Raw genomic sequence first — 956724 nt, forward strand, 5'->3', positions numbered from 1 at the left:
TGTGCATTACATCATTACATGATGTTTATAGTATGTGTCAAAGGCCCTCCATGGCTGCAAGCTGCACACAGTTAAGTGTCTAATAAAGCATATAATCTTTGCCAGTGGTTCAATCACTAAAATAAAAAGTATTAAGAACAAGGGCACCCCTGTCTCTTTGATCTACTCAAGGGGAACATCTCTGACATCTGATTATTGGTTAAACCTTAAACCTTTAGGTTGTGGTTTATGATATAAAGTTTTTATCCAGTTTATAAATGTTTGAATTTTGCCATGTGTATTATATTAAATATTTTTCCAAGACTATTTGAGGAATGTTTTCCTTTAACAAAGCCTACCTGGTCCGTATGCATCAATTTTGGTAGATACTGTCCTAAAATGTTAGCCAATGTTTTTGCTAGTATCTTACAATCGGCTGATAACGCCTCAAACCGTGCATCTTGGCGCCTCACAGTTTGGCGGGCAGCAGCCTCCTTTGAAGAAGACCGCAGAGCCCACCTCACTGACAAAAGGCAAAGGAGGAAAAACCCAACACCCAACCCCAACCAACCAATTTTCCCTTGCAACCGCTGCAATCGTGTCTGCCTGTCCCGCATCGGACTGGTCAGCCACAAACGAGCCTGCAGCTGACGTGGACTTTTTACCCCCTCCATAAATCTTCGTCCGCGAAGCCAAGCCAAAGAAGACAATCGGCATTAATTGAGATTGGTCTATATATGATGATGTTTCTAAACGGGTCCCTTTTTTTGGTAAGACTGTAATAATTGTGGTTGAGAATGATTCTGGGATGGTCTGTATTTCTACTGCTTTGTCTAGAACATCCATTAACAGGGGCATTAATAATTATTTGAATTGTCTGTAAAACTCAGATGGGAATCCATCCTTCCCCAGTGATTTATTAGCCTGAAGGGTAATCTGAGCTTTTTCAATTTCTTCTCTTCTAAAGGGAGGTCTAGTTCAGTGGTTCTCAACCTTTTTCTTTCCACTAGCATACTATAAGTAATCGCTATGCTATTGGTCCTTTGTGATTAGAAAGGGATTGCTTAAGGTGGTATGTGAGTGGATAGGGAAGGTTGAGAATCACTGCTCTAGACCTAATTGTTACTGAAATATTTTGCTTCAGAAAAATTGTCATTGGCCCATTTCCTTTGGAGTTATGAATCTGTGCACATAACAAGTCAATTAGGTATGATTAAAATAGTGGTTTTCAAACTTTTTATTTCCAGCCACATACCACCTTAAGCAATCCCTTACTAATCATAGACCACTTATAGCATAGGGAATAGTTAAAGCGGTATGTGAGTGGAAAGAAAAATGTTGAGAACTATTAGTCTAGTTCTATCTTTTCTCTCTCTTCTAGTTTTGGAAGTTCAACATTCGACAAAAATTCTTCCATTTCAATCTTGTCTCCTAGTAATTCTGATTTGTATAATTTTGTGCAATATTGTCTAAAGAGATGATTGGTTTCCTTTTGTTTATATGCTAGAGTGTCTGTCTCTGTTTTTATAGCATTTATCATTCTTGATGATGCCTCTGCTTTAATTTGCCAAGACTTTTTGTGCCTGTTCACCCAACTCATAATATTGTTGTTTAGTTTTTAATATAGCTTTTTCTGTTCTATATGTTTGTATTGTATTATAGCTTAGCTTTTTATTCTCCAGTAATCTGTATTCTTCTTGTGATCCTGTTCTTTGATTTTTTTTCTAATTCTTTAATATCCTTCTCCAAACTGTTTACTTCTGCCATATATTCTCTTAATATTTTTTATATAGGATATAATTTGTCCCCTCAAATGTGCTTTGAGTGTGTTCCATATCAAAAAACTTTTAGTAGATGGTGGGTTTGTTTCTCAAAATATTTCTAACCGTCTCTTTATAAACTTGCAGAAATCAGTTCTTTTAAGTAGCATGATATTGAGATGACATCTATATACATTCTTTTTGTTTTTCCATTATTCCACTAACAATAGATAATGTTAGTGGTGAGTGACCTGATTGTTTTTAATCACTCTACTTTTTAACTAGGCAGACATTAAAAATGAATCAATCCTTGTATGTTAATTGTGAACCCTTGAGTAAAAGGAGTAGTCTGGCTCCATGGGATTTAATTGCCTCCATATAATCAATAAGATTTAGATTCTTCATATACAAAATTGTGGTTTTTGTTGCTTTCGCCTTTGTTACTATTCTTGCGTATTTATCTAGTATTGGGTCCAAGCAAAAATTAAAATCTCCTCCAACCAATGTATTTTGTCTTCCCTCTTCTGTTTTTAGGAAGATATCCTTCATAAAGGCTTCATTGTCATGTACTATATATACTTTGACAATAAATCTGAAATCTAAATCTTGATCACTATCACCATTTCTCAATCAAGAATTAGAAAAAGAATTATAACTTCAACTTGTTTTAAATGGTGAAATATTATTTCTTCAAACTTTTTATATAAATTAAAAGAACCATCTGACTTTAACAATATATATTTTCACTGTTAACTTGCATTTAGATTTTCATCAAATTATCTGTGTGTCACTCAAAAAATTCATCTTTCTTTTCTATCCACATGACTGACATTTGTATTCAAATTCCTCTCTTTGGCATATTAAATGTTGATGATCAGTCAAGTCTGTTGGCTTTGTTCAATATACAACCCTGACATTCTTTTTCTGTGGGCAAAGCAGAATTACCACTTATTGGTAGTGCAAAAACTGTACACAGTGTATTCATGTAAAAAAAGAACTGTAAAGATAATTAATGTAAACTGTGCAATGCAGAGAGAATTTAAAAAAAAAATCAATAAAGTGCACGAATAAGAGTCCTTAAAAAATAAATGAAGGCTTCATTGTCATAATTTTGGGAATAAATATTCACAAATGTCCATGCTTCTCCATAAATTTGACAATGTGCCATTACATACCTTCTGGCTTGATGCATCTTTAAAATACTGGTGTATTTTTATTAGTTAGAATCACTATCCCTCTTGCCTTTTTAAAAATTAAAAAAAAAAAAAATTTTCACACTATGAACCATACTGACCAAATACACTCAAACATTTCCCTCTTGAATATACACTGTGTCATTTTCTCTCCTTTTCCCTCCCTCCTTCACCCCCCACTCCCCATCCACTCAATGTTCAACATATATGATACATTAAACCCATTAAACAATGTCATCACATAATGAAAATAAACAAGAAATTTGTGTCTTCTACTTTTACACACTGGGTCAGTTCATTTCGTCTTCTTCTCATTCTGTCATTTTAGGTGGTGGAGGTCCGTGGTAGGACTTCTCTGTTGTGTTCCATGTATGGTTCCTAAATTTGTTTGAATACTATGATGTTATTTCTTAAATTATATGTTATTTTTTCCAATGGAATACATTTATTCATTTCTATGTACCATTGCTTTATTCTCAGGCTATCTTCTAATTTCCAGGTTGACATAATACATTATTTTGCTACAGCTAAGGCTATCATAATAAATCTTCTTTGTGCTCCATCCAAATCGCTTCCAATCTTTACTTCTTATATTACTTAGAAGAAAGATCTCTGGATTTTTTGGTATGTTGCTTTTTGTGATTTTATTTAATACCTGGTTCAGATCTTCCCAAAACTTTTCCACTTTCTCACATGCCCAAATTGCATGTACTATTGTTCCCGTTTCCTTCTTACAGCGTAAACATCTATCTGATACTGTTGGGTCCCATTTATTTAACTTTTGGGGCATGGTGTATAGCCTGTGTAACCAATTATATTGTATCACGCGTAACCTCATGTTTATTGTATTTCTCATAGTTCCGGAGCATAGCTTTTCCCATGTTTCATTCTCCATGCTACTTAAAAGACAGGATTTTAGAGAATTCATTGAGCGACAAATTAAAATGTACTTTGAAATAAATACGGAATCAGTGAAAGATAAGTTTATGCTATGGGATGCAATGAAAGCGTTCATCAGAGGGCAGATAATGAGTTATGTAAATAAGATAAGAAGGACTACAATTGGGAAATAGAACAGCTGGAAAGGGAAATAGCAAGTACAGAAAAAGAATTAGCAATAAGGGAAGATACAACAAAAAGAAGAGAATTGGCGAACAAAAAATAAAATATGAAACACTACAAACATATAAGGTGGAGAAGAACATAATGAAGAGAAAACAGAAGTATTATGAGCTAGGAGAAAAAACGCACAAAATACTAGCTTGGCAGCTTAAGACAGAACGAACTAAAAGAACGGTATTGGCATCAAGGAAAAAGGACAAACAAATTACATATAATCCAACGGAGATCAACAAAAACTTCAAGGAATTCTATGAGCAACTATATTGAACAGAGAACGAAGGGAAAGAAGACAAAATAGATGAATTTCTAGCTAAAATTGAACTACCGAAATTGCAAGAAGAGGAGCAAAATAAATTAATAAAACCATTTGAAATAGAGGAAATACAGGATATATTAAAAAAACTACCAAACAATAAAATGCCGGGAGAGGATGGACTCCCAATAGAATTCTATAAAACATTTAAAGACTTATTAATTCCTCCTCTCCTGGAAGTAATGAACCAGAATGAAGAAACACAAAACATGCCAGATACATGCAAAACAGCAATAATTACAGTAATACCAAAGATGGGGAAAGATCCACTAACACCAGCATCGTATAGACCAATATCTCGACTTAACACAGATTAGAAGATAAAAGCTAAACTATTAGCAAACAGATTGGCCGACTGTGTACCAAAAATAGTAAAACTAGATTAAACTGGATTTATTAAGAAAAGACGAACAACGGACAATATCTGTAAGTTCATTAACTTAATCCATTCAGTACAAGGAAATAAGACGCCAACAGTGGCGGTTGCCTTAGACACAGAGAAAGCCTTTGACAGAGTAGAATGGAATTATTTATTCAAAGTACTACAGAGGTTCAACCTACCAGAGAAATATATTAATTGGATTAAAGCATTATATAAGGGACCATTGGCGAAGGTGACAGTGAATGGATATATATCAAACCAATTTAAATTAAGCAGATCAACTAGGCAGGGATGTCCACTATCCTCCTCAACTGTTCGCGTTAACTATAGAACCACTGGCAGAACTGATAAGAACAGAAAATAAAATAAGAGGAATAAAAATAAAAGAGGAATATAAAATTGGTCTATTTGTAGATGATGTCATAGTATACTTAACAGAACCAGAAATATCAATAAAAGAATTACATAGAAAGAATCACCATTTAGGTGGCAAACACAAGCAATTCAATACCTAGGTATACAACTAGATAATAATCTAGCCCATCTATACAAACTAAATTATCAGCCATTCATGAAGAAATTACAAGACGACTTAGAGCATTGGAAAGACTTGCCACTAACACTGATAGGAAGGGTAAATTGTAATAAAATTAATTATCTTCCCAAGGATACAATACCTATTTCAATCATTACCAATTCACCTAACAGAGAAATTCTTCAAGGAGATAAAGAAAATAATAAGGAAATTCTTATGGAAAGGGGGAAACCGAGGATAGCGCTAGATAAATTAACAGAATGGTACAAACAAGGGGGCTTACAGCTTCCAAACTTTAAGAATTATTATAGAGCAGCACAATTAAGATACCTATCAGATTTTTATCAAACAAGGGAAAAACCAGATTGGACCAGATTAGAGCTAGATAAAATAGGGGAGAAGGTACCTGAACATATACTATATAAGTGGGATGAAAAGCTGGTGCAACATAGGAATTCACCAGTACTGCACCATCTGCTCAACATTTGGAAGAAGATTCACATAGAAAAGAATAAAACAAATTATCAAATACCAAAATTAATATTGACGCAAAATCAACTAATCCCTTTCACAATAGATAACCTTTCCTTTACAAAATGGGAGATAAAAAAGGGATCAAAAGAATAGAAAATTGTTGTTCGGGAAATAAATTATCTCTTGAACAAATGAAGGACAAATATGGTATAACTTACGGTACAATGTTTGTATACCACCAACTGAAAACCTACTTGAAGGACAAATTGGGAAGCAGGCTGGGGTTACCAGAAGGAAGCAATTTTGAATATGTGATTACAGACACAATGATAATTAAAAGATTTATAACAAACGTGTACATCAAACTGCAAGAGAAAGAGAAACAAACTGTAAACCTAAACAAAAATGGGAACAAGATATAAACATAAAGATAAAGAATTCCCTCTTGCCTTTGAAGCAAAGGAAGACAATATTATTTGTCTTCCTCATCCTTTTTTTAATTTATCATGTTCAAGTTTGGTAAAATGCACTTTCTATGGAAAGATTATATCCGCTTTTAATTCCTTTTCACCTTCCAATTTAACCCGTAATATATTAAGACCAAAAACTTTAGTGTTTTATCCATACAATTTTGAAACAAATATTGTATAACAATAACTCTTACACAATTTAAAAATAATACTGTAACTTTTCCCTTTAAAGAAACATTTCCTTTTTAAGTAACACACACACATCCCTAGCTCTGATGGTGATGTAAACAATAGAACCCAGAAGACTGCAAAAAAAAAGACCGTGGAATCTTCCAAAGAAGAACCCCTCCCTTTAAGATAATCTTTTAAAACCACTCCTCTCCAGTGCCATTTTCTCCCTCAAATCGGGGTCCCCACTCTGCCACTTTCCTCACCACCTTCCTTTCTTTCCAGAGTTCTCCGTGTATATTACAATGATTTTTCTTTTAGCACCAAAAACAAGATGGCTCAGTACTACAAAGTAGAAAAAAGATACATCCTTCAGTTAGTCCTGTTCCAAAATGGTATTTTCAATCTTCTTATCTGGCAGCTCAAATCTCTTCATAACTTCCGTAAAAACTCTTCCACCACTTCTTTATTCTTGAAAATTCATTGATTACCTCTGGGACAATCAGTGAATAGTTTTAAGTTTTTGGATTGGAGTTGACTCTTTACCTCAAATTCATTTCTTTGTTTGACCAAGGCAGGGCTTAAGTCCTGCAAAAACATTACTTTTTCATTGTCCACCACTAATGAGCCATTGCTACTTTTTGAATATTTGTATGCTGCTCCTAAGATTGCATCCCACTCCTGGTAACTTAAAAGTCTCACCAGAACTGGTTGTGGTTGCTGTTCGCTGGTTCTTCTTGGTCTGAGGGTCTGGTGAGCCCTTTCAATTTGCAGCTTTGCGTTTAACTCGTTTTGTCCCAGCATTTGTGGGATCCACGTTTCAAAGAAACTCACCATGTCTTTCTTCTCAATTTCTTCTCTCAGTCCAATGATTCTTATATTGTCATATCTGCTTAACTTTTCCATATGGTCGATCTTGTCCATCATTCCTTTTATGTCTGTGTCCCATGTTTTTTCTTTTTCTTCTAGAGCCTTTAGCCTGTCTTTAGGTTTTGTCCAGCTCAGCCTCAACTTGAGTCATTTGTTCCATTAAATCTTCCACAATTTCTTTAATTTCTGATATGTCTCTTATTGCTGATTCAACGCTCGTAAAACGAGTGCGTAAAGTTTCCATCTTATTTAGGATGTTGGCTATATCCCCCAGCTCTGCTGGATTCAGCTGGTCCCAAGGCCCCTCCTGTGCTGTTCCTCACGGTGCTTTCACTCGATGTTCCTGGCTGAGCTGTTGCTTCTTCAGTTTTTGTTTTTGGTTGCCTTGGTCATTTAGTACTAGTTTTATCCATTTTTGATGATGAAATTCTGATGTTTGAGCTTTCAAACTGTCTTTTTGATAATTTTTATCTTTCAAAATACATCTGCTCAAGTCCTCTGCATGGCCATGCCCCCTGCTGAAAAATGTATTTTTATTTTTAAGTTAGTCAGCATCCTTTTGTTTGTGCGAAACTGTGGATATTGCAATAGAAGATATTGATTGAAGTTTGTCATTGGGGTGAACAATCAAATCGACTGCAGTGTTGCAAGTGAATATGATATAACTGGATAATTCAGAAGCCATGTAGCTCTTTCAGTTTTCTTTCTCTTCAAAAATATGGAGGTAACTTAGATTTTTAGCTTGAGATAATAATTGATTACTTGCTAGGATTTCACACGCGTGAAGAGCAAGTCCAAACATCTTCAAATTTCACTTGCTTGTGTACCTTGTTCTACTGATTTGTGTTTGCCATCACCTTTAAATCTGCTTTGATAGCAAAACAGCATTCAGAAGACTGAAAGCATTTTTAGTCTAATACAATCCTTCAAAGAATAGTAAATATTTACATTATAATATAATATTTACAATACTCTTTATTCCTTGGTTTAGAAATGTATAAATTACATTATTTCCTAGTCACGAACATGGATTAGACATGTTTGCGAAATTACTACTGTATTACTCATTCTAAATCATCAGTAATTTCACCTGTCAGATATTAACAAATCTTTTCCAATTTGGACATGATTATTACTGTATTTTTCATTTCTACATTATGGCAGTTTGACACCACAATGATTTTGTTGTTTCTTTAAGTGAGGAGAGGGGTGAAATTAGTGATACCACCTATTGTTAAATAAAAAACTGAATGAGAGCATAAATACAGGATTTGTGACATTGATATCTTTTAATAGCTGTTTCGTCAATCGCAAAATGAAGCATTATGGTCAAACTGCCAATCAAAAGTAATCACTGAATTCCTGATAATGCAAATTAAATTATTTATTTTGTTCTTTTGGCATGAGTCAAATAAATGTTGAAGCAAAAACTCTCTAATAGCTAGAGAATTCACTTGTTGATAGTTTTTCAGGTAAACTTCTGTGCTCTATTAATATTTAAGATTCCTTTATTGTCATGTAATAAAAAGTATAATATTACATAGAATTTGCTTTCATCTGTAGTAAGGCATATTTGACATCAGCAGACATTCCCTGAAACACCTCTTACAGTCAGATAATAAGTACATTTCATGTTTCCAAAACCTTCTAAATTATTTGGTTTTTTAAAAAATTCCAAGTTGCTGTTGGACTTTTTGCTCAGCAATGCAATATTGATGATATGTGAAATTTCTCTGCAAATAAGAGAATGCATTAAAAATTAAGTGACTATACCTTTCCAATTTGTGCTAAATTAAGAACTACCATTCATTCAGTAGATGAATATTTATGCATATGTGGTTAATTTTATGTTATTCTTAAAATAAAATGCTTTTCCAAAGTAGTTTTAAAATGTAATTTAGTAAGAAAACTTGTGTCATAGCTCACTGAGATTTAGATAGTTTCACATGAACCTAGATTTTAGACATGTTTCTGACGGCCCAATTTTTTCTGATGACAGTAACTAGTATATATAATTCAAACAAATCCTTGGGTATGAAAATTTAAAATAAAACTCTGCTGGTCTAGTATTTTCTTTCCAAACATTTGCATTAATGTTGAATGGAAAGCCAGGTGCATATATTCCTACTCAGCCAAATAAATGAACTTATGGGTAAACAAGAAAATCTGTAGGTACTGGGCTTGAGTGCAATGCCCAAATGTGCTTGAGAAACTCAGCAGGTCAGGCAGCTTCCATAGGAAGTACATTTAGGTCTGGGCCTATTGCCTATGGATGGTGCTTAAACTGCTGAGTTTCTCAGCATGTTTGTGTATTGCAAACAAATTAACTTTGCTGATTGAAATAGTATGTGTTTACAGAATTCAACTTCTAATGCAGTAGTTCTCAACCTTTCTCTTTCCACTCATTTACCACTTTAAATGATCCCTATGCCATTGGTGCTCTGTGAATAGTAAGGGATTGCTTAAGGTGGTATGTGAGTGGGAAGGTTGAGACCCAATTGTTACTGAAATATTTTGCTTGCGAAAAATTGTCCTTGGCCCATTTCCTTTGGAGTTTATGAAATCGTGCTCATAATGAGTCAATTATGTCTGATTAAAACAGTGGCTTTCAAGCTTTTTCTTTCCATTCACACACCACCTTCCCTTACTAATCACTGAGTACCTATGGCATACGGAATACTTAAAGTGGTATGTGAGTGAAAAGAAAAAGGTTGAGAACCACTGTTCTAATGGAAAATTTTTAATATACATTCTTGGAGAGTGACTTTCAACAGCTACAACATTTGGCCAGCTTAACTGGGAATAGTCAGCTCCTGGAGAAAAAAATTGCGGAGATTAATCATTCTGATTCTCCACCTTCATACAATTCTTCCGGGATTTTTTCAATTGCCAAAGGAGGTGCTGGTGGATGGTGATCTGGCTAGGGAATAAATGCAGAGCTGAAAAACTCAATTTGCTTTGTGGAGTATTGAAGAAATGCTCCCCAGTACAACGATGCGATTTCAGTATGATGACAGTACTGGCACCTATCCAATATTGTGGAAAATTATCCAAGCATGTTCTGTACACAAAAAACCCCAAATTAAATCAAAATCAACACCATGTATTAGCCTAAACTCAATCATCAACAAAATGATCACAGGTGACAAATTCACCATTAAACTGCTAACTGGTGCCCAGACTAGGTTTCACCAGTGTTATGGGAATATGCATATGGCATGGGGAGGTTCAATTTGGCGCCACATTAACATGAATAAATATGCTTACAGATTCTCTCAAGTGAGGTTATTTTCCAAGGGAAAATACGTGACAAAGTGGTGACAAGGATACAAAAAATAATGAGACGATGGGATCAACAAGATTTTAAGTAAAAAGAATGACGGAGGTGAAAATTTTGTGAAAAAAGAATTATGATAGGAATAACATCAAGCTGCAGTGAGACAAAAGCATGTGCTCGGCTGCAGGAAGAAAGGAAAGAGCATAAGGAAAATGTTAAAAAAGAGAGAATGAGGAGGAGAGAGAGAGGGGGAAAAAAGGGGGGAGAGAGAAGGGGAGGAGAGAGAAGGGGGAGAGAGAAAGAGGAGGGGAGGAGAGAAGGAGGGGAAGAGAGAAGGAGGGGAGGAGAGAAGGAGGGGAGGAGAGAAGGAGGGGAGGAGAGAAGGAGGGGAAGAGAGAAGGAGGGGAAGAGAGAAGGAGGGGAAGAGAGGAGGAGGGGAAGAGAGGAGGAGGGGAAGAGAGGAGGAGGGGAAGAGAGGAGGAGGGGAAGAGAGGAGGAGGGGAAGAGAGGAGGAGGGGAAGAGAGGAGGAGGGGAAGAGAGGAGGAGGGGAAGAGAGGAGGAGGGGAAGAGAGGAGGAGGGGAAGAGAGGAGGAGGGGAAGAGAGGAGGAGGGGAAGAGAGAAGGAGGGGAAGAGAGAAGGAGGGGAAGAGAGAAGGAGGGGAAGAGAGAAGGAGGGGAAGAGAGAAGGAGGGGAAGAGAGAAGGAGGGGAAGAGAGGAGGAGGGGAAGAGAGGAGGAGGGGAAGAGAGGAGGAGGGGAAGAGAGGAGGAGGGGAAGAGAGGAGGAGGGGAAGAGAGGAGGAGGGGAAGAGAGGAGGAGGGGAAGAGAGGAGGAGGGGAAGAGAGGAGGAGGGGAAGAGAGGAGGAGGGGAAGAGAGAAGGAGGGGAAGAGAGAAGGGGGAAAAGAGAAGGGGGGAAGAGAGAGGGGGGGAAGAGAGAGGGGGGAAGAGAGAGGGGGGAAGAGAGAAGGGGGAAGAGAGAAGGGGGGAAGAGAGAAGGGGGGAAGAGAGAAGGGGGGAAGAGAGAAGGGGGAAGAGAGAAGGGGGGAAGAGAAGGGGGGAAGAGAGAAGGGGGGAAGAGAGAAGGGGGGAAGAGAGAAGGGGGGAAGAGAGAAGGGGGGAAGAGAGAAGGGGGGAAGAGAGAAGGGGGGAAGAGAGAAGGGGGGAAGAGAGAAGGGGGGAAGAGAGAAGGGGGAAGAGAGAAGGGGGAAGAGAGAAGGGGGAAGAGAGAAGGGGGAAGAGAGAAGGGGGAAGAGAGAAGGGGGAAGAGAGAAGGGGGAAGAGAGAAGGGGGAAGAGAGAAGGGGGAAGAGAGAAGGGGGAAGAGAGAAGGGGGGAAGAGAGAAGGGGGAAGAGAGAAGGGGGGAAGAGAGAAGGAGGGGAAGAGAGAAGGAGGGGAAGAGAGAAGGAGGGGAAGAGAGAAGGGGGGGAAGAGAGAAGGGGGGGAAGAGAGAAGGGGGGGAAGAGAGAAGGGGGGGGAAGAGAGAAGGGGGGGAAAGAAGGGGGGAAGAGAGAAGGGGGAAGAGAGAGGGGGGAAGAGAGAGGGGGGAAGAGGGAGGGGGGAAGAGGGAGGGGGGAAGAGGGAGGGGGGAAGAGGGAGGGGGGGAAGAGAGAGGGGGGAAGAGAGAGGGGGGGAAGAGAGAAGGGAAGAGAGAAGTATCTTCCCTTTTCAAGAAATGTGGTTGATAAGGTCCTCACCTGCATTCCCCATTTCCATCACTTCAGCTCTCACCCTACCTCCTGCCAGACAGAGCAGAGATAGAATTCCTTTGGTCCTTACATTACACTCTACCAGCATCTGCATCCAGCATTAAATTTTTTGTCACCTCCCAGCTGCAACATGATTCAACCGTCAGCCACACTTTTCTCTCTGCACCTCTTTCTGCTTTCACAGGAACCACTCTGTGACTCTCATGTTCAAGTTTAAGTTTATTGTCATCTGATTGTACAAATAAATATACAATCTGAAGAAACAGCTCATCTCCAGAAAATAGTGCACACATACAGTTTACCCCACACAACAAATATACATCATAATTCAAAATAAATATGTACAAAGATAATTTATGGGTTTCTAGAATTGTTCAACAGTCTCATCACCTATGGGAAGAAGCTGTTTCCCAGCCGGGCAGTCCTGGTTTTTATGCTCCTGTACATCTTCATTGAAGATAATGTCTCAAAAATATTGTGGGCTGAGTGGTAAATGTCCTCTTTTAGTACCTGTAGATTCTGTCAATAGAGGGAATAGAAACCCCAGTGATCTCACTAGTTTTAATTATGCATTGTACTAACCTCTGATCTGATGCTTTGTAGCTACCATACCAAACTATGATTCAGCCAGCCAAGCTTGCTCTATTGTGGTCCTGTAGAACATTGTTTGGATGGTGGCTGGTAGTCTTGCCCTCCTCATTTTGAGTAAGTGCAGGTGCTGCTGAGCCTTCCTGAATAATGTGGAGGTGTTGTGGATCCAAGATATGTCACGCCAGAAATGGTCGCCAAATAACTTTGTACTCTCCACGATGGAGCCATTTGTATGTACTGGGGAATGGTTTTTTGATCTCCTGAAGTCAATAATCATTTCCTTTGTCTTGTGCACATTGAAACTCAGTTTTCAGTCTTCTCCCAATGAACCAACAAATCATTGTTGCTGATGAGGCATCACATTCCAGAACTTTCCATTGAACTACAAGAGATGTAATGCCTGTTTTCTACACCTCTTCCCTGACCATCAGCTAGGGACTTAAACAGTTCTGCCAGTTGAAGCAGAGTTTCACATGCACCTCCTGCAACATTGTCTTCTGCAGTCAGTGCTTTCTATGTGGTCTCCTCTACATTGGACAAAGTGCAGACTATCTCACCACTTTGCATCTTCCCTATCCTCACATGCCAGTTGTAGCACCTAGTTGATAGCCATTTTTATTTCCCATTCTCATGACAAACTGTCTTCAGCCTCCTCCACTTCTAGGATGAGCCAAATGTCAATTTGAAGAACGGCACCTCTTGTTCAGCCTTGATAGTTAAAAACCCAATGGTATTGTAGTGAACTGGGATTCACTACAAGTGTCCTGCCTCCCAGCTCCTCCCCCAGGGTCCTGTATAAAAACCTGGTTTCCCACCTAAACCCTTAACTCTTCTGAAGCCTGTTCATGAACCCTACCTGTGTTGTAAGCTAATAAAAGTATTAGTTCTCCCTCTAGTCAAGTGTGAGCTTTTATCTACGCTACAGGCATGAACATTAAATTCTCCATTTTCAAGTTACCCATTTCCCCCTCCTTCTCATTCACCTAGGTCCTCTCACATGCATCCTTCTTTCCTATCCCCACCCAAACACATGTTACTCAATTTATTTCCCCTTCCCCACCTTCACCACTACCAACACACTATATCCCTGCCCTCCATTATGCAGTATATGGTTCTACCAATCTCCTTCCTTCAAAAGTAATTTCCACCTGCACTCTCTCTTCACCCCACACTCTATCTGCTTTTTTTTCACTTCCTGGTTTTGCCTACTTCCACCTCACACACTCTCCTGCCTCTTTCTCTCAACTTTAGCTCCATAACCTTCCTCCATCTGTCTGCCATCCTTCATCTATCTCTTATTGACCCTTGCCCTTCTTTTCTTCTCTCTCATTTCTCATTCCTGAAGCAGTTTCCATGTGAAAAACTGATGGTTTATTTCCTTCCGTAGGTGCTGAGTTCATAAATCTGATTGTTATATTTTTTGCTCTAGATTACAGCACATCTTCATCTATGTGAATTATTGATTCCCTCCACCACTACTCACATTAGCTGCAGGGTGTCACAAGTACAAAATGCACTGCATTAGCTCACTTCTGACATTCATTCACAAGCTTACCATCTAAAGCACATTGCCCATTGGAAATATATTGAAAGGTCTTCATTGTTGTTGGTCCAGCTTCACCAGAAGGACTTCAGTGACACAAGAAAGTAGCTCACAATCAACTCTTCAGAATTGCTCTTAATAAACGTTGGTTTTACAAGTGGTGTTAATCACAAAAGTCTGCGGACGCTGTGATTGCAGTAAAGACCTAGAAATGCTGGAGGAACTCAGCAGGTCTTAGGCATTACAAATGGTGCCCCAGATCTTAAAACAATCAATTTTAAAATGGCATTTTTAAAAAATCCTGAAATGCTTCATCCCAAGTCCCAAGCAATTTTTCAGTTCATCCATCTGATAATAAGAAGCAGTCTTTACCATAAACATAAGGGTTATCTGAACTGACAACTCTTCTGTGACCTAAAGGGTAAATTTTCCCCTGAGTAAATTGATCGGGAGTAGTCATGAAATATGGGAATTGCATTGATATATTCACGAAAACCCCGCGATCATTCGGAAACTGATGTGGTTTGTTGGAGGAAGAGCTTTCGTGAGAGGCTGTACAGTTTGAAAAACCACGTCTCAAACTTTAAAAAAATACTCCGACACACAGCAGATGGCACTATTCCCCGACCGAATGAAGGACGCAATGGGATTTACCTTTTTTAGGTGGTATCTTTGAAGTTTATTATATGATTTCAAATGAACTGCTGCAATGGTAATTAGTAATTTGTTCTGGTTGTAAAAACGCAGAGTTTTTTTAAAGAATGCTGTCAGGAGCCAAGCACGATTTCAATGAATGGACACAAGATTATGGTGCTGTTTCGCCTCCATATTCAGGGTAAAAAGTGATTAATGGGACGAATATACATCATCTTTGAGCGCATCCCCAATATAGGCGTCAGATGTTTAGAATTTTATGTTACATTATGCGTTTTTGAAAATACAATAAAATATTTATCCAAATTTGCTTGTTTATCGAACAAGGGACTGACAATTAGGACATTCCGAAGGATCGTGGGAAAATGGGCAAAAGAATTTGGCAATAATCATATTCCATTTCACAGTTTTGCGGGATGGAAAATTCTTGCAGATTTCACAGCAACAATTTATACGTTATGTTTAATTTTCATTAAATTAGCCAGAGACGAGGACAAAGGTCACACAGCTGATAGAAATGGGGTTGACAACAAAACTTGTCTGAACAAAAATCCAAGCGTTTAACTTGAGATTTCTTAAAACCAGGCGATCTTCCCTTTCTCGGCTCCCTTCTTAATTGCCGAAGCAGTTCTATAATGACAGGAGGCCGCAGTATTTCTGTACTAAAACGAAATAACTAGAAAGAAATGTTCTAAAGTATGCCAGTTGTCAATTAGACGTAATTTATTTAACAATAATCCAGATATTTTGCGAGAAGTAGTTTCAAACTAAAACACAAGGAATAAAAAATAGAACATGCCGTAACTATAGTCAGGCAGCACGTGCAAGGCGAAAACTTCAACTTTGTTTTTCCCACAGATGCGACTTGACCTGCTGCATTTTTAGTTTTCATTTCAGATTTCCAGGTGTATTTTGAATTTTTATATGGGTATTCGATCAATCAATTACCATGGATACATTTGCATGAAATGATCCATCTTTAAACACCACTCAGACAACGCACTTTAGTTGCTTTTCAATATTCAGGTACTTTACGAAGATCAACTAATTCCGCATGTGTTCTGTGAATACATTTCCTTATTAATAATTCTCTGCTATCATTCGCGCAATGCTTTCCATCCGCCTGTTAATTAGTGTTTAACGATTCAACCAATAGTGTTTATGGCCTCAACAATAACAAATGACAGTAAATATTGTAAATTTAAAATAAAAGCAAGAGGATGTTGGTTATTTTCGGGTGTAACGTTTGCAGAATGTTTCAGGTCAATGATTTTCTTTAGCAGAACGTGATACCAAATTTATGAACAAACCACAACTTTTAAATATTTGTACTGTATTCATAGAAATATGACTTGAAAATGTATCCTTTCAAATGAAACTAAATGGGGACACGGACTATAAAGTTGGTATCTCATCAAATAATGTTTGGTGATGCTGTTATATAAAATTGGAATTAATTATTTAAACAAAAAAGTAGGAACTGAGTTAAATTCCTGATGAAAGAGCGCCAACCATTGTGAGTTAGAGACTTCTGTTTGTGAATCGAAGGGCGAATGAAAATCCACCTGGAATCATATCGGAAACTTCAAATGTACTTTTAAATCTTCAAATACCCAATTTATACAAACCATCCTCTTTATGGAAGCCCACTGATGTCCAAAGACTATATGTTACTCTGGAGGGATACCTGTTCCTAATACCTGTACCGAAACACTTATTTGGAGCGACTTCGTTTTGGATTCACGAACTCGGAACTTCGTCCAATTCTGGAAGGGCGACCAGTTGAACACGTCGACGCAATTTCTCTCCTCAACCCGCACAGTGAATTAAAGCTCCTCTCAAGCGAGCTCAGATCGAGTTGGATTCCGCCGTGACTTTCAGAACTTGAAGAGCTGGAACGATCACTTACCTGGCGCTGGGAAAATGAGGAACAAGGAAGGTTCCGAGTTCTAGTTACGTCACTCACCTGATCGTCGCCCTCCGAGAAACTCCTTCGCCCCACCTCTTCCACACCCTCGCTCCTCTTCAATTGGTTCGGTCGTCGGATCGGGCGTCGCGGACGCACGTCCATCACACGAGCGCGCTGTTCCATTGGTGGCAATTTCCAGTCCGTCCCGCCCCCTCCCCGCAGACACGGTACTTCCGCCTCTGGAATAAACGGACTAATCAACATGGCGATGGGTTGTCAGTGGTCGCGTCGAGCGAGTCAGAGTTGCTACCAGATTTCAGTCGTGACGCTTTGCATTGCGCGAGCGTACTCGGAGGGTCACTGAGAGCACAGCTGAGATTTTCAGCATCACTGTTCGGCGGCGAAGCGGACTTTGATGCACTATGTCTCTACTTTGTGTGAGAGGTGAGTTGCTCGGGGGTGTGTGGCGGGGCTGGGGGGGGGGTTGGTGAGGAAGGAGGCCTGGGGCAAAGGTTCATGCCCACTGTGCCACCACTTCATTCAAAGTCACCGATCCGAGCCACATTACGGTCGGAGAAGCAAGCGGACTTGTTGCTGGGTGGAAAGAAGCTCTTTCGCAATTATGTCTGTCCAACTGCGGCGACGAAGACGTTTAGCCAACTTGTAGCTTTCGCTTCAATCTGCCCATTCTCACGCTCTCTCCCCCCTCTTTATCACCGGCTTACTCGCGTTTCCAGAATTATAGCACAAAATACGGTCACCGATGAAACTTTCCGCATCTTTAAAATGATTATCGGAACTCCATTTACCCTGGTGGCGATTCAGTTCATCCAGTTGCAATGAGAAGGGAACTGATTAATTCCATTCGCAATGACGTGGGAGTCGATTTCAAGCCTCCTCTCGGAAGGTGACTGTTGCTGCAGGTAAATGGATGCGATGGACGAGTAACGTGACACAAAAGCAAATGTTCTTTTTTTTGGCTGGTTCCCTGATGTGGATAGAAACGTTTGAACAGAGAATTGACGGAAGAACCGAGCCTCCACTCCAGCCTTTTCGTAATCAAGTCTGACTGAAATGGACGGGTTTCCCAGGCGTATGAAATTTGTGGGAAAAGTTGTGGTTTTTTTAAAATAAACTGTAATTATGATTTTTACGTGTCCGTCAATCTGAATCCAGCTTTGGTAGCTTTGCGAAGTTGTAATGTTCACGCCTTTGCTCATTCTTGTGTTGAAGTGAGATGCTGAGTCTAATGGGCATTTTAATGACCGTCTACAGATCCAATTTGATCATAGATTTGTTTAACACGTCAAATAAAAAAAAATCTTCCCGTTGGATGGATGAACTCGATGAAGAGGAGCAGGAGAAATTCGACTGGTTCTATAGCGTGACACATTCAACTCTACAATATTCCATTGCACTTCCCATTCCATGGTTCTAATTGATATTGTACAGTATTACATTTGTTAAATGTACACTGCAAAAATCTCTATCTCCCTTTGAAATCCAATTTTACAACAATGTTAAAAGATGATGGTTTTGTAAATATTAATAGTCGTACTGTAAGGTCATAATAATGCATCGGGAAATTTGCTTAACCAGGCGGCGGGCGACATTTCGTTCTCCAACTGGCAGGCGATCCTCTCCCTCGTCTGCCGATTTTTTTCTTGTCGAGAAAACGTAACGTTATTTCAGCATTTTGAAAGCAAATAATTCAGGAAGTATGGGGATTAAGATATTCTGAACAACATCACAATTCGTGGTGCACATCGTCTTTCCATTTGGTGTTCGTTATCTTAAAAAATAATGACTCGCGTCTTCTAATAATGAATAGGACATCCCAATTACTTCTCGTTGTGTTTTCCCCCGCATCTTCTACTTCTTACACTCGTTAGTGAGCAATTCAATACTGTCACAAAACTCGCGGTGTCTTTTACAAGCGATGTCAGCGTCGTATCGATAAAGTAAAACTGAACAACTCATAGTTTGTCTCAATTAATAAAAAATGTGATGCCAGCTTTAGCTGTTGCATCAATCAAACCAAAGTCATTTAAAAAAAAAATTAGCAAGGCTTATCTCATTATAATATTAAGAACGATTTATTTGGTTACTGGAGTGAGAGACTGAGAAGTAGATCTCCAGAGAAGCAAAAAAATGCAGAATTGGTACTGGAATAGTCCAGAACATTCTCTTAGAATTGTGACCCAGGCTCTTTGTTCCCATTAACTGAATTATCAGGTGCAGTAAGGTCTGACAAAGCACCTTTTGTATTTGCAGCATGTGATCTGAAGCTATTGATGAAAAAGTGACAGCTTGTAGCTTAAATGGCAAGATTTTTCCTTGAGAAGTGGTGTATAGAGTTAATTGGGGAGCAAATTCTAGAAAGTGGCTCCCGCATCATTGAAACAGAGCAGATAATGAATGAAAAATGAAGGGAACGAAGTAGAAGATGTGAAAAACAGTTGGAGTTATTGGTATCTTCACAAGATAAAGGAACAAAAGTGGGCCACGTGGTCCTGAGTCTGTTCTGCAACTCTACCCTAAGTTGAACTATACTCACACCTAGTTCTAATTGCCAGCCTTTTCCCCCGTTATCCCCTGATGCCCCGACCAAGTAGATATTGATCAATCTGCTTAAACTCTCCCAGCGATCGGGCCACCACCACCGTATGTGGCAATGAGTTCCACAAATCCACAACATTCTGACTAAAGAAGTTTTTTCTCACTAGTTTTAAATGGATAACTTCTAATTTTAGACTGTGCCCTCTTGTCCTTGAATCACCCACCAAGGGAAACCTCTATATCCACTCTGTCAAAACTTTTCAAAATTTGAAATGCCTCTCATTCTTCTATATTCTAATGAATACAATCCGAGAGCTGCCAAACATTCCTCATACGTTAGGCCTGGTTTTCAGGAATCATCCTAGTAAATCTCCTCTGCAGTCTCTCCAACAACATCACATCCTTTCTAAGATAGGGGGCCCAAAACAGCACACAGTACTCCAAATGAGGTCTCCCCAGAGCCCCGTACAGCCTCATCAACACCTCTTTACTCTTGTACACTATTCCTCTTGAAACAAATGCCAACATAGCATTTGCTTTCTTCACTACTGCTTCAACCTGGTCATTGACGTTTTGGTTTCCCTGCAAGAGGACGTCCAGGTCCCTTTGCACTTGAGGTTTGAGTTTTCTCCCCATCCAAATAGTACTCTGCCTGTTTATTTCCACTACCAAAACCTAGAACTGTACATTTCTCAACATTGTATCTCGTCTACCTTTTTATATTTGCCCAATCCCCTAAGCTGTCTATATCCTTTTGCAACTTTTTGGTTTTTTCAACACTTCATGGTCCACCACCTAGCTTGGTGTAATCTGCAAATTTGGCCATAAAACCATTCAACCCACAATCCACATCATTAATATAAATTATAAACAGTAGTGGCCCCAAGACCAACCCCTGCGGTACACAGCTTGTTACAGGCAGCCAACCTGAACAGGATCCCTTTAAACCTTTGTTTCCTGCCTATGCTTTAAGCAATTCCAGTTGTTAAATTGGGTGATCAGAAATGTCAGTGAGTGTGGAATTGATAACCAACCAGCATTACACACCAAGGTTGTGGAGAGGAATTTTTAGACATTTTCAGATTTCTGAAAATACAAGAATATTCAAGTTCATTTATCATCCGATTGTACCAGTACAAATTGACGAAACAGCATTCTCTGGTCCACGATGCAGAACAGTGAAGGCACACATAAAGACATAATACACATACATACAAACAATACCTATAGTCCGAACCTATATGCATATTATAATAAATGTTATTAAATGGTATTAATAAATGGTGGAGTCACAGAGGGTTGTTTTCTGAGTTCAACAGCCATTCAGCAATCTTACTGCCTGTGGGGAGAAGCTTTTCCGCCACCTGCAGATACAGTATCTCCTTCCCAACGGAAGTAGCTGAAAGATGCTATGGTGGGGGAGTAGAGATCCTCCCTGACTTTTTTTTTTGCGAGCCCTTTTTAAACAAATGCCTCTGATCTGATGCTCTTCAGCAACCATACTACACTGTGATGCAACCAGTCAGAATGCCCTTGATAAAGCTCCTGTGGAAAGTTGACAGAATGGTGGCCAGTAGCCTTGCCTGCCTCAGCTTTCTATGGAATTGCAGTTGCTGTTGTGCCTTCTTGACAAGTGAGGAGATGTTGTGCATCCACGAAAGGTCACTTAAGTGAATGAGGAATTTGGTGCTCACCACTCTCTCCACTATTAATATGGTGTAATCCCTGCTACTCCTGAAGTCCACATCATCTCCTTTGTCTTGTCTACATTGAGGCTTTAGTTGTTATCCTTGCATCATTTAATGGGATTTTCCTCTTCTCTGAAGGAGAGCTGGATGTGGCATTGCAGTCATGGTTCAGTTGCATGAACAGGAGCAGGCTGAGCACACAATCCTGAGATGCACCAGTGCTTGGCATGATGGTACTCGACGTTCTGCCAATGTGGACAGAGGTCTTTCTGTTAGGAAGTCCAGAATCCAGTTATAGAGAGGGGTGTTGCATTACAGCAAGGATAGCTTTGCCACCAGCCTCTGGGATCTGATTGTAATAAGTGCCAAGCTGAAGTCAATGAACCTGAATATGAGGTGTGGGTCAGGATGGAGTGGAGGGAAAAGGCTATAGCATCGTCAGTTGAATGGTTCCATCTGTAGGCTAATTGAATGAGTTGCCGTGTCTTTGGGTGGTGTGTTTCGATAAATTCCTTCATCAAACACTTAAAGCATTTCATAATGGGTGGTAGTTTTCAAGACTGCAGAGAACAAAGCAAAAAGGAAATTGAGTGTTTTTTGTGCTAATACAAGAGCAGAAACTGATTTGGGCATTGTTATGGATCTGGATTTCACAATTGAGAATAATGGATAAAAGAACTTGAGTAATGGGAGCATGAGAAGGCCACTTGACGTGTTGAATATGCAATGCCATTCAATAAGATCGTGGCTCTTCTGAGCGTGAGCATATCTCCACTTACCTGTCTATTCTCTGTAATCCTCAATTCTCCTGTTTCTCAAAAATCTATCTGAAATGCTGTGCCCTCCATAATGTTAAGGTCAAAGACATTTTTTTCCTTTATTTGCCTCTGTGCTCCACAGTTTTAAATTTATATTCAAACAATTCATATGATTAAAGTGCACGTTCCAGATTTTATTCATGTAGAAATTACCGCACTTTTTATACAGCGTTCCTTCATTTCAGGACTCCATCATGTTTGGTACATTTGGATTCACAGCTGTTTCTGATTACTTGGGTATGCTTAATTGCTTCATTGGTGCAGGTATAAGAGAGTTCGGCTTACTTTTAAGCTTTTGATTACCCTTGGAGTCTGTAGTTGCTATTTTTCAACATGAGGACCAGAGTTGTGCCAATGAAAGTCAAAGAAGCCATTATGAGACTGAAAGAAGAGAATAAAACAGTAAAAGACATCACCCAAACATTAAGATTACTAAAATCAACAATTTGGAACTTCATTAAAAAGAAAGGGCAAGATCAGTTATTGTAAAGAGACCCCCCAATGCTGCTGATCACAGAAGTATTCTCATTATAATGAAGAAAAATCTCCAAACACATGTCCGACTGATCATAAACGCTCTTTGGGGGCAGATCTGGATGTGTTAATGACTGCTATCTTCAGAGACTTCTGAACAGAAATACAGAGGCTACACTGTAAGATGCAAACAACAAGTTAGCCCCAGAAACCGGATGGCCAGACTACAGTTAGCCAAGAAGTATTTAAAAGAGCCAGCAGAATTTTGGAACAGGTAGATGAGACCAAGATTAAACTGTCTAAGAGTAATGGCAAGAGCAAAGTGTGGAGGAGTAAAGGAACTGCCCAAGATTCAAAGCATACCACCTCATCTGAAACATGGTGGTGGGGGTGTTATGGCTGCCATAGGATCTGGTGCACTTATCTGCTGATAGCAGAAGCAAAATTCTGAGGTACAGGGGTGCAGTGCTAATTTTTTTAGTTGCTAGAGCTCACCAAAAACAATGACAAGGTGTTCTCGTGAGACCTGGCGTTGGTGGCCACCATGTTGTATTTTGTGTTATATAATTGAGAACATGGTTGCACTCACTAATTATAAAAAATAATTAACAAGTAAAGAAAAAGATGGCAATCATGTATTTTGCTAATTTAAAACTAATTACCTACTTACCAAATACCACTAATGAGAAGTTTCACAATAATTTCCACAAAGGGTCAGGCATAATGTTTTCAGGGGTCTGAAGCAACTCTTGTCCTGGTGTCACTTGCTGATCTATGGTACCGCAACCATGATTGTGGTATATGGCTCAGGATTCCACTGAACCTAGAGAAAGTCCATATAGCTTAAATATAAGTGCTGAAACATGATTTATGAGAATTCTTGAGCATGTTGTTGTTATTATCAAGTTCATGTGACTGAATCCTCTCTCACACTTGGACGTCCAAACCGGAATAATGTGAACAGCTCAGTAATGGGCGTAAATCTTGGAGGATATGGCATCCACAATCCTCCACATAATTTCTGAAGGTATTTATGACACAGAAAGAAGAAAGCTAAAACCTCTTACAGAGAGATGATATTGCAGCTTCTCCATAATTAGTTGGTATTTCAGCAGGCCTTTATCAAGGATACACATTTCATTTAACAGGGATTTATATATATTTTGAGGGTCAGAAGTATGAGAACCTTTCAAGGTTGAGGTCGTAAACATGCAGTCCTGAAAATTGTTTACAAGATGGGTAAGAAACTATAGATAATAAATGGAGACAATTTTGTTGTTGCTTATTAAGGTAATTTCTCCAAACTTCCCCTTTACAACTGCCTCTTGAGCTTCAAGAATTTTTGTATCAGTTTGGTCTTTCTCGATACAGCTTCTTTTTTGCCCATCTACTCGACCAACAGTGCCTTCCTTTGCAGCTATAATAGTCATCTCTACCTTCCCATTTCTATATCAATGTATTCAGAATGGTTTCTATATCTTCCTTGACAGGTCGACCTTGCTGATTCCCACTTCACAGATGTATTTCCGCACTTCATCAAGTGCACCATAGGATTTTGTTTACTCTCCCGTGCCACCTCACCCTTATTTTGCAAGAACTTGAAGCACTCTTGCTTCAACACTTACATAAATCCTGGCCTCAGTTTCCCCAGCTGTCCCAGCCCCGGCTCTTGAGTTTGGCATCTCACTTTCTCTCGTTCACTTAACTCTCTCTCGTTCTCTTAACTCTCTCTCGTTCTCTTAACTCTCTCTCGTTCTCTTAACTCTCTCTCGTTCTCTTAACTCTCTCTCGTTCTCTTAACTCTCTCTCGTTCTCTTAACTCTCTCTCGTTCTCTTAACTCTCTCTCGTTCTCTTAACTCTCTCTCGTTCTCTTAACTCTCTCTCGTTCTCTTAACTCTCTCTCGTTCTCTTAACTCTCTCTCGTTCTCTTAACTCTCTCTCGTTCTCTTAACTCTCTCTCGTTCTCTTAACTCTCTCTCGTTCTCTTAACTCTCTCTCGTTCTCTTAACTCTCTCTCGTTCTCTTAACTCTCTCTCGTTCTCTTAACTCTCTCTCGTTCTCTTAACTCTCTCTCGTTCTCTTAACTCTCTCTCGTTCTCTTAACTCTCTCTCGTTCTCTTAACTCTCTCTCGTTCTCTTAACTCTCTCTCGTTCTCTTAACTCTCTCTCGTTCTCTTAACTCTCTCTCGTTCTCTTAACTCTCTCTCGTTCTCTTAACTCTCTCTCGTTCTCTTAACTCTCTCTCGTTCTCTTAACTCTCTCTCATTTGTTTTCCTCTTAAGTTTCTTCCTTTTCTTTTTCCTGCTGCCAAGCATGTGCTTTTGTCGCCTGATGTCATTCCTTTTATCATTTTTTTTTTCACTAAATGTCTGATGTCCTTTTTTAGAAATCCTCTCATCTGGAGTGTGGATTTTTCATCTTTGCTCAAATTCAGAGGAGCTGTAATTCATTTGAAGATGGTGTCAAACTTCCCCTAAAACATAACTCCATGTATCTGATGTCAAGTGCACATGACTTGCATGTGGTTTCCCATAACACTTCTCATCCTCTATCCCAAAACCCGCTTCCGTTAAATCCCTGCTGTATTTTATATGCGGCTGCTGTTAATCCCCACAAGTTTAAATTGCCCATTTTTTTTTTGCCTTTTATTTTTACAAAGGTGCTGGAACGGCGCACCAGCAGACTGGACCCTTGCTGTAGTGTATAAAAACATCTCATCAGCTCAGGTTTGAGCAAATGCCTCCAAACTCATTGTATGGCACTTCATCCTACGGCAAGCCAATGATTCCACACATACTGCTATATAACCATATAACAATGACAGCACAGAAACAGGCTAGTTCAGCCCTTCTCATCCATGCTGAACACCTCCTACCTAGTCCCATTGACCCGCACCCAGCCCATAACCTTCCATACCTCTCTTGTCCTTATACATATCCAACTTTTCATTAAATATTAAAATCGAGCCTGCATCTACCACTTTGGCTGGAAACTCATTCCACACTCCCACCATCCTCTGAGTGAAGAAATAGCCCCTCATGCTTCCCCTAAACTTTTCCCCTTCAATCTCAATCCATGCCCTCTTGTTTGAATCTCCCCTACTCTTAAAGGAAAAGGTCTGTCTGTCCCCCTCATAATTTTAAATACCTCTATCAAATCACCCCTCAATCTTCTATGTTCCAGGGAATAAAGTCCTAGCCTGTTTAACTTTCCCTGTAACCCAAACACTGAAACCCAGGCCACATTCTTGTAAATCTCCTCTGCACTCTCTCTACTTTGTTGATATCCTTCCCATAATTCGGCAACCAAAACTGCACACAATATTCCAAATTTGGCCTCACCAGTGCTTTATACAACTTCAACATGACATCCCAACTCCTGTACTCAATACTCCGATTTATGAAGGCCAACATACTAAAGGCTTTCTTCACCTCCCTATCTACATGTGAATCCACTTTAGGGAATTATGTACCAGAATTCCTAAATCCCCTTGTTCTACTGCACTTCTCAGTTGTCGACCATTTAACAAGTATGACCTTTGCTGATTAGTCCCACCAAAATGTAGCACCTCACATTTATCAGTATTAAACTCCATCTGCCATCTTTCAGCCCACTCTTCTAACTGGCCTATATCCCACTGCAAGCTTTGAAAACTTTCTTCACTGTCCACAGCATCACCAATCTTCGTATCATCTGCATAGTTACATTAATATGGATGACAAACAATAATGGACCCAGTACCGATCCTTGAGGCACTCCACTAGTCACCGGCCTCCAATTTGACAAACAATTTTCCACCACTACTCTCTGGCATCTCCCATCTAACCATTGCTTAATCTGTTTCACTACTTCAACATTAATACCTAATAAATGAACTTTCCTAACTAACCTCTTATGCAGAATCTTATCAAAAGCCTTACTAAAGTCCATATAGATAACATTCACAGCCTTCCCTTGTCAACCTTCTTCGTAACCTCCTCTAAAAACTCTACAAGATTTGTTAAACATGATCTATCATGCACAAAACCATGTTGACTACCCCTAATTCATCCCTGTGTATCCAAATAATTGTATAAACCATCTCTAAGAACATTCTCCATTAATTTGTTGACTACCAACATCAGACTCACAGGCCTATAATTACCAGGTTTACTTTTAGAACCTTATTTAAACAGTGGAACAACATGAGCTACCCTCCAGTCCTCTGGCACCTACAACGTGGCTAATGACTTTTAAATATTTTTGTCAGAGCCCCCACTATTTGTACACAAACCTCCCTCAAGGTCCTAGGGAATATCTTGTCAGGACCAGGAGATTTATCCACCTTTTTTCTCTTTAAAATAGCCAGTACTACCTCCTCATTAATCTGTATATTTTCCATGACCTCTACCAATTTTTCTTATTTCATCTGACTTAATAGTCTTTTTCTTCGTGATGAAGAAAAAAATAATTTAAAATATCCCCCATCTCTTCTGACTCCTCACATAGCCTACCCTTCTGATCCTCAAGGGCCCAATTTTATCTCTCACTATTCATTACTTTTAATAAACCTGGAGAATTCCTTTGGATTTATTTTTACCTTGCTTGCCAAAGCAGCCTCGTATCTCCTTTTTAGCCTTTCTAATTTCTTTCTTCAGCAACAAAGGAGTTTTTCAAAGCTGAAAACTGGAAAATTCTTGAATGGCCTATCAGTCACCTACTCTAAATCCAATTGAGCATGCCTTCCATGTGCTGAAGTGAAAACGTAAGGGGATAACCCCTAAAACAAGCAGGAGCTGAAGATAGCTGCAGTAGAGACCTGGCAGAACAACACCAAAGCAGATACTCAGCAGTCATTGCATGGAAGGGATATGAAACAAAGGACAGTACTAAACATAATTACTCTTGTTTACATTTGCTATGCCCCAAATATGGTGCGCTGAAATGAGGGGACTACAAGAGCCAAAGACTCATTGTTTACTGTTCTCGGTTTGGCTGTGGGTGTCTGCGGCGTCCCTGGGTCTGGAGGCTGTGTGAGTTCTGTTTGTTCTGATCTGTAGGGTTGTTGACGCATGCGTGGGAGATTTGGGCGGTTGTTTTTTTTTTAGTTAACCTGCGTTGACTAGTATGGCAGGATAGACGATGGGTGAGTAAGGCTCTGATATTTTCTGTTGACCGTTACATGTGACGTTACCTAAGAGAATGATCGTTATCGTTAGTCACGTTAGCAAGGACATTATTATCACATTACAATGATTGTTACCATGTTATGAGTCCTTTTTGTTTACTAATAAACAATTTAAAACTCATCTGGATTTCGTTAAGAATTTATTCGAACGTGTCACAGTAAGGACTCCACTTAACTTCCAAGCAGATTTTTTAAATGGATAGTAGTCACTAAATTTTAGTCAACAGAAAGTATTCAACAAGATTGAATTGGACATTGTTGGAACATCCCTCTTTCGTTTATAGAGATACTGAAAGCAATATTTCCATGTTGGAAATGCTGAGCATCGGCTACAGAGGGGTCCAGGGCTTCTAATCCTAGAGCATAACGTCCTATGAACACGCTGGCAGTAATTTGCTGAGAATCACAGCGATATTATTGACTGCTGCTTTGGTGGAAACTTGCTCGTTGTAAGCAGCACATCATAGCTTTTGCGGATTCCTCCTGTGAATTTATTTAGTTTGGAGGCACTTCTGCTTGTTCATTGGGGACTTGATTTTGTGCTCATGCTTGGTGTTAAAGCTCGGCGGATGGTTGTATGGAGATGTGTTAAATGGATGCCACCGCCATTGCTGCCGATGTCACTGCTGAAGCACTATTATAACCACTGCAGAAGACATCGACTGAATTTAAGGTTAGCAACTTGGAAGTGGCTGAAGGTGTGTCACAGAGTGGTGATGAAGAGGATGAAATGCAAAGGATGTGCAATTCCAACTGGAGAAAGTCAAGTATTAAGGTAACCTCTGACATGCAGGATGGAATACAACCAGGTAACAGTGTGACGAATGTTGGAAGCAGGAGAAGCAAACAATGTTCTTCTGGATCAAGTTTCAGTGTTTCCTGTACTCCATCTAACCATATAAAGGCTAAGGCTGAAATGGCTGTTCTTGTTATATCACAAAAATTGCTTAAGGATGAACACATTTTGGAAGACCAGGAGGAGTCAGCTAAGGAGCACCTGGAGCTGGAAGCAAACATTGCTGCTACCAGGGTAAAAGTGAAGATTCTAGGAGCTTCAAAGTGATCTAGTGTTCGAAGTAACTTATCTGAAGTGTCTGATGGTATGGAGTCGTATCTTGAGAAAGAACAATAGGAAAATAAAACATTTAATGTTAAGACAGATCCTTTTGTACCAGAGTTACAAGTCATGCATACACATGGACAAATCCTCCCAAAGCACGGTGTTGCCAATCCAAAAACACCAATAATAACAACTCCCTTGACATTCCAGTCAAGCATCAGTCATCCAGTTGAACATGCACATGTGAAATCTCCAGCTACGTTACCTGCTACAAGTAACAGTGAAAAGAGCAACGTATTCTCAGCCATGGAAAGGCAAAACAAAATTACTGCATCATTAATCCAGTGTCTATCTTCCATACCCAAGAAGGAGATTCAAGTTTTTGATGGTGACCCACTTCAGTTCTAAGTGTTAATTGAATCCTTTGAACACAATATTGAAAACAAGAATAAAAACCACAAAGATTGTCTCTATTATCTGGAATAGTGCACAAAAGAACAACCAAGGGAACTTGTAAAGCGTTGCCTACATATGGCTTTGGATAGAGGATTCAGGAAGGCTAAGTTTTTACCATAGGAGGATTTTGGCAACGAGCATAAAATTGCTGCAGCTTGCATGAAGAAGACTCTTTCATGGTCGACAATAAAACTGGAGGACACAAAAGCTCTACAGGCATATACCCTCATTCTAAGAGGATGTTGTAATGCCATGGAAGATGTCAACTACATGCATGAGGGTAACATGCTTACTAATCTGCAAACCATCATAAGGAAGTTGCCCTACTGGCTCGGGGATATATGGAGAACTGAGATTTACAGGAAAAATGCAGCTTTCGTTTTGAATATTTTATTTTTGTTTTTTCAAACATATACATAACATTTTATATATAATAAACTTTTTCTTACAAACATTACAACAAATCAAAAATGAAAGTCCCCCCTCCCCCCCATATACAGATCCATGATGTGAGAGCTTAGATATATTTTATGAATATAGAGTACAAATGGGGAAACTACATTTTTGAATGTACAATAGTTACTTTTATAACTTTTTTTCTTTTTATTACTGTATCTGGGCTCCTATATGATCTAGGTATGGCTGCCAGTGTCATATTTGTTCTTTTAAATTGTATGTGATTTTTTTACCCCCCATAGCCATACAACTGTTCATTTCCTCAGTCTGCTCGAAGTAAAGGGGAGTCGGACTTGCAAGTGATTGCGGTTATTTTTTTCACTACCGCCAGTGCTATTTTTATAAATGAGATTTGATATTTGATCAATTTGTTGCTTATTTCCATAAAATTACCTAATAGATATAGCTCAAGGTCACCCTTGAAGGCCACTCCTTTTATCCTGGTTAATTTTTCTGTGATTTCTTGTCAAAATGGCCTCACCTTCACACACGACCATGTGGCATGTAGAAAAGTTGCTGTCTCAGACCCACATCTGAAACACATCTCTGAAATTTCAGCTTTTGATCTGTGTAACTTTTGTGGGGTAAGATATAACTGATGTATTTAAAAAAAAAATTGTACTGAACCGATCCATATTTTGCATTTATAATTGATGTCTTGCTGTCCTTACACCAATCTGACCAGCTTCTTTCTGATCCAACTCCCATCTTTCTCTTGACCTCTGCAACCCTGGTTTTGCACTTTTGCTCTGAAGAGCGTAGTTCTGTGACTGAGTATATAGATATGTTTTTGGGAGATAAATTGGGAAGGGTTTGTTAGAGTAGGTTACATACAAACACTTTAAAACTGATCTTATTTTAAATACTGGAACTCTGCTAATGCTAGACATATCGGCCCCACAACCTTTGCAAGGGCTTTGGAGAGTCCCCAAGAGACTTCACTAATGGATTATTATTTACAAAAAGGCAATAGATGAAAGATCTTGTCAGAGCCACAGATTGGAGCTGTTCTAAGAGGGCCATGTGGTTTGGCAAGCAGAGAGAGTCAAACAGGTTTTCTCTCTGTGTGTGCACCATCATGAACAACAGCTATGTGGATGACTGTCTCACTTCAGCAGCCTCGGAAGAAGATGCAGTAGCTCTTAATCATGAGCTGAGTGCTATTTGTTTCAAGGGAGGCTTTCTATTTAACAAGTGAATAAGTAACAGTCGTCATGTTGGTGCCATACCTGAAACAGAGAGAGCAAAAGTAATAAAGAATTTGGACTTGGACCATGATAACCTTCCTGTGGAGAGGGTGTTAGCTGAACAATGGTGTGTTCAGTCTGATTTTTAAAAAAAAAATTAAAATCATCTTGAAAGATTGACCCCTCACAAGAAGGGAGATTCTTTCAACAGTCAGCTTGATATATAATCCCCTAGAAATATTGGCACCAGTAGTCCTGACTGCCAAGAAGATCCTGCAAGATTTGTGTATGAAAAGGATTGGTTGGGGTGATATACCAGATTCCTCTGTACAAAAATGGATGTATTGAATTCAGGATCTTCATAAGCTGAAAAATTTAAGGTTGACAGATGTTTCAAACCCACAAACTTTGAAAAGGTGACATCTTTTTCAGCTGCAACATTTTGCTGATGTGTGTGAGGATGATTACGGAACTGTTAGTTACCTGTTACTGCATAATAGGATCAGGCACATTGTGGGTTTTTGATAGGAAAAGCCAGAGTGGCTCCATTAAAGCCAGCCACTATGCTGAAATGGAATTGACTGTTGCCACCAGAATGGACACCAGGTGGAGAAAAGAGATGCAGATGAAACTAGCACCTCTGTGCTCAAATAAATCAACCATAAGACCACAAGTTGTTGAACTTTTGTGACCAAAAGAGTGAATTAAATTGACACAGTCTCACATGTGAAGATGGGTTAACACAGTTAACAGTACATATGGCTTCCCAAGGTTTGAAAGTCCAATCTTTTCTGAAGGAAGAAATATGGATGTACAGGCTTCAGTTTCTCCTTCGGCCTCGAAGAATGGGCTCAAAACCTTGATGGATTGGAAGAAATCTTGCCGAAGGACTCTGAAATCAGGAGCATAATTGTAAATGTTGCTCAGATAACATCTGAAGAAGTGAATCCAGTAACCTGCTTAGTCCATTACTTCTCATCCAGGACTTGTTTGAAAAGGGAAGTTGCTCAGACTTAAGACTACTCTTGTATTGTAGCAGAAAGAGGAAATAAGCAAATAGTGTTCTTCCTCTGCTTCATCCAGATGACTTCCTTCAGCCATAAAAGGAGAAAGGAAATCTTGAGACTCAGGAAAACAGTGGTCTTACAGTGGAAGAACTAGCTAATACTGAAATGGAGATAATCTGCTTTTGCAGAAGAGATTTGCAGATGAAATCTCAAGTATGAGAAAAGGAATGAATGTTAAGGGGACTAGGCACATTTGTAAACTCACCTCCATTCTGGAAAATTATATATTAAGAGTTGGTGGGTGACTTAGAAGAGCAGCAGTGCCAGAAGAGATGAAACTCCCTGTCATACTGGCCAAAGATTTTCACATTTCTGATCTAATTCTTTGACATGCACATGAAGAGGTGGGTCATGGTGGTTGCAACCATATGTTATCCAGACTACACCAAAAATATTGGATTCTTGGTGCTACTATGTTGATCAGAAAAATTGTGTTGAAATCTGTTGTTTGTCGGCATATGCTACTCCTGGACAACAGTAGATAGCAGATTTGCCCCTGGACAGAGTCTCTCCTGATGAACCTCCCTTCACATGTGTTGAAGTCGATTATTTTGGACCCTTTGGAGTGAAGCGTGGAAGGAATGTTGTGAAGCTCTATGGTGTTATTTTCACATGTTTAGCTATAGGAGCAATTTACATTGAAGTGGCATCATAACTTGACAGACTCTTTCAGCAATGCCCTTCAATGTTTTACAACCAGATGTGGCCAAGTGAAAGATCTATGATCTGACAATGGCACCAATTTTATGGGAGCTCAGCGTAAGTTGAGGGAGGCAATTGAAAGCTGGAATGAGGGTCAAATCCATAATACACTGCTCCAGAAAGGAATCCATTGGATCTTTCTTTCCCCTGCTGGCTCACACCATTGGGGCATATGGGAAAGATTAATTAGATCAGTGTGAAAGGTTCTCAATTCCACCCTAAATGTGCAAAGTCTTGATGTTACGGGGGATATTAGAATGGTTATGGATAATTATGTCTTTAAAAGAGATAGATTATGGGGGGTTTAGTGTAGGTCCCTTCACAAAAGACGAGCTTTGCTGAAGCAAAGAATGCTGATCTATTGTGTATGGGCAATAAAGTGCAGGCTCAGAAGTACAGATAAGATCTTTCAAAGATTGGGTTTGGAGCCTTGGGAGACAATTTTAGTTTTTACTAGCAGAGAGAGGAAAAAAACAAACAGGATTCTTGAGAGAGAGAGAGAGAGAGAGATCAGTTTTACAGTAGTAGTTGAGACTGCAAAATGGCAAGCTGGCAGGCTTATTGAAAAACTCCATTTTGAAGACTGGTTGTGAGTTCTGAGTTTGGCCTGTTCAAATGGTTGGCTAGAGAGTTTCTTCTGAAATAATGGAAACAAGAGGAACTCTGTGGTGACCTGGAAGAAGAGGTTATAATTTAGAAAACCCATGATGGGACAAGTTTCTTCGGCAAGACACTGAAGTGATTGATTGGAAACACACAAACATGATTTCCTCCAACGAGCAACTAATTTCTCTCTAAAACCAACAAGAATCTTCCTGAGTGATAAGCATTTACCTTTCAAGAAACAAAGCCTGGTGAAATTCATAAATGTTAAATTCTGTGCACAGTATAAGAATTGCCTGATATTGGTGAACTTGGAGAAAAGAAAAGTGAATGACTGGACTGTGAAACAAAGAACTTTCCTGAACATATACATATTACATACGTGCACTTAGAATTAGGAGGGAGTAAACAATAATAAGTTAAAGTTTGATCTTGTTATTATGTTTAAAGAAAATTAAGAGCAACTTTTGTTTAAGTAACCATTGTCTTGGTGAATTTCTATTACTGCTGGGTTTTGGAGTCCTCTAGACTCATAACAAAGGTCTTCACACAGTTTTATGTAAAGCTGAGGCTATCCTCAACAGTTGTCCAATCACCGAGGCTTCTACAGATCCAAATGAAGGACTTGCTCTGAACCACCTTCTACTCCTTAAGACTATGCCATCAGGGCAGTTTCAGAAGGAAGACGTATATGCTCGTCACAGGTGGAAGCAAGTTCAATATATGTCTGACTTGATCTTCCCCAACTGCAGGAATGACAGAAATGGTCTAACATAAGATACAACTTCACACCAGGAGACATCGTGATCATCATGGATGATTCAGTGGCTCAATTGGAAAAATTGTTGAGACCAGTTTGTGAGAGGAGCTAAGGTCATTTGTGTTGACTTTCCCAAATTTTTGGCCAAATAACAATTAGATAACCTTGTGGCAGCCCCCTTGGGGTGCCTCACAAAATGAAGGATGAATATGACGATCCAACAGGCTGCATGAGGCCCACAGTGCTGTCCTCCAATTGGTCACAACTAAAGGAGCCTAACTGGCCTTTCAAGGAAAGTGGATTGCAAATGCACCAATCAGTGCTGAGGGGGCTTTGACCACTCCCCTCAACATGAGAATAAAAGCAGGGCTGTGAGCCCAATAACGCTTGGTGTTAACTACACTGAACTGGGGTTTGTGTCGTTCTTTCTGGGAACAGCGTGCTCTTTCTGAGTTAACCTGCATACAGCTATAACCTCTCCTGTACTATCGGCTCTGCAGAGCCATAGTGTCTGGCTACAACCTGATTTTTTTTTTAAAGGCACTCTTGATGCCTAAAATGGTAACTAATAAAACTGAGTTCCTGTTGTCGCATGTTGTAGAGGGAGGACACGTTTCATAAAATTGCCAGTACATTTCAAGCAAAACTTTCCCCACCATTGAAAATGTTGCAGTCAGAGAACAGCAGCAATCATTGAGGATCTACACCACCCAGGATATGCTCTGCCATCAGGGAAGAGGTATAGGTACCACAAGACTCATACTTCTAGGTTTTGGAATAGTTGTTACCCATCCACCATCAGACTCCTACAAAAACACATTCAATCAGTGTCTCATTTAAGGACTCTTTGTACTTATAACTTAGCATTTATTTTTCTGTACTGTACTGCACAGTTTGTTTACATTTCTTGCTTTGCATTTCTCTCTTTTTCCTTGTGTACAGTTTGCACCTCTGAGTTGAAATTCTGCCTGGCCTGCAGGGCTTGTATGTAATGTCATTTATGTACTCAGACAATAAATTTGAACTTTAAGTATACTTTCCTTCGTATACAAATTTGCAATTTCTGTCATAGGCATTTCTGAAGAGGATTAATGAGCTTATCTTTCCTCTTCAACCATTAAATTGAATGGGACAAAGCAAAATGTTTTAATTTGCCAGCCCAAAAAGTTGGTCATGTATCTTTATCATTGCGTTTTTTAATTTTAATTTTTCCAGCCATATTTGTTCTTGTTTGAATGACTCCAGGCTCACCATTGCGGTTAACTCTTACTGGGTTTTCAGGACAACGGGGATGATTAAAGACTGGTAATAAATGTGCAATGATAGCATTTATCCATATCCATGAATAAGTTGTTGAATCATGTTTTTCATGTTATTTTAATGAGGCAGTTAAACCATAGCATTAAAAAATAATTATGTTCAACCTCGTAACATGATAATTTGGTGATTGTGCTAAATTTACGTGCGCTAGATCTCTGCATCTGGAATAGATTAATTCTTGTCATGGAGGTGCATTTCAACAGTTTGCCCAAATATCGCGTATTTTCCATATATTGTGTGTAAAAAGTTGAACCCTCCCCTTTACTTTTGGCCCCAGCCATCCACCCATTCATGCTTCCATTGCCCTGGCTGCCCGCCCATCTGATGACCTGATGCCAAGACCTTGGACCCTCACCTCAGCTACCCCCTCCTCTGAGCTCCCAGCACCCCGACCATGGATCCTCTTCTTGGCCGCCTGCTCAACAGAGCTCCTGACCCCTCCCCGACCAAGGATCCTCGCTTCTACGACCTACCCATCCGAGCTCCCAAATGCAGACTTACCATCTGGTCCCACCATCTGAGCTCCTGATGCCTTGAGCGACGCAGGTACTTGCTGTAGTCAAAAGTAGTATCCAGGGACCTTTGGCCCAACTCGTCTATGTTGATTGATGCAGAGCTCAATAATTAAATTTGGCTATGTCCTTTTAGTACTTCAATATCCACTACCTGTCCAATTGATTTTTAAAAAATATAATTGTAGATGTTGCCCTTGGCAGCTTGTTCCATATAACCACCTCACCCTTGGATCTTTGTTAAATTTTGTACATCACCTTCAATTATTGCTTCTAATCTGAGACTCCACAGCCTCAGAAAAAGATTATCCACTGATCTATGTACCTCAAAGGATATCAGCCTCCCAAGTTCCAGTAAGAACACAGGTCGATCCAATCTATCCTTTACGTAATCTTACAAATGCTACCAAATTGTTAATGCATTGGGGTGACCAGAACTATACACAATAGTGGCTGTAAATAGAAAAAAAAAGTTGTGAAAGGAAGCTGAGGAAACTGTGTCAGTTGGAAAGTTGAGTTGAACAGTGGCAGAAGGAATTTAACCAGGGAAGTGTGGGGTTCAAGTCTTTGTGTTAAAGAAGGCAGTTGAGCTGCAGGCACAAGTAGCCACATGAAATTATGATATGGTAGAAATCATATGGAGAGCAGAGCAGGCAAGTAATATTCTTGGCTATAATATATATGGCAAAGGATGGATATGGCAGTTTTGATCAAATGTGCTATGAGATAATTAAATTGTGGACAGATTGTGTGTGGGGGGTATTGGGGAACAATAAAAGAACTGTTATACTGCTGAGTGTAATTTGAGAATGAGTGGAGGCGTAATTTGCCAAAATGTACAAGCATGTAAGGAAACTTGAATTCTTCCACTATAAATGGGGAAATAGGGAGTAGAATTGCTGAATGAGCACAAGATAACATTTTTGATCAGTATGCTTCCTGCCCAATTAGGAAAGAAGCAGTGGTGGATTCAGTTAAGAGAATGAAGTGGAATAAGTGTTATGCACAGCAAGTAAGAATGTGGAACCAGATTCAATAATAACTTTATGGAAAGTTTTAAAAACTAAAAATTTGTAAATATTTGCAGGAGTACATGGAATAAACAAAAGAGCTGATTGATTTCATAGTTTGTGAGAGGAAGTATTATAAAACTCCAATATGAAATATTTTGTCTGTTGTGTAGATTGTCCTGATTATATGACTTACATCTTTAAATAAGTTGGAATGAGGCATTGGCGTCATTAAAAGATGCTGAACAAGTGGATGTTTGTGTTCTCAAGATGTATCTCCATGGTACCTGTATTAATTTTCTTTTAGAATCGACAATTATTATGTTAGCTTTGTAATTCTAATTTATCCACATTCATTGCTTGATTATTCTATTCTCTAGAGTCAGTTGTATAATACTATGCCTTAGATTAACCCCCTTGTGACACAGATAGGGTTTAACTTCCTGATGATCATTTAGCATTAAAACCGATATTATTTTAATAGACTGACTTCATTGAGTAGATCAAGAAACTGTAGTGGCTGCTACCCAGGAGGTGACCCAACACACGAAATGGTAGACGAACACGGCTATCTCACAAAGCCCACGTGGGCTAATGGCCTTTCTTCCCGACAGACAGCCTGCATGACGGGAAACAGCAACCATTGGCAAGAACGCTGACCAATCGGCGACTGGCACACTGGTGATGTCACTTCCGCATCAATGGCAGGAAAACTGGGCCCAGTGGTGGGAAGCTGGGGCAATATAAGCAAGGGCAGGGAGAACAATAAAAGCAGACTTGACTACAGTCACATCAAGTGTATGTCATCTTTCTGCTCTCTTCTGTAGTGCTCACTACATTGGTGACCTCGACAGATCCAAACGGCATTTGGACACAAAGTTGATCTATCAGTCAACACTCCATGTGGTTTCCTTGAAGCTGCCAATGTTCTGGACTTCACAGCCACTGGTTTGAACAGGCCGAAGCCCAGTTCCAGCTCTGACAAACCTCTGCCAATGCCACAAAGTACTACTATATGGTGAGTTTGCTCACCCAGGACACAGCAGCGAGGGCCATTGATTTCCTGCGGCGGCCTCCAGAACAGGGCAAATACAATGTCCTGAAAGAGCTTTTAATCCACACTTTCAGGCTCTCACAGTGTGTGCACTGCCCGACGGCGGCACATGGACGACCTGGGGGACAGGGCCCCATCTGTCCTCATGAGCGTTGTGCTGGCTTAGGGAGAGGGGTACAAGCCTTGTCTGTTCTTTTGAGCAGGTTTTTCTGGGACTGCTGCCCGAGGATATCAGACTGCAGATAGCCACCGCGGATTTCAGCGACCCCAGGAGAGTCGGAGCCCAGGCATACGCGCTCTGGAGAGCGTAAAGGGACAGCAGTGCTGTTGTGGAACAGGTTGCTAGGCCCCTACATGCAGCAAACGACAAGGCCGCAACAATCGACAGAAAGGCAAGAGAACTCCCCCATCGACCAATACTGTTTTTATCATCAGTGATGGGGTATGGAGGGCCGCTGATGCCGCCCCCCCCCCCCCCCCCCCCCCACCACTGTGCATTTCAGGGAAATGCTGTGATCAGTGTCGCTAATAGCTATGGCAATTGGCCAATGAGACCACCTTCTCCGTGTCTGAAACTCCATCTCAGGACGGAATTTCTTGATTGACACGGTTGCTGAGATCAGTATCCTTTTACACCCCCCTCCCCCAGCCTATGATACCTGGAATGGGAAGCTGGGCCTGGCCCTGAGGGCAGCGAACAGCAGTAATACAGGAACCTATCATCCCACTGAGGTTTGGCAACAGCCGCTTCAAGTGGGTCTTCACACTGATGGCGGTAGCACAGCCACTCCTGGGGGCAGACTTCCTCCGGACCCACTGTCTGCAAGTGGACCTCAGGGCAGTGGTTGGTGCATGCCAGGACCTTCCAGACTTTTTTCCTGGTTGAAGCTAAGTTACTGGCTCCCCACCTTGACTCTATCATGGTGTCTTATAACAAATTCACACACATCCTGGTGGAGTTCCCTTCCATCGTGGCGCCACAGTTTACCTCAGCCGAGCCCAAGCATGGCAGTGAACATTGGCAGGAACGCCATCCAATCAGCGGCTAGCACGCTGACAACGGCAGGAAAACAGGCTACAAAACTATATTTTACAGTGATTACTAGAATGACAGGGCATTTAGTTTCTAAGAAACTCTCAATGCCTCTGTATTGCATTTTAGAAATGTTGACGCAAGCTCCTTAAACCTGTAGTGATGGAAATTTAGCAGTTAGTTCTTCCTTTTTTAACACTGCATAATTCAGTCTCGACCAAATTGGAATCACAGCTGTGGCTGATATTCACAGCTGGGTTTCCCTTAGCTACAAGTTTTTCCTTGTCGAGTCTGTTGGATGCTGTCCTAGGTGGCAGTTGAAATGCTTAAAATTTGGTGCAGCACTGTTGAAGGCTATGCGATGTTTGTTGTCATCTAGCCATTTTGCTGGAGGCTCTAACAGTGTATTAATATAATTCAACTTGTTCAATAACTGACATTTAAATCCCCTTGCCTTTTGAACAGTGAAAATGTAAAAAGCTAAAGTTAAGATGATCCTTTGAAAAATCTTCCATGTATAATGGGTCATATTAAGTAGATTAAATTAGTTAAGATTAACATCTTTTTTTAAAATTAAGAACTGTACAGGAAAATGACAATGCTTTGAGAGAGACACAATTGATGTTTCAGATTAATGTGTCACCCACCAAATTTCTACCTGAAATACAAACTCTTTCTCAGTAGATGCTGACTGATCTGTTGAGTATATAAGCAAAGGGCTTCCTTGTCTTGGCTTTTATTTCAGTTTTCCAGCATCTGTATTTCTTTTACTTTCTGAATTTAAAGATTTTTACCCAATTTAAACTTTTGCAATGACAAGGATATAAAAGTGTTTTTACATCTGTTGAAATATATGTATATTTTACTTGTGGTGATATCAATGTTAGAACTTTTGGGGAAAGTGTTTGAGGTTAGGATTTACATTTGTCTGTACCCCTTTCTGCAGTCTCCATGCTTTATGCATTTACTTGGGCTTGAAAAGTGGAACCAACATCTCTTTTGCAGAACTATGACCCAAAGTGAGCCCAAACCAATTATGAGGAAAATGAATTAAAAAGTGTTGAAATCCTGAAATAAAATGATAAATGCCCTGTATTGAAAATGTTCAGCAGTTAAGACACAGTTGACTCTCTCTAAAAACATTGTTGGCATAATGGGTTCTATTTTTCCACGCTGTCTGGAAGGAGTTTGTACATTCTTCCTGTGTCTGCGTGGGTTTTCTCCGGGGTGTCCAGTTTCCTTCTAACTGTCAAAAACGTACAGAGGGTGAAGGTCAAAGGGGTATAAATTGGGTGGCACGGATTCTGACTTATAAAGCCGAATTGGTCTCTAACAGTGCTGTATATCTAAAGTTTAAAAAAAAAAAATGGTAGTTAAATTTTCAGGTTGAAGACCATACAACAGAACTGGAAAGAGAGAAGAGGTTGGTTTTAATTTGTGGAAAAGGTAGGGGAGGGATGGATGAGACAAAAGGAGTGCCTTAAATAGTTATTTTTCATTCTCTTTTTTGTGCCTTGTTGGAGAATGGTAAATGGTATTATTTGTAAGCTCTTTGCAGTCCCAAATCAGTTTGGAGTATATTATTAAAAATATTGTGTAATAATTTTAATTATGGAAAAAATGTTGAAGGATGATGTAAAAGTCACCTGATGCACAAAATTTTAAATGTGCATGCAATTGTTTTACAAATGTGTTTTTTGTTGCTCCTATTACATGGTTTCCTGTCACTTGAGGCAAATGATGCAAATATTTTGGAAAAACGACAACTTTTTTTCTGTAAAATAGAACTCGGTGTTTTACTTTAACAGCTGAAAATATTGGGCATTATAAAGCTCTTTATTCTAATTCTGTTGCATGTTAGATTTTCTGTAATTAAGTTTCTATCCTGATAATCCAGAAGCAGAGATTAAAGATCTGGAGATGGGAGTTTGAATTTTACCATGGCAACTGGGGAAATTAAATTCATTTCATTATATCAGGAGGTTTTCTTTTGTGGGGGGGGGGGTGGGAGTGTGGAGGGTGATGTTGGGTCAAAGGGCTTCCTTGTCTTGATGATGACCATGAATTGACAGGTTTTTCTTGTGAAATTTGATGGATTGGGGTGAGGTGGGGGGGGGAACCTTTTATGAAGGAAATCTGATGCTTGGTCTGGTGTTGTATGGAATTTCTTCCCAATAATAATGTGGTTGTCTCTATTTAGCAAATTATGCCTTTGTTCGAAACCAGTATATTTGGCATTGGTCTGTGCACTGGATAACACCACAAAATTGTTCACCTTTTGTTGTGGGTGCATCTGAATCCTGCAGATTCAGGATTCCACTAATAATATTCCACTAATTATTGCAGGAATTTTATGGCATGGGTCGCCCAGTAAATTCATTCTTATTATGCTATCTAATTGGAGCGTGAATAAAAGCTCTCACGATTGGAGGGAGAACAAACGCTTTTATTAGCTTATAACTGAGGGTAGGGTCTTACAGTAGTCTTCAGAAGGGTTCTGGGTTTTGGCAGGAAACCAGGGTTATATGTAGACAGATGGGGCATATCTGGGAGGATGAGCCAGTCATTAGCACATCACGCCTGTACAATTTGGGGTCTGTGGATGAAGACAGAAAAAAATTGAAAAATATGCAGCTATTTACAAATTTAAGTGGTCCAGGGGTCTGGAGATCTTGGTGGAGCACCTTAGCACTGGTCTCCTGGTCTTCTTATGAGGGAGAAGTGGCGGGATGGGTCTCTGGCTCTATGGTGGAGGGGGATGTACTTTCCTCCTGAACCGGATCCCCTGAGGCCCTGACTGGGGGTGGTGAGAATGAGCTCCGTGGCTCATTGGGCACTTGAGGCAATGAACCCTCTGTTCTGGCGGGTGCCAGGTCCCTGATGGAGACTGTATCCTCCCTATCATCCGTATATTCCACATAGGCGTACGTGGGATTGGCATGGAGCAGGTTCACCCTTTCCACCGGGGGTCGGTCTTGTGCTTCCAGAGAAGGACTGGACCAGTTGGGACTGTGGTTCCTGATGCCGACCTTCTTTCAAAATTGAATAGGAGTTTGTGAGGAGTAGCATTGGTCGTTGTACATAGATGCAATGGAGCGCCATAGGAAGGACTTCCTGCCAGCGTGAGTTTGGAATGTCTCTTGACTTGAGAACCAGTTTGACAGCCTTCCAGACGGTGGCATTTTCCTTTTCAACTTCCCCGTTTCCCCCAGGGGTTGTAGCTTGTAGTCCTGCTGGATGCAATACCTCTCACCAGCAGGTACTGATGTAGTTCGTCACTCATAAAGGATGAGCCCGGTCACTATGAATATAGCTGGGATACCCAAACAGGATAAAATTGAAATCTAGGGCCTTTATGACTGAAGTGGGTGCGTCTGGACACTGAATGGCAAACGGAAAGCAGAAGTACTCTTCAATGATGGGAAGACAGTGTTCCTTTTTGTGGAGAGGAGAGGACCCTTAAAATTGACACTGAGCTGTTCGAAGGGCCTGGATTAAGTGTGCCTTTGTGGGGCGGTTGAAGTGCGGCTTCCACTCCTGGCAAGACCTGGTAATTTCCCTGGCATCTTCCATGGGGTAGATTGCGCACCTTGACAAATGAGCCATGCGGGAAATGCTGGATAGTAGAGCTCATTATGCAGAGACTGCAGTTAGCTGGTGTGTGCAGAGTCACAGCTTCCTTTGGATATGACATCTGGAGGGTGATTAACGGCTCCTGGCCGATAGGTAATGTTATAATTGTAGGCGGAGAGCTCGATCCTCCACCTAGCAATTTTGTCATTTTTTGATTTTTGCCCCTCTTGAAAATATTAAACATGAATGTGACCGAGCACTGGTCAGTGAGGAGCATAAATCTTCTACCAGGCAGGTAGTGTCTTCAGTGCCTCACGGCTTCTACAGTGGCTTGAGCCTTCTTTTCCACAGAAGGGTTCCAGAACTTGTGGCCTTATAATACCCAAGGGGAAAAAAATGCAACCGGCCTGCCCACCTGGTTGAGGGTAGTGGCCAGGGCTACATCTGAGCATCGCTTTCCACTTGGAAAGGTACATTCTCACCTACCACCTGCATGGCGGCTTTCACACTGTGGTTCCAGAGGTAGTTAAAAGCTGTTTGGGCTTCAGCCAAGATGGGGTAAGTAGTGGCTTTTAAGAGAGGGCAAACCTTTTCAGTGTATTGAAGAATCCACTGGGCATAATGAGAAAAACCCCAGGCATCTCCTCAAATCCTTTGTGGTCCTGGGAACAGGGAGCTCTAACAGAGGGTGCATCCTATAGGGATTGAGGCCAATGATGTCATTCTCCACGTAGCCAAGGATAGCCAGACGTTTTGTCCTGAACGTACACTTGTCAGAGTTATAAGTGAGGTTCAGGGCTTTTGCCACGTGGAGAAAACTCTGGAGGATGTTGTCATGGTCTTCCAAGGTATGGCCACATATGATGACATTGAGGTAGGGGAAGGTAGCTTTCAACTCATACTTATCCACCATTCTGTCCATCTGCCTCTGGAAGATAGAAACCCTGTTAGTGATACTAAAAAGGACCCTTCAGAATTGATAGAGACGACTTTAGCCTCAAATGCTGTAGAAAGATGGTCCTTGAAATGGATTGACAGCTGGTAATAAACAGCTTTCAGGTCAATGATCGAATGGACCCGATACCACACGATATCATTCACCATGTCTGAAACTCAAGGGAAGGGTATGGGTCCAGGAGTATATACTGATCAATAGTTTGGCTATAATTAATTACAAGCCTGGACTTGTTTTCCCCTTTTATCAATACCACTTGCGCTCTCCACCAGCTGGTGCAAGATTCAAAAAGAACTTCATTGAATAGATGTTGTGTCTCAGACTTTATGAAATCTTGGTCTCCTGTTTTTGGTGGCAATAGGTTTGTAGTCAGAGGACAGATTTGGGAAGAGAGGTGGTGGAGGGGGGGTCGATATTCAGTGTAGAGAGTTTTAAGGTGGCACAAGAAGTTCAGACCAAACAACACCGGAGCACACAGTTCATCAAGTACACACAGGAAAATCTTACAGAATTTCTCCCCCCCCCCCACCTTCAAACAACAAATGTACTATACAATGTTATTGGATACGCATAGAGTGCAAATGAGACGCAAAGAAAATGTGATAATTGGAAGGATACATCTTTAAATTGTACTCTTGAACAGCCCGTGAATCTATGAAGCTTTCTGTAGAGCCAGTGTCAATTAGGCATTTGGTGGAATGTTTGTTTACCTTCACAATCACTATGGAGTACTGAGCTGGTGAGGTCTGTTCTGGTCCAGGACCATGGAGATTCCATACTCCTCACTCGAGCAGTCCCCACCATCCTGGGTTGCCTGTGGATAAGATGGCATTGTCCTCATGGTGCGGCAAGATGGCACCCTTCTTCCTCTCTGATGATGATGGTACTGAGTTTGAATTTGAGTCATGGCAAGATGGCCACTGAGCCTTTTTGTGCTGTTTCTTTGCTGTCACCCTCTGTCTGCGTGTAATACTGGAAGTGGGTTCGGGTGAATTTGGGGCAGACGGCTTGGGGCTGGAATTGGATCCGGGAGCGGGGCTGGCCATGAACTTCCTCGGGCTTCCCCTTGCATGGCAACCCCTCGCCCAATGCTCTTTCTTGCTACAGCTGGTACATATTGAGTCTTTAGCTAGGCAATGAGATTGAGGATGCTGGCTCCTGCCGCTCAAAAAGCACTTCCTAGCATGGGAAGCGGCAGCTGTTGGGGCAGGGGTAGTGGGAGCAGCCGGTCCTTTGATGGGATCACCTGGGTGAGTGAGCTCACTAGCTTTGAAGTCATCGTTCTTGAGCTTGGCTTATTCTAGCGATTTGGCCAGTTCGACATGGCTAGCCAGGTCCTTCTTACCCGACTCAAGCAGTTGCTGTCTCATTTACCTTGAGCGGACCCCCGCGACTAGGGTGTCCTGGATCTTCTCTTCCCGAACATGGCCGTAGCTGCTTCATTCCTGCATTTCTTGGCGAGCATCCACAGATCCATCAGGTAATTGTTGATGGTCTCTCCTGGCCACTTACGACATAGAGAGAGAGTCGATGCCTCGCTAGGAGTTTGTTCTTTGACTTCAGGTACTGATTGATGGCAGCGTTGTGTTAGGTGCAGTCCTTGATGACTGCATACCCTATCGTTCCTACCCTTGAAACAAGTGCGGACCTCCTGAGTTCATCGGTGTGGAAAATGTCTCTGGTCGCATTCAGGTAGGCGCATCAGGGGACAGAGGGTTTATCAGTAGCACGCCACGGTTATGTATGGGCAGATGGGGGCAGAGCTGGGAGGCAGAGCCAGCCATCAGCACAACACACCACCAGTGAATCCCAGTTCACTACACTGATGTAATGAGAAAGATCTCTCTGCCTATAGCTTGTGGGCTGTCTATGACCATGAACTTGTGGTAATGCGACCCTTCAACTCAGAACTGAATATATTTATGCTTTATTTCTCAGAGGATAACTGAATATTAATGATCTCTTTTGTTTTATTGTCTCTATTTGATTCAATTTGTGTGTACTGTTGAAATTTTTAAATGAAATACCTGTTTGTTTACAACAAGTAGGAACTGTGGTTCATTTGTAAAATGCAAATGACAATAAACTCGTTATTGTTGGTTGTTATCGTTACTCCTTCAGTCCATCAGTACATTGAATTCTGTCTTGCTGGAGAGTGCATAGCCTTGTGAGGATTGTTTTGTTCATGATTCAATTTATTATCATAGTTGCATTGCATAAAATTTCTTTTTGCCTGCTGCAAGGCAGACAGATTCGCCACTGGCAGGAATTACCTAAATGCCTCTTTCAGGCAGACTCTGTCAGAGAGAAGCAAAAGAGAGTCCCTCCAGAGTCACCGAGTGTCCGTAGATTCGCCTCCAGTGCTTCTGCAGCCACACAGTCCAGTTCAAGCCATCGGCAACCAAATCTGAAACTCCGACACAGTCAGGAACCCTTCAGTGCCCTCAGCATCTCCTCACATCCTGGTTCCGATTCCTGCGTCCCTTCTAGCCAGTTTGAGCCAGTCTGCAGCCTCCAGCAGCCCACAGGTTCCACACTTCGAGTTGCCAGCAGCCCACTGTGTGCACTGGTTCCTCAGCCGTGGAGCCACCTCACTGGTCCGCTGCTGTGGTCACCATCCTCACAGGTTGTCTCCTTCGCTTTTCCTTTTCAGACGGTGTGTGATCTTCCTGTCCTCAGAGTCTGCAGTTCCTCGTGGCTGCTGCCAATTAATAGGCACTGCCATCTTAGATGCAAACCCACAGTCATGAGATTTCAACTAAAATCACCGTCAGTTCCCCCAGTAGGCTGTTCAAAGCCCATGCAGAGCTGACGGCAGGTGAATGGGTGGCTGGACCCCACGGGAATGCTGCATCTCCACTCCCTTGCTCCCCCTGGGTCCACTGCCATTACAGTGGCTCCGGCAATGCTACTGGTGTATGTTGCATGATGTGAATGGCTGCATGGATGTTTCTTTTGTAAGTACCATTTAAAAAAAAAAGTTGCAATACAGCATGTTTGAAGGTCCTTCTGGCCCACGAAACCCATGCAGGCCAGTTACACCTGATTAACCAACCAATGCCGTACGTTTTGGAAGGTGGGAATGGGAGTTCCCTGAGAAAACCCACATGGTCCTAGGGTAAACATACAAACTCCATGCAGACAGTTCCAGATTTGAATATGGGTCACCGGTGCTGTTATAGTATCGTGCTAACAGTTATACTGGGCACAGAACATGATCAGATTCTAATCCAGCAATATCCTGCTGGTGTAGAATAATATTCAGCACCCATCATGCACATCATTGCTTAGAATTCTGGTAGCAGTCATCGTGCCTTAAATTCTGCAATATTCAGCAATTTAGTCACCACGAGAACCAAAGGGTGATATAGAATCAGAATCAGAATTTGTCAAGAAGAAATCATGAAATTCAGTGCCTTGCGGCAGCATTGTAGTGCAATCATTCATATTATATCAACTTGTAACATTATTATGAAATAAGTAAAAATTATACGAAAAGTAAGGCACTGTCTTTGGTTCATTAATTATTCAGGAATCTGATGGCAGCAGGGAAGAAGCTGTCCTTGTGCCGTTGAGTGCTCATCTTTAGGTACCTGTACCTTTTTCCCCATTGGTAGCAGAGTGCAGAGGGCATGGCTTGGGTGGTGGGGGTCTTTGAGGAGAGAGGCTGCTTTTTTTAAGATACTGCCTCGTGTACATGTCCATGATGGAGTGAAGTCTGGTGCCTACGATGTTGCAGGCCAAGTTAACAACCCTGTTAACAATTGGTTAACAGTTAACCAATGTTCTGAGAGTTGGCAGTGATGCAACCAGCCAGAATTCACTCCACAGTACACCTGTAGAAGTTTACGAGAGTCTTGGGTGTATACTGAATCTCCTTGTATACCTCACAAAGTATAGCTGCTGTCGAGTCGCCTTTGTGATTGCAGATCCTTGAAGATGGTCACAGCCAAGAATTTGAACTCTTTCCATTTTTTAGTGTCATATTTGTTTTATTGCTGTACATTTATTTTACTGCATAATACTCTTGTCATTCTAGTGCCCCCTGTCACTAATGTTACTCCCTCCACCATTCTTAGCCCCTCAATGCCCAATAGTGGAAAAAGATTCTCGTCTGTGGTCCTTTCCTACAGCGGAAGGGCTTTGGCTGTACCAATTGTCGCTGCGTCCCTCAGTATGCATTCCTAAATCTCTGACTGAGATTTTGCTGTGGTGGAAATCCAAAACATTTCAGGCAGACCAAAGTGTATTTTTGATGGTTTTCCATCAGCACTTTTTCTTTTTCTTTTGAAAAATTTATTTAAAGTTTTACAAATTACAAATATAAAACACAAAATAAAACTAAACCCCCCCCCCCCACTCCCCTCCCAACTATCCCACTCCCTACTACCCTCTCCCCCTTGGAGCTTATAGATAGATAATATATAATTAAAAAAACATTTATATAAAATCAGAATAGGTTAAGTTGTGGCATGTCAACAAATAAAGTATTTACTTGACATTTAAATGCATACATTCCAAATACAAAGTCCACATTTTAACAAGAAAAGAATAATTATTTCATAAATTATATATTATTTTCTCTAACTACAAACATGATTGAATTTCCTTGTGCCATCTTTGTATGCTTAACTCAATATAATTTTTCCATGTTACTACTATACATTTTATGGCCACTACCAAACCCAATCAAATAAATACAATTTGGGGTTTTCCCAAATGTGCTGTAATTGGATTCATATAGCCCAAGAAACATATCCATGGATCCACATATAATTCTGTTTGGAATAAATCTCTCAAAAATTTAGTAACTTTATCCCAAAAAGGTTTAACCTTTGTACATTCCCAGACCGAATGCACAAATGTACTTATCTGATTCACACATTGAAAACACAAATCAGACTCACTAAAACCATATGTCTTTAATTTTTCAGGAGTTAAATATAACTGATGCTAAAAAATTATAATGAACTAAGCAATAATGTACATGAATTAATTTTGTAATACTATCCAAACATAAATCAGACCATTCTTCTTCAGAAATAGGAATAGATAACTCTTGATCCCATTTATCCCTTATTCTAAATACATCTACCTTCTTCATGTTTGCTTGTAACAACAAATACATTTCTGAAACAAACCCTTTCTTTCCCTTATCCGTAACTAATTTCTCAAACTTCGATTGACTTGGTAATTAATTCTCGACCAAAACACTTCATTAACAAATCACATACTTGATAATAAGCAAATAATGTATTCTGTGATATACCAAACTTCTCTCTAAGTCTATCAAATGAAAGAAATGAGCCTGCTTCAAAACAATCTTCCACTAATACCAATCTCTTTGAATCTCAGTCCTTCAAGCAAGGGTTATGCATAGAGAATGGAATTAATTAATTCTGATATAATGGAGTTTTAACTGAAAACACATCCTTCGATCCTATACATTGATTCCATTTATTCCATACCCTCAGCAAATGGTTCAATAGAGGTTATTTGTATCGTTGTAAAAGCAAAGGATTCCATTTATATGTAAAGTGACAAATTGATCTTTCCTGCATCTGATCCATTTCCACATTAGCCCACATTGGCGGTTGATCAGTATCAAACATTCTATTAATAAACTTCAATTGTGCATCTTGATAATAATTTTGGAAATGTGGCAGTTGAAGGCCACCCAAATCATACTTCCATGTCAATTTTTGCATAGATACTCAAGGTAATTTACCTTTCCACAAAAAGACAGGTATTATTTTATTTAATTCCTTAAAAAACTTCCCAAGTCTGGGACTAGGAACAGACTGAAACAAATATTAAATATGAGGGTATATATTCATTTGGTTGTAAAACTTTAAATAAATTTTTCAAAAGAAAAAGTGCTGATGGAAAACCATCAACTCAATGAATATGAATATCCATATTCATTAGTATTTGGTATACTAATCCTTCTGCTTGGGTGGTGATGAATGGACAGATTTTACAGGAATTTAATTTGTTTAGATCAACTAGACAGGGCTGCCCATTGTCACCAGCCTTATTTGCATTGATATAGAACCTTTGGCTCAAGCAATTAGATAGAATGTGAATATTGAGGGAATTACAATTGGTCGACAGGAATATAAAATTAATTTATTTGCGGATAGTGTGTTGATATATTTGTCTCAACCTAAGAATTCTTTAGAACCTTTAAAGGATTTATTAAAATATTATGGATCAATGTCAGGGTATAAGGTAAACTGGGATAAAAGTGAGATACTGATGGAGATTATTCGAATTGTATGCAAATTACTAAATTTAAATGGTTGGATAAGATTAAGTATTTGGGAGTAATTGTAGATGAAGAGTAGCAAAACTTATATGGCTTGAATTATTTACCATTGTTAAATGGGATTAAGTCAGATTTGAATAGATGGCAAGATTTTCCATTAACATTGATTGGCTGGGGTAAATTGTGTTAAAATGAATATATACCTTCCATCAGCACTTGATGTCTGGCTTTGTGTGTGTCCCAGGGAACAATCTGTGAATGTTGCATCCTTGCTTTTGAATTATTTTACTGATGGCTTTGTTTGTGTTTTCAGTTCATTAATACAGCCCTTCAGTGTGACTAAAACCAACTGCTGTTTCCTTAAGGCCTTGAGAAAATATTACAAGGTTCATCGCATGAAGTTGTGTCTGATGTTCTGTTTTATCAGAGAGTACCTTTTGTTTTTATATTCAAATCACTTGTATGTAGCATGAGGGTGGGGAGGGTTTTAGAAGAAAGCAATATAAGATCTGTGCTAAGTTTTCAAGGAACAATAAATGAGTGACTGAAAATTTGCAGCTTTGATAAATATTCTTCAGTGGTCCGTTGAATGGCATTGTTGATTGTCAAGTGTGCAGAGATGCAGTGAAAAACTTAATTTTGTGTTTCATTCAGGCAGCTCACCAAAAATCATCATCCTCTAATATCATTTTGGAATGAAGTTTGTGTACAGAAAATTCAAAATATAGCTTCATGTCTTTGCAGACAAATATTATTCTTCAGTGACAATTTATTTTTGTCTTTATCCATTTTATTGCTTCCTGTAAGATTTAACAAGTCGTAAATGGTTTGTAGGTCAACATGTGCACAGCAATGTCAAGATCATATTAGTTGCAATTTCTCCTTTAGGTGTGAACTAATAAACAGCTTTGGCATTGATTGGGACACCACAGCTGCTGGAACTTTCCTGACCTTTTTTTGAAGGAGTAATTGGGCTTGAGTAAATTCACAGGAAGGATTTTCTTTTCCAGGCTGAGAATTTCCAAAATTATAAAATTGAATACCTTTCAAGTTTCATTGAAATTTGAAGGCCCTCCCAATTATTGTGACAGAGTGTAAAACTGCAGATTTGAGGACTGAATTTGCTAAAGATGAATCTGATTTGAATCATTGAATATTCAGAACATATTTCAGAAAGTCATGACCATGTGTGTTTGTGAACTGATTCTGAAAGCTCCATGGTGAAGTTCTTCAATGACTTGAAATCTACCTGCCGATTCAAGGGTTACGCCATTTGTTAATCACAGTGATTTAGAGCACACATGTCAAACTCTGGTCCGCGGACCAAATTTGGCCCGCAATATAATTATATTTGGCCCGCAAGATCATTTCAAAAATCTATTAGAGGTGGCCCGCCCTGCAGCGAGAGCCGATGCTGTTTTTTTGGTAATGTCACCCCCACCATCCTCCCCCTTCATTGCACATCCTTCCCCATTGTAACACGAGAAATTGTAACACGAGAAGTCTGTTGATGTCATCAGCCGGCAAGCCGGTTGGAAGGCTCCCCGCACAACCAGTCACTTCTCCCACCTGTCGAGCGGTGCGGCGGATTGGCGAGCGCCTGTGATTTCCTGTCGGCGCGACGGGCATGGCAGGCTGCGCACGGCCCCCGGGCAGCGCGAGCCCCGCGCGACTGGCACTGGACGACCCTTCCACAGCGCGAGCGCACTTCTCCCGGTCGCCACGGCCTTCAGCGCTTGCACCCGCGCGGACCCAAGGGATGGCTGGTTCGGCCCTGCACGTGAAGGCTGATCGGCAGCGCGCTGGGCCTGAGTGGGTGGGTAAGCAAGGGTGGGCAGAGGGTGCAGGTGAGGAGTAATGGGCAGGGGAAGTTATGGTGGTGCGAGGGGCAGTTAGAGGGAGGGATGAGTAGAAGGAGGGGTGGATAGGGAAGAGGTAAAAGGGGAGGGGCAGGGTGAGTAGGGGAGGGGTGATTAGAGGGTGAGAGACGGGTAGAGGGAGGAACAGGTTGAGGGGAGAGGCAATAGAGGGGTGTGTATAGGATGGGGTGGGTAGAGGCAGAGCGAGTAGAGTGAGGGGTGAGTAGAGGTTGGGTAAAGGACTGGTCAGGTAGAGGGATGGTGGGTCGAGGGTGAATAGAGGCCTAGAGCCTGAGGAGTGAGCAGGAAATGCTGAGTCCTGATGCAGGCCAAAATGGACACAGCCTGTGAATGCTGACTACATCTCCACAGGGACCAAATATGTTTCCCTCAGGTCAAGCAAAGGGTGAACTTGAGCTACCTACTCCTGACCTGTAACATTATCCTCCTAAAGTTATATCCTAAAGTTTAACATTACATATGTTGAAAGAAGAGAAAACATGCAGATGTTGTTGAAAATTTTCAATAAATATTTAGTTCGGCCCTCGACTTAGTCCAAGTTTTTAATTTTGGCCCTCCGTGAATTTGAGTTTGACACCCCTGATTTAGAGTGACCATAACACAGGGGTGGCCGAACTTGCTGAATGGAAGAGACACATCTGATGAACTTCAGATGTTTGAGAGCTGCATGACATGTAAATCTCTGCCCAAGGAAGCAGTAGTGGCTGCTTTATTAAATATATTTAAGATACAGTAAAAGATCTTTGCATTGTAGGGTTATTCGGTGGGGGGGGGGGGGTGGGGGGGGGGAAGGAAAGGCAAAGCTGGGTCCATAGTAAGATCACCTGTGATTTCACTGAATATGAGATGATGCAGATGGACCATTCCTGTCTCTTGTGTGTTCTTTTTGGAACATTTCTGCCACTGCTCTCTGCAGATATCTGCAACATTGCAATGGCCACAGCTGAGCGCATGATGCTGGAAGCGACCTGATGAGAAGCTGCATCCTGTGGCAGGACGAGACCAGGGGGCCCACTGCTCTGCTCCTCCCCATCCCACCTATCTCTTCCCTCTTCCCAGTCATTGGTGAGATAGGGAGTGGAGGCTGGGGTATGGAGTGGTCAAACCTCTGCACTGCTTGGTGCTGACTCTCCATCTGGTGGGGCCTGGGTTTACCTGTGGCCACTGACGGGACCTTTACTGCTGCTACCAGCTTGAGCTTTGTCCTGGCATAGACCCTGGATTAGGTTTTCAATGGGGGTCCCCACCAGCCTCACTCCTTGTCTCTGACAGTTTTCTACCCACCCTGCCAGGGTGCCTGGATAGACGCCCACCTTTGAGGCAGGCCATGCCTTTTGGAGATATCCTGGCCTAGCCGCAGCTTCCTGATATCTGCAGCCGCTCCCTGCAGAGGATGCTCAAGTTTCCTGACCCGCCTACTGCAACAGTGATGCTCTGCTGTGGTGTGACCCAAGTGAGGAGAACCAAACTCCGGTATGCACTGTTCACTCTGGACCTGTGCAGGGGCTGTACTTTCAGCGCCCATTCCCTCTTCTTGTCATGCAGCCTGGGTCATGACTGTCCTTGGACTCTGTTCTGGCTACAGGGATTCATTGTGTCTCGGAGTGGCTTCTGCAGCACTAATGCTTCCTCCAGCCAACATATTTCCATGAGCCACAGATCATATGTCAAAGAGCTGCACGTGGCTTGCGAGCTGCAGTTTGGCCACCCCTACCATAACAATTTATTTTTGAGGCAGTGGAGTTTGTCATTACTCCTGGTGCTTAATTCAAGTCATTGTGATTGCACATATATTTCTTTAAGTAACTATATTTTAATAAGATAAAGAATCCAGGTCTTAAAATGAATTTGAATGTAAGTGTTTTGATCTGGGGATCACAGTTTTTTAAAAAAACTAAATAAAATTAACATTTTTTTTGTTTTATTGACTGAAGCTTTTAAATGAGCAAAATTAGTAAAAAGGACATTCCCTCAAACTGAACTAAAAGTAAAAAAAAAACAAACCAAAGGTATAGAAAGGCAAATCTATTGAGTAAAATCAAGAAAGGTTTCCTTAAAAGATGTGTCAAAGTAAACTTTAGTTTTAATTTTCAATAAATGCTTACTTTGAGAATTTTCTTATAAAGTTGTTTGAAAGGGTAGGTTTATGAAAGTTGAGTTTTTTTTGTTTTGGTACGTTGCTACAAGTCTCCAAAAAAATTGCTTTTTATATAGTTTAATTAGTTGACTTCGATCTTTAGAGATTCAGGCTTTGAGTGTTGACAAAAGTGTTTGCATCAATAATCAAGTAACGGGGGCATGGCAAGATGGCGTAAGGAACAGACGTGCCTTCCAGTCCTCACCTGACTCTTTGTTATTGTTTGTCTATAAGTGCCCGTTAAAACTTTTTAAAAGTTTAGAAATAGTTAGAGGTGTTGAATTAGTTTCTAATGGTACAACTGCTGAAAAGAAGTAAAAAAAAAATGGCAACAGATCGTTAAGAAACTGCATTTCCCGAGGTTATCTGAGCCTACCTGTTTACAAGAAGCCAGGACTCAGCGTGGAATGGATCCAGGAAGAGAGGTACAAGATTTGGCAACGGAGCTCCGCTCTTTATCGGCAGGGCTCTTTAAAGATGGCGCCCAGCAGCCCTTGGAACAAAGGGCTGGTCGGGTGCGAGCGTGTGAATCAACGCCCGCTGTGAGCGCTGTCAGTGAATCTTTGGCAGCTAGAACAGCTTGGACGCTGCCAGCTGAAGACCCGACTCTGAAAAGACGCTTACCGAATGATGTAGTGGTGGCGCTGTGAAATGCACCTCTAGTAATGAAGACTTCAACAGACATCGATGTAATTAAGGCATTTGATATAATATGGGTTAAGGATAACCCTGGCCATCAGCCTCCAGATACTGCTGAGGAGGTTGTGGCAGGGGTTTCCACACGCAGTCATACTATAAGAAAAGCAGTTAAACCAAAGGAAACAGAGGATCCTACTGTGCCTGAATCTATTCCAGTAGATATGCTTATTAAGAATCTTGAATCTAAGTTATCCTCTACAATAAAAGAAATAGGTAAGGCTTTAGTTCAAGTTAATACTAAGCTTAATACTTTGGTGGACATTAATACCCAACAGATGTTTGATTATGGAGCTTTTAAGCTTGAAACGAGCGAAAGACTTGATGTTTGTGACCAAGGCATAGACGAGGTACGAGATCAAATACAAGATGTAAATAAAACAATTGAAACTTTGCAAATTCAGAATAAAAATTTAGCGAAAAAGGTTGATTATTTGGAGAATCAATCTAGACAGAATAATATAAAAATTGTTGGTTTGCCAGAAGATATGGAAGGATCAGATCCAAGAAAATTTTTCACTGAATGGATTCCACAAGTGTTAGGACAAGATAAGTTTCCGGAAGGCTTAATATTGGAACGTGCCCATAGAGCTTTGAGAAGAAAGCCTTTTCCAGGACAAAATCCAAGACCCGTTTTGGTTCGTTGTTTAAATTATTATGATAGAGAGACAATTTTGCGTGTAGCTATAAGAAATGCACAACAAAGAAGATCTTCCTTGATGGTTCAGAACAATCGTGTTTTTTTAAATCTGGATTTGAGTCAAGAAGTTATGTCTCAACGACGTGAATTTAATCCTGTGAAAGAAGTGTTGTGGGAAAAAAGGATATAAAGCAACATTTAGATACCCTGCAGTATTGAAGATTTTTCAAGATGGCTATCAACCAAAATTTTTTGATAATCCTAAGGAAGCTATGGACTTTGCTCAATTATTGCCAATTACGCAATTTCAGGAAAGACGGAGTCCACCACGGTCTCCAAGGAGAGTGGAGACGCAAGATGGGAACAGAATTCCAAGAAGAAATGGAAGCAATGGTGGTCAGAGTGACAAAGTTGATTTAAAAAAAAATAAATTTTTTTTTTGAGAAGATTTCAGATAATGATGATAGTTTAATGTGAAATGGGAGTTGGGAGAGGGAGCTGGGTGGGCATCATTTTCCAGAAGTCATCAGCTACGTGTGAGTTATCAAACACCCAATATTTTGTGGGAGTTACCGCATTGAGCGGTTGAGACAGGAGGAGGTGGTTGCAACCTCCTACCTGTTCTATTTTTATTAATTTTTGGATTAAGGAGTGAAGTTTTTTTTTATTATTATCTTTAAAAATTTTTTTTTTTGTAGTTTTAGGAGGGGATAAGGGAAGGGGGTGTTTTCCTTTTTTCTTTTTTTTCTCCTTCTCTTTTTCTTTGTGTTATTGTAAGTAATGTCTAAACTTAAGTTTGCCTCTCTTAATGTTCAGGGTTTAAATAATCCTATTAAGCGTAAGAAAGTACTTGCTTACTTAAAAAAAATTAAAAGTTGATGTGGCTTTTTTGCAGGAAACTCATTTAACAGATAAGGAACATTTGAAACTTAAAAGTGAATGGGTTGGACAAGTTTTCTATTCTTCATTTAATTCAAAGGCGAAAGGAGTGGCAATTCTGGTGCATAAGAATTTACCATTTCAGTTACAGAATGAAGAGAAAAATGGAGGAAGATTATTAAAACTGAATTGTACAATTTGTTAATGAGGCTTGGACTCTGCTTGATGTTTATGCTCCAAATGTTGAAGATACAGCTTTTATTGTAGATGTGTCTTTATTACTTGGACAAGCAAACTCTAATGTGATGATTGGGGGAGATTTAAATGTGGTATTGGAGCCTTTATTGGACAAGTAGCCAAGAGTAATTAAGAAATCTAAGATGGCAGTACAAGTGACTAATATGATGAAAGATTTGAATTTAGTTGATATTTGGCGAAGACTTAATCCTACAGAGAAAGATTTTTCTTTTTATTCTTCACGTCATAATTCCTTTTCAAGAATTGATTATTTCTTAATTTCAACACATTTGCAGGATAAGGTTAATCTGTGGATTATAAGGCAAGGTTGGTCTCAGATCATTCATTATTATTATTAGAATATCAGAGTTCACAAGATGTTCAGAGAACCCCAAGATGGAGATTTACCTTTATGTTATTACAAAAACCAGAATTTATTAGTTATTTAAAAAAACAAATTGAGGATTTTATTAGTAATAATGTTAACTCTGTTTCTAGTCATTTTGTTTTATGGGACGCAATGAAAGCTTTTTTACGAGGTCAAATTATTAACTATGCATCTAAAGTAAAGAAAGAGAGAATTAGACAGATTGAAGATTTAGAGAAAAAGATAACTGTTAGTGAAAAAGAATTTCAAAAAAATGCTACTGAAATGCAAAAGAACCAGTTAACTAATTTAAAATTAAAGTATAATGAATTACAAACATATCGATTTGAATGTTTAATGAATCGAACTATACATAAGTTTTATGAATGGGGTGAGAAAGCTCATAAAGTTTTATCATGGCAGTTAAAAAAAGAACAATTATCTAGGATTATACCAGCAATTAAAAAAAAATCGGGTGTTACTTTTAGACAAAAAGAAATTAATGAGGAATTTTGTAATTTTTATTAAAAATTATATACATCTGAGTGTAAAGATGTAAGTGAAGATGCAATAGATTCTTTTTTGAAAAATATTAATTTTCCACAGTTGAATCAAGAAGATAGACAAAAGTTGGATAAATCTTTTACAGAGAATGAAATTGAAATGGCTATAAGAGATATGCCAAATGGAAAGGCACCCGGTGAAGACGGGTTCTCTATAGAATTTTTAAAAACTTTTTATGTTGATATATCTTCTATTTATAAGAATGTAATACAGCAAATTTATAAAACTTTTCAATTACCTGAATCTTATTCTAATGCAATAATTACGGTTATACCAAAAAAAGATAAAGATCCTTTACAGGTTTCTTCTTATCGACCAATATCGTTGTTAAATGTAGATTATAAAATTGTAGCTAAAGTTATGGCTAATAGTTTGGCTCAATATTTACCTAAAATAATACATAAAGATCAAACAGGATTTATAAAAAACAGATATGCGTCTGATAATATTTTGCGACTAATTACTTTGATAAATAAATTTAAATCTCAAATGAATTATCCAATAGTGGTCTCATTAGATGCAGAAAAGGTTTTTGATAGAGTGGAATAGAAGTTTTTATTTAAAGTACTTGAGAAATTTTGTTTTGGTTCTTCGTTTAATGGATTGATAAAGGCTTTATATAATAGTCCGAAGGCTAGAGTTGTTACTAATGGACAGACTTCAGAATCTTTTGATTTAACAAGGTCTACTAGACAAGGATGTCCATTGTCACCTGCTTTATTTGCTATAGTTATTGAACCTTTGCACAGTTAATACGTCAAAATGAAAATGTTAAGGGTATGAGAGTTTTGAATGAGGAATATAAGATTAATTTATTTGCAGATGATGTTTTATTCTACCTGGTAGACCCTGATATTTCTTTACCAGCAATTCAAGAATCTTTATAAAATTATGGTCAATTATCTGGTTATAAGGTAAATTGGGCTAAAAGTGAAATTTTGTCAATTTGTAAAGATGATTATTCGATTTATAACAATATTACGAAATTGAAGTGGACAAAACAAATTAAATATTTGGGAATTAATGTCAATACAGAATATCAAGATCTATATTCAATTAATTACCTTCCTTTAATAAAAAAGATTAAACTAGATTTGATTAGGTGGAAGGACCTACCTTTAGGTTTATTGGGGAGGATTAATACTATAAAAATGAATATTTTTCCTCGGATGCAATATTTATTTCAATCAATTCCTTATTTAAAAAAAAAAATTTTAAGGATTTATATAAAGCAGTTAGAGAATTTTTATGGAAGGGAAAATTTCCGAGGGTAGCAATGAAAAAGTTGATGTGGGACTTTCAATTTGGAGGTTTGAGATTACCTAATTTTCAATATTATTATGAGGCAGCTCAATTTAAATTTCTTAGTGCATTAATGAATATGGAGGATCCGCCCATTTGGGCAAAGATAGAACTGGCAGTTATTTTAGAAAAATCTCCACATGAATTTTTGTTTCGATGGAATAAAAGTTTGTTATGAACTTATGATGTACCAATATTGAAACATTTATTGAATCTATGGACGAGTAAACTTGATAAAATGGGGCTTAAAAATAAATGGTCTGGGCGATTGCCATTATATAATAATCAACTTGTTCCTTTTATGGTCTCCAATATCACTTTGAAACAATGGGAAAGGAAAGGAATAAAAAACTTATCTGATTTTTTTTTTGAAGGACATTTTTGTTCTTTTGAGGAATTACAAAAGAAATTTGGTATTAGTGGAAATTCTGTATTTGTGTACTATCAGTTAAGATCATTTGTAAAACAGATATGTGGTCGGCAAATGACTTTATTGCCTGAAACTAGTTTTGAGAAATATGTACTTTCAATACCAGAAAAGGGGTATATATCTGATTTGTATTGTATTTTACAAGAAAATGAAAGTAAGAAAGATTGGGATAAAGATAAGTTGAAATGGGAAAAAGATTTAGGTTCTACAATAGCTGAAGAAGCTTGGATGGAAATTTGTCAAAACAGTATTCAGAAATTGATTAATGCTAGATTAGCGATGATTAATTATAATTTTATACATCAATTATATTTAATACCAGAAAAATTTTAAAAATTTGGTCTTAGTAAGTCAGACTTGTTTTCGTTGTGACCAGACAGCTAATACTTTTTTACACACTGTCTGGTCCTGTGACCGATTGCAACAGTTTTGGAAAGGTATTCAATCTATATTTAATAGCTTGTATGATTTGTGTTGTATTAGATCCTGATATATTTTTATTAGGGAATATGCAATCATTAATTGATTTAGGATTAAATGATTATCAGATTTCTTTTATCTACTTAGCTTTAGCAGTGGCCAAGAAATGTATAGCGTCTACTTGGAAAGATAGAAATATACTAACTTTGGATAGGTGGTATTTAGAGGTGAAGTCTTGTTTAATTATGGAAAGGATATCTTTTTCAATTCAAGAAAATATGTCTTTTTATAAGTTGAAGTGGACTCCATTTGTTAAGTATATGCAATTAAGTTTGATTTAAGTATGTTCCTAGATGTGATATTTTAGATCTGATAAATCTTTTTTAAAATTATTTTTATTTGTCATATTTTTCTTTTTCTTTGTGTGTGTTTTTTTAATACATAATATTATTAATTTTACTAATTCTTCACTCTTTGTTTTGGGGGAGGGGAAGGATGGGTTTTTTTATATATAGATTTTTTAGTTCTTGTATATGTAGTGGGGGGTTAGGTTGAATTAAGTTAGTTTATTAATGTTGTAATTATATTTTATTTTATATCTTTTCTTTAAATGTAATTTTTCTTTTTATTCCTGTGATAAAATCTTTAAATAAAGTTTAAAAAAAACCAAATAACATGTTCAATTGCCCTGAACACTATAATCCTCTCTTTATGTGGTAATTTTTGTTTCTACGTTGGAGAGACTAGATGCAGGCTGGGTGATTACTTAGTTGAGCATCTCTGTGGCCACCCATTTCAATTTCCCATCCCATTCCCTTGCTGACATGTCTGTCCATTGTCCTGTGCACTGCCATACCGAGACCATGCTCAAATAGGAGGAAAAACACATCTTATTCTATCTGGGCACCCTCCAATCGGATGGCATCAACATTGACTCCATTAGTTTCTGTTAACCCTACCCCCCCTCGCCCAATCTATCCCTATGTCTCCTTTCCTCTAGTTCTGTCACTCTCTTCCCTTTTCCCCCCATCCTTTGCCGTAGTTCTCCAACTACCCCCTCTCCCATCAATTTTCACTTTTCCTTTTTCCTGCCCTTCAACCCATATCCAATTAACATATTTCATTTGTTGGTTTGTGCACCTCCCCTTGCCTTTTCTTTCTTTTTCCCCATCCTTTAACTCGTACCTTGAAAAAGGGCTCAGGCCTGAAACTTAGGTGATATATATTTACCTCCTATGGATGCTGTGAGACCAGCTGAATTCGTCCAGTATTTTTCTCTGTTTTTAATAGAAATTTGCACTCCATAAGTCATTCAGCCCATTGAGTCCGATTTAACCTCAATCCACTTGTGGTATTTAGTCTTGTAGCATTTAGCTCTTTGTGAGTATTCACAAAGAAGGCGCCTGCAAGCTCACACCAAGACACAAGAGAAACTTGTCCGTGAACTACTCTTTGCAGATGATGCCGCTTTAGTTGCCCATTCAGAGCCAGCTCTTCAGCGCTTGACGTCCTGCTTTGCGGAAACTACCAAAATGTTTGGCCTGGAAGTCAGCCTGAAGAAAACTGAGGTCCTCCATCAGCCAGCTCCCCACCATGACTACCAGCCCCCCCACATCTCCATCGGGCACACAAAACTCAAAACGGTCAACCAGTTTACCTATCTCGGCTGCACCATTTCATCAGATGCAAGGATCGACAATGAGATAGACAACAGACTCGCCAAGGCAAATAGCGCCTTTGGAAGACTACACAAAAGAGTCTGGAAAAACAACCAACTGAAAAACCTCACAAAGATAAGCGTATACAGAGCCGTTGTCATACCCACACTCCTGTTCGGCTCCGAATCATGGGTCCTCTACCGGCACCACCTATGGCTCCTAGAACGCTTCCACCAGCGTTGTCTCCGCTCCATCCTCAACATTCATTGGAGCGCTTACACCCCTAACGTCGAAGTACTCGAGATGGCAGAGGTCGACAGCATCGAGTCCACGCTGCTGAAGATCCAGCTGCGCTGGATGGGTCACGTCTCCAGAATGGAGGACCATCGCCTTCCCAAGATCGTGTTATATGGCGAGCTCTCCACTGGCCACCGTGACAGAGGTGCACCAAAGAAAAGGTACAAGGACTGCCTAAAGAAATCTCTTGGTGCCTGCCACATTGACCACCGCCAGTGGGCTGATAACGCCTCAAACCGTGCATCTTGGCGCCTCACAGTTTGGCGGGCAGCAACCTCCTTTGAAGAAGACCGCAGAGCCCACCTCACTGACAAAAGGCAAAGGAGGAAAAACCCAACACCCAACCCCAACCAACCAATTTTCCCTTGCAACCGCTGCAATCGTGACTGCCTGTCCCGCATCGGACTTGTCAGCCACAAACGAGCCTGCAGCTGACGTGGACTTTTTACCCCCTCCATAAATCTTCGTCCGCGAAGCCAAGCCAAAGAAGATTTAGCTCTTTGTGAGTATTCATCCAGATACCACTTTAATTGCGAATTATAACAGAATCTGGATTTAAGAATCAAAAAAATTAAGGATGAACCTTCCTGAGCAATGACTTTCAAATCCCTGCAATTTTTTAGATAGAACAAAAATACTTCCTTCAATCATTTCTATTTCTTCTACTGCTAGCTTATGCGTATGTCCCTTAATATTAATTTCTTGGTGAATGAGTTTATTTTGTTCACACAGTCCAGGCAGCTAATTACACTGTGTAGCTTCATTAAATCCCTTCTGACTTTTGTGCTCCATAGAAAACAGTCCAGCCTGTTAATCTTTCTTCGAAGTATCTTTTACACTGGGTGTATATGCTCCTGGGAGCTGCATTCCCTTGCTTAGTCTAAATGCGATTGCTCACACTTTTCTGAATGTCATTTGTCAGTCCAGTGCCCAACTAAAGAGTCCATTAATTGAAACCTAGAATTTTATTCCTTCAACAAACAGGTGTCAATCATACCAGAAAAGTGTTGTAACCTTCCTTAATAACTAACGACCAGAAGCACTTGCAAGTTATGAAAGGCTCATCAGCTCCTGTTTGAATGGTGACATGGATATGTTCCAGTTTGCCTATAGTAGCAACAGGTCTACAGTGGATATAATAGCAACAGGTCTACAGTGGATGCCATCTCACTGACCCTGCACAAAGTCCTGGAACACCTGAACAGTAAAGATGCATTCATCAGGATGCTCTTGATTGAATATAGTTTGGCATGTAACACCATCATCCACTCAAAGTTGATCAGCAAACTCCAAGACTGGGACTCAACAACCCACTGTGTAATTAGGTTTTGGATTTCCTCACCTCTAGACCACAATCAGTGAGGATTGGTAAGAACATTTCTCAGTAATGGAGCACCACAGGAATGTGTTCTTAGCCCCCTGCTCAACTAACTTTAGACCTATGACGTAGTACGACAATAACGCCATCTACAAATTTACTGATGATACCACGGTAGTGGGTTGTATAAAGGATGGGGATGAGTCAGCCTACAGGATGGAAATTGAAAACTTGATTAAATAGTGTACCAACAAGAACGCTGCACTCAGTCATCAAAACTAAGGGACTGATTGTTGACTTCGGGAAGGTTAAACCAGAGGTATATAATCCAGTGATCATTGGGGGATTAGAGGTGGAGAGGTGGAGCAAGTGTAAGTTCATGGAATTCACCATCTTGGAGGATCTTTCCTAGGCCCAACACAAATGGCATCATGAAGAAAGCACGTCAGTGCCTCTACTTCCTCAGAAGTTTGCAGAGGTTTGACATTACATCAGAAACCCTGGCAAATTTCTATAGATGGGTGATGGAAAGTGTGCTGACCTCTGCATCTGGTATGAGGACACCAATACACCTGAATGTAAGGCCCTCCAAAACATAGTGGACACAGCCCAGGGCATTACAGGCAAAACCCTCCCCACTATCAAGAACATCTACAGGGAATGCTTCGGTCGGAGAGCAGCAGAAATCATCATGGATTCACATCACCCAGCATACACTCTCTTCTTGCTACTGCCATCAGAAAAGAGGTATAGGTGCTACAAAACTTGCACCACCAAGTTCAGGATTGGCTGCTATCCCTCTCCCAGCGTACTCATCAACAACAAACTCAATCAGGGACTTATTTAAGGACTTTATTTTTTTTTTCTATTCTCTCTGCATTGCAGTCAGTTTGATTACATTATTTTATTCACAGATTTTTTTTGTCTACATGTCCCTTATACAGATTTTTGTACTACCAATAAGTCGATGTCAATAAGCTTGGGTAATTCTGCCTTGCCCGCAGAAAAATGAATCTCAGGGGTTGTATGAAATGTGCTATATGTACTCTAGCAATGAATCTTAAATCAATGTACCTTTTTCTTTTGAAGACTTGTCATCCTTCTCCCTCTTTTTGAAGACTTGTGATTAAATTATTTTTATAAAATTTCAACAAACCTTCTTTTCTGTCCCACTAGCCCATGCTGCCAATGAACCTACACCCTACATATGTTTTGAAGGGTCAGAGTAAACTGGAGCAAACCCAAGCAGACATGGGAGAACATACAAACTACTTGAAGGCAGCACCAGATTCAAATCTAGGTAGCTGATGTAGTAATAGAGCTGTGCTAACCGTGACACTACCAATGCCTCCTGAAGAGTTCTTGGCTTTGTGCCTCTTTGAGTAGACTTCTCAATCATGATCACTCTGTTCAAGTTGGTCTGAATTGACTGGAGGAATGGGATGTCATATGATGAGGTAGAGTTAGTGAGTGGAAATAAGACTCTCCTAGGAATTAGTTTTTTTACAAAGTGTAAAATTGGCAAAGGTACTGAAACTAGTGCTTTGGAAACTGTTTAAGGCAAGCAAAGTATTCTTTTAATGTCACTAAAGAAAGGGGGGGGGGTGGAAATCTGCTGGCTTGTTGGGAACATACCAAGAAAAATGACAAGGATAAGTAAGGCTTACCACACAGATGGATCAGGGCGCTGTGCCACGAGCTCCCAGCCAAACAATGATGGTCCTAATGCTGCTACCAAGTGATCTGCAGCGCCATCCCAGCTGCAGTTACAGAGAGATGTTGACAAGGATGAAGAAGCGGTACTGCGCATGCATGAGCAGATCAAAAGAGTATGAACAACTCGGAGAAGGTAGTCTCTTTGAAACGCTACCAACAGAAGTAGAATATGAAGCTGAACTTCGGACCAGCGATGAAGGTGATGAAGAAAAGAATCAAGAGGAAATAAGAAGAAATGATACAAGTGGTTGCTACTAAAGGAGCTTGAAAATTTAAAACTTAAGACCTTAAGGATTAAGTACTGAAGCTTTAATGTTAATGAATGAGTTGAAGCAATTAAGACTGGATATTAAAAAAGCAGATAAAAAAATTATAAAATAGTGAATAGAATGCAAAAAAGAGTTGGAGAAAAGAGTCAAAAATGTAGAATTTGGTATGGAAAGGACTCAGGATAGAATGGATAAAATGGAGAACACAACTGATGCACTTTCTGCTTTAAATAAACAATTGTGTGAAAAAGTAGACCTGTTAGAGAATTTTAGAAGAAACTATATCAAAATGATTGATTTGAAAGAAGGTGAAGAAGGGGGACAATATTATAACTTTTTTTCATCGTTGGATTCCTGAAGTGCATGGACAAAATGAATTTGAAGATATAATTGAGATAGAAAGAGTGCATGGAGCTCTAAGACCAGGACCATTGCCAGATCAAAAACCACAAATCATATTGATAAAGCTTCTTCGGTATCAGGTCAGAGAGAAAATATTAGAATTAGCAGCAAAACAAGCTAAAGGGAGAAAGAGTGCAATGGAATAACATGGAAATAAGATTTTCTTTTATCCTGAAAAGTTTTGAACAGTTAAAGAAAATAATTTTTATCAGGTAAAGAGCACCTTGTGGGGGAGAAAAAAGTTATAAATTTATCCTATGCCATCCTGCAACTCAAGATTTTTGTGCAAGGAGGAGCAAATAAGTTCTTTGGACTCTGTTCATGCACAAGAATATGCTGATATTTTACTAGCTATTTGATAAGAGGCTGAAAAGGGGACAGTACAACAAGCAGGAATAGGAAGATTTTTTTGATTAATAAAGAATTATTTCTATTCTTTAAGTGAAAAATGGATTCAGAATAATGGTGAACATTGGAGGGAGGGTGGTTGGCGTTGATATGGACAGGCTTCTATCGAACCATGTGTGTATTTGTGGCTTGGGCCACAACCCATAAAATAGAGGGGGGTGGGTAATGTATATTATTTAAACAGCCTTAACAGGCCTTTTTGTTATTTTATTATTTCTCAATATAATTGTACTCTATTCTTTCTGGATTGATAAAATGGACATGTTTTAGCCTGATAGATAACAAGGTTTGAAATACCAAGCAGTTCTGAGGAGAGAGGTAAAGGGGAAGTATTGTTTTAAAATGATTTTTAAAAAATGAGTAAAATAGCAAATTAAGTTTTAATATTAATGGACTTAACAGCACAGTAAAAAGAAAGAAGATATTGACACATATTAAGAAAATGAAAGCAGATATATCTTTTTTTGCAAAAAAAACTAATTTAACTAAAAAAGAACATCAGAAGTTTAAAAAATAGATTGGGTAGGATATGTTGAAGGTTCCTCATTTAATTCAAAACCAAGGGGAGTAGCAATTTTAATAAATAAGACTCTTCTAGTTAAAATACAAAATGTAGTAATTGACCCTGCAGGTAGATATGGTACATTGTCAAATTTTTCTGAATATTGGGCACTTATGAATATATATGGACCTAACGTAAATGATGAAAAATTTATATGAGAAACATATCTTAACTTAGCCAATGTATGTGATAATATATTAATAAGTGGGGATTTTAATTTTTATTTCGATCCAGTTCTAGGTAGATCAACAAGAGCAATGATGAGCACAAAGGCATCCAAGGCCACATTGCTGTTAATGAACGATTGTAATTTAATAGATTTAATAGATACATCCAAGAGAAAGAGACTTTTAATTCAAATACACATGATTCTTATTCCACGATAGATTTGTTTTTAATATCTGCAAAACCTCAGGGCAGAATTCAACAAGCAGATTTTGAGGCATGAATATTATCTGATCATTCTCCTTCATGTGTTGACAATAACAATGTTGTACAAAGATGAATCAGTTTACAGGTGGAGATTTAACTATTATTAAAAAGGAAAGATTTTAGTGATTTTATTTGACAACAAATAAGATCCATTTTTGAGACCAACTCTATTTGGTTAATGATTTATTTTATGGGATGCGATGAAAGCATATTTGAGGTCAAATAATAAGTTGTACACTACTTCTAAAATTAAGAAAGATTATATGAAAGAAGTAGAACAATTAGAGACAGATAACAAATTTAGAAAAAGATTTGCAAAGACAAATTAATGAGGAAAACATGACTAATTAATTAGAAACTTGAATACAATACTTTACAAACATATAGAGCAAAGAAACTGATAATGAGAATGAAACAGATGTTATGAATTAGGTGAGCGAGCACAAGGTTCTTTCATGGCAGTTAAAATCAGAACAAATATCGAGAAAGATTATTGCAACTAAAACTGATCTTAATTTAATTACTTATAAACCTCAGGAATTTTATACAAGTTATACAAGTTAGAATATCAAAATTATGATAATAAAATAGATTTTTTTGTCACAAATAAATTTACCAAAATTAAATTTGGAAGATCAAAGAGAACTAGGTTCCCCCTTCATCTAAATAGAGAGGAGGGAAGCACTGAACTCATTACAAAGTAATATATCTCTGGGAGAAGATGGTTTCCCATCTGAATTTTATAAAGAATTTAAAGATTTATTAATCTCCCCATTTTTATGGAGGTATTTGGACAGTTGGTAGAAACACATACTTAACCAGAATATAGATAATATAGCAATAATTGTAATAAAAACATTGAAAGGCATAATCATATAGACCTATTTCATTATTAAATGCAGATTATAAAATAATACCAAAGATTTAGCAAACAGGTTAGCAACATTTTTACCAAAATTAATAAATATGGATCAGACTGGATTTTTTTTAAAGAAAAAGAATATCAGCAGATAATGTCACTAGATTATTGAGTATAATACATCTAGCACAAAAGAGAGGGGCTTAAATGTAGCAGTGGTTTTAGATACATAAAAAGTGTTTGATAGATCAGAATGGAACTTTTTGTTTAAAGTATTTGAAAATCTTGGTTGGGAAAAATATTTTGCATATTGGATTAAAGCTTTATATAGTGGACCAAAAGCTAAAGTCATAACAAATGGGCAGATATCTGCACATTTTAATTTAATTAGATTTAATAGGCAAGCGTGTCCATTATCTCCAGCTTTATTTATTTTAGCAATTGAACCACTTGCAGAACTGATTTGATCTGACCCTGATGTTAAAGGTTTTAAAATTAACCAAGAAGAATATAAGATTTATTTATTTTAGTTATTTAATATATTTGCAGATGCCATATTAATTTACTTGACAGAACCTAAAGGCTCATTATGTAAACAATATTTAAAATTAAAAGAATATGGGATAATGTCGAGTTATGAAATAAATTGGGATACAAGTGAAATTATGTTTCTTACGAGAGATGACTATACTCAGTGTCAAAGGGATACCCAGTTTAAATTGCCGTTAAATGGAATAAAATATTTAGGAATAAGGGTAGATACTAGTTTAAATAATTTATTTAAATTAAATGATTCACCTTAAGAAAATTGATGAAGATTTGAAAAAATGGATGGAATTGCCAATAACATTATTGGGAAGAGATGATTGTATTAAAATTAATATATTTCCTAGAGTGCAATATCTTTTTCGAACATTGCCTATATCCTTCTCACAGAATTTCTTTTTCAGGAATTAAATAAATATGTAAGGAAATTTCTTTGGAAGGGAAAGATGTTGAGGGTTTCCATTGAAAAATTAAGATGAAATATGAACGAGGAGATCTACAACTTCCAAATTTAAAAAAAATTATTGTAAGACAACACAAATGAGATTTCTCTTTTTTTGAAGAGGGAGAGAAACCATCATAGATTTAAAAAAATACAAATTTTGAACCACAATAATTACATTACATTCAATTCAAAAAGTTATACATGTGGTAAATAAACCCCTCACCCTTCCCTCCCTCAAAACCCCTAGAAAGAAAACAGAAAATAGAAAAAGGACCAGAGAATGCCAAGGGAATAGAGCATAGTCTAATATTGGAGGTTATCAAGAAATTAGGTTTTTAGAGAGTCTCTTAAATATACAAACCAATGTCAAACTTTAATTTTCTTCAAATAAGCTAAAATCCCCTCTCTTAATTTGATTATTAAATCCATTTATATTAAACATTATGAAATTTAGCACCCTACTAGTAGCCATTGATCTACTTCCTAACAATTCTGAACCCCCCTTTGCCTCTCCTCTTGGGCCTCCCACACCTTGAAACTATTAACCACACTTGACATCTCCATCCAAAGCAAGAAAGTATGGAAAAGAAAACAAAACTTTAAAAAATCCCCCCCCCCCCCAATAAAACCCAGCATGGATTAAGATAGAGATGGAAAAGATAGTAGAGAAGACACCATAATTAGGAAAACCCTGATGGGGCAAGTTTCTTCGGCAAGTCACTGAAGTGGCTGATTGGAGGGAATCACTTTGTATGTGTCCAACGAGCAACAAATCTCCCTCGGAAACCAACAAGAACCTTCCTGAGCAGTAACCAATTACCTTTAAGCACCAGAGCCTGGTGAAAGTTCAAAAATGTTAAATTCTGTGCACTGTATAAGAATTACCTAATACCAGTGAACTTGGAGGAGTGTGAAGTGAGATTGGACTGAATTAAAGAACTTTACTGAACTTATACACATTACATACACATGCGCTTAGAATTAGAAGGGGGTTTAGTTAGGTCAAGTTAATAGTATTAAGTTAAAGTTTGATCCTGTTTTTATGTTTAAAGAAAATTAAAAGCAATTTTTGTTTAAGTAATCATTTAGCTTGATGAATTTCTATTGCTGCTTGGTTTTTGGGTCCTCTTGGCCCATAACATTCATATAAATATTATTGCAAAAGGGAACTCAAAAGCAGTAAATTCATAGATCTAGACAGAGATGGGAAATAGATTTAAATATTACTGGGGAGAAAAATTGGTCGGAACTATGTCTAGATAGTATGACCAATACTATAAATGTTAGATATAGATTGGTTCAGTATAATTTTTTTAATATATCAACTATATCTTACCCCATAAAAAATAAATAGATTAAAGTCAGATCTTTCAGATCAATGTTTTAGATGTAGCCAAGAGATTGGAACTTTTTTTTTTACATTCTTCATGTCCATGTCCAAAACTGAGACCATTTTGGATAGAATTAGGAACTTTTTTGGAGCAAGTCACAGCAGTTAAATTTCCACAAAATCCAATGTTGAATATGTTGGGAAATATTTCAGGGATAATTCCAAAATTGAAACTGAATTTATATATATCAAAAATAATTTGTAAAAATTGTATTAGCAGTTGCAAGAAAATGTATAGCAGCGGCATGGAAATCAGATTCTCATTTAAGTTTAGAAAGATGGCATGTGGAAATTCATAGCTGTGTACCTCTTGAGAAGATGACATAATTTGAGAAATAAATATGATACTTTTTTGAAAATTTGATGCCCATATTTACATATTGAGGGTATAAATTTATAAATGGACTTTCCCTAAACCTCTTGAAACCTTGTTAACTCCTTGGAATAAATAAACAAATAGAATTCAAAGGTTAGAATTGAGTGAAAGACAACCATGCCTACTTTTTTCTTTATTTACAATTGTATTTTTTTCTTCTCTCTTCCTTTCTTTTCTATCCCTTTTCGTTATTATTTGTGGGGAGGGGATGAGGGGGGTGGTTTATATCTTTAGGGTTCTATAATATTATCATGTATAATGGATTTGATATGATTACATTATTATATTTTGATATGAATACATATATGGAAAATTTAAGTAAAATAATAAAAAAGAATTGACTGGAGGATAATTTTAAAACCATATCAAAGACCTGTGTATGCAGATAAAAGATTTTTGGCTTATTTGCACTTGATTACAATCCACCTGATTACTAAATTGATATTGTAGTGAAATAATAGTATTTTTGTCAACATATCGCAGCCTTATAGCTCATTGTATTTCTTTCACTGTCAGGAAATGCATTTTAGTTGCATTCTTAATTAATTTAAGAAGTAGCTTGGTTGTGCCTGTAAGATTTAGTCATCCAGTTTGATTATTAGAATATATTAGAGTGACTTGATTTATTTCTGTATGTTTTATACATTGTAACCAAAATACTTAGAATTTGTGATTATCCTTGTTCAGTGCAAGGTGGTTTGCTTTTACAGCTTTCCTGGACTATAGATAAGGTGGCAAGTTCTTGATTTCAAGGATATTTAACTTTTTTTTAAGGAGTGGAAATCAGTGAAGGAGAGAAAGGCCAATAATTCTCAGAAGGGCATTGGAATATTAACTGTTGTATCATGTTATGCGAGGAGAGGGGAATTTTCTCTTTTGGATATGTCATTGGCTGGCCTAAATGTTACCTGCCACCAATTGGCCAGGGTGAGAATCAGAATTTATTGACATGAACATGTCCCAAAATCTCATTGTTTTGCGGCTGCACTACACACACATTGCATACATGTGTGCTTAGAATTAGAAGGGGGTTAGGCTAGTTAAGTCAACAGTGATAAGTTAAAGTGTGATTCTGTTTTCATGTTTAAAGATAATTAAAAGTAACTTTTGTTTAAGTAACCTTTTGTCTTGGTTAATATCTATTGCTGCTGAGTTTTGGGGTCCTCTGGGCTCGTACCAAGTGTTTTTCCTCCAATTTGATGGAGGTCTCAGTTTGGCAGTGCATGAGACCTTGGAAAGACATGTTGTCAAGGGAATGGGGCAGGGAATTGAATTGGGTGGTCACTGGGTGATTTCTGCTATTGTGGTGGACAGTGCCAAAGTGCTCAACGAAGTCATCTCCCAATTTGTGTCCAGCCTCTCCTATGCAAAGGAGACCACAATGAGAGAACCAAATGCAGTCAATGACTCCTGTAGATTCACAAATGAAGCGTTTCTACACTTGGAAGGACTGTTTGGGGCACTAAATGGAGATGTGGGAGAAGGTGTGGGTTTAACTGGAGTACCTTCTACGGTCACAAGTGTAGGTGTCAAGGGTGTGATTAGTGAGAAGGAAGGAGTGGATGAGGGAATCATTGAGGGAGTAGTCCCTACAGAAGTTGGAGAGGAAAGGAGCACGGAAGGTGTGTCTGGTGGTGGTATCACGTAGTCTGTGGTACCTATGTCTGAGGATTATGTATTGGGTGTGGAGGCTGGCATGATTCCCTTTGAATCCTGACCTTGTGTGTGGAGGTGGAGGGTAATGCCAACTATTTATTTCCTTTCTTCTGTTGTCTTCTCTCTATCCAATTATCACCTTTCATCTGTGGCCTGTACTTTTCTTCCTGTCATTTAAAAATTTTTTTTTAGATGTCTGCTGAATTTTCTCATACCTTGAAGGGCTCAGGCTTGAAATGTCAGAAATACATATTTGATTCTGATGTGTGCTGTGAGACCTTCTGTGTTCCTCCTGCAATCAGCATCTGCAGAATCTCATCTTTCAGTACTTTCCTTTTCAACTGCTTGGTATTTTATGTATGGTCTCACCAACGCTGCAAGTTTATCCATCTGTAATGTTAAGATTTTCTTTTTCCACAGACTCTGCCTTATTTACTGAGCATTTCCACATTTTTCTGTTTTAATTTCCAAACTTTTCAAAAAAATGTGGCTTGCATTGCATGTTTTTATGTCCCCTTTTGGCTTGTCTTTTCTCACTATAACTGCACTCATTCATCTTGCACCAGGCACTTTGTAAAGAGTGCACAAGCATGAAAACTGTGCACTTTGTTCTGTAAATCTCTTCTCCTCTTTATGCAGCTTCAAGGCAGTTGCTTTTCATTTTCCCTGTTAGGATAAAGGGTCTTTTGATCTCAGATTTCTAATTTACGTGACATCACATACAACCTTGAGATTCTCTTTTCCTCTGAGCGCTGCAGAATTACCACTAATTGGTAATGCAAAAAAAAAGCACACAATGTAAAGATGTAAACAAACAAAGAACTGTCAACTGAGAATGAATGTAAACAAACTGCAATAAAGAGGGAACAAAAAGAAAATTAATAAAGTGCCCAAGTAAGAATTCTTAAATAAGTCTGAGTTTGTTGTTGAGGAATCTGATGGTGGAGGGGTAACAACTGTTTCTGAACCTGGTGGCACCTACAACTCTTTCCTGATGGCAGCAATGAGAACATAGTGTGTGCTGGGTGGTTTGGATCTTTGATGATTGCTGCTGCTCTCTTATGGCAGCGTTCTCTGTAGATGGTGGGGAGGGTTTTGCCTGTGATGTCCTGGGCTGTGTCCACTACCTTCAGGAGGGCTTTACGCTCAAAAGTATTGGTGTCCCTATACTAGACTGTGATGCAGCTGGTCAGTACACTTTCCATTACACCTCTGTAGAAATTTTCCAGGGTTTCTGATGCCATACCAAACCTCCGCAAATTCCTTAGGAAGTAGTGGCGCTGACGTGCTTTCTTCATTATGCCATTGGTGTGTTGGGTCCAGGAAAGATCCTCTGAGGTGCTGATTCCCAAGAAATTAAATTTACTCACCCTCTCCACCTCTGATTTTCCCCCAATGATCACTGAATTGTATACCTCTGGTTTTCCTTTCCTGAAGTCAACAATCAACTTCTTAGTTTTGGTGAAATTAAGTGCTAGATTGCTGTTGGTGCACTATTCAGCCAAGTTTTCAAACTCCATCCTGTATTCCGACCTGTCCCTTTCCTTTATACAACCCACTACTGTGGTATCGTCAGCAAATGTATTATTGTCATTCTGAGCCACACAGTAGTAAGTGTAAAGTGAGTAGAGCAAGGGGCTAAGAGTACAGTCCCTTGGTGCTCTGGTACTGCTGGAGATTGTGGAGAAGTTCAAGATTCAATTAATTGTTACAGTAATAAAAGTGTTGTATTACATGAAATTTCTTTTTTCCTGCTGCAAGCAGACAAATTTGTCACTGGCAGGAATTGCCTAAGCGCCTCTTACATTTCTTACAGTCAGACTTTGTCACTCAAAGAGAAGCAAAAGTCTCCCTAGACTCACCGAGTATCTGTAGATTGCTGCTTCCCCCCCCCCCCCCCCCCCCCCCCCCCCACCAAAGCGCTGCTTCAGCTCCTGTAGCCACACAGAGACCAGTCCAAACTATTAGCAACCTGGGGTCTACATCCGAACCTCTGACATGGTCAGGAACCCTTCAGTGCCCTCAGCATCTCCTTGCAGCCCGGTTCCAATACCTGGTACATCTTAAACCAGTCTCCAGCAGTCCGAGCCCCGGCACCAGTCTCCTGACAGCAATCTCCATTTCTTCCTGCCCTCGAGGAAGTATCTGAAGCTCCCTGTCAAAAGTGCTGTATTTCAGTTCTAGAGGCCGCAGATGATTGCTGAAGGAAGCCATTGGCTGCCAACCCCCTTTGATCTGCTGCTCCAGAACTCCACCGATTGCCGTTCCTGTGGAGTCCACCGTCAGGGCCATTGGAGCGTCTGCCCTGGGGTGTGCCAAAAGAGCAGTGCCTGCCAGGGCTTCTTTGGCCTTCACGAAGGCCTCCACTGACTTCTCATCCCATGTGATGTCCTTCACCTTGCCTGCCATCCAGGTGAACAAAGGATGCATGATCCAGGCAGCTGAGGGGATGAACCTGTGGTAGAAGTGATCATTCCCATGAACTCCTGTAGCCTCCTGGTCGTGCTGGGCCAAGGAAACCACCAGATGGCCTCCTCTTGCTGGGTAGCGGTGTGGCCTCTTCCTTGGTTTTCCTATAGCCCAGGAAGTCAGTGGTATCCACCCGAACTGGCACTCACTCACTCAGCCTGGTGTAGAGGTTGCAAAGGTGCATCAAGTATTCTTCCATTTCCTGCTTGCCACGAGGATGTCATCTAAGTAGATGAAGGAACCGTCCAGGTCTCAGCCCAGAGCGTCCATTAGCTGCTGGAAAGTTTGTATGGCATTCTTCAACCTGAATGGCATTTGAAGGAATTTGAACAGGCCGAATGAGGTGAAGATGGCAATCTTAGGGAAAGATCTTTTCCCCGCGCAGGTTAGCTGCAAAGTCCTAGATGTGCGGCACGGGGTATCGATCTGGTGTTGTGGCCTCGTTGAGCTGATGGTAGTCGCCGCATGTTCTCCAACCCCAAGTGGCCTTGGGCACCATATGCAGGGGCTGTCTGACTGCCTTATGATGCCATACTCCTCCAGTTTCTTGAATTCCTTCTTTGCCAACTGGAGCTTCTCCGGAGGGAGGTGTCTTGCTCATGCATGGAGCAATGGGCCCTGAGTAAGTATATGGTGCTGTACCTCATGCTGGGGCATCGCCATGGTGAAATGGGGCATAAGCACTGTCAGGAACTCAGCCAGGTCCTTGTGTATTGTTAGGTCTGCTTTGTTCATGAATGAGTGAGACAAACACCAGGCTGAGTCGAAATCAGGGTTCTTTGTTCTTTATTACCGGATTGTAACACTTGCGACTAACAAAGTTAGTCGGAGAATGCATTCTGCCGTTATCAGCAAAATGGTGATTTTTTATACCCTTGGATACATGCTTAGAACATCATCATATCATTACTTGTCCAATGACTAAAACTGTTGCTATCCTTTCCCTGCTAGCTTCCTGCCTCTCAATCCATCAATGTCTCTCTTATCTTGTAAGTACAAGGATGCATTTACATCTTGTTACAGCCCTGTACATTCCCATCTCATGATGTTTTACCTAACAGGAGTACAAGGACACCTCCCCTTCTTGTTACTGCCCTGTACAGGGTAACTCCCTACACATTCCCATCTCATGATGTTTTACCTTACAATATTCATCAGTGGATTGGTGCACGGAGTCCAGGTGGAGTGCTAGAAACTTGGCGTCTTTGAGGGGGAAGGTTTGGAAAGTCTTGGATCAGCCTCCGGCCCTTGAGGTCCATGAGCAGGCAATGGGCATGCAGGAAGTTTCCTCAATGGAGCAGCTGCTCCACTGTGGCCAGTGTGAACTTCCACAAGAAAAGGCTGCCTCCCAACTGCAGTTGGACTTTGCATGTTCCATAGGTCTGGATGGTGCTGTTGTTGGCAGCCCTCAGCGTAGGGTTCAACAGCCTGTTCCTGGTGTCCTGTCCCAACGGGGGCAGGATGCTGACCTCTGCTCCTGTGCCAATGAGGAATCATTGTCTGGACTGATGGTCCCATATGTACAGGAGGCTATTCTTTTGGCCGGCTGTCATGCCATTAGCAATGACTGGCCCCAGTATTTCCCTGGAATATGGATGGTGGCCTGCACCGGAGCCCCATCGCTGGTGAGAGAAGCACCACTGGTCATTGGGATCACCTCCTTTGGGGGGTGCTGCTCCTTCAGCGGGTCTGCACTGGTCTGGCTGTGGGGTTTAGCGATGGAGCCCACGGATGCAGAACACTCTTTTCTGTTTCCACAGGACGTCCGCTCATGCTACGACTTTCCGTGGGCCACTGAAATCAGTGTCTGCCAGGAGCAATTGGACATCCTCAGGCAGTTGCTTCAGGAATGCCTGCTCAAACATGATGCAGGGCTCATGTTTGGCCAGAATGGTCAGCATCTCGTTCATGAGGATCGGCATGAGCCTGTCCCCTAAACCATCCAAATGGAGCAGATGTGTCCCTCTCTCACGCCTTGAAGGCAGTGTATGCGCCTTCCGATGGGGGCTCCTGGATGAAGTTGGCCACCTGGCTCACCGTGTCCTGGTCCAGGGCGCTCACCATGTGGTTGAACTGGGTGGATTCTGCAGTAATCTGCCAGATCTGAAACTGTGCCTCAGCCTGTTCAAACCACTCGTGTAGCTGATTGGTCCAGAAGGTCGGCAGCTTGAGAGTGATTGCGTGGACTGCTGCCGGCTTGTTCATCGTTGGGTTTAGATGCTATCTAAGCCATTGGGGTCACCAATTGTTGCCATGCGCAACTCGAAAGAAAGATACGTTCACGAGTAGAGTCAGGTAAAGCTCTGTGTTTTATTGGGGCTCAAGCCCGACTTTTATACCTCTCATATTCCTGCTGTTTCCCCCAATTGCTGATGTAACCACTCGCATAACAAAAGTAGGTTTCCCGTGCATGGGTACCCTCTTGCATGGCAATACCTTCTTCACCATGCGCTGTCCCTGTCTGTTGGCTGTGCAGTGGGGATCAGTACCATTTTGGGGTCACTGGCCCTTAAACTGTCCTTGCTGTTCACTTGCTAGGGCCAGTGCTGCTGTGCAGTCTGCTGGCTTTTAGGTGTGCATGCTCCCCGGAGCACTGGTTTGATTTCTGCAGTGGTGGACCGCCACAACACCATCTATAAACACTCTATTCTTTCTCTGATATCATTATCATTAGGATCAGATAGCAATCTGGTCAGGTCCTCTGTTTTGACCACTCTGTTTTCTAATTGTGCAGACATTTAAAAAAAAAAATTCTTGATAAGAGTCATCAACCATTGTGTGTGTGTGTGTGTGTGTGTGTGTGTGTGTGTGTGTGTGTGTGTGTGTGTGTGTGTGTGTGTGTGTGTGTGTGTGTGTGTGTGTGTGAGATGTATATTAGATTGAAATTTTGTCACCATCTTTGCTGATTTATCTAGGATGGGGTCCAAGGAAAAATTAAAATCTTACCCAACCAATATATTTTGCCTTCCTTCCACTGCTTTTAAGAAGATATTCTGCATAAAGGATTCATCATCCAAATTTGGAGCATAAATATTCAGATGCGACCAGGCTTCTGCATATATCCAACAAATATGTCATTACAAATCATCCCGCTGAATCAATGGATATGTCCTCAACCAACACTGGTTATATTTTTGTTAATTCAAATTGCCACCCCTCTTGCTTTGGAGTTGAAAGAAGATGAAATGACTTGTTTCATCCAGTCCCTTTTTAATTTATGATGTTCCAATTTTTCATTTCCTGTAAGAAAATTATATCTGCCTTTAATTTTTCAAGTGTGTCAAGACTCTTCCTCTTTTGGGTCCATTTAAATTTAAAATTATAACTAATAAATTTGCATTTTACTCATTCATATTTACACATATCCAACTCTACCATATAACCCTTCTGCTTATTCATAGAATACAGTGATTTTTCCCTTTTTTTAAAAAAAACACGTGTGATATCCCTGCACTGACAGTCATGTAAACAAGAAACCTCAGAAGCCTGCAAAAAAAAGCCTGTGATATTATTTAAAAGAGAACGCTTCTGTGCCTTTTTATAAAAACCCTCTTTCTCTGACACCAAACGCCTTATTACTTACTATTTTACTAAGTATTCACCCTTTCCCGAGCTTTCCTTATACATTTCATTACTACTTTATTAACCAATAAAAGATGATTTAAAATATAACTCTCTTTTTACTTTTTCCCACTTTTTTAATTTCACAGTTCACTTTGTCTTTTTCTTATTTTTTCTTTCTGGAATCCGTTCTGAGGTCCTCTTTATAGTCCTTGTATTTTCCCTGGCATATTTAACAGCTTCTCTTCTCGATAACTTAACAATCTTACTAGAACTGATCGTGGACTTTGATCATCTGGGGCCAAGGGTCCAGTGGGCTCTCTCAATAAGCAAGTTTTCTTTGAATCTTCCTGTTCCCAACACTCATGGAATCCATTCTTCAAAGAACCCACTGGATCATTCCTTTCAAACCCTTCTTTTAGCCCAATTATACAGACATTATTCTTTCTTCTGAAATTCTCCATATGATCAATTTTATCCAGCAACAGTTGTTTGTCCTGTTTCCTTGCCATTGTATTTTCTTCCAAGGCCTTCAGTTTTTCCTGAACCATTATTGGGTCATTTTGGACCTGGTCCATCTGAGTTGTCAGGTTTTCAAGTGCTGTCTCCAGCACCGATATTTTGTCTGCCATCTGCTCTCAGCACATTTTCTACCTTAGAAAATTGTCCACTCAGTGTCTCCATTGTTTTCAGGAACTTTTGCAGATTGGGTGTCAATCTCCTCCCACTCTTCTATTTGAGTTTGCTTCGACATCATGTTGACAGCTTTTTCACCATTCCTTTGAGGACTTTCTGTCGACTATCTTGCAACTTTTGAACTTCTTCAGCCCTAGTTTTTTGGTTCTTATTTTTCTTACCTGCCATTTTATATTTTTAGCATATAAAATCTTTGATAACTTGGAATCATCTTTTTAATCATTTTCATGGACAGCTCTTCTAACCCACGTCTGACTAGATGCTTCACATGCCCACACCCCTATTTATTCGGGTGGAGGGAAATTAAACCATTCCGTGACAGCAACATTTGGTGCTGTGGTATTCCTGCATTAGAATAATTGTTACAGCATATTTTCACCTGCTGGGCCACAGCATCAAACATCATAAATTTTGTACTGGAACATGGTGCCTGCAGAAATGGACTCTCATTTTCTGCAACACTTCTGCTTGATGCCTGGAGTTCTTTAATCTTGTGGCAGCAATTCTGTCAGTGTATGTGACAAGAAGCATTTTGCAGTAATGACAAATAGTGTCTGTGACTGAGAGGATCACTGAACGAATTGAACAAGTTCAGTTACAAGAGAAACGTCCGCTATGTCCTGTTCTCCAATTGGGATTTCTGAAGGGTCGTATGCGTGGTCAGACATTCCCTAAACAGACGTTATGCGGCGCATGACTATATTTAGTTTTATGTATGAATTGACTTGCCTGGACAGTAAGCAAAACAAAATTTTTCACCATCTGTGTACATGGCAATAAATAATTCAATGAATTCAAGATTCAATTAATTGTCATGTAATAAAAATAGTGTCATATTACATGAAATTGCATTTGTCTGCTGTAAGGCAGACAGGTTCACCAATGGCAGAAATGACTTGAAATGTCTCTCACAGTCAGAGAATGAGAAGCAAAAGAGTTTTCCCTCAGAATCACTGAATGTTCATGGATTCGGTTCCAGTGTTCCTGCGGCTTCCACAACTACACAGAGTCCAGTCCAAACTCCAGCTTTGAACCTCTGATACTATTAATAATCCTTCAACATCCTCGGCACTCTCTCACGCCCTGCTTCTGATACTGGTACTCTTCAGCTAGTTTTGAGCCTGTCTCCAGCAGTCTCTGTGGTGTGAGTCCCTTGACTGCAATATCCAGCACCCTGCAGCCTCTGTGGGTTCCTCGCCTCAAGTTACCAGTAGCCCACTGCTTGTGTGGGTCCTTCAGCCGCAGAACCCCTCACTGGTCCACTGCCATGGTCACCATCCTGTGGGTCGTCTTCTCTGCTTCTCCTTCTCAGATGGGGAGGGGGGAGGGGGTATTCTCCCTGTTTTCTGGTGCCCTGCACCAGTCCTCTGCTTCCCTGGAGTCTGCAACCCCTCATGGCTGCTGCAGATCATAGGCACCACCGTATTGGGTCCAGACACTGTGGTCACGGAACTTCAAATAAAACTACCGTTGGCTCCTTTAATAGGCCATTCAAAGCCTGTACAGAGCTGACGACAGTCAAACTGGGACTTTTGGCCCCAGGGGAATGCTGTGTTTCTGCCTCCGGCTCTCTGTGGAGAGTAATGCTGCCATTACAGCAGTGCGGCCAATTTTTTTTACAACCATTTAAACAAATAGGGAATGGAATTTTTAAGAATGTGAGTAGATCTAATGGAAACTGATAGGCTCTATCAATGACTTCAAAGCCGTAGAGTGAGGAACGATATGCTTTATTACACGTTAGACTTGTAGCTGGCCCGATTCCAAGAGCTCGACTGAGGACAGGGAGAGGGAAGTCGACCTTTATTTGAGGGTCACAAGGGGAGGAGTTACCAGGGAGTGAGTCGCCAGTGTGGGACGGGCCAGCTACCCATTGACAATCACATATACACATATTTGTATCACCACAGAAACAATAAAAAAAATTATGACAGGACTAGATTTGTTGCTGTTTCTGCTCTATCTGCTCCCAAGATAAAGCTTTCCATTCCAGGATATTTGAGATGAAGCCATCCTAGTGGAGTTAAGGAGTTTGTCCAGCACTTTTGTGAACTGCACTGGACACCAGAGTCTACAGTTTTTCTTGTTCACCTTTAATTTATTGAATGTAGTTTGACAACTTTATTATCTCCAATGATTATCAAGTTATCATGTCCATTGAATCAGCTTAAACCAGCTTTGAGCCACAGCATTCCAGAATTAGAAATAATGAGCAAAAGAATATTTCAACCAAATATCTTAAATTTAATGACTCTAAACATGACCTATGGAGGAGCGCAACAGATCATGCAGAATCTGTGAGAGAATAAGGTGGTTGGTGGTGGGGTGGGGGGGAGCAGAGGGGGAAGGAGTACAGGAGGACAGGTAGAGATAATGGATGGATACAGATGCTGGGGTAAAGGAGAAAGATGCAAAGAAATGATAGAGATGGTGAAGAAAGATGACTGACAGGAGAAAAAAGGGAAGTGGTTGAAAAGCTGGAGGAAGGGAGAGGGAGATGAGGGAAATGGAGATTGGAAAAGTTGGTAATGATGCTATCTGGTTGGTGTCTGCCAAGATGAAATATAAGGTGTTGTTCCTCTAATTTATGGGTGGCTTCAACTTGGCAGTACACAAGGCCATGGACAGACCTGTCAGTGTGGCTATGGTGTGTGGAATTTAAATGGTTGGCCACTGGGAGGTCCTTGCTGTTGCAGCAGAGTGAAGGTGCTTCAATGAAACGATCTCCAGTCCGCATCCAGTTTGTTGGGAGTGTTTGCTCCACTAAATATTCCACACTGGCGTAAATGATGTGATGGGTTTTGCAGTTTGTTTTATACTTGGTTCAGAATGTGTGATAATATAAATCAGTACACAGATTTTTAATTTTTTTCTCTGGTTCTGTGATGTTTTCCTTGAATTGTAATCACGTGTCGTCATGACAAGTTTCTGTCAGGATCAGTTGTCATGGAATTGCACTGGAGCAAAGGTCACTTATTGGCGATGAATACTGTTTTATGGGGATTGCTCTTGTTCTCGGAGGCACCCCTTTTTATTGTAGAATTGATCATTCTTGAGGAACTGAAGGGGGTGACTGAGTGGATTCAGAAATTAGCATTGGAGGAGCATCTACTCTTTTACTTCTCCAACAAGCAGACAGTTAGACAAATGAGAGGCGATCTCATTCAGGCATAAAGAGTATTAATGAACTAAACAGCATCAATGTGAAGTTGGTGTTTTTCTCTATAGATTTTTTGATATCTTATTATTTTCCTAACATTGATTTTGTGTTGGTAAAATGAATCTGATGTAAAAAAGAACATCAATAAACATGGAATATCAGAGCAGATATGAGAGGGTGAATGGCCTACTCCTGCTTTTCCTTGTTAGTATATCTGAGAGCAGAAAATTTGAAATTCTTTCTCAGCCTGGCCTGTATTTGACTCCAAACCCACAGTGATTGTCTTTTTTCCCCCCAATTACTTGTCTTCACAGGAGGTAATAAACTCTTCTGGTGTACAAACTGCTTTAACAAAGCATGGTAAGTATAAAGCCAGATAGACCATGCTTTGCATTAAGAAGGGCATTGGTTTTGGACACCTTGCTCAGTCAACACAATAAAGTGTTCCTCATTAACAATCGAGTTAAACTCCTGGGACTCTGTTCAACAAGGATTGCATTAGTTTATCACTTGTCTTCCAGGCAATTAAGAATGGGTATTAAATGTTGGTCTTGTGACTGTGTGAATGAGCAAACACAAATAAATTAAAAGTACAAGCACAATTTTGAATTTATGTGCAGTATTTCTAATTGAGGAGATGATCACATTTGTTTGGTGGTTTGCATATAAATTATTTTATTTTGGATTTGGATTTCCTTGTGATCAAAAACACTGCTTTTTTTCTGGAATTATGTTTTTATAAAGTTAGTTATTATTATTAACTGATTAATTTTTGAACAGCTATTATTGAGGCACATATTTGCTTGAATAACCCTTCTCTTTATTTATCTCCATTTTTCTTTCTTCTTGGAAAAACTGATTTGATTTATCAGAGAAGTTGTTTGTTCAGCTTAGAAACTGTTGTGAAGTTCTCAAGGTCTGAAATGCTGCCAGATCCCTGATCGGCAAAAATGGTTTCTTGTAAAGTCTGTGATTTGCTTGCAGATAAACAATTTAGCACATTTGGTAATGAAAATAGCCTTATAATATTGACTACAATGAGATCAACCATAAATACTGTCTAAAAACATGAAATTTTATTTATAGCAGCTGTCAGGAGCATAATTACTGAAGAAGCTGCCAGGTCAGAACTCTGTGTACAATTGTTTATTGTGCTGGACTGTACCTGGCAGTTCATTGAATTTGAACATTTCATATTGGAATGGGAAATCTGACTAAATCGGAGCATTTTGATTCACGTGGGAGGAGGAAAAGAGAGATTCCAAGGAAGCAACAGGAAGTAGTTTTATATTAAAAAAAAACTCTTGGCTTGTGCTCTCCAATACTGAGGAAGTGCTGCATATCAATGGTTCTGTGTTTTCGATGGCACTCAATAATGCCAACATTACTGAAATGAAGTAAAACATGAAAGTCTGCAAACACTGAAGTAAAAACACAATGCCTGGGAAACTCAGGAGGTCAAACTGTGTCCTTTATATAGCAAAAATAAAAATACATAACCATCGTTTCAAGCTTGAGCCCCTCATCGAAAAATGGTAGCAGGTGTGCAAATAAAAGAGTAAGGGGTGAGGCATGGTCGCAAAGGCAGGAGTTAACAAATGGAGAAGGGAGGGAGGACACAGCAGCAAGTGAGGGGAGGAGGGATGGTTAAGTGAATTTCACTGAAATTAAATTTATCTGGTTATTACCACATTACCGCACGGATGGCAGTCTCTTCAATCTGAGGCGCCTGCAAGCTCACACCAAGACACAAGAGCAACTTGTCCGTGAACTACTCTTTGCAGACGATGCTGCTTTAGTTGCCCATTCAGAGCCAGCTCTTCAGCGCTTGACGTCCTGTTTTGCGGAAACTGCCAAAATGTTTGGCCTGGAAGTCAGTCTGAAGAAAACTGAGGTCCTCCATCAGCCAGCTCCCCACCATGACTACCAGACTCCCAAATTACCATCGGGCACACAAAACTCAAAACGGTCAACCAGTTTACCTATCTCGGCTGCACCATTTCATCGGATGCAAGGATCGACAACGAGATAGACAACAGACTCGCCAAGGCAAATAGAACCTTTGGAAGACTACACAAAAGAGTCTGGAAAAAACAAGCAACTGAAAAACCTCACAAAGATTAGCGAATACAGAGCCGTTGTCATACCCACACTCCTGTTCGGCTCCGAATCATGGGTCCTCTACCGGCATTACCTACGGCTCCTAGAACGCTTCCACTAGCGTTGACTCCGCTCCATCCTCAACATTCATTGGAGCGACTTCACCACCAACATCGAAGTACTCGAGATGGCAGAGGCCGATAGCATCGAATCCATGCTGCTGTAGATCCAACTGCGCTGGGTAGGTCACGTCTCCAGAATGGAGGATCATCGCCTTCCCAAGATCGTGTTATATGGTGAGCTCTCCTCCGGCCACCGAGACAGAGGTGCACCAAAGAAGAGGTACAAGGACTGCCTAAAGAAATCTCTTGGTGCCTGCCCCATTGACCACCGCCAGTGGGCTGATATCGCCTTAAACCGTGCATCTTGGCGCCTCACAGTTCGGCGGGCAGCAACCTCCTTTGAAGAAGACCGCAGAGCCCACCTCACTGACAAAAGACAAAGGAGGAAAAACCCAACCCCAACCAACCAATTTTCCCTTGCAACCGCTGCAACCGTGTCTGCCTGTCCTGCTTCGGACTTGTCAGCCACAAACGAGCTTGCAGCTGACGTGGACATTACCCCTCCAGAAATCTTCATCCGCGAAGCCAAACCAAAGAAGAAGAAGACATCCACAGGACCATGGACAAATCAGCAGTCTGTCTAGAATCAGAATTTATTGTCATTAACATGTCATGAAATTAATTGTTTTGTGGCAACATCACATTGCAAACAATTATATATTAAAAAATGTTTTTATTTATATATACATTTAATGACCACCTCTTACAAGTGCTTCCTAGTTTCAAATGAAATTTTGAAATGGATAGTGTAAGTTTAAATCTTTTAATACAACAGAACCTGTGAGGAGCTGTTTCCTTCACTAAATAATTAGCAGTTTGGAATATGATAACAATCTGGTAATCAATGCCAGATTGCATTTACAGTTATTTTTAACTTGAATTCAAGCTCTTGTACTACTCAATGAACTCAAATTTATTAATCTAGGATCATGATTACCAGCCTGATTTACTAACTACTAAACAATTGTATTTAACTAGACTGTCACTTAACTCCTCTCACCACCTTCTTACCCCATTTTAAAAAAAGCCAATCTGTTTCCACCTCCCTACAAGTTGTACAAACAGTTAGGTCTGTTACTTCAATCTATTCTTTCTGTACATTTCAACCTGCCCATTATTTTGACTCTGATGTTTGTGTACCTTCCAATACCACCATGCCCTTTTTAAAAGAGAATTCCTATTTCTTGAACCTAACCATCTAATTTTCACCAGCGACCTTTTCACCTCCTGAATCTTTAACTCCATGAAGATGACTTCATGGAACAGAGGTTACATCAGTCTGTTTCTGACCAGGTTCTTAGTTTGCTTGGATAAACTTACTCTTGCATTGAGGGACTTCTATTTTGACTTCAGTCATTCTTCCAAATCAAAGTTGCTGTGGATACTTATATGGGTTCAATTTTTTGTGAAATTGTTAAAAATAATATTTTCTACTTCTTGTGACCACACCTCCCAGCATTAATTCTATTTTTACTGAACACTATCTCTGCCACATCTACTGATAAATCCATCATAAGAACAAATACTTTACTCAAGAAGGATTTCCTGCCATCACCTACAATAGTATGCCCGTCTTTTTTCATCCAATTTCTTGAAGAACCATGTTGGGATTCTGCTGCTGCCCTATTCAGCACTGAGTTAATTAAAAGATGACCTAAATGTTTTCTACTGGCATATGTTAGTAAAAAGAAAAAGGATGGATATAATTTGGCCCTAAATGTAGATCTATTTCAGGATGTAGGTAGAGGAAAAGGCTGAGGTATTGTATTTGTCATTACCAAGGAAGAAGTTGCTGTGATCTTCATAATAAAAGAGGCTGTGAGATATTGGATGGGGTAAAATTTGATAGAGGTATACCAGAAAGCTGAGCTTATGAAAAGTCAGCCTGTTCAATTGGGTTGCTGAGAAAAGTCAGGAAAATTAGAGGTTCAACCTGTAATCTTCCAATCATCCTTTGAAATAAGGTGGTACTAGAGGACAAGATAATTGTATGTTTTATAGAATTGTTTAAAAATTGTAAGTAAAGGTAAACCCTGTTACAACAAACCAATTAGATAACCTTCAGGGAACCTTAGAAAATTAATGAGCAAAATTAACAGTTACGCTGAAGTGCGAATTATTTAATGGATGTCAGCACGAATTTGTGAGAATCAGATTGTGTTTGACTTGATTGAGATATTTTGATGACATCGTGGACAGTTGATCAGGGCATTGGAGTTGATGCATTAATTCCTAATTAATATTTGATGAGCTAACATAAAATGTGTCAATAAGAATGCAGTTCATGAAATAAAAAGTGCAGTGTTGGCATGAAAAATAAATTGGATAGTGATCAAAACTAATAAGTGGTTGATTTTTGGACTAGAGCATGGGAGATGAAAGGGTTGGGTGGAGTGGATGTGAAGGTTCAAATAGTGGATGAGTCCAGGATCTAAGGGCACAGCTGATGAGAAATTACTTCATCCAGATGGTGGTTAATCTGTGGAATTCATTGCCACAGACAGCTGTGGAGACAAAATATTTGGGCATATACAAAGCAGAAATTGATAGGTTATTGATTAATGGGGAGAAGGCAGAAAGATGGGATTGAGAGTGAAAAATGCATCAGCCATTATTCGAATGGTGGAGCAGACTCAATGGGTCAAATGGTAACCTGCCCCAGTCCTTCAAGGATCTTTTCAGTTTCGATGAGATGCATTTCTTCTAAATTGAAGGAACTGAGTTCTCAATTTCTACGTCTTGCTGAATTTTCTCTACCGTCTGGAATTGGAATGCACTATTTAAGAGGTGCTTGGTTTTTTTCTAAGTATCGTTATAATCAAGTGTTCATAGCAGCAGTGACATCTGTTTTCCTGACTGTATTGTTTCCGACTGTTGTAATGGGCATGCAAAGTACAAGATCCATCCTTGCAATGCTTCATTTTTAAAAGCATTTCCATTCAAGATTCAAGATTTTTGTAAGCTCCTAGAAAGTCATCACTCAGATTAAAATATTAACTTTTGGAGATGAAAAGAAACCATATTGACACACATGATTGATTCCTTTAGAATTATGAGGAAGCATGTATAATTTTCACTGGTTGTAATCCCAATCTGTGGCTCAACAAAAATTTGATTGTCTCACTTGTATCCCCTGGTGAAAAGGTTGCTACTTTTGTACTTGTCTTTTTAGTACCCACAAACTAATTTGGAGGCAAGTGTCACATTTTTCTATTTCTTCATTTCCAGCCAGCTATATTAATAAAAATATTTTCAGTTCTAAATCTAAGAATTGAGACAAGGCTGACTTAGTACTAATTAACATTTTGACAAACTTAAAAAAAAATTGGGAAAAATATGTGCCACTTCTGTGGTTCACTCCTGTTGGATAAGGAGAATGTGACTGAATGTTTTGGTAGCTGGAAAGGCAAATTGTTGGATTGCCATGAAGCTTCTCCCTGTTAAAAGAAGAATAATTTTGCACATATATTACTGCAACATTATTTAACATGAATTGGAATGAAGGAAGCTGTTGGTATTTGCCTACCAGTGGACTACAGTTTGAGATTTCAATGAAATACATTAAGGAGGAAATGTTTCTTTAAAAAAAAACTTCAGTTAAAAAAAATTACATTTGTTAGATATCTGTATGCATTAAAGTTTTCAGAAACTATACAGCCACATCTCACATTACCCCAGCTTCTAAAACCATCAAGGCTTCAATCTTTTTGAATTCTACTGCTGAAATTCTCTGCCCTTTCCCCTTCAATTCTCAGCTTCTTTCTCTTCTGTCCTCCCACCTGTTAAATCCTATGCTCCTTCCTCTTCCCCTCCTTCACCCCACCTTTTTGTTTAGGCATCTCCCTGATTTTCGGCCCTCCTGATGAAGGGTTCTTGCCTGAAATGTTGACTGCCTTTTACTTCATGTGGATACTGCGTGACCTGCTAAGTTTTTCCAGCACTTCTGTGCACTGCTGGAGTTGTGTGTTAATGTAAGAATGGAGTGATTTTCAGATACATTAATATCTAAAGCTGAGAAATAGCAACAGAGATAATTTACAGATCCCTCTGTTTTTGCTATTTAATTTCGAAGCTCAAATTGTACAAACATATTTTAATGTTAATTTTATACTATCGTTTTCATTATAAAAAAGATATAATGCCTTTGTTACAAAACCATGTGGAGATAAATTGGTTTGAATGGCATTTCTGGTGGAATGAAGAAACAGATTATCTCAGATGTATCTTTGGGGAAAAAAAAAGCTAAGCTCATTGTTTAATGTCGCAATTTGTTTTGAATAAATTTCGGGTAAAAAACTGTTAAAAATGTGTTGATCAGTATTTTGATTATGGTGTTTTTATATTTATACAGAAAGGACTCGGACAGTTAAAATGCTGTTCATTTCATTGGGTATATAAATGATAGTGGCACAGTTAAATCACCAAAGCACAAAGTCAAAGCCAGGGAACATTTTTATCTGGGATCTAAAGTGGGGGTGGGGGGGGGGGAACACAACATAAATTTTAACTCCAGGGGGAGCAGAAGAGGTGAAGATCGAAAGATGTAAATCAGCAATGCAAGTCCTAGAACATCAAACTTGCAGTTAATAGTCCATGAGAGTTAAGTGGGAAGAATCTGTTGATAAATTAAGCACTGAAAACAAATTGCACCGGAGGTCGTTTGATGTTTAATAGATTTAAGAGAAAGCCTTTGTTATAGATTGCTACTGTCCTGAATGGTGTTTGTTTTGTATGGAATTCTGAATAGATTGAAGAAAATATTAATGCTCAATCCTTTGACAGAATCGTTAATTGCTGATTGTACCTGAAAATTACAACAATGTCTTGCATGTAAATTAATGGGGAGAGCACATTATTCTGGGTTTTGAATAGATTCATATTTTTGTGCAGCAAAATTCATCAACTAAAAGGATGATTTTATTTTGTGAATGGATGGTACTTTGCCCAATAATTTAAGTCCTAGTTGAAGATAACTTCCTGGTGGATATAAGTAGACAGAAGAAATTATTCTTTGAAAATCTAGTATGATTTTGATTTAATACTTCACAATGAGCTGGTTGGATTTTGATGCCTGGATGTTGATCAGCATTACTGCCAAACTATAAATCGTGAAAAAGAAATTCTGTTGCTTTGGAGATTATGACTATCAATTCAATTCCATCTGCTTTTAGATTATCCAAACATTTGTACAGAATTGTAAATGACGATAGAATTAAAAATAAGAAACACTAGATAATTTGCATTGAGAGGAATGGATTGTAGATGCATATTTTAGACAATGAGGTCTTACTTACCAACAGAAAAATTATATGTTGACTGTAACTGTTTCACATTTCCTTTTTAAAAAAAACTTCATGAAGCAATCTGCAGAGATGGTAATTGATTACACAGTTGCTTTGTTTTATTTGTATTACTAATGAATTTAAATAATTATTCTTTGGAGTTAATACTTTATTTTTTCTCTTTCTTCCTTCCATTTTACATTTTGCAGTTAAGAAAGCCAGCCTCAGAGGATCTCCAGGTAAGATTCCAGTATTGAATATAGAACATGTGATGTGTTGTTGTATTTTAGTGTTATTTTCTTAAACAGAATAAAATGACATTGAATTGACATTTAGACATACATACAGCATGGTAACAGGCCCTTTTAGTTCATAAGCCCATACTGCCCAATTACACCCAATTGACCTACAACTCCGGTACATTTTTGAACAGTGGGGAAAAAACCAGAGCACCCAGAAATAATCCACACCAATTTGAGATACATTTTAGAAGGGATTGTGTAAATCTGACCATCATACTAAAATTTGTGTAATTCTGAAAAGGTAAAATGAAGAGTAGAATTAATTTGTGATTCATTTCCTCTTGAGAATCTGATTTAAATTGTGCATTGTGGAACTAAGAGGCCTTTTACTCCAACAAAATCTCAAGAATGCTATTTTGCAAAAAAAAAACACTTGCCCTCTTTCTTGGTAGTTCACCAGCAATTAAAAAAAAAAGGTTAAATACTAAAGTCCAGATTTTGTTTTTGCTGTGAACAAGACCTTTGATCGCCAACATTGTCAAATATTCTTTAGAACAGCCATTCTCAATGGGGACAGGATGGCTGGCCCTGAGGGGACCCACAGCACATTTAAGGGGGGCATGGACCAAAATCATATATTTTGTTTTTTAATATAGTCGGAAGGAGAGAAGTATGGAAGAATAGAATAAACATAGAATACTTCAGCACAGTCCAGGCCTTTCAGACCTTGATGTTTTCCCAACCCATATATTCCTTAAAACAAAAAGTACTAAACCCTCCCTACCCCTTAACCTTCTTTTTTTTTCCTATCAACGTGCCTGTCTAAGAGTCTCTTAAATGGTCCTGATGTTTTAACCTTCACCACCATCCCTGGCAAGGCATTCCAGGCACCCACAACTCTATGCATAAAAAAAAAACAAACTTACTCCTGATGTCTCCCCTAAACTTTCCTCCCTTCACTTTGTACATATGTCCTCAGGTGTTTGCTATTCCTGCCCTGGGAAACAGGTGCTGGCTGCCCACCTATCTATGCCTCTCATAATCTCTGTCAAGTCTCATCTCACCCTTCTACTCTCCAAAGAGAAAAGTCCCATCTCTCCTGACCTTGCCTCATAAGAAATGTTTTCGAATCCAGGCAACATAATGGTAAATCGCCTCTGCATAGCTTCCACATCCTTCCTATCATGAAGTGTGGTCTCATCAGAGGTTTATAGAGTTGCAATGTGGCCTCTCAACTCTTGGTCTCAATCGCCCTAATAATGAAGCCCAGCATCCCATAGACCTTCTTAACTATTCTATAAACCTACATGGTGACCTTGAGGGATGTATGGATTTGGACCCCAAGATCCCTCTGATCAACCACACTCTTAAGTAACCAAACATTAACTAAACTCAGCCTTCTAGTTTGTCCGCCAAAATGCAAAACCTCACACTTTTGCGGATTGAACTTCAACTGCTACTTTTCTGCCCAACTCTGCATCCTGTCTATATCCTCTTGTAACCTTCAACAACCTTCAGCTCGAACCTTCGTGTTATCTGCAAACTACTGACCCACCCTTCCACCTCTTCATCCAGGTCATTTATTAAAATCACAAAGAGCAGGGGTCCCAGAACAGATCCTTGCGGTACTCCACAAGTCACCAACCTCCAGGCAGAATACTTTCCTTCCACTACTACTCTCTACTTTTTACCTTCAAGTCAATTTTTTTATCCATACAGCCAAGGTTCCATGGATCCTATGCCTCATGACTTTTTGAACGAGTCTTTCATGGGGGACCTTATTAAATGTCTTCAAGACCACATCTACTGCCTTAGCCTCATCAATTTCTTTTGTTACCTCCGCAAAAAATTCATTTGGGCTCATTTGGCATGACCTTCCCTTCACAAAGTCATGCTGACTATCCTTGAGTAGACTACTTCTCCAAATGCTCAGAGATTCTATCCTTATGAATACTTTCCAACAATTTGCATACCACTGATGTAAGACTTACTAATCTATAATTCCCAGTATTCTCCCTATTACCTTTTTTAAACAAGAGGACTACATTTGCCATTTTCCAATCCTCTTCCCTCACTTCCCACAGCAACATAGGGTATATCGCATTCTGCACCGGGGACATATCAATCTTGATGTTTTTAAGAAGATTGAACACTTTCTCTTCCTTAATCTCCACATTGTCCAATACACACGCCAGTTCGATTTTGACCTCACTGCGAACAAGGTCCTTTTCTGTTGTGAATACTGAAGCCAAGTATTCATTTAGGATCCTTTATCCTTCACATATGCATAGAATGCCTTTGGGTTCTCCATTATCCTAAAGCAAAGAATTCATTTAGGACAGGAGCCCTTTTTAGATTAGCAACTCCCTTCATGGAATCCTTTATTCCTTATTGAACCCCCCAGGCATGGAATCTCCTGGTGACATTCTTTGTATGTGAGGGGGGAGGTGGGGATGTTGTGGTACTAGCCGGGGGGAGGGTGTTGATTGGCAGCATTGGTTGTGGTGGGGGGAAGTTGGAAATGGCCAGGGTATGGGGGGGTTGGCAGCACTACCAAAAGTACATAGAACACACACCTTTTTTCTTCTCTACTCCATCTACCTTCCCTCATCCTCCCATTCGCTCTAAACTTATTAAAAGGCTGAAGCCAAAATCGACATGGCAGCCACCAAGGCCAGCTTCTGCAAGAGTTTGGCCACCATCGCCATAAGTGCTATTTTACGTAGATATGCCCCTGCTTTCCTCTGCAAAAGTTCACCCCCCCCCACCCCCCCGGCGTTTATTGAGCTCCTTTCGACTCCCAGCCCTTCATCGACCCTTTGGATAGGCTCATCAACCCTCGGGGTCGATATCAACCACTTGGCAGGCCCCACAGGGAATGAGGCCCATAAACTTTGAGCTGAATCCTAAGGCAGCCGTAGCAAAAATATAAGGTTGAGAATGGCTGCTTTAGAGGAAAGATCGGATGGAAGACGACATTTGGATAATTCTAAAGTTCTGTTGTGCAGAGTTTCAAATTTTAATTTATGGAAAAAAGAGGGAAAATAGTTGATTTAATTTTTTATGCTTCCTTAAACTGATCTTGAAATTACCATGGAAAAATCTTTTTGGCAAAGTGCACTTTAAGTAAAATGAAAATTTTGCATTAATCATTAATTTAAGTTACTTATTACACTGACTGAAAGGCAAAATTGAGACTTTTTGCTTGAATTATCTAAATATTTTTATCAGTTTTATCAGATGTATTTATAAATATGGCACAGTTAGCTTAGTGGTTAGCACGTTGCTATTATAACATCAGTGACATGGGTTCAAATCTAGTGTTGTCTCTGCTGTATGTTTCCCCTGAATCTGCATGGGTTTCTTCCACAGGTTTTGGTTTCCTTCCATCCCCCTCAAAACATATGGGGTTGTTGGTTAATTTGGGTGTATCTGGATGGCTCGGGTATATGCGGCCAGAATCTGCTGCTACCATGCTGTAAATAAATTTTTAAAATTTCAAACAAAAAAATATATTTATAGATATCACAGTCAGAATTTATTGTCATGAACATGCACAAAGTTTGTTGTTTAGCAGCAGCATTACAGGTGAAAATACTGCTATAAATTAGATTTAAAATAAAATTAGTGCAAGAGAAGAGAAAGTGAGGGAGTGTCTGCAGTTCATTGTCTATTTAGAAATCTGTTGGTAGAGGGGAAAAAGCTGTTTTTGTACTTTTGAGTGTTCATCTTTAGGCTCCTGTATCCAATGATCTCTCTAATTTTTAGGAGTCAGTGTGCGCAGAAATCTTGGGCAATTTTTTTGCTGTGACAAAAGTATGTGTGCACTGAATTCTTATCTTGTTTCAAGAAAATTTTGGCACATCCCGTCTCTCTGGCATGTTTTAATATAATACAAGTATGATTAACTATTTGTTTAACCAACTAACGAGTTAACAGAAACAGTTCGCTAAGATTATTTTCAATCTGTATAATTGTTAATTACTACATTATTTTAGGTAACTAACCTTTTGTGTGCACATTAATTTCCTTTGTGTTGGTTGCAAAACGTGCACATGCTCATAGCTTAGAGGAAACAGTACCTGTATCTTATTAATGGTAACTGAGTTCACAAATCTCTGTAATCTTTTCCTGTCCTGTGCATTGGTACTTCCACACCAGATAGTGATGCAACCAGCCAGCATACTCTCCACATTACACCTGTAGAAATTGTAAGAGTCTTTGGTGACATACCAAATCTTCTCAAACTCCTTACAAAGTATAGCCGGTGGAAGACTTCTTCATAAGGCTCCAGGATAGATCTTCAGAGATGTTGACACCCAGGAGTTTGAAGTTCTTAACCCTTTCTACTGCTGACTCTTCAATGAGACTTGTTTGGTGCTGTCCTGGTTTCCTCAGTCTGAAGTCCATAATCAGTACCTTAGTTCTGCTAACGTTGGGTGCAAGGTTGTTGTGACTCACTCCTGTACACTTCTGTGCTGATATAGAATTGATCAGATTTAGCATTTATCTATATAAATCTATTGAATATACAGTATATTGAACCATTAATGAATTAAAATATTCCTGATGCCATAATTTTGGGAATGGATTAATAGAATTTCCAAGACAGCTTGTCATAGAAATGACTATGCTGTTATATTTCAAATCAATTTCAGTTGACAAAATCAAATGACTTCTGCTCTCTTTGCAAGGCAGTGAAAGGCTGCTGTGAATAATGGGCTAAAACAGCTTTCTGTGTATTAAAATTTAATTGTATGGTAACAAGAAGGCATATTGAAGGAGTGACCCTCCAGATGAGTAATTTTACAATAATTTATAATGTTCCCATTTTTAAAATGAGATCAATTTGTATTGTACTATATTCTGTGTAACTACAGTATCACATTCAAAGTGACTTATTGAATAAAATTAAATCAATTCACTAATTTGAATAAAAATACCTTGAAGGGCAATTGAATAACAAGCATTTTGTGAATAGAGTTTTCTAGTGTGACAGAGTATATAGATATATTTTTGGGAGATAAATTGGGAAAGGTTTGTTAGAGTAGGTTACATACAAACACTTCAAAACAGATCTTATTTAAAATACTGGAGCTCTTCCTCATGCTAGACATATCGGGGTCTCAGAACCTTTTCAAGAGCTTTGAAGAGGGCTCAAGAGACCTCACTAATGGATTGTTGTTGACAAAAGGCAACAGATGAAAGATCTTGCTGGAGCTGCAGATTAATTGGAAGAGAACTTGTTGCTCGAGGAGGGTCATGTAGTTTTGCAAGCAGAGAGTGTCAAACATACTTTCTCTCTGAGAGAGAGAGAAAGAGAGAGAGAGAGAGAGATTGAGAGAGATCGAGAGAGAGATCGAGAGAGAGATCGAGAGAGATCGAGAGAGAGAACGAGAGAGAGATCGAGGGAGAGAGATCGAGGGAGAGAGATCGAGGGAGAGAGATCGAGGGAGAGAGACCGAGGGAGAGAGACCGAGGGAGAGAGACCGAGGGAGAGAGACCGAGGGAGAGAGACCGAGGGAGAGAGAGACCGAGGGGAGAGAGACCGAGGGGGAGAGAGACCGAGGGAGAGACGAGAGAGACCGAGGGAGAGAGAGACCGAGGGAGAGAGAGACCGAGGGAGAGAGAGACCGAGGGAGAGAGAGACCGAGGGAGAGAGAGACCGAGGGAGAGAGAGACCGAGGGAGAGAGAGACCGAGGGAGAGAGAGACCGAGGGAGAGAGAGACCGAGGGAGAGAGAGACCGAGGGAGAGAGAGACCGAGGGAGAGAGAGACCGAGGGAGAGAGAGACCGAGGGAGAGAGAGACCGAGGGAGAGAGAGACCGAGGGAGAGAGAGACCGAGGGAGAGAGAGACCGAGGGAGAGAGAGACCGAGGGAGAGAGAGACCGAGGGAGAGAGAGACCGAGGGAGAGAGAGACCGAGGGAGAGAGAGACCGAGGGAGAGAGAGACCGAGGGAGAGAGAGACCGAGGGAGAGAGAGACCGAGGGAGAGAGAGACCGAGGAGAGAGAGACCGAGGGAGAGAGAGACCGAGGGAGAGAGAGACCGAGGGAGAGAGACCGAGGAGAGAGAGACCGAGGGAGAGAGAGACCGAGGGAGAGAGAGACCGAGGGAGAGAGAGACCGAGGGAGAGAGAGACCGAGGGAGAGAGAGACCGAGGGAGAGAGAGACCGAGGGAGAGAGAGACCGAGGGAGAGAGAGACCGAGGGAGAGAGAGACCGAGGGAGAGAGAGACCGAGGGAGAGAGAGACCGAGGAGAGAGAGACCGAGAGAGAGACCGAGGGAGAGAGAGACCGAGGGAGAGAGAGACCGAGGGAGAGAGAGACCGAGGGAGAGAGAGACGAGGGAGAGAGAGACCGAGGGAGAGAGAGACCGAGGGAGAGAGAGACCGAGGGAGAGAGAGACCGAGGGAGAGAGAGACGAGGGAGAGAGGAGATCGAGGAGAGAGAGGGAGATCGAGAGAGAGAGGGAGATCGAGAGATCGAGGGAGATCGAGAGAGATCGAGGGAGATCGAGAGAGATCGAGGGAGATCGAGAGAGATCGAGGGAGATCGAGAGAGATCGAGGGAGATCGAGAGAGATCGAGGGAGATCGAGAGAGATCGAGGGAGATCGAGAGAGATCGAGGGAGATCGAGAGAGATCGAGGGAGATCGAGAGAGATCGAGGGAGATCGAGAGAGATCGAGGGAGATCGAGAGAGATCGAGGGAGATCGAGAGAGATCGAGGGAGATCGAGAGAGATCGAGGGAGATCGAGAGAGATCGAGGAGATCGAGAGAGATCGAGAGAGATCGAGAGAGATCGAGAGAGATCGAGAGAGATCGAGAGAGATCGAGAGAGATCGAGAGAGATCGAGAGAGATCGAGAGAGATCGAGAGAGATCGAGAGAGATCGAGAGAGATCGAGAGAGATCGAGAGAGATCGAGAGAGATCGAGAGAGATCGAGAGAGATCGAGAGAGATCGAGAGAGATCGAGAGAGATCGAGAGAGATCGAGAGAGATCGAGAGAGATCGAGAGAGAGAGATCGAGATCGAGACATACATACAGACTCAGAGATCATTTGTACAGTGTTACAGCCAGCAGAAGCAGCTGGGACTGAAACATGACAAGCTGGCAAGCTTATGGAAAGCCCATTTGTAAGACGGCCTGGTCAAAGCCCTTGTGGTTCATGCAAGGGGAGAGGACTGGCTGTCTCATGTTTCACTTGAAATAAGAGAAACATAAAGGAACTCTGTGGTGACCTGAAAGTAAGTGGTTATTATCTGGACAACTCTGAAGGGGCAAGTTTCATCAGCAAGACGCTGGAGTGGCTGATGGAAGTAAATCAGTTCAGGGTGACCTGGAACAACAAATCTCTCTCTCTGAAAACCGACAAGAACCTTCCTGAATGGTAACCATTTCCCTTTCAAGCACCAAAGCCTGGTGAACTTTATAAATGTTAAATTCTGTACACAGTATAAGAATTGCCTGCAACCAGTGAGCTTGGAGGAATGAGAAGTGAGAATGGACTATTAACCTAATAACTTTTCTGAATGTACACACACGTTACATGTATGTGCGCTTAGAATTAGAAGGGGGTTAATTTTGGTTAAGTAAGTCAATAGTGATAAGTTAAAGTTTGATTCTATTTTCATGTTTAAAGATAATTAAAAGCAACTTTTTAAATAACCATTTGTCTTGGTGAATATCTATTGCTGCTGGGATTTGGGGTCCTCTGGGCTCATAACAGTTGTCTTACCTGAGATTGCTGTGGGTTTTATTGTTTTTTCTTTTCAATTTTTCTTAATTATTTCTTATAATGTTGTATGTATTATCATTTATTAGATTTAGAATTAAGTAGTATTGCTACTATACCATATGTTATTTGTAAATCTGCAAAATCAATTTCATTGCAGTTGATTTGCTACTTTTGTTTGTTTTTTTGATAAAACTTGATAAATGAATATACTGTATTTAAAAGTAAAAGTTTTCAAAAATTACACCAAAACCCTCCCCAAACCACCAAAATAGAAGAAAGAAAAATTGGAGAATGTCAAGAGGATAAACTATATATCGTAAAGTTTTTAATAATATAATGATGCTGGAGGTTACTAAAAGGTGGGGTCTCCAGAGAGTTTTTTAAACATTTATACCCACATTTTTCAAATTTGGGCACTGTGGCGGTGTGAGCAGTGGGAGAAACACAACCACCACGTTGAGGGTCGTTAACGACTTTTTATTCAAATTCAGCACGCCCCTTTAAGGGCAGCATGAACTCAGTCACCTGGTGCATTGTGACATCATAATCGCTGCCCAGGGTGCGCACTGGAAGGGATGCTGGAATCAGAGAGAAATCTCTGACGATGCCATTTCCCCATGGCTGCCCCGCCACGTGGCAATACAAACGGGGCCGGTTCGCCATGAGGATGTGCACCGCCACAGCACCATATTTTCCAAAATATCTGATATTAATTTCATAAATTATAAGTAATCTTCTCAAGAGGAATACAGCTGTGAAGTTGGGTATGCCTTCTCTCCATCCCTCAATCTGTATCTGATTTTCAATTAATAGCTGTACATTTCCTAGAAACTGTGAAAGCAATTTGTACAAATTCACTTGATACATCGTTAATTTCAATTTAAGTCTAATAGTCTTACTATTACTTAACAAAAATAACATTGGATCCTGTGGGAACTGAACCCCTGTTATTTGTTCCAAAATTTTCCAGCTTCCAGCCAGAAATGTTTAACTTTAGGACATTTCCAAGTAGAATGTAGAAATGATCCAACCTCTTGACCACATTTAAAACCTAAATCTGATAATGTATGTTTCATTTTTTATAATTTTTGAGGAGTTAAATATAACTGATATAAAAAATTGTATTGAATCAACCTGCATCTAACATTAATAATTTTTATCATATTATCTCTACATAATTGCATCCAATCTTTCTCATCTATTTGCCTATTTAAATCTGTTTCTCATCTTAATCTCAATTTATGCACCCCTATTTTAGGGGCTTACTTTTTAAGTAAATTATACATTACAGAGATACATTTATTTACATTACTATAACGAATCAATAATTCCAATTCACTCTGGTTAGTTAATGTCAAACTTGGACCTATCTTATCAGTAAAAAAAGTCTTAAGAAAAAAAGTATTATTTGGTACATTAAGTTAATTCTTCATTCATTCAAAAGTAATAAATCTTCCAGCTTCAAATCGATCCTCTATTTTCTCAACACCCAGGTGCTCAACATCCAGGTACACAAAGAAAATCGAATGTCTATTTTGACATAAAGTCATTTTTCATGAAATTAAGCCTATTTCATAATCTATTTTATTTTATTCCATAATTCAATCATTCAATCAAATATTTCAAAACTGGTTTGTGTCTGCTTCCCATCAACAATTTTGAATTCCATTTTGTAAATAAATTACAAGTAAATTAACCCAAGCAGGAATTTTATTTACACCAAACAATACACTAATAAATCTCAATTAAGCTGCTTTATAATAATTCTTAAAGTGAGGAAGTTGTAAACCTCCCAATTGAAATTTCCAAGTCAATTTTTCCAAAGAAACCCTCGCCATTTTCCCTTTCCATAAGAACTTAGGAACATTCGTATTTAAATCCTTAAAAATTTTCTGAACAATTGAGATGGAGATTGACTGGAAAAAAATATTGAACTCTAGTGAAGATATTCATCTTAATACAATTAACTCTACCTACAAAAGTTATATGTAAATTATTCCACCTATTCAAATCCACCTTAATTTTATTGAGAAATGGTAAATTGTTCAATTTATATAAATTATTTAAATCAATGTCATCCCTAATACCTAAATATTTAATTCTAGCATCTGGCCACCTAAATTGAGTGGCCTTTCTACATTGAGTAAAATTACCCTTAAATAAGGGCAAAATTTCATTTTTTGTCCCAATTAATCTTATACCCAGTTATTCCACCATTTTCTTCCAATTTGTACGTAATTGATGCAACAAATTCATAGCGTCTGTCAAATAAACTAAAACATCATCAGCAGACAAATTTATTTTGTATTCTCCTTATTACCCTTAATTTTAAAATTTTGTCTTATTAACTCCGCTAAAGACTCTATTGCCAAAATAAACAAAGCTGGTGATAAAGGACATCCCTGTCTACTTGATCTAGTTAATTGAAAAGAGGTATAAATTTGTCATTAGTCACCAATTTTGCAGATGGATTTTTATATAAAGTTTTGATCCAATTTAAAAATGTCCGTCCAAAACCAAACTTTTCCAATACCTTGAACAAAAAATTCCATTCTAACCTATCAAAACCTTCTCTGCACCTAAAACTACTGCCACAGTTAAGACACCCCTTTTTTTTGAGCTAAATTTATTAAACTAATCAACATTGTCATCAGATTGTTGCTTTTTAGCAAACCCTGTTCAATAATGATATCTATAATATGCAGGCTTTAATAGATATTTATCCTTCTTTGTTATTATTCTAATAATTGGATTTGAAAAAGATTGCCGTAGAGAATGGGATTCCGCTGCTTGCTTTAACACCTCCATGAAAGGAGGTGTTAACCACTTTAGTGTATTTTTTCATTTCCTCCTTAAATTTCTTTAAAAAATTCAGACAGAAAACCATCCTTCTCTGGTGACTTACCTCTCTTCAATGAGCTCAACACTTCACTAACTTCTCTTTCCATAAAGGGAGCATCTACATTTCTTTGATCCTGATATTCAAACTAGATAAACTTATTTGTGATTTTTTTTAAAAATCGCAATTTTAGTCTCCTCACAAGTAGTCTGAGATCTATATACATTGAAATAAAAAATCTTTGAATGAATCATTAATTTCTTGAGGTTTATAGGTAATCTTCGTAGAATTCTTTTTAATAGTATTAATTTTTTTTAGAAGTTCCTTTTTCAACTGCCAAGCAAGAAATTTATGAGCCCTTTCTCCTAATTAATGATACCTTGGTTTAGTTCTCTCAATTAATTTTTCTGTTCTAAAAGTCTGAATTGTATTATTGTTTTTTTTTGTTTTTAAATTCTTCCTTTTCTCATCAGAAGTCTTCCTTTGTAAATACTTTTCCAAATCTTCTATTTCCTTTTCCAATTGGTCAACCTCTTTCATATAATCTTTCTTCATTTTTGCTGTATAACTTATGGTTTGACTTTGTAAATATGCATTCAAATCATCCCAAAGAACAAATTTATTGTCTACTGAGCTAGAATTTATTTCCAGAAAACCTTGAATCTGTTCTCTTATAAAATCTCAAAAATCCACCCTCTTCAACAATGTAGAATTAAATCTCCACCTATAAAATGATTTTTCGTTCTCAGGGACCAAACATGTCATCAGAAGTGGTGAGAGATCAGATAAAATCCTAGTCTTATACTCTGTATACATAATTCTTCCTTGCAATTGTGCTGATATTAAAAATAAATCTTTTCTCGAATAAGAATCATGCCAATATGAATAAAAAGAATAGTCCCTTTCCTTCAGATTTAACCTCCGCCAAATATCTATCAAATTCAGTTCTTTCATGAAACTCAATCCTCTTTACTGCCTTTGAACTTACAACTGATCTTACCAACACCAGCTCAAGACAGCAATTAAAATCCCCTCCTATCAAAACCTTCTCATGAATTTCAGCTAAATGCATAGAAATACCATGAATAAAGCCTCCGTCATGTACATTTGGAGCATAAATACTCATAAGTGTCCACATTTCAGAATAAATTTGACAATGAATCAAAACAAATTTCCCCACAGGATCCATAGCCACTTTTTGAATTTTAACAGATAAAGTCTTCTTGATCAATATCATAATACCTCTTGCTTTCGAATTAAACGTTGAGGCTACCACTTGACCTACCCAATCTCTTTTTAATTTCTGATGTTTTTTTCTCTGTTAAATGGGTCTCTTGCAAAAAACAATATCAGCTTTCATTCATTTTATTTAAGCTAACACCCCTTTTTTCTTAATTGGGTTATTAAGCCCATTTTTATTAAAACTCACTAAGTTTAATATGATACTAACAGACATTTTTCTAAAAATTCAGAACTCTCCTTCCCCCTCCTTTTGGACCCAAACACCCTAAATCTATCAATCACACTTGACATCTTCATTGAATAAAAGAAAATGGGAAAAAAGAAAGAGATAAAAAGAAGAAAAATCTGAAAAAAAACCATAAGAAAAAGTACTGCTACAAAAGGGCCAGTACTAGCCTCCACTATTGTATACAGTGGCCCTCGCCAAAAGATGGCACATGGTTATGGAAGGAGAAGGAAAAAACTTCCATCCACACACCCCCCCACACCCCGAAAGAACATTCCCTACATAAAATAAGTAAGAAACAAATCATTTGTAGGTATAGGCAGCCTCTTCAATCTCTCTATTCACTTGATCATCGTTGAACTCTTCATTTTCTTGCTGCGTCAAAACTTTTCCTGCAACTTATGTCACCTCAGGTTGATCTGATGAAACCAAGTTCTGATTGTTGATTTTGTTTAATATTTGGAAGAGAATTTGCAAACTCCAAAGCTTACATCTCATTTGCATAGAATTGTACCTGATTTTTTCACAAAAATCACTTTAAGTATAACTGTATTTTGAAAAGAAAACTTGAATCCTTTTTTGGCAGGGTTAAACTCCTTTCTTCTTTTCACTGCCATCATACTTAAATCCGCATTTAAAAAAAACCCTCTTTTTAGCCATAATTAATTGGTCTTGATATTTTCAGGCATTTTGGACAGTCACTCGCAGTATTGTCTCTTTAACCCGATGATGTAAACCTCTAATCAGGAAAGACTTTGGGGCTTGACTCGGTAATGGCTTCTTTTATTGGCCCTACATGCTCTATCCAATTTAATTTCAAACAGAAAATTCTTAGGACCCAGAACTTCCGGGATCCATTTTGAAAAAAATTGTACAAGATTAGAACCTTTATAGTCTTCAACCAACCCAACAATCTTCAAGTTATTTCTCCAGCTATGATTTTCCAGTATATTAATTTTTTGCAAAAGCTATTTCCGCTGCATATCCCGTGCCATAACAGTCTTCCATTTTATTAACTGCATCTTTGTATTGTTCCACTTGAAATTTAACTTTATCAACCACTTTAGTGTATTTTTTCATTTCCTCCTTAATTCTTATCATTTCCCCTTGAACATATTCAAATTGTGTATTAACATCACGTCTTACAGATACAAATTGCATATCAATTTTCTTTCTCATTAATTGCAATTGATTCAATATAAAAGTTTGCTCTTGTTTGCCCATGCCTTGATTTCTAGCTTCAGGAATCTTAACTTGCTTAGTTTCAATACCTTGTACCAGTTGTGCTTTTTGTTCTTCTCAATCACTCCCATGAACTTCAGAATCTGTCTCCAATTCTACAAGAGGTTGAGCCTGCAAGACAATGCTGCTGACAGGGAAAAAGCTTGTTTGGTTCTGTACATGTGTGAACGTTCGCACATACGCATTTGTTCTTGAAGAAGCTGCAGAATGATTGTTCTCTTCTGGACTCTGGAGCCATCTTCTCCAGTTCCCCGGAGTGCTGGTGCTGGTATCACTTGTACGCGGGCCATTGCAGCTCAAGTCGTGTGCCTTCCCCTTCTTTGAAGCCATACTGAAAACTTAGCAGGTAAGTTCCTAAAGCTTATTAATCTTTTAAAATTTCAAAAAAATTAGAATTAATTAGTTCTTCCGGGAGAGACATACTTTCACGTCTCCCACTCACGCCCTGGGCAAGCCAATTTTGTATCCTCAAAGCAAGGCTTCCTTGGATTCCATGTCTCCTTACTTTCTGAATGAGCTTCGCTTGGGGAAACTTATAAATGCCTTACTGAATCCCATATACACTACATTCACCACTCTGCTTTCATCTATGTGCTTTGTTCCATCCTCAAATAATTCAATCAGCCTTGTGAGACACGACCGTCTCTTGACAAAGGCATGCTGACTATTCCTAATCTGATTCTGCCTCTCTAAATGTTGTTAATCCGGTTTCTCAGGATCTTCTTCAAGGCTTGCCCAACATTGAATTAAAACTTGCTGGTTTATAACTTCCACATTTATAATGGCCCCAACATCATAGTTGCATGCATTGACCCACTCTCTGAATTGAGAGCATCTTTGCTTTTCTTCCTCACAACACACAGCATCTACTTGAATATCAACTGCCTTATTCTGTACATCATCACTGTACAACCTGATAACCCTATCACCTGCTATTTAAATGCTGGAAAGAGGCTAAGATACCACGAGGCAAGCCTAGTGCAAACATTGCAACTGAATAGACAAAGAGAGGAATTGAGAATGATGGTAACAACAGTAGAAATAAATGTCTTGCAATTACTGCTGGAAAAGTTCTCAAATGACAATTTCTGATGAATTGCTTGTCCAGAATTGGTGTGGATCCAGGTCTGGAAGGTTAACAATTGCTATGATATCTGTTTTGCATTACTTTCAAGAAAAGTACATTGTGTTTTGTGAGTTTTGTATCCCTCAGTTGTACAGTGATCATCAGTGTTTCATTAGTAGTCACCATAGAACTGATGGTGAGCTCATTTGCTTTGGGAAAGATATCATCACCTTCAGCAGATTGTTCAAAATACAGCAGCTTAAAGCACACAAAAATGCTTGTGCACTTAGCACTCTCATACATGGTGGCGAACATAATCAATAGGTATCTTTCTTTGGCTTGGCTTCGCGGACGAAGATTTATGGAGGGGGTAAAAAGTCCACGTCAGCTGCAGGCTCGTTTGTGGCTGACCAGTCCGATGCGGGACAGGCAGACACGATTGCAGCGGTTGCAAGGGAAAATTGGTTGGTTGGGGTTGGGTGTTGGGTTTTTCCTCCTTTGCCTTTTGTCAGTGAGGTGGGCTCTGCGGTCTTCTTCAAAGGAGGCTGCTGCCCGCCAAACTGTGAGGCGCCAAGATGCACGGTTTGAGGCGTTATCAGCCCACTGGCGGTGGTCAATGTGGCAGGCACCAAGAGATTTCTTTAGGCAGTCCTTGTACCTTTTCTTTGGTGCACCTCTGTCACGGTGGCCAGTGGAGAGCTCGCCATATAATACGATCTTGGGAAGGCGATGGTCCTCCATTCTGGAGACGTGACCCATCCAGCGCAGCTGGATCTTCAGCAGCGTGGACTCGATGCTGTCGACCTCTGCCATCTCGAGTACTTCGACGTTAGGGATGTCAGCGCTCCAATGGATGTTGAGGATGGAGCGAAGACAACGCTGGTGGAAGCGTTCTAGGAGCCGTAGGTGGTGCACAGAAGAAAGACCAAAGAATGTTCATCTTTGCTTTTTTTGCAGACTCAAAATCAAATGGCAAAATAGTCTGGAAGCAATACCCAGATTCTTGTTGGCCATGTAAAGTACTGTTGAAAGTGCAGCAGTAAATTTGCTCATAAGGTTTTTCATGCTGTGATAACTTAAAAAGCAAGATCCAATGGACAGATCCATTTGTTTTTAAATCAGCCAACATTTGGAATCAGAATTTCGTATATTGTCATGCAGGTGTCATGAAAATTGTTGTTTTGAGGCAACAGTATTGTTCAGAACAAGTTGTAAAATTATGATAAATTGCAATTACAAAGAAAAAGATTTAAAAAAATAAATAATTAGTGCAACAAAAGAGAAAAAATGAGATAGTGGCTATAGGTTCATTGTCTGTTCAGAAATCTGATGGTGGAGCTGTTTCTATAATGTTGAGTATGTGCCTTAAGGCATCTGTATCTCCTACTTGATGGTAACAATGAGAAAAGGCTATGACCTGGGTGATGAGGGTCCTTAATGATGGAGGATGCTTTCTTGAGACACTTCTTGTTAAATATGTCCTTAATGGAGTGAAGACTAACTTCCATGATGGCGCTGGCTAAGTTTTCAACTCTCTGTCACCTTTACCTGTCCTGTGCATTGGCACCTCCATATCAGAGTGATTCATCCAGTCAGAATACTTTCCACAGTACACCAGTAGAAATTTGCAAGGGTCTTTGGTGACCTACCAAATCTCCTCAAACTCCTGATGAAATATAGCTGTTGGTGTGCCTTCTTCATGATTGCATCCACATGATAGTCAAGGAGTGGTCTTCAGAGATGTTGGCACCCAGAAATCCAAAGTTTCTTACCCTCCCCACTGCTGCACTCTCTGAGAACTGGTTTGTGTTCTCCTGGCTCCCCATTCCTGAAGTCTACAATCAACTCCTTAATTTTGCTAACGTTAAGTGAATGGTTGTTGTTGTGACACCACTCAAATCGTGATTTATCTCACTCTTGCATGCTTCTTCATTGCCATCTGTGATTATGCCAACATCCGTGATGTCATCGGCAAGTTTGCAGATGGAATTTGAATTGTGCTAAGCCACACAGTGATGGGTGTGGAGAAAATTTATTAGCTGAACTGAGCAGAAATTTGGAACTTTCGCAGCTTGAAGTTCAGGCTTCTATTTCAGATTAAATGTGAGGCTTGGTCTGTCTGTTCTGGTGCATCTTTCCATGTACTCCAATAGGCAACACAAACTTTCTTTGACTTCTCAAGCTACTGTGGAAATCTGCCCAATGAATTTGCAGTGATGCCATTGAAATGAAGGGGAATAAATGGCTGCTGGTCGTTAAAGTAAACTTTATTCATTGAATTTTTTGTGAGAATTTCGTTCAGTTGTTTAAAGGTTATAAATAGTTGTCCAGTATATTATGAAAATCTTGTAAACTCCAATGACAGCTTGACATCTATTAAACTGAGTCTGACATTTTCTGCCATCCATTTTGGCTTGGAGGCCTGCTGCAACATTGGATCTGTCTTGTCAAGTGAGAGTCATCCACCCTAAAGAAGATTGGGCCAGAAATCATGATGAAGAAATGGTTGGTGCAATGAAAAACAGCTAACAAGCTTTGGGCAAATTGCTGGTCAGCTGAAGATCAGTCCAGTAAGTTTTGAGCTGGAGAATGGTGACCGTTCTATGGGCCACCTGGGTAGAGGCCAAAAATAAGTTTGTCATTGTATCTCTGTACATGTGATGATAAACAAAATGGATCTGAAACTGATTTGACTGATTTCATGATTGGTTAAAGAATGAGTATTGACTAGAAGAATTCTCCAATTCTCTCTTCATAATGCTTCTTGATTGTCATCCTTCACATGAAATGGCATATGGGGCCTTTATAAAATCGCATCAGGGGGCACAGTTAGCACAACGCTATTATAGCGCCTTAGACCTGGGTTAGAATACGGTGCTGACAGTAGGAGTTTCTACATTCTCCTCATGTCTAAGTGGATATCCTCTGATACTCTTGTTTTCTCCCACAAAGTTCCTTCAAAATGTACGGGGGGGTGTTGTAGATTAATTGGGGTATTTGGGCAGCATGGGCTTGTGAGTGGAAGGGCCTGTGCTGTATGTGTAAATTAAAAAAATTAAAATAAAAAAAGCTGGTATTTTGTTGCTGGATTAAAACATTTGCTCGGTTCTCTCAAATATTTGTGTTTTAAAAACAAACCAAAAAACTTTGTTCATCTGTGACTTTGGTCCCAGTAAAACACTCTTTGTCTTGTAGTATGCTCCCATGTAACTGTAAGGGATTGAATACCTGTCCTTTCAACTCGTCATTCCTATCATCCAGGGGCAGTCTTATTGGGTGAAGCAGTAATTCACCTGTTCCACGTACTGCATTAATTGTTGAAAATATGGTATTTACATTGGAGAATCCAAACACAGATTGGGGATTGCTTCACAGAGTGTTGTCTGAGGGAATGAGTCTGAGTTTCAAGTTGCTGAACTCTTCAATTCCACTCTCGTAACTCTCCTCACATCTTGCTCTGTCAAAATGAGGTCGAAAGGAAGCTTGAGGAACAAGACCTCCATCTTCTATCTGTGTCTTCCAGCCTTCCAGACTTGCTATCAATTTCAGGTTTAGGTAACTTTTGTTTTTCTTCTGTATAATAAATGCCCATGTCTGCCAGTGATTCACCTGTAATTTTTGTCTGTTTTTCTGTTAGTTTAGTCTGAATTACTGAACATGTCCTGTTGCTCTGCTATGATTAATATATAGCAAAAACAAAGAAGTTTCATCTAATTCTAACTCTTACATTAAGCCATGGTCTGACCTGGTCAGATATGTTCCACTTTTATTTTACCCATCTTTCTCTCACTTGCTCTATAATTGCAAACTTTTTTTTCCCTCAGTTTCCCAGTTCTGTTGAAAAGTCCTCAGAATGAAATATTATCTATGCTTTTCTTTCCATATATTCTGCCTGATGTTGAGTTTCTCACATTTTACTTATTTAAATTTCAGATTTCCAGCATCTGCAGTTTCTTTGATTTTTGACTTGTGAATGCATGACTTTTAAAAGACACTATGTGCAAAAATAATATCAGATATATGATAGTTCAATTAAGAATATTCAAAATGATAATTCATTATTCACAAGAATAATTCAATTGGAGGAGAATTAAAAGAGAGACAGGAAGAAGACTGCGAAGGTTTAAATTTTATTTTTCCACTGAAGGTCTATTTCTAAATATTGCCAGAATTCTACAAAGGTGTCAAATGAAGAACTGTGGAAGTGTAAGAAATAATTGCTCTTTACTATTTTGGTATTCACATTTCTGAATATAACTCCAAGTGATTGACATTCATTTTCCATATAGCCGGTGTTAAAACATTTAATGTTGGTGAATCTTGTACTTTTCATTCTCACCAACCCTTCAGGATACAAAATTTTAATGATACAGACTGTTTATTGCTTCTATTGACTAATTGGCATCAGTTCTGATTTTTCATCATTAATTCCTTTTTCTTATATGTATCCATTTGAAAGTTCATTGACAGTACAATTGTGAATTATTTAACAAATTAGTTAAGTAACAATTTGTATATTAACATGTACCTTTGATACAAATGTCACTGATGATAAAATAATAACTTTTAGTAGACCCTTGTGTGAGAAACGGATGTTTTGAGGAAAGTGGGGGTGGGGGGATGGGGATTCAGAATATGGGGTTCGCTAATTATAAAATTATAGATATTATTTGTGTTAGAAAAATGTTAGTTCCAAAATTGTGGTTTGTGACTGAAGATTGTAGACATTAAGGAAAATTATTCTGGGAGCAATTAATATTATATAAGCAATGTTGAACAATAGTTGCAAAGACTAATCATCTTGTGATGTACATGTCCAATAAAAAAAATCTTTTGACATCACAAGACATTAATAAATTGTCTCAACTTACTCACACCCAAGCTGTTTAATCTTAAGCCAGAAAATGTTGTAAATGAATCTATAATGTATAATTACATTGCTCTGGTATTCTTGAGGATCCTGATAATACACATATGTCAAACTCAGGCCCGCGGGCTAAATTTGGCCCGTGATATAATTATATTTGGCCCGCAAGATCATATCAAATATGTATTAAAGCTGGCCCGCTGGCCGCCGTGCCAGTATAGCGCATGCACAGCTAATACTACGAATCCCAGAATGCTTTGCAAATGCGTTGACCCGTCAGCCCGCTAATCGCCCCCACCTCCTCTCTACTTTCATTAGCATCTGCGACCTGTCGCCGAACTCACATGTAATAAACCCCTTTCGAAAAATGGCCAAACGAAAGACAGAAATCAGGACCTTTCAAGACAGGTGGGAGGCAAACTATATGTTCATCATTTTAAAAGACAAACCTGTTTGTCTTGTGTGTGGAGCCAGCATGTCTGTAGTTAAAGAATATAACATACCACGACACTATGAAACAAAACACCAGGACATGTATAAGGATCTGAACGAGAAGCAAAAGCTCCAGAAGGTGGAGGAGATGAAAAGAAGTCTGGTTTTACAGCAAACTATGTTCACCAAACCAGAATTCCAAAGTGAGGCTGCTGTAAAGGCTAGTTTTATTGTGGCCGCAGAGATCGCCAAATCAGCCAGGCCCTTTACGGAGGGAGAGTTTGTTAAAAAGTGCCTCCTCAAAGTTTGCGATGTCATTTGCCCAGATAAAAAGTAAGCGTTTTTAAATGTGAGCCTGAGCAGAAACACCGTGGCTGCACGTGCTTGTGAGCTTGTGTGCTTGTTCTACAAGAACAACTGAAGGAGAAGGGGAAAGATTTTATGGCATACTCAATTGCTGTAGACGAGAGCAGCGACACATCAGATACTGCCCAGCTATCAATATTCATCCATGGAGTGGACACAAAACTTTCTGTTATAGAGGAACTTTTAGGATTAAAATCCATGCATGGCACAACCACAGGAAAATAAATCTTCGAGGAGGTTTCCAAATGTCTCAATTAAATGATGCTGCCTTGGGATAAACTTGTGGGACTAATGAAAATAAATCTTCGAGGAGGTGTCCAAATGTCTCAATTAAATGATGCTGCCTTGGGATAAACTTGTGGGACTAACGACGCACCTGCGATGCGTGGTCAGAAAAATGGACTGATGGGCAGGATTTGGGAAAAGATGCAGGAGAATCATGCAGGTGAGCTTACAGATTACCACTGCATAATCCACGAGGGAGCCTTGTGTGGCAAAGCCTTGAAAATGGAACATATTATGAACACTGTAACTCGAGTAGTTAACTTCATAAGAGCCAAAGATTTAAATCATTGCCAGTTCAAGTCCTTTCTGGAGGAGTTAGGGTCAGAATATGGAGACGTGCCCTATCACACAGAAGTGCGATGGCTTAGCCGAGGAAAAGTACTGAAGAAATGCTTTGAGCTGCGTGAAGAAATATGTCTGTTTATGGAGAGCGAAGGCAAAGACACAACAGAGCTCAGGGATAAAAAGTTTCAATGTGAGCTGGCATTCCTGTGTGACATCGTGAGCCATCTCGATGCGCTAAACCTGCAGCTTCAGGGACGAGGGCATGTCATTACAGACGTACAGTGCAGTGAGGGCTTTTAGAACCAAGTTGTGCTTGTGGGAGACTCAGATGCTGCAGGGAAACATGGCTCATTTTCTGTGCTGCCAAATTATGAAAGAACAGATCTCACCTGCCGTGTTGCCCAGTGCAGAATTTGCTGAAAAACTAAGCGTACTTCGTGTGGATTTCCCGACAATTTGCTGACTTTGAAGCCCAGAAGTGCAGATTTGAACTACTCAGCAATCCGTTTGCGGTTGACGTGACAAGTGCTCCAACCAACCTCCAAATGGAGCTGATTGAGCTCCAGTGTAATGACACGCTCAAGTCAAAGTATGACTCGGTCAGTGCTGCGCAGTTCCCACAGTGCCCCAACTCCGTGCACAAGCTGCTCAAATACTGTCAATGTTGGGCAGCACATATCTCTGCGAACAACTATTAATGAAGATAAACAAAACACCACACAGGAGTCGTCTTACTGACGAGCACCTTCATTCAGTCCTGAGGATTTCCTCAGCTCAGAGTTTGACCCCAGAGTTTGATGAACTTGCATCTAAAAAGAGATGCCAAGTATCTGGTTTAGGCCCAGGTGCATCAGGGTAAATCACAGTGTAGCAAGCTAAGCTTGGATTAATATTTTTTTTGGTTAACTTTGGACTGTTCATAGTTGAAAGATTGGATTTTCATTGAAGCAAGTTGTTATTTTTTTGACTTGTTGGCTTGTGAAAAAAAAATACATTTAAAAGGAGCTTAAAGGCTATAGAGAAATATTATTTATTGAATATTTTATTTCTCATTTGTTAATGCTTCTTCTGGAAAGAGTTTAACCAAAATTATTATTAAACATTTATTTTAATAAGAAAAAGTTTAACATCACATATGTTGAAAGAAGAGAAAACATGCAGATGTTGTTGAAAATTTTCAATAAATATTTAGTTTGGCCCATGACTTAGTCCAAGTTTTTAATTTTGGCCCTCTGTGAATTTATCATTTAATGTTAATGCAGGTCGGGACTTGCATAGTAAATGGCAGGTCTCTGGAGAGCATTGTTCAAAAAAAAGTGGTCAGGTAAGTATGGAGCCAAAAGAGACTTGGGAGATCTGGTTTTTTTTTTGCATCAGTATAGTATTTACTCAGGTGACTGAGACAGAGTCCTTAGAAGTATGGCAAACAAGCAGCAAGGTCATGGAACCTACAGAAATAAAGAGGAGAGGATACTTGCTGAAATGAGGCAAATAAGGGTGTTTAATGGGTGGATTTTTTGCCAGGGCCTGACAAGAATTTCTTGGACCTTGAGGGAGGCTACTGTAGAATTGCAGGGGCATGATAGATATACAGTATTTAAAATGACCTTAGCCATGGGTGAAGTGTCAGAAGATTGTGGGTAGCTAATGTTGTTCTTTTGTTTAAAAATGGCTTGACATGTCATCCAGGAAATGATTCAAGATTTAATTTATTATCATAGTAATAAAACAGTGTCGTATTACATGAAATTTCTTTTTGCCTGCTTCAAGGCAGACAGATTTGCCACCGGCAGGAATTACCTAAGCACCTCTTACAGTCAGAGAGAGAGAAGCAAAAGAGAGACCTCCCCCCCCCCCATAGTCACTGAGTGTCTGTACATTTGCTTCCAGCGCTTCTGCATACCCCGCAGCCACACAAACCAATTGAAGTGCCAGATGATGAAGTAGACAAAGACGATGTGGTCAAACAATAATTATGGCTTTTATTAGCAGAAACTCATGGTACAATAATGAAAGCCAATAGGTGCATACACAGTTATACCCAAGGGGAGTGTCCTTAACAGTAGAAATAATGCACAGCCTATGTTAGTACAGCAAGGCTCACCAGAGGGGAGACAGGCAGCTTGGCAGACATTCACCATAGTCTCCCCCCGGCAGAAGAAGGGTTAAAATCAAAAGGACAGCTGCTAGGAAAGACTGAAGCAAGCAATAAAATATGGATACCATGTTTGCCCTTGAGATACTCTAACAGCCAAAATATGCCAGTATCTAGCAAACAATCGAAATATAATGAGATGTTTTATGAATATGTCAGCCTATCAGGTTGTTTATGAATTCTGGTGCTTCGTCTCAAAACAGGTGGCTCCTTAGCAATTTTGGGAACTGGTACAGGTCCTGGTTCAGTAGTGTGGGAAGGACTGACTTCTGGACCCGCTCCAGAATTGCCAGTGTGAGGCAGTGGAGCCTCACCATGGCCATCTGAAAGCTGACTAGGGGTCACAGGTTGGGTGGGGGGGGGTTGAGTCCAACCTCTCAGGCTCACTCTGAGTAGGGGTGCGAGGAAGGGGAAAACCAGGCAAGGCCAGATCTATCAGGGGTACAGTGTCAGTACTCCTGGGGGCTCATCCAGGATTTGAACCCAGGACCTCTCGCACCAGTGGTCAAACAATAATCATGGCTTTTATTAGCAGAAACCCATGGTACAATATTGAAAGACAATAGATGCATGTACAGTTATATCCAAGGGGAGTGTCTTTAACAGTAGAGATAATGCACAGCCAATGTTAGTACAGCAAGCATTGCCAGAGGGGAGACAGGCAGCTTGGCAGACATTCACAACACCATTGGCAACCCAAGGTCCAGATCCGAACCTCTAACATGGTCAAAAACCCTTCAGCACCCTCGGCACTTCCTTGCATCCCAGTTCCGATAACTGGTACTCCTCCAGCCAGTACGAACCAGTCTCCAGCCCGCAAGAGTCTCCCAACAGCAGTTTCCAGCTTCTGCAGGTTCCTTGCCTCGAGTCTCCAGCAGCCCACTGCATTAACTGGTCCTTCAGCCATAGAGCCCCCTCACTAGTCTGTCGCGTGGTCACCGACCCTGCAGGTGTCTTCTCCGCTTCTCCCTATCAGACGGGGATGATCTTCTCGTCCTCTGGGCTACTTTAGTCCTCTGCTTCCCCGGAGTCTGTAACCCCTCATGGGTGTTGCTGATTAGTAGGTGCCGCCATCTTGGGCACAAACCTGCGATTACAGGATTTCAAATAAAAACCCTGTCTGCTCCCTCAATAGGCCGATGGCAGTTGACTGGATGGCTGGACCCCATGGGAATGCGGTACCTCTGATCCCTTGCTCCCCGTGGGTCCGCATTAGTGGCAGCGCTGCTGCTACAGCGGCTCTGTTAGTGCAGCCATCTTGAACACTGATGGCAGTGAGCCTGACATCAGTAGTGACTAAGTTATTGGAAAGTATTCTAAGAGATCAGATTTACAAGTATTGAGATAGACAGGGGCTGATTTTGGATAGTAAACATGGTTCTGTGTATGGTAGATAGTTATTTAGAGTTTTTTGAGGCAGGTACCAGGAAAGTTTATGAAGGGAAGACCAAGGATATTGTCTACATGGACTTTAGTATTATTCTGACAGAGTCCTGCATGGGATGTTGGTCAAGAAGGCTCAATCACTTGGTATTCAGGATATGGTAGTAAATGAAATTACTCATTAGCTTTGCAGGAGAAGCCTGAGAGTATTAGTAGATGATGGCCTCTCTGTGCCTCAGGGATTGGTGTCGTGTTCATTGTTGTTTGTCATCTACAGTGTATCATTGATCTGGATGATAATATGGTAAATTGGATCTACAAGTTTGCAGATGACAGAAAGATTGGTGTGTAGTGGTCAGTGAGGAAGCTTTCAAAGCTTGCAGCAGGATCTGGACTAGCTGAAAAAATGGGATGCAAAATGGCAGTTGTGATTTAATGCAGACAAGTGTGAGGTGTTTGGGAGGACTATCCATGGTAGGACATACACGATTAAGGGTAATGCAGTAGAACAGAGGATAAATAATCCACTGAAAGTGGTGTCACAGGTAGATAGCATTGAAAAGAGAGTTTTGACACATTGGCAATAATAAAGGTCTTCAGACAGCACAGTTAGTGTAGTGGTTGATGCAACGCTGTTACAGCACCAGCAACTGGGGTTTGAATCCACTGCTGTCTGTAAGGAGACTGTACTTCTCCCCATGACTGCATGAGTTTCCTCCAAGTGCTCCAGTTTCCTCCCACTGTTTAAAAACGTACTGGGATTGTAGGTCAATTGGGCGACATGGACTTCTGGGCCAAAAGGGTCGGTTACTATGTTAAATTTAAATCAAAGTATTGAGAATAGGAGTTGGGATGTCATGCTGAAGTTGTATAAGACACTGCTAAGGCCAAATTTGGAGTATTGTGTGCAGTTCTCGTTACCTAGCTACAAGAAAGATTGAAAGAGCGTAGAGAAGATTTACAAAGATATTGCTGGTACTTGAGGAACTGATGTATAAGGGAAGGTTCAATGGGTTCGGACTTCATTCCCTGAAGCGTAAAAGAATGAGGAGAGATTTGATAGAGGAATCAGAATCAGGATTTATTGTCATGAACAAGTCATGAAATTTGGAGTTTTGTGGCAGCATCACAGTGCAAGCGTACATATTATAACTATCTTACGACATTACTATAAACAGATAAAATTAAATAATAATAACCATTGTGGACGAAAGTAAGACAGTGTCTGTGGTTCATTAATGAATCAGGAATCTGATGGCAGTGGGGAAGAAGCTGTCCTTGTGCTGCTGAGTGCTCATCTTTAGGCTCCTGCTCCTTTTCCCTGATAGTAGCAGAGTGAATAGGGCATGGCCTGGGTGGTGGGGGTCTTTGAGGATAGAGGCTGCCTTTTTAAGACACTGTCTCATGTCGATGTCCATGTGAAGTCTTGTGCCTGTCATGTCTCAGGCTGAGTTAACAACCCTCTGGATTTTATTCTTGTCCTGATAGTTGGCGCCTCCATTACCGGGCACTGATGCTACCAGCCAGAATGCTCTTCACAGTACACCTGTAGAAATTTACGAGAGCCCTTGATGATATACTGAACCGTTTCAGACACCTCACAAAACATAGCCACTGGTAAGCCTTCATAGAGTCTCTAGGACAGATGCTCAGAGATGTTCACACCCTGGAATTTGAAGTTCTTGACCCTCTCCACTACTGAATCCTCAATGAGGACTGGGTCATGTTCCCATAACTTCCTCCTGAAGTCCACAATCATCTCATTGGTTTTGCTGATGTTGGATGCATTCAACGAGCTGATCCATCTCTCTCCTGTACGCTTTCTCAGTGCTGTTTGTGATTCTACTGTGGTGCCATTGGCAAACTTGTAGATAGGATTGGAATTATGCCTGGCCCCACAGTGATGAGTGTATAACAAGTAGAGTAGCAGGCTATGCACGCATCCTTGGGGTGCGCCTGTGTTGGTGATTGTTGAGGAGGTGACGTTGTTTTCAATTCGCACTGACTGTTGCCTTCCATTGAGAAAGTCAAGGATCCAGTTGCAGAGTGGGGTGCAGAAGACTAGAATTTGTGACTTCTTGACCAGCACTGAGGGAATAATGGTGTTGAAGGCCAAGCTGTAGTTTATGAAGAGCAGCCTTATGTGTGAATTACTTTTTTAGAATTTATCCAGAGCTGAGTGGAGAACCAGCCATATTGCAATGGAACGATCATGACGATAGGTGAATTCTAGTGGGTCCAGATCTTTATTTAGGTACGTGTTAATTCTGGCCATGACCAGCCTCTCGAAGCATTTCATCACATTAGAAGTTAGTGTAACTGGGCGGTAGTCATTGAGGCAGCCCATGCAACTCTTCTCAGGTACTGGGGTGATTGATGCCCTTTTGAAGCTGGTGGGAATCTCTGACTGCCACAATAAAATGTTGAAATTGTCTGTGAACACTTCGGCTAGTTTGTTGACACAAAATGTCAGTACCATGCCAGGTATGCTATCAGGGCTTGAAGCCTTGTGAGGGTTCACCCTCTTTAATGATGTTCTGACATTGCCCTTAGAGACAGATATCACAGGGTCCTCAGCCTTTTCATGGATTCTAGTAGGCATTGTTTGGTTCTTCTCAAAGCAAGCTTAGGAGTTGAGAATGAAATTGAAGAGGTCAGCGACTTGAAGCTCAGACTCATTCCTACAGTCAACAGTTTGTTCAACTCATTGAGTAGTGAAGCATCACAACCATCTATAGTGTTCACCCTCGCTTTGTAGGCTGTAATGGCCTATGCTTCCTGCCATAGCTGGCATGTATCGGTCTCTGTCTCTTGTTTCCTCTGGAATTGCCACTTTGCTTTGGAGATGGCCTTCAGCAGGTCATACCTGGACTTCTTGTAAAGATCTTGATCCCTGGGCTTAAATGTCCTCGTCCTCACCTTCAGGAGATGCGGATTCTCTGATTCATCCAGGGCTTCTGTTCAGGGAGCACCCTGTATGTGCGCGTGGGCACGCAAGTCATGATGAAGTCGTTGACACCTGTTGCATATTCAATTCCATGGATGAGTTCTTGAATATGTTCCAGTCCACCAATTCAAAGCAGTCCTGCAAACACTCGTCCACCTCCCTCGACCACACTTTTGCCATCCTCACCTCTGATGCTATGGTCTTCAGTCTCTGCTTGTATGCCTGGAGTAGAAGTACAGGCAGGTGATCATACTTGCCGAAGTGCAGTCATGGTATGGCTTGGTATGCACTTTTCATGAGTGGTGTTGCCGTGGTTGAGTGTGTTGGTTCCCCTGGTCTCACATGTGACGTGTTGGTGGTACTGTGTCAGAGACTTCTTTCAGGTTGGCCTGATTGAAGTCTTCCACAATAATTGCTGTCTCATGGCTGTTTATCAATGCACACTGCGACCAGGATAATGGCGGTCAACTCCCATGGGTGACATTTGATCGCCAGCTGTTACAGGTCGGGGGAGCAGGACTGGGATATTACTGTCACATCTGTGTACTTGATGAATTAATGATGACAAACATAGTCTCCCCTGGTTTTACCAGATGCCAATGTTAGATCAGTGCGCTGGAGGATGTAGCACTTGGGCTGCAGTGCCATGTCCGGAATGTCTGCATTGAGCCATGTTTCCATAAAGCACATCATTCAGTACTCCCTGATGTCTCTCTGATGTTGAAGTCTGGCTTGGCGTTCATCATGTTTGTTCTCCAAGGACTGTACGTTGGCCAGAAGAATGGTAGGGAGCAGAAACCTTAGGTCCCAGTGTCTCAGCTTGACCTGTAGCGTGCCACCCCCCCCACCCCCCCCCCCGCATTCACGTGGTCAGGCCTTCTTTATGTGGCTCATGGGCCCACTGCTGAGGTTGTTGTTTTACCTGTATGAGCCGTTTAAAACTGCTGCAGGGTAGTGTTGTACTTACAGGAGCTGTTTAAAAGTCTACAAAATTATGAGGAGTATAGATAGAGTAAAACCAAGCAGGCTTTTTCCACTGATGCTAGGTGAGACAAGAACCAGAGGGCATGTGTTAAGCGTGAAAGAGGAAAGTTTAAAAGGAATATTAAGGGGAACGTCTTCCCGCAGAGATTGTGATAGTGTGGAATAAGCTGCCAGTGGAAATGGTGAATGTGGCCTCCATTTTGACATTGAAGAAAAATTTGGATTGATACATAGATGGGATGGGTATTGAGGACTACTGTCTGTTTGCAGGTCATTGGGATGGGGCAGAATAATATTTCAGCAAAGAGTAGATAGGCTCAAGAGCCCGTTTCTGGGCTGCAGCATTCGGTGGTTCTAAAGAGGCCTACCAGTAGAGTACTTCATTCCTGAAAGCAATGAAGGTGTTTGCCGTGCATGTCGTTGTCAGTCAAGGTACTGAATACAGGAGTTGGGCCATTGCATTACAACTATACAAGGCATTGGTAAGGCAACGTGGAGTATTGGAGACATCTCTGGTTGTCCAGCTTTTGGAAGGATGTCATTAAGTGGGAGAAAGTGCAGAAAAGATTTATGAGGGTATTACTGGGACTGGAGGGCTTGAGTTAAAAGGTGAAGCTGGATAGACTGGGGCTATTTTCATTGGTGCACAAAAGCTCAGGGACGACCTTTCTCTGTTGTGAAGACTTGCTCAGGAGAGATTTCCTGGTGAAATGTACACTCTTGTACCTGTCCAGGGAATCCTCAAGCATGCTGATTGACACAGTCTACATTCCATCTTCAGATACTGAGGGTGAGGCCATGAAGGAGCTTTGTGGTGCCATCTGCAAAGACCCACCTTGATGATTGTTGCTGGTGACTTCAATCATGCCAACCTGAAACGGTCTTACCATGGTTTCAACAGCATGTGAACTTCGCCACCAGAGGATACTTCACCAGATGGTGAAGTAGTGAACTGCATTTGAAAATGGCAGGATGGGAAAATCCAGAGAGTAGTGGTGGATGATTGCTTCTCAGACTGGAGTCCTGTGACTAGAGGTGTGTCTCAGTATTCAGTGTTATGACCATTGATGCTTGTCATCTATATTAATGATTTGGATGATAATGTGGTAAATTGGATCAGAAAGTTTACAGGTGACACAGATTGGAAGCGTGGTGGACAGTGAAGCACATTATCAAAGCATGCAGAGGGATCTGGCCCAACTGGAAAAATGGGCTGAAAAATGACAGATGGAATTTAATGCAGACAAGTGTGAGGTGTTGAATTTTGGAAGGACAAAGCAAGAAAGGTCATACATAGTGAATGGTGGGTCACTGAGGAATGTGGTAGAACAGAGGAACCTGGAAATACAGATATATAATTCCCTGAAAGTGGCATCACAGGTGGATAGGGTTGTAAAGAGAGCTTTTAGCATATTGGCATTCATAATTCAAAGTATTGAGTACAGGTAAAGTTGTATAAGATATTGATGAGACCAAATTTGGAGAAATGTGTTGTGCTGTTTTGGTCAGCTAATTACACGAAAGATTTACTAGGATGTTGCCTGGACTTCAGGAACTGAGTCACAGAGATATTTTAAACAGGTTAGGTGTTTATTCCCTGGAGCGTAGAAGAATAAAGGGAGATTTGATAGAGGTATTTATAATTAAGAGGAGGATAGGCAGAGCAAATGTACATAGGCTTTTTTCACTGAGGGTAGGTGAGATACAAACCAGAGGGCATGAGTGAAAGGGGAAAAGTTTAGAGAGAACATGAAGGAGTACTTTTTCACTCAGACAGTGGTGAGAGTGTGGAATGAGCTGCCAGCAGAGATGGTGACAATTTTAATATTTATGAAGAATTTGGACAGGTACATGGATGGGAGAGGTATGGAGGGCTATGGACTGGGTGCAGGTCAGTGGAGGAGGCCAAAGAAATGGGTCGGCATCAATGAGAAGGGCTGAAGCGGTCTGTTGCTGTGCTGTCGTGTTCTTTGGTTCTATGACTTGCTTCCTCTTTTGGCCCTATGGGTTCTGATGTAATTGAAAAATGGGAACTACAAATAGGGGTTGTAATACAAGTGCATGCATGTGTGGATGGGTTATTAGAGGTTTTGTGAATCTTTTGGGCTAGGCAGTACATTAAACATTGTTGTTTTTCTTGAGTTATTTTAGGTAGTGTGAATAATTTTGATAAGTATAATTATCCCTGTGTGGTGAGTAAATTGGGACTCATCAGTATGTGCAGGTGCCATTAAATGAAAATGTTTGCAAGTTGCTGCTTGAGGTACCCAAACTGACCGATTTATTTAAAAAAAACCCCAGTAGATATAGTATTGATATTAATGTCAAGGAGTGAAGTTGTGATATTTGCAAACTAATTATAAAACTCAGGAGGAAAATAGTTTGGGCTGATGCAACCAGGTTTGTGAGTTTTTAATGACCAGACACTATCATACTTGAATAAACTACCCATGGAAATATAATTCTATTTTAATATTTTCTTGTGATTTAGAAGGAGGCCATTCAGTTGTTTGAGTCTATTACAGCTCTTACAGCAATCACAATAAACCCATTCTGCCAATTATCACCTTGCCACCTTTACTTTTCACATTTCTATTCATTTCACACTCTTCTACTACACTTGGGGCAATTTACAATAATCAATGAACCTATGCACCCTGATTCCTTTGGAATGTGGTGAAAAGCAAAGAGTCTGAGAGAAACCCACAGGGTCCCTGAGAGAATGTGGAAGCTCCACGTTGGATTCAACCCAGGTCAATCTTTTTGATCTGCTGTTCTTTTTAGGATTTTCTGGGCTAGACTATATGCATCTCAGTTAATTTTGCTGTTATTTGATCTGCTTGGAGATTCCCTGTAGGGGTTTGTCGCATTGGATCAGATAATGAAAGCAAATCTGCTCTAAAGGTCTTCAGGCAACTGTCAGTGGTAGCTGTTGCTTTTCAAATTCCAGGCCATTTAAAAACTCCTCACAAAAATACTTAATTACTTCAAGAACTTGCCTTTCCGAACACCTGAACAAAAGATATTGCTCTACATGGTATATTTTAATGTGGATTTGTGCATTCATAAAATTAATGTTGTATTCAATAAAATGAGGATCAATTTAATCTCTTTGTAAAGAGTAAGCCATTTAAGACAATGAGGCCAATTTTAAAGGCATTGGGCGGGAACTAGCAGAGGTAGATTGGGAGCTGATGTTTGCAGGTAAGGGAACATTTTGAAAATGGGGAACTTAAAAGTGAAAGGCAAGTTTTGCAAGTTTAGGGAATATGTGTTGACAGGGACATTGAGGCTCTTGTCAGGAAAAGAGGAAGGTATGCAGTGCCCTCCATAATGTTTGGGACAAATACATTTTTTTTCCTTTATTTGCCCCTGTGCTCCATAGTTTGCAATTTGTCATCAAGCAATTTGCATGTAATTAAAGTGCACATTCCATATTTTATTCAAGGTTATTCATATACATTTTGGTTTGACCATGTCGTAATTACAGCACTTTTTCTATGTAGTCCCCTCATTTCAGGGCACCATAATATTTGAGACATTTGGTTTCACAAGTGTCTGTGAGTACTTAGGTATGTTTAATTGCTTCATTGGTGCAGGTATAAGAGAGCTAAGCTTGCTTCCAAGCTTTTGATCAGCTTTGGAGTCTATAGTTGCCATTTTTCAACATGAGGACTAGAGTGGTGCCAAAGAAAGTCAAATAAGCCATTATCAGGCTGAAAAACAAGAATAAAATAGTATGAAATATTGGCCAAATCTTCTTTCTTCTTTGGCTTGGCTTCACGGACGAAGATTTACGGAGGGGTATGTCCACATCTGCTGCAGGCTCGTTGGTGACTGACAAGTCCGATGCGGGACAGGCAGGCACGGTTGCAGCAGTTGCAAGGCACTTCTGTCTGGGGTGCCAGCTCTTATTACAGAAGTAGCATTTTTCAGGAGTTCGCCCTTTTCTTTCCTTCGGGGTTCCAGCACTCCTGGATGTTTCCTTTTCTGTTTCTAGTATTTCACTGGACCGCATGGCACCTCAGTGTTTTGGCTAGAGTGACTGCCCATTCGTAGGTTAAGGGCTCCATCTCCAGCAGCCTCTGTTGGATGTAACTGGAGTCAATCCTGTTGACAAAACCATCCAGCTTCAAGGCCTTGTGATGTTGTTGCACATTGACTGCCCTGACATCACATTAGTTTGCCAGCGAGTCGAGGGCCAGTGCATACGCAGCATCACTTTTCCCCGGGTTTCTGGTGTCTAGTCAGCAACTGGTGTCGAGCAAGCACCACATTCCGTGGCGCTGCATAGTTAGCAGTCAGACGTTCCCGGGCTATAGCCAGAGTGGTAGCTCCTTGCGTACGGCGAAAGGGACCTCACCCAGCAGAGAGTTCAGGTGGCCCCACTGTATCGCCTCATCGACCACATTGTTTCGAGACATGTAGTAATCGAAACAAACAATCCAGTGGTTGAAAATTTCTCTGGCCTTCGGGGCAGACTGATCGATTATCAGCCGCTCTGGCATGAGTGCTGTATCCATTTCTGCTAATAAAATTGAAGTGCCAGTTGATGAAGTCGGCAAAGACGATGTGGTCAAACAATAATCATGGCTTTTATTAGCAGAAACTCATAGTACAATAATGAAAGCCAATAGGTGCATACATAGTTATATCCAAGGGGAGTGTCCTTAATAGTAGAGATAAAGGATAGCCAATGTTAGTACAGCAAGGCTCGCCAGAGGGGAAACAGGCAGCTTGGTAGACATTCACCACACAAGCTCCCAAAGGAAGCAATGGAAATGGGTATAATTATGATGTTCAAAAGAAATTTGAACTGATTTATGGATAGAAAGGGGAGTAGGATATGGACCAAATACAGACATAAAGGATGAGCCCAAATGCCAAGTTGGTTGGCATGGATGAGTGAGTTTGAAGAGCCCCTCCTCAAAGGTTCCATACCAGAGAGTATCTGCAGCATGTAAAACTATTGCCATCTTTAAAAAAAAATGCTTTATGAAATGAAGGTGCTTCATTTATGCAGCCATATGGTAATGACAGGATATCCTTGTTAGCCTTGTTGAATATTGTTGTAAAATTATGAATGGTTGATATTACTACATCATCCAAACTCCTGTATAAATTTGATTGAGGAAAATAAACAATACTTACTACTGTATTTGGAGAACCCTTTTACTCATAGGGAAATTATAGAAGCATTTAAATCAATGCTTAATGGAAAGTCTCCAGGAGAAGATGAGTTACGGCTGAATTTTATAAGAAATTTCATTAATACCTTTATTGGTTGAGGTTCTTAAACAAGCTATGTAGACTCATTCTTTACCAGATTCTTTTTCTTAAGCAATTATCATAGTTATTCTTAAGAAAGATAGAGACTCTTTGAAAGCAAGTTTTTCTAGACCTATATCTTTGTTAAATGTTGATGATAAAATTGTTACGAAAGTTCTAGCTAATAGATTGGCAAGGTATTTACCATCTTTGATTCATATAGATCAAGCTTGATCTAATAAGGATCATTATTCTGCAGATAATATTACAAAGTTAATTAGTCTGATAAATATTTCACAGGAGGAATCCAACTTACCAACGGTCTTATCATTAGATGCTGAAAAAGCATTTGATAGAGTAGAATGGGGAATTTTATTTAAAGTATTCAAAAAATTTAAATTTGGATCAATATTTATTAGTTGGATTAAGGCAATATATAAAAATCCTATGGCTAGAGGAGTGACGAATGGACAGGTATAATTGCTGTTTATATTAGAGAGATCTAGTAGACAGGGTTGTCCTTTCTCACCGGCATGGTTTGCATTGGCTATTAAACCTTTGACTCAGTTAATAAGACGAGATAGTAGTATCCAATGTATTAAAGTGAAATTTGATGAATTTAAAATTAATTTACTTGCGGGTGATGTTTTGATTTATTTTACGGAACTGAAAGAATCCTTGAGATTCTTGTATGATAAATTTGAACAATATGGAGAAATATCTGGTTATAAAATTGGGGAAAAAAGTGAAATTATACTATTGATTGAGGCTGACTATACTTCTTGTAAGAATATTGTTCAATTTAAATGGTCATATCAAATTAAATATTTAGGTATTACAGTTGATAAAAAAATTAACCATTGATATGAAAATTTACCATTATTTTATAGCATTAAAAATGATTTAAATCAAAGGAAAGACTTACTGATAACATTAATTGTATCAAAATGAATATTTTCTCTATATATCTTTGACTATTCCTTGTAAAGTTCCTAAATTTTAAAAAAATATTTTATAGTCAGGAAGTTTTTATGGAAAGATAAAATAGTAAGAGTGTCTTTACAAAAATTTATGTGGAAATATGAACTGGGAGGTTTACAACTTCCAACTTTTCAAAATTATTGCAATGCAGCACGATCAAATTTACTAATAGAATGTTTGATTTGGAAAGTTGATTGATTTGGGCAGACATTGAATTAAGTCGAATTAATGAGAATAAGAGAGATAAATTTATATATAAATGGAATTTGAAATTGTTGCATAAGTATAATTCACCGATTTTGATACATTAGATGGAAATATGGAATAGGATAAGTGAAGAAATAGGTTCATATGGTAAAGTTTCTAGGAAGACACCTTTGTATCAGAATAAACTTTTTCTTTTTACAGTTAATAATCAACATTTGCAAATATGGAATTAAAATTGTACAGGATTGTTATGAGGTAGGCTATTTATGGCTTTGAACATCTCTCTTCAAGATTCAGAGATGAGACTCCCTCTGCTGAGCCAAAGCTAACACAATTTTTCCTTCTGTCTGTAATTGGTTGCAATTGAGAATAATGGAAAAAGGCTGTCTGTATATTACTTTGAAAGCTCAGTCCATTTGTGCAGTGAGTATCCATACAGGGCAGGGAGGTCTTGATTCTTTACTTGAGGTGGTCTCAGTCTTAGTGCCACAATTTGCCTACAAACACTCGGGGAATAAAGTAGAAATGGATTAACTTTACTTTTTCTTATGTTCTATTGTTCATATTCTGCCCTCAGAATCAAAATAATTATTGTAATGAGTAGTTTAATTTCAGCCAGCAAGTCAGAGCTTCAATACAAGAAATTTAGCAAAATAGTAGTCTCTGGGTTTCACATTGATAAACCTTGCATCTGCCCAATGCGTTTGTTCCATAAAATTGATAACTTTCTGATGAATCTACTTTTGATAAAATTAATTCGTATGCATACTTTTTAGATTATTGAATCAAATGAGTGCCAAAACTTTGTCCCTTAAATCTTAGTTTAATGTTGGCACGTTTTGGAAGAGTCCGTGAATATTCCTCAAAAATGTCACAATTGGCGTGCGAAAAATACATTTTTCACCTTGTATATTTTGGACTGCATAGTTTTGAATAGATGCCTCCATTCTCTTGGACAAAAATAATCCATAATGGGAAATTTTTGTCCTAAGAATTTAATCTCTAAAAATCTTGTAAATAATAATCTCTCAAATCATTTGTGTCTGGGTACAAAATCTTCTGAGATGGAGATAGTGAGGGTAGGCTGAGTGAGAAGTCAGAGGAAATGGGGAAAATTTTGAATGATTTCTTTGCCTCGGTATTCACTAGGGAAAAAAATATTGAACCAGTTGAGGTAAAGAAAAATAGTGGGGAGGTAATGAAGCATATAAGGATAACCGAGGAGGTAGTGATGGCTGTGTTGAAAAAGATAAAGGTGGATAAATCTCCGGGACCGGACAAAATATTCCCAAGGACCATCAGGGAGGCTAGTGGACAGATAGTGGGGCCATTAACAGAGATATTTAGGATGTCACTGGCCACAGGGGTAATGCCAAAGGATTGGAGGGTGGTGCATGTGGTTCCGCTGTTTAAGAAAAGATCTAAATGTAAACCTGGGAATTATAGGCCCGTGAGTCTGACGTCTGTGGTGGGTAAGTTGATGGAAAGTGTTCTGAGGGATGGTATTTACAAATATTTGGAGGTACAGGGATTGCTAGGGAGTAATCAGCATGGTTTTGTCAGGGATAGATCATGCTTGACAAACCTGATTGAGTTTTTCGAGGGGGTTACAAAAAAAGGTTGATGAAGGGAAAGCTGTGGATGTTGTCTATTTAGACTTTAGTAAAGCTTTTGACAAAGTGCCCCGCAGGAGGTTAGGAAAAAAGGTGGAGGCATTAGGTATAAATGAGGAGGTAGTGAAATGGATTCAGCAATGGTTGGATGGGAGGTGTCAGAGAGTAGTGGTAGAAAATTGTTTGTCCAATTGGAGGCCGGTGACTAGTGGAGTTCCTCAGGGATCGGTCCTGGGTCTACTATTGCTTGTTATATATATTAACGATCTGGAAGTAGGGGTGGAGAATTGGATAAGCAAGTTTACGGATGATACAAAGATTGCTGGTGTTGTGGACCGTGAGGAAGATTACCGTAGATTAAAAGGTGATTTAGGAAGGCTGGAGGTGTGGGCTGAGAAATGGCTGATGGAATTTAATACAGATAAGTGTGAGGTGTTACATTTTGGAAAGGCAAATCTAAATAGGTCATATGCATTAAATGGTAGGCTATTGAGATGTGCAGAGCAACAAAGGGATTTAGGAGTTGTGGTAAATAGTACCCTCAAGGCTGATACTCAGGTAGATGGTGTGGTGAAGAAGGCATTTGGAATGTTTTCCAAGAGTAGGGAGGTTATGATGAAATTGTACAAGGCATTGGTGAGGCCAAATTTGGAGTACTGTGTACAGTTTTGGTCACCAAATTATAGGAAAGATATAAACAAAATAGAGAGAGTGCAGAGAAGGTTCACGAGAATGTTGACAGGATTTCAAGGTTTGAGTTACAGGGAAAGGTTGTGCAGACTAGGGCTTTTTTCTCTGGAGCGTAGAAGATTGAGGGGACTTGATAGAGGTGTTTAAGATTTTAAAAGGGACAGACAGAGTAAACGTGGATAGGCTTTTTCAATTAAGAGTGGGGGAGATTCAAACTAGAGGGCATGGTTTAAGATTGAAGGGGGAAAATTATAAGGGGAACATGAGGGGAAATTTCTTTACGCAAAGGGTGGTGGGGATGTGGAATGAGCTTCCGACAGACGTGGTCGAGGCGGGATCATTGGTTACATTTAAGGAAAGATTGGATAGTTACATGGATAGGAGAGGACTGGAGGGGTATGGACCGGGTGCTGGTCAGTGGGACTAGGAGGGTGGGGATTTGTTACGGCATGGATTAGTAGGGCCGAACTGGCCTGTTCTGCGCTGTAAGTGGTTGTATGGTTATATGGTTATATGGAATGATTATACTGTGTCAGGATCTGTTCAACTGATTCAGACAATTGACACTCCACTTTGTGTTGTTGGTAGTTGAAAAAATTTAAAAGCAAGTAGGGTATTGAATAATTTGTTTTTTTGGGGGGTGATGGAGGAACAAAATTGAGATTAAGTCGTATTTAACTTGTCTGCTGGCAGTTGTCTCTGCACCTGGAAGGGCAAACAGAAAGTTCCAGGGCCCCACCATTTGAACTTGATTGGAGGAAGAAGCTAAGTATCATTTAAAAGTAAGGTTCTGTGTTGTGGAGCAGTCGTTGAGGGAGTGATTGTCATTAGAGTGGGTTGAGTCAAAGTGGTAAGGCTTCGGTGCAAACAGGTAAGAGGTGAGAGATAGTAGGAATTGAAGTCAGAAAGGACCACTCTATTCAAGTAACAATAAGGGTTCAGCAGGTAGGCACAGGTAAGGGCGGGTTTTAGATATTAAATTTTTTGTTCCTCTAGTCTTAAACAGTAGGAATGACAGCCAAAGCTCCTCTTGCAGAATGTGGGTCATCAAGGAAGCCAGCACTATCCATGACTACTTCATCTGTTAGAAGTACATCCAGCTGCAGCTCCTGACAAGCTGAGTTAAGGAATTGAAGTTGGAGGCAGAGGAGTTGATGGATAGGAGTTACAGGGAAACTATCACACCAAGGAGGATAGGAGGAGGGTAGATGGGTGACAGTCAGGAGAAGGAAAGGGAACAGGCAGGCAGTGCAGGGCACCCCTGTGGCTATTCCCTCAGTAAAAAGAATACCATTTTGAATGCTGTTGAGGGGCAAAGTCTACCAGGGATAAGTCATTGTGATCAGGTCTCTTGCACAGAGTTTGGTCCTGTGGTATAGAAGGGAAAGGAGGAGAACTGTAGTGAAAGGGGATTCCATAGTCAGGGCGACAGATATGAGGTTCTGTGGAAGAGATTGAGTATCCCAGATGGTATGTTGCCTCCTTGGTACCAGGGTCAAGGATATCTCAGATCAAGTTTATGGCATTCTCAGGAAGGAGGAGATGTTGTGGTCCGTATTGGGACCAATGATGTGGGTAGGAAGGGTGAGGTGGTTGTGCAAGGAGAGTTCAAGGAGTTAGGCACTAGGATGAAGGACAAGGGCTCCAGGGTTGTGATCTAAGGATTGCTACAGTGACACATCTTAGTAAGATAAGAAATGGGAGGATTATGCAGCTTAATACATGGCTAAAGAGGGAGGTCTTCAGGCTTTTGGATCATTGGGGTCTCTTCCAGGGAAGGTATGACCTGTTCCAATGTGAAAGTTTGCATCTGAACTGCAAGGGTTGGGTCAATGTTGGTGATGAAAGGGGGAGGAGTGGCATTGCTCATCAGGGAAAATATCACAGCTGTGCTCAGCCAAGACTGGCCAGAGGGCTTGTCTTTTGAGGTTATATGGGTGGACCTGAGGAATGGGAAACGAATAACCACATTTATAGAGTTGTATTATAGACTGCCCAGTTGTCAATGAGAATTGGAGGAGCAAATCTGTAGAGGGGTAGCAGACTGCTGCAGGAAACACAAGCTTATAAAAGGAGACTTTAATTTTCAACATATTGACTGGGACTTGCATCAAATTTCAGATTTATTTTCAGAGAACATTCATGACATCACATACAACCCACAGAGTACATATATACATCACATACAAGAGACGACCCACGGGACTGTGACCCCAGCGAAGAATCCACAGAACCTGCGGGCTGGTGGAGACTGCTGTCAGGAGAATTGCTGGAAGCTGGCTTAAACTGGCCGGAGGAGTACAAGGTATCAGAACCAGGTTGTGAGGATGTGCCGAGGGTGCCGAAGGGACCTTGACTGTGTTGGAGGTTCAGATCTGGAGCTCGGATCACCAATGAGTTGGATTGGACTATTTGGCTGCGGAAGCAGTGGAGATGAATCTACGGACACTCAGTGACGCACTTTTGCTTCTTTCTCTGAATGAGAAGTGAAATTATGCCTCTTGCAGAAGGACACTATTGTCATTGTCAAAGAAATACCCAATTTAAATGGTCAAAAGATGAGATTATATATTTAGGGATATAAAAAAATCTATATAAATTGAATTATTTGCCATTACTTAAAAAAAAGTTGAAGATTTTAAAAAATGGATGACTTTAGGAACATAGGAACATAAGATTAATAGGATGGGTTAATTGTATAAAGATGAATATATTTCCAAGAAGTCAATATCTTTTTCAAACTTTACCTGTATTACTGCCACAAAGGTTTTTTCAAAAATTCAATCAGTATGTAAAGAAATTTCTTTGGAAAGGTAAACTGTCAAGAGTTTATAGAAAAATTAATGTGGAAATATGAATTGGGAGGCTTAGAACTTCCTAACTTTAAGAATTATTACCAATGAGATTTCTTACCTCTCTCTTTGAAGAAGTAGGAAAAGCAGCATAGATCAAAATAGAGTTAGATAAAATAGGAGCGAGATTAGCAGAGGAATTTATATATAAATGGGATTCAAAATTATTAATTGGAGTTAAAGAGATAGCATTACTGAAAGAGTTGATAACTGTTTGGGAGAAGATAAAAGATGAAAATGGAATAAAAGGAAATGTATTGCCTAAGATGTCCTGATTCAAAATCAGTTTGTACTTTTTTCAAAGGATAATTGATTTTTAATTATCTGTCTAGTAAGGGTATTAAAAATAGCAAAGTTATGAGAAGGTCAATTGATGTCATTTGAACCATTGAGGAATAAATATGGAATAACTAACAAAACTTTTCTGTTATTTTCAATTGAGGATATTTGAGGGAAAAGTTAGGTTGAGAAATGTGGTTACCTATTTGTAGTGAGTTGGAAACTTATTAGGAGAGGAAATACAAAAAAAAAGTCTGCATAGTATCTTTTATTGGAAAAAGAAACTATTAAACAGGGAGTACATCAATCTATCCAGAAATGGGAGTTGGACCTGAATATTATAATTGAGCAAAGATGGTTAGATCTTTGTTGAGATAGTATCTTAAACACTATTAATGTAAGATATAGATTAGTTCAGTATAATTTCTTACACCTCAAAAATTGAAAATAGAATGAAATCATATATATTAGATCAATGATTTATGTGTGGTGAAGAGATAGGTATTTTCCTGCATTCAACTTGGTCATGTTCTAAGGTAAAGCCTTTTTTGTGTGGATCTACGAAGACATCTACAGGAACGCTGCCATCAGAGAGCAGCAGCAATCATCAAGGATCCACACCACCTAGCACATGCTCTGTTCTCATTGCTACCATCAGAAAAGAGGTGAATGTGGCACAAGACCACTCCAACAACAACTGCTCTCTCGATAACCACTCTGTTATGCAGTTCCTCACTTTTATGGTGTTTATAATAGACACCTACTCACTTCTCCACCAATCACTGTTTGGTTTGATTGAATCCTGGTAACTTCAAGAGAAGATCCCTGGTCTTACAAGCTACACATTTGTACAAGTATATTTTAAAAACTTCCCTTTGGACCAGGCTATGTACCATGTCTTGGGTCACATAGGAACATAGGAAGTAGGAACAGAAGTAGGCCAAAAATGGCCCATCGAGCCTGCTCCGTCATTCAATACGATCATGGCTGATCTAATTTATGACCTAACTCCACCTACCTGCCTTCTCCCCATATCCCCTAATTCCTCTATCATGTAAAAATTTATCTAACCAAATTTTAAATATGTTTAATGAAGCAGCCTCAACCACTTTCCTGGTTAGAGAATTCCAAACATTCACTACTCTCTGGGAAAAACTATTTTTCCTCATCTCTGTCCTAAATCTACTCCCCCGAATCTTGAGACTGTGTCCTCTCATTTTAGTTTCCCCGGCCAGCTCAAAAAACCTTCCTACATCTATTCTATCCATACCATAAGATCCATAAGATCTCCTCTCATTCTTCTGAACTCGAGCGAATACAATCCTAGACGATTTAATCTTTCATCATAAGTCAACCCCTTCATCCAAGGGATCAACCTAGTAAACCTCCTCTGGACCGTCTCCAAATCCAGTATATCCTTCCTCAAATATGGAGACCGGAACTAGACACAGTACTCCAGGTGCGGTCTCACCAGTACTTTTTACAGTTGCAACATTACCTCCCTACTCCTGAATTCAATTCCTCTAGTGATGAAGGCCAACATTCCATTTGGCTTCTTAATAACCTGCTGCACCTGCAACCTAACTTTTTGCGATTCATGCACAAGCACTCCCAAGTCTCTCTGCACAACAGCATGCTGTAGTTTTTCATCCTTTAAATAATATTCAGCTCTTTTATTTTTCTTGCCAAAGTGGATAACCTCACACTTACTAAAGGTCTGAGTGGCCAGACCTTTGCCCACTCATCCAGCTTAACTATATCCCTCTGCAGACTCTCCACATCCTCATTACAATTTGCTCTTCCATTCAATTTGGTGTCATCCGCAAACTTGGCTACACCACATTTTGTCCCCTCCTCCAAGTCATCAATGTAAATGATGAACAGTTATGGGCCTAACACTGACCCCTGAGGCACCCCACTTACCACTCTCTGCCAACCTGAAAAACTCCCACTTATCCCGACTCTCTGCTTCCTGTCAGACAACCAATTCTCAATCCAGGCCAATATACTTCCCCGGACTCCACTTTCCTGTAACTTACTGAGAAGTCTCTTGTGCGGCACCTTATCAAACGCTTTCTGGAAATCCAAATATAGAACATCAACCTGTTCCCCTCTATCCACCGCACCCATTATATCCTCAAAGAATCCTAACAAGTTTGTGAAACAAGATCTTCCCTTTCTAAAACCATGCTGCGTCTGCCTGATTGAACCCTTACGTTCCAAAAGTTTCACTATTTCATCTTTAAGGACGGCTTCAAGCATTTTTCCAACTATAGACGTCAAGCTAATTGGCCGATCATTTCCAGTCTTCTGCCTACATCCCTTCTTAAAAAATGGCGTGACATTTGCTGTCTTCCAGTCTGCCGGGACCTGCCCAGAATCCAAGGAATTTTGGTATATGATCACCAATGCATCAACTATAACTTCTGCCATTTCCTTCAGAACCCTTGGATACATATCATCAGGACCAGGTGATTTGTCTGGCTTTAGTCCCATTAGTTTCTCCATCACTACTTCTTTTGTCACAACTATTTTATCAAGGCCCTCCCAACATTCGCATCCTTAACTCCGCACTTGGGCATGCTGGACGTGTCTTCCACCGTGAAGACTGACACAAAATATTTGTCCAATGCCTCGGCCATTTCCTCATTTTTTGCTACCAGTTTTCCTTTCTGAGCCTCCAAGGGTCCTATGTTAACTCTGGCCACCCTCTTCTGTTTTATATATTTATAAAATTTTTTACTTTCTGTTTTTATATTTTGTGCCAATTTACTTTCATAATCATTTTTCCCATTTCTTATTACCTGCTTTGTAACCCCTTGTTGGCTCTTAAAGTTATCCCAATCTTCCATTTTCCCACTGCTCTTTGCAGCTTTGTACACCTGCACCTTCAATTTTATACTCTCCTTTATTTCCTTTATTAACCACGGTTGATTTTTCCCTCTCTTGCTGCCCTTTTTCCTGACCAGAATATATTTTTGTTGAGCATTACAAAATATTTCTTTGTAAATCTTCCACTGTTCCTCAACTGTTTCATCAATTAGCCTGTGCTCCCAGTCCACTCTGCCCAATTCCTCCCTCATCCTATGGTAGTCACCCCTGTTTAAGCATAATATATTAGTTTTAGGTCTAACTATTTCCCCTTCCATCTGAATGAGAAATTCAATCATACTATGATCGCTATTTCCCAGATTGTCTCTAACTATTAGGCTTAAGTTTCTCCAAAGTGGATGATGCCTGATGTAATGTTATTGATCTGAAATGTTACCTCTGCCTCAACAGATATTGCCTGACTTGCAGAGTCTTCAGCACTTTTTATTTTAATTTTTATGTTGCTGAAATTTTGATTTAAAAAGAACTTCAGTACAATTTGAGAAAAATTTGTTCTGTGAGAAAGAATGAGAGTGTATAATAGAGGATGCTAAAGACCATTAACATCTCATGCCTCATCTCTCCTGTTCTTAATTTAAAAAAAATTAAAGATGTAGCACAGTAACAGGCCCTATCGGCTTGCGAGTCTGTGCTGCCCATTAACTCTTAATTCACCTACAGTATATTTTGAAGGGTGGGAAGAAACCCACACAGACGCGGGGATAACGAACAAACTCCTTATAGACAGTGAGGGATTCAAACCCCGGTCACAATCAGTGGTGCTGTAACAGCATTGCACTAACTGCTATGCCAACCGTGCTAACCTTAATGGTTAACCATGTCCAAAATTAATGCTTTGCATGCAGTTTACATCTAATAAATTACAGTGAGGTATTCAGAATGAGATAGCGGTTGCTATAAAACTTTCTACATTGAAGATTAAAGTGGTCTTGAAGATTCATCCTTCTTGTTCTTAAAATAAGGATGATTAAGGAATGGAAAGCATAATTTTAAGATAATGTGGACCTAAGAACTTGAACTTCTGAGCCTTGGAATATGTAAGTACCATTGGAAATTGCAATTAAGATTATTAGATTAATTAACAATATTGGCCATGGTTAGTTTCTTTTTTTTTCAATCTTTACATTAATCGTATTATAGGTTAATAATACATGAGGAGGAAAGGGATAAGAAATCACTATGACATCATATGACATTATTGTATTACACATTTAATGAATATGTTCTCATCTCCTGAAATTGAAATCTTCAAAAAAATTAAAAAATTATTATATAAAACCCCACTTAATCTAAGAAAAGAAACAAAAACAAAAAAAAAAGACTGGGCAGCCTATCCTGAGAATTTATTAATAAAAATTAATCTTCTGGTCTTCACCAACAAAGAGAAAAGAAATAAAATGTAGTCCAGAAGGGAAAGTAATTATACTAAGACACGTGGAAATAATTTATAAAAGGTCGCCAAGTCTCATCAAATTTAGCAGAAGTATCAAATGTGGCATGGTTTCATATGGTCCTAACAATTTAATATTTTCTGATTCATAATGGGAATCCACCTTCAGCCTCTGCTGAACCTGAAGTTAATTAGACTATAATGTGAACTAATATAAGTTGGTAGTACTTAAGGTGGATTCTATTAAGAGAGAACATCTCCGGATGAACAGTGCAATTCAGAACCTGCTGAGAGCCAGATCATAGATATTTAAGTCCATAGATCCAGAACACTACACAGGGAACAGGTAGGAGCTACGAAAAGCCATCTCCTCGCAAAGTGGTGATGCTGGAGGAGAATGGAAATAACAAAGGATACCCGACAGCTGTGGCAGGGCCCAAGTTAAACCAAATCAGCTACAGTAGGCGACAACAAAGCTTCACTCCCAGATTAAGTTGATGACTTCCATGACCATTTTTTTAACCATCAGAAAAAGGAAGAGCCACTGCATACTCACATGTACCTATCAGTGTCCAAGGATAACGTGCGAGTTGCCTTCAGGCGAGCGAATCCAAGGAAAGCATTTGGTCCAGACAGATTACCTGGCTGAGTACTGAAAACCTATGCTGACCAACTAGCCAATGTATTCATGGATATCTTTAACATCTCACTCCAGCAGGGTGTGGTGTCCACTTGTTTCAAACATGCCTAAATCATACTGGAGCCCAAGAAATGCGATAAAGTGTTTTGAGAGGTTGAAGATAAATCATAGCAGCTCCTGTCTGAGTGGAGACATTAATCCGTTCCAATTTGCTTACGTAGCAACAGGTCTATGGCATATGCTATCTCACTGGCTCTATAAAAAGCTCTGGAACACCTGGACAGCAAAGATTTTTTTTTATCGACTACAGTTTGGCATTCAACATAATCATCCACTCAAAATTGATTGGCAAGACTCAATAATAACCCACTATGTAATTGGATTTCCTCATTTCCAGACTCCAATCAATGCAGATTGCTAAGAACATTTCCACAATCTCCATCAGTCCTGGAGCATCATGGGGCTGTGTACATAGTCCTTTGCTCTACTTGCTTTACACCTATGACTGTGTAGCTCAGTTTGACAACAACACCATCTACAATTTGCTGACAATACCACGATAGTGGCAATGAGTCAGCACATAGGAGGGAGATTGAAACTTGGCTGAAATGTGTACTAACAAAAAAAAAGGCACTTTCCTGCGGCGACTTTTTGTGTGCAGCTACGTTGGGAATAATCAAATATTCCTGTTTGAAATTAGTACAGCTCAAACCCACAGCCATATAAATTTACATACTTGTAAGTAACATTGTTTTAAGCATGTTGAAAAACCTCGTGACTGACAGAAATGGCCAACTCTAGCGTACCATGGGTGACTCAAGCAGCCAGCACTTGGGCCCTTTAAGGAAGATCCACCAATGTGGACGCAGAGTGGGGCTACGGGCTGAACTAAAACGCTGTGCCCTGAGGCCTCCATTACCTACCTATTTCCTGGGTGATGTTCAGACTTAATAAAACAAACTTGATTAATTCAGAGGAAGATTACAGCAACAGAAAAATATCAGGGATTGCTGTGACATATGTTTCACTGACGTGGCTGAATGAAAGCATTTTGGACACAGCGCTGCACCTTCTACTGCATGGACTGGACACTGATGTCAAGTAAAGTGTTTGCTTCATTATCAATTCATCGTGATGCACAAACGTAATGTTTATATCTCATTCCTGCTTCCTTACCTGGGACATCTGGCGATCAAGTGTCATCCATTCTATCAACCAAGGAAGTTTTCTGCCTTCATCTTGGTTGCTGTGCACATTCCACCTGAGGTTAATATCAGGGTGGCATTGAAGAGGCTGAGACAACATACCGATGCCTTCCAGATGATTGTAGAGGATTTCAACCAGGCCAGCCTGAAAAAGTCTCTGATAAACTATCACTAACATATTGTAACTGTGTTGATTTACCATAGCTTACAAACAAATAAAGAATACAAGCTCTCTTTTCTTTCAACCCACCATGAAGTCGACTTTCTTTTATTATTCACTATACACAACATTGCATTCTTCAACACCCTCAACACCACCCAGCCAAATTCCTCTGAATTTCTCATTGGCTCACTGCTGCACAGGTGATCCTGACACTACCTCTCTCCTCCTTCTGCATCTGAGATTTATCACCTGTATACTGACACTTAACACACCCATGAATGCGTGCTATTAACCACACACCGCTTACGGCATCAGCGGTGGCTGACACCGCTCCCAAGTACTCAACCGTGACAGTTCATTCCCTCCCCCCACCCCCATCCATGGAGCCATTCCAGGAGGTGACTGATTGGAACTGTCCACTATGTAATAGTCTGGAGGCCTTTCAGTGCTGCCTGATCTTGGACGATATTGCAAGACAGACAAAGCACGATTCAACAGGCGAGGGTGCGACAGGTCCTCTGACTTTGGCTCTGATGCAGAACTGTTGATATATGCCAGATTCAACCTTACGATGGAAACAGTGTCAGCTTTTCCCTTCCTTTTGATCACCAGTGTTATTGGGTGGTGTCATAAGACCTGAAAAGGCTCATTGTAAACGAGCTGAAGTGGTTTGCAAACAGCATCATTCAGCATATACACCACAGGTGATGCCTGCTCTATAGGAATAGGTTGGAGAAATCTCATGTTTTCCTAAAGATGCTCAACATAACTAGCTGGATCATAGAGCGTTGTGCTTGGACTCTGATTCACAAACCTACCTGGCAAGGTTAATATAGTGCCATATACTAGCTCTGCACTGAGCATCTAAGATCTGCTTTAACAGCAGTACACACTGCAAGGAAAACCATGGGCAAACGTTTGCTTCATGTAGATGCATCACCATCAATGCTGCCTTCAATTGTCGATGGAAGCACTCAACAATGCTGTTGGCTTGTGAATGGTAAGCTGTTGTGCGAATATGGATAGTGCCCATAAGAACAGTGAGAGCTCGAAACAATGCTGACTCAACTGAGACCCTCGATCCATTGTAATAATGACCGGAACATTGAAAAATGGAATTAAATGATCCACAAAAGTCTTAGCGACTGTTTCCCCAGAGACATAAGTAATAGGAATGGCCTCCTTCCACCTGGTAGTCCAGTCTTCACTCGTGAGCAGATAAGTATATCCCTGAGATGGAAGAAAGGGCCTACCAAGTTAGAAACATAGAAACATAGAAGATAGGAGCAGGAGTAGGTCATTCGACCCTTCGAGCCTGCTCCGCCATTCAACGAGATCATGGCTGATCTTAAAGTTCAGTACCCCGTCCCCGCCTTCTCTCCGTAACCTTTAAATCCCTTATACTGAAGAAATAGATCTAATTCCCTCTTAAATATATTTAATGAACCTGCCTCTATTGCCCTCTGTGGCAATGAATTCCACAGATTCGCTACCCTCTGGGTAAAGAAATTCCTCCTCATCTCGGTCCTAAATGGTTTGCCTATTATCCTCAAACCATGGCCCCGGGTTCTGGATTTTCCCATCATTGGAAACATCCCATCTGCATCCATTCTGTCCAGTCCTGCCGGAATTTTATATGTCTCTATGAGATCCCCTCTCAATCTTCTAAACTCCAGGGAGTACAATCCCAATTTGCGCAATCTTTCCTCATAAGTCATTCCTGCCATTCCAGGTATCAGCCTGGTGAATCGCCTCTGCACTCCCTCCATTGCAAGAACATCCTTCCTTAGATAAGGTGACCAAAACTGCACACAATACTCCAGGTGTGGTCTCACCAAGGCCCTGTACAGCTGCAGTAAGGTATCCTTGTTCCTATACTCAAACCCTCTTGATATGAAGGCCAACATACCATTTGCCTTTTTAACCGCCTGCTGTACCTGCATGCTCGCCTTCAGAGACTGGTGTACAAGTACCCCTAGGTCTCTCTGCACTTCCACATCTCTTAATCTATTGCCATTCAAATAGTAATCTGCCCTCTGGTTTGTATTACCAAAGTGGATAACCTCACATTTATCCACATTGTAGTGCATTTGCCATGTATTTGCCCAGTCCCTCAATTTATCCAAATCACACTGGAGCTTTCTGACCCCCTCTTCTGTGCACACAACCCCTCCTAGCTTAGTGTCATTTGCAAATTTGGAGATATTACATCCAATCCCCTCATCCAGATCATTAATGTAAATTGTGAACAGCTGGGGTCCCAGTACAGATCCCTATGGCACCCCACTGGTCACCGCCTGCCACTCAGAAAACGAGCCATTTATCCCAAATCTCTGTCTTCTACCTGCCAGCCAGTTCTCAATCCACATCAATACTTTGCCCCCAATCACATGAGCCTTGATTTTGGAAGCCAGTCGTTTATGCGGGACCTTATCGAAGGCCTTTTGGAAGTCCAGGTACACCACATCCACTGGCTGTCCCCCATCTATTTTACCTATCACCATCTCAAAGAATTCCAATAGATTTGTCAAGCACGATTTACCTTTTGTAAATCCATGTTGACTCCGTCCGATCCCTTCTCTGCTAGTCATATGCTCCACTATTACATCCTTAAGTTGAGGATCCTTAAGTTAAGTTGAGATGCACGTGCTGAAATCGAGAAACTGGAACAATAAAATCCCCTGGATTGGATTTCGTGTGTCTGGAGACTTTAGAGTGCTGACACAGAAAGCAAGTCCTTGCCCATAATCCAGCATTCCATTTAACATGAGGCCAGGTAAAACATTCCATAACTAGTCTGATTGATTGTTCTTCTACCAGCATTCGATAGATAACGAAGAGACTCAAATATCTCCTGCTTCAAAAGGCCTAGGCCTTCTTGTCGAAAAATCCAGGGTCACATCGTAGAGAGTTGATCTGGCGATGCCAGATGAGATCGGAGTTGGTGTGCTGTGCATGAGCCATGGTGGTGAAATTGATGGCAGTAGTTGTATGTAAGGCATCAATCTCTAGACAGGGCATCAGCCATGGCATTTACTTTTTCTCAGCTGTGCCTTATGTCCGGTGAAAATTGTAGGATGAAATCCAATTGCCGAATCTCTCTGGGCGAATACAGATGTGTGCTTGCACTTGCAGTTTGCGTAAGAGACTGGTAGTCTATATAAATGGTGAAAGGAAGACCTTCCACTAAAAAGTGGAAATGTTTCACTGCAAGATAAATAGCCAAGAGTTCTTGACCAAACATACTATACTTTGCCTAAGCTGGTGACAGCTTGGCTGATAAAAAAACTCCAGAGATTCCAATTGCCTATGGACTTGTTCTAACACTGCTCTTCGAGCATTGACAGATGCATCTGTGTTAAGAGAGAGCAAAGCATTTTGATGTACAAGCATCGTGGCATTCACAAGCACAGTCTTCGCATCATTTAAAGCATGCACAGCATCATCTCTTATTGGATATGGCCTTACAAAATCCTTTTAGTAGTTCAGTAAGGGGTAATAGAAATGCTGAAGCATTTCGCAGGAATTGGCAATAGAAATATGTCATGCCTAAAAAAAGTCACAACTGGTGTTGGAAATTCTTGAATCTCTTGATTCATTGGGAAAAATACCATGTTTGTAACTCTATGTCCCAAAAATACAAGATCAGCACTGCCAAAAACACCCTTACTGACATCAAGCATCTGAAACACAATGAGATTAAGTCGCGCTTGGCTCCACTTCATCCACATTCGCGACCAGACTATCGCCGATGTAAACAAACACAAAATTGAGGCTGGCAAGTAAATGGTCCATAAACTATTGGAATGTCTGAGCTGCATTCTATAGATCGAATGATATTCACAGAAACTCAAATTTGCTAAAAGGGATAATTACTGCCATCTTCACAACATTAGAAGGCTCAACTGGAATCTGATAATAACTGCATACTAAATCTATTTTCACAAAAACATGTTTGCCATCGAGGTTTGCTGAAAAATCTTGTAAATTCGGCATGTTGTATCAGTTAGGCACAGTAGAATTGTTCAGGGCACGTTAATCACCACAAGACCACAATCCCGAGGAGATTTTTGGGGAACCATATGCAATGATGAAGCCCAGCAGCTGCCAGATCTATGGACTATGTGGTCGAATTCCAAATTTGTGATTTTAGGACAGTCGTGGGGTAATTTATGAGCCCGTGCTACCGGAGGACTTCGAGAATCTATATGTGGGTTACTGTATGTTTAACATCTGTGTGACGATATGATGGGGGTCACTAGGTGAAGGAAACACTTGAGCAAGCCTCAGAAAGGGCAGGAGCCAGGTTGAAGGCTCGTCAGGAAGCTGACAACGTTGATGACAAATGCAGGTTACTTGCACACAAGAACTGCGGTTCATGATGCATTGATTTTTCAAATCCACCAACAAAGAAAAATGTGACAAGAAATCCACTCCCAAAATGGAATTTGCCATGTTTGCAACCATGAAAATGCGTAAAAGGTTTCTTGAGACCGAAATCCAATGTAAGTGACCTCTGGCCATATGTTTGAATATAAGAATCGTTTGTGGCGGAAAGAACACATGACACATTGGGGTGTTTGCATTCCTCTGTGGTTGGAGGGACCACTGAGATCTCTCTCCGGAATCAACAAGAAATTGAACACCTGAGAGGCAGTCTTTGAGAAAAAGACAGCGGCTGATGTGCCCATGAGCAGCAGTTGCCCCTATTGCTGGACCTGGTCATTTTCCGGCTGCCATTTGTAAAAGTCGCAAGGTGGTGGACGGGACTAGGCAGCAGCACCAAATCCCAGGTGCTTCAAACAAATACACCGTCGTGTCTACCACGTTTTCGGCCACCACAATACCAACCAGGTCAACAGAAATAATTCCTTTGTATATGCTCAAAACGTAGTCAGTGCTGATCTAACTCTGTATTCTTCGATTGTTAAGATGTTGGTGCTGCTTTTGATTGATAAGGTGCTGACGCTTCACAAGGTGCAGTAAGCAGTTGTTTCAGTTCCATTTGCTCCTTTTAACTAGGGGAAGAAGTCAATTTTTCTATCTTCTCTGCAGAGGTTGTGGACATAACGAGGTTGGCAAGATCTGCCAACTGATTGAGGGTGAACAGTCACTAAATGCTCTTGAACTTGATGAGGTAAACAGCGAAGAAACCTCTATTTCCAAAAATCACCTTTGACAGGATCTGTTCCAGCTAGCCTGTGCCACCTCCTCAATATCTGTGACAGTTGGCTATCTCCTTGGTTATTGTCAGCTAATAATTGGGCAATGCGAATCTCCCTAGATGACTGCGTATGCTGCAAAATAGGAGCCTTAAGCATGTCGTATGGGAGATTACCATTTGGATCCAATACAACATCCTCCACTTCACAAGCAAGTTGCTCTGGAAGGCACTTCACAAGTAAACTGTACTTTGTCTTCTTACTCGTCATACTGGGGCAGAGAAGCACACCAATGATCGTGAACTATGTTGGTACATTATTAATAAAAAGGGGGTTCTTTAGTTTGACCACTCCAATTGCTCCTGTAAGGGGTTTATGCTTGCCCCTATCCATTTTAAATTAGAAGGTACTGTGTACTCCTGGGGGTCACCACTTGTAATGGCACTGGTTGATCACACCTTACAGACAAATATAGAATACTCTCACTTGTTTCTTTCAGGACACCATGAAGTCGACCTTATTTTATTATTCACTACACACAACATTGCTTTCTTCAAATCCCCAAACACTAGCCAGTCAAACTCCTCTGACCTTCTCATTGGCTCACTGCCACACAGGTGATCCTGACACTCTCACTCTCCTCCTCCTCCTGCATCTGAGTTTCATCACCCATATACTAATACTTAATACCCCCACGCATGTGTGCTGTTACTTCTGCGCATTGCATCACTTATGTCATCAGAAGTGGCCGGCACCACTCCCTACAAAGATAAGTATGTGATCGCGACAATATTAGCTGCACAACTATGGGAACCAACATTCTTGACCACTGTTGCATCACCATCAAGAATGCCCATGGCCGCTCTTTGGTGTGATTGATCACCTGGCTATACTTCTACTCCCAGTGTACAAGCAGAGACTGAAGACTGCAGCATCAGTGAAGACAGAGAAAATATGGTTAAGAGATGCACAGGAGCACCTGCAATTCTGCTTGGAATCGGTGGGCTGGATCAAGTTCAAGGATTCGCCTTCAAACTTGAATTAATATGCCACAATTGTCACTGACTTCATCGAGACCTGTGTAGGTGACTGTGTGCCCACAGGTACATACCGTGAGTTCCCTAACCAAAAGTGTGGATGAACCAAAGGGTTTGCAGCCTGCTGAGAAATAGATTGATAGTGTTTAAGATCAGTGGTCCAGATCTCTATAAAAAACCAGGTACAACTTACAGAAGTCTATCTTAACAGTGAAGTTGAAAAATTGAGTGAAGTTACAATCAAATCAGACATGCCAACTATAGAAGGGTTTGCAGGCCCATACATACTGTGAGGTGAAACCTAACATCATAAATGGCTGTGAGGCTTCACTCTGATTAACTAAACGCCTTTTATGCTCGCTTTGAAAAGGAGAATGCAATTGTACCAGTGGGAATCCCTGCAGAAGATGGTGACTCTGTGATATCTGTTTTGGAAGCCAACATCAGAACATCTTTCAAGAGGGTGAACCCTTGCAAGGTGTAAGGCCCTGATGGTGTACCTGGTAGGGTACTGAAAATCTGTGCGAACCAATTTATTGGAATATTCACAGACATTTTCATCTCTCATTGTTGCAGTCAGAGGTTCCCACCTGTTTCAAAAGGTCATCAATCATTCCAGTGTCCAAAAACGGGTGAGCCGTCTCAATGACTATCTCTCAGTTGCACTCGCATTTACTGTGATGAAATTCTTTGAGAGGTTAGTTGTGGCAGAATTAACTTGACCTTAGCCAAATCCTGGACCCACTACAATTTGCCTATCGTCACAATCGTTCCATCACAGATACATTCTCACTGGATCTCCACTCAGTCTTGGGTCACCTGGACAACAGCAATCAGGCTGCTTTGCATCAATTACAGCTCAGTTTTCAACTGATCAGCAAACTTCAAAACCAGGGTCTCTGCACCTCCCTCTAATTGGATCCTTGACTTCCACATTAGAAGACCATAGTTTGTGTGGATCGGTAACAACATCGCCTCACCAACAATCAACACAGGCGCACCTCAAGGATGCATGCTTAACCCCCTACTGCTCTGCGTACACCCATGACTGTGGATAGACATAATTCAAATGCCATCTACAGATTTGCCATTGACATCATGATTGTTGGCAGAATCATGTTAGCCAAACTAAAGAATTGATTGTGGACTTCAGGAAGGGGAATCAGGAGAACCCAAACCAGTACTTATTGAGGGCTTAGCAGTGGAGAGGGTAAGGAACTTAAGATTCCTGGGTGTCAACATCTCTGAAGACCAATCCTGGGACCATCATGTTGATGAAATCTTGAAGAAGGCATGCCAATGGCTAAATTTTGTTATGAAATCTGATTATTAGTTATAATGTTGGCTTGTGGCTTAGGGTAAAATGTTTACCTATATCAAATTTTTCCAGTGTTTTAAATATAAAAGGCCATTCTAAACAATTGAATGCTTTTTCTGTGACTAGGGAGACTGTAATGGAGTATATATATTTGGGAGAATTTGGTAAAATTAGAGTAGGTTACATACATGCACACATTTTAAAACAGATCTTATTTGAAAAACAGATCTTATTTGAAATATTCAGGAACATTGCAAAAACTATGGAGAATGCTATGCACATTTCACAAGTCGGTGCTAATTGAAATGACATCATGAAATGAATATCCATTGTTTTGGAGGAGACAAACTGGCTATTTGCAAGTACCTACAGAATGCTCACAGAAAGGTCACCCCTGGGTTTTGATTATCTAACACAACAGCTTGACCAAGAGAAAACTCCTGTTTTTTGCTGAAGAAGGTGAGGGTTTTTGCAAGGGAGAGAGTCACATAGGCTTTATGGCAGTCTCAGTTGGAGAGAGAGAGAAAAAAGTTCAGCAAGCTCTCTCAGCAATCATGTGTGACACTAAAAGAGAATGAACAGTCACGACTGAAACAAGCCAGGAAAAGTTGGTTGGAAACAGAAAGTTCCAGAGCAGTGGATGGCTGGAAGTGCTATCTATCTGATGTTTCTCTTGGAATAAGTCGAACAGAAAGGAACTCTGTGATAGCCTGAAAGAAAGAGGTTACCATCTGGAGAACCCTGATGGGGCAAGTTTCATCAGGGAGACATTGAGGTGACTAATGGTGGTACCTCATTTGTGGAAATACTGGAACAACAAATCTCTCTCTGCAAACCTTACAAGAACCTTCCTGAGAGGTAAACATTTACCTTTTGAGTACCAAAGCCTGATGAACTTTATACATGTTAAAGTCTGTGCACAGTATAAGAGTTGCCTGCAACCAGAGAACTTGGAAGAAGGAGAAGTGAGATTGAACTGTGAACCAAAGAACTTTTCTTAAATTTACACACATTACATACACATGCACTTAGAATTAGAAGGGGGGTTAATTTGGGTTAGTTAAGTAGAGAGATAAGTTAAAGTTTGATTCTGTTTTCATGTTTAAAGATAATTAAAAACAACTTTTGTGTAAGTAACTACTTGTCTTGGTGAATGTCTATTGCTGCTGGGTTTTGGGATCCTTTGGGCTCGTAATAAGACTGTTAAACTTGAATTCAACTTTGATTTTTGCCATATGTATTATGTTAAATAGTCTGCCCAGCTATTTGAAGAGTGTCTTCCTTTAAAAAATCTCACGTCATCTGTATATTAATTTTGGCAGATATTGTTCCATCTATTGGCTAGCACCTTCGCCAATATCTTATAATCAGTGTTCAAAAGTGATAGTTGATGAAGTTTTTAATGGGTCACTATTTTTCTTCAGTAGCACAGTAATTATAGCCTCTGTTTTCATTGTATTTATCATCCTTGATGACTCCTCTACCTTAAATTGTCAAGCTAGGACTTTGTGTGCCCTTTCTTCTAATTTATTATATTTTTGTTTAGTTTTTAACATAATTTTTTCCATTCTGCATGTTTGTAACATGTTATATCTCAGTTTTTTTTTATTCTTTAATAGTCTATATTTTTCTGGTAACCTTTTTCTTTAATATTATTTTTTCCAGTTTTGTTACATCTTTCTCCAAACCATCCAATTCTGTAGTATATTCTCTCTTGATATTTTTTTATATAAGAAATAATTTGTTCTCGTAACCAAGTTTAAGTGTATCCCATTATTAAAAAAGCTTTTATCAGTGGAAGGGATATTAGGTTCACAAAACAGTTCTTTGTCTCATAATAAACTCACAAAAGCGTGGCAATGAGATGCCATCAATACGCACTTTCTTGTTTTTCCATGATAACAGTAATTAAAGTTAATGGCAAATGATCTGATAAAATCTTACCAAATATTCTCTTTTTACCACTCTACTTTTTAATTGGGAAGACATTAAAAACAAATCAATCCTTTGATGTGAATCATGTACCCTTGAATAGTCTCTTTCTATGGGGTTAAGTTGCCTGCATGTATCAATCAAATTTAAATCCTTTATGAATGATCGTGTTGCCCTTGTTACCATTCTCACTGATTTATCCAATACTGAAGCCAAACAGAAATTAAAATCTCCCCTCAACAATATATTTTGTCTTCCCTCTGCAGTTTTTAAAAAGGTAGCCTTCATAAAGGCGTCATCATCATAATTTGGTTCATAAATATTCATAAACATCTATAATTCTGCATAAATTTTACAGTGTCCCATCACAAATCTTTTAGTTTGGTCAGTCGATGTCTCTTCTATTATTATTGGTACATTTTTATTAATTAAAATTGCTACTCCTCTTGCTTTTGAGCTAAATGAAGATGATATTACTCGTCCCACCCACCCTCTTTTTAATTTAGCGTGTTCTGATTTGGTAAGATGTGTTTCTTCTAGGAAGAGTACATCTGCCTTTAATTTTTTTTCAGTGTGCGAAGACCCGCTTTCTTTTCACCAGCCTACTTATCCCATTAATATTAAGACTAATAAATTTTAACCTTCTATCCATATTGATTTTTAAACAAATATTGTCTAACAGGAAAACTTTTCAATTGTTTAATAATACAATGATCATTCCCCATTGAAATAAAAACACAATGTCCCTGCCCTGATGATGATGTAAACAGGAAACCCCGAAAGCCTGTGAAAAAATCCTGCAGAATCTTCCGAGGAAGAAGAACCCCTCCCTTCAGCACCATCTTTTAAAGATAATTTTTTTCCCGGCACCATATCCCCCTTAGACTGGAGCCTCCAGCCCTGCTTCCACTTTTACCAAGTTTTCACTCTTCTCTGAGCTCTCCGTGAACATTTCGCTAAAATTTCTTTTTCAACAATAAATACAAGACAGTTAAAAAATGTAACTTTTACTTAGTCCCATTGTAAACAGTCTTCTTTGGTAACCTTAGACCTTTCATAATCCTCACAAAAAATCTTCAATCTCATTCTTGGTCTTGAAAATTGCTGATTACCTATTGATACTTGGACCCTCAGGTCGCAGGGTATATCATCGAGTATTTCAAATTTTTAGAAATCAATTGTCAAACTCCTTCCTCTTCTTAATAAAAAAAGGATTAAAATCTTGAAAGAATAGCACTTTTTCATGGTCAATCTCGGGTGGGCCATTATTTTGCTTAGAGTATTCATATACTGCTCCCAGAATTGTCTCCTGTTCCCAGTAACTCAAAAGTTTTATCAGGACCAGACATAGACACTTATTGCTGCTCTGCTGAGTCCAAGGGTCCAGTGAACCCTCTATATCTGTAATTTTTCTTTGAATTTGTCTTTTCCCAGCACTTGTGGAATCCATGTTTCAAAGATGTTCACTGGGTCTCTCCCCTTGATCCATTCTTTAAATCCAATAATTTGAACATTGTTTCGTCTGCTAAAACTTTCCATGTGGTCGATCTTGTCCAGCAAATAAATATTTGAAGCTGATAGAGCACACTTATAAAGTAGTTTTAAAAGCTGCATAAAAAATTTTTTTTCTGATTAAGTTGATCTTGTCATTTGCTCCATCAAGTCTGTGCCAGACCAATGCAGCTGTCCCATTTATCCACCCTCTCTCCACAACCCAGCAATTTTTTTTCAAAGATTTCTCGAGTTCTCTTTAATCATGATTAAATCTATCTCTACAGCTCCTTATTGAAGTGTATTCTGGATTCAAATCATTCTTCATGTGTAAAGCTTCTGGTTAAGGCATTTTTTTTGTTTATTTCTTAATCATCTTAATCATTTGTCCTCTGGCTTTTTTGTCCGTGTGGGTGATAATTAAGCATCTTGACCACTCTCTCTGTAAATAATCTTATTTTTGTGCCGTGATCAGCCTCGAATTTCATCTCATCTTATTAGCCATTCATCATTTGTTTCCTTAGTGAATATTGTTAGATACTCCTTTATGTTGGTCTTTTTCTGTGCCTTTATTTCTGAATTTCTCTCTCATTAGCTTGTTTCACATCTATGGTATTAACCAAGCCTGCCATACACTCTCTTTTTGGCTTTATTTTACTCCATATCTTTTTAGACATCCAGGGATATCTGCCTTTAACTTTTTCACCTTTCTTCCTTGCAGGAATTTATCTATGTTGTACCTAAGAATTGCAACTTGGTGTGGGAACTGCTTTGCCCAAGACCCCAGGGGTTTGTAGAGAGTTGTGAATGTAGCTCATTCCATCAAATGAAATATCATCCCCTTTGTCAAATCTAAGTTTACTTCCGGCTGTCTCAGGAAAGCTGCCAATATATTGAAGTATCTATCCCATTGCAATCATACTGTTTTCTCTCCTCTGTCACAGAAAATGCTTGAGCTCAAAACATGGACCTCCAGAATCTTGAATAGTTTCTTTGCTGCTGATATCAGACTGAGGCGTTACCCCCTCCATAAATCTTCGTCCGCGAAGCCAAGCCAAAGAAAGAAAAAGAAAGATATCAGACTGTTGAACAGATGTATCAAACGATGATGCCATGCGCTCTAATTGTACTTTTCTCAAAATCCTGCTTTTTGTCCTAGTAACACTATTCCCTGCACTTTTATTTTGTACTCACTGTTGTCTCAAGGATGAATGGACTTATTGCCTGGATAACTTGCAATAAAAGCTGGTACACATTACAACAAATATTTTAAATATCCTGCCAATCTTAGGCTTGATCTTTTCTCATCCCATTGAAGTTGGTTCTTATGCAAAGATTCATTTTTCTTGTGATGTCCCACCTCTTTTCCCCACTGCTCCACTTTGCTCGCCTTATTCCCCAGAACCATCCAGCGACACCTTCTTCCTTTGAAATGCACTGGTCAAGCAATAAACAGACACAAATTGAGAAGCAGGTTTCACTGGCAGGTGAAGCTAGAACTTGGGCACAAAACTTCAACCATCAGGAGAGTAAATTTAAGACTGAGATGAGGATTAATTTCTTCTCCCCTAAAAATAGTAAATCTGTGAAAATCTTTGCCCAGAGAAGCAGTTGAAAATGCCTTATTATTTTTGAAGAAGAGAGTTACAGGGAACAAGTGAAGTGGAGCTGAGCTCATGGCCAGATCAGCTGTGATCTTATTGATTGGCAATAAGATGGGCTGGATGGATTTTTCCTGCCCCTATTTCTTATATTCTTTTGTTCTCCCATTCTTAAGAACTCCTCAACTCAGCTAATGCAGCTTTTTCTAGTGAGCCACCAGAGAGAAGTAAGTATTGGTCATATGTGGTTAATTCAAGACTTTGGACTGAATCTTTGTAGATGTGTGGCTGTTCTGGTAAAAAATAGACTGGACTGTTGCAGCATTGAAGCCTTGGTTGGAAACAAGATTTACTTCACTTTCTGAAAAGACAAAAAAAAATTTTTCTGTGTCATGCCAGCTTTAAAGATTGACTTACATGAACCACTTCTCAATGTAGGTATTTTCTCATTTGTTAAATATTTGGTTGTGAAAATGCTGAATTTCTTGGGCTTCTGTACAAATGATTTTTCAGTTTCATGGCAAAAACCAAAATGGTGTCGGCCGCAAATTCCGATTAATGTTCTGGAATTTCCAGACCAATAAAATAACTTCCATTATTTTATTTCCATTCTTTATCTGATACCATTGCCCTTTAACTGAATTGAACTAGCTTTCTTATTGATTCCTATTTCTCTGGATGATAATTGATATCAACTTTGATAATGCAATGGAAAAGTGTGCACACTCCAAAGAATTAGATTTAATAGACTGTTCATCTTTCCTCTTTTTTGCATTGGTGCATTGCAGGCACCACAATATATTCAAACCAGATTGAAAAATTGAGACCAGGCTTTGTTTCCAGGATGCATCTTGTTCAGTTCACATGACTTTTCTATGTCAGTGTTGTCTGTCTTTGAATTCCTTCCTATTATTCTATTTCTATTCTGTCTTTGTACGATCGCCTCATTTATTTTGACATTTGAAGCATTCTAATCCTTAATAAGGACAAATGTAAAGTGCTCATTTAGTATATCAGATATGCTCTTTTTTGACAAGGTGATTTCCCCTTGGTCCCTAATTGCACACACTTTCTATTTTTTGCTTGATTTCTTCAGTGCATTGTGAGCAATACATTTATCATGTCTTTTTCTGCTTTATTTTAATTTTAATAGAATCATCAGGGGAATTCTAGATTTGGTAGTTTTTTCTCTCTTGATCATGAGATACAGTATTGTATCTGAGCTATTTCCCTCCCTGTTACTTTCCTTGATTTCAGCCAGTGGTTATACATTCCTATGAGATGCAACCTTTGCAATCAAGATGCAGATGTTCATTCTCCTATCCCTTTTGTGAATTATGCCAACAAATGGAGGGAGATTTTTGAAAGTGAAGGCACTAAATTGGAAAGGAACATTCAATTCCAGCAACAGAAGCCTTATTAGGTGAGGAGCAGATCTCTGGAGAATTTGAATACTTGAGCCATGACAATGGAGATGTGTTACCTCCAAGAACCTGATGTCACCAGAAGTTAAAATCATCGTAAGTGTGGTTAAGTTGGAGGAGAACACTTTTCCAAATCCATGTCCCACCAAAGTTTGTAATCGCCTTTGTTATGCCATGTCGTTATTTCTTCATCAACCAGAATAAAGAGCTAATATTCTTACATGGCACTGCATTTGTCACAACTTCAGGCTTCACAGTCATAATCCACAACTTGCACACACTGTGATGGTCACATTTATATACCCACATTTCCTTACGCTAAGATACTTTCTCCTGTTTCAGACAAAATGGCACAAAACCACCACAGAAATGACCAACTCCTCTGCTTTACCTCGCCCTTGCCCTTGAGTGAGGTGGTTGGTCTCAGTTGGAACAGCTGTAGACTGTCCTTTGACATTGATCATATTTTCAAACAGAAGGGTTGTTCTCATCAACTAGTTTCTGAAAGTTTGTCAACTGCAGGTACTCAAAGGATGATTAGTAGTTTAAATTTTTATAGCTATCCTTTATAGATTCATAATAATGTGGGCTTTGAGCTTCAAATAAGTTCTCAATAATAAGAGACCAATCGTATGCTTTTCATTTGCCATTCCATTAGGCTCTCAACTTTTCTAATTTTCATACTTGGTCCCAGACACTTGTGCTTATTCCTCAGTGTGGGAATGTAGGAATTTAAATTGATTTTCCATCTACAAAATATGATAGGTTATCATTCTTATTTTGTAACTGCCTGAGATTATAATGGCCAGAATTTGACATGTACCTAGGTAAAGATCTTGACCCACTGCAATTCACCTATTGTCACAATCCCTCCAATATGATGCAATATCGCTGGCTCTGCACTCAGCTCTGGATCACCTCAAATTCATACATTCGACTGCTCTTCATAGACTTCAGCTCGGCCTTCAACACCATTATCCTTCAATGCTGGTCAAGAAACTACAAACTCTTGGCCTCTGTACTGGATTCTTGATTTTCTCATTGGAAGACCACAGTCAGTACAAATTGGAAACAACATCTCCTCACTGATCACCAATACAGGTGCACCCCAAGGATGTGTGCTCTACTCATTATACACCCATGAGTATGTAGCCAGGCATAATGCCAATGCTATCTACAAGTTTGCTGATGGCACCACAGTTGTCAACAGAATCACAAATGGCAATGAGGAAGCTTACACGAGGGAGATAGATCAGCTCGTTGAATGGTGTAACAACAACAACAACCTTGCACTCATCATCAGCAAACCAAGGAGATGATTGTGGACCTCAGGAGGAAGTCAGAGGAACATGACCCAGTCCTCATTGAGGGCTCAGTAGTGGAGAGGGTCATGAACTTCAAATTCTTGGGTGTCAATATCTCTGAGGATCTGTCCTGGAACCTCCATGTTTGATGCAATCACAGAGAAGGCTTGCAGGCCACTATACTTTCTTAGGTGTCTGAGGAGATTCAGTATGTCACTGAAGATTCTCATAAACTTTTGCAGGTGTACAGTGGAGAGCATTCTGGCTGATTACATCACTGCCTGGTATGGGGGCACCAACTCTCAGGACAAGAATAAACTCTGGGGGTTGTTAACTCGGCCTGCAACATCACAGGCACCAGACTTCACTCCATCAAACATATCTACATAAGGTGGTGTCTTAAAAAAATAGCCTCTATCGTCAAAGACCCCCACCACCCAGGCCATGCCCTCTTCATCGGGGAAAAAGTACAGGAGTCTAAAGATGAGTACTCAGTGGCACAAGGACAGCTTTTTCCACAATGTCATCAGATTTCTGAATAAACAATGAACCAAAGCCAGTGCCTTACTTTTCATGTACTATTATTGTTTTTTATTATTTTTTATAGTAATGTTGTAACTATGACGTGCTGCACAACACTGAATTCCATGACTTGTTCATGAAAATAAATCCTGATTCTGATTGATACCATTTAGTGCAATTGGAAAAGAATATCAAGCTGTGTCTTAAATTGGCAGCAAATTTCTCTCAACATATCCATGATTAGAACATGCATATTAGCACCGCACAGTACAGACCCTTTGGCCCCCAATGTTATGCTTCCTCTACATCAGTTTAACTCTTCCCTCTCTCACAGCCCATAATCCTCCATTATTACATCCATATACCTATCTAAAAGTCTTTGCAATGTGATGATTTTTGTGTGTGTGTGTGTGTGTGTGTGTGTGTGTATGTGTATGTGTGTGTGTGTGTGTGTGTGTGTACATGTGCGTGTGTGTGTGTGTGTGTGTACATGTGCGTGTGTGTGTGTGTGTGTGTATGTGCGAGTGTGTGTGTGTGTACATGTGCGTGTGTGTGTACATGTGCGTGTGTGTGTGTGTGTACATGTGCGCGTGTGTGTGTGTGTGTGTGTGTGTCCATTGCAAAATTCACCTTTAATGAATTCTTTGTTAAAATCTTTTCAATTGGAGTTCTGTCTCTGCCACTGATTGTCTAAAGTAGTATAGGCTCCAATAAAATCTATCAACTCTTCACAACACCACCATCGTTGTCCAGTGTCCAAATAGCAAGTAATTATGAGCCAGAATATTGGATGGAGGTGAAGGTAGTGAATAAGGTTTTGTGGAGACAGAGCAATATCAGCAAGACTAAGGAATTAATTGTGAACTTTCAAGAAGGGGAGTTGAGGGACCATGTACCTATCTTCATTGATGGGATAATGGTGGAGAAGGTTAACGGCTTCAAGTTTGAGCATCTATATATGAGAAAACCTTTCCTGCACACCAAGGCAACTGGGAAGAAGTCACACCAATGCTTCTATCTCTAAGAACTCTCAGGAGTTTTGGTATGTCATCAAATACTTTATTGAATTTCTATAGGTGCACTGTGAGAAATGTACTGACTGGTTGCATCACAGCCAGGTTTTGAAATTTAAAAGCACTGGGATGCAGAGGGCAGCAGTGGGTAGAAAACATTAGCTAGGTCTATCACAGGCTCTGACCTCCCATCCATTGCAAGCATCCATGTGAGGTGCTGCTTCAAGAAGGCAGCCAACATCACAAAAGACCCCCAACACCTTGGCCAATAGACAATAGACAATAGGAGCTGGAGTAGGCCATTTGGCCCGTCGGGCCAGCACCGCCATTTTAGATCATGGCTGATCATTACCATCAGTACCCCTTTCCAGCCTTATCCCCATAACCCTTAACTCCGTTACCCACAAGAGTCTTATCTAACTCTCTTTTGAACATAGTCAGCGAATCTGCCTCTACCACCCTCTGTGGCAGAGCATTCCACAGATTCACACTTCTCTGGGTAAAAAAATGCTTTCTCATCTCCGTCCTAAAGGGCCTACCCTGTATTCTTAAACTATGCCCTCTAGTCCTCGTCTCCCCCATCATTGGGAACAAGTAATCAGACTTCACCTTGTCTATCCCCCTGATGATTTTATATACCTCAATCATGTCCCCCCTCATCCTTCTAAACTCCAATGGATACAAGTCCAGTTTTTCTAGCCTTGCTGCATATGACAACCCTGCCATCCCTGGAACTAACCTTGTAAATCTGCGCTGCACACCCTCTATAGCTAGTATGTCCTTCCTCAAGTTTGGAGACCAGAACTGGACGCAATACTCCAGGTGGGGTCTCACCAGGGCCCTGTATAACTGCAGAAGGGCGTCTCTGTTCCTATACTCCAATCCCCTCTTTATGAAAGCCAACATTCCATTTGCCTTCTTCACAGCTTTCTGAATCTGCATGCTAGCCTTCAGTGACCGGTGAACAAGTACACCCAGATCCATTTGCACTTCCCCACTCCCTAGCTTGTCTCCATTTAAATAATACTCAGCTTTCCTATTACTTCCCCCAAAATGAATAACCTCACATTTGTTCACATTAAAATTCATCTTCCATTTAGCCGCCCACTCCTCCAGCCTGTCCAAGTCCCTCTGCATTTTCCTTACATCCTCCTCACACCCCACACCGCCACCCAGTTTAGTGTCATCTGCAAATTTGCTCATGTTATTCACAATCCCCTCATCCAAATCATCAACATAAACTACAAACAACTGAGGACCCAACACCGATCCCTGAGGCACTCCACTCGTCACATCCTGCCATTCTGAAAAAGACCCATTCACTCCAACACTTTGTTTCCTATCTCTTAACCAATTTCCTATCCATGTCAGCACCTTACCTCCAATACCATGCTCCCTGATCTTGCCCACTAGACTCCTGTGCGGTACCTTATCAAAGGCCTTCTGGAAGTCCAAATACACCACATTCACTGGCTCTCCCGAGTCCACCCTCTTTGTCACATCCTCAAAAAATTCCAGAAGGTTAGTCAAGCATGACTTACCCTTAAGGAATCCATGCTGACTAGCCCTTATACTATTATTACTGACTAAGTGTTCTGCTATTTCTCCTTTTATGATGGACTCCAATATCTTCCCCACCACTGATGTCAGGCTAACTGGTCTATAATTTCCTGTTTTCTCCCTCCCTCTCTTCTGGCTGATATCTTCAGCAGAAGATACAGAAGCCTGAAGTCCGGCACTTCTCGATTTAAAAACTTTTATTCCCCCAACAGCTATCATGCTCTTTTACCTCCCAGTTTGACCCTAAGCATAAACTATTTCAAGACCACCAAAGCTCTGTCTGCACAACTGACTCACACAAGTTTTTGAACTATGGGCAACTGTATTTTTTTCTACCTTTTTAAGTTTACACTGTCTTCTCTCTCTTTGTGTTTTGTGTGTGGGAAGCTGCAGCAAGCAATACTTTGATTGCATTTGTATATTGTACTTCTGGATATGACAATAAACTTCATTCATTCATATTTTGTAATTCTGATGAATGTAATAGATATCTTTCTTGACCTGCCTGCAAACTTTGAAATAGTTAATCACATGATTCCTCTTCATTATCGTTGGACCTTGGTCAACTGATTTTAATCCATCCACAGATGAGGAATTATCAGTAACTTCCTTCCCATGCTTCATTAAATTCATTTATAAAATGGAAATTATTTCTTGCTGTCAGCAGTAATTTCTTCCTCATAGGTTCATCGACCCTTTTATTGTCATGTAATATTTCATTAAAAGTGTAACACACTTAACAATTGCCCGCTGTAAAGCAGACAAAAAAGTTGCCATTAGATTGCTTGGCACCTCTTACAGGATGAGAGAAACAAGCAAAAGAGAGTCCTTTTAGAATTATTGAGTGTCTGTGGATTCTCCCAGCATTCCCACAGCCTCTGCAGCTACACACACTCTGTTTGATTAATCGGCAACTTGTATGACAGGAAGTCTTCAGTGGCTGAGGCCCTTTGGGAACCCTTCTTCCCCTCAACACCCTCTCGGAATTCTGGCTCTGATTCCCGGTTCCCAAGAGCCACTGTCCAGCAGTCTGAAGCCCGACTGCAAGTTGCCTGCAGCCTATGTGGGTGCCTCAGCTGCTGAGACCCTTACCGGCCTGTCGGGTTGTCTCCTCTGCTTCCCCTTCTGAAGAGACATGTTCTTCCAATTTCTGGTGTCCTGTGCTAGTCCACTGCTCCCCGGAGTCTGCAACCCCTTGTGGCTGCTGTCAAGCACAGGTGCTGTCATCTTGCGCAGAGACCTCGTGGTTGCAGGATTTTACTTACAAACGCCATTAGCTCCTTAAACAGGCAATTTAAAGCCTGTACAGAGCACTGACATTAAGACTCTGTGGTTAAAACATTCAGACCAGCACTCTGTCTCTGCTCTTCATTTTCCTGGTGTGCACCAGCGACAGTGCTGCTGTTGCACAGCTCCAGCAACGTTGTGATTAAAACCCAAGGTGAAGATCTGCATTAGAAATTGCCCTTCCGATGAGAGATTGCTCCTCTTATTTAATTTTATGTTGTTGAAGTAGAGCTGCTACTTGTAATGTAGTGGTTCCCAACCTTTTACTTTCCACTCACATACCACTTTAAGTATTGCTATGCCATAAGTATTCTGTGATTAATAAGGGATTGCTTAAGGTGGTATGTGGGTGGAAAGAAAAAGTTTGGAAACCACTGTTTTAATCATTCCAAATTGATTCGTTATGTGCACAGTTTCATAACTCCAAAGGAAATAGGCCAATGACAATTTTTCTCAAGCAAAATATTTCAGTAATAATTGGGTCTAGAGCAGTGATTCTCAACCTTCCCTTCCTACTCACATACCACCTTAAGCAATCCCTTACTAATCTCAGAACACTTATGGCATAGGGATTACTTAAAGTGGTATGTGAGTGGAAAGTAAAAGGTTGGGAACCACTGTTGTAATGGATAGTGCTGCATAGCAGACAGCAGCAATAGGAATTAGCCAAGACTGTGTTATATTTAAAATAATATTTTTACTTATTAATCAACAATGATATAACACCTAATCTATCTGAACTTAACTAAACTTATCTACACTTATCTAACTCAACCCCCAACTGTGCGTGAATATACTGATGTGTGTGGAATACCCCAAGCCACTACAGCTCAAGGCCCAATTTTCAAAAAGCAGTTCCAAGTTCAGTTTCAAAAAAATCCCACTGTTGACACTTTGGCTTGAAATTGATGTGATAAACAGGTATTAGATGGATGAGACATGCAGGCCTTAGGTGGATGCGACATGCAGACTTGAGATGAAATTTGCATTTTGTGAAGTAGGTGTGGGGGGGGGGGGGGGGGGTTGGTGGGTGACAGAATATTGATTAAATCACAAAACTCTTGTTGAGGTGCTTCCAATGAAATGTCCTTTTTGGAAGAGTGCCAACCCAAACTCCCCACTTCTTTGGTATTGGGAACGTGAAGGAAATGATGCTCACAAAGCTTTTAGAACCATTTTTGTGGTTGAGCTGAACTCAAGTAACTCTCACTCTGGCCACTACCCAAGCGCAATATTTCTTCCAAGAGTAGAACCCTTTTCGTGGATCAGTTGAACAAAAGTGATCTTCACTCTTTTGGTCATGGAATGGTCTTCTCATTCCATTATAACTAACAGGAGGAAATCAGGCAGGTTGTCTATAACCATGTATAAGGCCAATCCAGCACAGTATATCTTCTTCAGAGAGCTGCTTGCTCATGTGCTGTTTCCTTAAAATGGCCCCTGAGCAAAACTGTGTATTCATTCTTAATCTGTTGATCACATGGTCTCTGCACCTGGAATTTAGAGACACTGTCTTGCTTCTCTTCAAATGTATCCAATTTAGGAACGCGAGGTTTTCAGCCTGCCAGCTCAGTTTTACAGAAGCTCGAAAGCCTGCTAGGTTTGTTAAATCTGTTCTCTTAAAGTAACAATCCCATACAAATAAAATGAACTGAAAAATGGGGAGCACGTAATAATAGATAATATTATGCCCAAGTGCAGCATCAACTTGCCAGGCAACTAAAGGCTGGTGAGCCTTGAATCAGTGATTGGATAGTTATTTAAAGGGACACTGAAGGACAGGATTTATTTTGCGACTTTGTCATAGAATTGTATAGGGCAAAAACAGGTCCTTTGGTTGCCTTGTCCATGCTGACCAAGTTTGTCCCATTTTTCTGTCTTTGACCCATAACTATTCCTATCACTATAACTGTCTAAATGTCTTTCCATATTCCATATTCCCACCATTCTCTTTGAAGGGAGTGCCTCTTGGTCCCTTTTAAATATTTCTCCTGTCATTCCAAATAAAGCCCCTCGTTTTAGATTCTCTTACTTTGGGGAAAATGGCCATGACTATTTAGCTTGTGATTTTATAGATATCAACCAAGATTACCCCTTAGCCTTACACTCCAATTTCTCCAGCTTTTCCTTATAATTAAATCCCAGCAGTCATGGTTACATTCATGTAATTATCTACTGCATCCTTTCCAGCTTCATGTTATCTTTCCTACAGTTTTGTGACTAGAATTGTGCACAATATTCCTAATGTTGACTCATTAACATCTTGCATAGTTGTAAGTTAATGACTGTACTTAATTGTCCTGACTAATGAAAGTATGCTAAATGCCTTCTTCAGCACCCTGTCAATGTGCTTATCCACCTTCATGGAACTATCTATCTATGCCCTCCAAGTGTGTCTGTTCCATAACATTCTCCAGGGTCAATGATATATCCTCTAAGTCAGTGGAAAAATGTTATATAATCAAAAGAAGTTTTAATTAAATAATTTACTGCGTGTATTTCAATGCAATTAAGGTTGGGAATACACTGGAACACATATTTCATATTCAACTACTACTTCAATATGTCAATCATCTCAAACACACATTCAACAATTGTTGTCACTTCAGTGGGACCCTTGTCCCTGATGCTTGCTGCAGATTTCTTTTTGATTCAAGGGACTAATTTTGTTAGTTTCAACCTTAAATCTCCACGTTTTGTAATTTTTAGTTGGCTTCTCTTAGCTTGTAGGAAATCACTAACAGCACTGAAGTCATATTCTACTTAATAAGATGTTGGAAAATGTATCAATAGTTCCCTTGCTAAACTAGTTGAGTTTGGGTATTTCTTTTTGATCTCGTTAGACTGCTACATCATGGTTCCTTTCACTTTTAACAGAATTTTCACAGATTTATCATGTTGCAACTCAGATATTGGTATTGCACTGGAACTTCAGATAAGTCCACCAACAAAGGCTAAGTTACTCAAGAGGGAAAATCCATTGCCTTTAAATCACAATCTATCATTGAAGTCAGTGACCAACATTTTCAAATGGTCAACAATGACATTTGAGGCAGCATTAGTTGCCTCACACTTATTCAACCAATAGAATTGACTGAAATTTTTTGGAGGAATATTCCTTTGGCATAATTCTAGAAGTGCCATGATTCCAAATATCTTTGTTTTTGCATCAAGTGTCATATATGCTACTTGGAGTTCCTTGTTCAATGTACTTAGTTTTTCAAAAATTTCCATCAAGTAACTAACTCACATAAGCTTTGCCATCTGTTGTTACCAAGAGCTTCATTTCAGGTTTGTTCTTCAAAAACTTGCTGAGGAGATAAAACAGTTCTATAAACCTCTTGAAGCAGTTTCCCTTTGACAACCATCTTACTTCAGTGTGAAGCAATAATCTCACGTTCTGCATTTTTATCAACACAAAATGCTTTAACAGACGTTTACATTTGGCATTAGCTTTGATGGCATTGATACGCTTGATCACAGAATGCAGTATCTCGAGTAGAACAGGGGAAACTTTCTTGGCAATTATGTTTTCTCGCTGGATAACACAATGCACAACCAACATATTTGGATTTTCATCCTTCATTAATTGTTAGCATTCTATTTTTTTTATAACCCATCATAGCAAGTGCACCATCTATTGCATAAGATACAATGTTTCCTTTTGGTATTTCATTTTTATCCAAATAATTTTTGAGCTTGCTGTAGATAGCAATTGCAGTAGTGGTTATTTCTAATGATTCAGAAAACAACATCTCTTCTTGAAACTCTTCCTGATCAATATATCTCATGTATGCCAATAACAGAGCTTTTCTGTCCCATACGGTAGATTCCTTCAGTTGTATTGAGAACTTTCTTGATTTCAACTTCTCAATAAACTGTTTTTCAACAACCATGTGATCTATTGTGTTGCAGACAGTACTATTACTCAATGGCGTGGCTCGGACATCTTTTTCATCCTTTTGCAGAACTGTTTTGAGAAACAATTATATTGCGGGTTTAATCATTTCCTCCCCAATCATATGATTCTTCCCATGTTTTGCTATCATCAGAAATATCTTAGCTTCAAGGGTATGATTCAAGGCTATAGTTTGCACAGCTAATAATAAAGTGATTTTTGATCTATTTTCAAACTTTTCTTTCAGTGATTAAAAATATTCCAATTTTGAATTGACATGGTTAAGATGTTTTACCTTCAAATGAGCTTCAGGACAGCCTGCTTTAATTGAGTTATTTGTCAAAGTTTGTTGGCATAATAGGCAAAAAGGTGCACATTCATCATGTACAGCAGGTATAAGCCCAAACGACAAGAACTCCACTGAATATTGAAGAACCTTTTGCTTGCTTGGTCTGCTCATTTTGAATATACAACAGCTTGGGCTCTCTGAAACAGATTAATCAATATTTTATTATGTCTTAGGATTGAAAAATGTAATAAAAGTAATGATCAAATCAAAGGAAGAATACTGGACCCTAAAAAAAAAAGATAAAAACCACTTATGTGTTTTCTGACATTTTTTCTCGCAGAGGGTGCATCAAAACTGCACTAGCTTCGTGCTTTACTTTCTGGGGTCCCTATTTTTTTTTCCTATTTTGGCTTCCCCCTCAGGCTGATATATTGACACCTGGGGTGGACCCCCATCCCCTCCATCAATATGCTAGTGCACAAAGATACATACAGGTAGAGGTCATACTCACTACTGATCTGAAAAGTAAAGGGGTATGGATGGAGACATTGTTGAGATAATTTGGAATGGATGACCATAAGACCAATCAGAAAAAATATAATGTTAACAAAGGATAACATCAGTTAAAATCAGAGAAACAATGGAGAAACAACAGAGAAACATTGGAAGAGCAAAAACACATTATGAAAATAAAAAGAACAAAATAATTTACTTGGAAGTTACCACAATTGTGTTGCACTGACAGGGTTGCCAAGTCACATTTTTCATACCAACATAACAAGTTTATTATTTCAAATAAACTTTTTAATTATTTCCCAAAATATTCCTATGCCCCACTAAAATATTTTTAAGCCCCATGCCCCACCAAAATATTCCCATGCCCCATTAGTGTGGCATATGGCCCATTTTGAGAATCTATGTTCTGGTTTAACCTACCAAATTGCAGCACCTCGTAGTGGTCAGTGTTAAATTCCATATGCCATTCCTTGGCGCATTTTCCAAATTAATCTAGATTCTGTTGTCATCTTACAAAATCTTCTTCATTCTTTACAGAGCCATAAATGTTAGTTTCATCTGCACATTTACTTACCATGCTCATCACATTGTTATCCAACTCACAAACATAGAGGATAAACGAGTGGATTCAGCACTGATCAGTGGTCACAAGCCTCCAATTCCTCCACTACCACCATGTGGGACCTTGTCAAAGGCCCTGTGGGATGATTCTTTTGATGTTTGTTTTTTCAAGGCATCAGGTTTTTCGATGGAATCATGTAAAACAGGGAGGATGTGAATGATTTATTAAGCCATGTTTACAACACTCTGCAGTTTATTGCAGTCTTGGGTAGGCCAGTTCCTGTATCAGTGATGTATCCTGATTGGATGCTTTCAATGGTGCACCTGTAGAAGTTGTACAGGTGAGTATATAACCTGTAGGAGTTCGTTTAAATTAAAAAAAAAGCACAAAATGGGTTCATGGAATAAAGATGGAAAAATGTGGTTAAATTCAGTTTAGAAATTTAATTTAAAAGGAAGGAGGTTCTGTTGCAACTGACCAGGATACTGGTGAGGCCACCCTGGAGCACTGTATGCAGTTCTGGCCTCATTTCTTGAGAAATCATATATTGGCTTTGGAGGAGGTGCAGCAGAGGTTCATCAGGTTGACTTTGGATGGTTATCTTGTGAGGAGAGATTGAGTAGCCTCTATATATGCTCATTGGAGTTTGGAAGGATGTGAAGGGATCTTATGGGGACATACAAAATTAAGGAAGTAATAGATGAGATAGAAGCATGGATATTGTTTCCAATGGCAGATAAGAACTGTTAGAACTAGGAGTCGTCGTTCTCATCACAAACAAAAATGGTAGTGCACAAAGTTGCAATGGAGACCTTGGTTCCTCGCAACGATGAAATCTGCAACATATTACCCCCCGTCAATAATCAGGAAGCACTCATGAAAATAAGAAATACGAACTGGACTTTCAAACTAGACTCTTATTTATTAAGCAATATTTGTGTATTTTTATTTATCTATTTTTGTCCTGCATATTTATTGTTTGTGTGTGTGTGTGTGTTATGTCCAGTTGCATCAAGAACTGGAGAATGCTGTTTCATTGGATTATACTTGTGCAATCGGATGATAAATAAACTTTATAGCATTGAGATTTCGGACAGAGATGGGGAAGAACTGCTTTTCCCAGAGAGTAATGAATATATGGAATTCTATACCCAGGGAAGTAGTAGAGGCTGCCTCATTAAATGTGTTAAAGACTGAGATACATTTTTGAGTAGTAGGGGAATTAAAAGTTATGGGGAACATAAAGTTAAGTGGAGCTGAGTTTGCCTAACTATTGAATTCCCAATCACTATAGATCTCCTCTTCTCCCCAGTTCCTTCTTAGCCAAAGGGTCAGACTCTGTGGTAGAGACTTGTTCACTATGACTTGTCCCTGATAGATTGAATCCCCAACAGTATATAAAATAGCATACTTATTGTTAAGGGGAATGGCCACATCTCCTATCAGCCACCCAGGTACTTGTCTCTAGCTTCTTGGATTGACTATCTCCTTATAGCTTCTGTCCATCAGTGAGGAGCTGCAGCTGGATACACCTCTTGCAGGTGTAGTCATCAATGACAATTGCACTCTTCCAGATTTCCCACATCTGCAGCTGGCATCTCCACTACCAACCCTTTGTTATTCTGCAAAAATCTTACCTGATCTTGCCTTTTGCATGCCCTCAGCCTCTGCTTGCAGAATCCTGGCTCCGCTTCCCTCTCCTTAACTTTTAAATATTTCTGAAACAAAGACCAGTTTCTAACACTCACCAGTTGCCGACAGAATATTCTTGGGGAATTATCCTGTAAGGCTCTATGGGCAGATCCTTCTGCATTTGGAAAGGCAAGGACTGACTATGGATACACAACAAGGTTTGGGCATGCAAAATTGTCTCACACTATTGGCTTGATTGTAGGTGGGAGAGGATAGCAGTGGAGGGCTGTTTATTTAGATTGGAGCCCTCTGTGGTGTGCCTCAGAGATCGATACTGGATTGCCTATTGTTTGTCTTGTATATCAATGATTTGGATGAGAATGTTGTTCACATGATTAGTAAATTTTCAGATCATGTTGTGGACAGTGAACAAGGTTGTTTTAAGGTTACAACAGGATATTGATCAACTGGGAAAATGAGCAAACAATAGATGGAATTTAGTTCAGACAAGTATGAGGTGAGGCATTTTAGGAATTCAAAGCAGGTAGGATATGTAGGGGGAATGATAAAACCTTGAGGAAGGTTGTTGAACAGAGACCTTAGATTAGAGGTTGATAGTGAAGGTACATACCATGCTTGCCTTCATTGGCTGAAATATCGAATACAAGGATCAGAACATCATGTTACTGTTGAACAAAACATTGGTCAGACTGCATTTCAAGTATTATGTGCCGTTCTTGTTGCCACATTATGGGAAAGAAGGTCCAGAATAGATTTGCAGGGATGCTGCCTGGATTGAAGCTGTTCAGTTGGATCAGCTGGATTATTGGATCAGATGGATTTGCTCACCCTGGAGGAAAGGAGTCTGAGAGGTGACTTGGAACATACTTGGGGTAGATAGCTAGAGTATGTTACTGAGGGTAGGGATGTTTAAAATAAGAAGAAATAGATTTAAAGGGGATCTAAGGGGTAATTTTTTTCATATGTGGTAGTTGGTGTCTAGAATGAGTTGCCAGAGGAGGTGGTGATGGTAGGAATGGCAACAATGATCAGTATGCATCTGAACAGGTTGCTGAATGAGAAAGGCAAGTAGGATATGGAATTAATGCAGGCAAGTGGAATAAGTGCAGATAGGCATGATGGTCGGTCAAGATGCATTGGGCTGAATGGCTTGTTTCCATACTGTGCATCTCAAAGATTCAATGACCATTGTGCTGATATAAAAAAAATATTAGATCCTGGATGAAAAAGTTCACATATGATCTTTGATCAGCTTTGCCATTAAATAAATGGTTGACATGATATAAAAATGCTGTAAAAAGGAGTAAAACATGAAAGTCTGCAGACATCATGATTGATGTAAAAACACAATGACATAGAAAAGCAGCAGGTCAAACTGTATTTTATATATCAAAGATAAAGATACAAAATCAATGTTTAGGCCTTGAGCCCTTCATCAAGAAATGAACAAAATGTAGGAACAGAATAGTGGTGAGGGGGGGGGGGAGGGGAGGGGTGGCAGGGAGAGAACAGTTCCAGAGGTAATAAGTGGATAAGAAAAGGAGTGCATACCACCAAACTGGAGGAGGGGAGATTGTTCTGTGAATGGAGAGGGAAGAGGTGGAGAGCTGCAGGAAAGAAGACAGAGAAATAGATAAGAAAGGGAAAATGGGGAGTGGGCAAGAGTAAATCAGAGAAATCAATGTTAATACCATCTACTTGGAGAGTGCCTAGACAGAATATTAGGTGTTGCTCCTCCAATTTACGGGTGGCCTTAATATGCAGTTCATGAGACCAAAGACAGGCATGTCAATACAGGAGTGGGGTGCAGAATTGAAATGGTTAGCCTCTGGAAAATCCCTGTTATTGATGTAGACAGTGTGAAGATGCTCAGTGAAGCAATCTCCGAGCGAGTCTGCGTTCAGTTTCTCTAATGTGGAGAAGGCCGCAGGAGGACCGGATGCAGTAGATGAATCCCACAGATTCACAAGTGAAGTGTTGCTTCACTTGGAAAGTCTATTTGGGGCCCCAAATTGTGGTGAGAGAAGAGGTGTGTATGCAAGTTTGGCACTTACTGTGGCCACAGGGGAAGGTACCAGGAGGGCGATTATTGGGAAGGGATTAGTGGATGTGGGAGACATGGAGGGAGTGGTCCCTATGGAAGGAGGAGAGGGGATGATGGGAACATGTTGTTGGTGATGTAAATGTTGGATGATAATATGTTGAATGCAGAGGTTGGTGGGGTGGTAGGTGAGGACAAGGGGAGTCCTGATATTATTGCATCTACGGGCAGAGGGGGCCAGGGCAGATGAGTGGGAAATGGAGGAGATGTGATTAAGGGCTGGTTTGATGGTGGTAGAGGAGAAGCCACAATTTTTAACGATGGAGGACATCTCCAATGATCTGGATTGGAAGATTTCATCTGGGGAGCAGATACAACGGGGCAGAGGAATTGAGAGAAAGGAATAGAATTTTTGCAGGGGTTTGGGTGTGAAAAAGTGTCATCGACAGAGTTGGTAGTTTTGCAAAAATGTCTGTAAACAGCTTGACTCCTGAGATGGACACAGAGCAAGAAAGAGAAGATTGTTGCTGAAGAAGGATTAAGTGAGTTTGAGATCAGAGTGAAAGTTAACAGAAAATGAAAAAAAGTTGATGAGCTTATCATGAGTGATTGAGGAAGTACCAATGTAGTTGTCAGTATAGTAGCGGAAAAGTTAAGGAAAATTGCCTGTGTAGGCTTGCAGCAAGGATTGCTCTACAAAGCCACAACAAGATAGACATAGCTGGGACTCATGCAGGTTCTCATGGCTACTCCTTTGACTTGGAGAAAGTGGGATGAGTCAAAGGAGAAGTTATTGAGGGTAAGAACAATTTCTGCCAGGCAGAGGAGGGTTGTGGTTGAAGGGGACTGGTTAGATCTCTTTTTAAGAAAGAAAAAAAAGGTTTTGTGACCATTTGGTTCGGGGATGGAGGAGTAGAGAGATTGCATGTCCATTGTGAAAATGAGGTGGTCAAGTTTAGGGAATTGGAAGTCATTGAAGAGATGGAGGGCATGTGAGGCATTGGGGATGTAGGTCGGAAGGGTCTGGACCAGGGGAGAAAAAATGGAGTTGAGGTAAGATGGTTTGAGCTCAGTGGGACAGGAGCATGTGGAAACAAAGGGACTACCTTGATAATTGGGTTTATGTATCTTGGGTAGGAAAAGAATTGGGCAGTGTGGGGTTGGGAAATAATGAGGTTGGAGGCTGTGGGAGGGAGATAACCAGAAGTGATGACGTTAGAGATGGTACATGAGATGGTGGCTTGATGTTATTTGGTGGGGTCCTGTTGAGGAGGTGTCTGAGAGCTGTCTTCTGGCCTCAGCCAGAAGTGAGTTTGGTAGTGAGATTGGGATTTGTGAGGAAAGAGTGGAGGCCAGAGCTTTCAGGGGGTGAGATTTGAATAAGAGAGGGGAATGGTGAAGTTGAGATGATTGATGTCTCAGCGGCAATTGAAAATAAAATAGATTCAGAGCAGGCAGCTGGCCAGGATAAAGTGTCCAAGGGGGACAAGAAGGCTTAAAGCGGGAGAAGGGGTCTTCTTTGGGGGTGGAGACTCATGCTGGAAGAAGTGGGAACTGAAATGGAGATGACAGAAGAAGAGTTTGGTATCATGGTATGCACCGAACTCATTGAGATGTGAGCAAAGTGCAACGAATGTGAGGTCTCTACTGAGGACAGATGTTCCATCTCTGAGAGGGGGTGTAAAGCAGTGGTCAGAGTGGGAGTTAGTGTGGTGGAGGGTGATAGGGATCCAGAAGGAGTGGAAATGGGGAAGTCAGGGGGCGAGGTGGTGTTGGAGTGGTCAGAGCAGAGGGTGAAATTAGTTAGTAGAGGAGGTCAGAAAGGAGAGGTGGGAGATTGGGAGGTCGGGTGGGGGAGAATCCCCAGCAGTGAGGTATCTAAGATGTCAATCTTGCAAAGGCTGAGGTTGGTAACTCTGCTGGCCATATAGTTTCTGTGGACCATTTCAGGTTGAAGCTTTTTGCTCTTCAGTTCCTGGCTTCTCATCATCATAAAATCACAAGACATAGGAGCAGAAGTAGGCCCATTGGCACATTGAGTCTGTTTCACCATTCTAATCTTGAGCTGATCCATCTACCCACTCAGCCCCCTACTTTTTCCCTGTAACCCTTGATGCCCTGACTAATTAAATACCTGTAAATCTCTGCAATAAATACTCAATGACCTTGCTTCCATCACTGTCTGTGGCAACAAGTTCCACAAAACTAATGACCCTCTTTCTAAAGAAATGTTTCTGCATCTCTGTTTTAAATTGAAGTTTCCTGAAGTTTTGCCCTCTTGTCCTCGACTTCCCCACCATGGGGAACATCATCTAGAAAATACTTTGACCTTTCTTGAGTCTAAAACAGACTATTTCCATTATTGTGTACAATTCATTCCAGCTGCCAGCAATATTTTTCCCACACTTTTTTGAGGAAACCACAAGCAGGCTTGACAAAGGATATTCAGTGGATATTGTATATTTGGATTTTTAGAAGGCCTTTGACAAAATGCCAAATATAAGGCTGCTTAACAACATGAGAGGCTATGGAAATCCAGAAAATATGCTCACACGAGTAGAGCATTGGATGATTGGCTGGAGTGGGAATAAAGGGGTCCTATTCGGGTTGGCGACAGGTTACCAGTGATGTCTGGAGGGGTCAGTGTTGGGGCCACTTCCTTTTACGTTGTGCGTTAATAATTTGGATTGCGGAATAAATGGCTTTGTGGCTAAGTTTGCAGATGATACAAAGATAGGTGGAGGGGCAGGTAGTGATGAGGAAATGGAGAGGCTGGATAGAATCTGAGAATAGGATAAGAAGTGGCAAATGAAATACAATAGTCAAAAGTATATGTCCATTGTTTTGAGCCGAGAGGATCCCAAAACCCAGCAGCAATAGATATTCACCAAGACTTAAACAAAAGTTGCTTTTAATTATCTTTTAAAAGAATCACACTATATCTTATCGCTATTAACTAACCTAATTTAACCCCTTTCTAATTCTAAGCGCACGTGTATGTAGTGTGTGTAAGTTCAGAAAAGTTCTTTGATTCACTGTCGAATCTCACTTCTCATTCCTCCAAGTTTACTGGTTGCAGGCAATTCTTATACTGTGCGCAGAATTTAACATTTATAAAGTTCACCAGGCTTTGATGCGTGAAAGGTAAATGGTTACCGCTCAGGAAGGTTCTTGTCGGATTTCAGAGAGAGATTTCTTGTTCGCTGGATGCTGACAACTGATTCCTTGTATCCAGCCACTTCAGTGTCTTGCCGAAGAAACTTGCCCCATCAGAGTTTTCCAGATGATAACCTCTTTCTTTCAAGTCACCACGGAGTTCCTTTTTTGTTTCTCTTATTTTAAGTGAAACATTAGGCAGCCAGTTCTCTCCTCTTATTTGAACCACAAGGGCTTTGACCAGGCTGAAGTAAGCACTCACAACCCGTCTTCCAAATGGGGGTTTTCCACAATCATTCCAGCTTGTCCTGTTCCAGTCCCAGTTGTTGCTGCTGACTGTAAAACTGCAGAACTGATCTCTCTCTCTCTCTCTCTCTCTCTCTCTCTCTCTCTCTCTCTCTCTCTCTCTCTCTCTCTCTCTCTCTCTCTCTCACCCCCCCCTCTCAGAGAAGAATCCTGTTTGTTCTTTCCTCTCCCTGCTTGTAAAAACCGAAACCTCTCCCAAGGCTCCAAACCCAATCTTTGAAATATCTTATCAGCACTTGTGCCCAGAGTTTTCCATTTGCACCTCCCTTTGAATTTTTTTCCAAAGCAGTTCCATTGTCTTTTGCAAAGCCATCCAGAGCCTGAATGCCTGGCTTCAGCAAAGCTCTTGCATTCTAAATGAGATGTCCTTTATGAAGTTTTACTCTGTTTGAGAAGTGATCTACACTAAACCCCCATAATCAATCTTTTTTAAAGACATATTTATTCATAACCACATTAATATAACCTGTAACACACAATAATCATCGACTTCTGCTTGCTATAAAGGTAAACAAAAAGTCACCATTAGCATTGCCCAAAGCACCCTTTTGAATCCTGTTTCCAATTCCAATTTCCATGAGCCAGTCTTGCAGCCTTTGTGAGTCTTTTGACTGCCATTCGCCAGCAGGCCACAGCTTGTGTGGGTCCTTCAGCTACTGTACGCCTTTCTAGTCTGCTGCCCAGCACAGGCGCAGCCATCTTGGACACAGACTTCTGTGGGTACAGGATGTTTATAAGAAACGGCCCCGCTAACGGGCCGTTTAAAGCCTGTATGGAGCCATCAGAACATGACCCGGCAGTAGGACCCTGCAGAGCAGCACTGTGTCCCCACTCCCAGCTCTCCCAGATCTGCACCAGTGGCAGTGCTGCTATTACAGCAATGTTAGCAGTGCTGCCATTTTATTTACAAGAACTCATTGTAGGTGCAGGAACCTGCTTCACAGAAATAGCCTGCAGGTTTTAATTTGGAATTGCAGTTTTATGATTTTAACTGAGTTCTTAATTGGCTGTAAAGCACTTTGCAATGTCCTGAGTTTGAGAAAATGTGTTAACATGTATTTTTCTTGTTCAGCTATTTATGTAATCTTTTGGGACTTAACATGGATTTTTAAAAATCACAATATGCACGGCTTAACTCATCTTTTTAAGTTGCCTACTGAGATATCAATTGATTCATTTTGTTTATTTTCTTTACATTGGAAATTTTGAGGCTATCAGAATTCTGTTGAGAAGATTCAGTAGATATTTTGTGGTCAATAGTCTGAAATGAGCTTTTCATTAATCAATACATGCATGCAACATAACACTCTTCCTGGTCTTTGGAATTCTAAAATTATATTTACTGTTATTCTTTTTATATTCCTTGCTTTTACAAAATCTAATCTAAAACAAAGATATTGTCTCCAAGGCAACTCAAATGTCAGTGTAACCAGGAACGGAGACGCACTACACGCTACACAGAATGAATAAGGCATTCGATATTCACTGTGATGTCACTGAATTTCTTTTGTATACTTTATTGAACATGTTAATCAGAGATTTGATAATGCTTCAGAGGGAAAAAAATGACTTTTTTAGTGGACAGAGTGTAATATGAATTTTTAAAATTACACCTGAGCAGATATGATCATGATTTATTGAGGATTCTTTTGCTTTCAAAACTAATTGCATTTTAGGTTTGTTTCTTGTGAAGAAGGAACTTAGCATCTAATTATCAAAAGCGCTGTTAAACTTCTGTGTAACTAGTTTTATCAGTTGATGAACTCCAATCTATATCAACAAAATGGTAATCATAAGTTTTGGTTATAAATTTCAGTCACACTTCCTAAACTGAATGCACACTGTTATGGAGGGTGAATGGCCTTCAAAGATTATAAATATACAATAGTGCTGAAGTAATTTGTTTCGGAAGTTCACATGCAAAGCCTGGTTCTGACCGGAGTCATATCTGAGACAGCTCCAACTTTAGTAATCTGTCATTTCTTTTGTACCAAGTGTAAATAAATGGAACTTTCAATAAGAACTGCAATGTAATGCACCATCTGCCTTTACAGAGTAAAACCAGGCATCCTTGACACTCTGATATTGCCAGAGTTTCTTTGAGATCCTATTTCCATTAATACACAGGCATTCTTTCAAACTTTGCATGTTACACACTGGTATAATAAAATTTCCAGAGAACACAATGATTTTAAAAGGGTGAAGAGGAAATGTAGAAGCTCTTTGAAAGATGGCTTTGGCTGCAAACCTAGAAGTGTTCCTGGCCCCATGGTTCTGGAGCATTTATCCAGAACCAGAAGTCCAGATCTGCATCAGACTCTGGACCTTTGTCTATGGTCATGTGTTGAACTTGCACTCTGGTTCTCAAGCCTGAATACCAAACTATTGAGTGAGTTCAGTGCTGAACTATCAGTATTTATGAACAATTGAATGCTGCAATAACAATGTTCCTGCATTATACAATTCACATTTCTGCAAGTTGATGATAATATTTCTCCACTTGCTGTTCAGAATAGTGTTGTTGTAGATGAGATGTCCATTGCCTTTGTGTGGTCAAATTGTAAAATTGCTTCTAACAAAATAATGTGCATTACATAATAATTCTCTCTGGTCGATGGAGAGTGCAGATGCTCCAAAGTGCACGCTGCCAGAACTTCACTAATTTAATCCGCTCAACAATTAGTCAAGAAGGAAAAGGAAGCATATGTGAGATTTTGGAAGCTGCAATCTCAGGGAGGACACTGGAGAAAAGTAAAGGTTGCAGGAAAGAGCTCAAGCAAGTCATTATGAAGGCTGAAAGGAGCTACAAGATGCCTTGTTAGCAGGATTAAAGAAAATCCCAAGGCATTTTATATTTGCATTAAAAACGAGAAGATGACCTTGGGAGATGCCGTTCTCCCCCCTCGCCCGTCCGACTCGCGCTGCTGTTCTCCCCCCTCGCACGTCCGACTCGCGCTGCCATTCTCTCCCCTCACCCGCCCGACTTGCGCTGCCGTTCTCTGTCCCTCGTCCGCCCGACTCACGCTGCCGCTCTCCCCACTTGCCTGCCCGACTTGCGCTGCCGATCACTTGCCCGCCCGATTCGCACTGCCGGTTTCTCGCCCTTGCCTGTCTGACTCGCGCTGCCGTTCTCTCCCCCTCGCCTCCCCGACTTGTGCTGCCGGTCTCTCGCCCACCCGACTCGCGCTGCTGGTCTCCCCCCCCTTGTCCGCCCGACTCGCGCTGCCGGTCTCCAACCCTCGCCCGCCCGACTCATGCTCCCACCTCTTTCCCAACTTGCCGGATTTTGGAGCTTTCCAGATTTTAGATGTCTGGATAAAGAATTGTGTACCTGTAATAGTGTTTAAGAAGCTTCAGGATAGACACATGAATATGAACAGGGTAGAGCAATATATATCAGGTACAAACAGCAGATTTTTATTTTGATTTGGACATTGCGTCCTGCACAGACACAGCCTGTTCCTATGCTGTAGTGGTTCTAGCTTTTTTGCAACAAATGATTAATGCATTCCAATTCTTACAGAGGTATTTAACTGATCCACAGTAGGCAAGAATAACATTGACAAATAATATGTAATATCAGGACATTAATTGGCATACATTAAACATGTTTATTGCACATTATTATTTGTAATAGGTTATTCTGAAGGCAACAACATAGTCTCAGCATTTTCCAAATATTTTGAACCATCAAAATTCATTGTAAAAGATTAACAGTGGAAATATAATGCTGTAATTTTTGAACTGAATTACTAAAATTGGCCTTCAGTTTTATCTTCACCTTTTACAAGTTAATTCCAATTTTTTGGTTTCCAACATGCAATGAGGCAAAGTTGTTGGAATTAAATGCTCTGAAAATTGTTGATTGTTTACTTGAAATGGAAGTTGAAGTCTCAGTTGACACAAACCATTACAGCATAAAACCCGATAATTTTATTCAATGCTTTGTTGTCAGTGTTAATGTTCCATATGCATCTTTTCTCCTTCAATCTATCCTCAACAAATTTCATCAGTTTTAATTTAGAAACATCTTAAGTGAGCTTATGTTATTCATCTCAACTATCTCTTGTCATCCTGAGTTTACCTGTTCAAGCTACTTGCAGAATAACAAAGCATTTCTTAAATTCCCTATTGGGTTTATGCGTGACTGGTTTTGGTTATTTCCTCATGGGATGAGTGTCATTGGTAAAGTTGATTTCAATTGCCCTTGAGAAATGGTGAGCTGCTTTCTGATGAAGGAAAGGAATTCTGAGGCTTTGCCCTCACGATGAAGAAACAACCGTATACCATTGTGATTTGGGTCAGTATTTGCAGGTGGAGGTGTTCTCATTTGCCTGTTTTCTGTGTCATAGAACAATACAGCACAGGCACTGATTTTTCGCCCATCTGTCTGCACTGAACATGATTTCCAAATCAAATTAACTGCTATTTACACAGAATGGATATCATTCAATTCCCTTTACGTCCATGTGTCTTTCTGGAAAGTTGAGGTTTGCATTTGAATAATGTTGAACATATTGTACTTTGAAGGGAATGAACGTTTACGGTAGTGAATGGGCATACACAAGAGATTACTTGGTCCAAATAACATCGTTGGGGCTGTGATCAACCGTTCGACTTTTGACTTGAAAATTGTTGTAGCTCTTTGTTGAACAACATTTTGTTGATCATTCACCACATAATAATCTCTTTTTGTTCCTTTTGCAGCTACAATATTTATAGGGCTGATTTATTTTTTTACTTCAGGTTCACAATCCATTTCCAAGGAAAAGTAATGATAGTGCTGTTCAACATAAAATGGTTAGACCATGCCATGTTGAAAACAGCTATGCCTATCACTTGTATAGCAACATGTTACATGCCATGTACTTGCCTAGTACCAGTTTTTGTCCATCTTTGCAATGTGCAAGCAAAGACCCTTTAATTATGTGAGGAGTTGCACATTAGGTTGAAAACTGTGTATTCATTAACAAATATCTCCATTGCAAGGTTAAAAGTACAGGAAAAATCAATGAAGAAGCAACTGAAGGTTGTTGACCTCCTGAAGAACTGTTGGAGTAATGATCTTGGGTTAAGATGATAAACCATAGGCATTATTTTTTTGTGCTACATGTTACTAAAGTCAGTTTTCTTAGCTTTATGTTTTATTGTTTTGGCATTTGGAATAGTAATTTTCAACTTGCTTCTAGAAATCCACTTTTTGTTCATGTTTCAATCTCGTTGTGGTGAAGTCTGGAGCAATATGATTTTGGCTGAACCTAAACTGAGCATCTTTTTAAAAAAATTTATTTATTTTTCACACTATAAACCATATTGACCAAGATACATACAGACATTTTTCTTCTTAAATATATACAGTGTCGTTTTCTCCCCCTTTTCCCCCCTCCCTTCCCTCCCTCCCTCACTCCCTTTCCCATTTATTTAAAGTTCAAACATCTTGAGTTGATTTTTGTGAAGTACTGTTTAATGACACTTCCCACAGCATTTCCATTACTTTTCTAGCAATTTATCATCCCCAATTCTGGTAGTTTTTTTATAGGTGTTATCCATTTTGAGATCATCAAACCTGAATGTTATTTTTTACCTTTTTTTTGTTGCATTAACTCCAATATCTTTTGATACGAAAGATGTTACGAGCCCAGAGGACCCCAAAGCCCAGCAACAATAGATATTCACCAAGACAAATGGTTACTTAAACAAAAGGTGCTTTTAATTATCTTTAAACATGAAAACTGGATCAAACTTTATCTTCTCACTATTAACTAACCTACTTAACCCCCTTCTAATTCTAAGTGCATGTGTATGTAATGTTTGTGTAAGTTTAGAAAAGTTCTTTGATTCACAGTCCAATCCCACTTTTTATTCCTCTAAGTTTACTGGTTGCAGGCAATTTTTATACTGTGCACAGAATTTAACATTTATAAAGTTCACCAGGCTTTGGTGCTAGAATGGTAAATGGTTACTGTTATATACAGTGGAAACTTGGGACTATTTTATGCTGGAGCATGAACACTTGAGTGCATCACACTTGAGTGGTGAGCATGCTCAGTGCAGTGAACTACTCTTTGCAGATGATGCCGCTTTAGTTGCCCATTCAGAGCCAGCTCTTCAGCGCTTGACGTCCTGCTTTGCGGAAACTGCCAAAATGTTTGGCCTGGAAGTCAGCCTGAAGAAAACTGAGGTCCTCCATCAGCCAGCTCCCCACCATGACTACCAGTCCCCCCACATCTCCATCGGGCACACAAAACTCAAAACGGTCAACCAGTTTACCTATCTCGGCTGCACCATTTCATCAGATGCAAGGATCGACAATGAGATAGACAACAGACTCGCCAAGGCAAATAGCGCCTTTGGAAGACTACACAAAAGAGTCTGGAAAAACAACCAACTGAAAAACCTCACAAAGATAAGCGTATACAGAGCCGTTGTCATACCCACACTCCTGTTCGGCTCCGAATCATGGGTCCTCTACCGGCACCACCTACGGCTCCTAGAACGCTTCCACCAGCGTTGTCTCCGCTCCATCCTCAACATCCATTGGAGCGCTTACACCCCTAACGTCGAAGTACTCGAGATGGCAGAGGTCGACAGCATCGAGTCCACGCTGCTGAAGATCCAGCTGCGCTGGATGGGTCACGTCTCCAGAATGGAGGACCATCGCCTTCCCAAGATCGTGTTATATGGCGAGCTCTCCACTGGCCACCGTGACAGAGGCGCACCAAAGAAAAGGTACAAGGACTGCCTAAAGAAATCTCTTGGTGCCTGCCACATTGACCACCGCCAGTGGGCTGATAACGCCTCAAACCGTGCATCTTGGCGCCTCACAGTTTGGCGAGCAGCAACCTTCTTTGAAGAAGACCGCAGAGCCCACCTCACTGACAAAAGGCAAAGGAGGAAAAACCCAACACCCAACCCCAACCAACCAATTTTCCCTTGCAACCGCTGCAATCGTGTCTGCCTGTCCCGCATCGGACTTGTCAGCCACAAACGAGCCTGCAGCTGACGTGGACTTTTTACCCCCTCCATAAATCTTCGTCCGCGAAGCCAAGCCAAAGAAGATAGGAAAAAGAATCCCTATAAACCAAAATAAATATGAAGAGAAGGAACAAAGAAAAAACACCATTACTTGACTACCAGAGCTGGAGGAGAAGATGGCCACAGCAGCAGCAGCGTTACACGCAGTCATGGACGGGGAAGCCGACGACATCATAGAGACTTTTAAAAAGTTCAAGCAGAAGGGCAACCTGGCATTCAAAAGTCTCCTCAAGGGAATCACACCAGAGGAAAAGGTTAGTTACATCCTTCTTTGGACGGGGGAGCGAGGAGTAGACCTGTTTAATAGCTGGGAGCTGGCTGAAGGGGAAGTAAATACCCCAGAACGGATATTAGAAAAAATATCCTCTCATCTGGAACCAAAATCCAACCATAGAATAAAGCGATATGAGTTCTAGGGATTAAAACAAGAGCCTGATGAGTCAGTGAATAATTTCCTCACAAGGCGAAAGAACATGGCAGCAAAATGCAAGTTCAAAAAAATTGAGTAGAGAATAATCGACCAACTAATCTGGGGAAGTGCTCGTCCCGAGGTGCAGAAAGCTCTCATGGGAAAAGACAGCTTGAAACTAGCAGATGCCATAGACGCAGCTAGGGCTTTCGAGGCCACTAGGAGGCAAATGCAATCCCTCTCCGTTCAAGCCAACATGCAGCACAGAGATAGAAGGGTCGATGCCATAAAGTGCATGCAGAGAAAGTCGCAGACATCTGAGAAGTGCAGGAGGTGCGGCAGAATACACCCCTTCAATGACCGCAAAAAATGCCCCACATATGGTTCGAAGTGCAGGACCTGTGGGAAGGTCAGTCATTGGGAAAAGATGTGTAGCTCTGACATGAAAAGAGAAAGAAACCAAGAATACAGAAGGAAAGTACACCACGTCAAGGGAAGTGACAGCAGTGACTCTGACTCACTGACGCTCAGCATCGAAACAATACTCCTTCATGAGATGTCTCAGAAAGGGAAGGGAGAAAAAGATGAATTACACAACACGATCCAAGTTAAAAGAAAGTTCAGAAACAAACCAACAACATTCAACTTGAAAATAAAGTTGAATACTGGATCACAAAGCAACATCCTCCCGCTTAGACTGTACCACCAAATGTTCCCTGAGTACATAAAGAATGGGTACCCGGAGGAAGGCACATTAGAAGCCGCAAATGTCACGCTAACAGCCTATGGTGGCCCCGTGATTAAATAACTAGGAAAAGTCAAAATAAAAGGCAAACACAAAGGAAAGAGCATCATATGTACATTCTTTGTGGTTGACATCGACAAACCAGCAATCCTAGGCCTGAATAGTTGTCAAAAATTACAGTTGATCTCAGTAAACAATAAGATCAGGGAGAAAAAAATGTCCAAAAGGATCAATAGTGACACCCTACTTGAGCAATGCCTTCCAATCACAAATAAGGCCGAGCTCATGGACATGTACCCTGAATGCTTTGATAATATAGTTTTGTGCTTTGGGAACTTTGAATACCACATTACTGTAGACCCAAAATACAAACCAATAATCCATGCTCCATGGAAGGTGCCAATAGGGCTGAAACAAAAGCTAAAGCGGGAGTTGGAAGTAATAGAAGAAAAACGAGTAATAGCAAAAGTAGAAGAGCCAACTGTCTGGGCAAATTATATTATAGTAAAAGAAAAACTGAATGGCTGCCTAAGAATAAGTCTGGATCCCAAAGACCCTAAATCAAACAATCAAAAGAGGGCACTATCCAATACCAATGCTGGAAGACACCATTTTTGAACTAGCGGGATCCAAAATCTTCAGTAAGCTAGATGCCAAGAATGGGCATTGGAATGTGAAGCTGGCTGAAGAATCGATACTGCTAACAACTTTCAACCCTCCATTTGGCTGGTACAAGTTCCTTCACCTACATTCTGGCCTAAAGGTGAGCTAAGACATCTTCCAACAAAAGATAGATGAGACCTACATGGGATGCAAGGGCGCTGTCTGCTTCGCAGATGACGTCCAGATTTTTGTCAGAGATGGGAAAGCCCACCATCTCCACCTACATGAAGCCATGGAGAGAACAAGAGGGGCCGGCATCAAACTCAATGCAGACAAATGCATCATGAAGGTGGAGGAGTGCCAGTTCTTCAGAATGGTGGACACACCTGAATGGGTCAGGCCAAGCCCAGAGAAGGTAACAGCCATTGCTGAAATGGGCCACCCAAAGGACATAAAGGAATTAAGAAGCTTCCTCGGCCTGGTCCAATATATGAGTTCCTTCACCCCACACATGTCAGACCACACAGCCAACCTCAGAGTTGCTGAAAGAGGTTGTGGAGTTTCAGTGGTCATCATCGCATCAGCGAGATTTCGACAAGCTAAAGGAAGTGGTCTGCAGAGAAGACCACTATTATGACAGAAAAAAACTGTCACATTACAAGTAGATGCTTCCACCAGAGGCCTTGGGGCAGCATTGGTTCAGGAAGGAAAACCAATAGCCTTTGCCTCAAAAGCCCTGACAACAGCAGAGACCCAATATGCTAATATCGAAAGAGAGCTGTGGCAATCGTATATGGATGAGAAAAATTCCACAAATTCCTCCATGGGAGGAATTTTGTGGTAGAGAGTGATCATTGCCTGCTGGACACATCCAGAAAAAGAACCCAAGCAAGGCACCAGCCAGACTACAGAGGCTATTCCTCCGGCTCCAATGTTATGACTTTACCTTGAAGTATAGGCCAGGGAAGGAAATGATGCTTGTTGATGCTTTGTCACTTCTTTCCCCAAATGAAAAATACGAAATGAAAGACATGGAAATCAAGATACATCCCCTCGTCAGGGTAACTAATAACAAACTAAACCAGATTAAAGAAGAAACTGTAAAGGATGAAGAGTGCAGCTGCTTCTCTGAACAGGTGATACAGGGATGGCCAGAAAGGATAAAACAGGTACAGCTACAATACACCAGTATTGGTCTGTCAGGGATGACATATCCTTGGAGAATGGTGTACTGCTGGCAGGGTCTCGGCTGATAATACCAGAGACAATGAAGAAAGAAATTCTCCAGAAAATACACCAAGGCCACATGGGAATGGAGAAATGTAAACTCAGAGCAAAATCAGCAGTTTACTGGTCAGGCATGTATAAGGACATCAAAAACATGGTGGCTACATGTCCAGCATGCCAGAAATTCACAACAAAAAGAAGAGATGATACCTGTGGAAATACCCACCATGCCATGGCACACAGTGGGAGCAGACCTGTTCACAGAAAACCAAGAATGGTATCTGATTGTGCCTGCTACTACTCCAAGTTCTCCTTCATCAGGAAAGTGAAGGACCTGAAAGCATCGACCATTACTGCTGCAGCACATGCGCTCTTTACAGAATGGGGATACCCAAACAAGTGATATGTGACAATGGGACCCAATTCACATCGCATGAATTCAGAGAAATAGCTGCGGAATATGGGTTCACCATCTCTACTTCATCACCACATTACGCCAAAGGCTATGGATTCATTGAAAGGTATGAACAGACAATTAAACGCAATCTCACAAAGTGTCGAGAGACAAAGGAAGATCCCTACCTCGCCCTTCTGTCACTGCGAGCCATATGTTTGAGGGCCGACATGAAATCCCCGAGAGAGCTTCTGAATGGCAGAAAGTATAAGACAACTCTGCCAAGCAAAATCCATCCACCAGACGACCAAGAGGAAACAAGAAGAAGACTAACATACAAGAGGAAAATCCAAAAATGTTGTAATAAACAGGCACAAACACTACCAGAACTCTTCTGAGGGCAGCATGTGCATGTTCAAGAGCCAGAGATCAAGACCTGGAGTCCAACAAAGATTGTTAGAGAAGCTGAGATGCCAAGGTCATACATCATTGAGACAGAATTTGGCAGGCAGCTGAGATGAATCAGGACCCACATTCGCCCAACCCCAGATCTGACACGGAAAGTGCCAGAAGCACCAGCAGCTTCTAAAAATCCAACAACTTGTGAAGGAATGCGAGTAGAAACCCCAACCAACAACACTGTAACAACTGAACAGTAGGCAACAGGAGAACCAAGGCAAACAACACCACCACCTACAACCGTGCTAACACCACTGAAGCAAGCAGCAAGGCCTATGAGGTGGAGAAGCAACATCCTACCACCAGTGCAATTCCACTGAGAAGAATATAGAACTGCAATTGTATATTTAGAATATTTAATTCTTAATGGCAAGTGCAGGTAAAGAAACAGTAACGATTTATTTTTAAGAAATTAAATCTTAATAAATCTTTTAATTTTTAGACATTTTTTTAAAGAAGGAGGGATGTTATATACAGTGGAAACTTGGGACTATTTTGTGCTGGAGCATGAACACTGCAAGACAGTAAGCGCCACATCGCACTTGAGTGGTGAGTATGCTCAGTGCGATAGGGTATTCATACAGGACCAGCAGCCTGAGATGTAGTAAAAGTTTGTGGTGTAAACTTACAAGCTTCTCTGAGTGTTTATTAAGACCTCTGATGGTACAACTGAGGAAATAACTCAAGTTCTTTCTTTTCCAATCTTTTTATTATTATTATAATTTATAAACACATACAGTTCAAAGAGATATGAAAAATACATAGTAAATAACGAATTAATACAGAGATATTAAACAATAATATTGCAGAATAAAAATATATCATAAAAAATTTTTTAGATCAGTTTAAAGTATGAACTATCTCTAAAAAAAATGATATAATTAATAAAAATATATTTAAAAAAAGAGAAAAAAAAACCCCAAAAAGGAAGAAAAAACAAATCTGAATTAAAAACTTAAAAAAAAACCTACCGATATAGCTAAATCACGCCGATCACTCCGATCTCATCTAACAGTCCAATTATCATACATAATCATAAAAAGAAAACAGAGCCAGATCAACTCACCACAAATGAAAATATTGAATAAATGGTCGCCAGGTTAACTCAAACTTAGAAGGGGATTCATAGACAGAGTTTCTAATTTTCTCTAAATTTAAACATAGTATAGTTTGGGTAAACCATTGGAAAACAGTTGGAGGATTAACCTCTTTCCAATTCAATAGTATAGATCTTCTAGCCATTAGTGTAAGAAAAGCAATCATACGATCCGCAGGAAGAGATAAATAAGTCAAATCTATCATAGATAATCCAAAAATTGCAGTAATGGGATGTGGTTGTAAATCAATATTCAAAACGGTAGATATAATGGAAAAAATTTCCTTCCAATAATTCTGTAAAGAGGGACAGGACCAAAACATATGTGTAAGGGAAGCTATTTCCAATTGACATTTATCACATATAGGATCGATATGAAAATAAAAACGATGGAGTTTATCTTTAGACATATGAGCTCTATGAACAACTTTAAACTGTATCAGTGAATGTTTTGCACATAGAGAAGAGGAGTTTACCAGTCGCAGAATTTTATTCCAGTTTTCATTGGAAATATGAAGGTTGAGTTCTCTTTCCCAATCATTTTTAAACTTTCCAAAAGTCCCAGAATTTATTTTTGTAATTATATTATATAATTTAGATATCACACCTTTTGGAGGGAATTTTGAATATAGTCGTAGTCTCCCGATTGGGAAAAGAGGGTAAAGTCGAAACTAAGAAACTCCTAATCTGCAAATATCGAAAGAAATGAGATCTAGGTAAATCATGTTTCATGGATAATTGTTCAAATGACATGAAAGAGTTATCCAAGAATAAATCCGAAAAGCATGTTATACCTTTAACTTTCCAGAGTAAATAAGCTTGATCAATTAGAGAGGGATGAAAAAAGAAATTTAGTACAATAGGGGTTTCCAAGATAAAATGACTTAGGCCAAAAACTCTCCGGAATTGAAACCATATACGTAGTGTATGTTTAGCCATTGAATTATCAATTAGTTTATATAGTTTAGTAAGAGTAAAAGGGAGAGCAGCTCCCAAAATAGAACTAATTGAGAAATCTTGTACCAGTTTAATTTCTAAATTTAACCAATGGGGATTTAGAGATAATTCTGAATAATTCAACCAATACCTTAAGTAACTAATATTAATTGCCCAATAATAAATTCTAAAGTTAGGTAATGCCAATCCTCCCTCCAGTTTAGATTTCTGTAAATATTTTTTTCCCAATCTAGGATTCTTGTTTTGCCAGATTTATGAAGACAATTTAGAATCGACTTTATCAAAAAAAGATTTAGGAACAAAAATAGGTATAGCTTGGAATATATATAAAAATTTAGGTAAGATCATCATCTTAATAGCATTAATTCGGCCTATCATAGATAGGGATAATGGTGACCAATTAATTGGTAAGTAAACTACCGATCAGGTCCAATAGAGGGAAAAAATTAGTCCTAAACAAATCTTTATGTTTTTTAGTAATCTTAATCCCTAAATATATAAAATAGTCTCTAGCTATTTTAAAAGGCAAACTATCATAAATAGGAACCCATCCATTAAAAGGGAATAATTCACTTTTATTTAAGTTCAGTTTATATCCCGAAAAATTACTAAATTGGGCTAATAAAGATAAAACTGCAGGAATAGAATTTTCAGGATTGGAAATATATAGCAATAAATCATCTGCATATAGTGATACTTTATGAATATCCCTGCAATGAATAATACCAGTAATATTGGGTGCTTCTCTGATAGCAATTGCCAAAGGTTCTAAAGCTAAGTTAAATAATAAAGGGCTAAGGGGGCACCCTTGCCTGGTGCCCCGAAATAATCGAAAATATGGCGATCTTTGGGTATTAGTAAAAACTGAGGCAACTGGGGAATTATAAAGAAGTTTAATCCAAGATATAAATATTGGACTAAAATTAAATTTTTCAAGAACTGTAAATAAATAAGGCCATTCTACTCTATCGAAGGCCTTCTCAGCATCTAATGAAATAACACATTCTGAGGACTTATGTGAAGGGGTGTAAATAATATTCATCAATCTTCTAATATTAAAGGAGGAATAACGATTTTTAATGAATCCAGTCTGGTCTTCAGAGATAATATATGGTAATATCTTCTCTAGCCTTGTCGCTAGAATTTTAGAGAAGATCTTAGAATCAACATTCAACAAAGAAATTGGTCTATAAGAAGAACATTCGGTCGGGTCTTTATTTTTTTTCAAGATTAGAGAAATCGTAGCTCTGTAAAATGATTGTGGTAGTTTACCCAATGTGATAGATTCATCAAACATCTTAATAAGCCAGGGAGAGAGAGTAGAAGAAAAAGCTTTATAAAATTCCACAGAATATCCATCAGGACCTGGTGCTTTCCCCGAGTTCAGTGAGGAAATAGTATTATTGATCTCAGAATCTGTAATGGGTTTACTTAATTCTAAGTTATCTTGAGGTAATACTTTCGGGAGTTTCAAATGTTTTAAAAAATTAAACATATTACTAAGGTCTTGAGGGGATTCTGAACTATATAAGGATGTATAAAAATTTTGGAAAGATTGATTTATCTCTTCCTGGTTAACAGTCAGTTCTCCATTTTGTTTGCGAATCTCCACAATTTGGCGTCTAACTGAAATATTCTTCAGTTGATTAGCCAACAGTTTACCCGATTTCTCACTATGCACATAAAAATCAGATTTAGATCTAATTAACTGGTTTTCAATCGAAGATGTAAGTAACAAATTATATTCCATCTGCAGTTCAATTCTTTGTTTGTAAAGTTCTTCAGTAGGATCAGTCACATATTTCTTGTCAATGTCTTTAATCTTCTCAACCAATAGATGAGTCTTGTTTTTGATGCATTTCTTCAAAGCTACTGAGTAAGAAATAATTTGACCACAAATATAAGCCTTGAATGTATCCCACAATATTCCATAAGAAATTTCCGTAGTGTAATTTGTTGAAAAAAAAGTTAATTTGTTCTTTCATAAATTTAACAAAGTCTAAATCTTGCAATAATGTAACATCAAAACGCCAGTGCTTAATAGTAGAAACAGAGTCTTTGAATTTAAGAGAGAGTTGTAATGGAGAGTGATCCGAAATGGCTATAATGTCATACTTACAAGCAGTTACAAGTGAAATAAAACGTGAATCAATAAAAAAGTGATAAATTCTCGAGTATGAGTGGTATACATGAGAAAAAAAGGAAAACTCTTTATCTGTCGGGTGAAGAAATCTCCAAATATCAACAGCTCTGGAGTTAGTAAGGAAAGAGTTAATATATGTAGCCGATTTATTCGGATGGAACTGTGAAGGTTTCGACCTATCTAGCAGGGGATGAAATAACTCAAGTTTCCACTGTATATAACAGTTACCACCCAGGAAGGTTCTTGTCGGTTTTCAGAGAGAGAGATTTGTTGTTCACAGGACACCCACAATTGATTCCTTTTTAATCAGCCACTTCAGTGTCTTCCCAAAGAAACTTGCCCCTTCAGGGTTCTCCAGATGATAACCTCTTTCTTTCAGGTCACCAGAGTTCCTTTTTGTTTCTTTTATTCAAGTGAAACATTAGGCAGCCAGTCCTCTCCCCTTGTATGAACAACAAGGGCTTTGACCAGGCTGAACTAAGCACTAATAACCTGTCTTCCAAATGGGGTTTTTTCACAAGCGTGCCAGCTTGTCTTATTCCAGTTCCAGCTTCTGCTGACCGTAAAACTGCAGAACTGATCTCACACTCTCTCTCACAGAGAAAAAGCCTGTTTTACTCTCTCTTCTTGCAAAACCACATGATCCCCTTAGAACAGCAAGTTCCACTCCAGTCAATCTGCGGCTCTGACAAGTTCTTTCATTTGTTGCCTTTTTGTAAACAACAATCCATTAGTGAAGTCATTTGGGCACTCTTCAAAACTTTTGCAAAGGCTCTTGGAGCCGGAATGTCTAGCGTGAGCAGAGCTCCAGTATTTTAAATAAGATTTGTTGTAAAGTGTTTGTATGTGACCGACACTAAAAACCCTGCCCCAATTTATCTCCCAAAAACATGTCTATAATATGTCACAAAGAGACCTGAATTATTCCATATAGCATTGCCAAATATTGAAACATGGTTAATAAACTTTGCCAAAGCAAATATTCTCCATTTGCTAAAAATACAAATTAAAAATAAATCATATATAATTTTTGCCTTTACCAACATACATTGAATTCCCAATGACTATTTTTGACCAGTCTAAGTGTGATAGTGCAAACAGGTTCTTGGTTTCCTTTCTTTTAAAATTGATACTATAGTGACATTGAATTTCTCAACTTGGCAGCTTTAGATCTGTCTGTAGTTTCTCCGATATGTTCAGAGTCCTATTGAGATTGCTATTTATGATAGTGTGTATTTTTTGGACCATTTAGCAGATGAAACTGAACCTTCATCATAGAACACTTCCTCATATACCATACATATTCGTGTAAATTGAAAATTGAAAATTGAAAATTGTAGACCATTTTTTAATGTTAAATTATGTGGTTGACTACAATATTCCATGCCTACTACGTTAGAGGGGCTAAAATTCATGATAGAATCCAAAATATATCCAAATTATCTTGAAATGAATAAAGAACAAAAACTCCATGAATTAAAGTCATAATACACACTCTGCGCATCAAAACACACATCCTATCACAGGGGAGATCTGGACCACGATAAATATCTGTGTTGTTGGAAGCGTCAGGAGCTCCCACGGGCAGGTGGCCAGGGCCAAGGCAAGATTCAGCATTTGAGGCATCGGGAGCTCTGATGGGTGGTCAGTCGGGGTCAAGGCAAGAGGCTGTGTTCATGCTATCAGGTGCTCCAATGGGTGGGCGACTGGGATAAAGGTGAGAGTCCGTACTGAAGCATTGGAAGCTCCAGCCTGCAGGCAGCTGGGGCTGTGGTGAGAGACTAGGGTTGAATTTTACATAGATATATGAAAAATTCCAAATAGGGGGTTGACTTTACATGGTATTGACTTTTACTTAACTATATACAGTATTTTTGCACTGCCTGCATTGCCAGAACATAGAACATTACAGCATTCTTTTTTTCTTTATTTGCCCCTGTGCTCCAAAATTTTAAATTTGTTATCAAACAATTCACATGTAATTAAAGTGCACATTTCAGAGTTTATTCAAAGTTATTTGTACACATTTTGGTTTGACCATGTGGAATTTGCAGCTCATTTTATACATAGTCCCCTCATTTCAGGGCACCATAATGTTTGGGACATTTGATTTCACAGGTGTTTGTGAGTACTGAAGTATGTTTCATTGATTCATCAGTCCAGGTGAAAGAAAGCTAGGCTTGCTACTAAGCTTTTGATCTCTTTTTGCATCTGTAGTTGCCATTTTTCAATATGAGGACCACAGTTGTGCTAATTAAAGGCAAAGAAGCCAAGGAAGACCTTCACTGCTGATGACAGAAGAATTTTCATCATAATGAAGAAAAAAATCCCCAAATGTATGTCCAACACATCAGAAACACTCTTCAGGAGGCATGTGTGTATACGTCAATGGCTATTGTCTGCAGAAGACTTCATGAACAGAAATATAAAAGCTACACTGTAAGATGCAAACCATGACAAAGATGGTATGCTTTGGATCTTGGGTGGTTCCATTGCATCTCTAAACTTTGCTCTTGCCACCATTCTGATACAGGTTAATCTTGGCCTCATCTGTCCTCAAGACCTTTCTCCAGAATACTGTAGGCTCTTTTAAATACATCTTGGCAAACTGTAATCTGGCCATCCCTTCTGTGGCTAACTAGTGATTTGCATCTTCTAGTGTAGCCTCTGTAGTTCATGAAGTCTTCTGCAAACAATAGTCATTGACACATCCACACTTGCCACTTGCCTCCTGAAGATCTGATCTGTCAGACATACATTTATTATGATGAGAATTCTGTCTTCAGCAGTGGAGGTCTTCCTTGGAATATCAGTCCTTTTCTCTTCCTTCTTAATGATGTTCCAAACTGTTGATATTGATAATCCTAAGGTTTGGGCAATGTCTCTTACTGTTCTTGTTTTCCTTTCATTGGCACAACTCTGGCCCTCATATTTGAAGAGTAACAGAATACATTGATTAAGGCAAGGTGGTTGATGTTGTCTACATGTAGGTAGAGGTATTTGTAAAGGTCCCCATGAGAGACTTGTTTAGAAAGTCATGAAGCATGGGATCCACGTAACTTTGGCTGTGTGGCCTGTCAAAAGCAGAGAGTAGTAGTGGATGGAAAGTATTCTGCCTGGAGATCAGTGACTTGTGGAGTCCTGCAAGGATCTGTTCTAGGATCCCTGCTCTTTGTGATTTTTATTGATCACCTAGATGAGGAAGCGAAAGGACTCTTGTGGATGATATGAAGGTTGGAGGAATCGTGGATAGTGTTGAAGGTCATCATAAATTACAAAAGGGTATAGACCGGATGCAGATTTAGGTAGAAAAGTAGCAGATGGAGTTCAATCTGGATAAGTTTGAGATGATGCATTTTTGAAGGCCAACCCAGAAGGCTGAGTACAGGTCAAATACTTAGCAATGTGGAGAAATATAGGGACTTTGGGGTACATATAAATACATCTCGCAAGGTTGTCATGCAGGTTAATAGGATAGTTAAGAAGGCCTATGGGATAATGGTCCTCAATATTCGGGGTACTGAGTTCAAGAGTTGAGAGGTCATGTTGCACTTCTACAAATATCTGATGAGACAGCACTTAGAATATTGTGTTCAGTTCTGGTCACCTCATTATAGGAAGGATGTGGAAGTTTTGGAGAGGGTGCAGAAGAGATTTACTAGGATTTTGCCTGGATTGGAAAATAAGTCTTATGAGGCAAGGTTTACAAAGGTAGGGCTTTTCTCTTTGGGGTGTAGAAGGATGAGAGGTGACTTACTTGAGGTTTACAAGACTCTAAGAGGCAAAGATAAGGTGGACAGCCAGCACCTTTTTCACAAGGTGGGGGACATCTGTACAAAGAGAATAGAGGAAAGTTTAGGGGAGACATCAGGAGTAAGTTTTTACACAGCGAACTGTGGGTTCTTCAAATGGTGGTGGTAGAGGTTGAAACATTATGAGCATTTAAGAGACTCTTTGACAGGAACATGGATCAAAAAAATTAGAGGTTTACAAGGTGGGAAGAGTTTCTGTTTTTTTTGGTAGGAATATAAAGGTGGGCACACCATCAAGAGCCGAGAGCCTTGTACTGTGATGTAATGATCTCTGTTGTAACATCTTTCGATCTTGAAGTTATGCCCTCTTGTCCTAGATTCGCACACCATAGAATCAAACATTTTATATTAACTTTGTGCATGCCTTTTAACATTTGAAATATTTCCGTGAAAATCCCTTCATTCTCCTAAATTTCAGCGAACACAGGCCAAGAGCTATCGAAGCACCTCATATGATAACCTTTTCATTTCCAGACTTATCCTTGTGGATCTCCTCTAAACCCTCTCCAACATCAGCACTTCCTTTCTTAAATGAGGAGCCCAGAACTTCTCACGTTACTTTGTGAGGTCTCAGCAGTGCCTTCTAAAGCCTCATATCCCTGCTCTTGTACTCAATTTCTCTTGAAATGAATGCCAGCATTGCATTTGTCCTCTTCACCATCTCTACATGCAAGTCTATCCTACGCGATCCTTCTTTCTTTCTTTGGCTTGGCTTCGCGGACGAAGATTTATGGAGGGGTATGTCCACGTCTGCTGCAGGCTCGTTGGTGACTGACAAGTCCGATGCGGGACAGGCAGACACGGTTGCAGCGGTTGCAAGGGAAAATTGGTTGGTTGGGGTTGGGTGTTGGGTTTTTCCTCCTTTGCCTTTTGTCTGTGAGGTGGGCTCTGCGGTCTTCTTCAAAGGAGGTTGCTGCCCGCCGAACTGTGAGGCGCCAAGATGCACGGTTTGAGGCGATATCAGCCCACTGGCGGTGGACAATGTGGCAGGCACCAAGAGATTTCTTTGGGCAGTCCTTGTACCTTTTCTTTGGTGCACCTCTGTCACAGTGGCCAGTGGAGAGCTCGCCATATAACACAATCTTGGGAAGGCGATGGTCCTCCATTCTGGAGACGTGACCCACCCAGCGCAGCTGGATCTTCAGCAGCGTGGATTCAATGCTGTCAGCCTCTGCCATCTCGAGTACTTTGACGTTAGGGATGAAAGCGCTCCAATGGATGTTGAGGATGGAGCGGAGACAACGCTGGTGGAAGCGTTCTAGGAGCCGTAGGTGATGCCGGTAGAGGACCCATGATTCGGAGCCGAACAGGAGTGTGGGTATGACAACGGCTCTGTATGCGCTAATCTTTGTGAGGTTTTTCAGTTGGATGTTTTTCCAGACTCTTTTGTGTAGTCTTCCAAAGGCGCTATTTGCCTACAAGTTAGCTAATTCCCATTGCATCTGGGTATTTTAATTTTATCCCATTTTAAATAAATATTTTGCCCGTTTCATGACTGTACACTTTCCAACATTATATTTCATTTGCCATTTCTCAGCCCATATGTGCAAAACAAGTGGCCTTTATCAGTCTGCCTTTACCAAGCAGTTGTAACGGCACTGATTTACCATAGCTTACAAAAAAAAGAATGTGCTCACTTATTTCTTTCAGGACACCATAAAGTTGACTTTCTTTTATTATTCACTAGAGACAACATTGCATTCTTTAACTCCCCAAACACCACCCCGCTAAACTCCTCTGACATTCTCATTGGCTCACTGCCACACGGGTGGTCCTGACACTCTCACTCTCCTCCTCCTGATGAAGGTAAGTACACGATCGCGACACAGTGTTGCTTTCTGACAATAATGGTCCATGGGGAGACCCTGAAATATGTTAACCACTTCCCATATCCTGACCTACTTCACAGACAAGTCAAACAATTTGATGATGATACCACAATAGTGGATTGTATAAAAGGAGAGTTTAGTCAACAGATAGGAGGGAGATTGAAAACATCACAAGAGGTATGGAATACTAACAAAAACCTTGCACTCAATGTTTCTGTAATCAAGGAGATGATTGTTGACTTCTGTGATACACACAATATTCAGATCAACATGATGGAGTGATTAAACAGCCTTAATTACCCCAAACCTGAGCATTACTCATACACTTCTTGGCCAGGTTCCTGGTACAGGAGCAAGAGGTGGCAACTCTGGGCAAGCCAACCTTTATTGGGAAATCTGGGGTGGACATCCAGCGGGGTGATGTGGTGATACAGAGCACATACTGTATTTTGTTACATATATACATATATACACACTGACCACCGGCTGGTTCGCTGCAAGCTCAACCTTCACTTCAAGCCAAAGCCCAGGAACAATAAAGCCCCCAGAAAGAGGTTCAATGTTGGAAAACTGCAGTCAGACGAAGCGAGAGGAAACTTCCAGGCAAACCTCAAAGCAAAGCTCGACGTTGCAACCCGCCTCACGGACCCGTCCCCTGAAACCCTCTGGGATCAGTTGAAGGCTACCATACTGCAATCCACTGAAGAGGTACTGGGCTTCTCCTCCAGGAAAAACAAGGACTGGTTTGACGAAAACAGCCAGGAAATCCAGGAGCTGCTGGCAAAGAAGCGAGCTGCCCACCAGGCTCACCTTACAAAGCCGTCCTGTCCAGAGAAGAAACAAGCCTTCCGTCGCGCATGCAGCCATCTTCAGCGCAAACTCCGGGAGATCCAAAATGAGTGGTGGACTAGCCTCGCCAAACGAACACAGCTCAGCGCGGACATTGGCGACTTCAGGGGTTTCTACGAGGCTCTAAAGGCTGTGTACGGCCCCTCACCCCAAGTCCAAAGCCCGCTGCGCAGCTCAGACGGCAAAGTCCTCCTCAGCGACAAGATCTCCATCCTCAACCGATGGTCAGAACACTTCCAATCTCTTTTCAGTACCAACCGCTCAGTCCAAGATTCCGCCCTGCTCCAGCTCCCTCAACAGCCCCTAAGGCTAGAGCTGGATGAGGTTCCCACCCTGGATGAGACATATAAGGCAATCGAACAACTGAAAAGTGGCAAAGCAGCAGGTATGGATGGAATCCCCCCAGAAGTCTGGAAGGCTGGCGGCAAAACTCTGCATGCCAAACTGCATGAGTTTTTCAAGCTTTGTTGGGACCAAGGTAAACTGCCTCAGGATCTTCGTGATGCCACCATCATCACCCTGTACAAAAACAAAGGCGAGAAATCAGACTGCTCAAACTACAGGGGAATCACGTTGCTCTCCATTGCAGGCAAAATCTTCGCTAGGATTCTACTAAATAGAATAATACCTAGTGTCGCTGAGAATATTCTCCCAGAATCACAGTGCGGCTTTCGCGCAAACAGCGGAACCACTGACATGGTCTTTGCCCTCAGACAGCTCCAAGAAAAGTGCAGAGAACAAAACAAAGGACTCTACATCACCTTTGTTGACCTCACCAAAGCCTTCGACACCGTGAGCAGGAAAGGGCTTTGGCAAATACTAGAGCGCATCGGATGTCCCCCAAAGTTCCTCAACATGATTATCCAACTGCACGAAAACCAACAAGGTCGGGTCAGATACAGCAATGAGCTCTCTGAACCCTTCTCCATTAACAATGGCGTGAAGCAAGGCTGTGTTCTCGCACCAACCCTCTTTTCAATCTTCTTCAGCATGATGCTGAACCAAGCCATGAAAGACCCCAACAATGAAGATGCTGTTTACATCCGGTACCGCACGGATGGCAGTCTCTTCAATCTGAGGCGCCTGCAAGCTCACACCAAGACACAAGAGAAACTTGTCCGTGAACTACTCTTTGCAGATGATGCCGCTTTAGTTGCCCATTCAGAGCCAGCTCTTCAGCGCTTGACGTCCTGCTTTGCGGAAACTGCCAAAATGTTTGGCCTGGAAGTCAGCCTGAAGAAAACTGAGGTCCTCCATCAGCCAGCTCCCCACCATGACTACCAGCCCCCCCACATCTCCATCGGGCACACAAAACTCAAAACGGTCAACCAGTTTACCTATCTCGGCTGCACCATTTCATCAGATGCAAGGATCGACAATGAGATAGACAACAGACTCGCCAAGGCAAATAGCGCCTTTGGAAGACTACACAAAAGAGTCTGGAAAAACAACCAACTGAAAAACCTCACAAAGATAAGCGTATACAGAGCCGTTGTCATACCCACACTCCTGTTCGGCTCCGAATCATGGGTCCTCTACCGGCACCACCTACGGCTCCTAGAACGCTTCCACCAGCGTTGTCTCCGCTCCATCCTCAACATCCATTGGAGCGCTCACACCCCTAACGTCGAGGTACTCGAGATGGCAGAGGTCGACAGCATCGAGTCCACGCTGCTGAAGATCCAGCTGCGCTGGATGGGTCACGTCTCCAGAATGGAGGACCATCGCCTTCCCAAGATCGTATTATATGGCGAGCTCTCCACTGGCCACCGTGACAGAGGTGCACCAAAGAAAAGGTACAAGGACTGCCTAAAGAAATCTCTTGGTGCCTGCCACATTGACCACCGCCAGTGGGCTGATAACGCCTCAAACCGTGCATCTTGGCGCCTCACAGTTTGGCGGGCAGCAGCCTCCTTTGAAGAAGACCGCAGAGCCCACCTCACTGACAAAAGGCAAAGGAGGAAAAACCCAACACCCAACCCCAACCAACCAATTTTCCCTTGCAACCGCTGCAATCGTGTCTGCCTGTCCCGCATCGGACTGGTCAGCCACAAACGAGCCTGCAGCTGACGTGGACTTTTTTACCCCCTCCATAAATCTTCGTCCGCGAAGCCAAGCCAAAGAAAAGAAGACATAGTTAATAGTGTCCATCACAGGTTCAGCCTGTCCGGTGGTCTCGTGATCCTCTGTGACTTCTGAGGCACTGGGTGAGGCCCCTGTAGTTCATGCGCTGAGCTCGCCGGACTGTGTACCTGTTGAGGTGAGCTCCTTGCTGGTGAGATCTCTCGTGAGTGGTGGCATTAGTGGCCATGCACAGCAGGGACCTGGTAATGTGCGGCATGTCCGATAGTACCTTTTGCCTCTGGGAGACAGCAATCCCTTTTGACATGAAAAAGGATTGCTCTCCAGATTGTACCATTTTCCCTTTCCACTTGCCCATTTCCGTGGTGGTTGTAGCAAGCAGTTGTGCTCGTGGCTATCCCCACCGCCTGTAGGTACTGTCGCAGCTCCTGACTCATGAAAGAGGAACCCCTATCATTGTGTATGTAGCTGGGGTATCCAAACATAGTGAATATGGTCTGGAGTGCTTTGATGACCTTGGCTGCGGTCATATCTGGACAAGGGATAATAAACGGGAACCAGGAGTACTCATCTACTACATTCAGGAAGTACAGATTTCTGTTATTGGATGGTAGGGGAGCCTTGAAGTCCATACTAAGACGTTCGAAGGGATGGATTGTCTTAACCAACTGGGCTCTATCCGATCTGTAAAAATGCGGCTTGCATTTGGCACAGTCTAAGCAGTTATGGGACAGTTTCTGAATCTCATCAACTGAGTAGGGTAAATTACTAGTCCTCATGAAGTGATACAGCCTTGTGACCCTGGGGTGGCAGAGTTTGTCATGCAGGAACTTCAGACAATTCGCTTATTTGTTGCGCACGTTCCCTGGGACAGAGCATCAAGTGGCTCATTAAGCTTCCTTGGCAAGTATAAGATCTCATAATTATATGTGGAGAGTTTGATTCTTATCATTTTTTATTTTACCCCGCTGCTTATAAACACATCAGCAGGGCAAATGATCTACCAGGCAAATAATGCCTCCAGTTGCGCACAGCTTCCACTATGGCTTGGGCCTCTTTCTCAATTGCCAAGTGCACGAGTTCCAGGCCCTTGAGTGTTCTAGAGAAAAATGCGACTGGCCTGCCTGCCTGATTCAGCGTGGTTGCTCGGGCAACATCAGAGGTATCACTTTCCACTTGGATTGGCATGGATCGCTGTCTTGGCAGTCTCATCCTTGATGTCCTCAAAGGCTTTTTTTAAATAATTTTTTATTTTTCACACCATAAATCACATTAGCCATGATATACACTATTTCTTTCTCACACATATACAGTGACTTTTTCTCCCCCCCCCCTCCTCCCAAGCCACCCCCCACCCCCCCCCTCTCATCCATTTTAGGTATACAATCTAGGTTGCATTAAGCCAGTCAGACAATGTTGTCATTCAACAAAAATACACCAGAAATTCTACTGAGTCCATTCTTTTCTTTCCTTCTCCTTCCATCAACTGAGGTAATGTTTGTCCCCGGTAGGTTTTCGCTATTGTATTTAATGTAAGGCTCCTATACTTGTTCGAATATTTCAATATTATTTCTTAACCTATATGTTATTTTTTCTAATGGAATACATTTATTCATTTAAATTTAGTAGTTTCATCCTTTTAATTTGGTTATGTATTCCATTAATATTTAAAGTCATATAGTTCAGCGTAGCCCTTTTATATTTTGTTTATCTTCTCTTTCCATTTTTCCATCATTACCTTTCCTCCTTTTCCATTTCTGTTTTCTTATTTTCAACTCTTTATAAGACAACATTCCTACAACATCCAACATTTTCCTTATTCTCCTATTTCTATCTTATTTATCCCCAATCTCCCCTTCCCCTCCTGAGTTGTCCTTTATCCCTTGTCGGACAACCACATCTCCCCTCTCCATTTGGATTTGCGAATCCACTCGCAAGCGTCAACTGATTTTGCAGTGACCGCTATTTCCCCTCACCCCGCCCCCCCAGAAAAGATTTCACTTTTCATATGTCACAAAGGTCACTCTTTTAGTTCCCTCCTTATTCTCTCTATTCCATTACCTTCCCTTATTAATTCTTGTCTATACTATCTATATTTTCCTCTAAGTACAGATACATTCACGTATGCACATTGTCTCTATTCACTCTTATACCTCTTTACCCGCATACATATCAATCGTGATCATTTTTACTCTCATTACCCGTCTTCATCCCTCAGTCTATTTTTGTCTTTACCCACATACATATCAATCGTGATCATTTTAACTCTCATTACCCGTCTTCCTCCCTCAGTCTATTTTTGTAATTGTTCTGCAAATTTTCGTGCTTCTTCTGGATCCGAGAATAGTCTGTTTTGTTGTCCTGGAATAAATATTTTCAATACCGCTGGATGCTTTAGTATAAATTTATACCCTTTCTTCCATAAAATCGCCTTTGCTGTATTGAACTCTTTTCTCTTCTTTAGGAGTTCAAAACTTATATCTGGATAAATGAAGATTTTTTGCCCTTTATACTCCAGTGGTTTGTTGCCCTCTCTTACTTTTTCCATTGTCTTCTCCAGTACCTTTTCTCTTGTAGTATATCTTAGGAATTTTACTACAATAGATCTTGGTTTTTGTTGTGGTTGTGGTTTACTCTATGTGCCCTTTCTATTTCCATTTCTTGCTGTAGTTCTGGACATCCTAGGGTCTTAGGGATCCACTCTTTTATAAACTCCCTCATATTCTTGCCTTCTTCATCTTCCTTAAGGCCCACTATGTTTATGTTATTTCTTCTGTTATAATTTTCCATTGTATCTATTTTTTGAGCTAGTAGTTCTTGTGTCTCTTTAGTTTTTTTATTAGATTCCTCCAATTTCTTTTTTAAGTCTTCTACCTCCATTTCTGCTGCTACTGCCCGCTCTTCCATCTTGTCCATTTTCTTTCCCATTTCTGTTAAGGTCATCTCTATTTTATTCACTTTCTCTTCTGTGTTGTTTATTCTTCTTCTTAAATCATTGAATTCCTGTGTTTGCCATTCTTTAAATGACTCCATGTATCCTTTAATAAGAGAAAGTATATCCTTTATCTTGCCTTTCTTTTCTTCTTCTATTTCACTGTACTCTTCCTCTTCCTCTTCTTCTTCCTCTGGGTTGGCCATCTGTTGTTTCTTTGGTGCCCTTTCCTTCTCTTCTTTCTTGTTTCTATTGTCTTCTGTGGTCTTCTTGCTGCAGGTGTTCTGCAGCTGTCGTTGCCGGCTGTGGAGATCGACTCCCCAGGTGGTCCCCCCTCCCGTCGGTGTGTTTTTTTTCATTCGCATCGCGCATGCGCGATTCCTCGCGCATGCGCGGTTGCGCACTTTTACTCGGCTCAGCGAGCCATTTTTGTAGTCCATTATTTACCGACCTGAGGGAGCGGGTTTCTCTCTCCGCAGCGGGCCTCTTCGGACAGGTAAGGCCTTCACCTTTTTCTCCTTTGTCTTCTCTTCCTCTCTTCTTACCGTTGCTTTCGATTTTTCTTTTTTTGTCGCCATCTTCTTTCCACCTTTATACTCACTTTTCTGTAACTTTTATTTCTGTGCCTTTGTGTTTTCCTTTGTTTTTTCCCGACTTTTCTGGAGAGGGCTGGAGTTCACCGTCCGGCCACTACTCCATCACGTGACTCCGATGTCCTCAAAGGCTTTACGAGCCTCCGCTGATAGGGGAAAATCTGTTGTCTTCATTAATGGTTGGGCCTTGTCTGTGTAATTGGACAAAGGGTGGGATCCATTGGTCATAATAGGAAAAGAACCCGAGGCACCTTTTTAGGGCTTTCAGGTTTTGGGGCAACAGGAGTTCCCGAAGGGGGCACATTCTCTCAGGTTCCGGGGACACGATCCCTCCCTCCACCATGTACCCTAGTATCGCCAGTTGTGAAGTGCAGAATATGCACTTATTATTATAAATCAGGTTTAGTGATTTTGTTGTGACGAGTAATTCCTTTGGATTTGTATCATGTTCCTCCATGTTTTGGCCGCATATTGTGATATTATCCAAATATTGTGATGTTATCCATTAGTTTGTGATCGTCCACCATGTGGTCTATCTCCCTTTGGAACACTGATACTCCATTCGTTAGACTGCATGGCACCCTGCTGAACTGATACAGTCAGCCGTCAGCTTCAAAAGCCGTGTAGGGCCTGTCCACTGGGTGGGATGGGACCTGATGGAATGCCGACTTAAGGTCTTTGGTGGAGAAGACCATATATTGGGCTATCTTGCTCACCATGTCGGCGATTCGGGGTAGGGGATAGGCATCCAGTAATGTAAATCTATTCACAGACTGGCTGCAGTCTATTACCATCCTGTTCTTCTACCCCCCCCCCCCCCTTTTACCATCAGCACCGACGCTCACCGTGGGTTGTTGCTGGGCTCAATGATGTCTTCGGCCAACAGCCTCTAGACTTTAATTTTAATGAAACGTCTGTCCTCCAGGCTATATCTCCTGCTTTTGGTGGCTATCAGTCTGCAATTCTCTGGTAAGTGCACAAATAGCGGAGGCAGAGGGACCCAAAGTGTTGACAACCCACACATACTATCAAGCTTACTCTTATTGGCTGGGCCGAATTCCTCGTTTTGCACCATGATCGGGGTGGAGGGTATGGACTGTCAAACTGCATCATTACTCTCTCCAGCTGACACTGGAAGTCTAACCCCCAGTATAACCGGCGCACAGAGTTTGGGCATTAGCATGATTTTAAAATCCCTGTACTCCCTGCCCTGCACCCTTAAGTTTACCCGACAGTACCCATATGTCTCTGTTGACTGGGCTTTAGATGCCAGGGATATTCAGTACTTTTCCAGTGACACCTTCAGTGCACAGTGCTTTATGAAGTCCAGGTTGATAAAACTTTTGGTGCTCCCTGTGTCAAACAAACAACCTGTGACGCGACCTTTTACCTCAGTGTTCATCATCAATCATGCCAGCTAGTGAGGCCTATTCTGATCCAGCGTCACGGAGGCCAGGGTTAGGTCCGATTCAGAGTCACCATTGTACAGGACAGGCTGAAGCTGTGATGAACACTATGAACTATGTATATATGTAATAAAGTACAGTTTGTGCTCCATGTCGCTACATCACCCCAATGGTTTTATCTCAAAGAATAGGTGAATGTGGTAAAAGGCATTTGCATTGATGTATGGTCTAGCCTGTCCATACATCTATGCAGTTGCCTTTCACCACAACTTCAGGAAGGGAAAACCAGAGGTGTACGATCCAGTGATCATTGGGGGATCAGAGGTTGAAAGGATGAGCAAATTTAAAATCCTGGGAGTCACTATCTCAGAGGACCTTTGCTGGACCAAACACACTAATGTCATCGTGAAGAAAACTCATCAGTCCTTCTACTTCCTCAGGAATTTGCGGAGGTTTGGTATGACATCACAAACCTTGGTAAATCTCCACAGATGTGCTGTGGAAAATGTGCTCGCCGGCTACATCTTGGTATGGGAGCACCAGTACGTCTGAGCGGAAAGCCCTGCAAAAGGTAGTGGGCACAGCCCACTAGAGCACAAGCAAATCTCTTTCTACCATCAAGAAAATCTATATGAAATGTAGCAGCAAACTTCGAGGATCTGCACCAGCTAGGACATGCTCTATTCTCGCTGCTGTCATCAGAAAAGATATATAGATGTCACGAGACTTGTGCTTTCTGGTTTCACCATTAGACTCCAGAGCAATAAACTCAATCAGAGTCTCATTTTAAGGGCTCTTACTTTGTACATTATTTATTGTTCCATATTTTTTTTCTGTATTGCACATTCAGTTTCTTTGCACTTCCTTCTTGTTTACATTTCTATATTTTGTACATATATCTTTTCTTGTACTACTGATCATTAGGAATTCTGCCTGGCATACAGGAAAAGAATCTCAGGGTTGCATGTGATGTCATCTGTGTACCCTACTAATAAGTCTGAGCTTTGAACTTTGTAAGAATAGTGAAATTTTTACCATCTAACCATTGCTGAATCATTGTTAACAAGATAATTTTAAATAACTAATTTATTTCTGGTTTAGTTTTTTGCCCTGACCTTCAATTTAATTTTTAATAATTGACCATCATTGAAGGGATCAATTTGGTCTTGAACGATCTTGCTACTTTTCTACTACTTTAAACTGAAAACTATTCTGCTGTCATAACTGAATGTTTTTTTAAAAAAACTATCAAATATAAAAAAAAGGGAATGGGGTCTTGTGATGCACTGTTAGCCAGAATCAGACATACACAAAGGTAAAGACTGAACAACAGGCTTTAATCCACAAAGACCTCCACAGAGCCAGGCTGGCTGTGGCTGCAGCAACTCAGTGTGAGGCCTCGGGAGGCCGGTGCAGGCTTATATCCCTGAGGGTGATTGACACCTGACTGGGTGGGGCTTGATCCCTTCAGGCTGACTGATTGGCAGCCGGCCAGGTGTTGTCCTGTCCCCTTGCGCTCCTGCAGGTATAGAGGTTGCCCCCTGCAGTAGGCCGATGGTATACCACCACAGGTCTTCATGAAACTAATTCTTTTGTCATACAATATATCTCTGTTGGAGCTTGTTCTTGTGGGGGTAGGGAGAGGGGTATGGGTGGGTGATGGGGGAATGGCTGTTGCATTTCTCTCCCTCATAACAGCATTTGCATTTAATTGGCTGTCTGAAGCTAAGGAAACTACTGAGGTTGTGGAAGATGAAATAAAAATACAAATTTTTGTATTAAAACAGATCAACCAATAGGCTGTGCCTATTTTATATAAGAAAATAGGTTTATTGTTTCAATATTAACGATGGAGAATGATGAAATTGTATCACACAGAGTACACAATTCAGTTCATTGGTATGTGACTGCTTTAGCCAATGAATGACTCTCATCCTCACGGATCTAATTTAATTTCTGTTCCTTGACAGTTCCTATTCAGATTCCCTTTACACACTTAATACCAATGAATTCCAGATCTTTTCATTTCCCGTTAGTTTCCTTCTGTCTGAAGTTTCCGTATACTTTCAACATGATCAAAACTCTTAGTTCTCTGCACCATTTGTAAAAATCTTGACTCCATCCTTTCCAAATTCTGGATCCACAGTTCTTCAGTTGTATATAATCAGTAATTTCTAATAGATTAGCATCACATTGGTTTTTCATTCAGTGTCTTGCATAAAACTGTTTTCTCTGTGTATTTTAATAAATCCATCATCTTGTTCTTGCACCTTCAAAGACTGGTGTTGGATCATCTGCAATACTCTTCCTGCATTCTTGTCTTTGCACATTTTCCCAACTAAAATCAGTCACCACCCATGCCCTTTCCCATCTACCTTTCTCAATTTTACTTTGTTAATAAGATGTAAGCGATGGAATTAGACAATTCTGAAGTCCAACCATTCAATTTTTATGAAATGGTGCTATTTAATCTGCTCCCACTACTCTTTCAGGCAGTACATTTTAGATCACACGTGGCTGTTTAAACTCTTTTCTCATATCGCCTCTGAGTCTTCAAATAATCACCTTAAACCTTTGTACTCTTGTTAGTGCACTTGTTGCCAGTAAAAACCATTTGTTCTTTTTGCTGTATTAAAACCACTGAAGCTTTTGAGCAAAACTATCAAATTTTCTCTTACCTTTTCTTGGGAGAGTGATTCCATTATATTCTATCCTCCAGATTACTGAAGTCCATTGTGTCTTGTGCAGCTTTGTAATTCTGTCCCTTTATTTATTCCTCAATCTTTTTTTAAACAAAAATCTTGTAGCAGGATTTGGGTATATGAAACAGAATTTCAAACCTTGAAGACGATATTAAACTTGGAAGCAATAAATTTGATCATATTAATCACTAAACCTGTGTAGACAAACTATATAAAAATCCTTTGTTTAAAAAAAAGTTACTTTGTTCCTTTAAAATCAGTCTATCATTGAAAGTTTCTTTCAATTTTTTTGTTTCCAACCCATAATACTGCTTGATATTATGTTGAACTTTATTTAATATGATCAAATTGCAAATGGGTAACAACTAGCCTTCTGCAAATCTGAGGTTGTAGTGTCTGCACTAGCGGAGTGAAAGATGAGATCGGTAGTTGCAGGTTCAACCAATACTTGTGAGTTTATTTTGTCCTGCGTGCATTGTTCTTAAGGCACTTGAAACTCCTGCCCCCTCGTGCCGGAAGTCATGTCAAGGCAACGTAAGCGCGCAGCCTGTGCGCATGCGGGCTCCTTGCTCTTAAAGGAAGAGAGGGACGCGTGGTGCCATCTTTGGTGCAGGTGCTCTGATGTCGCACGCGTTACACTCAGAGCCAGTTCGCCTGACATCCAAGCGCTTGGGTCGCCACAAGGTATAATTTTGAAATTTTAAAATCAAATTGGGGATATATTGAGTCCAATTGAAAAATAAGACCCAAGAATGAGGTTATTATTAAATGTGGTGACTCGTTTGCATTATTACTAAATCATGTTCATTACACAGATGGGTGGTTACATTTTGTCAATAAGATGAGGAGGCATCAGAATTAGGATTTATTGTCATGAACAAGCCATGAAATTCGGTGTTTTGTGGCAGCATCAGAGTGCAAACATAAATATTATGACCATCTTATGACACTGTATAAAAAATAAAAATAATAGTGCACGAAAAGTAAGGCCGTGTCTTTGGTTCATTGATTATTCAGGAATCTGATGGCAATGGGAAAGAAGCTGCCCTTGTGCCGCTGAGTGCTCATCTTTAGGCTCCTGTACCTTTTCCCTAATGGTATCAGAGTGAAGAGGGCATGGCCTGGGTAGTGGAGGTCTTTTTTAAGACACTGTCTCATGTAGATGTTCTCAAAGGAGTGACACCTGGTGCCTGTGATGTTGCAGGCCAAGTTACAACCCTCTGGAGTTTCTTCTTGTCTTGAGAGTTGGCGCCTCCATATCAGGTAATAATGCAATCAGCTGGAATGCTCTCCACAGTACACAAGTGTCTTTGGTGACATACCGAATCTCCTCAGACTCCTCGCAAAGTATAGTCTCTGGCAAGCCTTCTTTGTGAGTGCATCAACGTGGAGGCTCCAGGATAGATCCTCAGAAATGTTGACAGACAGGAATTTGAAGTTCCTGACCCTCTCCACTATGTGTTCCCCTGACTTCCTCCTGATCCACAATTATCTCCTTGATTTTGCTGATGTTGAGTATAAGGTTATCATCGTTACACCATTCAACGAGCTGATCTATCTCTCTCCTGTACACTTCCCCATTGCCATTTGTGATTCTGTCAACAACTGTGGTATTATCGGCCAACTTGTAGATGACATTGGAGTTGTGCCTGACCACACAGTCATGGGTGTTTAATGAGTAGAGCTGTGGGCTAAGCACACACCCTTGTGTTGCGCTTGTGTTGATAATCAATGAGGTGGATATGTTGTTTCCAATTCATACTGACTATGGTCTTCCAATGAAAAAGTCAAAGATCCAGTTACAGAATGAGGTACAGAGGCCAAAATTTGTAGCCTCTTGACCAGCACGAAGGAAATAATGGTATTCCAGGCCACGTTATAGACAATGAAGAACAGCCGTATGTAGGAATTGCTGTTTTCAAGCAAGAGCTGAGTGGAGAGCCAGGGATATTGCATCTGATGTGGATCAATCATGACATTAGGTGAATTTCAGTGGGTCCAGATCTTTACTTAAGTACATGTTAATTCTGGCCATGACCTGCCTCTTGAAGCAGTAGAAATTAGTGTACTAGGCAGTAGTCGATGATGCTACTCTTCTTGGGTACTGGGATGATTGATACTCTTTTGAAGCTGGTGGGAAGCTCTGACGGCCACAGTGAGAGGTTGAAAATGTCCATGAACACTCCAGCGAGTTGGTTGGTAAAGATTTTCAGAACCTTGTCAGGTACACCATTAGGGCCTGTCGCCTTTTTGAATGATGTTCTGACGTCCTCCTCAGAGACAGATATCACAGGGTCCTCAGACTTTTCAAGGATTCTAGTAGGCCTTGTTTGGTTCTTCTCAAAGTGGGCATAGAAGGTGTTGAGCTCATTGGGTAGTGAAGCATTGCAGCCATCTATAGTGTTCGCCCTTGCTTTGTAGGCTGTAATGGCTTGCATTCCCTGCCATAGCTGGCATTTATTTGTCTCTGTCTCTAGCTTCCTCTGGAATTGCCACTTTGCTTCAGAGCTGATCTTCCGCAGGTTGTACCTGGTCCTCTTGTAAAGATCTCGATCCCTGGCCTTAAACACCCTTGTTCTCGCCCTCAACAGGTTGCAGATTCTCTGATTAATACAGGGCTTCAGGTTGGGGAACACCAGGTATATGCTCTTGGGCACACACACCCTCATCCACATAGGTCTTGATGAAGTCAGTGACACCTGCTGCATATTCATTCAAATCCATGGATTTCACTGCATTTCTAAAGTGAATCAAAATAGTCAAGGAAACATAACAGCTGGAGCAGAAGCTGGTTGTGGCCTCTTGAACCTGAGGTGCCATTTGCAAAGATCATGATTGATCTATTCTAATCTTCCATAACACTTGCCTGCTCTCTCCCCATATCCTTTGAATTTCTTAGTTATGTTTGTCAATTCATGTTGTACATTCAATGGTTCTGCTTCTACAATGTCTAGAGTTAAAAATTTCAAAGACCTTTTGAAAGATGGAATTCTGCTTGAAACTTAATCTACTTCATTTCAGATGTTGCCAACCTGTTAATTCCCTCAGAATATTAAATTTCAGCTTTCATCTGTTCTTATCAATCTCTAATTCTACTATATCACAATGAGTCCAAGCGAAAATTTTCTTCATGCATTTCTCCTTCAATTCTGAATCAATTTTATTAATTTTCCTGCGCTGAATATTGTCTCCAGTGCAAGCTCATTCTTCTGTAAATCTCGACACATATATTTTATTGTTTACGCCTGGTGTAGTCTCAACAGCAACCTGTAAAGTTGTATTAAAATTTGCTTAATTTTATACTTCATATTTCTTGCTATTAAGGTAAAAACTTCATCAGCCTTTCTAATTAAATCCTGTCAGTGGATGATAGATTCATGTTCAAAGATCTTTGCACTTTAACATTTAAGAAGTTTCAATTTATTTCCATCATTTGCTTTTTCATTCTTCATTCAAACTGCATAAGAACATATTTTCCTATAATGCACATTATGATCTAAATTCTTGACCACTTGTTTAAGCTATCTATCAATTTGTTTGCTTTTGTTTGTTTTTAACAAACAACAAACTGTCTGCTGCAGGAGTTCAGCAGGTTGAGGAGCAGCAGTAGAAGAAAAGGAATTGTTGACATTTTGGGCTGCAACTCTTCATCAGGATTGACAAAACAATGACAGTTTTTTTTTGCTGGAGTACCCTAACATTAAACTTTTCTGGGAATTATCAAAAAATCTGATTGAAATTTAATTTATTTTTTCTAGCACCAATTGCAACATATCTACCCTTTTATTTAAAATTAAAAAATCTCTTTTCCTGTTTTGACACAGTGTGGTAATTTAATATTTGCTTTTGTAGTTGATGTACCTTGCATACCTGTTTGGATGCAGCAAGTAATGAATTTCAGTGCATCTGTACATTGTCCTTGTATCCATATATGACAATAAACTCACGTTAATTTTATCACTCATTAGATTGTTTATTGCTCCAGATTTCAGGATCGGCACCTTCTTGTGGGTCTCATAGCAATGGAGTTTATTTCTTGACAGAATGAAAGAAAGGAAGGGGATTTGTATTTTTTTTTCAAGATCCTTCCTTGTTAAAATATTTGACTTGAAGTACTGGATTTTGTTATTATTTATATTTTCAGAAGTATTTCCTGATATTAGCACTAAGTGAAAAAAATACATATATATTGTTACGAGCCCAGAGGAACCCAAAACCCAGCAGCAATAGATACTCACCAAGACAAATGGTTACTTAAACAATAGTTGCTTTTAATTATCTTTAAACATGAAAACAGGATCACACTTTAACTATTGACTTAACTAACCTAACTTAACCCCCTTCTAATTCTTAGTGCATGTGTATGTAATGTGTGTGTGTGTGTGTGTGTGTGTGTGTGTGTGTGTAAGTTTAGAAAAGTTCTTTGATTCACAGTCCAATCTCACTTCTCATTCCTCCATGTTCACTGGTTGCAGGCAATTCTTAAACTGTGCACAGAATTTAACATTTATAATGTTCACCAGGCTTTGGTGCTATAAAGGTAAATGGTTACCGCTCAGGAAGGTTCTTGTCGGTTTTCAGAGAGAGATTTGTTGTTCACTGGACATCCACAACTGATTCCTTGTAACCAGCCATTTCAGTGCCTTGCTGTAGAAGCTTGTCCCATTAGGGTTTTACAGATGATAACTTCTTTCTTTCAGGTCATCACAGAGTTCCTTTTTATTTCTCTTATTTCAAGTGAAACATTAGGCAGCCAGTCCTCTTCTCTTATATGAACCACAAAGGCTTTGACCAGGCTGAACTAAGAACTCACAACAGTCTTCAAAATGGGGTATTTCCACAAGCTTAACAGCTTGTCCTGTTCCAGTCCCAGTTGCTGCTGCTGAACTGTAAAACTGCAGAACTGATCTCGCTCTCTCTCAGAGAAAAAGCCTGTTTTACTCTCTCTGTGGCAAAACCACACCAGACAGCCTGTGGCTCCAATGAGTTCATTCATCTGTTGCCTTTTTGTAAACAAACAATCCATTAGTGAAGTCTCGGACACTCTCTAAAGCTTTTGGAATGGCTCTTGCGCTGGACTGTCTAGCATGAGCAGAGCTCCAGTATTTTAAATAAGATCTGTTTTAAAGTGTTTGTATGTGACCTACACTAGAAACCTGCCCCAATTTATCTCCCAAAAACCCATCTATAATCTGTCACAATATCCATTCAATTCTGACATACTATTTATTTAACAGGAAAAACTGAGAGGTGGGTGATTTGATACAGAATTTTAAACTTATCAGAGTCAGAATAAATTGGCATGAATATGTCACAAAATTTGTTGTTTTGCAGTAGCAACACATGGGCAAATATTGCTACAAGTAACATTAGTGGAAGAGAAGAGAAAGTGAGGTAGTGTCCGTGGTTCATTGTCCATTCAGAAATCTGATGGCAGAGGGGAAGCAGCTGTTTTTGTATCACTGGGCATTTGTCTTCAGTCTCCTGTCCCTCCTTCCTAATGGGAGAGCATGAAGAGAGCATGTCCTGGGTGATGAGGTCCTTTAGGATAGAGGCTGCTACCTGAAGACACCACCTCTTGTAGATGTCCTCAAAGGAGTGAAGACTGATCCCATGATGTTGGTGACTTCTACAACTTGTGTAAGAATTACCAACAAATCCAAAAGAGAACTTGTTTGTACATTTTTGCCCAATGAATGAGTAAAATGGATAAAATGTGGAACTCAACAACACCAGATTTTTTGGGGGGAATCTAGATTGGTTTATGATAAACAATAGCGTAGAAAGAAAAGGTAAAGGAAGGTAAGTGTTCAGTGGCCTGGGTGGTGCATAAATGTATGCCTGGATAGTAATGGCAGATAAACCTTCTGTATTGTGTATGATTCTCATTTTTTTTTTCTTGTTTGATTGAAAATAGAGTCGGGTGCCATGACCTTTAATTATTTTTCAATGAAATTATTTATGTGGTGTGAATTCAAAATCTGTGCAAGTTAAAGTTTTTGGTGGAATTAAATTTTTTGGAAACTGATAATCTGTTCCTACTGATGAAGAATTTATTTTAATCTATGTCTGGAAATCCATTTGGATTTTAAAGGTCTCTTCATTTATATTTCTTGCAAGATAAATGTTTGCTGCTGACCATACTTGTTTGTAATTACTAATGAATATGTAAATGACTGTATTTTTTGTGTGCTGTAAATCTTAAGCTCACAAATGTACTTCCTTGTAGCCATTCATCAACAGGTATTGATGGTGGACCACGTGCAATTATTAGCAAGGAAATATTTTAAATTTGCATTATCAAGGCTATGACAATCCAGCCTGAACAATTTAGATGTTGATGTGTCAATTTATGATTTTGTCTTTATTTGTAAACTCCCCTGCCATACAATTTTCCAAAATACCTCTGAAGCAACCCCAGTGTTAGATTGAACTTTGTATTCTCTTCTGTTTCTGTTAATTTTATTTTTCGTTTCTCCATTTTGTTTTCTCTTTTTCTTTGACTGAATAATATTCACAAATTATTTGAGACTTCCTGTATCATTTAGCATTATAGATTTAGAATATGAAACATGAAGTATTACGGGAGGTGCAGACTGAATTAAACCTGGTCTTTTCATGTCTAACATTCGTATGTAAATTTTAATAGCTATTTTTAGCAATTCTATGTTGTAGCACTTGTTGAAACATTTAATTATGTCAAACACTGTTTCAAATGTACATTAGTGAAGAATACTGGAAAGGTTGAAAATCTGAATAACAAAGAAAAATTGCTGGAAAAAACAGGATGTCTCTTCGTCGCTGAGAATGGTTTTGGATGAAAAGCCATCTTCAGAACAGAATGAGAAACCAATGAATTCTATAGAATTCAATGTCCTATTTGCTTTGGGGTAACATTTTCTATGAGTACATCAGTTAGACTTTATGCTTTTAGTTTCTGTTATGGTTATTTTTGTGTTTATGTTACTGAGCTTGGGTTATTTCAATGAGTTGTTCAGACTTGTGAGTCATGAATAAAATATGGTCGTTAAGAACATTTTTATTAATGTCTTTCATTTATAGTTAATAATTCAGTTGCATTTTAATTTTAATTGACTATTTTTAATATGGAGCTTTAATTTTTTGTTTAACAACTCGTGACATTTTGAAGTATGCAAAAGTGCTGAAGGAACAGCAATGTTTTTTGAAATTTTGAATCTAGGTAACTTTAAATATGAAATTCTTTGCGTGCAGTAATTTTTTTTCCATTCATACGTTTCAATTGAAGCAGAAGGTTCAGACTTAGCACCTGAAAACTATTAGGGGTAGAAAACCATTGGTTACATGATCATTTAAAGTAGGTCAGCTGACCTACTTTAGTACTGCTGTGATTATCTCCTGTATTACCCACTTTAATCCATTAAGATGTGAGGTTAAGTTGTTCATCTGAAGTTGGTATAGTCATACCATAAATATACAGATTATACCATTGGCTTCAGCAGGGAATCTGTTAGTGCTTTGCAGGCAGGCAAAGGAATTCATTCCAGAGCTATAAAAAGAATGGGTGCACTGTTGGAGCTGCTATAATGGCAGAGCTGCAACTGATACAAATATGGGGAGAGTGGGGAGCGGAGACACTGTGTTACCCGTGGGGTCCTACTCCCAATGACATTTTACAGACTTTAGTTGGCCTGAAAAGGAGCTGATGGTGTTTTATTTAAAATACAGTGACTGCTGGTGGTGCCTGTGTTAGGCAGTGGCCTTGAGGGGTTGGAGATTCCAAGGGAGCAGCAGACTGGCATAGGGCACCAGTAATGGGGAGAACATCTCTTGTTGAGAAGGAAAAGCAGAGGGGTCAACCTTGAGGACCAGCGAGGTTCTCTGCGGCTTGAGGCAACCAGCTGCTGGTGACTTGCACATGTGAAGCCCACATATGCTGCTGGCTGCTAGCAATTTGTGGTCAAAGGACTCATACTACGCTGCAGGCTGCTGGAGACTGGCTAATGAGAACTAGATATTGGAATTGGGATACAAGAGGATGCTGAGGGAAGAAGGGTTTCTGAAGGGCCCTGGGAGCTGAGGGCTTCCTCACTATGTTGGAGGTATGGATCAGGGCTCAGGTTGCTGATGGTTTGAACTGAACTGGAATCTGAACTGAATGGCTGCAGAGTTTACAGGAGCACTGGAGGTGAATCCACGGACACTTGGTGACTGTGCGGGACTCTTGCTTCTATTCCTCTGACTGTAAGGGGGGGCCAGGCAATGCACAAGAATAAAGGGAATTTTGTGTGATATTATATTTCTGTTTTTATTACAAAACAATAAATAGTATCTGATCTAAGCTTTGATAAACTATCATAAAAATGATTTCTCTTTGCTCTTCTGGTATTCAGTTGAGTTGCTCCAGTCCATTCTCGAAATCATTCCATCTCCTAACTTCAACATTGCTAGTGAACCTCCCTTACTCAGTCACTTAAACAGCTTTCAGTTTCAGACCAGATAATTCATGTTTATCTGTTACTTTTTCCTGTTTCAGAGAGCAGCTGATAAGTGGCATGCAAGTGAGGCCCAGGGAATTATGCTGCGGAATTCTTTCAAACATTAGTCCTTGTCTGGTTTCCCTGGACTCAAGAGAGAAACACGTGTTTCTTGTCATGCTGTGATTTAGATTGGAAATTTATTTTTGTGTATTGAAATTTTATTAACAAAGGGGTGATAGAAATTTCAAGAAGCTTCTGTTTCTGTTGTCAATCCAATTTACGTTTTGATCTTTGCCTTCTAAGTTTACCAGGTGTTCTGGGTAAAACCTATTTCACTCATGCAGCCAAGTGTAGCAATCTTTTGGAAATTGGTCATATTTTTCTAATAATGCTGATATTTGCATGTTTAATTGCATGAATAGTTTTGCCTAAGCAAATATCGGTTTTCAAAATATCTGCAAAGAAATATCTTGAAGTGCACTTGATTAGTGAAAATCATAACAAATTGTCTGAAGTTGAAGCATGTGACAAACTTAGAATCAGAATTTATTGTCATGAACATGTCACGAAATTAATTGTTTTGTGACAGCATTATATGTGCAAATATTGCTATAAATTACATTTAAAAATAACTGCCAGTAAATTAGTGCAAAGGGAGAGCAAGCGAGGTAGTGTCTATGGTTCATTGTCCATGCAGAAATCTGATGGCAGAGGGGAAGAAACTGTTTCTGTTCCACTAGGTGTTTGTCTTCAGACTCCTGTACCTCCTTTGTGATGGTATCAATGTGAAGAGGGCACAATCTGGGTGGGGAGGGTCCTTGAGGATAGAGGCTGCTTTCTTAAGACACTGCCTCTTGCAGTCAGAAGGCTCTCCACGGTACACCTCTAGAAATTTGCCAGTCTTTAGTGACAGACCAAATCTCATCAAACTCCTCAATAGTTAAAGCCGCAGGCGAGCCTTCTTCATGATTTCATTGACATGGAGGCCCCGGGACAGATCTTCAGAGATTTTAACACCCAAGAATTTGAAGTTCTTGATCCTTTCCACTGCTGACCACTCGATGTAGACTTGGTTATGCTCTTCTGATTTCCTCTTCCTGAAGTTCACAATAATTTCCTTAGTTTTGCTTCCTCATTGCTGTCTTGATTCTGTTGATGTCCATTGTGTCATCGGCAAATTTTTAGGTGCCATTTGAATTGTGCCTAGCCACACAGTCTTGGGTGGAGAGTGAATAGAGCAATAGACTTTGCATACATCCTTGAGCTGCCCCTGTATTGATTATCAGTGAGAAGGAGATGTTGTTTCCAATTTGTACCGACTGTGATCTTCCGATGAAGAAGACAAGAATCCAGTTGCAGAGTGGGGTGCAGAGTTCCAGGTTTTGGAGCTATAGTTATTAGCCCCTTTCATACTGCACATTATATCTGAGTTAACCTGCCAATATTACAGATCACTCACGCGGTGTGAAGTGACATAACCAGGAAGGGTGAGTAGATTTTAACCAGGCAGATAAATTTAAGTGTCAAAGCCCAGCTGAGTTAACTCACCAATCACCTTCTGGTGGCATGAAAGGACAACCTGCTCTCTCATTGTCACTGCTGGAGACAGGACCCTTCTTAAAATCCCAAGTTGCAGAATAATCTGCAAATAATGGTGTGAAAGGCTTCTGTGATTTCATTGAGTTTGCATACAGCTTATTTTTAATATTCTGGTGATTCTTTTCTACAAATAATTTAACAACTTGGTTTAGAGGGCTACTATTGAATCAATGCCAAAAAACCCTTTTGTAGAAGTGAAATTCAAAATTTTGGAAATTGGAACTAGGTGATATCACACAAATTCATCAAATATTTGCGTGTAGTTGCAGAAAGTAATGATAAAGGTGAATGGAATGTTGGCCTTTATTACAAAGAACATAGAATGTAAAAGTATAGGGCATTGGTGAGACCAAACCTGGAGTACTGTGCATTTTTGGGTTTTGATATTTAAGGAAAGGTGTGCTTGAATTGGCGAGAAGGTTTGAATTGGCGAGTCAGACTTGTCATTTAATAATTTGCTGATCCATTTTCCCCACTCAGCCTGGTTTTCTCCCCATAACCTTTGATGCCCTGGCTTATCAAGAACCTATCAATCTTTCCCTTGAACCCAATGGGGCAACAAATTCTACAGATTTACCACCCTCTAACTAAATAATTCCTATGTGTCTCTGTTATAAGTGGACACCCTTGACTAAAGTGCATGATCGTACCTTTTCCGACATTTTATTTCATTTCCCACTTCCCTGCCCATTCTCCTAATTTGTCTAAGTCCTTCTACAGCATCAATGTTTCCTCAACATTACCTGTTCCTCCACCTTCTTTGGCAAACTTAGCCACAAACCCATTTATTTCATAATCTAAATCATTAATGTACAACATAAAAAGAAGTGGCACCAACAACCGACCCTGTGGAACTCCACTAGCTACTGACAGTCAACCAGACTATGATCCACTTATTCTAACTTTTTGCTCTACCCTGTTATACCATGTGCTGTTATCTTATTAAGTAGCTTCATGTGCAGTACCTTGTCAAAGGCCTTCAGAAAATCCAAATACTCAACATTCGCTGCATCCTTTATCTAGCGTACTTGTCACTTCTGCAAAGAATTCCAATTGGTTTGTCAAGCAAGAGTTTCCCTTCAGGTGGATTTGACCTATCTTGTCATGTGCCTCCAAGTACTCCTAAACCTCATCCTTGACAATTGACTCCAACTTTTTCCCAATTACTGACATTTTTTTGCGAACCTTTCCTTTCTGCTGCCCACTTTCCTTCTTGAATAGTGAGGTGACATTGTGATTTTCCAGTCCTTTGAGACCATGCCAGAATCTATTGATTCCTGAAAGATCATTACCTTTGCCTCCATAATCTCTACTGCCAATTCTTTCAGAACCAAAGGGTGCAATCCATCTAGTCCAGGAGACTTAGCTTGCCTTCGACCTTCTCCCTTGAAATAGTAACTGTGTCATGGTCGCACACTTACCTTCGTCGGGAGGAGGAGTGTGAGTGTCAGGATCACTCATGTGGCAGTGAGCCAAGAGAAGGTCAGAGGAGTTTATCTGGGTGCTGTTTGGGAGTTGATGAATGCAATGTTGTATCTAGTGAATAATAAAAGAAAGTCAACTTCATGGAGTGCTGAAAGAAACAAGTGAGTGTTTCTTTATTTGTTTGTAAGCTGTGGTAAATCAGTGCCATTACAACTGCACTCACTTTCCTTCCCTGATACCCTTTGAATTCTGGCACATTGCTAATGTCTTCCTCAGTGTTTTCTGGTAATGTCTTCAACAGTGAATACTTTTGTAAAAATATTCATTTAGTTCCTCTGCCATCTCCTTGTCTCCCATTATTATTTCTCCTGTGTCATTTTCTGGTGGTCCTATATCTACTCTCTCCTCTCTTTAACTCTTGATATATTTGAAGAAGATTTTTGTATCCTCTTCGATAGTATTTGCTAACCTATTTTCATATTTCATATTTTTCCTCCTTAAGAGTTTTTTATTTCCCGTCTGCAAGTTTATAAAAACTTTCCAATGCTCTATCGTCCTTAATTAATTTCTGAAAAGAAGATATTAACATATCAAGAAAGTTTCAGCAGACTGGGCCTTTACTCATTGGAGGTTGAAAGTATGTTTTCTACTGTTAAGGTGTTTAGATTTAAGGGAATTGTTTATGAATAAGGTTATACCCATTCTGATAGAGAGCCATGAATTGTAATCTCATGTATTCAAGGTGGAGAATGAAAGGCATTTAAATTACAAGAGTGTTGTGGAAAATAGAATGTGAGGTGTGGAATATGGAGAGAGGAGGCCAAGATCAGATTAGCTATGACCTTTGTGAATGGGACCGATTAGCATACTCTTGCTCCCTACTCTTGCTCCAGTGTGAAACTCCACTTGGCATCTTGGGAAGTTTATTTGCAAATTTGACATAAAATTTGGCAATCTTTTATATGTTCCCTGAGCTTGTTAGTTCAGGACAATGTGGCAATAATATCTCTTGACCTTTAACATCATCAAGCTCTCCAATTATTTTTGTCTGTGGTCTGTTTCTGGCTGCTTTGATATTTTTTTTACTTGCTTCACTAATGTTCACTAATGTAACCTGCAGTTACTGAGGAATTTCTTCCCTCAACCTCTTGATATTTCAAACTCATTTTATACCTCTCAGACTTACATGCAAACTGACCTCGTTTTCTGAAGTGGCTTGATCTCAACATTTTAAAATGGATCTCCTATGAAATAGCCAAGAACCTTTTTTATGATCTTAACGTTGTTATATATGAATGTAAGTTGTTATTAGTTATGAGAAATGCTGCTGGACATGAGATTAAAATAAAACTGTTATAACTTTCATCCGATTTGCATATATAAAGAGACATTTTTCCTTTTTGGCAGATAAATTTAACACTTATGTGACATTGAAAGTACAGAATGTAAAAAGCACTACAATAGCAGTACGAGGGGATCAGCCTTGCTGGGAGCAAGACTTCATGTTGTAAGTACTGATTTATGTTTCTGTTTTTGTCTAGTTTCAGTGTCTAGCCTCATTTCTAGATGGTTCTGAATTGGGTTGGCAGTGGAATTGCTGAGTTCTAATAAATCTTTTGCAATTTAAGAAAAAGCACAAGTGCATTAAAATATACTGTGGAAGAAATAGAACAAAATGCTCCTGTGATTTTTCAGAATATCTTATTTATGTAAAAATTCTTTGAAATATATGTCACCGATAAATTTAGATCCTCACAATTCCCTGACAGATGGTAGACTTCAAAGATTAATTTGCTCAGTAATCTGAGGCTTGATTCTAAAAACTGAAGATCACATTCTGAATACTAACTTGAACAATTAACATTTTAAAAAATTAATTTAAGAATTACAAGGTTTGTGATGTCAGAAATAGTCAGATGTCTTGTAGTTTTACATTTCCAGGTTCAATAATTATTGCAGATCATGTCTTAATACATGGAGTGACAAATATAATTTTGAGGCTGTTATATCTATCAAAGTGCCATGTGTTGCTTGGAAACAGAGTTGGAAATATATAAAACTATAAATTGAGAAGCACCTGCAAAACAATGTGGTAGCTTGATTGGTGTTCATTTGTTATGGAATGTTTGTTAATGTTTTGGTTATTTTTGATTTAAAAATGTTTTTTTGCAAGAAAATTATTTAAATCTTATTTCAAAATACATCGCTCTTTACAGTATAACTCACTAATGAGATTTTTTATCTTGTTTCCTATAAATTAGCAAGTGATTATTCACTTCACTGTTTATTTTTTTGTTCATTTTAGTGTACCTTTTGACAGTATAGCTGAGATTGGGAACTTGGTATGTGAAGAGAAGCAGCGATAATATTAAAATGCAGATTCTAAGGCAATATTTTGGGGCAGCATTGATGAATTATTTGGATATTTTTAAAAGCTCTGCGGCCCATAATGTTCTGCCATCCTATGTTAACCTACTCCACAACAACTCCACGGAATGGAGACACAGAGCTCCCCTGCAGGGCCCCACCACCCAGTCCAACTGCCGACGGCTCCCTGCAGACTTTAAATGGCATGTTACAGAGGCCAATGGTGTTTTGTTTAAAATCCTACAACTGCGGCGTCTGCACCCAAGATGGTGGCGCCTCTGTTGGGCAGCAGCAATAAGGCATTGCAGACTTCAGGGGAGCAGCGGACTGGTGCAGGGCACCAGTAACAGGGAGAACGCTGAGAACACTCTCCTGAACCCCCACCCCTTGTTGTAAAGGAAAAGCAGAGGAGACAACCCAAGGACAGTGTTGGGCACTATCGTTAGCCCATTAATGATACAGACAGAAGACTGAGGGGAACGATAGGTTTTATTAAGCAAGAGACTGCTGGCCTGGGTCTAGGCTATGAAAATGAGCAGGAAGGAGAGGGGACTCGACACTTATGGCCAGGAGTCACATGGGAAGAATCAAGGGAGGAGCTAAGGTAGGGTGACCCCCCGGAGGACAGACCAACCAGTACATACAGCCATATCACCACAGACAATGACCACGGTGGTGGTACAGCAAGGGTCTACGCGGCTCAAAGACTCACACAGACCACAGTCTGCTGGCGACTTGAGGTCCAAGGAATCACACCAGCCTGCAGGCGGATGGGGACTGGCTCATGAGGACCAGGTATCAGAACTAAGATTCAAAAGGATTGTGAAGAAAAAGGAAGGCTCCCGAAAGGCCTGGAAGCTGAAGGCTACCTCATTGTGTTGGATATTTGGATCTTGGCTTGGGTTGGCGATGGTTTGAAATGAGCTGGAGTCTTGTGCAGCTGGAGTGGCTGCGAGAGCACTAGAGGGAAATCCACAGACACTGTGAGTCTGCGGGTGTATCTCTTGCTTCTCTTTTTGTGACTGTAAGTGGTGCTGGGGCAATCATATGCTAATGGAGAATCTTATGACAGGCCAAAGGAAATTTTGTGTAATATTACATTTCTGTTTTATTACATGACAATAAATAGTATCTGATCTGATCTTATCTAATAGTTTCCAACATGACACACATCACTATTTTTATTTCATTCATGTGCCTATCTGAGAGTCTTTTGAATATTCCTATTATCTTCTTTGGCTTGGCTTCGTGGACGAAGATTTATGGAGGGGGTAAATGTCCACGTCAGCTGCAGGCTCGTTTGTGGCTGACAAGTCCAATGCGGGACAGGCAGACAGGGTTACAGCGGTTGCAGGGGGAAATTGGTTGGTTGGGGTTGGGTGTTGGGTTTTTCCTCCTTTGCCTTTTGTCAGTGAGGTGGGCTCTACGGTCTTCTTCAAAGGAGGTTGCTGCCCGCCGAACTGTGAGGCGCCAAGATGCACGGTTTGAGGCGATATCAGCCCACTGGCGGTGGTCAATGTGGCAGGCACCAAGAGATTTCTTTGGGCAGTCCTTGTACCTTTTCTTTGGTGCACCTCTGTCACAGTGGCCAGTGGAGAGCTCGCCATATAACACAATCTTGGGAAGGCGATGGTCCTCCATTCTGGAGACGTGACCCACCCAGCGCAGCTGGATCTTCAGCAGCGTGGACTCGATGCTGTCGACCTCTGCCATCTCGAGTACTTCGACGTTAGGGATGAAAGCGCTCCAATGAATGTTGAGGATGGAGCGGAGACAACGCTGGTGGAAGCGTTCTAGGAGCCGTAGGTGATGCCGGTAGAGGACCCATGATTCGGAGCCGAACAGGAGTGTGGGTATGACAACGGCTCTGTATACGCTTATCTTTGTGAGGTTTTTCAGTTGGTTGTTTTTCCTGACTCTTTTGTGTAGTCTTCCAAAGGCGCTATTTGCCTTGGCGAGTCTGTTGTCTATCTCGTTGTCGATCCTTGCATCTGATGAAATGGTGCAGCCGAGATAGGTAAACTGGTTGACCGTTTTGAGTTTTGTGTGCCCGATGGAGATGTGGGGGGGCTGGTAGTCATGCTGGGGAGCTGGCTGATGGAGGACCTCAGTTTTCTTCAGGCTGACTTCCAGGCCAAACATTTTGGCAGTTTCCGCAAAACAGGACGTCAAGCGCTGAAGAGCTGGCTCTGAATGAGCAACTAAAGCGGCATCGTCTGCAAAGAGTAGTTCACGGACAAGTTTCTCTTGTGTCTTGGTGTGAGCTTGCAGGCGCCTCAGATTGAAGAGACTGCCATCCGTGCGGTACCGGATGTAAACAGCGTCTTCATTGTTGAGGTCTTTCATGGCTTGGTTCAGCATCATGCTGAAGAAGATTGAAAAGAGGGTTGGTGCGAGAACACAGCCTTGCTTCACGCCATTGTTAATGGAGAAGGGTTCAGAGAGCTCATTGCTGTATCTGACCCGACCTTGTTGGTTTTTGTGCAGTTGGATAACCATGTTGAGGAACTTTGGGGGGCATCCGATGCGCTCTAGTATTTGCCAAAGCCCTTTCCTGCTCACGGTGTTGAAGGCTTTGGTGAGCTCAACAAAGGTGATGTAGAGTCCTTTGTTTTGCTCTCTGCACTTTTCTTGGAGCTGTCTGAGGGCAAAGACCATGTCAGTAGTTCCTCTGTTTGCGCGAAAGCCGCACTGTGATTCTGGGAGAATATTCTCGGCGAAACTAGGTATTATTCTATTTAGGAGAATCCTAGTGAAGATTTTGCCTGGAATGGAGAGCAACGTGATTCCCCTGTAGTTTGAGCAGTCTGATTTCTCGCCTTTGTTTTTGTACAGGGTGATGATGGTGGCATTACGAAGGTCCTGAGGCAGTTTTCCTTGGTCCCAACAAAGCTTGAAAAACTCATGCAGTTTGACATGCAGAGTTTTGCCGCCAGCCTTCTAGACCTCTGGGGGGATTCCATCCATACCTGCTGCTTTGCCACTTTTCAGTTGTTCGATTGCCTTATATGTCTCATCCTGGGTGAGGACCTCATCCAGCTCTAGCCTTAGGGGCTGTTGAGGGAGCTGGAGCAGGGCGGAATCTTGGACTGAGCGGTTGGCACTGAAAAGAGATTGGAAGTGTTCTGACCATTGGTTGAGGATGGAGATCTTGTCGCTGAGGAGGACTTTGCCGTCTGAGCTGCGCAGCGGGCTTTGGACTTGGGGTGAGGGGCCGTACACAGCCTTTAGAGCCTCGTAGAAACCCCTGAAGTTGCCAATGTCCGCGCTGAGCTAGGTTCGCTTGGCGAGGCTAGTCCACCACTCATTTTGGATCTCCCGGAGTTTGCGCTGAAGATGGCTGCATGCGCGACGGAAGGCTTGTTTCTTCTCTGGACAGGACGGCTTTGTAAGGTGAGCCTGGTGGGCAGCTCGCTTCTTTGCCAGCAGCTCCTGGATTTCCTGGCTGTTTTCGTCGAACCAGTCCTTGTTTTTCCTGGAGGAGAAGCCCAGTACCTCTTCAGTGGATTAGACAATAGACAATAGACAATAGGAGCTGGAGTAGGCCATTTGGCCCGTCGGGCCAGCACCGCCATTTTAGATCATGGCTGATCATTACCATCAGTACCCCTTTCCAGCCTTATCCCCATAACCCTTAACTCCATTACCCACAAGAGTCTTATCTAACTCTCTTTTGAACATAGTCAGCGAATCCGCCTCTACCACCCTCTGTGGCAGAGCATTCCACAGATTCACACTTCTCTGGGTAAAAAAATGCTTTCTCATCTCCGTCCTAAAGGGCCTACCCTGTATTCTTAAACTATGCCCTCTAGTCCTCGTCTCCCTCATCATTGGGAACAAGTAATCAGACTTCACCTTGTCTATCCCCCTGATGATTTTATATACCTCAATCATGTCCCCCCTCATCCTTCTAAACTCCAATGGATACAAGTCCAGTTTTTCTAGCCTTGCTGCATATGACAACCCTGCCATCCCTGGAACTAACCTTGTAAATCTGCGCTGCACACCCTCCATAGCTAGTATGTCCTTCCTCAAGTTTGGAGACCAGAACTGGACGCAATACTCCAGGTGGGGTCTCACCAGGGCCCTGTATAACTGCAGAAGGGCGTCTCTGTTCCTATACTCCAATCCCCTCTTTATGAAAGCCAACATTCCATTTGCCTTCTTCACAGCTTTCTGAATCTGCATGCTAGCCTTCAGTGACCGGTGAACAAGTATACCCAGATCCATTTGCACTTCCCCACTCCCTAGCTTGTCTCCATTTAAATAATACTCAGCTTTCCTATTACTTCGCCCAAAATGAATAACCTCATATTTGTTCACATTGAAATTCATCTTCCATTTAGCCGCCCACTCCTCCAGCCTGTCCAAGTCTCTCTGCATTTTCCTTACATCCTCCTCACACCCCACACCGCCGCCCAGTTTAGTGTCATCTGCAAATTTGCTCATGTTATTCACAATCCCCTCATCCAAATCATCAACATAAACTACAAACAACTGAGGATCCAACACCGATCCCTGAGGCACTCCACTTGTCACATCCTGCCATTCTGAAAAAGACCCATTCACTCCAACCCTTTGTTTCCTATCTCTTAACCAATTTCCTATCCATGTCAGCACCTTACCTCCAATACCATGCTCCCTGATCTTGCCCACTAGACTCCCGTGCGGTACCTTATCAAAGGCCTTCTGGAAGTCCAAATACACCACATCCACTGGCTCTCCCGAGTCCACCCTCTTTGTCACATCCTCAAAAAATTCCAGAAGGTTAGTCAAGCATGACTTACCCTTAAGGAATCCATGCTGACTAGCCCTTATACTATTATTACTGACTAAGTGTTCTGCTATTTCTCCTTTTATGATGGACTCCAATATCTTCCCCACCACTGATGTCAGGCTAACTGGTCTATAATTTCCCGTTTTCTCCCTCCCTCCTTTCTTAAAAAGCGGTACCACATCAGCCACTCTCCAATCCTCAGGGACCTCCCCGGAATCTATGGAACTTTGGAAAAGTTGTCGACAAGTGCCTCCACAATTTCCATAGCCACCTCTTTAAGCACCCTAGGATGTAGCCCATCAGGCCCTGGGGATTTATCAGCCCTCAGTCCCAACAATTTACTCATAACCTCCTGCTTCTAGATCCGGATATCCATTAGATCCCCTACCTCCCCAGTAAAGTTCCCCAAGTCTCTTGGTACCACATGACCACTACCCCCTAACTGACTATAACCTATATCCTCCTTGGTGAAGGCAGTTGCAAAGTATTTGTTAAATTCCTCTGCCATCTCCTTGTTTCCGGTAATAATTTCACCCTTGCCCATTTTCAAAGGGCCAATTTTAGACCGAACCAATTTCTTCCTCTTCACATACTTAAAAAAGCTTTTGCTATCCTCCGCAATATTATCTGCTAATTTCCTCTCGTACTTCATTTTCCCGTCTCTTATGGCTTTCTTAGTTACCCTCTGATGTTCTTTGAAGGTTTCCCAATCCTCTAATTTCCCACTCCGCTTCGCTATCTTATAATTACTCCCTTTGGACTTGATAATGCACTTGATTTCCTTAGTTAGCCAGGGCTGCCATTTACATCTCCTAGAGCCTTTCCTCCACTTTTGAATAAATTTGTCCTGAATCCTGTGAAAAATGTCCATAAAAACCTGCCATTTTTCCCCAGTTGTCCTCCCAGCTAGTGTATCTTCCCATTTTATTTTGGATAGCTCCTCCCTCATAGCTGCAAAATTCCCTTTATTTAACTGAAGTACAGATGCTTCCGACTTCCTTTCCATTTTCCTTTCTAATTGCAGCTTAAAAGTAACCATACCATGGTCACTATTCCCTAATGGCTCCCCTACATCAAGGTCACTTATTAAGTCTGCGTCGCTGCACAGCACCCAGTCCAGAATCGACTTCCCCCTGGTAGGTTCCTCCACTAGCTGTTCCAAGAAAGTATCTCGTAGACATTCTATAAACTCGCTCTCTTGTGTTCCTGCCCCCGTCTGATTATCCCAGTCCACCTTCATGTTGAAGTCCCCCATATCTACCGTATTGCTACCACTTTGACATGCCACTCTTAATTCCTGATTTATACTACTACCGATATCTGAGCTACTTTTCGGGGGCCTGTAAATGACCCCCATTATATTCCTCTTGCCCTTGCAATTTCTTAATTCAATCCAAACAGACTCTACCTCACCTGTTTCAATGTCCTTCCTTTCAAACGCCTGAATCTCATTTCTTACCAACAGAGCTACCCCACCTCCTCTTCTTAACTTTCTGTCCTTTCTAAAGGACGTGTACCCTGGAACATTTATTTCCCAATCCTGCCCTTCCCGCAGCCATGTCTCCGTTATTCCGACAATGTCATAACCTCCCATTGCCATTTGCGCCTCAAGCTCATCCATTTTATTCCTTACACTCCTTGCATTCATACACAATACCTTGATGCCATACCTCCTTTCTCCCTCCACCTTGGTTCTTGGTGCATTCGTTCTTATTCTCCTATCACTTTTAGCTCCCTTATTCCTTATTGTTTCACCGTCTATCGGAACCACCCCTATATTCTCTCTCCTATCTACTTCCCTATCAGTCCTGTTCCCTTCCCCCTGCCAAATTAGTTTAAATCAGCTCCGACAGCTTTATTAAACCTAACTGCCAATATATTGGCCCCCTTCGCATTCAGGTGTAAACCATCCCTCCTGTATAGGTCCCGTCTTCCCCAGAAGAGATCCCAATGGTCAATGAACCTGAATCCCTGCGCTCTGTACCATTCCCTCAGCCACACGTTTAACCTCTTGATTTTATTATTCTTGCCCCCACCCTCGCACAGTACAGGAAGCAGCCCCGAGATTACAATCCTGGAGGTCCTGCTTCTCAACCTCCTTCCGAGCTCACGGTAGTCTCTCTTCAGGATCTCCTCCTTCAATCTATCTACGTCATTTGTGCCCACGTGTATCAGGACCTCTGGCCGGTCTCCTTTCCCCCCCAGGATACTCTGAAAACTATCCGAGACGTCACGTACCCTGGCTCCTGGGAGGCAACACACCATACGGGAACACTTGTCAGGTTCGCAGAATCTTCTGTCCGTTCCCCTAACGATGGAGTCCCCAATGACCACCTTGTTCCCCTTCTTCTCCTTCTGTACCACTGTCTCCTTTGGTGCTACCTCTGGCAGGTTATCTCCCCCTACTTCATCCAATACTGTATATTCGTTGCTAAGATCTGTAGCCACTGGGGTGCTCTCCACAGAGCTAGCAACTTTTGCCCCACTCCTGACAGTAGTCCACTTTCCTGACTCCCCCAATCCAGGGGTAAGCACTTCCCTGAGTGTTGAATCAATAAATTCCTCGCTCTCTCTGATTAGCCTCAGATCATCTAGCTGCATCTCCATTTCTTTAATTTTTTTCCTAAATGTTTGTGTCTCATTACATCCCCTGCAGGTATGTCCTGTGGAAATGTTTATGGTCTTGTCACCAACCTCCTCACACTCACTGGTGAGCCTAAGGTCATCTAGTTGGAGCTCCAGTACCTCAACTCGACCCCTAAGGAACCCCATCTCCTTGCACCTGGCACAGATATGGCCTTTTGGGAGGGTGGAGGTCACCCATGGCTCCCACATCTGGCAACTTGAGCATAGCACCAACCCCATGGACATGGCTCAGCCTTTTAATGGTAGGGTACTCACAATGCACTTTACCTTGGAAGGTCTTTCTCTACGCCTGCTTACGCCGAAGCCTGATGAGCCAAAGCCTGGAAGTCCCACTCCTTCACTGGGCCGCTCACGCGCTGGGCCTCTTATTTATCTGCCTTTTACCCAATTAACCCCGACACGCTCACCTGCACGGCCTCCCGACCAATGGCCGCCTCCAATGCCGACTCCTCCCCTCAGGCCCTGGTAAGAGACTTTAAAAAAAAAGTTTTCCTACCTGCCCCCAACTCTTTTCTTTTCTGTCTTCTGTCCTCTCCTCTCCCGACTGCTAGGCCCTGTCCCCGGTAAAAGCCTTTTTAAAATGCCTTACCTTCCCGACACGCTCACCTGCACGGCCTCCCGACCAATGGCTGCCTCCAACGCCGACTCCTCCCCTCAGGCCCTGGTAAGAGACTTTTAAAAAAAAAAGTTTTCCTACCTGCCCCCGACTCTTTTCTTTTCTGTCTTCTGTCCTCTCCTCACTTTCTCGCACCAGGATGTAGTCCAGGAGGTGCCAGTGTTTGGATCGGGGATGCATCCAGGTAGTCTTCAGGCTATCCCTCTGCTGAAAAAGGGTGTTTGTAATGACAAGCCGCTGTTCTGCGCAGAGCTCCAACAGGAGGCGCCCATTGTCGTTGCACTTGCCGACGCCATGCTTGCCCAGGATTCCTGGCCAGGTTTCTGAGTCTTTGCCGACGCGAGCGTTGAAGTCGCCAAGGATGACAACCTTGTCGGCTGTAGGGGTGCGTTGGATGAGGTTGCGCAGGTCAATGTAGAACTTGTCTTTTTCTGCTGGTTCCGCCTGGAGGGTTGGAGCAGATACTGATGAGGGTGATGGGACGCTTGTTTTGAAGGGGGAGTCGTATGGACATGATTCGGTCCGAGTGGCCTGTCGGAAGGTTTTCGAGTTTGGAGGCAATGGAGTTCTTGACCATGAAGCCTACACCAGATAGGCGTCGTTCCTCCAAAGGCTTGCCAGACCAGTAGAGTGTGTAGCCCGCGCCGTGTTCTTGGAGGCTGCCTACATCTGCCAGGCGGACTTCACTGAGAGCGGCTATGTCGATCTCAAGTCTGAGGAGTTCATGTGCAATGAGGGCAGACCGACGTTCAGGTCGGTGGCTGTCAGCCTTGTCTAGCATGGTTCTGATGTTCCAGCATGCTAGCTTGAGTTTGTGAACATCTTTTGAGGGGGAGGTCGTGGAGGGGGAGAACGTGGAGGGGGAGGATGTGGAGGGGGAGGACGTGGACCTGTCCTCGGGCCTGCGCAAAGGAGCTTTTAGGTGGAGTGCAGTGTGCGCAGTACTGGCCCCACCCTTTACACCCATGGTTCGTGTGCCGTGGTCAAGCAAGCTGGGACGTGGCAGCGAGGTCATTGGGTCGTAGGTTTTATATCGGAGTGGCCTTCTCCTATGCAGGCTTCTTACCTGGGCTGGAGGGGTCTGCCTCCCCTCCTACGTCGGTCCATACTGCCCTGACCGGGGCCGAGGCCGCCGCTGCTCTCCCTGTGCCCTGACTGGGGCTGCCGCCTCCAACTCTCTGCCCGGACCGGGGCCCCTGCCTGCCTCACTTGTCCGAGGCCGGGGCTGCCGCCTTCCCCTTGCTCCTGCCCGGATCGGGGCCGCCGCCGCCTACCCTCAGCCTGGACCGGGGCCGGGGCCACCGCCGCTCTCCCTGGGCCCGGCCTGGGGCCGCCGCCTCCACCTCTCTGCCCGGACCGGGGCCTCCGCCTGCCTCACTCGACTGAGGCCGGGGCCGCCGCCTCCCCCTTGCTCCTGCCCGGATCGGGGCCGCTGCCGCCTACCTTCTGCCCGGACCGGGGCTGCCGCTGCACTCCCTGTGCCCGGACTGGGGCCGCCGCCTCCACCTCTCTGCCCGGACCGGGGCCTCCGCCTGCCTCACAATACCAGCATTGTAAATGTGCCAATTGTTAATGCTGTGCATGCGTTATGTGGAATACAAGCTTCCACCTTGTTAGACCCAGATAGACCTATTTATAGTATTTGCCATGCCCTTGGTCCCGAGAGAAATGAGCCATCTCACATACATGTGACTGGTTTAGTTGATTGATGGCTCAAGTCCCAAGAACCAGAAACACCCTCTCCTCGTGACGGTGGGGCTGCTCTGTTTAGGGCAACTTGGCACCTCCCCCTTTCAGCTGGTTACTCATGAGTGGAGTCTGGGATCCATTTGGGAGGGCTTCACTGGTCTCCAAACTCTTTAAGATTCCTTCCTGGTTCCGGTGATGTAGAAGGTATAGGCTCGTTTCCGTGTGATGAGTGTGATTGGTGGTTCAATGGTTTCTGAAGTTCAAATGTGTCCAATAAGGAATCCAGACTGAGTTAAGCAGGTGTAGTTTCCACGAGGTTGCATTCTGTTGGTTGCAACTGGTTGGCGTGTCTGGACCATCTGTCTGGTCCAACTTGTACATGGTATAGAACATTTCCAATTTTTCTTAGGATTCTTCCCAGCTGCCATACATCTGACTTATCTCTATATTTCTGCACCACATCTGACTTATTTTTGTATTTCCACACCAACACACGTTGACCATCATGAAACGTGCTTTCTTTGGATCCATTGCTTTGATTGTACTGTTGTTCCATCTCATAATCTCTCGGACCAAATTCTGGTCTTTGTGGAATATAACATCATATGGTGCTTGTATTTTCCTACCAAAGAGGTTTTCGGGGGCATGACGAGATGGCGTAGGAAGAAGATGTGCAATTCTACCTCTTCCCAGTTGAACTATTTAATGCCCGAATTGATAAGTCAGAAAAGTTAAAAAAAAAGTTTTTAAAGGTGTCTGAAGATTGAAGATAGACAATGGCTACAAATGTGAAGAAACCAAAAGCTCAATTACAAAAGAAACTACCTTATAAAAGTGCTGAGGAATTGAGGCATCCTTACCAGAGTGAAGCCATGGAGTCAATTGATCCATCTCCTAAACCTCAACGAACTCCAGGACAGATAAATATGATGCCAGTGCCCGTTCTGCAACCGCAAGATGGCGGCCAGCCGACTCTGAAACATGGGTCCGTGATGCCGGGCGCGTGGGCGAGGCGAGCGAGCGGCATCTCCTGATGTTGATGTTCGGACTTGCTATTTTGCCCAGCAGCCCCATGACATGCAGTGGTGCGTCAGAAGATGCGCCTGCGTGGTTGACGGCGCTGCCAGGCTTGCGCGGAGCGACATGTGTATGCGAGTTGCTAGAGAGGGTCTGGGTGGTGGGGGAACCCGACCAACGCCGGACTGAAGAAATCGGCCCGGCGTTGGTAGGAGTCCAGACCCACAGTCGAACGACCCGACCAGCAGCAAGAGCAGGTGAAGAGGAGGAATTAAGCCCTGCTTTGTTAGAGACACAGAAGCATGAAGAATTCATTACAACTATAGCTAAAGAAGGTAGGCCTCAAGGAGGTGGAATGGGGGAACCAGGATTTGAAGCTGTCTTTACTGTTTTGGAAGGCATTGTCCAACAAATGGAAAATATGTCATTACGGATGTCTTCTCAGATGAATCAGGGATTTATGGACATGAAAGTTAAAATGAATAATATCTGCGAAGAAGTGTCATCTGTAAAGAAAGAAATAACTGATGTTAAGACTGATGCTAATAAATGTTTGAAAGCAGTGGATATAGTCAAGATCATTAAAAAAAATTGAAGAGGCATTTCATGAATGTAGAGATCAAGTGGAATGAAATAGAGAAAAACATAGAAAAAGGGGGAGATTCATTTGTTGGATGGGAGATTCAGAAGAGAAAGTTGTTGAAAAAGATTGACTCTTTGGAAAATCAAGGTCGATGGAATAATGTGAAAATAGTAGGACTTCCGAAAGACATGAGAGTTCAGACCCAGTGAAGTTTTTCAAAAAGTGGATTCCAGATGTGTTGAGTATTGAATTTTTTCCAGATGGTTGGAATTGGACAGAGTGCATAAGGTTTTGACGAAGAAACCTTATCCAGGTCAGCCACCTCGAGCAGTTTTAATTTGGTGTTTAAGGTAGCAGGACAGAGAGATGATTCTGCGGATTGCTGTCTAGAAAGCTTGATAAAATCAAGCTCTAAGTTTTCTATGGGAATTATCAATCTCAGTTTGTTGAGAGTGATCATGATGCATTAATTTTTGCTAATTCTTTGCCAGATGTGCGGGGATCAGATCGATCAATGTCACCCAAGAGGAGAGCATCTGATAAGGGGAATGGGAATGAAAAGAGGGGGGAACTGACAAGAAGTCTGCTTGATATTGAGGATCCGGAATAATCATTGGGACTGAAATTAGTGGGATGAATTTGATTGAGATGAATAATTGTCGAGAAATTTGGCTGAGGGATGACTCTGAAACTTTCTAAGGTCATCTGCCACTAGTGGGTTTATCCACACCCAGTTAATTGGGGAGTTACTACATTGGGGTAGTTTTGGGGGAATTTTCTTTTGTATTTTATCTAAGGGAAGTTTTTTTTTATTGTTTATGCAAGGGGAGCTTTTTTATATAATTGTTAATTGTGTGGATAGTAGAATAATTTTTTTAGTAAAGTATGACTAATTTGAATTTTGCAACTTTTAACGTACAGGGTTTGAATAATCCGATCAAGCGTAAGCGTGCATTGGCTTATATTAAAAAGATGAAGGTTAATACTGCTTTTTTACAAGAACACATTTAACTGAAAAAGAACATTTAAAATTGAAACGAGATTGGGTAGGTCATGTAGTTGCTTCTTCTTTTAATTCTAAGGTGCAAGGAATGGCGATTCTAGTTCATAAGAAGATACCATTTGAATTGGAATCATTTTTTGAAACAATTGGTAGAATTTTAACGGTGAATTGTAAGATCTTTGCAGAATTGTGGACGTTGTTGAATGTTTATGCACCTAATGTAGATGACAAATGATTTATATCTGAGGCTTTTTTAACATTAAACCAGGCTAATGAAAATATTTTAATTGGAGGGGATTTTAATTGTGGTTTGGACCCGCTATTGGACAAATCTCCGAAAAATATAAAGAAATCTAAGATGGCTGTATAGATGGCATCTTTGATGAAATCCAGCAGAAAAAGATTTTTCTTTTAATTCATCCAGACATGACTCATTTTCTAGAATAGATTTGTTTTTAGTATTGGCACATCGCCAAGCTTGAATTGTTCAGGGTGAATATAAAAGTAGGATTGTGTCCGATCATTCTATGTTATTTATATCTTGTGTTGCTTCTGAGGTTATGCAATCAACTTATTGGTGGAGATTTAATGCAATGTTATTGAAAAAAACTGAGTTTATTAGTTATATTAAGGAAGAAATTGCTTCTTTTTTAAGTACAAATATTAATTCAGTACAGAGTAATTTCATTTTGTGGGATGCTTTGAAAGCATATTTAAGAGGTCATAGGAACATATATAGGAACATAGGAAGTAGCAACAGGAGAAGGCCAAAAATGGCCAATCGAGCCTGCTCTGCCATTCAGTAAGATCATGGCTGATCTAATTTATGACCTAACCCCACCTACCTGTCTTCTCCCCATATCCCCTAATTCCTCTATCATGTAAAAATTTATCTAACCAAATTTTAAATATGTTTAATGAAGCAGCCTCAACCACTTCCCTGGTTAGAGAATTCCAAACATTCACCACTCGCTGGGAAAAACTATTTTTCCTCATCTCTGTCCTAAATCTACTCCCCCGAATCTTGAGACTGTGTCCTCTCATTTTAGTTTCCCCGGCCTGCTCAAAAAATCTTCCTACATCTATCCTATCCATACCCTTCATTATCCTATATGTTTCTATAAGATCTCCTCTCATTCTTCTGAACTTGAGCGAATACAATCCTAGACGATTTAATCTTTCATCACAAGTCAACCCGTTCATCCCAGGGATCAACCTAGTAAACATCCTCTGGACCGTCTCCAAAGCCTTCCTCAAATATGGAGACCAGAACTGGACACAGTACTCCAGGTGCGGTCTCACCAGTACCTTTCACAGTTGCAACATTACCTCCCTACTCCTGAATTCAATTCCTCTAGCGATGAAGGCCAACATTCCATTTGCCTTCTTAATAACCTGTTGCACCTGCAACCTAACTTTTTGCGATTCATGCACAAGCACTCCCAAGTCCCTCTGCACAACAGCATGCTGTAGTTTTTCACCCTTTAAGTAATATTCAGCTCTTTTATTTTTCTTGCCAAAGTGGATAACCTCACACTTACTAACATTGTACTCCATCTGCCAGACCTTTGCCCACTCATCCAGCTTAACTATATCCCTCTGCAGACTCTCCACATCCTCATTACAATTTGCTCTTCCACTCAATTTGGTGTCATCCGCAAACTTGGCGACACCACATTTTGTTCCCTCCTCCAAGTCATCAATGTAAATGATGAACAGTTGTGGGCCTAGCACCGACCCCTGAGGCACCCCACTTACCACTCTCTGCCAACCTGAAAAGCTCCCCCTTATCCCGACTCTCTGCCTCCTGTCAGACAACCAATTTTCAATCCATGCCAATATACTTCCCCGGCCTCCACTTTCCTGTAACTTACTGATAAGTCTCTTGTGCGGCACCTTATCAAACGCTTTCTGGAAATCCAAATATAGAACATCAACCTGTTCCCCTCTATCCACCGCAGCCATTATATCCTCAAAGAATCCTAACAAGTTTGTGAAACAAGATCTTCCCTTTCTAAAACCATGCTGCATCTGCCTGATTGAACCCTTACGTTCCAAAAGTTTCACTATTTCATCTTTAATGACGGCTTCAAGCATTTTTCCAACTACAGATGTCAAGCTAATTGGCCGATAATTTCCAGTCTTCTGCCTACATCCCTTCTTAAAAAGTGGCGTGACATTTGCTGTCTTCCAGTCTGCCGGGGCCTGCCCAGAATCCAAGGAATTTTGGTATATGACCACCAATGCATCAACTATAACTTCTGCCATTTCCTTCAGAACCCTTGGATGCATATCATCATCAAATTATTAGCTATTCAGCAAAAGTTAAAAAACAATATTTGGCTGAAAATTTGACGTTGGAGTAACAGATAACTGAGTTGGAAAAAGAATTTCAGAAGAATACTACTGAAGATTAAAAAAAAAGCAGCATTGACTAAGTTGAAACTTTGTTAAAATACATTGCAAACATATCAATATGAGGGGTTAATTCAAAGATCTAAACAGCGTTGTTATGAATTAGGAGATAGAGCTCATAAGCTTGACAATTGAAAACTGAACAAGCTTTGAGAACTATTAATGCTGTTAAAAAGAATTCAATATTATTTATAAACCTCAGGAAATGAATGATCAATTTTGTTCATTTTATCAGAAATTATATACTTCTGAGGGAGTTCAGGATAATGGTTCTATTGAATCTTTTTTATCTGCTTTGGATTTGCCAGTCTTTGGAGAAGATGAAGTGGAAGAATTGGAATCTCCATCTACAGATTTTGAAATTAAGAAAGTTATACAGGAGATGCCAAATGGGATGTCCCAAGGAGATGATGGATTTACTATAGAGTTTTATAAGGTGTTTTATGAAGATTTGTCTCCTATATTCCACATCCATTTCAGCTTCATGACATCTTTCCTAGAGCTGCTTGGCTAGAATTGTGCCCAATACTCCATGTGTTGTGGTTCTTGTATAGTTGTAATATAATATTCCTGCTGAACACCCTTACCAGTGGTAGCAAGCACGTCAAACATTACCTTCACCACCCTGTCTAGCTGTGCACCTTTCATGAAACTATGTACCTGTACTCTTAAGTCCCTTTCCTTCAACACTCTTTTACATCAAGCAGAGACTTTTGAATGAAGGCTAATTTTGTATATTTACACATGTTGATGCAGGAAGTAAGTAGTGAAGGAGAGAAATACAGTCTGTATTCATGAAGCATATTGTTGTGAATGAGGTGAGAGTAAATCCTTGCATATATACTCTGTGTCTATGCTCCCTAAATATTAGAAGCAAGATCACTTCATGTTTTGCTTATTGAAGACAATGCTGGGTTTCTAACACAAAGAATATATGAGGGTCTCATTTACAGTTTCTTGCATTGTGGTCTTGTTCAACCTAAACATGCTAGAATACTGTTATCCAAACAGCAACTTTGATTCCCACAGGGATCTGTTCTTGATCCGCTCAAACTTCTCATCCACTTCCTGCCCCACTGCAACGTTATCTAAATACGTGGTCTTTATTTCCATATGCACTTTCCTGAAAGCAGATCCTTTGATGGGGGATGAAAACCGAGGGCTAAGAAGCGGAGCTCTCTGAAATGGGAAGTAAGTGCATGGGGATCTGGAGGGAAGGAAGCAGAGGATTAGGGAAAGAGAAACCGGAGGGAGGTAGAGTTTAACAGAAATTTGAGGTTGATATTAATGCCATTAGATGGAGACTACCAAGATGGAATAGAAGGTGTTGTTCCTCCAATATGGAGGTACCCTCGATTTGGCAGTAGATCTTGGCAGTACATGTATGGGCAGTCATGTCAGTGTGGCAATGGTATGTGGAATCAACATGGTTGGACACTAGGAGGTTCTTGCTGTTGCATTTGACAGAGTGAAGTTTGGAACCCATGCACATCCTCTTATTTAATTGCACCAATATTACTGGCAATGCTTTCAGCTGACAAGCACCAAAATAAGCTATTCCCAAGTGAATATGAGAAGCTTGATGAACGCAGTGGTTCAAGTAGCATCCATGGATAGAAACGGTCAATAATTCTTTTGTGCTGGGGCCCTTTATTAATCTTTATTCTGTTATCATTTCTACCCACCGATGCTGCCTGAGCTGCTGAGTGCTTCCAGCTTCTCATTGTTTACTTAAGAATCCAGTTTTTGTGCTCTTATATTTTCTTCTGTGCATCAACATTAATTTTTATTGCCTGCTAACACTCTACTGACAAAATAGCAGACAGGTTATAAAGCAGGAGTTGACTTTTGGGTCCCTTCTGCCTTCTATGCCATTCTAAAAGAATATGCTGCTCTCCTCCTGATGTTGGTGCTTTGCTGCCCACTCCTAGAACACTCAATTCTCTTACAGACCAAAACTGTTTATCTCACCAGTCATCAATATATCTCCTTCCTTTGTCATACCATGAATTCAATATTTTGTTACCCAGATTCATAGCCAGCAACACACTTTTACATAATGATGTTCTTAATGATATACCTGCTTTTTTTCCAATATACTCTTTATTTCTTGCAAAATTCTAATCATATATATATTAATATAGGGTTATCGGCCTTTTTTGTTACTAATTTAACATTCCACTTGTAAATAAAGTCCTTCACTGTCTCCTCTTTTATTGAATTCAATCCTATTTGGATCCAAAATGGGGGACTGTCTTCTTCAAAGAAAAATAAAATCTTGCTTGTGCGGATAAATAATACCTCTTAAAATCCCAAAGCCTAAGTCCTCCCAGTTTATAATTCCATGTTAGCTTTTCCAATGAAATTCTTGGCAATTTGTTATTCCAGACGAATTGCCTTATGTAATTATTTAATAATTAAGAATGTTCTTTTCGGTATTGCAATAGGCAATGATCGAAAAAGACATTATAATCTTGGCATTACATTCAATTCAATACAGTTTACTCTTCCCACCAAAGTAATGAGCAAGTCTTATCAAGGATTCAGCCAGGTCAGACATATATAATAGCACATCATCAGTAAATAAGCTAATTTTATGTTCTTCCTGTCCAACTTTGAACCCCTTAATATCTGGATCTCTCCTTTTAATCTCTTCCATTTGCTTGATAGCTAGGATAAAAAGCGCTGGCGACAGAGGACACCCTGTGTACTTGATCTACTCAAGGGAAAAAACTGCCACCCAACATCTGATTATTAGTTATAATTTTGGCTTGTGGTTTATGATAAAGAGTTCTAATCCAATTTATAAATTTTCTGCCTATACCAAATTTTTCCAAAGATTTTTCTGCATCTAGAGAGATGGTTATCCTTGGATTCAACTTTGATTTTTGCCATGTTTTATATTAAATAGACTACTTGGACTATTTGAAGATCAATGTTCCTGGTTGAGTATAAACTTCCTCAATTTTTGTCCTCGGCTGCCTTGGTTTCTTAATACTTGATTTGTCCATTTTTTGGTGAAAAAATTCTTAATTTTAAGATTTTATTCGTCTTTTTGATACTCTTCATGGAGAGCTCAATCAAAACATGTCTCTCTAAGTCATTTATATGGTCATGCCCCCTTAATTAATATTTTTTGAAAATAAATTAGGTCAGGTTTTTAAAAAAATCAAAATCAGTGATCAGATTTGGTCCAAGAAATATAACATGAAGGAATGACCACTGACTGGTCTTCTGATGAGGAAGTTAAAAATCCAGTTGCAGAGACCAAAATTTTGGAACTTGTTGACCAGCACTGAGGAAATGATTGTGTTGAAGATGAAGAGTAGCTAGATGTACTGTATGTGATTCCAAACTCATGCCTATGTTGTTGATCTTTTAATTGGCTTGGAAATAGCTGGAGAAGTGTTCAGTTATACCCAACTGTTGTATTAAAACAAAAAAAGGCGGTCCATGCAAATAAAAGTAGAGATACGACACTGAACTTAAACATGGTGAATTACGCCCAATCAAATCAGTCTTAAAAAGATGTTGTCAAGGGTTTCTGAGACTGATGTCACAATGTGGGAGCTATCTCTTAAACAACACAAGCAAGAAGCTTCATACAGTCACACTAGGACTATGATTTCCAAAAATCTGCCTTTATCCCTAAGAAAGGACTCTTCCATCATTATAGCAGACCAATTAAAGATGGGTCAGTTTATGTACAGACTTCGTGGAAATTTTTATGCTGTGTCATTTTCCACAAGACCACAAGATATAGGCGCAGAAGTAGGCTATTTAGCCCATTGAGTCCACTCCATCATTCCATCTTGAGCTGATCCATTCTCTCACCCAGCCCCACTCCCTTTCTTCTCCCTATACTTTTGATACCCTGACTTTTCAGATACTAATCAATCTCTGCCTTAAATACACCCAATGATCAAGCTTCCTCATCTGCGTGTGGTAGTAAATTCCAGAAATTCACCGCTCTCTGGCTGAAGATATTCCTCTGCAAATCTGTTTTAAATGGGCGCCCTTCAATCGTAAGGTTGTGCCCTCTTGTCCTCGACTCCCCTACCATGAGAAACAACATTGCCACATCTACTCTGTCCAGGCCTTTTAACATTCAGAATGCTTCCATGAGGTCCCCCCTCATTCTTCTGAACTCCAAGGAGTAAGTCCAAGAGGCATATATTAATCTATTTATTCCAGGAATCATTCTTGTGATTCTTCTCTGAACCCTCACCAATGCCAGCACATCCTTTCTTAAATAAGGAGCCCAAAACTCTACCGTGGATTTTAAGTGAGGTCTCACCAGTGCCTCAAATCACATCCCTGCTCTTTTATAGCAAAGGTAAAGATGGCAACACTGCCGCTGGTGTGGACCCGCAGGGAGCAAAGAACAGAGATACAGTGCTCCTACGGGGTCTAACCACCCAGTCAACTGCTGTCAGCTCTGCACAGGCTTTGAACAGCCTATTAAAGGAACCGACGGTAGATTTATTTAAAATCCCATCACCGCGGGGTCTGTGCCCAAGATGGCGACATCTCTGATTGGCAGCAGCTACGTGGGGTTGCAAGCTCCAGGGGAACGGAGGACTGGTGTAGGGCACCAGTCTAAGAAGGAGAAGCAGAGAGAGAGACGACCCATGGGGACAGTGACTACAGCGGGAGACTAGTGAGGGGGCTCTGCGACTGAAAGACTAATGCATGCGGCAGACTGTTGGTGAATCGGGGGGAGGAGCCCACGGAGGCTGTGGGCTGCTGGAGACTGATTTCAGGAGACTCATACCAAGCTGCATACTGCTGGTGACTGGCTCAAAACTGATTGAAGGGGTTCCAAGTATCAGAACCAGGATATGAGGGAATACCGAAGGGGCTTTTTCTGAAGATCGGATCTGGAGCTCAGGTTGGATTGGACTCTGTGTGTCTATGGAAGCTGCGGAAGCACTAGAGACGAATCTATGGACACTTGGTGATTCTAGAAGGATTCTCTTTTGCTTCTCTTTCTCTAACTGTAAGAGGCACTTCAAGCAATTTCTGTCAATGGCGATCCATCTGCCTTACAGCAGGCAAAAGCTATTTCATATAATATGACACTTTTATTACAATGACAATAAATTGAATCGCGAATATCCGACTTAACCAGGAGATTAACCTTTAAGGCATCCTGTACAAGGACTCTCAAGTCCCTTTGCACCTCCAAATTTTCAGTTTTTTCCCTTCCATATAATAGTTTGCTTTTTTATTCTTTCTACCAAAGTGCATCACCATACCCTTTCCAACATTGTATTTTGTTTGCCACTTTTTTGCCCTTTCTCCTAATCTATCTGTCTTTCTGCAACCTTTGCTATTTCCTCATCACTACCTTCCCCTCCACCTGTCTTTGTATCATCTGCAGACTTAGCCACAAAGCCATTTGTTCTGCAATCAAAATAATTGTCATGCAGCGTAAAAAGAAGTGGCCCCAACATTGACCACTACAGCTCTCCTCTTGGTTACCCCCCCTTCCCTTCTGAGCTGAAGCGCTAGACTCTGTGCTGGATACCTGACCACTACGACTTGTCCCTGGCAGATCACCACTCCCAACACTTTCCAAAACAAAATACCTTTCATTGAGCGGAACAGTCACAGGGGTGATCTGCGCTGACTGCCCATTCCCCTTCCCTTTCACAGTCATCCAGTTACCTGCTCCTTGTTTGTGACTATCTCCTTGTAACTTCTGCCTATCACCCTCTCTGTCTCCTGAATGATCTGGATTTCACCCAGCTCCAGCTCCCATCTCTACCACCTACTCTCATATTATGAAACGATCTTATCTGACCTTACCTGTATCTGTAGGATGTCCTCAGCCTCTGCTCGCCGAAGCCCCTTGAGCCAAAGCCTCTAACTCACCACTCCTACACTGGCTGCTCCAACAATTGTTGCTCCACCTGTACCTGCTTTACTTTTATTTGTTCCTGCTAATGAACTATGATTTGACTGGTTCGTTAAAGTGAATGCTCCTTTTTAAACTCTTCTCCCTGACCTGTGCTTAACTCTCTCTCCTTGCGATTCAATTGGTTTGCTAAGGCCAATTTAGACTCCGGTACAGACTCATTGCATTAGATCAAATTCTCTGACCATTTTCATTGAAGTTCTTTAGAAACATACTGGGAGTGTAGGTCAATTGGGTGTAAATTGGGTGCCATGGACTCATGGACCAAAATAGCCCGTTACCATGATGTAAGTCTAATTTTTTAAAAATTCAAATTACCAAAAAAAAAATGTTAATAATTATTATTATTGGCTTGCTATTCCTGTGACTTCACTCTTTTGCCAAAAGTGTACTTGAAGAGCTTGCACAAATGTAAACAGCAATTCTCATTCCTTGCCAAAAATTGCTGGGTTGAAAATTTAACCATTTTTAAAAAATTTGGCAAGGATTGCAGAATCAAGGCCGTAGGTTGGTTGTAGCTCATTTATATTTGAACTTCCCACAACTACCTGGACTACTCATCCTCACACCCTGTCCCCTGCAAGGACTCAATCTCAGTGATTTGGTCTCGTCCACGCCCATAACCACTGGTAGATATTAATAAACCATGATAAATATCATGACAAACTCTCCCTGCCAGACATCCATCTCATCCATGACTTGGGGTTATTCTTGTATAGGTGTGCAACACATTTTCTTTAACTGAGTAAAAAGTCGTGCTATACAGTATAATAATATTCCGAACATGTGTCTTGACCCATAATGGAACACATGGCCATGTTTACCATATGCAGTTTATAGTTGTGCCTCTTTTGACATGGATTGTGCAAGTATCATTATTACAGTACAACTCCGATTATTGGAAATGGTTGGGAATAGACTAATTTCGGATAAATTTGTTTTGGAGAACTGGTCATTTTTAAAAAACAGCCCAGTAGCAACAGCAAGTCACTTGTAACAGTATTTAAACATCAAGATAAGGCTTTTTAAGCATTAAAATAATGTTTAATGCTCACTGATCACCGACATCTCCCCACCGAGGCCTCACTCATGCCGGGAGCCCAAGGGTCCCACTTCTGCACAGGAGTTTGAGGTCCCTGCTGCCGCCACCGGGAGCCCGATGTCCACTGTTGTTGTGACAGAAGCTGCTTTCAGGTGCATTCTCTGCCAAGAATGTGCCTGCAGAAGCGGATACAGACCTGTAGAATGGTCTTTCAGGTGGCAGCCCTGAAAGCGTTGCGCTGTCCACCTGAAAGGGACAGGTGCAAGAGGGGCACCTTGGAGCACACCCCGGTTCCTGTCAGCGTGGGACATCAGGGCAGGAGCGGCCAGCACAGGTCGTTGGGACAGGGGCAGCTGGCGGAGGTTGTCGAGGCAGGGGCAGCGGGGAGGGGGGATGTCAGGTGCAGGGAGGGGGGGGCTGTCAGGCACGGGAGGGGGGCAGTCAGGCGCGGGGATTTGGGTTGCTGGCTGATTGTCATCAGCCCGACCTCTAGCTGCTGCTTTCAGGCGGCTGCATTCAGGTGCCTCGGGGGACTGCTCAGACGTGGAGATTATATCTCCCGGAGGAGGGTTGGTGAGTACTCCTCCGAGCCGTATCGCATATTGTGGTGTTTGGGAGATAAATTGGGAAAGATTTGTTAGAGCAGGTCACACACAAACACTTTAAAACAGAATTTTTGCAGGAGCTTTTGCAAGAGAGCTCAGACTCATGATGGACTGTTGTTTGAAAAAAAGGCAACAAATGTAACAACAGGCAGTAGCAGCTTTGTCTGGAAAACAGAACTTGCTGTCTGGAAGGTCATGTGATCTTTGCAGGCAGAGAGCAGGAAAAAAAAAGCAGGCTTTACTCTCAGAGAGGAGGGAGAGAGAGAGAGAGGGAGAGAGACACAAGCATCGGTTCCAGAGGGGCAAGCTGGCAAGCTTTGGAAGATGGCCTGGTCAAAGGAGAGGACTGGCTGTCCAGTGTTTCCTTTGGAATAGGAAAAACAGAAATGAACTCTGTGGTGACCTGAAACAAGAAAAACACTCTTTCTGAAAACTAACAAGAACCCTTCTGAGTGGTAAAACCTGGTGAACTTTATTAATGTTAACTTCTGTGCACAGTACAAGAATTGCCTGCAGCCTGTGAAATTGGACTGTGAACCAAAGAACTTTGCTGAACTTACACACACATGCACTTCGCATTAGGGGGGGAGTTAAGTAGGTTAAATGAGTCAATAGAGATAAGTTAAAGTTTGATTCTATTATGTTCAAAGATAATTAAAAGTAACTTTTGTTTAAGTAACCCTTTGTCGTGGGGCATATCTATTGCTGCTGGCGTTTGGGGTCCTCTGGACTCGTAACACTGTCAACACCGAGAGTTCGAGGTCCGCTGCTGCCACCATTGCTGGGAGTCTGACATCCCCGGTCAATTCAGCTCCAAAAAAACTTCATATAAATGAAGATTTTGGAGAATTCGATTTCGGATAATCAGAAATGCAGAAATGGAGTGCATACATTTGACTATTCCCATTTCTATCCTCATACTCCATGATACATATTACTTTTCAGCTGGTCAGTTCCAAAGACTTGTTGCTTAGCTGTTATGTTCCTTATCAGCTGCTAGCTTCTTCAGGACTTGCATATTCAAGCAGTGTGCCATGCCCAACATTAACCTGGCAATCTCTGGTGGACATTTTGAGACTGGTGTTTTCCCATGGCATCCATGGTAAAATCTTCTGTTTTATCCACCAAGGTAACTGGTACAATACCTGTCTGCCATTGGTATTTGCATGGCCTGCTAATTATTAAGAGAGATTTCGATAGATGTATCTTGTGGTAAGAATGAAAATTTTGCTGTTTTAATGGAGAGCATCAGAGAAAAAAATAGTTAGTTGCAGCACTGATGAAGATTCATTCAAATTTTAAAGGGGAAATTAGCAGCAGGTAGCAAGTTTTTTTTGAATATTTTATTATAATTTTCCAGACTTAAACTCAAACAGTTATCAATTGTCAATGTTAACATTAACAATATCAATGCCAGTTGCAATTTACATCGTCAATTATATACAAATGTTTTACATTATATACACGTTTTTTAGTCAATTAAATAAAAGTATTAGAGAGTTTTTATGGAGAGAAAAGTCAACAAGGATAAATATGGAAAAGTTAACATGAAAAAATAATCAAGGGGGTTTGAGACTACCAAATTTTAAAAATTACTATAAGGCAGCTCAATTGGGATTTTTGTCCTCCTCGTATCAAACAGGGGAAAAAGTACCTTGGGTATACATTGAGATGAATAACATAGGTGAAGGAATTCCAGATCAAATATTGTATAAATTGAATTATGAAATTTATAAAGGTAGGAAAGAGATACCAATTTTAAAACATTTGTTTTGAATATGGAATGGGATACATGGAGAAAGAGGTATAAGAAATTATCAGTTGGTTCAATTAACTTTAAGACAAAATTTTTTCATTTACAATTCTTTGACATTTGGTGTGAAAAAAGTCTACAGAAAATTCCAGATGGTTTTAGAGGTACAATTTTCTTGACATTTGATCAATTAAAGGATATGTGATATGGAATATCACAAAATAAAATACAAAATATAATATTTGCATATTATCAATTAAGATCATATTTGAAGAGGAAAATATGAACAGATATGAGACTCCAGGAGCAGAGTTAATTTGAATATGTCCTAACAAATACCTTTATGATTAGTTTTATAACTACCATCTATAATAAACTACAAGAAACAAAGGCAAAAAAAAAGATCTGTATCAAAGTAGATGACACAATTTTTTTTGTTTATTTTCATTGTGTGATGACATTGTTTAATGGGTTTATTGTATTGTATATGTTGAATGTTCAATGGGTTTGGAGGGGGGTGGGAAGGAGGGAGGGAAGGGGGGGGAAAAGGGGAGAAAATGACACTGTATATTCAAGAGGGAAATGTTTGTGAGTATTTTGGATAATATGGTTCATAGTGTGAAAAATAATAAAAATTTAAAAAAAACAAATTGAAATGGGAACAGTACTTAAATAGACAAATTCAAGAGGAAATATGGACAAAACCTTGTAGATACAGTGTAACTAATAGAATTAATATCATATCAAATGGTTCAATATAAATTTTTACATCAAATGTACTATACACCGTATAAGTTGAATAAAATTAACTCAAATTTCACTACTCAATGTTTTAGATGTAAAAAAAGAGATTGGTAATTTCTTGCACTCAGTATGATTGTGTGAAAAGCTAAAAGATTTTTGGAAAGAATTATGTGCTGTATTAGAGAAGGTATTAAAAGTAAAAATTAAAATAGATCCAAGAATCTTTTTGTTGGGTAATATATATGATAAAGATATTAAGTTGGAGTTAGACAAATATGAAAAAAAAGATTTTTGAGTTTAGCAAAAGCAGTAGTGAGAAAGTGTGTAGCTATAATGTGGTAAATGGAAAATAATGTAAAAATAGAAGAATGGTTTAATTAAATAAAACATTGTCTCCCATTAGAAAAAAATCACATAATATGAGAGATGAATGTGACAATATTTGTCAAATTTGGGAGCCTTATATGAGATTAATGGATATAGATTAATCCAGACTTTCTAATTGAACTCCCCCCTTGAAAATATGATATTTACATCAAGAAATATATATATATATATTTTTATATATTTCTGATATTATTAACTTTTTTTCTCTTTCTTTTTCTATCTGTAAGAGTTGAGGAAGGTGGGAGGTGGGAATGCAAGCTAATTTGAAATGTATGCATGTATGATACTAATAAAAAAACATTTTCAAAAATAAAAAAAATTCCTGTAGAGTTCATGCTGTTTTCTTCCCCTTCCCTCCACATTTAACACCTAATACTCAACCAATCACAATTACACATAACAATTAGGACATTCACAACAAAGGTATAAAATATACATCAGGGTCTTTTGGTTTTGTCACTTCAGGCAGTGTTCTGGCTGTTTTCTTCTCATAACTTTTTCTGGTTGCAATCAGTTGGACCCCCCCCCCCCCACCGCCACCCCCTGCTCCCCGCTCCAATTAAGGAGCTGACAGGGAGGGAAAGGCAGCAAGGCACGACAGCCTGCCCAATAATTGTGTTCAAATGTAAGTTTCGTATGGTTGCCAAATTTTTACGAAAGTGTTGTAATTTTTTCTTAGGTTGTAAGTGATTTTATATATTCCAGCGTACAATACTCAAGCAGAAGTCAGACTTCCAGGTAACAGCTGATCACTTCCTGGCCACTGCCAATGTGATTATTACAAATTAAATTTGAAATTTGGACAGGTCAATCTTGAATCTTATGTCCATTATGTTTCCCAACAGAAATAAATCTGGTTCCTGTGGGAATTCTTTACCTATATTTTTTTTCCAGGGTTTGACTCAGTTCCACCCAGAAAGTTCTCACCTTTGTACATGTCCAGGTTGCGTGCACAAAAGTTCCTGTCTCAATGCTTCATCTGAAGCATCGGTTTGATAATTCTGGCTTAGATTTGTTCAATTTTTGTGGCATCAGGTACAGCTGGCGCAAGAATTTGTATTGCACCAGCCTGTACCGCACATTAATAATTCCAGTCATACTGATCCAACACGGGTCAGAGCAGCAGTGCTCATCAATCATAATTTCTAGGTCTGACTCCCACCTTTGTCTTGATTTATGAAGGCCTGGTTTTGGTCCTTTTGCTTGGAGCATGAAATACATTGCCAAGATGAACTTCCATGTGCTTCCCCTTTAAATCAGGGCCTCCATGGCACTGCTCTCTGGTAGGGCCATAGTTAGCAGGTATCAGTTTTTAATGTCATATATTTTGTATGTCTCTGTGATAGGCAATAAACCTTCATCACTAATTGTAAGAATTATCAAGTGGTAAATAAGCAATAACCAATAGTTACATTGGAAGAACTAATTATCAGTCCAATAGGGTGAGTAGGATCAATTCAGAAGTAATATGACCATGAGTTTCTCTTGTCTGTCTTGTAATTCTTGCACTACTCCTGTTCTCATTTGCCCGTGGCATTTAGTTTTCCAAACAAGGCCCAATAACCCCTTTCTTTCTGAGCACGTGGCTGTCTTCGGGGCTCGATAGTAAATTCAATATTTCATGTTTATTTGTTTGTGTCTAAAATGACTTTTTGTGCTGCAACATTATTCTTCTGTAATGGGAGATAGAATTGAATCTAGACAGGTGTGAGATGTTCCACTTTGGGAGGTCAAATGTAAGGGGAATATATACACTTCATGGTCGGGGTCTTAAAAGTATTAGTGTGCAAAGGGATCTGTGGGACCAGGCCCACAGCTAATTGAAAGTGGCCATGCAAGTAGATAGGGTGGTGAAAAGGCATATGGTATGCTTGGTTTTTTTGGGTGGGGCATTAAGTGAAAAAGTAAGGAGATCCTATCATACCTGTGAAAAACTTTGTCCGGCCACCTTTGGAAAACTGTGTGCAATTCTGGTTGCCCCATTGCAGGAAATATGTGGAGGCTTTGGAAAAGATACAAAAGGTTTACCAGGATGCTGCCTGGCTTGGAGGGTATGAGTGATGAGGGAATAATACACAAACAAGTTGCTTTCTCTGGAGCATAGGAGGCTGTTGGGATGTCTGATCAAGGGATCATGAAAAGCATTTTTTAAAATTTATAGCATGGTAACAGCACCTTCCAGCTCACAGTGTTGTCTTGTAAACCAGGGCTTGCAAGTTCATTCCTCGCTGGGGCTTCATTTCATTTCTATGAGGATCGCTGGATAAGTGGAGACTCTCTGTCTTCCTTAAGGGAGACAAAGTTAAAGAATTTCATATATGATACATTCTAAATGTAGTTTTATGTGACAATAATGGAATCTTTTACCTTTTTGTAATGCCCATGTGACCAATGAACCAACTAACCCCACACGATTTTGGTATGTGGAAGGAAACTGAGGCACCAGGAGGAGAACGTGCAACTCCTTGCAGACAGCGCTGGATTTGAAGCTCATTTTTTGTTTCAAGACATCGATAAGGTGGACAGTCAGGATCTTTTTCTCAAGGCAAAAATGTCGCACACAAGAGGAAATAAGTTTAAGGTGAGGGGAGGAAGTTTGTAGGAGATATCTGGATCAAATATTTGAGAAAGAATGTGGTGTATGCCTGGAACATGATACCTGTTGTAGTAGAGGAAGTAAATTCAACAACAGCGTTTGCAAGTAGCAGAGTTTTAGTTTGTCTTGGACATCATGTTTGGACAGACATGTGAGTCAAAAGGCCTGTTCCTGTGCTGCACTAAAATACTATGTTCTAAAATATCAATGTAGATTTGCTGCTCCCAGAGACACTCCCTGACTGGGCATTTCTAACATTCTTGTTTTAGTTTTTGGTTCCAGCAATAATTCTAAACTGCATTTCACGGTTCCTTGGTCATTTTTTTTTTATCCCTCTTTAAAGCCCTCATCAATTGCTCTGTATAATGAGTCGCCCATGCCTGACTGCTCAGATTTATTCTCTGTCATGTCCACCTTCCCTCTCTCTTGGCAATTTAACTTTTTGTTTTTTGTTTTTGAAGTGTTTTCAATCTGAAGGATTAACTAAGTTTTTCTTTCAACAGATGTTTCCTGATTGCTGAGTGTTTCTGAAATTTTCTGCTTTTATTTCAGATTTTCAACATCTGCAGAGGTTTTTTCAGTCAAATTTTTATTTGAATTCTGTTTAATTACAGATGTATTTTGTAACATGTTGGACACAATTGAATGAGCTGAAAAATGAAATTTGTTTTTATTATAGGTATCACCTTGAGTTTCATTCTTTGGAATGTAAAAGTTTAAATGAATATTGTACATTCTAAAATTAGTAGTTAAACATGAAAATTGATGAGTTTCTCTAGCTTTGTGTTTTTAATTCTAAAATTAGTATTCATTCATTTTTTCCAACCCAAGTTATTCATGACCTTTTCAGTTCTCTTCAGTGCTCTCAATATCTCACATTACACATTAAGTTAATGTAGATTTTTTTGCTCGAAATGGGGAAGGTAGGATATTTGACTAAATTACCGGCCTTACACACCAGATCCCTTGAATAACAAATACCTTTGCAACAGCTGGTGGAATATGAATTCATTGAATGAATTAATCTAGAATTTATATTTAATAAGTATGTTTCATTGTGCTGAGACACTTTTGAGGTTTCCTGACAAATCTGTTGGATGTAATTACCATTAAACTAGCAGATTGTCATTGGACAAACCCATCTGTTTTATTAATGACCTTCAGGAAGGAATCTGGCCATCTGTACTCAAGGCTGAGATAATAGATCTTTGTATGCATAGGGAATCAGAGGATATAGGAATAAACCATGATTTGATTGAATGATGGAGCAGGCTCAATGGACCACGTGACCTATTTCTTGGCTTGATTCTGCTTTTATTTCTTATGTTCTTAGATCCTCTATCATTCTTATCTAACTTAAGTATGCTAAATGAAGTTCATTACTAAAACATTTATAGTGACATAATCAAATAATGAAAACACTTGGTAATCAGTAAATATGGAGAGAGGAGGAATCTGGAAATTGACCCTTAAGTGTCTTTGTAAGGTATAAATTCCACATGCAAAGCATTTTGCATGTTTTACTGCAATATTGCACAAGTGCAATTCATCCTTTTGCAGTTGTTATTTTTTGACATTTGTCAGCATATTGACATTATCAATGTTATGGAACTATTCTCATTCTTGCAAGCAAAAATTGGAGAATAAATGCAACTCTAACCTTTGTTTTTACATTTCAGTGAATCAAGGAGCTCATCCTGTAGCAAGCCTTCAACAATATCCCCACCAGGGCATTGTTATTTTAGCCACCCCCGACTCAGTCATTACTGTTTATTACTTTCTTGTCTATAGACATCACCACAAGGTATATTTGCATTATGCACCAGCGTGCAGCATTCTACAATTATTAGCTTCTTGGTGATCACAGAGTTATTAAAAAATGATATTCAAGGATTGTCATTGTACCAGTACTGGTCAAAAAAGAGCTACTCAACCTCATCCCACCTTTTAGCATGTTATCTGCAGTCCTGAAAATCATTGTTCTTCAAGTACACGTCTAAGTAATTTATAAATTTGATGAGTGACTCTGGCAAATTCTCTCTCTGGGCTGCTTGTGATGGACATATACTAAAATCCCTGGTATCCTGAACCTATGGGGATTGGTAGATGCTGGATAAGTGTTCTTTCTGGTTGCTTGAGACTTATTCTTACAATGCCTAACTAATATACCTGCATTACGAATGAGCAGCTTTAAAGACAAAAGACAAAATTACTATTCTATACTTAACTGAACAAACTGAATATGTACACCTTAAAGTATTTTATTTTATTTTCTGTCACATTCTTTGAAAACAATTAACCGTCGCTACATCTGCCACCCGAAAGATGAACAATAACATTATAGATAATTAACCCTCCCTGTATTCCAAGTTTACAGATAAAGCCCTGACAGTTCAGATTGTTACTAAGCAGGAATAAGGAGGCACTTTAAGAGGATCACCTCAAGGGCACGTGGCATCAACCAGCTCTTCATCCTGAGTAATGCCATTACTGTTTCACATAACTTTATTCAAACAGTTACTAAGAGCAAAGCCTGACCGAGGCACTTGGCTGATTGAATATTTGCTCCCATCTTCACCATAGAACATTTACTTTTACAATTTTAAATTTGCATATATTTTACCTTTTTTTTTGCTTATCTATTTTAATGTTTTAATTTATTTTCCTTGATTTTTTTTTTTGCCGGTTGGTTAAGGCTACTGATTGCTTGAATTCCAGATGCCATCCCCTTATTATTCATGTGAACACTCGCTATGGCAGCCTGTTCCAGGCACCTACCACTTTCTTGCCCCACACACTTCCTTTAGATAACTACCCCTTTCCCATCTTAAACACTGTACATGGAAAGCAACCCCCCCCCCCCCCCCAAATCCCATCTAAATACTAGTATTTGACACTGAGATAAATATTCTGACAGTCTACCCTATCAAGGCCTCTTATCATTTTTCCCCTCAGCCTTCAATGCTCCAGAGAAAAAAATCCAAGCTTATCCAACTTCTTACAGTTCATGCTCTTGAATTCAGGCAGCATTCTAGTAAATTTTTTCAATACCCTTCTCAAATTCTCTGCATCCCTCCTGTAATGAATAACCAGAATTGCAAACAGTACATCAAGTGTGGCCAAACTAGGCTTTACATTACTTGCTCACTCTTGTACTTAGTGCCCTGCTAAATGAAGGCAAACATGCTCCCTATTAGGGAGCTATGGCTTGGATCCTCTGACCTCTCTGAAAATCAGACCTGTCATTAACTAAAAAAGTAAAACATGAAAGTCTGCAATGACTGTAGTTGAAGTAAAAACACAATGCTGGAAAAACTTAGCAGGTCAAACAGTGTACTTTATAGAGCAAAGATAAAGATGCATAATCATTGTTTTGGGGTTGAGACCTTCATCAAAGTATGACAAAATGTAGGAAGATGCCCTAACAAAATTGTGGGTGGGGGTAGGGGCAGGGGAGGAACAAAATCCCAAAGGCAGGTATTAATAGGTGGATAAGGGAGGGAGGGCACACCAGCAATCGGGGAGGGAAGGTGGCTCTCTATGAATAGAGAGCTGGAGGAAAGAAGACCTAGGGAATGGAAGGGAGGGAAACGGAGAGTAGGCTAGCAGAAACCAGACAAGACAATATCAATTCCATCTTATTGGAAGGTACTCAGATGGAAATTGGTTGGACAGTACATGAGAGCAACCTGTCATTAATTATGTACCTTTCCTTACCATTTGGTCTCCCAATGTGCAACATCTCACATTTTCTTAGATTAAACTCCATTTGCCATTTCTCTTGCCCATATCGGTAAGTACTCTATATCCTGCTGGATCCTTTGATACCTCTCTACACTGTTCACAGTCTTCCTCAGATTGAAGAGATGGCAGTCTCTTCAATCTGAGGCGCCTGCAAACTCACACCAAGACACAAGAGAAACTTGTCCGTGAACTACTCTTTGCAGATGATGCCGCTTTAGTTGCCCATTCAGAGCCAGCTCTTCAGCGCTTGACGTCCTGCTTTGCGGAAACTGCCAAAATGTTTGGCCTGGAAGTCAGCCTGAAGAAAACTGAGGTCCTCCATCAGCCAGCTCCCCACCATGACTACCAGCCCCCCCACATCTCCATCGGGCACACAAAACTCAAAACGGTCAACCAGTTTACCTATCTCGGCTGCACCATTTCATCAGATGCAAGGATCGACAATGAGATAGACAACAGACTCGCCAAGGCAAATAGCGCCTTTGGAAGACTACACAAAAGAGTCTGGAAAAACAACCAACTGAAAAACCTCACAAAGATAAGCGTATACAGAGCCGTTGTCATACCCACACTCCTGTTCGGCTCCGAATCATGGGTCCTCTACCGGCACCACCTACGGCTCCTAGAACGCTTCCACCAGCGTTGTCTCCGCTCCATCCTCAACATCCATTGGAGCGCTTACACCCCTAACGTCGAAGTACTCGAGATGGCAGAGGTCGACAGCATCGAGTCCACGCTGCTGAAGATCCAGCTGCGCTGGATGGGTCACGTCTCCAGAATGGAGGACCATCGCCTTCCCAAGATCGTATTATATGGCAAGCTCTCCACTGGCCACCGTGACAGAGGTGCACCAAAGAAAAGGTACAAGGACTGCCTAAAGAAATCTCTTGGTGCCTGCCACATTGACCACCGCCAGTGGGCTGATAACGCCTCAAACCGTGCATCTTGGCGCCTCACAGTTTGGCGGGCAGCAACCTCCTTTGAAGAAGACCGCAGAGCCCACCTCACTGACAAAAGGCAAAGGAGGAAAAACCCAACACCCAACCCCAACCAACCAATTTTCCCTTGCAACCGCTGCAATCGTGTCTGCCTGTCCCGCATCGGACTTGTCAGCCACAAACGAGCCTGCAGCTGACGTGGACTTTTTACCCCCTCCATAAATCTTCGTCCGCGAAGCCAAGCCAAAGAAGAAGACACTGTTCACAGCTGCACCAATCTTTGTGTCATCTACAAACTGTACAGACCCATCCATCTACACTTTTGTTAATTTTTCATTATGACTCAAGCAATAGGTGTCTCCTCACTGGTCCTGCAGAATACCATTTGTTTAATTTGCCCTACTTTTGATGCAATTGGATTGGTTGAGTTCTTCTATGACATTTTTTATCACCACTGACTTCAGTTTATGTTTTTAATTTCCTTTATTTTGAATTTACAGATATTTTGATGACTAATCTAAGATAAGAAATAGTTTTCTTTGTTATTGTATTTTATGATTTTGTTTTCTCTCTATTTATAATTCATAAACTATACTGTTACATCCGTACATTAGTGTCACTCAAGATAAATTTCTGACCTGCTGTTGGTGGGATTATGCTGTGTTGGTGACACAATCAGGCTATTATTTACACACATGAACATAATGCATTAAATTTACTTCATTTATGTTTATTTAATTAATGCCAAGAATCATTTAGCCACCAAGGATATGATATTCAAAACACTTAAAGAAAACTGCCAGACCTCTGTCATTTCTTATTACCAACAAATAAATAAAATATATTAATTGTTGATGGATTTGCATCATACAAATATGAAAATTTGGATTATAATCCCTGACTGCTGGGTTTATTGGAGAAGCACACAAAATATTTGAGGAACTCAGCAATTCAGGCAGCATCCATGGAAGGCAAAACCCTTCATCAGGAATGGGTAATTGCCCAAATAAAATGGTTGGGATGGGAAGGAGCAGAGGTGGGAGGGGGAAGAAATGGGAAAAAGTAACAAGGTAGGAAGTGATAGGATGAAGAGAGGATGAAAATACACTCTGACAGGAAGAAGGAAGGGAAGGGGATAGGGAGCTGGAGGAAGGAAGGTGTGCATGACAAGCAGGTAGAGAGGGCAGAGGAGGGGTGGGGCAGACAGATTGAAGAAAATTATGGGGCATGAGTTGAGAAAACAAGGGGGTATGTTGCTGGAAATTGCAGATGGAGATGCTGTCAGTTGGAGATGACCAAGATGGAATACAAAGTGCTGTTCCTCCAATTTGTGAGTTGCCTCTAACAAGCAGTACAGTTGGCCATGGACAGACATGTTGGTAGAAGAATGGGAAGTGGAATTGAAGAGGTTGGCCACTGAGTTGTCCTGGATGATGAGGTGCTCAACGAAACAATTTCTCCTAATCTGCATCTGGTCTTCTCGATGGAAAAAAGGCTGTACTGCAAGGACCAGGTTATTGCTTTTCTATTTATTCTACTGCATGGAGTCTAAAATGGATTATTGTGTCTACCATCTTAATTATATGGGTAACATGTTGTGCAAAACTAGATGGATATACTCTGTGTCCTGTGTTTTGTCAGAAGCATGAAAGCCCACCACATTGTGGATGATCAGAATTATTTTCAATGTAGATATAATTGAAGTCATCTGTTTTTGAACAAGAATGAAAAAGTTAAGTTTAATTACAATCAGTATTTGTACAATGTGATTTGGGCTTTGCATAACTAATATTGTTAACCTTATGGAGATAAGATTACAGGTGATCAGGATTGGATGTTCAAGATTCCAAGTTATACTGTGTTCCAAATTAATAGGCCAAAAGGAAAAGGAGAGGGGAATGCATTGTTAGTGAAGGAAGGTCTACTGAATTATGACATGGATGGACGGGGTCGTGATTTTCATTTTGCTTGCAAAAATATTGAATAGCTTGGAGAAAGAGGACATGGATGGGAATAATGGGTGGGTCCCCAAGTGTGGCCTTCTGATTGGCCAAAGCATAAATGGAGAAATATCAAAATTACAAATGAAGGGAATTTAATTGTCATGGGAGATTTTATTTGCATATGGATTGGACAAACCATCACAAAAGAATTTTAGGAATGTATAATTGTTCTCAGAGCACTATATTACCAAACTTATTCAAGAACAGCCTATTTTAGAATTGTTTGTGTGGAATGAGGAAGGATTAATCAGAGACTTTGTGCTTCTGGATCCCTTAGGAAGTAATGACTGCAGCATTGTAGAATTAAATATAAGATTCGAGGGTGAATATTCCAAGTTCAAAACCACTGCATTCAACTTTAATGAGGACAATATGAAGTTAGAGTTGTTTAGAGAGGACAGGATAAATTCGCAGAGACATGTCAGTAGATGAGAAATAACAGATGTTCATTAATCTGAGTGGAAATTTATCCAGAGGGGTTCCATGAGAAAGAGAAACCACCTCTGTTTATAATATTAAATGAAAAGGTAGGGCTCACCGGGTATCAAAGGCAAGTGATGGACCAGAGGACTGGATATTTTACAATAACCATAAACAAAAGACTAAAAATGTCACAAGGCAAAATTGTTTTTTGCATGCAATAACAAAAAATGAATAGTAAGAGTTGCTATGGACAAATAAAAAGGAGGAGGGTGCTTGGGTAAATGTGGACCCTCTGGAAAATAAGGTTGAGAAATTAATATCAGGAAATGTGGTAATATTGAAAAACATATAAACATCTCAATCACTCGAGACAAGGAAAAAACATCTCGGACTCACAACAGACAAATCATCAGACCTTTGTGGCCTGCGCAGAGGTGGTGGACCCATTGGTTGAAGTTTTGTAAAGCTCATTAATTCTGGGAAAATATTGGTGTGTTGTAAAATAACAACTGTGACTCTCTTGTTCCCTATGGATCAGTTCATGGTTATTTGCAGTTTATATTTATGACCTGGGGGAGGGGGCAGAATGTAAGGTATCTATGTTTATCAATGACACAAAAGTAGGTGGAAGGACATGTTGGGATGGATATATTATGATTGTGCAATGAATATATCTATATTATATAGATTGATTGGGCAAAATCTTGGCAAAAGGAATCTCATGTATGATGTCATGCACTTCTCTGAGAGGAATCAAAGGCTGATTATCACAAGTATAAATATGTGTAGGTATTCTTGCACATGAATCACAAGAGGTTAACAGACGGATGCAGTATTCAGGTAAAAAGACAAATAGCACATTGGAATTTAGAAATTAGCGAGTTTTGTTGCAATTATACAAGGTGCTCGTGAGGCCACAACTGGACTACTGCTCAGCTTTGGTCCCCTTATCAAAGAAGGAACATTGTAGCTTTGGAAGATTAGCCAGACTAATTCCTGGAATGAGAAGATTGTCCTTTCAAGAGACGCAATGTTTAGTATTCTTTGGTGTTATAAGGATATGGGGTTATTTTATTGAAACACACAGGATCCTTGGGGATGGCGGGGTGGGGGGGTTTGATAGAATAGAAGCAAAGGTGTTTTCACTAAGGGGATATAGGTTTTGAGATCAAGGATCTCTGGAGAGATGCCCTGGAGAGTTCTGGAGGCGATAGTTTTGAAAGTATTTAAAGTGAAGGTAGATAACGTTTTGTAAGACTGGAGATCTAGTACACAGGTGAGTTGAGACCTATGATAGATTACCTATGATCGCCTTGAAAGGTAGAGAAGGCATGAGGGACCAGATCGTCAATTGCTAATATTTCCTTGTCCTCTTGTATTTCAAAAAATACGTTGGAGCTGGTAAATTTCAGATAGTTCTACATTTTTACTATTGATTGACATTTGACTTTCGTTGAAATTTATTTAGTATGGTATATCTTTTATATTTTCTGTTTTTATGTTGGTTAGGCTGTAATACTGGAATGGAAAAATGGAATGATCTTAAAACAAACCCCTGGTAATTTTTGAATACAATCATTTGGAGGAACTCAGTGGGTCAAGCAGCATTAATAGGAGAAAAAGAATGGTCAAAGATTCAAGCCAAAACACTGATGCTGCTTGACCCACTGAGTTCCTTTTGCAGACTATGCTTAGCTTCAGATTCCAGCATTTTCAGTTTTCTGTGTATTCCCTGCTTATTCCTGTTCTCTTTCATTCTTTACGATAGTTAAAAGCACCTGTAAAGGTCAGTGTACTTAAAGACTTACTGTTGAAGCTAAATTTTTATTGTTACATCTCGTCTCTTTTATCTCCTCAGTATCAGTAAGGAAAGATGTAATAGGATTAGAGAAAATGTTCAAAGAACTAATAAATGAGTATTATGGAAACTCTTAAAAGTGATACTGTAAATAAATAAAAAATAGAAATGGTGGACTTTGTGTTGGTCTACACTGGAGGGGAGTAAGGTATTTAGCTCCGTGACATTTTAATTAATACAAGCAATAAAATAACATAAGAGCAAATACATCTCGGAAATTGCCTTGCTAGATTGGAAAAATGTAAATTTAACGCCTTTAAACTCTATCATAAATTACCTTCCATGAAGAGAGATTGCTGCATTATTACTGCTTCTCTTTTAAAGGCCTATTAATTGTTAGTCTTTGAATTATACATCATGGAATCAAGCCTTTTACCCACTCTGTCCATGTTGGTTTTGTTTTGCTCAGTGCCATGATTTGATTCTAATTAAATGCATTTAGTTCATTTTTTAATTAGACATTCCTTTGATTCTCACATATCCAACCAAAGCAAAACCCAGATAAATGTTGACTTAAGCTTTTTACTCTCGTGTGCTTCCATCTACGTCACTAACTTTTATCTTTAAAATTTTATTCATACTTTTCACATCTTAGTCACTTCAATATTTGTTTTGTTAATACTCTTCCTTCAAATACTCATAAATTTCAGTGCTCCAAAAGTCTGTTTCAATCCCATTCAGCATGAAATCATGTTCATCCATCAAGTTCATCCTATCTGAAATTGATTGTCTCCCAAGTCTTGAGGTTCAAATTTGCAGTTTCATGTTCAAAATTCTCCTTTGGCAATGCCTTTCCATAACTAATTTAACCTTACTGCCTCATCTCTGACTCAGGGTTGCTGAAACAAAACATCAGTAACCCTGCAAATTCAAAGGATGATTTCATTCAAATGGCCCCTTCATTTGCCCTGCTTTTATATTCTCAAGTCCTGAAAATTCACCCCCCTACCCCCTGCAATTCTAGAAAAAGGTCCTCTGTGTCCTTTCAAAGATTTTGGTACATTGTAATCCCAAAATTAGTGAAATATTTCAACTAGGTCATTGCAAATCATTTTCCTGTTTGATTATTCTGTTCACCTCGATATAATAGGTTTCTGCCATCCACAAATCCTGCCATCAGAAAGATCTGTGGATCTGCAGTCTAATATCTTTCTGATCTACCTGATTAAAATTATAATATTTATTGATAGTAATATCAGAAATGTCTCTCATTCTCGAGAAACTTTGCACATCTGCAAAAATGCTTTACATATATTAGTCATAAAAAGTTTTGTATAAGTAATGATCACCATAAAACAGCCAAGAGTGAAACACAAAAGTCTAAGGACACTAGCCCCTTTCATACTGGCACCTATCCTAGTAATTAATAGCCAGTAAACAGTTAAGGGGCTAGTATGAATGCTCACGATTCGGCACGAAGGTGTCAAATCATTCTGAGGATAGACCGCCTAGGTAGGGTGTATCATCCCCGGGGTCTTCTGACGCCTGCGTGCTGATTAGCTCAGTGTGAAAGGGACATTATCTATCCAGGGACAAAGTAATGACACGTTGATGGGGTTTTTGAGTGAGTGCAGGAACGTGAAGGAAACAAAGGATTAAAAAGAAGATATAAACTTTGTATTCATATACTAAATCTTGATCAATGTATTATGATTTTGTTTTTAAACAAAAATAATCATGCCTAATTATAATATGATTAAGAATTATGAACAGCACAGTACGAGGCCTTCAGCCCCTACTATTATGCCGACCTATATAAACCTTTATAAATTTATAAAGGACCATGGAAAAGTGATATAAAACACATAGCCACACAATTTATAAAGATCTTGGGAAAGGCGCAAAGAGACAGAGTGTGTGTTGGTTGACCTGCCCTCCCAGATTTCCATGAGGTAGAGAAAGGGCTGTATGCATGAAGCACTCATGGAGGGGTTTCTCTGGAGGAAAGGTGACAGAGAGAGAGAGAGAGCGCGAGAGAGTGCGAGGGGAGGAAGGAGAAATAGGGATGGGCAGTGTTCCCTCTCGGCTCTATGGCCACATGCATACACAAACGTTCAGTGTGTGCACACACACTTGCACGAAACAGACTGAGCATCCACACGTGTACAAATGAGCACCCAATGATTCCCTTTGAGTGCACATGCACACGCACAGCTTAGAGGGAACACTGGAGGGGGGAGGGGTGTGATAATGCAAACCAGACAAGGCAATATTAATGTCATCTGTTTGGAGGCTGCCCAGACAGAATATGAGGTGATGTTCCTCCATTTATCAGTAGCTTGTATCAGGCAATGCATGAGACCATGGACAGTCATGTAGACATGAAAATTAGACAGGGAATTGTAATGGGTTGTCACTCAGGGATCTCCACTATTGCAGTGATCAGAGCGAAGATGCTGAAGGAAGCTATCTCCCAGTCTGCATCCAGTCTCTCCGATGTAGAGGAGACGATGAAGTGAGCACAGGATGCAGTAGATGATCCATGCAGATTCACAAGTGAAGTGTCCCTTCACATAAAAGGAAAGTTTGGAGCACCAAATGATAGTAAGGGAGGAGGTGTGGGTGCAAATGTAGCACTTCCTGTGGTCATAAGGGTAGGTGCCAAGGAAGCTATTGGTGGGAAGGGAGGAGTAGACAAGGGAGTTACAGAGGGAGCGGAGCGTATGGAAAGAGGAGAGGACAAGATGTGTCTGGTGGAGGAAATAGTGGAGCATGATATGTTGGATGCAAAGGCCAGTTGGGTGGTAGATGAGGACAAGGGGAAATCCAGTCCTTATGCATAATAGCAATGTGCAGGTAATGAAGGATATGTGGTGATGTTTGAGTTAATGGTATTGGGGGAAGCCCTTTCTTCCCCTTCCCACATCCTTTTTATTCAGGTGCCTCCTTGCTATTTGTTCATACCTTGAATAAGGGCTCAGACCTGAAACATTGGTATTATATCTTTACCTCCCAGTGTCTCTGTGAATCCTGCTGAGTTCCTCCAGCATTTTTGCAATTTTACCATAAAACAGCTGATTGCCATAAAAACCTATCTGCTGGAGAAATCCAGCAGGTCGAGCAGCATCATTGGGAGAAAAAGAATGGTTGACATTTCAGGACCCTTCACCTTTCTTTGTTTAAGCATTCAGATCTAAAATGTCAACCATTCCTTTTCTCCCACAGAAGTTGCGCTCAACCTACTGAGTTCCTCCAGCAGGTTGTTTTTCTGTCCAGATTCCAGCATATGAAGTCTCTTATGGATTCCTGTCATCAAAAAATACCTGTTTGATTCAATTTTCAGTTTAGTTTTTGTGCAATTTCATAGCCATCAAAGTGGTTGACATTGAAGTGCTGCCTGAAACAGCCAGGCAAGACATTGAGTTAAAATATTGATAAAAAATAAATGCCACAATCTGGCTGAGAGGTTTTTTTTCCCTTTTCTAAGTTGAATCAGCATTGGGGTCCTCTACAACAAAGCAAGAGTACTTGTTCTGACCTCATAGAAAATGAATTAATTGCTTATTGTCACCATTCCTAATATCACAAATGTTGCTTGTGGTCCTTACCCCTCTCCCAGTGAAACTTCAGATCCATGGTATTTAAAATGATGTTCATATTATTTTCCTATTATCTGTCTAGTTAGATAAATATTACTCAAAAAGCATATCTTACATTTTGATACACTCATGTACTGTAAAAGTTCTAACCTGCAAAGCACAGATGCAGTCTGGAATGGTAGGATTAAAGTTGGCATTTGACTGGCACCAATGGCCTCCTGAGTCATACATTTTCTGTGGTTTAATGATTTAGTGTTGCAGTGACATATTCTGAGGAGCTATTCTGAGGTGACACACATCGTTTAAAATATTCATGCATCACAGTGCTAAGCAGGCAAACTTCCTCACATGTGCAGCAACCTGCCGTGTTACGATGACAACTGGTTTTGGGGTATTTAAAGCAGTGAATTCATGAAGTTAATCAATGGTCATTGTAAAGCTTGATCTGAAATATTCATGTACACTACTTTTTTAAGCTATCATTTGAATAATGACTATAGCATTATGAAATAATATGTGAAGGTTGATAAATTCTCCAGCAAGCAGCGCAATGTTAATCAATTAAATTTTCTAATAGCTCACTCTAACATGTACTTTTTTATTTTCTCCAACTGATTAAATCATTCACTTCATTTTCATGCTTGATTCTTTTCATCTTTTCCAATATATTTAAGTCATTAAATTCAAAATTTTTGTATAACTTGTCTGGTATCAATTTTCTCTCTCATTCTTGCTTTCTTTCTCTCATCCTTTTTTATCTTCACCCCTTCTGGTATTTAAGATTTCACACACCTCCTCCCAATTACACATATTTGAGGCATTGCTTTTGTATTTCACAAGTCCATACCATCCGGTTTCAGCTATTATCATTGCCACACCTGTCATTCAATCTCTTGCTCTCTACTCAATCATATTTTTTATTTCTGCACCTTCTTCCTTTCTCTGCTTTGTAGAATTTACTTTATTCTTCAGTTTTACCAATTTTATGAAAGTTCCTTAATCTGAAATGTAAATTTTGTTTATTTGTCCATCGATGCTGTCATACATGTTGAATATTTAGGTTTTCTTTAATTCTTATTTCAGATTTCTGGAATTTGCATTATTCTGCTTTTGTATCTCTTGATTAATTTGATTGTACAATAATCTTTTCACACTTGTATGATGGATCAGTCAGTCTCTTCCAGAGCTGTATCATTTGATGATTCTTGTGTTTTGTCACCTAAATCTGCATCATGCGATTGCAGTCAGACATAATTTTGGTTGGTTAACTTCATGAATTCATTTCCAGTTGAGGTAAATCAGTGGCTTGTTGTGAATCTTGCCAGTGCATCAGTTCCTTTTTATGTGTTGGTTCATAACCTAAAAGTATTTGAAATGTAACCTTAATAAAAATCAGAATGAAATTAGAATAAGTTGTTTAATTTCTAATCATGTTGATGCATTGATCTACTTTCATCTAATTAGGCCTTTTCACACTGCATTGTAAATGAACCTGTGGTGTGAAAAGGTTGACCTGGGAATTTTAAATGGGTCCGCAGCGCTAGGCTGTGGCTCCAGGAACCTGTGGTGTGAAGAGCCAAATGGCCAAGCAGGGAAGCCTGGTGACAACAGCGCTTGCGCGCTGCATCATGTAAGCAATTAAAATTAAAAGATACTTACTGCCTGATAACAGTGGGGCGCTTTGGACTGTCATGATGGCAGCACAATGCGAGATGAATGGCTGACCTCGTTAACCATAATCCCTCATGCAGCTGTATTTCCCAGAGTGGTTCCAGCTGCTTGAGGGATTATGGGAAACGAAGTCGGTCAATCATCCTGCATTATGCCACCGTGGTGACGTGCCAAAGCGGCCCCGAAGCGCAGGGGGGTTGGGGGTGACCAGCCGGGGGGGAAGGAGGGAGTGGGCGGGCGAGAGACCAATGGATGGGTGGGGAGGGAGTGGGGGGGCAATTGACAGATGGGGGGAGCTTACTCTTACTCCTGTGAGTGCATACATATTATTGGTTGGGGGCAGGACTCCCTCTAAATTGCTGGAGAGGGCAAATTCTCAGGAATTTGGACTATGGTGTGAAAGGCCCGGTAGGTCCTGAATTCCTGGGAATTTCTCTGGGTCACTGCTCGCCTGCCATGTGAAAATGCCTTTTATGTTTGTCTTAACATCTTTCCTCATGGAGATTGGAAATAGAGAGTTCTTCATCAAAGGATAATTTCCTGTTTTATTGCATATCCTTTCTATCTATACCTGTATATGTTAAGGACCCTACATCAATTTTTACAGAAAACCAATTTATTTTTCAATATTTTTCTTTGGTTAATCAAACTTCCTGATTTTATCACTTTGTGTCTGAATGTAACTGCAGAATTTGCATTGCAGAACTTCAAGCTGTATATGTTTTGCAGAGCATTTTAGTGTTGAACCTATTTTCTTTTAAAAAATGCATCAGTCCTGGTCCCATTGTGATTCTCTTTCTTTTCTTTTTCAATCTTTTTATTATTATTATAATTTATAAACACATACAGTTCAAAGAGATATAAAAAATACATATTAAGTAATGAATTAATACAGAGATATTAAACAATAATATTACAGAATAAAAATATATCATAAAAAAAATTTTTAGATCAGTTTAGGGTGTGAACTATCTCTAAAAAAAAAGATATAATTAATAACAATATATGAAAAAAGAAAAAAAAAACCCAAAAAAGAAGAAAAAACAAATCTGAATTAAAAAAACTTAAAAAAAAACCTACAGATATAGCTAAACCACGCCGATCACTCCAATCTCATCTTACAGCCCAATTATCATACATAATCATAGAAAGAAAACAGAGCCAGATCAACTCACCACAAATGAAAATATTGAATAAATGGTCGCCAGGTTAACTCAAACTTAGAAGGGGATTCATAGACAGAGTTTCTAATTTTCTCTAAATTTAAACATAGTATAGTTTGGGTAAACCATTGGAAAACAGTGGGAGGATTAACCTCTTTCCAATTCAATAGTATAGATCTTCTAGCCATTAGTGTAAGAAAAGCAATCATACGATCTGCAGGAAGAGATAAATAAGTCAAATCTATCATAGGTAATCCAAAAATTGCAGTAATGGGATGTGGTTGTAAATCAATATTCAAAACAGTAGATATAATGGAAAAAAATTCCTTCCAATAATTCTGTAAAGAGGGACAGGACCAAAACATATGTGTAAGGGAAGCTATTTCCAATTGACATTTATCACATATAGGATCGATAAGAGAATAAAAGCGATGGAGTTTATCTTTAGACATATGAGCTCTATGAACAACTTTAAACTGTATTAGTGAATGTTTTGCACATAGAGAAGAAGAGTTTACCAGTCGCAGAATTTTATTCCAATTTTCATTGGAAATATGAAGATTGAGTTCTCTTTCCCAATCATTTTTAAACTTTTCAAAAGTCCCAGAATTTATTTTTGTAATTATATTATATAATTTAGATATCACACCTTTTGGAGGGAATTTTGAATATAGTATATCCTCTAAAACAGTCGTAGTCTCCCGATTGGGAAAAGAGGGTAAAGTCGAAACTAAGAAACTCCTAATCTGCAAATATCGAAAAAAATGAGATCGAGGTAAATCATATTTCATGGATAATTGTTCAAATGACATGAAAGAGTTATCCAAGAATAAATCCGAAAAGCATGTTATACCTTTAACCTTCCAGAGTAAATAAGCTTGATCAATTAGAGAGGGATGAAAAAGGAAATTTAGTACAATAGGAGTTTCCAAGATAAAATGAGTTAGGCCAAAAAATCTCCGGAATTGAAACCATATACATAGTGTATGTTTAACTATTGGATTATCAATTTGTTTATATAATTTAGTAAGAGTAAAAGGGAGAGCAGCTCCCAAAATAGAGCTAATTGAAAAATTTTGTATCGATTTAATTTCTAAATTTACCCAATGGAGATTTAGAGATAATTCTGAATAATTCAACCAATACCTTAAGTAACTAATATTAATTGCCCAGTAATAAATTCTAAAGTTGGGTAATGCCAACCCTCCCTCTAGTTTAGATTTCTGTAAATATTTTTTCCCCAATCTAGGATTCTTGTTTTGCCAGATATATAAGGACAATTTAGAATCGACCTTATCAAAAAAAGATTTAGGAACAAAAATAGGTATAGCTTGGAATATATATAAAAATTTAGGTAAGATCATCATCTTAATAGCATTAATTCGGCCTATCATGGATAGGGATAATGTTGACCAATTGGTAAGTAAACTGCCGATCAGGTCCAATAGAGGGAAAAAATTAGTCCTAAACAAATCTTTATGTTTTTTAGTAATCTTAATCCCTAAATATATAAAATGGTCTCTAGCTATTTTAAAAGGAAAACTATCATAAATAGGAACCCATCCATTAAAAGGGAATAATTCACTTTTATTTAAGTTCAGTTTATATCCTGAAAAATTACTAAATTGGGCTAATAAAGATAAAACTGCAGGAATAGAATTTTCAGGATTGGAAATATATAACAATAAATCATCTGCATATAGTGATACTTTATGAATATCCCTACAACGAATAATACCAGTAATATTGGGTGCTTCTCTGATAGCAATTGCCAAAGGTTCTAAAGCTAAGTTAAATAATAAAGGGCTAAGGGGGCACCCTTGCCTGGTGCCCCGAAATAATCGAAAATATGGCGATCTTTGGGTATTAGTAAAAACCGAGGCAACTGGGGAATTATATCATTGTGATTCTCAAACACACAAAAATAAAGATCCTCTTAAACAGAAGGCACTTTCAGGTGGCCAAAGTCCCCCATGTAAAGCCGTATATGCCCATATGCGGCTGTCAGCAGACCACTTGAAAGCGCAGGAGGCGCATGCGAGGCGAACATTGTAATCCTCCTCCAGGAGGGATAATCGCCGGAGCACTGAGGTCCTCCTGGCACATGAATGCAGCTGCCTGAAAATGGCTGCTAAGGGGATGACAATCAGCTGGTTAGGGCATGACAGCCCCCCCTCCCAGCTGCCCCTGCTCTCCAGCATGGGATGTCAGGGCAGGGGCAGCTGGCGTGGGCTGTCCCCATACTGATCCCACTTACCCGCTCTCTCCCCACAGCCCTGGATAAGTCCCCACACTGTGGGCGGTCGGTGCGGGCACATCCCCACACAGATCTCACTGCCCCGCGCTCTCCCCACAGCCTGCGCTGGCCGCCCCACAGTGTGGGGACTGATATAGAGCTGTGGGGAGAGCGCGGGGCAGTGGGATCAGCATGGGGACATCCTGCATGGGACATCCCCGCGCTGGCTGTCCCAGCTCCGACAGCCAACCATCCCAACCCTGACAGCCTGAAGAGACAGGAGCCGGAGTGTGCTCTGAAGCACCTACCTTGAAGCTGTCCCTTTCAGCGCTGTCACCTGAACGACCATTCCGCAGGTCTGAATCCGCTTCTACAGGCGCATTCTTGGCGGAGAATGCACCTGAAGAAGCCTAGAGACAGAAAAAGAAGAGAGAGGTTCTATTATAAAAGTCTCTTTCAGCACCAATGCATCCAAGAAGGAACCCAAGCTTTTCAAGGCTTATAATCCATCACCTCTGAAGCCCCAGGCATGCACTCTGAACTGGACACCTCTGCCCGGAAAAATTAAAATCAATATTGCTCTGAACGACTCAGTTTCCAGGTTATTCCAGATAATGATGGCTTATGATACAGGCAGTTAGGTAGGGAGTTAAAAAGAAGGGCCGCAAAGGGGGTAATCTCTGGATTACTCCCTGTGCCACGTGACAGTGTGAATAGAAATAGAATGAGGTGGAGGATTAACACGTGGCTGAAGGGGTGGAGTAAGGGGCAGGGTTTTAAGTTTCTGGATAACTGGGACCTTTTTTGGGGGAGATGTGACCTGTACAGTAAGGACGGGTTACACTTAAATCGCAGGGGGACCAGAATCCTGGCAGAGGTATTTGCTAGGGCTACTCAGGATCCTTTAAACTAGAATGGTTGGGGGGAGGGAACAAAATAGTACAGAGCAGTAAGGAGAAGGTTAGAATGCAAACAATGAAAGTTTGTAGTAAGTATTTGAATATGGATGGGCAGGTGATAGAGAAGGGAAATGCTCTGGAAGAAGATGAAGGGCAATTGGCAGGAAAAGTAAATAATGTTGTTCTTAAAGATGAGGGAAAACAGGGATTAAAAAATGGGAAATCCCTGAAATTCATATATTTTAATGCCAGGAGTATTGTAAAAAAGGTGGATGAGCTGAAGGTGTGGATTGATACTTGGAAGTATGATGTGGTAGCGATTAGTGAGACATGGTTGCAGGAGGGATGTGATTGGCAACTGAATATCCCTGGGTTTCGTTGTTTTAGGTGTGATAGAGTCGGAGGGGCAAGAGGAGGTGGGGTTGCATTGCTTGTCAGGGAAAATATTACAGCGGTGCCTAGGAAGGATAGATTAGAGGGCACATCCACGGAGGCTATTTGGGTGGAACTGAGGAGTAGGAAAGGAGAGGTTACACTTGTAGGGGTGTATTATAGACCACCCGGAGGGGACCGAGACCTAGAGGAGCAAATCTGTAGGGAGATAGTAGATATTTGTGATAAGCACAGGGTTGTAATTATGGGAGATTTTAATTTTCCACATATAGATTGGGAAACACATTCTGTGAAAGGAATGGATGGGTTAGAGTTTGTGAAATGTGTGCAAGATAGTTTTTTACAACAATATGTAGAGGTGCCGACCAGAGAAGGAGCAGTGTTAGATCTACTGTTGGCAAATGGGATGGGTCAAGTGACGGAGGCTAGTGTTGGCGAGCACTTCGGGTCCAGTGATCATAATGCCATCAGCTTCAATGTCATTATGGAAAGAGAGAAATCAGGGCCAAGGATTGAGGTTTTTGATTGGGGAAAAGCTAGATTTGAGGAGATGCGAAAGGACTTGCAGGGTGTGCATTGGGACAATTTGTTTTATGGGCAGGATGTAGTAGAGAGATGGAAGTCTTTTAAAGATCAGATTTTGAGAGTGCAAAAGCTTTATGTTCCTGTTAGGTTAAAAGGAGGGGCAAAAGGTTTGAGAGAGCCGTGGTTTTCAAGGAATATTGGAAACTTGGTTCGAAGAAAAAGGGAGGCGTACATTAGATATAAGAAGCATGGAGTTAAGGAGATGTTTGAAAGATACATTGAATGTAAGAGGAATCTTAAGAGAGGAATTAGGAAAGCTAAAAGAAGGTACGAGAAAACTATGGCAAGCAGGGTGAAAACTAATCCAAAAGAGTTCTACAAATATGTTAATGGTAAGAGGAAAGCTAGAGACAAAATTGGTCCCTTAGAAAATCAGAGTGGAAAACTGTGTGTGGAACCTAGAGAAATGGGGGAGATATTGAACAGTTTCTTTTCTTCGGTATTCACTAAGGAGAAGGATATTGGGAGATGTGGGATAAAAAAAGCAAATTGGGTAAATATGGGGAATATAGAGATTACAAAAGGTGTAGTTTTAAGGCTTTTGAAGAATATAAAGGTGGATAAGTCTCCGGGACCAGACGGGATCTTCCCCAGGACATTGAGAGAAGTGAAGGAGGAAATAGCAGAGGCTCTGGCGGTAATTTTTCAAATGTCATTAGATATGGGGATAGTGCCAGAGGATTGGCGCATTGCGCATGTGGTTCCGTTATTTAAAAAGGGTTCAAGGAGGAAGCCTGGCAACTATCGGCCTGTAAGTTTGACGTCTGTGGTAGGTAAATTAATGGAGAAAATTCTTAGAGATAGTACTTATAAACATCTGGATAGACAGGGTCTGATCAGGAGCACTCAACATGGATTTGTGGGAGGAAGGTCATGTTTGACCAATCTGATTGAATTTTTTGAAGAGGTGACTAGGAATGTGGATGAGGGTAGCGCAGTGGATGTTGTCTATATGGACTTCAGTAAGGCCTTCGATAAGGTACCACATGGAAGGTTAGTTAGGAAGGTGCAGTCTTTAGGTATAAATTTTAAGATAGTCAAATGGATTGAACATTGGCTGAAAGGGAGAGGCCAGAGAGTGGTAGTGGATAATTGTCTGTCAGGTTGGAGGCCGGTGACCAGTGGTGTGCCTCAAGGATCTGTATTGGGCCCATTGTTGTTCGTTATATACATTAATGATCTAGATGATGGGGTGGTGAATTGGATTAGTAAATATGCAGACGATACTAAGATAGGTGGAATAGTGGATAATGAAGAAGGTTTTCAAGGATTGCAGAGGGATTTGGGCTGCTTAGAAAAGTGGGCTGAAAAATGGCAGATGGAATTTAATGCTGATAAGTGTGAGGTGCTTCATTTTGGTAAGAAGAATCAGAATAGGATATATGTGGTAAATGGGAGAGCATTGAGGAATACAGAAGAGCAGAAAGATTTAGGAGTAACGGTACATCGTTCCCTGAAGGTAGAAACTCACGTGAATAGGGTGGTGAAGAAGGCTTTTAGTATGCTGGCCTTTATCAATCATTGCATGGAATATAGGAATTGGGAGGTGATATTGAGATTGTATAAGACGTTGGTGCGGCCTAATTTGGAGTTCTGTGTGCAGTTCTGGTCGCCTAATTATAGGAAGGATATAAACAGAGTGGAGAGAGTGCAGAGAAGGTTTACCAGAATGTTGCCTGGGTTTAAGCATCTGGAGTATGGGGAGAGATTGGACAGATTGGGTCTTTATTCTTTGGAGCGTAGAAGGTTGAGAGGGGATTTGATAGAAGTATTTAAGATTATGAAAGGGATAGACAGAATGGATGTGGATAGACTATTTCCGTTAAGAGGAGGAAAGTTTAAAACAAGAGGACATGAGTTAAGAATTAATGGGCAGAGGTTTAGAGGTAACATGAGGGGGAACTTCTTTACTCAGAGAGTGGTAGCTGTGTGGAATGATCTTCCGGGAGAAATAGTGGCGGCGGAGTCAATTGTATTATTTAAGAAAAGGTTGGACAGGTATATGGATGAGAAGAAGATGGAGGGTTATGGGCATTGTGCAGGGAGGTGGGACTAGAGAGGGTTGTTTGGTTCAGTGCGGACTAGAAGGGCCTAATGGCCTGTTTCCGTGCTGTAATTGTTATGTTATGTTATGTTATGTTATTTTATGTTATGATCAATACTTTCTGTTCCATACACAATGCCTGCTGTGTCATGTGCAATCTTGATGTATTTAGGATACGGCTTTGATCCTGCCTGTTCAGCAACAGCAGAATGATGAGGAGAATTTATTTTAAATTTAGCAACAGTGACTATAATTTATTGCCCATCTCTAACTGATCTTGAGAAGGTGGTAACTGTTGCAGGCCTTCTGGTGAAAGTGCTTTCACAGTGTGATTGGGTAGGGATTTCTAAGGTTTGGAACCAATGGCAACGAAGAACATGCCTTTCCAAATTAGGATGGTGTGCAACAATATGTATTTGGTGATGTTGTCATGCTCCTGCTGCCCCTGTGTTTCTTGATGATACAGGTCAAGCATTTGAGATATACTGTTGGGGGGTGGTGCGGGCTGGGGTGTGGGCTGGGATGTGGGGTGTGGTGATAATTGCAGTGCATTTTGTTGATGAGATGCGCTTCATTGTAGCAATGCAAAAGATTGCAGAAACAGAGGTCAGGATGGGAGTGGGACATTAAACTGAAGTGGCAGGCGCAGGAAACTGAGGATCATTTCTGCAAACTGAGTGTAAGTGTGTTGCATCTGCTAATTTTTCTTTTCCATTCCTGTAATGAGGTCTTGATACAAGAATGATTGAATGGCAACAACCACAACAATTTCCATTTGTGTGAGTTATAACTGTACCTATTGTGGGGATTTTTTTTTTGATGTCCAAAATACCTTGATGCCACAATATATTAATTTGTTGATCTCATTCAGGACTGAATTTGGCAGGACTGAAGTTTTGATATGATCCTTTGCTTGGTTCGATCTATTGCAAACTTTTTTGCAGGCATCTCGTGTGTTACCAGCTTTGCCAGGTATCATATGTTATTAAGGTGGTTTAATTTGCTGCTCTTTGAACCAGGATTTATTTCTTGGCTTGATTGGAATGGACAGGGAGAGACAGCACAGAAACAAGGCCTTAAAGCTCACTATGTTCACAACAACCATCAACCACATATGTACATTAATCCTGCATTAGTTATCGAGTTATAAAAATAGGCACTTTGGCCCAACTTGTCCATGCTTACCTATCTGAGTTAGTCCCAAACCTTCACAATCCATGCGTTTTGAATGTTGCAATTGTACCTTTTGGCAAGCACTCTTTGTGTGAAAAATACTATATTAATCCTACATTCCTGTGAACTTCCCACTCCACACATTATGACTCTTTATAGTGGCCATTTACCAAACCAACCTGCACATCCCTTACTAATCACAGAACACTTATGGCATAGGGAATACTTAAAGTGGGATATGAGTGGAAAGTAAAAGGTTGGGGACCACTGTTTTAGAGGGTGTGAGGAAACTGGAGTATGCGGTGAAAACCCAAATAGGACATGGGGAGAACAAGCATACTCCTTGCAGACAGCACCATTGTTGTTGGTCACCTTTATTAACAACTTGGTTGATGTAGTTTGAATGGTTAGTAAGTTTATGAATGATACCAAAATTGACCATGCAGGAGAAAGTTCCTTGGATTGGGGATGGGTTGGGACTCTTCTCCCTGGAGTATAGGAGGCTAAGAGGGAACAGGTCCATCTATAAATCTTGAGTGTCATAGATAAGTTAAATACATATGGCCTTTTTCCCAGGGTAGTGAAATCTAAAACCAGAGGGCATAGTTTTAAGATGAGAGGGGAAAGATTATAGTCACTTGATGTGTGTATGTATGTAACCTATTCTAATTTTACCAAATTCTCTCAAATATATATACCCCATTACAATCTCCCTAGTCACAGAAAAAGCATTCAATCATTTAGAATGGCCTTTTATATTTAAAGCACTGGAAAAATTTGGTATAGGTAAACACTTTACCTTAAGCCACAAGCCACACAGGGTGTTACCAGAGGAAATGGTTGAGGCATTGTAACATTTAAAGACATTTTGAAAGGTACATGAACAGTAAAGATTTAGAGGGATGTGGGTGCATTGCAGGCAAATGGAACAAGAAGTCAATATCTTTTATTCTGTCCATTGGATTTCCTTGCCTTCTCTGCAGACCCAATGTGGCAACTATGTATGGTGGTGGTGGTGGTATGCAGGCAATTTGATGTCATGAAAATCCCTCAACCAAAGTACATTTTATGCCTTCAGTAAAATGTTGTTTAACTTGAAAGAAAATAAATTCAAAACCTGAAAAAATAGTCAGAGGTTAATAGGAGGAGATTTCCTTGCACATGAGATGACGTGATGCCATGAGGTTTTAAAGGCTTTGGAGTAATGGTTAGAGCTCTCCGACCTGCCTGAAATTCATTATTTTGATATTTCTGGTGGTTTGGCACAGGATACTGTTAGGAGCCCAAAGGACCCCAGCAGCAATAGATATTCACCAAGACAGATAGTTACTTAAACAAAAGTTGTTTTTAATTATCTTTAAACATGAAAACAGAATTAAACTTTAACTTATCTCTATACTTAACTAACCCATATTAACCCCCTTCTAATTCTAAGCGCACGTGTATGATTTGTGTGTAAATTTAAGAAAAGCTCTTTGGTTCACAGTTCAATCTCACTTCTTCTTCCAAGTTCTCTGGATGCAAGAAATTCTTATACCGTGCACAGAATTTAACAAGTATAAAGTTCACCAGGCTTTGGTGCTCGAAAGGTAAATGTTTGCTGCTCAGGAAGGTTCTTGTAGAGTTTGCAGAGAGAGATTTGTTGTTCCAGGATTTCTGCAACTGAGGTACCACCATTAGTCACCTCAATGTTTTGCTGATGAAACTTGCCCCATCAGGGTTCTCCAGATGGTAACCTCTTTCTTTCAGGCTTCTATAGAGTTCCTTTCTGTTCTACTTATTCCAAGAGAAACATCAGACAAATAGCACTTCCAGCCATCCACTGCTCTGGAACTTTCTGCTTCCAACCAGTTTTTCCTGGCTTGTTTCAGCCGTGACTTTTGAGTCTCTTTCAGTGTTGCACACACTAGCTGAGAGAGCTTGTTGAGCTTGGTCTTCTCTCTACCTCTTTTTCTCTCTCCAACTGCCAACTGCTAGGTAGCCCATATGACTCTCACTTGGAAAAAACCCCACCTTCTTCAGCAAACCACAGGAGTTCTCCTCTCTTGGTCAAGCTGTTGTGTTAGGTAGCTGTTGTGAGCACTCTGTAGGTACTTTTAAACAGTCAGTTTGTCTCCTCCAAACCATGGTCTATTTATTTCATGATGTCATTTCAATTAGCACCTACTTGTGAAATGTGCATATCATTCTCCTTAGTTTTTGCAATGTTCCTGAATATGAATTCTTCAGTCTTTCTAATAAGATCTGTTTTAAAATGTGTGTATGTATGTAACCTACTCTAATTTTACCAAATTCTCCCAAATATATATACCCCATTGCAGTCTCCCTTGTCACAGAAGAAGCATTCAATCATTTAGAATGGCCTTTTATATTTAAAAGACTAGAAAAATTTGGTATAGGTAAACACTTTACCATAAGTCACAAGCCACAAGACAAAATTAAAACTAATAATAAGATTTCATAACAACCTACTCTAATTTTTACCAAATTCCTCCCAATATTTGTCCATTAAAATACATCCAGGGATTGTGATGGAAGAGTCTGTCATGGTGAACGACAGTATAGCATGGAAGGAAGCCTTTTAACCTCATCTCCATGTTAATTCCGTGTGTTTAGCCAATAGGATACAAAATTGATGGGGCTGGAGGCAAAGGGTGATTATGGAGGGTTGTTTTTCAGATTGCAGAATTCCTGTTGTTTGTCAAACAAATTAATGATTTGGATTAGGATTACATGGCATGAGTACTAAATTTATAGATGATACCACCATTAGTGGAATGTTGGAGTGAACAAGGTTGGTGAAGGTCACAACAGGAAAAGTAGACAAAGGAATAGAAGACAAAATTTAATCGTTTCACTTTTGTGCCCCACTCCCACGTCGATGTGTCTGTCTATGGCCTCATGCACTGCCAAACCAAGGCTACCTGTAAATTGGAGGAGCAACACCTGATATTTAATCTGGATTCTTCCAACAGGATGGTATTAACATCGACTTCTCTGGTTTCTGCTGGACTACTCCCCATTCTCCTTCTCTTCCCTATCTCTCTGTCACCTTTCTTCCAGTTCTCTACCCCATTCCCTCTTCATTCACAGAGCCATCCCCTCTGCCCTTATTTACCCTCCTTCCCATCGGCCTGTGCTTCTCCCCCTGCCCCTGCCCCTCAGCTCCCCTTACCATTTTATTCAGATGCCTGTCTACATTTTGCTTATACCTTGTTAAAGGGCTTAGGCCCAAAACATTGGTTATGTATCTATATCTTTGCCATATAAAGAACTCTGTATGACCTGCTGTTTTTATACAGCATTGTGTTTTTCACTTTGGTTAGTTAAAGCAGGGCAGACGCCCAGTGATTGGCATGGGGCCTTCAGGGATGTTGTGGAATAGAGAAACTTAAGGGATACAGTATATAGTTCCCTAAATTGGGGACACAATTGAACAAAGGAGGGAAAATGTGATTAGCGAAGATAGGCATCTTGGTTCATGTGTACGAAGGGTTAGTTTCTGCACTGCATATCTCAATGAATCAATAAGAGCAATCCAATTAGTCCCACTTAACCAATATCTCCACATTCTGCCAAATCATTCCTTTCAGATATTTATCTAACTCTCTTTTCTGTCTCCACTCGTGATCTAGCAGTACATACCAGATCTACGACTTGCTGTGTAAAATAAATACGTTTCCTCTCGTGATTTTTGGTTCTTACAAATCATGTTCCTTTTATTCTTTAGTTCTTTAATCCTCCACTACTGAGAACAGTTTCTCTGTTATATTCTGTGAACTCTTCAAGATTTTTATTCAATGCTGGGTAATCCAGCTAACTATCTTTTTTAAACTTTCAGTGTAGCAGCGTGATATCACATTGCTCTGTGTCTGCAATTGAATGCAGGCCAACCCAGTTGAGGATTAGAGATTTTCTAGTCCGAACAGTATCTGTAAACTCTCTAATGTAGAGGAGGCCACAACTGGAGCACTGGATTTATTGAGTGCATTTGCGCTGTCTGCCTCAATAACAGGGATCTCCCATTGGCCAACCATTTTAATTCCACTCAACATTCCCACACCGACATATTTATCCATGGCCTTTTACACTACCAAACCAAGCAACCCACAAATTGGAAGAACATATTCCATCTGGGAATTCTTCAACATTGACGTCCAGTTTCTGTTCAACTCCATCCCCTGGTCTTTTTCTTTCCCTATCCCTCTGTCTCCTTTCCTCCAACTCCCCATCCCCTTCCCTCTCCATTCAGAGAGCTACCCCCTTCCCCTATCATTGCTATTTTTTCCTCTACCCTACCACCCATATGACCTAGAACCAGAGAACATTAAAATACAGAAACAGGCCCCTTCGGCCTTTCTAGTCTGTGCCAAATTATTTTTATGCCTAGTCCCAATGACCTGTACCTAGTTCATAGCCCTCCATTCCTCTCCCATCCATGTACCTGTTCAAATTCTTAAATGTTAAAATTGAGCCCGCATTCATCACTTCAGCTGGCAGATCGTTCCACATTCCCACCACTATGTGAGGAAGTTCCCCCTAAATATTTCTCCTTTCACCCTTAACCCATGTGCTCTGGTTTATATCTTACCTACTCAGTGAAAAAAAAGCCCACCTACATTTATTCTGTCTATCCCCTTTATAATTGTAAATACCTCTATCAGATAAAGTGGCAACTCTCTGTCTGTCTTATGGTTGACAGATGTCAAATAATTTCATGTATGTTATATTTTAAATGTAGTATTACATGACAATAATGGAACCTTTACCTTTACCTTCTATGTTTAAGAATAAACTCCTAACCTGTTTAACCTTTCACTGTAAATCAGTTCCTGAAGTTTTGGTAACATCCTAGTAAATCTTCTCTGCACTCTTTCAATCTTATTGATATCATTCCCATAGTTAGGTGACTATAACTGCACACTATACTCCAAATTTGGCCTCACCAATGTCTTATACAACTTTATCATAACATCCCTGCTCCTATACTCAATACTTATATTTATGAAGGCCAATATGCCATCAGCTTTACAACCCTATCCACCTGTGATGCCATTTTCAGGCAATTATGCACACGACAATTCCAATTATCTAAAATGGGATTGTCCGAAATCCTCAGTTATCCAAAATTTTTTGGACCCAGAAGTGACGTCTGTTTGGCTCTGAAATTTTTTTTAGAATTGATGATTTCAGAAAAATCAGAAATCATCATTTATCCAAATATGTTCAAAGCTGAAATGACGTCATTTCACCTCTGAAAATTTTTGGATAATGAGGATATCTGAAACAATCAGAAATACTCAGTTATCTGGAATTTTTTTGGAGCCCAACTGACATCACAGGTTGAAAAAAATTTGGAATTTTGGAAAAACCTCGAGTAGAATTTCAAATTTTTGGTGTTGGATTTATCTCATTTTGTTCAGGTTGTTTTTTGGTGAGAATTAAACATTATTTCATGATTAAAATGCCTTTCCTTGTTTGTAATTATTTAAACACTGTTACAAGTGATTTGCTGTTGCTACCAGGCTGTTTTTAAAAAATGAACAGTTATCTGAAAATATCATTTATCTGAAATAGGCCCAGTCCCAACAATTTCGGATAATCAGAGCTGTACTGTATGTGTATTCCCAGATTCCTCTGTTCTTCTGCAATCCTCAGTGCCTTACCATGTATGTCCTTTCTTGGTTTGTCCTTCCAAAATACAACTCCTCATACTTAGCTGCATTAAATTCCATCTGCCATTTTTTTAACCCATTTGTCCAGCTGGTCCAGATTCATTTGAAAGCCTTCCTCACTGTCCACTATGCCTCCAATCTTCATGTCATCTGCAAACTTGCTGATCCAATTTGCTGCATTATCATCGAGATCATTGATATAGATGACAAACAACAATGGTCCTTGCATCGATCCCTGAGGAACACCATTAGTTGCAAGCATCCAGTCTGAGAAGCAATCATCCACCACCACACTCTGGCTTCTCATGTCCAATCAATATCAAATTCAGTTCACTACCTCACCATGAATACTGAGCATCTGAACGAACCTCCCATAAGGGACCTTGTCAGAAGCCTGACTTGTCCATGCAGATAATAACCATTGCCTTTCCTTCGTCATCTTTCCTGGTAGTAACCTCCTCGAAAAGCTCCATAAGATTGGTTAAATGTGACCTATCATGCAAAAAGCCATTTTGACTATCCCTAATCAGTTTCTGGCTAACCAAATAATTGTATATCCTATCTCTTAGAACACCTTCCAATAATTCACCTACTGTTGATATCAAGGACACCAGCCTATAATTTCCAGGGTTACATTTCGAGCCTTTTTAAAATAATGGGACAACATGAGCTACCCTCCAATTCTTTGGCACCACACCCATGGCTAAGGACACTTTTTAAAAATATTTTATTTTGGTTTTCATAGACTCGAACAACCAATATAATATTTTTCAACATTCATATAACACAGAGTCTGTATTTACCCCACCCCCCCCACCCTTCATTGCCCCCCAAATGTATAATCAAACAAATACTAGTGTGGTTCAGTACCCCACCGAGACCCAAGATAAAACAGCCCAGCTAACTAAATAACAAAGTTAAGGAATAAAAAGAAAGAACTAAAAAAACCCTAAAAAATCAATCTAAAAAAATGCACGTTGCCTGTGTCAATGTCCCACTTCCTTAACTCCACCTCTTTCCCTGCTGGGGATAGATTTTTATTTCGAAGGGAGGAAGAAATACGCCAATCTTCATGCCCATGTATTTCAAATAATGTTGTCACACTTTAACAAATGTGTCCTTAGATTTATTTGATTTTCTCCAAGGGAAAACAATTCTGCATTTCCATATTTCATCATGTGGTATTTAATTGGGAGTTGGACCTCCACATAACCACTATATACTTCCTGGCTACTGACAAGTGGCTAAGGACGCTTTAATTATTTCTGCCAGAGCCCCTGCAATTTCTACTCTAGCCTCCTGCAAGGCCCAGGGGAATATGTTGACAAGTTCCAGGGATTTATCCACCCTTATTTGCTTTAAGATGGTAAACTCCTCCTCCTTTTTAATCTGTATAGGTTTCATGACTTTACTGCTTATTTTCCTTGACTCTGTGGCAGTTTCCTTAGTGAATACTGATACAAAAAATATATTTAAGATCTCCCCCATGCCTTTTGGCTCCATACATAGCTGACCACTCTGATCTTCAAGGGGACCAATTTTGTCCCTGACTATCCTTTTGCTCTTAATATTCCTTCAGAAACAATGTGATTTTCCTTCACATTGTCAGTCAAAGCAACCTCATGTCTTCTTCTAGCCTTCGTGATTTTTTTTCTGGAGGTTTTACGTGCATTTTTTATACTGCTGAAGCACCTCATTTGCCTGTGTTGTCTATACCTGCTATACACCTTCTGAACCAGATTCCCACGTTCCTCAAAAACCAAGGATCCCTGTGTCTGTTGAAAACACACCGAAATGCTGGAGGAACTCAGCCAGTCTTTTCCTCACCCATAGGAGACAAAGACTTATTGCCACATTTCGGGCCCGAGCCCTTCTTCAAGGAACGAGCAGAATGAGCCAGAAGCAAGAAATCTCAGAAAGTCTCTGACTAATCCCTCTTAATCTTACCTTTAATCCTGACAAGAACATACAAACTTGGGCTCTCAAAATTTCACCTTTGAAGATCTTCCACTTACCTCACACATCCTTTACCAAAACGAACTTATGCCAATCCACACATTCTAGATCCTTTCTCATTTCCTCAAGATTGGCCTTTCTCCAATTTATAATCTAAATCCGATGCCCAGACCTTGTATTACATAGTTTGGCTTCACAGGTGTTTGTGATTTACTCAGATATGTTTAATTGCTTCATTTGTTGAAATATAGATGGACCCTGACTTACGATGTTCTGATTTACAATATTTTGAAGTTACAATGATCAGAATCCATTTTGAATAAAGATAAACCGGAGTCTACCTTTATCAAGGTGGTTGCTTTTCCTTCTCTGAAAGAAATGCTTTCATTAAATCAGCACACACAGATCGCTTCCCACCACCTCCACCCCCCCAAAGTCATAATTTCGGTGCCCCCCTTGTAGTGACAACAAGGAAATGTATTTTGATGGATCTAACACCATTTAAAAAAAAAAGGTGATTTGGAACGCATGCACTGATTGCCGCTGCTGTGGAGGGAGAGAGATTGAAGAGGTAGAGAGAGCGATGGCAATCTGCGCATGCATTTCAAATCACATCGTAGGTTGCAATGTGATGCTACTGCCCCTAGTTACCAAGCATCACCTCAGGCTCTTGGCAGCAGCAGGGATGTCGGCCTCCTGGCAGGCATAGGACCGTTGGAGTCCCAGCAGGTGCGGGGACGTCAGCCTCTCAGCAGGGACAAGGCAGTGTGCTGCCTATAATATATAATTTCTACTTACGATGCGAGTCTCGGAACCAAACCCCATTCTAATTCAGGGTCTACTTGTATAAGAGAGCTAGGCTTGTGTCTAACCTTTTAATTACCTTTGGAGTCTGTCGTTTCCATTTTTCAAAAGGAGGACTAGAGTTATGTCAATGAAAGTCAAAGAAGCCATTATACGGCTGAAAACAAGAAGAAAACTGTAAGAGTCATCACCCAAACCTTGGAACATGATTAAGAAGAAAGAACATTATGGTGAGCTCAGTTATCACAAAGGGAAGGGTAAGCCAAGGAAGACCTCAATTGCTGATGACAGAAGAATTTTCATCGTATTGAAGAAAAATCCCCAAATGTCTGACTAACAGATCAATAATACTCTTCAGGATGCAGGAGCAGAGATGACTGCTGTCTGCAGAAGACTTCATGAACAGAAATACAGAGGCTACATTGCAAGATGCAAACCAATAGTTAGCCACAGAAACAGGATGGCCAGATTACAGTTTGCCAAAAAGTATTTAAAAGAGCCTGCAGAATTTTGGAAAAAGGTCTTGTGGACTGATGAGACCCAGATTAATCTGTATCAGAGTGATGGCAAGAACAAAGTTTGGAGGTGTAAAGGAACTACCCAAGATTCAAAGCATACCACCTCATCTGTGAAACGTGATGGCAGAGGTGTTATGGCCTGGGCATGTATGGCTGCCACAGGTGCTGGTGCACATATCTACACTGATGATGTAACTGCTGGTAGCAGTTCCAAAATTAATTCTGAGGTGTATAGAAACATCTTATCTGTTCAAGTTGGAGCAATTGTCTCCAAACTCATTGCTTCATTCTAAGCAAGACAATGATTCCAAATATACTGCTAAAGCAACAGAATTCTGATATGGCCAAGTTAGTCATGATCTAAATTCGATTGAGCATGACTTCTATATGCTGAAAATAAAACTTAAGGGAACAAGCCCCCAAGACAAGCAGGAGCTGAAGATAGTTGCGGTAGAGGCCTGGCAGAGCATCACCAGTGAAGATACTCAGCACCTGGTGATGTCTATAAATCACAGACTTAATGCGATCATTGCATGCAAGGGATATGCAAAAAAAAATACTCAAAATAGGACCATTGTAATGTCCCAAATATTATTCTGCCCTGACATGAGGGGACTATATATAAAATGTACTGTAATTTCTATGTGGTCAACCAAAATGTATACAAATAACCTTTAATAAAATCTGGAATATGCACTTTAATCATGTGTGACTTGTTTGATTACCAATTTTAAAACTGTGGAGCCCAGGGCAAATTAAGGAAAAAAGTGTCTTTGTCCCAAACATTATAGAGGACACTGTACAGTAAGAGTTCTTCAGGCAGATCCAGGTAACATACCTTATATTTTTCCTGTAAACCTTTGGAACACACTGGAATTCATATTAACATATGGAAGAAATCAAATTGTGTGAATAGATAATTAGTAAAGTACTTTTTTAATAATTTGAATATTGTGGAGGGCAAAAACTCGGAACTATTTTGGTGATTTAAGTTATGCAACAATCTCTCATCTAAAATACCAGCTTTCTGCCATCAATTATTCTGGTTAGCTTGATGAGATCACTTAAATAGTTTTGACAGTGACTAATTGTTTTAGCTGACAGACTTGACATCCTTGCCAGCTACTTTAGCATGCTATTTCATGACTAAACTTTGGTTTCCTGCTTTTCATCTTTGCTTGTATTATTTGCAACCTGACTTTTGTATTTCATGCAGGATTGTAATTTATCAAGGCTTGGCTTACCTCCTTCTTGATCACAGGGACCCACTCCATACTTGAGATGCTTGTCTCTATGTTCAGTTAGAGTTTCCCAAGGAAAATGCATTAAGATGTGGGATGAAATACTTCCATTTCTATATTTAATACAAATCTAGATGATGTCTTCAGAGCATCTGTAAAGAAAACAAAAGAATTATGTACTTGTGCATAAAATTGAGTTTGGTTGTCCTTGTTTCCTCCATCCCATCTAGATTATTGATTGGATCTTGAGTGAGTACATTGCCCAAGGCAATCTTGAATTTTTTTCTTTTGGGATGTAGATTACACTGTGCTTTGATCAGTAAAATATTTCACATGATGAATCTTATCAAGTTTTAACTCAGCTGTGACTCTTTGTAAGTTGCCTTAAGTATTGTGTCCCTGTGGTTAAAAGACAACATAAATACATGTGAATATAACATCAGAAAAATGGAAACTCCAGTTACATAGATTCAATAAATTGACATGGAGTGTCTTAAATATGGTGAAAGATTAGGGTAAGTTTGACAAAATTATGATTTGAACAATCTGATTTAAAGTATTGTGTCTTTTCTCTTTCGTGGCTTCAATTCAATTAAGATCATAGTTCCAGTATAGTTAAGCTTAGATTAGATAAATATGTCAGCTTGTCATGCACAGATTTGCGATAGAAGTAAACAGGTTTATCCTGCACTTGAAGGCTTTTGATTTGTCCATCTTGGCATTCCAATGCAATACTGAGGTAGAAATGACTTTTTATAATTTCCAAAAATGTAACTTGTCTGTTTAAGATGTTCAAATGGATAATTAAAAGATCAATAATAATGAAGAACAGGAAGTGCTTGCTGGTGATTTGTCCTATATTCAATGCCCAAGCAACAACATCATTTCTCTATTGTAGTTTTGTGAGCTTGGTTGTCATAAAAATCTCTATTACCCCTCCAGCAACAGTTATTGCAAAAAAAAATCAATTCCAGTTGGTTACAATTTCTATTTTTAGGTCTGGGGAATATCACCTGGTTGCTGTTTATGAACTTTATTTTAAATTACTCTTAATGTTCCAGAATAATTGCAATGATTTGTCAGTGGAGAGTTGGGTAGAAATTATGATGAACTTTATCTAACGTATCAAAGTTGAACTGCAGTTTCCATGGATCAGATTTTACTTCAGTACAGTGGTATAATGTTTAGTGTGAATTATTGACTTCTTTATGCATACTTTACAGAACTCCATCATATTTTGAAAATTAGCTTCTTCAAGTGCAAGAATCGAGTGTATGGCATAACTTGGAGGAGACTCCATAAAACTGGATTGGACTAATTAATACAGATGGGGAAATATGAAGATTGACAATCAAGGCATGTTCATAGGAGTGGCAGTTTACCAAATAGCAAAATATAAATTCTACTAATGTCAGTGGAACAACTTAATTCCATTCTTAAATTATCTCTGAATTGCATTTTTAGGTGTGTCCTGTAGCGGCTGCTACACACATAGAAACACACCACAGGACACGATGGAGGTCTCAGTTGAACTGTTTATTCAAGCTTCACATGCGCCCTTTAAGGGCGGCTTGAGCTCCGCCCGTGCACTGGCAGTGACATCATCATGTTTGCCTGAGGCGTGTGCTTTGGCCTAAGCTACAAGGCACTGCGGTCCCCCAACAGCGCCATCTTCCCTTAGCTGCCCCATGACACCCCCCCGAACCGGCTTACGCGCCTCGCCACTTGGGCGGCCGACCCTGTTGTTTTGGCCAGGCCGTCAGTACTGGCTGGCTAAGGTCCAAGTGTGCCACCTTGAGTCAGTCAACTGTGAATATCTCCTCCCTGCCCCCAATGTCCAAAGTGAATGTCTTGCCTGAGCGTTTCAGAACTTTGTAGGGGCCCTCGTAGGACTGCAGGGGTGGGCCTCCCCGGACGAAAATGAAGTCAGTCATGGCCAGTTCCTTGGGGATGCAAGCCGGGCAGCTGCCGTGGTGCGTTGGTAGTGGGGGCGCTAGTGAGGGGAGCTTGCCACGCAAGTCTACCAGAAAAGTCCAATTTTCGGTCGAGGAACCAATGCTTGGGCTGAAGAAGTCACAGGGTAGCAACAACGGTGTGCCATAGACCATTTCCGTGTCTGATACCTGTAGGTCTTCCTTCAGAGCCATTCTGATGCTGAGCTGGACCCAGGGTAATTCGTCCATCCAGTAGGGGCCGGTGAGGCGAACCATGACAGCTGAGTTGAGGTGCCAGTAGAAACGCTCCACAAGACCATTAGCCTGGGGATGTAATGTGATGGTATGGTGGAGCTTGATCCCCAAGAGGTTCGCCAGCCACAACCAGAGGGCGAATGTGAACTGGGCACCCCTGTCGCTCATCATGTGTGCTGGAACGCTGAATCTGATGATCCAGTGGGCGAGTAGATTTCTGGCGCAGGACTCGGTGAAGGTGTCTTTCAGCGGGATGGCTTCCGGCCACCTCATCGTGCGGTCGAACACAGTCAACAAGTAGAAGGCGTCACTGGATACCGACAGGGGGCCCACGATGTTGATGTGTATATGCTCAAACCTCTTGGCTGGGGAGTCAAACTGCTATATCACAGGGCCTTAACGTGGCGGTGGACTTTGGAGACCTGGCACTGCATGCAGTTTCTCTCCATTAGGGCTTACTGTTTTTTGAGGCCGTGCCACATGAATCGTTCTGCCACTATACGCACTGAAAACTTGACCAAGGGGTGAGCCAAGTCGTTGTCCATGCTGAAAACCTGCGGCCTCTATCACAGAGGGACTACCGGGTGCGGAGCGCCGGTGGAGACGTCGCAGAGCAGCGTGTTGAGGCTGTCCGGCAATTTGAGTTCCTCAGGTCAGAGGCCCGTGATGGCGTTGTGAAAGGCTTGTGTTTTTGCACTGCATCCTCCTCCAGTGCCTGCACTAGCTGGGCATAGTCCAGGCCGAAGGATAGGTTGTGGATGGTGGGCCTTGAGAACGCGTCTGCAACGACATTGTCCTCACTCGCTCAGTGTCGGATGTCAGTGGTGAACTCCGATACGTAGGACAGATGTCGCTGCTGGTGCACCGACCAGGGATTCTTGGACATGGTAAGGGCCTGTGTGGTCAGTGAAAACCATGAATGGCCTGCCCTCCAGGAAGTACCAGAAGTGTCTGATGGACAGATAAAGGACCAGAAGCTCCCTTTCGAAGGTGCTGTATTTTAGTTCTAAAGGGTGGAGGTGCTTGCTGAGTAACGCAAGTGGGCGCCACTGGCCCCCGATGGCTGTGGCCGAAGTGCCCACTGAGAGTGCGGTGTAGGCATCAGGCTGCGGGTGGGCCAGTAGGGTGGCGCTTGCCAGGGCATCGTTCGTTGTGATGAAATCGTTCTCGACCTCTTCCGTCTACCGCAGGATATTATTTTTGGCGGCGATCAGTGCGAACAACAGCCGCATGATGCAAGCCACCCTTGGGATGAAACGTGGTCAGATTGTTGAGGCGATGGTAGTCCCTGCATGGGCGCCAACCCCCAGAAGCCTTTGGGACCCTGTGGAGGTGGGAGGCCCAAGGGCTATCTGACCTGCGGACGATCCCCAGCTCTTGTAGTCGGAAGAACTCCTCCTTTGCCAGCTGTAGCTTCTCAGGGGGAAAAGACCTGGTTTGGCATGGGGGGAGGGCCCTCGTCAAATTGTGGTGGCAGACCCCAGGTTGGGGCATGGCGGGAGTGAACTGTGGCCACAGGATGTCAGGAAATTCATTGAGTATGCAAGAATACTCATCCTTGGTGGCGCCGATGGAAGCTATTCCAGAGTCACACGTGTTTGTGGAATCGAGGTGGATGGATTGAAAAGTGCGGGCATGTACCAACCACTTGCCTTTGATGTCCACCAACAGGCTGTGCAGAGGAAATCGGCTCCCAGCAGCACTGTGCCCTCCATGGCCAGCACGAACTTCAAGCAAAATCTGTCCTTGCCAATCTGGATCTGGGCGCTGCGTATGCCAAAAATCTTGATGGAGGATCCGTTGGCTGCCCATAGAGTGGGGCCTCGTGCACGGGTGCAGGCCTTGACTGCGGTCAGGGGAAGCACACTCAGCTCTGCTCCAGTGTCTACTAGGAAACGTCAGCCACTGGACGTATTGATCACGTGCAGGAGGCTGTTAGTGCGGCCAGCGTCACAGCCATTAATGGCAGCTTGCCGGGTCGTTTCCCTGAAACGAACAGGCTGCCTGCACTTGCGGGCTTGGGCCCCCCAGCGTTAATGGTAGAAACACCATGTGGGGTGTTGCTCTTCCAGTTTATGCTTGGGGGATGTCTGCAGCCGGCTGGGTCCCGGGTGGGTGACCTTGCTGAGGGCGGCCTCGTTTTCTCACTTGGTCCGCCAGAGCAAGTCTGCACGGGCCGCGACTCTCCGCGGATCTGATCTGCCAGGAGGAGTTGGATATCCTCCGGCATCTGCTCGAGGAAAGCCTGTTCGAACATCAAGCAGGGCCTGCGGCCCTCTGCCAGCGTGAGCATCTCGTCCATGAGGGCAGATGGGGTTCTGTTGCCCAGGCCGTCCAGGTATAGGAGTCTGGCAGCTCGCTGCCAATGGGAGAGGCCGAAGGTCCTGAGGAGGAGTCTTTTGAGAGCGAGGTATTTACCTTCCTCCGGTGGGTTGTGGATCAGGTCATCCACCCTGGCCACGGTTTTTTCTTCGAGTGCACTCACGACGTGGTAGAACATCTTGGCATCTGAGGTGATGTGTCTGAGGTTGAACTGTGCCTCTGTCTGCCCGAACCAAGTGCATGGGCGATGCGTCCAGAAAAAGGGGGGGGGGGGGGGAGAGTTTCACTGTGACCACGTTGACTGCTGTTGCATCCATATCGGGAGGCCAGAAAACCAATGTACACACACACACACACACACACACACACACACACACACACACACACACACACACACACACACACACACACACACACACACACACACACACACAATCACACCACAGGACATGGTGGAGGTTTCACTTGAACTGTTTATTCAAACTTCATGCGCGCCTTTTAAGGGCGTCGTGATCTCCGCCCCCATACTGGCGCTGATGTCATCATATTCACCTTAGACGCGTGCTTTGGCCTATGCCACGAGGCACTGAGATCCCCCAACGGCGCCATCTTCCCTTGGCTGCCCCGCAGGTGCGGCAATACAAGCGGGGCCGGTTTGCCACAGCTATGTGCGCCACCATAGTCCAACATTTCGGTGCAAAACTAGATCAGATTTGAAATCTATTAATTTTCAGAAAATCCATGAATAAAATGCTAAATATAAAATGTATTCTGTGGAAAGGACAAAGTTCAACTTCACTTTGACAATAAATGCCACCTTAAATACATTCTTTTTCAGCAATTCCTTTGAACTGATAGAACTTGAGGATTTTTTTTTGACTTCATGAAATATAGTAAAGTTTTAACTGTACCAGTTGCTTAATTACTCTCCACACTTCAGGACACCTTTAAGTGTTTCCAGCTGTCAGATTTGCTGTGAATCAGTCTACTGTTGGTCTGATATGTTTAGAGATGCCTCTGAGACATTTTAAAATTCAATATAACTGCCTTTTAAAAATAATTTAATGCAAATCACTCGTGATTGAAATTATGTAAAGTTATGCCATATTAATGCACTGAGCTCGGTCGCAGTCATGTACTTACCTTTGTCATTGATGATGTAAGCAATGTGACACGCGAGCGTAACATCACGTATTTGTGGGTGTCTTAAGCGTCAGTATGTGGGATGATGGATCTCAGACATAGGAGGAGGGGAGTGAGAGCTTTAGGATCACCCATCTGGCAGTGAGCCAGTGAGAAGGTCAAAGGAGTTTGTCTGGGTGGTGTTTGGGGAGTTGAAAATGCATGTTGTGCCCAGTGAATAATAAAGTCAACTTCATGGTGTACTGAAAGAAACAAGTAAGTGGGTTCTTTATTGCTAGTAAGCTGTGGTAAATCAGTGCCGTAACAGATCGCATATTATGATAAATTTGATAGAGGATACATATAGCTTTTGTCTGATATCAAATGTGTATGGAGTGAGCAAATGTGGGTAAACATTCTTCTCCTTTTTATTGATTGTTGTAAAAATGTTTTGAAGTTCACGTTTCACTCAGCAGTAGTTGAGAAACCAGAAAATGTATGAAATTTTTAAAGTAAGCCAATATGGACAAGTTCATGGAATTTAATGATGAGAATTTGATGATGGGCATTTATTGTCATATACATCAGTACAATGTACTATTGCAACAAAATGCTTGATGCTGCTGTCGAGAAAGGTAAAACACACTAATAAACTGTTAATATAAATTAAATGAACACAAAATAAAAAAGATAATAAATATAAAAGAATAAATGGAACAGGTGTGTTATTTTGATAGTGCAGACAGAACTTTGGAGTAGTGTTGTTTAGGATAGGACAGGGAAGTTCAAGAGCCTGATACCTGTTGGATGTGCAACAGAATGTGAGTGAAACTCCCATCTGATAAGATAAAGTGGTGTGCTTCTGGTAATTATGATATTTATCCATTCAGCGATTATTTACTTCCAAATTTTGACTATTGCTTGGTGTTTTGAACTCTCTTGATATTAAGTAGCACTCAACAGAGTGCTTTGTGTAATAGATTTTGAACCTAATCTCTTGAAAAATAATTTTCAAGGAACAATTATATATCTGGAACTTAATCTAAGCATAATTTTAACTTTCTCTTTCTGCACTGGTCTTCTTAAGATCAAAAAATAAAAAGAACTGAGGGCATGAAGCTCATCCATTTAGGGAAAAGGTGTAATCTTCTGTAATTTATATTTACATCTTGTTATTTCAAATGTTCAGCCCTCTGCCCTAAATAAAAATAATTTTATCCTGTTCATGCACATTGCAGAATAATGAGTGATCGAGCCATACAGCATGAGAACTGACCTTTTGCTCCACTAAATCTGTGCTAACCATCAAACATCCATTTACACTAATGGCAGTAATTTTCTACAAACTAGAGGAAATTTACAGTGGCCAATTAACCTACTAACCAGTACATATTTCAAATGTTGAAAGAATCTGAACCAGTTGGAGAAAAACAATGCAATGACAAACAAAAGCATGACTACTGGAGTTGAATCAAACTCGAATTGCTGGGCCCAGACCTGTTAGAAGTATACAATGCTCTGCTTCTGGCTGGCAGCATGTCAGAATCCAAAAGGAAGAGCATTATCACCTTCATGTAAAAGAAGTTGAGGGAAAAAGAAGACATCAGGAATTGGAAACCCATTTCATCTTAGCAAAATTGACGTCTTTACTAATTGGGACAAATCTGCTCTGAGTCATGATCGACCCAGACCAAACCTAGGCTGTATTTAGCAGGAAAATCTTGGATTGCCTTGCATTGACAGGGAAGTGGACATATGCATGTTCAACATTGAATAGGGAAGGCCTTCAACAGGATAGTGTACAAGTATGGATGTACTCTCCAAAAGAAGCCTTGAGGAGGGAATCAGGAATTGGATCCAACTGTTCTACACGGACATCCTTCGTGCATTCAAATCATTGGGTAGGAAACAGATAGCTTCCCCATTAAGTCTGGAGTCAGGCAGGGTTGCCTGCTCTGCTGTCTTGTTTGTGTGTTGCACAAAATGTGGGCAAAAGAGGGATGATATTGCCAGGCAGTGAAGGAAAAACTCCCTGTGCATTGACAACTTCACCATCTTTGGTTCAGATTCACAGTCAGTCTGGAGACTCAACATCTGGGACCATTTTGAGTTGACATCAGATGCCGGACCTAACCAGAGGAAGCAAGTCCATGGCTTTCAGTTGCTTGCCCCTTTGATCCACCATCCCCTTAACAATCCCCTGAAGGCACTTCCAGGGTCTTTCCACTATTGGGAATTGTGGGGCAGAAACTAATGGGGACACCCTTATACAACTGTAGTGGGTATCACCCCAGCATACCACATTCAGGGCATTGGTGCTATGTAGTTAATGATTGGCTGACACTACAATGTACAGAAACAAAATATATTGATTAATTGGCAATATGAAGCTAAGAATGTAAAAACAGGCTTTGCATTGTTTTCCTTGGTATATTTGTTGAAAAAAACCCTGAGTTTTTGGAGTTGCAAGGTAGGAACTCAACAAGCTGAGCCATTGTGCTGTCCAAATGAATTCTGTAATGAGATCTGATCTTTATCCTTTATTTCCTTTCTTACTCATGCCACTGACAAAAGGCAAAGGAGGAAAAACCCAACACCCAACCCCAACCAACCAATTTTCCCCTGCAGCCGCTGCAACCGTGTCTGCCTGTCCCGCATCGGACTTGTCAGCCACAAACGAGTCTGCAGCTGACGTGGACTTTTACCCCCTCCATAAATCTTCGTCCGCGAAGCCAAGCCAAAGAAGACTCATGCCTTGTGCCAAACCTTCCATCCTTATTGATAGTGCTGGAAATGATTTGCAGAAATTAGATTTTTCTTTGTTCTCTGATATCATGGTAGTCAAAGTATGTTTCTGCAGTCCTATCCTTTGTGTCCAGCAAAACTGCCTCACGGATATTTTAAAAATATTTTTCATGCACTGTAAGATTCTTTACACAATGATGTTGTTTTATTTCTCCTTGCGCAGGTTTTGAAATATTATTTCGTAGTACAATATTGTTCAGCTCTGATTTAAAGATGTATTCCTTTTCCTTTCCATAGTGAGATCAACCGGTTGGAACTTGGTTTAATTGTTGAAGTCTGGAACAAAGGACTAATATGGGATACAATGGTGGGCAATGTGTGGATACCACTAAAGAGCATTCGACAATCTGATGAGGTAGGCACTTGAATGTTATTGCAAATTAAGTACCATGGGAAATTATTCTCTGTACAAGTGTCTTGAATAAATTCCAAAATTTTTGAAAAATGGCTAATTCAAAAGTTTCCCTTTGTAACGTATTAACTGTAATTTGATTTTTACAGAATAGTGCTCTGTGTGAATTATTTCATTGTTTTCTTGCATTGAATCCATGAACAGGTTGATTTTCTTTATCTTGTTCCTTTTTATAGCTATTGACATACTAATTGGTTGGTAGTGTGATATTCTCTTGCACTGAAAGGTTGAACTTCTTTTGAATGAGATTTTTCCTCATTAACTGTCCTTTTTTCAACCTTTTTTGTTTATATTTTAAATTGTATATTTCTACAATTCATTAATTCACGTAATTAAGATTTGTGTGCAGTTTACTGGATATAATGCATTATGCTCAATATATTCATTGCAGAAAAATAAACCCTGCTGATTGGAAATGTTAAAATATACATTCAACCTTCACTGTTTTAATACCTTGCAAAAATACAACCCCTCTTGGAGAAATGGAAAGTTTACACAGTTGCTTCAATGAATTTATTATGCTGCAATCTGGTTTAACTTTGACCAATGACATCATTTTATAAAGATGATAAGAAAATTGCAGGTGTTGCTTAGCTTAACATACAGCAAAAAAGGAAAATTTTACCTGGTTGAATTCAAATTAAAATGATTAACTTACTGATCATCAATCCACTAGAGAACATAGCTTCGCTTCTCCACAGACTTCAGCTCGACCTGTTTATGTAGTTACCAGCAGGAAGTTCTAGCATACTTTCATAATTTTGGATGTGGGAGGTTATCATCTTCTTTGTTGCCAAGAAATACAAAGCTGCTAAATATTTTTCAGCAAAAAGCTACAGATTCTGGAAATTATAATAAAAACAGAAATGCTGTAAATACTCAAAAGGCCAGATGGCATGTGCAGAGAGAGTAACACAGTTCAAGTAGTTGTCTTTTGATCAGATCTGGAAATTTGAGAAGTAAGTGTGTTTTAAGTTGCAGAGAGTGGGAGGAGAGGAAAGGGAGTGTTTGTGATAGAGACTGAGGTTGTTCATGTGATGGTGATTGATCTTGCCTGAGTGCATGGAGAATGCTTGTAAATCATTGGTGAACTGTCCGGAAGTGTCTAAATAGAAGAGAAAGAATGAAAACAGTAGAGAATTTTTTTTTCCGGAATTAAGATACAAATCACAATAGCTGATGGATATTGAAATAAAAGATACAGTACGTTTCCGATTATCTGAAATGCCTGGGACTGGACGTGCATCAGTTAACTGCATTTTTTGGATAATTGAGAAATGGCTTTAAGCCACCCAGAAGCATTAGCAGAATACTTGTATCGGTCGTCACCGATCCCCGACGTCTTCTCACTGCCGTTGCCAAACCTGCCTGGGAGCACAAGGTCCCCGCTCCAATCCCTGACACCTCCCCACCGCTGTTGCCGAACCTGTCCAGGAGTCTGAGGTCCCCACAACGATCCCAGACACCTCCCACCACCATCACGGATCCTGCCTTGGAGAGTTAGGTCCCCACTCCTACCACTGTCACCTCCCCCACCCCCCTGCCCCATGCTGCTACCACTCTCCCTCGTCTGACATGGCTGCTGCCACCCTCCCGTCCCTGGTTGGACGTTGCCACTGCCACCTCCACCCAGTCCAACATTGCTGAAAATTCTGTGTCCCCCCTCTCCAATGCCCCCTGATTAGATTTGTTCTGACGCCGACTCTGGGGACAGCAGAGAACCAAGTACAGTGGAGAGTAAAGAAGAAATGGAAAGACAGAAGGGAGGGAGTTACCTGAAACCAGAACAATCTCCCGAGGGCGTAGGCAGGTTATAAATTTAGGAGGAGCAAGCACATAAAAAAGGCACCATGACACATACCAGTGGCTGTACTGATTTTTTGGCGTCGTTGGAAAGTGACAGCAGTGGAGGCATCAGAGCGGGGGGTGGGTGGGGGGGGAGGTGGTGGTGTGGGTTTGGAAAGGCATCACTTTTGAAAAATGTGCTCGGGAGAAAGGCTGCTCTCCCTGAACCCCCCCCACCCCCACTCCCAGGTATGCCACTGAATCTACTCATGCATTGCCTGGCCTACTGACTTCCTCCAGTCGCTCACTGATGTTACAAAACTGGTGCTAACAGTGCATTAGAACCCCACATAAGCATGTTGAGAGAATTTTTTTTTCCAATTTGTAATGTCATGTTGCCGCTGAAAAAAAATGTGAATAATTGAGAATTTTGTTCAAGTGGTTTTTGGATAATCGGAAACGTGGTGCAATGGAAATGGTCAGCATACAAGGTATCAAAGAGAAAATACAGAAATATTTGTGGTATCCTTACTTGAAGTTAAGTTTGGCATTGTTATCTTGTAAACAATAGAGAAATAAGGGTGGTAATGGGAGAAAAAAATGAAAGTGACAGGAAACTAGAAACTCGAGGCCGTTTTCCCAACTGAATCTATGTATTCTACAAAACAGACAAGAAGTCTGAGTTTGGGGACTTCTCCAATATAGTGGAGACCACATAATGAACTACATTGCATTCTGAACCCTTTGCCACAGTGGAAGATGTACAGAAGAAGTACTGCTTCATCTGGAAGGGGTGTTATATCATTAAAGTGTTATTTTGCACTTTGGAATGTGGTAATGTGATAGATCTTGGAGACTCTGTTCTGATCTCCATACAGCATGAAAACAGGCAGTTTGGCCCAACTCATCGCTGCTGTTCAAGTTGTCTTCCTGAGCTAGTCCTATTTACCTGCATTTGGGCCATATCTCTAAACCAGTATTTATCACAAAAAGGCAACAAAGAGAAATATTACTGATATCATAAAACGGTTGTGAATTTGATGACAAAACATGAAATTCTGAAAAAGAATTCTCACCAAGTCAAAAGTCTTGACTGTGGTCAACTGCTCCACAGTTCCTATCCATGAACATGTACAAATGTCCTTTATTTCTTGTAATTATACCCACCTCTATCACTTTCTCTGGTAGCTCATTCCAAATAAACAGAACTATCTGGGTGAAAAAGGACCCCATTGACTCTCCTAATAAGTTAAACCTATGCCCTCTGTTTTAGTCCACATCGCTGGGAAAAAGATTGATTATCCACCTTATTTATAACCCTCACGATTTTATAAATATTAGGTCATTCCCTCAGCCTTTTTCACTTCATGGAAAGCATTCCCAGCGTATCCTGTCTCTACATGTAACTCAAACTCTTCATTATTAGCAACAACCTCAATGAGGCATGCAATTGGGAGCTCAAATTCTGAGGATACACAATCTATAGGAAAGATAGGCAGGAGGGTAGAGGTGGAGGGCTGGCTCCGATGATAAGTAATGACATTAAATCAATAGAAAGAAGGTACATAGGGTCTAAAGCAGTTGAATCAGTCTGGGTTGAATTAAGAAATACCAAGAGTAAAAAGATTGTATTAGCAGTTATATACAGGCCCCCAAACAGCAGCTGAGAAGAGGACTATGAGATACAGATAGAAATACAAAGGGCATGTCACAAGGATAATATCAAATTAATTATGGGAGATTTTAATATGGCAGGGGATTGGAAAGGACAGGAATTTGTAGAAAACCTAAGATATGGATTTTTTGAACAGTCCACCAGGGGATCCGCAGTTCTAGATTGGGTCATGTGCAATGAACCTGAGGTCGTTAGGGAGTTAAAGGTCTTGGAACCTCTAGGAAGCAGTGACCACAACATGGCCGAATTCAATTTCAAATTTTAAAAGGAAGAAAGTTATCGGATGTATCAATTTTACAGTGGAATAAAGGAAATTATAGTGGTATGAGGAAAGAACTGGACAAAGTCGACTAGAATAGCAAACTAGTAGGAGGAACAGAGCAGGATTGGAAGATATTTTTGCAAATATTAAAAAGCATACAGGATAGATATATTCCTAGAAAAAGGAAAGTAGTCAAAGAAAAAATGGTACCTATGTGGCTAACGAAAGAAGTTAAGGCCAAGATAAAAACAAAGGGGAGAGCATATAAGATAGCTAAAACTAATGGGAAATCAGTGGACTGGGATCTTTTAAAAACTTACAGAAAGAAATAAAGAAAGTCATAAGGAAAGAAAAGATTAGTTATGAAAGGAGATTGGCAAACAATATTTTAAAAATCCTAAGATTTTAAAAATATATAAAAAATAAAAGAGAGACACGTGTTTACATAGAAAACGATGCTGGGGAAATTATAATGGGTTACAAAGATATGGAAGAAGAATTAAATCAATATTTTACACCTGTATTCATGGTGGAAGACATTAGTAATGTCCCTGACAGACAAAAGCTTCAGGGAGTAGAATTGGATACAATTAAGATTACTACAGAAATTGTGCTAGGTAAGTTGAATGGATTAAAGACAAATAAATCTCCCGGACCGGACGAAGTACACCCGCAGGTTTTGAAAGAGATGGCTTTGGAGATTGTAGATCCATTGGTGACAATCTTTTATTTAAAAACTTTTAAAACAACATAAAATCAATAACAACAACAACAAAAAAAGATTTTTATATAATAAATTAAACCCCCCTCCCTCCCTCCCCCTCAGCCAGCCCCCTTAAGGGGATCCAAGAAAAACATAAAACATATACAATATTTTAAAATATTTCCAAACTCATATATTCCAAGTAAGGCGACCACATTTTAACAAAAAAAGGATAATTATCATGTAAATTATATGTTATTTTTTCCAAGATCTCAATTCATTATGCCAATGTACTATATTAATCTCTACATTATCTTTCCAAGTAATTGCTATATATTTTCATGCCACAGATAACACCAAACGAACAAATGCAATTTGAAACTTATCCAACCCCAATCTAATCAAAGAAACCGTATAACCCAACAAAAAAATCAGTGGGTCTAATGGTAATTTAATTTTAAATAATTTCTCCAAAACCAACCTAACCTTTTCCCAAAATGGTTGTACCATATTACAAGACAGGTAAGAAGGCTCCAGTACTTAACCCACATCTAAAACAAGAATCCAAACTACTAAATCCATATTTCTTCAATTTCTCCGAAGTAAAATATAACTGTTGCAAAAAATTATAATTAACCAAACCATATCTTACATTAGTCAATTTAGTTACCCCTTCATAACACATAAACTCCCAATCCTCTTGAGGTATAATATAGGTTAAATCACTTTCCCATTTATTTCTAGATTTCTCCAAATTCAGTTTTTCCATACTTTCTTGTAATAATCGATACATACCTGAAATAAAACCTCACTTTGGTACAAAGGACATCAAAGGTTCAAATTTTGTTAACTCAGGTAAACTCATCTCTTTACCATAATTTTTCCTTATCAAAGCTCTGAGTTGGTAATACACAAATAAAGAATTTACCGATATATCAAATTTCTCCCTCAATTGATCAAAAGAAAGAAACTGTCCTTCTTCAAAACAGTCCTGAATCACTTTTATACCCTGAGAATACCATATCTTTAAATGCTTATTAAACATTGAAAAAGGAATAAGCTGATTTTGGTATAACAGAGTTTGAATTGATAATTTACCATTCGTTCCTAAAACCTCATTTCTTTTAACCCATATCTTTAACAAATGTTTTAATACTGGCATATCATATTCCTGCAGTAAATTCAAATTCCACTAGTGTATGAACTGATGAACATCAAATTCAGAAATACAAGCCAACTCCACCTTAGCCCAACTAGGGGACTGATCAATATCCATCATTCTACTAACAAACTTCAACTGTGCAGCTTCATAATAATTTTGAAAGTGAGGTAACTGAAGCCCACTTAATGCATATTTCCATGTCAATTTCTGCAAAGCTACTCGAGATAATTTTCCCCGCCATAAAAATTTCCTCACTGCCTTATTCAAATCCTGAAAAAAACCCTTTGAAAGTGAACATGGTATTGACTGAAATAAATATTGAATAAGAGGAAAAATATTCATTTTAATACAATTTACTTGACCTATTAATGTTAACGGAAGATCTTTCCATTTAATCAAATCCATTTTGATCTTTTTCAATAAAGGAACGTAATTAAACTTATATAAAGATTGATAGTTCTCATTTACAATTACTCCTAAATATTTAATTTTATCACACCATTTTAATTTTATAATATTTTTACACTCTTTATGATCTCCTTCCAAGATTGGCAATAGCTCACTCTTATCCCAATTTACTTTATACCCAGATAACTCCCCAAATTGTACCGCATGTGCGGTGCGTTGCGTGTTCGTGAACTTTTGGATAAAGTGTGGGCTGTGGGGGAACCCCGACGGCAGCGAGCTGACGAGGTCGGCCTGCTGTTGACGGGGATTCAGACCCGCAGCCACACTGGACGAGTGACAACTGTGATGGAAGAAGAGGAAAGTCCTGCTGTGTCAGAATTAAGGCAGGAAGCGTCTATGGAGGCTGGGATTAAGGAAGGTAGGCCTCAAGAGGGAATAATGGAACCTGAACTGGATTCTGTATTTACGATTTTGGAAGGAATTGCACATCAGATGGAAAATATGTCAGTTACAGATGTCTACACAGTTAAATCAGGGATTTATGGAAATTAAAATTAAAATGAATAATATTTGTGGAGAAATTACTTCTGTGAAGAAAGATATGAATGTGGTTAAAAGTGATGTTAATAGATGTATAAAAGCAGTGGATACTGTACAGGATAACTTTAAAAAAATTGAAGAAGCCTTTTATGAATGTACAGATCAAGTGGAAAGAAACAGAGAAAAAATGGAAAAAGTGGAGGATTCTTTTGTGGATTGGGGATTCAGAAGAAGGAATTGTTAAAAAAGATTGTAGGTCATCCAGAAGATATTGAAGGTTCATATCCGGTAAAATTTTTTAAGAAGTGGATTCCCGATGTGTTGGGTAGTGAATTTTTTCCGGATGGTTTGGAAATGGATCGGGCGCATAAGGCGTTGAGGAGAAAACCCTTTCTGGGCCAACCACCACGTGCAGTATTGGTGACAATCTTCTAGAAATCATTGGTCTCTGGGTTGATTCCAGGTGATTGGAAGGTTACGAATGTGGTTCTGCTGTCTAAGAAAGGTGGCAAGCAGAAAAAAAGGGAACTATAGACCTATAAGTCTGATGTTGGTGGTGGGGAAGATATTAGAGTCAATCCTCAAGGATAAAGTTATGAAATACCTGGAAATGCATGACAGGATAGGTCCTAGACAGCATGGTTTTTTAAAAAGTGTAGATCATGTTTGAATAAATTTTTTGAGGTAATCTCAGGTAGGCTAAATGTTATTTACTTGGATTTTCAAAAGGCTTTCGATAAGGTTCCGCATGCTGGTCTGATAAATAAAATGAAGGCCCATGGAATTACAGGGACACTATTAGATTGGATAGAAAATTGGCTAATAGGCAGGAAGCAAAGGGTTGAAATTAAGGGATCCTGTTCAGAATGGCTGTCTGTAACGAGTGGTGTAAACTGCTGTTTACAATTTATATTAACTATTTGGATTGTGGACTAAATAGTTTTGTGACTAAATTTGCAGATGATACCAAGATAGGTGGTGGAGCAGGAACTGTTGAAGAAATGGTAAAATTGCAGAAGGATATAGGCAGATTGGGAGACTGGGCAAATATATGGCAGATGAAGTACAATGTTGAGACGTGTTCGGTTCTACATTTTGGTAGTGGAAATAAACAGACAAGAGTACTCTCTAGATGGGGAAAATATTCAATCCTCGGAGGTTCAAAGAGACCTGGATGTCCTTGTGTAGAGTAATCGAAAATTTAATACCCAGGTTGGATTGGTAGTGAAAAAGGCATATGCTATGCTAGCATTCATTTCAAGAGGTATTGTGTTTAAGACTAGAGAGGTGTTGATGAGGCTCTATGGGTTTGGGCCCCCTATCTTAGAAAAGATGTGATGTTGTTGAAGAGACGATTCCTGGAATGCATGGGCTGGAGTATGGGGAACATTTGGCAGCTCTAAGATTGTACTCATTGGAGTATAGGAGTGTGAGGTGGGGGTGGGGGGGATCTCATAGATACATTTCAAATATTGAAAGGTTTTGACAGAGTAATTGTGGATAAAATGTTTCCCTTGATGGGTGAGTCAAGGACAAGGGGTCACAGTCTTAAAATTAAAACATAGAGGAGGAAGAACTTCTATAGTCAGAGGGTTGTCGCTTAAAGCAGTGGAAGCCAGATCACTAGGAGTATTTAAAGAGGAAATGGATAGGTATCTCATTAGTAAGGGTATCAAGGGATATGGGGAAAAGGCTGGTAATTGGAACTAGGGGTGGGTTTAGTTTAGCTTAGTACGTAGCCATGAAACAGACCTGATGGGCCTAGTGGTCTGCTTCTGTTCCTTTATCTTGTGTTCTTATGAATATTTTTTGGGACCTCTCTACCTTAATAACATTCTTCCTTTCACATGATGACCAGAATTGTGCACAATATTCCAGATGGGATCCTGCCAACATCTTAAGCAGCTCAGTTTAAGATAATTATCATCTGATTATGCATATACAGGGCCCTCCATGTTTTTCATTTATTTGCCCCTGTGCTCCATAAAAACAGGATCAAACTTATTATTATTAACTTAACCTATCTTAACCCTCTTCTAATTCTAAGTGCACGTGTATGTAATGTGTATATGTTCAGGGAAGTTCTTTGATTCACAGTCCAATCTCACTCCTCACTCCTCCAAGTTCACTAGTATCAGGCAATTCTTATAATGTGAACAGAATTTAACATTTATGAATTTTCACCAGGCTCTTGTGCTTATAGGTAAATGGTTACCGCTCAGGAAGGTTCTAATTGGTTTCAGAGAGAGATTTGTTGCTCATTGGACACATACAAATTGATTTCCCACGATCAGTACTTCAGTGTCTTGCTAAAGAAACTTGCCCTATCATGGGGTTTCCAACTGATAACCTCTTCTTCCAGGACACTACAGAGTTCCTCTTGTTTCCCTTATTTCAGGAGAAACACTCTAGCCAGCCACTTCCTCTTGTAAGGACTACGTGTTTTCAACAGACTGAACTCAGAATTCACAACCCATCTTCAAAATGGCGTTTCAACAAGGTTCCAGAAGCCACTGCAGAAGTCAGTTCTCTCTCTCCCCCTCTCTCTCTAAGAGAAATCCTATTTTGTCTTTTCCTCTCTCTCTGTTTGTAAAACCCAGAACCTCTTGCAGGGCTAACCTAATCTTTGAAAGATCTTTATCAGCGCACTCAGAATTCACAACCCATCTTCAAAATGGCGTTTCAACAAGGTTCCAGAAGCCACTGCAGAAGTCAGTTCTCTCTCTCCCCCTCTCTCTCTAAGAGAAATCCTATTTTGTCTTTTCCTCTCTCTCTGTTTGTAAAACCCAGAATCTCTTGCAGGGCTAACCTAATCTTTGAAAGATCTTTATCAGCGCTTTGAGCCTCGACTGTTTATTTGCATCTGTTTTTTTAAAATTCCTTCCAAAACAGTCCCATTGCATTTTGCAAAGCTACTAGTGCCTACATGACTGGCTTCAGCCAAGCTCTTGCATTTTAAATGAGAAGTAAAGTGTTACTCTGCGGTGACCCCACAATCTATCTCTTTTAGAAACATATTTATGTATAATATAAAATATAATATAAACTGTAATAATATGTACATTAATATAGTCATGTTCACTACTTTGTTGCATATCCCTTGCATGTAATGACTGCTTGAAGCCTGTCATTCATAGACATCACTGAGTGCTCAGTATCTTCTCTGGGTTGCTCTGCATGGCCTCTACTGCAGCCACCTTCAGGTCCTGCTTGTTTTGGGGGTTTGTTCCCTTATATTTTCTCTTCAGTATATGAAAGGCATGCTCAATTGGATTTGGATCTGGTGACTGACTTGGCCATACAAGAATTTTCCAGGTTTTAGTTTTGAAAAACTCCTTTGTTCCTTTAGCAGTGTATTTGGGAGCATTGTCTTACTGAAGGATGAAGTGCTGTCCATTAAATTTGGAGGCATTTGCTCAAACCTAAGCAGATAAGCTGTTTCTATACACCTCAGCATTAATTGCCATCAGCAATTATATCATCAATGAAGATAAGAGTGCCAATACTTGTGACAGCCATACATGTCCAGGCCATAACACCCCCACCACCATGTTGCACAGGTAAGGTGGCATGCTTTAGATTTTGGACAGTTCCTTTACACCTCCACACTTTGCTCTTGCTATCACTCTGATACAGGTTAATCTTGGTGTCATCTATTCACAAAACCTTTTTCCATATTTCTGCAATCTCTTTTTAAATCCTTCTTGGCTAACTGTAATCTGGCCATCCTGTTTCTGGGGCTAACTAGTGGTTTGCATCTTGCTGTGTAGCCTCTGTATTACTGTTCATTACTGCAGACAGTAGTCATTGATACATTAACACCTGCCTCCTGAAAGGTGTTTCTGATCTGTTGGACAGACATTTTGGGATTTTTCTTCATTATGATGAGAATTTTTCTGTCATCAGCAGTGGAGGCCTTCCTTGGCCTACCCTTCCCTTTACTATTACTGAGCTACTCAATACGCTCTTTCTTCTTAATGATGTTCCAAACAGTTGATTTTTGTTATCCTAAGGTTTGCGCAATGTTTCATACTGTTTTATTCTTGTTTTTCAGCCTCATAATGTCTTCTTTGACTTTAATTGGCACAACTCCGGTCCTCATATTGAAAAATGGAACTACAGTCACCAAATGTGATCAAAAGTTTAGAAGCAAGCCTAGCTCTCTTATATCTGCACCAACAAAGCAATTAAACATACATGAGTAACAACAAACATCTGTGAAGCCAAATGTCCCAAACATTATGGTGCCCTGAAATGGGGGAACTGTGAATAAAGAGTGCTGAAATTTCTACATGGTCAAACCAAAGTTTATACAAATGTCTTTGAATAAAATCTGAAATGTGCATTGTTTGAATGCAAATTTAAAACTGGAGCACAGGGCAAATAAAGGAATAAAAAAATGTCTTTTTACCAAACATTATGGAATGGTGCCTTTTACTTCGTATGGAAGCTGTGAGTTTGCTGAGTTTCTCCAACACTTTTGTATATTTCAACAGAACCCAGCATCTTCAGATTTTCTTGTTTAACTTCATTTGCCAGATGTCCCTTTACCTGCTATTAGCCTCTCAATCAATGTTTGTAAGTTCTTGTTTAATACCATGAAAATGAGCCTTGCCCCAATATGTCAAACATACAAGTTTGGAATAGCAATAGATCAGTTCACCTCTTGAATCTATTCTGCTGCTCATTGATGTTTATTGAGCATACCTTGATTGATCTTATTGAAATGTTGACTCTGCATTCCACTCTTAGTATTCTTTGGACTGCTTTATCCCTGCCAGAAAAAAAGCCCAAAGACTTTTACTCTTTTGAGAACAGGCTTCCAAAGTCTCATGAACTTTTGAGCAAAAAAATGTTTTTTCTCTATTAAGTGACCAACCTCTTGCTTTTTAAAATGTTTCATCTAATTCTAGATGCTCCCACAAGAACATCTCCATGCCCATTCTGGTATAACACTTCAGCGATTATGTTATGATCAAGTCTTTCGCATTTTTCTTAACGCCAGTGAAAATGACCAGCTTGTCTTATCTTACCTAAACGAAAACCAATAATTTTCAAGCATTAGTTTAATAAACATTTTCTGAACTATTTTCAATACATTTACATCCTTTTCAAATAAGTGAACAGCATTGTAGGCTGTACACCAAATGCAATTTCAACAATACCCCAGGAACAAAAGTAGGGAAATTTTGCTTCAAATACTCGATTTCTCCTTCCAATAAAGGATAACATTCTGTTGGGTCTCTTTATTACTTGCTGTAACGGCACATGACCATTTGCGAACCTTTCACAGCTGTAGCGAAGATAGATTTGAGTTGGTGGCAGATTCCAGGGCTTTGACTAAACGGTGATTACTTTTGAAGTCACAATATGTTTGAGAAGTTAAAAGTGCTGTTATTATTATTCATTCACTGGCTTTGTCCTTCTCGATAGCACGGGTTACATGTATGCAAGATGATTATTAAAGTCAAGTCTCTAATTAATAACATGGCATCCATTGCATATCAGTGCTGAAATTAATCAACTAATAAATTCATGCCTGGGCTTATGATAAAAATGATAATAATGTTTGGGTAAATGTCCAAGTTTCTGAACACTGTTGCAGTTGCACTCATCAGCAAAGAGTCGAATATACTTCCTGTTTAATTATCCAGCATCATTTATGACTGGATGAATCCTCAGTAACAGTATCCTGATGGGGTCACTATTGATCAGAAATTTAATTGGAAATGAATACTGTGACTGTGAAAGTAGGTCAAAGGACGGTTATTCTGATTTCTAGTCAATCTGACAAAAACAAACTACTTGAGGCATGCAGTGGGATATTTTCACTGTTGTAATATGGAAATATGGCTAATTTCCCTCTCCTCCATCTACACAGGTCTGCCTGGAGTAGTAGTCAGTGTGGCTGTCGCTCAGGGCAGCATGGTTAGTGTAGCAATTAATGCAATGCATTAACGACCCAGTTTTGAATCTGATAGTAGCTGCAAGGAGTTTGAACATTCTCCCTGTGTCCATGTGGGTTTCCTCTGGGTGCTCCGGTTTTCTTTCACAATTTAAAGACATCTGGGATTAGAAGGTTAATGGTTGTATTTAGTGGGTCGGGATAGCCTGCAACAATACTCTTATCTTTTAAAAATATATCTTCTGCACCCAACGTATTGAAAGACCTATCACATCCCACACATACTCTCTTCTCCCTCCCTCCATCTGTTGGGAAGAAAGTTTAAGAGCATGAAAGCACACAGCAACAGTCTTAAAGACACTTTCGTCCCTGCAGTCATCAGTCTCCTGAATGAATCCTACAGCAGTGCAATCGTGTTGATCTTCCTTTTCATTGTAATCCTATACACTCTAAATTGTGCTTCTTAAAGGCTGTAAATTGTGCTTCTTAAAGGCTATTAGTTCTTAAGAACTAACCTGTTAGCCTGTTCGCAGAGGAACCCTTCTCACTGTACGAGCTATTTTGTGGCAAATAAACTTGTTGAGTCTATTTGTTCAGCCTTTTCTCCCCTTCTTTCCCCCACCCTCCCACTTCTCCATTTTGTTTTCTTTTCAGTAGTGTCATTGCTCATCAGGGAAGCTATCACAGCTGTGCTCAGGCAGGACAGACCAGAGGATTCATCTACTGAGGCTATATGGGTGGAAATGATAAACGGGAAAGGTATGACCACACTTATAGGGTTGTATTGTAGATCACCCAATAGTCAGCAAGAATTAGAGGTGTAAATCTGTAGAGAGATAGCAGACAGCTGCAGGAAACATAAAGTTGTGATGGTAGGAGATTTTAACTTTCCACATATTGACTAGGATAGCTTGGAGTTTGTCAAATGTGTTCAGGAAAGTTTTCTAAATTAATATATAGATTGGGGTGCCAATGTTTTAATTTTTAATTTAGACATACAGCACGGTAACAGGCCATTTTGGCCCACGAATCTGTGCCGTCTAATTAACCTACACCACTGGTGCATACTTGTCGGCCAAAATGGCCTGTTACTGTGCTGTATGTCTAAGTTAAAAATTAAAAGTTTGGCCACACCTGATCTAGGGGAACCAACTCGAGAGAATGCAATACTGGATCTGCTATCAGAGAACAAGACAGACAGATGTCAGAAGAATGTGTAAGAGAACATTTTGTATCCATTGATCATAATGTCTTTATTTTCAAGTTAATTATTAAGAAGGATAGGTCTGGGCCTCAGGTTGAGATTCTAAATTGGAGAAAGGCTAATTTTGGGGAAAGGAGAAATAATCTAGAATCCATGGATCGGAATAAGTTGTTTTCAGGCAAGGATATGTGAGGTAAGTGGAAGACTTTCAAAGATGAAATTTTGAGAGAACAGAATTTGTATGTTACTGTCAGGATTAAAGGCAAAGTTAAGAGGCGTAGAGAACCGTGGTTTCAAGGGATTTGGGGATCTGGTTCAGAAGAATAGAGAGCTGTATAACAGCTATAGGCAACACAGAGAAAATAAGGTATTTGCGGAATATAAAAAATGCAAGAAAAAACTAAATAAAGAAATCAGAAAGGTTAAAGCAAGACATGAAGGAAAATCCTAAGAGTTTCCACAAGTATATTAAGAGCAAAAAGATTGTCGGGGACAAAATTGGCCCCCTTGAAGATCAAAGTGGTCAGCTATGTATGGATCCAGAAGAGATGGCGGAGATCTTAAATGGGTTTTATGTATCAGAATTTACTGAGAAAACTGGACAGAGTCGTTGGAAGTGAGGAAAACAAGCAGTAAGACCATGGAACCTATACAGATTAAAGAGGAGGAGGTGCATGCTGTCTTAAAGTTTGGATAAATCCCCAGCACTTGACAAGATATTTCCTTGGACTTTGAGAGGGCTAGTGTAGAAGTTGCAGGGGCTCTGGCATAAATATTTAACATGTCCTTAGTCACAGGTGTGGTGGCAGAGGTTTGAAGGGTAGTTCGTATGTTCCATTGTTTAAAAAAGACTCCAAAAGTAACCCTGAGAATTATAGGCAGGTGAGCCTGACATCAGTAGTAGGAAAGTTATTGGAAGGTGTTTTTAGAGATTGGGTATACAGGTATTTGGATAGCCAGGAACTGATTAAGGATAGTCAACATGGCTTTGTGTGTAGTAGGTTGTGTTTAACCAGTCATAGAGAGTTTTTTTTGAGTAGGTTACTAGGAAAGTTGATGAAGGAAAGGCTGTGGATTTTAGTAAGGCTTTTGTCAAGGTGCCACATGGGAGCTCAGTCAGAAATATCAGATGTTCTATTAGCTACACAGGAAAAGCCAGAGAGAGGTGGTGGATGATTCCTTCTCAGACTGGAGGACTGTGACTAGTAGTGTGCCTCAGGGACTATTGCTGTTTATTATCTATATCAAGAATCTGGATGATAATGTGGTAAATTGGATCAGCTAATTTGCAGATGACAAAAAGATTGGAGGTGTTGTGGACAGTGAGGAACTCTTTCAAAGCTTGCAGAGGGATCTGGGCCAACCTGAAAAATTGGCTAAAAAATGGCAGATGAAATTTAATGGAGATTTAATGTTGTATTTTGGAAGGATAAACCAAGACAGGGCATACATGGTATATGGTAGGGGACTGAGGACTGCAGTAGAAATGAGGGATGAGGAAATACAGATACTGGCATCACCCATAGATAAGGTTGTAAAGAGAGCTTTTGTCATATTGGCCTTCATAAATCAAAGTACTTGGTGTAGGAGTTGGGATGCTGTGGTCAAGTTGTACAAGACATTGGTGAGGCCAAATTTGGAGTAGTGTGAATAGTTTGGTCATCTAACTACAGGAAAGATATCAATAAAATTGAGAGAGTGCAGTTAAGATTTACTAAGATGTTACTGGGACTTACGGAACTGCGTTACAAGGAAAGGTTAAACAGATTTGGACTTTATTTCTTGGAATGTAGAAGAGTAAGGGGAGATTTGATAGAGGTATTTAAAATTATGAGGTGTCTTGACAGAGTAAATAAAGGTAGGCTTTTTCCACTGAGGGTAGGTAAGGTATAAACCAGAGGACATGGGTTAAACATGAAAGGGAAAAGGTTTAGGGGGAACTTATTTGTACAGAGAGTGGTGTGAGTCTGGAGCAAGCTTCCAGCTGAAGTGGTGAATGTGGGTTCAATTTTAATTTTTAAGAAGAATTTGGACAGGTAGATAGATTGGAGGGGTATGGAGGGCTATGGTAAGGGTGCAGGTTAATGGGACTAGGCAGAATGATAGTTCTACCTAGTTCCACTGACATGCACCCTGACCATAGCTCGAGGTTTATTTTTTGTTTATGTGTTTTCCTTTTTTCACATTTCTATTTATTCCATCTCTTCTTGTCCTCCATTTTTTATAACTTTCTTTATGGTTTTTGCTTTAACTTTTCCATATGTTTCCTTTTTGAAATGTACCAGGGACATAGATTAATTGGGTGTAAATAGGGCAGGACAGACTCATGGGCCAAAATGGCTGTAACCTTTCTATATGTCTAAATTTTCTAAAACTTAAATTTTCAACTTTTCAAAGTACGAGTCCATACCAGCTGATTTACACCCAATTAACTTACACCCCTGGAACGTTTTGAATGGAGGGAGGAAACCAAAGCCCTTGGGGAAAACCCACGCAGACACGGGGAGAACATACAAATTCCTTATAGACAGCGTGGGATTTGAGCCCCAGTTTTGATCGCCGTCACTGTAAAGGCATTGCGCTAGGGAGTCACGTGATGGAGTAGTGGCCGGACGGAGAACTCCAGCCCTCTCCAGAAAAGTCGGGAAAAACAAGAGAAAATACAAAGGCACAGAAATAAAAGTTAAAGAAAAGTGAGTATAAAGGTGGTAAGAAGATGGAGACAAAAAAAGAAAAACCAAAATCAACGGAAAGAAGAGAGGAAGAGAAGACAACGGAGGAAAAAGGTGAAGGCCTTACCTGTCCGAAGAAGCCCGCTGTGGAGAGAGGAGCCCGCATCCTCAGGTCGGTAGAAAAAGAACTACAACAATGGCTCGCAGAGCCGAGTAAAAGTGCGCAACCGCGCATGCGCGATGCACATGAAAAAAAACACACCGACGGGAGGGGGGACCAGCTGGGGAGTCAATCTCCACAGCCGGCAACGACAGCTGCAGAACACCTGCAGCAAGAAGAGACCACAGAAAACAATGAAAACAAGAAAGAAGAGAAGGAAAGGGCAACAAAGAAACAAGAGATGGCCAACCCAGAGGAAGAAGAAGAGGAAGAATACAGTGAAATAGATGAAGGGAAAGGCAAGGTAAAGGATATACTTTCTCTTGTTAGAGGATACATGGAGTCATTTAAAGAATGGCAAACACAGGAATTCAATGATTTAAGAAGAAGAATAAACAACACAGAAGAGAAAGTGAATAAAATAGATATGACCTTAACAGAAATGGGAAAAAAAATAGACAAGATGGAAGAACGGGCAGTAGCAGCAGAAATGGAGGTAGAAGACTTAAAAAAGAAATTGGAGGAATCTAATAAAAAAACTAAAGAGACACAAGAACTACTAGCTCAAAAAATAGATATAATGGAAAATTATAACAGAAGAAATAACATAAAGATAGTGGGCCTTAGGGAAGATGAAGAAGGCAAGAATATGAGGGAGTTTATAAAAGAGTGGATCCCTAAGACCCTAGGATGTCCAGAACTACAGCAAGAAATGGAAATAGAAAGGGCACATAGAGCATTGGCCTCTAAACCACAACCACAACAAGAACCAATATCTATTGTAGGAAAATTCCTAAGATATACTACAAGAGAAAAGGTACTGGAGAAGGCAATGGAAAAAGTAAGAGAGGACAACAAACCACTGGAATATAAAGGGCAAAAAATCTTCATTTATCCAGATATAAGTTTTGAACTCCTAAAGAAGAGAAAGGAGTTCAATACAGCAAAGGCGATTTTATGGAAGAAAGGGTATAAATTTATACTGAAGCATCCTGCGGTATTGAAAATATTTATTCCAGGACAACAAAACAGACTATTCTCGGATCCAGAAGAAGCACGAAAATTTGCAGAACAATTACAAAAATAGACTGAGGGAGGAAGACGGGTAATGAGAGTAAAAATGATCACGATTGATATGTATGTGGGTAAAGACAAAAATAGACTGAGGGATGAAGACGGGTAATGAGGGTAAAAATGACCACGATTGATATGTATGCGGGTAAAGAGGTATAAGAGTGAATAGAGACAATGTGCATACGTGAATGTATCTGTAATTAGAGGAAAATATAGATAGTATAGACAAGAATTAATAAGGGAAGGTAATGGAATAGAGAGAATAAGGAGGGAATTAAAAGAGTGACTTTTGTGACATATGAAAAGTGAAATCTTTTCTGGGGGGGGCTGGGTGGGGGAAAATAGCGGTCACTGCAAAATCAGTTGACGCTTGCGAGTGGATTCGCAAATCCAAATGGAGAGGGGAGATGTGGTTGTCCGACAAGGGATAAAGGACAACTCAGGAGGGGAAGGGGAGATTGGGGATAAAGAAGATAGAAATAGGAGAATAAGGAAAATGTTGGATGTTGTAGGAATGTTGTCTTGTAAAGAGTTGAAAATAAAAAAACAGAAATGGAAAAGGAGGAAAGGTAATGATGGAAAAACGGAAAGAGAAGATAAACAAAATATAAAATGGCTACGCTGAACTATATGACTTTAAATATTAATGGAATACATAACCAAATTAAAAGGAAGAAACTACTAAATTTACTGAAAAAGGAAAAAATAGATATAGCATTTGTCCAAGAAACACACTTAACTGAATTGGAGCACAAGAAATTAAAGAGAGTTTGGGTAGGACATGTAACAGCAGCATCGTATAATTCAAAAGCAAGAGGAGTATTAATTAGCAATACTAATATTAATTAGCAAAAATGTGCCATTTAAAATAGAAGAGGAAATAATAGATCCAGCAGGGATATATGTTATGATAAAATGTCAGATATATTCGGAGCATTGGAATCTACTTAATATATATTCACCTAACGAAGAAGATCAAAAGTTTATGCAAGATATCTTTTTGAAGGTAGCTAATACGCAAGGGAACATACTAATAGGAGGGGATTTCAATCTGAATTTGGATCCAAATATGGATAAAACGGGGAAAAAAATTAACAGGAAGAACAAAGTAACCAAATTTATAATTAAATCAATGCAAGAAATGAAACTTGTGGACATATGGAGGAAACAAAACCCAAAAGAAAAGGAATACTCATACTACTCGACTAGACATAAAACATACTCAAGAATAGACCTATTTTTGTTATCAGCTAGTATGCAGGATAGAGTAAGAAAAACAGAATATAAAGCGAGAATGCTATCGGACCATTCACCCTTAATACTGACAGTAAAGCTAGAGGACATCCCTCCAAGAATGTATAGATGGAGATTAAACCCCATGCTACTTAAAAGACAGGATTTTAGAGAATTTATTGAAAAACAATTAAAAATGTATTTTGAAGTAAATACGGAATCAGTGGAAGATAAGTTTATGCTATGGGATGCAATGAAAGCATTCATTAGAGGGCAAATAATAAGCTATGTAACCAAGATGAAGAAGGACTACAATCAGGAAACAGAGCAGTTGGAAAGGGAAATAGTAAACATAGAAAAAAAATTAGCAATGAAGGAAGATACAACTAAAAGAAGAGAATTGGCGGATAAAAAAATAAAATATGAAACATTACAAACATATAAGGTGGAGAAGAATATAATGAAGACAAAACAGAAATATTATGAACTAGGTGAAAAAACACACAAAATCTTAGCATGGCAGCTTAAGACAGAGCAAACTAAGAAAATGGTATTGGCAACAAGGAAAAAAGACAAACAAGTTACATATAATCCGAAAGAAATTAAGGAAAACTTCAGAGAATTCTATGAACAATTATACCGAACTGAAAACGAAGGGAAAGAAGGGAAAATAGATGAATTTTTGACTAAAATTGAACTACCAAAACTACAAATAGAGGAACAAAATAAATTAACAGAACCATTTGGAACAGTAGAAATACAAGAGATAATAAAAAAATTACCAAATAATAAGACACCAGGAGAGGATGGACTCCCAATAGAATTCTACAAAACATTTAAAGACCTATTAATACCGCCCCTCCTGGATGTAATCAACCAGATTGATGAGACACAATACTTACCAGATTCATGTAAAACAGCAATAATTACAGTGATACTAAAACAAGGGAAAGATCCACTTGCACCAGCGTCATATAGACCAATATCTTTACTTAACACAGATTATAAGATAATAGCTAAACTATTAGCAAACAGATTAGCGGAACAGGTACCGAAAATGGTAAATTTAGACCAAACTGGATTTATCAAAAAAAGACGCACAACAGACAATATTTGTAAATTTATTAACTTAATTCATGCAGTAGAAGGAAATAAAGCACCTGCAGTAGCAGTTGCTTTAGACGCAGAGAAGGCCTTCGACAGAGTAGAATGGAATTATTTGTTCAAAGTATTGCAAAAATTCGGTTTACCGGAGAAGTATATTAATTGGATTAAAGCATTATATAAGGGACCGTTAGCGAAAGTGACAGTAAATGGACATGTATCAAAGCAATTTAACTTAAGCAGGTCAACGCGGCAGGGATGCCCACTATCACCGTTATTGTTTGCGCTAGCTATAGAACCACTAGCAGAATCGATAAGAATAGATAATAATATAAAAGGAATAAAAATAAAAGACAGGGAATATAAAACCAGTCTATTTGCGGATGATGTGATAGTGTACATAACAGAACCAGAACTATCAATAAAAGAATTATATAAGAAATTGAAGGAATATGGAGAAGTGTCGGGATACAAGATAAACGTAAATAAAAGTGAAGCAATGCCTATGAATAACGCGGATTTCTCAAAATTTAAGAAGGAATCCCCATTCAGATGGCAAATGCAGGCAATAAGATACCTAGGTGTACAAATAAACAAAAATCTAGGCCAATTATATAAACTCAATACAATCCACTAATGAAAAAATTACAGGACGATTTAGAGCATTGGAAAGATCTACCACTAACACTGATAGGAAGGATAAACTGTATTAAAATGAACATTTTTCCAAGGATACTATACTTATTTCAGGCATTGCCAATACAACTGACAGAAAAATTCTTCAAAGAGTTAAAGAAAATAATAAGGAAATTTTTATGGAGAGGGGGGAAACCGAGGATAGCACTAGATAAATTAACAGAATGGTATAAACAAGGAGGCTTACAACTGCCAAACTTCAAAAATTATTATAGAGCCGCACAATTAAGATACCTATCAGATTTTTATCAAACAAGGGAAAAACCAGACTGGACGAGATTAGAATTAGATAAAATAGGGGAAAAGATACCTGAACACATATTATATAAATGGGACGAAAAATTGGTACAATATAGAACTTCTCCAGTACTACACCATCTCCTCAATATTTGGAAAAAGATTCATGTAGAAAGAAATAAAACAAATTATCAATTACCTAAACTAATATTGACGCAAAATAAGCTACTCCCTTTTACAATAGACAACCTTTCCTTTAGAAAATGGGAAAAAAAAGGGATTAAAAGAATAGAAAATTGTTTTTCAGGAAGTAGATTCTTATCCTTTAAACAAATGAGAGATAAATACAATATAACTGGAGATACAGCGCTGGCATATTACCAACTGAGATCCTACTTGAAAGATAAATTAGGAAGCAATTTGAGTTTACCAGAGGGAAGTAACCTTGAATATGTGATTACAGATACAATGTTAATCAAAAGATTTATAACAAATATGTATATTAAACTGCAAGAAAAGGAGAATAAGGAAACAAATGGTAAAACTAAACAAAAATGGGAACAAGATTTAAATATAAAGATAAAAAAGGAAACATGGGAGAAATTATGTTCGGGAACGATGAGAAATACAATAAATACGAGGCTACGTATGATACAATATAATTGGTTACACAGACTATACATTACACCACAAAAGTTAAATAAATGGGACCCAACAGTATCTGATAGATGTTTTCGATGTAAAAAAGAAAGGGGAACAACAATTCATGCAATCTGGACATGTGAGAAAGTAGAAAAATTTTGGGATGATCTCAATCAGATATTAAATAAAATAACAGAAAACAATATACCAAAGAATCCAGAGATCTTTCTCCTAAGTAACATAAAAAATAAAGAATTTGGAATTGACTTGGAGGATGCACAAAAAAGATTTGTTAAGATAGCCCTAGCCATAGCAAAAAAATGTATTATGTCAACCTGGAAATTGGAAGATAATTTGAAAATACAACAATGGTATATAGAAATGAATAAATGTATTCCATTAGAAAAAATAACATATAGTTTAAGAAATAATATTGAAATATTCGAACAAGTATGGGAGCCTTACATTAAATACAATAGCGAAAACCTACCGGGAACAAACATTACCTAAGTTGATGGAAGGAGAAGAGAAGGAAAGAATGGACTCAGTAGAATTTCTGGTGTATTTTTGTTGAATGACAACATTGTCTGACTGGCTTAATGCAACCTAGATTGTATACCTAAAATGGATGAGAGGGGGGGGTGGTGGGGGTGGCTTGGGAGGAGGGAGGGGGGGGTGGAGAAAAAGTCACTGTATATGTGTGAAAAAGAAAAAGTGTATATCATGGCTAACGTGATTTATGGTGTGAAAAATAAAAAAATAAAAAAAAAGTAAAGGCATTGCGCTGCTACGCCAACCGTGCCGCCCATTTGTAGCAGGAATTATTGTACATTAACACATATATACATTTAAGCACTGTTAACTAAATAATTTAGATAGTGTGGCGGCGCACATCTCTGTGAGCGAACCAGCCCTGTTTGTATCACCGCGCTGGCAGGGCAGATGCAGAAGATGGCACCATCAGGACTTGGTCATTGCCTTATGGCTTAGGCCACAGCTCATGCCCCGGGTCATGTGATGATGTCATCGCTGCGCGAGGCAGAACTCCCGTTGGCCTTAAAGGGGTGCATGCGAAATTCAAATAAACAGTTCTACTGGAAACCCCACTGAGTTCAGTGGTGTTTTCTGTGTGTAGCAGCCGCTACATTGGTGACTCTGCAGAGCCCAGACGATATCTGGTCTCAAAACATGGATTCGTCGGCGATCAGCCCTGTCTCAATGAAGCTCCCCCCCTTCTGGACCCACCGGCCCCGCATGTGGTTCGGGCAGGCGGAGGCGCAGTTTTGACTCCAGCAGATCACCTCAGACTCCACCATTTTCTACCATGTGGTGAGTGTCCTCAATGAAGAAACGGTGGCCAGAGTGGATGACCTGATCCACGATCCTCCTGAGTAGAGCAAGTACATCACCCTCAAAACCCTCCTCCTCCTCAGCACCTTTGGTCTCTCCCGGCGGCAGCATGGGGCCAGGCTGATGCACCTCGATGGCCTGGGGGATAGAGCTCCATCCGCCTTGATGGATGAGATGCTCGCATTGGCAGAAGGTCACAAACCCTGCCTGATGTTAAAGCAAGCCTTCCTCGAACAAATACCGGAGGTCATCTAGCTCTTGCTAGTGGATGAGGACTTCTTAGACCCCAGGAAGGTCGCAGCCCGTGCCAACGTGGTGTGGTGGACGAAGAGACTGAACGAGGCTGCCACGAACCATGTTGCCCACCCAGTGCCCAGCCGACCACAGCCTGTCCTCAGACAGAAGACGGAAGAACACCAGTCGACCTGGTGCTTCTATCACCAACGCTGTGGAGCATAAGCCCGCAAATGTCGCCAACCCTGCTTGTACCAGGGAAATGACCGAGCCAGCTGTCGCTGATGGCTGCGACGGCTGGCCACACGAACAGCCTCTTACACGTGGTGGACAAGACCAATGATCGGCATTTTCTGGTGGACTCTAGAGCAGAGTTGAGCATGCTACCCCCGACCGCCCTTGAGTCCCACACAAGGCCCGACCCTGCAGGCAGCGAACGGCACCAATATGAAGACCTTCGGCACACGGACTGTTCAGGTACACCTCAGGCAGGATAAGTACCGTTGGAAGTTCCTACTGGCCACTGTGAGAACTGCACTGTTAGGAGCCAACTTCCTTCGTGCACACAGCCTGCTGGTCGACTTGAAGGGCAAGATGCTTGTGCATGCCTGTACTTTCCAGACCCTTTGTTTTGAGCCATCCAATGCGCACAGGCTGGGGATAGCAACCGTCTGCACACCCAGGGACGAGTACTCCAAAATCCTCGATGAGTTCTCTGCCACCTTATGGTAACAGTTCACCGCCACCATGCCCCATCACGGCGTCCGCCACCACATCACCACACAGGGACCTCCTCTCCACGCCAAGGCCAGGTGACTGCTGCCAGAGAAGCTGCAGTTAGCAAAAGAGGAGTTGTCCCACCTTCAGGAGCTCAGCATAGTCCGCAGGTCGGTCAGCCCCTGGGCATCTCCCCTGCACATGGTCCCCAAGACCTCTGGGGTTTGGCACCCGTGTGGGGACTACTGCTGGCTTAATGATGTGACTACGCCCAATCGCTACCCCATCCCCCACATCCAGGACTTCACGGCCAACTTGCATGGCACCACGATTTTCTCCAAGGTTGACTTAGTTAGGGGCTACCACCAGATCCCTGTACACCCCAATGACATTGGCAAGACTGCCATCATCACACCATTTGGCCTTTTCAAATTCCTCCACCTGCCTTTTGGCCTGAAGAACGCAGCCCAAACCTTCCAGCGGCTCATGGGCGCAGAGGGTAGAGACTTGGACTTCGTATTCATCTATTTCAATGACATCCTCATCACCAGTCGAGATCACGATAAGCGCAAAACCCACCTCCGCACACTGTTTGCCCGCATGGCTGAATTCGGCCTCACCGTCAAATGTCAGTTTGGGAAGGAGTCACTACAGTTTTTTGGGCCATACCATCACCATGGATGGGGCAGCACTGTCGCAGGACAAAATCAGGGCCATACAACATTTCCCTAGGCCGGACAACCACAAAGGCCTGCAGGAGTTCACTTGGATGGTCAACTTCTACCACCGTTTCATCCAGGGGGACACACGCATAAAGAACCCACTGTTTACCCAGATCTCCTCTAAACAAAAGACACTCAAGTGGTCGAAAGAGGCCAAGACAGCCTTTGCCCGTACCAAGGCCACCCTCGCGTGTGCCACCCTACTGGCCCATCCCTGACCCGATGCCCACACAGCACTCTCTGTAGACACGTCCACCACTGCCATGGGGGGCATCCTGAAGCAAGAGGTATATGGGCAGTAGAACCCCATGGCGTTCTTCAGCCGGCACCACTGACCACCCAAGTTAAAATACACCACGCTCAACTGAGAACTCCTGGCCTTGTACCTCGCGATCAGGCACTTTCGCTACTTCCTGGAAGGCAGACAGTTCACCGCCTTCTCGGACCACAAGCCACTCACTCAGGCCCTCGCCATGGATAAAGACCCCTGGTCGGTGTGCCAGCAATGACACCTTCCCTATATCTCGGAGTTCACCCTGACATCCGAGACTGGTCGGATAAGGACAACATAATTGCTGACGCACTTTCCAGACAGACCATCCACAACTTGTCCTGTGGCCTGAACTTCGCCCAATGAACTCAGGCCCATAGGGAGGACGAAGAGACGCAAGTCTTCCAAACCGCCTTCATCGGCCTGCGCCTCGAGGACCTGAAGCATCCAGGCATTCACGACATGGACCTGCGTGATGTCTCAACAGGCTCACTGCGAGCAATAGTCCCCCACAGTGGAGGCAGGAGGCATTCCAGACGATCCACGACCTGGTTCACCCCTCAGTTAAGATGACGATGTGCATGGTGACAGAACACTTTGTCTGGCACAGGTTAAAGAAACAAGTGGCCCAGATAGCGAGGAGCTGCAAGCATCCAAAGTTCAGTGCCATGTCAGAGCCCTGATACATCACTTTGACCTGCCAGCCAGGAGGTTTGACCATATCTATGTCAACATATTAGGACCCCTACCAGTGTCCAGGGATGCCCGCTATCTCCTGACTGTGGTTGATTGGACGACGAGGTGGCAGGAAGCCGTTCCCCTCAAGGACACTTCCACCGAGTCCTGCGCCAGAGCCCTGCTCGTGATCTGGGTTGCACATTTCGGCGTCCCAGCCCACATGACCAGTGACAGGGACGCCCAGTTCACCTCTGCCCTTTGGGCACATCAGGCAAACCGCTTGGGTATCAAGCTCCATCACACAATGGCCTATCATCCCCAAGCGAATGGACTCGTAGAATGTTTCCACTGACACCTCAAGGCAGCTGTCATGGCGCAGCTGAGAGGACCCAACTGGACAGTCAAGCTGTCGTGGGCCCTGCTTGGCATTCAAATGGCTCCAAAGGAAGACCTCCAAGTTTCGTCCGCAGAAATTGTCTATGGTGCACCGCTGTCGCTACCAGGGGAGTTTCTCGGAGGAGATGCTGAGCCTGGAGGTGAGTCCCCGACACTACTCATGGACCTCCACAGCAAGCTTGCCTTATTAACACACCCCCCCCCCCCCTCCCCACCTACCTACCACGGCAAGCACCTGGCGAACGTCCCCAAACAACTGGACTTAGCGGAGTTCATGTTCCGGCATGGCCTGTACCCAACCCCCCTGCAATGTATGAGGGCCCATACAAAGTCCTCCAGCGATTGGAAAAAGCCTTTACTCTGGATATTGGGGGCAGGGAGGAATTTTTCACAGTCGACTGGCTAAAGCCGGCACATGTGGACTTAAACCAGCCCGTGCAGATGGCACAACCTAAACGGATGGGCCATATGCCTCAGCGGCGGGATGTGTAAGCCAGTTCTGGTGGCGGCACATATCTCTGTGAGCGAACCAGCCCTGTTTCTACTGCTGTGCTGGTGGGGCAGCTGCAGAAGATGGCGCCATCAGGGCTTGCTCATTGCCTCGTGGCTTAGGCCACAGCTCGCACCCTGGGACACATGATGACATCACTGCTGCGCGGGGCGGAACTCCCATTGGCCTTAAAGGGGTGTGCGCAAATTAAAATAAACTGTTTTACTGGAAACCCCACTGAGTCCAGTGGTGTTTTCTGTGTGTAGCAGCCGCTACAATGGTGCAATTTCTGTGTTATCAGAAGTTACTCTTTGGATGTGAATTGGGTCAACCTTTGGATGCCCCAATTCACTTAATAGCTAATGAAATAAAATTGTATGGTCTCCCTGTTTTTACCTGAGCATGGATGGAACTGACTTGAACTTTAATCGTCAAGTCTGAGGGAGCAAATTTTCAAATTAACTTCATTGTTCATTGCGATGTTCTTCATGGAAGGACTGTTTGGGCCCCAAATAATGGTGAGGGGGGAGGTGTAAGTGCAAGTGCCATCATTGTGGTAGATACCAGGTGTCGATTGGTGGGAATGGATGAATGGACGAGGGAATTGAGGAGAGGGAGGGGAGGGGAAGATATGGCTGATGGTGGTGTCCTGTTATTGGTGGCAGAAATTGCAAAGAATGATATGTTGGTTGTGGATGCCTGTGGGGTTGTAGGTGAGCATGAGGGGAACCCTGTCCTTGTTATGTCTCCAAGCGGAAGTGCGGGGAAATAGAGGCAATGCAGGTGAGGTCTGAGTTCATTTTAAGAGAGGGGAAGCCACGTTGTCTGAAGAAAGAGCATCTCAGATGACCTGGACTGGAAAACCTTAACCAGGGGGCAGAAGTGGTAGAGATGGAGGAAATGAGAGAAAGTAATTGAATCCTTCTATTGGGAAGAGATGTAGTCAAGGTAAATGTGGGATTCAGTGAGTTTGTCAGTCAATACTTTTAAACAACAATGTTGGCCTTTTGAGGGTTGTGGAGTTGGGGAAGCCACCTGATTCTAAACATGTATTCAGTTGTGAAGGAGGAGTATTTACCAGCATGTGGATTTCCAACATTGCAGCTCAGCATCAGATCAACATAACATCCTGGCATCATGACATTTCAGCTCCTTTACTTATGCTCTCATGCCTTAAGCAGTGGTGCCCAGTGCCACAAGACAAGCATGTTTGTGGTCATTAGTGCCACATTGGCACTAATATATAGATGAATTTTGGGATATATGATTTTTTTCCATATCTGAGAATATTGAGATTTATTTCAGAAAACATCTAATTTCATTAGATGAAGAGAGAACTGAGATTATATCCTGATTATTTTGTACATTATAAACTGGTGCAAAGATGTGCATTTATTAATGCTGTTGTGTCAAGGACAAATGACTACAATTTGAATTTATCTTTTCTGATAAAATCATTTAATATGTGGCAAAGCCCGAGAGAACACATCTCAATCAATATCATATTTTTTTCTTTTTCAGTTTTCCAATGCATGTTGATGTATTACAGAGTTTAGTAATTATGTTGCTTATTTCTGAAGCACATCAAAAATTTCAACATAAAATTATTATTAATTGTGGTTTAAAATCAATGATGTTCACCTGTTCTATCTTTACAATGGAGAGAATAAAGCATTTCTATTTTCAGTTTTGCAACATTGTCCTCTGGAAAGTAATATTGTATATAAAAATTGTTTGGTTGCTTTTATTGATTTCAAAATGTGAAAAGATCATTGATAAAGTTAAGTATAATTTTTTTCATATAGTAAGTCATGCTGATTAAGTTTGAACCCAGAACATTCAGCTGAAGGTGTTCTACTATGACCCATCTGTGTATTGGCCCTCTGTGCTATCCCAATTGCTTCATAGGTCCCTATTACTTCATGGATTTGGTTGTACAGCTGTTCCATATCATAATATGGGAATGGTGATCTGGCCTCCAGACATTACATTGTGAGGCTCAACCCTAGCACCACTCTGATGGTTGACAGGTTATGAGGTAACATTGGACAACAAAGATTTTGCCTTCCTGAACACTATGGGTGTATTAATGATTTTGGGCTGCTGATCATGAAAATCAATGTACTCTTTTCTCGCATTCCCTTATCGAGATATAACCTAGTTTTGGAATTTCCTGTCTTATTTTAAATCTTCATGTATATTGCCCACAAAGCTAGCTGTTTTCATTTAGTCTAAGCATGGCTGGAGATGCACTCAGTGCAGGTACTTTGCAAATGTTGTCTTAGGCTTGGGTATACTTAGTGAGGATGGTTGCAGACAGACTATAAAAGCAGCTCACATTCACAGATGCTGTGCATTACATTCATCTAGATTGAACACTTGTTGATGCATCTGTTCTTCAAGCAATAACATAATGAGTGTCCTTAACAATAACATTTATTGTCTTCAGGAAGATTCAATACAGCAGAAATGCCTGGTCAATGTCGCAACATTTGTGATGGGTATACTTTTAAGGCTTATTAAGAAAGCCTATGAGCTCTACTTTGGTTGTAAATTTGGTGACCAAGACAAACCCTTGGCTCCTCACTTCTGTTGTGTAACATGTGGAGTCAACCTGAGAGTTTGTGTCAGCATTAATAATGTGATTAAACATGCTAAATTCAATGAAAGTTAATTTAATGATTTTCCAACTTCCAATGTAAAACAGCAAATCTTAAATTATGTTTGTGTTCAGCTTGAAGTTGTCTATCGTAATCCCCATTTTTTTTTCAGGAAGTGAACCAGTGAATTCTGTACTATTTTGCCACATTGTGTACTCGTAAATGGTTGATTTGTTTTCTGTTGCCAGCTGGCATTCCATGGGATTGCTTGCAAGCAGTTAATGAAATCCAACTCAAACTGACAAAATATTTCCATTGTCAGTCTGCTGCATGAAATTTAGGATGCTCATAGCTTCACAGTGTTATAAGTTACAACTATGTAACTGTAGGAATTATTTCAATTTTCTCCTCATTCTCACATTGATGCAATGGAGAATGGCATTCTGAGGGTGACAGTGAGGCCTATTGGTTTGGGAAACGAGTGACTGACTGATGACCTGGATGTTATCAATGATAACACTGGGCATCATGTGTGTCAAATTGTAGCAATGCTCCTCACCAAACAGCCAAGCTGGACATTTAAATGAGTTTACATTGGTTAGAAGTCATGGATTTTGCATTATCAAATTATGAAATGTCATTAGACATTATGTTGTTAGCTGCTTTCATTAGGATATAATTTTAAAGTTTGGCTCTGGTAGATTGTCTTTCTACTGCTTTGGACTTTCCTTCCTTTCCATCAAATTAATCTGTTACAAAATCAGACCAGATGTGTGATGGTTGGAGATCATATACTGCTAATTGTTCATCTCTGAAACTTAGAGACATCTTTGGAATGTAGTTCAACATGACTAGCCATGTGCATTACTCTTCAGGTTTATTAATAATTCTCTGGTTTAATAGGAAGGGCCAGGTGATTGGTCGACCTTGGATGCAGAAGTTTTAATGAATGAAGATGAGATATGTGGAACCAAAAGTCCCACACCACATAAAATCCTGTTAGATACTCGTTTTGAATTGCCATTTGGTAAGTAACTTTGAGCCATATTTAGCTCTTGATAAGCTGATTGTTTTGTGTACATTTTAAAAACTAAACTGCCTAAAAACACCCTCATATACTCAAAACCGAAAATAAAAACACATGTTTTCAAAAACAGTGCTCTGCACTTTATCCAAAAACAATAAAATTGGTTTATGTGATTAGTCTATAATTTCCAGGTATTCTATTAATTTCTGTCATCAATTAGTCATTTAGAATCTAACCATTTCTGATAAGAATTTGATGATTCATGTGTTTTTACAGTGGTCTCCATAATGTTCAGGATAAAAACACATTTTTCCTTAATTTGTCCCTGTGCTCCCTAGTTTTACATTCGTAATCAAACAATTCATGTGTGATTAAAATCTGATTCCAGATTTTATTCAAGGGTATTTATCTACATTTTGGTTTGACCATTTAGAAATTATTTCACTTTTTAGAAGAGTCTCCTCATTTCAGGGCACCATTATATACATACCATTGTTATGTCCCAATATTAAGTATTCATGTTCAGTACTTTATTGCATATCCCTTACATGCAATGACTGTTTGAAGTCTGTGATTCAAAGACAGCACTAGGCACTAAGTATCTTCTTTAGTGATGCTGTGCCAGGCCTCTACTACAGCCATCTTTAGAACCTGCTTGTTTCAGGATCTTGACACCTTAAGTTTTCTCTTCAACATATGGAAGGCATGCTCAATTGGATTTAGATCGGGTGACTGACTTGGCCATACAAGAATTTTCCAGGAGTTTTAACTTTGAAAAACTCCTTTGTTGCTTTAGTGGTATGTTTGGGATCATTGTCTTGCTGTAGGTAGACATGCTGCTCAATGAGTTTGGACACATTTGTTTGAAACCTGAGCACATAACTTGTTTCTATGCACAATACAGCATAGTACAGGCCCTTTGGCTCTCGATGTTGTGCTGACCCATATATCCCTTCCTAAAAAGGGTGTTAAACACTCCCTACCCCATAACTCTCTACTTTTCCTTAATTCATGTATATGTCTAAGAGTCTCTTAAATGCCCCCTAATGTTTCAGCTTCCACCACCATCACTGGCAAGGCATTCCAGGCACCCAAAACTCTGTAAAACCAAAAGCTTACCCTGATGTATCCCCTAAACTTCACTCCCTTAACTTTGTACACATCCTCTTGTGTTTGCTGATCATGCCCTAGGAAACAGGAGCTGGCTGTCTATCCTGTCTATGCCTCTCATAATCTTATTGGTCTTTATCTTGTCCCCTCTCATCCTTCTACGTACCAAAGTGAAAAGTCCTGCTCTGATAACCTTGCCTCATGAGACTTGTTTACCAATCTAGGCAACATTCTGATAAATCTCTTCTGCACCCTCTCCATGGCTTACATGTCCTTCCTATATTGAGCTGACCAGAACTGAACATAATACTCTTAAGTGTGGTCTTACAAAAGATTTATTCAGTTGTAACTTGATCTTTCTATTTCTGAATTCAATCCTCCATTAATGAATCCCAGCATCTGTCATGGTTTTTTAATGTCCAAAAATGAGACAAGAAATGCAGAGAATTCTTCAGAAAACAAAAGCCTAGACTTTGAGATACTGCCCTTTTTAAAAAAAAGATTTTCAGTTACTTATCAATGTTCAACTTTGATTGATGTTTTGAATCAATTAGCTCATCCTGGGTTCATTTCTAGTCATGGTACTCTTATCAATTCTCCTTAAGCTATACTTATCTTCTTGTGACCGGCCTGTTTCAGAATAAATCACTCACCACTATGGTTCCCCTATTTTGTCCTGTCTAACTTCTCCTATCTGATCTCCTGTTACTCCCCAGATCTCATCCTGTTTGAATGCTTATTCTTCTGGTGCCTGTAGCCACTATTATTTTCTTAGATTTGAATGTATAACCTTGATGTTTTCTCTCTGGACTTATGTTTTAAAGTTAGCAGGCTTTGGAGTCGGCAAATTGTACACATACTATAATCAGCCAACTTTCTACATACTGTGGCTGTTATTTAATTACATGAATATTTTCCATAAACAGTGTAATTGAAGTATATAGTAAATTGTTACATAGAAAAAAGAAAAGAAGAAAAAAAAGAAGAGAACATAGTAATGGATTAATAAATACATAATGAATAGTACAGAGGTACATTTTCCATACATCTCATAGGCCTTCTTAACTATCCTATCAACCTGTATGGCAACCTTGAAGAATGTATGAATTTACACTCCAAGATCCTTCTGTTCATCTACAATCTTAAGAAACTGACCATTAATCCTGTACTCAGCCTTCTGGTTAGTCCTTCCAAAATGCATCACCTCACACTTATCTGGATTGAAATCCATCAGCCATTTTTCTGCCCAACTCTGCATCCTGTCTCTATCATCTTGTAACCTTTGGTAACATTGAACTCCATCTACAGCTCCTCCAAGTTAGACAGGACAAAATACTCCTTTGTATCATCTGCAAACTTACTGACCCATCCATCCACCTCTTTATCCAGGTAATTTTTAAAAATTACAAAGAGCAGGGGTCCCAGAACAGATCTTTGCAGCATTCTACTAGTCACCGACCTCCAGCCAGAATACTTTTCTTCCACTACTACTCTCTGCTTTCTTCCTACAAGCCAATTTTTAATCCATACTGCTAATTTTTCTCTGATCCTGTGACTCATTACTTTCTGGATGAGTTTATCATGGTGGACCTTGTCAAATGCCTGCTAAAATCCATGTCGACCACATCTTCCACCCTACCCTCATCAATTTATTTTGTTACCACCTCAAAAAACTTCAATTAGACCCATGAGACACGACCTTCCCTTCACAAAGTCATGTTGTCTATCCTTGAGTAGACTGTACTTCTCCAAATCCTCATAGATCCTATCCTTAAGAATCCTCTGCTGCAAGACTCACTGGCCTATAATTCCCAGGATTCTCCTTGTTACCTTTTTTAAACAAGGAGACTACATTTGTCATTCTCCTATCCTCCGGCACCTCTCCTGTGGTCAAAGATCATAGCTGCTGCTTCAGCTATCTCTTCTCTAATTTCCAACAGCAGCCTGGGGTATATTGCGTCTGGCCCCCGGTATTTCTAAATCTTGATGTTTTTAAGATCCAAAACTTCCACTTCCTAATCTTCACATTGTCCAGCACACAAACCTGTTCAATTTCCACCATCGTGATCAAGATCCTTTTTCTCTTGTGAATACTGATGCAAAGTATTCATTTAGGACCACCCCAACTTCCTCCGCCTCCAACATATGTTGCCTCCCTTATCCTTTAGCTGCCCCACCATTATTCTTGCCATCCTTCTGTTCTTCAGATACACATAAAACGCCTTGGGGTTCTCCTTAATTCTAGATGCTAAAGTCTGCTCGTGGCCCCCTTCAAACTCTCCTAAATCCTTTCTTAAGCTCCTTCCTAGTTACCATAATTTTCTCATGAGCCCTTCCTGTTTTCTGCTTCCTATATTTCATGTATTCTTCCTTCTTCCTCTTGACTTTTTGCCTGATCTATTTTGTCAGCCACAGTTCCCTTTTCCTACCATCCTTTCCTTGTCCCAGTGGGACAAACCTATCTTCAACCCTGCTCAAGTGGTCCCTAAATTTCCTCCACATTGCTTCTGTGCTTTCACCCTTAAACATCTGTTTCAAATTTATTCTCACTAGTTCCTGCCTTATCCCTTCATAATTACCCCTTCTCCAGTTAAGCACTTTCCCGGTTTGACTGTTTATATTCTTTTCCATAGCTATGTTGAAGCTAAAGGAATTGTGGTCACTCTCACCAAAATGCTTTCCCTGACCAGGTTCATTCCCCAGAACCAGATCCAGTGTGGCCTCTCCTCCAGTCTGTCAGCCCACATACGGTGTCTGGAATCCCTCTTGTACACACCTGACAAATTCAGCCCCATCTCTCCTTCTTAGGAGGTGCCAGTCAATATAGGGAAGTTGAAATCACCCTTAGCTACAACCCTATATTTCCCACACCATTCCAAAATCTGTCTGCTTATATGCTCCTCAGAGTCTCAAGGGCTAGTTGGAGGCCAATAGACTATTCCCAGCACAGTGATATCTCTTTTCCTGTTTCTGACATCCACCCACACTGACTCAGTGGACATTCCCTATGCAGCATCCTCCCTTTCTACAGCCATGATACTATCCCTGACCAGTAATGCTGTTCCCCCCTCCACTTTTTCTACCTCCCATCCTATTCTTTTAAAACCCAGTTGCTTGCATCAGCAATCCTGCCCTTTCTCCAGCCAAGTTTCAACATTGTAGTTCCACATACTGATCCACACTCTAAGTTCATCCCCTTTAATCCTAATACTCCTAGTGTTGAAATAGACACATTTTAAACCTCTAACTGGCTACCTTTATGTTTTGTCCCCTGCCTGTCCTTCCTCACCAACTCAGAGCACATAGCATCATACTTTTGTCCTTCTACCCTATTCTCTGCCATTACATTCTGATTCCCACCCCCCGCCAAACTAGTTTAAACCCTCCCTAGCAAACCTGCCAACCAGGCTATTGGTCCCCTTCCAGTTCAGGTGCAGCCCATCTTTTTTGTACAGGTAGGACATTTCCCAGATGAGATCCTAGTGACCCACAAATCTGAAAGTCTGAACCCCTGCCCTGGCACTAAATCTTCAGCCACACATACATCTGCCACAACTTCCTGTTGCTCTCCTCTCTGGCACATGGCACAGGCAACAACCCTGAGATTACCACCCCTGAGGTCCTGCTTTTTAACTTCTTTCCTAACTTCCTACATTACCTCTTCAGGACATCATCCCTACTCCTATCTAAGTCATTGGTTCTCAAGTGGACCACGACATCCAGCTGCTCCCCTCCCCTTCCAGAATGCTATGAACTCAATCAGAGACATCCCTGATCCTGGCACCTGGGAGCCTCAGTCTTGTCCTCAGAACCTCCTATCCACTTGTCCAACTAATGACCATCCCCAATCACCATCACTCTCCTCTTTTCCCCCCTTGCCTTCTGAGCCAGGGGTCCAGCCTCTGTGCCAGAGACATGACCACCTCAACTTGTCCCTGGTAGGTCATCACCCCCCAATGGTATACTTGCTGAGGGGCAACAGCCACAGGGTGCTCTGCACTGTTTGCCTCTTCCCCTTCCCTCTCCTGACAGTCACCCAGTTACCTGTCTCTGAGCTTTAGGGGTGACTGCCTCCCTGAAGCTCCTGTCTGTTACTTCCTATGCCTCCCTTTATATCCACAGCTCATTCAACTCCAGCTTCAGGTCCCTAACTCAGTTTGTCATGAGCTGCAGCTGCATGTACCATTTGAAGGTGTAGTCATCAGCCACAAACATGCTGTCCCTGAGTGCCAGATTGCCCTAACTTCTGCCTCCATCACCCACTCCTACATTAACTAAATTTATTAAAGAAACTTACCATCTTTACCTCTTGGGACCAAGCTCTCCGAAGCCTCTCAAGCCAAAGCCTCAAAGCTCTAATCCTACACTTGGCCACTCCTCATTAGCTGCTCCCTTAGCTTCCTTTCCCTTTATTTTTCCCTGACAATTATCTCAATTACTCACTCTTTGCCCTCCACGTTCTTTTTAAATGATTCTGAACTCGAGCACTGACCTCTCCAACAAAACATTCGCCACTCCTCCAACTCTCCCACAATGAAAAAGGCTCAAGTCATGACTCCCCGCCATTTTTAAACAATTCTAAACTCTGGCACTCAACTCTCCCACAAGATGTTTGCCCCTCCTGACTCTCCCACAATGCAAAACACTTCAGCCATCAGCAGTTACATCATCAGTGAAGATAAGTGCAATTGTATCTGTGACAGCTATACATGCCCAGACCATAACATCCCCATCGCTATGTTTCTCTGATGAGGTGGCATGCTTTTGATCTTGGGCAGTTCCTTTATGCCTCCACACTTTGCTCTGATGCAGGTTAATCTTGGTCTCATCTGTCCACAAGACCTTTTTCTGGAATTCTGCAGGCTTTTTTAAATACTTCTTGGCAAACTGTAATCTGGCCATCCTGTTTTTGTAGCTAACGAGTAGTTTGCATCTAGCATGTAGCCTCTGTATTTCTGTTCATGAAGTCTGCAGAAAGTAGTCGTTGACATATCTACACCTGTTTCCTGAGGAGTGTTTCTGATCTGTTGGACAGGTGTTTGGGGATTTTTCTTCATTATGATGTGAATTCTTCTGTCACCAACAGTGGATGTCTTTCTCGATTACCAGTCCCTTTGTGATAACTGAGCACACCAATATGCTCTTTCTTCTTAATCACGATCCCAACAGTTGATTTTGTTAATTGTAAGGTTTGGGCGATAGCTCTTATTGTTTTCTTCTTGTTTTTCAACCTCATAATTACTTCTCTGACTTTCATTGGCACAATTCTGGTCTTCATGTCGAAAAAATGGCAACTACAAGCTCCGAAGGTGATCAAAAGCTCAAAAGCAAACCAAGCTCTCTTATACCTGCAGTAATGAAGCAATGAAACATACATGAGTTACCATAAACACCTATGAAGCCAAATGCCTCAAACTTTATGGTGCCCTGAAATGATGGGACTGTGTATAAAAAGTGCTGCAATTTATCTTTTTATATATTTATTTATATTTTCACACAAGCTTGCACAGCCATATACATTTGAAGTGCCATCATTGGTAACTCATATTTAAATTTACATATACTCCATTCTCATTATTGATTGTATACACAGGCTCACGTCTTTTCCCGCATCCCCCCCACATCTAATATAGGCAACTCATCCAGACTTCGATCAACATCAAAAAACTTTCTACACCAGAAAAATAAATAATAATTAGGGAACAGGGATTGTGGCAGCTCAGTGAGGAGTTCCTGATTTCCCTTGATCAGGATTAGTGTGAGGGAGAGGACACCACAGCAGGGAATGGGGGAATTAATCACCACCATACGCCTATGTGACGCATATACAGCTGCCAGATTCTTCAAAAGATGTCATATTTGTTTCTCAAATTATGTTATTTTCTCCAGGGGAATTCAGCTCCGCATGACCATGTTCCATTGTTTGATACTGAGATTAGCGTCGGACTTCCAAGTAGCTGCAAAGCACTTCCTGGCCACTACCAATACGATTAACATAAATTGGATTTCAAATTTGGACAGCTTCATTATAAGCCTTATGTCCATTATGTTTCCCAACAGGAACAGCTCTGGGACTTGTGGGAATCGTTTACCTATGATTTTCTCTATGAATTGGCCTAGATCTATCCAAAAGGTCTTCAACTTGATACATGACCAGCTTGCATGCACAAACGTCCCAGTCTCAATGCCGCATCTAAAGCATTGGTCTGAGAGTTATGGTTTTGGCCTGTTCATTTTCTGTGGCGTTAGATACAGCTGGGTGCAGGAAATTATATTGCACCAGCCTGTACCTTGCATTGATGACCGTGGTCATGCTTTCCCGGCATAAGATGGACCAGCATCTCTCATTAATTACAGTACACAACTTTAACTCTCATCTTTCTCTTGATCTATGGAAGCCCAGTTTGGGTCCATCTGTCTGGAGCAGAAAATACATTGCAGAAATTAATTTCTTTCCACTCCCCCTTCGAATCATGATCTCTATGGCACTACACCAAGGTAGGGTCATTCTTGGACCCAATATATCCCATAAAAAAGATCTTAGTTGAAGATAGCAGTGGAATGTCTGATTTGGCATGTCATATTTGTTTTTGAGTTGCTCAAACAACATTAATTGCCTCTGCTTGTAACAGACCCCTATACACCATTACGGTGCCAGGTGTCCAGGATCTTGTTACCTACTGTTAACAGTAGGTAACAATAGGCTGAGTGAGGGGGTGGGGGTAGCAGAGACGACTGTGGAACCAAGGAGTCCAATGAGGAGTCCGGTAACTGAGACATGCAGCCAGGAGGTCAGTGAAGGCGGGCAGTCGCCGCTGACTCAACTGCTGACCCAACTATCTACAGGTCCCGAGCAAAGACCGGCACAGCAAAGCACACAGCGAGGCAGTTCGAAAGAGAAAGAAGACCAGCTGAATGCTTGAAGGACTATGTGCTCTGATTATTATTAAATACTTTCCCTTTTATAATTATAATTACTCTTGAGATATATTCTAATTCTCACTTGTGGTCCAGAGCCCAATGTAATCTTATTAGTTTGAAGGGGCCCAGTCAGCATTTATCGCACAGGGGGAAGAGTGTTGGGTATAAGCCCGCCGTATGCTGGACATCATGACGCTCACATCATGATGCCACCCTTCCATATATATAACCTTGTGTGTCAGTAGCCAGGTTAGTCCAATAGAAGTAAAGGATGAGAAAGCATCACGCCTCCGAGTCTTAATTGTGTGAGTACATGTACAACACAACTGACTTTAGTTTCTCCTAAGTAAATCTCAAAATGAACTGAATCATATTGTAATCACTGCTTCCTAATGGTTCTTTACTCTTAAGCTCTCTAATCAGCTCTGGTACTTTACACATAATCAAATCGAGTACAGCTAATTCCCTTGTGGGCTCATCAACAAGCTGCTCTAAAAAGCCTCCTCATAGGCATTCTACAAATTCTCTCTCTTGAGATCCAGTCCCAACCTGGTTTTCCCAATCTACTTACATGTTAAAATCCTCCATGACTATTATAACATTGCCCTTCTGACACACCTTTACTATTTGCTGTTGTAATTTATGATCTACATCCCTTCTATTGTTTGGTAGTCTGTAAATAACCAACAACAATGTATTTTTACACTTGTTGTTTCTTAACTCAAGCCACAATAATTCTATATCTTTGGATCCTATGTCACCTCTTTCCAATGATTTAATGTTGTTCCTTTCCAACAGAGCTATGCCACCCCTTCTTCCTGCCTATCCTTTCGATACACTGTGTATCCTTGGATATTCAGCTCTTAATGATATCCATCCTTTAACTACATCATACCTGTCAATCTGTAGCTGTACTACAGTTTATTTCTTGCACTGTATGCATTTAAATACAAAACTTTTAGCCCTGTATTGTTTCTGCTTTTGATTCTCTGTCCCTGTTGCATTGCAACTCATATCAATAACTGCAACTATTCCCTGTCTGCCCGTCCTTCCACATAAACTCCCTACCAGCTGCCTTTTCTTGTGTGCCAACTGCACTTCACTTTGGCTCCCACCCCTCCCAATCTTGTTTAAATCCCCCCCAATAGCACTAGTAAACCTCATTGCCAGAACAATGATTCCCATCGAGTTCAGATACGACCTTTCCCACCTCTACAGATCACCCCTTTCCAAGAACAGGTTCCAATGATCCAAGAGCTTGAAACCCTGTCCTTCCATCATCTCTTCAGCCACTCATTTGTCTGAACTAACTTCCATTTCAGACCTTTCCCAGCTCGTGGCACCAGGACTAATTCAGCGATTACTACCCTGAAGGTCCAGCTCTTCAGCTTCTTTCCTAAATCCTAGAATTTAATTTCCAGGACCTCTACCCCCCCCTCATTGGTGCACCTGCTCAGAGACATCCTGGAGTTGAGCACCTGGGAGGCAACACATTATCTTGGAGTTTCTTGCTGCGTCCACATAGATCATCCTGCTCAGCAGAGTCCAAAGGGTAATACTTGTTGCTGACATGAATGGTCACAGGGGTACCCTGCACTGCCTGTCTGTTGTCTTTCCTTGTCCTGACTGTAACTCAGGATTACTGTTGTCTTCCCTGACTATCCACATTCTGCAAGAAGAACATGTTCCTGCCCTGGCTGTCATTCCACTGTCTATTAAAGAGGAAAGAGTCAGAAAATTTATTCTTATTTTGCCTCAGTTCCTACACTTGCACCTCAGCCTCTGGATGCTGAAGCCTCTCACGTTAAATCCTCAGATTACCATTCCTATGCTGGGCCTCTCAAGCCAAAGCCTCATATTTCCACTCTTACACTGGGCCACTCACACAATGGCTGCTCCACAATGGCCACTCCACTTGAGCATCTCTTCCTTTTATTGGCCATAGCTAATGAGCCAATGAAGAGATTTAAACATGGACCTATCTCTCCTTTTGCTTTTTAAAAGCTTCTTCTCCCATTTGCAGTCCCCAGTGATATTTAAACTTTGTGCCATTGGCTTCAAACATTATGGAAATCTATTTTTTTTACCTCCATTGTTTATAAGAAGTATAAACACTGTTCAAAACATCATTTTTAATCCTGATATGGTACCATTGTACTGTTCCTCTTTGTTTTTGAAACCCACTTAGCAATCATGCACTTTCAAATGGACTCATGGAAATCATAGTTGAAAAAAAATCCATGGAGATGTTGAAAATCTGAAATAAAATCATAAATGCGAGAAATAATCAAGAGTTCAGGCAATATCTGTGGAGAAAGAAACAGAAAACATTTGAGTTGATTATCCTTTGTCAGAAAAAGTTAGAAATCCAGCAGGCTAAAAGCAGAGAAGTAGCAAGGATGAAGACAGAAAAGTGAGTGCTGTGTTATCAAGAAATATTATTGTGTAATGTGGCAGTGTTGGATAAGAAACCATGGCAAAGGCTTGTAAATGACAGCATATCTATCAAGAGAAGACATGTGTTACGGGTTATATTTTATATTATATATAAATATGTTTTTAAAAGGGATAGATTGTGGGTCACTTCACAAACATACTTACACTTCACATCTTATTTAAAATGCAAGAGTTTTGCTGAAGCCAGACATGCAGGCATCAGTGGCTTTGCAAAAGACAATGGAACTGCTTTGGATGGAACAAAGCCTAGGCTCAAGTGCTGTTAAAAGTCTTTCAAAGATTGGATTTGGAGCCTTGGGAGGGGTTCTGGTTTTAACAAGCAGAGTGAGAGGGAAGAAAACAGGATTCTTCTCTTAGAGAGAGAGAGAAGTGAGTTCTACAGTGGCTTTTTAGGCTGCAACATTAAAAGCAGGCAGGCTTGTTGAAAACCCCATTTTGAAGACGGGTTGTGAGTTCTGAGTTCAGCTTGTTGAAAACCTTTGTAGTCCTTACAAGAGGAAATGGCCGGCTAGAGTGTTTCTCCTGAAATAAAGGAAACAAGAGGCAATCTGTGGTGAACTCGAAGATGAGGTAATCATTATGAAAACCCATGATGAGGCAAGTTTCTTTGGCAAGGGACTGAAGTGTCTGATGGGAGAAAATCAGTTTGTGTGTGTCCAACGAGCAACAAATATCTCTCTGAAACCAGCAAGAACCTTCCTGAGTGGTAACCATTTACCTTTAAGCACCAGAGCTTAGTGAAAATTCATAAATGTTAAATTCTGTGCACAGTATAAGAATTGCCTGATACTGGTGAACTTGGAGAAGTGAGAAGAGAATAATTGGACTATTAAAGCAAAGAACTTTCCAGAACATGTACACATTACATACACCTGCGCTTAGAATTAGAAGGGGGTTAAGTTAAGTTAATAGTAATAAGTTAAAATTTGATCCTGTTTTTATGTTTAAAGAAAATTAAAAGCAACTTTTGTTTAAAGTAATCATTTGTCTTGGTGGATGTCTATTGCTGCTGGGTTTTGCAGTCCTCTGGGCCCGAAACATAAGAAGGAAAGGAAGTGTTGGAACTGTGGAATCTAACACACTGCAGTTGCTGAAAATCTGAAATAAAAGTCAGCTTGGCCAATGACAACCACATTAGAGAAGTCATTTTTAAGTAGTGAATGACTGATGAGGAAATAGTATCATTGAATGTGAGTTTCGAGGAAGGGATCATGAAGTATTGCACCCTCTACCCCACCACCATCCCCAGCAATAAAAAAACATTTTAATCATTCATGGTAAAACCACCATTTCATGCCCAGTATTTGATGTCCTTGATAGGATTCCAGTGATATATCATTTTGAGCCAATGAAGTTGTTCTCGTGAAGGTTTCGGAGTAGTGATTTCGTAGTTTTAAATTCAGCATATTAAAATAGCATTAACTTTGAAGTGGCATTACTCTTATCAAAGGACAACTTTGGGATCATTTGAGGTTATTAAAATGATTGTGTCAGCTCATTTAGGGACCCTTTAGCTGATGCAGAGCTTTACACATGTGTGAAGGCCTTCTGCTTCATCTGAAACTCATTCTACATTCACAGAACAACTTAATGTTTGAAATATTGTTGCAGATTGATGCATTTAACAGCATAATAGTTGACCCCCATGTAGGCAAACAAAGAATGGCAGTATGATTTCCAGAATTGTACACAGCACTCTCCAAGTTGCCATTCACTTGAGCTACATGATCAAATCTGGAGCCATTTATTTCAAATGATTGCAAAAGCATGTTAAACATTATTTTGGTCATCCAATGTCGATATCTACATCAAGTACTGTTGAAAGATTTGGACAATACTTTCCTGAAATCAGAAAAGCTCGACAATGGAGCAGATGTGCAGATTGAATAGAAAAATAGGTGGAGTTCAGATGGAAATAAACGTAAACTGCAAATCTAAAACAAAAGCAGAAACTGCCAGTCAGGCAGCATCTATGGGAAGAGAACCAGAGTTAACAGTGACCCTTGGTCAGAATAATCCTGAAAATGAGTCTTTAATCTAGAATGTTAACTCTGTTTTTCTTTCACTGATGGTCAGATTTATAAAGTGTTTTCAGCATTTTCTGTTTTATTTTATAATCATTAGATCCCATTCAGTTTATCCATTACTTCATTCCATTAAGAATTCCATTGGATGTACCAAAAATAAGTAATAAATGCCATATTCTAAAAATAATTTTGTTTGAATTTTAGCTATTGCCTCTCTTATTGAGAATACTGCTAGGAAACTACTCAGCTGATCAATGAGTACTGTAAGATGAAGTCCCACATTGTGTGATATTAAGTGGAGCGTGATTTTGTTTTTGGAGTGTTTCTTGATCTGAAGTGGAATGTGTTCTTGTGAAGTGAATTTGATGGTGATAAGTTAAAATGTGTTATTTCTTAGATAATATTTTGCTCTAAATATAACTTGTGCTGTGTCTTGGAGAATATAAATTTATTATTTGATATGATTATTTCTGTGAAATTGAGTAATTCCATTGTACCTTCAACACACCATTCTCTAAAAACAACTTGAAGTGCAAACCCATGGTGATGCCCGCTCCTGTATGGATTATTTTTATCAACTTGAAATGACAAAAACATCTAATTTTGAAGAGAATATGTCATTCAGTTGGAAGTCTTCTACTGACAACTACTGTCATGTATTGAATTATTGTAGTCCTTTATATTTTATGTAATAATTGACATACATAACCACTTCTCCACAATATAGACAATCTCAAAAACTGTATGAAAGGCAATCATATGGCTGAATATTTTTATATTAGGCACACAAATTTCTGGATAGTTCTTTCTGCCCTGACTTTTTAAATTTTATGTGTATATTTCTTTGACAATTTATTTTGAATGGTTGGACATGAATGTCTCCACTTTTGTTACTTTAAGATTGGTTAGCATCATGTAAATGGAGTGTTGTCTTTGAAGAATAGTAATCCTGCAAGTTTTACAGCCCCTCTTCCATCTTACCATGATGTAATTTGGTCCATTATTTTGTCAAATAGTTCAACTGAAGGCATTTTGGCCATGACAATTGTAGAATAGTGCAAATTGATCCACCTCTCACTCAGTCTAAAATATTGGTGCAATTGGGAGGAATCTTGTGTTCAGGCTAACATTTTCACTTAGAAATATGGGAGAGCTGTGCTGAGAATTTTTTTTTTAAACTTTATTTATTTGAAGAACCATTAATAGTAATACAAAATACATTCCATGAAGGCAATTTTATATGTATATATATATATATATATATATATATATATATATTAAAAAAAAGGAAACAAATAAATAAATAAATAGATGAAGCCCCCCCCACCCCATCAGCCAACTCTCTTAAGGAGAGCTAAAAATATATAAACAGAAACTAAAAGTATATAATAAATCAAAATATATCTAACTGCATATATTCCAAATATGGTAACCACTTATTAACAAAAAAAGAATAATTGTCATGTAGATTATGTGTAATTTTTCCATAACAATATAAGCTTTTAATTCATTATGCCATTGCATTATATTAATCACTATATTATCTTTCCATGTACTTGCTACACATTTTCGAGCTACAGACAATGCTAAATATATAGATGCAGTTTGAAATTTATCCAACCCTAATTCCCTTAAAGGAATCATATAACCCATTAAAAAAATAGATTGATCTAATGGTAAGTTAAAATTATATAATTTTTCCTAAATTAACTTAATTTCATCCCAGAATTGTTGTACATGCACACAAGACCAAACAACATGTAAAAAAGTTCCAATACATACACCACATCTAAAGCAAGAATCCGAATTACTAAAACCATATTTTTTCAATTTCTCTGGGGTTAAATACAACGGATGTAGAAAATTATAATTAACCATTCCATACCGCATATTCATCATTTTAGTAACACTGTCATGACACATATCTGCCCAGTAGTCTTCAGGAAAAACAAAAGCTAAATCATTTTCCCATTTAAGCTTAGACTTCTCCCATTCCAACTTATCAATATTGTCTTGTAATACTTGATACATAACAGAAATATAACCCCTTTTTGGTATAGAAGAAATCAAAGACTAAAATTCCATCAATACAGGTTAAATCATCTCTTTACCATACATATTTTTCACCAAAGATCCAAGTTGAAAGAGAACATCTATTGATTGAACTAAATATTGAATATGAGGAAAAATATTCATCTTAATACAATTAACTCGACCAGTTAAAGTTAATGGAAGATCATTCCACTTAATTAAATCTGCTTTAATCTTTTTTAATAATGGAACATAATTTAACTTGTATAAAGATTGATACTCAGTATTTACAATTATTCCTAAATATTTAATTTTATCAGACCATTTCAGTTTTATGATATTTTTATACTCTGAATAATCTCCTTCTCCGACTGGCAAAATTTCACTCTTATCCCAGTTAACTTTATATCCAGATAATGTTCTATATTGTAATAAACATTCCCGTAAATGTGGCAATAATTGTTCTGGGTTTGTTAAATATATTAAAACATCACCTGAAAACAAATTATTCTTATACTCTTCATCCATAACTCTCATCCCTCTTATCTGTTCATTCTGCCTTATTGTTTGAGCTAGTGGTTCAATAGTCAATGAAAACAGAGCTGGTGACAATGGACAACCTTGTCGAGTTGAACGCGTCAATTTAAACGATGATGAAACTTGACCATTTGTCACCACCCTACCAATGGGGTTCGTGTATAAAGCTTTAACCCAACCAATAAAAAAGGGCCAAATTTAAACTTCTCCAATACTTTAAATAAAAAATCCCATTCGACCCTATCAAAGGTTTTTTCTGCATCAAGGGCAACTGCTGTCAATATCCATTGACCAAACTAATCAATCAAAGAATATTATCTGAAGCATTTCTATTTTTAATAAAGCCTATTTGATCAATATTATCAATTTAGGTAAATACTTAGCAAGTCAATTTGCTAACACTTTTGCTATTATTTTATAATCAACATTCAATAAAGAAATAGGTCTATACGAAGACACTTTCAACGGGTCTCTCTTTTTTCGGGATTACAGTAACTAAAGCACTAGAGCAAGATTCTGATAACTTATACTGTTCAGTCACTTGTTGTAATACCTCCCCAAACACCGAAGATAAATCTTCATAAAAAGTTTTATAAAATTCAACCGAAAACCCATCATCGCCTGGTGACTTCCCATTGGGCATTTCCAACATAGCCGCCTTAATCTCTAATTCTGTAAACGGAGCTTCCAGATCCATAACATCCTCCTCTTCTAATGCTAATAATGTTAACTTTGATAAATAAGAATCAATAGAACCACCATCCTGTTTCCCCTCAAAAGTATATAATTTTTTATAAAATAAATAAAACTGGTCATTAATTTCCTGAGATTTATAGGTAACTGTTGAATTCTTTTTTACAACATTAATAATCCGTGAAACCTGTTCCTTCTTTAACTGCCATGCAAGTACCTTATGTGCCCTCTCACCCAACTCATAATAACACTGCTTAGATTGATTAATTAAACATTCAAATTTATAAGTCTGGAACTTATTATAATGCAATTTCAAATTAGTCAAAGCCATTTTTTATAAATCTTCTGTCACTTCCTTCTGAAATTCCTTCTCCAATTCATCAATTTGCTTTTCTAATTCAAAGCATTCTGCCATATACTGCTTCTTAACTTTAGTGGTATAACTAATAATCTGTCCTCTTAAATAAGCTTTAGACGCATAACACAAAACGACTTTTTACTGAATTAACATTTTCAGACAAAAAAAAAGTAATCTGTTCTTTAACAAAAATAATGAACTCTGGTTTTTTCAACAACATTGTGTTAAATCTCCATCTATAAGATGAACGTACCACTTCTGAACTTATATAAGAAAAAATAATAAAGAATGATCTGATATAACCCTGTTTTTAAATTCTATCTGTAATACCTTTCCTTTTAAATGCACCGATACTAAAAAAAAATCTATTCTAGAAAATGAATCATGTCGAAACGAATAAAAAGAAAAATCCTTTTCTGTAGGATTAACACTTCTCCAAATATACACCAAATTTAAATCCTTCATCAAGGCCCCAATTTATATCGCCATCTTTGATTTCTTTATACTTTTTGGGATCCAAAAAAAAGGATCCAAGACACAATTAAAATCTCCCCCAACTAAAATATTTTCATTAGCTTGATTTAATAACAAAAAAGCATCTGGAATAAAACACTCATCGTCCAGATTAGGTGCATAAACATTAAGCAAAGTCCAAGATTCAGTAAAAATTTTACAATTCACCTTTAAAATCTTTCCAGAATTCCGTTCCATAGTTTGCAACTCAAAAGACAAATTCTTATGAATTAAAATTGCTACACCCCTTGCCTTAGAATTAAATGAAGAAAAAATACTTGCCCAACCCAATCTCTCTTCAATTTCAAATGTTCTTTTTCAGTCAAATGTGTTTCTTGTAAAAAGGCAATATCAATTTTCATTTTCTTGATATAAGCTTTCGCTTAATCGAATCATTTAACCCCTGAACATTAAAAGTTGCAAATTTCAAATTAGACATCCTTACAAACTAACAATATAATCACTTACTACAAAATATTGCTCCCCTTCTAGTAAATTAAAACTACTCTCCCTCCCCTAAATATTTTTTTTAAAAGCACGTATATATAGAAAAAAATTTAATTATTCCCCCCCCCCCCAAAAAAAACACTACCCAAAGGTAGTAACACCCTAAAAAACTTGGTGTGGTAAACCCCACTAGTGGCAGATGACTATCAAAGATTTCAGTGCTATCCCCCTCCCTAGCCAGAAATACATCATTTAAACTTTTCAATACTGTAAATATATTCAACCCAATGACTCCATTACCAATGATTGTTCCGGATCTTCAATGTCAATAAGACTTTGTGTTAAAACCTCTTTCTTTCCATTTTTCACATTCTTCCAATTCTGCCCATTTCCATTCTTTTTAGGTGACGGTGGTGAAACTCTTCCATGTTCTTGTAAATCCGGTAATGAATTAGCAAAAAGTAATGCATCATGATCATTCTCAAAAAATTGAGGTTGAAAGTTACCATAAAAGACTTTTAACACAGCAGGATATCAAAAAGCAAATTTATAACCCTTCTGCCGCAGTACTTCTTTAACTGAATTAAATTCCCGTCATCGCCTAATAATTTCTTGACTCAAATCTTCGTAAAAAAATACTCTGTTATTTTGAATCATCATTTGAGATTGACTTTGCCGTGCCTTCTGTCCCGCCAACCGTAATATCATTTCTCTGTCTTGATAGTTCAGGCACCGAACTAAGCCTGCTCGTTTTGGTTGTCCCGGTAACAGTTTCTTTCGCAACGCTCTATGTGCCCTCTCCAATACTAAACCTTCCAAAAAAACTCTTTTCCCAACATCTTGGGAATCCAATTCTTGAAAATTTTTATTGGATCAGACCCTTCAATGTCTTCTGGAAGACCCACCATTTTCACATTGTTTCTCCGACTTTGACTTTCCCAATGAATCAATTTTTTTCAGTAAGTCTTTCTTCTGGATTCCCCAATCCTCAAATGAATCTTCCACTTTCTCCAATTTTTCCTTGTTATGTTCAACTTGAATTTTACATTCAGAAAAAGCTGTTTCAAAATTTTATATTTTCTTGCACTGTATCCACTGATTTAATACATTGACTGACATCCCTCTTAACTGTAGATATATCTTCAGACATATTAGATATTTTAGTTGTCACTTCCAAAAATCCTTGAGTCAGTTGTTTAGACATATTGTCCATATGATAGGCAATCCCTTCCAAGACTGTATTAACTATTCCAGGTTCCAGTTCCATATCTTGAGGCCTACCTTCTCTAGACTCCACCTCCAATTGTTCCTGTGAAATGCTCGTTAAAGTTAAGTCTTCCAACGCTGTCAGGCCCTTCTCAGTGCACCTGCGGGTCTGCTCAACTGTCGGCACGCCGCCGCTCAGGCCCCCCCACAACCCACAGCAATTAATGGACCCTTGAGGCACTGCGCATGCCTGACAAAGCTAGGGACTGTGCAGAGGCAGCTTCCTATTCCATTCTGCGCGTCCCTAGCTCACCCGACTCATGGGCTCTTCTCTCATCCGGGTCTAAATCAACTCTGGCCGAGCTCGTAACATGCCGGCGCCATCTTGTGGAGACAAGGTCAGCGCCGGTGTAATACGCAGCCTGGCAGGAGTTCTCTGTGCCTTGGAGTTTCCACACGACAATTCCGTGGATTCAGCTGGACAGGTAGGCCTCAATTCTTCAGCACTTTTAAAAGGTAATTTCTTCTGTAATGTTTTTTTTAACATTAATCGCCATTGTGACCCACCAATGTTCCCAAAAATAAAGATACAACTTTTATTCACTTAGATAAACTTTAAAGACGGGTGCTTAAAAAACTGGCTGAGGAGGGGTGGGATCGCACGTCTGCCCTCTACGCCATCTTATCACGCCCCACCGTGGTGAGAATTTATGAAAGCACAATCATACTCATAACTTTTCTCCTCGTGGGTTTGTGTGATGAAGAGCAAAATGAAGGCTAGATATTTTGGAAAATGTGGGAGCTTTCTCTAGTCACTAGATTTAACTCCTGCAAATTGGTAAGTTTTTGATTTGCTCTGCCTTGGGGATGGGGAGCGGCTGGCAGTTGGTAAAGGATGAAACATACAATGTTTCTATTGTTTACTGTGTTTTCTTTTGATTGTATAGATTAAATTGCCAGTAAGCTCTCGTTTATTCTTCTGAAGAATTAATAATTGCAAGCTGTGTCTTGTTTACAGATATCCCAGAAGAAGAAGCAAAATATTGGACGCAAAAACTAGAGCAGTTGAATGCCATAAGGGACCATGAGAAGGTGGGTAAACACTGTTTTTAAAGGAAAAAAAAGTTAATTATTTGATTGTAAAATGATGAATATTCAATAATTGTTAAAATATCAGGATACATTTTGTAAGAACTCTTCAAAAAGCAAGTTTAAAAATTGAAAATATGATTTATTTTCAAAAAGTGAAAATTTAAAATGCTGTCTTTTTAATCCAAACTACAAGAAAAAAATTGATATCATCTGGTTAAAAAATATTGAACAATGGTTTCCCCAACTTCAATCTATGTTTACAACATGCTATGCTGAATTTCTGCCATTCTTTTTTTTTCTTTTTCATACTATGAACTATACTGACCAAAATACACACAAACATTTCCCTCTTGAATGTACACAGTGTCATTTTCTCCGCTTTTCCTCCTTCACCCCCCCTCCCCACCCACTCAACGTTCAACATTAAACCCATTAAACAATGTCATCACATAATGAAAATAAACAAGAAATTTGTGTCTTCTATTTTTACATACAGGTATTAAATAAAATCACAAAAAGCAACATACCAAAAAATCCAGAGATCTTTTCTCTAAGTAATATAAGAAGTAAAGAATTTGGACTCGATTTGGATAGAGCACAAAAAAGATTTATTATGATAGCCTTAGCTGTGGCAAAAAAATGTATTATGTCAACCTGGAAATTAGAAGATAGCCTGAGAATACAGCAGTGGTACATAGAAATGAATAAATGTATTCCATTGGAAAAAATAACATATAATTTAAGAAATAACATCACAGTATTCGAACAAATTTGGGAACCATACAGAGAAGTCCTACCGCGGACCTCCACCACCTAAAATGACAGAACAAGAAGAAGACGAAATGAATTTCTGCCATTCTTGTGTACAGAAGTGCATTCTAACTTCTGAAAGGCTTGGCTCTTTAGGTTAGTCATTAATTCCTCAATGGGAGAAAACCTAACCTTCATTTACTCTTATCTGCTTGAGGTTGGTCCCTTTTAAGGTGCACAGAAGAGGCGTCATGCTGAATGCCATTGCTGATCTTCAGAGTGCATTATAAATGTGGAAGATCCAGCACAAAAATAGATGGTTGTGTTCCTTGAAGAAAAACTCAGGCCTGAAATGCCGGCAATATATCTTTCCTGTTTATGAAAGATGCTGGCTGAGTTCCTCCAGCGTTTTGGTGTGTTTTCACTACAATCACAGTGTCTGCAGACTTTTGTGTTTCATTTGCATGAATTCCTCAATTCTTGGTGTAACACACAAAAAGATCATGTGATATGATTAGTTTTATGGGCTTTATCAGTGGTGTATTTTACTTGAAGAAAACTGAGGTCCTCCATCAGCCAGCTCCCCACCATGACTACCAGCCCCCCCACATCTCCATCGGGCACACAAAACTCAAAACGGTCAACCAGTTTACCTATCTCGGCTGCACCATTTCATCAGATGCAAGGATCGACAATGAGATAGACAACAGACTCGCCAAGGCAAATAGCGCCTTTGGAAGACTACACAAAAGAGTCTGGAAAAACAACCAACTGAAAAACCTCACAAAGATAAGCGTATACAGAGCCATTGTCATACCCACACTCCTGTTCGGCTCCGAATCATGGGTCCTCTACCGGCACCACCTACGGCTCCTAGAACGCTTCCACCAGCGTTGTCTCCGCTCCATCCTCAACATCCATTGGAGCGCTTACACCCCTAACGTCGAAGTACTCGAGTTGGCAGAGGTCGACAGCATCGAGTCCACGCTGCTGAAGATCCAGCTGCGCTGGATGGGTCACGTCTCCAGAATGGAGGACCATCGCCTTCCCAAGATCGTGTTATATGGCGAGCTCTCCACTGGCCACCATGACAGAGGTGCACCAAAGAAAAGGTACAAGGACTGCCTAAAGAAATCTCTTGGTGCCTGCCACATTGACCACCGCCAGTGGGCTGATAACGCCTCAAACCGTGCATCTTGGCGCCTCACAGTTTGGCGGGCAGCAACCTCCTTTGAAGAAGACCGCAGAGCCCACCTCACTGACAAAAGGCAAAGGAGGAAAAACTCAACACCCAACCCCAACCAACCAATTTTCCCTTGCAACCGCTGCAATCGTGTCTGCCTGTCCCGCATCGGACTTGTCAGCCACAAACGAGCCTGCAGCTGACGTGGACTTTTTACCCCCTCCATAAATCTTCGTCCGCGAAGCCAAGCCAAAGATTTTACTTGGATCAAATATATCTGCACGAAACCTATTAATGCATGTTTATGAACTCTAGCCATGTTCTGTATCATTATATTTGTTTGCAATGCCAGTATTATTATTTTTAATCTAGGAGTGATTTTAAAAACTGTATGAATTACATAACTCTATTTTCCTTGTCTTATATAGTATGCAATTCAGGAAGAAGTCCAGAAGAAGTCTTTGCCCATTGCTCCCTCCCAGTGTTGTAAGTTCTCAAAAAAAAAGATTGGTTTCTGCTGCTTGAATCATTTTTCAGTACTTTACTGAAAATAATTTGTTTTTTTAATTTTCACATCTAAAAACATTTTTTGTTTCTTTATGATATCCATATAGATTTTGAGAATCATAGTTTGAAAATTCACATAAAAAATTAGGCATTTTTGCAAATTTCACATTTTTATATTCTGAAGTTCCATGAAACACATTTGTACTTCAATAGAACTATTTGAGGCAAGTTGATACAAAGTTTTACATGGTAACTGTTCATCTCATGCTTGCATGATATGGTTAGTTCTTATTGCAAAAAAATTTCCTCTATATACAATAATATGCAGTTTTAAGTAATTGGCATCAGTTTTTGTCAAAAAGTTTCCACTATTGAAGTAGAGTAGTGCTAAATAATGGAATTATGAATTGAAGAATTTGTCAGTATATTAGTTTTGGATTTGTTAAAAAAATTGCAAATAGAAATAATTGCAGTAATTTATTTCCCTTAATACATCATGAAAGAAAAGCAACAAGTATAATGTATTAAAATCCTTAATGTAGAAAACAATTTCAAACAGGAAAATATTGTCTGGAATACTAAAAGCTTGATTTTGAAACAGTCCAAGAGGCAGGACTGTTGGATAAATGAAATAGTGGTAAAAGTGCAGCACAGGAGATGGGAGTATGGGTAAAGGTGAATTTGTAGGGGTGGTAAGGTTGTAAGAGTTTATTAGAGGTTTATTCTCCTCACTTTCCCTGGCATTCATGAAAGTTAATAATAAACCTTTAAGTTGTAGCAATGTAACTGGTGCTATTTTAAAACTACAGCCATTCAAATCACTTCTTGTTTCAGAAAGATATGGAAATCAGAATTGGATAGAAACGATTTCATATCTCTGCAATGCCAAAGACAGGTCTTGAATTATTATTGCAGGTTACAAAAAGAATCATGACTGCTGACATCCCAGAACTCCATCCTCAGTGATCATGACCCCCATTTGCAACTTCCTGGCAGTCATACTGGTCTCTTACCTTTTTCAGTGTACAGGAAGCAGCTTGCAGGAAGTGTTGTAAATGAGGCTAAAAATGTAAGTTGCATAGAAAGGCTGACAAACCCTGACCTTGGGTGCTATATGATGGCAGTTTGCCTGTTATCTCCCTGATGTCAGTTTTCATCAGCTACTCTAATTTCCTCTTATATCTCATGAGCATGCTGATGGTAAATTGTCCCTCAGTGTAGGTTTCTGGGGGAAAAAAGTAAATGTTGCCAAAGATAAATCTAGTCAAAAGTCAACTCTGGATATTACAAAAAATAAACAAAGATTTCACTAGCAACTGAGCTAAAGTGGTAATGGAGGGAAATTAGTTGGGTATGGGTCCACATTAATGAGGGAGAAAGGAAAGCCACACAGAAAGATGAACATTCATCTTTCAGTGATATTTCATTTGGTTCAGTAGAGTAAAAGATTGTTGAAAGGTGCTGAGAACTGCACCATTACTATGGCCATAACATTTTCAAAGTTCTGAGTTATAAGGCGAGGCAAAAACATTTTGGTAGATGAATAAAATATTAAGTGAAATAGCAAAGTTAAAATTTGGACAATGTTTCAAATTAATTTGTGATTTTAAAATAAGATGATTTGGGTACATTGAGAGATGAAGTAAAGAATTAATCTCAGAAGGTTGTTCTTTATTCTTGAAAGATATATTTTTCAGGCACTGGATCCCATAAGAAAGGCAACAGAAACTGGAAAAGTTTGTTTCAAATCATCTGTTGAGGAGAAAGATTTTCACCACTAACACCAGGGTAACGCTTCAGAAGAGTTTATTAGAGTGAGATATCTCAGAGAGCAGTCCCTGCAACAGCCAGGGCTCAGCTCTGAACTGCACAGTTGCACAGCTCGAATTTATACAGTGAAGTAACACCTAGTTTGTAAAGTCATCAGAATGGGTAACAATGATAATAAGGAGTTGATCACATCCTGGGAAGTGAAGGTTGTTCACTGGTTAAAGTATTTATTAGAAAACAAAGAAAGTTATCCAGAGATAATTCTTTAGCAGACTTAAATGTTATCTGGAGTTATTCTTTTGCAAGCGGCACCCTGGACCAGAGGACCTTGTGGTTTCCCCCTTGCTGACTCATTCCATTCTCACAAACAACTTTTAGATCATGCCACTAACCCCTTAAGAGTTACTCCGCCATCTACAGTATCCTTCCATTTTGCAAATTTCTTCCACAGTTCCCTCCTTGTTGATCCAGAGATCAACACCTCATACCTAACTTCACTAAATTCATGTGTCCTTTTCTCCTTTTCTTCTTCTAGCACTTTCTGTCACCTTTAACAACTGGTACTGTACCTTTCTTGCAGTTTTCCCTACTTGCCATATCAGCTGCTTAAGTCTTATCCACAGTCATGTGATCAGGAATAATAGTAGCAAAAAGGCGGCAAACATAAGAACAACATGGTACCAACATGGTACAAATTGAGCATACTACTGGCTTTGGGTGACCAACCCTTAAAGATATCCCACCAGTGATGGGGCGCAAGTTGGGTGATCTGATCTGCGATTCGGATTAATTGTTCCTCCTCATAGGTTAAGTCCACTCGGGCTTGACTTATGGTTCGTCCTTATTTTCCCATCAGGTGGGTGATTTGCTCATTTTCTTTAATCAGTTTATCCAACCAGGTATAGTTAATAAGGGGAGTGAGGAGTTGCCGGTGGTGGGCAATGCAATAATCTTCTACCTGCCTCCAGGTTCCCAATATGAAAGAACGTTTCTCATCATATATTTCAATCTTAGCCACCCCTCGGAGGTCACACCACTTGCCAATCATGAGACAATCATTAACTATGAACGTTACAAATCAAAACATGTAAAAAAAACAATGCTGATCAAGTGGGTCAATATATTCACTAGTGCCCTCCGAATGCTGGACAAGGCACATATTCAATGACAACACTTCACCATCCCCCCGCACCCCTGACCAAACAGGGTTATTGTGTTACCAATGGGGCAGGGTGCTGTGTGAGCTGCTCCCCAGTGTCAGAGGGGAGGATAGAAAAAGGAATTTGCTTGGTCACCAACTCCTAAGCCTGGGTTCTCCGGCTTAGCTGGCAAATCTGAGCACCCTTACCACCAACATCTGCGAGCAGGCAGTGCAAGGTCATCCATCAGGTGCCAGAGCCCTCTCTTGGCTTGCGTATCCTGTGCCTTAGCCTCATGCTTGCGCACTCCTCAGGCACAGAGCCCAGTTGCCAGTCACCGTGCTACCCCATGGTGAGGCGGGGGGCAGGCCAGCAGGTATACATTCAGGGTATACCTGGGGCGCCTGCTGTTCTGGGCTGACGTTTGACACCAGGATGCCATTCCTGCTCACGTTCTCTTTCAACAGGTGCCCCAAGTGACTATGTTGGATCCCTGTAACGATAGCCAGGAGGGGTTAGGACAGAAAGTTAATCAATTTATTGGGGTTTTTTTAATAAAGGCTCCCACATCCCCCACCCCATGAGGTGTTTTTCTGTTAATGGGAGTTTCTGGGGTGATGCCATCATTGCAAAACAAAATATATACATTTCCTACCATGGTCTGATCATTGACTGGTCATCTCACAAACTGTAACTTTACATCCACACTGCGATTATATATCTATAAATTTCAGTTTCTCTGAATGTGCTTAGAGACATTATGCATTGTAAAAAAACACAGCTAAACATGCAATTTTAAGAATTAAAGGCTTGATAAGATCGAATGTCCAGTGATAGTTTCCAGAGCAACAGCTGTACTCTTGCTGATTTTGATTTGCATAATACATGACGAACTGTCTTGTGGGTCAGTAGTCAGTTCGATGTCACTGTACAGGTGCTCACAAATTCATAAGTAACCCTGAGGAAAATGTTGGCTGATGTCAATGGGTCAAAAGATCAAATGGGTTTAGGGAGGAGCAGCACCAAGCAGAGATTTTGTCCAGAAAACCAGCAGGACTCTGCATCTTGGATCTTCTGCTGGAGATTCCATTCAGCACCTGCCTTACTGGCTGAGATCTGTAATTTAAAAGGAACACCTGCCTGGCAGTGCTTGTTCATTGGGTGAATAATATTAGAGGTCACAGAATGCCTCTGGAAAACACTTTCAATGTTCATGTCTCAAGGTGATGATCTTGCAAAGGTTGGTGCAATTAGGGCAGCCATTTTTTTCAAACATGAATTGCATCTACAAGGACATGATTCTAAACACAACAACACATTAGGCCATGTAAAAGAGTGAATTCACTTATGAGAGATTGTCAAACCAAAATATTAACTACTCCTCCACTCAGAGATTCTGTCCATCTTGCTGAATATTTCTTACATTTTGTTTTTAAAAAAAATCAGGTTTCCACTTTCTATAGTTTATTTTACCTCGAGTGAGAGGCAATAATTGTGAGTCAGTCTTCAAACTCTATCATCCAATATCCATATACAGGGATTTGCACCAGTAAGAGCAGGTAATTTTCCACACAGGCCAATTTTAGCAACCAGCTAGACTCCAATTAAAAAAGCAGGATTTTTCTGTTCCCTTTAATCTAATTACAGGCCACCATTTGAAAAAAAATAGTAAGTTATCTGGTTATGAAGACATTAATAAATATTTAATTTTTAAATAGATCTTAGGAATGACTAGCCATCAATGGACTGAATGCCTGGGAAATTAGGCGCAAAAATAAAAATTAACAGTATTATTCAATTGTTAACTGTACAGTAACTCAGTTGAAAAGTTGAGTGACAATGAAATTGCCATTGGAAATTACAAATAATTTTGCGAAAGTCAAAGCTGTTTATGAAATGTAAAATTACATGCACATTTCTGAGATTTTTAACAAATTATATGCCATATTCTATTAATCAGGCTTCAACATTTTCTCTTACTATTTTACACAGCAATTTTCTGTGGTAATGTCATATTTAGCAAATATAGCTATAATAATATATTCATAATAAAAAAAATGACCACAAATTATGAGTGTCATCTAAATTCTAGTCTTCTCTAATTTCATTGTTAACATTTAATTCTAACAACTTTTGGTGTTATTAGTTTGAAGCAATTCTTAAGTTGTAGTGCCCTACACTGGAACCAAAATAAGGAATGAAGCTTTCCAGAGGGATGGTTTCCATCTAAAATTTGTTAGAAATCTTTAATTTTTTTTAAGCCACAAATTTCTACATCAAAATTTAATAAATACTTTGTTAATGAAGTGTTCTGACATGAGAAAGAGGCTATATGAATTACATTTATTTTGTACAAACTAAATTGAACATTTTACCAGGTAGTTTGGTATTGTGGCGGCTCACCTATGTGGCAAGTGAACCGGCTCCAGCGGTTATGGGTGGGTCCACAGTGACTCTCAGTGCGGGGCAAAGCCTTGGCCTGGAAGTCAACGACACTTACATCTTGCAGGGTGATAGGATCTCTGGGAAGCGCTGGCTACTTAATTACACAATTTTAAATTAGTTGAACTGAAACTATGCTCAACTCAGTGTGTTTCTTTTGCTCGCAGTAGCACATCAGCCACAATGTGCTCTCATGCTATTATTTGGAGTGAACTAGTTACCAAAAAAGGAGATGCCTATAGTATTTCTATAAAGAATTAAATTTAACAAAGTAAAATGTGATTAATTTGTAAATGAGGAAATGAAAATGGAACTTTTAATGTGCTTAATCCTATTAAATATTCTCTCTAATTACAGGACAGCTCTGATTATCCAAAATCACATTCTCTAAAATCCTCATTTATCAAATTTAATTTTTTTTTGGGTTTCAAACTGACCTCACAGCTTTAAAAAATTCACTTGACATGAAATTAGAACAACGATTGTCCTAGTTTCAGGTAACTCTCTCCCCTCTCTCTTTCCATTTCTTCTTTACCTTCCCCTATTGACTTTTCTCTCCAACTCTCCACCACTGTCTCCCAGCTGTGAGCGAATGGAAGAATCCCTCACCAAGGCTTCAAGGAGAGTGGCCTCCTGGGCAGTAGCAGGGACATCAGGTTCCCGGACAGGAGCATTCCCTCCATTGTCGGTGTTTTCCCATCAGTCATTTATTAATTGCACGTTAAAACTTCCTCTGTACGGCCAGTCTCCCTAAGACCACCCATACAAATCAGTGGAAAATGGGACAGCCCATTTCCAGGTCCCGGTCTCCTTGATCACAATATCAGCGGGCGATCCTGGCAGTACTATCAGATCACCGACCAATCACTAACACTTATTTACCTATTATCCTCGCCTTACTGTCCTTTTATTCATTGGTGGTCCCTTGGGGAGTCCCGGCAGTCCTCGCTCCTTTGGTGGGTTGGGAACAGCTTTTCCTGCTCAACCGACACATACTTGATTTCCCATCTTGGCCTCCTGTTAAATCTTAACAATAGTTATACAATATATACACAATTGTCAGTTCCCCTTACTTTACAGTGACTGCACCGGTGCCTCTTCTGTCCGTGTTGTCACCTTGGGTTTCACTTCTCCGTCTAGCCCCCGTTTTGGATCTGGGTTCTTGGCGTGCCTCACCCCCTTTCAGCTACGTTCTTGGCCAGGGCCGTCGCCTGCTCACTCCTACGGGACCCTCAGTCCCGGGTTTGTGATCCTGTCAAAAAGGATCCTGTTTGCAGTGGCAGATTTGTTGAGGAGAAAGAATTTCACTACTAACTACTGCTTCAGAAGAGTTTATTAGAGCGAGATATCTCAGAGAGCAGTCCCTGTAACAGCCAGGGCTCAGCTCTGAACTACACAGTTGCACAGCTCGAATTTATATAGTGAAGTAAACAATGTAAAGTCATCAGAATGGGTAACAATGATAATAAGGAGTTGATCACATCCCGGGAAGTGAAGGTTGTTCAAAGAACATAGGTGTGGTTAAAGTATTTATTAGAAAACAAAGAAAGTTATCTAGAGATATTCTTTAGCAGACTTAAATGTTATCTGGAGTTATTCTTTTGCAAGTGGCACTCTGGACCAGAGGACCTTGTGGTTTCCCCCTTGCTGACTCATTCCACTCTCACAAAAAACTTTTAGATCATGCCACTAACCCCTTAAGAGTTACTCCACCTTCTACAGTATCCTTCCATTTTGCAAATTTCTTCCACCGTATCAATTTTGTATTATACATTTATCTGGCTATATGAACTCATGAGAAGTCATCCAAACAAAATTTAAAGTTATTTAAATATCTTAAACATTGATGCAATGTCCCAGGATACTACATATGGAGGGATATTGGGGAAGAAGCAAGAGATAACTGAACTTAATTTTCAAACTGCTATTATAGCAATGTGGAGATGTGGAGGGTTGTTTTAATATGAACAAAATTTCTGAAACCAAGTTGAGTGCAAGTAAACTACTTCAAAAGTGCTATAAAATGGTTTGAGGAAGGACTGATTGTTTTTTTTATATACAGTGAGATTTAATTTATTGATGTGAAGAAGGTAAGTGATTTGTTAAATCTTGCAATGGTGATGGTGTAAACAATCCTATGAAATGAGACAGAATAAATGTTAGTATCAAAAATGATACTCCAGAATATCTCCCTGAGGCTCACATTGTCTCAGGGAAAAGCAAAGGTGAAAAACAATGTGAGGAAAATGATCTGAATTGGGGTCATCCACTTTTGAAAGAAAAATAGTAGATTGGACAATTATTTAACTTGGGAAAACTGGAGCTTGTTGTTGTGCAGGGAGACCTAGTAGTGCCTGTGCATAGAATGTGAAAAATTAGTTTGCAGGTGCAGTGGATAATCAAGAAGGCAAATGGCATGTTGGCATTTATTGCTTGAGGAATTGAATGCAAGAGTAGTGAGGGTTGCTACAACTGCACAGGGTTATGTTGAAGCTGAACCTGGATTTGGAGGTGGTGCAGAGGAGGCTGACCTGGTTGATTCCAGAAATGAAGGGAGAGATTGAATAGCCTGTGATGATACTCATTTGCCTTTAGAAGGATGAGGAGGGATTTTATGGAGACAGTAAAAATTATGAAAATAATAGATAAGATTGAAGGAAGGAGGTTGTTTTCACTGAAAGGTAAGACTATTATTGGGATACATCGCCTCAAGATCCAGAGGAGTAGAAATAGGAAGGAACTCCTGTTCCCAGAGAATAGTGAATCTGTGGATTTTTCAGCTCAAGGAAATAGCTGCCTCATTAACTATATTTAACACTGGGTTTGACAGTGTTTTGCACATTTTGAGAATTTAAGATTTTGGAGAAGAAGCAGAAAGATGGAGCTGTCCACAGCCAGATCACCCATGATTTTATTGCATAGTAGAGTAGGCTTGACAGGCCAGATGGACGACTCCTGCTCCTGGTTCTTGTGCTTTTATTTTCTGAAGGTGCCGATAAGTCAGTAATAATTAGTTTGAACATTTACTTCCACACAGGGAGAGTGATGTCATTTTCAAAGATGATGATCCAGTATGGGCTGCAGTATTAGATTTGTAACATGAGAGAAATTTTCATGCTTTTCTTTAAGATGATGTGTTTGATGAAAAGGAAGAGAGTTGTTCAGTTTTCTATTGCCACTCAAGGAACATGAATGGCAGAACCCTTCCCATTAATGTTGCAGGCATTAAGTTCAGATTCATGTCCACCATCATCATATTAACACTAGTGACACCACTGCCTCTCAACTCTCCTGATGTACTGATGACTTAAAAACTCAACTTTACCAGTTACATCTTCATATGTAACATAAAGGATCTTATAATTGAGTTAATTAATTGGAAATTTCAGAATGTGCCCTTATACAGCAACGCTTGAGGGCTGAACAAGCTTTATTGTGCAAATCACAATCCTGTTTGGTCTTAAGGGGTACTGATTGGATTGTAATCAAGACGTGATTGGGGAAGTCGCTCTGTTTTTTGGCAGTGCAGTGCAATTGTGAAGCTGTCCTGTAAACTTTTTAAAGGTACAAGTAAACTTTCCTTCATTGGGCTTGGAGGTTCATGAATGCTTCTCCAACTCACATAATTAAAATTATGATTTTATTACTGCCTTTCTTGCAAGGTATTCCAAAAAAATTATTCAATTAATCAGTAATTTTCACAGTCCCATCTAGCTTTCTCTGTTGTCCTCATTACACAGTCCCATCTAGCTTTCTCTGTTGTCCTGATTATTTAAGCAACTCTTCTGCTATCTTTCACTTGCTACATCTTTCAGCCACATTTTGCAATCACTGGAGTTTAAAATTGACTTGTTTCCACCTTTCCCACCCCCAATTGATTAATCCACAGTTGAAACCACATGTTGTAAAACTGGAATTCAGATCATTGCAACCTGTTTATAAGACATGCTTATAGATGGACTAAAAGTTTGCTCTTAAATTGAATATGGCCCTGCTGACAACATTCAATTTTGTTAGCTTTGGAAGAATAAATTGTAAAAATTTGAACTTAATTAATTTACAGATCTTCTATAATCAATGTAAGCCAACAAACCACATACCTGTACCTGTTGCAAAACACTAATGGTATTTTAGTTAATTAAAACAAGATAAGTGCATTTGGAATTATGTGGATCAAGTCAATGAAAAGTCTAAATTGATTTATCACTTGTCTGTAAATTCTTTAGTTTTACTAGTACCAGATATTTGTGCTGATTACAATGCAAATAATTTTCACATATATACTGAAATATAAACTACATTTAGTCAAATCCTAGTTGGTTTGTCTGGAATAAGTAAATTGCCAGAATGAAAGATGTTGAAGTAGATTGGCTATTTCTGTAAGTAATCCCTGTTTTTTTTTAAAAAAAAATTCTCTGACTAATTACAAGTGAAGATGTAAAAACAGAATTTGGACTCGTTCCCAATTTAACAAAATAAATTTTGTGTTGGTGAGAATTAGTTGGAGCATTAATAAATAGTAAATAGTAATACAAAATGGAAAAAGGCCCACAGGCCCAGCTTGTTCATGCCAAACAACATGGCCTCCTGCTTTGTACCTCTTGCCTACATTAGGCTCATACACCTTCCATCCATATAGATATCCAAGTGTATCTTGAAGGAGCCTGTCTCTGCCACTTTGTCTGGCAGCTCATTCCATATGCCCACCACCCTCTGAGTGATCAGTCACTTCAAAATCCCACCCCCTTATGGTTGTGCCCTCTCACTTTGGATTCTCCTGCTCGAGAAAACAGATGGTCACTTTTCATCATATCTATGTAGCTCATGATTTTGTAGACCTCAAAAGATCCCCTTTCAACATTCTGACATCAAAGGGAAACAGGTCTACTTTTTGGAGACTCTCACAATAATTCAGCTTCCCTAATTCTGACATTAACTTTGTAAACCTGTACCCTTTCCAAATTTATCCCATTCTTCCTTTAGCTAGATGACCAAAACTGCAAGAATGTTCCATTTGTGTCCTCACTAACATCTTCATCATGATGTCCCAGCACTTTGTATTTAATCTCCTGACCTATGAAAGCAAATGCCCCAAACACTCTCTTCACTTCTCTGTGTGCTGCCATCTTTAAAGAGCTGTGTACCAGCACCTCTTTGTCCCTCTGTTCCATAACTGGTTTGAAATCCTTCTTCACTATCCATCATCACACATTTTTTATGTCATCAGTAAACTGACTAACCTTGCTTCATCCATTCTTGCTCAAATCTTTTATGCATATTACAAAAAAGCAAGGATCTTAGCAATGAATCCTGAGACACTCCACTGATCACAGTCCTCCAGTCTGAAAAACTGCCCTCTACAACCACTCTGACTCCTATCATTGAACATAGGAACATAGGAAGTAGGAACAGGAGTAGGCCAAAAATGGCCCATTGAGCCTGCTCCGCCATTCAATAAGATCATGGCTGATCTAATTTATGACCTAACTCCACCTACCTGCCTTCTCCCCATATCCCCTAATTCCTCTATCATGTAAAAATTTATCTAACCGAATTTTAAATATGCTTAATGAGGCAGCCTCAACCACTTCCCTGGTTAGAGAATTCCAAACATTCACTACTCTTTGGGAAAAACTATTTTTCCTCATCTCTGTCCTAAATCTACTGCCCCGAATCTTCAGACTGTGTCCTCTTGTTTTAGTTTCCCCGGCCAGCTCAAAAAACCTTCCAACATCTATCCTATCCATACCCTTCATAATCCTATATGTTTCTATAAGATCTCCTCTCATTCTTCTAAACTCGAGCGAATACAATCCTAGACGATTTAATCTTTCATCAGAAGTCAACCCCTTCATCCCAGGGATCAACCTAGTAAACCTCCTCTGGACCGTCTCCAAAGCCAGTATATCCTTCCTCAAATATGGAGACCAGAACTGGACACAGTACTCCAGGTGCGGTCTCACCAGTACCTTTAACAGTTGCAACATTACCTCCCTACTCCTGAATTCAATTCCTCTAGCGATGAAGGCCAACATTCCATTTGCCTTCTTAATAACCTGCTGCACCTGCAACCTAACTTTTTGCGATTCATGCACAAGCACTCCCAAGTCCCTCTGCACAACAGCATGCTGTAGTTTTTCACCCTTTAAATAATATTCAGCTCTTTTATTTTTCTTGCCAAAGTGGATAACCTCAAACTTACTAACATTGTACTCCATCTGCCAGACCTTTGCCCACTCATCCAGCTTAACTATATCCCTCTGCAGACTCTCCACATCCTCATTACAATTTGCTCTTCCTCTCAATTTGGTGTCATCCGCAAACTTGGCGACACCACATTTTGTTCCCTCCTCCAAGTCATCAATGTAAATGATGAACAGTTGTGGGCCTAACACTGACCCCTGCGGCACCCCACTTACCACTCTCTGCCAACCTGAAAAACTCCCATTTATCCTGACTCTCTGCCTCCTGTCAGACAACCAATTTTCAATCCAGGCCAATATACTTCCCCGGACTCCACTTTCCTGTAACTTACTGATAAGTCTCTTGTGCGGCACCTTATCATACGCTTTCTGGAAATCCAAATATACAACATCAACCTGTTCCCCTCTATCCACCGCACCCATTATATCCTCAAAGAATCCTAACAAGTTTGTCAAACAAGATCTTCCCTTTCTAAAACCATGCTGCGTCTGCCTGATTGAACCCTTACGTTCCAAAAGTTTCACTATTTCATCTTTAATGACGGCTTCAAGCATTTTTCCAACCACAGATGTAAAGCTAATTGGCCGATAGTTTCCAGTCTTCTGCCTACATCCCTTCTTAAAAAGTGGCGTGACATTTGCTGTCTTCCAGTCTGCCGGGACCTGCCCAGAATCCAAGGAATTTTGGTATATGACCACCAATGCATCAACTATAACTTCTGACATTCAGAACCCTTGGATGCATATCATCAGGACCAGGTGATTTGTCTGGCTTTAGTCCCATTAGTTTCTCCATCACTACTTCCTTTGTAACAACTATTTTATCAAGGCCCTCCCCAACATTCGCATCCTTAACTCCACACTTGGGCATGCTGGACATGTCTTCCACCGTGAAGACTGACACAAAATATTTGTTTAATGCCTCGGCCATTTCCTCATTTGTTGCTACCAGTTTTCCTTTCTCATCCTCCAAGGGTCCTATGTTAACTCTGGCCATCCTCTTCCGTTTTATATATTTATAAAATTTTTTGCTTTCTGTTTTTATATTTTGTGCCAATTTACTTTCATAATCCTTTTTCCCATTTCTTATTACCCGCTTTGTAACCCCTTGTTGTCTCTTAAAGTTTTCCCAATCTTCCAGTTTCCCACTGCTCTTTGCAGCTTTGTATACCTGCGCCTTCAATTTTATACTCTCCTTTATTTCCTTTGTTAACCACGGTTGATTTTTCCCTCTCTTGCTGCCCTTTTTCCTGACCGGAATATATTTTTGTTGAGCATTACAAAATATTTCTTTGAAAATCTTCCACTGTTCCTCAACTGTTTCATCAATTAGCCTGTGCTCCCAGTCCACTCTGCCCAATTCCTCCCTCATCCTATGGTAGTCACCCCTGTTTAAGCATAATATATTAGTTTTAGATCTAACTATTTCCCCTTCCATCTGAATGAGAAATTCAATCATACTATGATCGCTATTTCCCAGATGGTCTCTGACTATTACATCATTTACTCTACCTATCTCATTGCACAACACTAGATTCAGGAGAGCATTTTCTCTTGTGGGTTCCTTAACATGCTGCTCAAGAAAGCTATTGCGGATGCATTCTATGAAGTCCTCTTCCAGACTCCCATGACCAACTTGATTTTCCCAATCTATGTGGAAGTTCAAGTCCCCCATGACGACTGCCGTATCATTATTACATGCCTCACTTATCTCTCTATTTATTTCCTGTGCCACTAAACTGTTGTTATATGGTGGGCGATAGATAACACCCACCAATAATTTTTTCCCTTTGTTATTCTTTATCTCTACCCAAATGGACTCAACATTATGCTCTTTAGATCTTATATCATTCCTCACTACTGTCTGGAGCTCATATCATTCCTCACTACTGTCTGGAGCTCATCTTTGATAAAGAGTGCAACTCCACCTCCCTTACTATCCTGTCTATCTCTTTGCACCACCTGATACCCTTGAAAGTTTAATTCCCATTTAGGGTCACCTTGTAGCCATGTTTCCGTGATGGCTATCAAATCATAGGCATGGGTACCGATTTGCGCCACAAGTTCACTAACCTTATTTCTAATACTGCGGGCATTCAGATAAAGTGCCCTTATGCTCTTTGTCCTTTTAATATCTAGTGACTTCTGTAACCTTTTCTTTTGATTTTCTGCCCATCATTTTTCTTTGTAATTTTCTTAACACTATAATTGACCCGAAAACTCACTGCACCATCTGATTTTTTACTTTCTCCTCCCAACATTACTTTTCCTATTTTACTTTTCCTGGCCATTACTTTATCTTCCCTACCCTTTTTCCTCTCACTCTGGTTCCCATACCCCTGCCAAATTAGTTTAAACCTTGCCCCACTGCTGTACCAAACATACTTGCCAAAATGTTGACACCTTTTGGATTTAGGTGCAACCCGTCCCTCTTGTAAAGATCATGCCTTCCCCAAAAGAGATCCCAATGATCCAAGAAGCCAAATCCTTGCCTTGTACACCAGCACCTCAGCCACACGTTCATTTTCCTTATCCTTACATTCTTTTCATCACTTGCATTTGGAACAGGTAGTAATCCCGAGATCACCACCCTAGCGTTCTTGTCTTTCAGCTTTTGTCCCAGCTCACTGTAATCCCTTTTCATGACCTCCTCCCTTTTCTTGTCAATGTCGTTTGTACCCACATGTACCAAGACAACAGGCTGCTCTCCCTCTCCTCTCAGAATATTTTGGACCCGATTTGTGATATCTCGTACCCTTGCACCAGGGAGGCAGCACACCATGCGGGTATACTTATCAGGCTCACAGAACCTCCTGTCCGTACACCTGACAATGGAGTTCCCAATAACTACTGCATTTCTCCTTTTCCTTTTCTTTTGCACCACTCTGCCAGGCTCATTGCCCTTGGCCTGGTGCCCGTGGCCATCTTCTGTCCAGTCATCTCCCTCAACAGAATCCAACACAACATAACTGTTGCTGAGTGGGATAGTCACTGGTGTACGCTCCATTTTTCTCGCTTTTTTCTTACCCCCCCCCTGACGGTTTCCCACTTACCTGACATGGGTTCTGGAGTATTTATCGCCCTGAAAGTTGAGTCGGTTAACTCCTCACTCTCCCTTACAAGCCGCAGGTCATCAATCTGCAACTCCATATCCATATCCCTAATTCGCTCGCTTAGTAACTGCATCTCGGTACACCTGGTGCAGATGTGGCCATTTGGGAGGGTGGAGGTCACCCATTGTTCCCACATCTGACACCCAGTACAGAGCACTAACCCTATTGGCATGACTCTGAATATGAAGGCAAATAACTAAGCTTACCTTTTCTCCTTGCCTGCTTTCGCCGAAGCCTGATAAGCCAAAGCCAGGAAGTCTCACTCCTTCACTGCTCCATCACTCACGGAGCCACTCCTCGCTGTCCGCTCCCTCCCCTTTCACTCCTTTTATTGGCCCCTTGACCAATTAACCCTGTCACTTTCAGCAAGCTCCTCCTCCTCTGATTCACAGCCCGACTCTCTCCAAGCTCCTCCTCCGACTCCGACTCCCAGCCGATCCAATGTTTTATCCAGTTGGGTGGCTCCTATCCCCTGATCCCCAACTTTCCATACCTGCCTATGATGTGGGACCTTATCAAACACTTTACTAGAATCCATGCAAGTAATATCTACTGTCTTCTCCTCAACTACCTTCTTTGTCATCTCTTCAAGAAATATTATTAAGTTTGTGTGACGTGTTTATCCACACACAAATCCACCTTAATTTATTCCTAGTCATCCAAATGTTGATCAATTCTATCTCTCAGAATCCTCTCCAGCAGCTTCCCTACCACTGACATCAAATGAACAAGTCTACCGTTACCCTGATTATCTTTACAGGCCTTTAGCATTAGCTATCTTCCATTCCTCTTGAATGTCTGTCTTCAGTTATGATATTTGTAAATGCCCCAACAATTTCCCTCCTTCTCTCCCAGGTCCAGACCTAGACATGTATTTGTGCTGATACGATGAAAGACTGCTAATGCCTCTTTTCCACTGATGCAGACATACCTTATGGTATCTTTAGTTACCTTGCTCGCATCCCTTTCCAGCTTATTTTGATCCACAGTAAACACATTTACAAAATATTGATTTAAGATCTCCCTGATCTACTCTGGCTCTACACATTGATTGCACTCATGACTCTTTTGTTCTTCATATACTTGTTAAAATAATTTTTAGTTCTCCCTTGACTGTCTACTAAAACCATCTCAAAATATCTCTTATCTGTACATATTCTCCTCTTCATTATACTCATTCATTTCAGAGGAATATAAGGGAATCTGTATGCTAGTGTCTAATATATGCCTCCTTTCTCTTTATGACCTGTGCCCTATATCTCTTTTAACTTGCCATTACTGTCCTTTACCTGATATCATATTTGTGGTGGACCTTCCTTTATCACACTCTCAAACAGCCCCCATTTAGCAGTCATGCTCTTCCTCTCTAACATTTGTTTCCATTTTGTGAACATAGAATTATTTAGAACTTCAGCACTTCTCACTAATGGAAGCAATAATGTAATTATATGCATTATCTGGGATTCATGTTACAGCATTTGGGGAAGTACAGTTTTAAGATTAGCATGAAAGTTTGGATTGCAAGTGTCATTAAACAATGCTGGAATGGAGAAATAGACTCTATTGATCAAAGTAAAATCAGAATGAATTATTCAAGATGTGGGAATATATTTAAATTAAATTTAGACATACAGCTCAGTAACATGCTCTTCTGGCCCACGAGCCAGAACAACAAGTCAAAGGGTGACTCAGATTACATTTCATCTCTTCAAATTCTCTATTTGACACCTCACTGGAAAGGTTGCTGGTAAATATACTGCTGGAGGAGGGGTCATCTAAACTTTTGGAATAGCTTTCCTTTTGAATGTTACTCTCCTCCAAACTATTGTATCTGCCTTTTTTTTTTCTATCTTTTGTATTGTATTCTTCCAGATAACTAGGGTACAGCAAAATGTTTGATTTTTCATTCATAAACTGGTTACACCTTAATAATTTTTTATCTTTTCTATATGCAAGCTCTCTGCATTTGTTAATATTTCCTTTTGAAGAAGTCTTCCTTGGGTTTTCTTCTTGTCTATTTTTCCATATTTCTTTCACAGTAAAGTTGTTGAACTGTTTCCCTAATTGATCATATTTATTGATGTAGTCTTATAAGTTTTGAGGGGTGGGAGGAGACCAGAAACCTGGAGGAAACCTACGCAGCACAGGAAGAAAGTACAAACTCCTGACATACAGCGTCCGATTCAAAACTGGGTTGCTGGCACTGTAACAACATTGCATTAATCGCTACGCTAACCATGGCACCCTTTACAAGCAGAGTATAAAGAGAACTAGAAGTCCATGCATTGGGATGGGAGTTGGGGGTGCAGGGGGAGAGGAAAACCAAGTTTGGGATATAGAGGAAGGTAATGGGAATCAGGAAATCTAGAGTGGAGAAATTGGACATTGGAGCTGGACAAGGAGAATATCAGCTGTTAGGAGAAGAGATCAGGGAATTTTACTTGGCGCTTGATTGAGAAGATCAAAACATCTATAAGAGAATGGCAGAGAGAGTAACTGACTTCTCCCAGCTTCACAAGTAGATAAGTTACCAAGTTGCTCACCTTCTCTGTTGAATGTGATTTCAGGATTAGTTCCCAAAGCAAAGAATTTAGTGGCTTTAGCTGACGCTGGGATAATAGTTTTGGTCAGGAAACCTTGCACGCTTTGAACATTTAATTTGAATATGCAGATTTAGGGGCAGAATAGAGTAGTGCTTTAGCGCCACGATTGCGGTCAGGACCAAGGTTCGAATCCTGCACTGTCTGAAAGGAGTTTGTATATTCTCCCCATGTCTGTGTGAGTTTCCCTCCAGGGACTCTGATTTCCTCTCACTGTTCAAAAAGCACTGGGGATTATAGCTTAATTGGGTGGCATGGGCTAATGGGTCGAAATGGTCTGTTACCATGCTTTGTGTCTAAATTAAAATTTAAACAAAATCAAACACTAAAAAAATTGTATTTGAAGGATACCGCATCTGTATTTTGGGCTAATGTTGAGTGTGCCTGCTTTGGTATATTTGTGGCTGCCCAGAACTTAGTGTATTGTGATCCATTTCTTGGGTCAAAGAATCCTGGGATTATCAGATAGATTAATTCACCTAAAATTAGAATTCCTAACATAATGAATAGGTTTATTTAAGGCTTTGATATGGTCTCTATAAATAAAAGAAGCTCTTTCTGAACCAAGTTTATTGCGCTTCATATCAGAACAGAAACATCTGATCTTACGGCCAATTGTATTCTCACTCTTAGCTTCCACCCTTTTGTTTTCCATGATAAGGTTTTAATCTTTTTTTTAAATATTGTTGCCTACAATTTTGTTAGTTTTATTCTCCTCACCATCAAATGGTTGAAAGAAGTGTTTTGAAATCATGGATGATTTCCACACACAAGTAAAACTAACGTTGAGGATCAATTGCCAGGGTGCAAAATTTCAGGTGGTTAACAGAACCATCAGAAGTGATGTGAGGGAATACTTGAGAATAGAATGTAGGAGAATGCATTATTTGAGGACAATGCATCACACATTTATTCAGTAAGTAAAGTGATAGAATAAAAATCTAGAATTCTCCTTTATAATTAATTCATGTATTACAAAGTCTTAAATAAAATTTGTCGATAATTGTTATAAATGAGTTTTTCTTGTGGTCATTTTAAGAGTTACTAACTGATTTAAAATGTGCCGCTGCCTCTCTGGAAAAACAATATGGTGAAACTTATTTGCTATATATGCTGTAAAAATTTGGATGATACCAGGGGTCGCAATTTCTAGCTTACAATGAACCAACAAAGCTATTCTTTTGATGTTATACTACTTGGCGTCATTGTTCTGAACAAGATATAAAGATGCTGAGATTTATTTCTTAAAAAAATCCCCCTGGTTTGCTGAAGTCTTCTTTTTCCCCTTCTTTGTCAACATTTGCAACCACCAGGCAATTGGAGTTATTTCGGATGGGGAGAGCAGCAAAGTATGTAATGATTTATTATTCACAAGTTCCTTAGCTCCTATATTAGCATGCTCCAACCAGAGAGACCTGGGGTATTCATACATAGAGGGATACATATATCTCTCATTGTATGATTACATTAGTTTTATTTTTCTCCAAGTAGTCCGTCTTATTAGCTTTCTATTTTTGTCTGTGTCATTTTAGTGATGTATAATCATTTTATGTTTTTCTTTGATTTGTATTGCTTTATATGAAAAAAACATTAACTACCATTGAATGCATGGATATTTGTCAAACAGAGTGTGCATGGATCCTCTTCAAGGTTAAAAAAAAATCATCTGTTTTAATATCTGCTCATCAAAATGCTGTAAAGAATAAATGTTTGAAATTTAGATTATGTTGCCAGCTTTCTTAACACACAGAATAAAACAAAATATTTCACCCCTTTCCATTGATATGCAGAATAAAGAATATTTACGGAAACAAACATAATATTCAACTTAACCACATTTTTAAAATCATTATGTTGAAGATGATACATAAGGATAGTTTGATGTTGTCTGTAAGATGCTACTTATATTATGAAATATGAAATACAACTGGGAAATAAATATAAAAAAGTGAAAATTCTGCAATATCAAAACAGAATATTGTTAACAATACATGTGAATTTTTTTTTCTTTTCAGCCCTTGAAGATCCTGACAGTGCTGTTGATGATAGAGACAGTGATTATCGGAGTGAAACCAGTAACAGCATTCCACCTCCCTTTCATACCACCTCTCAGCCCAATGCTTCTGTCCATCAATTCCCAGTTCAGTCAACATTTCAGCTCCAAGGAGATTTACAGGACTCCTATGTTGATACAAACCCAAGCAATAATCTAGATTATCGTGAAAAAAAAGGAATGAGGTATGTTCATTTTTGAAAAGGTAGAATTTCATTTTGTGAGATTTTTATTTAGCTTTGAGATGAACACAGTTGCACTTGAAAATAAATCTTTAACAATTTTTCATTTTACTTAAGCTATGATGATATCTTCGTCCTTTTGCTTGAAATTTGTTGAATGTCTTTGAACTTGATTTTGTAGCACTGGAAATGTTGAATTACTTGATCATTCCCTCCTCACTACCTCAGACTTTCTTGTTGTTAGCAATGTTTCATTTGTTCTCATCTGATCACTACTTCATATTGATCTTCACTTTCTTGTCAAAACTAATCACCCTTTCAAAATCATTCGAAGAGGCTAAGCAAGGTATAGGGTCAAACAGGTTCTTTGAACCACCATGTTCACGCTGATCGTCAAGCACCCATTTACTCTAATTCTATCTAACCCATTTTATTTTTCTCACTTTCTCATCAACTCACCTTCCACCAGTTCTACAATTAATTAACACGAGACAATTTGCAGTGGGAAGTGGAGTAAACTAGAGTACTTTGAAGAAACATGTGAGATCACAGGGAGAATGTGAAAACTCCATCCAGGTAACTTAGGAGGTTCGAATTGAACTTGGGTCACTGGAATAATACGGTGCTGCTCAATTTTTTACTGGTTTGTCATTGCTTCCACAATCCCTTTCCTCTCGGTTAAGCATAAACAATTTTTTGGAACTTTATCACCATCTTCTAACTCTATTTCCTCCTTCCCACTTCCTCTCTAAGCAAGACCTCTTAGGCCTGTCCTACATAGCTTTCAAGCCCATGTTTTAAATTCCTTTCACATTCCTCTTTCATTGATGACAACCCTTCCTACCTTCTTGACCTATGCCCAGTAAATCTCACCACACACTTTCCATTATTGGCTCACTTCTCATCATTGTTGCCTCTTCTGGCATTTCTCCAACTTGCTACTTACTATTCACTATCCACATCATGTTCTGTAATTCTGTCCTGCTCCAATTACAATGGACTTTTTCTTTCTGATCTGTATACATCTCATTTGCAGCCCCCTAATTGACTCTTTGTGATCAATCATGGTATGCCAGTGATTAAAATACTGGACCTGGAGATCAAATCCTATTGTAGCAACAGTTTAATTTAAATTTAAATAAATCTAATCTCAGTAAAGATAATCATTCCATTCATGATGTTCATTAAATTCACTCAGGTAAAATTTGCTCCTGTTAAAAGTAGCCCTTTAAATTTGCAAAGTTCACTTTGCATATTTCTGGAGAACTAACTATCCCACAGGCTAATTATATAACATCCTGATATCGTCATAAACCATACCTACAAAATTGTACTCCACCATGCGGTAGACTCCTCTATCTCAGTCCCTGGTGTGTGCTCCTCCCCAAAATCAGACCAGACACAATACAGTCATGGTCTCAAGTTAAATATGTTCAAGGTTCCTTTTATTGTCACATAATAATACATAAAAATGACATGATATACTTCAACCTTTGAAAGGAAACTCTCTCTCCTGATTACCGCCATACATCCTTTCCATGCGAATTGCTGGCATTACAATTGCTGCAATTTTTGTTAGCACATTCAAGATATCATACAAGTGCAATGTTCCTTTCATGTTTGAAGATTTTGAAATATTTTTGTTCAAAAGCATTTTCTTCCTGTTTCTTTTCATGATGTATATATCAATCATTGTGCATGATTCTCCCATATAACTACATTCTTGTCATTCTATCACCACACACATGGTTATCAAATCAATAATAAAGAGCAGAATTCTTGGATTTTTTTTCCTCATCTGTATCTAGGTAAACTTGGGACATTTAGGACTGCTGCATGGAGTCAGACAAATTAGGGTCATTTTTTGTATACTCTGTCATGATGCATTACACAAATAAATCTGAGGGGCAAAAAGGAGTGTAAATCATCTGATCGTATATGTGTCTGCTGTTTTCAGTAAAGTTTCATTGTATTAAACAAATAAATTAAATTGGATGCTGTAAAAAGAAGTTGTATCCGACTGAACGTATATAATTGATCATTTTTGAGATAATACATTGAAATCAAAGTTTCTAAAGGCATAAAAATTATTAACGAAAATGTTTATGTATCTAATCCGGAATGTAAAAGTATATCAATTAACATCCTTTTCTTGACTGATGTTTTGTTTTGAGTGATGATTGTTAATAATTATAATCATTGTTAACAGGGTACAGAAAGTATTTATGTTTGTATTTTGTAAGTATTGAAATGTCAGGACTGACAGAAAAAAAAATCAAGATGTAATATGTTATCAGATGTATGTGATCTTGCGTCAGTATTCAAATAGTGCATTTCAGAAGCAATATCAGTGTTTTTTTGTGTTTAACTTGAATGTAGTTAACTTGAATAGAGTAACCTATTTGAGCTCTGAAATGCAATGCTGCACAGTAAGTAATTATTTATCCTTTGTCCACTTGTCATTCATTTTCCTTACCAGACGATATGATAGCATAGATTCTACTGCAAATGGCCGTAGTGATCTAGAGTCTGCATCTGAGTCTAGTCAGCTAACCAGCCGCCAATACTCCCTCGAAAGTAGGCAGTCTCTAGATCTCTCTGATAGGTGGGTTCTGTTTTCTTTACAGCCTTGATGTTGCTGTGTAATGGTGTGCTATGATGGTATGAAGATAACATTGGCTCAACTGTTTGCATGCTTTTAATGTTTCTTTAGATGTTGTGTTTCCAGATAAAATGAAGGTAGTTACAAAGTGTATTTTAAGAAAATGAATACCACTGTATTATGAACGAGAGTAATCAAAATATCTCTTTTGAATTCCCTTGTTTTTAATCATTATTTATTTTCTGTTTGTCATTTTACTTAATGTTCCTTGAACTTGAAATATTTTTGATACGATTTTCTTTTGTTTTTAAACTCATTCCTTAATATTGTTTTCAAAATCTTCTGTTGTCTACTTATACATGTCTTCCCCTAAGAAGCCGGAGCACCTTACAAGAAAAGGCCAGAATCGTACCAGTAGGTTCCGGTCTTGGAGAAGACTACATCAATAAATATGATCAATTAGGGAAACAGTTCAACAACTTTACTGTGAAAGAAATATGGAAAAATAGACAAGAAGAAAACCCAAGGAAGACTTCTTCAAAAGGAAATATTAACAAATGCAGAGAGCTTGCATATAGAAAAGATAAAAAATTATTAAGGTGTAACCAGTTTATGAATGAAAAATCAAACATTTTGCTGTACCCTAGTTATCTGGAAGAATACAATACAAAAGATAGAAAAAAAAAAGGCAGATACAATAGTTTGGAGGAGAGTAACATTCAAAAGGAAAGCTATTCCAAAAGTTTAGATGACCCCTCCTCCAGCAGTATATTTACCAGCAACCTTTCCAGTGAGGTGTCAAATAGAGAATTTGAAGAGATGAAATGTAATCTGAGTCACCCTTTGATTTGTTGTTCTGGTATGACAACAGCAGACAAATGGGAACCTCTGAAAAGAAGTGACATGTGGAGATTAAATGAGTCACTCATCACCCACCCTAAAGATGTGGAGATGATAGATGTAGAAGAAACCCTGGAGGAAATGTGCAGAGAAAAAATGTCAGAAGAAGGAACGTTAGATGACTTTTATGATTCATACGATAGTAGTGACTCTGACGAACTTTGTTGTTTACTTGGATCTTGTTATGAACAAGAGGCTTTATTAGTTGCCCCAACATGGCATGAAAATGGTAAAACGTGTATTAACTATAAAAAACAAGATATAACTGCTCCAAATGTCCCCCAAATCAAGGATCAACAAGGATGCTTTAATGAGGAAATGGATGACAAATTTAACCAAAATGAAAAAAATTTGCATTTCTCTCAAAGTGAGGAAACAAATGAAGACCTTATTGATGCAATGGATGAACTACAAGGTCTGGTAGCATCTGTATCTGAGTACTTAGCAGAAAAAGAAGAGGAAATTAATAAATTTGGCTCACTTCCAAAAGTGCAGAGTAAAATTCTGAGGAAGTCTCAAGAAGAATCAATGAGCCCACATAAGTTTATTGGTGAATACAAAACACTTTGTTGTCATGTACAAGATTTGGAAACTCAAAAAGAGCTGAAAACAGCTGCTACGAAATGTGATAGTGGGGATGGTGAACAAAGAGTGGATTGCGTTCCTGATCTGACTAATGTGAAGAATACCATGCAGTCTCTATTCAGCTCATTAAATGAGAAAGTAGGAATGGGTAATAAACAGCATTCAGTAATGGGAAAAACAATTTATGTTACTTCAGGAATTCCACACAAAAAGAATAAGAAACACACTGATTTCTCAAACTCATTTGATCCCGTAACCAATGATTCAAAAATTCATACTCCTTTGAATGATTCAAGGAGAGGAACTGATACGTCACCATCTAAACTTACTTGGTATTCTGTTGAAAGCAGAAAGTCTGCTTTTCCTAATACATTTAAATCAATAGAGGAAAAGTCATTATTTCCAATTTTGGAGCAGAAGCTACAGGATGAAAATACCTTTATAATAGCTGAATCTTCACAGAACACAATCATTAACTCATTTGTGGAAAAAAACCTGTCAAGTGATAATCGGAATGATATTAGGCTGAATAAAACACATCAAGCTACTGAACCTGAGAACAATAGTATTACTTCAGAGAAAAATATAATTTCAAACAGTGAAGGAAAATGTGCCTTGCATGTACTTGAAAATTGTTCCCTCTTTCGTGACAATGAGAATTGCTCTCAAAGTAATGTTGATGTTAATTTGTGTGAACAGGATAACTCTTTAACAAATAAATCACTGCAGAAGCATGTTGCTCTAGATAAATGTACAGATCATGCATTTGAGTTGCATACCAAGTTAGAAACCATAGAACAGTCAATATCCGTGGTTCAGAAACATGTGGATGAGCAGACTTCTGAAATTCCAGAACAACGTGATGTTCGTAATAAAATAGAGAATGATATGAATCTCTCTCAGAAAACAGAATGTTCTTTACAAACCAAGTCCAACACACCAAACAGCTCTGGAATTCATTTGAGATGTTTTAATCATTTTAAAAAACCACAAAGTCATGTTTTTTCCCTTTCATTGGACAATGAAATGCGATCTACATCCAAGACAGTGTCAAAGCTTCCTTTTCACAGACTTGATGAGGATGTCCGAGATGAGGAGAGGAATGGAGGTAATCAGTCTTTCTCTCTCATTGGAAAACTGAAATATCCATTCTTTTCTTCTGAAAACATCTCTTCTGAAAATCAAAAAGAAGCAAGCTCAGGTGGAAGATTATTTTCTGTAAAATTTCCTGTGATTGAGAAACCATCAGCATTTAAACAGAAAATAAACCGTGAACCAGATAAAATGAGAACATCTGGTGAATACAAGGATAATATGTTGTTTGACATTTCAACATTTTCCTCAAATCCAAAACAAAGAATTGATGTTGATAAAAAGGGAAAACAGAGTGGAAGTGAACAAGGATTTTTTTCAGGCTTGTTTAAATTTTCTGTCAGTAAAAATCCATTCACCTCAAAGCTCCAAATGAATGATAATGGGGAAATTTTAAGAACTGTGTCTAAACAAGTAGATGTAAATGAAGATGCAACATTTTCAAATGAAATAATGCCTCCTTCTGATCACTGTATCACAGAAGCTAAATCCACTTTGGATGATGAGCATGTTGGATCAGTGGAGGAGGAGGAACCTAAAACAGATAAGCTGGTCTTTGGTGAACATGGTTTTCTTTCAGGTCTTTTAAAATATGCTTCAAATGAAAATTTATCAAGCTTAAAGGAGAAAGTTAGAAGCAAAAACAATTCAGATAAAAAGGTAAAAATAGAAAAAAATGGCTGTGAGGAAGATGCTTCTTTGACTATGTCATTAAATACATCAGATCAAGTTCTCATTTTGGGTAAAGATGAGAATGATGCCGTAAAGCCAAGCAATGCAGATGAAAAAGAAGACAAGAAGTCAGGTTTTATTTCAGCCATCTTTAATTTATCAGCAAAGAAACAAATAAGTGTATCCTCAAAACACGAGAGTCCTTTATATTTTTTAAAATTTATGAGAAAAGATAAATCCATTATAGAAAAAACTGAAAATGAGGATGACTGTGGCCAGACAAGTTCACTCTTAGAAAATGATGTTTGTATCACAGACAAAAACTGTGATGAAAAGTCATCTTTGACTTTGTTTGAACAATTTACCTCTAAACGAAAGGAGAACAGGAAAGAACCCACAAAATCAAAGGAAGATTTTGATCTGCAGAAAGAATCATTTTGGACCTTTCGGAAACCTTTCCTTACGTCAGGGAATGAATATGACTTTTGTGAATGTGAAGAAACAAGCACTTGGTACAATAACCCGTTAATAAAAGATCATAACAGTGTCACTCAAAATTTGCAAGAATTTAAGCAGAGTGGAACCGACTCACTGGAATATGAGATCACCAGGAACAATCTTGATGAAGGTTGCCAAGGAAATGATCAAAATTCTCGAGAATTGCCAAATCCCAATAATTTAAACCATTTTAATCTTGAACTCGAATTGAAAAATTATAACTGTTCTCAAGTTTTCTCACATGAAAATGCTAATATGTGTTGGTCAGATGGTATTACAACCAATCTAGATACATTCCAGACCCAGTATGGAGAATGGGGGAACAATGAAACAAATTTCTCAATAAATGAGAATGACACCAATATTGAAGAGACTACATGTATATTTATCAATAAGAATGAAAATAACATGGAATTTGATTACTTGGATCTTAGTATAAAATCAAGGGATTTCGGCATACAGTATCCACATCATGAGGAGGGTGCCCAAAAAAATGTGAGATGCATGGACACAAACCTCAGGAAAGATTGGAATTCATTGGAACTTGAAATTGGTGAAAGGAGTTTGATAGAATTACCTCTGGATTTAAGTTTCTCTGCCAATGCAGTTGCTTGGCTATTCACACAACAGCAAGAATCAAATTATAAAGAAAACTCATTTATTATTAGTGATTTCCAAGACTGGCTAACTTTATTTGAGCAGGGTGTATGGTTTCCTTCAGATGATGCTGAATATGGTTACTACATCTTTCATGATTGTCAGTACATGTATTCTTTGATTACCGATAGCAGTGGCCAATGTGTATACCTTTGGAGTCCAGAATCAGATGATGGGCAAGAAGAATGGCAATATTATCAATGGTTGAATGGTGATTTTGACACAGAGCTCAGTAATTACATGATTTCTGTTTGTGGTTTTAAGGTACCTATTTTGAATAATTTGGACTTATTCTGGTGCTGCGAAGAGCAACCAATAGAGTCGGAAATTGATGTACCTCTTGATCTTTCTCTGATTCTTGAGAAAAATAATCAGTTAATAAATGCACATCTAGGTTCATTTGCAGATGTATTTAAGGATGCAATAGAATGGGACAGAGAAGAGCCACTAGACTTTTCATCCAGAGTAAACGCAGGCAGATTGGAAAAGTTTAAAACGGATTTTGTATCTGAGCAGGAACTCATTTATCTCCATGAAGACCTTTATGCTAAAGCTCTTGATCTTAGAATAGTGCAAAATGGTGATTTGACTCACAAGTCTTTAGTCGATGAAGTAACAGCAAGTGAAATTTATTATCCTGCAGTTTCAAAATCAGAGTCTAAATCCCTGTCTCAGCCTGTTTCCACAGCCCTGTTACATCTATTTAATTCTTCTGCTAAGCTTTCAAAGGCTTCCTATTCTGAAGAAAAAATGTATGAATTTAAGGAACCATCTGAAGAATACAAACCATCTTTTAAAAAGATGACACATTTTTTCTCAGCATTGGGTGATTTAGTTGTGAAAGGAAGCATAGTAAATTCTGATCATTCTCATTTGTCTTCAGAAGAAGCAACATGTGTTACTCCTGCAAAGGATACATTTGAAATGGATAGGGCTAGAACTCCTCAAATGAATGATGATAAGAATGAAGTGAACCAAAATGCCAAGGACGTGCAACCATTACCAGCTAATCAATGTCATACACCAAATAATATATTTTCATCTGGTCTAAAAAACTTGAAATCTTTTTCCACCAACTGGAAGTCACATAAAAGTGTCGCTGGAGACCAACCAACCCTGCACAATGAACACCAGAACATAACAAATCAAAATTTTTCTACATTAATACTTAAATCTGATCAGTTTGTAGATAATGCATTCAGCAATTCAGACCAAGAAACAACTAAGACAAGCTTGAGGCCAATATCTGAGAGCATTTCCAGCATAAACCAAAATTCAATTGCTTCAAACCCACAACCCAGGGATTTATCATTTGAGATACCATCTCAGAAACATCAAGCTCCTCCTGAAACTTCCACCCAGACCACACAGGACTCCTTCTTTAAAAGTTCTTCAAAAGGTCAGTCTCAAGTTAAAACTGACAGGAGATTTCCCAATATCTATGAATTTTTTACATCAGCAAGATCAAAGGAAAAGCATGGACCTTTGGGCACGAATTTGTCAGAAAAAGGAACAGAGGCTAAAACCAAAACATTCAAAAAGGAGGAGAAAGATCGAGTGAAAACCATTCCATGTAATGCCGAAATTCACTCTTCAGGCAACTCGTTTTTAGGTTCAAGTGGAAGCTTCTTTAAAATGGATGCAAGTGCAGTTCAACAATCAGATGTTTTGAGCTCAGCCAAAAATAAAAATGAATCTTTTTCAGATCAGAACAGAGTTCAAAATGGGAGCCTAAAAACTCATCAGGAATGTGCTCCATTGGAATTTTCAAAAGTAGAAGTGCCACGTTCAAGATTAAAAGATTTGCGAAAGCAGCAAACGTTGAGGGAATGGAGCACTGATTATGAAGTTGTAACAATGAAAGAAAGTGCATTGCACGGTATTACAAATAGCATAATAAATATAGAAAACAGTGCGGGTGAGACAAAAAAGGAAAATATTTCATCTTCTCTGAAAGCTGGTAATGATATCACCGCAGATCACAATAAAGCATTGAGAAATGACTCCAGTGCACAATGCAATGAATATGCCTCCCTTGGTGACATGAAATCTGCTCAATGTTTTACAAAAACAGAGTTATCTGATATAAAGGTTTCCCCAAATAAACCTACTATTACAGGTTCGAGAAAGCAATTTTGTTCAGAGGCTCCTAATTCTTCAAGCATTGCAAGGCTGAAAAAATCTGTTAAAAATCAAGATAATTTTTTTGGATCTGCTTCATCACAAGATGAGGAAAAGGTAGAACAAAAACCCAAATGTGATCTTTTTAGTTTATCCTTTAGAGATGACCGGAAACCTAATATTTCCACTTCCAGACCGGAAGGAACAAATAAGGGCATATTTTCTTTCTTCAGTGCAGCATCTGATTCGGCAGACCATAACCAATTTCATAATAGTGGCTCATTTTTACCCAAGACCAAACAAATGAGTAATTTGGATAGATTCTTCAAATTACCAGCTTTTCTCACACCAGCTTCCTCAGTTGATAAAAGCACAAAAGAAAATGTGACATTCAGTGATGAGAAAAAGATAAAACTAGAAATTTCTCAGCCACGTTTTGAGGAACAGATTGAAAAATATGTAAAGCAGAATAGGAAAACAAGTGCAGGTGAAATGGAAGATGTCACAGAGATGGAGAAGTTGGACAAAATAACATCAGTGGGGCAGCCAAACAGTACTGTTGTGAATGAAAATAATAATAATTTATTTACCACGGAAAGTTCTGTAATAGACAACAAAAGCGTGAAGTATCATGATATCTGCATTGGAAGCTCTGTTGCTGTGGACTACTTGTATTCAAGTCAGAATGAAATCCGAGATGCATTTGATGCAACATGCCTTTTTGACAATTCTGATGCTCATAAAGTTCTGACTAATGATCATGATACCAGATTCAGTTGTAATTTTCAGGAGAGCATGAAATCTAATACTGCTGATATGGATAATATTATTGAAGATGAAAATAATAGGCTTGTTAACGCTGCAGATGAACGTCCAACACAAACTGAGTTTATGACCAATTCAGTTCATTTGGAGGAAAATCCACATGAAAGTAATTTTAGAAATTTCCATTCAGGGGTGAAAAATGATCCAGGCAAGAGCGATACTGGAAGGGAGAGAAATTGGGAACTACAAAGTGATGAAATTAATGATTTGAAAAACTTGAAAAATGTACAACAAGAGGCTGTAACAAATTGTACCATTACAGGGCCGCCAGGTTCTTATGAAAGAGTGAAATCTTCGCAAAGTGGCAAGTCTTTGATAGACTCATCAGTTGAAACATTTTCTGGGTTTATGACCAAGTTAAAGTTGTTTTCCACGAGTGAATCGGTGAGAAGTTCAAATAATTCAGTATTTGCAAACTCAAACTCAATATCGAACAATCACAAAGAAAGTTCAGTTTTAAATTTTCCACAAGGTAACCAAACCCCATCTGACAAAAGTGATCTGCTCAATATATTTAAATTACCTTCTGGAGAATCCAAATGTCCTGAAAATTTGAAACCTAGTTTGTTGAAAGAAGATACTGGGAAAATTAAAGAAGGAGATTGTTTCCAAACTCAGAAGGACCCAAGTAGAGTAGAAGAACTGATTGTTGGCATTTCTGGTGAAAGTAATGATACTGATGCCTTTTCAGAGCAGGAAGCTGTCAACTGCACTGAAAAAAATACAGTTTTTCTTCATAAAGATACAAATGGTGGAGAGGTGAATATCAATGTAGAGGATACCAAGATTGTCTATCAAGTAGTATCTGATACTAATTCTGTGCCAAAACCTATAGAAATTCTTAAATCAGATGAAACTATACAACCTCCAGAGGTACTGAAAAATGAAGAATTGGCCGTAACAATTTTTGAAAGAGAGAGTGCTTTCAGTCTTGTCGCAACACAGGTAGATCTTCCACTTTTAGATAATAGTGTCGCAAAATCTGAAAATGCCATCATCAGCATCGAGTTTCAAGATAACAATACAACTGTTTTACAGAATGAAGTTAGTGCAGGTGGTGCCCCATTTTCTGGTGGTTCATTAGCCAACTCAGCTTCAGAAAAGTCTGATTGTGAGCCACCCATGTCAATTTTTGCAATTCCAAACATAAGAGCACTTAAATTCAACTTCCTCTCTTCTGGCAAAAATGGCAAGTCATTGAGTTCTTTATTTTCACAGCAACCATCTTTTGAAAGCAGCTCACTCAGACATACTGGGTTGCTATCAAGCTTCAAAAAATTTTCAAAGACACTTTTTGAAAGGGATTCTGAAGAATTGGAGAGAAAGGGGGAAAATATGCAAGGTTCTGAATCTGGAATTCTGGGTGATACCTTCTGTCAAAAGGAGGCCACCGCCAAAGAAGGAAACTTTGTTATCACAGAACAACCTTCTGAAAGAGATAAAATCGATATCTTTGTCATTTCAAGGTCTGAGTTAGTGGATCGCAGTAGTCACACTAACGTATTAAAGGACAGAGAAAATTTGGGGGTGTCAGAAGTTATGGATGGCAGTAGTGAAAATACTGGGACAGAACAGTCATTTCTTGCAGCAAGAAAATCAGATACTTTGCAGGATATTCCAGATGCCATTCCTTCAGAAGAATTACCTGAACAACTCTGTATTAATCAGAAGAGGATGCATGAGGATGAAACAGATATTTTGGTTGCAACTTGCTCAACTTTGGAGATGGTGCATGGACCACAGGATCAAATTTTGCACACTTTGGACCTTTTGAATGTGAAAAGGCCAGTTTAGCTACAGCATGATAAATGGCACCAAAAGGTTAACCATTTATAATGCATTAGTAAAATAGTAGTAAAGTAGATGTAATGCAGTAGTCTAGTGATTTTATTTCTAAATATGTCCTACTTCAATTTGATGCTTCATGTGCATTATAGTTAGGCCTTTTTATTTAGGCCAGGCACTTATAATAATGCCCCATAATATTAGGTTACCATTTGTAATTAACTAAAATAATCAAGAAACTATACAAGCTTTTGCACTTTATATCAATTATAGAAACAATTTTTCAACCATTGACTATAGACATTTGCCAACTGTTTGTTAATGTGGTTTGATTTTTAAAAAAACAGGCTATTTGATACCTTAAAATCAGCATTCTTCTATCTTCTTTATTATAATTTGAAATGCATAATCGGGTTTGGAGCTGACATAGTATCAAATCAAATATAATCTGGGTTTGTTTCACTCCCTTGTGTCTGGCAGTTTGTGAACCTTTCAATATTGACTTTGGGTGAATACAACTATGAAGCCTGTACCTTGTTATGCATTTTTGATATCTGAGTTGACAGACATCTTTTTGGTTTTGATCTCCTTTTCATTTTTGATGTCTTTATCAAGCACTTCTTTTCAATTATCATTACTCTGGGATTTAAACAATCACAGATAATGAAAAATTGTGCTTTCGGTGACATGTGAGAGAAAAAATATTCTGCCAGAAGTCATCATCAGGCAATGAAATCCATCATTTTCCAATGTTATGAGAGTGTAAAAAAATAACTAAGTCCTGTTAAAATCTGACACATCATGTTGCAGTGCTATATTTTGTATGTGTAATGTTCTTCTCTGAGACCTGCTTTGAATTTTTCAACACCTTGTTGTAATTTTTGTTCAAGGCAGCTTCTCATCCAGGATGACACTATCACAATCAATTAAGCTGTAAGGATTGGGAAGAAAACATTATGATTAGGTCTCAATGACACCAACAACTCTTTCATTCTGCTTCCTAAACACTCAGGTGGTCTAGATATCAGGATATTTGTATAATTACCTCAACCTTTTGAAAGTACTGTACAGTGTGAGCAAAAATGCCAATGTTCACTTTCATGTATTTTTCAAACAAAGGCATAAACACTGCTTCTGTAACAGCAGTGCTCCTGCTGCTGTGGACACACTGATGGAAATCTCAGCGCTCCCCCGCACGGTCCAACCTCCCAATCCGACTGCCGTCAGCTCTGTACAGGCTTTAAATGGCCTGTAGTTTATTTTAAAATCCCACGACCACGAGGTCTCGACCCAAATGCTGGTACCTATGATCAGCAGCGGCCACAAGGGAGTTGTAGACTCCAGGGAAGCAGAGGACTGGTGCAAGGCACTAGTAATGGTTGAGAAGGAGAAGGAGAAGCAGAGGAGATGACCCTATGGGAGGGTGACCCTGGTAGCAGACTAGTGAGCAGCTCTGAGGCTGAAGAACACACAGGCAGTGGGCTGTTGGTGACTTGAGGCGAGGAACCATGCAGGCTGCTAGAGACTGTGGTCAAGGGACTCGTAGCAGGCTTGAGACTGGCTGAAGGAGTACCAGGTATTGGAACCTGGATGCAAGCGGGTGCCAAAGGCACTGAAGGTATGCATCTGGAGCTCAGGTTGCTGATGGTTCAGACTGAAGGCAGTGTGGCTGTGGACGTTGCACGAGTGCTAGATGTGAATCCATGGACAGTGATGGGGGGGAATGGCTTTCTTTTGCTTCTCATAATTTTAAATACCTCTATCAAATCTCACTCATTCTTCTACCCTCCAGGGAATAAAGTCCTAACCTGTTAAACCTTTCCTTGGAACTGATTTCCTGAAGTCCGATCAACATCCTAGTGAATTTTCTCTTTCAATCTTACTGATATCTTCGCTATCGTTAGGTGATCACAACTGCGCACAAGACTCCAATTTTGGCTTCACCGTAAACTCCACACTTTGAAACTCAGTACTTTGATATATGAAGGCCAATATGACAAAAACTCTCTTTACAACTCTATCCACCTGTGACAGCACTTTCCCAGTTCCCTCTGTTCTACCGCACTCCTCAATGCCCGACCGTTCACCGTCTTTTCATGGTTTGTCCTTCAAAACACAACACCTCACAGTTGTTCATGTTAAATTCCATCTGCTGTTTATTCCAGCTGGTCCAGATCCCTCTGCAAGCTTTGAAAACCTCACCACATTGTTGTCCAGATTGTGGATCTAGATGACAAGCTACACTGGTCCCAGCACCGATCCCTGCAGTACACCACTAGTCACAGGCCTCCAGTCTGAGAAGCTATTGTCCACGGCCACTCACTGGCTTCTCCCACACAGCCAATGTTTTTGAATATTTTAATATGAGATTTCACATCCAAAGTACAGAGTACCTATGGATAGATGTTAAAATTCTCAAATACACTACACTTAAAATCACCAATGTCTGAAGAGGGCACACAAAATTAGTGAACCGGTGCGGACTCGAAAGGCCAACATGGCCTTTTTCCGCTCCGTAAATGGTTATATGGTTATATGATTGAAGGGCCACTGTGCAATTTTTGCTATTGGCGAATCTTTGCTTTACAGTAGATTCAAGGAAGTTTCATGTAATATCACATTTTCTGTTTAATAATGTGACAATAAAGTAATCTTGAATCTTTTCACCAGAAATCGTCTGAGCTATAGACCAAGTGCCTTTATGATACCTTGTGGTATGTATTGGATATACAGGCTTTTTCCTTTGGTTTGTTCAGCAAAGAAAGGTGATGTTATAGGTTTTGTTAAGCTATGTTCCCGTTATTTTAAGATGGCTGGTTATAGGATCATGGATGCCAGGCTCTCAAGTTTCTTATTAAATGCTGGCAACATAATCTGTAAGGAACGGATATCATGAAAGTCTGTAGGGTAAAAGAAATCATGCAATTACCACCATTTTCTGCAAATTAAATTTAGGAACCATTCTCAACACTTTGACTTGAAATGAATGGAACCTTGACGTTATAAAATAAAGCATAAACTTTACCAATCCAGTGCCCCAGAGGTGCAAGATTTGGAAGCAGATTTTATGCAGATTTAGATGCAGATTTCTACCAGAGAGTGTTCTTCTTGGGCAGTCAGTTGGATTGAAGATGATTTGCTTCATCTCTTGATTTTTGGGTTATAGCATGACTAATGAAACCAATGGAGGAACTGCAGACTCTTCCACAGTTGGACAGTGAGGGCAAGTGTGTTGGGTATTTGTATTCCACATATAGGATTTCTGTGTATGCACATTGCATGGCCTTGGTTCTCAGTATCAGCCTCATTGGTTTTTCTCACCCTTAAAGCAGTCGTGGACCGGACGTACCAAGAATTAGAGCAGTTGCACTTTTTCAAGGAATCTTTAAAAACACATCTGAATCTTTTTCTCTGTTTGTCTTGTCATCTTCTCCTACACAAGCTATGGGAGCTCAGAAGAGAGTATGTTTCAGGAGTCTCATTGGGCTGATAAGGAAATTATGTAACCTGCCCAATATAGTCACCTGAAGTTACTAGGGCCCCAGTGTTGGAGACCTTTGCCTGAAAGAGGACACTGACAATTGGCTCACAATCCTTCAGTGAATTTGATGGATTTTTTAAAGAAAAAACTGCTGATATTTTCCAATGCCTTGAGATGCCTCTTGTAGATAATCCAGAATGGCATGGATAAGCTGAGAGGTAGTTCCTGAAATAAGAGAAAGTAGTCCTTATTTCCCATATTCTCACCGTAAACCTTTATTTTTGAAGGGTAAAATGGCGCAGCATGGGCAGGTTGGTGGATGTTAAGTTTTGTCTTGCTGGTGTTGGGTGTAAGGCTTCTGTGCACAAATTGATGTCTTGGTACTTGACTCGTGAATGTGCACAAACAAAATCATAGTCTGCAGACTGTAGCTTGACCACTGAGCTTTGGGTGACCTTTGTTCTGGAGTACAGTTGAATAATATCCCATTAGTTCTGATGAGTAGTAATACTCCAGAATTTGGTGTATCTTGAGGGTAAAGTGCAACATTCTGGTGAGAGTGAATGGAAAAATATTAGGGCAATGATGTAGCCTGTATGAACTGGTCTTCGTGGCACTTAATTCTGTTGCAGATCTGTTAGTTAGTATTATGGCTTGTATACTGTTGTGGAGAGATTGGGAATAAATTTCTGGAGGCAGCTGAATATGAGAATAGTTTTCCATAGTTCCTCAAATGGTGGCATTAAAGGTTTCAGTGCTGCTCCCTGCATTTTCTAGGAATTGACATGTGGAGAAGATCATGCTCACTTTCCATTTGGATGGATGGAATCCACACTGTGATTCAGGCAGCATCACTTCATTTGAGGAGGATCGTAGTGATGACTTTCCCTGTGGCAAAGATTGAAGATGGTTGCAAGTATGGACTTGCTCGAGAGAACAGTACACTTAGCATAATGTATTGCCACAGTACATCATATTAACAAGAAGAGCCCATGGTAGAACAGGAAAAATATTAGCATGGGTAGAACATTGGCTGATAGGCATGAAGCAGGGAATCAGAATATAGGGATCATATTCTAGTGGTGTTCCACAGGGGTTGGTGTTGGGGCCACTTTTTTATGTTGTATATTAATGATTTAGGTGATGGAATGAATGGCTTTGTGGCCAAGTTTGCAGATGATACTAAGGTAGGTGGAGGAGCAGGTAGCTTTGTGGAAATGGGGTGGTTGCAGAAGGACTTAGATTAGGAAAATGGGCAGAGAAGTGGCAAATAAAATGCAGCATCAGGAAGTGTACAGACATCTACTTCGGTAGAAAAAAATCAATGACCAGACTTGTCTAAATGTGGAAAAAATTGAAATTTCCCATATGCAAATTACCCACAAGGAGTCCTTGTGCAGGCTGGTGAAGAAGACAAATGCAATGCTGGCATTTATTTCAAGAGGAATAGAATATAATAGCTTGGATGTGATGTTGAGACTTTGTAAGGCACTGGTGAGACCTTACTTGGAGTATTGTGATAAGTTTTGGGCTCCTCATTTAAGAAAAGATGTGCTGATGTTGGAGAAGGTTCAGAGGAGGTTCATAATGGTGATTCAGGCAATGAAAGGGTTATCATATTAGGACCGTTTCGCAGCTCTTGGCCTGTGCTCGTTGGAATTTAAGAAAAAGAGAGGGCATTTTATTGAAATGTTTTGAATATTGAAAGGCATGGACAGAGTAGATGTAGAAAAATTGTTTTCCATGGTGGGAGAGTCTAGGACAATGGGCACAACTTCAGGATTGAAGAATGTCTGTTTAGAACAGAGATGGGGAGGAATTTCTTAAGCTGGAGAGTGGTAAATCTGTGGAATTTGTTATCATATGCGGTTGTGCTGGCCAAGTTATTGGGTGTATTTAAGGCAGAGATTGATAGGTTCTTGATTAGCTAGGTTATGAGAATGAGGCTGGGCAGTGGGGATGAGTGGGAGAATGAATCCACTCATGATTAAATGTCAGGACAGACTTGATGGGCTGAATAGCCTATTTCTGCTCCTATGTTTTATGATCTTTTGATTTTATTTGATGTGCATCAATCAGGGCTGATTGGTTGTCATGTACATGATGTTGAAGTTTAGTGGTCAGATTTTTTATTTTCTTTCTCTCCCTGCCTTATATTACTTAAAATCTGATGTTTTTGTGCATTTTCTTCACCATTATTCTAACATTGATGGTCTTCCGTGAACATTTTTATTACCGTCTATACTCATGTAATAGTTGATCCCCGTGTAATTATTGACCCCCCCCCCCCCCCCCCCCACCACCTTTTATGGCCCCAAAATTGTGTTTTTTCATCTGTCCCATGTAAAAGTTGATTGCCAATGTTTGGCCCTAACTGCCCACCCAACCAAGGTTTGATCCCCTGGCCACAGAGTCTATTCTCATCCCTGGCCACCTGCCCATCCAAGCTCCCAATGTCCTGAATGCAGACTTACCGCCTGATCTTGGCCATCTGAGCTCCTGACGCCTTGAATAACATAGGTACATTCTGTGGACAAAAGTAGTGTCTGTGTAAAAGTCAATCCCCAAGATTTGACCTGAAAAATTGGTCCCCAAAAACTTGACTATTGCACGAGTATATATGGAATTTGTGGGCACATTATAAATACTTCTAAAGTTGCTTTTAGAAATTCACTCTACATAGAAAATGGCTGAGCCAGTTTCCACCTTATATTGGAAATCTTTTCTTCAAATGCTCTTCAATAATGTTTTTTTAATTCATAAGATAAAATTTGCCTTTATTTGCCTTTATTTGACTCATAAATTTTTACTGTTTTAATTTTTAACTTAATTTTAACAAAATAGCACAGTAGAAGGCCCTTCTAGACCACAAAATCCATGCCATCCAATCACACCCAATTAATTTAACAACCCCAAATGTTTTTGAAGGGTGGTAGGAAACTGGAGCACCTGAGGAAATCCCACACTGGTCATATGGAGAACATTCAAACTCCTACAGACAGCACCAGATTGGAACCTGGATTGCTGGCGCTATAATAGCATTGTGCTAACCACTATATGAACCCTGTTATACAGCCACATTTACAGAACTTTACCATTCATTACACACTTGCCTTGTGCATTCTTTTTTGTATTCCCCCGCCAGCACCCATTTAGTTACATTCTTTAAAACTCAATGGTAGAAATTAATCATCAGTTGTTTAAGCTACACGTAAAACTATTTATGAAAATATTCAAGTCAGTAGAACTGAATTTTGAAAGCTCTCTAAGAACACTTGGTAGCTATTGTTTTTTTTCTGTGTTTTGAGCAAGGACTCAGAATATCTGTCCACTTTTATTATTTTGCAACTTATTCTTTTAATCTTCTTTGGTTTTTTGCATATTGCACTGTACCTACTTAAATAAAAGTTCTTTAGCTTCTCCAGCACATAAAACATTCATGATTACAACTCGATCCTGCAACACAGGTTTCTGTGCGGGGGAAATAACTGAGCCAGTTTATTGTCAGTTGCATTTAAAATAAAATAATGACACTGTTTTAAGAAAGAGCAGTGGAGTTAATTTTTGTGATCTAGCCAATACTGATTCATCAATGTGTGTTGCAAAAACAAATCAACTGGTAGTTATCATACTGACTATGAATAAAATCTACATTATTTTCTGTGAAATATTTTCTGACATCCAAAAATGTTTATGAATAACTCTACATAAGTATGTATTTTTTTAAGCAGTTATCTCGGTAACTATGCTTGATATAATTGATTTAAAATCCCATTTAACAACTTTTTTGCAAAATATTGTGGGTAGCATGGTTAGCCTAACGATTAGTGCAACACTATCACATCACTGGTGACCCGGGTTCGAATCCAACGTTGTCTGCAACGAGTTTGTACGTTTTCCCCATGTCTGTGTGGACTTCCTCCAGGTGCCCCAGTTTCCTCCCAATCTCCAAAATGTACATGGTTGTCGGTTCATTTGGATGTAATTGAGTAGCACAAATTTAAATGGCTGGAATTGACTTCTACCATGTTGTAAATAAAATTTTAAAAATATTAAAATTTAAACATTTACATTGCATATTCAGTGATAGCCAAAATCTCACCCTTTGCATTGAAATAAATTTCCCTTTGAATCAGAATTTATAATTCGGCATCTGGTACTCATCAAAACCAGATATCTTGTCATAAAATAAAAACTAGAAGTCTTTCTTTTGAGCACACTGCCAAATATTTTTAAGTTTTTTAGGAAAAGTTTAATTTTCTTTGACATTAATTGCTGTTCCTTTTTTAAAACCTGAAAATACATGAAATGTATTAGGAAATTATGATGATAATTTTATGACAGAAACTTCATTTTGTCTGTGGGTTATCAAGTTGTCCCAATTTTCCAGTGATATCTGGAACACAATCAGATACAGTAGAAATTAAGAATTGCAATTGCACCTGTTTTATAGGTATAACAGGCGTGAATAAATTGCTCAGATAACTTACTTTCAATAGTCAAGTGAACAAAGTCAATGTTTGATTGCATCATGATATGAGAAGTTTTTGAGAACATTTTGAATACCTGAGCTCTTAATATTACCTTCCTAATGCCATTTATTTTCAGTTAGAGATCATGATTTTATTTATGATTTCACACAACTAAACTTTTTTTAGGAAACCTGTGATTTTCTAGATTATAGTATCTTACAAAATGTATATTATAGTTGCTTGTGGAAGGTCTTAGTTTTTGTTTGCTTCATGTAAAGTTGACTACGCAGGAGTATTGTCTCGTCTGCTATGCATAGTGATCCTGCTGCTTCCGGTAATGTGTGTAGTTCTTTGGTATGTGTTGTTGTATTTAGCAAAATGTACTGACAAAAGAAACTATAACACAAAGATATGTGTGCATGTAATGCAAAACAGATAGCACAATTTAATATTCAAATTTTAAATAAACAAATAATGGGATAAAGATTAGAATAACTGCAGATGATGAAAATAAGAGACAAAATGGAAAATTCTAGAAATACTCCCCAGGTCAGGCAGCATCTGTGAACAAAGAAACATACGCCATTTCACACTGGCACCTTGTCCTAGTAAGTAACAGCCAATATACAGGTTAAGGGTCCAATGTGAACACTCCTTAATTGCCATGCAGGTGTCAAATCACACTGGGGATGGACTGCCTAGGTAGGTAGTTTCACCCTAGAATCATCAGACACTTGTGTGCCGATTAACCCAGTGTGAAAGGGACATGGACTATCCAGGGACAAAGTAGTGACACGTGGATGAGATTTTTGCATGAACGCAAGAACATGAAGGAAGCAAAGGATTAAAAAGAATGTATAAACTTTGTATTCAGTTTACTAAATCCTGATCAATGTATTATGATCTTGTATTTAAACAAAATTAATCATTATAACATAATTAAGTCTATGTACAGCAAAGTATAAAACAATTTATAAAGGACCATGGAAGCGTGGTAGCAGCCATAAAGCACATAGCCGCACAATTTATAAATACAGTGGGAAAGTCGGGATTGAAATACACACATCAAGCGATGCCAGACCTGCCCTCCCAGAATTCCATGCGGCAGAGAAAGGATTATATGCATGGAGGGGTTTCTCCGGCACATGGAATTCTGGGAGGGCAGGTCCCCCATCACTTGATATGTGTATTTCATTCCAAGCTTTCCCACAGTATTTATAAATTGTGTGGCTATGTGTTTTATACCACTTTCCCATGGTCCTTTATAAATTTATAAATGCTTATAGGTCGGCACAGCAACAGGGCTCATTCTGTGCTGTAAATAATGTTGGTGGTGAGTGTGAAAGGACACAGAGCACCGGTTAACAGTGGTCCAGTGTACGGCAAAAACACTTTCTTTAACTGGTTCATTGAATGGCTAATTTACAGGTTAGCCAGTGTGAAAAGGGCTATAGTTTTGCTTAGCTGGGAAAATATAGAAAGTAGCATGTTTCAACTTGGAGAGACGATGGGGGTGGGGGGGGATGGAGAGAACAACTGGAGATAGGGCAGACCAAAAGAAGATATGACACGGATTAGCATTGACAAGAACAGTGTGAATGATTGAGAAGGGCGGTTAACCTGACTGGAGATGGTTATCCTGACTGGAGAAGGAAGCCTATCTGTCCAGAAATCCATGTATCAAAATAATCATTAAAAGATATGAGCCATGATTTTCCTGTCAGTGGTGAAGGGATATCACCTGCCACCACTAATTTTGGCGCAAAGATTAAAGTTCTATAGATTCCCCCTTTTCAATTTAGTTTGCAATTGGTTGGAAACTTTAGAGATGCAGATCTCCAGATATAAGCTGCACGTCCCCAGTAGAGTATATAGGGACATAAATATGTTGATAAGTAGTATCTGAAACCTAAATGTAAGTGAAATAAAATTGATTTGTATTATTTTTTAAAAAATTTTTGAATTTAGTAATGTATTCTCAGAGAATATTGATTTGCATGTGACAAATTTTAATTTTCTAATCAGTAGTTATTTTGCAGTAATCATGAAATATTGAGCCGTTTAAATATAATTCAAGATTTTAAATTTTGTTAAATAATTTTTACAGTGAAGATTATGTAAAGAGTTCACATTCAGATCAAATCACTGACAATGTTTTGATCATTATAAGTATTCCAACAAGTGAAGAACTAGTGAAATAACCCCACCTTCAGAAAAGTTAGCAGGGATTTCTACTAGAACTGCCTACATCCTTAGAATAAATTTTAAAACATTAATTGCATTAATGAATACTGTTCCAACTGTCCCAGCGTAGCCTAAAGAGGAGTGAGTTTATCTCTTATATAAGAAAATATACTGCTATCTGTTGTGCCTTATGCATGCATGTGTGGCTGCGATTAATCTGAATTAGTTGTTGAATTAATTGTCCGTGCTCTATAGCCCCACAGGGAGTAGCAGATATGGTTCATCAGGAAACCTCAGCCAAGGCAGTTCTCAACTTAGTGAACTTGATCATGATGCTGAAAATATCCATGAGTCTGGAATGAACGACAGACGAGATCAAGAGTCATATCATTCTCATCACAGCTCAGTGGCACAAGAATGGTACAACGAAGCTGATAAGCGAACAGGATATTTGAATGAAAACAGGATAGATGAACATTATGAAAATTCCAGAAAAGTGAATGAAGCTGCACTTGATATTCCCCTCCCTGGTAACTCCCTTCATCTGGAGATGATTACAAAACCACATGATAAGTGAGTACTCCATTCTTTAGTAGGTATAGTTTCTTAATTTCAGTTGGATTATACAAAGTGGAAACTTTTCTTGAAATCAGTAGAAATGTCCTATTTGTGATATGGCTACTGATATGCTTCATAATTTACAATGCTCTTTCAATTTAGTGAATTCTCAAGGTAATTATTATCCAGAAAGCTACTGCTTTAATCTTGTGGAGAAGCTTTTGGGTTGGAACGTTATTAAAAAAATATATCATTATTTTTACTTGCTTTATAAACAAATAATTTCTCAGTCATAGCAAATCAACTGTTGAATGATTCTTTTTGTTTAAGTTCAAGTTTATTATTATCTGACTGTACATAAACAACCGAAAGAAACGGCGTCTCTCCAGACCATGGCGCACACACAAAAACACACGGTACCCAGCACGCAATAATCACTTAAACAATCGAAACAAACTTATTGCCAGTTGGATAGCTGAATCCAGAGCGGAGCCACATTTCTGTAATTACCGTTTATTACTAGAGTACAGCAGCCCTTTGTTTCCCTCGTGTTCAGAAGCAGCGGCAGGTAAATATTTAAGTGCTTGCTTGGTTAGAACACCATTGAACTTTACCATGGTCTGTGGCATTGGAAGCTCATTTACTTGAAGCCTGAATTGGATTTATTTCTTTACTGACCTGCTACCTGTTTTTACGTCTAACTTTAATCCTCTTGATTTTGCTGATATTGTACAGTTTTAATTGTTTTATTCTTTTTTCCTCAGCAGTAACTTGGCTAAAATTGTTAAATTTTAAGCTATCACCTTTCCAAGTTTGATGAAATACTTCAATATTATACATTAAAATGCTTAGTTAAAAGGAGTTCCAGTCTGAAACCAATAGCAACAAAAAGTGCCAGATCTGTGAAGAATTTCAGAAAAACAAATATAAAGAACAAGTGCAGAAGTAGCATGGCAAAATCATGGCTGACTTCTGCTCCAACTTGACTTTTCCAATCAATTTTCATACCCCACGTTTTTCCTGGATTACTTTGTGATTACTTTATGTACTGTCTGCTGAGAAGGTGAAGTTCAGGGTTTCAAAACATTTTGAGTTGGGGGAGCGGAGGGAATCCTCCTCGATATCTGACCATTATTTGTAAACAATCATCTCTATTCTCTGGCCAAGGAGAACAAAATTGAGAACAATTTGCTACTCAATACCTAGAAGACAAAAGAGATAATTGTGGATTTTAGACAGGCAGGAAGCAGTAACAGAGCTTCAAATTCCTAGGGGTTCCATATCACTGATGATCTCACTTAGTGTTGATCAAAAAGGCACAACAACATCTTCATTTTTTGAGATGTATGAGGAAGTTACACCTCCACCCTAGAATACTACTGGATTTCTAAAGATGTACTATTGAGAGTGTGCTGCCATACAGTATTTCAGTGTGGTACAGGAATTGTTCTGCACAGATAGTAAGGCTCTCCAGTGGGTAGTGAAAACTGCCCAACGGATTATTGGAATGCAATTGCCTACCATCAAATCTATCTATAGGGGACGATGTTTGGACAGAATGAGGAATATCATTAAAGACGCAACACACTCTCACCATGAACTATTTACTCTCCTATCATCGGGCAGATGTTATAGGAGCTTTCGCTTAAGAACTACCAGACTTAAAAAGAGCACTATTAATATTATTATTATTTTTATTATTATTAATCTATTTTCCTTACAGCTTGTCTGTCATCAGGAAATTGAGCAAGTAGCAGAACTTGAGTATAATTCCCAATCTGTCCTGATAGACAATATCAAATGCTTTAGTGCAGTCAAAAGAGTTCTGCACAGTAGTTAGTGCTACACCCTGCAGTTTTCCTGGAATTCATATGTGGTAACTATCATTTGTATTATTACCACTGAATGGATATAATCCACAATGCAATGGTATAAACTGTGACGCTGCCGCAAAACACCAAATTTCATGACTTGTTCATGACAATAAATTCTAATTCTGTTTCTGATTCTGAGCTTTTTTCATGAAGCCATGATAATGTTAAATACCAATTCATGGCACTTATATTTCAGAATTAGCAATCTTTTTAAAATAATTTATTTTAGAATATTGCAGTCCTATTGTGTGTTTTTTTATTGTATGCATTTATTGTATTGTATTCTATTTTATATTCCGGTCGAAGTTAATCACATTTTATTGGCTGGTATACCAGCATAATGACAATAAAATGTATCACATCACATCAATTTCAGCATTGACTCTGTCAAATCCATTCAGAATTTATTTAATTTAAACTGCAGGGAATATGGGTGAATGTGGTTGATCATTCTGCAGAAGGTAGCTCTGTCCTCCCAGAAATTAACCCAATAAATCTTTGTTGTTTACTTTCAAGGCAATTGCATAATTTCTGAGTTAAGTACGGGTAGATCAAATCTTTCTCAAATTTTCCACACATATTGAAAAATTTCTTTTCTGTGATAATCCACTGCACTGAATGTAAACATATCATATGACTTCCTAATTGCTTGCTTTATTTGAAATCTAATATTTTTGCCAAGAAATTGAATTGCAGAGCAGTGTTTGTTTTCAATATATCACATCCCGATTCAATGTAACCCAGAGTAGATCATGCTCGTTCTCATTGCTGAATGACATCATACCCGTTTGAAAGTTGAGTTTAGTGCTTCCAGTTGAGATCAACACAACCCCACCCTGCGATCCAACACTACACTATGCACACTGTAACAATGCCTTGCCATCCTGGTGTAACAATTTTCTGCCACTTAAGTCACATTCTCAAAAACTTTGTTACATTTCCCAAAACATTTACCTTTTACAAAACCTTATTGATTCTGCCTAATCACTTTCTGAAATGGGTAATCCACATTTACGTACTAGCATTTTGCCAACAACTGTTCTCTCCAATGCAGTCTCCAATCAGAATCATTGGTGATTCCAGTTATTCTCTTCCCCCAGCAAAAGGCTGAGTACCGAACAAAATACCATTGCATCTGATTGCATAACTGCAGTCCAATAATAATATGCTGATCTGACATTGAGTGAACCTGTAAAACAATAACGTTTCTGGAGCAGATGATTTACCTGCTGAAGCTCTAAACTTGTCGAAGAGAAACTTAATAAACTAATTAGTAAACTCATCTCCAGAAGGAGGAGGTCATGCCAGGGGATCTGATTGATCACCTCATCACGATAATTTCTAAGAGGAGATATGAGGGGTTTCCCTGCTTTCTGTGATAAGCCAAATTAACACCTTCTTGATCACTTCTTCCGAATGGCTGTTCCCTGCATTGCATTGTGGATTATATCCATTCAGTGGTAATAATACAAATGATAGTTACCACATATGAATTCCAGGAAAACTGCAGGGTGTAGCACTAACTACTGTGCAGAACTCTTTTGACTGCACTAAAGCATTTGATAGTGTCTATCAGGACAGATTGGGAATTATACTCAAGTTCTGCTACTTGCTCAATTTCCTGATGACAGTCAAGCTGTGATTAATGCATCTTTAATGGTTTCTCTCAGCTTGTGCCACACAACTTCTTTCATTGTCTCCTGCTCTCCACCCTCTCACAGACATTCCCTCTGTCCTCTCTGTGTCTTCCCCTTAACTGCAACTTAAAACATGTTTGGTGTTGACCAGAACATCAGTGCTAACTTTTTAGTTGTTGGAGCTCATCAAAAAATGGCAACAAGGAGGTGCCGGAACTACCCTATAACCATGAGATGCCAGAGCTGCCCCCTGAAGTGCCGAAACAGTGCTCTGGTGAGCTCAGGCAGCACTGCACCCCTGGTATTCACTGGTTTCTTTGTCCTGATGAAAAGTAATTGACTTGAATTTCTCACTATACAGATGCTGCCTGACCTGCTAAGCATTTTCTCATCCTTATGCCACACAACATTATCTGTGCAATATTGTTTGAGGTATTTTGAAGAAGTGCTATTTTTATGAAGTAATACATGTAGTGTGCAACACAAACAAATAACTGGAGTATGGAGTGATGTCAGAATCAAATTCACAATTTAAGGGTTATCACTTTATGACAAAAAAAAAATCAATAAGTTGAATGGAGTTTCACTAATTTCATTTGTCCTAATTCATTCCCAGATAACCTCTGGTTCTCTATTATGGTGTACCATCAGACTTGCTGTTCTGATATAAAGATGTATAATGATGATGGATTTACTCTCGTTCCTTCAATTCTGATATACAAAATTGCCTCCTGCTGTAAAGCTGAACAGAGTTTAAAAAAGACATAATTGTGGCTCATTGTGCCACTGCCGTTCAATAAATATTTTGTTTGATTTTTCCTCTGTTTTGCACCACCACGTTCAGGAACAGCTGCTGTCTTTCCATCATCAGACTCCTCAATGGCAAACTCATTTAATGACCCTTTCTTGATTTTCTTTGTTCTCTCTCTATTGCACAGTCCATTTGTTTACAGATCTTTTTTATGCTTTACGCTGTGTGCAGTTTATTTTTTGCTCTACCAATTAATGTTAATTCTGCCGCGCCCATTGGGAAAAGGATCTCACGGTTGTATGTGGTGTCATGTTGTACTCTGACAATAAATCTGAAATCTGTGGATAGAAGTCTTATCTGTCCGAAAACTGTAGAAGATTCAGTTGCCCATTCCTAACCATTTCCTGAGTAATTTACTTTCTATATTGTGAAAAGTGCCATTTTCACAATATAGTATACACTATTCTTGAATTTATACATCTCACATACTGCTTACCTGAAGACTTGGATTCCTTAGCAGCATTTTGAATTGAGCTTACATTTATAATGTGCATGGTTTCTGGGCATAATATAATCCATACAGTGATGTGAAGGAGTCAGAAATAAAGAACATTGGAAATTAAACAGGCATGCTGAAAACTCTCAATTTCTTCATAAGCCAATTTCAAAATTCATATTTATTGTCGGAGTGCATGCATGACATCACATACAACCCTGAGCTTCTTTTCCTGCATGCCAGACAGAATTTCTACTTATCACTTCAGAAATTGTACTGAAGAAAAGATATATATGCAAGAGAGAGAAATGTAAGCAATGGAAGAAATGTAAACAAACAGACTGTGCAATACAGAAAAAATATATATTCAGTAATAAATAATGTGAAAAGTAAGAGTCCTTAAATGAGTTTGTTGTTTAGGAGTCTGATGGTGGAAGGGTCCTGAATGAATCTTGTGGCACCTATACCTCTTTCCTGATGGCAGCAGTGAGACCAGAGCGTGTCCTGGGTGGTGTTGATCCTTGATGATTGCTGCTGCTAACTGACGGAGGAGAGTTTTGCCTGTGATGTACTGGGCTGTGTCCACTACCCTTTCCACTTAGAGGTATTGGTGCTCCCATACCAGGCCGTGATGCAGCCAGTCATCACACTTCCCACTGCACAACAGTAGAAGTTTGCCAAAGTTTCCAATGTCATACAGAACCTCCAAGAACTCCTAATGAAATAGAGGTGCTGATGTGCTTTCATCTCGATGACATTAGTGGCACGGTCGGCGTAGGGGTCAGCACAATGTAGTTACAGCGCCAGTGATCAGGATTGGGGTTCAAATTGCATGCTGTCTCTAAGGAGTTTGTACGTTCTCTGCATGACTGTTTGGGTTTTCCCCAGTTGCTGTGGTTTCTCCCACCATTCAAAACGTATCAGAGGTTGTAATTGAGCCGCATGGGCTTGAGGGCTGAAATGACCTGTTACCACGCTGTATGTTTAAATTCATTAAAAATCATAATTTAATTTTAAAATTTTAAATTTAGACTGTGGTCCTTCTGTTAGGAAGTCCAGGATCCAATTACAGAGAAGGACAGCTTCTCCATCAGCCTCCAGGGAATAATCGTATTAAATGCTGAGCTGAAGTCAATAAATAGGAGCCTGGCATATGAGGCATCATTCTCCAGGAGGGCCAGGACGGAATGAAGCGACAAGGCTAGAGCATCATCTATGGATCAATTTCTTATATAGGCAAATTGAAATAGGTCTAACATCTCTAGAACGTGTGCTTTGATGCATTCCATCACCAGACACTTGAAGCATTTCCGATTGGTGGAGGTCATTGCCACAGGGCGGTAATCATTGAGGCCGGTTATTGTCACCTACTTGGATGCCGGAATTATGGTGGCTGTCTTGATCTCAGTGAGAATGATGGACTGCTGCAGTGAGGTTTTGAAGATGTCTGTGAAGATGTCAATTGGTCTGCTCAGTCCTTCAGTACCCGACCAGGTATGTTGTTTGGTCCTGTCACCTTATGTGAGTTTACCTTGGATAGGGTTCTCCTCATCTCCTCTGCGGCTATGCAGGGGGCCCATTCATCAGGAGTACAGCAAGCTTTCTTTGGCATCATCCTGTTCTTCTCATCAAACCGTGCACAGAAAAGGTTCAGTCTGTCCGGAAGGGAGGCGTCATTGTCCTTAACTTGCAAGGCTGACTTGTGATCTGTTAAGGTCTTGTTCTCTTGCCACAGGTACTTCATGTCGCCAGTGTTTCACAGCTGTCTGAGGAGCACAGTGCATAGAGATGAGGTGTAAAATCTTGCGATTTTGTGTGAGAATAACAACCTGAGTCTCAACATGGATAAGACAAAACAGATGATTGTGGACTTCAGGAGGACAAGGAATGACAGCAGTAATGGAGAGAGTCAAGAGAACCAAGTTCCTCAAAGACTACTTAACAAATGACCTACCCTGGACTCACAACATCTCCTCACTTGTCAGGAATGCATAACAGCAATTGCACTTTCTGAGAAAACTGAGGCGGGCAAAGCTACTGACCACCATCCTGCCATATAGGAGTTCTGTTCAGAGCATCACAGGGTGTATGGGTGGTGTAGAGCATTGGATCGGAAGTCAATCCACAAAACCATAAGTGTACCAAAGAGGATCACTGGGGCCTCTTTTCTCCACATCAAAGTGATCTACTAGAATCGTTATCTGAAGAAGGCTCACAAAATCATTAAGGACCCCTTCCACCCTGCGCACAGCAAATTCTAGCTACTACTGTCAGCAAAGAGATACAGGAGCATCTGAGGCAAAACCACCAGGCTAAGAAACAATTTCTTCCCTCAGGCAGTGAGACTGCTTAACGACTGAATGAACTGCTCAAACTAACCCTCCGAGACTCCACTATTTAGGAAACAATATTTATTTAATTATTTTCTATGCATATATTTACTGGATATGTATCATTTATCTGAATGCCTGTAATGTCTGGTTGTGTGTTTGCATATTTTTGTACCAAGGATCAGAAAACACCGTTTTGTTAGATTTTATTTGTACATTCAGATTATAATAAACTTGAGCTGTACTTGTCTATGTGACAATGAGCTCCCATTACTCATTGTGTCTTACTTTAACCATTGATTGAAACAACTTGATCATCAAAGCAGATTAATTGGCCAATTATCTTATTGCTGTTGGTTCGTATGTTAACTTATACATTTCCTTACACTTAACAATGACCATGTCTCAAAAATAATAGATGCAAAGCTATAGCAGTCCGTACTGAAAATAGGCTTGATAACTAAGTGGCATTTTTTCTTTCTGCATTTTATGATTTTTGCTTAACATTTGTTAAGACTACCTTAAAAATGTTATGTAATATAAATTCATCTATTTAATTTGTTTTTCAGTTACAATGATGAAAATAGCATTCCTGCGTTTCATCCTGCTCGAGCTCTTTGGATTAGAGCCATTAACAAAGTCCGAATGCAGATCCAAAAGGTAGGACAACCTGTTGAGTTATTCTCACTGTTCCTGTTTCCAAATGCATAATTTATATATTTAATGTTCTACATCGATGACAATCATTTTCTTTCTCATTGCATAACGATCCGTGTTGTGAGTCCACTTGTAATGAAATGCATGGAACTAGATTCTAAGATTATATAACAGGAGCTGGAGTGGACATTATTTGTAAATGATTGATAAGAGCACATTAAATTTGAAACTGTATTTCATATTGAGAATTGATTTCATTCTTTAATTGCTTGTTTCTGGCCTCATCTTTTACATTGTAATATAATCTCAATTTTATCAGGTGATAACTAGTAACATTGTCTCATCAATCATTTCATGCCAAATTCTGTTTGTTGAAGGAATGCATGGACTTCGGTGGTTTTAAAAGATGGTATTTTAAAATTTGGTTTGTTTGCAAATACAGTAAAAACTAATATCCAGCACCTGTAGGGATTGGTAGATGCCGGATATGAGAGTTTTCCGGTTGATTGAGACTTACTCCTACAATGCCTAACTAATACACCTGCATTAAGAATAAACAGTTTAAAAGACAAAAGTACTATACTCAGATTCAGATTTATTGTCAGAATATATATATGACATAGAACCTGGAGATTCCTTTTTCATGTGGGTGTGGCAGAATTACCACTACTTGGCAGTGCAAAAAAATGTAAACAAACAAAAAACTGTCAACAGATAATGAAGGAAAACAAACTGTTCAATGTAGGGAGAACAAGAAAATCAATAAAGTGCACAAGTAAGAGTACTTAAATGAGTCTCTGATTGAGTTTGTCGTTGAGGAGTCTGATGGAGGAGGGGTAGCACCTTTTCCTGAATCTGGTGGTTCACTGTACTGTACTTACACTGAACAAGCTTCACTTGCATGAATATGCAAGCATTTAACTTAAGTTTTACTTAAAGCATTTTGCTATATTTTCACTCATATACTTTGATAGCATATAAATGTTACTGCATCTGCAGGTTCCTACCCGTCCAAGGAGCTGCCCAAAAGACCATAAATAAAATCATAATTAACCACCTTCCCCCAAGTTTACAGATAAATCCTTACTAATATACTTAATAATATACTAATAAAAATAAAGACTTATTAAGCAGAGATAAAGAGACACTAGGACAGTCACACCAACAACTCTTCATCCTGGGTGATGCCATTTTATTCAATCACAACTTTATTCAAACAGTTGCTATGAGCAAAGCACAACCAAGGCTCTCTGCTGGCTGAATGTTTGTTCCCATCTTCAACAAAGGTTTATGTGTTACTTCAGAGAACATTTACAATTTTAAAGTTTTATTTATTTTTTTATTTATTTGAATATTTTAAAATTTATCTATTTTCCTTGATTTTATTTTTTGCCAGTAACTTAAGGTTTGCATGTTGCTTGAATTCCAGATAATAGGGGTTTTACGTTGTCACCATCTTGGCTGATAAGAATTTGCAACTCTGTAGTTGTAACAAAATAAGCATGTCATTTAAGTATTTCTTTGTATGATTTAACATTTTTTGGTAGTTGAACCAGATTGGCCAAGATGGAAGAGAGAAATTGTGGTTTATTATACAGAATTCTATTGTACATCTTTCCTTCCATTTGCTTCTTTTCCTGAAACTCGACAACCACGACAGCTTATTTGTATTGGGCGTTTGAATTTCATTGTTATCCAGCACAGTAGGTGCTTTCAGATTTGAGAAGGAGGGAAATTTAAGACAAGGGTTGACATGATGAATAGGCATTTCAGATCGAGATCAAAAGGAGCCAGCTTTTGGAAAAGTTCCGAGTATGAAGGGGCATGGTGGTTGGGAGAAAGAAAATAGCTTGGATCTGTCCTGCTGACTGATGTTAACAGGCCTGCCTCTTGGACTCATCCACGCTGTCAAAACTGTTAATGTGATTGAGATAATTGGATATTTGTGATCGCAAACTTGCAATAACACACAGAACATGGAAAAAGTAAAAATATTAAATATGTCTTTCCTTTATGTTCATAAATCTAAAAGAAAATTAAAATAATAAAATGTCGTGTATAATGACTTTTTTTTCTCTCAGGAGCTGATGTCTCCCAATCATTTAATGGAGAATAACTGTTATACCTGTGCCAAAGTTGACCTAGTATAGACCCAAAGGATTGATTTATCAACCTGAGAGCTGGGAAATCTGCAATAGGTAGTGCAACCCCATTGGTCACCATGAAGGATCATTTTGGGAGTAGCTGGCAACACACAGAGACTACAATGACGGTGGTGATTTAGGCCAACACCAAGGTTCCAAAGCAAAATGCACACATCTCATAATTAACATTGTCATCAGAGTTGAAGATCCGCAATATTACTCATAGAAATCAACAGGGGCACCCAACAATTAAACGGAAAAATCTCAGACTGGGCAACAAAGGGAGCAATAAAATCTCTTAAACACAGCAAGACACATAATCAGCAAAAGGTCACATAATCCAGAAGCAGTTTCTAGGTATGGATAACATTTCTAATTTCAGTTTAGCAAGACAAAACTCCCTTGGAAAAGCAATGAATTTAGTCACCTGATTAAGTTCAATTTTTTTCTACTATGTAAGAGCCTATTCAATGCTAGCTCACAGAGGAATCTGCCCCCCCCCCCCCCACTAATTTTGCCTGTAACCTATTTACTCCACATTCCTATCCACTCTCCCAGATTATACCACTCACCTGCACACTAGGAGAATTTATGGTCACCAGTTAACCAAAAAAAATCACACATCTTTGGTATGTGAGAGAATGGAGCATCCAGAGGAAACCCATGTGGTTACAGGGAGAATGAGAGCATCAGAGGTCAGCGTGGAATCTGGTGGCTGGAACTGTGAGGCAAGAGCTCTGCTAGGTGCACCTTTGTGCTGCTGAGTTTGTCTTTCTTTTCAGATCACACCTGACCATTTGTTTTCTGTTTATTGTTTTCTTCAATTGATTCTTTAAAGGGGATCAACAATCTGCGAATTCTTTAAAGGGGATCAACAATCTGCAAATAATAGTGTAGATGATGTTCCAAAGATTGTTCAGCAGCCTGGGATCATGATATGTCATCATTTGGAGCGTGCAATACACAAAAGTGCTGGAGAAAATCAGCATCTATAGGAAGTAAAGGTTAACCATCTTTTTGAGCCTGAGCCCTTGGTCAAGGTATGAGTTTAACTCCATTCTGCTGCTACACTGCCAAGTCTCTTTGGAGGCTGCCTACCCTGAAGAAGTTCTCCTTTTCTCTTTGATGGGAGTTCTGTGATAGTCTATCTCACTGCTCCCCCTCTGCTCTCAAGTTCTCATACCCTAATTCTATCCCTCAAAACTTTGAGGTAGGACTCAGGCCCAAAATATTGGCTACCCTTTACTCCACAAGCCCAAAGAGTGGATGATAGGATAATGGGTTCTCCCTATCCGCCCCCACCCCATCCCCCCCATTGACATGATCTACTGGGATCGTAGTCTGAAGAAGGCTCACAAAATCATTAATGACTACTACCACTCTGAACACAGAATCTTCACTTGTAAATATATGTGCTACGTTTATGTATGTGTTTGCCATTTTGTCCAGTTGCACTTCTACAATTGGATGATAATAATAAAAAAAGCTTGACAGCTCAACGTTTATTACAATCATACCCCAGAGGATGGTGTAGAGGTGGTCTGAAACTAGATTCTAGACTTCCTAATGAAAAGATTGCAGTCTGTCCAGGCTGGCAGCAGGAGGTCAAACACTCCAGGACTGTAGGCTCAGCCTGCTCCTGTTCATGTTTCTGGCTCACTACTGCAATGTCAGATATTTCTCCAACAGAGTCATCAAGTTTGCCAATGATATGATTATATTTGGCCTCAACAGCAACAACGATGAATCACAATACAGAGAAGAGGTGGAAAATCTCGTGAAATGGTGGAAAAATAACAACCTGAATCTCAATGTGGACAAGACAAAGGAGATGATAGTGGACTTTAGGAAGATCAGGGACAACCACCTTCCACTACACATTTGTAGCTCAGTCGTGGAGATCACCAAGTTCATCAGAATATACTTAAAAGTGTCTTATCATAGTCACATAACATCTCCTCACCTGTCAGGAAGGTGCAACAGCGTCTGCGCTTCCTTAGAAAACTAAGACAGGCAAGACTACTGGCCACGATTCTGTCAACTTTCTAGAGGATTCGGTAAAGATTCTCCTGACTGGCTGTATCAGTGCGGTATGGTTGCAACAGACCATTAAATCGGCAGTCAATCTACAGGACCATAAAAGTAGCAGAGAGGGTCACTGGGGTCTCTCTTCCTCCACGCCCCCGCAACCCCCCCCCCCCCCCAATTGATGTGATTTACCAGGATCGTTGTTTAAAGAGGGCTCACAAAATTGGGGAGGACCTTTACCTTCCTGTGCACAACATCTTTCAGCTGCCCCCATCGGGAAAAAGATACACAAGTACTCAAGCAAGAACCATCAGGCTGAGGACAGTTTCTTCCCATGGGCACTGAGACTTCTGAATGACTTCTAAAACAACCCTTCATCACTCCTCTCTTTATTGATAATATTTATTTAATATATGGGCATATGTAGAGTGCATATATATGTGTGTCATGTCTGTATTTGTGTTTGCATTGTTTGGCATCATAGACCAGAGAACGCTGTTTTGTATGGTTATACTAGTTCATTAGGATGACAAATAAACTTGAAATCGATCTTGTAATTTCCCACACTGGAGTCATGAACTTGAGAAGATTGAAAGCAGGAACTATCAAGAATGAGGGCAATCTATCACAGAGACAGAAAATGAATGGAAAATCATCAAAGATAACTTTAGGCAAATTGTGGAAGTTGTTTCTAGTGTTTCATCACTTGATTCTTATTTTAAAGCCCCTCTGTATTGTATCTCACCTAATTTCATGTTTATATTTTCTTCCAACACAGCATGAGGCCATCAGCTCCATGGGTTTCTGGTGGTTACTATAGAAAGACCATTGCCCCCACTATTCATTAACACTCCCCAGTTCTCCCATCGACTTGGGACAGCTTTGGAAGTGTGAGTGTAGAAGGCTTGAAAAAGTGGCAAAACTAGCTAAGTTTATTATGGGAACCAATCTCCTGTCTATTGAAGTGTATGTGAAGTGCTGCCTCAACAAGGCAGCCAGCATCATAGAGTAGAAGTCCGAAAATTCAGATTGCCTGGGATTGAGTCAGTCCGAATTTTTGAATTTTCCACATTCTTGGGCAGTATTTTTAAAATTCATATTTAAGGAGAAATAAAGAAACGATGAACCATGCTTCATTTATCAAAATGAGCAGTTTAAAGAAAAATAAAGTCAACACTCGACAAAAAGCATGGCCGCTTGTTGCTGCTATGCATCTGTGGTGCTTATGCAAGCATGCACACAAAAGCCTACTAAATTTAAAAGTTTGAGAGTTTTTGAAAAATCCAGATGGCTGGATTTTTGGCCTCTGGATTTTGGACTTTGTGATTTCTTCTTGCTGCTACATTCAGGCAGAGGGTACAGAAACCTGAACTCTAGCCCTTTTAGGTTCAGAAAATCTGTTAGTGGACTTCAGTGCCATGCATTAATAACAAGGCCTGCTAATATTGCCAACTGAATATAACCAGGCCTCAATACAAGATGTTGGCCTGGGAGGGATACTGGCATTTGTTTGAATTAATTTGGAGAACTTTGTAGCATATTGTGATATTTTTACTGTGTTGTGCAGCAGGCCACCTTTAATGACAGATTTGAGGTTTTGATCTTCAAATACCCTTTTCCTTAATTGACTAAATGCCATTGTGAGAGATGAGTAAACTTGACATAAAAATATGAAAGAGGGGAAACTAGTGCAGACATGTGGAGTGATGGATTAAACCAGTATGAACAGGCTAAGCATGGAAATTAGAATGCAGGAAGCAGAGTCGGCCTCTGTAAGATAAGAATCTTCTAGTCTTTTCGACAGGATCAGTGAGCCCACCTGTATGAATAAGATAAGGAGAGGTAAGGAATAATAGAATGTAGGAAGTTGAGATAGTCTGGATGAGATAAGGGTCTCCTAGCCCTAGACAGAAGTACCAAGTTCTACATATATAATTAGTAAGCCATACACAGATTTATCAAGTTAGGCATATTTAATTAGTAAACCCTAGACAGGATTAGCGAACTCTGCATATGAAGGGACTGTAGCTCTGAGAGTTGGAAAGGTGTGAATGGGGACAAGGGCAAGGTTGTGAATAAGGACAATGGGGATAATGACATGAGAGGACACCGACAGGATACCCCCTGGTCCTCCAAGTCCACTGAAACTGCACATAGGCAGGAAGGATTGCCTATGCCAAACCCATCCAGGGGGCAGAAGAATGTAAGGGGGAGGGTATTCTGATACTGAAATTCACTGTATAAAAGTTGGGTGAGCCCCAGTGTATGTGTGTATTCCCAGGGTAAGGGGAAGCACCCAACTTTGCATTGTTGTTGTAATAAATGTTCTTTGTTCTCAATTTTTGTCTCGAGCAATTTCTGTTAAGGTACTTCTATTTCTAACACCATCTTAGTACTGTTATGAGCCCAAAGTATCCCAAAACCCACCAGCAATAGATATTCACCAAGACAAATGATTACTTAAACAAAAGTTGCTTTTAATTATCTTTAAACATGAAAATAGAAGCAAACTTTAACTTATATATTATTATTAACTTAACTTAACCTAACCTAACCCCTTCTAATTCTAAGCCCACGTGTATGTAATGTGTGTGAAGTTTAGAGAAGTTATTTGGTTCACAGTCCAATTTCACTTCTCACTCTTTCAAGTTCACTGGTTGCAGGCAATTCTTATACTGTGCACAGAATTTAACATGTATAAAGTTAGCCAGGCTTTGGTGCTCGAAAGGTAAATGGTTACCACTCAAAAAGATTCTTGTAGGTTTGCAAAGAGAGATGCGTTGTTTCAGGACATCCACCACTGAGGTACTTCCCTCAGCCACTCAATGTCTTGCTGATGAAACTTGCCCCATCAAATGATAACCTCATTCTTTCAGGTCACCACAGAGTTCCTTTCTGTTTTGCTTATTCCAAGTGAAACATTTTCCACTCTGGAGCTTCTATTTCAGTTCAAGCTGCTTGTCACAGCTTTACCTCTCTCTCAGACACTCTGACACTCAGTCCGAGACTGCTTTCTCCCTCTACTTGCGTAAGCCACCTGATCTTCTCCATCAAACAATAGGAGTCAGTCTTCTGGCTCATCTGTTGTTTTTAGGTAAACAAGAATCCATCAGTGACCTCTCTGAGCACTCTAGTGAAAAGCTCTCTGCTGTTGCTTTAAAGACAATAGTCCATTCATTCCGCAATGTCAGTCCAATTAACACCTACTTGTGAAGTCTCCATAGGCATTCTTCCAAAGTTTCTGTAAGGTCACTCTGGATATGAATTCTCTAGTATTTCAAATAAGATCTGTTTTAAAGTGTTTGTTTGTAATCTACTCTTCCAATTTATCTCCCAAAAATATTTCTATACATTCTGTCACACCTTCCCCCTTTAAAGGAATTTTAACTCTTGAGTTAAAATTCAGTTATAACTAAATTGTCTTTAAAATCACTAAAGAGAAGTTGAAAGCATTGAGGGGTGGCTACTGAGATATAGAAATTGGACCAGCTAATGCAGGGAGTTGTCAAGAACCGTAATCATCAGAAACCAATGTGGGGCACCAGGAGCAGATTGTAACTGAGTCATAATGTCATATGGCACAGAAGCAGGGTGTTCAGTCTATTATGCTCATCTCATTTATTAGTGCTCATTCTGTACCCTTTTCCAATTCTAGTGCTCATCCACATGCTTTTTAATTAGAATGACTGTATCTGTCTCCCCCACCTTCTCATGCAATGTCTTCCCAAACACAAATACCCTCTGGATGTAAAACCTTCTGGGTAATTTAGGCTACATATTTGGACAAAGATGAATGGATATAACTTTGAAGTTTTTTTACATCTTGATTTATTTCAGACTTCGTTTCTAACTGGATAAATTCAACATTTGTTATAGTATCCCCGGAAACAGTTTGCTGTGACTTAGAGAAAAAAAATCATTAAACACGGGAGAAATGTTACTTCCATTTAATTTGATTAATCTTTGTCTTTTCTCTGTGTTACTAATATCTTTTCATGCTTGTATTTTGTAAAGAAAAAAATGTAGAGCAGTGACAAGTGAAAACATCTCACATTTCTGAACTTCTCCACATCTGCATCCAGACAGAGATAATAATGACCTTGATCTAACACCAATTGCATGTATTTTCTCAGTACAATACAAGTTAACATCATTTCATTAAAATGCCCAAAACTGTAGTTTATTTAATAGCTTAGTTCAAAATTATTAAAGAGCTTAATGAACTCACAAATTGCAGGTTTCATTCATTATTGAAAAATTAATCTGAGTGAAACCTTAAAATGTTATGAAACATGGCAGTCATTTGAGGTACACTGTTCTTTTACTTTGTTTGGTTGGTTCAATGTTCAATCAAATTTGAAAAATTGTTCTCTCTTGTCCCACTGTTGTTGAAGGTGCATTTTAGTAAAGGGCAAGGAGAACAGTTTGGGAAAAAAAACATACAAATGTGATCTAAATGTGTTAATACCCTGAAAAGAAGGACAAGATGAAGAAATTACTAATTTAGGTTGGTGTTACAAATTAAACTGCAAAATGAACATAGTCCAGGAATTCATAGATGATGCTTGGTGCTGTGGAATTGTTTTTATAGATACATGTCCAAGTTTTTATCCTTTACTATCTTTATATTAAACATACTTATTTCTTTCATAGAAGACCTATAGGTTTGGAATATTGTTGCAATTCAGAGTTTTATTAAAACTCTTTTGTACTTTACCGCTGTACTGAAAAGAATCCAGCTTCCCGTGCAAGAAGGAAATTTTGCAACTCTGCTCATCAGCCCTCCCAAAATACAACCTGAATATTTTATTTCATGCTTTATGATTTTTATGGTTACTTTTTATTCCTCATAAGCCTTTGTGTTTAATGCATTTGGAAATAGCAATGTACTGTGAATGCCATAAACTGAATTATTTAATAAATTAATTTGTCTCAGTAAAGTTGTGCATAAAATGGAGTTTTAAATGTTTATCCCTTTTTTTAAAAAAAAACAGGCTCATCTTGGAGCTGATGGCGATCCATCAAAATCATCTTGGTTTAAAGGAGGGTAAGTAATTATTTTATTCTCAACCCAAACGTCATCAATCTGTACATTAATTTAAAATCTGTTCTGGTGATGCTTTGTAGTTGCTTGTACTTTCCTAATAAGATTCAAGATGTATGTGAAGTTAATTTAATTATGCATATATTTTACCTAACACATATTGCAAAGCGCAGCCCCTAAATTAGTAATGACCTTTTACAAAGCAACGATAGCACATGAATAGCTGGATCTTGTGATTATATGTACAAGCAAAACCTTTAAACATTCATATGAACTGTTGTCTTATTTTACTATACATCTTCGTTCTGTTTCCCCTGTGTAATATGTAGTGAGAACTTGTTTCTCCAAGTAATTTATTCGTTTTTGTGCCACTTCAACTGAAGGGGGATTGAATTAATTATAAAGGGTTCGAGACAATAGTACACATATGGCTTCCACTAACAAATGACATACCCACCTTTTGGTATACAGTAGATGTGTTTAAAAAGGTGGAATTGGGTAACGAGTGCTAACTTGGGTATCATGTAAGATATTAAGCAACAAAATGAACACTGCAGCAATTTATAAAATATTCACTGTCACAGAGCAGCAGGGAAATGCAACAGAGACCATCTGTTTGATAATTAAATGTAAATAATATTCAGCCAAAGCTTGTTTTTAAGTCAAGACATGACGTAGGATTCCACAGCAAGGAATTTTCATGCTACCCACTGGAAAAATGTGATCATCTGATGGTCAAACATCGATAGAGCAATAGCTCCATTTGTATGACCAACATCTTCTTGACATTTCCTGTGGAAACTGAGTGGCAGACAAATTTCATCAGAATGGTGCTATGAGCAAAAGGACTCTTCAGAAGTAACTCCAAAGCAGTCTTTAATTTATGAAATAAAATCGGAAAATGGTGAAAGCTCTTTTTCCACAGATGCCTGACTTACTGAGTGTTTCCAGCATTTTTTATGTTTATTTCAAACTTCCAGCATCAACAGTTATTTTAATTTTCATGTAGTTCTTAATTTTTCTGAAGGGAACATTTGACTCTTATTTAGTGACTATAGTCAGAAGATATTGATATGGAACCGCACAACACCACAGCACATTTTTCTGCTGAGTCCTACTGACCTACACAAAGACCATATCCCTGCATAACCCTCCTGTCCATGTACTTGTCCAATTTTTTCTTAAATGTCAAAATTGAGCCTTCATTTATCAATTCAGCTTTTCACACTCCCACCAATCTCTGCGTGAAGAAGTTCCCCCCAAATGTTATTTTGGAAGCATAGAGGAGAGAGATAGATTAGCTCCTTGAATGGTGAAACACCACAACCTTGCACTCAACATCAGTAAAACCAAGGAAATGATTGTGGACTTAAGGAGGAAGTCAGGGGAACATGACCCAGCCTTTGTTAAGGGTCAGTTATGGAGAAAGTCAAGATCTTCAAATTCCTGGGTGTCAACATCTCTGAGGATCTGTCCTGAGCCTCCATGTTTGATGCAATCACAAAGAAGGCTCGCCATTGGCTATACTTTGTGAGGTATCTGAGGAGATTCAGTATGTCACCGAAGACTCTTTGGTGACATACTGCCAGCATTCTGGCTGGTTGCATCAGTTCGTGGTATGGAGGCACCAACTATCAGAACAAGAATTAAACCCCAGAGGGTTATTAACTTGGCCTGCAATATCACAGGCACCAGACTTTACCCCACTAAGGACATCTACAAGAGGCAATGTCTTAAAAATGCAGCCTTTATCCTCAAAGACACCCTCCACCCAGGCTTGACAAAAACTGCATGCAATACTCCAAATTTAGCCTCACCAATCTCTTATACAACTTCAGCATAATATCCAATTCCTCTACTTAATGCTTTGATTTGCAAGGCAAAGTTCCAAAAGCTCTATTTATGAGCATATCTATCTGGATGCCACTTTCAGGGATTTGCGTATTTATATTCCCAGATCCCTCTATTCTACCACACTCCTGTGTGCTCTACTGTTTACCGTGTACTTCCTTCCTTGGTTTGTTCTTCCAAAGTGCAAAACTTCATGTTTTTCTGCATTAAATACATAGAACGTTGAAGGACATGGCAGGCTCTTCATCTCATGACATTGTGCTGACCTAAATAAACTTACTGAACAACCTAAGCCTTCATGACCTTGGTCATGACCTTGGTACACATAACCCTCTATTTTTCTGCGATCCACTTGCCTGTCCCAAGGGACTTTTAAATGTTCCTATTGTACCAGCTTTCACCACCACCCCAGCAATACATACCAGGCACTCAATACTCTCTGTGTTAAAGCTTACTCCTGACGTCTCCCTTAAATTTTCCTCCCCTTACCTTGTAAAGATGTCCTCTGGTATTCACCCTGGGAAAAAGGTACTGTCTGACCATCATATCTCTCCCTCTCATAATCTTACAGAACTCTATTAAGTCACCTATCATTCTTCTTCACTCCAAAGAGAAAAGCCCTAGCTCTATTGACCTTGTCTCACCAGATTCGTTCTTCGATCCAGGCTCATCCTGGTTATTCTCCTCTGTACTCTCTCTAAAGCTTCCAATCCTTTCTGTAATGAGGTGACTAGAGCTAAACAGAATATTCCAAGTATGGTCTAACCAGAGTTTTATAGGCCTGTAACATTTCCTTACAACTCTTGAACTCAATCCCCCTACTAATGAAGGCCAGCATATTGCAAGCCTTCTTAACTGCCCTATCAAATTGCATGGTAACCTTGAGAGATCTATGGATTTAGACCCCAAGGTTCCTCTGTTCTTCCATACTATTAAAAATTCTTCCATTAACTATATACTCTTCCTTCATGTTCAACCTTCCACAACACATCACTCCACACTTATCTGGATTGAACGGCATCTGCCACTCTGCAACCTGTCCATATCCTCTTGTAACCTTCTACACTATCTACAATACCTCCATGTCATCTGAAAACATACTGACCCATCCTTCTAATTCTTCATCCAGATCATTTATAAAAATCACAAAGAGTAGAAGTCCCAGAACAGATCCCTGCAGAACTCCACTAGTCACTGACCTCCAGGCAGAATATATTTCATCTACTATTACCTTCAGCTTTCTACAGGCAAGCCATTTCACACAGCCAAGGTTCAATGAATCCCTAGCCTCATGACTTTCTGATCATGACCTTGTCAAATTCCTCACTAAAATCCATATACTACCTTACCTTCATATATTTCTTTTGTTACCCTCTCAAAAACATCAGGTTCGTGTGGTGCAACATGCTCTTCACAAAGCCATGCTGACTATTCCTGATCAGACGATGCTTCTCTAAATGCTCGTAAATCCTGTCCCTAAGAATCCTCTTCAATAGTTTGCACACCACTGATGTAAGACTCACTGGTCTATAATTCCCAGGATTCTCCCTATTACCCTTTTTAAACAAGGAGACTACATATGCCATTCTCCAATCCTCCAGTACCTCCCTTGTCACCAGGGAGGATCCAAAGATCATTGCCAATGCCCCAGCGATCTCTTCCCTCGCTTTCTGTAGTAACCTGGGGTATATCTCAACTGGTCCTGGGAACTTATAAATCCTAATGTTTTTAAGAAGATTCTGCATGGCCTCTTAACCTCAACTTGCTCCAACCTATAAGCTTTTTTTAATACTGTCCTCACATTGTCCAAGGACCCTCTCTCTGGTGAACACTGAAGCAAAGTATTCATTTAGGATCTCCCCTACCTCCTCTGCCTCCAGGCACAGGTTGCTTTAAGTGGCCCTACCTTTACTCTCATCCTTCTGTTCTTTATGTACACATAGCACACCTTTGGGTCTTTCTTAATCCTACTTTCCAAGGCCTTCTCATGACCACTTCTTGCTTTCCTAAGCCTTTTCTTTGTTCCTTCCTGGCTACCAGATAACACTCATGAGCCCTTCCTGTCTTTTGCTTCCTAAACCTTCTGGCTGGCTTCCTTCTTCCTTTTAACTAGCTGTCTCACCTCTTTTGTTAACCTTATCCTAGCATCAAAATTAGAATTAGGATTTATTGTCCTGAACATCAGGGTTTTGCGGCAGTATCATAGTGCAAGTGTACATACTATAACCATCTTACACCATTACTATAAAAAATAAAATAAAAGAATAATAACAATAATAGAGCAGGAAAAGTAAGGTAATGTCTTTGGTTCATTCATTATTCAGGAATCTGATGGGAGTGGGAAAGAAGCTCCCCTTCTGCTGAGTGCTCATCTTTAGTTCCTGTACCTTTTACCTGATGGTAGCAGAGTGAAGAGGGCGTGGCCTGGGTGATGGGGGTCTTTGAGGATAAAGACTATTTTTTAAAGATACTGCCTCATGTAGATAGCCTTGATGGAGTGAAGTCTGGTGCCTGTGATGTTGCAGGCTGAGTTAACAACCCTCTGGAGTTTATTATTGTCCTGAGAGTTGGTGCCTTTTCCTACCATCTTTTCCTCAGTGGAACAGTGGTGCCTTTTCCTCAGTGCAACAGACCTATCAAGAACCCCCATGAAAGTGGTCCCTAAATATTCTCCACATTAATTCTGTGCTTTTCCCTGAGGACATCTATTCCCAGTTTACTCTCCCTTGTTTCTGCCTAATCCCAGTGTAATTAGCCCTTTCCCAATTAAACACTTGACTATTTTGTCTACTTCTGTCCTTGTTCACTATCACCGAACACCCACTGAGTGGTCTGTTAGCTGACCAGTTCCATTACCTCATACTCGATCCAGTATGGCCTCTCCTCTAGTTGGCTTGTCCACATATTGTGTCAGGAATTCCTCCTGGACACCCCTTCCCCCATCTATCCCTCTTGCTGTAAGGAGATCCTAGTCAATATTAGAGAAGTTGAAGGCTCCCATAGCAACAACCCTGCTATTTTTTCAACATTCCACAATCTGCATACTTATCTGCTGCTCAATGTTTCTTGGAGTCCACTTAACTAGTGATCTATCATGGACGCGCATGTCCTTATTTGTCAGGAAGGCTGAGGCAGATGAAGCTTATGTCCACCATCCTGTCAACCTTCTACAGGGTCTGTAATTAGACCATTCTTGCCGGCTGCATCACAGTGTGATACAACTGCTATAGAATGTCAGATTGGAGGTCAATCCACAGTACCGTAAGTGTGGCAGAGAAGATCACTGAGGTCTCCCTCCTTCCCTATCTGGAATTTAGTGGGATCGGGACTAAAGATGGATCACAAAATCTGTGAGGACCCCTATCACCCCACACACATATCTTCCAGCTACTCCTGTCAGAAAAGAGATACAGGAGTATCAAAGCCAGAGCCACCAGACTTTGGGAAATGAGACAGCTGAATGACTGATGAACTGCTTATACAAACCCTCCATGACTCACTATTTATGGAACAATAATATTTATTTATTTCAATTTTTTATATGGGTACTGTATTGTCTGTCTGTTTTTGTGTAATGTCTGTATCTGTTTTTGCAGTGTGTTGTACCGAAGACCAGAAAATGCTGTTTCATTGGGCTGTACTTGTACAGTCTGATGACACACAAACTTGAATTTGAATTTTTTTTCCTTGAGTACAATTTACAGTTACCAATAAGTATAAATTCTGACTGTCCTGCACGAAAAATAATCTGAAGGTTGTATGTTATGTCATGTACGTACTCTGACAATAAATTTGAACTTTGAATCAAAAGGTTGTTGCCTCTCTGGTCAGAAGATTCAACATTGTTTCTTTCCCTTGGGTGGAGGTTCATTTGAACTTTGTGGAGAATTCAGAGCAGAACTGAGTTGGAGAATGAAAGGAACAGGCAACTGAAAGCTGGGGTTATGCTTTTGTAAAGCAGTCACCCAACTTGTCTTTCCTCACTTTTAGGGTGAACAGAGTAAATTAGCCAGACTTTTCAGCCTCTTATATCTTGATGATAATAATATATATTTGTTTCAGGGACTTTTATCATTGCCTGATATTTTCAGCTGGTGTTATTGCTTAGGAAATCATCTTTACAAATGTTTTTCAATAAAATGCCTGTAATTGTCCAAAATGGATTTTTATTTGAATTGTAATATTTAATGTTCTCAGAATGCTAGTGCTTTTGTCTTCATTGTATCATTCCTGCTTGCCTTGGATCCAACTGAATGATTCACCAAGACAAAAAGAGAAATTAGATTGATATTAAATGGGAGCCTCTTGAGAGCTGTTACGGACAACTGATTTCCTGACCTGAAGTCGGGGGTAAAACACAGGATTCTGTTGACGCCATGGTTAAGTGAAAAAACACACAAATGCTGGAGAAACTCAGCAGGTCAAACCGTGCCTTTATGGAGCAAAGGTAAAGATACCTCACGTTCCCCCATACTTTGATGAAGGGCTCAAGCCCATAATGTTGGTTATACATAAAGGCATGGTTTGACCTTCTGAGTTTCTCCAGCATTTGTGTGCTTTTTTTCTCCTGACCTGAAGTCTGTTCAGGTTATAACAAGTTGACTTGTTATAACTGCTCTCAATTTTGATGGGTAGCAAACTTTTTGATTTAGTTCATTTGAATGCAGCAGTGCAAATTCAGTGTGAGAATAACGAAGTTGTTTCCACGTGGATTGGCTGATTTGGTTCCATTAATTCAACACTTGGTAACAATAGATGTATTTAGATGAGAAAGGAGAAGAAGCATGGATTGATAATGTGACAAAGTAAGTTGTCTGGAGGCTTGGTAAATACCCATATAGGGTATTTAAATCCAAACAGGTTTGAATTTCCTGTTTCAGTGCTCTCCCTCTCAGTTTTGTTCATCTAGTGACACATAATTTGTCTTGTAAACAAAAGTGATTAACTAAATTAGGCATGAACATGCTTGATTTTAAAGAGCCAAATTAAAAGTCTGGATGCTATTGATCTTCTAGGACTGGTGGTGGTCTATTTGGTATCGACAGTATGCCAGACCTACGAAAGAAAAAACCCATTCCACTTGTTAGTGATCTGGTAAGTTTTTTTTTCTTTCTCGTACAATCATCTGTGTGTTGCACGATTAATGAGGTTTTTGTTTTTGTTCCTGTCGTTGAGAATAATTGCTGGTTTTTATGAAGATTTGAACTCTGCTGTTAATTGTGAGTTAATCAGGATTCTGGAATAACAAGAATAATTTGCGTGACATTCACAACACATTTTAGTCCTTGTTTGGCTGAAGATGAACCACTATCATGAAATTACTTAAATGGAAATTGCTACAAGTTTAAATCATTCTTCAGAGCATCTGGCAGTAACATATGGTTTTCTGTTCATGATGTCACAATCTTAACACTTCTGTACTTTTTTGCATTAACAGCTTCCCCTTTTACAAATCAGAATTCCCTTTTCTCCTTTCAGCTATTTGAAGGTGGTTTATTTCTATGCACCATCACTGACTCATTGAGAATTGATAACTCTTTAAGTGCCTATGGTTATATGGTCCTTTTTAACAGATGCCTTTGCATAAATTTCCACTTTACAAAATTATATTACCAATTTTTTTAAATCTCTACCTACTTAGGTAGCATGCAATATACAGTTATCCATGGTGGTTTGTGTATAAGTGCCTGACATATCTAATTTACACCTTTTGTCTGTTGGTCTGTATTCTCTCCCTCCTGATTCTTCCCATCTCCCCTGCCGTTTAATTCAGGCACTTGCTTGCTTTTTACTCATTCTCTGAGGAAGGGTTCAGCCCTGAAAAGTTGGTTATATATCTTTACCTTCTCTGGTTGCTGCAAGACTTGCTGAGTTCCTGCAGCATTTATGCTTTTTGAGGGGAAGAGAGAGACTGGGGAGTGGTTTAACAGAAGCTGTGTGGTTGCAGAGTGCCCAGTCAGAATATGAGGTGTTGTTCCTCCAAGTTGCAGGTAGCCTCAGTTTGGTAGTTCACGAAGCCATGGATAGACCTGTCGGTGTAGGAATGGTGTGTAGAATTAACATAGTTGGCCACTGGGAGGTCCCTGATATTGCAGTGGACAGATGTGGGTCAGTGGTTCTCAACATTTTTCTTTCCACTCACATACCACTTAAAGTAATCCCTATGCCATTTGAGGCTCTGTGATTAGTAAGGAATTGTGATGTGAGTGGGAAGGGAAGGTTGAGAATCACTTGCTCTAGATCCAATTGTTACTGAAATATTTTGCTTGAGAAAAATTGTCATTGGCCCATTTCCTTTAGAATTATGAAACCGTCCACATAAGGAGTCATTTAGGTATGATTAAAACAGTGGTATGTGAGTGGAAAGAAAAAGGTTGAGAACCACTGCAGTAGGTGCTGACCCTGCTTCCAGTCTCTCCTATAAAGAGGAGGCCACAATGGGAGCACGAGATGACTCTTGCAGATTCACAAGTGAAGTGTTGCTTCACTTGGAAAGACTGTTTGAGGCTCTGATTTGTGGTGAGGGATGGGTGCAAATGTACATTTCCTGCAGTCACAGGTGTAGGTATTGAGGGGACGATTATTAGCAAGGTACAAGTGGAAATTGAGATAAACAAATATGATTTGATTAGGATTACAGAAGCATGGCTGCAGGGTGGGCAAGCATGGGAACTTAACATCCCAGGGTATACGATATTTAGGAGGGATCGGCAAGAAAGAAAAGGAGGTGGGGTAGTATTGATGGTGAGAGAAGGGACCGACATGATTGACAGAAAGGATATCAACTCTGAAGATGCGGAATCTATATGGGTAGAACTGAGGAATAGCAAGGGGCGGAAAACGTTAGTGGGGGTGGTATATAGGCCTCCAAATAGTAGTGTAGAGGTGAGGGAAGGCATTAAAAGAGAAATTAGAAAAGCGTGCAATAAGGGAACAGCTGTCATCATGGGAGACTTTAATTTGCATATAGATTGGACTAGCCAAATTAGTAAAAGTACTGAGGAGGAGGAATTCCTTGAATGTTTACAGGACGGTTATCTAGACCAATATTTCAAGGAACCAACTCGGGAGCAGGCCATTTTAGATTGGTATTTTATGCAATGATAAGGGGCTAATCAACAGCCTTGTTGTACGAGGCCCTTTGGGTAGGAGCGATCACAATATGATCGAATTCTCACTCAACATGGAGAGTGATGAAATTAAAACCGAGACTAAGGTCCTGAATTTAAATAAAGGGAATTATGATGGTATGAGACGGGAGTTGAGTAAGATTGATTGGGTGGTGTTTTTGGGGGAGTTGACTGTGGATAGACAATGGAAAGCATTCACAGATCTAATGGAGAAATTGCAAAATCATTTTGGCATAAAAATAAACCAAAAAAGGTGACTCAACCGTGGATAACAAGGGAAATTAGAGACAGCATTAGGTCCAAAGAGAGAGCATATCAATTGGCCAAAAAAAGTACCACAACCGAAGACTGGGAGCAGTTCAAGATGCACCAAAGGAGGACAAAGGGATTAATCAAGAGAGCAAAAATAAATTACAAAAGTAAGCTTGCGGCAAATATAAAAACCGACTGCAAAAGCTTTTATAAATATGTCAAGAGGAAAAGATTGGTGAAATCCAGAGTAGGTCCTTTGCAGTCAGAATCAGGGGAATATATAATGGGGAATAAGGAAATGGCAGACCAATTAAATTCTTACTTTAGTTCTGTTTTTACAAGAGAGGATACAAATAACCTCCCAAGGATGTTGGGAAACATAGAGACTAATGCAAGGGAGGAACTGAAAGAAATCAGTATCTCTAAGGACATGGTCTTGGGGAAATTGATGGGATTGAAGGCAGATAAATCCCAAGGGCCTGATAATCTACATCCTAGAGTACTTAAGGAAGTGTCCATTCAGATAGCAGATGCTTTAAGAATTATTTTCCAGAACTCGATAGACTCAGGATCAGTACCCATGGATTGGAGGGTAGCTAATATTACCCCACTATTTAAAAAGGGGGGTAGAGAAAAAGCGGGAATTATAGGCCGGTGAGCCTTACATCAGTAGTGGGCAAAATGATGGAATCCATTATTAAGGATGTAATAGCGGAGCATATGACTAGCAGAGAAGGTATCGGATGGAGTCAACATGGATTTACAAATGGTAAATCGTGCTTGACAAATCTATTGGAATTCTTTGAGATGGTGACAGGTAAAATAGATGGGGGAGAGCCAGTGGATGTGGTGTACCTGGACTTCCAAAAGGCCTTCGATAAGGTCCCGCATAAACGTCTGGGTTCCAAAATCAAGGCTCATGGGATTGGGGGCAAAGTATTGATGTGGATTGAGAACTGGCTGGCAGGTAGAAGAGAGTTGGGATAAATGGTTCATTTTCTGAGTGGCAGGTGGTGACCAGTGGGGTGCCACAGGGATCTGTACTGGGACCCCAGCTGTTCAGAATTTACATTAATGATCTGGATGAGGGGATTGGATGTAATATCTCCAAATTTGCAGATGACACTAAGCTAGGAGGGGTTGTGTGCACGGAAGAGGGGTCAGGAAGCTCCAGTGTGATTTGGATAAATTGAGGGACTGGGCAGATACATGGCAAATGCACTACAATGTGGTTAAATGTGAGGTTATCCACTTTGGTAATACAAACCGGAGGGCAGATTACTATTTGAATGGCAATAGATTAAGAGATGGGGAAGTGCAGAGAGTCCTAGGGGTACTTGTACATCAGTCTCTGAAGGCGAGCATGCAGGTACAGCAGGCGGTTAAAAAGGCAAATGGTATGTTGGCCTTCATATCAAGAGGGTTTGAGTATAGGATCAAGGATACCTTACTGCAGCTGTACAGGGCCTTGGTGAGACCCCACCTGGAGTATTGTGTGCAGTTTTGGTCACCTTATCTAAGGAAGGATGTTCTTGCAATGGAGGGAGTGCAGAGGTGATTCACCAGGCTGATACCTGGAATGGCAGGAATGACTTATGAGGAAAGATTGCGCAAATTGGGATTGTACTCGCTGGAGTTTAGAAGATTGAGAGGGGATCTCATAGAGACATATAAAATTCTGGCAGGACTGGACAGAATGGATGCAGATGGGATGTTTCCAATGATGGGAAAATCCAGAACCCGGGGCCATGGTTTGAGGATACTAGGCAAACCATTTAGGACCGAGATGAGGAGGAATTTCTTTACCCAGAGGGTGGTGAATCTGTGGAATTCATTGCCACAGAGGGCAGTAGAGGCAGGTTCATTAAATATATTTAAGAGGGAATTAGATCTATTTCTTCAGTATAAGGGTATTAAAGGTTATGGAAGGCGGGGACAGGGTACTGAACTTTAAGATCAGCCATGATCTCGTTGAATGGCAGAGCAGGCTCGAAGGGTCGAATGACCTACTTCTGCTCCTATCTTCTATGTTTCTATGAGGAACGGTCCCTGTGGAGAATGGAGATGGGAAGGATGTGGAAGATGTGTTTAGTGGTGGGATCACGTTGTAGGAGGCGGAATTTGAGGAGGGTAATATATTCAGTCTGGATGCTGATGGGGTAATCGGTGAGGATGGGGAGTCCTGTCATTGTTGTGCTTTGGGGTAGAGGGGGCCAGGGCAGATATGCAGGAAATGTAGGAGATGAGGATAAGGGCTAAGTTTATTTTAATGAGGGGGAAGCCAAGTTTTTATTTGAAGAAGGAGGACATCTCAGATCTTCTGGTATAGAAGACCTCATTCTGTGAGCCCATGTTTTAGAGAAGAGCAAGAAGGGACCTAAAGTTGAGGTTCTGGATTGGAGAAGAGCAAATTTCGAAGGAATGAGAAGGGATTTGGCGAGTATTGAATGGGACAGGATATTTTCAGGTAAGGATGTAAATGAAAAATGGAGGATATTCAAAAAAGAAATTTTGCGGGTACGGAGTAGATATGTCCCAGTGAGGAACAAAGGAAAGGCTGGAAGTCATAGGGAGGCTTGGTTTTCGAGGAATATTGGAAATTTGGTTAGGAGAAAAAGGGAGGTGTACAAGAGGTATAAAGAGCAGGGAGCTGAGAGTTTGAAGGAGGACTACAAGGAGTGTCGAAGGAATCTTAAGAAAGAAATTAGAAAGGCCAAAAAAAGGCACGAAGAAGTTTTGGCAGACAGAGTAAAAATAAATCCAAAGGGTTTCTATAGGTACATTAAAAGTAAAAGATTAGTGAGGGATAAAATTGGATCCCTTGTAGATAACGAGGGTAGGCTGAGTGAGAAGTCAGAGGAAATGGGGGAAATTTTGAATGATTTCTTTGCCTCGGTATTCACTAGGGAAAAAAATATTGAACCAGTTGAAATAAAGAAAAATAGTGGGGAGGTCATGAAACATATAAGGATAACCGAGGAGGTAGTGATGGCTGTGTAGAAAAAGATAAAGGTGGATAAATCTCCAGGACCGGACAAAATATTCCCAAGGACACTCAGGGAGGCTTGTGGACAGATAGTGGGGCCATAAACAGAGATATTTTGGATGTCACTGGTCACGGGGGTAGTTCCAAAGGATTGGAGGGTGGCTCATGTGGTTCCGCTGTTTACGAAAGGGTCCAAATTTAAACCTGGGAATTATAGTCCCTTGAGTCTGACGTCTGTGGTGGGTAAGTTGATGGAAAGTGTTCTGAGGGATGGTATTTACAAATATTTGGAGGTACAGGGATTGATAGGGAGTAATCAGCATGGTTTTGTCAGGGGTAGATCATGCTTGACAAACCTGATTGAGTTTTTCGAGGGGGTTACAAAAAAGGTTGATGAAGGGAAAGCTGTGGATGTTGTCTATTTAGACTTTAGTAAAGCTTTTGACAAAGTTCCCCACAGGAGGTTAGGAAAAAAGGTGGAGGCATTAGGTATAAATAAGGAGGTAGTGCAATGGATTCAGCAATGGTTGGATGGGAGGTGTCAGAGAGTAGTGGTGGAAAATTGTTTGTCCAATTGGAGGCCGGTGACTAGTGGAGTTCCTTAGGGATCGGTCCTGGGTCCACTATTGTTTGTTATATATATTAACGATCTGGAAGTAGGGGTGGAGAATTGGATAACCAAGTTTGCGGATGATACAAAGATTGGTGGTGTTGTGGACAGTGAGGAAGATTACCGTAGATTAAAAGGTGATTTAGGAAGGCTGGAGGTGTGGGCTGAGAAATGGCTGATGGAATTGAATACAGATAAGTGTGAGGTGTTACATTTTGGAAAGGCAAATCTAAATAGGTCATATGCATTAAATGGTAGGCTATTGAGATGTGCAGAGCAACAAAGGGATTTAGGAGTGATGGTAAATAGTACCCTCAAGGCTGATACTCAGGTAGATGGTGTGGTGAAGAAGGCATTTGGAATGTTGGCCTTCATAAATCGGAGTATTGAATTCAAGAGTAGGGAGGTTATGATGAAATTGTACAAGGCATTGGTGAGGCCAAATTTGGAATACTGTATACAGTTTTGGTCACCAAATTATAGGAAAGATATAAACAAAATAGAGAGAGTACAGAGAAGGTTCACAAGAATTTTGACAGGATTTCAAGGTTTGAGTTACAGGGAAAGGTTGTGCAGACTAGGGCTTTTTTCTCTGGAACGTAGAAGATCGAGGGGGGACTTGATAGAGGTGTTTAAGATTTTAAAAGGGACAGACAGAGTAAATGTGGATAGGCTTTTTCAATTAAGAGTGGGGGAGATTCAAACTAGAGGGCATGGTTTAAGATTGAAGGGGGAAAATTATAAAAGGAACATGAGGGGAAATTTCTTTACGCAAAGGGTGGTGGGGATGTGGATTGAGCTTCCGACAGACGTGGTCGAGGCGGGATCATTGGTTACATTTAAGGAAAGACTGGATAGTTACATGGATAGGAGAGGACTGGAGGGGTATGGACCGGGTGCTGGTCACTGGGACTAAGAGGGTGGGAATTTGTTATGGCATGGACTAGTAGAACCGAACTGGCCTGTTCTGTGCTGTAAGTGGTTATATGGTTATATGTGATGGAACCAGAGGTATTGAGAGAAAGGAATAGAATCCTTACATGGGACAGGGTATGAAGAAGTGTAGTCTAGGATACTATGGGAGTTCATAGGTTTGGATAGAATACCTATAGAGTTTGTCTCCCAAGATTGACAGCCCAAGTGAATTTGAGGTCGGGGTGAAAGTTGGCATCAAAGTAAATAAAGTTGACACTATAGCGACAGCTACTCTGCTTACTGAATAACTCCACAACCAAACTGGTTGAGTTCTGTGAGCAAAACTGATTTATTGAGGTCTGCTTGGCTGTTCTTATTCCCCCCAGCCCGGACCTGGCTGAGAACCGCGCTGTGGGTCCGGACGTCATCAGGTTGACACGTGGGCCGCAGAGCGCGGGCTTCTAAGCCTGATGCCGAGGTCGGGAAGAAACCCCCGACAGCGCCATTTTGGCTGGCTGCCCCACCGCATGTGTGACATGCGTGGCCGGTTCGCTTGTCTAATGGTGTGCCGCCACAACACCAACTTTATTGCTTTATTGCTCTTGTCAATGTCCTCTACAACTCCCTCTGCTTTCATGTCCTTCTTATAGTGTGGTGACTAGAACTAGTCGCTACATTGATGGACTATTCAGCACCGCCTGCCAAACTCATGGCCTCCACCATTAACATCACCATTTGCAGCTTTGTGTCCAGGCCACTTACCATCCTAACTTGGAAATAAATTGTAATTTCTTCATCATTGCAACACTGAAAGTGCCTTCAATAGATATAATGTTTCGTTTGAGATGCTAATTATCTTAAAGTTCTCAAGGGCTGTTAGTGATAGTAATAAGTTTTTGTTAGCATGTACTATAAGAACATAAGAAATATGAGCAGGAGTCGGCCATCCGGCTTGTCGAGCCTGCCCCGCCATTCAATAAGATCATGGCTGATCTGATCATTGACTCAATTCCACCTACCTGCGTTCTCCCCAATATCCCTTAATTCATTTTTTTATGTAAAAATCTATGTTTAATGAAATATGTTTAATGAAGTAGTCTCAACTGCTTCCCTGGGCAGAGAATTCCACAGATTCACAACTCTCTGGGAAAAACAGTTTTTCCTCATCTCCATCTTAAATCTAATCCCCTGAATCTTGAGACTGTGTCCCCTAGTTCTGGTCTCACCTACCAGTGAAAACAAATTTCCTGTCTCTATCTTATCTATCCCTTTCATAATTTTATATGTTTCTATAAGATCTCCTCTCATTCTTCTGAATTCGAGTGAGTATAATCCCAGGCGATTTAGTCTCGCCTCGTAGGTCAACCCCCTCATCTCCAAGATCATCCTGGTGAACCTACTCTGGACTGTCTCCAAGGCTAGGATATCCTTCCTCAAATATGGAGATCAGAACAGCACACAGTACTCCAGGTGTGGCCTCACCTGTACCTTGCATAGTTGCAGCATGACCTCCCTGCTTTTGAATTCAATTCCTCTCGTGATGAAGGCCAACATTCCATTTGCCTTCTTAATAACCTGTTGTACCTGCAAGCCAACATTTTGTGATTCATGCACAAGCACTTCCAAGTCCTTCTGCACTACAGCATGCTGCAGTCTTTCACCATTTAAATAATAATCTGCTCTTCTATTTTTCCCCACCAAAGTGGATGACCTCGCATTTACTAACGTGGTACTCCATCTGTCAGATCTTTGCCCACTCACCTAACTTAACTATATCCTTCTGCTGCCTCTCCACATCCTCTGTACAATTTGCTTTTCCACTCAATTTAGTATCAGCCGCAAACTTGGCTACACTACCCTCTGTCCCCTCTTCCAAATCATCAATGTAAATGGTGAGCAGCTGTGGGCCCAGCACTGACCACTGCAGCACCCAACTTACCACTATCTGCCAATCAGAAATAAACCCATTTATCCTAACTCTCTGCCTCCTGTCAGTTAACCAATCCTCAATCCATGCCAATATACTTCCCTGACTCCATTCATCTGTATCTTATTGATAAGTCTCTTGTGTGGCACCTTATCAAACCCCTTCTGGAAATTCAAATATACAATATCAACCTGTTCCCCTCTATCTACTGCACCTATTATATCCTCAAATAACTCCAGGAAGTTTGTCAAAAACTTCCTTTTTGAATCAATGCTGTGTCTGCCTGATGGAACCCTTTTGTTCTAAATGTCTTGCTATTTCATCCGTAATGACAGCTTCAAGCATTTTCACAACTACAGATATTAAGTTTAACTGCCCAATAGTTACCCATCTTCTGCCTACATCCCTTTTTAAAAAGTGGCATGACATTGGCTGTCTTTCAATCTGCCAGCACCTACCAAGAATCCAGAGGTAAATAACTAATAACGCATCAACTATAACTCCCGCATCCCATCAGAAACGGGATTTATCGTCTTTCAGCTCCATTAGTTAGTTCATCACTATCTCTTTTGTAACAATAATTTTATCGAGACTCTCACCTCCCTTCACATCCCTATCAACGCTCTTTGGCATGCTGGACATGTATTCCACCGTTAAGACTGACACAAAATGTCTGTTCAATGAATAAAACAAATCTGGAGAAGTATTTTAACTTTAACTTTTAGGACATAAAATGTTTATGGTAAATGTATTTATCTCAAATTTTATTTCTTCCTCATGATAGTTCAGTGATTTAAAAGAACAGGTTAAAATAACTCGGGGTTGAAAAAAATTCAATAAAGCAAACAACTAAAATAACAATGTTAAATTTAAGCTTTTGGGAGTTAACAATATCTGAAATAAGGGTAAATATTATGGAAATACAGAGTGGACCAAGAAGTGCTTGATGGGAAAAAAGCTAGGTTGACATTTTCTAAAGAATTTGAAACATGATGATGGTAATTTTCCGTTTTTTTTTATTTGGGCAGCAAATAAGTACATTGATCCTTTGTTTAACATACATGAATTTAATCGAACAAAAATCAGTCAATTTAAGTCAAAACTAGGATGGCGGAAAGGGACTCCAAGCTAGTCAGCATAGGTCAGTAGCTTAGTTTAAAATTGCCAACAATTATTTGCTTTGAAATACTGCTTGACCTCATTTTCTGATTCTAATGTTAATTGCTGCACCATTTGTATCTTGGTTCAAATTAAAGTTTTCTTTACTATTTAGTATGATTTTCATAACTTACGCTTTTTGAAATTGTTTAACTAGATGCTGTACATTTCCTTTCAGCTTGTTTTACTACAGAAAATGATACCATATTACATGTATTGCTTAGTTGAATATGCTCATATGCATCCTTGAAGTTGAATTCCATTGGTCTGAAGTTGCTGAAAACAGATTTTACAATACTCTCTCTGTTCTGTTGATTCTGCATTCGATAAAAGATTTGCTATTTATACAGACTGCAATGTTGATGGTCACTAAGTGTAAAGGACTTTCTATATACAGATTTCAGAATGATGTAGGTTTATTTTATGGCTTTTACAGAGTGTAGTGAATATTTTAAAACATTAAGAAATGTTTCACTTCACCCTCAACACATTCTCTCAGATTGGGTTAACTTCAAATCAAAGAATACTGTTTGATATAGGGAAGTGATGGTGAAAATGTGGTTTTAGCACCACATAATTGCTTTAACCTAAGAAGAATTAAACTCTGCAATAATATTTATAATTTTTTTGTTTGCAATCATTCCTTTTGTCCAGGCCATGGTAAGTGGACTATAATATCCCCATTAAGACAAACAAGGAGCTTTATGCTTGTCACCTTTCCTTGTTATATCATAGTTTCCATTTCCATAACAGCATCCACTCCTGCACGGTAAATATTTTAGCCTATTTAAGACATGTGAACCTTATATACAAGCTGTAAAGGATGTATGGAGTACAATTTTATTGCAGTAATAAATAGTAGAGCAATTGTTTTATCAAAATGCTTCCTGGTACAGAAAAAAGATCAGTGCATGCATTCCATCCTCACTCATGGAGCTGCAGGTTTTCCACAAGGACTTCATATTTTTTTCTGTCCAAACACATATGTCACTTGGAAACATTTTAATTGTGTGATTTTAAAAATGTAAAAATTTGAAGATACAAGTTGCAGAAGCAATAACAAGTGAGTTAAATTACCTTACATTTATGACTGTCATTTCATTTGCCATTCAGAATCATAGAGTTATACAGCACAGGAATGTGTTTATGCTACCGTTTTAGTCCATGTATAATAATCCTATTTGCCCATACTGGGTCAACATGCTCCAATGTCTTGTCCATTTAAGCATTTGTTTAAATGTCTCTAAAATGTTATGATTATGTCTGATTCCACCAGCTTTTCTGCAATTGAATTTTAGATATTGCACTCTGAATAAAATAGTTACTTTCAACTCAAATTCCCTTTTAAAACTCCTTCTCTTTTCCTTCAACCTATGCACTCTTGTTTTTGACACTCTTACTTTTGGGAAAAAGAAGCTGACTCTCAACTCTGTGTATGCCCCTTTAATTTTACATACCTCTATCATGTCACCTCGCAGTCTCATTTACTCCAGGGGGAAAAAAGCAGCCTTTTTCAATCTCCACCACAACTGACATCCTCCAATTCATGTAACATCCTGGTAAATCTCCTCTGCACTATCTCCTGCACAACTACTTCCTTCCAATAGTGCAAATTTAACTTTTTAAAATTTTAAATTTAGACATAGAGCACGGTAACAGACCCTTTTGGGCCACAAGCTCATGCCGCCGAAATACACTAATTAACCCATGATCCCCATATGTTTTTGAAGGGTGGAAGGAAATCTGAGCACCTAGAGAAAACTCACACAGCCATGGGGAGAAGGTACACACTCCTTACAGACAGTGCTGGATTTGAACCTGAGTCGCGAGCTCTGTAACAGTGTTACACTAACTGTGCCGCCCTGTAGTGTGGTGACAAGAGTACACAGTACTCCAAGTGCACTTTAACCAGTGTTTTGTAAAGTTGTGACATGACCTCATCACTTTTATATTCCATGTGAAAAAAAATGCAGGAAGAACTCAGCAGGTCAAGCACCATCAAAGCAGGTAGGGGGGGAGGGGGTGGAGAAATGATGGTGTTTCAGGCCAAGTTTCTACATTGGTACTGAGAATGGTGAGGGGAGATAGCTAGTAGAAAGAGAGGTGGCAGGATAGTAGGACAAGTAGGTGACAGGTGGAAAGAGAAGAGGGAAGAAGGATGGGTACAGGGAGCAAGGGAAATTAAAAAAGAGAAGAAAGGCAGATTGAACCAGTTTGTGGGGAGGAGATGGTGAAGGTCAAGACAACTGCAAGAGAGTAATAAGTGTGGACACAAGGTTAACTGCCAGTGCAAGAGTTGAACTGGAGACTGCAGCTGCTGGAATCTGAAGCCAAACACAGTTTGTTGGTGGAACTTAGTGGATCAAGCACCAACCACTGGAGAAGAAGAATGGTCAACCTTTCAAGCAGAAACTCTTTACTGGGACTGAGGAAGATGTACAGGACCAGTAATAATAGGACAGGATGGGAGGGGTGAGGTAGGGTCCATCCCCTTTTTTTGTTCCCCTTCCAAACCACCCCCTACCCAGGTCCCCATTTTTCTCATCCCCCCCCCCCCCATCTCCACCAACCTTCAGCTCCATCCTCTTCTCTCTCCCCCTCCCTTCAGTTCCATCTGGTCTCTCTTTATACTGCCATTCTCACCTCTGCTTGTCAGATCCAAGTGCTGGCAGTCTTTGTCTCTAATCACCCACTCTACCCTGTTTGATTCATGTTCCCCTACCTGACCTTTTTGTTTTTCTTACCTCGCTCCCTTTGTCTAGCATCTGCCACTCTGATTGCCTCTGTTCACCATATTCTACCTATGCATGGATGGCCAATCCCATGTTGAACCCCTGCCTAACCTCTCCCACCGTGTCCTCTTTACAATGCTCCTATACACTTTCCTTAATCCTAATTAAAAATTTCAGTAATAAACGACATCTGTTTTCTTCCACTGATGCTGCTTGATCCGCTGAGTTCCCCGGCAGATTGTGTTTGGCTATGAATGATGAAATCTGATAAGTAATGAAGGTGATAATGGGAAGTATTAAGTAAGGGATGAAGAACAGCTGGACTCTGTTGGGAGAGGATCCAGTGGTGAACTGTGTGGTTAGTCAATGGATGGAATGGGTAGAGAGATAAAATGGAGATGGGGGGGGTGTGGTATTGGAAAGAGTGCATAAATGGGAAGACTGAAGATGGATCAGAAAGAAAGAGGGGAATACAAGAGGTAAGGGTTACCGAAAATTAAATATTCATACTTTTCAGCTGTACTGCCCAGGAAGAATATGAGGTGTCCCTCAACCTTGCAGGGGTGTGGCAATGGGAAGAGGAGTTGAAATCATATGCACTGAGAGGTCAGGATCTGCTTACAGTGCACAGGAGCTCTGCAAACTAGACACCTAATCTGTACTTGCTTGTACTGATTCAGAGAGGCCACATGGGAAGCACCAAATGCAGTTGATGAATTTAGATTAGAAGGTGATTGCCTCACCTGCAAAAGCTGTTTAGCCCCTGGATAAAGTGGTAGGAGGTATCGCAACAAGTGTTGCAGATCCTACAGCTGCAGGAAAAAGTGTGAAGAGTCCAGGAGGGGTGTATAGGGAAGAATGAGTGGCCCTTTTGTATTTTGTGCTCTGACGTATGAAACTAGTCATATTATCTGCTTCTTTATCACTCAATGGCCTGCTTTGCTCTTTTCTGAGATCTATTGACTTGAAGCATAACGGCCCTCTGATTATCATCATTTTTGCACTTTTTGGATTTCCAATATGCATCATGTGCACTTGTCGGGATTAAATGCTCTGCCCGACTTTGCACCTGACCTTAATGCTGCTGTAGCCTTTGATAACTTTCCTTGCTATCCGTAACACTGCCAACTTTTATGTCACCTGCAAACAGAAAATTCTTGCAGTTGCACTTTGTGACATAATAATTATCAGATTTTCAGGCACAACAGGGAAGTTTCTATTGTTTTGCCATCACTATGTTGCCATGATAACATGATAATCTTCCCCCTGTGCAAATTCTGAAACATGTTTGGTTAATATTCACAGTTATCAGTTGTTTAGTATTTAGTTGGTGAAAGATGGCCCTTGGGGCGCTGCAGATCTATGGCCATTTTTACTTTTGTGTGTGCATATTTATTAGATTGGCAGTGAAATATGGCCCATTTAATGTAAGAAGGATCATGGGATGCATGTGTTTTCAGGTTCAACTTCCAGGATGAGGCGCACAAGAAATTCAAGACTTTAAAATGTTATACTTTTGACATATTGTTAACAAATAGCATTTTAATGTTTGGAAGTGACTCCCTGTAATATTAATCTGAAAATATTGATCCACAAAAACATGCAATTCCAAGGGTATTCTGCAAGACATTGAACAAGGAATCAGGATAGCCGGTTTTATCAGGGATGGTATCATGGATAGCTCAGATGATGCACATTATGTACTATTGTGGCCCTTTCATGAGTAATATCTAACACTGGCTATTGTGAAATAACACCATAATATTTTTCCCTCCATTTAACATCTAAGGCTGGTGTTTCCCCTCATTTATGTGCTAGCTCAGATCAGTAAGCAGCATAGACTGTCTCTCATAGAGCAAATATAGAAATATCGATGTTTATCAACAAATTCATTGGAAAATCATTGCTATTAACACCAAAAAAAGCTAAATGCTTTCACAATATTGTATTCAAAGACTATCCTTTACATCAACCTTGTATGAATAAGGTTCAGTTTTTTTTTGCAGCACAGGTCAAACTCTTGTGCACAGATTATTTTACTCTGAACAAAATCTCCATATTCAGTTGAAATGTATGTATTTATTAATTTATATTATCCAAATCCATGTATACTTTTGAGTTCCAACTGTATGTTTCCTATGTTGTTTTAAAAACCTTGCATTGTTCTTTAATATATAATATTAAATCTGACTTCACATTACAGTCACTTGTACAATCAAGGAAAGCAGGTATTACATCTGCAATGGCTACTCGTACATCCCTAAAAGATGAAGAACTGGTAAGAGCTGAAATGTGAAATTGACCAATTTGTTTGACATTTTATTATCCATTAATGAACATAGTAATTTCACCCCTGTGTTGAATTCAGCAGGTAGTGTAAAGATTTTGAGTTAAAATATCATCAAGATATTTCAGAAATAATTGTATTTTTGCATTCAGCATTTTAACTGGCATAATTCCAGTGAAAGTGTAATTAAAACATGACGAACATAAAGCATAGATGATTATACCAAAGTGACCAAGAAGGTCAATTGATGCTTTTAATCAGATTTTTAAAAATAATATTTGGATTTGCCTCTGCAGAAAAATCATGTTTATAAGAAGACCCTTCAAGCCTTAATCTATCCCATCTCTTGTACTACCCCACACAATTTTGAGGTTTGGACTGCCACGACACCTACATACTGCTATGAATGTGAGGGATTGCTGTGGGGTATTGCTCGTCAGGGAATGCGATGCACTGAATGTGGGGTAAAATGTCATGAAAAGTGCCAAGATTTACTGAATGCTGACTGTTTACAACGTAAGTTTGTTTCCCTTGAGCTTATTTATGATACAATTCGATTCAGTAATTCATTTCTGATTTTCACTTATTTTCACTTGTTAAATAACAAATCTAGATTCTAAGCTTAGCCTTTTGACGTTCCTTTGTTAGCTCTTTGATATCCTCTCTGATAGGGACCATAATGCATTTTTCCACATGTCCTTCAGCAGTCATTGGTACATTTGGCCACATCACATTACAGTGTAGCTTGATGCTTCAATGCACAATGATACTTTAGACTTGTGTCTTTGAACTGATTACAATGTATTTATTCTTTTTAAAATATTTTTATTGACTTTAATAAAGCACATAAACAAACAAAAAAGGTACAATTCAGTAAGTTGATATAGACAGTTACACAAACTAAATCAGACATTCCATATAAAACTTACATACATAAATTGTAAAGCATATCCATAATTCATATTCTAAATAGTAAATATCTTTTTTAGGAAAAAAAAAACTCTAATAATGAAAAAAATGAGAGAAGAAAATAATAAAGGAGAAAAACTTAAACCCCTAATCTAACCTCATTGCCAGATACTATATATGATTGGTATTAAAAGAAAAACGAAGATTTAAAAAAAAAGAACTTAGAAAAGATACAAGTCAGACAATTTAATTGCATTGGAGTAAAATAATAAAGTAAGATTAGTGCATCATAAATGACCCCCATAACTTCTGGAATCTTATATCCGAATTATTGTATCTTTATTGTATCTTTATTGTACATTATTGAATAATGTATCTTTTCCATATTCAAACAGGGCATGATGTCATGCACCATTAATCATGAGTAGGTGGGGCAGCATCCTTCAATCTAAGTTAAATCGCATGCATCACCAAAAGAGAGGCAAGAAAAATAGCGCGACACTAAACCAGAGATAAAGAAAAAATAATTCCTCCCATTGTACTGAAGGGGGCCACCAAAGGGTTTGGTGTTAAATCTCTATTGAAAAATTTTGATAGAGTATGGAAAACCTCTCCCCAGTATTTTTCTAGACTAGGACAAGCTCAGAACATATGAATTAATGACTCTTCTCCATGCTTACACTTGTCACACCAGGGAGTCATATCGGAATAAAAGCGAGACAATTTAGCTGTAGACAAATGTGCTCTATGGACCACTTTGAAATGTAATAGACAATATCAAGCACATAATGAAGAGCTAAGATGAAATTATATATGCAAACTAACAAGTTTTTCTAGCTGTATGATCTTCATATTAATCATTTTATAAAGTTTTATGGAAACCTTTTTGTATGAGCCAACAATATTCCGTTTCCTCTAAACAGGTGCAGCTGAAAAAAGCTCTAAACATGGTGCAGAAGACAGAACACAAAATATTATTATGGCAATGAAAGACAGGATGAAGATCCGAGAACGGAATAAGCCCGAAATCTTCGAGCTCATCCGAGATGTCTTTGGAGTAATAAAAGTTGCACATGCACAGCAGATGAAGACAATCAAACAAAGTGTACTTGAGGGAACATCTAAGTGGTCAGCGAAGATCACAATAACGGGTACAGTCTCAAAGTATCAACACGATGAATTTGAGATATTGAGATGTGTGAGCTTCAAGTATGTTGTCCATGTGACATCAAACAAGGACAAGAAACTCCAGAAGATTTAAGTTTAAATCTCTAGTGTAATTTTTTTTTCCATAGAGCACTACAGCACAGAAACAGGTCCCTTCGGCTCTTTTAGTTTGTGCCGAACCATTTTATTTTTGCCTAATCGCACTCACCTTCACCCAGTCCATAGCCTTCCATACTTCTCCCATCCATGTACCTGTCCAAATTCTTCTTTAATGTTAAAACTGAGCCCTCATTCACTACCTCAGCTGACAGCTCATTCCATGTTTCCCCTAAACTTTCCCCCTTTCTCTTTTAAACCATGTCCTCTGATTTGTATCACCTACCCTCAGTGGAAAAAGCCTATCTACATTTACTCTGTCCATCCCCCTCATGATGTTTACTCTGCTATACTCCAGGGAATAAAGTCCTAACTTGTTTGACCTTTCCCTGTAACTCAGTTCCTGAAGTCAGGGCAACATCCTAGTAAATCTGCTCTGCACTCTTTCTATCTTATTGCTAATTCATCTGTAGTTAGGTAGGTGACCAAAGCTGTGCACAATACTCCAAAGTTGGTCTCAGGCACTTTACCCGAACATCCCAGCTACTAGACTCAATACTTTGATTTATGAAAGCCAGTTTGCCTAAAGCTCTCTTTACAACCCTATCCACCTGTGATGCCACTTTCAGGGAATGATTTATCTGTATTCCCAGGTCCTTCTGTTTTACTGCATTCCTCAGTGCCCTACCATTTTCCGTGTATGTCCTTTCTTGGTTTGTCCTTCCAAAATGCATCATCTAACACTTGTCTGCATTAAACTCCATCTATCAATTTTCATCCAATTTTTCCAGCTGGTCCAGATCTTTCTGCAAGCTTTCAAAACTTTCTTTGCTGTCCAGAACGCCTCCAACTTAATATTATCTGCAAATTTGCTGTTCAATTTACCACATTATCATCTAGATAATTGACATAAATGACAACAATGGTCCCCACATCAAAATGATAAATAAATATTTTGCCATGATTGTTACTTTAGAAGCTCATAGCTTATGAGTTTCATACTTTCCTGTAAGGTCTAATGGAGGTTTGAAATGCAGCTCATTTGCCCTCTCTTTACTGAGACTATATGGTTATTTCTATCTAGCTAGCAAGTCTTGAATGCTTTTGGACATAAGCCACATAAGCTTGTGCACACAAGAAAATTTAATGTGGATGATCACATACTCCTAATATACTGCAACTAACTTTCTGGATGAATATCATTAGTATCTCACTTATTTTCATCAATGCACTTCCTCTCTGCACTTATGGGATCCTCTGCTACAACAAAATATTGGTTTTTCCTCTATTGACTTTACAGACTCACCTCTGTGTTGTATTATTCTCCAAATGCTGAGATTTTCCTGTTCTCTCATTTCCTTGTATGGACCCTTGCTGTGCACTCCGCATCTTCCTTGTCTGCTTTTTTTGTGGCCCTTATTTCAGCTAGGACATTCCTTGTTCTGTCTTTGACTTGCTCTAGCCATATTTTCCTCTGTACCTTTGATGAAAGATCTAGCTGGCTCAGAATTTTGGAGATGTTTCCATAATACTGCACTTTCTTCTTGAAGGCCATCCAACTCTAAATGTATGTCATTTATATTATCAAAAGTACAGCAAATCTTGTGGACAACAGGCATTTGTTTGAAGTACCTGATGGCTTGGAATCAGCTGCTCATTGTAGTGTCAGTCCTCTGCAACATATTACTGTGGATTTTATCTGTTCCAAAGAATTTTGCAGTTGTTTCTGCTGCATCTGAACAAAAATTGATCAACAGAAAGTGCCACCTTTTTAAAAAAAATATATTTTATTTTTGCTTTTTTCCCATTAATATATGCAGAAAAAGTCTCCAATATTAAATATATATAACTTTTTCTTTACAAAAAACAAACAGAACAAAATAACCCCTCACCCTCCCTTTCACAACATAAATCCAATACTGTCACGGCTCACATTTATGTTGATCATCAAAAATTCTATATGGGGAAGTCATTTGCATTTATATTTTAGCAGCATTATCCTTTTTGTTAGTGTATTTATAATTACAATTGGACCTCTATATGATCTAAATATGGCTGCCATATCTAAATAATTATGTCATATTTGTTCTTTAAGTTGTATGTAACTTTTTACTTAGGTATGCAACTATTCATCTCAGCAGTTCATCATGCAATACATTTTTTACCCACTGCCAAAGCTACTTTAAAAAATAAAATTTGGAATTTAATTAATTGCTGTTTTCAATGTAGTTACCCAGAAGATAAAGATCTGGGTCGACCGTGAAGTCCCTGTTATCCTTGTTAATATTTCAGTAATATCTTGCCAGAAAGGTCTCACCTTCACACACGACCATGTAGCATGTAAAAACATTCTTATTTCTGTCCCACACCTAAAACACATTTCCAATACTTCAGATTTTGATTTATGCAACTACTGTGGTGTGAGATATAATTGGTGTAGAAAATTATATTGCACTAATCAATATCTTGCATCTATAATTGATGTCATGCTCTCCAAAAACCAATCAGACCAACATCTTTCCCTTATTGCAACACCTAGATCCAACTCCCTTCTCTCTTTGGAGTTCTATAAACCTGTTTTTGTACTTTCATTCTGTAGAGCATAGTACATCTTAGCTATAAATTTAGGTGTATTCCCCAGCCATATTGTTTGTTCCATTTCACTTAATTTCAAGTGGGGCTAAACCTGCCCCCCACCTTTCTCTTAGGAATGAACTTAGCTGGAAAAAAACAAAAGAAAGTCCCATTAAGTACCCTGTTTTTATTTTTTAATTGTCCATATAACAATAGTCAATATATTTTATTCCTTTACCATACCATGAACTCAATATTTTTAAACTCAGATTCATAGGCAACAATACATTTTTACATAATGGTGTTCCTAATGATATACCTGTTTTTTTTTCCAATACACTAATTTATTTCTTGCCAAATTCTAATCAGGAAATAATGATTTAAGTTTTCATTCAGCAGGCACCTCATTCTCAAATTCACCGAACTCAGTTCTCCAAGATTCAAGATTCTTTTATTGTCATGTAATATTACACGAAATTGCATTTAATTTGGCATAAGGCAGACAGATATGTTTTTTATGCATAAAAAATGTTATTTGTTCATGGTCAATTTTCACACTTACTTTCTGGAGTGGCCGCACACACAGTGTGACCTGTGTATGGATATCGCTGCAGGTTTAGACAAAGTACTGTATCTGCGATACTTATGTAGGCTAGACGTAGGACGATGTTGCCTGTGACATATAAATTATGTGCAATGGACAGCGTCACTGCATTGACATTGTCAGTGATGTCATTTATCTGCATCCCAAAAAGCCTCCAGACAGAAGAGCAAAATGGTTCTTGATCCACAGATCCTGTTAATACCAGCATCATTCCAATGATTTGACATAGCGGTTGACTGCTGCTGGTAAGTAAATATCTCCTTGCTGCACATTAAAATCTCCCACATTGCAATGTCACGAGCTAAACACGTCATTGCACATCATCGTTGCATTGTATTCATTAGACCATTCGTGCAGTCTACCTGCAATTCAGTTTAAACTGCAAGCAGTCCGCAAAAATGACTAGGGGTGCCGCAGGTAAAATTTCGTGATGGGTACGAGTCACTCATTTTTGTTCCACTCTTTTTACATCGACTGTGCTCGGAATTTGGGAATCATATCCCAGGATGTAGTGGCTGTGCTAAAAACATAAGAGCTTCGCCATCGGCAGACAAAGATTAGCCATTATCAGAAATTGCCTGGTGCCCCTTACAGTCAGAGAAAGAAAAGAAAGAGTCCCTTCAGAGTAACTGAATGTCCGTGCTTTCACCTCCAGCACTCCTATAGCCTCTGCAGGCACAAACCATCAGCAATTCAAGCTCTAGATCCAAACCTCCCACTTGATCAGGAAACCTTCAGCGCCAGAACCCCTCTGGAGCCCCCAACCCTCAGTGTCTTTTCTCTTCCCGGTAACGATACCTGGTACCACTTCAGCCGGACTCAAGCCAGCCTTCAGTAAGCAGCCTTTGTGTTTGTCAGCCACAGAACCCCTCACTGACCCACCGCCATGGTCACCGACCCATAGGGTCATCTCCTCTGCTTCTTCTCAAACTGGAGTTTCCCTGTTTTCTGGTGCCCTGTGCCAGTCCTCTGCTTCCCTAGTGTCTGCAATCCCTCGAGGTTTTGCCAGCACAGGCACCAGCGTCTTGTACTCAGTCCCCGAGGTCAGAGGATTTTCAAATAAAACACCCTCGGCTCCTGGTTCTGATATCTGGTACCCCTTCAGACAGTCTCAAGCCGCTCTTCAGCAGCCCGCAGCCTCTGGAGAGTCCTTTAATCACGAGTCACCAGCAGTCCGCAGCCTGCATTGGTTCCTTGCCTTGAGTTACCAACAGCCCACCACCTGCATGTTCTTCAGCCACAGAACCACTATGGTCACCAACCAGTAGGGTTATTTGCTCTGCTTCTTTTTCTCAAATGGAAATTTCTTCCCTGTTCTCTGGTGTCCTGCTCCAGTCCTCTGTTTTCCCAGAGTCTGCAACCCTCGAGACCGCTGGCATCACAGATACTGCCATCTTGGGCTCAGACCCTGAGGTCGCAGGATTTTAAGAGAAAACGCTATTGACTCCTTTTGTAGGCCATTTAAAGCCGGCATGAAACCATCAGCAGGAGAAACCTGTGGAGGAGCTCTGTGTCTCTGCTTCCTCCACTCTCCCTGGGTCGCACCAGTGGCAGTACTGCCATTACAGCAGCTCTGGTGGTGCACCCAGTTAAAAAAAAATCAATACCAACTGGTGGGTCAGTACTTCTAAGATTTGTGAAAGATTCTCAAGAAATAACGTTCTGCAACCCCTTCCTGGGTTCTCCTCTCTGATGTATGGCTCCATTAGTTTCCTCCCAGTTGTGTAATTGGAATCATTTTCTTGAGCAGAGCCCTCTCCATTATTTATTTTGAACCACTGGGACTTTTTAATTTCCTTCTCTGAAATAGTCACTAGTTCCTGCAGCAAACCATGTCATTCATATTTCTTATCTACAGCATTCTATTTCCCTTGCTTCACTCAGCTTGTGACTGCTCTTGCATGGTGATTTATTGTAGTTTGGTCAGAATTACAGTGGAATTAAAGCTTTTCTTCATCCAAAGGCAAATTTTGCTTGTTTGATTTAATTTCTGAAAAATGCCCTTTTACTGGCTGAGATGCCACATAACAAATTTATAATCTTTTTCTCCAACAGCATTTGTTTTAATTCACTACAGCAGCTTCATTGTTTAACATCACGACTGATAAACAATGTTTTCCAATAACTTGAATTTCCTAGTTTGGCACCACTGCTTTATGTTATTTCAGATACTACTTGTGAGGATTCCTTTGCACCCTTTGTAAGCCATCTACTTTAATGTCTTACAATTCTGTTTGATTCTCTCCAGTACTTAGTTTTCCTAAGAGCTAATATACTCATTTCTTTTGGAATTCATAAAACACTATAGCACAGAAAAAGGCAACTTTGGCCCTTCTAGTCCATTGCTGAACCTTTTTTTTAACTTAGTCCCACTGACCTGCACCCAGTCCATAGCCTGCATACCTCTCCCATCCATGTATCTGTCTAAATTCTCCTTAAATATTAAAATTGAGTCCACATTCACAACTCTGCTGGCAGCTTGTTCCACATTCCCACCACTCTCTGTGTGAAGAAGTTCCCTCTCAAGTTTCCCCTTTCAATCTTAGTGCATGTGATCTGGTTTGTATCTCACCTACCCTCAATGGAGAAAGCTTATCGACATTTACTCTGTTTATCTCCTCATAATTTTAAATACCTCTGTCAAATCTCCCCTCATTCTTTTTCGCAACAAGGGAATAAAGTCCTAACCTGTTTAACCTTTCCCTGTAACTCAGTTCCTGAAGTCAGGGCAATATCCTAGTAAATCTGCTCTGCACTCTTTCTATCTTATAGCTATCTTTCCTGTAGTTAGGTGAGTTGAACACATTGCTTCACCAATGTCTTATACAACTTTACCATAACATCCCAGCTCCTGTACTCACTACTTTGATTTATAAAGGCCAAAATGCCAAAAGCTCTCTTTACAACCCAATCCACCTGTGATGTCACTTTCAGGGAATTATGTATCTGTGTTCCCAGGTCGCACTTCTCAATGCCCTACCATTTCTTTTATGGTTTGTCCTCCAAAATGTAACACCTCACACTTATCTGCATTAAATTCCATCTGCTATTTTTCAGCTCATTTTTTTCAGCTGGTCCAGATCTGTCTACCAGCTTTGAAAACCTTCTTTGCCGTCCACAGCGCCAACAATCTTAGTGTCATCTGCAAACTTGCTGATCCAATTTGCCACATTATTATCCAGATCAATGATATTGATGACAAGCAAAGGACCCAGCACCAATCCCTGAGGCACACTGCTAGTCACAGGCCTCCAGTCTGAGAAGCAATCATCCACCACTACTCTGAGGCTTCTCCTGTCCAGCCATTGTTAAATCCAATTCACTACTTCACTATGAATACCTCACGTCTGAACCTTCCGGACTAACCTCCCATGTGGGACCATGTAGACAACACCCACAAGTTTTTCTTCATCATCTTTCCTGGTAACCTCCTCAAAAAACTCCATAAGTTTGGTTAAACACAACCTACCACGCACAAAACCATGTTGACTATTCCTAATCAGTTTCTGGCTATCTTGTATATCTGATCTCTGAGAAGACCTTCCATCAGAGTTTTTTTTTCATTTTTGGAGACTGAATTTTGGTTTCACTATTTCCACTGATATTGAACTGACTTGCCTTAAGAGGCATTAATTTTCATCCAACAGATGGTGTGTCACATAAAACCTCTCCCTGACCTCGCACATTCTTCTCTGAACACCTGCCACATTTCTGATTCTTGTTGTTACTGCTATTTAGAGGGAGCAATTGCTTCACCTTTTCTGCTGGAAACAAAGGAGTGGGAGAAAAAAAAAAAGTAGCTCTCTTGTAGCTGCTACAGCTGACCCAGAAGTTGGATAGCTTGCTTTTGTGAAAATGCTTGACCTGTTAAGTTGGCCCATGTTTGGGACTCTCGATTTTTCTACTCTCATGTTTTTTTGGTTGATTTCCATCTCACATCCTTCTCTGTAGAACACTACATCATAGAAATGAGCCCTTCAGCCCATACAGTCTCTGCTAAACTATTATTCTGCATCATCCTAATGACCTACACCCTGACCGTAACCATCCGTACACCTCCAATCTCTTTGGTTCGCTCTGGCATTCACTTCCACATTGGGCAGCTTTCCTTCTGGAGTGACTTGACCTCCCTTAGAACTCCAAGATTCTCGGTCTTTATTGCCAGATAAAGTTCAATGAGGTATCTTGAAAGAGCTTTGTAGGATCTGTATTGCTGGAGGTGACTGCTTGTCGTGAGCTTTTTTGGTGTGACCACTGTCACTGAAGCAAGATCAAATTGAACATTGCTGATTTTTTTAGCAGTTTTTGAAAGACTGTTGTACATCTCCCTACTATTGTTTATTAAAGTGCTCACAACATAACTGCCACGAGCTCTTTGATTAAAATAGTCAAGAGATACACAGCAGAATTTTAGCATTGAAGAACCAGTATGAAAATAAAACTATTTGATTTGGTTAACTTGGAGATAACCAGGGTTGTAAGTATATACAAGCAAAGCATTAGGTTAGATGGCAAGAAATTTATTTCCAAATACTTGTGAGCTCACGCAGTGACTTTAGATTTTTGCAAATCTTTAAAATTCAGCTGGTCAGGTTTGTACATGTGGCTGATAGCTTTATATGTTTGATAACATGAACCTATGGGCAGGATGATTTGCATATAGGCGACACAGTTGGCTTACCAGTTAGTGCAATGCCTTTATGGCACCAGCAATCAGGACCTGAGTTCAAATCCCACGCTCTATGTAAGGAGTTTGTACATTCTCCACATGTCTGCATGGGTTTTCCCCGGAGGCTCTGATTTCCTCCCACCATTCAAAACGTATCGGGGGTGTAGGTTAATTTGGTGTAAATTGGGAGGCACGGACTTGTGGGCCGAAATGGCCTGTTACCATGCTATATGTCTAATTTTTTTTTAAAAATTGGTCTTCTGCACTTGTTTTTAATGCATTGAAAGGTTAAAGAGGAATTTGCCATATTTTTCACGCATCTTCTGAATGTGGATGGAATGTCGATCATGGTTTGCCCTTTTTTTATTCTCTGAATATTAGTTAGTCATGGATGGAGGTACAGCATACATGGTGATAATGTTTAGATGTCATGCAACTGGCTTGATGCTTTAGCTGTTCTTTCCCAGTTTGTCTTACTTTGTATTTATTTTCATCATCAAATTTCAAGAGGGATCATATTTTTGCAACTTGTGGAATCTTATTGACAATATTGATTTCTTGTTTTCTCTCAATAATAATCGTGATATACTTCAAAAAGAATTAATTTCTTGTAGAGCATTTAAAGAGGTCCTGAAATCTGGTAAGATGCTGAATAAATATGTCCCTATTGTTCATATAACTTGAATTTAATTACAATCTGAAATATTAATTTTTGGTGTATTCTTTTCCTATAATGCACACTTATTTTCATGGGATTAAATCAAATCCAGAGAAGAGGGATTCCAATGATTTAGTCATGTTCAAAAAAAGAGACCATTAAGTGATTTCATTTTTCATTTCCATTTTCATTTTTCAGAATGTGATTTACTGGATTAAGATTTACGAAACCAGATTATAATAAAGCAGCTAGTATGAGAATATTGAAATGGAAAATATTGAGAACTCCTGTGATGTTCATAGTTCTAAAAATTGGACTTTGATTTCCTAACTGAAGGAATATTGGACATTTAAAATAGATTTGCAAATCTATTCACATGGTACTAAAGCTGTGTTTTCATACCTTCATAGTGGTGTGTGCGCAAGGACTTCAAGCAAAGGATAAAACTGGATCCAGTGACCCTTATGTCACTGTTCAAGTTGGCAAAACAAAAAAGAGAACGAAGACTATCTATGGAAATTTGAATCCTGTATGGGATGAGAAATTTTATTTGTAAGTTTTTAAAGAAAAGCAAATATATGATTCCTGTTGGTCATAATAATATTTAATTTTAAATGTTGTGCTTTGGTATTTGTAATGATCCGACATGCTAAAACCAAAATGCTGGATGGTGAAGATCTGAAAAAAAATCCTTAACTGATCAGTGAGTGGGAGAACAACAGAATTTTGGATTGATTGTCTTAACTGGGAAATTATGGCTATCAATAGATGAATGAATGGCTATAGAGGGAGGAGGAGATTTTTTATTATTGGGGTCTCTTTTAGGGAAGGTGTGTCCTGTACAAGAAAAATGGGTTGAGTGAAACACGAAAATCTGCAGACACTACGATTGTAGTTAAAAACACCACAAAATGCTGGAGGAACTTAGCCAGTCTTTCAGCGTCCATAAAAGACAAAGATATATGGCTGACATTTTAGGCCTGGACCTTTCTTCAAGGAATAAGTAGAATGAGCCAAAAGCAGGAAATACAGAAAATTTCAGAATTCAGACAATGCTGGCTGGGGGAGGAATCCAGACCAACAAAAGGTATCAATTAGATATGATAAGGGGAGAGGTGAGAATTTATTATGTCTGTCCAAAAGGAGTCAGGGAAGGAAGGCAGAGCTGGGAAAAGGTTGTTGGGAAAGAAGTGGAGTGGGGGAGGGGGGTAAATGAAAATCTGTGAAGTCAATATTAATGCCATCCGGTTGGAGGGTGCCCAGAGAGAAGATGAGGTGCTGTACTTTCAATTTATGGGTGGGCTTCGTCTGGTAGTGCATAAGACCATGGACAGACATGTCAGCAAGGGAATGGGATGGGGAAATTGTAGTGAGTGGCTACTGGGAGATCTATGCTATTGGACAGAGCCAAGGTACTCAACAAAGTGATCTCCAGTCTGCATCCTGTCTCTCTGATGTAGAGGAGACCACAACGGAACCGGGTGCAGTAAATGACCCCTGCAGTTTAAAAAGTGAAATGTTTCTTCACTTGAAAGGACTGCTTGGGGCCCAAAATGGTGGTGAGGGAGGAGGTATTGGTGCAAGTGGAGCATCTCCACCGGTCACAAGGGAAAGAAGATGACTAATGGAGAGGGTGGAGTGGACAAGGGAGCAATCCCTGCAAAAGGTGGAGAGGGGAGGAGAGAGGAATATGGTGGGATCATGTAGAAGGTGGCAGAGGAGAATGTGGAGGCTATTGGGGTGGTAGGTGAGGAGAAGAGGAATCCTGCCCTTGTTGTGCATGAAGGTGGAGGGAGCCAGGGCAGATGTGCAGTTAATGGAGGATATGCGGGTGAGCACTGAGTTGATGATGGTAGAAGGAAAGCCTTGTTATTTGAAAAAGGATAATCTCAGATGATCTGGTGTGGAAGTCCACATCCTGGGAGCAGATGCGATGGAGACTGAGGAATTGAGAGAATGAAATGGAATCCTTAGAGGGGACAGGGTGGGAAGAGGTGTAGTCGAGGTCGCTGTGGGAGATGGTGGGTTTATTGAAGATGTCTGTTGAGACTTTGTCTCGCGAGATGGAAACAGAGAGATCGAGGAAAGGGAGAGTGTTGCTAGAGATGGACCAAATAAATTTGAGGTCAGAGTGGAAGTTTGAAGCAAAGTGGATGAAGTCAGGTATCAGGTATCATTTATTTATCACAATTAACACCATACAGCATTAAAACTGAGATAGCATTCCTCTGACCAGGTACAAAAACTGCCTAACAATACAACAAAACATAAAATCAATATTCAGAAACCAGAAAGGTTACATCTAGATATTATAAAATGTCCGCCAGTTTCAGGTGAAGAAGAATGGTCCCTGAGCCTGAGGGGCAGCTGTGGGCTCTGTTCGTGCAGCCTTCAATAGATCGGGTTACCAACTCCTCCACAAATGTTAAGTTCACCAGTGGTAGGGAACCCAACTACCACCAGTTATAAGTTCATACAGCCCAAGCCCTCCAGTGCCATTCCTCTCATGAGGCCCATACATCACAGTCCAAATCCTCCATAATCCACAAGGCCTAGGCACATCTCTCCCGGCATGAGTGCATGAGGCAGCACCAAAGTAGTCATTGATGTAGTGGAGGAAGAGTTGAGTGGCCTTGCCTGTGTGGGCTTGTAGCATCAATTGCCTGTGTAGCCAACAAAATGGCAGGCATAGCTGGGGCCCATACATTGTCCCACCTAATTGATGTCCACTTGCCTCGACTCGGTTTTGACCCCTCTGGTCCAGTCCCTCCCCACCTACATCCAGGACATATCCATCAGTTCAACAACTTCCAGTTCCCTGAACTTAATCGCCTCAGATTTACCATGGACATTTAAATCCCCATACACCTCCTTTGACCTGGAGAAAGTGGGATGAGTCAAAGGAGAATTATTAATGGTGAGGACAAATTCTGGCAGCTGGAGGTGGATGGTGGAGGAGGGGGACTGGTTGGTTCTAATGTCCAGAAAGAAACAAAGGGCTTTGAGGCTTTCAGTATGGGGGAAATAGAGGTATATGGGGATTGGATGTCCATGGTAAACGTGAGGCAATCGAGTTCAGGGAATTGGAAGTTGTTGAAGTGATGGATGTGTCCTAGATGAAGGTGGGGAGGGACTGGACCAGAGGGGATCAAAACAGAGTCGAGGTAAGTGGACACTAATTAGGTGGGGCAAGAGCATGCAGACATGATGGGTTTGCTGGTACAATTGGGTTTGTGGATCTTGGGTAGGATGTAGAAATAGGTGGTACTGGGTTGGGAAACAATAAGGTTGGAGGCCGTGCCAGGGAGGTGACCAGAAGTAATGAATTCATAAATGGTGTGTGATACAGTGTTTGATGAGGTTTGGTGGAATCCTGTTGCATCAGTTGAAATGTAAGGGGAGGTGTCTGAGAGTTTTTGCCTGGCTTTGGCCAGATAGAGGTCAGTGCGCTAGACCACAACTGTGTGACCCTTGTCTTCGGGTTTGATGATGAGGTTTGGATTCGTGTGGATAGAGTGGAGGGCCAGGGGGAGGAAGAAGACTTAAATGTGGAAAAATGATTTATAGTGGGGATTGGAGAATCATGGCTTTGGAAGTAGGCATCGAGACAGAGCTGACAGAAGAAGAGTTCAGCATCATGGTGTGCGCAGAACCCGTTGAGATGTGGGTGGAAGGGGATGAAGGTGAGGCCTCTACTGAGGACAAAGCATTCAATCTCTGAGAGGAGAAAATCAGAGGGGATGGTGAAGACCAGGTAGGGTTAGGGGTGGAGTGTTGGGAAGGGGAGGAGGAAGGGGTGGATCGGGGTGGAAGGGTAGTAAAGGTCCAAGAGAAGGAGGGGAGGATTGGGAAAGTTAGTGGGTGGAGAGAGAGAGAGAGAGAGAGGGAGAGGGAGAGGCTCCCTAAGCCAGGGTAGAAGTTCATTACAGAGACTCGGTCCGGTAGGTCACAAGAGCGAAGGTGGAAACCTGCATCTGAAGGGTTGCAGAAGTCAGTATCCTTGCAAGAAGATTTGTTAATGCCACTCAGGAACATTTAAACTATTGAGGCAGGAGGATGAGGCCAAGAATAACAGTGTAAAAGGTAGAAAAGCTCATTCACATGTGGAAAATAGAACAGGCAAATCCTGGGGAAAGAATCGAGAGAGACTGGAAGGAAAGTCTCAGAGGATTGGTAGATTTCACAGATTTCAGTTTTGTTGTCAGAGAACATACATGACATTTCATACCACCCTGAGATTCCTTTTTATGCATGCACGACAGAATTACCATATTGCAAAATAAAGAGTGTACACAGTGCATACTTGTAAACAAATAAAGAACTCTTAACAGATATCAAATGTAAACAAACTGACTGTGCAGTACAGAGAAGGAAGCTCTGATAGCTCAGTGGTTAGAGCACTGGTCTTGTAAACCAGGGGTCGCTTTCATTCCTTTTTGAGGCCTCATTTCTGTGAGGGGCACTGGATAAAGTGACGTCTCTCTGTCTTCCTTACGGTAGACAAAGTTAAAGAATTTCATACATGTTACATTCTAAATGTAGCATTATGTTCCAATAATGGAATTTTAAAAAAATCAATGAAGTGCACAGTATGAGTCCTAAAACGAGTGCGTGATTGAGTTTGTTGTTGAGAAGTCTGATGGTGGAGGGTAGCAGCTGGTCCTGAACCTGGTTCCCGAATCCGCAGGAAAAGGAATCTCAGGATTGTATGTGATGTCATGTATGTTCTCTGACAATAAAACTGAAATCTGTGAAATCTACCAATCCTCTGAGACTTTCCTTCCAGTCTCTCGATTCTTTCCCCAGGATTTGCCTGTTCTATTTTCCACATGTGAATGAGCTTTCCTACCTTTTACACTGTTATTCTTTGCCTCATCCTCCTGCCTCAGTAGTTTAAATGTTCCTGAGTGGCATTAACAAATCTTCTTGCAAGGATACAGACTTCTGCTTCTAGTCCTAAAAATAAATCTGAAATCTGGTTATGTTAGTCTCGAGGCACCTATACCTCTTTCCTCATGGAAGCAGCGAAAATAGGTGTGCTGGGTGGTGTGGATCCTTGATGATTGGTGCTGCTGTCTGATGGCAGCATTCCCTGTAGATGATCTTGATAGTGAGGAGGGGTTTTCCTGTGATGCCTGGGCTGTGTCTGCTACCTTTTGGAGGGCTTTATGCTCAAGGGTATTCATGTCCTCATACCAGACCATGATGCAGCTGGTAAGCACACTTACCTGCATTTCACACTTAACTGCATTTCCTTTAATGCAAGGAGCCTCACAACTAGGACAGATGAGCTGAGAGTGTGCATCAGCACATGGGAATTATAGAGAGTGTGCAGAAGAGGAGGTGTTGTTCTACTGCTGATTAGCACGAGCATTATGGCAGTGCACAGCAAGGATATCCTGGAGCGATTGGCTAATGAGGCTTTTTGGGTCAGATAATACTATAGGCCTCCAAATAGTCAGCATGAATTTGAAGAGCTAATTAGAAGCTGACAGAGATGATGTTTCTCCTGGCTGAGGAATATAGATCCAGTGATTACAGTCTCAGAATTTAGGACTGAGAATGGTAAAACTTTGGAATTCTCTTAAAAAAGATTGCCATTACAGTGCTTTGTGATAAAACTTCAATTATTGATCATTCTTAAAGGATTGGATATTCTTTTTGGTTCAGTTTAGCTTTTCCTACTGCAGTTTATTTCCAGAAATCTCTTTCTTCTTTATTTCGCCCCAGTTCTATTTTCTGACAGCTTCTATTTAGCTTGCTATTCAGTTTGACCTTAAGAAACCTGTTTATGTTTTGATCATTTTGCATCTAAAAATAGCTTGGTACCGTGTATTTAATTTGTGTGAGTCATTCAGCCTGTTTTAATGTGGTAATAACTGCCAAATTGCATGTTGACAGCGATCGTTACTTTTATATTACACTCTCTCATAATCTTCTTTCTGGGAAAGAATTAGCACAAAGAGGGAATGTGACATGCATTCTTACATAGTCACAGTGACTTTAAACCAAACAATGCATTTGCTTATTATTTAAGATTGAAGTTGTAAAGCACTTGGATATCCTTCTGAGGCACTCCTGCCTTGGGAAGAAGTAAAATTCCAAATTGCGCATGCTGGGTTTAAATCGGGCAAAGCTTAAGTCCACTGTGAATAAATCTAAGCGAATGTCCAGTTATCTCAATGTACATGCATCCACAATTTAGCAATCACAGACCCTTCATTACCTGTTTAATGAGTCTGTTTTAGGGTAATAAGTAATGCAACTAATTTTCATTTAAATGTGCTGCAAAGTTTCACATTTAGAACTTTATTTGAACATCTCATCAAATATGAGGATTGAATTCTGTTGAATCAATAGCTGAAGCATGAATCATTCTAACCACTGAATCTTAAACAACAGGGAAATTTTTAAGTTTCAATCACTTTTTACTCACCATCATGTTTCCCTCACTATTTTAAAGGTATCTTCAATACTATTTCCAGATTTCTGCAGTCAAGAGTTAAAGTATTATAACCATGCCCAATTCCCAGCATTCACAACTATGTACCTGCTTTGTGATTAGTTTGCAGAGCCTTGGTTATTTTCATTGCCTTTATCAAGAAACTGTGGGCATGAGGCTAACACAATGATGTTGCAATTGTGCAGCTGTTTCATTGCTGCATCAAGTCACATTTAATTCTGAACTTTGATGCTATCTATGCAGAGTTTTTAATGTTCTTCCTGTGACCATGTGAGTCTCTTCTCTGTGCTCTGTCTTCCTCCTACATTCCAAAGATGTGCTTATTAAGTTATTTGGCCAATGTAGCAGAGCTAGTGGAGAATCTGGGGAGTGTCAATGGCTACATGTGGGAGAATTGGTTATGGATAAATAAATATGGAAATAGGATGGCACCAAATAAGCATAATTTTGATGGGCCAAATGGCCTCCTTTGCCATCCTGAAAGTTGAGAATTATAGCAGCACTCAATCACTCAGTTCTAACTGTGCATTAACCCTTGGGGTTTCTGTTGGCTCTGCATCTTTTTTTTAAATAAATTCATTTATTGAGCCACTGAAAACTTGTTCGTGTTCTATTTGGGTGTCTGTTTCAGGAGTAAGCTTGTTTTTTTTTTCACAGTGAATGCCACAATTCCTCTGATCGAATCAAAGTAAGAGTGTGGGATGAGGATGATGACATTAAATCACGTGTTAAACAGAGGCTAAAACGGGAATCTGATGATTTTTTGGGGCAAACTATCATTGAGGTTCGAACACTAAGTGGTGAAATGGATGTCTGGTATAATCTGGGTGAGTGAAAGAATGTTTTGGATAATTTGGAAAATGCGACCAATTTGTACATATCCATGTGCAAACATTGAAATGATAAATATTCAATGTTGGTATGAAACATTGCATTTCCATTGTATGATATTGCAAATCTATCAATGTGGAAAGCATGTGAAAGGAAATCTGTGAAATGGTGAGGGAATGAGGCACCATAAAGCATTATTTAGAATGTGAAAAATGGATAGTCAAATCGGGCTCCAAATACAATAAAATCTCTTCATTTAAAATCCATGTTCTTATGGGTAAACATAAACTCACAAAGTTGTAAGACATTTATCACATGTTTATGTAAAAATTAGCAAAGCCAAGGATCAAAATACTCTTGCCCTTGTTGGACCACGAGGCAGATGGTAAATCAAAGCATCTGATAATGCCACAAAAATATTTATTCATCTGGTGTAAATAATATGAAATCAATTTTATTGCTTTTAACTAAGTTTTTAAGTCTCACAAGTTATAAGAACAGTATTTGGTTAAAAATACCCTCTCCCATTCATTTCCATCTGAATCTGAGGATGTGAGTTCATACTCATGGGGTGTATTACAGACCTCCCAATAGACAATGAGAATTAGAAGATCAACTCTGTAGAGAGATAGCAGACAACTGCAGGAAACACAAAGTTGTGATAGGAGGTGATTTTAATTATCCACATATTGACTGGGTCTCCCAAACTGTTAAAGAGCTGAGTGGCTTGGAGTTTGTCAAAAGTGTTCAGGAAAGTTTTCTAAATCAATATATAGAGGAATCAAATTGCTAGAATGCAATATTGAATCTCCTTTTAGGGAACAAGACAGGACAGGTGACAGAAGTATGTGTAGGGGAACATTTTGCTCCAGTGATCATAATGCCATGAGTTTCATGGTTAATTATGGAGAAGGATAGGTCTGGGCCATGGGTTGAGATTCTAAATTGGAAAAAAGGCTTTTGGAAATGAGAAAGGATTTGGAATCCATGGATTGGGAAAAGTTGTTTTTTTGGCAAGGATGTGCAAGTTAAATGGAGGACCTTCAAAAAGTGAAATCTTGAGAGTACAGAGTTTATATATTCCTATCTGGGTTAAAGGCAAAGTTAGCAGGCTTAGAGAACCTGGGTTTTCAAGGAATATTGGGGATCTGGTTCGGAAGAAGATAGAAGTATTGGCAACATGGAGAAAATGAGGTACTGGAGAAGTATTAAAAAATGCAAGAAAAGCCTCAAAAAGAAATCAGAAAGGCAAAAAAAAGAGGTTGCTTTGGCAGACAATGTAAAGGAAAATCCTAAGGGTTTCTACAGGTATATTAAGAGCAAAAGAATATTAAAGGACAAAATTGATCCCTTTGGAGATTAGAGTAGTTGGCTTTGTATGAAGCTAAAAGAGATGGGGGAAAATTATGTTATATTTTATATTGTATATAGATATGTTTTATATGAGATAATTGTGCCATGCTTTTTAGTGTAGGTCACATACAAACACTTCAAAACAGATCTCATTTAAAATGCCAGAGCTTTGCTCAAGCCAGACAGTCCAGACTCCGGATGCCTTTGCAAAATCTTTGAAGGATGCCTATAAGGATTCACAAGTAGGTGTTGATTGGACATGCTGTGGAGTAATGGATTATTGTTTTGGAAAGCAACAGATGAACAAACTCGGAAGATTAGGTCGGGAATGCAGTCTGTCGGAGTGCATTTGGCTCCTCTAAGAGGGTCATGTGGTTTTCTCTGAGAGAGAGAGAGAGAGAAAATTCAGTTCTACAGTTCTACAGTTCAGCAACAGCTAGGACTGGAACTTGACAAGTTGGCAAGCTTGTGGAAAAACCCCATTTTGAAGATGGGTTATGAGTTCTTAGTTTAGCCTGGTCAAAGCCCTTGTAGTCCATATAAGAGGAGATGGCTGGCCGTATAATGTTTCACTTGAAATAAAGGAAACAAAAAGGAACTCTGTGGTGACCTGAAAGAAAGAGGTTATCATCTGGAAAACCCTGATGGGGAAAGTTTCTTCGGCAAGACACTGAAGTGGCTGATCTAATGGAATCAGTTATGGGTGTCCAACGAGCAACAAATCTCACTCTGAAAACCAATAAGAACCTTTCTGAGCACCAAACGTGGTGAAATTTATAAATGTTAAATTCTATGCACAGTATAAGAATTGCCTGCAACCAGTGATCTTGGAGGAATGAGAAGTGAAATTGGACTGTGAATCAAATAACTTTTCTGAACTTACCCTCACATTAAATACACGTGCGCTTAGAATTTGAAGGGGGTTAAGTTAATAGTAATAAGTTAAAGTTTGATCCTGTTTTCATGGTTAAAGATAATTAAAAGCAACTTTTGTTTAAGTAACCATTTGTCTTGGTGAATTTCTATTGCTGCTGGGTTTTGGGGTCCTCTGGATCCATGACAGTATTCACTCAGTAAACAGGAACAGTTGTGGGAAGTGAGGAAAACAAGCAGTGACATCATGGAACCTATACAGATTAAAGAAGAGGAAGTGCTTGCTGTTTTAAAGCAAATAAGGGTGATAAATCCCCAAGTCCTGACAAGATATTCCCCCGGACCTTAAGGGAGGCTTGTGTAGAAATAGCATAAATGATTTGTATAAATGAGGATTTCAAAGAATCTGATTTCGGATAATTGGAGTTGTACTCTTCAATTATATGCATCACCAGAAACTGCTTGGGGATAGTCAACATGGCTTTGTGCATGGCAGGTCATGTTTAACCAGGCTTATAGAGATTTTGAGGAGTTTACCATGAACATTGATGAAGGAAAGGCTGTAGATATTGTCTACATGGACTTTAGTAAGGCCTTTGACAAGGTTCCACATGGGAGGTAAGTCATGAAGGTTCATACGCTAGGTATTCATGGTGAAGTAGTGAACTGGATTCAACAATGGCTGGAGGGAAGAAGCCTGAGTGTAGTGGTGGATAATTTCTTTTCAGTCTGGTGGCCTGTGACTAGTGGTGTTCCTCAGGGATCAAAGCTGGGACCATTGTTGTTTGTCATCTATATCAGTAATCTGGATAATTATGACATAAATTGGATCAGCAAGTTTGCAGATGACACTGATTGGAAACATTGTAGACAGCGAAGCAGATTTTCAAAGCTTGAAGAGGGATCTGGACCAGCTGAAAAAAATGGGCTGAGAAATGGCAGATGGAATTTAATGCAGACAAGTGTGAGGTGTTGCATTTTGGATGGAAAAATCAAGAAAGGACGTACATGGTGAATGGTGGGGCTCTAAGGAGAGCGGTAGAATAGAGGGACCTGGCAATACAGATATTCCCTGAAAGAGGCATCACAGGTGGATAGGGCTGTAAAGAGAGCTTTTAGCATATTGACCTTCATAAATCAAACTATTCAGTATAGGAGCTGGGATGTTTTGGTAATGTTGTATGAGATATTGGATGAGGCCAAATTTGGATTGTTGTGTGCAGTTTGGTTACCTAACTACAGGAAAGATATCAATAAGATAGAAAGAGTGCAGAGAAAATTTACTAGGATGTTGCCCAGACCTCAGGATCTAAGTTACAGGGAAAGGTTAAGCAAGTAAGGACTTTATTCCCTGGAACATAGAAGAATGAGGGAAGATTTGATAGAGGTATTTAAAATTATAAGGGGGGATATATAGGCTTTTTTCTACTGAGGATAGGTGAGATACAAACCAGAGAGTGGTGGGAATGTGGAACGAACTGCCAGCTGAGGTGGTGAATGTGGGTCAATTTTAACATATAATAAGAATTTTGATAGGTACATGGATGGAAGAGGTATGGAGGGCTACGAACTGGGTGCAGTTAAGTGGAACTAGGCAAAAAAAAAATTGTTTGGCACAGACTCGAAGAACCAAAGGGGCATGTTTCTGTGCTGTAGTGTCCGATGGTTCTATTAGTTTGATATTAGAGTTCAGGAGAGTGCCAGTTGAAACAAGTGCAATATCAAGATAAGAAGTAAATTTGCGTACAAAAAGAAACAAATAGATGTAAGCTGCTTTAAGGAATTTATCAGATGGAGTATATTGTGAAGAATTTCAAAGGAGTACTTGCAAGGAAAAAGTGATAAATCTGGTAGTGTGTACACTGTGACTAAATCTGCACTCTTAATTAATATGAATAAATCTGGGCATCGTAGTAAATAATGAACTGGATTTGGGAAGTACACAGACTTATGAAGTAGTTGCCATGACTTGTATAATATTTATTTTTTGCCCTGATCCCAAATGCCACATTGCCACTTTAACAGATAGAAACACTGTCTTAAAAAAGCACTTTAGGCAAATGGGAGTTTCAGAGGTTTAAAAAAAAGCAAATCTAGAGTTTAAGGAGTTGAAAACTCAAAACAATAGCATTTGCACAATACTATTACAGCGCCAGTGACCTGGGCTCAATATGGCACTGGATGTAAGGAGTTTGTATATTATCTTCGCACCTATGTGCATTTTCCCCTGGTGCTCCAGTTTCCTCCCACCATTCAAAATGTACAGAGGTTATAGGTTGATTGGTGTATTTGGGTGGCATGGGCTCGTGGGCTGGAAGGTCCTGTTACCATGCAGTACATTAAATTAATTTAAGTTTAATGAGCCCTCATGGCAGTGGGATTAAAATATGACTTGCTCAAAAATATAAAATGGGAAGTGGAATTAATTCTGAAGATTGTAGCATGGAAGAGATTAAAGAGATGGAGAGGTGAATATTGTGAAATATTTCAAGGCAAGGATGAGGATTTTATAATAAAGGCACTGCTTCATTTGGACAGCAGTAAATTAATAATAGATAAACAAGATCTTGTGTGAATAAGGTCACAGGAAACAAAGCTCTGGAGGATAATTTGATGGGAAATCAACCATAATTCTGTTGAATTGGTTAGGACCACAGAAAACAAAATAAAGGAGGAGAGTTTCAGCAAATGATAAAAAGGGATGGAGGCAGATGTAGAATCAAGCAGTGTTATCATTGAGAAAATAAAGCGTTAATAACCTTGCAAATACATCTTTGCAGATAATTCCGGGGTTGCATACAACATCAAGGTTGCCATCAATTCAGTATAGTCTCACTAGTTAGCAGGAGGGTAAAATCAATTGGATAGAGAAGGAAGTTTGATTTTGGGACCGAAATTAATGACTGGTAAAGTCAATCCAGTTGTTTCGTGACCAGAATTACTATTAGTAATTCTTTATTTAAAATGTAGTAATTATGTGTACCTAAAGATGGGTGATGATATGGATGTAGTATGTTTAAGTTTACAATCAGTATTTAATGCATTTATTGCAATACCTGGTTTAAATTGATATACTTTGGCACCTTAGAATGTTGCATAATTCTTAACCACTACAGTAATGCATTTTTATGAAAAGCGTACTTTGGTAATGAAGGAAGTACGGGAGTTATTTTGGGCACAGCAAAGTCCCACAGCAACAATATCACAACCTTAGATAACTTGTTATAATTATGTTCACTGAAAAATAAATATTGGCAGGATGCAGATGATAGCTCCCCAGCTGTTGTTTGATTTAGTGCCATGGATTTCTTGCATCCTCCTGAGAGCAAACAGTTTGCAGAGGCCAAACAGTTCCTTATCCCTATTTGTGATACTCCAGCTATTCACTGATCCTACAAGCCTGGATTCTGCTTGGTCCTCTTGGCAGTTGTATCTGGGACTATTGGGAATTCAGTGTATGGTCCATTAAAATTCTGGGCTGCCACACAATCATACAAATCCTGAATTTGCTGCATGAGGTCTGCTGGCCATTGAGTGGAGTCTTGCTGAGATTGACCAGTATAAATTCTGGTTAATGTGTTGTTGGTTCCTGTAACAGGTTACATTTTGTGCAAGATCCTTATCCACCCATTTAAATGATGATTTTAGTATTCTGGGGATAAAATTATTTACATTTTGTTCTCAGTTATTTGAAGGTGTTTTAAGATGTTTCTAATTTTAAAGCATTTAAAGAAGCATAAACATGATTTTTCAAATGTAGCCTGTTTCCGTGCTGTAAACGGTTATATGGTTATAATTTTCAGAATGTAAGGCCTTGCCAGATTTGAATAGAAATTCTCTTTACTGGTGCTCTTTTCTGTACCTTGAACCATTTGATTATTGTAAAGCAACTTACGATCTATACACTTTTTAAAACTGAGACTTTTTATATTTAAATACTCAGTCATAACAGATTTTAAAATGTTGCATTAGTAACCATTGCACCTTGGCTCAACCATATTGGTGTTTGCTCTCACAAATCACTGAGGATTGAATAGCGTTTAATTCCTCTTGCACCTCCAGAACAAATTAATCTGATCATACATACATGCATACAGAAAGACCCCAATTACACTTACAAATGAGCTTATAACTACTTACCCACCATTAATTTGCTTTAATATATTTAAGCCATACACCATCAACATGTTGGGATGGGATAGTGAGTGGATCATTTAGTGAATCTAAATGGATCCATTACATAAGTACCAGATCCATAAGAATAAACCATAGACGGCCATGTTGCAGTCAATGAATCCTTACCCTCATGGCCACCTGAGTGTGTGTGTGGCTGCATCAAGCTCTGTTCAGAATTGAAGCACTCAAGCATTAAGTGATTGTGTAGTGGTTATGGAGGCTTTTTGATCTTTCATAGGTTTATAAAATCATGAAGGGCTTGGATAAAGTGAATGTTTATAGACTTTCTCCCCAGGATAGATTATTCTAAAAATAGAGGGCACTAATTTAAGGTGAGAAGGGAAAGATTTAAGAGGGAGCTGAGGGGTAACTTTTTCACTCAGACAATGGTCCATATCTGGAATGAGTGACAAGCAGAAATTATAGAAGTGGGAACTATTTTGACATTCAAAAAATATTTGGATAAGAGAAACTAGAAGGATCTATCTGGCCCAGAATGACAAATTTGTTGGTTGGGATGAGTTGGGCCGAAGGGTCTGTCCCATGCAACCTTGCTTTGGTTTGCTATCAAGCAATTTTCCATTCAGTCAGACCTTGCCATGCAAATGGCCCTCATGGAGAAGTAATTTCAGGAAAACACTTTTGCCCACAAATCCATCAAGCAATAGCACATAATGTCCTGCCTTGTGGGAGAATATCACTTTAGTATCACATCAAATGGAATGGCTTCTATCAAAACCATTTGCTGGAATCCTTCATCGCCAAAACTCATCAACCAAAACCTTGGCTGGCATACCGTGAGAGGGACCCTACCTGTCTGATCCTTGCTACATGGTTGGCGTCTCGCCTGCAGCACACTCCCCTTGAGACGGCTGCAATGAGGATGAAATGATGGGCCATCTCTTTGTGAACTGTGGTTTTGCAAAGACCTGGAAGAGGACGCACAAGTCTTTGTTGAGCTTAATCCTGGGCAGCTATATAACCGAGGTCTCTCTGATCTATGGGCTGTCCTCACTCTCAGGGACACATACCAAACCAATCATCAAGTTCTGCTGGAAGATCAGCTCGGGGAAAGACACATTTCCATCTGCCAGTACAATGAGTGGAGACATTCCAGGCTGCAGGAGTACATACTGAGGGATGAAATAAAGCTTACTGCAAGCAACGCAAAGGCTTTGTTGGGACGTCTTGGGTCTTCATGCTACTAGCCATCCAGGGGCTAAGCCCTATATAAAGAGAGTCTCAAGCACTTGAAGTTTGCATCATTCAAGGTGGCCACATGAGTGGTAATGGTAGCTTGTACATAGAATGTGCTAATATTACAAATGCATCAACCTAATATCTCTGAGTGCATAGAATGACCAACATGATGAATGGAAAGAAAGCCATTTTATTTCATGTATATATTTTTTGAATATAGGTGGTGGTATGATGGAATAGTCTCCACTTGCCTGTTTAAGTAAATCTTTGTCAGCTCTCAAAAGTTTTACACCATCCAATTTAATGTACCCTACTTGGCTGGTATCTCTTACATTTAAGTATTTATTCCCCCCATCACTGGGCTACTCTGAAAATATATATCAAGCCTGAATCCTCTACCACAAAGAAAGAGAAGAGCTTTCTTTGTGGTAGAGGTTCTGGGCTTCGTTCATTCAACATTGCTGTGTCTAATTTCTGCAGCTCTTTCCCCAATTATAGTCTGTGTGCACCTTCAGCAATAGGATGACAGGGATTAAACTTGGCGCCAACATTGTCGGAAGAGCAATTAGAGACGCGCAATAAATACTAGTCTTGCTGGTGATGTTTATCCTGAAATAATGAACTTTTAAAAAGTCATACATTTTATGCCCCAATTGAGCTAATAGTTATTCAACCTAAATATGACTCTGAGATTTTTTAGACAACTGTCTTTATCTTTGATCAAGTTCTGTCATAATAACCCTCATTTGGACTTGCCGTTAAATTTTGTTTGCTAATGCTCCACTGATGCACATTAGGATATTCTTCTATGTTAAAGGTGCTGTACAAATGCACATAGTTGTTGTCATGAACTGAACCTACTCAGCCAAGGCTTGAATTAAAAAAAAAATCCATTGTTCTAAATTCAATCCAAAAACTGGATGTATGCAGAACAAATAATCTGTCACATTGATGATGGTGTTGAATTTTGTGTCGTGTTATTAGCATTTCTGCTACACACTTGGATAATATTAATCAAACTGCAAGTTGTTATTTGATGATATGCAGGTAGTCCTCATCTTATGACCTACACAAGTTGTGTCTACTTGCAAATATGACTGAAATTAAAAAAAAATACTGTGCATATGATGAGATTCTTCATTAAAGGTTCATTTGTTGAATTTAAAAAAAATGCTTTAATACCTCATTAAAACATGCAAATTTGACTTATGACCAGTCTGAGTTATGACCAATCCTTTAGCCCCAATTACTTTTGCCCCAACCTGTATATAATTCAGAATTCCAGGTTTCTTCATACCAGACTTTATGAAATCTTCACAGAATTATTCAATGAGAATGCTATTTGGTGAGTAGATTTTTTTTTTTTTAATTTTTTATTTTTCACACCATAAATCACAATAGCCATGATATACACTTTTTCTTTTTCACACATTTACAGTGACTTTTTCTCCCCCCCTCCCTCCTCCCAAGCCACCCCCCCACCCCCCCCTCATGTAGATTGAAGCAGTACAACACATTTTTAATGAATCACTACAGAGAGTACTGCAAGTGACATATGGATTTGCAAGTTCCCATAGATTGTCCTAGATATTTTCCCCTTGAGAGAAAATAATTGAATGTACACCCATAATGCAGCCTGCCCAATTTTAATCATCGGCGTTGAGAATACAAAATTTATGCCATTTATAATTGTATTAAATATGATACATTTTTCTGTTGCCAAAAAGGGCTGTGTCCCTTTAGTATCAAACTTGATATTGATCAGGATCCATGATTAATCAGGTTTTAAAACTCCCTTAAGCTGCTGTTCAGAATCCTGTTTGCTCAGATTTCTGGAAAAAAACACAGATTTTAGTTTATAGTCTTTTTTCGCAAATTGGAGGTCTTAAAGTTGAACTCTGCCTTGTGGTGACCTGTATGTGAATACAAATAGAGCAAGTTGATTTCTTCCTCTTACAGAGAAAAGAACAGATAAGTCTGCAGTCTCGGGTGCTATTCGATTGCAAATCAATGTTGAAATCAAAGGTGAAGAGAAAGTTGCTCCTTATCACATTCAGTATACCTGCCTGCATGAAGTAAGTTCAGTACTTGGCTATCTCCTTCCTTTTTCCTAAATGTATGACTGATTAAAAGTGATATAAACTGTCAATAAATGCTAATTTCAGAAGTGACTTCTGTTGTAAACATAAATGCAGTACTGAATGCTCATTGAAATAGTGCATGGTAAATAACTGAAAGAGTAAAGCACAATTTCATTATCAGCCGAACCGTGAATGGGCAGTATTGCATTGTTTTCAATATTTTTGTGAGCATCAGGTTTAATTGTATATTAATTCTATTGTATTGTGGCGGCAGCTACGATGAAAGAGACTCACAACCACCAAGTTGGAGGCTCTCAACAAGCGTTTATTTCAAAACTCTCGCGCGTCCCTTTAAGGGCAGCGTGAGCTCCGCCCCTGCGCGGGCAGTGACATCATCATGCCTCTCTGGGGCACATGCTGGGTTCATCCCCGACGGCACCATCTTCTCATGGCTGGCCTGCCACTTGCGCAGTACAAGCAGGTCCAGTTCGCCATGAGTATGTGCGCTGCCACACAACCCCCCCCCCAGAACCAGCTTACACATCCCGACGCTTGGGTTGCTGGCCTCGGCTTTGGGCTGGGCCATCTGAATTAGGTGACTGAGGTCCAGGTGTGCCACCTTGAGGCGGTCAACCGTGAACAGTTCGCTTTTACCCCCAATGTCCAAACATGAAAGTGTTGCTGAATCGGTGCTGGACTCTGTAGGGGCCTTCATAAGGGCACTGCAGGGGTGTGGTGTGCAAGCCTCGCCAGATGAAAATGTGGTTGGCCGCATCCAGCTCTTTGGGCAGATGGGACGTTTGGCTACCGTGGTGGGTGGGGGAAGGGGGAACTAGTGAGGTGAGCTTGCTGCGAGGTCTGCCAACAAGGTTGGGTGAAAAACTCCCCGCGCAGCGACAGTGGCACACCGTAAACCGTCTCCATGGATGATACCCGCAGATCCTCCTTCCCTGGTAATGTGTGTTGGGACTCCGAACCTGGCGATCCAATGAGCGAGCAAGTTCGACCACCATCAGCAAGTTGCGTGCCTCCCTGGACACCGGCAGGGGGCCACGATGTCTACGTGTACATGCTGGAACCTCTTGGCCGCAGAGTCGATCTGTTGTATCAGGGCCTTTGTGTGACGGTGGACTTTGGAGGATGGTACTGCATGCAGCTCCTCGCCATCTGGGCTACCTGCTTCTTTAGTCCATACCAAACAAACTGCTCTGCCACCATCTGCACTGATACCTTGACCGAGGGGTGGGCTAGGTCGTGGACCATGCTGAAGGCCCACGACTTCCACTGCGGTGGGACTACTGGGCACGTCGAGCCGGTGGCAACTTCACAGAGCAGAGTGTTTGGGCTGCCCGGCAAACAGATGTCCTGAAGTTGGAGCCCTGTAATGGTAGTGTGGAGGACCTGTGTATCCGCATCCTCCCTCTGGGCCTGCGCCAGCTGGGCGTAGTTTAGGCCGGGAGTGAGGCTGTGTATTACGGGTCATGAAAGCGCGTCGGCCACAACATTGTCTTTACCTACCCGGTGCCGGATATCAGTGGTGAACTCCGACACTTAGGATAGGTGCTACAGCTGGCGAACCAATCAGGGATCTTTAGTCATCGCGAGGGCTTGCGTGAGTGGCTTGTGATCGGTGAATGCAGTGAATGGCCTACTCTCCAGGAAGTACCGGAAATGTCTGATAGCCAGGTACAGGGCCAGGTGCTCCCTGTCAAAGGCGCTGTACTTGAGTTCTGGGGGCCAGAGGTGCCTGCTGAAGAAGGCTAGCGGGCACCACTGGCCATCGACCCATTGCTCTGGCTCGGCCCCAAAGGCCGTGGCTGAGGCATCTAGCGAGAGCGCGGTGTGGACCTCTGGGCGTGGGTGGGCCAATAGCGTGGCCCTTGCCAGCGCATCTTTTGTTGCGGCAAAAACGCCCTCCGCCTCACCTGACGATACCAGGACCTTGACTTTTGCGGTGATCAGCGATAATAATGGTCGCATGATGCGGGCCGTCCTGGGGATGGACTGGTGGTAGAAGTTCACCATGCTGACGAACTCCTGTAGGCCTTTGAGGGTGGTGATTTTCGGGAACTGGTGCAAGGCTATGACCTTCTATTATGCCGGGACGTCTCCAGCCTTCAAGATGGTGTGTCCCAGGAATTGCAGGGTCTTCCTGCCGAACTGACACTTGGCCACGTTGACCGTGAGGCCAAACTCTGCCAAGCGGGTGAACAGGGTAAGGAGATGGACCTTGTGCTCGTCGAGGTCTCAGCTGGAGATGAGGATGTCATCAAGGTAGATGAACACAAAGTCCAGGTCCCTGCCCACCGCGTCCATCAGGTGCTGGAAAGTTTGGGCTGCTTTCTTTAATCTGAAGGGCATCCGCAAGAATTCGAACAGTCAAAATGGGGTGACGATCTCTGTCTTACTGATGTCTTCAGGATGGACCGGGATTTGATGATGGCCCCGTACCAGGTCGACTTTCGAGAAGACCCAGGTGCCGTGCAAGTTCGCCAAGAAGTCCTGGATGTGCGGAATGGGATATTGGTCTGGCGTAGTCGCATCGTTAAGGCGACGATAGTTCCTGCAGGGACGCCAGCCCCTGGAAGTCTTGGGGACCATGTGGAGGGTGGAGGCCCAGGGACTATTGGACCTGCGGATGATTCCCAGCTCCTGCAGGCGGGAGAAATCTTCCTTGACCAGCTGTAGCTTTCCCGGGGGTAATCGCATGGCCTTGGCGTGCAACGGGGGGCCCCTGAGTGGAGATGTGATGGTAGACTCCATGTTGTGGCTGTAGGATGGAGGGGAATTTATCGAGTATGCTGGAATACTCATCCCTGGGAGTGCTGATGGCAGCTATCTCTAGCTTGCAGGCTTCTGTGGCATCAAGGCAGACAGACTGAAAGATGTGGGCATTGACTAACCATTTGCCCTTGAAGTCCACCAGCAGGCTGTGTGCTCGGAGGAAGTTGGCCCCCAACAGTGCCATGCCCACTGAGGCCAGCACAAACCTCCACTAGAACTTGTCCTTCCCGATATGGATCTGCACCCTGCGAGTGCCTAATGTCTTGATGGCAGATCCGTTGGCTGCCCGCAGGGTGGGGCCCTGTGCTCGGGTGTGAGTCTCGAGGGCAGTTGGGGGTAAAATGTTCAGCTCCGCTCTGGTGTCCACTAGGAGATGTCGGCCAGTGGATTTGTCGGTCATGTGGAGGAGGCTGTTCGCGTGGCCAGCCGCCACAGCCATCAATGGCGGCTAGGCGAGTTGTTTCCCTGAAAGTCACAGGGCTGCCTGCACTTACGGGCTTTAGCCCCCCAGCTTTGGTGGTAGAAGCACCAGGTGGGGTGGTGTTCCTCCGACTTGTGCTTGGGGGGCACTTGCGGCTGACTAGTCCCTGGGTGGGTGATCTGGCTGAGGGTGGCCTCGTTCTCCCGCTTGATCCGCAAGAGGGTGTCTGCGCGGGCCGCAACTTGCCGTGGGTCAGAGAAGTCCTCGTCCGCCAGCAGAAGCTGTATGTCTTCAGGCATTTGCTCGAGGAAGATCTGCCTGAACAAGAAGCACGGCTTGTGATCTTCTGCCAGTGCCAGCATCTTGTCCATTAGGGCAGACGGGGTTCTGTCTCCCAACTCATCCAGATGCAGGAGTCTGGAGGCGTGCTGTTGCGGGGAGAGACCAAAGGTACCAAGGAGGAGGTTCTTGAGGGCAGGGTATTTACCGACCTCCGGCGGGTTGTGGATAGGGTCATCCACCCTGGCTGCTGTCTCCTCGTCAAGTACACTCACGATGTGGTAAAACATCAAGGCTTCTGAAGAAATGTTTCGGAGGCGAAACTGCGCTTCTGCCTGGCTGAACCACTACATGGACGATGTGTCCAGAAGGGGGGCAATTTCACCGTGACTGCATTGATATCTGCGGGATCTATACTGCGAGGCCAGAAAAACATCTGGACCTGTCGGGGTCACCAATGTGGCAATAGCTACGATGATAGAGATTCACAACCACCAAATTGGAGGCTCTCAACGACCGTTTATTTCAAAACTCACACGCGCCCCTATAAGGGCAGCGTGAGCTCCGCCCCCGCGCGGACGGTGACGTCATCACGCCTCCTTGAGGCACGCACTGGGTTCAAGCCACGAGGCAAGGAGGTGTCCCGACGACGCCATCTTCTCATGGCTGCCCTGCCATGCGGCGGTACAAGCGGGGCTGGTTCGCCACAATGTTATTTATATACAGAATTCAGGTCTATTTTTGTTGGTATGTTATAAGAAAATATAATATTCTTCAAATATTGTCATTCTGTGGTGAATATAAAAAAATTGGAAGCAGATCATCAAGATATTTTAAAGATTATATGTAATTATCTGAATCAAAACGTGGCCACAGAGTCCATTAACACATCTGGAGTCTGAATTCAAATTCATCCTGGATTAATGAGAATAGAAATCGTGCGCGCGTGTATGTGACTGTCTGTTCTTGTCTCAATTGTGTGTCTTGTCTACCCTCCCTTTCCTTAATGAATGTCAGTTTGCAGTTCATATTTGCTTTAATTTGCCATTCTCACATGGAGAAACTAAAATAATAAGTAGGAAAATTATAAATTAATATCATATGCAAGCCATTTTTTGGTGTAAGGATACAGAGGAAGAGAGAGGTCTTTTCTACTTGAGGGTATGTTTTTTACTTGATGTGGGACTGTTTGTTATTGTCACTGCATGTTTCAATTGGAAGTATTTCCATCTCCTTCATTTGAATGAGCAATAAAATTTATCAAGCAATTTAATTTTGAGAGAATGTTGAACTCCATTTTAAGATTTATTTTACCCTTGTTGTCTGAAGCACCTTAAGCATCTGGATTAAAAATTTATCACAATGCCCATATTATGGTCAGTATTTCCCATGAAATCATTTGAAATTTTATTCTCATGTGTTGTCATCTTTGATTTTATACTTAGCCATCTCCTAATTGCAACCAACCAAACTTCCTTTCTGATTCATCATTTTCCCTCCCTGAAGTGTAGGGGTGACCTTTTAGATATAAATAAAGTCCTGAGGGGCACAGATAACATGAATAGTCATTGTCTTAATGACAGAATAGGGGAGTTAAAGTGAAAAGATTTCAAGGGACAACTTTTCACACATTGGATGGTGCTTAGATGGAATGAGCTCTCAGAAAAAATGGTAGAGTTGAGCCTTTTAATACACATTTGGACAGGTACGTGCTGTCGATGGGAGCGTTCAGAAGGATATGGGCCAAGCAGAGACAAATGAGACTAGCTCTGCTAGGCAATTTAGTTGATTGGCCTTGTTCAGTTGGACCCAAGGGATTATTTCAATGGTGTATAACTGTATAACTCTAATTCTCTGAGCAATGAAGACCTAGAATGGTAGCCTTTTCTCTCCTACTCTTCTCACCTCCCTGGACCATTATCCTGGTCAGCACCACTTCCTTAATACTGCTACTCTAATTTACCCGTCATTGTCTTAAACCTTGCCCTCAATGCCAATCTCACCTGCTGAACTACTCTCTCCCACTTTTGGCCCCAATTTTGTTCAATCGCTCCCTACTTCTGTTCAATTCCAGATGACCATTTGAATCCCAAGCCTTGATCTTAAGTATGCAACTCCCAACTGTCTTCAACCACACCCTTCCCTTTTCTCCATAACGTATCATTCTAATCCTGATTAATCCTTGGCTCCTGGTGAACAATTTTGACTGCAAGAAGGTGCTTAAAGTCTTAAGGAATAGCCCCAGAATGAGAGTTGTTGGTATAATGGCAGGGAGGATATCCTGGTGATCCACTTTTGATTTTTATTTAACTTAAAATTTTTTATTTGAAAATTTAATTTTTAAAAACTTTTTATTTTTTTAATTTCAATTTATTATTTTTTTTTAATTTAGACATACAGCATGGTAACAGACCCTTTTGGCCTATGAGCCCATGCACCCCAATTGCAACAACTTGATCTACCACCCTTGTACACTTTGAAGGGTGGGAGGAAACCAAAGCACCCAGAGAAAACCTACACAATCAAGGGGAGAACATACAAACTCCTTACAGACAGGGTGGAATATGAAACCAGCTTTCTGGCGCTGTAGCATGTTGCGCTAACTGCTCTGCTAACTGTTCTATCAATGGCATTGGAGTACAATTTTTTTTCAGGTTTACTTTCTGAAAAAAATTGGGGATAAAAGTAGACCATTTCAAGCTGAACACAAAGATAATTTCAGATTTTCTGTATCACGTTGGAAGTTGGAGAAACATTAAATTAACTTTTATTGAATCTCTAATTGCATCATGATGCTGGCACATTGCTTTGGTTCAACTGACCTAAAGACGTTTTGCTGCTGCTTTTCATTTGTATAGGCAATCCCCAGGTTATGAATGAGTTCTGTTACCTGAGCCTGTCCATAAGCCAAATTTGTTTGTAAGATGGAACAGGTACTTACGGTTCTTATTTAGTGTTCTTGCGGTAAGATTATGCATATGCGCCAATTGGGGGCACAATACGCATGCACGAAATGGGGAACAGCCCATTCATAAGTATGAGTTGTTCGTAACCTGGACATTCATAACCCGGGGACTGCCTGTACTCAGCATCTGATGCCTTTCATGTTGGCTAGCATTGATAGATTCCAGTTACCCCTATACCGCTTTTCCATGTCACAATGTTCTGGTCAAACCTTTCACTATGTTCATCACTGACTGCACCAAGATCAGCAGAGAAGAAGTCCAAGTTCAAATGCATAAAATTAATTTTCAATGGCATATTGCACTGCATGGTTTTGAATGCACGAAGTAGACTTAAAATATCACAAGAAACTTTTTTTTAATTTTTTTTTATTTTTCACACTATGAACCATACTGACCAAAATACACACAAACATTTCCCTCTTGAATATACACAGTGTCATTTTCTCTCCTTTTCCCCCCTCCCATCCCTCCCTCCTTCACCACCCCTCCCCACCCACTCAACGTTCAACATATATGATACATTAAACCCATTAAACAATGTCATCACACAATGAAAATAAACAAGAAATTTGTGTCTTCTACTTTTACATACTGGGTCAGTTCATTTCGTCTTCTTCTAAATATGACAGGAAACTTTTAAGGTGATTATAATGATCAGCAGCCCAAAATCCATAAAATAGACTCAAAAGTGTCATTCTCCACTGTTATTTGTGGCAAAATAATCAAGTTCAAATGCATTTATCATTTGATTACATAAGTGCGACCCAATGAAACAGCGCTCTCCAGAACTCGTGCAAAAACATGCAAACACATAAGCAGATTTAAAACACATACAAACAAGCAATACATATGCAGAATAAATATACATATTATTACGAGCTCCAGTTAGTGTGAGTATCATTTTAGTACAGGCTATACCCAAATTCATTACTTTGGAGAGGAGAAAGAAAATTTGTTGCTTTTTCCAGGGACACAGGTGCTGAGAGAGTCATGTGTGTAGAACACTGAAGGAACAACACATTGACCATGGCCTTCTCATCAAACATGGAGCAGGAATGACTCTGTGTGATAATGGAGAATTCAGCTGATTCTCCCTATCAGGGGAATTATTCAACCCCATCGTGACCAGAGGAAAATTCGCTTAAATTGACCCTTACCTGGGTTTTTGAATCATCATGGAAGTCACACATTTCATTTCCCCTATGCAAAGAAAAGGGAGTTGTGACAACCATTCGTATGAAAAGATATTTCTCTGGAAGAAACTTGACAAGGATTTGTGTTTTCGGTAGTCCTGTTACTCAGTCTCTCTCCCATCTCCTTTTTGATTACTTCCGTGCATCAGGTTAAAAGTCTGCATTTCGACAATGGATTTCTAAGACTGATCTTTGGAATGACTTTCCAGAATTGTGCCTAAGCTATAATTATTTAAGTATCCCACACACACCCACACACAAGTATATTCGGACATAGTTGGGTTTGATTTGACTAATATTATTAGTAGTTATTAATAAATATAGTTTTTAAAATAAAAATATTACATTCCCTTGGTGAATTTCCATTGTTGCTGTCTGCAACAGAACAATATAAATAAATCAATCAATAAATATTGTTTTTAAAAAAATTTTATTTAATATTTCACCATGAACCATGTTAACAACAATATATATACAAATATTGAGCATTAAAATATATGCAGTGACATTTTCCTTCCCCCCCATAATAAATAAATATTGTTTAATAAATGTGGAGTCTCGGAGGATTAGTGTGAGAAGTTCATTTAGTCATTCAGCAATCTTACTATTCATGGGTAAAAGCTGTTTCTCAGTCTAATGGTACTGGCTCATGTATTTCTTTCCCATCAGAAGCTTTATGAAGTAACAATTTTAATTCTTTTTGGGACTAAAGGTACTTTGTTAGCACTAACACAGGAACAGCATTGAAAATTCACTAGACAATGATAAATTCAAAATAATACATTTTTAATCAAACTATTAATAACATGACATTTCTTACTTATCTCTAAACCTAACTCTAAATTTAACCCCACTATGTGCAAATGTAAAATGTAAATGTAATAAAGTCCCACTCTGAAAAGTCAATTTTAAAACTTCAACATCATTTTGGTCTTGCTTGAAGGTTTTAAATTCTCAGTTCAGAAATAATTACAAAGCACTTAAACATAATATCTTCAGGTCTTTTTACTCACAATCTGCCCTCTTTTCAAAGAGACAGGGAATGTGGTTATTTTCTTCCATGATGAATTCACAAACCCAGACAAGGTTTAAACAAAGTGGGGATACAAAAATATACCCAGTAGGATTCTGTCCTCTTTTCCAAAGAGACAGCGAAATGGCCTTCCTTATTTTAAAAGCCAATGATTCTGTGTTCCTCTTTTTCCAGGAGAAACACATAATAAAGCACCTATTCTGTCTTTCACAAGGTGTCAACATTGTGTGTCACAGGGTTTTGACTTCTATAAACACCAAACTAAACTGAACTAAAAATGTCTGAATTTGATAATATAGTTCTCCAAAACATGTGACAGTTACATAATCTACGAGTATAGTCTTAATTCCTAGAAAACATGATCAGTTATTGGAATTTTAAACAGTTGCTAACCTTAGTTTCTTGTAAACCATGTGATCTTCATACCTCTGTCTTGTAGACCACAAGACTCCGAAGGATTACCTCATTTCTGTTTCAAAGGCTTAAGTATGTCACTCACATGGCTCTGAATTTCATTTCTCTTGTTCAAGAGGCCTTGTGGTTTACTTTAAAAACAGATGGCTTACTTCAGCTATTCTTATTGAGTACTTTGATTCTTCAGTTTTTAATAAAGCAAACACTCCATTGTTCTTGAATAATTTAGACTCACTTCAAATCCATTAGCTCTGTCTTTCTAAGACACGTCGACTCCAAAAATGAACACTTTTTCTGAGTTCATTGGCTCTCTGTAAATGTGCTCTGACCTGTGTATGACCCTGCACCAGTCCACAACTAACTTACTAAGAATGGAAAGACAATATTTTAACTTTACAATTTAATATGGCATTTTTATATATGAGAAATATAGTTTAACATTAAATTAAAGGTTAACATAAATCTGTTACAGAAGTAACTGAAAGATCCTGTGGGTGGGTTAGTAGGGGTCCTATATGATTTTGCAGCCCCTCTTCTGACAATGATCCCAGTAGATCATATCGATGGAGGGGAGGGAGATCCCAGTGATCTCTCTGGTGCTCTTATGGTCCTTCAGATTGACCAATGCTCTACATTCCACACTGTCATGCAACTGGCTTGGATCCTCTCGATAGAGATCCTGTGAAAGTTGTTATGATCAGTAGCCTTGCCCTTCTCCTCAGTGTTCTCAGAAGTGCAGTCACTGCTGTGCCTTCCTGACAATTGAGATGTTGTTTGTCCAGGATAGGTTAATTGCTAAGTGAAGTTCTAGGAACTTTGTGCTCTCGACTCTCTTCGGAACCGAGTTATAGTGGAGGGTGGTAGTTCCTAGTCCTCCTGAAATCCATGATCTTCTCCTTTGTCTTGTCCTTATTGAGACTCAGGTTGTTATTCTTGCAACATATCACAAGATTTTCTCCCTTTTTTTTAGTAGAGCAATTCATTGTTGTTAATGAGTCCAACGACTGTTGTGTTATCTGCAAGCTTGATCATTCTGCTGGGGATGGATCTGGCAATGCAGTTGTGGGTAAATAGAGTGAAAAGGAGCGGGCTGACCACACAGCTCTGAATTGCTCTATTGACCAGCGTGACAGTGCTCGACTTTCTGCTACCAAAAGAGGGTTGTTGGGTCCCATCGAGGACAGCTTCTCCACCAGCATATGGGGAATGATGATATTAAATGCCAAGCTGAAGCCGATGAAAAGCAGCCTGGTGTATGAAGTGCTGTTCTTCATGTGGATCAGAATGGAATGAAGGGACAATATTATATCATCATCATTGGAATGGTTTCTTCTATAGGCAAATTAAACTGGGTCCAGTGTCTCTGCAAGGTGCACTTTAATGCATCTTGAAGAACTTGCCATCAACGATTGGGCACAAATGTGGAAAGATTGTTCCTCTGACGTATTCATTACAAAACCGAAAGATGTTCAATGCTAAGCCAATCATTATTGCACTTTTGCAGAACCTTTTCCACTGTCTCACAGACCTTCAAAGTAGTGGTGTTGTCAAAATACCAGATGCAAAAGGAGATGAAGCATGGAAAGTTTATTTTGATGAAACTGCACAAGAAATAGTAGATGAATTTGCAATGCGTTATGGAATAGAATCTATTTACCAGGCAATGACGTAAGTTTAAAATATATATTTTTTGGAAGACTAGTGATAATTGACAAGAAATAAAGTCTGTTTCTCTATTCACAATTAAACAATGGAACAAACAGAATAACATTGAAATGTAACACAGTTCAAATAGGACAAGTAATATAACAGACATATTCTGATAATATCTTCAAGGACATGATAGTCTTAGAACTGACATTAACTTCAAATTTGGGGGTGCATCAGGTAAATGGGAACTGAGACATGGCAAACAATGTAAATTTGACCTGGTTAGTCCTATATTTTCCAAAATATCAGAAAATTAATTTGCACACACCGAATCATGACCTGCATGAAACAGTACCAGATAAAAGTTGGAATCTGATGTATAGCCAGAGATTGATCCTGAATTTTAAAGAAAGATTTCACTGGCTTCTGGTGATTATGTTTGCTATATATTTACCACGTTATTATAAAATTGAAAATGATGAACAGGTAAATTTTATGGACAATTTTACCTCCTCCTCTCCTGGTTTTCAAAAGATTGTCAAGGTTAAAGACATCCTTATTGTATTGACATAATTGAAATTAAAAATTAAACCAATGCCATGAATGTTATCATTTAAGTAGTACTTATGTTCTTTTTTTTAATTTGTAAAGTGAATTGAGAGAACTTGTTACCTTACCAAAAATATTACCACATGAGTAACTGCAATGATTTAGATATTTAAGGAGCAGGTCTGAGGCTAGGAATCTTGCAGAGTATAGCTCACCTCATCAATCCCCAAAACTTGCCCACCATCCACAAGCAGTGAGATGGAATATTCTGCATTATCCTGGATGGGTGCAGCTACAACAAAACACAAAAGGCTCAACCCATGCAGGCTATAAAAGCTGCTTGATGGCCACCCAATATCCACAAACATTCACTCACTCCACTACTGACACAAATTACCAACAGTTTCTGCCATCTACACCAGTGACACATAACCCACAACCTTCCAGCCAGAAGGTCAAGGAAGTGGGTTTAACCAAAATGGCAGAGTATTTTTTTTAGATGCTATCTGATTTTTTATCATTTGCAATATTGCTTTGTTTTACATGAAAGCTTATATTTTGGATGTTTTATTTTACTTTACATTTTAAAAAATGAGATCTTGTTGATGCTTGAAAAATGTTCAAAGCAAGTTATGTGCTATTTTTAATTTAAATGTGTGCAATATGCAGTTGTATCGAATTCCTAACCGTTAAGGTTTTGCCTTTTCAGACATTTTGCTTGTTTGTCTTCGAAATACATGTGTCCAGGAGTGCCAGCCGTAATGAGTACTTTGTTAGCTAATATCAATGCATACTATGCACACACTACTGCCTCTACCAATGTATCTGCCTCTGATCGCTTCGCTGCTTCAAACTTTGGGGTAGGTTCATGTCTATATTTGACATAATTGACATAAATATTTGTGCTATTTATTTATGTGTATAGCTGTAAATACTGTTTACCTGCTAGTTATGCTCTCTCTCCCATGTTGCAAATTCTGCTATTTTTGAACATGGCAACTCTAGCATCTTGTTGCAAAGTGTGTGCAGAATAGACCACTTACAGGTCTGTGAGAGCCGTTCAGCTGTTTGTTTCTCTGCTGCTTTGTGCAGAGCTTCTCAGTAACGGAGCTTCTGTGTGGAACTTCAGAGGCTATGTGCAATTTCTGTCTTCATTGCTATTGATTTATGTTTGTCTATTTTCATTATCATAACCTAGGAATAATTTAGCATGTATTTGTTACATGCTAAATTATTTTCATCATTTTTGGAAAATGACATTTTTGCTCAATTTTTGTGGATTCTGTTGTATAAAACTGCATATTTCACATTATCTAACTGATTTTTTAACATTTAGCAATGTTAGATATTTGAAGTAGAGTTAATCTTTGAACAATAACTGTTCACTTGCTTGGAAGGACTGAAATGTAGTTATTTCTCAAATTGATGATAAAACAATTGTAAGAAAATGAAAAGCATTCACACAGTAGCTGCTGTGATTAATAGAAACAGGGATACAGAACAAAAGTACTGCCAAATGGAATGTAAACGTAATGAATAAAGCAATTAAAAAGTCATTGGATTTTCAAACACAATGCAGATTAAGAATTTTAGAGTATAATTGATGTTCTTTTTTTATTTTATGAGGTCAGAGACATTTACTTGGGAGGTTTAACATTGAAATTTTATTTTTTATTTTAATTTTAATACATTAGAAAGAGAGATTTGTGAAACTACTTGATCAACTGCACAATTCTCTACGTATTGACCTTTCCATGTATAGGGTGAGTGTAAATTGTTTTAACTATTACTGTAAAACTGTAAAATACTGCATGATATTTTCTAAATAATGTTGTGCCTTTTACTGGTTCTAACTCATGTGACAAAACCTCAGTGAGCATATGACATTATTTCTGATGTTATCTCTCTCTATCTATCTATCTATATATATATCCCTCCCTCTATCTCTCTCCCTCTCTATATATGTACATGTGTGTGGGGTAATTCATGTATGTGTATATACCGCCAGTGTACTGATATCGCCTCAAACCGTGCATCTTGGCGCCTCACAGTTCGGCGGGCAGCAACCTCCTTTGAAGAAGACCGCGGAGCCCACCTCACTGACAAACAACAAAGGAGGAAAAACCCAACACCCAACCCCGACCAACCAATTTTCCCTTGCAACCGCTGCAACCGTGTCTGCCTGTCCCGCATCGGACTTGTCAGCCACAAACGAGCCTGCTGCTGACGTGGACATTACCCCTCCATAGATCTTCGTCCACGAAGCCAAGCCAAAGATATTCCTCAGAATACAGGTCCCTTTGTTGAGCTCACCAGTATACTCTTGCTTCTTAATGATGTTCCAAACTGTTGATTTTGGTAATCCTAAATTTTGGGTGATGTCTCTTACAGTTTTATTCTTGTTTTTCATTTATATATGTGTATATTCCTTATATATAAACGAGTGGTTTGCAATTTGCAGTGTTATTACATGTGAATTGCTTGATTACAAATATACTGTGGAGCACATGGGGCAAATAAAGGAAAAAAGTGTCTTTGTCCTAAACATTATGGAGGGCACAGTATATAACTTTGTATGACTTTTTTAAACATACAATTAACATATATGACTCTCAATTTATTGTGAAAGATGCATTAGTGGAATCAAGATTCCATTATAGTTCAGCTGATGTTTTCAAACTACTCAAGTTCTTACGTAATTTCACATGATGGCAAATGCCTGACTTGTGCCTCAATGCTTACGACATGTTATCAATGTGTTTAAGGGCAGTGCAGGCAATTAGTTTAGAGAGCAAAGTAAACATTGCCCTGCAAAATATAGTACCCTAAGTCTAAAGAAATGTTAGAAACAGAACCCAACCGATTTAATTTTGATGAAATTAGTGTAAATTCAGGGAATTTAAAGGTAGCATGGGAAACTGGGCTCTGGTGAGTTCAAAGGGGACATGGAGAACCCAGACCCAGCAAGTCGGTTGCAAAACAATCAAGATTTCCAGGCAATCAGATGCTGGACTATCAATTTTAATGTGCTTAGAAAGGAAAGCTAGCTTAATTGAATATTCATTTAGATAAATTGGTAATTGCTGAAATTTAATTTTGATTTAGTATTTTGTTTTACTGAATATTGCACTAAAGAGTTGATTAATAAATGATAAGCATGATTCAAATAAGCAATCAAAGCTCTTCTAAGTTACTACTATATATTTCTTGAACCAGATATGTGAATGAACTGTTCAATTGGTTCTTACCTTTTTCTATGCAAAAATTATTTGCAACTACCTTAGTCAATCCGTCAATTTAGATTAGCCCACTCAGAACAATTCAGTTTGTCCGCAGTCTTTCTCCTTCTATTTGTTTGTAGTTTCTCCTTTGGAGAATGTTTAATTTGTCAGCAAATATGTCAACTCCAACCTTCCACCACACCCACCTCCCCTACCCCCACTAGCCATTTCAAAGAGCCTAATCCTCTTGTTGCTACAATTGTAGCAGCATTGAAAGAAACATTTGGGGACTTAAATGGGAACAAGAGTCTCTCCAATGAAAAGACACAAACTTTTGGACTGAAATTAACATTCTGAGTCTTTGCAACCATGACTGTAGGAAGAAGGGCAGGCAAACTAGCCAAGAACCAGCACATGTCCTTGCATCTGAACTGAGAGCAAATATAAATTATTGTAGTAAGAAGAGGTTTTCAGTTATCTGTAGTTTTTTTTAAAGTAAGTCAAATAGTAGCTAGGACTGTAAAGATTTTGCATCAGAGCCCTATTGCATTTCATTTCAAACTCTTATGTTGAGTAATCAAGTTTCTTAATACTGACATGAAGTATCTACATAAGTGATGTTAATAAAAGATACAGTCTTATTCTGGTGTTAACAAGTGGTAGAATGAGTTTTGGCTTGCCTTCTAAATTACTCAGTTTTGTGTAAAATTATTTGAAAAAACGAAATAAGTTCATGTTTTGTTTGTGATGTGATGAAGTATTTAAATAATTTGAAATCTATTTTATTTTAAAGAATAATTTCCCTGCAAGTAGCCCTGAGCGCTTGCAAGATCTGAAATCTACAGTTGATTTGCTGACCAGTATAACCTTCTTCAGAATGAAGGTAATCATTATGTTGTCTTTAAAAGCTGTAACATTTAAACAATGCACAAATTGCAGTTATATCAAGTACAGAAATGAGAAAAGGATTCTATGCGCTTCTTATATCATCTCATTTGCCATCCACTGCATTGCTTAACTTCTGCATATCAATATGTCTCTGGAATAAATATGTTAAAATTGACCCATTGGTAACATCTTTTGCAATGGCTTTTATTTCTCTTTCCAACCTCACTGTTTTCTCCATTTGAACTTGATTTGCCTGCGGCCCATCCACTTGCTTTACTGGATTTCCAACCATCATAATTCTTCTTCGGAGACGCCCAGTGTTTATTATAACCACTGCTTGCTGTGAATTATTTACTCCTCAATAGTGCCTACAGTTAAGTGCCATCTTTGCTCCTCATTATTCCTGTCTGTCCATATTCTGGCTCTGTTCTGCTGCTTGATGTCTAAGAGTTTACATCCACACAACTCGGGTGTTGTTGGTCCCAGCCCATTCTCGCACCTTGCTAACTAAACATGATACAGTTTTGCTTCTCACTCTCACTTTCATGACTGTTCCATTGTCATCTATTGTCAGGTATGGCAAAGTGATAAAGCACGGCTGCATATTTTAATTAAAATTTAATTACAAGATAATATCCAGAGAAAGATGTCCAGGGATATTAATTTGGTAAAGGTGTCTATAATTCATTGTTTTAAAGGTGCACTATAGTATACTTTCAGATCAAACTCAAAATGTTTCTGTAATTTTAATTCTTCAATATTATTTTTTTTAAACCATGGCCCCTTTCCCTCCATGAAAAAGTAGAGTTTGTGGGTATGAAGATTGTAGTGGAGTCAATTTAAATATGTTCACAGAACATGTGGGCTGGAAGACCTGCACTGTGCTGTAATGTTCTTTGTTCTATCTTCTATTTTGCCCTCACTCCTCTCTTGCTTCTCTTTTCCTCCTCATTCCTCTCTTCCCCTCTCTCATCTCTTCCCCCTCTCACTCCTCTCTTCCCCTATTGCTCCTCCCTTCCCCCTCTCATTCCTCACCCCTCTCTCGCTCCTCTCTCCACCCCAACCCCAGCCTACCTCTCTCTCCAGCCTGACCTCTCCCTTTCTCCTCCTCACTCCTCGCTCACCCTACCCATTTCTCCCCTCCTTCCTCGCCCTCCTCCTCGCTCCTCTTCTCTCTCCCTTCCCTATCTCCTCCTCACCCCCTTTCTTGCCCCTTTTCTCCCCCTCCTCCAGACCTCCTCTCCCCTCTCCTCCACCCCTCCTCTCCCTCGACCTCCCTCTTCCCCTCTCTCCCCATGAGCCCTCTCTCGCCCAAATTTCCCCCTTCCTCTTCCCCTTTCTATCCCTTTCTCCCCTTACTTCATTCCCCCTAACATCCCTGCCCCCTTTTTCCCCCTCACCCCCCCTCCCTTGGTCCACCTCCCCTCCCCTTCCCCCACCCTCTCCCCCCTCTCCCCTACCCTCTCTTCCATTTCTCCAACCTTATCCTTCTGCACCACCCTTCATCCCCTCGTTCCCCCCCCCCCCAGCTCTTCTCACATCCCTTTGGCTCCCTCAACTCCTCCTTTGCCCCTTCCTTCCTCCCTTCTCTCTTCCCCTCCCCCTCTCCCACCTCTCACTCCTCTGGCCCGTCTCCCACTCCTCTCTGACCCCTCTCCCCTTCCCCCTCCCTCTCCATTGCACATTTTTCTAATTGTCCCCCTCTTATCACTTTCTTTCCTATGTCTTACTTATCCTGACCATGTCCTGCTATACCAATAGTTTTGTTTGTTAAACACCAGGTGACTGAGAAATTATGGTGTTCAATCATTGGGCCTGTTACTGAGGTCCAGTTGGACAGTGAGATGTGGTGGTGGGAAGAGAAGCATGGTGGTCAGATTCCTGATCGCAGCTTAGTGAGGTGATAAATTATGCCTTAGTATGGCATAGAGGTTTGGTTTGGAGAATGGGGAAGGGATTGATAAGGTCAGCAGCCACTGGAAGGGTGACAATAGATGATGGTGGATGAGGGTGTTTTAGAGGGTTGTAGTCTTTGAGGCTCATAGGAGCAGGGGTAGTTGGTACATGAGCGGCTGAGGTTGATCAATGAATTCTGGATTAGAGATAATTCTAAATATCGAGACTTATCTTGGTGTGGTTCAGTTCAGCACAATGCAGGCAGAATCTTGTTTCTATGAATCTCCAATGACAGTTATTCTTCAAAACAATATGAATTAATTTCTCCACCAAAACTATTATCATTTAGTACAATGATGAATGTTTCATGTGATATCGTGACAGATGCCAAGAAACAATGCTTTGCATTTGTAAGTGTGAGAGGAGTCTTTATTAACCCTTTGGACTCTGGCCATTTTTAACCTTTCATCATATATAACCTGGATAGGTCTATGGATAAGCCTTTGTTGACTCTGTCTGCTTTACGGTAGGCAAAAGTTAAAGAATTTCATGTATGTTACATTCTAAATGTAGTATTAATTGACAATTATTGATTTTTAAATCTGGACATTTCTGGCATTTTAATTAAAAGTGTTAAATAACATTTTGTTTTGCATTATCATCTATATTTGTTTTGAACATTTTAAAAATATATATTTCAATATGTTGGAATATGGAACAGAAAATAAAGCCTGTAATTATTTTTGTTTAGGTGCAGGAATTGCAGAGCCCACCTCGAGCAAGTCAAGTGGTGAAGGATTGTGTGAAAGCTTGCCTAAATTCAACTTATGAATACATTTTCAACAACTGTCATGAATTGTACAGTCGTGAATATCAGACTGATCCAGTAAGTAATAAACTTACAACTGTAATCTCCCCATAACAGATAAAGAACATAAGAACATCAGAAAATAGGAGCAGGAATAGACCACCATGTCCCTCAAGCCTGTCCAATCATTCAATATCATGGGTGATTAACGTTGGCCTCAGCTTTTCCTCTTTGTCAATTCTCCACAGATCCCAATTCTTTGATCGTTCAACTATTTATCTCTCTCCACCTTGCATTTATATCTAATTATCTGATTTCATCATCCTCTGGGGAAGAGAATTCCAAAGATTCAATATGCTCTGAGGCAGAAAATATCTATGCACTTCAGTTTTAAATAACTAGGTTTTTATTATGTAGCTATGTTTTCTTCCACGAGGGTATATGTGTTGCTCTGCATTGTAACTGTGAAGAAAAGTTTGGGAAATTTAAAATATGCAACTGCCTAATCAAGCAGAGAAAAATCTTGACATTATTTTGCAAAGCAGATGGCGGAATTACAATGTCCATTTACACCTTGGTGGCAAGAAATAAAATTATTTACTGGCTAACTGTTTATTTTGTTTCTAAGAGAAGATCACATGGACTTAAAAACAGAATCTGCCCAGTCAAGTATCAAAATCTTCAATCATAAAGTCATTAAAACATCAATTGTTGATTTCCATTGAACCAGAATTGACCCTTGTGAATAGACTTCAAATTAATAGTAATCATATCCACTTTTATATCAGTAGAAACTTTAATCTATTAAATATTCCACAGTGTTTCACAGAGGAGGAACAACTAGAGACCAAGAGTTCATAAATCTTTCCTTGTGTAGTGGCTCAATGGAGACATAATCAAGCTGGCTAGGGAGATTCCAAGTGACATCATGATGTCACAATGTGATGACATTGTTTGGAGTGCATGGGGGTTTTGAAAAGCTGCATGTGACTGAGTAAATGACTTTTATTGAACTTCAACTTGACTATATTTGATAATTTTCTCAATCTTCAATTCACACTGTGACATAGTTGCTACAATGGTGACCCCAACGGGCCCAAACAGATTTTGGACCCAACATGGACAGCGCAGTGGTTTCACTTTAACTTCCTGTCTTTTGGACCACTCAACTTGAAGTTTGGTTCAGGCAGGCTGAGGTGCAATTCCACATTTGCAAGACAGAAGTGGACACAACTAAGTACTATCTTGTGGTAAGCACCCTTGACCAGACACGGCCAGTCAAGCAGTGGTTTTCCTTTGGGACACATCAGTTCTCGTCAAGAATGAAGCCCTAAAAACCCTTCTTCGTTAGATTTATGGTCTCTCACGATGCAAGTGAGCTGCATGGCTCATCCATATCGATGGCCTAGGGGACCGCACCCCTTCGGAGTTGATGAACGACATTTTAGCACTGGCAGATGCCCATAAGCCTTGCTTGCTCTTTGAGCAGTTGTTTTTTTAGAGCATATGCCAGAAAACTTCCTCCTCATGTTGGCTGACAAGGACTTTGATAACCCTCGAACAGTGGCCCACGCAGACATTTTGTGGCACGTGAAACAGCAAGGTGCAAGCCCCACAGAAATTAGAGCTGCATCACACCCAAAGATCCAGGCTCCACAAGTACTGGTGATGAGGGCGCACATTCCCCCGGACAAGCCTGACTTCATGACAATGGCTATGGCAGCTGGCCACCGTAACAGCTTACTCTACGTCTGGGATAAACTCTCTTCTATTCAACATGGGCATGGAGATTACTGTCTTTCCTCCTTCAGGCTTTGACTCCCGTATCAGGAACATGGGTCTGGTGCTCACTGCAGTGAATAACAGTTCTATTTGTACATATGGCACACAGACTATTCCCCTGAAATTCGGTGACTATAAATTCACATGGAAGTTCATTGTTGCTGTTGTGTCCTGACTGTTGCTGGATGCTAACTTCCTCAGAGCCCATTCATTGATGGTGGACTTAAAATAGTGCCAGTTGGTGAGCACCAAAATGTTCCAGACATTCTGCCTTGGAAAATCCAAAATACCCACCTCACACCTAGACACCGTGGAATACTTAAACAACGAATTTTCCAAACTTCTTGCGGAGTTTCCGGACATTGTCACTCCCCAGTTTTCCACTGCCACATTTAAACATGGTGTCGCACACCACATCCTCACCCAAGGACCTCCTCTACATGCCCGAACCCAATGCTTGCTGCCTACAAGCTGTTGCTTGCAAAACAAGAGTTCCACAAAGTGGAGGAACTTGGAGACATATGCAGGTCTGATAGCCTGTGGTCTTCCCTGCTACATTTGGTGCCCAAAGCCACAGGAGACTGGAGACCTTGCGGGGATTACAGGCATCTCAACTGCAGACTGCTACCCTGTGCCCATATACAGAACTTTACAGCAAATCTTCATGGGGCCAGGATATTTTTTAAAATTGACTTGGTGCGTGGGTACCACAAAATACCTGTAAACCCAGAGGATGTGCCCAAGACCGCCATCATAACACCATTCGGCCTCCAAATTTTTGAGAATGCCCTTTGGGTTCAGAAATGCTGCACAAACATTTCAGTGACTGATGGATACAGTTGGGCATGGCATGGACTTCCCTTACATATACTTGAACAACATACTCGACGCCAGCCACTGCCACAAAGAGCACATGCAGCATCTGCATTTACTCTGATGCCGTCTGCAGGAGTTCAGGCAAACTGTGAAACCTGTTAAATACAAATTCAGTCAGTCCTCTATCAAGTTCTTGGGACATCACATCAGTAGCTGGGATGTCATTCCATTGCCTGGCAAGGTGGAAGTCATCCTCAAATTTGTGAGGCCCAATATGATCAAAGGACTCCAGGAATTTCTGGGGATGGTCAATTTCTATTATTGCCTTCTTCCCTCTGCAGCTCATATTATGAAACTCCTCTTTGAACCAGTGATGTCAAAGACAAAGGAGATGACAGTAGCATTCCAGCAGACCAAAGACACCCTAGCAAAGGCAACATTGCTGATCCATGACCAAATGGATATACCAACTGCCTTAAGGATAGACGCATCCGACACGGCAGTAGGTGGGGTCTTGGAACAGTACTCCAATGGACAATGGAGTAGACACCTCTGCCCTCCAGAAACGAAATACAGCACATTCAATAGAGAACTGCTGGTGCTGTACCTAGCAGTCAGATCCTTGCACTATTTTTTGGAAGGCAGGGACTTCATGGTATGACAGAATATGTTGTTTTATATTGTATATAGATATGATTTTGGGAGATAAAATGTGGCGGATTTTTTTTTAGTATAGGTCACATACAAACTCTTCAAAACAGATCTAATTTAAAATACTGGAGGTCTGCTCAAGTTAGACAGACCAGCTTCAAATACCTTTGCAAAAGCTTTGGGGAATGCTCAAGGAACTTCACTAATGCATTGTTGTTTTGAAAAGCAACAGATGAAAGAACTCGGAGGATTAGGTTCGGAGCCTCAGTCTGTGTGCTGCTTGCTATTCTAAGAGGGTCATGTGGTTTTGCACGTAGAGAGAAAGAGAATTCACTTCTGTAGTTTTTACAGTTCAGCAGCAGCAGCTGAGACTTGAACAGGACAAGCTGGCAAGCTTATGGAAAACCCCATTTTGAAGACAGGTTGTGAATACTTAGTTCAGCCTGGTCAAAGCCCTTGTGGTCCATACAAGAGGAGAGGACTGGCTGCCTAATGTTTCACTTGAAATAAGAGAAACAGAAAAGAACTCTGTGGTGACCTGAAAGAAAGAGGTTACCTGGAAAACCCTGATGAGGCAAGTTTCTTCAAAAAGACACTGATGTGGCTAATTAAAAGGGATCAATTTTTGTCCAGGAACAACAAATCTCTCTCTGAAAACCTTCAAGAACCTTCCTGAGCGGTAACCATTTATCTTTCAAGCTCTAAAGCCTGGTGAACTTCATAAATGTTAAATTCTGTGCACAGTATAAGAATTGCCTGCAACCAGTGAACTTGGAGGAATGAAAGTGAGATTAGACTGTGAATTAAAGAACTTTTCTAAACTTACACACACACATTACATACACGTGAGCTTAGAATTAGAAGGGGGTTAAGTTAGGTTAGTTAAGTTACGAGTAATAAGTTAAAGTCTGATCCTGTTTTCTTGTTTAAAGATAATTAGAAGCAACTTTTGTTTAAGTAACCATTTGTCTTGGTGAATTTCTATTGCTGCTGGGTTTTGGGGTCCTCTGGGCTTGTAACAATGGTTTTTACTGACCACAAACTGCTAACATTCACCTTTGCGAAGGCATCAGATCCCAGTCAGCCGCCAGCAATGCCACCTATTTTACGTATCCAAGTTTTCAACCAGGATTAAACGTATCTCCTGAAAGAGTAATGTGGTTGCTGGTGTCCTGTCCCGCTCCTCCATTCAAGCAGTATGTGTCCTCTCTCCGGGTGTGAACCACATGGCACTCACCAAAGCTCAGCGCCAGAATGATGAACTCCTAGCTTATAGAACTGCTGTCACAAGACTGCAACTCGAGGATGTAGCCCTTGGGCCTCAATGTACCACTCTCCTGTGCAAAGTTTCCACAGGTCAACCTAGCCCTGCTGCATGAAGATGTTGCATTTTTGATACCATTCACGGACTCTCCCACCCCTTAGTTCGAGCGATGGTCTGCCTGACAGCCGACAAGTGTGTATGGCATGAACTTAAAAAGCAAATCACATACTGGACAATGACATGCACAGACTGCCAATTTGCAAAAGTGCAAAGGCGCCACTTCAGCCTTTCCAGCCATCGCAGCGCAGATTCGACCACATGCATGCTGACCTTGTTGGCCTGCTTCCAGTGTCAAGAGAGTTGAGCTATTTGTTAATGGTCATCGACAGATTCACTTGGTGGCCGGTGGCGGATTCCTATAACGGAGTCATAGACTGATTCATGCGCCAAAACCTTTATTTCTACCTGTGTATCTCAGTTTGGCTGACCCACACACTGCTGGGAATGTAGCTCCACCAAATGACACCCTATCACCCGCAGTTGAATGGCCTAGTAGTGCAGTTCAATAGGCACATGAAGGCTGCACTGATGGCCCACTTCCAGGGACCTGATTGGGCAGACGAGCTGCTCTAGATCCTCTTCAGAATAAGAATGGCACCCAAGGAAGATCTCAACTCGTCATCGGCAGAGTTAGTTTATGGAGCCCACTCATTGTACCTGGTGAGTTCGTGCCCACAGCATGTGGACAGTAGGTGCCACCAACTGAGGTCTTAGGCAGACTGAGGGAGTGGCTTAAAAAATTGGCCCCAGTTCCCACACCAAGGCACCCTTCGTCCCAAAGGAAATTCGGGACTGTGATTTTGTGTTTGTGCTTAGAGATGCACACGGGCCACCTTTCCAGAGACTGTATAAGGGCCCCTTCAGAGTGTTACAAAACAATTGTATAACTTGTGTACTGGGTATTGGGGGGTACCCAAAGACATTTATGATTGACCATCTTGCCACGACCCCTGATGTGAAAGCGTGGACGACTGCTCAAGAGCAGTGGACAGAAATGGCACCAAGAGGTTTAGCCTCCTAGCGCTGGTTCGTGGGAGGGGGGAGGTTATATGTAATGGCTCACCAGAGGCAAATCAAACCAGCTTGGGGGTTTCCAAGTGATAATGCGATGATGTCATTTAGCACGCGCATGGTTTTAAAAAGCTGTGCATGACTGTTTGAGTAAACAACTTTTACTTTGACTCAACTACGTCTGATCATTCTCTCGTTCTTCATTTCACACTCTGACACAGTTGCTACACTTGAAAATTTAAAAATAATATAACTCTGTATTTTGTTAAATTTTCTGTGATCGAACCAAATTTGTTTGTCATTATTCTCAGGAAATAAAAGGAAAAATTATTTTGTTAATTTTGAACATTTTTCAAATTTTCTTGATAATACCAGAGAAGTGATACAGTGAATAAGAACTGATTTAGTCAAAAGGATAGCCATGGGAACCAATGTGAGCCCGAGCTGTGCCTGCCTTTTTGCTGGTTACATGAAGCAATCCATGCTCAAGCCTAGACAGGCAAGGCCTTCAACTCTTCCTCTGCTACATTGACGATTACATTGGTACTGCCTCATGCACTTAATATGAGCTTGTTGACTTCATCCATTTTGCTGTAAATTTCCACCTCTGTCCCAAATTCACTTGCCCAATCTCGAGCAACACTATCCCTTTTCTTGATTGCTCTTGTCTCCATCTTGGGAAATAAACTCTCCCCAGACATCTTCAACAAACCCACAAACTCTCACAGCTACCTCAACAACACCTCTTCACACTCTGTTCCCTGAAAGAATTCTGATCCTTTCCCTTAATTCCTCCATCTCTGTCTCATATGCTTGCAGACTGGTCTTCCATGCCAGATTATCAGAGTTGATAATATCCACAATATCCACAGCCTTTCCCTCATCAACCTTATTTGTAACTTCGTCAAAAAACTCTGCAAGATTTGTTAAACACGATTTACTGTGAACAAATCCATGTTGACTGTCCTTAATCATCTGATGACAGTCCAAATAACTATATATCCTATCTGTCAGAAATCCTTCAAATAATTTACATACTACTGACATCAGGCTAACTGGCATGCAATTGCCTGGTTTACTCTTGGAGCCCTTCTTAAACAGCAGGACAACATGAGCCACCTTCCAATCTTCCGTCACCTCCCCTGTGATTAAGGACATTTTGGACATATCTGCCAGGGGCCCTCCAATTTCATAACTTCAAGGTGCAGGGCAATATCATATCCGGTCCAGGGGATTTGTCTATCTTTATTCATTGCAAGGCACCAAGCACCTCCTTCTCCTTAAACTCCATATGCTCCATGACATTTCTATTTGTTTCCCTTCCATCCTTATTCACTATTCCAGTTTCCTACATAAATGCCAATGCAAAACAATTGTTTAAGATCTCCCCCATTTCATGAGGCTCCACACATAGTTGACCACTCTGATTTTCTAGGGGTCCAATTTTGTCCTTTTACTTTTAATATACTTGTAGAAACCCTTTGAATTTTCCTTCACGTTATCTGCCAAAGCACCTTCATGTCTTCCTTTTGTTTTCCTAATTTCTTTCTTAAGCATTCTCTTGTAGTGGCAGCTACACTGCTCCTGCAATAACACACACAACCAGACGGGTTGAGCTCAGTAAGCAGACTATTGCAGGCTGCTGGGCTGCACTTATACTCCCAGCCTAGACCTGGCTGAGAACCACACTGGAGGGTGCTAACGTTACCCAGGCGTCATGTGGCTCCCCATCCCGGGCTTCTGAGCCCCATGCTGGGAAGAAGGGAAAACCCCGACAACGCCATTTTGGCTGGCTGCCCCGCCGCGTGGCTTACAAGCGGGGCTGGTTCTCCTGCCTAGTGGTGAGCCGCCACACTCTTACATTTTCTATAAACTGCAAGTAGCTCATTTCCTCCTTGTTGTCTATACTGCATATATAGCCCCCTCTTTTTCTTAACTAACTCTCCAATATACCTTGTAAACCAAGGTTCCCTATGTCTGTTAACTTTGCCCTTATTCCTGGTAGGAACATAGAATCTCTGGACTCTCAAAATTTCATCCTTGAAAGCCTTCCAATATGGCTCCCCTGTTCCACCATTAACTCAGCCCTCTCCCACATATCCTCCATTACCCTTACATCTGCCCTGGCCCCCTTCACTCCCATTCGCAAAAAGGATAGAATTCCCCTTGTCCTCACCTATCACCCTACCCGCCTCTGCATCCAACATATCATGCACCACAATTTCTGCTACCTACTACATGATCCCACCACCAAACATATGTTCCCTGCTCCTCCCCTCTCTATCTTCCACAGGGACAGCTCCCTGTGTGACTGCATCATCAACTCCTCCCTTCACAGCATTCAGCCCTTGGCATCTACTCCTTTCCATATTCAATTATCACCTTTTCTCTGTTGGTCTGTACTCCTCCCCTGCCATTTATTTTATTCAGGTACCTGCTTACTTTATCTCAATACTTGAAGAAGCATTCAAACCAGAAACGTCGGTAACCTACTGTGGATGCTGCAAAATCTACTGTCCCTCCAGCAGTTTTGTATTTGTAGTATGTTTAAGTTTATCAGATTTTTCTGTGAAAATTGTTTTTGGTCAAAGTAGTTTTTAAAAATAAGATTTAAAATTTGACATCAGTATATTTATATTCAATCAGTCTTTATATTCATGGTGGTAAACTTACATAAATTACTGCAGGATTGACTATAGTGTGTCAACTGTAGAATAAACCATTAATATTGTATTGTCTAGAATATGAGAAATGGCTATTTACATAAGGAATAGCTTCAGAATTACACATCAGAGAGGAAAGAAAACTGATAGCATGTTTGAATGAAGGTTTGTTTTCTCCTGATAAGTTGATAAATTTCAGCTAAATATTTTTAACGGATAGTCAATATTTTAAATTTTAATTTCCTTTTTTTCATAGAACAAAAAGCAAGAGCTACCTCCTGAAGAGCAGGGACCCAGTATTAAAAATTTGGACTTCTGGCCAAAACTCATCACTCTTATCGTCTCCATTATTGAAGAGGACAAGAATTCATACACTCCAGTACTTAATCAGTAAGCAGGGCGTATTTTAATAATTAATATGTAATACAATATAAGCATTTATGTTTCTGAAAATGGCATGAGAACATATTATCTGCACATTGAGTATTGCATGGAAAATAAGAGATATCTGGAGATCTTAACTGATTCTATATTAATGGTACAGCAAGCCTTGGTGTCAGTGATTGAAGCATATCTGATGGTGGAATAACTTAAAAATATTCGTTTGAATTAACCGATACAGTGCAACTGTAGTTAAAATAACATGCCTGGTCCTGGCTTGGAAAGTTAAATAGGATATTTTAAGGGGTTCTTTTATTATTCATTAATTCATTGTGTGCATTGCTGGCAAGACCATTGTCTCTTACCCATCAAATTACTCTTGAACGAACTGACTTAATGATAAGATGTGCAGAGTTCTTTCCTGAAAGAATATGAATAACTAGTTAAGTTTTGTAATAATGTAGGTGTATTGTGGTTGACTTTATTGAAGCAAATATTATTTTAGATTAATTTGATCAACTTTAACTTAAATTTTGTAGCATGTCTCCAAATATTGGGACAATAGAGAAAGCTAAGTAACAACGGGAATAACAAATTTTTTCAAAGGTTTGCTTCTGGGAAAAAAAATGGGGGTTATGATAGACAACTTCAAGCTGAACACAGATAATTTTAGATTTTCTGTATCACATTGGAAGTTGGAGAAACATTAAATTACTGAATTTAGCATGTTTAATCGCATAATGATGGTGACATATTGCATTAGTTCAACTGACCTGAAAATGTTTTTCCGCTGATTTTCATTTTTACTCAGCATTTGACACCTCTAGTGTTAGAATCCAACAATAGTTAGCCAGCATTGATGGATTCCAGTTGCCCAGATGGAGTTTTTCCATGGTCGCAATGTCCTAATGCAACCTTTCACCATGTTCGTCATTGACTGCACCAAGATCAGCAGGGAAGAAGTCCAAATGGAAATGCAGAAAATTAATTTTCATTGACATGTTGATCATGGTTTTGTCTGCTTGAAGTAGACTTAAAAAGTGACATGAAAACACTGAAAAAGGTTATATCTATCAAATGGTATGTGATAGGAAAATTTTAAGATAATTTTTGTGATAATCAGCTCAATATCCATATAATACACCCAAAAGTGTTCAGGAAGATAAGAATGAAGGGACTAGATTAGGAGTAATATAGTGGAAATTGATGATGAGGACAAACTAAGCTGCAGATGCTGGAATCTGGAACAAGAAATAATGCTGGAAGAACTTGATGTGTCAAGCAATGTCTTTGGAGGCAAAAGGTGTATGTCAACATTTTAAGAGGAGACCATCAAGAATCGCACATACTCCACCGATATTGCATGACCCACTTAGTTCTTCCATCATTCTGTTTTTGTTGGAAATTGTGGATGTCCTGTTTGACAAGAGAACTGGTAATGATATTTTAAAGATTTGAAAGTGGCAAAGTGATGTAACGAGCTGATTCTTGTCATAAAACTAGAACATGAGGATATTGAAGAATATTTATTTCAAAATCAGAAAACATTTAATCAAATAAACATTGATCATGGAGTTATTAGGACGCTAAAAAGTGGAGGTGTTTTTGATGGGAAACTTGGCTGAACCGGTTTCCTAAAGATTTAAAGGCAGAACCTAATTATGTGCCAGTCAGATCAATACGTTCGCTGGCTTTCAGGCAACTAGGATGGCAGCACTGACCTGGATTTGGGAAGGAGGGAGGGAGAAAGAAATGAAGGAATTGATGATTAAGAAAACTATTCATGGAGTTGCCAGAAAGATCAAGGGCAAGGGCATTGATGAGATTGTGAATTAAGAGCTGGAGTTGATGTTTGGAGGTCCACAGAGATAATAGATTAGCCTGGTTGTCATTAATCAGGAACATTAAGAGAGCAGGGAATCATTGAGTTGTTTCCAGTCATCTGTACTAAGATACAGTGAGCCAATAATGAAGTCTGGAAGATAGCAGGATTCATGATGAAGTACCTTGCAGGGAGTAGGTTAGATTGGGGAGAGGAAGGTAGAAGACAGTAAAGGGCTGGAGAGATTGAAGATTGTGTGAAAAAGGGAGCAGTTGGGAGAAGGATGAAGAAGTTTGCTAATAATCTTCTCCTGATATCCTTAGGCTGTGTTCCTTGCGTATGTGAACATATTTACTTGATTGCCAGAAGTTTATAGGATCACCATGGTTAAACAGAGATTTCTGCTTTGTTCTTACATTTTCTACATGCAAATATGATTCCCCTTCAATATTAATTAATTCAGTTTCAGATAGCCTGTAGTGACGAAAAGTGCAAGTTCACTTGATTTTAATTGTCTTGAGTGCAAGCTGATTCTTTTCTTGATTTCAGTGCTTGTAGGGATGGGGATTGAAGATTTGCTTTACTGAAAGATATTGATAATCGATTGCAGTGCTTAATGGTTATCTTTTGGGATCTTTCCTGATGCTCGGTTATGAAGTATTAGATTTGTTGCAAATGCTAAATGTTTTGCTGCACATGTGTTTTCTTTCTGTACCTGACCAAATTTTATTGCAAATGTTCCTTCATTTCAGATTTCCCCAAGAGCTAAATGTGGGCAAGATAAGTGCAGAAGTCATGTGGAACTTGTTTGCACAGGATATGAAATATGCTATGGAAGGTATGTGGACGTGGTACTTGGTACTTGGAACAATTAAACCTTTGGAACTGTTCTGAAAGTTTCCCAACTTTAAAGGGAGCTGCAATCAGACATGAGATTGATTCTGAGATAATTATACTGGACTTCTTTTAGTATTCATTCATGAGATTATAGGTGCCACAAGCATTTATTTCACTTCTTCAGTTGCTCTTTGAATTGTGGTATATGATCTGCTACTGAGTGGTTTAATGTGACTGGCATTACCCATTCAATAAGGCTTAGTCATTATATTATTGCTGTATTCATTTTTTTAGAAATAGTAATCCATTTTCCATTGTAAAAAAAAATGCAATTTGAATAGAGTGCTCAAACTGAAGTGGCACAGTGGTTGCATTGCATGGTGTCATGAAGAAATAATACTGATTTCCAAGTTAATTGTTTTTATAATCTCTAAATTTTTCAGTGTTCTGTTTCCCTTCACATTTTTTTTGCATCCTTTTATATCCTTGGCTTTCCAAGAAAATTTCAAGCTGTTTATAGCTCATCAGAAAGCTATTAGTGTAGTTTGTTCAACGTGTTACATCAGTGGATGAATGGATCTTTTTTTCTGGACATCCTAAATAATATTAAATGCTGGCTGAAAATACTTGGAAGCATGTTTTCAAGTGCTGTATTTCCAATATGATGCCAAATAAAATGTATTAGATGGAATCAAATTTGCACAGCTTGGGGAGAGATTCCATCTTCTATATGCCCTGATAATATCCAAGCCAATATCTTTGACCAATATAAGATTGTGAGATTAAGCTAAGTTCATAATTTTCAGGACTAGTCATGTGAATTTTAGTGGATCCATTCTATCAGCATGTTTTGCACAATTGGTTTATTTTTAACTCTTACTTTCAGCATCCAGTTATTGGAATACCATATCTGTAACTAAATACGAATTAATGGGAAGGGGCAATGGATGTTTTTAATTAATAAAGATTACACTATCAGTACGATATGCAGTTAAAACAACTCCATCATATTTGGAGATTGATTTGAGATGAAAGCATGATTTTCCACCTGAAAATTAATTGCACTGGCATTGTAACAAAAACAATTAGGACCATAGAATACCACAGTACAGAAACAGGCCATTCGGCTCTTCTAGTTTATGCCGACCATCATTCTGCTAATCCCATTGACCTGCTCCCATTCCATAATCCTCCAGACCTCTCCCATCCATGTATTTATCCAATTTATTCAGGGCCGGTGGCGGGGGGAGGCATCTGCAGACATTGCCCTCCCAATCAAGGTGTTGTGGCTATTGCTCGCCATCAGACCCACCCCTGCCTGCATCACTAGTGTGTGTCAAGTGTCACTAGCCTCTAGACACATGCTAGCGACTCTCAACCCACCCCAGGCCATGTCACTATAATGGATCAAGCATCACTAGTGACTAATGACGCTTAATCCCCTAAAAGCAGCACTCTCTGCATCTACATTGGAGAGGGGTGGAAGATGGTAACAGCACTCCACCCCCCATCATGAGAGAGTTTATGAGCTCCTCTAACATGCTAATGCCCCCCACTAAAATTTATTCTGGTGCTAACACTGTATTTATTCTTAAAACTTATGATCGAGCCTACATTCACCACATCAGATGACAGCTCATTCCATACTCCCATCACCCTCTGAGTGAAGAACTTTCCCCTAATGTTTCCCCTGAACCTTTTGCCTTTCAGCTTAAAACTATGACCTTTTGTGTTTATCTCCACCAATCTAAGTGAAAAAAGTCTACTCACATTCATTCTGTCTATACTTCTCATAATCTTGTAAACTTCTATTAAATTTCCCCGCATTCTTCTTCACTCCAAGGAATAAAGTGCAAACCTGTTTAATCTTTCCCTGTAATTCAACTCTTGAAGACCTGGCATCATCCTAGTAAATCTTCTCTGCATTCTTTCAATCTTACTTATATCCCTACTGTAGTTAGGTGATGAGAAATGCAGACAATACTCCAAATTTGGCCTCACCAATGTCAGCATATCATCCCAACTCCTACATTCAATACTTTGATTTATAAAGGCATTGAGGCAGGCCACACTACTCTTCTTGGGTACTGGATGAGAGGATATATAGGTATTTGGACAGCCACGGGCTGAATAAGGACAGTCAGCATGGCTTTGTGCTTGGTAGGTCACATTTACTGAATCTTGTAGAGTTTTTCGAGGAAGTTACCAAGAAAGTAGATGAAGGAAAGGCTGTTGATGTTCTCTACATAGACTTTAGTAATGCCTTTGACAAGGTCCCACATGGGAGGTTAGTTCAGAAGGTTAAGACACTGGGTATACATTGAGAGGTTGTAAACTGGATTCAAAATTGGCAATGTGGGAGAAAGCAGAGAGTCGTAGTAGATGGTGGCTTCTCAGACTGGAGGCCTGTGATTAGTGGTGTGCCTCAGGAATTGGTGATCCAATTTACAACATTATCATCCAGATCATTGATATAGACCACAAACAACAACTTCTACTGTGATGTGTAAGGGAATTTGTTATATTTTATATTGTATATAAATATGTTTCAAAGGAGATAAATTGTGGCAGGTTTTTTAGTGAGGGTCACAAATGCAAACACTTCAAAACAGATCTCATTTAAAATGTAAGAGCTTGGCTCAAGCCAGACAGTCAAGGCTCCGAGTGCCTTTGCAAAAACTTTGAAGAATGCCTATAGAGACTTCACATATAGGTGTTAATTGGACGTCCTGTGGAGTAATGGACTATTGGTTTGGAAAGCAACAGATGAATTAACTCAGAAGATTGGGTCCAGTGCCGTGCTCTGTCTGAGTGCAATTGGCTGTTCTAAAAGAGTCATTTCTTAAACAACATAAAAATATCCTATACTCAATACTTTGATTTATAAAGGCTTAGATACCGAAAGCTTTCTTTACAACCCTGTCCACAACTTTCAGGAAATTATCTATCTGTATTCCCAGATGTCTTTACTTCTCTGCACTCCTCAATACCCTACTGTTTACTGTGTATGCCCTACCTTTCTCTGAGAGAGAGAGAGAGAGAGAGAGATTCAGTTCCACAGTTCAGCAGCAGCAGCTGGAACTGGAACAGGACAAGCTGGCGAGCTTGTTTGAAACTCCATTTTGAATTTGGTTTGTGAGTTCTTAGTTCAGCCTGGTCAAAACCCTTGTGGTCCATACAAGAGGAGATGGCTGGCTGTATATGTGTCACTTGAAATAGGGAAACTAAAAGGAACTCTGTAGTGACCTGAAAGAAAGAGGTTATCATCTGGAAAACACTGATAGGGCAAGTTTCTTTGCAAAGACATTGAAGTGGCTGATGGGAAGGAATCAGTTGTGTGTGTCCAACGAGCAACAAATCTCTCTGAAAACCACAAGAACCTTCCTCAGCGGTAACCATTTACCTGGTGAAGATTCAGAAATGTTAAATTTTGTGCACAGTATAAGAATTTCCTGATACTGGTGAACTTGGAGGAGGGAGAAGTGAAATTGGACTGTGAATCAAAAAACTTTTCTGAATTTATATACACATTACGTATACATGTGGTTAGTAATTAGAAGATGGTTAAGTTAGGTTAAGTTAATACTAGTAAGTTAAAGTTTGATCCTGTTTTTATGTTTAAAGAAAATAACAAGTAACTTTTGTTTAAGTAACCATTTATCTTGATGAATTTCCATTGCTGCTGGGTTTTGGGGTCCTCTTGGCCCATAACAGATGAAATGCTTTGAGAGGCTCATCATGGCAAGAATTAACACGTACCTAAGTAAAGATCTGGACCCACTGCAATTCGCCCATCATCACAGCAGATGCAATATTGTTGGCTCTTTACTCAGCTCTGGATCATCTTGAAAAGAGCAATTCATATATATGGCTAATTTTCATAGACTACAGCTCAGCCTTCAACACCATTATTCCCTCATTGCTGCTCAAAAAACTACAAACTTTAGGTCTCTGTACCCCACTCTGCAACTGGATCCTTGGGTTCTCATTGGAAGACCGCAGTCAATATGAATTGGAAACAACGTCTCTTCCTTACTGATTGTCAACACAGGCGCACCCCAAAAATGCGTTCTTAGTCCACTGGTCTACTCATTATACATCTACGATTGTGTGGCCAGGTACAATTCCAATACCATCTACAAGTTTGCCGATAACACCACAGTTGTTGGCAGAATCACAATATGTAAGTGTACAGGAGGGAGATAGATAGCTCATAGAATGGTGTAACCACAACAATCTTATGCTCAACGTCACCAAAACCAAAGAGATCATTGTGGACTTCAGGAGGAAGTCAGGAGAATGTAACCCATTCCTCATCGAGGGCTTAGTAGTGGAGAGGGTCAAGAACTTCAAATTCCTGGGTGTCAACATCTCCGAGGATCTGATTTGGAGCCTCCACATTGATGGAATCACAAGAAGTCTCGCCAGGTGTCTGAGGAGATTCGGTGTGTCATCCAAGACTCTCGTAAATTTCTACAGGTTCCATCACTACCTGGTATGGAGGCACCAACTTTCAAGACAGGAATAAACTCCAGAGGGTTGTTAACTAAGCCTGCGACATCACAGTCGCCAGACTTCACTCCATTGAGGACATCTACATGAGCCGGTGTCTTAAAAAACACAGCCTGTATCCTCAAAGTACCCCACCATCCAGGCCATACCCTCTTCACTCTGCTACCATCAGAGAAAAGGTACAGGAGCCTAAAGATGAGCACTCAGCAGTACAAGGACAGCTTCTTCCCCACTGCCATCAGATTCCTGAATAATCAATGAGCCAAAGACACTGCCTCACTTTTCCTGCTCTATTACAGATATTATTTTTTAAAGTAAAGTCGTAATATGTATGTTTGCACTATGATACTTCCGCAAAACACTGAATTTCATGACTTGTTCATGACAATAAATCCTGATTCTGATTATCAGAACTTCAATTCCAATAATTCACTGGCCTATAATTACCTGGTTTATTTTTGGAGCCTTTTTTAAACAACAGGAAAATATGAGCTACCCTCCAATCCTCTAGCACCTCACCCTTACCTAAGGAAATTTTGAATATATTTGCTGGATCCCCTGCAATTTCTATACTAGTGTCCCTCAAGGTACAAGGGAATATCATATCCTGTGGGATTTATCTATCTTTATTTGCTGTAAGGCAGCAAGCACCTCTTCCTCCTTAATCTCTTTATGTTCCATGACCCTTCTGTTTGTTTCCTTTCCTTCCTTATCCACTATGCCACTTTCCTGAGAAAAAACTGATGCAAAAAAAACTGTTTAAATTCTCCCCCATTACATGAAGCTTTGCACATAGTTGACCACTCTGATCCTCTAGGGGACCAATTTTGACCTCTCTATCCTTTTACTCTTAATATACTTGTAGAGACCTTTCGGGTTTATTTTCACATTATCTGCCAAAGCAATCTCATGTCTTCTTTTTGCTTTCCTGATTTTCATCTTGAGTATTTTCTTGCATTTCTGTACTCTTCAATATCTTCATTAGTTCCTTGTTGCGTATCCTTGCTTTTCACCTCCATCTTCTTAACTAGATCGCAAATATCCTTTGAAAAACAGGGTTCACTATGTCTGTTAACTTTGCCTTTAATCCTAACAAATTGTAGTAAATAATGGTTTAGTGCAGGGCTTCCCAAACTTTTTAGTTCCTGGAACCCTTTTGGGGAGCACTTGAAATCACGGAACCCAAATCATCAATTTCAGTTTAAAAGACCTGGTATACACACAAGTATAGTAAGAAAGTAAATAAACTCGCCAGCAGCAGATTAACTACCATCTTGGCCCTAGGCCCCCCATGACCTTTCCCCACCATGGGTCCGGGATACTCCGCCACCCCTTGCTCCCTGCTGCTACTCAGGCTGCCCTACCACAGGCCTGACTAACCTTGGCACCCTTTGCTCCCCACTGTGGCCCAGGCCGCCCCCCCCCCCCCCACTCCTCAATCCCCTTCACACCCCTCGCCCCTCACACCTTGCCACAGCCCGACTCTTCCCTACCATCCCTTGCTCCCTGCCGCAGCCCAGGCCAGTCCCTGTCACAGGGCTGGCTACCCCAGCCCACTTGCTCCCCACTGCGGCCGAGACTGCATTTGGCATCCCTTGCTTCCCGCCACTACTCCTCACTCCTCACCACGGCCATGGCCTGCCCCGATGCCCCTCGCTCTCCAACAGAAGCCTGGCTCCCCTCGCTCCCCGCCGTTGCCCAGACTGCCTCCGGTGCCCCTCGCTCCCTGCCACAGCCCTGGCTACTTCCACCACCCCTCACTCCTTGCCGTGGCCTTGGCCGCCCTCGCCACACCTCATTCTCTCCTGCAGCCCGGGCTGCCCCTGCTGCATCATACACCACCGGCTGTGTACCCCTCCAATTGTTCACTTACTGCAGGTGACAGGCTGGACACTGGTTGCCACCAGCTCCCAGAAACCACTATGCACGTAATCCCAGCAACAGCATGGCACTGACTCTGGCCCACAGTCACCAGCTTAACCTGCACAGATCATTATACTCCCTGACATTTCTTCCTCGGAACCCCCACGCCTTTCCATGGAACCCCTGGTTTCTGCTGAACCCAGTTTGGGAAACGCTGGTTTAGTGTATAAAAACAGTGAAATAACTTAGCAACAATAGATTATAACAAGAGTCACAGTTGATCTTATCACAAAAGACATTAAAACTCTCAGCATGAAAGTGAAATTAGACTTTGGTAGACAATTAATTATCTAGTGATTTATTTTTCCAGGTAATTTTGGGTGATTTGTATTTAGTGCTGTATTTCCACAATGACAATTCCCCAACAAATGTTTACTGAATGTGAAAACTAATTTAATCGTACAATGTGCCCACATTATGCTCATTACAGGATATTGATGTTTGTAAAATACAAGTCAAAACAATCAATTCTTATTTTCAGGCACTTGTCTGCGAAATGAATCGAATCAGGTACCAAAGACAGATCCTAGCTACAAACATTGAAGTATTTATAGAAGTGTTCTGGCTTCCATGAGTAATCTACCTGGGTTTGACTATTGGTCATTGTTTATTTTGACATTGTGATCAGAATGCTGTTCATTCAAGTAATTTACTGAGCATGAAAAACATGAAAACAAAAGAAATAGGCACAGGAGTAGGTCATTTGGCACATCGAGGGTGCTCCACCATTCAATAAGATCATGTTTGTGGACTTGTTTCCATTCACCCTAATGTTCCCCAAAACACTTAATTCCATATTCTTCAAAAGATTATCTTTCTGTGCCTTAAATCTATTCAAAGAGGCAGGCTCTACTATTTCCTAGAGCACAGAATTCCTCAAATATACTACACACTAGGAGGAGCAATTCCTCCTCATTAGCTTAATTATTTTTAATTTTAAATTTAGACATACAGCACAGTAACAGACTGTTTCAGTCCACGAGTCTGTATTTGTCACCCCACAACCATCATCACTTACCTAACCAGTCTCCAACCCAGCATTTAGCCATACCAGGAGTTGCTCAAGCTGTTCCTTCTGCTAAATCCTTCATACTGGCACAATGACATCAAACATGCAGTGACCCACCACATCCAGATCCGTGGTCCTCTTGTTTTGGCAAGCAAGTGCACAGGCTACTCCCGGATCCCCTTAACATCAGGACAGCAAAGTTCAACCAGATGGATATACTAGGGATAGTCTGGCAATCTGAAAGCTGCTGAATGTCACTGCTACACATGGTCCTGAAAATGTCTCCAGGAAATTGGAAGCTGTGTGGAGATTTCCACACTCTGAATAGTATCACATCCCTGACTGATACAGCATCCCATATTTGCAGGATTTTTCGGCATATGTACACAGAAAGTGGGTGTTCATGAAACTAAATTCCGGATGAGCCTGCAGACATTTCCAAAAAAGCGTTGATTACTCCTTTTGGTATGTTTGAATTTCTACAGATGTCATTTGGTTTGCGAAACACAGCTCCAGCGATTCATGGACCATATCCTTTCCTCGCTCATGTGCTATTGCCATCTCAAAATTAGTTAAATAATATTGATAGAGAGCAAAACTGTAGAGAAGCAAACATTTTTATACCACACGGAAGAGCATAGCACAGTGCGGGCTCTTTGGCTCTCAATGTTGCACTGACGTGTATACACCTATTCCAACTTCAGTTTAACCCATCCCAACCTCTATTTTTCTTGCATCCATGTGTCAGCCTCCACCCCCATTCCTAACAAAGCATTCCAGGCACCCACCATTCTCGTGCAAAACAAAATAGTCTTGCGGTCTTGAGGTTGTCATGGCACCAATGACCTTTCAGGTTGCCATAAAAAGAGCACTGCACTGAAGTTGGTGATTAAGGGAATGCACAAGGGGAATGATGTAGCAAAAATAGAGTATCATTCTTGATGTTTAAAATTATTAGAATGTCGCTGTACATGGTTTGTATAAATAGCAAATAATACAAGAGTGGCAATATCAGGATTGTTATGAAGTGTTACCTGAGTTTCTCTTAATTCAATATAACTTGTGGATTATAGGTGTCAGTGTGATGTTTGTTTCTGTTGCAATGAACACACTGAGAAGCCACTGAAAGGGAAGATATATTTCTAAGGGAGGATGTTGTGCAACTTGCCATCTACTTGAGAAAGTGTTAAAAAATAAGCCATAATCATACTGATTGATGGGACAGGCTTGAATGCTAAATGCTCAACTCTTGGTCCTAATTCCTATGTTGCTAATATCTCAAGCAACAACTTCCTTACTTTTTAAATGGTATAGTTCACTGATGAGGAGAAACATTTCAACATTTTCTGTCATGCCTTCAGAAATTGGCATACTTTGTAAGGGTTGTGTTAATATTGAATTGCAGTGGAAGCTCAGTAGGTTCATGTAGTTAACGGTATAAGGGGCTTCTTTTTGCTGAAGAAGTATTTTATAGAAACAAGTAGATATTTTTATTAATTGAGTATCAAGAGGAAATGCTGAAATTTCTGTTTAACTCAAACTCAATGTCAGGCATTAGTGCCTTCAGAGTGACAAAACATGCTGCCTTCTTTTCCTGTTTCTAAAGTGAGCCCCATAGAACTATAGGCCACACAGAGGGGTCTTTCTTGCCATCTGTTTTGATTCTTCTCCTCTCCCTCTTGCTGCACAGCAAGCAAGGATGCGGTCTCACAATGGCCAGTATAGGCAGCAGGCAGCTGATGGTAATGAAAATGGAGTTCCTCTCGAGTGTATGCTTGAGAACACAAGATCGGAAAGAGGAGCAGATGTAGATCTTTTTCCCTTTCAAGCCTCCTGTGCTTTTCAACAAGATCCAAACTGATCCACATGAACATCCTTTTCTTGTCCCTTTCCCATTTCTCTTGATTGATTTTTTTTAAAATCCAGTAATGTACTGATCTGTGGTTTGATAACAATCCATGTCTGAGCCTTCACCACTCCTAGTTTAGAAATTGCCAAAAACATTCACCATTTCATTTCAGTACTGAATTTATTACTTGTCATGAGACCATGACTCCCAAGTTCAGGACTCTTCAGCTGAAGGGATATGCTTGCATGCTTGCAGCATCTACTCAATCAAGTCAGCATTTCAAGCTGTGATCTCAGTAAATTCTATTTACTCTTTTAATCAATTCATCTCTCAATAAGGACCAACAGATCTTGGAAGACTCTCCATAGATTCGAGATGGCAGAATCTCCCTCTGAGTAGTCCAATGGATTTTCTCATTCTCAGTATGCCAGTGATTGTAATTGTTCTCACTCAGACTAGAGTGGGTGGTCAAAGATAGAAAGGATGGCCCTTGACTTTTTGGGGGTTATCTGGTGCAGTGATTCAGGATGAAAGTATGGTGCAAGTTTTTTTTTACCGATGCATGATGTTACCCAACAATTTTCTGTTGATGTCACACAGCATCTGTGTTCTTGGAGCTGCAGGCTCATGTGGAATCCAAATGACCATCTGATTATATTTTTTCATTCTCTGAACCTTTCAGTAATGCCTAAAAATATCACATTCACTGCCGACACAACTTTTTAAGGAGAAACCAGTAAACCAGCAACAGAAAAGTGACATTCATAAGCTGAAATGATTTGGAGGCCCAGAATTTCAGGCTCTCACCATACCTCTCAAGAAAAGTAGTATGGGCAGAGTTCTGTCACTTCTTATGTATTGCTTCTTGGGCATTTAGTAGAGGTGCATGGATTCCAGAATGCAATTCTAGGAGTGGCCCTTTTGCCTTTCTCCTTCAGGCTCTTCTGGAAAATGATTATTTTTGTGTTCATACTCTTGTAGAGAGCCAGTGAGATAACTACTAAATGTTGTGAATGTAGCTCGGACCATCAACGAAATCCCCCTTCCCTCGATCAACTCTGTCTATGCCTCCCGTGCCTTGCAAAACAACTAACATTCTGATGGACTCATCCCACCCATGCCACCCTCTCTTCTCCTTCCTCTCTGTATGAAAAAAATTCAAGAGTGTGAGATCACACACTACTAGATTAAAGGACAATTTTTTTGCTGCTACTCTCCGGCTACTTTATTCACTTTATTCAAACTGATCTGTCACTGTAACTCTACTCTTCTCTGTGCTTTAATCTGCTGTATTTGTGTATGAATAGACTTTTTGGGTAGCAGGCAAAACAAAACTTATCACTGTTAAGCAAGAAAATCTGCAAAAGCTATGATTGTAGTTTACACAAAAATGCTGGAGAAACTCAGCAGGTCACGCAACGTTCTTTATGCAGCAAAGCTGAAGGGTCAGGGTGGAAACAGAACACTGCGTGACTTGCTGAGTTTCTCCAGCATTTTTGTGCAAACTTCTCAGTGTTCCTCAGTAAACATGGCACTAAACAAAAATTTGAAAATGAAGTGCCCATTGCACATAACAGTTCAGTGTTTGATACACTTTCCACGTTCAATATTCTCCAGTGGAATGAAGTACAATTGACTGCAAATGACTCCTCCCTTACAGACCTGCAAGAGATTGATAATCCCTCTAAATAACGCAGTTGCAGTGCAGTTCCATACATTTAAAACCTGGTTTCTCGTTTTGTGACATGTTGACAGGACAGCTAACAAGTGGGCATTATATGTGACATTACTCGTGTATTATTTACACACAAATCAATTTCATAGCTCTTCAAAAAAACACAATGTACGATTGAATTATTGTAGTATAAATTCTGAGCTAGAGCAAAACCTTGGGGCAGATTGCACTTGCTGAGCAGAGAGAATCTGAATATGACAGTGACAGATGGTCTCAGTCTTAGTGCCTCCTCTCATTTGTTGGCACTGTAAATCTTTCAACAAATTTTCTGCATTCATCCAGTACTCTCAATATTGTTAGTGGGTGCTGTTTTTTTTACCTGATTCTGCACTGGTCTTTCCTTCATTTAAAAAAATAATTATAACATCTTTAATCAAATTAGAATATTTGCATGTATTAGACAACTTCACATATTAATAGACAATTGAGTATTTCTGCTTTTAAGTTTATTTAATTAAATCTGGTACACAGACAGTAATTATAATAAGTCTAACAAAGAAATTCTAGATTATTCTGCCAAAATTAGTTTAGTGGGTCATGAAGACGAATTTCATGCTTAGAAATGAGCAACAGTGTGACTAACTCAGATTTAGCAGAAGAATTGACACAATTTACCTCTGCAAGTGCAATGACATGTCATACAATTAATTCTCAAATAAAAATATAAAATGCTGGGAACAGTCAGCACGTCAAGCATCGTCAGTGGTGTTATGAGCCCAGAGGACCCCAAAACCCAGCAGCAATAGATATTCACCAAGACAAATGGTTACTTAAACAAAAGTTGCTTTTAATTATCTTTAAACATGAAAGTAGAATCACACTTTAACTTATCGTTATTGACTTAACTAACCTAACGTAACCCTCTTCTAATTCTAAGCGTGTGTGTAATGTGTGTGTAAGTTCAGAAAAGTTCTCTGGTTCACAGTCCAATCTCACTTCTCATTCCTCCAAGTTCACTGGTTGCAGGCAATTCTTGTACCGTGTACAGAATTTAACATTTATAAAGTTCGCCAGGCTTTGGTGCTTGATAGGTAAATGGTTACCGCTCAGGAAGTTTCTTGTCAGTTTCCAGAGAGAGAGATTTGTTGTACATTTACTTCCATCAGCTACTTCAGTGTCTTGCTGAAGAAACTACCACATCAGGGTTCTCCAAATGATAACCTCTTTCTTTCAGGTCACCACAGAGTTCCTTTCTCTTTCCCTTATTCCAAATAAAACATTAGGCAGCCAGTCCTCTCCTCTTGCATGAACCATAAGGGCTTTGACCAGGCCGTCTTCCAGATGGGGCTTTCCATAAGCCTGCCAGCTCATCCTGTTCCAGACCCGGTTGCTTCTGCTCACTGTAACACTGCAGAAGTGATTTCTGTGTGTATCTCTCTAAGTCTCTGAGAGAAAACGTGTTTGACTCTCTCTGCTTGCAAAACCACATAACCCTCTTAGAACAGCAAGTTCTCCTCCAGACAAACTGCAGCTCTGACTAGCTCTTTCATCTGTTGCCTTTTTGCAAACAACAATCCATTAGCTAAGTCTCATGGGCAATCTTCCAAAGCTTCTGTAAAGGTTCTGGGGTGGATATGTCCATCATGAGCAGAGCTCCAGTATTTTAAATAAGATCTGTTTTAAAGTGTTTGTATGTGACCTACACTAACAAACCTTTCCCAATTTATTTCCCAAAAACATATCTATATACTCTGTCATAGTGGAAAGAGAATGTTTCAATATATTTTAAAGTTAATGTTTCAATATATTTTTATTCTTCAGAGCATGAGAAACACAGACTCTGTAAAAGTGCAGACTATATGAATTTACACTTCAAAGTGAAATGGCTGTACAATGAATATGTGAGAGATCTCCCAGCAATCAAAGGGACTGTACCTGAATATCCAGCGTGAGTATGCAGGGCCATGAAGGCTGCTCTGCTGCAAGGTTTCAAATGCATTACTCTTGATTTAATTTAAAGGCCTTGTAACACAATAGAAAAGTGTATCAGTTCAAAGAAAATATTTAAATTCACATATCAGATCAAAAAATATAACTTCTATTTGTTGGAAGTTTACTTGAATCTTGATGACTATTTGGCCTTGCATATTATAGGTGGTTTGAACAATTTGTAATGCAGTGGTTGGATGAAAATGAAGAAGTTTCATTGGAATTTCTACATGGAGCTCTTGAGAGAGATAAAAAGGATGGAGTATGTATACTTTTTTTAAAAATTGACTTAGATTTTATTGTGAATAACAGAAGCTCATTGTATAGGACCTAACATATTGGAGTACAAAGAAGATTGGCTGGCTAACAGGAAATAGAGAGTACTGAAAATTGGGCGGTTTTCTGGTTGACGATATGTAATGAGGTTGCCACAAAGGGTGGTGCTGTGTTCTTAGCTTTTTTGCAACATAGAAGTGACATTAATGAAGGCACCAGAATTAGGGTTACTCAGTTACTGATGACATAAATAGGTAGGAAAGTAAGATGTGGGGAGGACAGAAAGGCACTATCAAGGTGAGTGCTAAACATCTCACAAATGGAGCATAATATGGCAAAGGTGTTAAATTGTCCATTTTGAGAGGAAATTTTATTGTCATCTGACAGCACAAAAAGACTGTCTGCACTACTGCAAGTCATTTTTTTTGCACCAGGAGTACTATAAATATTTTGATATCGATCTATCTTACAATTTATTGTCATTTTTTAAGTAATTAACTTTGTTATTTTTACAAATGGCTGTTTGGCTGAAACAAATAAGAATTTTGGTGCATATCCACATTGTAAAATGTATATGAAAAGAAACTCATTGTGAAAGAGAACATATTTTCTAAATGGGATAGTTTGCTGAGGGAGAAGTATGGCATGATCTTTGACCATTTTAAACCTGTGTCAGACAGTAGTTGAACAAGGTAAATAGTGGAGTTTATATCCACCTGATATGTGTACCATTTACTCACATGTAGACCGATGTATGTTATAGTAAAGGGACTAGAGTAGTGTCAAATTTATTTCTGATGCAAGTCTTTTCCTGATGAGCCAAGGTTCCTACTTTCATTTCTGTGCGCATTCCTGTGGCCATCATTTGTGGTTCTCTTTGTCAGTTACATTACTTTTTTTTGCATACTTTGAAATAAATAATTTTTCCCAGTAAGAGGTTAGGTAAAGTAAGGGGTGAATTTATCTTGGCACTCTTTTGCATCTTTTGAACTTGGAACATGGCAGATCATAGTACAGGACTTTCAGCCCATGATGTTATGCTGACCTATATAAATCTATTCCATTCTAACCCTTCCCTCCCTCAAAATCCATAAGCCGCTTGTTTATCTTGCATCCATGTGCCTATCTAAGAATCTTTTTAATGTCCCTATTGTATCGGCCTCCATCATCACACCCAACAATGCAGTCCTGGCACCTACCACTCTTTGTATAAAAAAAAACCCTGAAGTCTCCCCTGAACATTTCTCCGCTCACTTTAAACAGATGTCATTTGCTATTGGCCATTGCTGCTTTGGGAAAAGAGTGGTGGCTGTCAACCCTATTTATACCTCTCATAACTTTACACCTCGAATCTGTCGCCTCTCATTTTACATCGCTTCAAATCAAGTCACCTTTATTTATCATTCATACTATGCTCGCACAGTAAAGACATGGTAGTGTTTCTCCTGGCCCATGGATCATATTTATGTACATGCTTAAAACAGAAAAGCCCTAGCTCGCCCAACCTTTCTTCATAAGACATGTTCTCCAATCCTACTTTGACATCCAGAACTTAATACAGTGCTCTAAGTGTAGCCCAACCAGAGTTTTATACAGATGCAACATTGTTTCGCAACTCTTGAACCCCAGTCCTATGACTAATGAAGGCCAGCACATCTGTAGAGAGTGATTGAGGCAAGTAACCTGGATGAATTGAAGCAAGGTTCATAAGGGAGAAATGGAGAAGGATGTTAATGAAGTGAATTATTTAATTCAAAGTATGCAAAAAAAAGTAATGTAACTGACAAAGAGAACCACAAATGATGGCCACTTTTAAACACTGCCAGCTCAGTCAAATGGACAACTTGATTAAATATTTTCTGTTTGTCGTGCGAATCACCACATTGTGTGCAAAAAATGTCTTAAATTCAGTCACTAAAATTTAGTTATTCTTTTGCATAAATTCTATTTCTTTGAGAATTATACTAATTATGCAGACTGAATTTTAACATGACTTCTACTCCTGAAAACACATCTGGGAAAGTCCTTTATCCAATGACTAAATATAAAAGTGTTATCATTACCTAAAGCAAAATGTACCATTAAGAATCGTCTGTGAATTTTAGAAAAATAAATCTTCCTTTAATCTCACAAGCAATGCACAAAATACTAGATTTGGTTAAATAAATATTAAGTATTTGAAGCAATAATTGTGCAATGTTTGTGTTGACAAAAACTTGGCTTCCATTCTTAATGCTTAAATTGTCTCACTGTAGGAATTTTAAATGCTTTGACAATTTTTAACAGATTTTATCTTTTGTTCATCAGTTCCAGCAAACATCTGAACATGCTTTGTTCTCCTGTTCAGTGGTGGATGTATTCACACAATTAAATCAAAGCTTTGAGATTATTAAGAAACTCGAGTGTCCTGATCCTATAATTGTTGCTCATTACATGAAAAGGTTTGCAAAGGTATGAACATTCTTTTCAATGTATTTTTGTGTTATTTTGTTTTATTAAACAATACACAAAAACACTGTAAAAATATATTGCACAACCAATTATGTTATTGCAATTACTATAAGGTTCCTGGGAATTTTCAGTGCTGAGAAGTCATTACGTTTCTGTCCTGGAGTTTGTATGCAATGAATTTCTTTAAATTAAAGAATATTATAAAGTTTGTACTAATGTCACTTTCAGATCTTGAGTCAGACTATTTACTAGTAGGCTATTTATTTTGTGTTTCTCTGGTTGAAGCTCAACTTATTTCCCTTTCCTATTAGCCGAAACAGGTTGGGCAATCTGTAAAATGCAATGTAGCAACTTGCTCTCCCAACACACCACTTTCTCAAGCATTTTGAGCAGATAAGGGCAGCAACCCCAGAGGACAGTGTATCAATTTCTAATAGTATTTCAAACACGTCATTGAGGTCCACATGTAGTTATAAACTGCTATATGAGTGGAGAAACCATTGTGACTTCCTTGTCAACCCAATATGAGAGCAAGGAGAACAAACTAGCATTGAAAGTTCAACTGGGTGCAGTGAATTTCTTTTCAAATGTGTTAAGTTTTGTCATTGTTTCTAACTTTGTCATAATTAATAATTCATGCTACAAACACTTTTCGCCTATTCTATTTGTTGATGGTAATATGTATATTGAAATTTTTCTTTGGCTTGGCTTCGCGGACGAAGATTTATGGAGGGGGTAAAAAGTCCACGTCAGCTGCAGGCTCGTTTGTGGCTGACCAGTCCGATGCGGGACAGGCAGACACGATTGCAGCGGTTGCAAGGGAAAATTGGTTGGTTGGGGTTGGGTGTTGGGTTTTTCCTCCTTTGCCTTTTGTCAGTGAGGTGGGCTCTGCGGTCTTCTTCAAAGGAGGCTGCTGCCCGCCAAACTGTGAGGCGCCAAGATGCACGGTTTGAGGCGTTATCAGCCCACTGGCGGTGGTCAATGTGGCAGGCACCAAGAGATTTCTTTAGGCAGTCCTTGTTCCTTTTCTTTGGTGCACCTCTGTCACGGTGGCCAGTGGAGAGCTCGCCATATAACACGATCTTGGGAAGGCGATGGTCCTCCATTCTGGAGACGTATTATTGTATTGAAATACAATAATATTAAAATAAAATTCTATCCTTCTCAAGTATATTCTGTAATTTTAGCCCAGTAAAAAGAAAAATCTAGACGATTATGAGTATCACTAACAATGTTCTCATCAGCAGTTGCAGAACAAAATAATGTTCATGTGTGTTTGCTCTCTCTGACAGACCATCAGCAAAGTTCTGCTGCAGTATGCAGATATTCTTCTGAAGAACTTCAAGTCCTACTGTTCCAAGGAGATGTTGGTAAAAAATTTTTTTTTTTCATTTGAATATTTACTAGTGTTATGAGCCCAGAGGACCCATAAACCCAGCAGCAATAAATATTCACCAAGACAAATGGTTACTTAAACAAAAGTTGCTTTTAATTATCTTTAGACATGAAAACAGAATCACACTTAAACTTAACTAACCTAACTTAACCCCCTTCTAATTCTAAGCGCACGTATATGTAATGTGTGTGTAAGTTCAGAAAAGTTCTTTGGTTCACAGCCCAATCTCACTTCTCATTCCTCCAAGTTCACTGGTTGCAGGCAATTCTTATACTGTGCACAAAATTTAACATGTATAAAGTTCGCTAGACTTGGGTGCTTGAAAGGTAAATGGTGACCACTCAGTTTTCAGAGAGAGATCTGTTGTTTCTTTTTAATCAGCCACTTCAGTTTCTTGCTGATGAAATTTGCCCCTTCAGGGTTCTCCAGATGATAACCTCTTTCTTTCAGGTTACCACAGAGTTCCTTTTTGTTTCCCTTATTCCAAGTGAAGCATTAGATAGCCAGTCCTCTCCTCTTGCATGAACCACAGGGCTTTGACCAGGCCGTCTTACAACTGGAGCTTTCCACAAGCTTGCCAGCTTGTCCTGTTCCAGTCCCAGCTGCTTCTGCCGACTGTAACACTGTAGAACGGATCTGTGTGTGTGTGTGTCTCTCTCTCTCTCTCACCTGTTTAACTCCCTCTGTTTGCAAAACCACATGACCCTCTTAGAACAGCAAGTTCTCTTCCAGACAATCTGTGGCTCCAACAAGATCTTTCATCTGTTGTCTTTTGTAAACAACAATCTATTAGTAAAATCTCTTCGCACTCTCCAAAGCTCTTGCAAAAGCTGTGGAGCCAATATGTCTAGCATTAGCAGAGCCCCAGTATTTCATATAAGATCTGTTTTAAAGTGTATGTATGTAACAAACCTTTCCCAATTTATCTCCCAAAAACGTATCTATTTACACTGTCACACTAGTTTAGATTTAACATTTGCAGCAGCAAACTCCACAAATCTATCTGGGGTCAAAGTCTTTAATTGTTAAAATTATTCTAAAGGTATCACTAACATGCAAAGTAAAATCACAAAATGCTGGAGAAGCTCAACAGGTCAAACAGTTGTAGCGCCCACGATATGATGGAGCTGTGAAAAGAAAGGAACACGTTTGCACTGAGCTGAGTGAACCAGTAACTATCTCTTTATTCAAACAGACTGTGCTACAAAAGCAATACTGTGAAACGGGAGTGACTTCAGTGCACAGTCTCAGGAGCGGTGTTCACTCTCCGCAGTCCACTCTTTAACCCTGGTGCTTCTCCTCTGTGAGAAAGCAATCTGTGCTGTTGTGTGTAGGGTGTGAGCTGTGCCGATTCAGCCCCTTGTGTACGGGACCAGACCGGACCTTTACACCACCCCCCCATCCCCAGAATCTCAAACAGTTCTCACAGTCTTTGTTTTAGATTCCTTAGGAGGGCAGCCACGTTGCCGCAACCGTTGAGCAGGGAAAGGTTCCGTGCCATCTAAGTGGACCCATTTCAAATGATCTATAGTGAACATGACCTGTTTACCCCCAACGTCCAGAGTAAAAACCACCCCATTCCCCTTAAGCACTTTAAAACGTCCATCGTAAACCGTTTCCTGGCTGGCCCCTCCTGATGAAAATGAAATCCTCAGTTTTCAAATCTTCTGGGGCATGGCAGGGTGGGGGCCGTGTGTGGTAGTAGGGAGTGGGTGTGGGTTGGCTGTGCTATCCCTTAAATGTTGCCGGACATTCATGGCATTGGGTTGAAATTCAGTGGAGCTGAAATGGAGATCACTTGGAATGGCGAGCGGCGTACCGTAGATTATTTTGGCCGACAAGGTAGGGAGACCTTCTTTGGGTGCTGTGCAAATGCCGAGCAGGGCCCATGAGAGTTCATCCATCCAGTTCGGGCCCTGGAGTTGAGCTTTCAGAGGCGCTTTCAAGTGGTGGTGAAAGCGCTCCACCTGTCCGTTTGCTTGGATGTGGTAGATAGTCGTGTGGTGTAACTGGTTATCACAGAATTTTGATAGTGTTGACCAGAGGGAGGAGCTGAACTGGGCTCCTCAGTTGGAGGTAATACGTAAGGGGATGCCAAAACGAGCGACCCACTGCGACATGAATGCTCGCATGTAAGTCTCTGTGTCACAGGATGGCATAGGGACCATGTCTGGCCAGTGTGTGAAACGGTCAACCACAGTGAACAGGAACCTCACCCCTTGGCTGATTGGCAGTGGTCCTACGATATACTGGAATCTTTTTTCCTTAGGTGGGAAGGGTTGTAATGGTGCCTTGGTGTGTCGCTGGGTTTTGGCATGTTGACATTGTACGCAGGTCTTTGCCCAGAGAGAGATTTTGCGGTGTAGTCTGTGCCATACGAAGCGATCTGAGCCAAGGTGGACCGTAGATCTCATTGAGGGGTGCGAAAGTTCATGCACTTGGTTGAACACCTGGCGTCTCCAAACAATGGGAAGGATGGGCCTCGGGCGGCCAGTGGACATGTTGCAAAGGAGTAATAGTCCTCCTGGTTCAGGGGTGAATTCCTGTATCTACAATCCTGTGTTGGTCGTGCAGTGTGCCTGTGTGTCTGCATCCTTGGCCTGGTCCTAGGCTAGTTGGGTCATGTTGATACCACCTGTAACCTTGGAGATTTTGGGGCATAAGAGTGCATCTCCTATTAAATTGGACGTCCCTGTGATGTGTCGGATGTCTGTAGTAAATTCCAAGATATAGGAAAGGTGGCGTTGCTGTCTGGTTGACCATGGGTCCGAGATCTTCCCCGCGCTTGCACCAGTGATTTGTGGTCTGTGTATGCCGTGAATATCCGGCTTTCCAGGATGTACCTAAAATGGCATGTGGCTAGGTACAGAGCTAGCAGCTCTCCATCAAGAGTGTTGTACTTAAGTGCAGGTGGCCTTAGGTGCTTGCTGAAAAAAGCAAGTGGCTTCCATTGTTGATCGACCCACTGCTGCAGTACTGCACCAACTGCTCTCTCAGAAGCATCTGTCATCAATGACAAAAGGGAGTCTGGGTCTGGGTGGGCCAAGAAGGTGGCTTCAGCTAGTGCTGTTTTGGTTGTGTCGAAGGCTTGAAGTGATTCAGTGGCCCAGGTGAGAGTCTTGTCGCCCCTTTTGATGAGGTTGAATGGTGGTTGCATGATGGCTGCTACTCCTGGAAGGAAACGATGGTGAAAGTTCACCATCCCTATGAATTCCTGCAGTCCTTTGACAGAGGTTGGTTTTGGAAAACTGCGGATGCCCTCTACCTTGTCGGGCAGTGGTGTGGCTCCCGCACTGGTGATACAATGTCCCAGGAAATCAATGGTGTCCAAACGAAACTGGCATTTAGCTGGGTTGATCATTAACACATGAGCCTGAAGCTTGGCAGAGCTTCCGAAAGTGATCCCTGTGTGTTCCTGTGTTGGGGCTGGCGATGAGAATATTGTCTAGATGGATGAATATTTCCTCCAGGTTCTGAGTCAGGTGCTAGAACGTCTGGGCCGTATTTTTTAGGCCAAAAGGCATACGCACGAATTCAAAAAGTCCAAACAGGGTGATGATGGCAGTCTTTGGGATGTCATCGGGGTGCACAGGGATCTGATGATATCCTTTAACCAAACTGACTTTAGAAAAGATCCGAATTCCTCAGAGTCGAGCAGTGACTTGCACATGTGGTATTGGATATTGGTCTGGAACTGTTGCATCATTTAACCACCGGTAGTCTCCACATGGGCACCACCCTCCAGAGTTCTTGGGGATCATATGTAGAGGGGAGGCCTGAGGGCTGTTTGAGTGACAGACGATACCCAACTACTCCATGGTTCCAAACTCGGTTTTGGCCAGGATGAGCTTGTCCTGCCCTCGGATAAACTGGTGGTCTGGTGGTCTTAATGAAGTGCTGCACACCATGTGCGTGTTCGACGTTGTGGAAATTTGGGGCTAGCAGCGATGGGAAATTGGCCAGTAGGCAGGTATACTCATTCTGGTTGGAGGCATGGACTCCCATCGGCTGGAAATTTTATTGGTGTATGGTGAGGGGAAAAACCTGAAAGGTTGCTGAATTCACTCGGCAGCACCTGTTCAAATCCACCAGCAGTTTGTTGCCCCGCAGAATGTCTGCCCCTTGGAGGGCATGACCCATGGAGGTTACTGTGCACTCCCATCGGTAAACTGTGTCCTTGGTGTGGATAGTCATGAGTTGAATTCTGTAGCTGGGGATCATAGAACTGTTGGCTGCATGTAAGGGGAAACTTGGGGGTAGTTACTCCGCTCGAAGAATGTGGGCGGTATGAGGTTGATTTTGGCACCAGTGTCCACGAAGAACAGTTGCCCAGTCTTCAGGTCTCGTAGGTACAGGAGGCCTTTACTGGTGCCAAGCTTGGTCATTTCCCAGTGTCCAGCCGGGTGTGGATCTAGCGAAATTACGCAGGGGAAGCAACTTCGGGCATTACGGCCCCATTGACGGTGGTTTTAGCAGTAACCAATAGCCTTGTCTGGACAGTCACTGCGCTCCATCTGTACGGCTGCCACATCTGCCGTGGAGGGGGACTGAGTAGGCCCTGACGATGTGGTAGCACGCACTGCACAAATAGGCCAGACATGGATTGAGTCTGGCTGAGAGGTTCAGCAAAGCTGGTCTGCTTCCTTGGCCACGAGGTGCAGGTGAGCAAAGTCCATATTCGAGATGGCTGAGGCAACGTGGACTGGCATCTTCGACAAGAATAGGGCTTCAAACAGGAAACATGGTGTGCCAATCTGCTAATGCCACTAGCTCCTGCATAAGGTCATAGGGGTTGTGGTCCCCTAGGCCCTGTGAGTTAAGTATGCAAACAGCCCATTCATACCGGATGAGTTTGAAAGAGTTGAGTAAGAACCGACAAAAGCGGGTATATTTGTATTCCATGGGTGGGTGGTTCACAAAAGGGCTGACACTTGCTGCTGTGACTGGATCCAGGGTGCTGACAATGTGACAGAGTTTGGTGTCTTCAGACGTTATGCCTCTTAACATGAACTGTGCCTCAGCTAGCTGCAGCCAACTTCGTGGCTGGTTGGCCCAAAATGGCGGCATATGGACGCCCACTGTGTTCACCATTGCCAGGGCTGGAGCAGAAATGGCTGCAACTATGGCAGGTTCATCTCTGGCAGCTTCAGGAGCCAATGAAGAGTCTAGGGTCCATGCTGTTGCATGCTCAGTAGGTCTCAAACCGTCACCACTGTAGTGCCCACAATATGGTGGTGCTGTGAAAAGAAAGGAACATGTCTGCACTGAGTTGAGTGAACCAGTAACTGTCTCTTTATTCAAACAGATCACGCTACAAAAGCAATAATGTGAAAGCCCCCCCCCGCACTGGCTCACGAGAATAACATCAGCGCACAGTCTTAGGAGCGGCGCTCACTCCCCGCAGTCCGCTCTTTTACCCTGGCGCTTCTCTTTAGTAAGGAGGCGGTCTCTGCACCATTGTGTGTAGGCTGTAGGCTGTGTGCTGTGGTGATTCGGCCCCTTGTGTATGGGACCGGACCGCTACACAGTGTCCTTTATATACCAAAGGCAAAGATACTTAACTGCTGTTTCAGGCTTGACCCCTTCAACAAAGTATGAGAGAATGCCAGCAAGCATCCAAACAAAAGAGGATGGGGGAAGGTGGTGGGGGGTCGGGGGGAGAGTGGGTGGTGGCAAGGCAGGAGATGATAGGTGGAGAAAGGAGGGAGGGGACAACACCATTTTGTGTTTACAGATTTTTGTGATTTTACTAATATGTAAAGCATTTTTGGAGTTTGTCATAATGAGCATTACAGTTAATTTTTTTTGCAAATAGAGTTTTATTACAATTTATCAAAAGCCACACTTTTATGCATTTAAAATAGGTAATCACTCAGATGAATTTTTATAACTCATTCTGTAGATGTACACAAATTCAATCATTCTTTTGCTCTCAAATAATAAAACCTGCAGTTTGTTTTATTCATCTGTCTTTTCTCTATGCAAAGAAGATTAAAAAGTAGTTTAGTAAAAGTTTTCAGGATAATGGAATATTGTGAAAAAGAAAAAGTATTTCCTCTGGCATGTAAGGGTAATAACCAAAGATTATAGATTTAAAATCATAAAGGAGAGATATTAAGGATTTTTTCAGAGTTGTTCTCTCCATCTGAAAAGATAATTGAAGCTGGTAGGTATTTTTGTCGGTATTTTTTAAAGTTGTGTTTATTAAAGAGAAGGAACGTTGTGGGTTAAGTCAGATGACTAAATAAGACCCTCTATTTGGTTTGCCTGAAACAAATCTGCATTTCATTTGACTGAATTATGAGCTTTGTCTGTCTTATCACCTCATTCTTTTCTACCACTGTTCCATCTTTTGAAACCCTCTTCTCCACATTGGGTACCTCTAGATTTGAGGTCATTCAAAACTTTTCAGCCAGTATTCTAATTATCCATACATTAGCCATGTGCTTGCTGACAAAAATTGATTCAAGGTTATGCATCATATCAATTATAAAATTCTGACCCCTTGTTTTGGACGGCACAGTTAGCATTGTGGTTAGTGCAATGTTGTTACAACACCAGTGACTGGGTTCGAACCCTGTGCTGTCATGAGGAGTTTGTACATTCTCCCCGTGTCTGTGTGGGTTTCCTCTGGGTGCTCCAGCTTCCTTTCACCCTTCAAAAAGTATGGTGTTTGTAGGTCAATTGGGTGTAATTTGATGGGACAGGTTCATGGGCTGGAAGGGCCTATTACAGTCCTGTGTGTCTCAATTTAAAATTTAAACCTTGTCATCCTACTTCTCCATATTTCGAAAAACATTTCATTTTCTACAAATATCCAAGATCTCTGCACACTTCTATTTCTGTCCTTTTATTCATCCCCATGTTCAGTTGCTCTATCGACTATGCCTTTAATTTATTTCTCCCTCAAAATCATTATTTTAGAATACAGATTTGGTGTTTGTTCTTGTATGACCTTGTGGCTTAGTGTGAGCTTTGTTTGATAAAAACTTCAGTGAATCATGTTGAGATGTTTATCTAGACGAGCTGTTTCACGTGTAATGAAATTTGTTGTTTTGTGGCAGCAATATTACACCTTAAAGGTGCAAAATTGCAATAAATTACAGTTATTCAATATTAAACCCTAATTTAAACAATATTTAAAAATAAATAATGAGTACAAAAAGAGTAAAAAGTGAGGTAGTGTCTATGTTCATTGTTCAAAAATCTGATGGTGTGGGGGAAGAAGCTGTTTTTGTAACATTAGATGTGCATCTTCAGGCTCCTGTACCTCCTTCCTGATGGTAGCAGTGAGAAAAGGGCATGTCCTGGGTGGTAGGGGTCCTTGATTATAGAAGCTGCATTTTGAGCCACTGCCTCTTTTAATAATGTCCATGATGGTGATGGGTAGGTTCAAACCCTTCAGATCATTTATAGTTAAATTAATTTGAAGATAATAAAAGGGTCACTGGGAGCATGCGTGACTAAAATTTGCCGAATAACATAAAACAGAACTGAGGTAGTGGTTGTTTTACAAACAAGAGAAGGTGGAGTTGACAAGACATCCATGCTGGAAGCACTGCATTTTAAATACATGTTAAATGTGAACAGGCAACATAAAATGTCATGATTTGCAGATGACACAAAACTTGGAAGTGCAACAAACAGTGAAGATGACTGCAGTAGACTGCAAGAAGACTTAGACTGGCAGATTAAATTTAATATAGAAATGTGTGTCAAAAAGAATGAGGAGAGACAATATGGATTAAATGGCATAGTTCTAAATTGTGTGCAGGAACAGAGGAAGCAGGGTGTAAATCTTTTGGAAGTGGGAGGATATGCTGAGAGAACAGATGGTAAAGCATACTGTATCCTGGGCTTCATGCATAGAGTACGAAAGCAGAAAGATTGGATATACAATCAAGGGTTGCACCTAATTCTGATAACTATAATGTAAGAACAATGTGTACATTCTCAAGAGGGAATACAGAAGTAATGTACCAAAATCAGCTGAATAGAGGGCCATTTCCAAATTTCCCAAAAGGAGGACATGCAGGGTCGGTGTCAGAACAAGTCTAATAAGGGGATATTAGGGTGACCGCGCAGGGAGGACGCAAACTGGTCTTCGCAGACTCTCTCAGAGGGGTGGGGGGCTTGCTTGTATTGCATTCTGCCGTTAGTGACGTGAGTGCTGCAGGTGGGGGTGACAAAATAACATTTTTGGGGAGACAATGCCTGCGAATGCTTCCCTTGGAACAGGTCCTGAGGACATATATACACAGTGTGTTTCAAAAAATGTATTTTTTTATAAAATTTAAAACATTTTGCAAAACCAACAAATACAAACAGGTGATCACCTTAGATATTTTATTAAAAATCTAACATGGAACTTTTTTTGCCTATATAAAGCCATCAAAAACCGAGCAATTTCAACACAAATGCAGCCCTTTTTCCTATTCAGTGATTTAACATTCTGCATATTACATACAATACTTGCATTCATACAGATTAATAAAGAACAAAAAAGTCAACCACTCTGTCTCCAATTCTCCACACCTCCACTGCATTAACATAATGTAAGTTTATGTAACAGTTGACAAAATATATGGATCCTCACTCACCCTCCTTCAAAGATCAAAGCCCGCCACACACCACTACTCCACACTCTGCTCGATGTCAACTGAAGCAGCTCTTCCAAAACTACGTACCTGCGCCCTGTGCTAAACCTTCCCAAATCCCCCTCTGTGGGCCCACCGCGCCAACTGGCTCCAGTAAAATAACCCACTGTACATGTGCCAGGCCACCCCGGTACTCAAATCTATCACATATGTGCCAGACGGCGCAAGAAACATGGCCGCTCATAGCCTACAGACCCTGGGACACCACTGTCGCCACATTTAACAGGTAAATGTCCCCTCCCTTGCCCTTTCTGTGGTTTTTGCCTCTTAATTTGTCCTCCATTTGTGGATGAGAGCCTTTACCCTCAAATGGAGAGGACACATTAACATCTGATTCATGGTGGCGCCGGACGGAGGACAGAGTCCTCAAAAGCTGGACTGTCTGGCCAAAAAAACTGGACATCTAGAACTGAAGCTTGGTCCTTGGAGCAAAGAAGGTTAAGAAAATTGATCGAGACATCCATGAATAATACCAGGTATATAGATAGGTTAAGAGAAAGAAAGTGTTTCCAATCACACATAATTCAAGAATCAGAAAAGCAGATCCAAAATGCTGGCAAAAAAGTACAAGGAAGGAAAAACATTTTGTACTAAAACCTGGAACACTTTCTCAGTAAGAATAACTGGATATAGGTTCAATTAGGCATGATAAAATGGAACTGGATAAGCACGTTGGAAAATAACTTGCAGTGATAAAATGTAAATGTACAGTCTACATACTGTTATGAGCCCAGAGGACCCCAAAACCCAACAGCAATAGAAATTTATCAAGACAAATGGTTACTTAAACAAAAGTTGCTTTTAATTATTTTTAAACATGAAAACAGGATCAAACTTTAACTTAACCTAACTTAACCCCTAAGCACATGTGTATGTAATGTGTGTGTAAGTTCAGGAAAGTTCTTTGATTCACAGTCCAATCTCATTTCTCACTCCCCCAAGTTCACCAGGATCAGGCAATTCTTATACTGTGCACGGAATTTAACATTTATGAATCTTCACCAGGCTTTGGTGCTTGAAAGGTAAATGGTTACTGCTCAGGAAGGTTCTTGTTGGTTTTCAGAGAGTCCTGTTGCTCGTTGGACACGCACAACTGATTCCTTCCAATCAGCCACTTTGGTGTCTTGCCGAAGAAACTGCCCCATCAAGGTTTTCCAGATGACAACCTCTTTCTTTCAGGTCACCGCAGAGTTCCTTTTTGTTTCAAGTGACACATTATACAGCCAGCCATCTCCTCTTGTATGGACCACAAGGGCTTTGACCAGGCTAAACTAAGAACTCACAACCAGTCTTCAAAATGGGGTTTTTCCACAAGTTTGACAGCTTGTCCTGTTCCAGTCCTAACTGCTGCTGATGAACTGTAGAACTGAATTCTCTCACTCTCTCTCTCTCTCTCTCTCTCTCTCTCTCTCTCTCTCTCTCTCTCTCTCTGTCACACACTCTCACTCTGAGAAAACCACATGACCCTCTTAGAAGAGCCAACTGCATTCAGACAGACTGTGGCTCTGGACCTAATCTTCCGAGTTTGTTCATCTGTTGCTTTCCAAAACAATAATCTATAACTCCACAGCATGTCCAATTAACACTGACTTGTGAAGGCTTTATAGGCACTCTCCAAAGTTTTTGCAAAGGCACCCGGAGCCTGGACTGTCTGGCTCAAACAGAGCTCTGACATTTTAAATGAGAACTGTTTTGAAGTGTTTGTATCTGTATGTGACCTAAACTAAAAAGCCTCCAACAATTTATCTCCTTTAAAACTTAACTGTACATAATATAAAATATAACATAATCTGTCACAATACAGAAGCAAGGAAAAAGTGGGAGATTGGGACTGACTGGATTGCTCCAAAGAGTACCAGCATAAATGTGATGGGCCAAATGGTCTCTTGTGTCTTAATAATTTTTGTAACAAAGATTCCATTGTTAATAGATGTGGCATTTTACATTTATATTCATGCAATCTCTTCATTTTTAACTTTCAGTGTTTCTAACAGAATGAAAGTATTTGTTTATTCTGATAGAGTTGTCCAAAATTTAAGCTTTTTCTCTTTATACTTGATGCTGAATGCAGCCAGCAGATGTAATAACACAAAACTGATACAGATTTTATATTTTTTGAAGAAAAATCCTAATCTAATTGAACACATTTCCTTTCTTGCTAACAGCCTTGCATTCTGATGAACAATGTACAACAACTCCGGGTCCAGCTGGAAAAAATGTTTGAAGCCATGGGTGGAAAGGAGGTAAAATATTGGATTTTCAGATTCAATAGCAATTGTCTTGAAGATATTATGTTTGTGTCTCAGAATTCCATTGCACAGTCTCAAAACTTTCACAAATAGAAGTACATTTTGACTAGTTGTCACATAATTTCAAAATACAAAGATAGCGTGATGTAAAAGCCACAATTACCCACTAACTCATAAGCTGAAGTAAGAGTTGGAAAGTGGTCTCAAACAATGTTCAACAACTATTTATAAATAATTGATAATGAAGTGTTTGGCAATCTTTGGCCAAGAAATATTAATTCCAATCGATATCCTCAGCCCCTACTTTAATTTTTTTAACATCATCTTCACTTAGTCCATCCCACTACTAAAACAAATAATCGATGCCTTTTTCAATTTTCAGTCAAGCCACTGAAAAGAAATATCAGATTTCTCTTTCCATAGGTACTGGCTTACCCATTGAGTTTTTTTGCAGTACATATCTTTTATTAGTAGCATCTGCAGTATTTTGCTTTACAATTATGCCAGTTACTGCTTAATTCAGCTTCCAATTTTGTACGACATAATTCAGCACTAAAAAACTAATTTATTATGATCGATTCTGATCCTTAAAATAAGAACAAATTAAATTCCCTCCATGCTTAAATCCCTTCATGACTTCATCCACCTCTCTCTCTCTCTCTCTCTTTCTCGCCCCTCCTTCCCACCACCCCTCCCTAACTAAACCCTATTTCACTTCCTTTTTAAACCCACTCCTTCAAATGTGGCTATTTTCAGCCACAACTACTTTGGCTAGGCTTTAGCTGTGAATCACAGCTTTTCAATATCCTGATAAAGTGCTGATGAGCTATTTTAATAGCTGTTGTTTCTACAACTCTCTAATATTGAAGGCTACTTCATTGAGATGATGAAAATCAGCCATATATTGTGGAGGGTAATGGGAGCTCAATACACGCTGAGGTGAGATGTTCATAGATCTCAAAAAGGAAGATTGAGAGACAGTGCCACATTAAGAAAAGCATAGATGAGTGAAGGGTATGACTTTTCAAGAAAAGGCAATGAGGATAACTTTGTAAAAAAATTATATTAAGTCTGATTTAAAATGGTAGTCAACAAATCTGTACATGTTGGGTGCAACTAAGTCATTGAGTTAGGGTTAAATAGTGACCATATAAAGTGGAGAAGTGATTTTCATGGAAAAGAGAAGCTTGTTGGGGTTGTGATGGATAGTGGGTGAAGAAACGGAAGAGAAGTTGGAGAGAAAAAGGAAACAGGAAAGGATGTGGAGTAAAAAAGAACTGCTATTGGCTGGGAAGAATCAGTTATTTCACATAGGGATCGTGGGGCATATTCATGGATATGGGAGTACATTTACTGCATGTAAATCAGTGATTTAGGTTACATATGCAGTGGTTGGTCCAGGCGATGGGGAAGCCAGCGGATGAAGTGCCTAGGCTCATCCTCATTCATATTTGCCTTCTTATTCGAGCTTTCCATTTTCTTTCTCTTTCTCTCACCTTATTTAGCCACACTTTTATCTGCTTATCCCTACTCCTCCAGAAATGGGATGTATAATTCACACCTAGATTCAGATGAAAATATACTAAAAATATATTCCTATAACTTAAAATTGACATCAGATGCATCTTTGTAACTACAGCTAGATTCAGAGGCAGCTGAGACTTTGAAGGACCTCCAGGTGAAACTAAACAATGTTCTAGATGACCTCAGTGATGTATTTGGTGTCAGGTGAGTAATTACACACTCACTCATTTTACTTTATCTTTTTTTTGTAAAAAGCCATTTGTTGTATAATTGTAAAAGTTATCCAGCAGATTTTATTCTAACACCCAAAAAAGGTAATTTTCTATAATTTTCTACTCAACCTGTATGACTTGCTTCTGTACTCCAAAATCTGATAAATTGACTGCCAACCACAGCTGGGTGTTAGATTTAATCTCAGTAACCCTATTGGCAAGGAAAAACTTTTAATTGCAACCTTTTTTTCTAAAATCTGGTATCCCTATTAAGAGGTAAAGTCAGGATTACACTCAACTCTGTTGACGCCTGTGATTGAGATTTGTACATGAGCCTTCGTGGGGTAACAATTAACTTTACTGAGTTACCACGCCGCACTAAGTTGCACAAAATCAAGCTGAATTCAGCTCATGCTTATCTGTGGGTGGATGTGGAAAGTCAAATAAATTAAATGCCTGCACACATGATGCATATGAAGATCTCAGTGATGAAGAAGGAATCAAGCAGCTTATCCCTCCTCTGAATAGAGTTAAGGTAGGAAGTGAAGCTTTGTTCCCATAAAACTCTCAAACAGTTTTAGATGTTAATAATATTTAGACGATTATGAGCCATGAAGATTTCTTCAAATAATTAAAAATAAAAAATGCAAATATAATTATTAAAAACATTCCAATTACCAAATTTGATGGCATATAAGACCTCCTCCCCAATTTCAGCATAGAATATTTTTTTTAGTGTATTTATGGGTAGGCATTTAATGTTATTGAAATATGTAGCTACAATATAGCAGAAAAAAAAATTGGACAAAACGTGCAACTAGGAGAACAGGAAAAATCTTTTTAATAATAATCCTGCTGTAATTTACAAGAGAAAACAAAAGCAGCTTTAGCTGTAGCAGAAAACATTTTATTAAAAAACTGCTGCTGTCGGTCCTTGCGCTCAGTGGGACCAGTGTGGGGTCCGACAGCTGGTCGCCAGGAGAGTCTTCCGACAGCTCGCCACCAGTCCCCAACGATAGATGGCGGTGATGCTGGTGAGCCACGCAGCAATGATGACCACTGTCAATGTTACTCACCATTATCACTCTAATTTCAACTTCACATATAACACCCAGGGTGTATTTTTGAACCATTTTTGGGGGGAAAAATGGGTCTTATATGCTATCAAATACAGTATGTAACAAAATAAAATCAGTATCCTCTCATCATATCTACTGGATCATGAAATGCAATTCATGTTTTCTACTCCAAAAGTTTCACTCTCAATTCAGGTCTGCCTCAAGGATGAGAAGGGAGATTACCTTGCACAGTTCTGGGAAATCTCAGTATGATTGTTCCTGCTATTGAAGTCAATTCACTCCAGTAATGGAGCAGAATGATGTGTACCAGCAGACGATGTACAATTCAGTCCACTACCTTCTTCTAGATAAAAAGTTGATTTGAAGACAGTTAAAGCTTTGGTTTTTATGTATTTTCTTTATCAATTCCCCTTTCAGTTAACAAAATGGATTTTTAATCTTCATATGCTTTTAATAACGTGTATTTTGGTTAATGGACAGAACAAACATAAATTTTGAGGCTTTGCATTTCTTGTAACATTTGATTAAATTAGTAACAGCAAAAATATCATGTTTGAAATGCATATCAAAAGCTTCATGTGGATGTGTGTTATAACTTCAAGTTAATTGCACCTCTGTATTTTTCCTCATGAGTTTGACAACATTTCAAACTTAGGAGGACAGAACATTGAGTATCAGGAAGGATAGTCAAGGTAAATTAAAGGTAAATTTTGAGTATTGACTGAATGAACTTCCAACAATGCAGAAGTGGAGGCCAACAAACAGCCCAGTGTTCAAAATTTTATTGAGATCACAAGACATAGGAGCTGAAGTAAGCCCATTGGTCCATCGGCCCATCGAGTCTGCCCCACTATTCTAATCATGAGCTTATCCATCCACCCACTCAGCTCCACTCCCCAGCCTTTTCCCCATAACCCTTGATGCCCTAACTAATCAAATAAGTGCCAATCTCTGCCTTAAATGCACCCAATGACCTCTCTTTCACAGACTCACAACCCTCTGACTAAAGAATTTTTTTCTGCATCTCTGTTTTAAATTGACCCCCCTCATAACCTGAAATTATGCACTCTTGTCTTAAAATTCCCTACCTTGGAAAGCATCTTTGCCACATCTACTTTGTCCAGGCCTTTCAGCATTCGAAATGCCTCTATGAGCCCCCTGTCATCCTTCTGTATTCCAACGAGTACAGTCCAAGAGCTGACAGTTGTTCCTTATATACTAACCCCTTATTCCTGGTATCATTCCAGTAAATCTTCTTCGAAGCCTCTCCAACACCAGCTCATCTTTTCTCAAACACAGTTCCCAAAACTGTACACAGTACTCCCCAATTGAGGTCTAACCAGTGCTTTAGTCTCAACATTACATCCCTTTTTCTGTATGTTATCCCTCTAGAAATTGAATTTGCCTTCTTTACCAATGACTCAACCTGAAGGTCAACCTTTAGGATATCCTGCATGAGGACTCCCAAGTCTCTTTGCACCTCAGAATTTTGATTTTTCTCCCCATCTAAATAATAGTATGCCTGTCTATTTCTTCTACCAAAGTGCATGACTGTACACTTTCCAACATTATATTTCATCTTCCACTTCTTTGCCCATTCTCCTAATCTATCCAAGTCTCTCTGCAGCCTTTCGGTATCCTCAGCACTACCTCCCCTACCACCTATTTCAGTATCATCTGCAAATTTAGACTCAAAAGCCATCTATTCCAAATCCAATTCATTTATATGCAACGTAAAGAGAAGCAGACCAACACTGACCCCTGTGGAACACCACTGGTAACCGGTAGCCAACCAAAAGAGGATTGCTTTACTCCTACTCTGTTTCCTACCATGCAAGTATCCTTTCTGTAACTCGATGTGCCCTCATCTTGTTTAGCAGCCTTATGTGTGGCACCTTGTCGAAGGCCTTTTGAAAGTCCAAATGCACAACATCCACTGCATCTCCCCTGTCTATCTAACTTGTGATCTCTTCAAAAGATTGCAATGGGGGGGGGAGGGGGGGAGGTGTGGCGTGATGATTTCGCCCTCCCCTGGCAGAACTTTTCAAAACCCGTTTTAAAGTTTTAAAATTATTTTCAGAAAATCTTAAATATACTGTTGAAGTATCTTAGAAGCAGCCATGGAGAAAACAAAAGCTCATCCAGCAAAGAAAAGCAATTAACAACTCCTGAAGAATTTGGGCCTACCTTATAAATGGAGCCTCCAGACTCGATTCCTCCTCACCCTCATCCACAGCACCAGTCCTCCAGTAGGATTCAGTCTACACCGGCGCTGACTTCAGGCAGTGCTGCGGAAGATGACACTGGCACCAGACATCGTCCCCCTCCAGACCAAGAAGAACGATCGCGCATGCGCAAAATTCCTTGTATGCGCATTATGCCTGGTATGACCCAGGCTGCGGGGGGACCCGATCTCTCTCGGTCCAGTGATCCTGGATTGAAGAAGAATTTATTGACTGTAAAGATGATGTGAAACAATGTAAAGAAAAGATGGGACAGATGGAGAATTCATTTACTGGCTAGGAAATTCAAAAAAGTGATTTATTGAAGAAGATTGATGCATTGGAGAATCAAAATCAGAGAAATAATGTTAAAATTGTTGGTCTTCTGGAAGATTTTGATGGTCCAGACCCGGTTCAGTTTCTTCTTAAGTGGATTCTCGAGGTTTTTGGAACAGAATATTTTGTGAATGGTCTGGAACTGGACAGAGCTCATAGAGCAATAAGAAGGAAGCAGCATCCTGGTCAAGCTCCACATTTTATTTTGATTAGATGTCTGGGTTATCAAGATAGGGAGTTGAATTTAAGACTTCCTGTTCAAAATACAAGAGGTAATCAGGGCCCTTTAGTAGTTAAACATAATAGTATTTTTTATGCTGATTTGAGTCAAACATCATATTAAATGTTTATTAAATGTCGTAAAGAATTTAATTCGGCTAAGGCTGTCTTGTGGAAGAAAGGATACAAATTTGCTTTTTTGTATCCTGCTGTACTTAAAATTTTTTATGGAAATTATCTATCTCAGTTGTTTAGTGATGACGGTGAAACTGTTACATTCGCTAATTCTTTACCTGATAATAAGCAAGTGCAAAGTCAAAAAAAGGTTTCCTCAACAACCTGTTTTGGTTCCGAAGAGGAAGAATGAGAAGCGAGAGATGGAATCTCAGCAGTTGATCGATATTGATATTGATGATGATCAGGTTAATAGAGATTTGAAGGAAGCATTTCATACTTTAAATGTTTTCTTTATATATAACTTTTTGTTCTGTTCTGGGGAGGTGGTTCAGCTACTGATCCTTCCAAAGTCGTTGGCCACTTTATGGCATTGATCACTCCTGTATAATTGAGGCGAGTAATACTACTACAGTTTTTTTTGTTTGGGTCTTTTATGGGGTTTTTCTTCTTTCTTTCTTCTTTGAGGAGATCTTTGGCTTTGTTTGTGTTGTTGCCATGGGGAGGTGCTTCACCATTTCTGGTGGAGTGTTTATTGATATGTCTTAATGACTAATTTAAATTTTGCTACTTTTAATGTTAACGGGCTTAATAATCTGATTAAGAGATAAAGAATATTGGCGTTGTGACAGAGTATATAGATATGTTTTTGGGAGATAAATTGGGAAAGGTTTGTTAGAGAAGGTCACATACAAACACATTAAAACAGATCTTATTTGAAATACTGCTCTGCTTATGCTAGACATATCAGCCCCACAGCCTTTGCAAAAGCTTTGGAGAGTTCCTAAGAGACTTCACTAATGGATTGTTGTTTACAAAAAGGCAAGAGATGAAAGAGCTTGTCGGAGCTGCAGACTGTCTGGAGCTATTCGAAGAGGGTCATGTGGTTTTGCAAACATAGAGAGTTAAACAGGCTTTCTGTGTGTGTGTATGTGTATGTGTGTGTGTATGTGAGAGAGAGAGACACACTCACAATGAGATCACATCTACAGTGTAAAGCCAGGAACAACAGCTGGGACAGGAACAGGACAAGCTACAAGCTTGTGGAAAACCATTTGGAAGACGGGTTGTGAGTTCTTGGTTTGGTCTGGTCAAAGGCCTTGTGGTTCATCCAAGAGGAGAGGACTGGCTGTCTAATGTTTCACTTGAAATGAGAAACTAGAAGGAACTCTGTGGTGACCTGAAAGAAAGAGGTTATCATTTGGAGAACCTTGAAGGGGCAAGTTTTGTCAGCAAGACACTGAAGTGGCTGAAGGAAGTAAATCAGTTGTGGATGTCCTGGAACAACAAATCTCACTGAAAACTGACAAGAACCTTCCTGAGAGTAACCATTTACCTTTCGAGCACCAAAGCCTGGTGAACTTTATAAATATTAAATCCTGTGTTCAGTATAAGAATTGCCTACAGCCAGTGAACTTGGAGGAATGAGAAGTGAGATTGGGCTGTGAACCAAAGAACTTTTCTGAACTTACACACACATTACATACACGTGCGCTTAGAATTAGAAGGGGGTTAAGTTAGGTTAGTTAAGTTTAAGTGTGATTCTGTTTTCATGTTTAAAGATAATTAAAAGCTACTTTTGTGTAAGTAACCATTTGTCTTGGTGAATATCTATTGCTGCTGGGTTTATGGGTCCTCTGGGCTCATAACAGCGTATATTAAAAAGTTGAAGGTTGATGTTGCTTTTTTGCAAGAGACACATTTGACTGAAAAGGAACATCAGAAATTAAAAAGTGATTGGGCTGGGCAAGTTATAGCATCTTCTTTTAATTCAAAAGCAAGAGCTGTGGATATTTTGATTAATAAAAAGTTATCTTTTAAATTGGAATCAGTTATTGAGTCAGTTGGTAGGCTTTTCATTGTTAATTGTAAATTTTTTTCAGAATGTTGGACTTCAATGAATATTTATGCTCCTAATATAGATGATGAGCAATTTATGTTGGATTCTTTCCGTAATTTAAAACAGGCATATGATAAAATTATGATAGGAGGTGATTTTAATTGTTGTTTGGATCCATTATTAGATAAATCTCCAAAATCAGTGATTGGGTACAAAATGGCTAAACAGTTAATGGCGTTAATGAAAGATATGAATTTGGTAGATATATGGAGAAGGTTCAATCCTAAAGAGAAAGATTTTTCATTTTAATTATTTTGTCATGATTCTTATTCTAGAATAAATCTATTTTTAGTATCAGCACAATTACAAGGCCAAGTTTTGAAGGCTGAATATAAGAGTAGGATTTTGTCTGATCATTCTTTGTTATTAATAACATGTACTGTTTTAGAGAGAATCGAGAATGTCTATCAGTGGAGATTTAATTCTTCACTGTTAAAAAATGCTGAATTTTATAAATTTATAAGGGATCAAATATAGCTTTTTTTGAAAATAAATATAGGTTCAGTTGATAGTAAATATGTTTTATAGGATGCTTTAAAAACTTATTTAAGAGGACAAATTATTAGTTATACTGTCAAAATTAAGATACAACATATGGCTGAGGTTAGTAGATTGGAGTAAGAGAGAAATTTTGGAAAAGGATTTACAGCGAAATTCTATGGAAGCTTAGAAAGTACGTTTAGTTAATATGAAATTACGATATAATTCATTACAAAAATAAATTTGAGAAATTATTAGAGAGAGCTCGACAGCAATATTATGAATTGGGTGAAAGAGCTCATAAAGTATTAGCCTTGCAGTTAAAAGTGGAACAAACTTCTAGAGTAATAAATGCTATTAGATATGATTCAATTATTACATATAAACCTCAGGAAATTAATGATGTGTTTCGTAAATTTTATGAAAAATTGTATACTTCTGACGTATTGGAAGATGAAACCAAAATTGATAACTTATTATCTGATTTAGATTTATCTTTTTTGAATGATAAGGATATTAAGGATTTGGATGCTTCCTTTACTGTTAAAGAATTAACAGATGCACTTCGATCTATGCTTAGTGGGAAGTCTCCAGGAGATGATGGTTTTACTTCTGAATTTTATAAAGAATTTCAGGACTTATTAATTTCCTTTATTGATGGATGTATTGAAACCGGTTTGCTCTTTTCCGGATTTCTTTTCTAAAACAATTATTACAGTTATTCTTAAGAAAGATAGGGACCCATTGAAAACAGGATTTTATAGACCTATTCCTTTATTGAATCTTGATTATAAAATTGTTGCAAAGGTTCTAGCTAATAGGTTACATAAATATTTAACAGATTTAATTCATGTAGATCAAGCGGGTTTTATTAAAAATTGATATTCAGCAGATAATGTAAAGTTGATTTCTTTAATTAATGTTTCTCAGGAGCAATGTAACCAACCAATGGTTATTTCTCTTGATGCAGAGAAGGCCTTTAATAGAGTAGAATTGAGTTTATTATTTAAAGTTTTGGAGAAATTAAACTTTGGGCCTTTTTTTATTGGTTGGATTAGAAGGCTTTATATTAGAAGTTCTACTGCTAGAGTTGTGTCAAATGGACAAGTATCTTCACCTTTTATGTTAACTACATCGACTTTATTACATTGGTATTTAATCTTTGGCTCAAATGATTAGACAAGATAGTAATATTGAAGGTATTAAGATGAAATTTGATGAATTTTTAAAAAAATTGTTTGCAGATGATGTTCTGATATATTTAACACAACCTTTCAAATCTTTGAGGAGTCTGCATGATACATTGGGGCAGTATGGTGAAATATCAGGTTATAAAATTAATTAGGAAAGAGTGAGATTATGCCTTTAGCTGAAATGGATTATTCACTGTGTAGGCATATTGTGAAATTTAAATGATCGGATCGGATTAAGTATTTAGGTATTAAGACAGATAGTAATTATAATCATTTATATGAATTGAATTACCTACCTTCATTGTCTAAAATTAAATTTGATTTGAATCAGTGGAAAGATTTACCTATAACGTTAACAGGATATGTTAATTGTATTAAAATGAATATTTTTCCTCGAATTCAATATCTTTTTCAATCTATTCCTTGCAAGATTTGTGGAAAGATAAAATGATAAGGGTGTCATTACAGAAATTAACTTGGAATGTAAGATTTATGGAAAGATAAAATGGTAAGGGTGTCATTACAGAAATTAACTTGGAAGTATGCACTTGGAGGTTTGCAACTTCCTCATTTTCAAACTTATTATGAATCAGCACAGATAAAATTTATTAATGTTTGAAATGGATAAACCTTAGATATGGGCTAATAATGAATTATCTCAGATTGGTGAGAAGAAGATGGACCAGTTTATTTATAGATGGAATTCTCAATTATTGAGTAGCTAGAATTTACCTGTGTTGAAACATTTAATGGATTTATGGTATAAAAAAAATGAAACTATAGGTACTCAAGGTAAAGTTTTTGGTAAAACCCCTTTGTTTCAAAATAAGCTTTTTCCTTTTACACTTAATAAACAACTTTTGAAGTTGTGGGACCAGAAAGATATTAAATTGGTAGTAGATAGTTATGAAGCAGGATATTATATTTCATTTCAAAGAATGAAAGAGAAATGTGAAATATCTTTGAATACTCTTTTTTTCTTATTATCAAGTTAAAGCCTTACTTTGGATAATTTTGGGTGTACATTATGGTTACCTAGACAGTCTAAATTTGAAATTTTACCTACTGACAGTGAGAAGAAAGGATTCGTATCTGAGAGGTATGCTTTATTACAGAATAAAATGCTTAAGCCAGATATTCATAAATCTAGATTAAAATGGGAAAAAGATTTGTCCATATCTATTTCTCAGGATAATTGGATGAATTTATGTGAGGATAGTATGACTAAAATTGTAATTATAATTTTCTTCAATTATATTTAACTCCAGAGAAATTAAGGAAATATAAGTTTATTTCCTCGGATTTATGTTTTAGATGTCATAAGGAAGTTGGTTCCTTTTTACATTCTGTTTGGCTATATGAGATGGAAAAACCTTTTTGGAATAGATTTAAGGAACTTTTCGAAGCTATTTTTAAATTTAAAGTTCCACTTGATCCTTTAGTATTTTTGTTAGGTTATTTTAAGAGATTGAGTTTGGAGTTAAAACTAAATAAATTTCAAATTGCTTTTTTGAGATTGGCCTTAGCTGTGGCTAGAAAATGTTTGGCAATACCTGGAAAAATGAGACTAATTTGAGATGCAGCGAAGGCATTTGGAAATGAGATCTTGTATTCCATTAGAAAAGATAACATATAATTTTCTTAATAATTATTCTTTTTTTGTTAAAACTTGGAGGCTATATTTGGATTATATGGGGTTGAATTATTAATCTCCTTTCCACACATTGATGGTGTTTCTCCAAACCATGGAAACTTATTGATGAGTTTTATTTTATGTGATTTCCTCTTTCTTTTCTTTCTTTTGGTGTAATTTAGAGGGGGGTGGGGAGGGATGGTTGGGTTAGGGTAGGGGGTGGAGGTTGTAAGGGGGAATTTCATACATAAAAATATCATGTATGTATTCTGTTTTGTCTTCAGTTGTATTTTTATTGTATGATTTAGCATTATTTGTTAATAAAATTTGCAAAAATAAAAGATTGCAATAGGTTTGTCAGGCACGATTTTCCTTTAAGGAAACCATGCTGACTTGGGCCTACCTTTTCATGCACCACCAAGTATTCCGTAATCTCATCCTTGACAATTGACTCCAATAGCTTCCCAACCATCAACATCAGGCTAATAGGTCTATAATTTCTTTTCTGCTGCCTCACTCCCTTCTTAAACAGCAGAGTGACATTTGTGATCCTCCAGACCACCTGAACCATGCCAAACCCATTGATACCTGGAAAATCATTATGCACAATCCCTACAGCTACCTCCTTAAGAACCCGAGGGTGCATTCCATCCGATCCAGGAGACTTATCTACCCTTAGACCATTTAGTTTCCCAAGTGCCTTCTCTCTCATGATCTTGACCATACTCACTTCTCTTCCAAGAGAGCCATAAGAATCTGGTAAGCTACTAATGTCTTCTACAGTGAAGACTGATCCAAATATTAATTCAATTCCTCTGCCATCTCCTTGTCTCCTATTTCAATTTCTCCAGCGTCAATTTCTATCGGTCCAATGTCTACATTGGTCACTTTTTTACATTTTTTTTTAACTTTTAGAATCCTCTTTGATGTTGCTTGCTAACCTCCTTTCATAATTCATCTTTTCCTTCCTAATTACTTTCTTGGTTGTCTTCTCCAAGACTTTAAAAGTTTCACAGTCGTCTGTTTTCCCAATTATTTTTGCTTCCTTGTTTGCCCTGTCTCTTACTTTTACTCTGGCTTTAACTTCCCTTGTCAGCCACAATTTTCTCATTTTCTTTCATTTACACTTTTCTTTTTTTTTGTATGTGTCTGTCCTGCACTTACCTCATTTCATGCATAAACTCCAGCCATTGTTGTTCTGTCTCCCCATTAGTGTGTCTTTCCAATTGACATTGGCCAACTCCTCTCTCATGCGACTGTAATTTCCTTAACTCCTCTGAAAGACCAACACATTGGACTCTAGCCTCTCCTTTTCCTTTACCTTAAGCTCTCTAATCACCTCTGGTTCATCATTCAGTAACCAATCCAGAACAGCCGATCCCCTGGAGGGCTCATCAACAAGCTGCTCCAAAAAGCCATCCTGGAGACATTCCACAAACACTCCTCCTGAAGTCCTGTACTGACCTGACTTTCCCAATTTACTTTCATATTAAGATCCCCCATAATTATCATAATGCTGTCCTTCGGACATGCCTTTTTTATTTCCAGTTGTATTTTGTAATCCACATCCCAGTTGCTGTTTGGGGGCCTGTATAATTGTCATTAGTGTCCTTTTACTTTTACCATTCCTAAACTCAACGCATAAGGACTCTGATTCTATGTCCCTTCTTTCCAATTACTTAATATTTTTGCTTACCAGAAGAACCATGCTGTTCCCTCTTCCTCCCTTCCTATCCTACCAATACACCGTGTATCCTTGGACATTCAGCTCCCAATGACACCCATCCTTTAGCTATGACTCAGTAATGGCTACCACATCGTACCCTCCAACCTGTAGCTGTGCAGCAAGATCATCCACCTTGTTTCTAATGCTGTGTGCATTTAGGTATAATACCTTTAGACAAGATGTCTCAGTCATCCCTGCTGCTATTATTTTGTCTCGTCACTTGCCTATCATCTTCACTTTATTGTTGTTTCACCCTTCTTCAGCTTTAGCACACTGGTTCCCATCCCCAAGATGTAAAATAGAAAAAAAAAGTGATTCTTTACAAGAGTTTCATGGGTGGAATCATGATAGAATAGTTAATTGATGGAGTGGGGCAAGTATAAAGAGACCCCAAAAAACATTTTTCATCACATTTATAATTTCAGTTTCATGTCTAAAACAGAAGCTTGGATTGCAAAATCATAAATAAGGTCATAAAAAAGAACAATTGTGAGACATCCCAGGTTTCAGGAAAAAGGGATAGTTGGAGATGCAATGATAGAATGTACAAGATAAGGATAAGCAAGTTCTTGAGGAAAGGATAAACAATGGAAATTTTGGAGGAAATGAGAGCTCTACTGGGTGACATTATTGATCTGATTAATGTCAGCAATCATATACTGAGAAAGTATCATTTGATTTGCTGGAATTAAGACAGAAATGGGTCATGTGTTTCACTGTTCCAATTGACTGAAGAAGAAAAGGAGCACTAAGGCAAAGAACAGAATGTAGGAAGAACTGGTTGAAAAATTAGGAATGAGAATTTGAAAATTCAAGCAAATAGATATAGCATGTACACCTATTTTGTATATTTGCGTGTGAAATGTTCCTCTATTCTCAAAATAACTGTCAAACAACCTCACCTACTTTTTTTCCAAATTCAAATGCTAGCTATTTAATGTTTATCATTCCTGTACGTTTATACATATAGTTTAGAATAAATAAAAGATATTCAGATAATCAAGGTCCTTTGAACTAATGTAAAATGAGCAGAAGGCTTTGAGTTGAACCACCATAAACCTGAAATACCAGTCTATTAAATATTTTATTTGTTCTAAATTATTTGTGGAATAGTTGGGATTGCTTTCATTTTAACTTTTGCTGCAATGTAGTTTTCAGCCTCGTCTTGATGAGTGCGTAAAACAGATGGGAGATATCCTCAGCCAGGTCAAAGGTACTGGGAATGTCCCTGCAACCGCTCGTAATAGTGTAGCACAGGATGCAGATAATGTGCTTGGACCATTAATGGATTTCTTGGACGGCAAGTAAGTAAGAAGGAAAACACTGAAGATTAGTAGAATCTCTAATGTCTTACAGAACTGTAAACAGTGAATAATTCTATCTATCGGACTATTAAAGGGAAATTAACCCAATTTATAGCAAATTCTTTCCAACAGGCCTCACAGTTTTATCTTCTCTCATGTTAAGCTGGTTGCACTTTCTTATCAAGTTTATGATTTCTGCTTAATGCTTTAGTGGGGCTAATGTATTCATCTCAAATTTTAAATTCAAGCAAGGTTGACCACTGATTTTGTTCATTTCACTAGGCAGTTGTTCATTCTATATTACATTGTCATTTATCAATTTACAATCCCTTCTTTTGAAGTTGATTAACTACAAGTAATATCTATAAAATAAATTTTAAGTAACTCCTGATATTCAGTGGTAATTGACTGAAAACATCAAGATATGATTATTCAGTTTATGCAATGGCACCTCAGAATTATGAAAATCTGCAGTAGTAACACCCTGTGCATTTGATTATTTGCATTTATCTGTATCCAATTAAATGTTAACCCCAATTTATATACTTAATGCATTTTATGTTTTGACAAATTACTGGGCATTTGTGACATCTATTTGTGGGCATGAGAAGAATAATACCATACCATGAGACTTGCCTACTGCAGCTTGTTATTACTGTGAATGGCATAGAGCTTCCTATGGAAAACAATTAAAATTAAATAAATTGGAAGCAAATTGTTCAAAATCTGGTCCATCTTCAGGAATGCATTTTTTATGTTGGAAACTTATCAGCCTCCATTGTGTCATGAATTGTAATTACAGGTAGTCCTCGACTTCTGACCTACGCAAGTTACGTCCACCCGCACATATAACCAAAATTTTTAAAAATCTTTATTAAAAGTACTATATTAAAAGTACTGTATACAATGGTCCCTGTTCCCTGTGGCAGCCCAAATTCCCTGTTCCATGCCGGCAGCCCTAGGTCCACGTTCCACAATGGCAGCCCAAGGTCCATGATCCCCACAGGCAGTCCGAGGTCCCTGTTGCCCGTGGCAGCCTGAGGTCCCTGTTCTCCGACTTATGACTAACCCGAGTTACAACCAATCCTTCTGTCCTCATTATGGTCATAAGTCAGGGACATACAGCATGGAAACATGGCACTTTGACCCTTGGGTCCGTGCTGCCAAATTTACACTCCTGGTATGTTTTTGAATGGTGGGAGGAAACCGGAGTCCCTGGGGAAATCCCATGCAGACATGAGAATAACATACCTTATAGACTATCTTATAGATAGTCTGGACCCAATTGCTGGCACTCTAAAAGTATTGTGCTAACTGCTACACCAACCGGCTGCCCTAGATAATTTAATTTCCTTAAATATATTATCTTTTATTTTTCAGTTTAACACTTTTTGCCAAAGTTTGCGAAAAGACAGTGTTGAAAAGAGTTCTCAAGGAACTGTGGAAAATTGTGGTGAACACAATAGAAAGGACAATTGTTCTGCCTCCTCTAACTGATCAGTCGGTGAGTAGCTAATTTTTCACATGTTTGATTTAAAAGTTCCACATTTGGTACCATTTAGGTTACATATATTTCATAAAAATATATCCTCAGAGGCAATTGAATCAGTGCTTTTCATCATGAATGCTCCACTTGATCTTCCTTCAGTGCAACTTACTTCCTTCTCTGTCACATGCTTATTTAAATAAACCTACACTATTCATTGCAACCATTCCCTGTGGTAGCAAGTATCATAGCCTCTAGTATTATATTTAAATAAGTTAAAAACAGGTTGGAGCTTTTGTTTCTGTGCAGAATAATATTAATTATATTCTCGCTAGATCATGCATCAACTGAAGCTCTTGGGGCAATTTGTGCCAGAAAGTAGATAATGTAACTGCTGAGTTACATTACATCAATATTACACTAAAGACTTTGTACAATTTATATCTGCTGTCACAATCAGCTGGATTTGACAGTTGCAATCAATCTATTTTAATGAACTTGTGTATTACACTGCTATGAATTTCCTGAAGGCTGAAAGACCAACTATTCTGCAAAGTGTGATATGAGCCTATATCCATGATAGTGGCTTCCATTTACTAATCATGAAATAGAGCTTGGTTAATTCCTGATCATGACTGAATACATGGTTTATTAGCAGGAAGGAAGACCATATAGTATCTTTAGTGTTTATACTGTAGCTAGCAGCCTTAATATCATATATGTATTCATATTTGGAAGAATACAAGTTGTTATATTTGTGTAATGTTCACCCCTTTCCGACTTTGCTTATTATTAAAAAAATACTTAATGTACTTTATTGGAACCTTCATGAGATGTATCTTCTTCATTTCCATCAGCTGGAAATCTTCTTTAGATTAGTCCATAAAGGTTTTTATTTAATTTACTGGCAATACAATGTTAATTTGATTCAGTTCATCATTCCTTGGAGAGCAGTGCTATTTGTTTCTAAATTGTTATTCATTTCAATTTTAATCAATGTATGACAATGTATGCAGAGAGTATATTAGCCAAAAAAAATGGGAGGAGTTTCCTCCATCACCACCGATCATTCTCATTGAGCAAAACAATTTAGTTGTAGTCCACGCTGCTGAAGATCCAGCTGCGCTGGATGGGTCACGTCTCCAGAATGGAGGACCATCGCCTTCCCAAGATCGTGTTATATGGCGAGCTCTCCACTGGCCACCGTGACAGAGGTGCACCAAAGAAAAGGTACAAGGACTGCCTAAAGAAATCTCTTGGTGACCACCGCCAGTGGGCTGATAACGCCTCAAACCGTGCATCTTGGCGCCTCACAGTTTGGCGGGCAGCAACCTCCTTTGAAGAAGACCGCAGAGCCCACTTCACTGACAAAAGGCAAAGGAGGAAAAACCCAACACCCAACCCCAACCAACCAATTTTCCCCTGCAACCGCTGCAATCGTGTCTGCCTGTCCCGCATCGGACTTGTCAGCCACAAACGAGCCTGCAGCTGACGTGGACTTTTTACCCCCTCCATAAATCTTCGTCCACGAAGCCAAGCCAAAGAAGAGATATATATATATATATATATATATATATATTCCTGGGATTGATCTTCAAAACTGACAGCTTGCAAATAAAGTCTGATCTTATCAGAAATCTGAAGCTAAGTTTGATATACAGGCAGCCCATGGGTTGAAGAAATCCAATTTACAAACAACCCGTAGATACGAACCAGCAAGGAAGTAGAATGGCGTGAACTTCTGCTTCAAGCACGGTTGAGTCTAATTTAAATTAAATTATTTTTCTTAAACAGTAAGCAATCTGAGACAGTGCTTGCAAAATCCCATTTCTTTAGAATTTGATTATTTTGTTTCAACTGAATATTAACTAAATTGCAAATACAAATGCAAAGCAGCGGGCAGGCGAGGGAACAAGAGACCCAGTGGAAGAGAGGGAGGGGGTTGCGAGATGGAGCAAGTGAGAGAGAGAGGGGAGGGAAGGAGCAAGCAAGAGGGAGGGGGAGGGAGCGAGCGAGAGGGAGTGAGGTAGGAGGAGGGAGGGAGTGAGCGAGCAAGAGAGAGGGAGTGAGCGAGCAAGAGGGAGGGGGAAGGAGCAAGCAAGCAAGAGGGGGAGGGAAGGAGCAAGTGAGAGGGAGAGAGGGGAAACATAAAAACCAGAGAAAGTCAGTAAAAGACATTTCCTGCTGTCATTTTACCTACAATGCATAAAGCATGTCAGGCCAAACAAAGAAGGACCAATAGTTAATACTTCAGGCCCTTATTACCTGTATTTATTATTATGTACTGTATTATTATGTTTAATTTGTTTTAGTGTATTGGGAAGTGAAAAAGAAAGGTAAAATATAACTATATTTTAAGGTAAACATATGACTAACTGACCCTAAACAAGGATCATATGTACTTATTCCGACTTAAATACAAATTCCGGTTAAAGACAGACACATTTTTAACCCAGGGACTGCCTGTAAATTGGACATTAATTGTAATACATTGAAGTGTATATACTTGTGTGATCACAGTGTATTTAATGGCAATGGCATTTAATGAAAATCTGGAACTCTTTCTCCCAAAAGCCAAAACTCACAGGTCAATTGAAATATTCAAGGTTAGAAATCAGTAATTTTATATTTGGGTGCCAAGGAATGTATGAAAGAAAGGCAAATAAATGAAGTTGAAGTGTACCTGTGCCATGATATAATAAATTGATTGAGTAGCTTTGGTGAGCAGAAGGACTTCTTCCTGTCCCCTTCATAGTACAGAGTGAGGGAAGAAAACTTCAAGATCAGTATGTACTTTAAATTCTCTGATCCTCATGTAATACACTTGATATCATTATTAAGATGGATTTTGTTTCCATTGAGCAGGTGTTACACTGGCATCAAAAGTCAAAATTGCCCTCAATGTCATTTAGTCTGCTCATCTAAGCTGTCTTTCCCAGGTATTGATTTTGATTGTTGTTACATATAGAGATCAGACAGTATGGACAGCCCTCAACCTCACTCTGGACCATGTATTGAACGTGGCCATCAAATGGTACTCAGATCCATTGAGGTGTATTAGCAACACCTTGTTCATGAATTTAGGTATTGTAGGAGATGAGAGTCTTACTTAATAGTAGAGGGGTTGGCAGTTTTCTACTTTAGCATATTGGAATGGGAAGTGCATCTCTTATTCAAACAACTTTAATCCACTTTTGATCTACCTTTCAGTAAATTTTTGTGAATGCATAATTTTGTCACCAAAATATATATTATACATTATTTTCTGTCTTACACTGGATTGCAGAAACTGATGTTCACTTTCTCTCACTAATTTAATATACTTAACCGAGTAAATAAAAAATAGGGCATAATTTAGAAAAAATAGGGTAGCTTGCACATTTCCCTTTCTCTGTCTTCTATCAGAGAAGAAATTATCCCTCAGTACTTATGATATCATTGTGGAGGATTGAACTTATAATGAGATTATTAAAATATTGCGGCAGGATGGTAATTCAGTTGAAATATTGACAGAAATTTAATGTTTACAATCCACATGATATAATTCAATTTTGAAGTCTCAATCCAAGGGCATCTCTGTTGAAAATTTGCAATATTTATAAGGTGTGTCTGCAATCATTTCTAAGTTATTTAACGTGAAAAATAAAGGGGGATTGAAAAGATATTGTGACCGTTGGTCTTAACAGGCACAAAGCACATCAAATTAATGGTGGAACAACATGCAGCTGTTCTACTCAGGTCTTGGATCCATGATTAAATTCATGTGCTCATTTTAGGCATTGCAGTAGCCATCTAAAATCAGTATCGCAAACAAGAAAGCAGAAGATCTTGGAATTTTTAAATGAAAAGAGAAAATCTGAGAAATATTCAGCAAGTTGGGCAGTTTCTGTGAAGAGAAAAATCAAGTTAACAGCTTAGAGCAATAAACTTTCATGAGGGCAAGGAAAAGTTAAAGATATTAAACATGTTTTAAGAGGAATAGATACCACTAAGTGAATATTTTGATAAGGTGGAGTCCCCATGATACAAATAGAGGCAGTACCAAGCCAAGTGATAAATGTGCCTTCACCATCGGATGCCACCAATATTTGTGTCATTTAGTCTCTCTCGACCTCCGATCTCTATCCTTTGTTCTCTCCATGCTTCCCCATTTACATCAAAAATCATGTTTGATTTCTATTTCTTGTTGCTAATTACAACTCAGTGAATGAAAATGTAATTCTGTTCTCCTCATATAGTGTCCTACTAAGCATTTTCAGTATTTTCTTTTATTTTAATTTTACTTGAAAAGGACACTATGTGTTTTATAAACTTGATGGCATGAATGACAATTAATTTATCATTTGTCCATCACTCTTGAGGATTCTTCATTAATGCCTTTGGCCACCATACAGGTATCTAAGACCTTTTGAGTTAAGCTAACATTCAGACGCTTGTAAATTGCAGCCTTCCAGAGAGTTCCCAGGTATGGCAAAAGCGAATAAAAATAGAAATGATGGACTCAACCAAAAGCTTTAATGAGGGGTTTCAAACCTGAAATGTTAACTCTGTTTTTCTATCCATACATATTGCATCACTTGCTGAGTATTTTTTTCATTTTCTGTTTTTTTTTAATTTCATATTTCCTGCATCGGATTTTTTTTCCAGCGTAATAGGGAATGTATATGTTCTCTTTCCCCCTCCCCTTTTCATTTAACAAAAATCCTTTGATCAAAACATGAGAAAATGAGAGACAAGAGTAGAAGTGATTCTTTGATGTTCTGTGAGAGCATTGCTAATCAGATTTTAGCCTTAAACACTAAATCCTTCATTGATTCTCACAACCCTTGACTCCCCTTTAGTCCAAAGATACATTAATCTCAACGTGAAAATATGACTTATTATTTACAGAGGAGGAGGAACTTTTTCTCTCGAGTGATCATGACACAGCAAATTCCAACAATTCATATTCCCCTAAAAGAAAATGCGCCTCCTTCTCTGCATCCTAAATGGCCAATCCATTATTCTGAGTCTTCAGTGCCCTCCATAATGATTGGGACAAAGACAATTTTTTTCCTTTATTTGCCCCTGTGCTCCACAGTTTTAAAATTGTAATCAAACAATTCATATGTGATTAAAGTGCACATTCCAGATTTTATTAAAGGTTATTTGTACATATTTTGGTTTGACCATATAGAAATTACAGCACTTTTTATACATCGTCAAATCATTTCAGGGAAGCATAATGGTGTGTATATTAAAGTTGTCATGTTTAATACTGTGTTGCATATCCCTGTTTGAAATCTGCAAGCTGAGTATCTTCATTGATGATGCTCTGTCAGGCCTTTACTACAGCCATCTTCAGCTCCAGCTTCTTTTGGGGTGGGGGGGGGGGTGGGTGTCCCCTTAAGCATATGTAAGGGCATGCTAAGTTGGATTTAGATCGGGTGACTGATTTGGCCATTCAAGAATTTTCCAGTTTTAGCTTTGAAAAACTCCTTTGTGCTTTGTTGTATGTTTGAGATCATTGACTTGCTCTAGGATGAAACACCATCCAATGAGTTTGGAGACATTTGCTTGAACTTGAGCAGATAAAATCTTTTTATGCACCTCAGAATTAATTTTGCCACAGCCATCTGCAGCTACATCATCAATGAAGATGAGTGCACCAGTATTTGTGGCAGCCATACATGCCCAGGCCATAACACCTTCATCATCATGTTTCACAGATGAGGTGGTATGCTTTGTCCTTAGGCAGTTCCTTTGTGTCTCCACACTTTACTCCTCCAATCACTCTAATACATGTTGATTCTTGGTCTCATCTGTCCACTAAACCTTTTTCCAGAATTCTGCAGGTTCTTTGAAATCCTTCTTGGCAAACTATTGTTATGAGCCCAGAGGAGCCCAGAGGACCCCAAAACCCAGCAGCAATAGATATTCACCAAGACAAATAGTTACTTAAACAAAAGTTGCTTTTAATTTTCTTAAAACATGAAAATTGAACAACACTTTAACTTATCACTATTGATTTAACTCGCCTAACTTAACCCCCTTCTAATTCTAAGCGCACGAGTATGTAAGTTCAGGAAAGTTCTTTGATTCACAGTCCAATCTCACTTCTTGTTCCTCCAAGTTCACTGGTTGCAGGAAAGTCTTGTACTATGTACAGCATTTAACATTTATAAAGTTCACCAGGCTTTGCTAAATGGTTACCCCTCAGGAAGGTTATTGTCAGTTTTCAGAGAGAGATTTGTTGTTCAAGGACCTCCACAACTGATTTCTTATTAATCAGCCACTTCAGTTTCTTGCTGATGAAATTTGCTCCCTCAGGGTTCTCCAGATGATAACCTCTTTCTTTCAGATCATCACAGAGTTCCTTTTTGTTTCCCTTATTTCAAGTGAAACATTAGACAGCCCGTCCTCTCCTCTTACACGAACCATAATGGCTTTGACCAGGCTGAACTAAGAACTCACAACCCATCGTCCAAATGGGGTTTTCCTCAAGCTTGCCAGCTTGTCCTGTTCCAGTCCTAGCTGCTGTTGCTGACTGTATCACTGTAGAACTGACCTCGTCTGTTTGACGCTCCCTGCTTGCAAAGCCACATGACTCTTTAGAACAGCTCCAGACAGAATGTGGCTGCGACAAGCTCTTTCATGTGTTGCCTTTTTGTAAACAATGATCCATTAGTGAAGTCTCTTGGGCACTCTCCAAAGCTTTTGCAAAGGCTCTGAGGCCCCAACATGTCTAGCATTAGGAGAGCTCCAGTATTTTAAGTAAGATCTGTTTTAAAGTATTTGTATGTGATCTAAACTAACAAACCTCTCCCAGTAACATATCTCTATTCTGTCACACTGTAATCTGGCCATCCTGTTTCTGCGGCTAATTAGTGGTATGCATCTTGCGGTGTATTCCTGTTCATGAAGTCTTCTGTGGACAGTAGTCATTGACACATCCACACCTGCTTCCTTAAGAGCATTTCTGATCTGTTGGACAGGTGTTTGGGAATTTTTCTTCATTATGACGAGAATGTTTCTGTCATCAACAGTGGAGGATTTCCTTGGCCTATCAGTTCTTTTGCGATTACTGAGCTCACCAGTCTGCTCTTTCTTCTCAATGTTCAAAATGGTTGATTTTGGTAATTCTAACTTTTGGCACTCTCTCCTACTGCTTTATTGTTGTTTTTCAACCTCATAATGGCTTTTTAAAATTTCATTGGCACAACTCTGGTCCTCATTTTAATCAAAAGTTAAAAGCAAGATGATCAAAAGTTTAGAATCAAGCCTAGCTTTCTTATTCCTGCACCAATGAAGCAATTAAACATACCTGAGTAATCCCAAACATTTGTAAAGCCAAGTGTTCCGAACATCCTGGTGTCCTGAAATGAGGGGATTATGTATAAAACATTGCCAAACCAAAATGTATGTAAATAACTTTAAATAAAATATGGAATGTGCACTTTAATCACATGTGAATTGTTTGATTACAAATTTAAAGCAGTGAAGCACAGGACCAAATAAAGAAAATAAAGGATCTTTGTCCTAAACATTATGAAGGACACTGTATGTCTTCTTGTTTTACATCAGTGGTTCTCAATCTTTTTCTTTCCATTCACACACCACTTCCTATGCCATAGGTGCTTTGTGATTAGTAAGGGATTGCTTAAGGTGGTATTTGGGTGGAAAGAAAATGCTTGAAAACCACTGTTTTAATTGTACCCAATTGACTCATTATGTGCATGGTTTCATAACTCCCAAGGAAATGGGCTAATGACAATTTTTCTCAAGCAAAATATTTCAGTATCAATTGGATCTTGCACAGTGATTCTCAACCTTCCCTTTCCACTCACATACCACCTTAAGCAATCCCTTACTAATTAAAGAGCACCGATGGCATAGGGATTACTTAAAGTGGTATGTGAATGGAAAGAAAAAAGATTTTGCAAGGGGAAACAAACTTTCATCCTCTTTCTTGTCAATTCCCCTTAGAATTTTATAGATTTCAAAGAGGTAATCTCTCATATTTCAAAACTCCAAAATCGGCCCAGCCTGTTCAAATGCTCCACATTGTTATCTAATCAGGATAATGTGAACTACTTTGTAACCACATAAGAATACACTCTTCTCACTGTAGTAACTGTAGTGTATCACTTTGGGGTATATGTATATATACATGTGTGTGTGTGTGCGCGGGCGTGAACAGTTCCCTGAGATGGTGAAAGGGATCAGTAAGTAAAGTCTCTTTTGGTATTTGAATCTTGCATCTCTAAGTTATTTAAGAAGCCTCTCGAGTAACACAGAGACATAACATGGTGGCAGTGGTATAATAGAACAAGAATAAAGCCATACAATTAATTGTAAGTTATTGAAATATGAAGGGGAAGAAGAGAAAAAAAATTACTGAAAGAAAATGGCTGGAGCATCAGCAGTTCTCCCAATGATGGACTGGGAGGCTGAAGACATTGTTGAATCATTTAAAAAGTTTCACCAGAAGTGCAATTTAGCATTCAAAAGCTATTTTAAAAATGCAACAGCAGAGAAGGTCAGTTATATACTTCCCTTGTCAGGGGAGCGATGCCGTGACTTATTTAATAGCTGGGAGCTTACAGAGGTGGAGAAAAATGATTCAGTGCAGATAATTGCAAAGTCTGTTTCTCACTTTGAACCCAGGTCTAATCATAGAATTAAACGCTATGAATTTCAAAGCTTAATGCAAGAGAATGATGAGACTGTTGATAACTTCCTCACTAGACTAAAAATTGTTGCGGCAAAATGCAGATTTAAGGATATAGAGGAAAGATTAGTTGATCAACTAATATGGAGGAATGCCCATCCCGAGGTGCAAAAGTACCTTATAGGGAAGAGTAGCTTGAAGCTGGCCGAATCTATAGACAGCCAGAGCCTTTGAAGCCACTAGGACGCAAATGACATCCCTATCTATGCAAACCCACCCACAGCAAAGAGAAGGAAGGGTTGATGCTATAATGAATATGATCAGAAAAGTGCAAACCCCCCCCCCCCCCCCCCAAGACCTGCAGGAAGTGCGGCAGACAACACCCCTTCGATGTCCGAAACAAATGCCCCACATACGGTTCTGAATGTAGAGCCTGTGGGAAAACAAAATATTGGGTGAAGATGTGTAAGTCTGTATGAAGAAAACAGTAGTATCAGTGAAGATAAAAGACAAGAAGAAGATCCACCACATAAAAGGAAACAACAATGAGGATTTCAACACCCAGATACTGGACATAGAATCCATACACCTTCATGAGACGTCAGGTGAGATGAAAGAAGGAAGCGAGTTGTACACAAGGATCCAAATATAGAGGAAAATCCACAACAAGTCTACAATATTTAACCTAAAGGTGAAGCTGGATATTGGAATCACAAAGCAACATCCTTCCACCAGATTTCCAGGATAATGTGAACTATTTTGTAACCACGTAAGAATACACCCTTCTCACTGCAGTAACGGTAGTGCACCACTCTGGGGCAAATGTATATATATGTGTGTGTGTGAATAGTTTTCTGAGATGGTGAAAGGCATCAGTAAGCAAAATCTCTTTTGTTATTTGAATCTTGCATCTCTAAGCTATTTAAGAAACCTCCCAAGTAACACAGAGACTTAACACCCATAAAGTAACCCCTTAGTCCTAAGAATTACCCTAGTAATCACCAATAAAGGTAAGGATTTCCCTTGCCTTCCTTGTAACTTGCAGTAGAGCACCCCATCTGTCTGTGTTCTGGGCTCTATGGTACCCTGAATCTTCTACAGTACCATTCTTTATTCATGTTCCATTGTTTCATTTCTTTGCCAAAGTGGAAATTACATTGCTCAAATTTTATTCCATCTGCCAAATTATGTTCACTCAAAATATTTATATTTTGTTGCAGATTTTTAACTCCCCCTCACCATATTCTTCTCCATCTTTTTATCATCATCAGATATGGTCACAGTACATTCAATCTTTTCAATTAAGGCACTAAGTCAGATGGCAATAGTTGACTGTTAATTGCTTTACGCCCACTGGTGAGAGCTTGCCAGCTGTAAATGACTCATTCAACAAAAATAAATTTCTAACAGGAAATAAGTCCATGCTTGCATATTACTTCCATGCCAATAAGGCATCCTCAACATTGTAAGCGCTTGTCCAGTATCCTTTTCTGTGGCTTCTTTCATGAACGCCTTTTTAAGTCCAAATGCATGACACCTATTGGCTCCTGTTTCTGTACCTCGACAGTTACCATCATCAAATAACCCTAATAAATTTCTCTATCAAGATTTCCTGTTCAGACCATGTTGCCTCTGTTTTATTGTTTTATGATTTTCCACATATCCTGTTACTCGTTGCTAAATGATAGTTTCCAGTATTTTCCCAATGACAGATGTTAGATTAACTGGGCTATAGTTCCTGCTTTCTATCTCCTTCCTTTCTTGAATAGGACAATCACATTTACATTTAACAATTGAGGGAGCTTTGAAAAGTCACTAACAATTCAACCATTTTATTTGAAGACTAGGATATTAGCAGCTACGTCCATGATCTTGGAATCAGAGAATCGTGTAGCATGCAAGTTTGCGCTGATTGTCAAGCATCTATTTACACTAATCCTACACTGGTCCTTTTTTATTCACACTTTCCCATCAACTCCCCCACCCCCCCATCCTCAAAATTCTATCAAGTCGAATCATCAAGTCAAGTTTATTGTCATTTGATTGTACAAGTTCAACGCGATGAAGCGGCGTTCTCCAGTCCTTGGTGCAAAACATGCAGACTCATAACCAGACATAATACACATGCAGACAAACAATACGTATGCAGGACAAGTATTTTATCTATACAAATAAATAAATATTGTTTTGCTCAAATGAGAGTCTCAGATGGTTGGTGTGAGCAGTTCCTTTGGTCGTTCAGTATTCTCATTACCCATGGGAAGAAGCTGTTCCCCAGCCTGGTGGTGCTGGCTCTGATATACCTATATCTCTTTCCTGATGGGATCAGCTGAAATGCTATATGTGGGCAGGAAAGGGTCCTCAACAATTTGCACTTTCTCTTCAAACAATAATCCCAGTAGATTACATTGTTGGGTGGTTGGGGTGGGGGGGGGGAAGACTCCAGAGGTCCTCTCTGCCACTCTTGTGGACCTGTGGATTGAATTCCGATCCATTTATCTGCAGCGACTATGATGCAGTCGGCCAGGATGCTCTTGATAGAGTTCTTGTAGAAGGTTGACATAATGGTGTCCTGTCGTCTTGCCCGCTTCAGTCTTCTCAGAAAGTGCAGTCATTGTTGCGCCTTCCTTTATTTTGAATATATTTAAAATGTTTCCATACATGTAGCGATAACATTTATATAATAGTACAGATTTCAAAGAACCAAAATAAAGTTACATACATGATGGTTTTCATCCCATCCCACAAGCCCCACCCCAGCCAAATCCCCCTCAAAAAATTATTAATATAGTTACTATAAAACTATAAGTATGAATGTAAAAGAGAAAGAAATAGAAAACATTTTTAGATTCCATAGAGAAGCATTGTCTTGAAATTTTTCTTAACTACTCAGAGGAGAATCTCGCAGGTTTAGGTGCATAGGAAGGGTATCATTACAAATTTAATCCCATTATTTGGGTGTATGGGTCCTATATTTGTATGAACATAGAATACTTATTTCTCAAATTATATGCAATTTTTTTCCAAAGGAATACAACTTTGAATCTCTGCATGCAACTTTACCACACCCAAAAATGTATCGGACTTCCAAGTAACTTCAATACTACTGCTAAAGCTAATTTAACAAATTCCATTTGATAAACTGATAGGTTTGATACCTTCAATATTCCCTATTAAAAATAAATCAGGACTTTGCGGAAAATCAATTCCTGTAACTTGGGTGAAAAATATTTGTAAATGTGTCCAAAAAGTCCTTACCAGACCAAGTTGAACATAAAAACGATCCTACATCTATCTACACCACATCTAAAACAATGATCAGATAAATCAGATTTCAATCTATTTAATTTTTGTGGTGTAAAATATAACTGATGTAAAAAATTATATTGGATTAATCTATATTAATAGTATTAGTCATTCAGTCCTTACATAAATCTTCTCATATTTGTTGATCAAATCTGTTTCCCATCTCTGTCTAGATCTATGAAGTGCTTGTTTGGGAGTTCCTGCTTGTGAAAGGGAATATATCACAGATGTAACTTTTTTAATAATTACTGTCCTAATAAAAAGTTCTATTTTGGTACAGATAGGTAAAAACATAGTCGGTCCAGGTTTATCCCTTAAATATGCTCTTAATTGAAAATAACAAAAAAAAGTATTATGTGGTATAGCATATTTAATCCTCATTTGCTCAAATGACATTAATTGACCCCTTACGAGACCAAATATTCAAAAATTGATTATCCCTTGAAAAAACCATATGCAGATTTTGAATTTTAGATAATATAGACCCTCTTACACCAATCTCATAATTTTTTTTCCAAATATTAAGCAAATTTGTTTCAATAATGGTGTCTCCTGATCAGCAACCATCAATTTCGATTGCCACTTATATATAAATTCTTCTGCTCTCCTCTCTCCTAACTTATTCAGTTCTATATTAACCCATGCCAGCTTTTCATTTTCAAAAAAGGAAGGAAGACATCTCATTTGCGCTGCTCAATAATAATTTCTAAAATTAGGAAGCTGTAGATCTCCAAGTTCATATTTCCATGTTAATTTCATGGAGATTCTTGACATTTTACCTTGCCATAAAGATCTACTTACTTGTTTATTTAGTTCTTGAAAGAAAATTGAGGTATTAAAATAGGTTGGAAAAGATATTGCATTCTTGGAAATATACTCATTTTTTTATACAGTTAACCCTTCCAACTAAAGCAATAGGTAATTTTATGCATTTTTTTCAAATCTTTTTAAGTAAAGATAAATAATTCAATTTATATAAATTCTTCAAATTTATATCCATACATATACTTCGATATTTATTATGATCTTTTGACCATTTGAACTGAATATCCCTTTTACATTCAGTAATGGCAAAATTTCATTTTTATCCCATTATATTATGTAACTGTTGTACCTTCCTGACAAGTATGTGTGTCCATAATAGGTCACTAGTTAATGGGAACTACAAGGAACTTTCTCTGCTCCAGAGTTATTGAGCTGTAGTGGAGAGAGTAGAGAACACCAAGTCCTGGTTCTTCTGAGGTCCACGATCATCTTCTTCGTCTTGCCACGTTGAGACTCAGGCTGTTACTCACACCATTTCATGAGATTTTCCACCTCTTTTCGGTAGTGCAACTCATCATTGCTGCTGATGAGGCAACTACTGCGCAGCCCTGAGGTGTGCCAATGTTCCACATGACAGTGCTCGATATTCTGCTACTAACCCAGACAAACTGTGATCAGTCCTAGCGAGGACATTTTACTGCATATTGGAAGCAATTTACATTGGCCAATTAAGCTACAAACCCATGCATCTTTGGAATGTGGGAGGAAACTATAGGATTACAGGATAAACATGCAAAATCAACTGATATAGACTAGAAGTTAGGTTTGAACCCAGGTCACTGGAGTTGTGAGGCAACAGCTCTAGTCGCTGCACCACTGTGGTCTATTAGTACTTTTCATTTGCTCAGTACCTTTTCCACACTGATAATTGTTTTGTCCTTAACTTTTCTCTTCTGTTTTTTTTTTACAATTATTAAGAGGATTTTAGCATTTGCTGTTGTGAAAACATAATCAAAATATTTGTTCAACATCTTTGCTGTTACCTTTTTTCTACTTCTAATTTCTTAGATTCATTTTTTAAAGCACCATTGTTTACTCCAGGTTCTTCCTGTGTATATGTTTATGAAAGCTCTTAATTTCTGTTACATTTGTCACTGGTTTTCTCTCTAATTCTAACCTTCTTCATAATTCTTTGCTGCTTTATAAACTTTTCTCATATTTTTGTCCTCCACTGACCTATACAACATAAAAAAAACCTCTTCTAATCCCTTCATCTTCTTTTATCACTGGAATATATAAACCTCTGGCACACTTGGGGCTTTTCTGAGATAGGCAAGCAGATTTAAAAGGCTTTTAGCTGTTATTTTTACTAATATGATAACAAACATTGTATTTACTTTTTTTTAGATGTTAGTGTTGTAATGTTCCAGTGAACCAGACCAGCATGGGAACTAGGGATCTGGTGGGTGGAATTTGTGGGAGGGTGCTTCTTGTCTTGAGCCAAATAAGGGTGGAAAAAATCCCTAGGGTCTGACAAGGTACTCTCTCAGACCTTGAGGGAGGCAAGTGCAGAAATTGCAGGGACCCTAGCAGAAGTATTTAAAATGCCCTTAACCAGGTACTGGAGGATTGGAGAAAAACTAATGTTGTTTAAGAAAGGTTCTAAAAATAATCCATGAAATTATTGGCTGATGAGCGTGACATCAGTGGTGGGCATGCTACTGGAAAACATTATAAGAGATTAGATATATAAATACTTGGATAGGCAGGCACTGATTTGAGAAAGTCAACATGGCTTTGAGCAGGGTGGGCCAAGTCTAACCACTTATTATTGAGTTTTTTGACAAAGTTACTAAGTAAGGTAGTGAATGCTGTCCATATGAACATGCTTATGACAGGTCTCAGATGGAAGATTGATCAAAAAGGTTCAATCATGTAGCATTCAGGATGAAGTTGTAAATTGAATTGGAATTGGATATGTGGGAGAAGCCAGAAAGTAGAGGCAGAGAATTGCCTCACTGACTGGAGGCCTGTGATTAGTGATGTGCCTACGGTATTGGTGCTGGGTCCATCATTGTTTGTCATCTATATCAACAATCTGGATGATGCGGTAAATTGGATCAGCAAACTTGCTTGATTTGGGGTGCAATGGTCAGCGAGGAATATGAGCAGGATTTGGACGAGCTGGAAAATGGGCTGTTAAATGGCAGAAAGAATTGAATGTGGATAAGTGTGAAGTTTCACCTTGGGAGGACAAACCAGGGTAGGAACTGTAAAATGGAGAGATCTAGGAACACAGATACAAAATTCCTTGAAAGTGGTGTCACAGGAAGAAAGGGTCGTAAAGAAAGCTTTTTGCACATTGGTTTTCATGAAGCAAGATAATACAGGAGTTGGGATGTTATCGTAAAGTTGGTGAAGCAAAATCTGGAGGACTGTTTGAAGCTTTGGTCACTTACCTATAGGAAAGATGTCAATAAGATTGAAAGAATGCAGAGAAAATTTACAATAAAATGTTACTGGGAATTGAGCTAATTATGTGAAAATGTTGAATAGGTTTGGAGTTTATTTCCCAGAGCGTCAGACAATGAGGGGAGATTTGATAAAATTATCCAGTATTATTAAGGGTATGGATACAGTAAATGCAAGCTGTCTTTTTCCATTGAGGATGGGTGAGATAAGAACTAGGGGACAAGGGTTAAGGGTGAAAAGTGATATGTTTAATGGGAACTTCTTCATTTAGAGGGTAGTGAGAGTGTGGAATGAGCTGCCAGTTGAAGTAGTGGATACAGCTTTGATGATGTTTAAGAGAAATTTGGATTGGTGCATGGATGGAAGGGTTGTGGAGGGCTAAGTCTGGGTCCAGGGCAATGGAACTAGGTGAAAAAAAAGTTTAACACAGAATAGATGGGACAAAGAGCCTGTTTCTGTGCTGTCATGTTCTATGGTTCTTTGGATTAGTGTAAAATTGGATGCTTAATGATTTGCATGGGCTCGGGGCAAAGTCTCTGTTTCCATGTTGTATCTTTGTATGACCTGAAGATTGCATTTGTAAAGATGGTGGACACTATTAGTAATTGTTTAATTGTTTTAATGATACCAGCTTCTTCACACAATCTGCACATTGGTCGATAAATGTGGAAATGCAGAAGGTATTGTGAAACTAAGTACCTTGCTCCTCCATGCCCTGTCAGCCTTTGCTATTGAAATCAACAAAAAACAGTGACTATATGAACTTCAATTACTCACAGTTTAAAAATGCCTGAAAACATTTTGTTTTACTGCATCTCATAGAACTGAATTTTTAAAATCTGATTAAAAAGTTATAATTACTGCTGAATAGCCACTCAGATCCTCAAATAACTTTGAGGGTAATATGTGATTCTGGGCATTCCCTAAATGTTTAAAATAATAAAAAATGATATAATGTATTATCTTTTTAAATATCTCCTACCTTACTTTTAAGTGTTTATCTGGATATTTGTTTTGCTTTCTCTAAATTTTTTTGCAGTTTTTTTTTAAATTTTGACAGCATCCATAATCAAATGAAATGTTCATTTTTCTTGGCTGCCACAGTTTACTTACAAATATGCTTGATCAAACATCAGTTCAGATAGGGTACTGAAAACATCCAATTTTGTAGGTGGCTTTTTTGATATTTCCAGTGAGCACTGTTTCTTTGCATCTGATGTTGAGTTTTGGATCTGACGGTGCACTTTGCATCTGTATGAAAATGGTGGCACTGCTGGAGCTGCTGTAGCGGAGATGCAGTGCTCCCACAGGGTCCAGCTAGCCAGTCAACAGCCATCGGCTCCGCTCAGGCTTTGAACGGCCCGTTGAGGGAGCTGACGGTGGTTGTAGTTGAAATCCCACAACTGCGGGTCTGCGCCCAAGATGTCGCCGCCTATTAATGGCAGCAGCCACGAGGGGCTGCAGATTCCAGGAAAGTGGAGGACTGAAGCAGGACACCAGAGGACTGGAAGATCACACACCATCTGAGAGAGAGAAGCAGGGGAGATGACCCGCAAGGTCGGTGACCATGGTGGCAAACCAGTGTGGCTGAGGGTCCAATGCATGTGGCAGGCTGCTGCCAACTTGAGGCAAGAAACCCGTGGAATCAGTGGGCTGCTGGAGACTGGCTAGAACTGGGATGCGAAGAGATGCTGAGGGCACTGCAGGGTTCCTGACCATGTCAGAGGTTTGGATCTGGAGCTCGTCAGCCAATGATTTGTACTGGACTCTGCGGCTGCGGGGGCTGCGAAAGCACTGGAGGCAAAGCTCCAGACACTTGGTGGCTGGGAGGATGCTCTTTTGCTTCTCTCTGACTGTGTCCAATTGTGAGACTGTAAGAACACTTAGGCAATTCCTGCAGGTGGCGAATCTGTCGGCCTTGCAGCAGGTGAAAATAAATTTCATGTAATACGACACTGTTTTATTACTATGATAATAAATTGAATCTTTAATCTTGAATCTTGATTGTTGATGGTGCATCTTATGTTCTTGTTTGATCGCAGCAAGTGAGAATTTCAGTGTATTTATTCATTGTACTTATGAAAATCACAATGAACAAAATTAAAACTATTAATTTGATTCTCACTTTTGAAATCTTCTGTCAGCATTTGCTTTGATGATTGGACATTGATCTGGCATAGGAATTTAAATGTTTTATTCCTTTCTCTGAGACCGCTCCTCACTGCTGCTATGAGTTTAGTGCAAAGGAGTAATTGAATGGGATTTTTAGTGGGCAGAGAAATTAAAATACAAGATATTTTAAAATTAATTTTTGATGTAATTATGCTCAATTTTGTCTGTAATTGTACATAATCAAAAAGACTGAAATGTGGAATTACATCAACTGATGACTGTTTCTTTAATTGATATGCATGCCTGTTTTTACAGATGATTGTAAGTATAATATCACTTATTTGTCCAAGTATAGATGTGTCTGGTAGCATTGTAATCTGCTAATGTTGTGCTTTATGTGGTGATGTTTAAAATACAGTTTGTTTCATTTCTTGTTTGTCTCAAAATCTAATTAATTAAATGCCTATGTTATCGACATCAATAGATTTTGGGGCAGTTAGAGAATAAGGGGATATTGGAAATAAGATTGTAAAGTGGAAATGATCAGCCCTGATCACATCAATTGGCAAAGGAACCCCAATGAACTCTTGGCTTCCTCCTGATTCTATTTCTTATATAGAGGTAAAAATCACCTTTGGTTGCTCATGCTAAACTTAAGCAATAGTATTGGCTACTTATTGAATTCCTCTCTTAATATTAATTTTCATTGATTTCATATTGCTATTCAGAGATTGCAATCAAAGATGTATTTCTGGCTTATAATGTTTTTGCTGTTGAAAAGAATTGTAAATGTTTGGCATTGTGATATGTGTTTCTTTATTTGAAGCTCCATCCATAGGCTTTTCTAGTAACATTGAATGACTTAACTCCTACAAGAAATATATTGTCTTCCTTATTTTTCAAAGTTGAGTGATTTTGTTGGTTTAAAACAAAATATTAATCCTCAATTTTTAATTTATTATTTTCTATGCCAAATGGATAAAATTGTTGTTTGGATCAGGTGTTCTCAACCTTTCTTTTTGGCTATGGTCCCCTAAGGACTCTGTTCAAAGTTTGTGGTCCCCTTTCCTTTAAAGCAGTTAAGTTTTGGTTTCTTCCGTACTTCGTTTTTTAAATGACTACATTTAAAAAAACATTAAAAATATTTAAGTTACGTGAGGTGAAAACAAGGGTTTTAATAAAATATGCTGTGTCTCCCAGGATGGGAATGTAGAAGTCCACTGTTGAGAATGACTGGTTCAGACATTTGGCATAATACACACACAGCCATTCTTTTTAATCAATCTGGCAATCTTGTTTAACTTGTTTAAACATACTTACAGAAGAATCACCATGGCTCCAAAATGCCAGCCAAATTGTGCACCTTGACATTATAATTGACTTAAACTAAACTTTGCTGTTGATGTTTTGCCACATGCAAGTTCAGTTTCTAATTAACATATTCCTATTTTAGGTAAATAGAAATAGGATTAGGAATATTATTAAAAGAAAGATTGATTGAAGGTCAAACAACTTACTTCTTAAAGTTAGCCTTCACTTGAGAGTTGACTCATGTCTTATTGGATTTGGAGAAATAGAAGTATGGACATTTGACTTTTATTCTTAGGCTGTGCCCTTTTAGTTCTAGAATCTCCCAATACTGGAATCATCTTCTCCACATCCATGTCATTTATATTTAAATGTAGTCCCTCCTCATCCTTCTAAGCTCTAGCGAGTACAGGCCCAGAGCCATCAAATGTCCCTCATATATTAACCATCTAATTCCTGAGATCATTTACTGAAACCTCTCTGGACCCTCTCCAATACCTGCACATTCTTCCTTGGATATCATTCCCCAAACTGCTCACATACACAATGAGGCTGGATAAAGGAAAATTTATGGAAAGGGTGATGATAACATGATAACATTACACATTGGCTACTATGGAATAGAAAAAGGGAAGGTGGTGTAGGTCAGAAATGTCAGCTATCAAGAAAAGATTACTGGTGGGCCAGAAGATTGTGGAAAAAATTTAAACTGCAAAGCAACTTAAAAAAAAAAGAGGGTAAACTGACAAGATATAAAAAAATTAGTTTGTCCACAAATATAAAATTAAGTCGATAAAGTAGCTGCTAGAGAAGTACTGGGAAAACAGTACATTAAAGGCCGTCAGGTCACCTGGACACAGTGGCTGGTAACTTTGGGTGTTAAAGAAAAGTCTGCAGAGATTGTTGATAGCTTGTTTGTCATCTTCAAAAATTACCCACATTTAGATCCCAATGGATTGTAAAAACTCAGCAGTAGGCAAGCCAGTCAGCCACGTGTCATTGGGCAAATATTGGAATCCATTATTAAGGAAGTCCAGTTTAGTAGAGAATCATAAAATAATAACATGATCAAGCAGTTTAAACTTTGTTTTATGAATGGAAAATTGTGTTTGATAAATTTATTGAAGTTCTTTTGGAATGTAATTATCAGGGGGAATAATGGGAAAACAGTATATTGGCATCTATTTGGATTTTTTAAAGGACATAGTTATGGTGCTACCTAAAAAGTTACACCACAAAAGCACAGGAGTTTGGGATAAAATACTGGAACAGAGGTTTTGGAGTCATGTGGTGGCATGGGTAGGGGATTGGCTAACTAGCAGGAATGAGTTAGGATAAATGGGTAATTTTTCAGGATTGCCACATCTAATTACTGTGGTATTACACAATGATTAGTGATGGAGTAAAATGTGACCTTATCTACTCTAATAAGAAGAATAGAAATTGTTCCAAAGGGATATGTGAGTAGGTAAAGTAGAGAAATGTAATTTGATTGAAGAATCCAAGATTCTAAAGGGGTTTGACAAGATGAATGCTCAAGGAGGTTGTTTTCCATTCAAGATTGGTTTGGTTGGGGGGTTGATCGTTAATCTTGAACTAGGGAGCATGGTTACGCAATAAACGGATGCTCATTTGAAGTGGATGTAATGAGGAATTCTTTCCCTCAAAGGGTAACAAATCTTTGGAAACTTCAACACAGAAAGCTATGAATTTATTCAAAAATGAGATGAGAAGTTTCCTGGCAACAACAGAGTTGCGTATTGTTGAAACAGATGAAAAAGTGGAACTGATGCCAGATTATATTGGCATCACTGAGTGACCAAGCAAGCTTGATTCTCATGTTCTTAGGTAATTAAATGTTCATGAGAACATCTGAAAATAATACCAGGAATAACTTGTTTTGCAAATCATTCGCTGAAATGATGTCACTGAATACTGTTCAATGATGTGGTTTTCACAGTTCCACCAGTTAACATGGAATCAAATGCAATATTAAAAAGGGCTTTCAAGTTCAGATGATGTAATACTTATAATGGGTTTTTTAAAATATTTTGACGAGAAAAAAATCATGAAAACTGTTGTTATTGTAATTCATTGCCATATGACTGTTGTAACCTTACAATGGCCAAATCTGTGAGTACATCCCAAACATGGAATAGAGAAAAGTGATTTGATACAATGTTGAATGCCTAATTTTGATATAAAATCATTTGAACATAGCATTATTTAGCCATTGTTAATACAAAGCGAAAGTTTGCTAGCTTATAAAACAATTTTTCAATATATAGCCCACCCTAACAAGGCCAGTATTTATTATCCAATCTTAACTGAATCTTGGAAGATGGTAGTGAGCCATCATCTTGAACCATTGTAGTGCATTTTATGGATGTGACATTGCAGTCAGTGGTGGAGGACTTAAATATTTGGGATAGTGGATGGAGTGTCAGTCAAGTAGGCTATTTTGTTCTAGACAGTGAAACACAAAACCCCACAGACACTGTGATTATAGGGCTCAAGCCTGAAACATTGGTAATATATGTTTACCTGCTATGAACGTTGTGAAACCGGCCGATTTCCTCCAGTATTGCTGTGTGTTTTTGTACTGGACAGTATATCATATTGAATGTTATATATGCTGCACTCATTTAAGCAAATGAAGAAGATTCTATCACCTTCTTGAGTTGTGCCTAATGGGTAGTGGAAAGGCTCCAAGATTTTTAATGCAGAGTTAACCATGCTCTAAATATGATCAGTAGTGACAACCCAGGCTGTGCTGAAGTGCGGAGCGGATGGCCTTGACAGAGTGTAAGCAGGTCAACATGATTTTAGATAATAATTGCGGCTTGACAGTTAGCTAAATTTGACTGGTTCCAACCACTCTACTGAAGGAAATTGAACCATCCCAGTGACCATTGCAATTAACAATGCAAAGGAAGAAATAACAAATTCTTGAAATGTGTTCTGAATTAAATTTTATTCTATTTTATAATTTCCTTTAGAGAATATTTGACTCAATAATTTTTTAAATTGTAAATTTAACCTTAGATTCATTTTCTTGTTTGCTTTAATTTTGTAATGAAAAAAACACTCTTTCAGGAACACTTCCTGTTTGTGATTATCATAATACATTTTTATTCATTTTATAATATTGATTTTTGTATTTAAACATTTTGCACATTCCTTTGAAATTCACTTCAGACCTTTCCAATGTTTTTGTAGTTTATTAGTGATTTTTTTTGTCTCTTTGGAAGTAAAACCAGGAAAGGTATGAACATATTGCAAACTAGTAATATACTATATAATTTTGCCTTGCCGAAGGAAGATCTTTATCTCGGGAATATAATAAATGATAAATTAATTCCCTGGGACAAATATGTAGGTTATTGTTTGGACACGAATGTTGGATTTGTATTGGCAGAATTGTAGATGTTTTAAAGGCACAAGATAGCAAATTTACAACAAAATGCTGGAAATACTCAGTAAGCCAGGGATACAGCTATGGAGAAAAAACAGACAAATTTTCATATTGATGACTTTTCATCAGAATTAATAAACTGGAAAACAAACATGCTTTAAGATGCAGGAGGGAAGAGATAAAAAGAACAAGGGGATTTTCCACTGATTCTTTTCCCTACCGGTTGAAATGTTTTGATTTTTGATATTTCAAAGTTTTAATGAAAGTTCATGCCCTGAACAATTAACTGTTTTCTCTCTATACATGTACTGCTTGATCTGCTGAGTATTTCCTCCACTTTCTGATTTTGTTCCATTTTGTAAAACTCAGTAATGAAAACATAGAAGAAAGCTGAACTCAAGCTTGAGAAGGTTTCTAGCATTGCAAAGTTCTTGACTTAGTATAATCAGGAAAAATAAAGGAGAAAATACAACTTTGGAGGTTTTTAAACCTAATTATCCTACTGTGGTTGCATTCAATCTACTAGTTTGCTCAGCACTGCCTTTTTAGTGATTGAATTGAGGTCCACATCTCCTATCACATCCATAACATCTTGCTGTCATGTTAGATGTGTCCCCCACCATGAAAACTGACACAAAATAGTAATTGAAAGCCTTGGTCATTTTTGCATTACACAATATTAATTTCCTCTTTTCATCTTCCAAAGGACCTATGTTCAATTTAGCCATAATTTTTCACTTTATATGATTATAAAAACAATTATCGTCTGTTTTTATATCCTGTGCCAATTTACTTCCTTTATGCCGTACATAGTAGTTCTTTGTGCTTTTTTTAATTTTCCAAATCTTTCAGATTCCCATTACTTAATGACTTTGTTGATCTTTTAGTTTGAAGCCTTCCTTTATTGCTTTCATTATTCAACTGGGTCTCCCCACCCTTCCTGGAATATATTTTTATTGAACACTGTGAAATTTTTTTTTAAAGCCATCTACTGTTCCTCAACTGTCCCACCAAATACCCTGTGTTCCCACCCTGTGTCCCACCCTCTGTTTTCACTCTGCCATCAGGAAAAAGGTATAGGTGCCACAAGACTTGCACCACCAGGCTCAGAAACAGCTGCTACCCCTCCACCATCAAATTCCTCAACAACAAACTAAATCAGGGACTCATTTAAGGACTCTTACTTTTGAACTTTAATGATATTTTAAATTCTCTCTGTATTGCACACTCCGTTTGTTTACATCCATTACCTGTTTACAGTCCCATAGGTGTATCTATAGTATGGCAGCCAGGCCACATGCTCTGGGTGCCACTTGAAGAAGGGTGTCACTGCCGGCAGACCCTGTAAATTATTCACCCTCCACCCCCCAACTCTGGCCAAAGTCTGGCTCCCCAACATCCCTTCTCTGATTTATTTCAAACATAATACTTTCAGACCAGCAAGAGAATAATTGGCTTTAGTACTTTTACTATAATCGCCAACAGACTTCAGCCTACACTGGAGCTTCCAACGCTTGACTCCGAACTCTCCCCTGTCCCCTGCTGGAGCCAGGGCTGAGGAGGGTGTGCGCTGAAGGATGTGTTTGAGCATGGGCTTTTCTCCCACCAGGTGCTCGGAACTGAGAGTCACCTTTCCTCTGAAGGCAAGAGAGGGCACCCACAGGCACAGTGACAGCCACACAACAATTTTAACTTTAGCCGCTCCACTCTGGCCTGGGGAATGCCGCTCTCTGCTTGCATTCAACAAATGCTGGCCTTTGAAGTGGGCTTAGTACTTTTTTTACATTGAAACAATTGTCGTGTTTTTTAAGGTGTAAATTATTTTTCAATATATCTAAAACAACCTTGGATATAACTTTTTTAGGGTTCTATAGCGGCGAGGACAAGTAGAAAGGCAAAGTGAATGGCATAGCAGCAAAAAGGGATGTTTGCAGGGTGAAAGGTTGAAGGAAGTTTAAAGGGGGGGACACAATTTCAGTGCTTGCCTGTACAGTTATTTGTTTACATGTATACAGTATTTTCTTTTGCACTACCAATAAGTGGTAATTCTGCCTCACCCACAGAATAAAGAATGTGATATCATGTACTCTGACAATATATCTGAAATGTGATCTATTGAATCCTTAACAATCATGGATCAGAATATGAAACTTATTCATACTCAAAGATTAATTTCTGTGTACAATACTGACTGGTTGTTTATTACCACAACCAAACAGTTCAGGCAAGAAGAATGAACCAAACTTGAAATAAATAGATTGTTTGACTATGATCAGTAATGCAAGATCAGTCTTGTGTTAAATCTTCTTAATACTTACACAACTGAAACTGAAATCTTGTTCCAGTGTTACATAGCATCTTTAAAACAATGATTTAATTAAAACGTGTATCAAATTTGTTTTGGATTTCCCTTTTCACTTTAAAAAATAGTTTAAATTTTTAATTGGGGCATTACAACATTTTTTTTACTGTTTTCAAAGTCTTTGAGGTAATAGCTTCCCTTTAATTTAACTGTTTATCTGCTTGCAAGTGCCTGCTGTGGCATTTCCTCATGATATTGTTTACAACTGAATTTTCTATAAAGGTTAGTCCAGTTTATATCTTGTTTTTAAAAAATGTATATGGGTACTCCCCAACATATGTCCGCGTTCCGTTCTAGGAGGCGGTCATATCTCGGAATGGATATATATTGGAATTGCGTACTGTGATAATACAGACCTATCACCAATGTATATAGTTACAGTATCTAGAGTGTAATGACTGTGCTTACAGCGATTGGCTGAGAGCTTAGCTACGCCTACTGTCTGGGCCTTAAAGGGTTGTGTCCCTAGCCAGGTCAGATCATTCCGGACTGGTCGGCCACCTGTGAAGAGCTCCTGTAGGAGCTAATAAAAGCCTTGGTTTGGATCAACAAGTCTTTGGTTCTTTCGACGAGCTCTACACGTACTTTAGGCTGGGCGTGGCCATCTTGGTTCCTGTGTGCATGTGTGAGTTATCAGTAGGCGCGTGTGGAGTGGGTTCGTGTATGGGAGTTCGGTTGGCGCATATGCGAGCGTTAAACGTCCTGATGATATTGAATTCACATCCTTAACTCTCGCATATGTGCCAACCAAAATCTCACACATGCGCACAGGAATCAAGATGGTCATGCCCAGCCTACGGACCCTGGGATGCTGACTAACAAGGTAAGTATGCACATATTGGCTCTTACGTGCTTTCTATTCCTGTTATAGTTTGTCAAATACAACATAAACCATGTAAATTTTATATATTTTTCTTTATTTTAAAAAATTTGGACTTATGTTCAGATGGATGCAAGCCTCATAGGTTGCAAGTCAGGGAGTACCTGTATATGGGCAATTGCATAGTGGCTGTGCATGTTAGGATTCCAATGTGATTCATAATAAATTATGGTGGCTAGTCAAAATATTGTGAAGAGAAGAAATCCAAGATCATTTGATCTACCCATTAGTGTCAAATCAGTGAGTAAAGCTCAGGTTGTCCATTCTCCTTTTGTTGCCTGTGGTGCAAACATTTGGGAGATTACAAACGGAAAGAAATAAATTATTTGCATTGATTTTGTAGATAATTTTTAGAAGTTAAAACTTGAATGTGCAATTAAGTCTTTACATATTGTGTGTATGTATGTTCATTTACAGTTTCTAAATAACTGAAAATCCAAACTTACTTTTATAATGTCATGCAATTCTAAAGCATGGAAAGGATGGGGAAGGTTGGCTCATTCCAGTACTTCATTAATACACTTGTAATTGATAAATTTCAGTCAGTATATTTTAAAAGCAAGTGAAATATTTGCTGTTAAAGTAGAAACACAAATAATAAAAAAATGTAGAAAATTTAATCAAATCCAGTTATTACATAAATTTGGAGTTGTCTTTGGACATCCAGGAAATCTGAACCCAAACACAACCGGTGGAGATACTCAACAGATCATGTAGCATCAGTGGGAAAGAAAAAAGTCAACGTTTCAAGAAAAATAACTTTCAGGACTTTGACAGTACACAGGAACAGACTATCAAGGGTGGATGAGATAGGGGCACACATGGGATTGGCCAATCAAGCGAAGGTGAAATATAACAAAGACAGGAGTGACAGATGCCAGACAAAGGGAGAAAGAGACAAACTGTATCATCTGCTAACGGTAGTGCTACTGAAATGAGTGATGTCCACACAGCACAGGTGAACCAGAAACTGAATTTTATTTACTTGAGCTGTTTGAGGAGACCGCCCACTTCCTGTGAGGGGCATGTTGGCCTAAAGAAGTGATGTCAGCACGTTGCGGCGTCACTCCCTATCCAGCTGCACAGAAGCAGTGCTGTCCCCCAGGCAACATGTACTGCCAACCGCACGGTCTAACCGTACTGTCACTCGGCCTGCTACACCACCCCCCAAAGAATCACTGCTACCCTATAAGCAAGTTACCGTACTGTCTTTGGGCTGGTGGGCTCTGTGTCTGACCTGGGCATCCAGGGAGGGCTGGTTTGAGTCCAGGTGCACTGCCTTGAGGCAGTCAATGGTAAACCTGTCCTACCGCCCGCCAATGCCCAAGGTGAAAATGACACCATTACGCTGCAACACCCCGAATGGGCCTTCGTAGGGGCATTATCGTGGTGTCCCTTGCTGTCCTCTCCGCATGAAAATGAATTTGGTGGGCTTTGCGGGTTTGCCAGGACATGGCAGGGCGGAGAGCCACGTCAGGAAGGTGGCAGAGGTTTCTGTCTTCTTGTTTGTTCCCTCAATCGCTGGAGAATATCTAGAGCACTTGGCTGTGGGCCGGGAGGGTCGAAGTGAATGTCCCCTGGGATGGTAAAAGGGGAGCCGTAAATCATCTTGTCTGACAAAACTGGTAGGTCTTCTTTTGGCGCTATGCGAATTCCTAACAGCACCCATGGGGGTTCATCCATCCAATTAGGGCCTTATAGTTAAGCTCTCAGGACTGCTTTCTGGTGGTGGTGGAAATGTTCGACGAGGCCATTTGCCTGAGGATGGTGGTGTAACTGACTGCTGCAGAACTTGGCTAGGTTGGCCCAGAGCGAGGACATGAACAGGGCGTCTCGTTCCGAGGTGATGTGGGTCGGAACTCCAATGCGTGCAACCAAAATGGAAAAGAAAGCTCTCTGTCTCGCATGTGGGTAAGGGTGTTGCTTCAAGCTAGAGGGTAAAACGGTCAATTACTGTAAATAAATACCGCATACCTTGGCTCACGGGAAGTGGGCCAACGATGTCCATGTGTACATGGTCAAAATAGCACTGCACCAGTTCAAAGCTCTGGAGCGGGGGCTTGATGTATCTGTGAAATATAAAGGGTTCACAATCACTACTCTGGAGACAAAATCATGGAGAAAAGGTTCAGCTTTATTGCAAGTCTGCAGAGTTGAGTGTCCCTGGTTTGGAGACATCACTCTTTTGTACAGTCCCGCGCTCAACATCACCCCACCTTCATTTACCTTCTTCCAATAAGAATCCCAATACATTACATTTTTCTTTTCCCTTCCATCAATACAGGTATCACTCAGTTCCTCCCTCTTCATATATCATTGCATGTTATGTTAATTAGTTCATTCCCTCCTTAGGGGCATCTAAGTTAATATTCATGTATAGCTATAGTCTACCTTGGGTCACTGTACCAGCCTGAACCTGAACCTGATCCTTGTATCCTTGAGGGTCCTGATAAGAAGAGGCCTACTAGCTAGTATTTTCTGTTTTCAAGCTCTCATCTACATTCTTTGCATTCCATCCCTTTTCACAGAATGGTGCGAGTTTAATAATCTTCAACCATATTTCACAATTCCTCCCTTTTCTCTTTACCATGTATTTTTGATTAAACTGCATTATTGTTCACTTTTTGTTTCCTCACATTGTTGTAACATGAGTTGAATTTGTCATTCTTCATCTGCCATGGGGCTTTTTAATACCATCTGCTTCACTCCAGTAGCTGAGTAGATTAATTGGTAATAACACATCGTAGGATGGCGAATCCAATGAATAAACCCACTATAATCATTAAACCATATATTGCAAGGTTCAATTGCCTTATATGTCTCATCCTGGGTGAGGACCTCATCCAGCTCTAGCCTTAGAGGCTGATGAGGGAGCTGGAGGAGGGCGGAATCTTGGACTGAGCGGTTGGCACTGAAAAGAGATTGGAAGTGTTCTGACCATCGGTTGAGGATGGAGATCTTGTCGCTGAGGAGGACTTTGCCGTCTGAGCTGCGCAGCGGGCTTTGGACTTGGGGTGAGGGGCCGTACACAGCCTTTAGAGCCTCGTAGAAACCCCTGAAGTTGCCAATGTCCGCGCTGAGCTGGGTTCGCTTGGCGAGGCTAGTCCACCACTCATTTTGGATCTCCCGGAGTTTGCGCTGAAGATGGCTGCATGCGCGACGGAAGGCTTGTTTCTTCTCTGGACAGGATGGCTTTGTAAGGTGAGCCTGGTGGGCAGCTCGCTTCTTTGTCAAACTGCATAAGTTTTTCAAGCTTTGTTGGGACCAAAAAAACTGCCTCAGGACCTTCGTGATGCCATCATCATCACCCTGTACAAAAACAAAGGCGAGAAATCAGACTGCTCAAACTACAGGGGAATCATGCTGCTCTCCATTGCAGGCAAAATCTTCGCTAGGATTCTCCTAAATAGATTAATACCTAGTGTCGCCGAGAATATTCTCCCAGAATCACAGTGCGGCTTTCGCGCAAACAGAGGAACTACTGACATGGTCTTTGCCCTCAGACAGCTCCAAGAAAAGTGCAGAGAACAAAACAATGGACTCTACGTCACCTTTGTTGACCTCACCAAAGCCTTCGACACCGTGAGCAGGAAAGGGCTTTGGCAAATACTAGAGCGCCTCGGATGCCCCCCAAAGTTCCTCAACATGGTTATCCAACTGCACGAAAACCAACAAAGTCGAGTCAGATACAGCAATGAGCTCTCTGAACCCTTCTCCATTAACAATGGCGTGAAGCAAGGCTGTGTTCTCGCACCAACCCTCTTTTCAATCTTCTTCAGCATGATGCTGAACCAAGCCATGAAAGACCTCAACAATGAAGACGCTGTTTACATCCGGTACCGCACGGATGGCAGTCTCTTCAATTTGAGGCGCCTGCAAGCTCACACCAAGACACAAGAGAAACTTGTCCATGAACTACTCTTTGCAGACGATGCCGCTTTAGTTGCCCATTCAGAGCCAGCTCTTCAGCGCTTGACGTCCTGTTTTGCGGAAACTGCCAAAATGTTTGGCCTGGAAGTCAGCCTGAAGAAAACGGAGGTCCTTCATCAGCCAGCTCCCCACCATTACTACCAGCCCCCCCACATCTCCATCGGACACACAAAACTCAAAACGGTCAACCAGTTTACCTATCTCGGCTGCACCATTTCATCAGATGCAAGGATCGACAATGAGATAGACAACAGACTCGCCAAGGCAAATAGCGCCTTTGGAAGACTACACAAAAGAGTCTGGAAAAACAACCAACTGAAAAACCTCACAAAGATAAGCGTATACAGAGCCGTTGTCATACCCACACTCCTGTTCGGCTCCGAATCATGGGTCCTCTACCGGCATCACCTACGGCTCCTAGAACGCTTCCACCAGCGTTGTCTCCGCTCCATCCTCAACATTCATTGGAACGCCTTCATCCCTAACATCTAAGTACTCGAGATGGCAGAGGCCGACAGCATCGAGTCCACGCTGCTGAAGATCCAGCTGCGATGGGTGGGTCACGTCTCCAGAATGGAGGACCATCGCCTTCCCAAGATCGTGTTATATGGCAAGCTCTCCACTGGCCACCGTGACAGAGGTGCACCAAAGAAGAGGTACAAGGACTGCCTAAAGAAATCACTTGGTGCCTGCCACATTGACCACCGCCAGTGGGCTGATATTCGCCTCAAACCGTACATCTTGGCGCCTCACAGTTCGGCGGGCAGCAACCTCCTTTGAAGAAGACCGCAGAGCCCACCTCACTGACAAAAGACAAAGGAGGAAAAACCCAACACCCAACCCCAACCAACCAATTTTCCCCTGCAACTGTTGCAACCGTGTCTGCCTGTCCTGCATCGGACTTGTCAGCCACAAACGAGCCTGCAGCTGACGTGGACATTTACCCCCTCCATAAATCTTCGTCCGCGAAGCCAAGCCAAAGAAGAAGAAGATATTGCAAGGTGCATTAACCATGGCCCCTAACCTTCAAAATTCCAATCTCCCCATGTCCAATCACCCCATACACCTTTTTGATATTTGTCTCCAGCCTCCCGGATTTTCTTTCTATACTTTTTAATATGGACCGCCAAATCCGAGATATTAGCTGATTCATCTGGGATGTGTGCGCAACAGCGTAAAAGTTTCATCATTGTAGTTTTCTTTTCTGTCCTTTTTTACTCTTCTTTCTTTCCCTCTGTGGCTGGTGGTGGGTCCACTGGTCCCTTTATTCTTGAAGCATGTGTCCACCCCTTTTCCTTCATTCGGACTGCTGTTTCCGTGGTCAACAGTACCAGATATGATCCGTTCCACCGAGGCTGAAGCTTTTTTTATTTCCATGGTTTGATAAGGATCCAGTCACCAGCATTCACAGAGTGGATAGGGAAATCCAGAGGAAGGTTCTGTGCCAGCAGATCCTTAGCTTTTAAATCTGCAAGAGAATAAGAGACTAAAAACACATCATTATTTTCAACTGTAGGTATTCCTTCTACCTCCCCCAAATATGGGAGTCCAAATAACATCTTGTAAGGGGATATTCTAATGTCTTGTCGTGGGGCTGTCCAAATTCTGAGAAATTTTGAGAAGAGCTATCAGTAAGCACTTGGTCCAGGGTAATTTAGTCTCTTCTTTTAGTTTTGTAATTTGCCTTTTTAAAATGGCATTCATTCGCTCCACTCTTCCCGAACTCTGTGGATGCCATGGTGTATGCAGCTTCCATTCTATCCCTAAGGCTTCACAGACCAGGCTGTGAATTTTAGAAGCGAATTGTATTCCCCGATCTGAATCGATGGACTTGTCTATTCCATATCAGGGTACAATTTGTTCAGTGCAGTGCAGTGACATTAATGGTGGGGAATGCTTTGACCCATCTCGTGAAGTGGTCCACTATTACTATTCCATCGCTGGACCTTAGGGAGTTCGGTGAAATCCACTTGTATCCACTGAAATGGCCGAATTGCTAAAGATTGTACTCCTCCAGGCATAGCTTTCATAACTTTCTTATTAACCTTTAAACAGATCACACAGCGGTTCACTGTCTGTCTTGCTAGGGTATAGACTCCTCTGCAGACGTAAGTTTGTAAGAATGCATCACACAATGCTTGCACTCCTCAGTGGGAGCGTGAGTGCAGTTCCCCTAGTATCTGCCAGGTGATTTCTTCATTTAACAATTGTCTTCCATTTTCCATCTTCCATCTTCTTTGCTCCAATCTTTTCCATTTGTTCTTCTTCAGGGAGGGAAAAGATAGGCACCTTCTTCAGCCCTTCTCTGAGAGGTATCAGAGTCATCATGTGCTCTGTTCCTGATCGTGCCGCTTGTCGGGCAAGTTCATCAGCCATCCAATTTCCTTGCGCTTCTGGTGAGTTTTCCTTCTGATGTCCTGGTACATGCATTATAACAATTCTTTCTGGTTTGATTAATGCTTCCAAAGTTTTTTCAATTAGTTGCTCACGAGCTAGTTCTTTTCCTCTTGCTGTTATCATCCCCTGTTCTTTCCAAATTTTCCCAAATGTGTGTACCACTCCAAACGCATATTTCGAATCTGTATATATGGTACCTTCCTGCCCTTCCAACAGTTCCAGGGCTCTCCTTAGGGCATACAACTCGCAGGACTGAGTGGGCCAGCTGCCGGGCAAACGCCCAGTTTCCACCTCGGTTCTGGTAACTCCATCAACTATAAGCATATCCACTGTATCTCTTTCCATCTATACAGCTCGACGATCCATCTATGAACCACCATTGTCCTTCCTAGAGGGGCTCCTCTTCTAAGTTATCTCGACTTTTCGTTTGCAGCTCGACCACCTCACTACAGTCGTGCCCTGAGTTCTCTGGTTCTTTATCTTCTCCTGATGAGTACAGGAACTGTGAAGGGTTCAGACTTTTATCTGTACAAATAGTTGTCATCTTTTTCCATTAAGATTGCCTCATACTTTAAAATTCTCGAGCCTGTCAACCATCTGTGAGACTTCTGAGTTAAAATGGTTCTGACAGTGTGGGGAGTGAATGCAACCAGACTCTCTCCAAAGGTAAATTTTCAGCTTTCTTCCACTAATACTGCCGTTGCTGTTACTGCTCGAATGCATTCTTGCCACCCTTGTGATACTGGGTCCAACATTTTTGAGAATAATACTACAGGTTGCCTTTGGCCTCCTCTTTTCTGAGCTAGCACTCCCAAAGCTATCCCTTTTTCCACATTTACAAACAAATGGAAAGGCTGATTAATATCAGGCAAAACCAGGACCAGAGCATTAATCAAGTCTTTCTTCAAGTGATTAAATTCCTGCTGTTCCTCTAGGTTCCACTCCACATTTTCTTTTTCACTTCCCAGTTTTTCATATAAGAATTGGACTTTCTATGCGTATGTATCTATCCACAGTCGGCAATACCCGATTAATCCAAGGAACTTCCTTATCTCCCTCTGATTTTTAGATATAGGCAGACCGGTGATACCAGCAATTCATTCAGGTCTGATTCTCTTTTTTCCTTGACTAATCAAGTGTCCCAAATATCTTACTTCCTGTTCCACGAATTGCAGTTTGTTCTTAGAAACTCTTAACCCTTTCTCTCCCAAGAAGTTTAGCAACTCAATGGCAGATTTACGAACTTCATTTTTCTTTGTTCCTGAAATCTACATACTGTATTAACTGTTTTCCTGTAGTGCTTGGGTTTTCTTCTAATACTTGCTCTACAACTTGTCCAAATAGATTGGGAGATTCTGTAAACCCTTGGGGGAGGACTGTCCATCGATACTGCTGTTTTCTTCCCGAGTGAGGGTCCTCCCACTCGAATGCAAACAAGTCCCGACTATTCTCATCCAAGGGGCAACTCCAAAAAGCATCTTTCAAATCTACAACATGAAACCACTCGTGTTCTGGGGAAATTTGATTCAATATGTTATAGGGGTTTGAGACTACTGGATGTCGTGTCTGAACAATCTTATTTAATTCTCGTAGATCCTGGACTATGCAGAAAGTCCCATACGTTTTCTGTACAGGGAGAACAGGGGTGTTATAAGGGGTCATGCAACTTTCTAGCATTCCATCTCGCAGCAAATTTTCAATAACCGGCTGAAGGCCTCTTCATCCTTCTACCGAAATAGGATACTGTTTCACCACTATTGGCCGGAACCCCTCCTTTAGGGTTATTTTGAGTGGGGTTATTTGCAGTCCTCCCCTGTCTCCCAGACACAGTCCCCAATGTCCTCTTCCCTCAACAGGTACAATTTCACCATTATACGTCCTTCCACTGGAGCAGTACCGACTCCTAGTCTAATTTGCAGATTAGGTCTTCAATTGCCTCCCTGTCTTGATACTTCACACAGACTCCCTTGATCAGAGGGGTCTTCATCACTCTGCCCCCCTACTGTCGATACCTTTAATTGTGGACGAGTGAATCTAACTCCCTCCGGTAGAACGTTTAAAGATGATCTAGTGACTTCTGTGTCCACCAGAAAAACGGCATCCTCTTTGTTGGGTCCCACCTGGAAGAAACCCCTGGTACCTTTAATCCTCCCCAAAAGTCATCAGAGGGATTGCATCCCTTTCCCTCTTTAATTCGGGACATTCCTGTTTGAAATGTCCCACTTCCCCACAATAGTAACACCCTGCCTGCTGGGGTTACCCAAAACTCAAGTACATCAACATAATAACAACTGGAACATTTCCATTGCTCAATTTCTCTTTCAGGGGCGTCCCTCTGGTGAAGTCTAATCTCCTGGATGGAAGGTATAAGGCTCATTGAGGAGGACTCATGTTGAACTAAATCTTTGGTGTCCCAATCCTGATAACCCTTTAGATACTTTATCTGCTGCCTTATTAAGTTAAGAAATCACATCTTTATCATGGGTTTGTGCTCAACTTTAAATTGCAAACAAATTAGTATCTTGTGTGGCCCCTTTAAGAGTATTCCTGGCTGTCTTCGTTCTCTGCTCTGTGGTATTCTGCAGAAAATGGCTCCGTTATCTCCTCTTCTGGGCTTCCTGCCAATTTGCCTGGAGGAAAAACCCAACACCCAACCCCAACCAACCAATTTTCCCTTGCAACCGCTGCAATCGTGACTGCCTGTCCCGCATCGGACTTGTCAGCCACAAACGAGCCTGCAGCTGACGTGGATTTTTTACCCCCTCCATAAATCTTCGTCCGCGAAGCCAAGCCAAAGAAGAAGAAGATGTTTTTTATGCTGAGTTCTCTCTGTCCTCACTGAGAACAGCTTAATTTTTAAACTGTGCAAATGCAGACAAACTTGTTTTAATAAAAGCTTCCAGAATTTTCCACAGACTTTAAATCTTAACTTCCTTGTTACATTTGCTGGATGATTTGTCATGGCTCTGGGTTTGAGCACTAACAGTATCCGAAAATACTTTGGGTACTGCTGGCCCAGAGGGGACAGCTACTAGGGCAAAATTAAAAAAAAAGACCCGAGGAATACTCGGGGTCACTCGTCTCTCCCTCCTCCATCAGCCTGAGGATTTCCATTTGACTACGTAGTCTTTATTTATCCTCCTGTGCAGGTGGCTTCTCCTGCCTACCCTTTGCTTTTTTCCTTTCCTGATTTTTCCTTTCTATGTGCACATTCTTTCTGGAGGACATCATAGGTTTACTGTCCCCACTTCTGCCAGTTTTACAGCATTAGTTTGGCAACATGCAAGCTTATCTCTTTTCTTTCTTGTGCTAACAAGCGCCACTTTCCAATGATTTCTTTAATGAATTCATCATCCCAAGTATCCCCAACGGCCAGCCTTCTCTCCCTAGTCTTTTATTTAATGTCTCAGAAACTTTTTGAATTATATTTTCAACCTCCAGATAGTTGTATCTACACAATCCCCATTGTACTTCAGGTTCCCAAAACCTAAGCTCCCCGAGCACACACTTACACACAAACACACTAACGGTCCCTGACCGGACTAGTTCCCTGAACTCTTAACTGAGCTCCCTAAGCTCTTATTCAACCACGTTCCTGGACTGCCGAGTTCCCTGAGTTCTCCCCGGAGACATTCCTTGGTCTCTGACCCGACCCTTTTACAGGTCTGTTTCTCTTTTTCTCATGTTTTTCCTGCCTGTCCGAGCTCTTCTGTCCTGCCTCCTCCAGCTCCAGGGCACAGGCCTCTACCCCTCCATCGGACTCTCTCATCTGTTGATGTTCCTCGGGAGGGATGTCACCAGCATCCTGGTGAATCCCCCCTCCCCTCTGACTGTCATACGGCGGGGGCAGGTGCTTCAAAGGATCCCAGGGAGGTATGTCTTCCTCCTCATTTTTTCACAGCAACCTTAAACAATTCGGTCACCCAGATCCAACATGCTGTAAATCTGAATCCTCCAAGTCTAGAGGACTTCTTTCATTTACGAATAAATTTAATTTCTGACATATCCAATTTTCATCTGACCCCAGTCGGGGACACCAAACCGAAGACCCCAGAATCGGAGTCTGAGGCTATTTGTAATAAAACTTTATCATAGTTTCCTTAGTCTTTCCTTGGGTCCTTCCCCGACCCCAGTTTCCTAACATCCACTCCAATCGACTATCGGGCGGAATGTCAATCCCAGGACCCCCACTCTGGAGTCCCTTCTTCTCTTGGGTACACCTATTACCCATATCCCTGTCAGATCACTCACTCCTGACAGAATCCCGGTCGCCTGAGTAGTACTTAATAGTCAATTTTTCTTATCCGGGTCTCGTGCACGAGAGTTGCCCCGACCAAACCACTCCTCCTACCGAGTCCCTTCTTCTATTCCACTTCCTCTACCGGAGCTTCCCTAGGTCCTGTTCTCCAGAGTCTCCTGTCTGGATATCAATCGGAGACCACTGAAATCAGTGGGGTTAACCTTCTCGTTCTTCGATAGCCAGTCACCAAGTGGTGGGAGTTGAGGATCCCGGACAAGCCCCCAAGCTTGTGAAATATAAAGTGTTCACAATCACTACTCTGGAGACAAAGCCTTGGAGAACAGGTTGAGCTTTATTTCAAGTCTGCACAGTCGGGTGTCCCTGGTCTGGAGACACACCAGAAGTTCAGAATCATCACTCTTTTGTACAGTCCCGCACTCAACATCACCCCGCCTTCATTTACCTTCTTCCAATCAGAATCCCAATACAACATTCTCCTTTTCCCTTCCATCAATACAGGTATCACTCAGTTCCTCTCTCTTCATACATCGAGTGTTATGTTAATTAGTTCATTCCCTCCTAGGGGTGTCTAAGTTAATATTCATGTCTCCAACCGCAGGAAAACCAACAAGGTCGGGTCAGATACAGCAATGAGCTCTCCGAACCCTTCTCCATTAACAATGGCGTTCTCGCACCAACCCTCTTTTCAATCTTCTTCAGCATGATGCTGAAACAAGCCATGAAAGACCTCAACAATGAAGACGCTGTTTACATCCGGTACCTTACGGATAGCAGTCTCTTCAATCTGAGGCGCCTGCAAGTTCACACCAAGGCACAAGAGCAACTCGTCCGTGAACTACTCTTTGCAGACGATGCTGCTTTAGTTGCCCATTCTGAGCCAGCTCTTCAGCGCTTGACGTCCTGTTTTGCGGAAACTGCCAAAATGTTTGGCCTGGAAGTCAGCCTGAAGAAAACTGAGGTCCTCCATCAGCCAGCTCCCCACCATGTCTACCAGTCCCCCCACATCTCCATCGGGCACACAAAACTCAAAACGGTCAACCAGTTTACCTATCTCGGCTGCACCATTTCATCGGATGCAAGGATCGACAACGAGATAGACAACAGACTCGCCAAGGCAAATAGCACCTTTGGAAGACTACACAAAAGAGTCTGGAAAAACAACCAACTGAAAAACCTCACAAAGATAAGCGTATACAGAGCCGTTGTCATACCCACACACCTGTTCGGCTCCGAATCATGGGTCCTCTACCAGCATCACCTAAGCTCCTAGAACGCTTCCATCAGCGTTGTCTCCGCTCCATCCTCAACATTCATTGGAGCGACTTCATCACCAACATCGAAGTTCTCGAGATGGCAGAGGCCGACAGCATAGAATCCACACTGCTGAAGATCTAACTGCGCTGGGTAGGTCACGTCTCCAGAATGGAGGACCATCGCCTTCCCAAGATCTTGTTATATGGCGAGCTCTCCACTGGTCACCAAGACAGAGGTGCACCAAAGAAGAGGTACAAGGACTGTCTAAAGAAATCTCTTGGTGCCTGCCACATTGACCACCGCCAGTGGGCTGATATCGCCTCAAACCGTGCATCTTGGCGTCTCACAGTTCGGCGGGCAGCAACCTCCTTTGAAGAAGACCGCAGAGCCCACCTCACTGACAAAAGACAAAGGAGGAAAAACCCAACACCCAACCCCAACCCACCAATTTTCCCTTGCAACTGCTGGAACCGGGTCTGCCTGTCCCACATCGGACTTGTCAGCCACAAACGAGCCTGCAGCTGACGTGGACATTACCCCTCCATAAATCTTCGTCCGCGAAGCCAAGCCAAAGATTACACAAGCACAGTACTAGATATAGACTATCTTAGGTCACTGTACCAGGCTGAACCAGATCCTTGCCTGAGGCTCCTGATAAGAAGAGGCCTACTAGCTAGTATTGTCTGTTTTCAAGCTCTCATCTACATTCTTTGCATTCCATCCCTTTTCACAGAATGGTGCGAGTTTAATCATCTTCAACCATATTTCACATATCTGTGCACTTTGCACTATGCACTTGTTGGCAGTCCAAACAAGTCACCACACATTGCAGCAGAAGCTGTGCCACATGAATTTGTCAGACAGCAGTCAGACAGTGGACCTTATGGAAGGATGTGGCAGACCCCGTATATGGTCAAACACTCACTGTTGCCAGGTCGCGGGTAGGATGAGTCTGGGGAAAAGTGGACATGTCGCACAGTAAATTTGGACTCCCTGGTGAAAGACAGAAATATGTCTGCATCCTCTGCTTGGTCTTTCGCTAGCTTAGAAACATCAAGCCCTCCTGAGGTAGTGGTGATGGCCGGTCTGGACAGCGCATCGGTCACCATTTTGGATTTGCCTGTGACATGGCGAATGTCCATTGTATACTCAGAAATATAGAAGAGGTGTCATTGTTGCCTCACCGACCACGGGTCCATAACCTTGCTGAGTGCATGGGTGAGTCATTTGTGGTCTGTGTAGGCGATGAAAACCCTTCCTTCTAGCATGTACCGGAAATGTCGTATTGCCAGGTACAGGGCCAACAATTCGTGGTCAGACACGCTGTACTTGAACTCTGGTGTTCAGAGATGTTTACTGAAGAAAGCCAGAGGGTGCCACTGTTCATTGACCCACTGCTCCAACATTGCGCCGACTGCTCTGTCTGATGCCTCAGTTGTAAGGGCCAGGGGGGAGGAAGAGTCTGGATGGGCCAAAGATGTGGCCTCCGCCAGTGCTGCTTTGGTTGCCTGGAGTGCTTTAATGGTTTCACATGTCCACTGGGAAATCTTGACATCTAGTTTGATCAAGTCGAATAGGGGTTTCATGAGGGTAGCTGCTCCTGGGAGGAAATGATAATCGAAGTTCACCATCCCTAAGAATTCTTGTAGGCCCTAATTGTGTTCAGCCTGGGAAAACGTTATATGGCTTCCACCTTATCTGGCAGCAGTGTGGACCCTCTCTCAGGTGATACGGTGTCCCAGGAAATCCTGCAACCTGTCAAAAAGGCGACTCAGGTGTGTCCTGTATGTTCTGGCATCAGGGTTGGCGATGAGAATGTCATCCAGGTAGATAAAGATGAAATTGAGGTCTATGCCAACCATGTTCATGAACTGCTGAAACATCTGGGCTGCATTCTTTAGACCAAAAGGCATTTGAAGGGACAAAAAATGCCGAAAGGGTTATCATGGCCATTTTTGGGATGTCGTTAGGATGCACCGTAACTTGATGGTATCCTTTGACAAGGTCTACCTTGGAACAGATCTGGCAGCCCCAGAACCTCGTTGTGAAATCTTGGACAAGTGGGATATCTATCTGGATGGTGGCATCATTGAGTCGTCTGTAGTCGCCACACAGCGCCAACAGCTGAAGTTCTTCTGGACCATGTGCAGCAGGGACAGCTGTTTGAATGGTGAACGATACCCAATTTCTCCATGGTAGTGAACTCGGTCTTGGCTTGAAGGAGATTTTCCTGTGGGAGGCACCATGCCTGTGCATACACTGGGGGCCAAATGGTCTCGATGTGGTGCATGTGCTGATTTAATGTCTTGGAAGTTGGGCTCCAACAGTGATGGGTACTTGGCCTGTAGGTGGGCATATTCATTATGGTCCAGAACATGGATTCCTAATGGCAGAAAGGAACTTTGCTGTAGAGTAAGGGGGTATGACAGGAACGTTACAGCATTGACCAAATGGCATCTGTTCATGTCCACTAGAAGTTCATGTGCCCGGAGGAAATCTGCTCTGTGTAAGGCTTTTCCCACGGATGCAATCGTACACTTCTGTGGAAAACCACATCTGCTGCATGGAATATGACCAGGTGGTTGCCAAACCTCAGAATGGAGGAACTGTTGGCTGCCTGTAGGGGAAGGCCTATAGGCGTTTATGTGTGCCAACCACCGAGGCCACTATCGGCGGCCGGCCTGTCCGTTTCTCGCCACCGCGCTTGTCTTGGTGTTGGGGTATGAGCATGGAAGGATACACCACCAGGCGTTATGACCCCATCTGTGATGGTAGGAACTGTAATCGCTCTGTTTGTCTGAGCGCTTGTTACTTTGCGGCTGGGCCGCGGCTACTGCTGGGGGCCCAGCGGTGGGGGGAGGGTTGAACAGGCAGTGCCAACAGAGTAGATTGGTTGCACATGCATGGAGCTCTGTTGCGAGATGGGGAAAAGTCTGTCTGCTTCTTTGGCAGGTGTGGGGTGTTGAAATCCATGTCCGATATTGCCGAGGAAACATGCACCGGTAGCTTGGAGAGGGACAGGGCCTCAAACAAGAAACAGTTTGTGTGTCTGTCCGTTAAGGCCAATGTTTCGTGCTTGAGCTCGGATGGGTTCCTATCACCCAGACCTTGTATAGTCAGGATGTGGATGGTGCACTTGTATCGGCTGAGTTCCAGGGAATAACGGAGGTAACGCCAGATTTATTTGTACGTACACTCTATAGGAGGATTTTCCACAAACATGCTTACTTTTGCTGCAGGGCACTGCTGACGTGCCAGAACTTGGTATCCTCCAAGACTGCCCCTGATCTGGAACTGTGACTTGGCCAGTTGTAACCAATTCCTGGGCTGATTTACCCAGAAGGGCGGCAAATACACATCCACATCGTTGGTCGCAGCCGTTGCAACTATAGCAGTGGTAGTATCCTGTGTTTTGTCATGTTCGAGATGGGTTCCAAAGACATTAGAACCGTCAGGGTCACCACTGTAGTGTCTGCTAACAACAGCACTACCGAAATGAGAGATGTCCACACAGCACAAGGTGAGCCAGTAACTGAACTTTATTTTGAATTACTCGCGCTGCTCGAGGAGACCACTCATTTCCTGTGAGGTGCATGATGGCCTTAGGAAGTGATGATAGTGCGTCACAGCATCACTCCCCGTCCAGCAGCACGCAACATGGAAGCAGTGCTGTCACCCGGGCAACACATATCACCAACTGCAGGCTTCTCCTCTGAAGGGAAGGGGGGCCCGCGCCATCCTGTGTCGGACGACTGGAGCAGCGATTTGGCCCGTCTAACCACACGGTCACTCGGCCCGCTACAAAACAAATAGGTCAAGCGAAGGGAAGAGAGTCATACAGGGTGGAGTGGGTAATAGAAAAACAAAGGCTGCTGGTGTGGAATCTGACAAGCAGAGAAGGTGAAAATAGTGGTGAGAGACCAGATGGAACCGAAGGGAGGGGAGGTGGTGGGGTAGGGGGAAGAGGTGAGAGTGGAAGAATACAGTGGGGAAATTAGAATGGAACAAAAGAGGACAGGAATAAATATGGGTGGGGGTGGTTGAAAATGGGAAAAATGATAGGAAAAATGGAAGAACAGAAGGATAGCAGTAACTTGTTACCTGAAATTAGAAAATTCAATGTTCATGCCATTGGGCTCAAGGCTACCCAGGCAAACTTTGAAGTAATAAAATCTAAAAAAGTTGAAACAGTCTCTTCAACCCAACCGACCATACAAACTAAAGTGTGCAACCCCCACTCATTCCACCTGCCTGAGTTTGGCTCATATCCTTTTTAAACTATCCTATATACTGTCTGTGTCCATCCAAATTTGTTGTAAACATTGCAATAATACCTGCCGTAGCCACTTCCTCCAGCAGCCTGTTTCGTACACTCATCATCCTCTGTGTGGGAAAAAAAACAAAAGTCATCCCTCAGGTTTCTGTTAAATCTCTCCCCCTCACAAACAAATGCCTCTAGTTACTGATTCCCCTACTCCAGGCAAAAACTCTTGATAGTAAAAACACACTGAAATGCTTGAGAATCTCAGGCGGTCTTTTCAGCATGTAAATCTTTTTTTTAATGTTTACCAGTTTTTTTTTACTACAATCACAGCATTTGCAGACTTTCATATTTTAAAAAACTCTTGATGTTCACCCGATCTGTTCCTCTCATGTGTTTGTACACCTCATCCTCCTGCACTCCAAGGAATAAAGCCCAAGTCTGTTCAACTTCTCCCTGTCGCTCAGAGCCCAGATTCTTGGCAATATCTTCATAAATCTTCTCTGTACCATATCAAGTTTGGCAACATCATTCTCACAACACAGTGACCAAAACTGAACATAATATTCCAAGTAGGGCCTCAGCAACGTCTTATACAACTGCAATAGGACCTCCCAACTTCTACACTCAAATATTCTGACTGAGGAAAGCTGAAGAGCTGAAAACCTTTTTGACCACCCTATGTACCTTTGATGCCATTGTCAAGGTACCTATATACAGTAGATCCCCTTCTCTGCAGGGAATATGTTCCAAGACCCCAACGGATGCCTGAGTCCGCGGATAGTACCAAACCCTATATATACTATGTTTTTCCTATACATACATACCTATGATAAAGTTTAATTTATAAATTATGCACATTAAGAGATTAACATCAATAACTAATAATAAAATAGAACAATCGCGACAATGTTAAAAAAAGAGTTACTTGAACACAAGCAACTGTGATACATGACAGTCAATCTGAATTCTATCTGAATATGATCTGTTCTGTATTTTCGGACCATAGGTAACTTAAATCACAGAAAGCAAAACAGCAGATAAGGGGGAACCACTGTAGTTGTACTCCTAGATCTCTCTGCTCTATAACACTTCCCAAATCCAAATGTCTAGGTCCTATGTCAGACCTCCCAAAATACAATACAGCGGATGCTGGAAATGCAAATTTCCTGTTGACTGAGACTCACTCTTCCAATGCCTAACTAAGACACCTGCATTAAGAATGCACCGTTGAAAAGACAAAAGACAGTGCCAAATGTAATTTTTTTAAAAATTGGCATTGCAGTCTTTAAATGTATAAAGTTCACTTTAATCAAGTAATTCCTGTAACTTAAAAAATTTAAATTCGAACCACAGTTGCTGGCGCTGTAACAGCGCAGTGCCAGCTGCTCTGCTAACCGTGCCGCCCTCAGAATTAACCCCCTTCCTACAGGTTGACGGATCAAACCTTACTAATATACTTAATATAAATAAAAATAAAGACTCTTACGAGGCAGGGATAGGGAGACACTTTGGGAGAGTCACCCCAGCAACGAGTGACATCGGCTGGCTCTTCATTCTGCATTTCATTCCAATGCAACTTTATCGAAATTTTATTCAAACAAGTGCTGAGGTCGTGGCACTCCACTGGCTGAATGTTGGCTCCATCTTCACCAAGGCAACCCAGCTCACCTCTATGCAAGTGTCCCGGTCAGGCACTCGGCCCACCTTCCTCACGCTGACAACGCAGCTCACCTCCATGCAAGTGTCCCGGTCAGGCCCTCGGCGCACCTTCCTCACGCTGACAACGCAGCTCACTTCCATACAAGTGTCCCGGTTAGGCCCTCGGTGCACCTTTCTCACGCTGACAACGTAGCTCACCTCCATGTAAATGTCCCAGTCAGGTCCTCGACGCACCTTCCTTGTGCTGACAACCCAACTCATTTACATGTAACTGGCGACAGTGAAAAGCATACACACGCATTGAGGGGCATTGCTAGTCTAGATGGGCAAACCTGTGCATGTTCAAAAAAGTCTCAGCGTTCCCCCACAGGGTCCATCTGCCACATCTTGTTCATTCAAAATATTTATTTATTTGTTTGCTTGCTTGATTTATTTTTTCTGGTTGAGTTTCTGGTTAATTGAATTCTGGACAATGGGGATTTTACTGTACTTCTAATTTCTCAGCATTAAATTCCATCAGTTATTCATCTTCCCACCTGCCCAACTGATCAAGGTCCTGCTGCAATTTTTTGTAACTATCTTCTCTATTGACAATACCAGATACTTTAGTGTCATCTGCAAACCTGCTAATCATGCAGTGTATGTTTTCATCAACATCAAACAGTAATGGATCCAACACTGAACCCTGTGTCACACCACTAGTCACAAATCTCCAGGCTGAAAAGCACCTTCCACCATCACCCTCTGTCATCTTCAATGAAGCCAATTTTCTATCTTGTGCTATCTCAACTTAGATCCCATATGACATTACCTTTCACGGTAGCCTAATAAACCTTACTGAATACTCTGTTCAAATCCATACACAGAGTATTACAACAACCACAGCTTAGACCTGATTAACTTTTTTAAGTTAATGAGACATGACCTCCCACTTACAAACCCATGCTTACTTTCCCTCATTAGCCTTTGTCCATGCAAGAGAATGTATATATTCTAGCTCAGAAATGTCTGTAGTAATTTACCAACCAGATGTTTGGCTTAACTGGCCTGTAGTTCCCAGGCTCTTTAGGGTCTTGGATGATGGTGAGGAATGAGGTGTAAGAACAAGTGTTTCACTTCCTGCAGTAATAGGGGAAAGTACTGGTGATAACAAAAATATGGCCGGAGAGGCTCCCCTCTGTTTTTGCCAATTATGCTCTCAAGATGAGGTCTTCCCTTCCATTACCTCTAAAATTTCCCATCCATTTCCCATCTTCCACATTTCCTCAGTTCAGGTCACCCCTTCTATTTCCCTTCAGACAGATTAGGTTTAGGCTTTCTCTCATCCTCTCCTTTCACCCCACCAGCCTCCACATGCAGCATATTCCCACCAGCTGTAACTTGACCCCTCTATCAGATACATCTGCCCCTCCCTTTCCACCGTCACTGGATCACTCTGTCATTCCCTTGTCTGATCATCTCCCTACCCATGATTCAATGACCCCAGCACTTTCCCTGGTAGCCGCAGGAAGGGTAACACTTATTCATGCACCATCTCCCTCAACAAAATCCAAAGCCTCTATGTTTGCAATGTGGTCATCCTCAGCTCCTGGTTGCCAGCCATGTCCACTCTCTTTCCCATTTTCATGTTGTACTGGGCCTTCTCCTCTGCCCGAGTGAGGCACAAAGTAAACTAGAGGGCAGCCTCCAGTTCAATGGTACAAACATAGAATCTTCTAATTTCAGATAATGAGACCTCTTCTTCTGCACCTCATCTGTTATTCCATTCTTCCCATCTATTTTTCACCCTTTGTTACCATTCCAACCAGCCCCCCCCCATATTCATCCCCTCTTTCGTTCCATCTCACCTTCACTCCCATTTTCCCTCTGGATTCTTCCATTCTCTTCTCTTCCTTCCCTTCCCCCACCTTCCATTCAGTCTGGTTTCTCTTTATGTTAACCATCTCACCCTCTCTACTTATCATATTCCATCACTGGCAGCCTTTTTCTTCCAATCACACACTCCACACTGTTTAACTCCTCTTCCTCTACCTAGCTCATTTGCTTTTGTTGTCTCTCTCTCTCCTTTTGTCTGGCATCTTCCACTCCTGTCCATCATATTTCTGCTCTGCATAATTGGTCAATCCCATGTGGGGCTCCAGCCTCACCACTCCCTCCTTGTCCTTTTACACTGCTCCTGTACACCTCTCTCAGTCCTGATGAAGAGTTTGGGCTCAAAATGTTGACCATTCTTTTTCTTGCCCGCATGCTGGATGTTCAGTTGGATTCCACCAGCATGACATGCTTGGAGTTGCAGTTAGCTTTCATGTTTCTCAGATATGGTAGTTTTTCTTAATAATAACAGTGTGTATGTAAACATTTCAGGAATTCTGTAATAACATGTACATTGTATTCATTTTGTAGCGATTATAATGCCAATCACTTTAGAATATTCCTTGTTATTTCAAAAATGAAAAGCAGAATCTTTGCCAAAGAGGAATTATTTCAATGTTAGTGATAAATAGCTGTTAGGTGCCAATGCAATTTTATCATGATAAATAAAATACTGCAAAGTATTTGAAGCACGTCAGGCCATTTTTAACGATGTTGCTGACTACAAAATGAAGAAAATATTATAGATTAAACCTTGAGTTTGGATTAAAACAATATGGCCCACTTGACCAGTGAGACCTCTCCCACTTGACCAGTGAGACCTCTCCCACTTGACCAGTGAGACCTCTCCCACTTGACCAGTGAGACCTCTCCCACTTGACCAGTGAGACCTCTCCCACTTGACCAGTGAGACCTCTCCCACTTGACCAGTGATACCTCTCCCACTTGACCAGTGAGACCTCTTCCACTTGACCAGTGAGACCTCTCCCACTTGACCAGTGGTGATTTTATACTCTGGTGGTAGATGACAATTCATTGTTGATGATGAAATCACTATATATAGTGGACTATTCTGGCCAGATCTTGCGCTGATGAACAAAACATGTTATGAACATCATAACTGGAATTTTAAATTCAACACAACTTACCTGGTTCATGAGGCATACTGTATAGACTGCAAGAGAGTTCATGTATTATAGTTCCATAAACAATCCACCCATTGATTATGACCTTAAGTCTTCTACATCTTTTAAACATACGAACAGATGCTACAGTAGAAGTGGAAGTCTAGCAGAATATTTCACGTGGATGAACTAAGATGAACCTAATGGTCTTTCTCATTGATAATTATTGAACTCTGAAAGCATTTTTCAAAAAATTGATTTTTAATTTTAACTTCAAATCTCAATTAAGATGTTGATACACACAGAATATAATGGTGGTCAGACTGTTTTATCACAAGGAAAACTTTTTGGAAGGTGGCCAGAGAATCTCATTTACAAAGTAAAACATGAAAATCTGTAGACACTGTGGTTGAAGTAAAAGCACAAAGCTGGAGAAACTCAGAAGGTCAAACAATGTCCTTTTATAGTAAAGGTAAAAATATACAACCGACATTTTGGGCTTGAGCCCTTCATCAAGGTATGGAAAAATGTTGGTAGGCGTCTGAACAAAAGAGTAGGGGTGGGGTTGTTGTTGCAAAGGCTGGAGGTGACAGGTGGAGAAGGGAGGGAGGGGACAGGAGCAATCGAGGGGAGGAGGGATGGCTAGGTGAAGTGATGGGGAAGGGAGGAGGAGAACTGGAAAGGGGAAAGGGAAGAGGAGACAGGTTAGCAGAAACTGGAAAAGTCGAGGTAAACGCCATCTGACTGGAGAGTGCCAGACGGAAAATCAGGTGTTGTTTCTCAAATTTGCAGGTGGTCTTGGTGGGATAAGGCCATGAGTATGGGAGTGTTACTTATAACTGAATTGGTTGACTACTGGGAGGTCTTTGTTACTGGTACGTATGGAGCGAAAGTGCTCAGCAGAGCAATCTTCCAGTCTATGCTCAGTCTCTCCGATGTAGAGAAGGCCACAAAGGGAGCACCAGATGAGTAGATCAGTCCTGTGAATACACAGGTGAAGCATTGTTTCACTTGAAAGGCTTGTTTTTGGCCCCGGATTGTGGTGAGGGAGGAGGTGCAGGTGTAAGTGTGAAACCTCCTGCGTCACAGGGGATGGTGCCAGGAGGGTCGATTAGTGGGGAGGGATGAATGCATGAGGGAGTCACAGAGGGAGCAGTCCCTATGGAAAGAAGCGTGGAGGAAAGGGGAAGATGTGTCTGGTAGTGAGATCCTGTTGTAAGTGCTGAAAATTCTGTAGGATAATGTGCTTGATGCAGAGGCTGGTGGGGTGGTTAGTGAGGATAAGGGGGATTCTATGTTTGTTGCATCTGGGGGCAGAGGGGGCCATGGCAGATGAGCAGGAAATGGAGGAGATGTGGGTGAGGCCTTAGTTGGAGGGGAAGCCACATTTGTGGAATTAGACACACATTTTGGAAGATCTGGACTGGAAGACTAAATCTTGGGAACAGATGTGGTAGAGATGGAGAAATTGAGAGAAGGGGATAGAAGACTTGCAGAGGATAGGATGTGAGGAAATGTAGTCAAGGTAGTTGTGGGACGTAGTGAGTTTGTAATATATGTTGGTGGAAAGTTTGTCACCTCCTCCCTCACCACAGTCCAAGGCCACAAACAAGCCTTTCCAGTGAAGCAACACTTCAGTTGTATATCCACGACTGATTTACTGCATCCGTCGCTCCCTTTGCGGCCTTCTCTAGAGCAGAGAGACTGGACGCAGATTGGGCGATTGCTTCACTGTGCACTTTCCCTCTGTCCACACCAGTGACAGGGACGTCCTCATGGCCAACCATTTCTTCTCTTTCAAACATATTTTTATTGGTTTAACATAAAAATCCTACATACAAAGTCTCTTAATAAAACAAATAACAGATCATATCATATGCATATCATAAATTAAATATAAATGTAAATCAAAAACCTCTCCATAGTTGTTTATTTAACAATATTTCTTCAAAAAATAATTCTGGATAGAAAATAAGGAAAACTACATTAGACAATCCCTTGATCTAAACGAAGGGTAAATTCTGTCTAATTTAATAATATGATCTATGACAACCATATATAAACCCATATTTAACAAGTTAATCTAAAAAAAGGAATAAAAAGATAAAAGACCTAAAACTAAATCTAATCTATCTCTAATTTATAATCAAGGTTACCTTGTAGAAAAAGTTGAGAAGATATAGATCAAATAGCGAGCTTCAGACACGAGACAGAGAATCTCCAGAGCATCCAAACTTCATAAATTTTCCAATCATGATAGCATTCTATGAAAGGGGCAGTTCTATGTGACACTCCCATACTCAATGTCTGCCCATGGCCTTATGTACTGTCCCTCCAAGACCTCCTGCAAATGGGAGGAACACCTAATTTTCCATCTGGACACTCTCCAGCCAGATGGTATTAACATTGACTTTTCCAGTTTCTGCTGACCTGCTCTCCACATCCCACTTCCCCCTTTCCAGTTCTACTCCCCCTCCTTCTCTATTCACCTAGTCATCCCTCCTCCCATTGATTGCTGCTCTCCCCTCCCTCTCTTCTCCACCTATCACCTCCACCCTTTGGAATGACACCCTCTCCCCAATTTTTTGGTCTGACGCCTACTGACATTTTTCCACACCTTGATGAAGGGCACAAGCCCAAAATGTCAGTTTTTTAAAAACTTTTGCTATAAAGGGCACTGCTTGACCTGCTGACTTTCTCCAGCATTTCTTTTTTACTTTTATTTTAAAAATTGTCTGGACTGTCCAAGGGCTCTGCTTATCTCTTGTCCATTTGTTCTATTAAAAATGAATTGTAAAACCACTAATTTCTTAATTGATTAATTATAGTACTTTATACAATGATCTACATTAATTGCCTTAATGAATCAAGATGATCAGTTGCCTGTGACACCTGTTTTGAAATCATTAAAACAAATATTCAAGTGATCCTCCACTTACTAGGTGAGAAGAAAATTGCTAAATTCTTCATTAAATATAGCTTGGTATTTTTTTCTAATCTTTTAGCCAAGGTGCATATTATCCCCTGCAAATGTTGAAACTGCTTTGTTGCAAATGACAATTCAGAAAGAAGATCAAATTATGTTTCAAAGAAATGACTGAATCTCAGATTGCATGTGAATGTAATGAATAATTCTAATTTTAACCCCCTTATGGAACCTTGATGTAATGTGCTAAGGAAAAAAAAAGTTCTTTGCTCTTAATTTTGCAGCATGAAAATTCAGTGGCGTATCTAGGTCAAGTGGTGCCCTACGGCTGCCACTGACATCGGTCCCCCCCCCCCCCCCCCCACCCCCGGTTATAAAAACCACACAAGAAAATAGCCGCACACTAATCTTCCTGCTGCCACCCGACAATTCAACACCAACACACACAGAGGTTGTGGATACAGGTTGTCAGACACCAATCTGTCTTTACCTCTTCCCTCCTCCTGATCAAAGGGAGCTCACATTCCAGTGATGAAGTCTGTCAAAAGTTTGTTTGAGGAGCAGGACGCGGGGCAGGCTGCAGGGAGATCGGTGAGGTATTAATTGGAAAATCTCTGTGGCAGGCCGGGGCAGGCTGTCAGCGGGGCTGTCGTTGTGTGGCCAGGGCAGGTTGTTGGCGTGGCCATCTGCAGGCAGCCAGTGGGACCATCAGGAGATGGCAACAGGGCAGTCAGCAGGCAGCTAGCAGGCCTGTCAGGGGGTGGCTAGTGGAACCATTAGGGGGCGGCCAGCAGAGCCATCAGCACAAGGCCAGGGTGAGCTATGACAGGCCTGTTGCCCATGCACTGACAGCCCGCCCCACAGGCCTCCGGCACTTCACCAGGCCGTTTCAGCCTTCAGGACCGCTCGTTGGCACCAGCAGCTCAATGCAGGATGAATGGGCAAAATAGCCACCTTCCATACCCATAATCCCCAGGTAGCTGGAACCGCTCTGCAAGTGCCAGCGCCAGCCAAGGAAATGCAGAGCGGTTCCATCTGCATGGGGGATTATGGGTAGAAGACAGCCATTTTTCCCATTGATCCCGCATTGAACTGCCGCCAGGTGCTGCCCCAAAGCAGCTCATATTGGGCTAGGGACTCAGATGTTGGACAGTGGGCTCTGTGTCTGCAAGTGGTGCTCCGGTTCTGCACCCCATCTGCCATACCCTAGATACGCCTGTGTAAATTGAATGATTATGACCCAGTCTGGGTAAAATCCAACAAGTTGGCACTTTGCCAGCACTATTTGCGTAAACTCTGATTTGTGGATTTCCATGATTCTCCCCATGAATACTATAAACATCATTTATCTATCTTTCATCTCTTGCTTCCACTGTGTGCATTTTTTTGTTTTAGTATTTTGAAGTAGTTTGTCGTTTGAAGGACAATGTGAACCGTACGATATGACTTATGATATGTTTGTATTTGACCAACCTCAATTAAACTTTTTTATAGGTAATCCATCCTTGATATTTAGTGAACAGCATCTTTCACATTCAGCTTCTCTCTTCCCCTGCCATCTGTGAAATGATTAACACCAGCAACGCTGCTTCAAATTTGGTCCTGTCTGTAAGGAGTTTGTACATTCTCCATGTCTGCATGGATTTCCTTCGGGAACTCCAGTTTCCTCCCACCCTTTGAAATATATAAGGATGTAGGTTAATTGGGGTTTTTGGTTGGCTTGGGCTCGTGGGCAGCCAGGGCTTGTTACTGCACTGTGTCTAAATTAAATGATATCTCTGCCCCCTTTAATCCTTTTCTTGGCAGATCCTTTTCCATACACTCTCTTTCCTTCTTGTCGAACCCCTAACCTCTCCGACCGTCATTTCCTCTTGCTATCCCCCCCAATTCTCCCATGCTGCCTCTCTCTGCCCTTTTGTGCGATCTCTACTTTCTTTCCAAATATTTCCTTGCATCTGTTTCCTCTCCTGTCCCCATTTTCTTTCTCTCCTCACTTCTCTCCATCATTCTCGCCTCCATCTTTTATTGATATTGGGTTTTCTTTTGATTCAACCAGCACCATTAATGAGGCAAATGCCTACATTTTACTCCAATCTTATGTGAGATGGAAGAAATACTCTTTTTCCCTTTCTCTCATTTATTTTGATTTTTAGCAAGATATTTTATTTGTGGTTACCACATTAATTGATTAAATTTTTTTTTGAAAAGTTTATTTAAAATTTTTCAAAGTACAAATGTAAAATACAAAAATACCAAAAAAAACCTCTAAGTCTACCCCCTATAGCCTCCACCCCCCACCTTCCACCCCAATATCCCACCCCCTACTATCCTCCCCCCCCCTCGGAGCTTAACATACACAAAGAAAAGTATTTATAAACAAACAAACAGAGTGGGTTAGGTTGCAATACATCAATTCAACAATCCAAACAAAAATAGAAAAATTACTTAACATCTAAATTTATACATTTCAAATATGGAGTCCACATTTTTTCAAAAAAAGAGTAATTATTTCGCAAATTATATGTAATATTTTCTAAATGTAAACATGATTGAATTTCATTGTGCCATCTCTGTATACTCATCTCCACATCATTTTTCCAAGTTACCACTATACATTTCCTAGCCACTGCCAAACTCAATTGGATAAATGCAATCCAAGGTTTATCCAAACGCACTGTTAATGGATTCATTAATCCTAATAAACACAACCATGGATCCACATACAAATCTTTTTGGAATAAATCTCGCAAAACTTTTATAATCTTTTCCCAAAATGGTTTAACCTTTACACATTTCCACACAGAATGAACAAATGTACCTATCTGATCTCCACACCGAAAACACAAATCAGAATCACTAAAACCATACCTCTTTAACTTTTCAGGAGTTAAATATAACTGATGCAAAGAATTATAATGAACTAGACTATAAAGCACATGAACTAATTTAGCAACACTATGCAAACACAAATCTGACCATTCTTCCTTGGAAATAGAAGTAAATTACTCCTGTTCCCATTTATTTTTATTCTCAATAAGCCGACCTTCTTCATTTTTACCTGTAACAATGAATACATTTCAGAAACAACCCCTTTCTTTCCCTTATCCATAAGTAATATTTCAAACTTCAATTATGTTGGTAATATCATTTCTCGACCAAAACTGTTCATTAAAAAATCATGTACTTGATAATAAGCAAACAATGTATTTTGTGATATCTCAAACTTCTCTCTAAGCCTGTCAAATGAAAGAAATAAACCTGCCCCAAAACAATCTTCAATTAATACCAAACCCTTTAAATCCCATTCCTTCAAATAAGGACTATTCATAGAAAAAGGAATCAACTGATTTTAATATAATGGAATTTTAATTGAATATACATCCTTTGAACCTGTAAATTGGTTCCACTTATTCCATACTTTAAACAAATGACTCAAAGTGGGTAATTTATTTGTTTGTCAAAGCAATAAATTCCATTTATATCTAAAATGGTGTATTGATCTTTCCCGTATCTGATCCATTTCCACATATGCTCACGTCAGTAGTTGATCAATATCAAACAATCTACTAATAAATTTCAACTGCGCTGCCTAGTGGTAATTTTTAAAATGTGGTAACTGAAGACCTCCAAAATCATATGTCCACATCAATTTTTGCATCTATACTTGAGATAATTTACCTATCCATAAAAAAGAATCTATCACTTTATTTAATTCTTTTAAAAATTTCCCCAGTACATGACATGGAATTGATTGAAACAGATACTGAATAAGTGGATATATATTTATTTTGATACAATTTACCCAACCAATTAATGTCAATGGTAAATCTTTCCATCAATTTAAGTCAGACTTAATCTTATTTAACAAAGGTAAATAATTTATACTCCTTATCAATAATTACATCTAAATACTTAATCTTATTCGTTCATTTAAATTTAGTAATTTGCATACAATCTGAATAGTCCTCATCAGATATAGGCAATATCTTACTTTTATCCCAATTTACCTTATACCTCGACAGTGATCCATAAAATTTTAACAAATCCTGTAGAGGTTCTAAAGAATTCTTAGGTTTAGATAAATATATCAACACATCATCCACAAATAAATTAATTTTATACTCATTGCCCAACCATAATACCCTGAATATTCATATTTTGTCTAATTTCCTGGGCTAAAGGTTCTATAACCAACACAAATAAGGCTGGTGACAATGGGCAACCCTGTGTAGTTGATCTGTACAAAGTAAATACTTAAGAAATCTGACCATTTGTCTCCACCTGCATAGAAGGATTTATGTATAATGCCTTAACCCAGCCAATAAAAGATGGTCCAAATTTAAATCTCTCCAACTCTTTAAACAAAAATTTCCACCCAACCCGATCAAAAGTCTTCTCAGCATCTAATACAAATAACATTGGTTGATTAAGTTGCTGTCTTGACGCATTAATTATTGAAAGTAATTTAGTAATATTATCAATAATATCTATTTTTAATAAATCCTGCCTGATCTACATGCACCAATTTTTGTAAAAAATTAGCCAATCTATTTGCTAAAACTTTTGCTACAATCTTATAATCTACATTCAATAAAGATATAGGTGTATAAGATGCAACCTTCAATGGGTCTCTATCATTCTTTGGTATAACTGTTAACAATGCTCTCAAAAATGATTCAGGAAACAACCCCGCATCTGTAACCTGCTTCAATACATCCATATCTACTGGAAACAACAAATCATGAAATTCTTTATAAAACTCTACCGTAAATCCATCATCACCAGATGATTTATCAATCGACATAGATTGTAGAGCTTCTTTAAGTTCAAAGTCCGGAAATGAAGCATCTAACAATTTTACGTTATTCTTATCCAAAGAAGATGAATTCAACTTAGACAAAAAAATTAATCTGTTCAGTATCTACATTCTCTTCAGATTCATATAAATCTCGATTAAAAAGCACAAAGTTCCTCATTAATCTCCTGTGGGTTGTAGGTGACACCTGAATTGCACTCGCATGGAAGGATTTGTTCAGTTTTCAATTGCCATGCCAATACTTTATGTGCTCTTTCCCCTAATTCGTAATAACGCTGTTTTGATCTCAAAAGCAATCTCTCATAATTATAAATTTGCTTCATATTGTAACAAAGTTTCAAATTGCATAATTGTATCTTATCTTCTGTTGCATTTTCTTGAAACTTTTTCTCCAGATCTGTAATCTCTTTCTCTAACTCCAAAAGTTCCACCGTATATTGCTTTTTCACTTTAGCTGTATAACTAATAATTTGACCTCGCAGATATGCTTTCAAAGCATCCCACAATGTAAATTTACTTTGTACTGATCCCTCATTCATCTCCAGAAAAAGTTTAATCTGATCTCTCAAAAACAAAACAAATTCAGGTCATATAAGTAACATCTCATTAAACCTCCAACGGTAAGTTCTTTCCACTTTCTCAACAGTCCCACAAGAAATCAACAATAAAGAATGATCTGACAATATTCTACTCTTATATTCTGCATAATCAATCCTTCCCTGTAAATGAGCTGAGACCAAAAAAATATCTATTCTAGAAAATGAGTCACGACAAGCAGAATAAAACGAATAATTCTTCTCGGTCGGATAAATACGTCGCCATATTTCAACTCAATTTAACTCCTCCATCAATTCTATCACCCTTTTAGCCATCTTTGTTTTCTTAACAATTATGGAGATCCAAACAGAAATTAAAATCCCCTCTTACCATTATATTCTCATTTGATTGATTCAAATTTACAAAAGTATCAGTTACAAATTGTACATCGTCTTCATTCGGTGCATACAAATTCAATAAAGTACAAGTTTCCGAAAATGATTTACAATTCACTTTCAAAATTCTTCCAGCATTTTCAAAAATAGATTCCAAAATAAAAGGTACCCTTTTATGTATCAAAATCACCACTCCCCTGGCCTTAGAATTAAAAGAAGATGCCAAAACATGTCCAACCCAATCTCTCTTCAATTTCAAATGTTCCTTTTCTGTCAGATGCATCTCTTGTAGAAAAGCAAGATTGATCTTGAACACCATTTGCAACAGTAGATAGATCCTCTTCTCCCTTCCGGGTCAAATGTTGATCTTGACCATTCCTCCTACCATTCCTGTTCCCCTTGCCATTACGCTTAGAGGAACACAATCTACAGAATCTCAACACAATCTACCCACAAACACTCCAAAGCTCCGGTAAAAGCAAAACGCTGCCTTCTTACCTTACTCTAAATAAAATACAAATAAACTGTAAAAAGAGGAAAAAAAGAGAAAAAAAAACCCTTCCCCCTCTTTAAACCCCTCTAAAGAAAAGAAAACACAAAAATGGTACCCCCCTCTACTGGCTGGGTGCGGTCTAAACCACTAGAGGCAAATGACTTCAGAAGCTGTAGTGCCATCCACCCCCCTCCAGCTGATATTCATAAACAATATTAATTCAATCCACTACCCCCACAACTCCACCAGATTGATCCTGAACATCAGTTGCAACAGTTCCTCTTTTCCCTTCCGGGTCGAATGTTGATCTTGACCATTCCTCCTACCATTCCTGTCCCCGTTGCCATTACGCTTCGGGGAACCATGCGATTTTGATTGTTTCCGCAGCTCAGAACTATGAGGATTATTTGGCAAAGAATTAGCAAAAGACAAAGCTTCAGCCTCATCATCAAAAAACTTAGCCTGAAAGTCTCCATAAAACACCTTCAGGGAACAACAGGGAACCTAAAAGCAAACTGATAACCCTTCTTCCATAACACAGCCTTAGCTGGGTTAAATTCCTTCCGACGTCGTATCACATCTTGACTTAAATCTGCTTGGAAAAAACCCTACATCCTTGAATCATCATAGGGGCTCTGATTCTGCCGACCTTTCTGAACTGCCAATCATAAAATTAACTCACGATCTTGATATCTTAAATGACGAATAAGAACTGCCTGTGGAGATTGATCAAGAAAAGGTTTTCTTCGTAATGACCTATGTGCTCTATCCAATTCCAATCCTTCCGGAAAAGCATCCTTTCCCAACACCTCAGGAATCCATTTCTGAAAAAATTTCACTGGATCCGTTCCTTCAAAATCTTCTGGCAAACTCACAATTTTAACATTATTACATCTACTTTGATTTTTCAACAAATCAATCATCTGCAGAAATTCACGCTTCTGAACATTCCAATCTGTAAGACAATGTTCCAAAAAATCTATTTGTTCGGTATATCGATCTATAGTATCTGTACAATCACAGAATGCTCACTTGATATCCTTAAATTCCTCCTGGACCACATCTACTTCTCTTAAAAATGTAATCACATCTTGCTTAATCAATGCCACTTCAGTAAATTGAAGCTTGCTTTCTTGAAAACCTTGAGTAACTTGAACAGCCATATTATCCATATGCCACATAAACTCTTCTGAAACAGACAAAGTGGAATCTTCCTCCACCTGTACTGTTTTAAAAGTTTGCAAAGTGTGAGATTTGGATCTAGGAGTTTTTATAAATTTTTGAAACTTTTGAGGCCTATCTTGAAGAAGTTTCGCTGCTTTCCACATATTCTTCAGATTTCTTCTATCTCCTCTTCTTCCCCTTCTTCAGTTTCTAAAACAGACGCTGCTGCCCAGGCCTCCAGAATCTGGGTCAGCATTCCCTCCCACACAGGCCTGACATGTTCAGGCTGTCGGGAGAGATTCAGCCCAGTCGTCGGGGCCCATTCAGACATTGCGCGCATGTGCGAATCCTCACGTATGCCCAGTATAGACTGGGCCCTGCGACGGAGCCCCGACATTTCCACAATCGGGCTCGGCATGTCAGCAGATAGTCCAACATGCACGAGACCTCGATCAGGTGTCAGGCCTCCACTCACGGAAAGCCCCGCGTCCCCGGGAGCGTGCTCTGAATCGCAAGTGCAACTCTCCTCTGACGAACGGTCAGCAGCGGCGCCATCTTATGTCAAGGGCGCGGTATTAAGGATACCTTCACCTGGCTGATCCTTTGAATCTTCGGCTGTTCAAAAGTCGACCTCTGTGGATCTTTCGAGGTAGGCCTCAATTACTCTGCACTTTCTGCTCTTTTAAACTGTGCCTTTTTTGAAGTTTGTGTTTTACTACTTCTCATTATGGCTTTCATAATTCTTTAAAATTTTATAGAAAAAACTTTTAAAATACAAACAGTTTTTAAAATTCAGGTATTAATTATTCAGCTGGGGAGAGGTGGAATCCCATGTCTACTCCCTGCACCATCTTGCCACCCCCCCCCCCCAATTGATTAAATCTTAATTAATTAAGTGATTAAATCTTATATATTAAATGTACCAAGGGAGTTGGGAGGAGTTGGGGGGGGGAGGGTGGGGCTTGCTGATTGCTGCGGAATTATGTGGGTATTTGTGACCTTGTTCATGGCCCATACATTGGAGGGAGTTAATGCTGTATTTTGAGACAACACTTAACGGGAGGGCTTTCTTTTAATTATACTATGTAATCATATATTTTTTGTATCTTTATTTGTATTTCGTTTCTTTTTGGATTGCTGGAGGGGCTATGTGTTGCCACATGAAGTATTACTCATTGGAATTAGAGGAGACTAGCAGGAGGAGATGGAAAGCAATTGATTACATTTTGTCTAGATGAGTAAAGTGATGAAGTTTGTAAATTTTAATGTTAATGAGTTGAATGGTATGAAAAAAGAGTGTTAACATATTAAAAAATTGGGAGTTGATGTAACTTCAAGAAACCCGTTTAACTTAAAAAGAACATTTAAAATTAAAAAGGGATTGGATGGGATATGTAATGTCATCTTAAGGCAAGAGGTGTGGCAATTTTGATAAAAAAGGACTTTCCAATCAAAGTTCAAAGCGTGGTTAGAGACGCAGCAGGAAGATATGTAATAGTACATTGTCAAATATTTTTGTAAATGTGGACTATTTTGAATTTGTATTCTCTAAAAGTTAACGATAAGAAATTTATCTAAGACACATTTCTCAATTTAGCAGAGGCACATGAAAATATTTTAATAGGAGGGGATTTTAATTTTTGTTTAGATCTATTGTAAGATATGTCTACCCAAGCAACAATGAGAACAAAGGCAGCTTAAGCTCTATTGGTTTTGATGAGAGATTTGAACTTATTAGATTTATGGAGAAGGATTCATCCTAGAGAAAAAAGATTATTCAATTTATTTGAGTAGATTTGACTCCTACTCTTTATTTTGATTTCAGATCAAATGCAGCCTAGGATCCTTGAAGTGGATTATAAACTGAGGATTTTATCTGATTATTCACCTTTGTTAATAATGATGGAAATACCTGATAAGGAGAAGTCAAATTATAGATGGAGATTGAATTCTTTGTTGTTGAAAAGATTTTTGTGAGTTTCTTTGATCACAAATTTGGATATTTTGTGATATAAATTTTAATTCGGAAAAAGATAAATTTATTATATGGGACACCTTAAAGGCATATTGAAGAGGTCAAGTCATGTTTCAGTTCTAAAATTAAAAAGGAATATATGACAGAGGTAGATCAATTAGAAAGAGAAATTATAGCAGGCAGTTGATTAATAAAAATCGCCTGTATAATACATTGCAAACTTATAGAACTGAGAAACCAATTATAAGAATAAAACGAAGATATTATGAATTAGGTGAGAGGTAACATAAAGTATTAACTGGCAATTAAAGGTGGAGCAGGCTTCAAGAATAATTAATGCTCAGCTAAAGGATTTACGATAACTGAGGAAGAAGAGGAACTTACCTTATTGGAATTTGTCCAGGAGGAGGAGACTGTAGTTAAAGGAGACAGACCTCAAAAAGTGGAGGTGGAATCTGGAATGGATTCAGTGTTCACTGTTTTGAAAGGGATTGCTTGTGAAATGCACAATATGTCAAAACAATTATCTACTCGGGTGAATCAAGGATTTATGGAGATGAAAATAAAAATTAATACCTTGTGTGATGAAATGTCAACTATGAAACAGGAAATGACTGTACATAGGAACATAGGAAGTAGGAACAGGAGTAGGCCAAAAATGGCCTATCGAGCCTGCTCTGCCATTCAATACGATCATGGCTGATCTAATTTATGACCTAACTCCACCTACCTGCCTTCTCCCCATATCCCCTAATTCCTCTATCATGTAAAAATTTATATAACCGAATTTTAAATATGTTTAATGAGGCAGCCTCAACCACTTCCCTGGTTAGAGAATTCCAAACATTCACTACTCTCTGGGAAAAACTATTTTTCCTCATCTCTGTCCTAAATCTACTCCCCCGAATCTTGAGACTGTGTCCTCTCGTTTTAGTTTCCCCGGCCAGCTCAAAAAACCTTCCTACATCTATCCTATCCATACCCTTCATAATCCTATATGTTTCTATAAGATCTCCTCTCATTCTTCTGAACTCGAGTGAATACAATCCTAGACTATTTAATCTTTCAAAACTGTAGTTATGAGTGATATTAATAGATGTATAAAATCAGTCAATACTATGCAAGATAATTTTAAGAAAATTGAAACAGCCTTTACTGAGTGTCAAAATCAGGTGGAACGTTATAAAGAAAAAATGGAAAAAGTGGAAAGTTCTTTTGTAGATTGGAAGATTCAAAAAAGAGACATTGAAGGAGATTGATTCTTTGAAAAATCAAAGCCGAAGGAATAATGTGAAAATAGTTGGTCTTCCAGAGGACATTGAAGGTTCTGATCCTATAAAATTTTTTAAGCATTGGATCCCAGAGGTGCTGGGTAAAGAGCTTTTTCCTGAAGGCTTGGAATTGGATCGGGCTCATAGAAGAAAACCACTTCCAGGACCAACACCGAGAGCATTCTTGGTCCGTTATTTAAAATACCAAGACAGAGAAATGATTCTATGTATGGCGGTACAGAAAGCACGGCAGAGTCAGTCTCCATTAATGGTTCAAAATAATAGTGTTTTTTATGCCGATTTGAGCCAAGAGGTTATTAGAAGACAACGAGAATTTAATACGGCTAAAGATGTTTTGTGGCGGAAAGGCTACAAGTTTGCTTTTGCTTTATCCTGCAATTTTGAAGGTTTTTTATGGAAAATTTCAATCTCAATTCTTTGAGAATGATCATGATGCTTTGGTTTTTGCTAATTCTTTGCCGGAACTGCGAAGAAATGGGCATTCTTCTCCGTTGTCTCCTAAGAGGAGGGTAAATGGAAATGGACATGAGTATGGAAAGTATGAAAAGAATGGAAAGAAAGAAGAGTTGACACAAAGTCTTCTTGATCTTGAAGATCCGGAGCAGTCATTGGGCTTGGAATCATTGGGCTGAATATATGGACTATATTTGATTGTGTTTAATTAAATAATAAATATGTATCTGGCTGGGGGTGGGGTGGATGTCACTGAAAGCTTTGATAGTCATCTGCTGCTATTGGGTTTACCACACCCAGATATTTAGGGTATTACTACCTTTGGGTGTTTTTTTTTTGTGTTTTTGTGCTATTTTTAAAATTATTTTTTTGAGGGTTTTTTTTTCTTTTCTCTTTTTGAAGAATTATAGAGGGATGCATTATTTTTATAGTGTATAAATATATTAGTAGTTAAAAAGATGTTTAAATTGAATTTTGCAACTTATTTATGATTAAATAATCCAATTAAGAGAAAGAGAGTATTGGCTTATATAAAAAAATGAAAATTGATATTGTTTTTTTTACAAGAAATACATTTAACTGGAAAAGAATATTTGAAATTGAAAAGAGATTGGGTTAGTCATTTTTTTTCTTCTTTTAATTCTAAGGCAAGAGGAGTAGCAATTTTAATTCATAAAAATTTACCATTTGAATTGGAATCTTCAGAGGGGTATGCTGGCAGAGTATTAAGAGTGAACTGTAAATTTTTTGCTGAATCTTGGATTTGTCGAATCTTTATGTCCCTAATATAGATGATGAGTGGTTTATTTCAGAAGCTTTTCTATTGTTAACCAAGCTAATGAAAATGTTATTAGTTGGTGGTGATTTTAATTATGTTTTGGACCCATTATTGGACAGAAATCCAAAAAGTACAAGGAAATCAAAGATGGCAACACAAATTAATGCATTAATGAAAGATTTAAATTTGGTGGATATTTGGAGAAAAGTTAATCCTACAGAGAAAGATTTTTCTTTTTACTCTTCACGACATGATTCGTTTTCTAGAATTGATTTATTTTTGGTATCAGCACATTTACAAGGTAGGGTATTACAAGCAGATTATAAAAGTAGAGTTATATCAGAGCATTCATTATTACTTTTTTCTTGTGAAAGTCCGTCGTTTAGTTGGAGGTTTAACGCAATGCTATTGAAAAAAACAGAGTTTGTTACTTTTGTTAAAGAGCATATCTCTTTATTTTTGACTGAGAATGTTAATTCTGTGGATAGTCATTTTGTAATATGGGATGCTTTAAAAGCTTATTTGAGGGGGAAGATTATTAGTTATTCTACAAAAGTTAAGAAACAGTATATGGGAGAAAGTTTAGAGTTAGAAAATCAGATTGCTGAGTTAGAGAAAGATTTTCAGAAAGGTGTAACAGAAGATTTAAAAAAAGCTGCTTTAGTGAGGTTGAAATTATGTTATAATACTTTACAAACTTAACAGTTTAAGCGCTTAATTAATCGATCTAAACATCATTATTATGAGTTGGGGGAAAGATCTCATAAGGTACTTTCTTGGCAATTGAAAGCTGAACAGGCATCTCGGACTATTAATGCTATTAAGAAGAATTCATAAGTTACTTATAAACCTCAGGAAATTAATGACCAGTTTTATTCATTTTATTTAAAATTATATACTTCTGAGGGGGAAACAGGATAATGGCTCTATTGACTCTTATTTATCTAAATTAAAGTTACCAGAATTAGTTGAAAATTATGTTCAGGAATTGGAATCTTCATTTACGGATTTTGAAATTAAGGAAGCTATTCAGGAAATGCCTAGTGGAAAGTCCCCAAGGGATGATGGATTCCCTGTGGAATTTTATAAACATTTTTATGATGATTTCTATCATGTTTTTGGAGAAGTGTTGAATCAAGTTACTGAAGATCAGAAGTTACCAGAATCATGTTCAAGTGCTTTAATAACTGTTATTCCAAAAAAAGATTGAGATCCATTAAAAGTGTCTTCATATAGACCTATTTCTTTATTAAATGTAGATTATAAAATTATAGCGCAAGTATTAGCTAATAGACTTGCTAAGTATTTACCTAAATTGGTACATATTGATCAAACAGGTTTTGTTAAGAATAGAAACGCATCAGACAATATATTTCAATTAATTACTTTGGTCAACGCTTTTGTTAGGGTTGAGTGGGATTTTTTATTTAAAATGTTGGAGAAATTTAAATTTGGCCCTTTTTTTTATTGGTTGCGTTAAGGCTTTATATACGAACCCAATTGCTCGGGTGGTGACAAATGGACAGATTCCTTTACCATTTAAATTGACTTGTTCAACACGACAGGGCTGCCCATTGTCGCCACCCTTATTTGCATTGGCTTTTGAACCATTAGCTCAAGCTATTAGACAAATCAGAAGAAATCAGAGGGATGAGGGTTAAGAATGAAGAATATAAAATTAACTTATTTGCGGATGATGTGTTGGTATTATTGACCGAACTGGAACGATCGTTTAAACAATTGCAAGAGTTTGTTGAAATTTGGAGAATTATTGGGATATAAAGTTAATTGGGATAAAAGTGAAATTTTACCATTTGGACTGGGAGATTATTCTCAATTTAAAACTATTACAAAATTAAGGTGGACAAGTGAAATTAAATATTTAGGTGTGTTTATCAATACTAATTAATAATCATTATATCAATTAAATTATGTACCTATATTAAGACGGATTAAAGCAGATTTGATTAAGTGGAAAGATCTTCCATTAACTTTGATTGGTCATGTTAATTGTATTAAAATGAATATTTTTCCTCAAATTCAATATTTATTTTAGTCAATACCTTCTTTACTTCGTAAGGGTTTTTTTCAAGATTTGAATAAAGCAGTGTGAGAGTTTTTATGCAAAGGTAAATTAGCTTGAGTGGCATTGCATAGACTTACACGGAAGTATGCATTGGGCAGACTACAGCTACCACATATTCAAAATTACTATGAAGCGGCCCAGTTGAAGTTTGTTAGTAGATTGATGGATTTAGATCAGTCTCCTAGCTGGGCTAAAGTGGAGATGCCATGTATTTCTAGGGTTGAGATACATGAATTTATATTTCGTTGGAAATTGATTTTATTACAGCAATATGATATGTCGATATTGAAACATTTTGTTAAAGATTTGGATTTAAAAAAACAGGGTGTTAGGGTCGAAAGATAAATTAACAATTTTAACTCCATTGTATAATAATCAGCTTATTCCTTTTTGAATGTTTAATAATCATTTAAAAATTTGGGATTCTAAAGGTATAAAGACAATACAAGATTGTATTGAAGAGGGGTAATTTCTTTATTTTAATCAATTGAGAGAAAGATTTGATATACCTGTAAATTTTTTGTTTGCATATTATCAACTTAGAGCTTTGATAAAATATAATTATAGTAGAGAGATGATTTTACCTACTTTGTTGAGATTTGAATATTTGATTTCCTCTATACTGAAAAAGTTATTAAATGTAGATTATAAAATTATAGAAGACTATTAGCTAATAGACTTGCTAAGTATTTACCTAAATTCAGTTATGTATAGTTTTTTACAAGATAGTCAGATTGGGAGAAATCTTAACTTAAATGGGAGAGTGACTTAGTATTTATTTTTCCCAAAGATGATTGGGTGACTATGTGTCAGGACAATGTAAATTGACTAATGTAAGATATGGAATGATTAATTATAATTCTTTACATCAATTATGTTTGACCCCGGAAAAGCTAAAAAAAATATATATATGGGTTTAGTAATTTGGATTCTTGTTTTAGATGTGGCTCATGTATTAGAACTTTTGTCATTTGGACTTGTGTTAAAGTTCAATAATTTTGGCAAGGAATTAAAGTAGTTTTGGAAAAATTATTTAATTTTATATTACCATTAGATCCAATGATTTTTTTGTTGGGAAATTTGTATTCGTTATGGGGAATGGGATTGGACAAAATTCAAATTGCTTTTGTACATTTGGTGTTATCAGTAGCGCGTAAATTTGTTGCTAGTACTTGGAAAGATGATACGGAGATTAATATGTCACACTGACACAATGAATTTTTGTATTGTCATGGAAAAAATTACTTATAATTTAATGATAATTATACTTTTTTGTAAGAAAGTATATTTGAAATATATGCATTTAGATATACTTTGAAATGTTATTAACATTTAAAATATTTTATTTTTTAATATATATAATCTATTTTTTTGCTCCCCTTAAGGGAGCTGGCTGAATGAGTGGGAGGGTGGGGTGGGTCTTATATATATCTTTGTAAAAATCTATTTTTGATTTTTACTATGCTGTATGTTATGTTTTTTCAATCTTTTTTTAAAAAGTTTGAAAAAAAGAATAATTAATGCAATTAAAAAATATACTAATGTAGCTGCATGTAAGCCTCAAGAAATAAATAATATTTTTTAAATTTTTACTCAAAATTGCTTAGTTCGGAGTCTTAAGGGATGAAAATAAAATAAACAATTATTTATCACAGATAATATTGCCTAAATTAACTTTTGAAGAACAGACTGAACTTAATAAGGTAGACGTAAGGGAAGCTCTGGCTTCCTTACAGAGTAATAAATCTCCAGGAGAAGATGGATTGCCGTCTGAATTTTGTAAAGAATTTAAGGATTTATTAATTCTTATATTTATGCAAGTATTAGATCAGGCTTTGGAAACCCATACTTTTCCAGAATCATTTTCAATGGCAACAAACAATTACAGTGATTCCTAAAAAAAAAGATAGAAACACTTTAAAACCTTCATCTTATAGACCTATTTCATTTTAAAATGCGGTTTATTGAATTGTTGCATAAATTTTGGCAAATAGGATGAATAAATTAATAAATATGGGCCAGACAGGTTTTGTTAAAAAAACATCAGAAAATGTAGCTCGATTGCTTAGTATAATTCATTTAGCGCAAAAAAAGAGGTGAGTTGAGTATTGCAGTGGCCTTAGATGGAGAAAAGGCATTTGCTAGATTAGAATGGGATTTTTTTGTTTCAGGTGTTAGAGAAATTTGGATTTTGATTGAATTTTTAAAATTGGATTAGAACATTATATAATAATCCTAAAGCTAAAGTAGTAAATAATGGACAGGTGTCTACCCTATTTAAATTGACGAGATAGATAAAGACGTCCTTTATCCCCCATCTTTATTTATTTTAGCTATAGAATCTTGTGCCCAATAATTCGGTGTGATTTACAAATTAAAAATTGTGGGGTAGGTTAAGAAGAACATAAAATTAGTTTATTTGCAGATGATCTTGTAATATATTTGACTGACCCTGACACATCTTTAGAAAGACTATATGTTCAATTGGAAGAATATGGAAAAATTTCATGTATGTAATTTTATTTTGTTTCTTTGAAATCTGTACTACTATATTAATTCTGATCACTACGTGAAAGGACATTTTAAAAATAAAATATTCAAATAAAAGTGGCAAATGTTAAGTAAGAAAAAGTATATCCTTGTACATGTTGTTAAACAGGAAAGTCTGTAGATGCTGTTATTGGTGTGCAATACACAAAAGTGGTGGAGAAACTCAGCAGGTTACGCAGCATCTGTAGGAAACAAAAGGATATAACCAATGATTCGAGCTTGAGCCTTCCATCAAGGTATGGGCAAAAATTAGGCAGAGCCTGAATTAAAAAAGTGAGGAGAGGAGAGGATAGAAGAAGTAGTAGGGAGAGGGGCACAGTCCACAGGCAAGAGGTCATAGATTTATATTGGGTGGGAGGACAAAAAAGAAGGGGAGGGATTAGCTCTCTGATTGGAGGTGGAGGAAAAGAGTCAATGGGGTTTAATAAAAATTGGAGAAATTGATATTAATGCCTTCTGGTTGGAAAATGACCAGATGGAATATTTGGTGTTGTTCCTCCAATTTGGGGGTAGCCTCTGTTTGACCTTGCATGAGCCAATGGACAGACATGTGGGTGTGGGAATGGGTGTGGAATTGAAATGGTTGGCCATTAGAAGGTCCCCACTATTGCAGCAGACCAGGCCTGTATGCTTTTTGCTCATTCTTTGACGAAGGATTCATGCCCAAAATATTGGTTATATCCCTTTACTTCCTATAGAAGCTTCGTGACCTGTTGAGTTTCACCAGCACTTTTACATATTGCAACTTTGTATGTGATGTTTTGCTGTTAATTTCATCATGACCTCCACTTTTTTGATATTTCCAGATTTGCCAAATTTGAATTGGTATCCATATCCTTCCCACCACACTATAAATATTAGGGTTAATGTGACCATGTTAAAAATGAACATTTCTTTACATATTCCTTTCAAGTCATCACTGAACAATTCATAGTGAATAATGATCTTCAGAATTCTTGTTATTGGTTATGAAAGAAACAGCATGACATTTGGTAATTGTCCAGCTGCTATTCTGATTGTTAATTTTTAAAATTAATGTATTGAATATGGATGTTGCTGGAAGTTTTGCTTGGCCTTTTTAGAGCAGTTAAGGATCAACCAAATATAGATCAGTAACAAAAAGGCTAGACTGGACAAAGATGGAATAAGGAAACTCCCTAAAGAGTCACTGGGATTTTATGACAATTTAGCAAATCAAGATTTACTATTACTTGTACAGCTTTTTATTTTGAGTTACTGATTGAAGTTAAGTCTAAAATCCTCTGCTGTCATGGTCTTCAGATCCACTGTCTTATGTTTCAGGTTTTCTGTTTTCTGGACAATTTTGAGATCATATCCTGACAGACTGATGATTTGTTAAGAATTATTTATAAAAAGCAAATAAACATGAAAGTTAAGATGCAGACACAAAAAAATACTGTAGAAACTCTGCTTCTCCCTCTGGTGATAAAATATAAAATTGCAGAGTTTACGGAATCAATTACAGCTTCTTATTTACTTATTGGAATCAGAATTTATTGTGATGAACAAGTCACGAAATTCGGTGATTTGTGACAGCATCACAGTGCAAACATTCATATTATGAACCATCTTACAATAATAATATAAAAATAATAACAATAATTGTGCATGAAAAGTCAGGCCCTCTCTTTGATTCATTGAATATTTAGGAATCTCTTGGCAGCGGGGAAGAAGCTGTCCTTTTACTGCTGAGTGCTCGTCTTTAGGCTCCTGTACCTTTTTCACGATGGTAGCAGAGTGAAGAGGGAATGGGCTATGTGGTGGGGATCTTTGAGGATAGAGGCTGTTTTTTTAAGACACCACCTTGTGGATGTCCTCGAAGGAGTGCCTGTGATGTCTCAGGCTGAGTTAACAACCCTCTGGAGTTTATTCTTGTCCTGAGATTTGGCAACTCCATACAAGACAGTGATGCAACCAGCCAGAATCCTCTCTATGGTTCACCTGTAGAAGTTTTCAAGAGTCTTCGGTGACATACCAAATTTCCACAAGACCTCACAAAGTATAGCCGTTGGCGGGTCTTCTTCGTGATTGCATCAACATGGAGGCTCCCGGACAGATCCTCGGAAATATTGACATCCAGGAATTTGAAGTTTTTGACCCTCTCCACTACTGAGCCCTCAATGAGGACTGGCTCATGTTCCCCTGACTTCCTTTTGAAGTCCACAATCATCTCCTTGGTTTTGCTAATGTTGAGCGCAAGGTAGTGAAGGTAGGTGAAATACAAGCAGAGGACATGGGTTAAGAGAGAAAGGGGAAAGCTATAGGGAGAACATAAGAGGGAACTTCTTCATACCAAGAGTGGTTGGAGTGTGGAATGATCTGCCAGCTGAAGTGATGAATGTGGGCTCAATTTTAACATTTAAGAAGAATTTGGACAGGTACATGGTTGGGAGAGGTATGGAGGGTTGTGGACTGGATGAATGTCAATTAGACTAGGCAAAATAAATGGTTCAGCACCAACTAGAAGGGCTGAAGGGGCCTATTTCTGTGCTATAATATTTTGTGGTTCTATGATTTCCTTAGTCTGTGTGTGTATGTGTGTGTACATATATATATATCCACAAGTTCAATGTCAAGAACAGTACAGGGTAGCAGTTGAACAGAATGAACCCAAAATCATTAACCTCTCCATCCCCCACCCCTCACCCCAAGAATTTATAATCAATTTTAATCTATTGAAAGCTTCAGCTTAGACTGCTATATGATTACTACAAAAGACAGACTAGATGGAGGAAAGCAAAAGGTTTTGTCCCTTAAAAAGAAATTGGTAATCATCAGTTTTAAACAAGGCACTTTTCAGATAACAGAAATGAAAAACTGATCCAGTCTGAAATTTTTATCAGGAACAATGAACATTTATTCCATTTTGTTTTTGAAATTACTAACTGCAGGATGCAATAAATAGTACATGTTTGGTTTTCTGGAGATTTTAGTTCAAATCTTCATGTGTTGGCAAAGTAGTGATAATCAATAAATTGTGGATGGAATGGGAATGTGACTTGGTGATCCACATTATACAGTAAACAGAGCCAATTCACTTTAAGTAAACTACAGCAACTCAAATGAAAGCAGGGTCATATTTCCAAATTCACTGAGTGGAAAATAATTACATAAAATCAGTTATATTTTTATTTGGATAAGTTCAATTTCAGTCACTTACTGCAAGTCCAGGGGCTCCTACCTTGATTGAACAGTAAGGCATCCATTCTCACTGGCTCCAGTATTGTTTATATTCTGCTATTTTGTTAAAATAAAAAGATGTCATCTCTCTTGATGTCAAGGATGCCATTCCTTTTCAGTGACTTTCTGCATAGAATATTGAGCACTAGCTCTCTGCAAATTGTCATAATGTATTTTGTCTCCAGAACTTTCTATCTATCATTATGAATTCCTGTGATCTTTCTAAAACAGCAAGTTCCTTCTAAGAGTGATAGCATCAGAGGAATACCATAATGCAGCTCTTGCCTTCAGCAGAATGGTCAACAATAAAAGCTGTAGAGGGTGCTTTGGCTGTGTGATGTATTATTTTGCAATAGGTAAAAAAAAAGTTTAAATAACTGCAAGTGCTGAATGTCATTGGTAAGTCTGGCAGAATTAAACATAATCAATGACCTCTCAATGAACTAGGTCAAGTTAAAACTCAAACATGTTTTAAGATGTAATGAAGGGACAAGGTGATGAGAATGATAGAATGGAAACTAAGATGAACTGAAGGTCACTAATGATGATAGGTGCCACCTGAAAGAAAATGGAGACTTATTAATAACAGTTCCTCTGTCTTGATGACATGTAAGTAGAAAGAGATGAATAAAAAGAGAGAATGAAAAATGTTGCATCCATAAGTTCTTGGAAATCTGAAATAAAAGAATGCTGGTATTATAAGACTGTAAAATGTTCAATCTTGTGATATTAAAGTTGCTTTTGATTAAAAGAAGTGTGAAACCAAGTAAAACTAAAGCATTACCAATGGTAGGAATTCTGTATGGAAGCTGAAACAGAACTTCAATTTTTGATGGAGTTTGTACAGTGCTCACCTGAATCTTCAAATGACTGACGAATCTTCCAATCCATTAATGTTTTTGCATAAGAATTAAATAGCACCTGCAATTATGTGCTTCCTACTCTGTACGTTGCTCATGCCACAAAATAATTGTAAATTACATTCAACTTTAATGCAAGGAAATCACAGATGTCTTGAACCACAGCATTAGCTGAAGTCCAAGGAAAAGAACAATAATTGGTATTTTAGCAAGTCAGTGCACATCAGTTGATTCGGCTTTGGTGAACTCTTGCCTGTAGTTCTGGGTAAGAGAGTTTGTCCATGTGATACACAAGATCTTTTGCTGATATTTCTTCCAATGAGTATCTGGAAATCATTTGTTTGATGCGGTAAAGCAGGTGATTCAACATGTCCTGCTTCTCTTGACATGATGGGGGTTGCTAAATATTACTGAATTATGTAATACAAATGATTTCTACTCTGTCAATAGGATGTGCACATTTATCAGCATATAATAAGCTAACAGGTAGAGTATTTTTAATCACCATAGATGTGTGATGCCTTTGAGAAGCACGAAGCTATATTTATAAGGGAGGCTAAAGATTTTTAATTATCTGAATGGATACATGATTTAGAAATATTTGATTAATCTGCGGCAATTCTTTTAACTCTGGGGACATTCAGGTAATTATGGAATCCATTACTCAGTATTACATATTAATTCATATGGTAATACATTGAGTTAATGCACCCTGATTTCATGTTTTATGTCCTTGATTATGTATGTGTGTGATGTGTAAAATTAGTGCATATGTGTGATAATTGCATTCCTCTTGATTGGTTAAATAGATTTTGTTGTGTTTTTTCCTGTTTGTAATTCTTTTTCTCCCTTTTAATACATGCAATCACAGGGTACTCAGCTGATTTTTAATGCTGCTAAAGAACTGGGGCAGTTATCAAAGCTGAAGGTATCATTGTCTGCTGACTAGAAAATGCATGACGTGTTCTCTTTTTTAAAAAGTGTGTATTGAAATTATTTCTGTTTCAATTTTTTTCTGCTGTCCAATAAAATGACAATTTGTTTTTCTTTCATAAAATACTTTTCTGGCATTTGAAACGGCTTTGAAGATAAATGAACAGAAGATTCAAAATTATAAAGGAAAGCATAAAATCACTGTATCTTGTTTCAATGGTTAGAGTAAACCTGACCACGTATAGAAGTAAAACATGAAAGACTGCCTGCTGTTGTGAAAAGGTGCATTTGGAGGCATTTATCTGCTTCTGCACTTAACAATATAAATTTGAATAGAATCTTTCAATCTTGTTCTCACTTGCAAATGGAGCTGGAAGTATTAAATGTCTGTTTCATAGCACCTTGTGAAAAAAATAAACTAAATGGCGAGAATGTCAATGAGGAAAGTTTCAGTTATATTTATTCCTTTATAATTATTATCAAGGATGTTGCAAAACACACTGATGGAATAGATTTTCGTCAATGGGGGCTTATTTTATTTCTGTAGTGTTTGTGTACTTGTATGAAAATGGTTCTCTCACTTTGCAAAACGCAACTTATAACATTGACTATTCCCCTTAGATTTCTGCCATTGCATCTCCAAACAAAAGAGTAGATTAAGTCTTTAGACTTCTGTCCAGCTACAATGCAAACAAATTACCATAATCAAATTTATTTTGATGCTTTTTGGTCCCTTTGATGGTAGCAAACTGGAAAAAAAATTACTCCTATGTACTTTTAGCACAATAAGTAGTTACTCTCACCTTTATGACATTTCTGATCATGTAACATATGACTTTTTCTTAAGGATCACATGGTTCGAGAAGAAGCCAGAAGCCTTACACCAAAACAGTGTGCTATAATGGATTTGGCACTGGATACAATTAAGGCAAGTAATAGAAATTCAACCTAATCACTTTAGCAGAGAAAAGGCTGAATGGTACACCAACAATAATCTTACACACAATGTCACCAAAACCAGGGAGCTGATTGTTGACTTCAGGAAGGGAAAACCAGAGGTGTACCGATCCATGGAACATTACAGCACAGCAACAGGCCCATTAAGCCCTTATAGTCTGTGCCAAACCATTTTTATGCCTAATCCCACTGACCTGCACCAATCCATAGTCCTCCATATCTCTCCCATGCATGGACCTGTCCAAATTCTTTTTACATGTTAAAATTCTTCTTACAGTTCAGCTGTCAGCTTGTTCCGCACTCCCACCACTCTCTGTGTGAAGAAATTCCCATCGTGTTCCATCTAATCTTTTCCCCTCTCACCCTTCATCCATGTTCTTCGGTTTGTATCTGACCTATCCTCAGCGGAAAAAGCCTACTATATTTACTCTGTCTATCCCCCTCATTAATTTAAATACCTCTATCAAATCTCCTCTCATTCTTCTACACTCCAGGGAGTAAAGTCCTAACCTGTTTAACCTTTCCCTGTAACTCAGTTCATGAATTCTGGACAACTTCCTAGTAAATCTTCTCTACACTTTTTTTGTCTTATTGATACCTTTTCTGTAGTTAGGTGACCAAAAGTGCACATAATACTCCATATTTGTCTTATACAACTTTACCATAACATCCCAACTCCTTTACTCAATACTTTGATTTATGAACCCAATATGCCAAAAGCCCTCTTTACAACCCTATCCACCTGTGGTGCCACCTTAAGGAAATTTTGTTTCTGTATTCCCAGATCCCTCTGTTCTATTGCATTCCTATCATTTACCGTGTATGTCCTTTCTTGGATTGTCAATCTAAAATTCAATATCTCATACTTGTCTGCATTAAATTTCATCTGCCATTTTACAGTTGATTTTTCCAGTTAGTCCAGAACCCTTTGCAAGCTTTGAAAACCTTCTTCACTCTACATCAGTCACCCTGCCTCCATCAGATCTGGAGGTGCTACAAGGCACCTCTGGATATGAATAGGCCCTTTCAGGTGGACCAGTTAATGCTGCAGTAACCTTTTAGGGCTGCCATCTGAAAGGTGAGTTCGCAGTTTTAAATCCGCTCCAGTCATCAGCCTCAAGGAGGAGAGTCATCTGCAAACTTGCTGATCCAATTTACCACATTATCATCCAGATCACTGATGTAGATGACAAACAACAATAATCCCAGCACCGACCTCTGAGGCACACCACAAGTCACAGGCCTTCAGTCTGAGAAGCAATCATCCACCACTACTCTTTGGCTTCTCCCATCCAGTCATTGTTGAACCTCACCATGAATACCTAGCGTCTGAACCTTCCTGACAAACCTCCCATGTTAGACCTTGTCACTGGCCTTACTGATGTCCAGATAGACAATATCCATGCCTTTCCTTCATCAATGTTCATGGTAACTTCCTCAAAAAACTCTATAAGATGCGTTAAGCACAGGCTATGATGCTCAAAGCCATGTTGACTATCCTTAATCAGTTTCCAGTATATCCGGTCTCTTAGAATACCTTCCAATAATTTACCAACTACTGATGTCAGGCTCACCAGCTTATCATTTCCATGGTTACTTTTGGAGCCTTTTTTAAACACAGAACAACATGAGCTTCCCTCCAATCCTCCAGCACCTCACCTGTGGCTGAGGACATTTTAAATATTTCTGCCAGAGCCCTTACAATTTGTACACGAGCTACCCTCAAGGTTCAAGGGAATATCTTATCAGGCCCTGGGGATTTATCCACCTTTATTTGCTTTAAGTCAGCAAGCACCTCCTTCTCTTTGATCTGCATAGGTTCCATGACCTCACTGCTTGTTTCCTTTACTTCCCACGATTCTCTGCCAGTTTCCTAAGTGAATACTGTTGAAAAAAAAATTAAGATCTCACCCTTCGCCTTTGGCTCCATACAAAGCCGACAACTCTAATCCTCAAGGGGACCAATTTTGTCTCTTGCTATCCTTTTGCTCTTAATTTTACCAGTTGAAACCCTAAGGATTTTCCTGCACATTGTCTGCAAAAGCAACCTCATGTTTTGTTTTGCCTTCCTGATTTCTTTCCTGAGGTTATTCTTCCTTTTTTTATACTCAAGTACCTCATTTGCTCCATGTTGCTAAATGCATCTCTTCTTCCAAACCATATCCCTTGAAAACCAAGGTTCCCTACCCCTGCTAACTTTGCCTTTAAATTCTGATATGAACTACAGAATCCGTAATCTCAAAATTTTACCTTTGAAGGTCTTCCACTTACCTCACACATCCTTGCTCGAAAACAACTTATCCCAATCCACACATTCTAGATCTTTTCTCATTTCCTCAAAATAGACCTTTCTTCAATCTAGAATCTCAGTCAGAGGCCCAGACCTATCCTCTCCATAATTATCTTGAGACTGGACCCAAAAATACTTCTGTTACCTGTCCTGTCTCATTCCCTGATAGGAGATTCAGTATTGCTCTCACTCTAGTTGAGATCTCAATTTATTGATTTATAAAATGTTTCTGAACACTTTTGACAAACTTGAAGCCATCCAGCCCTTTCATAGAATGGGAATCCCAGTCAATATATGGAAAGTTAAAATCTCCTACTCTCACAACCTTATGTTTCATGCAGAAGTCTGCTATCTCTCTGCAGATTTGCTCCTCCAATTCTCATTGGCTATTGGGTGGTCTATAATACAACCCCATGAGTGTGGTTATACCTTTTCTGTTCCTCAGCTCCATCCATATGGCCTCACTAGACAAACCCTTTGGTCTTTCCTGCCTGAGATATTTTTACTGACAAGCAATGCCATTCCTTCCCATTTCATACCGCCCATTTAATCATGTCTGAAACGATGGAAGCCCGCAATGTTGAGCTGCCAGTCCTGCCCCTCCTGCACTGAAATTTCACTCATGGTCACAATGTCATAATTACATGTGTCAATCTATGCTCTAAGCTCGTCTGCCTAGCCTACAATATTCCTTGCATTGAAGTATATGCACCTGAGAACATTTCTACCATGTACAACCATCATCTTTTCCCTCCTCTATTGCCATCCACCTGTAAATCTAGTTTAAAACCCCTGGAGCACTACCCATAGCGATATTACTCCTTCCAGTTCAGATGCAAACTGTCCCGTCAGAACAAGTCCCACCTCCTTGGAAGAGAGCTCAATGATCAAGAAACATGAAGCCTTGCCTCCTGCACCATGTTTTTAGCCACGTGTTAAGATGCATTATCCTCTTATTTCTAACCTCACTAGTGAAATGTTTCTTTTATTTTTATAAATAAACTTGGGTTCTTTTATAACAACTATACTTTATGAGCTAAAGTACTCACAACTCATGGAGACATCCATTTTGAATATTCTCATGGAAACATCCATTTTGAATATACTCCTAGTGCCACAACTCATCTCCGACTCTCTCTAGTGGTCAGGATTATATCTAGCCCTCTATCATTGGATCCCCTTTCTTTGAGATGTTTAGTCTAACAACATGAAACACTAATACAGTATTACCTTTATTTTTATAGATTTTTAATTTTTGTAGAATTTACCCTATCTATTAATTTAATTAGCACATCTTTCCATTTCTGTAAATCTTTTTCTATTTTTTCTAATAGAGGGGTATAATTAAGCTTATGTAAATTCTGTTAACTATTATATGTCATTATTCCTAAATATTTACTTGCATCTTTCTTCTATTTAAATCTACTGCCTTTTTTGGATTTTCATAATCAAAATTTTGCAATGGCATTATCACACTTTTGTCCATATTTATTTTATATCCTGATATTCTTCCATATTTTTCTCATATTGTTTGTAATCTTATCAATGATTTGGCTTGGTCAGACATATACATTATCAGCAAGCAAACTATTTTATGTTCTTCTTGTCCAACGTAGAAGCCCTTAATATCTAGATCTCTTCTTACAATCTTCACCAGAGATTCGATAGCTAGTATGAATAATGCTGGAGATAGGGGACAGCCCTGTCTACTCAATCTACAAAAGGCAAAGATACATGACATTTGGTTATTAGCTATAATTTTAGCTTGTGGCTTATGAAAGTTTTTATCGAATTTATAAATGTTCTACCTATACCAAATTTTTCCAGTGTTTTATATAAGTAAGACTATTCTAGTTGGTCAAATACCTTTTCTGCATCTAAATAAATAGTTATGTTTGGATTCAACCTTGATTTGGCCATATGTATGATATTGAATAATCTACCTAGACTATTTGAAGAATATCTTCCTTTAACAAATCCAACCTGATCTGGATGTATTAATTTTGGCAAATACTCACCCAGTCTGTTGGCTAGTACCTTTGCGAGAATTTTATAATCTGCATTCTGAAGTGATATTGGTCTGTATGATGAGGTTTTTAATGGGTCTCTAAATTTCTACAGTAGCACTGTAATTAGAGCTGCTGAAAATGTTTCCGGGAGGGTCTGGGTCTCCACCGCCTGGTCCAACACATCCATCAACCGATCTTTAATTTGTCTATAGAACTCAGGAGGGAATCCATCATCCCTCAGGGACTTATTAGTTTGTAAATTATCCAAAACTTCCTCTATTTCTTTCCTTGTAAAAGGTGCATCTAAGTCATCTTTTTCTCTCTCTTCTAGTTTATAAATTTCAACATTTGTTATAAATTCTTCCATTTTCATCTCCTACTAATTCTGATTTATATAGTTTCATATAGTATTGTGTAAATGTATTATTTATTTCTTTTTGATTATATTTTATAGTATCAGTTTCTGTTTGTATAACATTTTTCATTCTGGATGACTCCTCTGGTTTAACCTTCCAAGATAACACTTTGTGTGCCCATTCTCCTAGTTCATAATATTTTTGTTTAGTTTTTAATATTGTTTTTTTTCTGTTTTATATATTCACAGTGTATTATATTGTAACTTGTTGTTCTCTTATATTCTATATTTTTCTTGTATTTTCCTGATATCTGATATTCTTTTTCCAATTTCATTATATCCTCTAGATCACACGTCAAACTCTGGCCCGCGGGCCAAATAATTATATTTGGCCCGCAAGATCATTTCAAAAATGTATTACAGGTGGCCCGCTGGCCGCCGCGCCAGTATAGCGCATGCATAGTAATACTACAAATCCCAGAATGCATTGGCATCATTCCGCTAATCGCCCCCACCTCCTCTGTTTACGTTGCAGGGTCTCACCGTGGACTCTGGTTTTGGGGCCTGGCCGGTGTCAGGGGAAGCCAAGGCCGCTTCCCAGCGCCCGGAACCTGAGGCCTCGGGCTTGACCTCGCCAGGACCGTTGCCCACTCCCCCTCCCTGCCGCAGGCCGACCTGCGAATCACGGTGACGGGGCCGCTCATCCGCCGAGATGCCCCCGCACTGTCGTGTCCCCCCGCCCGCCCCCCCACCGCAGCGTGGCCTGGCCGGTGTCAGGGGAAGCCAAGGCCACTTCCCAGCGCCCGGAACCGGAGGCCTCGGGCCTAACCTCGCCAGGACCGTTGCCCACTCCCCCTCCCTGCCGCAGGCCGACCCGCGACTCACGGTGATGGGGCCGCTGATCCGCCGAGATGCCGCGCTGCAGTGAGAGCCGATGCCCCCGCACTGTCGTTGTCCAACCCATTCGCCCGCAAACCCCGCCCTCCCGCACACAGGCCTGAGTAAGTATTATGAACTTTAATCTCAGGATAAAACGATCTTCCAATAGTTTCATGTCACAGTGATAAATATATTCCTGGTTAAAAATGGTCCTGCACCTGGATACAAGGCATAAAACTTGAAAAGTGTGTAAATCAAAGGATATCTGTACCAATGGAAAAAGGGCATGGCAAATAACCCTCCTAGAGTTCATGCCCACAATCAGTCACCCATTGGATTGTTTCAGGAATCATGTTATTCTCCCACATTCTCAATAGCCCTCAGATTTTACTATTCGACAGCACACTAGCAACATTTGACAAATCCTCTATAGAGAAATATTATTTATTGAATATTTTATTTCTCATTTGTTAATGCTTCTGGAAAGAGTTTATCCAAAACTATTATTAAACATTTATTTTAATAAGAAAAAGTTTAACATTACATATGTTGAAAGAAGAGAAAACATGCAGATGTTGTTGAAAATTTTCAATAAATATTTAGTTTGGCCCTCGACTTAGTCCAAGTTTTTAATTTTGGCCCTCCGTGAATTTGAGTTTGACACCCCTGCTCTAGATCTTCTAAGTCTGTTGCATATTCTCTCTTAAGATTTTTAGAATAAGAAATTATTTGTTCCTTCAAATAAACTATAAGCCAGTGGTTCTCAACCTTTTTCTTTCTACTCACATACCATTTTAAGTATTCCCTATGCCATAGTTGCTCTGTGATTAGTAAGGGATTGCTTAAGGTGATATGTGGTGGAAAGAAAAAGTTTGAAAACCACTGTCTTAATCATACCTAATTGACTTATTATATGCATGGTTTCATAACTCCAAAGGAAATGGGCCAATGACAATTTTTCTCAAGCAAAATATTTCAGTAACAATTAGGTCTTGCACAGTGATTCTCAATCTTCCCTTCCCACTCACATACCACCTTAAGCAATCCCTTACCAATCACAGATCTTCAATAGCATAGGGATTACTTAAATTGGTATGTGAGTGGGAAGAAAAAGGTTGAGAACCACTACTTTAAGCATTTCCATATTAGAAAATTATTGTAGTGGAAGGAAGATTATTTTCACAAAATATTTCCATCTGTCTCTTAATAAATTCACAAAAAAACTTCCTCTTTAATAATATAGCATTAAGGTGCCATCTATACATACATACTTTCTGGTTTTTCCATTATCACAATAGTTAATGTTAACGGTAAGTGGTCTGATAAAAGTCATGCCACATACTCCGTTTTTACCACTCTACTTTGTCATTACAGTCATTAAAAATAGGTCAATCCTTGATAAAAGCCTGTGGAATCTCTCAAGGAAGAAGAACCCCTCCCTTTAGCGACATCTTTTTTTGCTGCTCCTTTCCATGTGCGATTCTCCCCCTTAGACCAGAGTCTCCACCTTGTTACCACTTTTCCCATTTTTTTCCCCTTTTAATGATGTTACGAACTAACAACCCTTTTATTTATTTTTGGGACTAAAGGGTCTTTGTTCGCACTAACTTAGGAACAGCAATGGAAAATTCACCAGACAATGGTAAATTCAAAATAATAGTTTTTAATTAAACTATTAATAACATAACATTTCTTAATTATCTCTAAACTTAACTCTAAATTTAACCCCACTAGCAGTCTATTATTACAATTAGCACGTGGCACCGGTAGCAATCCTGAGATCACAACACAAGAGATCCTGTCCTTCAACCTAATGCCAAACTCCCTGAATTCTCCTTGTAGGATCCCTTCACCCTACCTACCAAAGCCATTGTTCCCGTCATAGACCATGACATCTGGCTGCTCACCCTCCCCCCTGAGAATGCCGTGAACTTGATCTGAGATATCTCGGACCCCGGCACCAGAGAGGCAACAGACCATCTGGGTTCATCGATCTCTTCGACAGAACTTCTTACCTGATCCCCTAACTATGGAATCCCCTATCACAGCAGCTCACCTCTTCTACTCCCTTCCCTTCTTAGCCATAGGTCCAAACTCTGTGCTGGAGATCTGTTCATTGTGGTTTGTCCCTGGTACATTATTGATTTTTTCCTCTTTGTATTGTAGTTTGTTTACATTTCTTTATCATTTACATGTGTACATTGTGTACAGTTTTTTTTTGCATTACCAGTAAGTGATAATTCTGCCTCACCTACAGGAAAAAAATAATCTCAGGGTTGTATGTTATGTTATAAATGTACTCTGACATCTCATTTAAGTCTGAAGATCCAGATCAATACAGAAGGAGCAGGTATGACCTACAATAAATCATCATCTGGATGAAAATGGAAACAATGAAGGACACCTGATAGCTGTGGCAGGGATAAATGACATAACCTGCTACAAAACCAAATCCAGTGCAGTAGCAGATGTCAAAGCATCACTCCTAGAGGAACCAAATACCTGCTACACCCAATTTGGCAACAGTAACACCCTTCTGTACACCATACCCCTGATGATACTATCCTGTCCGTATCCGAAGATGACATGTGGGCTGCCTTAAGGAGAGTGAATCCAAGGAAGGCGTCTGGACAGAGTATCAGCTGAGTATTAAAAATCTGTGCTGACCAACTTAACAATGTATTCACAGATATCTTCCACGTCTTACTCCAGTAGGGTGTGGTACCCACCTATTTCAAACTGTTCTCAATCATACCTGGCTTTATGACTATCGATCAGTAGCACAACTGTGATGAAGTGTTTTGAAAGCCTGTGTTGAAGCATATCAACTCCTGTCTGAGCGGCAACATGGATCCATTCCAATTTGTCTTTCGTAGCAACATGTCTGTGGCAGATGTCATCTCACTGGCTCTATACAAGCCCTGGAACACCTGGACAGGAAGGATGCGTTCATCAGGATTCTCTTCATCGACTATAGTTTGACATTAAACACCATCATCCCCTCAGAACTGATTAGCAAACTCCAAGACCTGGGTCTCAACGCCCCACTGTGTAATTGGATCCTGGGTTTCTTCCCCTCCAGGTCACAATCAATGAGGATTGGTTTGAACATCTCCTCCACAATCTCCATCAGTATCAGAGCACCACTGGGCTGCTCACTTTACACCTACAACTGTGTGGCTCAGTTCGACACCAACACCATCTACAAATTTGTTAACGATCCCACAGAGTTGGTTGTATTAAAAAAGGCGATGAGTCAGCATACTGGATGGAGATTGAAAACATGGCTGAATGGTGCACAAAAAACAACCAAAATCAAGGAGCTGATTGTTGAGTTCAGGAAGTGAAAACCAGAGGTACATAATCTGGTGATCACTGGAGAATCAGAGATGGAGAGGGTGAGCAAATTTAAGTTCTTGGGAGTCACTACCTTTGAGTATCTTTCCTTGACCCAACATACTGATGTCATTGTGAAGGAAACACTTCCTCAGGAGTTTGCGGAGGTTTGGTATGACATCGAAAACCATGGCATATTTCAACAGATGTGTAGTGGAAAGCATGCTGACTGGCTGCATCACGGTCTGGTATAGGGACCTCTGAGTGTAAAGCACTCCAAAAGGTAATGGTCATAGCCCAGGACATCACAGGCAAAACCATCCTCACCATCAAAAACATCTACAGGGTTATTATGCAATGTTGGAGAGCAGCAGCAATCATCAAGGATCCACATCACCTGGCACATACTCTCTTCTCACTGTTGCCATTAGGAAAGAGGTCTAGGTGCGACAAGACTCACACCACCAGATTCAGGAACAGCTGCTACCCTTGCCCCATCAGACTCCTCAACAACAAACTCCATCAGGGGACTCATTTAAGGACTCTTAATTCTGCACTTTATTGAATTTTTTAAATTCTTTGTATTGTGCAGTCAGTTTGTTTACATTTTGTTATCTGTTTATGGTTCATTATTCATTTACATGTGTACATTGTGTACAGTTTTTTTTGGTCACTAGCAATAAATGGTAGTTCTGCCTCGCCCACAAGTTAAAGAATCTCAGGGTTGGATGTGATATCCTGTATGTACTCTGACAATAAATCTGAAGATCTGAAATCTGAATGTGTATTTCTGAAAAAACAGGAAGTCTGCAGCAGGACTTAGACAGTTTAGGAGAATGGGCCAATGAAATACAATGTCAGCAAGTGTATATTCTTGCAATTTGGTGTAAGTAATAAATGAGCAGAATATTTTATAAACAGGGAGAAAGCTGAAAATTCCCAGATCCAAAAGATCCTGGGAGTCCTCATACAGGATAGCCTGAAGGTAGATTTGCATGTTGACTAGGAGGTGAAGAAGACAAATGCAATGCTGCCATTCATTTCAAGAGCAATAGTATGTAAGAACAGGAATGTGATGTTTACATTTTATAAGGCAAGGTGAGACCTCACTGGGAGTATTGGAGGCAGCTTTGGGCTCCTTGTTTAAGAAAGGAAGTGGTGACGTTAGACAGGGTTCAGAGGAGGTTCACTTGCATGGTTCTGGGAATAAATTGATTATTACATGAGGAATATTTGATGGCCCTTCGCCTGTAGTTGGAATTTAGGGGAATGAGAGGGGATCTCATTAAAACATTTTGAATGTTGAAAAGCATGAACGAGTACATGTAGAAAGTTTGTTTCCCATGGGAGGATAATGTAGGACAAGAGAGTACAACTTCAGGAATGAAGGGCGACCACTTCGAACAGAGATGCAGAGAAATTTCTTCAGCCAGAGGGTAAGAATTAGATCACAAAATTCTGTAGACACCGTGGTAGAAGTCAAACCACAAAATGCTGGAGAAGCTCAGCAGGTCAAACAGTCTCCTTTATGTAGGTAAAGATACAGGACTGATATTTTGGCTTGAGCCCTTCATCAAAGTATGAGAAAATGGCGACAGACATCCAAACAAAAAAGTTGGGGGAGGGGGGCGGCAAAGGTGGGAGATGACAGGTGGAGAGAGGAGAGAGGGGACAGCAGCATTGAGGGGGAGGAGGGATGACTGGATGGGTAGAAGAACTGGAAAGACAGGAAAAGGGGAGGGGGAAAAGAAAAGGCAAACAGGTTTAATGGAAAGCAGTAAAATCAATGTTAATACCATCTGGCTGGAGAGTGCTCAGAGGGTGGTAAGTCAGTAGAATTTGTTACCACAGGCAGTTGTGGAGGTCAAGAGATTGGGTTATTTAAGGCTGAGATTAATAGGTTCCTCGTAGCCAGGGCATCAAAGGATAACGCAAAAAGGCCAGGGAGAGTGGCTGAGTGGGAAAATGGATCAGCTCATGATTGAATGGTGGGACAAACTCGATGGGTTGAAAAGCCTATTTCTGCTTCTATATCTTATGGTCTTTTGACCACCAATAATATGGTGTGCCCAATTATACTTTATCTTTTACCTTTTTTCATAAATATGATAATCTTTTAACTGTACATAATATATGAATGTTAAGTATCAGTATTTTCAAGTTGCCTGCATTTCACAATACAATTTTATGGAAAATATTCTTTTTTACTGCAATTATAAATATGAATCAATTGAAGGGCAGAATTACTATTTGTCAGAAGCAATCAAATTGACTGAAATATCAAATCAATCCATCAGACTTGGTGAGTGAACTTTATCAAATGCAATCAGTCAGGTATTATGTTCATTCATTTTGGGTTAAATACACATTTCAACACGAAAGTTATAAATCATTTATGGTTTTGCTGCATTTACAAGTATGTATGAAATAAAAAAAAGGACTGAAATGTAACCTTATGGGATGCTAAATTATTGTTTCAAGTAAAAGTTCATTTCCTTCAAGACTAGCTGTTAAATCCATGCAACTTAAATGTATTATATTTTAACTAATTAGTTACCAGACTTTAAGTTAATAACAATGGTATTTACAAGGGCAATTATTTTAATTGAGAATGATTCAATCAATAGGCATTAATGATTTCCTGTCAACTCAAGAATTAAACGAATACACGTTATTGTTATTATATTTCTCAATGACCACCTTTAACCTCTCTCATCCAGTTCAGGCAATACATTGAATAACTCGCCATCTTAAAAATCTCTTGAGTTTCCTTCAGGATCAAATGTAAGAAAAGGGTTCTAAAATGTGCTAACTGGATGGCATTGATGAGGATTAATTATTAAAGCAAATGTGCTTATATGTATGATAGAAATAAAAAATTATGAAAAGATGTTTCTACTTTTAAGATATAACTCAATTTTTACATCTCATTTATATTATGTGTTAAAAAATAAAACTATACCAACTAAACTTTGTTCAAAATTTCTCCTTCAAAATAATCTGAAATAACATCTGAATGAACATCATGGTTGCACATATGTTCATGCTAATATTCAAAATTTGAAATTACAGCAATACTTCCATGCTGGTGGAAATGGTTTGAAAAAGACATTCCTGGAGAAGAGTCCAGACCTTCAATCACTCCGATATGCACTCTCGCTCTACACTCAGACCACCGATACACTCATCAAAACATTTGTTCAATCTCAAACTGCTCAGGGTAAGTGTACCAAAAAGCACTTTCTCAGTACTTGGTTAAAACTGACTTCTAGATACTGCAAGCATGAAAAAGTTGGACACTATCATCTTGAAAGTCTTCACCTGCTATTGGCTTTCAAAACTCAACATTTCGTACTCTTCAGAGAGAAAATAAAAATTTGTGGAAAGCTTTACTGACCTGCCACAGAAGAACTAAAAATTAAGAACCATGTGACAATTATGCAGAATATATTCCATGTAGCTTGTGCTAATGCTTAGGATCCAGTTGGGCTTCTGTCTTTTCTCAGGTACATGTACCCTTTCCTGTGACCGGCCTTAGCCACTCACGGTGAAAGTGAACACCATTCTCCACTTGATTTCCTGATGTTCAACTTGAATTCATGAACTTTAGTTGACCTTCACATCTGCAAATTTTCTCTCCAGAGAAATAGAGAAATCAATAATAGGTTACATCTTTATAATTTATTGATTAGTATAACTTTGATTTACTGTACATGTGGTTACTATTTGCATCCTCTTCCATGCCTTCATACCTTTTATAGAACAGGATGACCAGAGTTGTCGACAGTACTCTGTGATCTCATGAAGGTTTGATATTTGTAAATCAAGAATTTTAAATAGGATTTTTGTTTTTTTTTAATCAACTGTGAGTAATCAACCAAGATGAAAGTCTTAATAATCCATTCAAGGATTATTATTGATAGTTTGATGGGCCACTTTTAACATGGAACATAGAACATAATGGCACAGTACAGGCCCTTTGGTCCTTCCTATTATTCTTCCATCCATCTACCTGTCTAAGAGTCTCTTAAATGTACCTAATGTTTCAGCCTCCACCACCATCCCTGGCAAGGCATTCCAGGCACCCACAACTCGGTTTTCTCACACCGTTTCAAATGTAGTGGCAGTGTAGATTAATTGGATGTAAATTGGGTGGCACAGGCTTGTGGGCCAAAATGTCCTGTTACTGCATTGTATGTCTAAATTAAATTAAATTAAATTTGCCATTCTCCAATCCTTCGGCACCTCCCCTGTGGCCAAAGATGATGTAAAGATCATTGCCACTGCCCCAGCTATCTTTTCCCTCACTCCCATAGCAACCCTGCGTATATCACATCTGGCCCCAGGGACTTATCAATCTTAATACTTTTGAGAAGATCCAATACTTCTTCCTTAATCTCATCATTGTCAAGCTCATAAGCCTGTTCTATCCCATCCTCATCCTTATTAAGATTCTTTTTTATCATGAAAACTGAAGCAAAGTATTCATTTAGGACCTCCCCAACCTCCTCCACCTCCAGGCCCATGTTGCCTCCTTTATCCTTTAGCAGCCCACTTCATTCTCATCATCCTTCTGTTCTTCATAGATGCATAGAATTCCTTGGAGTTCTCGTTAATCCTTCTTGCCATGGCCTTCTCATGCCCCTTCGAGCTCTCCTAACTCCTTAAGCTCCTTCCTGGCTACCATATACTTCTCATGAGCCCTTCCTGTTTTCCTGCTTTCTAAATCTAATGTATGCTTCCTTCTTCCTTTTGACTCACTGCCTCACCTGTTTTGTCAACCGGTTTGTCAAAATTGAATGAATTATCAATAGGTCATTTTGGAAAAATTATAATTTGAATCAAACAGCTTAACAATAAATTAGTCAAAACACAAAAATTCCAGAGGAACTCAGCAAGTCTTACAGCGTCCATAGGAAAAAAAGATCTATAACCAACATTTCGGGCCTGAGCCGTTTGTGAAGGTACTGTATTATGTAATATAAATAAGACAATAAATTAGACTGTTTTCTGCCAAGCCACTAAGTGTTGTGGATGATACAGACTCAGCTACACTGATCTCAGTCAAGTTTTTAGCATTTGAGCCCTGGGGTGGAACCAGCTGAATAAAATAAATTGATATTAGTTGCTGATTTTCCTGCCTTTCCAGAGGGGCTGATAACTCCATGGAACTATGATTTGTTAATAAAAAAATGTCTATCATGTGATAATGAGCTGCATCATGAACATCTGCCCTATCATTTAATTTCTTCCAAAAGTTATGAATTCTAAATAAGATGTGTGGTATCTCCTGTGTAATTTTTTTTTAAAAACACATACATCAAGACATCATCAAGAGTGTTCCAGCTCTTTGTGATATAACCTGTATTCTCATTTCATTTTTCTCCTCTTTCTCCTGAATCAGGGCATGGTGGAAAAGGTATAAGGGTTACTGCTGACGAGGATGTTCTTTCTGACAAGGCTACATCTGAGTCTAATGTGGCCCAGCTGTGACAACATTAGCAAAATACAGGCTTGATAAATCAAAACCTTCCCCACTTTTGTTTCAGAAACCTGTGGATTATTGCAGTGTTATCAGTCATTGTTAATGGTTCTGACGATTTATGACCTTGAAAGTTGGTATAATGTGTATTTACAGTGAAAAATATTTTACTATTTCAGAAATCTAAAACATTGATTGAAAATGCATAATGACAAAGAATTTTTTTAAAATTTATTTTGGGTTAGTGGAAGTACCGGGAGTTAAAAATGAATGTGAAATTAAAAGTAATAAGTGTAATTGCAAAATTGATTTAGCTTTGCTTTCCTGCCTTTAGCAAACATGGAAGCAATTTGGGAATGTTTTAATATTGCCGTTGTTTATTAAAACAAACAATGTTGCAGTGTCATGATCATATAAAGGGTATTTTGCACAAAGGACTGCATACATACGAGGTGCAATTTATCAGAAGAATAAATGTGCATCAAAGACAATTTATTGGACGAAAAGAAAAAGCAAATAGCAGATGCAGGAAATTAAAACAGCTAACAATTCAGGTCAGAAACTTTTCGTCAGATATGGGAAGAAGACAAAAGAAGCTTGTTAAGCTGCAGTGACAATGAAGGAAAAGGAGTGTCTCTGAAAGAATAAAAACTTACCAGGTTTGGACAGGCAGTGAATGATTAGAGGTAATCAGCATGGCTTTGTGCATGGGAGATCATGTCTCATGAATCTGGTAGCATTTTGAAGAGGTGACCACTTTATCATAATCTAATGAAAGGTTTTGGCTCAAAACATCAACTATCTTTTGCCTTCCATGGATGCTACCTATTTTGCTGGGTTCCTTCAACATGTGTGTTTCTCCAGTTTTCTAGTATTTGCAGTTGCTCTTCCTTACCTTGAGGCGTACATCTTAGATTTAAATTTATTTTCACATGTAAAAAGCTTAATTCTGCTTGCTATCCAGCCATAGCTGTGAATTTCATTCTCTTGAAAATCGCCACATTTCTTACAGTTGTCATAACCACTGATCTCTCGGCCTCCACCATAGCTATGACTGCAATGTCATAATAGTTTGAATCCTTTCCTTCTGCTCAAGAGTTTGGTGAGAGACAGGTGCCAACCAATGTCAGAGTCCTGATCCCAGTGCTGAACCTGTACTGCCACAGAGTCAGAGCCTTTACTATCCAAGTATCCACCTATCAAAATGGCCTTAATTGTTGTAATTGTCTCCATCTCTATCAGGTTTGCAGTAGTTCATTCCATACCACCATTCTCCATGTGAGAATCAGATCCTTCAGATGCCCTCTAGTTTTAGATTCCCTTACACTAGAGCTATCATAATGACAGCTAGAGCTGTCATTATTTTGTAAACCTCTCCAAGGTCATCCCTTAGAATTCTACATTATAATAAATGAATGGTTTGCTGTTATATCCATAAGTAGAATGTACAGATGCAATGGAAATCTTACCTGCTGCAGCTTCCCAAATGCAAAAACTCTTTACAAATAAAAAGAGAGAAAAACATGAGGACCTGACTCCTTTGGTAAATTAGTTAAAAAAGTGATAATTAAATAATGTTTTAAACTAATTTATACTTTTAAAATACATCTAAGTACCTCTACTTTACAATAAAAATGCCTCTGAAAAGAGATAAATTAGCTGCAGCTTTACCTGGAGCCTGTCAAGAAGAAAGGACGAAAAGAGATTCAAGGCCTACCTCGACAACGAAGCAGGGACCTAGCACTCAAGCTGCTTCCCAGGTGAGTGATCCCTTTGAAGGGCCCTCTACCGGCGCCACTCACTCACAACTACAGACAGAGACGTCGGAGGAGAACTGAAACTGAACTGCACATGTACGCTACAGCAAAGCAGATGGCTTCACTGGTAGTAGGGCTACAAGTCATGGAGAAGTCAGGAACCTCCGCTTCAGCGCTGGACGACGAGAATCGGGCTCCAGTGGAGGATCTTCAAGTGAAGATGAAGAAGAAGAAGAAAACAACCACAACAGGAGGAGGAGATATTGATGACTGTTGTATTATGCCTGATAACATCATTACGGCAACATCCACTTATCTCAGATGCTGTTATTGAACTAACAGGCCAAACAGCATTTCGCTGGGACAAAAATAAAGTCTCTGGTAAAAGCAAGAGGGAGTGTTATTTATGTTTGTGCTTAACAACTGGTGCAGAAATGCAGAAATCATAGACAGTCATTGTTCTCCAGATTTGGAGTACTTGGCGGTTAAATGCAGACCTATTTACCTCTCACGGGACCTTACTATTGTAATTGTTATAGCTGTTTATATTACCAATGGATCCTAATGTGAACACAGCTTTGGGTTTCCTTCTCAAAGCTGTTAACTTACAGCAGAGTAAACACCTGGAAGCAGCTTACATCATTGCCATAGATTTCAATCATGTGGATTTGAAGGCAGTCCTCCCAAAATTTGAACAGCATGTCACTTGTGTGACGAGGGGTGAATAGGACTCGTGATAAAATCTATTCAAATATCAAGAAAGGATTCAGGTCATTTTGTTGCCACATTTAGGCCAGTTGGATCACCTTTCTATACTTTTAATTCCAGCGTACATTCCCCTTAGCAGAAGGGCTCCACCCACTGTAAAAATCATTAAGACATTGCTAGAAGGAGCTTCCTTGCAGTTGCAGGATTGCTTTGAATGGACCAACTGAGATATCTTTGAAAGTCACAATTTAGAGGAGTATACAGCTGCTGTTCTCAGATATATAAAGAGCTGTGTTGACAACGTCAGCGTCGACAAACGGATCAGGGTGTATCACAATCAGAAGCCCTGGATGACCAGGGAGGTTAAAATTCTTCTCAGGAACCGTATAATCGCTAGGTCAGGTAATAGTGTAGTGTATAGTGCAGCTGGAGCCAACTTGAGGAGAGATATCAGGGGTGCTAATAGAGGAGGATTGAGGACTATTTCAATGATAATGAACCGCGGCGAATTATGAAAACAACAAAGATATGACTGTTGATGGTGATTTTAGACTAGCCGAGGATCTCAATCGTTTTTTTTTTGCTCGATTTGAGGCGGAAACAGAAGAAATGGATGTAACACACTCACTCGCCCCTAAAAATCATGTCCTCATTGTGCAAGAACATAAGGTGAGACATGTGCTTAGAGCAGTGAACTGAAGGAAAACCGCCGGCCTCGATGGCGTGTCAGGCAGGGTGCTAAATTAGTGTGCAAACCATTTCTCTGAGGTCTTCATGAAGATTTTCAAAAAGTCCTGTCAAAATCTATCATCCTGCCACGCCTTCAGGCTGCTATAATCATTCCACTGCCTAAGAAGAAGGTTATCAAGGGCCTCAGCGATTATCGTCCGGTTGTTTTAACACCAGTTATTATGAAATGCTTTGAGAGGCTGGTTTTGGAGCACATTAAAGCAAGTTTCCCATCCATTTTTGATCCATACCAATTTGCTTTTAAGGCTAATAGGTCTACTGTGAATACTGTGTTCTTCACTTAGCATTTAGCAATGACCCACTTAGAACAACAGGTATACTATGATAGGTTGCTTTTTATAGACCTTAGTTCTGTTTTTAATACTGTTATTCCAGGCAGACTGGTTGGTAAACTTGCTGACAGGATTTTCCAGATCAATTTGTCTATGGATTAAGGACTTTTTAACAAACTGTTCTCAGACTCTAAAAGTAGGTGCTCATTATTCCCCTACTCTCACACTTAGAATTGGTTCCCTGCAGGGCTGTGTGTTGAGCTCATTGTTGTATTCTCTTTATACATATGACTGTGTCTCCGAGTATCCCTCTAATACCATCATAAAATTTGCAGATGACACAATGGTGGTTGGGCTCATTTCAAGGGGCGATGAGTCAGCCTATAGGGATGAAGTCCACAGACTGTTATTGTGGTGCTCAGAAAACAATCTGGTATTGAATTCCTTGAAGATGAAAAAGCTTGTAATGGATTTCAGGAGAAAGGTATGGCCCCAGCTGCATTGTATATTAATGGGGACTCTGTGGAAAGGGTTACGACTTTCAAGTTTTTGGGACAATATTTGGCTGAAGATCTTTCTTGGACTATTAATACCACCATTATAGTCAAGAAGGCACATCAATATCTCCATTTCCTGAGAATCCTTAGGAAAATTAATCTACAGGAGAAGTTATTCATGAACTTCCATCGCTGCTCTATTGAAAGCGTGCTGACTTCTTGCTTTCCTCTGTGGTTTGCCAGCTGTACAGCAGCAGATAAGAGGGATCTTCAGAGGGTTATTAATGCGGCCTAGAAGATCATTGGGATCTAGAAGATCATCTAGAAAATCCCTTGTTCCCTTTGGATTTATTTTGATCTCGCTGAATCAGGAAGGCTGCTAATATTCTCAAGGATTCTACTCACTCATGCTATCATTTGTTTGATTTACTGCCCTCAAGTAGATGATATAGGTCCATTAAATCATGGATTAACAAACTCAAGAAGTTTCTATCCCAGAGCCATTCAAGAATTAAACTCCACCAATGACTGTATTTGTATTTTGTTTTGTTTTAATGCTGCTTTCTTGTTTTTCTTGTTTTTATATGCTCTTGTACATTGTATTGTGAGTACCTCAGTTGCACTTTTTAATTTTGTTGTGTTTTCTTACACAATGACAATAAAGAACTTACTTTCTTAAAAGAGTCAAGATTATTTTACAGAGTAAAGTAGAAGATTTAACTACAACAATAAAGAGTAACTTTAAAGCAATGAAAAAATGAAAGAAGAAATGAGAGGGGAAACTAATAGAGCGTTAGAGGTTGTGAATAAAATGAAAAAGAAATTGGATAAAAGGGATGAGAAAATAATGAGGGTATAGGAGGAAATGCAGCATGTTGAAGACAGGATATTGATTATGGAAAATACAACTATTGGTTAATTATGGTGAATCAAAAGCTTTTAGAGAAAGTGGATGTATTGGAAAACTTAAGTTGAAGGAATAATATTAAAATAGTACCCCCTTTCCTTTCTGGAAAGATTGAATTCTTTTTTTTTTTTGAAAATGGATCCTGAAGTTTTGGGAGAGCAAAATGTTGAAAATTCAATTAAAATTGAAAGAGCTCATAGGGCTCTGAGAGCAAAACCTCTTCCAAATCAGAAGTCACTTTCTATATTAATCAAATTTTTACATTATCAAGATAGAGAGAAGGTTCTAAGTCTTGCTGTGAGAGGGGCAAGTGAATGTAAAGGCCCGCTTCAATGGGACAGAAATAGAATTTCATTTTATCCTGATCTGAGTGAACATTTACTGAAGAGAAAGAAAGAATTCAACCCAGTTAAGAAAGCTCTTTTCGATAAAGGCAACAAATCTGTGCTTCATTACCCTGTGACTTTGAAGATTTTCAAACTGGGAGACAAAAATAAATTCTTTTCTAATTTTGCTCAAACAGAAGAATTTGGCCAGAGTATCCCTCGAGTGCAGTCCCCGCAAGATACTTTATCTCTGCTGGAATGAACTAGTTACTTTTCCATGTTTCATTATTCTTGGAAAAGAGGAAGTTTGTAAGATGATAGAAATTAGAATAATAATTATTCTTTTTTTTCTTCTTTATTTATTTTTGATTTCCAGGAAGTTATTTTTGTTGTGGTAAACTAACAAATCAAATGTACCAAAGGAGTTGGGAGGTACTGATTGTTATGGGATTATGTTTTAATATAAAATATATATATAAACTATATTTTTGTCTATTGTGTGTGCGTGTGTGTGTGTGTGTATAGTTATAAGCGTGGGATAATATGTATTTTTGAAATGTTTATTTTGTGTATGCACTCACACAATTAAGACTTGACGTGGACGTCATGATGTCCAGCAGAGGGCGGGCTTATACCCTCATGCGATAAATGCTGATTGGGCCCCATAAGTACTTGGTTGCGGACAAAATATGTCTGATGTTGTTGTCGTGCATAAATTTTTTAAAATGGTCTGATGTAAATTGAGGCCCATTGTCCGTAAATAATTCATGAGGCAATCCGTAAGTGACAAAGATAGCTCGTAGACAATTGTGGTGTTTTTCAGCTGTGAAACTACTAGCCATTTGGAGTGTGTGTCCACAGTTATTAGGAAAGTCACACCCATGAATGGTCCAGCGAAGTCTATATGAATCCAATGCCAGGGTTAGGATGGCCATTTCCATAGGTTAGCTTTTTTGGCTACATTTGACATACTATGCATTCTCTTACTGTTGTTTCAATGTCTGTCTATGGAGGCCACCAGACATGCATCTGGACCAGTACCTTCATTCGTGCTGCAGTTCTGATAACATGGTAGCTTGCCATTTGGCTGGAATAATTGAATGGGTGCCCGATAGTAAACACCCTTCTTCGACTGATAGTTCATGGCCTTGTGTGTGGAAAAGTTTTATCTTCTTGAATGACTTAAGATTCGGGCCACCCATTAAGGGGAAGTATAGGATCTTGCTTAATGTTGGTTCTTTTCGGGTTTCCTTTGCGATCATCTGGGCTGTGATGGGCAGTTGTTGAAATTGTTCTTGGTTGACGGCTGCTGCCTCTACTGTCCAATTAATAATTTCTTCTCATTTTTCTGTCTCAGGTCGCAACATGCATGATAAGACATCTGCATGGCTGTTGAATGTTCCTGGCTTATGTTTTATATCATAGTTATACACTGCTAGTAGCGTGGCGCATCTTTGAATTCTGGCCACAGCTAATACTGGTATACCTTTGTGTAGCCCCAGGATTAAAGTAATAGGCTTGTTGTCTGTGATCAGGGTGAAATTTCTTCTGTAAAGTGCTGGTCCCTGGATATCTATGATGTAGAGAGAGAGTATTTTTGGTTGCTGATGTTTGTAATGTAATTGGACCGTACAAGATTGCTGTGTTTCCTCCGTTTATTCCTCGGATGTTGTTATATCTCAGGAGCTGAAATTTCAGGAGCTTGAAGGTCAGCCGTTGGGCTGTATCATCATAGTTACTAGGTTGCCTCTCTCTCTCTCTCTCTCTCTCTCTCTCTCTCTGCAATTGTTTTGACTTTAACTGTCTGCTTATCTGCAGGCCACCTGTGCTTTAGAAGCAGACATTTAGCTTTGATATTTCCTTCTGTTTTGCAATGGTTGCATTTAGAATTTTTGAAGAAACAGCTTTCTGGTTGGTGGTTGTATTTTCCACAATGGAAGCACTGTTGGAGGGAAGACCTCCCGACCAGTAGGTCTGGTTGACCCACATCCTAGTTTTTATCTGCCATTTCAGAGCTGCAGGCAGCCCTGTATGCAATTTATAATGTAATGTCTTCATCCATTGCTAATGATTTTTGCCTTGCTTGGCAATTTGCCAACCCCATCACTAATCTGTCTCACAGTGCATGATTTAGAAACTGCTCAAAATGACAGTGCTCTGCCAGTTTGCGCAACGATGCCACGTATTTACTTACTGTTTCTCCTGGTCCTTGTCTCCTTTTATAGAATAATTGAATTCTGTCATAACTGGTGGTTTTGGGCTTAAATGGTTCCTTAGGGCTGTGCATGATTTGTTGAATGTCTTCGTCCCTGGATCCTCCGGGGCCAGCAAGGTCTTAAGGAGGTCAAATGTTTTGCTGCCCATTATACTGGGGAGGGCACGTTTGTGGTTTACTGGACCTTCCACAATATTATGGGCTACGCAGCAGTGACTAAACCATTCTGCGTAGTTATCCCAACTTTCTTCTACTTTGTTGAATTCCCCAAACTGTCCCTCCACTATCTTGGCACGCTTTTGCCTTGATCTTTTGTTGGGAATTTGTTGGGGTTGTTAGGTAGTCATTTTTTACCTTTCTTCTATTGTTTTCTTTCTTATGGTTGGTGCATGGAGTATGTTTAGGGTTCATTTTGTTCCTCATCGCCACTGTTATGTATACACTCACACAATTTAGACTCAGAGACGTGATGCTTTCTCGCCTTTATTTCTATTGGACTAACATGGCTACTGACACACAGGGTCAGTATATATGGAAAGATAACATCATGATGTGAGTGTCTTGATGTCCAGCAGAGGGTGGGCTTATACGCAACATATCTGTCTTTCTTTTATTTGGATTGCTGGAGGAGATGTGTACTGAATTAGAAGGAGATTTGTGGGGGTAGGTAACGGAAGTAACATGAAAGGGATTGATTATAGTTTACCAAGATGAGTAAGGTAATGAAATTTGTAAATTTTAATGTTAATGGGTTAAACAGACATGTAAAAAGGAAAAGAGTGTTAACATATTAACAAAATGGGAGTTGATGTGGCTTTTCTCCAAGGAACATATTTAACTGAAATAGAACACTTGAAGTTAAAAAGGGACAGGGTTGGATATATAGTGTCTTCATTTAATTCTAGTGCAAGAGGTGTGGTAATTTTGATAAAAAAATAATCTTCCAATTAAAATTCAAAATGTTGTGACGGACCCTTCAGGGAGATATGTCAAGTATATTCTGAATTATGGACTTTTTTAAATTTGTATGCTGAGAAATTTATTCAAGAAACATTTCTTAATTTACCAGAGGCACATGAAAATATTTTAATAGGAGAGGATTTTAATTTTTGTTTATATCCATTGTTAGATAGATCCACGAGAACAAAAGTAGCAAAAGTTATATTGGTACTAATGAGAGACTAGAATTTAATAGATGTATGGAAGAGGATTCATCTTAGAGAGAGAGAGATTATTCATTTTATTCAAGTAGGCATGATTCTAATTCTAGAATTGATTTATTTTTAATTTCAGCACAATTGCAAACTAAGATACTTGAAGCTGATTAGGTGCTCATTATTCCCCTAGTCTCACACTTAGCATTGGTTCCCTGCAGGGCTGTGCTGAGCCCAATGTTGTACACTCTTTATACAGACTGTGTCTCTGAGTATCCCTCTAATACAATTGTAAAATTTACAGATGACACAACAGTGGTTGAGCTCATTTCAAGGGGAAACAAATCATCCTATAAGGATGAAGACCACAAATTGTCCTTGTGGTGCTCAGAAAACAATCTGGTATTGAATTCCTTGAAGACGAAAGAGCTCATAATGGATTTCAGGAGGAACAGTATGGCCGCAGCTCCATTGTATATTAATGGGGACTATATGGACAGAGTTATGATTTTCAAGTTTCTGGGAACATATTTGGCTGAGGATCTTTCTTGGATGATTAATACCACCTCAATAATCAAGAAGGTATATCAACATCTCTATTTCCTGAGAATCCTTAGGAAAATTAATCTACAGGAGAAGTTTTGATGTCCTTCTATCACTGCTCTATTGAAAGTGTGCTGACTTATTGCTTTCCTATGCGGTTTGCCAGCTATACAGCAGCAGATAAGAGGGATCTTCAGAGGGTTATCAATACAGCCCAGAAAATCATTGGGTACTCCTTGTCCCCTTTGGAGGATTCATTGTATCAGGAAGGCAGCTAATATTCTCAAGGATTCTACTCACCTGGGCTATTATTTATTTGACTTATTGCCCTAGGTTAGACGACACAGGTCCATTAAATCACAGACAAACAGACTCAAGAACAATTTCTATCCAAGAGTCATTCAAGAATTAAACTCCACCAATTAGTTTATTTATATTTCGTATAGTTTTAATGCTGCTTTTTTCTTTCTTGTTTTTACTGTTTTTATATGCTCTTGTCTGTTGTGTTTGTGAGTACCGGGGTTGCGCTTTTTAATTTTGTTGTCTTTTCGTACACAACAACAATGAAGTACTTACTTACTTATTATGAAGTGAGGATCTAATCTGATTATTTCCCTTTATTAATAATGATTGAAATGTCTGATAAGGAGAAAACAATCTATAGTTGGAGATTAAATTCTTTATAATTGAAGAGAAAAGATTTTTTAAGTTTGTTAGAACACAAATTTGGACAGTTTGTTGTATAAATCTGAACTCATTAAATTATCTTTATTATACGGGATGCTTTGAAAGCGTATTTAAGTCAAATTAAAAGCAAAAAGTAAGAAATGTATGAGAGAGACTGATCAATTAGAAAGAGAAATAACAGTTTTGGAAAAGGATCTTCAAAAACAGGGTTCTTAAGATACAAACTTACAGAATAGAGAGAGTAATTACAAGAACAAAACAAAGATATTATGAATTATGTGAAAGATCACATAAAGTACTTATTTGGCAATTAAAAACAGAGCAGGTCTCAAGAACAATTAATGAAATTGAAAAGGACACTAATGTAATTACTTAAAGCCTCAAGAAATAAATGAATCCTTTAAGAATTTTTATTTGAAATTATTAAAAGACAAAAAATAAAATAGATATTTGTCACAGATAACTTTGCCTAAATTAAGTTTGGAAAAGCAATTTGAATTGAGTGCTCCCTTTACACAATTAGAGGTGAAGGAGGCTATGAGTTCATTACAGAGCAATAAATCTCCAGAGGAGGATGGATTCCCATCTGAATTTTATTTAAAAATTTAAGGATTTATTCATTCATTTTTTATGTAAGTATTAGATCAGGCTTCAGAAACCCATACCCTCCTAGAATCATTTTTGACAGCAATAATTACAGTGATACCTAAAAAAGATAGACCCTCTAAAGCCGTAATCTTATAGACCTGTTTCATTATTAAATGTAGATTATTAGATTGTTCAATTGGAAGAGTATTTTAAAAAATTGGGTTATAAAATAAATTAGGATAAAAGTGAAATGATGCCAAAGGAATACCCATTTTAAATGGCAAAAAAATGGTATTAAATATTTAGGTATTTGTACAGATAATTATATGAAAAATTTATATAAATTGAATTATTTATCATTACTTAAAAAGGTTGAGGAGAATTTTTTTAAATGGATCAATTTACCTATTAGTGGCAAGGGTTAAATGTATTAAGATGAATATATTTCCAAGAATACAATATCATTTTCAAACATTACCTATTTTAATACCTCAAAATTTTTTCAAGATTTGAACAAATATGTAAGGAAATTCCTCTGGAAAAGTAAAATGTCAAGAGTTTCTATAGAAAAGTTAACAGGGAAATATGAATTGGGAGGCTTACAACTTCCTAATTCAAAAGCTGTTATTGAGCGGCACAAATTTAAATTCTTGCTTCTTTTTCTAAAAGAGAAGAAAAACCAGCATGGGTTAAAATAAATTTGAATAATATAGAGAAAAGCAGAAGAATTCATATACAAATGGGATGCAAAATTAATGCTTGATGGAAAATAAACATCTTTGTTGAAGCACCTGATTAATATCTTGAATAAAATAAATGATGAAATTGGTGTAAGAGGACATATATTGCCCAAAATGTCTTTGACTCAAAATTCTCTATCTTCTTTGAAAGATAATCTGTAATGGAGTAGATAATTTGGTAATATTAGAGTAGGTTACATACATACATATTTTAAAACAGATCTTATTTGAAATACTGAGTAATTCATATTCAGGGACTTTACAGAAATTATAGAGAATGTTATGTACATTTCACAAGAAGGTGCTAATTGAAATGACGTTTTTGAAATGAATAGACCATTGTTTGGATTAGAGATAGGCAGGTTGGTTGAATAACTGTAAGGCTTCTGACTCACAGAAAGGTCAATTCCTTAGTTTTGTTTACATAAGACAACAGCTTGACCAAGAACGATAACTCCTGTTTGCTGAAGAAGGTGGGGGGTTTTGTAAGTGAGAGAGTCACATGGGCTTTCTCGCACTCTCAGTTGGAGAGAGAGAGGGGTGAGAAAAGCTCAACAACCTCTCTCAGCCAGTGAAAGAGACTGAACAGTCACAGCTGAAACAAGCCAGGAAAAACTGGTTGGAAACGGAAAGCTCCAGGGTGGCGGATGGTTGGTAGTGCTGATATTTCTCTTGGAATAAGTGGAACAGAAAGGAACTCTGTGTTAGCCTGAAAGAAAGAGGTTATCATCTGGAGAACTCTGATGGGGCAAGTTTCATCAGCGAGACATTGAGGTGACTAATGGTTGTACCTCACTTATGGAAATCCTGGAACAATAAATCTCTCTCTGCAAACCCTACAAAAACCTTCCTGAGCGGTAAACATTTACCTTTCGAGCACCAAAGCCTGGTGAACTTTATACATGTTCAATTCTGTGCACAGTATAAGAATTGCCGGCAACTAGAGGACTTGGAAGAAGGAGAAGTGAGATTGAACTGTGAACCGAAGAACTTTTCTTAAATTTACACACACATCATACACATGCGCTTAGAATTAGAAGGAGCTTAATTTGGGTTAGTTAAGTTAATAGAGATAAATTAAAGTTTGATTCTGTTTTCATGTTTAAAGATAATTAAAAACAACTTTTGTTTAAGTAACCATTTGTCGTGGTGAATATCTATTGCTGCTGGGTTTTGGTGTCCTTTGGGCTCGTAACAAATCAATTTTTAGATATTTGGTTTTGTAGGGGATTTTATAAATATTGAAGATTGTTATGAAAGGGATCAATATGGAATAACATAAAATACTCTTTTTTGTTATTTTCAATTGAGAAAATATTTGAGGGACGAGCTATGACCAACCATGTTGTATCTGGTTGTAGTGAAGTAGAAATTCTTTTAGGAGAATTTCTTGTTAAGAAGTTTACCTCTTCAATATCTTCTTTATTATAATTAGGAATTCCTAAATGTGGAATTCCTAAATCTAGACAGAGGTGGTAACAAGATTTGAACATTGCAATTGATGAGTAAAGATGGCTAGATCTTTGCAGAGATTGTATGACTAACTCTATTAATTAAGGTATAGATTAGTTCAATATATTGTTTACATCATTTATATCTTACACCACAAAAATTGAATGGATTGAAATCAGACTTATCAGATCTATGTTTTAGGTATGGTGAGGATGTAGGTACTTTTTTGCATTCAACTTGGTCTTGTCTCAAGGTAAGGCCCTTTTCGGTGGATTAAAGGAATTTTTTGGAACAAGTTACAGGTGCTGTATTTCCACAAAATCCATATTTATTTTTATTAGGAAATATTGAAGGAACAAAACCTAAATTAAAACTGTCAATATATATATTGGAATTTGTTAAAGTTGCATTGTGATAGCAAGGAAATGTATTGCAGTTATTTGGAAATCAGATATGGATTTGGATATGGCGAGATGGAATGCAGAAATTCAAAGTTGCATTCCTTTGGAAAAAAAATAGATATCATTTCAGAAATAAGTATGCTATGTTTTTACTTGTATACTCAAATGATGGGGGAGACGAGGACTAGAGGGCATAGTTTAAGAATGCAGGGTAGGCCCTTTAGGACGGAGATGAGAAAACATTTTTTTACCCAGAGAAGTGTGAATCTGTGGAATGCTCTGCCACAGAGGGTGGTAGAGGCAGATTCGCTGATTATGTTCAAAAGAGAGTTAGATAAGACTCTAGTGGGCAAGGAGTTAAGGGTTATGGGGATAAGGCTGGAAAGGGGTACTGATAGTAGTGATCAGCCATGATCTGTAAAATGGCGGTGCTGGCTCGACGGGCCGAAGGGCCTACTCCAGCTCCTATTGTCTATTGTCTAAATTTGCAACATTGCGCTTCCTGTGGCTCTGGACCTGCAAGAATCTCCTCTGAATTGCATTAAAGAATTCTGTTTAAACGTATGTTAGACAGCATCCCTCTGTGCAATCCTGAACGTTTCTTTCTTTCTATTATTTTACATAACTATGTTGCATCTTTTATATTAATTATATTGAGGGAGGGGTTTAGGGAGAGGTTTTGAGGAGGGATATATACCATCATGAATCTAGTTTCTGATTTGGTTTTATTTTTGCAATTTGTACTATTATATTAATCTTTGACTACTATATATATGGAGAAAATTTTAAATATTCCAAAAAAAGAGAGAAAATAATAAAGTATAGCGAAGAGGAAAAAAAATAAACATTCTCATTTGGAAATAAATTGTATTGCAAAAAACAATGTGCTGAGCCAGTAGTGCAGATAGAAACTTAGGGTCTTGAAGTAGTTGTAGCAAAGGGTAATGTAGGGAAGTTCAAGAATCGATCAAGAACCCACCTTAAACAATCTCTGTCTCCCTTAATTTATAGGCGATAAATCCAATACATTTTATTAGATTGTTACAGAAATTATGTCCTGAGCAAGGTCTTTTGCAAATGTTTTCCAATTAGCATCTCTTGTTTTTTTACACTCGTCATTGTAATAGAATTAAATTTTACGCTCATGCATTAACAGTCTGACTTGGTTGGTAGCAGAATGTCGAGCACCGTCAAGCTGAGCACTGGTAACCACAGGGCTGTGTGCTGTTCATGCTCCTGACCAACAACTGTATTGCCAGATCCAATTCCAGCTGTGTCATCAAATTTGTAAATGATACAACAGTATTTGGCCTCATCAGCAATAGCAATGAGTTGCAATGCAGAGAAGATGGGAAACATGATAACCAACATCTTGTGTGGTATAGCAATAAAGCACAATATTTAAATGCTCCCCAGAGTTTGTGATCTAAGTAGGCCAGAAGAATTTATGGTTCAGTCCTTTTATTGCCAAGTTAGAACATCCATTTAGGCATTTGATGGGAGGTAAGGATTAACAATGCATTGAGCAGCAAACATATCAGCTGGGTTAAATGTAATCCACGGAGGTAATGTGTAATTTCAAGAGAAACATGGAACTGATATGTTCTCCCTATCAAACAGCAAAGTACCATGGAAAAAAGATGTGAGGTGAGGCAATGTGAATATTAACAGTTAAAATTGCCATGGTGAAAATAGAATCTGATCCAAATATTTTTCAGCTATATCATGAACTTTGAGAGCCTTAAGTTTATACCAATCATCTCTTCAGACTATGCTACTAACATATCTGAGTTAAATGGACAAATTATGTTTGATAATTATGTTCACTCTTCAGGATATTTTTATGTTCACTCTTAAGGATATTTCTTTACACTTAAAGAAACTGGCTCTGATTAGATTATATCTTCATAAAAAAAATGATACCGAGAGGAAAAAACATTAAGGGCAATGATGTAAAAGAGAAATACATGTAGCCGAAAGCGACGAAGAAACACACACACACACACACACACACACACACACACACACACACACACACACACACACACACACACACACACACACACACACACACACTTTTATACTGTTCAAGTTCCTGCCGTATTTTGCTGATTAACTGGAGTCAGCCATATGAAGAACAATAGCGGATGGGAACATCCATGCATATGAATGCCCTTCTTCCCCAGCCTGTTTCTACTGAGTTAGCTGGGAAGTTTGACCAATGCCATTTTAGGGCTGTTGGTCTGATGCTGCCCCAGCTTGTTGTCCTGGGAGTTGCTTTAGTGATCTCTGTCTGCGTCTGCTGCTGCGCGATGTGCCGGCCTGATCTCTGCAATTGCAGGCCACCACATGACGCCCCCCCCCCAGAACCAGTGTTACAGTCTATAGTGTCCGTATGGATAGTCCCCAAAGTCTTTTGTGGTCTGCCTCTGCGTCGAGGTGTTGGTGTCTCCATGGGTTCTGCTGGGTCTATGAGTCTATCTGTAGTGAGGACCTTGGTTTACCACTGATGTCCAGCTCAAAAGTAGCTCCGTTGTTCTGGATGACTTGAAAGGGACCTTCGTATGGCTTCTGCAGTGGTGAACGAAGGGGTCCTCTGCGTACAAACACGTACTCACGGTCCTTGAGTTCTTTGGGAATGTTGAACTTGGCTTGTCCGTGTCTGGAGGGTGGGATCAGAGCCACGTTACTGACATTTTCACCCAGCCTGTCCAGGAAGGTGGTTATCTCCTCCTGCTGTCCTCTGGCCTGTGGAACGAAATCCTTGGGAACTGTGAGTGGGGGTCCGTAGATGAGTTCAGCGGAGGATGCGTGGAGGTCTTCTTTCGGCACTGTTCGGATGCCCAGTAGTGCCCATGGTAGCTCATCCAGTCAGTTGGGAACCTTGAGTCTGGTCATGAGGACGGTCTTGAGGTGCCTGTGGAGACGCCTTGGCCCACCCCTGGACTTGTTTCTGCAATCCATGCCACACAAATTTGCTGGCAACTAGCTGGACTGTAGTCCTGATGGATGGGTGTGCCAGCCCATGGATGGAGTCAAAAACTTGTCACCTCCATGCCATTGGGACAATAGGTTGAACCTGCCTGGTGGCCACATCGTACAGGAGGGTGGTAGTACCTGTGCCGACTGGAACGTCCTGAATCCAAAGGCCTGTGACAGCGGTCCTGTACTGTGGGATCTCATTGTCCTGCTGCTGAGTCTCTGCCAGTGCTGCGAAGTCCAGACTGTTGACCAGGGAGTGGATGCTGTGTCTTGACAAGGCATCTGCGACCACGTTGTCTTTGCCCAACATGTGCTTGACGTCGGTGGTGTACTCTGAGATGTAAGACAAGTGTCTCTGTGGGCGGGCTGACCAGGGATCGAAGATTTTAGCCAGGGCGAAACTCAGTGGTTTGTGGACCGTGATAGCCCTTCCCTCAAGAAAGTACCAAAAGTGGTGGATGGCTAAGTACAGCGCCAGCAGCTCTCTATTGAAAGCACTGTTCTTTAGTTCAGGGGGCCGCAGATGTTTGCTGAAGAAAGTTAGTGGGTACCAACTTCCTTCCATCTGCTGCTCCAGGACACCATAGATCATTGTTCCTAAGGCATCGACTAGAGGGCTGTGGGTGCATCTGGTCTGGGGTAGGTCAGGAGTGCAGCTTTGGCCAGGACACCTTTGTTTTCCACAAATGCACATGCGGATTCATCGTCCCAGGTCAGGTCCTTCTTGCTGGACATTAGGATGAATAGAGGGCACATCACTCAAGCAGCTGCTGGGATAAACCTACAATAAAAGTGTATCATCCTCACGATCTCCTGCAGACCTTTGGTTGTACTGGGCTTCAGGAAGCTGCGATGGCCTCTACCATTTTAGGGCTGTTGGTCTGATGCTGCCCCAGCTTCTACCCCTGCTGGTTTGTTGTCCTGGGAGTCACTTTAGCGATCTCTGTCCACGTCTGCTGCCGTGCGATGTGCCGGCCTGATCTCCGCAATTGTGGGCCGCCACATACATTTACTTATGATTACTACACATTATTACATCATATAACTACATATGTTGAATTAGTAGTTCATCTGATTAATTTTCATGGTTTGAATGTCTGGTGGTATTAGTAACTGGGAAATTAGTGATGACAGCTGCAAATTACAGATAGCATCCACATGAATGTGGAACATCCTTATAGTTAGAGAATTTATGCAGAAAAGTTTTGTTAATTTTACAAATTAATTAAATCCAATGTAATCAAATTTTACCTTTAAAATATAGTTCATGTGTGAATTGTCCTTGAGTATAGATGCAGACGACCCCATGTTACAAGCATTTGTGTAATTTTAAATTTGTGTTTAGAGTTCACAAATGACAACCCAAATTTTTGAAATATGTAATAAAATTCACTCTCCAAGGAATTTTTTGTGAAAAAATAAGTGTTTTTTTTTTATTTTATTTAAGAATTTTTCAAAATAAACGTATACAAGATACTCATTTTACCCGCCCCCCCTCCTCCCCCACCACCACTAACAACTCACCCCCACTTCAGAGCTTTTTTCCCCACAAAAAACAATTATATCGGGCTTTAACAGGTTGCTGTGCCATCTTTTTACATCCTTTTTTATAAAAAAAGGCATTTACTTAACATCCAAACCCATGCACTCAAAATACCTACTCCATATTTTAACAAAAAAGAATTATTATTATTTTTATTCATTGTTCTTGATGCACAGTATATAAAATTAGAATAGAGACTGTTTTCCTGGAAATCAACCACCACCACCTCCCCACCAGCCCCCCACCCCCCAAGTATCTTGGTGGTCATCTGTTGTCAAACAAATAGAGCTTTGGGCTGATCTAATGGATTCTAATTAAATAACTGTTGGTTTGCTAAAAATTATTCAATGGCATTTCTGATAGTGACAGGAGGATTTTACTGGATAAATTGGCTCTGCTTCGAAAGTGTGAATAATTCTTGCAACATACTTTGCATGTCATGAATTCTGTTTTAAAAATGCACAAACTGGTAAACTTTCAACCAAAACTCATGGGTTTGAATCTGCTTTCAGTGAAGAATATCATATTTGCTAAGTGAGATTATATATTTCTACAATGCTGCAAATAAAATGAAAATTTCTCCACCTCCTGGAGTTGTTGAATTGTCTACATTTGTAATTTACATCTCCAATTTGACTCTAGTTTGTTACCTTCAGTATGATTTAACAATATTTTTCTCTTTAAGCACAACTTAAACATTTTTGATATGGTGGTGGAAACCAGTGAATCAAATCATTTAAAGAGTGAATATATAATTCATCAGATTTTCATTACGTTGTTTAAAAATTAAATTATCCCAATGCAGCAGTAGTTTCTTCCTCCTTTCCATGAGGCAGGCTTCAATCCTTACAGTTCATCAGAATGTACGCATGATTAATATGTGGTGCGCTTTGCACAGGAGCATGAAAGCCTAATATTTTAATGTCACAGTTCTTTTAAGTATATTGCACAGGTGTCTTATGTGAATGAGCCATTGATAAGTCTCCACTCTGTGGTGATTATCTAATTTCAGTAATTCAACTTTATACTTTTAGGGTCTGGTGTGGATGACCCAGTGGGTGAAGTTTCCATACAAATAGATCTTTTCACCCATCCAGGAACAGGGGAACACAAAGTAACAGTAAAAGGTAAGAGCAATATCATTAATAGATAAACAAAATGTTGAATTACCAAATTTAGTGAGAATCCAAGTTGTACTTGAACAACTGTATTGAAAATTTCATTTGCCTATGTTGTTTAGTTCACAGTATTTCATCTAAACATGAAATATCTCCTTCTTTTCATTTCTACTCAAGGATGGTAAATTGTTCTATGTGCTCTTCATGGCCTTTCTTTGAGTTTTTTAATCCAATCCTAACTTTTCTTATTTTCTTTTTAACATGTCCAAATCCTGTTTTTGATTTTATTATTTCCAATTTTATTAATATCAGTTATTTGATCATTTCAACTTGTGATCTTAAATGCTAGTTGATTCTCTGTGGTTTTCCTCATAATACATTATGGGAACTTAAAAATAGGAAGAAGCTACACGGTCAAATAATTCTGTTCCAGCTCATTATAGGAGTCCCTTTTCACTAATAGCCTTGCAAATATTTATCCAATTTACTTTGAAAATCATAAACAAATCTGCATCCAACAAATATTCAAACATTAAATTTCAGATCATCATTATGCCCTGTGTATGCAAATGAGGTTTATCTTCATATAACCCTGGAATTTTTGCATATATTTTTTATTTTTGTTCTTTAGTTTTTCACCCTCATCATTAATGGGAATAGTTTCTCTTTATCTTACTCTATTCTAAATTCATTGCAAGTGAAACTCAGTCACTACTGTTGTGTATGCACTCACACAATTAAGACTCAGAGGTGTGAGTCTTACTTCTATTACTTTACTTCTATAAGGACTAACCTGGCTACTGCCACACAGGGTTATATATAAGGAAGGATGACATCATGACATGGGCATCATGATGTTCAGCAGAGGATGGGCTTATACCCAACACTCTTCCCCCCGCCACCCCACCGTGCAATAAATACTGACTGAGCCCCTTCGAACTAATAAGATTACATCGGGCCCAGGACTACAAGTGAGAATTAGAATACATCTCATGAGTAATTATAATTATAAAAGGGAAAGTATTTAATAATAATTAGGGCACATAGTCCTTAAAGCATTCAGGTGGTCTTCTTTCTCTTTTGAACTGCCTCAGCGTGATTTGCTGTGCCGGTCCTTGCTCGGAATCAGTAGATAATCAGGTCGGTGGTCGAGTTGGCAGCGACTACCTGCCTTTGCTTACCTTCGGCGGCGACTGCCTGTCTTTGCTGCCCTCCTGGCTGCTTGTCTCAGTGACTGGACTCCTCTCTGGACTCCTTGGTTCCACGATCATTTCTGCACCCCCCCTCACTTGGCCTGAGGGGTGGGGTGGTTGGGGCGGGCCACAGCAGGTCTAGTTCCACCTTCTCCAGTTTATGAGGCAGCTCATGGACCTTAATGTCAGTCAATGCTCATAATTGGTCAATGTGTCGCTTCACAATCTGTCCCCCACTAGAACAGAGTATGCGCAGGGGCTCAATGTTTGTAAGATTACTTCTATCTTTTATATTGTCTAGAATCTTGTACCGGAACTCTCTCTCCCACCTCCATTGTTCTCAGTGAGGCTTGAGGCAATGCAAGTTGCGGCCAATCATTAGTTCTGCTAAGGTGTGTTTTGTGGTAGAATGTGGTGTGTTTCTGTACCCCAATAGGAAATCTGAAATTTTGTGTGTCCAGGAGGCATTTAGAAGTTTCATGGTTTCATTGCTTTTTTGAATGTTTGTACAAAACATTCATCTTCCCCATTAGTACTTGGGTGATAGGGCGCGAACAAAATATGTCTGATATTGTTGTCGCGCATAAATTTAAAAAAATCTTCTGATGTAAATTGAGGCCCATTGTCCATAATTAATTCATGAGGCAATCCGTAAGTGGCAAAGATAGCTCATAGGAAATCAATCATGGGATCTGCTTTGGTGTTTTTCAGCTGTGAAACTACTGGCCATTTGGAGTGTGCATCCTCAGTTAATAGGAAAGTCTCACCCATGAATGGTCCAACGAAGTCTACATGTATCCGATGCTAGGGTTTGGATGGCCATTTCCATGGATTAGCTTCAGCTTGCAGCATTTTTGGCTGCATTGACTGACATACTTTGCATTCTCTTTCAGTTGTTTCAATATTTCTGTCTATGGAGGGCTACCAGACATGCATCTGGCCAGTGCCTTCATTCGTAACATTCCCAGATGGTTGTGGTGCAGTTCTGAAAACATGGTAGTTTGCCATTTGGCTGGAATAATTGTACGGGTACCCAATAGTACACATCCTTCTTCAACTGATAGTTCATGGCGGCATGTGTGGTAAGGTTTTAGATCTTCTGGGATGACTTCAGGTTAAGGATGAAGTGTAGGATCTTGCCCAATGTTGCCTGTTTTTGGGTTTCCTTTGCGATCATCTGGCCTGTGATGGGACGTGGTTGAAGTTGTTCTTGGTTGACGGCTGCTGCCTCTGCTGTCCATTTAATAATTTCTTCGTGTTGTTCTGTCTCAGGTAGTGACACGCGAGATAAGGCATCTTCATGCTGTTGAGTGTTCCTGGTTTATGTTTTATGTCATAGTTATACGCCGCTAGTAGCATGGACCATCTTTGAATTCTGGCCACAGCTAATACCTTTGTGTGGCCCCAGGATTAAACTAAGAGTCTTATAGTATGTGATCAGGGTGAATTTTCTTTCGTACACCAAAAATTATTGCCAATCTAGTTGGGTGTAATGCATTCACTTGTTGTTAATGTTTTCAAAGCATACACTATTGTTTGCTCACCTTTTTCTGTGATTTGGGATAGTACAGCCACTGGTGAAGCATCCACAACTAGTGTAACTTCTTTACTAGGGTCGTAGTGGATCACCACCTTATTTGTTGACGTCAGTATTTCCTTTAGTTGATCGACTGTATTTTTAGTTTCTGTGTTCCAATACCATGTTTGATCTTTTTGGAGTAATTGGTTCAGCACACTGCATAATGTAGACATATTAGGGAGATGTTTTCGGTAGTGATTAACAAGTCCTAGGAAGGACTGTAATCCGATTTGTTGGTTGGGTATGGGGCCTTGCAAACGGCTTCTGTTCCTGCTGGATTCATTCGCACCCCCTCTTTGTCAATTGTAAACCCAAGATATATTTCTGAGGAGAGCATGAAGACACATTTGTCCTTTCATAATTGTATATTAGCCTTTTGTTGTCTGGTTAAAACCTTTTCAAGGTTTTGTAAGTGTTCACTGTCGTTTCGGCCCGTGATGATGACATCATCTGGGTAACAACCAACTGAGAGTCCATGTAGTAATTTGTCCATTGTTGCTTGAAAAACCACAGGTGTTGTTGAAATTCTGTAAGGTGCGTGTATAGGTGAATAGCCCCAGATGGGTATCGATTGTCACATATTCCCTTGATTTTTTTGTCCAATTATATCTGTTGATATGCTTGTGACAAAGCTAGTTTTGTGTATTTTTGCCCTTCGTTTAGTGCTTGGAACAATTCTTCTGCCTTGGGCATGGGGTGTTCGGGTATTTTGAGTGATGAATTGATGGTGACTTTGTAATCACCACAAATGTAAATCTCACCGTTTGTCTTTCGTACTGATACGATGGGCGCTGCCCAATCACTGAATTGTATTGGTTCTAATGTGCCTTAATGTTTTAGTCTGTTTAATTCAGTTTCAGTTTTCCCTTTCATAGCAAATCGGACTGTTCTGGTTTTGAAGAATTTTGGTTCCTCATTCTTTTAATTGCAGATTGGTTTGAACACCTTTGATTTTCCCCAATGTTTGTTGGAAAACCACTGCGTGGTTGTTGAGGATTTGGTATGGTTCTGGCTGGGAGATGTCTGTGTGGTTTACATTTAGTATTGAACCAATTTCCAGCCAGTCTCGGAGAATGTGTTGTAGCCAGTTTCTTCCGAAAAGTGCTGGTCCCTGGATATCTATGATGTAGAGAGAGTGTTTTTGGTTGCTGTTATTTGTATTGTACTTGGATCGTACATTTACCAACCACTTTGATTCAGTCTCCTGTAACAGATCTTAGAGTTATTTCAATTGTTTTTACTGGGAGGCGTGGTAGTAAGTGTTTCTTTACATGTAACGGCATTAGGGACACCTCTGTCCCTGTGTCTAACATCATCTTCAGGGGGTATCTGTTTATTTTTAGCTGTATAAAGATTTCTGTGTTTCCTCTATTTATTCATCAGATGTGTAATATCTCAGGAGCTGAAATTTCAGGAGCTTGAAGGCCAGCCGTTGGGCTGTTATCATCGATGCTAGGTTGCCTCTCTCTCTCTCTCTCTCTCTCTCTCTCTTTCTGCAATTGTTTTGACTTTAACTGCCTGCTTATTTGCAGGCCACCTGCACTTTAGAACTGAACATTTAGCTTTGATATGTCCTTCTGTTTTGCAATGGTTGCATTTAGAATTTTTGAAGAAACAGCTTTCTGGTTGGTGGTTGTATTTCCCACAACGGGAGCACTGTTGGTGGGAAGACCTCTCGACCAGTAGGTCTGGTTGACCCACATCCTAGTTTTTATCTGCCATTTCAGAGCTGCTGTCTTTATCCATTGCTAATCATTTTTGCCTTGCTTGGCAATTTGCCAACCCCATCATTAATCTGCCTCACAGTGCCTGATTCAGAAACTCCTCAAAATGACAGTTTCTCCTGGTCCTTGTCTCCTTTCATAGAATTGTTGCCTTTTTGTCATAACTGGTGGTTTGGGGCTTAAATGTATCCTTAGAGCTGTGCATAATTCATTGAATGTCTTCATCCCTGGATTCTCTGGGGCTAGCAAGGTCTTAAGGAGAACAAATGTTTTCTGCCCATTATACTGAGGAAGAGGACACGTTTACGGTTTACTGGACCTTCCACAATATTGTGGGCTATGCAGTAGTGGTTAAACTGTTCTACGTAGTTATCCCAACTTTCTTCTACTTAGTTGAATTCCCTGAAGTTTTCCTCCACCATCTTGTCGTGCTTTTGCCTTGATCTTTTGATGGGAACTTGTTGGGGTTGTTAGGTATTCATTTTCTACTTTTCTTCTGGATTTTTCCTTCTCATGGTTGGTGCATGGAGCATGTGTAAGCTTTGTTTCATTCCTCGTTGTCTCTGTTGAGTATGCACTCACACAATTAAGACTCAGAGATGTGATGCTTTCTCATCCTTTACTTCTATTAGACTTACATGGCTACTGAAACACAGGGTTATATATATGGAAGTGTGACATGACGTGGGCATCATGAGGTCCATCAGAAGGCTGGCTTATACCCATCAACTAGCTTCTCCTTTCAACTGAAATCCATCAAATATGATGCCATTCTGTTTATTAAAGACAGCAATGTTAGAGTGTATATAATGTAATAGGTGCATAAGTGGATGTGCACAACTTGGTTTTATCCTAAAGACTAACTACCATAAAGGAATTGTACCAGTTCATTTAGTCTTTCTTTACTTTAAATGCTGTTAATTACTTGTTACGTTCAATGTACCACCTTTTGTACATTACAATATGGACTCCATGCAGGCAGGTAAATGTATAATAAATTGTTTTTCAACTGTACAGTTTTCAACTGTAATATCCTAAGATATCAAGTTCTTGGTACAAGACTGTAAATTTTTAGATTTTAATTTGCCTTTTTCATTTAATTTTTTTTAAATATTTTCATTCTGTCTGTCTTTTGTACACTGGGCAGTCCCTTTAAATAGCTGTAAGGAAGGTACCTGAATGATCATTTTTATGTACCATTAGTTAAAAAACATGGGAACAGGTATACAGTCCTTTATCCGGAACCCTTGGGGGCAGTGTGTTCCGAATTTTGGATTTTTCCAGATTTCAGGAAGCCAGATTTAAGCCCACCTGTATTGTGCTGCCGTATCCACCCCCACCCCTTTCCAATTGCGCTGATGTCTCCCTCCCCTCGCCCGCCCGACTCGCGCTGTCAGTCTCCCCACCTCGTCCGCCCGACTCGTGGTGTCGGTCTCCCCACCTCGCCCACCCAACTCGCGCTGCCAGTCTCTCGCCTGCCCGACTCATGCTGCCAGTTTCTCCCCCTCACCCGCCTGACTCACGCTGCCGTTTCTCTCCCCACTTGCCAGTTTTTGGAGCTTTCCGGATTTTAGATGTCTGGATAAAGGATTGTGTGCCTGTAATAGATTATACCTGCTCTTTTAAAGGGCAGAATCTTCAAGGAACTGATATCACACAAAGTTTCTGTGATCATGAGGTTAAAGCATCATCCATTTAAAACCAGGATCCTTAAATGATTGGAGAAAATAAAACACAAAGACATTGGTGGTGATGACTTTCTTTAAAAGGACATTTTAGGAAAATTGTTTCTATAGGATTTCTGATATGATAATACAATACTATGAATACCGTATTTGATGGCATATAAGACCTAAGGCTATATAAGATATCCCCCACCCACCCCCTCCCCATTGCAGCACAGAATATTAAGATTTTTTTTAGTGTATTAACAGGTAACAATTTAATGTTATTGAACTATGTAGCTACAGTATAGCAGAAAAGGAAAATCTTGGACAAGACATGCAGCTAGACAACAGGAATAATCTTTTAATATTAATATTGCTGTTAGTTACAAAAGAAAACAGAAGCAGCTTAGCTATAGCAGAAAACATTTTATAAAAACAAATTTCTGCTGTAAGCCCCCACGCTGGTCTCCTTGTAGCCCACTATCAGTTCCTGTACTGGTCCCACTGCACCAATCTCTCTTGGAGAGGAGCAAGTGGTGGGATTAGTGTGGAGAACTGGTGGTGGGCTGTTGGGAGGGAGTGGGTTGGTGGGATCAATGTGGGGATTGGTGGCAGGCTGTTGAAGGGAGTGAGACAGTGGGATCAGTGTGGGTACTGGTAGTGGGATTTTAGGGTGGGGGAGCAGCGGGGACCTTTGCGGGGACCAACAGTGGGTCTCCCAACAGCCCCACTGATCCCATCATCCTGCTCCTCCCAATAGCCTGCCATCAGCCCCCAATGATAGATGCTAGTGAGGCATGCAGCGACGGTGATCACTCGTCGGTTGGTATTACTCACCATTATCACCCTCATTTCAATTTTGCATATAAGATTCGGGGGATATTTTTGAGCCATTTTTTGGGGAAAAAAGTGGGTCAATACAATTCCAATTTCAATACTTGAATTTTTCATTAAAGATACAAATGTAGCAGCAAAAAACATTTTTACAGCCAAATATGATTTTATATTGGAAATATTTCTTGGTAATTTTAATTTATGGTTTTTTTTCTATGAATAACCTTTTATTGGTTTTCTAATACTTCAAGAACCTATATTTAAACAAACCAAAGTTTTTTTTATCAAGCCAGAGTCATTAAAATCAAATGCTATGGGGATGATTACAGTAGTGTTACCAATTAAATGAGAAAACACACCAGACAATGAAGACTCAAGGGACACAAACGGTCACACTGAGGAGTGCAGTAGGACAGAGGGATCTGGGAATACAGAAACATAATTCTCTAAAAGTGACATCACATGTAGATAGCATTGTAAAGAGAGCTTTTGGCAGATTGGCCCTCATAAATCAAAATATTGAAGTTCAGGAGATGGGATGTTATGTTGATGTTATATAAGACAGTGGTGAGGCCAAATTTGGAGTATTGTGTGCAGTTTTGGTCACCTAATTACAGGATAAATATCAATAATATGGAAAGAGTGCAGAGATTTACTAGAATTTTGCCCGGACTTCAGGAATTGAGTTGGAGGGAAAAGTTAAACAGGTTTGGTCTTTATTCCATGGGGACTGCTCGGCACCTGAAAGCTGCTAGCCACTTTGCCTGGTGCTGCTTTCAGGTTCAATGGGGGATTCTCCGAGCCAGAGAATATACCTACAGGAGGAGGGTTGGGTAAGTGCTCCTCCTGGCTGGGTTCTCCACTTTCAGGTGGCCACCCGACAGCAGCATTGGGGTAGAACAGGCGGCTTTACAGTCGAGTTTTCTGGCCACCTGGAAGTGGCTTCTGTGTCTCTACTTCTGCTGCTTTAATCTGAGGACAGACGAGGAAGTCTGAGAATTCAAGGGAAATGTATTGTCACTGGGAGAACATGAAAATTCTGAATGATTAATTATTCTCGCCTTTCTCTGCACTGAAGATTTGATTGAAGAATATAAAATTATAAGGGGCTTCAACAGAGTAAATACAAGTAGGCTTTTTCCACTGAGGTTTGGTGAGATATAATCCAGCAGACATGAGTTAACATAGAACATTGCAGGCCCTTCAGCCCATGATGCTGTGGTGACCTTCTCAACAACTCTCTATGTTTAAAAAAAAATTACCTCTGATGTCTCCCTTAAACTTTCCTTCCTTCACATTGAACAGATGTTCTCCGGTGTTTGCAACTTTCATGTTGGAAAAAAGGTGCTGAGTGTTCACCCTGTCTTTTCCTCTCATAATCTTGTACACCTCTATTAAGTTACTCAAGAGTGAAAAGGTAAATGTTTAAGGGGAACATTCGGGGGGACTTCTTTACACAGAGAGGTAGGATGAGATGCCAGCCGAAGTAGTGAATGCGGGCTCAATTTTAACATTTCAGAAAAATTTGGACAGGTATGCAGAAGGGAGAGGTATGAAGGGTTATGGACTGGGTGTAGATCAGTCGGACTCAGCCAAATAATAGTTTGGCACAGAGTGGAAAGGTCTTGAATCTGTGTTATAATGTTCATTGCTTCACCATGTTTGCTTTGTTCTGCTTCTCACAATTGAACTCTCACACTATTTAACAAGTGTTTGCATGAACACTTGAAACATCATAATGCGGAAGTGTAGGGTTGAAAGCCTGTGAAATGAGAATGGTATCGATGACAACCTAATAGCTTTCAAGGTCCGGGAACAGAAGGACCTTTTTATGTACCACATTTCTGAATGCTTTGAGTATTTTGAAGTCGAAAGTTCTGATGAATTTCCATGTTATGGTTACAGTTAAATTTTAAAAAAAATTTTTGTGGGTAATCAATCCTGTGATTTTTTTTTGTATGGTTAGGATTACTTTTATGCTTTTGCCTTTTTTTTCCAGTTTGGAGAAATGTTAAGGAATCTTCTAATTTTGGTTTAAAACTTTTTTTACGTGAACAAGTGATAGGATGATTTACAAAGGGATCAATAAGTCAACTGAGATTTGCTTTGAAATTTATTGAAACAACTAAATCTGTACAATGTGATTTATGTTTTACAGTGGTAGCCGCTAATGATCTGAAATGGCAAACTAATGGCATGTTTCGACCATTTGTTGAGGTCACAATGATTGGTCCACATCTTAGTGACAAAAAACGAAAACTTACTACAAAATCAAAGAGCAACAACTGGGCTCCAAAATACAATGAGACATTTCATTTGTGAGTAAATGACCATTATAGATAAAAACAATTTTTATGTTACCTTTAGAGCTTTACCTTATCATGCAAATCGGAAACCACATCTTCTCTTCACTCACCATCAATGCAGGCACACCTCAAGGATGTGTGTTTAGCTCACTGCTCTACTGGCTCCACACCCATGACAGTATGGCCATGCACAATTCATCTGCCGTCAACAAATGTGCTGATAGCCGCACGATTGTCAGCAGAATCACAGATGGAAATGAGAAAGTGTGCGTGAGGGAGATGGATCAGCTAGTTGAATGGTGGAAAGGATCAGGAACTTCAAATTTCTGGGTGTCAGCTTCTCTGTGTCCTAGGGTTTCCATGCCAATGCAATTATGAAGAAGATGGCATACTTCATGAGGAGTTTGAGGAGATTTGGTATGTCACCAAAGACTCTTGCAAATTTGTACAGGTGTACTGTGGAGAGCATTCTGACTGGTTGTATCACTGTCTGGTATGGAGATGCCAATGCATAAGACAGGAAAAGATTACAGAGAGTTGTAAATTTGGCCAGTGCCCTCATAGGCTCCAGTTTTCCATTGAAGACATCTATAAGAGGCAGTATTTTAAGAAAGCAGCCTCTATCCTTATGGATCCTCACCATCCAGACCATTCCCTCTTCATACTGCTACCATCAGTAAGGAAGTACAGGAGCCTGAAGACAAACTCCCAGCAGCACACGGATATCAGATTTCTGAATTGACAATGAACCACAGATACTACCTCACTTTCACTTTTTTTGCACTGATTTATTTATTTTAAATGTAATTTATGGGAATATTTGCACTGTAATGCTGCCGTAAAACAACACATTCTGCGACATGTTCATGACTGGATTCTGATTCTGAAATGTTGTACCCAGTCACATGCAAAAATAACATGTAACTGATATTTTACTCAGTGACAGTGCAGAGAAAGGCTAGAATAATTAATCATTCAGAATTTTCATGTTCTCCCAGTGACAATACATTTCCCTTGAATTCTCAGACTTCCTCGTCTGTCCTCAGATTAAAGCAGCAGAAGTAGAGACACAGAAGCCACTTCCAGGTGGCCTGAAAACTCGACTGTAAAGCCGCCTATTCTACCCCAATGCTGCTGTCGGGTGGCCACCTGAAAGTGGAGAACCCAGCCAGGAGGAGCACTTACCCAACCCTCCTCCTGTAGGTATATTCTCTGGCTCGGAGAATCCCCCATTGAACCTGAAAGCAGCACCAGGCAAAGTGGCTAGCAGCTTTCAGGTACCTAGCAGTCCCCGCTCCATGACAGTCCCTCGCTGCCCACTCCAACGCTGTTGTCCCGCACCATGGGTCTGTCAGGCAGCGAGGAGGGGGCTATCGGCAGCGGGGAGGCAAGCTGCCCCTGCCCCGACTCAGGAGCCGGTGTTTGCTCCGCAGCACCTCTCCCCGCTGCGGACCTTTCAGGTGGCAGAACACCACCTTCAGCGCTGCCACCTGAACTTCCCTTCACAGACACTCGCAGCCATTCCTGAGCCGCATTCTCCGGGTGATTCCACCTGAAAGCAGTTAAAGATTACCAGGAAAAAAAAACTGACAGCCTGAGTTACATCAGTCTCAACAGGTCCCAATCAAATTATCTGATTCCTGCAGGATCAGCTCTCCACTCAGTTTACCACATTCCAAAGGCACATTGGGATTGATGTTTTGATAAATGATGCATATTATCTTTTAGGAGGAAAATCTGCCATCTTTAAGCAATTGCTTAAGAGTAATTTCAGAATTCCAACAACATCGTCTGATTAATCGACCAGTTTTACTATTACAACACAAGTAAAACCCAGATGAGCTGTCTAATATTAATATGAGCACTGGAATCAGACAAAATGGACGAGACCATGCTTCCTATCCTGCAGCATTCTCAAAATTTGTGAATTATGAATGCCAATGCTGTTGCTATGTCGAATTATTCACTTCAAACCAGTGAACGAACCCTGACTAATTGAGGCGTTTTGATGAATAAGTCAAACTTAAACTGAAGACTTGTATTAATGTATAAGACTGAATATTTGCATGTGAAAACAGTGGAAGCCTTGAGCAAAAAGACAAATAACCAAAAGAGGCTCCATAAACATCCCTCTCCACAATGGTGGCAGAGCATCATAAAACATGAATGCAAAAGGCACATGATATGAACAAACTACAAAGTCTACATCTGATGTATGCTTTAATAGCTGGATATTTTGACAGTACAAGATATTTCTCTGGCTGAATCATCTGATACAGACCACTTACTTGGTCAGAGACCAAGGGATCATAGTTCAATAATGTAATGAGACCATGTAAGCTTGGGAAGAATATGCAACTTTCTCCCCTCCATGGTTATTTTAGGACATTCCTTATGACAGGCTTGGAAATGGCTGAGTCTCGATGCATCTGTGTACCGTTATTCTTTGATATCTGTGATGGATGCACGGAAATTTCAGTGTTTATGGTATGCAAAAAATTAAATGATTTTGTTGCTTTAAAATGATCTGTGTCAATAACCTTGCCTTAAATAAGAAAATTATTCTCAGTAAGAATTTTTTTTCTTTTGCCTTTTACAGTATATTAGGCAATGAGGATGGTCCAGATTCATATGAACTTCAGGTCTGTGTGAAAGATTACTGCTTCGCAAGAGAAGATCGTATTATTGGGATTGCTTTAATGCAACTACGGGATATTGTAGATAAAGGCAGCTACGCTTGCTGGTGTCCACTAGGCCGCAGAATTCACATGGATGAGACAGGATTAACTGTCCTCCGAATACTATCACAAAGAACCAATGACGAAGTGGCAAAAGAATTTGTCAAACTTAAGTCTGAATCTCGGTCTGCTGAAGAAGGCAGTTGAATCTTAGAGGATTATTTGTTTCAGTGGCTTGGGTCACCTTTATTTCTAACTTACCTCGTGCCAATATGTGCAAGTGTTCAACGATTCTCTTTTGTAAATGGGACCCTCTGCACTACTCTGTCATTGTTAATAAGCCTGTGTTGTATACCAATCAAAGTATAGATCTCTATGTGAATTTTATTTATTTATAGTAATCAAAATTTTAAATTGATTAGAAAAAGGTTATTGCTAAAAAAAAATAGGATGCTTACATATGTATAAATAATTTTGTGAACTGGACTTGAGGCTTTGAGTCTCGGAATATTTTTTCACTTCAATTGAACACTGTGATTCCATCATTTAGTGAGATGAACAACTGAGAAATAGTGAAAATATCCTGCACTCATGCCTAGTGCCTTGGTTTTTCCTCTCTCTCTCTCTCTCTCTCTCTCTCATAGGATTGCCAAAGGATGTCTTAAATTGTTGTAGATAAAATCGTACATTCCATTTAATGATACTAAACATTTAGAATCCAATCTTTTGTCAGCTCTGTTCTAGTGCAGGATTAATTTGTGCTTTGGGTCTTTTAGCCAGAGATGTCAAGCTTGAAACTTCCATTGTTATTTTATTTAAAAAATACTACTGCAATAAATGGATAAAGCTATGGAAGAAATGTTAGACAAATATTCATTCAATTTTTTTTCTGATTATGTGTCTGGTATACAGTGTGAAAATTAAGTTGAATTTGCTACCACTATTAATTCTGGAATTTCTTAGCTATCTGAAGATAAGGTCCTTAGAGAGTAAACCTTGTGAAAATCATCACTTTGGCGTGCTATTGTTTGTTTAAAAATTCTTAAAAGCTGTGCTTCTCTTTGTAATTTTATTTTTCAAACAACATCACAACTAAATCTGTAATTCACATTTATGTATTTGGTCCGGAAATATTAAAATCCATTTAGAGAGTGAATTTCTGAGCACATTCACCATCCACTTGGCAAAGGATTCATGAAAACCATGAGAAAACTTTTTAAATAACATTCTTGTGGTTCCTCCAGTAATTTATAAGGATTTCTGCCAAATTTACAGCAGGCAACTGAAAGAGCCCTTAGACATTCCATTCTGTTAGTTACCTGCATTGGAACACATTTATGCTATTTTTACATTGTCGTGTGATGTGCTATTTCTATAAAACAGAGTATTGCACTTAATACAATAAAGTCCCTTGCAAAATACAGAAATCATGTAGACTTTATAGAATTTCTTTAAGCCAAAAGTATTATTCTGTAAGTAGATGTTATCATTGTAAAAATTGATTTTTAATTTTTAACATAGTAATTGTGGAAAAATCAATTTCAGACTAAAGATTCTCATAAAACATTTTATTTTTTTGAATATTTTATTTAATTTTTTTTCCATGCATTAATAAACAGTTATATAAAACAATAAGGATTTAAATTTAGTTTCAATCATTGCATGATGGTTATAACTCCTCCCCATTCCTTCCATTTCCTCCCTCCCTAAACTCCCCACCCCCAAAGAAATATATATATTTATGTAGTAATATAAAGTAAAGAAGAAGAGAAAAGAAAATAGTTTCATGGATAACTCGGAGGATCGCTTCCAACACACAGGACTTCAGCCAAATCCTGCCACCCAGCTCTCATCCATCCTACTCACCAGCATCTGCTCCCTTGTGAATAAAATGGACAACATCCAACTCCAGAGGGCCGTGCAGCATGACTACAGGGACTGCTGTGCTTTGGTCTTCACCGAAACGTGGCTCAGTGACAGGATCCCGAATGCCACCATTCAGCTGGACGGGCTCACTTTATTTGCAGCTGACAGAGGTGCTGCTCTGTGTAGAAAAGCCCATGGCAGTGGCCTGTGCATTTACATCAACGTGGAATGGTGTGAGGATTCAGCACAAGTCTCCAGTCATTGCTCAACACTGGTGGAATTTGTGTCTGTCAGATGCAGACCATTTTATCTACCGCAGGAATTCACTATGATCCTCATAGTATGTTTGTACAATCCACCCCCCCTCCCAGCGCAAATGCTAAGGAGGCAAAATGGGAATTGTACAAGGCAAGAAACGAACTGTAGACCACACACCCTGATGGACTGATCATCATCACTGGCGACTTCAACCAGGTGAACCTCAAGTCAGGGCTACCTAAATTGCATCAGTTTATGGACTTTGCTACTAGGGGGTCAAACACATTCGACCTTGTGTACACGGACATCTCTGACGAGTATTGGGCAGAGCCCTAATCCCACCTCGGATACTCAGACATCTCTGTAATGCTAATCCCAGCATACAGACCGCTTGCTAGACGCTCCAGACCATTCCTAAAGCAGGTTAAAACTTGGCCAGTAGGGACCATTCATGCATTTCAAGATAGCTTTGAGCTCGCTGACTGGTAAATCTGGAGGAGTATACGACAACCGTGACTAGCTACATTAGTAATTGTACTGACGATGTCACTGCACCCAAGTCCATCATTACTTGCTCTAATCAGAAGCCATAGATGACTGCAGAGGTGCGTGTACTGCTCAAGAACCGAGACACAGCCTTCAGAGTGGGCGACAAGGCAGCCCTAGCGATGGCAAGAGCCAAGCTGTCTATGGCCCTCAGGGCTAAGCGTGCACAGGCCCAGCGCATCTGGACACCAAGGACACGCGACGTATGTGGAAGGAGATCCAAGATATCACAAACCACAAGATTTACTCCATCCACATGTGCTGATGATGCCTCCCTCCCAGATGAACTGAAAATTGATACGCACAGTTTGAGGCAAAAAGTGATGTGGCAGCAGAGAAGGCCACCCCTCCTCCAAACAATCAAGTGTTGCATCTTATAGTGGCTGATGTTAAGAGAGAATTAGGCAAAGTCAATCCAAGGAAAACTGCTGGACCAGACAACATTCCCAGCAGCGTGCTCAGGGGTTGTGCGACTCAACTAGCACTGTGGTCCTTACATGCTTCAAAGCCGCCACCATTGTCCCTATGCCAAAGAAGTCATCTGGGTCCTGCCTCAATGATTACCACCCTGTCGGACTCAATTCCATTGTCATGAAATGCTGCGAGAGGATTATCATGGGACACATCAAGCACCTGTTGCCTCCCTCACTGGATCCCCCGCATATAGATCCAATTGCTCCACAGACGATGCTATGACCTCCGCACTTCATCGAGCCCTAATCCACCTGGAAAATAAAGACTTGTATGGTTGAATGCTGTTTATTGACTTCAGCATTCAACATGATCATATTCTAGTACCTGATAAGGAAGTTGGGCCTGCTGGGACTAAACACCACCTTCTGCAAATGGTGAGCCACTACAATCTATTGTTTTGTCTCGTGTTAATTTATTGTTTATTCATGTGTTTGCATGCCTGTGAGCTGCAGCAGGAAAGAATTTCCGTGCATCTGTACATTGCACTTATGTATATGACAATAAGTTCTCCTTGTCATCATCAGAATGGCAGAAGGTATTCTCAACTGCATCTTTAGTGAACATCCTTTGAGAGCCTCCAGGAAATATTTATATCCAAGCTTACAATAACAGAACCAATTTTGCAAATAATTGACAGCTGCTGTATAATTTACTTTTTGATAATGGGTCATTCCAGGTGCCACAATGGATCTTCGCAGCATCACGCAGTCATCAGTCCTTTGATATCTCCATGGAGGAAGCAGTATTTCTTGTGGAATATTAACCACTGTTTGGCAAGATTGTTGCTTGAAAGGCTAATTGGGTCCATGACTGCATGTGAGTCCGTGTAGGGTGGATTGTGAAGGGCATGTAACCTCTCTGTCTGGACCCTGGTCAGAATGTGGATTGCAGAGGGTCACACGACATCTCTGGAACTTAGTTGGAAGTCACCTCACCTGCCAATCAAGGGTTAGACCTGCCCATCTGTGAGGCTGATGTGTGATTGGCCCTTGGAGCTTACGTTTGATTGGTCCCCCAAGTGCCAATCAATGGTGAGATCTGTCCACAGGTGAACCTGACTTGTAGGTCACATGGATGGGCCGTGCAATGAAAAAGCTTTGTATGTGGAATCTTGTGCTCTTTCGTGGCTGCCTCGAGACCATCACTGAAGTCTAGGCTGCTGACCATGGGCAGGTTCTGGATGGCCAACTGCGATGGGCTTGTCCCAGATCCTAAACTGTGTGTGATGCTGGAATACTGGGTATGCTGTAAGTAGCCATTTTCTATTTATTTAATTATTTTTTAAAGTCAGAAAAGGAGAGGGGAGACTGCTCAGGCGCATGATGTCGGCTCAGCTGAGAGGGGGGTTCAAAAAGGTAAGGAACTTTGCTTCTTTTTGAGTTGGAGTCAGAAGGCTGCAATTGAGTTAATTGATTAGGGCTAAGGAGCAATTGAGATAATAGATAAGGACATATGACAAGAGGGACAGCTAGTAAAGTGCCCAGCAATGGAGTGGCTCAGAGACAGACATTGTGGCTTTGTCTCTAGTGGATGAGGAGGAGTTTGCTCCCAGTCAGATAAGAGTGCTAAGTTTGTTTAATTGTTAATTAACTGAGGAATTGGGTAATGGAGGCAACAGTTAGGGAAGTCCAGTGTTCCAATTGCAGGACGTGGGAAGTCTGGGACAACACATTTGTTGCTGATAACTACACCTGCAAGAGGTGGATCAGCTGCAGCTCCTGATAAACTGAGTTAGGGAACGAGAGCTGCAGCTGCATGAACTTCAGATCATTTGGGAGGCTGAGGTAGAGGGGCCGTCATCCCTAAAAGTCAGGAGGCAGGTAGCTGGGTGACTGTCAGGAGAGGCAAGGGGAAGAGCCAAAGTGTCCCTGTGGCCATTCCCATCAATAATAAGTATACTCTTGGATACTGTTGGTGGGGATGACCTATCAGGGACAAGTTGTAGTGATCAAGTATCTCAAGTGGTCTGTGCCTCCCTGCTGGCAGGGTCTGAAATATCTCGGATTGAGTTCTCCCTATTCTAAGGAGAGGGTGAGCAACCAGATGTCGTGGTTCATGTAAGGACCAATGATATGGGTAGGAAGGGTGAGGAGGTCCTGCTAGGAGAGTTCAAGGAGTTAGGTGCAAAATCGAAGCCCAGAATCTCCAAGATGGTAATCTCAGGATTGCTACCTGTGCCATGTGCTAGTGAGGCCCACAGAAATCCAGAACTGTTAATGGAGTGAAAATCCCCGTGCATCTGATAAGAGACCCAGCTTACTCCGTCAGGAAATGGTTGATGAAAGGGTTCACTAACCATAATGAACTCAATGAACGGCAGCAAAAATTTAACTTCCATTTAAACTCCGCAAGGATGGTGGTAGAGAATGCTTTCGGAAGGAGGTGCCTAGCCAAACGATTTGATGTTTGTACCACTTTTGTATCCGACGTTGTGAGTGTAAGGAATACTTTTGCCAGAGTGGAACACTGAGCTATCTGATCACCCTGAGCCTAACTGAGCTGCTTATCAGGGTGTACAAGCACACAGTCACTAGGCAATCCGTGAAGCTATTATATCCATTCTGTAAACTAATTATGTCCATTGTGTGACCGTAAGCTGATGAAGCAAGAAAATATTATTTTTTAATATGTTTGTGGGAAATGTCAGAAATTTTTAGTGCACATAAAAAGTAAATAATAAATAGTTCAAATACAACTGGAAATTACTATTTACAACTGTGCAAAGTAAGAGAAAACCTATTATGATGTTCAAAAGTGTTAAGGCACAAATCAGAGTGGATTAATTTTAGATCACTCCAGCAGCCGGAGGTAGGAGGAGGAATGTGGACTAGATGACTCTTATGCTTCATCCATCTGGGTGAAGCTGATATAGTTATGTGGTGGGGAATAGCAAAGGTACCTCTGGGATGGAGGAGTGCTGTTCTGGGGTGCGTGAGTTTGATGCTGTGGAAAGGGAGGAAGGCACTGTTGTATTGGGGCAGCCATTAGTGAAATCAGGTCTCACAGAAGTGAGGCAAGACTCTTCATCTCCTGCTGAATGGCTTTGAGCGCAGTGCCAAGATCATTAATTAGCTGTGTTGCTCATGCCACATTCTCCTTCTCCTAAACTTCTATCCACATGTTCTCTCTGCTCTTCCAGATGACACTGTTCCCTCTCTGCCTCCTCAATGTCCATTGAAGCCAGCAGATCCCTTATTTCCTTGAAGACTACCGATGCCTTAATTGGTTTCTGCTTTTTTTTTTTGACTGCAGCCGGCTTCCCAGAGAACAACACAAGAGACAATAGCGAGTTGCATCCTTATGGGAAAACACACTCACAAAGACATGAGTATGATGGTAATCACGAAACCAAATATGTTTTTACCCGGCTGATTGTGAGGTTCAGCTTGATCAATTCTCGTGGTGGCATCCGTCTCCAGGCCGCTAACTGCATTAACACTGCTGCTGGCTGCAGAAAATGCAGGAGGAATGTGTTGGGAGGGGAGGGGAGGAGCTGGATCATCCATGATGCTCCGAAGCATGCCTGGGTTGGCAGAGTAGCTGGGCCCCCAGATTGAATGGCACAGGTCAAAATAGGGCCAAGCTAATTGCCTTCTGCCACTCCTTTTCAATTTTGTTCTAAAACTTGGTTTTTCTCCATTCAAAGCCGCAGTCCCTGAGTTGAGAGGCCATCCTTTCAAAAATTGGGCATACTTCACTGTGCCTGTTAGCTGGCAATTTATTTCATCCTGAGCCCTGAATGTTATGAGTTCACGAATCTCGTTATCACCCCAGTTGCAAGACCTAGTAAGAGCTGAATTAATCCTGAGTGTATCCTGACTTGTTGAGTTCATTGCTGTTGGTAAATTTTGAACTTTCTACACTTGGGTCACGCACAAAAGACATCATCACTATGTCATCTTCCCTTCCCATTTCAATCCGGCAACACAATCTGGCCCTGCATCAATACACCCCACCTCTGACACTACGTACCTTGTTGGATTAAAGCCAGGTAAGTTCAGACACCACCACCACCCCCCCCCACCAAATTCCCCCTTTGATGCATTCACATATAAGTTGAAGCGCTTGAAAGGCAGATAATACCTGGAGTTAATTGTTTGTGTAAAAGGGGTAAGAGGAAGTTCAGGAACAACATGTTTGAGTTAGAGTAAAGGTCAAGGCTGGCAGGATTAGGAAACCTTGAGTGACCAGAAATACTGAGACTCTGGTCAGGAAAAAGGAGGCAAATATTAATAATTGACAGTTGAAATCAAGAGGATCCTTTGAACAGTTCAGCAAATGTAAGAGTTTACTTAAGAAATGAGGAGTGAGGCAAGAGATGGCTCAAATAGTAAAGGTTAAGGAGATTGGACAAAAAATATTAAAGGCAAAAAGAATAAGTAGGAAAAGAATAGTCCATGAAGGGTAAACAAGGTGTGGAGATGGGTGAGATCTTAAATTAATATTCCACACCTGCATTTGGGCTATAGAACTCAGCAAAATAAACAGTGATGTTCTGAAGAGAGTCCATCATATAAAAGAGGTGGTAGTAGAGGTGTGATATGCATAAAGACAGCTTAAACCCCCCAGGGTGTGATTAATTGTATCCTCAGACAATATGGAAAGCTCTGGAAGAAATTGCAGGACATACTTGCATCAACATGAGACATAGGTGAAGTGGCAGAAGACTGGAGGGATGCCAATCTTGTACTGTTACTTAAAAAAGACTGCAAGGACAAGCCAGGGAACGAGAGATTAAGAATTGATTAAAGTCCGTTGTGGTTAAGTTACAGGAGAGGTTTCTGAGATGCATGATCTACATGGACTAGGAAAGGCAAGGATTAATTGGGGTTAGTCAGCAAGACTTCATGCATTAGAAAGTGTGTCTCATCAATTTGATTGAAGTGTTTGAAGAGATGATTTTGAAGCTTGATGAGGGTAGGGCAGTAGATGTTAGCCAGGCCTTTGACAAGATGCAGCTATGTAGGCTGGTTCAGAAAGTCAGATTGAATGAGATTCAGGGTAAGTGGGCCAGTTGGATACAGAAGTGGCAGGATGGTCAGGTTAGGGTAAGTTGTTACTTAGATTGTAGACCTATGACCAGTGCTGTGTTGCAGTGATCAGTATTAGGTTCATTGTGGTTTGCTATTGAAATTGTTAATACAGATGGCAATGTAGTTAGTATGATTAGAAAGTTTGCAGATGACACTAAAATAGATGGTACAATGAGCAGTGAAGAAGTTTATCTCAGATCACAACAGGATATTAATGAACTGGAAAAGATAGGCAATGAACAGAAGATGGAATTTTACTCAGAAAAGTGCAAGGTACCATATGTACACATATAATAATCGATAACATGTAAAAGTTGGCCCCAAAATCTGGTACAGGGTATTTCCCATATATCATCTTTTTTTTAAAAAAAGAGTGGGACCTTCTTCCCCCCCCCCCCCCCCACCTTATTTTTGGCCTTGGCTGCTTGCCCTCTGGAGCTCCCAACACCTTGACCAGAGACTCGCCTAGGTGCACACTGCCCATCCACCAGAGTTCCCGATGGCAAACTCTTGCCCTTGTACTAGCCACACAGCCATCTGAGCTTCCAATACCCTGAACATGGACTTACCACCAAGTCCAGGCTACCTGCCTGTCCATCGAAATTCCAGATGCCTTGAATGCAGACGTACCAACCAGTCCTGCCCGCTCATCCTGATGCCTTGAACAACGCATGCACTTCCTGCGATTAAAAGTAGTACAGTAAAAGTCCAAAATTCTGGTTGCCAGAAATCCAAATTACCTGAGAATCTGGACTTCTCAAACTTTTTAAATTTAGCTGACTTTTGTGTGCATATGTGTGTAAGCAACACAGAAGTTGCAGAAGTGAACAAATAATTTTTTTTTATTTAATTTTTTTATCTTGTATGAAAAATGTTTTGTTAATAAACTATCAAAATTTACCTTTTTTTTCTCTTCTAAATTGTCCTTAAATTTGATTTTTAAACATACTGACTGAGTACCCAGAAAATACCAGAGGTACCTAGAGGTGTTTGAGGAGATTTGATAGGTCACTGAAGACTCAAACTTCTACAGGTGTACTATGGAGAGCAATCTGGCTGGTTCCATCACTATCTGGTATGGAGGTGCCAAGAAAATTCCCCGCTGCCTAGTCGACCCCCTAAATTTTGCTCTGAAAATTGGTCCACATATTTGACTATTACAGACGTTTATGATAACATTCTGGAGAGTTTTATAGAACCAAGATACTTCAGGTTACAGGTATGAAAGTGGTGAACAGGGCATATCAGGTGAAAACAGCACTTAGTACACTTGTCCTCATTAGTCAGGACATTGAGTACATTATTTCGATAACTTACCAAAATGATCTGGACTCTGAGCAGGTTCCCAATAGACTGGAAGATGGGGAATTTCATGCTACATTTCAAAAAAGGATGTTGACAGAAGACAGGTAACTATAGGCCAGTTAGTTTAACATCTGTATTTGGGAAAATGCTTAAAGCTATCATTAAAGAAGACATCTGGAGTGAAATGGATCCATCAGGAAGACCAACATGAAAAGGCAGATCCTATTTAACAAACTTACTGGAGTTCTTTGGGATATAATGAGTGCGGTAGAAAGAGAGGAGCAGATTGGATGTTGTTTATCTGGATTTCCAAAAGTTGCTGCCTAAAAGACATACATAAGGATGCATGGAGTTGGGGGGATGTATTGGCATGGATACAGGATTGGTTAACCAATAGTAAACCGACAGTTGGGATACAGGGGTGCTTTTCTGGTTGACGATCAGAGGTATCGCAGGAGTCGGTGCTGGACTGCAACTGTTCATGATATACATTCATGATCTGGAGGAGGGGACAGAGTGTAGTGTATCTATGTTTACTGATGACACTAAATTGAGTGCAAACCCAAATTGTGCAGAGGATACAGAAAGGCTGCAGACAATATGGATGTTAAATGTGTGGGAAAAGGTTGGACAGTGTTGGTAAATGTGAGGTTATCTACTTTGGAAGGAAAATTGGAAGATCAGATTATTATTTAAAAGGAAAGTGATTGCAGCACGATGCCGTGCAGGATTTCAGAGGGCTTATCCATGAATCCAAAAGGTTGTTTTGCAGGTGCAGCAGACCATCAAGAAGGCAAATGAAATGTTGGCTTTTGTTGCTGGAGGGATTGAATTTAGGAGCAGGGAGGTTATGCTGCAACTGTACAAGGTACTCGTGAGGCTGCATATGGAGAACTATTTACAGTTCTGTTCTCCTTCCTTGAGGAAGGATATACTGACTTTGGAAGTGGTGCAGAGGAAGTTCACCAGGTCAATTTCAGAGATAAGGGGGTTAGTCTGTGAGGAGAGATTGAGTCATCTGGGACTGTATTCACTGGAAGTTAAAAGAATGAGAAGCTATCTTAGAAAAGTATAAAATTTCTGAAAAGCATAGATAAAATAGAGATAGGTAAGTGATTACCAATGGTGGGAGAGACTAGAACTAGGGGATGTATCCTCAAGATTTAGGATAATAGATTTAGACAGAGATGAAGAAGAATTGATTTTCCTAGAGGGTGGTGAATCTATGGAATTTGCTGCCCACGACAATGAGGAAACATACAGGAGGGAGATAGTCACACCAACAACCTTGTGCTTAATGTTACCAAAACCAAGGAGATGTTGTAGACTTCAGGAGGAAGTCAGGAACACAACCAAGTCCTCATCGAGGCTTAAGGATCAAGAACTTCAAATTCCTGGGTATCAACATCTCTGAGGATCTGTCCTGGAGCCTCCACATTGATGCAATCACCAGTGACTATAATTGGAGATTTGATAGGTCACTGAAGACTCTCAAACTTCTACAGGTGTACTATGGAGAGCATTCTGGCTGGTTCCATCACTGGTATGGAGGTGCCAAATACCAGGTCAAGAAAATAAAACTCTGCCTCCAACATCACAGGCACCTGAATACATGAGGCAGTGTCTTTTAAAAACCACTTCTATCCTCAAAGACCCCACCACCCTGGCCATGCCCTCTTCACTCTGCTACTACTGGGGGGAAAAAGGTACAGGAACCTTAGAACAAGCCCTCAGCGGCACAAGGACAGCTTCTTCCCCGCTGCCATCAAATTCCTGAATAATCAATGATCAAAGTCACTGTCTTACTTTTTGTACACTATAATTTTAATTTTTTAAATATTATTATAAGATGGTTTATAATATGAATATTTGCTCTATGATCCTGCTGCAAAACACTGAATTTCGTCACTTGTTCATGACAATAAATTCTGATTCTGATTGAAGCAGTGGAGGCTACCATAGTAAATAAGGCAAGGTTGGGTAGATTTTTACATAGTAGGGGAATTATGGGGTATGGAGAAATGGCAGGTAGATAGAGATGAGCCTATCATCAGATCAGCCACGATCTCATTGAATGGTGGAGCAGGTTCGAAGGGCCAGATGGCCTTTTGCTATTTCTTACCTTCTTGTGAGCAGGGATGTTATGTCACAACTATACAAGTCATTGGTTAGTCAACATGGAATGTTGTGCACAGTTCTGCTCACCTAGCTACTGGCAAATATTAATTAGCTGAAAAAGGTGCAGAAATTATTCACAAGAATATGACCAGGTCTGGTCAGCTTGAATTATAAGGGGAATCTGGATAGGGTGGAATTTTCTTTCCATTGAGTCTCAGGGGGAATCTTGTAGAGATTTAGAAAGCCATGAGGTACAAAGACAAGATAAATGGTCATTTGTCCTTTTCCCATGGTTGATAATCTAAAACTAGAGGGCAAAGATTTAAGGGGAGGAAGATTTAAAAAGGACCTGAGGGGTATCTTTTTCACACAGAAGATGGGAGTTTGGAACAGCTTGATAAATGAAATGGTGGAGACAGCAACAAATGCAATGATTAAAAGACATTTAGACATGTGTATGGATAGGAATAATTTAGAGGGGTGTGGGCAGAACCTGTGCAAATGGAACTAGCTTCATCAGCATGGTCAAGTTGGGCCGAAGGATAAAGTAAATGTTCTTGCATTTGATCATGTATTTCATCTGCCATGGTCACTAAACTTGTCCATATCTCCGTAAAATCTCTTCCCATTCTCACAATCCTGGATCACTGGTACACTTGGAAATAACATTATGTCCTCTCAAATTGGGAATAGCTGGGGCCTAAGCACTGAGCCTTGCAGTAACCCTCTCATTCTCAGCCTACTAATCTGAGATAGATCTGTTTGTTTAACTGTTTGCTTTCTAACCTAAATACAATTCTCAATCTTTAGTGTATTACCCTGATTCTACATCCTCCAACCTTGTTATTAACCTTGAAAACTCTGAAAATACCACCTCCACAGATTTTCACCTTATCTCTTTTATGTAACATCTTAAGAAAACTCCAGAAACTAAGTCAAACATAATTTTCTTTTCATAAATCCATGTCGACACTGCTCAATTCTATTATTATTTTCAAATGTTGTATTTACATCCTTTGTTGTAGATTCCAGTGTTTTCCCTACACTGACATTAGGCCATTAGCTTCCCTGTTTTCTCCCCAAACAAATGGTGAGGGAGGGTTTGCATCTGCGTTGCTCCAATCCACACCGGAAATTCCAGGATCCAAAAGAATTTTGGAAGATCATAAAGAGAGAATCCACCATATCTATAAACACCTCTTTCAAAATTCTGTGATTTAGCTCTTCATTTCCTGGGATTAATCAGTTTTCAACCTTTCACCTTATCAACTTCAACTTTTTGAAAATTGCTAACTTTGTTCAGATCATCTTGTGGGCTACCAATGAAATAAAATGAATGTCATGCACATGAAAATTATTTATTTTGAATGAGGGTATATTTTATCGACACATGCCTATTTATGAAAACGAACATAATGATTTTGTCAATCTTACAATCTCAAGATTCTTTTATTGTCATGTAATAAAGCAGATGTAGTATTACTCAAAAATGCATTTAGACTGCAGTAAGGCAAAGATTTGCCATCAGCAGAAATTGCCTGGCTCCCCTTGCAGTCAGACAAAGAGAAGCAAAGGAGAGTCACTGAGTTTCTGTGGATTCACTGCCAGTACTCCTGTAGCATCTGCAGCCACACAGAGCTCCATCAGCAACCTGAGCTCCAAATCCAAAGCTCCAACATGACCAGGGAGCCTCCAGCACCCGAGGACCCTCAGGAGTCCTTTTTACCCTTGGCACTGTTTTGCATCCTGATTCAGATACCTATCGTGCTATCAATTAGACTCGACAGGCCAGAAGTCAAGATTAATAGGCTTTAATCACTATAAACACAGTCATATCTTGCATGCTGTTGGCCCAATTCCAAGGCAGTACTGATGGAGGGGATTGGGTGATACTGCCTTTATTAGGAATCCTGGAGGGGGAGGAGTTACAGTATCAGAGGTGGGCCAACCAATATAATGACTGCAATACAGTGTTCCACCACATTCTCCCCTTCTTTTGAAACAAAGTCTGGTGGACTGAAGTGTCAGAGTCTATTTACAGGTTCAGCCTATCTGGTAGTTTCATCTGTCAGACTAACTGTCGCAATGCCAGCTGCAGTGTTGTTGTAGGTTCCTGGGTGGTGATCTTTGTGGTGGGCTGTGATTTGGATGGCTGAATAGAATCAGTTGGGGTGGTGGTGGGGGGGGGGGGGAAGTGTGGATTGGGGGGCTGTGCAGCTGGTGCCAATAGTGGGGTCAGATTCTCCACCGTCTATGCTAATCGTGGGGAAGGGGGGGGGGGGTTGGTGCTGGTCAATCAACTGTGGTCGGTTCAGCAAGCCCCTCAGTTGTTGGGGCTCCTGCTGATGCCAGGTCCTGGATAGATAATGTCTCTCTGTCCATCCTGGTACTGCAAGTAGGCATACTGGGGTTTCAAATGGAGGTGGTAGACCTTCTCAACCAGGAGATCTGCTTTGTGAATTCTGGTGTGTCTCCAGAGTAGCACAGTCCCTGAGGTCATCTGCCAGACCAGTAGCCTCCTGGGGAAGGAGAATAATTTTTCATGTGGGGTCGTATTTGTCACTGTACAGAGGAAGGACCTAGAGGCGTGGAGTGCCTCGGGTAGGACCTCTTGCCACTGAAATGGGTAGCCCTTTTGACTTGAGGGCCGGGGGCTGGCCCTCCAAAGGGCGCTGTTCTCATTTCCACCTGGCTATTCCCTCGTGGCTATGCTTTTGGACAACAGGTATTGGTGCAACTGCTCGCTCATAAATGAGGATCCATAGATGCTGTGGATGTCACTCGGGTATCCAAAGAGTATGAAGAGGTTAAGCAGGGACTTAATGAGATTGGCTGTGGTCATATCTGGGCAGGGGATGGTGAATGGGATTCGTGAATATTCATCAACAATGTTGAGAAAAATACAGGTTTTGGTTCATGAAGGGAGGGACCCCTTGAACTCCATACTTAAATGTTCAAAGGGGCAGGTGGCCTTGATAAGGTGAGCTTTTCTCACAGCCGATAGAAGTGCGGCTTCCATTCAGGGTCAGCTCCCTGATGTCGTCAACAGAGTACGAGGTGATAGAGCCTGGTGGCCCCGTGTAGGACTTGGAGGTGATAGGCTTGCATGTTGGTGCAGGTACCATGGGACAGAGTCGTGAGGTTTGTTGAGCTTCTCTGGCCGGTACAAGATCTCATAGTTGTAGGTGCACAGTTAAATTCTCCATCTCAGGATTTTGTCATTCTTAATTTTTCCCCCGCAGTTTGTTGTTAAAAATAAATGCAACAATACTTTGGTCAGTCAGCAGGATGAACGGTTTGTTGGCAAGATAATCCCTCCAGTGGTGCACAGCTTCCAGTGGCTGAGTGCTAGAGTTCCGGGCCCTGCAGGGTACGTGAAAAAAATGCCGCTTGCCTACCTGGCAGCCAGGGTGAAGTCTGATGCATCACTCTCCACCTGGAATGGGATAAATTCATCTAAGGTATGCATCACCGCCTTAGCAATGTCGCCTTTGATGCGAATGAGGGTCGCTTGGGCTTCTGCTGATGGGAGAAAAGTAGTTTTTAAACCATTGTGCATAGTCTGTAAAGAATTCTGGGCACTTTTTCAGGGCCTCTGCATTATGGGGGAGTGGGAACTCCAGCGGGGCTGCATATGCTCAAGGTTGGGTCCAATTACTCTATTTTCCACCATGCACCTGAGTATAGCCAGACACAAAGTGTGGAATATTCATTTCTTCTGATCATACATGAGATTTGTGGCTTTTACTATCTGGTGGAATTTTTGCAGGTTAACGTCATGGACCTTAGGTCATGGCCGCAGTCCGGTCATGGACCTCAGGTCATGGCCGCAGTCCGGTCATGGACCTCAGGTCATGGCCGCAGTCCGGTCATGGACCTCAGGTCATGGCCGCAGTCCGGTCATGGACCTCAGGTCATGGCCGCAGTCCGGTCATGTTCCTCAGGTCATGGCCGCAGTCCGGTCATGTTCCTCAGGTCATGGCCGCAGTCCGGTCATGTTCCTCAGGTCATGGCCGCAGTCCGGTCATGTTGTAGCTTTCTGTTGGTGGATGCACATCATTCAGTCCATCTCCCTCTGGAAGACCAAAACTGCATTCGTGACCCAGAGGAAATGATAGAGGTGGTCATCTGCCTTGAATGCCATCTATGGGCTGTCCTCCAGGCAGATTGGGAGTTGGCGATGGGCCAACTTGAGATTAATGGTGAAGAGCTGGTACTAGGCAATCTCATTCACCATGTTTACTATATGGTGGAGGGGGTAGGCATCCAAGAAAGTGAACAGCTGTAGAGTATGACCATCCTGTGCTCCTCTCCGCACCTTACCACAATTACCTGCGCCCTCCAAGGCTGGTGCTGGGCTTTATAATCCCCTCTGCCAGAATTTGCTTAACCTCAGCCTTGATAAAGGCTCTGCCACTGGGAATGTATCACCTGATCTTAGTTGCCACAGACCTTGTCGGGAGTGAAATGTTGACCGTGGAGGGGGCGGTGGGACCCGGAGGGTGGACATACGGCAGGTTGTGAGCAGTGGGCGATGTTCAGGTTGCTGGATGGCTGCATTCAGGGAGATGGTGGGTGTTTCGGCAGTTAGTGAGGGAGGGGTGGGGCCCATCATATTCCATCATAACACTTAAGTTGGCACTGGAAGTCAAGCCCCAGTATGACCGGTGCACAGAGTTGTGACATCATGAGCAATTAAAAATTCTTGTTCTTGATGCCACCAACAGTTAGCATCACTGTGCAGCTCCCTCAAATGGGACTTGGAGGCCAGTGAGATTTTGTACTGGACTGTGAAGGAGCAGTGCTGTACAACACCCGGGTGTATGAAGCTTTTGGTGCTTCCCATGATGAACAAGCAGTCTGTAATGCAGTCATTTACCTCTATGTCCATCCTGGACCTTGCTAATTGATGTGGGCTGCTCTAATCTAGAACAATGGATACCACTGTTAGTTCATTGTCTGACTCACTGCTACTATGTGTGTGAGTTGACGACTTCCAAGATGGCTATCCCCGTGGTTCGCACACGGTCATCACCAGAAGTGACGTTGACCCTGGCTATTGTGCTCAGCCCCCTGCTGTGCTGTTTTCCATGACCGGAACTTGGGCCAGAAGGGATGCAGTCCAAGATGGCGACAGTCGCTGTTAGCATGTGGGGCTGCAAAGGGAAGGTCTGGACCTACATACCCTTGCGTAGTGTCCTTTTTTTCCCACAGCTTCTGGCAGGGCAGTTCTTTCGCGAATGCTTTGTCTGGTGCAATAATAGCACTTAGGGTGCTTGGTAATGGTGGGTGCTGTTTAGGACCCCACGTCCCAAGATGGCGACACCTCAACTCCCACATTGTGGCCACACTGCCGGTGGAGTAAGCCTCTGTGTTCAGCTGGGTCATCTCTAGTGCTTTGGTGAGATCGGTCTGCAGAGTCTGATTACCCTTCTCCAAGAGCCTTTGTCTGATATGATCAGACCTGAGACCGGTTACACAGGTGTCCCTGATCAGTTCCTCCTGTTAGAAAACTGCTGTAATGTCGGTGCAGCTACAAGCTCTCCCCAACTCCTGCATGGCTTGAATTTATTCATCAAGGGACCCACCGAGAGCTCATCGATGGCTGCCCAGGAGGTATCTGGTGTAGATTACATTCATCAGGGCCAGATACTGCATTTGCAGGAACCCCATGGCGGCAGAGTAAGTCTCACAGTCTCTAATCATCAGGAAAACATGGTGGCTGACTTGTGAAACAGCAGGTCTCTCTTATTGACCTCTTCCCGAATGTCATGTTGCCTATTAAAGGCATTAAAGCAATGCAGCCACTGATTGAATTTTACGGGGTGCCTCTGGATCCTTGGGATCAGTGTGCAGTTTCTCTGCTCGAATAGTCTTGTCCATGGCATGTAGGTAAAGTAATTAAACTGTAGCGCTATCAATTAGACCTGACAGACCAGAAGTCGAAATTAATAGGCATTAATTGGTATTAATGTAGTCATGTCTTGCATGCTGTTGGCTTGATTGGAAAGAAAGAGTTTATCATCTGGCAATACTGAGGGAGGGAATTGGGTGATACCATCTTTATTAGGAATCATGAAGGGAGAGGAGATACGACACCGTCTTTATTAGGAATCCTGAAGGGAGAGGAGATACGATACCATCTTTATTAGGAATCCTGAAGGGAGAGGAGATACGACACCGTCTTTATTAGGAATCCTGAAGGGAGAGGAGATACGATACCATCTTTATTAGGAATCCTGAAGGGAGAGGAGATACGATACCGTCTTTATTAGGAATCCTGAAGGGAGAGGAGATACGACACCGTCTTTATTAGGAATCCTGAAGGGAGAGGAGATACGATACCGTCTTTATTAGGAATCCTGAAGGGAGAGGAGATACAATATCAGGGGTGGGTCAACCAGTGCAATGACTGTAATACAGTGTTCCACCACAGTACCCCTTCAGCCAATCTCCAGCAGTCCACAGCCTGGAGCAAGCCCTTTGACCATATGTCAGCACCCTGCAACCTGCGTGGGTTCCTCATTTCCAGTTGCCATCAGCCTGCTGCCTGTGTGTTCTGCAGCCTCTCATTGGTCTGCCACCATGGTCACTGTCACATAGGGTTGTCTCCGACGCTGTTTCTTCTAAAAACCAGTGTGTTCTCCCCATTTTCTGATATCCTGTGCCAGTCCTCCACTTCCATCGAGTCTGCTACCAGCATAGGTGCTGCCATCTTGGGCCCAGACCCCGCAGTCAGAGGATTTTAAAGTAAAACACCATTGGCTCATTTAACAGGTACTTTAAAGTCTGCAAAGAGCCATCGGTAATAAGACCACCACTCTGGCAGTGTTGCCATTTCTTCTGACAAATGTTCACAACTACCTTTTCAAGGTCCTTTGTGAGTTTGCACCGGAAACACCCATTCGAATCTGATCAAATATAAACCAAGTAAGATTCCTATGTAAACAAGTTGTATCAAAACACAAAATGCTCAAAAATGGGTCAGGACAACAAAGAAGCTTTTATTCCTGACTTTCAAAAGACTCAGACTGATTAAGTTTGTATAGCACCCTTCAACTGGCCTTTTCACATCTTTATACCTGTTGTCAATTCAATAGTTGAAATGAACAATGCCTTAATTAGTTATGTATAATAATTCAAAAGAAAGAAAGAAGTAGGGTATCTTGTGTCTAATAAGGAAATTGGTGCTCACACAAGCTTGTTAACAGCATTTCTCTAATTATATAAAAGTGCTGGAATCTTCTATGTTTGTTAAAGTTATATTAACATGGCAAAGTATATTCCACTGGCAATTATGCAACAGGGGGAGTCATAAGTATTGGTCTATAATTGGTGGGGGGGGGGGAAACTTGCTTAAGGTAAGAGCCACATACTATAAACCTCAGATTTTCTAGAGCCACATGATTAAATATTACATTCACTATTTTACTCTTGCATGCATTTTGATAAAACATATTTGGATAAATATTAAAAGATACATGTATGTAATATTTATTCATGCATGTAGCTTTTAAACTGCTCATTTGTATTGTTTTCAATAATTAAAATGTACATAAAATATACTCATTTAAAGTCGAATTTTGTAGATCAATTTTAGGGTAAAATTTAGGAGGTTGATTATTACACATAATTTTTGACTGTAGTAACTACCTGAGTCATTTGAGGCATCAGGAGCTCAGATGGGAGTGGCTGGAGCATTGTAAGATCTGGAGGGCGGGTGGCTAGGGCATCAAGAGCTCGAATGGGAGGGAAGCCAGGGTGTCGGGAGCTCCAGAGGTAGGCAATCAGGTGTCAGGAGCTCAGATGGCTGGGAGGACAGGGTGTCGGGAGCTCTGGAGGGTAGGAAGCTGGGGTGTCGGGAGCCCAGATGGGCAAACAGCTAGGATGTCGGAAGCTCAGATCGATGGGCAGCCAGAGTGAAGGTTCATGGTCAGGAGCTCCAGAGGCCGTGGCCAGGGCATTGGGAGCTCAGATAGGAGGGCGGCCTGTATCACACTTGCATTCCGCTAATCCCACTGCCAGCCACACTCACCAAAATCACATGATCGCATGCCATGCCCACTAACATTGCACAGTCAAAATACCTCCACAAACTCCACTTTTATGTCAAAGAGCCATATGCTGCTCACGAGCCATGGTTTGGGCACCCTGGTCTATATTTTCTCTTGATATTTATTCAGTTACAATTAAGCACACCTTAATAATCAGGCAGTTGGTTTTATAAAGAAAGCTAATCCAATTCATTCCATATTTCTTGTGCAAAATGAAAACTGTATCAGGATCAAGTTTTATAAAGCAAGTTGAGATTACCAGTGATGCCCCTCAATTATATGTGCATATCAACTTTAATGACTTGTAATTTTCTAGTGATTGTGACAGAGTATATAGATATATTTTTGGGAGATAAATTGGGAAAGATTATTTTTAGTGCAGGTCACATACAAACAATTTAATATTTCAAATAAGACCTATTTGAGAGCTCTGCTAATGCTAGGCATATTGGCTCCACAGTCTTTGCAGGAGCTTTGGAGACTGCCCAAGAGACTTCACTCATGGATTGTTGTTTACAAAAAGGCAACAGATGAAAGAGCTTGTCGGAACCACATATTGTCTGGAAGGGAACTTGCTGTTCTAAGAGGGTCATGTGGTTTTGCAAGCAGAGAGAGTCAAACAAACTTTCTCTCAGAGAGAGACAGACAGAGATCACTTCTACAGTGTTACAGTCAGCAACAACAGCTGGGACTGGAACAGGACAAGCTGGCAAGCTTGTGGAAAACCCCCATTTGGAAGATGTGTTGTGAGTTCTTAGTTCAGCCTGGTCAAAGCTCTTGTGGTTCATGCAAGAGGAGAGGATTGGCAGTCTAATGATTCACTTGGAATAAGAGGCACTCTGTGGTGACCTGAAAGAAAGGTTATCATCTGGAGAACTCTGAGGGGGGCAGGTTTCGTCAGCAAGACACTGAAGTGGCTGATTAAGAAGAAATCAGTTGTGGGTGTCCAGTGTACAATAGATCTCTCTTGAAACTGACAAGAACCTTCCTGAGTGGTAACCATTTACCTTTCAAGCACCAAAGCCTGGTGAACTTTATAAATGTTAAATTCTGTGCACAGTATAAGAATTGCCTGCAACCAGTGAACTTGGAAGAATGAGAAGAGAGATTGGACTGTGAAACAAAGAACTTTTCTGAACTTACACACACATTACATGCACGTGCACTTAGAATTAGAAGGGGGTTAAGTTAAAGTGTGATTCTGTTTTCATGTTTAAAGATAATTAAAAGCAACTTTTGTTTAAGTAACCATTTGTCTTGGTGAATATCTATTGCTGCTGGGTTTTGGGGTCCTCTGGGCTCATAACATGATTAATTAACCATATACTTTTTTACACTTCCACATCTATCAGGATCTACTTTTAATATTTGCACTGAGTAGTATCACACATACTTAATTTCACAAGGTAATCTGAAATTCACGTTCAAGGGTCACAATTTATCCACCTGTATGAAACTGGCTCTAAAGGCAGGGAGTTGGTTGTGTAAGGTAATTTGAAATTCATGTTCAAGGGTCACAATTTATCGACCTGAATGAACCTGGTTCTAAAGGCAGGGAGTTGGTTGTGTTAATCAGTAGTAATACTTTTTTTTTCTAATTTTATGAGCTTGGAGATGTGGAAGGATTTTGCCTTACCAACTGTTAAATCTTAAGTAAGAATGCCAAGGTCTATTTATATAGCAGCACAACATGTGGAAACATGAGTATTTGGTTAATGAGGCTCTGATTATCTTTATATGCATGGTTCAAAGGTTTTGATTCAAGATATTGAATTCATTTTGGCAATGCTGCTCCAATCAATGTGTTGGCAGTGTAGGGGTCACAGTAATCAATTGTACAACAAAGTCAATTTATTGAGAAAACCATCTGTGTTTAAGAATGGAGGAAACCATAACAAACTTGCATTAAAAAGTGAGGAATTTCTCCAATGCAATGAGCTGAGGAGAGTTGCATATAAAAATTATGAACCATCAAATCAGTTAAGCAGTTTATAGAAGCATAGAAAATAGGAGGCCATCAGCCCTTTGAGCTTGCTTCACCATTCAGTAAGATCATGGCTGATCATTCAACTTCAGTACACTTTTCCTGCTTTTTCCCCATAAACCCTTGATTCCTTTAGCCGCAAAAGACACATTGAGTTAATATACTAGACACTACTCTACAACATTTCTGTGGTAGGGGTTTCCACAAGTTCACAACTCTGAGTGTGTAGAAATTGCTAGCTCTCATCTCAAAAATAAAGAGCCAAGTGCTATTAAGCTTAGCAAGCAATCTGAAATTCTGGACTCTTGTTTTAGGGTTATAGAGGTTAGAACATTTGTACATTCAACCTGGCTATGTGTGAGATCATTTTGGCATGACTTGGAAGAGATTTTGACAAAAATTATAGAAGTGGATTTTCCATTGGAATCAGAACTGTATTTATTGAGAAATCTTATGGTTATTGGTACAAAACTATCAAAATATCGTGACTCCTCCCTACTTGTTACTTGCTGGAATATGGAAATGCAAAGTTGTACCCCCTCGGAAAAGATAACTTATAATCTTAGAAATGTGATGTGTTTGTTAAAATATGCAACCTTATTTGAATCCTACTGGCTTAAAGAGATAATTAACTTCCTCAAAAAGATTTAAATAATATAGTTTGTTAATAGTGTTGAATTCCTGAAAATTATGATGTGGACTAATGAATGAAGATATTCTCAAACATACAGAACTATTTATATGATATGAGTCTTGGAAAAATTAAATATTTTTTTTTAAAAAAAAGCTCAGCAAGCCACATTGTGTCTTCTTTGCTCAGCACAATTCCATAAAAGCCCCACTCTCCACTCAACCCCACCCCACACTACCCCATTCTCTGCTTCCTCCATGGCTGGGCCTCATCATTTCCCAGGTGCTGTTTAAGGAAAGGAGCAAGGAGGCTGGCATTACCACCTCACAGTGACAAATTTCTGATGTTTCCAGCAAATGTGTTGGTCACTGCTTCTGCCTCGCCCTGTCCCGCAGGATTAGAATTGAACCAGAAACAGGGATGATTTAGCTGGGTCATTTAAAAATTCAGTTTGTGTGGTGACCACTGCAATGTGTTGCTCCAGTTGTGTTTTTTTTGGTTTAATGGTTGTTGCTGTGACTGCACCCAGATGCACTGCAGAGGTCGGCTCCATGACAGTCGGTCTGGTTTGCAAGTTCATTAATAGTGGCCAATTGAAAGATACCGATCAGATGCCCCTGAACCTGCATAAGCATGTAGTGGAGGAACCTCTGCTTCAAGATATTGCAGTCATCCCTATGCAAAACATGCATGGGTGTGTGGCCATGACAAGAAATGACGATTCTCCTCATCTCAATTTTAAATAGTTTATCCCTTATCATTAAACTGTGACTTCTTGCTCTGGACTTCCTCAACATCTGGAACATTGTTCTTGCATCTAAACTGTCTAGTCCTGTCAGAATTTTATATGTCTCAATGATTTCCCCTCTCATTCTTCTGAATTCCAATGAGTACAACTGTAATATATTCAGTCTTACTTCATGTGTCAGTCCTGCCATCCTAAGAACCAGTCTGTGAACCTTTGAATACAAGTGGCCTCACCAAGTGGCAGTAAGACCTCCCTGAGTCTTTATTCAAAACCTCTTGCAATAAAGGCAAACGGTCCATTTGCTTTCTTCAATGTCTGCTGTATCTGCATTGTAACCTTCAATAACAGAGTCACCGTTATACCCAGTTCTCATTACACTACTTAATTTCTCAACATTCAAAAATATTTAAACTTCCTAACATTGCCATCAAAGTCTACATTATACTGCGTCTGCCATTGTCCTTTACTGTCAAATTGCGAGAAGGATGTCTAGGTATTCAAGATGCAGCATTTAAGAACCAAGGACCAGGAGTGCATGAGATAATTGACTTCAATTTCATTTGTCATATTATATTTGTCTTGCTGATCTGCATAACCTTTAATTTACCAAGCTTTAAGTAAAGGAGCATTTTCTCATTGTTCGATTACAAAGGACTATATCAAGTAATAAATGTGGTTGGAGGTGGTGCATGTGAATCTTTGCCTTGCATGGAAGGGCTGTTTTGGACCAAGGATGATGTGTGGTGTTTAGCTCTCTTTTTTGTACTTGTCTGTAAATAATTCACACTGTCTGTGAGGAAATGGCTCAATATTTTGAAATAGTTTTGTATCTAAATCCAGCCATCCGGTGAATATCTTTTTATACATCTTGTTCAAAACAGTCTCTTTTGTTGCTGTAACTATTTTCACCACCATCTGAGGGAAATTTTCATATACCAACAGCGTATGAAAATTTTCCTTTGAAAAAGTTATTATGGTTTCTTTATAGGCTGGTCTTTACAAAGCACTCACTGGATTAATTCCCTTTTATGCTCCATATTCATTGTTATAATCATAGTGGTATTAATCATAAAGAAAGGTTGCCTTTTTTAAGTTGGGCACAGATATGACAAGTTCAGATTCATAAAACTCTTACTCCTGCCAATAGTGTTTAAAGATATTAGGATGTCAGGAAAAGTGATTGCATTGTCATTTATCACTGTAATCTCTGCAAAGCTTAAAATGTCTGATATAGGGAAAATGGTGGTACTGCCAGAGAGCAGAGACATAGCACTTCTCTATGGGGTCCTACTGCCCAGTTATAATGCCATTGGCAACTCACAGGCTAAAAATAGCCTGTTAAATGGATTTGCGGTGTTTTTTGAACATGAATCAAGGAGGCCTATGCCCAATATGGCAACACCCATTCAGGATACCAGAAGCAGAACATCTCCTGCTGAGAGACGATCATGACAGCAGACCAAGAGGGGGCTGAGTGGCTGAAGGGCTGTGGGCTGTTGGCAAATGAAGAATACACCAGGCTGTTGAACTCTGGCTTGTGGAGATCAGGTACTTGGACCGGGGTTTGAGAGTGCAGAGGGGCTTCTGGTGTTGAAAACTTCCTATTTGTATTGGAAGTTTCGATATGGGAGATCGGGGTTCATAAATGGATACTACAGGTGGGTTGTGGCTTCAGTGGTTGTGGGAGCACATGAGCCAAATGCACAGACATATAGTGTCTCTGAAGGGATTCTGTTTTCCTTCTCTTTCTCTTATTGTTGGGGACACCAGTCAATGCTAGTGGTGCCTCTTTGTGTATCTTTAGCACATGACAATAAAGGAAATCTTCGGTTTTATCCATCTTGGAGTCTGTTATAGCAACTGTGCCCAATCACTTTACACATCTCTCACCAAAACCCAATGTCACTCCTTGTTACTAACTTTCACCCTGCCCTCTAAGTCATTTGGTCCATCTCTGGCAACACTGTCCCCTTTATCAATCTTTGTTTGCTTCTCAGGGGACAAATTCTCTGGACAGATCTTCTACAAACCTCCAAAATCCCGGGGGGGGGGGGCGTGGCATGATGGTGTAGAGGGCAGACGTGCGATTCCCACCCCTCCTCAGCCAGTTTTTTAAGCACCCATCTTTAAAGTTTATCTAAGTGATTAAAAGTTGTATCTTTATTTTTGGGAACATTAGTGGGTCAAAATGGCAACTAATGTTAAAAAACAATGAAAGCTCAATTACAGAAGAAATTATCTTTTACGAGTGCTGAAGAATTGAGGCCTACCTGTTCAGCTGAAACCACAGAATTGTTATTTGGAATCTCCCCACCAAGGCACAGAGAACTCCTGCCAGGCTGAGTATTACACCGGCACTGACCTTGTCCCCACAAGATAGCGCTGGCACGATGACTAGCTCTGCCGGAGTTGATTCACATGTTCGTAATGTCGGATGCACTGGTGACCTGGCTGAGAAAAGAGCCCTTGAGTCCGGGCTGCTGTCGGGTGAGCCAGGAACGCACAGAATGGCGTCTGAAGCTGCCTCTGCGTAGTCCCTGGCCTTGCCAGGCATGCGTGGTACTTCAAGGCCCAGTGAGTTACTGGACCGCATGTGGGCTGTGGGGGGGACCTGAGCGGCAGCGTCCTGATATGGTCGGGATGCCGCTGTCGGGTTTGCAGACCAGCAGCCAGACCGGGAAGGGCCTGACAATGTTGGAAGTAAAGGAAGACTGACCTTTAATGAGCAGTTCATGGGAACAATTGGAGGTGGAGTCTAGAGAAGGTAGGCCTCAAAATGTGGAACTGGAATCTGGAATGGAGTCTGTTTGCACAGTCTTGGAAGGGATTGCCTATCAAATGGACAATATGTCTAAACAATTGACTCAAGGATTTTTGGATGTGACAACTAAAATATCTAATATGTCTGAAGATGCATCTACAGTTAAGAGGGATGTCAGTAAATGTATTAAATCAGTGGATACAGTGCAAAAAAAAAATTTTTTAATTGAAACAGCTTTTTCTGAATGTAAAATTCAAGTTGAACGTAACCAGGAAAAAATAGAGAAAGTGGAAGATTTGTTTGTGGATTGGGGAATCCAGAAGACATTGAAGGGTCTGATCCAATAAAATTTTTCAAGAGTTGGATTCCCGAGGTGTTGGGCAAAGAGTTTTTTTCCGGAAAGTTTAGTATTGGAGAGGGCACATAGAGCGTTACGAAAGAAACTGTTACCGGGACAACCATCACGAGCAGGCTTAGTTCGGTGCCTGAACTATCAAGACAGAGAAATTATATTACGGTTGGTGGTACAGAGGGCTCGACAAAGTCAACCTCAAATGATGATTCAAAATAACAGAGTATTTTTTAACGCAGATTTGAGTCAAGAAATTATTAGGCAACGACGGGAATTTAATTCGGCTAAAGAAATACTGTGGCAGAAGGGTTATAAATTTGCTTTTCAATATCCTGCTGTGTTAAAAGTCTTTTATGATAACTTTCAATCTCAATTTTTTGAGAATGATCATGATGCATTAGTTTTTGCTAATTCCTTTTTTAAAACTTTATTTATTCGTTCAAAAACAAATAATATATGACATATACAGCAATTAAATGTGAACATTTTTTATATATATATTAAAAAAAAGGAAAAAAAGATCCCCACCCCCTTCAGCCAACTCTCCTAAGGAGAGCCATAAAAAAAGAAAAAAGAAAGAATATTAAAAAAAGTTAAATATACATATGAAAATCTAATCAATATAAATTGAAATGTAAATATTTCAAGTATAACAGCCACTTATTAATAAAAAAATATAATTATCATGCGAAACATACATAATTTTTTCCATTATTAAACAATATTTCATCTCATTATGCCATCTATTAATATCAATCATATTTGTATCTTTCCATGTACTAGCAATACATTTTTCCACTACGGATAAAGCTAAATATACAAAAGTAAGCTGAAACTTATTTAATCCCAAGCCTTTCAGAGGTTGAAAACTATCCAATAAAAATACTGTTGGATCTAAAACTATTTTAATCTTATACAGATATTCTAAAAACAATTGAATTTTCTTCCAAAAAGATTGTATATGTATACATGACCAAAGAGCATGAAAAAAAAGTTCCAACCGTATCACCACATCTAAAACACAAATCTGATTCATTAAAACCATAATTTTTTAATTTTTAAGTTGTCAAATATAATTGATGTAAAAAATTGTAATTAATCATTACATAATGTGCATTTATCAATCTAGTTACACTATCATAACAGATATCTAACCAATCATCTTCAGAAAAAGTAAAACCAATATCCGCTTCCCATTTAATTTTAGATCTATCCCAACCCTTTTTATCCATACCATCCTGTAATATTTGATATATAAATGAAATATAACCCTTCTCTGGTACCTTCATAAAAGAAGTCTCAAATTTAGTCATTTTAGGTAAAATAATCTCTCTACCAAACATACATTTTAATAAAGATCGAATTTGATAATAAAGAAATAAAGAATTCTTCTCAATACCAAAATCTTCCCTTATCTGATTATATATTTTTAGCTCTCCTTAAGAGAGCTGGCTGATGGGGTGGTGGGGGGGGGGGATTTGATTTAACTATTTTTTTCTATCTTTTTGTTTTTTTATTTTTTAAATATATATATATATATATATTCATATAAAATTCTCTTTATGGAATGTATTTAGGCAAACATAAAAAAAAACCTCCAAACTCCCATAGTTACTGTGACTACATCCTTTTACACCCTGTCTCCTGTCACGGTTGTATTCCTTTCTCTCAATTCGAGGGGGAGGGATGCAGGGGGATTAAAGGGGGAGGAGTGGCATTGCTCATCAGTGAAAATATCACAGCTGTACTCAGGCAGGATGACCAAAGGGCTCATCTACTGAGGCTACATAGGTGGAACTGAAGAACAGGAAAGGTATGACCATATGCAATGGGTTGTATTATAGATAGCCATAGTCAACCAGAATTAGAGGAGAAAATCTGTAGAAATATGGCAGACAGCTGCAGAATACATGTGGATGTGATAGTAGATTTTAACTTTCCACATATTGACTGGGACTCCCATAGTGTAAAATGGCTGGATGCTTGGAATTTGTCAAATGTGTTCAGGAAAGTTTTCCAAATCATTTTAGACTCTCAAACATATCAGCTAGAAAGACTGCAATACTGGATCTCCCATTAGGGAATGAGACAGGACAGGTGACAGAAGTATGGGTCGGGGAACATTTTTGGTCCAATGATCATCATGCCACTACTTTCAAGATAATTATGGAGAAGAGCAGGTCTTGGCCTTGGGTTGAGATTCTAAATTGGTGAATGGCCAACTTTGAGGAAATGAGAAAGAATCTAGAATGTGTGGATTGGGATAACTTGTTTTTGGGCAAGGATGTATGAGGTAACTGGAAGACCTTCAAAGATGAAATTTTGAGAGTACAAAGTTTGTATGTTCCTGTCAGAATTAAAGATAAAGTTAGCAGGCATAGGGAGCCTTGGTTTTTGAGGGATATTGTGGATCTGGTTCAGAAGAAGATAGAAGACTATAACAGGTATAGGCAATGTAGAGCAAATGAGGTACGAGCAGGATATATATATTTTTTTAATGCAAGAAAAACCTCAAAAAACAAAATCAGGAAGGCTTAAGGAAGATGTGAGGTTGCTTTGGCAGACAATATGAAGGAAAATGCTATGGATTTCTACAGGTATATTAAGAACAAAAGGATAATAAGGGACAAAATCGGTCCATTCAAGGATCAGAGTGGTCAGCTATGTATGGAGCCAAAAGATGTAGAAGATCTTAAATGTTTCCCCCACCCCCCCCCCCCCCCCCCCAACATCAGTATTCACTCAGGAAAACTAGCAGTGAGGTCGTGGAACTTGTATAGATTAAAGATGGCTTTCGGTCTTAATGCAAATAAGGGATAAATTCCTTGGTCCTGACAAGTTATTCCCTTTGATCTTGAGGGAAGCTAGTGTAGAAATTATAGGGGCTCTGTCAGAAATATCTAAAATGTCCTTAGCCATGTGGTGCAGGAGCATTGTAGATCATGTTGTTCTGTTGTTTAAAGAAAGGCTCCAAAAGGAACCTTGGAAATTATAGGCTGGTAGCTTGACATCAGTAGGTGGATAATGTTCTAAGAGATCAGATATACAAGTATTTGGATAGTCAGCATGGCTTTGTGCATGGTAGGTCATGTTTAACCAGTCTTATAGAGTTTTTTGAGGTTGCCAGGAAAGTTGATGAAGGAAGGGCTCTGCATGTTGTCTACAAATACTTTAGAAGGCCTTTGACAAGGTCCCACATGAGAGGTTCGTCAGGAAGGTTCTGATATTCTGTATTAGAACATTAGAACACTGCAGCACAGTACAGGCCCTTTGGCCCTTGATGTTGTGCCGACCCCTATAATACCTTTAAAAAAAAAGTACTAAATCCACCTACCCTGTAACCGTCTAATTTTCCTTCATCTGTGTGCCTGTCTAAGAGTCTCTTAAATGCCCCATAATTATTTAGCCTCCTCCACCATCCCAAGCAAGGCATTTCAGCCACCCACAACTCTGTTTTTTTTTAAACTTACCCCTGATGTCTCCGCTAACCTTGTGCAAATATCCTCTGGTGTTTGCCATTCTTGCCCTGGAAAACAGGCACTTGTAGACTTCTATTAAGTTTCCTCTCATCCTTCTATGCTCCAAAGAGAAAAGTTCCAGCTCGCTAACCTTGCCTCATGAAACTGCTTTCTTCCTGAAATCCAGGTAACATGCTGGTAAATCTCCTCTGCACCATCTCCATAGCTTCCACATCCTTCCTATAATGAGGTGACCATAAATGAACACAATTTTCCAAGTGTGGTCTCATCAGACATTTGTAGAGTTGCAACATGACCTCTCTACTCCTGAACTTGATCCCCCTATTAATGAAGCCCAGCATCCCACAGGCCTTCTTAATTATCCTATCAACCTGTGTGGTAGCCTTGAGGGCTGTATGAATTTGAACCCCAAGGTTCCTCTTGTTTATCCATACTCCTAAGTAACTGACCATTAACCCTGTACTCATCCTTCTGGTTTGTCCACCAAAATGTGTCATTTAACACTTATCCAGATTGAACTCCATCTGCCACTTTTCTGTCCAACTTTGCATTCTGTCTATGTCCTTCATTTCTATTCATAACTACTCCAAACTTGTGTTATCTGCAAACTTACTGACCCATTGTTCCAACTCTTCATTCAGGTCATGTATAAAAATTATAAAGAGCAGGAGTTCCAGAACAGATGCCTTTGGCACTACAATTAGTCACCGACCTCCAAGCAGAATACTTACCTTCTACTGCTACCACTACTCTCTGCTTTCTTCCTGAAAGCCATTTATTTTTAATTGGCCCAGCCAAAGTTCCACTGATACCCATGCCTCATAACTTTCTGGATGAGTCTCTCAAGGGGACCTTGTCAAATGCCATGCTAAAATCCATGTAGACCACATCTGCCACCGTAGCCTCATCGATATCTTTTGTTACCTCCTCAAAAAACTCAATTAGGCTCATGAGGCATGACTTTCCCTTCACAAAGCCATGCTGACTATCCTTGAGTAGACTGTATTTCTCTAAATGCTCATCGATCCTCTCTTTAAGAATCCTCACCAATAGTTTGCACATTACAGACGTTAGACTCACTGATCTATAATTCCCAGGATTCTCCCTATTACCTTTTTTAAACAAGGGGACTACATCTGCCTTTCTCCCATCCTCTGGCAGATCCCCTGTAACCCAAGAGGATTCAAAAATACCACCCTGTTCCCTTCCTCTCCTATTATTGCTACCCTTTCCCATCACTTCTCTCCCACTCTCTTACCTGTTAGCTTGTGCTCCTCCTTTTCTCCCCACCTTTTCCCCCATTTTTTTATTCAGGTGCCTGTCTATTTTTGCTCATACCTTTACAAAGGGTCCACACCTGTAACATTGGTTATCCTTTGGTTCCTGCGGATGCTGCGTAACCTGCTGAGTTTCTCCAGCACACTTCCTTCAGCTCATTTGTATATTGCTGAAAACACTCAAGTTTGCTCTTCATCTGACTGAACTTTTAAATTTCGAGTAGTGGCCAGGGTTTACAATAGCATGGTCCTGTATGTCTTCTTTCTTTGGCTTGGCTTCGCGGATGAAGATTTATGGAGGGGGTAAATGTCCACATCAGCTGCAGGCTCGTTTGTGGCTGACAAGTCCGATGCGGGACAGGCAACATGTGCAATGAGGGCAGACCAACGTTCAGGTCGGTGGCTGTCAGCCTTGTCTAGCATGGTTCTGATGTTCCAGCATGCTAGCTTATTAAAATATGCATTAGATTTGTTTCCCTAAATGTGTATGTACGAATCTGTAAATATCTTTTCATTTTGTTGCAAAATTGTTGCGCTGCACTTTTACCAAATGTTTTCAGAATCCATCTTCAATTTGTTCAACTAATTTCTTCTTTACAAGTTCAGACTATTAACATACTCATCCTCTACAATTAATAACTTAGCTCTCTGCCTATTATAAAGTCCAATGCATTCTATTTGTTCTGCTGTTCCCAGTGAACGTTCAGAATTTTAAAACATTTTACATAAATGGGTCCACCAAAACTTCCTACAACATAGAAGCCCATTGTTGTATTGAATCAATTGTTGATTCCTTATTTTAATTTTGAAGGCAGTGTTGCAAACCAAAATAATACCAAATGTGTCATGCTACTTTTTCCAGAACAATGATATAGTAATTTATTGTCTGTTTTCAATTTAATTAATTTTTTAACAAAGTATCTGTTCAGATCCAGCAAGTAGGATTTTTTGTGCATATGTACATTGATAATGAGTTTGTCATATACTTGTACAATGTCCCCTTGGTATCTCATTGGAAATTTGAAATTTATATCCTCCAATTTATAATGGCGCTATTTTGAAGTAGTTTTGGAATCCCTCTACTGTTCTGCGAATGACTCACTGATTACCTCCACACATAGATCTCCCAGCATTGCACAAGCATCTGGTCCTCCTTCCACAACAAGCTTGTTCTCTTGCTATAATGTTTTGTCTCATTACAAATATCAATAAAATGAATAAAAGGCAACCTCTAATATTTCCAATATACCAATCTGGGACTGACCTTCCTTTTTTTTTTACCTTATCATAAATGCTCAAGTGATTGTCCTGTCACTGCAATCAACATTACATGCTGTATCACATGTTTAAGATTGCACCTCTGTCTTGGGTAAACTTATTCCTCTCATTTTGTTCGTTTTAGATTGGTCACAGTGTTTGAGCTACCGAAAGAAAATAGACACACACACAATTATACTTATCAATGCCTGTACTGGTCCCAACTGCCAAAGCGAGGCGATGACTGCACACTTGTAGTAGGTTGTCTGGGTGCCGGTAGCAGCTTCCTCCCTGGACCGGGATGTTGGTTGGAATCTTGAAGTTCTTCTTCTTGCTGAGAGATGTTGCCACCTCTTGGAGAGTCTCAAACTTCAACAGTGGGACCATGGCTTATATTACCCAAAAGTTGTTTATTACTTCAGATTTTATCTCTTTGAGCAAATGATGTAATTATCTTCAAGGTCTCCCGACAGTCTGCGACCAACAAAAGACAACTGCATCTCTAGGCCTCATGGTGGAAGTTGGATAATGTCTACTGATTCATATGCATCCCTGGGCCCCATAGTGTAATTAGATAATGTCTACTAATTCATATGCAACAAGCAGGTTCTCAGCCTTGCAGAAGCAAAGGCTGCAAAAGTAAGAAACACGGTTTAAATCTTCCATTACAACCTCAACTTGCAGTGATTCAGCATGCATTTACTGGATGACCCAAAAGCAGCACACCAACTTTCTCAGTTGTGATTATTTGGCATTCCATTGTCATCACTGAGTATTCAGTGTTCATTAACATCCAATGATGTCAATTTCTGCAGAACCAACTATCATACAGTACATATGGAATAAAGAAGTTCAAATTAAGGGGCGTGCTCTTTAATCTAGGCTCCTCGATGTCTGATTCTAATGAATGTTCCAACAGTAAACCTCTAATAATCTGCAATTCGGCAATTTGTAAATCCAGTTGGTTCGGCTTTTGAGGAAAAATGTGAAAGTCTGCAGAAGCTGTAATTGTAGTTAAAACACAAATGCTGGAGGAACTCAGCCGTATCATAAGGTTCATAGGAGGTAGAGGTAGATAACGTATGTATCAGATAGAGCAGTTTTTTCTCCAACATATCTGTGTATTTTTTACCTGAGCCAAATACTTCCCCTCTACCACCATCAACCTGGCCCTCACCTGCATATCCTCAGCCTTTCTCAATTAAAAAGAAAGGCCAGGGGGAGGAATACAGACCTGCAGGGAAAAGGTGTTAATTAGATATGGATAGGAAGACAGAAGAAGATGAAAAATGATGGGGAGGTGGGGCACTTGGGTCTGTGAATGCAGAGCAAGGGGAAAGGAAGCGGAGGGATAAGGGAAGAGAGAGTGAGTGAGAGCACAAGAGAAAATGAAACATGGGGATAAATGGTAGGAGGGGGATAACAGAAACTGGAGGTCAATGTTGATGCCGTCTGGTTGGAGGGTATCCAGATGGAATACAATTTGTTCCTCCAATTTGCAGGTGGTCTTACTCTGGCAGTGCATGTTGGCAAGGGAATGGGGCAGAAAATTGAAATGGATGACCACTAGAAGATCCAAGGAAAAGTATGGACCCGAAATATCGGCTGACTTTCCCTCCACAGATGCTGCTCGATCCACTGGCTTCCTCCAGCCAGTTGAGTTTTGCTCTAGATTCAAGCATCTGCAGTCTCACTTGACTCATTTCAACACAGTATGGGCAGACAGACACCCACAGCCGCTCTGGAGCCGCATTCTCCAGGCGATTCCACCTGAAAGCAGCTTAGGTAAGTGCTCCTCCTACTGAAAGGCAGTCAGAGAGTCACCACTTTGTCAAGCACCCCTCATAGAAATGAGGTCCCAGCAAGGGCTGAACTGGTGATACAAGACTAGTGCTCTAACCTCTGAGCTATAGTAAATACAGGCCCCAGTCAGGGCTGAACTGGTGATCCCTGATTTACGAGACTAGTGCTCTAACCACTGAGCTATAGTAAATGCACAAAAGTGCTGGAGAAACTCTACCAGTCATCCAATATTTTGGGTCTGAACCCTTCATCAAGGACTGAGCAAAATGCAAGTTGACGCTTGAATAAAATGGTGGGGGAGGAGCACAGGTCCACAGCAAAAGGGCATGGGTGAATATGTATTTGAGGACACTAGGGAAAAAAAGCTGAGGTGCTAGTGGGAGGGGATCACTCTGAATAGAGAGGAAATCCGGAAGAAAGGAGAAAGGTGGAGAAGCCGATGTTAATGCCATCAGGTTGGAGAGTATTCTTTGGCTGCTGTGTCAGCTTCTGAGTTTCTCCAGAACTTTTGAGTATTAAACCAAAAACAATTATTTATTTGCAGTTTTCTTTTAATTTCCACTTGAGTGGGTAATATTTTCAGTGGTTGATTGTCTGACTCTCAATTTCATTTTAATTCTTTTGAAAAATTAAGTTTTTCTGTGTGGTTAGGATTTTGATAGCAAATGGAGGGATTATATTGCAATAATTTCTTTGAATTTGTATTTGAAGATTGAACATTTTACATAGCGTGGAAGACTTTAACCAATTATAAAAAAATCTTTTAATAAAGTCATGAGAATATCAATGGCGGCAATATTTTAGTAATATTTCCTTAAATTGCCCAGTATATTGTAAAAAGTGGGCACACAATATTTAATTTGTTTTGAAATTAATGGGATCGTGCAAAATGAAGGAGCAAGTATCGGATATATTACTTAGATCATAGAACACTTGACCTCAGGAACAGGCCCCATTGTCCATCTTGTCAGTGCCAAACTATTATTCCGATAATGTTTAATTACAGAACTCTGATATACATTAGCAAAAGTAATCATTCATCTGAAAATTCAATATGTTCTGGAATCGTTCTTGAATGTTGGAGGATAGCAAGTATAACTTCACTATTTAAGGAGGAAAACTGAAACTGGAAAATCAAAAATACAGCAAATACTGGAAATCTAAAGCAAAAACAAAAAAACTGCTGGAAATATTCAGTAGATCAGGCGGTATCTGTAGGAAGAGATTGGAGATTGTTTCTCAGGAATTAAAAAGTCAAAAGAAGCTTGTAAAACTATAGGGAGTGTGGGGCAGGACAATGCCTGATATGATAAAACTCGGGCAACAACATTTACAAAAGAACGTAGGAGTCACAAAATGCAAAGCAGGAAGACTGCTGCAACTGACCTCCTCGTTCAGTGAGAAAACAGGGAAAATAAACAAACTGAGCTCATATTACAGAGGGATCATTGATACAGACCAAGGAATCAAGTTACCTGATGTTTTGGATTTCTATTTTGACCCCAGAAGGCAGAAAAGTACCCAGATAGAAAATAAGGTGCTATTCCCTCAACTCACAAACAGTGCAGAGGCCATAAATTCAGAAGTCAATGTAGAGATGGCTGAGGAATTAACATAGTAAGTAGTAGGAAGCTCAGGGTTGCCCCTGTGGACTGAATGAATGCAATCACCAATCTACAGTAAAAACACAAACTCAGCAGGTCAAACAGTATACTTTATATAGCAAAGATAAAGATACGTAACCCAAAGAAATACTCTCTCAATCACCATTCTACATTTGGTTCTGTAGTGTATAAGAGACTCACAGTTCGGCGGGCAACAACCTCCTTTGAAGAAGACTGCAGAACCCACCTCACTGACAAAAGACAAAGCAGGAAAAACCCAACACCCAACCCCAACCAACCAATTTTCCCTTGCAACCGCTGCAACCGTGTCTGCCTGTCCCTCATCGGACTTGTCAGCCACAAATGAGCCTGCAGCTGACGTGGACATTACCCCTCCATTAATCTTTGTCCACAAAGCCAAGCCAAAGAAATGAAGTATAAGAGACCACTTTGTGAACACTGGATATCATTGGAAGAAGTGCAAATGAATTGCTGTTTCACCTGGAAAGACAATTTGAGTCCCTGAACAATGGGAAGGGAAGAAGTGAAAGGACACGTGTGGCAAGGGTAAATCTCATTAGAAGGTGGATAATTCATGGGAATGGAAGAGTGGAACATGGAGTTGCATAGCAAACGATCCCTGCAAAATATATTCTGCCTTGAAAGGGACAGGGTGAGAACAGGGGAAAAGAAATGGATGAGAAGATGTCAAGGGCTAAGAAGCTGTAGTTCAGAAAGAAGGAACGCTGTCTGGAAAGTCTCATCATTAAAGTTAAAATGATGGAGATCAATGAACTGGATAAAGACCAACCTGATCCACGGGGCTTGTCTTGTCTGCATTTTGCAAATCTCACATTTTTTTTTGTCTATGTTCTTCCATTCAACTGCTCCTAGTCACTCAATGACCAGATAACTTTGCTTACACCTTGTATCAGAATCAGAATTTATTGTCATGAACAAGTCATGAAATTCAGTGTTTTGCCGCAGTATCATATTGGAGACATTCATATAAACACTTTTACTACTGTAATGGATCGGTGTTAATATTTAGGTTAAGTTATATTTCTTATTAAAAATGTCTTTGTAAAGTAAATTATAATCTCCTTTTGCACTTGCAAGTGATTCCAGGAATTAACCGCCAATTCATCTTTAAAGTGTCTAGTTTGAAAGCAAAATCAACTCAAATCAGATGACATCATGTAACGCCAGGGATTGACGGCCTCGACCCCTAGTACAATTCCTAGCATCTGCAGATGCCGGCGTTGCAATCAGGCAAGTGTGAAATGGGTAATTGCATTGTGGGATTGAAATGACCCAAGTTTTTGCGTGAGTACAGGAATGTAAAGGAAGAAAAGATTAAAATGAAAGTATAAACTTTGCCGTGGGAAAGTTGCAGTGGGAAAGAGAGAGGAAATAAATAGCGCTATAGTGCACAATTTATAAAGACAGTGGGGAAAAAACAATGGGGAACCTGACTTCCCAGAATACCATGCAGCAGAGAAACAGCTCTTTCTCTGCCACATGGAATTCTGGGAGGCAGGTCCACTATCGCTTTTTCCCACTATATTTATAAATTGTATGCGAAAGTGCTACCAACTTTCCCACATTATATAAATTGTGTGCTATAGCGCTACCAACTTTTCCACCCTGTTTAAAAATTGTACGCTATTGCTATTTATTGCTAGCACTTTCCCACATTCCCTTTAAAAGGTTTATATTGGTCTGCACAACAATAATGGGCTGAAGGGGTCATAAAGCTTAATTATGTTACAATTAGGTATGATTAATTTTATTTAAATATAATATCTTAATATATTGATCAGGATTTAGGGCAGGTTGACCATCACTCGACGCATCATGACATCTCTGGTAGAAGGTATGGCTCCTTGCAAGTGTGAAAGTGTTCAGTGTCCCAGTTAGGAGTGATCAAGTGTGAAAAGCCAAGGGGCAGAGGGTGGGAGGGGACGGGAAGAAAAAATGATTTAAAAAAAAAAGTGTGAAAAGCCAAACCCCCATTCCTATCCTCAGACCCTAAACAGTCAATTTAGTGGGATGCAACTGTGAAAGGGGCTATAGAGTTAAAATATTGTATATGTATTCTTAGTAAGTTAGTTGTGAGCTGATACGGGGTCACACCCAGGACAGCACATTTACAGATAAACCATTGAAATCAGAAAGAGTGTTCATTTTCATAGTTGACATGTCTTGGAAAGACAGAATTAATGGATCTGATTATTCAAGAACAATGGTCTGTTTGCTTTATTAAAAACTGAAGTATCTAAGTACTCAGTAAGAACTATTTTAAACCAAACCACTTAAGGCCTCTTGAACAGAGAAATGAGTGATATACTTAAGCTTTTGAAACAGAACTGAGGTAATCATTCAAAGTCGTGATGTCTACAAGCCAGAGGAATTAAGACTGACCTCATTGGTGATGAAATTACATATGAGTCTAAGAATATAAATATATCCGAAGGCAGAGACATCTTTAGCCCAGAAGATGAAGAAACCAGAAGGAAAAGAAGATTGACAATATTCTCTGGAGAAGGAGGAGGCGCTGTTCCTAGTGGCTTTAAAGTAAGCCAGACCACTTCTTTTGTTTTTTTGAATATTTTATTTTAAATGTTTAAAATCATAATAACATAGATTATAATAAATTCATATACAGAAATAATATAGGTAATAACAACTCGCTCCCCATAATACCCACCTTCCTCCCCCTATATCTACTCACTAACAGAAAGAAGAAAGGAGATAATCAATTATACAAATATTCAACAATTCAGCTGGGAAAACCAAGATGCCACACCGGAATGGACTGAGAGTTCAAATCTTCAAACCTAGAATTTTTAAGTATGGGTTCCATGGTTTTACAAAAAAAATAATATTTATCCGTCAAATTATATGTCATCCTTTCAAGAAGGATACAAGATTTCATTTCCGTATGCTATCTTGGCATTTCTAAAACTAATTCAGATTTCCAAGTAATAGCCAAACATTCCTTAAATACAGTCAAAGCCAAATGTAAAAATTCAATTTGATACATAGTCAATCTTAATCTTCAAACAATCATTTTAATATCTCCTAATAAAAGCAACATTGGATCAAAGGGAAGTTCAACTTTTAATACTCTTTCCAAAAATAATTTAACTTGTATCCAAAAGATCTTAGAACAAGTTCAAGTTGAATGAAAAATGTACCTATCTCTTCACCACATCTAAAACATAAATCTGTAGAAATTAAATTAAATCTCTTTAAATTTTGAGGGGTTAAATATAATTGATGTAAAAAATTATATTGGTCTAATCTATACCTTACATTTATAACATTTAATACTGCGCCTTAAAAATAACTTTTCAGACTCAAATTTAAACTGAAATAATTTGGACTTTAATATACACAAACATTTATACAATTACATTTGCACATAGTGGGGTTAAGCTTAAAAGTTAAGTAAGATTAGAGTTAAGTGAGAACTGTTGGTGATTAATAGTTTAATAAAAACTATTATTTTGAATTTACCACTGTTTGGTGAACCTTCCATTGCTGTTAATACGGGGGTCTGTTAGTTCGTAACATAATAATTAATAAATAAATAAATAGATAAATAGAATCGTTCATAAAAAGTAAGGCAGTGTCAATGGTTTATTGGTTATTCAGGAATCTGATGGCAGCAGGGGAGAAACTGTCCTTATGCCACTGAGTGCTCATCTTTAGGCCTTGAATCTTTTTCCCAAAGGTAGCAGAGTGAAGAGGGTATGGCCTGGGTGGTGGGGGTCTTTAGGATAGAGTTTGCTTTATTAAGACACTGCCTCTTATCCTCGATGGAGTGAAGGCTGGTGCCTGTGATGTCACAGGCTGAGTTAACAACCTTCCGGTTTGTTTTCTTGTCCTGAGAGTTGGTGCGTCCATACCAGATAATGATACAACCAGCCAGAATGCTCTCCATGGTATTCCTGTAGAGGTTTTCGGGAGACATTCTGAATCTCCTCAAGCACCTCACAAAGTATAGCCGCTGGTTAGCCTTCCTCATGATTGCATTGACAGAGAGGCTCCTGGACAGATCCTCGGAGATATTCTTTTTTCTTTGGCTTGGCTTCGTGGACGAAGATTTATGGAGGGGTATGTCCATGTCTGCTGCAGGCTCGTTGGTGACTGACAAGTCCGATGCAGGACAGGCAGGCACGGTTGCAGCGGTTGCAAGGGAAAATTGGTTGGTTGGGGTTGGGTGTTGGGTTTTTCCTCCTTTGTCTTTTGTCTGTGAGGTGGCTCTGCGGTCTTCTTCAAAGGAGGTTGCAGTCCGCCAAACTGTGAGGCACCAAGATACACGGTTTGAGGCGATATCAGCCCACTGGCGGTGGTCAATGTGGCAGGCACCAAGAGATTTCTTTAAGCAGTCCTTGTACCTCTTCTTTGGTGCACCTCTGTCTCGGTGGCCAGTGGAGAGCTTGCCATAGAACACGATCTTGGGAAGGCGATGGTCCTCTTTTCTGGAGATGTGACAAACCCAGCGCAGTTGGGTCTCCAGCGGCACGGATTCGATGCTTGCAGACTCTGCCAGCTCGAGTACTTCGATGTTGGTGATGAAGTCATTCCAATGAATGTTGAGGATGGAGCGGAGACAGTGCTGATGTAAGCGTTCTAGGAGCTGTAGGTGATGCCGGTAGAGGACCCATGATTCGGAGCCGAACAGGAGCGTGGGTATGACAACAGCTCTGTACACGCTGATCTTTGTGTGTTTCTTCAGATGATTGTTTTTCCAGACTCTTTTGTGTAGTCTTCCAAAGGCACTATTTGCCTTGGCGAGTCTGTTGTCTATCTCTTTGTCAATCCTTGCATCAGATGAAATGGTGCAGCCGAGGTAGGTAAACTGGTTGACTGTTTTTAAATTCTGTGTGCCCGATGGAGATGTGGGGGGGCTGGTGGTCATGGTGGGGAGTTGGCTGATAGAGGACCTCAGTTTTCTTCAGGCTGACTTCCAGGCCAAACATTTTGGCAGTTTCCGCAAAACAGGACGTCAAGCGCTGAAGAGCTGGCTCTGAATGGGCAACTAAAGCGGCATCGTCTGCAAAGAGTAGTTCACGGACAAGTTTCTCTTGTGTCTTGGTGTGAGCTTGCAGGCGCCTCAGATTGAAGAGACTGCCATCCGTGCGGTACCGGATGTAAACAGCGTCTTCATTGTTGAGGTCTTTCATGGCTTGTTTCAGCATCATGCTGAAGAAGATAGTAAGGAGGGTTGGTGCAAGGACGCAGCCTTGCTTCACGCCGTTGTCAATGGAGAAGGGTTCGGAGAGCTCATTGCTGTATCTGACCCGACCTTGTTGGTTTTCGTGCAGTTGGATAACCAGGTAGAGGAACTTGGGGGGGGGGCATCCGAGGCGCTCTAGTATTTGCCAAAGCCCTTTCCTGCTCACGGTGTCAAAGGCTTTGGTGAGGTCAACAAAGGTGATGTAGAGACTTTTGTTTTGTTCTCTGCACTTTTCTTGGAGCTGTCTGAGGGCAAAGACCATGTCAGTTTGTGCGAAAGCCACACTGTGATTCTGGGAGGACATTTTCGGCGACACGAGGTATTAGTCTATTAAGGAGAATCCTAGCGAAGATTTTGCCTGCAATGGAGAGCAGCGTGATTCCCCTGTAGTTTGAGCAGTCTGATTTCTCGCCTTTGTTTTTGTACAGGGTAATGAGGACGGCATCACAAAGGTCCTGAGGCAGCTTTTCTTGGTCCCAGCAGAGCATGAAAAACTCGTGCAGTTTGGTATGCAGAGTTTTGCCGCCAGCCTTCCAGACCTCTGGAGGAATTCCACCCATACCTGCTGCTTTGCCACTTTTCAGTTGTTCAATGTCTCTTCCCGGGTAAGGACCTCATCCAGCTCTAGACTCAAGGGTTGTTGAGGGAGCTGGAGCAGGGTGGATTCTTGGACTGAGCGGTTGGCACTGAAAAGGGATTGGAAGTGTTCTGACCATCGATTGAGGATGGAGATCTTGTCGCTGAGGAGGACTTCACCGTCTGAGCTGCGCAGAGGGCTTTGGACTTGGGGTGAGGGGCCATACACAGCCTTTAGTGCCTCATAAAAAAACTCTGAAGTCGCCATTGTTGGCGCTAAGCTGGATTCGATTGGCGAGGCTAGTCCACCACCCTCTCTACTACTGTTCCTCTGTCATGTTCCTCTGATGGCCACAATGGTTTTATCCTAAAAGGACAACCCTCCCTGCAATAATATAAACCTTTTTTTTTTAAACTTTTCCAGCTCTGACAAACGGTTTCCAATTTAAAACATTAGCTCTGTTTCACTTCCCACAGATGTACTCTAGCCTGCTGAGTATTTCCAGGATTTTATAGCTTTGGTTGAGAAAGTAAACAAAACTGCTCACTTGATCATCCAATGTTATTTGGATTAATGAAGGGTATAATAATAGAACACCCAATAAAGATTTCTAAATCTATGAAAAATGCATCCCTGGAAAATATTTTTGTAAGTTATACTTTGTAAATAGATAAAATTTGGAAGAATATCTTTCTAAATGTATAGAGTATTGTGCAATTTCTAACAATGAAAAATAGTTTTATAAATCAATGGCATATACTCCATTGAGTCAAATGGGTAATAGTGAAAATTGGTAAATCAAATGTTTACAAATTGAAGAATACATTGGCTTTAATTAAATTCAATAAGGGTTAATGAAAGAAAATTCTGCCTTCAGTATCATTATTCCCAATAAGGAAATTCTTATGGAAAGGGGGGGAAACCGAGGATAGCATTAGATAAATTAACAGAGTGGTACAAACAAGGTGGTTTGCAGGTACCAAACTTTAAAAATTATTATAGAGCAGCACAATTAAGGTATTTATTAGATTTTTATCAAACAAGGGAAAAACCAGATTGGACTAAGATAGAGCTAGATAAAATAGGGGAGAAGGTACCGGAACATGTATTTTATAAGTGGGATGAGAAACTGGTACAATATAAAAGATTACCAGTACTGCATCATTTACTTAATATATGGAAGAAAATTCACGTAGAAAGGAAAAAAAAACAAATTACCAACTACCAAAATTATTATTGATGCAAAATCAACTAATCCCTTTTACAATAGATAACCTTTCCTTTAGAGAATGGGAGAGAAAAGAAATTAAAAGAATAGAAAATTGTTTTTTGGGGAAATAATTTATTAACATTTGAACAAATGAAGTACAAATATGGAATAACTCATGGTAAAATGTTTGGTAAATTGGGAAACAGACTGAGATTACCAGAAGGAAGCAGCTTTGAATATGTGATTACATAAACAATGATAATAAAAAGATTTATAACGAACATGTACATCAAACTGAAAGAGAAGGAAAATGATGAATAACCTATAAACCCAAACAAAAGTGGGAAAAAGATTTAAACATAAAGATTAAAAAATGAAATATGGGAAAAGTTATGCTCTGGAACTACGAAGAATATAATAAACACAAGGTTATGCATGATACTGTATAATTAGTTACACAGGTTATATATCACACCCCCAAAGTTAAATAAATAGGACCCAACAGTATCAGATAGATGTTTTCACTGTAAGAAGGAAATGGAAACAACAGTACATGCAATTTGGGCATGTGAAAAGTGGAAAAGTTTTGGGAAGATCCAAATCAGGTATTAAATAAAATCACAGAAAGCAACATACCAGAAAATCCAGAGATCTTTCTTCTAAGTAATATAAGAAGTAAAGAATTAGGCCTTAAACTGGATGAAGTGCAAAAAAGATTTATTATAATAGCCTTAGCTATAGCAAAAAATGTATGTCAACTTGAAAATCAGAAGAAAGCCTGAGACTACAGCAATGGGACATGGAAATGAATAAATGTATTCCATTGGAAAAAATAACATATAATTTAAAAAATAAAGTCACATTATTTGAACAAATTTGGGAACCGTACATGGAACATAACAGAGAGAGCTTACTGCGGACCTCCACCCCCTAAATTGATAGAATGAGAAGATGACAAAATGACAACATCCAGTGTGTAAAAGTAGATGACACAATTTTCTTGTTTATTTTCATTGTGTGATGATATTGTTTAATGGTTTTATTGTATTGTATATGTTAATTGTTTAATGGGTTTGGAGGGGGGTGGGAAGAGGGGAGGGAAGGTAGGGGGGAAAAAGGGGAGAAAATGCCACTGTGTATATTTAAGAGGGAAATGTTTGTATGTATTTTGATTGACATGGTTCACAATGTGAAAAGTTTAAAAAAAAATAAAAAAAATAAAATACCATTATTCCCTCAATACTTGTCAAGAAGCTATAAACTCTAGGCCTCTGAACCCCGCTCTGCAACTGGATCCTTGAATTTCTCATTGGAAGACAACAGTCAGTATGAATTGGAAACAACGTCTCCTCCTCACTGATCAACACAGGCACACCCACGGGTGTGTGCTTAATCCACTGCTCTACTCATTATACACCCACACCTGTGTGGCCAGGCACAATTCCAATGCCATCCACAAGTTTGCCATTGACACCACAGTTGTCAGCAGAATCACAAACGACAATGAAGACGTATACAGGAGGGAGATAGATCAGTTCTTTTTTAAATATTTTATTTATAACTTTTTAACCACATTACATTCAATTCCAGAAATTATTTCAAAAAATTATACATGTGGTATATCTCATCCCACCCTGCCAACCTACCCTCCCACCTCCCATCCCCACCCCAAAAATAAAGAAAAAAGATTAAAAAAAAGAAAAAGGGAAAAAAAAGGAAAATTCCAAAAAAAAACATTTATACAAGAAAATTTATTGGAGGTTACCAAGAAATGAAGTCTTCAGAGAGCCTACAAAATTTGTAAATATGGGTGCCATATTTTCCAAAAAACATTTATCTCGCAGATTATAAGTAATCTTCTCTAATGGTATACAACTGTGCAGTTCTGCATGCCATCTTTCCATACCTAAATGCATTTCTAACTTGCATGATATTGGTATACATTTGTTAGAAAACTACTAAAGCAATTAAAACAAATTCAATTTGATAGATATTTAATGTTAATTTTGGCCTAATAGCCTTAATATTACTCAATAAAAATAATATTGGATCCTGTGGGAATTTGACCCCCGTGATTTGTTCCAAACAAATTACCTACCCCAAACCAAAATCATCTAACTTAAAGACATTTCCAAGTTGAATTCAAAAAATTCCAATCATAGATATACACCTAAAACATAAATCTGATATGGCAGGATTTAATCTAGTTAATTTTTGTGGAGTCAAATATAATTGATGTAAAAAATTATATTGGACTATCCTATATCTTAAATTTATTATTCTAGTCATATTGTTCTTACATAACTTCATCCCGTCATTTATTCATGTCTACTTCCCATCTTAATCTTGATTTATGCACCCCAATTTTTGGAGCTTTAGTTTGAAGTAAATTATAGATTATTGAAATAAATTTATTTACTGTAGTATTACAAATCAGTAATTCAAATTCACTTAGATTATAGGTAATGTCAAAGTAGGACCTATTTTGTCAGATAAAAAGCTTTAACTTAATGATAACCAAATATTGTTAGATATATTAAATTTTTCCCTAATTTGTTCAAATGTAATAAATTTCCCATCCTCAAAACAATCTTCAATATTTTTAATACCTATCTGTTTCCAAATCCTCAAAAATTGGTTATCCATTGAAAAAAAAAGAATATTTTCACATACAGGCATTTTCCTAAATACTAAACCTTTCATACCAATTTCATTTTCAATATTATTCCATAACTCAATCAAATGTTTCAAAATAGGTGAATCCCTAATTCCAAGTAACATTTTAGAATTTCATTTATAAATAAAATCCCGGGGATTCCTATCCCCTTTCGCATTAAATTCTATAAATCCAATCTGGAATAATATTTAATCTAAACAGTACATTTATAAATCTCAATTGAGTTGCTTTATAATAATTCTTAAAATGAGGAAAACTCATACCCCAAACTCATATTTCAAAGGCAATTATTTCAAAGAAACCCTGGGCATTTTATCTTTCCATAAAAAAATTCCTAACTGCTGTATTTAAATCCTTAAAAAAAGTAGACTTCTAGGAAAAACATTCATTTTAACACAGTTTACTAATTAAAGTGATAGATAAATTATTCCACTTTTTAAAATCAACAATTCTATTAAGCAAGGATAAATAATTCAATTCACATAAAAATTTTAAATCATTATCATTTCTAATACCTAAATATTTGATACCTATGTCTGGCCACCTAAATTTTGTGACTATTTTACAATCTGTATAACCAACAGCTAAGGGCATATCACTTTTATAACCAGAGACTTCCCCATATTCTTTCAATCTAATCTAATTGTAATGAGAATTTTTAGGATCAGTTAAATAAACCAAACATCATCGACAAATAGCATTAATTATATATTCTTCTTGATTCATGTTAATTCCCTTAATCTTAGAATCTTGTTTAATAAGTTCATCTAAAGGTTCAATTGCTAAAATAAATAAAGCTGAGGATAAAGGACAACCTTGTCAAATTGATCTAGTTAATGGAAAAGAAGCAGAAATTTGTCTATTAGTAATAACTTCTGCCAAAGGATTTTTATATAAGGTTATAACCCAATTTATAAACATAAAACTAATACCAAACTTCTCCAATACTTTAAACAGAAAGTTCTATTCCAATCTATCAAAAGCTTTTTCTGCATCCAAAGTTACTGCAATACTACTATCTCCTAGTTTCTGAATTATCGTCCGCAGCATACTGTTTTTTTAATAAAACCTGCTTGATCCAATGAATTAAATCAGGCATATATTCAGGCATAAATAGGACTGAAAGATTGATTGAAGAACCAAACAAAGATACTATGAATTAGGATAAAGAGCTCATAAAGTTTTAGGTTGATCTATTTTATTATTTGGAAGAGAATTAGCAAATTCTAAGGCTTCCATTTCATTTTTGAAGAATTTTGCCTGATTATTCCCCAGAAAAAGTTTGAGAATTGCAGAATGGTGAAAAGAAAACCTAGCCCTTCTTCCAAAGTACAGACTTTGCAGTATTAAATTCCTTTTTTTGTTTCACATTCACACTAAGATCTGCAAAGAAAAATACATTTTTGGACGTCACAATCAAAGCGCCCTGAAATTGATGAGCTTTCTGGGCAGCTACTCTCAAAATAGTCTCCTTATCTTGATAACAAAGACATTTGATCAAAACTGAGTGCGGCAGTTGACCCAATATCAGTTTCTTTCTAAGTGCTCTATGTGTGCAATCCAATTCAAGACTATTTGGAAAATTTTCAGGTCCCAAGGACACCAGAATTCATTTTTGAATAAAATTGCACTGCATTAGGACCTTCTGGCAATCCAACAATCTTCACATTATTTCTTCGACTATGATTCTCTAAAGTGTCAAATTTTTGTAAAATTTCTTTTTACTAACGCTTCAAGCCATAAAATGAATCTTCAAATTTATTAATCTCATCTTTACAATGATCCACTTCATCGTGATATTCTTGCAAATTTTCTTCATCCTTTTGAACTTGCATTTTATATTTATCAACCACTTTAACATATCTCTTACTTAATTATCTTAATTCAAATTGAGTATTCACATCCCGTTTAATAGATCCATATTGTAAATCCATTTTCTGACTCATTGCTTGCAAATGATTCATCAATTGCTTGCCCATACCTTCCCAAATACAAAGGGGGCAGGTCTTATAATTCAGTGCTAGTGAAAGCTGATTTATCAGTGTTCCACTGCAATTCCAGTCCATCTGGTCTGCTCATGCACAAACTTTCGTGCATGTGTGCTTGATCTTGCAAATTTTGTAATTTCACAGTCTTTGGGATGCCAGCACCATCTTCTTTGGCTCTCCAAAAAAGTGGTGCCGGGTGTAGTGCAAGTCAAAAGAATCAAAGGCTTATTGATCCAAACCGAGCCTTTTATTAACTTGAAGATTGGAGTGTATCACATGTAGGTCGACCAGTCCAGAATGATCTGGGTCTGGCTAGGAGGAACCCTTTAAGACCTGCCAGTAGGCATGGCTACGCTCTCAGCCAATCACCACCATCTTATACCACAATATATACATATACACATTGGTGATTGAATCCGTACTATCACATTCACCCTTTCTTTGAGAACTGACCCCAGGGTGAATGGAGGGCTGTAAAAAAGAAAAGGGGGGAAACTGGTGGGAGGTTAGGGCCTGATTGTCCGGCGTGACCACCATGGTACTGGGATTGAGGTTGCTGGAGTTGTGTCATTGGTGGGCTCATTGGGTGCGGCTATCGCTTCACTCAATACCCCAATGGTGTTGTCGACAGGCTGGCCTGAGTTGGTGGGGTGGTGAAGGGTTGGTGCTGGGTCTGATCTAGATTGGGCTAGGTCCCTTACCGAGACTGTGTCTTCCCACCTGTCCGGGTACTGAATGTATGCATAATGCGGGTTCACATGGAGCAGAATCACTCAGTTAACCAAAGGGTCATTCTTTGAGTACCGGATGTGGCATCGCAGGAGGACAGGCCCGGGAACCATGAGGCATGCCGGCGTGGTTATTCCCAATTTGGATTTCCTTGGGAAAGAGAACATCCTTTCATAGGGGGTGGCTTTAGTCGTGGTGCATAGGAGGGAGCGGATAGAATGTAGGGTGCTAGTGAGCATGTCCTGCCAACGAGCAGTAGGGAGTCATTTGGACCAGAGGGCAAGCGTAACCGCTTTCCAGACGGTGACACTCTCTCTTTCGACCTGCCCATTACCACATGGGTTATAGCTGGTGGTCCTGCTCAAAGCAATACCACGCTCCAGAAGGTACTGCCGCAGCTTGGTGCTCATAAACGAGGACCACCGGTCACTGTGGATGTAACTGGGGTACCTGAAGATGGAGAAAATGCTGTGCAGGACCTCTATGACTGAAGAAGCAGTCATGTCTGAGCAGGGCACAGTGAATGGTAAGTGAGAATACTCGTCAAGCACCGTAAGAATGTAAGTGTTACAGTTGGTCGACGGTAGGGGCCCTTTGAAGTCCACGCTTAGACGTTCAAAGGGTCGGGTGGCTTTGATGACGTGGGTGTTCTCCGGGCAGAAGAAATGGGGCTTAAACTCAGTGCACACCGGGCAGGCTCAGGTCATGGAGCGAATCTCCTCGACCGTGTAGAGCAGGTTGTGAACCTTAGCAAAGAGCGCGAACCTAGTGACCCCTGGTTGACAGAGGTCCTCTTGGAATCTCTGCAGGCTGTCCAGTTGTATGTTGGCATGTCCCCCTGGAGAGCGCACCTGGTGGGTCGTTAAGTTTACCAGGCCAGTACAGTATGTCATAATTGAAGGTGGATAGTTCGATTCTCCGCCTCACGATCTTGTCGTTCTTGATCTTATCTTGCTGGGTATTGCTAAACGAACGAGACCAAGCGTTGGTCAGTCAGCAGTGGCGCCTGCCAGTGAAGTAGTGCCTCCATTGATGTACTGCTTCGACTATGGCCTGGGCCTCCTTCTCGACAGAGGAGTGTCGGCTCTCAGGGTCCTGGAGAAGAAGGCTACTGGCTGGCCGGCCTAGTTCAAAGTGGCCATCAGTGCAAAATCGGATGCATCGCTCTCTACTTGGAATGGAATGGACTCATCGATGGCGTGCAGCATTGCAGTGGCAATGTCTGATTTGATGCGGTCGAAGGCCGCTTTGGCTTTGGTTGACAGGGGGAAGAGGTGGTCTTGATGAGTGGCCGTGCCATGTCGGCATAGTGTGGAACCCATTGGGCATAGTACGAAAAGAAACCCAGGCAGCGTCTGAGTGCCTTTTTGGTGTGTGGGTGGGGGGGGGGCAAGTCCATGAGGGGATACATGCGGTCAGGGTCTGGCATTAAGACCCCATTCTCCACCACACAACCTAGAATTGTGAGCCGAGTGGTCCGGAAGACACACTTGTCGAAATTGAAGGTTAAGTTCAGAAGAATTGCAGTCTGAAAAAATTTCTGAAGGTTGGCATCATGATCCTGCGTGTCATGGCCACAGATGGTGACATTATGCAGATACGGGAAAGTAGCTGTTAGCCCATTCTGGTCTACCATCTGGTCCATTTCCTGCTGGAAAACCGCGACACCATTCGTGACCCCAAAGGAATTGATACCCTGAGGAATTAATACAGCCACTCATTTGCTTCGAAGGCCGTGAAAAGTTGGTCTTTTCAGCTGATCGGGAGCTGGTGATAGGCTAAATGTAAGTCAATAGTGGAGAACACACGATATTGGGCGATCTGATTTACCACATCTGTGATCCATGGGAGGGGGTATGCATCCAGAAGCATGAAGTGGTTGACTGTCTGGCTGTAGTCAACCACCATCCGTGGCTTCTCCATGATTTTAACCACCACCACCTGGGCCCTCCAGAGACTTGAGCTGGGTTCGAGAATGCCCTCCTCCAGCAGTCTGCACACCTTGCTTGTGATGAATTTCCTGTCTTCGTAACTATACTGCTGGCTTTTGGTGTGTAGAGCGTGTTGAAAGAACCAAAGACTTGTTGATCAAAACCAAGGCTTTTATTAACTAAAAGACTGGAGCATATCACATGTAGGTCATCCAGTCCAAAATGCCCTGGTCTGGCTAGGAGCAATCCTTTAATATCTGCCAGTAGGTATGGCTTCGCTCTCAGCCAATCACAGTAATCCTACACTACAATCTGTACATGTACATATTGGTGATAGAATCTGTACTATCACATGGTGGCCACTGGGTACTGGGTCGGTATCAGTCGGTAGTGGCGGCGGGTACAAGGTCGGCAGCGTCGGTGGCAGTGGCAGTGTCGGTAGTGGCGGTCATGGTGGCGGGTACCTGGTCAGCAGCAGCGGGTCCTTGGTCAGCCGCGATGGCAGCGGGGGCCGCATCAGCAGGTCCCTGGTCGGTAGCGGCGATGGCGGTGGCGGGTACCTGGTTGGCAGTGTCAGTAGTGGCGATGGTGGCAGCAGCAGTCGTTGAAGTCGGGGCTTGGGCCTGGGTGGTCGTTGCTTTGTGTGGGAGGTCCAACCGGGCCTACATCATTGCGGCGAGGGTGGACTGTACCTTCCTCGCTCGGTGCCTGCACCGTGACATCAGGCGCTGCCGTGCAGTGGAGCCCTCTTTCATTGGACAAGAACTCTGAAGAAGAGATGTTTGAATGGGAGGGTGACAGTTGAGCCTCACATGAGGCGCTATGTTCGACAGTGGCCATTTTGGAGCGACAGACCACAGTAAAGTGGCCATTTTTAAGCCACTTCTGACACGACTTTCCTCGCCGGACACTAGGAGCTGCTTTGCTTATCCCTCCCACAGAAGTAGCACTTCAGGGTCGCATCAGGCAGTGTAGCGGTGGCCGACAGGCCGTCAGTGTGCCGTGGGATAGTAGGGTTGAGGGAGGGCATCCTACTCACTTCATAGCCTGGGGTCCAGCCCTGAGAGTAAGCATTCATACTTAAGACCGCATCCTCCATTGTCTCTGCGATCTGGATCATGTCCTCTATGTTTTTTCCCCCATGCTCTAGCAGGCACTGCCTCACCTCATTCGATTGGACCCCGGCCACGTAACCATCCCAAATTAGATCGTCGGTGGTCTCAGCAGCAATTAGTGCTTGGCTATAAGCTCTTCAGGACTCATGGGGCAGTTGCCTTCTGGTCGCTAGTTTGTACCAGGCATAGACCCTGTTTACCAGTTGCTCGTAGAGACCTTTCAACATCTTCATGGCTGCGGCGTAAGTGGCTGCGTCCTGGATGCTCACATAGACTCTCGGGGACACCATAGACATCAATACTAGTCGTCGATGGCCGTCCTCCTCCACAGCAGGTTCAGAGAGTTGTAGGTAAGCTTCGAAACACCTCACCCAATGTTTAAAGTAATTTGAAGCTGTAGCCGACTGTGGGTCAATGTTGAGGCATTCCAGTCGCAATATACGCTTGAAAACTTTCTAGTTAATAAAATTGTTGAAAGAATCAAAGGCTTGTTGATCCAAACCAAGGCTTTTATTAACTAGAAGACTGGAGTGTATCACATGTAGGTTGACCAGTCCAGAATGATCTGGGTCTGGCTAGGAGCAACCCTTTAAGACCTGCCAGTAGGCGCGGCTACGCTCTCAGCCAATCACCACCATCCTATACCACAGTATATACATATACACATTGGTGATAGAATCTGTACTATCACTCTGGGGTCATTTGAAATCTTGCTGCTGTCACTCTTTTCACCTGTGGACAAGGATAAAATCCAGCCCAAGGTAGGCCCAATTCTTTCAAATCTTGTGACTTCTTTTGGAACTAGCTTTTTAATTGTTGTTAATTGTTTAACTATGGCTGCATTCCCTTTCTTGCAGCCATAGTTAAAACTGCAGACAAGACTAACAATAACTTTTATCTAATTAAATTTTTTAAAACTTTTTTTGTTCAGTTATTAATTAATTCTCCCAGGGGATGCACTTTCCCAGGCCCTTCGCTCACACCATCACGCCACGCCCTCCCCCCCAAAATCAGTTCATTGAATGGTGTAACAACAACCTTGCGCTCAATGTCAGCAAAACCAAGGAAATGATTATGGACTTCAGGAGGGAGTCAGGAACAAAATCCAGTCCTCATCGAGAGCTCAGTAGTGGAGAGGATCAAGAACTTCAAATTCCTGGGTGACAACATCTCCGAGGATCGGTCCTGGAGCCTCCATATTGATGCAATCACAAAGAAGGCTCGCCAGCGTCTATACTTTGTGCCGTCACAAGATCACAAGATAAAGGAACAGAAGCAGGCCACTAGGCCCATCAAGTCTGTTCCATGACTCTACATTAAGCTGAACTATGCCCGCACCTAATTCCAATTTCCAGCATTTTTCCCATATCCCTTGATACGCTTACTAATTAGATACTTATGAATTTCCCATTTAAAGCCTCCCAATGATCTGGCCTCTACTACTGTATGCGACAGTAAGTTCCACAGATCCACGACCCTCTGACTAAAGAAGTTCTTCCTCATCTCTGTTTTAAATGGGTAACTTCTAATTTTAAGATTGTGACTCCCTTGTCCTTGATTCGCCCACCAAGGAAAACATCTACATCCACTCTGTCAAAACCTTTCAAAATTTGAAATGTCTCTATGAGATCCCCTCTCATTCTTCTCTACGCCAATGAAATCAATCCAAGAGCTGCCAAACGCTCCTCATATGTTCGCCCTTGCATTCCAGGAATCATCCTAGTAAATCTCTCCAACAACATCACATCCTTTCTAAGATAGGGAGCCCAAAACTGCATACAGTACTCCAAATGAGGTCTCAACAGTGCCTCATCAACACCTCTTTACTTTTGAAATTCCTCTTGAAATGAATGCCAATATAGTATTTGCTTTCTTCATTATCAATCCCACCTGGTCATTAACTTTGAGGTTTCTCTGCACAAGGAGACCCAGGTTTATTTGCACATCTGAGGTTTGAATTTTCTCCCCATCCAGATAGTTCTCTGTCTGTTTATTTCCACTGGCAAAATGTAGAACCGAACACTTCTCAACATTATATCTCATCTGCCATATTTTTGTCCAGTCTCCTAATCTGTCTATATCCTTTTGCAACCTTACGGTTTCTTCAACACTTACTGTTCCACCATCTGTCTTGGTGTCATTTGCAAATTTGGCCACAAAACCATTCATTTCATAATCCAAATCATTAAAATAAATGTTAAACAGCAGCGGCCCCAAGACCGACACCTGCGGAACACCGCTTGTTACAAGCAGCCATCCTGAATGGGATCCCTTAATTTCAATCTTTTGCTTCTGCCTATCAGCTAATTTTCTATCCAGTCTAATATCGTCCCTGTACTTCCATGGGTCCTCATCTTATTAAGCAGCCTAATAGGTGGTACCTTATTCGAAAGGTGTCTGAGGAGATTCGATATGTCGCCAAAGACTCTCATAAACCTCTGCAGGTGTACCGTGAGAGCATCCTGGCTAGGTGCATCAGTACCAGGTATGGAGGCATCAACTCTCAGGACAAGAATAACCTCCAGAGACTTTACCGATATTTGGCTCTTTGTATTTGTTTAATTTTTTTTTTCTTTGTTTTATTAGGGTATGGGACGGAGGGGAGAGGGGTATGGAAAAATTAGATTCTGTATGTTATATAATATTGTTGAAAGAGATTGGATTGTTTGTTTGGATTTTAATGAGTTTTTGAAAATCAAAAATAAAATATTCAAATAAAAAACTCAAGGGGGTTGTTAACTGGGCCTGCGACATCACAGGCACCAGACGTCACTCCATCAAGGACATCTACATGAAGCAGTGCCTTAAAAAAGTAGCCTCTATCCTCAAAGACCCCCACCACCCAGACCACACTCTCTTCATTCTGCTACCATCAGGTAAAAGGTACAGGAACTAAAGATGAGCACTCAATGGCACAAAGGCAGCTTCTTCCCACTGCCATCAGATTCCTCAATAATCAATGAACCAAAGACACTGTCTTACTTTTCATGCACTAATATGGTTATTATTTTGTATAGTAATGTCATAAGATGGTTGAATGTTTGCCCTGTGATGTTGCTGCAAAACACTGAATTTTATGGCTTGCTCATCTCAATTACTTCTGATTCTGATAAATTTAGGATATTGGATGTTAGTAGAATAGATTATATGGAACCAATGGTTGAGTTGTATTTTGATTTTTAAAGTTTTTGTGTGGATCTCATGGTATAATAGAGCAACAGAATATTACAGCATGAAACAGGCTCCTTGGCCCATCTAGTCTGAGCCAAAATATTATTCTGCCTAGTTCCACTGACATGCCCCTCCCATCCATGTACCTATCCAAATTTTTGTTCCCAGGATTGGTCTTCAGAGATGTTGACACCCAGTAATCTGAAGTTCCTTGCCCTCTGAACTCCTGACCGTTCACTGAGGACTGTGTCCCCCTGACTTCTCCTTCCTAAAATCCACAATCATTTCCTTAGTTTTGCTGACGTTGAGTGTAAGGTTATTGTTGTGACACTACTCAACGAGTTGATCTATCTCACTCCTGTACAATTCCTCATTGCCATCTGTGATTCTGCCAACAACTGTGGTGGCATCAGAAATTTGTAGATGCCATTAGAATTGTGCCTGGCCACACAGTCATGGGTGTTGAGAGAGTAGAGCAGTAGGGTATGCATGCGTCCTTGAGGTGTGCCTGTGTTGATCGTCAGTAACTGTAGTCTTCCGATGAGGTAGTCCAGGATCCATTTTCAGAGGGCGGTATGGAAGACCAGAATTTGAAGCTTGCTCACCATACTGAGGGTGCTGAAAGCTGAGCTGTTATTGTGGAAAAGCAGCCTGATGTTGGTATTGCTGTTGTCCAGATAATACGGGGCTGAATGGAGAGCCAGTGAGATTGCATCTGCTGTGGAACAGTTGTGGTGAAAGGTTAATTGCATTGAGTCTTTGCTTAGATACAAATTAACTCTGGCCACGACCAACCTCTCAAAGCATTTCATTACAGTGGATGTGAGTGCTATTGGGTGATAGTCATTGAGGCAGCTCACCCTGTTCTTCTTGGATTAATAATTGATGCTCTTTTCAAGCAGGTGAGAACCTCTAACTGCAGGAGTGAGAATTTGAAAATGTCCATGAACACTTCAGCTAGTTGGCTGGCACAGATTTTTAGTACCCTGCCAGGTTTGCCATCACTTTGCGAGGCTCATCCTCTTGAAGGATGTTCTGATGTTAGCCTCTGAAACAGATATTGCAGGTCAACAGCTTCTGCAGGGATTCTCACTTGTGCAAATTAATTTTCCTGTATTGAGTGGGACATGATTCTTTCAGGAAAGGATGTAAATGAAAATTGGAGAATATTCAAAGAAGAAATTTTGAGAGTACAGAGTAGATATGTCCCAGTGAGGATCAAAGGAAAGGCTGGAAGTCATAGGGAGCCTTGGTTTTCGAGGAATATTAGAAATTTGGTTCGGAGAAAGAGGGAGGTGTATAAGAGATATAAACAGCAGGGTGCTGAGAAATTGAAAGAGGACGACAAGGAGTGTAGAAAAAAATCTTAAGAAAGAAATTAGAAAGGCCGAAAAGAGGCACAAAGAGGCTTTGGCAGGCAGAGTAAGAATAAATCCAAAGGGTTTCTATAGGTACATTAAAAGTAAAAGATTAGTGAGAGATAAAATTGGACCCCTTGTAGATAGGGAGGGTAGGCTATGCGAAAAGTCAGAGGAAATGGGGGAAATTTGAAATGATTTCTTTTCCTCGGTATTCACTAGTGAAAAAAAATATTGTACCAGTTGAAGTTAAGGAAAATAGTGGGGACGTCATGAATCATTTAAGGATAACCGAGGAGGTAGTGATGGCAGTGTTAAAAAAGATAAAGGTGGACAAATCTCCAGGTCCAGACAAAGTATTCCCAAGGACACTCAGGGAGGCTAGTGTACAGATAGTGGGACCATTAACAGAGATATTTAGGATGTCACTGGTCATGGGGGTAGTGCCAGAGGATTGGAGGGTGGCTCATGTTGTTCCGCTGTTTAAGAAAAGGTCCAAATGTAAGCCTGGAAATTATAGACCTGTGAGTCTGACATCTGTGGTGGGTAAGTTGATGGAAAGTGTTCTGAGGGATGGCATTTACAAATATTTGGATGAACAGGGATTGATAGGTAGTAGTCAACATGGTTTTGTCAGGGATAGATCATGCTTAACAAACCTTATAGAGTTTTTCGAGGGGGTTACGAAAAAGATTGATGAAGGGAAGGCTGTGGATGTTGTCTATTTAGAATTTAGTAAAGCTTTTGATAAAGTTCCCGACAGGAGGTTAGGTAAAAAGGTAGAAGCATTAGGTATAAATAAGGAAGTAGTGAAATGGATTCAGCAATGGTTGGATGGGAGGTGTCAGAGAGTAGCGGTATAAAATTGTTTGTCAAATTGGAGGCCGGTGACTAGTGGAGTTCCCCAGGGATCGGTCCTGGGTCCACTATTGTTTGTTATATATATTAACGATCTGGAAGAAGGGGTGATGAATTGGATAAGTAAGTTTGCAGGTGATACAAAGATTGGTGGTATCGTGGACAGTGAGGAAGATTACCGTAGCTTAAAAAGAGATATAGGAAAGCTAGAGGAGTGGGCTGAGAAATGGTTGATGGAATTTAATAGAGATAAGTGTGAAGTGTTCCATTGGAAAGGCAAATCTAAATAGGTCATATACATTGAATGGTAGACTATTGAGGAGTGCAGAGCAACAAAGGGATTTAGGAGTTATGGTAAACAGTACCCTCAAAGTTGATACTCAGGTGGATAGAGTGGTGAAGAAGGCATTTGGAATGTTGGCCTTCATGAATCGGAGTATTGAATTCAAGAGTTGGCATGTTATGATGAAATTGTACAAAGCATTGGTGAGACCAAATTTGGAATACTGTGTGCAGTTTTGGTCACCAAATTATAGGAAGGATAAAAACAAAATAGAGAGAGCGCAGAGAAGGTTCATGAGAATGTTGACAGGATGTCAGGGTTTGAGTTACAGAGAAAGGTTGAGCAGCCTGGGGCTTTTTTCTCTGGAGCGTAGAAGATTGAGTGGGGATTTGATGGAGGTGTTCAAGACTTTAAAAGAGACAGAGAGAGTCAACGTGGATAGGCTTTTTCAATTAAGAGTGGGGGATATTCAAACCAGGTGCCATGGTTTTAGATTGCAGAGGGAAAATTTTATAAGGGGAACATGAGGCGAAATTTCTTCATGCAAATGATGGTTGGGATGTGGAATAAGCTTCCGGCGGAGGTGGTTGAAGCAGGAACGTTATTTACATTTAAGGAAAGACTGGATAATTACATGGAGGGGAGAGGATTTGAGGGATATGGACCAGGTGCTGGTCAGTGGGATGAGGAGGGTGGGGATTTGTTCCGGCATGGACTAGTAGGGCCAAACTGGCCTGTTCTGCGCTGTATATGGTTATATGGTTATATGGTTATATGGTTATATGGTTATATGGTAAGTGAGCATTAAATGTGTTCAGCACATTAGAGTGAAGCATCACAGCCACTTAGATTTTAGACTTGGCTTAATTCTGATTCTGTTTCTAACTTTACTCAAAATTGCTTCTACATCTTTCCCTCAGTCCTATCTGGAAGTCCTATAGAGATCCAGATCACTGGTCTTAACCTCCATTGGTTCTAGTCTTCAGCAGGCTGTGGATGAAGGAGTGCATTGCTGCCATAACTCACCGGAGCACTGCTCCGGCACCTCTGCAAAAAAAAGGATAAAATTCTCCACGAATGAGGGAGATGTGATTGTAGATTTAGAGAACATTCCTCTCCCAACACGTTTTAGAATTTAAGTTGGAATACTGTCTGCTCCCCAATTTTCCATTTGGTACACAAGCATTAGTGAATCAGGAATGGTGGCTAGACCAGTCCACAAGTTGAGGGAATGATTGGCAGATACTTGCTATTGCCTCTGTACTCCAATAGAAAGAGAGAATCCCGGGAAACTGGTTAGGTAGGGAGGACACCACAGTCCTGCTAAATTTCGCGATATTTACATGGAGAGGGATGTCGCCATCTGGTTCGGGCGGCATGGTATGGTCCTAGCAGCGGAGGCTCCGATATCTTGTCTCACCCATGTTTCGTTCACCTCTATCAATTCAGCTGTGCTCGCCACTTACAGAATAGATCAAACCGATAACAGTATTCCATTCAAAATTAGCCCTCAAATAGAAATTATAATTTTTATTTTTTCGGCAGTTGTCAGAGAGGAGGGGCCTTTGGCTGGGTCAAAGTGGTATCGGTTAGTTTAGGGAGAAAAAGACCTGGTGAAAAGGGAGAGACAAGGGATGGGGGAAGGGGGGATGGAGAAAGGCACTGGATAGAGAGGGGGAGAGAGAAACATGGGATAGATAAAGCACAGGATAGAGAGATACTCAGAATACAGCTGAAATTGAGAGAGTCTTTAGATTTGTGTGTGTGTGTGAGAGAGAGAGAGTAGGGAAGGGGTAGGCGGCTGTGGCAGGAAAAGATAGAAAAAAACCTGGGAGAGAAAGTGCTGTGTGATAAAGAGACCCAGGATAGTGAGAAAGATATCTCAACAAGGAGATTAGGGATAGTGAGAGAGGAGACTTGCAGGACAGAGTGAGTAAACCCAGGAGAGAGAAATATGAAATAGAAAGAGAGAGAGTCCTGGGATTGAGGGAAACTGAGTAGATAGATCAACAGACCTTAAATAATGTAAGATTTGGGTTAGAGAAGATCAGAGAGGGAGATACATGGGATGGAGTGGGACCCAGGATATGGATAGAGTGAACTTTGGGACAAGAAGGAAAGAGAGAGCGAGAGAGAGAGAGATTCATAGGCTAGATAGGGAGAGGGAGATTTCTAGAGATACCCAAATCAGGTGGGGGGATGGGTGGGGGACAGGTGGGGTGGGGAGGAGAGCAGAATGAACAAAGGGATGTGGTGGTGCGTTATCGGACAGAAGCAAACACACATAACCCAAAGTCTGTACAACAGACTTTATTCGACATAAACTTCCATAGAGCCAGCTGTGAGGAGAGCTGCTGTAAACTCTGAGAGTGTCTTTGAAGGGCCGGCTCAGGCTTATAGCCCGGAGGGTGATTGACACCTGACCGAGTGGGGCTTGGTCTATTCAGATCAGCTGATTGACAGCCAGCCAGGTGTTATCTTGTCCCCCTGCTCTTCTGCAGGTACACTAGGCTAGTGGTGTAGCGCCACAGATGTCATAGTGGGAGAGAGGGACAAATCCAGGTTAGAGGGTGGCCCAACCTAAATAGCTGCAAGAGAAGCAGGAAAGAAAGTGAGAGACACAGAAATGGAACATTGAGAGTTGTGAGGGTTTGGGTGCAGGAGGAAAGAATGATCAGGAAAGCAAGAGGAAGGAACAAAATGTAACAGTTCCAAGAGGCAATCTCCACAGAGGGAAAGAATGACCAGGACAGACAGACATAGAGAGAGAAAAATTCATGATATATAGAGAGATAGGACAACTCAAGGTATGTACAGAAAGCAAGATGGCATTTTAAAGAGAGGAAATAAGGGAGAATCCTGAGAAAGCAAGGGCCAGAGGCATGACACATTTTGGGGATTAGGCAATCCTTACCTTGCTGGAATTAATCTACAATGCAGATAATTAGTGAGTGCAACCAGTCAATATTTTTGTCATATTACTGAATTAGATATATGTTTTATTGTCCCAGTTATATACTGAAATGTAGTGATAGGCTATAATCTTGTTAATATATTAAAAATATCACTATATTTCTGTTGAGCTCTGGAATTCATATATTTCTTTCATCTTGGTTTAGTGCTTGACATTATAAGAAGCCCTATTCATACATAGATGTTACACCCAATTTGTGTACCTGCTCATTTCATAGACTGGGCAATACCCTTGCTCCATTGATGAAATGAGTAAGTGCACAAATTGGATGTGACATGTATAGAGAAAGGATATAGGAAATGGCAGGCATTTTATAAGCTCTGGCACCTAAAACATTAGCACTGTACTCCTGTGTGAATTCTTTGGCAACCTTTGGGAAATGTTAATGTTTAAAGCGAGTTCAGTACATAAATCACTAAGCAACCACTTATGAAGGAAATAATTTGTTTTACAAGACAACTTCCATTTATATAGAGTTATGTGACGTTTTTGTCTCCTTGACTAAAAAAGATACACTTCCCACAGAGAGAATGCATTAACTATTCACCAGAATGGTTTCTGGAGTTTGAGGTTTGCAATTATAATTAGAGGAGGACTGGCCCAGTCCTTGCTACAGTTTAGTAGAATGAGACCTTCAAATCTCTTCCAGGACTTTATAGGTAGATTTTGGAAGAATGTTTCCCTAGCTGAGGAGTCTAAAGCCAGGAAGAATCAAAGAGATTGAAATTAGTAATTTCTTCAGTGATGATGAAATGTCTTTCCTATTCCCTACCCCAGAGTGCTGTGGATACTCAGTCATTGAATTTATTTTAAACTTTGATTATTTTATTTTTGGAATAATAAAGGAATCAAAGGAAATGGTGGTAGTTTATGAATGTCGGGTTGAGGCATTAGATCAGTGGTTCTCAACCTTTTTCTTTCCACTCATATACCACTTTAAGTAATCCCTATGCCATAGGTGCTCTGTGATTAGTAAGGGATTGCTTAAAGTGGTATGTGAGTGAAAAGAAAAAGGTGAGAACCACTGTATTAGATCATCCATGACCTTGATGAATTGTGCAGCAGTTTGGAAGGGCCAGACGGCCTACTCCTGCACCGAAATCTAATGTTCTTAAACCATGTCAGATCTCGTATAGAATCATAGAGTAAAATTCCTGTTATCTGGAATTCAAGCAACCAGCAGCCTCGAGCAAAAAATATCATGGAAAATAAATAGGTAAAAAAATACAGGTTTAAAATTGGTGCCCTTAGTGGTTAGTTCACCAATCACACAACATGCAGTTTCAAGCAACTGGATTCACTTAACCGGCATCTACCAATCCCCATAGGTGACGAATACCAGGAGTTTTACTGTACATTTAAAATTCTGTCTGGGCACTTTCCAACCAGATGGCATTATCATCGAATTCTCTGATTTCTATTAGGCCACTCTGTGTCTCCCTCTCTTTCTCATCCCTCTGTCTCCTTTCCTCCAGCTCTGAGACTCATCCTCAGATCTGAATGAATATGCAACAGGCACCACTGACTTCATTATGTCCTGCATGGACGAGTGTGTGCCCACGCACACATACCGGGAGTTCCCTAACCATAAGTCTCGGATGAATTGGAGGATTTGCATTCTTCTAAGGGCAAGATCAAGGGCATTTAAAGTTGGGAATCGAGATCTCTTCCAGTTACAAGCTGTGGAAGACTATCTCTGCAAAAAAAAAAGTAATTCCAGAGGAAGCTAGAAACAGAGACATACATACAGGGAGTGCAGGCCATTACATCTAACAAAGTGAGGGTGAACACCATAGATTGCTGTGATACTTCATTCCTGATGACCTGAACACTTTCTATACCTGCTTTGAGAAGGAAAACTCAACACTACCTATGAGAATCCCTGCGGAAGATTAGGATCATGTGATAACTGAGTCTGAGGCCAACAACAGGACGTCATTCAAGAGGCTGAATTCTTGCAAGGCGTCAGACCCTGATGGTGTACTTGGCAAAGTAGTGAAAACCTGTCCCAACCAACCAGCCATTTTCATTTTTTTTCACTTCTGCAGTTGGTGGTTCCCACCTGCTTCAAAAAGGCATCAATCGTCCCCATGCCCATGAAGAGTAGTGTGAGCTGCCTCAATGACTATCGTCCAGTAGCACTTACATCTACTGTGAGATTCAATATGTCACTGAAAAGTCCCGAAAATATCTACAGGTGTACCGTGGAGAGCATTCTGGTGATTGCTTCACTGTCTGGTACAGATGGCCCAACACTCAGGACAATAAAAATCTCCAGAGGCTCCAGACTTCACTCCATCGAGGATATTTTAATTTTTAATTTAGACATACAACATAGTAACAGGCCATTTCGGCCCATGAGTCCTTGTCACCCAATTAACCTACAACCCTGGTAGATTTTGAATGTTGGGAGGAAACAAGAGGCCACCAGGGAAAACCTAAGCAGACATGAGGAGAGTGTATAAATCAATATATAGTGGTACCAACTAAAGAGAGTGCAACACTGGATCTCCTAATAGGGAATGAGACAGGACAGGTGAAAGAAGTGTGTGTAGGAGAACATTTTGGGTCTAATGTTTATAATGCTTTTAGTTTCAAGTTAATTATGGAGAAGGACAGGCCTGGGCCTCAGGTTGAGATTATAAATTGGAGAAAGGTCAATTTTGAGGAAATGAGAAAGGATCTTGAATGTATGGATTGGGATAGGTTGTTTTCAGGCAAGGATGTGCGAGGCAATTGGAGGAACTTCAAAGATCAAATTTTGAGAATACGAAGTTTGTATGTTCCAGTCAGGATCAAATGTGAGGTTTACAGGCTTTTGGAACCTTGAATTTTGAAGGATATTGGGGATCTGGTTCGGTGTAGGACACATGGAGCAAATGAGGCACTTGAGGAGCAGAAAAAGCCTCAGGAAAGAAATCAGGAAGCTGAAAAGAAAACAATGTGAAGGAAAATTCTCAGGGTTTTTACAGGCAAATTAAGAGCAAAAGGATAGTAAAGGACAAGACTGGCCCCCTTTTTCAATGTCCCTCAGAAAAAGGACATTGAGTTGTGGGAAGTAAGAAAAACCAGCAGTGAAGTTATGGAACATACACAGATTAAAGAGGAGGAGATGCTTGCTGTCTTAAAGCAAACAAGGGTGGATAAATCCCCTGGGCCTGACAAGATATTACCTCAGACCTTGAGAGAGGCTAGTATAGAAATTGCAGGGACTCTGACAGAAATATTTAAAATGTCCATAGCCATGGGTGTTGTGCCAGAGGATTGGAGGGTAGCTCACATTGTTCTGTTGTTTAAAAAAGGCTCCCAAAGTAACCCTGAAAATTATAGGGCAGTGAGCCTGATGTCAGTAGTGGGTAAATTATTTTAAGTTGTTTAAGAGATTGAATATACAATTATTTGATAGCCATGGACAGATTAGGGATCATCAACACAGCTTTGTGCACATGGTAGGTCATGTTTAACCAATGTTATAGAGCTTTTCGAGGAGGTTACCAGGAAAATTGATAAAGGAAAGGCTGTGGATGTTGTCTGCATGATCTGGGAATACAGATATAGTACTCAATTCCTTGAAAGTGGCATCACATGTGGATAGGGTTGTAAAGAGAGATGTTATCATATTGGCCTTCATAAATCAAAGTATTGAGTTCAGAAGTTCGGATGTTATGTTAAAGTTGTATAAGATATTGGTGAGGCCAAATTTGGAGTATTGTGTGCAGTTTTGGTCACCTAACTACAGGAAAGATATCAATATGATAGAAATAGTGCAGAGAAGGCTTACTACGATATTGCCAAGACTTCAGGAACTGAGTTACAGGGAAAGGTTAAAGAGGTTAAGACTTTATTCCTTGGAGAGAGGAAAAATGAAGGGTGATTTGATAGAGGTATTTAAAATTATCCACTGAGGGTAGGTGAGTTACAAACCAGAGGACATGGATTAAGAGAGAAAGGAGAAAAGTTTAGGGGGAAAATTAAGGGGAACTTCTTCACACAGAGAGTGGCAAGGGTGTGGAACGAGCTTCCAGCTGAAGTGGTGAATGTGGGCTCAATTTTAACATTTAAGAGGAATTTGGACAGACACATGGATGGGAGAGATATGGAGGGCAATGGACTGGATGCAGATCAGTGGGACTAGGCAAAAAACATGATTCGACACAGATTAAAAGGTTGGAAGTGGCCTGTTTCTGTGCTTCATTGTTCTATGGTTCTATCTACAAGAGGTGGTGTCTTAATAAAGCAGCCTCTATCCTCAAGGACTCTCACCACCCAGGCTATGCCATCTTAGCTCTGCTACCCTTTGGAAAATGGTACAAGAGCATGAAGATGAGCACTCAGTGGCACAAGGACAGCTTCTTTCCCTCTTCCATCAGATTCCCGAATGAACAATAGACACTGCCTTAGTTTGACTTTTTCTGCACTATTTTTATTTATATATTAAGATGGTTTTATGTAAATGTTTGCACGATGAAACTACCTCAAAACAACAAATTTCGTCACATGTTCATGACAATAAATTCTAATGCTGGATTGTATTTGACAAAAACATTTACATATGCTCTAAAGCAGTGGTTCCCAACCTTTTTGTTTCCACACACATACCATTTTAAGTATTCCCTATGCCATAAGTGTTCTGTGATTAGTAAGGGATTGCTTAAGGTGGTATGTGGGTGGAAAGAAAAAGTTTGAAAACCACTGTTTTAATCATTCCAAATTGATTTGTTATGTGCACAGTTTCATAACTCCAAAGGAAATGGGCCAATGACAATTTTTCTCAAGCAAAATATTTCAGTAATAATTGGGTCTAGAGCAGTGATTCTCAACCTTCCCTTTCTACTCACATACCACCTTAAGCAATCACTTACCAATCACAGAACACTTATGGCATAGGGAATACTTTAAGTGGGATGTGAGTGGAAAGCAAAAGGTTGGGAACCACTGCTCTAAAGGAATGATGCAAGTGGTCAAATTAAAGAGGTTCTCGATAAGTCTTAATATTCAAGCTACATTGAAACATGGATAACAAGAAAAGACCATGTTAAACGAAGACCCTTCTCAAATTGGTCTCTCCTTTAATGTTATTGTTCTGTGCAATTAATATTATTTGATTATACAACTTAAGAAATTCTGTACACAACGTACACATGTAAACAAGTAAAGAAATGTAAACAAACTGTACAATACCGAGAGGAAAAGTAAATAAAGTGCAAAAGTAAGAGTCCTTAAATTAGTCCCTAAATGAGATTATTGTTGAGGAGTTTGATGGTGAAGGGGTAGCAGCTGTTCTTGAACCTGGTGGTGCAAGTCTTGTGGCACTATACAGGTACACAATCCTTTATTTGGACATCTAAAATCCGGAAAGCTCCAAAATCCGGCAAGTGGTGAGAGAGACGGCAGCGCAACTCGGACGGGCAGGGGGAGAGACCAGCAGCACGAGTCGGGCAGGCGAGAGACTGGCAGCGTGAGTCAGGTGAGCGAGGGGGGAAAGACTGGCAGCACGAGTCGGGCGGGCAAGGTGGGGGGCTGGGTGAGAGAGAGCATCACAATTTGGGTGGGCTTAAATCTGACTTTCCATAATCCGGAAAAATCCAAAATTCTGAACACGCTGTCCTCCAAAGTTTCCGGATAAAGGATTGTGAACCTGTACCGCTTTCCTGATGGTAGCAGCAAGAACAGAGCATGTGCTGGGTGGTGCAGATTGTCGATGATTGCTGCTGGTCTCTAACAGCATTGTTCCCTGTTGTTGTTCTTGATGGTGGGGAGGGTGTTGTCTGTGATGTGTCCACTATGTTTTGCAGTTCTTGACATTCAGAGATATTGGTGTTCCCATACCAGACTGTGATGCAGCTGGTCAACACACTCTCTATCACGTGTATAAATTTGTTAAGGTTTCCTAAGTTATACCAAACCTCTGCAAACTGCTGAGCAAGTAGAGGGGCTGATGTACTTTCTTCATTTTGCATTAGTGTGTTGGATCCAGTAAAGATCTTTTGAGATAGTGACTCCTAAGAACTTACCATATTCATGTAAATCGTCAAATTTTTTGGGCCAATTTTTTGGGTTAAATTTGGGGGGTTAACTTTTATGTGGGTCAACTTTTGACCGTGGTAAATACCTGTGATGTTCAAGGTGTCGAGAGCCTGGATGGCTGGGACCGGGTGTTGAGTCAGCGTTAAAAGGAAGGATAAAACTGATTATGAGAGAAAACTAGAATTAATTAATTAAGTTTATTGTCATTTACCCAAGTACAATGAACAGATAAAATTAAAGTCTTGCTTTTGGTAGCTTTCCAGGTACATGGAAAACACAATGCCCAACATCACATATGAAGAGAAAACAAGATACAGTAAAACTCTTGGTATCCAGGACCTATGGGGATTCATAGATGTCGGATATGCAAATTTTATGGTTGCTTGAGGTCAGTCGTACAATGCCTAACTGATACACCAGCATTAAGAATAAACAGTTTAAAAATTAAGAATTAAGAATTAACAGTAGAAAATGTAAAATAATTTCAAAAAAAAAATCACTATCGTCATCCTTAAAGTTTAATCAGGTAATTCCCATGACTTACAAAATATAAATTTAAATTCGATCCCTGGCCAATGGTGCTGTAACAGCATTTCACTAATAGCTACAGTAACCATGCCATCGTCATAATTAACCCACACAAGTTTACAGATAAAGTCTTACTCATATACTTAATAATATATTTATATAAGATAAAGACTCTTAAAAAGCAGGGATAAAGAGACACTTTAAGAGAGTCACCCCAACGGCAAGTGGCATCAACCAGCTCTTCATTCTGACCAGCACAATTTTATTCAAAACTATATTCGAACAGCTGCTACGAGAAAAATATGACCTAGGCACTTAGCGGACTGAATATTTGCTCCCATGTTCACCAAGGTTTGTGTGTTATTTCAGAGAACATTTATTTATACATTTTTAAGCTTTAATTTATTAAATTTATTTAGATTTTTCCTCAATTTTTTTTACCGTTTGCTTGAATTCTGGATAACAGGGGTAATTAGGTAATATAAAAGGTAGTGGAAAAATAATAATTATAAATATCCATATTTGATTGTCATTGCAAAATATGCACTGAGTCAATGGTTTAGACGGTTCTTTGGTGGTCATGAAATAGGTTTATAATAAGGGTAGTACAGGGAGGTTCAAGAAGCTGATAACCATTGGGAAAAATATTCTGAAACCTTCTGCCTGAAGCTGGGAGTGAAAAGAAAGCTTGGCCGAGGGTGATGGGTGTCTATTATGATGTTTGCAGCCTTCTTGAAGTAACATCTTACATTGATAGCTTCCATTGGTGGGAGGTTGGAGCCTGTGGTGGACTTGGAAATAGCATCCACAATCATTTCCTTGCTGATGGTGAGTGAAAGGTTGTTACTGTGGCACTGTCCAACTATAAAGTTGATCTCCATTCTATCTGTGATGGTCTGCAGCCCAGTCAATATCTCCACTCATCGTTACCCATTATTTAGCCAACAAAGATGATGTCATAAGTAAATTTATTGATTTGTTTGGAGCTTAACAGTTGTATGAATTTAAGGAATAGAGCAGGGGTCTAAGCACACAGCATTGAAATCCCCCTGTGCTGATGATCAGCAAGAAGAAAGTAATTTTGCCAATCCACACTGACTGGGGTCTGCTGATGGGTAGTCAAGAATCAGTTGCAAACTGAAGAATAGAGCCCCAGATCCCTTTTTAGTTATTTATTGAGATAGTGTGATAATGTTAACATGGAGCTGTAGTCAATGAGCACCCTGATGCAAGTATTGCTATGACCTGGGTTGTCCATCACAGAGGGAGACCCAGCAAGATGGCATTCACCATTGGCATGTTATGGCAGAGTTGCTGGGAGCTACAAGAGCACATGAAAGCATCCATCTGAACTCCCCACTTAGTCAAGAATTGTCTTTTCATATTCTTGATGGCCTTATTGAGATCGTACCTGGAATCCTGTATGACTCTGAATCATCCAATTTAAACACATGAATGTAATCATCACGAGGTTGTGGATCTCTTGATTTATCAACAGCTTCTGATTAAAGTCTTTTTTGAATATTCATTCCTTAGACTGATAGTGTTTTTTTCCAAAGGGATACAACTTTGAATTTCAGCATGCCACCTTGGCAATGTTAAACATATATCCAATTTCCAATACGTTTTCTTGTACCCACAATGCTAATTTAACAAATTTCAATTGATAAATTGATCATTTCAATTTGGGAGTTTGCTTTCAATATTTCCTAATAAAAACAAATTGGGATTTAACAGAAAAAAACAACTCCTATAGTTTGATTAAACATAATTGGGATACACTCATCTAATCCACATATTTCTGGATTGTTACAAATCGCGTGTAACGAGCAGCAATAGGACAAGGAACCAGAAAGGGTTTAATTTAAAACTCCAATTTTAATTCTAACTCTTAAACTATAGTCTTAACTTTTAAACTATCAGTAACACTAAATCCATCCCCAACTATGCCCGTGTGTACTAGTGTATGTGTGTGTGAGTGTGTATGATATTCCCAAACTATTACAGTCCAGGCCAAAATTTAGAAAGTTATTTCAAAGTTTAGTCTTTCAAATTTAGTGTTGAAGTGTGGGGAAATTTTGTGCCCAGAATTAAGGATGAACTGATGGGAAGACTGGAGTTGTGGCAGATACAGACTCCAGAATTCTCCTGGCCATGCCTTTGAAGAAATGTCCAACTACATGAGCTGGGGTCATAACACTCCTGGTCTTTTTGAGGGCAAGACTCGAACTGGGCAGCCTTCACAAAGCTTCCAAGACCATAGCACCAGTCTCTCCATGTACCTTCACTGCTAGACACACTTAAAATGAAGCAGTGTCTCCAAGTGACCTCCACTGTTAGTCACAATCAAATGAATCACTTTTCTTCCCAGGCAAAGGTCAATCCACTGAAAAGGCCCAGTTATTCACAGAGCAAACTTTGCTTTGAATTCCTCAAAAATGGCTGGCCACAAGAGCTGCTTCAAAAATCTGCTTTCTCTTCAGCAGTCAGAATGGTTCTTCCTTGCAAAATCACAATGTCTTTGCAAATGTATTGAATTCTGGAACAGGCTGTGACAAGCCTTCCCTCAGTTCTTCCAATGTATCGAATTGTTGCTGGGCTGTTACTTGTGCTGTGATAATGCTTGTGTGAAATGTTAAATGTTAACTGTGACCATTCCATTTCTCCGGTCTATTCTATCCTTTACAGTAATAATCCCATTTTACTAAAACAGGAGCTTCAAATAGGATGAACTCAGTAACAACTATAACAACTATTCATTTTGATTTGCTGCAGACTCCTTAAACGTGGACCAGTCCTCCCACTCCAGACAATAATATCAAAAAAATTGTAAGGGTTTATATGCATTTAAAAAAGAAGGTAGCTAGTGGTATGAGCCCAAAGGACCCCAAAACCCAGCAGCAATAGACATTCACCAAGACAAGTAGTTATTTAAACAAAAGTTGTTTTTAATTAACTTTAAACATGAAAACAGAATCAAACTTTAACTTATCTCTATACTTAACTAACCCAACTTAACCCCCTTCTAATTCTAAGCGCACGTGTATGTAATGTGTGTGTAAATTTAAGAAAAGTTCTTTGGTTCACAGTTCAGTCTCACTTCTCCTTCTTCCAAGTTCTCTGGTTGCAGGAAATTCTTATACTGTGCACAGAATTTAACATGTATAAAGTTCATCAGGCTTTGGTGCTCGAAAGGTAAATGTTTACCGCTCAGGAAGGTTCTTGTAGGGTTTGCAGAGAGAGATTTGTTGTTCCAGGATTTCCACATTAGTCACCTCAATGTCTCGCTGATGAAACTTGCCCCATCAGGATTCTCCAGGTGGTAATCTCTTTCTTTCAGGCTAACACAGAGTTCCTTTCTGTTCTGCTTATTCCAAGAGAAACATCAGACAGATAACACTTCCAGCCATCCACTGCTCTGGAGCTTTCTGTTTCAAACCAGCTTCCTGGATTGCACTGTTCAACTGCTTTCAGTGTCACACACACACACTAGCTGAGAGAGGATGTTGAACTTGTCTTCTCTCTCTCTCTCTCTCCAACTGCCAACTCCCAGAAAGCCATGTGACTCTCTCACTTGCAAAAACCCCCACCTTCTTCAGCAAACCACAGGAGTTCTCCTCTCTTGGTCAAGCTGTTGACTTAGATAAACAAAACTCAGGGGTGACCTTTCTGTGAGCACACTGTAGGTACTTTTAAACAGCCATTTTGTCTCCTCCAAACATATTCATTTCATGATGTAATTTCAAATAGCACCTACTTGTGAAATGTGCATAAAATTCTCCATAGTTTTTGCAATGTTCCTGAATATGAATTCTTCAGTCTTCCAAATAAGATTTGTTTTAAAATGTGTGAATGTATATAACCCACTAATCTTACCAAATTCCTCCCAATATTTATCCATTACGCTAGAGTAAACATAAGATTCCGATAAAGTGATATGGAAATTCAATCATAGAAACCAAGGAAATGGTTGCTATGTTAAATCAATATTTTGCGTGTCTTCATGATAAATGACACTGAAAAACATCCCAAAGATTTCTGAGAGGTTGGTTTCAAACATGGAAGAACTTGTAACATTACTTATAAGGGATAAAGTATTGTTAAAACTTTCTTTATGTTTCAATCTTTTTATTGATTTCATAATAATAATGTAAACACATAGTGTATATGGATTACATGATAAATAGAGAAAATAACACAACACTATATACAAAGCCATTATAATCAGTACCCATATCACTAATCATTTCTAAACACAAAATTAAGGGATGATATGAAATATTATAATATATAATATCTATCCCACAACTTGGACTGTTGTATGGCGAAAAGATTAGTACTCAGCTTCAGAAAAGGAAAGCATGAAGAAAAGAACATAAAATTGTCATCAAAATTGTTACTGATCTAGAAGTTCTCAAAATAGTTCACAAACAGTCCCCACATATTTTGAAAATTCATTTTCGTATCAGTTACAAAGCATCGGATTTTCTCTAAATTAAGGCAAGACATAACTTCATTTAACCATTGTGCATGAGAGGGCAGAGCAGCATCCTTCCACCTATGTAGTATTACACATCTTGCCATAAGGGAAGTAAAATATATTATTTGATGTTTAGTTGAAATTAAAGTCATGCTGTTGTCTCACGTAGTGCTAAAATGAGCAACTAAAGGATTTGACTCCAAATTTAAATCAAGGATTATTGATAAAATCTGAAAAACCTCCATCCAGTGTCTCCTAAGGCTCGAACAAGTCCAAAACATATGAATTAATGTACCATCCCCATTGTTACATCTGTCACAATGAGGAATCATATTCAGGTAGATACGAGAAAGTTTATCTTTGGACATGTGAGATCTATAGACTACATTAAATTGTAATAGAGAATTATGAGAACATAATGATGAGGTATTAACCAATTGAAAGATAAAATTCCAACTCTCTTCAGATATTGAAAAATGGAAATCCTGTTCCCATGCATTTTTAATTTTATCTAAAGGAGCTTGACACAATTTCCTCAACATTTCATAAATATTAAACCTTTCTGTGAAGGTTGTAAATTAAAAATTGCATCAATAATATTCAGATCAGGGACATTGTGAAACTCAGGTAAGTGAGAGTGAAGAAATCTGAAAATACCAAGAAAAATGAATTTTGGGTAAAGCAAATTTTCTTGCCAATTGTTCAAATGAAACAAGACTATTCAATAAATAAATATTTAGAACTTTTAATACCTATTCTATCCAGTCAAAAAAAAAGTTAAATCATTCATAGAAGGTTGAAAAAAGTAATTGGATAACATAGAACTGGAAAGAGAAAAACTGCTTAAAAGAAAATGTTTTCTGAATTGCAACCAGATCCTCCCACAATTAATTTATTTAACTTAATTAAAGAAAAAATTAATGCATATTCAAGAAATGCCATAATGGAGAATTTTCTTGCCAATTTTACTCCAGTGTGACCCATGTTGGATAATCCAGATGATTATTATAATATGTTCAAAATGTGATATTGTAGCAGCCCATGGAAAGAGACACAGACCAGCCCTCAAAATACCCAATGAATGTGGTGATGCATGGAACTAGGGATGATACCAGCTGTCATCCCAGGTGACCTCTGGCAGGAGCATCGGGAAATCCCAGGCCGGCGCTCTGAAGAAGCTGGGTCCTGACATCTTCGCCTGGGGCCCATATAAGCATGATGGCCAGAACAATAAACCAATCTTGTTTTCCAAGGCTTTAGTGTGCGTGTCATTCTTCTCCATGCTTGTGTAGCGGGAACGCTACATTTGTGACCCTGACAGGATGAACCGGTGGTTGGACATAAAGATGATGCATCAAGTGGTCTCTCTCAGGCTCCCCATCGTTTTGGGTGTCACAGCCACCTGAGTGGTTTGAGCAGGCCAAGGCTCAGTTCCAGCTTCGGCATGTCACTGATGATGACATCTGCTACTTCTACATCGTGAGTGCCCTCGATCAGGACACAGCAGTAAGGATCATAGATTTCCTTTGACAGCCTCCAGAGCACGGCAAATGCACAGTCCTCAAAGAGCTGTTAACCCACACTTTTGGGCTCTCCCAGTGCGAGTGCACTGCCAGATTATCGCCCTAATGAGTGAGATACTCACTCTAACCGAGGGCCACAAGCCTTGCCTGCTCTTTGAGCAGATCTTTCAGGAGCAGGCTGCCTGAGGACATCTGATTCTTCCTCTCAGATGGGGACTTCAGTGACCCTCGGATGGTTGCGGCCCAGGTGGACATGCTCTGGAGAGTGAAGAAGGACATCAGCTCTGTCACATCAGCAAGCCCCATGACCACCTACCTGTGAGATCAAGACCAGCGAAGAGGCAAATTAATACCCCAGGACAGCTATGCCACTATCATCAGTGATGGGGTGTGGAGACATGTCGATGATGCCCACCCTGTGGGTTTCCAGAAAATCCCCTAGCTAACCGTTGTTAATGGCAGCAGCAGTTGGCCAACATGATAGCCTCTTCTATGTTTGGGACTCCTTGTTAGGAAGGCATTTCCTGGTCATCATTGGCATCGAGATAGACATCCTAACCCCCACAGACCTCAACACCTGGAAGAGCAAGCAGGGCCCAGCACTGAGGGCAGCAAACTGCTCCTCCATTTGGACTTTTGGGACCCACACCATACCCCTTCAGTTCAGCAACAGCCGTTTTATAAGGACCTTCGCCCTCATGCCAGTAGCGCAACTGCTCCAGGGGGCCGACATCCTTCAGGCCCACTGCTTGCTTGTCAACCTCAAGGGCTGGCGCTTGATGTACACCTGAACATTTTCGATCTGCCTCGGAGAAGCCAAGCTACCCATCCCCCACCTCAACTCTATAACACTTTCGGACAATTGGTTCACCAGCATCCTGGTGGAGTTCCCTTTGATAGTGGTGCCACAGTTCTCCGTATCCAAGCCAAAGCATGGGTAAGGCACCACATTTTCACTAAGGGCCCCCTGCTCCGTGCCAGGGAATGCTGATTCCCCCCCTCGAAAAGCTTAGCCTAGTGAAGGACGGCTTTCAGAAAATGGAGGAGCTGGGGATTGCGCAGCACTCCGACAGGCCCTTGGCTCCCCACTCCACATGATGTCCAAATCAGGAGGGGTTTGGAGGTCATCCACTTCAACGAGGCCAGCACGCCCGACAGATATCCCGTGCCCCACATCCAAGACTTTGCCGCCAACCTGCACGCGGCACGGGTGTTCTCCAAGGTGGATTTCATCCAGGGGTACCACCAAATCCCAAAATGTTCCCAAGGCTGCAATCATAACCCCCTTTGGCTTGTTTGAATTTCTCTGCATGCCCTTGGGTCTAAAGAACGCGGTACAAACTTTCCAGCAGCTGATGGATGCAGTGGGCTGGGTCGTCCCATTTGTGTTCATCTATTTGGACGATATCCTCATTGCCAGCTGCAGCTGTAAAGACCACACAGCCCACCTGAGACAACAGTGCAATGGCTTGAGTGAGTTCAGGCTGACGATCAACCCTGTGAAGTGCCAATTTAGTCTGGACACCATTGACCTCTGGGGCACAGGATAAACAGACACTGGGCTATACCCCTCCCTGAGTCCGGCACTTAGCTTAGCCACTCACGGTTAAAGGGTTATAGGAATTCATCGGTATGATAGATGTTTATCACAGATTCATGCTGGCAGCGGCATACATTATGCGCCCCCTCCATGCAGATGGCAGGCAAGTCAAAAGGCATTACTTGGGATGATGAGTCTTCCAGGGTGTTCCAGAAAGCCAAAAACATGCTGGCCAAAGCCACCCTCCAGGTCCACCCAGACCGGAGGCACCTACCTCCCTGACAGTCGATGCCTCCAGCACAGTGGTTGGGGGCATGCGGAATAACTCATTGAAGACCAGTGGCCACCCCTGGTCTTTTTCAGCAGGCACCTCCACTCCCCCAGAGCTCATATACAACACGTTCCACCAAGAGCTCTTGGCGCTGTACCTGGCGGTAAGACATTTCCGTTACTTTTTGGAAGACTGTCAGTTCAAGGTCTTCACCAATCATAAGATGCTGACCTTCGCCTTCCATAAGGCATCGGACCCGCGGTCAGCCAGACAACAGAGACCCTTGTCTTAAGTGTTTGAATTTACCCTGGACATTGCAGGGAAAAGGAACGCCCCACAATCGAGTCGGTACACACTCTGACCCAAGGGGGAAACTATGTGGCCCTCGCCAAAGCACAGCAGTAGGCCCCTGGGATCCCCGCGTATAGGATAGCCATCACTGGCCTTGGGGTGGAGCATGTCCTCGTCGGCCCAGGTAACTTGACACTGATTTGCAATGTCTCTACTGGCAGGCCCTGCCCCATCATTCCAGGTGCATGGAGGCGCCAGGTTCTGACCCATCCACAACCTGATGCACCCCGTAATCTGCACCACAGTCAAAATGGTGGGTAGAAGGTTTGTCTGGCATGGCCTCTGTAAACAGGTCAGCCAGAGGGCCAAAACCTGCATGATCTGTCAGTCCTCCAAATTGCAGGTTCACACCAGAATGCCCAGCGCGGTGCAGGTTCAGCCATGTACACTTCGACATAGTGGGACCAACCAGTTTTCCACTGGGGTGAGATACCTCTTGACCATGGGTTGACCATTCCATGAAGTGTCGGAGGTAGTCCCGCTGGCTGATAGCGCCACAGAAACCTGTTCCAGGGCACTCATTGATACATGGGTGTCCATATTTTGGATCCAAGATCACCTAACCCCAGATGGGGGAGCGCAATTCGCTTCTGGGCTCTCAGCTATGCTGGCCATCTTTTTGGGGCACAGCTCCAACACACCACAGCATTACACGCTCAGGCCAATGGGTTGGTGGAGCATATTTACAGACATCCATGATGGCCCAGCTCAAGGGTCCCAAATGGATGGATGAACTACCTTAGGTCCTGCTGGGAATTCATACTACGCCGAAGGAGGACCTCAATGTCTCGATGGTGTATGAATCCTCAGCAGGATTCTATGGTGCATCTTTGAACATTCCCAGGGAGTTCCTGGCCTCTGATAAATGCCCAAAAGAACCCTCGAGAACTTGCAGCAAAAACTTGGGTCCTGGCCCCATGGCATGGCCAGGCCAAACGTAACATCCTAGGGACTTAAAAAATTGTCAGTACATATTCGTGAGAAGGGGCACACACTGGCCACCCCTACTATGACCCTATGAGGAGGCCTACAGGGTTGTCAGGGACACCAGTTCTATCTTCGTCCTTGACATCAATGGTAAGAAGACTTTTACCATTGACTGGCTGAAACTGGCATATCTGGACTGTAATGAGCTGGTCTCCACTCCTCCCCTGTGACATAGGGGCAAACTTCCCAAAGTTACAGATAATGGCCTGGTTGTCACTTCTGGGGGTGTGAGGTCATGTAGCGGCCTGCACAAGGAGACACAGACTGGCAAAATGGCTGACGAATGCAGCAACCATGCCGATCTGTGTGGGGGGGGGAGGTGACACTGGCTGTCATCCCAGATGACTTCTGCATAGAGGGAAGATGGGGGACACTGGCAGGAGCACTGGGCTCTCCCAGGCCAGCGCTCTGATGACACGGGTCCTGACGTCAGCACATGGAATGCATATAAGCGCGATGGCCAGAGTAATAAACCAGTCTCATTTTCCAAGGCCTTGGTGTGCATGTCATTCTTTTCCATGCTCACAAGACACAAAAGCTACAATATTACGTATGTTAACTGCCCAATAGCAAAATCTGTAATTGGTATTGTAAAAACGAAAGGAACTAAATGCATACAACTCAACAAGTTGCGATGGTCTACAGCCAAGGAGATGGCAAATAAGAAACTGGAGCTATCATTTGAGATTTTTAAATATTTACTGAGTTCAAGGAGAGAGAAAGGTGGCTAAATTCCAGCCTGTTAGCTTCAAATCTGTTCTTGTCAAGATGCTGTCTACAATAAAAAAAATAGCAGATGTTGAGAGAAGCTTAATGTTATCAACAAAGCGATATGGCTTTATAAAATATAAATCATATTTGACAAATTTACTTGAGTTTTTTGGGAACGTAGATGCTGTAGATGTGTATTTGTATTTTTTGAAAGTGGCACATAAAATGGTGGTGCACAAAATAAAAGTTCATGGAATTAAGATCAGTTATCGTTTTGAAAACAGAATCAAAATAAATGGGTCTTTTTCAAGCTGGAAGGATATAACTAGTAAAGTTCTCCCAAAAGTGGTTTCCTGGCCTCAAATAGATGTATTCATGACCAGGAGAAAGGGTTACAGTGTAAGGAATCCAAGTTTGACAATGACAGAAAAATATGTGGGAGGACCTTGCAATGAGGATATTAGGATTCTGTAGCTGGACATAGATTGAGTGGGTGGGTGAAAATTTGGCAAATGGTTACGTACCTCAGTAAGAGGAATCTAAAAGCAGTGTGTTGATAAATGGAAAATGATTGCAAAAGGAACAAACTACAGATGAATCTAGATGTGCACATGTATGAATCATGACAGGTTAACTGGTAGGTGCAGCAAGTCATTAGGAAGGTAAATATTAACCTTTATTGCAAGATATTTGGAGCTTAGAAACAGTGAAGCTTTTTTTATTATTCTACAGGATACTAGTGAGGCCACACCTGGATTATTGTGCCCAGTTTTGGACCCTGTACTTAAGGAAAAATATACTAGCATTGGAGGGAGTCCAAAGGAGACTCACTTACCAAATTTCTGTAATGAGTGGGTTGCTCCATTATGAGCAGATAAAGAATTAGAGGTAAAACATGAAAATATATAGACACTGTCGTTGAAGTAAAAACACAATGCTGGAGAAACTCAGGATGTCAAACTGTGTTCTTTATTTAGCAAAGATAAAAATACATGACTGACATTTTTGGGCTTGAGCCCTACCTCGATGATTTTTACTAAAAAATTAGATGAGTGTTCTCTGGAATTTAGAAGAATGAGTATTAACCTTACTGATACCCTTATGGTACTTTAGTGTCAAGATAAGTTAGATATTGAGATGTTTCCACTTGTGGGATATCTCAAATGAGCAGGTCAAAGCACAGAATTAGAGTGTGGTCATTTGCAACTGAGATACAAAGGGACCTTGCACAGAGCTGGCCTCTAGAATTCTCACCGAGGTGAGTTTTGAAAGTTAACATTTTGAGGGTATTTAAAGAACAAGTGCATACATTTTTAAAAGATCAGAGAATTAAGACGAGCGAGAAAGTGGCTCAGAAGAAGAGATGAGGCTGGATCATGTTGAATGATGGGCCTGTTTCTATTTTCTTGCGTTCTTATCTAAACAAATTTTAAGCATGATTTTTTTTTCTAGAATTAGTTGAAGGAAAAATAAATAATTTTTGGAGTTTAAATAATTAATTGGAGATTTATACTGTAATTTGTCAAAATGAATTAAGTTCTATCCCATTATCAAGGAATGCTGGAGTACCTTATGGCGCTTTTTTCTGTTTCATTGCCTTTCAGGTGGTGTGTACACATGATGTAATATAGAAACAGGTCCAACGATTGATTACCTTTGTTTGCTCAGTGCTATGCCGTACCATGTAGATCCAACTACTTCCTCACTAAATTTACTTCCTGTACTTTTTGGATCAGAGCACAAACCAATTCTTTAAAACCATCTAAACAATTTTTAGTGGAATTTCTAAAACTTTTATTTAACTCTCAAGAGCAAGTTGAATTTTCTTTATTGTTTTGCATGCATAACAACTGAACATTGAATTTCTAGGTGTTTCGTCATTGTTGATATTTGTTGAGGGTAACTGGAGAACCAGCTTGTGGAACTATGGTTTAAAGTGGCCAAGTACAATTTTTCCTGCAAAGAAGCACTGAAGAAAAGGATTAGGTTAATACCATAAAGAAATTGTTTAAGGTGAGGAGTATTTTGATCTACTTTCAATTGATTAAAAACGTAGAATTCAAATGAGCTATTTTTAAATGTTTGAAAATATTGAGTTGATATTAATCACGCAATGCCAATCTTACTGATTGCCAGTGAAACCTTAAAACTTTTCTAATTGAAGTTAGTCTGATTGTACTTCTGAGTTCATGCATTTCATCACATTGTTGGCATAATAGCTTATTAATCCTCTATACAGTGGACTAAACTGTCCGAGAATTAAAAAGAAGGGCTTTTAGTGATCTGTCTCTACTGGTGTTGCACAATGGACTAAATATGTGTTAGCACAGGGTCGTAGAATGGAAAACAGTGTTTTGGATGGTTAACCATGGAGATTCAAATCTATTTGCAGAGACATATGTTGGAGACTGGGTTGTAGGGTAAAAGGAACTTCATTGTTCTTTTCTTCATAATTTTCTTTCTTATACCACACATAATGAGGAATTAAAGATTATTGCTGGATTCAACCTAGCCTTATTTTCAGTACTTTTTTTAAAAAATAAGGTTTTTTTTTAAGACCACAAAGTCAGGGAACAGGCTATTTTAAAAACAAAATAATTATAGAATTTTCACAGTCTTGTTTTTCAAGCTTTGCCTCCACCTTGATGACTTTAGAAGGGGAGACAAAATGATTGGAGAGTTTTTTCAATGTATGGTAACACAACTGTAAAGCAGGTATTTTTAGTATTTTTATCCTTCGGGATAAGAATTCAATTGATTTTCAATAAGCACTATTTGGTTCCTTCATGAACGCATTGCAATTAAATCTAACCATGATCTTGCTTATCAACTGCACATTTCTGGGGTTAACTAATTTGTGTTCAGGAATCAGATGTTTTTATTCTACTGTACTGCCATTGTAGCTGTGATTTAAAAAAAAATAAAGACTGGAGTCTGAATTTGAAATATTCTTGATGTGATATTGTGTTACACTTCTATGAAAGGAGCCATTCAAGATGCTGCAGATATTTTTATCTAGTCACATCTACCACCGCTTTAAGGTTCATTCTATATTTTTCATTTAGATATCCTCCCACCTGGAGCAGTTGCTCAACTCAGGTCAGTGTAGTCTAGGCCTGTGTGCACCCTGCTTTCTCCTTTGACATAATCCCCATTTGCTATTTCTCATTCATTGTAAATTTTATATCAAAGTATATGGTATTCTTCTTCTCTTTAACATCTCACTTCCTCTCAATACCCATCAACACAAGCACAGATACAACTATACAACACAGAACATAGATCAATACAACCCAGGAACAGTCCCTTTGGCCCATGATGTCCAACAACCAAATCCCATCTACCTACACAAGATTAATATTCCTCCATTTCCTGAATGTTGAGATTCTTGCCTGAATGCTAAATGCCTCTTAAACATCACTCCTGAAAATTGACTGGTCTGGTTACAAATCTGTGGTGATGCCAGGTGATCTGCCTAGCTTTATCTTATTGTTCATTTGAATAATTGAGTGCTTTATTCGGACATTTTGGAAGTCAGTGAATCAAATGGGGGGGGGGGGGGGAGTCGTGGCAAGATGGCGTAGAGTCTAGACGTGTAATCTTGACCTCTCTGGCCACACTTTTAAGAACCCATTTTTAACTCTTTGTTTTCAAGTTTAAACTTTTTAAAACTTAGTTTAAAGTATCAAGGATTTGTTATGGCCATTAATGGTAAAAAGATTAAACCTCAAGTGCAGAAGAAATTACATTTTCGGAGTGCTGAAAATTTAGGGCCTAAACAGCCTGCTACAGTTTCAGGTTTACTTTCTTCCATGCCTAAGCCACAAAGATTGCCTGTGGGAGCTGAAAAAATGACTACTACTCAACAGGAGAAGGACATCGCTGGAATTACCCATTCTCAGGAGGAAGGTGCATGTGCTCCCGAAGTAGATCCCGATTCTGGCAGCCTGCTGACTTTAATGGAGGGAGCACACAAGAAGATGACTCCATTGCTTGAAATGCCTCATGAAGTACTGCAATCTGAATATCTTGATCTCTTCCGTGAATTTTTGAAGCAACAACGGGTTGTGGGGGGAGACCAGCGTTGACCCCCTGAGGAAGTCGGGGTGCCATCGCTGGGAGTCCAGACCCGCAGTAAAATTGTTAAATTGCCTGTTGTTGAGATGCAGCAGGAGCTGCAGTTACCTGGTTCTGCCACTATGTTAGAGAAAGTAGGGTTGAGCTTTTCTGAATTACAATGTAAACAGTTAAACGCTATCATCCAGCCTATGTTGAATGAAATGACTCAAAGGCTCAGTTTAGACCTGAATACAGTTAAAATACGTGTGAAAGCATCTTGTGAAGATTTTTTAAAATTTCATGCTGCTTTTTTGGAATGTCAACAAGAAGTGGCTTCTAATACAGAAAAAGTGTTGGAGGTAGAAAAATCTGTTAAAGAATTGCGAGAACATGAGAGGGATTTAGAGAGGAAAGTAGATTATTTGGAGAATCAAAGTAGAAGGAATAATGTGAAGATTGTTGGTTTGCCAGAAGGTATGGAAGAACAAGATCCTCTTCGTTTTTTTACCGAATGGATTCCACAAATACTGGGGCAGGAATTTTTCTCTGGAGGTCTGGTATTGGAAAGAGCTCATAGAACCTTAAGAAGAAGACCTCTGCCTGGTCAACCACCGAGACCCGTGATAATTCGATGCTTGAATTATTTGGACAGAGAAACGATACTTCGTCTAGCAGTGCAAAATGCGAGACAACGACAAGCTCTGTTAATGATTCAGAATAGTAGAGTTTTTTTCTATCCTGATTTGAGTCAAGAGGTTATTCAGCATCGGCGTCGATTTAATCCAGTTAAAGAAGTTTTGTGGCGTAAAGACTATAAGTCTACTTTTCGCTATCCGGCAGTGTTGAAGGTGTTTTGTGGAGACTTTCAATCTCAGTTTTTTGAGAATGAGCGTGAAGCAATGATTTTTGCTGATTCGTTGCCAGATGTAAGAGGACAAAGACGTAGTCCACCATTGTCTCCAAAAGAAAAATCTGGTTGTTCTGGAAATGGAAGAAATGGTAGAAATTGGAGAAATGAGAATGGAAAGAGTCCAATTCCTCTTGAAATGGGGTCACCGAGTTTGGAATCTCTTGGATGAATAGAAGAAATTTCTTATTCTTACTTTATTTTGATGTCATTATGATATTTTGTTGTCATTCTTTGTTTGGTTGGGGAGGGAGAGATTTGCTCTATGTTCTATTAGTCATCAGCCACTGGAGGGTAATCAACACCCAAGTTTTGTTTGGGAATTACTACCTCTTGGTAGTTTTCTTTTGGGTTTTTTTTTTACTTTTTTTTTCCATTTTATTTTATTTAGTTTCTAATTTGTGGTTTCTTTTTCTCCTATTGGAGGACCTATTTACTTTGATTTGAATCTTTATATATCGATATTATTAGTTTTTAGTAATATTAGTGGATATGTCAAAGTTGAAGTTTGCTATTTTTAATGTTCACGGTTTAAACAGTCCGATTAAGAGTAAGCGTATTTTGGCGTATATTAAGAAAATGAAAATTGATGTCGCTTTTTTACAAGAAACACATCTGAATGTCAAAGGAAGTATGAAATTGAAGAGGGATTAGGTAGGACATGCATATACTTCTTCATTTAATTTTAGGGCTAAAGGTGTAGCAATTTTGATGCATAAGAATTTATCTTTTGAATTACAATCAATGGAGGAAAAGGCAGGATGTATTCTTAAATTGAATTGTAAGATTTTTAGTGAATTTTGGACTTTACTTAATATTTATGCCCCAAATGAAGATGATGAAACATTTATTTCGGATGCATTTCTATATCTGGGTCAGGCTAATGAGGAGTTGGTGGTGATTTTAATTGTGTTTTGGAACCTTTATTGGATAAGTTTCCGAAGAAAGTTAAGAAATCTAAAATGGCAGTTTAGGTTCAAGCATTGATGAAAGATCTCAATTTAGTGGATATTTGGAGACATCTTAACCCGACAGAGAAGGATTTCTCCTTTTATTCAGCTCGACATGAATTGTTTTCAAGGATTGACTTTTTTTTAGTATCGGCACATCAACAGGGGAAAATACAACAAGCGGAATATAAAAGTAGGGTGATTTTGGATCATTCTTTGTTATACTTTACATATATAACTTCTGAGAAAGTTCAAGTGGCTTATCGTTGGAGGTTTAATATAATGCTGTTAAAAAATGCGGAATTTATTGATTTTTTGAAAGAACAAATTAATTTTTTTTGAAAGAAAATTCTAATTCTGTTCAAAGTAAATTTGTAGTATGGGATGATATGAAAGCTTATTTGAGAGGACAAATAATTAGTTATATTTCTAAAATAAAAAAGAATTGATTAAATCAGAGTCTTGAGTTAGAGAAACGAATTAGTGAGTTAGAAAAGGAATTTCAGAGAGACGTTACAGAAGATCAGAAAATAGAATTGTCCAGGTTGAAAATGGAATATAATACTTTGAAATCTTATCAATTTGACTAAACAACAATATTATGAATGGGAAGAGAAAGCACATAAGGTATTGGCGTGGCAATTAAAGAAAGAACAGGTTTCGAGGACTATTAATGCTGTTAGACGGAATTAATTTATTACGTATAAACCTCGCGAGATTAATGATGAATTTTGTTCATTTTATAAAAAATTATATACATCTGATGGAAAATAAGAAAATGGATCGATTGATTTTTTTCTATCACAGTTGAACTTACTGACATTAGAGGATGTAGATATACAGGAGTTGGAAGCACCATTTACTGACTCGGAAATTAAAATGGCTATGATAGAAATGCCAAATGGTAAATTGCCTGGTGATGATGGATTCTTGGTCAAATTTTATAAAGTTTTTTATGATGACCTTTCTACAGTGTTTGGAGATGTACTACGCCAGGTTGGAGAACAATATGAATTGCCTGAGTCTTGTTCTAGTGCTTTAATTACAGTAATTCCAAAGAAAGATAGAGATCCTTTGAAAGTATCTTCATATAGGCCGATTTCGTTGTTGAATGTAGATTATAAAAGTATAGCGAAAATTTTAGTGAATAGATTAGTTAAGTTTTTACCTAAGTTGATTCATATGGATCAAACAGGTTTCATAAAGAATAGATAAGCCTAGGATAATATTTTACATGTGATTAGTTTGATTAATAGATTTCGACAATCTTCAGATCATCCGATGGTGATATCTTTAGATGCCGAAAAAGCGTTTGATAGAGTTGAGTGGAATTTTTTGTTCAAAGTTTTGGAGAAATTTAAGTTTGGTCCTTTTTTTACTGGTTGGGTTAAGGCTTTATATAGTAAACCAGTAGCCAGAATACTGACGAATGGTTTGATTTCAGAACCGTTTAAACTGACCCGATCTACTCGTCAAGGTTTTCCTTTATCACCAGCTTTGTTTGCATTAGTGATCGAACCTTTAGCACAGTTGATAAGACAGAATACACAGATACAGGGCATGAAAGTTTTAGATGAGGAATATAAAATTAATTTATTTGCTGATGATGTATTGGTGTACCTAACAAATCCAGCTCAATCACTTTTGCATTTGAAGGAATGTTTGATGCAATATGGACATCTTTCTGGATATAAAGTTAATTGGGAAAAAAGTGAAATATTACCGGTGAGTGAAGGAGATTATAAGAATATTCTTAACTTGAAATGGATGGATCGAATTAAGTATTTGGGTATAATTATGGATGTCAATTATCAATCTTTATATAAATTAAATTATGTTAATAAAATTAAGTTAATTTAAAAAATTAAAACTGATTTGATTAAATGGAAAGATTTACCTATTAATTTATTGGGTAGAATAAATACAATTAAGATGAATATTTTTCCACGTATACTATATTTATTTCAATCTATTCTGTATTTACTTGATAATTTTTTTTTGAGATTTGAATAAAATGGTTAGGGAGTTTTTATGGAGAGGTAAATTTTCAAGAGTAGCTTTGAATAAATTAACTTGGAAATATGAACTAGGGGGATTACGTTTACCACATTTTCAAAATTATTATGAAGCAGCCCTACTTAAATTTATTAGTTCATTGATGGATCTGGAACGGTCCCCTAGTTGGGCCAAAATTGAGATGGCAAATATTTTTGAATTTGAAATACATCAATTTTTGTTTAGATGGAATGTAAATTTGTTACAGCAACATAATGTGCCTATACTAAAACATTTAATGAAGTTATGGACAAAGAAAAAGATAATGATAGGTTCTAGTGGTGAATTGTTGGCCTTAACTCTGCTGTATAATAATCAACTTATTTCTTTTTCAATACATAATTGAAGTTTATTACATTGGAGATTTAAAGGTGTGGAAAATTTGGGAGATTGTTTTAAAGAAGGTAAATTTTTATCTTTTGATCAGATGAGAGACAGTTATGGTATTGATAAGAATTCTTTGTTTCTTTATTATCGAGTTCGATCTTTGGTAAAACATGTGTTTGGTAGAGATATGATTTTACCTGAAATGACTAAATTTGAGACTTTCCTTATGAAGGTACCAGAGAAGGGTTATATTTCAGTTATGTATCAAATATTGCAGGATGGTATGGATAAAAAGGGTTGGGATAAATCTAAAGGTAAATGGGAAGTGGAGATTGGTTTTATTTTTTCCGAGGATGATTGGTCGGATAGTTGTTATGATAGTGTAACTAGACTGATAAATGCACGTTATGCGATGATTAATTATAATTTTTTACATCAATTATACTTAACATCTGAAATAGTGAAAAAATATGGTTTTCAGGAATCAGATTTGTGTTTTAGATGTGGTAATGCTGTTGGAACATTTTTTTCATGCGGTTTGGTCATGTATATATATACAATCTTTTTGGAAGAAAGTACGATCATTTCTGGAATACCTGTATAAGATTAAAATACCTTTAGATTCGACAGTATTTTTATTGGGTAGTTTGCAACCTTTGAAAGGTCTGGGATTAGATAAATTTCAACTTGTTTTTGTATATTTAGTGCTATCTAGCAAAAGAAATGTATTGCTAGTACATGGAAAGATATGAATATGATTGATACTAATAGATGGCATAATGAGATGAAATATTGCTTAATAGTGGAAAAAAATCACATTTTTTCGCGTGATAACTATAGTTTTTTTATTAATAAGTGGTTGTTATATTCAGAATATTTACATTTTGATTTACATTGATTAGATCTTAATATGTATGTTTCACTTTTCATTTTTTTTTCTTTATGGCTCTCCTTAGGAGAGTTGGCTGAAAGGGGGGGGGGCTTTTCTTTTTTTTCTCTTTTTTCTTTTTCTTTTTTATATATATAAAATATAACGTTCATGCTTTGTTTATTGTTATATATGTTACTTATTATTTGTATTTTGAACAAATAAATACAGTTTTTAAAAAAAGTCAGTGAATCAAATCTTTTTTAGGCTTGGGATATGTAAGATGTGGATGGTATATTTACTTTCCTGAATGACATTAGTGTCCCAGTTGGGTTTTTACTTGGCTTTGCAGTCATCAATATGAAGGTTAGTTTGCCTTTTTTAACAGTAATTTCTCTTGAAAGTTTTTAGGACAGTATTTTATTTGTTGTTTATGATAAATTCTTGGTGGTGGTTTATGAAGATGAGTTGATTGTCTTTTAGCAATTAACTGTTAATGGTTGGTTGACTGAGCAGAGATATGAAATGTTTGGGTTTCTTGTTTGAAATCTGCTCAGTATTAAATTGCTGCTAATGACTGGCTGGTCCTTTCCTTTGAAGAGTAACAGCTGTTTAGAGCTCAGATCATCCAGGGAGAAACTTGATGCCTTAGATGGATGTATATAATCATTCAGTCAGTAGGAGGCAGGAGGGGTCTTACAGAAATGTCTCTGAAATCCAGATTGGAGACTTTCCACCCTACCCTCAAAAACAAACTTCATCTGTTTTAATAGCAACAGAGTCATTTAGACATTCTTCTGTAAGACCCAATCCACCTAATAATGCAGGTGCTCACTAGGTGTGCAGTTTAATAACTTGGAGGAAGTTTAATTATTCCTGGCTCTTAACAGCATTTTGCAGAACCAAAGTAAAAGCTAGGGATTAAAAAAAATCAAACTCACAATTGCTGGAAGCGGGACTGTTATTTTGAAAACTGAAAATTAGCAACATATTTTCAAGCAATCTGTTATTTGTTTGTGCTTTTTCCAACTGTCCTAATTTGAAAGCATTTATATCCATTTATTGAGGTTCTCTTTCTCTAAATGCTTTTATTAACTCATGGACCAGAAGCTCTTTTTGACAGTGTATTGTTACGAGCCCAGAGAATCCATAAACCCAGCAGCAATAGATATTCATCAAGACAAATGGTTACTTAAACAAAACTTGCTTTTAATTATCTTCAAACATGAAAATAGAATCAAACTTTAACATATCATTATTAACTTACTGAATCTAATTTAACCCCCTTCTAATTCTAAGTGCAAGTATATGAAATGTGTGTATAATGTGTGTGTAAGTTCAGAAAAGTTCTTTGGTTCACAGTCCAATCTCTCTTCTCATTCCTCCAAGTTCACTGGTTGCAGGCAATTTTTATACTGTGCACAGAATTTAATATTTATAAAGTTCACCAGGCTTTGGTGCTTGAAAGTTAAATGGAAGGTTCTTGTCAGATTTCAGAGAGAGATTTGTTATTCCAGGACATCTACAACTGACTCTCTCTGCTTGCAAAACCACATGACCCTCTTAGAACATCTCCAGGCAGAAGGTGGCCCTTTTAGTCTGTGGCAAACCATTTTTTTGCCTAGTCCCACTGACCTGCACCCAGTCCATAGCTCCCCATACCTCTCCCATCCATATACTTGTCCAAATTCACCACTTTAGCTGGCAGCTCATTCCACACTCCCACCACTCTGTATGAAGAAGTTCCCCCTCACATTCCTCCTAAATTTTTCCCCTTTCACTCTTAACCCCTGTGGTCTTGTTTGTATCTCACCTGTCCTCAGTGGAAAAAGCCTATCTACATTTACTCTGACTGTCCCCCTCATAATTTTAAATACCTCTATCAAATCTCCCCTCATTCTTCTACGCTCCAGGGGATAAAGTCCTAACCTGTTTAACCTTTCCCAATAACCCAGCTCCTGAAGTTCGGGCAGCATCCTAATAAATATTCTCTGCACTCTTTCTATCTTATTGTTGCTAGGAATGGAGGGACAAAGTTATAGCAAGAAATTAGATAAGTTGGGTATTTATATCTTAGAACATGAGAGGCTAAGGGATGACCTTATAGAGGTTTATAAAATCATGAGGGGCATGGACTTTGATGAAGGGCGGCTCAATCCCAAAATGTCGGTTCTGTATCTTTACCTTCCCTACATAAAGGACAGTGTTTGACCTGCTGAGCTTCTCCAGCATTTTGTATTTTTACTGGTGTCTCAAATTTTTTGTGATTCACACTTGTGACTGAATATTTTAAATATTTCTGCCAGAGCCCCTGTAATTTCTACCCAGCTTCCCTCAAAGTTCAAAGGAATCTTATCTATACGGACCATGACATCTGGTTGCTCTCCCTTCCTCCCCCCTGAGAATGCTGTGAACTTGATCTGAGATATCTCAGACCCTGGCACCAGGGAGGCAACATACCATCCAGATTACTGGATCTCTTCCACTGTCCCCCTAACTATGGAATCCCCTATAACTACAGCTCGCCTCTTCTCACTTCCTTTCTTAACCACAGGAGCAGACTCCATGCAAGAAACTTGATCGCCATGGCTTGTCCCTGGTAGGTCCCTCGTCCCATCAGTATCCAAAATGGTATACTTGTTATTGAGGGGAACTGCCTCAGGGGTGCCCTGCACTGTTTCCTTTCCCTCTCTTGACTGTTATTCATCTACCCTCCTCCTGCCTCCTAGGTGTGATAGTGTTCCTATAACTCCTGTCTATCACCCCCCTCTGCCTCCCGAATGATCCGGAGTTCATTAACTCCAATTCCTTAACTCGGCTTGTCAGGAGCTGCAGCTGGATGCACTTCTCACAGATGAAGTAATCAGGAATACTGTTGGCTTCCCTGATGACCCACATTCTTCAAGTATTCACCTGCCTTGGCGGCCATTCTCACTGTTTATGACTAGAAGAACAATATATATGATATCTAAAGCCTGCCCTTACCTGTGCCTACCTGCTGAATCCTTTTTGTTCCACGATTAGGGTGGCTCTTTCTTACTTCAACTCCTACTATTCCTTGCCTCTTGCCTGTTCACATTGAAGCCTGTAGATCTAAAGCCTTACCACTCCAATGATGACCACTTCACTACACAGTCCCTCACTTTTATAGACTTTTTGGTAGCTATAATTTGCCTGTCTTTTTATCTTTATTTAAATGAATTGTAAATATGACAATACCATAGCTTGGGTGGATTTCAAGCTCCCTTGAAATCTTTCTAGTATGATGAGGAAAGCAAGTATAAGTCAGAAAAACTGAGATTGAGAGCAGTTGAACAAGTTAGTTTCTTTTAATTTTGAAAGAGGGTAGCAGGATTTCTAGCTGAGGAGAAACTTTATCCTTGCTCTGGCTGTAAACAGCTATTTGTAATTCATAAAAGACCAGGACCATTTATTCAGTTAGTAACCCCGCATTATCTTCTGATGGATGTATTGGAAGCTGTTGTCTTATCTAAATTTTTGTATCATTTTCAAGCTTTAGCAGTTTTTATTCCCAGATCTTTTTTTTTCCAGATTGTTGGATTTGGTTATTCAATACCTATATATGGCAGGAGAAGAAACCATGTACAAACAGAGCCCATCTTCAAAAGTCCACATTAAATGGAGGATTATCATGATCTGATTTTAGATTGTACTTTTAGGCAATTAACATACATAATTTGCTTTTATTATTACATTTGGATAAGTCAGTGAATAGACTTGGGTAGAAATGGAATTGCAATTCTCCAATAAAACTTATATGTTGGTAATTTTAGGATTTTTTTTACCATTTTCCTTTTCCAAATTGACACATAATTGGTTATTGAGAAATAGTTTGAGAATATGGGCTCAATTTAGGAAATTCTACAGGCTTAATGACTTTTCTATTATAGATAACCATTTTTCAACTGTCTTTGTTGGACGTAGGTGTCTAGGAATGGCAAAGAATAGGTATTCAAAGTTTTAACAATGTCTTTATTTGAGAAAATATTGCCTCTTTCGAACAATTATCAGCTGAATTTAATCTTTCCAACAGACATTTTTTTAAATATTTACAAATTAGACATTTTGTTTAGTCTAAAGTTTTGGAATTTCCACAAATTTCCAATGCCAATATTCTGTATATTTTATTTATTCAGCATATATAATGTCATTATAACATAGTTATATAATAAAAAAATTACAAGTATATGTTGAAAATCTATTTATAAAAACTGAAAAACTAAAATCTAAAAAAAACTACGAACTACCAAAAAACCCTAGTAGCTCACCCCCCCCCCCCAAGTTATTCTAATCCCAAAACTAATATATAAAATATTTCATTGTAAAACTATTACAAATAATTAAATCGGATTGCATCAGTTGACACTCAAAGACCTCAAAAATATCATAAAATTATGATATTTTTAGGGAAAACCACTGATCAAGAAAAAAAAGCTCAATACGTCATTTTTTCTAATGGAATACCACTTTGAATTTCAGCATGCCATTTGTCTAATGTTAATGAAACATCAGATTTCCATGTTACAGTGGCATATTTCCTTGCTATTACTAAGACCAACTTAACAAATTTTAATTGAGAATCTGACAATAAAATTTAAGAATAACACTTGCAAAATTTCCTAACAAAAACAATTTAGGATTTAAAGGAAAATTCACTTCTGTTATCTGTTGTAAAAATTTACTAATAGAAACTCAAAAAGGATTAACCTTTAAACAAGACCACGTAGAATGAAGGAAAGTTCCAATTTCTGTTCCACATCTAAAACACTGATCCAATAAATCCAATCCCCATTTACTCAATTTCTGAGGAGTGGATATATAATTGATGTAAAAAATTATATTGAAGTAATCTACATTGTACATTAATAGTATCTGTCATAACTTCTTTACAAAAATTCTGCCAAACTTGTTGACCTATTATCGGGTCCAAATCTCGTTCCCATTTTTCCTTTGAATTAAATAAACCTATTTTAGGTGTCTGTTCTTGTAATAATATATATGCAATTGAACTAAATGTTTTAACCATTTAAGTAACCATAATTGTTTTCCAAATTTGAAAGATCTTTTAAAATCATTTCCAGTCCCAATTTGTCTCTCAAAAAAGCCCTCATTGAAAATAACAAAATATGTTCAAAGGTATACCATATTTAACCATTAATTAATCAAAAGACATCAATCTATTATTATAACAATCCCCAAGATTAGAAATTCACCATTGTACCATAAATTTTAAAAAGGGTTATCTTTTGAAAAAAACAATTTCCTCTGTCAGCTCGTTTCAGATACAAACTGCCCTCTGAATGTCCCATTCTTGAATTCTCTCCCCAGGAAAAATGACTGTAACCATTCACTTTATCCATGCCCCTCATAATTTTATAAACCTAGAGGTTTATAAAAGGTCACTCCTGAGCCTCTCATGTTCTGAGAAATAAATACCCAATTTATCTAACTTCTCTCTATAACTTAAGCTCTCCATTCCAAGCAACAATAAGAATGCAGAGAAGATTTACTAGGATGTTGCCTGGACTTCAGGAACTGAATTACTGGGAAAGTTTAAACAGGTTAGGACTTTATTCCCTGGAGCACAGAAGAATGAGGGGAGATTTGATAGAGGTATTTAAAATTATGAGGGGGATGGACAGAGGAAATGTAGATAGACTTTTTCCACTGAGGGCTGGTGAGAAACAAATCAGAGGACATGGATTAAGAGTGAAAGGAAAAAAGTTTCGGGGGAACATGAGGGAGAACTTCTTCACACAGAGAGTAGTGGAAGTATGGAATAAGCTGCCAGCTAAAGTGAATGCAGGCTTAATTTGAACATTTAAGAAGAATTTGGACAGGTACATGCATGACTATGGACTGGGTGCAGATCAGTGGGACTAGGCAAAATAAAAATGACTAGAAGGGTTGAAGGTGCCTGTTTCTGTGCTGTTGTATTCTATGGTTCTAATAGCCTGATTAATCTCCTCTGCACCCCTTGCACTTTATTAATTCTATTACTTTAGCTGGGTGTCCAGAACTACGCCCAATAAATCAAGTGTGATTGCACCACACCTGAGGCGCCTGCTGGTCAACCAGTTTACCTATCTCGGCTGCACCATTTCATCAGATGCAAGGATCGACAATGAGATAGACAACAGACTCGCCAAGGCAAATAGCGCCTTTGGAAGACTACACAAAAGAGTCTGGAAAAACAACCAACTGAAAAACCTCACAAAGATAAGCGTATACAGAGCCGTTGTCATACCCACACTCCTGTTCAGCTCCGAATCATGGGTCATCTACCGGCACCACCTACGGCTCCTAGAACGCTTCCACCAGCGTTGTCTCCGCTCCATCCTCAACATCCATTGGAGCGCTTACACCCCTAACGTTGAAGTACTCAAGATGGCAGAGGTCGACAGCATCGAGTCCACGCTGCTGAAGATCCAGCTGCGCTGGATGGGTCACGTCTCCAGAATGGAGGACCATCGCCTTCCCAAGATCCTGTTATATGGCGAGCTCTCCACTGGCCACCGTGACAGAGGTGCACCAAAGAAAAGGTACAAGGACTGCCTAAAGAAATCTCTTGGTGCCTGCCACATTGACCACCGCCAGTGGGCTGATAACGCCTCAAACCGTGCATCTTGGCGCCTCACAGTTTGGCGGGAAGCAACCTCCTTTGAAGAAGACCGCAGAGCCCACCTCACTGACAAAAGGCAAAGGAGGAAAAACCCAACACCCAACCCCAACCAACCAATTTTCCCTTGCAACCGCTGCAATCGTGTCTGCCTGTCCCGCATCGGACTTGTCAGCCACAAACGAGCCTGCAGCTGACGTGGACTTTTTACCCCCTCCATAAATCTTCGTCCGCGAAGCCAAGCCAAAGAGAGAAGAAGAGATTGTACCACAGTCTTGCACAATGATATCATGAGGTCTCCGTGTTTGTACTCAATACCCCACCCATGAAAGCAAATGTGTAAAATCAGAGTCACTTTATTGTCATTTCCATACTGAAAGCATAAAAATTGAACAGTATTTCTCCAATGTGCCCATAAACACGAGACAAGGCCCAACCAAAAACAAACAAAACAACATTAACCATAACTGCCCGTGCACGCTACTCAGCCAACCACAGAAGCCACTACGAATCTATGCACCGCCATCACGAGCATGCAAAACAGAAAGCATGAGCACTAGACAAAACATTAAACCAAGTCCAAACCACTTTACCCTCTCACGAAGCTGCCGTATTTATATGCAACTATCTTGAACATGCTTGCAGCAAGGATACACCAAGTAGACACTAAAACAACCATAAATTTCACAATCAACATATAATCCCCCTTGTGACTGCATAGTGACTACAATACAACAATCAGTAAGACCAGACAACAGGCCTGGTACCACAATAGTAGCAGGCAAGATCTTAAACAACCACTACAGACACTCATTCAGTCAATTGATCCCAGAGTTCCACAGACTTTGCACCATTGTGCAGAAGGGAAATCGCCCCACACTGCATCCATGGCCACCAACGTCACCATTTACTCCCTCCAACACCGCTCACCGAAGTGCCTGGTGCGATCAGTAGTCCAGTCGTCTGCCCAGTTGTTGGTCTCTGTAATGTTCTCCAGTCCTCACAGCTGCAGCTCTGCATGAGAGCCTGCAAGGAAGTCCCAACTCCCATTCCTCTGAGCACCAAAACTGGTTGTTCTGCCACAGCTTCCTGAACTCTGCCAGCCACACTTCGCACCACATCCATTCCCTTGGCCACCGACGCTACTGGGCCGGTTTAATAGCATTGCCGTGAACCTTCACATAGAGGTATCTTGGTGATGTTGTTGAATTCAAGATGTGCCTCAATGCTCCAATTGTCCAATCCTCCTGTTTGTTGATTGTGCATGACTCTGAACTTAACACTCATTTGGAGGATCCGCAACGAGATGCTCGCTCCACCACCATCATGGACCAAATGCCTTTCCACCTGAGTTGTCACATTCAGGGAACTATGCACCTGCTCCCCCTAAGTCTCTCTAAGTCTTTCTATTTTCCAACAATCTCCAGGGTTGTGCCATTTATTGTCTCAGGTTTGATTACCAAAGAGCAACACCTCATACTTGTCAAAGATAAATTATATTTGCTATGTCTTGGCCAACTTTCCCAACTTATCTAGATCCTGTTGTGAACTTAGATATCCTTCCTTACTATGCATTAAACCACCAATTTTGGTGTCATCTGCAAGTTTACTAATTATGTTAACTACACAATCATCAAGATTGTTAATATAGATAGTAGGACCTAGCACAGACTTCTACTGCACACTGCCAGTCAAAGGCCTCCAATCAGAAATCTATCCCTTCACTAATCCCTCTTTCTTCTTCCACTGAGCCATTTGTTTCATCCAAATGGGCATCTATCCTGGATCTCATGATCTAACATTCCAGACTAACCTGCCATATTGGATTGCTAAAGTCCATAGAGACAACGCGCACCATCCTGTGCTTATCAGTCCTCTTCAAAAAACTATAAGGTTCATGAGTCACAATCTTCCATGAACAAAGCCAAGCTGACTACTCTAATCAATCCCAGCCTATCCAAATGCTGGTAGATCCTGTGTACTGACAATAACCACACCAGCAGTGTGAGTATAAGACAGCTTTAATAAACTAATACATTCACTAAGAGGTCTTATCTCTCTACAAGATGAACCTGGAAGGCTAGATTGTAGCTCTGGACTGCTTTATATATAAGGTCACCAGAATGACCCCTGGTGACCTAGTGGTGTAATTACATATCACCACATTCACCCCCCCCCTTAAAAAAATTGTTATTTCCCTGCCCCCCCCTCCTTCCCTTGTTTGTAAGTTCATGTCCAAAATTTTTCATGACTTCCGTTGCCTTCTGGACCTCCTTGGTAGTGGTATAAGGGTGGGAGGTGCGGTCTGCCTTTCAGCCTTTCTTGGTGGAGGTGTGGGAGTGGGAAGTACTAGATGGCCATGTGGCCGTGTGGGCTGGGGAATCCTCTTGTATGGGATTAGGTTCTGCCATCAAGTCTAGGGTGGTGATATTTTGTGGGGCGGTCGTACCCAGGGTTCTGATTTCCGGGGTGGGTGGTATAGTCCTCTGGGGTGACTCGATGGACGACTGTTCTAGTGACTGCTGCTGCGCTCCTTGTTGATCCGTAGACATCTGTGTTTCCGCCGCGTTGTTCACACATCCGACCGGCGCGAGATCCCTGGTGGCCACCGAGTCTTCTCTTCCATCTGGGAATGTGACGAAGGCATACTGAGGGTTCGTGTGCCTCAACTCCACTTGATCCACCAATGGGTCCACTTTGTGTGGTCTGCAGTGCTTCCGGAGGAGAACAGGTCCCGGTCTCATCATCCATTTAGGCAGCACTGTGCCCGTCGTGGCTTTCCTTGTGAAAGAAAAGATACGGTCATGTGGGGTCATGTTAGTGGCAGCACACAACAAAGGACGTATAGAGTGTAGGGCTTCTGGCAACACTTCTTACCATATAGTATAACAGGGAGGTCTTTTGCTTTTAAAGTCAAGAGGACCATTTTCCAGATAGTGGCATTTTCCCTTTCGATGTCCATTCCCCCTGGGATTGTAACTTGCAGTGCGGCTGGTAGTAATCCCTCTCTAGTGCAGGTACTGCTGTACTACTGCACTCATGAATGCAGCACCCCTGTCTGTGTGTATGTAGTTCAGGTACCCAAATATGCTGAAGATGGGTTGGAGGCATTTTATAACAGTGGCTGCTGATACATCAGAACATGGGATTGCGAAGGGGAAACGGGAATATTCATCTATTATGTTTAGGAAATAGATATTTCTAATATTAGACGGGAGCAGGTCTTTAAAATCGAGGCTGAGGCGCTCAAAAGGTTTGATAGCTTTTATCAGGGTGGCTTTGTCTGGCCGGTAAAATTGTGGTTTGCATTCCGCACAGATGGGGCAGCTCTTGTTCACTGTCCTCACTTCCTCTACCGAAAATGGGAGGTTTTGGGTTTTAATGAAGTGAAACAGTCTAGCAACCCCTGGGTGGCCCAGCTCATTCTGCAAGCTCTGCAAATGGGATGTGTGGTTAAGGATGACACAAGTGCCTCTGGACAGCGCGTCTGGGGGTCGTTGAGTCTCCCGGGGTGGTATAGAATGTCGTAGTTAAATGTAGACAATTCTATCTGCCAGTGCAGGATTTTGTCATTCTTAATTCTCCCCGTTCTGGTTATCGAACATAAAAGCCACAGACCGTTGGTCTGTGACGAGGGTGAAGTGTTTGCACGCCAAATAATGTCGCCAATGCCTTACTGCTTCCACAATGGCTAGGGCCTCCTTCTCTACTGCTGAGTGTCTTACCTCTGGGTCAGAGGTACAGGGGTCCTGTAGGGTTCATGAGAACAAGGCCACCGGTCGTCCGTCTTGGTTTAGGGTGGCTGCCAGAGCCACATCGGATGCATCGTTTCTATTTGAAACGGGATCAACTCATCTATGGATTGCATGGTAGCTTTAGCAATATGGTCCCTAATGTCCCTGAATGCTCTGGTGGCTGCTGGGCACAGTGGGAAAACTGAGGTTTTTATATGTTGGCGTAGTTGGGGACCCATTGGATGTAGTAAGCAAACAGTCCCAAACACCTTTTTAGTGCTTTCAGCGTGTGTAGCCCTGGGAGGTCTAGGAGAGGGTGCATATGGGCTGGGTCTGGGCAGATTTCCCAGTTCTGCACAATGTAGCCCAGGATTGGCAACTTCCTGGCGCTAAAGACGCATTTGTCCCTGTTGTATGTTAGGTTCCTTTCCTCGGATGCCTGGATGAAGTATTTTAAATTCGTGTCCTGGTCCTCTTGAGTGTGGTCACAGATTGTCACATTGTCCAAGTAGGGGAACACCGCTTTCAGTTGGAACTCAGCTACTATTTGGTCCATTTCTCTCTGAAACAGGGACACTCCATTGGTGACACTGAAGGGGAGTCGCAGAAATTGATACAGCCTGCCATCTGCCTCAAATGCTGTGTAAATGCGATCGCTGTTTCTAATGGGCAGTTGGGGGTTGCTGCCTATGATAGAGAACACCTTATACTGCGCAATATTGTTGACCATGTCTGCTATGCATGGCAGGGTGAGGGCATCTAGTTGTGTAAATTTGTTGATTGTCTGCAATCCACTACTATGCGCAGTTTTTCTCCTGACTTTACTACAACCACCTGGGTTCTCCAGGGGCTAGTGCTCTACTCTATGATGCCCTCCTGTAGTAGCCTGCAGACCTCTGTCCAAATGAAGGCTCTGTCCCTCGGGCTGTACCTCTTGCTCTTTGTGGCTATTGGTGTGCATTCTGGGGTCAGGTGTGTGAACAGCGGAGGGGGTTCTATGTTCAGGACAGACAGGCTGCAGTGTTGTTTCTTCGTAAGGCGTAGTGGGGGGTGAGGCCCGTTGCGCACTATCGTAATGCTTTCTAACTGGCACTGAAAATCTAACCCAAATAGTACCATGACACAGAGGTGAGGGAGTACTAGTAATTTGAACCTTTCGTATTTTGTTCCCTGGATTTCTAGAGTAACCCTGCAAAACTGTTTTACCTCAGTCGCAAGGCCGCTGGCTGCTAACAGGATCTGGTGCTCACTTGGGTGATCCTTCCACCCGCACTTGTAGTGGCCCCTTTCTGATCGGACCAGGGTTTAGGGTCGGGGAGGGTAAGGCGGTTGACTAACCCCTGGTCAATAAAACTTTCAGTGCTTCCACTATCTATTAAGCAATTTACCCTCACATCATTAATTTTGATGCACACAGTGACATCAGATAAATTGTGTGGACTCACCTGATTCATGCGTAGGGAAGCAAGTCTGGCGTGTCCTTCCATCCGATAGTACTCGGTGTCATATTCATCTCCTGAAGACTGTGTCCTCTGCTCTGTAGTATTTGTCCAAGATGGCCGGCTGAACATGGCATTCTTCTTCTGTTTGTCTGTGGAGAAATAAGAGCTTTCCTGCCTCTCATTAGCATGAGAATGGGCCTTGGCTGTAGCCTTGGGGCTTCTGCAGACTTTTGCATAATGCCCACGTTTTCCACAGTTGGAACAGACATTTTCTCTGGCAGGGCAGAGAGCTCTGGGGTGTTTTCTTTGTCCACAGAAAAAGCACTTGGGACCCTCAAGGTGTTGGTGCTGCTGTGAATTCCTGTGAGGCAGCATACTTTTCTTTTCGTGGGGCTAGAGAATCCAGCAGAGTGACGTTTGTCCCAGCCCGAGGGACCTGTGAGTACTCCTCCAATTCTTTCCTGAATTGGAGAAGCAGAGGTCCCTTCACAGATTTCACTCGAGACAAAAATTGAGAACAAAGAACATTTACTTTACAACAGTGCAAAGTTGGGTGCTTCCCCTTACCCTGGGAATACACACACATACTGGGTACAGAGGTACCTCCCCCCTTAACATTCTTCTGCCTCCTGGATTGGTTTGGCATTAGGTAATTCTGCCTACGTGCAGTTGAGTCCACGCTGCTGAAGATCCAGCTGCGCTGGATGGGTCACGTCTCCAGAATGGAGGACCATCGCCTTCCCAAGATCGTGTTATATGGCGAGCTCTCCACTGGCCACCGTGACAGAGGTGCACCAAAGAAAAGGTACAAGGACTGCCTAAAGAAATCTCTTGGTGCCTGCCACATTGACCACCGCCAGTGGGCTGATAACGCCTCAAACCGTGCATCTTGGCGCCTCACAGTTTGGCGGGCAGCAACCTCCTTTGAAGAAGACCGCAGAGCCCACCTCACTGACAAAAGGCAAAGGAGGAAAAACCCAACACCCAACCCCAACCAACCAATTTTCCCCTGCAACCGCTGCAACCGTGTCTGCCTGTCCCGCATCGGACTTGTCAGCCACAAACGAGCCTGCAGCTGACGTGGACTTTTTACCCCCTCCATAAATCTTCGTCCGCGAAGCCAAGCCAAAGAAACTTGTTTACCAGGAAGTGTCATGTCTTTGTTCTTATTCATAAATCTCAACCCCCAGGACTTGCTAAATCTATCTACTTGCTATAAGACCCCTATTCTATTATACTTGCTTTAACCCTTCCTCACACTATTAGCAATTAACTGTTAATGGTTGGTTGACTGAGCAGAGATATGAAATGTTTGGGTTTCTTGTTTGAAATCTGCTCAATATTAAATTGCTGCTAATAGACTGGCTGGTCACACTATTACTCCACCCTTATTCAACCCATCATAATTCATTCCTATTTAGCACTTGCTTGACTTCCCTTATTCCATTATCCCTTCACCCCATCCTAATTCATTCCTATTTAGCACTTGCTTGACTTCCCTTATTCCATTATCCCTTCACCCCATCCTAATTCATTCCTATTTAGCAATTGCTTAACTTCCCATATTCCATTATCTCTCAAACTGGTGTTTTCTAAAACTTCTGCAATAGTGTCTGCCTCATCTAGCCCCACCATTCCTTTCTCCAGCAATCGATGTCTCATCTCAGTGGACCGTATGGCCGCAACAATTCTGTCCCTAATAAGGTTCTCCACATGCTCCTGAGCTGATACTGCTTTAAAGTTGCAGCCTCTCGCCAGGTCTTTCAGAGAGAGTATATTGTCTATGGCAGACTCCCATACTTGTTGTGACCTGGTCATGAGTCTGTACCAGGAGTGGAGTTCACTATGCCCCTTAATGTAATGCCTCTGTAAAATGCTCATTGCCTCTTGGTAGGACCTGGAATCAAGAGAGTAAGGGTGGTCTCCCAGCTGTGCTAACAGCAGCATTAATAGCTCTTTATCAGATGCCTCAGCACCCTCCACATAAGTCAGAAAGCATCTCTGCCAGCGGCCGAAGTGTGTGCCGGCTCCGGGATTTCTGGGGTCGAGCTCCAGCCTGTCTGGTCGCAGCACATGGCTAAGCGACAGTCTCTGGTCTCTTAGGTGTAGCAAGGGTGGACCCTGGGGTACTGGGAGCTGCTGGTAGAACCTCTGTGGGGCTTGTGTCTGCTGGAGGAGTAATCTGGGTGCTTGGGGCTGTTGGCTGAGTCTCTGGCTTTCGGACGTTAGCAGTGGGCTTAGGGGGGATCCCAGCAGTAGCGTCAGGTCTCTGTAGTACTGGGGAAACTGCTGCTGGGGGAGTGATGGTAGCAGTCTCTGCTTTCCCTGGCTCTGGAGTGGTCAGGAATTCTGCACATATGTGGCAATCAGGAGCATGACTTGTGGAGATCCTTCCACCCGCGCTTGTAGTGGCCCCTTTCTGATCGGACCAGGGTTTAGGGTCGGCGGCGCCTGTACTGGCGAACCCATGGGCAGGCAGGGCTCTTGGCCATTTCTTACCTTTCCTATTGTACGTCTGTGGTCTTCCCCGCATTCCACCATGATTCCAGTACAGCGGTCCCTCGTCATCTCTATCCTCGGATGCACATGCTTGCTGGTCGTCCCTGGATTCCATTCCTCAGGAAGAGTCTCCAGGTGGTCGGGAAAGCACTTTGGAGCAGAAGCAGCTTCCAACCTAGTAGCTATCATATTAGTTTATTAAATTGTACTGGCAATAACCACACCAGCGGTGTGAGTATAAGACAGCTTTAATAAACTAATATGTTCACTAAGAGGTCTTGTCTCTCTGCAAGACGAACCTGGAAGGCTAGACTGTAGCTCTGGACTGCTTTATGTACAATGTCACTGGGATGACCCCTGGTGACCTAGTGGTGTAATTACATATCACCACATCCTGTACATCAGAATCCTCTGGAGCAACATTCCCACTTCTGATGTTAAGCTCTCTGGCTTCTTTGTCTGTGTGGTATGTCCCTAATAGCAAAGATGAGGAACATATCCAGCAGGCAAGATTATATCAATGAAAAGAGCAAAAACTGAGTCAAAATAATTATAAGCTGTAATGGGCAGCTCTGACACAATCAGAAAATAAGACTTAGAGGGAGAGGAAGTTTAATGTGGAGAAGTGTCTTGTTATGCACTTTAGTGGAAAGAATAATGTGTGCACAAGTCATGGAAATGGCAGTACAGGTTGGGGTTAATCAATAGTGCCAGTTTATAAAAGTGGAAAAGTTGTGCTAGAACTTTGTTCTGGTGCAACCTCCAGTGGAGTGGTGTGTTTAACTCTGGTTGTTACATGAAAGGAAGAATGTGAAAGCATTAGATAATGTCTAGAAAATACTTTTGAGAATAATTCCTGGTTCGGGGAGTTACAGTTACAAGGATGAATTAGTATGGTTGGCTTGTTTTCTTTTGAGAAAAGGCTAAAAAGTGATTTAATGGAAGTATTTAAAGTGATGTGAGTTCTGAACTGTTCCCTTGGGTGGAAGGAGCAAGAATGATTGTTCACAGGTATGAAATAAAAAGGAAAGGAATTAAAGCAATATGAGTAAAATCTTATCTACACATTGTGCCATTGAAGTAGAAGATGCATTGCTTACATATGTGATGGAGTCAGATTCCACTTGGGCCTTCAAGAGAAATTTTTATGTTGTTGTTATGCAAAGCTACAGAGAAAGAGTTCGAGGTGGAGAAAGAGAATGCTTTGGAAATAGTGAGTAGTTTTTTTTATAAAAAGCATGAGTAGACACCATGAATTATTGTAAACATTCTCTGCTTCTTCTTCTTTTCTTTGGCTTGGCTTCGCGGACGAAGATTTATGGAGGGGTAAATATCCACGTCAGCTGCAGGCTTGTTTGTGGCTGACAAGTCCGATGCGGGACAGGCAGACACGGTTGCAGCGGCTGCAGGGGAAAATTGGTTGGTTGGGGTTGGGTGTTGGGTTTTTCCTCCTTTGTCTTTTGTCAGTGAGGTGGGCTCTGCGGTCTTCTTCAAAGGAGGTTGCTGCCCGCCAAACTGTGAGGCGCCAAGATGCACGGTTTGAGGCGATATCAGCCCACTGGCGGTGGTCAATGTGGCAGGCACCAAGAGATTTCTTTAGGCAGTCCTTGTACCTCTTCTTTGGTGCACATCTGTCACGGTGGCCAGTGGAGAGCTCGCCATATAACACGATCTTGGGAAGGCGATGGTCCTCCATTCTGAAGACGTGACCCACCCAGCGCAGCTGGATCTTCAGCAGCGTGGACTCGATGCTGTCGACCTCTGCCATCTCGAGTACTTCGACGTTAGGGATGAAAGCGCTCCAATGGATGTGGAGGATGGAGCGGAGACAACGCTGGTGGAAGCGTTCTAGGAGCCGTAGGTGATGCCGGTAGAGGACCCATGATTCGGAGCCGAACAGGAGTGTGGGTATGACAACGGCTCTGTATACGCTTATCTTTGTGAGGTTTTTCAGTTGGTTGTTTTTCCAGACTCTTTTGTGTAGTCTTCCAAAGGCGCTATTTGCCTTGGTGAGTCTGTTGTCTATCTCATTGTTCTATCATTTAAATAAATCATCTTTATGAAATGCAGGCTACTTTAAAGCTCTATCACTGTTGCTCAATGTCTTGCTTGACCAAATATAATCAACAAACAGCATTATTTTCACTACCAATGAAATAAGAAACATGTCAAATTTGAGTTAAATTATTAATGACATAAATGAGTGAACATTCTGCTCATTTTGCACAGTTTTAGTATGCTAAATTTATCTGCCTATATTTTCATTCCCATCGGACAAAATTGGTATTGAACTACAAGATACCGAGAGAACAATTCAGATCGTCTGATTAATTTCTATTAATATTGGTTAAATTAACTAATTAAATCTAACAAATATAAAATTAGAAATTGACATTATTTGGAGGAATAGTTTTCTGCATAATCAAGTTTAATTTGTTTGTAAAGAAGAAAATGTAGGAAATACACCCAAGCTTATGTCCCTTGGTAGATAAGTATATGTTGGTAAATTATATGTTGCTAATTTAAGAGGTTTTTATTAGGACACCAGATTTTACTAGTTATTTTTTAATTAATAATACTTGCTGAAATTGTGAATGATCAATAATAGAATGTTATATGATAGAATCTAAATTGAATTTTAAATTTAGACATAGAGCACAGTAACAGGCTTTTCTGCCCCACGAGCCCGTGCCATCCAAATACCCCAATTAACCAACAACCCCCATATGTTTTGAAGTGTGGTAGCAAACCGGAGCACCCGGAGGAAACCCATGCTGACATAGAGTGAATGTACAAACTCCTTACAGACAGCGCTGTATTCAAACCCAAGTCGCTGGGACTGTAATAGCATTGAGCTAACCGTTCTGTTAACCATGCCAAATGTTGAAACTATTGGAATAAAAACAGAAATGTTGGCATGCTTATCAATAAGGAAGCATGTATGTGGAGAGAAACAGAAATGACCAGATTTATGTTTTAAAATAAACTACCTGCTGAATGACAGGCCTTTTCTTTCATGGTGTAAGAACTCAGATAATGGAATAATTTATTGAATGTATGACAGAAGCCAAAAAGAAGAGGTTGAGATTTTCTTTTGGCTTTGATGGAGCACTGAGAAAGTAGCCGTTTTTACACTGAAAAGCTGCTTTTTTTGCTGTATATGACCCATCTCTGGAAGCTGACTTGCTTGTTCACACAGAACCAAAAAAAAGCCATCTCTCTGAGTCAAATGTGCTCCACCACTGAGAGTACCTACCTTGGCAGATCAAAGCCAGGTAAGTCTAGCCCCCTCCCCCCCCACCCCCCCATCTGCCTTCGATGTGCAAAAGCACAGTACTCAAAAGGAAGGTAAAACCCAGCTTTCAAGCATTGTGTAAAAGGGCCCATTTAATGTGGTTCAGAGGGAGATTCCTTTTGAAATTCAGAAATGTGAAAAGTGGGGAAGTTGTGGCATTTGTGCTGGAGAAAATAATGGAGGATGATAGTACATATAGCACAGTACAACACAGGAATAAGCCTTTTGGCCTACATGTCTGCGCTAAACATGGTGTCCAAATCAAACTAAAGCTCCCACTATCCCCTTCATATTCATGTATCTAGGTCTTTTAAATTACACTATTGTATCTGTTTCAATCCCTACCCTGACAGTTTGTTTCAAGCACCTACCATTCTGTGTAAATTATTTGCTGTGCAAGTCTCCTTCAAACTTTCTCCCCTTCATCTTAACCTCAGGTTTTCCAGTACATGACCCTATTACCCTGGGGAAAAGATTCTTACTGTCCACCCTATCTCATGATTTTATAAATCTCAATCAACCTCTGTGAGTCAGGAACATTAATGATTTTGTTGCCGGGAATCCTCTTGGAAAGACTGATGACCGTATGATGGATTTCATATACAGATGAACGATGCAATAATATGATCTAAAATCTAAATATGGGGAACTGCAACGCGATGTGTGAAGAGTTTGGCTGGGGTAGACCGGACCACAGGCTAAATGGTGGGATAGCTGAGGAACAGTGAAAGACTTTCAGAGAAGGCTCAACAAAGATATATTCCAGTTAAAAACAAGGACAGCAAGAGTGGGAAGAGCCTTGAATGATTAACAACATAAAGGAAGGTGACAATAATAAAAAAAAAGCAACAAAAAGGCAAGCAATAAAGGAAGAAAGGGTAGATTGTGAAAGTAAACTAGAACAAAATATAAAAACAGGTATCAAAAGTGTTTATTATTATATGAAGGGAAAAAGAGTGACTAAAGTGAATACATGACCTTTGGAAGATGAGAAGGGGGAATTAATATTGGGTAATGCAGAAATGGCTGAGGTATTGAACTATTTTGCGATGGTCTTCATTGTGGAATTGATTACATTGGCTGTCACCAAGGAAGTTGTGCTAAACAGTGCGTCTAAAGGGTGATGTACCTGGTGGAATGTATCCAGAGTAATGAAATAAATTGCAGATGTTAAAGTAGTAAAGAAAAATATCAGCAGTGACTTTCTGGAGGGCTGCAGAGACCCCAACTACATTTCCTCTTAAATACTCTCCTTCCAACCACAGCATGCAGTCTTCTCAAGGAGCATCTACTGCTGCGCATTAATAATCTTCAAATCTCCCGGGCAACGGCTGAGTCAGGCCATTGAATTGCAAAGGCTTAAATGGGCCTGGCCATCACCAAGGCCAAGGCTGAAAACGTGGCGTGAGGATTGGGATTCAAACTAGACCGAAGGGCAAGAAACTGGAGCAGCATAGTTGGTGTAACAATTAGCACAACATCTTTATAGCACCAGCGATCAGGACTGGGGTTCAAATCCCGCACAGTCATAAGGAGTTTGCTTGTTCAGAGTGGGTTTTCCCTGGGAGCTTTGGTTTGCTCCCACTGTTCAAAACGTATTGGGGGTGTAAGTTGAGCAGCAGTGTCTCATGGGCCAAAATGACCTATTACCGTGCTGTATGTCTAAATTTAAAAAAAATAAATTTAAATTTAATTAGCTGAGACCTCTCCCACTGTCTATGCTACTGGTCAATGTCCAATCACTAGAAAATAAAGTTGATGACCTCAGAGCAAGGCTGCTTTATTAGAGACAGGTGAGACAAATCTGTTGTTTGCAGCACTGAGACCACACCAGACGCCACAATTCAACCAGAAGGTTTCACCATTCACAGTCTGGATCGGAACTCAAATTCTGGCACAGAGGGGATGGAGTGCTTTTTAGTTAATTCTGGCTGGGGCATGGACATTGGGATCATATCGACTTTCTGCTCCAATGCCTTAGAGCAAATCTTGATTAAATGCAGACCCTTCTATCTACCCCAAAAGTTTTCATCAATGATTCTCACTGGAGTTTATATCCTTTCCGATGCCGATTACAAAGAGGCACTTGTGGAGATGTAATTGACCACCTCAATGAAATACAAATCATAGTCGGTGACTTTAACCAGGGCTGTCTCAAGAAAATCTATCCTAATTACCATCAGCACATAACATGCTGTACCACAGGTCCCAGCACACCTGATCACTGCTACACCAAGATAAGCAAGGTCTACCATTCTTTCCTGAAACAGCGTTTTGGCAAGTCAGATCACATGGCTGGGCTCCTTCTGTCTGCATTGAGATAGAGACCAAAAGAGAGGCTTCAGAGATCAAACCAGACAGAAGGTGGTCATGGAAGGCTGAAGAATGGTTACAGGACTGCCTCAAGTCATGGATTGAGTGGTGTTCAAGAACTCGGCTAAGAATCTGAATGATTATACCAGGATTATTACAGACTTTATCAAAACAGCTGTTGACAGCTGTGACCCCAACAAAGCATTCAGTGCTTTCCCTAAACAGAAACCACGGATGAACAACAAAATCTGGAACCTGCTGAGAGCCAGATCAAAGGCATTTAAGTCCAGAGGTCCAGAACACTACATAAGGAGCAAGTATAATCTATGAAAAGTCATTTACTGAGCGAAGTTGAGATTCTGGACAAAAATGGAAACAGCAAAGGATACCTGACAGCTATGGTAGGGCCTAAATGACATAACCTGCTACAAAACTTACTTAAGAGTATGGATGAATAGAGGGTCCTTTGGGTATAAAATTCTCCATATATTGACCTAACCATAATCCAACAGGAAAGAGTTAATATGACTATCTGATTTATATGGAAACATCTGATTGGTGCTTATCTTCATTTCTAATTCCTTTTGTTTTGCAGTCAGATCTAAACTTATTTTCACCAGGTATGATTTTTTTGGGAGATAATATATGAGATTTCAAGCTTAAATACAATCACATATTATCGTTTCCACGCAGTGCTGACTGAGAAACTGTATCCCAATTGCTCATTAATTTGCTCACAATGTCAGCAGCATGCCATCTATGTTTTATATCACTGCAAAATTTAAATCCATTTGCACACTTCAGAAACCATTTGGATCTTAATTGTAAGAGAAAGTATTAACAGACTGCTTGAACACAAGTCTTGTCTTACCTGAGTGACCAAAGATCTCTTACAATCTGAAAATGTGGCATTGCTGGAGCTGTTGTAATGACAGCGTTGCCACTGGAGCAGAAACATAGAGCTCCGTGGGGTCCAACCTTCCAGTCTGACTGCCTTCAGCTCTGTACCAGCTTTAAACGGCCTGTTTAAAATCCAACACCCAAGATGGCAGCACCTATGATCAGCAACAGCCACGAGGGCTAGCGCAAGGCACCAGAAAACAGGGAGACCACCGTCCTTCTGAAAAGGAAAAGCAGAGAAGATGACCCAGGGGATGGCGACCATAACCCCTGTGAGGGGTTATGTGGCTGAGGAACACAGCGGGCTGAGGAACACGGCGGGCTGTTGGTGACTTGAGGAGAGGAAACCACGCAGTTATGGATTGCTGGAGTTTCGGATCTGAAGCACGGGTTGCCGATGGTTTTGACTGGGCTCTGTGTGGCTGCAGATGCTGCGGGAGCACTAGAGGCAAATCCACAGGCACTCAGTGACTCTGGGAGGAACTCTCTTTTGCTTCTCTTTCTCTGACTGTAAGAGTCACTTTAGGCAATGTCTGCTGATGGCGAATCCATCTGCCTTATTATCTGTTATGACAATAAATTGGATCTTGATCAAAGAAGACAATTTCTATGATGGATCAGATATTTCTGATGTATCGTGTAAGGCCTTATCTTTCAGATAGGAGTGGAGTGCCTGTTGAGATGACTTTTCCAGTTACCCAGCTTTGAAGCTATTATTATCTTGTGGCGGCCTGCAATTGCGGAGATCAGGCCGGCACATCGCGCAGCAGCAGACATGGACAAAGATCGCTAAAGCGACTCCCAGGACAACAAACCGGAGGGGTAGAAGCTGGGGCAGCATCAGACCAACAGCCCTAAAATGGCATTGGTCAAACTTCCCAGCTAACTCAGTAGAAACAGGCTGGGGAAGAAGGGCATTCATATGCATGGATGTTCCCTCCCGCTATTGTTCTTCATATGGCTGACTCAGTCAATCAACAAAAACGGCGGGAACTTGACCAGTATAAAAGCAGCCTTTCCAGCCCTATTAAAGGAGTGAGCTTAACCTGCCACACTGTGTTTGTGTGTGTTTCTTTGTAGTGGTCGGCTAAAATCCAATATATGTGAGATGAGCATGGTTCCCACCATTCACCAACTGCTCTGAGAAAAGTTAAACTAATACATAAAGATATGTTACTGTTGAGAACTGTAGATAGAGCAAGAAGTTACATTTAACTTGTGATTCTCACACAATCTTTGAAGTAAAATGTGGTTAATGTGAGTCATCCATACTGATGGGATGTAATTCATGACGCTTTTACACATGAAATATCTTCTATCTCCCAAGTGTAAGGAAACCATGCCCTCATACTTCCCACTGCTGCAAATTCCTTGTATAGTTACAGCCATCCATGGGGAAAACTTAGGAGAAAGGGAGTTGGTGCCAAATGCATAAGAATTGCTAAAAAAATGATCGAGCATGACACACTAGTATTCTCTGAAAATCTTTAAATGAATTGCTGAACAATATGTAATTTCCTTATCCTTTTAAATAACAAAATAACAATTTTAGCTTTCTACATCTTAAGGCTAACAATATTAATGTAAAGTAGAGCAAAAATAAATCAAATGAATAACATGAAATCTTCAAAGAGGATTTAGCTGCTATTTACCCTACAATTGCATTGCCCGAATGTAAAAATGTAAACAAATTAAAAATATATTTCACATTCTTTTTGCAGAATGCTTGAAATAAAATTCACTGTTTTAAGTTTGTTTTCAGGAAAAAAACAATCTTATGTAGGCAATGCACTGACTTTTACTGATAGCTGAGCCTGGGCTCAGCTAAAATCAAATACCAGTAATTTTTAATGTCAAAAGGCCAAGTAAAAAGTAGCTGTATTCTGTATTAATGAGATTTCATTAGACTCAACAGAAAAGATTCAGGGTTACTAGCCTTGAATTGATCCCTATGTCCACTTGGTTGCATGCCTTCTGATGCACAAAGTGAATGAAGGAGGTGAAACTGCATTAGTTTGTACAGGAAACAATTTTGTTGCTGAACAAGTTTGAACACATTTTTGAATTGTCTTTGATGAAATTTTCTGACAGACTTCATCACATTTATTTGTTTTTTTTTCACAAGATACAAGTCCTCTGAGTTTTCTGAAAACCACTCATATAAAACACATTCAGATTTGTCAGGCTTTTCTCCATGCATTTTATGGCAATTTTCAATACTTTTATCAGTCTTTGAGTTCAGGTCAAACTCTTTTAAGCTTTGGACTTTGTGATTGATATCATAAGTAATTGAGGAACCATGTTGAATTATTTCATAAAAACATTTTAATTTTTACTTCTTTCTAATATTTTACACATTTCAATTTTCTATTCCAGAGCTAGAACATGTTTCTACTTTGTACCTTTGCCGGGAGTATTTTTATCGTATTTTTACAATGGATAGATGAGAGAAATGTAATACAGTTTATGAAATGGAGTTGGAATTAACTGCCACTTTTGAAGACACAAGTGACTGAGGGAAGGCTGCCATACTGTCATAAAAGCACAGAAATGCTGAAGGAACTCAGCCGGTTTTGCTGCGTCCATAGGAGGTAAATATATATTACTGACGTTTTGGGGCTGAGTTCTTCTTCAAGGATTAAACAAAAACCAGGAAGCCATAAGAATAAAGAAGTCCAGACCAACAAAAGTTGTTCAATGTATATAATAAGAGGAAAGGTGAGAACTGATGTTCTTTGCTGATCCCTTGAAGAAGGTCTCAGACCCAAATATTTGGTAATACATCTTTACCTCCAATGGATGCTGCAAGACTGGCCAAGTTCCTCCAGCAATTTTGTGCATTTTGACTGCAATTACACCATCTGCAGACTTTCATGTTTCATTCTGCTGAGTCAATAAAATCGCAACTAAACCTTATATGCCAAATCAAATATATGTTTGCTGTTTACATGAAATTTCCAGATGCATAGATTTGACACTAGGTCTTCCACATTATGATGGCAATCACAAAGTACAAAGATTTGACACTAGATCTGCCAGATTGTGAGCAAACTGGTCTGTGGGTTTATTCTCAGCTTGAACAGTCTGAATCACACCACCCCACTCCCACACCGACAGCCCGCAACGAGAGGTAGTGGTGATTAGTAAGGGATGACTTAAGGTATATGTGAGTGGAAAGAAAATGTTTGAAATCCACTTCTTTTGATCAATACTTGCAGTAGATTTTCCCACGCTCTTTTATTCATTGTGCTCGTATGTTTTATTAAATTGTGCGTGTATTTTCCAACGCTCTTATAAATTGTGCGTATATGTTTTATGAAATAGTGGATGTATTTTTTCCACGCTCCTTTATACATTGTGTGCGTATGTTTTATTAAATTGTGTGTGTATTTTCCAACACTCTTTTATACATTGTGTATGTCTGAATGATTAAATTGTGTGCATTGTTTCCCACGCTCTTTCATAAATTGTACAGATGTAAGCTTTATTCCTGCTACTCTTCTATTAATTGTTGTGTGGTAATAAAAGTAATGTTTGATTATAAACCCTTGTGTCCAGACTCTTATCTCACGGACCTGACTCTTTCTCAATACAACAATAACCAGTGCAGGGACCAACAGTGTTACTGTCAGCATTACTCACCAATATCACCCTAATTTCAACCTGGCACATAAAATAGGCGGAATATTTCTGAGCCATTTTTTGGGAAAAACAAGTGGGTCTAACACATGAATGGGCATTTTAATTTCAAGTAATTGCATGAAATCTAGAATGAAAGTATAGGAGCAGTATTGATAATGACAAAGCGATCAGTCATAAAATGGAGTTCAATCTGGAAAAGTGTGACTCTGGAAGGTTGAACTTGAAGGTGGAGGACATTGTTAATGGTAGGCTTCCCAGTAATGTGGCGGGACAGAGAAAGTTGATAAGCCGTATAGTGTGCTGGCCTTCTTTAGTTAGATGATTGAGTTCAAAAGCATAAACCTGTACAAAAAAATCTGGACAATGATATCTGACCAAGAGAGTTCTTCCAGCAGTTGTATTTTCTGTATTAATAAATCTGTTCCTGTAAATGCCACTTTACCATAATAGGTTAATCTAATAAAACTCCTCTGAAAAGAGTAAAGAATTTGGGGTTTTTTCCTGTTGCTTATTTTTCATGCTTTTGCAAATATGCCATATCTATTTAAAGAAAGCTTAAGTGTCACAATTTGGTTGTATCACATGATGTAAAAGTTTGGACTAGACATGCAATGGTTCAAATCCTATTTTATTGAGCTAAATGTTTTCCCAAATTAGACATATGGCACGGTAACAGGCCCTTTCGGCCCACGAGCCCGTGTCACCCAATCACATCCAATTGACCTACAACCCCCAATACGTTTTTGAGTGTGGGAGACACATGCCGACATTGGGAGAAAGTACAAACTCCTTTCAGGAAGTGCGGGATTTGAACCCCGTCCCAATCGTTGATGCAGTAAGATTGTTGCACTAATCGCCTCGCTTACTGTGCTGCCCTGCCGTTCTTTCCAATGTGAAAAGAAAACGATTATCACAGATTATTTCTTTCCAGCATGCAAAGTCCAAGTATCATGGTGGTAATAAATCAGATGAAAAATTAAAGAAGTGAGCGAGAAGGGATTAAATGTAACACATTTAAATTAATGTCTTAAGCTTCAAGTTGTATTCATTATTTCCTTTACTTTAACAGGAAGTTCATGTATGTGCAGAGCACTTTAAATAGAAACATTTGGAATGCCAATGCCACTATTTGGTTTAGACTGCACCAAGCCCAAAGTTCAAGGTAAATTTTAGAATTTTGTCAGCAGTTTTTGTATTTATTTTCAACACACTATCAATACAAGGACCAATAGCATCAATCCATGTGTCTCTACTAATATGTTATGTTTAAATAATGGGATTGTTAGCAAATGGAAGGCACCCTTTTGCTTCTCTCTCTCTAACTTTGTCTAACTGTAAGATGCACTTAAGCAATTCCTACCGGTGGCAAATCTGTCTGCCTTGCAGCAGGAAAAAAGAAATTTCATGTCATATGACATTGTTTTATTGCTCTGATAATAAATTTGCTTGAATGAACATGTGCTGGCTTTGTATTAGAACAGTCTATTTAATTCTATTCCATAGAGCCCTGCATGTATCTTTTAAAATACTTTCAATTCATTTTTTAAATTGAATCACTTTCCATTTCTCTTTCAGTCAATAGATCCTGTTTCTGTAAATTAGGCCTAGAAATTTTTCTGTGCTGGGATGGCATTTTATTTCAGTGCTTTGCAATGGAAATATTCACTTCAACTGTAACAGCATTGATTTGTCATAGCTTACAAACAACTACAGAATATACTCGCTCATTTCTTTCAGCGTACCATAAGGTCAACTTCTTTTATTATTCACTAGACACCACATTGCATTCTTCAACTCTCCAAGCACCACCCAGCTAAACTCCTCTGACCTTCTCATTGGCTCACTGCCACACAGGTGATCCTGACACTCTCACTCTCCTCCTCCTGACTGATGTATGTATGCAATCACAACAGCCCCTCCCCACCTCAGCTCCTGAGCCATGCAAGGTGGCGATGAATTGGAACTGTCCCGCTATGTAATGTTCCGGAGGACTTACAGTTTGGCCCGACTTAATATGATAGTGCAAGACAGTTGATGCACGGACTAACTGGCAAGGGTGCAACTGGTCCTCTGACTCTGTATCTGACCAAGAACATGGACCGTCGATATTCGCTGGCTTCATCCTATCATGTCAGCTTTTCCATTCTTGTTGATCACAACAGCCTTCGGGTGGTGTCGTAAGACCTGAAAAGGACCATCATAAATGGGCTGAAGTGGAACACATGTCAGAGGAACACATGAGTACAGTATTGTAAATCAATTGACACATACACTGCTGGTGATGTCTGCTATGTAGGAGTAGATCGGAGTAATCTCATATTTTCCTGAAGACAATTAACATAACTAGTTGGATCATAGAGCATTATGCTTGGACTTGGATTCATGCCATTTACTAGCTCTGCCCCTCAATATTCAAGATCTGCCTTAACAGCAGTATGCACTACAAGGAGAACCATGGCAAATATTCACACCATGTAGATGCATCATACCTGCTGTAAATACTGCCTTCAATTGTTGATGGAAATGCTCAACAAGGCTGTTGGCCTGCGGATGGTAAGCTTTAGTGCGAATATGGGTCATTCCCAGAAGATCAGAGAGAGCTCGGAATAACACCGACTGAAACTGAGACCTTCAATCAAGTGATAGTGTAATAGTGACCAGAACACCGAAAGATGGAATCCAACAATCCATGAAACCCCTAGCGACCATCTCCACAGAGATGTCAATGATATGAATGGCCTCCTCCCACCTGGTGGTCTGGTCTTCACACGTGAGCAGATAAGCATATCCCTGAGATGGCGGAAGCGGTCTACCAAGTCCAGGTGCAAGTGCTGGAAATGGGAATCCAGAACAACAAAATCATCCAGCTTGGATTTCATGTGTCTGGAGACTTTAAAGCGTTGCCCCTTTATGGTCCTTACCCATAATCTAACATCCCGTTTTACAGGAGGCCAGGTACACGTTTCATAACTAGTTTGATTGATGCTCTTCTACCAGGTTCAGATAGATTGTGAAGAGACTCAAAAATCTCCCACCTCATAGCCACCAGCACAAAAGGTCTAGGCCTTCCTGTGGAAAAATTGCAGACTAACCTTTTACCTGATTCATCCAGGGTCACACCTTTAAGATGGAGACCAAATTTGATTCTGTGATACTGGATGAGATTGGATCGGGATCAGTGCATGAACCATGGTGGTGAAATCGATGGCAGTAATTGCATGCATGGCGTCAATGTTGTGCGCCTGGACAGGGCGTCAGCCACTGCATTCACTTTTCCTCGAATGTGCCATTTTGCCAATGAAATTTGTAGGATGAAGTCCAAGTGCTGAATCTCTCTGGGTGAGTAGAGATGTGCACTTGTACTCACAGTATGCATAAGAGTCTGTATAAATGGTGAAAGGATGACCTTCCAATAAAATGTTTCACTGTGAGATAGAAAGACCACATGTACTACACTTTGCCTAAGCCGATGACAGCTTGGCTGACAAAAAGGCCAGAGGTTCCAATTGCCCATCGATTTGTTGTTATAACACTGCTCCCACAGCACTGACAGATGCATGTGTGGTAAGAGAAAGCAAGGTGTTGGACAGTCTTCACACACCGCATCATCTCCCAAAGTTAATGATCTTTTGGACATGGAATGATCAGATCCTTTTAGTAGTGAGGGGAAATAGAGATGCTGCAGCATTTGACAAAAATCGGCGATAAAAGTAACAGGTGTAGGAAATTCTCAAATCTCTCACGCTTTCGATTAATCGGGCAAAATACCATGTTGCGTAACTCTGTGTCCCAGAAATATAAGATCAGCAGCGCCAAAAACACATACTCTGGGATTGATTATAGTGCCAAACTTATCAAGCCTCTGAAACAATGAGATAAGGTGGAGCTTGCGACCAGAATATCATCGATGTAAACAAACACAAAATCGAGGCAGGCAAGTACGTGGTCTACAAACAGCTGGACTGTCTGATCTGTATTCTATAGATTGAATGGCATTTGCAGAAACTCAAACATGCCGAAAGAAGTAATTACTGCTATATTTGCGATATCAGAAGGCTCAACTAGAATATGATAATAAGCACGTACAAGATCAATGGTTCTCAACCATTTTCTTTCCACTTATATACCATATTAAGTAATCCCTATGCCATCAGTGCTCTATGATTAGTAAGGGATTGCTTAAGGTGGTATGTGAATGGGAAGGGAAGGTTGAGAATCACTGCTCTAGACCCAATTGTTACTGAAATATTTTGCTTGAGAAAAATGGTCATTGGCTGATTTCCTTTGGAGTTATGAAACCGTGCACATAACAAATCAATTGGGTACGATTAAAACAGTGGTCTTCAAACTTTTTCTTTCCACCCACATACCACCTTAGGCAATCCCTTAATAATCAGAGCACCTATGGCAAAGGGAATACTTGAAGTGGTATGTGAGTGGAAAGGAAAAGATTGAGAACCACTGTACTAGATCTATTGTCGCAAATGCATGTTGGCCATGAAGGTTTGCTGAAAAGTTTTGTAAATTGGGGATGTTGTATCGGTCAGGCACAGTAGAATTATTCAGGGCACGATAATCCCTACAAGGCTGCCAATACCCAAAATAATTTTTTGGAACCATATCCAACAGTGAAGCCCAGCAGATGCCAGATTTGCAAACTATGCCCAACTCTTGCAAGTGGTCGAATTCTGATTTTGCAATTTTAAGACGCTCCGATGGTAATCTACAAGCCTGCACTACCACCAGAGGACCCCAAGTCTCTATATGGTGGGTTACTCTAGGTGAGGGAAACACTTGAGCAAGGCTTGGAAAGGTCAGGAACCAGGTTGAAGGCTCATCAGGTGTAATTGGAGGGACAACAGATGCAGCTCACTTGCATACATGAGCTGTGGTCCACGACGCAGTGATTTTTCAAATCCACCAACAAAGAAAAATGTGACAAGAAATAAGCTCCAAAAATGGAATTTGCCACATATGCAACCATGAAAACCCACTGAAAATATTTCTTAAGACCAAACTCCAATATGAGTGACCTCTAGCCATATGTTTGGACATTAGAATCATTCGCATCTGAAAGAACACATGACATATTGGGGTGTCTGGATTCCTCTGTGGTTGGAGGGACCACTGAAATCTCTGCACTGGGATCGTTAAGAAACTGAACATCTGAGAGGTGGTCTTTGAGGAAAAGATGGTGGCTGACATGCGTGTGGGCAGCAATGACCTCTACTGCTGGGCTTGGTTATTTCCCGGCTGCCATTTGTAGAAGTTACAAGGTGGCTGACAGGACCAGGCAGCAGCACAAAATCTCTGAAGCTTCCAACAAATACATCGTCCATTGCCTCTACCACGTCCTCAACCATCACGATTCTAACCAGGTCAACGGAAGAAATTCTGTAGTTAGTGCTGCCATTTGCTACCAATTCAGATATCTTAGATTGATAAGGTGCTGGTGCTTCACAAGGCACAGTAAGTAGTGGTTGCAGTTCCATTTGCTCTTGTTGACTAGGGAAAGAAGACAATCTATCTTCAATGCTGAGGTTGTGGACATAACGAAGTTGGCATGATGAAGACTTAAGGCCTAAAACATTGACTACATTGCTTTCTATGGATGCTGCCTGAATCACTGAGTTCCTCCAGCATTGTGTGAATTGCTCTTTTTGTCTCTTCAAAGTTTTTCTTTGTTTACAGAATTTGTGATGTTTCTCTTATGAAGGAAGCAGGATTGCAAAGGCAGATAATTGCCATCAAGGCAGAATGGGTGCATGTTCAGTACAGTGAAACTCCATTAATTTAGCATACTCAAGACTTCAGTGGAACCAGACTGACAAGCTTTCTGGACTATATCCCATTTAATACTTTTAAGGTTTTTGATTTTTCATACCTTGATGAAGGGCTCAAGCCCAAAACGTTGATTATGTATCTTTATCTTTTGACCTGCTGAGTTCTTCCAACATTGCAATTTTTTGCTAATACTTTTAATTCTAATTCATACTTATTAACAGCACACTTTAAATTTGCATTTAAAAAAAATATTTCACAGTCATATCAAGTTAAAAAAAGAAAGTCTAAAGATGCCGGTATTCACTATCACAGTAGTATGACAAAAGGCAAAGGAGGAAAAACCCAACACCCAACCCCAACCAACCAATTTTCCCCTGCAGCCGCTGCAACCGTGTCTGCCTGTCCCGCATCGGACTTGTCAGCCACAAATGAGCCTGCAGCTGACGTGGACATTTACCCCCTCTATAAATCTTCGTCCGCGAAGCCAAGCCAAAGAGTATAATACATTTTTCTGCAAACCCAGTAAGTTTAAAGGGAGTGTGAGAAACAGAACACAGTAAATTTCAAGGGAGCATGGAAAAAGACCTTCATGAAGGTCAAGGAAGCTCATGAAATGCCTAGCAGAATATAAGCTTCTGGAGGAACTCAGTGATTCAAGGCACATTCTATGGAGGCATAGAGATAGTTGGCATTTCGGGTTGAGATCCTCCATCAGGAATCTCGTGTATCTTGTGTCTGCTTCTGCACATGTTGTCTCTTATGTCTCCTCAGGAAATAACCAGATGGGCTGCGTAGGCGCGTGGGAACACGGGCTGTGAAATGCTTATGGGAGCATGGGATTCAGGGCACTAGTATATTAAAAGAGAGGGAAAATTATAATGAGTTTATTGTCATACACATTGTGCAATGTACATGTGCACAAAAATTCTTTCTTACAGCAGCTGAAAGGTACTTTGTTAAAAAAGCACAACGGCAATAGGACATTAAATTCAATTAAAAGAGACAATAAATTCAAAATTTGATAATAAATATTCACATTTATCCTTCTGCAAAAAAAAGGAATGTGGACAGTCCTTTTATAGTGTCAGAGCAATCTATAATTAGTGTAACAAGGAGAAATTAAAAGCCTGATAGCTGTCGGAAATACACTATTCTTGAATCTAGAGGTGTCTGAAGGAAGCAGTAAGCAAAGGTTATGACCAGGGTGACGGAAGTTCTTTATGATGTTGGCTGCCTTCTTGGGGTAGTGTCTCTTATCCAGGAGCTGTATTAAATAGATGCGCCTGGCTATGTTTGTTATCTTCTGGAGCCATCTGTGTTTCTGGCCATTTGAATTCGCAAATCAGGCTGCAATGCTACTAACCAGTATACGTTCCACAATGTAACTGAGATGTGTAGATAGAATATTGACAGCATGCCAAATCTTCTGAGACTCCTTAGAAAGTAAAGGCATTGTTGTGCCTTCCTCATGGTTGTCATGATGTTTTGGCTCCAGGAGAGGTCTTCTGAAAAATTGACTCCCAGGAACATGAAGGTTCTAACCCTCTCCACCTCTATACCATCTCAATTTGGACAGGTGTGTAGAAACCAGGGCATTGACAAGTTTAAAGAGATCATGTAAACAGAACCCTGTGAGTTTCAAGGGAGTGCAGGAAGGGATCTCAGTTAATTTATAGAGAGCTCAGGAAAAGGAACGGTGCAGAAAGGGGAGTGTAATACCATGAATCTGGGAATGTGGAAGCCAGTACACAGAAAGGCATAATAATGAGACACAGAAACTGAGGTCCGGGTGTTTGAATGGGAGCATGGAAACCAAAGTATAGTGTTTAAATAGGAGCTTTAAACAGGGCCCTGGTGTATTAAAGGGAGCATGGAAACAATGCCCTGTTGTGCTAGAGGGAGCAAGAAAAATCAGCATCTAATGAGCCAGATGCGAAATTATTGGGATTTCTGATCAATTAGACAGCAAATTATTTGAATCTTACTTTCAACAGTTACCTTGACCTTTATATTTTAAACAAAATTGCTCATTATTTAATTTTTAAAATCTATTTAGAGAAACAAGTCAGCAATTAAGATCACTGTAAAGCACATGTTATTAAATAATCTTGCATTTAACCCAATTTTTCTGCGTTGACTGAAAAAAAATTCCAGCTCATTTGCTAACTCCATTTTTTTTAACCTTTAACCTTCTTCAAGTGTATATGTGTGATTAACAATTATTTGCTTGTATTTTGTAGAGGAAGAGAGATATTTGAAGGCAAATGATAGACATTTTAATTCAACATTTCAGTATGTGGTGAGTAAACAATATTTAAATTCCCATCATATCCCTTGATGGCTTAGTGTATAAGTACATATTACAATATGTCGCAGAATTGGGAATCCAATCTTTGATGCCACTTCTCCAGTGGATGTAAAACAATATTCATATATATAATCATAATCTGAATTTTCCTGATATTGTTGATATCCATAATTCTACTGCAGAAGAAAGTAGTAAGTACAGTATAAATACCTAATTTTTGGTGTAAGATTCTAATGTGTTATCACATGCAATCTCATTTCATAATGGTGACAGTTATATTAAAGCATAGAGGCACTGTACAAGTTTGCTTCTTTCATGCTCTGTGTCCTCCTTAACTTTTTATTAAATACTTTATTTTTAGGTTTGGCCAATCTTTATCAACCATTAATTAAATTGTATCTCTTGTCAGGTCTCCAATTATAAGGGAGATTGATTCCTTCTAGTTTTGACTCCAATTATCTGTCACTTTTTTTCCCCTGTGGGTACATACAATTATTTCAAAAACAGTTGACCTATTAAACAATCAGTAAGTAAAATATAGCAAAATGATGAAAATCTGAAATCAGAACCAAAGATAAAGCAGCACCTGAGGTGAAAGAAAAAGTTAATTTAACTGATTTTTTAAAATCAAAACTTATCTGACAAAGGATCATCGACCTAAAACCAATGATGTCACTAGTGTTGCTGTGGTAATTCATAGTGACACCCCCCTCTCCCCACCTCCTCGCATGAACGAGTATACCGAGCATAGAAGAAACAAGTTCCTTGTATGTCTGGGGTTGGCGGAGGGGGGAGGGGGGAACCCATTAGAAAGTTCAAAAAGTAAATTAACATAGAGTTTTAGCCTTGTAGACATATTGGTACATGTAAGATGGGCTTACAAAAACGATTCTGTTATTATAACTAACTACAGGGATGTTTTTTATAAAAAATAATAATTTCTACTGAAACAGTGCACAAAAATTTTATAGACAGTCATTTTGGTGTCACCTGGTGCAGACCGCACCCCACTCGTGATGCCAGTACCTAAAAGTTACATAACCTGTTGAGTATCACCAATATTTTGTATTTTTATTATAATTGATTTCACATGCTGCATTTGGGGCACCTCCCTTAAATTTTTCTCAGATTTAGTTGTTTCTTACCTGACATGTTTATGGTCTCTTAGTAATTAATGATCAGTGCAATAGTTCCTTATTTTGCAAATAAATTTACAAACTTTTGGTCCTGTTATTAGATTCCAGAGCAAAAATCTCACTTTATTCTGTGCTTAGCAATTGATAAGAAGTTATAGTTATCCCAACACTAAGACAATATCGGGGCGATCTTCGAACACAGTGTGTGCTGACATAATTGCCTACTCTACCAAGTGCCTAGAATTTCCCTACATTCCCTCCATTTTTCTCTGTTCCACGTACCTATCCAATTGTCTCTTAAAATATCCTATTGTACCTACCTGCACCACCGTACCCAGCAGTGCATTCCATGCATCTACTACCCTCTGTGTGAAGAACTTACGTCATACATCCCCCTGAATTTACTCTCTAGCTCACTGGTATTAGTCATTTCACCCCTAGGAAAAAGCTTATGGCCATCCACACAATCAATGCCTCTTAATATCATATACACTATTATCAGGTCACCCCTCATACTCCATCGTTCCAAGGAGAAAAGACTAAGTTTACTCAGCCTGTCCTCATAAGACATGCTCTCCAATCCAGGCAACATCCTTGTAAATGTCCTCTGCACCCTCTTGACAGCATCCACATCTTTCATCTCATGAGGTGACCAAAACGGAACACAATATTCCAAGTGGGATCTAACCAAGGTCTTCAATAGCTGTAACATTACCTCATGACTCTTGAACTCTATACCAAGGTTAATGCCTTCTTACTTTCTGATTAAGCCTTGCATGGGGAACCTCATCAAATGTTTTACTGAAATACTTATACATTAAATTCACCATTCTACCTTAATTAATGTTCTTTGTTACATTGTCTGTTGAAAAGCATGGACAGTTAATTGGAGCAAAATATCCTGCATTAGATTTTACTATGCACCTAGTAAAAATTCAGAAATTAGACTTTATAAGATTATAATTTTTATGCAGAAATCAAAAGATAAATCCAATAATTATATAGAGAATGTGAATGTGAATTGGGAAAAAGAGTGTAATTTATATTTATAGTAAGAAAATACACAAAAATTAATGAATAATTACTGCCAATGTTGTTTATCACAAAATTAGTGTTTTCTGGTGTTAATCTAAAGAGGATTCCTTCTGCATGATTTATCATCAGGCGTTAAGGATTTTTGAGATAAATACAATAAAATCTCTCTTTTCTCATTTCATGGTTATTGGTTACTTTTATTTTTTAAAATTTAGACATACAGCACGGTAACAGACCATTTCAGCCCACGGGCCTGTACCTACCACCCAATTACACCCAATTAACCTAAAACTCCTGGTACATTCTGAACGGAGGAAGGAAACTGGAGCCCCGGAGAAAACCCATGCAAACACAGGGAACGTGCCAACACCTTACAGATAGTGTGGGATTTAAACCCTGGTCCCAATCCCTGGTGCTGTAACAGTGCTGCGCTAACTGTGCTGCCCTCAAAAATGGAAATTATAATTACTTTATTATAACATTATTTGATTTCTGTGACATATCCCCTTTAATTGACATTTTAGGCAATGATTCCTGGTTTTGATGTGAAAGTAATTTTATATTTGTATTACTTGATTTCACATTCTTACTAATTATTGATTTTCTTTTCAGAACAATATAATTAAAACTTCAAAATATAATATTTTTACATTCCTGCCAATCAACTTGTTCGAACAGTTTCAGCGAATTGCCAACGCTTATTTTTTATTTTTACTTATTTTGCAGGTGAGTGTTTATTTTTATCTGTTTATATTACCTTATTTTGATCACCCTTTAGTTTCTTTATTTTCAGTTTAACATTGATTTTGGCAAATTCATGCTCCAATTAAGCTTTTCTGAACATTCTTTTTGCTAGTTAAGTAAAATAGAATATAGAACATTGCAGCACAGTATAGGCCCTGCGGCCCTGTGGTCCCTGCGGATGTTGTGCCATCCAATATCTATCTATATATCTATTTTATATATATACCTACCCAAATAAAAGTACTTCTAAATTACCTAATTGGAGGAAGAGGCCGAGTATCATAATAAAAGTAATGGAGTAATGGAGCGGTCATCGAGGGAATGATCATTGTCTGAGTGAGCTGAATCTAAATGGTAAGGTATTGGTTCAACAGACCAGTGAGAACAAGTGAGGGATAGTAGAAGTTGAAGTAAGAAAGGTCCACCTTATTCAAGGAACAAAAACAATTCAGCAGGTAGGCACAGGCAATATTTTTCCTCTCACCATAAACAGTCAGAATGGCACCCAAGGCAGGGGAATGTTCCTCTTGAAGAATGTGGGTCATCAGGGAAGCCAGCAGTGTCCCTGACAACTTCACCTGTGAGAAGTGCATCCAGATGCATATCCTGCCAGGCCGAGTTAAGGAAATAGAGTTGGAGTTCAATGAAGTCCCGACCATTCAGGAGGCAAAGGGGTGATAGGCAGGACTTACCAAGATGTTATCACACCTAGGAGGCAGGAGGAGGATAGATGGGTGACAGTCAGGAGAGGGAAAGGGAACAGGCAGGCAGTGCATGACACCACTGTGGCTGTCCCCTCAGTAACCGAGACCATTTTGGATAGAGTGGGGGGAAACATATCATGGACAAACCACAGTGGTCTGGTCTCTGGCACAGAGTCTGGTCCTGTGGCTAAGAAGAGAAGGGGGGAGAAGAGACAAGATGTAGTGATAGGGGATTCCATACTCAGGGGGACAGATAAGGGGTTCTGTAGAGGACAGCGAGTATCCCGGTTGTTATGTTGCCTCCATGGTGTCAGGATCCGAGATATCTTAGATCAAGTTCACGGCATTCTCAGGAGGCAGGATGAGTAGCTAGATGTCATGGTACATGTAGGGACCAATGAGATGGGTAGGAAAGGTGAGGACGTCCTGCAAGGTGAGTTCATGGAGTTAGGCACTAGGTTGAAGGACAGGACTTCCAAGGTTATGATCTCAGAATTGCTACCCATGCCCATAAGGTTAGAAAGAGGAGGATAATGCAGCTTAACACGTGGCTAAAGACATGGTTCAGGAGGGAGAGCTTCAGGTTTCTGGATAATTGAGCTCTCTTCCAGGGAAGGTGGGACCTGTTCAGACAGGCCAGTTTGTATCTGAACTGGAGAGGGACTAATACTCTTGTGGGAAGGTTTGTTGGTGCTGCTCTGATGGATTTTAAACCAGATTTGCAGGGAGAGGGAAACCAGAGTGCCAGAGCAGATAGAGGAGTGGAGGAGGTCAAATATGATGTGAAAATTGCATACACTGTTAGAAGTCAATAGGTTGTACATGGTGGAAATTTTCTAAAATGCATTTATTTCAATGCAAGGAGTATTGTACAACAGGCGGATGAATTTAGAGCATGGATTGACATGTGGAATTATGACATGGTGGCCATTAGTGAAACTTGGCCGCAGGAGAAGAACTGGCACCTCAATGTTCCGGGCTTCCGTTGTTTTAGACACGACAGAATGGGGGTCGGGGGAAGGTGTTGGGGGATGAAAGGGGAAAGAGTTACATTGCTTGTCAGGGAAATGTCACAGCTGTTTTTTGTTATAATGATCAGAAACGTATATTTTTACACTCAGTATGGTCTTGTGATAAAGTTAGGTGGTTTTGGTATAAGGTAGATGACTTTACAAAATATTAAAAAAATAAAATTTTCTTTAGATCCAAATTTTTTTTTTAACTTGGAGATATTAGTGAAATGGGTTTGTTTTATAAATTAGATAAATTTCAAATGGCTTTTTTCAGATTAGCTTTAGCAGTGGCGAGGAAATGTATAGCTATTTTGTGGAAAGATCAAATGGATCTTAATTTACAAAGATGGCATCTGAAATTAAGATCGTGTATTCCATTGGAAAAGATAACATAATTGAAGGGATAAATATTATGTATTTGAAAGGATTGGAGCCCATGCTTGGATGATTTTAATTTGAAAATTTAAGGATAGGGTTTTGAATGCCGCTGGGTCTCCTTATCATATAGTAAATGAATAGCGTTTGCTGTTCTCTTCTTCTTCTCTTCTCTTTTTTTCAGGTGGGTAGGGGGTTTAGGGTAGAGGAAGGGTGTAGTTTTAGGTTTGGGTATTTTTTGAGTAGGTGCCTTTTTAGTTTATATTTCTGTAACTATGTTTAAGTTTAGATATATTGTTATATTTCATTTTCTGTAACCGTGGTTGTTTCTTTTCTTTTTAAAAATATTTTTAAAAATCGAGATGCCAATCAACTGAGATGTGTCATTTGTTTTTAGATTCAGTCTCTTAAGCATTAAATCAGCATTGTGTGTCACGCTAATGGTGTTTGTGAAAAGATCGTAAAGATCGAGAGTATTAGTTTAATGATTTTTTAAAAAGAAACTTTATTGAAACAGTTGGTTTCAACAGAACATTTCCTCGATATGGCCTGTTCTCACAGTTGCCAGCAGTCAATACAACAGGTGCCACGTCTGAAGCTAACATTTAAAGTGACATACTACATTGCAAGCAACAATCTTTCAGGTGTGGAGAATGTATCTACTGATTGAATGAATACTGTAATGATGGGGATGAAGAAAGGGGTGTTTGGTTTGGTGCGGACTAGAAGGGCCTAATGGCCTGTTTCCGTGCTGTAATTGTTATGTTAAGTGGAAGAGTCGTCTAAAGCTGCCAGTAGGATCTTCATAAAGTAGTGAAGAATGATCTCTCGGAAGCATATTCATTGCACTAGATGGCAGCAGAAGTTCTATAATGTCCACATTGCATAATGTCCAATTTCACAGAACATATCTTGGACATTAAGTAAATAAAAATCATTTCATTTCAGTTAATTAAGGTTGAAAATCTCACAACTGTTAATATAGGAGTAAATACACAAAATGCTGGAGAAGCCCAGCAGGTCAAACAGTCTCCTTTATGTAGCAAAGGCAAAGATACAGAACTGACAATTATGTATCTTGTTCACATCCCACTTTGCCTTCTCCCACAGTCCCCCCCTGCTTTTTAACATTCAAATTGCTTAATCTCCCCTCTTCAGTTGTCCCCTCCTAATCATACATGTGCGCTCTTCTATCATCCTCCTACCATCCAAATATGCAACAAAACATCAGTTCTGTATCTTCATCTTTGCTACATAAAGGAGACTGTTTGACCTGCTGAGCTTCTCCAGCATTTTGTGCTTTTACTTCAACCATGGTATCTACAGAATTTTATGATTTACTTCAAAGCTCTTATGCTCCTATTAGGAAATTAATGGAGGTCTTCATAAGAAATTCAGTGCAGTGCACTTTGGGGAAGTCTGCTCTGTATGTGCACTCAGTCTGCTACAGTGGACTAAAGAAATCTCTCTCTCAGTCTGATGTTTTGGTAACCTCTTTGTTGCAGCACTGAGAAGCAAACGGAAATATAACAGGGATCAAAAGGAGCAACATGGCATAATATAGTCTCTCTCACCTTTCTGGTTTCCAGAATATGCCATGATTCTGATAAACCTTGGACTATGCAGGCAAAGAATATTAAGCACATATACTGTATGTCGCTGTATCTGAAATGTAGGAAGTCACTGATCTCACTGAGGACAACAAATGTAGTTCACATCTTGGCTTTCTAAAAAGCATTATCTCAGGGGAAATGAGATTAGTAAAACCTGTTTTCTGTAAGTACAAGGTATGAACTGCTAAATGTTCGTTCGGGCAATGTCCAACCGCTCATACATTCATGGTCTCATAATTATTCAGTTGCTGTGAGCAAGTCCACAGCAGTTTAGAAAAAATGATCGCAAGCTATAGGAAATTGAATACTGTATACCCAAACTGATCTGATTACCCAACTCTCTCCCCACAGCCCTGTATATACCATATAACAATTACAGCATAGAAACAGGCCAGTTCGGCCCTTCTAATCCATGTCGAACACTTTCTCCAACCTAGTCCCATTGACCCACACCCCTTCAATTTGAGAAGCCAAGCAACCAAGGTGTGTCAATTTGTTTTAAGATTCACACCTCTCTCGTCTACATAACTATCCAACTTTTCCTTAAATATTAAAATCTACCTATATCTATTACTTCACTCGGAAGCTCATTTCACACTTCCACCACCCTCTGAGTGAAGAAATTTCCCCTCATGCTTCCCCCAAAATTATCCCCCCTTCAATCTCAATCCATGTCCTTTTGTTTGAATCTCCCCCACTCTCAATGCAAAAGCCTATCCACTTTGGCTCTATCCGTCCCATAATATTAAAATCAAATCAAATCACCCCTTAATCTTCTATGCTCCAAGGAATAAAGTCTCAGCCTGTTCAACCTTTCCCTGTAATTCAAACCCTGAAACCCAGGCAACGTTCTTGTAAATCTCCTCTCCATTCTCTCTTCTGTTGATTCTTATAATTCGGCGACCAAAACTGCACAAAATATTCCAAATTTGGCCTCACCTATGCTTTAAACAGCTACAACATGATATCCTAACTCTGGTATTCAATTCTCTGATTTATGAAGGCCAACATATCAAATGCTTTCTTCACCACCCTACATGTAACTCAACTTTCAGGGAATTACGTACCAGAATTCCTAAATCCCCTTATCCTACTGCACTCCTCAGTTGTCAACCATTTAACATGTATGAACTTTGCTGATTAGTCCTAACAAAATGTAGCACCTCACATTTATCAGTATTAAACTCCATCTGCCATCTTTCAGCCCACTCCTCTAACTGTCCTATATTCCACATTTCAGGCTTTTATAACCAATCTTTGTATCATCTGCATACTTACTAATCCAATTTACCACCCTATAATCTAGATCATTAATATATATGACAAACAACAATGGACCCAGTACTGATCCCTGAGACACTCCACTAGTCACCAGCCTCCAATTTGACAAACAATTTTCTAACACTACTCTCTGGCATCCCTCATCCAATCATTGTTGAATCCATCTCACGACTTCAACATTAATACCTAATGCTTGAACCTTCCTAACCTTTTGTGCAGAACCTTGTTAAAGGCCTTACTAAAGTCCATATAGTCAACATCCACAGCCTTCTCTTCATTAACCTTCTTTGTAACCTCCTTAAAAAATTCTATAAGGTTTGTTAAACCTGATCTACCATGTATAAAATCATGTTGACTACCCCTAATCAATCCCTGTCTTTCTAAATAAATGTATATACTATCTCTAAGAGCACTCTCCATTAATTTACCCCCCCCACTGACATCAGACTCAAAGGCCTATAATTATCAAGTTTACTTTTGGAGCCTTTTTTAAACAGCAGAACAACATGAGCTACCCTCCAATCCTCTGGCACCTCCCGTGTAGCCAGTGTGATAGTACAGATCTATCACCAATGTACATAGTGTATATAGTTACTGTATCTAGACTGTGCTTACAGCGATTGGCTGAGAGCTAAGCCACACCTATTGTCTGGGCCTTAAAGGGTTGTGTCCCTAGCCAGGTCGGATCATTCCGGACTGTTCGGCCACCTGTGAAGAGCTCCTGTCTTTTGCTAATAAAAGCCTTGGTTTGGATCAACAAGTCTTTGGTTCTTTCGACGAGCTCTACAATTTTATTAGCAAAAGACAGGAGCCAGTGACATTCTAAATATTTCTGTCAGAGCCCCCACTATTTTTACACTCACCTCCCTCAGGGTCCTAGGGAATATCCTGTCAGGACCTGGGATTTATCCACCTTTGTTCTCTTTAAAATAGCTAATACTATCTCCTCATTAATTCCACTGCCCCGCACTCTCCCCACAGCCCTATATCAGTCCTCACACTGATCCTACTGCCCTGCTCTCTGCCCACAGCCTTGTGTCGACCTCCACATTGATCTCTACTTACAAATACAAAGTTTTCAGATACACTACAGTATTCCATATAGCTTTTTAAAGTATATAATATGGTACTTGCATAATGTCCACATTGCATAATGTCCAATTTCACAGAACATATCGTGGACATCAAGTGGTTCTTACCCGTAAATAAAAATCATTTCATTTCAGTTAATTAAGGTTGAAAATCTCACAACTGTTAAGATCATAGAAAAACATGACAGGTTGACATATAGAGAGGCCATTCATTCCATTGTGTCTACAGTTGGAAAGTGTTTTCTACTTTCTCATTCTATGGCCCTGCAGATCACAGCTCTTTAAATGCACATCTAAGCACATTTTAAAGGTGATAAAGGTTTCTGGCTCCAACTTCCTTTCCTGCAGTAAGATCCATTGGGTGAAAAATATCATTTTTATCTTTCTAATCCTTCTGCCTATATTCACACTTACATTATGTCTATGTTCCTTAGTTTTTGATCCCAATATTAATGGAAAAATGTCTTGCCTGGATACTCTGAATACGTCTTTCCTTTTTTTTATACTGCTTAGACCCTTCCTGATTTAATACATTTCAATTTTCTTTGGCTTGGCTTCGCGGACGAAAATTTATGGAGGGGTAAATGTCCACGATAGCTGCAGGTTCGTTTGTGGCTGACAAGTCTGATGCGGGACCGGCAGACACGGTTGCAGCAATAAGTCTTCCTTAAACCTCCTATCATCCAAATAAAAGTCCATGCCTGAAGAAGACCACACATGTATGATTATGAATGGGGCAACTGAAGAGGGGAGATTGAGCAATTTGAATGTTAAAAGATAGTGGGACTGTGGCATGAAGGGAAATGGGATGTTGTTATCAATGAACTGTAGCGGCGGCTACATTGCTCCAGCAAGAACACACGCAACCAGACGGGTTGAGCTCAGTGAGCAGACTAGTTTATTGCAGGCTGCAGGGCTGCACTTATACTCCCAGCCCGGACCTGGGTGAGAACCGCACTGAGGGCACTGACGTCACTCAGATGTCACGTGGTCCCCAAGCGCGGGTTTCTGAGCCCCGAGCTGGAAGGAAGGGAAACACCTGATGGCGCCAATTTGGCCGGCTTCCCCGCCATGTGGCTTACAAGCGGGGCCAGTGCGTCTGCCTTGTGGCGAGCTGGAACACAGCTCCCCCCTCCCCCCCCCAGAACTAGTGCCAATGTCCTTTTTTGCCGGGTGCCCTCGCTTCTTGGGCTGGGCAACGACCACCGGCTCGGTGGGATCGAGGTGCACTGGCTTCAACCTGTCCATGGTAAACAACTCATGCCTGCAACCAAAGTCCAGTGTGAACGTCAAGCCGGAACGGCCCCTCGCACAGTTGCTGCAGAGGTGCCACAGTCAGGCCCCGCCGAACAAAAACGAACTCTGCGGAAAGCAGCTCGCCAGGAATGTGAGTCAGGCGGGTGCCATGCCTGGGCGGCAGTGGGGGTTCGAAGGAGTCCAAGCATGCCCTGAGGTGAGGAAGTAGTTCATGTGGCGACCGCTGGAGATTGTGAGGTGCGTTGACGAACTCACTAGGTAGTGCCAGTGGTGCACCGTAGACCAGCTCAGCTGATGACGCCTGCAGATCTTCCTTGGGAGTGGAGCGGATGCCCAGGAGCACCCAAGGCAGTTTGTCCATCCAGTCGGGACCAGTGAGGTGGGCCATGAGCGCCGACTTAAGATGGCGGTGCAGACGTTCGACCAGTCCATTGGCCTGTGGGTGGTAGGCCGAGATGTGGTGTAGGTTTATACCCAACATGTTGGCGAGCTGTGCCCAAAGCACAGATGTGAAATGGGCACCCCGATCGCTGGTGAGGTGAGCCGGGACGCCGATCCGGGCGACCTAAACATGCAACAGGACTCAGGAGCAGGAGTCGGTGGAGGCGTCTGGCATCAGGATTGTCTCGGGCCAGCGAGTGGTGCTGTTAAGATCATAGAAATACATGAGGGCAAACAGCGGCTACATGATGAGCGCAGCTCCTGGGATGAAGCAGTTGTAAAACTTGATCATACCTGCGAACTCCTGCAGCCCCTTGAGGCTGTTTGGGCGTGGGAACTCCCTGATGGTGGCAACCTTCACAGCAGTGGGCGTGGCTCCTTCGGCCATGATGTTATGGCTCAGGAACTTCATGGACTCTTTTCCAAACTGGGACTTGGCTGGGTTGATGGTAAGGACGAAGTCAGCCAGCCGGGAGAAAATGACACGTATGTGGGCCTTGTGTTGTGCCCGGTCGTTGTTGGTGACAAGGATGTCATCCAAATAAATAATACGAAATCCAAGTCCCTGCCCACAGAGTCCATGAAGCACTGGAAGGTCTGAGCTGCGTTCTTGAGCCCGAACCGCACGCACAGGAATTTGAACAGACTAAAGGGGGTGATGATAGCTGTCTTGGGTATGTCCTCAGGATGCACCAGGATCTGGTGATATCCGCGCACCAGGTCAACCTTGGAGAAGATTGGCCGTAAAGTCCTGGATGTGAGGGATGGGGTAATGGTCAGGAATGGTTGCCTCGTTGAGCTGTCGATAGTCTCCGCAGGGACACCAGCCGCCGGAGACTTTTGGGACCAGGTGATGTGGCAAGGCCCACGGGTTGTCGGACCGCCGAATAATCCCCAGCTCCAACAGGTGCGAAAACTCCTCCTTCGCTACCTGGAGCTTGTCAGGTGGGAACCGGTGTGCCTTGGCGTGAAATGGCGGGCCCTGGGTGGGGATGTAGTGGAACACCCCATGGCGCGGTGAAGCAGCGGAGAACTGTGGCTTGAGGAGTGCCAGGAACTTATCCAGGATTCGCTTGAACTCGTCTCTGGGCATGCTGATCATGGCTCTCTGCGGTTGCTCCAAGCGTGAGGCATCGAGGCGAACAGCCTGGAAGGTACAGGCATCCACCAAGCACCTACCTCGAATGTCCACCAGAAGCCCATGTGCGAGGAGAAAGTCTGCACCCAGATGGCAGTCAGGAGGGACGAGAAGGTGAACCTCCACGCGAAATTCTGTTGGCCGATCTGGAAGTTGACTGTCTTGTCTCCATACGTCTGGATTGCCATTGTGTTGGCCACATGAAGGGGAGGTCCACGAGGTCAGTTCCTGGATTCATTGGCCATGGCCGGTATGATGCTGATCTGGGCTCCAGTGTCAACGAGGAACCGCCAATCGCTGACTGAGTCCCGCAGGTAGAGAAGGCTTTGTCCTTGGCCAGCCGCCGCAGCCATTAACAGCTGCCAGCCTGGTTGTTTCCCTGGAATGAGCAAGCTGACGACACTTCCGAGCCTTGGCTCCCCAGCGCTGATGGTAGAAGCAGAGGCCTGAAGCGGATGCTGTGGCCTTGGTTATGCTCTTGGGGGCCCATGCATGGGCCGGGTGCTCTACCGCAGCACTAGGGGCAGGCTTGGCGTGTTCGTGCCTGTGCCTGTGTCTTGTGATCTGCTGGACTACTGAGCCTTCCGAGAATTGTGCGAGCCATAGCTCTTGGGCCTTCTGGGCAACCTTCCTCGGGTCAGTGAAGCTCTCCTGAACCAGCAGCAGGTGGATGCCCCCAGGCATATGTTCGAGGAAGATGCGCTCGAAAAGTGGGCCATTGATGTGCTCACCCATGATCGCGAGCATCTCGTCCATCAGTTCCATCGGGGACCTGTCCCCCAGGGCATCAAGGTGCAGCACCCGAGCGGCATGCTGGTGTCTGGATAGTCCAAGGGACCTGGTAAGCACTCGCTTGATAGTCTCGTACGTGTCCTCAGCAGGTGGGTGCTGAACAAGGTGTAGTACGTGTCTGGCGGTGGCCTCGTCCAGGGCAGGGTAGAATTTAGTCATGTCGGATGAAATCTGGCGGAGGTGAAACTGGGCCTCCGCGTTGCCGAACCAGGTTTCCGGCTCCTGAACCCAGAATTCAGGCAGTTTCATGGCTATAGCGTTGATCCCAGACTCGTTCATGATGGGTTCAAAGACGTTTGAACCAGTTGGGGGTCACCAATTGTAGCGGCGGCTACACTGCTCCTGCAATAACACTCGCAACCAGTCGGGTTGAGCTCAGTGAGCAGACTAATTTATTGCAGGCTGCTGGGCTGCACTTATACTCCCAGCCCGGACCTGGCTGAGAATCGCGCTGGAGGGCGCTGACGTCACCCGGGCATCACGTGGTCCCCAAGTGCAGGTTTCTGAGCCCCGAGCTGAAAGGAAGGGAAACCCCCGACGGCACCATTTTGGCCGGCTGCCCCGCCGCATGGCTGACAAGCGGGGCCGGTTCGCCTGCCTTGTGGTGAGCTGTCACAGAACTTTGAATTATCCTCAAGGTTTTCAAATAATAGAGCTAACCACTGTGACTAAGCTTAATACATTCATTACATGGAAACAGGCCCTTCTGGCCCATGAGCTCATGCCACTCAATTAACCTACAACCACATACGTTTTTAAGGGTGGGAGGAAATTGGAGCACTGGAGAAAACCTGCACAGACACTGGGAGAACATACAAACTCCTGACAGACAGCACCGGATTTAAACCCAGGTCGTTGGTGCTGTAATAGCATTGCTCTGAGCCATCCATACAGCCCACTTACATTTTCATACAATACTTTAAAACTCATTGAATTAAAGTTTATTTTATAATTCTTGATGTTAACGTGGATTGGGAATTGTTACTTCAAAACTAAATTTGTTCATTTTTGAAATATTACAATGGAATTATACTTCTTGATGCATTTCACAACAATTAAATTACCCATTTTTGCTTGAGAAATGCTGGCTATTTCATATGACTCACTGTATATATATGGAGTTACTGTATGGGCAGTCTCTCTTTTAATAATTATTTACAAAATATGATTGTTAATTATTTTGAAAATATTGAAATGATTGTTTTTCTTGTGTCCTTCAGCTTATTCCACAAGTTTCTTCTCTGTCCTGGTATACCACTGTTGTACCTCTGGTGCTGGTATTGTCAATAACAGCAGTAAAAGATGCAATTGATGATTATGTAAGTTTATTTTATTAAATGGTTAGAGGCTCAGTGTTTCAGTATCCCTGTAAAAGTAAATGCATGGGTTTTATTGTTAGCTGTACTGAAGTAAGTCAGCTGAATAAACCTTACTCTTCTAAGATTTCTGCTTTTTAGAACAGTAGAATGCTACAACACAGAAAACAGGCCATTCAGCCCTTCTAGTCTGAGCTGACCACTATTCTGCTAGTCCCACTGATCTTCTCCCACTCCATAATCCTCCAGACCTCTCCCATCCATGTATCTATCCAATCTAATCCTAAAACTCAGAATTGAGCCTGCATTCACCACTATTCCACATTGCCACCACTCTCTGAGTGAAGAACTTTCCCCTAATCTTTCCCCTAATCTTCCCCCAACCTTTCTCCTTTCATCTTAAAACTATGACCTCTCATATTTATCTCTTCCAATCTAAGTGGAAAAAGCCTACTTGCATCCACTCTGTCTATACCTCTCATAATCTTGTAAACCTCTATCAAATCTGCCCTCATTCTTCTTCGTTCCAAGAAATAAAGTCCGAACCTCTTTAATCTTTCCCTGTAACTCAACTCCTGAAGACCTGGCAACATCCTAGTAAATCTTCTCTGCATTCTTTCAAATTTTTTGATATCCTTCCTGTAGTTAGGCAACCAGAACTAAATACAATATTCCAAATTTGGCCTCATCAATGTCTTAAACAACTTCAACATAACATCCCAACTCCTATACTCAATGCTTTGATTTATAAAGGCTAAGATGCCAAAAGCTTTCTTTTCAATCCTGTCCACCTCAGGGAACAATGTATCTGTATTCCCAGATCTCTTTGCTCCTCCACACTCCTCAGTGCCCTGTGTATGTCTTACCTTGCTTTGCCCTTCCAAAATGCATCACCTCACACTTGTCTTTATTAAACTCCCACTGCCACTTTTTGGCCCATTCCCCCAGTTGGTCCAGATTCCTCCACAACCTTTGAACATGTTCCTTGCTATTTACATCACCTCCTATCTTTGTGTCATCAACAAACCTGCTGATCCAATTTACCACATTATCATCCAGGTCATTGATATAGACAACAAACAACAATGATCCCAACACAGACCCCTGAGGCACACTAGTCACAGGCCTCCAATCTGAGAAGCCACCATCCACTACCATAGAGACATAGAAAAATAGGTACAGGAGTAGGCCATTTGGCCCTTCAAGCCTACACCGCCATTCAATATGATCATGGCTGATCAGTACCCAGTTCCTGCCTTCTCCCCATATCCCTTGATTCCCTTAGCCACAAGGGCCAAATCTAACCTATTCTTAAATATTGACAAGAAATTTGCCGCAATTACTTCCTGTGGCAAAGAATTCCACAGATCCACCACCCCCTGAGAAAAGAAATTTTTCCTCATCTCAGTCCTAAAAAACTGTAACCCCTGGTTCTGGTTTTTCCCAGCATTGGAAACAATCTACTTGCATCTAGTCTGTCTAAACTCTTAAGAATTTTAAGATCCCCCCTCAATATTTTAAATTCCAGAGAATACAAGCCTAGTCTATCCAACCTTTCTTCATATACAAGTCCTTCTATCCCTGGTATCAGTCTAGTGAATCTTCTCTGCACCCCCTCCATGGCGAGGATGTCCTTCCTCAGATAAGAAAACTAAAATTGCATGCAGTACTCCAGGTGTGGTCTCACCAAGGCCCTGTACATCTGTAGGAGGATTTCTGTACTGCTGTACTCAAATCTTCTTGCTATGAATGCCAACATAACATTCGGCTTCCTCACTGCCTGCTGAACCTGCGCGCCCACTTTCAATGACTGATGCACAACATCTCCCCTTTTTCTAAACAGATACCATTTAGATAATAGTCCTCTTTCCTGTTCTTACCTCCAAAGTGGATAACCTCGCATTTATTCACATTATATTGCATCTGCCCCGTCTTGGCCCACTCGCTTAACTTGTCCAAATCACTCTGCACTCTCCTAGTGTCCTCCACACAGCCAAGCCCGCTACCCAACTAACCACCCATGTGGGACCTTGTCAAGTTCATGTAGACAACATCCACAGCCTTCCCTTCATCTACCTTCTTGGTAAATTCCTCAAAAAACTCTACAAGATTTGTTAAATATGACCTACCATATTAGGGTATATAGGCTCACCAGCCTATAATTACCTGGTTTATTTTTGGAGCCTTTTTTAAACAACAGGACAACATGAGCTACCCTCCAGTCCTCATCCGTGGCTAAGAACATTTTGAATATATCTGCCACGAGCCCTGAAATTTCTACACTAGATTTTCTCAAGGTCCGGGGAAACATCATATCCAACCCAGGGGATTTATCTACCTTTATTTGCTGTAAGACAGAAGCACCTCCTCCTCCTTAATCTCCATATGTTTCACTTCCTTCCTTACACACTATGCCAGTTTCCTGAGTAAATACTGGAAAAAAAAACTGTTTAAAAATTTCCCCCATTTCTTGAGGCTCCACTTAGAACACTCCTCAGCCTTCTCCTTTCCAATAAAAGGGATTTTTTTTTGCATTTTCTGCAGAGAAGCCCATTGGAATTTCAATCTTTTGTGCTTTAAAAAAAAATTCCTGAAATTACAAAATTGCAAATTAATGAATTCACAATCTGTTTATTTAAAATTCTTTCTCTGCTATTTTACTCGGAGCATCTGTCAACTTATTTCCCAAGGAAAAATGAAAAATGGTAATCTTAAGTTTGTGTTAATTTGAAGAAATTCATAATTGATTTGTATCATAATTTAGTTAATTGCTAAAACATTTGCAGTTCAGTGCTGAAACATGTGTTTTATTCAAATATCTCCCATGAATTGATATGTTTTATTCAATCTCCAAGTAATTTGAAGGTGATGTCGTGATTTTTAAACATGCTGCCAAAATGGCGGCACTGCCAGAGCCCCTGTATCAGAAGTACTGCCACTGGTTCAGACCCATGGTGAATGGGGAGTGGAGCTATAGCTCTCCCATGGGGTCAAACCACCCAGTCAACTGCCATCAGCTCTGCAAAGGCTTTAAACGGCCTGTTAAAGGAGCCAATGGTAGTTTTATTTAAAACTCCGTGGGTTCTGGACCCAAGTTGGTGGCACCTATGATCGGCAGCAGCCACGAGGAGTTACAGACTCCAGAGAAGCTGAAGATTGGAGCAGGGCACCAGAAAATGGGGAGAACACCCCCCTCCCCCCGTCTAAGAAGGAGAAGCTGAGGACACAATCCACGAGATGGTGATCATGGTGGTGAATCAGTGAGGGGGTTCTGTGGCTAAAAGACCCATGCATGTGGTGAGCCATCATAGCTTTATCGTTATTCAGTTAAAAGCCATACAAACTAGAGAGATTGTTCCACAGAAGACAATGAATATTTGCTGGAGAAAAACCAGTGCAAACTGAAAGTAATTTGCTTCATGACCTGAGGAGACAGGCCAGAGACCATTTGCTTGTTGACTCATTTTTCTGAAGAAACTTCAGGAAGACCCAGCTATGATATCATGTCACGTGATAAAGGTTTTTCCAAAAAGCATCTTTAATATTATGAACCAAATCTTCTGAGATCAAGGATGCAGGAACTTTCAGTGAGAAAGTTGCTGTTATGTTCTCCCTTGTCAGGGAAGGAACACAGAAGTAGTGGCTTTGAAGTAAAGGGCCACTTCCACTGCAGCCATTGTAATGGTCAGTTTGTTTAAACCTTGCTTGGGTTGGTGAGATCACCGTGATAATCACAAGTTCCCTAACCTCCATGCAAGAGAGGGGAATTGTAAAAAAAATGTCATTGATATGAAGAAATATCTCTTTGAAAGCAACCCTACAAGAATAAGTGAGTTTTGAGAACCTTTGAACAACAGTTTAAAGACTCTGAGTTTCAACACAAAACATCCAAGACTGAACGATAAATTTGAATCATCTCTTCAGAATTGTGCTTAAACTATAATAGTTTCGGATTTTACAAACACGCTCATTTGCACATAGTGGGGTTAAGTTTAGGGTTAAGTAAGAAATGTTATATTATTAATAGTTATTAATAAAAATGATTGTTTTGAAGAGACCATTGTCTTGGCGAATTTCTGTTGTCGCTGGTCTAGGTTGTACCACTGTGCTGTGTCTAAATTAAATTAAGTTTAATAAGGGACACATGGGATGAATTTACATGAAGATGCTTACCATCTGAAAATAATATGTAATCATTCATGTGATGCCTGCACCTCATTAAAAGGGAGCTGAGCATTGAATCCAAGTACTGTTAAATTGTCATCAAATTCCCAGTGGATGAACGGACTACTGAAAATCAATGAACTATGTCACCAACATAGCATGAGGTACAGCACATATCTGAGAAGGCTATTGAAATGCTGGCCTTTATTTTGGTCGGAAGGGAAGTTTTGAAAAATCTTTGAAAGGTGAGATCACATCTGGAGCACTTCATGCAGTTTCAGTATCCATACTGATGTATTGGCCTGGAAGTCAGCCTGAAGAAAACTGAGGTCCTCCATCAGCCAGCTCCCCACCATGACTACCAGCCCCCCCACATCTCCATCGGGCACACAAAACTCAAAACGGTCAACCAGTTTACCTATCTCGGCTGCACCATTTCATCAGATGCAAGGATCGACAATGAGATAGACAACAGACTCGCCAAGGCAAATAGCGCCTTTGGAAGACTACACAAAAGAGTCTGGAAAAACAACCAACTGAAAAACCTCACAAAGATAAGCGTATACAGAGCCGTTGTCATACCCACACTCCTGTTCGGCTCCGAATCATGGGTCCTCTACCGGCACCACCTACGGCTCCTAGAACGCTTCCAACAGCGTTGTCTCCGCTCCATCCTCAACATCCATTGGAGCGCTTTCATCCCTAGCGTTGAGGTGCTCGAGATGGCAGAGGTCGACAGCATCGAGTCCATGCTGCTGAAGATCCAGCTGCGCTGGATGGGTCACGTCTCCAGAATGGAGGACCATCGCCTTCCCAAGATCGTGTTATATGGCGAGCTCTCCACTGGCCACCATGACAGAGGTGCACCAAAGAAAAGGTACAAGGACTGCCTAAAGAAATCTCTTGGTGCCTGCCACATTGACCACCGCCAGTGGGCTGATAACGCCTCAAACCGTGCATCTTGGCGCCTCACAGTTTGGCGGGCAGCAACCTCCTTTGAAGAAGACCGCAGAGCCCACCTCACTGACAAAAGGCAAAGGAGGAAAAACCCAACACCCAACCCCAACCAACCAATTTTCCCCTGCAACCGCTGCAACCGTGTCTGCCTGTCCCGCATCGGACTTGTCAGCCACAAACGAGCCTGCAGCTGACGTGGACTTTTTACCCCCTCCATAAATCTTCGTCCGCGAAGCCAAGCCAAAGAGACTGATGTATTGATATACGTGCATTATAGTCAGGGCAATTAAAGTTCATTAGGTTGGGATGAAAGATTTGACCTTTGAGAAAAGCTGAGTCATTTAAGTCTACATTCATTGGAATAGAATAGAGTGAGAGAAGGCTGACTGAAACATATACAAATCTGAGGGGAATTGATAGGGTGAATGCTGAACATGTTTCCTTCAGGGGCAGATTTACACCTGAGGGAATATTATTTCACAATAAGGAGACCTCCATTTTAGACAGAAGTGAGAAGAAATTACCTGTGAAATCAGAGGAACCAAAATACCTGACCATTGCTACACCATTATGAAGAACATCTACCAAGCCATTCCATGACTGCAAGTCTGATCACCTGACTGAACTTCTAGCCCAGGGATACAATTAGACACTGAAAACAACAGCACCGCTAGTGAAGACGGTGAAAGAATGGTTGAAAGAGGCGAGGAGCACCTGAAGGACTGCTTTGAATTGGTAGACTGGACCATATTCGAAGACGCAGCCTCAAATTTGAATGAATATGCCATACCTTCAAGATCTATGTGGATGAGTGTGTACATACTGAGAGTATCCTAGCCCGAAGCTGTGGATGAATCAAAAGATTCGCAACCTGCAGGGTACTGAAAGTCCATGCCAACCAACAAGCCAGAGTGTTCACAGACATTTTCAATCTCACGTTGCTGCAATCAGATTCCCACCTGCTTCAATCATCTTGGTGCCCAAGAAGAGCAGAGGGAGCTGCCTCAAAGACTTTCATCCAGTTGCACTCACATCTTCTATGATGAAATGCTTTGAGAGGTGGGTCATAGCCAGAATTAATGTGTTCCCAAGTAAAGATCTGGACCCACTGCAATTCGCCTACCACTAAAGTCGCTCCACAGTAGATGCAATATTACTGGCTCTCCACTCAGCTCTGGATCATCTAGAATACAGCATCAGACTACTCTTCATCGACTATAGCTCAGCTTTCATCAGTGCTAGTTAACAAGCTTCTAAACTTGGGCCTCTGCAACTCCCTCTCCAAATGATCCTTGGCTTCCTCATTGGAAGACCACAGTCAGTGCAAATCAAAAACAATGTCTCCTTCTCATGGATGATCAACACGGATGCACCACAAGGATCACTCACTGCTCTACTCACTATCCACTCATGACTGTATGGCTAGGCACAATTCTAATACAAATTTGCCAATTATACCACGTTCATCAGTCTATTCATGTAATGAGGAAGCGTACAGGAAGGAAATAGATCAGCTAGTTGTGTGGTGCCACAGCAACAACAACCTCGCACTCAACATTAGCAAAACCAAGGAGATGATTGCAGTCAGGAGAACATGAAGGAGTCCTCATCAAGGGTTCAGTAATGGAGAGGGTCAGGAACTTCAAATTCCTGGGTGTAAACATCTCCGAGAATCTGTCCTGGAACCTCCACGTCAATGCAATCACGAAGAAGGCTCGCCAGCGGCTACACTTTGTGAGGTGTTTGAGGAGATTCAGTATGTCATTGAAGAGTCTCAAACTTCTACACATGCACCGTGCAGAGCATTCTAGCTGATTGTATCACTGTCTGGTACGAAGGGTTATTAATTTAGCCTGCAACATCACAGGCATCAGACTTCACTCCATCAAGGGCATCTAAAAGAGGTGGTGTCTTAAGAAAGCAGAAACTATCCTCAAGGACCCTCACCACCCAGGCTATGCCCTCTTCACACTGCTACCATTAGAGGTACAGGAGCCTGAAGACAAACACTCAGTGGCACGACAGGTTATTCACCTCTGCCATCAGCCTTCTGATGGACAATGAACCACAGACACAACTTCTCTTTCTCTTACTTTTGCACTAATTTATTTATTTTTGTGAAATTTTTATCAATATTTCCACTCTGATGAAGCTGCTCCAAAACAACACATTTCGTGACATGTTCATGACAATAAATTCTGATTCTGAAGTTCTTCCATCTGAGAATATCAAATCCTTAGAATTCTCTAGACCTAGTCAGCTGCAAAGGCATAATTATTTATTATATAGTAGGCATATTAATGGTCACTTAAATTATGAAAGGAGTCAAGGAGAATGGGAGATAGCTGGAAGGTCTTGAGGACCAGATTAGATTAGCCATGATATTGAATGGTGAAGCAGGCTTGCAAACTTCTGCTTATGTTTCATATGTGCAAATATGGAATTTGGAACCACAACTGGTCTTAGTCTTGATGACAAAAAAAATCCTACCGGGAATGATTGTAAAAATTTATCCCGTTCACTATTTTCAGTTTGCGCATGATGTCAACTTTGGATGTTTGCATTAAATTGAGGGGAATTTTAGATAGCAGCTAGTTTTTTTTTCAGATTCTATGACAGAGATTTTAAGCAAGAGTCACTAGGTTGTTACTGTTATGCAATGCTGAAGGAGTTATTTTTTCATTTAAGATGATTTAAAGTTCCTCTATGGCAAATAACATATAGGATGGGAATAAAAGAGCAGTGCAAGTATGCTCATTGATACTTTTAGCTCAATCAGCATTCAAATGAGATAATGTAATGTGTTATTTAATTTCTATATTTGAGGGCTACACCTTAACACAACTTGGTTGCCTGTTTGCATATGTAACAAAAGTGGCAATGCTTCAAAAGACAATTCAGAGCCATAGCCAATATCTGATTTCCTGCATCTTTTAATGTGTTATCCTCTGCATCACTCTTGCAACATCTCTTTCTTGCAAAACTGTTGGTTGCAATGCCATCAATGGAAAAATATTTTTAACATTCCTCCACCTCTTCTATTTATAAAAATAATATAATATTTATTTTCCTGATTATATGTCTATTCTCCACCATAATTCTGATGAATTATGTCTTGGGTTCCTCTTGAGCTTCTCACCCTCACAGAAAGCAGTTTACAGCAATTTTTATTTTATATAACAATAAAAAAACATAGTTGAGAGCTAAGGCTCTGGGACCAGTTAATAGGTTAGTTGTAGAACTGAAGACTTGTGCTCCACAATGTTCTCTGTGTTCTTGCCAAGCTGTTCTAGTATAGTTACAACACAAGTTGGGATAGTGCAGATTCTATCACCAATGTGTATATGTACATATGTACAGATTATAGTGTAGGATGACTGTGATTGGCTGAGAGTGTAGCCACACCTACTGGCAGGTCTTAAAGAATTGCTCCTAGGTCATTCTGGACTGGTCCACCTACTTGTGATATGCTCCTAGTTCATAAAAGCCTTGGTTTGGATCAACAAGTCTTTGGTTCTTTCGACGCGCATTACAATTTTATTAAAATTGTGGCCAGGTACGACCTGTTCAGATATGTAGAACTAAATCACACTCGGCTAACTATCACTCTCTCCAGATTACAAGAACAAATTTCAGTGGCAGGTTAATCTGCTAACCCTCATGTTTTTGAAATGTAGGAGCAAACAAGAGATCTGGGGAAACCCATACAATCACAGGCATAACATGCAAATTCTATGCAGATATCACCAAAATTACACCGAAATAATTGGTGCTGTTTAACTGTACTGCTTCATTTGTTTTAAGGACAATTTAGTGAGAGAATTTGAACTGTTGTTTGGTCTGCAAAACTCAATGGAATAATGGCTTCCTTCTGTACACAGATCAAAAAAATACCAATTCCTGCTGATAGGATTTTATATCTCATGGTTAAGAAATATTAGATTAAATTTTCAGCTTTGGTGAAAAATAGAGCAGCTGGACTGTATTTCTTTTCAATTAACATAATTCTTTTCTTTGGCTTGGCTTCGCGGACAAAGATTTATGGTGGGGGTAACATAATAGAAGTCTGTTTTATACCCTACTGATGTTCCACTCTTTATTTAAATTTAAATTGCTAAAATAGCTTAAACTAGAACTGATCATATATTTGTAAACATTGATAACTATGAAAAGTCCTGTGTCGTTGGCTTCTCTCTTTCTCGTGTTCATATTACTTTGTTTATTATTGCTATCTTTTGAATTCACAGATAAATTTTATAATATTGAAGTATAAAATGGATTAATGTAGCTCCCCTTTTTCAGGAATTTCAGAAGAGCTTAATTTTATAATTTCTCTGAATTTCCAGCACCGATATAAAAGCGACAAACAAGTCAACAATCGGGATGTTATGATTCTCCTCGATGGAAAGTAAGTGTTGCCCATAATGTGTTTAAATTATTTTTATGGGAAACATCATGAGAGCTAAATTAGTTTCATAATTTTTTGGGACTGAATTCCTTCCACAGAACTTCAATTTCTGTGTGTATCCTACAGAATAATGCATGCAACAAAATAGCACAAGCAATCTTTTGCAACTCCAGTGGTATGCTTTCTGCTTTGAATATTTAATAGCACACATTTTATTTTCTTGTAGGTTGCAAAGAAAAAAATGGATGAATGTTCAAGTGGGAGACATAATTAAAATGGAGAATAACCAATTTGTTACTGTAAGTTGCAACTAAAATTTAATTCTTCCGTTCACCAGTGGATTAATACTTTCAAGCCTACATCATTAACCAAAATTATTGCTGCAGAGAAAATTGTGAGGAAATGACAAAGGATTATCTTTTGCTATCCGTTCGTCCATTTCTTATTCCTTCCATTTAATTTCCTTGATTGACATGCCTAACTAGTCATTTTTCATCTGGAATTATAAAACAGTAACAACCTTGTAGTAATCTTTATTTGCAGGCTTTCCTCAGTCAACTCAGATCAACATTGTTCCTTAACCAATATCTTGCCCTTCTAAAACAGCAATTTAATTTCATTAGTTTTGTGGTAATATAACTGTTCGACCAACCTGAATCAAGTCATTTTAGTTTTGCTGTGGTAAGGTGTAAAAATATATTTTTTAAAATCTGGCCAATTATTGGTTGACACCAAATTGGCTTTTAAATACGGTGTAGTCACACTAGGCACGCAGAGAGTGAAAGAACTATGCAGAGTTAAAAGACTGACTTTAATAGAACTCTTGCATGCCATTAAATCCCTCTGAACCCGATGGCACCTGTGACTCCTGTGACCTTTTTGACATCAGCCGCCAGGCTGCGGGCTTGCCTGCGACTCCATGAGCCAGTTCACATGTTGCGTGACCCTGCTGTGTCATTAATGTCGCGCAGCGTACCAATTTTCTTTCCTCAATTAATGTTTGTGATTTTGTTTATTTCTAAGTTCATTCTCACTTGTTTTCTTCTTACCCTGTCAAAATAGTGCTTCCAGCTCCTGTCCTCATACCTTCCCTTTATTTGTCACCATTGAGACTAAGCTTTTTTACTTTTTGTAAGCAGTTCTGGGAAGAACTGGTGGTGATATCCTCTTCCTGGGTCATCAGGTACTATTTGACTTCTGTACTTATGAATGCAATATTGAAATATGAAATAAGCTGCAGGTTATCTGGCAGTGGATCTGATCTCATGACCTTCCACTGGATCCAGCACTCAGCTAAGAAGCTGGATACCTCATAGTTTTTACACCATAAGAAATCTAGTGTATGTAGCCAATTCAATTGAAAAGTGTGATTTTTCTGATTTAATTATTTTATAAAATAATTACTTGTACTTTAAGGTGTTTTTTTCAGCTTTTAAATATTTGTGTTTGTTTAATTAAATGGATTTGAACTTTTTAAAAATGCCTTTGTTAAAAGGCCATCAGAATGGTCTGGGGCAGGGTCGCTGGATCTACTGTTCAAGGCCTAGTTGGCACATGAACATCTGTGGCCTGCTGGGTGTCTGTGGCAGCCAGGCCTCCTGCTTGATTGGTCTCTTAGAGGCATGAAGATGAAGTATGAAAGTGAGAGATTGCCATGGACAACAGGGTGAATGGAGCACAATCTAGCCCAACATTTTCTCCCAGCTAACCTCCAGAGCTTTCCCTTTCCTTTTTTTTATCCCTACCTTTGTCATCTGTTTAATACTGTCCTTTTCCCACAAAGCCAATCTTTTCTAAATTCTTTTATATTCTTTTTCTTCCAGCTGATGTAGGTAAGAAGTTCTACTCTCAATTCTCCTTAATCCATAACTCCATTAATACTATATTTTTGAATGTATTTACAATATGGCTTCTTTATTAATCATACAGTTATAATATTACTGTAGTCTATTTTTAATGTGATCCTTAAAATTATGCCAAGGTTCAGGGTTGACCTATCAAATCATAAGTGGTACCTTGTAGCGAGTATGCAGTGAATAAAGCACAACAAAAGTTGTCTGTGAGCTGAACCAAAAGAATTGTTTAATGGAATCTTCACAGGAGTTTAAATAGCTACAGTTGGGGTGCTACAACTATCATCTGACCTCTGAAGTCGCGCGCCCTCCCAGAGTTCTTTGTGCCCCCCAAGCCACCGGGAACTCCTGACCTTGCAGGGGTGGTAACTATGGACGTTGGTTTCATAATGTAGCTGCATGGTTCGCCATATATTCCCACCCCCCTGCCAGAAATGGAGTTTCAGAGGTGACACCTATAGAATGGGTTGGCGGACACGCTCTGCACTGGGAGCATGCCACGCATACCAGCTAATCTAGGTCCACATATGCCGACTTAAGGCGATCTACCAAAACTGTTTCTTGCCTGCTGCCAATGTCTATAACAAATGTGGAACTGTCATTCCGTACCACCTTGAAAAGACATTCATATAGCCATAGTGTTCTGTGTGCATCCCTGCACTGGAATACATAAATGCAGTCCTCGAGTTCAGGTGGAATGTATGAAGTCATAGACCCATGCCGGGTAGTGGGTAGACACAAGTTACCCACTTTCTCCCTTAAGCGTGTGAGTACTGCTCCTGCTGCCCACGTACTGCTGGAATGAAATCCCCAGGACTATTAGGGGAGCTCCGTAAACCAATTCTGCGAAGGACGTAGCTTGATCTTCCTTCAGGTTGGTACAGATACTTAAAAATACCCAAGGCAGTTCATCTATCTAATCTAGTCCTTTAAGATGTGCCATGAGAGGTATTTTCATATGACAGTGAAAACATTCCACTGGTGATGATAGGGCGTTGACTGATGTAGCTGCGTGTCCAGCAACTGTGCAATTGTGGACCATAATCCGGACGTAAATTGAGCTCCTCTGTGTTACGTCTGCTTTGTTCGAGAATGAGTGAGTCAGACACCAGACTGAGTCGAAATCAAGGTTCTTTATTACCAGATTGTAACACTTACAACTAACAGTGTTAGTTGGAGAAGGCATGTTCTCCTGATATCAGCAAGTGGTGTTTTTTTATACCTCAGGACACACACTTAGTAAATTATCATACCATTACACTGTCCAATGAATAAGCTGTTGCTACCCTTCACTGTTAGTCTGCTGCTCATCAGCTTGTTAGTGCCAAACTTATCTTGAACGTACAAGGTCACACCTGCATCCTGTTACTCCTTAGTACTGGGTGACTCCTTCTCCGGTCCCATCTCATGATGTTTTTACCTTACAATCCCTCCTTTGTCCTCTTTAGAGGACAATCTTGCCCTGACTATGCTACCACCGCGTTACATTAGTTCGCCTATTATTGCCAAGCTCTATACGGGTTCTGTTCACAGGGTTTTTCGGCTGGTGGGCGAGGGCTCCCCCAAACCCTCTTTAGCGTATACCCCCCATCTGTTTCCCCAATCCCATTGCCTGTTTACAAGTTTTCTCCCCGTTTTCCCCCAAGCAAATAACTAGCTATCCCTTCTAAGCATTAGTAATTAGTTAAGATAAAAGTTAACATTTGTGCTACAATCTATTTTATAATATTTGTTCTACAATCTATTTTATAATCCCTCCTCCCCGTCACATTCTCCATCAGACTCAGCAATTTTTGACGCCTCCTGTGACGTGAGATAGTCCCGCACCGTAGCTTGTAGAGCTTGATATTTTGGAGGCAGCTCATCGCGGTTGGCAAAGGCTCTCTCAATGGTCATCGTGACCAACGTTCGAATGCATGGAATACAACAACAGCCACAAGTGATAAAAATGGATACAGAAATGAACAATCGTAGGAAAAGTTGTCTCAACATTGTGCCCCATTTCCCAAACACTCCATGTAACCAGGACAAAACAGGGTTAGAGACTCCAGATTGGGCTTTTAATTCCTTCGCCAATGCCTTAAGTTTTGTCAGCCCCTTAGTGAGTGACCCATCTGGCCCTGTGTTATTAGAGATAGAAGTGCAGCATAGATCAAACTGGAAGGTACTATCCTTGTCTTTATCTATCTTCAGAATAACTTTGGCCCCGCATGGATCCGAACTACTCTGTTGGCTTGTTTGGCAACCCATCAGCAGGAATGCCCATAGGGCCCTCGGCATTGTCCACATGAGTCTCATCATATTTTCCAATACTCGCTACTTGTTGTTTTGCCTTGGAGCAAAAGGCAAAATGATGCCACTTATTATCCCCTGGTTTGTCAATTCTTACCGACTTATCTGTCACGGCGGTAACAGTGTATGGTCCAGTCCATCTAATTTCAGTCCAATGTACCTTCCCAGGTTTACGGATATACACCAGGTCTCCCTCCTTCACTGGAACTCCTTCAGTGTCCGGGTTCTCCTTATTTGCATTTGCCACCTGTTGAGAAACTAAAGCAACCATATTACCCAGCATCTGCATATAATGGTCCAGTTCCACTTCCCTTTCTTCCCAAATCTTTACCCAGGCTGGATCAGTCTTTGGACCGGGCATGGGTCGACCCGTTAGAATCTCGTGTGGTGACAGGAAGGTATCTTTGGCCTTCTCTTGTCGCATAGACATCAGTACTAATGGCAATGCCTCGACCCAATTCAACCTGGCCCCACCCAAAACCTTACCTAATTTTTTTTATCGTCCTGTTTGCCCTTTCTACTAGCCCCTGGCTCTCAGGCCTATAGACACTATCGAAACGGTGTTTGATCCCTAAGTATTCTTCAACCTGTCGGATCAGCTCATTCTTAAAGTGGGACCCATTATCAGAGCATATTCTGCTGGGGACCCCGTAGTGGGGTATCAACTCTCGTGTCAGCTAGCCTATTACACTATCCGCATCCTCCCTCTTCGTTGGGACAGCCTCCACCCACTGTGAGAACCTATCTACCGCCACTAAGAGATATCGGTATCCTTCTTTTGTCCTAAGGTCAGTACCCATATCTGTATAGTCAATATAGATCTCTTTCCATGGGGCTGTCGGTACTGGAAATCGTAAAAGCGGGTGGGGTAAGGTGATCCTTTGGTTATGCCCATTGCAGATAGTACATTCAGCTCTAAAATTGTCAATGTGCTTGCGTAAGTGGGGATTCCACCAATGTTGTTTAAGCGTATTATAAGTTTTGGTGGCGCTAATGTGAGTCGGCCCATGTGCTTCTTCAAATAATAGCGGAAGTAATTGGCGGGGGGCAACTATCGTACCTATCGGGGAGCGCCAGACATGTACTGTCTGATTGTCATAGATGATCTCCTGTCGTGTAGCACCGCGTTTCATCCATTCCTCTTTCTCACTTGGGCTAGCTTTTTCCTGTATTTCTATCAGGTGTTCAATATTTGGTGGGGGTCCCTCTCCCTCCTTCTCTTTTTGGTCACTCAACTTACTACTATTTTCTCTTCTCTCTAATTCCTCTTTTTTGCCATGGGACCTCAGAATCATCCCCTGTATAGGTTCTTGATATCCAGTAACCTGTTTGGCTGCTCTGTCAGCCGCCGTGTTTCCTTTCCCTTCCTTTGTGATTTGTAGGGAATGGCCTGCCACCTTAATTAGGCTTAGAGACCGGGGAAGCATGACTGGCCTGACAAGTCTCCGTAAAACCAGATCATGTCGGAGAGATTTATTGTCAGAGTACATACATGACATCACATACATCCAGAGACTGTGTGAGAGAGCGAGAGAGAGAGAGAGAGAGAGAGAGAGAGAGAGAGAGAGAGAGAGAGAGAGAGAGAGAGAGAGAGAGAGAGCATAGCGAGAGAAAGAGATAGAGAGGTAGATACACAGACCACGAGAGATAGAGAGAGAAAATGCCTTGCACTGGCCCCACTGGGAGAAAAGTCTTCAGATTAACACTTCCGTTTCATGGTTACACCTTTAAAAGGTTCTCATCCTGTGATCACTGGTCTGGATCAGATTGGGTCTCCCACCACTCCTTCCTTCCCTCCCACCTTGAGTGAGCTACACGTCAGCCCACAACGTCTGCCCTGATCCCACAATGATGGGGGTGCGGGAAAGAGGGAGGGAGAGAGGATAAAACAGGATCCCATTTGATGCGGAGCTGGAATTGTGGGCACAAAATTAAAACCAAATTCTATTTCTCTGCCCTGCCCCACCTGGGGATTTCAGGGCAGCACCGCCACAGATTGAGATTGGGAGGGGGAGTGGGTGAGAGAGGAGGGGGGGGAGAAGAGAGAGAGGGGGAGAGAAGAGAGAGGGGGGAGGGGGAAAGGAGGGAGGGAGAGAGCAAACCCGGGCACTTCGTGGTTGTAAACCGGAAACAGGCACTTTTCCTTTCCCTTCTGTGTTTTGTTTCTTCCAGCTTATCTAAGACCCTACGCTTTAGAATTTTGTTTCCCTCACCTGTCAGGAACATCTCGGCGCTCCCGGGTAACCACCCCATCTTCCTCCAGCGATCTACACATTTTCGGAGAATTCTTTGTTTCTCCAATGCCTCTTTACTGGTATTTCACTTCTCTAATTCTTGATTAATTTCCCTAATAACTTGGTCAAAGGTTAGCAGGCAACTGTGCAGCCATTGCTGCGGGGTTGCTTCCTAATGCCTCTCTTAATTTAGGTTCTTGTCCGTTTAGAGGATCTATGTTAACAAAAATCGCCTTTAAAAATGTCTCCTTGCAGGCTGGATGACAAAAGTTTTTTAGTGAAACATTCTCCAAGTCTGGTCCTCCGGTGGACCTCAGACTGTCCTGTATATTCTGATTGCTCGTCTTCCACTCTCTGTTTTCCCAAAGAGGTCTGAAAGTTAGGTTACAACTAGGAAACCAAGTTTTTGGGCTATATTTTTGTCCAGTTTCCCCGTACCAATCTATGAATTCACGTAACTTTATCTCCTTGGTGATGCTGGAAATACCTTCATTTAACTTGTCAAAAATATTTTGAATAAACCGTATGTCTCTTAAGATTCTGTCAACTTTTTCATTGATATCTCCTACCTGATCCGGACACAGCTTTTGCAGTCTTTGGTTGTCGCCCTTGTTCACCAGGCAGGCATCTCTGAGTACTCTTTTGTCATCTCAAGGTCTCTAATGTCCGCTGTGGTATTCCACCATGGCGTATTTGGGAAATAAATTCTTAAGTTTTCAAGTGTACAGACATTATCATACCTACCGGACATTTATAAGCGAGTCTTATACAATTGAGACCAATAAGCCTGAACCTTCGTTTTCTTTCAAAGCCCAACCTTCACGTGGGAGATTTCTCCTCTTAATAACCGGTTTAGGGCAGAAAACTCAGGTCCCCAATTGTTCTTAGACCACCTTCTCACTCTATTTGACTTTGCAACGTCACAATAAAGACTTTTTAAACTCTAGTAGTTTGTCGACGAAGCACTTATCAAATGTCACTAAAACACCTTAAGGAATTTTATAGTTTTGTCTGTAAACACTTACGTGTTACAATCCTGGCAGGTGACGACCTTCAATTATGATCGTCAAATTTGTCCGATCTCCAGTTCTTACTGACAATCATAAAGATTTTAAGAGAGAGAGAATTTTGTTAAAACAGGCTTCTCTGGACCTTTTTGTCAGCCGGCTGAGATGATTGTCATGAAAAACAGAAACCGTCGTCTAGTGTCCACTCACCCATCACGTCGGGGTCACCAAATTGTTAGGTCTGCTTTGTTCGAGAATGAGTGAGTCAGACACCAGACTGAGTCGAAATCAAGGTTCTTTATTACCGGATTGTAACACTTACAACTAACAGTGTTAGTTGGAGAAGGCGCATTCTCCTGATATCAGCAAGTGGTGTTTTTTTATACCTCAGGACACACACTTAGTAAATTATCATACCATTACACTGTTCAATGAATAAGCTGTTGCTACCCTTCACTGTTAGTCTGCTGCTCATCAGCTTGTTAGTGCCAAACTTATCTTGAGCGTACAAGGTCACACCTGCATCCTGTTACTCCTTAGTACTGGGTGACTCCTTCTCCGGTCCCATCTCATGATGTTTTTACCTTACATCTGTCAGAGGACATATGCATGGTAGTCAAAAATTTGGCAGTGGGGGACGGCAGCAGTGGCTTGTGCTCTCCATCTCTGATGGTAATAGGACCACTGCTCCCTGTCTGTGCTGCGTCCAGTCAAGTCTGACACCATACTGCTATCCGGAGTGGCCAGGGTTTGCACCCTTTGCCGAGGCATCACTATGCACCCAACTGAAAGTCTACCATGCTGCTTAGTGTACCACAACACATCAGCATGGGCTACTAAGTGACAGGGGCCATTAAAGTCTTTGTCTGTAAGCAGCAAACACATGTCTTCTGGCATTTTCTCGAGAAAAAGTTGCTCAAAAAGCAGACAGTGTTCATCCATGAGCATCTCGTTCATTAGTTCGGAAGGAGTGAGATTGCCTAGGCTGCCCATATGGAGAAGTCATGCTGCCCTGTTGTGTCGGAGAAGGCCGAAAATATGCATGAGCAAGATTTTGATAGCTTCATTGGCTGGAGGGTGGCAAAAGAAATCGACAAAACGCCTCGTGGTGTCTTGATCCAGCAATGCAATGATGTAGTAATACTTTGTTGTGTCAGCGTTAATCTGACATAGATGGAACTGGGCTTCAGCCTGCTTCAACCAGTCCTGTGGCTGCGAGGACCAAAAGATGGGAAATTTGAGTGCAACGGCATTCTGCACATCCATAGTGAGGTTCAAAATGTCGTTTGGACTGTCGGGTGTCATCAATGTAGCGAGAGGTGCAGTGAATAAAGGACCACAGAAGTTGTCTGTGAGCTGAACCAACAGAACTTTTTAATGGAATCTTCGCAGGAGTTTAAGTAATTATATTTGGTGCATTTTCACAATGACCTGACCTCTGAAATCACGCGCCTCCCAGGGTTCTTTGTGCCTCCAGCCTCTCGGAACTCCTGATCCTGCAGGGGCCTGCAACTACAGACACCGGTTTGATAATGGAGTGGCACGGTTTGCCACAACCTCCATTTATTTTAAATATCTTTACATTATAATGCATTTATTAATTCTCTTTCTCTTTTTATTCAAATATGTTTCAGTAATCTTCATTCAATCTGGTTTTTAACCTCTTGGTAAATTCTGACAGTCTTTAACTAAACAAACCTTTGTTTCCCTAGATGCTGTCTAGCATGCTGGCTGTTTCCAGCTTTTTGTGTTTTTATTTCAGATTTCCAGCATTTGGATTTTTATTGATTCCTATTCTTAGACTGAGGGGTTGGCCAGAGTTGAAGCCTTTTTTTCACTTGTCGGATTACAGATCTTTGGAATTAATTAATTCAATGAAAACTGGTTGCTTTATCCTTTAATATTTTCGAAGGTCAAGTTGGTCAGAGGTTTGGACATCAGGCAAGGGGAAGGATATGGGTTTAGATATAGTGGATTTGAGACTGAGGATCAGATTTTAGTTTAGAAGAAATCTGCTTGTTTGGCTGGCCTGGCAGCATTGAAAGGACCATCTTTGCCACCAGCTTTATGGCAAAAAAAGCTTCAAGAATGCAAGATATAGGTGATTATCATGCAACAGGATACAATGGAACAGGGAAATCTGTGAGGATGTAACATTTAAAGCCAGTTTTCAACAAGGCCATCCCACTGCTTAACACTACGAAAGGAGCATGGAAAGGGTAGGGGGAGTAATTTTTTTTCTTGGTGTCCATTGTTACCTAATGTGATAGTACAGATCTATCACCAATGTACATAGTGTATATAGTTACTGTATCTAGACTGTGCTTACAGCGATTGGCTGAGAGCTAAGCCACACCTAGCCAGGTCGGATCATTCTGGACTGGTCGGCCACCTGTGAAGAGCTCCGGTCTTTTGCTAATAAAAGCCTTGGTTTGGATCAACAAGTCTTTGGTTCTTTCGATGAGCTCTACACCTAATGACAAAAAAGAACCAAGATAAAATGGGCTGGTGGACTAAATATAATGGAAAAATAATTGAAGATGGTGGACCAGTGATTAAAAAATGTTTTTTTGCTTTTGTTCTTATTTTTGTTTATTTTTACAACTAGAAGAGATTGGTCTATTTAGATAATCACAATGTATATTTCAATATTAGAATACAAGGTGAAATTCTTATATAGATTTTTCACTTTTTTGGAAAATTCTATGTGATTCATATTCTGTATTGCCTCATTTGAAAGCTATATAATTAATTAATATGTAATGTTTCTCTCTCAAACTTTTTAAAAAAATATACATTATTTTTCTAGATGGAGGCATAGAATGCATGCAATTATGATGGATCTTTGTGGACAATGTTTTAACAATTTTAAAATATTATGTCTAGTTCTAGATAATATGTGAAGGTCATAAAGAAGGTGCAGAAGAGAATGCACTAGAATGATGCCAAGAACTTTAGTTACAGGGATAGGCTACAGTAACTAGTTTTATTCACTTTGGACTAGAGGCAATTATGAGGGATCTGATAAAACTATAGAAACATATGAACAATCTAGTTAGCAAATGTGGGAAATTATTTTCATTACCAAATAGTCAAGAAAACAATTTCTAAAACTAGGAAAGTGTAGATCAACAACGGGGAGCAAACACATCTTTCTTGTTTTGTACAGTCTATATTAAATAAAGTTTTCCATATTATTGAACCCAAATCACTTCAGCAGTGTCTAATCAACCTCTTTTTTGCTTATTTTAATGTGTTTATGCAGTTTTCCTGCTGCCTAAATATAAACTGGAATATTGTTAATGAACTACTGAAGGCAGATTTCTGACCTCACTAACGACAATATAATCTTATTGAAATATAGTCACAAGTGCATTGTAAGAAGCATGACAGCCAATTTGTTTCTGTGAAGGTATGCAAAAAGATGAGTGCCTTTTACAACTAACTATAATTTGTTGGAAGTAATGACTTCTGTGAAAAGAGTGTAAAATAATGAAGAGCGTTACAAAATGACAAGGCAATTTGCCTTTATATTGCCTCACAAGAGCAAAGAAAATGGAGTACTGATCTGTATGAAGTGGTGATGAGACAAGTGATTAACTGCTTAGTCAAATATGAAGTTTACGAGAATGTGAGGTTGATTTAAGCAGGTAATTTCAGATGTAAAGCATGCTAGTGGGGGTTGCATATTTTAAAAATTAGAAGTAGAGGAATGTAGACACCTTGGAAAAGTTGCAAAGCTATATGTATTTTTAGGGACTAAGTTCATGGAAATATTGCAATATCAATATTGGAATATTAAAATCAAGCATAACATTTATGAATGACTGGACTTTGTATGGATGCAGGGGCAGCCAACCCTTGAATTTTTAATTTAAGACATACAGCACAGTAACAGGCCATTTCGGCCCAGGAGTCCATGCCGCCTAATCAACCTACACCCCTGGTATGTACTTGTGGGCCGAAGTCGCCTGTTACCGTGCTGTATGTCCAAATTAAAAAATTAAAAGGTTGGCCACCCCTGGGTTAGAGTAAGAGCAGCAGAATTTTGAATGATCACGTATGCAGGGTTAAATTTAGTTGTCTCATCTGATGTGACCCATCTCTTTAATCTCCTGATGTTCTCTTTGGTTTTGGAGACGATATGAAATTATTGTTTCAAAATATTTGAGGATATGCGTGATAAGATAGAAGATGATTCCCGGTCTTTAGGATTGTGTCAATAGTAAAGTTATTAGCTCCAGAGTGTTAGAACATCGAGCATTACAGCACAGTACAGTTCCTTCAGCTCACAATGTTATCCTGACCTATGTAAACCTACCCAACAATCAAATACTTCCTGACCTCACAGCCATTTTTCCTATTTTTCTGACATCCACGTGCCTATCTAAGAGTCTCGTAAATGTCCTTTTTGGACCAGCCTCCACCAACTAATGCATTCCAAGCATCAAAAATTTCCCTCTGACATCTTCTCCCCTTAGCTTTCTAAAATGTTGTATTCTCTGCATTTGGAGGTAGATTGATTAGTACTGCAGTAAATTGAGAACAGTGTTGATAGAGGACAGAAGGCTACTAACCAATGTTATTTCCAGGCAGTAAGGAGAATGATATAAGATAGGGCTAACAGTTTTACTTTAGCATCATTGGATAGTTCATCAAACTTTTCTACTGCTTTTCTGTTTCTGCTGCCCCTGTTAAATAACTTGTTGGGATATCTTGCCCGCTGCCTACCTTCGGCAATTCTTATTACTAGTGATTTGTTCAAACATGACCAAGGAAGTTTTAAAATCTGAATATGAGAATGAGAGGAAAATCATCCAGAAAGGAAAGATAAAAAAATGAAAAGCTGAAAATAAAGAGCAACTATCTTTACTTTTAATATGTCACAATGTAGTTTATTATATATAAAACATAATGAGATTAATGTATTGTTAATTATACAACAAATTATAGGTCCAACAATCTTTTTATTTCTACTTAGGCAGACTTGCTCCTGTTATCAAGCAGTGAACCATATGGCTTGATTTACATTGAGACAGCTGAGCTTGATGGGTAAGTGGATTCAGAGTTAAAGCACGTTTCAGTGTGGTAACATTATCATTACTTCGTCTGCTAATTAATTTGTACAATTTTAGTTACCATTAAATGTTTCTTGGACATGATTTAATTCATTACATTATTGAATTCCACTAAAGAGGAAGGAAACTTAAAATGATTGGTGCCTTCCTTTCAGTTGAGAAAGGTGCAGCAAGAATAGGAGAACATGCTTGGCAAGTAATATTTGCTCCTCGTAAGAGCCAGGCAATGGTCCTTACACTAAAGGAAATGAACATCAATTGTGATTTCCCCATCACTAGATAGTGATTACCTGACAGGTATTTTTTATTTTCTTGCTTTGCTGTTTTCCTGATTCCCTATAAGTTATAATTAACTGTAAATTGATCTTCTCTCAACCATGCGTTTGTTTTAATTTACTGGCTCACTTCCCATCTACTATGGAGTTTTGCACTGGACTATTTGCCAACTTTTACCTGCTTGTATTTTACCAGCACATATATTTTCATTTTCAGAATCTAGTGTCCTTAATGAATCTAGCATTTATCTCCCATCCCTAATTTTCCTTGAACTATTTTGTGTCACATATAAGCTAGACCAGATCTGAATTTCTACTCTGAAGTAAATGGTGGTGAGGGAGGAGGTATGAGCACAAATGTGGCACTTCCTGTAGTTACAGAGGTAGATATCACTACACTTTTTTCCTGATACAGGATACTTTCTCTAGTGCATCTATAAAAATTGGTTATAGATACTGGGGAGATGTCGAATATCTTTAGGCTTCGAAGGAAATAGAGGCGTTGGTGTGTTTTGTTGGCCTTACTGTCAATATCGTTGGACCTAAAAACTTTAAACATTGCTGGCTGAGTAACTGGAAGAATGTAGGATGGAGATGAAGAATTTGGTTGGGTGTTGGTTTTCAGACTCCTGACCTTCTGTCTAAAGGTAGCAGTGAGAAGAGGTTATGACCAGGGTGGTGGGAGTTCTTTATGATGGGAAAGGAGCTTACTTTATGATGACTAAGGAGCTTACTGTTAAATTAAGGAAGGAAAGGCTGAGGGACTACACGCCAATCTGCATTGATGGAACAGAGGTGGAGAGGAGCAGAACCTTCACATTCCTGGGAGTGCATATTTCAGAAAACTTTTCTTGAGCCAGCACATTGAGGTAACCATGAAGAAGGCACACAAATGCCTCTGCTTTCTAAGGAGTTGAACACCTATGAAACGTCTACAGGGGCACCTTGGAAAATATACTGGCTGGTTGCATTGCAGCCTGGTTAGGTAATTCAAGTGTTCAGGAATGCAAGATGGCTGCGGAAGGTAGCAAACATAGCCAAATCCATCACAGGCATCATCCTCCTGTCCATTATAGATATCTATGTGGCACTGCCTGAAGAAGGCAGCCAACATTATAAAGAACTCCCACATCCTGGTCATAACCTCTTCTCACTGCTACCTTTGGACAGAAGGTCAGGAGTCTGAAAACCAACACCTCTCGGTTCAAGAACAGTTTCTTTCCAATGGTTATCAAGACTCTTGAAACTCCCATCAGTACATTAATCTTGAACTGCTCCAACATCTGTTCTATTGCAAGTCACTAGAATTACTGGGAATATTTATTTTCTATCTATCTTATGTATTTATTGTCTTTTTAATCCATTTCATTCCATTTTTTTAACAAATACCTGTTTGGAAATAAGAATTTAAATATATATATATATATAAACATTGTACAATGTATGTAACTCATTGGCATTATCATTATCGTTGGCACCTCTGCACCCTTGATATATGCATCATATATGCTCCACTCACCTAACGTTGATGACCAGTTCATCAACATTGGTTGAGATTGTTGCCCTGACACCATGCCACAAGACCATCTCCTTCTTGTATTCCATCTTGTCATTGCTTGAGATCCAGACTACAATGGTGATCTCTTCTGCAAATTTGTAGATGAAGAAAGAGCATTATTTGGCCAGTTATTAATGTATTATTTTCATCATTTACTTCTACTCTTGTGTATGATGTGAGTTTACAGTTGAGAGTTGAACATCTGAGCATATTTAACAGGGAGAGGAGAATATTTGAACTAATGCATGGGGGTGATACCTCATTCTTTGAGGAAGTGATTTCTATTTGTGAGCTCTGGGCTATCTCCAATAAGTCTTAAAGAGGATGAAGGAAATTAATTGAACTGTGGAGGTAAGTATGTTTTAGAAATAACCATCACTCTTCTGGCATCAGGCCAGTATGAATGAACGTTTTACAACCTGTGACGCTCTGTTATTTTATGCCCTCACTGGATAGATTGGAGACTCCTTTCCCTTGACCAAGCCTCACAAAATTCCACTGATGAACATTACCTTCTCCTCTATCGCTAGCTCAGTGAAGCCTTGTGAGCCTCTCTTTGCTGCTGTCTCTTCATGGTGTTTTGTGCTTCTTAGGTAGTAGGAAAAGACCTCTGAGTAAAAATATTAGCATTAGTCTAACAGATAATGCAAAAAGTTGAGGGTGAGGGTTGGTTTTGCCTTAGAAGATGGCAATGTAAAGATATGTATAATCACATTGTATGCAGATGCAAGATAAAATAGTACTGTATTAGTAATGAAGCAGGCTTTTTAAGGCCAATTGAAAGAGCCGAGGGTTGAAGATAAATGTGAGTTATTTTAGTTAATTTTAATGCTTCCTGGGATTATTATAATGCTTGTAGCTTTGAATGTAAAATTACATCTTAACATTGTCGCCATTTACCACAAGGCAACTATTTCCACTGACAAAGTATTTCTTCCTGCCATTAGAAAAATTCACCTCATATCCAGAGAGCTATCTCTAAAACAGGCACAGTCTATGCCTGTATCAACAACATTTAACTTGTGTCCTTTTTTTTCACTTCAGCAATTCAAACAAGTTTAACTTGGATAATTTGAGTATTCTTTTACATAGAGTTAAAATTGGATCATGCAGATTACTGTAATACTTTTTTATGCTAATTTTCTGCAAATGAAATGGTATTATATTGGTGGTATAATAAGTCATAACAGCACTGCATCTATTTGTATGTTTCTCACAAGACCAGTTTCCAGAACATTAACAAAGTGTTGAATTCTCATTATAATTCCTGGAAGACAATTTTATAATATTCAGTGTTCTTTTTGTTTTATTACAGTGAAACAAATCTGAAAGTTAAGCAGGCATTAACAGTCACTTCAGACATGGGAGAGAATACCAAAGCTTTGGCAGACTTTGATGGTATGTTAGTTTTGTTATAAAATATATAGTATAAATATTAAAAAAATACACCTAGGACAGGGGTGTCAAACTCAAATTCACGGAGGGCCAAAATTAAAAACTTGGACTAAGTCGAGGGCCAAACTAAATATTTATTGAAAATTTTCAACAAAATCTGCATGTTTTCTCTTCTTTCAACATATGTAATGTTAAACTTTTTCTTATTAAAATAAATGTTTAATAATAGTTTTGGATAAACTCTTTCCAGAAGCATTAACAAATGAGAAATAAAATATTCAATAAATAATATTTCTCTATAGAGGATTTGTCAAATGTTGCTAGTGTGCTGTCGAATAGTAAAATCTGAGAATAACATGATTCCTGAAACAATCAAATGGTTGACTGATTGTGGGCATGAACTCTAGCAGGGTTATTTGCCATGCCCTTTTTCCATTGGTATAGATATCCTTTGATTTACACACTTTTCAAGTTTTATGCCTAATGAGCTTGTATCCAGGTGCAGGACCATTTTTAACCAGGAATATATTTATCACTGTGACATGAAACTATTGGAAGATCGTTTTATCCTGAGATTAAAGTTCATAATACTTACTCAGGCCTGTGTGCAGGAGGGCGGGGTTTGCGGGCGATCGGGTTGGACAACGACAGTGTGGGGGCATCAGCTCTCGCTGCAGGGCAGCATCTCGGCGGATCAGCGGCCCCGTCACCGTGAGTCACGGGTCGGCCTGCGGCAAGGAGGGGGAGTGGGCAACGGTCCTGGCGAGGTCAGGCCCCCCCCTGAGTTTCTGCCGGACCCCCTTTGACCTGCTGAGTTTCTCCCGGACCCCCCTTGACCTGCTGATTTTCTGCCGGACCCCCCTTGACCTGCTGAGTGTCTGCCGGACACCCCTTGACCTGCTGAGTTTCTCCCAGACCCCCTCCCCTTGACCTTCTGAGTTTCTCCCGGACCCCTCCCCCTTGACCTGCTAAGTTTCTCTCGGACCCCCCTTTGACCTGCTGAGTTTCTCCCTTCTGGTGTTTTTACGAGAACCACAGACTTTCGCTCATACATTGATGGCGGGAATCAAGGGCCAAACATTGTTAGGTACCTCTCTGCTGGATAAAGGATACGGTTTAACCCGCTGAGTTTCTCCAATGTTGGGTTTTCACGAGGTAGAGTCAAAGGGCCGAAGGGCCTGTTTCTGATCTGTAATGTTCTACGGACCCTGCTCTTCTTTCCGTGCCGGTGTCCCAGGACCTTTCCAGGGCAGTCTCCGCGCTCAGGACTGCGCTGGGATCCCGGTCAGCGGTGGAGGAGCAGGTGAACGAGGCTAATCCCGATCCAGCACACGCCACTCCCGAGATTGGCGGGGGGTTCCACTCTACCTGCCCGACCAGCCTCGCTCTTCACGTGTACTCCGGGCATCCGCCGCTGGTCCGGTGGGAAGGTGCAGGGCGGCCGGCGCCCCATCGCCCGGCGGGGAGCCCCAATCTTCCCTCCGGCATCCTGACTCCATCTGCAGCTCCAAGAAACGCTGTGCCACTGGGGTTCCGGGCACTGGGAATCGGCCTTGGCTTCCCCTGACACCGGCCAGGGCGCGCTGCGGTGGGGCGGGTGGGCAGGGGGACACGACAGCATGTTTATAAAACCACCCACCACTACTTTTCAAGGACCAGGATTTTTCTCTCTCTCTCTCACCCTGGGACACAGCGGTTACTGTGCATGTGCTATACTGGCGCGGCGGCCAGCGGGCCACCTCTAATACATTTTTGATATAATCTTGCGGGCCAAATATAATTATATCGCGGGCCAAATTTGGCCCGCGGGGCAGAGTTTGACATGCAAATTCATAGCTCTCGGGAAGTGATAAGACAAGTAGATGGAGTTGTAAAGAAAATGTACGGCATACTTGCCTTCATAGGTTAGGGTGTTGAGTATAAATACTGGGAAGTCATATTGCATAAAACTTTGGTAAGTGTCCATTTTGAGTATTATGTGCAGTTCTGGTATATGCATTATAGGACGGATGTGGAGGTTTCGGAGAGGGTGCAGGTTCACTAGGATGTTGCCTGGATTAAAGAGTATCAGTTATAAGGAGAAGTTAGACAAAACGTGCATTGTTTTCTCTGGAGTGTGGAAGATTTAGTGATTACCTGACAATAGTATTCACAATTATGAGATGCATAGTGAGAGTCTTTTTCTCAAGGTGAAAATATTAAATACAAAAGGGGATAGGTTTAAGATGAGAGGAGGAAAATTTAAAGGAAATTTATAAGGCAAGTTTTTTTGAATAGTTAAAGGTGCCTGGAACATGCTACCAGTGGAAGCAAATATGTTAGCAAGGTTTAAGAAGCACATGAGAATTAAGGAAATGAGCAGATTAAATTGATATCACAGTTGGCACAGACATTATGGACCAAAGGATCTCTTCCTGAGCTGCACCTTCTATGTTCTAACACTTCCTTCTTCATCTGGGTATTCATCCTATAGGATGATGATGGTTCCATTCAGTCAGTTTGTGGGGTTTGATATGAGGATACCCCACTCCTCCGAAAGGAACAGCGTGTGCGTGAATGGATTTAGGTGAGTAGGGATTGCCCAAGTCCAGACCCACCCTCTCAACATCCCTTCCAGATCCAGCGGCATGGTGAGATCCAAGACAGCTGGGGGCAGTTCTGTTGCAGTGAATGGCCAGACCAAACTTCAATGCAAGGGATGCACTTTTTTCACTTCATGGCATGTGTTTGCTAGATAGTTGTTGACCTTACAAAAGGGTTCATTTGCCCTTTGACAGGTCTTGTTTTTCATCCTGTAGGGTGCGTAGATACCCTCTGCAACAGGCAAGCCTGGTGGTGGAGTCAATTTAATCACTGACCACCTGACCATGCAACACATAGCACTGGATTACATGGTACCAGCTGCACTCAGACGAGTGACTTTATATGAATGTTTTTTTTTGAAAATTTTATTTATTAATCATGATAAGTCATACAATAAAAATACAATAAGAAAGACATAATACATACATTATATTTTTATAAATGATACCCCTTGCAACCCCCCACCCTCTACCCTAACCCACCCTGCCCTCCCCACCCCCTTCTAAACTACCGTAAAAGAAAAAAGGAAGAAAGAAAGAAAGAAAAAGAAAGAAAGAAGAAAAAGAGGAGGAGATCACATAACATAAAACTCTTCAATTATTTGCCATGGTTCGGAGCAACACCATCAGTGTGTGGGAAAAAGATTAATAATTCAACCCCATATGATCCAAATAAGGGCTCCAAATTTTAACAAAAAAAGAATAATTATTACATAAATTATATCTTATCTTTTCCAAAGGAATACAAGATCTCATTTCTAAATGCCATCTCTGAATACTTAATTTAGTCTCATTTTTCCAAGTAATTGCCAAACATTTTCTAGCTACAGCTAAACCAATCTCAAATAAGCAATTTGGAATTTATTGAGTTTTAACTCCAAACTTAATTTCTTAATATAACCCAATAAAAATACTAAAGGATCAAATGAAATGTTCAATTATTAGATCCTAAAAGTTCCTTAAATCTAGCCCAAAAAGGTTTAACTGTCTCACATAACCAAGTAGAATGTAAAAAAGAACCAACTTCCTTATGACATCTAAAGCATAAATCTGAGGAAATAAACTTATATTTCCTTAATTTCTCTGGGGTTAAATATAATTGATGAAGAAAATTATAATGAACCAATCTGTACCTTACATTTACAATTTTAGTCATATTATCCTCACATAGATTCGTCCAATCATCCTGAGAAATAGATATGGACAAATCTTTTTTTTCCATTTTAATTTAGATTTATAAACATCCGGCTTAAGTATTTTATTCTACAATAAAGCATACCTCTCAGATATAAATCCTTTCTTGCCACCACTAGTAAGTAAAATTTCAAATTGAGTCTGTATGTATGCCCAAAATTATCCAACAGTTGGGCTTTAATTTGATAATAAGAAAAAGAGTATTCGAAGAGATTTCATATTTCTCTTTCTTTCTTTGAAATGAAATAAAATATCCTGCTTCATAACAATCTACTAATTTAATACCTTTCTGATCCCACAACTACTTTATATGAATGTAAGAAATATAACTAGAAGATTGTAATGGTTACAGAGTATTTTATGCTTTTAAATTTCTGAGAAAATTGAGGATTGTGAACAGTTCATTTATATTTGATGGTAATAAGATCATCCAGTTAAACATTCCTATTGATTAATATTACTGATATTTTTTTAAAAGTCTTTTTTGCTGGCAGAGATTATTTCCAATTTTGTAAGTAGTGTTACAATATACTGGCTTCCCCAATATATCTCTGATCTCTACTGGGAACGCTATTTAGTGCAAAACCTTAAAGAATAATGCAGAAAGTACAAGTTAACAGTATGACAAATGTAAAGAAGCTAATTAACAGAGTGTAGTGCGCATTGAAAGAACCAAAGGCTTGTTGATCCAAACCAAGGCTTTTATTAACTAAAAGACTGGAGCATATCACAAGTAGGTCGACCAGTCCAGAATGACCTGGTCTGGCTAGGAGCAATCCTTTAAGACCTGCCAGTAGGTGTGGCTACGCTCTCAGCCAATCACAGTCATCCTACGCTAGCATCTGTACATATATACATTGGTGATAGAATCTGTACTATCACACAGAGTATTATGTTTTATAAATCTAATCATAAATAAATGGAATTCTTCACCAAAGGATATTGGATTCACATGATTTTATGACAGACTCAGGATAAAAATGCTAAAAGATAAACACAGATCAGATGAAAAACTGCTAGAATATGCTCAATGGAGGATAAGAATAGAAATAATATGAATGTAAAAGAACAGAACACAACCTAGAACTCAAAGGCAATTTTGTTTTAGGGCAACACACATGAAAACCTTCCTGTTGTGGAACGTGATTACAATGGTTTCTGAGTTGTCTTACGGACCTCGTTTTAATGTAGTTTGCACCACAGCAGAGAAATTTCAAGAGGAACTCCATGAACAAATCCAAACCTGAGATTTGGAACATTTCTTTATTTGCCTGTATGCTCCTCCTCCTTACATTACTTTCCCTACTACTGTTAATGAAAAGCTCATGATAAAAACATAAAATGTGGGAAATGTTCACCAGATCAGGTAGCATCCATCGAAATAAGGCAGTTAATGTTTCAAGTTGAAGACTTTATCAGTGCCAGATTTCTAAATATCTCTATGATAAGTTGTGTTCCTTTACCTCCTCCATATGTTTGTCCATGTTTCCGTTCTTGTCCTGATGCAGGATCCTGACCTGAAAAATTAATTCTTTTTTTCCCAAATGTCTTATCTTTTAAGTGTTCCAGTCTTTCCTGTACTAATTTCAGAATTACAGCATTACAACTTTTTGATTTCCATAAGTCTTTTACATGCATATGTTTCTCTCCATGCAGTGATTCCTGAACCCCATATGTTAATCTTCCAAATTAACTTGCACAGAAAAGTAGGCCACACATTATTCTATCTCCTATCTTATGCTCCCAACTCGCAACTCAACCCTTGACTCATAATTTTCCGCACAATGAGAGCTGATAACAAAGCCCTTATCTCACCTCTGAACCTGGTGATTCACCATGAGCAGACTTCTGGTCACTGGGCCCCAATACTTACCTTCCCAATGGGTATTCACAGGTTTCACCAGAGCAAATAAGCAATACCTAACCCAAACTCCAAATATAATCAATAACCTAGACCTGTTTTCCTTTCACCGTAGCTTCTTGAGATCAGTTTTGGTCTGATACTTAACTGTTTTACTTTTTGTGCTCTACATTGAAATGTGTGAGGGAAAGACCTAAGTTCAGGGCAAAATCTATTCATTATGATTCCAGGCTTTAGGAATTATTATTTGCAAGTTGCATGCCCACAACTTAAATGACTGTGGCCATGCTGCAGAATGAACTGATGAATTATTGAGCCACATAGGCCAGGCTTGTAATGATGTAGAAGCTAGAATTTACATACTAACTTCATACAAAAATGCAACATTTTGATATCTCCACTATTTTCTGTTCTCCAAAACAGTTTATTTCATGTTCTGCTTTGTCCTTTTCTGAACTACAAGGACCAAGCTTCTTCCTTATTAAGTTATGATATTCTAGAAATAACAATGTGGCCATTGCTGGAGAATATTATTCTGACTCAAGTAAGCTTTCTGTGGTGTTTTTTGAGCTTTTGGTCACTCTTCAATTTATTTCCCTGAATTTAGCATCATTTTTTAATGTTGTACAAAATATCATGGATTGTTGAGACATTAGAATCTGAGTAATGTTTGAAATGTTAGCTTAATCAAAGAAAAGAAATAAGGGAGCAATAATCGATAATGAGGTTATTGGTTAAAGTTGTAGAGTTCCAAAGAAGATTGTTGAATTATTTCATGATGTAGATACAAAAGTAAAATGCCTAAGAACATAAGAAATAAGCACAGGAGTAGACCATCTGGCCTATCAAACTTGATCTGCAATTTAGTAAGATCGTGGCTGATCTGGCCATGATCTCGGCTTCTTTTCCCATAATTCTTAGTCCCTTATGATGAAAAAAAAATGTAACTATATATTAAATATATTTAACAAGCAGCCTCTAATGCTTCCTCGGGCAGATGCACTACTCATTTTTACAGATTCGCTGCTCTCTGCATTGTGAAATACTGCATTATTGGATATCTGAAATATTTAGGAAAGTAAAGAGGTACTATCAAGGTAAATCTGGGTGTTTCAAATGTCAGTAATGCTTCCAGATTTTTCTAACAGTTCTGCCCACCTAATTAAGAGTTAACTATTCCATTATAGTAAATTTAAAATTTAAATTTAGACATACAGCATGGCAACGGGCCATTTCAGCCCACGAATCCGTGCTGCCCAATTTACACCCAATTAACCTACACCCCAGGTCTGTTCAAACGTTGGTGACTTGAACACACTTTAATGGGTCAAAAGTTAAGGTACTTGGCATTTGACCTGTTCTTTATGTCAAGATATAGATACAGTAATTTCTTAATCAATGTGGCCACCTAAATTTTGCTGGTAGGGTACAGTGAAGATTTTTTGGAATTTAGGAGAATGAGGGGGGGATCTCATTGAAGCATTTCATTGTTGAAAGGCATGGAGAGAGTAGAAAGCCTCAAAGCCCTTTGTTTCTTTCTTAACAAGAGACCAAATCAGTCACCCTGAACCACCACCCTCCTCTGCCTGGCAGAACTTTTCCTCACTCTTAATAACTTCTCCTTTGACTCATCTCACTTTTTTACAAATCAAAGGAATAACCATGGGTACTCATGTGGTAGCAATCCATGCTGCAAGCCTACACAGGCAAAGTCTCTCAATTCTTCCTCCGCTATATTAGTGACTATACTGGGGCTACCTCATACACCCATCAACTTCATTCACTTTGCTGCCAACTTCCACCCCGATCTCAAATTCACCTGGTCCATCTCCAGCTGCACTCTCCCCTTTCTTGACTCTGTCTCCATCTTGGGAGACAAGCTTTCCACAGACATATTTTACAAACCCACTAACTCCCACACTAGCTTGACTACACTTCACACCCAGTCCCCTATAAGGATTCTATTCCCTTCTCACAATTTCTCCATCTCTGCCACATATGTTTCCAAGATAAGGTCTTCCAGGCAAGACCATCTGAAATATCCACCTTCTTCCACAAACATGGTTTTCCCTCCACCACCATCAATTCAGCCCTTACCTGAATCTCTTCCATTTCTTGCTCATCTGCCCTGGCCCCTTCTGCCCCTAGATGTAACAAATACAGGATTCCTCTTGTCATTGCCTACCATTCCACTAGCCTCCACATCCAACACATTATCTTCTGTAATTTCCTTTCTAGACACATTTTCTCTTTCCTCCCCTCTCCACCTTCCACAGGGACTACTCCCTCCATGACTTCCTCATCCACTCATTCTCCCCCCCCCCAACCCACCAATCTCCCCCTGCACCTTTCCCTGTGGCTCCAGGAAGTTCCACCTTTGCACCCACACCTCCTCCCTCAACACCATTTTGGACCCCAAACAGTCCTTTCAAGTGAAGCAACACTTCATTTGTGTATCCTTGGAAGTTATCAACTGCTTCTGGTATTCCTTTGTGGCCTTCTCTACTTCGGAGACTGGGCACAAACTGGAAGATCGCTTTGCTGAGCATCTTACTCTGCATTAGTGACAGGGATCTCCCAGTGGTCAACCACTTCATTTCTGCACCCCACTCCCATGCTCACATGTCTGTCCATGGCCTCATGTACTAACCCTCTGAGATTACCTATACATTGGAGGAACAACACTTTATATTCTGTTTAGGCACTCTCCAACCTGATGGCATTTACATTGACTTCTTTGGCTTCTGCTAACCTACTGTCCATTCTCCCTCCCTTCCCTTTCACTTTGTCTTCTTTCCTCCAGCTCTCCACCACCACCTCTCTCTATTCACAGACCCATCACTTGCTGGTGTGCCCTTTCTCCCTTATCCACCTATTACCACCTGCCTTTGGGACCGTGCTCCTCCCCCTGCCCCTCCCCCACCCCCACACTTTGCCCTCCATTTATTCAGGTCCCTGACTACTTTTCATACCTTGATGAAGAGCTCAAGACTGAAACGTGGTTATGTATTTTTATCTTTGCTCTATAAAGTATACTGTTCGACCAGCTAAGTTTCTCCAGCATTGTGTTTCAACCATGGTGTCTGCAGACTTTCATGTTTTATTGAAAGGTGGGAGAATATAAGACAAGAGGGCACAACTTCAGGATAAAAGGGCATCTACTTAGAAAGGAGATACATAGCAATTTCTTCAGCTAGAGGGTGTGAATCTGTGGAATTTGTTGCGACAGGTGGTTATGGAGACCAGGTCATTGGGTATATTTAAGGCAGAGATTGATAGTTTCTTGATTAGACAGGGCATAAAAGATTAAGAGGAGAAGGCTGGTCAGATGGGCTGAGTGGGAAAATGGATCAGCTTATAAATGAAAATGATGGGCTGAATGGGCTATTTCTGCTCCTATGTAGCATGGTCTTATAGTCATTGTGTTCTTTTATTCATTTGATTCAAGCTAATGTAACAGAGAAATTAATCTGAAGGCATATAATTGTATTACTTTTTTTTTACAAATCCTAGGTGAGGTTAAATGTGAAACCCCCAATAACAGGTTGGACAAATTTAGAGGAACACTTACCTACAAGGAAAATAAGTATTCTTTGGACAATGAAAAAATAATACTACGTGGCTGTACACTGAGGAATACAGAATGGTGTTATGGACTTGTTATCTTTGCAGGTAGGTGAAAAGCAGGAAGATATGTTTAATTGCAATAACTAGAAGGAAGATGTCTTCCAAAAAGAGTAATACATTTCTTTGATCAAACTTAAAATTTAGTAGCAAAAATTATATTTAGCTTCATCTTTCATCAGTTGTATGGCATCATCACCATGGTTTCAACAGACAAAATTTTAGACTCTTAAATAACTTAGAATTAGTTATTTCTGATATGTTTAAGCTCTGCTCACCTTCTCTGGCAAAGAGAACCTGTGATAAAGCATTAATTAAACATATTAAGTCATTTGGATAGTTTGGAATAAAATCAATTTATTTGCTCAATAATCTTTACATGGCCTGTAAATTCAATCATGTGGCATATTTTCAGGAAAACAATGAGAAATCAAGGATTCAGTGTTGTCAGTTATTAGTTTAGCTTTGCGTAAACATTACTGGAATACCAGAAATGCAAGAAATTATTATTATAGTCTAAATATGATGCTTTTAACAACTGTTAAGAAATATGTGTTAACATTAACCTTCAAAAGCAGGATAACATCTATCTTAGGTTCTGTAGCCCCTATGATGTAACGTGATTGACAGTACTCGGAGACTTGCATAGAGCACAAACACTGTTTTATTAGCTTACAATTAACGGTCGGTATCTACAATGGTCTTCAGGTAAATTGGAGGTAAAGTGGGAAAACGGAGTTTTTTTATTGGGACTGATGGGGACGGAGCCAAGAGGAGGGGCCGGCCGTCTAATCTACCCATAGACAGTGAATTCCAGTTCACTGCATTCATCCCTTCCTTCAGAAGAGAACCTGCAGGTGAAGACAGAAACCACGTTCTGCAACACAAGCTTTTTACAATTATTTACGAGTTGAGTCTATCTGGGGGCCTGGTTATTCTGGTTGAGTGCCTTAGAACTGGTGGTGGACTTTGCTCTTACAGAACTTCCTGTGCCTCCTGTGGGTCTTGAACACCGGGACTCAAAGGGGGACTTGGCTTCAGGATCTGATGGTTGTGTGCTTGGAATCATGTCGTCTGGAACCCTGTGCGGGGTATTTGGAGGATCCAAGTCCATTGTGGGCATTGGGACCTCAGTTCCTGAAGGTGTTAGGTCTTTGAGACAGTTTTCTCTCTGCCATCTGGGTATGCCATCTAGGCATACATTGGGTTTGCATGTAGTAGGTGCACTCCCTCGATCAGAGGGTCCATTTTGCTTTTACTCACGTGCTTTTTCAGCAGGGCCGGTCCTGGTGTTGTTAGCCATGCTGGAAGTGTGATCCCCGATGTAGATTTCCTCAGGAATGCAAACATTAGTTTGTGAGGAGTTGCATTGGTCGCAATGCAGAGAAGCGATCTGATGGAGTGGAGCGCAGTGGGCAGAACCTCTTGCCAGTGTGAGTCTGGAAGGCCTTTAGACCGAAGAGCTAATTTCACAGCTTTCCAAACCATTGCATTCTCTTTTTCAACTTGTCTATTCCCCTGAGGGTTGTAGCTAGTCATCCTGCTTGAGGTGATGTCTCTTACGAGCAGGTATCGGTGTAGATCTTCGCTCTAAATGATGAGCCTCAGTCACTATGAAAATAGCTGGGATGCCTGAACATGGTGAAAATGAAGTGCAGAGCTCTGATGACTGTGGTGGTGGTGGTGTCTGGGCAGAGGATGGTGACGGAAAATGTGAGTACTCATTAAGAAAGTACACGTTTCTGTTGGTGGAAGGAAGGGGCCCCTTGAAATAGACGCTGAGTTTTTCTAAGGAGCGAGAAACTTTTATCAGGTCCACTTTGTCAAGGCGGAAGAGGTGTGGTTTGCACTCAACGCAGACCTGGCATGACCCGGTTATTTCCCTGATGTCTTTAACAGAGAAGGGCAGGTTACATACCTTGACAAAGTGAGTCACAGGTGATGCCCGGGTGACAGAGCTCATTGTGAATTGACTGCAACTGGCTGGTGTATGCAGAAGCACAACTTCCTCAGGATAGGGCATCTGGAGGTTCACTGAGTGTACCTAGTTAATACACTAACTCATAGTTATAGGTGTAGAGTTCGATCCTCCACCTCGCAATCTTGTCATTTTTTATTTTACCTATTTTTGTGTTATTGAAAATATAACCATATAACAGTTTATGGCATGGAAACAGGTAATCTCGGACCTTCAAGTCCATGCCGGTTCATTCAAACAACTCCGCTAGATCCCCCGCCTATTCTCCACCCATAACCCTCCAATCCCCTCTAATCCATGTATCTAACCTCCTCTTAAATGAAAGAACTAACTCTGCCTCAACTATTTCCTCCGGAAGATTATTCTATTCAGCCACCACTCTCTGAGTGAAGAAGCATCCTCTAATGTTTCTCCTAAAATGTTGTCCCCTTACCCTCAACTTGTGGGGAAAGAGTCAGGGGGAAGAGTCTACTTACATCTAGTCTATCTATTCCCTATATAATTTTAAACACCTCTATCAAATCCCCTCTCAACCGTCTATGTTCCAATGTATAAAGTCCTAATCTCTTCAATCTTTCTCTGTACTCTAGGTATTTTAAACTAGGCAACATCCTTGTAAATCTTCTCTGCACTCTCTCCACCTTACCTATATCCTTCCTATAATTTGGAGACAGAACTGAACACAATACTCCAAACCTGGCCTTACCAACGCCACAGTCGGAGCATCATTTCCCAGCTCCTATACTCTATGCTATGATTTATGTAGGCTAACATACCAAATGCCTTCTTAACCACCCTGTCAACATGGGAATCCACCTTCAAGGAATGCTGCACCATAACTCCAAGATCTCTTTGTTCTTGTGCATTCCCCAGTGTCCTCCCTTTACTACATATGTCCTATTTTGATTATTTTTTTCCGAAATGAAGCACCTCATACTTCTCTACATTAAATTCCATCTCCTATCTTTCAGCCCAACTTTCCAGACAAACCAAATCCCTCTGTAATTCCTAAAAACCTTCCTCGCTATCCACCACTCCCCCTTTTTACGTATCGTCTGCGTATTTACTTACCCAGTTAACCACCCCATCAGCCAAATTATTAATATAAATTATGAACAACGGGGACCTAGCACCGATCCTTGAGGCATGCCACTCGTCACAGGCTTCCATCCTTAGAGACAGTTGTCAACCATGACCCTCTGTTGTCTATCCTCCAGCCAACTCTGATCCCGTCTTACTATTTCTCTTTTAATCCCTAATGACTGAACCTTCCTTAATAACCTTTCATGTGGAACCTTATCAAAAGCTTTGCTAAAATCCAGATAGACTACATCAACTGCCCTGCTTTCATCCACCTTTCTTGTCACTTCTTCGAAAAACTCAACAAGGTTCATCAAACATGACTTGCCCTTCACAAACCCATGGTGGGTGCTCCTGATCAATCCCTGCTTACCTAGATATTTATACACACCATCTCTAAGAATACCCTCCATAACTTTTCCTACCACCGAAGTCAAGCTTACAGGCCTATAATTACTTGGCCGACACTTCATGCCTTTTTTAAATAATGGAACTACATTAGCAACTCTTCAATCCTGCGGCACCACACCCTCCTCCAGTGATCGCTGAAAAATCACTGACAGTGCCTCCGCTATTTGCTCCCTGACCTCCCTTAACGTCCTGGGGAAAATCCCATCAGGACCAGGAGACTTATCCACTTTTACTGACCCTAGAAGCTCCAAAACCCTCTCTTTACTCATCCCTATCTTTTCCATAACTAAGCCATTTGCCTCACTTATCTCACATAGTCCAATGTCCTTTTCCTTCGTGAACACAGATGAGAAAAAAATCGTTTAATATCTCTCCCATCTGATACGGTTCCTCACACAGTTCACTGTTTTCATTTTCCAGCGGTCCTATTTTATCCTTAACCCTCCTTTTACCCTTAGGATTCATTCTTACCTTATCAGCTATTGACACCTCATACCTTCTTTTTGCCTTTCTAATTTCCTTCTTAAGGTTTTTTCTGCAATCTATGTAATAATCATACATCTTATCCATTTTTTGCTTCTGAAATTTAGTAAATGCCCCCCTCTTATCCCGAACCAACTTCCTAATTTTTCCAGAAAACCATGTTTCTCTTAAACTTTTGGCCTTGTCTTTCGATCTGACTGGCACATAAAGATCCTGTACTCTCGATATCTCTTCTTTAAATACCCTCCAAATCTGTTCTATATCATTTTCATGAATTTTACAGATCACTGGTCAGTGAGCAGTGTAAATTTCCTGCCGGCCAGGTAGTGCCTCTAGTGCTTGATAGTCTTCACAATGGCTTGAGCCTCTTTCTCCACAAATGTGTTTCGGAGCTTGTGGCCTTGTAGGGTGTGGGAAAAGAAAGCAACCGGCCTGCCCATTTGGTTAAGGGTTGCAGCTAGAGCTACGTTGGAGACATCGCTCTCCACCTGGAGTGGTGTGTTTTCGTCCACCACATGCAAGGCGGCCTTAGCGATATAGCTCCTGAGGTAGCTAAAAGCCACCTGGGCTTTGGCTGATAATGGAAAGGAAGTGCATTTTAAAAGGGGGAAGACCTTGTCAGCGTAATGAGGTACCCACTAGATGTAGTATGAGAAGAAGCCCAGGCACCTCCTTTAAACGTTCACGGTCCTTGGGATCAGGAGGTCTAAGAGGGGATGCATACACTCAGGGTCTGGGCCAATGACACCATTTTCCACCACATAACCGAGGATAGCTAGACATTTAGTCCTGAACACACACTTACTGACATTGTATGTGGGGTTCAAGGATTTGGCTGTGTGGAGAAACTTCTGAAGATTGGCGTCGTGGTCCTCCAGATTGAGTCTAAAAATGGTGACATTGTCGAGATAAGGGAAGGTAGCCCTTAACTCGTACTTATCTAGCATTTCGTCCATCTGCTTCTGAAAGACTGAAACCCCATTCATAATACCGAAAGGGACCCTCAGGAACTGATAAAACAGTCCACAGTTGAATGCTATGTAGGAACAGTCCTCGAAATGGATCGGTAGATGGTGATTTCCAGCTTTCTGGTCAATGGTCAAATAGACCCAGTACTGCGCAATTTCATTCACCTTGTCCAAGATTCGGGGGAGGGGGTGTGCATCCAGGAGTGTGAAGTGATTAATAATTTAGCTATAGTCAATCACTAGCCTGGGCTTTTCTCCTCCTCTCATTACTACCACCTGGGATCTCCACGGGCTGTTGCTAGGTTCAATTACTTTTTTCTTTAAGCAGCCACTGCATTTCAGCTCTAATAAATTCTCGGTCCTCTGCACTGTATCATCTGTCCTTTGTGGCTATCGGCTTACAGTCTGAGGAGTTAGGTTATGAAACAATAGGAGGGGGTTGATATTCAGTATGGAGAGACTGCATGTAGAGTCTGGCTTTTGGGACTTCCCGTTCTGCACTGTGATTGGGGAAAGTGGACCTGAGTACTCCATGGTCAAGCTTTTAAGGTGATACAGGAAGTCCAGGCCCAGCAATACAGAAGCACACAAATCCTCCAATACATACAATCAGAACTTACAAAATTCCCCCTCGCCCCTTTACAGTTAAGTGTTGCTATACCCTTGAATAATCACTGAATATGATTGTGATGCTAGATAAATACGGTAGCCATTGGGTAAACTTTTACTTTGTACTGCTGAGCAGTCACAGAATTTATAAAGCTGTCAGTTGAGCCAGTGTCTATTAAGCAATCTGTCAGATAACCATTTACCCTCACCTTCATCGTCGAGTTGTTCAGCTGGTGGGGTTTTGCCTGGTTGAGGACAACTGATGCTAGTACTCTGGAGGCTGCATTACTCTCCCTGTCGATGTTGTCTTGATTTGAGGGTTGGAAAGATAGCGTCGACCATGAGGAGTGGCAAAATGGCCACCGTTGCTTCACTTCTGGATTTCCTCGATGCTTCACTTCCGGTAGCGGTTCCCGCCATAAGGTGCAGCAAGATGGCGGTGGTGAGCAGCATGGAGAGGCAGGGACCCACACTTCTAAGCTTGAGCATGGGGCGCACAACGGTTCAGGAGTCACGCACATGGTTGCCTTCCTGGGGTTCCCCTTGGCCTTACAGACTTTCACCCAATGTTCCCTCTTACCACATCATGAACACACAGATTCCTTCGCGGGGCACCTGCTGCGGGGGTGTTTGGCCTGTCCACAGTAGCAGCATCCATGATTGTACGTGGCTGCAGTAGTCCATACCAGGGACGGCTGCACGCCACAGGCCTGGTCTTCCGAGAAGGTGCCACTTTTGTTAGAGAGATCGTCTGGTCCCAGTTGGGCCTGTTCACTCCTGCCACTAGTCTATCCAGGACTTGCTCTTCTTTTCTCACCTGGTTGAGACCACTTCATAGTGGCACTTTCTTGTCAGTATCTATAGTTCCAAAACATAGTCATCCAGCGATTCACCCTGTTGTTGCTAACGTTGAGAGAGTTGGTGTCTTGCCAGCTCATCATTCTGAGGCCTCATGTAGTGGGTCTTCAGGCCCTCAATGGCTGTCTCATACATTGCGCAGTCCCTGATGACTGCTTATCCCTTGGGACCCACTCGGGAGAGGAGGGACGATCTCTAGAGGCTGTCGGAGTGGAAGCTTCTTGGCTGGCCATTAGGTAAGACTGGAAGCACTCCAACCAGTAGAAAAATTCTTCTGGGGCCTCTGTGGACAGAGGGTCAACCTGGAGCATGCTTGGCTTCAATAGGGCTTCCATCCCATTTCCAAAGGTAAGCTAATAAAATTGTAACGTGATTGATAATACTCAGAGACTTGAATGGAGCACAAACAGGCTTTTATTAGCTTACAATTAATGGCCAGTATCTACAATGGTCGTCATGTAAATTGGAGGTAAGGCAGGAAAACAGGATTTATATTGGGACCAATGCGGGCAGAGCCAAGAGGAGGGGCCGGACTTCTATTCTACCCATAGACAGTGAATTCCAGTTCACTGCACTGTGTGAATGAACAATATTCAAAGACTTCAAAATGGTAGCTGCTATAGTTAGATACCTGGATCCAATCATATCAGGCAACATGAGACTGCCTGAGATTTTCCTGCCCAAAACCATACAGGTTTGGTCTGGGTGGATTACCTACCCTAGGGCATACTTGTCTCGATTGCTAATGGCTTTGGACAGGATGTTGTAGTCAATGTTTAACAATGATAGGGGTCTCTGATTCCTGATATCCTCTTTCTCTCCCTTCTCTTTGAAGATGAGGGTGATATGCCCCTCCTGATGGAGTCTGACATGCTGCATGCTAGGAGAATAATCTTGTATACTTCCAGCAGGTCCAGGCCCACTCAATCCCACAGAGCTGTGTCACAGGCAGCATAGTTGGTTTAGCGGTTAGCGCAACACCTTTAAAGTGCCAGCAATCAAGATTGGGGTTTGAATCCCATGCTGTCTTTAAGGAGTTGTATGTGTCTCCCCATGTCTGTGTGGGTTTTCCACGGATACTCTAGTTTCTCCCACCATTCAAAACATAACAGGGTTGTAGGTTAATTTGGTGTAAACTGGGGGCACAGACTTGTGGGATGAAATGGTCAGTTACAGTGTTGTATATCTAAATTTAAATAAAAAAGCCATTGTTTTGGGGAGTTTTACTTGACCTAAAGGAATGGATCTTGTCCATCAGCTCTCCCAAGGTAATTGACTGGTCCAGACAGTCATCTAAGAATAGCCATTAATGAGTAACATCCAAAAATTGAGTAGATTAAAATTATGTTTGAGTCAAAGGGTCAACTTAAAGGCTTATCCCAGCTTACATACTCCATTTAAAAACTAAGGATTGATCATTTTTTTTTTGCAATATCAATTCAATATAACTTCACTTGTTACTTTTAGGACAAGACACCAAATTGATGCAGAATAGTGGATTGTCAACTCTTAAACGAACTAATATAGATCGCCTCATGAATATCCTCGTGTTGTGGGTAAGTATAGGTCTAACCAATATACTATGAAAGTATTATATATTTGAAAGATCTGAATTGGATTCTCAGAAGATTAATTACTATAATATTAAAAGAGCATTTATATCTTGTAGATGCAAATATATGATAGTTACATGGCAGCAGATGTTTTACTAGCTGCAATTTTTATCATAATGTTTAACATACTGTTTTACTTAATGCAATTTTCCTGTGGCATGCACTCAAAAGTTATGTAATGTTATTTAGCGACTGCATTATTGAACAGTATTTGAAATTTCACTGATAACGAGAATCATTCTGGCCTACACCTTAATGTTTATAACATAAGACTTGGGCTAATATTGTTCAATTCTTTGAACTGATCATCCAGGAAAAGTAAAAACTCAGTTATCACTCTTCTTGACCTTGGATAGTATTTGTTCACCACCAGCAATACCCTTGGCATTTTCTGGACATTAAAGCTATATCAAAACTGTTGTGAGGAATACAGGGGTAGAGATTGGATGTTCTCCAATAAGTATCTCCTGAACCTTCAAAGATTTCTGATTCCTAGACTCAAATTAGGAATGGGATGGAATCTATACCATTCACCTAAAAAGATACAGCTGTAACAATACTCAAGTGTCTTGGTACCATCAGAACATAATGATTTTTCAATTGATGCAACAAATTTTTGGATGGAATATTCAATATCTCTGCTACCAGTGTATGTACCCAAGGTATATATGCCATATGATACATACAATAACATTGCAAGGTTCCTTTGATAGACCTTCCAAAGCCTAAATTACAAACTGTTCTAAGTTTGAAAGAGATCACCACTTTTTCATTAATGCTGGATCATTATGCCAGATTCCTCCATCACAGATCATGCATATCTCCTGTCGTTTAACCAGAACAGACCCAGTAGAAAGGTCATCACAGCAGTATGTAGGTGTGAGGGAATAGTTTTGAAGTCCCAGACTTCAACTCAAGATCTCATGAGGTTTCATGATATTTGGTCAGGAAAGGAAACCTGATTATCACCTATCTTCCTGATTCAGCTGATGACTCATTACTTTTCTACATCGAATAACATTTTGAAAAAAACACTGAAAGCAGCAAGTCCCTGGGTAGGGACTTCAGTGTTCATCACCAAAAGTGCTTGATAGCACTACTTGATAGCATTCCTGTAGGACACAGCTGCCAGGCTGAACATACCCATCTTTATCAGGAGGTAGTGAGTGAACTATGAGGGATAAACCTACTTCACCAATTTATTTGTACCAGGTGTATTTATTCACCTTAGCATTGGTAGAATTATGCATCTTCTATCATGTGTTGTGGCGCTATAATTATGCTAAACAAAATAGACTCAGAACTGATCTGGATATACAGTGTGCTCTATTAACAGCAGGAGAAATGTTTGGTACCATTGTCTATAACACAGCTTGGCGTACCTCTCATTGTACCATTACTAGGCAACCAACTCTGAATGAACTGTGAAGAAGGGTATGCCAGCTACAGCATCAGGCATAGCTAAATATAAATGCCAGCAGAGGTTTAAATGTGTACTAAATAATAAAAACAGTGCACAATGGACAGAAATAAGTTAACTCAACAGGTCAGAACATTGCTCTGCCATATTCTGTTTGGATAGCGATGGAGAATTAAATAACTAACAGGAGAAGAAGGCTCCCAAGATCATTACTATCTCAACAACGAAAGGTTCCAGCATTGAGTGCCAAAGGCAAGACAGAAATATTGACAACCATGTTCATTAAGAAGCAGTTAATCTTAGACTAATTGTGAAATCCCATTATCATTAAATTCAGCCTTCAATCATTCATTTCAGCCTACTCAGTGGTTTTCAAAGTTTTTCTTTCCATTCACATACCACCTTAAGTAATCCTATGGGCTTCCCAAACCTTTTTTGCTCACAGAACCTTTTTGGAGAGCACATGGAAATCTCGGAACCCCGACTCTTATTCAGGGAGCTCCGAGATTTCAGTTTTACTGTCAACTCTGCCAAATGCAAATTCATTAAGGAGGCTATTGACTTTCTCGGGCATCGAATCACATCCACCAGAGCAGCCCCATTGCCAAATAAAGTGGAAGCCATCCAGAACTTCCCAAGGCCCTCCACCATCAAAGGTCTGCAAGAGTTTCTGGGCATAGTGAACTTCTACCACCGTTTTGTTCCCATGGCTGCTAAGATATTATGCCCACTTTTCCTCTTGACAGGCAAGCAAAAACTGTCGATTTGGATACCCGAGAAAGAGACAGCATTCTGGGAAGCTAAGGAGGTGCTTGCAAAGGCAATCATGTTAGCATACTCATGCATGGATGCTCTGTTGGCACTGACAGTGGACGCCTCCAACACACCAGTAGGAACAGTCCTGGAACAGCGAGTCAATGGCCACTGGCAGCCACTTGCCTTTTTCAGCCACCAGCACCTTTGATTGGTAACTGGCCATGAAACACTTCCACCATTTCCTGGAGGGATGGCAGTTCATTACATTTTCTGACCACAAACCCCTCACTTTTGCCTCATTGAAAATCTCGGATCCATGGACAGTGAGACAAAAGTGACATCTGTCTTTCCTTTCAGAATTCACCTCCTCTGACATTCAACATGCGTCGGGGAAAGACAATGTCGCTGCAGATGTCCTCTCCAGATCTGAGATCAGCTCCATCACTGGGGGCCTGGACTTGAAAGCATTGGCCATGGCCCAGCAGGAAGATGTGGAGGTGCAAGCTTCCTGGACCACCATAACAGGACTCCAGCTGCAAGAAATCAAAATGGGCCCAGAGAGAACCACACTGCTCTGCAACGTTACCACATGCACGGGCCTGGCCCGTGCAAAAAATTTTTTGACCAGGTATACGGGTTGTTGCACCATTCGATATGGACAACAAGCTTATGGCATCCAAGTTTTTCTGGCGTGGATTAAAAAAATCAAATCTCCCAGTGGGCAAAGACCTGCCTATCTTGTCAAATAGCCAAGGTACACAAACCAAGAGCCAAGTGCAGGACTTTCCCCTGACCACCCAGAGGTTCCAACACATACACATTGATATTGTTGGACCACTGCCCATATCACACGGCCACAGATACATTCTCACCACGGTCGATCAATTCACCCGCTGGCCAAAAGCCACACCAACCAGAAGCCATAACAACCAAAACTGCACCAGGACTTTCCTATCTACTTGGGTGGCACGTTTTGGGGTACCAGTGCATATTACCTCCAACAGAGGTGCACAGTTTACTTTGGTACTGTGGGCCACCTTGTCACACCTCTATGGCACCCGACTCCATTTCAACATGGCCTATCAATCGACTACTGGAGCGTTTTCACTGTCACCTAAAACAGGCCTGACTCACAAGACCACAGTGGCTGGATGTGCTACCCTGGGTGATACTGGGGATATGGATCACTCCAAAAGTGGACTTGCAAGCTTCATCAGCTGAGCTGGTTTACAGCATGCCCCTGTTGGTGCCAGCCGACATTCCACCATCGCCCGGCAGTACCGACTCCATAGCATCGAATGAGCTTCAGCGCTTGCGCCAGCAACTAGTGGCCCTAATTCCAGCCACAAAACATGGCTCAGCACCAACGCACATATCAGTGGACCTCGACTTAGCGGACTTTATGTTTGTCCGCTGCCTGACACGGAACACAGCTACAGCATCCTAACATCGGACCGTACAAATTGCTGATAAATAATGGACCCACACTGCTCTTGGACATTGGGGAAAACTTTATACCAGGGACTGACTCAAAACAGCTCATGTGAACACAGCAGAGCCAGTGCCTTTTCCACCTCCGCATCGCCATGGTTGCATCCCCCCAAACAACTCAAGACTCAGACTACTGTTCTGGGTGACGATTCTGGGGAGGTTACTGTAGCGGCAGCCGAAGGAAGGGACCTCATGCTCATGATTCTGTCCAACCACGCGTTCTGGGAGTCCGCGCTAAGATGGCACTGCACCCCCTTCATCTCGGGGATGAAATCAGCAGACTGGGGAATGCGTTGGGAGTGTCGTGATGTTACTTCCAGTTTCAGGATGGCTGAACCGGAAGTGTCATAAAAGTTGCCTGTAAAACTGATTAAAGCAGTTTTTTTGCTGACCACAACTTGAGTCAAACGTTTTTCTTTTAGCTCTGCCCTTAAGGCGCCATACCCACCACCATTTTAATCAGCATAATGAATGAAGTGCATGCTGTTTACTGCTGCCTTCAAATTAACACTGATATTTTAATCATTTTTTTGTTCTGTGTTTGCAGATTTTTGGTTTACTTGCTTTCATGTGCACAGTACTGGCAATTGGTAATGGTATCTGGGAATCTCATAAAGGATACTATTTTCAGGTCTATTTGCCTTGGGATCAGAATATTACAAATTCTTCCTTCTCAGGATTTCTTGCATTCTGGTCATATGTGATCATTCTGAACACTGTTGTTCCAATATCCTTATATGTAAGGTAGGTGCTTTTATTTCCATGAATTTAAAAATAAAGTTTATCGGCACAGTTTACCTAGTACAGTGAGAAGGGGTCTTCCACAAGAAGTCATGAAAGTCATCTCTAACATATACAGCCATACAAAGTAGAGGAGCAAGAATTGCTGGTAAAAGTGGGCAATTACTTCAAAGGCCACAATCTATTTAAGGATTTTTGAGAGGACGCACAAGTTAAAAATGGGGAGGTAATCTGCATTCACATATAAATTAGTAGGCTTCATTTTGATGTTAATTTAATTTATAGAACCTCATGAAATTCTTCTATGCAGTTCACATAAGTAATACTTCTTGGTAACCTTAAAAAAATTCAATTTGACATGACATACATGACTTACACTTCATTAATACTAACCACATACTTCAAGTGAGCCTAATGTTTGAAAGTCTCATGTTATACCTAAAAAATGTAGTTGAATAACAAGACTATTTAAAGCAATACATAATTGAAAATTATTTCTCTTGGGTCATCTCCTCATACTCTGAAAATATTACAAAACGATTTCTTGCCTGTCCCGCATCGGACTTGTCAGCCACAAACGAGTCTGCAGCTGACGTGGACTTTTTACCCCCTCCATAAATCTTCGTCCGCGAAGCCAAGCCAAAGAAGATCTTGAAAACATGACCTGCATTCACAAAGGATAAAAGATGAGCATGTACAAATATCACTAAGTTAGTAAACAATGTTCAGTCACAGGTAATTAATATTCAAGGAGTAATACACGAAAGCTGCAGGTGTCATGATTGAAGTAAAAGCATAATGCTGGAGAAACTCTGCGGGTCAAAGAACAAACTTTATATGGCAAAGAAAGATTCATAACCTATGTTTCAGGTCTGAGCCCTTCAACAAGGTATGAGCAAAATGTAGGCAAGTAATAATTTGATCTTCCATTTTTCCTTCCAAAGTGAATAATCTCACATTTACTCCATTTGCCAGACCCTTGCTCACACACTTAACCTGTCTATAGCTCTCTGCAGAATCTCCATGTTCTATGCACAATTTGCTTTTCCACTCAATTTAGTGTCATTAGCAAATTTCGATATACAACGCTCAGTCCCCTCTTCCAGATCTTTAAAGGCCCAGTACTGACCCCAGTAGGCCACTGCTCACTACTGATTGCCAACTGGAAAAACATCCATGTATCTCAACTCTCTGGTTTCTATTGGTTAACCAATCCTCTATCCATCCTAATACATTACCCCCACTTCTTTGTATCCTTATCTTATGGATAAGCTTTTTATGTGTCACCTTATTGAATACCTTCTGGAAATTTAAGTAAATATTGTCCACCTGTCCCCTCTATCTACTGCACTCAATATATCCTCAAATAATTCCAATAGGTTTGTCAAACAAGATCTGCTTCTGCAGAATTCATGCTGTATCTGCCTGATGGTTCCAATCCATTCCAGATGCTTCCCTATTTTTTCTTTACTGATGACTTCAAGCATTTTCCCAACTACAAATGCTAAACTAATTGGCCTATATTACCTGCCTTTTTTCCTTCCAATCCACCAGGATCTGCCCAGAGTCCAGAGAATTTTGGTAATTTGTCACCAAAGCATCAACTATAATTTCAGTACCATGGAATGCATTCCATCAGGATGAGGGGACTTATCTATCTTTAGGCCCACAAATTTGCTAAGCACCTCTTCTTTAGGAATCACTATTGTATCCAGATCTTCACTTCCCATTGCAAACATAACATCTATTTCTCTTGCATTGTGGTTTTATTTTATTTTTAATTAATATCAAGTCTAGCACATAATCAGTTCTGAACAGTTTGATTGTCTAAATGTCATACTATATTAAATCAGCGTTTATTAAAGTTTATCAGTAGTTTGCTACTTTCCTTGTTGTTGGCTGGAATTATTCAGGTGTTTGTTCACAATGTGAGCTTTGTCATGGCAGTCAAGATTACAAGATGATTAATGTTGAAAATGGTTGATAAGCCCTGTTGAATTATACACGATCCTAATGTGATTTCATTCTTGTATCTACTTGTTTCTTAAATTATTCGGAGCTTTTTCTGGATGTTTATTCTAAATGTTGGGAGAAAATTTTGTTGTTGAAGCAGAATTTCTCAATAGTCAATGAGGTTACAGGTCATTATTGGAGTTTGGCTGCCTCACCACAAGTTAAATGGTTGTAGGTTAACTATACATTTTGCAGTTTTATCTATTTCCTTCCCCAAATATCTTTTAGTAAATTTAAAGATTCTTAACATTTAAAACACAATGCTTAACTAATGACATGATTGTAGGATGAAAGTCATCCACATGTAGTGTAGCTTTGATTATAGTTTTGGGTAACTAATTTGATAATGGTGTGTCAGTTCATGTATCGCACCACAACTCATTTTAAGGAAATTCAACAAAAATTGATGTGCATCATTAATCTCAATGATCTTTGTGGCCCTATCTTTCTTTATCAACTAGAATAAGGAATATGCTGGTATTGAGGGCAGGAAATTTATTCATAGGGGAAAAAAAATGATTTTTGATCCATCTCAATTGCACAGTCATTAGTTGAACCATTTTTAATTCTTTTAACAAATCATTATTTTTCTTTTCCAAATACATTAAATTATGAGCAATTCAAATAAATTTGAAAAAAAAATGGTTTATCACAATACTATGGATCTATCCATAGTAGAAAAAAATTAAGACTGTTAACCAAAGTGTATTACTATTTTAGCTTGAAATTAAATTATTTATATTTTAACAACATGATTGATTTTCCATGTCTTGTGCGTTTTCATCAGTATTGAATTCATACGCCTGGGCAGCAGCTTCTACATTGATTGGGATAGTAAAATGTATTATCCAAAGAAGGATATTCCTGCGGTAGCGCATACCACTACATTAACTGAGGAGCTTGGACAAATCCAGTATATATTCTCTGATAAGACGGGAACTCTGACACAGAATATTATGCTGTTTAGCAAATGTACAATCAATGGCAAATTATATGGTAAGGAAAATGCATTTTATATAGTTGCCTTGACAAAACACAGTGTAAGATTTCCTGATCATTTGCTGTAATTACTGGAAGATCTTTAGAATTCTCAATAATTTTTAGTCATCTTTTTTCTGTTTTTGTCACTTAAAGCTACAGGTGGACATCTCAGAAATGTTCTGCCCCAATAAGTGTCATTTGTTTTGTTTTACAAATTGAGCGTTGCTTTTATTAATCTAATTGTCATGTGAATGTAGTTAATCATTTGAAATAAATAGAGGTACAGGTATACCCTGCTTTACGAAACTAGAGCAATCTTATGGAACTTTTTGTAAGCCAAAATGGCATAAAGTGAAGAAGTGATTACCATTGATTTCTATGGAAAAATTTTATGAGCGTTCCCAGACCCAAAAAATAGCCTACAATTCATACCAAATAACACATAAAACCTAAAATAACACTAACATATAATAAAAGCAGGAATTATATGATAGCTACACAACCTATATAAAGTAGAAATAATGTATGTACAGTGTAGTTTCACTTACCAGAATTTGGAAGACAGCGCGTTTTGACAGTCCCGCTGGCCATCCTGTGACCATCCTGCCGACTGTCCTGTGACCGCCTCGCCGGCCATTCTGTGACCGCCCTGCTGGCTGCCCTGTGACCACCCTGCCGGTCACTCACTGACAGCCCCATTGGCCGCTCTGCACCAACTCCATCAAAATCCTTTTGTAAAAGCAAACACAGGTTTCTTCATAAAAGCAAATTTGCATAAAATGAGTATTCATAAAGTGGGGTATATCTGTATTCTAGGTACAAGCAGCAAGATAAAAAAAAATTAAACTTTTACTTGTGGTTTGAAGTTTTAGACAGACAGAGAAATTCATGATTCTTTTACTTTTCTCTTTTGTATTTAGGATCATTGAGAAAACAACTTCACACTGGATCCAATTGGATGCGTTAAAATAAAAGAATAATGTTTCATAAAAATTGTAATTCTGTTTGATTTTTAGCCTCCTTTTTGACAGAATGTTGGCAGTTTTGTATGGTACAGTCATACAAGCAAAGACAGTTCTTTGATTAGCTTACAAGGGTACCTATGACCATCATGTATCTTCACAATAAGTAATAATAGCCCATTCAATCATAGAACAATGTCAAATAAGCCTTGAAACAACTTCTGAAATACTAGCTCATCCGGGGTTTTCCCAGACAGTAATCAAGGCCAACTGACACAATGGTTAAAGTTATCAACAGTAGAATCTCTGGTCAAGATAAATTTCAAAGAGTTCTTTCATATATCTAAGTACAAAGTATGTACAAAATTGTGAACGTGAAAAGGACCTCCAAGGTTCCTTTAAAGTCACACTTCATTTTGATTTGCAAGCATATAACCAAATCTTAATCTTTGCTGGGTCAAAATCTTTGAATTCCCTGCTATAACATTATAAAATAATTTCACTACAAGCATTGTGGCAATTCAAAAGTAGAGATAGCTTTACCCCTCTCAAAGGAAATTAGCAATTGACAGGTATAAATAATGAATAAATAAAATAAAAATGTGTATGTCCCAAAAATGTTCAAGTTCATTATAATCTGATTGTACCAACGAAAAACCCAACAAAACATTATTCTCCTGTCCCTGGTATAAAAACATACAAATACACATACAGACATAATACAGATTAGACAAATGATACATATACAGTGCATCTATATAAATAAATATTGTTATATAAATATCTGTAGTAGTCTCAGAGGTTGTATTATTTGTTTAAAAAGACTAAGAATATTTGGAAGCATCAGTTAGAACCATAGAACACAATGGCACAGAAACAGGCCCATTTGGCCTTTCTAGTTGGTGTGGAATCATTTTTTTTTGCTGAGTCCCACTGACCTGCACCCAGTCCATAGCCCTCCATACCTCTCCCATCCATGTACCTCTCCAAATTCTTCTTATATGTTAAAATTGAGCCTGCATTCACCACCTCAGCTGTTAGCTCGATCCACACTCCAACCACTCTCTGTGTGAAGACGTTCCCCCTCATGTTCCCCTTACATTTTTCCCCTTTCACTCTTAATCCATGTCCTCTGGTTTGTATCTTGCCTACCCTCAGTGGAAAAAGCCTATCTACATTTACTCTGTCTATCTCCCTCATAATTTTAAATACTTCCATCAAATCTCCCTTCATTCTTCTATGCTCCTAACCTGTTTAATCTTTCCTTGTAACTCAGTTCCTGCAGTTAACGCAACATCCAGGTAAATCTTCTCTGTAATCTTTCTCTTATTGATATCCTTCTTGTAGTTAGGTGACCAAAATTGCACACAATACTCCAAATCTGATCTCATCAATATCTTATACAACTTTGCCATAACATCCCAGCTCCTATACTCAATACTTTGATTTATGAAGGCCAATATGCCAAAAGTTTTCTTTACAACCTTTCCACTGTGACACCACTTTCAGGGAATTATGTATCTGTATTTCAAGATCCTTCTATTCTAATGCACTCCTCTGTGCCCTACCATTTACCATGTATATCCTTTCTTGGCTTGTCCTTCCAAAAAGCAACACCTCACACTTGTCTGTGTTAAATTGCATCTGCCATTTTTCAGCTGATTTTTCCAATTGGTCCAGATCCCTCTGCAAGCTTTGAAAAGCTTTGAAAACTTTCTTTGCTGTCCACAACACCTCCAATCTTAGTCTGCAAACTTGTTGATCCAATTTACTACATTATCATCAAGAAACAACAATGGTCCCAGCACTGATCCCTGAAGTGCACGACAAATCACAGTCATTCAGTCTGAGAAGCAATCATCCACCACCACTCTCTGGCTTCTTCTGTCCAGCCATTGTTGAATCCAATTCACTACTTCACCATGTATACCTGGTGTCTGAACCTTCCTGATTAACCTCCCATGTGGAACTTTGTCAAAGACTTGCTAAAGTCCATGTAGACAACATCCACAGCCTTTCCTTCCTCAACTTTCCTGGTAACTTTTTTAAACTCTAGAATTGGTTAAACATGACCTACCATGCACAAAACCATTTTGACTAACCCTAGTCAGTGTCTGTCTATCCAAACAGTTGTATATCCAATCTCTCAGAACACCTTCCAGTTATTTACCTTCTACTGACATCAGGCTCACCGCCCTATAATTTACAGGGTTACTTTTGGAGTCTTTTTTAAATAACGAAACAACATGAGCTATCCTCCAATCCACGAGCACCATATCCATGGCTAAGGACATTTTAAATATTTATGTTAGTTTAGGAGTCCCAGTCAATATGTGGAAAATTAAAATCACATACTGCAGCTGTCAGCTATATCTGTCCAGATTAGCTCCTCAAATTCTCATGACCAATAATGCAACCCCATGAGTCTGGTCGTACCTTTCCCGTTCCTCAGCTCCATCCATATAGCCATATAGCCTGAGTAGACAAGCTCTGTGCTGTCCTGCCTGTGCACAGCTGTGAGAAATGCCATTCCTCCCCCTTTCATCCCCTCAATTCTATTGCATCTAACACAAGGGAAGCCTTGAGCTAGCTGCCAGTCCTGTCCCTCCTGCAACCAAGTTTCATCAGTGGCCACAATGTCATAATTCCACATGCTAATACACATCTGCCTTTCCGACAATACTCCTTGCATTAAAATAGCTGCTCCTTAGAAAATTTCCACCACATATAATTTGTTGATTTCTAACAGTGCATGAAATTTTCACATTATCTTTTCGCTCCTCCACTCCTCCATCTGCTCTGGCACTCTGGTTCCCATCCCCCTGCAAATCTAGTTTAAACCCACTGGAGCAGAACTAGCAAACCTTCCTGCAAGGATATTAGTCCCCCTCCAGTTCAGATGCAAACTGTCCTGTCAGAATAGATCCCACCTTTTTTGGAAGAGAGCCCATTGATCCATAAATCTGAAGCACCATGTGTTTAGCCACATGTTAAGCTGCATTATCTTCCTATTTCGAACCTCACTAGCACGTGGCATAGGAAGCAATCCTGAGATCACAACCCTGGAGTGGCTGTCTTTCAACCTTGTGCCTAACTCCCTGACCTCTCCTTGCAAGATTTCTCCTTTCCTACCCATGTCAATAGTCCTTAAATGGACCATGACATCTGGTTGCTCTCCCTCCCTCCTGAGAATGTCTTGAACTCAATCTGAGATATCTTGGACCCTGGCACCAGGGAGGCAACATTCCATCTGGGATAATCGATTTCTTCCACAGAAATCTCTCCCCTAACTATGGAATCCCCTATCACTACAGCTCATATCTTCTCCTCCACAGGACCAGACTCCATGCCAGAGACCTGATTGCCATGGCTTGAGCCTGGTAAGTCTTCCCCCCCCCCCCCCCACCCACCCACAGTATCCAAAATGGTATGCTTGTTATTGGGGGAATGGCCACAAGGATGCCCTGCACTGCTTGCTTGTTTCCTTTCCCTCTCCTGACTGTCACCCATCTGCCTGTTAGGTGTAATCGTGTCCCTGTAACTCTTGTCTATCACCTCCTCTGCCTCTTGAATGATCTGGAGTTCATCCAACGTCAGCTTGTCAGGAGCTGCAGCTCTGCATTTCTGGCAGATGAAGTCATCAGGGACACTGCTGGCTTCTGTGATGACCCACATTCTGCAAGAGGAGCATTCCCCTGCCTTGGCTGCCATTCCCACTGTTTATGACTAGAGTTCTACAAGAAATAATTTTAGGATTGGTGTACATCTTGATTCATAAGTCATAATAATATATAGTTCTTTCATTTGATGATTGCTTAAAACCTATTTGTCACTTCCTTTTAATTCTTGAAGTTCTGACCTCACTATTAGAACAGTATATTAATTGATATTTTTCTTGCTTAGTTAGAAAATTTAAATGCATATTTCAGAGTATTTATTCTCTCTCTCTCTCTCTAACAATCTAACATTGATGTAATGTGGAGAAAGAACTGAAAAACAGTTTTCTCCGGACTTCAGCTATCCTGCTGAGCTTTTTAATCCACATTTCTCTAATGTCTGATGATGAAGAAAATATAGGTTGTACAGAAATTAGTTGTGTATAGGATCTTGCACTGTTTTTTGTAAAATATTGGATTTGAAAATAACTTGACTTGAAGTTACCTCACTTTAAATATGAAGAAAGCATTTTTAAATGTCAATTAATATGTTTTCTCCAGGTCAGGAATACTGAATGATACTTGCCTGTCAATAGCATTGTCTAAGATCATTTGCGATTCTAGTGTAATATCCTAGTATCTGATGCAGTTGATGTTTCATCTTGTATTCATATGCATAAGTTCTTAGGCAACACATGGACGAAAGAAAAGGTTATATTCTTTAAAGTTCTTGTAAATAGCACATGAAGCATGCCATGAGGCTGCAGCCCCCATTACAGATCTTTCATACTGTATGTCAGCCCCCTGTTGGCAGCCAAGTCTAATCAAACAGTAAGGCATTGCTAGTTGCATTGCAACCATGATCACTATCATTATATCTCCCTTTCTTAAAACAAAAGTAGCTTACTTTTAACTAACATGTTTTCTTTGTATACTTCTGCAATTTTAACTTTAACATCAGGAACTTACATTTTCATTATTATCAACATTGTTAACATTTTTTAAACATGTTTTGTGTGTTCACATTTACATACATGAAAACTTGAAAAATGAATTAGATAACACTACTTCATTCTATAACAGGAGCCTTTAAATTTGCTCAGTGAGTCTCTTAGGAGGATTCGCTTGTCTTGAGAATTTCCTGATTGATTGTCCTGTAATCTGAGTCATTGCCTCAGATGATGTCTTCTCAGCTGTATATTCAGGTTGTTCAACAGTATCCATCTTTTCATCTACTGTGGCTGGACCCATTTGAAGATCTTGATGATTTCTTCGAAGAGCAGCTCCTTCATCTGTCGAATGGTGTATGATCTTGGTTGGACTTCACTAAGGACAGATCCCTTCTGAGTCCATTAGTCTGTTTTGTCTTTTTGCCTTACTTAGTCACCAATGTAGAGTTCCGGTAGGTTTTTTGTTCTTCTGTCAAAGTAATAGTTTTGCTTTTCTTTCTGTTGTTCTTTGATTTTCCTCACTTTCTCCCCCTCTTTTGTTTTTAAGAGGTTCTCCTGAATGGGTAGGTTTGATCTTAGACTATGTCCCATAAGGAGTTGTGCTGGTAACATACCACACTCCAGCGGCATTGTGCGGTGTACTAGCATGCTCTGGTAGAAGTCTGTTCCACTCTCTTTTGCCTTGTTCATCAGTCTTTTTACTGTCTGTACTGATTTTTCCACTAGACCATTGGACTGTGGAAAATGATGACTTGACATGGTGTGTACAAATTCCCACTCTTTGGCAAACTATTGGAACTTTAAATTGCAAAACTGGGGTCCATTGTCTGTGAAGACCTCACTTTCCATACCATGTCTAGAGAATATGGCTTTCATACCTGTTATTACAGCATCTGCAGTGATGGTGTTCAGTTTACACACCTCTGGATACAGGGAATAGTCTGTGATTACCAGATAATCCTTTGTTTGACATTTGAATAAGTCAGCGCCTACCTTCTGGTAAGGTCTGTATGGTGCAGGGTGTGGATTTAGTGGTTCTGCAGGATTGCTTGCTTGATATTTCCAGCATAATGTATAGTTTTACACTTCATTTGTTACATCATTGTTGATTCTTGGCCAGTACATCACCTCTCGTGCTCTTTTCTTACACTTTTCAATTCCCAGATGCCCTCTCTGGATCCTTTTTGGCATCTCTTTTCTCAGACTATTTGGGATAAAGATCTTGGTTCCTTGGTAGATGGTGTCTTCAACCACTGATAGTTTTGTCCAGTATTCTGAAACATCAGGTGAGCAGTCCTGCTTCATGTTGGGCCATCCATCCAAGATGTTTTTTTCTCAGTTGTCTCAGTGTTTCATCTTTGCTTGTCTCTGAATTATGAGCTCCATTGTTGCATTTGATGTGGGCAGTGCGCTTGTGATCATGTCCATGAAGGCATTCACATCTTCATCAATTTTGCTGTTTGCAGGTTCTCTCGTATCAACAGCTCTAGACAACGTGTCTGCTGTATACATTAGCTTATCCAGAGTGTACCCTACATACAGTGTATAGCATTGCAGCCTAATCATCATTTTTTGTATTCTAAGTGGACATTCATTTAATGGCTTATGGTCAGTCTCTACACTGATTGCTTGTCCTGACACAAACTGATGAAATTTTTCACAGGCGTATGTGACACTGAGCAGTTCATTTTCAATTTGAATGTATCGTGTCTCTGCATCTGTTATTGGGCATGATGCAGATGCAATAGGTTGCCAGTCATCATATTTTTGCAGATGAACTGCATCGAGCCCACAATGTGATGCATCTGATGATATCTTGATGTGTCTCACTGGGTCGTAAAACCTCAGAACTGGTTTCTCTGTGAGCAGTTTCTTTAGTTCCCTCCATGACTTTTCATGGTCATGATCCCACTCCCATTCAATGTTCTTTTCTGTTCATCTTCTCAATGGAGCCATCTTTTCTCAGAGGTTGGATATGAATTTCCCCATATAGTTGACCATTCCATTAAACTGCTGTACGTCCTTTTTACCTTGTGGCCTTGGTATGTTCCCAATGGCAGACACCTTTCTGGGATCTGGTCTGATGTCCTCACTGCCAATAATATCTCCTACAAATGTTAGTCTGTCACCCCAAGCTGGCATTTCTCTCTATTCAACCTCAGGTTTGCTTTCTTTGTTGCTTCCAGCACTTTCCTTAGTCTCTTATGCTCCATTCCCATGTTTCCCCATTCTATGATATCATCTATTGAGGTATCAACTTCATCCAGGTGCTCATAGATCATATGGATAGTTTTGTGATACACTTCAGGAGCTGAGGCAATTCTGAATGGTAACCTTCGGAATCTGTATCTGCCAAATGGACTATTGAACGTGCAGTTTTGGGTGTGCTTCATCCAACTTCAACTGCCAAAATCCTGACGATGCATCTAACTTCCTGAAAAGCTTTGCATTTTCAAACTGTGACATGATTTCTTTATGTGTCGGAAGCTTAAAGTGATCTCTCTTTATTGCTCTGTTTAGATCTCTTGGATCCAAGCAAATTTGAAGCTTTGATGAAGACATGAATGCCTTCATGGACAGGATCATTCTTTTTGTCCACAATGACGAGTGAACCCACCCACTCCCTTGGCTCATCTATCCTCTAAATCACGTTCAAGCTTTCCATCCTGTCCAACTCTGCTTTTAGTTGCTTTTGAAGCACAAATGGAACTTTTCTGCATGGATGTATTATCGGTGGCACATGTTTATCCACTCTGATCATGTGTTCTCCTGGAAGGCAGTCTAGACCCTGAAATAGGTCATTGTACTCCTTCATGAGTTCATCATAGACTGTCTCTCCTTCGCTTTCCATAACGAGGACTCTTTTTACCAGGTTCAGTTTTTCACAGGCTGTTAAACCTAGCATGGATGGCCTGTACATCCTTTGGTACCATGATGAATGCTAGCATGTGCTCTTTGTCCTTGTGTTTCACTTTAACCATGCATTCTCCTTGCACTGGTATGTTGGTACCTGAATAGTCTGTCACCTTCATTTTGTTCCAAACATCTTTGGTCTGGGTCTAATCTTCTTAAAATCAGTCTCTGATATTACATTAATTTGTGCTCCAGTATCCAATTTAACTGAAATGTATATGTCATTCACTTTCAATCTCAACATCCAGTCTCTGTTTTCTTTCTTGTTTTCAGTCACAACATCTACATAGAATTCCTCTATCTCCCTTTCATCTACTGTATGAACCTTGCTTTGTTGCACTTGGCTCCAACAGCAACAGGAATAATGGTTGCTTTTGTTGTACGTATAGCATGTTTTACCATATGCTGGACACTTTTTTGGTAGGTGTTGTGTACCGCATCGACGACATGGTTTTTGATTGTCCCTTTCATTTTTGTTCACTGGTCACACCTCTCTTTCCACTTTAGTGGGCTTTTTGTTAAAGGGTTTATGTCTGTTCTTGCTCACTACATCCAAGTTGCAGCTAGTTTCACTGAACAGCACTTTTGCTTGCATTTTTACAGTTTATGCAGCTCTACAGAGGGCTATGGCTTTTTCCAGGTCTAGATTTGGTCTCTTAGCAGTCTTTCCCTTAGTATCTGGAATACCACACACAAGTTTGTCTTTTATCAAGGAGTCAGTCAGTCCACCAAATTCACACATTTTACTTCTGTTTCTCAATTCAGTCATATACTGATCATTACTTATATGCATTTTCTGTACACGTGAAAAATTTGTGCCTCTCAAACGTCATGTTATGTTTAGGTATTCAATATGCCAGAAACTGTTCCATTATTTTTTCCAGTTTCATTTTGTCTCCTACAGCAGCAAATGTGAAGTCATTATACACCTCCAGGCCTTCATCACCCACGACATGGAAGAAAACTGATGTTTTCACTTTATCACTTTTCTTGTCAGCTCTGACTGCCACTAAATACAATCCAAAATGCTGTTTAAATCTGTTCCAATTTTCAGCCACATTACCTGTCAGCTGAAGTTTCGCTGGTGGATGTAATCATTCCAGTTTTCATTGTTAGCTTCTCTTCACTGATCAGTTGTCGACTTTAGATTTTCCTTTTAAAGTATTTCCTTCTAATTTCCTTCATCCCACTTCTAATACCATGTTTAATCTTGTATTCATATGTGTGAGTACACGTGGATGAAGGAAAAGGTTCTTTACTTTAAAGTTGTTGTAAACAGCACGAGGCATACGATGAGGCTGCAGCCCCCATTACAGATCTTTCATACTGTGTGTCAGCCCCCTGCTGGCAGGCAAGTCTCATCAAACAGTAAGGCATTGCTAGTTGCATTGCAACCATGATCACTATCATTAGAGTTGACTGTTCATATTAATCTTCAACGGCTTTTAAGCAGAATGGCCTCACTGAGTCTAAATATTTTAAATAAGAATCACAATCAGAATTTATTGTCATGAACATGTGTCATGAATTTCATTATTTTGCAGTAGCATTATTGTGTATTACAGATACCAAAATTGCTATAATATAATTTTATTTAAAAATAAATAAATTAGTGCAAAAGAAGAGAAAATGTTCTGGTTCATTGTCCATTCAGAAATCTGAGGGCAATGGGGAAGAAGCTGTTTTTGTACCATTTGGTGTTCGTCTTCGGGCTCCTGTTCCTCCTTCCTGATGGTAGCAGTGAGAAAAGGTCATGGCCTGGGTGGTGAAAGTCCTTGATGATAGAGACTGCTTTCTTGAGACATTGCCTCTTGTAAATGTCCTTAATGGAGTGAAGATTGTAATGGATCTGTGTTAATATTAATCCTTAGTTTAATGTTAAAACTATATTTTATTTAGATATGGTTAATAAGTTAGTTTTGGGTGGTTACAGGGGCACAAAGACAACACATTAGCATTTTAAAAACACATGGTTCTTTGAGATAGAAGGCAGAAGCCAGTTTGAGATGAAAATGGCTGCTGATTGAAATTGGAGTCAGAAGATGAAAAGATTTATGATGGTTTTTGAGATACTGAAAACAATAGGTGCAATTTTAGAAGCACCTATATAAATGCATCGTGTTATATGGCGAGCTCTCCACTGTCCACCGTGACAGAGGTGCACCAAAGAAAAGGTACAAGGACTGCCTAAAGAAATCTCTTGGTGCCTGCCACATTGACCACCGCCAGTGGGCTGATATCGCCTCAAACCGTGCATCTTGGCGCCTCACAGTTTGGCGGGCAGCAACCTCCTTTGAAGAAGACCGCAGAGCCTACCTCACTGACAAAAGGCAAAGGAGGAAAAACCCAACACCCAACCCCAACCCACCAATTTTCCCCTGCAACCGCTGCAATCGTGTCTGCCTGTCCCGCATCGGACTTGTCAGCCACAAACGAGCCTGCAGCTGACGTGGACTTTTTACCCCCTCCATAAATCTTCGTCCGCGAAGCCAAGCCAAAGACATATAAATGCATGGTCATTTTAGCTCTGAGGAGACCATACTTCACAAAGGCATAAATGGACTTAAATGCTTTTAACACTTTTGTGTCAAAAGACCTTATGAACTTCAAAGACAGAAATAATGTGACATGAGAGATTTGCCAAAAATATATTATTGTTGAAATTGGAGACAAATAAGTCAGTTTAAGGAAACTCACTGTTCTGTTAAGATGCAGAACTGAACAGCAGCATTATTTCCTAACAGAAGGGGCAAAACTGCCTATTTGTTACTCCAAATAAGGAGGACACAGAATAAGTAGATTTTAAAAGAGAAGCCAACTTTTGACTGTCTCTTTAAGGTAGAGAGGACAGTCTCATCGTTTGGAAAACAGATTCCAAAGTCTTCATTCAAAAGAGCAGATTTGATCCTGGGAATACAGGACTTGTATTTCTCTTTTTCACAGGTGGCTCAAAAAATGGTTACTTCTGCTCAAAGAATATCTCTCAAGAATAATTCATCAAAATAATTGTGAGTTTAAAGAGGCCTTTAAAATATGATGTTTAAAATCGCTTTATAATTATTTCTGAACTGAAAATTTAAGACCTTCAAGCAAGACTAAAATTATGCTGAAGTTTTAAAAATTGACTTTTCAAAGTAGGACTTTATTACTCACACACACACACCCACACACACACACACACACACACACACACACACACACACATTTACATTTGTGCATAGTGGGGTTAAATTTAGAGTTAAGTAAGAAATGTTACATTATTACTAGTTTAACTAAGACTATTATTTTGAATTTACCATTGTGTGGTGAATTTTCCATTGCTGTTCCTTTGTTAGTGCTAACAAAGTCCCTTTAGTCCCAGACAAAATTTAAAAGAGTTGTTACTTTGTAACAAGACTAATGCCCACAATGGTGCTGGCTGAGTTCACAATACTGAATAGCCTTTTCCTGTCCTATTCATTGGTACCTCCATATCAGACAGTGATGCAACCAATCAGAATGCTCTCCTGTAGATATTTGCAAAAGTCTTTGGTGACATTCCAAATCTCCTCAAACTCCTAATGAAATATAGCTGCTGGCGAGCCTACTTCATGATTGCTTCGACATGAAAGCCCCAGGATAGATCTTCAGAAATGATGACACCCAGTAATTTGAAGTTCTTTACCCTTTCTACTCCTGCCCCCTTGATGATGATTGGTTTGTGCTCTGGTTTCCTTTCCTGAAGTCCACAATCAGTTCCTTAGTTTTTCTAACATTGAGTTCAAGGTTGTTGATGTGACACCACTCAAGTAGCTGATCTAAGTCACTCCTGTACGCTCCCTCATTGCCATCTATGATTCTGCTGATGACCATAGTGTCAATAAATTTGTAGATGGCATTTGAATTGTGCCAAGCCACTCAGTCATGTGTGGAGAGAGTGGAGCAGTGGGCTAAGGACGCATCCATGAGGTTCACCTGTGTTGATTGTCAGTGAAGAGGAGATATTGTTACCAATTGGTACTGATTGTGGTCTTCCAATGAGGAAGTCGAAGATCCAATTGCAGAAAGAGATGCGGAGTCTCAGGTTTTGAAGCTTGCTGACCAGTTCTGAGGCGATGATGGTGTTAAAAGCTGAGCTGTATCTATGAAAAGCAGCCAGTTGTTCTTGTTGCTGTTATCTCAATTAATCAAGGCTGAATTGAGATCCAGTGAGATTGCATCGGATGTGGAGCGATTGTGATGGTAGGAAAATTGCAGTGGGTCCAGCTCTTAACTTAGGTGTGTGTTAATTCTGGCCATGACCAACTTCTCAAAGCATTTCATCACAGAAGATGTGAGAGCTACTGAGCAACAGCCATTGAGGCAGCTCACCCTGCTGTTCTTGGGAACCCATATGATTGATGCTTTTATTGAAGCAGCTGGGAACCTCCATCTGCAGCAATAAGAGATTGAACTTTACACATTGGGAGCAACAGCTGTATTCATTCAATAATAATGAAAATAAAGCATGAATTCCACTTGTCTTGAAAGAAAAATTACATTTCAAATAGTTGTCCTTTTTACCAAGCTAAAACGTATCTTTTTTTTATGTGTTAACAGGTTATGTGTATGATTTGGCCAGACGAAGAATAGATGTAACTGCTGTAAGATATTTTTCCTTATTTAGAATTATAATATTGCACTTAAGAATTATTTATTGAGATTTTAAAAATAGTAAAATGCATTAGAAAACAAATACATAACAATCCATTAAAAGAGAAAAACAGAATTATCCTCCTCCTAACCAGTGTCTCTTCCAGAGGGATCACTGGACTGGGTTAAGCTAGCATGTGCAGGGAGATCTTCAGAAGTTTGCCTCTCCTTGTTGGAGTGCCCGATGAGTCCAGTGATGGAGCAAAGTTGTCCTTTCACTTCAATCTTTACTTGGAAGTTCTGAATCTCTGCTTAGTCTTGTGATGGAACATTTCAATTTTAATCAGAAAATTCAATTTCTTTAGGACATCTGATAACATTCCACATGCAGAGAGGAAATAAAGAATATTTATTAAACAAATTATATCATATTGGAGGAAATAGTGAGTAGGAAACAATGACTATTTCTATTCATAGTAACACTCTGAATCTAGAAATGTATGCAGAATAATCAATTTTCGGATGATATCAGAAGAATTGAAACAGCTCTGAAATTATACAATTAATAAGAGCAAAACAAACAATGCAATTAGTATAAAATATACAAATTTAGAACATTCTAATTACCATGCCTATTAAATTGTTAACATGTATGGCATGAAAGATTATTGGCACATTTTGTCCATGTCATTTGAAAATGAATTTTAGGTTAATACCACTTCTCAGCTATTGAATCATTCAAGTATAGAATGTTAGAGTGCAAAAAGTAAAAGAGGTGTGCAAGCAGTAAAGAATAACCTTGAATCTTAACCAAAATAGCTTAGTTGAAGCTGGGAGAGAAGTTAAATTTTAATTTTTTTGTAAATTCTCAAACTTGACCAAAGTTTATCTGCAAAATTGTCAAAAATAATGGAAGGTTATTCTTGGCGAAACAAGGGATTGAGCAATGCAGGTGGTTGAGCAATTTAAATGCCTTAGACTTTTACCACTTTATAAATTTAATTTTGGCCATTCAAGATTCCTAAACCTCAAGGGAAATGAAGACAGTTTGAAGATAAAGACAAGTACAAATAACTGATACTACAACAGGTCTTTAGCAAATATTTAGCATAATGTCAAATTGGTTGTTTTCATGCAAACAAGGATTTTCCTTGTCAACAGTTACATTCTTGTGTCTGTTATTCTTTTCACTTAAAAACTCATGCAATAAATGAGAATGTATTTGAAAATATGATAAAAGTTACTTGTTTCATCTCCACAGAATACAGAGAAAGTGGACTTTTCATTTAATTCTATGGCAGATCCGAAATTTGTGTTCTATGATCATAGTCTTGTTGAAGCTGTTAAAATTGGTGACCCTAAAGTCCATGAATTCTTTCGTTTGCTGTCATTATGCCATACAGTGATGCCTGAAGAAAAGTTGAAAGGTAAGAATTGTTGTCATTCTAAGGGGAGGTTGACTAACATGTACAATATATTAATTTGCATGGGCTACACAATTGATTGCTGAATGTAATTATAATTTATAAGTAAACATGTGTTTTAAAAAAGCAGTGTTTTCTGGGGAGCACTGGAGGGAAAAGGGAAGAACTGTCACTGCAAAATCAGTTGTCGCTGTGAGTAAGATCACAATCCAAATGAAAAGGGGAGTTGTGGTTACATGGCAAGGGATAAGGGGCAACTCAGAGAGGGAGGGAACTTTTGGGATTAAGGTATTTGGGGTGTGGGAACTGCGGGGGTACTTTATGTCTTAAATGTGTTGTCGTACATTAAGTTTAATTAGAGAAAACTAAGAGATGAAAATGGGGAAAAGGGGGATGGAGGTGGTGAAGAGGAGGAAAAGAAATATAAGCAAGATTTAAGATGGCCATGTTGAACTATACGATTATAAACATTAATGGAATACATAACCAAATCAAAAGGAAGAGGCTACTAAATTTATTGAAGAAGGGAAAAATAGATATAGCATCTATGCAGGAAAATACATCTAACTGAAGCGGAACATAACCAATTAAAGAGAGACTGGGTAGGACACATAGGGGCAGCATCTTATAATTCAAAAGCTAGAGGTGTAGCCATACTATTTAACAAAAATGTACCAATTAAAATAGAGGAGGAAATATTAGATCCAGCAGGGAGGTATGTAATGATAAAATGTCAGATATACTCAGAATTTTGGAATTTGTTCAATATATATGTGCCTAATGAGGAAGATCAAAAGTTTATGCAGGTTTTTTTTTAAGATTGCAGACACACAAGGAAACATATTGATAGGAGGAGATTCTAACCTTAATTTGGACCCAATGTTGGATAAAACTGTACAAAAGACAAGAATAAAGAACCCAAATCGATGGTTAAATCAATGCAGAAAATGAAAATTATGGATATATGCAGGAGGCAGCACCCAAGAGAGAAGGAATTTTGATATTATTCGAATAGGCACAAAACTTACTCAAGGATTGATATGTTTTTATTGTCAGCCCATATGCTAGGGAGAGTTAGGAAAACTGAGTATAAAGCTAGACTACTATCAGATCATTCACCCCTAATATTACCAATAGAACTAGAGGACATCCCACCAGGAACATATAAATGGAGGTTAAACTCCATGCTACTTAAAAGGCAGGATTTTAGGGAGTTTATTGAATGCCAAATTAAAACATATTTTGAAATAAAATAAAATTAAAGATAAATTTATATTATGGGATGCAATGAAAGCCTTCATTAGAGGGCAGATAAAAAGTATTACGAACTGGGAGAAAAAACACATTAAATATTAGCCTGGCAACTTAGAACAAGTATTGGCATCAAGGAAAAAGGACAAACAAATTACATATAATCCAACAGAGATTGATGAAAATTTTAAGGAATTTTATGAACAATTATACCAAACTGAAAATGAGGGAAAAGATGACAAAATAGAGGAATTTTTAGCTAAAATTGAACTGCCAAAATTGCAAGAAGAGGAGTAAAACAAACTAATAAAACCATTTGAAATAGAGGAAGTACAAGATATATTAAAAAAGCTGCCGAACAATAAAACACCAGGAGAGGATGGATTTCCAATAGAATTTTATAAAACATTTAAAGAGTTATTAATTCCTCCTCTCCTGGAAGTAATGAACCAAGTAGAAGAAACACAAAACTTGCCAGATTCATGTAAGATAGCAATAATTACAGTAATACCAAAGACAGGGAAGGATCCATTAACACCAGCATCATATAGACCAATATCTCTACTTAACTCAGATTATGAAATAATAGCAAAATTATTAGCAAACAGATTGGCCAACTGTGTACCAAAAATAGTAAAACAAGATCAAACTGGATTTATTAAAAAAAGACAAACAGCGGACAATGTCTGTAAATTTATTAATCTAATTCATGCAGTTCAAGGAAATAAGAAACCATCAGTGGCTGTTGCTTGAGACGCAGTAAAAGTTTTTGACAGAGTAGAGTGGAACTACTTATTTAAAGATTTACAGAAGTTCAGTCTACCAGAAAAATATATAAATTGGATTAAAGGATATAATGGACCGTTGACGAAAGTAGCATTAAATGGATATGTTTCGAATCAATTTAAATTAAGTAGGTCAACTAGACAGGGATGTCCACTATCCCATTCATTGTTTGCCTTAGCAAGAGAACCTTTGGCAGAACTGATAAGAATAGAAAATAAAATAAAAGGGATAAAAATAAAGGAGAAGGAGTATAAAATTAGCTTATTTGCAGATGACATTATAGTATACTTAACAGAACCAGAGATATCAATAAAAGAATTACATAAGAAATTGAAGGAATATGGAGAAATATCGGGGTACAAGATCAACGCAAATAAAAGTGAAGTGATGCCAATGAGTAATGCAGATTATACAGAATTTAAAAAAGAATCACCATTTAAATGGCAACCACAAGCAATCCGATACCTAGGGACCAGGTTAGATAATAACTTAAGCCACTTGTACAAACTAAATTATCAGCCACTAATAAAGAAATTGCAGGAAGACTTAGAACATTGGAAAGAATTACCACTAATGTTGTTGATAGGGAGAGTAAACTGCATTAAAATGAGCATGCTCCCAAGGATACAATACTTATTCAAACATTACCAATTCCTTTAAATACCAAAATTATTATGGACGCAAAATTCGCAAATTCCTTTTATAATAGATAATCATTCCTTTAGAGAATGGGAGAGAAAAGGAATCAAAAGAATAGAAAATTTTGGGAAATAATTTATTAATGTTTGAACAGTTGAAGTACAAATATGGAATAACTCATGGTACAATGTTTGTATATCATCAATTGAAAGCTTATTTAAAGGATAAATTGGGAAACAACTTGAGATTACCTGAAGGAAGCAGCTTTGAATATGTGATTACAGACACAATGATAATTAAAAGATTTATAATGAACATGTACATTAAGCTGCAAGATAAGGAGAATGATGAAATAAACTATAAACCTAAGTTGAAGTGGGAAAAGGATTTAAACATAAAGATAAAAAATGAAGTATGGGAAAAGTTATGTTCTGGAACTATGAAGAATACAATAAACACAAGGTTATGTGTGATACAGTATAATTGGTTACACACAGTATATGTTACTCATCAAACATTTTTAAAATGGGACTCAACATTATCAGACAGATGTTTTCACTGTGGGAAGGAAATGGGAACAACATTACATGCAACTTGGACATGTGCGAAGGTGAATATGTTTTGGGAAGAACTAAATCAGATACTAAATAAAGTTATTCAAAAATAGCATACCAAAAAAAACAGAGATATTTCTTTTAAATAACATAAGAAATAAAGAATTAGGTCTTAAATTGGACAAAGCACAAAAAAAATTCATTATGATAGCCTTAGTATTATGTCAACTTGGAAAATGGAAGAGAGCATGAGAATACAGCAATGGTACATGGAAATGAATAAATGTATTCCGTTGGAAAAAATAACATATAATTTAAAAAATAAGGTCACATGTTTGAACAAATTTGGGAACCGTACATGGAACATATCAGAGTGAGCTTGCCTAGGACCTCCATCCCTTAAAATGAAAATGATAAGAAGACAAAACGACTAGATTCAGTGTGTAATAAATAGACGACAAATTTTTCTTGTTTATTTTCCTTTGTGTGAAGATATTATTTTATGGTTTTATTGTATTGTATATGTTGAATACTAATGGGTTTTGGGGGTATGGGTAGAGGGGAGGGAGGGAAGGGGGAAAAAAAGGGAGAAAAGGTCACTGTAAATCTAATGAGAAACATTTGTACATATTTTGGTTGACATGGTTCACAGAGTGAAAAATAAATAAATAAAAATTAAAAAGCCTGTAGCACTTGTTTGAAAATGATGCTACAATGGTGAAGTAAGCATAAGCATGACTTAGTAATAGAATAAAGTTTCTGCTTGAGTGTTAATTCGAATTACTGATGAAAATATCATGGAGAATAATGATGCACCAATGCACCAGTGGAGCATATTGGGCCACATTTTGCTGATAATGCATTCCATTTTTTGTGTACCTTCAACTGATGCGAAATGTACACTGGATATCCTCCTACACTACTGCAAGGCCCAACCATGCAGCAGAGAAGCAGGGATCCTTTTCTGTGTATTTCCTGCCACTTTTACATTTCCTGATATACCACTTGCAGTAGGGATTTCAATTGAGAATCTCCTGTGTGAAAGCATGGTAAGAGATCACATATGTTAAGTCGGAGCTACTCATCCATAACTGGGCATATCTGTAGCAAATTGCATGTAGCCGAGGACTTGTGTGACGTACACATGCGCATCTGAACAGCCCAAAATAAGCCACCAAAATAACTTCCCCTTGCATGCCATCATATGAGAGCACATTTCTAACTTTCCCTTGCATGCCATCATATGAGAGCACATTTCTAACTTCACCTTGCATGCCATCATATGAGAGCACATTCTAACTTCCCCTTGCATGCCATCATATGAGAGCACATTTATATGAATTAAACATTTTCAATGCCAAAGAGTTAAATTTTATTTTTTTCTTTGAAAATTAAAATAGAAATACTTGGCATTCTCTTTTCAACCATGAAATATTGTTAATTTACTCTGTAAGTTAAAAGCAATATTCCACAATACAGAGGAAAGTTTCAAAAAGATGGAGATAAACACAATATCTATTGAGGATGAAGAGGAAAAGGACAGATAGTAACTGGTCACAGATGAACAAACACAAGCCAAAAAAACACAAAATAGATCAGGACAAAGTTGGGGAGGAGCTACTAATGCAAAGATCATTATATATAAGTGGAAAAGCTTCAGATGCTGACTGCACAGTGGGAATATGACATGGTGGTTTATCTGAGAATTGACTTAAACATTAGCAGGAATACAAACTAAACAATGTATTCAGAGGAATAAGAAGGAAATAAAAGGCAGGATGAACTGGTGGTATTGATAAAGAATAATATTACAGTCAATATCCTAGGTTCAAAAACTGAAAACAAATGCATGGCTGGATGTTACAGCATCTTGACCTGCATATTCTTTGAGCTTAGAGCAGTTTGTCAAGGAGAGAGGAGGAACAACAGATGGAAGTGGGTGAGAGGTGAGGCAGAGTTCAGTTTTTAAATGGTATTAGGAAGGCAACTGAAGGCTTAAATAGAGAGTTGATTTGTGGCAGTGAGTAATTGGATAATTGAGATCATTGGCAGGGACCAAAAAAGAGAAGGCACTAAAGGAGCAGCCAGTGAGTGAGTGGCTCAGTGAAGGAGTGGGATTCTGAGGCTCCCAGAGAGAGGTAAGGCCAGTAAGTTTCTTTCATAAATTTAATTAACTTAAGAGTAGGTAATGGAGGCAGTGGTTAGGGCAGTCCAGTGCTCTGGTTGTAAGATGTAGGAAGTCAAGAACAGGACTTTTTGTTCCTGATGACTACGCCTGCAGAAGGTGAATCCAGCTGCAGCTGCTGACAAACCAAGTTAGGGACCTGGAGCAAGAGTCGGACGAACTGGGGATCATATGGGAGGCAGAGGCAGTGATAGGAATTTCAGGGAGGCAGTCATCCCTAAAAATCAGGAGACCGGTAACTGGGTGACTGTCAGGAGAGGGAAGGGGATGAGACAAACAGTGGCTATTTCCCTCAACAACTGTTTTAGATACTGTTGGGGGGAATGGCCTACCAGAGACAAGTTGAGGTCGTCACATTTCCAGCACAGAGTCTAGACCCCGATTAAGAATGGAAAGGGAGGAGAAGAGAAGAGCGATGGTGGTTGGGGACTCATTGGTTAGACGGGTGGAAAAAGGACCTTGATCAGGATGAGGCTGAAATTGAACAGGCCTTTGGGCTGGACAGTGTTGAGATGAAGGAAGAAGTGTTGGATCTTCTTAAAAACATCAAGATTGATGTCCATGGGGCTGGACGCAATATACCCCAGGCTGCTGTGGGAAGTGAAAGATGAGATGTGGGGCAGTAGGTGTGATCTTTGAATCATCTTTGGCCACAGGGGGCATGCCAGAGGATTGGAGAATGGCAAACATAGTCCCCTTGTTTAAAAAAGGTATTAGAGAGAATCCTGGGAATTATAGACTGGTGAGTCTTACATCAGTGGTGTGCAAACTAATGGAGAGGATTCTTAAGGATAGCATTTATGAGCATTTGGAGAAGTACAGTTTACTCAAGGATAGTCAGCATGGCTTTGTGAAGGGAAAGGTCGTGCTTCGCAAGTCTAATTTAGTTTTTTGAAGAGGTAACAAAAGAAATTGATGAGGGGAGGATGGTATATGTGGTCTACATGGATTTTAGCAAGGCATTTGGCAAGATCTCCCATGAGGGACTCATCCAAAAAGTCATGAGACACGGGATCAATGGTAAATTAACTATATAGATTTTAAAAATTGGCTTGTAGGAAGAAAGCAGAGAGTAGTAGTGAAAGGAAAGTATTCTGCCTGGACTTCGATGACTAGTGGAGTGCTGCAGGGATCTGTCCTGGGACCCCTGCTCTTTGTGATTTTTTTAATATATAAATGACCTGGATGTTGAGGTGGATGGATGGGTCAATGTCTGTGGATGACACAAAGGTTGGAGATTAAGGTTGTCGAAGGTTATATGAGGATATAGACAGGATGCAGAGATGGCGAGATAAGTAGCAGCTGGATTTCAATCTGGATAAAGGTGAGGTGATGCATTTTGGAAGGACTATCCAGAAAGTTGTTCAGAGTGTGGATGAACAGAGGGACCTTGGGTGCAAATCCATACATCCCTCAAGGTTGCTGCACAGGTTGATAGGATAGTTAAGAAGACCTATGGCAGTGGTTCTCAACCTTTTCCTTTTCACACACATACCACTTTAAGTATTCCCTATGCCATAGGTGCTCTGTGATTAGTAAGTGTTTTGTCCCAGTCGTACCATTGGAGGTCTTAATAAACACTAGAAAGGCTTGCAAGTTTAACAGCACATTCCTTTACTCACATCCAGCTAGTGGGCTGTGTATAGATACAATGTGTGTCAACGCACATGCACCACTCTCAAGTGTGATGTAGTTCTTGCAGTGTTAGTATTCATGCTCTAGCATAAAATAGTCTTAGGTTTCCTCAGTATATAATATCCCTCCTTAAGAAAAAAATTATTAACATTTTAAAAATGTATCATTACTGCTTCTTTACCTGCTATTGCAATTAAGAATTAATTATTCTATTTACACCCTTGTGGTTTTATATTCTTTTCAGTGGAATCACACTGGTGGTAGGCTGTTGCTTCTCCACCTCATAGACTTTGTTGCAACTGTTTGGTTCTTTGGTTTTCTGCTGCTTGCTGTGCAGTTGTGGTGTTAATGTTTGGGGTTTTGCTTCGCGTTCTCTCACAAGTTGCTGGAAATACAGAAGCTGTCGATGCTTCTGGTGCTTTTTGTGGGTCCTGTTTCGTCTCAGCTGCCTGCCAGATTCTGTCTCAATGATGTATGATCTTGGTGTCTCAATTTTTCTAACAATCTTTGCTGGACTCCAGGTTTTTATCACTGGCTCTTGAACATGCACATGCTGCCCTGTGAAGAGTTCTGGTAATGTTCATGCATGTTTGTTGTAATGTTGATGACTTCTCTCTTGTATGTTAGTTAACTTTCTTCTTATTTCCTCTTGGTCGTCTGGTGGAGAGATTTTTGCTTAGCAGGGTTGTCTTGAACTTTCTGCCATTCAGAAGCTCTCTCAGGGACTTCATGTTGGCCCTGAAGGGTGTTGTTAGCAGAGACAGAAGAGCAAAGTAAGGGTCTTCCTTTGTCTCTCGACAAATTGTCTGTACATACCTTTCAATGAATCCATAGCCCTTGGGATAATATGGTGATGATGTAATGATGGTGAACCCATATTCTGCAGCTATTTCTCTGAATTCACACGATGTGAATTGAGTTCCATCATTACATATCACTTGTTTGGGTATCCCCTGTTCTGTGAAAGAGCTCTCGTTGGTGTTCTCAGGACCTTCACTTTCCTGATGAAGGGGAATTTAGAGTAGTAGTAGGACACAATGAGATACCACTCTTGGTTTTCTGTGAATAGGTCTTCTCCCAGTGTGCCATGGCCTGGTGGCTATTTCAGCGGGAATCATCTCTTCCTTGTGTATTGTGTATTTCTGGCATGCTGGACATGTAGCCACCATTTTTTCGATGTCCTTATACATGCCTGACCAGTGAACTGCTGACTTTGCTCTGAGTTTGCATTTCTCCATTCCCATGTGGCCTTGGTGTATTTTCTTGAGAATTCCTTTTTGCATTGTCTCTGGTATTATCAGATGAGACCCTACGAGCACTACACCCTTCTCCAGGGATATGTTGTCCCTGACAGACCAAAACTGACATATTGTTGGCTGCACCTATTTTATCCTTTCTGGCCAGCCCTGTGTTACCTGTTGTGAGAGCAGCTGCAGCACCTCGTCCTTTGTGGTTTCTTCTTTAATCAGATTTAGTTTGTTACTGGTCACACTGACGAGGTAATGTACCTCAAACTCCATGTCTTTCATTTCATATTTTTTGTTTGGGGAAAGACGTGACAAGGCATCGGCGAGCACCATTTCCATTCCTGGCCTGTATTTCAAGGTGAATTAATAACATTGGAGGTGGAGGAGTAGCCTCTGTAATCAGGCTGGTGCCTTGCTGAGTTACTTTTTCTAGATGTGTTCCAGGGGGCGATGATCACTCTCTGTCTACCATAGAGTAATTTATGGAATTTTTCGCATCTATATACGACTGCCAACAGCTCTCTTTCAATATTAGCATATTGGATCTCTGCTGTTGTCAGGGCTTTTGAGGCAAAGGCTATCGGTTTTCCTTCCTGCACCAATGCTGCCCCGAGGTCTCTGATGGAAGCATCTATTTGTAATGTGACAGTTTTTTTCTGTCATAATAGCTCAGTTCTACTTCTCTGCAGACCACTTCCTTTAGCTTGTCGAAATCTCGCTGATGCGATGATGACCACTGAAACACCACAACCTCTTTCAGCAACTCTGAGGTTGGCTGTGTGGTCTGACAGGTGTGGGGTAAAGGAACCCATGAATTGGACCAGGCCAAGGAAGCTTCTTAGTTCCTTTACGTCCTTTACGTTCCATTTCAGCAATGGCTGTTACCTTCTCTGGGCTTGGCCATCAGCTGTGTACAACATTATGAAGAACTGGCACTCCTTCTCCTTAGTGATGCATTTGTCTGCAATGAATTTGATGCCGGCCCCTCTTGTTCTCTCCATGGCTTTGTGTAGGTGAAGATCATAGGTTTTCCCATCTCCAGCAAAGACCTGGATGTCATTTGTGATCCAGACAGCGCCCTTGCATCCCCTGTAGGTCTCATCTATCTTTTGCTGGAAGACATCTTGGCTCACCTTTGCGCCAAAAGGTAGTCACAGGAACTTGTACTGGCCCAGTGGAAACCATCCTGTCAATGTCAGCATTTATCCTTGGCCAATAATCAACAGTTTTGGCTCTCCTCTTGCATTTTCCATTCCAAGGTGCCCCTCGTGCACCTTTTTCAGCATCTCCTGTCGCAATGATTGAGGAATAACAATTATGCTCAGTGTGAGTAGAAGTCCATTGACAACACTCTGATGTTGTAGTATGGCTAACATTTACCTCTAGGCCATCCTTCATTTAGATTCTTGATAGCCTTCTGGAGTAGAAGTCCATTGACAACACTCTGACGTTGTAGTATGGCTAACATTCACCTCTAGGCCATCCTTCATTTAGATTCTTGATAACCTCCTGTAGAAGTGTGTCCTTTTCTGTTTTAGCTGTGATCTGCTTGGATTTCATGTCAGATCCGAGAAGAGATTCAGTGATCAGGTTAATGTGGAGATTCACATATGTCTTGATAGAATTCGCATCATGTGCTTCACTCTGCATTGTTGGCCTGGAAAACGCATCATCTAACACAATAAGCTTCCCTGGTGTGTACACTAATTCAGTCATAACATTTGTAGCTTCATCATCAGTCTATGGTTTTGCAACGACATTTGACTGAGATGGCTATTAATGGCTTGTGGTCTGTCTCTACCATGAATGTTGGGAGACCATACACATAATTGTGGAACTTCTTGAGTCCATATACCAGATCTGGACACTCTTTCTCAATCTGTCCATAACAACATTCAGATGTTGTCATTGTCCTTGATGCATTTGCTACTGGCCTCCAATCTTCTCCCACTGCCTGAAGTAGTATGGCACCTATTCCATCTTTGTCCTTCTGGATGTGTCAAAGAACATCAAAAGCATTGGTTTTGTAGTTAGAATGGTCTTCAGTCATCTCCATTCTTAACATAAGAAATTAGAGGAGGAGTTGGCCATCTGGTCATTGAGCCTTCTCCACCATTTAATAAGATCATGGCTGATCTGATCATTGACTCAACTCCACTACCTGATTTTTCCCCATATCTCTTAATTCCTTTTTTAAGTAAAAACCTATTTAACTGAACCTTACATATGTTTAATGAAGTAGCCTCAATCGCTTCCCTGGGCAGAGAATTCCACAGATTCACTACTCTCATGGAAAAACAGTTTTTCCTCATCTCCATCTTAAATCTACTCCGCTGAATCTTGAGGCTGTGTCCCTTAGTTCCTGCCTCTATCTTAACTATCACTTTCATAATTTTATATGTTTCTATAAGATCTCCTCTCATTCTTCTGAATTTATAGAACATAGAAAATAGGTGTAGGAGTAGGCCATTTGGCCCTTCAAGCCTACACTGCCATTCATTATGATCATGGCTGATCAGTACCCGGTTCCTGCCTTCTCCCCATACCCCCTAATCCCCTTGGCCACAAGGGCCAAATCTAACCTACACTTAAATATTGACAGGGAACCGGCCTCAACTACTTCCTGTGGCAAAGAATTCCACACATTTACCACTCTCTGAGAGAAGAAATTTTTCCTCATCTCAGTCCTAAAAAAATTCCCCCTTATCCTTAAACTATGACCCCTGGTTCTGGTTTTTCCCAGCATTGGAAGCAACCTTCCTGCATCTAGTCTGTCTAAACCCTTAAGAATTTTATGTTTCTATAAGATCCCCCCTCAATCTTCTAAATTCCATAGAATACACGCCTCGTCTATTCAACCTTTCTTCATATGCGAGTCCCTCCATCCCCAGTATTAGCCTAATGAACCTTCTCTGCAGCCCCTCCAAGGCAAGGATATCCTTCCTCAGATAAGGGGACCAAAACTGCATGCAGTACTCCAGGTATGGTCTCACCAAGGTTCCGTACAGCTGCAGCAGGATCTCCCTATTCCTGTACTCAAATCTTCTTGCTATGAACGCCAACATACCATTCGCCCTCCTCACCGCCTGTTGCACCTGCATGCCCACTTTCAATGACTGATGCACAGCAACTCCCAAGTCTCGCTGCATCTCCCATTTTCCTAAATAGATACCATTTAAGTAATCCTCTTTCCTGTTCTTACCTCTAAAGTGGATAACCTCGCATTTATCCATATTATACTGCATCTTCCATGTCCTGGCCCACTCACCTAATTTGTCCAAATCACCCTGCACTCTCCACACAACTAACCCTGCCACCCAACTTCGTATTGTCTGCAAACTTTGAGATACTGCTATCTATTCCCACATCTAATTCATTGATATATATCGTAAACAACTGCGGCCCCAGCACTGAGCCCTGCGGTACCCCACTCTGAAAAGAACCCATTTATTCCAACTCTTTGCTTCCTGTCCCTCAACCAATTCTCTATCCACCTTAATACCATACCTCCTATATTGTGCTCTTAAGTTTATACGCTAGTCTTCTGTGCGGAACCTTATCAAATGCCTTATTAAAGTCCAGATATACCACATGCACTGGTTCTCCCCTATCCACTCTACTGGTTACATCCTCAAAAAACTCTATTAGATTCGTCAGACATGATTTCCCCTTCACAAAACCATGCTGACTCTGTGTGATGATACCACTACTTTCCAAATGTTCTGCAATTGCATCTTTAATAACCGATTCTAGCACTTTCCCTACAACCGATGTCAGGCTAACTAGTCTATAGTTTCCTGATTTCTCTCTCCCTTCCTTCTTAAAGAGTGGGGTTATGTTGGCCTCCCTTCAATCCTCAGGAACTAATACAGTATCCAAAGAGGTTTGAAACATTATCACCAACGCATCCACTATTTCCTGGGCTACTTCCTTCAGCACTCTTGGATGCAGACTATCCGGCCCCAAGGATTTATCTGCCTTTAATCCCTGCAATTGAACTAATACAACTTCTCGACTTACAATTATTTCCTTTAGTCCCTACGTCACAATAGATCCCTGATCCTCAATAATTTCCTGTAGATTAGTTATTAGCAAGGGTAAGACAGAACTAAAATAGTCATTCAATCAGTCTGCCATACCCTTGCTCCCCATGATCAACTCACCCGTTTCTGTCCACAACGGACCCACATTTGTCTTAACTAACCTCTTTCTCTTAATGTATCTATAAAAACTTTTACAGTTTTTTTTTGTGTTCCCTGCCAGCTTCCTCTCATAATCCCTTTTACCTTTCCTAATTAATCCTTTTGTCCTCCTCTGCAGAACTCTGAATTTCTCCCAATCATCAGGGATATTATTCTTTTTGGCTAATTTGTAAGCTCCTTTTTTGGATTTGACACTCTCTCAGATCTCCCTTGTTAGCCATGGATGCGCTACCCTCCTCTATTTATTTTTCGTACAAACTGGGATGTACATTTTCTGCACTTGCTCCAAGCTATTGTTAAACGATTGCCATTGAATTTCTACCGTTAGTCCTTTAAGTACCATTTGCCAATCTATTTTAGCCAATTCACATATCATACCATCAAAGTTACCCCTCTTCAAGTTCAAAACCTTTGTATCCGTATCAACTCTGTCACATTCCATCCTAATGAAGAATTTCACCATATTGTGGTCACTCTTGCCCAAGGGGTTCCTCACAACAAGATTGCTAATTAACCCTTCTCCATTACTCAATACCCAGTCTAGAATAGCTCATTTCCTCGTCAGTTCTTCAACATGCTGATTTAGAAAACAATCCCGCATGCATTCTAAGAAATCCTCTTCAACCTTACCCTTACCAATTTGGTTCACCCAATCTACATGTAGATTAAAGTCAACTGCCATCCCTTTTGTTGCACGCATTACCAATTTTCTTCATGACTCCTTCACTAACGGCCTGTACACTACTCCCACTAACGTCTTCTGCCCCTTCGTGTTTCGCAATTCTACCCATATGGATTCCACATCCTCTACACTGATGTCCTTCCTTTCTATGGCATTCACCTCTTCCCTAACCAACAAGGCTACTCCACCTCCTTTTCCATTCTGTCTATCCCTCCTGAATGTCGAGTAACCCTGAATGTTAAGCTCCTAGTCACATTCCCCCTGAAGCCACGTCTCTGTGATCCCAACTATATCATGATTATTAATAGCTATCTCCACATTCAATTCGTCCACTTTATTACAAATGCTCCTTGCATTTAGACACGAAGCCTTCAGCCTTTCTTTAGCCACACTCTTATCCCTTTTACCATTATGTAAATAAATAGCTCTTTTTGATTCCCCCCTTTCCCCCCCCCCCCCCGCTTTTACTTGCCTGCCACTAATGCTTTTCACCTTGCTATCTTTTTCTTCCATTCTCATTTTACACCCCTGACCTCATAGGTCAACCCCCTCATCTCCAGGATCAACCTGGTGAACCTCTGGACTGCCTCCAAGGCCTGTATATCCTTCCTCATGTATGGAGACCAGAACTGCACACAATACTCCAGGTGCAGCCTCATCAATACTTTGTATAGTTGCAGCATGACTTCCCTGTTCTTGAATTAAATTCCTCTAGTGATGAAGGCCAACATTCCATTTGCCTTCTTAATAATCTGCTGTACCTGCAACCCAGCTTTTTGCGATTCATGCACAAGTACTCCCAAGTCCTTCTGCACAACAACATACTACAGTCTTTCACCATTTAAACAATAATCTGCTCTTCTATTTTTCCGACCAAAGCAGATGACCTCGCATTTACTAATATTGTACTCCATCTGCCAGACCTTTGCCCACTCACCTAACTTAACTATATCCTTCTACAGCCTCTGCACATCCTGTATACAATTTGCTTTTCCACTTAATTTAGTACCATCTGCAAACTCTGTCCCCTCTTCCAAATCATCAGTGTAAATGGTGAACAGCTGTGGCCCCAGAACCGACCCCTGTGACACCCCACTTACAATGTTCATCAAACATCTTGATAACCTTTTCAAACAAGCCCTGGTCAGCTGCCTCAGTAAAAACAAATGTGTTGAAAACCTCCAGTGCTTGAAATCCCACCACAGAAGTAACAGTGGAATCTTCTGTGCATCAGTTTTGTTATCAAGTCCAATGGTTGTTTGAACAACCTTCACTCATGGGTCGATATTTCCAGACCAATTTACAGCATCAGGGGCCTTTACACTATCCCTGTTTTCTGCTGCTATCGACTGATTTTCACTCTGCACACACTTGGTGTTTCTTCCACTCCTGGTACAATGAGATGTTTCGTTCATTGTAATAAAGAAAATTGGGTTCTTTAACAACAACTATACATCATTAGCTACAGTACTCATGAACTCATGGAGGCATCCATTTTGAATCTACTCCTTGCTGCAACAACTTGTCTCTGACTCCTTCTAGTGGTCAGGATTATCACTAGCACTTCATCATTACAGTTAGTAGCCAAGAATAAACAAAAAGTCTGTAGATGCTGGATAACTCGAGCAAAACACAAAATGCTGGAGCATGACAGCAGGTGATTTTTAAAAATTTCTATCTGGTCTCCATTCAGCCTCTGTCACTCTAGAGAAAACAAACCAAGTTTGTCCAACCTCTCCCCATAGCAATAAACAAGGCGACTCTTCTGTATCCTTTTTAAAGCCTCCATATCCTTCTAGACATGTACACAGTGTTCTAAGGGTGGTCTAACCAAATATTTATGTAATTAGACATAACTTCCTTACCTATTTTACACAGTGCCTTGCCCAATTAAGGCAAGCATACAATATGCCTTCTTTGCCACTCTTTTACTTGCATGGTCACTTTCAATGAGCTACTGATCTGAACTGATTTTAATCTAAATATGTGTGTATATCTCACAAAAAAAAGGGGACCTAATACCGATCCCTGCAGAACATAGGTCTCCAATAACACTCGTCCACAGCTGCCCTTTGTCTTTTAAGGGCTTGCCAATTCTGTATCCAAACAATCGATTCACTGTTGATCTCATGCTTCCATACTTTCTAGATCAGCCTATCATGAAGAATCCTGTAAATACCTTAAAGTCCATGCAGTTAACATCAACCACATTTGTCATCTCCTCAAAAAAATTCAATCAAATTGGTAAGACATGACCTGCCTTGTTGACAGTCCCTAACCTGACCATGACTTTCCAAGTGTGTAATAATCCATCCTTGAGTATGTTTTCCAATATTTTCCTTACCAATGGATGAGATTTACCACCTTATAATTTCGTAGATTATTTCACTTCTTGAATAAAGCTACAGTATTAGTTACTCTCCAATCCCCTGGGACCTTGCCTGATCTGATTAATTATGCAAATATCTTTGTCAAGGCCCCAGCAATCTCTCCAATTGCCTCTTCTAAAACCTGGAGGTATCTATTTTAATATTTTTAAAAGACCAAACACCACCTCCTCGTTTATCTCAAAATGCCATAGCACATTAGCATTTTCTCCATCATGTTCTCTATCTCTCTCGGCAACATCCTTTTCCTTGGTAAAGACCAATGTAAATAACTAATTTAGTGCTTGACTTACTCCCACTGACTCCAAGCATAAATTCCCTCATTTGTCCTTGAGTGATACCATCTTCTCCCGAGATATCCTCTTCATTTTAATGCAAGCATAAATTACCTTTCATCCTGCTCACCAAACACTTTTAGTGACTTTTTTTGGGAAATTTTAATTATTAATCACAATAAGTCATACAATAAAAATACAAGTAAATACATAATATTTTACCCCATATACTCCCCCACCCACCCCTCCCACAAACCCCCTATAAACTACCCCAAAAGTAAAAAAGAAATAAAAAAAGAAGAGGCAAGAATAGAAGAGCAGATCAACTTACATAATAACCTTCAACTATTGCCATGGTTTAGTGGGACCCCAACAAGTGTAGGCGAAAAGAATTACAAACTCAATCCCATATATCTCACATACGGGCTCCAAACTTTAATAAAAAAAGAATAGTTACTACATAAATTATACATGATCTTTTCCAAACCAATACAAGACCTCATTTCCAAATTCCACCATTGAATACTCAAATCAGTCTCATTTTTACAAGTAATTGCCAAATATTTTCTAGCCACAGTTCATGCCAATCTCAAAAAAAATTGAAACTAATCTAGTTTTAAGTCCAAACTCAATTTCTTAATATAACCCAATAGAAATACCAAAGGATCAAGTGAATTTTTAAATTTAAATAAGGTTCCTTAATTCTATTCCAAAAATGTTTCACATAACCAAGTAGAATGCAGGAAGGAGCCAACTTGTTTATGACACCTAAAACATAAATCAGAAGAAATTAACTTGTATTTCCTTAACCTCTCGGGTATTAAATATAACTGATGAATAAAATTATAATGAATCAATCTATACCTAACATTAACAATTTTAGTCATACTCTCTTCACATAGTCATCCAATCATCTTGAGAAATAGATATGGACAAATCTTTTTCCCATTTTAATTTATATTTATGAATATCCGATTTAACCATTTTATTCTGTAATAAAGCATACATCTCAGATATAAATCCTCTCTTGCCACCTTCAGTAAGTAAACTTTCAAATTTAGACCACCTAGGTAACCATGACGCATGCCCAAAGTTAGAGAAACATAGAAACATAGAAGATAGGAGCAGGAGTAGGTCATTCGGCCCTTGGAGCCTGCTCCGCCATTCAACGAGATAATGGCTGATCTTAAAGTTCAGTACCCCGTCCCCGCCTTCTCTCCATAACCCCTAATTCCCTTATACTGAAGAAATATATCTAATTCCCTCTTAAATATATTCAATGAACCTGCCTCTACTGCTCTCTGTGGCAATGAATTCCATAGATTCACCACCCTCTGGGTAAAGAAATTCCTCCTCATCTCGGTTCTAAATGGTTTGCCTATTATCCTTGAATCATGGCCCCGGATTCTGGACTCCCCCACTATCGGAAACATCCCTTCCACATCCAACAATAAAGCTCTAACTTGATAATAAGTAAATAAAGTATTCGAAGAAATTTCATATTTCTCTTTCATTCTATGAAATGAAATAAAATACCCAGCCTTATAACAATCCTCTACCAATCTAATTCCTTTCTGTTCCCACAATTTCAAAAGTTTATTATTTAACGTAAAAGAAAAGAAGCTTATTTTGAAATAAAGGGGTTTTAGCCGAATTGTTACCTTCTGTACCTATAATTCCATTCTTCTTGGTCCATAACTCCATTAAATGTTTCAACACCAGTAAATTATAGCTCTGTAAAAGATGAGAATTCCATTTATAAATAAAATGATCCATCCTCACCAATCTGAGACAGTTCAGTATTAGCCCATACCAAAGGTTTATCCACTTCATCCAACACCCTTGCCATTTTACCTTTCCACAAAAATTTCTTCACTGAAGCATTCAAATCTTTAAAAACCTTTTGGGGAATCCTACAAGGAATAGATTGAAAAAAATATTGAATAGGTGGAAGACATTCATTTTAGCACAATTAACATGTCCTATGAATGTTATTTGTAAATCTTTCCATTGATTTAAATTATATTTAATTTTAGACAACAAAGGTAAAAAATTCAATTCATATAATTACTATCTATTATAATACCTAAATACTTAATTCGATCAGACCACTTAAACTCACTTCAAATAATTATCTGTGCTTTACATCCACATTTATTTTGAATAGGTAACCTTGTATATCAGGCACAATCTCCAGATGAAGGTGCACTTGTCACTGCAGCAAGAAATTTTGGGTTTATTTTCCGATCCCGTACTCCTGAAACAATAACAGTGGATGAACTGGGTGAATCTAAAGTGTACAAATTGCTTTGTATTCTGGATTTTGATAATGTGAGGAAAAGAATGTCTGTCATAGGTGAGTCAATTTTACCCAAAATGTTTTGTAAGCTTTTTTACTTTCCTACTAAAAATATTATTGTATTGACATTTATATTCTATTTATTGTATAGTTCGATGTCCTGACAAGAAACTGTATTTGTACTGTAAGGGAGCTGACACAATTGTTTTTGAGAGACTAAATTCTTCATCTCAACAGTTAAAAGATATAACTACTGAACATCTTGATGTAAGTATTGTAATAATATTCAAATTGTATTAGATCATGCATTCTATTATGTTGGATTTCACAATTCCAAAAAACATATAAAGATACTAATTTACTGAAAGTTCAAATTTAGGATGGATTTATTTTTCTATTGACACCCCTTGAAACATCAGCAGTGTTTCAGGTTGCAATCTAATACATTCACAATTAACAAATGACAGGCACAGAGAAATATTGAGTTAATGACAGATCAGAATTTGCAATGAAAACACTATCCAAAACACATGATTTTGAATGCAACTGCCAAAATTCAGGATTTGAGGTCATGATTTGCTGTTTTTCCTTAGATATCCAATTATTGGATCATTGAGATCTTTTCTGAGTTTGAGTGACTTGTTCAAGACGGATGGGTAGACTTGAATCAGAGAGGGATCAACATCCTGGCAGTCTGGTTCGTTAGTGCTATATGATGGGTTTAAATTAGATTTGGAGGTGGGTGGGATTCTATGCAGGATGAAGACAGGTGAGAGGTTAGAAGTTGGTATAGAGGATGACGAGTCAAAGTTTAGTTGGCAGGGAACGAGGAAAGACTTGATTTAAATGACAACTATTTTAATGCTAGAGGTTTGTATGACCTTGCATTCAATGTTAGCAAAACCAAGGAGATGGATGTAGACTTCAGGAAATCAGGAGAACATGAACCAGTGGATAGGGCCAAGAACTTAAAATTTCTGGGTGTCAACATTTCCAAGGATCTGTCCTGGAGCCTCCAAGCCAATGCAATCACGAAGAAAGCTCGCCAGTGGCAATGCTTATGAGGAGTTTAAGGAGATTCACCATGTCATCAAACACTCTTAAAAGCTTCTACAGGTGTATCATGGAGAACATTCTGGCTGGTTGAATTACTGTCTGGTATGAAGGGACCAACACTCAGGACAAGAAAAAACTCCAGAGGACTGTTAACTCAGTCTGCAACATCACAGGCACCAGACTTCACTCCATCGAGGACACCAACAAGAAGTGATGTCTTAAAAAGCAGCCTCTATCCACAAGGACCCCCAAAACCCAAGCCATGCTCACTTCACTTTCTTACCAACTGGAGAAAGGTACAGGAGCCTGAAGACAAGCATTCAGCGACACAAGGACAGCTTCTTTCCCTCTGCCATCAAATTCCTGATTGAACAATTAACCACAGACACTGCTTTACTTTATTTCTTTTTCTTGCACTATTTTTATTTATTTGGGAAGGAAGTTTATATAAATAAGCATTGTGATGTGATACTGCTGCAAAACAATGAATTTCATGACATGTTCATGTCAAATTCTGATTCTGATTCTGCATCCATTCCTTTTATGATGATCAGTGAACCAAGGGGAGCTTCAAGGAAAGAAATTGCTCTTTATCAGGCTTCTGTACCTTCTGCCAAAGGGTAGCAGTGAGAAAAGATTATGACTGGGGTAGTGGAGGCCCTTTAGGATGTTGACTTCCTTCTCGGGGTAGTGCCTCACATAGATGACTGCAATAGATAGATGGGAGGTCAGAAGCTGTGATGGATTTGGCTACGCTAACTACCTTCTGTCACCTACATTTCTGGATTGTTGAATTTCCAAACCAAGCTTTGATGCAACCAACCAGTATAATTTCCATTGTGTATTGTATAAGTTTGAATGTCTTAATGGCTCTATGACACAGGGTTTCCTTGATATCTGGAAGTTTGTCAAAAGATACTTCAATGAGGCAAAGGAAAGTATAGATTCCAAGGATACAAATGGCATCTGGACAAATTTTTTAAAATATATTGCGAAACTGAGGGCAGAGGAGGCAATATCATTCATCGTGTTTCTCCATTATATATATAAAGTTTACAACAGTCAATTCAGAGTGTACTGAAACCACGAGGATAACATAGAACAACAAGCAATTCATCTTCCTAAAAGTTTAGAGAGGGACATCTGGGAGCAACAACCTGCAGCCTGAGGATGAATCAGTAATATTTTTGCATAATGACATCAAGGATTTGCGAATGGTTCTTCTCTAGGCTGCAACATCTAAAATTAACCATCAGCACAGCCTCTCAAAACTTTCTACCTATCCAGGTTTCACCTGACTACAATCTGGAAAGTCTGGACCAAATATTAAGCTTGAATTTGCTGACAAGACAGGTACATTCCTTCAGGGCAAGCCATTCACCTGGAAATAATAGCTAACCCATCACATGGTAAAACACAAAAGTCTCCAGACACATACTTGGGTCTATGGACTGCATTGAGCTAGATCTTGTGAAAGTGTACATTGCTGTGCATCTGGCAGTCAGCATGTCAGATTCTATATAAAATAAAGTGAGGGCATCATTATTCTCATGGACAAAAGAGAGAAAGGCAGGATAACAGAAATTCTCAAGATTCTGTCCATGGGTTATTGTCAATTGAGTCTAGATTGTTTGAAGCCTGAGGATATACCTGGATCAGACTGAGCGGACAGCCTTGCACTTCAGGAAGACAGTTGCCTTTCCACATGACAGGTGGATAGACATATATTTCAAGATTCAATTTATTGTCATGTAATTAAAAGTGTCATATTACATGAAATTTCTTTTGTCTGCTATAGGCCAGACAGATTTGCCATCAACAGAAATTCCCTGAAGTGCCTCTTACAGTCAGAGAAAGAGAAGCAAAAGAGAGTTCACCTCACCGAGCCATTGAGTGTCTGTGGATTTGCTTCCAGCATTTTGCAGCCTCTGCAGCCACATAGAGTCCAGTCCAAATCATTAATAACACAAGCTCCAGATTCGAATCTCTGATACCATTAAGAATCATTCAATGCCCTCGGCACCCTCTCACATCCCAGTTCCAATACCTGGTACTCCTTCAACCAATTTTGAGGCAGCCATCAGCAGTCCCCAGCCTCCATGGATTCCTCGCTTTGAGTTACCAGCAGCCCGTTGCTTGTGTGGGACCTTCAGCCACAGAACCCCTCACTGGAACACCGCCGTGGTCACCGTCCCGTGGGTTGTCTCCTCTGCTTTTCCTTCTCTGACGGGAAGTTGTCTCCCCATTTTCTGGTGCCCTGCACCAGTTCTCTGCTTTCCTGGAGTCTGGAACCCCTCATGGCTGCTGCCGATCATAGGCACTGCCATCTTGGGTCCAAACCGCCAGCTCCTTTAATGAGCCATTTAAAGCATGTATGGAGCTGATGGCAGTTGAAATGGATGGTTGGACCCAGCAGGAGCATTGTGTCTTGGTTCTTCGCTCTCCATGGGTCCGCGCCAGTGGCAGCACTGCCTTTACAGCAGCTCCTGCAACAGCACCATTTTTGTTATGTTTACTCAGAGTGGGGCGAAAGATGCCCTTTAGTGGAATATCACACTTGTAAATCATGGATGTGTTCTCCAAAGGGTGATTCAGAGGAGAATAAATACTTGCATACAACTGCTCGACACAGTTTCAGTTGCCTAATTTCACTTAATAAGATGGGAAGCAGAAAACTTGAGGATTAAATCAAAACTGCACTATTTCTTTTGTCTTGTTTATGTGTTCCAGAGAACTTTTAACTGAATTTATCAAAAAGGATAAGGTATGAAGGATAATGATTCTAGGCAGCTGAGGGATACAGATTCAAGCTTAGCATGGATAAAATTGTTCTAGGTGTGGTTTGTGGCGATGCTGTTTTTTGTAATCTGAGACCCAGGATCTGGATGAACGGTCGACAGCCTGGTCCACAGGTTGTGGCGAAACATTAGTTCTGCTGGGATGCGTTTTGTGGTAGAATGGGGCATGTTTCTGTACACCAATAGGAAATCTGCAATTTTGTGTGTCTAGGAGGCATTTAGAAGTTTCATGGTTTTCATTGCTTTTAGGAATGTTTGCACAAAGCATTCTGCCTCCTCATTAGTACTTGGGTGATAGGGTTCGGACAAAATATGTCTGATATAAATCGAGGCCTATTGTCCGTAACTAATTCATGAGGCAAGATGTAAGAGGCAAAGATAGCTCGTAGACAGTCAATCGTGGGATCTGCTTTGGTGTTTTTCAGCTGTGAAACTACTGGCCATTTGGAGTGTGCATCCACAGCTATTAGGAAAATCTCACCCATGAATGGTCCAGCAAAATATCCGATGCCAGGGTTTGGATAGCCATTTCCATGGGTTAGCTTTGGCTTGCAGCATTTTTGGCTGCATTGATTGACATACTTTGCATTCTCTTACTGTTTGTTTCAATGTCTCGGTCTATGGAGGGCCACCAGACATGCATCTGGGCCGGTGACTTCATTTGTACCATTGCCGGATGATTGTGGTGTAATTCTGATAACATGGTAGTTTGCCATTTAGCTAGAATAATTTTACGAGTACCCCATAGTAAACATCCTTCTTCGACTGATAGTTCATGGCGGCATGTGTGGTAAGATTTTAAGTCTTCTGGAATGACTTCAGATTCAGGCCACCCATTAAGGGTGAAGTATAGGATCTTGCCCAATGTTGCCTCTTTTTGGGTTTCCTTTGCGATCATCTGGGCTGTGATGGGACGTGGTTGAAGTTGTTCTTGGTTGACGGCTGCAGCCTCTGCTGTCCATTTAATAATTTCTTCTCATTGTTCTGTCTCGGGTAGCAGCATGTGTGATAAGGCATCTTCATGGCTGTTGAGTGTTATACGCCACAAGTAGCATGGACCATCTTTGAATTCTGGCCGCAGCTAATACTGGTATACATTTGTGTGGCCCAGGATTAAACTAATAGGCTTCTTGTCTGTGTTCAGGGTGAATTTTTTTCCGTAAAGTTATTGGTGGAATTTTTTTACACCAAAAATTATTGTCAATCCTTCTTTTTCTAGTTGGGTGTAATTGCGTGCGCTTGTGGTTAATGCTCGTGAAATACACACTACTGGTTGTTCACCTTTTTCTGTGATTTGGGATAGTACAGCTCCTAGACCCACTGGCGAATCATCCATAGCTACTGTAACTTCTTTATTAGGGTTGAAGAGGATCAGCACCTTATTTGTTGATGTTAGTATTTCCTTTAGTTGATCAACTGTATTTTAGTTTCCGTATTCCAATATCATGTTTGATCTTTCTTGAGTAAATGGCTCAGCGGGCTGCATAATGTAAACATATTAGGGAGATATTTTTGGTAATGATTAACATATCCTAGGAAGGAATGTAATTCCAATTTGTTGGTTGGGTATGGGGCCCTGCTGGATTCATTCGCACCCACTCGTTGTCGATTGTAAACCCAAGGTATATTACTGAGGGGAGCACGAAGACACATTTGTCCTTTCTTAATCATACATTAGCCTGTTGTACTCTGGTTAAACCTTTTTCAAGGTTTTGTAAGTGTTCGGTGTTGTTTCAGCCCGTGATAATGACATCATCTAGGTAACACCCAACTGAGAGTCCATGTAGTAATTTTCCATTGTTGCTTGAAAAATTGCAGGTGTTGTTGAAATTCTGTAAGCCATGTCTGTATCAGAGAATAGTCCCAGATGGGTATCGATTGTCACATATTCCCTTGATTTTTTTATGTCCAATTCTATCTGTTGATATGTTTGTGACAAATCTAGTTTTGTGAATTTTTGCCCTCCGTTTAGTGGTTGGAACAATTCTTCTGCCTTGGGCATGGGGTATTCGGGTATTTTGAGTGATGGATTGATGGTGATTTTGTAATCTCTGCAAAAGCGAATTTCACTCTTTGTATGCGTATGATGGGCGCTATCCAATCACTGTATTGTATTGGTTCTAATATCCCTTCATGTTTTAGTCTGTTTAATTCAGCCTCAATTTTTCCTTTCATAGCAAATGGGACTGTTCCGTCTTTGAAGAGTTGTGGTTCTACATTATCTGTTAATTGCAGTTTGGCTTGAACATCTTTGATTTTCCCCAATTCTTGTTGGAAAATCACTGCAAGGTTGCTGAAGATTTGGTCGAGTTCTGGCTGGGAGGTATCCATGTGGTTTACATTTAGTATTGAACCAATTTTCAGCCAGTCTAGGGGAATGTGTTGTAGCCAGTTTCTTCTGAAGAGTGCTAGTCATGGGTATCTATGATGTAGGGAGAGAGAGAGGGAGAGAGGGAGAAATTTTTTTTGGTTGCTGTTGTTTTTATTGTATTTGGACCATACGTTTTACAAAATCTTTGATTCTGTCTCCTGTAACAGATCTTACAGTATTTTCTGTTGTTTTTACTGGGAGCGTTCCTTTACATATAACGGCATTAGGGACACCTCTGCCCATGTCTAACTCCATTTTCTCTCTGTGCAATTGTTTTGGCTTTAGCTGCCTGTTTATTTGCATGCTACCTGTGCTTTATAAGCAGATATTTAGATTTGATATGTCCTTCTGTTTTGCAAAGGTTGCAGAGAATTTTTGAAGAAACAGTTTTCTGGTCAGTGGTTGTATTTCCCACAACAGAAGCATTGTTGGCAGGAAGTCTTCCCAACCAGTAGGTCTGGTTGACCCACATCCAAGTTTTTATCTGCCATTTCAGAGCTTCAAGCAGTTTTGTATGCAATTGGTAACGTAATGTCTTCATCCATTGCTAATAATTTGTGCCTTTCTTGGTGATTTGCATATAGATTGGACTAGCCAAATTAGTAAAAATATTGAGGAGGAGGAATTCCTTGAATGTTTACGGGACGGTTATCTAGACCAATATGTCAAGGCACCAACTCGGGAGCAGGCCATTTTAGATTGGGTATTATGCAATGATAAGGGGCTAATCAACAATCTTGTTGTACGAGGTCCTTTGGGTAGGAGCGGTCACAATATGATCGAATTCTCACTCGACATGGAGAGTGATGAAATTAAAACCGAGACTAAGGTCCTGAATTTAAATAAAGGGAATTATGATGGTATGAGACGGGAGTTGAGTAAGATTGATTGGGTGGTGTTTATGGGGGAGTTGACTGTGGATAGACAATAGAAAGCATTCACAGATCTAATGGAGAAATTGCAAAAATCGTTTATACCGGTTTGGCATAAAATAAACCAAAAAAGGTGACTCAACTGTGGATAACAAGGGAAATTAGAGATAGCATTATGTCCAAAGAGAGAGCATATCAATTGGCCAAAACAAGTACCACAACCGAAGAGTGGGAGCAGTTCAAGATGCACCAAAGGAGGACAAAGGGATTAATCAAGAGAGCAAAAATAAATTACGAAAGTAAGCTTGCGGCAAATATAAAAACCGACGCAAAAGCTTTTATAAATATGTCAAGAGGAAAAGATTGGTGAAATCCAGAGTAGGTCCTTTGCAGTTGGAATCAGGGGAATATATAATGGGGAATAAGGAAATGGCAGACCAATTAAATTCTTACTTTAGTTCTGTTTTTACAAGAGAGGATAAAATAACCTCCCAAGGATGTTGGGAAACATAAAGACTAATGCAAGGGAGGAACTGAAAGAAATCAATATCTCTAAGGACATGGTCTTGGGGAAATTGATGGGATTGAAGGCAGATAAATCCCAAGGGCCTGATAATCTACATCCTAGGGTACTTAAGGAAGTGGCCATTCAGATAGCAGATGCTTTAAGAATTATTTTCCAGAGCTCGAAAGACTCAGGATCAGTACCCATGGATTGGAGGGTAGCTAATGTTACCCCACTATTTAAAAAAGGGGGTAGAGAAAAAGCGGGGAATTATAGGCTGGTGAGCTTTACATCAGTAGTGGGCAAAATGATGGAATCCATTATTAAGGATGTAATAGCGGAGCATATTACTAGCAGAGAAGGGATTGGATGGAGTCAACATGGATTTATAAAAGGTAAATCGTGCTTGACAAATCTATTGGAATTCTTTGAGATGGTGATAGGTAAAATAGATGGGGGAGATCCAGTGGATATGGTGTATCTGGACTTCCAAAAGGCCTTCGATAAGGTCCCGCATAAACAACTGGCTTACAAAATCAAGGCTCATGGGATTGGGGGCAAAGTATTGATATGGATTGAGAACTGGCTGGCAGGTAGAAGACAGAGAGTTGGGATAAATGGCTCATTTTCTGAGTGGCAGGCAGTGACCAGTGGGGTGCCACAGGGATCTGTACTGGGACCCCAGTTGTTCACAATTTACATTAATGATCTGGATGAGGGGATTGGATGTAATATCTCCAAATTTGCAGATGACACTAAGCTAGGAGGGGTTGTGTGCACGGAAGAGGGGGTCAGGAAGCTCCAGTGTGATTTGGATAAATTGAGGGACTAGGCAGATACACACCAGAGGGCAGATTACTATTTGAATGGCAATAGATTAAGAGATGGGGAAGTGCAGAGAGACTTAGGGGTACTTGTACACCAGTCTCTGAAGGCGAGCATGCAGGTACAGCAGGCGGTTAAAAAGGCAAATGGTATGTTGGCCTTCATATCAAGAGGGTTTGAGTATAGGAACAAGGATACCTTACTGCAGCTGTACAGGGCCTTGGTGAGACCCCACCTGGAGTATTGTGTGCAGTTTTAGTCACCTTATCTAAGGAAGGATGTTCTTGCAATGGAGGGAGTGCAGAGGCGATTCACCAGGCTGATACCTGGAATGGCAGGAATGACTTATGAGGAAAGATTGCGCAAATTGGGATTGTACTCACTGGAGTTTAGAAGATTGAGAGGGGATCTCATAGAGACATATAAAATTCTGGCAGGACTGGACAGAGTGGATGCAGATGGGATGTTTCCAATGATGGGAAAATCCAGAACCCGGGGCCATGGTTTGAGGATAATAGGCAAACCCTTTAGGACCGAGATGAGGAGGAATTTCTTTACCCAGAGGGTAGTGAATCTGTGGAATTCATTGCCACAGAGGGCAGTAGAGGCAGGTTCATTAAATATATTTAAGAGGGAATTAGATCTATTTCTTCAGTATAAGGGTATTAAAGGTTATGGAGAGAAGGCAGGGACGGAGTACTGAACTTTACGATCAGCCATGATCTCGTTGAATGGCGGAGCAGTCTCGAAAGGTCGAATGACCTACTCCTGCTCCTATCTTCTATGTTTCTATGTAACCCCATCACTAATCTGTCTCACAGTGCCTGATTTAGAAACTGCTCAAAATGACAGTGCTCTGCCAGTTTGCCCAACGATGCCAAATATTTACTTACTGTTCCTCTTGGTCCTTGTCTCCTTTCATAGAATCGTTGCCTTTCTGTCATAACTGGTGGCTTGGGGGCTTAAATGGTTCCTTGGGGCTGTGCATGATTCATTGAATGTCTTCATCCCTGGATCCTCCGGGTCCAGCAAAGTCTTAAGGAGGTCAAATGTTTTGCTGTCCATTATACTGAGGAAGAGGGCATGTTTGCGGTTTATTGGACCTTCCACAGTATTGTGGGCTATGCAGTAGTAGTTAAATCATTTTACGTAGTTATCCCAACTTTCTTCTACTTCATTGAATTCCCCAGACTTTCACCTTGATATTTTTGTGGAAATTTGTTGGGGTTGTGAGGTAGCTGTTTTCTACCTTTCTCATGGTTAGTGCATGGAGTATGCGTAGGATTCTTATCCCATCCTCGTCACCACTGTTTGTATGTACTCACACAATTAAGACTCAGACGTGATGCTTTCTCATCCTTTACTTCTATTAGACTACATGGCTACTGACACACAGGGTTTTGTATATTGTACGTGGACGTCATGATGTCCAGCAGAGGGCGGGCTTATACCCAACACACACCATTCCAATTGATGGGATCTAGTAGACAAGGATGAACCTTATCTCCAGCTTTGTTCATATTAGCTATAAAGCCACTTGCAGAAGCAATTAGGGGTGATTTATAAATTAAGGTATTTAGGGTTGAGCAAGAGTATAAAATTAGTTCATTTTCAGATGAAGTTCTAATATATTTGACAGAGCCTGAGACTTCCTTGTGAAAATTACTGGTACATTTTAAATTGGAAGAATATGGAATATGGAACACTTACAAAGCCTTTCTGGTTATAAAATAAATTGGGATAAAAGTGAAGTTATGCTTCTTACGGAAGGAGATTATAGCCAATGTTAAAGAAATACTCAATTCAAGTGGCCATAAGATTGGATTAAATATCTAAGGATTTGTATAGATAATCATTTAAAAAAATTTGTATAAATTGAATAATTTACCATTACTTAAAAAGGTTGAAGAAGATTTGAAAAAAATGGATGATTTTACCTATAACATTAGTACGAAGGGTTAATTGTGTTAAGGTGAATATATTCCCAAGAATACAATATCTTTTTGAAACTTTGCCTGCATTAGTACCTCAAAAGGTTTTTCAGGAATTAAATAAATATGTAAGGAAATTTTCTTGGAAAGGTAAAATGACATGAGTCTCTATAGAAAGGTTAACATGGAAATATGAACTTCCTAATTTTAAAAATTATCATCAAGCAGCTCAAATGAGATGCCTTACTTTTTTTTGAAGGAGAAGAAAAGCCAGCATGGATTAAAATAGAATTGGATAAAATAGGAGAGAGATCAGTGGAGGAATTAATGTATAAATGGGATTCAGAATGAATAGCTGGTGTTAAAGGAACACCATTGGTGAAGCACTTAATTAATGCTTGAAATACGATAAATGATGAAATTGGAACAAAAGGAGGTAAATCGACTATGATGCCTCTGATTCAAAATTGTCTGGTACCTTTTTCAAAGGATAACCAATTTTTAAATACAGAATGAAATTAGATTTATCAGATCAATGTTTTAGTTGTGGTGAGGAGATGGGAACTTTCTTGCATTCAACTTGGTCATATCCCAAGGTAAGACCTTTCTGGGTGGACTGAAGGATTTTTTTAAGAACAATTTACAGGTATTCTATTTCCACAAAATACAAATTTATTTTTATTGGGGAATATAGAGGGAACAAGACCTAAATTAAGACTATCAATATACCGATTTGAATTTTTTTTTTAATAGCACTAGTGGTGGCAAGGATAAGTATTGCAGTTACTTGGAAATCAGATTTACACTGAGGCATGGGAAGATGAAATATAGAAATTCAAAGTTGTATTCCCTTGGAGAAAATTACATATAAGCTGAAAAAATAAATATGGTATATTTTTGCAAATTTAGTGCCATATATGCAAATTTTAGGTATAAATAGGTAGTAGTGTTCTTCCTGCTCCTTGAAACTTGTGTTAATCTTCTCTAAATTAATTATATAGAAACTGGTGGAATCCTGTGTGTTGAATAACAATCCTCTGAGTAATCCATGAAGCCTTTTCTCTTTCTTTTATATTACTATATATTATATTTTTCTTATATATAAACATCTTAGCGGGTGGGGGGTTAAGGGATAGGATGTGGGAGAGGGAGGGGAGGGATTATTACCATCATGTAATGATTATAACCTTCTTAAATTTAAATTTCTGTTGTTATATATTCTTCTTCTTCTTTGGCTTGGCTTTGCGGACGAAGATTTATGTCCACATCAGCTGCAGGCTCGTTTGTGGCTGACAAGTCCGATGCGGGGTTTATTAATTACATGTATGGAAAATGTTTTAAATAAAATATTCAGAAAAAAGGACAGCAGACAGATTAAACTGGAGTCTTTAATTAAAATATCGTGATTTATGATGAAAATATTGAATTGAATGATCAGCATTATATGCATTTTGCAATAAATATTTTTTCCCTTTCAACCACAATCCCGAACACTTCCACTCCTCTTGATGTTACTCTAAGGATATTCTATATACTTAACCAAATCTTTTCACCTGTCCTTATTCCCCTCCCCAACCTCTGATGTCATATTCCACCTTTTTTCAATATCAATTTTATTTTTAACCAATGCCCTAGATTCTCAATTCTGCCGCTCTTGCAAATCCAACTAATTCCCAACCCTACATACTCTTATTCACCCCAAATCTGATAACAAGCTAATCCTTCATGCCCCAATTGTCACCGCATAGAAGGCTAAATTCAGGTAAATTGGATTAGTTTAGACACATGGGCATGGTAGGTTAAAGACTGTGGTTCTGTGCAGTATGATTCCATGATAAATGTTGCAAAATTGCTTGATTTTGATGAGGAGCTTTCTTCTAAATCAGTGGTGAGATCCATTGTTTACCACTGATTTCAAAAACAGGGCCAGTATTGAAGCAAATTACACTTTTGCAGTTTTGGGTGTTCTGAAATTGGAAATAATCATGGCATCTGAGAGAGATGTGTCTGCTGGATCTTATTTTTGGTATAATTTTGATGTAAAATTATCACTCATTACCAATTGCAACATTTAATTTGCAGTACTCTAGTCTTTAACACATCAGAATAAATAAATTGTATTCTCTAAAATATTTCTGTGTAAATTACATAATCCTGAGAAAAAATCTTTTTACTTGTAGGAGTTTGCAGGTGATGGTTTACGCACTCTTGCCCTGGCATATAAGAAGTTAGATGAAACGTACTTCAAAGACTGGCAAAATCGGCACCATGAAGCAAGTACTGCATTAGAAAATCGCGACGAACAACTGTCTATATTATATGAAGAAATTGAAAATGACTTAACTGTAAGTTACTTGTGTATTATTGCATTCAGTGGAATATATTGTTTCATTTTTATATTTTTGAATACATGGTTATCAAATATAATTTTACCATTTGAAGATTATTATCTGATAATTTGAAAAAAAATATTTTGTATGAAGTTTTTGATTTCAGTCATGATTTAAACAGGTTTAGAAAACATTTGGTTAATATCTGATAGACTGTACATAAATTGATAAAACTGACCTGTCTATCCATAAGATTATTTTTGCAGATATGCCAGTCACATGTGTCATTGTCAGTTACTCTTGAAATAATTGGCTTTGTAGCCCCCATACAGTTCTTCCAAGTGAAGCAACATTTCATTTGTGAATCTGCAGGGGTCATCTTCTGCATCCAGTGCTCCTGTTGTGGTCTGCTCTACATCGGACAGACTTGGTGTGGTCTGGGAGATTGCTTTGTGAGCTCTTCTGCTCACCATTTCATTTCCATGTCCCATTCTCTTGCTGACATGTCTGTCCATGGTCTCATGAACTGCCATACTGAGACCACCTGCAATATCTCATCTTTCAAATGGGCACCCTATAACCGGATGGCATTAACATCTTCTCCAGTTTCTATTGAACCACCCCTTCCCTCGCCTTCTTCTCCGTCACCATTCCCCCTCTCTCTCTCTCTCTCTCACTTCTCTTTTCCCTCTGTCTCCTTTCACAGAGCCAAAATCAATTCTCACCTCTTTTATCATATTGAATTAACTCCTCCCTATCCTATTCTTCAGTCTTTATTCTGACACCTTCTGTTCTTTGCCTTTTTGTTAAAGAAGGGCACAGGACCAAAACGTTGGTAATATATCTTTACCTCCTATGGATGCTGTGAGACCGGCTGAGTTTCTCCAATATTTCTGTGCTTTAATTACAATCACAGCGTTTGCAGACTTTCGTGTTTCACAGCCAATCAGGTCAAACCTGTTTATTTCTTTGTGTCATTAATGCATCTATAATGTTACAAATGCTTTGTACAAATAACACACCTTTAACTTTATAATATTTTCATGACGTGGTCTTTGTCAATAATGTTTTGTTAGTTATTAATCTCCCTGACATTTCCTAAAACAAGCTGACTTTTCATTTGAGAGGTTCTTACCCATTGTATCGTGGCTCCTTATACTTTATACTTTTCATTTTTTCTGGTTCTGCCCATATCATTTAATGATAATGGATCATAATTCAATTTTCTCCCTTTTTATTCAGCTTCTCTAATCATGAAGTGTTGGAAAGTGGATCTTCTAGCTGTAGCCTCAGTATTTTTCTCTTAACTATACAGTTCCCATTGATCACTGCATTCCTTTCTGTCTGCCCCCCTTATTTGAATAGTCCTCCTCTGTCATCAAAATTTGACACTTGCTTTCAGATTAAAGCATTACCAAGTATATCATATCTACTTGCACAGTGCCAGACTAGGGCCACTCCACCAGTGATAGAACAGAAAGTGATAAAAGTAATATAATGAGATCTGTTTGGGAAGCATGGAAAGGACCAGATGGACCAAAAGAAAAGGAGAGGAGATGGGAAAGAATCCAGGAGAACTGTGGATGAAAGAGGATGGAATCAGAAAGAAAAGGGATGAAAATCTGTTGCGGGCTGGGTGGGGAAAGGAACCAAAATGGGGTGGGGTGAAGTGCGAAGAATAGAAACAGCCTGAAGAGGAGAGGGAATGTAAACTTCTACCTGTATCATATTTCTGCAGTGATCCCTTCTTTTGTGATACCCTTGTCCACTCATCCCTCCTTACCCTCCTTTTATTGACCTTTGGTACTTTGCTCTGCAACAATAGGATACAAAACATTTGATCTTAGATCTCCTCCAACTCCAGCATCCAGGGACATATACCTCTGCTCCACCCTGTATATCTCCTTCCACAGACCAATTTTTACATTTTGCTTCCCTCTTCCTTTGACTGGCACCTGTCAATCAACTGCTTCTGTCTGTCATCTTTCACTACTGTTTGGTCCACCCTGTCCAACCCTTCCCACCCTGTCCACATTAATACTCTTTATCTCCACTCTTTTCTCTCAGTCTTAGGGTTGACAATTCTCTTTCTCCTGCTGCAGCGAATCAGTAAGATGTAGGAGCAGAACTAAGCCTTTCAACCCATCGTATCTGCTTCGCTTCATGGCTGTTGTATTTTTCCTTTTAACCCCATTCTCCTAATAGCCTTTGACATCCTAATTAATCAAGAACCTTTCAGCCTCTGTTTTAACTATGCCTATTGATGGCCTCCACTGATTTCTGTGGCCATAAATTCCTCAGATTCATGACCCACTGACTGAAAAAATGTCTGCTCATCTCTGTTCTAAGGGACATCCTTTCATTCTGAATGTGTGCCCTCTGGTCACACTACTGGAAACATCTCAACATCCACACTATTCAACCCTGTCAATATTCAGTAGGTTTCAGTAGATCCTCCCTCAACCTTCTAAACTCCAGCAAGTACAGGCCCAGAGCCATTAAAAGCTCCTCATTCATTAATCCTCTCATCCCTGGAATCATTTTCATAAACTTCCTCTGGATTGTCACTAAATATTCTTCCTTAGATATGAAGCCTAAAACTGCTCATGTTATTCCAACTGTGGTCTGACCATTGTCCTCCTAACCATGGTGTACAAATCTCTGGCAAAGCAAACTATGTCAGTTCACAGGGAGATTAGGACATGACTGGGGAGTGGGGCACAGCAGCGGTGCAAGCTGCTTTGAGACCATGGAATGGATCTGTTTCAGGGAGATGGCCATGTAAAGGAGTACACCAGCTCAGTGACTGCCTATATCTGCAAGAGCATTGAGGATGTCACTGAGATCAATTACTTCATAACCAGGGATAACCAGAAACCATGGTTAGATGCAGAGGTCTGGAACCTTCAGGATAGGGTGTAGGATGGCACTAAGATCAGTCAGGGCTGAAACTCTCATGTGAAACTCTGAAGGTAAGGCAAGGGTAAATACAGAAGATCCACAGACACCTGAGCGACACCAGCAACATGAGGCACATGTAGCAAGGGATCAAGGCTATTATGGATCACAAATCAACCTTGCAAGTTAAGGACAATGACGTCTCCCTTCTGGACAGACAGTACACTTTCTATGCACGATTTGATGAGAACAGAATAATGCCAAAGAAAGCTTGGTGTTCCTCTGATGAACGGGTCCACTGCATAGCCACAGCCAAAGTGAGGAGAATTCTATTTAAGGTGAACCCACACAAGACGATAGAACCAGACAACATAACTGGTCATGTACTGATGGAGGTCTTTACTGACATCTTCAATACCTGCAATAATCCATCGTTCCCACAGGGTTCAAGACAGCCTCCATCATCCTGGTAGTCAAGAGGGAGACAATAACAGACAATAACAGAGGTGGCAGGGACCTCCAACATTTTTAAATGCTTCAAGCTTCTGGTGATTAAAGCATACCTCCCAGAGACATGGACCCATTTCAACTCGCCTACAGCAGAAAAGTATCATAGATGATGCTTTAGCCTTGTCGCTTCACTCTGTCCTGGCCCACCTAGAGAATGGAGCCTCATATGCCAGGTTGCTGTTCTTTGATTTTAGCTGAGCATTTAATACGATCAGTCCTCAGAGGCTAGTGGAGAAGCTGTCCTCACTAGGACTCAACACCCCTCTCTGTAACTGAATTCTAGACTTCCTAATGGAAAGACCAGTCTGTCCAGGTTGGTAGCAGAACATCGAGCACTGCCATGCTGAGCACTGGCGCCCGATAGGGCTTTGTGCTCAGCCCACTCCTGTTCACACTACTGACCCACAACTGCATCACCACATCCAGCTCCAACAGTGTCATTAAGTTTGCAAGTGACACAATCAGCAATAACGATGAGTTGCACGAGAGAGAAGAGGTAGAAAACCTCATGAAATGGTGCGAGAGTAATAACCTGAGTCTCAACGTGAACAGGATGAAGGAGATGATGTTGGAATTCAGGATGATAGGAACGAACCCCCTCCACTACACATCAACAACTCTGTAGAAGGATAGTGAAGAGCACCAAGTTCCTTGGAGTTCTCGTAACTAGTGACCTTTTGTGGACCTTCAACATCTCACTTGTCAGGAAGGCTCAACAGCATCTGCAGTTATCGAGAGGACTGAAGCAGGCATGGCTATCATTATGTCATCCTTCTATTGAGAGTGTCCTGGCAGGCTGCATCATAGTGTGATAAGGTTGCTGTAGAGAAATGGATCGGAAGTCAATCCACAGGACCATGAGTGGCAGAGAGGATCTCTGGAGTCTCCCTCCCATATCGATAAGATCTAGTAAGATCATTGTCTGAAGAAGGCATGAAAAATCATTGAGGACCCCTTCCATCCTGCACACAGCATCTTTCAGCTTCTCCCATCGGGCATGAGGTACGGGAGTATCAGAGCCAGCACCACCAGGCTGAGGACCAGCTTCTTCCCATGTACAGTGAGAATGCTGAACGACTAAAAGAACTGCTCATACTAACCATCTTAAACTCTCATTGGTACAAAGCAATAACTATATTTATTTGCATTGATGAAATACTTGTCCTACATATGTATTATTTATCTGTATGTGTGTTATGTCTGCATGTTTTTCACCAAGGACCGGAAACGCTGTTTCATCGGATTGTACTTGTGCAATCAACTGACAATAAACTCAACTTCGCTTGACTTATAAAGCCTTGCTATTATATTCTTGTTTTTATATGCTTGACCACTTCGAACCATATAACATTATAGAACAGAGAAAGGCCTCTTTGGGTCCGTACCAAACTATTTTTTTTGACTCGTCCCACTGACCTGCATCCAATCCATAGCCCTCCATACCTCTCATCCATGTACCTCTCCAAATTCTTCTTAAATGTTAAAATTGAGCCTGCATTCACCACTTCAGCTGGAATTATGTATCTATATTCTCTGTTCTTCTGCACTCCTCAGTGACCTACTATTTACTGTGTACAGGTTCACGATCCTTTATCCTGACATCTAAAATCTGGAAAGCTCCAAAATCTGGCAAGTGGGGAGAGAGACAGCAGCGTGAGTCGGGCGAATGAAGGGGGGATGGAGACCGGCAGTGTGAGTTGGGCAGCCGGGAGTCTGGCAGCGTGAGTTGGGCGGGCGAGGGGGAGATGGCAGGGTGACTGGAAGGGAGTGGGTTTGGATATGGCAGCATAATTTGGGTAGGTTTAAATCTAGCTTTCCGAAATCTGGAAAAATCTGAAAATCGGAACACACTGTCCCCCAAGGATTCCGGATAAAGGATCGTGTACCTGTACTTTCTTGGTTTATCCTTACAAAATGCAACACCTCACACTTGACTGCATTAAGCTCCATCTGCCATTTTTCAGCCTATTTTTCCAGCTGGTCCAGATCCCTCTGCAAACTTTGAAAACCTTCTTCACTGCCCACAAAGCCTCCAATCTTAGTGTAATTTGGAAACTCGCTGATCCAATTTACCAATTATCATCAAGATCATTGATATAGATGAGAAACAACAATGATCCCAGCACTGACTAGTCACAGACCTCCAGTCTGAGAAGAAATCATCCATGACTACTCTCTGGCTTCTCCCATCCTGCCATTGTCGAATCCAGTTCACTACTTCGCCAAAAATACCTAGCATCTGAACCTTCCTGACTAACCTCCCATGTGAGACCTTATCTTTATCATCTTTCCTGGTACCTCCTCAAAAAACTCTAAGGTTGGTTAAACATGACCTACCACGCACAAAGCCATGCTGATTATCCCTAATGAATTTCTGGCTATCCAAATAATTATATCCAATCACTTAGAACATTTTCCAATAATTTACCTACTACTGATGTCGGGCTCACTAGTATATAATTTCCAGGGTTACTTTTGGAACCTTTTACATTTGCCTTTCTTACTACCAACTCAACCTCCAAGTTAACCTTTAGAAAACCCTGCATTAAAAATCTCAAGTCCCCTTGGACCTCTGCTTTCCGAATTCTCTTCCCACTTTGAAAATCCTCTTTATTCCTTGCACCAAAGTTCATACACATCCGGACACTGTTTTCCATCTGCCATTTCTTTGTCCTTTCTCTGTGTCTTTCTGCAGATGCCCTCCTTCATTAAAACTTCAGCCCCTTCACCTATCTTTGCATCATTCACAAACTCAGCCACAGTCATCGATTCCGTTGTCCAAATCATTTACATATAACTGAAATGTACTATAATTCCTCTTTTCATTTACCTTTATGTTCATTGCTTCCTTTTTAACTTCATATAAATTTTAGTGTATTCTGTCATGGTCAAAAGGCAACAAACAAAAGCATTTCAGATACACAGTGAGGCAGGAAAACTCATAAAATGGAAAGGAAACAAAAATGTTTGCAACTTAAAATCCTTTTACCATTTGATAATTCATTCTACTATTCATTTAGATCATCAGATCTGTATTTAATCTTAACCCTGGAACCCTATTATCAAAAATATGACCATGAAGAATATAAAATGTAAAAATCTAGAACATGAAAAAGAAAAGAATGGGACAGATTATTTTATTGCTTCCATTTTTCTAGTTGTTAGGAGCTACTGCTGTTGAAGATAAGCTCCAGGATGGTGTTCCACAGACAATAGAAACACTTGTGAAAGCAAATATCAAGATATGGGTTCTTACAGGTGATAAACAAGGTAAATACATGTAGTCATTTATTAATTCAAGAAAGTAATGCCTGGCATTAAATGTGAAATATTTTTGGAATTTTCGTGGTTGCCAGATGCTCTTTTTAAAAAATTATTTATAGTATATTGGTCTTTCTAGCTGTTGGAAAACTTTACTGCTAGACCAATATAATTGCTTATTCTCATGTACAGCATTACCCTATAGATCAGGGGTAGCTAACCTTTTAATCTTTAATTTACACATACAACACGGGAACAGGCCATTTCAGCCCACATGTCCGTGCCGCCCAACTAACCTACACCCTCGGTACGTATTCGTGGGCCGAAATGGCCTGTTACGTTGCTGTATGTCTAAATTAAAAATTAAAAGGTTGGCCACCCCTGCTATAGATCATTCATCCAAATGCAAATTAATGAATATTAATGATAAGAGGATAATAGCCAGTTTCACTTTTAAAATACTTCTAAATAATTATTTAAACAGCATATTCAGATTTTTCCATAGTGGAAAATAAACATATCCCAGTCTCATTGTGGCAGTAATGAGTTCAGTGGAAAAAAAGATTTTGATATGATTTGGAGATGAGGAAAATGAATACCATGACAAATTTTTGATGGCTTGGTCCAGTCACTGGGCTCACCACAGTAATATCATTGGAAGAAGTTTCTCATCACTGGTAGCCAAGCATAAGAATGTCAATAGAATGCCCAGTGTGGCTGAATTAACATGGGGAATTAGCTATGCATCAGCCACATAAAGAACTGGTAAGACGTTGGATGGAGTACATCATTTAATGTTGAACACAGAATCCCATGAGCAATTGGCCATGGAAGAATAAAGTCAAGACTTCTGGGGTTAAATGTTGAGATTTCTTGTTTTACCTTGAGTTTAAAATATCTAGATGTTTAACCTGTTAAATGGATCACTAGGGAGATAAAGAGCAAGTATCTTCTCTAATCTGGGAATAATTCAAATAAAATAGACCAAGAAATTGCATGGCACATTTCTTTGCACAGTAGAATTGAATTGTGTAAAACTGATTGGGATCTTGTAAAGTTTATTTCATGCTCTTTTTTGTACACGTATATAAATATATATAAGTGCCATTACATACCATTATAATATATACCCTTACAATAATTAAAAAACTGTTTCACTGTGACACTGAAAGATATTTTTGGGATTTTTCATCCTTACTCTGTTTTATATGCAATAACTTTACAGTGTTCATTATATCACATGGATAATGCCAGTGTCTACATTATTGGTCAGAATGTTGCATTATAATATTTAAGATTGGATTTGGTTTCTTGGGTTACATGTCTGACGGTGGCACATTTAACTAATCACTGAAGAAGCAGTATCATCCATTTGAAAGTGCTGTCTTTTTCAAGAACACTATTCCTAACCAAAGCTAAGAGTGTGCAGCACTACAGCACTGCTTTGAAGGAATGGACTGGAGCTGTTTGAAGGAGGCAGCCACCTTACAATGGTCCGTTAATATTGATGAGTACACAAGCTCAGTGACAGGCTACATTAGCAAGTGCATTTGAGGATGTCATAGAGATTAAATGGATTGGAGCGCTTTCATCCCTAACGTCGAAGTACTCGAGATGGCAAAGGTCGACAGCATCGAGTCCACGCTGCTGAAGATCCAGCTGCGCTGGATGGGTCACGTCTCCAGAATGGAGGACCATCGCCTTCCCAAGATCGTGTTATATGGCGAGCTCTCCACTGGCCACCGTGACAGAGGTGCACCAAAGAAAAGGTACAAGGACTGCCTAAAGAAATCTCTTGATGCCTGCCACATTGACCACCGCCAGTGGGCTGATAACGCCTCAAACCGTGCATCTTGGCACCTCACAGTTTGGCGGGCAGCAACCTCCTTTGAAGAAGACCGCAGAGCCCACCTCACTGACAAAAGGCAAAGGAGGAAAAACCCAACACCCAACCCCAACCAACCAATTTTCCCCTGCAGCCGCTGCAACTGTGTCTGCCTGTCCCGCATCGGACTTGTCAGCCACAAACAAGCCTGCAGCTGACGTGGACTTTTACCCCCTCCATAAATCTTCGTCCGCGAAGCCAAGCCAAAGAAAAAGAAAAGAGATTAAATGGTAAACAAACAGGTCTAACCAGAAAACATGGTTGGATGCAGAGATCCGTGTACTTTTCAGGGCTGAATTCTACCATGCAATCCAGAAGACAAAGTGTAGGTATGCACAGAGGATCAACAGTCACCTCTGTGACACTGGTAACACAAGACACATGTGACAAGGTCTCAAAACAGTAACCGAACACAAGACAACCATGTGAGTCAAGAACAACGACCCCCCCCCCCCCCAGTCTCTGGAAAGACTGAACATCTATATATGCTTCAATGAGAATAACAGGCTGGTGCCATTGAAAGCTCCATTCTCCCTGAAGAAGAGGTCTCTTGCATAGCCATGGCCAAGGTGAGGAGAATCCTATTCAGGGTGAACCCACGCAAGGCAGGGGGATCAGACATCATACCCATTCGGGTACTGAAAGACAGTACTGACCAACTGACGAAAGTTATTAAGGAGATCTTCAACATATCATTCCAGTGTCCATTATCACCACAGGTTTTAAGGCAGCCACTGTTGTCACGATACCAAAGAGGGCAACAGTAGAAGACCTCAATGACTACTGCCCTGTGGCACTGAACTCCACTATTATGAAATACTTCAAGTGTCTGGTGATAAAATGTATCAACATGCACACCCAGAAGATGCTGGGCCCATTTCAATTCACCTACAGATGGAACCATTCCACTGATGATGCTATAGCCTTGTCCCTCCATTCAATCCTGGTCCACTGTTCTGTTCAAGAGTAGGTTTGATGGGTTCAAAGAGAATCAAGACTGAACACGTGTTATCAACAAACATTAGGCTTTATTTATTTAACAAAACTGAAATACTGGAGGAATTTATTGGTCTTCAGCGTCTATAGGAGACATAGATATATTGCCAACATTTCAGCCCTAAGCCCTTCTTCAAGGAAAAATATCAGAAAAAGCGCAAGCAGAATATATCAGTAAGTCTCAGAATTCAAATGGGGGAGGAATCCAGACCAGCAAAAGGTGTTAATTGGATGCGATAAGGACTACTGTGAAAAAAATAAACTTATGACAATTAAGTTTGCTTTTCACTACTAAAGTTGTACGTTTGTAAGCTCCTTCCTTAATTTAGAAATATTAATGTATATAGTTCCAATTCATTTATCTTTTATCAGAATATTCAAATGAAAGGTTATTGATGTAAACACTATTTCTCTCTCAATAGATGCTACCTAAATTGCTGAGAATTTCCAGAATGTGCTGTTTTTATTTTAGATTTCCAACATATCCAGTATTTACAGTATCTATTTGGTTTTTCTTGATTTTCAGCAGGTGTTGTGTTGAGATTTGTTTGGGCTTCAAAAGGAAACGAGTCCAGACACAGGAAATGGATAACTAAAGGATTTAACACAGAAATAAACAAGCTGGCTAATCCAGCAACATGGGCAGATCAGGAGCAAAGTAATTAGCAATTTACAAGCAGTTGAAACCTAAACCCAGCAGCAGAATGCCATCAGAAACAGTTCCAGGAGCGGTGGGGGGGGGGGGGGGGGGGGGTGGGAGGGATGGGAAATGCAACCGGCTTCTGACTGCAGAATACACCCGTAGGGAAAGGGGATTCTGACTATGGAGAGTACCCTACAAGTGGGCTACCTATAGGGTTATACACACTCCCGTACACCTCATAATTGGGAGCACAGCTATAATTTCGGTATTGGCTGTGTCTACAGCAATACCCTAGTTAGCTTGAGGGGTTGTTAGTCCCTTACCTGCAACTACATGGCAAAGAGGTGCTGCAGTTTTATAACCTGCCTTGCTCAGCAGGGGCTGTGAGGTAGGGGACTGGCCAATGGGATTGTGTGCTCTGACTGGTGAGCTCACACCTGACTGGCAGGCTGGAGAGGCTGAGCAGAACCTCAATGTTGATGGACATTGATGTGGATGTGGCTTCAAGCATAACAGGAAATAGTTGGTGTCTATTAACAGTTGTTTTCTATCCATAGTGCCCTCCATAATGATTGGGACAAAGACAGTTTTTTTCCTTTATAGTATATTATCGCTGGAGGCAAGTGAAGAATTTTTTTTAAATTTGACATTTTCTCAGATGAATAAAGATGTCTGAAAGGATTCATGTTTAATTTTATGTCAACCAGCAGTGGTCTTTGGCTCAAGTCCTCGATCCATACTCTTAATTTGTTGGAAGCCTTGATATTGACATATTCTCTTGCTCTGATCATAGATCTTTAGGTACAATATTATTATCTTAGACTAATCATATAATGGAATGCTCAATTCTTGAATACTGTTTCACAAAAATAACTTTAGGAATTACTTTTTTTTCTTACAGAGACAGCTGTAAATATTGGTTATGCATGTAATATGCTCCAAGATGAAATGAGAAAAGTTTTCATCATTGAAAACAACGATTCAAGTGCTGTTGGGGCAGAACTGAGGTACATTGCAAAATATCTCATAAACAGTAGAAAACAAAAACATTGATCAAAATATATTAAGGATGAAGCCAAAATTCCAGACATAGCTAAGAATGTAGACCATTGGTTGGGTAATATTGTAATATTTTACAGAGAATAAGACATCAGACCAGACTTAGGTTGTTCAACCCATTTAATCTGCTGCACTATTCAAATTATGTCTGAAGTATTTTTCCTCTTAACTCCATTCTCCAGCCTTCTCATGACCATAGAACATTACAACACAGAAAAACAGGCTGTGCCGACCAATAAAATAGCTAGCCCCACTGACCTGCTCTTATTCTATAACCCTCCAGACCTCCCCGATCCATGTATTTATCCAATTTATTTTTAAAACTTAAAATTGAATCTGTATTCACTACATCAGATGGCAGCTCTTTCCACACTCCTACCACTCTCTGAGTGAAAAACTTTCCCCTCATTTTTTTCCTTATACCTCTCCCCTTTCAGCCTCAAGCTATGACCTCTCGTATTTATCTCCCCCAATCAAAGTGGAAGCATCCTACTCACATTTACTTTGTCTATACTCCTCATAATCTTATAAACCTCTATCAAGTTTCCCCTCATCCTTCTTCATTCCAAGGAGTATCGTCCTAACCTGTTTAATCTTTCCCAGTAACTCAACTCAACATCTTAATAAATCTTCTCTGCACTCTTTCAATCTTATTGATATCTTTCCTGCTGTTGGGTGATCAGAACTGCACACAATATTCTAAGTGTGGTCTCACCAATGACTTGAATAACTTAAAAAAATAACATTCCAACTTCTATACTCAATACTTTGATTTATAAAAGCTAAGATGGCAAAAGCTTTCTTTACAACCCTGTCCACTTTCAGGGAACAATATATATGTATTCCCAGATCTCTTTCCTTCTCCATGCTCATCAATGGCCTACCATTTACTGTGTACATCCTATCATAATTCGCTCTTCCAAAGTGCAACACCTCACACTTATCTGCATTTCCCAGCTGGTCCAGATCCCTCTGCAAACTTTGAAAATCTTCCTCACAGTTCATAATACCTCCTATCTTAGTCACCACGTTATCATCTAGGTTATTTATATAGATAACAAACAATAATGGTCCCAACACAGTTCCCTGAGGCACTCCACTTGACACAGACATACAGTCTGAGAAGCAACCATCCACCACCACTCTCTGTTTTCTTCCACCAAGCCAATTTTGAATCCAGTTTGAAATCTCTCTATGTATATCTCGTGTCCTACCTTCTGAGCCAACCTCTTATGTGAAATCTTTAACAAGTCCATATAGACAATATCTACAGCCTTTCCCTCATCAACCTTCTTGATAACTTCCTCAAAAAACTCTAGAAGGTTTATTAAACAAGCCAGTTGCGTTTCTCATCCCCCCCCCCCCACCCCCACCCCCCCTGCACGGGACTGAGTCAAGTGCCCCTGGTGGATATAGGAATGTATTCATAAGTAAAATCTGTATAAGATTGATTTTTTTTTTAATTCCTGAACTTCTGTCAGTAAGCCTCTGGAACTAACTCGTAAGCCTGGAGTATTGCTTTTTTTTCCACAATTTAATAATTAGCAGTTTGCTCTGTAGTGAAGCTTGTTGAGCTTTTCCTTTAATTACATTTTGTAACTTAAGAGATCACTTTAGTTTTGTGGCTAATTTAAATTCATAGCCACTTGTTGGCAATAGTCACCATTGCGTGCTTTTGTGCCTTTTTCAAATTCTCATGCAAGGGTAATGCCATGAATCTTTTCTTTTTCTTTGGTTTGGCTTCGCGGATGAAGATTTATGGAGGGGTAAAGTCCACGTCAGCTGCAGGCTCGTTTGTGGCTGACAAGTCTGATGCGGGACAGGCAGGCATGGTTGCAGCGGTTGCAAGGGAAAATTGGTTGGTTGGGGTTGGGTGTTGGGTTTTTCCTCCTTTGTCTTTTGACAGTGAGGTGGGCTCTGCAGTCTTCTTCAAAGGAGGTTGCAGCCTGCCGAACTGTGAGGTGCCAAGATGCACGGTTGGAGGCGATATCAGCCCACTGGCGGTGGTCAATGGGGCAGGCTCCAAGAAATTTCTTTAAGCAGTCCTTGTACCTCTTCTTTGATGCACCTCTGTCTCGGTGGCCAGTGGAGAGCTCACCATATAACACGATCTTGGGAAGGCGATGGTCCTCCATTCTGGAGACGTGACCTACCCAGCGCAGTTTGATCTTCAGCAGCGTGGATTCGATGCTGTCGGCCTCTGCCATCTCAAGTACTTCGATGTTGGAGATGAAGTCGTTCCAATGAATGTTGAGGATGGAGCGGAGACAACGCTGGTGGAAGCGTTCTAGGAGCCGTAGGTGATGCCGGTAAAGGACCCATGATTCGGAGCCATGAATCCCTCTGTATCCATGGCTGCTATTTCTTTTTGTTGTTGATTTTACACGCACACTAGCTTTTACTTACCTTTACCAAAGGAATTTCCTAGATCAGACTGGAATTTCCCTAACTACCAAGCTCCAGCTTGATTCAGACTCAAAACGATTAATCACTAATCAATCGACCTCTAAGCTCACAAATTTGTCTGGATCCCTTGGATGAGTCCCTTCATTTTGTCCCGTCTCAAACCAGCAACAACAGAAGATGAAATTCAAAAGGGTTAAATTTTAACTCTATATTTATTAATGACTATTAACAATATAATGTCTTAACACAATTAACCCCATTATATATTTATAAATCATATATATGTGAAAAGCCTAGACCATCACAGACTGTGCCCAATGTTCAAAAAGGACAGATCCCAGGTCAGTCAGTCAAGTAATTCAGCCCCATAATACAGTTCACAGAATTCAATCTCAAAGCTCAATGTCCAAATTCAGTTCTTTAACTGAATAACAAAAGGATGTCGTATTAAACATTGAGAGAGAAATGACTGATATTGCGTTACCGTAAGCTTACAAATCCATTTTCCAAGGCTTCCTTAGGTGACTTCCCTCAGTTCTCAAATTGTGGTTTTTAGCCCTTCATTAACTCATGAGGCATGTGCCTTTCACACAGCTCTCCAGTTGGTCTCTGCTGCTCCAATTGCAGTTCCAACTGCCATTCTGAATGTTCCATTCTCTTTCTGGACAGCTCGACCCAGCTGCACCACAAGTCACACAGAGCTCCCAGCAAAATTCCATTCTTCATGATGACAGTCCACAGTCCAAAAGGTCAGACCATGGTCTATAACCACACTGTGCCTTGTGCCAGTCAGCCAATCTTCTATCCATGCCAGCACCTTTCCTGTAATATCATGGGCTCCTATATTGTTTAACAGTATCATCTGCAGCACCTTGTCAAACGCCTTCTGAAAATCCAGGTAAACAACATCTGCTAACTCCACTTTGTCTTTCCTGCTTGTTACTTCCCAAAGAACACCTACAGATTTATCAGGCAAGATCTTCTCTGAAGGAAACTATGCTGTCTCTGGCCTATTTTAACCTGTGCTTTCAAGTAGCTTGAAACCTCATCCTTAATACTGGCATATTAGAATCTTGAAATCTTGACAACCACTGTAGTTCAGCAAACTGGCCTATAATTTCTTGTCTTTTGTCTCACTTCCTTCTTAAAGAGTGAAGTTACATTTTCCAATCCTGGAACCATTCCCAACTCTAGCGATCCCTGAAAGATCACTAATAATGCATTAACAATATCCTCAGCTATCTCCTTTACAACCTTGGGTTTAGTTCATTTATGACAGGTGTTTTAGCATTTTCAACCCTTTCAGCTTCCCAAGCATTTTCTCCTTATGACTACATTCACTTCTGCCCGCTGATTCACTAGAATTTATGGTAATGTCACTGCTGTCTTCCATATATGCAAAACACATTCATCCGCCATTTCTTTGTTCCCTGTTATCACTTATCCAGCATGATTTTCCAGTGCTTACATGTCCACTTTTGCTTCTCTTTTACTCTTTATATATCTGAAAAATCTTTTGATGTTCTCTTTTATGTTATTGGGAAGCTTTCTTTCATATTTCATCTTTTCTCCCTTTTTGCCTTCTGTTGCTTTTTAAAAGTTGCCCAATAATCCAATTTCCTGTTAATTTTTGTAAAACTGTTTGCACTCTCTTTTGCTTTAATGCTGTCTTTGACTTCCCTTGTCAGCCAGAGTTGCCTCATTCCATTTGGAATGTTTCTACTTGTTTCCAGTTAAAAGCAAGAACTGTAAGGGTGGGGACAGACAGCCTTGGATAACTAAGGATGTTCCTTCTTGCTGAGGATTTAATTTTATTTTATTCCAACAGTGCCACATCTTCAGACCACATCTCCATTATGCCCACAATGCCATATCTTCCAATTTCTAACTGTTTCAACTCACCTCCCTGCCGTTTAGTTTAAACCCTATCTGTAGTCCTAGTAATGCAATTTGCCAAGACTGGTCCCAGGTGGATCCTGTCCAAACGGAAAAGCTCCTTCCTTCCACCATACTGCTGCTTATCTCCTACAAATTCAAACCGGATTTTCCCACGCCAGTCTTTGAGGCACAATTTTAACTCCTTTATCTTGTCTTCCCTGTACCAATTTCCAAGTAACTCAGGTAGCAATCCAGAGATTATTAGGTTTTTGGTTCACCTGAGAGAACTTAAGCAGACTAAATTTAAAAGAAGAACCTTTTTCCTAGTTTTACCTATACTGTTGATACCTACATGGATCACTCCAGATTCCTCTGCAGGTCAGATGTGATATCCCAAATCTAGGCTCCGGGAAGGCAACCTGACCTTCTAAGAGAGTCCCCTAAGAACAGAGGAATTTCTTTAGCCAGAGGGTGGTAAATATGTGGAATTTGTTGACTCAGGCAGTTTTAGAAGCCAGGATATTAGGTGTATTTAAGGAAAATATTGGTAAATTCCTGATTAGCGCATCGAAGCTTATGGGGAGAAGGCCAGGCAGAGGGGCTGTGGGAAAATGATTGAATGGTGAGATTCAATGAGCTGAATAGCCTATTTTTGCTCCTATGTCTTATGGGACTCTCAATCTTCCCCTGATTGTACTATGCTGGAAACATTCAGAAAGTCAAGAATCAAATATGGAAAAAGAAATAATTTCAACTTTTTTGGGCTGACATAATTGGATTTTATTTCTATATTTTTATTTCAGACTTCTGCTGTTGTTTTGTATCTCTAGATTTTTAATTCTTTTGCTTTCAATATGAATATATAAGGCTCTACATGAATTGTGATTTAGTGGAAATTGCAGATTCTTCAATAATTGGCAGGAATCATTAATTTTGGCCCACACCTTAAGTGTCAAGTGTCACTCTGCTCACATACTGACATATCTCCTCTTTCTGTCAAACGCACACATTGGTTGTTTCTCCAATTCTCCAAAGGCCAGACTGTAAAGAAAACAGAGAAGCAGTGTGAAAACTGCAGTAGTGCAAGAGATAAGGATCAATGACTGTTAAACAACGGGAAAAATGTTGATGGATGATTTTCAACCTTTTCTTTCCACCCACATACCACCTTAAGCAATCCCTTACTAATCACAGAGCACCTATGACATAGGGAACATTTAAAGTGGTATGTAAGTGGAAAGAAAAAGGTTGAGAACCATTGGCGTAATGGATTGCCTTCAGAAATTTCTGTGAGTCAACTCACCCTACAGTATCCAAACCATTAATTCATCATGAATCCCATACATCTGTATCAGTCAACCATGAGGAATATTGTCAAGTGCCTTTCTAAAGTCCACAGACACAACATGCTCTGCCCTACCCTTATCAACCACCTTTGTCACCTTGTCAAAAAAATATCAAATTGGTAAGACTGCCAGGTTGACAATACCTAATATGACCGTGACTTTCCAATGTTTATAAATCCTATCCCTGTCTATCCTCTCCAAGTTTTCCTGCCTCCGATGTGAGGTTTAGCAGCCTATAATTTCCTGGAATATTCCAATATTTTTTTTGTTTGCAGCATGGTAGAAAGCCAATTCCACCCATGTAAACACTTGCTGCTCAATTACACCCAAATTAACCTACAACTCTGTACATTTTGGAAGGTGGGAAAAAACCGAACACCCAGGGAACTCACGCAGACACAAGGAGAATGTACAATCTCATTTTAGACAGTGCTGAATTTGAACCCGGGTCTCTTCCGCTGTAATAGTGTCGTGCTTACCGCTATGCTAACCGTGTTCCCTTCTTAAACAAACTTACATTAGCTCATCTCCAGTCCTCTGGGACCTCGGCTATTGCTACTGAGTATACAAAGATCTTCGTTAAGGCCTCAGTAAACTCCTAACTTGCTTCTTTCAATAACCTGGTATATATCCCATCAGTCCTGGTGAGTTATTCATGCCCATCAAAAGACCCAGCACCGCTTCTTTCATGATCTCAAAATGTCCTACCACTTTAGCATTCTCTGTGCTAATGCAATTCTCCATGTCCTTTTCCTTGGTGAATGCTGATGCAAAGTATTCATTTTGTATCTTGTTATATAAGAAAGTCTGCAGATGCTGAGGTCATGTGCAATACATAAAAATGCTAGAGAAACTCAGCAGGTCATGCAGCATCCATACGGAGTATGGACTTGGGCTTCGAACCTCACCCATTTCGTCTGACTCCAAACACCTCCTTTGTCCTTGAGTAGTCACTAGTCATTTTTTTTGTCTTAAATGTAAATATAAAAACCCTTGGGATTCTTTTCAATCCTGTTTATCTTCAATTGATGAAATGTCACTGATGAAGCAGCTGAAGCCATGGACTCTAAACTGAGGGACTCTTGCAGAGATGTCAAGTGGCTGGGTTGATTGACCTTCAACCACCACAACCATCTTCCTTTCCCTATTATGGTTCCAGCAAGTAGAAGGTTTCCCCTCCTGATTCCCATTGACTTCAACTTAACTAGAGCTTTTTGATGCCATGCACCCTGCTTTACGAATACCCACTTACAAAAATTTGCTTGTACAAAGAAATCCGTGTTCACTTTTACGAAGAAATTATAATAGATGGGAGATCCAAGATGGTGGTGAGGGGTTTGTAGGGTGATCCAAGAGGTCCCCGAGGAAAAGAAAATAAAGGATAGATACAAGAATATCCCCTAAAATAAAAAGACCCCAAAAAGAAGGAAGACTACCAAGAATACAAATAGAAGAGTGAGAAGGGAAAGAAAAAAGAAGAGAAAGGATGGAGGAAGAGATTCACCACGTGGTGGAGGTGGAGAGCTGACCTGTGGCCTACTGGCACGTTAACAGAGGTGGGAGTGACAACGGAGCCCCGAAGCTTCCCAAGAGAACAGGACTCACCTGGGAGGGAGAGACAGGGTTTTGAGTGGGCCAGGGGAAGGACGAGTATGCTGTCGGGCGCTGAAAACACAGAGGCCTGAGGACGCAGAAGGCCTAGCCGAGGAGGAGCTGACAGCAACATGGGCGATGATGGGACCGCTGTTGGGCGCAGACAGTTTGGGGACCCAAGGTCAGTGGACCCAAGCCAAGGAGAAGTGAACAGCGACGTGGGCAGCGACAGGAGCACTGCTGAGCGTGGAAGATTCGGGAACCCAAGATCGGGGGAGTCAAGTTGAGGTGGAGTCGGTGGTGATGCTGGCAGTGGCGGGGAGAAAGACCCCATGGGCTGGAAGAAAAAGTAAATTTGAAGACAAGGACTTACCTGGTTAGGCTGCTCTAACCAGCAGGCGTGAAGAGGTCAGGTCTGAGAGCATTAGAGGTGTCAGGTCTGGAGGACTCCAAGAGCAGCACAGCCAGAAGGCATTCGGTGGGAAAATAGCATGGCAGGACAACCTGGTGTTGGAAAGCAAGGTGGAGGAGTCGGAGAGCAAGGTGGTGGAGGAGGAAGAAGAGAAAGAGGAAGAACAAGGGAGTAAAAGAATTACATTACAGGGAGATGAAAGAGAGATAAATGGGACAGAGGGCCTGATATGTTTTGCCAGAGAGATATTGGAGGCCACTGGCCAGATAAGAACTTTGAAAACACTGGTGGCAGGGCAGGGAGCAATCAAAGAAAGGCTGGATAATTTGATAGAAAGGGTATCTGAAATGGAAGAGAGTGGAAGAAAGATTGGATAAGAGAGAGAATGAAATGGAAGTGTGGGAGAAGATAGACAGACACCTTATAAAATATATAATCATTTATGGAGCAGAAGCAGGCCATATCAGCCTTTCGAGTCCGCACCGGTTCACTAGAACAACTGCACTAGCTCAAACCTCCCGCTCACTGCCAATTACCCTATAAACCCCTCACCTCCATGTACACATCCAACCTTCTCTTAAGTGACTTCAGATTTCCTACAACTGCATTAGCTGGATCCAGCATTTGTTCTTTAACACTCTTGCTGAGAAGGTAGGGGAGTATCAGCAGGAGAAATATGGTTAAAATTGTGGGGGTGAAGAAGGGTTAGGAGGGGAGAGACATGGTGAAGATCCTGAAAAAGTGGATCCCAGATATACTGGGGAATGAACAAATTGGAATTAATCTCAGAATAGAATGGGCCCACCAGTCTCTCGCCGCACCACCCCACCCCCAACCCCCCCATCCAGGGCCAAACCAACTGCCAAGCTTTATCCTGGTAAGGATCCTTCGCTACCAGGATAGAGAGAAGATTTTATGGGTGGCGGCAGTAGGTGCGAAGGCTGGGGGGAGGGGTTGGTCTGGTGGAATATGAGGGGAGAAGGTTTTATTCTACCCAAACATAAGTGCAGTGCTATTGAAATGCAGGGGGGATTTTGACCTGGTTAAAAAGAGCCTTAAACAAAATGAAATCAAGTTTACCCTCCTTCAACCAGCAATGCTGAAGATAGTTAGGGTGGGAGGGGAAAGAAAATTTTTTAAGGAACCAGGGGAGGCAACAGACTCTGTAAGAACCCTGCCACCACTTTGGGATTAAATGTAAATAAGGGAAAGATGGACTGTAAATATTGTAATTGTGAGGAATATGAGGGGGATATGTTTTTTTCCCATAATGTTAATATTTAAAGATGAATGTATATTAGAAGTAAGAATGAATATGAGGAGCTCAAGGAAAGGGAGGGAGGTACAAGTGGTAGATGGGTGCATTGGGCACATCTCAAAATGGTGGGGGCCTTGGATATTGGTGCTGAGTGGGTAAAGATAAACTGGGAGGGGGGGGGAATTTATGGTGTGTTTTTTTTTGTTTTGCTATTGAGATCATTTAATTGACGGTTCTTTCAGTTGTACAAGGGTTGGGGGGATAAATATAGACTCTATATGTTATATAAATGTTAAAAAAGATTATAATGTTTGTTTGACAAGTCTATGAAAACCAAAATAAAATATTCAAAAAAAAGAAATTATAATAGATTTTTGCTTTTACGAATATTGCCTCCAATATTAGTCAATGGATCTTCGCTTTACAAATTTTCGGTTATTGAACTGTTTCTCAGGAATGCCCTCCCTTCGTAAAGCAGGGTACATCTGTACAACCAAATGTGGCCTTGATGTTAAGGGCAATTGCTCTCATTTCACCTCTGGAGTTCAGCTGTGTTATCCACGTTTAGACCAAGTCTGTAATGAGATCAGCAGCTAAGCGAGTTTAGCAAGATTCAAACTGAGCAGGTTGTTGCACAGCTAACTATCTCTTCCATCACTTTGTTGATAATCTAGAGTAGATGAAAGGAAGAACTAATTCGCTGAGTTGGATTTGTTCTGCTTCTTGCAGAGGGACACTTTTTTACGTTAAGGTGTTAATGCTAGTGTTGCAGCTGCTTTGGAACAGCTAGACCAAGGGCACAGAAATTTCTTTACCACTTCTTCAGTACTATTGCTGGTATGTTGTTAGGCCCACAGCCTTTGCTGCATCCAATGCCTTCAGATGTTTATTGATATCTCAAGGAGTGAATGGAGCTTGCTGAAGACCAGAATCTATCATGCTGGGATCACTGGAAGAGGCTAAGAGAGATAACTGGTTTTCTGGTTGAAGATTATTGCAAATGTTTCAGCATCCTCTTTTGATCTGAGTGGTGGGCTCCCCTGTTGTTAAGAAGGACCACCCTAGAGTAAGAGTGGTTGAAATCTGGTAAGCACTGTCTGAAGGGATGGTAAAGGCAGAGATACTCACTCTATTTAAGAATATTCAGATGAGCATATGAAGCACCATGGCTTAGAAGTTTGCAGCACTTGTGGAAAATGCACTTGAAGGCAGGCAGGGACATGATCAGCCAAAGAGCCTGCTCTATGTTCCTTGGTTTTAAAACAGGAATTGCCTTGTTTACATTATTTTTTTAAATGAAAGTAAGGTATTTGATATGTGACAATAATTAATCTCCACACAGAAATGCTCGCACAACAATGAAAGGGATAGAAGATGATTTAACCACAATACAAAAGCCAGTAAAACCTAATTTCCTACCTGAGGAAACTGCGGATGCAGATTATGGCCTGGTGATTAACGGTGACACACTGGTAAGAAGCACCAAATTAACATGTTTAAATTTAAGTTATTAAAAATAAGATTTGCATCTTTATATTTGATATTTTTCTGATGAATATTGAAAATCTGACAGTCATGTGGTAGAAAAGGACCAGGAGGAATAAGAATTTACTTGGAGTTCCCACCTCCTGCCTTATCCCCTCATTTGCTGTTCACAAAGCAAGAACCACATAAGAGTAATAAGTGATCTAAAAACAATCGGACAATCTGATGTCAAGAGCATAAGGATACGAAGTGCAGGAGACCTGCAAAAGTAATGTTTTTTTTATGGAATTTATTCTATTATTCTCACAGGTTTTATGAAGAGAAGCATCTAAAAAGGTTGTAAAAGTAAACATAGAAACATAGAAGATAGGAGCAGGAGTAGGTCATTCGACCCTTTGAGCCTGCTCCGCCATTCAACGAGATCATGGCTGATCTTAAAGTTCAGTACCCCGTCCCCGCCTTCTCTCCGTAACCTTATACTGAAGAAATAGATCTAATTCCCTCTTAAATATATTTAATGAACCTGCCTCTACTGCCCTCTGTGGCAATGAATTTCACAGATTCACCACCCTCTGGGTAAAGAAATTCCTCCTCATCTCGGTCCTAAATGGTTTGCCTAGTATCCTCAAACCATGGCCCCGGGTTCTGGATTTTCCCATCATTGGAAACATCCCATCTGCATCCATTCTGTCCAGTCCTGGCAGAATTTTATATGTCTCTATGAGATCCCCTCTCAATCTTCTAAACTCCAGGGAGTAGAATCCCAATTTGCGCAATCTTTCCTCATAAGTCATTCCTGCCATTCCAGGTATCAGCCTGGTGAATCGCCTCTGCACTCCCTCCATTGCAAGAACCCTGATACAAGTAGTATCAGGGTTCTCTGTATCATTTAGGAAATGAAGTTGCCTGGCTTGATGCCTCTGTAAATGCTGTGGTCACCCAATGACAAATGAGTGGGAACAAAATTTGTACTTCATTTTTAACTCTGCTCCTAGCCTTTTTCCCATGAAATAAATGTAATTAAAATTAATTTCAAGATTTTTTTTCACAGCTCAGGTGTAGGTACATTTTCTGTCCTTGAAAATCACAAACTCTACTTTATATGTTTACTTAAAATGGCTGTCAGACAAATCCTAAAGTAATTTGGTGATCTGGTAACATATGGACATAAAATTGGTGTTGCATTAAAGTTAACATCCAGCTTTCACTTCCCTATTTCTTCCAATAGTCTTATAAATTCTTAGACCCTTATCCAGCTCCATTCTGAATCCTGCAATTGACTATAATTGAATCTGCTCTTTACAATCATTTACACCCAATACAGGTAATAGTCAATTGTGGAATATGACAAAACACTGCCATCTGCTGTGGCCACATTAGACAGCCTAATTTTTCATGACCTTATTTCATGGTATAAAATCATTAAGCCAAAATCAAAGCATTTTAGTTGTTCATTATTTCAGGGTTCTTAGGTTCTGAGATGTCAAAAACTGTTCTGAGAGTTTCTTGGCATTATGGCATATTATGGCAATTTCTTTCTTTCTTTAATGATAGAAATCATTTTCCAGGGGGTTCAATAAAGGCACCAGCGCCACCATTTTTTTTTAAAAAGCTTCCAAAATTAAGGATGCTTGTGGTGCAATTGCTTTTAGATGGAAGATTGTGTTTTATTTTATCAAGTCTGTAAGTCTGTAAGACAATTTTTTTTTTAGTATCATTGTAATTATTGAGATAGGGTTTCTAATAGGTATTCTATCCAAATACAGGCACATGCATTAGAAGAAGACATGGAATTAGAGTTCCTAAAAACTGCTTGCCTCTGCAAGACTGTAATCTGTTGCCGTGTGACACCCCTTCAGAAAGCTCAGGTGGTTGAACTTGTAAAAAAATACAAGAGAGCAATAACATTAGCCATCGGAGATGGTGCAAATGATGTAAGCATGATCAAAGGTGAGTGAGAATTAACATTAATTTGGATACTTGGAGTGGCTTGTAAAAATAGGACGGGACACTTGATATCATTATGAAAATTATTTCTTAACCAAGAATTGCTTATTAGAATCAGAATTTATTGTCATGTGTCACCAATTTTGTTGTTTTGCAGCAGTATTACAGATGCAAAAATCACTATAAATTACATTCAAAAATAAATAAATAAATAAATAGATAGAAGAAGAGAAAAAAGTGAGATGGTGTCTGTGGTTTATTGTCCATTCAGATATCCAATAGCAGAAGAGAAAAAGCAGTTTTTGTGCCTCCTTCTTAATAGTAGCAGTGAGAAGAGGGATGACCTAAATGGTGAGACACTACCTCTTGTAGATATCCTTAATGGAGTGAAGACTAATTCACATCATGGCACTGGTCGTGTTCAGAATACTATATAACCTTTTCCTGATGAGACAGTGATATAGCCAGCCAGATTGCTCTCCACAGTACACCTTTAGACATGTTGACATACTAAATCTCCTAAAACTTCTATCAAAGTATAGCTGCTGGCAAGCCTTTTTTTAATATTTTATTTATGATTTTAATAGACTCACAAAACTCAACAAATCATTCAGTCTTTCCAACATTCCTGTGTAAATACAAAGTCTGCATTTATCACCCCCCCCCACCTACAATTTAACATACAGTCAAGTAATTAATATTAATACATACATCAATGAGGTCATCAACCTCTACAAAAACCTAAAGCGAGAAAAACAAAGAAAAAATCCTAGGAATGATCATGACTAAGAAACAAAGATTAAATGTGAAAAAAGAGACTCAAAAATAAAACACCCAACAACTGAAAAAAAATGTCGTCTGTGCCATATCCTATTTCACTAGTCACACTCCTTTTCCTATTGAGCACATATTGTTACAGATCCTCTATTTCAAGGGAGAGGGACTAATCTATCTGAGTACAGATATATCTCAGGTAGGGTTACCATACTCCAATGAATGTGCCATACTTCTTCCTTAGGTTATATGTGATTTTTTTTTCCCCAGGGGAATGCACTCTGCATTTCCACACTCCATCATGCGATATTTAGTTGGGAGTTGGACCTCCACAAAACATCTATACACTTCCTGGCTACCGCCAAGGCAACCTTCATGGACAAAATTTGGTATTTGGTCAGTCTAAACTGTCTGTCTCTAATATCCTCCAGCAGGTACAACTCTGGATCCTGTGGAAAATACACTTTTGTAATTTTTTCCAGAATGTTCCCCCATGTTTTTCAGAAGGGTCTCACCTTTGTACATTGCCAGGTGGAGTGGACAAAATTTCCCACCTCCACACCACACCCAAAGCATATTTCTGAAATTTCCAGCTTTGATTTTTGTACTTTTTGTGATGTGAGGTACACCTGGAGCAAGAAATTGTATTGCACCAACCTGTATTTGGCATTGATTACTCTAGTCACACTGTCAAGACCTGGATCTTGCCACCACACTTCACTTATTGTTGTGCCCAAGTCTGACTCCCATCTCTCCCTTGACCTGTGTAAGGAGCCTGGCTTTGGGCCTTCACCTTGGAATATATAATACATCTTAGAGATAAATTTACACACATTTCCCTGTCGAATTAGAATCTCCATGTTACTCCATCTAGGTAGGATATTCCCAATTTTTCCCTTAAGAAAGATCTTATTTGCAAATAACAGAAGAATATTCTATTAGACAAATTGTATTTGTTCTTCAACTGTTCAAATGAAATTAGCTGCCACCATTTGTAACTATCCTCAGTACACCTGATTCACTTCTGGCACCAGGTGTCTAGGATTTTATTACCCAGAGACAAGAGTATTAACTTATTCTGGGTCAATACATCCAATACATTGTTTTACTCTCTTCCATGTCTGGAGCACATGCTTTAGGATGGGTTACCCATTTTCTTTGAGAGTAATTTGGTATCCAAATTATATATAAATTCTTTAGCTATCTCTTTGCTTACCAAGTGTAGTTCAATTTATGCCCATGGACAGCAGGTGGGGAAGGGGGGCCTCCCTCAAAGAGTGAGGTGATAAACCTTGCCTGGGATGCCCAATAATACTTTTTTAAATCGGATAATTTAAAACCCCCCCCCCAAGTTATAGTCCCATGTCAACTTTTTCATGGAGATTTTCACCACTTTCCCATTCCATATAAACTTTTTGACACACTCGTTGAGCACTTAAAAAAAAACAGTGAGGCAATGAAAAGGGCAATGATTGGAAAAGATATTGGAGCCTTTTCATCATCTTCATTCTGACACAGTCCTCCACCTAACCAGATCCTTCTCAATCTTCTGAAGCAAAGGGATATAACTAAATTTATATAAGTTATGTAAATCTTTATCTACTTGAATCACCAGATATTTAATGCTTTCCTGTGACTATTCGAACTGGCTTCTTTGTTGATTCTGCCCATAATCCCCATTCGTCAAAGGTATTATCTCACTTTTGTCCTCCAGTGTGGTCCTAACCCTGGCCAACGACCCCCCGGGGGCCATCAAATATATTAACACATCGTCAGCAAAAGGTTGATTTTGTGTTCCACCTGGCCCACCTAGAACTCCTTTATGTCTGGATCCTGCCGAATGGCTTTCGCCAGTGGCTCAATTGGTAATATGAACAGCATTGGGGTCAATGGGCACCCTTGCCCACTTGACCTGCTCAGTGGAAATACTGGAGACATCTGCCCATTTGTAAGAATTTTAGCTTGGGGTTTATGATAAAGTATCTTAACCCAATTAATAAAGGTTTGTCCCAATCCAAATTTCTCATGTACCTTGAACAGAAAGTCCCTCTCCAGCACATCCAAAGCTACAGCTACTCCCGGATCCACCCCTGATTGAGCCAAGTAAACTAGACTTAGCAATCTAGCTATGTTGTTTGCCAATGGCCTCTTTTCTACAAAACCAAAACCAACTTGATCAGGGTTCGTTAATTTCGGCAAATATTCTGGCAACCTATTGGCCAATGCTTTTGCAATAATTTTATAATCTGTGTTCAATAATGAGATGGGAATATATGAGGCAGGTTTCAAAGGATCCCTGCCTTTTTTAGGTATCACCGTGATAATCGCTGTTGAGAAAGGCTCCAGGAGATTACGAGTCTCTGCTGCCTGATCCACTACTTTCATAAGAAGTAGCAACAAGAGGTCCTTGAACTTCTTGTAAAATTCGACAGGGAAACCATCCTCCCTCAGGGACTTGCCAGCCTTCAAAGAGCTCATAATCCATGCTATTTCATCTTTCGTAAAAGGGGCACTCAGCCCCTCTCACTCCTCCTGTCCCAAACTGGCAAGTCCAATAGACACAAGAAATCATCTATTTTAGTGGAGTCTCCCCCTGACACCGATTTGTACAATTCTTTATAGAATCCTCTAAATGCGTTATTTATTTCTTTTTGCTTTTATGAGATCTTGCTTTCCGCCATCTGGATCATATTGATTATTCTTGAGGTCTCCTCCGCCCTCACCTGCCAGGACCAGACTTTATGGGCCCTCTCCCCCAGCTCATGGTACTGTTGCCTTGATCTAAAGATCAACTTTTCTGTCCTATACACTTGCAGCATATTGTGTTTGCGCTGCTTATTCACCAAGTTTCAGTACTTCTCTTCTAGTGCCAACCTTTGGTATTCATTTTCTAATTGGGCTATTTCCAATTCCAAATCGTTGATCTTGTTCATATACTCTTTTTTGATGCTCTTGGTGTATCCAATTACTTGGCCTCTTTAAATATGTCCCATATCAGGAAGTTATCCCCAATAGAGGGACAGTTTGTTTCACATAACAAATCTATCTGAGCTCTAACAAAGCTACAAAATTTTGATTTTTCCCAACAACGACATATTCAGACGACATCTGTACATTCAGCCCTGCTTGTCTGACATTAAAATAGATACCTCCAAGGATTAATGGTCTAACACCAGCTGCACCTCCAATTGGGATGATACCAAAAATAGATCAATTCTAGTATAGAAATTGTTTTGCCGCAAATAAAAAGTGTAGCGGGCCGAGCAGGCACACAGCGTGGCAACATGAACTGTCACCCGCGCGGTTCTGCGAGTGTGCAGAACCATAATGCGGGTGCTGCATATTGGTGTAGCGGGCCGAGTGGGTGCTCAGCACGGCTATGTGAACTTTCTCTGGCATGGTTCTGCGGGCGTGCAGAATCCTAATACGGACGTCTGCCTACACACCTAATGGACCGCACACGAGGTATACTGAGTGCCGAGGAACGGCACGTTGAGCTATTGAGTCTCCTGCCAGAAGTTGTGGGACACTTACAAGGCTAGGTTTAAACCTGTCAGTCCCGTGTATCGGCAGCAATCGTAGAGTGACATCCTACCTTGTCCCATGGAGCCCGGAACACACAGTATATAAAAGAAGCCTGTAAACCCTGAATAAATCAGTCTTGAGTTGACTACTCTGGCGTGTGTTTGTATTTCTTTAGTAGCTCTACCGTAGTAGCCAGTACAATAGTCCCTTACTCTCAGATTCCACCTCCTCCAGACCTCCATAAGATTCAGTTCCTTCATAAAAGCCAGGGTGGAATTTGCCACCCTGGCCCTTGTGACCTTCTTTGCCGATTTATCCATGGCTGGACTCAGACAAAAATTAAAATTCCCTCCAGTCAAAAACCTTCATCACACCATCCACCCCCCCAATACTTTCAAAAAAAATCCCATATAAATTTTTCATCATCATAATTTGGGGCATATACATTCATCAGAGTCCAGGATCCCAAGTACATTTGACAATGTATCATCACGAAAGTCCCCACCGAGTCAGTGACCACCTTCCAAACCCTGACTTGAACATTCTTCCCTATCAGGATGGCCACTTCCCTGCCTCTGGAAGTAAAGGAGGACATTGCTACTTGACCCAACCACCCCCTCTTTAACTTTACATGTTCTAGCTGTGTAAGGTGAGTCTCTTGTAAAAATGTTCTGTCTGCTTGCATTTTTTTAAAGATGTGCTAAGACTCTCTTTCTCCTTTCCGGCCATTAATCCCATTGATATTAGAACTACGAATTTCATTTTCTTGTCCATTCCATCAGGGTTATCCCCATATCCTTACGCCACCTTGTCTGTCTTCCATTGACCCACCCCTTTTGTCCACCACCGACCTTTGACACAGACACCCGTGCTCAAACCAGAGCCTATATACATTTTTTAAAAATTTTCAACAAATCAAAACAATACAATATAAACCCCCAATTAATCCCTTCTTTTTCCTTCCTTCCCCCTAAACTCCCCCTACCCCTGCAACAACTCCTTGAATGTTGCCGTGTCCAATAACCTATAGCCCATTCCCTTGTTCCACAGGACTTTTTTTTAGTTGCATCAAATTCTTTCTTCCTCTTCAACAATGGCATGCTGATGTTGGGGGAAAAAAGAAATTTGCAGCTCCCAACCTCAACTGGACCCTCCCTCTCCCTCCCCTCTTTTCCCTATCCTGAAAACATTAAAATTTTATCAAAATTGACCAGAGCCATTGCCCTGGACCTGGCTTAGGGAAAAAGGACCAGAGGATCCTCTCTACCTGCAGTTCTCCCCCCATCTTATTCCTACCCAGAACCCATGGGATCTAGTCTTTAAAGAATTTAAGAGAATCATTTCATCATTTCCCTCCACCACCCCACAATCCCCACAATCTCAATATTCTTCCTCCTATTGATATTCTCCAGCATGTCGTTTCTCCAAAATTTCCTCCCTCTCTCTGTTCCATGTGCCCCTTTCATTCTCCAAGCCCTCCACACAGTCTTCTACCTTTTCTACCCTTTCCTCCACACCCTCTTTACCTCCCCCATGTCCACTGACAGTCCCCTCAATACAATCTTCAAACTGGCTTCAGATGCCTCCACTACCATCTCCATTACTTCCCTGATATTCTCCAAGGAGGGTTTCACTTCTTCCTCCTTGCATTCCTCGATACCTTCACCAATGCAGCAATGGGCCTCCCCTGGTCGTTCCTGGTGCTGCTGCTCTTCATCCTCGCACTCACAGTCTCACTCCTGCCACTTCCTTGCTTCATCTGCTGCCCACAGGGCTCCGCCAGAGCTGCAGATCAGGCCACTCTCCCAATGCTGCCTGTGACCCTGCTTCCGCCTGCAGCTGCCAGCCCATGGTCGCCCATGCCTTTACCAGCTGCTGCTTATTGTGTTTATCACTGCTATCGCTATCTCTGACCTTCTCCCGTCGTCGCGAAGGCCTGCTGGACTCTCGCTGTTCGCAGGCTCCTCGTTGCCTGCCATCTCCCCCGATTCGTCTCTGGACCACTCTCCTTCCAAGGTGAGACATCCATGATCTCTTCCTGCAGCAGCCTTAAGTAGGCTTCACTGATTTCCATGCCACAAGGTCGCTGCTCCCTGCCATTCCATGGTGCTGGAATCACTGCTTCTTTCTATGGGGATCTTTTATCTTTCTTCTCTTTACTTCTCTCTTCCTATGTTCCTTGGATTACACTTTTTTGAATTTCTTCTGGCTGTTTTTTCTATATTTTATTCTATCTTCTCTGGAACTCTGAGATTTTGCTGCTACTCTCCTCCCATCATCACATGACCTCCGCTGGCAAGCCTTCTTCATGACTGCATCGACATGAAGACCCCAGCATAGATCTTCAGAGATGTTGACACCCTACTGCTGACTCCTCGATGAGAACTAGTTTGTGTTCTCCTGGTTTCTCCTTCCTGAAGTCTATAATCAATTCCTTAGTTTTGCTAACAATGAGGTCAAGGTTGTTGTTGTGACACCACTCAACTAGCTGATCCATTTCACTCCTGTATGTTTCCTCATTGCCATCTGTGATTCTGCAGACAACTGTGGCGTCATTAGCAAATTTGTAGATAACATTTGGATTGTGCCTGGCCACAAAGTCATAAGTGTAGAAAGAGTAGAGCAGTGGGCTAAGCACACATCCTTGAGGTGTGCCTACATTGATTACCAGTGAGGATGAGACGTTAATGATTCTGGTGCTATAATCCTCAGTCTATGCTTGAAAGTGAGAGTATAAATACAGCCAGATGGTCAGACTTGCTGAAGTGCGGGTGTGGGATCGCTCAGTATAGATAGACCCCAACTTACGATGTCCGACTTACAATATTTCTAAGTTACGATGCTCAGAATCCATTTTGAATAAAGGACAGACCTTTTTTTAAAAAAAAGATGACTTGGAATGCATGCGCAGATTGTCATCGCTGGGGAAAGCAAGAGATTGAAGAGGGAGAGAGAGTGCTGGCAATCTGCATATGCATTCCAGATCACAACGTAGGTTGCGAGATGACTCCTCTGGCCCTAGTTACCCAGTGCCTCCTCAGGCTCCTGGCAGGAGCAGGGACATCAGCCTCCTGGGCCAGCAGCAGCAGAACATCAGCCTCCCAAGCCGGCAGCAGCTGGGACATCGGCCACCCGGCAGGGACAAAATGGGGCACTACCAGTACAGGTTGACCCAAACATGATAATTTCACCTTACAATGCGAGTCCCGGAACAGAATCCCATCATAAATTGGGGACTACCTGTAATGTTCTTGATGGTGATCAAGTATATTGGCTCGTCGGGTTGCACAGGTAATATGTCAGATAGTTTGTCAGAGACTTCTTCAGGTTGGCCTGGTTTAAGTCCCCAACAATGATCAGGAATACATAGGGATGTATTGTTTCATAACCGCTGATTACAATGCTCAGCTACTCCAGTGCCAGCCTGATGTTAGCCTGTGGCGGAATGTACACAGCGATCAGAATGATGGCAGAGAACTCCCTCGATAGATAGAATAGATGATACTTGATCACCAGATGTTCCAGGTCAGGAGAGCAGAACTAGGAGATAACCATAACGTTTGTGTATCATGATGAATTGATGAGGCAAATGCTGATGCCTCTATCTTTACCTGATACCAGTGTCTGTGTGGCACAATGGAAAGCGAAGCCCTCAGGCTGTAGTGCTGTGTCTGTTATGTCCTTGGTTGTACCATCGGAGATCTTAATAAACACTCAAAGAAGCTTGTAAGTTTACAGCACAAACCTTTACTCCATCTCAGGCTGCCGGCCCAGTATGAGTACCCTGTCGCACTGAGCATGCTCACCACTCAATGTGTCTCATTGAGCATGCTCACCAATCAAGTGTGATGTGGGTCTTACAGTCTTGCAGTGTTCATGCTCCAGCATAAAATAGTCCCCATTTTCCACTGTATATAACATCCCTCCTTCTTTAAAAAAATGTCTAAAAACTAAAAGATTTATTAAGATTTAATTTCTTAAAAATAAATTGTTACTGCTTCTTTACCTGCACTTGCCATTAAGAATTAAATATTCTAATTATATAATTGCAGTTCTATATTCTTCTCAGCAGAATCACACTGGTGGTAGGATGTTGCTTCTCCACCTCATAGACCTTGTTGCGTCTGTTTGCTTCGGTGGTGTTAGTACAGTTGTGGGTGGTGGTGTTGTTTGTCTTGGTTCTCCTGTTGCCTGCTGTTCAGTTGTTACGATGTTGGTTGGGGTTTCTACTCGCATTCCTTCACAAGTTGTTAGATTTTTAGAAGCTGCTGGTGCTTCTAGCGCTTTCCGTGTCAGATCTGGGGTTGGGTGAATGTGGGTCCTGTTTCATCTCAGCTGCCTACCAGATTCTGTCTCAATGATGTATGACCTTGGCGTCTCAGCTTCTCTAACAATCTTTACTGGACTTCAGGTTTTTATCTCTGGTTCTTGAACATGGACATGCTGCCCTCGGAAGAGTTCTGGTAGTGTTTGTGCATGTTTATTATAATGTTGACGACTTTCCTCTTATATGTTTGTCAACTTTCATCTTGTTTCCTCTTGGTCATTTGGTGGATAGATTTTGCTATGACTCGTTTTTCTTCCATTTCTTCCAGCTCCTGCTTTAGCTTTTGTTTCAGTTCTATTGGCACCTTCTGTGGAGCATGGATTATTGGTTTGTATTTTGGGTGTATAGTAATGTGGTATTCAAAGTTCCCAAAGCACCCGACTGCGTCATCAAAGCATTCAGGGTACATGTCCATGAGCTCGGCCTTATTTGTGATCGGAGGTGTTGGTCAAGAGGGGTGTCACTATTGATCCTCTTGGACATTTTCTTCTCCCTGATCTCATTGTTTACAGAGATTAGCTGTAATTTTTGACAACTATTCAGGCCTAGGATTGCTGGTCCATCGGCATCAACCACAAAAAAAAGTGCATATGATGCTCTTTCCTTTATATTTGCCTTTTATTTGGACTCATCCTAATTGTTTAATCATGGGGCCAACATAGGCTGTGAGCATGACATTTAATGCTTCTAGTGTGCCTTCCTCTGGGTACCCATTCTTTATGTACTCGGGGAACATTTGGCAGTACAATCTAAGCGGGAGGATGTTGCTTGGTGATCCAGTATCTAACTTTATTTTCAAGTTGAATGCTGTTGGTTTGTTTCTGATCTTTCTTTTAACTTGGATCGAGGTGTGCAAATCATTTTTTTTTTCTCTCTCCAGCACTGGTAGTCAGGTAATGGTGCTTTTTCTTTGTTTCCTTCTCTTTTTGCTTATTTTGGTTTATAGGGATTTTTTTTCCTATATGATGTGGGTTTCTGTCAATCCCACCGCTGCCACCATGTTATGTCCTCAGTTGTACCATCAGAGGTCTTAATAAACACTCAGAAAAGCTTGTAAGTTCACAGCACAAACCATTACTCCATCTCAGGCTGCTGGCCCAGTATGAATACACTGTCACACTGAGCATGCTCACGACTCAGTGTGACATGGCTCTTACAATGTGTCTCACTGAACATGCTCACCAATCAAGTGTGATGCGGCTCTTACAGACTTGCAGTGTTCATGCTCCAGCATAAAACAGTCCCCAGTTTCCACTGTATATCACACTCTCATTCAACCATGTCTCAGGGAAACACATCACATGGCAATTCCCAAGGTCCCTCTGCTGCTGTAGTCCATCTCTGCATTCATCCAGTTTATTTTCTAAAGATTATACAATAGCCGTAGGATAGTAGGGACCAAAGGTCGCAGGGCCTGGCCTCTTAGTTTAAACTGTAGTCCTCATCTGCGTCCATATGGTTGGGTCTTCCTTAAAGGGCTTGTACATCAGCTGCTTGAATTGTCCTTTCTATTTCTTCCTCCAAATCAATTCTTATCCTATTCATAATTCTACTACTTCTCCTTCAACTGAAATTTTGGCAGCATGCTTTTGCATAGAAAATAATGTCTGCAAATATTTAATTGGCTAGATCATTGAAAACACTCTTCACTGGTGGGTGTTTTTACTGTAAAGTGCAGCAATCTTTTGCCCCTATCAGTACATTGAAAAGTCAGTAGCCAGCTCGTATTGCAAATCATGCATAGTATAAAGATTGCTTCATGCTAAATGCCATGTGTCATGAGATGTACCGGAAGTCACGTGGTATGAGAGAGAGAGATGAGAACACAAGCAGGAGAACAAAGGAAACGGGAAAATAAAGCCACTGAGAAGTTTACCTGATAAAACTTGTGTTTAATGTTTTATTAACTTCACATTTCGGGCCACAAATGTGACATTGGCGACGAGGATGAAAGAAGCTTGAAGAAAATTAAAGACTAAACAAGATTACAGAGGATTACAGACAACTTCAAGGTGATAAGAATTTTCTCTTTGTCTCAGTACTTTTGGGGCTTGAATATTTCCTCATGGCTGGGGCAGACGGTGACTTTCTAACACATAGTGGAATTGCTCATTTTGACCCGACTGGTGATGCAAGCACTGTAAGTGTGAAGTGGAAGGCATGGCTGGAAGAATTTGAATCCTACGCCGACAGTCGTGGCCTATTTCTAGATACCGGTACAGTTGAACAAAAAGCGCAGAGAAGGGCGTTACTTCTTTTCACTGCAGGACCCTCAGTTCGGGAAACATTTAAGACACTTTTGAATACTGGAAGAAAGGATGAGTACCGGAAAGCGGTAGATGCATTAAATGCACACTATGTAGTGACATCGAATGCTACATTTCAACGCCATTTGTTTTGGAGAACGAGACAAGAAGATGGCCAGACAATTGCTCAGTACGTGACGAGACTACGCCAGCTAGCTGTTGGATGCAATTACATGCCAGCTGATTTGGACAACCAATTATTGGATCAAGTCGTACAGCACTGCAGATCAAATAAACTCAGAAGATGTCTACAGGAAAGAGGGAGTGAGTTGGAACTCACCGATGCTTTAACCATTGATGCTGCATTAGAGGCTGTTGAAGGGCAATTTCATACCATGACCCTGAAAGACAACTCAAGCCAGCAAATTAAGAGGCTCTCACATCGCCATAATCAGCCAAGATATATGTCGACACAGGACGTGGAGTGTTATCGATGTGGAAACCGAGGTCACTTTGGAAAAGACCCATATTGCCCGGCCAAAGGCAAAGTTTGCAGAAAGTGTGGAGGTAAGGACCACTTTACAAAGAAGTGCAAAAGCAAGTCCAATGCAGACCAGAAGAGGAAGAGTACAACTTCCAAAGGCAAAGCCTGGGGGAAAGGAAAGTATCCTGGAAAGAAAGATACCATTCGCCAGATAGACGGTGACGATGATGATACCCAGGAGGAACAGAGTTGTTACCAATTTACGTTGAATGAAGTACATCATGAGAAGGTGCCAGTGATCATTGGTGGAGTGACAGTGCAGGTCAATGTAGACTCAGGCAGTGATAGTAATGTGATTGATCGACATTTATGGGAGAAGTTGAAAAGGAAAAAGATCATCTGTACCTCAAAGAAGTGTTCCAAGAAACTGTATCCATACACAGCAACCAAGTCATTGCAGACCATTGGATGTTTTACTGCAACTGTTGAAGCAGGAGATAAGTACACCGAAGCAGAGTTTATGGTCATAGAAGAGAGGGGAGAACCATTGCTGAGTAGAAGCACAGCACAAGACCTGGCAATACTTCATATTGGAGGTTGTGTCAATTCAATTCAGTCATACGAGGATATGAAGCAAGAATTCCCCGCAGTCTTCCAAGGAGTAGGAAAGCTGAAAGGTCGACAATTGCAGCTAGCGGTAGATGAAACAGTCAAACCCAAGGCACAACCAATGCGCCGAACTCCGTTTGGACTTCGTGGGAAAGTCGAAGCCAAAATTAAAGAATTGATCGAACAAGACATTATTGAACCGGTGGAACATTCGACACAATGGGTCAGTCCCGAGGTGATTGTGCCCAAACCAAAGGGTGACATAAGACTATGTGTTGACATGAGAATGGCCAATGAAGCTATAATTAGAGAACGACACCCTATACCAACAGTGGAGGAAATACTTCAAGAACTAACTACCAGCAAGGTATTCTCAAAACTTGATCTGAAATGGGGCTATCATCAATTAGAGCTGGATCCAGGTTCCCGAGATGTAACTACATTTGTGACTCACTGTGGATTGTATCGTTACAAGAGACTATCATTTGGAATTAATGCAGCTTAGGAGATCTACCAGTATGAAATCCATCGAGTGATTCAAGGCATTCCTGGAGTTGCCAACATTTCTGACGACATCATAGTCCATGCACCAACGAAGGAAGAGCATGACAAACGGTTGAGGCGTGTACTATCTAGACTACAGGAGGCAGGCCTTACCGTGAATGGAAACAAGTGCCAGTTCGGTGTGTCAGAAATGGACTTCATGGGACACAGACTTACACGGGAAGGACTAAACCCTGCAGAGGCCAAGGTGAAAGCTATTGAAGAGGCATGTGCACCTCAGAACGCAACAGAGGTGAGGAGTTTCCTGGGATTGGTCAATTTTTGTGCAAAGTTCATTCGTAATTTTGCTACAGTGGCAGAACCACTAAGGAAACTAACCAGGAAAGGTGTACCATTTCATTTTGGATCTGAGCAGTAAAAAGCGTTCACAGCGCTGAAGCAAAGCCTGACAGATGCAAAAACTTTTGGATATTACGATCCGGCGGCATCAACCAAAGTCATAGCGGATGCTAGCCCGGTTGGTTTAGGAGCCGTGTTGGTCCAGATGCATGATGGAGGACCAAGAATCATTGCCTATGCCAGCAGATTGTTATCAGATGTGGAGAGAAGATACTCTCAGACAGAGAAAGAAGCACTCGGACTTATATGGGCCTGTGAGAGGTTCCATGCATATTTATACGGCATTGAATTTGAACTCATCACAGATCATAAGCCATTAGAGGTGATCTATGCACCTAGATCCAAACCATGTGCCAGAATAGAGAGATGGGTACTCAGACTACAACCCTACAAATATAAAGTAATCCACATTGCAGGGAAAGCAAACATTGCAGATCCGCTGTCCAGATTGGTGAAGGTTGGTGGTCCACAATCCAAGTCAGAATTGGGAACAGAAACAGAGAGCTTTGTACGCTTCGTAGCTATTCAGTCGACACCGAAAGCTGTGACTACGAAGGAAGTCGAGAGAGAATCCGAACGTGATCCAGAACTCATGGAAGTAAGAGAATGCATACAGAGTGGACAATGGGACAAGTGTACTCACAAGGCTTACATTCCCATTAGAGACGAACTTTGTTGCATTGGACAGTGTGTATTAAGAGGTTGCAGATTGGTGATACCGCAAAGATTGAGACCGAAGATCGTATCCTTAGCGCATGAAGGACACCTAGGTATTGTTGGTACCAAGCAAAACCTCAGGACCAAGGTATGGTGGCCAGGTTGTGATAAAGACGCAGAGGAATTTATTAAAACTTGTCACGGATGTCAAATCACAAGTAGGAGTAATCCGCCAGAACCAATCCGGAGTACGCAACTTCCGACAGGACCATGGATCGACGTAGCTGTTGATTTTCTTGGACCTTTACCGACGGGTGAAACAATTATGGTAGTGATAGATTACTACAGCAGATACTATGAGTACGTGGTGTTGAAGTCCACAACCACTGAAAAAACAATACAAGCATTAGCAGAGATATTCGCAAGATATGGATTACCTGTTACATTATACTCTGACAATGGTCTACAATTCATTTCAGAGACATTTGCGGAATACATGAGGACCACAGGTATCCACCATCATAAAGTAACTCCGAAATGGCCGCAAGCCAACGGAGAAGTAGAGAGACAAAATCAGTCCATTGAAAAACGATTGAGGATTGCACACGCAGAAGGACAAAATTGGCGAGAAGCATTGCTATCTTATGTGGCTGTCTATCGAGCAACCACTGGAAAAAGTCCTGCAGAAGCATTTTTTGGGAGAAAAATCCACACCAAAATGCCAGAAATAAAGGAAATCCGAGACGACCAGGAGATGAGGGACCACGATGCTGAAAAGAGGGGTGCAGCAAAGCTGTACACAGATTCGAAACGTGGAGCCAAGTACTCAGACATCATGCCAGGAGATAATGTTCTAGTGAGGCATGAAACTGGTGGTAAGCTCGACACACCTTATTACCATCAACCCTATACTGTCGTATCCAGAAGTGGCAGTATGGTGACAGTCAAGTCTCCGACTGGAGTCCTGTATAAGAGAAATGTCTCAGGTGTAAAAAGGTACCAGTCCAGAGATACATTGAGCGAAGAGGTTGAAAGGCCAATACGAGATGCTGAAACTGAGATACCTGATGATGTTCCAGAGGCAGTTACCAGCACTCCTGATGAAGTGACTAGAGCGCCAGAAACACCCGAAGCCGAGGTGAGCAGTATTTCCGACGCTGAGAGTGAACAACAGAGAAGCGACGACAATATCGCAGGCAGGCCGAAACGAAACCGGAGAGCGCCCAAACGATACGAAGACTTTGTGCCATAGTTTTAATAAGAACTTTGGGACAGTATTTAATCTTATATCATAAATTGCATGTATGAGTGCTGTAGGAAATAAATTTTATGTAGTTGAGTTATAGTATTACCATTAGTTACGATGTTTGTATGTTTCCGAGGGATATTGGTAAGTGAAGGTAAAGTTTATTTCTGATTAAAGGAGGGATGTCATGATAATGAATATGTATGAGATGTACCGGAAGTAACGTGGTATGAGAGAGAGAAATGAGAACACAAGCAGGAGAACAAAGGAAACAGGAAATTAAAGCCACTGAGAAGTTTACCTGATAAAACTTGTGTTTAATGTTTTATTAACTTCACATTTCGGGCCACAAATGTGACACCATGTGATATAAATTTGTCCATGCTAATGACATAATTTTGTGAAAGTTATGTACAGAGATTTGAGGGAAAGACACACAAGATATTTTGAGATTATACAGATGCTGGTTCACTTAAAAAAAAATTACTGCATTGGTTAAATATTGATACTACATCTATTGTTAAAGACAACTAAAAAATATTTTAAAATACAGATCTCTGAAATCTCAAATGTAACCTGAATTTGCTGAATAATTATACAGTTCTTATTTTAGTTATTCACTTTTGCAAGCACCTCATTACTCTCAAGTGGAATTTCCTTGCTTGTTAGACTCTAGTGTTTCCAATTAGACAATCATCTGAGATAATTTTATCATACATATATCAAATTTTAATTTGCATTTTAAAAAATGTATGGTATCGGGCCCTTCTGGCCCATGAACTCGTGCTGCCCAAATGCCCCAATTAACCAATAACCTCGGTACATTTTCAACAGTGGGAGGAAACCAGAGCACCCAGAGGAAACCCAAGCAGACAGGGGGAGAATGTACAAACTCCTTACAGGCAGCACTGGATTCAAACACAAGTAGCTGGCACTGTAATAGTGTTGTGCAAACCGCTACGCTAACCATGCCGCCCAAAAATAAATCCTACTAAGATCATCCAACAAGTAGTAATGTAAAGTGTAGATTAATTTCTAGTAGTTGCATTTCAGAAACAAAGCATTCTCAGAGACTATCTGTAATTCAGATGTGATGTAAAATGACAATAATGCTTAGATTACTCTTTGGCAACTCAAACCTCCAATGCAAAGGATGGGAGATTCTGTGATTCCGTTTATTGCCTGCATGCCAAAAAAAAGACTTTTACGTTAAATGCCAATTCTCAAATTCTCTCTTTGCTTCTCCTAATTTTCTTTACACTTCCTTTCACCTCATTTTCACTGGAACTATCCAATTATCATATGTCATACCAAGGCACCAGTTGCCCTCATGTTCTCAGGAATGTGCTGCTCTGGGGCACCCCCGGAGATGTCCATGATTAGTGCCAACTCCCTAATAACGGTGACCCCTCGCTAATGGTGTACCACTGCAGCCGGCCATGTAGGTCCCATTTTAGAAGGGTAGGGAACTTGGCCCGCAGTGCAGTCACCACCCATTCCCCTCGAGTGGTGCTGTCACTGACCCCTTCTGACGGCACCTTCAAGGCATTGCTAATTGTCTGTTGTTCATACAGACTGCCTAGGGCACTCCCTTCCCAACAAGAGAGGTGGACGTTGGGATCTCCTTCATTCCACACCTGTAACAGCTACATGGCGAGTTGTTCACCTGGCTGTTGGCAGTATTGGTCCCCTAGCTTGGTTAGCTCCTTGTTGGAGTAGTACTGTGTCTCCGTAATTTCACAGTATTCACATGCGTGCCCACTTGAGGTCCCCCATTTTTGTTTACCTTCCCATTTTGGAGGGTCGGCAGGGTGCTCTCATGGTGGGCATAGGGCCACGTGATCACTGGTCAGGCTAGCAAAGGCTCAGGCATACAGGAGATGAAGTGTGCAGTAGAACTCTGTTTCCTCATGGTGATTACCATCCATCCACATATCCTCATCCCTTGACCATATGTTGACCCTTTACCCCTGATGGAAAATGACTAGGCTCTTGACTGGGTTGAGCTGCCAGACAGACCGGCAAGCCACTTGCATCTGCTGCATTTTAATCAATGTGCTCGCTGCCTCTATGCCTTTCATCTCCAGGTTGTTCATTTGCACTTGAGCAGTCTGCACTGGAGGGATTCTATCTCCCTATCTTTATGGGCATCCTGTTGGCCTAATTCTCATATAATTTCCCTCATGAGAGATGCCATAAACCAAAGTCCCCTCGTCATGATTTTCCTCGGTCTCAGGAAATCCTAACTTCTGAAGGAGGGATGTCACGTGGTGCCCAATCTCATTTTGGTGCACCAAATCTTAGGACAATTATTGGAATTAGGAGTTCAGTGTAAATTAACAAAGGTTACATAGAGGGTAAATCTTTAAAATGTTAAGGCATTTGATTAGAGTAGGGGTTGGGATCCTAAAGAAAAGGCAACATCTTTAAATTAGAACTGTTATTCAGGGCCCTGATTGCTGCAGGCAAGAAGATGTACGTGATTTCATATTCTTGAACCTTTACCCCAATGGAAGAAGGAGAAGAGAGTGTGGCAGGGTCATTTGTGTTCTTCTGTATGCTGCATTTCCAAGGCATCAGAAAGTGTAGATGGTATTAATAGAGGGGAGGGACAATTATATGATGTTCTGGACTACATTCAATATCTTCTGCGGCCTCTTCCCATCTTGCATGGAACAGTTACCGTACCTTTCTGTGATGCATCCAGCTAGGATGCTTTTGATGACACACCTGAAGAAGTAACATGGGGGACTTGCCAAACTTCTTTTGTCTTTTAAGGAACTAGAGGGACTGGTACATTTTTTTATCTGTGGTGTCAATGTGGTTTATCCAGGTCAGGTCACTGGAAAGTTTTGTTCCAAAGAATGTGAAACTATCTACTGTCTCCACTTCAGCACCATTAATGTGGACAGGGTAGTGGGCTCTATTCCCCCTTGTGAAAGCTATGATCAGCTCCTTTGCCTTAATGACATTGAGAGAGGCTACTGGCCCATTAGAATCTTTTTCTCCTTCCTATATTACATTACATCATTATTTGATATCCAATCTACCACTGATGTGCCTACAGCAAACTTGAAGCTCAATAGCATTTGTCTATATAATTGTAGGTGCAAAGGTGGTATGGTTGAGGGCTGAGTACATATCCTTGCAAGACACCAAGCTTGACAATAATTGTGGAGGAGCCATTGCTTCCCATTTTCACTGATTGCGGTCAGTTAGACAAAAAGGATCTAATTGCATAGGTGGAAGCTGTGGCGGTGGTGGGGGGGGGGGGCGGGCAGTGGATGGTGGGGAGGGTGGTGCTACAACCAATCTTGGTTTGGAAGATTTACTAGAACTATAGTATTGAAGGCAAAGCTATTGTGGATAAACAGAAGTCCAACATAGGTGTCGTTAAGGTCCAAGTGTTCCAAGGATGAGTGGAAGGTCATGGCATCTGCCATGAAGTGAAGTGGGTCTCATGTAGCTGGGTTTGGAGCTGATGTGAGCAAAAACCAGCCTCACAAAGCACTTCATAATGGAGGATGTCAGAGCCACCAGCTAATAGTCATTTAGGCCCATTTCTTCAGCGTTGATATGATGGTGGCCTTCTTGAAGCAGGAGGGAACTAAGGCCTGTTGTAGGCAGAAATTAAATATATTTGTGAATACACCCACCAGCTGCTCTGTGCAGGGTCTCTGCTTTGTGCAAGGTCTCAGGATATGGCCAGGGATTTGTTTTCCACAGGTTCACTCTCCAGATTGCCATTGTGATGTCAGCAGAAAGGACTGTGGATGCAGGACAGGAAGTCATTGAGGTGGATGTCCCTTCATCACTGGTTCCTTGTTTGAAGTGAGCATAGAAAGCATTAAAAGAAAAACACGATGTTGGAGAAATTCACCAGGTCACCGTGAAAGGGTTGGATGGGTTGGAGTTTGTAAAATGTGTGCAGGATAGCTTTTTACATCAATACATGGAGGTACCAACTAGAAAGGGAGCTGTGATGGATTTACTGTTGGGGAATGAGATGGGTCAGGTGACAAAGGTATGTGTTGGGGAGGACTTCAGGTCCAGTGATCATGGTGCCATTAGCTTCAAGGTAATTATGGAAAAGGATAGGTCTGGGCCCAGAGTTGAGGTTTTTGAGTGGGGAAAAGCTAGGTTTGAGGAGATGCGAAAGGATTTACAACGGGTGGATTGGGACAATTTGTTTTCTGGGAAGGATGTAATAGAAAAATGGAGGGTCTTTTAAAGGAGAGGTTTTAAGAGTACAAAATCTTTACAAACATGTTAGGTTGAAAGGTCAGGTCAAAAGTTTGAGAGAGCCATGGTTTTCAAGGGATATTGGAAACTTGGTTCGAAAAAAGAGGGAGTACTACAATAAATATAAGAAACAGGGAAAAAAGATGTTTAGGTACTATATTGAATGTAAAAAGAATCTTAGGAAAGAAATTAGAAAAGCTAAAAGAAGGCATGAGGTGGCTATAGCAAGCAGGGTGAAAATAAATCCAAAAGGTTTCTACAAATATGTAAATATGAGATGGGGGAGATCTTGAACAATTTATTTTCCTCAGTATTTACTGAGGAGAAAGATATTGAACTGTGCAAGGTAAAGGAAGCAAAGCGGGTAAATATGGAGCCTACAGTGATTGAGAAAGAGGTAGTACTGGAGCTTTTAAAACATATAAAGGTGGATAAGTCTCCAGGTCCTGACAGGATTTCCCCCAGGACCTTGAGAGAAGTTAGTGAGGAAATAGCGGAGACTCTGGCAGTGATTTTTCAAATGTCATTAGAGACGGGTATAGTGCCGGAGGATTGCCGTGTTGTGCATGTGGTTCATTTGTTTAAAAAGGGTTCGAGGAGCAAGCCTCGCAATTATCGGCCTGTAAATTTGATGTCTGTGGTAGGTAAATTGATGGAAAGTGTTCTTAGAGATAGTGTATATAAGTATATGGAGGGACGGGTCTGATCAGGGACACTCAACACGGATTTGTGTGTGGAAGGTCGTGTTTGACCAATCTTGTTGAATTTTTTGAAGAGGTGACTAGGAATGTTGATGAGGGTAGAGCAGTGGATGTTATCTATATGGAGTTCAGAAAGGTCTTCGATAGGTTCCGCATGGAAGGTTAGTTAGGAAGGCTAAGTCCTTGGGTATTAATTTGTCGATAGTCAAATGGATTCAACAGCGGCTGGAAGGAAGGTGCCAGAGAGTAGTAGTAGATAATTGTTTGTCAGGATGGAGGCTGGTGACAAGCAGTGTACCTCAGGGTTTGGTTTTGGGACCGTTGCTGTTTCTCATATATATTAATGATCTGGAGGATGGGGCGGTAAATTGGATTAGTAAGTATGCAGATGATACTGAAATAGGGGGAATTGTGGATGATGAAGACAGTTTTCAAAGATTGCAGAGGGATTTAAACTGCTTAGAGGAGTGAGCAGAAAGCTGGCAGATGGAGTTTAATGCTGATAAGTGTGAGGTGCTTCATTTTGGAAAGAATAATAAAAGCAAGACATATGTGGTAAATGGGAGGGCATTGAAGAATGCAGAAGAACAGAAAGATCTAGGAATAACGGTGCATTGTTTCCTGAAGGTAGGAGCGCATGTGGATAGGGTGGTGAAGAAGGCCTTTAGTATGCTTGCCTATATAAATCAATGCATAGAATATAGGAGTTGGGAAGTAATGATGAAACTGTACAAGGCATTGGTGAGGCCAAATTTAGAGTACTGTGAGCAATTCTGGTCACCGATTTATAAGAAGGATATTAACAAGATAGAGAGAGAGTGCAGAGAAGATTGACAAAATGTTGCCTGGGTTTCAGCATCTGGAATATAAGGAGAGATTGAGCAAATTAGGTCTTTATTCCTTGGAACGTAGTAGGCTGAGAGGGGATTTGATAGAGGTGTTTAGATAATGAGAGGGTTAGATAGAGTTGATGTGGAAAGGCTTTTCCCAATGAGAGTAGGAGAGATGGAAACAAGAGGTCATGGGTTGAGAGTTGACGGGCAAAGGTTTAGGAGTAACATGAGGGGGATCTTCTTTACTCAGAGAGTGGTTACTGTGTGGAATGGGCTTCCGGGAAAGGTGGTGGAGGCAGGGTCAATTTTGTCATTTAAGAAAAAGTTGGTTAAGTATATGAATGGGAGGGGGATGGAAGGATATGGGCAGAGTGCTGGTAAATGGGATTAGAGGAGGGTACTTGGATCATTGCGGACTAGAAGGGCCAAATTGGCCTGTTTCCGTGCTGTAATTGTTATATGGTTATATGGTTAATGAACTTTATGTAGCGATGATAAAGATACACAACCAACATTACCTTCATCAAGGTATGAGCAAAATATGGGCAGGCGCTTGAACAAAATGGTGGGGGGGAGGAGCAAGGAGGAGCACAGTCCCACAGTCAGAAAGTAATAGGTGGATAAGGGAGAGGGTGTAGCATAAATAAAACTAAGGTTATATACTGGCCCCCGGGGAGGAGACGGGAGGTGGGACCAGTCATCATTACTTCTAGTGAATTCCAGTTCACTACATTCACCCCTTCCTTCAGAATTAAGTTTCTGTGGATGAAGAGAACAAAGATCAGAAGCCGGTAATAGACACAGAAGAGAAATATTTACAATACTATTTACAGATTCAGGTGGTCTGCGGGTCTAGCGACCTTGGTGGAGCGCCTTAGCACTGGGGATCCTTGGGCTCCTTTAGTCTCCTGATCCATCTGTGATGGATGGATAGTGGGCTGGGGCTCCAGTTCAGTGATATGGTGGGGGGGGGGGCGATTCACTCTTCTCCTGAACCAGGTCCCCTGAGGCCCTGAGCGGAGGTGGGGAGAAAAAGCTCGGTTGCTCGTGAGGCACCTGAGGCAAAGGATCCACTGTTCCGGTGTGTGCCAGGTCCCTAATGGAGACCGTGTCCTCCCTGCCATCCGGGTACTCCAAGTAGGCATACATGGGGTTGACATGGAGCAATTTTACCCTTTCCACCAGGGGGTCGATCTTCTCTTCATGTGCTAGGACTAGAGAGCCAGGCTGGGAGCGTAGTCTCTGATGCTGACCTTCTGTTGAATGTAAACATGAGCTCATGAGGAGTAGCATTGGTCACGGTGCAGAGTAGTGACTGATTTGAGTGAAGTGCAATGGGGAGGACATCCTGCCAGCGCGAGTCTGGAAAGCCTTTTGTTTCAGGGTGTTATGAGCCCAGAGGACCCCAAAACCCAGCAGCAATAGATATTCACCAAGACAAATGGTTACTTAAACAAAAGTTGCTTTTAATTATGTTTAAACATGAAAATAGTATCTAAATTTAACTTATCACTATTAACTTACTTAACCTAACTTAACCCCCTTCTAATTCTAAGCGCACATGTATGCAATGTGTGTGTAAGTTCAGAAAAGTTCTTTGGTTCACAGTCCAATCTCACTTCTCATTCCTCCTAATTCACTGGTTTCAGGAAATTCTTATACTGTGTGCAGAATTTAACATTTATAAAGTTCACCAGGATTTCGTGCTCGAAAGGGAGAGAGATTTGTTGTTTCAGGACATCCACAAATAATTTACTTCCATCAGCCACTCCAGTGTCTTGCTGATGAAACTTGCCCCTTCAGGGTTCTCCAGATGATATCTTTTTTCTTTCAGGTCACCACAGAGTTCCTTTCTGTTTTCCTTATTCCAAGTGAAACATTAGACAGCCAGTCCTCTCTTCTTGCATGAACCACAAGGGCTTTGACCAGGCCATCTTCCAAACAGACTTGCCAGCTTGTCCTGTTCCAGTCCCAACTACTTCTGCTGACTGCAACACTATACAAGTGATCTGTGTGTGTCTCTCTCTCTCTCTCTCTCTCTCTCTCTCTCTCTGAGAAAAAGCCTGTTTGACTCTCTTTGCTTGCAAAACCACATGACCCTCTTACAACAGCAAGCTCTCCTTCAGACAGCAGCACCTCCAACATGCTCTTTCATCTGTTGCCTTTTGTAAACGACAATCCATTAGTGAAGTCTTTTGAGCATCTTCAAAGTTCTTGCAAAAACTGTTGAGGCCCCAATATGTCTAGCATTAGCAGAGCTCCAGTATTTCAAATAAGATCTGTTTTAAAGTGTTTGTATGTGACCTACTCTAACAAACCTTTCCCAATTTATCTCCAAAAAACATATCTATATATATCTATATATGCTGTCACAAGGGCAAGTCTGACAGTCTTCCAGATCATGGCATTTTCTTTTTCAACCTTCCCGTTCCCCCGGGGGTTGTAACTGGTAGTCCTGCTGGATGAGATGCCCCTCATCAGTAGATACTGATGCAGCTCATTGCTCATGAAGGCTGAGCCCCGGTCGCTATGAATATAGCCGGGATACCCGAACAGGGTGAAAATAGAGTCTAGGGCCTTCATAATGGACGAGGCAGATGTATCTGGGCACAGGATGGTAAATGGGAAGTGGGAGTACTCGTCGATGACCGAGAGAAAGTAGATATTCCTGTTCATGGAGGGGAGAGGTCCCTTAAAATCGACGCTGAGCCTTTTGAAGGTCCTGGATAATTTAATCAGGTCGGGGGAAATGACGCCATTCTCCACCATGTAGCCAAGGATAGCCAGTCGTGTAGTCCTGAATAAACATTTGTCAGAATTGTAGGTAAGGTTCAGGACTCTCGCCATGCGGAGAAAACTCTAGAGATTGGCATCATGGCCACAGATGATGACATTCTCTAGGTAGGGGAAGGTAGTCTTCAACCTATACTCGTCCACCATCCTGTCCATCTGCTGCTGGAAAATAGACACCTCATTGGTAATACCGAAAGGGACCCTCCAGAACTGATAGAGTCGACCATTTGTCTCAAATTCTGTATGTGGGTGGTCCTCGGAATGGATTGGCAGCTGGTGATAGGCATCTTTCAGGTCAATGATCGATTAGACCCGATACTGCGTGATATCATTCACCATATCTGAAATGCGAGGGAGGGAGTATACGTCCAGGAGTGTGTATCTGTTAATTGTTTGGCTATAGTTAATCACTAACCTGGACTTGTTTTCCCCCTTCACTACCACCACTTGCACTCTCCACGGACTGGTGCTGGGTTCAATGATCCCCTTCTCCAGCAGGCGCTGGGACTCCGTCTTTATAAACTCCCTGTCTGCCACGCTGTACCTCCTGCTCTTGGTGGTAATGGTTTTACATTCGGCAGACAGGTTTTGGAACAGAGGTGGGGGAGATCGATGTTCATCGTGGAGAGGCTGCAAGTGGATTCTGGTTTTGAGGGCCCTCCATTCTAAACCGTTACCGGGGGAAGGGAACCAGAAAACTCCAAGGTCACACTTTAAGGTGACACAGGAATTCCAGACCCAACAATACTGGAGCACACTATTCATCTAAAATGTACATGTGAAATTTACAAAATCTCCCCCTTTAAATGACAGATGAACTATTCAATGTTCTGTACATGCGCCTAATAGGACTGGGACGCTAGGAAGATTAAGTAATTAGAGAGGTATATTTTTAAGTTATATATTTGCACAGTCCATGAGTCTTTGAAACTTTCTGCGGAGCCTGTGTTAATCAGGCACTTGGTCAAATGTCCCTTTACCTTCACCGTCACCATCAAGTTGCTGAGCTGATAAGGTCTATTCTGGTCGAGGACCAGTGATGCCAGGTTGCCAGAGATGGCGTGTTCATCCCTGGAGTGGCACCTACCATCATGAGTCGACCTGTGCAGGTAACCAACCTCATAGCGTAGAAAGATTGCTGCCCTCCTTCCTCCTCTGACGATTCTGATGGTGCTGAATTCAATATCGGGCCGCTGCAAGATGGCTGTCGAGTCTTTTTGAGTCATTTCCATAGGCGGAGGGTTGCGCAGCAGGTGATCTCAGGTGAGTCCAGTGCAGATGACTTCGGGCTGGAATCGGATCCAGGAGAGGTACAGGCCATGGACTTACCCGGATCTCCCTTCGCGCGGCAAAACCTAGCCCAATGTGCCTTCTTCCCACAGCTGGAGCATGCCGAATCTTTGGCCGGGCAGTGAGCACGGGGGTGCTGTCCCTTGCCACAGAAAAAGCACTCCCAGGCTCGGGAAGTGGCAGCTGTTAGAGCGAGAGCTGCTGGTCCTTGGAGATGCTCACCCGAGAGTGTGAGTTCACTGGCCTCACGGTCATCATTCTTCAGACTGGCCTGTTCCAGTGATTTGGTGAGCTCAGTGTGGCTTGCAAGGTCCTTCCTTCCTGACTCAAGCAGTTGCTGCCTCACGTTCCTTGAGCAGATCCCTGTGACTAGGGTATCCCGGATCTGTTCATCTTCCCGGATGTGGCCCAAAGCGGCCTCATACCTACACTTCTTAGCCAGCGTCTGCAGATCTAGCAGGTAGTCGTCAATTGACTCTCTGGGCTGTTGGTGGTGTAGAGCGAGCTGGTGCCTTGTTAGGACCTCGTTCGGGGCCTTCATGTAGTGGGCCTTCAATGCCTTGACAGCGGCTTCGTACACCGGGCAGTCTCAGATGACTGCATACCCCTTCGACCCTACCTTTGAGATGAGCGCCGATCTCCGGAGCTCGTCTGTGTGGAAGACATCCCTGGTTATGTTCAGGTAGGCCTAGAAGCAGTCTAGCCAATATGCGAACCCCTCAGGCGTGTCGGGGGACTGGGGGTCTATTAACAGCATACTGGGCTTAAGCAATGCCTCCATCCTTGTTTGTAAGTTCATAAAATTGTAGCGTAAATAAAAGCTCACACTCGACTGGAGAAAGAACTAACGCTTTTATTAGCTTACAACACAGGTAGGGTTCATGAACAGGTTTCAGAGGGGTTCAGGATTTATAACCAGGGTTATATATGGGCCCCCGAGGGAGGGGCCGGGAAGCAGGACCAGTTATCAGTAGAGGACACTTCTAGTGAATCCCAATTTTCTACAGGGGGCGGGGATGGCACACCAGGAAACCAGGGAAGGGGGTATGGCTCTCTGAATGGAGAGGAAAGTGGATGGAGAGTTGGTGGAAAGAAGACTGAGGGATGGGGAACAAATGGAGAACAGTGAGTAGGTTAGCAGAAATAGAGGTCAATGTTCATGGAAGATATTAAGTTCATTGCAGAGTACTGTTCTGTTGCATTCTGTGCAGGCTGGCTTTGCCTTGTACTCCGTGATAGCATGCATGCCCTGCCATAATCACTGGGTGTCCATGATATTCGCCAGGAATTTGACCTTAGTGCACAACAGCCTTTTGGCTTCCCTCATGGCCTTGTTAAAGTTATACCTGGATTTCAAATATATGACTGGGTCTCCTGATCTGAATGGCTCTAACCTGTCCTTCATTAGTTCAGGTATAAATTCTTGCTATTAAGCTCATCTGGGCCTACCCATTGCTGCCTCAATGGAGGCAGATGCTCACTGGTCTCTTGGTCCACATGATTTAAACCTCTCAATAAATTGAATATTATTAGCATTAAATTGGTGAAAATTGGTACCTATATGTTTACTTTTAATTGCTGAAGGTTAGCCTCTAGTCATTTTCAAAACAGCCCTTCTATCCAACACCCAGGGCAACTCTAAAACAGGTGGAGTGATAAGAGTCTCACAGCAGGCAAACAAGCTCTTCACCTCAACTTGTTCGTGCTGACCAAGTTGACTGCCTAAACTGGTCCTATTTGACTGCATTTTCCCCCATCCCACTAAACCTTTCCTTTCTGTGTTTGTGTCTAAATGTCTTTTAATCACTGCAGTTGCCCCACCTCTACCTCTTCCTTTGGCAGCTCATTCCCAATTATAATTCCCAAGGGTCATCTTCATGGTCTTGAACAATTGCCTGAAACAGAGGGTGGCTAGCAAGCTAGAATGTAAGTTCAAACATAGTCCAAGGCACACAGGTGAGAAAGCTCTGAATTTTCCTTCTGACACATGCAGCAACACATCTCTGTGAAAGTTAGATGTTGGTCATGTTAGTTGAAGATATTTTTATTCACGACTTATAAGTTAGATAAACACTCTTTTACCTTGAATGCCGTTCTTTCGACTGCTTTAAGTATGGAGTAATAATTTGAATAATATTTAATTTGTATTCCAACAGCTGCTCACATTGGTGTGGGAATAAGTGGTGAAGAAGGAACGCAGGCTGTCCTTTCAAGTGATTTCTCCTTTGCTCAGTTTCGTTATCTCCAGCGTCTTTTACTTGTCCATGGAAGATGGTCTTACCTTAGAATGTCCAAATTTCTCCGTTACTTTTTCTATAAAAATTTTGCTTTCACTCTTGTTCACTTTTGGTATGGATTCTTCTGTGGATTTTCAGCACAGGTAAGGACATTTGCAAAGGTTATTTTTGTTCACCCTTATGTGATCCCATATTTGAATTGTAAGAATGGAAGAGAGATGGAGGGGAACACTGTTTTAAGAAATTCCAGTAGGAAATAGCACAAAAAATGAAGTTTTGGTTTTGATGAAACAATATTTTCCTTTATAATCAATGGAATAGTTCACCATCAACCCTAAAATGTGATGATCCAATGAAGAAAATTTTCAACTTAAAGTGCATAGCTTTGTATCACATGGAATTTTAAGATGAAAATGACAAACCCAAGCTCGCTTTATCTTGCCCATTTCCCTTTTCTTTTACAGAAGGCGGATTGGTCGGCAGTGTACTGATTGACCAACCCACTGAAAAGTTGTATGTGTTTCAGGGTGCATGAATATGTTTCTGAAATTGTGATATTTTAGCAGGAATATTTAATGGCGGTTACACCCAAAGTAATGTCAAATAACAAAGTGAAATTCCATTGGAAATACATGTGGAATGCTAAATTGAATGAAAATGATTATTAGGTCCCACTTATAATTTGTTTATCTCAATAAGCCATCCTTTATCTAACCCTTCTCAACTTCACATCTCATAACCCTCTATTTTCCTTACATCCATGTGACTATCTAAGGATCTTTTAAGTATCCCTATTGTACCAGGTTCTACCACCACTCCCAGCAATGTGTTCCAGGTACCCATCATTTTCTGTGTATCCTATAAGTTCAGGGAGAACTTTAGAGATTTTTGGTGTATGTTTTGTTCATTTATGACAGAAATTTTTAATAAACAGTTTTTCTTTTTTGTGCAGACGGTGTACGATCAATGGTTTATTACACTCTACAATTTAGTGTATACAAGCCTCCCTGTATTAGGATTGAGTCTGTTTGATCAGGTATGTGTATAAAATTACTGTTTGATTTCCCTCTTGTCTATTATCTGCAATATTAGCTGATAACAATCCTTTTTTTAAATTTGCAGGTTATCCATACAGGACAAATGTACTAAATGTAAATGATGAGAATGATTTTGACAGCTAGATTACTGGATTTAGTTTTAGATCCAACAAGTGACATGAAAATAAGTAACACTTTGACCACCCTGCTTGCTGCCACACCCACTTAATTGCTTTTTTTCCAGGAGTAAAAATTGGATGCAGTATAATCTATAATTATAATATAACAACATGTATTTTATTAAGCAGTACAGGTACACAATCCTTTATCCGGACATCTAAAATCCAGAAAGCTCCAAAAACCGGCATTTTTTTCCTGGTGCTGGTACAGCAGAGGGAGAGGGACAGCAGCGCGACAAGGTTGGGCGGGAGGAAAGAGACAGCAGCACGACTCGGGCGGGTGGGGAAGAGAGACGGCAGCATAACTCGGGTGGACGAGAGGGAGAGAGACGGCAGCACGACTCTCATGAGCGGGGGGAGGAGAGAGAGACAGCAGCGTGACTCGGGTGGGCAGGAAGAGGAGACAGCAGCACGACTCGGGTGGGTGAGGGGGAGAGAGGCACCAGTGTGACTGAAAGGGGGTGGATATGGCAGCACAATTCGGTTGGACTTAAATCTGAGGCAGTTGGCTTTTGTTCTGAAATCTGGAAAAATCCAAAATTCGGAACCCACTGTCCCCCAAGGGTTCTGGATAAGGATTGTGTACCTGTATATATAATAAATTAAGAAAACTTAAATAGTTTAGAGCATTTCAATTGATTTCACATTATTTTGCAGCTCATGAATTCATTCCCACAATTAATGAAGGTAGCACACCAATGCCTTCTTAAAGACCTTATCAACTTGTGTGGCGACCTTGAGGGATCTATAAACTTGGATTCCAAGGATTCCTCTGTTCCTCCACACTGCTAGGAATCCTGCCATTAACCACATACTCCTGCCTTCAAGTTCATCTTCAAAAGTGTATTTCCTGTCTGCTTCCCTGAGCAATAATTCCTCTATCACTATTATTCTGCTTCTCTCCCTCCTTCACTACTGAGCCACAGATTCAGACTCCATTGCAGAGACCTGGCTGTTGTGGTTTCTCCTGGTTGGTCATTCTCCCCACTAACAGTATCCAAAGCAGTATACATGCCACAGGGGTACTCTGCATTGATTGTCTTTTCCCTTTCTCTCTCTTGTTGGTCACCCACCTTTCTGCATCCTCGGCAGTCTCCCTGTAACTCACATCAGCCCCTTAGTCTCCCAAATGATTCAGAGTTCATCCAATGCAGTCTGTAAGGAGCTCCAGCTACAAACACTTTTTTATAGATTAAGTCATCAGAGACATTGGTGGTGTCCTGATTTCCTACATCCTGCAAGTGGAATATACCACTGCACTGACTGTTATTTCCAACAGCTTAACTGCACAATAAGAGACTTTACCTGATCTCACAGTGGCGTCACAAACCAAAGCCTAAACGCGTCTTCTCACTCAGCACTTCCTCTCAGCATGCCTATGCCCCAAATCCTTACCTGTTCTTATCTTAATAGCTGCCGTCACTCGCAAGACCTGGGTCTGTCTCTCACTCTCTTCATCCCTAAGCCTCTTGAGCCGGACCCTCAGCTCCTCTCTAACAGTCAAGCCTCTTGAACCAAAGCCCCAGTTCCCCATTCTTGCACACTCACACTGTGGCTGCTCCTGTTTGCCCACCTTCCTACCCCACCCCCCCCCCACCTTCCTCTTGTTTTCTGCTGGTAATTAGTTAATTAGCCAGAAACTATTCAACTGTCTTAACTTTTTTAAACTGTGCAAGTGAAACTCATGAGCGCATTTTGTTTCTGCAGGATTTGAATGACCGCTGGAGTATGGCATATCCTCGACTCTATGAACCAGGACAGCTTAACCTTTACTTCAGCAAATTAGAATTTGTGAAATGTGTTATCCATGGAGTATATAGTTCCTTAGTACTCTTCTTTATTCCTTATGGTGCTCTTGCTGAAGCAGTAAGAGATGATGGAAAGACCATCTCAGACTATCAGTCATTTGCATTAATTGCTCAAACATGCTTGCTTGTTTCTGTTACTTTACAGGTAACAATAATTATTTGCTTACTCTTTAATTTTATATATATATTATGTCATTTTAAAGATTCGTTTCCTTGGTTTTTAATTCCATATTTTAATATTGTACATGAAAACAGTCACTATTTCTCAGAGATGATATTTGTGACAACTGCAGTGTGAGAGATTGAAAATTGCAGGGGTATTTCTATAATGAAATTCGGTCAATTTTTTTATTCATTGCTGGCATTGCTTTAAGCCATTTGTGTTAGGTACCTTATTCAGATTTATCATGTTTGCCCAGAGTGCAATGTTTTGGGCCAGAATCCTTCAAGTCTCATATCAAGTTCAGTCAAGATCAATATCAGTCTTGATGAAGAGTTCTCGCCTGAAACATTGACCATTCTTTTTCTCCCACTGATGCTTCTCAACTCACGGAATTCTTGGAGTTCTTCCTACAGATTGTTTTTACGCTCTAAATTAATCTGCTTTATCAGTAGGATTTTACTACTGATAAAATGAAGATTCCCATGAGATTTTCCCAGGAACCCTCCTGTGAACCTGTGGTATAAAAAGATCGGCCCAGGAATTTTAAATGGGTCCGTGGCCTTACCTACGAGGCCGACCTTTTCACTCCACAGGTTCACGGGAGGGTTCCCGGGAAAATTTCCAGGACCACACTTTTCCTGCAATATGAAAATGCAAATGGCCAAGCAGGGAAAGCCTTTTGACGTCAGCGTTTGCATGCTATGTCACGCAGGCAATTAAAATAAAAGATTCATACCTCCTATCAGCGGGCTGCTTTGGCACATTGCGACGGCAGTACAATGCGGGATGAATGGCCATCCTCATTAACCATAATCATTCACGTAGCTGGAACTGCTCTGTATTTCCCAGTTCCAACTGCATGAGAGATTATGAGAAACAAAGTTGGCCATTCATCCCACATTGTTCCACCTTCCCAACATGCCAAAGCGGCCTCAAAATGCAGGGGGGTGGGGTGGGAGACCAACTGACTGGGGAGGCAGAGAGAGAGGAAGGGAGGGAGGGAACGAGTGGGTGAGGAATTTACTCTTACTCCTGTGAGTGCGTAACGTGTCATCAGTTGGGCGGTAGCCCCCCTAAATTGCCACGGAGGGCAAATTCCCATGAATTTGGACCATGGTGTGAAAGGCCCAGGTGGACCTGCATTCCCGGGAATTTCACTGGGTCCAAATAGGGTCACCATTCGGCTGGCAGTGTGAAAAGGCGTAGTCATGCTCCTTACATTAAAATAGATGCCCAGTCTGCCCACTGGACTAAGCTAGTTTTTCTAAATTGGACCGTACATCTCTCCCAATTGTACACATACTTTTCCCCTTGCCAATTATTTTAAGCACTTTGCAAAAGCACAAACTTTCCTCCCTGACCAATGTCCAATGTCTTATACAACTTTAACATAACATCCCAACTTTGGTTCAGGTGCAACTCATAAATGCTGACAATGCTTTCTTCATATCCATTTGATAATGTTTATTTTTTGAGAAGTGATTTTTTTTCTAATTAGGAGGACATAGTCTCCAAACACTCGTGATAATTGATTAAATAAATTGCAATTAATATATTTATGAAAAAAAACAATTGCAACTCTTTGTGTTTCCCTTTTGCCTCCATAATTAATTAATGCCAAATAGCATGTTTCTGCTCAGTTCATAATGATTTATTTATTGTTGAATATTTTTAACCATGCAATACTTGCTGCTCATCAACAGGTTGCATTGGATACAGTTTACTGGACAGCTATCAATCACTTTTTTATCTGGGGCAGTCTAGCAGTCTACTTTGCAATAACATTTACAATGTACAGCAATGGCATGTATCTGATGTTCCCAACTTCATTTCCATTTATAGGTATGTACTTTTAATACAGTGATCATATAGGTGGTGAATCAATTTATAGTAATTATTGGATTTCTAATGAAAAATACAGTAAAGATAATATACTAGATAATCATATTATTTGACTTGTATTTTATCTGTACAACTTCACATATCAGAATAATAAAATAAATTGACAGTAGGATATCAGTCCTTCAAATTGGTGATTTGGAACAGTTTGTTAGTGGTTAAACTATCAATTTTTCAAAACATTTCTCTAACCTAACATTTTGGAGTTTCCATTTTTGCTATCATCAATATCTTTGTACTAAAAAGGAAGATGCTTGTAACATTGCAATTCCTAAAATGCAATTTATGTTGAAAACCTGAGATCAATTTTCTGGGTGTTCTGAACTACAGCATTGAGATGAAATAATATATTGTGGTGATGGTGAGGGATCAGAAGATTTGATCTGAAAAGCGTCATGCCCATTATTTTCTAGCAAATAGTTCAGGAAAGTACTTATTTTTGGATATTTACTTATATAGTTTGGAAGTGCTCAAAAAAAATTACAATGGGCAATACCACAGCTACTTTTGATTATTGTTCAAGTGACAAAAACTATCAGCGTCACAGACAGAAAGAATGATGTGAAGGAAAATATAGATAGCCAGCAAAGAGGTTCAAGGTTACAGGAGCCATTATTCCCTTCCGAACCCCTCCTTATTTCCTGCACTCACAATAGCTGGATGTAACTGTATATGAGGACACAAGAATGTGACCTCAGTGCTTTAAAGTAAGAAAGACTAGAAAATAATCAATTGGAAAATCTGCAATCATACAAATAAGAATATAGTAGAGTAATTGTCAAATAACTCTTTATTGCAATATTTTAAATATAACTATTTTATTTTGTCTAGGAACTGCAAGGAATGCCTTGAATCAACCTCATGTATGGTTGACTATTTTCCTGACAGCAGTAATGTGTGTCCTGCCAGTTATTATCGTGCGATACATCTTTACTGAACTGAAACCTGATTTCAGCAATAAAGTAAGTAAGAAAAATAGAATACAATAGCACAGAAACAGGCCCCTTTGGCCCTTCTAGTCTGTGCTGAACCATTTTTTTTGCCTTGTCCCACTGACCTGCACCCAGTCCATTTCCCCCCATACCTCTCCCATCCATGTACTTGTCCAAATTTTTCTTAAATGTTAAAATTGAGCCTACATTCACCACTTGAGGTGGCAGATCATTCCACTCTCCCACCACTCTCTGTGTGAAGCTGTTCGGCCTCATGATCCCCCTAAATTTTTCCTTTTTCACGCTGAACCCATGTCCTCTGGCTGTATCTCACCTTCCCTCAGTGGAAAAAGCCTATCCACATTTACTCTGTTTACCCCCTTCATAATTGTAAATACCTCTATCAAATCTCCCTCCATTCTTCCATGCTCTAGGGAATAAAGTCCTAACCTGTTTAACCTTTCCCTGTAACTCAGTTCATGAAGATTGGGCAACATCCTAGCAAATCTTCTCTGACTCTTTCTATCTTATTGATATATTTCCTGTAGTTAGGTAACCAAAACTGCACACAATACTCCAAATTTGGCCTCACCAATGTCTTATACAACTTTAACATAACATCCCAACTCCTATACTCAGTACTTTGATTTATTAAGGTCAATATGCAAAAAGATCTCATCTCTATAACCCTTACAACATGTGACACCACTTTCAGGGAATTGTGTATCTGTATACCCAGATCCCACTGTTCTACCACTCTCCTCAGTGCCCTACCATGTACTGTGTATGCCCTTTCTTGGTTTATCCTTCCAAAATGCAACACCTCACACTTGTTTGCATTAAATTCCATCTGCCATTTTTAGCCCATTTTTCCAGCAGGCCCAGATCTCTCTGCAAGCTTTTAAAACCTTCACTGTCCAGAAAGCCTCCAATCTTCATGTCATCTGCAAACTTGCTGATCCAATTTGCCACATTATCATCCAGATCAATGATATAGATAACCATCAACAATGGTCCCAGCACCAATCCCTGAGGCAAATCAGGTAGTCACAGCCCTCCAGTCTGAGAAGGAATCATCCACCACTACTCTCTGGCTTCTTCCGTCCAGCCATTATCGAATCCAGTTCTACTTCACCATGAATACCGAGCATCTAAACCTTCCTGATTAACCTCCCACATGGGACCTTGTCAAAGGCCTCATTAAAGTCCAAGTAGTCAACACCCATAGCCTTTCCTTCATGAACTTTCCTGGTAAACTCTTCTAAAAACTCTATAAGATTGGTTAAATGATGACCTACCCTGCACATAGCAATGTGGACTATCCCTCATCAATTTCTGGCTATCCAAATAATTGTATAGATGATCTAGAACACCTTCCAATAATTTACCTACTACTGACATCAAGGTCACTGGCCTATAAATTGCAGGGTTTCTTTTGGAGCCTTTTTTAAACATCAGAACTATATGATCTACTCTCCATTCCTCCAGCACCACTCCAGTTTTAAATATTTGTGCCAGTGTCCCTGCAATTTCTACATTAGCCACCTTCAAGGTCTTGTCAGGCCCTGGATATTTATTCACCCTTATTTGCTTTAAGACAGCAAGCCCTTCTTTTTCTTTAATCTGTACAAGTTTCATGACATCACTGCTTGTTTTCCTTCCTTCCCATGATTCTGTGCCTGTTTTCCTTGAGTGAATACTGATGAATAAAAAAACATTTAAGATCTCTCCATCTCTTCTGGCTCCATATAAAGCTGATCTTCAAGGGGACCAATTTTGTCCCCTACCATCCTTTTGCTCTTTTCCTTCACATTGTTTGCTAAAGCAACCTCATGTCTTTTTTTTTTAGCCTTCCTAATTTCTTTCTTGAGTGTTTTCTTGCATTTTTTATACACCTCAAGTCCCTCATTTACCCACTATACATGTCTCTTCTTCTGAACCAGATCCCCACTATCCCTCAAAAACCAAGGTTATCTCAGCCTACTAACTTTATCTTTAATCCTAACAGCAACATATCACCTTTGAAGGTCTTTCACTTTACTCGCACATCCTTGCTGAAAACACCTTATCCCAATCCAAGCATTCTAGCCTTTTTTCCAATTTAGAATCTCAAACCGAGGCCCAGACCTATCCTTCTCCATAATTAACTTGAAACTAATGGCATTATGATCACTGGACCCAAAATTTTTCCCTACACATAGTTCTGTCACCTGTCCTGTCTTGTTCACTAAAAAGTGATCCAGCACTGCATTCTCTCTAGTTGGTACCTCTATAAATTTAGAAAACTTTCCTGAATACATTTGACAAACTCCAACCGATCCAACCCTTTTACAGTATGGGAGTCCCAGTCATTATGTAGAAAATTTAAATCCCCTACAAACTATCACAACCTTGTGTTTCTTGCAGCTCTCTGCTATCTCTCTACAGATTTGCTCCTCTAATTCTCATTGACTATTGGGCGGTCTATAATACAACCTCATGAATGTGGTCATACCTTTCCCATACCACAATTTCCATATATCCTCAATGGGTGAGCACTCTGGTCTGTTCTGCCTGAGCACAGCTGTAATATTTTCCCTGACTGGTAATCCCACTCCTCTCCTTTTCATCCTCTCATTCTATTGCATCTAAAGCAACAGAAGCCCAGAATATTGAGCTGCCAGTCATGCACCAAGTTTCACTAATGGCCACAATATCATAATTCCACATGCCAATCCATGCTCTAAGCTCAACTGTGTTTCCTACAATACTCCTTGCATTGATAGATGCACTTTAGAAAATTTCCACCAAATGCAACCCATTGCCTTCCAATGGTGCATGAAATTTTCACATCATCTTTTCCCTCCTCTACTCCTCTATGTGCTCTGGCACTTTTGTTCCCATCCACCTACAAATCTAGTTAAAGCCCACCAGAACAGCACTAGAAAACTTTCCTGCAAGTCCCCCCTCCAGTTCAAATGCAAACAGATCCATCGGAACAAGTCCCACTCTCCCTGGAATAGTGCCTGCCTTTCCCTTTCCCACTCCTAACTGTTACCCATCTACCTTACTCCTGCCTCTTAGGTGTGATACTCTCCCTGCAACTCCTGTCAATTGCCCCCTCTGCCTCTTGGTTGATCAGGAGTTCATTGAACTCCAGCTCTAATTCTTTAACTCAGCTTGTCAGGAGCTGCAGCTGGATGCACTTCTCATAGATGAAGTTGTCAGGGATACTGCTGGCTTCCCTAATGACCCATATTCTGTAAGAGGAGCTTTCCCCTGCCTTGGCTACAATTCCCACTTTTTATGACTAGAGGAACAAACTATATGATATATAAAACTTGCCCATACCTGTGCCTACCTTCTGAATCCTTTTTGTTCCTTGAACAGAGTGGCCCTTTTTACTTTTACTCCTATTCTCCCTCGCCTCTTACCTGTTCTCGCCAAGGCCGGTTGAACCAAAGTCTTACTACTTTGACTCAGTCCACTCTGATGAGGACCTCAAACCCCAGCAGCAATAGAAATTCACCAAGACAAATGGTTACTTAAACAAAAGTTGCTTTTAATTATGTTTAAACATGAAAACAGGATCAAATTACTATTAACTTAACTTAACCTAACTGAACCCCCTTCTAATTCTAAGCGCACGTGTATGTAATGTGTGCATAAGTTCAGAAAAGTTCTTTGATTCACAGACCAATCTCACTTCTCCCTCCTCCAAGTTCACCGGTATTAGGCAATTCTTATAGTGTGCACAGAATTTAGCATTTATGAATTTCACCAGGCTTTGGTGCTTAAAAGGTAAATGGTTACTGGTCAGGAAGGTTTTGGTTTTCAGAGAGAGATTTGTTGCTTGTTGGACACCCACAACTGATTCCTTACGATCAGCCACTTCAGTGTCTTGCCTAAGAAACTTGAAACATCAGGGTTTTCAAGATGACAGCCTCTTTCTTTCAGGTCACCACAGAGTTATACTTCTCCCTTTCTTAATGTCTGTTAGTAGAGTAAAGCAATCTGGCATGAAACACATTTATTCTTAGCCATTATATAACCATAAGTGACTGTGTTCAAGGAATGTCTGATTTCTGTTCAAAATTTTTTTGCTTTGATGCCAAACATAACCGCACCTCACACATTTAAGGAAATTTACTGAATGTTTTTCAATATCTTTCTTTACAGCTGCAATACCAAATTCGTCAAACAAAACTGCTACCTCCAAAACCAACTACTTCATACACTAGGAGGACCAGTACACGTCGCTCTGCATATGCTTTTTCTCATCAGCGGGGTTTTGGTGCACTCATTACTTCGGGGAAGAATATGCGAATGAAATCTGTGAATCTTGCCCCTTCAAAGGTTGGCATATCATCCCAACCTGATAAATAAAACTTTTAAAACATATTGTGAAACAGAAAACCTGAACACCACACAGCTATTCACAAATGCCATAACATAAACAAGCCAAATGATTATTAGCAAATAATTAACTGATAATTTTTGTTTAAAAATGATTTGTCTATGTAAATTACTTTTTTGTGTAAATTAGAAAGAATTTTATGTAACTGTTCATATTTTTTGTTGAACACAAAAGAAATCAAAATATAGCAGATGTAATGATAAATATTTCAGCTGTTAATGTGCTTTGACTGTGGGCACACAATAATTAAAGAGTCTTTTCAAGTGGAAATATTAAAACCAAAAGATTTACAACAAGAATGTGGTGTTATCCATAATAGCATACATTCTCAAATGAAGTTGGTTTCGGCCAAAACCTTTATGAACTCTCATTATTTTTAATGAAATATTTCTACTTCAGAAGAGAGAAATCTACATTAATAATTGCATCATGAAAATTCCTCAATGTTTTGCAGCATCTTCAGTGAATAATGTACATCTGAAATTAACTCATTTTATTTTTTTCAGCTAGGTCAATTTGAGTCTGGGTTTTTTTGTAATATCTATTCCAAGAGAAACTTGAACTATTTATTTTACTTGTTGGAAATTACCATGTAATAGAAATTGGAAACATCTGTATTTTATAACATGAACACAAGATGCACTCTGCCAATTCACATCACTTCCACAATGTTGTAATTTTAAGTAGAACTTTAAATCTGATGTTCTGTAGCGTGTTGAATGACTCAGACTTGTTGACTCAAACCAAGGCTTTTATCAACAAAAGACTGGAGCGTAGTACATCGAGGTCGACCAGTCCAGACTGACCTGGGTCTGGTTAGGAGCATCCCTTTATGACCTGCCAGTGGGCGTGGCTACAGCTCTCAGCCAATCACTACTACTATATGTTCTTTTTCTTTGGCTTGGCTTCGCGTATGAAGATTTATGGAGGGGTAATGTCCACGTCTGCTGCAGGCTCGTTTGTGGCTGACAAGTCCGATGCAGGACAGGCAGACACGGTTGCAGCGGTTGCAAGGGAAAATTGGTTGGTTGTGGTTAGGTGTTGGGTTTTTCCTCCTTTGTCTTTTGTCAGTGAGGTGGGCTCTGCTGTCTTCTTCAAAGGAGGTTGCTGCCTGCCGAACTGTGAGGTGCCAAGATGCATGGTTTGAGGCTATATCAGCCCACTGGCAGTGGTCAATGTGGCAGGCACCAAGAGATTTCTTTAGGCAGTCCTTGCACCTCTTCTTTGGTGCACATTTGTCACGGTGGCCAGTGGAGAGCTCGCCATATAACACGATCTTGGGAAGGTGATGGTCCTCCATTCTGGAGACATGACCAACCCAGCGCAGTTTGATCTTCAGCAGCGTGGATTCGATGCTGTCGGCCTCTGCCATCTCGAGTACTTCGATGTTGGAGATGAAGTCACTCCAATGAATGTTGAGGATGGAGTGGAGACAACGCTGGTGGAAGCATTCTAGGAGCCGTAGGTGATGCCGGTAGAGGACCCATGATTCGGAGCCGAACAGGAGTGTGGGTATGACAACGGCTCTGTATACGCTAATCTTTGTGAGGTTTTTCAGTTGGTTGTTTTTCCAGACTCTTTTGCGTAGTCTTCCAAAGGCGCTATTTGCCTTGGCGAGTCTGTTGTCTATCTCATTGTCGATCCTTGCATCCGATGAAATGGTGCAGCCGAGATAGGTAAACTATATGTAAATATATACAAATATATACATTGGTGATAGTATCCTGTACTATCACATTCACCCCTTCTTTAGGAACTGACCCCGGGGTGAGTAAAAAAGAAAAGAAAGAGGAAAAAAAGGGGCTATAGCATGCAGTGTTCACAGGCTGTAACGGTCGGGAGGCCTGATTGTCCGATGTGATCGCCGTGGCACCGGGATCGGGGTAGCTGGCGGGGTATCATCACTGGGGTCCCTGGGTGTGAGCGTGGTTTTGCCTGGTCCTCAGTCATCGTTGGACTTTGCTGGTCCAATCTGCTGTAGTTGTCATCTGCGAGATGCTGCTGGTCCAGTTGTCCTGGCATGTAACCTAGTGAAGGATTGGATGGAGGTTGGGGCTGGAACGTGACAATGTTAGACCCATCTTGGGCCAGGTCCCTTACTGAGACTGTGTCCTCCTGCCCGTCCAGGTACTCAATATAGGCATAGTGTGGGTTCACGTGTAACAATGTTACCCGGTTGACTCGGGGGTCGTTTTTCAAGTAGCGGACATGACGTCTCAGCAGGACAGGTCCAGGGACCGTCAGCCAAGCCTGTGTGGTCATTCCCGATTCTGACTTCCATGGGAATGAGAACATACATTAGTGTGGGTTACCGTTGGTGGCAGTGCATAGCAGGGACCTGATGGAGTGTAGGGAGTTTGGGAGGACATCCTGACAGCGAGTGGTGGGGAGGCCTTTGGACCAGAGGGAAAGCATTACCGCTTTCCAGAGGGTGGCATTCTCCCTTTCGACCTGACTGTTACCACATGAGTTATAGCTAGAAGCAATACCGCACTCCAGAAGTTACTGCCTCAGCTCTGCACTCATAAACAAGGACCCCCAGTCACTATGGATGTAACTGGGGTACCCAAAAATTGTGAGGATGTTGTGCAGTGCGTTTATGACTGAGGAGGCAGTCATGTCCAAGCAGGGGATAGCGAAGGGAAGCGGGAGTACTCGTAGATCGCTGTGAGAATGTAGGTGTTACAGTTTGTCGATGGTAGGGACCCCTTGAAGTCCACATTGAGATGTTCTAAGTGCCAGGTGGCTTTAATGATGTAGGTCCTCTCGGGCCAGAAGAAGTTGGGCTTGCACTCAACGCATACTGGGCAGGCTCGGGTCATGGAGCAGATCTCCTCGACCGTATAGGTCAGGTTGTGGGCTATTACAAAGTGGCTGAACCTGGTGACCCCCCCCCCGGGTGACAGAGCTCCTCATGGAGTCTCTGCAGCCTGTCCAGTTAAACACTGGCACATGTGCTACGGGTAAGGGCATCAGGCGGGTCATTGAGCTTGCCAGGCCGGTCCAGAATGTTGTAGTTGAAGGTAGAGAGTTTGATTCTCCACCTGGCAATCTTGTCATTTTTGATCTTACCCCGTTGGTTGTTGCTAAACATAAATGAGACCGCGCGTTGATTGGTCAGCAGTGTGATGCACCTGCCAGTGAGGTAGTGTCTCCAATGACGTACGGCCTCTGTGATGGCCTTGGCCTCCTTTTCAACAGAGGAATGTTGGCTTTCTGGGCCCTGGAGGGTCCTAGAAAAAAAGGCGACAAGCCTAACAGGCTGGTTTAAGGTGGCTGCAAGTGCAAAGTTGGACGCGTCACTCTCCTCCTGGAAGGGTATGGATTCGTTGACAGCATGCAGAGTGGCTGCGGCGATGTCTGACTTGATGCGGTCAAAGGCCGCTCTGGCTTCCACTGACAAGGGGAAAGAGGTGGACTTAATTAGTGGCCGTGCCTTGTCAGCGTACTGTGGGATCCATTGGGTATAATAGGAAAAAAAACTCAAGCAGTGTTTGAGTGCCTTCTGGGTTTGGGGTGGTGGAAGGTCCATGAGAAGGTGCATGCAGTCGGGGTCTGGCTTTACCACCCCGTTTTTCACCATGCAACCTAGAATTGTGAGGTGAGTGGTCCGGAAGACACACTTCTCGAAATTGTAGGTCAGGTTCAGCTATTTCACAGTTTGGAAGAATTTCTCAAGGTTGGCGTTGTGGTCCTGCAGGTTGTGGCCACAAATGGTGATATTGTCCAGATATGGGAATGTAGCTGTTAGGCCATTCTGGTCTACCATCTGGTCCATCTCTTGCTGAAAGACTGTGACACTGAAGGGGACCCTGAAGAATTGATACAAACATCTGTTCGCTTTGAAGGCCATGAAGGAGCAGTCTTCCGGGTAGATCGGAGGTCAATGGTGGAAAAAACACGGTATTGGGCAATCTGATTCACCACATCCATGATTCGCGGAAGAGGGTAAGCATCCAAGAGCGTGAAGCGGTTGACTGTTTGGCTGTCGTCAACCACCATCCACATCTTCTCCCCGTTCTTCACAACTACCACCTGTGCCCTCCAGGAACTTGTGCTGGGCTCAATGAATGACCTCATCCAATAGTCTGCACACCTCACTTCTAACAAATTTCTTGTCCCCAAAGCTGTACTGCCAGCATTCAGTTTTCAGCCAGGGATTAGGTTGGAGAAGAGTGCTGGAGAAGCGATCCGGAGGGTGGAGAGGCTGGAAGTGGAGCGTCGGAGCGCGGGGACTGGTGTGGGCTGTCACTGGCAGGAGGTCTTCATGGTGGAGTGGTGGCAGACAAAGAGTGGAGAATGGGGACCCCATAATGCAGTGACACTGATTTAAAATGAGATTGGAAATCCAACCCCAACTACACAGATGCACATAATTGAGATAGGACCAGCAACTTAAACCTTGTAAATTTGATGCCCTGAACTTTCAAGGTCACCACACAATAACCCTTGATGCCTGATGAGTGCCCTCTTGGCCAGCAAGATCTTCTGGTCTGTCAGGTGAACTGCCAGTGCACATCGTTGGACCAGGTCCAGGTGAATGAAGCTCTCCGTTAAACCTGAATCAAAAGGACAGTTAGCATATTGGCTATTCACTTTAATAGTTTCCATGGCCTTAGCTAGGGGGTGGGGCTGGTTCTGGCTTAATGTCACAGATGCAGCAACCGATGCAGGTAGTGGGTCTGCTGCAGAGGTGGCGATACTCATGGTGCAGGCGGGCCAACAGGCTTCACTGTAGAGGCTGTCCATCAGGGCCTGCTGATTGGGCGATTCTGACTTCCATGGGAACAAGAACATACATTAATGTGGGTTACCGTTGGTGGCAGTGCATAGCAGGGACCTGATGGAGTGTAGTGAGTCCCATTGGGCACGTTGGGGGGGGGCACATCAGGGATCAGCGTTATAGTGGTGAAGGTGGAGCATTGTGAGGGCAGCACCTTCTGTGCACGGTGCTTGCGTCGTGATGTCAAGCGTTGCTGCGCGATCAATTCCTCGCTCTCATTGGATGAGAGTTCTGAAGACAAGTAATTCGAATTTGGGGAAGGTGCTTGGGCCTCGCACGAGGCACTGTGCTTGGCGGCAGCCATTTTGGACCAGCAGACGGTGGTGAAATGGCTGCTCTTTTCGCACTTCTGGCATTGGGCCTTCCTCGCAGGGCACAGGAACTGACTGTGCTGCTCCCTCCCGCAGAAGTAGCACTTCGGGGCCGCATTGGCTAGTGTGGCGGCAGTGGCGAGGCCATCGACAGGGTGTGGGGAGGCTGGGTTAAATGCGAGCGTTCTACTCATATCGTAACAGGGGCACAGCCCTGTATATAGGTGTCCATGCTTAGGGCTGCAGCCTCCATTGTTTCAGCGATTTGAATGGTCTCCACCAGGCTGTCTCCCCCATGCTCCAGCAATTGTTGCTTCACCTCATTGGATCGGACCCCAGCCACATAAGCATCCCGGATGAGGTCGTCGGTGATCCCGGCACAAGCTCTACCCAGTAACCTCAGAGCCTGGAGGTAGGCTCTGCAAGACTCACCGGGTTGCTACATCCTGGTTGCTAGCATGTGCCTGGCATAGACCTTATTCACAGGCCACTCATATAGTCCCCACAGCATGTTAATGGCAACTGTGTAGGAGGTCACGTCCTGGATGTTTTCATAGACCCTTGTGGACACCATGGACATCAAGACTACCAATTTATCTGTGTCTTCTTCCATGATGGTGTCTGATCGCTGCAGGTATGCCTCGGAGCACCTCACCCAGTGCCAGAAACCACTCTGGGCAGTAGCTGGCTGTGGGTCGATGTTGAGGTGTTCTGGTCACAGCATTGATTGAAATTTTTGTTTATAAAATTGTAGCACGTTGAATAACTTACAGACGTTGACTCAAACCAAGCCTTTTATTAACAAAAGACTGGACCGTAGTACATTGAGGTTGACCAGTCCAGACTGACCTACGTCAGTTTTGGAGCAGACTTTAAGACCTGCCAGTAGCTGTGGCTACGGCTCTCAGCCAATCATTACTACTATAGGTCTTTCTTTGGCTTGGCTTCGCGGACAAAGATTTATGGAAGGGTAATGTCCACGTCAGCTGCAGGCTCATTTGTGGCTGACAAATCCGATGTGGGACAGGCAGACACGGTTGCAGCGGTTGCAAGGGAAAATTGGTGGGTTGGGGTTGGGTGTTGGGTTTTTCCTCCTTTGTCTTTTATCAGTGAGGTGGGCTCTGTGGTCTTCTTCAAAGGAGGTTGCTGCCCGCCGAACCAAGATGCACGGTTGGAGGCAATATCAGCCCACTGGCGGTGGTCAATGTGGCAGGCACCAAGAGATTTCTTTAGGCAGTCCTTCTTTGGTGCACCTCTGTCACGGTGGCCAGTGGAGAGCTCGCCATAGAACACGATCTTGGGAAGGCGATGGTCCTCCATTCTGGAGACGTTACCTACCCAGCGCAGTTTGATCTTCAGCAGCGTGGATTCGATGCTGTCAGCCTCTGCCATCTCGAGTACCTGTACTATCACATGTTCAAACATATCAGAACCATTGTGAATGTACTGAGAATACCATGGGATTAGAAAGTATCTTTCTTCTTTCTCTTTGGCTTGGCTTCGCGGACGAAGATTTATGGAGGGGGTAAAATGTCCACGTCAGCTGCAGACTCGTTTGTGGCTGACAAGTCCGATGCAGGACAGGCAGACACGATTGCAGCGGTTGCAGGGGAAAATTGGTTGGTTGGGGATGGGTGTTGGGTTTTTCCTCCTTTGCCTTTTGTCAGTGAGGTAGGCTCTGCGGTCTTCTTCAAAGGAGGTTGCTGCCCGCCAAACTGTGAGGCGCCAAGATGCACGGTTTGAGGCGATATCAGCCCACTGGCGGTGGTCAATGTGGCAGGCACCAAGAGATTTCTTTAGGCAGTCCTTGTACCTTTTCTTTGGTGCACCTCTGTCACGGTGGCCAGTGGAGAGCTCGCCATATAACACGATCTTGGGAAGGCGATGGTCCTCCATTCTGGAGACGTGACCCATCCAGCGCAGCTGGATCTTCAGCAGCGTGGACTCGATGCTGTCGACCTCTGCCATCTCGAGTACTTCGACGTTAGGGATGTAAGCGCTCCAATGGATGTTGAGGATGGAGCGGAGACAACGCTGGTGGAAGCGTTCTAGGAGCCGTAGGTGGTGCCGGTAGAGGACCCATGATTCGGAGCCGAACAGGAGTGTGGGTATGACAACGGCTCTGTATACGCTTATCTTTGTGAGGTTTTTCAGTTGGTTGTTTTTCCAGACTCTTTTGTGTAGTCTTCCAAAGGCGCTATTTGCCTTGGCGAGTCTGTTGTCTATCTCATTGTCGATCCTTGCATCTGATGAAATGGTGCAGCCGAGATAGGTAAACTGGTTGACCGTTTTGAGTTTTGTGTGCCCGATGGAGATGTGGGGGGGCTGGTAATCATGGTGGGGAGCTGGCTGATGGAGGACCTCAGTTTTCTTCAGGCTGACTTCCAGGCCAAACATTTTGGCAGTTTCCGCAAAGCAGGACGTCAAGCGCTGAAGAGCTGGCTCTGAATGGGCAACTAAAGCGGCATCGTCTGCAAAGAGTAGTTCACGGACAAGTTTCTCTTGTGTCTTGGTGTGAGCTTGCAGGCGCCTCAGATTGAAGAGACTGCCATCCGTGCGGTACCGGATGTAAACAGCGTCTTCATTGTTGGGGTCTTTCATGGCTTGGTTCAGCATCATGCTGAAGAAGATTGAAAAGAGGGTTGGTGCCAGAACACAGCCTTGCTTCACGCCATTGTTAATGGAGAAGGGTTCAGAGAGCTCATTGCTGTATCTGACCCGACCTTGTTGGTTTTCGTGCAGTTGGATAATCATGTTGAGGAACTTTGGGGGACATCCGATGCGCTCTAGTATTTGCCAAAGCCCTTTCCTGCTCACGGTGTCGAAGGCTTTGGTGAGGTCAACAAAGGTGATGTAGAGTCCTTTGTTTTGTTCTCTGCATTTTTCTTGGAGCTGTCTGAGGGCAAAGACCATGTCAGTAGTTCCTCTGTTTGCGCGAAAGCCGCACTGTGATTCTGGGAGAATATTCTCGGCGACACTAGGTATTATTCTATTTAGTAGAATCCTAGCGAAGATTTTGCCTGCAATGGAGAGCAACGTGATTCCCCTGTAGTTTGAGCAGTCTGATTTCTCGCCTTTGTTTTTGTACAGGGTGATGATGGTGGCATCACGAAGATCCTGAGGCAGTTTACCTTGGTCCCAACAAAGCTTGAAAAACTCATGCAGTTTGGCATGCAGAGTTTTGCCACCAGCCTTCCAGACTTCTGGGGGGATTCCATCCATACCTGCTGCTTTGCCACTTTTCAGTTGTTCGATTGCCTTATATGTCTCATCCAGGGTGGGAACCTCATCCAGCTCTCGCCTTAGGGGCTGTTGAGGGAGCTGGAGCAGGGCGGAATCTTGGACTGAGCGGTTGGCACTGAAAAGAGATTGGAAGTGTTCTGACCATCGGTTGAGGATGGAGATCTTGTCGCTGAGGAGGACTTTGCCGTCTGAGCTGCGCAGCGGGCTTTGGACTTGGGGTGAGGGGCCATACACAGCCTTTAGAGCCTCGTAGAAACCCCTGAAGTCGCCAATGTCCGCGCTGAGCTGGGTTTGTTTGGCGAGGCTAGTCCACCACTCATTTTGGATCTCCCGGAGTTTGCGCTGAAGATGGCTGCTTGCGCGACGGAAGGCTTGTTTCTTTTCTGGACAGGACGGCTTTGTAAGGTGAGCCTGGTGGGCAGCTCGCTTCTTTGCCAGCAGCTCCTGGATTTCCTGGCTGTTTTCGTCAAACCAGTCCTTGTTTTTCCTGGAGGAGAAGCCCAGTACCTCTTCAGTGGATTGCAGTATGGTAGTCTTCAACTGATCCCAGAGGGTTTCAGGGGACGGGTCCGTGAGGCGGGTTGCATCGTCGAGCTTTGCTTTGAGGTTTGCCTGGAAGTTTCCTCTCGCTTCGTCTGACTGCAGGTTTCCAACATTGAACCTCTTTCTGGGGGCTTTATTGTTCCTGGGCTTTGGTTTGAAGTGAAGGTTGAGATTGCAGCGAACCAGCCGTTGGTCAGTGTGGCATTCCGCGCTAGGCATGACCCTGGTGTGGAGCACATCTCGTTTGTCACTTTCTCGCACCAGGATGTAGTCCAGGAGGTGCCAGTGCTTGGATCGGGGATGCATCCAGGTGGTCTTAAGGCTGTCCCTCTGCTGAAAAAGGGTGTTTGTAATGACAAGCCGCTGTTCTGCGCAGAGCTCCAACAGGAGGCGCCCATTGTCATTGCACTTGCCGACGCCATGCTTGCCCAGGATTCCTGGCCAGGTTTCTGAGTCTTTGCCGACACGAGCGTTGAAGTCGCCCAGGATGACAACCTTGTCGGCTGTAGGGGTGCGTTGGATGAGGTTGCGCAGGTCGGTGTAGAACTTGTCCTTTTCTGCTGGTTCCGCCTGGAGGGTTGGAGCATAGACACTGATGAGGGTGATGTGACGCTTGTTCTGAAGGGGGAGTCGCATGGACATGATTCGGTCCGAGAGGCCTGTCGGAAGGTTTTCGAGTTTGGAGGCAATGAAGCTCTTGACCATGAAGCCTACACCAGATAGGCGTCGTTCATCCGAAGGCTTGCCAGACCAGTAGAGTGTGTAGCCCGCGCCGCGTTCTTGGAGGCTGCCTACATCTGCCAGGCGGACTTCACTGAGAGCGGCTATGTCGATGTCAAGTCTGAGGAGTTCATGTGCAATGAGGGCAGACCGACGTTCAGGTCGGTGGCTGTCAGCCTTGTCTAGCATGGTTCTGATGTTCCAGCATGCTAGCTTGAGTTTGTGAGCATCTTTTGAGGGGGAAGGTGTGGAGGGAGAGGACGTGGAGGGAGAGGACGTGGAGGGGGAGGACGTGGAGGGGGAGGTCGTGGAGGGGGAGGACGTGGAGGGGGAGGACGTGGAGGGGGAGGAGGTGGAGGGGGAGGACGTGGACCTGTCCTCGGGCCTGCGCAAAGGAGCTTTTAGGTGGAGTGCAGTGCGCGCAGTACTGGCCCCACCCTTTACACCCATGGTTCGTGTGCCGTGGCCAAGCAAGCTGGGACGTGGCAGCAAGGTCCTTGGGTCGTAGGTTTTATATCGGAGTGGCCTTCTCCTATGCAGGTTTCTTACCCGGGCTGGAGGGGCCTGCCTCCCCTCCTAGGTCGGTCCATACTGCCCGGACCGGGGCCGAGGCCGCCGCAGCTCACCCTGTGCCTGGACTGGGGCCGCCGCCTCCCACTCTCTGCCCGGATCGGGGCCTCCCCCTGCCCCACTCGACCGAGGCCGGGGCCGCCGTCTCCCCCTTGCTCCTGCCCGGATCGAGGCCGCCGCCGTCTACCCTTCGCCCGGACCGGGGCCGGGGCCGCTGCTGCTCTCCCTGTGCCTGGACTGGGGCCGCCGCCTCCCACTCCCTGTCCGGACCGGGGCTGAAAAAGGCATGTTAAATGAGTTCTGCACAAAGTTTATGAGAGGTTTCAGCAACAACAAAAATCTGATTTGCAGGAGACCAAAGGCACTGTTCACTATACAACAAGGCTTGGTATATTTTGTGCACACAATGGCCTTTTGTCCAACAGCTTCACTATTATGAAGCTCCTGGCAGAAGTTAGTTGTGCTTGTGAGAAACAGAAGTACCTCCACAGAATTTGCTCGAGACAAAAATTGAGAACAAAGAACATTTATTATACAACAATGCAAAGTTGGGTGCTTCCCCTTACCATGGGAATACACACATACACTGGGGCTCACCCAACTTTTATACAGGTACCCTCCCCCTTACATTCTTCTGCCTCCTGGATGAGTTTGGCATTAGGCAATCCTGTCTGCCTACGTGCTGTTTCTGTGAACTTGGAGGACCAGGGGGTATCCTGTCTGTGTCTCATCATGTCATTGTCCTTATTGTCCTTATTCACACCTTCCCAACCCTCAGGGCTTACTAATATATGCAGAACTTGCTAATTCTGTCTAAGGCTTACTAATTACATATGTGGAACTTGCTGACTCTGTCTAAGGCAAGAAGACCCTTATCTTATTCAGACTAACTTTACTTCCTACATTCTATTATCTATCCTTATCCTATTCATACTGACTTTATTCATTACACATATTTTCATATTAGTTTTACTCATCTCTCACAATCATCACTTTTCTTTTAGCTACACTTCGTGAATTCTCAACTGGAATGTATTACTTGTAAACTTGGTCTTTTTCCCATCGAGTCAGTAAACGAACTGCAGTCTCAGCATCATCAGGAAGAATTTGGGAAACATACATCCTTTGGGTTATAGTGATCTGACGAGGGGTCCATTGAATTAAATACTGCACACAAGTCTTTAGGCAGGGGAGCACCATATTGGCCAGAATAGCGAGTCCAGCTGCTATAAGGGCTGTGGGTATCAGACTCCAGTTACCAATAAAAAGTCTAGTCCATCCCACACTGGACCAAGGTTGCCAAGTCTGAACCTGGGCATGGGAAGATTTTCGAACTCCTGAAGAAGTGTCTTTAACCGCCTGACTGTTGAGAGCATTGTCATTAACCAGTCTTTCACAAACGCTGCCTTCAGCAGCCAACGAGTAATCGAGAGCCAGGCGGTTTTGTTGAACTGTGGCTCGTATCTGTCGTCTTTCTTCAGCCCATAAATTCAGGGCCATCACTGTCTGTTCGGTGATGATCTCCAAGGCTGGAGTCTGATTAAATGATTTAAATGCCAAGCAGCTGTGGTGTTCTGGAGCAGCTTACGTCGTTTACAACTGGAACTCCCCTTACAGTGGTGGTTCTTAACATTCCGAATATCTGTGTGACCCAAAGGATGCTTTACAGGAGACCAAGTTGGGGAAGGGTGTTTCTTGTCACTTAACCTGTGAGTTGCAGCTTGTCTGTGAACATTAGCATAAGTATCACTGAACCTGTGAGTTGCAGCCTGTCTGTGAACATTAGCATATGTATTCACTCTATCTCTGCTACATGTACAATCCTGACTAACATTCTGTCTGTCATTGTCCCACCATCTTCTTTGTGCTATCCCTTTAAAACTCCTCTTTTTAATATCTGTAGAGGCCGGAATACAAACCAAGTTTACTCCCCTAGGGCTGTTCTGTTCCCCTGGTCCATGTTGGGATCCTATATTAACCCATACTAAATAAGGTACCCCACTATGACTATATACCTGCACCCTGTCTGCATTCTAAAGGTAAATAATTGTCACCTCTGCTGCCCCTATTCCAGGAGGACTTAATACATTGTGAGCAATTTGGTGATTTCCCAAAAATTGGGAACCAACAAGTAAACAAAACAGCAAATGGTAAAAACAACATTACAGCACTTTTTCCCGGCGTAGTGTAACTTTCAGATCAGAAGGATGAAGGACTGCACGCCAGGTGGAGAGTAGATTATCAATGTCTTTAGTCCGTGCATCAGCAGCTTGTTTAATTCGTTCTATGTGAGTCCACCCCTTTTCTTTCGTTCGCACTGCAGTGTCTGTAATCAAAAGTACACAATAGGGGCCGTCCCAGACACGTTTTAGTTGGTGATCTTGCCATGCTTTTACATATACCCAATCACCAGATTTAATAAAATGAATAGGATGCTCCAGGGGTGGGTTTTGAGCTAATAAACCCTTCCATTTTAATTCATATAGAGAGGCAGAAAGTCCCTTTAAATATTTGGATATGTACTGGTCGTTAGCCTCAGGGGTAGGGGTATTAAAAGGTGACATACAAGGTTCAAGTATACCATCTTTCACCAACTGGTCAATTACTGGTTGCAGCCCCTTTCGGCCAGCCATCGGAATTGGATACTGCTTTTGTCTAATTACTTCCTCAGGATCTTTTAAAGTAACTTGCAGGGGAGGAATATCTAACACTCCTCTATTGCTTCTTTTTGCCCATACTCCAGGATTTATTAGTTCCCGATCTTCCTTGCTTAATACATACAATTGAACTCCAATACCTTATTCCTGTGGCCAATAGCCAATTGGTCCTGTAAATCTCGTCCTAACAAACAAACTCCAGCTTGGGGAACTAGTAGAATGTCCTCCGTTACTATCGTCTCTCCCATTTGTATTCTTACATCCCTTAATACAGGGACCGTAAAATCTCTTCCTCCTACTCCCAAAATCATCACTGTCCCCTCTATCTTAACACCCTCGGGTGGTTGTAAAATACTAGACCGGGCTGCCCCAGAATCTACTAAAAAGGTCATCTTGTCACTGTGGGGTTCTATGCTTAAATTTACCAATGGTTCTCTGTGCAGCCCCTCGGTGTGTATTGACTGAGAACCGTGACCCCCCCCCTATTCATAATTTGCTTCCATCTGTCGGACTCTGGCTTTACCCTACCCTTAATTTAGTCTATGTGTCGTCTGAGTCCAGCGTGTTCATTAAATGAAGTGATAGGAGAAGGTATTCGGTTCAACAATCAGTTTCTTTCACAGCACAAGAATAAAGCTTAACAGAGCTCTGGTTCAGTCGTTAGTTCATAGGTAACCTGCACAGTGAGCTATTCCCTAAGACTGACCTCTACTGTCCAGTCTCTACAGTTTATATAGCTCAACCTTATCATACAGAACAAAAGTTGGCTTCCTTTGCTAGATTTCATTATCATACAGAACAAAAGTTGGCTTTCTTTGCTAGATTTCTTGCATCAGATTTATCACATGTAATTTCCTGGTCTGCAGTTATCTGGGGTGTAGAGCTCCCATCTTAGTCCTCAAGATCAGAATATCCTGTTGTTTTGATCAGAAATCAATTCATACCCCAAATATTTCTAATTATTTCTTTGTCCTCATCTGGCCATATTCTTTTGTTCTACTCAACACCTCCTTCTGTTTTAGCCTTCTTACTGATTCCATTCTCTTTGTTTCTGACAGTCTCTGTCAGGATTCTTTTTGTTTGTGCTAATCAACTCCTCCTTTTGCCTTAACATTCCTACTAAATTGTTTCATACATATCCTCTCTTTTGTATTTTGGGAGCAGATGATTCTAAACCTACTGTAATCAGCCAACTTCGCTACATACTGTGGCTGCCCCTTACTTACATTACTCTTTCCCTTCACCATCAGGTAAATATTAAATTGTTACATAGTACTGGATTCATGTATACAAACTGTGAGAGATAAGTAAAACTGATATAAAAATATGAAAGATGAAGAAACTAGTACGGATATATGTGTAATGAATAAAACCAGTATGAATAGGATAAGATAGATATTAGAATGTAGGAAGTAGAGTTAGTCTGAATAAGATAAGGGTCTTCTAGCCTTAGACAGAATCAGCAAGTTCGCCAGTATGAATAAGATAAGGATAGATAATAGATAATAGAATGAGTAAAGTTAGTTTGAATAAGATGAGTCTTCTAGCCAGACAGAATTAGCAAGTTCTGCATATATATATATATGGGTCCTCTACCGGCACCACCTACGGCTCCTAGAACGCTTCCACCAGCGTTGTCTCCGCTCCATCCTCAACATCCATTGGAGCACTTTCATCCCTAGCGTCGAGGTGCTCGAGATGGCAGAGGTCGACAGCATCGAGTCCACGCTGCTGAAGATCCAGCTGCGCTGGATGGGTCACGTCTCCAGAATGGAGGACCATCGCCTTCCCAAGATCGTGTTATATGGCGAGCTCTCCACTGGCCACCGTGACAGAGGTGCACCAAAGAAAAGGTACAAGGACTGCCTAAAGAAATCTCTTGGTGCCTGCCACATTGACCACCGCCAGTGGGCTGATAACGCCTCAAACCGTGCATCTTGGCGCCTCACAGTTTGGCGGGCAGCAACCTCCTTTGAAGAAGACCGCAGAGCCCACCTCACTGACAAAAGGCAAAGGAGGAAAAACCCAACACCCAACCCCAACCAACCAATTTTCCCCTGCAACCGCTGCAACCGTGTCTGCCTGTCCCGCATCGGACTTGTCAGCCACAAACGAGCCTGCAGCTGACGTGGACTTTTTACCCCCTCCATAAATCTTCGTCCGCGAAGCCAAGCCAAAGAGAGAAGAAAGAGCCCTGAGAGTCGGGAAGGTGTGAATTAGAACAAAGGCAGGTTTGTGAATAAGGACAATAAGGACAATGACATGATGAGACACCGACAGGATACCCCCTGGTCCTCCAAGTTCACACAGAAACAGCACATAGGCAGACAGGATTGCCTAATGCCAAACTCATCCAGGAGGCAGAAGAATGTAAGGGGGAGGGTATTTCTATACTGAAATCAACTGTATAAAAGTTGGGTGAGCCCCAGTGTATGTGTGTATTCCCAGGGTAAGGGGAAGCACCCAACTTTGCATTGTTAAACAATAAATGTTCTTTGTTCTCAATTTTTGTCTTGAGCAATTTCTGTGAAGGTACTTCTGTTTCTCACAAATGGGGGTTCGTCCCGGATCCCACTCCCTCCACTGACAGAGTGCTCGGCGACGGGGGTAGGTGCACCCGGGCTGATTCAGCTGGTCTCCCGGACGACGGGTGACTGGTCAGTGGATGAAGCGCGTGATATCCGAGAAGAGGCATTGAGAACAAATGACGAGAGGACGTTAAGGAAGCACGCTAGGAATAGCTACTGGATCCCGGTAAGAGGAATTTTACTTACCTGTTAGTATGGGAGGTGTGAGTAGCATGGAAGATAGTCCTAGGGAAGGGTGGGACGATCAGATAACTAAGCAAAGTCCTTTAGGATTAATGCTATCTGATTGGGGTGCGGGGAGAACCCGTGGGAAAGACAAACTGACCATGGTCAGGTATTGCTGTCTGGAATGGGTTAAAAGTCCGATAAAAGGGAGTTCGGTATATTGGCCAAAGTTCGGATCAGAGGATGACTGGATGTGTCAGGCATTGAACATCTGGTTCTATCAAAACCAAAGAGATAATATTGAGAGCAGGGAATATGCAGCCTGCTGGCTCAGTGGATCGGTTGATCAACTGGTTTTGAATGAAAAGGAATGTAAGGACAAGAAGGATGAGGAACCTTTTGTCCTTGAAACACAAGGATGGGATGTGTTACATTCCCTTCCTTCACCTTATGCTCCTCCTATGCCGGCTCCTATCTTTCCCCTCTCTCCTATGCTCTACCCTTCTGCACCTTCCCCTCCTCCCCCACAGCTAAAGAAAGGAGAAGAAAGTCAGGGTGGTAGGATGACCCATTCACAAAGTACTAGATTACCACCTCTATTGACAAGAGAGGGAGGAGACTGGGACTCAGAACAGTGTGAGACCCTCCAGGAAGAAAGGGCAGAACCCTTTGATTCATTTCCCGGAGAGCAGGAACCTACACATAATAAGCCAGAAATTAACTGGATGAGACCTCTACGGGAAGTTCCCGTGGGAGGGGGTCTCGGTTTCGTAAATGTGCCCCTGACTAGTACGGAGGTGCGTAACTTTAAGAGAGAAATGACCTCCCTGATAGAGGATCCTCAGGGATGTGCCAAACAATTAGATCAATTTTTGGGACCAAATATATATACATGGGATGAGTTAACATCGATCTTTAGGGCTCTGTTCACTTTGGATGAACGTGGGATGATTCGCCAAGCAGGGATTAGAGTCTGGGATAGGGAACACCAAGGGGGACCAGAGGCGATACTTGGGGTACTTAAATTCCCCCTGGCAAAACCAAATTGGGATAAGAATACTAATGATGGTCGCACATTAATGGAGGAATATAGGGTTAATCTGATAAAAGGAATCAAGGGACAGAATTTTAAGAAAGCATTTGAGGATCCCCAAGGTCCCGAGGAGACCCCCTCTGCATTTCTGAATAGATTGCGCACGGCCATACAGCAATATGGGGGTCTGGATGTAGAATCCCCAGCAGGTGAACAATTGGTATTATCGGGCTTCGTTACAAACTCAGCCCCAGACATTAGAAGGAAATTGCAGAAGACTGAGAATTGGCATGAGCAGGGAATAACACAGCTTTTACAGATCGCACAAAAGGCATACGTCCAGAAGTCTGAGGATAAACAGAAAGAAAAGGTTAAGATTTTGATGCAGGCAGTCAAGGAAGTCATGGAGGAACAGCAAGGAAAGGGTAGGGGCTGTGTGCCAGCTCCTGGACGTTGGGAGGAGCGCCAGGAGTGGGGAAGTAGAGACCAGAGCAGAGGCAGGAGTAGAGGAGATTTCCGGGGACGACGACCATTTCCAGGACCCCGTGGAGACCCAGGTAGAAATTGGGAAACAGGAACAGTAGTTTGCTACCATTGTAAAAAGGAGGGACATTTTAAGAGAGAATGCCCAATGCGAGCCAGGGAGACGCGATCTTACGCCCTGATGGAAGCAGATTATGAATATGGGGGTCACGGTTCTCAGTCAATACACACCGTGGGGCTGCACAGAGAACCATTGGTAAATTTAATCATAGGACCCCACAGTGACAAGATGGTATTTTTAGTAGATTCTGGGGCTAAGATAAAGGGAACAGTGATGATTTCGGGAGTAGGAGGAAGAGATTTTACGGTCTCTATTAAGGGATGTAAGAATACAAATGGGAGGAAAGATCATAACAGAGGATATTTTACTAGTTCCCCAAGCTGGAGTTTGTTTGTTAGGACGAGATTTACAGGACCAATTGGCTATCGGCATCAGACCACAGGAATCGGATATCGGGGTTCAATTGTATGTATTAAGCGAGGAAGATCGGGAACTAATAAATCCTGGAGCATGGGCAGAAAGAGGCAATAGAGGAGTGTTAGATATTCCTCCCCTGCAAGTTACTTTAAAAGATCCTGAGCAAGTAATTAGACGAAAACAGTACCCAATCCCTATGGTTGGCCGAAAGGGGCTGCAGCCAGTAATTGACCAGTTGGTGAAAGATGGTATACTTGAACCTTGTATGTCACCTTTTAATACCCCAATTTTACCTGTCCAAAAACCAAACGTTACCTATCGATTAGTGCAGGACTTGAGGGAGCTGAACAAAATTATTCTCACCCATCACCCGGTTGTACCTAATCCCTATATGATAATGGGTAAAATCGATCCCCATAGTAAATGGTTTAGTGTGATTGACCTCAAAGATGCTTTTTGGACCTGTCCGTTAGCAACGGAGAGCAGAGACATGTTTGCCTTTGAATGGGAAAATCCTTTTACTGGACGCAAGAATCAATACCGGTGGACAGTCCTTCGCCAGGGCTTTACAGAATCACCAAACTTATTCGGCCAGGTCTTAGAACAAATACTAGATGAGGCTCCTCGAAGAGAGAATTGCCAGTTGATACAATATGCTGATGATTTGTTAATTACGGGAAAAACATACGAATTAGTTAAACAGTATACTGTTGAACTTTTGAATTTTCTGGAGAATAAGGGTCTCAGGGTGAGCAAATCCAAATTACAATTTGTTCAATCAGAAGTTAAATACTTAGGTCATCTGTTAAGTCAGGGAACTAGGAAAATAAGTCCAGAGAAGATACGTGGTATTCTACAGATCCCACCTCCCAAGAATGCCCAAGAACTTAGGAAATTCCTTGGTTTAGTGGGATACTGTGAATCTGGATTGAAAATTATTCTAGCCTGGTCAGATTCCTCTATGATAAACTCACGATTCTAGGGGGCGAAGCTGTTGTCTGGACAGAGGAAGAGATTAAAGATTTTAACTTGGTGAAACAGTGCCTTATCAGTGCCCCAGTGTTGGCTTTACCCGACCTAAATAAGCCATTTGACCTATATACCAATGCGAAAGGAGGTGTAGCCACCAGAGTACTAACTCAAGAGAGGGCAGGCTGTAGACAGCCAGTTGCTTTTCTGTCAAAAGTTTTAGACCCTGTTTGTCGTGGTTGGCCAGAATGTGTGCAAGCCATCGCAGCCACTGCTATTTTAGTTGAGGAAGGACGAAAGATTACGTTTGGTGCCCCGATGATAGTTCATACCCCTCACACAGTCTGCAATATTCTCTTACAACGTGCTGGAAGGTGTCTTACAGACTCTAGACTTTTAAAATATGAAGCGAACCTAATGGATAGGGATGATTTGACCTTGATTACGAATAAAGAACACAATCCAGCATCTTTCTTGGTTTCTCCAAATTCTGACAATACCTTAAATGATTTAGAGCATATATGTTTAGAGGTAATAGATTTACAGACCAAAATTAGAGAGGATTTAAGTGATGAGCCTTTACTGGAGGGTGAAATGTGGTTATTGATGGATCTTCCCGTTGCATTGATGGCACTTGCTATAATGGGTGTAGTGTAGTGGATGGGAAGGAAGGATTGGTGATTGAAGCCGGTCGCCTCCCCAGTCATTGGTCAGCACAATCTTGTGAATTGTATGCCCTCTGTAGAGCTCTCCAGGGTCAAGTGAACAAGGTGGGCACTATCTACACGGACTCAAAGTACGCTTTTGGTGTAGTGCACACCTTTGGGAAGATCTGGAAAGAGCGGGGAATGATAACTGGAAAAGGACAAAAGTTGATCCATGAAAACTTAATTGTCCAATCTCTAGATGCTCTTACATTACCTGAGGAAATAGCTGTAGTTCATGTATGAAGCCATCAGAGTGGTGACAGTCCTGAAGCACAGGGGAACAGACAGGCAGATGCAGCTGCCAAACAGGCTGCGCTCACGGAGAAAATAGACATGCAGCTGTTACTGCCCACCCCACTTGAGGTTAAAAAGACTCCCATCTTTTCACGGGAAGAGGAGGTTTACATGAAATACCAGGGAATGCGTCAAACCGTTGATGGGTTGTGGTGGACGGCAGAAGGACGTTAAGTACTGAACAAAGCCTTGGCTCGGCAAATTATTGATCAGCTACACCAGCAGACACACTGGGGAACACAGGCACTTGTGGATACTTTTGTATGGTCTTTTCATTGCTTGGGCATATACACTATAGCCAAGCAGAGTACTCGGGGTAGTCCAATCTGTCAGAGAGTAAATAAGAAAGTTATGCACCAGGTAATGCCTGGCAGTCGCGATATAGCTGTACGCCCATTTCAACCGATACAAATTGACTTTACAGAATTACCTAAGATAGGGGTTTACAAATACTTCCTGGTGATGGTAAATCATTTCACACGATGGGTTGAGGCTTTCCCGATCCCTAATGATCGTGCCAGCACTGTTATCAGGATGCTACTGGAGTCTGTGATTCCACGATATGGAATCAAACCATTGACTCAGATCGAGGTACACATTTTACCTCTCAGGTACTCCAGGCTGTGTGCAAAATACTGGGAATAGATTGGCAGCTACATACCCCATGGCACCCCCAGAGCTCAGGCCGTGTTGAACAAATGAATCAGACCTTGAAAAATTAGCTCACTCGACTTCATGAGGAAACTGGCCTCTCCTGGATTAAATGCTTACCCTTAGCTTTAATTAGGACTCACACAGCTCCTCGTAAGGACCTTGTTGTCTCACCAAATGAAATGATGTTTGGTCTTCCTTACATGGGATTCCACACTGAAACACTATCTTTGAGGCTAATGACCATACATATCTAAATATTTACAGGGACTTTCTACTTCTCTCCATGACTTACGACAGAAGGGTTTATTAGCTCAAACCCCACCCCTGGAGTATCCTATTCATTCTATTAAACCTGGTGATTGGGTATATGTAAAAGCATGGCAAGATCACCAACTAAAACGTGTCTGGGATGGCCCCTATTGTGTACTTTTGATTACAGACACTGCAGTGCGAACGAAAGAAAAGGGATGGAGCCACATCCAACGAATTAAACGAGCTGCTGAACCACAGACTAACGACATTGATAATCTACCCTCCACCTGGCGTGCAGTCCTTCATCCTTCTGATCTGAAAGTTACACTATGCTGGGAAAAAGTGCTGTAATGTTGTTTTTACCATTTGCTGTTTTATCTACTTGTTGGTTCCCAATTTTTGGGAAATCACCAAATTGCTTACAATGTATTAAGTCCTCCTGGAACAAGGGCAACAGAGGTGACAATTATTTACCTTTAGAATGTAGATAAAGCACAGGTATAGAGTATAATCATAGTGGGGTATGGGTTAATATAGAATCCCAACATGGACCAGGCGAACAGAACGGCTCTAGAGGAGTAGATTTGATTTGTATTTTGGCCAATTATATTTGACATCACTTAAAACATGGACAAGATATTAAAAAAAGGAGTTTTAAAGGGATAACACAAAGAAGATGGTGAGACAATGACAGACAGAATGTTAGTCAGGATTGTACATGTAGCAGAGATAGACTGAATACATATGCTAATGTTCACAGACAGGCTGCAACTCACAGGTTCAGTGATACTTATGCTAATGTTCGCAGACAAGCTGCAACTCACAGGTTAAGTGATAAGAAACACCCCTCCCCAACTTGGTCTCCTGTAAAGCATCCTTTGGGTCACACAGACATTCGGAATGTTAAGCACAACCTCGGTAAGGGGAGTTCCAGCTGTAAACGACGTAAGCTGCTCCAGAACACCACAGCTGCTTGGCATTTAAATCGTTTAATCAGACTCCAGGCAGCCTTGGAGATCATCACCGAACAGACACCAATGGCCCTGAATTTATGGGCTGAAGAAAGACGATAGATACAAGCCACAGTTCAACAAAACTGCCTGGCTCTCAATTACTCGTTGGCTGCTGAAGGCAGCGTTTGTGAAAGACTGGTTAATGACAATGCTCACAACTGTCAGGCAGTTAAAGACACTTCTTCATGAGTTCGAAAATCTTCCCATGCCCAGGTTCAGACTTGGCAACCTTGGTCCAGTGTGGGATGGACTAGACTTTTTATTGGTAACTGGAGTCTGATACCCACAGCCCTTATAGCAGCTGGACTCGCTATTCTGGCCAGTATGGTGCTCCCCTGCCTAAAGACTTGTGTGCAGTATTTAATTCAACGGACCCCTCGTCAGATCACTATAACCCAAAGGATGTATGTTTCCCTAATTCTGTCTGATGATGCTGAGACTGCAGTTCGTTTACTGACCAGCTGGGAAAAGGACCAAGTTTACAAGTAATACATTCCAGTTGAGAAGTCACGAAGCGTAGCTAAAAGAAAAGTGAGGATTGTGAGAGATAAGTAAAAATGATATAAAAATATGAAAGATGAAGAAACTAGTATGGATATATGTGTAATGAATAAAGCCAGTATGAATAGGATAAGAATAGATATTAGAATGTAGGAAGTAAAGTTAGTTTGAATAAGATAAGGGTCTTCTAGCCTTAGACAGAATTAGCAAGTTCTGCATATAAGAAGGTTGTAGCCCTGAGAGTCGGGAAGGTGTGAATTAGAACAAAGGCAGGTTTGTGAATAAGGACAATAAGGACAATGACATGATGGGACACAGACAGGATACCCCTGGTCCTCCAAGTTCACAGAAACAGCACGCAGGCAGACAGGATTGCCTAATGCCAAACTCATACAGGAGGCAGAAGAATGTAAGGGGGAGGGCATTTCTATACTGAAATCAACTGTATAAAAGTTGGGTGAGCCCCAGTGTATGTGTGTATTCCCAGGGTAAGGGGAAAGCACCCAACTTTGCATTGTTGTACAATAAATGTTCTTTGTTCTCAATTTTTGTCTCGAGCAATTTCTGTGAAGGTACTTCTGTTTCTCACACAAACTGAATAGTACATAAGCATATATTCTACATATTTTCTATGATTAATGAATCCCTATATTCCAACACATCAGTGCGTAAGATCGCGTCTCCCTGGCTCGCATTGGGCATTCTCTCTTAAAATGTCCCTCCTTTTCACAATGGTAGCAAACTAATGCTCCTGTTTCCCAATTCCTACCGGGATTACCACGAGGTCCCGGGAATGGTTGTCGTCTGCGGAATTCCCCTCTACCCTTGCCCCTGCTCTGATCTCTACTCTCCAACTCCCGGAGCTCCTCCCAATGTCCAGGAGCTGGCACACAGCCCCTACCTTTCCTTGCTGTCCCTCCATGACTTCCTTGACTGACTGCATCAAAATCTTAGCCTTTCCTTTCTGTTTATTGGGCATTTGCTCTTAAAATTACGCACCTCTGTACTAGTCAGGGGCACATTTACGAAACCGAGACCCCCTCCCATGGGAACTTCCCATAAAGGTCTCATCCAGTTAATTTCTGGCTTATCCTCTCCTTTATAATGTCTAGATTCCTGCTCTCCAGGAAATGAATCAAAGGGTTCTGTCCTTCCTTCCTGGAGGGTCTCACACTGTTTTGAATCAAAGTCTCCTCCCTCTCTTGTCAATTGAGGTGGTAATCTAATACTTTGTGAACAGGTCATCATTCCACCCCGACTTTCTTCTCCTTTCTTTAGCTGTGGGGGAGGAGGGGAAGGTGCAGAAGGGTAGAGCATAGGAGAGAGGGGAAAGATAGGAGCCGGCATAGGAGGAGCATAAGGTGGAGGAAGGGAATGTAACACATCCCATCCTTGTGTTTCAGGGGCAAAAGGTTCCTCATTCTTCTTGTCCTTACATTCCTTTTCATTCAAAATCAGTTGATCAACCGATCCACTGAGCCAGCAGGCTAGGCTGCATATTCTCTGCTCTCCAGATGTTCAATGCCTGACATATCCAGTTCTCATTGGATCCAAACTTTGGCCAATATACCGAATTCCCTTTTATCGGGTTTTTTAACCCATTCCAGACAGTAATACCTGACCATGGTCTGTTTGTCTTTCCCACGGGTTTTCCCCGCACCCCAATCAGATAGCATTAATCCTAACGGACTTAACTCAGTTATCTGATTGTCCCGTCCTTCCTTAGGACTATTTCCCTTGCTACTCACACCTCCCATACTAACAGGTAAGTAAAATTCCTCTTAACGGGATCCAGTAGCTATTCTTGGCACGCTTCCTTAATGTCCTCCCGTCGTTTATTCTCAGTGCCTCTTCTCGGATATCACTCGCTTCATCCACTGACCAGTCGCCCGTCATCCGGGAGTCCAGCTGAATAAGCCGGGGTGCACCTACCCTCGTTGTCTGGCACTCTGTCAGTGGAGGAAGTGGGATCCCGGACGAACCCCCATTTGTGAGAAACAGAAGTACCTTCACAGAAATTGCTCGAGACAAAAATTGAGAACAAAGAACATTTATTATACAACAATGCAAAGTTGGGTGCTTCCCCTTACCCTGGGAATACACACATACACTGGGGCTCACCCAACTTTTATACAGGTACCCTCCCCCTTACATTCTTCTGCCTCCTGGATGAGTTTGGCATTAGGCAATCCTGTCTGCCTACGTGCTGTTTCTGTGAACTTGGAGGACCAGGGGGTATCCTGTCTGTGTCCCATCATATCATTGTCCTTATTCACCTGCCTTTGTCCTTTTTCACACCTTCCCAACCCTCAGGGCTTACTAACTCTTATATGCAGAACTTGCTAATTCTGTCTAAGGCTTACTAATTACATATGCGGAACTTGCTGACTCTTTCTAATAGAAGACCCTTATCTTATTCAGACTAACTTTACTTCCTACATTCTATTATCTACCCTTATCCTATTCATACTGGCTTTATTCATTACACATATTTTCATATTAGTTTTACTCATCTCTCACATGCTGAGAATCATGGAGGCTCAAGAAAGAATCAAGTGGGGTTGGGTAATAGAGACAGAAATGGGAGTAGGGGTAAAGATAAAGATCAGTAGCAGAAGAAATGGTCAGTCAGTCAGAGTGATAAGCTGGAGATGGAAGTCTGAGTCAATCTGGAAGATAATTTGGAAGCAGTATTTGGATAAAGTAATTAAATAGGTGTTAGATATTGTACATGCAGAATACCTACAACAAAACTATGGAAGAGACATACTAGAATACTAAGTTTAAGTTTAATTGAATTATTTGGTAAAATTTCTAGATCCTGATTCCATAATATAATCTAAAGTATAGAGCATTATAAATTAATAAAATATAATCAGATTTAGTAGTTTATATTGTACAAGAATGCCAAAATCTTGTGCCTACTTAATTTCTGAGATCAGACAATCCCAGGCTATTATGTGTATTCAGGCTATTATGTGACTTCATTTTGAATTCCTGACATTTCTCAGGTCCAGTTTCTGTTTAGTTGTTATATAGCCTGAGCAGATTTGTTGCTTAATCCACAGTCAACTCCACAGAGATGTCTGGTTGGATCCATTATTTCCACGTCTCTTCACATTGACCATGAGAAAAAGCAAAGGAATGACATGTTTGGCCAATCTCAAATACCAGAGCAAATAAAAGAACCGCTTTACTACTGAAAGATGCAACCAGTAAGAGATTGTGAAACTTGCCCATGTTTACATTCATTTAATGCATATCTTCCAAATTATGCCCTTTTTTTCAGTATGTTTTGTGCAGATCTATAACGTTAGCGGAGTAACCAGTTAACATGTATAGTTTAATGAGTTTTATCATTCTAGTTATTATTATGTGCAAGCCTAAGTCATCCATTTTAGATACTTTGTCATCACACTTTGCTACCTTTATGGAATTTTGACAATACTGTCCTTTTTTTTTGTTGCTAGGTGTACTGACTAACATATTGTGGAAATATCAGAAGTAGTAGACGGAAGAAACAATTTGTCATTTCAGATGTGGACCCTTCATGACAGTTTTAGGAGATGCACATTAGCTACAAATTTGCCTATTGTAACTGTTGAGAATATCAGTTCTAAATTCTTTTATTCCCTTATAAGTTGGCCAGGTGAAAAAGTGGAAAGTGAAGGACTCGCACATAAATAAACGATTGTGGAGAAGGTCATATTTGGATGCATCATGTTATATCATGAACCAAAATAATTGCTTTACAAGCTCTTAATAGAATTAATGAATAACATAAATCAAAAAGGTTAACACAGGAAATGGAATAGTATCTGATTGTGGGGCAAATATTTATTTCATGCTGAAGACCATTCCTGCATTGCTTTCTCCTCGTATCTCCAGGAAATTGTTTTATTTTATTGCTTTAATTCGTAAATTTTTTATGTTGAAATGAAAACAAAATCTTATTTACATTCCCATGCTTATTTTTTTAAATGATGAACTGTCAAATTAGCATAATGCCTGTGAAAAACTGTAATGAAATAGGGAAAGTTATCAAATTACAATGAATTATGTAAGGGGGAAAATGTTAATTTTACATTTAATTTTACCAACATTTTAGAGCCATCTCTTGTACTGTTAAATATTAAATTTTGTGTGTTTTAAATGGAATGGAGGTTCATCTTTAAAAAGAGCACATCCAAATATAGAATAGGTCTATTGAGAATTCACCAGCCCAGAGCATATTTCTGCATTTACCAGAACCAATCAATTCTACATTTTACAGTGTACTTCAAGAGAGATGTGTTAGAAGATTATAATTATGAATTTGAGGTAAATTATGTTCTCATTAGCTTTTGTTATATTACTAATAATCTAGGAAATGGGCAATAATATAACCATATAACGGTTTACAGCATGGAAACAGGCCATATTGGCGCTTCAAGTCCACGCCGGTTCATTTGAACAACTCCGCAAGTTTCCCCCTCCTTCTCTCAGCCCATAACCCTCCAACCCCATCATATGCATGTACACATCCAACCTTCTCTTAAATGACAGAAAGGACCCTGCTGCAACTATCTCCTCTGGAAGATCATCCCTTTCTGCCATCACTCTCTGAGTGAAGAAGCATCCTCTAACATTTCTCCTAAAGTTTTGCCCCCTTACCCTTAACTTATGCCCTCTTGCTCCAACCTCCCCTACTCTCAGGGGAAAGAGTCTACTCATGTCTAATCTATCTATTCCCTTCATAATTTTAAATACCTCTATCAAATCCCCTCTCAACTGTCTACATTCCAATGAATAAAGTCCCAGTCTCCTTAATCTTTCTCCGTACTCTAAATGCTGTAAGGCAGGCAACATCCTTGCAATGCTTAGGAAAATAATTAAACCTATTTTCACAAAAATTATTAGCACCAAGTGTCAACACAAAGTGTTTGGATTCACTGTAACAATGTCAACGTATAATCAGAACAAGTGCTCATATGTTGGGCGTCAGTTTTGTTGCAGCTCAATTTAAAGTAAATTTTATTGCTCAAAAGGAATGAACAAAATCTATCCTTGTTCTAAGACAATTGGTACTTAATCCTGAATCTAGGATTATATCTTTGAGAATTAATTATAAATATGGGTCATTAAAATTCCACATTGTCCTTTAAAAATCCCAACGATCCCACATACTTCCATGTTAAAACATGTACTCTATTTTTGATGTCCCACTTTGCTCAAATTTTCCATAAAAACTACCAACAACTGTTTCCATGATGTGCATTTTTAATCAATTCAGCTTTCTAGAAGAAAAATACAAAAAAAAACTGTTTACACTGATACTTTGGCATTTACTGGAGTAGGTGTAATAGCCTGGGAAATACAGTCAACCTGTCCTTTTAGTCAAAGGAATGAGTAGATTCATGGGTTCAAAAAAAAGTTACAGCAGGAGCTTTAATTGAAATAAACAAAAATGTTCCAATTTCCGTTAATAGAGTTTACTGAGATAATTGATAGAACTGTGAATTTGTAATGTACAAGCTGTTTTTGGAGAATTTTAATTTTGCCAATTTTGCATATCACTTTTATTAGTTTTTCATAAAATACCACAATATTTTTCTTGTACATTTATTTATATTATATATTTATATTTATATTCTCGCACCAACCCTCTTTTCAATCTTCTTCAGCATGATGCTGAAACAAGCCATGAAAGACCTCAACAATGAAGACGCTGTTTGCATCCGGTACTGCACGAATGGCAGTCTCTTCAATCTGAGGCGCCTGCAAGCTCACACCAAGACACAAGAGCAACTTGTCCGTGAACTACTCTTTGCAGATGATGCCGCTTTAGTTGCCTATTCAGAGCCAGTTCTTCAGCGCTTGACGTCCTTTTTTGCGGAAACTGCCAAAATGTTTGGCCTGGAAGTCAGCCTGAAGAAAACTGAGGTCCTCCATCAGCCAGCTCCCCACCATGACTACCAGCCCCCCCCACATCTCCATCGGGCACACAAAACTCAAAACAGTCAACCAGTTTACCTATCTCAGCTGCACCATTTCATCGGATGCAAGGATCGACAACGAGATAGACAACAGACTCGCCAAGGCAAATAGCGCCTTTGGAAGACTACACAGAGTCTGTAAAAACAACCAACTGAAAAACCTCACAAAGATTAGCGTATACAGAGCTGTTGTCATACCCACACTCCTGTTCAGCTCCGAATCATGGGTCCTTTACCGGCTTTACCTAAGGCTCCTAGAACGCTTCCACCAGCGTTGTCTCCGCTCCATCCTCAACATTCATTGGAGCGACTTCATCTCCAACATCGAAGTACTCGAGATGGTAGAGGCCGACAGCATTGAATCCACGCTGCTGAAGATCAAACTGCGCTGGGTAGGTCACGTCTCCAGAATGGAGGACCATCGCCTTCCCAAGATCGTGTTATATGGCGAGCTCTCCACTGGCCACTGAGACAGAGGTGCACCAATGAAGAGGTACAAGGACTGCCTAAAGAAAGCTCTTGGTGCCTGCCACATTGACCATCGCCAGTGGGCTGATATTGCCGCAAACCGTGCATCTTGGCGCCTCACAGTTCGGCGGGCAGCAACCTCCTTTGAAGAAGACCGCAGAGCCCATCTCACTGTCAAAAGACAAAGGAGGAAAAACCCAACACCCAACCCCAACCAACCAATTTTCACTTGCAACCGCTGCAATCGTATCTGCCTGTCCCGCATCGGACTTGTCACCACAAACGAGCCTGCAGCTGACGTGGACATTACCCCTCCATAAATCTTCGTCTGCGAAGCCAAGCCAAAGAAGAAGATAACCTTATTTTATTATATTCAGGTGCATATTAGTTCATCGTGCTAAAGACACAGGATTCTATTCCTATCATGGATTAAAAGAAAATGAGGCACCAACAACAATCTTTCACTCAATGTCACCAAAACTAAGGACCTGATTGTTGACTTCAGGAAAAGAAAGCCAGAAACATACAATCTAGTGATCATTGAGGGATCAGAGAGAGAGAGGGTGAGAAAATTTATGTTCTTGGAGGTCACTATCCCAGAGGATCTTTCCTGGACCTAATACACCAATGGTATCATGAAGAAAGCATATCACGGTGCCTCTACTACCTCAGGGGTTTGTGGAGGTTTGGTATGACACCAGAAACCCTAGCAAGTAACTACAGAAGTGTGGTGAAAATGTGCTGACTGGCTGGGAACACCAATAACTTGAGTGTAAAGCCCTCCAAAGGTAGTGGACACAGCCCCAAACATCACAGGCAAAACCCTCCCCACTATTGAGTATATCTACACAGGATGCTGCCATCAGAGAGCAGCAGCAATCACCAAAGACCCACACCACCCAGCACTCTTATTTTATTGTTCTAGCTGCTGCCATCAGGAAAGAGGTATAGGAGCCACAAGACTTGCTCCACCAGGTTCAGAAACAGCTGCTACCCCTCCACCATCAGACTCCTCAACGACAAACTCAATCACAGACACATTTAAGAACTCTGACTTGTGTGCTTTATTGATTTTCATTTTGTTTTCTCTGTATTGCAGTTTGTTTACATTTTTTATCTGTTTACATTTCTTTGTTTACATGTTTATGCTATGTACACTTTTATTTTCACTACCAATTACCGGTAATTTTTCTGTACCCGCAGAAAAAAGATTCTCGGGGTTGCATATGATGTCATATAAGTATTCTGACAATGAATCTGAATAGTCTATTCAGATCCCAAAGGTTATTCTGCTATTCAGAGAGATTGTGACTGACCTGCAAACCATCTTGGTTTAACATGGCCCCTTCTGCCAAATACCTTTGATTAGCAAAGATTTTTTTTTAAATTAACACTTAACAATTGAATTTTTTTTAAAGTACCCATAACCCATTATGGATAAATTTCCTATGTCAAGATTTTTAGACCAGCCCTCTTGCAAGGCCTCCAAACCAAATCAATAGTTTTACTATTTTCTCCAAAGTTCTTCTGAATCTAATGGCATACATCTCTTCTTTTGTAATATGACCTTATAACAAAGGTTGATGAAATAAGGAAATAGATTTGTCTATATGAACTTTAGTAAGCCATTTTACAAGGGACATCCAGCATAGTAGCCACATTGGAACCAAGACAAGCAAGTTATTGGATCCAAAAGTGATGGTAGGAGACATAAGGTGATGGTGGAATGCTGCTTTTCTGGATGGAAGATAGTGACCAGTGGTGTACCTCAAAGGTTGGTGCTGGGACCTTATTTGTAATGTTAAATGACTTGAATGTTAATGTAGGAGCTTTGACTAGTACATTTGCAGATAGCACGCAAGTTGTACTGGTTGGGCGACAACTAAGGTTATCTTAGGCAAACAGCAGGTATAAATCAGGGCATTAAGGAATGTTATGCAGCAGAGGGAACTTTCAATTCTAGTCCATCATTCCCTGAAAGTTACAAAGCAGGAAGATAGGGTGGTGACAAAGGCATATAGCATATTTGCCTTTATAGGTTGGGACAGAATATAAAAGTTGGGACATTATATTGCAACTTTACAAAATACTAAGTGGACCTGAGTAGGAATATTGGGTGAAATTTTAGTTTTCACCCCATATGAAAGATGTGTTTGCACTCGAGATTGCAGATGAAATTTATCAGAATGTTGCCTGTGGAAGAATGATAGTTATGAGTAAAGATTAGATAGGTTGGGCTTATTTTCCCTGGAGCTAAGAAGTTTGAAGGGTAACCTGATAAAAGTATATAAAAATTATAGGATGCATACATAAGGTAGATGGCCAGAATCTTTTACCCTTAGCAGGGATATCTGAAACCAAAGGGCATCGTTGAAGGTAAAAGGAAGGAATTTTAATTGAAAGGTTGATAGCTGAAACTTGCTTGTTACGAGCCCAGAGGACATCAAAACTCAGCAGCAATAGATAGTCACCAAGATAAATGGTTACTTAAACAAAAGTTGTTTTTAATTATCTTTAAACATGAAAACAGAAAGACATTTCAACTTATCACTATTGACATAACTAACTTTTATATTCTGTCTCAACCTATAAAGACAAATATGCTATATGCCTTTGTCACCACCCTATCTTCCTGCTTTGTAACTTTCAGGGAATGATGGACTAGAATTGAAAGTTCCCTCTGCTGCATAACATTCCTTAACTTAACCCCCCTTCTAATTCTAAATGCACGTGTATGTAATGTGCATGTAAGATCAGACAAGTTATTTGATTCACAGTCCAATCTCACTTCTCATTCCTCCAAGTTCACAGGTTGCAGGCACAACATTTAACATTTTTAAAGTTCACCAGGCTTTGGTGCTTGAAATATAAATGATTACCATTCAGGATGGTTCTTGTCAGTTTTCAGAGAGAGATTTGTTGTTTGCTGGACACTTAAAACCGATTCCTTTTTAATCAGCTACTTCAGTGTCTTGCCAACAAAATTTACCCCCTCAAGGTTCCTCAGATGATAACCTCTTTCTTTCAGGTCACCACAGAGTTCCTTTCTGTTTCCCTTATTCAAAGTCAAACATTAGGTAGCCAGACCTCTCCTCTTGCATGAACCAAAAGGGCTTTGACCAGGTTGAACCAAGCACTCACAATCTGTCTTCCAAATGGAGTTTTCCACAAGCCTGCCAGCTTGTCCTGTTCCAGTCCCAGCTGCTACTGCTGACTGTAAAACTGCAGAACTGATCTCTGTCTCTTCATCTCTCTACCTCTGTCTCTGTCTGTCGGTCTGTCTGTCTCTCTCTCTCACAGAGAGAAAACCTCTTTTACTCTCTCTGTTTGCAAAACCACATGAGCTTCTTAGAACAGTAAGTTCCACTCTAGACATTCTGCGGCTCTGACAAGTTCTTTCATCTGTTGCCTCTTTGTAAACAACAATCCATTAGTGAAGTCTCTTGGGCACTCTCCAAAGCTTTTGCAAAGGCTCTTGGTCCCAACATGTCTAGCATTAGCAGAGCTCCAGTATTTTAAATATGATCTGTTTTAGTGTTTGTATGTGACCTACACTAAAAAAAACCTGCCCCATTTTATCTCCCCAAAACATATATATATATACAATACAAACACAACATAATCTGTCACATACTGCTGGAGGAGGTGATAGAATCAGATACACATTTAAATGAAATTCGGAAATAAACCTAATGGGCTTAATGTAGTTGAGCAAAAAAGATGTCATGAAGTGTACAATTCTAAAACTAATGCTGAGCCCAGATATTCTGGTATACGTATGCTGCAAGCCTAAGAAGACAGAATTCTCCTAACATAAAACACAAAAATCTGCAGACACCATGGTTGAAGTAAAAACACAAAGCTGGAGAAACTCAGCAGGTCAAGCAGCATTCTTTATATAGCAAAGGTAAGGCTTGAGCCCTTCATCAAGGCATGGAAAAATGTCAGCAGGCATCCGAACAAAAGAGCTTTGACATCAAAATTAGTAGTATAGTTTTCAATGAAAAAGATAGGATGTCAATGAACTTGGTGAACTTAGATGAAGTTGAAATTTAAATGCGAGTTGTTACACTATCATAGGGTAAACTAGGTCAGAAATTGCATAGTGAATAGTAGGTCCCTGAGGAGTATTATGAAGAGTAAAAACACAAAAAATGCTGGAGGAATCCAGTAGGCCTCGCACCATCCAAAGAGGTAAAGATGTTTAACTGACATTTCAGGCTTGAGCCCTTAAGAGACTTTGCGGTACAGGTACATGGTTTTATGCAAGTGGTGACGCAGGTAGACGTGGTGAAGAAGGCATTTAGCACTCTTACTTTTGTCATTCAAGGCATTGAAAACAGTAGCAGAGAAGTCATGCTGCAATTGTACAAGATATTGGTGAGACTGCACTTGAAGTATAGTACACAGTTTTGGTGACCCAGCTATAAGAAAGATATCATTAAGCTATAAAGTGTGTAGAAACAATTCACAAGAATGCTACTGGGACTAATGGGCTTGAATTAAGAGGAGAGATTGGGACTTTTCTCCCTGGAGAGTAGGAAGCAAAGGGGGAACTTTATAAAGGTTTATATAATAATGAGAGATATTAATAAAGTGAATAGTCCATAAAACATAGAAGCAGAAGTAGGCCATTCAGCCTGTTGAGTCCACTCTGCTATTCCATCATCAGCTGATCCATTCTTCCACTCAGCCCCTGCTTTCTCCCTATAACTTTTGATATTTTGACTGTACAGGTCAATCTCTGCCTTAAATATACCCATAAACTTGGCCTCCACAGCTGCCTGAGGTAGCAAATTTAGGAGGTCCACCTCTCTCTGGCTAAAGAAATTCCACACATCTCTGTTTTAAGAAGGTGCCTTTCAATCCTGAAGTTGTGTCCTCTTGTCCTAGACTTCCCTACCATGGGAAACAACTTTGCTATATCGACTCTGCCCAGGGCTTTCAATATTCAAAATGCTTCTTCCAAACTTCAAGGAATACAGTTCAAGAGTTGTCAAACATTCCTCATATGCTCATCCCTTCATTTCAGGAAACATTCTTGTAAATCTCTTCTGAAGTCTAATGCCAGCACATCCTTTCTTAAATAAGGAGCTCAAAACTGTATCCCTGGCTCTAAGTGAAGCCTCACTAGTGCTTTATAGAGCCTCAACATCAAATCCCTGCTCTTAGATCCTATTCCTCTAGATATGAATACCATCTTCTTCAATACCATCTCAGCATGGTGCTTAATCAGTACAAGGACTCCCAAGTTCCTTTGCACATCTGAATTTTGAATTTTTCCCCATCCAAATAATAGTCTGCCCTTTTATTCCTTCCAGCATTGTATTTCATTTGCCACTTCTTTGCTCTTTCTCCTATCTACCTAAGTCTCTCTGCAGTATCTTCATTTCCTTTTCATTACCTGTCCCTCTACCTACCTTTGTATATCTGCAAACTTAGCCACAAAGCTATTTATTCCACAATCCAAATCATGAACATACCATGTAAAAAAAAGTGGTCCCAACACTGATCCTGCACGACACCACTGGTAACTGGTACCCAACCAGAATAGGATCCCTTTATTCCCACTCTCATTGGCTGCCGATCAGCCAATGCTCTACCCATGCTACTATCTTTCCTGTAATTCCATGGACTTTTATTTTGTTAAGTGGTTACTTAACACCTTGTCAAAAGCCTTTGAAAGTCCAAATATACAACATTCACTGCATGTCCTTTGATTAGCCTGCTTGTGGTTTCCTCAAAATCATGTTGATTTTGGCTTATTGTAGTAGCTACTATGGTAGAGCTGCTAAAGTAATACAAGCACACTCGCCAGATTAGTCAACTCAGACTGACTTTATTCAGGTTTTACAATCTTCTTTTATACCCTGCATGTCCTGGGCTCCATGGGACAAGGCAGCACATTGCTACTGGAATGCTTTCAATCCATGGGACCGGCAGGTTTAAATTGATCCTAGTTAGTGTCCTGCGCCTTCCAGCAGGATACTCGACAGGACAATGTGCTGTTCTCCAGCACGCAGTACCACTCTGTTAGGTGAGTAGTCACCTGTTTGTTTATCTGTTCCGTGGCCCGTAGAACCATGCCAGCAAAGGTTCGTGACACTGCACTGCGTGATTGCATGGCCTGCTACATCACGCCCCCCCAACTCCCAGAATCTAAAACACCAGTTGCGTGTACCTTAGGTGGACGCCCACATCATCTGGGCTGGGGGCATTGAATGGGTGATGTGGGATCCACATGGTCAGGCTTGAGACGGTCTACACTAAACACCTGCGAAAGTAAACACAACCCCATCCCTCTTAATCACACGGAAAGGGCCCTCATATGGTCATTGTAATGGCGCTCCTCGGCCCTGTCTGCGTACAAAAATAAAATCAGCATCCAGGAGCATTGGGGGCACATGTTATTTGGGGGTTCCATGTCAATTGGTAGGAACAGGTTTGCTGATAGTGATACCACATCAAAGCTGCTGAAGGATGTCCAGATCAGAGTTGGTTGTGAAATGAATGTCCCCTGGAACTGTAAGGACCATAGCATAAACCACCTCTGCAGATGATGCAGACAAATCCTCCTTTGGGGCCATGTAAACTCCCAGTAGAACCCATGGCAACTCATTGACCCAATTGGGACCGGTGAGTTGGGCCTTAAGTGCGGACTTTAGTTGCCGGTGGAAACATTCCACAAGGTTGTTGGACTCTGGATGGTATGCTGTGGTGTGGTTCAGGTGTGTGCCACAAAAGCGCGCAAAGGCAGACCATAATGCAAATGTTAATTTGGCAGATCCACCATCGGCTATCTTGTCATGCAACTCCAGGTACTAACCTCCTACTCTTTTGTTTGGACGTTTGCCGACATTTTCTCATAAAGGGCTTAAGCTCCAAAACTGTAGTTATTTATCTTTGCCTTGGCTACATAAAGGACGCTGTTTGACTTGTTGAGCTTCTCCAGCATTTTAGGTTCTTACTTCAACCATGTGTCTGCAGAATTTTTGTGATTTATGTCCAGATACTCCATAGCCTCATCCTTAACAATCAACTCTAATAACTTGCCAGTTAAGGTCTATAATTTTGTTTCTGCTGCCTCCCTCCCCCCCCCCCCCCCCTTTTAAATAGTGGAGTGACCTTTGCAATTTTCCAGTGCTCTGGAACCAAGCCAGAATCTTTTGATTCTTAGAAGATAATTACTAATGCCTCTACAATCTCTTTAACTACTTACTTCAGAAGCAGAGGGTGAATTCCATCTGGTCCAGATTTATCTACCCTTAGATCTTTCAGCTTTCCAATCACCTTCTCTCTGGTGATTGTGACTGCACTTCCTCTCTTCCCTGACACCCTTGAAAGTCCAGTAACCTGTAGGCTTCCACAGTGAAGATTGATGCAAAATACTCATTCAGTTCCTCTGACATCTCCTTGTCTCCCATTATAATTTCTCCAGCATAATTTTCTATTGATCCTATATCTACTCTTGCCTCTTTTTTGCTTTTAATATACTTAAAAAGCTTTTTAATATATTTTTTGATATTATTTGCTTGCGTCCTTTCAAAGTTAATCTTTTCTTTCCTCACGACGTTCAGTTGCCTTCTGTATGCTTTTAAATGCTTTCCAACCTTCCTTTCCCACTCACATACCACCTTAAGCAACTCCTTACTAATCACAGAGCACCTATGGCATAGAGAATACTTCAAGTGGTATGTGAGTGGAAAGAAAAAGAAAGAGAATCCCTGCCATAGCTGCTCCGCCGTCATCTATGCTAGTGTGTCTTTTCAATGGACTTTTGACAGTTCCTCTCTCATATCTCTGTAGCCCCTATATTCCACTGATACAGTGACACTTCTGATTTTAGTTTCTCTCTCTCACACTGAAGGGTGAATTCTCTCATAGTATGACCTCTATCTTCTAAGTGTTCCCTTACCTTCAGCTCCCTTATTAAATTTATTACACAATACTCCATCCAGAATTGCCATTTTGGTCAGCTCAGCCACAAGCTGCTCTCAGAAACATCGTCATTGCCTTTTACCAGAATAGAGGATCTAAAACTGGAGGTCGTGGGTTTGTAAGAGGAGTAAGTTTTAAAAGTGATTTGAGGTCCATGGAGGGTGGTGGAATAAGATCATGGGTGGGGGCAATTGAGATGTTCAAAAGATATTGGAAAGGTTAGAGGGATATGGGCCAAACTCAGGCAAATGGGACAAGCTTGGTTGCCATGATAGATTGAGCAGAGAGATGCATCCTTGCTGTAGAATTCTTTGACTTCAGAGCAACCAATTGTTTGTATAGCTCTGTTAGAAATTAAAGTACCTTTAAAGAAATTGCTCGAGACAAAAATTGAGAACAAAGAACATTTATTACAACAACAATGCAAAGTTGGGTGCTTCCCCTTACCCTGGGAATACACACACATACTGGGGCACACCCAACTTTTATACAGTCAATTTCAGTATCAGAGTGCCCTCCCCCTTACATTCTTCTGCCCCCTGGATGGGTTTGGCATAGGTAATCCTTCCTGCCTACGTGCAGTTTCAGTACACTTGGAGGACCAGGGGGTATCCTGTGGGTGCCCCATCATGTCATTGTCCTTATTCACACCTTCCTGATACTCAGGGCTACAATCTCTTGGTATGCGGAGTTGACTCATTCTATCTAGGGTTGGCTAATTTCATATGTATAAATCTGTGTATGGTTAGCTAATTAGATATGTAGGACTTGGTACTTCTGTCCAGGGCTAGGAGACCTTTATCTGATCCAGACTACCTCAACTTCCTACATTCTATTGTACCTTACCATTCCTTTTCTTAGTCTTATGGTCTTGTCACAAAGACTAGAAGATTCTTATGTTAATCGTGCTGACTCTGCTTTCCTGCATCCTAACCCCCAAGCTTATCCTGTTTGTACT

At 40.3% G+C, this 956724-nt stretch overlaps 2 protein-coding genes and 3 long non-coding RNA genes across 12 annotated transcripts; 3 read left to right on the plus strand and 2 right to left on the minus strand.

Moving 5' to 3' along the window:
- Window positions 1–17170: 17170 nt before the first annotated feature.
- On the plus strand, window positions 17171–633141 carry LOC138757253 (protein unc-13 homolog B-like). 4 transcript variants are annotated; one of them, XM_069924286.1, is made up of 39 exons: window positions 17171–17391; window positions 89156–89185; window positions 211664–211763; window positions 281955–282072; window positions 311953–312076; window positions 331395–331468; window positions 333830–333887; window positions 353191–353413; window positions 355890–356015; window positions 375540–375857; window positions 383500–383590; window positions 392754–392806; window positions 399670–399748; window positions 414568–414642; window positions 414948–415167; window positions 416484–416711; window positions 425739–425880; window positions 432449–432618; window positions 442184–442299; window positions 452900–453063; window positions 454304–454454; window positions 455289–455357; window positions 457609–457698; window positions 460351–460485; window positions 468911–469044; window positions 471610–471695; window positions 484484–484610; window positions 484817–484913; window positions 487235–487378; window positions 488671–488748; window positions 499597–499674; window positions 501320–501408; window positions 513530–513682; window positions 515063–515186; window positions 586506–586586; window positions 598557–598704; window positions 619523–619615; window positions 628762–628921; window positions 631509–633141. In XM_069924286.1, the coding sequence occupies exons 1-39, from the start codon at window positions 17370–17372 to the stop codon at window positions 631792–631794; spliced, it is 4854 nt and encodes a 1617-aa protein (XP_069780387.1). In that variant the 5' UTR covers window positions 17171–17369; the 3' UTR covers window positions 631795–633141. The 4 variants fall into 4 exon arrangements, with proteins under 4 accessions (XP_069780387.1, XP_069780388.1, XP_069780390.1 ...); XM_069924287.1 differs by lacking the exon at window positions 355890–356015 and having other exon boundaries at window positions 631509–633140; XM_069924288.1 differs by lacking the exons at window positions 17171–17391; window positions 89156–89185 and adding an exon at window positions 97582–97693.
- Window positions 74795–776464, minus strand: LOC138757255 (uncharacterized). The gene is made up of 2 exons (XR_011353459.1): window positions 776136–776464; window positions 74795–75166 (listed from the first exon to the last, which is right to left on the minus strand). It is a non-coding gene; the product is annotated as an uncharacterized lncRNA (long non-coding RNA).
- LOC138757256 (uncharacterized) lies at window positions 291267–293079 on the plus strand. Its single transcript, XR_011353460.1, has 2 exons — window positions 291267–291375; window positions 292719–293079. It is a non-coding gene; the product is annotated as an uncharacterized lncRNA (long non-coding RNA).
- Window positions 709414–919719, plus strand: atp8b5b (ATPase phospholipid transporting 8B5b). Of its 4 annotated transcripts, none has more exons than XM_069924290.1 (28): window positions 709414–709687; window positions 742375–742467; window positions 749330–749388; window positions 752181–752294; window positions 763238–763336; window positions 772801–772862; window positions 773089–773161; window positions 785230–785300; window positions 788475–788557; window positions 797705–797863; window positions 805670–805758; window positions 810030–810226; window positions 813024–813232; window positions 826277–826320; window positions 827571–827736; window positions 845744–845932; window positions 846027–846142; window positions 858414–858578; window positions 865130–865241; window positions 869658–869763; window positions 880051–880180; window positions 881960–882143; window positions 908927–909150; window positions 909960–910043; window positions 911931–912176; window positions 913898–914036; window positions 914925–915055; window positions 919184–919719. In XM_069924290.1, the coding sequence occupies exons 2-28, from the start codon at window positions 742419–742421 to the stop codon at window positions 919388–919390; spliced, it is 3507 nt and encodes a 1168-aa protein (XP_069780391.1). In that variant the 5' UTR covers window positions 709414–709687; window positions 742375–742418; the 3' UTR covers window positions 919391–919719. The 4 variants fall into 4 exon arrangements, with proteins under 4 accessions (XP_069780391.1, XP_069780392.1, XP_069780393.1 ...); XM_069924291.1 differs by lacking the exon at window positions 709414–709687 and adding an exon at window positions 734367–734430; XM_069924292.1 differs by lacking the exons at window positions 709414–709687; window positions 742375–742467; window positions 749330–749388; window positions 752181–752294 and adding an exon at window positions 762545–762621.
- LOC138757257 (uncharacterized) lies at window positions 826493–845489 on the minus strand. Of its 2 annotated transcripts, none has more exons than XR_011353461.1 (3): window positions 845431–845489; window positions 845238–845310; window positions 826493–826679 (listed from the first exon to the last, which is right to left on the minus strand). It is a non-coding gene; the product is annotated as an uncharacterized lncRNA (long non-coding RNA). The 2 variants fall into 2 exon arrangements; XR_011353462.1 differs by lacking the exon at window positions 826493–826679 and adding an exon at window positions 844137–844344.
- Window positions 919720–956724: the final 37005 nt, after the last annotated feature.

The sequence above is a fragment of the Narcine bancroftii genome, chromosome 3, assembly GCF_036971445.1.
Source record: "Narcine bancroftii isolate sNarBan1 chromosome 3, sNarBan1.hap1, whole genome shotgun sequence".
NCBI lineage: Eukaryota > Metazoa > Chordata > Chondrichthyes > Torpediniformes > Narcinidae > Narcine > Narcine bancroftii.

Coding starts and splice junctions, on each gene's coding strand:
- atp8b5b (XM_069924290.1), top strand. CDS start 742,419: ATGCCAATGCCACTATTTGGTTTAGACTGCACCAAGCCCAAAGTTCAA. Junction 773,162..785,229: donor AGAATAACCAATTTGTTACT/GTAAGTTGCAAC, acceptor ATTTCTACTTAG/GCAGACTTGCTCCTGTTATC. Junction 882,144..908,926: donor TGATGTAAGCATGATCAAAG/GTGAGTGAGAAT, acceptor GTATTCCAACAG/CTGCTCACATTGGTGTGGGA.
- LOC138757253 (XM_069924286.1), top strand. CDS start 17,370: ATGTCTCTACTTTGTGTGAGAG. Junction 586,587..598,556: donor TGGCACTGGATACAATTAAG/GCAAGTAATAGA, acceptor TTGAAATTACAG/CAATACTTCCATGCTGGTGG. Junction 628,922..631,508: donor TACAATGAGACATTTCATTT/GTGAGTAAATGA, acceptor TGCCTTTTACAG/TATATTAGGCAATGAGGATG.